Raw genomic sequence first — 1,134,428 nt, forward strand, 5'->3', positions numbered from 1 at the left:
TTTTTGATATTAGAGGATTGAGTTCTCTGTTAATCCCATAGATGGCGTCTTCGTAAGGGGAGATGTCATCTCCCTTCATTACATGAGAATGAGCTTGCACAACGAAGTTGCTGAAATAGAAACACTAACAAACCTTTCCTTAATCACTAGAACAGTATTTTATTATCTGTATCAATTTCAGAATACCTCTGATACGTCAATGGCTGCTTCCATGGAATAAAAATGCATTCGGAGAGACGACTTTCAAAGAAAAGTTATGCGGACCAGCAGAACTATTCAGAGACAAGACCCCTGTGTTGGTCGCTCCTGGAAACCTGTGCCGGCTCTGCGGGTGTTTGGTATCCTGTGCAGTTTATTTGTTTTCACCGAACGGGCGATGGCAGTGCACAGGGAGTTTTGAATGGGTCTTTCGGTTTGTTGGATGAAATTTTAGATAAGTTTTCCAGCTCGATGGAATTACCTGGCTAACGAGCAAGTTATTTGATGAATTCGGTGATTATTTCTCATATGCATTATTGCATAACCGTTCATAAAGGATTATTGTATATTGAGGTATAACTTCCTCCAAGTTTTTATCTGGACTATGGCGAATGTCCGTTCTCAAAATGTAGGTAATGCGTAGTAGAGTGAGTTGTATTTGATGATGAGTGAAGGTAATTTCATTGTGAATAGTGAGTTTCTTTATGCTGATTTTTTGAGTATGCAGTACCATTTATTAAGTGTGCAATAATGTTTTTTATTCGTTGCCCAATAGAAATCCAACAGCAGGTCATTATCTTCTTTTGAAATTTTTATTTCATTTTTTTGAAAAAAGTAGTTGGTTTAGAAAAGTAATAGAACGTGAAAAGTAGGTATCATTATTATTTTACACAAAGTTTTGTAAAATGATGAATTATGTTCATAATCTAAAATAAAGCATGCACTCAAATTTTTAGACGAACATTCCAATTTTCACATTTTGAATAATCATATGATTTTTGAGATTATTTGGAGCGTTTGACAAAAAAATTAAGAGAGTCGTTTTAGAAAAAGTATATATGCCTCCAATGTATGTAGAATTGACCATAAGTGGTGAAATTCTGCAAATAATCACAAAAGAAATAATCATATAAAGCACTACCACCGCAAAAAGTTAAAAATTACTTACAGTGTTGTATTATTCATTATCGTCTGAAGAAAACTCGTCGGATGAGCAACTATCGCGATCGCTATTTTGCCTTCTTCCATGCATTTTTCCATGACTCGTGTATAACATTTTTTATCGCAGTAGCTAGGAGGCTTTTTACCTCATCCATTTCAAATGTCAAGTTTTCCCTCGCCACATGGTTTTTCATTTGAGTCCATATTAGCTCGATCGGGTTCACCTCCCAGGTAATGGTAAGGACGGAGGCCATTTCGTCGTCAAAATATTTCTTCAACTGAGGTATATGTTTTCCTGCAATATTGAGTATTTGTACTTTTAACATGTTACCGTCGAATGGTACACTTTTTGAGACAGCAGTTAATGATATCAGCTTTTTGCCAGGCAGTTATTGGTGACTACTCCAATTGTCTGCTGTGTTAGGAAGCATTGTCCATGACGACGACATGGTTTATTTCAAAGTTTGGTAAAATCTTCAAAAACCAACTTTCAAACTTTTGCGCGTCCATTTCCTCGTGGTAGTTGCTATTTTTCTTGGACTCGAAGAGTAACAAGCCTTTTTCCAAAAATCTCGAATCGCTGCCTATGAGTTATTATGAGCCTCCATCCTTTGTCAACTGGTGATTTTGATCCTTTAAAGAGGCCTTCAATAAAATCTTGTCGACAACTTTTTATTTCTTAATCTTGCCATATCTTTGAGACAGTATAGCCTCAACCAAGACTCAACCAAGTCTTATCTAATGAAGGAATCTTTCTACCTTCAAAACAATTCTCTTGGATTTTTTAAAAGTAATTTCTCCATCACAAAACAATTTCTTCACTTTTCCTACTTTTTTTCATAAATCTAATGTTCATTTGCTTTAGAGTGTGCAATAAAACACGATATTTTGGGCATTGATTCATCGGAACTTATTTCGGCTGCGACTTTTTTAGGATTGGAATTTCATTTCGGAAAAGAACAAAAGAAATTTTCTACGAATAGCATATTTTGTGCAATCATCAAGCTGAATTTGTTTTCTTCCTCTAGTTTCGATGTCTTTTGATACATTATCACACTTACTTTCATTTTTTTAAAGGTTTTAAAGAATTTTGTGAACACCTCTCGTCGACAATTCAGTTGAGTTACTACACAGATTAACCACATCATTATGTAACATACTTTCATTTTGTTCACAGAGCCCACAATACACATTGTATATTATGGTTCTTTCTTCTGCAGATGGATTCGGGAGTCTACATTTGCTTTCACTGATTTCACATATTGCTCATAGCTCACAGCACAAAATTAAACTGATTTATAATGATATTTCTCTTGTTTCAGTCCTTCAGTTTTTCTTTTTTATTTACTGGTTAATCCTTTTCCTAGAAATGTAGGTATCTAATATTGTAACGTCGACTACATTTTAACTTCTTAGGAATGGATTCAATCCATAGAAAGTGCATTATTCATCATGTTTATCTAGGATAGGTATTATACAAAAATATCATTATTTATTATATTATTGAGGAGGGTATTTCCCATTTTAGAGTTTTCATAACAAAAGTTCCAAAACTGTCATCAGTGTTGAAACAGACCTAAATCTTTATAACTGAATTAAAATAACAGATCAAAGAAAAAAATTAATATCCACTCTACGTATTACTTAACGAATGTTACGCTCATGAATGTTACCCTAACCGCGCTCAGCTGATGGGCCAATATTCACATCTATCTCTCTCTATCTCACGGCAAATTTAATCCGACGTTATTTTTTCGCCCCACAATCATCTCTGTGTATGCAACATTGCCATTTATAAATTTTAGCCGCAGACTATAATTCAAACTTTTATATCTTTCAATAAGCCTTGATCCTGTTGACTACATTCCATTAGCAGAAAGTGTCTTCAATGAAAGAAACACGTTGTCTGGCCCTTTAGTCTATGTAAGAGTAAATGCCATCGACGACTTTTGGAAGAGCAGTAGAGCAGCTTTGATTCCAGCCAAAACCACAATGGTTTGAGTAAAGCATACTGTATGCATCGATGTGAACAGGCCCGCCCAGAAGGGGGGGGGCAAGAGGGACAAATGTCTACTTGTAGCTATGTAAATAGATTTAAAATGAGAAAAACCTCTGAAAAAAGCTTGGTTGGGTAACAGGATCAATTTTTTCTTAAAAACACAATTGTTTTCTTGCCGACGCGACGTATCGAATTTAATTAAATTCCTCTTCAGGGCTCTGTAACAATGAATTTTTATAAACATACCTTCCACAAAACTTATACTATTATTATCGTTTCAATTTTATAAGAAAGAATGAGCAATTAATTAAATTACTTACCGAAAAGTAGAAAGACCTATTGATGCCATTTTGTGCGGCAAAATAACATCGTTCAACTGTCCGCCACGGTTTCTGTGCATGGAGCGTATCCAATCTTTCGTGACTCTGGCGCATACATCAGGCTGAATTTAACCGTTGGCATGAGTTATGTTGGTTTTGAGGACCGCTATGGTTTGTGGATCATTCGCATACACCTGCGACTTGAGAAACCCCCAGAAGAAAAAAAAATTCTAACGGGGTCAAATCGCACAATCTCGGTAGCCAGATCACATGGCCCCCACGTGAGATGACCATGCCGTCGTGCAAAGTATCCGATGTTGCATGAGATGTGCGGCGCGTGGCACCGTTATATTGAAACCATATGTCGTTGGTGTCTAAATCTTCCAATTCAGGCCAAAATAACTTGGAAATCGGCGACCTATAAGTACTCGATGTTGACAGTAATGGCCTGATTGAAAACGTCGTTCTCAAACAAATATAGACCGCTAATGACGCCAACCCAAAATCCACACCAAACAGTGACTTTTTCGGGATTGGCATACGTCATCCAGAAATGAGCTTTATCGCTGAAGCTGATTTTTCGTTGAAATTGCTCCAGAGCCCATTCAGTGAACACACGTCGTTGTCTATGGTAGGTTACCTTCAGTTTCTAGGTCAGTTGAATTTCGTACGGGTGCAGGCCCAAATCACATACCAAAATTCGCCAAGTTGTGGTTTGCGAAAGGCCGAGTTCTTGTGAGCGACGAAAATCGACTACCTCGGATGAATACCTGAATACTCCTACAGACATCGGCGATGTTTTCGTCAGATCTTGGATTTCGTCGACGTACGGGTATTGGTCGATCGTTTATTGAATTAGTGGACTAAAATTTTCCAAGCACATTGCGAATAGTTCTCTCGAAATCAATTTTTTATTTGCACGTATTGTTGAATGCTATATCCGTCCATGATGATCTTTAATAAACTACCTACACCTTACGATTTGATCTGCACAAACTTATTTGAGAAATATATCACGACGTGTTTTCGCTAACACAGTAGCTTCTGCAACAGTGATTTGAATTCTACAAGTTGCTTTTTACTCTAATATTTATATACCACAGGTAACTACCATAGAGACTACCACCATCAAATCTATCCAAATCCAGTTGGTCATTCATCAGAATGTTTGAATTTTTAATTTCCATTGCTTTTTATTGACTTTTTATTTTATTGATTTTATTTTATTTACATATTGAACATGAAACCTTCATGTTCAATATGTAAAATTTCGAACTCTTCGTTAAAGATTTGATTTTCTTGTAAAGGAGTATTTGAATATTTTGAACTTGTTTTCTTATGTACATGGCTCATATGATGTTACTGGATTTGTTCCTAAATGTTCTGCTAGTTTGGCAAATATATACTTTAGGACACGTTCCACACTTTAATTTATATACTCCTGATGAATTAAATTGTGGAATGTGTTCTAAGGTATATAATGGTTAAACTGGCAGACCATTTAGGAATAGAAACCGAGAACATCAAATGAGCTATGCAAATAAGAAAACAAGTTCAACATATTCAAATCATCTTTCAGAAGAAAATCATATCTTTAACGAAGAGTTGGAAATTCAAACATTCAAATGAATGACCAACTGAATTTGAATAGGTGACAATTATTGAACTTGTTTTCTTGAAAAAAAACCAAGGAAGTATTATCATTGATGAAAAAGTGAGGTAATATACTTCAGATAATCATAATTGATTAAGTACCTCAGGTATATGAAAGTTGTAGAAGTTTAGGTGATTTGATGGTGGTAGTTTCAATGGGAAATGCTCCTCAATTGGGGTTATTAGAGCAAATGCAAGTTTGAATAAAATAAAGTTGAGTTTAATTCATGAGTTTTTCAAATTCACTTCTAAAAGTATTCAAATTGATGTTTCAAATGTTGGGTTTTAATTTTTAAAGGAATTTGTTTCTAATTCACATATTGGCAACAGCACCTATATCAAGTTGAAATAATTTATACGTACCTAGATATTCTACTTCAAAAAAGGAAAATTATCTTTATAAATCAACAATTAAGGCAAAATATAAATTAAAGTTCAATACCAACTCCACAAGCCATATAAACAACAGTTGTTCTGTTATTTATTTATATAGAGGAAGATAGGTTAGGTGCACAAAATGTCATATGGTGAACATGTCACCCCATTTTTGTTAAAAATGAAGGAGCTGAATATTAGGTACAGAGTCCAATATTTGATAAAAATGTTTTTGTTTGAGTTGCTTCAAACTAAAACACCTAGTTATTTATATAGTTTACTAAGCAGGCATTCTGACATACATATGGTCAATTTGAGAATTAACTCATTCAACATACCTAGACACCGTATTTCCAAATTTCAAGGATGTTTTTCTTACATAGCCCCTTTCTATCTGAATGAAATTTTACCCCTTTTAAATCATAATATTCATCAATTTAAGAAAGAAATAAAATCACAGATGCTTACTGCCCAGTGCTAATTAAAAAAAATTTAAAATTGAATGTACGGTAGTGCAATGACATTGTTAAATTGACCAAAATAATGTTAAGAAAATTAGGAATTATTAGCAACTACATGATGTATTATTTTTTCTCTTCTCTATCATTGTTATGATACTAAATAATGTTTATAATTATTTTCTTATACTTACTGTATACTTTTTGGGAAGGGTGGAAGATAGCCTTTGGCTAACCCTTTTCCTTTTATGTTTAAATGTATTTTTATGCATAATAAACGATATTATTATTATTATATGTCACAGAATGTCTCGGAACAAAAGTAAACAGAACAGCACACCTCTAAAATATGTCATTTTTGTTTGTCTCATACACGTAACAGATTCATTGTCCTTTATTAGCTATACCCGATGTTGCCAAATGGTGAAATAGAAACGAATCCCTTCAAATGTTCAATGCATTATTTCATTCCTTTTTTTTAAAGTATTTAAATAATTTTTTGAAGAAAAAGGTTGAAATGATAAGTTTAAAATACGTTGTTTTAGAGCTCTTTTATGAAAACTACTTGATTTTCGTCCAGAGGAACATTCCCCATTGAAGTTACCTGTGGTATATAAATATTAGCGTAGGAAGCAACTTGTAGTATTCAAATCCCCGTTGAAGAAGCTACTGTGTTAGCGAAACATGTCGTGATATATTTTTCAAATAAAGTTTGTGGAGATCAAATCGTGAGGTGTAGTTTATGAAATTACTATCGATCTTCATGAAGTAACGGCTGAATACATGTCATCCAATTTGACAGATATAGCTTCAACAAGATGGCACTTATCAATTGTCGAAGTTTGGAAGTCCCTGTCGGAAGACCCTATAGATAGAAGTTACTTGTTGAAGTTTGAAATAGTCTTAGCTTCTCAATAATTTTACTGTCATTTGAAAAAATTATTAACAAATTCGGAAATGAAATAAATCACGTTCAACAAAATATGATTCAGCATTGAATTATATAATTTCGTTTTTGGGAAAGAAAGTTTTTGGCTTTCTACTACTCCATCTTGATACAAAAAAATGTGGGAATCTTCCAACGAAAGGATGGAAGCAATCAATTTGAATATAAGTAACTCTATACATGGATAGATAGTAGAAAGCCAAAAACTTTCTTTCCCAAAAATTAATCACTTCTAAAAATATAACCCTTCAATTCATAATTTCGTTGTTCTGTGAACCTTCCGCAAAGTTTCGAAATGAACTCACTACATAGCATCTTGAAACAAGCGCTGCTGGTGTCCAATATTTTCCCAAAATTGAAACAAAGTTCAGCGGTTAATACGATTAATGAAAAATGCTAATACGAATAACTTTTTTCCGTTGTGGTTGATCGACCATAACTACACTCACTTCGTTGTACATAACTGAATATAATACGTTCTGTTTGTCCCGTTTAGAGAAATGGCTATGACGGTAATTGCTTTTGATAGTTTCATGTTTCCTGGTTAACTCAAATTGCCGAGCTGCATTTGCAGTTTTGCCAAATTAATGTGACATATCGCAGTAGAAGCGCCTGGTGTTCCTACTTTGCGGTTCTTTTATTACAAATAGATTGTTTTCCACGAATAGTGAGGTGACGGTTAGTAATTGATATGATATGAGAATGAGAATATTGAGATGGTCATTATACCGAATTTTTTGAATCCGATTTTGTCTTTCCAGTTAGGAATTATCACTATCGAATGTATTTTTTATAAAACCTTTGATGCATATTTTCAAACCAATAATATCAACTGAAATTTCTCCCTCAACATGAAAAATAGCGATTGTATAATCATGTGGTGCTGGATTGCCTTGCTATTGAAGTGGACTGTATTTGTATCGTTAGGAATCACACGTTAAATGGTAAGACCTCGTTAATCTTTAGCTCGCACAAGTTTCGACTTCTGAGGATTGTCGTTTGTAGGGGTGCGACAGCTGGTTAACGGAAAAACAGTTTTTAAACAGAACAGATTTCTGTACTCCTATCGCTACCACTCGAATCTGTGCTGGTTCTGGTAATTGAAAATGCTGTTGCATATATTTAATGAATGTATATTTTTACGGAGTTACAAAAACCAACATTTCTAACTGTCGTTGTTTTACAATCAATCTTTTTCTGTCATCATGACAGTTGTCATGAAACATGACAGGGGCGTATCATTCAAATTCAAAAGAGATAGTTGGTTGGGTTAAATTAGGTCCAAAGTGAGTGGGTCTATTTGATCCTCTATCGCAACCCGAAAGGGTTTATTATAGCTCACACTTATTCACACTCGACCAAATAAACCCAGATTCTTAACGAAGACGGTTAGTTTGTATATTGAGTGGTCTTTCAGCTCAGATGGCGAGAGTACGGCACTGCAGAACTCTAAAAACCTGATTCGGTCCTCAGTGGGGCAGGCACAAAGTATGTGCACTGCTGTTTCATCATTTTCCAATCAGGGGCGACATACACTATCTTCCGACAATCCGAGTCTCTGCATATGATGATTCAAATGAAAGTGACCTATTAGAAGGCCTGTTAGACATCGTAGTTCATCACCACTGCAACTGTTTGGTATCAAGCTTCGAAGGGTTAATAAATGCCTTGGAGTGAGCCAATCCTGGAAGATTCTGCCAGAAGTCCATAAATCATAGCGATAATTATTTCAATGCCTGAATCAGACAATAGATTGGATATAGAGAATTATCATGGAATAACTTTTATGTGTGCACCATTCAAATTGTTCCAACAAAGAATTCATTCCAAAAATCATGACTTCAGCGAAAATTGTATATTACCTCAAATACACGGCATCCTGAAAAATGAATCAATCATCACTAATCCCTTTATTTTAAATACCGTCTTACACTTGATCAAGTAGATCACGATATATTTTTATCAAAATTAAACTATTTTTTTTCACTTAATGACAAATTTTATCTGAAAGATAGATTTTTGATTGTGAAAGACAGCGGAAACTTTTCTATAAAATTTTCAGTCATTTCAGGTGTATCGCAGGGCTCTAACCTGGGGCCTGTTTTATTCATTTTGCTCGATAATAACTTGCCCACTGTAGTGAAAAGTTGAGATTGCCTGCATTTCGCAGATGTAAGCAAAAACGTTCAAAATGTAAGCGATTGCACGAAATTATAAAAGGATTTACATTATTCCAAAGCTATTTTTCGGATTTTTTGACCATTGTCTGCAGGTTTCTACCTGACGTTTCTTCTACTTCTACAGTAGACATTATCAAATGCGATGAGGGAATGGTCGGAGTGCTCCAGTTGTTTTCAATGCAGAAACTATAATCTGTTCGTCATCTTGATTTCATTCGAATTGGAGCCTAGCTACCTTACCCTTTGAACTGGCTCTTGTCGAGGAGACAAATGGGTCATAACTTATTTGAAATGACGGCATGAATGTCCTTAGACATCAGTACCGCCCTTCGCGGTGTGCCTCTGACTGACTGGGGTGAGATGGATGAAGATATTATTCATTTATTAACGGAGGATATGAGGGCCTCATTCGACAGAGTGTCGGAGCCTTCTATATCGGGAGGGGTCGTCTACAGCGTAATCTATAGCTTTCCTGACTAAAAACTATAATCTGGGAAATTGTCTCCGGTTTTATATCATCAATTTTGGCCTGGCTTCATTTCTCTTGATTGGATTGAATGACTTTGTATACAATTGAGGAAACGTTCAATATTCCGATAATAATTCATTACAACTAGATCCCCAGTCATAGCCATATTTCGACAAGCCAATAACTTCAATACTCTCACTGATTTGGACTGGGCCCCATCATTAAATAACATTCGGTCTATTGTACTGCAACATATTCGTGACCTGAATATGTGACAGACTATATGAATTATTCGATCTCATTGAAATGTTCAATAACTACTTATTGCGATTTACATTAACTACTCGATAATACGAATTGTAATTTATTTATCCTTGTAATGAGACTTTTGAGGTCTGTTTGAATATAAATAAATGAAACAAATCGCAAATATCATGAAATACAGTTCCCTGCCGCGAAGTGTATTCTTCATTAATACGCATAATGAAAGTACAATGTGATAGTTACTTATTACTGTCTATTGCGGTATTTTGTTTTAGTGGCTGCATAGGTCGAGAATCCTGTTTCGCACAAATATGTTGTTGGGAACGAGAGAAAAATATTCAGATCCATTTTGGCAAGCTTTGGAAATTCATCACGGATTCTGCATCAAAAATCGTTGAGAGGCGTCGTTTTGAACAGTGACTCCATACTTGTGTCTGATGATAATTCTAAAATTCGTTTGATGTACTTTCGGGCTTTTGCAAGTTGGGTGAAAAAGGATTATAAATCCATGAATTCAGTTTCATTTTTGTATTCTGTTCTTTGGGAAAATGCTTCTCAAAAGATGCGTGCATCGGAGTGAGATATTGGAACAATTTTTCAAATAGGTACATAACCCTGAAACATTTCTGAGTCATTATCGCTAACAAACTAACTGAGTGACCTAAAGCTTTTTATTTCTCTCTTATCAACGCAAATAATCCAAAAGCTAATTTTCTCTTGAAAGCAGATAGTTTGTTACAGGCCTGGTCACTGTTGTCTGTTTACCTTGCAGTGATAAATTTCATTCATTCAGTTTTTTAAAGATATCCTTCATAAAAGACAGTCGGAACAACCAAGTATTATCATGCAAACGGTCTTTCAAATTAAAATAAGTATCTGAAAGAAACATTTGTAACTCGCCTAAAGTTCAAATAGCCTTGTTGAAGTTTTACCCCGAGACAGCCATCGCACTTCTGTATGGAGAGCAGTGTTTTATTTTTGCTGTCATGATCTTCACATAATAATGAGAACAATAGGGATTCTAGTGATCGTGTTTTGATAAAATTAAATTATTTTTAACCCTTCATTCGTAACTAATTTTAGATTTGACGGCATTTGCTTCATCGCAAGTGCTTGTCTATGCACGGTGCAATGCCTGGAACTACAATTAGGTGGTTTATTTTTTTTCGTGGCATTACTTCTGCTGTTTTACCCGTCATCGCCTTGTCTCCATCTGTACAAATCGTCAATCGTAACAACTGAGATTATTTTCCTCAAAAAATATATATTTTATTAATTTTTCTTTTCGGTAGTGTTTATGGGTAACCACATAAGCAGAAATACTTCAGAAATACTTTCATATGGATTTCTCACGATAACCAGCACGATAGCCAGACCAAAGATATCAGTCTACTCATCCATTTGCAAGACGACTGAGTGTCCCCATGTCCCCTCCCGGGTTGAGTGCCCTGGAGTAAAAACTTCGCCCCACAAAATAAATTTTGTGAGGAAAACTTAATACACCATTCATTCCATCCACCTCCGCTTCTCCTGGAGCGGTCCTCAATCCTACTGATGGGCACTTCACCAAAATTGATATCTGACCGTCTTTGGTCGACAGTCAGCCTCTAGGTGCTTTCACTTTCTGATCTGTTGAATTGATTTATCATGACTTTCCTAACTGAATTATTGCTTGGTGTCCCCAAAAACTAACCGGAGACGAGTGTCTTTTTAATCACGAACGAGTTTTGGTTCTCAGTGAGCCTGGAAAAGAGATTATTTGAACCGGTTGAGAAATTTGAATACTTACCGGAGTCGCCTGACAGCGACTCCCAGGGGTGGTCTTTGGTTCTGCTTTGTTGGCCTCCTGTGTTTGTCCCTCTCTCGGAAACTGGGGTCATCCCCAGATTCCGAGAGAGGGTGCGTTATGTAAGTCGCATGGCGCTGGGATGTCGTGCGCTCGAATTCTGTCGAATGTTCTCTGCGTGTTTCCTCATTTATGCGTCCACGTAGTGTATGTTAAGGTCTAGATCCCGAAATATGTACCTATTCGGTATATATCTTGTAGCGTTTACGCCGGCCCTTACGCACGCGTTCATAAACGACTGGATATGTTTTATGTATGTCGCTGCGCACTGGTCTCAGGCCGTGCAGGCATACAGGATTATCGGTTGTATTACGGTATTTGTCATCAGCAGCTTCACTTTCAGTGCTTCTTCGACCTATTATTGGTAATAGGTTTTGTCGGGCAGATCTCGCCATTTCTATTATCTGCCATACGTGAGGCCTGAACGTTAATTTTTTGTCTAGGTGGAACCCCAAGTATCTAGCTTCGTTGGTCCACGGAATCTCTTGTCCGTTGAAGATGACGTTTCCTTCCGGATGTACCATCCTCCGGGTGAACAGTATTGCCTGACTCTTGTCAAGGTTTATACTGATCTTCCACAGGTTGGTCCATTCCTCTAATCTGTCTGCCTTGCTGCAAGTATCTCGTGACATGCACTTGGTTTGTTGATCTCACCAGCAGAGCTGTGTCGTTCGCGTAGAGCGCCAACTTTTTATCCGGCTTGGGCACGTCTGCTGTGTATACCGAGAAGAGGTGTGGCGAAAGGACTGCACCTTGTGGGTGCATTTGGGCCAGAAGTCCATCATGCCAGACTGGGCCAGACTCATGCCATCATGCTGCTATACCCTTTCGTGGTAGGACTTTCAGAACTCGGTTTGTTATTTGCTCTGGGCCTGGGGCTTTCCGAGTAGCTAGACGTCTTACGATATCTTTCACTTCCTCGGGAGATGTTGGTGCCAGGGGTTGCGCGTTGTCCCTTCTCTGTCTTCTGAGTCTACGTACCATTGTTTCCATCTGTGTCTCTATTTCTTCTACTTCGTTCGTGAATAGGACGTCGTTCTCTCTACACTGCCTTTCGAAATTGCCCGCGAATGCTTCCACTTCCTCTTGGTCCGTGTAGACGATTCCTTGCTAGCTGTGTATTGGCGGGCATAGTTTTCGAGGCCCCTTCCTAAGAGTTTTCTGCATTCTCCATGCAGATGTGTCTTCGGTATTTAGTTCTTCCAGAGGAGTTGTCCATTATTGATCTCGGATTTTGGACAGCCAGTATAAAATCGGCCGATATTTTATTGGTAGCGGGTGCTTGCACACTCACCGGATTTTTATCGGTAAAACAATCAGTTGCTTTGTTGTCGTAATTAGCACGCACTACCAAAACGAAGTTAATGGCAGTGGACGGCTGCTCACCGGTATTTTACCGGCTACAATTTTTTTTCTCAGATGGTGCCCAGTAGCCATCTGTCAATTTCACTTCAAAATAAAGTAATCACGCATTAATTTCATTATTCCAAATTAAAATTTTTTGAGTTGACCCGATCTAAAAATAAAAGGGGAGGGGGACATTACGAAAACTGGTTTCGTTGTTATTCACTGTTCATATTTTGAAAGTGTTGTATCGGAACGGACCTTTTCTTTCGGTGATATCTGAAAGAAATGTCTCTGCATGATATACACATCTTTGCGAAAAGTTATCATTGTAGTTATTTTTTAAAATTATTTTGGAACTTTTAAATTTGTTTTCGATGACAGACAAGTAGAAAATCAAGGTGCTTTGTTTTATACTTTTATCTCATTAGATATCATTAAACTTCACTGAGTAGACTATTTTATACATAGTAATTTTATAAGAATAACATACACTCTAGCTCATCTATGTGCAATAACGAATTTACACGTAGTATCATATTTTATTTCCAAGTTTCCAATTCCGTTTTCCTAATTTGTTATTTCCTAACGAATCTTTCCTTTTCGAGGTTTCAGATAAATACGACCACGCCTTGCCACAGCCAATTTATAAAAAACCCGTGTACTCACTAATGGCCTTATTATCCTTTTTGGGGGATGAAATCCTCGAAGAGAAACCAACACATCCTGATCCCTTATTAACAACCATTGCGACTCGGTCTAAGCAGAGGAGCAAGTCATTTATTTCTGTCGTTTTGGCTTATGGCAATGATAGCTACAAAGATGTATGTACTAGGTGATCAGTAATCAAAATGTCTATATTTCATGGAAGATTCTATTCAAATGATGAAATGAAAGGTGTTTCATATGAGAAAAACATGTTGAATCATCACTGGAGTAGATTGAATCTGATATAATTACTTTCATTATTTTCAATACACTATTCAATAAAAAATATTATTGATTGAATTATAAACAAATAAAAAAAACAGTTGTGCAGTTTATATATTTAAATACAGAATATATTTTTGAAAGAAAAAGTGAATTTCCAGAAATTTTTTGAATACTTCATGTTCCACAATCTAAAAATACCTGTCAGAAGAAAACTCCTTTGTATCTGATACCACGACGGATTCAGGATTACATCCAATAGACATTTACTTATAGAATAGACTGGTTTCGGAGTGTCAATTCTCATCCGTACAAGTCAGATTGACCAAAACTATGAACGGTAAACCTATAGAAACACATTCCATTAAACATATGTTCCATCGAACATATGAGACTGTCAATGAAGATAAAACATTTTCAATAGAGTTGTAAATCAATCCCTCAAAAAAGTAACGTTGGCCGCCGTTGGTCGTCGTAAATCGATTGTGACTTGGCCAATATCGCGTTCAACTCAACTTGCACTTCGCGATTGTTTTAGATGACGCGTTGTTTCGAGAAACTCCTAGCGACTTCCTTATCGGCTTCGAGGGACTTCCATTATTATATATAAACACTACCAACCCGAATATCGAAGGAAGTCTAGTTGAAAGTGCGGTACGAAGTGATCTAATAGGGCGATTGATATTTGAAGTTTTGTTTGAAGGTGATTGACAATGTTTCATGATGAATTTCATTAGTTGTCTGATATTATATAAAATGATTTGAAATCCCTGAAAGAACTGAAAAAGAAGAATTGAAAATTAAAGAAAAAGAATTGAAAATGAATAGCATTATATATAACAATTATATTGAGCAAAAAAATCTGAAATGAAAAAATAGTGAAATAAAATACAAGTAAAAATAGAACAATTGAATAAAAAATAAAAATGAAGTTAAGAGATTTCAAGCCAAGTAACTTCACTATGTTTCGATTGTTAGTATCCACAATAGTCTTCGCGGGTGATGACTGATTCCTTCCCCTCACTTGTATGGACTTCCCAAAATCCACAAGAAGGACGTTTCGCTCAGACCGATCATCAGCTACAGAGAGTCGGCTACAAAAACTTGTGTAGATTTTACTCCCCATAATACAACCATTACAAGGAAAAGCATCGTTTTTTGTGAAGAATTCAAGGCAATTTGTCGAATTACTAGGGGCAATTGATGTCACACATGAAGATCAAATGATCAGTTTCGACGTGGAAAGGCTTTATACCGACGTTCCGGTCAAAGAAGCACTTCAAATCAAACATTGGAAGCTATCCGAAGACGGGAACCTGAAAGATAGAACGAATTTATCTATAGAAGTGATTATGGAATTGCTAGGATGCTGTGTACGAAACTGTTATTTCCAACTGAAGGAAGAATTTTTTTCACAAGATAAGGGACTGCCAATGGGATCGCCACTCTCACCAGTCATAGACAACATATATATGGAGTGGTTTGAAACTTTGGCCATTGAAGAAGCCCACAAGAAACCTTGTGTCTGGTTGAGATACGTTGACGACACCTTCATAATATGGAACCATGGGAATACTGAACTGGACGCCTTCCTGAAACACATCAACAGCCTAAGACCTTCCATCACTTCCACAATGGAGAAGGAAATCCATAATGAATTGCCATTCTTAGACGTATTGGTGAAGAGGACTGACACTAAGTGGGAAAAATCTGTACAAGGAAAACCCTGAACCACGAATCCAACCACCATCAAGCGACTAATGAAGAAATCATCAAGACTCTATTAGACCGTGCTTTCGGACTCTGTAATACGAAGGAAGGTCTCGAGAAGGAACTAGACATCATCAAAAATGATTTTCAACGGAATGGCTACCCCAAAGCGATGGTGGAACAGACTTTGGCTAAAAGTACAGCAGGAGCCTCGCAAGGAAGAGAAGCCGTCACAACCAGTGCTTGGACTTCCCCACATCAGAGTATTATCGGAAAAGATACGAAGAATTGGATCCAAGTAAAATATCAGAACCTGCCTCAGATTCGGAAACACTATCCGTAGCAACCTCACGAAAACCAGGCCACCAAACGCGAACTGCGATTCCGATAATTGCATTTATTTGATACCCTGTGTCTGTGAAACTAAGAAGCCATTGAATGTTCGCATTGTCGAGCACAAGAAACACACACACCGATGGGAAACCAGCAAATCAGGAATAGCAGAGCATGTTTGGACCCATCACCACAACATCGAGTGGTCCCAAGATGAGATCATACACAAAGAGGAATATTGATTAAAGAGGAAATTCAAAGAAGCCGCATACATGTTGTCCGACAATGTATCCAGCCAAGCTAGCGTAGAGATTCACAACATATGTAAACCCATAATCAAGCGAACAATGGCCAACTCCCACCAAACAGTCATCTCCCACTAAACTATTGAAGCGGAAAAAGGAAAGCAGAGATAAGTGAAAGTACTCAAATGACCCATAAATATTCATCCCTGGGAGGAATCAGTCCAGTGAGTCCAGGAAGCTCCGTTAGTCAGGGAAGCTATGGATTACACTGTAGACGACCCCTTCCCGATATAGAAGGCCCCGACACTCTGTCGAATGAGGCCCCTATGTCCTCCGTTGAAAGATGAACAATTTTTTCATCCAACCCACCCCGGCCAGGTAGGGGTACACCGTGAAGGGCGGTACTGATATCTGAGGACACTCACCATCAGTTAAGACCCGTTTGTCCTTCTAACAAACATCAGTCCAAAGGGTAAGGGAGCCAGGCTCCAATCTGTCTGAAATCAAGACGACGTGCAGCGAATTAGTCCAGTCATCATCACCCAAAGACAATTGTGGATGTTAACAATTGAAAGGTCGTGAAGTAACTTGCCTTGGAATCTCCTAACTTTCATTTTTATTTTTTGTTCAATTGTTCTATTTTTACTTGTATTTTATTTCACTAAATTTTCATATCAGTTTTTTTGCTTAATATAATTGTTATTTTCAGCTAGTCATTTTCAATTCTTTTTCTTTAATTTTAATTTTACTATTTTAGTTCTTTCAGGGATTTAAAATTTTATATAATATCAAACAATGGAAGTTCGAACTAATGAAATTCATTTGAAGTTTTAGTTATTTTGTGTTGTATTGTCAATGTATCAGCGAAATAAAGTTTATTTGTACAGTGTAATCAATTATTGTCAAACCCACGATAAAAACATAACATTATAATTTTGAGTTTCATTAGTGGTAAAAGAAAAGACGAAGAAGACGGATGGATCACATCTATTCGGAGTACTAATACCTTTGTTCATCATCTGAAAATGAATGATGAAAGAGTCAAAGTATGTCATGAGGATATTTTTGAAAAATTCAGTTTTAGAAATGATCCTAATGCCACAGTGAGACGTTAAATTCAATTGTGTGATTCTCTTTTGGAGCAGAAACAATCATTAATTCCTATTGTAAATTATCTTCCTGGCAATGGAATCCTATTATCAGTTGAACTGTTATAAAAATTATGAAATCAACATATTGAAGAAGTGAGAAACTATAGGAAACTATATTATAGGAAATATAGTTCACAAATTCAAAAGGAGAGAGATGCATAGTTCTAGTTGATCATTGAGGGCTTTGAAATTGGGGTTTTCATACAATTTATTCATTTCCAAAGCCTCCAACAAACTCACCTCCCTTCCTTCATTGCAAGTATGGATACTTTTCATGTTTTCTTCATTGGTGATGGGATAACAAAACGAAACTGGTCGTAACCAATAAAAAACTAAGTAGAAATAAAACAAAAGGTATTTTTTTCATTCCATATTCAATGTTAATTCCTATAAAAATAGGTCATCAATCGCACAGGATATTTTGATATATCCAGCTCGCCAACATCAAAAAGGAGGTATCATTCGTTGACAGTAAAGAGCTCACTAAGTTCCTATACCTATTCATTTCCTTTGGAAGATTTTTAATAATCTTCTTTTCAGATGTTCACTCACTCACAAAGTGGAATGCCGATCAAAATGTTCCAACCCTGTGAATTTCAAGGGGATCAATCCCCTCGACACGATTTTCCTGTCGTTCCATCATGTTGGCAGAGGTAAATAACATTGAAACATCGCAAACAAATGAGTTCAGATACAAATTAAACAAAATACATTAGTTATGTTGTCTGCTTCGCGACATCTATAAAGAGATGAGAACTTTCCGTAATGGATCTCGTTGACGTAGACAATGAAAACTGTTTTAATAAATTTACTTGATTGAAGTGAGATGCTAGAACTCAGTCAGGTGTTACAGAAAGATTGCTGAATTTCCTCGAGGCATTACTTACTAGAGTGCCTGCTTCATTGAAGTGGGTATTTCGTTGTGTATTTGAAAGACTTTACTATGGTTTTCAGTTCATCACCTTATTCTTCCGTTAGATTTTTTAACGCACAATGTATGTTAGTTCGGTTGAATATTGCAACTGATTTTTGAAGCACTTATCTTCAACTGATCGAGCTGAAATTCAACATACAAGTTTAGTTTGGATGGTAATGAATGGTTAGCTAAGTGACGCCGTTCTAGATACTTAAAATATGATGGACCGCCCAAGACAGAGAACTCTATTTGTAATGTACTCCCACTATTAAATGAAAGAAATTGCTTAAAAAAACATGAAAAATGATATGACGTCACTCTGAATCCAATTAGGCGTCCCGCCCTTATTAGGTTATCAAATGAAAGGGTAGGTATGCTGAAAAGAATACGAAATATAAAATGTCGACATACTATATTCGATATAGCGGACCGCTAAGATAGCAGATTGTCAAGCACTTTCATGGGTATCAAATGAAAGGATACAAAAAACTAAATCATATGACATGATATCTACAACGTCTGTTAAAAATTTAGATGAATTTTGCTGGCTACGTAGATTCGATGTTTATGGTGATGCATTCGTGTCGAACATATATTCATCATTTCAGCTGTTTAGCATGTTTAGTTTGTCGGCGAAAGGCTGCTATCGAAAAAATGGGGCAAAGAATTTGCATTAAATTTTGTGTAAAAAGAAACTGACTGCTCAAAAATACTTGAAGTGTTGACAGTGACGAAGCAGGGGTATATAGTTATGACATCGAAACCGAAGTCCAATCATCCCAATAGAAGAAAGAGTACACCAACGTTTTGTTCATTATTTTCTTCCATTACTGTATCGTAGTGCATTAGGAGCTCTTTCCACATGGTCGAACGATCAATAAGGAGTATTTTTCTGAAGGTATACGGCGTTCACGAGAAGCAATACGAAATGTGGAAAACTAATTCATTGCTTTTGCATCACGATAATGCACCTGTTCCCAAGATTGAAGAGACGCATGGTATAACGGCGTTTTGCGACAAATGAGGAGGATAATAGAATAGAAACTGATAAATGAATATAGACTTTTTGAGAAAAATAGAAATTCATTTCTAAACAGACCTCGTATATAAAATGAAAAGGTTCAAGCGGAAAACAACTCAGAATGTCAGGAAACAAGATACCAATTTTAAAAAGTTATAGTTTGGTGGTTCCAGAACAAATCTTGGAGGGAACGGCTCTGCAAAAATGAAGCATTGAATGAAATGCTGAGACTGAGGAATATGTTTACTGGTAACCGAAAAATTAATCACTTTTTGGAAATATTTTTGAAGACAAGGTGTCATTAACAAACCATCTGAATGTTTTTTGTGAGGGTACATAAGTTATTCTCGACATTTATGGATTTTCATTTCGATGGAATCGAACAAAATTCTGAATTGATCAAATAAGTGGGAATAATTCCTGAATTCGACCGGAAATGTAACTGAGTTTGAATAAGAGTTCACAATGAATTCATCCAACCTATCAGTAACACTTATTATTATAAATTTCTTCTGAATACCTAATAAATCGAAAAATATATAAATTCAAAATGAAAATATACTTGATTTATATGACTTTTTAGTGAGTCATCCCTTTTGTTGATGAGGCCTTGCGAGCAGTAACTCGTCTTGATAATGCCATCTGAGATGATGGCGAAACGTCGACTATCGGGTGTCCCTGGACTTCCTCTTTTCCTCTCGGGAATGTATAGATGGGGTCAAAATATCACCAGTACTTCATATAACTTTTTTTCCTAAAATCCTTCGTTACCAAGTAACGGGCCCTCGAAGTTACAAAATGAAAAATGTTTTTCTTTGATAACTTTTCAAGTGAATATTCAAAATCATCCAAATTTTGGTAATTGACTAAGCAAATGAATTCCTTCGATGAGCTTTCATGCAGGAGTCAGTTGTTTTGCTACAAAGTCAGGAACGGACTACCCCCGATGGTCCACACCCCAAAACTTTGAAATGACAGATATTTTTCAATATTTTTCAACAAATTAAGGTTACTTGGACAATTTTATGAATAAAAGTACTCGTGTGGAAAGTCGATCGGAGCAACGAGTCTTGATAAAAATGTAGTTTCACTCGACGACATCAAACCCGCTCGTCCACCATTATTTGAAATGAATAATTATCAAAGCAGAAATAATAATGATAACGTTAATTCAACAACATTTATCCTGAGATGTCTACCATTATTCGAAAATATTAGTTTTTAAGGAAAATGGAAATGATAGGTAAAATGTTCATAACGAATTTTTATAATGCAAACACGTTTAACTAACGAAACTCAAGAGCCTCAAGAGCAAACAGAAATGAAAAATCCGCTACAGAAACTGCTCGATATGACCACCTTCTCTCTCTATACATTTTCTTAGTCTGCGAAGACACCCTCTCTGTACTTGAAATAGCATTCCAGGGTCGTTTCGTATGGCTTCACAATGTAATGTTATTCTATTCAACAATGCATCTCTTGTGTGAATAGGTGTAGCGTAAACAAGGCTTTTTAGATGCCCCCACAGAAAGAAATCCAATGGATTTAAATCCGGAGACCGCGATGGCCATGAATATGGCCCACCTCTACCAATCCATCTATTGTGGAAAATATGGTTCAGATGGTCACGCACAATCAAACTAAAATGAGGAGGAGCGCCATCATGCATAAACCACATATCTCTTCGGGTTTGCAATGGAACATGTTCCAAAAGTCCATTCAAATCGTTCTGAATGAACTCCAAATAACGTTCTCCATTCAATCGGTCCTGTAGAACGAATGGTCCTGTAAGATGGTTTCCTATGATACCAGCCCAAACATTCACGTTGAATTTCCGTTGGTGTTTGGTTTGCAATATCCCATGGGGATTTTCTTCGGCCCATATATGGAGATTATGAGAGTTGATAACTCCATCTCTACTGAAACCTGCTTCATCAGTGAATAAAACTCGATTAATAAAAGTCATATCCTCTCTTTGCCTATCCATGAACCAATTGGCATATTCCAGTCGTGCTGGAAAATCTTGAGGTGTCATGGCATGTACCTTCTGGATGTGAAATGGGTGGAGCAGTTGTTCCCTAATTATTCTATGAATAGTGGACTTGGATGTATGGAACTGTTCTGATAGATTTCTGATGCTCATTGAAGGATCATCAGCGACGGCTTCCAAAATATTTTCCTCCAATACAACGGTACGTACAGTCCTAGGAGCGCCCTCACCACCTCGTTTTGGTAAAACTGTACCTACAATAATATCGAAATAAAACAACGTGCTCAAATTAATTATCAATTATTACATACCTGTCTCCCTCAAGCTGCGATCGACACGCTCGAATGTTTCTCTTGACGGTACCGTTTGATTGGGAAAATGCTCGGAATACAGACGACGAACTTCTGCAGCATTACAAAATGCTCGTCCATAAAATACATGCATATCTGCATATTCATTGAATGTAAACTGTTCGGCCATGTCAAAAAAAATCAAAATATCCTATAGAATATTGACAATACAATGATAGTCATATGACAACGCACCACTCAACAAAACAAAATCGCATTCCAGTTTCTCATTTTTTATCAAAACTTTCTAAAAGGTTTTTTTGTCAACATCTGTGGAAGAAATATTATTCCCTGGATATTTTTCACCTGATCATGTGCAGCCGTTTTTGTAGTTCATTCGTTTGCTTTTTATTAGTATAGTAAATATTTTTTCCGATGTGCGTTTTTTCAGCTAAATTAAGATTCGTGTTAAAGAATTTCTCCCATAAAATTATAATTATCAGTGAAACTCCTCAACAGTTTAGCTGTGAAGAAGAATTTGAAACATTGGAATGTTGAGTTTCATGAGATTCAGATAACTGATCAACACGAAACGTGATTATTCCACACGTATTATGTACATACAAAATATGAAATGAATTCGATATTTTATAGTAGAGTAGCTTGTTAGTTTACAGACACCACGAATCTACAGAACTTGATATTTCTTTTGAAAAAATATCTGCTTCACAATTGTGACTTAAACCAAAATTTGGATGATTTTGAATATTCACTTGAAAAGTTATCAAAGAAAAACATTTTTCATTTTGTAACTTCGAGGGCCCGTAACTTGGTTACGAAGACTTTTAGAAAAAAAAAGTTATATGGAGTACTGGTGATATTTTGACCCCATCTATACATTCCCGAGAGGAAAAGAGGAAGTCCAGAGAAATCCTGTATATATATATATATATATATATATATATATATATATATATATATATATATATATATATATATATATATATATCGAGAGTTACACCTCTCGAAGCGAAGCAGTAACTCGTCTTGATAATGCCATCTAAGATGATGGCGAAACGTCGACTATCGAATAGTACACAACGGATGAACACCCGGAAAAACCACACATCATATTCTACCATCCGTGAAAACCTACATTGTAATATATATATATATATATATATATATATATATATATATATATATATATATATATATATATATATATATATATATATATATATATATATATATATATATATATATATATATGATGAGCTGTTTTCTCGGGTTTCGCTCCGTGTTTCCCGAGAAAACAGCTCATCATACTTTATCCGTGAGAATCTTCGAGTTAACATATATATATATATATATATATATTTATTTATTTTCAGTATTTCAATAATGAATTTTACAATCTTCTAGGCACTCTTCAAGTTTGAGGAGTACCTAGAAGATGACAGTACTATACTACCAACTGTCAAAAGCGCTCGCAGATAATTAATAGAAGATATAAAGCTTCAAATCCTTTTTGTAAAATTTAATATTTAAATATATATATATATATATATATATATATATATATATATATATGTACATATATATATATATATATATATATATATATATATATATATATATATTGTCATAATTAAATACATTTTCTTAAAAATAAATAAAACTTTCCAGTTTTCAATAGTTAACGTTAACAAACTGGCTAGAGGCCTTTTTCATTGAATCATGATCACAATTGATTAAAGTAAAAAATGAGAGGACCTTTTATGCATTTTCAACTGGCAGTGTTGAAAATATTGATACCACTTCATCATATATCACTTCCTAAATGACAACTTCGAATTGAATAATATATTTTTCAGGTCATTTTCATCGTGAAAATTGAAATTTCATATATAATTTTCTGAGCCACCCTGTATCTTTTCAAAGTTACCTGTATATCATATCGCGAAGAATTTCTCAACACCTATCCAGATAGCCGCCTCAACTTCGAGTTTAACTCCTGACGTGAATCTGGGATTAAATTCCGCCATGAACCTCAAACTTGTAACAAATGTTTCTCTGTCCGCATTCGCCATTCAATCCTCCCAAGTAACGGTATTGCGTTCATCCCATTTCCTTATTTAATCCCTGCTTGAGATCGAGAAATGTATCCATCCCAAATTCCAGGATGTATTCCACTTTCCTGGCAATCCCCGATCCGATATAACGCCAGAAATAAATGAAGCTCTGAGTGTGGATCTCTGACACTTGGATATTGCTGGTATTACGTAAGATATGGGTTAGTTTAAGAAAATTCGGCAGAAGCGTATGTTTTTTGCTCGTCGAAATATCCACGATAAATAAAGGAAATTGATTCGAATCCGGAATATTTTTATATGGAGATAAAAGGATTCCGTGGGGAAATGTTTTTCTTCCTTAATATTGAACTGTTCAATGCCTGGAAGTATAAATTGGTGAGAGCTGTGAAGAGAACTATCTCGATGACACATATATAAAGAAGAATGTATTGATTGAATATATATTCAAATAAATTAATAGATTTCTGATGATTCAGGAAAAATGGACCAAGGAAAATTATTTATTCCCGATAATTTTTGGGAAGCTTGTTGGTTTATGCTTCTTTATCATTATACAAAAAAAATGTGGAAAATTTCCGATGGAAGGAAATTTAACAAATTTAAGATACAAACTGGAAAAAATCCATTCGAATCAACTACTTTCAAATATATGAACATTGAATTACCCAGAAACCTCTTTTTCCTATTCAGTTGGAACTCGTAAACATTCGTTATGCAATTAAACCAGATATTCACAAGAACGCTATCCAACGAGATATATAAGGTGTTTCATTGAGCCTTTCCTATTTTTAAATTCGAATAAAACATAGTGTGTGAGATATCATCGAAATTTTTTATTCGTTTGAAATACCTATTGATGCTATTATGTGTGAAATACAACATAGTTGAAATATCCACCACGGTTTCTCTCGGTGGAGCACTTCCGAAACATTCAATTTTCCATGATTCTGGCGAACTAATTAGGTTGAATTCACCCTACGTATATTCATAGATATCGAGGGAACGTTTGATAAAAAAATCTTTCCAACAATTACCTAGCAACTACACTCCAGGAATGTACCTCTTATTGTAGGAGAATGGATACTCAAGATGCTCTCTACTAGGGCAATAAGTATCAATGTAGAAGACATCACAGTGAGAGGCTGGTCCTGGGGGGATGTCCACAGGGAGGGGTCTTATTACCTCTTATTTGGAATATAGTTCTGGATATCCTGATTATTCACCTCAACAATAATGGATTCTACACAATTATATATGCAGATGACATAGGTATCTTGCAGACCGGCAAATTTTTGAACACACTATGCGATAGATCGCATGATGGGCTCAGATTAATAGAAACATGGTGTAAGGAACACTCACTATCCATCAATCCCAAGGAGACTGAGATGGTCCTTTTCACCAGGAAAAGAAGTTTATCGGGCTTAAAACTTCTCGAAATCTTCTCTAAAGAGATGAGACACCTTGTTACTATCCTCGATAAGAAGCTAACATGGAACTCTCACCTACAGAGTAGAGCACATGTGGCCTAAGTGCTGTGGGCCTACACCACCCTCCCTATTCTACAGATACAGATTCTCCACGGTTTCTCTGGGTGGAACGCCTCCAAAACATCCAATTTTCTGGCGTATTAATCAGGTTAAATTTGACGACTGATGGCATGGATTATGTTGGCTATGAAAACCACTGTGGCCACTTGAGAAAACCCCACAAGAGAAAGTCTAACGGGCTTGGATCTCGTTGGCCAGTTCACGTCACCTCCACGTGAGATGACCATGCCCTCAAATCGTTCGTGCAGAATATCCAATGTGGCATGAGCTGTGTGACACGTAGTGCCGTCCTGTTGTAATCACATGTCGTTGGTATCCAGATCATCCCATTCAGGCCAAAAGAAGTTCGTAATCATCGACCTATAGTGCTCGTCGTTGACAGTGATGGCCTGGTCAACATCGTTCTCAAAGAAATTTGGACCGATGGCGCGCCAGCCCAAAATCCACTTCAAACAGCGACTTTTTTGGAATGAATTGAACGCTCTTGGATCTCATGTGGATAAGTATCGTCCCATTAGTATTAGTATTAGTATCGTTCACGGTACCCATTCATCCAGAAATGGGTCTGAACGCTGAATATGTTTTTTCAATGAAAATAAGTGTCAGTTGCGAACTGCTCCAGATCCCATTCAGCGAACACACGTCGTTACCTATGGTCGTTTACCTTCAGTTTCTGGAACAGTTGAGTTTTACTCGGATGTAGCCCCAAGTCACGACGCAAAATTTGCCAATTTGTGGACTGCGGAAGTTCTAGTTGTAGTTAGCGACGCAAAATCGACCGTTTTCGGATTCTCCCGCACACTCCCACACTCAAATTTATTCACCACATTGCAAATAGTCCCCTCGGTAGGACCATTATGGCGATTATAAAATGGACGATGCGCGTGGTACGTTGCGTATTTCTTATATGTACCGCTCTTGGTGGAATCAAATGTGCCAAGTCGCCAACACCTCCCAAGAAAGTATATACGATAGATAGACAAATCTTCAACCTTTCTTCGATGTTCCAGACTGTCAAAGTTGCAAGTGATTTTGGTGTGGTTTCTTCTGAAAGAAATCCAACAGCTTCAGCGTATGCTTAGAAGCGGAGCTCCATACAATAATACTCCAAAGAAGGTCTGATCTGAGCTTTATGATGCATCAAAAGTTGCGGGGGTTTATATAGTTTTCTGTTTGGGAACAGTGCTCCAAGCTTTTGAGAAGCATCTTTTGCAACTCCAGCGACATGATTGTACCAAGACATATTGGTGTCCATTTCAAACCACAACAAACTTATCGAAGCAGAAAGCGGAATTATCTGTCCTGACATTTTCAAATTCGGTGAGGAGATATTCATATTTTTGGAGAAAACCGATGCCCGGATTTTGGTGGCATTGAATTGAACTCTAATTCGAAATCACCTCTCGATCCTCATTAAGATATGCAACCTCCTGCTGCCGGTGAAGATGTGTATTCGCAGCCTATGTCCTGGATTCCAAATGGAATGACGTGACAAGTGTGCTGTCGTCAGCATATCTATGTAATGGATTCTTGTTTTTTTTTCAGTAAGTCGTTGATATACAATATTAATTTTTTCACGTATTGTTCCTAGGTTAACGTGCGGTCTGCTAGACCGACCCTGTCGGAATTGATCGTTAATAATCGCATCTCTCATCATTTTTACTGCCGGTGCTCAGTAGCTTCATATTTCGCAAGTGTGCATTCAGTGTTTGTGTGAACTTCAGTTAGGTGCAGTAGTTTGCAAGTAAATACTAGTTTCGGTCTGTGATTCCGACGTTAACCTGTTAGTTTGAATTGAGGGTACGTTTTTTTAAACACATTGAAGTAATTATTTATCTTTTTTCTTTGTTTAGAGCTGAAAATGAATAACGAAAAAGAACAACAAAGGTTACAGGCCTTAATGGACGAACTTTTGGATGAGTCTGAGGCGGAAAACGATCCTAATGATTCGGATGGAAGTTTGGAAGATGATAATTGCGAAACACAAAACTACAATACAGACACAGAACAAGAATTCGAGGATGAGAATGATATTCCTGTGGATGGTGAATCTGTACAGCGTTTTTCCTGTTTCATCGCAAAGGATAAAAAAACGAGATGGAAAAAACACTGTGATAAAAACCGTAGAATACGAACGCGTGCCCAAAACTTAGTAAGAACGTTACCATCTGCAAAAGGAGAGGCTCGCAATAAATTCGACAGTTATAAAATTTGGAGTGTACTTTTTACAGAAGATATCTTACAAAATATAGTTGATAATACCAACATCCGCATTGAACTGACTGCAGATCCTAATAACAGGACTTGTAGAAAAACAGATATTCACGAAATAAAAGCCCTCATGGGACTTCTCTACATTGGCGCAGTATCTAAAAATAATCGTAGGAACGCAGAAGATCTATTCAGAACAGATGGAATGTCGGTAGAAATTTATAGACTGACAAAGCTACGTTTTGATGATGTAAGAACTCGAATAGAACGTCAAAGATATGATAAATTATCTGCAATTCGAGTAATTTTCGATATCTTCAATAACAATTTACCAAAATACTTCTGTGTTTCCGACTCAACTACAGTGGATGAGCAACTGCTGGCTTTCAGGGGTAGGTGCGGGTTTAGAGTTTATGTGCCACAAAAACCTAATCGATATGGTATAAAAGTGTACTCATTAGTTGACGCTAAATTATTCTACACGGCTTATTTGGAAGTATATTGTGGAACCCAGCCGGAAGGACCTTATCAACAGAAAACGAAAAATATTTCTTTGGTTCCTCGCTTATGCAAGCCAATTTGGAACACGGGCAGGAATGTCACAATGGATAATTTTTTCACGAGTAAAGAACTTGCTGACATTCTTTTCAATGAACATAAATTGACAATGTTGGGAACATTGAAATTCAATAGAAATGTGCTTCCATTAGAATTTTCAAAACCTGATAGACCAGTAGAAATGAGCATATTTGGTTGTCAAGAGAATTGTACCATTGTGTCCTATATTTCTAGAGAGAAAGAAAACGTCATACTTTTGTCCACCTCACATGAAGATGATGCTATAGATGACAACACAGGTAAACCTGAAATGATTATAACATATAATAAAACAAAGGGGGGCGTGGATACTGTAGGCAAGATGTGTGCTGCCTATAACTGTGCCAGGGGTACGAATAGATGGCCAATGGTGATATTTTATGCAATTCTAAATATTGCAGGAATAAATTCGTATGTCATTGCCAAACATAATTCTGCAGTATCCAATAAATCTTTCAAAATGCCAAGACGGGCTTTTTTGGAAAAGTTGGGTATGCAACTGTTGGATGATCACTTACGACGCCGTGCTATGCAGATGAACATACCACGTCAAATTAGATCACGACTGCTTCGTATTTGTAACATCAAAAATCCTACCACTTCTTCTAATGGGAACGCTCATGGAAGATGTAGTATATGCAGCAGCAGAAAAAATAGAAAAACTAGGTTAAGGTGTCATAGTTGTGGTACTTTTCTATGTCTAGAGCATTTAAATGCTATTTGCAATAACTGCACGAAAAAAGATAATGATGACGAACATTAGTTTTCCTGGTGTAACTTTCGATTTATATTATCATTAATTTTAATTTTTGTGATGAATACAGTTTCTTTTTGATGTTTCAATCGAAATATATATATATATATATATATATATATATATATATATATATATATATATATATATATATATATATATATATATTCCCTCAGTATTGTAGAGTTGACATATTTTTTGAATATATATTTTTGTTGAAGGACGACATTGATTTTTTTTTATTTGTATCAGGATTGCATGCCTGCTGTGTTTTTTCATTTTTGTTTCTCTATTAAATATCATTGCAAACCAACGGTTCATATATTCTTTGAATTCAACAACAATTATAGTCATATGTAGGACACGGTCTCCCGCACCGACGTTAACTTTTGTGTTACGCTATTTCACGTTAACCGAGGAAGGTTAATGCTATATCCGCTCTTGGTAATTTGGCATAAGAAATTGAATAAATGATAACTAATTTGACATACGTAGCTTCAACAAGATGTCTGCTATCAATTGTCAAAGTTTGGAAGATTATGAATAGAAACGTATTTATATGTAATCACTCCTATATGAAAAACTATCAATCGCGGGATGTACTTCCGCTCTTCTAAGGATGACAGTTAACGAAAGCATTCATACTATCAACTGATTCAGATCCAGCCATATGTATTATGGGTAAATTAGAAAAAAAAGTATTTTTCAGAAGAGATTACTTTTTGGCTCACTACTTCTTCCTCATTATATAAAAAATTGAGAAACCTCCGTAGAACGGAAGATGTATAGATCATACACAGAAGTTTCTTTCAGATACAAACTGAAAAACAGCCCACTCCGAATAACTACTTTCAAACTATTGAATTAGACGAATATATTTTTGCCTGTTTAGTTACTCCGAACACTTCTTGGATTTGGGTCAGATTTCATTTAGTCGAAGGCTGATGAGAAGTTGAAAATGAATTTTTTTGCTCGAAACTCTCAGGCACACCTGGCGATTGGTAGTTTTCCATGTAAATAAGTAAATTTTTATGTCATTACTCTTTTATATATAACGCCACTAGTAACACAGTATAAATTGAATAGGTAAACGTGATATCCATGTAATAAATGCTCAGTCCTCGTGATAGAGAATCTAACTGGAAGGCTTTGTTGATGCTTGAGGTAATTTAATCAGTGGCATATAGGTTGCATTGGGGTTTGAATCATAACATCTGAGTAACATGTGGACGTTAGATTACGGTTGTAATATTCCAAGATCTTCAAAAATTCCATTCTTCTATAGAAGTCATCCGCGTTCAATTTATTGCTTGATATTTGCTTGGGATAACTTAGTCAAAGACTGCGTACTTTCCATCAAAGTAACTTGACTCAGAACTCCGACATTAATGCCTTCGTTATTGTCTATTTCAAAATGGTGATGCTGTCTGTTATTTGGCAATGCTAGTGTCGATGAACACTCGAAGATGAGCCCCGAAGTGGTTAACATACGGCATTCCAGGAAGAGGATTTGAACACCGTGATCAAAACTGACCCATCACAAAGAGTGCGTGTGATTACGGAAGAACTGAGCGTAAAGCTCCCATGCGGAATTTAATGGTTCAAAACGTATTGGAAAGGACAAAAAGCTCAAAAAGTGGGTGGTCCACGATTTGAACGATCGACAGAAATTCTCACGTTTCAAGGAATGTTCTTCTTTGCTTCTGCGAAACCAAAATGATACTTTTTTGATTAATTTCATCATGTGTGATGAAAAACTCTAACATAAAAAGACCATGGTGATCAGCGGCTGGTGTTATTGAGTATTACTTTCTGCAATCGGGCCAAATCATTACGGCAGAGACCTATTAGGAGAAAATCGACGGAATATATCGGAACTTGCGTCAGCAGCAGCCGACACTGATGCTGACGCATCAGAAGAGATCCAAGCCTGTTGCACGATAATGCCCATTCACCGTCCGGAAATTAATCAATTCGAACTTCGAAGTTCGAATACCCACAATACTCCCCAGACCTCTCGCCAACCGACTACCATCGTTTCAAGCATTTCGATAACTTTTTCATCAATAAGGATCAGGCCTTCATCGACTCCATTGAATCCCGAGCAATCAATTTTTATGCTGACAGAAATTATCGACTTGTGTTACGTTGGCAAAAGTGTATTGATATAAATGGCGCTTATTTCGATTGAATTCGAAGAGTATTCAACATTAACGTGAATTTTTGGGAAAGAAAGGTTTCGGTTTTCTACTACTCCATCTTGATACAAAAAATGTGGGAATATTCCAAAGAAAGGAAGTAATCAATTTTAAAATAATTACCTCTATACATGGATGTGTAGATCTTGTAAAGAAGTAACTTTCAGACACAAACTGGAAGAAAAAGCCCTCCTGAAACAGCTACTTCTATATAAACATTTCTTACAGTTCGTGTCTGAAAGTTACTGCTTCACGTGATCTACACATCCATGTATAGAGTTACTTATTTTGAAATTGATTACTTTCTTCCTATCTTTGGAAAATTCCCACATTTTTTGTATTAACATGGAGTAGTAGAAAGCCAAAAACTTTCTGTCCCAAAAATTAGTCACTCCTGAAAATATAACCATTTCAATATAAACGTGAATGTTTCGAAATAACTATTTCTTTCGTATATGGGAGCAGTTGTTTCGAGACTTTTTCCTCAGTTTGCATCTGAAAGGAACAGTCATGCACGATCCACACATTTTTGTGAAGAGTTCATTCTGGAATTACTTTCTTTCTCCTTTCCTTCTGGAGTCTCCCACAATTTTTGTTTAAAGATGGAGAAATAGAAGGCCAAAATCTTTCTTTCACAAAAATGGATGTTTTCTAAAAATATACCCCTTTCATTTGTGAAATAGTAAAATTATATTTTCTATAGTACCATTCAGAGAGATCAGATCTGGAAATTAAATGACTCCTTACATCAAAATCCACTTTACTGTCGTGCTTCGTAACTTGTTCGATATTTAATCTTCAATTTCGGTAGTCGATAAGATAGGTCAATTTTTACTGATACAATTTTTTTTTGGATAACAGAGTGGAGAGTTTAGGATAGCCTTGAAATGGGGGCCATTTTTGTACCTCTGTTTCATTAGTTTCAAACCAATCATTGAACCATTTGTAAGCCAAAATTCATAGAGCGAGTAAATTAGTCGACGAGTTCTTTGAGGCGCGACAAGAATGAATTCATCATGGAACTTGATGAAAACGTGTGAATTTTGTATTCAACTTTGCTCGTGTATTATAGGTGATATAGGTATGTACAATTTTGTACTTTCATTTTTGATATAGTGATAAACCCGAGCTTGTACTTACGATTTGATTTTTTCTATCATCATTTATTTGTAATGGATCAACTCAAAAATCATTGTATCTTTTTCAAAAACCATTTTTTACTGAAGTTTACATATCAGCAGATGGTCCCTACAAAAATTACATTATAAGGTTTCAGAAGTGTGTTTATTGAAGTCAATTATTTGGCGGGAACGCCGGGAAGATCGCTAGTTTCAAGTAGCAAATAGGTACTTATTTATAAAATGACAAGATACAAACACATTTTCAATTCGAAAAGTCTCGAGTACAACTTTGTACTACATTGTTTTTTTCACCTTCGACTTATAATTGAAATATACTGAGCCTTTTTCCATAGAATCTTTTCCTGTTTTGGATCTTGATTTTCTCAAGTGATTTCCACAATAAGCTATCCCTTTCACCTGCCATTCTTGATTTTCATCATTCCATATTATATTCGAATTTATTTCGTCTAAATATTCTTTTGGAACGCTTTGGTTCACAATGAAGTTAACGAGACCCATTTCCTTCGCCAATGACTTGTTCGTGTGGAGCAATTGACTGATTTCATTTTGGTATTCGTTTTCCTTTTTTTCCAAAATGCTAGAAGCTTTCGACAACAATTTTTCTGTCTCTTCAATTTTTCTATCTAATTCTTTATCTTCTTCTTGTAATGAGGCGAACCTTCTTCCTACAAGACCTTTTTCTTTTTCCTTATAGAATAGTATTTCACCTAGTAGTTGATGTGAACTGTCTAAGTGCTGCAACTCTTTTGCTGTATCCTCTAACATTTCCATTTGTTGCTGGGCTCTTTCAATCAGATTCTCACCACCAACAAGAATTTTTTTCTGGATAGTATCGATTCGGTTGATGAGTATACTTTTTTCTATTTCGATTTCATCTAGTTCTATTTGGTTCAGAGACATTTTACTTTTTCTACGTTCTCGTTTCTCCTCTTTTTGTTCTTTTAGTACTAACATTTCGAGTTGCTGTTTCAGTTCCGTTATCTTGGTGTTGAAAGTTTCTATGAGGCTCTCTTTTTCAACGTTGATAGTAACACGATTTTGGATGTGTTTCACTCTATCAGCATACATGAGGGTGTACATGCTTTCTTCAGAGTCTGACAGCTTAGGACTGATCATCGCGATCATCGCAGTTAGTGAATTTCCTCCCAAAGAGTCTTGGAGCAATCTTGTAAGCTTCGAATTTCTGTAAGGGATGTGGCTGCTCTTTCCATCAACGAGAGCTGATATCACGTTTCCTAGAACTGAGAGAGATAAGTTGATTTTTCCAGCCTCTCTAAGCCTATCTCCAGTAGCTAATGTCTTATTAACCCTCTCAGATCCTGCAAGATCAACTAGGTTCAGTTTTCCAAAAGTGGATTGATTCGTGACTTTATTCTTTTTTTCAAGAAGTAAACTGAATATTGCATGTGATCTGGAGCTGTTGTCATTGAGTTTTGTAGAACCTGTAGCACGATTCTTGTTGCCTTTCGCTAAAATCTCCGTGACGGCCTCTAAGGAATGCACTGTGAACCCTAACAGATCTTTGATGAAGACTCCCACTCCAGGTTTTTCCCGCATCATCAACTTTCGTTCTGGCGTTTCAGAGAGCAGATCCCTAATTTCCTCGTTGTAAATTTCCAAGTAGGTTACCGTTACGGCATAGGATAGGTCTTTATTTGCAAGGCTTATTTGAGCAAAAATGTGCGAGAAGATGTTTGGTACAATGCCTTTGAGTTCCGGATCCATAATATTTCCAATCATGGTGTACGTTTTACCAGTTCCCGATTGTCCGTAAGCAAAAATTGTCCCATTATATCCCTGCAGAACTTGCTCGACTATGGGAACTGCCACAACTCGATATACTTCCAGCTGGCTACTATGTTCGTCGAAGATTTCTGAGAACTTGAATGTTTTGATAGTTCCATATTTATTGAATGAAATCGTATTATTGTTCACTTCGATGTTAGATTTTCGATTGGTACTTTCCTCATCTTTCAATGGCCGTACCCTTATGAATACTCTGATGTTTTCAACGTTATCATCCGAATATATTTTTTGACAGAACATAATAGCGAATATTGGTAATAAAATTATGTCAATGTCAATCTTTCCGTTACTTCATATATATAGACTTTAATTACATATACAGTTTTTTTTGTTGATATAACAAAAATCCATTGGAAGCAAAGTAATTCTGAACTTGATATTATTATAGAATAAATGATCTTAGTCTCAGAGAAAACCCACATTTTGTTCGACAGGAATTTTCTTCAAATATGCCAATGAAGGGCTTGGAATACGTATAGTCAAAGACCTCACCTCAAAAATTTGATAATCCCATTGAAAAGCTTCAGAAAGATGTGGATTAATCTGTAAATTTTCAAATGTCCCGGCTTGGAATAATCAGTGTTCATTCAGAGAACATCTGAATAAAGTAGGGTTGCGTAACGAAAACCTGAATTTCAAGCAAATCAATACATGTCCTATGCGAACGTGAATTTTTTGTTCAACAACAGTGGTCCAACAGTGTAATGATAAATGATAATATTTGATAATAATCCATAACGTATTTGAATACTACTTTATTGTTGGATTTGTACCAAACTGTTTACAAAACCGCATCTGTTTAACAAAAATCTCACAATCAGAATATGGAGTTTGTTATTAAAAACGTACTTCAAGGGAGGTGACAATTGAATCCAAGTATGGTATTACTGCCGTGCTAAAATCAAATGCGATATCTACTGGTGACCTAGTATCGAGAAATCCAGCGTCAAAGTATTTTTGATATTTCTTCGTGTAGAACGATATATTTGATTGAGAAAAGATGTAGAATGATATTGAAAATCTACTGAACAGGAAATTTTTTCAAAAAAATTAATTTTTTATACTGAAAAGTCAGATACGGCTTTCATTGTTACACATATTTGCTGACTTTCTAAGCCATAATGCCGTATCTGCCTCATTTTAGTATTCTGTGTAGATACGGCATCCTCATTTGGCAATCGCAGAAAAATAATAAATAAGGAATGTTGTAAATGAATATTTTTGCACTTCCGGGACTGCAAAGTGCCCTTAAGTCCCTCCAAAAAAGAACTTAAGGGACCCATTAAAAAAATAAGGGAACCATTGATCAGTTTCATAATTTCAAAGAAACTGACTAAATAACAACTGGTAGTATGAACTAGTCAAATGAAATTATATATTGGCAAGTTACCTGATTCACGAGATCATCTACCAGAAGATGTCAGAATTAATGTATATAAATACCGTGGAACTGAAATGACTTAATTCCTCAACTCAAGTTGTTGCCCTCGAGCAACAGCTCTCTTACTCTTTTCGAAGTATGAATTTAATTGAAAACAATTATTGTTCTCAATAACGCACAGATATATTGTCAAATTGCATTATAAAATTAACTGAATACCTGAGTTAATCACAAAACATATAAAAGAATTTTGATTTCACAAAAAAAGAAGAAAAATAAAATAACTTCAAATTGAGACATCATCCTTATCATCGGTTTCTGGTAAGTTTCTCCAGAAAGCCTTTCTTTTTTCTGGAAGAAGTCTTTCAAAATTCCTCAATAGCGCTTTTTTTTTTGGATTTAGGGAATTCACGAGGTGTCAATCGGTTTGAAACATCGGTTAATAAAACCCCTGTTTTTTTCACAGCTTTCTTAGAGAGAAAATCTAGCTTGGTGAATTATTCGTTGTATGATGTTTTGTAGAACAAAACAAAGTTGCCACGACTAGCTTTGATTTGGATCATATCGGAAAGATGCGGTCTGCTCGCATATTTCTTCAATGCAACTTCAGATTTGAAGTCTTTCCACTGATAAAAATCTTGGCAGTTCATGTTGATGATTTCAACTTTTTCTTTTTGCCCTGTTTTTTCAACGGTCGTTCTACCTGGTGGTGAAAACTGTCGAATGAAATGAAGGTATGTCCTGGTTCGAAATAATTGAGAAAAATGTCAGTAGCGGATATTTCATCAGAATTAATCATTCTGTATAGAAACGTTAGCAAACACCAATTCTTGTTCTGGCTAGAACAGTTGTCCAACCATATAGTTATTTTCTTGGCATATGTATGTCTTTTAAAGAACGAATAAAAACAGCTCACGATGTCTTCTTTATCTCTTCTTGAAATAGCCTCGTGCCACGAAACAGCATATGGTTTCATATGGTTTCATCTGCGATTTTGAACCAAGTGGTACGAAACTTTCATTGTACGTAACGAGTCTTTTGATAAAAATTACCTTCTTGAAGCTATCAATTCTTGGCAACATTATAATTTTCTGTAAATGTGCAGAAACGCAGATCTCTCCTTCTTCAATAGCGGTTCCAGATTGTGTTTGATAGAATTCTCTAGATTCTCTAGCACGAATTTTATGACTTTGCCAGGAAAACATATTTTGCAAGTTTCATCTAAATTTTCTTCATTGTGCTCATGTAATTTGAATTCTTCACAATGCTCGCATTCCTCGTGTCCCAGTAGTGCGAATGAAATATTTTTCGCCTTCATGCGCAAACGATATGATTCATAGGAAACATTGGAATCAACTTGTTTGGATTTGAAATCTTCGAACATTGTAGAAATTGATATATCGCTCGGCAGATATCTTCGATTTGGTGCGTGAGCACGTCTGAAAAATCAAAGTTCATTTAAATACAAATGAGTGGAACTGAATTCAGGAACTTACCTGTAATGTGATATCGATGGATGAAATGTCTCAATGAGCTCATCAATCAATAAGAGAATAATCTATTCTCTTCCTAGCAGAATCACAATGTCGATTTTTTGAGGGAGTGATTTTATGCTTAGAAGTTTTCGACAAGGTATCATTTTTGAAATGATACCTGAAAGTATTTTGCTTTCTATTACCTTCAGTTGTTCGACGTTTTGGAACATGCCGGGTGCATGTACTGAGCATGAAAGTTTTTCTCTGTTCATCAATCGAATTTCAGAAATTTGAGTTTATCACGATTCTATGATTCTCATTAATTTTACTCGAACATGCTTTAATGCAACTTTTAATATCACAACCTTGCGAAATTTCATGTTTCTTCATCATGTTTTCTTTTTTAATCCTCTTTTTTTCGATTTTATCCTTCGGATCTCCCTGCTTTCTCTTTCTTGGGTTACCTGCCTTCGGATAACCTTTGTCATCTGAGGTTCTCGTTTGATTTTCTGTAGAATTTCCATTTGTTTAATCGGGTATCGTAAATGACGTCTCATCGGCAATATGATCGACTTCGTTCTCTTCAGATGCAACTTTCTGAATACCTACATCGTATATTATATTAATCGATGATGTATTCTCTTGCATTAATTCGTCATTGATAATTGTACACGAGTGGTTTATTTTCAAAAATTCATTTTTTCTCCACGATAAATATTGTCCTGCTCTCATGGTCGAGAAGAACATCAGGCTTATTAGCTTGTATGCATCTGATGGTGGGGAATGGAATTTCAATAAATTCGACTCTTCTCGTTACCCAAAACGGATTCAATATCCACCGAACCGTAGGGCAGCATTGGTGTCTCGTTAACAGCAAAAATGGCCGTAGGTCATTTAGACCTTAGAGCCGCGTTATGTCGATGGATATAGGCCGTGATCGCATATGCTGGACATTATTATTATTATTATAAAGATCAAGTTGGGTAAATTTGTGAGGATGTAGTTTGTGATATAGCTATAAACAGTATGATAATAATTGTATGAATCATATTGTTATCTCATGTAGTCTTCTATCTTTAACAATGTATTTCGTGTACGAAAAACTGTCCTCTCCTGGGTAGACATTGATGTAAATGTTGAAAGGGAGTTGAAACATTTTAGGTTATGAATTCATAAATAAAATTCTAACAGATCGGAACTCTTCAGAAATATTTTTATTTGATGAAGATACAGATTTTATCATAGATTTCTTCAATAACTGATGAGTTTGATCGAATTCATGAAGGAACCTAATCCAAATAAATGGGATGTCGAAAAATAATAATGCGGAGAATAATTTTCACAAAAAATAATTTGACAAATAAACTAAGATGACTTCACGCTGGTAATGTTGGGATTCACTTTTGTTTCAGAAATTGTTGTAGAACGAGTGGGATAGTTCTGACGTTGCCGCAAGATGGTGCCAATGGTCAATTGATCCTCAATAAATGATGTTGCCAATTCTATTATTTTTCTTCAGAAACGAATAAGTGAGGTTACCGCAAATAAACCGCGGAAGTTGACGTTCGGCAATCTATATATGATGTTGATATGTGCATTTTGTTCTCACTAATGTTATGCATTCCAGATTGAGTCACTGACACCGTCTCTTCTCAACATATTTTGATGAAGCAGATAAAGCGGATAACTTTAGGCAGGACGGACAAATCTGGAGTAGAATAATGCGAACGAAATGCACCTAATATTACGAGAGAGGATCCACAGATGTAGCTTACTTATGACTTTGTTCTGTCTTTGTTCACTTGAAATTGAACAAAGCCGGTGATGAGATTTGGGGATCAGGTCATGTTACTTCAGTTCAATTGGTTCTTGAAAATGACTTCAAAGAAACATCGATAACACCGTTTGAACATACATCGATATGGAACAAGAAATCCACATCGTTTTTGTCAACCAAATTTCAGTCAGGGGCCGTTCAAGTATTAAGCACTAAGCACTCTTGCATACTCACCGGTTTTTTACCGACCATTCCAGTCTCGAATGCTCAGTGAAATTGTAGTTACTACGCATTAAATTCGTTCTGGTAGTGCGTGCTAATTACGACAACAAAGCAACTGATTGTTTGACCGATAAAAATCCGGTGAGTGTGCAAGCACCCGCTACCAATAAAATACCGGCCGATTTTATACTGGCCGTCCAAAATCGGTGTGTGTGCAACTAGCGTAAGGGGGCTGCGGGGTCTCTGCTTTGTTTATTTTTGGGCATGGGGGCGGGGGTTTTAGATGGTGATTACACGAGCAGTAGTCATTTACTTTTTTACACATATGGCAACGCAACATGAAAAATGCATATAAACCATTCTACTGGTTTATACAGATGTTTACATCAGCATGGAAGGGGAATAGGATGTTTGCTTACTCTGGCTGACGAGGGGAATAGTGGGATAAATAGTTGTAATAAACATGCTTACATAAAACTTGAACGGCTCCTCATATGTACTATAAAAAATTACCAGAATGGGCGGGAGTTCACCTTCATAACTTGCGGCATAACCAAGTGGGATACTATTAATGAAAGATTCCGAAGTATCATCATAAAATACTTTTCTAAAACTATTTTTATGATTCAAACGAGTTTATCAATTATGTGTGAACTAACAATTTCATGATTTCAAATATTTTGAAATGTGTCTTTGATATATTTTCCATTGATCTACCTATCTTTATTTTCAATTTCATCTGTAAGTGATGCTCCTGAACATTGCAGTTTAGTACGAAGCAGTGAAAACAAACTAGATGTCCCTCTTTCTATCTGTAGAGCAGGGAGGGTGAGTATAAGCCCACAGCAATTGGCCACATGTGAACCATTGTACATTCTCCCAAGGAGTTGTCCTCCTAGGTCATCGTCCATCCTGTATTTTCCAGGAAGGTGGCAAGGTTACTGGGAGACATCTCTTTCATATCGGCAGGTGTAGGCCAAGACTCGCCGAACACACACTTTCTTATTGACGATAACTCCGGGCACTCGCACAGGACATGCCTGACAGTCTCGTCTTCCTGTTCACACATCCTGCATAGAGGTGTGTCCACTAACCCCATATTATGGAGGTGTTTCCTTAGTTGACAGTGGTCAGTCAGAAATCCTACTGTCAGGCGTAGATTTTTCCAGGTCATTGCCAGATATTTCTACGGCGCCAGCTTCCCAGGGTCGCCCAAGGTGATCCTGGCAAGATTGCATCCTTTGATTCCACCTCATCTGTTTAAGGATTGAGCATGAGTGTAACATTTGACTAGTTCCGCAATTGTCGAAGGCATCAGGCCGTAGATGCCACTGGATCCTAAAATTCTTAGTCCAGCCGCTTCCTTGGCAGAAGAGTCGACAATTCGATTACCTTCACTCCTGTCGTGCCCTTCAACCCACCTCAGGATAATGTTATCTACCGAGGCTTTGGCTACATCTTGGTGACACTCTAGTACCAGCCCTGAGGTTATACGTTGTCTGTTCTAGGCTAATAGGGCTTGTCTGCTGTCAATGCAGATTGTTATATTTTTGCCAGAAATTCATTTCCTGGTTATTTCTTTTGTGGCGATTGAGAAATAGAAGCCCCATTCGGCCCTCTTTCTGTTTTCTTCCTTACCTTGCCTTCTCAGTAGACATATTTATAAGAGCCACTCCAAGAAACGAATCCTATTTTGTCGTTTCTGATTTACAATATTTTTCCGTTCATTTACGAAATCCTCCAAAGAACTTCACAATCAGAGAATTAGGTATAAACTCATTGCCAATCCCAACGGATCTAGATCCTTCTGGTCGGCAACTGAAGCTGTCAATCAAAACTTTACAAACTTCATAATTCCAACTCTAACAAAAAAAAGCAAATTTACTAGCTAAACAATTTCCGTCCAACTGCACAGTCGATTTTCTGGGAACGGCACCACCCACTATTCCCACACTAGACTCCACAATGCCGAAAATAACTTTTCGACAACGTCTGGTCAGGCGAATTTTAAAACAGCTCAATATCAACAAGGCGTCTGTTCCTGGGCAACAAGTGCCCGTCATCAAACCTAAAAAGTTCGGAATTGAACTCGCACCAGTATTTTGCAGACTTTTCAACCTGGTTACAAGAAAAGGGGTTTTCCTTCTTGTTGGAAGATTGCTCGCGTTCCACCTATTATCAAAAAAGGCAAAAAAATTCCAAATAATTATAGACCAGTCGCTTTGCTATCGGTGATATCACAATCATGGAGAAAGCTGAAAACCACCATATCCTCAAATATTTCGAAGGCTTTAACATCTTGAGCGATCATCAATATGGCTTTTGGAACCAAACATCAACAGGCGACCTTTTATCGTATGTCACCCATTTTTGTAATAACGCAATCGAGAAACATGGAGAATCAAAAGCTGTTGCGCTTGATGTTTCTAAGGCTTTAGACAGTGTGTGGCATGAGGGTTTACTGACCAAACTTCGATGCTGTGGCGTGTCGGATCATATTTTGTTTATGGCTCTTCAGCTTCCTGAAAGAACGTTCTCTGCAAATGACCGTCGATGGATATCTCTCGAATAATTTCACCATCAACGCTGGTTTTCCCCAGGGATCTATACTGTCTTCAACCCGCTTTTCATTGTATATCAACGACTTATTGGAAAAAACCAAGAATCCAATTTATTGCTTTGCTGACGACAGCACACTTGTCTCGTCATTCCATTTGGATTCTAGGAATCCAGCAACTTCAGGGTATGCCTAGGGTTGCTGGATTCAATCCAGAAACTTCAGGGTATGCCTAGGGGTATGTCAGGGTATGATAGTCTGGGACATCGATGGAGATTTGTCTCTCTTCTATAGATACTTTCACAGGAAGTGTTCAAGTGACTTAGCACATTTGATTCCATCGAGAGCGGACCATATCAGAAATACGTGACAAACTATGGCTGCTCATCGTTTTGAGGTTCATCTTAGTACACCTTGAACTTCACTGTTTGAGAATTCTGCCATTCAGAGAACTGCGATCGAGTGGAATAAACTTCCCGAGAACGTTGTTCCAAATGGATTTGATCTCCAGCGATTCAAATACAATGTGAATCACTACTTTCGCACAAGCAACTTTCTCAGAGCGCATTGAGAATTTCTCTGCAGTGCTTGTGTTTTATCCTTGAAAAAATGTAATGTTTTATGCAGTGAGTTCTGAAGTTATTTGTATTTTTCCTTTCTGAAATGAATGCATAACTTATGGAAGTATCTGTCGCGTGAACCCTGAAATGAGGAACATAGAAATACTGTTCACTTTGGTATCGTGCGAGTCATACTCAATGCATGGCAATATATTTCCTGCCACCGTCTTCGAACTACAGGATCGATAGTTTCGAATTGCCTGTTGAATAATTTCGTAGGAAATTATTCCTGCAAGCTAGACCATCAACTGTATTTCGAGTTCAAATTAGGATTAACATTTAATTCACGGATCTAAGATTTGAATTTATGAATTGATTAGATTCCGTTCCGCAGGTGGTTCAGGTGCGAATACCGTTTGTTGATTTTTTCATCAGCGGAGTGATTGAACTAAAATTGTACAGTGATTATTTCATAGATATTAGAAATGGACAATATGATGGGAACTGCCAATAAAAATTTAATTTATGGTCATAACATTCGGTCTGCGCTGATAATGCTCCTCATGTTCATCAACTGAAAATTATAAATAAACCTCGCGAGAAAGCACTCAAAAATACATTTTCCAATAGTTCCTCCCAAGCTCGTTCCTCTTCAACAGGAAAAGAAGTAATTCATTTCTTTCAGAAAAAATACTCTGCCTTCATATACAGTGTGGTCCACTAAGTCTGGAACAAATGGGAAACTGTTTTATTATCGATTTCTCAGAAAATTTTATTCCTGACAAAAGTTGGTGCATGTTCCAAAACTAAACTAAGTGTACCTGAAATAGCTTTATGACAAACACCATACAGGATAGGTCAAAAAATATAGAGTTCGTTCAGGAGTAAAGTACCCTTATTTCAAAAAATATAGAAATGAGTTAAAGAAAAAAGTTGCTCAGAATTGAAAGTTATGTTCAGATACGTAATCATGGCCTGCTTGCTATTCGGATTTATTTTTCTTTTGGAAAATTTTGAATTACCCCTGTATGATACATATTTTCACTATTTTGATTTAATATGTATTTGGAGTAGCCACAATCAAATCAGTTTGGAGTATTTTTTTATCAAATTAAAGTGTATTTGTAAAATTTACTTGGATTTGTATTTTTTTAGGTGATTGTCAACTTCATGTTTGTTGCAACGATATTTAACAGAACTCTAGAATAAAACAAATACTCTTTTTAACGAGGCAAATACTTTACTAACTAAATGTTCATATGAGTAAACTGTCAATAAAAGTATAAAATTTCTTTTATTCTGACAACAATGCCTCAACTGGAACAGATATTAAAAAACAATTCGAAATCTATAGCGGATAGCCATGAGCAAAAAACACATACTCCTCAAAACAATATTGTAGTTTGATAGTGTGGCTACTTAAAACTTGCCTGTAAAAGGTTTTCATATTTGTCCTTAATTAAAATGCCTCGCCCAGTATTATTAACGTTAACGGAAAAGGCAGAATTAGTTTTAATCTGTGGTGATGGTTATAAAACAATGCGCGAAGCTGCAAATATTTTCAACGAGCAGCATCCAGACAAACAAATTTGCTATTCAAGTGTAAATTAGAATTTTGAAGAATTTCAAACAGACCGGCTCATTAGAATATAAACATAATACGGAGCGTACGAAACCTGTATGCACAAAAGAAAACCAGCTTGACGTACTTCAAGCAGTTGTAGAAAATCCTAGAAGGTCCACCCAAGAAATTATTGATTATACCGGCATAAAAAACTCTGTGAAGCGTATTCTCAAGAAACATAACTACCATGCTTACAAACCTACATTCATTTGTACATTTCAAGAAAGAGACTATGATTTGAGATATGATTTTTCCATGTGGATTTAGAGTGAAATAGAAGAACAACGAGATTTTCATCGATGTATTCTGTTTGGAGATGAATCTACTTTTACAACAAATGGGGTTCTATCATCACAAAATTGCAGATGGTGGTCAGATGCCAACCCAAATTTTATTGTTGACAACAAAAATCAATACTATCAGAAAACAAATGTTTGGTGTGGTATATTAAATGATAAATTAGTAGGTCCGTTTTTTTTCGCGAGAATTTGATTGATGACAGGTACTTGAACTTTTTGGAAACTAAAAAAGGAGAGTTTTTGGATGATATGGTATTAGAAGAACGGCAAAAGTTCCAAAATGACGGATGTCCTGCCTATTCTACTAGAAATGTTTCTCAGTGGCTGAATAGGACATTTCGTAATAAATGGTTAGGACGAAATACCCATCCTCGATGGTCTCCTCGTTCTCCAGACCTCACACCTCCAGATTATTTCTAATGGGGATACTTAAAACAAACAGTCTACAGAGATCGCCCTTTTAATAATGTTGATGAGCTTGAAACTTCAATACGAGTTCATTGCAGAAATATTCCCGCTAATGTGTTGCGATCTACATTAAACGAATTTTATGAGCGAACAATTAGATGTATCGAAAGACAAGGTGGACAAACAGAGACGATTCGATAATTTTTAATTGGCGTGAAGTTACCCACAGATTTCTGGCCACACATGCTGACGTAGAGAAAAATAAAAATCTGTGGTTGGGATACGAAATTATTAGCACCCGTACTAATATCTGTGGCTGGAAATAACTATTCACTATAGGTTGAACGTGAAATTATTAGGACTATTTGGTGTAAAACTTTTTTATAGAATCTTGAGTAGATTGACGCGTTGATAATCGTTTTCTCATCAACAATACAAATTTAGGGAAAAATAAAATTGGAAATATTAGACTTATTTTCCAATACCCCATATAAAAATGATATCCGATGATGTGCGTCCATTAAAATTACACAACTTCCATAGTTTCTTGAGTAGATTAACTTGGTGATGACAGTTTTCTTGTCATCTAAACAGATTTCAAAAAAGAAATTGTTGAAACAATCAGAATAATTTTTTGAGATTCCTTGTATTCATGAAAATCACACAACTCCTATAGAATCTTGGGTATATCAATATAGTGAAACCATTTTCTTGTCACCCATACAGATTTCGAGAGAAAAATTGTTGCAAAAATTAGACTCACTTTTTAAAACACCTTGTAGAATTGTAACCAGAAGATGTGCGTTCATGAAAGTTACACAACTGTTATAGAATTTTAGGTAGATTGATACAGTAAAAACCGTTTCTTTGTCACCCATACAGATTTCGAGAGAAAAATTGTAGCAACAATCAGAGTCACTTTATAAAACACCTTGTAGAATTGGAACCAGAAGATGTGCGTTCATGAAAATTACAAAACTGTTATAGAATCTTGGGTAGATTGATATAGTGAAAACGGTTTTCTTGTCACCCATACAGATTTCGAGAGAAAAATTGTTGCAACAATCGGACTCACTTTTTAAAACACCTTTTAGAATTGTAACCAGAAGATGTGCGTTCATGAAAATTACACAACTGTTATAGAATTTTCGGTAAATTGATATAGTGAAAACCGTTTTCTTGTCACCCATACAGATTTCGAGAGAAAAATTGTTGCAATAATCAGACTCACTTTATGAAACACCTTGTAGAATTGGAAAGAGAAGATGTGCGTTCATGAAAATTACACAACTGTTATACAATCTTGGGTAGATTGATAAAGTGGAAACCGTTTTCTTGTCACCCATACAGATTTCGAGAGAAAAATTGTTGCAACAATCAGACTCACTTTTTAAAACACCTTGTAGAATTGGAACCAGAAGATGTGCGTTCATGAAAATTACACAACTGTTATAGAATCTTGGGTAGATCAATATAGTGAAAACCGTTTCCTTGTCACCCATACAGATTTCGAGAGAAAAATTGTTGCAACATTCAGACTCACTTTTTAGAACACCTTGTAGAATTGGAACCAGAAAATATGCGTTCATGAAAATCACACAATTGTTATAGAATCTTGGGTAGATCAATATAGTGAAAACCGTTTTCTTGTCACCCATACAGATTTCGAGAGAAAAATTGTTGACAAGGAAACGGTTTTCACTATATTCAGTTTTCGGAATAACGTAAATGAATGTTTCAGCTTTGTACTTCTTCATCTTCAAACAAAAAATACATGAAACTTCGAAAGGAAGGAAGAGGAAGAACAGTCGATTTCAAAGTAAACTCTTCACAAAGATGTGTAGATAATGCGAAGGAGTTTCTTTCAGACAGAAACTGGAAGAAAAAATCCTCTCAAAACGACTACTTTATCATAAATATGGAACCACACTAAAGAAGAGTACGTACGAAATAACCTTCTATATGAACATCGAATCAAACAAAACACCTTTTCCTATTCTGAGATTGGAGTCTGACACAGATAAGTGTCAGGCTCAATGAAACTTTTCTGGACATACACATTTTTGACAGATGCGCAGTTTCGAAGTCGCGTATCCGGCTATTGGTGAATAAAGTAGTAGTAAACACTAACCCCAATCCCTTCACCAAATATTAGATAGTTTATTCCATTTGAATGGTGCAACTAATTTTTCCTTTATTTTCAGTATTTTAATATTAAAGTAAGTCACAAAAAGGATTGGAAGTTTCATAACTTCTATTTAATTATCTGCGAACGCTTTCGACAGCTGGTCGTGCGATCATCATCTAGGCTCTACTCAAACTCTAGATGATGAGTAGAGCCTAGATCCTAGATGATGATAGCACGACCAGCTGTCGAAAGCTTTCGGAGAAAATTATATATACTGTATCAACTGTACAACACTTGTTTGCAAAAAAGGTCAAAAACAAACAAGCGGATTCATCATCAAGGCCAACTGCGGATTCGTGTTGTCATCAGAAAAGCTTGTGATTGATTACAAGGACAACTCCCAACTTAATCACGGGTGTATCTATAGCAATCTGTGTGTCATCGAGGTCCAAGATAAATCAAACAAGAATTATGGGTATTGAGTGATATTATATTATCAGTGAAAAGAAGTCCAGTAACACTCCTTTATAAGTGACATAATCTAAATATCACTGATGAAGCTAACAAACGACTAGGTTTCTTAGAACGTTCCACTTTTGAATTCACAGACATAAGCAGTATAAAATATTATTTGATAAAATTATTCGAAATGAATTAGAGTATGCTAGTATTTTATTTCACAATTTAGACATTGAAAACAATACAAAACAAATTTCTGTAATATTTGTATTTTAAAAAATACGGCAGTTCGCCAAATTTTATGTCGAATGGACAAATCAGAGATGAATTTTACATTGAATTACTAGAGAACAGAAGGATTATTAATAGTATATTATTCTTAGGAAAATTTTTGAATGACTATGTAGATAGTATTTTTCTCAACAGTCAAATCAGCTGTTACGTTTTGCTGCCAGGTATTCGCCCGCGACAAATTACTGTTCATGTCAATCAACATAAATCCCTTATTGACAGAATTGGTTCAATGTATAATAAATACACAAATATCCTTAGGTTTGGTATCTTTAAGGTATCATATTCAAAACATAAATCCAACCTAACCTAAATCTTCATTATTGGCCCTATTATTCTAATCTGATATTTAAATTTCTCCTTTTTCTGTAATTTTTTTTATAATCGAAAATTGTACTCGTAACTCCACTGTTAATGTATTTTCAATTAACTTCTTTCGCCAATTTTATAATAGTTCTCAAAAATTTTTCCATATAAAAAAGTGGATAAATATCCACTTGATTTATTGCATATTTGATATTGCATATTCATGCAACTCTCCAAATTGATTTTGATTTTTAAAATCATTAACATAAATGAAAATTTAATTCCCACATAAATTCCATTATCCCACACCACTGCTGCCTTCTAAGAAGTTTGCTTCCATTCATCCATTACTATCTTAGACATAAAGAAAAAAGGTCAAACTTTACTCTTCCCGCATTCTATCCAGTTTTTGCGAGGAATTTCTTATCTTTATTGATAAATTGCAAAGTTTTTCGTCCCCCAAGGGTTTTTTCGGAGATACAATGGATATCCTGATGCTCTCGTGTTTTCCTTAAATATAACCAGAAGAGCAGCTTTCTGTTTGCTTGTATCGAAACTACGAGGCTACTTGATTCAGTGTTTCCTAATGAATAATGTCAAAATTGCAGTTGAACAATAACAAACATATTTTTTCGAGAGCTGGACATTGTCCACACTAGTAGGTTAACAGAAATGGTGACTGTAACTTGACATGAGAGTCTATTCAAATTTTTCGATAATAATGATTAAGCTGTGGCTAGAAAAATCTTTCCGAGGGCAATAATTTTCCAGTATTCTATAGAGTATTGAATAGTTCCGACTATTTGGAATTTTAAAACATATTTTTCCAAATATTCAGAGAAGGTTTTGATGAAAACAGTTTTTAATTGATACGGAAGATCCATTCCATGAATTTATCACTATTTACTGAGTATTTTTCAAAAACACACCGTTTCAGAAATACAGAGAGTTGAAATTTGAAACTTCAAATTGCTCCATCTCATTGATTTCTAAAGTATCAGTAATTTTTCCATAGAATTTCAGGTATTATCTCACTACATAAAGCTGTATTTTTCAAAAGACACATCATGTTTCTAGCATTAAACAAAAACTCACAATAGGAGGAGTTGATCCCATTCATATCCCACTTTTTTATGCCACGGTTAATTTTCAGTCCTTGTTAAGTTTTGCATAAGTAACGTGGAACCTTTGAGTATGAAAAATTGAAGAAAAAATCAATTTTCAAGAAAATTGTCAATAACAGAAAACAGTTAATTTTTTATTATGATCGTAATTATTTTTGAAAACTTTGGTCGTTACTAAATTATTGATCGAACCAATGGTCGTATTTGGAATTTGCAATAACTTCAGAATAAGCTGTGAAGAGTTTCGTCCTCAATTTGTTCTGTAACATATGGCATTCATCTTTGACATATTCGAGACGCTGGAATTATTTGATAAAGATACTTACTGGTAGTGGATTCAAATATAAACAGAAAAAAAAATCGAAATACTGGTTGAAGTCATCGCCTATTACCCGAAGGTAAGCTTCTAATCGTCTGACTATTTCATTATTTGTGACTCTGATTAGATTTTTTTTATTGAGGGAATTGGGCGGAGTATAAATTCATTCTGTCATATCTTCGACCGCCTTTTTCAATACACCCTATAGAAAAAGTCCACTGGGAACTTGTCGGGGGATCTCTCTGGCCATTCCAGTGGCCCTTGTGTTATTGCACATCTGTCATGATGTAGTTGTTGTAAAAACGGCTTTTGTTCATCCAAATATTTTTTTATGTACTTCTGTTCAGATCATGGAGTTCGGAAAATTTTGCCATAAAATTCAATCGTCTTTCAGGGTTCAGTGAATGTCATCAGTTTGGATTTTCATTTTCTAATATTATACAAAATGACTTGAAATCTCTGAAAGAATCAATAAAATTGAAAAGAATAGTTGGAAATAACAATTATATTAAAAAACAGGAACTGAAATTGTAATAAAATAAAATATAATAATTGAAAAATGAACGATTGAAAAGAATAGTCGTGAAGTGATTTGGTTTCAAATCATTTGATTTTTTTTTTTTCAATTGTTCAATTTTAGATTTTTGTATTGAATTTTATTGAAATGTCAGTTCAGTTTTTTTTTGTTTGATATAATTGTTATTTTCTACGGAAGCGTGGAAGGGCCAAAGATTATTTGTTTATTTGATCCACCATAATTTCGACTTAAAAGTCAAAATTTTGATTTTTATTGCGTAATTTCGACTTTTATCTCTTAATTTAGACTTTTATCTCGTAATTTCGACTTTTATCTCATAATTTCGACTTTTATCTAATAATTTCGACTTTCATTTCATAATTTCGACTTTTATCTCAAAATTTCGACACTCTTTTCCAATCATTTCGAAAGTTCTCCAGTCTTCTCATAGTGGTATGTTTTTTACAAAGAAATATGATAGAAACCGATTTTATTGAATATTCGAAGCCTACTCATTTTTTGATTGAACGTTCGGGAACCATTCTGACCAGGTAGTTTTTTTGCGTCATTAGATCTCTGATTTTTCGAAACGAGGAGAGAAAACCCATAATACCTAAAAAATGAACATGGTATCTCTTCGAAGAACATACCGACAGTATTAGTTGGTTGCCATTGCAAACTTTGTTTCTACATGACGTCTAATATATGAATGTGTAGAGTATTCTTTCAAAATGTTAATAAATTTCTACTAGAAATTTCTTCAGTTGTAGTGAAAAACTGAATTTTAGATAAGTTTTGATAATGAAGTAAGAATATCACTGATCAAATTGATTTACTATGATGAGAAACTAATATTTTGGCCAAAGTTGACTTTCTCCTACTCGTGCGGAAAGCATTTACTTTTTTAAAAAGGTACTGAATGATATCAACGCATAATTATTAATTTCGAATTTATTGAAATGATATAATTAATTCACTTCTCAGGTTAATGTATAAATCAATTGAGGCATAAGGATCTAGGGAACTTGTGTAATTATTTTTTTCAAAAAAATTGAACATAATTTCCAAAAATCTTCATCACAGACTGTCCGGGGATATGTTCACTCTGACGAAACATTTTTAAAAGCGAATGATGTAATCTTGATGAGGTGATCTGTAACTCCATAAAGGGAAGGCATCGCATACAATATACTTGGTATCCCTGCTGGAGCAATAGAATTTCTTGTTTTCCGTATTCTATGAATACTCCATTCAAAACATACTTGATCAAGATCACTCTGAAATAAAAATTATATTTCACTAGTTCGGACTTCCATTGTCTACTATATAAAATGATTTGAAATCCCTGAAACAAGTAAAAAAGAATAATTAAAAAGAATAGTTGAAAATAACAATTATATTAAGCAACAATAAACCTGAAATGAAATGATAGTGAAATAACCTACAAGTAAAAATATAATAATTGAATAAATAAAAATTAAAGGAATGAAAAAAGAAAATAATAAAAAATAAAAAAGTGTAGAGATTCCAAGTCACGTTAGTTCACGACGTTTCGATTGTTGGTATCTACAATCGTCTTCTGGTGATGACTGGACTGATTCCTCCGAGAGATGACTATTTTATAGGTCGTTGAAATACTTTCACTTTCTCTACTTTCCATTTTCCGCTTCACTGATTCCGTGAGAGATGACCGTTTTGGCGGGAGTTGGTCATTTTTCGTTTGATGATGGGTTTCCATATGTTTCGTATATCTACGCTGGCCTGGCTGAATACGTTGTTGGACAACATGTATGCGGCTTCCTTAAATTTTCTCCTGAACCAATGTTCCTCTCTGTGCAAGATCTCAGCTTGGGACCACTCGATGTTGTGTTGATGGGTCCAAACATGGTCTGCTATTCCTGATTTGCTGGTTTCTCCTCGCTGTGTGTGCTTCTTATGCTCGGCAATGCGAACATTCAATGGCCTCTTAGTTTCACCAATATAGGATTTTCCGCACTCACAGAGTATCCGGTAAATGCAATTCTTGGAATCGCAGTCCGCGTTTGGGGGCCTGGTTTTCGTGAGGCTGCTACGGATAGTGTTACCGGATCTGAAACAGGTTCTAATGTTGTACTTGGAACCAATTCTTCTTATCCTCTCCGATAATCCTCTGATGTAGGGAAGTGCAAGCACTGGTTGTGACGGCTTCTCTTCCTTGCGAGGCTCCTGCTGTCTTTTAGCCAAAGTCTTTTCTACCATCGCTTTGGAGTATCCATTCCGCTGAAGATCATTTTTGATGATGTCTAGTTCCTTCTCGAGACCTTCCTTTGTATTACAGAGCCCAAAAGCACGGTCTAATAGAGTCTTGATGATTCCTCTTTTTGTCGATTGATGGTGGTTGGATTCGTGGTTCAGATACTGTCCCGTATGAGTGGGTTTTCGGTATACAGATGTTTCCCACTTAGTGTCGGTCCTCTTCACCAAAACGTCTAAGAATGGCAATTCATTGTGGATTTCCTTCTCCATTGTGAAAGTGATGGAAGATCTCACGCTGTTGATGTGTTTCAGAAAGGCGTCTAGTTCAGTATTCCCGTGGTTCCATATTATGAAGGTGTCGTCAACATATCTCAACCAGACTCGAGGTTTCTTGTGGGCTTCTTCAATGGCCAGAGTTTCAAACCACTCCATATATATGTTGGCTATGACTGGTGAAAGTGGCGATCCCATTGGCAGTCCCTCATCTTGTGTAAAGAATTCGTCCTTCAGTTGGAAATAACAGTTTCGTACACAGCATCCTAGTAATCCCATAATTACTTCTATAGGTAGATTCATTCTCTCTTTCAGGTTCCCGTCTTCGGATAGCTTTCTCTGTATGTTTTGGAGTGCTTCTTCGACCGAAACGTTGGTGTAAAGGCTTTCCACGTCGAAACTAATTAGTTGATCTTCCTGTGTAACCTCAATTGACCCTAGTAGTTCGACAAAATGCCTTGAATTCTTCACAAAAGACGATGTTTTTCCTTGTAATGGTTGTATTAAGGGAAGTAAAAATCTAGACAAGTTTTGAGTAGCCGAATGAAAATTATAATTAAAATTTCACTAACAACAACTTATCTCTTACTTGTACTAATGGTATGAATTAAAATTGAACTTGTTCAAAAATGATGCATTAAATAAATTGTCTTTTATTAGGGTTTGAAATGAATTCATCCAGTATTGTGCATTATGTTTACATAATATAGACCACTAATATTCTATCCTTTGATTGTGCATGCTTTTTCCATACAAAAAAACATGGTCGATTTGTTGATTCAGTAAATACTTCATGGAAGGCTTTTTGTATCCTCTCCATCACTTCATTTTCAGTGCCCATATCGTGAAGTTCTGGAACATCCTCCTTTCAAGAAATATCCTCCAATTACCTGGGAAAATTTGAATTCATGTGAAAAAAGTTGAATCGGCAGCTAAACGAACATCAGAGTGAAATCAATTTGTATTATTCAATTCTATTGTTTTGATCATAACGAATGTGACGATGAAATGATCTTCAAAATTACAAAGTTTTTCAAGTGTAAAGATGAGAAATTAAAAAGTGTGGTAAAATTTAATGAAATATCATTGACATGAGCATCTTCAAAACTGTACATTCAACTGAATTTTTTTTTCTTGTTTCAACATCAGTTCGAAATGATTGTTGTTGAAATTATTGATTGATTCAGAGTTAATGATTTTTTCTAACCTTACGGTCGCTTTCAACCACATATTTCCATTGAAATTTCAATCACACAACAATTTCACGAACCTCCTGTTAATGCACTCAAGGAACCATATTTCTAATTTTGACTCAAAATTATGACTTTCAAGTCGAAATTACGAGATAGAGGTCGAAATTACTAGATAAAAGTCGAAATTTCGAGATAAAAGTCGAAATTTCCAGATGAAAGTCGAAATTTCGAGATAAAAGTCGAAATTACGAAATAAAAGTCGAAATTACGAGATAACAGTCGAAATTACGAAATAAAAGTCGAAATTACGAGAAAAAAGTCGAAATTTCGACTTTTAAGTCGAAATTATGTTGGATCAAATAAACAAATAATCTTTGGCCCTTCTACGCTTCCGTAATTTTTAGCTATTCTTCTCAATTTCAATGGTTCTTTCAGGGATTTCAAATCATTCTATATAACATTAGACAATGGAAGTCCGAACTAATGCAATTAACCTATTACATTCATTTCATGTCAGAGTTTCCAATTCTACCTATCAAGTAACCCACATATACAGATGGTCAAAAGTTTTCCATTTTTTTCTATCCTCCGAAAACTATTTTTGGGAGTTTAAAAAAAAATGTATCCAACCCAAAAAAATTATGAATTTTTCAAAAAAATATCTTTATATTTTCAAATAGTCATAAGTTTTTCAAAAATTGGCCTTTTGGTATCTTTTTTTTTAATTCTTGTTCTCATTAGGTATATGAATTTTTCGTAGATAGACAAAAAAAATTAACATGATCAACGTTATGAAATTATCGTTTTTTTTTTCAATAAAATCGTCATTTTTTCAAAGTTCGCTATTTTTAATTTTTTATTTTTTCCTCGAAAAAACTTCAATTAATGTTATAATTATTTCCGCTTATCTCACAGTAGACTATTTTTTTTCATTTGATTGAAAAACACTGTGTAATTCTCAAAAATTAAATATTTTTTTTACAAACTTCGTTTATATAAATGCAATTGAACGATTTTGAGGTATTATAATCTCAATTTATAGGCTTGAGCTACGATTATACTGACTGGGATTAATGATAAATACAGTTAACAATCAATGATGTAAAACATAATGCAAAAAATTATGTATTAATTTCCTCTCTGGCATTTTAATATTCCACAAATTCTGTTTTAAGGTAAAAACAACAAGTTTTTTCCGAAATTATGCAGTGTAGTTGTTGAATTCCTGCAATCGGTTTTGTTTTCAGAAATCAATTATACAATTCATCTACTGCTGTATTATGATCTTCTTCTGGAGAAAACCCATTCGAAGAGTTCTTTAGGTGTCGTTATTTGTTCATCAACCGCCAGTTGGAGACTTGCTCTCACTGCAGTCGTTTGATAATGTCACCAATTCTTTCACCAATTTCTTTGCCATGGGCATTCGCAAAAAATGCCATTCATCAGAAATACTAAAATCATCTTCATGTTGGTGTGTCTTCAAACAATTACAATTTTTTTTTTGTAATCGCTTGAAAATGTCCTTATATGAAGAAATTGCAGTAACTTTAGTTACGAATACAAGTGGTATAAAATATAGGAAGTTTTATTTCTCATTTTTTGTGCATAATAAACAATTATCCAAATCCTATCGTTACTTTCATAATATGTAAATCAGTTACAAATGAGATTCCGACTCAAAAGGATTACGACATCGATTGAATTGCTTTTTTGATGGCATACTGTTTTGATGTGATTATTTCAATTAGTGTAGATTTGTATAATAAAAATAATTAACCCTTTGAACAAGGACAAATCTGAAAAATGTTAATAAACTAGAGGATTATTTTTTATTCAACAAATGTAACGACAAAAAACTTTCATTAAACATTAGATCATACAAAATATTTATAGGTTGTGTTTTAGATCTCAGTATGAAAAAGACATGTTTATAAATCAAAACATACCAGTATATACTCGTAGCATCTAGTAAACTGACTATAGGTAGGTAAATAATTATCATACCCTAATTCATCGATCTAAATTGATATATTAAAATTTCAATCTCAGTCATTACAGTCGTAGCTTAGGCCCATAAAGTGAAAATATAATACCTTGAAATCGTTGAATTTTTGTTTAAAAATCTCAGAAGTTGAGAAACTTGTGCGAGCTAAGGACTAATGAGGTCTTACCTTTTAACGTGTGATTCCTAACACGCTTGCAGAATCATCCCAGCTTCAACCCGATAAATTCTCTCGATAAAAATATCTGGTCGAGGCGGCAATCGAACCCACGGCTTTCCGATCGTGAGTCGGGCGCACTACCACCGCGGCCAATTCCACAATAACAAAATCGTTGAATTGCATTCATTTTATTATATACTCGTAAACAAAGTTTATGAAAAAAAAATCGTTTTTGAAAATTATACATTTCTTTTCAATTAAATGAAACTAATGAAAAAAATTGTGAAGTTGATTGATGTTTTTTTGAGGAGAAAAATAAAATAAAAAATGTAGAACAAAAATAAAAAAATAAAATACCAAAGGTCAATTTTTAAAAAAGGTATGGCGATTTGACAATGAAAAAGCTATTTTTTTCAAATTCATAACATTTTTGGGTTGGATGAAAAATGTTTTAAAAAATCTCAAGAATATTTTTCAAATGGTAGAAAAGAAGGAAAACTTTGTGGCCAGATCTAAAGAGGTCGGGTTCAGAAGTGGTCCATTCAGCATGGAATATCCCATTATCATCATGAACTCCATAACAACGCACGATTCTAACTTGTGTTATTATACGTATTTATGTTCTCGGTTTGTTTGAGAAATGAAGACAAATCGGTTACATATATCTATGATGCCAGAACAACTTGAAGAATTACCAGTACATTGTCAACTCTTCTTAAACGGACAAAACTCAAGAATATGGACACAAAGTAAATGAATATTGTAATAACTGCCATTGCGATAGTAACATAAAATATCATTTGATCCATAGAGATCGAGGTCGATCACCCGGTTCTTCGGGGTCGATATTTTTCCAGATGAAAAAGCGTTTGAACTACTTAATGACTGTCGAACTTTTAAGCTTTGTTGTGGTCATGTAGACTGAATAAATGTTTATATTACATCCTCCCGGCGATCATACGCTTGGAAAAGTTAAAAACACTGAGATGAGGTTTTTGTGGCTAGTGTTGCTGACACGAGGGCTTGGGACTTTTTGCGACAGTGACGGTGACGTCGGTCACCGGAGCCCGTCGAGACGAGATCTAGGGTCTCATCCCTCAGCCTTCGAGGCTTAGGAAGGTGGACTTAATAGGGGAGTTATTTTGTTTATAAGCGCGTGGTGCGAAAATCGGCAGTGAAATCGTAAACCGTTAATGGGTACAGGGAAGTTGAAAGTAAAAGTGTTGGTGTTGATGACACACCGGGTCAATGGAACCTATGGTTGACCATATATATATATATATATATATATATATATATATATATATATATATATATATATATATGATATATATATATATATATATATATATATATATATATATATATATATATATATATATCACAATATGCAGATTTTCTACAGATCTAGATTCATTTACTTCTCATATTGTGGACGGATGAAATCCAAAAACAAATACGATTTATTTTATCCAAGTCAGTTCAAGGTTTCAAAAATCAGATTTCATGAATTTGGATCTTATTTTTTAATTATCCTCATAAAAACATTTCTTTTCAAAATGGAAGTATCAGTCTCACGATATTATGCCACCAGAAAATCGAAGAAAACATTTTACGAAAGTCATCATAAAAAATAACGAAAACAATGTAATCGGTTTCTGCGGTCTGGTTGATATTTCCCATCCTGACTATTACGAACACTAGGCCGCCGCTGATTGCAACTTTTGTCTGTGTAGCTGACAAAAGAAAAAATATGGAGAAGCTCTCGAAACGCGAAAGAGACATTGTTCGTGACATAATGGAAATGAAATATATCCGAAATAAGTGAAATATTGTTTATGCGACAGCCATGCTCTCCTTCGAACATGTACATTCGAATTTCTCTCACGGAAGCACAATAATGGGGAAAATGTTTCTTTCTCTGCTTGAGGGAATTGTAGCTTTATGTTTGGCGGTGAAAATATATAAGGTACGCACTTGTTCAACATTGTCACGAAAACGGAATAAGAATTACAGAGACGAGAACATGAGAGAGAAATGTCTGTTCATGGTTATTGCAAGAGGATTCACTCACAAGGAATAGCCGAATATTTTGTTTCCATTCCTATATATTCATTTTCAATAACTATGGCTTGGAAAAGAGAGATCTATTTCAAAGCAGTAATATTTTTTTATGGAGTCAGTGGTGACTGAAAACGTTTTCTGAAAGGTTTTTCTGAAAAGTTATTTTTTATACTAACTATTTTCTCGTTTTAGACCAAGAAAGTAGTGTTTGTACTCAGTTAGAATGACTAGATTTTGATTTGCGGAGGCAAAGGCGCAGGTCATTTCTTTCTTTTTGTTAATAGAAACTCAATTATGAGTGCTGAAAAGAGTGACCAAATTAAAAGCTCTTATTTGGACACCATCTACTGGAATTTCCAGAAATACTGTACCACTCCTTTTCAACACTTATCACGGTAGACCAACTTGGTTACACTTCAAGTGTACCAATAAAACAAGGAATACAGTTCACTTGAGATGCAAACCCTGAATAATTGATATTCAATCTTAACTGACACTATATAAAAAAATCAGAGTGTCAAAGTTCTAAAATTTTATTTACGTTTCAACCGTTGCTTCAATTAAAAATTTAACAATATAGAGGGTTTCACCCAAGGGCAGGGGTTGGCAAGTAGTTTAAGGTGGGGTTCGGTAAGTATGGAAAAATTTTTACGAGGTCCAGAAAAAAACAACTGCTAAAACAAGTGCTACCTATGTATTATTCTGGTTTCGAATCAAATTATGAATTATAAAACAAATGTAGGAAATTACACCGACGGTCTTGAGCCAGTTTTTTATAGTTTGGTTCTCGAGAGGAACAGTAAATTCGAAATGTGTCTTCCAGGTGGGCGTCCGTTAATCTCGGAAGAAAGATGTTTCACATACACATGTTGAGCCAAACATAGTGGCCAAATATAAATTTGGCTATAAAGCTAATTTCTTGCAATTTTCATATTTTTCTGGAACATGTTTGGTCCAAAATTCTTCAGTAGATACCAGTTTATATATTTGCAAACACATCTTGCATCAATTATATTTATTCGAAGTGATACCTTCGGCAGCCACATCTGTCCATTCTGCTGCTATATCAACTTCAAATGTCGATTCAAGAAACGGAGATAGCTTGCCCATCTCTGCAAAGTCTTGGAATCTTGTAGCGAATTCGTTCCTAAGATCGGCTGGAAATTTTATAAACACTGCAATGTCTTCTTTAGAGTTATCTTTATATTAAGGAATTGTCGGAATATGAATAAATTCTTGTTTTGCAATATCTTTTTCAGAGATATCCAGCTTGCGACGAAAAACAGACACGTTTTGTATCAGATCACATATTAATTTTCCATTTCCTTGTGATTCTGTGCTGAGCGCATTTGAATATTTCAAAATATCTTTTTGAAAATACACGATCAGCATAATACGCTTGTTTGTGCTTTCTGGCTTCCTCTGTATCTAAGTTTTGTAAAAAGGAGGTTACTTCTTCTTTTATCAGCCAGAAAGTTTCAATAACTTGACAGAAAAAAACTCCTTGAAATGTCGGTGCTGAAGGGCAGAATGAGATCTCATAAAATCAATCACCTTGACTAAGCTCTTCATCACTTGTTTCAGTGTAGCACCAAGTTTTCTACAAAGGGCTGTCTGATGAATTATGCACTGATACGATATTAGACCTGAGTTTTTATCCCTGATTCTCTTCACTACACCTTTTTCTTCGCCAATCATTTATCTCAACTAATGTTAGATTTAGTAATAAATTCATCAATGACCTTGAATACATTTTCTCCTCGAGTAACCTTTCTACCACAATATTGCTAACAACGCTTCCCTAAAAATATGACACTCAATATCAAGAAATCTCACAAAAATAGACATTTGTTCATCATCTACAATATCACATGATTCATCAAGTGCTATGGCGTAGCAAGGTTCCTTTTACAGCAGTTCAAGAAGAGTATTTTTAATATCAGTAGCAAAAATTTCCGTTTTTCGTGTATGACTTCTCGCTGATAATGAAATACTTTGAAATGCAGAAACAACATCTTTTTTTCTTCAAAAGGTTTTTGTGAAATTGCTGATGAGTTGTTTCGTTGTGTCTCTTAAAAATAGCGACAGTTTTATTGCATATAAGGCACACTGGAACCGTTTGAGGCCTACTAGGCAGCGTAAAACAATATTGTTCAGTCCATTCTGTCAGAAACCTCCTATTTTCACTATCCACTTCATGCTTTTTAAAATCCATATTAGCATAGGTACGGAAATATTATAAAAACGTGAAAAATCACAAAACAACTGAATGGTTGCTCCGCGGTTTGCGCTACTACCGACAGTCCACTACCCCCGCCCAAACTCCCGCTCCTCTGCGCGCTTGTTTCAACAAAACAATATAGTGACAAGCGCGCACAAACACACAGGGTAGATAGGAAACTAATAAAACCGTATCAGTTGTAGGTACTTGTAAAACAGGTTGACTAGGCATCTTGAAATGAAATAAGTACATACTTAGTTGACTTCTATGTGGCTTAATTCAATTAATAAAGGTACATTATACCTTACCTACGTAATAATTTTTATACTTGGTATATAAAACATTACTATATTTGGCGGTCCGATGTTCGACTTTTTGCGGTCCGCAAACGGACCGCGGTCCGCCTGTTGCCGACCGTTGCCCTAGGGTTCGAAGCTTCAAAACCTTCAACTCCTGATCGAAATTCTATTTTCAGAAACCATCAAGGAATCTCAAGCCTTTTCATTTACACTTCCCCAACTGGACTCCTCTCTGATTCTTGAGATCCGGGACTCCAGCGGTCCACATTGGTAGCTACCTTGGAATTATGTGTTACACTCCTGCCAGACATATCCAAGACAATCTCCTTCCCGCGTGTGTAAAAACCTCTGGAATATTCAATGTATTCCAAGATCGTCGACTTCGTCGATTCTGTCGATTTTTTGATGTTACTGTTACTGAAATACATCAATGAAATCAAAATATTTTCGGATAGTCAATTATGATTTCTTGAATGAAGTTTCGATAATGGAAACTATTCACAACTCTTTGAACGATTCTGAAGTATATTGGATTTCGCCAAGGCGTTCGACACAGTTGAACTATTGAACATGTTGGAAGATAATATAGTACGGGACTTTGCTTGAATCTCTTCGAAAGCTGTTTCAAATGATGGAGGATCCGCGATAGGTAGATCAATTTCTCATGGAGTGTTCTAATAAAGCATGGTCTTGGAACCAACACCTTTTCCACTTTACATAAACGACTTTTCTTCTCTTAACAACAAGGGTGAATTTATGAGTTTCGCTGACAACACAGCCACCTTATATATAATGACGACAACTTGTCGAATCTTGAAGTCTCTGAAAAATCTCATCTCAGAAATGTATTCAATTGGTTTGGACATGAACAATTGAAAGTATATGAGAAAACATTCTTTCTTTCATCAGTTAAAAATAACTGATACTTGCAGATATTAAAATGATGTAACTGAATGGATATGAGATGGATTTTGAATTTTATAGAAAATTTATTTATACATTCTCTTTCAGAAGAATGTCGTAAATAATAATTATTCTGGTAAACGTTATTTGTCCTTGTTATCTTATTCTCTTTGAGAGTTGAAGAAAAGGGGGACTTTTCACGACCTCCCTGTATATTACAGATCTCCAGTACCTAATTTTTTGTAAACTTTCTCATGTAACTTTAGGAAATTATACAGTAAAAAGAATTATATAATGCGTTAAAGTGAAGTAGTCCGCAAATATGAATGAACCATCTAGATAAGGAAAATCGACCAAGCTCTTCTACCGGAAAGGTATTTTAATCGGATTTTTCCAGTCGAAACGCCAAATTTATTAAGTCAACCATAAAATAGGCCGAACGATTCGGATGAGCAAACCAATTCAGCGTTCGTGGAAGATCCCGGAGATTCAAATAAGCTTGGGCATTATGTGGCTTCGATATTTCAGATCCATAAGTAACCGTTAGGAAAGGGCCGGGATCTGGATCGGACAGCACTGCTCGTCCCTTTTCAAATCTGTTACGGCAAATTGGTCGTTAGGGATTTTCAAATCAATTATGGGCATTGTCGGCATTAGAAATAAGTGTTCGGATACCAGAAACGGATTGGCCCCAATGTACATTGGGTGTAGTACAAAATATGGAGCTGATCCACAATTGAATTTTTCACAGTTGGTTGATATATCAGGTCTCTACAATATTATTGAATATATCACTGTTAAATTATTTTTTGTGTATATATTGATTGTGAGCTTTTCATTTTGCTTAAAACTATCATTAAACTCCAGCAGACTGAAAGAAGGAATATTATGTTGATGTTTTTCTACCTTTTTTATTCAAACAGAAAGTGGGGATTCAGAATTATACAGGTGAAATTTTTGTTGTTCCAGTAAGAACTCACTCAATTCGAATATATAATGGAATAACGGGTTTTCATTCAAATACAGCTTTAAAAAACAAACCCACTGTATTCTGACAATACATCGAGCTTTCGTGTTGATGGAAAGAATTCTTCAAGACACTGAAAATGAACACGTAAAAAGGAAATCTTCAAGGTAATTGAGAAAATGCACTTACAACTAAAAAAATATTGTACAAAATAGGACAATGATTTTAAACCTTCGAGCATATTTGACACTATGTCACTATGTTAATCAGATACATCTGTTTCTGTTTAAAATCTGTTTAAAATCTGTTTTTCCGTTAACCAGCTGTCGCACCCCTACGAACGACAACCCCCAGAAGTCGAAACTTGTACGAGCTAAGGATTAACGAGGTCTTACCTTTAACGTTGGACGATAGCAAGTGAAGATCGATCGTTCAGACTAGGGCTTGAACCACCGACCAACACGGCAGTCAATTCGAGTGAGTGAACAAAGCACCCATGCAGAACCGCTTGGCTACCGACCGACATATTTTCATGTATCTGATTAACAGGATTATTGGTAATATTTTCTGTTTTTTTTATTTGTAGTAGAAAATAATTTCAATACTCAATCTTTCCAAAAAAGAGTTATCCATCAATATATTTTTCAACAAAAGGGGTAGATGAATTAATGTTTCAATTCTATTCTTTGGACAGAGTATCATATTAATTTTTATTGACTTCTGATGAGAAGAGTAATAACTAATATATTTTTCTGAATTTGTGGGTTCAATATACCAATCTTTTATTGATGAATTATAATTTCTACGAATCATTTTTGTATCTATAATATCGTTGGTTGTTTTGAAAATGACAATCATAATTTCAAATATGCTCGAAGGTTTGCCATCATTGTCCTATGTTGTACACTATTTCTTGTAATTATTAGTTGTGAAGTGCATTTTCCAAATTTACTAGTGATTATTGTCACACCTTCAAGATCTCTTGTTTACTGTATTCATATTAACATAAGTTACCATATGTGAAGTAGTCATGGAATAGGTATCGTATTTTAGATCTTTATTAGCAGTACAAGAACAAAATAGTCACAGAGTAATCAGAAATGCATGAGAAATAATAGCAATATCAGTAATTCACACATATATGATTATCAGTGATTCAATATTAATAAAAATCAGACAGTCTCAAGCATATGAACTTTTAGACAATAATGTATCCCTAAGCTTCCAAAACTTTGAAAAACTTTTTCAAATATTGTAATAATGTTTTCTTATAACTTCCAAAACAGGTATATTTTGAGTAAAAAATTTAGTGTTCCATTTAAAAGTATCTAGAAGAACCACCCATGTAGTGAGTATTAGAAAAAAGACTGTGGTCAAGTTATCATCCGATAATGAAAAAAAAAAATTAACAGTTTCTAAATATTTTCATATTAAAACAGAAGATTCAAATGAGTTTTCTTTGCAAATAGGGACGGTAGAATAAATCAACTTTTTGACGTTACTTTGACAGAACTTCTGAACCTTTTGGTTCAACTCTGTTCAATATTACATTTTTTGAAAGTACTTTTTTGGCGTTATCCTAATATGTGCAGGAATTAATTTTATTCCATTAGAAAATATTCCAGAAAATTAATTGCATTGATATCTGAAACTATTTATACAAAATATTTTTTGACAACTCTGCTCTTTCATTTCAAACTATCAGCTGCCAGATATTTTTGCTGAAATAATTCTCCTGTACGTTGGTGAATTGTTTCAATGACGCAATTAACTCGTATTTTTAAACTCATTAACATTTCATTTTTGATTATTGGTTGATTGGCTGTTTTGAGTTTGTTGGAAAGATATTCTGTTCCAGGTAGTAATGTATGGATATGTTGAAGAAGAAACACTATTTCAATTGCATATTTCTCAGAATATTTCTACCAATGTTTTTTCCGACAGAGTTAGATTTTTCAGTGTTTAAATATTCCAATAATATATAGCTCAAGATGTCTACCGCAATAGTAGACGAAACGTTTATAATCACAAGTTAGTTACATTCGACTATGGCCTGCCTACTAGCCCGGATTTTGTTGTCTCTAATGAATAAATCAGTTTCAAAGTAGGGAAAAAAAGTCCTAGGATTTGAAAGAAAAACTTTGATTGGGTTGCGCCAAAATTGATAGGTTTGGTTACAACACTGTTAGGTAGTGAAAATATGATATTGAAATATGGTAAAAAATATTTTATTTTATTGGATTAGAAAACTGTATGTCATTCAAAAAATAATACTGATGGTTTTTTCTTCGATTCTTCATTCGGCTTTATTGAAGTCAAGATTTTTTTAACTCAATTTTGGAATGTCATAACAATACATTAATTACTGCTAAAACTGATTTTTTTGCTTTCATAAATACAGAATATTGAAAAAAAGGGTCTTCTACGTTTACGTTTCATCTATGAATGGTTGAATGTTGTTTTAATTCTCTTACAACTTTCTGAAAATGATATGTAATCTTCCAGATTAGAACAAAAATAAAATCGTTCTATATTTTTCTTTGTTTTTGGCCATAGTTTTCCGAAAGTTTCATATTATAGAAAACATCAGGAGAAACACGTCTAGATCATAACCATTAGGAAAACTTCTTGAGGAAATTAAAAAGATTAAGGGCCCATAAAACTCTACGACTAACGAGGTGTTACCTTTCAACGTGTGATTCCTAACACGGTTGCATAATCATTTCAGCTTCAACCAGATAAATTATCTCGAGAAAAATATCTGGTCGAGGCGGGAATTGAAACCACGGCCTTCCGATCGTGAGTCGGGCGCACTACCACCGCGGTCAATTCCATATATATATATATATATATATATATATATATATATATATATATATATATATATATATATATATATATATATATATATATATATATATATATATATATATATGTGTATATATATATATATATATATATATATACATATATATATATATATATATATATATATATATATATATATATATATATATATATATATATATATATTTCAATATTAATATAAGTTACAAAAAGGATTTGAAGCTTTATAACTCCTATTCAATTATATGCGAGTGCTTTCAACAGCCTGTCGTGCTGTCATCATCAAGGCTCTACTCAAACTGCGACCTCTACTACACCTGCGACTTGAGAAAACATCACAAGAAAAAGTCTAACGGGGCCAAATCGCACGATCTCGGTGGCCAGTTCACATCACATCCACGTGGCAATGTGGCATAAACTGTGTGGCACGTTGAATATATTCGATTGTATTCAAGTGCAGTAATTATTGCATTTGGAAATCTTAGTATCATCAATATCAACATGAAAATATCTATTGTATTTAGGATGAACAAAATAACGTTTGTCTAATTTATACTGTTTTCATTTTTTACGACCGGTTTCGGTTTGTTAAACCATTTTCAAGTAAACAAATAAAACTGTGTAGAAATCAATATGAATTCAATATGAATTTCTTTAAAATCGAACAAGTGAAATTTAAATTTGTATTCGAAATGAAGTTTATTATTGTCATTACTCACCCTAAGCTCTCGTGACTTCGTTATAACACTGATACATATAAACATAGTTTATGGAATTTATCAATATCCTATAGGTGTTGGAGACTTTGACGTTGATCAGCTTCGTCTTCTATGAGTCCTGGAAATCTATGAGTCCAAAAAACTATATTCGGTCACATTTCTTCAATATATTCCTTTGTAGAACAAAATTTCGAACATTCTAATTCTTATTTGTATTGAATCTTTCAATTCTAACAGAAGATAGGTTCTAACAGAAATATTGTAATTCGTATTTATATTAATATTTATATTTCAGCAATGGCTAATATTGAAAGAAATCAATTTGTTTGAATTGCATGGTATATTTAAGCTATTTTTGTTGCAGTCAGAAAAAGAAAGTAAAGTTTCCGTTTCATATTGATTGTTTTTATGTGATAATTTTTGAAAGGTCTTGACAATTTTAATTTTGTTTCTCAGTGAATTGTTTATGTATCCTTCAGCGACATTGCTCGACCTCTAGCCACCGGCACCGTGATGTTTACATCAGTATTAGCAAATAACGACGCTGAAGTTCGACAAATGCTATAGCCTGTATAATTTTTAGGATTGTGTAAATTCAAAAATTCTGCGATTTTTATACGAGTTTTCAGTAACTGTGGATACTGACTGGCTGAATTGAACATTTCCTTTTATTTTGATAGGATTGGCATAAATTTATGTATTACTTATAATTATCAAAATTCCCTATTTGATTTCCATCTACGAGCAACGAGGAAGCTACGTTGTTAGCGAAACACTTCTAAAGATGAAAAATGTGAAAATTGTTTAATTATTATCATGAATAGTCTCATAAATTTCTACTAAGTGAGGGGTCAGTACTTTCATAATTTGATTTCCATCTGATCCGCATGTATTCCGCAGGTTTTTTTCAGATTTCAGATGACGTGCAACGTGAATTTATGTTTCATCCATATAAATGATAGGTCGGCATTTTTCTCTATTGGTCCGTATTTCCTTGAAGAATTTTCTCCTAAGTAGTCGAAAAGGCGTGCGTTTCATCAATAATATTTTTCACCCTTCTCCATCGAACTCTAAGTTTATGAATTTCTCTACGGGGCTATTTCCTGCCGCAATATATCGGATGATAGTTTCATGAATTTACCTAAGTAACACCTCGTTTTCCTTTGATATGGAAATCAATTATGTATCTGCAAAAAATTGCCAAAACAGCATAATCCATCACAATTTCATAGTTTTTGGTTCATCTTTTTTTATTTGGATTCGAAAATGTCTTTTTCTCACCATTTTCTAATGGTATGGCCTCAACTAATCGTTCGTGAACTTTCAAAGTTGAATTACAATATCGGGTACATATTCACCTACTATTACTATTACTTCTTACCTTTACAAAATGAATTCTCATTCCATCTGCCATTGCTTCCACTTCTGTAAATTTCAATACGTTGTTCAAAATTTCTGTGTTTTGTCCACTGAGAACTTTGTTTTTCAGTTTATTGTTCGAATGCATTTTCAAAGACACAAATGTGTGGGGTGCCAATTTCAGTTAAACATTTTATGGTGGAGTGTCCGATCTTCGTGGATGAACGACTTAAGTATAATATTAGTGGAAATATAAAGACAGCTCTTGGTGTGAACCGTAACTTCACAAACATTCTCGGATTCCTTTCTGAAATTGATTTACTCAACAAATTATGAAATTCTAAATACCAGACAACCTCTCTTTCTTATCCCGATGTTACATTGTGAGAAAATACTATTATAAATGTAAATGTTATGTATGTGTATATATGTATATATTCATTTTTTATGTTGCTAATAACCCTTGTAGTGGATGCAACGATATTTCTAAATTAACAAAAAGACAACAAATAACCCACAGTTCACTACCAACAATATTTCCTCCACACACTATACAAGAACAAAACATAAGCATTACAGTAAAATTCTTTAGGCGCGGTGCATGTGCAAAAGTAGTGATTCATATTGTATCTGACTCGCTGGAGATTGTATCCATTCGAAAAAACGTTCTCAGGAAGTTGATTCCACATAAAAGCAGTCCTCCAGATGAAAGAGTTCTTAAACAGTGAAGTTCTAGGTGTACTGAATTGAACCTCGAAACGATGAGCAGCCACAGTCCGTCGCGTATTTCTAATATGTACCGCTTTTGGTGGAATCACATGTGCCAAGTCACTTCAACACTTCCCGTGAAAGTATCTATAAAAGAGGCAAATCTCCAACCTTTCTTCGATGTTTCAGGCTATCAGGCAAATGGCTCTTTTCTGGATGGAATCCAGCAATTTCAGGGTAAGTTTTGGGGCAGAGCTCCATACAAGAGAAGGTCTGATCTGAACTGTTGCTGTGGTGTGTACAGTTCACTTTTTCGGAACAGTGTTCCAAGCTTTTGAGAAGCAGCCTTTGCAATTCCAGCGACATGATTGGTGTCCATTTCAACACCCAACAAAGTTATCGAAGCAGAAAGCGGAATTTTCTGACATTATTATATCCGGTTCGGAGATATTTATCTTCTTGGAGAAAACCGACGCCTAGGTTTTTGTGGCATTGAATTGAACTTGGTTACTTTCACCCCAATTTGAAATCTATTTGTTATATGTATTGTTGACGAGAATAAAAAGGCAATATTATCATTATATAAATGTGAATACAAAAAATATTGGAATGAACAAATCGAATGTTTTTCCATGAACTTTCTCTTCGTTGATGGAGTTATTTGAACAATAACAAAGGTTTACGTTTCAGTGACTACATATTTGAACACTCAACCTGCATGCTACATCTTACGAATAAAAGAAGTCTATTCAAACATTTCATTATTTTTCACAGCTTTACGTAAATAATTCAAACCGCCTGAAAGCTCATTCCTTTTTTACCATCCTTCATTTCGCTAATACGTCCCAAAACTCTCTTCTCAGAGCCCCTGCGAATCTTCTCTTATTAATTTTTGAACAAAACAAAAATGTGGGTGCCATGCAGAGCTCAGCCTCCTTAATCTAATCAGTGGAAGGATAATTTTTTCTTTCGAAAGTACAGATACCCAACCGAGCGGTTTAATGAAAAAATTCTTGAACCTTTTGTCTGCCTTTTTCACTCGAATAATTTTTTATGTTACTTTCAAATGACATGAATAAGTTAGTTATGATCACCACAGCTGCTCTCACACCTACGGAAAAGTTCAAAAATGTTAGAACGCTTCAAGACGGATGTATTGACAGTTTAAAATTTTAGGTTGACTGGTTCGCTCAGGTGAATTACTGTTCCGAAAGTATTATTAAGATAGATTTCAAAATGATTCTGGAACAGAATAAAACAGGAGCTCATACGACATGTTCTAAAATGAAAGTAATGCAACTAGCGAGAGGTGGGCTTCAGGAATTTTTTTTCACTTCGTGAGTGCTTCAGAGATCTTTTTTTTTCACTTACACTACAATAAACATAGTTGTATACTTAGGTTAGGTTTGGTCCAAAGTGAGTGGGTCTATTCGAGTCTCCACCGTAACCCGCAAGGGTTCATTGTGGATCACACCTATACACCCTCGACTAAATGAACACAGCTTCTTAACGAAGCCGATTAGTTTGTATCGTGACTGGTCTTTCAGGTCAGATGGTAGAAGTACAGCTCTGCCGAACTCTAAAAACCTGATTCGGTCCCCAGCGGGGCAGGCACAAAGTATGTGCTCTGCTGGTTCATCATTTTCCAAACAAAGGCGACACACACTGTCCTCTGACAGTCCGAGTATCTGCATATGATGATTCAAATGACAGTGACCTGTAAGAAGGCATGTTAGATATCGTAGTTCATGTCTTCTGTAGTCCAACAAATGTTTGGTATCAAGCTTCGAAGGGAGAAAAACCGCTAGTTGTATGCTTCAAAAATTTGATATAATAACGGTATGTAGGTAATTGTTCATTGAATTGAACTGATTGCAAGTTGACATATTCACAAAGAATACAAGGGTTACTGAAGATATTTCGTCTCTAAGAATATATACTAGGTATATACTCGTATTAGTTAGTTTCAAAAATCTGTTTAAAATCTGTTTTTCCGTTAATTAGCTGTCGCCCCCATACGAACGACAACTCTCAGAAGTTGAGAAACTTGTGCGAGCTAAGGACTAACGAGGTCTTACCTTTTAACGTGTGATTCCTAGTACAAATAACAATCAAATAATCATTATGAGAAAGAAAATATGTTTCTCTCAATTGCTGTTTTTTTCTCTCTCTTGTTCGATATTTGGTATATTTGAGTAAATAGTTCTGAAAATGAATTCATTTGCATTAATTTGATTGCCTTTTTGATATTCTTTAGCTACATCATTTCTTATCGAAAATTCACTTTGAATTTCATTATTGATGTTAAAAATATTACTTTTTTAGGTAATTTATCTAGGTACGAGTTATCACTGAGTAGATCATAAAGTTTTTTAATTTTTGTCGCTCAAAGACGAAAGTCAAATTTTACATATTTTGTTCTTAAACCTAATATAAGTTCACTTTTTGTTTTTTATGAACGATACTGAAAAGTTTATGAGTCTTTCTGTACTACATGGTTTCATACCAAACTAACTGTTACGTATTATTTGTTGATCGTATTACTTTGGTGGCAAAGAAAGGTATTATTGGGAATATTTAAGAGCCTGAGATTCTGTTCATATAAAAATAAGTAGTTCTGAACATAAAATGGACAGTCTTTATAAATTTTTTCAAAGTGCAATATGTTCCCAATGTTTATTTATGCTAGTTATCACAAGATCTATTGGGATATTACATCCAGACTGATTAGTATGTAGTTATATGGAAATTTGTATAATTTTCGGCAAAATTAAAAAAATAAGCATTTGAGTAGTCATTTCTGAAATAATATGAATCGGTTAGAATTTTGGTGACAAATTCAGCAAGTTCAATATTTGGAGGAACTATTGATGATAGATGTAGATTTATGTATTTTTGGTAATGTATACAATGTTGGTATTATGCCATAATAAGAAGTGAGAGACTTGACAAGGTCATCAGTGTTTTCCTTCCCAGTTTTTAATTCAGAAATCATTTTATTAACTTTCTGTTGTATGGTTAATGTTGTATTTTTGTTAATTTTATAGTATTTTTGGCATCTCTGTAGAAATGGTGTATTGATCTTTATACAAAACAACACCTACATTTTGTTATAATAACTTCAAGATGTTCTTCTGGAAGATATGAAACATCTATAGCCGCACGTAAAACCGACCGCTGGCGTAGCGACGGGTCGCCATGTACAAACGACTGTGCGATTCTCTTCCCACTGGTTCGGCGTTATGCTATCTCTATCGTCACACTGATCTCCGTTACCTATAGTGTTTAGTGTGTTTCCTACAGTATACATAATTTAATAAATAATTTTTTCAAATAATTAAAAATAAAATGTGTCTGACAGTGGTAATTTAGAAAGTGAAAGTGACCAGCCTCCTACAAAGAAAGCAAAATCACACTACGACACACTATCAAGTCAGTCAGTTGAATATATTCTTTAATTGAAGTGTGCATTTATCTGTGCATTGAGCCCGCGTATATTTGGTCCGTCTCAAGGGTCGGAACCAACACAATTGTATCATAATTTCATGGTAGTGCTCCAACAATTTCATTTTGTTGGTATTTAATAACTACTTTCATAATACTAATTGATTATATTACACGAACCGTGAAAACAATACCGTTTTAGGCGATACAAGTGTTTTATAATTTTCTCACAGAAATGTTTATAAAATAAAATCGAAAAAACATTATGAAATAGTCACGGAATTATCATGGACACATTTTCACAACTAACTTATATATTTTCCTACAAAAGTGAATTGTTTTGTGGCAGTTTCATAGCACTTCTCTGCGAGGTTTGTATGATCTTTATAAAACTTCTACAAGATTATTTTATAACTGCTTCCTATAGCTTCGATGATATTATTTCATTGGAATGCTTTCAAACACAATTTTGTTTTTATTGTATTGTATATTAACTAGAATTCCAAAACAATTAAATAAATTTTATACAACCAAATTGCTTCCGCATTTTAAATGTAGTAGCTGACAGTGATTTTAGAGGTCGTCTAATGAAGTATAATTTGTCAGTTTTATTTGACTAGCGTGCCTATAACTATATACCTAATAATGTTGTATAATATTGGTTATTTAAAATAAATAAGAAAAGTGGTTCGTTTAGACAAAGACCCACGTGACCTGGTGCTTCATTTTTTCTCTTGCTTGAAACAGGAAAAGGTTATTATTGATTACATTTCGTCGATTTGAGTAGAGCACTATGTAAATACAATACCCTCAAATCACGGGCACAATACTCCTTCGAAATTTAGCCTTTCTAATCGATGGAAAAAGTCAGAACATCCTGATAGATAATACTTATCCAAACTATACGTGAGAAATCCTATTTCGACTCAAGCATTTTTGTAGGAATCTATAGCTTTGAAAGTAGTCGAACTCTGCCGCAATATCATCACTCCTAGCACTAAGTGTTTGTCAAATTTTTTGAAGGTGGTTCTTAACAGTTTTATAAGGGTAACTTTGTAGCTGAAATACGTTGAAATGCTTGCTATTGATACCAATATATTTTATAGAAAGACGCCATTTTAAAATGATAGCAATTCAGAATACTAGATAAGTTGAAAATATGAAATACTGCACATGGTTACAGCTAGAAAGTATACAAATATTATAAGATTATAATATTTAGAACAAACTGAGTTAAGTTTATGACTAGAAAATCAATACGTCGACAGAGTCAATTTTCCTATAATTAATAATTTTTTCCAAAAAATTATTAAATGAGTGGCGCGCTTAAATTTTGTTAATAGTAGGTTATATATTTGTCAATAAAATTTCATTCGCAGTAGAGATATCAATCTTTGAAGCACAAACAACGTATTTAACAGTTTTATAAGTACAAAAGTAAAATAAATAAAATATTTTCAACCTGTCTATTTGTTAGTTTTCAGTTAGTGACATATCTATTATACAAAATTACTATTTGCTCCTTTAAGAAAACATTTCGAACACTTTTTTATTTTATCGTTATCGTTTTAGGCTGCATTATATTTTATAACGCTTACTAGGGACTACTAAAAAACTCTTATATAAAATTGTCCATTGATTATTTCAAAAGTCCTTTTACAAAACTCTTTTAGAATGTTAGGAAAATTTTATAGTAGCTGATAAAATGTTTACCAAACTGTTTTGTAGTGGTGCTGAGTAAATAGAGTGCTGAGTAAAACTCAAGTGAAACAGCTTAAAAATGTCAAGTTGGCAGTTTGATTTCCAATTTTTGTATACGTTTGGAAATAAACTGATATCAGGTGAAGTATTTCATTTCACAATATGAGGCGTGTTTTCAACAAAACAAAAGAGTTTCTATGCAACTTGTTCCTTCACCTATGAATCCTTGATATGAGCACAATGTACTTTTCTGCTAGTGTGGTTTGAGTTCGACGACAAATGTGACTTGTCTATCTGAAGTTATTCTGTGCCTGTTTCACGATCAACTCGAGACTGCTGGGGCTTCAGTTATAACCTGGTTTTTGTTCCCCTTTCTTATTAGGGTAGCTAGGTTGAAGAGAATATGTCCAGTGTTATTGAAAAATTAAGAAACATTTTGGAAAACAACTTTTTATTTAGATGCTCTAAGAAGAAAAAAAGGATTTTTTAATCAAATCAAACCCATCCATTCATTACATTACAAAATGTATGTAACATACAAGCTTGTGGCAAAAATATAATATGTTACTTGAAAATTAAGAAAATAATATGTTTTTTTATAAAATAGGTAAATCTGGAGACAAGGGTTTTCATCATATTGTGTAATGTAATGTAATCTTATTCCTAATCAGAAAACTGTACATACCTCAGCAACTTTTGATGTTTTATAAAGCTCAGATCAGAACTTCTTTGGAGTATTGTTCTCATGTATGGAGCTCCGCCCCCGAACATACCCTGAAGCTGTGAATTCGATCCAGAACAGAGCCACCTGCGTAATTGAAGACGTGAACCATGCCTGCAACCTTGATAGTCTGGAACATCGAAGAATGGAGATTTGTCTCTCTTCTATAGATACTTTCAAGGAAACTGTACAACTGACTTGGCACTGATATGTACCAAGAGCGGTACATATCAGAAATATGCGACGAACTATGGCTGCTCATCGTTTTGAGGTTCAACTCAGTACACCTCGAACTTCACTGTTCAATAATTCTTTCATTTGTAGAACGGCGTTTATGTGGAAAAAACTTCCTGAGAACGTTTTTCCAAATGCATTTAATCTCCAGCGAGTTAAAAACAATATGAATCACTACTTTCGCACAGGCACTGCTCTAAGAGCGCCTTAAGGATTTTTCTGTAGTTCTTGTTTTTTGTTCTTAAAAAAATAATTCGAAGACACAGTAATACTCGAAGGTACCCAAAATTACTACCCAAAAATATAGAGAGACAATAGAGATTCAAAAGCATAGGAATAATTTTAATAGAACAGTAGAGACGATGAATATTGATGAAAGCTGACTACCTGTCCTCAGATGTACACTAACACGAACAGGTAATACAATTAGGAACGATATAAATAGGGTGCCCAGTATGGAAATAGTTGTTAATGCGTTGGATACAACAGGAACAAGAACCAGAGCTCCAGCTCGGGTATTGCGACCGTTACCACATCGCCTTTGAAAATGTCTACCGCAGCAATAGACGAAACGTCAGGCATAAAACTCACATACCTCGGTCAGAAAATCCGAAAAATAGCCTTTTTACAGTTATCTCCGCCCGTGAAATTTTACATTCTTCGAAAATGGGTTAAATTTTTTTTCAGAGTAGATATAAACAATTGTTTTTGATTTTTGTTTCTGATACTTCATTCCTTGAAATCTTACGGACTTTTCCAAATTATAATGAACCCGAAAATAACTCTATTCATAATCTCTAACAGAGATGAAACAGAATAATCCCAAGTATTACCCTCTACATTGACCTAGGCTGAACTAAGACCTCTATGAATATGCAAGAAAACACGGGAGCACTCCAAAACTTCAGTGTGGAGACTGGGCAAACATTCTGAATCCAAGATTAACAGCAAAGGACTAACCAGACCATAATTTATGTATACTCACTCACCTGAATTATTCGTGGCTGAAGTCAAACTTTTTGGAATTAGAGGAATGAGAAAATATAAAGGAAACTTCTCCTTGCACTTAATTATATATTAAACTGTTGAATAAAAACATAACGATACTGCGTGAGTAAGAATTAATTTAATGTTCTTATGAAAATACTTGAAATTAATAATTAATTTTTTTTCTGGAGATTTATCAGGAAGTGGATATACTGGGTACTCATCCAGTCGAGGGTTTTCGGGGTCGACATTACGCCACCATCTTAGATTGCTTTCCGAATGAATATACTCAATTCACAATAATATGTCGCATGAAAATGATTATATTTTGGAAAATGATGACGATACAAGTTGAAGAGGTTAGACTGCATGCCCAAAAGAAAATTGGTATGTATATGACCTCTGTTATACAGGTTGTTTCCTAAGTATGGAGTTGCTCCGTTTCTGAGATATAGGGCGTTGAAGTTTGAAAAAAAAACAAGTGCATTTATAAAATATAAATATCCTCATACCGATTTGGTTGAAATTTGCTACAGTTATTTAAAGTATTGAGACGCTCATTTAGCCCTGACTAGATTGAAATTATCAGGTCCAGTGGAGTCCCAGTGGGCACATCAGCCAACAATATTGAAAAAAAAGTACGCCACTGACTTATTGTAGGTTTTATTTTTTCAGATTAATCAATGAAAAATACAAATTTTTCCATCGCTTGTGTTTTCTTCATATCTAGCTCCATTCTAAAGAAAAGCTATTTTGCATATCATGAACACCTGCTTTGGGGACCAGCTGAGAGGGATAGATAATGTTGTCATATCTGTGAAAGTTAGAGTTGTCAATTAGCAGTGATTCCATCATGAATAATTTCAATAACAGTGAAATGGTTGACATGCACTTTATTTCTGGATTAGCAAATGGAAATGCCGAAGAAGCACGGAGAATTTATCAGGACAGATATCTTAACAAAGTAATTCCATGTGTTAAAACATTCAGAACGCCACATGCAAGATTATGTAAAATTTGGGGTTTCAATAAAAAAGCTGGTGGTGGAAGACCAGAAACTGTAAACGCTGGAACTAGTCCGTTAGTTAGGGAAGCCACAGATTATGCTGTAGACGACCCCTCCCGATATAGAAGGCCCCGACACTCTGTCGAATGAGGTCCTCATATCCCCCGTTAAAGGATGAATAACTTTTTCATCCATCCCACCCCAGCCAGGTAGGGGTATCCCGTGAAGGGCGGCACTGATGTCTAAGGACTTCATGCCGTCATCTATCAGTTGTGTACCCATTGGTCCCTTTCAAGGCCAATGATCTGCCAAAAGGGTAGGGGAGCTGGTCTCCAAACCTGGATGAAATCAGGATGACTCGTCAGCTGGAACTAGAAGGAGCTATACTTGATGCGATAGAAGAAGTTCCTTCAAATAGTACCAGGAAGATTACACTGCTGGAAGTCAGCCCAAAAACCGTATGGACAGTTCTGAAATGAAACGTCCTACAACCATATCACATACAGCGGGTCTAAGCTCTACTGCCTTGGGATTTTCATTCGAAATTAATGTTTTCCAGGTGGTTGATTCATGCGATGACACACAATAATAATTTTTACCAAATATTTCATTTACGGACCAAGCAAATTTTTCAAGAGATGCTATTTTGAACTTTCACAATGACCATTTTTGGGCCGACAAAAATCTTCACGTTATTAGAGGAAGTAATTTTCAACAACGATTTTCGCTAAACATTTGGATAGGAATGATTGGTGACTACCTAATTGACGCATTTTTACCAAAAGCATGATCAACAGATGCATCTTACACGAACTTTTTGCGAGATCATCTACCCATTTTGTCGAAATAAGTATCGGTACTTAAAGAGGCATCACATGGTTTATGCACGGCGGGGCTCCAGCTCATTTAAGTGTTCTTCCTTGTCAGCATCCCGACATCACCTACCATAGTCGCTGGTTTGGACGTGCAGCACCTCAAAATTAGCCAGCTCGCAGTCCTGATGTGAATCCTTTAGATTTCTATTTATGGGGTCAGCTAGAGTTTTCAATTCTCACGATAATCAGAAAGAACAAAGAATTATGAAAATCTTGTTGACACTTGACTATGTTTTCGTTACAAACCACCAGCCTCCGTCTGAGAGCTTTTGAAGGTCACAAATTCAAATGAGAAACATTCAAATAGATGAGTGCTACTATACTATGCTTTCTAATAGTAAAAAGTAATGACCTGTCTATTTAGAATGAGAAACGCTAACAGAGTGCTCATACAAAATGTCACAAACAAATATTTTAAGGAGATTCCAGTCGTTTTATAACCTGCATTGGGGTGCATTTGGGTATTAAATCCAAAATATTGTTGAAACTATTAGTTATTTCAAAAGTTTTGTCCATTCATATGAGCCTACTTTGAACTGTAACATCTCATTAGGCGCTGCATCATTTTTTGTAGATGAAATTATGATCTACAATTTTTGTCTGAAGTATTTTTATGATAAACCGTTTTGTTGAAAATCGCGAAAAACTCATTTTCTTGACCTTTGACCTTGAATAAATTTTTTCTCATACAGGGGAAAGATGGGGAACTTGCCAATTTCATTTTCAATCATATTTTGAACAATCTTACTGATTTTCAACTTGGTGGGAATTTAGGTAGCTTTACTCTTTTTTCCTTGCGTCTAAAACACTTGAGTTCATTGAATTAAAAACTACGTGATATGAAGAGATATGAAGCAAAATATTTTTTGAAAATATTACAAAAGACCTCATAATAATGAACATTCAGTTCATCAAATGTTGAAAACAAATAATAATAAGTACAAAAAAAGCCATTATTTTCTTTGGGTTATGACTTTCCATTTCTCCATCTTGATACAAAAAATGCAGCAGTAAAAAGCCAAACCCTTTCTTTCCCAAAAATTAATCTCTCCTAAAAATTAATTTTTTCAATTCAAGCTATTATTATTGTCGAGAAAACTGTCCTTCAAAGTAGATATGAAAATGAAATAATATTTGATCATATAGTAGGAACCAGATGTTTTCGAACCAAAAAATCCAACTCAGTAAGTTTTGTTTATTTCTTCTGCTTTTACTGTTTTGCATACCAACTTGCAAACATTAGAAAAACTTCCAGTATAAAATGAAAATTTATATTCCTACAGCATTCTTTGGTTTTTATTCGTCTCTGCCGACATTAATAATGAAACAATAATGCCTAGGCACGCATTTCTTCATTCCACGTCTAGACTACCGTCGAGTCCTTTCAAAGAAAGTGAGCAACTGACACAATATAATAAAGAAGATGTCAGTGCTTGTTTTCTTTGAAAGCATCTCTAGAGACAGAGTACTCGTATCTTTCAGTTATTATGTTTCGGAAAACAGGGGAAACGATTGTCTTCGCTATTTGAACCGATTGAAAAATAATCATTATTATGTTGTGCACTGCGACAAGTTGGGATGGAATATTATTCAGACATTTATCCATTGTTCTCGATGTTTTATTTTGTTCATTCCACAGGGTGTTAACGACAAGATGCTACACGTTTTTCTACTAAATAGAAGGAAGGCGGCAATAAAGTTTATTATGTTTAAAAGTAGAGGCAGTGACTTTGCTTATCCACTGAAGTTCATCCATTTTCATTCAAATCTGGTAACATCATTTCATGTCTGAAGACTGTATCGAGGAGAGGTACGTAGGTATTAGGAAATTGATATTTTGAAATTAAACATTCATCTCTGCCAACTACCTACATCCTAGGTTCGATACAGTCTTCAGACAGGGTTTGATCTCTGTTAGCGTATTGTTTCTTCCCCGCTTGGAGCTTTGTTACTAATTGCTAATCTTTCTCTCAGAGACGAAGGATTAATTAATCTAATCGAGTCACAGGCACATATCTGTTTGTATCTGATATTTCCTGTACTGAAGAGAGGTAATACCTCGAAACCGGCCTGTGGGTGATCTATTCGAATAACATCTACATGGATGAACTGGAAACTGCCGGATAGACAAGAAATATCTGCGAGACTAACCAATGTGGAGTATCTTGCATAAATGTATACCGGATATATTTCGATATCCAGTGCGGTATTAGCCGGGAAAGTATTTGTTTTTCAGCAGGCATTTACCAGAACCTACGTTGTAGGTAGTTGGGAGAGATGATATTTCGAGATTTCATTTCGAAATATTTATTTTCTAGAACACCATTTCAGAAACGCAACAGGGTGTTTCAAATTCGATCCTCAACATTGGGTTCTCGGAAACTACGAGAGATACGAAAATGGTGGTGTTCGTTATTCCAGTTGAATATCCCACAATTCGTGAAAGTGCTGTCATCTGTCCAAATTACATTTTCCAGGAAAACAAGAAAATCAGGTTATTAGCCAATTACAAAATTCTAATCGCCTTTCGGAATCACCTAGATGCAATTTTTGAGATATGTGTATTTTGTAACATTTTAAACCGCTTTTTTGAGATGTCTCCAAGCACTTGTATGACGAATATTCATTTAGGAGGAAATTTGACGTGTACATTTCCCCGGGTTCACGTCTAACTTACCACATACATACCTTATTTATCAAATTTTTCTTAGTATCCTGGTTCATTCTGTCTCCGTATTTTTTCTTCGGCTTTTCAAGTGAACCAAACTCGGTGAGATTTTGATCCAATAACTTGAACTAAGATCGATGTGGTTGTCGTCTTTTGGGATACAAGTTTAAATACATTTCCGATGTCCTAACACTGTTTCTATCGTATTTGTAATAAATTTGTATCATATCTCTTTTTTCTTCATTCGTGAAAACCATTTTTCGCCAACAATTCAATGACTTGTACAATAACATAGTGTCATTGTGTGTAACAAATTGAAAGTCAAATTTAGAAACATCATAATCAAAGCCTATTATGATAAGAATACATTTTTTTCAATATCTCCAATTTTTCGACAAAGAATGATCACTTATGATACCTACATCATTGAAAAGGTAAAATCTGGTTTGATTCAAAACAGAACGAATGTAATGCAGCCTCTATGAGAAAAAATAAATTTAATGATGGTGGCCTGAAGATGAAACGTCGAATAGCAAATCTGAAAACACCATTATGTACCAGGGAAAAAGTGTTGATGTGGAAATGTAATTCATTTTCGAATCCTTCGAAAAATTAAGCAAGAAAAAATGAAAACCATTATCCGAAATTTCAGTTTTCTCCGCATATCTCCGGATATACTCGGAATTTCAGAACTTTCTCAACGGCATATTGTTAGTCAGGTAAATGCGCAACTTTGCCCCAATTTATCCATCTTCGTATCTCTCATAGTTTCCGAGATCCTAATGGTGAGGAACGAATTTGAAACACCCTATATACCCAAACCTGTAACATTAACCAAGAAACATTGCCCACTACATTCAAACAAATGTTGATCATCTATTATGGACCCAGAATCAGTACCTTCAAAGGTTTTCAATTGAAATCGCTAATCTCAGCCAATGTTGGGAGAGGTTATCCTCCTCTACAGGATGCCGTAGAACAATTCGAAGAAATCGAGAGAGAGAACCTTGGAAGCGCATCATAGACCTACCCCATTTCATATTGGATAAGCTATTTTACTATATTTTAAGACGATATAAATGTAATGTGTGAATAGAAGTTTTCAGTAATTTATATTGAGCAGTAACTTTTCGCGGCGAACTTTTCAGTTTGTCCTTCATTACACTTCAGCATATTCTCTATTGATTTAGTTTTGTTTATTTTTCAGATTGTGGAAGGCTATGTTATGAGATGTTTTGTAGAAAATAAGTTTTTGACATTTTTTGTATCCTATTGGTGTATTGATCAATGAAGTGAAACCCTGTTCGCTCATAATGTCCAAAAAGTTTGTACAATGACCTTCATCTGACAATTATATGTCAACAATATACTTCACATTTTAACTGACCTGTGATTTGATTAGATGATCCTGTCATTGAATATTGAACTCTTCTGTTTTTTTCTGATTGATTCGGCCGTTACTTGATGAAGATCCATAGTAATTTAAAAAACTACACCTGACGATTTGATTAGTATTCAAATCACTTCTATGGTACTCTGCTAGCGAAACATGTTGTGATATATTTTTCAAATAAAGTTGGTGGAGATCAAATCGTGAGGTGTAGTTTTTGAAAGAACTCTTCTGTTGAAGGGATGGGGGTCGATGAATAACGATAACGTTTAAAATAATATTCTTACCGTTCACTTCCATTACCGAGTTCATGAAAATCATGGTCTGCTCGTGAAATCTCCATGGTTTTTTTTGTGATCTTTTAATGTTTCGATTTGATTTTCAACTTTGGTTTTCAAACTACTCCAATTTTCGTCGGTTTAAAGTATGGACGTGACATCAGCAAAACTGTAAATTGAACCATCTATTTCCATAGTTAGTGAGCTGTTGAAATATATTGAGAAGAGTATGGGTCTAATCACAGTTCCTCGTGGTATACCATATATAATTTCCCTTTGTGAGCTGACAGTATTATTCATTTTACCTATTTGTTTTCTACCAACCAAGTAACTTCTGAAAAGTTATAAAGTTTTTTTCGTATTCCTGAACTCTCCAGTGTTTGGGTTAGTAGTGTGTGAATTCTATTAGAATAACTCCTATTGAAAAATATTGAATGTATTGAAAACTATAATTCACAATAATTACATGATTAACAAAAAAATGGTATTGAAAAAATTACGAAAATTACGACGTTTAATTATTGCTATCACCCTTCAAACTATTCATCATACATTCTAGATTTAAGAGATAAATCACACACAGCCATGTGGGTGAAGTGACAAGGTTCAAAATATGCTCAAAAGATGTCCCTCTCAAAATAAATCGTTAAATTTACTAAACATTGATGTAGCAACTCATATATCTATTATTTTGATGCAAACTGATATAACCAATTTGATTTCATTCAGACTTGAGCTCTTTCAAAACTACTAATTGTTTTTAAAGTACAGTGTTGCGCACGAAAATATAGAAACAGGGAAGGAAAGGTTTGCAAACTTAAAATAGGCCTCTTAACCTAAATAACTTCACTTATTCAGTTCAAAGGATAATCAGCAGTTGATTAACGAAAAAACAGATTTTGAACAGATTTCAAACAGATATCTGGAATAAATCGAAATATTGATTGAGGAAATCATCTTCTGAAGAGTTTCGATGAAATGAGTCATATCTTCATGATTAAAATAGCTTTTCTCGAAGCGCTATTAATCATGTAGCTAATGTATATAATTTCAAGACTATAGTTTGTAATACTTTTGAAAGTACGCCTATTTTGAGAGGTTATTTTGGTTACACTTGTCATTGGCAGCGTCTAGTCAGGGGAATTTTGAAACAGCTCAATATCAAAAAAGCGTCTGGTCCTGATGAAGTGCTCGTCATCGTACTTGAAAATTGCGCAAATGAACTCGCACCAGTTTCTTGCAGACTTTTAAACGTGTCTCACAAGAAAGGGTTTTTGGAATAGGCGTTCAGCCTATTCCCAAAAAGGGCAAGAAAACTCTCCAAATAACTTTAGACAAGTCGCTTTGCTTTCAGTGATATTAAAAATCATGAAGAAAGCTGTAAACTAGCATATCCTCAATTTTTTTAATTAAATTTTATTTTTTGTTCAATTTGTTCTATTTTTAATTGTATGTTATTTCACTATTATTTCATTTCAGGTTGTTTTGCTTAATATAATTGTTTTTTTCAGGTATTTATTTTTATTATTCTTCTTTAATTTTCAATTCTTCTTTTTTAGTTCTTTCAGGGATTTCAATTTTATATAATATCAGATAATGGAAGTCCGAACTGATGAAATTCATCATGAAACATTGTCAATCACCTTCAAACAAATGCCTTCGACCGTGTGAGACATGAGGGTTTGCTGTTTAACTACATAGCGGAATTTGCTTTCATTGAAGATTTGCTGAATGAAGATTTGAACCTCCTGAATAACTTTCTCAAATTTTTTCACATTCATTTTTTATTTCCCTTCATTTGACATTTATTTTACACAAAAAACCATTGAGAAAGATGGTTAGTCGGATTAACAACGATATTGAATTTTTAAAAATCTTTAAAGGTTATCAAGATATGGTGAGTCTTCAAAATCTGGAAAAACAAAAACTTTAAATGAGTTTGTGATCAGGTATCTAGTTGATGTAACTAGGTGGTAAAATAAGACGATTGTTGAGATGATTTCGAAGCTAGATGAGACGTAAAATGTCGCTATTTGTTTTTCTAGTGAGTTGCAGGAAAAACTCAAAATCTCCTCTATACTACCTCATAATACTTATTTCTCCAGTTAAGCCATCAACAATTCTACCCCATCTTCTGAGAAACATAAAATTTACCAAACGGCGTTTTCATTGACCACTGAAAAAATACCTTCGAGCAGGACGTTCTGCAAGATAGCACTAAATTTCCGATAGTTTTCTGTCTATAAAACTTCCAAAAACCAATCCACTCGTTTGGCTGGACGTCTCAGTAAATCTTTTGTTATTTATCTAACCGACTCTTTTGCTTTCGGTTTGTTTTTTCTCTTACTGACGTCAGCCGAAACTTTATTGTTGTTCGTTTATATAACTGATCTCGATTGAAATCAGACTTGAAGTTTTTCTGTTAGAGAAATTAAATTCCTCGCTTTGTGGAAGTCGGTTTGAGCAGAAAGTTCGATCTGCATTGGGTTGGCCGAGAAACAAAAACAAAGATATTTATCGGTCGAGTTGCCTTTTAGAATTGGCAACCTTCACATTGCAATTACTTATACAGGAATATTCGTAGAAAGCATTCGATGAAGACATTTTTGTTCGTTTAACCAACCTATAAAAAGGTTTAGGTGGATGTTTTTTTTACCTAGCACTTTCTCAGCTTCAATTTGAACCAAATCTTTCTTCAACGTGTTTTTGAACTGTAGGTTTATCAAGTCATACAATATTGCATGATTCCGTGCAAAGTCAATTAAAAAATCGTCTTTACAGGCATAACATCGCATTTTTGTCCGTTTCGCAGAATTTCGTGTCATTTCAACCATGAACCTTGAGAAATAACACACTTCCCGAATTCAAATGCTACCGAAACAAAGTGAATCACGCAGTATGAAACGTACTACATGGGCTGAAAAGTCTTGGGCTTAACACATAGATGGCGCTAGTCTTATTGCATTCACCGCTTTTTCAGTTAGTACTAACCTTAAAAATAAGAGTGACACTACTTCTGTTATTTTCAAAACAATGAATCAAAAACAATTTCGTGTTTTAATTTTACACTGCTTCTTGATGAGAAAAACTACCGTTAAAGCGTGGCAGTGGCTTGAAAAGTGTTATAAGGGCTACGCTCCGTCAAAAACAACAATTAAACGTTTGCAATGCTGACTTCAAACATGGTTGTAGAGACACCGATGATGCAGAACGCAGTGGATGTCGAAATAAGGCAGTGTCTGATTCAATTTGTTCACATACCATAATTTACAGAATTCACATGTTATAATTTATAAATGTTTTATTCCATTTCAAAAACAAACCACCCACCTGAGCAGCTTGTGTTGTGGCCTTGAAATGTATTTGAAGTGGTTTAAGTATTTCATCAGTCCGTAGGTTAGGCTACCTATCGGGCGCGTCCCCAGATTGCGGATAGGGGAACGGCCAGGGGACTGGAGGCCCTGTCTGGGAAGCCAATGAGGCCTCACGGATGGGGTCGCCGGACTCCTGGTCAGTGGCAGAAATAAGTAGGATGAGGGGAACTAAAACTCCCGAAAAGCCTTTGCAGAACATGCCACCGTGGACCCGCCTACCCAAGCTAAGATGCAAAAAATCGTGCCAAGAGCTGAATGGCCGCAGGGTGATATGCGGTTACGAATGACCCCTTGGAGAACTGGGCGAAACCTCATTGTACTCAGCCTACCTCCGGTAATGCGGGGCTTTGCCAGAGGTGACTGACTCTTACCCTGCTACTCGTGGGAACACATATGAATGAAACAAACAGAAAAACAGAAACAACAAAAACCAATCCCGAGGCTGAATAGAAGTGCTCAAATCAATCTAAGACGGTTGCTGGGGATGAACAGAAATGTTCACCCCAATCTACCGCTTGGAATGAGGCTGGACATAGCAGATCACCTCGTGATGTAATACAAAGGCCAAGGCGTAAGAGCATTTGCGGCGCCGAGGCCAAAATGAGAAAGAGAGCAAAAGAGGCAGGAGTGGCAGCAACTATAAGTGCACCTTCCTCCTCCCCCTCTTCACCTCCAACAGCAAGGGCACTTTCTGCGACGGGCCACCGTGAGACACCTCGAGGTTGCCAAAGAGAGTGTGTGTTCGGCGAGTCTTGGCCTACACCTGCCAATATGAAGAAGATGTCTCCTAGTGACCTGTCCACCTTCCTGGAAAGGACAGGATGGACGATGACCTAGGAGGATAACTACTCGGGAGGATGTATAATGGGTCACATGTGGCCTAAGTGCTGTGGGTCTACAGTCACCCTCCCTACTCTACAGATACAGATACAGAAGTGTTTCATCAAGATTCAGAGGTAACAGATCCACTACATTGATATTGAGAAATACAAACAGAAATAACAGTGAAAAAGAAATAAAATGAGAGAATAAAAAATAAAAAATGAAAGAACTAGGTATTCATGATTACTTTATATACTTTTATTGTCTCAAGAAGGTATTCTTATTGACAAAGTTTACATAGTTAAGATATAAAATACATTTGAAAATATAGACTCACAAAAAACATCAAAACTAAAAACAACATTAACAAATCTTTCTCAGTAAGATTTTCGTCATAGGTACATACAAACATATAGTACAAAATAAATAAATAAATGTATGCGAAAATACGCTCGCACATGTACGAATACATACTATAAGTGAAATAAACAAAAAATATCAATTAGAGATGATCATCGTAAAATTCCTGCAAGCTATAATAGGGACTGCTGATTAAAACTCCTTTGATGTCTTTTCGGAAGTATTCAATGTTCAGATTTGCTTCTTTGGCGCATTCAGGCAGGTGATTGTACATTTTAACACCGTTATAAAAAAAAGAATCCTTGATTAATGCGGAGGAAGGGATATGCAGTTTCAGGTTATTTGTGTTACTCACGCGGGTGTTGTAATGGAAATAATTGTTGTTATATCGCAATATATGTTTTCTAACGAGACACACAGTTTCCAAAATAAAGAGTGCTACCACTGTTAATATTCGTTTTTCTTTAAATATTAGCTTGCATGATTCACGTGGATTCATCTTGTATATGTGTCTGATTGCTCTTTTTTGTAATTTTAAAATAGAATTGAGAAGGTGGGAAGTGCACACCCCCCAAAATGGTTTACCGTACCTCAGGTGCGTCTCTATCATAGCATGATATGCAGTTCTTGCTGTAGAGCTTCCAAGTTCTCTAGATATAACTCTCAGTGCATGGCACCCCGAGGTAACTGAAGCCCTCAGTTTTTTTATGTGGTTTCCGAATTTCAGACCTTCGTATATATAAAGTCCTAGAAACCTACGCAATCTTTATTTTCAATAGTTCCGTTAGCTAAGGGTAAATTGTCAAGATTACATTTAAAAGAGATCATATTTGTTTTGCTGATGTTGAATGATAATAAATTTGAATCACACCAAGACTTCATAATTAAAATGTCTCTGGATATGTTTTCATGAAGATTATCCACTGATACACTATGCCACAGAATTGTGGTATCGTCTGCAAAAAGAGTTAGTTTGCCAGATACATCTATAGTTAATAAGTCATTAATGTATACAAGAAAGACGATTGGGCCTAGTACTGAACCTTGTGGTACACCCGAATTGATTTCTAGTTTTTTTGATAGTTCGTTTGTCCTCACCATTTGACTTCGTCCCGTTAAATATGATTGAAACCACTCGAGCGTTTTTCCTCTACAACTACAATAATACAACTTATGCAGGAGTAAATTGTGGTTAACACAGTCGAACGCTTTCGCAAAATCGCAGAAGACTGCCGCGGCTACATCTCCAATGTTAATTTCATTAGTTCGGACTTCCATTGTCTACTATATAAAATGATTTGAAATCCCTGAAACAAGTAAAAAAGAAGAATTGAAAATGAATAGCTGAAAATAACAATTATATTAACCAAAATAAACCTGAAATGAAATAATAGTGAAATAAAATACAAGTAAAAATAGAACAATTGAGTAAATAAAAAATAAAGAAATGAAAAAAGAAAATAAAAAGTGGAGAGATTCCAAGTCACGTTAGTTCACGACGTTTCGATTGTTAGTATCTACAATTGTCTTCGGGTGATGACTGGACTGATTCCTTCGAGAGATGACTATTTATAGGTCGTTCGAGTACTTTCACTTATCCCCGCTTTCCATTTTCCGCTTCACTGGTTCCGTGGGAGATGACCGTTTTGGCGTGAGTTGGCCATTTTTCGCTTGATGATTGGTTTCCATATGTTGCGTATTTCTACGCTGGCTTGGCTGAATACGTTGTTGGACAACATGTATGCGGCTTCCTTGAATTTTCTCCTAAACCAATGTTCCTCTCTGTGCAAGATCTCAGCTTGGGACCACTCGATGTTGTGTTAATGGGTCCAAACATGGTCTGCTATTCCTGATTTGCACAATGTTAATATTTGCATATACCTCATACAGAAAACTGAAAATTGCGTCATGGGTATTTTTATTGGTTTGGAAGCCGAATTGATTTTCATTGATTACTTTGTGAGTTACAAGAAACTCATTGAGCCTTTTTTTGACGAGTTGTTTGATGATTTTTGCCAACGTAGATATAAGGGAAATTGGCCGATAGTTTGAAGGGTCTTCAAGATCGCCACCTTTGTGTAGAGGAATGACTACCGATAATTTTAAGAAAGATGGGAACACTCCACTATGAAATGAGAAGTTTATTAGTAACACAAGAGTTTCAAAGGCTTCAATTGGGAGATTTTCAAAAATTTTAATTGAGATGCCATCAAAACCTACTGCTTTTTTAATTTTTCATGTCTTTGATCACTTCTGCAAGCTCATAAATATTAGTATCTTGCAGTATAAAAGATTCCTTAATTGATAAGTTTTCAAGGTGGATTAGTGGATCGTACGGTGGAGAAATATGTGTACTGAGTTTATTAGCGATTGTACAGTAAAAGTTATTGATTTCATGTGAGCTGATAGGGATATCGGTGATTCTTTTCTTTTTATTCTTATCTTGTATATCGTTAATGATAGACCATGTTTCCTTCATTTTATTATTTGATAAATTGATTCTATTTTTATAGTAGTTTTCTTTTGTTAATTTTATTAGATTGCTGTATATACTTTGGTATTTGGAAGAATATTCATATATAGCAGGATTGTTTGTGAATTTTTTTATGTAATGCAAGGAACGCATGTTTTTTGAAGATACTTTAATTCCGGCTGTTACCCAAGGCTTTATCCATTTCATTTTGATTTTCTTCAGTGGAAAATATACATTGAATACTTCCATAAGTTGACTGTAAAAAGCAAGGAAAGGTTCTTGCGTAAATAGGGTACCATTCCAGTCTAGATTAGCACATTTTTGATAAAACCTATCATAGTTTGCACTACTATAGATTCTTCCAATCCTAATTTTATTTTTTGGTACCATCTCATGAACATTATTACATTCTATAACCTCATGATCCGAAATTCCTGAGGATGTAACAGAGCATAGAACATTTCCAATGTCAAAATTACTACATATATAGTCTATATAAGATGAGGAATATTTAGTGACTCTGGTGTTTGATTCAACATGCATATTCGAATTAAAAGAATTAAACAAATTTATAAGTTCTTGAGTGGTACAAGAGTTAATATTTGAGTAGTATATATTAAAATCTCCGCACAGGAGTATGTTTGCATGGATGGGCAAATCATTCAATATTATCTAATTAGTTGAAAATAAATTTACATCAGATGTAGGTGGCAGGGCTCACTGTCCTTAAGCCAGTGCTCGGTTAGGTGTATAATATTCGGATTATTCTGATCTTCAAGAAATATTCCTAATTCGTCTGCTTTGCATCGTAAAGATTGGATGTTCAGCGATATTACGGAAATAGCGCATTTGCTTATGCTATTTATTACCTTTCCTGATGTTGTGGATTCTGGATCTCTAAAAAAGATGTATTGGAGCTTTCTTGATTGGAGGCACTTATACCAGAAAGTAGTTGAATAGGTACAATAACAATGTTACCATTTGGTGATGACAGGAAATATATAACTTTTTCCAATATTCTTAATTTACTTCCATTTTGTCTATTATCGATGAGACATCTTATAGCGGTTCAAAAATTGCGTTTTTCAAATCCGTTTATGTATTTCCTCATTTTGTTTATGATGATTTGGTCTATAGGTCTGTTACGTTCAGAGATGAGTAAAAGGTTCGTGAATTTTCCAATAGGTAGTATTTGTTTTGAAGCTAAGAATAAATTTTTGTTATTACTAATGTTGTTAATATTGAACATAATTATCACATAATCTTTGGCCCCATGCTGTAAGGTATTTTTGAAATTATTTTTTGTAATATCTGATAGTTCTGTTTGAGCGCATATAATTTCCTCGATTTGGTAATTTGTCTCGGGAATCTTCTTATTCAAAACAGTAAAGAAATTAGTAGCATATTGATCCCCGATAATCAGTATTTTTCTTGGGATTTCAGAAATTTTGGATATGCAATCATCTCTTTCTTTATCAGATCCATAGTTACTTGAATTCAATACAATATGTTCATTTTCTGAGATATTTAACTCGGAATTTGAGATCATGCATTGCCCTAATTTCAGTACGGAACTGAAACCTCTTCGAAACAAGCCAAAATATGTGGATATTTATCCTATCAAGGTTAATTCACAAGTGATTGATCCACCTTCTTCTTTTTCAGTGCGGTCAGTGGACTCAGGTAATTCTTGGCCCCAAAAAATGAGTTGCATTCCTCGTAGAATTGGTACCATTTCAGTGGAAGCGCTTCTTGAAGCAAGAGCCGAATCGATCCCTCTACGAAACCCTTTTCCACTTGGAAGGATCGATCGCAGCTTGAGAAATGGTTCTTATGGAGATTCTGTGAAACGTGTTCTTCCTTACGAATCAGTAGAGAGTTGTCCTGAAAATCTAGAGAAGAAAATTGGATTGGATAATTTAGGAAACACTTGTTACATGAATAGCATTTTACAAGTGTTGTTCATGACGAAGAATTTCAAGAACGAAGTTTTAATGATGAACGAGAACGGGAATGTTTCCTGCTTATTCATCAAACTCAAACAACTGTTCATGCAGCTGCAGTTTCGTAAGAAGGTATCATCTTTCCCTCCAACCGATATCCTGGAGTCTTTCAAGTCCACTAGATACTCGTTAGGACAATAAGAGGATTGTTCCGAATTCTTGGGGTTCTTGTTGGATACTCTTCGTGAGCAAAACAATAGCAAAATCAATACTCCCAGCCGCTCTGGACTGAATGATTCCGTACAACCCATCTCGTCTTGTGTTTGTAAATCTTTTGCTGGAAAAATCCTCACTTGTTTACTTTGTGGTGAATGTTCAAGAAGTACTGAAAACTTATGTGAATTTCTGGAACTTCATCTAGCTTTTCCTAATACGACTAATTACCAGTCCGTGCAAAGCTTATTGTTAAATCATCTGAAAATGGAATTTTTAACAGGTGATGATCGACTGTATTGTCAAACATGCGCCAAACTAACTGACTGTTATAAGGAAACAAGTATAGCTGAGGCACCAGTCAATCTAATAATAACACTGATGATTTTCAAACAAGACTCGACCTCTAACGGAAGCAAGAAACTCTTTGGAAGGTTCGAAATAGATGAACATTTCAACCTAGCAGACCACTGTTATAATATTCATGCAGTCATTGTTCACTGTGGTTCTGGTGTTGAATGTGGTCATTATTACGCCTTGGTCAAAGAAGAAACGAACTGGTTTAAGTTTGACGATAGTCGTGTCACGAAGTGTTCTGGCGATGCATTGAATTTATTGGAGCCTCTGGAGACACCCTACATTTTGTTTTTTGAGAGAGAGGACATTGTTAGATCAAGATCTTCAGATGATGTGGTGCTGCAGGTTTTTCCGGGTTTTCCTGCAGCTGAAAAAGCAAATGCGCCACTGGAATCAATGAAGTCGCCCCGGAGCGCCAATTAATTTTTATTGTTGTATTTATTTTATTTTTATCGTTGTTTTAACACATTGTAATAATTTTATAAATAATGTTTTATACTCGGAATTTGAGAGGCACTTATTTGTGGTCTCATTAGAATTATTGTCGTAAGTTTTATCCAAACTTTCTTCGTCGGAATTTTCATTTTTGTTATATTTTAATGCATTATGCCACAGATATGTACTTTGAACAAGAGATCTGTTTTCCTACTACACTATCAGACTGAGTATTTAATGTCTGCGTAAAGCCATCCATAAAACTACTTCCTTCCACGTCAATGGAAAGGTCATTCATTGATGAAATTTGTCATGTCTTTTTAAGATGTCGATTTGTGTGTGGACCTCCAGCTTATCTCTGTGGTATTTGCTTATTTCTTTTTGCAATATTTTTATTTTATCTTGCAATTCCTTTGTTAAGTTTTTTTGTTGCTCTAGTAAATGAGTAAGTTCCTCTTCCGCTTTTGTTGCTTCGATAACAAACAGTTCATGATCACATTTTAATTTTTTTATGTGATTATCTCTGTTTATACCTTCTTCATGCAGGTCGCTGATTGTTTCTTCAAGGAGATTTATATCTTCCGAATTAGAGTTATCATTATCACTGCCGGATTCATTTTTACAGCAGATCACTCTGTTACCCTGGTCGAACTTATATTTGCTTTTATTACGCACTACACAACTCCTATGAAATACGTTAAAACACTTTGTACATACGTAGGGAACAGATGTTTTATTTTTGCAGCATTTAAACACACATAACTGGGAGCAATCTGACTGAGTATCTGCTCTGGTAGCCATATTGGTACAATTATGCAGAAAATAGTAGAAGAAAAATACAACGGCAAGAAAGAACGAGGTTTGTGATGAAGATTTGATTCTAACAAACCAGAAAGTGAAAAGGTGATATTATCAATGAGTGATAATTTTTTGTTTTTGTCAGAAAAATTTTAACAGATTTTAATTTTCATATATAATTTTTTCAAAGTGTTTTTGTACTTTGGCAAGGAGTTCATAATTTTTATGTCATATGGCAGAATATTGCACAGTTTTGGTCCATAAAAAACATAAAACGTTGTGTATATTTTTGTTTATTATGAAAGATCCAGATCAATAACTGATAGATAAGTAACTCTCTTGTATCAAGTGTTTCAATATCCTCGTAGAGATGATTGGTGGAATAGTTTTTTTTTAATATAATTTTTAGTAAGGAATTTTGTGTTGATTAAACTTTACCCAATACATTATCGTATAGACCTCCACACTGGCATGCAATATCTAATAACTGTTTCGACCAGGGAGTTGTATAATATTGAAAGTTTTTTTTGTTCAAGATCTCTCTGATAGGTACTATAAAATTTATGGATCAGTTGTCTGATCTTTTTTGTTACATGGGTCACGTGATCATCCCATCGTAGATGTTGATCCAGTATAGTTAGTTGTATTTTTTTTCTTATTGGATTATATTTTTCTTTCTGGACGATTTCTAGATTGACATTACTCAAATTGGTATTTGTAATTGTATACCACCCTGTCATTGAGATTGTCCTGTGGGGTGACCTTTGCTGTATGATTTGATTTTATGAAGATAACCCGGAAGTTTTCCATGTGTATATTTTCAAGAACTCATTCCAAAATCCACTGAAACCATTCATAACTAATGACTCAAAAGGAAATATTGAATAACCTGTGGGGCTACAACTCCCCCTTTCATTTGTTCAGTTCCGCATACCTTCGCGTAGTCTGTACAAACGTTGTGCAGGTGGCCGTATTCACGGAGATTTTCAGTTGGCTCTGAAAGCATTCATATGTTCTCGGTGCTGCTTTGTCGATATAAAAGCCTTGGGCTGTCAGAATGATATACTAAGTCGTTCATGAGCGAGATAAAATTTTCAACGCGTTTCCCTCATTTCACAAAGAAAAGTGACTTTGCTGTTCGAAAGTGATGTAATCATTATTTCATAGAAGCTGATATTCGAAAGCTAGAACTGAGCTTGGGTGTGGGAGAAAGTCTTTGTCTCTGTCTGTATATGTAGAGCGAGAAAATTTGTTTTTTCGGTTGAATTCCAAGTACATCATTTTCCGAGAGTATTTATGAAATAATTGAAGGGGAGTGTAGGAAAATATTCAGAATTATTCAACTTGATATCAATTATAAAAATGTATTTGTAAAACAATATTTCCACAGAAAGTGAAAAAGTTTCAAAAAAAAGAAGGAAAGAAAGTGATGCGCAGATTTTGCGCAAACTTTCTTTCAGATCAAAACTGGAAAAAAGTCCAACCGAAAAATTTGCTTTTAAAGTTCCAAAGATGTGAACATTGAATTATAACCTTCCGTTACGCGCGCGCGGACTCTCAGTCCGCTTAAATTTGAATATTGCCTCCTTTTCGAAATGCATCGCTGCCGCAAGCCATCGTTCTCAGTACATTTCGAAGATTAGCTGTCATGATTTATTTTCCTGTGTGCCTTTGGAACGTGAAGACGTTACAGAGTTATCAATGATTGCGGACTGTGAGTCCTGCGCGTGTATAGCAAAAGATATGATTTTCAATATTTTTTACATAAGTACATAATCTAAATATAGCCAGGTCAGAAGAAAAGGTTAGATAAAATTTTGCGTTTTGGATCAACAATTTCAGGATGACTTACGAAAAAGAACAGGAATATTCACGAAAATCACTGGACGATGCATTGCTAGACAATGATGAGGTAAACTTTGAGTACAATGATGAGGAAGATGATTTAGAGGAAGATCATTTGAAAGAACAATTAGACAATTCAGATGCAGAGCAGGAAATTTCTGACACCGAATAAGAAATATCAGAATCATTAGACGGTCCATTTTTTATAGGAAAAGATGAAACCACTAAGTGGAGAAAACATCAACCGTCAAAAAATGTTAGGTCAAGGGCTGAACATGTAATGAAACAGCTACCAGAGCCAAAGGCATCTACCAAGAATTCGACAGATCCACTTGAGATCTGGAAATTCTTTTTTACTGATAAAATTTTGAATACCATTGTAGAACAAACAAATAAATGCATTAGTGCAACTGCAGCGAGTTTTGATGATATTCAAACACGGGATGAGCGAAAAAAATTAGATAAATTATCTGCTATTAGGGAAGTGTTTGAAGCTATTGTCAAAAAATGCAAAAAAGAGACATATACACCTTTCCATTATGTTACGATTGATGAAATGTTGACGGCCTTCCGGGGGCACTGTGGCTTTAGGCAATATATTCCCGGCAAGCCTAACAGGTATGGTATAAAACTTTTTGACTTAGTGGACCCAAAGTGTTATTTTGTGTGTAATCTGGAAGTTTATGTCGAAAAGCAGCAAGATGGTCCTTATGCTGTCAACACTGTGACTGTATAAATGGCTCTGGACGAAATATTACGACCGACAACTGGTTTACCAGTATACCGTTATTAGAATCGCTCAGTTCTAAGAAACTAACATTGCTGGGTTCAATCCGAAAGAATTAAAGAGAATTACCAAAAGAATTTTCTAGTCATGTATAAACGTGACCTGTTCAATCTAGTATGTTTGCTTTTTGTGAACATGTAACGCTGGTTTCCTACAAACCCAAACCCAATAAAAATTTATTATTAGTATCCAGCCTACAACATGACGACAACATTGACCCGATTACAGAAAAACCAGAAATGATTATGGAGTAAAATAATTCTAAGGATGGCGTCGATACAGTTGACAAACTTTGCGCTCCGTATGATTTTCCAAGAAACACCTGAAAATGGACAATGGTTGTATTTTATTGTTTGCTGAATGTTGTTGGCATCAATACTAGAATGATTCACAAGTTCAACAGTCCCAATAATCAAATCATCTAAAGGGACAATTTATTCAGGTCAGTCTCAACTCCCTACACTGTAGGACTGACACCTATCAGAAAACAACTACTACCCTGGCTAATACTACGAAAGGCGTTGGATTATATCCGACAGGTGTCAGTGCAGGTAGCTTCACTGAAGTTATTACTGCATATGCCGTTGGCGATACAACGAATACCGCAATAAATTTTCAGATATTGGAACACACTTGCAAACTGGTTTCGGGCTGTTTGGCCACTCGTCAGAGCAAGGTAGTGTCTATCATCAACATAAAGTCGGTAATTTCTGATAATTGAAAATCGAATTCCTTCAGATCATCATTCCTGGAACTAGGCTAAAGCGGAGAACAAACAACATGTTTGTCATCGCCCCATCTGCCTGTGAACGAGGTAACCAACCACATATCCTAAATTTGCCCAATTCCTCGTACAAGACTATATGTGAAGTCCCAATAATATAAGAAGAAGAGAGTCTTTTCAATTAGTAAACAATCATTGCTTGCCAAGACAGATATCATCAAGAATCAGAGAACCAATTGAATATCAGGAACCAAAACAATGTCTAGCAGCAGTAAATAAAAACAAAGTTCCTAGACGTGGGCGTTTTGGTTTTTGTGACCGAAAAAAAATCGACATACCAAATACTCTTGCATAAGGAGTGAAAAATATATGTGTCTGGAACATTGTACTTTTATATGTTCGGAATGTATTAAACATCGTACTGATTGAATGAAGATGTTCAATAATATTTGTTTTCTCTTGATCATTCACATACAAGGTTTTATTGAATATTTCTGGAGTTTTTTCCCAACACCAAATCGTTATTTTTACACCTCGACACGTGTTTCGATCACCAAGTGATCATCTTCAAGAGGAAGATAAAACTAGAAAATACTCAAAACTAAAGCTATTTATGCTATTCAGGTACATCATACAGGTAGGTAATCAGTAATACCACCCATACAAGTGTACCGCCCTAAATTAATTTTACAATTGGCCTTTCTATTATTTTACAATATGTCCTTATGTATGTTTGAATGTTACAGCTATATCTAGAACAATTTTCAGCTATATAAAATTAGTTTCACAATATTGCCTATCTAAATATATTTACAATGTGTCTTTTTGTAGTAATCAGTAAACCCAACAATATTATTTCAACAAACTATATAGTATGCTATTTGGTATTGGTCCGTTATCGTTATTCATAATATTATTATGTTTACTTATTTCTACACTCTCATAGGCATCTAGTTGCCTGTTGTTGTTAACTTGTCTAACTAATCTTAAAGAACTGAAGTCTATGGAATGGTTTTGTTGCAAAATATGATGGGCGACTGCTGATTTTTCAGGTCTTCCATATTTTAAGTGTGCTATGTGTTCCTTATATCTCACTTTAATAGATCTTTTTGTCTGTCCACAATATTTTGCATCGCAGTCCTTACATTCAATTTCGTAAATTCCAGATTTTTCCGAATTCTCGACTTCCCAAAAGGCTCTGCAGTGTATGACTTGTTTTAAAAACCACCTTCATACCAGTTCCTAATTATGTCATCTACAATACCCCTCGGGAAACCGTTAGTGGCTGCTATTTCCTGTATTGTACGTTTTTCTTTTGTGAACCTATCATGTGTTAGAGGGAAAGTCAAAAGACGATGCACCAAAAAATTCAACCCAGCACGTTTGTGCTGTCCACAGTGATGTGAACTGTCAGGAATATACCTGTACATGCTTGTTTCTTTTCTAAATATATCGTATTCTAACCCTCCATCTTTGCTCCTCATTATCAAAACGTCAAGAAATGGTAGTTGTCCCTTATTTTTCATTCATACGTGAATTTTATTGATGGCCATCTATTATTTAAAAAAGAAACAAAGTCCTCGATATTCGATTTTTTGGTATCGAATATCGCGAAAATATCATCCACATACCTTAGCCAAATCCTAGGAGAATACTTTGACTTTTCTTTAGTTTCCATTTCGAATCTGCTCATGAACAGGTCTGCCAGGTAGGGGGACAAGGGATTTCCCATGGCCGTTCCTTCTTGTTGTTCATAAAAGCAACCTTCTACCTGGAAACGATTTTGTTTCATGTTTGTATGAAACTAATTTTATTTAGCTGAAAATTGTTCTATATATAGCTGTAACATTTAAACATACATAAGGACATATTGTAAAATAATAGAAAGGCCAATTGTAAAATTAATTTAGGGTGGTATTACTGATTTACCTACCTGTATGATGTACCTGAATAGCGTAAATAGCTTTACTTTTGAGTATTTCCTAGTTTTATCTTCCTCTTGAAGATGATCACTTGGTGATCGAAACACGTGTCGAGGTGTAAAAATAACGATTTGGTGTTGGGAAAAAACTCCAGTAATATTCATTACTACACTAAAGGTTCCAAAGAGTACATCATAAGGTTTTATTAGTTAAAAAACTACTATATCTCAAGTCTCAGTCCTGTTGAAAATTGTCATGCGTGTTTCGGAAGGAAAAGAAAACCTTTTATTCCATTCAATTTGTGCTTTGAGTATGTTTTATGGAACTTTTCACAAATTAAGTTGGCATTCTTGGAGACTGGCTGTAAATCAAATTATCTAAAAGAACAATTCGTTCAGTCTAGTCCTAAATTACCTACACATTAGGAAAATGGTCTGACATCTATCAGAAAACAACTACTCCCTTGGCGTATACCACGAAGGACGTTGGAATATATCCGACAGGATTTATGCAAGATTCTTCACTGAAGTTATTCCTGCATATGTTGCCCAGTTCAAGGAATGGCACTCTGAAAGGAACTCGATTTTCAATTATGGGAAATCATCGACATCGTATTGATCATAGATGCTACCTTGCAATGAAGAGTGGCCAAACAAGCCTAAACCGGTCTACAAGTGTGTTTCAATATCCTGTCGGATATAATCCAACGGCCTTCGTGGTATTAGTCAGGGATGTAGCTGTTTTCTGATAGGTGTGCATTAACCTACAACCTACATTGTAGGTAATTTGAGGTCCATGTGTAATGTAATTGAAACAAATATCAGTCCTCATAAGATATAATTTCATATTCTTGGAAGAGGAACATCTTTGGAAAGAAAGATTCTGGCTTTTTACTTTTCCATCATCATAAAAATGTGGGTAACCTTCAAAAAAAGGAATAAATCAATTAATTTCAAAATGAACTTTTGACAAAGATGTGCAAACCATGCAGAGAAGTAACTTTCAGACACAAACTGGGAGAGAAAGCCTTTTCGAAACAACTACTTGTAATATCTATGATATTAATCGAAAGCAATTTTCAATAATGAAATTTTTATTCTAGACCCGTTACGCTAACACCGTAGCAATAGTTACCTCACTTGATTGGTTAATGGTGAATGAGATAACAGGTAGAATTTGAAAAACCATTACAATGTTAATTCTTGGACAGCAGGTAAATTTTGAATATGAATGACTCTAGAATTTATGGAAAAAGTTCAACAATGGTGAGGTTAATTTTATGTTTGTTTTTCCATAATAAAAAACAACAAAAAACAAACAAAAACAATAAAAGTTCAACAATGGTTAGGTTAATCTTTTGTTTGTTTTTCCAAAAGAAAAATCATTATGATGCTGTCCACTTTTTTAGACACAGGGTGTTTCATAATTGAATGCTGATCGTGGGGCGCTATAATCTTTGGATGATTTTGAGAAAAATTCTTCATATAAAATGTTAATGAACTGTTTCATAATGTTGCTTTGTAGTAAATTATTCAAAAATAATTTTTGATGCGGAATGTTTTCCAATGATTTTCTTGTTGGCTTCGGAAAAGATGAATTTTGGAACTGAGAAAAACAGAACTTATTCATCTTGCTATTTTTGAATGTATTTATTACTTTAGTAAAAAAGTATGGCAGAAAATGAATATGATCTCAACAAAATAACATTTATATGATAAACCATTAGTAATACTTCACTATTTTTGAAACGCGTCACATACTCAAGGACCAGAAGAAATAAGTGTTTGGCAGGCGTTCTGGAAAATGAAATGATTGAACCAAAATTTCTTGAGGTACACCTGGCCAGATATATCTATTTGGGAATTTGATAACAGGTAAATGAGATAACAGGAATAATTTGAAAAATCATCACAATCTCAATTCTTGGACAGCAGGAATATTTTGAATATGATTAACTCTTGGCATTATGAGAAAAGTTCAACAATCGTGAGCGGTTGACCTCTTATTGGGCGTTCAATAGGAAATTTGAATGTTTTTCCTCATTGATTTCCAGAGATAGATATGACATAGGTTATTTTACATTTATACCCAGGTTAATGGTAAATGAAATAACAGGTAAATGAGATAACGGGTGGAATTTGAAAAACCATCACAATCTCAATTCTTGGACAGCAGGGAAATATTGAATATGAATTCCTCTTGGCATTATGAGAAAAGTTCAATAATGGTGAGTGGTTAACCTCTTGTTGGTCGTTCAACAGGAAATTTGAATGTTTGCCTCATTAATTTCCAGAGACTTCAGCAGGTTCAATTTATGATCTATATTTCCTGTATGAAGTATGTCGTAATAATGTTGAGATCCTGATTGTTCTCCAAAAGGTGTACTTTTTGAAATTTCATGTTGCTCTTTATATGTCTACCCAAAGAGTTATCAGTCTTATATGCTATGTTAACTCCTTGGTCATTCCTGGTAATTTGTTTCAGTTTATGTCTGAAAGTTACTTTTTGCATGATTGACCCATCTTTGTAAATAGATCATTTTGAAAATCAACTGCTTTCGTCCTTTTTCTGGAAGTTTTCAAATTTTTTTGTATGAAGATAAAGAAGTAGAAAGCCAAAACCTTTCTTTCCCAGAAATTGATCTCTCCTAAATGAATTGAATGATATTCTGGCTGAAACTGAAATGACTAACCGTATGTTTTTTACAACCTGTCATTATGACAATATCAGATATGAAATATTTCGTGAAATGTGAAAGAAAAAATTCATTCGATCATTAGAAATTTTTCTAATCCATCAGTCGTGGGATTTTTCATTATCATTAATTTCAGAAATTTGGTTGTGAAAACTCAGTTAAATCAACTTCCATGTGATAGATTGAAAAGTTATACATTTATATAGACACGAACAAACAGCTGAGTCATCAAAGAAACCTTCAAACCTTTGAAGCTGTTTTACTAATCCTCGTCAATATTTCTACAAAGAAATGCATTTTCAATATCTATTTGATAAGAAGATACTTTTTTAAATGTAGATGAAAAAACTTTCAACTGTGTCAAACGAGCAGCAGGAGCGTTTGTTTCATTATAAACAAGAAGTTTTCTTTAAAAATGATACTTTATTGCCAATGTGATTTCATCGGTCCGTCGATTGCCAGGCGGTTCGACGTGAGTGCTTTGTTCACACATCGGCCGATGTGTGAGTCGATAGTTCAAACCCCAGGCTGAACGCTCGATTTTCACTTGCTATCGTCCAATCCATGTTAGGAATCACACGTTAAAATGTGAGACCTTGTTTGTCCTTAGCTCGCACAAGTTTCGACTTCTGAGGGTTGTCCTTTGTAGGGGTGCGATAGCTGGTTAACGGAAAAACATATTTTAAACATATCGATTATTATTTCCATTGGTATGTCGCTCAATTTTGAATAACCATTTTGTATTTTAACTTTTGTGATTAGCAACAAAACAGCAACTCAAAAAATTGGAATTTTAATCGAATTTCTGAATCGAAAACATCACCTAATTTTTTGGAGAAATAACAAAACAATTCACTCTATATTGGTTTTTTAGAGGCATACATAAAATTCCGCCATGGCACATGTCGATCTTTCAAGGATAGCTTTTTATACCCATTTGAAAAATGGTCACTTATAATATGGTAACTGGATATCTATCCAGACGGATACGACAATATTCCTCATCAAATTAAATACCTACGTTAGTTGTTCTTGTATAAGTTGCCGTTTTGTTTTCCGTTATAAATCGCTTTGAAAGTTGAACCTTCATTTTTTTTTGTTTTGCCTTCAGATAGACAGGTATCTACTTACATAATATAAAATCATCGTTCTATTTTTATGTCAAAATAGAATTGAAATCGATAAAAGTAGTAGTAGTTTCATGTTTCATTTATACTAAACATCTACATTGGCTAAAGTCTTTTTTGGAAAATGAAGGTTTTGGCTTTCTAGTTCTCCATTTTCATACAAAAAATATTGGAATCTTCGGAAGAAACGAAGAAAGCAATTAAACTTTACAAAGAAGTGTAGTTCATGCCAATATTCAACTTTCACATACAAACTGGAAGAAAACTTCCTCTCGAAACAACTACTTTCATATAAACATTGAATTACACGAAAGGAAAAATAATTTCGATACAACTACTTTTATAAAAATATGCATATGAAAATATATCTTTTTCAATTTTTCAATATAAAAAGATGACATCAGTAAAACACCGGCTCTGCGATTAATTATAGAACATAGAATATAGTAGTTGTCACGCATACTGATTTTTGAGTTTCATATGTGTTCTCGTTTGATATCGTTTTATCTGATTTGCTACACCAGCTGCAACAAACATAATATTATTTTTACCTACATTCAGAGAATCAACCTTCAGATTCATTGTATTTTTTATGGCACGAAGCCAGATAAAAAATTAATATTAGAAACATTTTGTGAACTTAACGCAAGTTGTTTCAGTTAATAATGATAATAATATTGATGATACTAATGATAATGATTATGATATCATTAATGATAATAATGATGATAGTACATTCCTCCCTAATTTTATTTTAAGCGATGTTTATGGACGCACAGTACCTGACAATGAAGGAAAGGTTGGTAAAGGATTAAAAAACATATTTTTACCATATAATTAGTCATTATAGGATACATTGAATGTTAATGTGAAATATCAATAATGATACTCTCTCTTCTAATTTTATGTTACTCAATGTTCATGAAATCTGTAATCTGTTTGAAATCTGTTTTTCCGTTAACCAGCTGTCGCATTCCTACGAACGACAACCCTCAGAAGTCGAAACTTGTGCGAGCTAAGGATTAACGAGGTCTTACCTTTTAACGTGTGATTCCTAACACGGGTTGGACGATAGCAAGTGAAGATCGATCGTTCAGACTAGGGCTTGAACCACCGACCAACACGGCAGTCAATTCGAGTGAGTGAACAAAACACCCACGCGGAAAGGCTTGGCTACCGACCGACCAGAGCATTTGATCTTGAAGTGAGAGTTGTTAGAGTTGAGAAAAAATCCATCTTCACGATGACATGAGCCATTATTAATAACACTCTTCTCACCAATTTTATGAAGCGCAATGTTCATGTTCACACAGCAGTTGACTTTGAAAGACAGAGTTGTTGTTTTTACGACATAATGAACCATCATGAAGAGCACGAACTGACTGGAGTGTGTTTTCAACATTTTCCACTGATAGTGATAATTATTTTCAAATACATATTTAACTGTCAATTTTGAATGGCCCTTCAGCACCTTCGTGAAATCAGAATAGAAATGAAGAAACTATTAAACGATTAAATGAATTATACAAGTTCAGAATTATACAACTATACAAGTATTAAACATGTTTTATAGTACAAAGTATCACTAAGAAGTTGTATAGTACAGAATACTCACTTATAAAAATTTGAAATACGGAAATTTATCTTGATAACAGCACTCAAGAACTACTTTGGAAATATCTACTCATTCTACCAAAAGTTCCACTTCGAAGTCAAACAATTACTTCATTGAAATAATTGTAAACATAAAACAATGGTCCTGATAATAATCCCAGGGGAACACGTCAACGTTGGCAAAGTTGCATTCAATAGTTTGTGGAGTACTTCTGATCTACATCATGTATTACCGTCAACATTTAGAATTTTGTGTGTGATCAATATTACGACCACTGAATATTGTTCTGAGTGTACATGAAACGTGGAAATCGAAAATCAAAAACAATGATCACTTGATGATGATAATGGAAGAAGATGATTTGTAATAAGGAATAAAAACAGTTAGTTTTTCATATTGAATCCGAATAATCTAGATTCATTGAAGAGGAAAATACTATTATTCAGAATTAGTTGTCATCTGTTTCTTGCCATCACTCGAAGACGATTGTGGAAACTGAAAATCGAAACTTCATGAAGTTGATCATAATAACTAATTTGTGATGCCCCAGATGAGCGGACTTTTTGGCAGGAAGAACTTGAAGAATGTATGGAGGAGTCACCTTAGTTAGACAGTGACTGATCATATCTTCCTAATTCTCTAGTGAAATCTATTTGTTACTGTTGGTGCAGATACCAAGCACCCTTTATTGTATTTTCTGAAGTTTCAACATGAGATTCTTTTTGGGGCTACAAAGCCTGTTTAATAAATACTTAGTTTGGGGTTCCGTTCAATGAGCGAAAACAAGAGTTTTATTGTTTTCGTTGGTTTCTGGGTTTTGCATTAGTCTTCTTTGGTTACAGACTCTAAACATTTCAACTGCAACTGCAGCAATCATCTCCAGTGATGTGGTCGAAGTATCAGTTAATACGTCAGGAAGAGTACTTTGACCACGCCACTGAAGATGACTGCTGCAGTTCCAGTTGGAACTTTTGGATATTGTAACCAAAAAAGACCACGGCAAAACCCGGAAACTAACCAAAACAGCCTACACAGCCGTGGAAGCCTACATTTCCATGATAATTCTATTGTTTGTTCTTTAGAATAATCAGTTCTAGCTTATTCCTTTCCTTTAATTTTTTTTCAGCTTTCCATATGCTTCTATTTATAATAATTATAATATAATGATGATACGTCTTTATTCACCATTAAAGTACAATTGAAACAACAAAGAGAGAAAAATAAAACATCTTTCAGTATAAAGATGAATGGGCGAAGGATCGGCCAACGCTGTTTTTCAACTCTACTTTCTTTCCTTTCCATCTCTTTCCTTCATTTTCCTTTCCTTCCATTCCCTTACCATACTTTCTCTTCCTTTCCCTTCCAGTTTCTTCCCTCTGTTTGTTTTTTTTTTCATCCATCTATTTTCTTGCCTTTCCTTTGTTGTCCTTTTCCTTTATTACACGTCATCTCACAGATGTGGTAAATTAGAATACCACCTGCCACTGGTTAGCTATGTATAAACACTGAATGTTATTTTGTTTTATTATTTTTTCTTATGTTGGACAGGTTTTTGGGGTTCGAGGTCGATTCTTGAGCCATTCAATAAAATGTAACTGAAGTGTATGCGTCTTATTTAAAACATTAAAGATTATTATACAAAAACACTACAATTGGCGACGAGGAAAACATTTTCGAGGGGAGTGGTTTCTAAATCAAAATGTCACACGGCAAAATAAATGAATTCCAAATTGGATCGAGCTGGAAAACATACGTGGCTCGCTCAAAACAATATTTCATAGCAAACGGTATTCCCGACGGTATTCACGGTCGTTGGGGATACTACCTACGAATTAATGGTGGATTTGTGTAGCCCCGATGCCCCAGAAGACAAATCTTACGAAACCCTTGTTGAAATTGTGAAAAATCATCTGGAGCCGGATCCTTCCGTCATCGCAGAAAGACACAAATTTCGGTTGAAACGACAAAACGGGGAGGAAACAGTGGCAGAGTATATGGCGGCTCTAAAAAATTTGGCTAAAACGTGTGATTTTAAAGACTCCCTAGAAGAAAATCTACGAGATCAGTTTGTTTCCGGGTTATATAATGATACTATTGAACAACGGTTATTTTCTGAAAAGTTTCTGAATTATGCTCGAACTTATGAAATCGCACGGAACATGGAAGCTGCTGAAAAACAAGTATCCAGTGTGGTAGGACCCTCTGAGATACATAAAATAAACCAGATGCCACAGAAAATATTTTCTAGGCCAAGCACCAGTTCGGAAGAATTTCATAGAGGTAATCAACGGTCATCATCATCTTCAAAGACTACAAGGGAAAGAAAGCAGAAAATAATCCGTGAATGTGAGGTTTGCGGTAGGCAAAATCATCATACAAGTGAGTGTTTTTATAGAAATTACAGTTGTGAAATATGTACAAGAAAAGGACAGCTCAAAAATGTGTGTAGGCAATATCAAAGAAATAAAAACCGAAATAATTATTTCATTAAAGATAAAATTGAACAAGAATCGAAATGCGATGATTCAGTAATTTTCAATGACTCTGATACATCTGTCAATTTGTATACCGTTTTTGCTAATAACAAATATAGTCCGATAAAAGTAAAAATTAAAATTGAAAATATATCATTAGATATGGAAGTTGATACTGGTTCAGCGGTTTCTTTGATTTACATATACCTATTTCGGAGGCAAAAATCAAATTGTTTTCTTATATAGGTAATCAGATAGAAACTTTAGGATATATTGTTGTTAAGGTTATCTTCGAAAGAATCTCTCTGCCTCTGAATTTTTACATAATTCCGAGGGGAGGCCCACCTCTCATCGGTCGAAAATGGCTCTCTGAACTAAATATCAATATTATCAATAATGTTGCCTGTAATAATATATCTGCAGATAAAGAGGGTGTTCAAATGAAAAATCTCATTTCAGAATATTCATCTATTTTTGGCACCAAATTAGGAAAATTAAAAAATTTCAAAGCTACTTTACATTTGAAACCTCAATCTGCTCCAGTGTTTTGTAGGGCTAGATCTTTTCCTATGAATTTGAAATTGAAAGTTGAAGAGGAACTAGATAAGTTAGTCGAGGAGGGCATTTCAACTCCGGTGGATTACAGTAACTGGGCAAGTCCGATTGTTCCGGTTGTAAAAAAAAACGGTGGAATCCGCATATGCGGCAACTTCAAGATATCAGTAAATCCAAATTTACACATAAATAAATATCCTCTCCCAAGAATTGAACAAATTTTCGCAAACTTAGCAGGCGGAGTTCTTTTTAGTAAAATAGATTTTTCTCAAGCATTTTTACAAATAGAACTAGACGATGACTCCAGAAAAATTGCTACTATAAATACAACAAAAGGCATTTTCTGTTACAATCGTTTACCGTATGGTATAGCATTTAGTCCAAGTATTTTTCAAAAACTAATGGATACAATTTTTGGTAATATGGAAGGAGTAAGTGTTTTTATGGATGACGTACTTGTCACAGGTTCAAATACAGAACAACATATTACTCGGTTACGGGCTGTCTTCGAAAAAATTAAACAATCAGGTCTCACAATTTAGATGAATGCAATTTTTTACAGGAAGAAATAAATTATTTAGGGCACCCAATCGATTCTACCGGACTGCATCCTACCAAAGAGAAAATTGAAGCAATTTCTAAAATGAAAATTCCTTCTAATAAAACGGAATTAAAATCCCTTCTTGGACTTGTGAATTTTTACGCAAAATTCATTTCAAATTCGAGTACAAAATTAAAACCCTTGTACAATTTATTGCAGAATAATATCGTTTGGAAGTGGGACAGAAATTGTCAATATGCTCTCGATTTAATTAAAAAAGAATTAGCATCTTCAAAAGTATTAGCACATCATAATCCAAAGATGAAAATTGCATTGTTTTGTGATGCCAGTTCTACAGGCCTCGGTAGTTGTTTATTCCATATTTTACCAAATGGCGAATTTAGACCCATTGCACATGCATCACGTACTTTAAATAAATCGGAAAGAAACTACAGCCAAATTGACAAAGAAGCATTGAGTATAATATTTGGAGTAAAAAAAATCCGCGATTATTTATATTTACAACATTTCTTTTTATATACAGATCATAAACCTTTACTACCTATCTTTGGAGAAAAAAAAGTATTTCTCATATAGCCGCAAGCCGTCTGCAGCGATAGTCTATCATTCTTGCAGCTTATCAATATGAAATAAAATACATATCCTCTGAAAAAAATTGTAACGCGGATGCACTCTCTCGTTTGTCACTTCCTGATGAAGGAAATGACAAACCCGATTTTGGTCATTTATTTTATTTCGAAAATTCAACTTTTCCTTTGGATTATAAACAAATAGCTAAAGAAACTCAACGTGACAGTATTTTGAATATGATTTACAAATTTTTTAGTACAGAGTGACCTGAAAATGCAGAAAAATTGTCGGAGAAATTGAAACCCTATTTTTATAGACGCAATGAATTGCATTTGGAACACGGTTGCATTTTATGGGGTTTGAGAATTGTTGTACCCGAGAAATTTCGAAACTCAATTCTGAAGGAAATTTACTCGAGTCATTTGGGAATTAACAAAAGTAAATCTCTTGCTCGATCGTATTGCTATTGGCCTCACATTGATAAGGAAATTGAAGAAATGTGTGAAAAGTGTCACATTTGTTCTCAATTTCAATAAAATCCAAATAAAACTTTACTGCAGCCTTGGCCACAAACACAAAAACCATGGTCTCGTATCCACGTAGATTTTTTGGGTCCAGAGTATGATAAGAAATATTTTCTTGTTACTGATTCACATACAAAATGGCTTGAAATAATTCAAATGAAAAGCACTAACGCAAGATCAGTCATAAAAAAGTTAAGGTTTTTATGTTCTCATTTTGGACTTCCAGATGTTTCAGTTTCCGATAATGGCCCTCCATTTTTTTCCGCGGAATTTGAAACGTTTTTACAAATGAATGGTATCAAACACTTATTTTCTCCGCCTTATCATGCTCAAAGCAACGGTTGTGCCGAAATTTGCGTGAAAACGGTAAAAAACGCCATTAAGAAAGCTGAAACGGAAGGAAAAAATATTCAGGAATCTTTAGAAAAATTTCTTTTAGATTATCGAGTTGCTGAAAATAGTTCGACGAAAGTTAATCCGTCAAAGATGATGTTTGGCAGAAATATTAAAACCAGTTTAGATCTCATTCGCCCTTCTCAAAAACTTATTAATGATTTGAAAGTTCAGAGCCAGATAGATAATTTCGGAGGTAAACAAAGACATTTTGGATTTGGTGAAAAAGTTGTAGTGAAAGACTTTTCAAACAAGGAACCTACTTGGATTCCAGGAGAGATTTCCAGAAAATCAGGAAATGTTACTTTTGAAATCGAGTTGGAGAAAGGGAAAACTGTACGAAGGCATTCCAATCAAATTAGATCACGTATGTCTGAGTCACCTCATACTGATCCAACAGCCGAAGCTACTGCTGAATTAGCGACAGAAAACCAATGTTCTGATTTGATTGAAAAATCTTCTTGTGTATCGGAAGATATATCTATTGATCCGCAAACTGCAATTATTGGAAGTGATGAGTTGAATTTAAGGGGAAAGGTATTGTGGTAAATTAGAATACCACCTGCCACTGGTTAGCTATGTATAAAAACTGACTGTTATTTTGTTTTATTATTTTTTCTTATGTTGGACTGGTTTTTGGGGTTTGAGGTCGATTCTCGAGCCATTCAATAAAGTGTAAGTGAAGTGTATGCGTCTTATTTAAAACATTAAAGATTATTATACAAAAACACTACAACCACACTTTCTCTTCCTTTCCCTTTCCGTTTCTTCCCTCTGTTTGTTTTCTTTTCATCCATCTATTTTCTTGCCTTTCCTTCGTTGTCCTTTTCCTTTACTACACGTCATCTCACTCGACTAGACCCCACTCCAATCCCCTTCACACCATCACAGTCCACCTTACTAGTCTGTTCTGTTATTTCTTACTTACTTATTCCAACCTATGTTGTCCTATCCTATCCCATTCTATCCTATCCTATCCTATGCCATCCCATCTCATCCCATCCCATCCCATCCCATCCCATCCCATCCCATCCCATCCCATCCCATCCCATCCCATCCCATCCCATCCCATCCCATCCCATCCCATCCCATCCCATCCCATCCCATCCCATCCCATCCCATCCCATCCCATCCCATCCCATCCCATCCCATCCCATCCCATCCCATCCCATCCCATCCCATCCCATCCCATCCCATCCCATCCCATCCCATCCCATCCCATCCCATCCCATCCCATCCCATCCCATCCCATCCATCCCATCCCATCCCATCCATCCCATCCCATCCCATCCCATCCCATCCCATCCCATCCCATCCCATCCCATCCCATCCCATCCCATCCCATCCCATCCCATCCCATCCCATCCCATCCCATCCCATCCCATCCCATCCCATCCCATCCCATCCCATCCCATCCCATCCCATCCCATCCCATCCCATCCCATCCCATCCCATCCCATCCCATCCCATCCCATCCCATCCCATCCCATCCCATCCCATCCCATCCCATCCCATCCCATCCCATCCCATCCCATCCCATCCCATCCCATCCCATCCCATCCCATCCCATCCCATCCCATCCCATCCCATCCCATCCCATCCCATCCCATCCCATCCCATCCCATCCCATCCCATCCCATCCCATCCCATCCCATCCCATCCCATCCCATCCCATCCCATCCATCCCATCCCATCCCATCCCCTCCCCTCCCATCCCGTCTCCTCTCATCCCATCTTACCCTATTCTTACCCTATTCTTACCCTTTTTGTTTAACATTAAATATATCCACGATTTTATAAGTTCATGGGTAAAATATATATCTTCAATGATTATATTTTACTATCACATTATAACCATTGAATATGAAGAAAGCTAACAGATTTCTGGTAGAGTCTACAACACTTTTTTCTCCGTGTAGTAATTGTTGTGGTAATGCATGTAAATGTATGTATCTGAATTGAAAAATCTTTTCCGAGTACTTTGAAATTATCCCCAAAATGTATAACTTTCAAGTACATGAATTTAAACGAAAGACGCTCGATTGAATAATCGCCACTTTTATCTCGCTTTCAACCTCGTCTGCCATAAAGAATTTCAACTACAAAGTTCACTAACTCCAAAGCATAACCCTGTTTTACTATAAATTACTTTGTTAACTTCATTAGCTTAAGCAAAGAAGTGTGAATTAATGAACTGGGATATTTAATTCAAAAGGATAAGACTATGATCCCGTTAAAACTTAGGTGAGAGACATAATGAGAAGGTGTAGGAGTTGGAAAATATTTGCCTCGGACAGGATGAGCAATTTGTCCTAGTTCGTGTGTGGAATAACTTGTAATTTCGGGAAGGGAAATAGCGAACTGAAACAGGAAAATAGGGAGCGCCGTAAGAAACAATTTGTCTCTAAAGGATATATAATATCTAGTTCTTTCTAATCATTGCAGTGAAAATATTGATGGTTTGATCGAAGTTTGTAAACTTTGCCGAAGTCAACTGTCTCAAAAATATTTTTGGCTTTGTGGTATTCAGGGTTTTGTATCTGACGTTTCGTCTGCTACTGCGGACATTATTCGAGGCGATGAGGTAACGGACGAAGTGCTCGGGTTGTTCTCTCAGCAGATAATATATTATTGGAAAGTTTCTCCGTTTTCATTCCATTAGCGGCGGAAGTGGCTTCATTTGTATTATTTGAGATGTTTTGTGATATTTGTGTGCGATTCAGAACAGTGTTCATATTTTATTTAGGTTGATTTTCTCTTATTCTCGATTGAAATTGCCACTGTGTTTATGAGTTTCTTTCGCTTCTCTATATACTCCTGAATAGTGATTCTGTGTTTTGTCAAATATTTGTGTATCTTACAATGAGATCACCTGAGTAGTTTTTTGAGTGCATGCTCGGCTAGAGCTTATTTGTCGGTATGCCAGAGATGACAATTTTTTTGTGTTCAGAGAGCCGGATACGTTCACTCCTATTCAATATAGACCAATCTGCAGCTACAAGGATCCCCGGTATGGCTCAGCTTTTAGCTGACCTTGGACTCCATTTGATAGATTTCGTTTGCCAGAATATTGGTTTCACGTTGTGTTTCTTTCTTTCATTGACAACCCAGGAGGAGAAACGCTGAAAAAACTTCAGTAATGCCAGTTGATGGGAAAGCTTTTTTTCCTACGTTGAACATGTACAAAACAGATTGGAAGAGGGCTAATTACTTGTGAGTACTTGGCCCTCTAGGTATACCGCTTCAGGCATAACGAGATCTCCTTCGAATGAACACAAATACTTGGCAAATCTCAGGACTATCCAAGAGTGGAAAAGGAGGAGATATGAATATACGATGAAAAATACAAATCATGAAATTATAAAACAACAACAAAAATTAATTGGCGCTCTAGGGCGACTTCATTGATTCCAGGGGCGCATTTGCTTTTTTAGCTACAGGAAAATCCGGAAAAACCTGCAGCACCACATCTTGGACGAGATTTGCAAAATCTGCATGAAAATGTATCTACATGTGAATACATGAACTAACGGTAAATGTAGGCGAAATCAATACTGAGAGAGGACAATCTTTTTTTATATCAAACACCAATATGAAGAGGGGGTAGAGACCAATCAACATAATCAGAAACAAACAAGAGAAGTGACACTTGTAGTTTCAAAGGAAAATACCAGAAGAAACAATGGGAAAATCCTCTAGCGAAGCTCAGGATTCCACAACAAAAACTCCCTGGAGACGATCCAGACAGATATGTCAGAAAATCAAACATTTCACATGAAGACATCCAAAAGTGAACGATTCGAAGATTTTGTGAAGATTTATTTTCTCTAGAATCTAGAAAAAGCAAACTTTTTGCACGAAGAGGAAATATCATGGTGAGTGGAAGAATGAGCTTTTCTGAAAAAACATTGTTCGAAAAAGAGAGATGTTCCAATAATGCTATTTTGCAATTGAATATCTTTGATATTCGAGAATTGAGTTTTCTGTCGATCGACTTGGGGAGTCTTGTTTTTCTTTGATTTCGGAGGATTGAGTTTCATGTTGATTCCGTGAATGGTATCTTCGTTGATAAATATGTTATCGCTTTTATTATCAGGCTTGTCCTTTTTAGGACAGTTCAATGGTTCAGCCTAGCACCACTGATGAGACCTGATGGATTGATGCACATGGTCTTGAATCACATTTTTTTCAATTATCTTCATGACTTACATCATACCCAAGTGACATTGACAACTGCACGCCAATATCATTTTACTTGAAATCACGTCAACATATTAGATATTGTTATACGAACTATTCTGAAACGTGAACAAAACATATTATGTTTCCTAACAGAATCCATAATTATTCTTTTTCAAAACGATCGATTTTTTGAACGTTTGTCATCAACTCCTTTCTCCCCTAGTAATTGCGGATATTGGTGAACATCTGTAATATCCTCACGCAGCTTGATTGAAAACCACATACAAAACAACCATTTGATAAATTGGAATGGACGACATGATAAAGTATTCGTTGGACAATGTCAGAGGACGCAAATTGAAAATTAATTGGACATCGAAAACATTGTGAACCACCCTTCGTTCTGGTCGTAGGTAGAAAACAAAACCCGAATGAACAAAAGACGTGCACACCATCGCGATGATTAAAATCGATGATGGCGTGCCAAACATTTTGTTTCATCAATAAAAAGGCGAAAGCAAATTTTTCAACAGACAACAAAAGGGGCTAGTTTCGCGTATTTTGAGTGATGCCGCGGTATATCGTGTTGATCTGACGATTTCATTTCCACGCTCGAGTGGCAGATAGGATTTATTATCCTTCTGCCTCACTGAGAAAGTCCGTTGATCGGATATCAATAGGTAGTCTCAACGAATTGGACTGACGGATGCATTTCTACAGACCTGGTCTGAGAAAATGAAATAAATGTAACATAGAAACAAGATGTATCAAAATACTGGTAATTTGGTCAAATTTTTCTCTGGCAACAAAAGTAGTTCTATGCAGCCATATCTTCAACTCCAAGAAAATAAATATTTTCAATGAAAATTCGAAACATGAACCTCTCTCTATTTTCCCACAAAGTAAAACATGGCCACCGGTAGAAATTGTATATGCAAAATAGTTTTGAACAAATATGTTCAGTGTGAGATGATCATAGAAGTGATTTATAGATATGGTGATATAAAGCTTGATAGAATCCGTTTATGACGATAACAATTTCAACAATATGTAATTACTAAAGCAAATTCAAATCCAAGATAGAGTGGATGTGAACATTGACATGCCCTACGCCCGTGATATTGAAAATCCCAAGAATTGGCCAGGGTCGTATTCAGAACCAACATCTTCTTGATCGCAAATGCTATCTATATCATACATAGGAAAACTTTTTTATAATAACGAATGAAATGCACAAGTTTTGCAGTTTAACGGGAAAAATGCAAATAATATGTGTAATATAAAAAGATTTTCATTGGATTTTTCACAGCGCACTCAAGCATTATATGAAAAGAGACGTGATTATTTCTTCATTGATAATTTTTATTTTATGTAAAATCAGAAGGAATATTAATCAAAATTATTCAGCTGGATGAATTTGTCTCTTCACCAATCTGAATTATCAGTCGCTCGATTTGTGCCTCTATTATGTTATCAAGCTTCCACATCTTTGTCTCGACTTCCGATATCACATGCCGAACACACTTCTCCCATTTCTCCGCTGTGACTCTTTTCAAAGCCTCATCAAAAAGTACTTTGAGATCTGCAAATTTGAACGTGGTGTTATTCTGAGCTACAAATTTCTTCACATCCGCCCATATTAACTCGATGGGATTGAGCTCGCAGTGGTATGGAGGCAGGCGAAGGACAATTTTGCTTTGGCCTGCTGCCATCTCATCGACTATATATTTTCGGTATTAAAGCTTGCGCTCCTTGACAATTTTTAGTAGCTGTACTCTTAGCATTGAGTCTTTGAAGATAATATTCTTTGATCGCAGCCAATTTTGGATATCAACCTTCTTTGAAGACGTTGTCGGAATCTTCTCTAACCGTCGCGAATGATAAGGTGCATTGTCCATTACAATCACAGCATTATCCTCCAGATGGGGTAGAACTTTAGAAAACCACTGTTCGAAAGATTCACCGTTCACTTCTTTCATCACAGCCCTTCAGCAACAAACCCATTCTCATTGCCGATATGACAAATAATAAGCCGTTTTCCTTCACCTGAAATTATGAAGAGGTATGTATGTAAATAAAACAAATACGAGGGTTACTTTTTATATATTGAGATTGATGCAGGTCTTAATATAAATATAAGTTTACCTGATGATTTGTTAATCCGGTGGATAGTCCATCTAGAAAGGCCCTCCTAGATGAGGACTCAGTTTCATCGACCCATACTTTAGGAGAAGTATGACCAGCATCAACCTAGGTTTCATCCATATAATAAATTGTTCTCTGTTGTTCCCTATAATATTTAATTTTGGTCAAATACTCCCTCCTCCATAACACAATTTCCTCTCTATCCAATAATAAACTATTGCGCCCTCGTTTTTTCCATACAAAGTTCAAATGTTTCAATACTTTATGGAATGTTGACCGCTTAAAATTTGGCAATAAAACATCTTCATTTATTTCTGTGAGTACTTTGTCTATCGTGGGTATTTCATTTCTGAAAAAGTACTCATACACTTTCCTCCTGACTGCATGTTTATCAGCATCATCTATTGATTTTATACCTAATGGTTTGACGATTCTGATTTGTATTCGGTTTGGAAAATGTATGATTTTGTTTATATTTCCGTGAAACATTGTAAATCGAAGCGCAACACACCTCAATGTTATCGGAAATTTTCGATACGACAGTCGATGTCTCAATTACTTTCATCTCTTTTTTGAACACGTTCAAAATCACTTCTTTCATCTCAACACTCAAATGTTTTTTTGGATCGTTTCCTGGCTGGACTCAGAGGATAGCTCACAGTGTCATCAACAGTGTCTGTACTGGACATCTTGGAAAACAATTTCAAACAATATACTATAACGCACGCCACACAAACACGCAAACGACTGATTACAACCCTGTGCTGGTACCGAACTCGTACCAAAAAGGCGAATTCACCAATGAACGCTGCTCTTTCCATCTGACACTGGGCGATCACGTGAACATCACGCTTCGGTTTTGTTTTGTTTTACTCTATCTTGGATTTGGATAGACTTCAGTTGTTGTCCGCGGTCTCCCCCGCGTAGAATGTGGTTTGTCACTTTAAGTTTCAGGATAGATCATTCCAAACAAAAAGTTACAATATTATTTATGTAGATGTTAGGTAATACGCTTCAGGTGAACATAATTAAAAAGGTACCTAAGGTGAAGGTTAAGGTAATTTTTTGGAGATAGTCTCAATTATGGTTACCAGTAGTGTATAAACATTAGTGTAAAAAACGATTCGAAGTATTCAAATCACTTGATAAAGCTACTGTGCTGGCGAAACATGTTGTGATCTATTTTCCAAATGAAGTTTGTGGAGATCAAATCGTGAGGTGTAGGTTTTGAAAGATGAATGTAATGTATGTATTCACGTTTTTTACTTTTTGACGCCTGAACAGACAGCTTAACGGATTGAAATATGAGTTGGTATGTAGATAGATCATGACCTGGAATAACACATAGGATAGGTTCCACGGTAACGCAGGAACAGAGCGGGGAACAGCTAGTTATTGTATAAGTGGGTTCCTATTGATTGACTGGCACTCTTATATCAACGTACAGTCGAATGTACAAAATCTATAATCTTAAAATATGCATGTAGGTTCTTTGTATAGCGTAAATGAGCATGAAGAAAGAAAATCAGGACTTTCCACCCCAAGGGGGAAAATAGGAGTTTGAGGATTGTATTGAATTTCGTCAGTTTTGAAGTTGTACACCTGGAGCTTGGAGTTGATAACAAAATATTGAAACTATTTGTTTGAAATGGTCTGTCACGAAACTTAATGTGACATTCTACGCGGGCGAAGCCGCGGGCAACAGCTAGTAATTAGTAATTTTACTTTAAAAAACATTCACTGAAAAAATCTGCCAAGTGCACTGAGTAATGAATGGCTTCGGAAATCGAATTATGTTAGTTATGAAGAAATTTTGCAAAACTAACACAACCGTCAACGACGTCTGCCCTCACGCTTCTCCGCGTTCCGGTCGCGTTCTCGGCGATGGCGGTTCATTGCTTATTGTTTTCACAGGATGTTCAATGTGATGATTTCATTTCAGTTTGCCATCAATGAGTATGCCAATGAATTTTATTTTGTTTTTGATTTTATTTCTATTTCCATATCACCGGTATTAATTTTCAATGTTTCGTACATTGGCAGCTTTTGGGAATACTGTGGAATACTGAATTCATCGTGGGAGTTTTACAGGCAAAGAAAAGATCATTTTGGTATATATTGAAAAGCTGTGGACCAAGGACTGTACCTTGTGGCACTCCGTATTGCATCATTTTAATTGAGCTCATTGACTCTTCAACCATGACTTTATATTGTCTATTTTCAGGTAGCTTTCAAAGGATTCATATGCGATTCAACGAAATCTATTTTTTGGTAGATATTTCAAAAGTTTCTCGTGACAGACAGTGTCGAATGCCTTTGCTACATCGACGAAAATGCATAGAGAAGGTCTAGTTTCATCTAAATTTTTGTAGATTTGCGTTGTTACATATGCCATTGCATTTTCAGTCGACCTAGCCTTTCTAAACCCGAACTGTTTATCTGATAAAATTTTGTGTTTATTCAAATAATTTTTCATTCTCACTTTGGGGATTTTCTCGAATATTTAAACTAGATTGCTCATGAGCGATATTGGCCTATATAGCGTTATAGCGTCCTTAAAAAATTGATCTGTGTAAAACCTGGTTGATCAAAAAGGTGATCTCCATCTGAAAAATCTATTGCAGATTGAGGGACGTTTAGTCGTTTTATAAATTTTCTCATCCAAAAAATTATATTGATATGAAACATCTATAGCCGCACGTAAAACCGATTGCTGGCATGGCGACGCATGCTGTGGCGACATATTGCCTTGCGCAAGTGACTGCGAATCTCTTCCCCCTAGTTCGGCGTTACATTATCTTTCTTGTCACACTGAGCTTGTATACCTATAGTGTATATGTAGATACCTGTGTTCTACCAAATGAATAATTTTTAAAAACAATTGAAAATAAAATATGTCTGACAGTGATAATTTAGAAAGTGAGCAGCCTCCAGCGAAATAAGCAAAATCGCACTACAACACAGTATCAAGTCATCAGGAAGTTAATTAAATTTTTATATTTCATAATTAAAGTGTGCAATTGTCTGTGCATTAAGCCCGCGTTTATTTGGTCTGTCCCAATTTCATATTATATGAAGACATTAGTTATATCAAAGAAGAAAGTGATACAAATTATGAAATTATGAAACAATAACAAAAATTAGTGGGCGCTCCGGAGCGACTTCATTGATTCCAGTTGCGCATTTGCTTTTTCAGCTGCAGGAAAACCCGGAAAAACCTGCAGCACCACAACATCTGAAGATCTTGATCTGTCAATGTCCTCTCTCTCATGAAACAAAATGTAGGATATCCCCAGAGGCTCCAATAGCTTCACTACATCGTCAGAACACTTCGTGACACGACTACCGTCAAACTTAAACCAGTCCATTTCGTCTTTGACCAATGCCTAATAATGACCAAATTCAACGCCAGAACTACCGTGAACAATGACTGCATGAAGATTTTAATAATGATCTGCTAAATGTTCATCTATTTCAAACCTTCATGTTTGAAGATCATCAGTGTTATTATTAGATTGACTGGTGCTTCAGCTATACTTGTTTTCTTATAATAATCAGTTAATTTGGTGCATGTTTGGCAATAAATTTGATCATCACCCGTTAAAAGTTCCGTTTTCAGATGATTTAACCATAAGCTTTGTACGGACTGGTTATCAGTCATATTAGGAAACGCTAGTTGAAGTTCCAGAAAATCACATACGTTTTTGCTACCTCTTGGATATTTACTACAAAGCAAACACGTGAGGATTTTTCAGCAAAAGAATAAAACACAAGACGAGATGAACTATATGGAATCATTCAATCCAGAGCGATCAGGAGTATTGATTCTGGTATTTTTTTGCTCATGAAGAGTATTCAACAAGAACCTCAAGAATTCGGAGCAATCCTCTTGTTGTCCTAACGAGTATCTAGTGGACTTCAAAGACTCCAGGAAATCGATTGGTGGGAAAGATGATACATTCTTTCGAAACTGCAACTCCATGAACAATTGTTTGAGTTTGGCGAATGAGTAGGAAACATTTTCGTTCTCGTTCGTCGTTAAAACCTCGTTCTTCAAATTCTTCGTCATGAACAACACTTTTAAAATGCTATTCATGTAGCAAGTGTTTTCTGAATTATCTAATCCAATTTTCTTCGCAAGATTTTTGGAACAACTGTCTACTGATTCGTGAGGAAGAACACGTTTCAAAGAATTTGGATCAGAACCATTTCTCAAGCTGCAATCGATCCTCCCAAGTGATGAAGGGTTTCGTAGAGAGATAGATTCGGCTCTTGCTTCATGAAGCTCTTACACTAGAGCCACGAGGACTGCAGCTCATATTTGGGGGCAAGAATGACTTAAGTCCATTGACCGCACCGAAAAATAAGGAGGTGGATTAATCACTTGCGTATTAACCTTGATAAGAGGTTGATAAATATACACATATTTCGGCTTGTTTCGAAGAGTTTTTATTTCCGTACTGAAAGGAGGGCAATGCATGATCTCATCAAAATTATGTGAAAGAGGAATAGTTCTTATAAAAAAAAGTAGAACAGTAATCTTTCGTTGCTTGGCCTATTCTCCTTCCGAGTTTATGAACGAATAACAGACTACGTGCCATAAATACCAAAAATTTCATTCGCTACTGGATGGAGTAGATCGTTGTTGCCAAGATTTTGGTACTTTTTTCGTTTTAATTTTTCCCCAGACGCTGCAGTTCCAGCAGACTTTGAACTTTCAGCAAGATGGGAAGCCGCAACCGTGTCAACGCAATAGAAGTCCCATACCATAAGTTTACCGTATGAGAGACATACCATCTGATCGTTTACCAACATCTCGATTGGTACCTAAGGGTTCCAGAATCGCAGGAACATCTGGTGACACCATAGCTCGTTTCAATATGTCGTTCACCTGGTGATGTCGAGATGTACGCCCTGTACTCCTCTTTTTTTATATTATTTATTAATCAATTTTAATTTAATTCTCATGAAAAATAATGCACTAAAATACTTGCTTGAAGATTAAATTTCCTAAAAATTGACAAAATTGTATTTAAAAATCAGCCGATAACGAGTAGCTCACGAATGTGTGATTAATTTTCTAATGATGTTGGAATTTATATCGAAACATTTACTATTGATATAAATAATGTAAGATCTTTAGTAATATATTGCAGTAGCTAGCTAAGATTGATGAGTTTACTAGGTTATTGAAGCCAAATTAAAATGTTTGCATATATTTCAATTACATATTTTATATAAATATTTCAGTACCCAACAACAATCATCACAGCAGGGGTCACAAAATATTATTATTGATGTTTCACATCTGTCAGGCGTTCCGTGACGGCTCATATTTTTTTCCAATTTGTTTTTTTCAACCAAAACTTCTTTCGAAAATGCTCTGTTTTTTATCAATTACAAAGAGGGTCATTGAACTAAGAACTGTAAAGTAACTCTCTGTCCCTCTTGAAGTATTACGGGAGATATCGTGCCATTCACATATTGAATCGCATTCATTTTCACGAACCCCACTGAGAGACATTTGCTGATTTGTTGGAAGCTTGTAATACTGTCACTGACAAATGATATTCTGCGAGAGGCTGCAGTCCCAACCCAATATCTATAAGTCCCTCGTTTATGTTTGAATTGGGCTGGTCGGCTCCGTGCTCCCTGTTTTGTAGTTGATTTATTATCCTTGATAGCGCTATCAATTTTATAGAAGAGGAAACTATCTTCAAGTTATCACGCACAATATTCTTAAGTGGTAGGTGAAAGATTTTTTATATAAAAAGTAAACGTTGGGAAAAATCCATAATATTCTGTATTACATAAATGAAATATATTTTTTGCAATGAAAGAAAATACAAACAACAATAAAAAAATTAACTAATAACACGAGATGAAAATTAAAAATTCAAATGTTACAAGCCAAGTTATTTCACGACGTTTCGATAGTTAGTATCCACAAGTTCATCTATCCCCTCTTTCCTCTCTCCGCTTCATCAGTTTTAGCGGGAGCTGACCGTTTGGCGGGAGTTGGTCGTGTTCCGCTTGATTACAGGTTTCCATATGTTGCGTATCTCTACGCTAACTTGACTAAATGCGTTGTTGGACAATATATATGCGACTTCTTCGAATTTTCTCCTAAACCAGTGTTCCTCCTTGTGGATGATTTCATTTTAAGACCTCTTGATGTTATGTTGATGAGTCCAAACATGCTCTACTATTCCTGATTTGCTGGTTTCTCCTCGCTGTGTGTGTTTCTTGTGCTTGGCAATGAGAACTTTCAATTGCCTCTTAGTTTCACCGATGTATGATTTCCCGCACTCGCAGGGTATCCGGTAAATGCAATTCTTGGAATCGCGATCCGCGTTTGGTGGCCTGGATTTCGTGAGGCTGCTACGGATAATGTTTCGACATTCGAAGCAGGTTCTGATGTTATACTTGGACCAAACTCTTTTTATCATTTCCGACAATACTCTGATGTAGAGAAGTGCAAGTACTGGTTGTGGCGGTTTCTCTTCCTTGCTGTCTTCTAGCCAAAGTCTGTTCCGCCATCACTTTGGGGTAACCATTTCGTTGAGGGTCATTTTTCGTCTTCGGGTGGATTGTGGATACTTCGATTGTGGATACTAACAATCGAAACGTTGTGACGTAACTTGGTTTGGAATCTTTTAATTTTTTTACTTTTCATTTTTTGTTAATGATATTTTTTAATTTTCAGCTTTTATTAATATTTCAATTTTCTATTTTTTTTTGTTTCGGTTGGTCTTTTTTAATTTTTTTTCAGGGACATATAGAAAGAATATGGAAACTTTGTGAATCCCTTTTGTTGACCAAGGAGCATGGAGACAACTTTCAAATTCCCCACACAGCATCCAATCATGAGCTGTATAATTGACTTTCTCTAAAATGATAAGATTTTCGTAAGAGTCCTCCATATGAATTGAATGTGCCATACATTTCAAGCTTGTTTTTGATGAACCAATAAAAATTCTTCATTCCTCTTTCTTATATTCAATGCCAAATTCATTCCTATTGACAGTCAATATCGTGGCACTGAACCAGATCAACGTTCTGCCGAAAAAATGAAATGAATTGTTCATCTATGGTTCTATGATAACAACTAGATATTTTTAGTTCCTATAATTGTCTTTTTCAGTTTAGAACCCAGTAATTTTGCTTTTTCCTTAGTCAAACCCAGATCTGGTGTTACTGCTTCATTTGGACGTCCACTCTGTTCTGCATAATCGGTGTCTCTACGACCACGTTTAAAGTCAGCATACCAACGCATAATTGTTGTTTCGAATGGAGTGGAAATCTTATAACACTTTTCAAGCTTTTGCTTTGCTTGAACGGTAATGTAAAATTAAAACATTGTCTTGAAAATTACAAAAGCAGCTCCCTTCTGAAGGTTACTAATAATTGAAAAAGCGGTGAATGCAACAAGACTGGCGCCATTTATCTGTTAGGCTCTAGACTTTTTAGCCCATGTATTATGTTTATATTTTGATTTTTGATACAAGTGTTGTCCGCTCTTAGCAAACGCGATTTGGGGTAGGTCACGTTCCATTGGCTAATTTCAATTAGTAGCTCTTTGATTTTATGTCAGGAAGTGGAAAATTTCAGAAAGTGTAAATTATCATATTGCTGAAGTTTCACAGATTTTGAAATAAATTACTGTTGTTCGTTAAGTCCAGTTCTCATTTCTTGTACTCAATTAGTACCATATGAGAAAATGAATATTTCGTAATAAAATGTCGAAACATTCTTATTTCCCAACGTACTTACACAGTAGGTCCAGGTAAATGTTTGCCAGAACAACTACTTCTTCGGTTAATACCAAGCAGGACATTGAATTATATCTGACAGATATTTATGGAAGATACTTCACAGAGGTAGGTAGGTTAGGTTAGGTTAGGTCCAAAGTGAATGGTGCGTGGCCTTTCTGGTCAGATGGTGAGAGTACGTCTCTGCCGAACTCTAAAAACCTGTTCCATCTTTAATGAGGTAGTCGGATAGTCAAGGTGCAAGATTTCCATCTTGATACCTGCGACAAGCGTCCCATATGAGGGTTTTTGCATGTCAGCTACATCTGACGATGCTTTAGATTCAACCGTGCAGGGCTTTTTCGTCTCTGCTGGTTTTGGTGAATCATCACTTGAGCGCAAACGTTTACTAACCTGCTCATGGGAGTTTGTTTCTCCACCTGAGATAGATTCTGCGTTCGCCGCTCAAGAATTTGGTGGAAAGCGGCTTTATAAGGTACCCCGCTCTTGAGGAGACAACTCAGTCGTTTTCTGGCTGCACCACTGAACTTTTTTTTAGGTTCAGTTATTGGATCAGGAGTTGGGGAGTTGAGAAGCTCTCACTCCGGAAATGAATTTACAGGGAGGTCAGTAAGAGTCGTTAACGCGACATCCATCTCCTCTGTAGACTCGCTCCTGAACTAAATTTACAGGAAGGTTATTTGGAGTCGTAAAACTGATATCCATCTTCTCTGTAGACTCGCTCCTGAACTATATTCACAGGGAGGTTAGTTGGAGTCGTGAACTCGACATCCATCTCCACTGTAGACTCGCTTCTGATGTAAATTACAAGGAGGTCTGTTGGAGTCGTAAGCTCGACATCAATTTCCTCTGTAGACTTAGCGTCAGAAAGGATTTTTAAGTTCACTCTGTCCATAGAAGTCCTACGAGTAGCTAGGAAAAGAAAGTCAATCACGGCAGAGCCCCGCATCACCGTGACAACGCGATGCTACGACGAGAGGGTGCCCGGTGTCTTGAAGGTTCCGTAGAGACAGCTGATAGGCTCAGTGTCATTCATCCTCTCAGCACGGATACACATACTTTAGGATTGAGCCATCAAGAGGTAGATAAGTCTTGCAGATGTTTTTCGTTCATCCAGCAGCAGGAACACGCTGAAATCAGTCGCATAAATGTCTGACGAATATAATTCAATATCCAGCGTGGTATCAGCCAGGGGTGAAAGTACCTGATTTCAGTAAAGATTTACTAGAACCTACTGTGTCATGTATATGAAATTCAAATCGAAATACAAAAAGGAACAGGACAATGTAATATATAATTGAAAAAATATGGGGAATCTTCAATTTTGTTGTTTTGTTAATGTTTTTTTATCACATTTATAACCTAAAAAGTAATATAGATGTAAATGGGCGATAGAAACATATGATTTTCTCAACCTATACTCCCTCATAAATCAAGATCGATCAATAAAAATACATCTACTTCCATCTACCTCGTTCTATGAGGCTACTGTGAACAGAACACACTGTTCTGCAAACCATCGAGCGCCTAGTTCACATAGTTGAAAACATACTGATCATATTTCAAAGAATATATGAGTTCCTGATTCCCATCTCATTCGACGGCGGTTAACTTCACAAATTTGTTTTTCATTGAGTTTTCCTCTACACGGAATAGCTTAATGAACGGAAATACGCCGCATTCCATTTTCCTCGAAACCCTAAATTCAAACATCAGCATTTCTTGTCGAGGTATGTCGTTAGTCCAATCTTATGCGGACCCTGCTAAAATATTTATCAGCTTTCGGCTCGGCTGGGAATAAATTACGAAGGGATTATTGGATTGCCGAGGGTCTTAAATGAGACCAGATAGCAATTTGTTAAATATATGTTTTATATGCTCACATAAAATGAGCTCAATTTCAGAACCTGTCCTCATAACTCATGCAATCGATATGTAATTCGTTTATAGAGGGAGCCATGTCATAAAAAACCTGTACAAACAATGTATATTGGAATACTTGACCTGATTGGATTTGGATGTGACCTAATTTGATTTAGGTTTGGGTTGAAATGATATTTTTTCAGAAAGGGAACTCAATTGTTTGAAAAGCTATGTCTGAATTGCATACGTCTAGATTGTGTACATGTCTAGATTGCGCACAAAAAAAGATAATTCCTCGTGTAGAGGAAATCTCTATATCTGCCTGCAGTCATCTTCAACTTTGTAGATTAGGTCAGTTTATAGGTTAGGAAAGTTTTCGATAAGATGATTCTGTTTTCAACTTTGTAACTTGATTCTTAATGATTAATTAAAAAAAAAATAATAGTTTATAGTTCCCTTTTATCTTTAACTTCGTAGGTTAGGTTGGGTTAGAATAGTTTCAATAATAAAATTTCCGAAAATTGACAGCCTGTAGATAGTATGACAAAAAGTAGTTTGAGAAAAGTGTTGGTACTCGGGGACCTTTGAATTTGGGTAGATTAACACCTATCCTATTCATACGCTATCTAGATAGTTTTCTGGGGTGTACGAAATTGAGATACAAGATATTTGTTTTACGAAATCTCGCAAAAAGACAGCATTCAAATTCGAATCACAGGAAATACATATATTGTTACTCAACATGTTTCCAACAACCTTTTAAGGAGGCATCGAAACTTGAGCTTGTAAATCTGCCATTGTGAAGTAAGGCGATTGAAGAAGATTGTACAATCCACAGCTAGTAATGATCTGTGGAGATTCTAACTATGACAGCAGGTATGATGGGTTACCAGAATGATTACAGATCAGATGCAGTATGAGAGAGATGCTGGGTTAAAGCATATAACAATTGCCAGGAAAGAATCTGATGCACGAATTATTTCCACTTCAAAAATACTCCATAATACTGATACCTGAGGTATCAATGGATGCACTTAGAAGCTTGCTACTAGGCGATGACATGCAGAGATCTTAACGACAGAACAACCCATGTTAATTCCTTATAGCATGTGGGTCCCTCAATTTTAGTGTACAGGCGAATAGTAGCATGCAATGTGAAACTATCTACAAGTCACTGCTATTTGCTGAATTGGTTCAGATTGATTGATTATGGTGCAAAAAATACAGAAAATAACACCAATGTGAAATCCACAAAAATATAATTAAAAGCACGAGCTTTTCTCAATATCAGTCAGTAAAATAAAGAGTAAAGAGACCAATCTTTTCGAAAATTATAAAAGTCCAATTCAAAGATAAGGACACAATTGGTTGGTTTCAGTTTTTTTGCAAATAACGTGAAATGAATATACTGAGAAATAGTCAGATTGACCGGTAAGAAGATTTTCATCTATATTCACATATTGACAGATATGCAGAAACAAATAACAAATGATGATGATATTAATATAACTCAATCAGCCAATTCAAACAAAACCAAAATCTACCCTCATCTCCCCCATTACAGCCAACAAACAAACCATTTCTAGTAGAACAACAAAGAAGTCAGATATAGGAAACAATCTCATGACAATGCGTAATCATCCTTCCTCATACAAACAAAGGTTCACGTCTCCACTTTAACACGCCACCGCCATTAACAAGTGAAATAAAAATCACAACAACAAGATCACTATGACAGAAAAAACAAAGGACGTCCACACAAATAACAAAAAAAATGTCAAAAATTATTTTATTTCAACAATGAAGCCTAGGTTTGTACCATAAGGTTATTATAAAACTACCATTAACAAAAAATTTTCATTGTAGCTCAAATATAAGAAATTGAATTGAATATATATATATATATATATATATATATATATATATATATATATATATATATTATAAATGCAATTGTATCACAATTTAATTTACACATATGAGTACACATATTATTGTGAGTAAGTGGGTCGAGCAGGGTCAACCGACTTCCGAACACGTAACGGCACACCTAGATAATGACAAATGATATTTTGTCGAAACGTTGGTGAAATTAACGATAATATCACATACACGGATCAAATACCTGAAAAACCTCAGAACTTCAGATTTAACATTCGATACCTTAACAGGGAGATAAGGTAGCTAGTAGATTTCACCTGTGGAATGGAAAATTTGGAAAAATACACAATTGTTCTTAGGAAATATAGGACAGTTTTTAATTGTAAAAGTAAAAATATGTTATATTTAGAAATATATAAATTCATCAATAGCCAAAAGAGAAAATTCCTTAATTCTACGAAAGTCCTAAATCTACACAGAACAACGAACTATTCAATATAGAAACACCGAACAAATGTGGTAATTGTCAGTTGATGAATTGCAGGTTACTGTAATTCGGCAGAGTCCAATTTCTGGATTTGATTTCAAGTACTTGTTATTGTATTATTCAGTTCGTAGGTCTTTTCATTAATATATGCATATATTGTTTATAAATGGTTTAAGTAAATACCTTACTTTCCTCCAACGCTGGTGTGTGTATGGTGTGATATTTCTGTGAAGCTGGAACTCGTGGATTTCTTACTCGACTTGGCTGGACAGGTAGGTTTTTTCGCTGACTTTATTGTTGCTAATCAGTATTCACTACTATTCAGTTTAATTCTAAATTCATGTACTTTATATAATTCAAATTTTACGGAGAGAAAATTTTAGCGTGGCGTCTCTTTCGTTGCCTCAAGAAGAATCCCCTTGTTGATAAATCAATTGAAAATCTATCTCGTTCCCCTAGTTACCATCCATCAATTTTCACATATACAAATTTTCAAATTCTTTTTCAGGAACATTTTCTATTCTACTAATTTAACATTGGCTCTGAAATTTAAATACATTTTCCTTTTATAGTTTCGTACAAAAATAGTTAACCTCACTTTTATGTAAATATAAATATTTTTCATAAGCATCACTTCATGTCAGTTTCTAAGGAAGTTATTCACAATAATGAATTTTGAATTTCACATCATTCCTAAATAATAACAATTAGTTTATCATACCTTTTTCGTTTTTCTATCACAGATGTTAATTTAATTTTATCTGACATTTCTTTCTAACCTATATCGGTTGTCAGTTTTTTGTATTTTGCTGCGTTTCAATGTAAGAATGTTAATATTTGAATTTCCCACTATTATTTGCTTGTTTCCGGTCAAAGCTGTGGGTTTCAAATATGTACAGGGTGTCCTTGCTGTATTTTTGTATCTGAATTCCTTCGTGATGTTTTTTAAAATTCCCATACACTGTTGTATTTCCAGTCTTTTCATAACAATATATATATATATATATATATATATATATATATATATATATATATATATATATATATAATCTGTTTTTCCGTAAACTGTCTGAAATTGTTGGGATCGGTACATAACACATGATTTTTGGAAGTTTTGGATGCTTTACCAGAAAATTTCTCTCAAATTTATACCCGGAATCATTGATCTTTATCGAAAAATGTCAGTGTACCTACCCTGTTAGATATAGAAATAGATCACCGTTTTAGATTCACGAATTAGATTACTTTATTTCCTGAAGACGTCAACTTAGTTCGTGAAACGCACGTCGAAAAAATTGTTGCAGTACTGGTGTTTGAAAAATGTGCTCGTTTTGGATAAGTCGTTCTCAACAAAAAACGTATGTTCTTAGTGCACTCATACATATATACAAGGAACCACTTTCTTTGATGCCTTTGTATATTTTCTCTGCAGTAGGTGATGACGAAACACTGTTAATATTTCGGATTTATGGTTTCCACTCGACTACGAATGAAATTAAAAGGCATGGGGGAAATCAACCGCGAATCCAATGCATATTCTATTTCATCTATTATTTAAATCTTTGGACCGTGAAAAAAAAAGAGGAAAAATGAAGGTTTTAATTGTGTATTCATTGTACTTCATTTAATTGCACTCTAGGGGTAAAGTGTAATGTGTTCTGTTGTAATTCTTTTGCAACCTTCGTTAAATGAAATTAGATGGAACAGGGCAGAATTTATCGCTACGCTTTTTTACGGCTTTACCGGTTATAAAACCTTGTTGATTTTGTTTATTTATGGTGCAGCACAAACAAAATATCGGGTGAATATGAGCGTGAAATGTGAAATATTGGTTAAATTTATGAATATTGAAGAATATTCGGCAACCCCATTCCCAAATTTTGTTTGTAAAAATATGAAATCTCATTTCAATATGATTGTTAAAAACGATGTGATGAAAACATTGCCTCGTGTTGAAATCAAATATTTAATTATATACCAGCTATTGGACAGATTTCAATAGATTCTTATTGAAGTAAGCATGTTCATATTTCCAGAATCGACAGAAAACTCGTCTACTTATCAATATGAATAAGGATCTCTTCAGAAATCTGCTGCAAAGAAAATCGTCAATAAATAGCTCTTTAGTACGCGCCAACTAAGATAAGATTTTGATGCGCACTTAGAACCAAATTGTACCCGCTCCAGAAGATAGCTTTTGGTCACACAAACAAATGTCAATAGTATAGTGGCGTCGACAGTTATATCGACATAAATATCAATTTATTATTTATATAAAATAAACTAATGATTCAATGGGTGTTATTTTGTGCTTAAGAATATTAACCTGGGGCCACAAATTAGAATTCTTAATGCACGACTTTACTTCGTCAGCTCTGGTTCCTTTCGATACCACTGGTAGAGTCTGCCGAAAGTCTCCGGCCAGCAAAACTGTTACGCCACCCATTAATTTTGAATTATGAATGAAATTGGTCACTGACAGAGATCTACAGGGTGTCCCAAGCCTCTGATAAAATTCGAAATATCAGTTATTAGTTACAAAAAAAGTTGATAATGAATTTTAGGAATCCGTAAGATCCATGTGTCATTATGTGGTGACACCATAACGTTATATTTTTACTTATGGAACGCCCTATATCAAATTGCATTCATAGAATATACATAAAACATAAAAAAAAATACAATTCAAGAATGAAGTAACATTAACTACAATACAAATTATGATGCATCCTAAAAAATTATACTTATTATTATCACTAAATTACATTTCAGAAGTTTCAACTTTTTTCCTCAGAAAATGATAAAAAGTCACTCTCGTCGCTTGAATCATCTAACGTTATTTTGACAGGATGAACATCTTAAAAAGCATCAATCTGAACTTATTTTTCTAAATATTCATCTTCTACTTCAGCAACAAGTCCACACCGTTTTTTCTCATCGTTTCAGTTGATTTTACAAAATTTTGCCTCTACAAATTTTTCACATCTTCTAATTTGAATGTGACATTTTCTTTTCTGATGTTGTTTATTACAGGGCAACTGTAATATCAGTTCTATGGGATTTAAATCCGGATAATATGGAGGTAAGCGAAAAACGGTATGACCTTGTTCTTGTAAGAGTTCATCGAACTGATAAGTTATAAACCGTTCTTTATTCGACTTAATTATCTGATATAATTCAGGTTTTAAATTAGTACGATTGAAGCGAATCTTCTTTTGAATCAGCCATTCAATCATATTATTTTTTCTTGAATTGCTATTAGGTTGCTGAATTAAATTGAACAGATTCATAGGAGGCATTACCACAGACCATTATAGAATTACCAGGTTAATTTAGAATCAGTTCCTTCAGTAACCATTTGCCATAATTCGTGAAATTCATCATGTGGAATGTTATATTGCTTTGAATTTGGGAAAAATTGGGTTACGAAAAAATACGGTATTGCACTTCAAATTGATGCATCATATTGCGACATGAGGAAATTCATGTGAGGAATGTATGTATGTGTGAAAAAAATGTGTCTGTTCTGTAGTGGAATTTTTCGTTTTGGCTATGTGCATTCGTTTTAAAGAACTTTCAAACCCCGTCTAGCATAGTATCGACATATAGTGATTCAGTTTCACGGTTAAACCATATTTCACAGTCAGATTTTATATTTGTGGGAAGGAACTAATTTTCAGGCCGAAGTTAGCGTATACCTACTTCTCAGTTGGAGTCACGTCAATGAGATGAACTATATTAGTTAAAATTAAGGATAAAATTAGGTTTCGAGAAAAAAATGTATTAAATTAAAAAGTTACTGAGAGGTCAGCGTATGTATTTATGATAAATAACAGTCTATTCTGCTGCGAACTATGCATCTGTTTTTATACGTCTCCAACCTCATCTAGCATGACGTTGGCAACTTGTATTCAGTTTCGAAAGCAAACCAAACGTTACCGTCAGTTGTAGCAATGATGAGAAGACCAACTTATTTTCCTGTCAAATTGAGGGCATACATACTTTTCAGTTGGAGTCACGGCAATGTCGTATACTGATATTATTGGTTCAATTTAGAATAAATAAGGTTTCGACAAAAAATGCTACAAATATCAGTTTATTTTACTGTGAAATGTTACGTATTTACACTACGCATCAATTTTGAGTACCTCACAAATCCCCACGCCAAGCACAACACTGAAAGAGAATAATCTTGCTTTTATTCCATAGTTGAACCAAACTCCACGGTTAGAAGAAGTGAGTAAAGAAATTCAATTTCTACCAAAGGTATGACATACCTACTTTTCAGTAATAGTTACGCCAATGGCATATGATGTAAAGGCCGCGACGGAATGCAAAAGTTACGAACAATAAGAAAAGAATGATAAGTTTTATATTATACGTGACCACGGAATACAGACACAAATTATAGAAAATTGACCAATGAAAGTAGTTGCTTTCACTGACAATTAGAACATTACCTCAAGGTCTTTCCCAGTCCGAAACTATTTCTTTCCCGAATATGTATTTTACAATTCATTTACAGATTTTTGGCGTTTTCAGTGTTTTCTCTACATGAAATAGACCTGAATAATAGGTAACTATTTTTTCGCCGTTTGTTATTTTCAGCGTCATATAATGAATGAACTTTTTACACTTTCATTACTCTATGTTTTGTACGACTTTTATTTGTAACTAACGTAACTGCAGTTTTCTCCTATACGGACATTTTCAAACTTAATAAACTCATAAAGTTTATTGTATAAGTTTGGAAATGTCCGTATAAGACGAAACTGCAGTAACGTTAGTTACAAATAAAAATGGTAAAAAAACATAGAAATTTTCATTTCTCTTTTCAATATGATTTCCTACCACGTAGTAACGGCCACATCTATCAATTTACTCTTATTACTCATTTCTCATCATTTGTGTTGTAATAGTTTGTTTCATGTTTGACCAGCTCAAGTTGATGATTTTCAAATTGGTACTTCACGAGAGTCTACAATATCATCCATATTACTGCACGTAATTTACTCTATTCACTTCATACACTACTCCAAAACCTATGTCTTAAATACACAGGCTAACTGTCTGAGTGACACAGCAACGGCTCTTCAATAGTGAACATACAGTTTTGGATATGTATCACGTTCTTTAACCTACAGGAGGGTGTTAATAGCCGAATTTCATCTTCATTGTTGGATGAGTACTGTTTAGAAAATCTGGTTAAGATCTATTTTTCTGTTGACCAGCTGTAATCTCCCTACGAACGACAAATCTCAAAAGTCGGAACTTGTACGAGTTAAGAACTAACAAGATCTTACCTTCTAACATGTGATTCCTAGTACTTGATTGAGTCCAACTGAATTTTCAATACAGTGTATTGTACGACATCTAAATGGTTTATGAAATCTTGTAGATTTGGGGGAATCTGGCAACAATGTCTCATGCAGAATGCCATATTAGAACGAAATTTGCAAATCAAAGACTGGTTTTTCCCCAGATTTACATGGTATTACCGGTAAAGCGGTGTTGCTATGTGCCCGATATTCTCTCAGTATATCTACTCTTGCGAAACATGCCTACATGTCTGTGTAAGTATAATAGATAACATCTCGTGCGTCACAAGATGTGACGCCCGAAGATGCTATTGTATAGCGAAACATGTGTCGCGGTTTTGTATACTTTCGAGTGGAAATCTCACATGAATTTTGGTAGACCTTGATATTTCGTCACGATTTAGAGTTAAGACGGAGGACTAGTTACGCCTGCTCTGTATATCCTAAGGAAATTGGTTCGTTAAAAATATATAATTTGAAAAAATAAAGTTAGCAGAGCGTGGTTTCGATCCACGGACCTCTGGGTTATGGGCCCAGCACGCTTCCACTGCGCCACTCTGCTCTTATTACTTACCAAACGATAATACATAAATCAAAAGTAACCCAGTCATGACCAGTAATGTCGGTGATGAGTGTTAAGTTGTGAATTTAAATCAAGTTCCGTGGTGCATAGAATGTAATTCACCTGAGAAATAGAAGGCATTTTATGTTTTGGGGTCCACTACATTTTTTTACAAATTTACTGTAAACTGTCAAATAGCATGTCAGATGTTATTATTCATCACTGAAAAATAATTGATCCACACTTTCGAAAAAATTCGACAAATGTGTTTATTCTACTACTCTTTTGGGAGTATTCAATTGAACATGATATTAAACTATGTCCATCCAACAAATAAAGGAACTCAATCAAAGCTAGATGCGTGATCAAAGCATGATCACCACGCACATTTGCCTCTATTGGGTAGAATAAACAAGTTTCCTCAAGCTGGCCAGATTTAACTGCAATCGGCTAGCGGAATTCATTGTTACAGTGTCGGAGTGGTCAGTTACGTTTAAACGCCTGGGTTGTGTACAAATACAGGATTTTAAAGTTTAAAATTTTTGAAATGTCAAGTACTGATACGGCTGAAGAAACTGCTGATTCGTGTCCCCACACTCCACCTAAAAAAATCCTATACCTAGCCGCATACAAGCAGCAGGAGATCACGTGCACTATGCATGATAATGTTTCTTAGATGGACAGAGAATAGAATGGAATTTTTGACGTTTGTTATCAGAATATAGGATTGCCAACCTTACTATACTAACTGCCTCCTCGGGGTTCTATCCCCTCTGTTATGGAACTTTGTAATGGACGAGCTATTATGTATCTTGGACCACAATGGGTATAAAGCACTGGGCTATGCAGAAGACTTAGTCATCTTATTCCAGGGTGAAGGGATGCATGCAGCAGGCCCTGAATATTATAACAAGATGGACCGAAGAAGAAGGGCTTAACATAAGCACATCCAAATCGACCATAGTAACATTTACCAAGAGGACTGAAGCGGACGGTCTCGGACCTCTAAAACTTCGAGGTGAAGAAATACAAGTGTCGGGGGAGGTTAAATATCTGGGAGTAATCCTAGATTCCAAACTGACCTGGAACCAACACTTGGACAGGATAAAGAGGAAAGCGGAGGTAGCACTGATGCTCGCCAAACGCACCTATGGAAAAATATGGAGGCTCAAGCCAGACATGGTATATTGGCTATACACGATGGTGGTTGAACCCGTGATAACATACGCATCACTGGTCTGGTGGCCAAAGATGAAGCAGGCGATCGCCATCAACAATCTAGGCAAGGTGCTAAGACTTGCATGTTTGGGAATCACGGGAGCAATGATAACTATCCCAACAGCTGCATCGAAAACACTCCATAATCTACCTCCTTTACACTTTGTGATAATGGGGGAGGCCAGGATGGGCCAATTCAGACTGGAAAATTTACCCAACTACAAAAGACCGGACCGAACAGAAATTTCGGATGACCATTAGTCATCTCGAAAACATGTTTGGAAAAAACACCTGGTATACAGATGGATCGAAGACCAAACATGGAACGGGAGCTGGAATATACCGAGCGAATACAAATTTAAACTACAGCTATCTGCTAGGACTATACACATCCGTCTTTCAGGCGAAAGTGTATGCTATCTTGCAGTGTGCAAATCAAATTGAGACCTCAAAGAAATGAGCGGATTAATATTTTTACAGACAGCAAGAGCGCACTAGGGGCTCTAACAAACCCGAATGTGACATCAAAACTGGTCTGGGAATGCCATAAAGAACTTGCAAACAGGAACAAATTAACTTTGTACTGAATGCCAGGGCATTCATGAATCACAGGTAATGATAAAGCTGATGAATGCGCTAGACGCGGATCATCAACTTCATATATTGGTCCTGAACCAGTTCTGGGGTTACCAAAATCATTGATACGAAACCAGATTAGGACATGGACAAATAAGAAGCACACAGAGTACTGAATAAAAGTACCTGGCAATAAACACAGTAGAACCCTCATTAGCCTTCCAGGACTAACATGTTTGAGTGGAATTCGGTGAGTGAATCGGTGTCAGAGACCGACTCACAAAAAAAAAGTTTTATGTTTTCAATAATCATCAGTTAAAGCATTTTATAGTTAGAGTAGGGTATAAAAAGACATTTAGAGCATGTTGTATCATTATTGAAAATTTACAAGAAAGTATTATAAACTTTTCAAAAACATATAAAATAAAAAACGTATGACCCAACTTTAAGCAGTAAAAACTAAAATTGTAACTTTTTCGTAAAAAAGTAAAGCAATATATATTCAAAATATGTTAGTAATTTAACCTAAACAATAGACCCAATTGTTAGAATTGGCAGAAACTAAAATTCTGTCGTTAAAGTTCATCAAATTTATTGCAACTGTGACAGCTAAATCTGGTTTTCCTACTTTTTTTGGAGGAACAGTAGAAACAACGTCTATGTGCAGGAAGTGTAGGAGTTTGATTTTCATCAATAGTGTAGATTTCGTGTATTCTCAATTTAGTTGTTCTGGGAAGACCATTAGAGTTGACACGCTTTTTAACATGAGCTTCTACCAATTGATATCCAAGATCTTCTATAAATGATCTTCTTGGAATCGGAGGTTTATCTTTATTATTATTATTTTGGTGTATTATATAGGAGTTGATAGAAGCTATGTTCAAGGCACCATACAAAATTACCATAGGCCAACGCCGTGTATTTCTTGCACAATCGTAAGCTGCACATAATTTGTCAACGGTGTCCACTCCACCATTTGTACGATTGTAGTCAATTATAATTTGTGGCTTATTTGTTTCACTATCAAGCGAATCATCTTCCCTGTGCCAGGTTTACATTTTTATTTTTTTTCGGAATGTACGACAGTAGGGTACACTTTTCTTGATACCCGAATATAGTTGTTCCTTCAGGTCTCTTCATCTTCATTTCGTTAGGAATTTGTGGTTTGTTTTTTCTCAGTGTACCTGTAACTGTCAGCCCATAATCATTCAATAGTTTATAGGCTAAGGCAGTAGAACTAAAAAAATTGTCCATAGTAACATTACGGTGTGAGCCCCATATGGGTTGGCATAACCTTGGCACTAGTGAAATATTGGATGTATCTAAACTATATGGACCCACTGGTTGTTTACCACAATAGATCTCCATTTTAGCAGTGTAAAACATTTTTACGTCTACTAAAGAATAAACTTTCAACCCATATTTGTTGGGTTTACATGGAATATAGACTCTGAATCCACAGCGACCTCTAAATGACCACAACATTTCATCCACAGTTACAGACTTCGACAGCGAGAAATATTTGGGCAAATTTTTATTTAGTTCATCAAAAAATTCTCTTACTGCTGCTAGTTTATCTAATTTTACCTTCTCTGTTCTTGTAGTAACATCGTCCATTCGGATATTTTGCAGCAAAAACTTGAACCTTTCAAGGAACATTGTCAATCTGAAAATTTCTATTCCTATGCCATTGGATCTGAACAGATCGCGTATATTTTGGCGACCACTTTTTGATTTTCCAGAAATATAAAGCAGCCCAAGTAGGGCTTTCAGTTCATCAATATCAGTGAGTCTGGCTGTTCTATATTCCTTAGAATATTGTTTCCTTTCTATTTGTCTGTTAGTGTGGACGACAATTCTTTCTAACATGGTGTCAGTGATAAATAAACTCCATCTTTCAATTGCAGTTTTTTTCTCTTTTGCTAAACCTTTTACTCCTGGTAACCTTGTTATAATATTATCTGACCATGTTCTTACATTTGGATATCTGGTAAAATGTTTTCTCCATCTGGTGCCATCTTTGGAAATGAAACAAGGGATACGAATAGACCTATTGGTTTCAGGTTCTGCAGCATCTTCTTCAATATCATCGTCGGACATTTCTTGCTCGGTATCCGAGTTTTCCTCCTGAACCAATAACTCATCTTCTTCTAGGCTACCGTCACTGTCTTCAGCTAATTCTATATCGCTATCTACCTCTTCAAAGAGCTGTTGAAGTCTTCTGACTTCTTTCTCGTAACACCATGAAGACATTTTTATCTGAAAAAACTGTTTATCTTACCACTTTACTAAATCAAAACAGTTACGGGACGACTAACATCGGTCTTCGAGACGGATCACGTAAAATCTCAAATGAGGAAAACAGTCACAACATCCACCTTTAACACTTCAGCAGACACTGATCAGTTAGGATTAGGAAGGTACTGACACTATAGTAAGCTGTGGTACTGAGAAGGGCAAAATTGTAACGCTGGCAATCGGGCCGTACTCGGAATAATTCGTAATCGTCGGTCTCAGAGACGTACTGTTAGTTCCGGAAGGTTAGGGAACCGTCTGAGAAAAGAACCGAAGAACTACGTCAATATAGTGGAGACCGGCTCAGTATAATTACAGGGTTACTAACCGATAATTGTCCGCTTGGAGGACACCTGAATAAAATGGGGCTGTAAAACGGAGACCTCAGCTGCAGATTATGCAACGAAGGGATAGAAACAGCTCTACACATCTTATGCGAATGTGAGGCACTGAATCACAGGAGGCAGGCAATATATGGAAGTACAAAATTACGTCTAGAAGAATATGACGAACATCCATCACGGAACCTGTACAAACTAGTACAGGGAACGAAACTAATGGAATATGTGTCATGAGAAGATGGGATAATAAACGCAATAAGCTCATGAGGCTGCAGTGTTTTCTGGAGACTTGGACTAAATGGACAAGTCAGACTGCTCCCAAGGTACCAAAAAAACTGCCTCCTCTTGTCAGATGCAATTAGGTATTTTGATATTATCACCAAGAGAGAGTTAAATAAAAGCTTTTAAAAATATAAAGATTACGGTTTAAAGACAAACAACGGTAAGGCACGAATATATAATTGGGGGAAATCAACTACACACTTGTGAAACAGTTAGTTATAACATTAAAACATATGTTTAGTGAATGCTTCAAATGTCACATTCGACAGTTTATGAAATATCTGATTACTTGAAAATAGAGTTATACGAATTTAGCAAATTAGAGAACATTTTGAAGTACTTGAGAAAAAAAATATGTGCTCTGAATGAAATTTTTATCTGATAAGATAGACGTATCAGAAGAAAAAAAAATAGCAGAGCGTGGTTTCGATCCACGGACCTCTGGGTTATGGGCCCAGCACGCTTCCACTGCGCCACTCTGCTCTTGGTAAATTTTCTATGACAAATATACTTGGAGTACAAGACAGTAACTTGTAGAGCCAGTAAATATACATTTTCACGGAATGGGTATCAAATATTCAAGTTACTTTTTCAAGATACATATTCTGAATTGAAAATGAGAAATAATACTTCATATAGAAAAAAAATTGATTGGCCCTTTATATTTGGGACATCACCAAAAATAATATTTATTCTCACTCTGTTTTGGTTTAGTTCTAGTCGAATAATTGACACAGAGCTCACAGTGTTGCCTCTATACTATTATATTTTCTTACAAACAAATAAAAGTGAGGTTATTGCAGAAAATCTGTGTCAGTTGACGTTCGTTGATATATTATAATTGGGTCAAATTTGAAAAATTATCTTTGCCGGTTGGTAATAAATTCATTCTGCTGTTCGATATCTGAATAGTTCATGATATACTGGGTAAAATGAGGCTATATTGTTTTGTGTCTAGATATTGCAAAAGTGCTGCTCCAAGTATAACGTTACATATGGTAACTAGAGTAATAAGAGACGTGAATGAGAAATAACAAAGAAGCAATAATTTTCTTGTAAATTGAAAAGAGAATATTTTTAGGAGAAATTTAAAAAAAAGAACCCCAATATAAACGGTATCCAACATTTTTTCAAAGTAGACCACGTAAATCAAATCAAGTCGTCAACAGATTTGCATGTACACCAGTGTGTAGTCATACTACAGTTGTCAAAGTAAATCTATGTTATATCTAAAAATAATTAGGATAGTGAAATTCTAATCTGCTCAAATGAATAAAATGAATACCGCTCAGCTAGTGAATCATATAATTACAATATATCAAGAAAACTTGAATGAAATTTTATAGTTTCCAAGGTTTACTTCTTTTGGCGCGTTAGGGAAAATTGATGAGAGTGAATTTTTACGATGAGCGCGCACACCGTCACAAAAAACCGACACACTGAAGTTAGCTTCTTCTTCTTTAATTTATATGGCAGTCCATAGTGAACAGAAACTTCGTCCGAGGGCGCTGCTCCTCTTTCTCGTGGCAATGCTACCACTCTAATTTTTCTCATTCACTTTTTCACTAGGGGGCTGCCAATCCTCTCGATATGACATTTATAAATAACACATCTATTATCGCACTGACGACCTCTTCGAAAACATTGACATCCAGCCTGGTTATTGGCGTAGGGAGGCCAGTTCTTTTCAAAATGCCTTTCACTTCAATATTTATTCAAACTTGACTTTATTTTTCAGATAAAATGGACAAAAAAAATTATGTCGAACGGTTTTAATTAAACATATACTAAAAACTGAAAAATTTAGGGAGGTTCTAGGTAGCAGTCATCACCCAATTCTTTCCAGCAATCTACGGTATTGATCATATAAAAAAATAATGAAATCGTTGGGCGTAGCGTGGTCTGAGTAAATATGTGAAAACCGTGATTAAAATCGGTTTGGTAGTTTTTGAGTTTGTCGTGTTCAGAAAGACAAACAACGAGTAGACAAATTGACACAGCCAATATTTTTTATTTTTATTTTAGGACAGATCGTATATTTAATTCTGACATAATTTAAGTACATTGAGACAAATTCATGTCCAGGAAATAAACAAAATATCCATAAGATATTATAACAATATATTTCTCACATCCAATTGGTTTGAAGCATGAACCATTTTGGTAAAATAAAAAAAATGAAATTCCATATTTATACAATATAGGAAGTCTGTATAAACAAATGTGAACTTCATTTAGAAATAATATGATGAACTTCCACTGTAACGCCCTTATTTTTCTATATTTCAAAACGTCACTGAACAACGCATTTAACAAACTGTATTACTGGCAGTCCATACTGTCTAAGAACAAACATTAATGAATAAATAATCATTCCTATTTTCCTATCGCTACCACTAATATCTTACATAACTCATGAATACCCAAACTATCAAAAGAAACAATCATCGAAATGTGTCATCGAATTTCCATTCACAGCCATCATTTGCCTCCATCGTTGAAGTCGACAATGATGCCAGTTCACACAAATTAAAGCAATGTGAATCCATTATTTTCGTCAGTGATATCAGGAATATGAGAGAAGCTGATGCTAGGACAATTTGTTTTTGAATTTTATTCATTTGATGGTGTACCTATGAAAAATAGTCGAATCAATGAAATATTCTCCACGGAAATCCTCAGAAACAGCTCCGATTTGATGATTGTTTGTCTTATTATAATATTTGAAATCATGAAACTTTTGAAGTGTCGACCAAATTGTTTATGTAATTTAAACAATATGAATGATATTCATACATGGCATTTATTAAAACAAATCAATTACAATTGAAGTAACAATACTACATAAAATATTAACGTGGTAGCCATGACAACAACTTCAAAGTTGTTTTGATGAATGTGACTGTTAAGTATTCATTAAATCATACATTTCAATTATTTTTACTATTTTTAGTATAATAAGTCGATTCAATTCCTTTCATGAATCTCCCGTTCTACGCTAATGCATTTATTTTCACTTTAATCTCTGATTTCCATATGTGAGTTTTTGTTTACTTTTTTATTTCGTGACGAAAGTTGAAGGGTTTTACCGGACATAAGCAGTACTCAATATATCGAGCGTGTCGCATGTTTCAACAGAGGTCGCTTATCAATTCATACAAAGTTTCATCTTTATGTTACCGTATCTTCTGACTAATTTGTCAATTAGTAATTCAGTCAGACTTGCTGATTGAAGTGTGCCAATTGTAGTGCATTATTCGTGTTACTGGATAGCTTATATAACACCATAGGCCGGAGAGGGGCCCCATCTTATCATCGAGAAGAGACTGGAGATTTGGGTGAGTCTATAAGAAATTTTCTTCACCATCTCGATATTTTAATTTTTATGTACATACAGGTAATCAGATTTTGAGCTACTACAAAATAGTGATTATCATGAAAGCGTCTAAAAGAAATCGTGGTAAATATTCGTTTTGAGGACACCCGGCGATTTTGAAAAAAATGTTCAGTGTACTTACGTATTTTGATGCGTAGATTACGAATCCGAAAGAAAAAAGCGGCACTCTTCCTTATTTACAAAGCTACGACCCTTCAAAGTTCAGAAAAGGGCAACTTTTCAGCCTTCTTTTTCACAAGATAAAATATTTAGAAACAGAAGCATTTATTCACTAGGTCACCTTTACACCTTATTCCTCCTTCCTTGACACTTTTCACTTCAACAATCAACATTTTTCCAATAAAAATGTTAAAAAATGTACGGAGCTGCTTTTTGGTTATTTATCTCTGTATTTTACGTTTTCAAGGTTAATGACATAGTTGGTACGACGGAGGCTGTCAATATTCCTAAAGTAATTCAAATGTTTTCTGCCTTCATTCTTTAGATCGTAAATTGGTTTTTGGTGGTGTATTACGAATTTGAAATAGTAGGCGGGGGCAAATTCCAACCGCTTTTTTCTGAAATGTCACTAGAAACTAACCTAGAAATAGAAGAGAATGTCACCAGAAGAAGTATTCGTTTTTAAATTGAGTTTTAAAAAAAATGTTGATTGTTTAATTGAAAAGTGTCAATTAAGAAGGAATTAGGTTTAAAGGTGACCTAGAAGGCTGAAAAGTGCTGAACTTTGAAGGGCCGTAACATTGTGAATGAGGGAGAGCACCGCTTTCTTTTGGATTCGTGACCTACGCATCAAAATATGTAAGTACACTCAAAAAATTTTTCAAAATCGCCAGGTGCCCTCAAAACGAATATTTACCGATTCTGATTGCTGAGTTATGAATGAAATCCAGTTCTCTCAAAACTGATTTTTTAACTGAGTTATAAACTATACAGTCATAGTCAATTTTGGATCGTATCAATGCCATATATATTCTTATCGAGCATGTAGTCTCCTCCCCAACTTTTGTTTGCCAGCGTTCTCATGGGGTTAAGCCCGTTTTGGCCAGATGATTTCAGATTTCTGATATGTGTTTTCCAATTTAATTTGCGGTCAAAAGTCATACCTAGAAATTTTAAATCATCAGCATATTCCAACGAGTTTGTATATAGTTTCAGTTCAGGCTCATGCTTAGTTTTCCTCCTTGAATAGATCATGCATTTGGTCCCACTGATTCTAAACGATCTTTGATGGAGTTTAGGGCTCTTTGTAGGTTGTATTGCATCGATTGGATTTTCTTACCTTTCATAAACATAACAAGGTCGTCTGCGTGGAGTTTTGCTTTTACTTGATTGTTGATTGCAGTTGTTCAATATTTGGTTGATCCCTACAAGAAATAGTGATGCGCCAAGAACAGATCCTTGTGGTGATCCGTTCAGCTGGGTTTTCATAGATGAATTGATACCGTTATCACGTACCCAAAATATTCATATTTGCGATCTATTATCAGGCAGTAAAACATCTTGATATTGTCGCAACTCAGTACTCGATTGGCTATTAACAAGAGGATTTTATTCGCTGTTTCACCCATTCATCATTCATCCAAAATAAATGAAAAAACTCATGTAGAAACTTAATTAAATATTCATTGTAAAGAAATGGAAAAAATAAACTCACACTCAGATGTAAAAAAAATATACATTAAAACACCAAAAACTTACATTATACTGCCACCCAGCAGGATCGAAGAGAAGGAGACGTGTTGCATTGTTGATGATCAATAGATACTCAAATGAAGATCTGAATACTGTCTCCTCATGATCTTGACCTCCCTTAATATTTATGAAGATTTATATGCTGACATTGCAACTTTGATCCGGTTACTGTACTAAGGTAAAATGCTCAGCATGCAATCTGTGCAAAGTTTGCGTATTTGCAGATTGTTTTATATTCTATATCCTGTGATCGGATCAATTTCGATGTCTATGAACTTGGAATATTAAAAGATGGAATTCTGAATACTGGGTGTATTTCTGTTAAAATATTAAAGTTGAGGTTGGAACATCTTTCAATTCATGTATCTACTTAAATTGATTTGAATTATTTCATGATAATTTTCTATATTTGACAATATTTCTGAAGATTTTGCTTTCGAGCAGATGAAGAAGTTTTGCGAGAAAGCCAAATATCTTAATGACATTTGGTAATTCTTCCCTTTTTTCTAGAAAAGTAGGGTTTTAACAAAATAAATTACACAATAAATACTCCATAATTATTTTGTAGTACCTAAAACGTTTCTTGAAATCATTTCTCGAGAGACAAACACGTGATAAACTGAATAAATCTTTGCACGGTTATAGTCGGCAGTGCCGTGGGATAGATACATAGTAAGAAATTCTCGGCGCATTTGTTCCGTAGTGACTCAGCTGCAATAGATTAGATTATCGAGGAGCTAGCCCATGGCTCTGCGACCTTTCCAGATCTATTGTGATGCTCCTTGGTTGTTAGAGATCATTGTCTAGCTTGATCCCTTTGATGAGATTCCATAGCCTTGACAATGACCCCTTCATACAGCTGGCAGCCTCTTGTTTTTCTTTCCCGCATCTTGCGTGTCTCAGCTTTGCTATCGCTTCGCAGTCACAGAGCACATGCAGTGCAGCTTGACAGAAGCTGCATTGGATTCCTTCTATTAGGCCCATGTTGTTCATATGTTTCCTGAGTCGGATATGCCCCGTTAGTAGACCCACCACTACCCTTATAACCTAACCCAACCTAGAACATCGGCTCCTCATTGCTCTTGTGACTCTCATGTCTGGGTACCCACGCAGTGACCCTTTATTGCTGTGACATAATTTGTGACCTTCTGTCTGTTTATTTCCCCTATACAATGTTCGATAGCCGATAGCCTATATTCCGAGGCTGAGTGCGATTCTCGTCTTTGCTTTGCCTCCGTATGTACCGGCTCCCACTCTTTTTTGGGTCTTTGAGCCATCTGTGACCAAGTTTCTTCCGCTTTTACCGGTGGGCCATTTTGCTAGTCCTCTCTACTTGGTATGATGATTTTGAAACATCTTTTTGAAAGTTGTCCTACGGAACTGTATTATCCACGGGTATTTCTAGTATTGAATCTGCCTTCAGTTCATTGTACAGTTTCAAGTATTCTGCACCGTGTGACTGGCTGATTCGGGTTTGTCCCTGCATTAACCTGTGTGTCACCAGTCGAGCTTCTCTTTGTATGTAGATGTGCAATGGTGTAAGTAAGACCTCGTGTGCTACAGTTGGAGTCATTCTTATGGCTCCCGAGACACTTAGGCATGCTCCATGATTATATTGCAGTACCTAAAACATTTCTTGGAAATTATTTTTAAGAGGCAAAAACGTGATTAACTGAATAAATCTTTGCACGATTATGGTCGGCACTGCCGTGGGATAGATACACCGTAAGCAATTCTGAGCGCATAGGTAACGGTGTGACTCAGCTGCAATAACAAAAGCAAATAACATGATCTTTATTTCCATGAATTTCTGATATGTATTAAATTGGAGGACCGCGATAACGTACCAATTGTAGGACAATGTGGGTGTTAAATTATATAACTTTAAATTAAACAGGAAGAAATCAGCTGATTAGTAATAATTTATTATAACCTCGTTATCGATACATGTTGGAAAGAGGAAACTCTTTGATGAAACCATACATATTGTAGGACAAATATTTTTTCGAATAATCTAGATAATTATCTTGATATTTAACAAATGAAAACCCAGTTACTTGAAAATGAATTTTTGAGAATCGTCAAATCACCATAAAATATCCCTGCTACCTCTGTTGGTTACCACAATCAAGAACTTTCGTAGAGAAAATTGATAGGCGTCTCTACTCACGAAAAATGAACTCGATAGTAATGAATAGTAAAAGTGGTCCCTGGATCCTGGACTATTATGGAACATTTGCGGTTTCGTAAACTATGTAATGACAATCTCATATTGAAGTGTTACTCAAAGGATAAAACAAGAAGAATGTTTTGTAAACAGCAGAAATATATATCTAGATTATTTGTGTAATTTTCAAAAAACTACCCAAAAATAATATTGATTGGAGTCAAGCAAAAAGTGCTGTTGACCATTTCATTCTGAATTTACTTTCAGATAGTAACTTTTATGATGTAGTTGTTGTGAAAGAAAACATTAATGTGGTATTTATTTACAATGTATAAAAACTCAAAAGTCGTCTCCACAATATATTATCAGTTTCAGATGTTAAAACGGTAAAACCATCAATCAGTACATGTTTCGAACCTATATAGGTTTATCATCAGTTAATTATTTAAAAATTCTACAATATAAGAAGAACATAATTAGGTACATGGAAAATAACATTTTTATTAAAGAAAAAAGGAAATTATCTCATGTTACATTCCGAGACATTCTGTGACATATGACATTTTCTGCACCTAACCTATCTTCCTCTATATAAATAAATAACAAAACAACTGTTGTTTATGTGGCTTGTGGAGGTGGTATTGAACTGTAATTTATATTTTGCCTCAATTGTTGATTTATAACAATAATTTTCCTTTTTTAAAATAGAATATGTAGGTACGTATAAATTATTTCAACTTGATATAGGCGCTGTTGCCAATATGTGAATTAGAAACAAATCCCGTTAAAAAATTGAAACACAACATTTGAAACATCAATTTGAATACTTTTCGAAGTGAATTTGAAAAACTCATGAATTAAACTCAACTTTATTTTGTTCAAACTTGCTGTAATAACCCAAATTGAGGAACGTTTCCCATTGTTCTTCCAACCTTACTGATCTCACAGTTCAAGTCATTGGATTACTTTTACGAGTTATTGTGAACAAGCTGGCATGTACCTATAGATGGTATGGGATATGTTTGCTCAGAACAGAGTTGATATATATGTGGTGGTCCTTCTTCTGATGTGTTCTGTGTTTGCAGGTGTCTTGTCACTGTTCCATGTCATCTCGATTTCATTTATCCATATATTTTTGACAGTTTATTCTCCTTTCTCATCCAATTCAGTACATGTCGAAACATGTGCTGATTGATGGTTTAACCGTTCTTATATCTGGGAACGGTAATAAATTGTGGAGACGACTTTCATGCATCGTAAATCTACTACACTCCACTTCGAGATTTAAAGGACTTCTACCACAGGTTATTAATGTGGGAATGGTGTTGATGGTTTCAGCACCTGATGAAGAATGGTTTTTCCAACCAGTCGAAAATAATACCTCACAACCAGTTCATTCGTCAAAAACCATCGCGTACCATTCAATCCGTGCAATGAATTGCACGTTGAAAGGCTTAGCTCTGCGGGTTGTCGGTCGTTGAGGGGCAACGGTTGTATAACGGAAAAACATATATCAACGGATAATCTAGAAAAATTATTTTCAGTGAACCCACTCGCGATTCATTTCCAATTAGTATCTTCTACTATCGGTTAATACAGTTTTTTGTGTGTCCCCCTGTATGCTACTTGTAAATAATTGAAAAAGGGTTTGAAAGCACTTTAATGTTTTTACAAATACTCGCTCAACAAAAATCTTCCTTTTCCATTCCTGAGTTTATCCCTGTTCGATAACAAAAATCCTGTAGTGCATTGTTTCACACTTCCAAAGGATTACTATCAGTCAGGCGAACACCACTAAGAGGTCAGCAAGATTTATAGTTCCAAAGACCGAAGGATTCCGTGACATCATTCGGGGATCCTTCATTCGTTCTTTGTTTCATATGTTGTTGGCAGTTTGTAGATCGTCAGATTGCGCTAAGCCCTCTCGTCATATAAATCTTCGCCAGAAACACGAAATGGTATCTCACGGAAAGACAGGCTTGGTTGGTTTGTTCTATATAACTGCGAGGTATTAGCAGTTAACAACCTTGCGCTGTTTGTGAGGTATAATGTCGTAATTGTCAAGCTCTTTATTCTAATCAAAAAGAGGGTTTGTGGGAGACTTTAAAAATGAACGTTTATAAAAACAAAAACTAAGCTAATAACTTATGAATGTTGAAAAATAAACACTTTAATTTTTTACTCTTCAATACAAATTAGCTCAGAGTTGATTATTGAAGATTTAGACTCCGCCATACCGATGACACGGTATGGCGGAGTCATAATTGTTTAACATATAGATGGCTCACGTTGTGGTCTGGATGATTCGTATTATAAATTATTGCAGCAACTTTAGCACATTTATTATTTCGATGATTGAATACAACAATTTCTATTCTTTGGTCAGTAGAATGAACCATGTTGGAACACAGTGAACAAGGATAACTGAATAATAATTCGTAAAGAAGTGACAATGGCCAACTATCTACTTTTTGTTCTGCGACAACTAGCTTCAACAAAAACTACCAGTGCAGAAAAAACTAACAGTGTCGTCCATTTCAAAACGTTTACTACTAGAAGACCTGTTCGGGAATGCCGATTTCTGACTCCGGACATCTTCAATAATGTAAGAAACACTTTCGAAAGTAGACTGTATCATCGTATGGAACTAGATGGAGGTCATTTTGAACACTTCATTCATTGATTTTTTTGCCAACGGTATTACTTTTGTTGATTTCCTCAATAAAATGGGCGACAGCGAATAAAACGTTCAACATTTGATTTCTCATAATGAATTAACCAATTTCAAAAAAATCACACTAGTAATAAAAGGACAAAATACCTTCCAAATGATGTATCACACGACACCACGGTGTCTAGGATAATCTCGAGGTTCACAGAACCTGGTCATTTTCACGAGATACACCAAAGCGGTCGGAGAAGACGGACAACACAACGTCAGGATCAATACCCGTTGACAGGAACCTCTTTGAAACAGCACAAGGCTATATGAAAGACATTTCCAAAGAACGTATGCTATCAATTTGTAGGCGTCTTCGTAGTGGTGGTTGATTATGTAGGCGCGTTTGGTATCGAGAATAAATGTCGCACACAAACGAAGACGTTTGAAATGGACAAGAACCTATTCACAATGGAACCGCTGTCAGTGGCGGAATACCACGTTTTCCGATGAGAGCTATTTTGGGCTTATGATGACTACTGCATTCGTGTTTGGAGACCAACAGGATGTCAGCATCGACTGAATTTGACATTGAATATCAATCCAAATAAATGTGAAAGCATTATGGTGGGGTGGTATCATCTATAGAACACGAACAACACTGATAATTGTACCTAGGACAACGACGGGACAATTTTACCTTGAAAATATAATTTTGGATGTGGTTCAACTGTTCCGATGCGCCATAGGTAATGATTTTGTATTTATGGATAATAATTCCCCACCACATCGAATACTGGCTGTGCAAATCGCTCTGGAGGAAGAAGAAATTGCAAGGATGGATTGGCCACCGAACTCACCAGACATGAATCTTATAGAGCATGTTTGGAGTAACATTTCTAGGAGATTGCATTCCAGAAATGATCCACCTGATAGCTTCGAGATGCTGTATTGGAAGAGTGGAACAATGTTCCTCAGCATGTTGTACACAACCTTATTGACGGCTGGGTGGAAGAGTGGAAGACTGTAGAAGGGCTAGGGAAGGCAATACATCCTATAGAAGAAAGTAGAACAACTATTATGTACACTTTTCATTCATTTAGAACTCTGTCATATTCTATAATTTTATGGATTCTCATAATTATTTAATATTTGTTTTGTTGAATTGATTATTGAAAAATACAATATCGTTCGTTTGTTACATTCATCACTTATAGATAATTACAGGCACTTATTACGCCTGTTAGTGTATATTGAAAACATTTTTTTTCACATGAACAAAAATACTGTCCATCGACATTTCGCAAATCAAGTTAGCACGAAACATCAGTTTTAGTAATTTCCTGATGATGACATATTTCCGGACTTTTGATTTTTGACTATATACACGATCGACTCAAACCAATATAAAGATTTGATTATCGTAGAATCGATCGAATATATGGATTTTCGTACTTTTCATGTTAGTCTTCTGAGAGGAAACAACATTTTCAAAACGTACAAAATGAACAGATAATATTCTGGCTAATACGGTTAACCATACACCAGAGTTGGTGAAACATTTCAAAATCCCTAGATAAAAAGTGTATTTCATTTGAAATAAGGTAGTTTTGTCAACATCCTGTATATCCGGAAGTGAAGGCTCTGTGAAAAATACGGGTTTCAGTTTTGCGTTTCAATATTTTGAATATTTTACTTTTCGATCGTCAAGTTATTCTGGATTAAGAATCACTCCGTGTGACAACCGTTACTTTGCTCAGACTTATCGACATTTTTTGTCACATTTCTCCTTTTTTCGACCTACATTTGTCATATTTCCACGTTACATCCATTTTCAGCTTGATTTGTGAGTTACGGTTAGTTGCTTTGTAACACGGACTTGAACTGCTAAAATTATTTCTCCAAACCGACTCAGCAGTTATTAATGGTTTTCTGCACTTGGAGAAACGCTGAAATAGCTTTCACGAATATCCATTAGCAAAACCAAATTTTCAATTTCCGACAACAGCAATGGGGGTATTTATTTTCCGACTGAATCTTTGTCGAACGAAATAAATCTTGTTAGGTTTTGCGTGGAGAGGATACTTTAAAACAATTAGACTTCGATATTTCAACAAACGTTCTCCTCGAATTGGGAACGGCTTCAATTTTCTGAGAGGAAAAGCGACTGTCAGAGACTATTCATTCGCTAGTTCTGATTTTTCTTTGTTACAGTCGACATTGATGCATAGTACATCGCGGCATTTTCCCAATACTATAGATAATAGTTTCTATCAAATCCATTAATTTTATCAGCAGTACGAACTCTAATATCACTCACATTCATTTGTGTGATATTTAATAAAAATTATGATACAAAAACTGAAATTCACGCTATCGAATTGTGTGCCGGGAGATTGGGAGAATACAACCTCATACACAAGTCAAAAAAAGTATTCTCGGACAGCCAAGCGGCGTTGGAAGCTCTTGGCTCCTACAGAGCAACGTCTATATTGATAGCAAATTGACAAAAAAGATTGTCTCTGGTCTTAACTCCTGGTCGTACTGGCCTGGAAGTCAGTGAGGCTGCTAACTTCTTTGCAGAGGAGGGTGCTGCAAGCAGCTTCATCGGACCAGAACCTCTCGTTGGCATCGCTTTAGGCTTTGCCAAGCAAACATCAAACACTGGATGGCAAGAAGATTTATGAACTTCTGGCAGAATATTCCGGGCCTTCTCACAGGTCACTGTCATTTGTATCATCATACGCAGAGACTTGAACTGTCGGAAGACAGTGTGTGTCGCCTCTGTTTGGAAAATGATGAAACATCAGAACACATACTTTGTGCCTACTCCGCTGGGGACGTTATCAGGTTTTAAGAGTTTGACAGGGCCATACTCTAACCATCTGACCTGAAAGACCACTCACCATTCAAACTAATCGGCTTTGTTAAGAAGCTGGGTTTATTTGGTCAAGTGTGAATATGTGTGAGCCACAATAAACCCTTGCAGGTTGCGGAAAGGGTCGAACAGACCCACTCACTTTTGACCTGACTTAACATAACCTAACTAAAACTAGGTTGATCGAACTGTAGTAAGTAATGTAATAAGAATCGGTGATGGTATGGTAGATGCTGATCCCACCCGGCATCGCCCGGTGAGATACCTTTGTAACGGCTCAGACAGCATGAAGTTGTTTTCAGGCTAACGTTTCATTACTGTGCCGCTCTTTTCGATTTCAAGGGTGGAAATATACGGAAAAATTGCATGATGGCGCATCCAGGGTCAAAATACTCTGGAAGATCTCCTGATGGGGGCTGGTTTGAGGGCGTTATCATACAGAAGTTATTCGAAAACCAATTTTTCTGACAGTTAACAGGACTGAACTCAAATAAACTCAGTGCATCATCTGCAAACAAAAAGTCTCCATATTCTTTCACTCACAGAAATCAAAGTCAGTGTCCGATATTAAAAAAAGGCGACTTTAGCGATATCACAAACTACAGGGTAATTTTAATTTTATGTAACTTTTCTAAACTATTCGAGATATGTGTGCAAAATGTTATGTACTCCCATATTCAAAAAGTTATTTCTCCTACTCAGCATGGTTTTGTACAACAAAGATCATGTATGACAAATCTTGCATGTTCAAAGCAATATCTCTGTGCGTACCTGGACAAGCAAAAACAAGTCAATGTTGTTTATTTAGACTTTTAGAAAGCCTTCGATCGAATAGACCATTACGTTCTTCTCAGCAAATTGACAAAATTGGAACTCTCTAACCAACTACTTACTCTAATTGAATCATATCTAGTTAACAGAAAACAATTCGTCGAATATGAATCTTTCAAATCGGCCCAGTACGTAGTTACATCTGGGGTACCACAAGGTTCTAATCTAGGACCTCTTTTATTTTTAATTTTCATTAATGAATATTCCTAGCCTACCTTTTGCAGACGACCTGAAACTATATTATAAAATCGACAATATTACTGACTGCCACCGTGTACAACATGAATTAGATGTACTCAAACTTTGGTGTAATAATAATCGTCTTCAACTGAACGTATCCAAATGTAAAATAATATCATTTAAAACAAAAAAGCGAACTTTTATGTACGATTATTCAATCAACATGAGATAAAATATACATGAGATAAAAGATCTTGGTATAACATTCGACACATATAAGGAATATGACTGCTGATGCAAATAATTCATATACAGAAATGGCAAAAACTTCAAAAATATTGCACCTTAAAATTGCTATAATTTTGTGTATGCCAGATCTAAGTTAGAGAAGGGCTTTGTGTTATGGAATCCAGTTTACGACTACCAAAAAACATCAATTCAGAGCGTGCAAAGGAAGTTCCCAAAATAATTATGTCTAAAAGTTGATGGTCAATACCCCACGAGAGGCATCGATCCTAACATTTTATTGATACGATTTGAAATGACATCTTTGGAAAATAGGAGAGTTATCCTTAGTATAAAATTCCTGCATAAATTACCAAACAACAATATTGACAATACAGTTTTCTACCTGAGATCAATTTCTTTGTACCAAGAAGTGAAGGTCGACACAATCTGAAATTCTATTGCGGAGCATCACGCACAAACGTTATGCTACGATCACCATTGAATTTCATATACAGTAGTTTCAATAAAATCTGTGAACACTGCGATATTCATTTCGACTCTCTGAACGCCTTGGTATCTTGTATTCATAATCACTTTTAATAATACTATAAATAACATTTTTGTCAGTACTGCTACATTGAATGATTTGTAGCTTTTGTGTTATATACTCAATTTTTCATTCCTCTTTTGAAATTCAACTAATACGAATATTTTATATATACTTTGTTTTAGCATTCACTTTTATACATTTCATATTCCATTATTTTTAATATTTATTTCATATATATATATATATATATATATATATATATATATATATATATATATATATATATATATATATATATATATTGTGTGTGTGTGTGTGACACTTACGAAAGTAAGGTTAGTAATATATATATATATATATATATATATATATATATATATATATATATATATATATATATATATATATATATATATATATATATATATATATATATACTCTGTAATAATAGCATTTCCTGTAACTGGGTACTCCTGTTGGAAAAAAATCGCTTTTTTTTCAACAAACCCCGTCAATTTTCTACAGTGCATTTCTTTAATGTCCCCCTTCTTATATTTGTTGAACGGGTCAACTTAAAAAATTGAAATTAGGGATAATGAAATTAATGCATGAATACTTCATTTTGAAGTGACATTGACAAATGAAACTTTCAAGATGGCGACTGGGCGTCATTTAGGAAAAAAAAAATAAATCGAAAAGGGGGGGTCTTGTGAAGCTCTTGACAAATGCTTCACAACCCTGGAATATAATGTAAATATATTCAACTACTACTGAATAGGGAAATTTTGATAATTGCCTGAATATATTGACATTTAACTACATAATATGAGGTAATAAGCTTGGGGTCAGTTCAGAAGATGCTCGAAATGGTTGCCTTGAACTTTTTGACATATGAACAGATTATCCGATATTTCACGCCGAACATTTTCGAACACAGTAATGTCAATATCTCTACGAATATTTATAATTCTCTGCCGTATATCCAATATTGAAGCAGGTTCTCAATTATAAATTTCGAGATCAAAGTCAAAATTTTGGGATTGAAGTCAAAATTTTGTGATTAGAGTCGGAGTTTCTCGAAACTAGAAATTTTGATTTTAATCCAGAAATTTCGAGATTGAAGTCGAAATTTCAATACTAAAGTCGAAATTTCGAGATTGAAGTCTGAATTTCCAAGAAACAAACAATAAAAATATGTGAATCTTCTGCGCTTCCATACATTTGATATATCGTAATAATTTAAGTTTGAAATTGAGGTCATTTCCTCTATAAATTTTTTGGTATAAGTATCTCTACAAGGCTGAGAAGATATCAAATTCCACTTCACTGTCGATATAAACTCCTGGAAATAAGATACTGGAGAGAAGTGGAAGTTATAGTGGTATTCGAAAAAAGCCTGTTCGCTTGCACCACGCGTGACTTTCGTGAGAAATTAAATGAACAGGTCGATACTGAACGTCAGAAGTAGCTCCTAACACGTACTCGCATTTCGTGGATTCGAGCAAAAAGGGTAAATTGAGGAATGCGTGTGAGATTCATCACTTCGAGTCTGTTGAAATTCTTTCATTCGATGATTGAATATTATGCATAGAGATGTAGAACTCGTAGAGTTTTTTCAGCTGATTCCATAATTGCAATAAGTCGAGCAGAGACTATGTAGTCGTACATTTCGATTTTCTGATGAATAGCGTCCCTACATAAGAAGAGAGTAATACAATAATTGTTTCAGAAAGTTTTTGCCATTAACTTCTATATTATATCCGGAGTTATGGTAGCCAAGAGAGGTAATTGTCCAAAAAATATTTTTTTTGAAGTTCCAAGCAGAATGTTAAAAAATGTTTCAAATCATTACATCTTGTGAAATATTGGTCGTTATTGAGTTTGTATAGCAATGCTTGTTTTGCATTCAATTTACAGTTCACTTACAATTTTGGCAGGTTGTACTTTTGATATTGTACACATTTAAGATTATTTTTGATAAGCGATCGCCACGACTCCGCACGGATGAAATGCTAAATATACATATACATATAAATTCCTGCGATCGCTGCTAATCATAAAATGCTACAGGGCGAAACGCCCCACTCCAAGCCTCCTCCCGGGTTGAGTGCCCTGAGTTGAAATCTTCTCCACACGGTTGATGTGTGCAGAACATTCCATCTCGTCCATCTACCATCTCGCTCCTCCGGAGCGATCCTCAACTTACTGATGAGCACTTCAGCAAGATTGGCATCTGACCTTCTTTGGTCGAAAGTCAGCCTCTAGGTTCTTCTACTTTCTGATCTGTTGAATTGTTTTATCATGACTTTCCTAACTGAATTATTGCATGGGATCCCCAAAAACTAACCGAAGACGAGTGTCTTTCTAGTCGCTAGCAATTGTTGTTTCTCAGTGAATCTGAAAATGAGATCAATTTGAGGTCTGGTGGTCTCTTGGGGGTGGTCTTTGATTCTGCTTCCTTGGCCTCCCGTGTTTGTCCCTCTCTCGGAATCTGGGGTCATCCCTGTTCAGTGCGTTATGTAGGTCGCTTGGCGCTGGGTTGTACGCTCGAATTCTGTCAAACGTGTCCTCTGCGCCTTTCCTCATGTATGCGTCCAAGTAGTGTATGTTCAGGTCCAGATCGCGGAATATGCACCTATTTGGTATATATCTTGGAGCGTCCTATTCTCTGCCGTACGTGAGACCTGAACGTTAATCTTTTGTCTTGGTTGACCTCCAAGTATCTAGCTTCGTTGGCGGGCGAAGCGCGGCTTTCAACGCGCTATTTAGACACGTCTCCCCCTTCCAGCCGGTACCAACGCAACCGCTTTGTCCATGCATTTTAAATTAATTCATTTATTTATTTATTATCAAATATTTCACTTGTTGAAATGTACAATGGAAAAAAAGATGAAAAAACATATCTTCCAATATACAATAACAAGGAAAACGTCAGCTTTAAAAAAGAAAAAAACTATTTACATTTACAAATGATTTGCCAAATGAAAAAGAAACCCAAAATAACATGGAGAGGAATAAAATCATCGATAAAATTCATCCAAGAAGTAGCAATTTTTTTCAATCAAAAAAGTTTTCAATCTAGATTTAAAAATATTTATATTAGGGGCTGCCTTTATATTTACGTCTACTTTGTTGAAAATTTTCGGTACGAGATAAAGATGGCTTTTCTGGTAGAGGGCTGTTCGATGTGATCGAGGTACTAGCAAATTTCCAGAGCGAGTTGGATAATCATGAGTTTGCTTGTTCGATAAAAAACTTGATTTGTTATTATAAACAAAAATACATAATTCATAAATATATATCCCAACAACCGTAAGAAGTTTCAGGTTTTTGAAAGAGCTCCTGCATGACTCTCTCCATCCCAGTTTAGCAATTATTCGGACTGCCGACTTTTGTAATATAAAAATCCTTTCCACGGACGATCCCGTACCCCAATTCAAAATCCCGTATCGCAAATGACAATGAATAGTGGTATAGTACAGACTCAGCAAGATTTCAGCATTACAGTAGTTAGACAAGAATCTTAACGCATAACAATTTTTACGTACTTTTTCACAAAGTGAGTCGATATGTGGTGTCCAGGTGAGTCTGTAATCAACTGTGATGCCTAATAATTTAGTTCCTTTAGAGGATTCTACATGAAAATCATCATCCTCATATATACTGAAAATTTCGGATTCATTTGTAACCAAAGTAAATTTCATCAGCACAGTTTTAGTTATATTGGTTTTCAGGTGATTTTTACTTGCCCAAGTAATAATTTGCTGGTATACCTTTACAGTAATATCTGATAGAGTTGCCAAGTCTTTCTCTATCAAAAGGAAATTTGTATCATCTGCATATGTTACCACGTGTACTGATGAAAGTTGTTGAAAATAGTGAGACAAGTCATTCGCAAAAATGATGAAGAAAAGTGGTCCAAGTATAGATCCTTGAGGGACACCTTGCTCTCTTTTCCGTGGTTCACTCACAGTGTCGTCAACAATCACTCGTTGAATTCTGCCATGCAGATATGATTTAATTAACTTTTGAGCAGTCCCTCTCACGCCATATCGTTCCAATTTCTGTAGCAGTAGTTCATGGTTCACGGTGTCGAAAGCTCTTAAAAAATCTATAAATTAACCACAAATGTGCAACTTGCAATCAAGAGCATTTATAATGTGTTCACTGAAATCACATAGAGCTGTTTCTGTACTCTTATTCCTTGTGAATCCATGTTGTTTTGATGAGAGAATGTTATTCATAGAAAAAAAGGAAATTAATTGATTTTTGATATCCAACTCAAAAACTTCTGATACACTAGAAAGCAAACTAATGCCCCTATAATTTTCATACAAATTTTTATCACCTCTTTTATAAATTGGTACAACAATAGCAATTTTCAGTTTGTCAGGAAACATTCCATATTCTAGTGATAGAATATGGAATGAAATGGAATGGAATGGAATTCATTTCAATATTATTGCTTCGATTGTCATTTTTCCTGAGATGGTTAATCATCTGCCACATTGTTTTCGATTTATTATTGGATTTTGCTATTATATGATCAACATGGCGTTTATGATTTTCCTTCAATTCTTCCCTATATATTTGTGCGAGATGCTTGCTCACAGTTTTATAGCGATCATCTTCCCTGGCACACTCTGAATAAAGCGAAACAAAACCTTTGAGTTCCTGGGTGATAATATTAAAATTATTTTTGTTCCTTTTCTCGGTCCACGAAAACGAATTGGTGGAAAATCCACGTAATAATGAATTGTATTATGGAATATATCATACGCAAGACTTGGGCAGGTAATGCCATCAAGATCTTTCCACGACTCTCTACCCAGTAGATCTTTGAACAATTCTATATTTTCCTCTGAGAACACTCTACCAAAATTACATGATTTTTCATTTCGTATACCATTTTGTTCAGTGGAGAATCTAATCACTTGAGCAAAGTGATCGGAGATGTGCAAATCTGTCACAAAGACTTCGTAAGCATTTTCATTTTTAATAATGAAATTATCAAGGCAAGTACTAGTGCTTGCTGTTGTACGTGTTGGAACAGATATCGTATGCTTCATGTCGAAACATGCCAGCTGGTCTTGAAATAGTTTGAAATTCATACTATCCACCATGAAATTTAAATTGAAATCCCCGTCTATAATTACATTATTATTATTTTCATTTTCGGATAATAGGGTGAGTAATCCATTAAACAAGTTCAAGAAAGTGATGAAATTACCTGATGGAGGCCTATAGATACATACAAGACATGTACCTGATTTTGCCAGCTTAACACCGCAGCATTCAAAGATTCCCTCTACACAGACACCAGACAAATCAAGCACAGATATTTTCAGCAATAGGTCGTCATGTTTGTAAATTGCTACTCCTTCTTTTTTCTTCATATTTCTACAGAAGGAAGAACATAAACTAACATTTTTCAACTTCATTATTTCTAGTTGATCACCATTTTGCCAGTGTTCTGATATAAATAAAAAGTCGCATAAAAAATCAATAATCATATAATCATATCTATTATATCTGTTATATCTTCGGAAATATTCATTTAAATGACATACTGTGAAGGGCCATATTGATCTATTAAATGCAAAATTTATTTTAGGCACTTAATTTGATAAAGGTAAATGGTAAAAAATGGGTATTGTGTTTATCCCTAAGAGTAGACATATACCATCGCTAACTTTTTTGTAGACCTTTTTAAGGTGTGCAATATTGTAGTTCATACAATTTTATACTTACCTGGCTCCGAAAGTGTATAATACTATTCCTGGGAGATTCGTACTTCCCGAATGATTCACTTGTTCGAAAACAATTTAAGACAATTAATTTTGTCTCAACCTAGGATAGTAGTTTCCGACTTTGTTGACAGAAAAAATACTTGAATTCAATGTGCATGATTAGGTACTATCATTTCAATTGGGAAACCACACACTACATCGTTTTATTCATATCATATATTTTATTGTGTTCCAATTATTGTGTCATTTTCTTTTACTAGTATATAGATATGTAATATTTTTTCCATTTATTTGAAAGTTTTACTTTTATTTACATTGTATTTTACGTTGTGTAACTGAAATTGCCACTAACGATATCTATATCTAGAACTCTTATATATCCTTTTTACTATCATTAAGGTTATAGGTTTAACTTCATTACCTTTAACTTCATATATCTGTGTTTTGATAAATTTTCGAAATTGTATTGTTCCTGTTAAACGAGGCAAATGCTTTTGCACTTATCGTCATTTTACTTTATTCAACTATTATTATTATCATTATTATTATGTTGTGTGAAACCTTCCAAACAAATGAATAAAGCTATTATTTTTTTTTCTACCGAAGTAGGCGCTGGTCAGGTCCTATCCCCCAAAGCACCGATACATTCGGGAGGGCGCGCCAGCATTATCAATCAACGACCACTCCCCACACCGTGGGGTAAGTGATCATTGGGTTATTATTTTTATTATTATTATCTCGTAGGGTTCAGCCAGCGTTTGCCATGCAAGCGCAAACAAATGTGTTTATTTACGACATCACATCAGAAAACTATGAATGATCAGTGTTTCTCTACTACATTATACATGTTATACAATAGTTATTTATGTATCAAGGGAATTAGGAGGGCCTTAATTACCGATGGCAAAGTTTGCGTCCCGAGGGCCTCTGGCCCGAGGGACAGCAATTGCCTGAGGTTATTAAGGCTCATTAATTCCCGTGGTACATAGATAATTTTATTTCTGACCGATTTCAATAAAATTTTGTTCATTTTTGAAACGGAAAAATGTACCAATTCATTACCTTCCCGGTATATTTGAATCAGGTACCGTTGATTATAGTAGAGTTTTCTTGTTGCTAGGTTGTTGCTATGTTACTTGTTTATAAACAGAACTTTGTTATCAAGCTGTGTTTGCGGTGAAAACGTGTTTTCTACCCCAAATATAATGGAGGATATTTTGAAAAAAGCTGAACAAGCAAGAGAATCATTAATTCCATCGAAAAGTGAAGCCGTATACCAAAAAGAATACAAGATATATCTGGACTGGCTGACACGGAAAAATGTTATGCCAAAAGATGTCACTGAAACTGTATTTCTGGCATATTTTTCAAGAACTGGTAAGGAATTTTCTATGTTTTTCGGTAGATTTGGTAGTAATTGTGTTTATTCGTTTCAGTCAGAAACGTATAGTCCGAATTCTTTATGGACTAAATGGTCAATGCTAAAATCGATGGTGACTATACATGAGAAACGAGATATCACCAAGTTCAATGAACTACAGGCTTTTTTGAAACGGAAGAGTAAGAGTTATAAGCCGAAAAAGTCTGCTGTTTTATCTCCTAAAGATGTTATCAGATTCCTAAAGGACGCCCCTAATGATATTCATTTATTGCATAAGGTAATTTTTTTCTTATTTTCCTTTTTGTGTGTATTCATTTCCTTTTTTTTTTTGTTATAGGTTGTTTTGATTATGGGTTATTTTGGAGAATGCAGAAGTCAGGAACTTTTGAATGTGAAGATATCGGATATAGAGGACCGGGATTCCTTTATGGTAGTGAACGTACCAGAAAGTAAAACTGGTGGATCGAAGAAATTTACAGTTGTGGATGAAAAAGAGTTCTCCGCTTTGCCTTTATTAAGACTTTATATGTCTTTGCGTCCTAAAGGTATTGAACGATTTTTTTTGAGCTTCCGACAAAATAAATGTACATCTCAGCCAATTGGAAAAATCGCAGCAAAAATCCCCAGCAAAATCGCAAAATGTATTTAGGATTGCCAAACTCATCTTCCTATACGGGACATTGCCTTCGTCGCACTTCTGCTACTGCTCTAGCCAATGCAGGAGCAACTATGACTAACTTAAAAAGACACGGAGGTTGGAAAAGTTCCACGGTGGCGGAGTGGTATTTGGAGGATAGCATCGAATTGAGAAATGAAACGGCGCGTATGTTGTCTACTTTGTCATCAGAAGAGGCAGATACCTCGACTGTAGTGAACAGAAGCTCCAGCCATACAAAAGAAGAAATTGTTTCCAGTGGCGGAAGTAATTTTCAGGGAACATTTCAAAATTGTACATTTATTATTTGTAATGACGTGAATAAATAAAATATGGTTCAGTTTTCATTTCTATTTATTTTTACTTGTGAAAGGTAGAGGGAATTATAAAATCTATAATGTCCCAAGGGAGTTATGACCCTCTTTATTGATAGCGTAACTATGACGATATAAGCTTATAATATCCCGGTCAGAAATAAATACCTTTCTCTTGAATTACTCCATCTATTAAAGAAACCGTCACCAAAATCCATTGCATGGTTTTAAGGATCTAAGCATACATAGAGACAGACAGCTGGAAGCCACTTTGTTTTACAATATTAAGTGATAAGTTATATCTATTTTGGTAACTTTCGTACATTTAACTAGTTCACAACAACAGAGCAAAGAATATACAGGGTGTAAGGTTTGGGTAAATGGAAGTGTGTTATAACTGGGGTTTATTTTCATAATAGCATTGAACCTTGAAGAAAAACGAAGAGTTCCCATTTGAAAAAGTTGAGTTTTTTTTAATTTTCTCCCTCACTTGTTGGAACCACATTTTTGCGCACCCTGTGGATTATTCAGTGGATATGAAAATGATCTGTCCAACCTTCAATATTTACGATTCACTCACTAAATATTTTTAAAATGTTGATTTACCTAAAAATCACTTATGTTCGGGAGGTTGCAACAGTCGCATTTTCTAAAAAACTCGAATAACTCAAAAACGTTTCATTTTGGGTATCGTGTGTGATGCATGAGTTCTAAATCATGGAAATATTGAAAAACTTGTTGAAATATTGGGTGTGCCATTGAAAATAACAAAGATGACGGAGAAACCGGAAACGTGACATCAACGAAAATATTCCAGTTTTTTACCTATCCGACCAATTTTCAGAAACACCCTACTTTCAGTTTTCTATATAAAGATCGCGTTAACCCGTTAAGATACACCGTATACATCTGTTTTAGTTTGGTGAAAACAACCTTGAATCAAATCGATTTTCCATCGAATGGCAATCCTTTAAAATTAACCAAAGAAAAATCAAAAACGCTACCTCACAACTAAGCATTATGAACTAATAGTGGCTCAACTTGCTGAAGTCAATAAAATTCGAAGAAATTCAAAGGCAAAACGAAAGGAACCTGCTGCAAACCTTATGACTATGAAAGAATCCCAGGAAGAACTAAAAACATATCAGCACCAGTTTTTCACAATTCTGTTCTTTGATCAGTGCAATATTCAGTTAACTGGTATGTCATTTGGATTTTATATGGATATGTTATTAGTTATTCCTTGTTCAAAGTATCAATTCGTGACGGAGGAAGTGAACTGTTGGAGATTACTATCATCTCATCATTCATTCTAACATTTTTCATTTGAATTGATCGTCAAAAATCTTTTAGGGTTTCTGAAAGTTACGTACGGCACTATGAAAAAAAATCGCTTCGCTTCTTTCAGTGCCCCAGAATTGACCATTTTAAAGATATTATCTAACAATGAAACCGAAAATATAGACAAATATTTGTAGAAACATCGATATCAGTGTATTAGTATTCAGGTGATTATCGAATGTCCGCCATTTTGTGTTAGGTAAATTTATTGACTCTCATACTGTATTCTGTGAATACAGTATGAGACAGCTAATAAAATAATGACACTAGCGCTAGCCTGGACAGACCACATACAGTAAAGGAATAAATATATTCATTTCATCCAATATTAATTTTAGTGGGAAATACAGCATGATCAACATAAATAAAAATGACCTTATCGAAACTTTTTGGAATCAATTTTTCCAAACAGAAAAGGCATTCCGTCCTCTTTTTCTCGATACGGTTTTGTTATTTTGAAACATGAATGAATTGGTATAAAAATGAATTGGGATTCATGATAATTAACAACTCAATCTGACATTTCACAGAATACCGAAATCAAGCATCATTCACTCAATAATAACTTTACGACAAATGAATGGACATTGTCAATTTGATGTTCAGTTGAATGAAGGACTGAAACGACCCTTTCACACGATCCAAAACCACTGCTTCTATACACTAGTAATGCAACACTCTTCTAGACGCGCATTTTACTAATTAAGTTGACATCTTCAGTAAATTAAGTAGGATTTAAGTTAAATAACTTCAATTCAATACCAGGACAGACAATTCCGCTTTCTGCTTCGATAAGTTTGTTGGAGGTTAAAATGGACACCAATATGTCTTGGCACAATCATGTCGCTGGAATTTCAAAGGCTGCTTCTCGAAAGCTTGGAACACTGTTCCGAACCAGAAAAATGTACACACCTCGGCTACTTCTGTTGCTTTATAAAGCTCAGATCAGACCTTCTCTGAAGTATTGTTCTCATGTATGGAGCTCCGCCCCTAAGTATACCCTGAAGCTGCTGGATTACATCCAGGAAAGACCCATTCGCCTGGCTGGAGACATGAACATCACTTGCAACTTTGATAGTTGAACATCGAAGAAAGGTTGTAAATTTATCCCTCTTTCATAGATACTTCCACGGGAGATGTTCAAGTAACTTGGCACGTTGATTTCATCAAGAGCGTTATATATCAGAAATACGCGATGGAGTATGGCTGCTCGTCGTTTCGGGGTTCAACTCAGTACACCTCGAACTCCACTGTTTAGGAATTCTTTCATTTGGAGAACTGCGTGTATGTGGAATGAACTTCTCGATAACGTTTACCCAAATGAATTCAATCTCCAGCGATTCAAATCCACCGTGAATCGCTACTTTCGCACAGACACCGCTTTTAGAGCGCCTCAAGGATTTTTCTATAAAGCTTGTGTTTTGTCTTCAAAACAAACGGGGCTAACGAGTTATATATTGACTAATTTTTCCAGTATGAATATGAAATCAAGGTTTGTCGTCAGTTGCAGAATGTTGGAAAAAGGAATCCTTTGCATTCTCAGTGCCTTCTCGAAAACAAACGTTGACGTATTTGAGCGTTTTTTTTTAAATATCTTATGAAATGATATATGATCATAGGCTTTTACGGACGAAGTCAGGATTGAAGAGAACCAAATCCGGGCGGATACGCCGTGGTTGAATTAACCCTAAAGTACTAAATGTTTCGTTACTGAGACTTCTAGATTTAACTTGTGTCCTTGTAGTAATCACACATAGCACTGATGATGTTTGCCGCAGAAGTGTTTGGTACTTAAGATTCCAGTCGATTACGGCCTACTAGCCCGGATTTTGTTCTGTCTAATCTTATGAAGCACTTAGAAATGTCAATGTGATTTTCAATATGCCACTTTGCATATAGATCGTGAAGATCTAGCAATTGAATTTTTCACGAACTGCAATTCATAAAGTCATTCATTTTTCTGAAATAAGTAGTATAAATACCCTCTTGGTAAATACCCTGATTATTGACGAAGCATTTACAATTTAATCTGATCCTAGAATCTAGTCGGTCACAAGTCACGAAAGAATGGGTGTGCAAAGAATCCAAAGTATTGAATTCAACCCTCTCGATGAAATGAAGTAGAATACTGAAATTGATGGTGGAAGTTGAAAAGCTGCGATTGCACGCACACCTTTTTAATTAGTTGGAAATTGGAAATGCCTGGAACAAATAATCGAACGAGTAAATCACAGTAACAAGACAATGATGAGCCACTTTGGCGTGACCATTAATCCTGTGGAACAAACGAACGCTTTCGCCCTAGGGCTCTTAATGACCCCGCGATCAGTGGCCCATCAGTGGGGATAGAGATTTCTGCTAGGTCTTTAATTAGAGTGGGAGAGAATTCGCAAGGGTGGTTGAAAGGCCATAATATGTTTGTTTCAGATGACAAAATATTAGATGTTCTTTTCAAATTTCAGTTGAATGGTTTCATCACGCACTCACATGACTATGTTTAGCTAGTTTGGTTATTCAGAAAGGTCTAATAAAATATTTTACCTTCTTCAGTATTGAGGCGTTATAATATGATAACGAGGTTGTAGTATATATAGAAGTATTCAGTTGAAGTCACAATAACGTAGATCATTGTACCTATGGTATACATGGTATTATCGATGAAAATAAGTTATTGGACGAGCACTCATAGGAAAGTGGGCAAACCGCAGACACCTGATTCTGGCAATTTAGTCTTCGTCAGTACGGTACTGCTACGAGGGCAATTCCAATGCTAGGTTACTATTATTTCAATATGAACCTTCATCTACAAAGAGATGGAAATGATTCTATAAACATATGAATTATTGCTGAATTATTGTTTCTTGACCAAAACCAGCCTGCTCACTCAGTGGTGTGGGCGTGGAAACTCTAAAGAAAAGAAATCTCATATAAAATAAAGGGCTGCCACCCGTTTCATACGGTTTTGTGTCACCAAGAAACTTAATTAAACGAGAAATAAATATAATCAATAATTATAAATAACAACCGATCATAAATAATCAACACTCAATGTCTAATAAAAAGAGTTGATTTACTAGATATCATTTAACCAATACAAATTGATTACTCTGGTGGATATTTGCATTAATCTCACAACATATCATTCATATATGAATCTCCAAATATAGCTATAATTGGCTCACAAAATAAAACTCATTATTATGACATAAAAAAATATGGTCTCATATATTCATGTGATAATAACTTTTTTTATAATTAAGGAAGAGCCTGCACTGCTATTTCTTGCTTTTTGCAGTATCGTAGCAGCAATCCCATGGTAGAAAATATACAGGGTGTTCCTTAAACAAATGCTAATATTCAAGGAGGTAATTCTTAGACCCATTTTAAGAAAAAAACGTCCTATGGACGTATGTCCTAAACGCCTTAACTTTTGAGATACAGGGTGGCAAAGTTTTCAAAAATAATCAGTTTTTTAATAATAACTGAGATAATTTTGTAGACATCTTTGGCATATTTGGTACATATGTTCCATGCCTCAAAGCGCATTTTCTGATGTACAATTTTCTTAATTTTCTCTGCCAGTGGCGTACGTATGAGTTTTGAAATGTATATTTTTGGCGAAAAAAATACTACGCCACTGCTTTATCTTGAATTAAAAATCATTTTTAAAATCTCCATACATTTTTGAGCACATTTGATATGTTGGGTTTTCTTTGTCCGACGCATGGTTTTCGCTCAAAAAATTAAAAATCGCTTTACTTAAGGATACATTCCTTAAAAATCTGATGCGGTATCGTGCATTTGTTGATTTGTTGCAAAATAATTGAGGATCTAAAAGGTATTTGTTTGTTGTCGGATGCACTGGTCTCAAATAAAATTACGTCATAACGCAGCACCGCTTAATAATTTTTGAAAACATGAATTTAGTTATCCTGGAATAAATGACGTGTAGCAGAATTTATTTACTGCACCTCTTGGAAATATGGAGTTTGTCGATATGTGATTTCTTTTAAAGATTAAAAGCAGAAAAAACAGCGTACCCACCATAGCAATAAAAAACGAATTCTCTGTATGTACAAACGTCAGTAGCTAATATTGATGTTGGTTTAAAGTAATGTGTTGGTGTTAAAAACTGTCACAGCGCGTTTTGATTGATTTTGAAGTGTTATTGAAGTTATTTTGGTAGTCCGCTGTTTTTCTGAATATCAGTAAATATGGTAAATTATACGAATGCGGAAATGGCTCAAATGCATTACTAATATGGCCTTGCAGATGGTAATGCAACAGAAGCCAGGCGCATTTATCAGGAAAGATATCCTAATCGTGCCTTACCAGATAGCCGAACCTTTTCAAATATTCATCGTCGACTTGGGGAAACTGGTAGTTTCAAGAAAGGGACTCCGGAAGGTAGACCTCGTGTAGTAAGAACTCCTGAAATTGAGGAAGCGGTGCTGCAAGAAATTGAGGAACATTCTGAGACGAGTACGAGGTAGATCGCTAGAACTCTGGATATTTGTCATCAAATTGTTTGGCGTATTTTGGTCGATTTTTTGTTATACCCATACCATATTTCAAGAGTGCAGGCATTACTCCCCAGAGATTTTCCACAGCGTGTGAACTTCAGTCAGTGGTATCTACAAAGTATTGCACTGAATCCGCAGTTTGAGACACAAATTCTGTTCACAGACGAAGCAAATTTTTCTCGGAATGCCATTCAAAATTTCCATAACAATCATGTGTGGGCTGAAGAATATCCCCATGCAATAACCGAAACCCATTTCCAACACCAATTTTCGGTTAATGTATGGGCAGGAATTATAGGTGATCATCTAATAGGCCCATTTTTTCTACCAAGACGCCTTGATGGTCGTTCTTATTTACACTTTCTCGAAGAAGACTTACCTGGGTTATTGGAAGATGTGCCAATTGCGTTAAGGAATCGAATATGGTACATGCACGATGGCGCCCCTGCTCATTTCAGTGTAATTGTCCGAAACCATTTAAATACAGTTTATCCTAATCGTTGGATAGGTCGCGGAGGACCTCAGCAATGGCCAGCAAGATCCCCCGATCTCAACAGTTCAGATTTTTTTTATGGGGTCACCTTAAAACTCTTGTGTATAAAACTCCCGTAAATACTTTAGTGAAACTATACGAAATACGCCGGGAATATTTGAACGGGTGCGTAATTCCATGCGTGGAAGGGCGGAAGCATGCATACTAAGTGCAGGTGGCCACTTCCAACAATTTTTATAATCAGTTTCGGTATTATTACTAATTAACCAATTTGTGCTATTCGTTTAGACTTACTGTCGAAAAATAAAATAAAACTCGTTTTTGTGAAAAATTTATTTTTTTGCAGGTTATGTTTTCAAATATTATTAGGGAATTGGTAATGCGATATGAAGCAATTCTCAGATTCTCATTCATTTTAGAATTGATCTAATTTCTTAATTTGCTTTCTGTCGATTTTTATTTTTTTGAGTGAAAATCATGCGTCGGACAAAGAAATACCAGGAGTTCAAATTTTCTTAAAAATTAATGAGGATTTTAAAAATTATTTTATTTTGAGAAGAAAGCATTGGCGTAGTACTTTTTCCCCAAAAATATTCAATGCGAAACCCGTAGGGATGCCACTGTTTGAAAAAATACAAATTTGTGTACATCAGAAAATGCGGTTTGAGGCATGGAACATATGTACCAGATATGCCAAAGATGTCTACAAAATTATCTCAGTTATTATTAAAAAACTGATTATTTTTGAAAACTTTGCCACCCTGTATCTCGAAAGTTAAGGCGTTTAAGACATACGTCCATAGGAAGTTTTTTCTTAAAATGGGTCTAAAAATTACCTCCTCAAATATTAGCATGTGTTTAAGGAACACCCTGTAGATAAACAATGGAGAAATACTCGCTTACCGGACGAATCCTTCTTGCAATATTATATAAACAAAATATAGACCAAATAGTCCTCACGAATACCGATCCTACGACACTACTTAGGATCTTAACTCGGCAGGTCTTGAAGAGTTTTTCTGTTTCACCCAGACAATCTATCGTCGAGCAATGAATCGAAAGTGATCTGTGCTGCTTTCAAGAAAATGGAAAATCCAGAACTGGAACCCTGAAAATTATATCATTCAAATCGTAGCATTCAACACAACAAGGGAGACGAAAGATTAGTTATTTTCATTGTTTGGTTTTGTCTTACCTCAATATTAGAGGGTTCATTTACTCAATAGTAGGTTTTCAAAAGAAAATGATAAGACACAAAATTTCTTTCAGTAGAGTTCAGTGCACAAATCCATAAAAGCAGGAAATTTCAGGATTGGTATCAATTGGAGCATCAAACAAATTCCTATATGATGATTTATATCTGCAATAATCCTCAAATCGATAAAACTTTATAACAATACCAAGTCGCTGATCTCCATTACACTCACTTACTGACTGATTGTTCTATTTTCACCGTGCACCAACAATTCCAAAATTCTAGGGACGAATGATCAACAAACCTATTTGAAAAAACTTATTATTTGCTGGAAGGATTCAAGGAAACGAGAGACGACACTTGACCGTTTCTCTGTCTTTGTTGAATTCGCACCTATCATTCGAAGAAATAGGGTAGGCGTAGCGCGGACATAGATTGTATTCGATAGTTCACACAGAGACCAATGAATAATATACCGGGGGATTTATAATTATATTTTTGAAAGGGAAATTATTGAATGGTAGGGAAATTTCATTAACTTCAGTTACCAATGTCCGCAAATGAGTTGCTTATTATTATGAATTTAACTATAATAAAACTACTGGGAAAATGGGCTGTAACAGTACAGCCAAGTGTGAAGGATAGGCAACACTTGGTTGCGAAAAAAGGTCGAAAACATATATACAGTGTCACCTATAAAGTTCGTGACATATGGATGTTTTTCCATTATTAGATATAATGAAAATTTGACTTCGTAGTTAATTTGTGCTTGAAAAATGAATAAAAAATAGCCTCTTCCATGGGACAATTGTGTTTAATAAACCCTACAAAATACAAATAAAACAGAACCTAGAGTCAGATGCTACAAATGCATATATACAGACGGCTCAAAAATCAGAGAAGGCTCAGGATGTGGAATGTACTCCAGATCACTAAGCCGAAGGATTAAGTGAGGAATGGGAAAAAATACCAGCGTGGTCCAAACAGAACTGGCTGGTATCCCAATCCCCACAAAAGAAATAACCAGGAAAATAATTTCTGGCAAAAACATAACAATCTGCACTGATAGCAAACAAGCCCTATCAGCCTTGAACAGACAACGTGTTACCTCAGGACTAGCACTAGAGTGCCCCCAAGATTTAGCCAAAGCCTCGTTAGATAATAACAGTATCCTGAGGTGGATTAAAGGGCTTAACAGGAGTACAGGCAATCGCATTGCCGACCCTTTAGCCAAGGAAGCGGATAGACTAAGGATTTTAGGACCCAGTGGCACCTACGGCCTGATGACTTCGACAATTGCGGAACTAGTCAAATGTTACAACCATGCTCAATCCTTAAAGAGATGGGATGGAATCAAAGGATGCAGTCTTGCCAGGATCACAATGGGCGACCCTGGGAAGCTGGCACCGAAGAAATATCTGGCGATGACCAGGAAAAATCTACGCTTGAAAATAGGATTTTTGATTGGCCATTGTCAACTAAGGAAACACCTTCATAATATGGGGCTAGTGGACATACCTCTATGCAGGATGTGTGAACAGGAAGATGAGACTGTCAGGCATGTCATATGCGAGTGTTCGGAGTTATCGTCAATAAGGGAGTGTGTGTTCGGCGAGTCTTGGCCTACACCTGCCGATATAAAGGAGATGTCTCCCAGTGACCTGTCCACCTTCCTGGAAAGGACAGAATGGACGATGACCTAGGAGGATAACTCCTCGGGAGGATGTAAAATGGGTCACATGCGGCCTAAGTGCTGTGGGCCTACACTCACCCTGTCTACTCTACAGATACAGATAGATATAATGAAAATTTGACGTCGTAGTTCATTTGTGCTTGAAAAATGAGTGAAAAACAGCCTCTTCTATTTTGTCATGTGCTACTCTGAACTTGTCGAAGTTAACACTTTTTCGAAACTCCCCAAAAAAATTTTTTTCGATAATTTCTAAAAATGCCTAAAAAAGAATTGCTCAGTTTTCAGTTTCATACCATTGCTGGAAATTCGGACTCTCTAACTGTCACTTCAATGTTTTTTCAATTTTTTTAATTTTTCGAATCTTTCGCTGTATCAATTCGAACGAAACATTATACAAATTTCATAATTTTGTTGAATACGAGACTTCAATTTTTTTTCTTCAAGGACAAACACAAGCACTACAGGAAAATCCTCAAGGCGCTCTCAGAGCGGTGCCTGTGCGAAAGTACCGATACATATTGGATTTGAATCGCTGGAGATTAAATTCATTTGGAAAATTCTTCGCAAGAAGTCTATTCCACATAAACACAGTTCTCCAGATGAAAAAGTTCTGAAACAGTGAAGTTCGAAGTCTGAGTTGAACCCCAAAATGATGACCAGCCACAGTCCGTCGCATATTTTTGATATCTACCGCTCTTGGTGGTGGTCTGATCTGAGCTTTATGAGGCATCAAAAGTTATTGAGGTGTGTACAGTTTTCTAGTTCGGAACAGTGTTCGAGAAGCAGCCTTTGCAATTCCAGCGACATGATTGTGCCAATTAGTGTCCATTTTGTGTCCATTTTGACCTCCAACAAACTTATTGAAGCAGAAAGCGGAATTGTCTGACCTGGCATTATTATATCCAGTTCGGAGCCATTTATCTTCTTGAAGAAAACTGATGCCTGGGTTTTTGTGACTTTGAATTGAACCTGGTTACTTTTCACCAATTCGAAATCACTTCTGGATCCTCATTGAGATATGCAACCTCCTGCTGCCGGTGAAGATGTGCCTCCATAGCCGATATCCCGGAATCCAAATGGAATGACGAGACAACTGTACTGTCATCAGCAAAGCAATATATATCTCGCCCAAAAATACCCGCATTGGCCTGTTTCTAGAAAAAAATTCATCTTTGTTGTTGCAGAAATCTAGAATGTATGGACGTTAATATGTCAGTAATCGAGTAAACGTATTTCTATTCATTCTTATTACACTCGTATTTCTCTTTTAGCAGATCCCATTAGCTGCAGATGAGTCCGAAATGTGTTGATGCAGTTAACACCCAACATTGTGACTGTTGGATGTAAACTCTCAGATGTAGTCATCGAGCAATTAATAAAGCTTTTCGAATTATTTTTATGAATCTTATATTCATTACTTTCACCATTAGATGTGTAAATAACATCAAACCAAAATAACTATAAGCAAATTCACAACAAAATATCATAACATTCATTGATTTATCTCAATAATCCTATGAAGAAACCGAATTCATCATTCAGTATGCAGTCTTTTCCGTTCTATTCACAGGGGATTTATGTTAGCACAACACTCCCGAATGGTATTCTTTGAATGTTCTTTGTTTACACTACTTGTTTCAGATAACCCTATGGAAAAAAAATCCATCGGAGATAAGTCCGGTAATCTTGGTGGCCAAATAATCTTCCCAATCTCCTATCACTTCGCCCCTAAACGTTTGACTAAGACACTGTTTCACTTCCACCGTTCGGTGGATCGGTTTCCCGATAATCCAAAACTTCAGACACTGAATCATGATGAAATTTCTGTACATGTCTGCGTTCAAATTTTCTCTAAAAAAATATAGTTCAATTATTTGGTTATGTAATAACTCACACCACACATTTGTCTTGAATGAATATTGGTTATATTACAAAATTTGGATTATTGTTGGACCACCAGCTGTTATGAATGTAGTTATTTCTGCTACTTACTGTACCTAGATGCTTTGTCCATGGATTGTACTTGTATGTAAAAAGTGATAACGAAAATGTGTGAAAAGAAAATAAAAGCCAGTCTATCTCCAGCTGTTGTTTCTATTCAAGGAACCTTAACATGGCGCAGTCAGTAATTGAAAGTAGTATTTCATAGTAATATTAGTGAATAATATAACAGTTCTGATATGAGTGACTTCAGAGGGATGGCTCTCATGGATTTTTCGGGAAATATCTCCGAAAACTGGAAATTATGGAGACAAAAATTTGAAAATTATTTAGTTGCCTCGGAAATGGGAAAAAAGGATGAAAAAATTCAAATAGCCCAACTTCTCCATTACATAGGTGAGGAAGGTTTTGTTATTTACAATACCTTCGCATTTGAAAATGACATCGTAAAAAACAAAATAAAAACTGTACTGGCAATGTTCGAGAAACATTTTTTGCCGAAAAAAATCTTTCCTACGAACGTTATACATTTTTTACGCGCAAGCAAATGTCTAACGAAACAAGGAACAATTTGTGATGGATCTCAAGACTAAAGCACGTTCTTGCGAGTTTGGCGACTTGAAGGAAAGCCTAATTAAAGCCATTTTCACCTGTGGACTACAAGACCAGAGTCTTCGAGAAAAATTACTGCAAGACGACGAGATGGATTTAGAAAAAGCCGTGAAATTCTGTATATCAGTCGAGAATTCGAAACAACAGTCTAATATCATTGCACAGGCTTCCTGTTCGTCAGATTCTATGGAAGTCCTGGCATTGAAAAAGTGTAGGAGTTTTGACTCTACCAACAAAGGACAACAAGAGTGCGGACACATCAACAGACAAAATGGACCATACCGAGGAAAGAGAGTTTGCTATCGGTGTGGAAGATTTCATGGAAGAAACCAGTGTGCGGCATACGGTAAAAAGTGTAGTGAGTGCGGCTACTTGAATCAAAGCAAAAATATGCTTACAAAAAAATGTGAATATGGTGGAAGGAGACAATGATGAAGGTAGTGAAAATGAAAATTGTCTATTCATAGGGTCTGTAGATTGTAAAAGGTACAAGCCTCATGAATCATGGTTTGCATCCCTGTCAATAAATAATGTATTAATCGAATTCAAACTAGACAGTGGAGCTCAAGTCAATCTGATATCAGTAGATAAATTGAATACTATTAATTTCAACCCTGAATTGATAATGATGAACGAAATTCATTTGAAATCATATACAAATAATACTTTACCAATTCTTGGAAAATGTGTTTTGGATTGTCAATACAAAAATAAATCTTATAAATTGCAATTTTTTGTAGTTGAAATGGGTTATCAATGCATTCTTGGTTTAGAAACATGTGTCGAAATGAATTTGTTGAAACGCATTGATGTTGTAAACAGTCAGGATCACATATCTGCACAAAACCCATACACAGATTTTTTTACAAATTATAAAGATACATTCACTGGTTTGGGTTGTCTTAAAGAAAAATATCACATTACCTTAAATGAAAATGCGATACCAGTTGTCCATCCTCCTAGAAAAATTCCAATTCCGATTCTCAAAAAATTTCAGGAAACTTTAGTTGATTTAGAAAAACGAAAGATTATTAAAAAAGTTGATGGTCCTACAGATTGGGTTAATTCAGTAGTTATTGTAAGAAAAAACAATGGTTCATTACGTATTTGCTTAGATCCAGCTGACTTAAACCGTGCAATAAAGCGTGAATATTTTCAACTACCTACTATCGATCAAATTGTTTCAAAAATGTCTGGCTCTTGTATTTTCAGTACATTAGATGCCAATAATGGGTTTTGGCAAATTCCGTTGGATGAAGCAAGTTCAAAACTTTGTACCTTCAGTACACCCTTTGGAAGATTTTGTTTTTTAAGGCTTCCTTATGGAATTCGATCAGCTCCAGAAGTGTTCCATAAACGTTTAAAAAATATTTTTCATCTTGAGGGTGTCGATATATATGTAGATGATATAATTGTTTGGGGGAGAAATCAAGATGAACATGATGAAAGGTTGAGAAACGTTTTTGAAATAGCTCGAGAAAATAATGTTACTTTCAATAGAGAAAAATGTAGATTTGGACTTAGTGAAATAAGTTTCTTGGGTCATAAACTAACAAAAGATGGATATTTTCCAGACGAAAATAAAATCGCAGCTGTAAGAGATATGCCTTCACCAAAAAATAAAAATGATGTGCAGAGATTTTTGGGTATGATCACATATGTCGGTAGATTTATACCGAATTTATCTAATAAAAATTATCCACTTCGTGAACTCCTCAAGAAGAATGTAATATTTGGATGGTCAGATAGACATACAAAATCATTCAATGAATTAAAAAAAATATTGGTTGGTTTGCCTGTGTTGCAATTTTATGATATAAATAAACCGGTAACAGTCTCGGTTGATGCTTCAAAAGATGGAGTGAGTGCTTGCCTTTTGCAAAATAATCTGCCATGTGCTTACGCTTCAAAAGCCCTTACGGAAACACAAAAAAATTGGGCCCAAATAGAAAAAGAGATATATGCAATACTCTTTGGGTGCGAACGTTTTCATGAATTTGTTTTTGGTAGAACATTCGTTGTAGAAAGTGATCATAAGCCCTTATTAGGTGTATTCAAAAAGCCTCTAACATCATGTCCTTCAAGATTACAAAAGATGATGATGCAACTACAAAAATTTGATTTCAAAATAGTTTTTAAACCTGGAAAAGATCGTTTTATTGCAGATGCCTTATCCCGAGCATATTTGCAAACAAGTGGAAATGATGTTAGTCTTGATGATAATTTGGACATTTGTGTAATAGATATGAATTTTAGAATGACTGATAAAAAATATAGAGAACTAGTTGACAAAGCTTCAAGTGATTATGAATTAAATTTATTAAAAAGTGTTATAAAATCCGGTTGGCCATCGGAAATTAACAAAGTTCCATTGGAAATTCGTCATTATTATAAGTTCAGGAGTGAAATTATTGAGAGTAATGGGTTATTGTTCAAGGGTCAACAAATAATTATACCTACTGATATGAGACGTGATATCATAGAAAAAGTTCATTACGGGCATTTTGGCATACACAAATGCAAAAATCGAGCCAAAGATTGTTTTTACTGGCCCGGCATGTTCAAAAATATTGAACATGTTATTTCAAATTGTAGAATTTGTTTGAAGTATAGTTGTAACCAACAAAAACAGCCTTTAAGGCATCATGAAATACCAACAATACCGTGATATAAAATTGGGTGTGATATTTTGTATTTAGGGGAAACTATGTATCTGCTTGTTACTGATTATTATACTAAATGGGTAGAATTGATATTATTGGATCAAAATGCCCACTCGCAAACGGTTATCAAACATGTTAAAGCAATATTTAGTCGCTTAGTAATTTCAGACAATGGACCGCAATTTAAATCGGCTCAGTTTGTTGCGTTTTCCGTTGAATACAGTTTTGATCATATCACTTCCAGTCCTAACTACCCTCAATCGAATGGGATGGTAGAAAGGCAAAAACAAACTGTTAAAAAAATGTTGTATAAAGCCATAGAAGATACAAAAGATTTAGATTTGATACTTCTTATGTACAGGAATACCCCATTAGAAATTGGTTTTTCACCAGCTCAATTATTAATGTCTAGAAATTTGAGAGATATTTTACCTACTACTCAAACTTATTTGAAACCAAAAGTTGTCAATTTCTCTAAATTTGATAACCAAATAAAATCAAGTCACAAGAAATAAGAAGAATATTACAACAAAAATGCCAAAACCTTAAAACCTATCGAAGTAAATAAGAATGTAAGATATCAAGATAAATTAAATTCAACTTGGAAATTTGGCAAAGTAATCGACAAACCTAGGGAACGCTCTTATGTAATCCAAAAAGGTGATGGAACTTCAATAACACGTAACCGTAAGTTTATCGAAACTTTGCCGATGGAAAGTGAAAATAATACAGAAAAGATAGAAGTCAATAGTAGAAATGAAATTGATGTTGATAATTTTGATTCTGATGATGATTTGGAAATGACCGCGTCTGATAACACATTGTATGAAGTACCCGAGAAAACAATGTATGGTCGAAGAATAAAAAAACCAGACAGATTGAAATATTAATAATAACTTATTTTGTGGGCTTGGTTAATCTTGATTGAAAAAAATAATATATGATCATGTATGTTTTTATTTTATTTGAATGATTAATGTATTTCTAATCTTGTTCAGTTACCTTTCTTATATATATAAAAAAAAGGAGATGTCATGAATGTAGTTATTTCTGCTACTTACTGTACCTAGATGCTTTGTCCATGGATTGTACTTGTATGTAAAAAGTGATAACGAAAATGTGTGAAAAGAAAATAAAAGCCAGTCTATCTCCAGCTGTTGTTTCTATTCAAGGAACCTTAACACCAGCGATGATTTTGGGAACTTACTGTTTCGTTCGACGTGAAAATTGCCTCGCCTGTTCATAAAATCCTGTACGGAAATGTGATATCAATTTCTCTCTCACGTTGGAACCAAAATGAAAATCCTACTCGAATATTGAAATCTCTTTCTTTTAGAGTGTGTATGAACTTTGGCTCATAAGGATGGAATTTATTTTTGTGGAAAATTCTCACGGTTTTTCTGCCAACCCCTGTATCTTCACTAATACTCCTAATATTAGTTTTTCCGTTTTCAACAAAGCTCAAACAAACATGGAGTTGTTCTTCTTCATTACACTTTATTGGAGTATGTGCTTTCTTGAAACGTTTGTCCACAGAGCCAGTTTCTTTGAATGTTTTCAATATCTCTCCCACGGTACCAAAGTAAATATTTCCTCCTGTACGCCGGTGATTGAAAATACAAACAACATCTCGATATCTCACCACATAAAACAACGATTTCTACTTTGTCTTGTGTGGATATCATTGTTCCTAAAAAGTTATTTGTAATTATAAATGTACGAAAATCTCACAAAACAACTCGATTTATTAAACGAAATAGCTTATTTGAATATTTGAATATTTCCCAACACCAACACCAAACCGTTATTTTAATACCTAAACACGTATTTCGATCACCAAGTGATCAACTTCAAGAGGAATATAAAAAAAATTAATAATTTGATATTAACCAAAACTGAAACTAAATATAAAACTATCAAGTAAAGTTCTGTTACATGTCACAATCAACTGATACTAAAATAACCCACTTAGCAACAGAAACTTTCGAGATATCCCCAACAGTTGGGAACATTAAACACAACCGAAGTTGATCAAGACCAAAAGAAACTACAAGAAATTGAGTTAATAGAAGTCTCCACTTCGAACTGGAAATTATTTAACTCTTCCCACTTCCAATTTCCTGCTGGGGAGACCACTTTTATTTTTTCTTGCCGCCTCGTCATCGACCTAGCTCGATCAGATACCTAATTGTTATCGAGGGTGTCGGAAAATATATCTTTAGGGGCTGATTTCTCACCGTACCCTCTCCGATTTCCGTATTTGGTCATTAAAAACTCGTTATTTCTACAGCGCTCTGGTTGAAGACATATTTTATTTAATTTTCAATTAGGTGTAGATTGGGATACCGAAATTGCTTTCCTGATAGACGTACGAGCTGGAGGGCGGTTTATTTGCTTCGAGGATCAAGAAATCTGCCAGAGAAGATATTTAGGTATTACCTGGACGGAAACAGATTGGAATTAATGGGATTGGATTTGATAACATCACGTTATAAATTGGAAGGCATATGGTACTTCAATGGTATTTTTATACAGAGATATGATCTTCACGCGAATCAATCAAATGAATTTGGTTGCTTAATTGATTAATCTTTTTTAAATCGTTGAATAGAACTGGCCGATACTTGATGAAAATCCATATTAAAACTCATTGATACAGTTTATTGTATGCTTTTCACTATGAAGGGTTTCACTCTAACATATTACCTAATTGTATGCCTACTTTCTAATGAATGAATCTACCTAAAAAGGTCAGGTATAAATTCATTAACTATATGAATAAATAGAATTTTTGAAGAAACTGTAATTATACTCAACTTTTCACACCTGGAAAAACAGATTCAATAATGGCGAATCGTTCATTATCTGTGATTAAATGAGTATCATATGTGTGGTTTATTTTTTCATTCTGGAAACTTGTGTTCCTTTATGCGGGCTTTGAACGTTATTCCAGTTTGACCTATAAAAAACATCAGACATGACCCACATGATAATCTATAAACTCCCGATATTTCGGAAACTGAACTTTTATCTTTGTCATTCTTAATGTGCATGCCTAAGTTATTGTTGGTTTTGAAAGCAATATTTACACCTTTGTTGTGTAGAAAATTTGAAATAATCGTAGTGAGTTGGCCTAAGCAGGTTAAGGTACTATAACTTTTATCATCAAATCTTCAAATTGGATTAACTTCCTTTGAAGCTTGGCTGTAAAACTTTTTTGGTATATAAATTGATATCTATAAATTTATATCCGAAAGAAGTCAAGAAAACTTTGTGTCATGGATGAAACAAAAAAATTCAGATCGTTAGTCATGAAACCACAACCACCTAAACTTTTTTCTCCCAACTCCTTCAGTTAAAATATCCGAAAAACTCATCACAATTATTCAAAACCACACCAATTTGAACTCAAAATTCAGTTTGAAGAATTCAAACCACTTGATCAATGAAATTCAAGATATTGCACTCCCGGATAATGCCAAATTGATTTCATTCGATGTAAAGAATCTATTTTCCAGTATTCCTCTGAATGAAACGATTACACTTGTAGATAATCTATTGGACGATAGGTCTATCAATCCTGTAGTCAAACTGGAAATATTATACTTGCTCACAGTTTGTTTTCCACAGAATTTCTTCCAATTCAATCCTGCAAAGTTCTTCTAATGGGAAACCCACTAGTAAGAAGTTTTGTGTACGGGTATAGATATGTAGACGATATCCTGATATGTTACACAGGAACGAACAGACAATTGACTTGAATTTCATCAATTCTCTCCACCCTTCACCATGGAGATGAAAAAGGACGAATGTATAAATTTTTTGGATTTGACAGTAACAAAAGTTAACAATAAACATGACTTTAATTTATCGTAAACCAGTACATATACAGGGTGTTCCTTAAACAAATGCTAATATTTAAGGAGGTAATTCTTAGACCCATTTTAAGGAAAAAAACGTCCTATGGACGTATGTCCTAAACGCCTTAACTTTTGAGATACAGGGTGGCAAAGTTTTCAAAAATAATCAGTTTTTTAATAATAACTGAAATAATTTTGTAGACTTCTTTGGCATATTTGGTACATATGTTCCATGCCTCAAGGCGCATTTTCTGATGTACAATTTTCTTAATTTTCTCTGCCAGTGGCGTACGTACGAGTTTTGAAATGCATATTTTTGGCTAAAAAAATACTACGCCACTGCTTGATCTTGAATTAAGAATCATTTTTAAAATCTCCATACATTTTTGAGCACATTTGATTTGCTGGGTTTTCTTTGTCCGACGCATGGTTTTCGCTCAAAAAATTAAAAATCGCTTTACTTAAGGATAAATTCCTTAAAATCTGATGCGGTCTCGTGCATCGACTGAAAGCAAACTAAGAGATCAGATTTGTTGCAAAATAATTGAGGATCTAAAAGGTATTTGTTTGTTGTCAGATGCACTGTTCTCAATTAAAATTACGTCATAACGCAGCACCGCTTAATAATTTTTGAAAACATAAATTTAATTATCCTGGAATAAATGGCGTGAAGCAGAATTTATTTACTGCACCTCTTGGAAATATGGAGTTTGTCGATATGTGATTTTTTTTAAAGATTAAAAGCAGAAAAAACAGCGTACCCACCATAGCAATAAAAAACGAATTCTCTGTATGCACAAACGTCAGTAGCTAATATTGATGTTGGTTTAAAGTAAGGTGTTGGTGTTAAAAACTGTCACAGCGCGTTTTGATTGATTTTGAAGTGTTATTGAAGTTATTTTGGTAGTCCGCTGTTTTTCTGAATATCAGTAAATATGAATGCGAAAATGGCGCAAATGCATTACGTATATGGCCTTGCCGATGGTAATGCAACAGAAGCCAGGCGCATTTATCAGGATAGATATCCTAATCGTGCCTTACCAGATAGCCGAACCTTTCCAAATATTCATCGTCGACTTGGGGAAACTGGTAGTTTCAAGAAAGGAACTCCGGAAGGTAGACCTCGGTAGTAAGAACTCCTGAAATTGAGGAAGCGGTGCTGCAAGAAATTGAGGAACATCCTGAGACGAGTACGAGGAAGATCGCTAGAAGTCTGGATATTTGTCATCAAATTGTTTGGCGTATTTTGGTTGATTTTTTGTTATACCCATACCATATTTCAAGAGTGCAGGCATTACTCCCCAGAGATTTTCCACAGCGTGTGAACTTCAGTCAGTGGTATCTACAAAGTATTGCACTAAATCCGCAGTTCACAGACGAAGCAAATTTTTCTCGGAATGCCATTCAGAATTTCCATAACAATCATGTGTGGGTTGAAGAAAATCCCTATGCAATAACCGAAACCCATTTCCAACACCAATTTTCGGTTAATGCATGGGCAGGAATTATAGGTGATCATCTAATAGGGCCATTTTTTCTACCAGGACGCCTTGATGGTCGTTCTTATTTACACGCACGATGGCGCCCCTGCTCATTTCAGTGTAATTGTCAGAAAACATTTAAATACTGTTTATCCTAATCGTTGGATAGGTCGCGGAGGACCTCAGCAATGGCCAGCAAGATCCCCCGATCTCAACAGTTTAGATTTTTTTTATGGGGTCACCTTAAAACTCTTGTGTATGAAACTCCCGTTAATACTGTAGAAGATTTAAGAGAGCGAATAGTTGCCTCGTGTGAAACTATACGAAATACGCCGGGAATATTTGAACGGGTGCGTAATTCCATGCGTAGAAGGGCGGAAGCATGCATACTAAGTGCAGGTGGCCACTTCCATCAATTTTTATAATCATTTTTGGTATTATTACTAATCAACAAATTTGTGCTATTCGTTTAGACTTACTGTCACAAAATAAAATAAAACTCGTTTTTGCAGATTATGTTTTCAAATATTATTAGGGAATTGGAAATGCGTTATGAAGCAATTTTCAGATTCTCATTCATTTTAGAATTGATCTAATTTCTTAATTTGCTTTCTGTCGATTTTTATTTTTTTGAGTGAAAATCATGCGTCGGACAAAGAAATACCAGGAGCTCAAATTTTCTCAAAAATAAATGAGGATTTTAAAAATGATTTTATTTTGAAAAAAAAGCATTGGCGTAGTACTTTTTCCCCAAAAATATTCAATGCGAAACCCGTAGGGATGCCACTGTTTGAAAAAATACAAATTTGTGTACATCAGAAAATTCGCCTTGAGGCATGGAACATATGTACCAAATATGCCGAAGATGTCTACAAAATTATTTCAGTTATTATTAAAAAACTGATTATTTTTGAAAACTTTGCCACCCTGTATCTCAAAAGTTAAGGCGTTTAGGACATACGCCCATAGAAAGTTTTTTTCTTAAAATGGGTCTAAGAATTACCCCCTTGAATATTAGCATGTGTTTAAGGAACACCCTGTAGATGTTACCATTCATAATTCGTCCACCCACCCGTATCAGCACAAAGTAGTGGTATTCAACAGTATGATCCAAAGACTGATAAATGTTCTCTTGTCAGGTGAGAATTTCAATAGAGAACTGAATATAATAAAACAAATAGCCGTCAACAATGTTAACATCATGTTATAAATTTGAAAGCATATGGTACTTCATTGGTATTTTTATACAGATATATTATCTTCACGCGAATCAATAAAATGAATTTGGTTGATTAACTGAATATTTTTTTTTAAATCATTGAGCACTGGCCGATACTAGATGAAAATCCACGAAACACGTGTCGCGGTTTTTGTGACACCCTTTGTAGTGAAAATTATACAAAAAACTGTATTATTGTGTTTTTTTTAAATCATTCGAAAACAGTGTATCAAAGAAGGATCAGCCCACTATTACAGATATTAAAATAGATAGTAAATAGTTGACTAATTCACCGTGCTGCAATCACTCAATACATTGTCAGGAGCTGTTGTTTCTGTATCTTCTTTCGGATTTGATGCTCTTGTTAGGCTAAAAGACTGCTCATCATTTTGGTCGTCCTTTTAGAACTTCCCAGAACTAATTAGTAGGTTCATCTCATTTTGTAAATGTATTGGATTCGTGGCTGTAACACAAGCTTGGCGTAGATTGCCACGATCCTTCATAGATTTAATTTATAGTTCTGTAATAGTATATTATGCACCGATCATGTAATGATGGTTATTAAGACACGAGCATTAACCGGGATACGAAACGAGCCGAAGGCGCGTTTTGTATGGTATATGCGAGTGTATTAATAACCATTACATGAGAGTTGCATACGCTATTCTTTCTAAACCCGATAAATAATGAAAAACTATAAATATTATATTTGTATTGAACACATTTACAGTAATGAACTCATATTTTAAAAAAAAAACACAAACTTAATGGTATTATCATGGATATATGAAAACTATAAAGATTCTAATTATATTTATATTGAATATAACAACTGTAATTAATCTGATCTTTAAAAAATATTGGAGTCGATGGTATTCCTTCTATATCGCTGTTTTCAGACATTTTGATAATATAGGTAGGTAATATGAAAACTGATTTTGACAAATAAAACAATTAGTTACTTAGGTTAGAATCTAGGACAAACAAAGGAACACGATTCTTGATTAAAAAATTATGGGTTTCTATTGGTTGATAATCTGTATCGTTATGAAAAATCTGTATCATAATGGATATCATTATGAAACGGATTATGGTCATATAAGTGTATTGTTAGAGTACGGGTGTAGAAAAAATAATTTGTTATGGTTTATATTTTACTATAATCTGAATTGAATAAATTTTGATTTCATTTGATTTTTGAATACATTTATGGCAGATCAAAAAGAGTGCAGATGCATGCTGTACTGAGTACAAAATTAAAAGATGATATACAAGTATTAATGATCATTCGAAATAAAACTTAACTGCTAGGTATAATAAAATATTAGTGATACAGAACATAACATAGCAACATATATATAAGAGTAATATCAAGTGAATGAATCATTGAGTGTAAGTACTATTCATATAATCCTGTGTTGAGTAAAACCAATATAATTTCGAAAAGTTGTCTTCAGTTATTCAATAAATGATACGTATTACAAGAGGATCGTGTTTTACTTCGAAAAAATGTTTGGTATTGAAAACTTTCCAATATCTAAATAGTACCAGCACTGTACAATTCTAATTTCTCTCCAGATACAGTGTTGCTCAACAACGGTCAGGCGGTAGCTGGTTATGAGGTGAGGAATGGTTCGTGAAGGGCGACAGTTGTTAATTGGAAAAATGTACATTATTTTTCGGAAAACATCATTATGCAATTTACATTGTGTACGGGAATGTAAGTAACATCAATGAATATTACTAGTTCGGACTTGCTGAATACGATTCTGATATGATTTAAATGTTATGAAACAACAAATGAAATTAGAATGAATGGTTGAAATGAAAATTATGTTAAACTGTTTAATCTTTCTCTCGAAGATGATCACTCGGTGATCGAAACACGTGTCCAGGTGTTAACAATAACGATTTGGAGTTGGGAAAAAACCCCAGTAATATTCAATGGTCTCTTAGTTTCGTCGTTATAGTTTCACCGGTAAATGCAGTTCTTGGAATCGCTGTTCGCGTTTAATGGCCTGGTTTTCATGAAGCTGTTACGGATGGTGTTTTCGGGTCTGGAGCAGGTTATGATGTTGTACTTGGATCCAACTCTTCTTCTCCTTTTCGACAAATCTGACGTGGGGAAGTACAAGCACTGGTTGTGACTGCTTCTCTTCCTTGCGAGGTTCTTAAAGTCTTCTAGCCATAGTCGTCTGGTCCACCATCACTTTGGAGCAACCATTCTGTTAAAAATTTTTTCTGATCACGCCTGTTTCCTTCTCGATACCTTCCTTCGTATTACAGCGCCCAAAAGCATGATCCATTAGAGTCTTGATGATTCTTCTTTTGGTGAATTGATGGTGATTGGATTCGTGATTCAGATGTCCCGTGTGAGTGGGTTTTTGGTATTCAGATGTTTTCTACTTAGCAACTTCATAGATATGTTGGCTATAACTGGTGAAAATGGTGATCCCATTGGCAGTGCCTCATCTTGCGTGAAGAATTCGTCCTTCAATTGGAAATAGCGGTTCCGTACACAGTATCCTAGTGATTCCATGATTACTTCTTCAGGTAAGTTCATAAGGAATGTTGGTGTGAAGGCTTTCCACGTCGGAAATGATCAACTAATCTTGCTTTGTGACTTTGATCGCCACTAGTAATCCGACAAAATGCCTTGAATTCTTCACAAAAAATGGAGTTTTTTCTTTGTTAGTTGTTTAGTTGGAAATGAAAATCTGGGCAAGTTTTGAGTAGCTGAAACTCTAGAACTAATGATTGGTATGAGCGGCACACCCTTCTTGTGGATTTGGGTAGTCCATACAGGTGAGATGGTTTACTGTGGTGCGGTGTTAGCGATGACCTTTTTCGAAAAATAGACTTAATATTTTTTCAAAGTCTGATACAACTTCCTTTCAACTGACGCAGTAGAGTCCCGTACATTATTGGTATATTGCTCCTTCTGAAGAACATATTCGATTTTCTGTTCGTAGAATTTTTTTCTTATTTTTTTTTAATTTTTCACTTATTTTGATCAAATTTTTCTCTTTCATTTTTTTCTCCTTTGTGATAATTTTTATATTGGATATTGATTATTTCATTCGTTTTATTGGATTTCCTTTTCACGTTTTATTGCTTATATATAATCGATATTTTAGCCATTCACTTTGATTTTATTGGTTCTTTCATAGATTTTGAATAATATTTGAATCATATTAGACAATGGAAGTCCGAACTGGTGAAATTCACTATGAAATATTGTCAACCACTTTCAAACAAACATGTCTACGACAATGTAGATAACGGAAAGTAAGTTGGTGATCATCCAGTTGACATAAGTGTTTAATAATATCAAAGACATAAATTATACTCTACTTGTATATGAGTCTGGAAAAAGTTGTTCTCGTAATTTGATTACAGATGAATACATAAAAGAGTTTTGAAGTTCTTGAGAATATGATAAGAGTATGTGAACAATCCTTTTCATGATAATTAACGAATACTCTCACCATCAACGCTGGTGTTCCCCAGGGATCCATATTGTCTCGAACCACCTTTTTTTATTGTATATCAACGACTGATTGAATGTCTCCGGACCGGATATAATAATGTCAGGTCAGATAATTCCACTTTCTGCTTCAATAAATTTGTTGGGAGTTAAAATAAACACCAATATGTCTTAGCACAATCATGTCGCTGGAACCGCAAAGGATGCTTCTCAAAGCTGTACACACCTCAGCAAGTGATAAATCTAGTTACCATTACGCAGTTTATTCTCTAGGCATTAGATAACATACCTCAGCAACTTTTGATGCTTTATAAAGCTCAGATCAGACCTTCTTTGGAGTATTGTTCTCATGCATGGAGCTCTGTCCCCAAACATACCACGAAGTTGCTGGATTCCATCCAGGAAAGAGTGATCCGCCTGATTGGAGACTTGAACATCACGTGCAACCTTCATAGCCTGGAACATCGGAGAAAGGTTGGAGATTTGTCTCTCTTCTATAGATTCTTTTAACGGGATGTGTTTAAGTGACTTGGTACATTCGTTTCCACCAAGAGCAGTACATATCAGAAATACGTGATGGACTGTGGTGGCTGCTCATCTCCACTGTTCGAGAACTCTTTCATCTTTCAAGCATCGCTCTGGGAGCGCCTCAAGGATTTTCCTGTATGCTTGTGTTTTATCCTTAAAAAAACACACTTTACAATTTTATTTGATTAATTGAGCTCTCTGAAATTGACAAATTCTTACAATTAAATGTTGGCTCATATATTTTCAGAGTATCTAGAGATGTTATAAAAGGTTTTTTTTTGAATTATCCGAAACATTTTGTGAATATTATGTGGTTCGTTCTGGTGTTTTTAATAAAGGTGAGGAAATGTTTAATTCTTATGTGAACTGAATAATTCTTGCATGTCGCCTGGAAAGTATATTTCCTTGAAAGGTTTCATTGAATAATTATAATTTTTCTTCAGAACATTTCAAAAAAAGTTTCGTGTTTCGAAGCTGCGATGTATTGAGTACACTTTTGGATTGAAGGAAGCCGTTAGATCCGTTTTTATACAAAGTCGATATATCATATTCCATGGCTATAGGCCATGACATTAGCTTGTAGTTATCATGTCTATGGTCACTAAGGAATGATTGTCCCAGTGTCTACTAATCTCGTGTCTTCAATTTCGCTCCACTCTGTGCACTGTACAGTCACGACCATTCGAATGTATCAGATCCCCTCAAAATACAGTCAACAAGCAGATTTTATGGAGTAAATTGCAAGCTTTGTTTGAAAAACATGACTCCCATACAGTGAATGAATGGATTCATCAAAAATTTAAAATTACCCTACCCTCTTGACTTTTCCTCCGCGTATTCATGTGGAATGGAAAGAGGGCTCAAAATCTTTAAATAGGCCTTGATTGCTGTGGGTGGTATGCATTTAAATCCAACAAAAGGAACGAATCCACCTGGAATTTTCCCCGGATAGGGGTCTATCCATCCGAATATAAGAGTATATGGGTCACGACTCGCGAGTTGTTAGTCAATAAAGATTTCAATAGAGCATGCCCTTGTTTGGTAAAGACGATTTCACAATACTGTTTGATTTTGTGGATAGCTTAGATGAAAAGTTATTCGTTTTTTTGGATGATTCAGAAACAGAAATGTTTCATTGTCAGATACTTATACAGCTGGAACTAGTGATGGAACGCCGTTTCCTCCAGATGTTGGAAAACAAATAATACTATAATGTGCTTCGCGTTTCACAAAATTGTGACGCGATCACATTATAAGGCAATATTTTTTGGAATATTTGTCTATTTAAAAATTAGACTTGGCAGAATCTAAATTATCATTGTCATTGCGGATACGCTTTGCAAATTGTAATGGAGACGGTTCAGCAGTGTTGCTAACTCAATAAAGTTGTTTTGCGCGCAATTGACATTGAATATCCGCAAAATCCGGAAAATAGAAGTTCATAGAATCACAACTTCAGAAAAGTTCTCTCTGCCTAAAATTTTACCAAATAATACTCAATGAAAAGTCATTGGGTTCCAAAAGTTAAGGGTATAACATATCTCAACGGCTTAGTCACTTTGATTACCAGACTAGTCAGTGACAACGGCATGGAGTTCTTTGGATTGCCTTGCTAGCTTCAGCTTGAAGATTCAAAATTATTTCGAATTGAATTACGTTGAATACTGAAGACCTTTCTTGTGAATGTAAATGACACCAACTGAAAAATAAGATTTCATATGGTACATAGTACATATATTATACAAAGTTGACCTTTTTACAATATACACTGTGTCCGTAAAGTATGTAACAAATTTATTTTTAGTTGAACAGGTCATTTCAAGAAATAATCCTGAAACACGTCGATTTTTGATGTTAATTTACCGTATTTCAAAATAATAATCTAATATACAGGGTGAATTACGTTCGAGTAATGACGTCACCGTCATTTTTTTTGAATGGAACACCCCCATTTTGTCTCAATTTTTGAATTACTCTAGCTGAGCTGATTCCAAAAATGTATCACATGTTGATTCCAATTGGTACAGGGTGGACAAAAATACAATAGTTGTGTGTGTGCTAATAAAGTAACGCGTAACATTCTCTATTAGGTAAATTAACAATATTATCAAAAATACTTATTGTCTAGCGGACAGAATATGCTGGAATACATGACTTTATATTAAATGTTCGAACTGCAGCCCTTGCTGTATATGACAGTGACCCAAACGGTGTACAAATTCTTGTTGAACCTTGTGTATGGTTTCTTGCGTAATACTGTTTATTTCTGTTCGAATTTTCACTTGTACATCTTCAATATTTGCTGGTTTCGTTTTATAAATAACATTCTTCAGATGGCCCCACAGAAAATAATCCAAAGGATTTAAATCTGGTGACCTCGCTGGCCATTCAGTGAGTTCACGTCTACCAATCCACCTGTTCGGAAAAATTTCATCTACGTACCTTCTAACATCTACAGCATAATGTGGAGGTGCACCATTCTGTTGAAACCATAAACTTTCATCAAAACCTCCAGGATTACGTCTGCTGGGAAATAAATTACGTAAAGTAGGTACGAAATACCCCCTTAAAAACTCAAGGTAGTTTGCCCCGTTTAAATTACCTTCGATAAAGTAGGGTCTAATGATTCGATTTCGTACAATTCCAGCCCATACATTTACCTTTTGAGGGTATTGTGTATGATGCTCACGCATCCAGTGGGGGTTTCTTTTGCCCAGTATCTACACTTCTGACGGTTAACCTCACCATTTAACGTGAAAGTGGACTCATCAGAAAAAATAATGTTTTGTATCAAGAGAGGGTCTCGGTGACATTTATCCATCATTTCTTCGCAAAATTGGAGTCGTCTATCGGGATCATCTTCGTTTAATTCTTGCACAAGTTTGATTTTATAAGGATGCCATTTTTCAAGCTTCAATAGTTTGTGTACCGTTGTTTTGCCAACACCGATTTCGCGACTAACTTTACGAACAGAAGTGTGCGCATCTTCTTCAAAATTCAGTAAAACATCTAATGCTGTATCAGCATTTGCAGGGGGACGACCTGATTTGCGTACATTTGCAACCGTACCAGTTTCTCGAAATTTTGTTTCCAGCTTACTGACTGTTGAACGCGTTATAGGTCTTTCTGGATATTTATCATTAAACAAATTGCACACTTCCATCTGAGTTCGCGATCTGTCTCCATACCTAATCATCATAAGTATTTCAATTCTTTGTTCTACACTTAACTCGATTTCTACTTCCAATTAAATCTAAACAATCATTCGAATATTCACGAATACCAAAAATATTGTAGTACTAAACTGTCACTGAACATCAATAAATTACTAAACAAATAATGATATTTCACAAAAAACTAGACGACTATGTTTTTTATAAATGTAGATAAGAAATAATTTCTTTCATATTCTGTCTGCTAGACCACAAGTACCAAACATGTTTGGAAACAGCTCATTTTTATTACTCTAAACATGTAGCAAACTACGGGGTGTTACATTTAAACCAATTGCCGCACAATAAGTATTTTTGATAATATTGTTAATTTACGTAATAAAGAATGTTACGCGTTACTTTATTAGCACACACACAACTACTGTATTTTTGTCCACCCTGTACCAATTGGAATCAACATGTGATACATTTTTGGAATCAGCTCAGCTAGAGTAATCCGAAAATTGAGTCAAAATGGGGGTGTTCCATTTAAAAAAAATGACGGTGACGTCATTACTCGAACGTAATTCACCCTGTAAATTAGATTATTATTTTAAAATACGGTAAATTAACATCAAAAATCGACGTGTTTCAGGATTATTTCTTGAAATGACCTGTTTAGCTAAAAATGAATTTGTTCCATACTTTACGGACACAGTGTATACAATATTTGGATTTTATTGAAATTATTCAACTTTTGCTGAACCCTTGTAAATAATGACAAACTTGTAAGCTGGTGGCTTGGTGGCAAGTGTAAGCACTTGGTGGCTTGATGGCCAGTGTGTACGATGAGCAAGAGATGGTATTGTTGGCCTGTCATGGAAATTGATCTTGGTCTTCGGTTGACTCGTTCACCGTGTTATGGAAAACATCAACGCAAATGAACAAGCAAACATTCTACAAGGACTTGGACTAACAATAATAAGATATATTCCACTAAGTGAAACAGACTTGGTAGCAAATTGCCAAATACGACACTCCTCGATAGAAAGACTCAACAAATAGTCTCTGGTCTGGACTCCTGGCCATACTGACCTGGAAGGCGATGAGGCTGCTGACTCCCTTGCAAAAAAGGGTGCTGGAAGCAGCTTCATCGGACCGGAACCTGTCATTGGCATCGCTTCAGGCTTGGCCAAACAAAGGTTGAACACCTGGATGACAAGAAGATTTATGGACTTCTGACAGAATCTTCCAGGATTGAGTCATTCCAAGGCGTTTATTCACCCTTCGAAGCTTGTTACCAAACAGTTGTCGGACTACAGTAAGGATGAACTACGATATCTAACAGGTTTTCACACAGGTCACTCTCATTAGAATCATCATATGCACAGACTCAGACTTCTGGAAGGCAGTATGTGTTGCCTCTGTTTGAAAAATGATGAAACAGTAGAGCACATAATTTGTGCCTGCCCCGCTGGGAACCGAATCAGGTTTTTAGAGTTCGACAGCCGGGCTCCTACCATCTGACCTGGAAGATCACTCACCATATAAACTAATCGGCTTCGTTAGGAAGCTGGGTTTATTTGGTTGAATGTGAATAGATGCGAGCCACAATGAACTCTTGCGGGTTGCGGTGGAGGCTCGAATAGACCCACTCACTTTGGACCTGACCTAACCTAACCTAACACAAATAAGATAGAACCCACTCAAATAAATAAAACACATATGGAAAGTTTGAAATCACTGGGTGTTCCACAACGTGGGAACCAGTTAGACATCAACAAAATATGTACATATTTAGTCTCCCATACAATTTTGAAAAGGTTTTTAGCCAATTTGATCATGTGGAAGTAGCTTCCTGAAATCGAAAAACTCTCAATAAACTGTTTTCTGAATTGAAAGGCAGAGAAGATATTGATTTATCTAATGTGTTCCACTTGTGACAAGAACTACATTAAACAAACTGGTATGAGATTAAGGAGATCCAATCACTTCTCACACACACCACTGACTCAGATCATGGTTTTTCCTTTGATAATATTTTGATAAGTTACTGATTCAGAAAGCAAAGCTCGAAGAAGAACTTCTTTGGAAATGGCGCCCCAGTTGAAATATTCAAAAATCCTTTCTTATTGCACATCTACAACTACAAAAATACAAAATTTAAGCCTCTGAAAATATAGCGTTACGGATAAACAGTAATAATGAAAAGTAATTTTGATATGTAAACGCGCCCCTTTTATCCCCAGGAGGGCGGCTCAGCTGGAATATTCAAAAATCCTTTCTTGATGCACATCTGCAATATGAAACGAATCCACATACAAAATTTCAGCCTTTCAAACTATAGCGGTACGGAGAAGCAGTGATGAAAAGGTAACTTTCATATGTAAACGTGCCCCTTTCACCCCCAGGGGGGGCGTCCAAGTTATAATATTTGAAAATACTTTCTTAGTGCGCATCCTATATACTATGTATAGCACCTATATACCAAATTTCAGCTTCCTAAGACATACCATTACGGAGAAACAGAGATTGATAAGTATAGATTCCTTATGATAATTTAATATCAAAAGTACAGGTTGCGGAAATTTCGAAAAAAATTCATAATAACTCGGGTATAATATTCATGTGAAAATGAGTGAGCATCTTTCATGCATAAAAACATTTCTTTGTTAAGCAAAATAATATTTGATTTCCGGCAGTGGCGTCCGTATCGGAATTTCAAAGACAAAAAGGTAAAAAATTAATTTTGAAATTTTCGTTCAGCTATGTGCAAATCTGATCTGAATCTGACATCGTCTGGTTGATTTTTCGAAATGACATAAATTAAGGGACCTAATTTTTTCGGAAAGCAATAAAAATTTCAAAGTTAGAAAAAAGTATAGATTTTATACGTCTCTCTTCGAAATGATTTATTAAAGGAATGGAAAATATGTTAGGTTGTCCATCAAAAAATTCCTTTTAATGCATAAAAGATGTGTATTATTTACCACAAAATTATCTAGGGTTATACCAAAGTAATCATCAATTTATTTTTTTGATATTTTAGCATATTGTAGTTCAGAAGTTACGATATTCAGGATATATGTCCGAATGAGGTTTTTTGAAATGAACAGTTATAACCTTATCCAATATTAACATGGTATTAACTCACCCCCTGTATGTGAACATCAAGAAATAACAAAATGGAAAATGTTTCCACAAGCAATTTTTATAACGATTTAGAATCATTTAAAACAAAACTCCACACATCATTAGTATATTATTGAGTTTATTGATGATTTTACATTTCACAGAAGACCTCAGTTTCTTTCCTTCTTCAGGCCGAAATATTGATTTTCCAATTACCCTGCGACTTCCGACCCAGTGTGTTCAAGCAATGAAGCATATCTCTCTTTTGCTTGGTCATGTGATTACAAAAAGGAATACATAAAACTGTTCATTTTCATTAAATAATGTGTCTGAAATAATATGTATGAAACATGAAAAACTGATTTTATTTCGTTTCAGTAATTAAAACGTTTGTTATCCATTCTGAATCTAATTCACTATTCACTTTATTTCGATAAAATGGTGAAACGAAAAACTGCATACAGAAAAAAATTGTTGCTGTATTTTATGTTGAATTATTCCAAGTATTATATTTCATTTCTCTATTTTATGTTGAGCTCTGTTAGAGTGAACACAATTTTTATTCAACATATTCCCATGTTTCATTTTATTCACTTCGTTTTTATCTCTGGCTGAAAGAACCATACCATTGTTGATGCTCAAGCTTCATTATTTCATTTCTACTTTAGAATGCATATTTTCTTTCATGTATGATGTATGTTTTATGTTCACTTGGTTTTTTGGAAAGAGAATATGTTAACAGATACGTTTGTTATGGAGAAGGTATACGAGGAATACGTGACTCAGATCCGTTTCAGCACATGTTACATGAAAAATCACTAGCAGTCTGTTGTAACTACCAATTTATTTTTTTTTACTGAAGTTTGTTTGGAATTCCATTGTGTTTGAAGGGATGACATTCATCATATTCCTATTTGAATTGGAATATAATTATCAAAACGATAATAAAACAGTTGAGAAGATTCATATAAAAAAATCAAATCAATAGCAGAATGATTTCAGGTCATGATTTCTCCGAAAGTGAACATAACACGAGACGCATAGATTCCTCACGAAGAAGTAAGACCCCAGGAATGTCACTGTCGAAATCATAATTCATAAGAAATTACTGTTAATTCGCCCGCACGGGCATAAAGTTTTAAGAGTTTAGAATAATTCAGTGGATTTATATATTTTTGTAGTGGTGCCCTATCGTCATTTAACACCCTGTGTATTTGGGAAGATTTTCAACGGAATGATTTCTAGGTACTACGTAACTACCATTTGAATAGCTAATGAATAATCTCCTTACGTTTTACAACTGTATCAAATCGAGTCATATATATTTTTACCAATTTGTAAATTGGAGTTGTGAATAAGAGTTTCAATGTCATTTACGAATGTCATCATTGTTTCCAGTGAATCACACATCTTGCTTTCTAATCTCCCGAATAGAATTGAAATTATTGGAAACATGCTGTGTCGACAAAACAATAGAAGATCATAGTTTACGGAACCAACCAACTTAATACGATCATAATTCAGCATTTTATCCGATCCCTTGTTTTACTTCACTTTTGATAATGTAGTGGCCCGAAGAATTAATGTCAGAGGCGGAACATAAATGTTTGACAACGTAAAACTTTCAGTACTAGTACTACTAATACTCGTAAAGTGTTATGAATTCGTTCTAATGATTTATCTAATATCTCTTATGATAACTTTCCTGTTTAATTAATATAAAGCAATTATTATAGGGAAGAGTTATTTCTGAGGTCATTCTAAGTTCACTACGAATAAAAACCGCAAACTATCTGAAAAATGGGTAACCAACTCAATTTCAGTGTAATGTTCAAAGCTGTCATAAGAGAATGTCAGAAAATTCGAATTGAGTCTATTTCCGAATTATTTAAGGAAAGTCTTGGGTCACATGACATATGTGACAACTAAAATCCAACTGAATATTACTGGAGTTTTTTTCCAACACCAAATCGTTATTTTTAACACCTCGACACGTGTTTCGATCACCAAGTGATCATCTTCAAGAGGAAGATTAAACTCGACTACTGAAAAATTGCACAAAAATATTGTTATTTGACATTGTCATGCAAATTTTTCAACAATTCATCGTCTATCGAATGAAAAAACTACACATAATACATTTCAACGTATTCAATACAAATTCATAGTGATGTTTAGAAAATAACCGTGATTGTTTGCCTACCCTTACAAAAAATACATTCTGAAGATAATAAGCGATCGTAAGCTTCAGGGCAGAGTGATATATCTACAGTCTGTTCTATGAACATCACTATGACTCTTTTGAATACATTGAAATATATTACGAGTATGCTTTTCAGACTGGAATATTATCTTGTTTCATACTTTGAAGAACGTAATTTTTTAGTAGTTAGGTTTCACTTGCTGAACTGACTTTTTATTATAACTCAAATTACTTGTTTCAACCACTCAGATATTTTTGTATTCAGTTATGGACTCATATCACCAATTCCTTTCCATTCGGAAATGATTTTTAGGTTGTTGTTTCAATTATGCCTGATTTTGATTTTACCAAAAACTATTCCTTCTTGGTCTCTGGCTAAGTATGGGACAACGTTCATTATGTGTAGAGGAATTAGACCTGTACTACCTGGCTCTGAAAACATTCTGCAATATATGAATTTCCAGATTTCCCGATGTATTTTATTGGATGAGACAGAGTTCATAACTGTAAACTTTACCACCTTTGGTGCGATGGCATCGCTGATAATTATGGGCTGTGAAATTCGTTCTGCAGATTCTTAAAAGTTCTTCCATATCTGTGGCTAATGATGGAGGAAATTATTTCTCAGAATGCGCCATAATTTGCTTGAGCACCGCCAAGTCTCTGGTCCAGAAAATTCTCAATAACATACAATTATTTATATACGGATGATTATACATATTCCTGGAGTATCTGAGATTCTCTCATGAATGGATTACTGTCCGATCTCTAAGTTTCTTCTTTCGATATACAGGCTGATTCACGGTGGATGGCACATTAGACGTTTCTGGTGAACCAGACAACGGATCACTTTGAAAATTTGATGGAGGGCATATTCGGACATTCTCTAGCCAACTAAAATATTTTCGACAATGCGGTGTTGCCGCTTCTATTAGAAAGCAGTAGCAACTTTGATTTTTCAAATGGAACACTCTGTATATAATATTATTTTTGGAATTTCCAACGATTGCCCGACAACTTTTCTTGATATTTCCCTATACCTATCTGTTACCGTTTTCGAAATAAAAATTAATTTCAATTTTTTTCTTCGAAAATCATGACTTCTAAAAATGCCGATATCTTTTAGTTAAGAAGTACCATGATATCGAAATTGGGTTTGGAGTTAGGTGATACTTGGACACTTCCCACACGTCAGCCTAATTTTCGTTACTTCAATACAGGGTGGTAAAAAAATACAGTTTTTTTCGTTTGCTTGAAAAAGTTGCTGAAATTTGATTATTTTAAATGGAACACCCTGTATATTATTGAAAATTCGGAAAGCTGCTGAAATTTGCTTTCTTTCTATGTAATCATACCTATACCTAACTAGTCAAGTTTCGGACTTATGAACATTTATTTGTGAAAATGTCCCTTCAGAATGGTATTTCCATTCGGTATTTGGTAAGCAGGCCATGATTATTATTTGACAGTAGCGTTGTGACATTCTCCTAATAATATCGACATTTCCGTCACTTCAGAAGTTTCAAATACCTTCAAAACGATGGAACAAAACTATTCAAACGAAGTTCTTATGAATTTGTTTATTATTTTTGGACAGTGTGACAAAATTATCAGCAGAACATGTAGAAAGTTCAATGAAATGTATCCGAATCTACCGCCAATGAACCTCAAGAAATTTATACGAATTCAGAACAATTTCAATATGTTTGGATAAACTTTAAAAAAGCACCAAGAAACTTGAAATTGGAAATATTGATATGAATAATTATAAAAGAGTAAAACAATCATGTGGAATATTTCAAAATATGTTCGATTCGCTGGTCGTTCACTTCCAAGCACTTTAAAATGCGGGTGTTGACTGCTTTCGTGGTGGCAGATCTGATTTCATTGGGATCCAAATCTTCAAATGTTTGGGCAATCCTTTCTAACAATTCATCTCTCGAACGCACGGGTATTTTGTAAACTTTTTCTTTAAATATTACCCACAAATAAAAATCTAATGGATTAAGATCGGGTGATCTCGCTGGCCAATTCCATGGTCCCAAGCGCCTCATCCACCGATCGTCAAATAGTCTATCCAGTTCTGCGCTCACTTCTCTTGTGCAATGTGCAGGAGCTCCGTCTAGTTGGTACCAACAGTTTCGATAATCTTCGAGTGGCAGATTATCCACGAAACTGTCTACAGTATTCTCCAGAATATTCAGGTAGCTTCTGGATGTTAATGACTCCTCGTATATCACGTACCTCAATTTGTTGTCCATCAACATGCAGAAGACATTAAAACTAAATTTTTCTTGAAATCCGGCTTCTTTTGTGACGTGAGGATTTTCACTGGACCAATAATGACGATTTTTTCTATTGAAAATCCCTTCTCTCGAAAATTTCGATTCATCAGTCCAAATAATTTTATTTAAAAAAAGTGGATCTTCTTGAATGTGTGTCAACAACATTTCACAAAATTCTACTCTCTGTTGAGGATCTTGAGGCTTCATTGCTTGAATTTTGGTGAATTTATAATCATGCATTTTATGTCTTCGCAAGATTCTTTGACCCGATGAATATTTTATACCCAAATCTTCTTCAGCACTTCTTATCGATGACTCGGGAAATGCGTGAAAATATGCTAAGACATTAATCTGGTTGTCTGGAAAGTTACGGGTCGAGGCAAGTTTCTTGGTGCTTTTAAAGTTGATCCAAATGCATTGAAATTGTTCTAAATTCGTATAAATTCCTTGAGGTTCATTGGCGGTAGATTCGGATACATTTCATTGAACTTTCTACATGTTCTGCTGATAATTTTGTCACACTGTCCAAAAATAATAAACAAATTCATAAGAATGTTATAGTGGGGACAACTATATTGAAACGACACTTGGCATAGACTGGTTTATTGCGTTCTTTCCAATACTGTAATGAGATGCGCTTGCGCATTACTCATGACATCTCCTATTTTTTACAATTTTAAGAACAAATAATATTCTGCAATTTCATACGTACAAGAGTTTTCACATGAATGTTCATGCCAAATTTTATATATACAATTTAGATTTGAAACAACAAAGGAATCGAACTATATTATAACTATAAATATAACATTGACACTAATGTATATATTGTTCTTTCACTTAAGACTATATAATCGAGATTAAAATCATTCGTCTATCTATCACTCATTACATGATGCTCAACTATAAGTCTTTACAGTTTGACTATTTATATTTAGATAATCTGGTCTTTTAATTTTTCTTCCATATCGAGTGGTGGTGTTTTCAGTGTGTGTTACTGGTTCATTATCATGATTTTTTGTAAATAAATCCTCATAATCATATTTCATTTCAGAAACATTGTTGTTAAATTTTTTCTTCGCAGCTCTTAAGTAAATTCTATTTCTCCTCACAATTGTGTTTGTATTCAAGATTTTTACTAGATAAGACCTGTCGTTATATATTTTCATTACGATACCTGGAGTCCATTTTTTATCTTTAATATTTTGAATGTAAATGTGCTGATTAATACTAAGTTGTGGAAGATGTCTAGATTTTTTGTCGAAATAAAATTTTGTACATTCATTTTTATGTGTGAAGTAGTTTTTTATTTTTTCCTTATTTTGTATTTTAGGCTTTAATTTATTTTCGAAGACAGGTAGAGCTCCCCGCATTCTCCTACTATTGAGAAGTTGAGAAGGACTTCCAATCTCATTATGTAATGGAGTATTACGTAACTCCAAAAGTGCCAAATAGATATCGGTATTGTCATATAAACATTTCTTTAATATATTTTTAACGGAGCTGATGGCTCGTTCCACGAGGCCATTTGATTGTTGGTGATGAGAACTTGAAAAATTGTGTTGGAAATTCCAATCTGTTGAAAAATTTTTGAATTCTTGCGATGTGAAGCATGAACCATTATCAGAATACAATTCAGTTGGAATTCCTTGCCTCGAAAATATCTCTTTTAAATGTTTGATGACATTTTGACTAGTGATATTTTTTTTACAACAAGCAATTTCAATATACTTCGAGTAGTAATCAATAACAATCAAATAGTTACTCTCATTGAAAAGAAAAATGTCTACTCCTAACTTGTTCCATGGCGTGGAAGGTATGTTATGATTATTTAGGGGTTCTCTGCTATTTGTTTTTCTGAAAATGTTACATGCTTCACAATTATCACAAATATCATTAATTTGAGCTGTTAAACCAGGCCAAAATATCAATTCACGAGCCCTCATTTTCATTTTTTCTTTACCTATATGCCCCAAATGTAATCTATTTAAAGTATCTTTCCTAAGAGATTCAGGAATAAGTATTCTGTCACACTTGAAAATCAAACCGTTTATGTAACTAAGTTCATCTCTAAAAGGCCAATATGACTTGAGTGAGTTTTCTAAATTATTTTTATCATTTGGGAAGCCATTTTTAATTATTTTTATCAGAAGTCGTAAATGAGAATCTTCATTTATACATTTTTTTATTAACTCAATTTTTTTATCAGTTACAGGAAGGTTCCGTTCTATAAAACATATCTGCTGATCTAGATCATTCAAAAAAATGTCATTTTCAATAACATAGGCACGGGAAAGAGCATCTGCTATTTTGAGATTTTTACCTGGTTCATAAACAACTTTAATATTGTATTTTGACAATTTTAATAAAAGACTTTGAATTCTGGACGGAGCCTTAAAGATACTTTTAGAAAAAAGTGGGATTAATGGCTTATGATCTGATTTAACAGTAACATCGTCTCGCCCAAAAATATACTGATGAAACTTGGTGCATGCAAAATATATGGCTAGCATTTCCTTTTCGATTTGTGCCCAGGAAATTTGCGACTCTGTCAATGATCTGTTTTTAGTAACGGCAATTTTTTTTTGAATCGGCATTTTTTGCTTACTTGAATTGTTTCTTGTTTCACCCAAGTCATCAATTTCCAACGGATTTGTCCCTTTTGAGATTTGTTGAAGCTGTTTGTCCGCCTGTTCTGATGTTTTGCAAATCAAAACTGCACTTGACAAAGTCAGGTTAGGCTCTCTTATCAGTCGGTTCTTCAAAGAAATATCCGATAAGGCAAGGATGAGACGATCTTTGATCAAACTGTCCGTTAAGTTTCCAAAGCCACATGATGCACTCAATCCTCTTAGAATGTTAACGTATTCTTCAATACTTTCTTCTGGACTTCTATCTCGTGTAAAAAATAAGTAACGTTCATATGTATCGTTTTTCTGAGGGATGAAATATGAATCAAATTGTTTGATTATCTCTTCATAAGCAACTTTGTCCGTATCCTCCTGCCACTGAAAATTATTATATATTCGTACAGCTCTGTCCCCAATGGTATTCAAAAGCAGGGATCCTTTGTAGTCAGAACTGCATTCCTTTTGACGGGATGCTGCTAAATATATTTCAAACTTTTGCTTGAAAAATATGTAATTTTCTGCTGGGTTCCCATTCCAGTCCATTTCACTTGGAATTTTTACGTTTGTATTGACAACAGACATATTGTTATACTACTGCCAATTCGACTGCGCCATGTTATAGTGGGGACAACTATATTGAAACGACACTTGGCATAGACTGGTTTATTGCGTTCTTTCCTATACTGTAATGAGATGCGCTTGCGCATTACTCATGACTCGTTTGAATAGTTTTGTTCCATCGTTTTGAAGGTATTTGCAACTTCTGAAGTGACGAAAATGTCGATATTATTAGAAGAATGTCACAACGCTACTGTCAAATAGTAATCATGGCCTGCTTACCAAATACCGAATTTAAATACCATTCTGAAGGGACATTTTCACAAATAAATGTTCATAAGTCCGAAACTTGACTAGTTAGGTAAAGGTATGATATACATAGAAAGAAAGCAAATTTCAGCAGCTTTCCGAATTTTTAATAATATACAGGGTATTCAATTTAAAATAATCAAATTTCAGCAACTTTTTCAAGCAAACGAAAAAACTGTATTTTTTTACCACCCTGTATTGAAGTAACGGAGATTAGGCTGACGTGTGGGAAGTGTCCAAGTATCACCTAACTCCAAACCAAATTTCGATATCATAGTACTTCTTAACTAAAAGATATCGGCATTTTTAGAAGTCATGATTTTCGAAGAAAAAAATTGAAATTAATTTTTATTTCGAAAACGGTAACAGATAGGTATAGGGAAATATCAAGAAAAGTTGTCGGGCAATTGTTGGAGATTCCAAAAATAATATTATATACAGAGTGTTCCATTTGAAAAATCAAAGTTGCTACTGCTTTCTAATATAAGCGGCAACACCGCATTGTCGAAAATATTTTAGTTGGCTAGAGAATGTCCGAATATGCCCTCCATTTAATTTTCAAAGTGATCCATTGTCTGGTTCACCAGAAACGTCTAATGTGCCATCCACCATGAATCAGCCTGTATATTGTTGTGAATCATGCCCTAAATAAAATAACGCCGGCCGCCACTGGTAACCATAAACCAAACGTGACGTAGCTAAGAGAAGGCGAATGCACAATGGTCAACCCACGCGGAAAAACGTAACAATATGAAATCTGTGATCTGTTTCAACAAATGAGGGTAATGACGTCAACTGAATATGCCTGTGATATGATCATTTCAAACAGAGTTTGATACGGTTCCAATAAAAAAACTAGAATAGTTTGAACACATTGAACATATCTAAAACAATTATTTTAATGACTCTCTTTTGGAGCATTTAATTCCACACTGTCAGACATTTTTTGTATTCATTTCTACAATAATTTATATTTGAATTATCAAACATTTCAATACTGAAAAATCGTTTCGAAAACTGAATGATGCGCCACTGAACTCTTTCCAGGCCCAACCTCATATTTACTCTTACTCCCTAACCTGAAACCGTGAATTATGATTTAAATGCTCTGAATATTGCCAACTAATACGTTGAGCTTTCAATTTATACCGCTATTTGTGTTCAAGAGATTTTTGTAGGAGTTTCAATTTCCGGTTCCAGTTTGGGTTTTCAAAAAGGAAATTATACATCAAATATGTACTCACATCTCCATACCCATTGAAATTGTGTGGATTCTGGAGCGAGTCAAGGACTTCACGATGATAAGATGAAAATTAGTGTATAGGTTGTCAAAGGAAATTGGAAACTGAGAATACTTGAAATATAATCCATCAACCTTGTCACCTAGAATGTCGGATTATTCGTGTCAAATCAGGTATTCGTAACTGATGGATTGAAGTTTTTGATATTTACATGAAATTAAACTTTCGAAAATTGAAGAAACCTCAGAATTTTCGGGAAGCAGCGTAGCAAAGATTTGAATTGTACACTTACTTTTTATAGGTGAAGTGAGTATTGGTCAATCATATTCAAGTTTATAGATAACGAAATATGCGTTCATCTTTCAGAAGGTGAAAGGTAAAAGCATTGTTAATCCTTAGCTCGCTAAAGTCTCTTGAATACTTTGGAGGGAGGCCCTAAGAGTGCAGCTTATTTTGTGATGAAAATACTGCATGATAATTTTCTCTCAAAATATTCATCATAGATTTTTAAACAGAAAGGGTACATCGTACTTGAATGAATAAATAAATGATTTATACTGACCTTACAATTATTTTCACCATTTTCCATAACTAACGTATTCAAAAAACACTCTGTTGCGAGATTTTCACTAAACAGTTTTACAAAACGCAACGCGTGTTTCGCCATACAATGACTTCTTCGGGTGTGTCGTTACTCACGAAAAGACAGACAATTTATTCAATCATGTTATGCATTCAATGCAATTATAACATGTCAAAAAGAGTGCAGATGCACGCTGCACTGAGTACAAAATTAAAAGATAATATACAATTGTTAATGATCATTTGAAATAAAACTCAACTGCTGAGTAGAATAAAATATTATTGATACAGAAGATAACAGAAACATATACAGTGCATTTCTTTAATGTTCACCCCCTTTTATTTTTTGAATGGGTCAACTGAAAAAATTGAAATTTGGGATAATGAAATTAATGCATGAATACTTCATTTTGAAGTTAAATTGACAGATGAAAAAAAAATGTCAGTATGACAATGAACATCATTGTACAGTTAGAATATTCTCAGTTAGAATTTCACTAGTTCGGACTTCCATTGTCTACTATATAAAATGATTTGAAATCCCTGAAACAACTAAAAAAGAAGAATTAAAAATGAGATAGCTGAAAATAATAATTATATTAACCAAAATAAATCTGAATTGAAATAATAGTGAAATAAAAAACAAGTAAAAGAGAACAATTGAATAAATAAAAATAAAGTGCGGAAAATCCTATATTGGTGAAACTAAGAGGCCATTGAATGTTCGCATTGCCGAGCACAAGAAACACACACAGCGAGGGGAAACCAGCAAATCAGGAATAGCACACCATGTTTGGACCCATCAACACAACATGGAGTGGTCCCAAGCTGAGATCTTGCACAGAGAGGAACATTGGCTTAGGAGAAAATTCAAGAAAGCCGCATACATGTTGTCCAACAACGTATTCAGCTAAGCCAGCGTAGAAATACGCAACATATGGAAACCCATCATCAAGCGAAAAATGGCCAACTCCCGCCAAAACGGTCATCTCCCACGGAAACAGTGAAGCGGAAAATGGAAAGCGGGGATAAGTGAAAGTCTCGAACGAACTATAAATAGTCATCTCTCGGAGAAATCAGTCCAGTCATCACCCGAAGACGATTGTAGATACCAACAATCGAAACGTCGTGAACTAACGTGACTTGGAATCTCTTCACTTTTTATTTTCTTTCTTTTTTCATTTCTTTATTTTTATTCATTCAATTGTTCTATTTTTACTTTTATTTTATTTCACTATTATTTCATTTCAGGTTTATTTTGGTTAATATAATTATCATTTTTAATACTTCTTTTTTAGTTGTTTCAGGGATTTCAAATTATTTTATATAATAGACAATAGAAGTCCGAACTAGTGAAATTCATCATGAAACATTGTCAATCACCTTAAACATTCTCAGTTAGTTTTCGGTTTTACTAGTACCATGCCAACAATCTAAAATGGTCAATTCTAGTCCATTGGAAGAAAAAATTGAAGCGATTTTATTTACGGTGCGACGCCTAACTTTCATGAGACCGAAAGGATTTTCAATGAACGTTTTCCAAATCGTTCTGTCTGTAGAAAATAATTGTGGGAACTTGTATCCAAATTTACAACTACCGGTAGTGTACATAACAAAAAGCTCTCAGGTCAACCGTCAATTCCGGAAGTACAGCAAGTGCAAATAGATAGATAGATAGATAAATAGATAGATAGATAGATTCATTGAAGTTTTCGAAATGAACATATGAAAACTTAAGTCAGAAAGGTATAAATATATAACTCAAATACAACAAAAGATTATCACAGGTTTATAAATTCTTTACTCACGTGAAGATACGTCCGAAGAGGCTATGATGAATGAGGTATGATGAAACACGTTTTTCTAAAACTGTTCAGAAAATCTCACAAAAGGATGTTTTTTGAATACGTTATTTTCACTATTGACATAATTTCCATTCATTTAACTTCGAAAACTCCATACTACAGAGAAATATTCCTTTCAGTAATTCCTAGACTTGCTACCATATCAAACTTCAGTAAATGAAGTTTTTGAAATGAATTGAAACTTTGTTCTCTGTTTTTCTTTCCCCTCAATTCGAAACAATGTTTAATTTCAACTTCGAAATACATAAACTCGAAGTTTCTGCTTGTGCAGATAAATAACATATTTGAGAAAAAGGCAATGTACAGGGTTATTCCAGTCTACTGAAAGAAGTGATAAGGTTACGAATATTCTTGAGCTGCAAATTGGTACAGTTCTTGAGTACGCTGTTAAGAATCATACTATATTTTCGTAAATGTCGAGTGTTGCTGTTAATGGGTAAAATAGAAGTTGATAATGCAATTATCTACAAAAATTGTTTTCAGCAATAACCACACTTGAGATATCGTCATTTCAGAAGTTCAAAACATTGTTCAATATGAGTAGAAATTAGTGAAACAAGGTATTATCTCAACGCACGAGTATTACTAAAACATTTGATAAGAGAAACGTTCAACTCTACAGCTATGCAGTCAAAAGTGCAGCAATAGAAGATGGTGTTATCACGGATGGCAGCACTGTATGAAATGGTTGCGATATTTACTCCCAAATACAGTCAAAACATTACGAGTGTGAAGGCAGCCACGGATTTCTAGCCATGAGTTTGTAGCGTGAGCCTTACTGCACACGGCGTCAGCGGCATCCAAAATGTTTTGTAAATTGGAGAACAGCTACGACTATTTCTAATAATTAATGAAAATTCACTGCAGAATGTTCTTCGAGAAATGAATATTGATTCATTATATTGATAAGAGGATTTAACCTGTATCTCATAATATTTTGCCAGGCAGAAAACCTATCTTCACACAACCGTACATGCTTTGAAAATAAACTTCAATAAATCCATTAAAATATTCGTAAATGGGGATTTTTTTGCATAATTACATACTATGAGAGGTAATGAATGAGACCTATATCTCAAAATATTTTGCCGGGCAGAAAAACTACCCCCACAAACCCTTATATGTTTTCTATATTAAATTCAATAACTCCATTGAAATATTCGTGGATGGGGATTTTTTTGCATTATTACATACTATGAGAGGTACTGAATGAGACCTATATCTCAAAATATTTTGCCGGGCAGAAAAACTACCCCCACAAACCCTTATATGTTTTCAAAACTAAATTCAATAACTCCATCACAATATTCGTGGATGGGGATTTTTTTGCATAATTACATACTATGAGAGGTGCTGAATGAGACCTATATCTCAAAATATTTTGCCAGGCAGAAAAACTACCCCCACACACCCTTTTATGTTTTCTAAATTAAATTCAATAACTCCAATAAAATATTCGTGGATGGGGATTTTTTTGCATAATTACACACTATGAGAGGTACTGAATGAGACCTATATCTCAAAATATTTTGCCGGGCAGAAAAACTACCCCCACAAACCCTTATATGTTTTCAAAACTAAATTCAATAACTCCATCACAATATTCGTGGATGGGGATTTTTTTGCATAATTACATACTATGAGAGGTGCTGAATGAGACCTATATCTCAAAATATTTTGCCGGGCAGAAAACCTATCTTCACACAACCGTACATGCTTTGAAAATAAACTTCAATGAATCCATTAAAATATTCGTGGATGGGGATTTTTTGCATAATTACATACTATGAGAGGTACTGAATGAGACCTATATCTCAAAATATTTTGCCGGGCAGAAAAACTACCCCCACAAACCCTTATATGTTTTCTATATTAAATTCAATAACTCCATTAAAATATTCGTGGATGGGGATTTTTTTGCATGATCACATACTATGAGAGGTGCTGAATGAGACCTATATCTCAGAATATTTTGCCGGGCAGAAAAACTACCTCCACACACCCTTTTATGTTTTCTAAATTAAATTCAATAACTCCATCACAATATTCGTGGATGGGGATTTTTTTTGCATAACTACATACTATGAGAGGTGCTGAATGAGACCTATATCTCAAAATATTTTGCCGGGCAGAAAAACTACCCCCACACACCCTTTTATGTTTTCTAAATTAAATTCAATAACTCCATTGAAATATTCGTGGATGGGGATTTTTTTGCATGATCACATACTATGAGAGGTGCTGAATGAGACCTATATCTGAGAATATTTTACCAGGCAGAAAAACTACCCCCACACACCCTTTTATGTTTTCTAAATTAAATTCAATAACTCCATTGAAATATTCGTGGATGGGGATTTTTTTGCATAATTACATACTATGAGAGGTACTGAATGAGACCTATGTCTCAGAATATTTTGCCGGACAGAAAAACTACCTCCACACACCCTTTTATGTTTTCTAAATTAAATTCAATAACTCCATTAAAATATTCGTGTATGAATGTATCATGGCTAAAAACTATTATATTATATACCAAAATATTATAATAAATGCGGTGAATACGGAAATTATGTCGTAGCTAAGTACAAGGAAAATTTTTCAGCAGAGTTACGATTTAACGATTTCAACACTTTATATGGAAGGCAATGATTAACAGATTTCGCAATGAATTACTGCTTATCGGCTTTGTATAAACAACACCCTCTTGAATCCATTTTATTATTTACAACGAATGAAACTTACGCCATGATGCATTGCGGCAATGAATTAGAATCTACTTTTTATGAAGAACTACCTGAAATAAAAGATAATTCAAAAAGTATTCTTCCAATAATAATTGGTACTCTTCTAAATTGCGACCATTGGGTCTTAGCTTTAGCCGATTTGAAAACTAAACAGTTTATATATATTGATCCCAGATATAATAATATTTCGAATGAGGCCGACCTTTATAGAGAAAAATTACAAATTTTCATTCAAAATTATGTAAAAATCACGAACAAATGTTTACCACTTGAAATGTGTACGTTAAAAACGGAAAGTATAGCTCATATCAGACAAAGAGATGGATATAACTGCGGGGTATATGTATTGTATTTTTTCAGTCAAATATTGAAAAATGATTCTTTGATGAAGCCAAACAATATGGATTTATTCAGGAATGACCTGATGGGAATAGTTTTAGAAAATGCAGACTTGAATCAAAAAGATTTTTGTCTAATATGTGGATTTACCATTGCACAAACTCTGAACACCAATTGCAAAATATGTCACAGATATTTTCACAACTCTTGTGTCAGTTTTAAAAACCATAAATGTTTACTGTGCCATATTTTTCTTACTGCCACATAATTAATCAATTTCAAGTAAATCTATAACAATAATACTCGTAGAACGATACACACTTTGAATTTATTTTGATCCTGAGATGCTTTTTATTTTCTATTGTTTAAACAATCTTGTCATTTCTAATTTTTACTTTATGATTTCACCATACATTACAGTCTATACTTTTAATGAAAAAGCTGAAAGTTAATTTTGTTAAATATTATAATATATAATATTATTTATGCGTTGAGTTATATATATATAAGAGTTTAATTTAATTTATTATCTGAAGTTACGTTATTTTTATATTTCATTTTTGTTATATTTATTGTGGAATAGGCCTACTGGGAAAACCACAAAGAAAAATTTTTACTTTATGATTTCACCATTACAGTCTATAATTTCAAAAAAAAGCTTAAAGTTACTTTTGCTAAATATTATAATATATACCTAATATTATTTATATGTTAAGTTATATATTCAAGAGTTTTATTTAATTTATTATCCGAAGTTACGTTATTTTTATATTTCATTTTTGTTATTTTTATTGTGGAATAGGCCTACTGGGGAAACCAAAAAGAAAAAAAAACGCGTCTGTCACTCTACCCCAAGGTGACGAGGAAAAGGGTGAATTATTTGGGTATTTTTTCTGCCCGACGAAATATTTTGAGACATAGGTCTCATTCAGCACCTCTCATAGTATGTAGTTATGCAAAAAAAATCCCCATCCACGAATATTGTGATGGAGTTATTGAATTTAGTTTCGAAAACATAAAAGGGTGTGTGGGGGTTGCGTTTCTGCCCGGCAAAATATTTTGAGACATAGGTCTCATTCAGTACCTCTCATAGTATGTAATTATGAAAAAAAATCCCCATCCACGAATATTTCAATGGAGTTATTGAATTTAATTTAGAAAACATAAAAGGGTGTGTGGGGGTATTTTTTCTGCCCGGCAAAATATTTTGAGATATAGGTCTCATTCAGTACCTCTCATAATATGTAATTATGCAAAAAAATCCCCATCCACGAATATTTTAATGGAGTTATTGAATTTAATATAGAAAACATATAAGGGTTTGTGGGGGTAGTTTTTCTACCCGGCAAAATATTTTGAGATATAGGTCTCATTCAGCACCTCTCATAGTATGTAATTATGCAAAAAAAATCCCCATCCACGAATATTTTGATGGAGTTATTGAATTTAATTTTGAAAACATAAAAGGGTGTGTGGGGGTAGTTTTTCTGCCCGACAAAATATTTTGAGACATAGGTCTCATTCAGTACCTCTCATAATATGTAATTATGCAAAAAAATCCCCATCCACGAATATTTCAATGGAGTTATTGAATTTAATTTAGAAAACATAAAAGGGTGTGTGGGGGTAGTTTTTCTGCCCGGCAAAATATTCTGAGATATAGGTCTCATTCAGCACCTCTCATAGTATATAATTATGCAAAAAAATCCCCATCCACGAATATTTCAATGGAGTTATTGAATTTAATTTAGAAAACATAAAAGGGTGTGTGGGGGTAGTTTTTCTGCCCGGCAAAATATTCTGAGATATAGGTCTCATTCAGCACCTCTCATAGTATATAATTATGCAAAAAAATCCCCATCCACGAATATTTCAATGGAGTTATTGAATTTAATTTAGAAAACATAAAAGGGTGTGTGGGGGTAGTTTTTCTGCCCGGCAAAATATTCTGAGATATAGGTCTCATTCAGCACCTCTCATAGTATATAATTATGCAAAAAAATCCCCATCCACGAATATTTCAATGGAGTTATTGAATTTAATTTTGAAAACATAAAAGGGTATGAGGGGGTAGTTTTTCTGCCCGACAAAATATTTTGAGACATAGGTCGCATTCAGTACCTCTCATAGTATGTAATTATGCAAAAAAAATCTTCATTCACGAATATTTTCATGGAGTTATTGAATTTAACGTTGAAAAAATGAAAGTGTGTGTGGGGGTGGCGTTTCTGCCCGACAAAATATTTCAACATACGGGACTCATTTTGTATGCCAAATTAAATACATTTCAAAAAAAGAATCCTCATCTATAAAATATTTGAAGAAATTATGGGTTTTTCTTTAAAAATTATTATATATATATATATTATATTTCAACATAGGGGTTTTGTTCTGTATGCTTCAATGAATATTTTCGAACAAAAAAATCCCCACTCACGTATGATGTGAAGGAATTATGGATTTGTCTTTGCGATCATTGTGTAAAGTCATTGCTGGCCACGAAATGGATACCCATTTTGGGAGCCGCTGATTATGGGGTCCCGCGCGACGCTTCGACAAATCCATGGCTAGAACTCGTGGCTGCTTTCACACTGATCAAAACATTGTGAAATTGAGCGCGAGATAATTCTGGAAAAGTGCACCAAGTGAAAATACGGCTGCTGATATAGTCAGTAAGTTGAAGTTCCGTCACCAAATGTTGAATCACCTCCCAATTGTGAGAACTCCACCCAACAAATTGACCTGTGTACCTCAGAAATCGGTTCAAATACACCAAGTGGATTTTATTGTTGCCAAATTGTAACAGATAGCGATACTTCACTTTGTGATTTATAAACCGAATAATTATAGCTGCAGCTATGAACGATTCCACAAATCAATCGGCAGAACATCTCCAGTTATATAATTTACTACTGAAGGCGAATCAGGACCAAACCAATCAAATCAAAGACGGGTTTCAAAGAAAAACTTGTAAATTGATACAAAAATTGAATGAGGCTAATCACGAAATCGAAATTTTGAAACAAAAATGTGTTGAACTGGAAAGAAGATTTTGAGATATCATCAAAAAACCGGTCAATCGCAGCACCTAGATGCAAAAATAAGAGGCTTCAAACTCATCGTGAATGGGAGACCATACTTTATTGAAGAAATACAAAATAAAGAAAAATTGGAAGACGAGAAAGAGGAAGGTTCTTCGATTGAAGAAGAAATTGAGAGTGAGGAAGAAACGTCCGTTGGAAAATCTGAAAAGAAAAGAAAGAAGAGAAATCTCAAATACAGCCCCGTAAATACCACAAAAATAAAAAATTAGGTAAATTAAATGAACTTCCAATTCTTAATTAAATAATATATTGTAAATCATGTATTGTATGTAATATATTGTAAATTATGTATGGCAAAAAGCTGATATTTTCTTGTGACGCACTCTATAATGAATCTCAATGTAGAGATTTGAGACAAATATTTGTAAACAAAATTTCATTTTATGTCAAAGCTGATAAAATTCAACTCACTCCTCATGAACATTCTTACAATACCAGAAGAGCTGATGCAATTTTCTTTCCCAGAAGTGAAAAATGTATAGGTCAACGAAGTGCAAATTTCCTTGCTCCAAGAATATATAGTTTGTTACCAAATGAGCTAAAGAATATATTTGTTGATAAGTTATTCAAAAAGAAAATAAAAAGTGGATTGTCAGTAATAGACCAATAATTAATACAATTTCCAAGCAAAGACTATAGAGAGAAAAAAAAAGAATTACACCTGTTACAACTAATTACAAGTATCTGTGTCTATATGTCGTATTATCCAGTATTGAACGACGTTACCCCAAAAATGTAAAATTAACTGGATTGTGACTTAAATATAACTGATTTGGGAAAAAACTCTGGAATTAGAATTTGATTAATAGTATCGTAGTTGTTTTGATACAAAGATACTTAGATGTTAGATATTACATTTTTTCTATCGATTATGTCAATTGTACTCTTATATTGAATTTATTTTGTTACTGCCTTCATATACACATATACAAGTAGCTTTTGCAGCTACGTCTGTGTTTTTTCAGTGTTTATTCACCACTTATCCTAATTTATTGAGTTACCGTATTTTCAAATAAACTTTTGTTCACTTATGTTGTTTACTGTGAGTAAACCTTATTGTTATTATTATCATAACATTATTTGAAAGAAAAACCAAGTGATCGTAAGTGACCGTAGTTATACGTAAATCATATAGTTGACCATCTTTGAGAAACCCTTCATTTGATTATTCACATCATGGAGGTGCATGAAGAATAAGTCCGTCATTTTGGGTGGTCCGCCATGTTTGATATAGAATGGCGTTACCAAGCTAACCATGTATTATTATTCAAACTGAACGTGTATAAAATAAATACCATTCTAATCATTCCCATATTGATTTGAACTTAAGAGCCACCGGTAGACAGCTGTTTCAGCCTATTGGGCATCGTCAGTGCCGGGCAGGTGGTTCTCGATTGAAGACAAAATGTGAAAAACCAAGAAGAGTACTCAATAAAAATAAATGCGTAAACGCAAGCGAGACATAAGTGGAACCACCTATTGGTGTGACACCCAAGTCAACTTGCCAAGTTTGTATGTCAGTGTTGGTGGTTTGACCAATCTAGCGACAACTGCGGTGGCAGAAATTTGGGAAGCTAACCAGGAATGTCATCGAAAAAAAATTGAAATCAATATGGAAATGATCAGAATGGTACTTATTTATTTATCTTTTGATTTTCATGAAATTATTTCCCAGCAGCTTGACTACATTAACCTTTCTTGATTCATATCATTTGTAGAAACATGTGGATTCGTTTTTCGATGACATTCCAGGTTAACTTCCCGAATTTCTGCCACCGCAGTTGTCGGTTGATTGGTCAAACTACCAACACTGACATAAAAACTTAGCAAGTTGACTTGGGTGTCACACCAATAGGTGGTTCCACTTATGTCTCGCTTGCGTTTACGCAGTTATTTTTATGTTAAGTATTTTCTTGGTTTTTCACATTTTGTCTTCAATCGAGGACCGCCTGTTCGGTACTGACGATGCCTAATAGGCTGAAACAGCTGTCTACCGGTGGCTCTTAGGTTGAAATCAATATGGGAATGATGATCAGAATGGTACTCATTTATTTATCTTTTGATTTTCATGGATTTATTTTCCAGCAGCTTGGATGCAGTAACCTTTCTCGATATATATATATATATATATATATATATATATATATATATATATATATATATATATATCTCAGAACAACCACATAAGCATCTTTCTACAAAAGAAAATGTCGCAATGTTGGCAGACTGAATGAAAGTTTGCACAATTAATTGGTTATTTCCGTAATACATTGATACGGTAGTTGTCGCAATGAAATGAAATTCTTACATATTATGTGACTATTGATAAAATTATAGAATTATTTAGTGATATATAATCTTTTTGTGCTCAACTATATGAAATGAATTCAGACAAACGGAATCTACTCTCTTCTCAGGATAAATTCCAGTACCCACTCTTCTTGACGTGTCAACGACTTTCAATACTTCGACCACGCCACTGAAGACTGCCGCAGTTGCAGTTGAAACATTTGTAGATTATAAGAAAGAATACCACGGCAAAACCAGGAAGCTATTCATTTCAATTTCATTCTCTCAGGGAATTCAAATCATATCATATTAGTATAAGTATTAGACAATGGGAAGCCGAACTGATGAAATTCACTCAAAAATTAAATCAATGGCATTCTATAAATGGCAAGATAGTTAGATTGATTGTGTTGTGAATCTTGTGGTCATCGTCATGAATCATTTTGGAGAAACAGTAATTCCAAAGAAGTCGTCGGTGAACAATAGAAACAGCAGTGGTCCAAGATGTAAACTCACTGCACCCTTGATGTGGCTATATAATGCGGTGGAAGGCTTTCAATTTCAATATTTTGATACCTCGAATAAGAAAAATTGATTGATTGATCAGATCAGATCAGAACCAAATAATTTAGGTATATAACTAGGTATAACAATCTGATCGAATGCCCTCTTCGACTCTAAATGAATGTCATCAACTTGAGTACCCTCATTGAATGCAAATGATATACAAGTTATATACAAATCAGTCATACATGATTTTGGAATCTCGAAATCCATGGTGATCTTACGATATTATATTTTTGACTGATCTTTCTACCTCTCTGTATAAAATTATTTCCAAAAAATCGGCCAAGTTACACAGGAATGATATAGGTTGATAAACTGAACAAACCCTCGCACTGTTCCAAGAGGTAGAATGGAGCTTGTTCATAGGATTAAATTAACAAATTCAATTACAGTTTGCTCAACAACTAAACACAATATCTGGCAACAAAGCTAGGTACCTGTTCTGAACCAATTATCAAATTATTTTTATTATTCTGCAGCTTCAAGTATGCCCACTGACTATATGTGAAAGTTTTCTTTCCTTATACTCAAAATATCTTCTTCACCAATTTACTTGGTGGAAATGTAATTCATTGAATTATTTCCATCATTCAGAATTTCACTATTTATTATTATCGAGATTATTTTGCTGATGTATATCAATTACTGGCCATAGGTCCAGTTGAATAGTTTTCAAACTTTTCAAAAGATATAGAGAATTATCTAAAGTAGAATGTAACAAACTTTTCGTAATATAATGTTATTCTATCTTTTTATGTAATAAAAAATGGTGAAGGTGGGTGTCTAAAACTTTAATATTCAACAAGAAACATTGTTAACCACTTCCAAACAAATATGGGGATATTTGTTTGGGAGTATAAAATATAACTGCATATTATGTACGAGTTTGTGAACATAATCTTTCCAGACTGGTGTTAACGAAAAAGGAGAACAATGGGGTGGCCAGAACCGATCACTTGATATTAGTCCATTGGTATTTTTTTCTGGGGTCATTCAAAATATAATGACCGAAACAGACAAGCAATTCATTACATGAGACGCGCCTAATTACCTATAATGTTAGATATTAATTTCAAAATTCCCCAAATACTCATTGAGAATACAACAATTAATTGAATTTTCTCTTATTTGTTTTGGATGATGTATTCAGTAGTAGCATAATGACGTAATTTTATTGAATACATGAAAGTAGGTCACCCTGAAAATATAAAAATATATCATTTTTTTTTTGATATCGTTTATTTTCGACAAATAATAATTTTATGAGTTACTTCGTAGAGCTTGTATTCAGTTTTCGTCTCAAAATGATTTTTTTTATTATATTACTTCATAGGGTAACACGTACTCAGTACATTATGGAGTTAAATTATTTTTATCGTTCTCTTGAAATAATTATCATTGTTTCTCACTAGTTCGGACTTCCATTGTCTACTATATAAAATGATTTGAAATCCCTGAAACAAGTAAAAAAGAATAATTAAAAAAGAATAGTTGAAAATAACAATTATATTAAGCAACAATAAACCTGAAATGAAATGATAGTGAAATAACCTACAAGTAAAAATATAATAATTGAATAAATAAAAATTAAAGGAATGCAAAAAGAAAATAATAAAAAATAAAAAGTGTAGAGATTCCAAGTCACGTTAGTTCACGACGTTTCGATTGTTGGTATCTACAATCGTCTTCGGGTGATGACTGGACTGATTCCTCCGAGAGATGACTATTTTATAGGTCGTTGAAATACTTTCACTTTCTCTACTTTCCATTTTCCGCTTCACTGATTCCGTGAGAGATGACCGTTTTGGCGGGAGTTGGTCATTTTTCGTTTGATGATGGGTTTCCATATGTTTCGTATATCTACGCTGGCCTGGCTGAATACGTTGTTGGAGAACATGTATGCGGCTTCCTTAAATTTTCTCCTGAACTCTCTGTGCAAGATCTCAGCTTGGGACCACTCGATGTTGTGTTGATGGGTCCAAACATGGTCTGCTATTCCTGATTTGCTGGTTTCTCCTCGCTGTGTGTGCTTCTTGTGCTCGGCAATGCGAACATTCAATGGCCTCTTAGTTTCACCAATATAGGATTTTCCGCACTCACAGGGTATCCGGTAAATGCAATTCTTGGAATCGCAGTCCGCGTTTGGGGGCCTGGTTTTCGTGAGGCTGCTACGGATAGTGTTACCGGATCTGAAACAGGTTCTAATGTTGTACTTGGAACCAATTCTTCTTATCCTCTCCGATAATCCTCTGATGTAGGGAAGTCATCTCTCGGAGGAATCAGTCCAGTCATCACCCGAAGACGATTGTAGATACCAACAATCGAAACGTCGTGAACTAACGTGACTTGGAATCTCTACACTTTTTATTTTTTATTATTTTCTTTTTGCATTCCTTTAATTTTTATTTATTCAATTATTATATTTTTACTTGTAGGTTATTTCACTATCATTTCATTTCAGGTTTATTGTTGCTTAATATAATTGTTATTTTCAACTATTCTTTTTTAATTATTCTTTTTTACTTGTTTCAGGGATTTCAAATCATTTTATATAGTAGACAATGGAAGTCCGAACTAGTGAAATTCATCACGAAACATTGTCAATCACCTTCAAACAAATTATCATTGTTCTTGTGATGCACTCTTTGGAACCTTCGATGTAGTAATTAATATTACTAGATTTTTTTCCAAACACCAAATCGTTATTATAATAAGGGTAAGAATAATCTTCACTTGGTGATCGAAACACGTGTCGAGGAGGTGTTAAAATAACGATTTGGCGTTGGGAGAAAACTTCAGTAATATTCAATTATCATTGTATTGATTACATTGTATATATTACGCGAGGAAATTTCTTTCATTAAGTGGAATAAGTTCAACAGCAAAATACACAAACATAAAGTAATTTGTGGGCTGCACAACTGTTCTTTGTTTCAAAAATATTATTTCCAAAGTAATTCATTCCTAAATATTTATTCATATGTTGCAGAAGTTTCTATTAACAGTTATAATCATGAATTTCTTTGTGAAATGAAGAAAAAAAAAGTAATTCACCGAAGGCGTTCCGCCTCTGTTCCTAACTAAATAACCAATACTAGCTCGGCACTAAGTGAACAAAAGCTAGCGGCGATAATGATGAAATAATATTTTGAAAACTTTCTGCTCTCCAAACTTTTGCATTACGTTATAATGTTCCTGCGAAGACAACGTATAACAGTGGATTACCTTGGCTGTAATTGAATTTGCGACAAATTTCCTTGGCTTGAAGAACTGAATTTGCATTTCAGATTATCGGGTGAAAAGAAAAAGCTTGAAGTAATGAGATTGACCATGGATTATGCATGCGCTTTGTTGATACAATTAAGGAAATTTCAAGAACGGCGGAGAGAAGCTTTCCTTCATGAAAGCTAAGGAAATATTGTTTAGTCCCTTCATGCTAATGAGTGAATATTATTATTTCAATTTCTCGGATTTTCTTTCGGAAATTTCAAATGAGAACTTTTGAGGAATATAAACAAAATGTTTATCAGAAAAGAAAAAACTATTTTGCGCCTAATCAAGAAGTGATGATGGAAAAGATGAGTAAGCAATATCAGTATGGCATTAAGTTAGTGATGAATTGGAACTGACTAGTTATAATGTGTTCAGAGTTCGCCACTGACAACTGAAAAAATTTCGGGTAGTACAGAAAGACAGATATATTCTTTGGAAAGGATCAGAAATGTACGAGTGTGATATTTTTTTATTTCCAAGGACAAAACACAAGCAGTAGGTACAGGAAAATACTTAAGGCGCTCTTAGAGCGGTGCCTGTGCAAAAGTAACGATTCTCATTGAATTTGAATCGCTGAAGATTAAATCCATTTGGAAAAACGTTCTCAGGGTGTTTATTCCACATGGACGCAGATTGCCAGATGGAAGAGTTCTTAAACAGTAACATTCGAGGTGTATAAAGTTGAACCTCAAAACGATGACCAGCCACAGTACGTTGCGTATTCTGATATGTACAGCTCTTGGTGGAATCAAATGTGCTAAGTCACTTGAACACTTCCCGTGAAAGTATCTATAGAAGAGAGACAAATCTCCTACATTTCTTCGACGTTTCAGGCTATCAAGGTTGTATGTGATGTTCGCTTCTCCAATCAGGCGGATAACTCTTTTCTGGATGGAATCCAGAGCTGCATATATGAGAACAATACTCCAAAGAAGGTCTGATCTGAGCTTCACAGCTTCTAAAGTTGCTGAGGTGTGTACAGTTTTCTGTTTCAGAACAGTGTTCCAAGCTTTTGAAAAGCAGCCTTTGCAATTCCACGGACATGATTGTGCCAAGACATTTTGGTGTCCATTTCAACCCCCTAATAATTTTTTTTAAGCAGAAAGCGGAATTGTCCGACATGACATTATATCCGGTTCGGAGACATTCATCTTCTCGGAGAAAATCGATGCCTGGGTTTTTGAGGCATTGAATTGAACCTGGTTACTTTCATCACAATTCGAAATCACTTCTAGATCCTTATTAAGATATGCGACCTCCTGAGGCCGGTGACGATGTGCCTTCGCAGCCGATGTTCTGAAATCCAAATGGAATGACGGGACAAGTGTGCTGTCGTCAGCAAAACAATATATTTGATTCTCGGTATTTTCCAGTAAGTCGTTGATATACAATAAGAAGAGGGTTGGAGACAATATGCATCCCTGGAAACACCAGCGTTGATGGTGAAAGTATTCGAGAGATATCCATCGACGGCTACTTGTAGGGAACGCTCTTTCAGAAAGCTGAAGAGCCATACACAAAAATTATCCAACAAGCCATAGCATCGAGGTTTGACCAGCAAACCCTCATGCCACACACTGTCAAAGGCTTGAGAAATATTGAGCGCCACAGCTCTTGATTCTCCATGTTTCTCGATGGCGTTATTCCAAATATGGGTGACATACGATAGAAGATCGCCTGTTGATCTTTGTTTCCGAAAGCCATATTGATGAACGCTCAAGTAGTTGAAGCCTTCCAAATATTTGAGGATATGATGGTTTGTGACTTTTTTCATCATGATTTTTGATATCTCTGAAAGAAAGAAATCACAACACAACAAAAAAATATTTTTTGAATGTTTCCTACACTAAATTAGTCAATTTCTACTAATTTTGGGGTGATAAAAACGAAAATAACAATGAAAAATTTTTATTAGCTCTGGTTTTTGAGATACACAGTTCTTAATCTTAAAGAGTAGTTATACTATACGTGAAAAGTGAAAGTACATAAAACAATATTGTTATGTTTCTTTTAGAATATTTTAAGTACAAAATTAATAAAAGAAACATTATTCTTAGTGTTTTGACAAATAAAAGAAGTTTGTACCAACAAATTTCAATTAAGTCCATCCGATTCATTGTAAGATCGCTGTCGTTAAGCTTGTCTTTTATAAAACACTTCTGGAGCATCCCTACACACAGACCAGCAGTAGTCTGCAAGCATTGCTTCATTCCAACGGCCCTGATATCTCTGTTCCATTAAGGCAATGTCTTGATGGAATCTTTCTCCATGTTTGTCACTCACAGCTCCACAGTTTTGTGGGAAGAAATTAAGATGAGAGTGAAGAAAATGAATTTTTAAGGACATGTTGCATCCAAGTTGGTGGTAAGCTTGAAGAAGCTCTTTAACCAATGCTGTGAAGTTATCATCTCTTTTGTTACCTAAAAACCCATGTACAACCCCCTTAAAGGCTTCCCAGGCACTTTTTTCATTTCCTGTTAAAATAATGTCAAAAGCAGGATCATTTACGATTTCACGGATTTGAGGCCCAATAAAGATGCCTTCCCTGACTTTAGCATCACTCAACCTGGGAAACTTTGCTCTCAAGTACTTAAAAGCTTGTCCTTCCTGGTCCATGGCCTTCACAAAGTTTTTCATTAGTCCCAACTTAATATGTAATGGGGGAAGGAGAACATCCTTAGGATCTACAAGAGGCTCGTAAACTACATTTTTCTCATTAACGTTTAGGTCTCGTGTAGGCCAGTTCATTTTTTTATAGTGAGATTTTCTATCCCGACTGTCCCACAGACACAAAAAACAACAGTACTTGGTGAACCCTAATTGCGTTCCTAGGAGTATAGCAATGACTTTCAGATCACCACAGATGTGCCACTTGTGTTGTTCATATTTGATTGATTGGAGAAGTGTTTTCATATTTATATACGTTTCCTTCATGTGAACTGCATGACCTATAGGAATAGAGGGTAGCTGATTTCCATTATGCAGAAGTACAGCTTTCAAGCTTAGTTTTGAAGAGTCTGTCTCCATTCAGATGGAGTGTGATCCAAATTCAAGCAGTTCATCAAACCATTAACATCAGAACAAACTACGAAGTTTTCTTTTTTCTCAAAAAAAGGAAGCAAATCTTTTTGACGCTGTCTGTACTGAGATATTTTCACATCATGTTTTAGAAGATTCCACTGTTGTAGTCTTGACCCTAACAGCTCAGCCTTTTCCTTAGACAAGCGAAGATCTCTTATAAGGTCACTCAACTCTGCTTGACTAATTCTGTGCGGATCACTAGACTTACCTCAAAATCAGGGTCATAGGATGTAGAAGGATGAGTTGCTCCTTCTAAACAGTCTTCATCACCTTCCTCTAAAATTTCATAGTTTTCGGGTGGAGAAGTGACTGGCAAATTGTCTGAGTGTGGTACAGGCCGAAGAGCAGATGGGAGATTAGGGTATTTAACCGTTCCTCTTTTCTTCATAGATAAACCTTGCTTAATGGGAGGAGTTAAGCAGAAATAACAGTCGTCTGTATGATTGGTAGGCTCACGCTAAACCATAGGTACTGCAAAAGCCATTGCCCGGTTTTTATTTTTCAGCCACTCTCGCAATATGACGGAACAAGAATTACAACATATATGAGGAGCCCATGATTTATCTTGGTCCCCAACTTTCACACCAAAATAATGTTCATAGGCTGTCTTAACGATAGGTGTCATTTCACGTTTCTGAGCCTTAAATATTATTTCACCACATATATAGCAAAAGCTATCGACAGAATTAACACACTTTCGAGGCATTTCAGATCAGCACTTAAATTAATTTAAAAATCAACTTCACACGATAATTTCAATAGCAACCACGTACGTACAATTGACAAACTCACATAGGTTATGTTTACTACTTAAGAACAGCTGATGAGAGGGGTGTTATGTAAACAAACATGTGTACCAACTGTTGGTGATGAAATATTTCATTTGTTGAAAACTCAATATACTTATATATAATATAATGATACTTTATCTTGAAAACAAGAGCTAATATATAATTTTTATGGTCACTTTCGGTTTTAACACTTGGAAATACATTAAAATCATCTAATTTCAACCCCGAAACAAAAACTTTGTTGTGTTGTGAATTTTATTGGCCTCAAATTACAATTTCTCTTACATTCGAAAATATCTGCAATAACAAAATTTGTTCAGGTACGTCATACTGAAAATATAAAAATATACATAGAGTACATGAAAAAATCTCACAATACAATAATTATGACTCACAATATAAATACACATATATACACACATACCCACAAATACACACACATATAGGTATATAATATATTAGGTCCACTGACAATTGAATATCTCATCAATCTCATAGAAAGCTTGGGTGACAAGTGAATTTTTCACTTTGAACTTCAATTTTTTGATATGAAGGTCTTTCAACTCACTAGGCAAAGTGTTATATATTCTTATGGGAAGAAACTCCGTTTGTTTGGCTGTGTTTCGGCAATGCATCTTCGGTAGCCTGATGATATCTTTGTGTTTTGTATCATAATTGTGAATCCTGGAGGCCACTATTATATTTATTTTTATTTTTATGTACAAACAATACTGCTACTAGAATATACATGGAAGGTAATACGTAAGACCCATTTTATAAAGATTGGTTTAGCATGGGATCTGGAATCAATTTTTTCTAAATCTCTCATTATCTTTTTTTGGATGATGAATACTTCACTTGCATGTGAGAAAGCACCCCATATCAGTATTCCATCGTTTATGTGGCAATGAGACATGCCAAAATATGCAATTCTAAGCACATCGTTCGAAACTAAACTCCTTAGTACTGTCAATGCGTAGCGACACCTTGAGAATTCTTTACATAATGATGTCGTATGTCCATTCCAATTTAATTTGTTGTCAAGGTGGAATCCTAGTAGACACACCTCTTTGTTAGCGCTAAAGTATGTTTCGCATTTTGTCAGTGTTTCAAATGACAACTGATCTAGTTTCCACACTTGTTGGTTACTTATGACAAAAGTTGCATCATCGGCATATAAAAAAACATCTGCTGTATCAATATATGTAGGAAAATCATTTATGTGTATAATAAATAGTATATAATGATAGCAAAGAGACTGCTCTATAGTTATTTGGAAGATTTTTCTTGCTTTTTTTGGGAATATGCTGAACGCAAGCAATCTTTCAACAAGAAGGAAAAACACCTTTCCTGAAAGACAGGTTGAAAAGTCTACAAAATATTGGTGCGAGTTCATTTGCGCACTTTTTAAGCACGATAACGGCACTTCATCAGGGCCAGACGCCTTGTTGATATTGAGCTGTTTCAAAATTCGCCTGACTAGACGTTGTCGAAAAGTAATTTCCGGCATTGTGTGGGATTCTAGTGTGGGAATACTAAGTGGCGCCTTTCCCAGAAAATCGACTGTAGAGTGGGACGCAAATTGTTCAGCTAGAAGATTTGCTTTTTCTATGGCTGTTGTTGCAATTGAACCATCCGCTTGTGTTAGTGGTGGAATTGTTGATTTTGTAAAGTTCAGTTTCAGTTACTGACCAGAAGGATCTAGACCCGTTGGGATTGGCAAGCAGTTTATTCCTACTAGTCTAATTGTGAAGTTCTTTGCTTTCATTTATCCTAAGTTTGCAGCTGTTGAGAGCAATAACAAACCTAGATCATGGAGTGTTACAAAAATAAGGTGAATGTTCAAATTTTGCGGCCTACGTACATTCGATTAACGATATTTTCATTAGATTATGATGGTATGCTCGTCTCAAACATATGTTCAGAGTTTCAGCTGGTTAGCCTGTTCATAAGAGGCATAAAAGTTAGAAGTGTTTTGCGTGTTCGGCAATTCTCTGCTATCGACAATATTTTTGTGTAAATAATGAAATTGAGTGCCTAATAATACTAGATATGTAGACAATGGCAAACGGTGATTGTATTCTCACTGAAAAAACTGTTTAAAATAGTACAAACTGTCCACAGAAAATCGAGAAAATGTGAATGATAACGCTCGCCCTGTACGTCCCAGCATATCAAAAACCGATGAAAATGTTGAGAAAGTAAAAAAATTGTTATGGAGAATCGTTGAATCACTATTAGAGAAGTTGCTCAGGATGTCGGCATATCGGTTGCCAATGATATGCATGAATGGAAATGGCTCAGGAATTGTTATACCTATGATGTCAACGGCGATCCAGATTAGGCATATCTAAAGACATTCTAAATTTTCAATTAGTTTAACAAGAAATATGAAATGTATAACAATATAATCTTGTACAAAATAAATGGGTCAAATGTAATACTTCAAAACACTAAAAGAAAAATCCTCTCAGGTATCCTAATGGTGCGGGGTTTCCTCCTTTTCATGAAAGATGGCGCATGCATCTCCACCCACAGGCGATTTTGGTGAAATTTGTGACACCTGTGAATCATTGTATTTGTACTACGTGCCAGTGTAGGAATGTCTGCAGTATGCTGTGTAATGTGCGCTATTAGTAGACCCACTGTGATTCGAAATTTCATATAGATTATAACGACAAGGAGTCGTATTGTCTGCTGCATAATTGCTCATATCTAATCCATTCAATGGCGACATTCAACTTGCCTGTAAATATTTCCTTTAGATTGGTAATCGATACAGGGCAGTTCATCTCGAAAAGGGTTCAAAATAGAAATAGTATTATCTGAACAAAGTTAATCTAAAATTGGATGTAGAGCTCAAAAATGTTGAAATATACAGGATGTTCCATTTGAAAAAATTGAGTTCCACTCATTTTTTCATGAGATCAAAGTATGTGCATTTTTTGAAGAACCTATATGAGGCAAATGAAAATATGACTCGGAGTGAAGATCCTCATAGTATCACTCCACTCCATTTCAAATTTGATCGTTTTAGTGCAAGAGGCGTGTAGGTCATATTGACTTATGCATACTGTGGAATTTTCAGGTTGATCCGTTTGCCAGAAACGGCTAATTAACGCTCATCATGTAAAGCCCTGTATAGTGGATTGTATAAATCGAAAACCATAGGTGGAAAATAGGTTTTCGTCCAATTCAGAAATTGTATATTTTTTATTACTAAAATCAACAAAATTCTTGCGTAACTGATCACAAAACACCAATAGCCATTTTTCTTGCAAGAGAAACCGTTTCAAATGATATTAACGCTTGCCAAATTGTGATGAATATCAGTAAACATCAAATGAAAAATCGTCCAAAGAATTTCTCAGTTTGGTTCCGAAAAAGCAATGATTACTGTTCAAGCTGATTTTTAGCTTTTCAAACCGAGACACAATTGTGTTCAGGAGTTGACTGACTCGAGACAAGTGTCTCCTGGACTTGACTGACTCGAGAGAATTGTGTCCTGGGCTTGACTGACTCGAGAGGATTGTGTCCAGTGCTCGACTATATCCAAATAATCGTCCCTAGACTCAACTGGAAACACAGTGCTGTTTCAGTCGGAACTTTTCTGCAATGACGAGGGATAATATCTCAAAACCGATCTGTAGGTGAACTACTCTGTTGTTTTCATCGTGATCCGCCTGTTGGATGAACTAGAAACATTTGCAAAAGTAACCTATATAGGTAAGGTATCTTGCAAAAATGTATGTTGTATATAATTCAATATCGACCGTGGTATAAGCCGGAAAAGTAGTCGTTCCCTGGCAGCTATTCACCGAAGCCTACTGTGTAGGTACGTTTCTTGATTTAATTCCGAAATTATCTTTTTACATATATAGAAACTCTGGCAAGCGATGTGGTCTAGCAAACCTACGTTCTGGAGTAGCAAATCGAATGAAAGGAATGAATTTTCTGTTGAGTGTGTTAGGGAGGAAGAAACTATTGAGGAATGTTCTCCGGTGTAGCAATAACAAATAATTGAAATAATAATTACTGGGCCAAAATGTATATCAATTATTGCAAGTTCCAATAAAAATGTTTCGATAAAAGATGGAGAAGATAGAAAGTGCCTTGACCAAGGCAGGGTTCTGTAAGAGTACTTCGCTGGCTCGTCCTGAAAAATCATACTCATTTCTTTCAAGAACCTCAAGGCAATAGGCCATAATTATAATTCAGAGAACACGAAAAATCTGTGTCAGAGTAGTAGTCAATAGTTAATTAAAACGTGATTGACTGTATGCTCGTGAATTGTTATTGATTCAGTAGAATCTGTGAACAATCGACCCCCGGGACTCGAAGTTCCTTTCAAACAGATAGTTTGTTGGTATGTTTCTTAGTTTGCACACTTTCAGAAGTAATACGCGTAAATTGTTGGGTGAACGAAAAAATTTTTCAGTAATGAACATAAAAACATATAAAGTTTTATTATAAGTTCTAATTAGTCAAGTTTTCTGTTTGGGAAGAAATGAAAAGATTAGAGGCTTGACACTAATACATAATTTTCTATTGAGCGTTCAACGTGGTATTTCAATTCAATTGGTTTCTCAGTTATATTAAATAATAATCAGAAGATTTTAAACTACATTTCGAACAATCGTGCCATATTTACTTGTCATACCATTTTTTGGTATCAAGTTCATTTATATAATTTTCAATATTCAGATCAACCACACCTATTGAAAAGAAACTATGATTAATTCACTCTCTTGAAGATGATTATTTGGTGATTGGAACATGTGTCGGGGAATTGAATTTTCTGGTCACCCTAAAAAATATCCCAACAACGGAAATGATAACCGATGTAGAGACCACTGCTCACTGTGGTGGACTGAAGATACCTCTGAAAAATACTACCTTCTTAGCCTCATCATCTCATCATCTGAAAGTGCTCACAGTCAACAAGTTGATACCACAATTCCTATAGATGAAAACCAGGGTCATATATCAATAATTTCTTCAGTCACAACAAACTCATAAACTTTTGTTTGAAGGTGGTTAACAATGTTTTAAAGTGAATTTCATTAATTTGGACTCCCATTGTCTAATATGATATAAAATGATTTGAAATACCTGAAAGAAACGATAAAATGGAGAAATAAACTAAATCGCAGAAAAAATGCAAGCAAAAAATTTAAAAATTGAACAATTGAACAAAAAAAAATGAAAACCAAAAGATTTGAAGCCAAGTTACTTCACGACGTTACGATTGTCAGTATCGTTTTCGGGTAAACACAACCATCAAATGATTTTGCGATAGGGCTACGAAAGTATGCAATTCTAGAGAAAATATCACAAAGTAATCAGATACTAGTTCCAAATTTGTAAGGTCATAATACCTGAAAAGCAATTGAAAAAAATTACACTGAATGACCGATATAAATCCGTTAGGAAAATGCTATTAATCTTCTAAGCTGCATCATCACTATGTATATATTCCTTCATAATCCCTTCATCTCAATTACATAGAAACTGATCACTGTAATTTGAAGCTGAAGTAAACTCTTGTTGTTCAAACCTTCAGGGTTGCGAACATATGAGAAAACCTCCCAAAGGGTCGAAGGGTTCGATTGCCTGGGCCGTATCGGTAGCCCGCATTGGCTTGATGATTCCAAAACTGAAATTGAAATTTTTTGTTGCATTACATTCTTGAGGTAATTCATTCACTTATTGAATAATCACTTTACTGAAGTCAAGTCGCGGATGTGAATACACGTTTTATATAACTGGAAGAAATTACTTCAAAATCGTTCATAAAATACTTTACTTTGGAATATGTTCGATGAATAATTCGAAATGAAAATTGTTTACAGTTTCTCTTCAATTTTTTTCATTTCGTATTCGTACCAACCATTTCAAAATGTTTGAAACAATGTTTTGTTAAATAGTGTGTGATGCTTTGTTAAATCGAATCCGACAAGCGTCTGGTTCCCACAGTATTCATCATACTATATTGTAGTGGGGAAACACCCTGTTCAATGATATGTTTCTTTACGAAAGAAAAAGGTTTTGATTCTCTACTACTCCATCTTCATACAAAAACTATGAAAAACTTCCAAAAAAGAAAGAAAGCATTCAATTTTAAAATAAACTTTTTACAAAAATGTGCGAATGCCTTGTTGGGATATTCCATTGTCTAATATGATACAAATTGATTTGAAATCCCTGAAAGAATCTATAAAAATTAAAAAGATTAGCTGAAAAATAACAATTATATCAAGCAAAGAAAACTGAAGTTACAATGAAATGAAATACAAGCAACAATTAGATATTGAATTATTTACAAGAAATGGAAATCAACAATTTTTAACAAGAAAAAAAAAACAAAAATTAAAAGATTCCAAGCCAACTTACTTCACGACAAGACGTTTCGATTGCTAGTATCCACAATTATCTTCGGGTGATGACTAGACTTATTCCCCGAGATTTATAGGTCATTCGAGTGCTTCCACCTATCCCTCTTCCCTCTCTCTGCTTCATCGGTTTTAGCGGGAGCTAACTGTTTGGTGGGGGTTGTTCGTGTTCCGGTTGATTGAAGGTTTTCATATTTTGCGTATCTCTACGCTAGCTTGGCTAACTGCGTTGTTGGACAATATCTATATAGCTTCTTTAAATTTTCTCCCAAACCAGTGTTTCTCCTTGTGGATGGTTTCAACCTAAAACCACTTGATGTTATGTTGATGAGTCCAAACATGCTCTGTTATTCCTGATTTGCTGTTTTCTCCTAGTTGTGTGCGTTTCTTGTGCTCGGCAATGCGAACTTTCGATGGCCTCTTAGTTTCACCGATGTATGATTTTCCGCACTCGCAGGATAACCGGTAAATGCAATTCTTGGCATCGCAGTCCGCGTTTGGTGGCCTGGTTTTCGTGAGGCTGCTACGGATAGTGTTCCAAGATCTGAAGCAGGTTCTGATTTTATGCTGGAACCCAATTTCATTGTTCTATTGTTGATAGTTCAATTTTTAATTGTTGCTTGTATTTTATTCCATTGTAATTTCAGTTAATTTTTGCTTAATATAATTGTTATTTTTTAGCTAATGTTCTTAATTTTTAGGGATTTAAAATCAATTTATATCATATTAGACAATGGAAGTCCGAACTAATGAATTGCACCATGAAACATTGTCAGCCACCTTCAAACAAGCTTTTAACTGAATCTATCACAGGATCTTGTTGAATAAATGGCATTTGTATGACGTTAGGGGTAATAACCTAACCTAATAACCTAACCTAAATTGGATCGAGTCAGAAGACAGTTTGTTATAGTTATCGATCATTAGTGTAGATTCTAATCCGGAACTCAAATTTTGAAAACTAGGGTCCCTCAAGGGTCTGTTTAGGTATCAATATCATATATATTTTATTGTAATGATATGAATACTGAGTCGCTGATAATACATGCATCATGTATGCGGATGATACTTCATTATTGGTATCTGATAAATGCGATATTTTCTTGGAGAAGGAGGGTAACCTGACAAAAAAAAGTCTCATGGTGTATTTCTAACTCTGTTCTATTCTGGAAAAACTGCTTCTATTCGATTTCATCATCGACAAAAACTAGTTCTGACATTAAAGTAAATGACAACAATAGCGTACTTGTAATGCACTGTTTGGAACCTTTGGTGTAGTAATGAGTATTACTACACTACTATTTCAACCGGTGTTGGGAAAAAAACTTAACACCTCGACACGTGTTTCGATCACCAAGTGATCATCTTCAAGAGGAAAATCAAACAGCGTACTCTCTAATGTCAGTGAATGTAAATTTTTAGGGCTTACATTAGACCACTCTCTGAATTGGAAAATACTTTGTAGCTAACCCGCGTCAACTTATCATCTATTACATATTTGATGATGAATCTAAAAATTATTCTAACCAGTGAACGAATATTGAATTATTACCATGCCCATGTAAAATATTCCTATCTTTTCTCACGAAGATGCCATCATAAGAAACAATCTCATTGATGGCGTAAGGATAAATCGCCCTTACTCGAATCGGTTGATACACTAGGATTTCTATACACCTTTTAAATAATTTTGCGAGCATGTGTCAATTTTGACATGGTCTCCGTCATTCTGCTTTTTCTTGGCAACAGAGGATAAGATAGTGTTTGAGAACATTGAACTGGCAATATTGAATTTTATGAGGAATGTTTGCTAATGAACTTCAAAATTGGTATAAAGTGATTTTAAATAAGTATCTATGTTATCTAGACCTAGATGTTCATCTTGATAAGTACTTTATTATTCATTGTCTGATTTATCTTAATATCACTTCATGATCAACGGGGATTCAATAAATATTATTGAAAATATTATTACTTTCCTTTGAAACAGCCTGAAATTTGAATTCGTAGAGAAAGCACTTTTCTAATTTTTTATATCTTCCGAAATAACATCAGACAAAAAATCAAATGAAAATTTGTGAGTTTTGGTTCTTTTGAAATATCTACGGACATGATCAAAATTTTTTGAATCCAAAAACGCCGTTACAGAATAAGGTCTTGTTACGGTTTCATTTTGTCATTAGTTCTGTTTTGAGGTCGACGACTATTCAAATCTGAAATGAATACTTCCATGTAGGTTCTGGGATATTTCAATACCTCGTCATTCGTTTATTTCCCATTCAATGATAAACAACAATACAAGGATATATTGGAACGCGTTAGTTATATTCGAACACATATTCGAATCCCCTAAGGATTCTGTGCTCTGAGGGAACGGTGAATTGTGTAGTTAGGGTGATCTGTGACTTTGGTTCCATGAATGTCTTGCCGCCGGGATTCAAAATTTTTTGTGGTACTTCTGGTAGCCATTTGCTAATTTTGTCCAAACTTCTCGATTTTTCGGATTAACAAAGTAAGATCATCGTTTATAAGAATAGGAAATTGTTTTATTCTTGGCATTTGGATGCTGGTAGAACATTCAACCCACTTGTCGGATTTAATTTTTTACGGAGAACAGAATCTTACTGATTTGAATCTTGGCTTCTTGGAGCAAAAGTAAACCTATAGGCCACACGACACCAAAGGTGAGTTAGTATTCATCAACGAGACAACTCATACATTCAGAGAATGAGCTTGATCATTCTGTTCAGACGTATCGTCCTGAACATCACTTCCAGTGAACTCAATTCAAGTATGAATTGTTTCATTTTAGGCCTTCTTTCATCTGGATGCCATCTCCTCGTGTTAGTATTGCTGTAAGACTAGACATCCTTGCGTGAATGTCTAATACAGTAGTAGCAGTAGTTAGTAGTTACCCGCTGTTGAGCCGATTCCAGTTGTTGTACCGACAGAACTTTAAGACCATTCTTGTTCTTCAAGCAACTTCGAGGTAGACACACACACACACAGATAAGCTTAACTATTAAGATAGGGACAAATAACTTATCACTGACTAGATTTTTGATGCTTGATTTATTATCTCAACAAATATTTATGTTCTTCAAATCTTCCCAAAAAGGAAAAAAATATCAGTGTAGGGTTTATGCTTTTATACTTTTGTAGATGAATTCATTTCCTCAACCTACTGTAAGCTGGCGATATAGCTATATCTAAGGTAATGTATAACTTCAAAACAGCAACGTCTCAAGTATTGAAGAGACATCCTGTTTTCTTCCTTGGGGAGCCTAGTTTCATTGCAGTCTCCTTAGAATTGAAACATTTGTGCTATAGCTGTAATATAATTCATATCTTACGAACATTTTGGTATTGTTTACAATTAGAAAAGTAATATCCCGTTTTTTCTTGTGTATGCTGTATAAGCTCTAGGGTTGATAAAGCGGGTGGCGCTCTACTCTTACCCACGCCCTTCTCCACTGTTTAAAAGCTGGCGGCCTACCCTGGAAGCTATGTTCTCTCTCTAATCCCTAGTAGCCACCCTCATGCCAAGTTATGGTACAACGAGGAATCGTTTACAAATTGTCAACGATAAATAAAAGGCGTGACAGTCTGAAATAGGCAAGTTATTTCTAAACCCACTGACTATGTATCCATCCTGGTTTTCGATTTTACTATGTTGTTCCTCCGATTTCGGAAACAAAGTGAAGATTTTAGTTTGAAACGTGTAAAATTGTTCATAATATTTCAGAAACATTTTTTTCGAAAGTATGCAAAAGTCATAAACTGTTGATTGATGTTTGCTGTATTTGAGATTTGCACAATTCTGGAAGTTTGTTACGTTTCGATCAACAACCGAAATAAGACAAATGTGTAATTATGTTGAATTCAGATGATTGAACAACTGAATCAGCATTGAATTTCTTTGAAGGCGTTGCACTTTTAGTAAAATTCAAGAAATTACCGCTGCCGGCTTCTTAAAATTCAATTCAGAATTCAACACCTCATATATTTTTCACAAAAATTATTATTCTCATTATTTAAATGCTGAAAATATAAATTTCATTAATCCCCTCATTTGTTGAAGCACAATATCAGAGAATCCGGATTCTTCGAAATTTATGTGTGGTTTCGGAGTTTAATTAAATTTTCCAGAAAGAATAATACGAAAAGTAGAACGAAAAGAAGGTAATAAGTGTTTCAATTAAGTCTCGTGAGGATTCCGAATTTGTCCTCATTTCTGTAATAACATAACGAGAAAGAAAACTCATTTTTCTTGCACTCTCTTAATAAATGTCAAATGGGGGTGAAGTACTGTAGATTGAAATTGAATGATTCCATGAGGGTTTCGAAAAACCAAACTCAAGCAGCATACCAATCATTGAATTTGTTTGAAGAATCATTAATATCTGGAATACCTCTTTCACACAAAACAAAAAAGTGTAAAATAGAAAGTTGTACAGTAAATGTCAATGTATAAACCTTCCACAGGAAATTAATGTAAAATAATTATTTGAACAATCGAAATATAAAAAAATCGATTTTAAACAATTAAAAATTGAAATTAAGAAAAAAATTTTTTTTATAAATCATACTTATCTCTAGACAACAAAATGGAAGAAAACACTTTTTTGAAAATATTGAATTTATCTATTTGTTTAAAACAATCTAATAAACAAGTTACGTAAAAAATTAATTTCATTATGTTAATAACTGCCATTGTTTAATGTGAAAACCGACATAGCTGAATATCAATTGGAGAAAAAAAAATTATCAATAATTTTTAGATATTCCATTTTGCAATAATTATAAAAAATCATAACTAACAACAAATTAATGGATTTTTATGAACTTTTATCGCAGGATCGTATAAAGTGTATATCAAAAGGGCTCCACGAAGTTTAAAATTTATAGGCCAATTATTTATACCTTTTATCCCATTATTTATGCCAACGGAAATTGGGAAAAAATTTGTTAGTTAACAATTGAATAACTTTTTGAAAAATGGTGATAAAAGTTTATTTTCTACGGGACTCGATTCATTCAAGTGTTGAGAAGATACTAGAATTTTTTCAAATTTTCAAAATGACATTTTATGTTATAAGAGAATTATTTCTTTTGATAAACTCTCTTTAACGGCAGCGCGCGCATGCCGTATCAGCCGCGCGGAACCCTATTTTCAAAGTCAAATTAAAATTATAAATAATGGGGCTAGAGTTTCTGGAGTTTTTTTCAAAATTGCCCAAATATTAAAATTTTTTGAGTTATTAACGAAAAACTAAATACCATTTTGTTAATAACAATTGCAATTTTTTACCTACACCAAAATCTTTCAAAAACATTTTTCTAGAGGTGATTTCGAATTGAATGAGCTATCGCTCATATTTTTAGGAACTTTATCTCTAGTTTCCATGTTTTTGAAATTGTTGAGTAGACTATTAAGTAACAGACTGTACAGAAGTTCATTCAGGGTGGCTCGTTTTCCACTCAAATAATGTGTAGCTTCCAAACCAGACCATAATGTAATATATTTTGTTGAAATCTGTTCATCACGAAACATCTGATAATGCAAAACAATTGATTCATTTGAAAAAATGGTGACATGCTCTGGGGGTGCGATAGGCAAAGTTATATCAAATGTGAATATGTCAAAATGTGTCCAGGTGTATTATACTATTGTTTTTTTATTTTTCCAAAAGTTATTCAGGGTGGCTCGTTTCAAATGGAATACACTATATAGTCGAAAATATGTAGGAATCTTCCAAAGAAAGCAATAAAGCCATTATATCCAAAATGAAATATTCACAAAGATGTGTATATCATGAAAAGAAGTTACTTTCAGGCTCAAAAAGTCCTTTCGAAACAATTACTTTCATATAAACATTGAATTATGCGAAAAGAAAAATATTTTGAAACAACTACTTCTATATGAACATTGGTTCATACAAGGAATACTTTCATCCTCAGTGGTGGACATCTGATGTTTCGGAATAAGCACCAAACTGGCTAACACTATGAGAAGAAACGCTCAATTCATTCATAAACTTACGAGTTTATAAAGTATATAGAAAATATGAAATTTCACCTACATGAAATATTGTCAAGCTTCAGAACCAATGTGGACATCACAAGATGAATCAATCAATTAATTCATAAAATAACGACCTGATGTAACGAATGAGTTATATCTACTCATGTCATTGAGGACAGTACGTAAGGACATTCCTAAGCTTGTGGCTTTATACTTCTTCATCTTTATACAAAAAAAATGTGGGAATTCTTCAAATCTTTCTAGGTGCTAGTTTTTAGCAGACTGTATATAATAAGATTACTGAGACTTTATATATTAGAAATAATATCACTGTATTGTACTTTCATGACATACCTTGGTGAGTTGAGCTATATAGATGCGCCGGCAGATTTTTAGATACTGGTCAGAGAGGCGGTAAGTCCCTCGTTTCGTGGTACCACACACGCACGCCTGATACTCGAAGGTACTCGTGTCAATATAAATACATACAGGGTGATACAAAATAAATGAGTTCAAATGAGAATAGAACACTTTCATGTACTATATTGCGTAGCAATCCTGTGAATGATATCGGATTCAATTCCATAAAGGATGTTTGGAGTACAAATTGGATAAGAAAACGTGTTTTTTGTATAATTCAATGTTTATATAGAAGTATTTGTTTCGAGAGAGATTTTTCTTTCAGTTTGTGTCTGAAAGTTATTCCTCTGCATGATCTATACATCTTCGTAATAATTTGATTGCTTCCTTCCTTTCAAAAAGTAGAAAGCCAAAACTTTCATCTCCAAATTAAATCTCTTCTGAAAATATACCTCACTCAATATATACTTTTACTGTCTACATTGACTTTTCCTTTCATTCGAATATCAGAAAATTCAAATGAATCACACCTTCACATTTTAATGCACTCGAACTATCCCTTCGATGGTCAATTTGTAACAAATCACCGAAAAGTGTAAATTGTCCCGATTCTGTCAAACTGTCTCCGAGCCCGTGTTTTCTCTGTGTTGGTGGGTGTTAAAATCAATTAGAAGTCGGAGAGTTATGAGCCATAAATCTATCAGATATGCTATCAAAGCCGTTGATCATCAAGCAGAATGGTCACTGGTCACCCTACAAGGACCTGCTGTAGTGTCATCATTCAACTGTTATCGTGGGACGAGGATCGTAACGAGGGTGTTTATGCTGGCAGGAAACGAAAGAGTTCCCGGATCTGAATGGCTCTATTTTTGATACATCTTCTCCATAAAATACCCGTAGGAAGTACATTAGAAAACTTTTCATAAACGGTGAGCAAGCAAATCGTCAGCTCGATTCTTTTCGTTGTAAATTCTCCTAAATCAGAAACCAGCATAAATAGAAGTCTCAGTTATAAACTCTGATTTCGATATTTTCCTTCAGAAAATACAATAAACGATTTTCAAATTGAGTATGTTGAACATCGAATAAATGTTTTCTCCAATCGGCTATGAACGTCGATTTCAGTGACATTTATTGGTCATTGAAGTGACATTTTTCATGGAAAAAAGTCTCTGACGAATCAACTACAAAATGAACTTACTGTGAGTATATTTTTGTGGAAAATATAGTTGAATGCAGATACTTAGGAAAAGAACGACGAAATTCAGAATTTCAATATAATAACCTAACAGAGAAATAACGACAATGTTAGTAGTTGAAATTTCATAATGATTTTGATTGTTGTAGATATTTTAGGTATTGGGCGAACAATTTTTGAACACTATTTCTAATGAGTTCAATCTTCCTCTTCCTCTTCGTGTTGAAGATTATCACTTGGTGATCGAAACACGGGTCGAAGTGTTGAAATAACGGTTTGGTGTTGGAAAAACTTCCAGTAATATTCATTACTATACCAAAGATTCCAAACAGTGCATCACAAGTACTATTCCACTGACTTGATAATCCTTTTCAACGTGGTTGTGTCTATGGAAACAATGCCTGGTACATTCTCGTGGGTCTGGCATTTTCTCGAATTAATGGTCACAAAGACCTTGTTTGTATGCCAGACCATTGGTGTATTTGAAGTAAGAAAAAAGGTAAGCGGCCTGATGGTCCACAATCTCCATATCTTTTATAAAATTTCAAATGTTCCACTACAACAAATGAGCGTAATTTCTTCATCTCCGTGCCAGGAAAGTAGATGAATAATATTTTCTTCATATAATCATATACGGCATATATCACCACTTCTTGATACTTCCGCTATGCCAAAAATTGAAGCAACCGAAAATATGAGAAATTATTTACCTAATGATAAATTCACAACAATTTTAATTCCAATTTCTTTCCATTTATTCTGCGTTTTTTGCCATTTTTCAATCATACTTCATTATTTTAGAAAATATATGTTCTAAACATAGATTGATCCCTTCTGCAAAACAATTTACTCTCAAAGTTAATACATAAAAAATGGCGACTTTCAATGAAACTCTAACTTTGCCAACTTTCAGTTTTTTGTTTTTGGCACGTTGGTTTGCGAAATTTCGTTCCGGAGATTTAAGCCTCGAAGATGAGCCCTGAACTGGCGACCTATAGTCATCCAGGACGAGAATCTGAGGACCTGGTGGAGACTGACCTATCACATACGATGTTTGAGATGACGGGAGAACTGAGCGACAGCTCGGATGAGGTTTTTGATGGTTCGAAACGTAATGAAGAGGAAATAAAGCTCGAAAAGTGGGTGACCGACGATTTGAACGATCGACAGAAATTGTCAAGTTCCAAAGTCTGTTCATCTATGCTTTTGCGCAACCAAAACAATTTTTTTGGATTGGATCGTCAAATGTGATGAAAAGTGAATCTTTTATGATAACAAGAAGTCACGTTAGTCACGAAGTCACATTATAGCTACGTATATACACATTCAGGCACTCAAGCAAGTGAAAATGCCTTTTTGTGTCTCTTTTATATATATACTATATATTATATTCAGAAAATATACATTTAAAGGACCGTCAGTCCCTTCGAAAATCCCCTGTAACCGTATGGCCTTGAATATAACATCTACCTATTCTATTGTCCATGTGGCGTCGTTCATGTGTCTGCTTCTTTTAGTGTAATTTTAGTTATTTTCGCCGATTTTGCTTCAACCACGTGTGACTATTCTTGTTTCCGTGGATTGAACGGATGAAAAAATTAAATATTGGTGGATGGTTATATTAATGATTCCTATGAAACGTTGAAGAATTATTGTTTGGAATGTTTTTAATGTTGATTTCATAACATAATTCCTTTCAAAAGGTAGAGTATACCTTCCATTGTACATTTCATATAAATAGGTAATGGAATACGTGTAATTGACGGAAATAAGAATGTTCCATATTATGTATTCTCAACAAAACAACGATTCTTTGAATAAAATATACCTACGTTCATATTTCATGCCTAAACCGTTTTCTACCCCAATTTCATTTATTCAACTTAAGTGTGCTGTTCAGAGTGATCCATATAAAACGTTTCATTCAGGTTTCAGTTATTGATGAGAAATTGATCATACAGGTAATCAATGTTGTGAATATATTCTCACGTCAATGAACTTAATTTTAATCTGTATGCCCCTCAGATCTCTTTTCTAACCGCTAATATTTGTGAAATAGAATCATGTGGTGCACTAATAAACCACTACAATCGAACTTCATCTGAAAGATTCTTGGGGAACACCCTACTGTTCATATTCATATTCCATATGGATAGAGTTATGAAAAAATATTGGGGACCGTGTACACAGATTTGTCAAAAAGATTAGTTGATTTCTCATTCTTTTTATACAGAGTGTCAATTTGAAAACGTTTCACTAACCATATTTCGGCCCCTATAGAAAATCTAAAAACTTGCAAAAACATTTGAAATTTATTTTTGAGAGAGACATTTTGTTCGCTTGTTTTCATGTGAATTACATCAATCCTCTGGTAGGGGCGGAGATAACCCCTGAAATTTTAAACGGGAAGGGGGATCGAAAGATACCTCATTTTGAAAGTCCATTAACTACTTTTTCAAAAATGGTGTTTGCTTAATTTTATTCCTGACATTTTTGAAGAAATGAAGTGCAATAGTGAAAATATTTAGGTATGAAGTGTTTTGCAATAAAATATATATCATTGATGAAGTAATCTGTCCTACTAGATATTCGGAATGTGGTACATCATTTTCTCAACAGTGATAAACCTCTCAATGCCCTCTCTAACATACCCAAAAATTTCTGCCTGATGTTTTCTGTATGTAGATATTTCTCTAATTTTCAACTCTTTGAAATCTCGAGGGTGTATTTTTATGAAACATTCTATTTTAGATGCCCTCTCAGAAAGAAATCTAGAGAAGTCGAATGCTCGTGTTAGTCATGCTGATGCTCCTCGTTTTCCAATCCATGTGCCAGGAAATCTATTATTTAGCCACCTATTTAACTATAAGAGAAAATATTGCGATTGAGCTTGTTGAGAGTGAATGAGATCGCCTTGCAAAGTTATGTTACCAGCTACATTGATTTCATTTTACAAACTAGTTGTTATTAAGATGCCTATCATTTCTTTATGAGCTTACTAGTTGAAATTTCCTCAATGAATGAAGGTCTAGTAATAATATGTTTCGGTAAGTTTTCGGGTTTTGCCTTGGTCTTTGGTTACAATTTCTAAACGCTTCAACTGCAACTGCGGCAGTCTTTAGTGGAGTGGTGGAAGTAATCGTCTTAAGATATCACTGTTGACGTGACGTTAAAAATGATTCAATAGAAACACAATCTCTAACTCGCAAAACAAATTTCAGTTAATTTTGACATCTGAATATGGCCTCGGAAATGATAAAAAAAATTAACAAAAAACTGGAAAATGCTTAGCCTAGGCTCCTTTTCTCTATGGTAGGTGGATTGATTGTATTCAACTTGTGAAATATTGCAAAACATAAACAACGGCCATATTAGTCATTGACGTTTATTTCTCTATTTTTGACAACTGATATCAGTATCAGTTGGTGAATTACGTTATTTCTGATGATAATTTTCGAAGAAATTTTATATTTTTTTATTTTGTTAGATATGAGAAGTAAAATTACATAAAACATTTACCGGAAATTTTAATAAAGAAGTATTATTAATATAATATGTTCTGAAAGAGAACACTTATCCATATCTGTTCATGAATTCAACGATAGATGCTATATAAAATGAATAGTCAAAAAAAAACAAATGACCCTACAAACAACATCGCAAATTCAACAACGTCCAACTCAACAATTACCGACCCAAAATCCACAGACACGTTTCTCAACTAATGTTATACCTTATATTACAGGACTATCAGAAAATATTAGACGAAATAGAAATAGATATGATGTTAGGAATCACACGTTAAACGGTAAGACCTTGTTAGTTCTTGGCTCGCACAAGTTTGTCAACTTCTGAGAGTTATGGTTCGTACGGGGGCGACAGCTGATTAACGGAAAAACTAATTGTAAACAGATTTTTTTTAGCTCAAAAAATTGTATTTTAGTGATACCTTTTCTTGTGGAAAAATTTACATTGGTCAAACTTTGAGACCATCGAAAATGTGTGAAAATTATTATTGACATCAACAGAATCAAAATTGTCAGAACACATTTGGAAATAAGACGGTGAACATCGAGTTGAATGGAACAAGATGAGAATAATTGCAAATGTACCTTACTCTAAGAGTGGATAGTGGCGGAATAGCAACAGACTGTACTACATCGAATGTTTCAGGAGTCAATCAACAACATTGACATAATTCACATTCCAAAACACCTTGGGCATCTCTCGAAAAAGTTGAGATATAAAATCAATTAGCAGAAGATGGAGGCATATTTATGACTCCATCTTCGTTATGTAGAACAATTTCAGTTTTTTCATTGTAATTCATTGAAATAATATCTAAAAGTGTTGTTGGTACCTAAACTTGTTTACAGCTTCCACCAGATTTCTCGCGAAATGCGGAAGTTCAAATGTTCTTGGTATTTTTGGGAAGGTAGCTGACTGATCTTTGAGATGGCGATTCAATCAGCTCCCTTTCCGTTGAAGATTTTAGAGGTTGTGTCTGTCCTCACTAGAGGACAGGCACAACCCCTTAAAATATTATACTCAAAAGTGAGTTGAACGTGTTGTAATAAGCTGCCCTAGAAGCGCGGTTGACTCAATAATTCAACGTCATCAGGAAATTATCACTACTGTGGCAGGAAGAAGTTTAGTTCAAGTATTATTTTTATACCAGGTGTTCAGGTGTTCAAGAGTACTTTGATAAAGATTTGGATTGAATTTTCATATGAACTTATTTCCTGTTTAATCATTGTTCATGTTGATTTTTAATAGATCCTGCAATTTTGAAAACAGTGATTATCTAATTTACTTATATATTGTAACGTTTGTTCCCGTAGGTTGACCAATAATTGACTACATTGAATAACCAAACTTAACTTTATTTAACTTCAAATACAACAAACACTTCAACTAAAACTTCAACTATTATTTGAATGTCTATCGCTTTGCTGTATTACTTCGCATACCGCACGTAGCTTTCACTCGACTGTCTCGATATCCTCGTGGCGAGCCTTTAAATATCGTAATCGAATGCCGTAGAAATTTCGCCAAAGTTCCGCCGAAATCGGTGGCAGCATTATTCTCGCTGCTTCTAGAGTGGCGAGGAATCATCGTACACTCACGCGCTCTTAGTCACGTCACGCCTGGTTTATGTCTACCAGCGGCGGCCGGCGTTATTTTCTTTTGGGTATGATTTACAACAACATTTCATTTATTTACTTCCTTATTCCTGTTAATCTCTGACTATTCGTTCATTTAGGATGTATATAAATATGTATGTGTGTGATATTTATGTGCGTTTATATATGAATATTCATTTATTTATTGATATTTACTTTTCCATCCTTATAACAATAATTTTTTATATTCCTAAATGTGAGAAGATTATTTCAACGTATATTTAAAAAACTTATTACGTGTTGTTTACAACCGACTCTATTCTTTTGGTTTTTATAACTATTCATAATTGCTTTGTCTAGGAGATGTTCATCTTTCGACAATGAAGTTTTCTTTTGCCGTGCATTATTCCATCTTTATCTATCAAATGCTATTTCTTTCAAGGTGTAGCTTATGTTTCACTTGGTCAACTTGAACCAAATCCCACTTGCAGTAACTAATCATGAACTATTCAAATGATAGATTTACATCATATAGGTAACCGGGTGTTCATGTTTTTCTTATATAGACCGTAATAATGCTCCACCAGTCTCTGAAAATGACAAAAGGAATTAGTGGTGTTGTAGAATATTTATTATGTTTATTACCTACCTTTAAGATGTGCTATAATTCTACTCTATCATGTAGAACACACAAAACTTTCATGAATGCTGTCTTCTGCAGATTACACTACTAGTAGGATTCCTGTAAATCAAAAGAGACGATTTTACGTATGTGTATAAGTATTTCTATTATGAAATTGTATTATATATTGTTACATTTACTCACCTGTTACTGAAGAGTATAATCACTTTAGTTATCATGCATTGATATATCCGTATATATTTTCACCGTTGTATTTATGTATTTTCAAACCTTGGATCGTCTATTTGCGCTGGTGGTGGACTTGAGTATTTTCATCTGTCATCAGAAAATAAACAATCGGATGTCGACCTCTAACTTTCAATCAGCTGAAGGATATTTTCTTTCATGTTCCGAGAGCAGATCGGTTAATGTATGCTGTTCCCATCATCCTTACACACTCGGTGCGTTCGTTGTTTATTCAACACTACGAAACGTGAATCCCTAGACATGCCATCTGGTGGATCGAAACAACTACTCTTTTCTTCTAGTAGTCCTTTTGACATTAGGTAGATTTTCTTGGCATTGCAGTTTTCGTCATTTAAAAAACATCCATATATATGAATTTTATTATTTCCAGTTCAAATCTTAACCTGTCTGAAAATAATGAAACTATGTCTTACGTCACCGTTTCGACGTGAAAAACAGACTCAGAATGTGTGCCAGTCAGATCGCGCAGTAGGTTGATTTTCAAAAAGTTTTTTTTAAATGAAAAAGAAGGTCCTTTTTTTGGGATGGCCGGCGTGACTTCAGAGTGGCGAGTCATAAGCACTGGTTTTCTTTGTGAAATTCTTCTTTTGCGATGAGGATATGCTCACACAGATTGTGATTTTGGTGTTCAGTTTGTTTCTGTTGAGAGCAAGTTCATCCTCTGAACCCGATAGGTATGTAATTTCAGTATTTGAATCTTGCAAGCTTCCCTTCGCCATTTTGCCTTTTTTTTGTATGTTGAAATTGGTTGTAACTAAGCCTATTTCACAGGGTTTTTCCGTTGGGGCTTGATGATCTTTATTCACTATAATTTGAGGAGAAATAATTCATTCCTGGAGTTTCCTTTTTTGAGTCTGATTTCAAGAAGTCCAGCACGGATACCACGATGCCCTGTTCAACAGCTTCCCGTTGGAATTGAACCGTATCAGTACTTTCAACCGTAGCAGTATCCAAAACTATATCCCAGGTCCGATATATAGCTCTATTAAAGTGTTCAGAATGCAGGTTCCATTGCAAGGCAGATTTGATTCCACCAATATCAGCTGATGCGTTTGAATCTAGTCTTTACTTCAGCTGGAAGTAAATCCACCAGGCACCCTGTTTGACACATCCACCAAACACGTTCACCCCCACCAATATACCGTCTAAGGCAGGGCTGATTCTGAAGCTCTTTGAAAGGTATAAAATCCAATTATTTTTATTCATCATCCATGTAATGGAAAAAACATATTCGTTCATGATTATCTTGGGTAGTGTCCCAGATTTTGTATATAACTCATTGTATCTCATCATCATTCTACGCCATAAACGAATATTATTGTAGTAATAAATTATTGTTTTGGATTTTGACTTTCATTTCATAAGCCTCTGTCATTCTCAATATTTTGTTTTCTGGGTTTCATAAAATCAAATTTTAGTGGCGCCTAACATTTTTTTGGTGCTATTTAACTTAGTTCAGATTTGAACCCATGCCCAATGCCGCCAGACAAAGAGCTGCCGTTCGCTATGTGTATATACAGGGTGTCCCTGGACTTCCTCTTTTCCTCTCGGGAATGTATAGATGGGGTCAAAATATCACCAGTACTTCATATAACTTTTTTTCCTGAAATCCTTCGTTACCAAGTAACGGGCCCTCGAAGTTACAAAATGAAAAATGTTTTTCTTTGATAACTTTTCAAGTGAATATTCAAAATCATCCAAATTTTGGTAATTGACTAAACAAATAAATTCCTTCGATGAGCTTTCATGCAGGAGTCAGTTGTTTTGCTGCTTTGATAATTATTCATTTCAAATAATGGTGGACGAGCGGGTTTGATGTCGTCGAGTAGAACTACATTTTTATCAAGACTCGTTGCTCCGATCGACTTTCCACACGAGTACTTTTATTCATAAAATTGTCCAAGTAACCTTATTTTGTTGAAAAATATTGAAAAATATCTGTCATTTCAAAGTTTTGGGGTGTGGACCATCGGGGGTAGTCCGTTCCTGACTTTGTAGCAAAACAACTGACTCCTGCATGAAAGCTCATCGACGGAATTCATTTGTTTATTCAATTACCAAAATTTGAATGATTTTGAATATTCACTTGAAAAGTTGTCAAAGAAAAACATTTTTCATTTTTTAACTTCGAGGGCCCGTAACTTGGTTACGAAGACTTTTAGGAAAAAAAGTTATATGAAGTACTGGTGATATTTTGACCCCATCTATACATTCCCGAGAGGAAAAGAGGAAGTCCAGGGACACCCTGTATAGGTAAAATTCATGCCACAAAGTATATAAAAAAAATATTTTTTTCTGAAGAAAGTTGACAGCTATGCACCTCCTATCTGAAGTGACCTTCGCTTACCATGCAAACAATCTATTATGAAAATGCCAGGGTGATTACTCTTTTGCCATGAAAATCAAATATTTGATGGGTCACAACTACAAACTATATTATAACTTTCAGATCGGACTTTGTTGATTCACATAACCATACATACTCTTGTTTTTGTCATGGAATAAATCATATGAAGTATTTTCCAACGTTTGTATAAATGAATATTCTGAATTCATACATGAATATTTTTGCAAATGTTATTTCTTTTCTTGAATCGACCAGTATCCTATCTTAACAGTTGCAACCATCTGACTCAAGTCTTTCCGTTAATCATTGATGCAATTAAACAATTAGTCGGGTAGTGCATAAACTCTAATCATCTTGGACAGATAAATATCCTTTTGGAGAAACCGGAGAGTCGGCAAATTCCTTTGGTTAACGAATCAAAGGAGCTCCTTCTGAACCTAATGTCTACCAATAAAGTTAATGGACCTTAATGACCGAATGATGAAAGTCTTGTTCGTCGTATTTCTCCAGTTCTATCGATTAGACACGTATCATGTTTTCCTAGAATTACCACTAGGAGGTGCTATTGATTTTTCTCCAGACAAACAACACGTTTCAAACCTTCAACAAATAATTTTTGATGTTTAATGTTACGTTTCTTTCCCATAAATTAATCACTCCTGAAAGTATACTCCTTTCAATTAATGAATTGAAAAATATTTCACAATTTTTAGAAAAAGCCTCATTTCGAAAAAATGTTTGGTATTCTGAATTAGCAATTGAAAAACTAACATTTTGCATGAAAATAATCTAACTTGAGAATAATGTACGGAAATTGAATGAAAGATAATAATATGTAGTATTACTGCTGATATATTTCGATTAATTTTAGAAAAAAAGCCATTCACCACTCTATATTCATAGAAAACGTATTTTCACCTAAATAATTCGTTTCTCAAAGGTAAAAGGTTGCCCATTCCTCGATAAAATATTGTGCAGGAGTTGTTTTACTAGATTTCAGGGTAAATGATAGGTTGACGACACAATGTACTGCTGGGTTTTGTTGATTGTATAGTCGAACTAACTGGTATTGTGCATACTCAAAATGTTGGTACCCTCAAGGCCAAAAAAACCAATACAGAGAAATAAAGCCGCTGTCAAGTAGTCCACGTGGACTGAAGAATTGGCGGTTCGTATTAGATGATTTTTACTGAGTTTTATGATTGACTGAAGAGTCATAAAACCAAATTTGAAGTCATGTTACGGTGACGAATCGAATATGAGCCGTCGTGTTGTCAATGTTCAGTTTAGGAACTGATCGCGATTTGAGTGTTGAAATTCGATATTGGTGCAGTTATATTTACTTGAAATTTTTGTTATCTGTTTAAAATATGGCGTTTTTGCACAAGTACTATTAGTAATAACGAGTGTGATAAAAACGCGGACTTTTTCCTGATTCCAATAGCCATGGTGAACAATGCTAAAAAGAGATACCAGTGAATAAGATTCCGATGCATTTGAATATTGAAACACAGAGATTATGTTTCAACGTATATAAGAATCTACATCTCAAGTTTGGTTTCGAGGGAAACAAAATATTACAAGCAACATCAGATTTGACCGAAATTCCTTTCTCAATTGTACGTAAAATAGTCAAAATCAAACCTTATGAACGCAAGACGTGATGTGATACGGGATTACCAAAACCTTTAGATGCTCATCTAATAAAATCATTGAAAAAACAATATACGACTGTTACAAAAGTAATGAAATTCCTGCTACTGAAATCATAAGAAATAAATTGAATATTTTCGGCCATAACGTGAGCTGCTGTGACAGAATTCTTCAGAATTGGTTAAAGAAACTAGAATTTAGATTTAAAATACTGAACAAACGTCAAGCAGTTACGAAAAGCAGAAGAAAAATGGAATTGCGTAACAAATACTTAGTACAAATAACTAAATATAGACAAGAAGAACGGCAAATTTTCTACTAGGACGAAACTTGGTATCACACCTACGACACAGTTACGAAAGGGTGGACTGGTGGTTCAAGAATATGTGCTCCTAACATACCTGCAAACAAAGGATCGCGACTAATTATTGTGCATCGCGGAGGAAGTAAAAGATGGGTTACGAATTCTTTGAAATTATGTGGAAAATAACTTGGGGACTGCAATGTTGGTCATCATAAGAACATGGAAGCTGATATTTCTGAGGAATGGTTTGAAAACACATTGATCCCAAATTTGGATGCGAATAGTGTAATAGTTCTTGACAACGCTTCCTAACATTCGCGACAGCTCATCAAAGTACTGAATAAAAATTCGAGTAAAGATGAATTACAAAGTTTTTTAATGGATAACAATTTGTATTTTGAAGATAACTTTACCAAAAACCAACTACTTGAAGTTTTACAGACAAAAACATTTGAAAAAGTGTATGCCCTTGAGAGTATTCCTGAAAAGTATGGACACACCATACTACCATACTGAGACTTCCCTCTTATTTTTGTGTTTTCAATCCCATCGAGTTGATTTGGGGAAAATTGAAACAGAGCATCAGGCGTAAAAATAATTTTCCAAAAATAATTAAATAATTTGATAAGAAGGTAATAGAGCTAATTAAAGAAGAAGTATCTAATATTACCGAAGAAGACTGGCAAAAAGGATTAAAAAAGTAGTTTTAGTTAAAAAAGATTATATGGAGACTGGACACTTTCATATTGATGGTGGAAATAAATTATATATATATATATATATATATATATATATATATATATATACTGGTGGATGGCAGTTTGAATATCTCATTCAACTGTTGTATTTCGTTGGATATAAAGTTATTCTCTCACTGAAATAACATTAATGTTTGGTTTTCCAGTACAAAGATGTCAAACTAATGGTCATTAATGAATGCAGTATTGAAAGACCTCACAGATCAAGTATCACAAGACCTATATATCAATAAAAAAATTACCAATGATGTCACTAAGTCAAAACCAGTGAAGTGATATATTCAGCATATACATTTGAAAATCGGCATTCAAAAGTAAAGATCATCCTTTATGCCTTCAACTGTCAACTACGAACTGCTTCATAAAGTACTGTTCCCGAGTAGAGAGGACTGGATCCTCCGGGAGAAGGAAATCTTAAGAGCAGATAGTTGTTGGTTCACAGATGGATCAAAAACATCTTCCGGTTCTGGTACAGGTGTTTTTAGTCGCAGACCCAGGACAAATATATCCACCTGCCTAGGAACTTATTGACACAAGTCAATAAAAATATTCTCAGACAGTCAAGCAGCGTTGGTAGCTCTTGGCTCCTACCAAGCAACGTCTGAATTGGTAGCAAATTGCCAAAAACGACTCACCTCGATAGAAAGACTTAACAGATTGTCTCTGGTCTGGATTCCTTGCCATACAGGCCTGGAAGGCAACGAAGCTGCTGACTCCCCTGCAAAGGGGGGTGCTGCAAGCAGTTTCACCGGACCAGAACCTGTTATTGGCATCGCTTTAGGCTTTGCCAAATAAACTTCGGACACCTGGATAGCAAGAAGATTTATGGACTTCTGGCAAAATCTTCCTGGATTGGCTCACTCCAAGGCGTTCAGTCATTCTTCGGAGCTTGTAACCAAACAGTTGTTGGACTACAGTAGGGATGAACTACGATGTTCTTACAGGTCACTTACACGTCACTGTCATTTGAATCATCATATGCAGAGACTTGGACTGTCGAAAGACAGTGTGTGTCGCCTCTGTTTGGAAATGATGAAACAGCAGAGCATATACTTTGTGCCTGCCCCGCTGGGGGGACCGAATCAGGTTCTTAGAGTTCGGCAGAGACGTACTTACCATCTGACCTGAAGGACCACTCACCATACAAACCAATCGGCTTCGTTAAGAAATTGGGTTTATTTGTCCGGGTGTGATTAGGTGTGAGCCACAATAAACCCTCACGGGTTGCGGTAGAGGGTCGAATAGACCCATTCACTTCATACCTAACCTAACCTAACCTATTCCAGTTTTTTTCAAAATTATATTGCTTGCGAAATAATTTGTTGCATAATATTACTGCTAATTCCACGTATTTCTCCGAAACTATCGGTGGAAATGCGATAATTTTTTTTTCAATACAAGTCAAAACTGGACCTGTAGTATTTCAAGTCATGAGCTGATACATATAACTCATATTCTGGTTTGATAATGCAATATACGGATAATGTCAAAGAAAAACATTTCAATTTTCAATTGAATTTTCATTTAATAATCGGGCTCGAAGGACCATATGTTCGTGTAGTGAATCAGTGGTACTGGTTTTTCAATGTATATAATGATACAAAATGTCGTATAGCAAAAATAATATTCTTAATGGTAAAACAACGTCTGAGCTCTTGCCTGATGCAGGGTCGATTTTGAAGTGTTGATGGTCGATCATCTCGCAAGGGTTTCTGCATCCCTCGCTGAACAGATGCGTATCAGATGGGGTCTGAACAACCTTGATCAAATTGTTATGCATGTTGAAAAAAAAGGATGACCGAAACTAAACTGGCTTCTGCGAACTGAAAACCTGATGTCTTACTGAAAATTACACTTGATACACTTCTTTGATACACTTTCAATCCTCGAATCAGTTCTGATATGTCCTTGAGCTCTTTCAGCAATTCGAATTTATCTTCTTCTTCTATCGTCGCAAAACGCCGCCCTTTCATAGGTCTCTCCAATCTTGGAGTTAGAGAAAAATCGCAGAGGGTCAAATCTGGCGAATACGGTGGCTGAAGCATGATTTCGGTGTTGTTTTCGGCCAAAAAATCACGTACTAGCAATGACGGGTGAGCACATGCGTTATCGTGATGCAAAAGCTATGAATTTTGTAGTAGGTGAGGATATTGACTTCATATTTCAGTGTTGTTAAGTATTCTTCGGGAGTTTCACAATTATGTGTCACAAGACCCCCCTTCCTATTTAATTTTTTTCCCAGATGCCGCCCAGTCGCCAACTTGAAAGTTTCATTTGTCAATGCAAGTATTCATGCATTAATTCCATCATTCAAAATTTCAATTTTTTGAGTTGACCCGTTCAGAAAATAAAAGTGGGCACATTAAAGAAATGCACTGTATATAAAACAAAAATATTATTACATACTCTTTCGGAGTCGATATTATTTTCCTTTGATTACTTGTTTTGTTTGGTGAACAATGTTTTCCCATATACAGATAAGCTGATTGTTCAACCGCTGGTCATAATGTTTAGTGGAACATCAGAAAAAATAACCGTGGGGCTACTCGGTAACATGTGTTCGAGAATTGACTGCAGCCAGATGTTCGCACTTCTAAGTGAGAGAGTGGAGTTCTGAATTAGAGAACAAAGTTTCCAGTTCGCTATTAGACACAGTGTAACTTCGATATTTAGAACAAGGTCCATTTAGAAGGCGGACTGGAAGTGGAATAGCACAAGTACCATTAAAACCACCTCCAAACGACCACTTCATCAGGGTAAAAGTAATAATCATCCACCGTGTGCTTTGCTGCATTAAACTTCGGGGACAGGACAGGACAGGAATCATCTTTAATCCGTTTTTCGTACGTAAATCTTCCTCACTGCAAAAATGTATATAACGACAATAACTATCAACTCATTTCAATACAGAGTTATGATTCATACCATTGTCTGATTGTGTTCTGAAAACTGAAATTGAAAGGACATTTGGGAAATATTGAAAGTGGTTGAAGATAATATAATTTTTTAATAATTACTGAATTGAAGCACTCCATCAATGTTGTGAAAAAAATCATGACTATTATGAGCTTTGCTTGTATATACGGGAGACCAGATTTGTGGTATGCAAATCTGATCCTATATAAGAAAAATATAATTGAGAAAAAGTGCTCTGATCGGGATTCGAACACAACTGTTATATTATATTATAGACGCTAAGGCCGGTGACATACTTCGCGATTTATAAGCGGTTTTTTATGCCAACCCCAGCATTTAAATGGAACATGACAGTGTTTGCGATTTTTACATCGGCGATTTTTTACAGCCGACCGGTCGTCGGATCCCGAGCGATAATCGGAGGTCAAGTTTGACCAAATAGAGGGAGAACCCAGGTAAACGAATGGGACCCGACAGTATTGGCTATTTCCGAGAGGTTTTTCAGTTTCGATTCGAGCATAGAAGTGAAAACTTTGATTCGAAGCGTAGAATATAACATTTGTTCGTGGGACAAAAGCGAGTATGTATTTCAATATATGTTTTGTTTTCATACAACAGTAAGCCTCTCTTCAACGCTGATAGGTACTCTTCTGGTGCAATCTTTTTGTAGCAAATGTCGAACATATGCCACAAGTTTATCGAACGACTATATTGACATTCAGTAATAGGTGAAAAACTTATCTGCATATTCTCTGATTTTTCTGTAGAAAACCTTTCTTCCTGGTTCCATATTCGGTGGTACAGATGCACGTCGTACCTCCTTAAGTGGCGTCTTCCAGCAAGAGTACCTTCTGCTTTCAAACCGCAGAAAGGTTCCCACAATTTGATGGTGAAATATCGCGGTAGCAGCAGACTTCATAGGTATTGCTTTGAAGGAGCGAACGATTACTATAAGATGACAAGGTTATATTCCCCATACAGTCAAAAATCCGGACTGCCAGGAAATCGCTCGGAAATTGCAGACACTATCAGGTTCTCATTGTAACATTTCTTGCCCAGCAATTTCCGCTCGGAAACCGCGCTGGAAAAAATCGCTCGGAAATCGCGAAATATGTCACCGGCTTAACTCCTCCTGTGTGTATAATGAGTATCGATAATGGTGGTGTAATAATTCAAAATTTTCAACAACATTATTGCAACATTATTATTTTGGAATAATAACACTTTTATTATACCGAATGTTATTTCATCAGAAATGCGAGGAAGATCAAACTGATCTTTCTCTTGGAAATGATCACTTGGTGATCGAAACACGTATCAGAGTGTTGTAATATTTGGTGTTGGAGAAAAAACTCCAGTGATATTCATATTTAAAGTTGGTCAAGCTTTATTTTTTCTGGATCGTATTTCTTGATTGAAATAGGGTTTGCAATACCCATTTCCAATGAAATCATTCCTCAGAGGGAATGGGCGTTTTCTGTGAACAAACGGTGAGCAGTCATGGGCAGTTAAGGCCTGGCACCCGAGTGATCATGAAGTCATGTGGTAAGATGTATTACATGGCCAAGGAATCATTGCCATCATACATAGGAAACCGACGTACACAGACATGACAAGAGTTGGGTGGTCGAATCTTGAGTTGAGAGGGCTCGACGAATCTATGAGCCTGAATATTTTCCAGAGGAACTTTATCATTTGGTATGTGCTCTCTAGAGAGCACCACAATCATTTCACTGAGGTTTGACATATCGAACAATTAAGAAGCTTCCTCATGTATGACTAGTAGCTTGGAAGTTGAGTGGACAGATGAACCTAGATAAACATACATATACGAACCAGTCAAAAATAGTCGATAATAGTCGAGTAGTGAATTTTTTTCCCTTATCCATACATATATTGTGGGGAGATTTGTTCTTTCCAGGGAATCATTTGAGAATGTTTCTTGCTTCTGTTTCTTATTATGAATTTTAATGTTTTAACTCTCATTTGCGAAATCCTTCACAATTGAAAATTGAAGTATTCTACTCTAGAGAAATAGTCATTATTGTGTCAAAAAATAATTCTCAAAAGATATGCCCTCATTTCTAATTCGTTGTTCGTCAGTTGAACAACAAAACCTAGTTCAGATTTGAATCAATTTCTGAAGCAATTATATTGAACAAAGGAATAATTCAGTTTTTGAATAACTCCAGTCATTTTAATCATTTCCCGACTAAACAAAACTGGAGGGAAAAAACCCCTATGATAAATTAGATCCTTAGTTTTCTGGTAATGAAAAATCAATAATTTTTGTGAAAAATATAACATGAGTCATGGAAAACTAACCAGATGATGTGAATTTTCAGGGCCAGTGATGTGCAGGTTTTCAATCCTGAAGTTTCATCTACTTCTGAAGTTGATATCGGCAAACTCGATAATACAACGGACGCAGTGTCCCAGTTCAGTCATACTTGCGCAGTTTAATTAAGTGAAATGCTACACTACAGCTCTTTTTTTCAAAATGTTTCACTTTATAAATAATGACACATCGATGCCATGCCAAAAACTACTTCTTATCAAAAATTACATAGTAATCGTTGCTTATTATAATAGTGAGAAGGCAGAAAAAGAAAGCTCGTTTCAAACCAATCAATAATAACAACGTATTTTTTTGTCATTTTTTGAGGTTGAATACTTATTCCATGAATCAAAAAATGAAAAGGAATGATTTGCTTGGACGGCATTCGTTCATGATAAAGGAATGATAAAAGGAATAGACGATCATAAGAATAAAAGGTAGCATGACGGCAAGGGTTGTAGAATGATACGCGTTACTCACATCGAGTAACGAGCAGTCAGTGCATAAAAAACTGAAGATATTTGTCGCAGTAGCAGACAAAACGTTCGGTACTACGGGTACAAGCCTACAAGTACAAGCCTGGATTTGTACTTTCAAATCGTCCGGCAGTGAAAGCCTATGTTCTTATGAAATATGAACATTTCATTTTTCTGAATAAGTAACCATCAATGTTTATACATTTGCCAAAGTCGTGACCCCAGCTTTTTAATTACATTATCATAGAACTTTACTGTCTTACCGACAGTATCCTTTTCAGCATGTCATCATTTTCCAAGCACTTGTCACCAAGAAATTCCTCAACTTTTGGAAAAAATTAAATTCGGGTGATGCTGAGTTAGGGCTCTACGGTAGATGAAACAATAATTCCCAATAAGATTCGTTCAGTTTTGTTTTTGTCGCAACGTGAGGCCGAATGTTGTCGTGAAGAAGATGTCGCGGACACTTTTGAACTTACTTAAATTTTACTATAGTTGTTACAGTTTCACCATAAACTTCAAGGAGCTGTGAATTTCAGCAGGACAATTCCATTTTCAGTTTAGAAACCAAATAAGTGAGCGCACTTCACAATCGACGTGGTTACTTATCAACATGGACAAAAAAACACAAATAACACTCACAGAAATATGAAATCACAGTGTAGCTAAAACCAGTAGTATCACACTTGTCGGAATAAGTCGCTGGTCGCTCTTGTCGGAACCTTTGATGTTTGTGTCTCATAGTTTTATTTTTTTAAGACTACTGTGCATCCATAAATATCTGTCACGTTTGACATGTCATACACTGCTCAACAAGTGAATAATAGATATAAACTGCTTGATAGTAAAACATATTTCTTGGAGAATTAAATGGTGAATGAGTGTTTTGTAGTAATGAAGAATATTATGAAACGCTCTGAATTTTTATTCAAATTGTTTCATGTTTTACTCGCTCATTGTCTGTTTGGTTGAAATTTTGCAATCAATTTGAAAATGAGTTATCGAGTAGCTGAAGGGACTTATAGGTGATAGCAGGGGAGCCCACGATGCAAAATGGGGATTTACTCGAGCGTCATCAAGACATATTAGGTTGCAAAGCTTAAATGATAAGAAGAAAAAAATGTTATATAATATATACCTTTTCATCGGTGAGGATGATATTGGACATATTGATAGCATCAATGTCCTACGTATTTTTAATAATGTTGGTATGTTAATCTGATCGTTTGCATGATGAGGGTGGTTGTACGTGAGTGTTAAAAGTGAAAAGAAAAAAAATTCAATCGAGTGCGTCAGATTTTCTAAGTACAACAATAAAGAATCTCTCATTCAATAATATGACGATTTCGATCTGACGCAAACTCGCTGCCATTATTATAGTGTGCAAAAAAAATTCGCCATTTTGAAATACTCAAGCGCATCAGATTATGGTTCATCTTTATGTTTTAGACGTGCTGTCTTATAATCTGACGATTATCTAGAGGAAGTCGCTTAATCTGACAAAAACTTTTTTTTCAATTTTTTTTGATTCATTGAACTCAATTAATTGAAAAACTCAGAAAATGGCATGAAAATAAGTAAGTATTTGTTTTTAATACTTGTATTTATAAGAAGATATTTTTTTAATGCTCAAAAAAATTTGATTTCTTATAATCAATTAATGAAGAAAAGAGATGTGAAACTTTCTATGTTTCTTACCACTTCCATTTGTAACTAACGTTACTGCAGTTTCGTTCTATAAGAACATTTTCAAACTTATATATTGTATAAGTTAGAAAATGTATAAGTTTATATATTGTATAAGTTTGAAAATGTCCTTATAGGACGAAACTGCAGTAACGTTAGTTACAAATAAAAGTGGTAAAAAACATAGAAAGTTTAATTTCTCTCTTCTTCATTATGATTTCCTGCCACGTAGTAACGGCTACATCCATCAATTAATTGATTAATTAATCATCATCTTCATCACGAACGAGTCTCTGTGATCAGCTGTGATGGCGTCATGGCAACAGAATTCAGAGTGGGGACAGAGTGAGAGAGTAATATATAGAAAAAAAGTTAATAGAGAATAGAGGAATAGAAACTCGGAGAGGGAAATATATAGGTATCACACAGCTACACGCATTGAACTTCTTGGACTATTTTTTGTTATTTCGTCTTGCAGAAATCGTCATTTTTGAATATAGAATGAAGAGACCTTTCAAACGATATATCACAAACCTATACTTCCCATTTAAAAAATTGGGGTTTGTATCTGTCATTCGAAGGGGGTTGAAGGTAGGGGTGGAATTTTTACCTTGAAGAATGTCAAATTATAATTTACATTTGACATGTTTCGAGATTTTCTTTAAATATGTACAGTAACTGAAATAATGAATTTATTCCATTTGGCTCTTACACACTGTGTATATAGAAAACATATTTTCCAACTAATCAAACCGTAGCAACTTAGAAATGGAATATTTTGATTCGGGTTTCTGCCACGAACATTCGAAACGACCCTGCCTAGGGATGTAATTATATAAATGCGTTTTTGTGTGGCACATTTCATGAAATATGAATCTAGAACATTATCTGCGTGGGGTCGGTTGGAATATATCAAAAATGAATACTGAAGGCATTCTCCTGTTACTCATTGTAATATGTATGATCATTTATATAATTTTACATCACCAGCATACATTTCACCTCATTCAATCACGACAAAGCTCTCGGTATTTTCAATTTCTATCGATATACACGCACATACACGTGCACATACCAAATTATGTAGACGAACTGAAATATAAATACATGAAATTGCTATCATTTTCATCTATAACTATTTATGTTGAAAAAAAACATCATAATGATTATATAGACATTAGCATACCCATGAGAGATATGAAAAAAATACAAAAACTTTCAATACTGTTCTGTAATCTGAATCAATTTGAATGCGACGTTTCGTTCATTAGGTGTCATCATCAACTTCATTTTTTCAGACACGGGCCTGTATTGTTATAAGTAATAACGCGGCAAAGGTCAGCGCCTCGTCTCTGCCAGACGTCCATTGTGTGTAAACTGAGCCTCAGCTTTCAAAGCCCACTTCAGACCACCTCCACTTTTACCGTCATACAGTCAACCAATCAGAAGCTATCGCGCGTACAGCGGGAAATTCGAATTCAGTAAATGAACAAGGTCGATTCTCCCTCAAAATCCCATGTATTTTCTTATGGAGCTAAACTTTTTTCAATTAGGATCACATGAGGGGCCAATCCGTGATGCGGAGTACTGAGGGGGCCGAGGGACAAGGGGGCTCACGCTTGAATCTCTCCGATAATAATTCCATCCTGCGTCGATGACGTCACACGTTTCCCCCACTCCTGTTTGAACCAAAAATTGCAAAAATTTCAGCTCCATAAGAAAATACATGGGATTTTGAGCCAGAATCAGCCTTGTTCATCTACTGTATTTGAATTTCCAGCTGTACGCGCGCTAGCTTCTGATTGGTCGACTGTATGACGGTAAAAGTGGAGAAGTCGAGGTGGTCTGAAGTGGGCTTTGAAGGCTAAGGCTCAGTTCACACATAATGGACGTCTGACAGAGACGAGGCTCTGACCCTTGCCGCTTCCGTGTGAAATGGGCCTGAGGTCCAAAAGGGTCCAGAATAGACCTGCCCTAAATTTGCACGTGTTTTTCCATGAGGAATGGCTCGGAACTCTTGCAGCTATATTACTGTAATACGTAGCTGAATTTGTTATTACAATGGCTACAAAAATTGACGAAAATAACTAGAGGTAAGTATTCAGAAAAATTGAGTTGATGATGATATCTAATGATTGAAACGTCGCATTGCAAATCGATTCATACCGGTTCATAACAAATATGAAACAGTAATGACAGTTCCTTTGCCTTTTTTAATATCATTCGAATTGGAGGCGGTAGCGCCAGAAAATTAAATTCCATATCTTTAGTTTTTGGCGAATATTTCAATAACAACTCCTGATATTCCTGATTCGAAGAAAAATATTCCAGTTTTCCAAAATAGGGAACTTTTTTCCAATTCAACCGACCTTGTAGGTCTTATCGCTTCGATATAGCAATAATGGGATCAAATGAAAAATGGCCTTTATGTATATATTTATATTCAATATTGAATGATTTCTATTTTGAGTCGTCACAAATGTGTCATGAAACTTACACAAGTATGATAACCATCGACTGTTAGACCATTCACCAACTTAGTCACTGCTGAATAAGATACTATGAAGTATTGACTGGGAATCCTTTCTTTCGCTTGAATGTATTGATTTTATTGATATTTTGATGAAACAGTGAACTGAATATTACGTTTCACGATATGTCCAGCCAACTCAATTCTCACAAAAGGGCACTAGGTCCAGCATCCAGTTAATTAAGTCCACCTAGTGGCATATCTCACACCGCACCACCCTAGAAGATGGGAGACAGTGTACATACTCTGTGTACCAAGAGGGTTCAGCAAATCCTAAACAAATTTCTTGATTGATTTGAGAAGTAAATTACAAATTGAAAATCTGTGGATATTCCAAAGTCAAAGTTTTTGTTGCATATGAAGTCATGGTTTTCAGTTGTTCCCATATAGATTTGAAAAGATCGTTAGTTATTTTGAAATTTCAATTATATAATTCCAAAATACAAATCATGAAATTATAAACAAAAAAAAATTAATTGACGCTCCGGGGCGACTTCATTGATTCCAGTGGCGCATTTGCTTTTTCAGCTGCAGGAAAACCCGAAAAAACCTGCACATCACATCATCTGAAGATCTTGAGATCTTGATCCGCCAATGCTCTCTCTCTCTCATGAAACAGAGGCTCCAATAAATTCAATACATCGCCAGTCCGTTTCGTCTTTGACCAAGGCGTAATAATGACCAGATTCAACGCCATTTCGAACCTTCGTATGAGTTTGTTGCTTCTGTCAGAGGTTGAGTCATGTTTGAAGATCATCAGTATTATTATTAGATTGACTGGTGCCTTAGCTATACTTGTTTTCTTATAACACTCAGTTAGTTTGGCGCATATTTGGCAGTACAGTCGACCATCACCTGTTGAAAGTTTCATTTTCAGATGATTTAATAATAAGCTTTGCACGATCTGGTTATAAGTCATATTAGGAAGTTCCAGAAATTCACATACGATTTTGCTATCTCTTGAATATTTACTGGAAAGTCAACAAGTGAGGATTGTTCCAGCAAAAGATTTACAAACACAAGACAAGATAGACTGTACGGAATCATTCAATCCAGAGCGGTCAGGGGTATTGATTCTGCTACTGTTTTGCTCACGAAAAGTATTCAACAAGAACCCCACGAATTCGTGAAAATCCTCTTGTTGTCCTAACGAGTATCTAGTGGACTTCAAAAACTCCAAGTAATCGATTGGAGGGAAAGATGATACGTTCTTACCAAACTGCAGCTGCATGAACAGGTATTTGAGTTTGGTGAATGAGTAGGAACAACTCTCTACTGATTCGTAAGCAAGAACATGTTCCACAGAATCTGCATAAGAATCATTTCTTGAGCTGCAATCAATCCTTCCGAGTGACGAAGGGTTTCGTAGAGAGATCGATTCGACGCATGCTTCATGAAGCTCTTTCACTGAAAGAAAAAAGTATTTATTGAAATTGTCAGTTTATAAAAATACTAGTTGTTACCCGCGGCTTCACCCTTATAGAACTTAGTTTGTCACATTGAGTTTCGTGACAGACCATTTTAAATAAATAGTTACAATATTTCTTATCAACCCAAAACTTCAAGTTTTTTCAAAACTGACGAAATTCAATACAATCTTTGAACCTCTATTTTTTACCCTCTGGGGTGGAAATTCCTCCTTCCCTTTCTTGATGCTTGTTTATGCTATACAAAGAACTTTCCTGCATATTTCAAGATTATAGGTTCAGTAGCTTCAGTTGTACGTTAATATGAGAGCGGACAACAGCTAGTAATTTATATTTCAACTTGAAAAATAAAGCAACTGAAAAAAAAACGCCAACTGCACTAAGAAATGAAAAGCTTCGAAAATCGCATTATGTTACCCATAAATAAATTCTCAAATCTAACACAACCGTCAACGACGTCTATCCCCACGCATCTGCCCGCATTCGGGTTACGTTCTCGGTGATGGAGCTTCATTGCTTAGACCGACCCTCTTTTTACCCGCTCATCGTTCTTCGTCGTCTGACAGTAGACGCGACGCGTAATGGTCGCTGCATTGCATCAAGTTAATCTCATCGTGATTTAGACGATTCGTTCAAATTACTTAGTGTAGAAGACAAAGTGTATCTATCTTGAATACTCAAAACGACATTTGTATCAATTTCCATAAGAATTTGACAGATATTTTAAGCTTGTTTTGGATAGCTGATGGTGACATTGGGTCAGCTATCAGAATATTGAGCTCAAGTGATACGATGACCAAATACAATGAATCCAAACTTTCGGTTCTCCGATCAAAACACCCTCGATCAGATTCCTTTACGCATTCTCTGGATTCGCAACCACCACACGATTTTTAAGAGTTTCCGGTGTTTCAATTTTCAGAACATGAAGTATCGGAGGCGATTAAATCTTTTCGTTCTGGTTCTACTGGTGGTTTAAATTCTTTCCGCCCTAGCCATATGCAAGAACTCATTAGTGACAGCTCTGGAAATTCAGGACAGAAACTGATTTCTTCTGTTACAAATGTAACAGATGTATGTATGTATGTATGTAATGTAATTTTTACTGGAAGGGTTTTGGCGCTTCACTGTGTGCTCTTCGGAAAAAGGATGGAAGAGTAAGACCGATTGCCGTCGGTACCTTTTATAGTCGATTGGTAGCTAAACTTGGTTGTATGAGGATTAAAGATTAACTAGGATCGATGTTACGTCCACTACAGTTTGGTTTCGGTACTGAAGGTGGATGTGAAGCTGTCGCTCATGCTGCTCGTAGATATTAATCTTCATCCATATCCCGAGAACGAGAACGGGAATGATTCATTACTGATTCATTAAACTCAAACACCTGTTCATGCAGCTGCAGTTTCGTGAGAATGTATCTTTTCCTCGAACCGATTTCCTGGAGTCTTTGAAATCCACTAGATACTCGTTAGGACAACAAGAGAATTGTTCCGAATTCTTGGGGTTCTTGTTGAATACTCTTCGTGAGAAAAACAATAGCAAAATCAATACTCCTGATTGAATGATTCCATACAGTCCATCTCGTCTTGTGTTTGTTAATCTTTTGCTGAAAAAATCCTCACTTGTTTACTTTGCAGTAATTGTTCAACAGGTAGTGAAAACTTATTATGAATTTCTGGAACTTCATCTATCGTTTCCTAATATGACTAATAACCAGTCCGTGCAAAGTTTATTGTTGAATCATCTGAAAATTGAATTTTGAATTTTTAACAGGTGATGATTGACTATATTGCCAAACATGCGCCAAACTAACTGACTGTTATAAGGAGACAAGTATAGCTGAGGCACCAGTCAATCTAATAATAACACTGACGATCTTCAAACAAAACTCAACCTCTGACGGAAGCAAGAAACTCTTTTGAAGGTTCGAAATAGATGAACATTTCAAGCTAGCAGACCACTGTTATAATATTTTTGCAGTCATTGTTCACTGTGGTTCTGGCGTTGAATTTAGTCATTGTTACGCCTTGGTCAAAGACGAAACGGACTGGTTTAAGTGTGACGATAGTCATGTCACGATGTGTTCTGGCGATGTATTGAATCTATTGGAGCCTCTAGAGACACCCTACATTTTGTTTTAAGAGAGAGAGGACATTAGCAGATCAAGATCTTCAGACGATGTTGTGCTGCAGATTTTCCCAGGTTTTCCTGCAGCTGAAAAAGCAAATTCACCACTGGAATCAATGAAGTCGCCCTGCAGCGCCATTCAATTTTTATTGTTGTTTTTTTTATTTTTATCGTTGTTTTATCACAGAATTCAAGAAAATAAATGTGTATTGTAAAAAAAGTATCCAATTCAATTGTATTTATGATTCAGTATTTTGCATATTGTGGCTGCCACATATGTGGTAGATATATTCTATCGCGGACTTTTATTTAGAATTATTCAAGATCTCACGGTACATTATCTGCATGCAACTCCAACGGTATAGGCAGCGCACGCCAAGATAGCTCTCAGGAAGTAATAATTTTTCCGACTTACTTAATATTCATCGTCATATTTTGACCAAAACTACGCAGAACTCTTGTTTTATCTAAGTCCATTCAGTCATTTAGGCGTGAAAGAGCCACAAACATACATACATACATACATTCATCTCCACAAACTTTCACACTCATAATATCAATACAGATTGAATCTCTTTTCTCTTCTGTTCACCATCCTGTGGATATATCAAACTTTTGAAACCCAAAGATAGTGCATTAATATATCGTTTATTGAAGTACTGCAAAATTCCCAATGACCTGAAACAATAATAAACTTTTTTCTGGGACGACCCGTTTACTGTCAACAAGAGTACAACAAGAGTACAAAAAAAGTGAAGAATGATAAACGATCACTGCTCAGCTTCTTTTTTTACGAGGTCGAAGTTTTCGTGTCTGTCTGGTCTTACTCTTTCCTCTGTAACTGGATTTCGATCTTTTCAAAGATTTAGAACTTCTGCCTCTCCTGACATACTTCTTGATAACTCTTCGTCTCGTCTTTGATCTTTTTCGAGGTTTGGCAGCCTTCCTAGCCATATTCACATACGGAGATTTTTCTCGATCGTTCATCATCCTCCACAACTTGGTTGCCCTTCTAGTTATTTCCTCGTCAGCCAGTCGTCTCTTGTGACGTTTTCTGAAAGTCTTCAGGAAATTCAAAAAAGGATTTTGAAAATATTTCACCTTGTCGAGAATTTCTCCAGTGACATTCGTAATAGAATAATCCTTCATGGTGGATTATTTATATTATTCCTATATTTCATTAGTAATTTTGTATTGAACCATGCATCAATGACCAGAATTATTTTGAAACTACTTCAACATGACAGTTGTCAAAATTATATCTCATCATCGGGTGCGGTTGCTTGAAGATGGCAATCAGGCAATAATTATTATACATTAGTCGTATAGCGTGCTTTAGTAATTACCTGGTAGAGGGGTTAGTACATTATATATCGTGAAATACCAGTTTTTTCTGACATCACATGCTACAAACATTCATTCATTCGCTAATTTTTCTTTTTTTTTACGAATATTTCAATGTACTGACAAATTCATGGAATGAAAAACAATTTTGTGAAGGAAGCAGTTCTTCATTGATTTTTGCAAACTTTCATTTCGCATTGTCAGATTGCAGCGGAAAATTTTATAGAGGTGTGGAAAAGACAACTTCTAGTTCATTCCAATCAGCAATTGGTGTGAAATATCCATAGCCGCACGTAAAACCGATTATGGCAGGGCGAAAAATGCCGTGGCGGCGGGTCACCATGCGCAAGCAACTGTACGATTCTCTTCCCACCGGTTCGGCGTTAACGATTTCTCTCGCCGCACTGAGCTCGAATACCTTTAGTGTATGCAGTTGTGTTTACTACAGTATACATAACCTGTATTTCACTAAGGGCCAGTTGTATAGGTCTCGTTTATAGTTTAGTTTAAACTTGGGTTTACGCTTATATTTGAACTTAGGTTTAAATCGATAAAATTCTAAAATATCTTTTGTATATCTTCCAGTTAAAGACTCGTAGACACGACAACATGACAAGTGAATTGAAATTGACCTGCCGTCGGACATTGACGTAAATGTCGTAAATGCCATATGCAATTTGTTCATAAGTTCATAATCTGACTCTGTAATAAAATGAATTGCGGGAGCCACACTAACAGGAGGTCATCCAATTTTCCCAAGCAGAAAGTGAAGGAGCTATTACGGCTGGTGAAAATCCATAAGGACATTCTGGAATCCAAGAAAAGTGACGCCGTGACATGGGCTCACTTAAGGATAATGTATCATTATTATTCATTGTTGTAATTCAAAAAATGAACTCACCAAACTTACTGTGGCGTATTCCTATGCAAAGTTAGGCCAATTTTTTTAATTAATACCCCTACAGATACTTTCGACATCCTGAACTTACTGATAAATTCCTGGTCTATCCAAATGTCCATGGTGTCGATTCGCGGTAGAAAAAGTCGCGGTCTTCTTGGGTTTTCCACAATATTTATAACATCTATTTCATCTTCCTCTTCAAATAATACGTCTTCAAATATGTCCATTATGAAAACATGAAAATATCTGGACGCGTCAAATATTTATAGATTATAATCACAAATAGTTGACACATCAGTATTCAATCCGAACATGTGTTTAACATGTGTTTAACCGACGCTTGTAATTTAACTGCCCCTCCATCCATCAGTTGACAGTTAAACTCCGAATGGCAGTCACAAACACCTATACAACGAACTTTATTCGTTAAACCAAGTTCAACTAACTCTTGTGGTTCAAACTTAACCTATACAAGTGGACCTAAATGATTTTTTTCTAATAATTAGAGATAGAATATGTCTGACAGTGATACTTCAGAAAGTGAAAGTGGTCTATGTCTCAAGGGTCAGTGAATGTATAATTTCTCTCATCAAATAATTTCAATTTCATCCTCATGCAAAATAATATACTAAAACATTTGCTTGAAGAATGAATTTCATAAAGACTGACAAAATTGCGTTTCAACATCAGCTGAAAGCGAGTATTTGTTATTAACAGGAACATCAAAAACTTTGTTGGTTGATTAATTTTCTAATGATGGTGGAATTTATATTGAAATATTTATCATTTATATTTATAATCATCAGTAATATATTGCATTAACTAGCTGATTTTTGAGTTCACTTGTATAATAATCACACTATTTTTTTTATAAATATTTCAGCACCCAACAATCATTACAGGAGTCACAAAATATTTTCATGAATTCAATATGCTGTTCATCAGTAACCGATGATTTTGCTCATACTATTATGGATTGACCTATTAAAAACTCGCAAGATATAGTCGAAGTGAACGATATTGAGCATACCTAAAGTTGTACTCTCAAAGGCCAAATAAACCAAAACATAAAAATGAACCGGCTGCGAAGTAGTCATCGGAGACCCTAGAAATACAAAAATACAAAAATAAAAAAACTCATTCATATTCTTAACATTATTAACTCTAATACTTAATCTCGAGTTCCCAATGTTTTATCCCTACTGCTGCTGAAAAAAATATTCTTCAATCACTTGCATGCGAAACTCTTGACAGGTCCTATTCCTTCGAAGTGGAATGACGCTCTGATGAAAGCTTCTTGAAAATTAGAAATTTATCTCATCCTTCAACTTTACATATTTCCCTGTACTTGATTCCATTCAAAATAATGTTAATAGATCAGAGATTATTACTTTCAGTAAATATACCTTAACTTTTAAATCCAACAGATTTCGAATCGAAAATTCAAGTCGGTATCAAAATATATTCCGTGGCATACGGCACTGGACTATTCAATGAGTTACTATGACAGTACAATTGAAATTTTTACAAATGTGACATTCACGTGGAATGTATTGGCGTGAATTGGAATCTCTGGCGTGGAGCAGTGAATCTATTGAACACTTTTTTCGCACCAGAAAAAAACCAGTTTTATCAGTCTTCTGATGGTGCTGACTTAAAAATCAAATAACTCAATTTTAAATTCCAAAATTCACTCGACAAAAAACATTTTATTAGAAAAAAAATGCGTATGACAGAGACATTCAATTCGAACTAATACCGTTTCAACAACAATACATTCATCAGATATAGTCACGTCTGATATCGTCATAATCGGTAGATTTGTATCTTAGATCATCTTCATCATCTTCTGTTCGGTTTTCATGATCTTTGTCACTTTTACTATGCCCAGGTTTTTGGTCTTTCAAATCCCGTTCACTACGCTTTGGTTTGGGTTCCTCATTCTTCTCATGTCTGGGTTCTTTCTTGTTTTTGTCAGACCTCCTTTCCCTGCCATGTCTCCTGTCTACACTTGTGTCTGTTTCTGTGTAGGATGAAGAATAAGATCGAGTACGACGCCTCCTCTTCCTGTCTTTACTCCTTCTACCCTTACTTCTTCGGCGGCGTTTTCTACCCCTTCTTCTCCCTTTTCGTTTTTTCCTTGATCTGGACCGTTTCATTTTATACTTTGGTGCCTGTTTGGAAATGTTTCGATAAGGAGATTTTTCTCTTGCACTCATTCCTCTCCATAACTGGGCACCTCTCTTTGTCATCTCCACGCATGACAGTTTTTGCTTATTAGATTTTCTGAAGTCGCTCAAGAAGTTCAGGAATGGGTTCGGATAAATTTTTGAGGGCACTTTTCTCGCTGGTGATTTGCTCTTCCGGGTGGCTTGGCTTCTGGACCTTCTGTTATCCATTTTTCACTTAGGATTTATAATATACAAAACGTTCTATGTATACATTTCAGCGATATTTTACTGATATTTCACTTCTGACGTTTACATCATTTTTTCAAACAACGTACGTGACAGTGCTTGCAGATTACTCTGATAACTTTGATAATATCAAGAAAGTCAGGATACGGAATGTTTTTCTGGTTGAAACATATTTTCGAAAAATTTTCTGATAAGAGAATGGATATTGGAAAGAAACAATTAATGGAATCCTTTTGAACGTATTTACTTTACTTTTCAAAATTGGCCACTTGATGAAAATATGAGATGGAAACATGATTATGGAATACATATAACAGATAGTAGGTAATTGCTACACATGGGTCTCGCGCTGAAATTTTATTTATTTTTTTGAATGTTATTCATGTATGTACTTATGCCTGCTGATCACAGAAACAAAATTTGACACAAGTAGTTTTTTTATGAAATACAATAAATTTTCCCAAATAACAATATTACGATGTCATCATTTGTTGACAAAATCACGTTATAGATCGTGATATTATCAAAAGTATACTATAGGACAGAAGTGAGTATTTCAATAGGAAACTTTGAAGAAATATGTTTTCAATAAAATAATGTATGAAGAATTAATGGTGAGAGGAGTAAGTTAAAATTATATAATTCAGCCGCACTTTGACTCTAGAAGGAAATTTTCAATCAGACTGATGACATTATTGAAGGTATATACAAGAATAAAACTACTATCTTGATTTGAAGATGATTAACAATGTTTCATGATGAATTTCATTAGCTTGGATTTCTATTGTCTGATATTATATAAAATGATTTGAAATCCCTGAAAGAAATAAAAGAAAAGAAATAAAAATGAATATCTGAAAAAACAATTATTTCAAAAGCAAAAAAAATCTAACTGAAAAAATAGTGAAATAAAATACAAGTAAAAATGGAACAATTGAAAAAAAATAAAAAAAAGTAACTTGGCTTGGATTCCTTTAACTTTTTTATTTTCATTTTTTATTCATTTATCCTATTTTCACTTGTATCTTATTTCACTTTTATTTCATTTCGAATGTTTTCGCTTGATATAATTGATTTTTTCAGCTATTCATTTTTAATTCTGCTTTTTTAGTTCTTTCAGGGATCCTGCGGTGTACAATACCGAATGCCCAGGAAAGACTTATTCACAAAATATCAAATTTCTCACTTATCAAAAATAGTTTGTTGATGAAAATTCCAGAATATATTCTTCGAAAGTATAGCTATCGACGTGTTCAAATATGTTTGCATACTATACCTACCTTTTTTTCGCAGAAATTTGACTATTTCAAATAATTCAGTTTCGAATATAGGAAACTATTTTTTTTCGCTCCGAAGTAACGTATGGTACGCAAAGCAGTTTGAACACGACGATAGATATACTTCTGAAAAATATATTCTGGAATATTCATCAACAAACTATTTTTGATAAGTGAGAAATTTGACTTTTTTGAGTAATTCAGTTTCGAATATACGGAACTATTTGTTTTCGCATCGAAGGAACGTATGGTACGCAAATCTGTTTGATCACGTCGATAGATATATTTTTGAAAAATATATTCTGAAATTGTCATTAACAAATTATTTTTGATACGTGAGAAATTTGACTTTTTTGAGTAATTCAGTTTCGAATATTTGGAACAATTTTTTTTTCGCATCGAAGGAACGTATGGTACGCAAATCTGTTTGATCACGTCGATAGATATACTTTTGAAAAATATATTCTGAAATTGTCATTAACAAAATATTTTTGATACGTGAGAAATTTGACTTTTTTGAGTAATTCAGTTTCGAATATAAGGAACTATCTTTTTCGCACCGAAGGAACGTATGGTACGCAATTCTGTTTGAACACGTCGATAGATATACTTTCGTAGAATATATTCTGAAGTTTTCATTAACAAACTATTTTTAATAAGTGAGAAATTTGATATTTTGTGGATGAGTCTTTCCTGGGCATTGGGTATTGTTCAACGGAGGATATTTCAAATGACATACTTTTAAGTTACAAGTCATAAAATTTCAACCGAGAAACCAATTTTCCAGTTCCCATACGCTACCTGTTTCGGTACAAATATATTTTTCCTGAATTATATTATACTCTTATTTTACATGTTTTTCGATATTATTATATTATAGGGACAGTTGGCTGATAGAATGAAATTATGTAGAATGCTGACTCATTTATTCGACATGTTTCAATAATATATCGTGTTTTTAAAATAATAACATCGAAATATAGGTAAACTTCTCAATATTTGCAATCTGGCAACACTGTTCGCAAATTGTTTGATTGTGTCTCTCGTCATGAACTGTGGATGAAAAGTTGTGGGTAATTTCACACTAATCACAAATTGCAATAGTTTGGATTCAGCCAGGATGATTGTGCCTTTCTGAAATTATTTTTGTCTCAAACAAGCCAACGAGTTGTAAATGGTGACCATTCCTGTGAACTTATGGTCAGTCACGGAGCCCCCCAGGGTTCTGTACTTGCATCATTACTTCTTATTATTCACACATCCGATTTCTCAGAGTATTTGATACCTTTTCAATGAAGATGACACAAATCTTTATTACACTGATCATATAGCAAGTCTGATGTTAAACAACCATTCACTAAACAAAGACATAAATAAACGTTAGCATTTCCAGAAATCATCCTCTCATCATCAATCCTATAAAATAATCGTCCGTTGTGTTTGTTGAACACAAAGACCGACAGAGGGCCATAGACAAAATCAAGTTGCAATTCGATGGTCAGAATATAATATTCACGAACTCAGTAAAAGTTCTAGGATTGACTATCGACCGTAACTTAATAGATTTCGTTACGTATAAACTCACTAATCAGACACGTATATGGTTTATTGAAAAACCTATATTTTGAGAGGCAGTACCTGAACAGAAAACAATTCTATATCATACAATTTTTTTGTCTAGTTTTGATTATTGTGATACTGTCTATGGCCCTTGCCTAGACCTGCAAACGTCCTCCCGAATATAAAAGTACAAAACTCCTGTATCAGACTCATATTTGGGTTGAGCTGTAAAACCCATATCATCCCTTCATTAATGAGATTGAGTTACTGGAAATGTGTAATAGACGTTAGCATCACCTAATAAACTTTGTTTATAGACTTCTAGATAGTGAAACTCCCGATCTTATGAATAAACCCAGAAACCTCATAAATGTCAGAAATCCCCTTCTTACAAATCTTCCCACAATTCCCAAACATTCCTCACAATTATATGAACGCTAATTTTTTACCAGGCAGCAACTCTGTTTAACATCTACTTTAACCAGCCCAGAAATTGACGCCAAACTTTTGTTGAATATTGCCCTCTCTCATTGTGTGTTGATTTTGTTGAGCCCAGTACCGATAATACTGTTTTTTAAACAGATCATTATCTGTCGTAAAATAGAATGAAGTTTAGCGATGTTTCGCAGTGAGGCACTTGCCTTGGCTCTTCAGTACCAATCTGAAGCTCCCTAAGGCAAGTGTCTTATGGCGAAACATCGATGCCTACCAATGAAGATGACATTGTGCCATGTGAGTGAAAGTTTTACCTTTCATTTAGCACATTTTGTAGTAATCCTGTCAATGATATCTGATTCAATTCCATAATAAATGTTTGGAATACAAAATGAGTAGAGACAATTGGTTTTTTGTATAATTCAGTTTTCATATAAAAGTATTTGTTTCGAAAGAATGTTTCTTTTGTGAATTCAATGTTTATATGAAAGTGACTGTTTCGGGGGGCTTTTCTTCCAGTTTGTGTCTGAAAGTTGGTTCTTTGCATGATCTATACATATATGTATAGAGTAGCTTTTTTGAAATTGATTACTTCCTTCCTTTCTTTGAAAGATTACTATATTTTCTTGTATCAAGATGAAGTAATAGAAAGTTATTTCCCAAAAGTTAATCACTCCTAAAAACGTAACCCTATCAATGAAACAAAAATGTAATTTCATAAACTTGTTTTATTCATACCCAACATATTAGTCACTGAAACTCCGCGATTGTAATTTTTTTGATATCACCTGAGGTCGTTAGATTACTTGACGTTCGATCATGGCTAGATGCAATTTCAAAAGTGACTGAAAAAATTAGGTAAGCGTGAAAACTTTCGGAAATATTACATTCTGATTCAGAATTGTCTCAAAAATCCAAAAATGTGACAATATACAGAGTGTTCCATTTGAAAATTTAGAACTGGAGCCATTTCCGTTGAAACCGATAGTAACTGGAAAATGAAAAATATTGAAGTAACCGGAAAATGGAGAATATTGATTAACCCTTCTCTTCACATGTCACTCAATTATACTGAATCTCATTCTGATACAGGATAGTCTGGAAGTTATGACTTGTCTAATAGATTCTTTTACACCCGGTATATATGTTCATGAATCTATCGTGGATAGTGATTTTTTATATTTTCCGGGTTTAAAATTGGATCAGAATTGATCTGAGAGAGACAGACTCAAAAATTGGCAGAAACCATTTGAATAAAAATATGAGATTCCAACAATAAATGTATCAATAATACAAATCATGAAATTATAAAATAACAACTTCATTGATTCCAGTGGCGCATTTGCTTTTTCAGCTGAAGGAAAACCCGGAAAAACCTGCAGCACCACATCATTCGAAGATCTTGATCTGCCAATGTTCTCCCCGTGAAAAAACAAAATGTAGGGTGTCTTCAGAGGCTCCAATGAATTCAATTCATCGCCAGAACACTTAGTGAGATTTTTGTTTTTTTTTTCCAAAAGATCTTTGGTGTGAATTGAAGGTGTTATATTTTTAGGAGTGATTAATTTTTGGGAAAGAAAGTTTTTGGCTTTCTACTACTCCATCTTAATACAAAAAAAGGATGAGGGAATCTTCCAAAAAAAAAGAAAGTAATCAATTTGAAAATAAGTAACTCCATACATGAATGTGTAGATCATGCAAAGAAGTAATTTTCAGATACGAACTGAAAGAAAGTCCTTCTGAAACAGCTACTTTCATATAAACATTGAATTACATGAAAGAAAAAAATTCTTTCGGAACAAATACTTCTAGTTTGAAATACAAACTGAGTAGAGAAAAGTATCTTCTGTATAATTCAGTGTTCAAAAAGAAGAATTTGTTTCGAAAGAATTTTTTTCTTTCGTGTAATTCAATGTTTATATGAAAGTAGCTGTTTCAGGACTTTCTTTCAGTTTGTGTCTGAAAATTACTTCTTTGCATGATCTACACATCCCAACCAGCAAAGGTGTTTTATAATTCCATGGTGTTGCAACAGTTTTATTTTATTAGTATTTTATAATTACTTCCAAAATGCTAATTGATTATATTAGATGATCGGTGAACACAATACAGTTGTAGGCAATAAAAGTGTTTCATAAATTTGTCCTAGAAACGTTTATTAAATGAAATTAAAAAACCATTATAAAATAGTCAGGAAATTATCACAGAAACATTTTTGCAACTCACTTATGAAACTTATTTTCCCATAAAAGTAAATTGTTATATAGCAGTTTTATAACACTTTTCTGCGAGATTTTTATGATAGTTATAAAACTATTTCAAGCTCATTTTATAACTGTTGCCTGTAGCTTTCAATGAAATCATTTTATTAGAATGCTTTCAGATAATATTTTATTTTCATTACCATATTATCACTTCAATGATAATTTCCCAACTTTTTTATAGTATGATATATTTACTACAACTCAAAAACACTAATATAAATGTTATAAAATCAAATTGCTTTTGCTAATATATATTTGCTGCCACCAACAATAAAATGCAGCATTTAAGAACAACCAGCTGACATCGATTCCTAATCACAGCTTTGAAAAATTCTTCAAAATTTTACTAAGAATGTTCAGTAAATATATTTTTGTTGAGTTATTCAAGTGGGACACCATCGATACAGTGGTGGAAATTAGTTCTTCAGCAACTTCTGAATATTTGATTTTTATTGAGTACAGGTACCCCATAAGTAAATTCAATATATTTTAAGGCATTGGGTATAGTAACTCAACCTTATTATTCACAATTTGGAAGACTGTAAAATACAAAGGGTTTGCACTTTCAAGTTTCAGTTTTTAGTTATCTATTTAGAGAACCTGAATATTTTGTTCTGAGTGAAGCAGGTTCGTATTACAACCCTTTTAATGATGACAAATTCAGGTACAGCAAGGTGTGTTTTACAGAAAGTATTCAGAAGTAACTCCTCGAATAACTAATACCTACTGTCATATAGACGGTGTCCCATAAAAGATACATAACTTTGGCTTTTTCACACTTTCTGTGACAACTTGTTTGAATGAAAATAACCCTGCTTGCTTTTTGGGTTGCATAGAATTGATAATTGCTTCTTGTTCTGTATCGTCATTCTTCAGCATTCGTTCTAATAGTTCTTCTTCAGTAATTTGGTAGGTCATCAAATGACTTCGTTTCAGTTTATGGATTCGGATTAGCTTATCAGCATCAATTTCTGGCCATGAGAGTTGGTTATTATTTACCCATATATATATATATATATATATATATATATATATATATATATATATATATATATATATATATATATATATATATATATATATCCGTCTAGGTTATTGGAGCAAATTATATATTCGAAACTGTATAAATTCGCAAATAAATACATAGCACCTGAACAACATGGCTTTATGACCCAGAAGTCAGTAAATACTAATTTATTTATTTTTAGCAACCATGCTTTTGAAACTTTACAAAATAAATCTCAATTGGACATAGTATTCACAGACTTCCGTAAAGCCTTTGATCAAGTAAATCATGATGTGCTTTTGCTAAAAATTAGTAAATTTGGGTTGTCGAGAAATTTTCTTGAACTGATTAAAAATTACTTGAGAAATAGATATTTCATTGTTAAACATAATGGGAACACTTCGGGAAAATTTTATGCTAATTCCGGTGTTCCTCAGGGATCAAATCTAGGACCTCTTCTATTCTTATTATTCATTAATGATTTACCCTCGGTCTTACATCATTCACATTGTCTGATGTTTGCAGATGATCTCAAAATTTTTAAACGTATTCAGACTGTTAGAGACTGCGTATCATTGCAAAAAGACATCAACAACATTGTGAATTGGAGTTATACTAATAAGTTATTTTTCAATATAAAAAAATGTTATACGTTAACAATATCCCGTTTGAAAGATGTGATCAAATTTGAATATCATATGGATGGAGAGGTCCTGGGTGAAAAAACCGAGGTGAAAGACTTAGGCATTACTTATAATAGTACTTTTTCCTTCACAAAGCATATAATGCTATTAGTAAAATCTGCAAATCGTATGTTGGGATATTTAATGAGACAAACGCGTGAATTTAATAATATAAATACAATTAAATTACTCTACTATACTATAGTTAGACCAAAACTGGAGTTTGCTTCAATAATTTGGACAGGAGAATACAAAACTACTTTAAAAGAAATTGAAAAGGTTCAAAACAAATTTCTTCGATATCTCTATTTTAAAAAATATCATAAATGGCCCGATTACAATTTAATACGAACATCACGGCTAAGGAGCGAATTCAAAATATTATCATTAGAACAAAGACGCAATTTGTCAGCCCTGATATTCATATATAAAATAATTAATAATCGAATTGATTCCCCCGAAATCCTACACTTGATTCCGTTTCATGTCCCTTCACGCCGTACTCGACATACAATTATGTTCAATATTTCTGTGTCAATATCTAGCACTAGATCACCTCTCGCAACCATGTTGATATTAGCTAATGAATTCAATGAAATAACGGATATTGATTGGTCTTTACCATATTCCAATTTCCGTAACACAATACTGAATAATATACTGAATATATCTTCGTGAAAATTAAATCTACCTAAATCTGTACCCCAACAGTTCTTATAGTAAGTACGTAATAAAAATATATTTTTTTTTTAAGTTGAATTTACATTGTATGTATTGTTAATAATAGGAATCCATGTAATAAAACTTAACAAGTTTGTATGGATCAAATAAATAAATAAATAAATAAATAAATATATATATATATATATATATATATATATATATATATATATATATATTGAAACGTAGATAAAATGAGTCAAATTCAGCTTCAAACAGACAAAACTATCAACTGAAAATATAGGCCTGAATTTATCAAATATTTGATCAATTATTGAAGCTAATTAAAAGATATATTCTGATATCAAAAACTTATCCGTCATTTCCTCTAAACGCACGATAAATTAAATATCAACAATATTTAATCGGCGTTCATATAGGTTATGCTTAATATTCACCATGTATTTAGCATAAAACATTGGATATTTATCACTAAAAAGGTAAAATGTGATGAATATAAATAATTTATATGTATTATAAGAGTCACCAAAGTGTCGTTTACTACCAAAAATGTTACCAACTGTAACAAATGTAAACAATAATTAGTTGTGTACCGACAGCAGAGCCACAGTGAAGCAGAAAGGTATACCAATATTAACAGGGCCGTATTCTTAGTATTTTGTGTAAAAAAAAACATCAAAATAACGGGGTGCTTAGTTGTGTTTCGGAAAAATATTCCATGTAGAAATGAGTTGTTAGGGTTGGATGGGAGTTCAGTTTAAGCAGCTAAACCATACAAGGTGATTTACGGCATTTTATCCATTTGGGAGTATTTAGGTTTCCGATAATTTTGTGATTCAAGCGTATGCGTTCGCATTCGAATTCGATTGTATAGGTTCGCTACCCGCTTTCTATAATTAATTCGTGACAGTGTTCGTATTTTTGTGGCGGGTTTGAATACTCTATTTGTAACAAATATTTTTTTTACAATTTTTTGATTAGTAAAAGAAGGGATAATGTTTGATTTGGGTTAGCTTGGTTTCGTCTAAGTTATTTCAGAAAATCCATCTATTACAAAAATACGGTCGGAAATCTTGATAGTGGATCTAGAACGGTTTGGTATTGGGAGAAAACTCCAGTAATATGAGGTAACAAACACTCTTGCAAAATACTTCCATACTTTTAATAGTATTGAAAACTCATTTTTATAAATTATAATTGATTGATACATTTTGTCAATAACTAATAATCAGTTTTCATTGTTACTGTATTCAATTCTAATTCTTCCTTAATTTTGGACACTATGATATGCATATATATGTGTATTATAAGTTAAACTTTCAATTTGATAATAATTCCATTGTGTGGATAATGTAGTGGATTTTTCTGTTTGTATCCCGAATATATAAATAAAAATAAATGATAACTTGTTGGCGGCCATTTTGAACATTTATTGGGGGGTATATAATAGTTTTAGATTCAGTTCGAGGTGCTTCAAATAGACGAAGAAATGACTTGGTGTTCCATAAAAAAAAATTCTGAAAGCTTTGAGTCGCCCTATATTTTGGAAATACTAAGAAAAACACTTTAAACTATCACACCTAACCTAGTGCTTCAATTTTTTCTGCGAACAACAGGAAAAGGTCATTATAATGGTTAAAACCCTTCGTTTAGCCTTTATAATCGATGAAAGAAACTTTTTAGCCAAAACATCCCGACAGATAATATTTATCCAAACTATATGTGAGAAATCCTTTATTCATGCAAGCACTTTTGTAGAAACCTACATCTTTAAAAGTAGTCCGACTCTGCCGCAATACCATCACTCCCAGAACCAAGTGTTTCTTAACAGTTTTATAGAGGTAATATAGTAGCTAAAATACGTTGAAATGCTTGGTACTGATACCAATTTATTTTATAGATCGACGCCATTTTAAATGATAGCGATCCGGGATACTAAAATTAGATGAGTTGAAAATATGAAATACCGCACATAGTGATATTCACAGCTGAAAAGTACATAAATATTATAACAATATATTATTTAGAATGAAGTGAGTAAAGTTTGCGACTAGAAAATCAATACGTCGACAGAGTTGATTTTTCTATAATCAATAATTTTACCGAAAACATTTATAAATGAGTGGCGCGCTTGAATTTTGCTAATAATACAAAGTTTAAGCGCGCCACTCATATATTTGTCAATAAAATTTCATTTGCAGTAAAATTATCAATCTTCGAAACACAAACAATGTCTCAACAGTTTTATGAGTGCAAAAGTGAAATTTTAAAATTGCTTCAACCTTTCTCTTTGTTATTTTTCAGTTAGTGACATATCTATTATATTTTCCTAGTGTACAATACAAAATTACTTCTTGCGTCTTCAAGAAAACATTTTTAACATTTTTTTATTTTAATGTCATCGTTTTCGGCTGTATTATATTTTATAACGCCTATATACTTGGAACTACTAAGAAACTCTTATAAAACTGTAAGAGAAGTCTTCACAAAACTACTTTTTGAGAGTACTTATAATGCACTCTTTGGAACCTTTGGTGTAGTAATGAATATTACTGGAGTTTTTTCCCAACACCAAATCGTTATGTCTAACACCTCGACACGTGTTTCGATCACCAAGTGATCATCTTCAAACAGGAAGATTAAAACCTCTTTGAAGATGATCACTTGGTGATCGAAACACGTATCGAGGTGTTAAAAATAACGATTTGGCGTTGGGAAAAAACTCCAGTAATATTCTACGTTTTAAGAGTGTTAGACAAATTTTATAGTAACTGCCAAAATGTTTATAAAATCGTTTTGTAGTGTTTGTAAAAGGCCTTACAAAATATTGATAATAACTATAATGTTTTATAAAACGGTGCCAATTTCCTATTTATATCAGTTTCATAAACACATTGAAAACATGTCTGGGAGAAATGCAATTTTATAACGTGTTTCTCCGAAACGTTATATTATAAAACTATTATAAAATACGAAACTGCTAGTTGGGATCCATGTATAGAGTTACTTATTTTAAAATTGAATACTTCCTTCCTTTTTTGGAAGATTCCCTCATCCTTTTTTTGTATCAAGATGGAGTAGTAGAAAGCCAAAAACTTTATTTCCCAAAAATCTTTGATGTATATGATGTGATATGAATCTCATGAACAGTATATTTTCCTTACCATTCAATTATATCCATTTCCAGTCAGACAAAAATGATTAACGTTTCGTCTTTCTTGCCATCTTCACGATGAAATATTATTGAATTTTTAGTGGTAATACTAAGCTATCACAGTCTGGGTCCTAACTGACGGGCAAACAAAAAAGACGATCTGACAAGCCAAAACATCGAAATTAAATTTGAAGACACTCTTGCTAGACATGTCTAGAGTAAAATGAATCCAACGAAAAAATTTTACACAAACCATAACCCGAGCATTTTTGTCGACACACGTTTCGTTCAACAGGTTAGCATCGACAGGAAATGATTATTGTATTTCGTACAATTATACTTATTTAGGGACATGATTATGTTCCTACATGTTTATGTTTTTAACATTGAAAAGAATAAATGAGCGCATTTGTACCCCAGTCCAATTCAACTGCGGCCGATTTGCCTTCTGCGATTCCGCGCGTGGGTCTGGTGGAGATTCCAAGTGATGCTCCTCCGACCGACTCGCTGTTTACAGCGTGCGGTCGCGGCCTTTTCATTTTATATATCAACATTTTGCCGAAACGACACACAACCTGGAGTGTCTCTAGCACTTCCTGTTACTTCCAGACGATGACTGTGCTTCGCCCCGCAGTCAATGACATTTATGAGGTTATCGCGTGGTGTCCCTTGCGTAAGAGCATTTTCAGACGATACTATTACCATACCATTTTCAGCGGGTGATAAATGGTCGCAATATTGCATACATCAAATCTACGTGCGCTTAAATCGGCCTTTTTCATACAGAGGCGATACCATATTTTCTATGGTAGTGCCGATACGATATCGCATCAACAGTACACTACCTACTCATGCTGAATAGAAATACATTGCTAATTTATCGAGTGTGTATGATACAAATCAAACATGAAAGATGGGATATTGAGTGGATATGGTATTATCAATGAAGAGGAATTCTTTGGACAAGCACTCATATGAAAGTGGGCAAACCGTAGACACGTGTTTCTGGCTATTTAGCCTTCGTTAGTACGGTACAGCCAAGTGTAAAGGATGGGCAACACTTGGTTGCGAAAAAAAGGGTCGATGGTGAATCCGCTTGTTTTGTTTTCGACCCTTTTTTTCGCAACCAAGTGTTGCCCATCCTTTACACTTGCTTTTTCAACTAGACTGGTTAACAGTTGACTTCAGACATCACCAAAAGATGGCAAATGAGACTTTGCCGAAACGTTATGAAAATAATCCTTATGGGGATAAAATACACAGAACACGGAGCGAAACCCGAGAAAACTGCTCTTATAACAAAAGTTATTCCCATCTTCAAGGAAATGCTAGAAAATTTGTATGATAGTAATACAATATAAAAATTATTATGAAAGGTCTCGAACTTACTGTTAGTGAGTTTGGCCGTGTCGAAAATAATGTTACATTTGAACAATTGAAACATGTCGATACAATAAACAAGTCACTACATTGAAAGAGGTTGACTCCTCACTGGATACAAAGAAGAATATCGAATTAAAATTTACTAAAATCGTTATTTGTTTCAAAATTAGGGATAACGGTAAAAGCCATGTGATTGAAGAACAAAGAAAGAGACAAAAAAACAGTTGACAATGACAGATGTCACGTAATTCAGTTTGTTAGTTTGTCGATGATAAAACTATGGAAAAAAAGGTAACTATTATGGACGAGTGTGATCAGAGACATCTGCTGTTCTATAAGTTACTCAATAAGAAAACCCAAAAATCAAATATGTTAATTAATTGAAAACACCCTCATTCGCCTTGAGGAAAACAAGTTCAGAGGTGTTGTTAAATAAAAATAAAACCCTGCCATTGGGAGGTTGAAAATTTGTTCAAAAAAAAAATTTGAAATGTCATGAATTATATTAATGAAGAACCAGAATTATTATTGGTTTGGAAATCATGTAGATTTTTGTTAGTGTCTAATAGATATGCATAGATTTCACTGAGGTGATCAATGACTGATCTTTTATTAAGGCAATTATTTGATTGTAATATAAGTGACATTTCCAAAGACAATCTTTTAGATGTATTTCTTTCAGTTGATAAAATTTTAGTTGAATTGTAGTCCATTTTATGACCTTCTTTGGAAACATGATTACTGAGAGCACATCTCTCAGGATGTAATCTACTATCGCCTTCATGAGAACTGATTATGTTTGAGTAATCTTGACATTTGACCAATATATTCCCTACCACATGTAGTTTACGAAATTCCCTGCAACAATTGATGAGATGTATATACTTAGGACAAAAAAAAACACGCATAGCTCTTCATAAAAGTAATTGTAAAAATTCAAAACGGAATTCTTGTGCTCTAACTCAACACCTTTTAGATAATGATCATTCAGTCGATTATAGTAACACCAAATATCTCCATTTCGAACCAGATTCAAATAAAAGGCAATTTCTGGAAATGGCTGAAATTGAAATTAAAAAAAAACAATATCAACAAAAAGACAACACCATAATGAATTAATTTTCCCTAACAAAAAATAAAAAACCTGAATACATCCTATGATATTTTCACAATATGAATCACCATGATAAACGACATTAAATAATTATTGTCATTTTCATGTTGAAGACTTCTTTCAAAATTAAAATTTTCAAATTAAATATCCTCACATAGCACAGGTACGCTCTTTTATCCGTTATTATATATATATATATATATATATATATATATATATATATATATATATATATATATATATATATATATATATATATATATATATATATATATATATATATATATATATATATATATATATATATATATATATGATGTGTTGTTTTTCCGGGTGTTCATCCGTTGTGTACTATTCGATAGTCGACGTTTCGCCATCATCTCAGATGGCATTATCAAGACGAGTTAATGCTTCGCTTCGAGAGGTGTAACTCATCATATTCTACCATCCGTGAAAACCTACATTGTAATATATATATATATATATATATATATATATATATATATATATATATATATATATATATATATATATATATATATATATATATATATATATATTTAGAAAAAGGTAGTCTTTTTGCTGACTAGTCAGAAAATAAGTGAAACAATATTTGGGTATGCAGCAGCAGCACTCTTATAACACAGATTCCAAGCTTTCGACAATCTTCATTATCATCATCTGAGATGCTACAATAAGGATAAAAGACAGTCATATTTATAAAATAATAAGTCAAAGCAACTTACAGTGTATGTGAGGTTATATGGCAGGTTGAATGAAATATGGACGTAACATATATGAAAAATTTCTATGGTGAAACTCAGGACGTTACAGACAAGCAATATATTAGATTTAATGATATATCATTGTATTATCAAGTTAAAAACCACCTGTTCCCTGAAGCACGTGGCACGTTCCATGCACGTGGTTTCCTCTGCACTCAGGACATTACAGACAAGCAATATATTAGATTCAATAATATATCATTGTATTATCAGGTTAAAAACCACCTGTTCTTCGAAGCACGTGGCACGTTCCATGGACGTGGTTTCCTCTGCACTCAGGACATTACAGACAAGCAATATATTAGATTTAATGATATATCATTGTATTATCAGGTTAAAAACCACGTGTTTCTGGCTATTGGCCTCATCAGCGCGGTGCAGCCAAGTGTAAAGATGGGCAACACTTGTTTGCCGAAAGCAGGAAACAACACATATGCACGGAGTCAACAACAGGAGCCAACCGCACATTTGTGGTTCCAGTTAGAAGACCTAGAATTCCCAGGCTACATCTAACATGACCACGTGACATCCTGGACCCGGATGTCACGCAGGTAGCTATAGCTGTCATGTCCCTATAGGACGAAACTACAGTACCGTTAGTTACAAATGAAAGTGGTGAAAGAAATATAAAGTTTCATTTCTCATTTTTCATGATGATTTACCACCACGAAGTAACGGCTACATCCATCAATTCATTGAAATAAATGATTGTTCAAAACACATACTCGTATATATCAACAATTTGCAATAATGACACTCAACCTGGAGTATTTTTGACGCTTGTTACTTCCAGGCGATGGACTGTGCTTCGGCCCGCAGTCAATGACATTTATGAGGTTATCGCGTGGTGTCCCTTGCATGACGATATGCACGCGGTGTTCGGCCTGTTTATTGAAGTTTCGCAGGAATTCTTACATGTACGCGAGAATCTTCAATCTTCATCGTCGTAATACTGAGGCATTCGAGTTCGATGCAGCTATCAACAACTAATTTATCAAGGAACGGTTTCGGAGGAAGTTACGAAGGAATTTCTCAGCAATAATTTCAGAGGCGGATGTGAATTTTCGGTTGAAGCTGTCGTCATGATTAGCATCAATTATTCCGGCAAGACTATACAGGCTTTGATATTGGCCTATATTTGATGAAAATCTATGAAAACATATGAAAGATTCATTTCACTGTGATATTTTCACGAAACAGTGAGTTAGGTTAGATTAGGTCAAAAGTGAATTGGCCTATTCTATCGTATACCGCAACCCGCAAGAGTTTATTGTGGCTCACACCTATTCACACTCGGCCAAATAGACCCAGCTTCTTAACGAAGTCGATTAGTTTGTGTGGTGAATGGTCTTTCAGTTCAGATAGTAAGAGTACGGCTCTGCCGAACTCTAAAGACCTGATTCGGTCCCCAGCAGTACAGTCATAAAGTTTATGCTAAGGTAGTGAGGTAGTCGGATAGTCGGATAGTCAAGTTGCAAGATTCCCACTTTGATACCCACGACAATCTTCCCATATGAGGGTTTTTGTACGTCAACTACACCTGAGAATGCCTTGGATTCACCCGTACAGGGCTTTTTCGCCTCTGGTTTTGGTGAATCATTACTTGAGCGCAAACGTTTGCTAACCTTTTCATGGGGCGTTTGTTCCCCCATCTGAGACAAATTCTGCCGCTCAAGAATTTGGTGCAAGACGGTTTTTTAAGGTTCAGTTGTTGGATCAGGAGTTGGGGAGCTGAGAAGCCCTCGCTCCTGAACTAAATTGACAGGGAGGTCAGTTGGATTCGTTAACTCGACATCCATCTCGTCTGTTGACTCGCTCCTGATCTAAGTTTACAGGTAGGTCAGTTGGAGTCGTAAGCTTGACATCCAACTCCTCTATAGACTCAGCGTCAGAAAGAATTTTCAAGTTTACTCTGTCCATGAAAGTCCCATGAGTAGCTATGGAAAGAAGGTCAATCACGGCAGAGCCCCGTATTACCGTGACAAGGCGATGCTACGACGAGAGGGCGCCCGGTATCTCGAAGGTTCCGTAGAGAGACAGCTGATAGGCTCAGTGTCATTCATCCTCTCGGCAAGGATACACACACCTTAGGATTAAGCCATCGTTGGGATGCGAGTCAGTTAGGGAATAACAGTACCACAAGTGATTCTGTCATTGCCGTATCCAGCGGGGTTACGTGGAAGCAGGCATCCGATGGCCGGTTTGCTCAACCCCCATATCCCAAGTCAATGCACTCGGCGAAAACAGCATGTATAGTGGTTCAGGCAGTAAAAGATGAATGAGGACAGCCAACCCGCCTCACAAAACAGTAACATTTGTTCAGTAACATAATCTTCAGATAAAAGCAAATTGTAGGCTAGTAGGCCTTGAATCCATGTGAAGCGTTTTTGTGAACTTCCAAGTGAAAATCTCACAATAAAATGTTTTTTCAATAAATAATACTATTCCAAACAACACTTTTCTGTATTTGAACATTCAATGGTTGTTTACTCTTGCATCAACGTATAACTTATCAACGAAACAAACATTTACGAACAAATGTGGTGAAATGAATATATAAGGAAAACTGTCTGAGTTATGTGTTCAATCTTGAAGTTTCCTTGAGTTTGACTAGGAAAGTAGTGAAAAACTCCCAGAAAAAAGTCAAAACCAAGAAAATAGATAGAAGTATGAGAACGGTGTCATAAAAAGGAAAATATGTTCAAAAATCTAACATTAAATACTTCAAAAAGTTCACGAAAAATAACAGTAGTTTAAAAAACCATAAAAACACGCTTCAATAACAACATACACTAAAAAATAAAGAATAATTGGAAAATAATTCAAACATGTGTTCAGCATCGATAATAAGTCCTATGGATTGATATAATGACTTTAATAAGTCTGAAATAAAAAAAACCTATTTGTGAAAAAAACCACATTGTCAAAAAAGCCTGCTTTGAATTATACTTACTTCATTAGATTTAATTGATATCCTTCATGGATACAGGAAGTGAAATATCAAATGGAGAGAAATGTAATACATTGAAAAATAGAATTCAGAACCTCAAAACCTTAGATTATATTCATCAGTCAGCATTTACTGCTTCTCCCTAGTATGAGTATGTACCCTCGATTTCATTACTGAGGTCATTCTAACAGTGAGTACAGGATTCCTTTCAACAGCATGGGTGTTAATTCAAACCCATATCAATTTCCATCAGATCCTCTTTAGGGAAAAACAGGTTAATCTGAATACCGTCTGCATCGAAATGAAATTTGTCAGTAAGATCGTAAAATTCATGTGTATAGTGAATAAAGAGTAGAGGAAATGATATTGAATCTTATGGAACTCAGGTATTGTGAAATTTCCATATCTACCTTGACCGACTGGATTCGATGTGCAAAATAGTGATATCACAACAATGCAATGATATGATTGTTTTTACTTTCATTATTATTACATCACGAGGTGATCTGCTATGTCCAGCCTCATTCCAAGTGGTAGATCGGGGGAACATTTCTGTTCATCCCCAGCCACCGCCTTAGATTGAGGTGAGCACTTCTGTCCAGCCTCGGGATTGGTTTTTGTTTTTGTTGTTTCTGTTCTTGTGTTTGTTTCATTTATGTATGTTTTCAAGATTAGCAGGGGAAGAGTTGGTCACCTCTGGCAGAGCCCCGCATAACCAGAGGCAGCCTGATCACAATGAGGTTTCGCCCAGTTTCCCAAAGGGATCGTTCGTGACCGCATATCACCCTGCGTCCATTCAGTTGTCGGCACGATTCCTTACACTTTAGCTTGGGTAGGCTGGTCCACGGTGGCATGTTTTGCAAAGGCTTTTGGGGGTTTTAGTTCCGCTCACCCTACTTATTTCTGCCACTGACCAGAAGTCCGGCGACCCCATCCGTAAGCCACATTGGCTTCCCGGACAAGGGCTTTAGTCACCTGGCCGTTCCCCTATCCGCCACCTGGAGACGCGCCCGATAGGTAGCCCAACCCATGGGTTCTAGGATCATGTTGAATGTATTTCAAAATTTTCAGTTGTAACGGTAATATTAAAATAATATTATTCGAGAAAATATGTAGATGATTTTTGAGGCCTTTTTTATTGCAATATGTAATTATGAACATCTTGGATACCACTATAGTGAATTCAGACCCGGGTAAAAAACATATTCATATACATATTCATATTTGGTACAGAAAATAGACGATATTCTCGCCTGTTTCAGATGTACTACAAGACAGCTGAACCAATTCATGACATTATTTGATAATCTTGATAGAAACATACATTTTACACTCGAAACAGATATAGAGAAACAGAATAATTGATTACACCTGACCATCAAACACGATTATAATAAATTTGAGTTCAATGTATTCAGACAACCGAGCTATTAGAATCTCAAGTGACTCTTTCCATCCCGATAATCATGAATTGGCAGCCTCCAATTCAATGTTACATAGAGCATTCCCGTTACCTTTGTCTGCTAACAATTTCTTTAGGGAAATTGGTTTTAACGCATATACAATGCAAAGTTACTCAGAAAACAAAGACCCAAATTTACGTATAGATTAATATACTTCCAGATCAAGCAATCAGAAATCAAAAAATATGTAAATTCAAATGTATTTTAGTAAAAGAATAGACAATTGTGTTTCAGAAAAACCATGTGGAAATGACATCCAGGCCACATATTAGGTTATAAAAACATAGCAAGTTTCAATTCTCATTTGTCATGCATGTATGGGTTCCTCCTTAATTGAAGAAATATTTTCGTTTATATTCTGTATATCAGAAGGTACTGATTACCTTACTTGAATGATATTGAATCATCAATTCAATTCAATAAATTGATGTAGCCGTTACTACGTGGTAGGAAATCATAATGAAGAAAAGGGAAATGAAACTCTCTATGTTTTTTACCACTTTTATTTGTAACTAATGTTACTGCAGTTTTGTTCTATACGAACATTTTTAAACTTATACAATAAGGTTCATTGTATAAGTATACGGACATTTTCAAACTTATACAATAAAGTTTATTGTATAAGTATACAGACATTTTCAAACTTATACAATGAAGTTTATTGTATGAGTTTGAAAATGCCCGTATACTTATACAATAAACTTTATTGAATAAGTTTGAGAATGTGAAGATTTTGAAATGACTTTTTCAAACCTTCACAATAAATTTTATTGTATAAGTAATTGTTAAACATTTTCAAACTTATACAATGAAGTTTATTGTATAAGTTTGAAAATGTCCGTATAGGACGAAACTGCAGTAACGTTAATTACAAATAAAAGTGGTAAAAAACATAGAAAGTTTCATTTCTTTTTTCTTCATAATTCAATTCGAAGTTGAAGTATTCATCTCATAATTTTTGTTAGATGTTTGTGAAAAGGCAGGACTGACATATAATTGGAAGAGTAGTGGAAGCAAAAAAATTCTAAAAAAAAAAGGGAGGCTGAGAATATTGGATATATAGAATTAACGTAACAAGCAAAATAGGAGTAAGAGATGGTGTAGTAGAAAGCCAAAAACTTTCTCTCCCAGGAGTGAGACGTTTCAAAGTATGGGGGAAATGCATGAGCACAAACTAAACATAAAAAGAAATGTTCCTTCTTGGTGTAAAAATTTTTATTACTCAAAGGAAATGTGACCACCCTGCGGTGGAAAATACCACTTTTTGTCAAATTTGTCAAAGTTGTATGTACTAGTACAGAAGAAATAGCTTCGAATTGTTTTCAACGGGAACTTGATATTTAGACCAGAGTCAATAACTTTTGACCCCAACAAAAATAACAGTAGTATAAAACCCATTGAAAAAGGATTACAATATGATAAAAATGGGTTAAAAATTTCGAATTTGAGTTTTTTCGATTTTTTGGATTTTCTGAGAACATTTACTGTAGTAATGTATTTTTTCACACCATCAGAATGTAGAGCTTTCAACGGACATAAAGCACACCGACTTTTTGATGAAAGCTGATATTTTGACGAGAGAATTTTCGATTGGAAATAAGGGTGCTTTTTTGATATTGAGTCAAAATAAGGTGACAAAATGACTATTTGAAATCAATTAAATTACAGTGTATTTGGGACAAGAAAAGGTAAGTTTTCACCAAATTTCGTAGCAAAAAATTTTCTGAAAAAGATAAAAATAAAAAACCAATAACTTGGTTATTTGAATTTTTCACATGAATTTTGAGGTTATGTGAAAAAATTGTAGGTACCTACAAAAGCTGTAGATCTTTTTATTACCTACAACTTTTCCGTTAAATTTTCTTCCATAGGACCAGTAGTTTTGCCGGAAATCAGGATAAACCATTTTTCACCCTTAAAAACTTCCCTCCCACTCCCCTCCCAGTTCCCGAACTCAGATCACCCGTAATTTATTTTTTCTTTCATTTTTATCATATTTGCCTCCTTTTCTAATGGGTTACATTCTACTATTATTATTTTTCACTTTTTACCATTTTTAAATGGTAAATTATGGTAATTTATGAATCTGAGCCCAAAATGATAAATACGTCGTCACCTACATATTGGGTCCAAATCCTTGGAGAGTATTCTGATTTTTTGCTCACATTTCAAATCGGCTTGTGAATGGATTAGCCATGAAGGGTTTTTTGCTGCCGTACCCTCATTCTGCTTATAGAAAAAATTGTTGAAATAGAAGCAATATCCCAAAGTACTCATTGATTTTCAAAAAAAAACCCAAATATCGAGGACGGCGAGATATGCGGAAATATCAGCATCTCACAAACTTACGTCTTCGATTTTCTTGATGAATTCTTGTAAGTTAATGACAAATAAACTGGTCTGCGGAATCGATAAGGTTTCGAAATGCTCTGTTGACCATTTGACGAGACAAATGGCTGCATCGACTTGCCTGGCGGATGAATTCTAGGCACGGAGCAAGTTTTTACACTTTTTGAGTATGTTTTTCACTCCCGAAACCATCCTAGGCAGTTGTTTTTTTTGTATTCGATTTCAAAGATTGTTCTCAATTGAGTTACAAATTCTATTGCAGAGGTCAGATTTGTCTATGAGGCTATCATTTGTCTGCTACTTATCAAATAATTGATTCGAGTAAAGATGTATAAACAGCGACGCATCGCCGTCAAGACTGAATTTCAGGCCAGTCGAATTTGCCGGTCCTGATTCAGCCACTGCGCCCACCGTGAGCCGGCAGCAGACTCTGGGTCTCTATTTCTGCTCTCAATCGTATTCGGTCCGCGATCAGAGCCGGCCACCCAATCGCGTGTCACTGGTGCCATGGATCGCGCTGCGTGTTTTGTGTGTTTTGCCTTTTGTGTGATTTCTACGGCTTTAGGGCAGCCGCCGGGGAATCCCGTCGGAGAGCCGTGCCAACCTGATAAGTTGACGGTTTACAAAGTGGTGCTGCACACTTTCTGGTCCAGGGACACATTCCCGAAGCACTATCCGGATTGGAGGCCGCCAGCTCAGTGGTCCAAAGTTTTCGGTGAGTCGGCATTTCGGTTAGATGTATGAGGATTTGGGTGGAAGATGCTACGTGCTAGTCTTGATGAAAAAAATATAGGAAAACAAATCTTATATATGACATAGGTAGTACTAGTAGCACCAGCAAAACTGTTGCTTCAACTCAGCCAAAAGCGAGGTAGTTCTCATTGAAAGTAACATGATTTATGATTTATTTAAAAAAGCTATATCTAGTTAACCACTTATTTGGATATATATAGCAAACTCAAATTCGGAAACTCAAGATGCTAAGTCCATTCTCTTCCCAAAATACTTTTCATGTATTTAATAATATTTTCAATCATGTAGCAACTCGCAAATGATTGGAAAGGAATGAGAATCTTTAGATAACACTGTCACTGAATAATTGTAAAATCAAGTACCTCAAAGTAAAGTTCACAAAAATGAAGAAATTCTCTTCTTTATTGTTTTTGTGTCTATAGCTTATCGGGAATGTTATCAAAAGTCTCCTATAATGGCCTATCCATTCCGGTTTAAAATGGCTTTGTATGATTCAAATTATTGTGATGATATTGACATATATAACGAAATCAATTCGCACTATTACTAACCATTCAAAATCTTGGGATGAGAAATTTTGAGAACTACTCGCCTATATTATCTGTATTGAAGACGTGACAATGATGTCCCTAGTTTTCTATGTGACTGGATTCCATTTACAAAGTAGATGTGCACAAATATGCCAACTAGAAATGATAATTATAAGTTATACTTATTGCTATAACAAATCGACGCAAAACTATGAAATCATTGTTTGTTTTTCTAGTGAATATAAAAACTACCAGATTACAAGTGAATCACTTGTAATCTATCAAAACAACTTAATTTTTTTGGTTTTACCATGAATACTAAATGAATTCAGCTACCAAACTGTTGAATCTATTCATGTATAATTATAATCAAATTTGAAATGACAGAGTTATTTATATTCATCCCCATGTTGAATATTACTCATTAATGCCATTTGTTTTTGCTTGAAATTGATCCTCAAAACTACAAAACGTTGAAAATCATAAAATGAGAACTATATTGATAACTACTTGTATGGTTGCCAATATTATGTGTGCTAAATAAATTGCATTGACACTGTTTTCTATATGACAAGTTTCAACCCACAAAAGATCATATTATTCAGGTTCAATATATTTCAATTGATTCACTGTATTGATTTTTGATTAGTACAAATATGTTACTGAAAATAATAATACATAGTATTATTGCTAAAAGAAATGAAATGTTTCCATGAGTTAACAAACTACCGAATGAAATTGAATACATTATATCAGTGGTAATTTTCAGAAGAAAACTTTCTGTTTTTACAATGTACACCAAATGAATTAACGAGTGAATCGAGCTGCTATTTCTATTTATATTCATTATGTAAAATTTAATTATTTCATATCTGATTCTGATGGTAGTGGCAACTCAATAAATGGCCTTTGGACTTCAGGTGATTCTTCTGGAATGTTCTGGACGTGCAAATCGGCCTACCGATCGTAGTAGAATTATTTCAAGATATATTTAATCTTCACTTTTATACTGAAATACCAAAAAAAGTGAACCACAATATTGACATGGAAATATTTAGGTGAAATACCGCATGAGATAATCGAATTCGATCGCAGAACTCTCACATAAAGTGCATTTCAGTTGAAACAAGCCTTCTCAACTGAGTCATTTAATGATTAACCACCTTATCAGAAACCCCCTTTCCACAAAAAACCGTTTTGTCAAAAATCTTTAATGGAAATAATAGGCGAGTGACATCTTATTCGATATGTCTTTCAATTCTCAGCCAACCCTGTGCTTTGATAGGTTTTCATTAATTTCGAAATAGAAAGTGAAACTGAACAGACAAACTCACTTCATCAATTGTTTGAACTAGCACTATTGAGTTGCATAGACAGGTATGAACAAGCTTTTGTTTCATTCTTTATATTCTGAAGAATATCAATTATTACCTGGTAATTTGTTTCAGTGTCTTAGAAAGTCTTAGAGATGGCTTCATCTCTAAGACTTTCGATTCAACCATTCCTTTAGAAAAAAATCCAGTGGATGCAGATCGGTGGATCTGGGTGGCCATTTTGTAAAACGTATTATTTCAATTCATCGATGGCAGTTATTATCGGGGATTGTTGCACTGGTATTAATCAATATGGAGTAAGGCATATTGGAAAACCACCCCATTTCGCAACAGATGGTTCAATTGGATGATTTTTTTTTGTTTGGCGAAACTTGATTATTCAGCAAATTGGTATATCTTCCACCTTCCGGATACCTAAAATTTTTGCTGAAACAATATTTAGGTGTGGATTTGGCGTGCCATATTAGGATCTGAATAACTTCAGTATAGAAAATTTGGACGATTCACTTGCTCATTCTGATAAAAGAGTCATTTATCCAAGAAATATTAGGGGTACACTGAAGCTGGATTACGGTTGCCGCGTTTCTGAAGGATTTCACAAAATTCAGTCTCACTCCAATTCATGTATTATTTTCATTTTGTGAGGGTGGAATTTGTGTCCTTCGAAGAAATCTTAAAACGATTGTACCATTCACCGTGATAGTTTAAGAAACTTAGTCAAAGTCTGAATATTTTCCATCGAATCAACTTGCCTTAGAATTGCCTTATTTATTGACTATTTCTGAAAGTCATGCTGCATGTTATTAATGTTACTAATTGCCATCAGTTTATGTAATAATTTCAAGATTTATTTTTGTTTAATATTACTGCTCAGACGATTTTCGTTTGAAATTGGAGAAATGACTCTTGCAGATTTTTCAAAAAGTAAAACAAACCTAGTTTTTCAATCCGCTTCGGGAGTGTATGCACCATTTCTGATGAAAGAGGGTGTTGATTTTTACGTAGAATGGCTCCTCCTGAAAACGAAAAGTGACGTGTTTCACGATCTCAATATTAAATGACTCACTCATAGTGGCTCTCTTCATTCAACACTATGTTCAATTCAATTAATTCTAAACATAAATTGGGAATATGAACAGATTAAATACTTTATATTCGTAAATACTGCGAAACCATTCAAAATAAACTTCTGTTATTCTCGTCTGTGAATATGATATTCATCATTGTGTGTTGATTGATTCTACAGCGACCATTGAAAAATATGACAAGGCAAAAATAAGAATGATGTGTAGAGAAATTGTGAATGATTCATTTGACATTGAAAAAAAGTTTGTTAATACTCGCAATCACTGCAAAAGAAATATTATTCATTGCAGATTTAGTAGAGAAGCATGCAGTATTAAGCAAAATTCACTTATATAGTTTACTCTGAGATTTTCACTATTGAAAGTTTACAAAACCGCGGCATGTGTTTTGATATGTGAAAGCTTCCTAAGAATGAAGGATAACCTAAAATTAAATAGGAACTATTATATTATCTAAATGACTTTTTTTGATGGTTTATGCAAAACAACTATAGATGTAGTGACTTTACAAGTGTGGAGTAATGTGGACACAAGGAATGTGGATGGACTTTTGGCAGAATCTTCCAGGATTGACTCACTCCAAGGCGTTTATTCACCCTTCGAAGCTTGATATCAAACAGTTGTTGACTACTGTAGGGATGAACTACGATGTCTAACAGGCCTTCTTACAGGTCACTGTCATTTGAATCATCATACGCAAAGTCTCGGACTGCCGGAAGACAGTGTGTTGCCCCTGTTTGGAAAATGATGAAACAGCAGGGCACAAACTTTGTACCTGCCCCGCTGGGGCAGGCACACTGAAAGACCACTCACCATACAAACTAATCGGCTTCGTTGAGAAATTGGGTTTATTTGGCTGAGTGTGAATAGGTGTGATCCACAATAAACCCTTGCGGATTGCGGTGGACCTAACCTAACCTTATGTGAAATCACATTCTGAATATTGCTTGTATTGTATGGAACGATGTGGTTGACATTTTGAACTTCAATAATGTTAAAAAGCGATGATGAAAAAAAATATTTTCAATCGAAATTGATATTGAAAAAAACGATTATTTTGGTTTTTCTTAATTGATAGATTCAGCAACTACTGAACCGATTGAAAACGTTATTTTTCTTTCAGAAAGTTTCATTATCAGAGAATTGGGTTATTATATTTTCGAAAAACTAGATCTTTCTAATATATATTAAAGTACATATTTTTCATCGACTTTTACGAAATAAATCAATTTTCAATTGATGATGAAGTCCTTGATGAAATAATTCCTCTTAGATTTCTTCGAATTTAGAGATGAGATGATTGACAAGTTTCTACTGGGTTATTTCTTCATATCAGTGCGTTCAATTCAAATTATATTCCATAATTTCAACTTCCATGTACGAACGAATTGAAAATGGAATGATGGATGTAGCCGTTACGATGTGGTAAAAGATCATCATGAAAAATGAAACTTTTTATGTTTTTTTCATCACTTTTATTTGTAACTAACGTTACTGCAGTTTCGTCCTATAAAAACATACAATGAACTTCGTTAGAAAATGTTCTTATAGGACGAAAGACGAAAAAAAGTTTCATTTTTCATTTTTCACATTTCTCACAGTAGATACGTCAATAAAAATGTGAAAAATTCAGTATTATGTACAGTGAATACCAAAACATCTATATTTCGCTATAGTATATTGTACTCGTTTCATATAACAGATTTGCAAAAATTAACAGTAGAACAATGAAGACATCTAAAAAATTTACCTTATTACCGAGTTTATTACACTATTGAAGTTAACTGAAAGGATTTCATTCCTGAAAATGAAAAAATTTTAATCAGTTTTAGTGAGATGGCCAAAAATCATTTTTTTCTTGATTCAGCTCAAGTAAATGGTCAGGATACCATTCTTCAAATATTCTGCAAACCTCAGAATGAATTCTTGTCTTATCACTCATTCCAATCATTCAATAATATCCCAATTTATTGAATCTCAGATAGGCTCATTTTTGAAACAATTTACTTCTTTCAGTAAAAACGATTGATAACTACAAACTACTGACGACATCTAGCGAAATCATAGCTATGAATGGCCATGATTCCTCCTAGGTGGCTGGGAAAGTTAATAACATAGCTACCCAAAACACGGGGCTATAATCCAGTCATTTAAGCTTAAATTAGGTAAGAATCTCGGAATTCGAGATACCCAGCTGTAAGTCTGTAAATACTTATATATTGACACCCTAAAAGTTGTCTCAAAACCTACATATGGTAGGGTGTAAGCAACTATTAAATTTCAAGGTCAAAGGTCACAAAAATCGGTTTTTTGCGTTTTTTTGGAAATATCTCATTTCCTATGGGTTTTTTGCTATTTGTATTTATTATCAATATTGTAGAATACAAAATTCTCTACAAATTTTGTTGAAAAAATTTTTTATACGGTGAACCGTTTTCGAGATAGAGGGCGGAGAGCGCGCGGTCACAGCATCACTTTAGGTCAACCGGTGCCTCCGGTCGAAAACGCGCCATATATAGTTGATGAACTATCGATAAATCAATAATTATAAATATTTGTCAATTTTTATATATTATTTTTGATAAATACATGAATTATTTACAAAGGCATTACAGTTCCAAAATAATTGTTGTATTTGACGGATATTCAGACTACAGTAAGAACGTAAAAGCTATGGAGCAGCAGAGAAGACCTGCTGCACTTTCAAAAACGTATGAAGTTTGTTTCGATGAAACAATGGTTGTACCAGTTACTCAAGAAAAATTCTTATCAAATCGAAATAACAAAGATAAGTTCATTAATATGTTAATTGAAAAATTACAAGCTGCAAATATTACTACTAAACAAGCAGCCAGAGATTATGCGGATGTTCTTATTGTTGAAACTGCAATTGAAGAATCAAAGTCTAAAAAAACTGCAGTTATAATAGGACAAGATATTGATTTACTTGTAATTTCAATTGGGCGTACACTGTCTTACGAACAAGAAATTTTCTTTAAAAAAGTTGGGAAAGGTAATGTAAAAACGGAGATATACTCGACTAAAAGTTTTGATAATTATCCTCATTCTAAAAAACATATTTTATTTCTGCACGCATTAAGTGGCTGTGACACAACTTCTGCGCTTTTTAAAAAGGGAAAAAAATCATTTTTAAAAGTTTTTGAGAAACTGACAAATTTGGATGAACTATCTGCAGCATTTGAGGAAGAAAATTGTTCGGCCCAGCGATTATTAAAGAGTGCAACTCAAACCTTATTGGCATTCTATAATGCTCCGAAATCTGTGAAAAGTCTCGATCATCTTCGTTATATACATTACGTCAAGTCTACAAAACTCAATGAACCTGTGCAGCTTTCAAATATTCCACCAACAAGTGCAGCTACTCATCAACATTTTAACCGTGTATATTATCAAGTTCAAACTTGGTTAAGACATGATTTGGAACCCCAGGTATGGGGTTGGGCAATGCGAAACGATTTTCTGGAGCCTATCATGACAATTTTACCACCTGCTCCAGAAGATTTGCTAAATACAATTTTCTGCAACTGCAAGAGTGGTTGTGGTTCGCGATGCAGATGCAGGAAAGCGGGCTTGCGATGCTCTTTAGCTTGTGGCCAATGTAATGGGCAAGCTTGTCTCAATGCTCTACCATATCAGAGCGACATTAACGAAGATGGAACCTTTGACCCCGAAATCATGGAAGAACTTGAGACAAATGTCGTTGAAGACGATAATGAAGACCAGTTTGAAATTTACCAGCAGCCAGAAGACGACGATGAAGAGGAAGAAGATGATTAAAATTATAAATTGTAGTTTTTGTACCCTTTATTCCATTTCTTTACTTTCAATAAAAATAAATGTATTCAATGATATTTTTTAATAAAAAGATTAATTCATAATTTGTTTGTTTTTTTTTCATCATGTAAGAAGTTATAAATATTAATTAGGTTGAAATTCAAATATAATTCCTATATTTTCATTAACAATTCTGCAATTACATGGGCAGGTAAGTGTTGTTAAATAAATTAATACTGAATAAAAAGTGGATAAGTTAGGAAAAAAATGATAAAATATAATATAATAGTTGATGAAAATTGACAAATATTTATAATCATTGATTTATCGATAGTATATCAACTATATATGGCGCGTTTTCGACCGGAGGCACCGGTTTACCTGAAGTGATGCTGTGACCGCGTGCTCTCCGCCCTCTATCTCGAAAACGGTTCACCGTATAAAAAATTTTTTCAAACAAAATTTGTAGAGAATTTTGTATTCTACAATATTGATAATGAATACAAATAGAAAAAAACCTATAGGAAATGAGATATTTCCAAAAAAAGCGCAAAAAACCGATTTTTGTGACCTTTGACCTTGAAATTTAATAGTTGCTCACACCCTACCATATGTAGGTTTTGAGACAACTTTTAGAGTGTCAATGTACAAGTATTTACAGACTTACAGCTGGGTATCTCGAATTCCGAGGTGAACTTACTATAATGACTGGACTACTAATGATTGGAGTAGTCGATGTCGTTGATATCGAATGAAATTTGATCTTTTTGTGACTTTGAATTTCACAAAAAATCCGATATAACTATTTTTTGACAAGATAATAGACTGGTCAATCATGCCGGGTATTCGACTCAAAAGCTGTTTGTTTGTATGGAATGGAATTACGTTTTTCTCGAGCTCAAAAATCAAAAAGTGCTATTTTCCCGTCCATTTTTTTGTTAAAACTTTGAAAATGAATATGATTTTTTGCACTATTTATGGAATTCAATTTCTCTCCTGTGTGGCTCATGAGTTTTTTTTCAAGAACAAAAAACAGGCACTACGGAAAAATCCTCAAGTCGCTCTAAGAGCGGTGCTTGTACGAAAGTAGTGATTCATATTGGATTTGAATCGCTACAGATCAAATTCATTTTGAAAATCGTTCTTCGGAAGTTTATTCTCCATAAACCTTGTTTTCCAAATGAATGAGTTCTCAAATAGTGAAGTCCAAGATGTACTGAGTTGAACATCAAAACGATGAGCAGCCACAGTCCGTCGCGTATTTCTGATATGTACTGGTCTTGGTGAAATGAAATGTGCCAAGTCACGTAAACACCTCCCGTGAAAGTATCTATAATAAAGAGACAAATCCCCAACTTTTCTTCGATGTTCCAGGCTATCAAGGTTGTAACTTATGTTCGTGTCTCCAATCAGGCGAATGGCTCTTTTCTGCAGCCTTAGGGTATGCTTAGGGGCGGAGCTCCATACATGAGAACAATACTCCAAAGAAGGTCTGATCTGAGCTTTATAAAGCAGAAAACTTGTACACATTGAGGTGTACACACTGAGGTGTGTACAAGTTTCACTTAGATAGGAGTTAATACCATAATACAAAGGTATCTTTCGAATCAAAAAAATAAATATTTCTAAACATTCATCTCTACCAACATACCTAAACAGTAGGTTCTGGTAAATGCCTGCCAGAAAACAACTACTTACCCAACTAATATCTCGTTGGATATTAAATTATAGCTGACAGACATGTATGCAAGGTACCTCACAGAGGTTAGTCTTCCAGATATTTCTCGTTCATCCAGCAGCAGGATCACCCTGAAATTAATCAAGTAGATCACCTACAGACCGGTTTCAAAGTATTACCAGTCATCAGTGCAGGAAAGATCCTATGCCAAATTGAAATGTGCTTGGGACTCGAATAATTTCAACGCGGCTCAACTGCATGCATAAAACATCCGTCTAAGAGATATATTGTTAACTAGCTCCATGAACAAAGCTCGAAGCGGGTAAGGATCATCCCATGTACCAATACTCTTGACAAGGAAAGATACATACGTACAAGAAATAAATATTTTGAAATGAAACATCGATCTCTGCCAACATACCTACACAGTAGCTTCTGATAAATGCCTGTCTATTCGTGTTTTCATTGACAAATTCGAACAAAAAACAGTTATTTTCATTTGACTATAATATCTAGATGATTTCTAGTTTTCGGAAATGAAATACTACTCCGGTTATTCGCTGAAAATAACTGAAGATGGAAAAAAATTTAAAATTGTTTGAGAGGTTTTTGAGGTTATCCATTACAAACAAATAAAGATATTTCAAATTAAATCTTTGTTATAATATGAGTTTAGACAGAAAGAAACAAGCGAAAAATATTTTTGCTTTCTCCTTTCTACCATTACCGTCACATTTTAGGTTAATGAAAACTTGTGGAAGAGTGGGCGAACTATAGAACAAACCTGAAAAAATTTCTGTCAGCCATTTCTTTCGCCATTACTTCGATGGAAATTATAAACGATCCTCAAATTCAACGTTAAATCACTTAGACTGATTGTTCCCGAATTGAAAAGAATCATTAATCACTGCCGGCAACTATAGATATAAAAGTTGTTTGTTCGGTGTAAATGGTATTGAAAAAAAAGTTTTTCGTGTCACGAAAAACATGCAACTAAACAACAATTTCCTGCGCCTTCTCTGAACATCATTATAGTCTGATTGAGGACAGCTAGCTCAATGATCCAAAGTTCTTCGTGAGTTATTAGTGTTCGGAAAGTTTTAGTGTTGTTTATTGGGGTTGTTTTCGAAAGGTAATGGTGTGGACAATTTATTTTATTGATTGAAAGTTCCTAGAGGGATTCCGCAAGTTTCGTGATGAACAGCGTTATAACTCGAACTGATGTGTTTCGTGCAAAGATCGGATCTACTGGGTGACTTGGTGGTATAGAAAATGTACTTTTTTTCAACAAGAAATATGGGTATGTTATGACAAGTCGGCGAAAAAGCCATTTGATTTGTCAATAAATACCTTGATACGAACTTTGTAGAAATTTTCACAAGTCAATCACTAAATATGGAAAGCAAATACAATGACAGAAAAATTGCTGCTGTCGTTATCCAGAAAAAAATTATCGATATGAGATATAGAACACGACGATATTTCTTCGAATCAATGATTTAATGACAATTCAAGATTTATACATTCACATTGATAGGCATTGATAACTACAGTTGAACATCCATATTGAACCCACCAAAACAATACAGATTTCTATTATCTTGTTGAGGGATCGGCCTACTGCGGGAATTACGAGAAGAATAGATTGATTCAAAGAACTTGTTTGCTCTAGGATGAATAATAACCAAAGTTTGAAGGGAAATTGTAGATAGATTTTATTGATGACTTTTCATATTTTTCTCAAGAAATATATTATGTTCCATGGAAATGAAGTAGTCGATGCTTACATTTCCTGAAAGCTCATATTGTGGACTATTCTGGAATGACCCTATGTACAGGGTGTGCTATTCAAAAAAATACTGAGATGAAAGTGATACTGTGTTTTGTTCACCCGTGTATACCCAACTAGCAATTTCGTATTTTATAATAGTTGCGGAAACGTTTCGAAGAAACAAATTATAAAACTGCATTACTCCCAGAAATGTTTTCAATGTGTTTATAAAACTGCTATAAATCGGAAATTGGCACCGTTTTATAAAACCTTATAGTTATTATCAATATTTTGTAAGGCCTTTTACAAACACTACAAAACAGTTTTATTATGGCAATAACTATAAAATTTGTCTAACACTCTTAAAAAGTAGTTTTGTAAAGACTTTCCTTACTGCACTTTTGCAACATATTTAAGTGATACTTATAAAATAATCAGAATACAGTTTTATAAGATTTTTTTAGTGGTTCCAAGTAGGCGTTATAAAATATAATACAGCCAAAAACGATAACAATAAAATAAAAAAGTGTTGGAAATGTTTTCTTGAAGACGCAAGAAGTAATTTTGTATTGGACACTAGGAAAATATAATAGATATGTCACCAACTGAAAAGTAACAAATAGAAAGGTTGACGCCATTTTAAAATTTCACTTTTGCACTTATAAAACTGTTAAAGACATTGTTTGTGTTTCGAAGATTGATATTTTTACTGCAAATGAAATTTTATTGACAAATATATAGCCTATTATTAGCAAAATTTAGGCGCGCCGCTCGTTTATAAATGTTTTCGGTGAAATTATTAATTATATAAAAATTCACTCTGTCGACGTATTAATTTTCTAGTCGCAAATTCAACTCACTTTATTCTAAATAATATAATGTTATGATATTTATGTACTTTTCAGCTGTAAATATCACTATATATGCGGTATTTCATATTTTCAACTCATCTAATTTCAGTATCCCGGATCTCTATCATTTAAAATGGCGTCGTTCTATAAAATAAATTGGTAGCTACTACGTTACCCCTATAAAACTGTTAAGAAACACTTAGTTCTGGGTTGTAACACAACTATAAGTTATAAGTTAGTTGGCAACATTTTTGCTAATAAACGACACTTTGGTGACTCTTATAATATAAATTACTTATATTCATCACATATTACCTCTTTTATGATAAATATCCGTTGTCTAATGCTGAATACATGGTAAATATTGAACATAACCTATATGAACGTCGATTAAATACTGTTGATATTAAATTTATCGTGCGGGTGAGTTTTTTGATGTCAAAATATATCTTTTAATTAGCTTCAATAATTGACCAGATATTTGATAATTCAGGCCTATATTTTCAGTTGATAGTTTTGTCTGTTTGAAGCTGGATTTGACTCATTTTATCTACGTTTTAGGTATATATATTCACCATAGTTCCGTTGTCATGGGTAAATAATAACCAACTCTCATGGCCAAAAATGGATGCTGATGAGCTTATACGAATTCATAAAGTAAAACGAAGTCATTTGATGACCTACCAAATTGCTGAAGAACTATTAGAGCGAAAGCTGAAGAATGACGATACAGAACAAGAAGAAATTATCAATTCTATGCAACCCAAAAAGCAAGCAGGGTCATTTTCATTCAAACAAGTTGTCACAGAAAGTATGGAAAAGCCAGAATTATGTATCTTTTATTGGACACCGTGGTTTATGGTACCTTGCTGTACCTGAATCTGTCATCATTTAAAGGGTTGTAACACGAAACTGCTTCACTCAGAGAACAAAATATTCCGGTTTTCTAAATATATAACTGAAAACTGAAACTTGAAAGTGCCAACCCTTTGTATTTTACAGTCTTCCAAATTGTGAATAATAAGGTTGAGTTACTAAACCCAATGCCTTAAAAATATTGAATTTACTTATGGGGTATCTATACTCAATAAAAATCAAATATTTGAAAGTTGTTGAAGAACTAATTTGAACCACGATATCGATGGTGTCCCACTTGAATAACTATACAAAAATATTCTTACTAAACATAACTAACATTTTGAAGAATTTTTTAAAGCTGTAATTAGGAATCGATGTCAGCTGGTTGTTCTTAAATGCTGCATTTTATTCTTGGTGGCAGCAAATATATATTAGCAAAATCAGTTTGATTTTATAACACTTATATTAGTGTTTTTGAATTGTAGTAAATATACCATACTATAAAATAGTTGCGAAATTATCATTCAAGTGACAGTATAGTGATGAAAATAAAATAGTATCTGAAAGCATTCTAATGAAATAATTTCATTGAAAGCTACAGAAAACAGTTATAAAATAAGTTCGAAATAGTTTTATAGCTATCATGAAAATCTCACAGAAAAGTGTTATAAAACTGCTACATAACAATTCACTTTCATAGGAAAATAAGTTTTATAAATTAGTTGCAAAAACGTTTCTGTGATAAGTTCCTGACTATTTTATAATGGGTTTTCAATTTCATTTCATAAACGTTTCTATGACAAATTTATAAAACACTTTTATTGCCTACAACTGTATTGTGTTCACCGATCATCTAATATAATCAATTAGCATTTTGGTAGTGATTATAAAATACTAATAAAATAAAACTGTTGCAACACCATGGAATTATAAAACAACTTTGCTGGTTGGGTAAAAAGGGACTTTTGGTAAAATTATGAAGACTAAATAAAATTACCTCAAGGATATTTGGTTGAGAAATTTCCTGATAACATTTGATCTAGTAGGAGATATTTGGTGTTGAATGAACCCATTTCTTCGTTTGTTTGAAAGTGGTTGACAATGTTTCGTGTTGTTTTTCATCAGTTCGGATTTCCATTGTCTAATATAATATAAATTGACTTGAAATCCCTAAAAAAAAAATAAAAAAAATTACCCGAAAATAACAATTTTATCAAACAAAAAGCTGCAATTACAAAGAAATATCATAAAGCAACAACCAAAAAAAATTGAAATGTCAATATTTTTATTTTTCATTTTATGTTAATAATATTTTTTTAATTTCAGCTTTTATTAATATCTCAATTTTTTTGGTTGTTGCTTGTATGTTATTTCTTTGTTTGATAAGTTTTTTGTTTGATAAAATTTTTATTTTCGGTTAATCTATTCAATTTTTTTCAGGGACTTTAAGTCAATTTATATTATATTATACAATGGAAGTCCGAACTGATGAAATGAATCTATTTCTTGATATGAATTTCACTATAACTTCTGAACCACCCAATATGAACCCAAACAACTCCACCTAAGAAATTCAATGGAAAAAATATAAGGTTGGTATGTGACACATTTATTCGACACCCTGTTTATCAGTGATGATTGATGAAACAGCTTTCAATGATCGCTACAACTTGTTCTCGAAAAATTTTTTGTATCTCTAATAGGGAAGCAGCTATCGTCTTTCCTATCATTGATGCACCCTGTATATAAGAAATAAGTCATAGTACCATAATGTTCGTTCTGGGCAGTGAAGGTGATATAACCATGTTGATATCTCAGTCTCAGGCCTAACACATAGATGGCTCTAGTCTTATTGCATTCACTGCTTTTTCAGTTAGGACTAACCTTCGAAAGAAAGTTGTTGGACTTTCATGATATTCTACTCATGAGTTTATGAGTTTTTGTTTTGAGAGTGAAACTACTTGTATTATTTCCAAATCAATGGATCAAGAACAATTTCGTGTTTTGATTTTACACTGCTTACGTAAGCTTTTGAAGTGAATAGAACATATATAATTATTTTTTTAAATTCTGCTGTATGAAAGTATGAATTATTCAATGTCATATATGTCATCTTGGCAAGGTGTAAGTAGTTTCTATGCCAATAAATCGAACTAAAATGAAAAATAAATGACGTCACTGAACTATAAACACACTCATTATAGTGACCAAGAGTAAGGTCTCTGATGACATTTGGCACATTCGTGACGCCATTGTTAGCCAATACCTGAGATGGACCGGTCTGATAATATACGTGAAGCAGTGTTTTATTTATCAGAAGTGATTATTCCAATTTTAATATCAAACGTTAGGATGAAACATTGACGTACAGTATAATGAGTTCTGTATAAATATTTCATGAGGAAACGAATTAGGTTTTTTCACTGTTATCTTTGGCAATGGTTCAGGTGTTAGGATAACACCATTCCTTAAATTATTAAGAGTTATGTTTTTTTTTTTAATATTGACGATTTTAAACTGGTCTGCTGGTTTTCATGTCTGACGTTTCTTCTACTACTGCGGTAGACATTATCAAGGGCGATGCGATAATGGTTGCAGTGCCAAAGTTGGTGCAACGAAGCTGGTATTTGAATTTGGTTTTATATTATCATTAGTGTGCGAGGCTTGGTTCCTCTTGATTGGCTTACCTGACTTCGTCTGCTTAACTTCAAAGACGGGTAGCCAGATTTTATTAATGTTCATTGCCTCTTCTCTTCTCCTAATCCAAAAATCCAATTCACAATGATACGAGGAACTTGAGAGACTCTAGCCTTCTTGGATGTTCTTGTGAACAGACGTGAAGATGCTACATCGGGACACAAAGTGTATTTTTGAACCTAAGAACTTTCCTGAGGCACTCAGGAGGGAATGACACAGCGAAGGAGAATGAGTGGGCCAAACGACCCAGGATTGTAGGTACCCGTCTCTCTGAATACAAGAGAAATTAAATCATCTGAAGGAACAATTCGTTCAGGTCAGTCTCAACTCCCCTACACTGTAGGTTAATGGAATGTCACCTATCAGAAAACAACTACTCCCCTGGCTAATACCACGAAGGGCATTGGATGATATCTGACAGGTGTTAGTGCAGGATTCTTCACTGAAGTTATTCCTCCATATGCTGTTGGCGATACAACTGCTCGAATAGATTTTCAATAATTGGAACACACTTGCAGACCGGTTTCGGGCTGTTTGGCCACTCGTCAGTGCAGGGTCGTGTTTATCATCAACATCGTGTCTTTCACGTTATACAAATAGAAGAAACAATCATCACTATGGTTCTGTTGATCGCGCCATACCATAGGAATCGCTTATTGGAAATCTTTTTTCTAACCCTCAACCGAATTCGAACGTCTTCAACACATCATTTGCAGATTTTATGAGGTGCCCAAATTCCATCCTGATCTCCTAGTTTCAAGTCAAAATACGCAAAATATACTACTTTCACAAAGTCCGTAATATGTTGTTGCTTTGATACCACATATTCGCCACAAGTATAACAGGAACTGTCGGACGAATTCTGCACAGACATTACACTATACTGAAAGAAGATCTATAAAACAATGACGCAGCACTTTTCTTTACTATCGGAGCACACACTTTTATGTTACAGAAAGTATATATACATTCAAAAACAATAATGAAAGTTAAATTGTAGCTGTTTATTTATGATTTCTAATAAGCCCAAAAACCCTTTATTACCAATATATCTTCATGTTTTGCAAAATAACCTGACTTTATGGAATATTTTCAGTATTTTATTAGTTTTCAGAACACCTGAATACATATAAAACCCTTGAAAACATTCAGGAAGATTTTTCGTTGCAGATTTGTGAATGAGACATGTTTAGAAATTTTCTGCAGATCATTATTTTATTATAAATACTCTGGAATGAGTGATTTAAAAAAAAAGTTATTTGATGAATGATGAATGACACCTTCTCTTCTCTCCTAACTCAAGGAAATGTCTGAGTATATTATTTCGAATGAATTCACTATTTGATTCGTCATTGTACAATAAAAATAATAATCTTGAGGTGACTAGTATCAACTGAATATCGCGGTATCTAAAATGAATTTACACCAAGAAAGTTCTTGTGAAACTTGTAGTGGTTGTACGAGTACACAAACCCCACTAGGAATTAAGGATTTGTATATTCAAACATTCCAGATGTTTGGTGCTTTTTTACTCAAATGAAAGGGCGTCATTGAATTTTTGAACATTTTGCTTCCGATAATTAGATCATCAAGACAGTAACATAATTCAACAAAAAATTTATTGAAAAAACAAAATGAAATTTGGTTTTTTGTTTTTCCGTTTATCTTCGAAACTAGACGATCTACAGTTGATTTTTCAGTATAGTCTAATAGTCTCTATCTCTTACCGTTCAGATCATCCCAATACGTTGAGATACATAGATATGAATTTACAGTTTTGAATGTGCAACTAAGAAAATTAGTTTCCTCATTCCCCCAGTGAAATTAACGATATGAAAGTAATTTGCTTCAGAATAGGGTAAAAATAAATTATGCAAAATTGAACGAAATTCATTAAGAAAGCGTAACCCTTTCAAAAGTTTTCTTGACAATATTTCCGTCCACACCAACAAAACACCTTTAAAATAAATGGAGCAACAGTTTCGAACACAATGTTCATTAAACTCAACAACTCGAAATTCAGAGCCTTGTCTTTACCTAATTGCGTGTGATACAATTAATATCAGATATTTGTGAACGTGGGAAGACATTTTCACCCCTATTTACCCACCTCCTTACATCAAAACTAATAAACCCTTCTTTCGGAAGTTTCCAGGGCCCGAATATTTACCTTCATAATGTGCCCCTATGGCTCAAAATTTGGTTCGCCAAAATCGTTATCAGTTTTCCTTATTCCAGTTATCTCTGTTGGAGTTTCAAAGTTACCCTAAAAGGAAATTGTGCTGGCCAAAAGATGGGTTTTAATATGGGTAAAATGAAATTAGGTTAATGAGATTATGAGCTTATGCTGTTTGTACGAGATTCATTTTCATTCATTCTGATTAGAGCAAAGAAAAGTGCCTTTGTATCCAAAAATAATGAACTATGAATAATATGGTACTCTCTGTGATATAAATATGGAGTTCGTGAACTTTAACGTGTGTCCAATTTTCTTTAATTTTTACAATTTTACAATATTGTTGAAAGTTACAACTGAAGCTTCTCACGTAATATAAATCCAACAAACAATCTGTTTCTATACACAAGAGCTACAAAATTCTTCTTGACGCGCGTTTCGCCAACCAAGTGGGCATTATCAGGAAATCAACAGTAGTTCATTTCGATTATTTATATTATTTCATTTCAAAGTTGACATTCAACTGGACATTGTACACGACATTTTATTCGTAATATATGGTCTAGCAGTAGCAAACTTTTTTTTATCAAGTACAAAACACAAGCGCCGCAGAAACGTTATAAAGGCGCTCTAAGAGCGGTACCTGTGCGAAAGTAGCGATTCACCTTGAATCGCTGGCGATTGAATTCATTTGTAAAAACCTTTTCCGAAAGTTTATTTCACACAAATGCAGTTTTCCAAATGAAAGAGTTCTTGAACAGTGAAGTTCGAGGTGTACTGAATTGAACCCCAAAACGATGAGCAGTCACAGTCCGTCACATATTTCTGGGATCCAATGTGCCAAGTCACTTGAACACCCCCGTGAAAGTATCCATAAAATGGGGACAAATCCCCAAACTTTCTTCGATGTTCCAGACTCCAGACTATCAAGGTTACAAGTGGTGTTTGTGTCTCCGGTCAAGCAAATGGCTCTGTTCTGGATGGAATCCGGCAGCTTCAGGGTATGCTTGGTGGCGGAGCTCCATACATTGGAACAATACTTCAAAAAAGGTATGATCTGTGCTTTATGAATCATCAAAAGATGCTGAGGTGTGTACAGTTTTCTGGTTCGAAACAGTATTTTAAGCTTTTGAGGAGGATACTTTGCAATTCCAGCAACAGGATTGTGCCAAGACATATTGGTGTCCATTTCAAGCCCCATCAAACTTTGAAGAAAACCAATGCCTGGGTTTTCGTGGTTACTGGTAACCCAATTCGATATCACCTCTAGATCCTCGTTAAGATATGCAACCTCTTGCTGCCGGTGAAGATGTGCCTTCGTACCGATGTCCTGGAATCCAAATAGAATGACGAGACAAGTGTGCTGTCAGCAAAGTAATATATTGGATTCTTTGTTTATTACAATGAATCGTTGATATACAATAAAAAGAGGGTTGTAAACATTATGGATCCCTGGGGGACACCAGTTTTGATGGTATAAGTATTCAAGAGATACCCATCAACGGTCACTATTTTTGCGTTAACGTGCTGTCGCCCCCTACGAAATACAACTCTCAGAAATCTGAACTCGGGATTAACTGGGGTACCACGAAAAAGAGGTAGATCAACGATTGGGTGACATCGTGATCAACTTAAAGAAGATTAAAAACTTACATTTTCGACTCTCTACTCCTCCATCAGTTAGCAGAACATGTGCAAAACTTCTGAAGAAAGGAACAAGGAGGATAACTACAAAAAAATGTGTAGATCATGCAAGAAGTTTCTTTCAAATGAAACTGTCTCTTCCAAAAGTCGTAATGTAATGAACAAAATGAGTGCTTTTCCTTGTAATACATCCAAAACGATGCTGATCAGGAGATGAGACAAGTATCCGAAACGTTGAAGTACACCAGCAATTCAATAGCTCTTCATGTATATGAGGGTTTTTCATATATTACGTTGTGTAGCGTCTTTGATAATGACAAAAAGTGATTTTTTTAAATATTGCAGTGATATTAACATTCGACAGAAGAGTACATAGCATTTGAGAGACTCGTTTCCACCGTGATATTCGTGGATTCAATCTTTTGAAATGATGTCATATTATATTTTCAATTCATAAAAAACTCTCTATACATAACTTTACTTGCTCCTTGTTGGCGAAAATCATTGTTTTGACCGTGGTTAATACGACAGTTGTGTAATTTGTATTGATACAGGCTTTTGAAATGAACCGTCGTATATAGAATGCTGTCTATTTATCGTTTTAGAAAAAACATAGTTTTTCGTAGTCCCCATTTTCAAAAAAAATGGCAAGAAAATAAAAATTCACTTACATGGCCTAGATGTATTTTTCTCATTACCATTTCCTGAATTTTTTTCAAATATGAGTACTTTACTCTTGTCACAAAATCAAATATTTCAAGGCTCCTCGTATATTACGTGTGTTGTACTGTATTTTGTTGGTGTATATTTAGTTTTAGTGGATGCGCGAACTTTTATCAGGAATAACTAGAAATATTCCTTATTATCTGTCACATGGCAATTCCATCAATCCGATAATATTTGTTAAGTTCATAAAAACGACAATGTAAAACAATGAATATCATTGTTCAGTTAGAATATTCCCATTTATTTTCCGGTTTTACTAGTAGAAAGGTACCACGTAACTTTCACGAGACGGAAAGGATTTTCAATGAACGTCCTATCGTCTTATCTATAGAATATATTTGAGGGAACTTGTATCCAAATTCACAACTACCGGTAGTGTACATAACAAAAAGCCCCCAGGTCATCCGTCCATTCCGGAAGAACAGTAAGTGCAAATAATTGGTGAGATGGTAGTAAATTCTGAACACTCTACTAACTCCGTCGCGAAAGTTTGTGAGGTGTCTCCTTCTACTGTGTGGAGACTTTTGAATAGGTGTCATACATACAAAATTAAAATAGTACACCAATCAACTGAAGATGACCCTGATCGAAGAACAGAATTCTGCGAAATCATGACGGAAACCTTTGCAAGGCATACTACCTATCTCCACAATATTTGTTTTAGTGACGAATGTACATTTTTTTCAACGTCAATGAAGTGACACCAACCCTCACGTTTTTCGGGAAATACATACCCAATATCCAGAAAAAATCAACGTTTGCCCCGGAATATTGGGAAACCATATTGTAGGACCTCTATTTATTGATCAGAATTCAACCATGGAATTGTATTTGAATATGCGGGAAACTACGGTTGATCCTCTCATTATTGAAATCGTCGAAGCGAATCCTATTGAATTCGATATGCATATTGTATTCCAACACGATGGAGCACTATTACATTACTCCAGACAAATAAGAAACTATTTGGATACTACTTTTCCCGGTCGTTGGATTGGCCGTCGAGGTCCTATAGAATGGCCAGCCCGCACGCCAGATTTGACACCTTTGTACTTTTTTTTAATGGTTATTCGAAGCAAAAGTGTACGAAACCGAACCTGCTTCAATATTGGATATACGGCAGAGAATAATATATATTTGTAGAGATATTGAGCTCACTGTGTTCGAAAATGTTCGGCGTGAAATATCGGATAGGCTGTTCGTATGTCAAGAAGCTCAAGGCAACCATTTCGAGCATCTTCTAAATTGACATCAAGCTTATTATCTCATATTATGTAGTTAAATGTCAATGTATTCAGGCAATTATTAAAATTACGCCATTTTGTAATAGTTGAAGATATCGATATTGTATTCGAAGGTTGTGGAATATTTCTCAGGAGTTTCAAAAAGATGTGTCACAAGACCCCCTTTTCTATTAATTTTTTTTTCTCAGATGGCGCCCAGTCGCCATCTTGAAAGCTCCATCTGTCAATTTCTCTTCAAAATAAAGTATCCAAGCAATAATTTCATTTTCACAAATTTTAAGTTTTTGAGTTGACCCGTTCAAAAAATGAAAGGAGGAAATTAAAGAAATGCACTGTATGATAGAGACCCTTGAATATGCTTTTTTATAGTAAAACACAAGTTGCGCTTTTGTGTTATGTGAAAATCTCACAATGATATGTTATACAAATGAGAGATCTGATGTTTTATATTTATCTCAGTATAGATACAAATGAGGTTTCATTCATCTCAGCACATACACTTATTTTCATTCCCAAAAAGGACTGGTTTTTCTATAAAACCAGACATTTTCAGAACATAAAGATTCGAATGTTCTCTCATTTGAGAAAGAATTGGGTTTGATGAAATTTTTTGACGATTCAGAAATTTCACGCAGATCTTTTTGCTGAGGAAAATAATGAGTATAATTTACGTCATCAGCCTGTGCTTTAAAAAAATATTGATTTAATGAGAACAACTAGATTATGATCTATAAGTAGCAATTATAAAAATGCAAGTGATATCTCCATACATCGGATATATGGGATACATGGAATATATAACTTGGAAGGAATAATTATATATGTATATATTAACGCAGGGGTCTCCAATCTACGGCCCGCGGGCCAAATCCGGCCCGCCAGTGTCATCAATCCGGCCCGCGACAGCCAATGATTTACTGACATCAATCTGGCCCGCGACAGCCAATGATTACCTAATTGTTGTTACTATTGCTGTGATAAGTTGAAGAAGAAAACACAGAATGATAATTATTCGGTTTTATTTACTTGCAAGGTAAAACTTAACGACAAAAATGATGACAAAGAAAACTTAACTCAAGTATCTAAGTTTAAGCATATCAATAACTAACAAATAATTGAAATGAATCACAGTAAAACAAAAACACTAACGAGATTTATGTAATTGTAATTTTCCACAACTACTTTGTAGTTGTGGATCAATTTTACTTGTACCAATTATCAAAAGAGATTTATGATGCTCATCGGTAAATTGAGATCTGTAAACATTCTTTGTGTACTTCATCTTGAAAAACGTTTTCTCACACAAGTAAGGAGTACTAAAAACAGAAAACAACCCACGAGCAAATTTATGCAAATTATCAAATTGTTCCAGTGGAAGACTCTTATAAAATTCCAACAAAGATGAATTTTGATATTTTTTCTTAAGCATATCACTACACCGTAAATCAATTATTTCCATTTGGATTTCTGGAGCCAGGGTTTCAATGTCAGAATGAAAATAATTTTGAAAAAGCTTAATTTCATTCGCAATGACATCAAAATCTGAAAAACGTGTATCAACATTTATCTTCAAAGCACTCAAAGTTTCGATTGCAAAGTTGACGGGAAATTCTTTCTCTGTAGTGTGGCTGAATATTTCATATGTTTCAAAATGTGTGAAACATTTTTTACGTAATTTAGGTTGAAATAGTATTATTTTCTGCCTAAAGGATTTGATATTGGTGTATAAATCAGAGAGAAGCTGATTTTCTCCTTGCAATCTCAAATTCAGTTCGTTCATATGATTTGTCAAATCGACATAGAAGGCTAACTTCCACATCCATTCACTATTTTCTAAATCGGTAAAAGGGCGCTGCTTTTCATTGAAAAAAATTTCAATCTCTGCTCGAAGTTCAAAAAAGCACTTAAGGACATTTCCGCAACTAAGCCAGCGTATGATATGGTAAATCATTTTCTCCAATCTGTTGAATAAACTCGCGGAATTGTCGGTTATTCAGCTCAGTGGATCTGATGAAGTTAACAACTGATATGACTGGTTTTAGAACTTCGGACATATCCAAACATTTTTCGCACAAAGACTGTTGATGAATGATGCAATGTAAGACTAATGGTTTTGAACCACCATCATTTTCTACAGCCTTTGACACAAGTGCAACCACTCCTTTATTTTTACCATACATATTTTTGCCTTCATCAACTGTTATAGATTTAAAATTTCTCCATCGAAGGTTCTTTCTATTAATGGCATTTTCAACTCCCTTAAAAATATCTGCCTCAGTTGTCGTGACGTGAATACTATCAATATCAAGAAGTTCTTCATACACTTCATAGCTTTTATCTACTCCGCGAATAAAAATCAACACCTGAGCAGTATCTGACACATCCGTTGACTCATCCAATGCTAGAGAAAACCACTCATGATGTCCATTTTTGTCAGACAGTTGAGATGACATATTTTCTGCGATGTCTTGCACCCTCCGAGCCACGGTGTTTGCTGACAAACTGACACTTTTAAATAAATCTACCTTTTGGGCATATTCCTTCGGCTACTGCAATCAAGCATTCTTTTATCATTTCTTCATCGGTTTTCCACGGTTTGCCACGTTTTCCGATTTCAAGAGCCACACGAAAGCTGGCGCGAGTTGCAGACTCTTGTTCAGTATTCGCTTTGGTAAACAAAGATTGCTGCGAATTGAGTCCGCGTTTCAAAGCTTCAAATTTTTCCTTCCGCAAACTTCCTGTATACTTGGAGTGACTTTGAAGATTTTTCGATCCATAGTGTCGTTTAATGTTATAGTCTTTGAGAACAGCTATGGTTTCAATACAAATTAAACATAGCGCCTTATCACTGGACTCAATCACAAAATACTGAAAGTTCCATTTTTCTTGGAACGTTCTGCATTCACTGTCGATTTTTCGCTTCTTTTCCATACTAAAAAATCACACATAAAAACAATAAGTCAAATCAAAATACTTTCATTGACGGGTGTTACTTTATTTCACAATAGACAGTTTCGCTTCCTTCGCCTTTCCTACGCAGACTAACTCGCAGTTGCGCCGCTAGCCTTTTTATATGCAATTATTACTGCCATTTCGAGGTGATCGGAATACACCAGCTAGAACCAGAAGTTTCTCGAACCAACGCGGTAATTCCAAATATTTAATTACGCTTAATGCCACCCTGCGGGTAGCTGAAAAAGATAGTACATAGTACCACTACTCGCCACTAGATGTCATTAAGTCACAATACACAATAATAATTGAAATGCAAAAAAAGCGTAAGTTTGCTCAGGTCACGCACTTTGCTACTATCCTAGTCTAGAAATATAGTTGAGGGTAGAAATCGTCCCTTGGAACAAACTGAAAAAATCATTATGGCCCGAAGGCTTCAAAGTTTGGAGACCCCTGTATTAACGGACTACGTATGGTGCGTTAGGGGATTCCGATAATACACTCAGATAATACACTTCATCCACACTTCAACAATTGCAAGACTTTTTGTTTACATCTGATGAACAGGGTATTACTATTTATTTGATTAGGAAACATAAAGGTTATTTTCAGAAAAGTATTTGTTCAATATTGGATTTGAAATTTTCATATTTAATGAAATGAAATCTTTGCTGCACGTAGAATTTATGCTCATTCGAGTATTCATTACGCAATTGGAGAAACGAAATGTTTAGAATTGTCTGAATCTGCTTGCTGTAATTACCCAAACTATAACAGTCAAGTTTCATAGCGTTTTCGATTCCGAAACAAATTTAAGCCAATTAGTAAAATATGATAGAGTTGGGAACTGGATACAATGAAAAAGTCAACAGTAGTTATGCTGTTAAGAGAAATATCAGTTTGCTCTCATTCTAGAGAGTGAGCATACAGTTTCCATTCAATCCATGATACTGCTACTATCAGAAAGAAATGCGTTCATTGATAACATGATATGTACCTATCTCAACAAAGCATATGCTCTCAAAATGTAATTCAGAACCGGATATTTTTCAGTTTATCCGTATGGACTTTCTTATCAAGGAAAGCCACGGTGACCCAACACCCGACAACACTGTTTCGACAGGGCAAGGTTTCATCAGTGGTAATATTCATCGAATATCAAATATAAAAAAGGCTCTCCAAGGTTATTAGTGGCAAAACCAACAAGATTTTTTCTTTGTATTTCAACGCAAGGCAACCACATGAATTTGTAATTCAACACGTGACAGCGCTGTTTCAACCAGCAAAGTTCTCATCAGTGTTGCTAGGCTAGGCTTGTCGTTTTTAGGACAGTTGAATCGTCCAGCCTATCACCACCGATGAGACCTTGTAGTGCAAGCTGCACCATTCGGCTTTTCGTGGCTTTTCAACTGACCGCCTTGAGGAGTCTCGTTGATCTTTGAATTTAAGGCTTCTGTCGATCCAATAGTTATTTCGATGCTTGAATATTACTGGAGTTTTATTCCAACACCAAACCGTTGTTTTCAACACCTCGACACGTGTTTCAATGACCAAGTGATCTTCTTTTTGAAAATGATCACTTGATGATTGAAAATAAGGGTTTGGTGTTAGGACAGAACTTCAATAATATTCATCACTACACCAAAAGATCCAAAAAGTGAATCACAAATTCAATGCTTCTTAGGCTTCAAAAGCTAGTGCCTATGGTTTGGAATTTTTGATTTGAAATTCACACGAAATCTCATGTTGACAGAGACACTGTTCTCAACACAATCATTTTCTCTCGAGTGAGACTTTCCTCCAGCCCGTAGTTTTTATTTCATATTGAAAGAAAAACTGAAATTATTTTCACTTACTCTCTTGATATTGAAACCTGAAAAATATTTAGGGAGTTGCAGCGAATTTAGGTAGCTATGAAAGTGTTTCAAACGTTGGTCTTCGTGATAAATCTGAAAACACTCAATTGTACAGAAGGTATGTCCAGAATGTCCTGACGAACATGTTAGAATTGACGATATATAGGTCCCAGTTACATAACGATCTATGTATGAATAGTGTTTGTTGAAAAAATGCGTAACCAATCATAATAATCGATATATCTCATAAACGTACTGACTGAAAAGAAATCTTCATCATTGTTTTCCTTTGGTGATCGTTTTTTGCTGTTGCTGTTATTTGAATGTTTAGAGAACAAACAATATGAATACTATTTGTTTATAATTAATTATTTATTATTTGTCATTGACTGACTAAGTATACTACCTGTTTAGATCGGGTGTATTATCAATATCTATACCGTGGATGGGAGGGTATATCGATATAAATGAGTCAACTGAGACGTCAATTATCATTTTTACTTGTGACTGGTGCTTAGATGGACTTGTATATGAGATTGTATTTTCAGTATTTTATGTTATATGTTTCAAAACGATTTGAAGGAAGCTTTATAACTCCTATTTATTATATGCGAGAGTTTTCGACAGCTGGTCGTGCTATAGTCATCTGAGTATATATGTATATATTGATGAAAAGACCTACGAACTGAATAAGAATAAAAAGTACTCGAAATCAAAACCAGAAATTGGACTCTGCCGATTTACAGTGACCTGCAATTCATAAACTGACAATTACCACATTTGTTCGGTGTTTCTATATTGAATAGTTCGTTGTTTGGTGTAGATTTAGGACTTTCTTAGAATTAAGGAATTTTCTCTTTTGGAAATTGATAAATTTATATATTTCTGAATCAAACATATTTTTACTTTTACAATTAAAACTGTTCTATATTTCCTAAGAACAATTGTGCCTCTTTCCAAATTGTTCCACAGGTGAAATCTACTAGAAAAATCTAAGTCTGGTAAGTAATTGTGTTTTTGCCTGAATCCACCTGAGAGGTTGAGAAAAATCTCTATACACTGGGGTATAGGATTTAAACCCAACGTAAGAGTCTAGCCGATTAAAATTTTCATGAAAAAAAAAATAAAAACAATAATAATAAAAATAAAAACAAATTTATATTTTACAAAACCCAAATCAATTAAAAATATATATATATATATATATATATATATATATATATATATATATATATATATATATATATATATATATAAATATATAAGTATATATATATATATATATATATACTTATTTATATATATATATATATATATATATATATATATATATATATATATATATATCTATATATATCATAATGAACAAAATATACCAAAAAATTATTGAAACTCTAAAGAATTTTTATACCAAATTGAAAGATGAAACGGATACTACAAAAAAGTCAAATGTGATTTATAACATTCCTTGTAACAATTGTAATTTGGATTATATTTGAACAACATCTAGAATTCTTAAAGATAGAATAACTTCACATAAAAGTGATATAAAGCTCAATAAGAAATCATGTAATTAGCGCCACATTCTATAGAAGCAGGACATAAACCAAATTACTCTAATATCAAAGTTTTACTTACAAAAAACGCCTTTTCCTTGAAATAGTTGAAACTAATAGATCTTTTGAGTGTATGAATAAGAGAACCGACATTAATAATCTCAGTAGTATTATATACAGTAACTTATTGGAACTACGATTTATATGTTCAATTCATTGTTTTTCATTCATTTTTACAGTAAGTATAATTTGTAATGTTGTTCATTAGCAAAAAAACCCACAACTCAATAAGTTATAGGCCCTGAAGAAGCTTCCCATTAGAAGCGAAAGCTTTGCAAGGTATAGAAGAGGTTTGATTTTTGATTTTTCCACTGAGAGACCCCGTTAATCCATTTTACTGTACATTTCTCTGGTCGCTAAGATTCTTAACACCTATTTGAAAAATTGATTCAAAGTTTTACCAATAAATTTTTTTGTGATGTTGAAATATAATTCAGTTATCCTCTACAATGCATTTGCCAGTGACTGCAGACACTACACGTTACATAAGAAGACATTGAAACTTGAATTCAGCTGGATAGTTTAATAGGATACCGTTAACGCCCTCTTTTGTAATATGTTATTGCAGATTTTTCTCTTGTTTTTCTGTATACTATTTTATTTTTTTCAATTTTCTGTTTAACTTTCAAATGTTCTTTGAATATCCGTGTATATTTCTGACCTTTCAACTGGGTTAAGTTGAAAACAGCTCAAGTTGAACTTCTCCATCGTTGTTTTAGTTTTTGTATGAAGCCGATTAGTATTATTATTATTATTTATATTATCGGACACTTCAATAATACACTTTACGTATTTTTGACTGGATATTTCTAAGGAATCAGTAAGCTATCAAGATGAGGATAAGATGGTGTATTTATAAATAAAACTGTTGCGGAGTTTATTTTTGGATGGTTTGAGGCCAACGGACCAGTTCCCTAAATATTTACGTAACATGTGAAAATATTGTGCATTTTGTATCATTTCATCTCAATAAAATGTGCTTTTGAATGGAGTTATTAATTTGATATTCTTCACTTTGTTTTTGATCTCTAGAGTAATTCGCCATATGAAATCTGATATGGTTTATTTTGTTTATGGTATTGGTCTATTGTAAATTGGTTTATTGTAAATTGATGGATGTTGCCGTCACTACGTGCTAGAAGATCATCATGAGAAATGAGGAATAAAAGTGTCTGTTATTTTACCACTTGTAATTAACGTTACTGCAGTTTTGTGCTGTGAGGACATTTTCAAAAGAGTTGACCGATTAGTGAAAGTTTTTTCATTTTTTGCTCGATTATAGGTTTCCATATGTTCTACGCCAGCTCGGCTGGAAGCGTCGTTTGACTACATTTACGCAGCTTCTTTGAACTTTCTCTCAAACCCGTGTTGCTATCTGTGGATGATCTCAGCTTGGGACCACTTGGATGTTATGAAGATGAACCCAAACATGCTCTGCTCTTGCCGATTTGCTAGTTTCTTCTTGATGTGTTTCTCTTGTACTCGGCACAAGATTTGTCGCACCCACAAGGTAACTGGTATATGCAATTCTTGGTATCGCATTGCGCGGTAGGTAGCCTGGTTTTTTGTGAGGCTGCTACCGATAGTGTTTTCGGATCTGAAGCAGGTTCTGATGATGTACTTGGAGTCAATTCTTCTTATCCTTCCCGACAATTCTCTTACGTAGGGAATTGCAAGCACTGGTTGTGACGGCTTCTCTTCTCCGCGAGGCTATTGCTGTTTTCTAGCCAATATCTGTTCCACCATTACTTTAGAGTAAACATTCCGTTGAAGATCTTTCTTGATGATGTCTTGTTCTTTTAAGTGCGACGAATTTTATATGAGTGAAACTAAAGGTCCACTGAAAGTCCTCATTTTTGACCCACAAGATACACACACAGCGATAAGAAACCAGCAAATCTCGACCGTTTCACAATTGCTGTATTTATTCATTCTTTTTTTTTTGTGTTTTACCGACAAAGATTTTTCGGAAGAACCTGGGAATTAATGAAATCAGTATCTGCTTGCGAGTTATTTATGAAATTATATACTTACTTACAAGTGTTGTTATTGTGTTTCGGAATTTTTGATCGACTTTCGTTTTGATAAAAAATTTTAACCTCTCTCTGGCATAAGTATTTTAGATTTCAGGAGTTCAAGCTAGTTTTTCCTCTCTGTTTCCTGTTGATTGTGGAAAGTTTTCAAGGTTTGTGATCTTCTTAGTTTGCACTTCTCAGCAATTTTTTGACTGGGAATTTCAATGACTTCCCAGTCAAGCTGATAAAGAAATTCGATATCAGCGAGTTAGTGCTTCACCACATTCAAATGAAGTTTTCACTATTAAATATATTGGACTCGGTGAAATTGGGCAGCCTTCTTTTTCTCTCGAAAAACTTATAACTTATAACTTATAACTTAATGTCACAACAGTATTAAGAGAATTTCTGAAACGCCAAATAGCGTTCAGCATAAACAATAAGAATAAAATATTTTAGACAATGTGAAATTTTATTGAAAACAATTGAAATTTTTCATTCAGCATTTTGCGCACATAATTGAGATCTATCACTTTCTGTCAACATCACACAAACTATACTAGATTTTCAGTGAAGTTTATTTCCAAAAATTATAAATCAAGGGGAAAACAGGGAATCAAATAGTAGGCATCATAATGTAGAGTATCGTTTCGAATCTAAACACGATTTACATCTGTCAACATCAATCGAAACATGTTTGATTTCAACTGGCTTGTAAATATGAATTATACACTTTGTGGTTACGGGCCGGTAGCCATTATAACTGGGATTTCAATTAGCTGAAGTGGTCGCCATATGTGATTTAACTACTGAAATAATAGGGTCAACTCGAAAAAACTGATAATAATTTTGAGTAATACTGAGTGTAGAAAGCAATGTTCGAATACAAGGAGTGGTATAAATTATCAAGGAAAAATTTGTTTCAATATAATGAATAGTTTTCAAGTATTTTTGTGTCAAATCTTCAATTGTTATTGTATTGAGTAACTTTAAATGTCAAATTTAAATGTATTGAAAATACAGTAAATTTTTAATGCCCCCATTTTCATTTTTTGAATGGGTCAACTCAAAAATTGAAATTTGAGATAATGAAATTAATGCATGAATACTTTGTTTTGAAGTGACTGGGCGCCCTCTGGTTTTACTAGTACCACAATATCTAAAATGGTCCATTGGACGGTGCGACGCGTAGCTTTCACGAGACCGAAAGAACGTTTTCCGAATAATCCTATCTGTAGAAAATATTTGAGGGAACTTGTATCCAAATTCACAACTACCGGTAGTGTACATAACAAAAAGCCCCTAGATCATACGTCCATTCCGGAAAAACAACAAGTGCAAATAATTGGTGAGATGGTAGTAAATCCTGAACAGTCTACTTACACCGTCGCGAATGTTTGTGAGGCGTTCTTTCTACTGTGTGGAGACTTTTGAAGAGGATTAGGTATCATCCATACAAAATTAAAATGGTGCACCAATTAACTGACGGAAACCATTTCAAGGCATCCTACCTATCTCCACAATACTTGTTTTAGTGACGAATGTACATTTTTCAAACGACAATGTTAACATACAAAATTGCCGTTATTGGAGTGACACAAACCCTCACGTTTTCCGGGAAACACATACCCAATATCCAGAAAAAAATAACGTTTAAGCAGGAATATTGGTAAACTATATTGTAGGTCGTTTATTTATTGATCAAAATTCAACCATGGAACTGTATTTGAATGTGCTGGAAACTACTGTTGACCCTCCCATCACTGAAATCGTCGAAGCGAATCCTAATGAATTCGATATGGATATTTTATTTCAACAAGAGGGAGCACCACCACATTACTCTAAACAAGTAAGAAACTATTTGGATACTACTTCTCCTGGTAGTTGGTAGTTTGGACTTTTTTCATGGGGCTATTTGAAGCAAAAGGTGTACGAAACTGAATCTGCTTCAATATTGGATATACGACAGAGAATAATGAATATTTGTAGAGATATTGATTTTACAGTGTTCGAAAATGTTCGGCGTGAAATATCGGATAGGCTGTTCATATGTGAAGAACTTCAAGGCAACCATTTTGAGCATCTTCTGAACAGACCTCAAGTTTATTACCTCGTATCATGTAGTTAAATGTCAGTGTATTCACGCAATATTTAAAAGTTCCGCCATTTTGTAGTAGTTGAAGATATTGACATTATATTCTAGGGTTATGAAAGAAGACCCCCCTTCAAATTCAATTTTTTTCTTAGATGGCGCCCAGTTGAAAGTTTTATCTGTCAATTTTACTTCATAATGAAGTATCCGTGCATTACTTATCAAAATTTTCATTTTTTTGAGTTGATACGTTCAAAAACAAATGGGGGGGGGGGCATTGAAGAAATGCACGGTATACTAAAAACACTAAACATAGAGATAGTGGAACATTTCCTTTTTCCACTTTCCATTTTATGCTGGTTGCAGGATAGTCTGAACACTTTTTACCGATTTTGAATTTTACATTGTAACACACCAATTATTTGAACTTTCTATTTTCAAAGACCTAGTATTCTTCTGAGCAGTCTACTGCAGTAGTACTACAAATAAATCATAATCAGAATGCTGACACCTATTTAAAATCCATATTTCATTCATGGTGCACTTAGATCTACAAATAGTTTTCTTTTTCTTTTGTTCAGTCACAGAGTTGTTTTTCATGGTGAGTGTGAGGAGTGTGGTGTAGGCAGTGATATCTACTTTTACTAATGTCATACTTGAAATCATTGGCTTTCTATGTATGAAGAGATGGATGTAATAGGTGATAGCATTGCCCGAACTTTGAACCAATACTGATTCAATGTGTGAAGGATGAAATTTTAAAGGGATCTTTTCTGTGCCTGGCTTTACATAAAGAACACGTAGTGTAGAGTCATTAGTTTTTTTAATCATAGTTTTGCCAAACAAAATCGTCAAAATCATCATAAAAAGCAAAATAATCAAACAAGTGCATGCATAATAAGCATACAAGTACAAAAATTTAAAAGTGTAAGAACCACTAATAGCATGGAGATCGTCTTGGACGTGTCTGGCTGCGCTGTAAAACATAGGTCTGAGGTGGCTACTGGTGGAGACTGCCGGAAATCAGATTTCAAAAATCAGGAGTCTATTGGGAGGAGTGTAAAACAAACGCCTTGAGTTTCTTCAATGGTTTCATGAAATAGGATTTCGATCAGAAGTTGTAAGGTTCAGTGCATTGAACCTTAGGGTAAGACCCTGGGCTTTTTGAATTTTCTATCAAAGTCATCATTAGAAAGACTAGAAACATAACCTTGACACTCTGATTCCTTCATCTAGTGATAATTTATGTTCAAAAGTAATTGTTAATTTATTCATCTCAAGGTTGGCGATGCAAAACCCTATGCAAATGAACCATATTTCTTGTTTTATCATCATTCTTGAAGTGTATCCTTTCTTGGTGTAACTAAGTTGGGTCTACAGTGGCAAGTGTTGAAAAAGGATAAAGTATTTCTGGAAACTTCTGTAGATGGCGTCCGAATGAGAGATTTGAATTTGATAACCCTTTTCAGCACTTATACTTAAATTTTCATAAAAAAATCAAGAATTCACTTGCGCTCTTGCCTCCGCAAATCTAGAGCAAATGTACCGATTTCTTGCTCTCAATCAAGAAATGAGGAAGGAAACATTGCACTCGTAGAATCAATGGTAGGTCATTCATCTCTGCCAGTTCAAGATGAATAGTAGGGAAAAATAACTGGACATACGTTCATTTGTGAAGACCCCTTCTTTTCATGTTGTAATCGACGTAACTCTTCTATTTCCCGCAGAATAATCAACATTAACCAAATTCGTCGCATGTTCATCCTGAGTATCCGTCAGGTATCCTAAGAATTCAGAGCAGTCATGTCGATGTACTGACATATTTGTAAAATCAATTAATACTCTTTTTGGGAACTTCAGCAGCAGAAGAGTTACTAGGGAAAACAACCCCAACAAAACTTTTTACAAAAAGAATTCGTTATCAACAGTACTTGTGACCATCAGACCATTACCATTACCTTGCTTCATCAAACAAATCTTTTCGACAAAAATTTAGTTTACTAACTGAACAGATTTTGAGCTGATTACGCATTTGTTTTTCTCAATATTCGTATCATGAAATATCAATAATTTTATTATACTGAACTTAGGCTTGCTAAAAACTGGAACATGGCTTTTAATAAATGTTTCTAACGTCTATATTACGTATTATAGGCCATTCTACATTTTTTTCAAATGAAATAATTTTTTTGTCAAAGTTGCCTTAATACTGCACTTTTTCGAAATCAATGTCTCTCCAAAAAACAGTTTCTACAAAAACATACCCAATGTTTTGAAGAGGCGTACTTCTCTCTGATGATAACATTAATGACAACAATTGGAGAATATTTTTAAAAAATAATATAATTCTGTTCACTCATATGCATTCCATTAATCTTGAACTGAAACTAATTCGACACCAAATAATTTTTAAAGCCAATGAACTTCAAAAGAATGGGTGCTGAATGCCGGGAGCTTTGCCAAATTCGTATAGACGCGTGTAACGTTTTTATGCCAATCATATTTCATGAGTAATTGACACTTGAGGTGAGATCCAGAGTCATTAATCATAAATTGTGCCTTTTTTTTGTAACTGTTGCTGAATGCTATAATTTTGCAGTTTCGTGTACAGTTATAGCTGCGTGGAGGAAAATAAATTATAAATGGATATGAGCCGAAGCGAATGTTATATAAAGTCTATCAAAAACAGTCATGAACATTGCTTGAATAGGTAATTATTTTTAGGGATGTGCAATCCCGCTCGATTTTCTCCTATAATTGCGCTAATAAAAACATGACTTTCTGGTCAATTTCTAACTACTTCATCTATGAACTGCTAGATATTTTCATATGTGAACACTTTTCTGAACAGTTTGTCCTACTTTCTGCATGAGTATTTTCGGATAACTGAAAAGTGGAAACTTGAAAATTGACCCAGTACCCAGAGTTGCTTTGGATGCCACCTATTTTCGAGCACGAAAAATTTCATTGAAAACTAAATAATTAAAATAATTAGTTGAGATTGAGTACTTCTAAGCAACATTTTCTGTGTGAAGTTTCTTCCGAAATTGAATACTTTTCAACTTATTCGAGAATAACAATGTCAATTTTTCAATCGAATAACATTGTTTTCAGTGGAAATAACTCAACAAGTGAGTATTTTCTGAAAAAAAATCTGAATTGTAATATAGCTGGTGAAAAAAGAAGAGAATGGTAGGTTTATGATCTATTGAACGACAAAATCGAATGTTTCAATGTGAAGCACCTAAAAGTCAATGCATTTTTCAGGAATAACTCATAAAGCCTGAAAATGATTATTTTTAGTTGAGGTGGTAATTACGGAGTGGTTTTTACATTTTTGTCGCAGGAAAACTAAGGGACCAAAAGTATTTTGTTATAATTTGATCAGTTCTGATGCTTGTACTTCTATAAGAAAACAGAAAATGAATTATTTTTTCGAGAAATTTCAAAAATGTTTCATGTGATTTTTTTGATAAATGCATTTTTTGGTTGCTTCACACGAATCTTTCAGCTTTAGAGTTTGACGAATAAGAACCAACTTTCAACATCTACTCCATTTTTTTGTTTCATTCTAAGCTATAGTTTACTAAAGATATTTTTTCAATAGATTTGACCCAAACTGACCACATATACACACAAATACCTACATACAATCATCGTAAGTTGCATAAATTATTAAAAAATATAAGGCACTTTCGAAGGAATCAGGAAATCAATTGAATTTAATAAAAACTTTTCACAGAGATCATGCACAAAAAATTAGGAAATCAATTGAATTTAATGAAAACTTTTCATAGAGATCATGCTCAAAAAATTGTCTGAAGTACTTTCAAGGATATAAACATTAAACTACCCAAACGAAAATCACTTTATCTTTCACAGGAATGCTACACGATGTATATATAATTTTTCATAAAAAATATCTCTTTTCAATTGAAAAAAAGTTCCTAAAGCTTTAATAAGATCAACTTTCCGAATGATTTTTCATTAACTGCTATGCCGACAAAAGCAGAATTCTCTCAGAATGAATTCATAATCTTATGACAGCTATGAATTTTTCGTTTTGTTCTGATGAAGAGAAAAAGAAAATTGCCCAAAAGCTCGAAGTTCATCAACATCTTGAATGATTTCTAAGTGAGTGAAATTTTAATATTCCTTTCTGTGAATTATATCTCTTTCAATTCCATCACAAATGCTTGGAGTACTGAATGAATGACTAGAAAGGATTTATTTCACTTTTGATATCCTTGAAAGAAATTGTTTCATAGGACTTTTTTTTCAGTTTGTATGTGAAAGAAATATCTGAACATGATCTACAAATCTACGCGGAAAGTTTTTATTGAAGATGATTACTTTTTGTTCTTCTTTGAAAGTTTCTTATATTTTTTTGTACAATGATGAAGATGTAGTAGCCAAAAAGCTTCTTTCCCAAGAATCGTATTGCAGCGGTAAAATCCTCTTTACCAATGAATTTGCTAGTTTTCCATAAGTGCTTCAAAGTTTTATTCGGCGCAGCGCTATCAGTTTTTCCGTCCTGGACTCAACCAATATTGCAGACTTCGATTATTGTACCATCAATCAACGTATGTACATAGTTAATTTCTTCATTCGCTTAGAAAACTTTTACGAAACAAATGGGAATCGGTGAAAACACTGGGGTTTTGAGGCTTCTTATACATAAGATAGCAAAAACTGTCTCCATTTCTCATCACTAACATGGAATTTCAAGTGCTACATTGTGAACAAACGAATAAATAATTTCTTCAGAGTCACGGTGCTGATTATATGATGCACAATTATTCTCAATTTCAAAAAAATTAATTTCTTGATGTCTACTGTGTCAATTCAAAAAAATCAGAAACGTTGTAAAGAAAAGTCGACAAAGTTGAAAATATGGTCAAAAAGATGTTCCACGAAAATAAAATGGTTTTAATTACCCACCTTGTATATACATTTCAATTATCCATAGAGCATTTATTCAACACCCTTAGTCATTTCATTTTCTATTACATAATATAGAAATAGTAGTATGTTATTTGTCATTATCATTATTGTACTATCTTTTAGTGAAACGAGTCACTTCTTTGCCAACAATTAAAGTAATTGGTCTAATTTACCACTTTTTTAGTTTTCTCAGAACCATTCAAGAGAGAAAAAACTGTCATGTTTCTATTGGAAACGAGTCTCTTCCATCGCAACGGTAACAAGCCAATTTAATTGAAATAGCTTTTCATCAAATGAGGTTAATGAGCCTGAATCGGCGATCCCAATTCAAAGAGTGTTTTTGTGTGAATCTAGGCCATCATAACTCATCGACAGACTCTCGATTGCACGTCGGTTCCTATGCAATTTATAACCTTATTTATTTGCAAATGAGGAAGTAAGAAGTGATGTCCTTGTGGAGGATATAAGAGTAATGGTTTTAACAGATTTGGATACATCAGCCAGCAAAACCCGTGATTCATTGGTTGTTGTGTGCATATACTCGTACGGTACCAATATTTCAAGGCACTGGTTGTTGCCCATGAAATTTTTCCAGTCCTATTAATGAACTGATGAGCAGGAGCCACTTGAATTTTAGGAACTCACGGTATATTTCCATTACAAATTGTGTCAATGTGAATTTCGAATAAATCAGTAGTATCATTCCATGAAGGTTTCATATTTTTTTTTACTTGAATTGTAATCACATTACATGCAGGTGAATTAAAATGAAACGTCATCTGTGGGTCTGACAATGATTTTGCATTTGTTAGCCTCCTAAGACAATGGGTCTGGAAACGTTCTCCAAGAAAAATGAAAAAAAACTGTTATATAAAATATTCAATACTTACGAGTATGTACACAATTTGGTGTAGAATCGAGATCCATCAACGAAGAAATTCTGTCTTGGAATATATTTTTGGAATTTTCATTTCTCAAACTCTTGCAAATTGGTTACTTTTTTATATTATGGGATAGGGTGGCCAGGAAATGGCCACCCTGACATTATAAAATCACAAACAGTCGTCTTGAACAACACTACTCTACTTCATTATGGTGCTGTATTTTAGGACTGATTGAGCTGAAATTCCATGAATGCCACTATTGATATTGAAATGGTAGTGAAAAACTGAATCAATTACAAAATGGAAGAAGTATACTCACTTCACATCAGTATTGAAAAAGTTATGGAAATTGAGAAAACAAAATATCCTAGTTAGAAACGACCTTCATCAAAATGTTTAATCGACGAGAAGTATTTTACATAAAATTCAGTATGCTGAAGAATGATTCGCAAATGGGTTGGTTGAAAAAAATATCAAAAGTTCGAAAATTACAATCAGTTATTCGAGCATATTTCATACCAATCGAAAGTATGGACACTGTGTCCAAGATAAGAATGAACAGCATGGGGACATTGGAAACGGTATGTGATACGGGATCGATTGAATCAGAAAAAAGTAGCACATTCATTTGCTTAATGATATGCCATTTAGAAAATCTTGATATTTCGAGTAGTTTCGGTGATATCTGAGAAAAACGCAAATTTGAGAATTTCGTTTCAACTTCGTTTTCCCAACTTTATTTTCAAAGGAAATGTAAAACAAATATCACTTTTCCAAAGCCTCTTTCCAATAACTACACGATAATGTGAGCAGAATTTTCCAGCGACGTTTCGTGTTTTAGAAAACATCATCAACTTTGCATTTTTTATGGGCCGAAACTAAAGTATACCCTGTATACGACTCCATTTTTCATTGTGAATACAGGAACGTATCACACAATATGATTCCATAACCATTTGCGCAAAATGAAGAGTGATTACTTAACCTGCTTTTCTTCAATTTGAGATACTACGCGCTGGAAAAAATGAAACATAATGTTCTGTTGTCATAATAATACTGTTGTTTGGTAGAATTTGTGACATATTACCGTTCCTATTTTCACACCTCGTTACCAACCTAATTTGTGTTAAAAATGGAAAACGGCAGCTTTTCGAATACTGAAAAATTTGATGTTGTCATGTTACATTTTGTGCCAAAGATATCGTGTTTATGCTGAACGTAGGTACTCTAATACGTATCCAGAGAGGCGACAACCTGGTAAATCAATATTTAGACGTTTAGTTCCCAATTTAAAAGAATACGGATCATTTAAAAAACCTGTGGTTTCCCGATAAAAGTAATCTAATGAAGGAAGTTAGTGTCAGGCTGTCGTTGAAAATCCTGAGATATCTACTGGCACCATTGAACATAATACCGGAGTAGCCAAATCCACCGCTCACTTCATTTTAAGAAAAAATAAATATAACCTATCTATATAAATTAAGTATTTGTCATGGACTCAGACCAAGTGTGAATTATGATTTTTAAAAACAAAATTATTTCTCAACTAATTATTTGAACAATCGAAATATAAAAACGATTTTAAACAATTGAAAATTAAAATTAAGAAGAAAAACTTCTTTAAAAAGTCGTAATTATTACTAGACAACAAAATAGCAAAAAAAAATTTTTTCAAAAATATTGAATTTCTCTGAGTTTAAAACAATTTAATAAACAAATTACGTAAAAAATTCATATCCTATGTTAATAACTGCCATTGTTTGATGTGAAAACAGGCATAGCATATCAATTGAAAAAATAATTTTTATCAACAATTTTTACACATTTCATTTTGTAATAGTTATAAAGAATCATAATTAACAAATTAATAAATTTTTATGAACTTTTATCGCAGGATCGTATGAAGTATATATATATATATATATTTATATATATATATATATATATATATATATATATATATATATATATATATATATATATATATATATATATATATATATACAGGGTCCTGCAACAGTGGCGCGGTGTTCCATATCTCTATATAGGAAGCAGATAGGAATCTAATTTTCTATAATATTACCTTATTGCTCGAGCTCGACAAAATAAAAATATTGGCGGTCACACAGGGTGTTCGATTTTTTCTGGGCGGTTCCCAACTGTGTCTTTTTAAATGGCAACCTATATTTTTTATCGCTTTTTCGGTTTCTTCATAGAAAATAAAATAAACTTTATGTATATCTGCACTTCGAAAATATTGACGGTTTTCGAGATATCTAGCATGACAGGTTTATTTTTCCAATATTCTTCACTCAGAATATTTGAAATTATAAAGTGGTGCCAAGTCCAGTTGAAATTTTTTTTTGGTCGAATATTCTACATTGGTAACTCTCTCAAACGATATATCTGAAATCGACCTGTGATATACAGGGTATGAAAAACCGCTTGCCAAATATTGTAAATGAAAATTTGCAAAATCTTCCTTATATTAAATGGAACACCCTGTATATTATTGATCCATAAGAAGCGCCAACGAAACCTCTACAAATTTCATTAAGTATACCCTATGGCTAAGTTCAATAGTTTTTCTTAAATGAGCATTTCTTTCGAAAAATGGTCAGTTTTTCAAAGCGAAATCCATTTGACGACTGATAAAAATATACGAAAGATATCTTGTTTCAATTTTGTACATTAGAAGGTGTCCAAACAAATATTTTTTAACGAAATAAATGTATGTACCTATCACTTTTTGCTAAATGGAAAATTATTTTTTCATTGGATGCAGAATTTCACTCATAAATCGTGCAATATCAAACCAAACAAGTTAAAAGAAAGAAACATTAGAAATAACTATTTTTTTCATGTTATTATATTCATTCAGAGCTTGAGTTCTAGATATTCAAATTTGTCAACTGGCAAATTACAAAACTACAAAAGGGAGAGTTTAATTAAGGTTGATAATGAAACTTTTATGAAATATGTTCAACATGTCTTCCTGCTGCTGCTTCCTGCTGCGAAAAGCATTCGTTATTCTAAGTCGCATATTTTCGGGAGAAGTTGGTGGCTCAACGTAAACCATATTTTTTATGTATCCCCATAAGAAAAAATCTAGTTTCGTCAAATCTGGTGATCTAGCGGGCCACCGTACAGGCCCATTCCGTCCTATCCATTTATTGGGAAATACTTCATTTAGATGATCTCTCACTTCTGCCGAAAAGTGAGCAGGTGCACCATCATGTTGTAACCATATTCTATTGCGGAGGTCAAGAGGAATATCATCTAACAAACCTGGTAAATCATTTCGTAAGAAATTGAGATACATTGCACCATTCATATGTCCCTCAAAAAAGTATGGACCAATTACATATTCTCCAATGATGCCTCCCCAGACATTTATCGACCACCTATGTTGACAATCCACCTGTCTCAATAAGTGAGGATTTTCTGTCGCATAATAATGGTAATTATGTCGATTTACAAATCCATTTTTATGGAATGTCGATTCATCCGACCATAAAATATTATTGAAAAAATATTCGTTTCGACGAATTTTGTTCATGGCCCAATTGCAAAATCTCACTCTTTTCTCGAAATCAGCATACAGTAGTTCTTGATGTAACTGAACGTGGTATGGATGCAAGCGATGTTTCTCCAATACTCGTTGCACTGATCTCTCACTTATATCCACTATTTCCCCAATTTGTCGTTGACTCCTACTAGGATCTTCTTCAACAGCAAGAAGAACTTGCAATTCATTATCTTCATTAGTAGCTGGCTTGATGCGCTCATGTTTGGAATAATTAATAGATCCAGTTTCAACGAATCGTCCCAAGACCTTTCGGAAAGATCTTTCATCTGGATGCCTTCTATCTGGATACCGTTGAGAATAAATTCTACTTGCCAATAAACAATTCCTGTCTGATTCACCTAATATGAAAATCATATCAATCAAATCACTTTTTGATAACAACATTCTGATGAAATTATACCGACAGTTCAACTTCACGATTGACTAAAAATTTCAATATTCATTTGCAGCCAAATATTTTGTTCTGTCATTTGCCAGACTACTTGATTTCCAATAAATATTTCATTCGCTGAAAGGTTGTTTTAGACCGAAAAAATATGGCACAAATTCCGAGATTTTTGAAATTATTGTAACTATTCAAGAACGTCCATTTTGTGGTGTAATTCGCAACTTGTTTATCTAGCAACAGGTAATTTTAGGAATGGGCGATATTTTAAGGAAAGGGTATTTTTTGTATATTCTTATCAGTCGTCAAATGGATTTCGCTTTGACAAAATGACCATTTTTCGAAAGAAATGCTCATTTAAGAAAAACTATTGAACTCAGCCATAGGGAATACTCAATGGAATTTGTAGAGGTTTCGTTGGCGCTTCTTATGGATCAATAATATACAGGGTGTTCCATTTAATATAAGGAAGATTTTGCAAATTTTAATTTACAATATTTGGCAAGAGGTTTTTCATACCCTGTATATCACAGGTCGATTTCAGATATATCGTTTGAGAGAGTTACCAATGTAGAATATTCGACCAAAAAAAATTTCAACTGGACTTGGCACCACTTTATAATTTCAAATATTCTGAGTGACGAATATTGGAAAAAAAAACCTGTCATACTAGATATCTCGAAAACCATCAATATTTTCGAAGTGCAGATATACATAAAGTTTATTTTATTTTCTATGAAGAAACCGAAAAAGCGATAAAAAATATAGGTTGCCATTAAAAAAGACACAGTTGGGATCCGCCCAGAAAAAATCGAACACCCTGTGTGACCGCCAATATTTTTATTTTGTCGAGCTCGAGCAATAAGGTAATATTATAGAAAATTAGATCCCTATCTGCTTCCTATATAGAGATATGGAACACCGCGCCACTGTTGCAGGACCCTGTATATATATTTATATATATATCGAAAGGGCTCCACGAAGTTTAAAATTTATAGGTCAATTATTTATACCTTTTATCCCATTATTTATGCCAACGGAGATTGGCAGAAAATTTGTTAGTTAACAATTGAATAACTTTTTAAAAAATGGTGATAAAACTTTTTCTCTACGGGACTCGTATCATTCAAGTGTTAAGAAGATACTAGATTTTTTTCAAATTTTCAAAATGGCATGTTATGTTATAAAAAAATAATTTCTTTCGATAAACTCTCTTTAGCGGCAGTGCGCGCATGCCGTAACAATCGCGCGGAACCCTGTTTTCAACATCAAATTAAAATTATATATAATGGAGATAGAGTTTCAGGAGTCGTTACTTTTATATCGGAAATTTCCTCCTCTTCAACGAGCTTTTTTCAAAATTGCTTAAATATCAATATTTTTTGAGTTATTAACGAAAAACTAAATACACTTTTTTTTCAATCCTATTTTGTTAATAGCAATTGTAATTTTTTACTTGCAGCAAAATATTTCAAAAACATTCTTCTAGAGGTGATTCCGAATCGAATGAGCTATCGCTCGTATTTGTAGGACCTTCATTTCTATTTTTCATGTTTTTGAACTTTTTGATTAGACTACCAAAACAATTTAACAAAAGAGTGGTACATAAATTTGTTAGTAAATTATTTGGAAGACACTCTAGATGATTTGCTAGTTACTTACGGTTACTTGCAGCTAGTGGTTTCAACAAGATAGTGCTCCAGCAAATAACGCTAGAATTGTTTGTGTCGCTTCCCAGGACAGTGGATTGGTACTCATAGTGATACATCCTGGCCTGCAAGGTCCCCTGACCTAACCCCACTAGACTTTTTTCTTTGCGGATGAATCAAGTGTACTCTCATAATTTTCAGAATAAAGAAGATTTGCTAAGATTGGTTACTGCACCCTTTCACAATATTGTTCCGAATATGCTAACTCAAGTTTTAAATTCGTCTGTTAGACGAACGTTCTTGTGCTTAGAAAATAACGGCGAGTTATTTAAGCACTTGTTATGAGTTTCTGTTCATTTCCTATAATACATATTAGCTCCTTGTTATTACATTACAATTACATTTTATAAACTAAACTTTTGATATTGCGACTCATTCAATAACGCAAGAATTCCGACATGTGGTAAGTTGAAATTTATTATAAATAAGACTAATCAATATACTTCATGTATCAAAATATGACATTTTCTTCGTATATTTTAGTTTCAGCCCATATAAAAATACAAAGTTGATGATGTTTTCTAAAAGACGAAACGTCGCAGAAAAATTCTGCTTACTTTATCGTGTAGTCCTGAAGAAGTGGCCATGGCAAAGTGCTAATTGTTTTACACTTCCTTCGAAAATGAAGCTAGAAAAAAATAAAAACAAAATTCTCAAATTTCGGTTTTTCTCGGATATCTCCAAAACTACTCGGAATATTCAAACTTTCTGAATGACATATATCAGGCACATAAATGCGCTACTTTTCTATAATTCAATTGACCCCGTATCTCTTACCGTTTTCGATATCCCCATTATGTTCATTCTTATCTTGGACACAGTGTATAAACGTTGAGTTATCATGATATAGGGTTGTCTGCAAAACATTTAGCATGAAAAACGGTTGGAGAGCTTCAATAAGTGAGATTTCAATGAGAGTGACGATGTGCGAGGTCTGAGCGAACTGTACCGCACGATAGAAGAGGACTCATCATTGCAACTGGGCGCCGCCCAGAGTGCTAAAAGCACTTAAAACGTGGCCAAAAATTAATTTTCCCTTTTTTTGAAATTGAAATAAGGTGTATTACATAAGACATAAAATGACATAAAGGCGATTGTCATTTTGACTTTTTGTGCTTGGTTCTCAATATACCCAATTTCTTCAACCGTAATATATTTATCTTCTTTCATATATCTGATACGCATAGGCCTGAAAACCTTGGCGATGAAGGTTGCGTGTTCTGCCAAATTATTTGATTACCATTCATTAGTCGAAGAGATACCAAAGAACTTGAAAATATATTTGCATCACTGCTTCCCTCTTCTTCAAACTTGCTTGTATTGAATTTGGTTGGAACCATCACATCCCCATTTATACATCAGGAGAAGCCGAAGTACGGATTTTCATCAGGAGCATATATTCGAGAAATAGGGTCTGAATATGTACAGAGTCGCAATGCTGTATGGCCTAACAAGTCTTGCAATTTTACCTTTGCAATAGTTTCGCTGATCTTTTTTGTATATATGAATAACCTCATATTAATTCATGGTAAAATCGGCTTCAATATCGGCTTCAATAATTGAAGCTTTTTTAGGCGTGTTTTTTTGTAGCCACAGTCTTACTTCCAATAGCAGCTGCTTTACGAAACTTCACCGCACTGGTTGGACTTTTGGTCACTTTTGCAATGTCATTGTTTCCGTTAGATCGATGACTCAGCTGTGCTGCATAAGTCTGTTCATCAACAACCACATTTTCTCTGAGTTCCTTTGTTTTACGACGTTTTGTGCGTTCACTGGATTCCGCGAATTCTTTGCTCGGGCGACCTTTGGAACTTTCAGGAACTGGACCAGTAGGTAGTAAAATCCCACCATTAAACCATTCGTGGTCTTTTTCTAAGAAACTTCTATTTGTATCATTACAAGTAAGTGATTTACGTTTATATACCACTTGAAAAGTGTCAACGACTTTTTGAAGTTCATCACTTTTCTCCGTGGGGCACTTGGTTATTTCAACCAACTTTTCTTCCAAATCCTGGAGATTTCTGTCAAGCAGTCGCTGTGGACTTGCTCTAACAAGCTCGTGCAGTGTTTTTCTTGTTATAGATATAACAGAAGGTCCACAATATGTAACAATGGATAAAATATCATTCGAAACTACAATTTTGCGTAAATTCCAAAAGAAAAATAATATGAAATGTGAATACTTGTGAATGATTTTGCTTCATAAACTTATTTTAGAAACTTTGAAGTATCATAAAACGTAAGTATTATTTTGTTGCAATTAGTTGCACATGTTTGAAATAACCACGATTGCTGATGAATAACAAAAAATACAAGTTTTTCTTCATACAAATGATTTTACACTCTATATTCGAAAATAAAGTCTATTAAATAAAACTTATGTATCTTAAAATGTAGTATATACCTTGACCAACAATATCCAAGGCAATTTTTTCACCAATATAACACAAATTATATATTAATAAATGAGCAAACAAATGAGATTTAAGGGGTTATTTAAAACAAACTCATGCATAGTGAACAAACGCTAGGTTTCAACTGCTCTTGTGTCACAAATAATGGATATACACAGGTAATGATGGTCACAAAGGATGACTCTTTTATCTACCTGTCCTAATGTCCATTATTACCTGTGACAATTGAAGTTGACAAATTTCATTTATGGCCAGGTTTTAGGTAATTTTACCGCTCTGTGCGCCATGCTACCTGTGGATGAAACAGAGTAGGATGCTATTTGATTGTGTAATTGAAAAGGATAGCAATAGCTATAGACTAGTTAACACTGAGCATTATTTTAAAGTAATTAACTTTGAATGTTAGCATGAGACAACGTCAATATATCGTAAAAAAATACTGGAATTTGTTTCTTGTGTGATCTTGGACGACTTTATTAATTTTAATGATGAAACTCTCAAATATTGTTCATTGATGTTGAATTGGCATTTAGTAGAAAAATACCTTCCGGTACAAAGACATTGAGGTAACTGAAGCGTCATTCGATATTTTCAGTTGTCATAGTTCGTTGATATGAAAAAGTGACTGCTTTGAGAAAATAATACAATCATTGCATTTAGTACTGATTATACATATAGTTGATAATTATGATATGGAAGTAAATATATTTTTGGAATTAATCGTAATGAATGACCCCAAGATATGTGATGTGAGTATCCAATTTCGAATATAACTCCTACATATTTTATTCGATGATAATATTGAAATGTTTCTGTTCCTCATCATTTATATTCAAAGTGTTGAATTTCAGTAGAGAGGAAGAATGCAAATGAATGGTGAGTTTATGATGAAATATTTTTTTTATTGAGTAAACTTTTGATTCAACATCTATCTTCAGTTTTTCCCAGCTATCAGATTTTTGAAGTACAAAATATTCACTCGAAAATTCAACATATACACTCACAGACAAAAAATTGCATATTTTGTCTTAAGCCTTGATTTCATGTTTATTCCTATTTGTCTGAATCTTTGTGCAGTTTTAATTTCTAAATGGTATATGCTAAAGTATTTAATGTATATTGATTGCCAAATGAACCGGATATTGAAACTTCATAACACACTTATAGAAGAAGTAATAGAACGGATCAGTTTTGGTAATAATATTTAATCAGAACGAGCAGAAATGACGACAAAATGAAAGTTCTTTAAGGCGGCAACATCAGTGTTTTCTCCCTCTATCTGCATCTTGCTGGGAATACTCCTCAAAAAATCTTTGATTTCTTGTAGGATTCGATTCTATTCTTCCTGTACAGCAATTCTCGATTCTGTACTCGAGACATTGGAGTGGTGGCCATACCACTGCCTCAAGTCCTACAATTTCAAGATACTAGTTGACTGTAGTTACAGCATATGCACATTAATTATCATACATTAGCACGAAATGGTCGTAACCAATGAAGCCGCTGTAAGGTGAAACATGCTCCTCGAAGATGTTATGTATGTATCACTGAGCATTCATTCATAAATACACCTCTATAAGCTTGATAAGACTATCGCAACTAATGCGACCCCACAACAAAATGGAACCACCACCAAAACTAACGTTATGTACAAGATTACCTTCTACGAAACATTCTCCAGATCTTCTGTATACTCGACCACGTCCTTTCGGTTTCCATAACTGTATTCTTGTTTCATCTGCGAAAAGAGTTGACATGACATGGGCTATGGCAAATTGTAATCGTCTAAATTTGTGACGTGGGAGAAGCCTAGAATCTCTGGCTGGGCGATTTGGATTTGAACCAACTTCTTCGAGTCTTCTCATTATTGTTTTGATACGTGATGCGGAGCTGTAAGCGTGCGATTTCGCAAAGATTATATTTTCAAATATTGGATATCTCTTGGCGATGTACATCTCTAACGTCCTTGACCAGGCCTCATTTTGTACTTCCCAGTACAAAATACGAGAAACAGTCTATTGATGGATACATAATCTTCGCGCAATATCTTCTTGTCTGCATTCTTCATCGACTGAAGTAACAATTTTACCATAAACGAATTCGCTCAAATGCGGCATCTCACTAAGAAAACTACAGAATCAAGACATCAGTTAGTCGAAATGTCATTCTGACAACAATAAACAAAACAATATACATTAATAATGGCGAAGGTATACTACTCAAAGTTTGTAATTTGTACCAGTATTTCACTTATTCAGCTATAGCGACTATATTCAAGCATTCTTTTATCTAACTGAATGGAAATTTACGTAAAATACTTTTAATCGGGTCAATCTAGACATTGGAAGGTACATAAATTTACAACAAGCTGCAAACGCGTGTGATTGTTCGAAACATAGTTAAAAAAGAGATTTTGAAATTCTGAATGATTGCGATGCCTGGAAAAAAAATTATTCGAGGTCAAAGGTCAAACATCTCGAAAAAAATAATTTTTTCGCGATTTTCAGGAAAACGATAAGTTTTATCATAAAATAACTTCAAATAAAAATTGTAGATCATAAAATTCTCACAGAAAATGTCTCAACACTTTTTTTCTCTTAGAGCCACCGTTTCTGAGATACGACGAGTCAATAAGTTGTAATCGTCATTCTATGCACACGTTTCCACGCCACCTATGAGGTAGTGTACTTAGCACGGTTTTTTTAACGTGGTTTCACCAGTAGGCCTATTCCACATGTCTGTTGTGATTCTGTCAAATTGAAAACTTGCATAATAAAATATATTAGGAAGGGTTGGAAATTATAAAAGCGATTGAAATTAAAAAAAATTAAAAATTTATTCATCTGAGTCATAACCTTCAAATATTTCTTCTTGTCGTTCTTCTTCTTGGTCTTCTTCTTCTTCTCCTTGATGTTCATCCTGGGTGTTGGTAAACTGCGTCAAGAGTGATGTATCGCATGTTTCCTCGTTGGTATCAAATGAATCCTCCACTATTGGTGATTTAGCATTAGAACATGGCTGGCCTTGACAATATGTACATGCCAGAGAACACAACAGTCCAACTTTTTCACAACCACATTTAGCGCTGCATCCCTTTTTATAGTTGCAAAAAATTGTGTTCAGCAGTTTTTCCGGCGCATGTGGGAGTAAAGTCTGAATAGGTTCTAATGCATTGTCGACCAACTTTCAACCTCAGTCTTTTGGGTCTAGCTGATAACCAAGCCACACTTGAACTTGGTAATATACCCGAAAAAGATGTCGATAAGCAGCAACTGAGGTTGGAAGAAGACAAGCTAATTTCACCTGTTTCTTATTTTTAGTGTTTTTCACGAAACATGCTTATCGATACTTATCTAAGCAGGTGTTTTTTTCCGGAGCTTTGTACATAGAAAGAAGAAACTAAATCCCTTTGGTGATAATTTCTTGTTGAGTCGAATTACTTTTTTTGAAAACTTCAGCACATTGAACTAAATCTTGTTTTTCAAACATTTTAAAGACTGTTCCTTTACCCCTTCTGTAAAATGCAGACGTTGTATCACATCCAGTTATTGCGTGTAAAAATAGTACATGATTTTGACTCTTTGCAAAATTAGATAAACTTTTTGACGAATATATTTCGGTTTGACTTTGATCTTTTCCTGGCTTTAGAAAGAAAATAGCAGTAAGAAGTGCGAGTAATTCTACATCTTCATCAACAACAATAGTTGTATTTGTCAAATAAAATTGCTCTATAGCTGTTTTAATAATTAGTACGTCGGCATCGTTATTAGCCTGTTTAACCAATATATTTTCGCCAATAAACTTGTCCTTCAACATGAAATGAACCGAGATTTGTTGTGAGTATTTGCAAGAAATTTCTGTTGACTGGAAGGAACTGTCATAAGTTCATCAAATAGAATATCGGAAGATGAAGATGTTGCTAAAGTTCGACAACGTTGTTCTGCAGCTTTAATATTTTTCGTGCAATCATCATAGCCATTAAATACGACCGTAATTCTGGCACCAAAATGTCTACGTACATACTGAACGTATTTATCTAAAATAATTCTAAATGGTTCTTCACTATCCCACACAACACATCACAACACAAATAACAACTTCAGAGATGTATATACTTGGCATACTTATGCATATAATGACGATTACAACTTTTACAACTTTTTGACTCGTCGTATCTCAGAAACGGTGGTTCTAAGAAATAAAAGTATTGATACATTTTCTGTAGAGAATTTCATGATCTACAATTTTTTTTGAGTTATTTTTTCCTGAAAATCGCGAAATACCAATTTTTTCCAGATTTTTGACCTTTGACCAAAATCTCATTTTTAACTATGTTTTGAACAATTACATACATTTGCAGCTTGTTGTAAATATATGTACCTTCACTCTTATTTTTTAGTCTAATTTGACCGGACTATTCGGCTTTTGAGAATCTATCGATAAAAATAAAGTGTTAGGGGAAAAATTAACATGAAAAAATCTTGAAATTAAATATGCAATATTTTTGTCCGACAGTGTATATCAAAAGAATAGCCTGATTGTTAATTAAGAGAGCAGATTTCAATTACAATCCATTTGATACAAGAACTGATTACAAAGTTTTCCATAGGTTGAGAATCAAATACAGCTTGTTGGTTATTATTGGCCTGCCTTATTCAGATTGCCTCCGGCTCCCAGGCATGTTCCCGGTAATGATGAGGTCCTGGTATTCATCCATTTAGTATGAACCAATTTCACGAACCTCTCTGGAAATTTGTTTCCATAGAACAAAATTAAATCATTCTGAATTTGAACGGAACATTCGCGATGTTATCAAAAGGGTTGGGTAGCGTATATATCATATGAATGTTCATTCGATTCGCGTTTGTTTCAATGTGTAAGCGAAAATCGGGTATAATTTGCTAGGTAATTAATTGAATATCAGATATCTTAGGGAGAAACCAAATCAAGGGAAAATTGATGTAACATGCTGGCAAATATAATCCGTATTCCGTTGATTTGGAACTTAATATTTATATTTTAGATGGATTTACCGAATATCAGATGAGTGTACAAGAAAGCTTTGAATCAAAATGTTATATTGAATTTCTATTCGTGACGTTTAAGATGAGTTCATTTACTTTTTCAGGTAAAAATGATCGAATGATAATTTTCTATGTAAATTATGATATATTCACAGATTCCGGTCAATAATGAATCACTGAATATTACAAGTTTGTCCAAAAATGTGTTAACAGATTTGATATCTATAGAAAACAAAATGAAAATGAATTATGTTGAGTTAGATTATGTACGTATGAAAAGAAAAATTCAACCTGAATTCTGATTCCCTCTGATCCTGTTTTCTTTTTTCCCCTCTTCCATACACGTATCACGTATTCTCTTTTCTAATACCATACTGAAAAAACGAACAATGTGTTTTAAATATTTCAGTATTAAGTAACACGAAAGTTACCAATTCCGAAAATAACCTTGTTAAATAATGATGTATGATGAATATCATTTTGGTGCCCCTTCTTAGTATTACAATGAAACCCATAAATGAAAACAATAGAAAAACGGTCTGAATATTCTTTTACATATGCCCAGTTAGTGCTTCAAAGTATTTCTGGCTTGCTACTTTTTTATCTCCATACGAAAAATGTGAAAAACTTTCAATGGGAGAAGTAAAACAATTCTTTTCGAAATAAACTTTACATTCAGATACAAACTGTGAGAAAATAACCTCTCGGAAAGACTACTTTCATATAAACATCAAAATAAAAATACTTCCGAAACAACTAATTCTATACAGGGTGTAACATAAGTCAAATGACGTATTCTTGAGACAATTTAAAAAAAAGTCTATATAAACTTGTGAACGGAAATGCTTTGTTTCGGAGATACAGCGTGCACGAAATTTGATACCCGCTGTCATTATTTATTTCAAATTGCCCTTTTTTTTGACAGTCAACTCTCGGTACTTCTCAAGAAAAAAACTGATTCCCACACCTTTTCCAAGTAAAAAAGGTACACTTTCTCAACAATGATGGAGTTGATAGTTTTCGAGTTATTTACAATTTTCAATATCAATGCATGTATAAACCATGTATAAATTCAGTTTATGTTCTTTACACTAGTAACTCGATTTAATTATATTATGATGTTTTATATGAATAACATTAATTTAAAAAAAATTGTTAGTTGTTACTTTCGACCACGTAGGCAAGTCGTGGTGAGAAAGTAACAAGACCAGAGGTTGGTAATGAATACAATATTCCACATGGTAAATCAACAAATTATTTATTTGAAGACTTCGTAATAATAACACAAATCAACTTCTGTATTTTAAATGTTCAAAAATTATATGTTGAAAAAACGAATCAATAAAAAATATTCTTAGTTTAAGTAATGAGATCAATTTAGTATGATGTTAATCATTCTTTTATAATCAGACTTTTATAACTCAGTCATTATTCTCTCACTCAGAATCGCAATTATGGCACACATAATTCTTATCATCACCAACGCATTCCACATGAGACCACATTTTACATTCGATACATTGTATCCACTGTATCCACAGACAAGTCAGAAGCAATCTTTGTCGTCAGATTTATTTTCCTTTTTTTTTGGTGCATTCGTTGCCTTTTTTGCACATATCAATTTTCTCTTACCTTCTCCAGTATTAGTTTGCAGTATCATTTTGTTGACTTTATTTCGTTGTTGGTATTCTTGTTCAATTGAGTTTTTCTCTGGAGTATCCGTCAGGATGGCAGTCTTACGTTTTTTACGACCTTCATTTGTTTCAGTCCTCGGACCCGCTTGTGGTAAAGGTCTAGGATCTTTAGGTGAGAAATTAAAGGGCTGGATAGAATTTGTATATTGCAGCTCGCTAGGTCCTGCCACTGGTGATTGACATATTTCATCAAAAATTTGGTTAGCTAACAGAGGATCAGTGTCAGCAGAGATCGGTTCCGGTATATTTTTAACAGCCGGTATTTGGCCATTATTGTTTGACAAATCATTGCTATCTGCATGGTGAACATAGGTGATAGGTCAATTGATTTTGAAAGATCATCAACTGGAGTACTTGGATCAACTTAAATTGATGATATTGCGTCAGAACTAGTCAACACTTCATTTGGCGGAATTTGTCTGTTAACTAGTAACGGCCGGTCAGTCACAGATGATGGCGCGTAGTCAATAGCATTCAAGCAATATATAATCACTCTAATCAAGAATGGATATGCAAACATTCAGATTACTATCATCCTTTTCAAACTTCGTAAACATTCAATAAGAATACGTCTAAAAACTTACTTTTGATTTGTGAAAACTCTTTTAATGTCCTGTCACACAGCCTAACACCGCATGGCGCACCCGGCGACTAAATGCAATTGAGGGGGGGCGCTTCTGGCTATCGCCTGGCGGCGGTAAAGCGGTGTTCGTCCATTGGATAGATCTAGAGAGCATTATTTGTTATTTTCGACCCGCTGTTACTTTTGTACCCGATCTCCCCTACTTAGATTCTAGGGCGCTAAGTGAAGTTGCTGAGAACATTACAGAATCTGTGTATGTGGTGGATCTCGTCATTTTTCTATGAAATGTTTATCGAAAGATCATTCGTTTTCGAGATACAAATTGTTGAAATTCTTCAAAACATGGTTGATTTTGGTTATAAGTTTTTACAACTTTAGTTATTTGTATCTCGAAAACGAATTATTTTCCAATGAATATTTTTTAGAAGAAAGTTGTTTATTTTGACAAGGTCCACCACATACTCAGTTTTTTTAATGTTCTGCGCAACTTCGCTTGGCGCCCTTGGAGCTAAGTAATATGCATTGATATAGAAAATTGTAAACATTTCGAAAAACTCCAGCGTTGTTGAGGAAGTGTACCTTTTTACTTGAAAAGGTTGCGTGGATTTTGTTTTTTCATGAAACGTACCAAAAATTTTCTCTCAAAAAGTTAGGGCAATTTGAAATAAATAATGACAGCGTACGCAGCGCTCTCTAGATGTTACATAAAAATTGATACGAAATTATGATTTCTCACGTCAAAAAAAAACTAATTTTTTGCAGAATTAATTTTAAAAAACGAACAAAACGAACGAACAATTTCAACACCCTGTATCTCTAATTGCTTTCTTCCTTGCTTTGGGAACTTCCCACATTTTTCGTGGAAATATACGACATGCGGATTCGGCAAGTTCAAATTAGTTATCGCACTTTAAAAAATAGGATCCTTGTTTTCTTCATAGTAAATTTTCAGAAGACTACTAATCATTACTCATTTGGAAAATATACTGGAAAAGTTACTCTAGATTTGTATTGATGAGAATATCGCTATTACATATGCATTTGGCTCCTGAATCATTATTGAATATTGGAAAGTTCTTTGTGTAAAAAATCTAATATAATTCTGCTGAGAGGAATTCATATTCTTGAAATTACATTATATAATAATAATAATAATCGTCTTTATTGTCTTTATTGTAGTTACATACAAATATTTTCATAAAATACAGAGTTGCTGATATAACAAAAGGCGAAGTTCAACTCAGTTAGCATGTGCTACTGAGTTGTTCTTCCACTCAACCTTACATTGTTATAAATATCTAGCTGTCCTATAATGGGTTAGTATTTTCGTGTTATTTTTCATTTATGAGGATACGTGCCAATGTCGCACGTTGGCACTTGAATGTTGAATTTATTTTCATATCAGAGAGTTAAAAAAACAAAGCGTTTAAAATGCCAACAACCAATATGAAGTCAATAAAACTGATACGTCTCTAGGTGATAATTACAAATATAACAATTTCGGAAACTGCGCTTTGAAAAAGACATTTCAAGATGAAAGCTTGTTAAATTTTGAAATATAGTTTTTTGCATGAATCCATGTTACTGTAGGTTTCCATATGATTTACTGTATGCCCACCATTTGTGGTAGGGGTACTTTCAACCAAAATACCAGTTATTCTTTTTAATCTGGACCATATATCTCAAAAATACACTAAGATGGTTAAACGAATGCCTCGTCATGTAGTTCCACTAACAATCCACTACTCATTCAATGAGTTTATTTCATGTGTACTAGTAAGTATTTTTAAACGGATCTATTCATCTTGTTCTGTTTGTTTGTTCATTTGTTTGTTTGGGCCAAATTTAGTGATTGAAGTTTGACATCCTTTCTGTTGACAAATTGATCTACTATTTGGTATACACATTTAGTTTTGACGACAATGTTAATCAAAAAATTCTGTATCGTTGTAAATCCAACATGGCCCCCGCAACAAAACGGTTTTATTAAAAAAAAAAGATAATAATGATGTAGGTAATGTATTGAAAACTAAGAAATAATTCGGAAGGTCTTAGGCAGCAGTCATCACACCACTCTCCTCAGTAATCTACGGTATTGATCAGATAAAAAAAATTAAATTTACATTTACCCAGGTTACGCTACGCCCAACGATTTTATTATTTTTTTATTGATCTATACCGTAGATTGATGAGGAGAGTGATGTGATGACTGCTACCTGGAACCCTTTTTAGATTTTAGTACATTATCTACATCTTTTTCTCAATTAAATCGTTTTTATTCGACTTAATGACTTACTTACGAATTTCTGTTCGGCATGTGAGGAGGATATTTTATATCTATCATCAAGTTCAGTTGGAAGTATCCAACTTCTTTAGGAAAAGTACAAAAATCGACAAGAAATCAGATTAACTTGTGATTCAACCAGATAGGGCTGTTTCGACTCGCCAAAGTCTCATTAGTGGTTCTTACTGAACCACTGTACTGCCCTAGAAAGCCTGAAAGTGAAGGTGATTACATATTTCCTCACGAAGACGCTACCTATGAAGTCACAGAAGACTTAATCCAAGTATACTAAGGATGAAAGAAGCTCCCGGAGGCGGTCAGTTGCAAAGTCAAGCTTCGATATAGACTGCCAAACGAGATTGATCCTCTGACTTTCAATGCAGCTTTTTTCACTGCAAAGCAACCTGATGAACATGTGACCCAACACCAGATAGCGTTGTTTCGATTCGCCAAGTATCATCAGTGTTGCTAGGCTAAACCACTGCACACTAACAAATCTTAAAGTAAAGGTGATGACATCCCCTCTAACAAAGACGCCATCTATGAGATCGACAGGGAACTCTAGAAAAAAATTTGGTTTTTGTTTTTTTTAGGTAAGACGCATCACTCAAGTGTGTATTTTAGAAATTTTCCAATACTTATTTGGAATACGATTTCGAGATAATGTTGTAGGACCTGCAAACTAGTCGAGATTGACTAGTACTGTGAGAGGGTTACAGATACAACAAAATTTCTCAAATTATATTTTGCCCAGAAAGTTCAGATGGTATAGCTCAAAATGACAAACTTTTCTAAGGCAAATTTACTATTGCTTTTTCACGATGCATACCATTTATGTAGTGATCATTTTCCACAATTTCACTAAACAATCGAATAATGGAACAAATCCATAGCTTCAGAATGATCGTTAAAATGTGTCTGCAGGGTTACCAGTCGCAGACTCTCTTCTCTCGATTTTGAACACAATTCTCCTACAGACGTAGAAACCTGAAAACGTAGATCAGCAAGTATTCAGCTGAAATCAGTAGCCAATCTGAGTATCTGTCTGTCATTACCATTCCAAGAAAATCAGACAGTTCCATTCCACAGAACGCATAGATAAGCTAACTCATTTGGTGTTATTACACTCGAACTCTCTCAAAGTTTCGCTGACGAGGTGTGTACAATTCAAACGTTTGTCAGTGAAAGAATTACTTTCACACGATCGCACTGTTCTCAAACACCGACGACAAACACAAACTTTTCACCATTTGTATTCCGAAGAAGCGTCCCAGAAGCATTATATTGTCCCGGTTCCACCTATTTCTAACATCCCCGAAGGTTTTGTTCTCAGATGAGACTTTCCGAATTAGCATTAAGATTACTTGGGCGCATAATGGTGATGTAACGGTGTTACACAAAATATTATATGCTCAGTTAATTGGGGGAGACTATAGACATTACGGAAAATGGAAAATGGTTTTCCGTGTTGATATGTATGAGGCGTATATGATGGATAGTCCGGTGCGAAAAGTTGCAGTTGCTTGATTCAACAAGGGATGATGAAGCGGATTTGAGGGATAATACTCGCTCAGTAATTTATTTTTAGATTTATTGAAAACACTTCTCCCACACTCGAACTGATCTCATCAAGAGATGAGTTTCAGTCATGTCCTGATGATGCCAACTTGGTTAGCGGGACGAACGTCGGGAGACAATATTTCTACTGTGGAAGAAGTACTACATGGTCTGAAAAGTGTAGGACCTAACACATAGACGGCGCATTTACTGATTTTTCAGCTAGTACTAACCTTCAAAAATATGCTGTTGAAATTTCATTATATTCTTCTAAGTTTGTGAGTCATTTTGCTAAGAGTGACACTACTTTCGTTATTTTCGGAACAATGGTTCAAAAATAATTTCGTGTTTTAATTTTTCACTGTTTCTTGATGGGAAAAATACCGTCCAAGCAAAGCAATGGCTCGAAAAGTATTATGAATACTTCGCTCCGTCTGAAACAACAATTAAGTTGGAATAAAATTATTATGTTGTGGTGTGTTGTGATGCTCTCTGACGTGACGGCGAGTGTGCAGACTATTCTGTCGTGTTGGGGCGCGTTATGACGTTATTTCGAGTCAATACAGTGGTAGCCTTGGGAGAAAACGTATGCAAGCATCTAAAATGTTTTCTTCCGATTCGGATAGTGATATTGAAGAAAATCTTGCGTGTCTGCTAATATGAAGTTTACTTAAAAAGAAAAGAAAAAATAGAAAACATTGGGTTCATCCAGTAAATGATCTGAGAGGTAGTCAAAGCGAATATTATTTACTAGTGATGAAAAAAGATTTCATCAATTTGAGTTGAGTATGGTAGAAAATGATATAAAAAAATGCAAACCCGTATTTTCTAACAAGTTCAATGAGTTCGTCCGACATCTTGTGCACAAATAAATGCAAACGATTATTCTCTAGCTAGTTAACGCATCAGATTAGAAACATACTAGTGTGGAGTGATCTGACGCATCAGAACCCCACCATCGTTCTGACGCCGATCGGGAATCGACCGATCGCCGTCACGACAGATCGCGTCTCGACACACTGCACTTTAATAATATAATTCTAAACATACTGAATGTATGGATACGTTATACTTATGGCGCGTCACGACACACCACGACACAATAGTATAATTCCGGCTTTAAACGTTGCTTTGATGACTTCAAACGTGGTCGTAGCCACCGATGATGCAGAAAGTAGTGGATGTCCAAATGAGGCCGAAACACCAGAGAACATAAAAAACACAAAATCGTTTTGAATGAGTTATCTGACATTGTAAAGATATCAATGTTGGTTTTATATAGCATAAGCATTTGACTATGAGAAAGCTCTGTTCAAAGTGGGTGCCGGGCGAGCTCACTATTGAACAAAAACAAGAACGTCTCCAACGACGTCACTTCAATCCGGAATGAAAACTATCGTCATCTGAATGGGGAGCAACTGGTGAACCCCGTCCAAAGCGCCTGAAAGCACAACAATCGGCTGAAAAGGTTATGACCTCGGTATTTTTGGATGTACGTGGTGTAATATCCATCGAACATCTTGAGAAGGGAGATGATATCAACAGTGGAAATTATATAGCGTTGTTGGACCGCATATGGCAAAGAAAATAATTTGTTTCATCAAGACAACACACTGTGTAACAAGTCAATCAAAACAATGGCAAAACTACATGAATTGAACTTCGAATTACTCCCAAATCCACCGTATTCGCCAGACTTGGCTTCCAGCAACTATTGGATGTTCGCAGATTTCAAATGCTCACCGGTAAGAAATTTTGCTCGGTTATTGCCGAAACTGAGGCTTGTTTTGAGACAAAAGGCAAATCGTTCTACAAAAGTGGTATTGAAAATATTAGAGCGGCGCCTGAATGGCTGTGTGGCTTTTGATGGAGATTTTGTTGATGAATGAAGCCAATTTTGAACAAAAAAAAACGCGTTTAATTTGTTACACCCGGGATTTTTCAGCCCATGTGTAATTGTGTAAATAGATTATTGCTGTCGCTCTATTACAATGAAAAATTCAAAAATTTTGATATTATAAAACTCTCAGAGAAGAAAAGCAAAATTGTATATATTATTGAGCAGCTGTTTAGAAAATAGAACATTGTGATCTCTTCATTTCAAAATATTTTTCATAAATACATTTCAGCGAAAACACAAAAAATACATGTTAGTGTGATCTATTGATTCTTGTAATTCCTTCATGATGTATCTGATCATTTTGATTCTATAATGAATCGTTCAGTCATCTGAAATTGACCACTCCAAAGTTAGTTTATTTTTCAATAAATTATTGAAAAATATCACAAAAACATTCAAAGATTTCTTCATTATTTTCGACCTATTTGATTGAAAATATATACCAAATTCAATTGAAAAATGTTAATGAATCTGGAATTGACGGTCGTTCGACAAAGCGTCTTTATTTTGGAATTTGAATTCTTTAATAAATTAACGAATAACACAAATTTTTAAGAAGGATATGTACCTAGTTTGAATTGCATGGGTATATTTTCAGGGGAGATTCATTTTTGGAAAAGACAGTTTTCGGCATTATATTTCTCCATCTTGATATAATCCATTCCATGGATTGTAGTTCATTAAGATTAGTTAGAAAGGTTAAAAATAACAGGCATCTAGATGCCTATGAGATCTAAGTAATGAGTCAACATAATAATATTATGAATAACGATAATGGACCAATACCTAATAGTTTACTATATAGCTTGTTGAAATAATATTTTTAGTTGAAACGGTTCACCTGACTAGAAGATACGGCAACATTGTAAAATTAATTTTTAGACATTTGAGACGCAGGTACCTAACAGAGGTATCTTTGTTGTGAATGAGGCTAATATTGTGTGTACAGTTAGTTTGATCTTCCTCTTGTATGGGTTACCTTTATAGCATGAACAGGATTAGCTCGCACTAGTTCTTAGTTTTAATCTTCCTCTTTGAAGATGATCATTTGGTGATTGAAACACGTGTCGAGGTGTTAAAAATAACGATTTGGTGTTGGAATTAAAAACCAGTAATATTCATTACTACATGAAAGCAGTGCAGTGCATCACAAGTAGAATAGTTATGATTTTCTGATCAAAAAACCTACAAATTATTTCATTTCGACTATAATCAGTGCTACAAAGAGGTATATGGGAAATATCGCCATTTTTCTCACTTTTCGGTAATACCAGAGTCACTGACGACTTCATTCATAACAATGAGATCCTTTTCTCCAAATCTTCCATGGAATAATTTCTTAAGGACTACACAAGCACTACAGGCAAATCCTTAAGGCGCTCTCAGAACCGTGCCTGTGCGAAAGTAGCGATTCATATTGGATTTGAATCGTTGGCGATTAAATCCATTTGGAAAAAAGTTCTCAGGAAGTTTATTTTACATAAACGCAGTTCTCCAGATGAAAGAGTTCTTTAAATAGTGAAATTCGAGGTGTACTGAGTTGAACCTCAAAACGATGAGCAGCCACAGTCCGTCGAGCATTTCCGATATAACCAGCTCTTAGTGGAATCAAATGTGCCAAGTCAGTTGAACATCTCCTGAAAAATGATTCATTAGAGAGAGACAAATCTGTAACCTTTCTTGTTCCAGGCTATCAAAGTTGCACGAGATGTTCGCGTCCCCAATCAGGCGGATGGCACTTTTCTGGATGGAATACAGCAACTTCACGGTATGTTTGGGGGCAGAGCTCCATACGTGAGAACAATACTTCAAAGAAGGTCTGACTTGAGCTTTATGAAGCATCAAAAGTTCTGGTTCGGAATAGTGTTCCAAGCTTTTGAGAAGCAGTATTTGCAATTCCATCGACATAATTGTGCCCAAATATTTTGGGGTCCATTTCAACCCACAACAAACTTATCGAAGCAGAAAACGGTTTGTCTGACTTGACATTATTATATCCGGTCCTGAGACATTCATCTTTTTGGAGAAAACCGATGCCTGGGTTTTTGTGGCATTGAATTGAACCTTGTTACTTCCACCCTAATTCGAAATCACTTTTAGATCCTCATTAAGATATGCAACCTCCTGCTACCGGCGAAGATGTGCCTCCGTAGCCGATGTCCTGGAATGACGAGACAAGTGTGCTGGTTAATATACATTCAACTTCCAAATAGTTTCAACTTGTCCACAGTAGATGACTCATTAGTTAGGTCTCTTGCAGAGCAGAGCCTAACATTTTAAGTGCTAATGAAGTTTTCATATTATGGCATTATGGCACTTAGTGTTGATTTATAGACAAAATAGGTTATCAAAAAATTGATGTCGGATTCATCATCACGAACGTTTCTCATACATTTATCTGCTTCAATAGTTACATTCCAACTCTTTCAAAACATTTATCTACACCATTCCTTCCGACGCCTTCCACTTTGCTCCCTTACTATGCATGTAAATTTTCGTTCTATTTCTGTGTATAATGATTGAGTTTCATGTGCTTCCATCCCTCGATTTCAGCTCTTTGACGTTCTCAAAGTAAATGCTAGAGGATCTACCTGCTTAGAATTATTGTTGAAATTAGAGTGTTTCTGTTAATAGACTGATTATCTAGTTGAAACTTCTCTGTTGCAACCATCTCAGGCAGAGCCATGCAATATAGCATGTGAATTCATGAGTCAACTTTTGAGAATTCTATCATTGGATATACCGAGTGACAACACGACAAAATTATTGTACATGGCGCAGTTATTTTTCTGTGGAGTGAGAAAATCGATATATATCCGAAACTAACGTATATTTCTAACGATGAAACAGCTGAAAATCTCATCAGATTCAATCGAAAATAGATCCTAATCAAAAATTTGAGTAGAACCCTGAATGTTTTCTGAACCATATAATAGGATGATTTTTTTAATAGTCCATTTCTAGCGTATCGATTATTTTCTTCAAATCCTATGAAAATATTGTCACACAACTTGATATTAAAAAAAAATGTTTAATGTCTAAACTGGAATAAATCCCAATAACAAGACATATTAATATTATTAACAAGCATGTTACAGTTTATATCTGCCTATATACACACAATACACACATATATATATATATATATATATATATATATATATATATATATATATATATATATATATACATACATATACATATACATGAATACAATACTAATTTATCAACTAGAAACACCTAAAGCGAGTAAAAAAAATAAAATAAAGTAAACATTTAGGAGAGTTAATCAAAAAATTAGGTGGAACACTTGTGTGCAGCAAACTAGGAGAGTCATTAAAAAAAAAACTTAAGTCAGATATAGAGCTAACAAGTAAAAACATTACAAAAAAACATAATTCAGCAGTAATACAGTAGTAGTAATAAGCTCACATGGTAGAATAACTTTCGATTCGGGATCATGTATTTTGACTAGAGTGTAAAAGATTCTTAACGTGGTTCTTAACTTAACCAATAGGTTCATAATAAATGTTGAGATTTTCACAGAGTTGATTGTAAAGTATGCTCATTGCAACAACTGGTGACTTGAGTAATATGTTTGTTCTAGAATTTGGTAGATAAAAAGTCAGTTCATTTCTAGAATTGATTCGTGGAACATGAAAGTTGAAGTGGGAGAGTAGTTCGGGACAGTCAATCAGATTATTCACTAGTTTATAAATGAAAATTATAGAGTAGTGGGTTCTTCGGTTTTGAAAGGATAATAGATTGAATGTATTTAGTGATATTCTGTTGTCGATGCCTTGTTCAGGGTAAACTCCTTCTAGCTTGTAAGTAATATATTTTGTTTATGTGGACATTGAGAGAGAGAAACCCAAGCTGAAATTCACTTATTTTTCTGAAAAAAATTCGGGAATTGGAATTTTTCGCCAGTTAATATGTCAATGACGTACCTGCAGGTTATTCATCTTTAACGACTTCTATGTTGAAAATTGTTTAGGAAAGTGGTATTTTCCAAACTCAAACACTATACTTTAGAAATACTTTGTGGTATTGAATGCAGAGCATAGTATTTTTGTAGTTGAAAAGATATTCTTTGATGCAAAAGAGCCTGGAAAAAATCTGAAAATGAGCTTCGTCAGGCATGTTCATATCATCTGAATTATATACCTACTGAGTGCTTCATATAAATTCTTCATTTGAATTAAATGAGTATAGGTAGAAACCTTACTTGATTACTGAAATAATTCAAATTGAGTTCACGTATAAACTCATTACGAATTTCTGAATCTATTGATTTCCAAGATTTCCAAGTATTCCAAAGGATTGTGTTTCAAATTTTTTTCTCTCAGATGTAACACGTCATAATGGTGATTAGATTCATGATATTCAACCAGGAGATGTGAAATTGTTCTTCACATTCAAGATACCATTTCCAATCTTTTTCTTCATTTGGAAAAAGTTTGTGAAAATAATTGTTCTTCACATTCAAGAAACCATTTCCATTCTTTTTTTCCTTTGGAAAAAAAATTGTGAAAATAAAGTTTCGAGCAGGAACCACAAGTCAAGTCATATAGTCCTTATTTATCCGAAACAAAATTTTGATTTTCATTGTTATCAATGAATTTGCTCAAAATATGTCAACTCCCTATGATGCTGACTATTGTTTCTTGTAATTGAAAAGACCTGGTTTATTGCCAGTTTTGGTAATTTTTTTCCAATAGTCAATAATGTTTACCTCGTAATCGTGGTTGAGAGCAATTGGTTTGCTAAAACTCAGTTCCCTCTAAAATGTCCGACAGTGGAATATTCGATATTCCGGGATTCGTACTATTGACTTTTGATTCTTTATGCTGATAAGGATGTGTGTTTTACAATGTCAAAAAAGATAATTTGTGGAATATCACAAAATCATGTCTTCAAAAAATTTCAAATTCCCAAATTTTTTAACCTTCATTTTAGGGGCGAATTTAAAAGACGGGTAAATGTGATCAACAAATTCGCATTGCTCAACTGCTTACCTCTTCCAGATATCACTTACGTCTCTGTATAAGAAACCGTTAACCAAGTGATCATTATGGATTTCATTTAAGGTTATCCATGAGAATATCAGTTAGCAAAGGACTCAACAGGACTCATTGGCTCCAATAATGAAATTGGAAATGATGCTGAGATAAAAAAGAATATTTGAATGGAACTGGCCGATACTTGATGAAAATTCATATTGAAACTAATTGATACAGTTTATTGTATGATTTTCACTATAAAGGGTTTTACAAAATCTGCGACACTTGTTTCGCTATACAATAGCTTTCTCAAGCATTAACTGTTTACGCTTGAGATTACTCTTGAGAGTCTAAACAGTTTACGCTTGAGAAATCTATTGTTTAGCGAAACATGAGTCGCGGTTTTTGTAAAACCCTTTATAGTGAAAATTATACAACACACTGTATTGATAAGTTTCAATAGAATATTTTCAAGCACTTAGCTACTTGAAACTTCGAAAAAAAAATCCGGCTCAGATCGTATGGTCGTAGTCATAAAACTGCAGTCGTTTTTCACGTATGTACTTAGATATTCAGTCATTGTAAATAAGAAGAAGATTTACCTGTGTAATGTTCTGCTCAACGTTCAGTCAATTAAGTACATCTGAAATGGTTTTTCAATTGGCGTGCTTTCACTACATCCTAACAATATCCGCATAAATTCATTCTGATGCATTTGTAATGTACGTACATCTTCTTAGTTGCATGAAATCAATATGGAACTGAATTAAGTAAAAATCTGCAAAATAATAAATTTAAATATTATTATCTTACTCTACTTCGATACAAAAATAAATATTCTATTCAAGAATCTTATTTTTCCAAAACTTTCTACACAGGTAATCTATACGAAAAAAAACTTCAATTGTGGATCCAAGATGATGCCCAAATACTCATGCCCATACTGATGCCCAAATACTCAATTTCTGTTCCAAACTCAATGAGTATTCAATCAAACCTAATACCATTCATTTAGATACCATTTTGAGAAATCTAACTATGACTATTTTGACGTAACCAATCATATAACTTCCTGAGATGACAAATAGTAAGTAGAATCTCTTCTTTCATTACAGAATGAACATGTTTCTGTGCAAAACACTTTCACCAGCTCAATTATTTTGATTGGCAAAATAACGATAAATGAAATTTGGGCATCAAATGATATCAGTTTCCCTTTTTTTTGTACCTACCTTGGGAGCTGTCTGACTTGTCCATTTAGTCCAAGTCTCCAGAAAACACTGCAGCCTCTTGGGCTTATTGCGTTTATTCTCTCATCTTCTCATGACACCCATTCCATCAGTCTCGTTCCCTGTACTAGTTTGTACAGGTTCCGTGTTGGATGTTCGTTATATTCTCCTGGGCGTAATTTTGTACGTCCATATATTGCCTGCCTCACATCAGCATAAGATGTGTAGAGCTGTTTCTCTCCCTTCGTTGCATAATCCGCAGCTGAGGTCTCCGTTGTACAGCCCCATTTTATTCAGGTGTCCTCTAAGCAGACAATGACCAGCTAGTAACCCTGTAATTATTCTGAGTCGATCCCTACTACATTGAAGTAGTTCTTCGGTTCTTTTCTCGGACGGTTCCCTAATGAAGGTTCTACTGTGTTTGTTGCCAGGTACTTTTGTCCAGTACTCTGTGTGCTTTTTATTGGTCCATGTCCTAATCTGGTTTCGTACCAATGATTTTGGTACCTCCAAAGCTGGTTCAGGACCTATATATGAAGTTGATGATCCGCGTCTAGCGCATTTATGAGCTTTATCATTACCTGTGATTCCTGAATGCCCTGGCACCCAGTACAAAGTTGATTTATTCCTGTTTGCAAGTTCATTCATTTCTTCGTGGCATTCCCAGACCAGTTTTGATGTCACCTTCGGGTTTGTCAGAGCCCCTAGTGCGCTCTTGCTGTCTGTTAAAATATTGATCCGTTTCCCTTCATCGGAAAGGGTTTCGTTTCAATTTTATACAGTCGAAATCAGTATAAGTTTGGATTAATATCATAAGCATTTCATAGTTGAAAAGTTCATGTCAGAATAACTTTGGCGTAGCTGCTAGATTATAGAGAAATTGTGAAGGAAGTAGGAAAGTTGATATGAGTGTTTCTCTGGACAAGTACTTTCGTGTAAATTCTCCAAGCACAACATGAAGGACAGTACGCACCGACAAATCACTAAAATGAAGTGTAGAAATGAATAAAAGTGAGAAGAATGATTGACACATCCAGAAGAAAGCTGAGCTAGTTATAGGATACCACTCATTGAGGTATCACCTCCGTAAAATTTGGCTATGTCACTTCTTCCAGAATTCTGTTCTGATTTGCAAAAGATAATTTTTTCAGAAGAGAAAACGTCAATGCCCTGTGATCTTCAGGAATTTAATTGGCTCCACCACTAGCATCAGAATTCCGGTAGTATCCAATGGATGAAATTTATGTGTAAAAGACCTTAGAGAAAAAAGTACTATGAAACTCAAGAGCATTCCAACCCAACGGATGACAGGTGTTGGCACAATCATTTGAATCAGAACACTGAATACAGAGCTGGATTTACGAGAGGGCAGGCAGGGCTACTGACCCGGGACTCCACAGCAGAGGGGCCCCCACAATAAAGAAAAAACATCTAAATTTTGACAAATCATCATTCAGTTTTCGATCATTTCAATGGCAATACATTTTTCAATGTGTAATTTGTAATTTATACCCGTGAGTTGAAGAGAAATAAAATAAGTAAAAGGATATCCGAAAAACGGTTGACTCTGCAAGTCATCATTACAACTCCTCGCTTCTTCGTCGTCGAAATTCTGAAAATCATTTGACAAAATCACTTGAATGGAAATTTTCAAACAGCACTATCTGTATCTGTCTGTAGAGTAGGGAGTGTTAGTGTTGGCTCACAGCACTTGGGCCACATGTGACCCATTGTACATCCTCCCAAGGAGTTGTCCTCCTAGGTCATCGTCCATTCTGTCCTTTCCAGGAAGGTGGACAGGTCTCTGGGAGACATCTCCTTTATATCGGCAGGTGTAGGCCAAGATTCGCCTAACACACACTCTCTTATTGACGAGAACTCCGGGCACTCGCATAGGACATGCCTGACAGTTTTATCTTCCTGTTCACACATCCTGCATAGATGTGTGTCCATTAGCCCCATATTCTGGATGTGTTTCCTCAGTTGACAGTGGCCAGTCAGAATTCCTGGTCATCGCCAGATATTTCTTCGGCGTCAGCTTTCCAGGGTCGCCTAGGGTCATCCTGGCAATATTGCATCCTTTGATTTCATCCCATCTTTTTAGGGATTGAGCAAGGGTGTGCCGTTTGGTTAGTTTCGCAATTGTCGAAGTCATCAGGCCGTAGGTGCCACTGGGTCCTAAAATTCTTAGTCCAGCTGCTTCCTTGGCTGAAGAGTCGCCAATGCGATTACATTTACTCCCACCACAGGATAGTGTCATTATCTACCCAGGCTCATGCTAAATCTTGGTGGCACTCTAGTACTAGCCCTGAGGTAACACGTTGTCTGTTCAAGGCTAATAGGGCTTGTCTGCTATCAGTGCAGCACTGTCTATTGAACGCCTCGGTTTCCGCCCGTCTCGCCTTTTTTTATACTTTCAGCGGGAAGGTGAAAATTCAACTTTTATAAAGAGTAATGAGTTTTACAAAACTATTTTTTTTTCATAGCAAAAAATTGGGGCCCCCACTCTTTCGTTGCCCCAAGGCCTCGAGACTTTCAAATCCGGCCCTGACTGCATACACTTCATGAACTTGAGAAATTGCTCATATATATTGAACACTGATGACATCTACGAGGACGAACTCAAAAAAAAATAATAATTCTCTTCCTAGAAGATTCTTTTGTGCAACTTTGAATCATAGTGAACGCATTTATGTAGGAAGCTCATGTACTGGATGCAACTTACTAGCTTATTTTTATATTTATATCGAAGCGATGAGAGCACTTGCGTTTCAGCTACATGCATGGACAACATAATATTTCTAGGAACAACGAATCGATAGGAATCCGACACTAATACCACGTACTTGCAACATTTCTGAAAAATATTTCAATTACTTCAATAGAAAACATTTTTTGTAGCTCATCTTGCTGTTCGTGAAACTCATCAGATTTAATTCGATCGATGTTATTTTGGTCGCTTTCCACCGAAGACATCGAGTCTGGATATAATGGTCAATAACGATGACTGGATTCAATTTTTTCTTACGAATGATAACAATTCTTCAGAAGCAAATGGCTGTTTATTCCAGAAAGGCCTATACATTTCCTATCTTCTACGATATTTCGTTCCAATTAGAATTTCAGACGGTTCGATCTCTGGAGGATACTGAAAGAAAAATATGGTATTTTACTCATGATTTTATTCAGAAAATAGATGTGGAGAACAGTTACAAATATATATATTTCTTTGGAATTTATAGAATTGGGGTGAATCTGTTGGAATATGTTCACATTTTTAGGCATATGATACAGACAAAAGTTGAACCTGAGTTTCTGAAAGCTTGAAGTCTTTATGATTGTTTTTGAAATGTGTTGCCCGAAACTTACCCGAGAGTGATCAATTTCATAATCTTCATATTTCATGATTCAGTTTCATGTACTCTCCTCAACATTATCGATCTGACCATTGAGAGGCTGCAACATTTTTGAGACAATAAGATGTGACTTATTTCATTCGACTTTAGTTAACAAGCTAATTTGAAGTTGTAACAAAACCGTAACTGCCGCAGCTGATTGAAAACCTATCTATATTCCGAAAATCTATAAAAAATGGCTGAAAAGGCCTTCGATATATATTTGAATATTGGAACCCCAATTTGCCAACTATATGGATATCACATCGAGAAGGGTGTTGTAGAAACACTATTTTTGTTGGATTCATTCCAGGTTACAGTTTTACATTTCAGTTGTGGACTGAAAATTACAGTATTTTTATCATATCTGTGCCTCCAAATCTTCTCTTCAATATGTATGAATGTTTCTCACAAAAACACATGACGGCTTTGGAAAGCACCATTTATAACATCCTGAACTGCCTTTTCTCGAGAGTACCAACAAGAAATTTAACTTCATCTATCGACGAATCAACATGGAGCAATATCTGAATTACAAATCCAACCACTATCGTGAGATAGTTTCGATTACAAGAACTGGGCCTTATGAAGAGGGTTTTCAACAAAATGGTTGCTTCAAAACACTGGTGGAACAGACATCGTTTAGAAGAGTTGCAGCAGGAAAATGAACCATATCAATCAGAAGAAAGAGAAGAATTCGGTTTTTGTGCAACATTAGAACTTGTTTCAGATGCAGGTACGAGAACCAAGCCACTTCAAAAGTTGGGTGTTCCAAATTCCATAAGAGTGAGGCAAGTACAACATCAGTGAAATGAAGAGGCCATTGAGAGCGCTTATTGGCGAGAATAAGAACAGCCAACGAAAGAAAGCATTAAAACGAGAATAGCGGAAAATTTTTGGACTTATTGACATAACATCAAGTGGTTCGAAACTACGATCACCACACAGAGGAACACTGGTTCGTAGGTAAGTTCAAAGGGCTGCGTACATGTTCACCAACGATGCATTAAGCCAGGCTAGATGAGTAACATATGGTAATCTTTCATCAAACGGGAAAATAGTCTACGATGCTCTGAACCAGGAACCGGGAGATGGGAAAGAAGAGTGTAAAAGCGCCAAAGTGACTTTAAAGCAATTTCAACTATCAGAAATAGGCCACTTATCACTCGAAGACGATTGTGGATAATAATAAAAGAAACGTCGTGCAGTACTGGTTTGAAATATTTTTTCTATATTCTTATTCTACAACTTCTTTGCATTATCAATTATAGTCTGATTTTTCATTCATTATTATTTCATTTTCAATAAATTGATGAATGTAGCCGTTAATTACGTAGTGGTAGCAAATCATAATGAAGAAAAGAGAAATGAAACTTTCTATGTTTTTTACCACTTTTAGTTACTGCAGTTTCGTCATATACAGACATTTTCAAACTTATACAATAAACTTCAATTTGAAGTATTATATGGCTTGTCTAGCTGTACTTGCTTCTTTCAATAAATTGATGGTTGTAGCCGTTACTATGTGGTAGGAAATCATATTGAAGAAAAGAGAAATGAAACTTTCTGTTTTTTACCACTTTTATCTGTAACTAACGTTACTGCAGTTTCGTCCTATACGGACATTGTCAAACTTATACAATAAACTTTAATCTAAAGTATTATGTGGCTTGTCTAGCTGTACTTGCTTCTTTCAATACATTGATGGATGTAGCCATTACTACGTGGTAGGAAATCATCATGAAGAAAAGAGAAATTAAACTTTCTATGTTTTTTACCACTTTTATTTGTAACTAACGTTACTGCAGTTTCGTCATATACGGACATTTTCAAACTTATACAATAAACTCTATTTCAAAGTAGTATGTTGCTTGTCTAGCTGTACTTCCTTCTTTCAATAAATTGATGGTTGTAGCCGTTACTACGTGGTAGAAAATCATAATGAAGAAAAGAGAAATGAAACTTTCTATGTTTTTTACCACTTTTATTTGTAACTAACATTACTGCAGTTTCGTCCTATACGGACATTTACAAACTCATACAATAAAATTTATTGTATAAGTTTGACCTGAAATGAACATGAATTAATGAAAGGTTAAACAATATGGCAATAATATACAGCCTATAAAAGTAAACTCGAAATGAAATGATGAAGAAGAAAGAAATTACACTTTTTATGTTTTTTAGCACTTTTATTTGTATAATTTCATATAATATTTCATTTCTATGATATACAATAAAATTTATTGTATAAGTTTGAAAATATCTGTAAAGGACGAAACTGCAGTAACGTTAGTTACAAATAAAAGTGGTAAAAAACATAGAAAGTTTCATTTCTCTTTTTTTTCATTATTTCATTTTGATTTCACTTTTTATAGTCTGTATATTATTGCCATATTATTTAACCTATCATTAATTCATGTTCATTTCAGATCAGGTTCTCTTCACAAATCAGCGTTTTTGCTGATTATTTTAGACCAGTAACTTTTGACATTTTTGACTAAACTAACTCGATCGAATATTCAGATCCGATTGTTTTGTTTTTTTAAATAATTTTGATAATTCATTGATTTGAATTATTCTCTTTCATAGATTTCAAAACTGTTGATACTCATTTAGACAACGGCAGTATGAACTTGTATCATTCACCAAGAAACATTGACAACCATTCAAGGTTGATTTCGAATTTACAGCAACTTGATGAACATTGCCTAACCTTCGTCATCAAATCTTGATAAAAATGTTTGCATCTTATTTTATGAATCTCTTATAGGTTTTTTTAGTTTTCCATCATCTCTGTAATACAGTAATTTTATAACAGTTACTTCGACTGCGTAGTGTCACACTTCTGTGTGTTTGTAATTTTATAATATTTCAGAATCTGAAGGTGGCAAATACGTTCAAACGTACGTCTTTTGCTGAATGAATATTGAAATATAATTATTTCAATATAGAACAAATATGCCGAGGAAAACTACCAAATGAAAGAAAACAGTCAGAAAAACATAGTATTCAGATATATCATTTGATTTATAAATAAATATGAAATATATTCCTAAGTAGTTTGAATCACGTTTTCTGGAAAATAATAATAATAATCGGCTTTATTCATCGAATAATTACAAATTACACACTGTGTAACAATCGATGAAAGGCGAAGTTCAGCTTGTGCTGTTTTTCAACTTAACCTAGGTATTTTTGAAAATAAAAATAAACCTATGAAATAGCAAATAATATTAACAACTAACCATCAAATAATAAGCAAATCCAACAAATATACACATAACCATATACACATAATCTAGCACACAATATATATATATATATATATATATATATATATATATATATATATATATATATATAGATACACAATAAGCACTCATATACATACATGTACACACAAATATACATATACATGACACATATGTATAAACAAAAGAATCACCAAGAAGATAAACAGCGGTATGAGTTTCACATTAGATCAATCTGAATCAGTGAAGATAAGATTTGATTTTTTTCTCAAAATTATACAGAGAGTAATGAAATGGAATGATATATGAAATATGTATATGTTGAAAAATGATTTGAAATCCCTGAAAGAATCAATGAAGTTAAAAAAGATTAACTGAAAATGACAAATAACAATTAACGCGAAATGAAAATTGAAAAATTAAAAGATTTCAATTTCTATTGTTATCACCCGAAGATGATTGTGGATACTAACAATAGAAACGTCGTGAAGTAACTTGGCTTGAATCAATCAGAAAATCCAAACAAACAATACTCGAAGTTCTGCATGTCTCATGGAAATTGATTTGTGGTTCCCCTTGAATGTCTCAACAAAATATTAATGAGCAATATTAGTAAACATATTCAAGCTTTATGTGTTTTCAAGTATATCAATTATTTTCGATCCATTACCATTAGTTCAATGAGGAGCGAAAAATCATCATCATTTATAATTCGAAGATTTTTTTATATTCGATGAATAATCTTTCATTAACTTTGAATTGTTATCCGAAAGTCCCGAAATGCCATTTTTTTTACTTCATGTTTCGCAGGAAATACCATCAATTTCGTTTTCTCACGGAGTACTTTTGAAAATGGGAATGAAGAAGTGTACTCTACATAAGAACCCCGTATATTTTTGTCTATTGAGAAATCAATTACAGATCTGAAGAGACGAATATCTATGGCATTCAACCATGTCCATATCATGTGTCTTGTTCCATACTGCTAATCAAGATTAATGTTCGAACATTTAAATGTAATTATTCCACATGAATTCCAATACGAATAAATGAGTTTCGATAATCAGGTCACACATACATTTGTAATTATGGATTGAAACAAATTTGATTTTTATTGACGTTCGGTGGTTTGTAGATTATATTTATATCTGTCTTTGTCGACACTGTCACTGAAGATTGATTGATAACTGATCATTAACCATCTACTTGATTGTTTAAAAAAATTTGTTTTTCCGTTAACCAGCTGTCGCACCCCTACGAACGACAACCCTCAGAAGTAGAAACTTGTGCGAGCTAAGGATTAACGAGGTCTTACCTTTTAACGTGTGACACATTGTGATACAATGTTTTAATAATTATCATGAAAATAAAGTGTCTGACGAGATCAATTATAAACATCAGAGGATTGTCGGAAAGGATAAGATGCATTGGATCCAAGTACAACATAAGGACCTGCTTCAGATCAGAAAATACCATTTGCAGCAGCCTCACTAAAACCACGCCACCAAATGCGCACGGTGAGTGCGGCGAATCCTATATCGGTGAAACTAAGAGAGCATTGAAAGTCCGCATTGCCGAGCACAAGAAACAGGCATAGCGAGGAGAAATCAGCAAATCGGAAATAGTAGAGCACGTTTGAACTCATGAACATTACATCAAGTGGTGCTAAGCTGAGATTATATACACGGAGGAACACTGGTTCAGGAGGAAATTCAATGAAGCTGCATATATGTTGTCCAACAACGCATTCAGCTGAGCTGGCGTAGAGATACAGAACATATGGAAACCCATAATCAAGTGGAAAACGGTCAACTCCCGCCAAAGAGTCATTTCCCGCTAAACCGGTGGAGCGAAGAGGAGGAAATCCTTATGGCATTACATAAAAATCTTCAAGGCGCTCTTAGATCGGTGCTTGTGCGAAAGTAGCCTTTCACGTTGGATCTAAAGAATGTCCCTTTTTAGAAAAACGCATACACATTTGATCACACCTTCCGCCCCTTCGATTTGATAACTCATTGGTATATTCATGTCACCCAAGAGTGAACAAATGACCATGTCCATTTAACTTCAAATTCAGTATCAGAACATACATATTTCAATTCACCACTGTTTCATATAAAACCACAATGCATTTATGTGCTTAGGCGTAACCCACTCATCAAGTTGAATATCCCACAATATCAACTATAGTATTTTTTCTACTCATTTTCTAAAATGTTTGAATTAAATTCGAAATATGCAGATATCCACCTTCAAGTATACCGTGAGATTGCTAGAATTCAACTGGAAGAGAGCAATTTGCCAGATTGGAGTTGAAAGTTAGGTAAGGAACGATCTCTTTTCTATGGAGTTTTTCATAGAGAATATACCTTTCCTATATAACAATGATACAGTTTACCGAGGATACAATTCAGACAAAATAATTTCAAATATCACCGAGAGCTCCTCTCAAGGGAAAACCTTACCAGCTTATTTCAGAATTACCAACCGAAGCCGTAGCTCCTTTTTCCAGCGCCCCGCTAAATTGGCCTTAATAACAAACATCGCAATCCCAGTAAGCCGATCTGATTCGTGAGCAACGCATCTAGCATGAATTATTTGAGTTGAAAGTTCAAATTGGGTGTAACATAATTTAGAGTTACCAGCAGTCGTACGTATACGTTCGTTAGGGTTATCCGTAGCGTATCATGTTTGGTAAATTGCCGGTAAACTGTCGGCAATAGAGGAAAGATATTAATATGGGGAAGGTTCATCATTGCCGACCGTTTTAGATGTTTTCATCCATGGCTGGCTTTGATAGTGGTTATGGTAGAGAGGACATATCAGTTTACGGGGAGATTGAATCTGTAACGAGCTTTTCGCTGAAGGTATCGTTAGATGGAACGATTAGGACCATGTGTCTAGGCAAGCATTTTCGTTATTTTGTCATTAGTTTGGGAAAAATGATTATGTGTAAGGATTATTGGCAATATTGGTATCATTATTATTCATTCAAATTTAATATCCTACTACCGCTCTATGAATTATGGTTAATGAAAGTTCATCTTCATGATATCCTTTCAAAAAAATGACATTTTGTGTTGGCTGAACAATAAATGGAATCAATAACTTGCATCTCTTTACGATGAGTTATCGAAGACAATGATTTTTATTGATTATTTTCTTCGAACCGATGAAATGAAAGACTAAGCCACCAAAACAAAGTTCTACAGCGATTATTTCCTTCACATCGATGAAAAATATTAGACTACCAAAACAGAGCGATCAAACTGACAGCCATGAAATTAACATCTAGGTGTAATTATTCTTGAATCATACGTGACTCTAGAAACCTAGTTAAGCATTATTCTCTGTCAGTTTCCTCATCAAAATGAACCAATGAAATGATTTATTCAAATATGATTGTAACTGATTAATAAAACTTTGCATAAATGTATGGAAAATCAACAGTTGATTTATTATTAGGATCATAACAATAACTAGACACTACCTCTATTGAGACAACTCTGATGGCTATGTGAATCAAATAACCTACCGAAATGAAAAATGAATTGTCACATTTCAATGATCCAAATAACCTAAAGAATATAAGACAGCATTCAATTGAAACTTCTACTTCCAAACCAACAATTCAGTTATGATATCCACATTCATATAATGAGACATTTTCAATTCGAATCGACACGTGATCCTGAATTTCAATGAAATCAACAAAATACGCGACGTCTGGGTGATGCATCTATCAGTCGTTGATGTCAAACCTAGAAAGATACTTAAAAAATATTTTTCTCTCTATAAATTGATGGATGTAGCCGTTACTACGTGATAGGAAATCATAATGAAGAAAAGAGAAATGAAACTTTCTATGTTTTCTTCCACTTTTATTTGTAAATAACGTTACTACACGGACATTTTCAAACTTATACAATGAACTCATTTGTAGGTATATTGTATAAGTTTGAAAATGTCCTTATAGGACGAAACTGCAGTAACGTTAGTTACAAATGAAAATGGTAAAAAACATAGAAAGTTTCATTTCTCTTTTCTTCATTACTTTTTCTCTCTCTTCTCTCTCTATCTCTCTCACTGTCACTGTCACTGTCTTCTAACGAACGCAAATCTAGTGGGCGGGACCATAACGGAATTCAGAAAGCTCTTCCTACATTTGAAAAGCTGTACTCAGTTTATGTATTCGAACATTTCAATTTGAAAAAGGGAACTGCAGTCACTGCAGATTCGTTCTATAAAAACATTTTCAAACTTACACAATAAAAATAAAAGTGGTGAAAAACATAGAAAGTTTCAATTGTTTTATTTACATTATGATTCACTACCACGTAGAAACGGCTACATCCATCAATTTATCGAACATTTCACTCTCATATATATGTTCTCGCTGAGATTTCATGTTCTTCAGGTAATCAAATTTGTTTGATTTGGAAATGAATATGTTGTTTTCATATCGATGCATTCAGCTGAGAATATTTCAGGAAATGATCTTCACGAATACCACCCAACCTAAAAATTTCCTCAGATAAATGTCAATTTTTTTTCAATCGAGCACCCAGCAACATATAAAACTAAGAGATCGAATTCGAAACTTATTTATATGATGAGATATTTTCAATTTGAATGGAAATGTTATTCTGAATGTCGATGAAATTGTAAAGAATATGCGTCGAGACGTTTTGGTGACGCATCTAGCTGCAACAAGTAAGTCGGCTATTGTTAACAAATAAGAATTTATTCATTCAAGTACTTTGTTCATACAGGGCGTTCCAACGTAAACTTGATCTCCTGTAAGTCATAAACGGACGTATAATCGAAAATTTCAAATAATACGTCAATTTTTATTTCTAGGGAGACTAATTCTGATAAAGAAATTATATCCGAAACTTCACCCCCCCTGCGGTCAGCAACTACCCCCCAATTTTTTTCAATGGCATGAAGGGTCGAGTGATACATAATTTGAAAGATCTTCTGTCTCTCTTATTATTTCTGTATTTTTTTTTTTTTGAGAGAAAATTCGCTGTCGCTCATTTTATTCAGGAAATCAACAAAAGTAATATCAATGACAACACAATCAACGGATAAAAATGTTCAAAATGACCTCTACCTAGTTCCATTCAATAATACAGTCTATTTTCGAAAGCGTTCCTTACATTACTGAAGATGTCCGGAGTCAGAAATCGGCATTCCCAAGCAATTCTCTGTCGCAGGTCTTTAAGATTTGTAGAACCTATTCAATTAGTAAATAGTAAACGTTATAAAATGGACGACACTGTTAGTTTTTTCTGCACTGGTAGTTTTTGTTGAATCTAGCTGTCGTAGAAAAAAAAATAGATAGTTGGCCAGTGTCATTTCTTCACGAATTATTATTCAGTCATACTTGTTTACTGTGTTCCAATATGGTTAATTCTACTGGAGAAAGAAGAGAAATTGGTGTAACCTAATATCGAAATAATGAATGGGCTAAAGCTGCTACAAGAATTTATAATACGAATTATCCAGACCATAACGTGAACCATCAATACATTAAACAGTTAATGGATAAGTTTTGAACTTCAGGTACTGTTCAGAACAGAAAACATGAAGTATTTCGTCCTGTCAGAAATGACAGAGTTGAAGTTGTAGTTTCAGGACATTCACAACTGGATAATCGACAATCTACCAGACAAGTAGCTAGAGCGTCTGATGTATCAGCTATTATAGTGTTTTTCAGACGAAAGTTCTTTCATGTCGAATAGTGAAGTGAATAGACATAATTGTCATTACTGGAGCGATGTGAATCCTCATTTGGTGATGGAAACGCATTCACAAACTCCACAAAAATTGAATGTCTGGGCCGACATTCTTGTAATCATATTGTTGGACCATTCTTCATTGAATGTAATCTCAATGGAGACACATACTTAAATCCATTACAAGACTGTGTAGATCATATGATTACACAAATTTTAGAAAATGATGACAATTCAATAGAAAATGAAATGATATTATAGCAGGATGGTGCACCCCCCCCCCCACATTTTGATGTTCGGGTGAGACAGTCTTTGGACGAACATTTTCCAATGCGTTGGATCTGCAGAAGGGGTCCAGTGGAGTGGCCAGCTAAATCACCTAATCTCACACCGATTGACTCATTTCTGTGGGGATACCTGAAGTTGAAAGTGTACTCTACTGAGCCTACAAATCTAGAAGACCTGCCACAGAGAATTGTTCGGGAATGCCGATTGCTGACTTGAATAATGTACGGAACGCTTTCGAGAGTAGACTGTATTACTGTATGGAACTAGATGGAGGTCATTTTGAACACTTTATCCATTGATTGTGTTGCCACTGATATCATTTTCGTTGATTTCCTGAATAAAATAAGCGACAGGGAATTTTCTATTTTGTCTTAAATAAAACGTTCAAAATTCAATTTCTCAATAACGAATGAACCAATTTCGAACAAAAATTACAGAAATAATAGAGGGACAAAATACCGTTCAAAGTATGTATCACTCGACCCCCCATGCCATTGAAAAAAGTTAGGGGGGTAGTTGTTGACCGTAGGGGGGTGAAGTTTCGGGTATGATTTCCATATCAGAATTAGTCCCTCTAGAAATAAAAATAGATGTGCTCTTTGAAATTTTCTATTACTTGTCCGTTTCTGACTTATAGGGGGAGTCAAGTTTTTGTTGGAACACCCTATAATAACATTGTTCTTTTTCAACAAATGATATTTCTCAAACTTCTCGTTTTTCAGATGTTAAAATTTTTTCAGTTTGAGAATCAATTCAGGAAATTAGACAACCCTTCAATTCAATTTACACCCTAAATACTAACTATTTTTCGGGTTCAAAGGCCGTCTTCCTGACGTTTCGCTGTCGTGAGTGGCTTCAAAGGTTTGTACATCCTGTTACGCGAAATACGAGTCATCGGCCGCGAAAGCCTTGACCATTTTGTCAATTTATATATGATATCCAGAAATCTCAAGATAACAATCAAAATTCATCGTCAAATAGAAACATTTTCGTCACATTTGATGAAATGAGAAAGAATTCGCGACGTACTGATAATGTATCTAGCCGCGTCAAGTAGGTCGGATGTCGAATCTGCTGCCTCATTTCTAGGCACGATACATTTTAACCATGAAAACTACGAGTTGAGTCAATTATCCACTCCGTTCATATATTGGAACCTTGTGTCTTCAATAATTGTAGCTTCAAAAGATGTTCTTGTTGAAATTTAATTTCAGAATTGATATTTTGTTCTCCTATCGATTCATTCAGTCGATAATTTTTCAGGAAATAATCTATATGAATATCACTTTACTCAAAAAATTTCTTAGATAAATATTCACTCGTCCTACACACTTGTGGATTTTTTCATAGTGCTTGCTCACACGATATTGCTAAATAACAAAGTTTTCGTTATGAATCGAAATTCATCGATGAAATTTTGTAGTCTCAAAAAACACGTTTGAAAGTTACTTGAGACCTAGAAAATATATTGTGAATGAAAATAATCAGATGTGGTTTGAATTCCGAATAGCCTATGAATTTGTTAATACAAACTGATGAAACCAGAGCTCAAGAGAGAATTATTCCTAATTTAAGACAAAACAGTGCTGTCACTCCATGCTATTGGCTTCATCAATGCTAGACTGAACCATGAATACATTTTAAGACCCAACTATCCTAGAAGCAGAAACCTGAGTACAAATAAGCAGGGATATCTGCCCTCAAGACGACCCCATATATGGAATCGATAGAAGCTTCATATCTTACCTATCCAACATGAACAAGAGTTTCAACATGAACAAGAGTTGCAAAGATTTCAACATCGACCATTTGGGCGCTAAATACAGTTTTGTTCACCTTGGATAGGCAAAATTTGAGTTTTTTCCGTCGTATATATGAAGTCTTCGTGAAGAAAGATGTCCTTGTTCACTTAGTTTTGAAGACTAAATGATTTGGGAATTTTTCAGAATTGATGAGATTGAGATAACCTCAAAGTTAGTATTGACATCTTGTCTTATAAAGACACCATTTATGTCATAAATAAAAAATCAAACCTCGCTTATCTTACAGTAACAAGTTTATTTATTTATTTAGCGTATGGCTTATTCACATCAAAAAAGTTAACATAACAAACATAATTGTATAAAAGTATAAAAAGATACAGGAAATTGAAAAAAAAAGTTTACAAACAAACATCTGAGTAACAATTGCATCCACCTGGGGGAAAGGTTTTTACCCCATTTAGGGCTGACGATGTTTTGTGGAATAGGGCGAATCCATGTGGTTTGCTGGATATGCAAGGCATGTTGTGGTAGGCTAATGGAGCATTGACCTTCAATTTTTTTCGCCAGCGACCAGTTAAGTCAAAACCAGCATCATGCAGAAACTTTCCAGTTTTGAGAGGGGGATTAATAAAGATCTTCTTGAATTCCCTGACAAGAGCGTGCTCTCTACGGAGGTGAGGAGGAGCTATGTGGCTAAGCGTGGGGAGCCAGAAAGTAGGTGTTGGTTTGATCGTACCTGTAATAAGCCGCATTGTGTGGTTGATTCGGACATCAAACAGGTCAACGTGAGCGCTAGTAAGCCACACAGGGACACAGTATTCAGCTGCTGAATATACCAAGCAAATGTAGACTAAAACCAAGTGTTACTAAGACACAGTTCTCTAGTTTCCACCTGAACAACGAATGAGCCAATTGAGTACTGCAAATCTACTTTGAGGGCATGCTCCTTAAACATAATATATTAACCAGGTTGATTTATCAACAGGTGCCGCTCCAAGAACGCCTTGAGGATTTTTCTGTAGTGCTTGTGTTTTGTCCTTAAAAAAATTATAATTTCAGAATCTAATAATATATTGAAAATATATCAATCAAACAAATGAAAAGTTTAAGTAGTCACAACTGTCTCCTAGTCTATATAATTTTTCTTTATATAGTGTTCCAAGTTTCTGGAAAATTGTGTGGTAATTATGTCGATGAACGTTACTACCCTTACTGACAATACTAAACTTTGAATACTGATATTTAGCAGGTGCCTTCATGAATAAATCAGTTTGAAATTATATATGATTGTTGTTTGTTGTTTCAATAATTAATAGAACAATTGAATTTTCCATTTCATCGGACAGGCTACCTACCACCTGTTTCATCAATATGTCGACATTATTTTCTATTCGATTCAGAAAGCATATTAAATCAACTAGTTGAGTAATTTTTGAATACACAGTGGACTTTCAGAAAATATCTTGTCAAATTTTTTCAACAAATGTAGGTTTTATTTTTGAGAAAACACGTTTTGATAATACGACAGTTTTTATGGCTATACCTTTTGGTCTCCCGAAAGCTTGCAGTATCGCGGCTTTCAGCAAACAAGTGAAATAGCTGGTGAGTGCAAATGAGTAGGTGATTTATTAATACAAATTTTGACATTTTTCAAATTGGTAGGAGATCATCATGAAAAAAAATAAAACTGCTCTGCTGTTTCATCATTTTCCGAATAGAGGCGACACACACTGTCTTTCGACAGTCCGAGTCTCTGCATATGATGATTCAAATGACAGTGACCTGTAAGTAAGGCCTGTTAGACATCGTACTTCATCCCTACTGTAGTCCAACAACTGTTTGGTATCAAGCTTCGAAGGGTGAATAAACGCCTTGGAGTGAGCCTCCTGGAAGATTCTGCCAGAAGTCCATAATTCTTCTTGCCATCCAGGTGTTCAATGTTTCTTTGGGGCAAAGCCTAAAGCTATGCCAATAACAGGCCAAGAGCTTCCAACGCCGCTTGGCTGTCCGAGAATATTTTTATTGACTTGCGTATGAAGTTGGATTCTGCCAATCTCTCCGCATATAATTCAATAGCATAGATTTCCGCTTGAAATACAGTCGCATAGGTCCCCAGGTAGGTTGATATCTCTGTCCTGGGTCTGCAACTGAAAACATCTGCACCAGAGCCTGAAGGTGTTTCTGATCCATCTGTGAACCAACAACAATCTGCTCTCAATATTTTCTTCTCCCAGAGGATCCAATCCTCTCTACTCGAGAAAAACTCGGGAACAGTACTTTATAAGGCAGTTCGTAGTTGACACTTGGAGGCATAAAGTCAGAGGTCATTTTAAGAATGCTGTGACTTCCAGTGTCAACCAACAGTTTGTTGCACTCAGCATCAAATCGATTTGTGCAATTGGCAATGTGTACAAGTCTATATGTAGTCCATCTAGCCTCTCTCTCCGGAAAAATGTGGAGAGGAGGTAGCTCTAGAAGGATCTCCATGGCCGCTGACGGTGAGGTACTGATGGCACCACTGATGGCCAGACAAGCCTGTCTCTGTAAGCCAGATAGCTTCGCCTGGGCCGCAATGCAAAATATTATGGACAGACAAAAATATCTATCAAAATAAGATATAAAGAACACTCAGCACACCTAAAATATAAAAGATCAGAAAAATCTGCAGTTACCCATCATGTTTTGCAACAAAACCATTCCATAAGCTTCAGTTTATTAGGATTAGTAACACAAGTTATGCCTATGAGAGCTTAAAAATAAGTCAATATTATGAATAACGATGGTGGACCAATACATAACCGTTTACTACATAGAATGTTGAAATAATATTTATTTTATCTATGGTATGAATAAGACCAACAATGTATGAAGATTTAGTTTTTCTTCTCGAAGATGATCACTTGATGATTGAAACACGTGTCAAGGTTTTAAAAATAACGGTTTGGTTGTGGGACAAAACTTCAGAAATATTAGTTGATGCTATATAAAACCTCCCACATAAATTATACCACGTCACCCATGCCATATAAAGAAATTGCCGACTATCATTATAATCCCGTCGAAATGGCAAGAATAGTGCACACAGATTCAGATAACCTTCAAATGATTGTTTCAAAATCGTTTCTGTCGCCAAACGATATTTATTTCACCGATGAAAGTCTTTCTCAAGTATTCAATTTTGAAATTATGAATGATGGCGTTGAATGTTGAGAAATAATGCACCCAACACTAAAGACAATATAACCTGGTATTTAACCCTCGGATTATACACACGATGTACAAATTGAAAATTGTTCAGCAGAAAGTTATAACACTATTTCCTGTTTTTATGGCGTTTATTCCCGCATTTTGCGGGTTCATCATATAATGCAGGACATTACCGGCAGCTGGCGGCAGTAATAATAACAATACTTTTTGCGCTGCAGCGATGTACCTGCATTAGGTACATGTTGTTTTAAAAAATAATGAAAGAGTTAATCTTCGTGGATGGTGGTATTGAAAATGGATGGCTGTTAATGGATTTCGTCATGCATTTTTTATTTCCTACCGAAGTATGTCGGTGTTGCCATTGGAAAATAAAAACTATTTTTGAAATCCATTAGTTGGAATTGGCAGTGGCGATAGATTTGAAATTTTGAAAGACTCAGTTGAAGTTATGTTGTTCTGTCAAATTATTGCAAATTGTTTTTGCAATTAATGGAGATTTACTTTTCACGCACTCTGAAGGTGCGAAAACAAAACCCGTTGGTGATCTTCAACTTCAAAATCATACATTCACGTTTGTATTTCCGATTCTCCAATAAAAATTGAAGAAATTATTTTTGATTGCCCCAAAGCAAACTCCACTGCTATTACCGTTTATTCAGCAGGAGTTGAATAAATTATTTATGCTCAGTTCAATGGGGTCATCTATTTAGCGTCATCAATTTCTACCAAAACAAGGAGAACTAGTTTGTTAACTGTGTGGTTACAACCCGACTTGAAGAAATGCATTACCAAAAAGAAACGCCTGAAGCCTATACGACTACAGTTAGTATGGTTTACTTACTATACGTCATAAGTTCCTCAATTTACAAACACGGCAAATATTCATCTGATGAATATTATATAGAATATTCAGCTAATATTGAACAAATTATTTCTACAAATTCAAAAGACTTCTGGAGATATGCAAACACTAAGTTAGGTTAGGTCAAATTTGAGTGAAGGGGGCCTTTTAAAAATCGTAGTTCATTCCAACTGTAGTCCAACAACTATATGAAAGCCTTGGAGTGAGCCAATCCTGTAAGATTCAGTCAAAAGTCTTTAAATCTTACTGCCATCCTGGTGTTCAATGTTTTTTTTTTGATCAGAACCTAAAGCAATGCCAATGACAGGCTCGGGTCCGATGAAGCTACTTGCAACACCCTCCTTTGGAAGGGAGTCCGCAGCCTCATTGGCATTTGCTACATAAGTAATCATTCATTTGTTTGGGAACTAAATCCCAAGTTTCACCACAAATTCTTCAATATGCCCATATTGACAGTATGGATTTGTATAAAACTTTTTCCAAATGAGCGTTCCAAGTGATTTTTTTAGCAAGGACAATGGCAAGATATTTCACTTCCGTTCCGAATGGAATGACTTCACCATTGAGGAAAAGTGGTGTTGAATCGTCCAATTTTCTCCTCCTGGTGAAGGGGAGTATGACAGTTTTGCTGGCGTTGACAAACATCTGATCCCTCTGGCATCAACTGTGTACCACGTCTATCGTACTATGAAGGATATTATACGCTACCCTTCGCTACCCAAGGTCATCTGCACAAGCTTGCAAATCTTCTTTTCTTCTAACGAGGGCATCAAGCAGACTATTCATCTGATAGATTATAGAAATAGGAAGTATTGCCAATAGCAAATTGTAATTTAGTCAACTTGAAATGAGTATAATAAATATTTTAATAATATCAGCCCCTTTAGATTATATGATTTATAGCCACTTTCGAAGTATGCCCACTTATTTACGGGTTCAAAAATTTTACATATTTTTCTCAAATATGAGTGTATATTCTTTGACTACTTGCTCACATCCCAATCCATACTGTTACGATTCGAAATTGACTATCTTTTGAACAATTGAGAATTGAAGCATTCAAAATTAGTATTTTCCATAGTTTGCTATTGTAACAGTGCGGTGTAACGGTTCAATAGTTTCATAATGAGTCACCAATAAATCTGATATCTTTCTAATCCAATCTGAAATGGGAACTTACACCTACTGATTCGAACCGTATCAATTCTCTTTCCATTATTTTGTCATTTGGTTATGTAAATGTGAAACTAATCACCAGTCGTTTTAAATTTGATCTATTCTATAACGCTGATCCACAATGTGATTGTCATCTGATAAATGACCCGATTGTTTAAAATGAATCAGTTATGTGGGTATTTGACTTCACCAAAATGTACATCGAGAAGAGAAGAAATTCATGAACCATAGGTACATTGATTTTAAATATTACCAGCTATTCAAAGATTTACCGAAACACGAACAATATTAATATCACCTGTTTCGCTATGATGTTTATTGGTTCGACTACATTACCCAATCTCTATAGTATTTTGCGCTTTTTGTTTTATGGAAAAGTTAGTGCCTTAATAGTCTCTTCTACGTAAAATTTTCATTTTTGTCATTTATTATTTTCGTTTTTTATAATTTGAATTTCTGTAGTTTGTCTTTGAGAGGCTTGACTTTTCTTGATACTTGCTTTTTTTCGTTTTCTCGATATATTCCTAGTGTTATTATTTGGTTTACAACCTTTCATACAACCTGAAAAATTGGCTGAGCTGAATTGATAAAGAATCTGCTGAAGTATAATAAAAAACAAACAGGAAAGTTATTGCATAATATAAACCACTGAAAGTTCAATCAGTACTTTGTCGAATTCATAAATTCAAACTCCAAATTGAATCATCCATCCATCGTCTAAAATGATTCCACTATGATTCGAAATCTACGAAAGGAAAAATAAAATCAGAATGAATAGCTAGAATATCAATTTTCTGATTGATTCGGCGTTACTTGATGAAGATCCATAGTAATTTCAAAAACTACACCTCAACTATTTGATCTCCACAAACTTCATTTGAAAAATGTATCACAACATGTTTCGCTAAGACATTAGCTTTTTCAAGTAATTTGTACATCAAATTATCCCTACATTACTATTTATATAATGCAGGAAACCATAATTGAGACTACCTCTAAGAAATCACCTAAACCTTTACATAACGTACCTGTGCAATTATGGTTACCTAAAGCATATTGCCTCACATCTACATCAATGATAATTCTTTCTCGGTTTTTAAGAAAACAAGTTCAATAATGGTGATCTATTCAAATCTAGTTGGTTATTCATTAGAATGTTTGAATTTTTTAGTTTATTAATTTCCATTGCTTCCAAATGATTCAGTTTCAAACCTCTATTTTCTATGTGCAAAATTTCAAACTCTTCATTAAAGATGTGATCTTCTTCTAGAAGATGATTTAAATATGTTGAATTTATTTTCTTATTTACATAGCCGTATGATGTTCCTGGATTCGATTCCTAAATGTCCTGCCAGTTTGACCAATATATACCTTAGGGTACGTTCCACACTTCAATTTATATACTCCTGATTTTGTTTTCTTATTTACATAGCCATATGATGTTCCTGGATTCGATTCCTAATTGTCCTGCCAGTTTGACCAATATATACCTTGGGGCACGTTCCACACTTTAATTTATATACTCCTGATTTCTTGAATTTGGATGTTTTGTCTATATTATTTTTAACTAACTTTCCCAAGGTATTACTTGTTCTATATGCAATTTTAATATCTTGATTCCTCAAAAATGAAGCCACTTTTTCCGTTGGTTGTCCAAAATACGTTAAAGCTCTATAATTTTGATTATCTACCTTATCAATGGGAAAAACTCGATTCGCTTTTGTGTAGACTTTCTTGGCAAGTATTTTGTTTATTAATTCGGCTTTAAACCCATTGTTTACCGCAATTTGCTTGATGATATTAAGTTCTTTATCGAAAGTATCTATTGAAAGTGGAACATTGACTAATCTATGATAGCATGATTCACAAATAAAGGTTTGAAACTGAATCATTTGGAAACGATGGAAATTAATAAACTTAAAAATTCAATTTGAATAGATCACCATTATCGAACTTGTTTTCTTAAAAACCGAGAAAGAATTATTATTGATGTAGATGTGAGGCAATATGCTTTAGGTAACCATACTTGAACAGGTATATACGTTATGTCGAGGTTCAGGTAATTTCTTAGAGGTAGTCTCAATTATGGTTACCTGTAGTATATAAATAGTAATGTAAGGATAATTTGATGTACAAATCACTTGACAAAGCTAATGTCTTAGTGAAATATGTTGTGATATATTTTTGAAATAAAGTTTGTGGAGATCAAATCGTTGAGGTGTAGTTTTTGAAATTAAAATATCAATTTTATTAAGCAATAAAACCTGAAATGAAAATACAATACAACGAATGAAATAAACAAGATACGAAATGAAAATGACTACAGAGTAAAAATAATTAAAAATGAAAAAATAAAAATAAGCAAAATTCAAAAATAAATCAAGTAACTTCATGTGAAGTAACTTGGTGTGGAGTAACTTGGTTCGAAAAGTTGGATCCTTGGAAAACTCCTTCGGTCGGTGTTGATTTGTTTGCCAACTTTTTTATATTAGAATATTTCACCATAATACAATCCAAACATATAACGTGAACAAAATCTATTGAATATGAAACTCTGCTTTCTCAAATTGCATTTTTAATGTATCATCTTTGGCAGGCACTTGTTGCTGTAAATGACTCGAAAGATTGGGAACTTATGTCACCTACAGTCTGATGTTATGAACATATTTGAAATTATACCTATATATTCACTGCGAATATCGAAATAATTGACCTTCGAATGGGTGACTTTAGAAAATCTCAGATTGACCTCTAGTGAGCAGACCCTCACTGCAAACTATTCTTATTTTTTTCCTTTTTTCAAGGGCAAAACACAAGCACTACAGCAAAATCCCTTTTGTCCCTTTTTGTCTGTCCAACTATGGCCGGAATAAATCTGTAGGTAGAATTTTGAGACATGCAAATACATACAATGTAGATTTAGAATTTTTAATTCTTCGGAATCATTTAAAAAGACTGTGAAGAGATTGTAATTCATTATTTTTACGATTTCATTTTTTATTTCATATATTATTTCTTTAAACCTAGCTTACATTACTGTTAAACTGTGTGAACTTGTCAATTATCTTGAAAAAAATAGGCATTACCGTAAATGAATGAATACATAAATAAATAACAAACTGAATGAATGAATGAATAAATAAACAAATAAATGAATACATGAAAATCCCTAAGGCTGTCTGGCTGGAAATCAAATCCATTTGAAAAAACCTTCTCGAGAAGTTCTCCATATAAAAGAGTTCTCATAGTTCAAGGTGTCTGAGCTGAACCTCAAAACGATAAGCAGCCACAGTCCGTCGCGTATTTCTGATATGCACCACTCTTGATGGAATCAAATGTGCCAAGTCACTTGAACACCTCTCGTGAAAGTATCTATAAAAGAGAGAGAAATCGCCAACCTTTCTTTGATGTTCCTGGCTATCAAGGTTGCACATGATGTTATCGTCTTCAGTCAGGCAGATGACTCTTTTCTGGATGGAATCCAGCAACTTCAGGGTATGTTTGGGGACAGAGCTCCATATGGGAACAATACTCCAAAGAAGGTATGATCTGAGTTTTATAAAGCATAAACATTTGTTGTGGTGTATACAGTTTTCTGGTTCGAAACAGTGTTCCAAGCTTTTGGGAAGCAGCCTTTGCAACTCCAATGATTGTGCCAAGACATATTGGTGTCCATTTTAACTCCCGAACAAACTTATCGAAGCAGATAGCGAAATTGTCTGACTTGATCACGGGTAGGAATAGTTTGAATCCGATTTTTACTATTCAGTGAGGCATTACACAGATCAGTGGGTGAGTTGCCAGTTCTAAGTCAGTGAAATTGGTCGTATAAGGCGTTCGTTGAAGTAAGTTTGACGACTCCCAACGCGTTCCTGAAATTTATTCTAGATACACAGAAAACCCGAACTACATTTTTTTCATGCGTAACTTTCTGAGGCTTTTCATGAAAGAATTGAAGAACCGTATTTTATTGATGTCATAGGGATACTAGTTGACATGCAGAACACGAATGAGAGGTATCAACGATTTGAAAGTGATACCCCACTATAGTTATTCGTATTCCTTTCAGCAAATCTTTCCGTTTGATACCCACATCCTGGAGGTTTATAAAAAAAGTTAGTCCGCAATCTTGTGCGGATTTGTGCTTGTGCTGTATATTGTATATTGACTCTGAAGTGACGTCATATTGATTTTTTTTCATATCCAAATCATGAGGGTATATATGGAAGAAACTACTCCTCCATCTCGAAAGGTCTATCATATTGAATTTATAATTGATATTGATATAATTGGATAAAAATTGGATCCACAAATAAAAAAAGAGCTAAAACAATCCTAGATAAAATAAATGAAAATTTTACTAATCAATTTATGGATTTGAAAACGAATAATTTCCAGGAAAAACAAATTACAACCTCAACAAATTCACCATTCTTGAAACCAAGTGACTCCAAAGGAATATATGATTTTTGGGAAAGAAAGTTTTTGGCTTTCTACTACTCCATCTGATACAAAAAAATGGATGAGAGAATCTTCCAAAGAAAGGAAGGAAGTAATCAATTTGAAAATAAGTAACGCTATACATGGATGTGTAGATCATGCAAAGAAGTAACTTTCAGACACAAACTGGAAGAAAGTCGTCCTGAAACAGCTACTTCCATATAAACATTGAATTACACGAAAGAAAAAAATTCTTTCGAAACAATTACTTCTATATGAACACAGAATTATACAGAAGATACTTTTCTCTATTCAGTTTGTATATCAAACATTTGTTGAGGAATAAGAATCAGATGTCATTCACATGAGTTTTACTTTGAATGAATGTTAATAAATTGTACTCACATGGAACACTGTCACCCTAACTGGTATACACCGGTGTTTCGCCTTAAGACACTTGCCCTAAGGCTCTTCAGTACCAAATTGGATAACATTATAGAAAATACACACACTTCATTCATGAATTACGATTTTCCCAAAAATTAATCACTCCTAAAAATATAACCCCTTTCAATTCGAATATATGATGTAATCACCTCACTAAAAAACAAAACATCAGTAGGAGATGATGAGATACCGACCAAAGTATTAAAATATGTAGCTGACGAAAAAATAAGAGTGGGGTTTCCACAAGGTTCCATACTTGGACGTTCAATGTTTATTTTGTATATAAATAACTTACCGAATATAGTTGACCAAAAAATAATACAATTTGCAGATGATACTTTTTTAATTTTCAGCCACGTAACCGAAAATGATATAAAAAACAACATATCGAAATCTCCAAATATACTGAAAACCTGGTTTGAAATGAATAACATGCAAATGAATGTTGATAAAACTCGACTCATGAAGTTTTCCAATGCGCAGCAAAATGGCGCTTTTTCGCTACTCCATGAGGAAGAAGAAATTACAGCTGCTCATTATGTAAAATTATTAGAAATCACAATAGATCCTAGACTAAATTGGAAAAAACACGTTGAACAACTAGCACAAAATATGGCAGGATACTGCTATGCACTTAATGTATTGGCTCAATCAGTAAATTCAGAGGCTGCTCTAACTGCGTATCATGCTTACATACAATCTCGCGTTAGATATGGAATTGTTTTCTGGGCAAATTCTACACATGCCCACAGAATTTTGGTAATCCAAAAATATATATATATATATATATATATATATATATATATATATATATATATATATATATATATATATATATATATATATATATATATATATATATATATATATATGATGAGCTGTTTTCTCGGGTTTCGCTCCGTGTTCTGTGTATTTTCTCCCCATAAGGATTATTTTCACAACGTTTCGGCAAAGTCTCATTTGCCATCTTCTGGTGATGTCTGGTTTTTTTCAACCAGACATCACCAGAAGATGGCAAATGAGACTTTGCCGAAACGTTGTGAAAATAATCCTTATGGGGAGAAAATACACAGAACACGAAGCGAAACCCGAGAAAACAGCTCATCATACTTTATCCGTGAGAATCTTCGAGTTAACATATATATATATATATATATATATATATATATATATATATATCCAACTATCAATAGAGCTTCCGTACATTTACAATTTTCTATCAATCGGGCGTCCGGTTTCAATGAGGCGTCCATATATGGACGCCGAATTGTTTCACCATGCCAGGCAGTTCAGAGGTTCCCTATCTTCCATCTGACAAAATTTCAGATGGGCGCCTATTTATCAATTTCATTGTCAAAATTATATGTATTGGCGTATATTCTAGTTGAGTCTTTTTTATTTTGGTGGCGCTCGGGAGGTACGCGTATACTTGTGCCGTATATTTTTCATACATGTGAGCGATTATGAGGCGTCCATATAACTGACAACAATGCAATAGTTTTTGCGAGAGGGAAGTCTCAATGATTTGTTAGAAATATCGTTGATTTGGTATGTTTGTAGCTCGGCGCCGGTTTCATACACAGGGTGACAATTTGAAAACTTACAAGGTCTATCTCTGAGCAACCAAATAAAATATAAGAAATCGCTGAAAACAACTTTCATAATACAAAGGGAGAAACAAATGATGTGATGACTAACTTGTTTTTTCTCTCACACCCTTGCCCCCAGCCACCACAACTTCATATTTTTGAAAGGCAACCACCTACTTGTGATACATTATCTGAAAGCTCTTAAGATATGCTCTTCAATGGTACTCTTCAAAGCTACATTCGATGCAGTATGTTTTGGTTCATCAAATAAAAGAATTCATTCAGAATAAATTTTATTTTCTATTATTAATTTAGTAAATTTTCAAAAACATGATTTTTACCATCGTAGCATTAATATTAAGACTTGAATATTTTACGCCTCTTCTATTTTTTTTTATTCGTCTCGATAATAGATAGGGATAGATAGGGAAGGAGAGTGGCACCTTGTTTTAGAGGTCTTTCGAATACCTTTACTACTCTGTCAACAGAAAATTTTTGTGACGATTAGTTTTCGAGATAATTTGAAGTTTTAAAGGTATTTGCATTGAGTTCAACTCTTTTTAAAATAAATCAAATTGTTTTTAAGGTGCAAGTTACGTTCAGAACTCTCATAAAAAAAATAAATTTTTGCTTTTTATGACAACCTGCTAATACGTGTCCATTTGATGTCGAATTATTTGTTTATTACGAGGAGATTTCTCCGGGGGATGGGTTTGGTTACCACCATTACATTTTAGGTAAATTGAGTGGCACCTACTTATGAAGGTTCAATTGCCTCTTCAAGAAGTTGTTAATAAGAATCACCGGTTGAATTTCCATCAATGAAAAATGAACCTATAATATGATTGCCTAATATTCCGGCCCAGATATTCAACTTTTGGGGATGTTGGGTATGTATTTCTGCGTATTGTCTTGGGTTTTCATCCGACCAATAACGGCAATTGTAACGGTTCACGCAACCATTTGAATAAAATGAGCTTTCGTCCGAATAACAGATGTTATAAAGCAGTTCGGGATTTTGCATTAATATTTCACTCATGCCCTCACAAAACTCCTGTCTTCGGTCAAAATCATCCTCATTGAGTTCACGAACAAGTTTAATTTTGTAAGGATGGTATTTGTGGTTTTTAAGGATTCTCCATGCGATCATATGGCTTATTCCTGCCATTGCGGATAAACCTCTGGTACTTAACCTGGGATTGGCGATGACTTGACCAAACACTACAATCGCATTATCGTCATTCACTACCCTTCTCTGAACATCACTTTTTTCATTTAAAACCGAACCTGTCTCCCTGAATTTTGTGACCAAATCCAGAACGTGATTTCTGCTTAGGTGTTTACCAGGTTTTTGCTCGTTAAATAAAATTGATGTTTTATTAGCATTTTGGTCGTTGCCAAAAAATGAAGCAATAACTGAAACCCTTTCGGCAGTAGTGAAAGAAATGTTTAAACAAATAACAATACACGACCCGTTTCAACAAAACAATCGAACGTTGTTATTTAACAAAAAATTGATAAGAAGAACTACTTAAAATTTTTTTTATTTAGGCATACAAGTTACCGAGTGGTCTGTCTAATGTATTATCAACATGGCAATTTTAACTTCAAATTATCTCGAAAACTAATCGTTACAAAAATTTTCTTTTAACAGAGTTGTGAAGGTATTCGAAAGACCTTTAAAACAAGGTGCCACTCGACCTACTTTCCCCATCTAAATAAAGGTCGTCGGACGCACCTCTCTGAGGGGGTGCGTACTACAAAAAATCTGATTAGTCTGAAAGGTGTCCCCCTTCAATTAGAAATCGACGTGTCCGAGCTTTTTTGAAAATCTTACTTTTTATATTCAAAAACGGCTCTGTTAGGTTTTCGTTGTTACACACTGTATATAGAAGAAAATGTAAATGGCGAAATGTATGATCACATGCTAGAAAGATCTATCGAACCTCGGATAGTTCATGAATTAGAGAATCACAGAGACATACACGGCAATTTATCTTTGAAAGAAAATGTATTACATTTTCAACAGAATGGGGAACCTTATTATTTTGTAGTTCCAGTTATTCAATGGTTAGATAATAATTATGCTGATCAATGTATTGGAAGAAGAGATTCTACTGAATGGCCTCTCACATCCCTGGACCTATCTCCTCTAGATTTTTTCCTCTGGGCCACTTACTTAAAATAGGTTGTTTTAAAGACGACGCAATCTGATTCAATAAAGCCACTGAAGGAAAGAATAATCCAAGAATGCTGAGCTATTTTCAGAGAAACATTTGCCAATGTTTCGGAATGACTTTCGGAAATGAAAATTGCGAAAGTTATAAACAATTTAGTGAAAAATAAAAAATGGGTCCAGTTTTTTGGAAATATCTCAAAAACTAATTGGAATTTTCAAAATCGAAAAAAAAAATTCGAAAAGAGGAAGAAATTTCCTATCGAAAAGTCCTGACTACCGGAACTGTAGGACCAATATTTATAATTTTCCCGGAGCTCTGAAATAGAGCTCTAAATCGGGTGTTTAGCCGCGTGTAGGCCGTGCGTGTTTAGGTTAATTTTACAAAAAAAAAATTATAGCATATAAAATATATAAATTGAGGAATGAAAAAATTCAGTCATATACTCAAAAGATAAATTAACAGTAATCTGTCGGTAAAAAATTTTTAATGCAATTATTAGATTTATTATGCTATTGTTAATTAACAATTTTTTATCACTCGATTATCATTATTGCAAGTGTGATATTTTTCAAACTAAAAGTGTGGAATTTTTTTCCTTCCATAGAGTTATGATTATAACGGTTAGGAATTGATTTACTTCCAAAATATTGAAAAATTATTATTTTTCAGTTATTTATTAACCATTTACTGCATTTTTGAATTAAAAAGTTTATTAAATAATCGAAGAACAATTTTTTTTTGATTATTATTATTAGTATATTTTTTTTTCAAATCAGAAGCTACATAAAAATATTTTTTTCATCACCTATTGTTTAAAAATTTGTTATAAACAAATGCGTTTATAACATATTTGAATTTATTTTGGATCCTAATCTTTAATAAAAATTATGATTAAAAAAAAATAGCGTTTCTTGAAAAATTGTGTGCAATGCAAAAAACCGCATTTGTTAATTTACAATTTTTTTACCACTAATTGTCAATATTTCAAAAAAAAAATTTGTAAAAAATTAGAATAATTCGAATGAATAATTTTATAAAAAAAATCAAACTTCAGCTGAATATATTCTTTTATTAATGGAGAAAAAATGAGTCTAGCGATTTTTCATTGTATCTCCATTAGTTTAATGAATATAATAATTTAAATGATGAAAAAATAGATTGATTATAGAGCGCCAAAATTTATAAAATTCGATAAAAAATTAAAAAAATTAAAAAAAAATACAGGGTTGTTTTTCATTCATTAATTGCAACAAGAACAAAAATGAAATGAAAAAATTCATTTGTTTATTACAAATTGTTTATTTATAAAACAATGAAAAATTTTAAAAATTTTAATTTTTTTTTGTTCCAAATAATTGAAAACATTTAAAAACATTTAAAAAAAAATTGTCAACTAGTGGTGAAAATAAAAATATTAACAATAGCGTAATAAATCGAATAATTGCAATAAACATTTTCACCGACAGATTATTGTTAATTTAGCATTTGAGTATCTGCCTGAATTCTTTCATTCCTTGATTTATAAATTTTATATGCCAAATTTTTTTTTTGTAAAAACGGCCCAAACAGGCACGGTTCACGGCGGCCAAACATCCGATTACGATCTCATTTTCAGGGCTTCGGGAAAATTATAAATATTGGTCATACAGTTCCGGGAGTTAAGACTTTATTATAGAAAATTCCTTCCTATTTTCGAATTTGAAAATCTCAATTAGTTTTGAAATAACTAAACCCGTTTTTTATTTTTCACTAAATTGTTTATAACTTTTGCTATTTTCATTTTCGGAAGTCGTCCGTTTTCAAAAACTTTCTAGACGCTATTCCGAATCGAATGACACCTCAACCATAATTTTCGGAGACTGCTGAAGAAAGTTCGGAAAAAAGCACTTCTTGATCAGATTAGTCAAGTTCAAACATAGCTTAACAATCTTTCAACAGCTACAGATTGGGGATGAGAAAAAACAGAGACTCTGTTTTTGCCCATGAAAACACCATAATCATTGGCAGGTTTAGAATTACTGAAACTAGTTCATTGTAGTTGCATAGTAGGTATCTAACTGCAGTAAAACTTAAAGCAGTAGAAAAACAGTGATGAGTGCATCCGATGTTGTTGGGATGATGACAATTTCAACTTCGAGTACGGCATGATTGTTGATCAACAAAATACTAACCATCCAGTATATCGAAAACTGATTCAGGCATTCTACGTATCAAACTCAGATACTAACTCTGACGGTTAAGAATGCGTTAATAATAAATTGTTTTGGTAATAAATGATAAAATTAATTATGAAAAATGTTTCTGTCAATTTGTAGAGAAATGTCAATTATGATTTTCAAAATAGAAAACATTCTCCGAATAATCATTTGAACATTCGAGATATATAAAAAAACGTTCATAAACAATTAAAAATCGTATTTTTTTCTGAATATCATATTATGAAGATAAAAATTTTTTGAATTCCCATACGGTCATACACAATTTATAAACAAATTGCGCTAAAACAGTTTGTTCAACTTACCGAATGTCTTTATTTGATACAGAAACAGGATATAATGATAAATATATAGAAAAATTAAAACAATATGTTATGTTACTAAAAAAAATCATAATGAACAAAATATAATGTTTTTGAACTTTTATAATGTGATCTTGTGGAGCACATTGATAAAAAGAGATTCACGTTCATTACAAGACCAAACACGACTATGATACGATATTTCATCATGGAATCCTAGTGCCTATCTTCCGGCTCCATCATCAGATCAGCTCCAGAGTACCTACCATATTGTCATCAAAATCACATAAAACTGCCAATTTTCATAACGCTACGATCTTTAAAAGATGGTTAAATTAGTTTTCTTAGATTTGACTACACAGTTACATACATACATACAGGTCGACCTAATAAAAGCGTATTAAAAACGAAAAACTCTAGAAAAAATTAAAAAATATTTAGGTCAGTCCTTAAAGAAATATTGAAAAATGCATGACTCGAAAAATCGTATACCATACACGGAAATGAATCTTGACAGGTCTTGATGCCTTCTAGATGGCTATCCTGTGTAGTGTGTATCAGCCAAATGGAATAAATATGACACTGAGTAAATATGACTGTGCTCAACAAAACACTCAGGCACGTCCAATTTTCAACAACCAAATTTTTCAATGCTCAATAACTCAGTTAACGGGAACAACAACTCGACCACGAACTCGGGCTTTGCAACCGTTACCACATCGCCTCTGATAATGTATACCGCAGTAGTAGACGAAACGTCAGGCATAAAAACCTGCAAACCACGCAAACGCTGAAAACAGATTTTACACTGTCATCTACGGCCGTGAATATTTACATTCTTTGGTAATTCATATTATTTATCCTATCGTCTGTCATTTTGGCGTCTTCAACTAGTTTGAATACTTTGAATTCTTGCTGTTTTCTAATGGAAATATACAATGAACTTTTTGTAATTAAAGTTGAACTTTCAATAATCACACCATGCATGTGTCGGTTTCACTTCTCCTATCATTATATTCGGCTCACTTAAATATCATACAGTGTTAAAATGGAAATATGCCAACCAAGACAAAAATTATCGAATGATATTGAAAATTTCGTTATGGAATAAACTTTTCATGATCAGTCAATATCACTTGGTACCTATGTAAAAATGAAATACATACCGGCTACCTGAAATCCATACGCAATTTGTCGTTGGCACAACGCTTGTTGAAAAACAGATGTGAAGAAATTAAAACCCACTTGCTGCCTACATTTAATGCGGTAAATATTGGCAACGTTGTAAGGATTCCCAATAATCTATTTCATGTATGAAAATATACTTATTGGACTCCCTATTATCAATCAGATGTCTGATGATGGTGTATACTGAGGAGTTCTTATGAATGTTTGACGGACGGACGCTCTACTATCGAATCAATAGTGAACTCAATTTTTTTATGGTGGTAAAAATGTCATGCCAGCCTACAGAAATCAGTTTTTTAGTAATTACCATGAAATATATTCGGTAAATTCTTCAAATTATGATGGACGCCCTATCAGCGCATTCAATGTATGGATGCCATATTGATATCGGGATGTATATATATATATATATATATATATATATATATATATATATCAAGCAGTAATATTCGTTAGAGACAATAAGGAACTTTTCAAAACACTAGAACATGACTACAGTACTAGATTCAAACAACATTTAACTACGGATTTGAAAAAAAATATACTTATATTCAAAGAAATGTGGAATTTACAGTCATAAATATTTTCAATCATTTGTCTGATAATCTAAAAAAAAAGCCAATTGATGAAATAAAGCATCATTTTGAGCAGTTATTGATACAAAAGACTTACTATGAATTAGAAGAATATTTTGAAGATAGTCCTAAATTGTTGTCAAACTCATAAAATGTTATGCTCCATAGGTAAAAACATCCTTTTAATATGTAATTTCAGTTTATAAGCTATTATATATTTTTATTATTGACGTATTCTACACCCGTTTGGGTATTATGTATTGTACACATGAATGAATAAAGAATTGCTATCTATCTATAGTGAAGTTATGTTATTCTTCGTATTTTGTCGGCCATCTATTTTATTTGATACACATACCGTGCATAAAAAACTTGTCCGCTATCTTGTGCGGTGTTCTATATGGACTGTAAAACGACATCATGTTGATTTTCAATATTTTTTCTGAGAAACCCTTTGATTTGATACCCAAATCAAAATCTGTTTAAAATCTGTTCAAAATCTGTTTTTCCGTTAACCAGCTGTCGCACCCCTACGATCGACAACCCTCAGAAGTCAAAACTTGTGCGAGCTAAGGATTAACGAGGTTTAACTTTTCAACGTGTGATTCCTAACACGGAATCATGAAGGTGTATGGAAGAAACTACTCCCCCATCTTGGGAGGTCCGCCATCTGGATTTATAGTAACATGATTATATTATTCGTATTTTTCCAGCGATCTTTTTTATTTGATACACATACCATGCATAAAAAAATTAAAATAACTAGTCCGTCACCTTGAGCGGTGCATTACATTGGATTCAGAGTGACGTCATGTTAATTGTCACCCATATCATAGGGGGTGTATAGAAGAAACTACTCATTCATTTCGAGAGATCCACCATATCGGATTATAGTTACGCGTTATTATTCGTATCTTTTCAGCAATATTTTTTATTTAATACCGGTACAACAGAGGTACATAGAAACTAGTGCACAAGTCTGGAAGATCCAGTATATTAAATGTAGAATGGCGTTAGCAAACTAATCACGCATCGTCATCCAAACTGAAAGTATATATGCGAAATTTTAGCTCAATAGGTTGAGGATAATTACTTTGAGGATAAATAAAATTTGTCTGTTTGAAAATCTGTTTTTCCGTTTACCAACTGTCGCACCCCTACGAATGACAACCTTCAGAAGTTGAAACTTGTGCGAGCTGAGGATTAATGAGGTCTTACCTTTTAACATGTGATTCTTAACACGAGTTGGACGATAGCAATTGAAAATCTATCGTTCAGACTTGAACCACCGACCAACACGGTGGTCAATTCGAGTGAGTGAACGAAGCACACACGTCGAACCGCCTGACTAAGGACTGCCATGAAACATGAAAATCAAAATTGAATAATAATTTGAAGATTTGGAAAATTATAAATTGATTCATCAGTTTCTGCAAATAAACTTTACATCTGCAAAACTTCGTACAGTTTCTTGATCCGTGCTGAAATTATTTAGGTCTTATATATACGACACAGTTGGACTGGAAACGCTGCCGGATTGTGATCTCTAATCACGGATAGGGATAAAGATTAGTTGAACTCTAGTTGCTGGCAGGAAAGCCGAAGGAATGAACAATTTGCAGAAAATTGGCGTTAGTTACAGAATATAGGAAAAATATATAACAAGCTTTTTTCCGAGTGAAACAATCTCTGACAAATAATTATGAGTGAAACGTTCTAATATCAATGTGTTTCACTAATTTCCTTTTGGCTTGGTTGAATATTTTCATTCAAAGTATCACTTGGACTTTCTGACTTGATTTACTAATAGATTGAAACAGTTTCCATCAGTTCATTATATGTATACAACCCAGTGTCAACGATACAAAATGTCAATAAGCTAAGATATTCAAGTTTTGTAACTCTTGTAATGACCGTTGCATTCAGTACGGTCGAAATTTACCAGAGAAAATCGATCAACAAATTTTCTTTCGTCCGATTCATTGGCGGTTTTCATTTACATTAGTTCATTAAATGTTGTATTCGACTCTGTGGGTCTCATTTCATTTTAATTGATTGCATTTTCGTTTTGCATTCATTTATTTGATTTTTAAATGTAACATCATTCATTATTGTCCTCAGAATAAAATACATTTCGACTGAAATGAATTTATTTGATATATCGAATGAAATATATGAATTGTTTGTTAAATTATAATTTGGAAAAAAAAGATCTATACGTTTTATTACGCAAATTTTTAATAAATATTCAAATGAATATTCTGAAAGATTCAGCATTGGTAATATTTTGCTGATGAGATAATTTAATTGTCGTTTTACTTAGTCTTGTTAACGTGACCTTGAATTTCCAGCTCCAGTTGTTTTGTAGAAAGCATAACAAAAAAGGAAATCTTTGATATCGTCTTGGAAGTATTCAAAATATATCTTAATGTGATTGACTCATTACATAATTTTTTTCGAAAATACAATCAAAATGCTCAGTAGGCATACGTCATTGAAACAAATGGGTGGGATAGATACAATATTGGCCTTCAAACCCGAACGAAGATCGTGACACTAAAAATTTCGGCCAGCGTTGATGGTGAAAGTATTCGAGAGTTACCCATCGACGACCACTTGCAGGGAACGTTCTTTCGGGAAGCTGAAGAGCCATACACAAAAATAATCCGACAAGCCATAGCATCGAATTTTGGCCAGCAAACCCTCATGCCACACACGGTCAAAGGCCTCAGAAATATCAAGGGCAACAGCTCTTGATTCTTCATGTTTCCCGATTGCGTTATTACAAATATGGGTGGCATACGCTAGAAGGTCGCCTGTTGATCTTTGTTTCCAAAAGCCATATTGATGATCATTCAAGATACTGAAGCCTTCCAAATATCTGAGTATATGATTTTTGATATCACTGATAGCGAAGCGACTTGTCTATAGTAGGTATACAGTGTGTCCAAGATAAGGATCCTAAGCATGGGAATCTCAGTACCTGTTGGAGATACAGCTTAGGTTAAATTAGGAAAAAGTTGTGTTCTTTAAAGCTTATTTACATGCCGTTTAGAAACTTGAAGAATTTTCATGGCCTGCTGAGATATTTGGGAAAAACGAGAATTTAACAATATCAATTTTATTTTTTTCTGACTTTATTTGAAAAGATATCAAAAAACGAATAACACTTTTTCATTGGCACTTTCAAGGTACTACACGATGGTATTTTTAGTTTTTATATCCGACGTTTCGTATTCAAAAAATCATCATCAACTTTATTTTTTTAAATAGCCCAAAAAAAAGTACACCCTGTATCTGATTCCATTTTTTATTATGAATTCAACGATGTAACACATGCCATCGTTTTCTTTTTAGTTCAAGGGAAAATTGCATTTTTTCTATTTTTAAAATGTATTTTTAAGTAGGTTAATAATGATTTTTTTAAAGTAATGAAAACAACAAAGAAATTAACGCATTTTTTATTTAATTCAAAGGAGGTGTTCAAACAGGTTTCCGTTATTTTCCAAACATAAGTATGATCTTCTAACTGTAGAACTTAAAACATTACGTAACGTCTCTGGTGTAATACAGTTAAATGCGACAGTTACACATTCTCGTAACTGCTGTTCAGTTTCAAAAGAATGTTGGTAAACCCGGTTTTTAACAAAACCCCATATGAAGAAGTCCAGAGGAGTTAAGTCAGGGGATCGCGCTGGTCAAGACACTTCACTAAAGGTTCCAATCCACCTTCCAGGAAATCGCTGCAAAAGATACTCTCGAACTTGTCTAGAATTATGTGCAGGGGCACCGTCTTGTTGAAACCAACAGTTATTGACCTGTGCCAAAGGTAAATTATCTAAACAGTCTTCTACATAGTTTTGCAATAAATTATGGTATCGTTCGGTGGTCAAAGAATTATAGTAAAAAAACGGACCTAGTATTTTAGTTCCTGAAATTGCACACCACATATTAAACCCAAAACGTTCTTGATGTCTTGATATTTTCTTAACACGCGGATTTTGCTGAGCCCAGTAATGCGTATTGCGGCGGTTGAAGATACCATTATTAGTGATCATACTTTCGTCGGACCATATTATTTTTGAAGGGAAATTATAATCTTCTTCACACGCGCGTGTATACCATTCGCAAAAATTTCGGCGCCGTTCGAAATCCCCTGGTTTTAAGTCCTTGGCAAATCCTAAATTTATAGGGGTGATATCTATTTTTACGCAAAATAAATTGAGCTGTGGATTTGGCTACTCCTACATTATTTTCGATTTGCCTATTTGATATTTCAGGGTTCTCAACAACTGCTTTAAACTAAAAAGAAAACAATGGCATGTGTTACATCGTTGAATTCGTAATAAAAAATGGAATCAGATACAGGGTGTACTTTTGTTTCGGGTCATATAAAAAAATAAAGTTGATGATGGTTTCTTGAAAACGAAACGTCGGATATAAAATCTAAAAATACCATCGTGTAGTACCTTTAAAGTGCCAATGAAAAAGTGTTATTCGTTTTTTGATATCTTTTCAGATGAAGTCAGAAAAAAATAAAATTTATATTGTCAAATTCTCGTTTTTCCCAAATATCTCAGCAGGCCATGAAAATTCTTCGAATTTCTAAACGGCATGTAAATAAGCTTTAAAGAGCACAACTTTTTCCTAATTTAACCTAAGCTGTATCTCCAACAGGTACTGAGATTCCCATGCTTAGGATCCTTATCTTGGACACACTGTATATATTTTCAGCAAGCTGCTCAGAATTTACCTAAGCATAAGATATGCTTGTGCCGTGATTATTATATTCCTCTGTTTCAACAAATAGAAACATATCCTGCACATTCAAATGAGTCACTACATCATATTTGCTATGAATCAAATAGTCCGAATGCGAGGAAGCCTTGTACGTCACCAAAGAAATCAGCTAAAGATGTCGAGTATTGACGTTTCATTTTCAAAAATGAAAATCCTAATATTAATTTTGAACTCACCGAATTTCTTTATAATCTGAATGTTTTGAGGGAGAATATTATTCAGCTTAGGATAATAATGAAACAGAAACCTTTTAGTGTGAATTGTTCTGAAGAAAGGCAGCTTGAGTGAAAGATTCCGCATCGATCTCATTCCAGTTTCTGGCTTTGCATGATTTATGTTTATTAATGACAATAAAGGTTAGGCATTAAAAAGTATATAACATTGGACATTGAGAAGCTTCAAATCTCTATATACTTTTTCAGAAGAAAGTAGTGTATTTTTTTCAAATTAAATTATTTAACATTTATTTCGGCTTGTCTGTAGTCGATTTAGGGAATCATTGAACATGCCACTCCACATTATTGATTCAGCTAGAGAGTGACAGACGATCATGAGGTTTCTGTTATCTAGAATGTCCCTTAAAATATAAGACTATCTGAACAACATTATCAGATATTTTCTCACATAATTAGCATAGACGTCTCATCTAAAATATTAATTTATCATGACTTCCAAGTATTTTATTTTGTGTTCGTTCTATTCATTAAACAAAATCCATTTTCTTGTACCAAAAATGCATTCAAGAGCATATATACTTCCTAATGATCCACGTTCGAGCTTTCCTCTCGAAAGAATGATGAAAAAATGCGATATGCTCAACCGAAGATCAAGTTTAGATTTTTCTAATATCAGTGCAAAACAACGACTTTTATTGTTGGGATTTCTAATTTGTAACTGTTGACTTTGTAGTTTTTTTTTAATCCATTCAAGTGTAGTATTGCGATTTGGTGTCTAGCATGTACGTTCCACCTTTATTTGTAATTACTCCTTTGAGGTGTCTGTAAGAATGATTCAAATAAATGAATAGATAAATCATTCGGCAACATTTTCACATGCACTGATTTTGTTGCATATTCCATTTTCATGTAAAGTATTTGCGAACAGGAAATTATTCTTCACTGCATATTATAAAAACAATGTCCCACTCACGTCTGTCTGTCTGGTCGCGATAGACTCAAAAATTACCACAGGGATTTTCATTAGGTTTCCATTAATAGACAATACAAACGTTATGTGTACAATATATTAATTACTTGTTATATTGGTAGTAATACGAATATGTTATCTGTGGAAAGCCGGAATGGATGACATGTACGACAATGATGCATATTCTGATTCTGAATAAAACAGTAAAAGTATATATTACCTCGACTGCAAAAATAATATGAAATGCAACACAGAATATGAACTTATCGTATAACTGTGCCACATCTATTCGTGAGTGTAAATAAATAAGTGTGCAATAAATATGATCCCATATAAGAAAACTGTTCCGGATATGTCAGACCTATCTCACATTAAAATGGTATCAACTCTGAAAGAGGCTGACAAGACTCCAACCACCTCGTTAATAATTCAAACAATTGATGGATGTAGCCGTTACTACGAAATCGTAATGAAGAAAAGAGAAATGAAACTTTCTATGTTTTTTACCACTTTTATTTATTACTAACGTTACTGCAGTTTCGTCCTTTACGGGCATTTTCAACGTAACGTTAGTTACAAATAAAAGTGGTAAAAAATATAGAAAGTTTCATTTCTATTTTCTTCATTAATTCAAAAAAATGCACCACTCATTTATTGGAACAGAAATACCGAGAAATTTGTGTGTTCCAGCTAAATAATTTGTCTTCCATCCATCTCCCTAGATAAGTTTGAAGTGCTCCATTCACGAACCATGTTATCAAGTCGATATATCAACTGGTCGGACAAAAATACGAAAAGAAAAATATGGTCCCAGATGCTTTATGGTTTTTGAACCATTAGAGTCGCATTTTCATTTTTAAAAAGCGTTCCTGCCCGCACTCCTCGCTTTTATTGTTCGCATTAATATTAATACAAGTTGAAATGTTTTTTATGAATCGTGCCCAAACCTTTCAAATTTATGGAGCGTGGAAAACCAAGTCGCATTTATTAGGATATAATGCAGAATGAGGCAGACTTTTTAAACCATAATATAGTTTCTGTGTGATAAATTATTCCTGTGCATTTTTGAGACGGGTTTTCAGAAGTGAAATTAAACTATGGATATATTCACTCAAATGTTAGGCAACATTTTCCAGAATAACTCTCTGGATGATGCTTTTTTCATTTCTTAGATATTGAAGTCGCATGGAGAAGATTAAAGATTTGATTTAGTAATAATTACTTTTTATAAAATGTATAATACTTCTATTCCAAAATAGTAGGCACTACATTCTCAGAAATAACTGACGTTTTTGCCTTATTCTGTCTCTTGCAGGGCCGCACGTAAATTATACTAAACAAATGAGAAAAGTTGATGATGAACTATACAGGGTGTAACTAAATGAGTGTAAAACATCTAGGGAGGTGATTTTTCATCCGAAAAAAAAGGATCTTTCAAAAAAAAAAATTCATTGGAGCATCCCTTGTTGAAATACAACCCCTTAAAGGGGGTACATAAAATTTGTATAACAATTTTTTTCACAAGCACTAAAAAAGTTATAATATTGAAATTGACCTGACGTTTTGTACTACCAAAAAGACACTCAGCCAGAGATTTACTTGGTTTACCCCATGGTTGTAAGGGGTGGAAAACACAACCCCTAAATTTTATTTCCACTGTAACTTTTCATTTTATTATTTATTTACCATTCAAAAATTTATTTCCGATAGCCTGTTTCATTCTAAACAAAAAAAGTAATTTGGGTCTTTTGCTCAAAATAAACCAGATCGCAGCAAAAAATTATTTTACGAACAACTACAGAGACACATCGTCATAAATGCGAAAATACGAAACTAATCTATCTAGTAGGTCGCTATTAGCGATACTGACAATTAAATTGTTATGACGCTGTCAGTTTGTGAATTTTCGAAATTGAATTAATACTAATTGTGTGTTGTTGTTCTGTTCTTAATTTGTTACTTTAATAATTCACTTGTTATTAAAATGGGATACAGAAATGAGGGAATAGCTGATATGTATTACGTTTACGGTCTGTAGCAGGGGAATGGGTTAGAAGCTTCTAGAAGATATGCTAAAATGTATCCTCAACGGCAGCATCCTTCAAATAGAATATTTGCTCGATTGCATCAACGATTACGAGAATATGGTTCATTTGACAAAAGAACGCAGGATTGTGGTCGCCATCGAGAAGTACAAACACCACAGCTTGAGGAAGCAGTACTTAATTTGATTGAAGAACAACCTACTACCAGTACTACAAAGATTGTTTTCCAGCTAAATGTTGATCATATGATGGTATTTAGAATTTTGAAGGAACAACTCTTATACCCTTACCATCTGCAACGAGTATAGGCACTGTTACCCCGAGACTTTCCGAACCGTCTTGAATTTTGCAATTGGATGCTGGAAATGATTAGAAAAAGTTGTGACTTTCTGAAGACGATAGAATTCACAGACGAATGTAGTTTTTCTTGGGACAAGATTATTAATTTTCATAATTACCACATATGGGCTGATGAAAATCCTCACGCTATTGTCGAAACTAACCATCAAGAACAGTTTTCTCTCAACGTGTGGCTCGAAGTTATTGGGGATGATTTAATTGGGCCTCATTTTCTACCTCCTCGATTAAATGGTGAGGCATACGTTCAATTTTTAGAAGAAGTGCATCCAGTACTGCTGGAGGAATTTCCTTTGGGTGTCAGAAGGTGTTTTTATGCATGATGGGGCTCCCGCCCATTTTAGTCAGGTAGCACGTCAACATTTAACTGAAACATATGCAAATCATTGAATAGGTCGAGGAGGACCACAGAACTGGCCCGCTTGATCCCCGAATCTCAATCCTCTCGAGTCCTCTATTTGGAGCCATTCACAACATTTGGTTTATCGTACTCCTGTTCGCGATGTAGAGGACTCAAGAAATCGCATCATCGATGCGTGCAGGGTAATCAGAGATACCCCAGGAATATTTGAGCGAATACGTGGCTCAATGCGCCGACGTCTAGACGCATGCGTAATGTCTTAAGGTAGACATATTAAACATTTACTATGATTTCTACATGTTGTGTGTTTTGTTATTAATAAAAAGTTTTGTTTATTACCCTTTAATCGTTCAATGCAGGTACTAACTACAAAATAACAATAAATCCAGTTCGCATTTATGAGTATGTATCTCTGTATTTTTTCGGAAAATAATTTTTTCGCTGCGATCTGGTTTATTTTGGGCAAAAAACCGAAGTGACAACAAACAAACAAATAATAAGACAAAAAGTTACATTGGAAATGTAACCATGGGGTAAACCAAATAAATTACTGGCTCAGTGTCTTTTTGATAGTACAAAACGTCAGGTTAATTTCAATATTGTAACTTCTTCAGTGCTAATAAAAAAAATTGTCATACAAATTTCATGTTCCCCCTTCAAGGGGCTGTATCTTAACAAGGGATGCTCAAATAAAGTTTCTTTATATGAAAGATCCTATCTTTTTTTCGATGAGGAATCACCTCCTTGAATGTTTTACACTTATTCAGTTACACCCTGTATATAGAATCACAACCTTGACAACGTTTTCATTGTATTGTCATAATATTTCTGAGAATGCAATGCCTACTATTATGGAATTGTACTATACCTGCCTTATCTATCTTTATGAACATTTGTATAGTTAACATATAAATATCATATAGAATTTATACATTCAAGATCACCAAGACATTGATCTGTTCAAAATCTGTTTTTCCGTTAATCAGCTGTCGCACCCCTACGAACTTGTGCGAGCTAAGGATTAACGAGGTCTTACCTTTCAACTTGTGATTCCTCACACTGGTTCGGCGATAGCAAGTGAAAATTGATCGTTCAGCCTGATGGGGCTTGAACCACCGACCAACACGGCAGTCGATACGAGTGAGTAAACAAAACACCCACGTCGAACCGACCGGCTACTGACCGACCAGTAAAAGATGCAGTAATAGATCCTCGGAAAGAAGATAATGAACAGTATTTTTGTCTGAAATATATTTATATCGATCTTTCCAATGGAAAAATGAACGTAACAATACCGAGGCTCACCTATTGAAAACAGTTTTATCACACCAGAACAAAAATATCAACTAAATCATGTTGTTTTCACATACATCTGGAAAAATCATCGCCTCACTTGATTGTGGGTCATCAAATTTTCTAGTTCAATAAATTGTTTTAAATGAGTATTGTTCATAATCCAAAGAAAATACATCAGAACAAAAAAGAAGACAATATCATCTCCTGATGATGCAAACGTCTTTAGCGAAACTCTGTTGTCATGTTTCAAGCATTCCCCAGTCATTTTGTGACCTTTCTTTAATGCATGCCACGTTAGTTTTCTGTCGATGGAGCTGAACATGTCCCTTGTAGCGAAATCTGAAACTTTTCGTTTTCTGTCGTTTCGTGTTTCGAATTGCCTAAAAATTGTTGGAGTGAACGAATAGTGTTGAGAGACACCTCCACATTAAATTTTGAAAAATTTGGGCAAATCTGTTGTTTTATTTTGGTTCATATGAACGAGCGAATAATTTTGAGTTTACGTCTTTCTGGAAAGTCAAATATTTACAAAAATACTACTCTCTGAAGTTATTTTCTACTCAATTCATCAAATGTATTCGAAGGATACGCAATTCCAATTATTCTGAGGAAATGTTTCATTTTTTTGTCACATATAGTCTTTGGGCATACTTGAAGACTGACTATAAATCAAATCATCAAAGAAACAATTCGTTGAAGTCAGTCTCAACTCCCTACACTGTAGGTAAGTGGACTGACACCCATCAGAAAATTACTTCTTCACTGGCTAATACCACGAAAGGCGTTGGATTATATCCGGCAGGTGTCAGTGAAGAATCCTGCAGAGATATATTCCAACTCCCTTCGTGGTATTAGCCAGGGGAGTAGTTGTTTTCTGATAGGTGTCAGTCCATTACCCTACAGTGTAAGGGAGCTGAGACTGGCCTAATTGTTATTGTAGATGATTTGAAATGCTTCATTTCTATTCAAGAAATGTCAATAATATATAAAAAATATCCATGGTAAATATGATTTAAGTTATGTAATTTGGTCACTTTTTATTGATATTTTGAAGGAATACAAATAAATGTTATTCAATACTATGAATCGTATTCACAATCACAAAAACTGGTTCCCAATCATCAACTGATATTTCTGTTAATATACAAAATATAATTTTCTGATTCAACTCCATATTTCCCCTAAAAATGAATATTAATTGCAGCATAATTTCTAATTAATGAAGAGTATACAGGGTGAGTCAACAAGATTCCCTTGGTCCATTGCTATCAGAGGAAGTAATATTTCGAACTGCTCAAATTTTTGGCAGTCATATCGATAGATACTATCCCCAAAGATTATTTTTTCGCATACTGAGTGATTCAGCCGAGCGTAGCCAACTAAAATTATATTTTTCTCAAATAAAACACCTAGTATATGAATAAGTCATTCAATTCCATTTTTTAGCTCTCTGAAGAATTTTTGTTTTCGAATTTCCATTGCGGCATTGCCAAGTTATTCCAGAAAAACCAATTTTACAGACAATATTTTTTTAATTTACCACCCGCATGTCTACAACAATTAAGTGGATTTTTTTACGAATAGTTACTCAATATTAGATATGATGATTTTTGGAATCTCAACTTTCGAAAATAATGTATAGGGTGTTCGGTAAAATCAGTCAAGTTTCATTCATTTTCAAACTGACATAAGTTTCAAATGGAATACCCATTTTTATGAAATGTTTCAAAATTTCACTACATTCTTTATTAGGAGTACCTATAATATATGAAAAAGGGATATTTCACAAATTATACCAAGTTTTAGTATTTATTTTCTTACGTTCACTTACTCAAATTTGTTTTTCAAATACTCAAACTAATCGCTAGTACATCAACATTTTTCATACCAACCAGTGATAGTTATTAGCGGTTTCAACGGTAAGAACTGCGTAAAAAACCTAAAAAATATTTATTCTGCTTTTTTCTTCATAAAGCCAGTTATCCATGACTGACACCAAAAAATGAATATCGGAATTTGTTAATAACGCCATGTGTTGAAGTTTCTTTCGCGTGTAGATTGAATCATTTCCATTATGTATTGAAAGATACGGTGCAAATGGTCCATGCGTTGGGGAAAAGTGACGGAAACTATCTTCTTGTACCTAGGACTCGCAAAGACAAGTTCCCCGAAAGAAGACAACCAGATGGAAGGGTTTTTAATGCTCTGAAAACAAAATTTGATAGAACTAGTAATGTCAATCACGAGAAGGTCGAATGTGTCTGATCTGTAACAAATGAGAATACATTTATAATTGCTCTTTCCTTGTTGAAAATCCCCATGTGAGTACCCGAGACCTGAGCAGGGAATTAGAATTTTCTCAAACCGGCGTGTCTCGAATGATACGAGCAAGCAAGTTTCATCCTTACCACATGCAATTGTTGCAGGAATTAAGAGAAAGAGATTTTGAAAATCGTGTTCAATTTTGTCGAAGGACTAGAAAAGATCAATCAGGAAAATGATATTTTTCGATTTCGTGGTATTTTCTGATGAAGCGACTTTTCATAGAAATGGAACTGTGAATCAACATAACATGCATTATTATGCAACGGAAAACCCCCATTTTGTTTATTGCCTGAATCGTCAACAGCGTTGGTCACTGAATGTTTGTGGTGGAATTCTCGGAAAAAGAGTTATCGGTCCACATTTTTTGGATGGGCATCTCGCTGGAAAAAAATATATGATTTCTTCGGCATGAGTTCTCGAATTTATTGGGCGAGGTTCCATATGAAACAAGACTTAGAATGTGGCTATAACAAGACGATGCACCTCCACATTTCGAAAATGAGGTAGGAATACCTCAATGATCATTTCAATAAAAAATGGTTAGGTAGGGGTTGGCCTGTGGCGTGGCCACCCAGATCACCTGACCTGACCAAAATGAGTTTTTATGGGGGTATATCGTATGGATTGTCTGTCAAACTCCTCCAACATCTATATGAAACATGAAATGAAGAATCACTAGTGCTTTCAGAAAAATCCCAGAGAAATCCCAGAGGCTATGCTGGAACGTGTAGAGAATTTGGTTTGAATTACCTATGTGTCGCTGAAAATGGTCGCCATTTTGAACATCTTTCACAATCTTCTATTCAATAATAAATCTAGGCGTTATTATTCATATTGAAAAAATTTTGAGAAAGTGAACGTAAATAAATGAATTTTTTGTGGTTGCAACATTTAATAAAACTGGGTATAGTCTGTAAAATATCTGTTTTTCGTATAGTATCTGATGAAAAATGTAGTGAAATGTTGAAACATTTCATACAAATGAAAAAATACAGGGTGTTCCATTATGTCTGTTTGAAAATGAATGAAACGGTTTTACCGAGCATCCTATATATTGTTTCCGACAGTTGGTATTTCTGAATTTATCATAGTGATGTTGACTAACTATTTCTGAAAAATACTACTGAATTGCTGTATACATGCGGGTGGTGAATTAAAAAAATATTGTCGGCAAAATAGGTTTTTCTGGAATAACTTGGCAATGCCGCAAAAGAAATTCAAAAACCAAAATTCCTTAGAAGGCTTAAAAAATATGGTATCCATATACTGTATGTTCCATTTAAAAAATATAACTTTGGTTGGCTACGCTCGACAGAATCATCAAGTATGCAAGAAAATAATTTAAAAAAATAGTATTCATTGATATGACTGCGAAAAAAATTTGAGCAATTTGGAAAATCATTTTTCCTGATAATAATGAACCAAGGGAATCCTGTTGAATCACTCTGTATATGTAATACTAGATATTTTTAGTTATAGTTGAAAGTGTAACTTACCTTTCAAAAAATGTATTTCGCCTTACAATCTGACTATTGGTAAACCATTTTTCAAATAATTATGAATCCTCCCTAATCGGGTATTTGAACCTTCTACAGACTGAAACAACTAAAAATCGTAGTTATTCAGTCATAAATCTTTTGTAGTGAACCAGAACTTTTTCCTTTTCATATTTTCATAAAGTTCTCAATCGTATTTTGAACTTTTTTCAGTCCATGGAAATACCGATAATTCACAGAATCTATTATTCCCCCAAAACAATCTTTCTTTCAATAGCACATTTCGTTCTTCATAATAATGAATTATTTGTTCGAAACTGAATTTTATAAATGAATAATTTTCAAATTCTGGAAAAATTTTTAAGAATACAAGAAATCATTTTCCAAGATCTTGATTTTCATATTATGGAATCGAAAGTATACTCTGGACCATATTTCGCATTGTGTACAAATCTCCACATTGAAAGTATGATTTGGGCAAAGAAAACTTCCTAGATCTGCCTTGCCATCGCCTAGTGATTTACAAACCAGTTGTAATTATGCTTCATTCTCCTGAATACTTTATGTTTCAAACGCTCTTTGATAACTGTGGTAATTCTGCTGTTTTGAAAATGTAATCGGTACATTCTCCCTTCACTCACAAAGTTCAAAATATTCATCAACCATCCATTTCCACTGAAACTCCGTAACAGCATTTGAAATTCTCTTTCCGGCTCCTTCCATTACAGATATCCTATTTACGAAGATTCAATTTCGAAAGCCATCAATCTCGATATTAAATTTCAGAAAGAGGTGAAGCGAATCAAAATTAACACCGATCTCTTCCTGGTGAAAATGTTAGAAAACTTGGCGCGATATCACAAGAAAACCTGACGCTATCGTAACCTGATTGCGTTTTAAATATTTACATCAATTTCCTCACGGTGGCTGGAGTCAGCGGGAAAATTACAAACAGATATAACGGCTAGGAACCGTACTCAGTGTGAAAAATTTACATCACGGAAAACGAAAAGGGTGGATTATTTTGTCTCGGTCTGTGTTGCGGGGGCTTGACTCCGGGCGCTATTTGAATTCCCTTCCGGATGTTACGTTTCATCAATCATTCTAGAAGGAGAGGAAAGATGGATGGCATTCTGGAAACCTGATTTCCTACATCATTCTCGAGACATTGTTTGCTGTGAATGGGTAATCGGAACGCCTTGCTCAGGGCCAATTTATTGAAGCAATAATGTCTTAGTTGAAATGTCAATTTTCTCACAAAAAGGGTTTCATGAATACTTTGGGAATAAATGGACAATACAGTTCAGTCAGTTGGCTTTGTTACACTGATTGCTATTTTTTTTGAATTTACAGGAAGAAATAGCTTGGACTAGGCAATAATATGAACCTGGAAGGAGAGATTTGTGAAAGTCAATAATAACCAGTGGTAGAAGTTCATTATATCTCGAAGTGAAGTTTAGTAGATTTACGATGCACAAAAACTCAGTCGCCTCTACAATTTTTTATCACCCTCATACAATATCACCAATACAATACTAATTTATTCATCCTGTAACATCACATGTGATATAGGACAAGTCAATAAAGGCATTAAAAAGGTCTTACATTTACAAATATTATCAGTCGTAAAAACATACAATTAAAATTTCATATGATAATCTATTAAATGTGTTTTAACTAAAGTAAAGCTTAATTGCTACTAAATTATTTTGTTGTATAAAGACACAGATCGACAAGAACATTTTTTACTTTTCGCTTAAAAATATGTGTTGGCAAACTCTTCAACTTCTGTGGAAGTGAATTGTACAAGTACAAACCAAAACTATCAGCTGAGTATTTGAAAATTTTACAATAAAAAAAGAATAACATAACATTAGTTGATATAGAAGTTGATATGTATGTGGTGGTCCTTCTTAGAGGTCGATATGTATGTGATGGTTTTTTTTCCGTTGTGTCCTGTGTTCGCAGAACAATATCTTGATTTTATTCATTTACATATTTTTGACAGTTGATTCTCCTGTCTCACCCAAATCACTTCAGATATCTTTCATTAGAATTCTTTTTCATGTGATGTTTTTTGATTTTGATGTTGATTAGTGGGTATAAAGGCTCTAAGCCTCCCATACTTCAGTCATTTATAGCTAGGATGTTATAAACTTACTCCATATTACTAAGTATTACATTACATTGTGACCAATTATTTACTGGTAACATGTGATAACTTTCTTTTCTCCATTATGAAATTTTCTTTTCCATGTAAGTAGTTTTATACTTTATTGTATTTACTATTGTTAGGTTGTTCTTTTTCTATTATATAATTTTTAATTAATTACTTATATAGTTTCTAAACATGTACTTGTTTCACCGTTCTAAAATCTGGGGATGATAATAAATTGTGGAGGCGACTATGAGTTTTATGCATCGTGAAAGTCAATAATAATTGAATTTATTTCATAATTAGAATAATTTATCTCCATTTCATTTCAGGAATATGTGATTTTGGTAAATGAAAAATGTTATTTGAGTAACCTCAAATGAGTTGTCATTGAGAACATTCCAATTTTCACCTATAAGGAGTGACTATGATCGAATTTCACTTGAAATTTCAATCCGTATTTTTCATCCAAGAGATTTTAAGCTTGGAAAATGGATACCGTTTCAAAGAATGGTCTTTACGAAACTTTTTTGTCTTTTTACAGAATTGTCATTACATGACCCTCTCTGCAGATATGCTCACAGAGGGCACATCTCTCAGGATATATTTTGCAATAGCTTCTATGTACGATAGGTTATTTTTTGAGAAAGAAAGTTTTTGGCTTTCTACTTTTCCATCTTGATACAAAAAAATGTGAGAATCTTTCAAAGAAAGGAAGGAAGTTCTCACACGTAAAACTGTGTTAGTAATCAATCAATTTTAAAGTAAGTAACTCCATACATGGATGTGTAGATCATTCAAAAAAATAACTTTCAGACACAAACTGGAAGAAAAAGCCCTCCTGAAACAGCTACTTTCATATAAACATTGAATTACACAAAAAAATTAACCCTTTCTATTCAAACTATAGATTAATTTTGATTGGAATTTTAATGGAACTTCATCTTTAACGTTTGGAAAAAAATGAATTGATTTTGGGAACAGTTCTATTTGTGAGTTTTATGTTGTCAGTGTTTTCAAAAATTTGTGAAAGCTTGGATGGGGTTTCAGTAATAAAAGGTTACGAAGGAAAAAAAATCATTAATAGTTTGTATTTCATCATCAGCTGTTTGTGATCCATCAATAATTATCAGAATTTTTTTCATTTCTGAAATGTGAATGTTGAAAAAATCGTTAAAATATATTTTATTGTTAACCAGCTGTCTCCTCCCTGTAAATAACAACCCTCAAAAGTCGAAAATCGTGCGAGATAGGGATTAACGAGGTCTTAACTTTCATCATGTGATTCCTAACACTACTAATAATATCATTGATTTCAACGAGAGACGTATTGAATAATATGTTATTTAATGATGTGCTAGGACATTGAATATTCCAAGAACACGTTGTTTCGGTTGCTTGACCATGTTGATTGTTTGTAGTAAGGCCAATGATCCATGTATCTACCAGAACTGAATGATAAAAAAAAAATGTTTACATCTGCCACATAACTACATCAACTGCTTCTTCTATGTTTTTGGTATATAATTATTGATAAAATACGGTTCAATTATATTTAAAACCCAACTATAGTCTACTTGATACTACTACTCATTTCTGAACTGGAAAGTCTAGAACTAGTACAATGATTTCTGTTACTGTTTTGTGTGACACGTTCTGTCGATAATCAAATTGAGATGAATGTTTCACTTAGAATATAAGTAAATAGAAATATTCACTTTTTGATTAATTTTTCTGTATCTCTACAGTATTTTTTTGTTACAGGTGAGTTATTTGAAATTTGATTTTGCTGAAAGAAAAAATACAACAATAAAGATCAGGATGATTCAGGTGAGTTAATACTTTTCCCCATCTCACATTGAGTGACACTGCAATATCGAGTGTGAATTTTAACATTCACTTCCGGATAGATAATCTGTGTTGAACTATGTTTTGTATATATGGTTTGTTGATATGATATCATATATTCCGAAAGAAAAGATATTTAATGAATGAAAAAGAATGAAAACAATTTGCCCGAAACCTATATTTACGCTACGTCACCTTACGAGTAAATATTACGATTTTCTTATTCATGGGAATGATTATTCATTTCTGGAATTCTTATCCAGTGCTGAGCACTTTGGATTTTCGATAATACAGCATCACTTATCGAATAACGTAATGAATAGATTTTTGTCTATACAGGTAAGTTAATGAGACAAACACAGATGAAATGAAAACGAAGAATCTAAAGTTGAAATTGAATTTATAGTAATATATTGTAGACGTTTCTCAATGAGATACGGTGATCTCTGTCAGATTTTGTAAGAACCATTGTCTAGAATTATTTGATACATCCAACAAAAACTTGTTTATATTTTTCCAATAATTACCGTACCCATATATCAAAAATTTGTATTCGAAAATATTGTTTATAACGAAAAACTATACTTATTTATTCAATAAAAACCATCTTTTGTGGAAATAATATTTTCAATTTTTATTTGCTTTGTGCTAAATACTGACCTATGTGTGATGAGTAGGTGTGATACATTTTCTTTTTCACGTCGTTGAAATTGATGGCACTTTCCATTATACTATTTTTCATTTAAGTTAAATTTCTGCATGAATTCAGTAACTCATTCGAAAAACATGACGTGAACGAAACTCTTGAATGAAAGTCTAATAAACACACGTTGTCCATCTCCTGATAATCCTCACTGGGTTAGCGAAACGTGCGTCGAGTGTTTTAATATACTCAAATTCATTTCTGAAATAAGAACCAATATACAGGGTGTACCATGAGTACGATAAAATATTCAAGTGACGTATTCCTGAGACAATTTTAAGAAAAAAAGTCTATATGAACTTCGTTTTGGAGAAACGGGGTCTTGAAATTGAATTTTTTGTTCACTTTTTGAAAATAACTCTTGCAAAAAATAAGTTATTTGCACGAAATTCGGTACCCGGGTTTTTTTTGACGTGGGAAATCATAATTTCGTATTAATTTATATGTAACATCTAGAGGGCACTGAGTACGCTGTCATTATTTATTTTAAATTGCCCTAACTTTTTTGATAGTAAACTTTTGGTACTGTTTATGAAAAAACCTAATTCTCACACCTTTTCCAAGTTAAAAAGGTACACTTCCTCAACAATGCTGGAGGTGATCGTTTTCGAGATATTTACAATTTTCTATATCGATGCATATTACTTTATAGCCAAATTTGATATCAATAATTTTTGTCACTCTTCGCTTGCAACTTTCCGAATCTGGAAGTTTTGAAACGAATTCTGCAGTAGGACGGCCACGGGCTACAAGAACTGTAGAATTGGAGGAGGCGGTTCTCGAAGAAATTAGTGAACATCCAGAGACAAGTACAAGAAAAATTACTCAAACTTTAAATGTGAGTCACATGACTGTTTACAGAATTTTAAAGGAACAGCAATTATATTCTTATCATATTCAGCGTGCCAAGGCACTTACGCTACGTGATTTCCAACCACGTTTCAAAGAAAAGTCCAACAACATCCGCAAATTTTATCGAAAATCCTCTTCACAGATGACGCTAATTTTTCAAGAAATGGTATCATGAACTTCCATAACAACCACATCTGGGCGGAAGATAACCCACATGCAATAACGCAAACTCATTTCCAAGACAGATTCTCTTTTAATGTATGGGTAGGCATATTTGGGGATTATTCAATTGGGCCCTATTTTCTCCCCTTACGTTTGAATGGAGATGCTTACCTACATTTTTTTGGACACGAGCTTCTCCAACTTATGGAAGATGTTCCCATTGGTCTCCGAAATCACTCTTGGCTTATGCACGATGGAGCTCCTGCCCATTTTTGTGTGATAGCGAGAAAGTTTTCAGTCGTAGCATATCCCCAACAATGGATAGGAAGAGGAGGCACTGAGCATTGGCCCCCGAGGTAAACGGACCTCAATCCCGTCGATTTTTTCTTTTGGGGACACCTAAAATCACTAGTTTATGCTAGTCCCATTGAAAACGAGGAAATGTTGAGGGATCGCATCATAGCTTGCTGCGAAACGATAAGAAACACTCCGGGCATTTTTCAACGGGCGCGGAATTCTTTAAAGAGGAGATCAGAAGCTTGTGGGCGTCACTTTTAACAGTTGTTGTAATAGTTGTTTCGTTCAATTTTTATATTTTTACTTTCCTAATGAATAACATAGTTATTCTCCAAATTGTTTTTTTACAAACTCCGAAATGTAGCACTATCTAATCGAATAATTAAACCTGACAATTTTTTTTAATTTGGATTGAATAAGCAGTTCGATAATGCTCAGTTTGGAAGAAGTCTGTTAGGGTATATTACGTATACAGTTTGATGAAAATAACAAATAACTTATGACAAAAACCTATCATGTTTTGAAAAATTTCACCAATCTGTATTTTGAAAACAAATCATTCTTCGTTAAACATTTTATAGGAAAAAGTTGTTTATTTTGACGAGATCCACCACATACTTAGTTTTTGTAATGTTCTCAGCAACTTTACTTAGCGTCCTAGGAACTAAGTAATATGCATCGATATAGAAAATTGTAAATATCTCGAAAACGATCACCTCCAGCGTTGTTGAGGAAGTGAACCTTCTCAACTTGGGAAAGGTGTGGGAATTAGGTTTTTTCATGAAAAGTACCAAAAGTTTACTGTCAAAAAAGTTAGGGCAATTTGAAACAAATAATGACAGCGTACGGAGCGCCCTTTAGATGTTACATGAAAATTAATACGAAATTATGATTTCCCACGTCAAAAAACCCGGGTACCGAATTTCGTGCAAATAACTTATTTTTTGCAAGAGTTATTTTCAACAACAAAACAATTCAATTTCAACAACCCGTATCTTGGAAACGAGCATTTTCGTATACAAGTTCTCATAGATTTTTTTTCTTAGAATTGTCTTAGACATACGTCACTTGAATATTTTAACGTATATGTTACACCCTGTATATGTGAAATAAAATTTTTGATAAAAGTTCTCGATAATTTGAAACCTCTAACATTTTGTAATGTTAGAAATAATCAAATGAATTTAAATTTCAATTAGCAGAAACGTTGCGTATGAGGTTGTCGCCCACTTGTCCGGTACAGTACAACACGGCGCTGTCCGTCGTCTGATGGCGACGGGTAGTAGCATCGCCCACTTGTCCAGCTACAACCAGCATACTGAAGGTGCTTTTTGTTCAAATACAACAGAATTTCAGTTGACATCGAGCGGTAACAAAAACGTGTCCATCACTAGCCGTTCTGACGAAGAAGTCGTCCTTATAGTGGCCGCATTATTGAATGTAGAAGAAAATAGTCACAAAAAAAAGGATGTGGGACCATCCCATTAATTGAAAGAGGGCAAATCTGGGAGAGTTTCATCGTTTTTTCAACGACTTGAAAGAAGACGAGGAGAAATTTTTCCAGTATTTCCGAATTACTCCAGGAAAATTTTCAGAACTTCTGAATATTCTAGAGCCTGCCTTAACAAGCAACTCAATTTTTCTTCGTTCATTTTCATAGGTGCCATCTGAAACCGTGCTGTCAACTGATGGAATAGCAAAACAGAGAGACACAAACTTCTCAGGCACGTTTGGACAAGTTGATGCTAGCAAACGCTGGCCGGCGACGCGCTCTCTTGGCCAGTTCGGCGGCGGACGCTCTTGGCTGTGCCGTGCCGGGCTAGTGGGCGGTTGTTCATTCATTTTCATTGTTCCAATCTTATACGTGAGTGGGAGACAAACTATATTCATTAAGCTTGTCGCTTATTTGTCTGGCACAGCACAGTATGGCGCTGTACGTCGCCTGATGGCACCGGGTAGTAAGTAGCATCGCCCACTTGTCCAGCTACAACCAGCAAAGTGAAGGTGCTGTTTGATCGATATCAAGGGAGTTCAACTTGACATCGAACAAATTTCACAGGCGGTTCGACGTGGGTGCTTTGTTCACTCACTCGAATTGACTGCCGTGTTGGTCGGTGGTTCAAGCCCTAGTCTGAACGATCGATTTTCACTATCGTCCATCCCGAGTTAGCAATCACACGTTGAAAGGTAAGATCTCGTTAATCCTCAGCTCGCACAAGTTTCGACTTCTGAGGGTTGTCGTTCGTAGGGGTGCGACAGCTGGTTATCGGAATAAACAGATTTTTTCAAACAGATATACATCGAAGCCGTTCATTTTTCACATATTTCAAAATTTTGTCTCTCTTCAACTTTTCACCAAATGATGTCGTTAGGCGATTCTCGGCCAATTTTTCTTAACGAACTCAAATTGAACCAAAGCGCTGCCGAAACATTTGGCAATGAAAGTGTTAATGCACGCACTGTTCGAAGTTGGTTTGTGAAATTTCCTCTCAGAGATTTAAGCCTCAAAGATGAGCCCCGAAATAGTTCACCTACAGTAGTTCAGGACGAGGATTTGAGGACCTTGGTGGAGACTGACCTATCACAAACGGTCCGTGGGATGGCGGAAGAACTAGGCGCCAGCTTCCATGCAATTCTTTATAGTTGGAAACACATTGAGAAAGTCAAAGAGCTCGAAAAGTAGGTGCCCCACAATTTGAATGATCGACAGACATTGTCATGTTTCGAGGTAGTTCTTATTTGCTTTTGAGCTACCAAAACGATACTCTACGACAATTGGAGAAGTTAACGACAGCGGTTGATGTGACACCGATAAGCCACCCAGGCACTTCCCAAAGGCGAAACTCAAAAAAAGACTATGGTTAGTGTATGATTGTCAGCGGCTGGTGTGGTCCATTATAACTTTCTGTACGTTTCACAAATCATCGTCCGATAATCAAACAAATTGAGCGTTGAAGTTTTGCTTCACCCACCATACTATTTTTTTCAAGCATAAGATTACGGAAATTTATATTATCATTCATACTGTCTTGAGAATGAAAATAAAAATAATTTGAAATATTTTTGAAAACACCACAACAAACGTTATTATGGTCTTTGCATCAGCAGTTTGCGAAGAACCAGTTCCACTGGGAAAAATTGTAGCTTCATCTATAAATATTATGTATAGTGGCAAATTTACGTTTTTTTTTCTTCATATCCATAACCAGAAATGAAATTTTTGTCATAATATATTTCTAATATAGTATGGATGAATTTTGATTCATAGGAACAACATTGATTACACTTCAAAAGTATTGTTACTGACGTCATATTTATACTTCTTCGACGCAAAATATCACCTGAGGATATTTCAGGATCTCCAATTATTGTCAGCAATACATTTTCCTCATTTTCTCCATTTTCAGTACCGGGTTACTTTGCAACACTTTTATTTCTTCACGAACTCTAATAATTTGCATTACCAAAAAAAAATTATAGAAATAAAGATTGAATAACAAATGCACCTATGTACGCTCGTGAGCAGTTATACTTTGTTTTTTTAACAATTTCTAGCTGTGATTTATTTGATTATTCGTCATCAATTCAATATTCGAAATAATTTGATTTTTTCGGACCTCAATGAGTATTATTTGTATCTATTGATGATACATCAATTTATTTGTATACTCATTACATAATAAATAAAAATGTCAAAATGAGTTTATTTTAATTCATGATGTAAATAAATAATACATATCGTCAACTAACCTCAAATTTTACAAACGTACTCAAAGTAAATTATCTTTAAATCGATGAATTATCAATAAATATTTTTCTCTCTTCAAATATATATATAGAGATATATATATATATATATATATATATATATATATATATATATATATATATATGCTGAACTGGTTTTTCCGGGTATTTGATCCGTGTATGTGATATTATCTCTAATTTCACCGACGTTTCGACAAAATCTCATTTGTCATTATCAAGGTGTGCTGTTATTACATATTCATATTCATATATTACATATTCAATACCTTAACGGGGAGATGAGGTCAACTAAGAAGAAGAAGAACGCAGGTAAAACTCAACAACGTTTAAATAGTAGGTAGTAGAGGGTTTATGGACTACTCTATTTCTGAACACATAACGAATACCATTTTACCATTATAGTAAGAAGTGAGTTGAGCAAGGTCAACAAATTTCTGAAAACGTAACAGCACACCTTGATAATGACAAATGAGATTTTGTCGAAACGTCGGTGAAATTAGAGATAATATCACCCGGAAAAACCAGTTCAGCATATTCCTATCCGTGAAAACTTCAGATTACATATATATATATATATATATATATATATATATATATATATATATATATATATATATATATATATATGAAGTGGATAATCTTAGCAACTGGAGATAGAGTCTCTCAGTCAAAAAATCAAACTCTGCTTTACTTAGCCAAGCTTTCGCTTCTAATGGGAGCGAAATGTATAGGAATATTTATGAGTTTTTGTATATATACATGTTATACATGTATAACTTTCTCGTCAATTTATATGTTCAATTTATTGTTTTTCGCTCATTTTTACTGCCCTGAAGAAGCTTCCCATTAGAAGCGAAAGCTTGGCTAAGTAAAGCAGAGTGTGATTTTTGATTTTCTGACTGAGAGACCCTGTTGATCTATTTCACCATATATATATATATATATATATATATATATATATATATATATATATATATATATATATATATATATATATATATATATATGATATCGAGAAAGGTTAATGCAGTCAAGCTGCTGGAAAATAATTCCATGAAAATCAAAAGATGAATAGATTAGTACTTTTTGATCATTCCCATATTGATTTCAATTTAAGAGCCACCGGTATACAGCTGTTTCAGCCTATTGGGCATCGTCAGTACCGGGCAGGCGGTCCTCGATTGAAGACAAAATGAGAAAAAACCAAGAAAGTACTTGATAAAAATAGCTGCGTAAACGCAAGCGAAACATAAGTGGAACCACCTATTGGTGTGACACCCAAGTCAACTTGCCAAGTTTTTATGTCAGTGTTGGTGGTTTGACCAATCAACCGACAACTGCGGTGGCAGAAATTTGGGAAGCTTGGGTGTCACACCAATAGGTGGTTCCACTTATGTTTCGCTTGCGTTTACGCAGCTATTTTTATCAAGTACTTTCTTGGTTTTTTCTCATTTTGTCTTCAATCGAGGACCGCCTGCCCGGTACTGACGATGCCCAATAGGCTGAAACAGCTGTATACCGGTGGCTCTTAAATTGAAATCAATATGGGAATGATCAAAAAGTACTAATCTATTCATCTTTTGATTTTCATGGAATTATTTTCCAGCAGCTTGACTGCATTAACCTTTCTCGATATCATATCATTTCTAGAAACATGTGGATTCGTTTTCCGATGACATTTCAGGTTAGCTTCCCAAATTTCTGCCACCGCAGTTGTCGGTTGATTGGTCAAACCACCAACACTGACATAAAAACTTGGCAAGTTGACTTGGGTGTCACACCAATAGGTGGTTCCACTTATGTTTCGCTTGCGTTTACGCAGCTATTTTTATCAAGTACTTTCTTGGTTTTTTCTCATTTTGTCTTCAATCGAGGACCGCCTGCCCGGTACTGACGATGCCCAATAGGCTGAAACAGCTGTATACCGGTGGCTCTTAAATTGAAATCAATATGGGAATGATCAAAAAGTACTAATCTATTCATCTTTATATATATATATATATATATATATATATATATATATATATATATATATATATATATATATATATATATGGTAACTTTCATGATAATTTTTTTCATTCTTTGTGAAGTCGGGCAAATTAACCCTTTTCAGAAATCCATATTCAATGAAAACAATTGAATCTTCTCTGAAAGACTTTCTGGAGGAGTCACCATGCCACCATAAAATCTGCTGTAATGTGATAAAGGAAAAGCTAATTCAATTTCATTTATTTTCAAATTGTGAAAAGTTTTACTCCAAAAGAAACAATAGGAACCATTAAATCTGTTTTTTACTGAGTCTCTTAGAACGTTTTGCGAATTCACTAAGCTCTTGTATTATTACTATTCTATATTCTGGATATCGCTAAATGAATATTTTGATAGTGTCTCAGTTGGTTTTGGGATCACTCGTTATCTTTTTATATTTCATCGAATAAATATTACTGGAGTTTTTTTCTCAACACCAAACCGTTATTTTAACACCTCGACATCACCATCACCATCTTTAAGAGAAAGATCTTCCTCTTCAAGATGATCACTTGGTGATCGAAACACGTGTCGTGGTGTTAAAATAACGGTTTGGTGTTAGGAAATAACTCCATTAGTATTTCAGAGGTTCCAAACAGTGCATCACAAATTTCATCTAATAATTTAATTTCATTATTTTTTCCGGTATACAGAAGTATTTCTGTCATGAAAGTGTATTGATGACAATCTTCGGCTTCAAATAGTGAGAAAATCTATATCAGGTTGAAAGTTCATCACGCTAAAATCGAAGGTTCATTTAAGTTTCGAAACTGTCGACGCAGTTCCTGACACCAACTCTGTTCCGTTCTGATCACTCTGCATATTTCAATATAAAGTTATTTGAAGGACTGATCACATTATTCAAAACTACTGTGAGACATTCACTACCACAGCAAACTAAAATGCTGTCTTGTAAACGAATAAACACTGAAGACATCTTCAGTAAACCCTGTTTTGCCTAAATATATATATTGTATATCTTTAAGCTGATCAGTTAGCGCCATAAATGTCGCCGATCTTTCGAATGGTAACGTAATCAGCAGAAAGCATTTCAATCTCGATATTGCATGATTGAATTCAACCATATACGACGACGCATTATCATAACATTTCCGAATGCGGGATTACACAAATCAGATGCCGAGATAAAAGTCGTACTCTTATGGTTAGAGCCAAAAATAAACTTGTTGCATTAGTTTTGTCTTTTTCTGCATTCCTTATGTTGCGCGTGCCAAACAGCAATTCCCACTTTTATAATGAAACGTGATTATTGCAGGCGATAATGTCGTTCGGGTAAAATATTATCAATCGACGTAGAGTAATGGGTTTGCTGTGACGTATATCTAGCGATGAACATAGAAAAGCGAGTATCGTGTTTCCACACCAAGAGTCGTATTAAATTTCATTGCAGTTCATGACGTTGTCCTATATTGGGTGATTATTGCTTTCCAACTCAGAATTTGAACTGAAAAATGGAAGATCATAAAATATGAACAAATCAACGTTACTACTATTTCTTTGATTTCATACATAAAAAATTATAACGGAATATTAAATTTCAACTCAGTTTGACACTCAACAACGCTACCTACTACTACTACTAAAATTTTCTCGAGTTACTTTATGACATAAATCTTTTTGTTGTCAGCGAAGGTGATCATTTAGCAGCTGATATTCCAGCAGTTAAGGAAACTGATGGATGTCTAGTTTTGTTCAATAGGTCTCGTCTATACGATTTTTGAGAAAATTGGTCGCTTGAAACGTTGAAAAATTGTTAGTTTTCTCCATGATTTTTGGTATTATTGACAGTAAAGTTTTAGGTCGTTTCAAAAGTTTGGTTCGTTCCTATGAGTCTACTTTGAACTGTAATATCTCAGTGGATACTTATTGAATTTATTCAAAATAGGCGACATCAGAATCAGTGCACTTTTTCCAACGTAACACAAGTCGAGAAAGTGAGAAAGTTATCGAAGTGCTTGAAAATATGGTAGTGGATTGGAGAGAGGTCTGGGGAGTAGGAATAGTTGGTGCTATGATGGTTTGGTCTAGTTGCGGAAAGTTATAGCGAATCTCACCAGCCGGTGACTTACATAAACTAACCATCGTCTTTTTACGGTGGATTTTCACCTGCGGAAAATGCATGGGTGGTTCATCTGTGTTCTACCACCGTACTGAACGTCTCCTTTTGTCGTAGACAATCCACGTTTCATCACATACGGCGATCCGATTCAAGAAAGGTTGTGCAAAAGCAAATAAGAACATTATAATTTCTGTCGATCGTTCAAATCGTGAAGCACCCACTTTTCGAACTTTTTGACCTTTCCAATACGTTCTGAACCATCAAAAACCGTATGGAACCTGACGCTTAATCTTCCGTCATGTAACGCACCGTTTGTGATGGGTCCTCAAGTCATTGTCAACCACTTCGTAGCTGAAATCTCCGGAACGAAATTTCGTGAGTCAACATCGAACCGTACATTCATAACACCAGCATTGCCAAATGCCAATTTGGATTCGTAAAAAAAATTGTCCGAAAATCTCTCAACGACATCAAATAGTAATGAGCTAAAATGATCAGCATCAATGTATAGAGTACAAAATTCTCTCTTAATCACCATATACTACGACATAGTAGAATAAATATTCATCGAGATACAAGACTACAGAAACCCAAGACAATAAAACGGACCAAACCATTAAAATGACCTATGACCAACATATTCAGTTATGAAGATAGATCAATCAATCAATCAATATATGCTTTATTGTGGAAAGATTAGTATCTTGAAAAAGTCTTGTAAAAAAATTAAATGAATGTCATAAAATATAAAAAATACAAACATAGCAATTTCACAAATGAAACATACATGACATAAATATAGAAAATACAAACATAACAAGTTCACAAATGAAACATTGAGAAGACAGATGAGTTTAGGTGAATATTACAGGTTATCATGGTAGAATTCATGGATCGAATAATGAACTTTTTTGATTAAAAAATCTTTAACTGTACTTTGGAACTTTTCAATATCTGTGCTGTTTTTTAGAATGGTAGGAAGGTGATTGTAGATATATATTTTAATACTTTCATGAATCAGAAAATGCTGAGTCAAGGTGAATTTTGGAATAGGTAAGTGAAGCATATAGTTCTGTCTGATGGTGTTGTGACAATTTGTTTCGGGAGTGTACATGCTAGTTTTATTTTTATGAATTTAGCATACTGTTTCCATTATGTATAAAAAGGTGACAGTTGATAGTTTATGGCTGATGAATAAAGGCTTGCAGTGATCTCTCGGCTTAGACTTTGTAAAGTATCTCAAAGACCTCTTCTGTAGCTTAAATATCGTATTCTGTAACTGTAAATTACAATGGCCCCAGATAGCTATTTCATAGCGAATATGAGATTCGATCAGTGCAAAGTTACCCAATCTACCTGTAGTGTACCGTAGTTCCTTTGATATCATTCTAATAGCATAACACCCACTAGATACTTTTTTACTCAGATGGGATACATGTTCATTAAAATTTAATTTATTGTCTATGAGAATGCCCAGGAATTTAGGGTACTGTTTGTTTTCTATGTAGTGGTTATCCAAATCTAAATCGCTTAATGTACATTTGAAAGTAACTAGTTTTGTTTTGTTAAGGTTGAAGCACAAGGAGTTTGCGTTACACCAGGCTTGAATTTGTTGAATATCAATTTTTATCGTATTTGATAGCTGATTAATTTCTTTATTACTCCATATAATAGTGGTATCGTCGGCAAATACAATAAATTGTCCTACGATGTTAATGGTTATTAGGTCATTTGAGTATATTAAAAACAACATTGGTCTTAAAACAGACCCTTGAGGTACTCCATGTTTTATGTCACTGAGATCAGACTGTCCATTTGATGTTTTCACCACCTGTCGACGTCCTGTCAAATATGAACCAAACCAGTTCAAATTTATTTCTCTTATCCCATAATGGCTGAGCTTCCGCAGCAGTGTCTTATGATCAACGCAGTCGAAAGCTTTCGAGAAATCATGGCTCGAATATCAAACTGAATATTCAAGTAAAAATTTCCATATGGAATAATCTCGTGAAAATATGTTGAGAGGAAAATAGACAAAATATCATTCGTCATCAATTACCTTGTTGTAAATCCCCAATTATTTTCCAAAATGAAAAAAAAATCTCTCACCATTTCCATTTTTTAATAGTATTAAATTTTTTCTAACTTGGATTCTTAGATATAACTTAGATTATTCTTAGATTCCTAACCGTGTTAGGAATCACACGGTTAGCTCGCACAAGTTTCTTAACTTTTGAGAGTTGTCGCTCGTATGGGGGCAGCAGCTGATTAACGGAAAACAGATTTTGAACAGATTAGTGCTTTTATAATTGTCCCGCCTGTGATCAATTCTGTCGTGGACGAGAACATTCAGTATGACTCAGAGTGAAAGGTTACGATATGGAGTTTTATGAAAATGTGCATGTGTGTTTTTCCGATTGGAAACTTTGACGACATTCCTGTAAAAAAATAATGCACACTCCTATAGTTTTTTATCGTCTCTGGCACTCGCATGGCATTATTGGATATCGTGCCAGTGAGGAGAGTCCTACATCGATGAAACTAAGAGGCTTTCGAACGTTTGCATTGCCGAGCAAAACAGAAACACACAGCGAGGAGAAACCAGCAAATCGGAAATAGCAGAGCATGTTTGGATGACTTATCAACATAACATCAAGCGGTCTCAAGCTGAATTCATCCACAAGGAGGAACACTGGTTTAGGAGACAATTCAAAGAAACCGCATATGTGTTGTCTAACAGCGCATTTAGTCAAGCTAGCTTAGATATACGCAAAACGTATAGAAACCCATAATCAAGCGGAAATCGGCCAACTCCTGCCAAACGGTCAACTCCCGCTAAACCCGTGAAGCATAGATAGGTACGAGGGGACAGGTTGAAGCACTCGGTTGATCCATAAATAAGTCATCTCTTGGAGGAATAAGTCTAGTTATCACACAAAGACGATTGTGGATACTAAGAATCGAAACGTCGTAAAGTAACCCGGCTTGAAATCTTTTGATTTTTAATTTTCATTTTTTGTTGATTGTTCAATTTCCAATAGCTGCTCGTGTTTCATTTCATTGTAATCTCAGGTTTTTTTTTGCTCAATATAATTGTCATTTTTCATTGATTCTTTCAGGTATTTCAGATCATTCAATATCATATAAAACAACGGAGTTTTTGATTCTTGAACGGCCTTGAAATCTTATTTCGTTAAAAAAATTGATGGGCAGAACTATTAACGTCTTCACTGTATATTAATAATAATATTAATAATATTGTTTATTATGCATGAAAATACATTTATACATAAAAGGAAAAGGGTTAGCCAAAGGCTATCTTCCACCCCTACCAAAAATTATATACTGAGTATGAAAAAATAATTATAAACATACTTATTTACTATCATAACAATAATAGAGACGATAAAAAAATAATACATCAAATAGTTGCTAATAACTCTTATATTCTTAGCATTATTTTGGTCAATTTAACAATTTCATTGCACTAACAAACATTGAATTATAAACATACTTATTTACTATCATAACAATAATAGAGACGAGAAAAAAATAATACATCGAATAGTTGCTAATAACTCTTAATATTCTTAACATTATTTTGGTCAATTTAACAATTTCATTGCACTACCATACATTGAATTTAAAATTTTTTGAATTAGCACTGGGCAGGCAGTAAGCATCTGTGATTTTATTTCTTTCTTAGATTGATGAATAGTATGATTTTAAAGGGGTAAAATTTCATTTAGATAAGAAGGGGCTATATAAGAAAAACATCCTTGAAATTCGGTATGTTGAATGAGTTGATTCTCAAATTGACCATATGTATGTCAGAATGCCTGCTTGATAAACTATATAAATAACTAGATGTTTAGTTTGAGGCAACTTAAACAAAAACATTTTGTATGTACCTATGTACCTCACATTCAACTCCTTCATTTTTAACAAAAATGGGGTGACATGTTCACCATATGGTATACAGCATACGAATCGCATGCAAGCATTTTGTATACGTTGTAACTTCTGTTTGTTATATTGCGGCAAAACATTGTAATACACCGAACAACAATACTCGATAAGGGGGTAAATGAGAGTTTTACCTAACCTGAGTTTCATTTCTTCTGATAACTGATACTTAAATTCATGTAGCGATTTGAGTTTGAAGAATGATACTTTGAAAATGTTTGTCACAAGTTCATGGAAAGACAAAGAGCTATCCATGGTTACGCCAAGATTTTTAGCACTGTCTACCCAGTCAATGTCTGCGTTATCGAGAGAGCCTAAAGCTACACTGAGTTTCTACTATTTGTCTTTGAGACCCCATGCATAAGGCCAAAGTCTCATCTGAATTGATTTTCAGTCCACGATTCTCTGAGTATAGGAATGTTTTGTGGAAATCTGTGTTCATATTGGTCACGCAACTTTCTGTATCGGTGTTATGAGAAGACAAATATAACTGTATATTTGTTTGAAGGTGATTGACAATGTTTCGTGATGAATTTCACTAGTTCGGACTTCCATTGTCTACTATATAAAATGATTTGAAATCCCTGAAACAAGTAGAAAAGAATAATTAAAAAAGAATAGTTGAAAATAACAATTATATTAAGCAACAATAAACCTGAAATGAAATGATAGTGAAATAACCTACAAGTAATAATATAATAATTGAATAAATAAAAATTAAAGGAATGAAAAAAAAAAAAGAAAATAATAAAAAAATAAAAAAGTGTAGAGATTCCAAGTCACGTTAGTTCACGACGTTTCGATTGTTGGTATCTACAATCGTCTTCGGGTGATGACTGGACTGATTCCTCCGAGAGATGACTATTTTATAGGTCGTTGAAATACTTTCACTTTCTCTACTTTCCATTTTCCGCTTCACTGATTCCGTAAGAGATGACCGTTTTGGCGGGAGTTGGTCATTTTTCGTTTGATGATGGGTTTCCATATGTTTCGTATATCTACGCTGGCCTGTCTGAATACGTTGTTGGACAACATGTATGCGGCTTCCTTAAATTTTCTCCTGAACCAATGTTCCTCTTTGTGCAAGATCTCAGCTTGGGACCACTCGATGTTGTGTTGATGGGTCCAAACATGGTCTGCTATTCCTGATTTGCTGGTTTCTCCTCGCTGTGTGTGCTTCTTGTGCTCGGCAATGCGAACATTCAATGGCCTCTTAGTTTCACCAATATAGGATTTTCCGCACTCACAGGGTATCCGATAAATGCAATTCTTGGAATCGCAGTCCGCGTTTGGGGGCCTGGTTTTCGTGAGGCTGCTACGGATAGTGTTACCGGATCTGAAACAGGTTCTAATGTTGTACTTGGAACCAATTCTTCTTATCCTCTCCGATAATCCTCTGATGTAGGGAAGTGCAAGCACTGGTTGTGACGGCTTCTCTTCCTTGCGAGGCTCCTGCTGTCTTTTAGCCAAAGTCTTTTCTACCATCGCTTTGGAGTATCCATTCCGCTGAAGACTTTGGCTAAAAGACAGCAGGAGCCTCGCAAGGAAGAGAAGCCGTCACAACCAGTGCTTGCACTTCCCTACATCAGAGGATTATCGGAGAGGATAAGAAGAATTGGTTCCAAGTACAACATTAGAACCTGTTTCAGATCCGGTAACACTATCCGTAGCAGCCTCACGAAAACCAGGCCCCCAAACGCAGACTGCGATTCCAAGAATTGCATTTACCGGATACCCTGTGAGTGCGGAAAATCCTATATTGGTGAAACTAAGAGGCCATTGAATGTTCGCATTGCCGAGCCCAAGAAGCACACACAGCGAGGAGAAACCAGCAAATCAGGAATAGCAGACCATGTTTGGACCCATCAACACAACATCGAGTGGTCCCAAGCTGAGATCTTGCACAGAGAGGAACATTGGTTCAGGAGAAAATTTAAGGAAGCCGCATACATGTTGTCCAACAACGTATTCAGCCAGGCCAGCGTAGATATACGAAACATATGGAAACCCATCATCAAACGAAAAATGACCAACTCCCGCCAAAACGGTCATCTCTCACGGAATCAGTAAAGCGGAAAATGGAAAGTAGAGAAAGTGAAAGTATTTCAACGACCTATAAAATAGTCATCTCTCGGAGGAATCAGTCCAGTCATCACCCGAAGACGATTGTAGATACCAACAATCGAAACGTCGTGAACTAACGTGACTTGGAATCTCTACACTTTTTAATTTTTTTATTATTTTCTTTTTTTTTCATTCCTTTAATTTTTATTTATTCAATTATTATATTTTTACTTGTAGTTTATTTCCTTATCATTTCATTTCAGGTTTATTGTTGCTCAATATAATTGTTATTTTCAACTATTCTTTTTTAATTATTCTTTTCTACTTGTTTCAGGGATTTCAAATCATTTCATATAGTAGACAATGGAAGTCCGAACTAGTGAAATTCATAACTGTATATCATCTGCGTATAGATGTACTTGACAATGTCATAAGAAAGTGGGGTAATCAAAAATAAACACTGAAAACATCAAGAGTCCTAAAATACGTCCCTGCGGTACAACTGAGATTGTTTCTTTCAGGGATGACCATGAGTAATTATCCAGTTTAACCCTCTGTGATTGGCCTGTGAGATAGCTGTTCATCCATTCAAGAGAAGTGTCATCGAATCCTATGAACTTGAGCTTGCTGATGAGTAAATCGAAATTAACTAAATCGAAAGCTTTACTTTGATCAAGCAACACTAAAATGGTGACTTTTGATTGACCTTCGAATCTCGCAAGATCTTCGATTACTTTCAAGAGGGCAGTCTGTGTTCCGTGTTTTTTTTTCTCGAATATTTTAGAGAATGAGGGCAGAATGCTGATAGGGCGTAGGTCACTGAACGTGGTAGGTGCATTCTTTTTCGGAATTGGAATTATATTAGAAATCTTCCAAACATCTGGAAAAATACCCTGTCTGAAGGACTCGTTGAAACTATGTTTAACTTCATCAATACAGCGTGGTGTCACTAATCTTGATATTTTTTAGATTTTATGTCTTTGATAGTAGTCAAAATATCATCATTACATATATCGGTGAGGGAAAAGTTCATAGGAGCGTTCAATTTATTATTATTGTAGAATGAAAGAGTGTCATTATTTGCTATTGAATGTCCAGCCACGTTTAAAAAATAGTCAGTGATTTCTTCAGGTCTATCTATTAGCACTATCGATTTATCGAACACATTTAGACTATTGAGACACACGGTATATTTATGGAGACAGTAATAAACAGATATGTTACTATATGTATCCATTTTTGCTATACCTTTTTGGGTGTTAGATAAGGTCATAATTTGACAACTAAAAATTTTCCTGTTGGAATGGTAGGTATAAAATATGTCAGTGAGCAACAAAAACACCTCTCACTCTTATAATTAACAAGTCTTTGTCAAATAGGTATTCAAATAGTGAAAGTAAAAATAAAATGAATCTTACCAATTCATCTTTCTGTTAACGGTGTTTTTCAAAATTTTTAAAATGTCAATAAATAACGGATATAAGTATTTCTAGATCAATTTCTAGAAATCAATTCGGGTTGAGGAAAGGGTCTAGTACACAAAATGCAATACTGAGTTCAATATCATAAATCTATAGGGTGTTAGATAAGAAAATTTTTTTGGTGTGAGTTTTCACAGAGCTATTGTAGGACTTCGAAAGAACTCGATATTGAATGATTAAATCCCAATTTGAAAGCAAATAGTTGGAGTTGAAAGGACCGGACCTTGTCCAAATGTTATCACTTCACAGTATACCAACTGAGATAGAACTCACAATTAATAATAATGAAAAATCACTCACCCTTCACGTCATACTCGAATTATTTGCCAAATCTTGAAACTACGATAGTGGAGAACTTGACTGTTAGAAACGAAAGAAATCAGTCAAGGTTCTCAGGAATGAAAATTGAGAGAATACATTTTTTTTCTGATTGATTCGGCCGTTACTTGATGAAGTGCAGATTTCATGATTCCTTTGTTTACTTTTATTGTTTTGTATGTTTCTTTGCAAACAGTTCTGAATAAAAATCGTTATCATTTCCACAGGCTCTGAATTCATTTAATCTGTTTGCCAATACTATCCTTGAGGGAAAATTCGGACTAATATTTTCAAATACAGTAATGAGAATGAGATTAGTACGTGTACCCTATGCCAGAGTTCTACTTCGAATAGGAAACTCCAGTTGGTGATAAGAAAACTTTCAAGTGTTCGCCGAATTCGTGCAATTTCACTTTCAATATAACTTTGAGTTGTGAATATATCTTTTGTAAATGTACCGATGGAGTTAAAAGATCGCAAAAAACTCAAGTATTCAAAGTTTCACTTACTTTAAGTTACACGAGTTGGGTATTGCCTTCCTTCTTTGTTCAGATTCGCTAGAATTTTATTCGAAGAGGGTAGTACAGGAAAAATATATATTTCTCTAGAACTTCTCAACTAGTAATTGTATATGAAAAATTGCTGTCGTACGGAAATAGAATTTTCATTCCGTGAAGTCTAGGGTCATGTACCGGTTTCAAGAATTTCAAGCGAAATTCCTTTATTCTTTTTACGTTCCTCGAAACGTGTTGACGAATTTTGGTCAATGTTTCGAATGAAAAAAAATCTGTTTAAAAAAAAAATATGTTTTTCCGTTAATCAGCTGCCGCCCCCATACGAACGACAACTCTCAGAAGTTGAGAAACTTGTGCGAGCTAAGGACTAACGAGGTCTTACCTTTTAACGTGTGATTCCTAACACGGTAATAATGAAGCGGTAACAATGAAGTGATTTGGTGCAAGATGAGATTGTATATTTGGTATATTTCTTATCAATTTGGTGTATTCTTCAATGTTTATCTTCCGCAAAAAAAAAATATGATTCAACATCATCAAAACTCTGAATGAATCCCATTCACGGTTTGTGAATAGGGAGTAACAGTTTGACATTCAGCTTTTCTCCTCAGAGACAATAGAAAGTTAGAAATAAACTCATCAGAACAGCAAAACTATTCGTTTGAATAAAACAGACTCTGTTAACATAATTCATGGATTGTCTAATTCCAGCAACAGTACAACGGCACTTCATCTACTTTTTTGTAAATAAGTGCTCCAATGAATAGTTAATAGTCCAGATTCCATGCAGCTCAGCAGAATGAAACATATAAGGAGTTGTTTTTTCTCCCCTTAGCTTATCTTTCTTTTTAAATCACCACTAAAAACACTCCCATCCTCAATAAAGGTTTACCGTACGTAAGTTCGAACAATATCATGGCATATCTCCATTCGCGAGGTCAGTTAGAATAAATTGTAAATCAGAACCAAAAAAGAGTTGCTAATGATATATATTTTTCCACTCCATATCACTGAAATCTCAGTGTCAAACATATCAATAGCACAAATATTCATTGATTCAATATTTCTTCACTTACGGAAACTGTGGAGCCCCTGCTGAAAGGAATAGATGCGGGCTCTCTGGAAGCTTGGGCTCTCTGGAAGCTTGGGCTCTATGGAAATATTGAATTTTATGGAAAGTTGATTTTTTGAGTATCTAGTGAGGCATAGAAACAAACTCAAGTACTCCAATATTCTATGGAAATATCCATTCATTTATATATTCACATTCACATATTGAATCATTAACCCTGTTTGTTACAATTTCAATAACTGTAAGAGTCGGTTAAAAATTACTTACAAAATTAATCAGACATCCTTTGCGATTATCTACTTTCTAGTTATTCAGTTTTTCTGAAATAAAATCTCACTAGATCAATGTACAAATATTGTGAGTTATGGTATTGTAATACAGAACCAAGACAATCTTCAATCGCAATTCAATGTGTTTCGAATGTTTTTCGAATTAAAATATCATTGTGCCATAATATAGGCAACAATGAATAAACATATCATAGTCTCTAAAAACAAAATTTCTCTGAAGAATTCTCCAGAGTGTGTATAATTACATTTAAGTCACAATGAGTCTGAAGATTCTTCTCATTTTAGGTTTTTCATCAGAGGCCATGATTGACTTCGTATCATTAACATGTTGTATTATCATTAAAAAAAAGGTATTTCGTCATTTAGTGAACAATATTACATTTGAAATGTCAAAATCTTGATGATTTTTTTGTTAAGAATTATTTTAAAGAAGCCTGGGAAATTGATCTAGGATATTCACAGTTTGACCTTCCTCAATAATTTCCAGGAATGTTTCATTAGTGATGACTGCTACTCCAACCTGATTTTTGTACCTGTTTCGTTCATTGCTTCAACTCCCAGTAGATAATTCGTATTTAAAACTTGTCTGAACTTCGTTCTATGTTTTTGGCTGAATATCTAGTATATTCACATTGAATTTCTTGGATTTTACTACTCCACTTTCAGATATGGAAGTAGCTCCGTCCTCTTTCGAATTTGAATAACTCCAGAAACTTCACTCAGCTGCTCGTTTTAGTTGGCTGCTCTGGTATCTATTTCACCACAGAACTTTTTTCAGAACGCTGCCTGTTCAACCGGATTTCTTACCTTTATGATTTTTGAGAACTAGAGCTAGAAGAATTATTAGGAAGAAAGATTGAAATATTTGGTTTATTAGTACACATTCAAGGTCAAATTTAATAACAACTGCTTAGTTATGAAGCTACGGCAATTAAACTACGGTGTTAAGGAAACGCGGCTAGCATAAAGAAATGAGAAAATGGATTGACTATGATCATGGATAATGTTTATAATTTTCATATCATCCAGTAACGAGCCACTCCATTCATTACTGATAAGTTGTCATGAAAAGTTCTGAGTTTTATTCGGGTGTAGGTCTCAATTCATTCACTATGTTTATACTAATTGAATTATTCTCCTACAAAATTTTACATACAGAAAGTTCCATTTGGAATTGAATCAGAGATTTAAGTCGAGTACCTGGAACTAATATACAACGATGACGGTAGATGAGATTATGTTATTAAAGTTTGTGTAGTGTGAAATTAGCTTCCTAATGATTTGCCTGGTAACATTTAATGGATAAATGCACTCCATTCCGATTTAAAGTGTAGACCTAATCCAGTTTCCACTTTTGCCAGTACAATTGTCTTTTTTAGAAGCTTGATAGCAATGAGTGTGGTAATGCAGCGTTTATTTCCTCGTGTGAGTGGTTTTCACCAAAGGATCACTTCAATGGACTCGAGAACGTAATCCTAGTGAGAGCAAGTTACTTATGTTTTATATGAAGCGAGATTTTCATGCCATTGTTTTGAGGAACTGTTGCTCCATAATAAATCTTTTGCCCAGGGTGGAAATCCCCATGTTACTCTCTTATTTTTATTTCAGGAGATGAATTTATTTCATTTGTTTGGAATGATTCGACTAGTTTCCAAATATATTGGATCCAAATTTATGATCATTTCCTTCATATATTTACGCTCAAGCACTATTTCTTAATGACTCATGCCTGAAAAAGCTATTGTATGGCGAAACACTTATTAGGTTTTTGTAAACTGTTTAGTGGAAATCTCACAAAGAAGCGTTTTCTTGAATAACAAAGACATGAATTTGGTGTGAGATAAATCAGGGGTACCTGAATTGCCATATGGAGTATGTCCGATATTTTACATAGGTTGAACTGAGAGAACATTCAAGCAAACATGAAAGAACATAAAACGGTTATCAAAATGTAAAAGTGAAATCAACGTATGCTACTTACGTCTTTGCAGAGAGACATCATGATTAATCATGTGATTTAATGTTCAGAACCTTTGGTGTAGTAATGCATATTACTGGAGGTTTTTTCCCAAGACCAAACCGATATTTTAACACCCCGAAGATCAGAAGATCAGTTTGATATTCCACTTGGAGATGATCACTTGGTGATCGAAACACGTGTAGAAGTGTTGAAGTAACGGTTTGGTGTTGGGATAAAACTCCAGTAATATTCATTACTACACCGAAGATTTCAAACAGTGCATCACAAGTAGATAATGACGTTCAGGTCACCGGAACTGAATCTGTATCCAGTTTAATCTTCATCTTGAAGACGATTACTTGGTGATCGAAAAACCTGTTTGCATTCATTTGAATATCACTGGTGTTTCATCCCAACATCAAACCGTTATTTTCTTCAACACCTTGACACGTGTTTCGAACACCAAGTGATCATCATTAAAGAGTTTAATCTTCCTCTTGAAACACGTGCCAAAGTGTCAAAAATAACGGTTTGGTGTTGGGATAGAACTCCAGTAATATTCAAACATATGCCAAACAGGCTTTTCGATCACCAAGTAATCGTCTTTAAGAAGAAGATTAAACTGTATACAGATTCAGTTCCGTTGACCTGGACTTCTGATGCACTGTTTGGAACCTTTGGTGTAGTAATGAATATTACTGGAATGTTGGAATGATTCGCCTAAATTCCAAATATATTGGATCCAAATTTATGATTATCATTTCCTTAATACATTTACACCTAAGCACTATTTCTTAATAATTCATGCCTGAATAAGCTATTGTATGGCGAAACACGTATTAGGTTTTTGTAAAACTGTTCAGTGGAAATCTCACGAAGAAGCGATATTTTACATAGGTTGAACTAAGAGAACATTCAAGCAAACATGAAAGAACATAAAACGGTTATCAAAATGTAAAAGTGAAATCAACTTATGCTACTTACGTCTTTGCAGAGAGACATCATGAATAATCATGTGATTTAATGTTCAGAACCTTTGGTGTAGTAATGCATATTACTGGAGTTTTTTCCCAACACCAAACCGATATTTTAATACCCCGAATATCAGAAGATCAGTTTGATATTCCTCTTGAAGATGAACACTTGGTGATCGAAAAATGTGTTTGGCATAAGTTTGAATATCACTGCAGTTTTATCCCAACATCAAACCATTATTTTCAACACCTCGACATGTGTTTCAATTACCAAGTGATCATCTTCAAGAACAATATTAAACTAACTAATCTTCCTCTTGAAGATGATCACTTAGTGATCGAAACGCGTGTCGAGGTGTTAAAAATAACGGAATGGTGTTGGGATAGTACTCCAGTGATACTCATGATCAATCATAGTTCCAAAAACCTATATTTTCAGAAAGGTTTGAAAAGTAACCTTCTGAAATGTATGAAGTTCCCTCCGTGACGTATCAACTGAAACTGTTTCGTACATAAAGCTTTGTAGACATAATAGAAGGCGATACGGCATTGGAGAAAGTCATCTAGTTGTCGTTACAGCAGATACTTCATTTCAGCTGAAAACCAGATCCCCCTTACTCACTCAAGCTAGTTCTTCAAGTACATTTGAGTCCATAAATGTATTTGTAGTTCAGCCTAGCATATAGTAGGTCAAAACAGCGCTGTCTGATGCTGCAGGAAGGACATAGAAGAAGTCCCGTCTGTGGTCAATGTCAAAACTTCGTTTTGCAACTGACCATCTTGGGGAGCCTCATTCACCTTTGATTACAATAAAAATCATATATAGATGTTATGAAAGTCACTATCATACTTCAGAGTCGTAGACATCTATAAAAAAACAATACGGACAGTAAGCCCTCGTCTCTGATATCTAATGAGTTTACAGCATGTCATACATAGAAAATAGTTATAAAGAGACTTGTAATATATACTGATGAAAAACTTATCATAATATGTTCACAAATATGAATATACAAGTGACTGATTATTGCTTAGTATATTATTAATCAATAGATTATCAATTGTTTAAAAATTCATCAATACTATAAAAACAGTGGTCTACAAATATACCTCTAATAGCTCTTTTGAATTTATTATTATCCAGTGAATGCATCTCTGGAGTCAACTTAATGTAAAGTTTGAAATTTATGGAGTTCGTTTTGTCATAACTAATTCATTTTGTCATAACTAATTCAGGAGTGAAATAAACCAAAATATGTATTCCTCCGTATTTCTGTATGCATATACCAATTAAGGAAATCATCGATTATAATACCAAGAAGTTTGAAATATTCACCTATTATATAGTTGTTACTTGATCATTTAATAGCATGAGGTTGGCGATGAACCAATTTTTCGCATTGTTAATGGATTCATCAGACATTTTCAAAAAGGTAGGTGAATTTGAAGAGGTGTTGATAAAAGAAGTATCGTCAGCAAAGAGAACAGTGGAAGTATTAGTAGTGGTATGCTGACAGATATCATTTGTATATGATAAACAATAACAGTTCAAGTACCGAGCCTTGGGGAACTCCATATTTGGAATATTTGAATCTATTTTTACTAGTTGTTGTCTTTTAGTTTGATAGGATGATAATAGTTTGTGAGGTACACCTCTAATGCCGTAACACTCTAACTCAAGCAACAGAAGGTCATGTGAGACACAGTCGAACCCCTTCGACAAATCGCAAATGGTGATAGTTGCATGTTGCTTTATCTCAAGGCCCTCGGCAATGTCTTCAATGATCCTCAGTAAAGCCCTAATTGTTAATTTGTTCTTCCGAAAACCATATTGGGTGTTTGTTATATACTTATTTTTTTCGAAATAATCTTCCAATAATAACTCGAATATTTTTGAAAAAATATTTGTGATTGAAATCAATCGAAAGTTGTTTAGAATATTAGGATGATCTTTTTTAAATATTGGTAAGGCTCTTGACATTTTCAGTTTGTCAGGAAAAACCCCTGAAGTGAAACACTGATTGAATAGGAGTGTTGAGGGATCAACAAATTAATTAGGCGTCGAAGTTATGCTCAATCATGAAACTCCCCAGACCTCTCACCAACCGACTACCATCTTTTCAAGCACTTCGATTACTTAATCACTGATAGAACCTTTTTCAATCAGAACCAGGCATAAATGGCCTTCGTCGACCTCATCGAATCCCGATCACTCAACTTCAGTATTGAAAAACTGTGGAATAGACATCTAATTCATTATCATTTTTCATATATTCTGCTCGACTGAAATTGGTAATTTTCATTTTATTGGACCTTATAATCTGTTAATGAGTATTGATAATCTTTAGGTCTTTTTACGAGTAAAATATATGTTATTACCAACTTTATTGAGTGATAAATATTAGAAAACTATAGAATTGACTCACAATTATATTTTTTCAATATATTTTGCTTAACTAATTTTGCACTGACAAATGAAATTACTCTGTCAGTTTAATCATGAATTATTATAAGGATACAATGAAATGAAATATCATGCGATAACATGTTCGTTACGTGTACTCGTTTGAATTTCGGAAAACAACTCGTGCTGTTGTATACAGTGTCATCCCCAAAGTATGCACCATATGAGAAACTTATTTGAACCCCATTTAAAAAAAATGGGTGAAAACATAAAACTCCACTTAGATGGCCATAACTTCAAATTTAGATGCTGAACAACTTTTCCGTATAAAATTTTTCGAGATTTTTCAAAATAAGAGTACTTTACTCTTGTCACAAAATCAAATATTTGAAGGCTCCTCGTATATAACGTGTGTTGTACTGTATTTCGTTGGTGCATGTTTAGTTTTAGGGGACGCAAAAACTTTTACCAAGCATAACTTTTTGTCGAGAAACCCTTAATAAATAAGTTTCCCATATGGTGCATATTTTGCAGATGGCACTGTATATGTTTTAATGATTATATGCTTCAAATTTTCATCCGTTTCGAAACATTTCTGGTAATGATGCGAAATAATCGATTATGTCAAAGTGTCACAAAAAATGTAAATCAATATATTGAGGTGATATTTTAGTTGATAAACTTTTTTTCAGGTATTATCAATCAATGGTATACGATAGATCTCAATATGACAATAACGTTTGAATTCCGCAGGGAAATTATCAATTGTATTGCCGCCGAATTTATTCACATTCACGAATTATGTTTGTACGCGAACATTACATTGGATAATGTGTTATGCAGAGCGACAACCGTCATGATCGGATTAAATATTCCGACATGCAGGTATCCCAGGTGAATGTTCATTTTTCAACTGAAATATATGAGCTCATTTCAATTATCAATCATGATTTGTTTCGCATTTTTATATGTAATATTTTAATATGTGAATGGATTATTTTTATACTTAGAATGCATAATTTTTTAGAAGAAAATCTCAAAAATCATTGGTGAAATAATATAATATACGTGGGTCATATGATGCTAAGATATTGGAAAAACATAAAAAAATGATTTTAGTTTATAAAATATAGGAAAAAAATAGGAAAAATATCAAAGTAAGCTCTTCAGAGATCTTTCGGATACAAACTGGAAGAAAAATCCATCCGAAATAATAACTTTTGCTCATGGAACTTTAATTCATGAAAAAATGATATTTGTTCAATCAATTTATACACCTCATTTTTTTTAAACACTTCATTCAATTCATAAAAGTAGTACAATAATAATAGTAGAACTTAACTATTATCACAGTGTGAGAATTTATTGAAAGAAATAAATTTTATGATTTTCAATATTACCAGTCTGTATCATATTCCACCTACTTCTTCGAAGTGTATCTATAAAATCAGTCAAATCTTTGAAACTTTTTGAATTGTTATACAGTAAAGCACTGTATATCAAAATCCACACATTTGTATCTTTTTCTCTTTTGAAAGAAGTTTGAAATATCTCTCTTAGATCACCACTATCATCACACAGGCGAAACTTTTTTTATATGCTCATAGCACCATTTCCATGGGACCTTCGAGATTAGACAGTTTTTAATACGGTGCGATATGTTGTCAATATCGTCACATTTCGAACACAAATTGGAGTCGCTAAGGCCATGACATAAAGTTTTAGAACCTACCGGGTATATTTCATTCATCGCTTTGTAAACAGCAGATCTCCACTTTGACGGAATTCTACAATTTCCGATTACTTTCCATACCGTATTCCATTTAATGTTTGGAAACTTCAACTCTATGGGCGGTTTAATGTATTTTTTTTTCATAAAACTTTGGTATTATAGTTTTATTTTCAGCAGCATATCTTGATCTAATTCTACGATCGCCTCTCGAATGATTTCTTTGTATTTTTTAGGAGAGTTGTGTACCGGGCTATTCACGTTATTATTTAGCATAGTTCAAAGATGTTTTGTAAGATATTTTTTTCACAGGTGTCCAAAGAATTTTGAAGGATTTTGACGAATAGAGCTTTTGTTTTCAATTCAAAATCAATAAGATCTAGCCCTCTCCGTTTATAAGGTAGATGAAGTTGGTCCCTGCTAACTCTATATAGATGACCACTCCATATGTAATTACCCGTTAGAAGTTTTATTTTCAGTATGTGATACTGAGAAACTGGTAAACCTTGTGCCAAATACCACGCTTTATAGAACACAAACATATTTACAAATTGCATTTTTTTATCAAGTCTAAATTCCGTGTGTAATTCACAGGAACGCTAAACAACGTTGATATATCAAAGAGAATTGTCATACGTGAAATGATCCATCAAACTGTGTTATTGAAGTCACGGAAGTTATTCTATCATACATGGTTTCAGATACTCCTATTTCAATGAAACCTTTTAACGACAAACCTTGGTTAAAAAAATTGCGAGTAAGCTGTCGCCATCAATTATCTCGCCTAGCGGCAGTGACGCAAAAATCCCAGTGCGGAAAACCGAACTAAGTTTGTTAATGCTCGCAACAGCTACAAACTTCGATAAATGAAAGCAAAGAACTTCACAAACAGAACATATGTAATAAACTGCTTGCCAATGTTAAAGGGTCTACATCCTTCTGGTCGGTAACTGAAGCTGTTAATGAAAACTTCACAAATCCATCGCTAAAAGAAGCTGATGGTTGAATTGCAACAACAGCAAGAAATTGCAAATCCACTGGCTGAACAACAAGCGTCCCACTTTTCGACAACGACGTCTAGTCAGGCGAATTTTGAAACAGCTAATTATCGACAAGGCGTCTGGTCCTGATGAAGTGGTCGTCATCGTACTCAAAAAGTGCGCAAATGAACTAGTACAGGTATTTTGCAGACTTTTCAACCTGTCTTACAAGATAGGGGTTTATCCTTCTAGTTGGTAGATTGCTCGCGTTCAGCCTCTTTCCAAATAGTGAAAGAAAATTTTTCAAAAAACTATGGACCAGTCGCTTGTCTATCAGTAATATCAAAAATCATGGAGGAAGCTGTATATCTTATATGTATATGTAATATCTTAAGCGATAATCAATATGGCTTTCGGAAACAAAGATCAACAGGCGACCTTCTACTATATGTCACCCATATTTGAAATAATGTCATAGAGAAAGATGTAGAGCTTTTGCGCTTGATATTCCTAAGGCCTTTTACCGTGTATGGCATGAGGTTTTGCTGGTCAAACTTCGATGCTATAGTTTGTCGGGTTATTTTTGTGTACAGCTCTTCAGCTCCCTGGAATAATGTTCCCTGCAAGTGGCCGTCGATGGATATCTATCGAATACTTTTACCATCAACGCTTCAACCCTCTTTTGATTGTATATCAACGACTTATTAGAAAAAAACAAGAATCCAATATTTTGCCTTGCTGACGACAGCACGCTTGTTTTGTCAGTCCATTTGGATTTCAGGACATTGGCTACGGATGCACATCTTCACTGGCAGCAGGAGGTTGCATATCTCAATGAGGATCTATAAGTAATTTCGAATTCGAACCAGGCCAATTTAATGCCACAAAAACCTAGGCATCGGTGTTCTCCATAATAACAAATGTCTCAGAGCCGGATACAATAATGTCACGTCGAACAATTCCACTGTCTGCTTCAAAAAGATTATTGGGCTTAAAATGGACACCAATATGGCACAATCATGTCGCTGGAATTGCAAAGGCCGCTTCTCAAAAGCTTGAAACACTATTCCAAACCAGAAAACTGTACATACCTCAGTTGCAAACCTTGATAGTTTGGAACTGGAGAAAAGCTGGAGATTTGCCTCTCTTGTTTGGTAGTTACTTCCACGGAAAGTGTTTAAGTGACAACGGTACAGTGTACAATGAAATAAAACAATTTTCAAGTTCCTAGATACGTTTTGATTTCCAAATTGAATTTCAGCTGAATCAGGGACTAAATGTCATTGAATTTCATTATAGCAGGGGAGCCCACGATGCAAAATGGGGATTTACTCGAGCGTCATAGAGACCTATTAGGTTGCAAAGCTTAGATGATAAGAAGAAAATAATGTTATATAATATATACCTTTTCATCGGTAGGGGAAGCTACTATAGATTATTAAACATGTAAAAAAAACTGTTGCATGGACATACTCGAGCGCGTCAGATATTGATACCATCAATGTCCTACGTATTTTAAAAAATATTGGTATGTTAATCTGATCGTTTGCATGATGTAAGTGGTTGTATGTAAGGGTTAAAAATGAACAAAAAAATCAATCGAGCGCGTCAGATTCTCTAAGGGGGTGTTAAGTGCACCAAAAAAAGCTCTCATTCAATAATCTGATGATTTCGATCTGACGCAAACTCGCGGCCATTATTATAATGTGCAAAAAAATCGTCATTTTGAAATACTCAAGCGCGTCAGATTAAGATATTTATGGTTCATCTTTATGTTTTAGACGTGCTGTCTCATAATCTGACGATTATCTATAGGGATTCGCCTAATCTGACAAAAAAATATTATTTTTTTAATTTTTTTTTAACCATTGAACTTGATTAATTGAAAATCTCAGGAAATATCATGGGTATGTATGTTTTTTAAGTAGAATACTTGTATTTATAAAAAATTATTAAAAAAAATGCCCTCAAAAAAATTTAATTTTTATAATCAATTGATTAATTATTGAAGAAAAGAGAATGTTTTTTACCACTTTTATTTGTAACTAACGTTACTGCATTTACTCATACAATATATAAGATTGAAAATGTCCTTATAGGACGAAACTGCAGTAACGTTAGTTACAAATAAAAGTGGTAAAAACATAGAAAGTGTTAGTTACAAATAAAAGTGGTAAAAAACATAAGTTTCATTTCTATTTTCTTCATTATGATTTCCTACCACGTAGTAACGGCTACATCCATCAATTAATTGAATAAATTGAAGGGGTTATATTTTTTGAAGTGATTAATTTTTGGGAAAGAAAGTTTTTGGCTATCCACTACTCCATCTTGATACAAAAAACAAGGATGAGGGAATCTTCCAAGGAAAGGAAGGAAGTAATCAATTCTAAATTAAGTAACTCTATACATGGATGTGTAGATCATGCAAAGAAGAAACTTTCAGACACAAACTGAAAGAAAGTCCTCCTGAAACAGCTACTTTCATATAAACATTGAATCAAACGAAAAAAAAATTCTTTCGAAACAAATACTTCTATATGAACACTGAATTATACAGAAGATACTTTTCTCTACTCAGCTTGTATTTCAAACATTCGTTGTGGAATACAAATCAGATAACATTCACATGAATTCTACGTTAAATGTAAGTGCAATTTATTACCATTCATTTAAAGTTGAATTCATGTGAATGTTATCTGATTTGTATTCCACAACGAATGTTGTGGAATTCAATGGAATGAAAACATTTCTTAAAAAAATATTGTTTTTGTCAGATTAAGCGAATCCCTTTAGAATATCGTCAGATTATGAGACAGCACTTCTAAAACATGAAGATGAACCATATCTCAATCTGATGCGCTTGAGAATTTCAAAATGGCGAAATTTTTTTTCACATTATAATAATGGCCGCGAGTTTGCGTCAGATCGAAATCGTCAGATTATTGAATGAGAGCTTTTTTTGTTGCACTCAACACCCCCCTTAGAAAATCTGACGCGCTCGATAAATTTTTTTTTCACTTTTAACCCTTACATACAACTACCCACATCATGCAAACGATCAGATTAACATACCAATATTATTAAAAATACGTAGGACATTGATGCTATGAATATCTGACGCGCTCGAGTATGACCATGCAACTGTATTTTTTTACATATTTAAAAATCTAGCCGCTTTCCCCATCGATGAAAAGGTAAATCGAGTAAATCCCCATTTTGCATCGTGGGCTCCCCTGCTATTATTGCTATGTACACTCATAATTAAGAAATCACAATCATTTTCTCAACATTGATTCAAATTATGAATCAGGTTTGTTTTCGTGAGTAATTCATCAAGCCACATGCGATCGAAAGAGCACTCTTTGTATAATTTCAGTGGTATAAAACAATGCCAAAGTTAATTGCGGAGCGACAGGCCATGTACGAATATTAAAGGATATCGAATTGAATTTTGTCCATTTGCATATTCACATAACTGAAATTGGAGAATTATAACGGCCGAAAATGATAAATTTCCTGCGGAGCACCCGCTCTACTTTGGCGGAATTATCAAGTTAGCGCCGGTCGTCTGACCGAGGACATTTTAATAAAGGTCAGATGGGCTTTTAATGTCTTTTTTGGCCAGCTTTAGAACTGAATTCACCCTCTGAACTCCCAGGGTTTGAACAATAGGGTAGATGAGTTTTAGCCGCAAGTTCTCTGTTACTGGATTAGTGAATGTATTTGTACTGGTAATTCGAAAATGTTTCTAGAAATGGTAACAAGTTTTAGATGCACATTGAATTAATTATAGCTACGACAATTTATTTTTTCCATTCAGTTTGTATTCCATTGAGTATAACAATCGCCATGGAATTGATAGAACTGGAAAGAACTGGCCGATACTTGATGAAAATCCATATTAATACAATTTTTTGTTTTTTGTATGATTTTCACTATAAAGGATTTTACAGAAACCGCGACACGTGTTTCGCTATACAATAGCTTTCTCAAGCACTTGAGAAAACTATTCCACATAGGAAAGTCACACAATATATAAAATTATTACCAGTCCGTGCAAAGTTTATTGTTAAATCATCTGAAAATGGAATTTTTAACAGGTGATGATCAACTGTATTGTCAAACATGCGCCAAACTAACTGACTGTTATAAGGAAACAAGTATATCTGAGGCACCAGTCAATCTAATAATAACACTGATGACATTCAAACAAGACTCAACCTCTAACGGAAGCAAGAAACTCTTTGGAAGGTTCGAAATAGATGAACATTTCAACCTAGCAGACCACTGTTATAATATTCATGCAGTCATTGTTCACTGTGGTTCTGGCGTTGAATGTGGTCATTATTACGCCTTGGTCAAAGAAGAAACGGACTGGTTTAAGTTTGACGATAGTCGTGTCACGAAGTGTTCTGGCGATGCATTGAATTTATTGGAGCCTCTGGAGACACCCTACATTTTGTTTTATGAGAGAGAGGACATTGTTAGATCAAGATCTTCAGATGATGTGGTGCTGCAGGTTTTTCCGGGTTTTCCTGCAGCTGAAAAAGCAAATGCGCCACTGGAATCAATGAAGTCGCCCCGGAGCGCCAATTAATTTTCATTTTTGTATTTATTTTGATAGCAAATACATTTGTTTGTGACATGTGTCAAAAATAGAGCTTGTTTCATCTGTTCAAGCTGAATTATTGCTTCATATACAGTAATTCGACAACACATTTCAATATTTCAATAATTCAAAACTCAAACACTTTAATTTAAGTAATCTGATCACAAGAATTTACTATGGAATTGACATCGGGTAAATATTCAGTCCTATCCAGAACCACTACTATCCTTTGAGATATTCCTGAGAAACCATGATGGTCTGAGGACTGAGAGGTATATTGCAAGAATATGAAATCAATTCACCTTTTCATATTCTTCCTGAGAAACGTAGTAACACACAAACAGCATAATTTTCATCAAGTACAGTTTGTTGCATTAAAAGCAAAGACGTTTTTGCCTCTATATAATGAATCCGTTTCAAACAAATCTGTCAGTCTGAAGTCCAGCTTGTTTCTCTGGATAATTTTCCAACCTGATGTTAGGTCAATACTAGTTTCACCTTGAAATGATATTTTGATTGTTACCAACTGCCTCGTATTCATGTTGGAGGCTACAGTTGTATTGGTAACTCCACAGTCTATGATTTCATTTATACACTCCTCAAAACAATTGAAAGATTACTTCTTCATGAATTTGTTATTTTTTTAACAGTAGAAGAATTCATAGTGTTTTGGAATGCTATCTTAGTGGCTATCAAACTCACGCTAAATTATCGAATAATTTTTTGTTGTGTATTAGGTATACGTGGGAAAATTTAAGAACTACCAAAATCTAAATGAAAACCCTTCAGTTATTGAAATTGAAAGTGAACTAAAAGTTGTTTTTGTGTTATAGTTATTGGCTCAGTATCTTGTGTTTTCTCTTAGGGCAGAAACCACAGTTTGGATTCGCCAGACATGGTTTTTATGAGCCTCTAGAGGTTTTCTTGAGGCAAACGCTCCCACTCTTTTCTGAGAGTGATTTTCAGCTCATCCAAAGAGGTAGGATGCTTTTGACGGCTCCGAAGGGTTCTTACCAGTTGATTCCAGACATATCAGATGCAAACGGGCTGCAAACGGGCCACCCCAAAGTGGTGATATTGTGGGCTTGTAGGTACTGACGCACGATCTCTGCAGTGTAGGGACGGGCCCCAACATCCTGTTTCTGCTCTGTGATGTATCTGGACATCCAACATCTCATTAACATACCTGTGGGCGGTAAGTGATCTGTTGTGGAAAACTACAAGGTCTGTAGGATCGTTGAGTGTTATTCCACCCCAAACTATTATTGATCCACTTCCAAATAGTACCTTCGAAGGTAAGCAGCAGTTCTTTTGTATACTCTGGCTTGACCATCATTACCGAAAAGAGTTAACTTAGGGTACTTCACGCAAATGCGTCAGCTGCCATTGTCTGTGTGTTCAAGCAAACTGCATACTTTCTCTTTTGTGACGTGCTGTCAGCTAAGGTACCTGGACTAGTCATCTAGATTTCAATCCATATTTCCGAAATCGCACTTGACTTGGATTCCTATGGACAGTCTCTTGTTGTTGGTAGCGGTTTCAACGTTTCGAAACCACTAATTGACTTGCACCTAACTTTTGACCCACTTGAAGTTGGGAAACAACACCTTCAATCCATGCGACAGCCCTAGTGATATCATTGTCAGCAGGAAATTTTCTGAAAGCTGCCATGTGGCGCCAAACAGAAAATTAGTAAATTGCACCTTGTCAGTTCGATTGGCAACTCGTTATTACTTAAAATCATGCTCTTTTCCATTCCTGTTTCGATATGTTTTCAAAATAATGAGAATGATCTATACTTTTCCAAAACCAAGAGACGAAAGCAACCTATGTTGTTTCTTATCAAAGCTGTCCACCACCAAAGATCACAGCATTATATTCATCATAAAACGTATTCTTGTTCGCGATCATTACAAAGTATTGATCCTTTAATTGTTTCGAAAAGTGTATGAACCTAAAGGACGAAATCTCTTTCTCTTTGTATCGAAAGGATCACTCACAGCTGTGATTTCTAAAAGTTCCAAAACCGTCTCAGTTCAGGATGTCAGTACGCTTTTTTGTGACACCCCTCGTTCAGCAAGATCTATGAAATATTCCATTTGGATACCTGGTAAGCCTACATACGACATTTTTGATAATCTTAATAAAATTTTCTTTCATGATATCGACTTGAATCTCACTGGAAACGAGTTTTTCAAAAAGTACTGACAAATGAGGGTGATTTTTTCAAATTGTCATGTTTGAGTCAAAACATATATCGAGTTTTTTCCTGTAAAAATTATTTTGTATCAAATACTGACTGATTCCACATATTTCTGGTTGTGTGGTGACAAACAATAGTCAAATTCTTGTGTATCCTACTCAAACCGCTTTGGAAAATAATATCTATCGTATTGAAACATAAAAAATCATGGAAATGTAAAAGTTATCAAAAATTCATCAAACAATTGAAAACTTCATCTTTAGTATTCTCATTTCATTTCTTATTCGATCAAAATTTTTGAAGAAGTTGAAGTTGATCTTAAACCACTGCTGTGAAACCTAGGAAGTGGAAACTTACTGGCCACGAGATCAGAAACTCTTCCTGATAAAAGTTAAACAATTTGATGCTGAACTTTCCGGAGGAGACTTTTATTATTATGCGCTTGGAGAGTTATGGATATTGCGAAAGTTACAATGAGGTGTTTTAGGTAAAAATGGCCGAGGGAATAATTTCGAGGAAGCATGAATATTGGTGGGTATTGCCAAGTGAGTAGGTATTGAAAAGTACCATTTATCTTACACCATAAAAGTTCGGTGATAAAAAATACTTTAGGGAATGATGTGATTGAGATGAAAAAGACGTGATTCGTTTGATATTCGGATGAATAGACCTGGATATAAAAAAATATTGAATAATGTTGATTGGAATAAAGAATAAAATCTTTATCATCCAACACAATTCTGTAAAGAACGAAACATAGTTGAATATACTTTTTTTTCATTACCACTGGGGCAGTACACGGAAATAACTAAATCAACACAGAAATATTTCACATTATGGATGTAAACGTACATGTTTTTCCTCAAATTGGGGTGATAGTCCACCTCCACCATTTTCCTTCACGTTCTAGAATAAAACTAGAAATCGCTTTCATCACAAATATCAAGAGTTCTTCATCCTTTTCCAATAATGAATATCACTGGAGTTTTATCCCAACACCAAACCGTTATTTTAACACATCGGCACGTGTTTCTATCACCAAGTGATCATCTTCAATAAGATTATACACAAACTGCGAATGAGCAAATGAGACTGACAAGTCAGTCAACTACTAGACTAATATCAGCGGATATGTTCTATTCACATCCTTCAAGTTTCAAACAACACCCCAAAATCAATCAGTTCAGCTTTGATGTAAATCGCTTACAAAAAATATAAAACAATTGCATTCGTCTTTCTTATGGTGTGACAAAATTTGTCCATATATTGCTAAAACCTGGCAGCTCCACCTACTCGTCTATACTCATTAATTTCCCATTTGCAAAAAGTCAAATTTCATTTATGAGAGATATAAAACTTTCAAACCTCAGAATAATCAGAGGATACGAAACCGTCACACTTTTATTATTCCAAAACTCTCGACAGCCTGCTTTTCTCGTAGTTTCATTTACAACTCTTTCCAATAATCTCCTGTGAATTTAGACACTATTCAATATATAATTTCAAAAAAAATTTGAAAACATATCTGAAGTCTTCTGGATAAATAATATATCATGTTATGCCTTGCTCATATGGTTTTCCCTTTGTCTCACTTTTGTGTATTTTTTGCTATATATTTTACTTTATTTCAGCTAAATAGAATTTTAATACTCACTTTGAAATTTATTGCTTTTGTTTTTCTTTCCTTTGTTTCATAAAGATCAATGAACTACCCACTTATTAATGTATACTAAGTAATTATAGTAGGTTGAGTGGAAGAGCGCTGCTTCTCAACTCCGGTTGAGATTCCATTCCATTCCATTTTTTAAAATAGAACGCCCTGTATATTATTACATATTCAGATGCTACGTTGAATTCTGATATCATTTCATGTTTGGTTTTTGAAATTCGGTTACGGCGTTGTTGAGTTATTGCTTAAAATGTAAAGTCTTGAGAACGACTGTTATTTTTACAAATATCTCATACAATTATTCTCTCTGCATCAGATCACATGAAAATTAGTCAAAATTTTGGGTGTTCGAAGTAATGGTTTAAATTTTGAGTTGTGGAATTCAGTCAGGAATCATTTTGAATATGAAACAATTGCGAAATTGAAAGAGGTGTATTCGAAAACAAATCTTTAATTAATATCAATGTAAATAATATAACTTGATAAATCATTTCATAAGAATGGTAGGTACCTAGAAATAAGTCATAAAAATTGTTCAAAGTGATGTCCATTAGATATTATACAGGCTTCGAAACGTCGAATCACTTCTCTCGTACAAGTCGCTCTTATAATATCAGGCGTAATATCACTGCACGCTAGTCGAATTTTCATTTTCAGATCATCCACATTCAAAGGGGGAGTAGTGAAAACAATATCTTTCAAATAACCCCATAGAAAAAATCAAGCGGTGATAAATCTGGGGAACGAGCCGGCCACTGAATTGGACCCTTATTACCAATCCATCTATTTGGGTACGTTCTATCCAGATATTCAGTAACAACCTGTGAATTGTGAGGAGGAGCACCATCTTGTTGCCACCAAATTCCTTGTCGTTCTGCTATGGGAATATCTTCCATCAACTGGATCAAATCATCTTCTAGAAAATGTAAATATCGCAATCCATTGAGATTTTCATTGAAAAAGTAAGGTCCTATGATGCAGCCATTGAACAATCCACACCATACATTAATACCCCAAGTAGTTTGAAAATTACTTTCGCGGACCCAGTGGGGATTTTCTTGAGACCAATAGTGACTGTTATGTCGATTCACAACTCCATTATTGTGGAATCGCGATTCATCGCTCCACAAAATTTGACTGAATATGTTAGGACTTTCATGTAATATTACCTGAATACAAGCAATGAATTCAAGTCGTCGTTCAAAGTCCGTGGGTTTCAAACCTTGTACCAACTGAATTTTGAATGGGTGGTATTTATTTTCTTTCAGAATTCTCTGTACATTAGATTTACTCACACCGACTTCTTCTGCAAGAGTACGGATAGAAACATGTGGATGAATAATAATATAAGCCAACACATTGATCTCTAAATCTTCAGTTCTAACAGATCTCGTATGATGACGATGCTTCATAGTAGAAGGAAATGACCCAGTTCGCAATTTTTCTACAACTCTCGAAAAAGTCATTCGTGACGGAATGGGTCTGTCTGGAAAACGTTCTTGGTATAGACGTTGTGCTTGACGGCAGTTTTTCTGACATTCCCCAAAAATTAATAACATATCAATGCAATCACTTGGACTAAACGCGAAAGGCATACTGGAGTTTTCGCACAAAGAACACAGTTACTGTTTTGCAAAGAATCACTGAATCGAACTAACAAGTAGATACAATTCAACAACATTTGTTACTATGGCATCAACAAGCATAAGCTACTTGATGAAATTGTGCAATATAAAGCAATTCACCCTCAAGTTAGTCACATTCTCAAGAATTTCAATATTATATTCAACTGATATCGATATCGTATCGTAGAGGTGATAATAATGGTTTGTATTCAGTAGTAGTCTAGTTCAATTTGATAAAAGATATAGACTGGATTCGTGTACGAGTAAATAAGTTTTTTTGAAACTTTATATTTAAGGAAAAGTGCAATAACTCAACAACGCCGTAACCGAATTTCAAAAACCAAACATGAAATGATATCAGAAACATTTTTGTGTATCTCCTTCAACAAACCAGATACTGCCTGTCACATAAAATGTGGGACACCCCACATATATATATATATATATATATATATATATGTGTGTGTGTGTGTGTGTGTGTGTGTGTGTATATATATATATATATATATGTGTGTGTGTGTGTGTGTGTATATATATATATATATATATATATATATATATATATCTACTTTTCTTTCACTTTATCATAGGTATAGGTATCTATAAGTACATGTTGTGATTTTCTGGGAATAAAATCGATTATTATTATTATTTTTATATTTCTATATAATACATGCTATCCCCTAGATTATGTTGTAAAATAACCTTAGCTGAACTTCGCCCTTTCATTGATTTTTGTATCTTTATAAACAATGTATATCGGTGAATAAGGCTCATTCATTATTATAATTATTATTATTACTTCAGCATTAAAGAATATTACTGGAGTTTTTTTCCAACACCAAATCGTTTTTTAACACCTCGACACGTGTTTAGATCACCAAGTAATCATCTTCAAGAGGAAGATTAAACTTACTTTCTTACTACACCAAAGGTTCCAAACAGTGCATCATAAGTATTAGTTCAGCAGATAACTACTAAGAGAAGAGAGAAAAATATTGATGTTACTTGCCTCGTTACTTGTTCCGAAACAATTACGCAGTTATATGACTAAATATTTTTTTCTTTAATTTTGAATTTAAAGTTATTTTGAAACCATTTTAAATATCTATCGTACCTAGAGGAGTAAACGCAGAATGTATTGAGTGTCAATAAAACTCAAATTGGCTTCGATTCATAATCGAAATATTATGTATGACCTGATTATCGGAAACTCATTTATTCGAATTGGGACTCATGTGAAATAATAACATATACATTAATAAAATTGATTGAATGCTTTTTTAATGTATCAAGTGAATTTTCAATACATGGGAATATATGATCAATGGAGAATAATTCAGGATTATCGCTCATACAAACATGAGATTTATAATTTATATTGAAATCATAATGGATGTGGACCATTTACGATAATTGAACTGCAAATGAAAATAGAAAATCACTAATATGAAGTCTTGCGACTAGTTCTGGGTGAAAAATCTTTGTATTTCAAGTGGGCGAAATCATATCGTTAGATAGCGGTTAGTGCGAGAGAGATAAAGGTAATTCTCAAGTCTCTTCCTAGATTTGACAAGCTAGACTCAAGGAGTAAGAAATCTTGCTCACCTTGACTGTGGGTAGGACTTTGTAAGTATCAAATCCGACAAAACCCAAAATATACGGTCTGCCAAATAGCTTACGATGTCGATATCAATTTCATAACTCAATTTGAGTGTCGTCAATCCACATTTCATTAGGTTGATGTATTTTCGTTATTTCCAAGTGACTTCATTACTGAAAACGACTGAGTATTTGAGAGATATTTTGAAATGTTTTAACTATGTGATGAAGAAGTCGAAGATTACATTCAGAAAATAAAATTGCTTCAAGTTCAACACTGAACGCGAAATAATAGTTAGGTTACTCTCCATGGACTCGAATCCGATACGTAGATGATGTATTTGTAATTTTCGACGCAAATAGGAATGAGGTGCAGGATTTTATATCTTGTCTCAACATTAACCAAAAAAAATTGAAGAATAATAAAAGGCTACCATTTCTAGTAGCCACATGACGACTGGGCGCCATTTGGAGAAACAATTAGATGGAATGGGGGATCTTAGGACACAGTAACCTCAGTATCTCTACAAATATTTAATATTCTCTGCCGTATATCCAATATCGAAGCAGGTTCAGTTTCGTACACCCTTTACTTCAAATAGTCCTATGAAAAAAGTCTAAAAGTGTCAAATCTGGCGAGCGGGCTGGCCATTCTGTAGGACCTCGACGGGAAAAAGAGTATTCAAACAGTTTCTTACTTGTCTGGAGTAATATGTCTATGTAATATCTTGTTGGAATACAATATCCATATCGAATTCATTAGGATTCGCTTCGACAATTTCAGTGATGAGAGGGTCAACAGTAGTTTTCAACATATTAAAATACAGTTTCTCTGTTAAATTTTGATCAATAAGTAGAGGTCCTACAATATTGTTTCCCAATGTTCCTGCCTATACGTTAATTATTCTGGATATTGGGTATGTGTTTCACGAAAAACGTGAGGGTTGGTGTCACTCCAATAACGGGAGTTTTGTCTGTGAATATTGCCGTTTAAAAAAAATACAGTTGTCACTAAAACACATATTGTGGAGACAGGTAGGTACCTTGCAATGGTTTCCGTCATGATTTCGCAGAATTCTGTTCTTCGATCAGGCTCATCTTCAGTTAGTTGGTGTACCATTTTAATTTTGTATATATGATACCTATTCCTCTTCAAAAGTCTCACAGAGTAGAAGGAGATACCTCACAAACATTGCGACGGGATAAGTAGACTGTTCAGGATTCACTACCATCTCACCAATGATTTGCACTTGCTGTTCTTCCGGAAAGGACGGATGATCTGGGAGATCTTATGTACACTACTGGTAGTTGTGAATTTGAATACAAGTTACCTCATATATTTTCTACAGATAGAACGATTCCGAAAACGTGTATTAAAAATGCTATCGGTCTCGTGAAATTCATCTCTCCTCGATACAGTCTTCAGACACGGTTTGATTTCTGGTAATGTTTTGGTACATAGTATGCTTCTTTCCTGTTTGGAGCTCTGTTTACGAGATGGAGCTCTCACTAGTTAACAATATTTTCCTTTGGCGAAGGTATCATACATGCAGATGGGCCGCCTTGAAATTAATCAAATCCCATTGCTGTTTGGGTCAGACGTTTCCTGAATTGTTGAGAGGTATTACTTCGAAACCTCTGTGAGGTATCTTGAATGAATTTCTGTTGAATATAATTCAATATTCAGCGTGGTATTAGCCAGGAAAGTAGTTATTGTCCATCAGATATTTACCAGATCCTAAGGTGCAAGTAGTTGAGCGAAACGAATATTCCGAAATTTGATTTCAAAATATTCATTATCAGGTTCAGATTATGCGTGACAGCTCTTACCATTGTCCACAACAAAAATGGCGGAGCTATATTATTCTGTCCATAGGCTGGTCACGTTCTCAACAAAATACGACATGAAAAAATATCAAGGAAACTATGATCAAGTTATCCTTCTGGATTCAATTCCACAAGGGGGTCGAAAAAATGGATGGGTTAAGTTCGTCAACTGATGGTCGCGGACGTTTTCCTCATCTTTATATCTGATGGTAAACTTACGTTTGAATAAAATCGTAAAACATTCTTTTGTTCTCTTCCATAAAGGTATGTTTCCTTTCAAAACACCTATTTTTGGCGTCTAAATACTAAAGACATCACGTCATTGAACTGACACATTAAATCAAATTATCAAATTATCAATTCATTCAGGCCAGTCGTCCCTTACCTACACAGTAGGTTTATGGACTGACACCTATCAAAAATCAACTACCCCCTTGGGTAATACCACAATTATATTCAACAGGTATCAATGCAGTACCAACTGGATATAATGTTGGTTACCCCGTTTACAGGCAGAGAGGGTGATGGCAGATATGTTGCTTGTCATTCACTTCAGCTTTGTTCAAAATATGACACTCTGAAAGAATTTGATTTTCAGTTATAGGAAATCATCGACTTTGTGTTGGTGTAGGACACTATTTTACACTGGCAAGAGGCCAAATAGATCGAAACCGGTCTGCAAGTAGGTCCGTTCCAATAATTGAAAATCGATTCCAACAGTCGTATCGCCAAAAGCTTATGCAGGAATTACTTCTGTGAAGAATCCTTCACTGACACCTGTCGGATATAATCCAACGCCCTTCGTGGTATTAGCCGAAAGAGTACTTATTCTCTGATAGTTGTCACTCTGAAACCTACTGTGTAGATTTTTTTAACAGTATATAAGCACTACAGGAGAATTCCTAAGGTGCTTCAAGAACGATGACTATGCGAAAGTGTCGATTCACGTTGAATTTGAATCGCTGAAGATTCAATTCATTTGTAAAAACGTTCTGAGGAAGTTTATTCCACATCAACGCAGTTCTCCAAATGAAAGAGTTCCTAAATAGTGAATTTTGAGGTGTATTCAGTTGAACCTCAATACGATGAGTAGTCACATTCCGTCGCGTATTTCTGATATGTACCGTTCTTGATGGATATTATACTTTGAAACTTGGAAAGGCGAGGTATCACAGACTGATTCTTCTAAAAACTGAAATCAAATTCTTAAATACCAATGTACGAGTAAGATAAATCTTTTTATAACGTAATATAATTAAATGACCTCCCTTTCCCTGCAAACTTCGGATACCTGGACGGAAGTTCAATGCCACACCGTAATAAAAACAGATGATGTTTTGCAAGCCTAGTGGAAGAGTACGCAATTTGGAAATTGTATCAACGAATATACGTCGATATGAATTAGTAAAATTTTTCAAAAATTCCCAACAAAAAAGCAACGGGTATATATCCTTCAAAAATAGTCGGTGATTCAATAAAGTAATGAAAATTTAAAGACTGTCTTCGTAAATCTTAGATTTATGAGAAAGACATGACATGAAATTTATAGTACCCCACAAAAACCAAAACACATCAATGAAGTGGTTTGAGTTTTCGAAAGTTCCGATAAAGAAGTGATTTTAGAAACCGTTCCTATGCAACGAATTTTAGTTACCACGAAAGACAGGGTAAGGGATTTACAAAAAAAGCTGTAAGAATTGCGATAAAAATTAGGTTAGTCAAAGTAGGCGTACTGTAATGACGCGTTTCTAGGAACATTTTTCACATATTTTGTTTTGTGGACTAGAGGAGTCTCGTGTCGCTTAACGTGCTTTAGAGAATGAACACAAAATTAATGAGAAATGCTTGAATTCGTTGATGTTGAATGAATGAAAATCGTTTATTACAAATTTTACAGGTATTTACAATTTTTGTGTGTGTGTGTGTTTGTGTAGGACCCTGCTATAGGCTTATGCCTCTTCAGGGTGCAAATGTTGAGATCAATATGGGCTTTTTATAGCGACAAAAGTCCTATTTCGAACAGCCCGTTGTTCACTTCCACTAAAAATAGAAACCAGCTAAATATCAGGAATCTAACAAGTACCTTGTACTAGTGCTTCATCAAATGATCCTAATTCCTAATTATCATTACCAAAAGTAATAATTTAGGTACGTAAAAGGCCTAACTGAGTTGTAGCTAGGCTTTCAGCTTTATCTTTCCCTAACAATGATAATTTAGTTAGTGAAATGCATATCGAAAGACAGTGCTTTCATTCTGGTAATGCAAAAGTATATTCTCTAGATTTATTTCACGCCAGAGATTCCACTTGTACCTACATCCATCTATGATCTCAATGTAAATTCAATCGTATTCTCGTAAGATCCCCAGTATGCATATGATCACATCTCAACTCATGTTACTTGGGTAGTATCGCTTATACATGGCTTACCGCCGTTTAGATAGAGTTTATCGCCATCAAATGGGTTGCAAACATCGCCTTTCAATTAAGATTCCTAATAACCCCGCAGCTCATATGTATGACTATCAACTAATCATTAATCTGTTATCGATTTTGTATCAACATGTTCGTTTAAATCAGTGACGCGTCATTAAATTCTAATCGGGCACCCGTACTAGTCAGAGTATACAAATGTAATTATCAAAATCGGAATTGAAATTCGTTTCGGATGATGGCCGTAATACCAATAAAAATTCATAAATTTTGGTGTGCTTTATTAGCTTTGATGTGCAGTGACTGTTCGATAGGAAATGAGTCGAAAGGCCCTTTTGTTGAATATGAACGGGTTTTCCAGTGAATGGATGGTTTGTGATAAGTTCAAAGAGTATTTATTTCAATTCGAGTAATAACAAAACTCATATTTCATTCTAAATGATATAGAGAGAACCACAAGGATATTTGACTGAAATAGTAATTATATTGGAATCAACTAATTTGAGAAGTATCTTTCATAAATTATCAACGATAATTGCTCAGTGATGTTTTTATGATGCAATAGTTTTTATCGAAAAATAATTAAACATTTTTTCATTTCAACAAAACATTTTTTTAAACATTATTCGTGGAAAAAATCAATAACCTTTCAATAGTAAAAAAAATTGAAATTTTCAGTCAAAAATATGAATTTATTTCAAATGTTATACTAATAATTCCGTATTTCAGAAGGAGGTAACAATTATCTTGATGATTTTTTTTTGATTTTTGAATTTTTTGTTTGGAACTTTTATATTTAATAATGATAATAAATGTCATTTATTGGTGAATGCCAAAGGGCCATCGACCGAAGTCCTTTAGCCACTTTTATATTCATTTGTTCAAAACAATTGAAAATACTGCACGTTGATAGTCCTCATTGAATATAGTGGTCGAAAGTTTTCAACGGAGTGAAACAAGTTCGATAATGATTATGAACAAGATTTCTTTTACATTTATTTAAGTAGTAGTAGAAGATTTATCGTAAGAAAACTTGATGAAAAACAATTTTTCTTTAGAAAACTCGTCGATATTCATATATTTTTATTCTAAAAGGAAATTTTAAGGCTGTATTCAAGGGTCAACCTTATCACTGTGGCTGTATATATATATATATATATATATATATATATATATATATATATATATATATATATATATATATATATATATATATATATACTGTAATTCCAAAATAGTACGCACTGAATTCACAAAAATTACTGACATTTTTGCCTAAATTTGACTCTTACATTGGCGTACGGAAAGTATACTAATCATATGAGGAAAGATGATGACGAAATATATAGAATCACAACCTCGACGGCAATGTTTCTGTTTTGATGCAATATTTCTGAGAATTTAGTGCCTCCTATTATGTAATTGTACTTTCGTTTATAGTACAAAATAAATAACGAAAACAGATTTTAAAATGATCGTAATGTATAGAAGAAGAATTTGAAAATTATCCAATAAATTTGGGAAGCTGAATACACTTATTTTTGTTTGAATTGAAGGAGTTATATTTTTAGGAGTGATAATTTTTGGAAAAATAAGTTTTTGGCTTTCTACTAATCCATTTCGATAAAAAAAAGATGAGGGAATCTTCGAAAGAAAGGAAGGAAATAATCAATTTGAAAATAACTAACTCTATACATGGATGTGTAGATCATGCAAAGAAGTAACTTTCAGACACCAACTGAAAGAAAGTCCTCCTGAAACAGCTACTTTCATATAAACGTTGAATTACACGAAAGAAAAAATTTATTTCGAAACAAGTACTTCTATATGAACACTGAATTATACAGAAAATACTTCTCTTTACTCAGTTTGTATTTCAAACATTCGTTGTGGAATAAAATCAGATATCATTCACATGAGTTCTACTTTGAATGAATGGTAACAAATTGCACAAGAGGAATCTTATTTGAATTGAAGGGGTTATATTTTCAGGAGTGAATAATTTTTGGGAAAGAAAGTTTTTGACTTTCTACTACTCCATCTCGATACAAAAAAAAATGAGGGAATCTTGGCTGGGATTAAATCAAATAGGTGAATTAATGTCATTACGATGTCATCGATGACATAAGCAGATCAAGCTTATTCCGTGACATTGAAAATCATAATTCATTAATGGATTGTGTATATTTTCTATAATGTTATCCAATTTGGTACTGGAAAGCCTTAGGGCAAGTGTCTTACGGCGAAGCATCGATGTATACCAGTGAGGATGACAGTGTTCCATGTAAGTGCAATTTGTTACCATTCATTCAAAGTAGAACTCGTGTCAATTATATCTGATTTTATTCCAAAACATACAAAATACAAACTGAGTAAAGAAAAGTATTTTCTGTATAATTCAGTGTTCATATAGAAGTATTTGTTTTGAAAGAATTTTTTCTTTCGTGTAATTCAATGTTTATATGAAAGTAGCTGTTGAAGGACTTTCTTTCAGTTTGTATCTGAAAGTTACTTCTTTGCATGATCTACACATCCATGTATAGAGTTACTTATTTTAAAATTGATTACTTCCTTCCTTTCTTTGGAAGATTCCCTCATCTTTTTTTGTATCGAGATGGAGTAGCAGAAAGCCAAAATCTTTCTTCCCTAATACTTATTATTAATGAATGAATCGAAGAATTTTGTATAGAAGTGTATAATTGTAAAATCTCATTACAAAGCGCTTTCGACTTTCGTTATCATCAGTACTCACCTGAAAGTAAATAATCTAATTGGAATTGGAATAAAGTTTTTGTGAGAATGGAGTTTTGAATTTTGAGGTTATGAATTCATGAAAATTGTTGATGAGTACTTACTAGTCAGGCAACAGAAAGTATCCAAGTATGAAGACATAGTACATTTGAAAAATTTCATTTGTATTAAACTAATTACCCTGATAACCAACGAAACACATGTCGGAGATTGAGGCCATGTGGCTCGGTAAATATCTGATATGATTGAAGGACAACTTGTGACTAACTGTGTCAAGTGGTACCAACTTGAAGAGTGATCCACAATAAATTATAAAATGGTTGAAGGTATGTCAGTATAAAATTATTTGAATTTCAAATAATGAATTTCAATTACAATTCTTAATCCTTTCATGAAGGGGTAGGAAATCTCTGTATGAACTTGCTTGAATATCCAAGCAGTGATTATTGTTAGAAAGTTCTATGGATATCTTCAGGTCTTCGAATAAATCCAGTTTGAGGAAATGTTTATTGTCAATTTTATATACAATTTTTGGAATTTCTATTAGATCTAAATTTGTGATTTCGAATTTTGATATGTTTGTCAAAAGTAATTTTAAACTCAAAAAAGTGAGCAAGAAGTCTAACTCTCAACCTTCAGCTGAAAAGTTTCCCGAATTTGAATTTCATGAACGTATTAGGAATCGTTCAAATGCTCCTTTTAATGGTGATGAAATAGCCTTACCATCTTTTGGCTCCAAATCCTCCTTGAATTCAGACCGGTCTGAGAAATAACTCACTTTCTTTCCAATGTCTTGAATGACAATCTTTCTGAAAATAATAAAATCGAACAGAAAATCGAAAATTCAACAGGTCCAATAACAGGAACTTGAATATTTCCTTACATAAATTATTCGAAAAAATTGTCTATAGTAATCTCATGGTTACTTAAGCAGACAAAGGCAATTGCCTGTAATTCTTGACAAAATTGACTATGTTAAAGAATTTGAAGACTTTTCGAAATTCAAAAATGTAACTCCCCTGAACTCAAATCTTCTTAATAAATTCATTTAAAAAACTAGAAACTTCTCAAAAATTTGTGATAACTTTTTCTTTGAATCCAATGAAACCTACAATTTGATTCCTAGCAATCCAAAGATGGTATTCTAATCAGACCTGAGCGAAAAAGAATTTCGACAATAACAATTTATTACCAAAAATTACATGTGATGTTTCTTAATCTACAATAACTGTTGAAAATGACTACCCCCAGTTCGGATACAATAATCCAATCTTCTCCTCATTTACTACCGAACTTCAAAAACACCAGAATCGTTTCTGATTGCGTTACACCCAGCAATTATCAAATTTCTCAAATCTTCCATATTTTCAACTGAATTTGTTGATAGATACCAACGGAATTGTTAGATTTTTATAACTTAGTGGGTCCAGTGTAATACGCTATAATATTATTTCGGCTACGTTAATGATTTTAAAATTACCAAAATTGTTATTGTCGAAATTCTTTTTTGCCTGTATTTTCGAAACAATTAGCCCTATCAAAAATGAAGGACAGATTATCTTCAGAATAGTCCAGGGAAAGTCTCCAAATTTTTTGCCGCATGTTTGATAAACACCCTGTTTAAGCATAGTGGACGATTTAAAACTGCAGTATATTCAGTATATGCAAAATTTTGCTTCAAGATTTCCAAATAATTCATGGAATTGTTATAGTCTTTTATTATTTTGTTTTGAATGAGTGAATAATTTCAATTCATTGTGATGCAAATATTATGGTTGAAATATTAGGTTATTTGTCTGTTTGAATGTAATTTTTTTATAGCTCCATATCTCAATGAACATTAATTCTGCTGTGTAGTGGTATATACTGATCGATAGTATACACCAGGGGTTCCCAGTTTTTTTTGGTCTGGGAACCCTAATTGACGATATTTTTTTTGGCGGAACCCTATTTTGATAAGTAAAGAAATTACCTTGTAGTTCGAATATTTTTCATGTGAGACTTTGAAAAAAAACAAATTATGAATGAGAAATAATATTTTAAGCATTACAAAATATTTATTATACAAAGATAAATACAATTAAGCAAGTAACTATAACTATCTCAATGTGAAGAATGAACTTTTTTTATGTATTTTCTTATAACAGTATTAAAATTAGGCCTAATGTCTGACAATTGAATACGAAGATCCGGAGCTTCATCTAGCCTATTCCTGAACTTGTTTTTCGTATAAGTGTAAGCTGAAAAACCAGTCTCGCATCGGTGAGTTGTCACAGAAGGAAGTAGAACCATGATAGCTTCTTCATCGATGTCAATCAAATTCTCATACTCTGACACTGTTAGCATCGATGGCTTGGTATGTTCTGTGAATGGATTCTGAACCCTGTCGATTTCCTGTAACTTCTCCGGGAAATAATCTTTCAAGGATTTTTCGAGGTTAATTAAATGTTCAATTATGTTTTTTTCCACATCTGAGGTTACTCGTAACTCATTCTCTTTCAGTAAGTTATTCAAAAGAGTAAAACATTGGTGATTTTTTTGTTCCAAACATTCTATCCGGAAGCAAATTTTGTTTATAAGAGACGATATTTTGTCTTCTACCGTTCTTTCTTTAAGAGACTGGCAGATTACGTTGAGTTTATCGAATATATCAACTAAGTACGCTTATTTCATCAACCACTGCTCATCATTCAATAGTTCAACAAACGTACTAACAGAAACAGAAATGGATTGTTCAGCAAAGAATACGTAAGCTCGTTGCACAATTCAAATAATCTTGATGAAACTTTTTCTTCTGAAAGCCATCTTACTTTCGTGTGTAGCAAACGTGATTGATGCTGATTTCCAACCTCTTTACACGCTTTTTTGAAAAGCCTCGACTGGAGTGGACGTGATTTAACATAATTAACAATTTGTACGGCTTGATCGAGAACTTTATTTAAAGCCGATGGCATATTTTTTGCGATAAGGGCATGGCGATGCAGAACGCAGTAACTACTACTGCAATTGGGTGCAATATTCTTTATTCTTGTTACAGCTTCTTTTATTTTGCCGACCATAGCTCCGTCGCTGAACACATCAATACATTTGTTCCAGTCAATATGGTGTTTAGTCATATAATTTATCAATGAATTTAAAAATTTCTTCTCCTGTTGTATTGGTCTCCAAAGGTGTACAGAGAAACAAATCTTCTTCAATCGATGCTTCGAAGGGGTATCTCACGAAAACAAGCAGTATTGATAACTCGGCGACATCTGTACTTTCGTCAAGTTGTGAAGCAAACATCTCACTGTTTTTCAACCTACAAATTGATTCATCTTCAATGTGATCTGAAATCTTATGAATTCGATCAGATATGATGTTATTGGAACACTGAACTGCTGCAACTTTTTTTGCTGCATCTTCTCCGAGTGCGCAACTGACGATGTTTGCAATACATGGTTTAATTTAATTCTCTGCAACCGTGTGTGGTTTAACGAGCAATTCTGTAACTCAGCAGGATGCTTGTGATGCGTTTTCATTATCTGTTTTAACATATCTCAACCAAAAGGTTCAAGATGTTTGCCGCGCACCGTACAGGGATTTGAGCAAAGTCGTATTAGATGTAGTTATGTATGAGTCTTTTCTACGAATGTTTTATTCAACTGTCGGACGGACGCGGAACCCCTGCACCCCTTCCACGGAACCCCAGGGTTCCGCGGACCACCATTTAGGAATGGCTGATATATACACTACTGATGTACTGTATATATTTTTGCTATTATTTTTTTCTCAAATTTTGATTTTTGTCTTTTGTCTTCAGTTCATTACTATGCGATGTCATTGAGCGATTTCAGGCCAATTTTTCTCTACGAATTCAAATTGAACCACAGCGCTGCTGTGTAGATCACCTACGACAACAGAAGATGTTCTGGGCAAAGGTTAAAGGTCGATGAGCCTTCCCAATGGTGAAAATGCTTCCGGGCCAAACCATCACAGCAGAGACCTACTTTAAGGAAATCGACGAAATATACCAGAAATTGCGACTCCACGGCCCGGCACTGGTAAACAGTAGAGATCCGATCATGCTTCACGACAACGTCCGTCCACACGTTTCACAAATCACCGTAGAGAAATTAAACGAATTGAGCGTTGAAGGTCTGCCTCACACACCATACTGCCCAGACCTCTCGCCACTCGACCATCATCTTGTCAAGCACTTTGATAACTTTCTCACCGATAGAACCATCGCCAATAAGTATCAGGCAAAACGGCTTTCGTCTACTTCGTCGAATACTGAGCACGCTATTTTTATGCTAAAGGAATTGATCGACTTGTGTTACGTTGGCAAGAGTGTACTGAATCGAATGGCGTCTATTTTGATTGAATTAAATAAGTATTCACTGAGGTATTACAGCTTGAGGTAGACTCATGAAAACGGACAACATTACACTTTCGAAACAACATTATATTGAAAAGTTCGCGTTCTGAACGTTTCTTTTCATAGTTTTGATTTTCAATAAGTCTGATATAGTTCATACATAGTATACATTCAATAACTACCTATCTACATTTTATAGACAAAATTGAGAATTTGATGAGGATCCTGAATGAAGGAAAGAATATTCCATAACCTCCATATGGTCACAAGTTCTTAAAAAATATAGACTTCTGTGTTCAATCTTCAATTTTCCATATCTTGCATAATTCATTTCAGGGTTTGAAACATTTCCACATTCAAGGGTTCAATGAGCTCTCGACCATATTTCAATTAGAAATAGCATTAATCGATACATTTACTAATTTGTCAATAAGCTCATCGCTCCTTCATGCGTAACTTTCACGCATTCCTATTTTAAATGTTTATTTTCGTTTTCCATTATTCCCCTGAAGATTACTTTATCTCATGTTGAAGTGGATATGAAGTAGACTACTTCATCTTCTGAAGACTCCAACTTGGTTAATGAATGTCGCGTCAAGAAGAGCGTTGCCGTTCTGCTATTTGGAAATAGTACTGTTTTGGATTTATTTCACGCCAGAGGTTTCAGTCCTGCCTTATATTACTTTTTTTGAGTTTATTGCCAATTCATTTATTTGTCAATAATGTTATTATTATGTTTTTGATACACATTTACAAATGATAAAAAAAAATATTCGTCAAATGTTTCAATTGAAGTGTATTTATTAATTATTTATGCTGCTCCTATCCACTTCATCTGATAGCCCCAGTCAAAAAAATGATGGAATGTGGTTATGAAACTTAAAACATACATAGAAAGATATATATTTGAAACATCACGAAGGACCAGTTTTAGGCATCATCATTTGTATCGTTATCCTACGGGCTGAATTTTTTTTTCAGTGAAAATTATCTTCTAAACAACTCTAAATTTTTGTATGGAATATCAATGGGGACGATTTTACTGAGAAACGATGCTTATTTCAGTGAAAATTTCGAATAGTAAATTTCAAAGTGAAATCAATCAGAGACAAATTAATTCATGTTTGGCCGATCAAACCTTCTGCTACTAAGAAATGAAGAGACTCCTGCATTTACAGTTTTTTTAGGAGATACAATTGATGACGTGAAGATTATTGTTGAACACAAATACTGATAAACATGAAATTTATTGAAAATCCTGAAAGTAAAATAATCTATGAGAGAGTTCACATTTGGCATCAAGAGTAACGTAATTTTTTTCATAAAATCAGAATGTGTAACCAAAAAAATAAAATAACCGTTTCTTCAAAACTGAGAATCACATACTGAATCACCCAGACTACTTTTCAATAGTGAAAAAACATAATCATTCAGAATCTGCCTATATATTTTTTTCAAATATTTTTGGAGATTTTCACTGAACAGTTCTACGAAAACCCATCACCTGTTTCGTTATGCAACAGCTTCTTCGGGCGTGTCTGTTCTGATGCTTATTACATCGTCAGTATAGACATGGTCTATACGTGGTCAAGATAATTGAACCATCAATTATCTGGCTTGGTTTTATATTTTTTTGCTATGCTATTCATTTCTATTCATTTCAATCGTGATTCATAGAAATCTTTTGAATTCTTCTCTTATATCTATTACATAAATAACGTTACTGATTTTTCTGCATTTCAGGTAAGCATTTTGTCCGTACCTCTCCATGAAACTACCATTGGTGAGTAAAAATCGCATTATTCAAGGTTTAAATTATATTTTTCCACTCAAAAGAGCAGAAATAAATTAAATAAAATAATTCGCAAACGAAATGCTGAAAATACCATATCGAATATATCTAACCGACGAATTCATTTTGAATTTTCAGTATTCAATAATTATTGAGTATTGGGTTATGTCAGTATTGGTAATATTTCATTTTGATGTTTGTTATTAATTGAATGACCGTTTCGAACTGAAAAATGGCCTAGGGCTCGTTAAAATAAAATGAAATACAATCCAAACATATAACAGAATTTGAGCCCGGTTAGATACACGATTTGCGGTTTTTGCATATATTCAAAGGAACCTTTTCTGGGATTATAACAGTGGCATTCATCACTTATAATATTATTCAAATCTAGGTGCACAGGTGCATGCTTATTATTACAGTTTTGAAACATTACATATTATTCGAAGGTTTTTTCAGTATAGTTGTATATAATTTATTACCAAGAATCTCCATCTTCTCTTTTTCAGGTTTGCTTAATAGTTTAGTTCAATTATAAAAGTAGGAGATAATACCTCTCCTGTCATTGTTTAATACCCTGGATCATTATCATAAGTATAACCACTTAGATCTGATCCATAAAATGAAGAAATAAAATTTCTAGAACAAAAAAAACAGAGCAACCAAGAAAGGCTTCTAGTGCTGTTGCTGCTTGTCTTGATCTCCTGAAGATTTTTATTTTTCCGTTTATTCTTTCAACATTTTCAACACCATTGAACTGATTTGGATATCTGATATTGTGTCTCCTTCTTTGTGTTTCCTCAGCAACTTTATAACTATACTCATTACCATGAATCTCCATCTTCGATATTTCAGAATTGTTGATTCTGTTTAGTCTAATTATGAAAGTAGAATATATTATCTTCCTCACAATTGTTCAATTTCATCAATAATTATCATATACCTATTTGGATCTATTCCATAAAATAAAAGAATGAAATACTTCTAGAAAAAAGAAAAGATCAACAAAGAAAGGCCCCTAGTGCTGCTGCTGCCGCCTGTCTTGATCTTCTGAAGATTTTCATCTTTCTGTTCACCATATTTCGAAATATTCAACATAGAATCATTGAATTCATTAGAAGATTCAATATTTTTTTCTTCTTCTTTATATTCAGCTGTAAAATTGCTTTTTCAAGAAGGATGTTGCTTGGAGAAGCACAATCACAATAAACAATAGCGGTAATTTTGATTGTTTTTCATCAAGTGTCAGCCAGAACAGAAAATATGCACATTATTCATATACCTATCATCCTCGTCAGATTTGGGTGACATGGCTTCGTTTTGGCACCTTTCAATGCTGTATGCCAGATCTTTGGTCAATATGTTCTCTCTTTCTTTCTTTTTGTGTTCTCTTGGTGTTTGTGTATTTCTATAGCTTGTAAGTATATTCTTATTGTAAATATATGTATTTTAAATATATGTAAATATATTCTTATTCTCGGTAATTTCAAAAAGGAGCTTGTGTTTTCCGTCGCACAGTGCATGTTCAGCGACTGTAGACTTCTCGGTCTGTCCCAAACGGGAACCCCGCATGTCCTCGTCTAGTAGGTACAAATTATTCTTGTTTTCGTCTGGTCGATATCAACTTCACCACAGTTACATAGAATTCTGTAAACTCCCAATGATTTGAGTGGATCTCTGCTGTCGTTTGCTGATCTCAGATACTCCGATATTTTCTTCGTTGGTTTGAAGATTTTTTCAGTTGGTGATACCTTCTATGTATGGTAGATAAACACTGCCTTGGGGTTGATCTTCACTGGTGTTTCTCTTTTCTACTTTGGACGCCTAGCTGTCATAGCTCTTCGCTTGTAACACAGTTGTTAGGTATTTTATTTCATCGTCGACGTATCTTTCTTCACATATTCTCAAAGCTCTGTTCATTGGAGTGTTTATGAGGGTTCGTTTCTGTAAAGGATGATGGTTGGATCCATTTTGTAGGTAACGATCTGTATGTGTTTTTTTCCTGTACACCTAAGAGTCTGGTTGATTACCTTCCTTGATGACTAAAACATCAAGGAATGGAATTTGGAAGTTTTTTTCAAATTTCATGGTGAACTGGATTTATAGATGAAAGCCATTTAGATGCATGAGAAAGTTCTGAAGTTCTTCTTTCAAATGGCTCCAAACAACAAACCCGTCATCTACATACCTCAATCAGTGCTTTGATTTGATCGTGTTCTGAAGTTTGAATAGCCCTTTACTCAAATTCTTCCTTGTAAAAATTTACCACTACTGGGCTAAGTGGACTGCCGATGGCGATTTCATCAACTTATTCATAAAAGTTTTCTGATTGATTCGGCCGTTACTTGATGAAGATCCATAGTAATTTCAAAAACTACACCTCACGATTCGATCGTGAAGATCAAATCGTGAGGTGTAGTTTTTGAACGTATTCATAAAAGGTTTCATTCCATTGAAAATGAGTTGTTTTTAGTCTTGTCTTTTTGTTTTATGAATATTACTGGAGTTTTTTCCCAACATCGAACCGTTATTTTTATTTTTAACACCTCGACACGTGTTTCGATCACCAAGTGATCATCTTCATGTGTCGAGGTGTTGAAAATAAAAAGAACGGTTCGGTGTTGGAAAAAAACTCCAGTAATATTTAATACTACACCAAAGGTTTCAAAGTACATCACAAGTGAATTTTTGTTTTAAATTCATAAATAAAAAACTTTTCAATGAATCTTTTCCACATCAAAGAATCAAACTGAAAAATAAGAAACAGTGTCTTTCAAAAGGCATACAGGTTTCCTTCAGAAATATGGATCACTTAATTATATAAAAATTTCACGGATGATAGGTATACTCATTCATAACTCACTGATGCAAATGAGCTCAAAGAAATGATTCACTTGAAAACCTTCCTCATACCACATTGAATGGACTAGCGTTCGTAATAAACTCATTCTGTAAGACTTCCTGTCTGAAAAATGTACAGTTATCCTATTGCACAATGGTGGTGACCTCAGTGATCCATCAAACTTTCGCCCTATATGTCTCATTTCGATTCTAGGTAAGCTAATAGAGAAACTGGTTGAAATGAAATCGATAAATTTTCAATATGATATCATGAGCAATAGCCAGTTAGGCTTTGAATAAAAAAAACACCCATGATGCTATCTTCTCTTTGTCATATATTGTTTATGGAAACAGTAATAAAAAAATAGTTATCATCAGCAGTGTTTTGTGGCTTTGCTAATGCCTTTAACTGCGTGTATCACGGAATACTGCTGCTCTACTACTATTTCATAGGTGGAATTACTCATAAATGGTTCAAGGAATATTTCACAGGAAGTAAAAGGAAGTAAAAACCTCATCAACCTTATCAAAATCACTAGACCGCTCGAGCGATGTAATACATGGGCTGAAAAGGCCTGGGCCTAAGGAAGAAATCGCGTTTTTGGTTCAAAATTGGCTTTATTCATCAACGTAATCTCCATCAAGAGCCACACAATGATTCCAGCGCCGCTCTAACTATCAATACCACTTTCGTAAAACGATTTATCTTTTGCCTCAAATCAGGCCTCAATTTCAGCAATAACCTCTTCATTCGACCAGGTGAGCATTCTCAACGGTGAGCACATTTTGAGGTCTGAAAACAGAAAAAACTCGCTGGGAGTCATACCTAGAGAATATGATGGATGCAGAAGCAAATCGAAGCTTAACTCATGCAACCTTGCCATTTTTTTTATTGACTTGTGACACGGTGCGGTCGTTTCTTTACAATTTCGGCCTTCAAACGCTTCAATAACGCCATATAATTTTTACTGTGGATAGTATTTCCCTTCTCAAGATAGTCGATGAATATTACACCAAGTACGGGCGTTTTGAATGAGGTTCACCAGTTGCTCTCCAATCAGATGACGTTCGTTTTGATTCCGGAATGAAGTGATGGATCCATGTTCCATCCATTGTCACATACCGACGCAGAAATTCCGGTCTGTTTGAACATGGCCAAGCACTGCTCAGAATCATCAAGACTTTCTTGTTTTGGTCAACAACAGTGAACTCGCGCAGCACTCACTTTGAAAATAGCTTTCTCATAGACAAATGCTTTCACAATTCGAAGCCAACACGTTCTTTTCATATTCTTATAATGCCACACAACTTCATTTTTCGATCATTCAGAACGATTTCAGGATTTTTTTTATGTTTTCTGGTGTTACTGCTTCATTTGGACGTTCACTGTGTTCTGCATCATCGGTGTCTCTAAGACTACGTTTGAAATCAGCAACCCAACTCTTAATTGTTGTTTCTGAAGAGGAGGAGTTCTTATAACACTTTTCCCATCAAGAAGCAGTGTGAAATCAAAACACAAAATTGTTTTTGATTCATTCTTTTGAAATTATCAAAAGTATGGTCACTTTTAGCATAATTATTCACAAACTTATGAGTAGAATATTACAAAATTCCAACACCTTCTTTTAGAAGGTTGGTACTATTTAAAAAAGCGGTGAATGCGATAAAACTAGCGCTATCTATGTGTTAGGCCCAAGATTTTTCAGCTTATGTAGGCGGGTCGTTTCGGAGATCAGCTGGCAAATTTGTAAGTGAGAAAAGTACGATAATCAGTGAATATAATCGATGTATAGTGTCCCGTTGTAATTTTGAATTATGAAATGGAGTTATTGAATTTGAATAGACACATAAACCTATTATATGTGATAGAGATATGATATTACAATCTTTTATCAGAGGATTTAATGTGGTTTCTCGTTAACCAGCTGCTGTCTGTGTGTGAATTGACGATTAACAAGATTTTTCATTCAACGTGCGATTCGTAGCACGTAATGTGAAACATTTTCAAACATACGATTTCCTCAATTGGCGATGTGATGATAAAATATGTAGAATCTTTAGAGAGGCGAATCTCACTTTCTTCCCAAGAAATTCACGAAAATTTTATCAATTTTTCGAGAATACAACACAGAAACAACCGATGTAAGTGTTTCTATTTCAAAACTCCCATAACCACAATAATAGTGATTCAAAAGTCACCCAGACTACCAATTCAACACCGGCTGTAACGAAACCATAATCAAATTACCTTCGATATTGGTTTCGTACTGGTTTCTCGACTGTTAATGTCGCCATTCGATGGGAGTATTGCGACTTTCAGACACCCCAAACTCCTAAGTAGAAAGTTCGGATCATTTCCTCTGCTTATTTCCTATTTCGTTTTCAGGGGCGGACTCTTCTTTCCGGAAGAAGTTCGTGAGTGGAATTAAACAGGTTGTTTTCTGTTTCCATTTCGTTTGTGATGAAGTGTTTGGGGTCGTTAACGAATATTTTGCAAGCCTTGCTCTCCTGTTGAGAATCAACGAAGGGAAACTCGTAGAGGATGTAAATTTTCTCAGCAAGTTTCAAATTATGTTTTAGAGTTTCCAGTGATCAGTTGACGAATATTGAATCAATCACCCACAGATTTCTATTGAAGAAATGTTTATGTTTCTGGATCCAGGAATGAACAAATAATGGAATAAATATTCAACAAGTCGAGCTATGAATGATGCGGGAGTGGATAACACAAAATACTTAAAAAAATTTGTCATTAAAAAAAACATTTCGAGAGTTTTCAACATCCAGAGTTTGCATTGGAATATTTCTCTCAGATCATATTTTTTTAATTCGATTAGAAATGCAACAATGGAGGGGTTTTAGTATGCTCGAGATTAGGTAAGGCGATTGTTTTACAGAAAATTTATAGAATCTGAAAAAAAAACTCTCATCCTTCAACGGAGGTGAGAACAATTTCAGTTCCACTTTCTAAATGATCAGACTAGAAGACATTTCAGCAATTTTTTCCTACGTAAAATTCAGATCATAACCATCACTATGTCCATTCGATGCTAAACTGAAAACTACTACTAGTCTCTTGGTAGGAGATATCATTATTGACATTCTTGATGACACAAATTATTCCATACAATACAATTATTCAGTACATATGGATATTTGACAGCTATCAATAAGCTAATCAAAGTGTCTTTCGTTAGGATTATATAATGATCAAAAAGCATTCCTGTATCGAAAAATTTTATCCGACAATCGCAGATTAATCGATAACAGATCATATTATATTTCAACAAATTTCTCCACCTGAAGCAAAAAATAATATCATCATAAAAGTCTACGCAAAAGCGATTCGAGATGTTTTTCCTATTGATATGGTATATAATCAAAATTATAGAGCTTCAACGTATTTTGGACAAACAACGGAAAAAGTGTTTTCATTTTTGAGGAAACGAGATATTGAAATTGCATATAGAGCAAGTAATACGTTGGAAAAGTCAGTTGAAAATAATAAATACAAAACATCCAAATTGGAGAAATCAGGAGTATATAAATTAAAGTGTGGAACGTGTCCTAAGGTATATATTGGTCACACTGTCAGAACATTTAGGAATCGAATCCAGGAACATCATACGAGTGATGTAAATGAGAAAACAAATTCAACATATTCAAATCATCTTCTAGATGAAAATCATATCTTTAAAACGAAGAGTTCGAAATTTTTGCCCATAAAAAATAAAGGTTTGAAACTGAATCATTTAGAAGCAATGGAAATTAATTAACTTGAAAATTCAAACATCCTAATGAATGACCAACTGGATTTGAATAGACCACCATTATTGAACTTGTTGTTTAAAAAACCGAGAAAGGATTATTATTATTGATGTAGATATGAGGTAATATGCTTCAGGTGATCATAATTGAAGAGGTACCTTAGGTAGAGGGTTAGGTAATTTTTTGGAGGTAGTCTCAATTACGGTTACCTGTAGTATATAAATATTGATGTAAGAAGCAACTTGAAGTATTCAAATCACTTGATGAAGCTACTGTATTAGTGGAACACGTTGTGATATATATTTTTCAAATAAAGTATATGGAGATCAAATCGTGAGGTGTAGTTTATGAAATTACTATGGATCTTCATCAAGTAACGGCCGAATCAATCAGAAAAATAAAACCTTCCGTTGAAAACTTTTTCTCAATGAAAACAAGGAACGAAAGGTAGTAGAATATGATATATTATTCAAGGGATAGATAATGCTGGCTAAATGCGCCGTATGGAAACAAAGGACAAGAAAACCTAGTGAGAGAGAGGGATAGATAATGTCTTCAAAAATGAATTGCAAAAGTATGTCCATGACTGAACCAAAACCATGGAACTCAAAATAAATCTAAAAAAAAAATATTGGAGATCGAAGGGACTTAAATTGGTCGTTTGTAACAGGAAGCTGAGGAAGATTATTTCAGAAGAGAAATAGACACCAGTCTCAAAAATTTGAAACAGAAGATAGAGTAGAAAGCATCACATTATAATAGGTTGCCTAATCCTATATTGTTGTTATCCATAAATATAAACGAAATATAAAGCATATTATGAAAGTAGTAAATCACCTGGCATTGATAACCTCTCAGCGAGGATAGTGGAAAAATATTCATTGTAGTCCTTTCAAACTTCATTTTCCATAGTTGCCCTAGGAATAGCTACTTACCGAAATTAATAAAAGAAGCTGTCATGGAATCTATTTATAAATTGAGAAGCACACTAAAGATGACTCGTGTACTCATTTCACTTATTAATCAATGAATGCCTTGACAAATACAAAATGAAATTTGATAGGCCATATGGATTCAGAGAAGTTGCGCAAAATGCACTGAATTGAGAGCAAAAATATGTAAATATGCTGATGAATAAAACGGCAATATGCATGTTCGTTGATATATTGAAATCATTACCCATGATTTAATTTCATGAAAAGAAGCCCGTTGTTACTGCTAAATTAGTAAGAAGACTTTTGAAGTGATAATGAAATAACAATATTTTTGTAAAATTTTGACAACCCGTTTCTCGAAAACAAAACAAGTTGGGACACACCTTCATATTTTGTAATGAAATATGACAAGTAATTATCAACTGAAATTGATGACATCATTTTAGATACATTAGGATATTTTATTCTTTCATCTATCTGCCCCCAAAAGGACAATGTCTATCAAATCTTCGACTAACATTTTTAAAATTCTAAGACATGTTGTTTTTAATTGTGAAATTGCTATTTTGCAAACTATCGATTAGATACATTTCTGATGTTAATTCACACAAGTTAATCATAAATAAAAATGTCTCAATCTGATCATGTTATTTGGGTTGTTTTTTTACACTCCACTCAACTGAAAGTTAATCACGACTTTTATTGATTGAGTCCAGATTTTCAAATCACCTTCCATATAACTCGTATAGAGTATACTCTTTGGTGATTGCAAATTCGTCTCGCTCCCTCCAGACTGTAGCGTATAAGTAGATTAAGCCAAAAATAACAGGGAATCTGGGGGAACGACATTAAATGTAAAAATTCAAACTTGGGGATAACGTGCATATACCCTGGGGATAGATCTTTTTGTGGATATGTTTCGGGGATTAATTTGGAACGCCGGAAAGCATGAAATTAGTATGGGTATCGGGTATCTACTTCGTGTTAACATTTATTTTGGACATGAAATCCTTGTTGCGTATGTGAGAGTTTCGAGTTATACCGTGTTACAGGGAAAATAAAATTGGTGATTTATCTGACAGTAACACAAAATGATCCTGAAATAAATTCAGTGATTGAAATTTCAAAATTCATTTCACTGGCCATGCATGACACTTACTGGTAGCAACCATAAAGAAAGAGGACTGAAAAAATTTTTAAATCTTTTAAATGTATCAATTTTGTTTTTCTCATTGCAACGTCTGACTTTTTACTATAACCTCAAGTTAATGTATTGATAAAGGGAATAAACATTCTCGAAAGCTCGACCATGTAACATGACTGCATGCCCAACAATATTCCGTATTTCTCCTTACCTAGTCCGTCCAGACTACCCTTCGGTATATATTCGGTATATATATATATATATATATATATATATATATATATATATATATATATCTATATATATATATATATATATATATATATCTATATATCTATATATATATATATATATATATATATATATATATATATATATATATATCGCATATAATGCAAGTGCAGTAACTAATTTCGGTTGGTCGATCCGACCAACCGATAGACCGGTGGGATATCCACTGCGCCACCTGCAGACAGAGCCAAGAAACAACTCCACAAGCATACTCCGGGGTGGGAGTCGGAATAATGATTAATACACCGGAGAGGTGCATTATGACATGCTCAAGGTTTCCTCTTATGCAGATACCTAACGGAAAAAAGAACAACTAACCCAGCTAATGCCACACGTACCTACAAAGTCGTATGTCTGCAACATATGCAAAATACAAATATTGCCAAAAGTTGGTGCATTTTGGCTAATTCTATTAGGTACACTTGGAATGGTTGCAAGTCAACCAGCAATCAAGGTACTGTTATTTAAGAAAATTCAACAAGTCATTTCTTAATTTTTTTCATTGATGATTTCCAAATCTGTAATTTTTTGTTTATAATCGCCCTCAGCACTTCCATAAAGTAATCAGAACCAAATCAGTTGAGCAAAACTTTTTCAAATTCAAGAATATTTGTGAAATTGAATTAGGATTTCAAATTTTTAAGGGAATCGCAAACTTCATTTTTGTTACAAAGATATTCAGCTCAACTTTCAAATTTCGCAAACCATATTTTTAACGAGGTGAAAACTGTACGAATTATTCGACAAATCGAATTATTCGAAATCCTATTGAAAATATTGCGGATACCCTTGGCACAAAATAAATGAGGGCTGAAAGAAAACATTATGACAGTTTGGTGACATTAGCTTCTCATTCTCGAATAATCATTGTTCAATCATTGAGTTTCATAATGGTTGAATGAGAAATTTGGTGATGAATGGTTAGGACGAAATATTGATCGACGGTGGCAGCCTCGTTCGCATTCAATAATGCTGAAGAGGCCTAAAGATTCGATACGATTTCATTGCAGGAATATTCCAGAAAGTGTGTTGCGATCTACTCTGGTGAATTTTATATTCGAATAATGGGATACATTGAACCGGAAGTTGGACATACAGAGACACGTCGATTATTCTTTCTTCATACGTTTGATGATGTTTGAATTATAATAAAAATAAGATCATAAAAATTATCAAAACCATCGGCACTGCTGTCAAATTCAATTGAAAACATTATATTGTTCCTGTTTGATTATTTTTTTGAAATTTATTAATGATAATAATAATGTTTACTTTCAATCCTCATTTGTTTTGTTCGTTGGGTATCCGCATTATTTGAAAATTAGTTCATGTTAATCGATTATTTGTATAGCTTTTCCATAAACATTTCAAATATAAAAATATGGATTGCGAAATTTGAAGTTGTATTAAACATGGTTGTAACAAACTTAAAGTTTGTGATTCCTTAAAAAAATGAAAATATAAGTTAGTTGCACAAATATGCATGAATTTGAACGTAGTTATGCTCAACTAATTTTGTTATGATCAACTTATGAAAATATTTAGGGCGATTGTAAATAAAAAAATAGAAAAAACAAACTCAGAAACTAAAAATGTATTAGAAGGCCATGTTTTGATATAATAATATCGTCTTTATTACCTTCTAATACATTTAAAGGAAATTGATCAGGAACAGTTCATTTATTATATGAAGATAAACGGCGAAGTTCAATTCACATGATAACAAGTCATCATTCAATTGCTCTTCCGTTCAACCTCAAGAATGTCCACTAGTACGCAAAGGAATAAACAGAAAGGTATTTTATTCATCCTAAAATATTATAACTATTCATAGAATTGTAATAGGTAGGTAGATTGGGTCGTTAATAGTTTGACAATAATAAGAATCGTTTGAAATTGGTTTTGAAATGATTGAAGTCATCTCGTTTCATGAGCTTGGGAATGTCATTATAAATTGCACAGATCTGGTAGCTGAAACTCCTTCTGAAGAACTCTGTGCGAAGGATAGTGGAGTTAGTCGGCCTTCATACCTTACATTGATATTATGCACATCAGTTTTGAAAGTAATTTTCTGGTGTAAGTAAGACGGCACTTTACTATTAATTATTTTTTGAAACAAAGTAGCAGCATGTAACACTCTCCTATCGTTCATATTTAACCAGCCGGTATCCTTCATTTTATGTGATATTCTTTCCCTTCTTCTAATACCAAAAATTAACCTTAAGCAGGAATTCTGAAATTTTTGTGTCTTTTTCGAATTGGTTGGTTAAACATGGACCATACAAAACATCAGCATAATTGAATATAGATAAAACTAATGATTCACACGAATTCGCCTTCACCTTCATGGATAGGAAATTTCGGTGTCCATATATAATTTTAAGCGAATAATATGCACGCCTAATAAACTGATCAACCTGACTTTCGAATTTCAAGTCCTTATCTGAAATGATGCCCAGGCTTTTGGCTTCTGGGACAACCCCAAGTACATGATCATTGACTACTTTCAACTTTCAACTGTTAACAACTTGTCTCATAAATATTCTGCTAAAGTTTCTGAAATGAAGGTACATCACGCTTGGTAGAAATTTTCATATTTTTGACCTACGCTGTATGCTGTTTGAGCGCTATACCTACATGAAAAAATACTTCAAATAATATTTGATCTGAGCTCTATCAAAAGTTGCTGAGGTGTGTACAGTTTTCTGGTTCGGAACAGTGTTCCAAGCTTTTGAGAAGCAGCGTTTGCAATTCTAGCGACTTGATTATACCAAGACATATTGATGTCCAATTCAACCCCCAACAAACTTATCGAAGTATATCCGATTCGGAGACATTTATCTTTTTGTAGAAAACCGATGTCTGGGTTTTCGTAGCATTAAATAGACCATGGTTACTTTCACCCCAGTTCGAAATTACACTGGGAAAAATGATTGAAATTTACCTCGGAATTTTCATTTCGAACGAAGAAAATTACTTCTGTTTTATTGAAAATATACTCTCTCTATTGAATAATTCACATCCCCGAGCGTAATTTCAGTAGGCAATGTACTTTTCATTGAGAATTAAATATTCATCTAATATATGTGTGAAATCATAACGTATTATTTCATGTGAAGAGAATTACTAACTGGACGATGGGTATTCCCCCTTAGTGAAATGTAAATTTTCGCCATCTCTCTATCGAATGTAAAATTACGCTTGTATTTGTGAGTGATTATTGTATTGTTCATTCTTGTCTACAGAAGCGCATCGGTTTGTTTGTCTGACGTGTGCGTTAGAATATTTTTGTTGTTGGTGAGTACATTTCTTGTAAAATTTCAATAACTAGTTCAATAAACAGATGAATTCATTGAGTTTTCTCGTTATACATTATAGAGTGTTTTTTTTATTACCAGTATATCCTAACCTTTTCAAATAATTACAGAACATATATTTGAAAATGTTTGTGATAATTACTGAATGATATTGAGAAAAAGAGAAAAAGAGATATACTCGATAGCAGTGGCGTGACTCATCAGTGACGCCGTATGCACGATCCATTTTAAAAATGAATTTCGATGAGGAATAAAGTTTCGTATTGGTGGTTGCAAATATCGGACAATGTTAAATCGTAATTTCATTCACCTAAAAAATATCTGAACGTTTTATTCGTATCTCTCATAATTTTGGATAAATTTGAGGATTTGTGATTCTTATTATTGAACTTGAAAATATTTTTGCGATGGGAGGCAAGTAGGAACTCAAAACTGGAGAAATTGAGAAACACTTTAGGACCTTTTTGTTTCTGTTGAAGAGGTGAACAAAACACTTCATCACCACTTCATACCATATCATTATAGCTATATTTGCTATATTTCAGAAAATGTTGGAAAACATTTGGAAAAATCTAATTTTTTATTTAAACGGTTGAATATGTATCAAAAATTTTTGAGAAATATTAATATTGAAGTCAAACTTTCTCTTTTAGGATAATAACAGCAATTGAGGAAAAAAGAAAAAGAAATATTACTTTCATTTATCTTTCCGAATAATACCACCATGAGCAAGAAAGAAAATGTGTTAATTTGAAGATTTTTTTTTTATTTTGTACTGTTATTTGACTTTTTTGAAAATGAAAAAAAAAATTCATTCCAAGAATGTATATGAACTTATTTTGTATATACATATTTTTTTTAATATATCAATGTTTAATATGTCTTGTGCATTCAATTATCTAAATTATGAGGAAAAATGGCCACTTAAGAGTCAAGAGTCAACATCCGATTGAGGTATCATTGTCTTCAGAACTACTCTGAATACGGACCTTCTTACAACGGAATATCCCAAGGTAATATAACCCGTAAATGAAAAATTACAATGTAAAATTTTATCAGAGTATAGAATTCCACTGTGAAATTATATAAGAGTGTAAAATTCTACTGTAAAATTCTGTCAAGAGTGTAATATCTCGATATAAATTTATATCGCAAATTTACCCTATAAAGTTTTATTTCAACACAAAAGTACACTCAAAATGAAAAATTACACTGAAAAATTCCACACTTGTCTTCGGGGTAGAATTACAAAATAATATTCCGTATGGAATGTGAAATCACACACGAAAGTAATTTCTCGCTAATATGGGCGGTAATTAAATTGCCACCGGTACCGGTGGAAAAATTTTTACCAGTGTACCCCTAGATCCTCATCAAGATATGCAACCTCCTGCTGACGGTGAATATGTGCATTCGCAGTCGTTGTTCTGGAATCCAAATGGAATGACGAGTCGTCGTCAGCAAATCAATATATTGAATTCTTGGTTTTTATCCAATAAATCGATGATATAATATAAAGAGGGTTGAAGATAATATGAATCCCTAGGGAACACCAGCTTTGATGGTATAAGTATTCGAGAGATATCCATCGATGGCCACTTGTAGAGAACGTTCATTCAGAAAGCTGGAGGCCATACACAAAAATGATCCGACAAGTCATAACATCAGAGTTTGGCCAGCAAACCCTTATGTCACACACGGTGCAAGGCCTCGGAAATATCAAGCGCAACAGCTCTTGACTCTCCACGTTTCTTGATTGCGTGGATTAAAATATGAGTAACATACGATAGAAGGTCGCCTGTTGATCTTTGTTTCCGAAAGTGATGATCGCTCAAGATGTTAAAGCCTTCCGAATATTTAAGGATATGGTGGTATACGGCTTTCTCCATGATTTTTTCATATCACTGCTAGCAAAGCGACTGGTTTATGTATATTTCAAAGATTTTTTATGCTTTGTTGATATCACAACGTCTAGTCGCATGACTAGACGTTGTCAAAAATTGATTTCTGGTATTGTGGATTCTAGTATGGGAATAGTGGATGGTGCCTTCTCCAGAAAATCGACTGTGGAGTAAGTAAGTAAAGTAATTATTCTTTATTGAATAGGAATAATCCTAATATTCACAATACAACGTTATAATTCTACAATAAATGATTATTGAGTAAATACTATATCAATACATAATACAACGAATGAATCCATGTATGAATTCATTACAAAATATATTATTAACAATAAACAAAGTAAGATTGAGATAATACAAATATCAAAACTATACAATAATTGACTCAATTCAGCTGAAAATCTATAATACAATATAACTACCTACATTCATAACAATCACAGACATGTTGAACGATACAAGTGTATCACATTTTTTAATTTCATTTGAAAGTTCAACTAAACCCCGTATGAATAGTGAGTTCATACCTTTTCTGGAATTAGCTCTATCCACATGAAAATTGTTTGCACTTCTAGTACAGTTTTCGTGGACCTCATGATTGAACTTGATGAATTGTTTGAAATAAGTTGGCATCAAACCTTTGACAATCTTAAAAATAAAGATCATCGCTGAGATAGTCAACTTTTTGGTTACTGATTGCCACTGTAAAGTCTCTAACATATGGGTTATTGGAGTATATCTAATACTTTTTAGCATTAATCTCATCCCACAATTTTGAAGTTTTTGTAGAGAAGCTTTCCTGTTGTTGTCTAATAGTAATAGTATTGTAGAACAATAGTCAAAATGTGGTTTAATGATACTATTAAAAACTTTCAATCTTGATTTCAATGATATGTGAGCAGCTATTTTTGAGAAGAAAGAGAGTTTTTTAGAAATTTTTTTCTGTATTGATATAAGGTGTTCCTTTTATGTTAAATTTTCATCCAATACAACCCCAAGGTATTTGAATTGTTTTACGATTTCAATTTTTGTATTTTCTATAATTAAAGTTATGTTATCTTCATCTATATTTTTTGTCCTATTGTAATTAGAAATGATCATAGCTTTTGTTTTTTGTACATTGAGTTTCAACTCATTTCCCTTCAAGTACTTCTCAAGTTTAATTTATTCTTCATTCATTTTTTGAACAGAGGTCTCCACACAATCACCACTAACTGCCAACAGAGTATCATCTGCATGACGATTGATAAATTTACAATTAACAGAGCAGTTGATGTCATTCATGTATAGTATAAATAGTAACGGTCCAATTACAATACCTTGTGGGACACCTATATTTATCTGCCTTGTAGTAGAAAAATGGTTATTTATTTTCACAATCTGTTTTCTATCACTCAGGTAGCTTTCCAACCATTTCAAAGCAGTTGATTAAATTCCATATGTTTTTAATTTCTGCACTAGAATACCTCTATCTATTGTTTCGAATGCTCGTTTCAGATCAATAAACACTGCCACGATATACTTTCCTTTATCCATCAATTGGTTCCAACTAGTAATTGTCAGCTGTGAGGCTGTTTCACAAGAATGTTTACTACGAAAACCTGACTGGTTCCCTAAGGAAATATTGTTAATATTTATGTGTTCAATGAGTTGGTTATATGCTGCTTTTTCAATTACTTTCTCAACATCTAGTAACGTGTTGATTGGTCTGAAATTCATTGCATCATTTGAATTTTTGACTTTTGGAATTGGTATTATAATGGATGTTTTCAGCTCATTTGGAAATATTCCTGTTGAAAAGGATGCGTTAATAAGATTTAATAGGTGAAAACCACAAATGTTAATGGTATTTTTTATTATTTGACCATTGATAACATCATGTATATTACTTTTATTTTCCAGGGTAGCAATTATATTTTTAAATTCCTTTATATTTATTTTACTAAAGTTTTCAAGGTTAGTTTTTATTTCTGAGGAATGATTGGCGAACCATTCCTTATGATAATTTATGGTATCAATTATATCACCTACACTCGATATGAAATATTTATTGAAACAGTTTGCAATATCATTTTCTGTTTTCGCAATCACTACTCTACCTCTAAATTCAAATTTCATGACTGTATTTGTAAATGCAAGATTTTCATTTCGAATCAACTGTTTTAGCGTTTTCCACATTTGTTTACAATCTGCATAATGGGAATCAATCGCATTTTCGTAATAATGTTTTCTCTTCAATCTAAGACTGTTATTAACTTCATTTCTACATATTTTGTAGGTATTCCAAAGATTTTGTTTTTCCTTCATGTTTCTACTACACTGTCTAGATTTTTTATAAGCATTATCACGATTTTTTGCCTTCAAATGTATTTCTTTATCGTACGAAGGTAAGCTATTTCTAGTATTTTTTTTACTGGGCAAATTTCATTACCAACTTTTTTGTGGAACACAAATCGTTCAGCTAGTAGATTTGTTTTTTCTATGGTTGTTTCTATGGCAATTACTTGAAACACTTGGTGTGTTTACAAACTCTAGCTAAATATCAGTTCGGTGTATCTTCGAAAATACACTGTACTTATTAGTAATATAGTAGGGTGACGTCTGAATAAACTAGTTTCGTATCATAAATCATATTTCTACTGCGATCATTATTCAAGCACACTGTTAACGAACATTTCTTGGGGCGTAATTAGTTTTCATCTGTCGAAATTTTTAATTTATCATCCATGTACGACCAATTTGATGTAGATCAGATAATCATCGCTATTCATAGATGAAAATGTTTCAGGACTGAATTAGAATATTTATGCTGTCAGTTTACAAAGTGAAATTCACTGTTAATTGTCGCTTATGGATGTCTAGATCAAAGTCAATCATAATTTATTGATGAAAACGATGAAATGATCATTTTATATTTGTGAATCATCGTAATCATACAATTAATTTGTAATCCATGCTTAATTGAGAGCCATATTGATATATTCAATGGAGATATATTGGTGAGAGTCACTGATAAATTTAGAAGTGATGTTACCAGTCTATAGTTAATTGTTCGCATTTTGGATATTTTTCCTGAATTACTGATACTGAGCTGAAACTGAAATCAAGCACTGAATATTTTAAAAATATTTTTGATTTCATTTCACAGTGAGGACCATTGAAAAAGTAACATTCATCATCAACAAAATACGCGATAAAACACATACTTTCATTCAGCATTGTTTTCTTCTACAAGAGGAAAAGGAAGACGAAACTGTCAAGGTTTACGTTCAATCAGAGAGAGCTTTTATTTGCATGATACTTCACAGTCAGTCAATTGAAGAGAGATAGCAATGTTTCGTCGATCTAACTCTAGTCATGATTTATCCTCTAGTTATGATTTTCCGTTGAATAAAATAATCAATATTTATAGTTTATAAATTTCATTGTCTATCTTCGTTTGCAAGTGAGAGTCAGTGAAATGTTCGTAGACTCAACTGAAAACATATTTCTTGTTGGTCAGAGTAATTGAAGAAGAAGCTTCTCAATCAACTCGGTCTTTTTGTTCAAATACACTTTTGTAAAACATTGAAGACTTGAGCTCAAGAATGCATTTGTGATTCAGCCTAGCACTGCTGATGAGATTTATGTCAGTTTGAAGGTGGTTGACAATGTTTAGTGGTGTATTCCATCAGTTCGGACTTCCATTGTCTAATATAATATAAATTCATTTGAAATCCCTGGAGAAGATAAAAAATTAACGGAAAATAACAATTTTATTAAAACAAAAAACTGAAATAACAAGGAAATAACATACTTCAACCAGAAAATGAAAAATTGAAATAATAATAAAAGCTGAAAATTAAAAAATATTATTAACAAAAAAGAAAAGTAAAAATTAAAATTTAAAAATGCCAAACCAAGTTACGTCACGACGTTTCGGTTGTTAGTATCCACAATCGTCTTCAGTTATCACCCGGATCAATATTATTGGAAACTTTGATTAGAAATCAGAAAATTATGTGGACCTGATGAAAATAGAGTGCCTATGATAAACTGAATAAAATTGGATTTTTTCAGAATTTGTTAAAATTATTGAAGAATTATCCACAAAATAGATATGTCTGTGTTGAACACAATGGTAACATATCAGGTAAATTTCATGTTAGCTCTGGTGGTAGTTTCTCAAGTATCTAACTTCGGACCACTATTATTTGTAATATTCATAAATGATCTCCCTTTTATTTTGAAATTTTCTGAATATTTGCTTTTTGCCGATGATCTGAAAATATATAAACAGATACAAACAGTTAGGGATTGTGTTAATTTGCAAACGGACATCGAAAGTATTTATGAATGCATCACAAACAAATTGAAATTTAATATTAACAAATGTAGCATCATCACAATAAATCATTTGAAGGATCCTGTTATTTTTGATTATATGATGGATGGAGAAGTAATGTTTTTCAAAAATTTTGTAGGGTCTACCGTATTTGAGAGCCAGCTACAAAATTCCAGCCTTCTCTCAGGATCAACTGGACATAATTTTTGTGGAAAATGTATCTTATAACATGCCACACACGGTCAAAGGCCTTAGAAATATCAAGTGCAACAGTTCTTGATTCTTCATGTTTCTCGATTGCGTTAGTCCAAATACGGGTGGCATACAATAGAAGGTCGCCTATTGATCTTTGTTTCTTTGTCAAATAACGTTAGAAAAAAATAAAGAAAATTCCGATTCTCAGTATTTTCTAGATATTTCCGAAAATACTGGGAATTTCTCAAGTTTCAGACTAGTATTTTATCAAGGACAGAAAAACGCATCTTTGTCATAATTCAAGCTTCGACGTAGGAGATCCCAATGGTGGGGGTCGAATTTAAATTACCCTGTAGATTTTCAAAATCATCTTTTGATGGACTCGAGGCGTACGATCCGGCAGCGGCTGAAAAAAACTGGTTTCAACTAGGAAGGTACTGCAGAAAGAGATTCACTAGATTCTATTTAGAGGGTTGTAACATTTTCACCATAGTAGTACTTATGTCAGTTGAACCGGTAGTCGAAATACTTTTTTCTTCTCATTTTCAAGTGTCTCCTACGCGATTGAAATCGTAACTCATTTTCCACTCTCATTGTAACGAATCTAAAGCCACCCGATATGTCGGCTAGCGAACAAAGACATGACATCACCATAAAAGGAATGCAGTCGGCAACCGCCGATAAAACTCTAGTTGAGTATCGAAACGGCTACAGAATTCCAGAACGATCTTTACCGATATATAAGGCCGGCTTCTCGACCCAAGAGGGCAGTGGAGTTCAGAAAGTGAATCGAGCGGTTGAACAAAAATTCAAATAGTGTAAATGAATTAAGCGTTGATTGCTGAGTGTTGTAAATAAATTAGTTTGTGATAGTGAAATATTGTTAGAAATGAATTTTTTCAGGACAGTAATTTCTTTAAATTGTTACATTATGTTAATTGACAGAAAAATGCACTTATTTCCTGAGTATTTTACAACTACAACACATCTAAAGACTTTTCGAAGAGTCTTGTCGAAATCTTTTCTAGTTTTATTTTCTTCCCAATTTATGTTTCGAATCTATGAATTCCGATTGACACAAAATAGTAGAATTATTTTTCAGACAGGCCTCGAGTGAACTTGAAGATACTGAGGTAATCGAGAATTATATAACATGGATCAGTCAGAATAGTAGCTTGAATACTAAACATGCTTGTATCGCATATAGTGTTGCATTGTCCTCATTTCACTCTCTGAAAATTCTCTGACTGAAATGATTCGAAACGTTCGAACACCGTAAAAATCAGAGTATGTTATCGAACACCAGATGATGATATTGATAACTCAAAAACGAACTAGGAAAAGAGGTTAGCATAATCATCTGTTGGTTATCTTAACATGGACACGTTCATGAATATGTTTACCATTAATAAATGGGCATATTATCCTGAAAGCATCAAGTAATATGAGCTGCCATTAGGTAGCACATTAACGGAGACTATTGATTAGCAAACTGTCATTAATTATATTTGTTGTCGGTGCAGAGCTCTATTGATCTGTTAGGTACATTATCGGTAGTAGGTGGTTATATAATAATGAAGGAAAATAATCATCTATTCGCCATCAGCTGTATTGCATTATAAACGGTTTGTCGTTTCAATAATTATTCATTTTTGTAGTACAATCCGTATTTTAGATCTGTTTGTCTATTGGTATATGCGTTTATGCGTACTAATCTTAAAAACTGCTCAACTGATCTTGGTACGATTTTCACTAATGTACTGTGATTAGCTTGAATCAAAATTTGGTGTTCGATTTTTTCAAATCGTTTAATGAATGAAAAAAATTTGATAACTCAAGGATTCACGTGAAATATTCGCTAGATATCAGACTACGGAGGTGGTTGAGATTAGATGGAACTCCGGCACATTTCAAATTCAGTCTCAGACAGTTTTTGAATGTGTTTTCCGAATAAATGGATTGGTAGGGAAGAATCTCAAAATTGGCCAGCGAAATCACCAGACACTCATCCAACCACATTGGAGAATATGAAGGAGAGAATAAGGGTTACTTTTCGAAGAGTAACGTCTCAAATGTTATTAAATGTTGAGTAGTCTGTCATAGAGAAGAAAGAAAATACTTTTTAAGAGAATTTTAGAATCTGAATTATTCCAGAAACAGAGTTTCTCATCAGAGTTCTCTGTTTGAGAATTGATATAATCAATTTATTTAAAAGAGGCATTCTCAATAGCAGTATTATGAATTACATTTTGATAAAAATTCATCCTCTCAAAATTTCTCTATGGTATGTCACTGATCTCATGTAAAATAAGAAGAAAACCCATCACAAGATAGTTTTTTACGTCTAATATTGAATATAAGTATTTCTATTCATCTAACGTTTGAATGTCTTTGAATATTCCGAGTGAAAAGAACCGAATGTTCTTATTCCACTTCTCCGTTTTGTGATGTGGAAACATTAAGTCCTTTCCAGGAAATTGGATATGCAAATTTTATTTTGCACATTTACGTCCTTCTTCAAGCTAATCGAGCCACTCTCAAGGCAATTTGGATAGATAAAACACGAATTTATACTTTTCTATCGTAATGGAGGTATTGGGGAACTTAGAGGACTTCGGATTACAGTTTTTCGAACGTGAAAGATGAAAAATATGATATGAGAAAAGACAAATAGTTTTCATCTCATCCAAATACCACTAATTTGTAACTGCAATTCTGAAATGCTTTCTTTTCGTAGTATGTGGCTCATGTTGTATTGATTACGGCCAGTTAAAATTGAGGACTAAAGTTCTAATCAACAATTTGCTTTTGAAATGACGCAAATTTCACAGAACTGTAGGGTAAATATCACATCCGTCAATGGCCTTGATACAAAAGATTCAGATGTAGTTGAAGTCATCTATATCCTCTCCGAGAAGGTTTTACTTCACAAAAAATAATCCTTCACTATGACTCAAACTCGATTACAAATTTAATCGAGTGCAGATCCTTTCAAATCCATCGATCGTTGAATATGTATCACTGCTGAGCTCACAGGGCATTGTGCCCATTGTCATATAGAGTTTTTTACGTCTCTAACTTTGAAACACGAATTTAGTTGTTGATGAGCTGTAGATTGTAATGAAATGTAATATCGAATATCGAACTATCATGACTGAAAAAAATTACAATTCAACAATAATATGAATATTTCTATTTAGAGTAAACAGAAAATCATCAACATCTTGATTTGATGTAAGTACTAGACATACTGTAGACCATTTCATAAAATAGCCTAAGAGTATTCTCGACCAAAATTAGCTGCTAGCACCTCCACCAAAGTGCAACACTTTTCGCTAGTGTATCCGAACACGAGTATGTCACCCGTGGTCATTTTTCCTGAGTTCGAAACATTTCTCTTGCGTCTGCAAAATTAGCTCGAGGAGGAGCTGGGTGGCCAAATTGACGAATATGGATATTCGCAGCTAGTCGAGGACACGTTCACTTTGAGTGACGCCAACTTAGCACATTTTTTAACATAGTGGAATGGCATCACATTATCTGCTACAAAGGGTCGTTAAAAGAAGAACAGAGGCGCTAAACGCTAAACACGCAGAACCTGGCTGGATCCCTGAGCCAAGCCTAATCTGCCAGTTGAAATAAAAAGGGAAGATAGGCCAAATCATACAGCCAGAACTATACAGGAATAGGTCCACGCGCAGCCAACTATAAAAAAGCGCAGGGCCTCTACTGTAAGAACAAAAAAAGGCTGATCGACCGCATCGTGGCAGGGAAAGCGCTTGGCCAGGCTGATGTCTACCCCAAAATTAGCGATTTGGAGACCCCCTTCGGAAGAATCTTGGAATCCGTGTCCTCCGGTAATGGCAAGGTGGTGACTGACCGCTAGCCATATACTAGGTCCACCTTCTCCCCAATTACTGTCGAAGATGTCGACAAGGCAAGACAACTGGCCCACCTCCGCCCCTGGGGTGGATGGTATAAGTGTAGATCGGGTGAGAAGGTCACCGAGCAGGCTGCTGTCGTTGCTTTACAGTATAGTATACATGAGGAACGAACAGCTGCCTACTTTCAACAAGATGAGAACGACTCTGATCTTCAAGGAGGGGAGCCCTTTAGATCCCAGCCACTGGAGGCCAATAACGGTCGGTTCGGCTTTGCAAAGGCCTATGCACAGAGCATTGTTGAACCACCTGAAGACGTTCACATCTTCGAACGCAACCCAGGGTGGTTTCACGGTCGTGGATGGAACGCTGGCTAACTCCATGATTCTGAACACATATATTAAAGAAAAGCGAGCTGCCAGGATGGGGGACTGCGAGGTGTCTCTAGAAATACGGAAGGCGTTTGACGCGGTGAGCCACCACTCCGTAATTAGGGCACTTGATAGAGTGGACATTGATCCCGGAATGGTGCACTATATCGCCAGTCTTCTGGCCTCCTCGCCGACTACCATGAGATCTGGTAGCAATGTTGTTAAGAGCGTTTCTAAAGTTATATCATTTGATAAAACGTATTCATATAATTCATTTTATTCCATAAACGTATGGCATGTTGAATAAAACATCATAATTATTAATCCAACAAGTGCGACACTTCACTCGACTCGTTTTGTCTAGCTTGCATTTTCACATTAATTGGAACAATAACTTCGAACTATGCAACGTTTTGCATCTCTCTTAGAGTCACGTGAGGTATCGTACATAAAAACTAATCAGGCCCTGCGTGGCGTGGCAGTCATTCACCAATCTTGTAACAACCACAACCCACCTCTGTAATTCCGACTCAGCTGTTTCAAGTATTGCAATAAAGTACTTTACTAGGAAAACTACTACCCTTTTGAATTGGTCAACGTTTTGGGTCCCTATATGGTATAACCCCAACAGCGAACATACTAGAGAATTGCATGTATGTCGGGAAATTGAGAAGGAGGATCTAGTCAGCCCCTTTCTTTTCAACACGGTGATAGACAAGTTCATAGAGCGAGACCGCTAACATACATCCCACACCAGCCGCGGCAACAGACTTCTTCACCATCAGACGTGGGATGAAGATAAATGCTCGAAAATCATACATTGTAGCCAGGCAAGTAGTTGGTGGCTCAGTAACCTGCAGGACCCAATCCGACCTGAGAATCGGGGGTAAACTGATCCCCGCGGTGACTGAGATTTCGTCCTTCAAATATCTAGGGCACCAGGTCGGCGGCAGTGGTTTGCTGAAACCGTCTTTTGTCAACTTGCAACCTGAAGGCTGCTCCTGTTAAGCCAGATCAGTAGCTGACAGTCCTGAGGCTGATCTATGGCCTCCAGAATCACGGGGAGAATATTGCAGGCGGCTGACCGCCTGCTTGATAATTGTGCAAAAACCTGTCTCCACCTCAACAACCATACTCCGGACCTATCCCTGTACGCAAAAATTCGCGATGGGGGGCTGGATCTGTTAGAGCTGAGGCATAGCATTCCTAGTATGTTTTCCAAAAGACTCAGATCCCTTCTTGGTTCAAAGTAGTAGCCACGAACCTTCATCATCGCCAAAATGTAGCAAGTACCGAAGATATCTCAAAAAATATTTATTTACTCAACGTATTCTCTCGTAGTCTCCGCATTCATCGTATTCCCTATCAGATACAATACACTTGTGCCAGCGTTTCTTCCAATGCTCGAAGCAGTTCTGATATGCCTTTTCTGGCATGTTTTAGAAGCTCTCTCATGGATCTCTTCAATTTGAGAAACGGAAAAGTCACAAAGGAGCGAATCTGGTAAATACGGTGGCTGAGGCATGATAAAGGTGTTGTTTTTTGCCAAAAAATTATGAACAAGCAATGATGAATGAGTCTATTATCGTGCTAAAAAAAACCATGAACTGTTTTTTCACAATACCGGATGTTTTCTTCGTATCGATTCTCGCAAGCAGTGCGAGATAATACACCTTACCGATCGTAAGAGCATATGGCAACAACTCCGGATGCACTACGCCACGGTAATAGAAGTAAACAGTAAGCAAAAAACTGATCGAATTTGGTGTGCTTTTTTTGGTCTTGGCTCTCCTGGGCTCTTCCGTTGGGACGATTGGACTTTGGGCCAGTTATGACCCATTTCGGCATATCGGGATCGCCGTTGATGTCTTTCAACAATTCATGTGGGATGGTCATGCTTCGTAATTTTTAGTCAAAACTCACGCTTCACACGCTAACACACGCTTCATGCCAAAAAATTCCAAGAAAATTGCATGGCATGAGCCAACTGATATGCCAACATCCTCAGCTACTTTTCTAATAGTGATTCGACGATTATCCATAACAATAACAATTTTTTCATTTTCCCAACATCTTCATCGGTTGTTGATGTGCTAGGGTGTCCAGGGCGAGCGTCGGCATTCACATCTCTCGACCTTTTCTGAAAAGCGTGTACCACTTGTGAACATTTTTCTGACTCACAGTACAATCACCGTAAACCACCGACAACATTCCATGTATTTTTGAGCATTTAATTTCATTTTATACACAAAATTTTATGCAAGTTTTCTTATAGACGAAGACCCAAAACACTTCTAACTTTTATGCCTCTCACTAACAAACCGAACATGCTTAAGAGCTAATACTACAAACATATGTTTGAGACGAGTATACCAGTATAAAGAAAAATTAAAAATCGCTAATCAAATGTATGTAGCCCGCGAAATTTGAACATTCACCTTATTTTTTGAACAGCCCATTTATGATAAACTGAGAAATGAAGAAAGAGACTTCTCTGAAAAGTCAAGAGTGAGATGAAAGTTTGAGCATCAAAAAGAAATAATAAATGAAAACATGGTTTCAAGGTTGAGCTCATCATCTACTGACATATTTTTCAATGAATTGATGCAAATGAATTGTTATAAACGACCAAGGAAATGTTTGAAGGAAGGATGGACCTCTGTTTATGTACTAATTAATTCCTTCAGACAAATTCCCATTACCATGAGTTACGTTTTTGTAATTTTCGTAAACATCTCCAATGTTACTTGCTGAAGTCTAAATAAAATTTCGAAACATTTATCTCTACCAACGTACCTACACGATTGGTTCTGGTGAATGTCTATGGGATATAATTCGATGTCCAACGTGATATTTCTCGGGAAGTAGTTATTTTTTGGCTGGAATTCACCTGAACCCACTGTGTAGGTACATTGAAAGAGATAAATGTTTCGAAATTTCATTTCGAATTATTCATTTTCTCATACGTATGCATCTCTCCTTGATAAGGTCTTCAGACTTATTTTCATTTCTGTCAAAGTAATGATACATGGGGTGTTTCTTTCCCGCTTAGGGCTTTGCTCACGAGATGGAGTTACCAGTTAAAAACGTTTCCTTCAGACGAAGGTTTCATACATGCAGTCGAGCTACGTTGAAGTTAATTCAGTCACAGGCACACTGTCGGTTGGGTCAGAACTTTTCTGTACTGAAACCGGAAAATTTAATTTAAGCTATTGGAGCTGAACGATCTTTATAGCGAATTCTTCATTCTCAAAATCATTTTGAATGGAATTTCAGATTATGGTGAATATTCCAAAATTTTTGGGATTTACTTTCAATTCAACACTATAATTTCAACTTTTACGTAGAAAATTGTCTAGGTCAGAAGATCAGTTCATCAATTTTTTTTCTTCCAATTTTTTGAAAGTTTCTTTCCAGTTTTTATGGCCGTGGTCTTCAGACTTATATGCCTGACGTTTTGTCTACTACTGCGGTAGACATTACCAAAGGCGATGTGGTAAAGGTCGCAGTTTTCGAGTTGGTGTTCGAGTTGTTCCTGTTGTTCCAAACGCAATAACTACTTGACTTTGGTAGGCATGGCTAAGTTTCTCCTGATTATATCACCTGACCTCATTTGTGTACCTCTCAGGACAGGTAACTGGATTTCATTGATGTTCATTGCCTCTTCTTTTCTATTGAAATTATTCACCAACTTTGGTTGAAATTCAACAGGAGGACTCGTTGTGATTCAATCATTATTTTGATGAAACCAAAATATAACTCAACTAAAAATATTTGAGTCGCCAAATTCTTCTGTGAAGCGCTTTTCTCAATTATTTTCTATTCTTCTGTTGGAATACTGTTTTTATGAATAATTGAATATTCAAAATATTGCACTTTTACTTTACTGTGGATAATTTTGTTTGTGAAATGTTTTTCCAGCATGAGTTTTAGACACGCAGTGGAAATTACTCCATCAAAGAATTTCCGGAATCAACTAATGAAACTACCCACCAATTGAATACGGTGTTGTGTCTGTGTGTATGCGTTTGCAGTTCCAAATACTCATTGAAATAACTTGTCAATTTTTATTTGTTTTTGCAGCCATGATTGGGATTTCTACCAGTCAAACTGAACTTCACAGGAACAAACGAAACTCTTTATTCGAAATTCATCATAGTGTCATAAACAGAACAAAACTGTAAACTCATATTTCATGCACTGGATGTGTGCCCATTCACTGGTGCACTGCATAAATTTCCTTCGCGTATCATGTAGAGCTGCCGAAACGGGGTTTTCATCTCCGATGCATTATGTGAAATAGCTACTGTAGTGAAGTTTTCATTGTCATTTAATTCCATGCTAAACGGAATGAAAAATATATGGAATACAAAGTATCAATTGGCCAAACTTGTATGTTTCTGATAAAAATAGATAACTCACTTCTTCAAAAATGTTACCCATTCAATCATTCGTCAAAATGTATGCCAATACATCAATTTGTCTTTGATATGAAAACAATCTTGAAGATGGAAACTATATAGTAACTAGTGGAATACTAGATACCAACATGGAAATACTAATAAAATAATGAAAATTTCGGTAATTTATAGATCACCAAATGATAATATGAAGAACATGAACCCGAATTTCAGAATATACATGTACAATGTATCATTACAGGTGATATCAGTATAGATCTTTTCTCTGATTCTAAATTAGTGAAATGATATAAGATAATATTGGGTAGCTATGGTTTTCAATCAATTATTAATGTACATACCCTACCACAAACCCAAACATGTAAGTATCGATCTTTTTAAATCTAAAATGAATATTTTTCTCTATTACAGTATAATATATCACTATCCATCATTCATTATAGAACCGGAAACATTATAGAGCCTTGCAACAAAAAATACTTTCACATTTTTCTCGTGCGTTGGACAATAATTGACTACACCGTACAATTGAACTTAAGTTTATTTCGCTGCTTTACTGACAATACAACACAAATACTTTAACTGAAACTCCAAATGTCTGTCGTCTTCGTACCGCACTTTCATCTAGATTTCCCGATCTACGTGCTGGTAGTATTTATATACGGTAATTGAAGTCTCTAGAAGCCGATAGAGAAGTCGCTAGAAGTTTCTCGAACCAACGCGATATCTAGAACAATCGCGAAGCGAAAGTCGAGTTGAGTGCAATCTTGGCCAAGTCACAATCGATTTACAACGATCAGCGGCGGCCAGCAATATTTTTTTAGGGGATGATTTACAACAATAAATAAACTACGCTTCACATAATATGATTTGAAATGAGAAAACTGTATTGATTTTTATTCTTCACAGAATATAGATGAAATTCATTAAAACAGCTTAATCATATATTATTTAGAATAATAATAATAATAATTCATTCACAGCAATATAGGGTACATATTGTGAATAAAGTAATACCACGGAAGCAGTACTGCTTGTGTGTGGATATACATACATATGTTTGAAGGTGATTGACAATGTTTCGTGATGAATTTCACTAGTTCGGACTTCCATTGTCTATTATATATATATAATAGACAATGGAAGTCCGAACTAGTGAAATTCATACATACATATATGAGGCTAATTCAAAGTAATATAACAATATAAGCATTCAGAGTAATATTATAGTATATATAGTTATATATGGTATATAATTTATAGTAGTATAAATAATAAAAAAAATCTAAAATTAATTTATATGTAGAATGTTTATACATGAATATTACCGGAGTTTTTTCCCAACACCAAATCGTAATTTTTACACCTCGACACGTGTTTCTATCACCAAGTGATCATCTTCAAGTTTTATCTTCCTCTTGAAGATGATCACTTAGTGATCGAAACACGTATCGAGGTGTAAAAATAACGATTTGGTGTTGGGAAAAAACTCCGGTAATATTCATTACTACACCAAAGGTTCCAAACAATATATCACAAATGTTTATACATGTTTAAGTTACAATATAAAAATAACTATTAAAATTCCAATCTAAAAATGTATATATGAATTTTAGGAGTGGTAGAGAACTTGGTAATTATTGAAGGTATCATAAGCATATTTGAAGTTGATAATAACAATATACAATATGGCTGGTGAAGGATAATGAACAAATATAAAAGAATTTATGATATTACTACGCTTAAATAAATGTGTACATGTAAGAATAGTATCAGTATGTATTGAAAATGTGATTTATTCATCATGGGAAATTATGGTGAACAATCAATAGAGTAGTTAATAAAATCATTGTTTTTCTATTTTTTTTTCAATTTTCAATTAGTGCACGAGTCTCATATCGATCAGATTGTTTCGTGAAGAGTTTTATTCCTTCCTTGTATCTGAATTTGAAAGTCTCGTTTTTCAATTCTTTAGTAAGTATATTAAATGCCTTTGGAGCTAGGACTCTGTTACAGTTTTGACCAATTGATTTGGATGCGAAGGGTATTGAGAAGTTACCAATTTGCCTCGTTGTATAAGCATGAGATGGTTTCTGGATTTTTGTTTGAGAACTACGTTGTAGTTATGCTAATAAAAAATAATTGTCTCAGATCAAACATATTAGACTCTTCATGAAGAGCGTCGCTTGAATATCTATTATTTCTGTCTAGAATCATTCTCAAAAAACGTTTTTGTGTCACTTCAAGATGTTTGAGGTGACTTTAAGAGACTTCTCCCCATCCTATAATCCCGTAGTTCAAATGAGATTCTACTAAACTCATGTATATAATTTCAAGTTGTTTTGTATCGAATGTTCCTGAAAATTTGATTGAAATGTTTTGTTGCTGCAAAAAAGTAGGTAAACGGTTTTTCTTAGGTTTATCGAAAGCAGTCTATGATTCAGCCATTTTATAATGTGAGGAAAGTAATTTTCAATTTTTTTCTTCAGTTTTTTCTTCGTATATAATGACAGTATCATCTGCGAAACTTATTATTTGACAGTCTCCTTTTGTAAAGAAGAGATTGTTCATATATATTATGAAGAGAATTGGCCCCAACACCGTGCCTTGAGGTACACCACATGTAATAGATTTTTCTTCACTGGTGTGGTTTCGTACTTTAACTCATTGTGTTCTGCCAGTCAAGTATGACGTCATTAGACAATGCGCTGTACCACGTACACCGACGTCTTCCAAGACTTGTAGGAGAACTGAGTGATCGACAGTGTCGAAGGCTTTTGCCAACTCTATAGAAACTCCTATTGTTGGAGGAGGAGGATGGAGAATTTTTGTTGTTAATGCCCTAATAGTTTCGTGTGTCAATTTTCCTTCTCTAAAACCAAATTGTGATGCTGATAGAATATTGGGTTTTTAAAAAAATCAATTCAATCTTTTCTTTATTATTTTCTCAATTATTTTGCTGAAGTTAGATATCAGCGCAATAGGGCGATATTAGACATTTCGGTTTTATTGCCATTTCTGTATATTGGTATGACTGTAGTTGCTTTAAGTATAGAAGGAAAGATGCCAGTATCAAATGAATCATCGATGATATGGACAAGAGTAGGAGTGATGTAGTCTGCAATAATTTTCAGTTTTTCTGCTTTGAAGCCATCGGGTCCCGCCGATTTTTTGTTCTTCAGTTGCGAAATCATGTATTTGACTTCTATATCATCAGTTTGAAATAGAAAAAGTGATGCATTATTGGTTTCTTTATTTTCTTTATATCCATCAATCTTTTTAATTTTTTGGCTAATTCTGGTCCGACATTGGTGTAATGATCATTAAAGTTATTTGCTAGGTACAATGGGTCATTTGATACATATTCATCATTCAATTTGATACAATTTATGTCTGTTGAGATGGGACTTGCGATTATTTCATTGACAGTTTCCCACAATACCTTTGAGTTCTCTTTGTTTGCCTGAATTTTATTTTTGTTAAAGTCTATTTTTGTTTTTTTAATAAGTTTGTCTGGACTTTTTTATATTCTGTGTACTCTAACTGCTGTTTTATTATTTGGATCTTTTTTTAATTTGTAATACATTGTATTGCATGTATGTATGCATGTAGAATGCATTAAAAAATAAATTGAGGTTATATTTTTAGGAAAGGAAGGTTTCGGCTTCTCACTTCTTCAAATAGGCGAATGAATTACGTACTGTCATTGATGACATAAGTAGATTCGACCCATTCGTGACATTAAGTCGTAATTTTATGAATGAATTGAGTGCTTCATCTTGAAATGTTAAACAGATTGGTTCTGAAGAGGCAATAAAGCAAGTGTCTCAAGACACTAGCTCAAGACTATAGCAGGGATTTACGAAATCATGAGGAGTATTTTGACAAATCGCAATCAAAGAGATCGCAACGGCGAAATTACAAACCAATGACTCACATATGGATTACTATAGGGAACGGTACTGTATCCTTCCTAGGTCACTGAACTTTTCATGAATCTAGGTCATGGAATCAGAAATAGAAGGAAAATGTCTGATCTCCTCAGGAAATACACTTTTAATTTTTCACTTTTCACCGGATATGAGTGTTAAAACTATTTTCTTTCACTTAAGACGCTCTGTCTTACTTATTATGGAGCTTGTCGGAAGATTTACCTATTCTATGGAATAATTTTATTCATCTATCTAAGGGTTTAATTCCGCGATAAGCTTTTACGCGACGAGTCTGTATATCATATGAATTGTGAGATGAAATACATTGATCACTTTGATTCAATTTGAAGTTCATTATCCGCTTTTCAGAATACGTTAATGAAATTTTGTATTTGAAAATTTTTTCATTTTTTTTTTCATTTTCCAGTTGAAATGCTTCTTAATTGGTTTATTTCTTTCAAGGCGCTTTCGTTATAGGTCCTCCTAACAAACTATAGAAGTAATTGTGAAATTTCTAGAATGCCGTGTACGAAACTGCTATTTCCAACTGAAGGATCAAGAACAACATAAAACAAAAATGTAATTCAAACTTCCAAAATGATCCCCAATACAAAAAGTCAATAACAACCTTTTTCATCACATAGTTTAATTTTTTTTTCACAAAATACAAATCATTAAATTATAAAACAAATCATGAAATTATAAAACAACAACAAAATAGTTTCAATTTTGCGATAACTCCTGGAGTATCAATTCGAATTGCATGATCTCAAACTCTATTATAAACCTATGAAAGAAAAATTATGTGTGGTGAATTGTTTTTTATATGTCATAGATAATAACAGCTTTTTCGATGACTGCAATATCCTATCTTTAGCCTCAATTAGCATCAATTGCTTGCAAGATATTGATTGGAATATGTCTATCACAAAATTTAGATCTTTAGTATGTAGACATGTTGAGGATTTATGAGTTCAGCAATTAGTTTTTCTGTTATTTCTTATTATATTTTTGTTATTCCGAGTTGTAATAAGTACTGCTCGTTGTTAGATAATAATACATCTCCATATTATATGATATTGTTTTATATAACATATCATTTCAAGTGCTTCTATATTCATGTTTATTTCTTATAAGTCATCCTTTTAATGAGGCCATCAGGCCTATTAGGGAGAAATAAATAAGTAAATAAACATAAACAGGTTAGGTATTTCACTGAGGAAAATACTTGAACTAATGTATAATAAACATCATATTGACTATAATTATTCCACAAATTTTTGGGAATGAGAAAATGTTCAGGTAATTCTAGGCAAATGATCAGTAGGGCAATGATATTTTGCTCTAATTGCACCTAGGCTGTTCATTGAATTACCAAATATGTAAAAAATTCATTTATCTACACTAAACTCTGTATTATCCAAAAAAAAATTAAGGCATATACGCTACTTTCAAAACAACATATAGTGGAGCATCTCCTAGAGACATGATTGTATATATCTTCCTTCAACCCTATAGAACATAAAGAAAATGAAATATAATAGTCAGGAAAGTAGGTACATAGTAACATACACTTATTTTCTGGATCCACACTTACCACTTGTACTCTGAAACTGAATGAATATTATTATTATCATTATATCATTATGAAACAGTGCACTTTGGGTTTATCGAAACTTTTCGTCTCCTTGACGATGACTATTCTATCTTCCTGTGACCTCTTTAGAGTTTTTTTCACTATTTTCAAGATGAGATTTTAGTCTTTTCTACTTACACTCAATACAATCACTAAAAAACTGAATACAGTACTTCCAAATGAATTCCTCATTTTCCTTCTAGAGTTGTGGGTTGTGAAACAATCTATCAATATTGCTGAGTGATTTTCAATTATTGTTTCTTCCAATAATTCTTGTTCGCTGAATCCCTCAAGTAGATACACTTGTGGGAGTAGATTTTTCGTAATAGTATTCGAGCTATTCATAAGTTTATTTTGCTGGTGTTGCATTTCTTATACTCACTCGTTCGTGCAACCTGATTATTTTTTATGAGTAGTTCTATCGTGGCTCTGAATGTTCTCTCTTCCATTTCTTCCAGTGATTGGTTCTAATCATAACATTCACGAACTCTCTAGTGAAAAGCAACTGCATCTTGTTCTCTGAACTAGTTGATTGGATCCAATCAGCTAAACTTTTTGAAAAACAACAACATTCGAGATGACATGAAAACAACCCACTAAAAGTATATTAATTTTTCGTTGGACTAAATGAATACAATTAACTTCATAATCTAAAAACTTTTGGTGTCTATCTTCCATTTTTCTCAGCACATCGACTTTTGCATCGTTCGCATTTTAAAGGTAGGGGAATTTGAATGCATGAAAATTGCTCACTCTTCGTTCATTCAATTTCTCGCAGACTTTGTTACCTATTGATTTCGTCTTATTTGGCCCTTTTCCGGTCTCTAAGGGGATTTTTATATAGATTGACGTCATAAACTCGATATTCGGATAGCTATATGTATTCACAAGAGAAAAAGTATCTACGATGTGCGAAAAAATATTAAATATAATACTTATATCTGGCGTTTTTCCAATATCATCGGAAGAGATACTTCCTGAAAATGTGTTGCTGGCAGCAGTGAACACGATTGATAAAACGAAGGATGATATTTCGACAGGATCGGATTTACGTTAGGAAATGAAAATCTTCCTGGAATTTTTATTAAATATTTTTTGAGATGCGAAATGTGACGACATGAATGGGAAACAGGATTCTTTATAACGGCTGATTCACGGTGGATGGCACATTAGACGTTTCTGGTGAACCAGTCAACGGATCACTTTGAAAATTTAATAGAGGGCATATTCGGACATTTTCTAGCCAACTAAAATATTTTTGACAATGCGGTGTTGCCGCTTCTATTAGAAAGCAGTAGCAACTTTGATTTTTCAAATGGAACACTCTGTATATAATATTATTTTTGGAATCTCCAAAAATTGCCCGACAACTTTTCTTGATATTTCCCTATACCTATCTGTTACCGTTTTCGAAATAAAAATTAATTTCAATTTTTTTCTTCGAAAATCATGACTTCTAAAAATGCCGATATCTTTTAGTTAAGAAGTACTATGATATCGAAATTTGGTTTGGAGTTAGGTGATACTTGGACACTTCCCACACGTAAGCCTAATCTCCGTTACTTCAATACAGGGTGGTAAAAAATACAGTTTTTTCGTTTGCTTGAAAAAGTTGCTGAAATTTGATTATTTTAAATGAAACACCCTATATATTATTGAAAATTCAGAAAGCTGCTGAAATTTGCTTCCTTTCTATGTATATCATACCTATACCTAACTAGTCAAGTTTCGGACTTATGAACATTTATTTGTGAAAATGTCCCTTCAGAATTCGGTATTTGGTAAGCAGGCCATGATTACTATTTGACAGTAGCGTTGTGACATTCTCCTAATAATATCGACATTTTCGTCACTTCAGAAGTTGCAAATACCTTCAAAACGATGGAACAAAACTATTCAAACGAAGTTCTTATGAATTTGTATATTATTTTTGGACAGTGTGACAACATTATCAGCAGAACATGTAGAAAGTTCAATGAAATGTATCCGAATCTACCGCCAATGAACCTCAAGAAATTTATACGAATTCAGAACAATTTCAATGCATTTGGATCAACTTTAAAAGCACCAAGAAACTTGCCTCGACCCGTAACTTTCGAAGACAACCAGATTAATGTCTTAGCATATTTTCACGCATTTCCCGAGTCATCGATAAGAAGTGCTGAAGAAGATTTGGGTATAAAATATCCATTGGTTCAAAGAATCTTGCGAAGACATAAAATGCATGATTATAAATTCATCAAAATTCAAACAATGAAGCCTCAAGATCCTCAACAGAAAGTAGAATTTTGTCAAATGTTGTTGACACGCATTCAAGAAGATCCACTTTTTTTAAATAAAATTATTTGGACTGATAAATCGAAATTTTCGAGAGAAGGGATTTTCAATAGAAAAAATCGTCATTATTGGTCCAGTGAAAATCCTCACGTCATAAAAGAAGCCGGATTTCAAAAAAAAATTAGTTTTAATGTCTTCTGCATGTTGATGGACAACAAATTGAGGTACGTGATATACAAGGAGTCATTAACATCCAGAAGCTACCTGAATATTTTGGAGAATACTGTAGACAGTTTCGTGGATAATCTGCCACTCGAAGATTATCGAAACTGTTGGTTCCAACTAGACGGAGCTCCTGCACATTGCACAAGAGAAGTGAGCGCAGAACTGGATAGACTATTTGACGATCGGTGGATGAGGCGCCTGGGACCATGGAATTGGCCAGCGAGATCACCCGATCTTAATCCATTAGATTTTTATTTGTGGGGAATGTTTAAAGAAAAAGTTTACAAAATATCCGTGCGTTCGAGAGATGAATTGTTAGAAAGGATTGCCCAAACATTTGAAGATTTGGATCCCAATGAAATCAGATCTGCCACCACGAAAGCAGTCAACACCCGCATTTTAAAGTGCTTGGAAGTGAACGGCCAGCGATTCGAACATATTTTGAAATATTCCACAAGATTGTTTTACTTTTTTATAATTATTCATATCAATATTTCCAATTTCGAGTTTCTTGGTGCTTTTTTAAAGTTCATCCAAACATATTGAAATTGTTCTGAATTCGTATAAATTTCTTGAGGTTCATTGGCGGTAGATTCGGATACATTTCATTGAACTTTCTACATGTTCAAAAATAATAAACAAATTCATAAGAACTTCGTTTGAATAGTTTTGTTCCATCGTTTTGAAGGTATTTGCAACTTCTGAAGTGACGAAAATGTCGATATTATTAGAAAAATGTCACAACGCTACTGTCAAATAGTAATCATGGCCTGCTTACCAAATACCGAATGGAAATACCATTCTGAAGCGACATTTTCACAAATAAATGTTCATAAGTCCGAAACCTAACTAGTTAGGTATAGGTATGATATACATGGAAAGAAAGCAAATTTCAGCAGCTTCCCGAATTTTCAATAATATACAGGGTGTTCCATTTAAAATAATCAAATTTAAGCAACTTTTTCAAGCAAACGAAAAAACTATATTTTTTTACCACCCTGTATTGAAGTAACGGAGATTAGGCTGACGTGTGGGAAGTGTCCAAGTATCACCTAACTCCATATCAAATTTCGATATCATAGTACTTCTTAACTAAAAGATATCGGCATTTTTAGAAGTCATGATTTTCGAAGAAAAAAATTGAAAATAATTTTTATTTAGAAAACGGTAACAGATAGGTATAGGGAAATATCGAGAAAAGTTGTCGGGCAATTGTTGGAGATTCCAAAAATGATATTATATACAGAGTGTTCCATTTGAAAAATCAAAGTTGCTACTGCTTTCTAATAGAAGCGGCAACACCGCATTGTCGAAAATATTTTAGTTGGCTAGAGAATGTCCGAATATGCCCTCCATTAAATTTTCAAAGTGATCCGTTATCTGGTTCACCAGAAACGTCTAATGTGCCATCCACCGTGAATCAGCCTGTAGTAGATGGATGGAATGGGAATTATAGTATCTACGGAAATGATAAAAAGATTATATATTTTTATTTTCTGAAATTGAGAAAATCGGATGCCTGTCAAGGGTGCCCACTGATATTGTATTTGATAGAACTTCACTGTGAGATTTCCATGAAATAGTTTACAAAACCGCATCACATGTTTTCCTATATAATAACTTCTTCAAAAGTTCTTATACAGAAAAACACAGGAAGTTATTTCGAAGTAGATCACATAATAATTAGGTTTTGGTATCTGCCAATTTCATTTCATATACCTACTTACATGTATACTGTTATCAGATGAAACCATAGCCCATGAATAAGCTTTATTCTGCAAGGGACCGCATTCGGGAGTCTCGTTTCTCTTTTTTATTCTTGGATTGACCTTCTGTTGATCCGATATATAGCATCTTCGTATGTAAGGATGAATGTATTTGCCTTAGAATTCTGCCATTGTTTTCATTGTGGTCTACAAAATTCCGAATAGTTATAAAACGCGTTGAATATAAATGCACTTTTTTCTAATTTCTCAAATAAAATTGTACCTAATATAATTATTCTTCTTGTTCGATCGATCATTAGGAACACAGCAAAATTTTAATATTGCAAAATCTTATCTACTGTAATCCAGTAAATAAGTCATTTGATACTGAGACTGTAAAAAAATGTTGAAACACGCCAACCTCTGTTTCGAGGGAAACATATTTCTACGTGATAAACAATCTCTTGTTAGTAACCCTCCCTCCACAACAACACTCATATTGAAAATTTCGAATATAAATGATAGTTGAGTGAGATCTTATTTGAAAGGTCTTGCAATTCCGAATGTAACACTGTTAACATTACAACGATAAGCAATACTGGAAAAAAGTTTGTATTCGAATTCACTTGAAAGTGAAACTGAACGAGAAACTTCGAATGGGCTTCGGTTTCCTCCATCACATTCTGGAGGAAATCAGCTGTTTTTATAGTCTGCAGCACTGGTAAATTCTTTCCGTAGTGAATTCCTACAGTAGTGGACTGCATATCATAGACTTATGGATTTCTTCTTTTCTCATATAAACAGTGTAGAAGAGTCGAATCGGGGGATTTGGGTGGCCATACAGCAGAACCTCCCTACTTTTCAATCCATCGTGAAGAACTAAATAGACAAAGAAAATAAAATTGAATAAAATGGATCACTTCTCATGAATTGATTCGTCATTTTTCAATCAATTTACATAACAATAATGAATTATACATCTGAATCTACCCTACTTCTATCGGTGGAATACGTATGAAAACCTTTTCGATAGTTTTTGTGTTCATCGAGTTCAGGCAAACAGATGTAGAGTATATAATTATTTTTTCAGAAGAATTTTCCTCCCTTATCAAAAACAAGCATCCCTCATCGTAAACAGACAAAGTGTGAGTCTTCTTCAATGCACCAGCTTTCCGTCATCCAACACAGCTATTTCGTTTTACTTCTGAATTAATTTTCTAATTAGTTGGATCACAAAAGATTTCATCCACTGAAGATAATACAGAGAAAACGAGAAAGTAATTCTGTTCATCTAGTTAGCCTCTATTCAGGAAAGAGTCCTTTATTCCGAACAAAGGTAGAAGGATATTCAGTGATTAGAGTTTCTCTTTCGAAAATTGAAAGCGAATTGAAATTGAACGAAATCTTTCTTGATGTACTCTTTTACGGAAAGAGTTATGAAATGAAATGTTCCAGGTTAATAAACTAGATTTCTCAGATTTGTCAATGGAAAATTGGAATAAATATAATATGCTCATCTTATGAAAATAAATATATTGAAATAATAAAACAGTATTGTGACTGTTGGTGAAAACAAGAAATTTTCAACATTGGCTGAAGTGGAAGCAGTCAGTTGACGTTCATCAAACAACAAGTATCTTGATCTATTTTTAATCAGTAATGAAATTACGTCGATTAATTCTACCTAGGTCGATTTTTTTATAAAAAATTATTATCATTGGATGAATTTATCACAATATTGCTGGCTGAAATAATTCGAGATGATAACAATGATATGGTAAGTTGAATTTTCTGGATATACATTTGGGTATTTGCAGTGGCACATCGCACATCATCAAATCCATTTATTTTATTGAAATTGCAATTTTGACTATTTTCAAATATTAATAGTTTTCGACACTGAACGAGGTGTTCACAACTCTGTCACCGAGTTGAAACCAGTTCAGCAAAAAGCTCATATAAAAGCCGCAGAGATCACCTCACTTCTGAGGAAACACAAGGATAGGCCAATAGGGTCTTCTTCAATAACATTCAAGACCTTGGCTTATCAAAGCGCCTGACTTTCGCTTTCCTCAGGTCGAGTGTGCTGAGGTCATAAACTGAGGGGTTCATCATGGCTTGTCAGGATGGTGTCTTCAACACCTTAGTACACCGCAGTCGCGTGATGGGTATAGAGGTTCCTGATACAAGGTGCAGGGCCTGCCGCGAGGCACCCGAGACCCTAATGCTCTTGTTAACAGCATGTCCAGCATATGCGGTCTCGGCCTATATCCATTGACATAACGCGGCCTTAAGAGTGCTATACTACCATCTACGACACTCTTACGGTATTGACGAGACACCGGTGTTGCCCTACGCTCCGGGGGATATTGAATCCGGTTTGTGGAACGAGAAGTGTCGAATTTATTGGAACTATTCGTTCCCCACCCTCAGGCTCATACAAGCTAATAAGCCTGATGTGGTCCTTCTCGACCACCAGACCAAGACGATATTTGTCGTGGTCATTGGTTGATAATGCTGGCGCGCCCTCCCGAATATATCGGGGCTTCGGGGAATAGGGCCTGACCAGCGCACACTACGGTGAAAAAAAAATTAATATCGTCTTTATTATCTTCTGATACATTCAATTCAAATAAATCATGTACAGTTCATTTATTATAAGAAGGCAAAAGGCGAAGTTCCATTTACATGATGACAAGTCATCATTCAATTGCTATTCCACTCAACCTCCTCTTCCTTAACATCCTCAATCCAGTTTTTCATGATGTTACTGCAGAGGATATGAAAATTGTAGATTATGGTAAACTTAACAATGGAACTGTATGCATCTGAAGATTTAATTGTTATTTCATTTCAGAATCGCTATCATAAAAACAGAAGAGAAATCGCAGAATTGCAGAACATAATGAATGGAACAGAGGATCGATTTCCAAATGTTCTTTCTGTAGGAAAGATCCTAATGAGTGGAGAAAAGTTCTTGAGGAAAAACTTCCAGCTTCAAATAATGAAGCAAGAACTGATTGATCCGTTTTCTGCTACAATAAAAGATGAATGTATCATCATTTGCGGTATTTCCTCTATCGATTGAGATAGTTTCGCCATCCGCGTTCATCGTGTTGATACCAGCGAACAAAAACAGTTCGGATACAGTTTGGAAATCCGTTTCTGATCGAGGAAAACAAAATTGGCACGTACATACTGTGCTGGAGCGATCAATAAAGGCAAAAAACACGTGAACAAAAAAATGTTTTTTCCAGTGAACTATATGTTAGTGAATGTAACCCAGAAATGACGGCCATTTGTGAGAAATAGTTAGAGCGTTTCTAGCATAATTATACAGGGTTTATCAAATTTGAGTCTCACAATGAGGGCCTAATCAACGTAAATATTCAGAATTTGTTTCGTACTTTCCAGCGGCAACTTCCTTTGGATCATATAATGATCATACAAATTCCATATAAGTTTCAGTTTAACTTGGGACACTCTTAACTTTGAAACATTCAATACTGGTCTGTATTTTCTGTTTTTTGATCTGAAATGTTCATGTGATATCGCAAAATTTAAGTTTTTATAGGAAATAGCTGAAAGTTTCAATAATTTGGGGATTATCAAATAAATTTAATTTGTCTACATCGGCCCTATGTGTAACATCAAATTATTCATTTCGACAGTGCTGAAGAAATAGTATAATGATGATTCTCAGGTTTGCTTTGTTTACTTGTTTGCTTTTGTTGGTACATTTCAATTTGATTAATTTCCCAAATAACATTCAAAATTTCTCGGATACCTTGTATAAGCTTCAAATTAGAAAAACTAAATCTATTCACAGAACGAAATCAACACCAGTTCAACTTTCCTAAATACTGAATCATATTTTTCCATATATAACGTATACTTCTCCAATTACAACATTACATGCGACCGTTAATCTGAACAATAAAATCTGTTCAGTGGACTATCACTGATAGACCGAGAGCCCGTGACAGAAATTTTGACCCCATTTTTTACCGTCTGCCTTTTTCGAAAGACATATTAACAAATTTTTTTCTCATGTTACACATGCTTAAACATCAACTCTAGTTTACATAAAAAAAGAGCTTCTTTGACCAACATTTTACCGTCTGTCATTCATGTGACCGGAAGGCTAGGTTAGGTTAGGTTAGGTTAGGTTATATATCTATTTTACAATTTGAAGTACCTAAATTTCAAGTACCTGTATTTTTTCTGGCCAATAAATGTTTTATGTGTTATTCATTTCAATTTGGTGATTCAGTAAATTACCCGAATGCTTGAATCTATTTATTTCTCAACATTCTAGAAGATGTTTCAAACTTTTATCTCCTAAATGTAACAAATTGTCCTTCTGCTGGAAGGTGGTTTGCAAATGTGAAAATGGTCTTTTTATTTAAGAAACTACTTGTGAGCTCTTCAATTCTTTGGGAAAAACTTCTTCCTGTTTGGCCACTATAAATTTTAAGGCAAGAGCCACGAGTCATCTTATATACTCCTGATTTATCCGACACCTAAGTTTTTTCTTCATTGTTTCAAATAAATTCCCTTAACTTTCAATTCCCTTCAAATGAATTAAAAAACGAACGATATCATTGGTGGATTTACCAAAATATGAGAACGTCCTATAACGGACGTTACCGTATTTTGAATTTAGGTAGACCGGTCTATGGCTTGTATTTGTAGTTTTTTGAAAAGAACAGAATCGATAATATCTACCTTATAACGGTTGTTGACGGCGATTTGTTTAATCAAACTCGTCTCTCTCTGAAAATTATGTTACGATTTAATTTTTTCAATCGTTTGAAAACATTTTGTTTTTATACATATTTTCGATATGCGATTAGATCATCCAATACAATTTTCCAGTTTTGTGGCCGTATATGTTATACGGCGGTTGAAGGCCGTCATATAACTTTTCTGCAAATTGGTGATCCTTTATTCACTTTTAACCCGCCTATGATTAATCCGATATAAAAACAATATGTTCAAAATATGTTTTTTCGTTAATCAGCTGTCGCCCCCATACGAACGACAATTCTCAGAAGATGAGAAACTTCTGCGAGCTAAGGACTAACGAGGTCTTACCTTTTAACGTGTGATTCCTGACACGGTAATAATGAAGCGGTAACAATGAAGTGATTTGGTGTTGTTTTCTTCAAAAACGAAAGTTTTGATGGAAACCAATTCATTAGTAGTCGATTCCTAACTAAAGTTATGCCTAGTCGAATTATTTCATTGGTTAATTACCTAAAAGGGACTTTGAAATTTTCGGCTGAGTGTGGTTTCTTTTTGATATTGTGTGCTTTGGAGCATCTTGTAGTTGTATTGAAAACCATAGCTGCAAACGCAGGATTCATACCAGGCAGATAATAAGTATCTACATCTCCTATCAACCTTCCAAGAAAAATCACCGTGAAAACACCCTCCATTGTCAAGAGGTTTGTAGAATATTTACGTGCAACTCAACTCATGATAAATCTTAACTTCTTATTTTTCTTTTCACACTATTCATGTAACTATTATCGTGACGAAGAATATTTTTTCCCGGGTGTTAAGCTATCCTCATAGGAAAACGCATCTGCGACCAGGATCCAGATGAATTGGAAAAAATCGCTTGTTTCAACGATTTTCTTTTGTGGATATATCGTAGCAGTGCCTGAGAGTTCTGTCGAATTTCCGAGGCGTCAGTACCTATCACCAGAATATTGTTAGAGTAGTCTGCACCCCCCATTGCAAGGTTATAAGGATCACCAGAAAAGCAGCTAAGTTCAGGCTAAGTTCATTGAAAAAAAAAAATAAGAAACTTGCTTGTGTTTATATCTTTCCTATACCGCAATTACCTGATTGTGATAAGTGGTGTGAGCTTTTACGTGACGTCACATATTAGTGCTTGTTATTATTTCTTTTGTTGTCTTTCTAGGTGGATTCATTGCTCCACTTAACTCTGAGTATCAGATAGTTGAATGTAATTTGTTTGAAATCCAAATAAATTATCTTTACTAGTAATATTCTTGAGATTCAGATATTATTTTTTTTGACGATAGTGGATTCCCGCACCAACAGGGCAGTTTTCCTGTTTTTATTACTGTACCCACGACTTAGTGCCCACCGCTGATCTTGTCGGGTTTGTTAGTGGTATTTTTATTTGGCAACCCTATTGTAATTTTTCTATATCTTGAACAGAAAACCAATGTAGCAATTACTTTTCGACAGCGGCATATTCAATAGTCTGTGAAAGATACTATTGAATGCAGCTTCTTTATACTGATGAGGGTGTCTGAAGGAATTATGTATGACAATGTTTTGTGGAAGATCGCAAAATTATGTTTATTATCAATTTCGAGAGAGTCAAGTCAAGATAATTTAGGTAATTCATTGAATTAATTACCTTCCTTTTAATTATAAAATTGTACTTCCTACCATATGATAATGATGAATGAAACATAATTTTTAGTTACATCTCATTTGTTAAGGGCAAACTGATTTTACACTTCGTCTTATGAATATTTGAAATGTTTCGCCTTGACAAAAACTATCACATTTGATTACATCCGCTAAATATCCTTTGTATACACCATGCTATTCTGAAAGTCGAAGTATGAGCCTTTGAGGTTGTTTGAATATTGTTCTTAATTATTTTGTATAGCAGTTTCTCGTAGCAGAGGGTTCATCCTAATTATTACATTTCAATTAACTACAAGGTTTAATTAACCATAATAATTAAATTGTGTTGTGCTTCGAGATGAACACTTCGAGAAATGAATTTTCACTACGTTGTATTGAGATGCAGAAAATGATATCGAGATATCGGAACACGAACCACTACAAGACCGTCGATTTGGAAATTATGGGCAATAATTTTGAGTTCAGTTCATATTGCTTTCTAAGTAATTTAGTAGGCTACTTGCAGATCTCATTAATTTTACTCAGCTGCCAATAACGGTTCAATTTATTATTATAACATGTTCAATTGTTTTCCATTCATGTAAAATTAGTATTCACTAAATAAGATATAAAAAATATTCTGAGAAACAGGACCTGACGGTCTTCACGACCGTCAATTTGATAATCAGGAGTAATAAATAATCTTGAGTGTAATTTAAAGTAGAAAACAATAGAATTTGCATAAGTAGGAATCTAGGCTCGTGCAAGTGAAGACTGAAGTGTGGTAAGGTGAATTGGCGCCGAAGTCCGGTCCATATTTATATTAGGTTAAAATACAAATATAGAAGAGTCCTGAATTTGATGTTAGTAAAGATCATATTAGGATAATTTATTCAATTTTTATCGATACATACCTGAAGTAAATGGTATAAATGGATCGATATATTTTCTTGAAAAAAAAATGTAAAAATAGATTGAACCTTGGGAAAAATTGATTTATCATATGGCTGTCTTTTTTTGTTTCTTCAAAATCATTTTGCTTTGCTATAAAATGCAATCCAATATATATATATATATATTGGATTGCATTGGATTGTATTTTTTTCCTCAACATGGGTTTGAGAGATATTTGATTACTTTTTCACATAATTCGTAAATTTTAACAACCCTTTCAGAGGAATACATCGAATTATCGTTGTCGTTAACTAATTTAAAAGCATAATCAGAAAACAAACTATCATTATATTATTGACAATGTAACAGTTTCAAAAAACTTTCTATTGCAAATTCCGCTATATTAATAATAACTTGCTTGCCAACTTTATTGGCAGAATCGAGCTAACTTGCTGAGCTAATTGTAATCTTTCATTTCAGAATTATATTTAATATTATTTGTAGTGTGTGGCTGATGAACAATTCAATATAGATGAATTGAAGGGGTTATATTTTTAGGAGTGATATAAAAATATAACCCCTTCAATTCAAATAAGATTCCTCTTGGCTGGGATTAAACCAAATAGGTGAGTGAATGTCATTACGATGTCATCGATGACATAAGCAGATCAAGCTTATTCCGTGACATTCAAAATCGTAATTCATGAATGAAGTGTGTGTATTTTCTATAATGTTATCCATTTTGGTACTGAAGAGCCTTAGGACAAGTGTCTTAAGGCGAAACATCGGTGTATACCAGTGAGGGTGACAGTGTTCTATGTGAGTACAATTTATTACCATTCATTCAAAGTAGAACTCATGTGAATGATATCTGATTCTTATTCCACAACAAATGTTTGAAATACAAACTGAGTAGAGAAAAGTATCTTCTGTATAATTCATTGTTCATATAGAAGTATTTGTTTCGAAAGAATTATTTTCTTTCGTGTAATTCAATGTTTATATGGAAGTAGCTGTTTCAGGAGGACTTTCTTTCAGTTTGTGTCTGAAAGTTACTTTTTTGCATGATCTACACATTCATGTATAGAGTTTCAAATTGATTACTTCCTTCCTTTCTTTGGAAGATTCTCTCATCCCCTTTTTTTCGTATCAGATGGAGTGGCAGAAAGAAACTTTCTTTCTCAATATAGATATTTGTTGAAAAGGTTAACAATTACCACTAAAACGCGTTTGAATTATTATTTTACCTCCCATGCGATTTTAGGTTTCCGAAAAACAATTCTAGGTGATCTTGGCTATATTTATGCATTGGAAAGTATTAGCATCTATGAGGTCTTTGTGTTCTGGGAATTAACTTTACATATTCTTCGAAATACACTTTGAAAACTAATATACCTTTTTTGATACCTATTTCAACGTGAATTTTTGTCATATTGTTTATGTATTTCACACTTTCCATACATCACACTATCTTTTATATTTTCTAATTTTCCCTGGTTTCCTTCCATCTGGGATTACTAGGTTTAAGATCAAATAATGGACTCTTCGGAATAGAACCTTTGTTGCTGTTCATAAAACAACGATGGATAAAGGTTACTCGAACATATAAAAACACTAACATACTCTATATTTTAGTTCAAGTTATCTCCTGATAATGCTATTTTGGTTATAGAAACGCGAGTCGAAAAACCCCTATTTTTGTTCTGGTGTGGGAAAAGTGTTTTCAATAGAATCGTTTCACGCCAGAGGTTCCAATTCTACCGAGACTTTTGTTACTGTTGGGAACAGATATCAAATACATAAACCTTTTTCGAAAAACATATGAAATTTCATGGAAACTGTGGTTTCATGTGAAACTCATTTTTGAGAAAGTAATAGTCTACCAGAAAATATTTTGTTGATTCGAACACTGAATCTATCATTATAACAATTTATTTTGCGCATTTTTGAGTCATCTAGTATAATTTTGAAGTTGATTGCATGAAATAATAAAAAAATTATAACTTCGAGCGAGTACGGTCCATACTATTTTGTAACTTTTCATGGCGTCGAACGTGAACAAACGAATAGTTTAATAAATTACCTATGCAGTGTTACACCAAAAAACGCTTTATTTCTGTTTGCACTATTATTAAAACACATTAAACAGTAAACTGGAATGTTTTGATTTCGAAAACCAAACGTTAACTGCCTTTTCAAAAGAAGACAACTATACGAATACTGAATCACGACTAATATGCTTCGATTTATCTTACCATAACTTCAGTCGTAACTGACCCTTTGAGTGCTGGTTCCCTTGGTTTCTACTTTCATGGTGGCAAAGAGCAACATAAGATATTTATGAACTAATAATTCTCTGATGTACCCCTTTATAGAAATAGCAGAATTTTTCAACTTCAGTATTATTAAAAAACTAAAAACTGAAATGCAGTTTTGAACAAGCGAAGTAATAACACTCTGAAACATATTAGAACAACACTGACCCAGTATTGCACAATAGTGATTTTAGATTTTGATATTCTTACAACTTTGAATGTATTCAAAAACACACACACTTGTCAACATGACGACTACATAGATTCATTTAGATCTTCTGAGGTCATGAACGTTTTTTGCATTTTTAATTTCTATCCCATCTATCACTGAAGTTGCCTCATTCTGAAAATATTTTGCATACGTTATAATCTAACATAAAAGCTATTTTTCTTCTATAAAAATAATTGCTTATGGTTTATCCTAATACAACTGTTGTATCATATGAGTTTTTCTTCAGATTGTCAATGGAATTTTGCACTCAGATTTCGTCAAAAGAATTTGTCAGCATAGATAGGTTAAATTCATTAACATTTCAATATCTTATTCGGTTTCAGAGTTGGCTGTGATATACAGGGTGTAACTGAATAAGAGTAAAACATTCAAGGAGGTGATTCCTCATCGAAAAAAAGATAAGATCTTTCATATAAGGAAACTTCATTGGAGCATCCCTTGTTGAGATACATCCCTTTAAACGGGGTACATAACATTTGTATAACAATTTTTTCACAAGCACTGAAAAAGATACAATATTGTTACGATGTATCTGTGTAGTTGTTCCTAAAATAATTTTTTGGTGCGAACTGGTTTATTTTGGGCAAAAAACCCAAGAGACATTTTTTGTTTAGAATGAAACAGGCTATCGGAAATTAATTTTTAAATGGTAAACAAATGATAAGACAAAAAGGTACATTGGAAATAAATTTTAGGGGTTGCGTTTTCCACCCCTTACAACCATGGCGTAAACCAAATAAATTTCTGGCTAAGTGTCAGGTTGATTTCAATATTGTAACTTTTTTAGTGCTTGTGAAAAAAATTGTTTTGGGGCTGTATGCTCCAATGAAATTTCTTCATATGAAAGATCCTATCTTTTCTCCGATGAGGAATCATTTCCTTAAATGTTTTACACTTATTTAGTTACACCCTGTATATATTCCAATCAGTGTTGAAAACATCAAAATCCAGTGCACTGGGTTTCCTAACTTTTCCGATAAATTATTCATTCGTTTATTGTATCCTTCGACTTCAAAATCCTATTACTTCGTAACTATCCTGAACTTGATCTTCATTGAATCTTACTTTTTTTAAGGAAAAACACGTTCTAGGTGTGCTGTGTGCTATAGAAGAGAGATAAATCTCCCAACTTTTCTTCAATATTCCAGACTGTCAAGGTTGCGAGTGATATTCGCGTCTCCAATCAGGCGGATGTTTTTTTTTGGCTGGAATCCAGGAGCTTCAGGGTATGCCTGTGGGCATACATGAGAACATTTCTCCAAAGAAGAACTGATCAAGAGTTACTGAGGTGTGTATTGTTTTCTGGATCGGAACAGTGTTCCAAGCCTTTCAAAAACGGCTTTTGCAATTCAGGCGACATGATTGTGCCAGAACATATTGGTGTCCATTTTAACCCCCAACAAACTTATCGAAGCAGAGAGCGGAATTGTCTCTCATTAATATTTTTGGAAAAAACCTATGCCTGGGTTTTTGTGGAATTGAATGGAACCTGGTTATTTTCACCTCAATTCGAAATTACTTCTAGATCCTCATCAAGATATGCAACCTCCTGCTGTCGGTGAAAATGTGCATCCACCGCCGATGTCCTGGAATCCAAATGGAATGACAAAACGAGTGTGCTGTCTTCGGCAGAGTAATATATTGGATTCTTGTTTTTTTTTCAATAAGTTGTTTATATACAATAGAAAGAGGGGTTGGAGACAATATAGATCCCTGGGGAACATCAGCGTTGATAGTAAAAGTATTCGAGAGATATCCGTCGACGGCCACCTGCAAGAAAACGTTATTCCAGGAAGCTGGAGAGCCATTCCCAAAATGATCCGACAAACCACGGTCAAAGACCTTGAAAATATCAAGCGCTTCAATTTGGTTATTTGTTTTTGTAGAACCTTGGCTAATTTCTTTTTCATATTTGACGCATCACAGTTCAGAAAATTTTCAATTTTGCATTAAATACGTAGTGGTTTGTCAAATATTAGTGTTAATAAAGAAGACCATTGCTGAAAATCGTATCAATTTCAACTGTCTTCAACAACACCTTCGAAAACAATCACGACTGTAAACGGCAGAACGCCTCAAGGATGAAGAAATTCAACACAACGTTAGTGAAACAGTTATCAACACTTACAGGATATTAACATAATCATTAATATGTCCAAAACAGCGGGATTTCACAATGATCACCAGAATAAAAGCTAATTTAAACTTTTCATAAGAATGCTACTGCAAAGATCTTCAAATTTCTCGAAATATCGACCACCATTATTATGCTGTTGCCAGTTTTTTTTTGTTTTTCGAAGTTTGATCATGTAGGCTTCTAAATAATGATCTGAATACTACTTTTCTATATTTTTCAAAGTCAACATTTTCAATTTTTCGATCTCATGAAACTTTTAATATATAGATATGGAGTAATTTCTGATATCTCAAAGACATTAATGTTGGGTCCATTTTGTGGAAAAACTACATACACCGAAGACAAAATTCAATAACCGCTATTGGAACTTCCATAGTACTCATAGCAATCAAAACGTTTATCTACATATGCGACTGCCACCATTAAAAAAGGAACACCCACTGTTCAATTGTGTGTAAAAAATCCAAGAATAGACATCTTGAGAGGATTCTGAAAAATTGAACATTATAACAAAACTCAAAAGTTCAGTCATGAAAACCTGAGTTATTATAATGTAAAGGAAATATGTATAATCAGTTTTGCTCATTTGGGGTTTCCACCTTTTTATCATTTCATAAACCAGTCGTGATTTTCATCAATGGCATTGTAAATTAAATGTTAGTGATTGATGAAGGATGTAGTCGCTTAAAAAAACAATTCAGAAATATTCAAAATATATAACGTTGTTGGCTATTGCAAAATTATTATCCACTTTCTACAATATCTCCAAGTTGTAGAAAAGAGCCCCTTTCGTTCGACCCTTGTCGAACAATTTTTCACATCAATCGTAACACATTTGGAACTGAACAATTACAAAATATAACACAATTGCTTAGTGACATCGCCTTTTGGGGCAATAAATAACATATTTTCGACGATGAACAGTATAATTGTCGCAAATCCCCATTCATATAGTAGTCAGTATACTAGTGATAACGAAACATGTTCGAATTTCTGTTAACTAAATGTAAGTGCACAATTTTTTTTAAGCGGCCTACACACATGGGAACCTGCTTTGCTGAAATTGGTTTGGCGATCCAAGTTCTTGGTTCATCACTCTCTACACACAGTGGAGGGAAGGGTTTGCCAGTTCAACAGTTTCATTCCAGCAGTTGGGATGAGTTTTTCGAAGATTGCAGTTGCTATTGTTGTGTACTTGTGAAGCACTGTTTGGAATCTTTGGTGTAGTAATTAATAATACTGAAGTTTTTTTCCAACACCAAAGCGTTATTTTAATAGCTCGACACATGTTTCACTAAGTGATTATCTTCAAAGTGTTGAAATAACGGTTTGGTATTGGGAAAAAACTCCAGTAATGTTTCTTGCTATTGTTGTATTACATAAGTTTGGGAGTTTTACAAGAAAGAAGAAGAAAATATCTCAATGGACCAAGCAGTGGCTTCGTGAGAGAGAAGTAGTCTCACTTCAATTTCACCTCATCTTAAGGAGAACAGTGCGAAATATTACACCAATTATTTAACAATGATCAAGACAGATTTCAATTATTCATTGGAACTTGTAAAACCCTACATATTGAAACAACTTACATGAGAAAGTCGATATCGGCCGAACATCACCTCGTTTCTACACTTCGCTAACTAGCTATTGAAAGAAATTTGAAGAACTTGAAGTTTTAGTGCGCCATAACACCACAAGTTTTGGGGAAAATGGCAAAAAATTGTTCCCCTCCTTCACACACAGACGAACTTGGTGCGCTCTGCCGGTGAACCGAATAAATGTTTTCCAACCCGATGGAAGACCAAGTTCGTGAGAAATTGTAGCAATCTTGGTTCGTTAAACACCACATACAGGGGAACAAGTGACGAACATGGTTCGTGCGAACCAAGTTTGGCGAACCAGGTTTCCATATGTGTAGGCCGCTTTGGGAGTAGAACATAAATTGTTCATGATGCGTGCACGTGATCTCCCAGACAAGGCTTCTTGCACCGAGTCGCACTAAGAAATGACCGATTTTTTTTAATAATATACGGTTGGGTATAGGAACATTTTTAAGGTGAAGTGTAGGGACACAAATTCACATTTTGAAAATTTTAAACTTCAAAATACGGTATATATACACACCCCAGGCGTTTGATGTGTATAAATACCGTATTAATTCATTACATTCACAATTCGGATAATGGACCATGTTTCTTGATAAAATTGGTAATTCAATGTCAATAATTTCACGTGAATACTCGTATTGGACTGGACCACTGTCAAAACTGCAAACGTCAACGTGCAAATGAAATAATTTCATGTTGTCTACAGAAATCATAATTATGTCGAGAAAAATTAATTGTTTTTCACGTTTCTTCTCAAAATGATTTAAAACAAATCTCGCATAGACACCACCGGCAAAAACAAAATTTGTGCTGTTTTATGATAACCAACGATTATCATAAAAACACTTTTTGAGATTGAGGACCTGTAGGACAAACGTCTATATGAAGTGTTTGTCGAATTGCAGTCAAAAATGAATTAAACTATCATATGATATGAAAGAACACGATGTGTGAACATTTCATCGTAAAAATATTAAAAAAAAGATGGAAAACCTCGCGTGTGTGTTCAGTTCCGATGAAAATTGCATTGTACATTTGTCCATCAATGATATTCTCTAATGTATCTTAATCGTTCGCTTTATACGGCACTCAATCAATCGAAGTACTATGAGGTAATGCCTTTTCAACATGAACATTTTGATTTGATTAGTTTACTTAGTTTGATTTTATCGAGAACGAGAGTTCTTAAAAAAATCTAAATATTAGGTATGTTCCTTATCTGTCTTCGTAAGGACGTTCAATCCCATAATATGTTCCTATAAATACAAATTACCAAATTTTGTGGGTATATTGAGCTCAGTTATACATAGTTAGGAGAAACAAAACCACGCCCACCGATGATGATATAAAATTTGGGACAAATTTCAAAATTACAGTTTCTACGTTGAGAACATCTCGAACACCGTCACCTCATCACCTTTGATAATGTATACCGCAGTAGTAGACGGAACGTATAAAAACCGGCAAACCAAAGCCAAAAAACTCGGAAAATAGCTGCTTCGATACAGCCAACATTTTGGCATAGGTATATCTTTATAATATAGACCTATGGCCTCTCAGACTTTGCTGTAAACCTACTCATTTGAAGCCGTGGTGAATCGCTAGTCACTACATACAGGGTGGATCAGTGAAAACGACATAAGGACAGTTTCTTAAAGATTGCATTTAGGAAAAATTCGCCTCGGCATGATATCAACCTTGTCATTTTCACCCCTACGACGGGGTGAAATCAAATCATTACATTTTTGAAGGGACAAGACATACCTCGTTTTAGAGGTCATCTCTCCGACGTGACGTCTTGAATGTAATAACAAGTCAACATAAGGAAAGTTGGCTTTCCTTATGTTGACTGTCTCTGATGTTTGAATCATTTAAGGTGTAGTGTTGTGACAACTATCTAAAATCTATTGGCGTAAGTTGCGTTTTATGAATTGTCGTTCTCCAAGCGATCTCTCGAAAAAATTCAATGATTTCAGTTGTGGTGACCTTGCAGGCTTCTCCTACTGATCCTCTTCGGTCGATTCAGCTACCAAAAAAACTTCATTCAAATACTCACGAAAATCATGTGTGTCGTATACTTGTTAGTTCATTTTCGTTATAACGTTTATTGTGTTCAAGAATATCTTAATGCGGGATCAACAGTGTCTACTAACAACTTCTCCTATAGATAGCTGTCTGATATTTAACGTGAGATCGATATTGGCATGACCCAATACAACAACTTTGTCCAGCTTTATATCTTCAAAAGCATGCCCTTCAGGTGAAAATATGAAACTTCATGAACATGTTGATATGGTAAAAAACATGTAGGCTTATATGTTTGCTACTCGTGCGAATCCTTTTTCTGTCGCTAGTATTCTATAAATGTGAAAATGGACTATTCCGAAACAATTAGGAATGGTTTCTAGGTTATAGTGGGCTATTACATTATCATCAAGTCATGTCAAATTCCTCTTTAGTTTTGACAATCGGAATACCTACCATTCATTCGGTATGTCAGTGATCTATAAAAAAACTTGTTATATATTTCTTCAGTAGTATAAGAGGTAATACAAAAGTGGAAAACCTCCAATAGATTTGAAAACTTATACGGTTAGTCAATTATGATTCAAACTAGATTCTGAAATGGTTTTGCTGGTTCGGTATTGAAATTTAGTATCACATCAACAAATATGAGGTAAATAACAAAATAAAAGTACTCATACTTAATAAATGAAAAAGGAATATTTTCAGGAGAGATATGTTTCATCTATTATTATATTGAAATTGGAAAACTTTTGAGATCTTTTGACTTTCTACGAGGCTTTCTGTATAATAATAAATGAATGTCTTTATTGTTTACAATTAATAAGGTTCAATATGAACAAAAATATGAATGAGTTGGAAACAAAAGGCGAAGTTCAATTTTCATAACGATAAATCGTATAATAAGTGGGAGATAGAAAATTATAAAGTTTTTTACCTCGAAAGTAATCTATCACCAAAAATATTCTTTATTGAAAAAACTGGTTATATAAATGCTTTTTACTAACTGGCTTTGTAACAAGAACAAATTGTTAAATTAAGTCTCGATATTTTGCAAAGATATCTGAGAAATTGAAGGCTATACTCGTATAAAATATCCCCACCCAAAAAAAGTACAACTGGAGAAATACATTTTTTTCGTGAGTGAAATATGGCATCAATACCCTTGTATGTCTTGTATGTATGTCCAAGTTCAATTACGAATGTTGGTTATTCCATCTGAATGAGAGAACAATATTTCCGAGTAATTCAATGTTGATGAATTTGAAAATGGTTTTCCGAGTGCATTTTTCTCAGTGTGTATCTCTAGGAAACTTCCGTATACTTTTCGTTCATTGAAATGAAGAGTTTTTGACTGAGATATTTTGAAAATATTATTTAATAGATTTGAAAGTGTCAATTGACATATTTTGATAGATGCGCGAAATGTGTCACTCGATACCTTTTAAGCTGTCGACCAAGAACTTTAATTTTTAGCATTTGTACAATGGCTACGAAAATAAAAAAGTGATGCATGCGGTTGTTAACCCCATGCCTAAAAAAAACATGTCCACTGTTATTCGCAGGTTTATGACACACCTGGGGATGCACAGATTACTCAATCTCATTTCAGTATCCCTCCTGGGACCCTTGTTTGTCATATGTCATTGCAAGACCGGGCCCCTCTTTCAGACCAAAACAACAACCCGACACAGAATTAAGTCACTCAAGTATTTATAACTTCATCCACCAAACTTCTCACTAGAGATCGCACTAAGGAGCAGTGTGATATAGTTCACGTGACACAGTGCATATGCTTGTTTTGTCAGGTGCTGGCAATGGGATTTTAATTAAAGGAATGAAAGCTCGGTTCTGCGGCACGTTATATTTCAACGTATAATTATGTCCAATATTTTATATATGAGTACGAGAAAATTTGAGCTGACAGTTCAAAAGCTTTCAGTTCCTGTTGGTAGGAAGTGTAGTTGAAGAGAGAAGCATGATTGAGCCGCTAGTCATTCAGAGCATTATTAATAATTAGACTTTTTTCATGACATATTCTCTTTATACACAGGGGTGGTGACACTTTGAAAATATATTATGTACGATATCGAATCAAATCGTAAATGGATGTTATTATAATTGTATATAATATTCACGCTAAAATAACAATTGAGTAAAAGCTGAATAACAGTTTTGTGGGCGTAATAATACGCCATTTTTCAAAATCAGCTAGAACGTGTATAAGATATATTTTGCAGAATATTATTTATTATAATAATAATAATGATAATAATGTTTATTCCCTCGATATATATATATATATATATATATATATATATATATATATATATATATATATATATATATATATATATGAATGGTATACACAATTCTCAAATATATAAAGGAGTAAATAAACAAGGGCATCACAGAAGGAGCATCGCCGAAGGGATGTTCCTTGTACGTGCTATAGCCATATCAGTGAACAATTAAAACAAAAAATTTGTACGTATGAGGTAAATTGAAAATCACCATAGGAATAATTATAAAATTAATGTTGAAAAATTATTGAAAATAGTCTCAATTATAAAATAGTGCCTAAGATCAGGCTTATATTTACAGTAGTTCAGCGACAATGGTTATTGACGGTCGAACGCAAAATATATTTTGTATGTAATAAAATGACCAATAAAATGTACAGAATGATAAAAACAATAGCTTAAGTAAAGTAATTATGTTACATGGAAGGTTCTGAAAATAACCGCTATGTTATTAAAATTTGGTTTTTCTGGTGTCTTTTTTGTTTTTTTCTTTTTTTTTCTGGAGGCGGGGAGTTTATTGGGAGGCAATTTTGTTCATACATTTTTTTAAATTATTTTGATTAACCAGTTTATGGAAACATGATATTTCGGTTAGCAATATCCATTTTTAAATTTTTTTCTTGAAACTTTTATTATTATGATTGTCTTTGATTACATCGGGTGTTATCTGATAAATTCGTGGTCCCAAGTAAAATGCATTTCTCTGTCCAATCGTTTTCTCACAACAAGGGGTGACCATAGAATTATCCATGTTTCTTTTGTGGTAGGTGTGTTCAGCTAGAGTTATCTGAATATTTCCTTTTTGAATATTATTCAGAATACAGAATAATTGCCTCATGTCAGGGACCTGTGTGTCTCTGAAAACACTGTCACTTGAGTATGTTCGGCCTTTGTGAAGTATTATTTTTAAAATCCACCTTTCAATTGTATCAAGATTCACCAAATAACAATCTTCAACTCCTCCCCATCCAATTATCCCGTACGACAATTGAGACTGAACAAGTGCAGAATATAGGGTTTTCAAGTGTTTCATGTCTAGGAAGTTTCTGAGATATTGGAATTTAGAAAGTGTACCTCTCTTCTTTCTTACTGTTTCTTTTATGTGTAAGTCCCAACGAAGGTGTCTATCAATTGTTACCTCTAGGTATCTAATTGAGTCACTTTCAGTTATATAGTAATTATTGTAGATATTGAGTTATCCAATATCAGGCAATCTATTGGAGTATGACGTGAATGGTAAGTGATTCGTTTTATTGAAGTAAATTGTGAGTTTGTTCTGTCGAAACCAACTTTCGATTGCTTTCTTTCTTTCTTCTTCTACACATAAATTGAGTTGTTTCCGCGTAGATCCTGTGTATAGGATAGCAGTGTCGTCCGCAAAGCTCAAGACCTTACCTCTTGTATCAAGAAGGAGCAGTTCATTCAAGTGAATTGTGAAAAGAACGGGCCCTAGCACAGTTCCTTGAGGTATCCCGAAGCCCAAATTTTCCGGATTACTCATTATATCACCTATCCTGACCCTTCACGATCATCCAGATAACTTTTGAAAAGTTCATACGCCTTTTCACGAATACCAATGTTTTCCAGCTTCTAAAAGTTTGGGGTGACTCACTGTATCAAAGGCTTTCGAGAGATCGATGAAAATGCACATTGTTGGAATCTATTTGTCTAAAGAATCGTAAATTTGTGATGTAAGTTTATATATGGCATCTTCTGTCAATTTCCCCCCCCCCTAAATCCATATCGTTCATCAGCAATCAGTTTATATTTATTTGTAAATTTCAAAGGACGCCTCTTCATGAGGCGTATCAAAATTTCAGGAAAAAGTATGCAACACTTACATACTTGAAAATTGCATATTTATAAAGTATCAATATTGAAAACACTTTTCGGACAATAGATTAAAAATGTCGTAGCTCGAAAGAAAATGACTGAAGTACCGGTGTGAGAGAAGTGTTTTAATAAAAGCATGAATTAATTACATCCAAATTGTAGTGACTCTCATCTTATTTTTTTTAATTTCAAAACGGTTTCATTTTTTTTCATATTAATACAATCTATTATGGGTCTTTCAGTCAAAGAAAAGGTACAATATGGCAAATTTGGGTTACAAATTACAAAGCGCTAAATATAACTACAAAACACGATTTGAGCAAATACATTTTTACTAATTTTCTTCGAGACAAAACACAAGCTCTACAGAAAAACCCTTAAGGCGATCTTAGAGCGATGCCTGTGCGAAAGTGGCGGTTCACATTGGATTTGAATCGCTGGAGAACTTTGGAAGAAGTTTTTCAGGAAGTTCATTTCACATAAACGCATTTCTACGAATGAAAGAGTTCTCAAACAGTTATGATGAACGTTAAAACGATGAGCAGCCACAGTCCATTGCGTATTTCTGATATGTACCACTCAATGGATGGAATCAAATGTGCCAAGTCACTTGAACACTTCCCGTGAAAGTATTTACAGAAGAGAGACAAATCTTCCACCTATCTTCGATGTTCCAGACTATCAAAGTTGCAAGTGATGTTCGCCCTCCAATCAGGCGGATGGCCCCTTTCTGGATAAAATCCAGCAGCTTCAGGGTATGCTTAGAGGCGGAGCACCACATATGTGAACAATGCTCCAAAAAAGGTTTGACCTGAGCTTTATAAAGCATCAGAAGTTGCTGGGGTGTGTACAGTTTTCTGGTTCGGAATAGTGTTCCAAGCTTTTGAGAAGCAGCATTCACACTTTCAGTGATATGATTTTGTCAATACCTAATGGTGTCCATTTTAATCCCCAACAAACTTATCGAAGCAGAAAGTGGAATTGTCTTACATGACATTATTATAGTCGGTTCGGAGATATTTAATTTATCTTTTTTGGAGAAAACCTATGCCTGAGTTTTTGTGGCATTGGATTGAACCTGGTTAGTTCCACCATAATTCGAAATCACTTCTAGATCTTCATTGAGATATGCAACCTCCTGCTGCCGGTGAAGATGTGCACCCGCAGTCGAAATCCTGGAATCCATTTGGATTAGATATAATATATATTCTTGGAATGTTATATCTTGGATGTTATGTCTTGGATATTTTCGATATTTTGTCTCCAATATTATTGTACATCATACGATAACTAAACGCTATCAATGCTTATCTCCGGCAACAAGTTGTTTAATATTTCATTAAAGATCTGAAACAAATTTGAGAACTGGGCTGACTGTAGCCAAGTAGGATTTTTTGCTACGAAAACCCAAGAATCAATTCTCCCTAAGAATGTTTGTATTTTGGAATCAGTCATCATGATGTCAAATGAGCATTTGATATGCTTGGGAACAGACACGTTACTGAAAGTCATTTTATGAAGTGCCTGGTGTATCTCCGTCGAAAAAATATATTGCAGTACTTTCAAATAAATGAATTCTATCCTATTCATCCTTTCGTTGAGTAGTTTATGTTGCTCTCAAAACTCTAACCATTCCATAGGAGCTTTCTGAGCTAGATCACACCCCGCATATATAGAAGTGTACAATGCCAAACTACTCGCTTTCAAGACCAACCAGTTCCCACTGATTTATCGGGATTTAATTTAGCTTGAGGCAATTTCATCGGCAATATCTCACTGAATCCAGCCCAAGTTCTACATTGAAACTTTATTTGAAGAGATATTCGGGCCGGCCATATGCGATCTCACCGCGGTTTGGAAATTAATATTTGAGTTCTTACAAGCTTATTTGGTTAGGAAAAAGGATCGGGAGTGTGTAGGGATGGAGTGTATACAAAATAATTATCATAGGGTTGGAAAATATGGAATGCCGTATAAAAAAGACTGAAACAAAAGGGTTGTGTGGGTTTAAAATTGAGGGGAAATATATACACGTCGTCTGCATGTTATGTCTGCAAAAAAAACATATTTGAATCTGGGAATGGATGTAATAAAAATTTTCGAATTTATCTCGGTACCGTAAATAAAACTACACAAATATCTTTCAAATTTGTGGTGGGTATCGCTAAAATTTTACAGATTTAAAGAATTTGAATATTAGTAGCACTATTCATGATGATGATTAAACAATTTTCACAAACATTATTTGTAGACGCGTTTTGCTAATACCGTAGCTTCTTCGGTAAAAATGGATATCACACACTATGCTACAATTCTTATATACAACATTAGTAGGTATAGTCGAAGTAAACGATACTGTGCACGTTTAAAGTTGGTGGCACTCTCACAGGTCAAAACAACCAATACATAGAAACGAACCGGCTGCAAACTAGTCCACGTGAACTGTAGAATTGGAGGTTCGTATTGGATAATTTTTACTAACCGATTTTTATGAAGAGTCATAAAATTAAATTTGAAGTCATTTTACGACGACGAATAGGAATCGGGGAATGAGGGGATGGTTATCGCCGTCAGTTCAGGAACTGATCGCGATTTGAGTTTTGACATGCGATATTGGTGCAGTTATAATTACTTAAAATTTGAAAAAAAAAAACTAATCAATACAGTTTATTGTATGATTAGTACAACTGTATTGATTATTTTTTTAATATGGATTTTCATCAAGTATCAGCAAGTTCTATTCAATTCCTTGAAATTTTTGTTATCAGTTTCAAATGTGGTGTCTTTGGACAATTTTACTGATAGTAATAACGAGTGTGATAACATCGCAAACTTTTTCAAACTATTACAAGCAACATCAGATTTGACCAAAATTCATGTACGTAAAATAGTCAAAAACAAACCTTATGAATGCAAGACGCGATGTGAAGAAGACAAAAACCTAAATGGAGTATACATCATACAATGCTCGGACTGCAACAAATTCTATATCGGCCAAACCAAGAAAAAACTGATAACCAAAAGCCATATATAAATCAAACCTCGCAACATACGCCATACAAAACAAACATAACTTTTCCCCACCAGAGAACATAAAACTCATAAAATAAGTCAATAAAGGAAACTGTATGGACATCTGGGAAAACTTAAACATCCATGAATTTAAAAGTCATAAATCACTTTTCGAAGAACAAATACAAATCAAAACACAACAAGACCTAACATTCAATATACTACACAATGCAATATATATTCCTAGAAACAGTGAACCTAGCGAAAATCCAACTCATAGTAAATTACCTGATGTAACCCAAATACAGGCAAATTTACCTGCAGCATCTGCACTAAGGCGTTCTAACCGCATGAAAGAACGAACAAGAGGATGAAACGTTAGTTTCAGTAGAGCCAAGAAGATGATACTACAGCCAGCTATCGAAAGCGCTCGCATATAATAAATAGAAGTTATAAGGCTTCAACTACTTTTTATGACACATGTTAATGAAAATTAGTTGCATCATTCAAAAAAAATATCAGAAATGATTATTGAATAACTAAATTAGTTAGTTCCCTGAGTATAATATTAAATGGGAGCTGTTGGAGCGATAGTGTAAACCAATCACCATCTCAGTTTTTGGACAGCAGGTAAATTTTTAAATTTTATAAAATCATTAGAATTATGAAAAAATATTTAACAACCCTATTTATACCCAGATATTCCAGCAGGTTGAACTTATGCCATTAGCTTCTGCATGGAGAATGTCGTACATGGTAAAAGGTGGTGGTAAAAAGTGGCGACTATAGGTGGAACTGGTCTTCTTCAGTTCAAAACTTCTTTCAATGTTAGTGTGTAGCGTAACTTCCGTACCGCTCGTGATTTCATAAAGTAATATGTTCTCGTTTTTAGTTTGTCCTCGTTTGTCATTTATATTCACTGTATCATGTTTGTTTACATCTTTTCGTTATCGACGTTAACTATTTTTCATTTCATTCCGGTGTAAATGCTAGGGATTAGGGATCTGTATTGACAGAATTATCAACATAGTTTGGCTTGGCCTATTCGCGCGGAGATGGCGATGTCAGTAGCTTTCTCGGTATAATTAGAACTCGTTTTTCTTACACATTTCTTTATTTGAAAAAGTATTGTGGTAAAAAGTTCAGGAACTGCAAATAAGTTTTTCTGGAACCTTAGCGGTATTTGGAAAGGGAATTAATTTGAACTTTTCTGCCTGGTCTAGGTATATGTAATATATCGAGCTAAACTTTAGGCATATTGTTTATATTCATGATTTTATTTTATAGAAACTTAGTCGTATTTTCAACGCAATCTGTCATACAACCGATCAACTGGGAATAAAACCTTTTTAACCCGAACTATTCTGCTTGGTGTACGAACTTATTTTTCCCACCCCACTTCAAATGTTAGCGAAACGCATATAGACATTTACAAATGTTTGTGTGAATTGTTCAATTATTATCATGGATTCAAGGCTTATATTACAACATCTCTTCAGCAACCAATTTTTTCCCAAATCCTTTTGGAATTATACAATTTTTGTTAGTTTTCGCTCATCTTCAGATATCCAGATACTTGAATGCTTTGAGTGAACCATGCGTGGAAAGATGCAAGTTTAATCTCCTCTCAATAAATGACACTGCATTCGAAAACCTGTAATGGGGTTGTGGATCAAAGAAATTCAAAATTGGTCACATCAATATATTCAGGTAGTATATTTGCTCATAAAAAAATTTTGAGAATAAATCATTAGAAAATATAAAAATTTAAATGGAGCAAGAAGCATATGTACTACGTGCCTACTCGAAAAAAAATTGTAATTAGTCTTTTCCATCTGAGTTTGTAGAAAAATTACTTGTGAAACTAATATAGAAGAAACCTTATTGAAATATTTATTGCCTAATATTATGGCTTCGGTATCTCACAAAATTATTTCAAGGTGACCATTCAATCCAAAACAAACATTCGCAACTGATTTTGAAATCACCGAGGTTTTGGAATGTCTAAGAATGTCAATAAGTATATTGAAAAAAAAAGTAGATAGTATTTGTTGAATTAGTTTTGAATGTATTTATATAATCAAAAATAGTTCCAACTTCAATTGAAAGTAAGTCTCCACATTTTTTATTAGACAGATTTCACCCAAATGACATTTCATTAAAATTTTCAAATTTTTATTTTGTTTCATCTACTATGTAAGCTCAGCTTAGTCCGAGAAGGATAATGATCTTAAGAATTATTCTGGAACATGAGTTGATAGCAATGTCATTTTATGGTGATTGTAACCTAAACTCCCCTGATGAAGCTTCTGTAAAAATAATAATAGCCTCTGGTGGGTTCAAAAACTGTGAGACATGAAATCAGTGACTCCAATTTATGTTTGAAATGCAATGAAATAGATAGCATTCCACATCGGTTGCGAGATTGCGGAATTTCGAAAGATACATGAAAATGGTGCAAGGAAAAAATAAATAAGAAATTCAGTAAGTTCAATAATAGTGGTGATGCAAGAGAGATTTTTCAAACAGTATTCAAAAATGAAAATGACGCAATTGTTTGGCAATGGATTTATTGTGGTTTATTATATACCAACCTGGAGCAGCACAAAGATTTAACAGGGTTTGTAAACACACTTAGAAGGAGTAGGTGGTTCATGATAGAGTCTGATTGTTCAGATAGATTCTCAAAAAAAATTCTTCTAGATATAGGACATTGTTTATACTATGTAGTTATTATATGCGATAATAAAGGGAAGAGTAATAAAAAAAAACCTAGAACTGAAACCCATATTCGAATGTATATCGCCTTATTAGATCAATTCGTACCGAACTTTCAAATGAACTTCCTCTCACCTATCTTGGTAGTGTTTATGGAAGTCTCTAAAAGCCTGAAGGAAAGTCTCCGGAAGTCTCTCAATGTAACGCGATACCTAGAACGATCGCGAAGCGCAAGTCGAGATGAGCGCGACCTTGGCCAAGTCACAATCAGTTGAGGAAGACCAGCGGCGGCCAGCGTTATTTTTGTAAGGGGATGATTTACTTGTCGCAGTTTTGTAAATTGTCTAGTGAAAATCTTCCAATAACTAACGTATCTCAAATAATCATATAATGAAAAGTGTTGGAAGGTGTTCCAAAATTTTAGGGTTATTCATGGAAGTATCACTTGGGGTACCTACATCTGCATTATATTATACAAAATTATCGAACAAAAAACGAAAATTGACAAAAGCTATTTCTCAACTGATCCAAATATTTTGATGAATTTTATCAACTCGATATAGTTCGCGTCCCGAAAATGTAGAAGAACGTTCATTTGGATAGAATGTTCATATGAATTTTCTGTTGTCATGATATCTCTATGGATTTTTGGTATGTCTGACTGAAGTTAACTCATAGATTTTATAATAGATAAAATTATTTAGAGTCTGGGTTATATTGTCCAGTGAACAACACTTAACAAATTTCTAGTCGCAGTAAAAAACAGTTTTGCTTATAAATGGCCTATGAATAATATAATTGAAGAATCACGAACCTTTGTTTGTGTTGGAAAATATCAAGAAACGTCTGAAACTATTGAAAAGATTTATTCTATTGCATGATTGTTTTTTAGACTTCACAGAATTCTAGATGTGAATTGGATTCTTGCAGGACAAACATTAAAAAAAATATCGTCTTGAGGTTCTAGCTACTCTTCGTAAACGAGTAGGAAGAAAGCGGCCAGAGTTGTGGAAGAACAAGTTATGGACGCTTCATCAGAACAATGATCAAGGTCACACTGCACTGATCACTTGGTAATGGAACATCGTCCCAAGTCGCCACATTCAGCTCCGTATGTTCCTGGAAGTGAAGGCATTATTGAAGGAAATCAGCGAGGTCGGTCGGTAGCCAGGCAGCGGGACCTTTGTTCACTCACTCGAATTGACTGCCGTGTTGGTCGGTGGTTCAAACCCTAGTCTGAATGATCAATTTTCACTTGCTATCGTCCAACCAGTGTTAGGAATCACACGTTAAAAGATAAGACCTCGTTAAAATCCTCAGCTCGCACAAGTTTCGACTTCTGAGGCTTGTCGTTCGTAGGGGTGCGACAGCTGGTTAACGGAAAAACATACTTTAAACAGATTTGATGTACTGAAAGCTGTGAAGGAGAAAACGACGGAGACTATAAACACGCTTTAGGAGAATGACGTGAATTACTATTATGGATACCCGATTGAAAATGTATAGGGATAGCGGAGGGAAATATATTGAAATAGATGAGATGAAATTTGTGGAGGAGGAAATTGAAACCCTTTTCTAGCAACCTCGTACAGAAACCAGCTCAGTATTTCAAACTAACCAGATACTCGACCTGGTGCTCATAAGAAATGTTGACTTTTATAGTCAATTTCTCACTTCCCTACAATTTTCAATGCTCCTACAATTTCAATACTTTCAAACTTTTCTCTTAGATCCTGAATCTGAACAATCAATCACGATGATGTTGTGTGAACTCCATTCCATGAATAGCTTCCTAATAAGGTACAAATGATTCAACAAGAGCTTTCTGAGTATGTCGAGATGAATACACTAGGAATGAATACACTGGGAAACCCATTATTTTCGTCAAAATTCGAAAATTGAATATCTCGTTACTGTCCTATACAGATGTACCTATGCAGGATGTTGGACGTCTGTCATACTCTCCCGGTATGACTTGCCACTGATGAGGAATCACTCCGCCGAAAATCATGTCTTCGTGAGAAATATAATCAAATATCCGCCTTGTAGTTAGCTAGAAAAGTGATTGCATCCCGATTTCGTCATTTTCCTCAAATACAATTGTCAATTAAGTTTTACCACTGTGATATGAATGACGAATATCGCAGTTGAATTCATAAAATGGATCAGAATACATATTCATACCTTGTATGAATGAAATATCTTGGTATGAATACTTGTTTTGAATAGGGAATAACTCTCGAGGTGGAATATGTTTGGACAAATCACTCGAGATACGAAATAAAATTGGTGTATTTCGACGCGTCGCATCGTTTATAATAGCAATGCGGCACTCACGTCCAACTAGGACTCTTGGAACGATTATATTTTATGGCAATGGCAAATTCGAATCAGAAATTTAATGGTATTTGATTTTATCTCCAATGCGTAGTGTGTGAATTTGACAATTTGGCATATATGGGACATTCTTGGAAATGAACAAACCATTCATTTCGAAACGCGATGTAAGATCTGAACTTTTATTTGGCTTAGTCATCAAAATAATAATTTTTGTTAGTGAAAATTGTAAATGCAAAATATGATGGTTTCCGTAAGTCTGGAGACGGATCAAAAAAGTTCTAAATGATTGTGTTCGTATTGAGATGCTCATGAAAATGATTTATTAATAAATAATGATATAATTATTTGATTGTGGTTTCAATGACGTTTGTTATGGTATATCATAAATACTTTCTTTGCATGATTCGAATTTTTGGTATACATAAATAGGTCTGATATCGGGTCAGTTTTTTGAAGCTGATATAAATACATACTTTTTTCAATCAATAAAAATCCTTATTTCTGCTGATTGATCCAAAACGTTGAAAAAACCATGGTTAATTTCCGTACAATAACGGACAAAAAAAAACAACTTCAAAAATGTAGAAAATATTTTTTTATTTAAAAAAAAACTAATCAATACAGTTTATTGTATGATTTTCACTAGTAGGGTTTTACAAAAACCGCGACACGTGTTTCGCTATACAATAGCTTCTTCAAGCATATGCTCAAGTTTATGTTTGAAGGAGCTATTGTATAGCGAAACACGTGTCGCGGTTTTTATAAAACCCTTATTGTGAAAATCATACAATAAACTGTATTTATTAGTTTTTTTAATATGGATTTTCATCATGCCAGTTCTATTCAATTGATTTTTTATTAGGTGACTTATAAATAAATAACGTAATCATGATCGCCATCTGGAAGTAGTTCCTTTGGTAGTATTATTTACGATTTTTTTATAGATATGGTAGTCCATAATAGTCATCAGTTTTTGTGATCTCCTGATGATACTTTTCTTGGTTAGCAAACCGGGCGTCGAGAGATATAGGTTTGTTCTGGTGTGGGAAAAGTGTTTTCTTGGGATATTTCTTTCAGGGTTGATTTTCCCCGAACTAAGGATGATTTGTATTTTTCCAATCAATAAAATCTCTATATTCCTACTAATGTATTCAAAATGGAAAAGAGAATGTTCCATCTTAATATTAGAGTAAACAGAAAATTAACAAATATTTTGAGATGAAAAATGATAGTCATCAAGATGGAAGTATTTTAAGTCCATATTGAAGACATTTCAGAAATGCAGAACAGACCAGTTATTAAGGTTTCTTTCAAAATGGATTATTAATTTTATTCTCATGACCATCAACTGAAAGACGTTTTTTATATTTTTTTGGGAATTGTTATTTTATAACTTTGATGAAAGGAATAAAAAGACTTTTGTCTAGTTTACTTAACAATGGTATAAAATCCGAAACCGGTCGTAAAAATAAAATAACTAGTTGAAATTAGACAAAATTGAACATTCAATTCATCAAAGTGATCATGGATTTCGAAAAAATAGACAAGTCATCAATTACACAAAAAAAAGTTATTATATATCATTTTGACACTTCAAATATTCAATACATCGCAAACATCAGTTGCAAACATTTTCTGTGAACTGGTGATAATACGTATTATCAGAGAGCTATTGAATATAACTCTGTTTTGTCACGTTTCTTATTCAATATTTCTTATTTCTGTTCGAAATACTCGAGCTTCGGTTGAATACATGTTTTTCACATTCTCAAAATGACAAGAAAGGAAGAAGAAGAAAGAATGTAGAAAAAAATTCGTTACCAGGTAATCTTACAGATTTCCGACCCGACTAATTCAGTTCTAGAAGACAGATAGATATCCTATGTTAACCCTTTCAATTATACACCTAGACGCAACATACGAATACATATACAAATATACATATATATCTATTTACCCATATACACATTTGAGATGATACAAGAATTGATTGGAAAAATGTCACAAATATCACAATATAAAGTCTCACCATAGAATGCATTGAAGTTTTTTATTGGAGCCCCATTGAGATGTTTCCTGTTTCAATGTTTCAAATCAGAATGTATATGATCGCTTTCATCAATCAAATAATCTTCCTTCATCAAAGTTGACTTTAGGACAGGAAGGCTCATTTTATCATCAAAAATTCACAAGATAATTTTTGCATGGAAGTTTATTTTTTTCTTATACATTTCTCCTGAACGTAAACGTGTCTATAAACTTCACTGAAATAATATTTTGTCATTGTCTAGGATCGTTTTACTTTGTTTGCATTGAGTAGGTCAAAAATCTGATCTATTATTCTCATCACTTCCATTCTCTGAAAATATCTCACCACTTTCTTCAGTTCATATCCATGTGTAGTTGGATTGTCCTATGAAGTTGTTATGTTACTGCGTTCTGTAACTTTAGATCGAGTATTTTTTTGTGAAAATTTATATAGTTTCCTTTTATGATTTAGTTAATGTTGATATTATATCTGTATGGTTTTGATTTTATGATTATTCGTGTGTATTGTATTTTGGCAGTTGAGTTTTTTTGAGATATTCGCATTGTTTCTATTCAGCTGAATCATGAATGAAAATGTTCTGAAGAATATGTTTGCCTCATTGGTAGGTACTTCATTTCTTCAAAGAATAAAGAAAAATTTTCAGTTGTCGAATTTTTTTTCGTCTATCAAATCATTCCATTTCAAGTATTTCAATTCACCTGTAAATTCAACCACCTCTCTGATTTGTAATGTTTATTCTATCACTTTTCACTTTTATCACTTCTCATTACTATTATACCCATAGTGCATGCATCGAGCTTTCATTAGAAATTTCAAGTTTCATAAATAGGTATCATAGAAAATTTGTTTTTTCAACTGACTATGCATAGAAAAGGAGAACAGATAAATAAATCCGCTTTTTGAGAATATTTTCCGCAGAACTTTTGAAAATAGATATATAGATAGATTTATCTTTGTGCTACATTATGTAGATGGGACAAGTCATATTTGTCAGGTATAATATAAATGTGTAATATTATAAGATGTCATATGAATAAAAAATAATGTGACACACATTGTAAAACAAACACATACATATTGAAATATAATAAAAAATAGAAATAGATAAATAAACAAAATGTTACGATATATACGTTACAATGAGAGTGATCTGACATTACCAACTTCAAATATGAATTCATCTACTGTGTAGAAACCTTTTTCTGATAGAAACACTTTGAACTGTTTTTTAAAAACTTGAGGTGGCAGTGTCTTCATATCGCGTGGCGGTATATTAAAGAGACGGAGGATACCAGCAAACATAGGATACTTTTTATACTTTGCGTGATGGTGTTTTTAGGTGATGAGCATATGGTTATTCCTAGTATGATAATTATGGACTTCCGATCTCGACTCTAGTTGTCTTCTATTTTCATGGATATACGTCAATGTTGTTAGAATGAACAAACAGGCAACAGTTAGTATTATATTTTGACGAAAAATCTCTTTACATGACGTTCTGTAACCTAAATTGAAAATTAGCCTCAGTAATGCTTTTTGTTTTATGAAAATTCTGTCCACCTCAGTTGCTAAACACCAGACAGCAATGTTGTTGTGAATAATGGACTGAAACTTAGCGAAATAAACTGATATCAGTACCCTAGTATCTAATTTATTCTCAAGGGGTTTAATGAAATAACACGATTGGTTCAATTTCTTGAATGTGAACTATATATGTTCTTGCCAAGTGAAATGTGAGTCCATTATTGTTCTTAAGAACTTTGTTGAGCTCAATAATGCCAAGGATTCATTCCGGAAAATGAAATTGAAATCATGTAGGCTTCGAGATAAATTTGCAAATTCCATGCAGACATTTTTTCTCAGGTTAACTATTAGTCTATTCCTGTAATACCAGTTATCAAATTCGTGTAGGAATGAGTTTACAAGATTATGCATTTCTTCTGTTGTTTTACTTGAAAGGATAATGGAAGTGTCATCTGCGTAAAGATATATCGCACCATTACTTATATTATTAGGTAGATCATTCATATATAATAGAAAAATTAGTGGATCGAGTACACTGGCTTGAGGTGTCCCAATTGTTACAAGAAATTTATCGGACATTATATCATTCTTTTTCACCTGGAAATATCCATTTGTTAGGAAAGACATTAAGCTGATTTAGGTTTCCTTGAATACCATTTTTTAGTAGACGGACAAGGACCGCAATTTTAAGCAGGTCAGGATATTCTCCAAAGGAAATACATAAGTTTAAAATATATCCTATAACTTCAGATAATATATCCATGCATTCTTTGATTATTCTTGTGGATACTTCATCATGTCCTGTGCTTTTCTTATTGTCTAAAGAGGCTATAACTGTTTTTAGTTCATCCGTAGTGACTGGTTCAAAAAACATGGTTGCATTAGTATTTGGCATTGTAGTACAACTTTCTGAATCTTTCCCTGGGAAATGTGTCCTGATTTTCTCGTCATGTAGTATTTTTTCAATCGCTGCCAGATATGGATATACATGTGATATTCCAATAAAAAGAACGCAGATACTCATTAGGTTGACTTTTTCTCATAACTTCACTTCTTCACCTCAAACTTTCAATCGAAGCTTGGTGTGACTCACACATTGTATGAAACTAGCTTTTACCCGCGGCTTCGCTCTCATTTATGTTATTCAATGAGTGTCAGTACAATAGAAATGAATCAATATGAGAACTATATTACGTTAAAGTAGCTAGATTTTGAGATTTTTTGACAAATAATTTTTTTATCTTATATAATTTTTTTTTAATGAAAAGTATCCTATGTTACTTCTAATACCTCCAAGAACATGGGTACAAAACTTAATGTGTACACGTGAAACCGTAACACCGTAGCAAACAAACTTACATTCGCATTTATAATATTAGTAGGGATATTGCAATCAAAGTTGTAATCACAAATATTCACCCTTTTTGCCCTCACTGAAAAGATTTCCATTCAATTTGAATTTCTATCCAAAAACGACGTAGCTTTGCAATTATATCTCATCTAATAAAAACAACTTCAACTTTTTCCCTTCGCTAACGAGAACGTTCAAAAGGAAATTATAATCTCAATCTCCAAGTATTGTTCAAACTCATTTGAATATCCATTGATATGTAGATTAGTGTTTCTAATATAAAGTTAGAACGCTCGATTTAAAAGGAAACCGTCTCGGGTCTTTCGGGACACATTGATCCATAAGCTTTATAATGAAGACGATGTACATGCGAGAGGGTTTGGATATTTTCATTCGCCGTTTGTCACCTATTTTGTATAAAAATGGTGATTCTGAAATATAAAGGGTCCTGGGTTAAAAGCTTTTGAGTCTTGCTCGGAAGTATCTTGAGGGTTGTGGTAATAGGTCCCATATAAAATGTACGTTTTATGACGGTCCTCACTATCTGTGGCATACACAAAAAGTCGATAGTTCAATCTATTACACCGAAACACTAGTTCGATCTATTACAGTTTCTCCAACACCGATTTCCACTTTTATTTTCTGATGCATGAAGTGCACTCGATATTTTTCATAAATAGTTACTCAATATTATTCGAGTTGATCGTAAATAACACTGTATCCCAATAGAGTTCAACTGCCTGCATTTGGAGTTGAGGAAGAATCCTAAATCAGCCCAAATCACCTGGTATCATTACAAGATCAAAATTGATATTTTTCCTTACGAACGCCATCTACGGGATCGATAGAAAGCTAAATTCAAGACTATCAATGATAAACGAGGGTCGCCAAGGCAGTTCGTTGCAAAGTCAAGCTTTGACATCAACCGCCGAACAAGAGTTGGCACAAAACTGTCCTTTTATTTCAGCAATGCTTCGTGATTCAACGTACCACACTTATGAGACGTATGGTAGGTTAAAAGAGTTCTGTCTGCGGTGTTTCTTGGTAGGTCCAGTGTAGTAGGCTATACTTTCATTTTGGTTACGTTAATAATTTTAAAATTAACAATAAAATTAACACCCTGCATATCACAAAGAAATATTGACGTTTTCAGAAAGTGAAATCATTTTGAAATCATCCATTTCTGCATCCACTTTTGTGCATGTATGTAACACCAACAACTTATTATCAACAGATTGTCCCTTGTTTCCAACATCGTTCTGGTGTTTTTCTTGAAAACCACTCTGTGACCTATCGACATAAACAAGAGAACGCCCTGGGCGGTTGGATACATCAGATGTCAGTGGAAAACGCTTGTTTGCGAATAACATTCACACCCATCTTCGCAGTATCAGTGAGTTTGCTCTCAGAAAATAATGGATCCATATCCGGACTTGATATGAATGAAATATAATTCTACGAGAATTGCATAAGATCTGAAATCAGAAATTCGTCAAAAATATCACTAGATAACTTCCCAGGAATTCAGTTGGTCTGTATCATTTCTATGTTCAATAATACAAAATCTTCAGGTCAATTATTGAATTACACTTCATTTATTTTTTTGAATATTTCTTGATGTGTTTATTCAGAAGAATACAGGAAAATGTCGGAGTTGCAAAATTACAATAATGTTACTTTGATATTCATTCAATTTCATGCCTTTCTCAGTTAATAAAAAAATATACTTGAATATCCTTTCAAAAAATCATGCATTTTCCTCAAATGGAAAAAATCTCCGTGGGTTCATTAAAAAGCAAACTAAACATCTTCCAAAAATTTCTCTGTATGTAATAAGGTATTTCAAAATGAAGGTCAACTAGTCAGTAATTTCCCGAATTCATAAATTTTGTGTATCAAATAATATGAGATTTTTTTTCATCAGAACAAAGTAAAATTTCAGAAAGGTCTTCCTCACTCTTATTAGGATCTGCTTCCATTTGTTGAATTATTTCGATTATAAAGTTGAACAATATTTTAGTAGGAGACAAAAAAATGAAAATGCCCATATAATAGTTTAGGTTGTTGTCACATAGATGATCTAGTTGTCTTTGGCAAGAGCAAAAATTCCAAAACGATTCACCGATATACAAAAATTGATTTATAAACTACAAGAATAGTCAGCATTATCAGGGCCTGAGAGCAAGACGACCTTTATTCACTTAGTAAACGACCCAAACAAAATCTGCTTCAATTACAACTCAACAACAAAGATATTCAGTATGTCAAACATACAAAATTTCAGGGTATGATATTTGATCAAAAACATAAATACATCAAAATGACGTGTCAGAGGAGTCTCAACATAATGAGAGCTATTCAATCTATATCATGGAATGCAGATACATATATATATATATATATATATATATATATATATATATATATATATATATATATATATATATATATATTAATCCTGATGTATAGATCTTTAACTAGATCAATACTGGATCAAAAACGGGATCCTGAAAAAAGTGGACACCAAAATCGTGCTATCAGAATTGCTCTTGGAGCATTTCTCACAAGTCCGGTTGAGAGTTTATACTGTAAGTCAGAAAAACCTCCATTAAACATCCAAAAAAAAAACAGCTCAGCCTCACATATGCTGCTGCAATTAAATCCAACCTAGAGAACCCTGTTTTTCATTACGTTACAGCCCAAAGATTCAGAAGTACATTTGCAAAACGGAAGAGAGTAGTACGAGAGACGCAATTGATTCCTTTTCAGTTTACAGCTGAATCAACCTGAAATTTTCAACACCTCAAACATTCGTAATCCACCTCCATGGACCATACCAAGCATTGAAATTGAGAGAGGGCTAGTACAATTGGATAAAAATAACATCAACCATAGGCTGATTAACTCATCTTTTCAACAGATTTTGCAGCAATTCGAAAACTGAATCCCAATATACACCGATGAATCCAAATCAGAAGAAGGAGTAGGGGCAGTATTCACCAATCCTAACTCCAATCACTTTTTCAAACTACCAGCAGAAAGCACTAAGTTCTCAGAACTGTATGCCATATGGAAAGCACATGAAAATGCAGGGAAAAGCGATCATTCAAACTTCCAACTCATTGAGAACACTCGAGGCAATAACGAAGCTAAGCCTAGAACACACTAAAACACTTCACAATAAACATACGCTCCACTCACTCATCAAGAAACGTAAATACCATGTGACACAGACTTATGGTACACCCCCCTTTGTTTCTTTATTCTTTCACCTTTTTTACAGAACTGTTAATATTGATTATGCTTACAAAGAGGCACTTTTTGACGTAATGTGAGATTTTTTTCAACTTCCGGTTTTTCCGAAATTCTTATCAACGTTTAATTTTCAAATATAACACCCTGTATATTATTACATTTTTGAAATCTACATAATTTTCTGAATCCAATAATACCCCATACTTGATATTATAAGTGTTAAGACGCTCGGTTTATTTTTCGATCTAGAGGGACATGAACGTGAAAATAATTAATATTATTTCAATAAAGTCAACACAACGAATCAACATCATTGTATGGAATAAAACTTAGATACTCATTTTCTCATATTGTAATTAATTAAGGAAACAGAACTTTTTTAAAATACACAAATCCAGGCATACCGTTTCGCGGTATTTTGAATCACACTGGCAAATTGTTGAGGAGTTATATTCTGATTGGCTTGTCTTACTCGTACTTCCAGGTCCTCGAGGGTAGTTGGGGAAGTTGCGTAGACAATATTTTTCAATCCCCCCAAATGAAAAAGTTCAACGGCGTTAAGTCGGGTGATCTAGCAGGCCACCCCTAATAGGACCATGTGTTCCAATCCATTCAATTCAATTTCATTTCTGAGAAAACCTAGGTATCTATCACCACAATAATGACCATCAAATATTATGGGGCCAATTATCCTAACCCCTACTATTCCCAGCCAGACATTGAATCCAAAACGTTCTTGGAAATTTCCCTGCCGAAACAAATTCTGATTTTCTTGTGCTCAATATCGGGTATTCTGTCTATTAAAGAAACCAAGATTGGTGAATCTTGACTCATCTGAGAATACAATTGTTTTCAAAAACTCCATCACATGGAACAAATCGAGAAAATTATCTTGTCACGTCTTCGACTAGAATAAACTTGTTTCACTCATGAATACTTCTTCAGCGAAAATAACCCTCAAACGTGTGACGGACGGTAACCGGTCGATTCAACGTGGGTACTTTGTTCACTCACTCAAATCGACCGCCATGATGGTCGCTGGTTCAAGCCCCAGGCTGAACGACCGATTTTCACTTGCTTTCGTCCAACCCGTGTTAGGAATCACACGTTAAAAGGTAAGACCTCGTTAGTCCTTAGATCGGGCAAGTTTCGACTTCTGAGAGTTGTCGTTCCTAGGGGTGCAACAGCTGGTTAACGGAAAACATATTTTAAACAGAAACAGATTTTTTTAAACGTGTGAAGTTTATGACTGAGTCATAAGTGTCGAACATCGTGTTTTTTTTAGTTTTTCAAACTATGATTCATTTTCCACTTTTTGATTTGGCTTGCTATTTTAAGCCCATTTGTTTTAATATAAAATATATATCTTTATACGCAGACACTGTGGTTGTATCACTTGCTCTCACACAGAGACGGTGTGAGGAAATCATTTTATCCTAGCGATCCTAATCAGGAGGATAATGAGGTAATCTTATAAAAATATTGTATTGTCACCGATTCTTGATGAGTGAACAAAGTTAAAAATACATTTGTCCGTTTGAAGTTAATCAAAATCGAGTCCGAAGAAGTCCGTTACAAACAAACAAACATACAATGAAAGCTAATAAAAGCGTGTTGAAAAAAGAGTTCATATTCATATTGAGGTGCAAAACACAGAATCCCCAATGTCAACAGTTTTGATAACCGATCAGATATCACCAGAAAACGATCTAACATAACTCCATAAAACTGAATTTTTGTTTTGTCAAACATAAATAAATCTCATTAAAATATAGTGATTTATGGAAAATATAGACATTTTGGGATAAGACAACTTTTTTTATTCGTACATCTCAGGCGATACTTTGTTTCTCTTAGACTCTGGAAAGTGTCTGGGAATTTTATTGTATCATTTACCAATGTAGAGGTTCCTATAGTTTCAGTAATATTTTCTGAGTAAATGGCTGTATTCCACAGCATGTCAACACTAGCTCTATCTGCTTTACAAAATTGAATATTCTCTTTGAAACGATTTTCACAACGTGATATGAGGAATCGCAGAACTATTCAAATTGATTCAAATGAATTAGACGGAAAGTGTCATCTCTTGAAGTGATATCTCTCATAAAATTTTTCAAAAGATTGAGATAGTTTGGTGACGTCAGAGTTCTTTTTCCACATGTGAAACTAAATATATGTGGTGTCTGGTAACCATGCGTTCATGTACAGTACCGAGAAACCACATTTGTCGAAGCAAAAAACAAATGGAAAAAAACAAAATATTCAACAATTTCCTTACATTAAACCCTATTTTTAGAGAATGGTACTATTGTCTTAATTGCACAAATATGGTATTTGTGGAGTTTCACTCGACTGAATACGACTGGATACAAGTTTCTTGACCCACAGAAAACAGTTTGTTAGTATATCTTCCACTAAATCTGCATATCAAAATATCTCTATGGGCGTTCCCCAGGGCTCTGTTTTGGGGCCAATTTCATTTTTATTTTACACCAATGACACGGACAATATCAAATCTTCCGCCAGCTTCATTAGATATGCAGATGACACCAATATATTTGTCTCTGACAAATGTGAAAATACCTTGAAACAAAAGTGTACAACTGCGGTTGGTAACCTCATTTCATGGTAAGATCAGAAGTCTCTCTATTTCAATAGAAATAGTAATAGTTCAATAATAATTCTATTCCACAACTATCAAAAATAATGCAAAACTCTAACAATAAAAACTGATGAAATCTTGTTGTGCCTACTTTATCAGTTGAATTTTTTGGAATTACTATAGACGCTGGATTAAACTCGAAAGATCATTGTCCCAACTTGATCTCAAACTTGAACTCATTATGTTTTATGTTCCAAAACCTCGAGAACATTTTGTTACGTGAACAATTATTCGTATTATATCATGCACAAGTAGCCTCCCGATTACGATATGGCATATGTTTCTGGGGTGTTTCCACTCGAGCACCAGACGTATTTATTGCACAAAAACGCATTTTAGAAATTATTTGCCTTACCCCAAGCAAAGCATCCTGTACCCTGATTTTCAAAGAATCAAAAATCTTAACAACAAGTCCATAGCTATAATATGAGGAATTGCGCTGATTTTCACATTCCCTACTGTAAATATGTTGTATCTTCGAAATCTTCTGAATATTTGAGTATTTGAGTATTTTCAATAAACTGCCCAAAGAAATAGTTAGTTTCGCCAATATTTCTATTTTTAAAACTCGCTTGAGGACATATTTATTTACTCGAGAATGCTTTTTATACATTGGATGAATTTTTTATTCTTCTATTCCCATTTACGTTTTATCATCTTTGGGAAAATAAATGTAAAAATAAATGTATTATTATAAAGCATACAAAGATACATATTACAGAAGGCAGGAGAGGGAGAAAGTGGGAGAGTCAGGATGGGAAAGCAAGAACGGAATAGAAGGAGAGATGGAAGTAGCTAACATTTCATTGCAACTACATTTCATTTCATAACTAGCTTATCCGGCAAACTTCGTACCGCGCCTGAAAAATTAATTCATGTTGTGTTGATCTCAATCTCAAATTGGGAATGGTTTTTGTCTTATGTTCCGCATGGGTGTCACTATTTTCCGTGTTTGAAGGAATATTATGCCAGACATAGGAGTCAAGTATGGAATATAAATAATAAAAACAATTGACGAATTGTATGAAATTGATACAAAAAGGTTAGATTTTTTTTCTGTAAATTACAAACACGAAAGCAATTTTTCATCAGAAATTTAGGTTGTGAGTGGTAGTCGTTGAGTTGATATTTGAATTAACTGAGTTAACTTTCATTTTCTGAAAGAGACTATCAAAATCTGAATTATGTATCACTTAATTTGTTAAAAATTCAATGGTATGGACACTAATCAGGTCCATACCTGATTAGTGTCCATACCTTTGGACATCTGAAGAAAAATTCTCATACAACAAAGTTGGATTTTTTACTTGATAATAATCATCCTGTTGGTTTATTCATTTCTTCATATGGTTGTTAACAATTCAAATCACCAACTGAAATGCAGAATTCATTCAATTAAAATGTGACATTCGCATAAATCACATCTAAATAAATTACGTCTGAGTTCAAAGAGTCATGTAGTTCTAAAGAATAATTAAAATTCATGCGATTACAACCTAAATTGGAATATGTTCATTAGAATGAATTATATGCACTCTTTTCATCTCAACGTCACAATTATTTTCCGTCTTTGAATTCAGTCAAATCTCATTTTTACATTCACGTATGAAACTTTCCTTCTTGATATTGGATGTGAAGGCCTACTAGACTGAGACATGATAATTCTCACAAGTTGCGCATTTGCTGATGGTACACATAAATCGAACGCTTAATTTTTTTTGTTATTTTAATTTTTCAGATGAATTACTTGAAAAATAATGCTGGAATGTTGATAGTTGTTATCAAGTAGTATCTAGAAGACAAATAATGTTCAATCACATGAGGAATTCAGAATAACAGAAGGCGGAAGTGGGATTTTCAGAAGAGTCATTTTATTGACAAATTTTTAGATTTTCTTTGGGTATTGTACAAAGACTTGAATGGGTACTGTTTAATGATTACAGATTGAGTGAATCAAATTGATATTTTCACAATTACATTTGAATGTGTTCGAATGAAGAAAGTTCTTGCATAAAAAATTTTATTGAAGGTAGGTAGACAGTTTTATACTGTGTATGAATAAAGTTAGTGGGTTTATTAAACTGGAATGAATCGTTTGTTCAATTGAATTTTCGAAATAGAGAAAAAAAACCTGAAATTCGTTTCTATTTCAAGTCATTGAAAATGTTGAATTGCTAAGAGATCAGAATCACTACTTTTGTAGCCTCAGAAAACGATATTAAGAATTTGTCACACAAGCCTTCAACGCTCTCAATATCAAATATTTTTTCACCTACATATTGCTCAAGTTATGACCATATCAATTCGATAGGATTTATATCAGGATTATACTGAGACGGTTTACTGTTTGTCCATGATTTTTGATTATCCTTTATATTTCATTAACTACTTCATCGTAGTTTTGGATTTCAATTGAAGAATTTCGGCGAATTTCAAGTATATCATTTATAAGAATTGAAGGGGTTATATTTTTAAGAGTGAATAATTTTTGGGAAAGAAAGTTTTTGGCTTTCTACTACTCCATCTTGATACAAAAAAAGGATGAGGGAATCTTCCAAAGAAAGAAAGGAAGTAATCAATTTGAAAATAAGTAACTCTATACATGGATGTGTAGATCATGCGAAGAAGTAACTTTCTGACACAAACTGAAAGAAAGTCCTCCTGAAACAGCTACTTTCATATAAACATTGAATTACACGAAAGAAAAAAAATATTTCGAAACAAATACTTCTGTATGAACACTGAATTATACAGAAGATACTTTTCTCTACTCAGTTCGTATTCCAAACATTCGTTGTGGAATGAAAATCAGATATCATTCACATGATTTCTACATTGAATGAATGGTAACAAATTGCACTTACATGGAATACTGTCATCCTCACTGGTATACATCGATGTTTCGCCTCAAGACACTTGCCTCTAGGCTCTTCAGTACTAAATTGGATAACATTATAGAAAATACACACAATTCATTCATGAATTACGATTTTGAATGTCACGGAATAAGTTTGACCTGCTTATGTCATCGATGACATCGTAATGACATTCATTCACCTATTTGATTGAATCCCAGCCAAGAGGAATCTCATTTGAATTGAAGGGGTTATATTTTTAGGAGTGAATAATTTTTGGGAATGAAAGTTTTTGGCTTTCTACTACTCCATCTTGATACAAAAAAGGATGAGGGAATCTTCCAAAGAAAGGAAGGAAGTAATCAATTTGAAAATAAGTAACTCTATACATGGATGTGTAGATCATGCAAAGAAGTAACTTTCTGACACAAACTGAAAGAAAGTCCTCCTGAAACAGCTACTTTCAAGTAAGTAGCTACTTACTTGAAAGTAGCTGTTTCAGGAGGACTTTCTTTCAAGTAAGTAGCTGTTTCAGGAGGACTTTTTTCCAAGTAAGTAGTTGTTTCAGTTTGTGTCTGAAAGTTAACTCTATACGTGGATGTCTGTAGTAACCATCTTTGTTTCATAGTTAACCAATTCGATTCTCTAATTTTATGAGAAATTGAATTACGTTTCCTTATTCCATAAATGAACCGGGCACATGCATTTTGAACAATCTGAATACGATTTTGATCGTGATTGGTTAAACTAGAGTAATACACCATATTTGCAAAGTTGAAGTGGCTCAACACTAAGGTTTCACACAATATCTTTTTTGTTTTAACATCTAAAATTTTTGAAAAATACGATACCAGTTTGAGGTTACAATATGCATTTTTGATGCATTTCGTTACATGTGCACTGAACCTCAACTCTGTGTCCAGAACTACACCTAAGTTTCTTGTTGAGCTCACGGCTTCAATGTCTTCTGTACCAATTTTGATGTTAATTTGATCAAGTTCATTCTTGTTGTTCCTGTTACCAAAAATTAATAACTTGGACTTGACAGGATTGATTAGCAGACAGTGATCCTTTGATATGTTATTCAACCTATAAAGGTCTTCATTGAGAATAGAGCATGCCTCATTTACGTTTTCTGGATGAAATGTGTAATAAATTTGCGTGTCATCTGCATAGTAATGAGATTGACAATGAGATAGACATGCTGACAGATTTGCAGTATACATCATGAATAATAAAGGTCCCAAAATGGAACCTTGAGGGACACCGGTCGAGAGACTTAGAGGTATAGAACATTTATCCCCAGATTCTGAATACGATCTGTTAAGTAACTTCTGATCAACATTGTTGCACTATTGGTGAAGCCATTAAAGTGTAAGATTGCTAATAGTAGTTGATGGTTGATGCGATCAAACGCCTTCGAATAATCCAGTAAGACAAGAGTAGCCGAGTTGTTATTGTCAAGAGCAGTAAATAAGTCATCTGTAACTTTAAGAAGTGCTGAAGTGCAACTGTGATTGGGTCGAAATCCGGATTGATTATCTGGTAGAAGATTATGGTATTCTAGATACTCTCTTATTTGTACGTTTAAACTTTTTTCCAATATTTTTGAAAGTGTAGGCAATATACTGATAGGTCTCAAGTCCTTCAAATGTTTTGGCTTATTTATTTTCGGAAGGGGAAGTACGTGTGCGATTTTCCAACAATCTGGAAATATAGAATTTTCTATACAGTAGTTCACAAGATGGGTGATGTATAAGATTAAGCGGGGACAACAAAGTAGAATCATTTTCAAATTTATATAATCTGCTCCTGTAGCATTAGATTTAATTTCGAAAAGATATTTTTTTACTGTATCAATATCGACTGTGCTGGAATAAAATGTATCGGAAGCTGCCTTGATATTATTGTTGTAAAATTTCAAAGCATCTTCATTTGGTTTATCATTTTCGTGGGCAGATTGTACGAAATGTCTGTTGATAATATCGACATCATTTAATTCTCTGGGCAATTTAAAATAACTTTTTTGGGGCCTAATATTTAGATTTTTTAAAGTTTTCCAGACAGATTTGCTACTGTGATCATTCCTAACAATATTAGAAAAAAATGATTTCTTTTGCTGTTGTACCGATAAATTACAAAAATTTCTCATTTCTTTATAATACTGCCAATCTCGAGGATTTTTTGTTTTTTTAAATTTAGATAAAGCCTTCTCCTTTTGCTTAATAATTTGTTTCAAATTAGGAGTAAGCCAAGGTGCATATTTTTTTGTTATTCTAGAAATTATTATGGGGGCATGTTTATGAAAAAGTTCCAGAAGTAAATGATTAAAAATTGAGATTTTTTTGTTGACATCATTTTCGTAAAGAATTTGATCGAAATCAATAATCTCTAAATCTGATTCGAATGCTTCCCTGTTAATGTTATTAAAATCTCTATAAGAGCATAATAGTGGTTCTGCTTTCCCGATGTCCAATTTTATGATACAACTTACAAAGCTATGGTCAGACATATTGAAGAGGTCAAAGGTCTTACATTCCAGAATTTCCACATGTTCAGAACTCAAAAATAAATCCAATAAAGTAGCACTATTTGTACCTATTCTGGTAGGTTCATTCACAACCTGACATAAACCAAAACTGTCAAATAAAGAGTTTAGACTATTGAAATTATTTGAGGCTGTGTTAAGAAAATCTATATTGAAATCTCCTTCACAAAAAACGTTATCAAATTTTGGGGAAACAATACTCAAGATTTCTTCGAAGGAAGTGATAAAATTAGTTATTGGCACATGTAGTGCCCTGTACACACATTCAATACAATTTGTAGAATTGTTGTTTGAGAAAGATATCCATATTTGCTCTGAATCATTCAATAATTCTGGAAAATGTAATTGTGAACTTTTAATAGATGACTTAATATATATAAGGGTGCCACCTCCCCTCCCGAAGATTCTATCGCGACGATACATTTTGTAACCCTCCAGCATCACCATTGCATCATCAATACCAGCATTAAGCCAGGTTTCAGTTATCAATATGATGTCATAATTCTGAGCATTGAAAAACTCGCCAAAAATCAAGAATTTATGTAAAAGTGATCTAATATTAAAAACACCAATATTTAATTGGGCCATTGGGAATAAAGGATATCATCGTATTTGAGGAGAAACAAATGTACATTATAGCAAAAATAAGAAAGTGTAAGGCGCACGAACAATAACCAATCAAGCTATCAAGTTTTCTGAAAATCACTTTCAGAATTAATTAAAACTGCCTTTGTGCCTTCAACCCTGTGCCTTAATCCACAGGTATTTAATGTTATTATCTATTTTATATTATTTTGCCTTCATGAATAAATTTTTATTTGAAGGTGTCAAATATTCATTCACATATACAGTATTTGGTTCATTAACAAGAGATTTCAGAGAGATATCTAAATCATTCGTTGTAAAGTCTCGCCTTATTTTACGGCACTTCAAAAATTCATCTTTGTACTTCTTTTGTAACATGAATTGTTTTGTCATTATTTCAAACACATATATGTTTTTACAGTTTTTCACAGTCTCGGGTGAAATATTAAAAAATTTGCACCCATTCACTTCATAACTTTTGTGAAAGAGAGCAGTACGAAGGCGTACTGGTAGTAGCAACAGTTTTTTCAATTCAGTTTGTTCTTCAAACGTTCGTAATGAAATTGAATCAGATATCATTCACGAAATTAATACACAACATAGGGAAGAGGTAAAATCTCACTTATATGAAACACTGCCATTCTCAATACCGAACATACGATGTTTCGAAATAAGACACGAAGACAATTTATTCATAAAATTAACACTTCATTTCACGAATGTGTTATATCTACTCATGTCATCGATGACAGTATGTAATGACATTCATTCGATTATTCGATTCACTCCCAACCATAGGAATTTCATTCAAATCGAAAGGGGTATATTTTTAGAATAGATTTATTTTTGGTAAAGAAAGGCGGATATCCAATGTTTCGGAATAGAATACTTGCCTAATTGCCTTTTAAGCACCAATCTGAATGGAGATGGAGAGGTAGGAGGCCATAGCCTTTCTTTTCTGAAAATATGTTTCATTATTCAATTATGCGAAAATCGAAGTCCCACTATTGCTAGCTTGGCTCATAGGGGAGGACAATAAAAATCTTTCATCAAATCACAACCACCAGTTTTCAGTTGTTAGCTCTAGCGCTTCCATTTGAAATAATATTAAAATATAGCTGAGAAAGTTTTTGTGCTGTTTCCAATTTGTTGTGATATGGTACAAATCAATGTTCAATGCGGCGTTTTGTTTCTTCAGTTCCATCATCCACTTTTTTTCCAATATGAACATCTAGTTATTTTCTTCAGTTCTAGTAGCACTATTATGAAAAATTCAATCATATAGACCCATGTACTCCTTCACTTCTTTCTTTATAACATCATCAGAGTCAGGTGATCATCATAGATGTAGTACCCATGCATCAAACAGGATAGAGGCATTGTTCAGTAACCAATCATCATATCATTAAAAATACGGTCATATATCAAGACAACTGTAATAATCGAAGTTCACATTCTGAGAAACGTTATTAGAATTCGATAATAGAAAAATTTCTTTCAAAACGCGTCTAATGTTTTTCGTTATCACAAGGAGACAAATGAAAAGTCTCCCTCAATAGATTTAGTAGAAGAAAATTAACAGAAATAAGCTCTCATCATCCCATAAATAATTGAATAGCACTGGAGTTTTTTCCCAACACTAAATCGTTATTTTTTAACACCTCAACACGTGTTTCGATCACCAAGTGATCATGTTCAAGAGGAAGATTAAATTGAAGATCAAACTTCAAGAGGAAGATTGAACTGTAGATTAAACTTCAGTTTAATCTTCCTCTTGAAGATGATCACTTGGTGATTGAAACACGTGTCGAGGTGTTAAATATACCTGCATCTTGAGTGTCTTGAATTCATTCCACAATATTGCCTTATCTACTAGTCATAAGTTAATTTTACAATCGGTCCTTATGTAGTAGTCAGGTGAATATAAAAATTGAATGAACAAATTTAATGAAACTACATAGTATACTATTAGGTATTGGTCCACAATCGTTATTCATAATATCATTATGTTTACTTGTTTCTACACTCTCATAGGCATTTAGATGTTGTTATTAACTTGTTTAACTGATTTCGATGAACTGAAGTCTACAGAATGGTTTTATTGCAAAATATAATGGGCTACTACTGATTTTTCGGGTCTTCCATATCTTAGGTTTTCTAAGTATTCCTTATATCTTATTTTAATAGATATTTTTCTCTGTCCATAATATTTTGCATCGCAGTCCTTACTTTTAATTTTGTAAATTCTAGACTTCTTCGAATTCTAGACTTTGTCTTTTGGGAATCCGGAGAGGTATCTTTAGAAGAGGTATCTATGTTATAAATAAGGATAACATTGTAAGTATATTTGGATTAATCTTCCTCTTGAAATGATCAAGGTAGCTTCATCCATTTCTATCGAGGAAGCTACGTCGTTAGCAAAATGCGTCTAGAAATGAAAAACGTTAATAAAAAATTGTTTCATTATTTTCACCGATATTGAAATAATTTTCATCAAGTAGTGGGTAAGTCCATTCGTAACAAGTACTTCACTTATTTAGGTATATCTATTCTCTCACAAAGGTAAACTGTAGGTGAACTATAGAGTGTAAATGATGTTCGTATAGAGAAAATTGGCATTGTAGAATATTGTTATCTATTTTTTTCAAAACATCTCTGTTTCATCTTTGCGAATTGTAATACATATATTGAGCATTTCAAAAAAGTTATTGATGATAGTATCCAATAGATGAACCGCAATGCTTACCTACTAAATGACCTAATCAACCTGGTCTACTCAACGGTTTTCAGATTAGCGTACCCACATTGTCACAGGTAAAGACATTACAGGTAATAAAGTCATTAAGGGCCATCTGTTATTACCGACGGTTGTCGTATAGGTATATAAAAGTAAACATTGTTAATTATTTCAGTTCATTGAATTCGCTGGGGCTGAACTCAAAAATGACACTTTGGTTATATACAAGGGTAGTGAGACCCATGATACGGTGTAGTGACTTATTGGACGAAACCAAGACAATCGGGTACGGCCAGGCTATCAGGCGGCATACAAAGGCTGGCGTGCCTGAGTGTCGCGGAAGCCATGAGAATGACCCCAACTGCAGCATTTCAGGTCCTACTTTCACCATTTCACATCTACTGTCACCTCACAAACCACAAGAGGAGACTAAATCATCTGTCGGTAACAAATAAGACAGATGGGTATCCGCGGCTAAGACAAACAGTGGAGACGGGAGGGGTTCAACGTATTAATAAATTTAAAATTGGATGTAAATGGGCGCCAGGTACATTCAACCCACCAGATCCCCTTAGTGACTTACAGTATCAATAACTTACCAATTAATATTGGAAATGAAAGATTAAGATCCCCAAAAAGATTTATTCAGCAGACCTAACTTTACATGGATTAATCGACAACACTTCTAAATCAACAATGCGATATTCAAACTATTATGCGATGTTCAAATATCAATACAAGAGGTCGTTGAGCGCGGTGTATATAACCGCAAATTAAATCAGCCATAAATTATGGTAGTAACGACGCTCAAAAGAAAACTACAATACGTCAAGTAAAACTACCACGAAAATTGAGTAGGTGTGGGCGAAATCGTAAATACTAGTATTGGAAGGTAAGACAATCTCATTTGCGTCGCGTGAGCTCAGTCGTAGGCGCATCGGTGTCAACAGGTAATTGTGAAAGGAAGAAAACACCTCAATTTCCATTTTACAAATGAAACCAAACACCTTGTCAACTAGCGGTGAATTGAGCCAGAAAGGCAACCACTATATCAAACAGGTATCAATAAACAAAAAGGGCAAACAATTATTTGAATAACTTAGTAATACACATATACACAAATAAACCAATTATAACTTGCTTGCTCCTTTAGGGCCACCCGGTATATGGTGTTAGACTACCCTGTAGTACGGCGGAGATGGATCACGCTGTAGCACCACAAAGGTGGATCGCCCTGTAGTTCGACGGAGGTGGATCACCCTGTAGCACCACCAAGATAGATCACCTTGTAGGGCAGTAATGGATCACCAAATAGGACACCAAAGGTAGCTGAACACCTCCAAGTCTGGGGAGTTTGTCAACAAGGTGTTCTACACCCCAGGAAGAAAAACCCCTGAAAAAGGGATTTTCTTTTACAAGTTGAGACTAAACGATTCTTATCATGGATGTCTCAGCCTGCCTTTGATTAGGTTATATCGGGGCCCAATAATGATATCCACCTGGGACTCGATTCCGGGATAATCTGGATGATAACCTCAAATTCTTCTTGAAGAGATAATTATGGATCGAGACCAAAAATATCACCACAGATCCAACTGCTCGATCCAAAATCATAAAATACTGTTTTGTAGAACTAGTCAAATTTAAAGATTATCGAAATATCTCAAAAACCCTGCAAAACCAGTAACAGATCACCTTTCGTCCAGACTCTCACCGTTCAATCTCAAATCTTCCCGTAACCTCTCAAATGTCATCCACTTGACGACAGTTCTCAGTTGCCGGTCCCTCTGCACGTTCCAACATATCCGGTAGATGTCACTTTCCCATCATCTCTACGTTGACTCGTCCAAATAACTAATTCAATACTTGATTCCGTAGATTAGCACAACACTACATAATTTATTCACACATAAAATTCACATATAACCGATAACCTATTTACAATTAACGGAAATGCTCTCCTCGCTGAGTACTCGAACCACTCGGTTCATTTAACCGAACGCGCTCCTGACAGACTTCCATGCAACACACCTACACCCTCAACCAAGGTTAGCTGTCACGGCTCTCGTGTCAATGCTGTCAACCACTGTGATGTTTACGAAAATGAGAATATTTATAAAAGACCTTCAATATAACAGAAAAGGGAAATCGCTTCAGATATGACCCAATGAAAATGAGGTTAGGAGTCCCAATAATTGGCGTAACATCTCAACAAAGTATTGAATTGAGCGATATTGATTTCTGACCGTCAACATTATTCCAACCTGAACAGTGTCATTTTACAAATTTTCGATATCACATCAAGTAAATATCGGTACAAGAGTTCAATAACTGGATTTGAAATACAGGACAACATAATGACGACTCCTAAAATCAGTAGCCAGTGATTTGTACTATCGAAATGACTGAAACCATGTCCAGTAATACTTGGCAATCCCACACAAGAATAGCCTGTCTTTGGGATGGAAATCCAGTACAAACCCAGATGGAAGGTAGTAGGAGTTATCTCTCATTCATGACAAACAAACTGACAAGTATATTTGTGTTTTTAGGGTAGAGTCTACGATGGAGTCAGGCGTTTTATCGTATCGAAGCTGTGTAAGTAAAATAACTTTTTCTTGAGAAATGCACCTTGAGATTCTGCAATAATAAAGAATTACAGCGTTTATACCAAGTGTTGGGTTAACTAGGTGACTTGTGCTAAGTGAAATTTACAACGTAACACTACATACAAAAAAAAGCTCGACTGATGACAGGAACAAAACCCAATTAGCCAGTCACACGGTGCAGAATACTTGAAACTGTAAAATGAACTGAAGGCATATCCAATACCAGGAATATCTGTGGATAACTCAGTTCCGCAGTCAACTCTCAAAATTTTTTCAAAATAATCATACCAAGTAGAGAGAACTGGCAAAATGGCCCACCGAAGGAAAATTGGTATACAGATGGCTCAAAGACCCAAGAAGGAGTGGAAGCTAGAGGGTCACTCTAGCTTGGATACACGGACATGTGGGGTCACAAGGGCAATGAGGAGGCCGATGTTCTAGCCCGTGAAGGCGCATTCGAAGCTATGATTGGACCAAAACCTTTTTACGGGGTAGCGAAAGCATGTATGAAGACATCCATGAATTCATGGATGAAAGCCGAATCGATAGATTGGTAGAATGAGCTCCTAGGAATGAGGAAGGCAAAAGAGTTCATAAAGAAGCCATCGTCCAGATTCACGGAACACCTGCTAAACCACCAACTGTAAGGGTAGTGGTGGGTCTACTAACGGGGCATAGCCGACTCAGGAAACATATGAACAAAATGGGTCTAACAGAAGAAACCCAATGCTTCTGTCAAGAAAAGGAAGACACCGCACTGCATGTGCGATACAAAGCGATAGCAAGGCTCAAACGCGCAAGATGCGGGGAAGAGACACCGGAGAGGCTGCCAGCTTTATGAAGGGGTCAGTGTTAAGGCTATGGAGTCTCATCAAAGGGATCAAGCTAGACAATGAGCTATAAGCACCAAGGATCATTACAACAGATCTGATTAGGTTGTAGTGCATCAGGCCATGGGCCAGCTCCTCGACAATCTAATCTAATTCGTTGGAAAATGTCCTTGTAGGACGAAATTGCATTACCTTTAGTTACAAACACAAGTGGTATAAAAACAGGAAGTTCCATTTCTCATTTTTCATGATGATCTCCTACCACGTAGTAACGGTTACATCCATCAATTCGCCATTTTATAGCTAGTTGACTTCAAGTCATATACTCGTATGCCATGTTCGTCAGTTGAGCGCCCGTTAAAAATTCAACAGAATTGTTTTTCACGGAAATTCCCGCAAGACTGTTGCAGAAATCAAACTGTTAGAGAATATGAAAAGACAGGTTTCCCAGTGAAATTCACAAAAGAATGGTTCCAGAATACGCCGAACGAAGTGCATCTGTGCAAACTGTAATCAAAACACTTTCAAACTGCACTTCAATATATCTTACAATTCAGGTTCGGCCATGAGTCTCTTGTCGAACAAGTCCAATAACTTTAAACTTTTGTTTTGAGTTATGTTCCACATGCAAAGTTAGATTTCTTGCCTAGTTTGTTTGAGTAATGTGATTGTTTTTCGAAAGACCGGCAGGATATGTAATGTGACGCATTTTTATGACGAATTTTATAACCGTCCTTTATTCATAGCTTGAATAATGAAAATACTAATAAGCGCCTACTGTTATTTGCAAAAATCAAGTGGAAAATTATATGAATACACCAGAATTGCAACTGCATAAGTGATAAATGGGACACATGCGAATTTTATCATTAGGAGAAAAATTATTCCTAGAGAAGAAGTATAAAAGAAGTTCATTTCTCAGATAGGAAAATGGTTTGATGATACTGTGAATTTCAATTTTTAGCTATTGAAAATGAAACAGGAATCCAAAGATACAATTTTTGTTTTCTGATTTATCATAGAATGGGAACGATGATGTTTAGGAATAGTCCCACAAACCTAGCAAATTAATTGAAGGTTTGGAGGAAGCTCACTTTCCCTAGAGAGATTAGTTTCATTGCCTGCATGAATAATCATCTTTCATCAAGAGACAGATACATGGTGTTGATTAAAATAACTAAAACCATAAAAATTTTGAAATGTCAATTATATTCCATAAATTATTTCTCAAGAATTTTGAATGTCGTTCAGTTATGTGATCATCAATTCCCCACTTCTTTACTCTGGACTGAAAGAACAAATTCATTGATGAATCATTTTCTTCAACGCCCCAACATTTTCAGGACCATTGAGATAATCGTTATTTTCTGAATCACTACAGGAAAATAAACCAATGGAGTTGAATTCGATTCAAAGGATCCTCGTCCATATCTACCTATTGGAGGATATCTGAGGTCTTAAGCTGGATGTGCCTAATATGGAGGCGCATTGTCTTGCTGCAACCAATTTTCGTGGCGGAGTGTTTCAGGATCTTTTGCATTTTAGAAAATATTTGCTGAACTATAAAACACTTCATCTCAGAAAATATTCAGGTACTGTTCATCATTCGAAGTAGGATACAGCGCAAAATTAGAAAGCATAAGATATACACTATATTTGAGTATTTTTTAAAAGATCGGAATAAGATAGATAGATAGATGGATAGATAAACTTCATTGTCAATGAGAATTCATTCTTGGACAGTAAGTTGAAAAGTATGTGAAACATATTTATCAAAAAAAAACAAACCTTGGATGTTCATTATAAATGCAATTGTATCAAAATTTAATGTACACATACGAGTACACATATTATTGTGAAATAAAACAAGAACATATGTATAATAATAATAATGATACAGACATGATCATTAATACATAATATTGTTGAGCTTATCTTGGCAGAACACTGACAATATTCACAATTCGTCATCATAATATTCCTGCAGGCTATAATAAACTTTCATGAGCAGTATACTTTTAACCGACTTCCTGAAACGTCTCTGCTCTATTATATTCCTCACTACCTGTGGTAAATGATTGAACATTTTTTACCTTCGTACATGTTAGAGTGTTTTGTTAGATTCAATCTGGGTATTGGCAGATGGATATTATTACTACTGTTCTGTCTTGTGTTGTGGATTCTATGTGTATCTGGAGTATCAGTGTTATATATTTTATGAATTAGGCAAACAACTTAGAGAATGAAAATGCTGAATAGAGTGAGGATTCGGTATTCACCGAAAAGTTCTCTACAGCTACCCCTATGGATTGCCCCACATTAAAACCGTAAAGATCTCTTCTGCAACACGAAGATCTGATTAAATATGTGTTTACTACAGAATCCCCAAAATGCAATGCCATACCTCGAATGAGACTCTACTAGGGACAAGTTAGTCGATCTAGCAGTGAATATATCAAGTTCATTGCAGAAAATTCTTACAGCAAATGATTCTGAAGCCAATTTTGTGCATGAAGATGTGATATGTTCTTTAAATTTTAACTTATTGTCAATATGTAGACCAAGAAATTGAGTGCAAGTCGTTTCTTCTATCTTTCTACCATCTAATAGTAAGTTGTCATAGCTAAAGTTGAAGTTTACAATTTTGGTCTTATCTACGTTGAAGGAGAGTAAATTAGAAACACACCACTGTATTATTATTTTAAATCTAATGATATCATTTGTTTCAAGTTGTTAGTATTTTTTTCATGCCATAACAATGTGGTATTTTCGGCAAAAATTGTGAATGACACTTCAATATCGACTGTAGCAAGATCGTTGATGTATGATAGGAATGAAGTGGACCCCAGGACAGATCATTGAGGCACTCCGCAATCAATAGCTGAAATGCCCGAATACGCATTATTGACTTTCGTAGGCTGGGATCTACCGGTATGATTTGAATCATTCAAGACATGTCTCTCTTATGCCACAACAGTACTTTTTCCATAAGTATATCATGATTGACACAGTCGAAGGCTTTCGGAAAAATCGCAGAAAGCTGCCAAAATAGCTTCCCCCTCATTCAGACTCGAGTATATTTTCCGAAAATGAAAAGATTGTATCATTAGTGTTTTTGGAGCCTTGGAAGCCAAATTGACATTCAATGGGTCTGAAGTTCTAGGGGTTGGTGACCTCCCCACCTTTATAGAGAGGTGAAACAACTGATGTCTTCAACCCTGAGTGAACTACTTCTGTCACAAGAGGTTCGTTGATTACCTCAGTTAGTACAAATAGAGTTTCTATCGGTAGGTTCTCAAGGAGTCTTCTAGTTATACTATTCAACCAAGCGGACTTATCATTTTTCATTTCCTTCTACATTTGTAGGTGTTGAAACAATCATGATATTGAATTTGATCGAGATAACTTAAACGGTTGAGTTGAGGTACTATAGTGGCTGTTGTTTGGTCGGCAATAGAACAGTAAAATTATTCAAAGAATTCGGATCATGGTTGATCACCCCTGATGAAGGTGGACTTCTTTACCCCGCAATTCATCAATAATTGACCATTTCTCGCTAGCTTTATTTTGTGATATTCTATTCTTTTTGAGTAGTAATTATATTTTGATATTTTGATCAAGCTTCGGTAGATTTTTTTAAATCTATTGAAATACTGCATAGAACCTAAATTCGATATAATTTTTTTATTTATTCGCAGAAATTTCTGAACCTGTTGAGATCCAAGGCTTTTTATTCTTCATTTTCAGTTTTCGTAATGGAAAGCATTCGTTGAGAATATTTGCTAAGATTCCTTGGAAAATGGTAACAGGATCTGAAGCAGTTGTTATATATGATTCCAGTCAGTTTGTTCACAATTCAGTCTGAATTTGTGATAATTATTTTCGCTAAAGATTCTACCTTTTCTGAATGTCATAGGTATTGTTTTTCTCTCTATCTAGTGAGAATTCGAATGTGATTTGAGAATAGCGACAGCAGTTTCGTTGAATCATTTGATTTTGATTATCCAAATGTATATTAATATAAATAACATTAATCAAATATATAATATCATCATCATTATTTCGGTGAGTTACTCATCGAAAATGAAGTGATTATTTTTTCTTGAAGACAACGAAAACAAGCCTGAAATTGAAACCCTTTCACCTGTGCAGCGCCTTTGTTGAAGTTCCTCCTCGTTATTTTCGAGAAAATCGGCATTCTGTTTCGCACAGGAAAAATATAATTGGGTGTCACGTTTTCCTAGGTGCATGCAACTGACAGTTTTTCGCTAAACAAAACCTCATTATCCTACTAAACCAGGATGTACTCACTCTCTTTCATTATCCACTTCTGTCACTCAATGCCGGTCCATATTTCATCTCACGCCAACTCCAGGTATAGCCTTTCTGCGAGACATCCACTTGAAGCATCCTATTACGGAGATGCAGGATCGTACTCAGAACTGAAAATATGTTATGTGGCTTCTGTTCACATTGGTTTTCTTTGTTCAGATAGGTCAATTGGAGAAAATATATTGCACTAGTTGTTGTCCGCGGCATCGCCTGTGTAGAATTTGGTAGTTGTAGTGCTATGTTGCTGTATCGCTGCTGTTCCAATGTTTTGACAGAATCAGAATCAACGAACTTAGGCGTGCGCAGCGTTATACAACAGTGCTTTTAAAAAAATTTTCTACAGCGCCATCTAGTGGCGAGTTATAGAAAAATTGATAGCCTAAAACCTTCTCTATGAAAAATTACTTATACATGTCCTGTTACATCACGATCGGTTGAGCGATGTAGAAGTTTATCACTTACCAACCAAAAGGGTTTGTTTGGTAACATAATCAATTGTTTTTCAAAATAACAATTGTTTTATTGCCAACGTTTCAAATTCAATTTAAATCTTCTTCAGGGTTTGGAAATGACTTCCTTCATGATGAAAATATAATTATTTTGAAAACATAATAAAAATAAAAAGAATAACAAAATATTTGAGACAACACTACACAAAGACATGAAACAAATAGAAAATATTTGAATCACTAAACCAGTTAATTGATAAAACAGGTATAGAATTTAGTAAAAAATAAGTTTATTTCGGTAAACCCATGGTCTGACAGTTTTCCTACAGCACCACAATATCTTAAACGAAAGCCAGTTTGGTTTTTAAAGCAATAAAAATATGATATATGATATTTATTCAAAGTTTAATTCTGGTAATGTAGCAGCTGCGGTCTTTTGTGATCTTTCTGAGGCGTTTGATTGCCTGCTAAGAAAAATTCACCAATACGGCTGAAGAGAAATGACGCTCAAATGGTTTGGTCAGGACTTTTAGAAAAAAATAAAATTTCGTGTGGTGGTCCACAAGGATCAGTTTTGGGACCTATATTATTTTTTTTATATGTTAATGACATTGCAAATTTCAGCATTTCTGGAAATTTCACTTTTTTCGCTGATGATACGATGATATTGTGGAAAAACAAAAACTCAAATAATTTACACAATGCAATATCTACTGATATGAAAAAAAATCAAGGAGTGGTGTGATGATAATTCGCTTCCCTTTGATATCACTAAAACAAACATTTTATCATTCAGATGTCTGTGCTCTTGATGACAAGTCATTTGGTGATAACTTAGTGATCAAGAACGAGACCCAATCTAAATTTCTAGGTATTATTACGCCCTCGTTTTAAATCCCTCCTACGTTATGGAATACCGTTTTGGGTAGTATGCAATTCATCAGCACTTCTGTCTGTATTAGTACTGTTGATGCAGACACAAATTCGTTGAGCAAAAGATTTTAACAGTGATTGCTTTGTTCATTTTGGAATCGGTTTGCCTATTTGAGGCTTCATGCCATTCTTATATCACCCGTTCCACCGCGTTGAAATTGCCAATTCCTTTAACAAATTTGATCAGGAATTCTATTTATTACAATGGGGTCAAGATGTTTAATCACTTGCCCTCAGATATAAGACAAGCAAATTTGACCAACAAAATTCGAAGCTGATAGACCCTATTATAATTTGCAAAAGTTCTATAATAATAAATTTAAGTGACAAAATGGGCATATTTGAATTTAGGTTATATAAGATTTATGTTTATATTTTTGTTTGGATATAAATGTTTGATTGTCTGGTGCAATAGGTGTGTTCATTTATGTAATATTATAGTTAGTATGTTCTAATTTTATTTTTTGTAGGTGGTTTTATATTCACATTTCATATTTCTATACTTACATTTGCATTTATTTTTCACAAGCTTTGTCCACAAAATTCATACTTAATGACAATAAAGTATATTATTATCATTATTATTAAAGGACAATCTTTCTCCGGATCTTTTACCGAGATGACCTGCTTGATTGTGGGGACTCGTAAGATCCTAAGTATACGTTACATCTTTTTCATTCAATTATATACACAGACGAAAACACTCAAAATGTATAGCCTATCAAAATATGTTCGTGGCTGTCAATGACAGTAATGAATGTTTTGCCATGCCGCAGATTATTTAAAGATTTGAATAAAATATTGTGATAATTTTCACAGGCGAACAAAATTAATTTCATAAGAAATTTCAATATGTCTGTAGTTTAGGGGTTACAAACAAAATTTTACTTTCCTATATTCGTCATTATTTTCTATACTATCGAAAGAACAGAAAATTACTGTTTTACACATTTTCTTGGCACACAAAAGATTTTTTTAATAAAATTGTCAGTAAAGTTTTGGAAAAATACTTTTTCTCGGTGCGGATCCCAACATGTTTATTCAATGAGACAGTTAGTTCCATGGTTACTTCGAAGGTGTTCATATTCATGATGCACTGTTGGGAACCTTTGGTGTAGTAATGAATACTACTGGAGTTTTTTCCCACCACCAAATCATTATTTTTAACACTTCGACACGTGTTTCGATCACCAAGTGATCATCTTCAAGAGGAAGATTAAACTCAGATGATCGAAGATGATCACTGTGTGATCGAAACTCGTGTCGAGGTGGTGAAAATAACGATTTGGTGGTGGGAAAAAACTCCAGTAATATTCAAGGTGTTCATAATCAAAACAGTTTTATTTTTGAAACATTTCGTCGTCTATTTCTTTGTCCGTGCACACTGCGTATTACTAAATATTGTGGAGTTGATTATGTTGGATTGAGTTGAATAGAAAATTTGGAAAGGTGTTTTTCGGGAATTTTTCCGTTTTTTTTTCATCGAATAACAACAGTTGTTTACAATTTTTCTGTAGTTTCAATAGCACAGGAATGAACGGCAAATATGGGAAAGTCTAATTTCATTTATAACAACAAAACTACTGTATAAGTATTTAGAAATGTTTAATAGTTCATTGTTCGCCTCAGAAAGTCCTGTGGAAATCTTCTCATTATTGTATTTCTGCTGGGTGGAACATGGCAAAAAATGTACTTGAATTTTTGAAATCTACGAAAGTCATGAACATATTTTGATAGAAAGTATATTTGGAACATATTCGTATTCTTTGAATAAGAGTTACAGATATGCTGTAAGAACAACTTTCAGAACTGTAATTATACTGATATCTTTTTGGGAAAAAAGTTTTTGGCTTTCTACTACTCCATCTTATACAAAAAAAATGGATGAGAGAATCTTCCAAAGAAAGGAAGGAAGTAATCAATTTGAAAATAAGTAACTCTATACATGTATGTGTAGATCATGCAAAGAAGTAACTTTCAGACACAAACTGATATCTTCTCTGATACAAACTAAACCCCAAAGTATGGTTGAAAGAACAACAACAAGTGCATGTACAATATATCTTGTTTTTATGGAAAGAGTTATACTGGTGTAACGTCAAGACCCCTGGATGTGAAAAAATCAATATTGTGAATATATGACGATATGACAGATAACGGAAACGCAGATAACGGAGCATATTCCAAAATTAACTGGTGATCAGGCAATGAAATGAAATGAAGTGAAAATTGTCATCAAAGGAACTCCTGAAAAGAATGAAAATACTTCAATAGTCCGCATACATTCCTTTAGCATATAACAAGTATATTTTAAATAGCTCTGTGAATATGGATCGTACCTGATTGGCATTGTTGAGGCGAGGGATTGAAAATGGAAATATGATTCTGAACTGAATTCTTGGAAAACATCCTGTAAGTATGTATGTATGTAGACTGTCGAATATGACATCAGAATATTTCATTCTTCTGACATGTGTCGAAGAAAATATATCAATTTGAAATCAAGCCGTTGGTCAAAAGTGAACATTAGGGTTTGGCTTTATATTTCTTCTTTTTTTTGGCAAGAGCGGGGGGAGGAGTATAAAGCCAAAACCTCCAATCAAATAAGCGAATCCCCACGACTTCTATTGAAATTTCATCAAATTTCATCAAATACCCCAGTCAGGGGTACACAAGGCCAGATCGGCATAGAGGTCATTGCTCTTTATGTCGTTACCAAAAAACACCTTCGGTTATGAACCACTCGCCCTCCTGACGAAAGACAGTTGAAAGGGTAGGGGAAAAATTTCCAACCTGAAGAAAATGAAGATGACAAACAAAATAAGCGAATGAATGGCATCACGGACTGTCATCGATGCTATGAGAAATTTTAACTCATTCGTGACAAAGTCGTAATTTAATGAATTGATTGAGTGTTTTTTCTCATGATATTATCCAGATTGGTGCCGAAGAGGCAATTAGGCAAGCATCTAATTCTGAAACATCGGATATCCAGCAGTGAGGTTGACAGTGTTCCACATGAGTGAAATTTTACTTCTTTCATTTACCATATTGTGTAGCAATCCTGTGAATGATATCTGATTCAACTCCATAACTCCATAACGAATGTTGGGAATACAAACTGAATGAAGAAAAGTGTTTTTTGTATAATTCAGTGTTCATGTTTTGGAAGTATTTTTCTTTCGTGTAATTTAATGTTTATATGGAAGTAGCTGTTTCCAAGGGCTTTCTCGTCCAGTGTGTATCTGAAAGTTATTTTTTTGCATGATCTGCACATTTTCGTATGGAGTTATTTTTTTTAAATTGATTGCTTCCTTACTCTCTTTGGAAGATTTCCACATTTTTCCCAAAAATTTACCAAAAATTAATCCCTCCTAAAAATATACCTCTTTCAATTTGAACACTAACCTTTTTTGGTTTTGAAAACAAATTTTATATTCTGAAACCTCCAATATTTAAAAAAAGCTAAGTAAAATAATTTCATTTATTTTTATTGATTATTTTATGTAGGCAAGACAAGTTACTAATTAATTGGACTAATCTAATCAATGGTTTGTATCAGGCAGTAACTTCACGAGATGAATTTTTCAATTTGCCCTATATTACACTCCAGCAGATTTTCCATTGATTCAAACATTTCGAAGAAGAATGCACCTACCATGTTCAGTGACCTACGCCCTATCAGCATTCTGCCCTCATTCTCTGAAATATTCGAGAAAAATGTTTCCCGTCAAATGAGAGCTTTTCTTGAAGAAAGTCGAATACTCCCGTACGAGCAGTCTGGGTTTCGCAAAAACCACGGAACACAGACTGCCCTCTCGAAAGTAATCGAAGATCTTGCGAGATTCAGAGATCAATCAAAAGTCACCATTTTAGTACAGCTTGATCAAAGTGAAGCTTTCGATTTAGTTTATTTCGATTTACTCATCAGCAAGCTCAAGTTCATAGGATTTGATGACATTTCTCTTAAATGAATGACCAGCTATCTCACAGGCCGATCACAGAGGGTCAAACTGGATGATTACTCATGGTCATCCCTAAAAGAAACAATCTCAGGTGTACTGCAGGGAAGTATTTTAGGACCCTTGATGTTTTCAGTGTTTATTTTTGATTGCCATACTTTCTTATCACATTGTCAAGTACATCTATACGCAGATGATATACAGTTATATTTGTATTCTCATAACACCGATACAGAAAGTTGAGTGGCCAATATAAACACAGATTTGCACAAAACATTCCTATACTCGGAGAATCATGAACTGAAAATCAGTCCAAATAAAACTTTGGCCTTATGCATAGGGTCTCAAAGACAAATAGTAGAAATTCACTGTAGCTTTAGGCTCACTCTCGATAACGTAGACATTGACTGGGTAGACAGTGCTAAAAATCTTGGCGTAACCATAGATCGCTCTTTGTCTTTCCATGAACATGTGACAAACATTTTCAAATTATCATTCTTTAAACTCAAATCGCTATATGAATTCAAGTATCAGTTATCAGAAGAAATGAAACTCAGGTTAGTTAAAACTCTTATTTACCCCCATATCGAGTATTGTTGTTCGGTGTATTACAATTTTTTGCCGCAATATAACAGAACAGAACAAATATAACAGAAGTTACAACGTATACAAAATGCTTGCATGCGATTCGTATGCTGTATACCATATGGTGAACATGTCACCCCATTTTTCTTTAAAATGAAGGAGCTGAATGTGAGGTACAGAGTCCAGTATTTGATAAAAATGTTTTTGTTTAAGTTGCTTCAAACTGGAACACCTAGTTATTTATGTAGTTTATTAAGCAGGCATTCTGACATACATATGGTCAATTTGAGAATTAACTCATTCAACATACCTAGGCACCGTACTTCCAAATTTCAAGGATGTTTTTCTTATATAGCCCCTTCTTATTCTAATGAAATTTTACCGCTTTTAAATCATACTATTCATCAATTTAGGAAAGAAATAAAATCACAGATGCTTACTGTCCTGTGCTAATTCAAAAATTTTAAATTTAAAATTCAATGTATGGTAGTGCAATGAAATTGTTAAATTGACCAAAATAATGTTAAGAATATTAAGAGTTATTAGCAACTATTTGAAATATTATTTTTTTCTCTTCTTTATTATTGTTATGATAGTAAATAAGTATGTTTATAATTATTTTCTTATACTTACTGTATAATTTTTGGGAGGGGTGGAAGATAGCCTTTGGCTGACCCTTTTCCTTTTATATATAAATGTATTTTTATGCATAATTATTATTATTATTATTATTTTTTCACCGTAGTGTGTGCTGGTCAGGCCCTATCCCCCGAAGCCCCGATACATTCGGGAGGGCGCGCCAGCATAATCAACCAATGACCACTCCTTATACCGTGGGGTAAGTGATCATTGAGTCCGAGAATCATGTGCCCTGACCAAACGCAGTGAGCCAAGAATGACAGCCTTCTGCATCTGTGCGGCTAAGATTTCTGCCTTAGTGCGGCAAGCCGGTATGATTTTTAAATTCGAGAGTAGAAAAGACCTCATTCCACCAAGGACTCCAATCAGAACGACCATCTTGACAGAGTGATCTGGATGCGGAGAGTCTGCGGAGTTCGAAGAGAAAATCTCGATATTTTATCCGTTTTTCCTCCTCTTTTCTGACGATATTCGTCTCGCCAGGAGCTGAGAACTCCACGACAAATATCGTTTTGGTTTGGTGGTCGAGAAGGACTACATCAGGCTTAGTAGCTTGTATGAGCTTGTCTCGTCAATACCGTAAGAGTGCCGTAGATGGTAATATAGCACTCTTAGGGTATTATTATTATTATTATATTCATTTCCAGTTATACACCAAGAAAACAGTAAGACCTATAAATTCCTTTTTGCGCGACAATAATAAAAAATATGTTGCAATTCATAATCAGATGGACGAAAGACGAACTTCTCTTCGAATCTCAGGCTAACTTGTCCTGTTCAAATGTTGAGAGGGGGTCAATTTTTGTCGGTATGTTAAGTTCGAGGATGATTCATAAGTTTATTCTATGCATTTCTATCACCTAGTCCGTTGTTGCGCATTCATGCAGGTTGAGAAGTACTTAAGAAAATCCTCCACACTACAACCAAGTTGTAAAGTGGAAATGATATTCAATATAGCCGCTCGTTTCGCTCCATATATTATGGCGGCCAACCGAGCATCCGCATTCCTCCACTATCTAGGTGCAGAACGTGTTGCAAAAGAAAATACATAGTATAGAAATATATTCCTAGTCTCACCGACGTAATCTCCTAGGCGCCTTTTTCGCGTATTTCCACGGCTGCAACGGTAAAGTGAATCGCTCGCGGTACAGAATAAAACACATTAGACTTCAATTTTACTGTAGGCACTCTAGATCCCGACTTCAGTTTATTTAATTAGTTTTTCAATTTAGAACGCTCTGTAGTTGCTCTGGCGTGAAAACAGCGTAGATTCTTTGAATCGTAGGGCATCCGTGACATTGAAAAATATCATTCGAAATTTGCTGGTATTCTGGCATAGCGAGTTATTTCATTGATTTCGTGGTTAGATGACGAGACGTTGAAAGAACAATGTGATAACTCATATGAAAACTTGACAGCCAGGATAAATTTATCTGACTTGAGTTCAGTGTTTAGTTCAGTGTTTTGTATGACCAGGAATTTGAGTAATAAACGACTTGAAAAAGAAATATGTTTTCAGTGTTTTCATCAGGCTCCGTTAGAAAATCAGATATGAATATTGTAGGTATTCCACAATTGACAATAATTGATTCAACCATAATGAATAGAATTTGGACCTCTGGAGTGAAGTCAACTTGAGAGAAATACTTTTGCCATATCAAAACTAAAAGACTATTTTATGCCACGCATTCCGCTAACCTAGTTATCATAAACAGGAGATGACTGAAAATAAATAAGAGCCTGCAACTCACATTCAAATAAACTTTTACCCACGTTATCCAAGTTTCTGTTTAAATCTGTTTTCTGTTTAAAATCTGTTTTTCCGTTAACCAGCTGTCGCATCCCTACGAACGACAACCCTCAGAAGTCGAAACTTGTGCGAGCTAAGGATTAACGAGGTCTTACCTTTTAACGCGTGATTCCTAACGCGGTTTAGTTTATGGAGTAAGTTCTTTAATCTATTATTGTCTAAGTTTGTTAATGTAACCTAATTCCTCATTTTTATTCTAATGACCACTTGTAATGATACCTAATATTTTTTCAGATTCTAATTGTAATATTATGTAGGAGGCTTCCAACAGAGGAATGTTTGAAATGGAAATGAGTGTCTGTTCCCAAGAATATACCTGTAAGTGCTTGTTTCCTTCCTGAATACATTGTCTCCTCATTACCAAAACGTCAAGAAATGGAAGTTGTCCCTTATTTTCTAACTCATATGTGAATTTTATCGATGGAAATCTGTTATTCGAAAAGGAAACAAAGTTCTCAATATTCGATTTTTTGTTGTCGAATATGGCAAAAACATTATCCACATGCCTCAGCCATATTCTAGGGAAATACTCAGATTTTTCTTTGGTTTCCATTTCGAATTCGCTCATGAACAGGTTTGTTAGGTAGGGGGAAAAGGAGTTACCAATAGGCGTTCCCCCCTGTTCTTTATAAAAGCAACCTTCGCCCTTCGACCTGTTAACGGTTTTGTTTCATAAACAAATTAGTGGGAGAAACGAATTCATCAATTTCGTCATTATTGAAATTATGTTTCTCTAGTAATTCCCATAGGTACTGTAAGGTCTGTGGAATTGGGATGCTAGGAAATGAAGAACTAACATGAGAGGAAACCAAAATCTCTTTCGGGCTTCACCCTGAGAAAAAACTATAACATTTTAATTCCTAGTCATAAGTTAGCCAAGGTCACTAATGGACCGCATATCATGTCAATAAAACTGTACAACAAGCTCCCAATATCCATTAAAAAAATAACTAGTGTAAAGCTCTATAAACAAAAAGTTCGGAAACTATTATGTGAAAAGGTATTTTATTCGCTTGATGAATTTTTTCAGTCTGATTTGGAATTTTAAATTTTAATTTTTGTATCCTTTTTATGGTCTAAATGTTATATAGTATATCTTATAATTATGTTGTTTTATGATTGTGACCTCATTGTAATTGTACTGAGTAATGTGACTTTTTCCATGCCTTCCCTAGGTCTACGGAAATAAAGATTTTTTGATTTGATTTTGATTTTTTTGAAATCTCACCTTCTTGCAGAACGATGTTTTCTGTATGTTTCATAGACTTTAGTTCATCAAGATTAGGTAGACAAATTAACAACAAAAGGCATCTAGATGCCTATGAGATTGTAGAAATGAGTAAACATAATAATATCATGAATAACGATGGTGGACCAATACCTAATAGGATACTATATAGCTTCTTGAAATAATATTTCTTTATCAGATTTACCTGACTGTTTGATTAGGCAATATTGTAAAATTAATTTGAGACTAGTAGATAAATAAGGCAATATGTAAAATTAATTAAGACAATTAAGTCGCAGGTACCTAGCAGAGGTACCTATGGTATACATAAGGAAAATATTGTATGTAATTCAATTTAATCTTTCTCTTAAATATGATCACTTGATGATCGAAACACGTGTCGATGTGATTAAAATAACGGTTTGGTGTTGGGACTGAACTCCAGTAATATTCATTACTACACCAAAGGTTCCAAACAGCGCACAAAATTTGCCTGCTTACTTCGAACCACATACTTTTTATTGCAATCCGCAAAACTTGTTTCAAAGACGTCCTTGTTTTCATCATCGTTTTTTTTTTGGATACATCCTAATGAAGTTTTTCTTGAGGAGTTCAAAGTAGTATGGATCAATCACTAGGAGTATTAGTCACTACTTTTAATATGTAATTCTATACACTTTGTTTCAAATTCCATCCTCACCATTGGGATCTCGGAAACTATGAGAGATACGAAGATGAATTAGGGCAAAGTTGAGCATTTACTGACTAACAATATGCCGTTGACAAAGTTCTGGAATTACGAGTATATCCGGAGATATCCGGAAAAAACAAAAATTTCGGAAATTGGTTTTTATTATTTTCTGATTTTATTTTTCGAAGAATTCGAAAATAAATTGCACTTCCACATTGCCACTTTTTCCCTGCTACATAATGGTGTTTTCAAATTTGCTATCCGACGTTTCGTCTTTCGTCCACCATCATAAACTTTATTTTTTCTCACAAGCGCTACATTGGATTCTTTCTGTTTTGAGTCGAACCAGATTTCACCTTTTCAATGATGAATCATAATTTATCATTTATCTTCCAAAATTCTTATCATAATAGGCTTTGACTTGGATGTTTCTAAATTTGACTTTCAATTTGCTACACTCAATGACATTTTATTATTGTACAAGTCATTGAATTTTTGGCGAAAAATGGCTTTCACGAATGAAGAAAAAGAAATATGATACAAATGTATCACAAATACGATAGAAACAGTGTTAGGATATCAAAAATTTATTAAAATTTGTATCTTGAAAGACGACAACTACATCAAACTATGTTCGAGTTATTGGATCAAAATCTCACCGAGTTTGTTTCGTTTGAAAAGCCAATGAAAAAATACGGACAGAATCAACAATCAAAATTTGATAAATGAGGTGTGTATGAGGTAAATTAGACTTTGTGCCCTTTTCAATGAAAATAGAATTTTAAACAAATAACAATAATTAACTAAAATGTAAAGACAAAAGTATCTCACAGCAAATGCTCAAAATGCTGGCCTCGTTCATGATAACACAACTGTGTCTTTTTTCAAATATTATTCACTGCACGATTAATTTCCCTCCTGTTCAATATTCCGAACTCTCTAACAATGCTGTTTCGAAGGTCCTCAATATTTTGATATTCCCTCTGACCATAAACTCTATTTTTCAGTTTACCCCATGAGAATGTATCCATAACACTCAAGTCAGGAGACCTTGTTGGCCAACTTACCAGCCCATTATTTCCTATACATTTATCACCAAACCTTTCAGTCAGGTAATTAGATACTCATCTGATAGTGTGCGGTGGGGCACCATTATGTTGAAACCAGATGTTATAGTTAATCAAAAGTAGTTAATTTAAATAGTCTTCAAAAATCGACATTAAAATCTGGTATTAGATTCCTCTATTCAGAATTCCGTCAAATAAATGAGGACACAAAATTTTATCTTTGTAAATGCTTGCCCACACGTTAATACTGAATCGCACTTAAGGTCGAATTTCTGAAAACTGCCTGGGGTTTTTCATGCTCCAAATTGATCGTTATGTCGGTTGAATATTCTACAATTCGTAAAAATGCAATCATCTGCCCAAATTACATTTTCCAGGAAAACAGGAAAATCGGGTATTCTTATTAGCCAATTACAAAATTCTAATCGCCTTTCGAGATCACCTGGATGCAGTTTTTGAGATATGTGTATTTTATAAAATTTCAAACCGCTTTTTATTGAGATGTCTCCAAGCACTTGTATGACAAATATTCATTTCGGAGAAATTTTAACGTGTTGATTTCCCCGGGGTTATGTTTATCTGCAAATTGTTAATTTTTATTTAAAAGACACAATGTCTAACTTACCTCATACATAGCTCATTTATCAAATTTTCTTCAGTTCCCTGGTCCATTCTGTGTCCGTATTTTTTCTTCGGCATTTCCAATGAACCAAACTCGTTGATATTTTGGCCAATAACTTGAACATAGTTCGATGTGGTTGTCGTCTTTCGGAATACAAGTTTAAATACATTTCCGAAATGCTAACACTCTATCTATCGTATCTGTAATAAATTTGTATCATATCTCTTTTTTCTTCATTCGTGAATACCGTTTTTCGATAGAAATTCAATGACTTGTACAATAACAAAATGTCATTAAGTGTAACAAATTGAAAGTCAAATTAGAAATATCGAAGTCAAAATATCTTCAATTTTTCGAAAAAGAATGATAACTTATGATACATTATTGATAAGGTAAAATTTGGTACGATTCAAACCAGAAAAAATCCAGTGTAGCGTCCCTAAGAAAAAATAAAGTTGATGATGGTGGTCGGAAGACGAAACGTCGGATAGCAAATCTAAAAACACAATTATGTAGCAGGGAAAAAGTGGCCATGTGGAAGTGCAATTCATTTTCGAATTCTTCGAAAAATAAAGCCATGTTTCGCTATACAATAGCTTCATCATGCGTGACATACTCAGTATGAACATGTTTCTGGACTGTTTAGTGAAAAACCACAATGAAATGTTTGTTGAATGATAATTTTTGTGTGAGTGCTTCATATCTCACCAGATCAAAGTTTCAAATAATTACTCGAATAAAAAACACCTAGTGGGTGGACTCATTTACACAATGTTAACAACTCAGTAAGATGTAACAAACATTCATAATATTATTCAAATAATCAATACTCATACTGTATTGTAAACATAGTTTGAATGATGAAATTTCTCCTCACATGATGGTGGAATGAACTGCAGCGATGAAAGATCCACCGATGCAACGACAAGAAATTGTTTGGTGAGCGGAAACTACTTTATGCTCAATTTCCTCCTGTCATTCACTTTGCTTTCCAGGTTAATGATCCGGAAGCGACTCCGAGCTGACAGTTCAAATCTCCTTTCATAAAATTCTTTCAAATTACTTTGTAATCCTCTGGTATTATATCAAAGACGGAACTTTGATTACTTGGCTTCCCACACTCTCCATCAATATTCACACAAAACAGATATTCTGATTTCATGACACGCATCATTTGTTTCGTTGTATTAATTTGTAGTTACTTTCACTTGTCTTTTAAATTGTCACTTCGGTCTAAAGCCTTTTTTAACGTTAGAAAATTGTCATTAGGTCCAATCGTATCCTTTACTAGTGAATTAGATGAATTTTCAATCAATGGAATGAATGATAAAATGATACTTTGGCTTTGTTCAGTGGCAGAGTTCTTCCGACGAAGTGGAATATCTACTTGATATCCCACTTCTCAAGATAGTCGATGAATATTACACAACGCACATCCCAAAATATCGAGGCCATAACCTTTCCAGCCGATTGTTGTACTTTCAGGCATTTTGGACAAGGTTCACCAGTTGCTCTCCACTCAGATGACCGTTTTGATCCGGAGTGAAGTAATGGATCCATGTTTCATCCATTGTCGCATGTCGACCCAAAAATTCCGGTTTGTTATGTTTGAACATGGTCAAACTCTGCTAAGAATGATCAAAACGTTCTTGTTTTTGGTCAACAGTGAGCTCGCATGGCACCCACTTTGAACAGAGCTTTCTCATAGTCAAATACTCATGCAATATAAAGCCAACACGTTCTTTCGATATCATTACAATGTCAGCTAACCCATGCAACTTCACTATTCGATAATTCAAATCGATTTTGTGTTTTTGAAGTGATAACTTCTTATGGGAGGGTGAAGCGCTTTGTTACGTAACGCATTAGTATGTCTGGCTTTTCTTTCTCCCCCACTCGCGACGGACAAGTATCTCGCGAGGGTACGAATGTACGAAACTTCGGTCGGTCAGTCGTGCTGGAGTAGTGTTGTGAGCACGTCATCGTAACACATCAAACTTTTGAAGCCAAGTCTACTGATGAGAAAGGAGTTATTATTACCTTGATATGGTGTTCATTCAGTAAATGATAGAAGAAGCAATTTTGGCGATTTTTTCACCCTTCATTACGATCCAAGTATACAAGAATGAATTTACACATTTGATTATATTTTAGAAAATATAAGAATGTATCTGGAACCTGTTATTTGTGGAAATCGCGTAATTACGCCTGAAAAACTGTTTTTGAAGCTGAAATGAGTCGGTGAATGAAAGTAACCTCTCTCTCTCGCTCTCTATATATACATTGTTTATGACTCTTATGAAAATTTAACCAGCAAGCACATAATATTCTTTCATTATGTGAAACGTACCTTAAAACTGATGATACTAATTTTGTGTATGTACATTATTAGTATCATTATTTAATCCTACAAAAGTAACAATTGGCTTATGGTAGATATAATGTGTGTGTGTATGTACATACACAAAATAATAATTTTCATTAATACGCTTTCATTAGCTTCACCTGTATGTATGTATGTATGTTTGTTTGTTTGTCAGTTTGTTTGTAACTCTCAAGCTTGGGATCTGTATTTGACAGAATTATCGACATTATTGCTTGATCTATTTACGGGCAGATGGCGCTATACGTAACCTCCTTGATATAATTCGAACTCACTTTACATGTATTTCTCCATTTGAAAAAAGTATTTTTTATCAACATGTGCGCCTGCTGTCTTATTTGTAACCCCCCTTTGCGCACCTCCTGCCTTGGGCTTGGTTGCTGACTTTCAGGCTCCCTCTCCGGAATCGGAAATGTCGATGGTCATTTTTCTAAACAATATACGGCTGATTGATCCCAAAGTTTAGATAAGATAAATATAGTTCAAAAAGACTAAAAAACACGCTTTTATAGCATACGAAACCGAAAAATGAAAAATAAATATAGTTTAAAAAAAAATAAAAAACACGCCTTCAAAGAACAACGAAGTGAAAAGTTGAAAATATTTTTTTTAAATAAGCTTAAAACAATAACGAACGAAAAATACTAGTATTATTGTGCAAAAAGCGTGGGCGCTTTGTGCCATATTTTTTGTATATCAAGCGCCCGTCGCTTTTTTCACAATGATAGTAGTATTTTTCGTTCGTTATTGTTTAAAGCTCTTTTAATAAACAATATTTTTAACTTTTTAGTTCGATGTTCTTCAAAAGCGTGTTTTTTAGTTTTTTTAAACTATATTTAGGTGAATTGAAGGGGTTATATTTTTAGGAGTGATTAATTTTTGGGAAAGAAAGTTTTTGGCTTTCTACTACTTCATCTTGATACAAAAAAAAAGGATAGGGGAATCTTCCAAAGCAAGGAAGGCAGTAATCAAATTTGAAAATAATTAACTCTATACATGGATGTGTAGATCATGCAAAGAAGTAACTTTCAGACACAAACTGAAAGAAAGTTCTCCTGAAACAGCTACTTTCATATAAACATTGAATTATACGAAAGAAAAAAATTCTTTCGAAACAAATACTTCTATATGAACACTGAATTATACGGAAGATACTTTTCGCTACTCAGTTTGTATTTCAAACATTCGTTGTGGAATGAAAATCAGATATCATTCGCATGAGTTCTACTTTAAATGAATGGTAACAAATTTCACTTACATAGAACACTGTCATAACAGTGAGTATGACAGTGACTGATTTTGATTCCACAAAGAATGTTTGAAATACAAACTAAGTAGAGAAAAGTATCTTCTGTATAATTCAGTGTTCATATAGAAGTATTTGTTTCGAAAAATTTTTTTTCTTTCGTATAATTCAATGTTTATATGAAAGTAGCTGTTTCAGGGGGACTTTCTTTCAGTTTGTGTGTGAAAGTTACTTCTTTGCATGATCTACACATCCATGTATAGAGTTACTTATTTTCAAATTTGATTACTTCCTTACTTTCTTTGGAAAATTCCCTTATCCTTTTTTTCTTGTATCAAGATGGAGTAGTAGAAAGCCAAAAGCTTTCTTACCCAAAAATATATTTATGTTTTCTGGTGTTACTGCCTCCTTTGTACGTCTACTGCGTTCTGCATCACCGTTGTCTCTACGACCACGTTTGAAGTCAGCAAACCAACGTTTGATTTTTGATTCTAATGGAGCGGAGTCCTTATAACACTTTTCATGCTATTGCTTGAACGGTATTTTTTCCTATCAAGAAGCAATGTAAAATTAAAACACGAAATCATTTTTGGTTCATTGTTTTGAAAATAATAAAAGTAGTGTTACTATAAGCACAATGACTCACAAAATCATGAGTAGAATATCATGAAATTTCAACAGATTTCTTTTGAAGGTTAGTACTTAATGAATAAGCGGTGAATGCAATATGTGTTAGTCCCGAAACTTTTCAGCCCATGTAGTATATGGCTAGTTGACAGCAGTTGTACGATATTTCTAACTTTTGCATTACTGAGATAGGGTTTGCACAACAAACAATTCAACCAAATGTCTATTCCATATGAAGCTCGCGCTCATAATATGCAAAGTTTTGCGTAGTGCATTTTTCGAAGGGAAAACGTGCAGTTACTTCCCATGATGATATTTTCAACATAAAACATAAAAGGTGATAATAATAGTAATAACACATTTATCTTCAACATGTATACAACTAGTAATGGAAAATATTGAGTATATTCAAATATAATGGTTCAAGAACTAACATATATATAGAAAATAGAAGAGAGAGAAGAGAATTCATAAATATAACAAATGCAGTTTCGTTTGTGAAGATCTAGTGTGGAATTCGGAATGTCAATGAATGTTGAAGTTATTGCACGCTTTGTGAATTGGTGACGTGATAAGTATATTTGTGTGACTGATTGAATTGAAGAATATTGTTTTCTGTGGTGAGATTAACCTAGGTACTGAATGATCAATCTTTTCAACTCAACGGGAAAGTTGAGCTGTTAATTCAACAACTTGAACTAGAACAATTCGAAGGTGGAACAGTTGAGTTTAGCTCATTATACATCAACTCAAATATGGAAAGGTTCAAAAGAAGCATGTGGTTGTGACCTCAGACTTAACAACTTCATTCGATAACTGCAATTACAACGTAATACTATTTTTCAATCACATTTGTTCCAATGTTTCACTTATCCACTCTTTGCTTTGTCAATCACTTTCAACTCACTGAGGGACGTATGAGACAATACGTTTTGAGGAAATAACTGAACTGATGCCAGTGATTAAATGAATATCTTCTGACAATGTGAAAACAAAACTACACAATTGACAGAGGACCATGATTTTTATGAGTACCCAGTTTGATTGAGATTTGTCTCTATCTTCCATTGCACGATGTTCAAGTGAATCCTCAATGTTTAAAAAAAATAAGCGCCCGCAATGGTTGACCTTCATTGCTTTCCCATCGTTTGTCATAAACTTTTCAACACAGAACTCTCAGAACTTTGAAACATTTAGGTATTCTTTCAAGTTATGCCTGAATGTGTTTGAGACTCATTCAAAAGGAGATGATTTTCTGGATAAATACCTCTGCACAATTTTGTACGATTCCCTAAAAAATCGACCTAGATTTCCATTAAAAAATTATATTCTGTCTAAAGTGCTTCCTACCTGTCTATTGACCCTGCTTTGTAATGAAATTTGAGGTCTTTCAGTTTCAGGCAATCAATACAAGGTATATCATCTCCACATTTTCTGATTGCCCTTCAAGTGATATTCTGGCCTGTGATACTGTGGCCTCTGCACAAATTGTAAATTCCACTTCTTGGTAGCTGTTCAAAAAACTCCAAATATTCTTACGAATTTCAGGTTTGTATGATATTTTCAACTCGGTTCACTATGTATTCATCTTCGAGCTAAGGACTACCGAGGTCTTACTTTTTAACGTGTGGATCAAGTGTCATAATCAAGTAGAAACTTCAGGAAAAACTTTTTTTCAAAACTAATGTTTTTTTCGTTTTTGCAAGTGGATGAACTAAATATACCCCAATAGAGAAATAAAAGTTAGGTCTCTACGCACAAGCGTTCATATTTTGGTAACCAGGTAGATGCTTTTTCATCTCTTATACATGAAAGAGACCTTTTTTTTTCTCTGAGGTTGTACAATTATATATACATCATCTCTTCGATTGGTGTAAGTATCCTCTATTATCTTCCATATTCGTTCCATCATCTGGTTACTGATAATCCGTAGGCGATTTTTCTTCAACTGAATCTGGTTATTTGATCTTTCCGATGAAATGTTAGGAGTCCACTATTCATTCTTGTATCAAACATCGCATCGTTTCCAACTTCCTTCCAAGTCACAGTGATATTTTACCTAATAGAGACTAGTGCACTTCCAATGTCTCGTTCAGGCTCTCTCAGTTGCATATAATTGCGTAGGGTCTAGAATTTTTTTTCTGGCTTGTCTTAATCTCATCTGCAACGTAGGTTCGTTCGATTATTGCACGTATCGATTTTAAAATTTCTTCAAGTAGTTAGTTGATGACCCATGCTGCTTCTTCTCTGCAGGTATATCCTTCCTTCGTGAGGCCTTGATCATTTCCAAAGTCCAAATGCACGACTAATAGTTTTTCGCAGTTACAGTAGCGCTTCTGGAAAATCACGCCTTGTCATATGAATCACTCATTCCATAGAGAATATTTTCGAGCTTTTGTTTTTTGACTCTTTTTTAATATCATCAGCATTATACGTTTTGGGGAAATTCATATTCCAGAATTCTCAGTTCAAAGCTTAATCTGAATTTAACCATTACAGGTTTGTGAATTTTAATACAATATGTGATGAATACGCCAAAAATCCATAACATATACAGGAAACACTTTATTGTAACCACCTTTTTTATTGCATATTCACTAACATCAAATGAAGTTCAATTTACAACTTCCAACACAGTATCGATTGATAGTATTTTTGTATTTTTCGAGATGATATGACACCATCTATTGAAGAAAAATAATCTTTGATGTTATGCCTCGATGCATTACTCTTCATGGTCGGAATTGATTTTTTTCTAGCCATCAAAGTTTCGCTGTTGCCCCCATAATAAATCATCCTATCATACACATAATTTCGAATAACTCGTTCCAAAAATAGCAATCTCCAAATCAATCTTCGACACTGAAAATCACGACCACTTTCTGATTCAATAACAAAAGTTCCAAATACGTCCATAATCCAGTATGCGACATAATTGCTATGCAAATGACATATGTAACTCGCTTTAAATTCAAATTCTTGTCGTGGCCACAGTAATTAAATCATCTCCCGCGGCCGATGTTCGCTCTGGAAAATCATATAGCGTCACTCTTAATCAAGAATTCTGCGAAAAGGCGAAGACGATCGTCGCATTGAAATGAGCTTGTGTCTGAATGTGCGAACAAAAAAATGGTTAATGACGGTGTCGCAAGTTCGGCATTGGTTTGACTAGACTCCGGAGACTTCGTTCTAGAATCTACCGAAAGCATAATTTAAAGATTAGCTAATATAAAATGATGTCAATATCTTGCGGCGAATAAACAATTTCAAGTTATTGGGAAAAAAAGGTTTTGGCTTTCTACTTCTCTATCTGTATACAAAAAAATGTGCACATCCTCATCCTCACTGGTAGAAAATCCGATTTTTCGGGTTTAGACACTTGCCTTATCGCTTCTTAAGCACCAAATAAGCGAATGAATGTCATTACTTACTGTCATCGATGACATAGATAGATTAAACTCATTCGTGACATGAGGTCGGGATTTTATGAATAAATTCAGTGCTTCATCTTACAATGTTTTACAAATTTGGTGCTGAAGAAGCGATAAGGCAAGTGTCTCAAGCCAAAACATCGGATGTCCACCACACAAATCCACATCAGTTATTCCTGCAGGCTTATCTGATCATGAAGCAATTCATTTCGAATTCTCACTAGATAGAGAGAAAAATAATATGAAATTTAGAGAAGGTAGAATCTTTAGTGAAAATAATTATCGCAAATTCAGACTAAAATGTGAACAAGCTGATTGGAATCATATAACAACTGCTTCAGATCCTATTACCATTTTTCAAGAAATCTTAGCAAACAATTTCAACGAATGCTTTCCATTACGAAAACTGAAAATAAAGAATATAAAGCCTTGTATCTCAACAGGTTTAAAAATTTCTGCCAATAATCTGAGATGCTTGCGTACAATAAAAAAATTTACATCGAATTTAGGTTTTATGCAATAGTTCAATAGATATAGAAAAATCTACCGAAGCTTGATCAAAATATCAAAAAATAATTACTACTCAAAAAGAATTGAATCATCACAAAATAAACCTAGAGAGAAATGGGCAATTATTAATGAATTGCGGGGTAAAGGAAGGCTATCTTCATCAGCAGTGATCAACATTGACCCGAATTCTTTGAATAATTTTTACTGCTCTATTGCCGAACAAATAACATCCACTATAGTATCTCAAATCAACCCTCTAAGTTATCTTGATCAATTTCAATGTCATGATAATTTCAACTTAACACCTACAAATGTTTACGAGATGAAACAAACTCTCAAGGAAATAAAAAATGATAAGTCCGCGGGGTTGGATGGTATAACTAGAAGACTCCTTGAGAACCTACCGATAGAAGCTCTATTTGTACTAACCGAGGTGATTAACAAATCTTTTGTGACAGGAGTATTTCCCTCAGGGTTGAAGACATCAGTTGTTCTACCTTTCTATAAAGGTGGAGAGGTCACCAACCCTCAAACTTCAGACCCATCTCGTTATTATCAAATATCTCGAAATTAATCGAAAAGCTAGTGAAGAAAAGATTGTTGAGATTTTTATCAAATGGAAAAATATTGAATGAATGTCAATTTGGCTTCCAAAGCTGTAAAAACACTAATGATGCAATCTTCTCATTTTTGGAAAAAATATACTTGAATATGAATGAGGGAGAAGCAATTTCGGCAGTTTTCTGCGATTTTTCGAAAGCCTTCGACTGTGTCAATCATGATATACTTATAAAAAAAATGTACTGTTATGGCATAAGAGGAAGAAGTCTTGAATGGTTCAAATCGTACCTAAAAGGTAGATCTCAGCTGACGAAAGTCAATAATGTGTATTCGGACATTTCGGCTATTGATTGCGGGGTACCTCAAGGATCTGTTCTAGGGCCCATTTCATTCCTATTATACATCAATGATCTTGCTACAGTTGATATTGAAGGGTCATTCACAATTTTTGCCTATGACACCACATTGTTATGGCATAAAATATACTAACAATTTGAAGCAAATGATATCATTAGATTTAGAAAAAGTCAAACAGTGGTGTGATTCTAATTTACTCTCCTTCAACGTAGACAAGACCAAAATTGTAAACTTCAAATTTAGCTATGACAACTTGCTATTAGATGGTAGGAAGATAGAAGAAACGACTTGCACAAAATTTCTTGGTCTGCATATTGACAATAAATTAAAATTTAAAGAACATATCACATCTTTATGCACAAAATTGGCTTCAGGATCATTTGCTGTCAGAATTGTCTCCAATGAACTTGATATATTCACTGCTAGATCGACTTACTTTGCCCTAGTAGAGTCTCATCTAAGGTATGGCATTGCATTTTGGGGATTCTGTAGTAAACAACTATTGAACCAGATCTTCGTGTTGCAAAAGAGATCTTTGCGGTTTTTATGTGGGGCAAACCATAGGGATAGTTGTAGACAACTTTTCGTTGAATACAGAATCCTCTCTCTATTCAGCATCTTCATTCTTGAAGTTGTTTGCCTGATTCATAAAAGATATAACACTGATTCTCCAGATACACATAGAATCCACAACACAAGACAGAACAGTAGTAATAATATACATCTGCCAATACCCAGATTGACTCTAACAAAACACTCTAACATGTACGAAGGGAAAAAATGTTTAACCATTTACCACAGGTAGTTAGGGATATGGTAGAGCAGAGACGTTTCAGGGAGTCGGTCAAAAATATACTGCTCATGAAAGCTTATTATAGCCTGCAGGAATATTATGATGACAAATTGTAAATATTCTCAGTGTTCTGCCAAGATAAGCTAAACAATATTATGTATTAACGATCACGTTTTTATCATTATCATTATTACTATCATACATATAGTCTTGTTTTATTCCACATTAATATGTGTATGTGTAAATTGAATTGTGATACAATTGAATTTATAATGAAAATGCAAGGTTTGTTTTGTTTTGACAAATATGTTTCACATACTTTTTAATTTGCTGTTTTATTTATTTATATTTTTATATGTATATATATACACATATATTTATATTTTCATCACACTTTGTCAATGAGAATTTATTCTTGGACAATAAAGTATATTTATCTATCTATCTAATGAGAATTACAGTGTTCCATGTAAATGAAATTTTACTTCTTTCATTAACCATATTGTGTAGCAATCCCGTGAATGAAATCTGGTTCAATTCCATAACAAATGTTTGGAATACAAACTGAACAGAGAAACGTGTTTTTTTGTATAATTCAGTGTGTAAAGTATTTGTTTCAACAGTACTTTTTTTTGTGTATTTTCAATGTTTATACGAGAGTAGATGTTTCGAGAGGGCTTTTTCCAGTTTGTGTATGAAATTCACATATTTGCATGATCTACACGTCTTTGTACAGATAATTTTGTTTTGGAATTGATTGCTTCCTTTCTTTCTTTGGAAGATTTTCACATTTTTTCGTATAAAGATGAAGAAAAAGAAAACCAATACCTTTCTTTTCCAAAAAATATCTCATCTTAAAATATACCCCTTTCAATTTGGAGTTGGTTGGGTCCGAGCCTCAGGAAATAATAATTTATGGAGGTGTTGTTTTCCGAAAATACCGAAATCATTTCTGAAAAAATAACTAATCCTGAATGATATCAATACCTTACGCTGATTAGATATTTTTGAAGTTCCAGTTAGAGACGGAATTAGGACAAGCAGGTTTGGGATAACTATGACTGGCTTATTTCTCGAAAATTTCTGAAATAACTACAACCTCTTTGGAATATTGAGTTCTTCCTTTCACCTTTCCATGACACCTATTTAAACGATTTTGAACTTTGTACTGATTTGTAGAGGTGGTTTTTCGATGTTTGTCATATTTTTTATTGTCCATGAATTGATTGTTCACCGTGTTCCAATGTCTCACTTTGCATTCGATATGACGAGATGTCTCTCTTTATTCGTTGCCCTGTCAGAAGCTACATCACATATCAATTTTGTTCAGGTGTCCACTAACTGGACAGTGTCTAGTAACTAGCCGGTGCCTTCTGTCAGAAGCGAAAATTTCTCTTTTGTTCAGAGAGCCGAGTGCTTATCGTTTTTTTCACGGTCCCTATGTAGACCGATTTGTACCTACAGATCCGGTATACCTCCAGTGTTTTTGAAGGCTCTATGGGGTCCTTGGCCGATCTTAGACTCTAACTAATAGTTTTATTTGTCTTGAAAATTGGTTTTACATTTTGTTCCTCTATAATCCTCTCAATTCGGTACGTTAAATTTCTTCAATAAGGAAGAAAGCATTACCATGACGGGTCTGGCCGGAGTTACTTTGGTGTTATCTCTTCTGGGTCATATCGGCTGCTCGAATTCACCTTCGTTATAACCACTCCCTTTGAAAACACTGTTTTTTCTCATTAAAATCCTTTAGGATATTTTTAATAACTCCAAACCGGTCGGTAGGTGATCTACTCGATTGATTTCAGCATAGTCCTTCTGCTGGATGACCTAGAAACATCTGCAAGACTAACCTTTGTGGGGATTCTTGCATAAATGTCTGTCGGTTATGATCCAATGTCCAGCGTGGGAAGTAATTATTTTTTAGCGGGTATTTACCAGGACCTATTCTGTAGGTACGTTGCGAGTTCAGAGATTTTATTTCGAAGTATTTATTTTCTTTCATAAATGTTTAGTTCACAAATCATACTTGGAGACTTGCTGTTAATCAAATTATCTAAAAGAACAATTCGTTCAGGCCAGTCTCAAATTTCCTACATTGTAGGTTAATGAACTGACACCCCGGCTAATACCACGAAGGGCGTTGGAATATATTCGACAGGTGTCACTGCAGGATTCTTCACTGAAGTTATTCCTGCATATGCTGTTGGCGATATAACTGCCGGAATCGATTTTCAATTAATGGAACACACTTGCACTTCGGACTGTTTTGGCCAATCGTCAGTGCAAGGTAGTGTCAATCATCAACATAAAGTCCATGAATTCCAATAATTGAAAATCGAATTCCTTCAGAGTATCGTTCCTCTTACTGGGCTGAAGCGAAGACAAATAAGTTTGTCATCACCCCATCTGCCTTTGAACGAGATAACCAACCGCATATCCAAAATTTGTTCAATTTCTCGTATAAGGAAGAAAACTTCACAGATTGAGTGAGCATATGGATGTAATCCAACGCCCTTCGTGGTATTAGCCAGCGGAGTAGTTGTTTTCTGATATGTGTCAGTCCATTAACCTACAGTGTAGGTAATTTTAGATTGACCTGAACGAATTGTTCTTTTAGATAATTTGATTCACAACCAGACTCCAAGTATGTCCACTCAATTTGTGAAGTTTTCTGCCTTATACAAGGAATTGGGCAAATTTCGCATTTGCGGTTGGTCACCTCGTTCACAGGCAGATGGGGTGATGACAGATTTGTTATTTGTCGTTCGCTTCAATCCAGTTCCAGTTCCAGGAATTCGATTTTCAATTATCGAAAATCATCGACTTTATGTTGATGATAGACACTACTTTGCACTTCAGTGAAGAATCATGCACCGACACCTATCGGATATAATCCAACGTCTTTCGTGGTATTAGCCAGGGGAGTAGTTATTTTCTGATAGGTGTCAGTCCGTTAACCTACAGCGTAGGTGATTCGACACCGGCCTGAACGAAATTTTCTTTTAGATAATTTGATAAATGTTTAGGCTACATCCACAGATGCAAACTGAGAAAGACCATAGAAATTGTGGTATTGAACTATTCTGAAGAGTTTCTCATTTGTATTTACTCCCAAGTCTATGACTAGTGTCGAACATGTAGTTTTAATAGTAACTCGGAATATTTCAATTTCAATATAATAATCAGTGAAAGTGAAGAAATATGGAGAACAGTAAAAAATGAAACACAAAATTGCATCAATTTCAGTAATAGGACAACTAAAATAGATTACAAAAGATTACGAAAAGCTACGAATACGAAACACCTACTAACAAGAAAATAACAAAGAAACTGGAATAAATTTTTTGAAATGTCAAATTTTGACAGAGTATTATGTGAGAAATTTCTGAATACTAGGTGATTTTCTCTTATCTTCTTCGTATTTGAGTAGAAATGGATAAATTTGGCTCTAATTGTTGAGACCTGTTTTCTTCTTCATACACTGTTCTTCGTTATTGATATGGGCCATTTCTAAAGATGTTGTTTTAGTTAAATTGGTTTCCGTATCCAAAATTTTTGTGATTTTCCATAATGACGAAAAGTTAATTCTTGCGCCTTGAGTGAAAGGCGCAAGAATTAACTTTTCGCCTGCAGTCGCTTCTGTGGGAAGTAATGGGACTAAAAGAGGTCTAGAAGTCTGTCCTATGTATGATTTGAAGCAATCCATACATGATATTTTGTATATTGTCTTTGATTTTTATGTATTCGAAATATAGAGCATCACAGAATGGATATCAAAATTACAGAAATTTTATTTGGAGGAAATCAATCTGACTGATAGCATATTTTTATAAATGGCCCATTATATGAACCAGAAAACAGATCACAACAATTTGAACCAAGTTTATACATTTCTACTCAAATACGAAAAAGATGAGAGAAAATCAGAGTTTCTCCACAATACACTCTGTCAAAATTTGACTCATTAAAAAAAAAGTTTTTTTCTGTAGGCTTTGTTCCACTTCTTCATCATTATCTCGTTAGAGTATTCTATATCAATATTTTCATAAAATATATCTTATTATTTATTTCAGTTGTCCTGATGAAGGTAAAAAATTTACCGAAAGCTTGACAGATAACAAAGAGTCTTTTTTGTAACAGCCCTGCCAATCCAACTGCAACCTCAAATTCATGGATGAAGCACTCAAAAAATATGCAAACTGCAGACACGGGTTTTTAGCTTATTAGCTGTCATTAGGACGGTTTAGCCAAGTGCAGAGTTAGGCCTCACTTGGTTGCAGAAACAACAGAAACAAACGGAATCATCAACAGAGGCCAGCCGCACTCAAGTCACCACGAACCAGCTTCAGCTACTTGCGTGACATCCTGGTCCAGTATTCGGTATAGATGATAATTACTTCAGCGAGTGTATTTGATAAAATCAAAAGCAGGAAAAATTTATATATGAAGCAATCAAAAAGATATGCAGATCGCAGACACGTCTTTCTAGCTCACTAGCTGTCATCAGTAGAGTACAGCTGAGTACAAGGTTAGGCAACACTTGGTTGCCTAATCTTGAACTTGCACGGAGTAATCGACAGAAATCAGCCGCACTTTGTGGTTTCTGCAACCAAGTATTCCCTAACCTTGGCTGTACTGTACTAATGACAACTGATGAGAAAGAAATATGTGTTTGTGGTTTTCATATTTTTTCGGTGCTTTGTTCATGACTTTTTCCTGCTTTTGTTCATATTAAATCCACCTGCTAAATAAATTATCATATATATCGAATACTGGACTCGGATATCACGCAGACAACTTAAGCTGCCTTGTGGTGACTTCAGTGATATCTTTCACCCGAGATGACCTGACCAAAAAAAAATAAAATAAACAAAGAAACCTACACATTTTTGTCAATTTACGTTCAATTAAGTATTTTATACCCATTTTCACTGCCCTAAAGAAGCTTTTCTTGGGAAGCAAAAGCTTATAAAATTATACCAGAGTTTTATTTTGATTTTTGACTAAGAGACCCCGTTAATCCATTTTCTTGTACATTTCTCCAGTAGCTAAGATAATCCACTCCCTCACAACTACTGATTATTGATAAAATAATATGAGATTGTCATCAATCAGGATCACTTTCTGCCCTTTGTTCTTTTGTATGTATCGTTGTTCAATATTTACTCTGATCTGATTACATGCAAGTTTCCTTCATAGAAATCAAGCTCTGTATCCAGCGGTATAATCGAACCTTCGTAATCCTCTCCTAATAACTCTGCCTATTCTCCCCATTCACAGACATGTTCAAGGGAGTCAAAGCACTGAACTAGAGATCCACCGCGATAAGCGCATGCAACGATATATCTAGCAGTAACTTATATCCTCGGGACATGAAGTCCTGAAATTCAGAAGGATCGCTGGCAATTCCAGGAAAACGTCCGTCTGTGCATTATGCAGTCGCCCGAGGAAAGCGGAGGTCAACCAGGACAAAAAACGACTTGTAGGGTCGAGAAGTCACGTTTCTGTTACAATTTACTGTGTGTAGGGCCAGGCTGATAACGTGGAAAGATAGATGTAAGGAAATAAATCCATCCCGGAAAGGCAGGTTTATATTCAAGGTTTTGATAGCGGGATGATCAATGCCGGAGGAATACAGGAACTACTTTGTTACCCTTTTTGACAACTCAATTTTGTACTAGAATGTTGGCTTCCCTATTTGCGGAAATATTACATTTTGTATCTTTTTGTTAGTAGAATCGTTCATCAAATTTCTGTTTCAGTTTTCCCACGAAATACCATGAATGATTCGCTACACATGGTGTTTTTTTCAATAAGTTCATGGAGTTTCACAGGATGATTTATCTGGTATTTTTGAATTTCGAAAGCATTAGTTCGTATGGGCCCGTGAACGTAACTAAAAATAAACCTGATCATGATAAAGAGAAAATCTTCATGAAAATACCTTCTTGAAAAAAACTGACAGCTGAATCAGCATAAATTGGTTCAGAACCATATCAGGGAACATGCATTGTTCATTCAGAGATTAACACATGGGCTAATCAAAATTGGCTTTATTCATCAACGTAATCACCATCAAGAGCCACACAATTATTCTAGTGCCGCTTCAATATTTAAATAGCACTGAGGATACACTACAAAAACACACTTTTGTCTATTTTCCACTATATTTCTTTATTGTTGACCGGTTTCGGCTGTTACACCATTTTCAAAACTAACTGATTACATTTAAATCTGAGTAATTTATACCTATGTTGCTTATTCTATCATAAATGATTTAATATACATGATATACCTGATACCCGGTACCTGCGTTTCATATACCTACAAAATCCATGAAAACAACAAAGCTTTCAATATGAGGTAGGTTTATGCGAGCTGAAGACTTACGAGGTTTTACCTTTTAACGTGTGATTCCTAACACGGGTTGGACGATATCAAGTGAAAATCGATCGTTCAGCCTGAGGCTTGAATCAGCGACCAATACGGCGGTCGATTCGAGTGAGTGAATAAAGCACCCACGTCGAACCGACCGGCTATCGTCCGACTGTGATGGATCCATGTTTCATCTATTGTCACATATCGAAGCGAAAATCCCTATTTTCTATGTTTGAACATGGCCGAACACTGCTCAGAACCACCAAGACGTTCTTGTTCTTGATCAACAGTGAGCTCGCACGGCACTCACTTTGAACGGAACTTTCTCGTATGTTCATACAATATGCAGCCAACACTTTCTTCTGATATCTTAACAATGTCAGCTAACTTACGCATTTTCACTTTTCGATCATACAAAACGACTTTGTGGATTTTTTTTGTGTTTTCTGGTGTTACTGCCTCATTTGGACGTCCATTGCGTTCTGCATCATCGGTATCTCTACGAACACGTTTGCTTTCAGCAAACCAACATTCGATTGTTCTTTTTGATGGAGCGGACTCCTTATAATAGGTACTCTTCAAGCCATTGCTTTACTTGAAAATAACAAAAGCAGTGTCACTTTCAGCACAATAACCCACAAATTTATAAGTAGGATATCATGAAATTTCAACAGCTTTCTTTTTATTTATTATTTAGTGAAAAAGCTGTAAATGCCTTGAAACTAGTGCCATATATGTGTTAGAGACTTTCAGCCCATGTAGTATTTTAACAAAATAGGGCTTTAATTCAACCCTAGCTACTAGGTTTTATAACAAAGGGAATCTGAACAGGTTCATATAATTTGAGCATTGATATAATTTACCATTGGAGGCAGGCAATTTATTAACAATCCAAATCATATCCAAGGAAGTATAATGAACGTCCGATGGAGAAATTGTAGAAATAACAAAAAACAAGATTGTTTGAATGTGTGGAATGAAAATATGGGAGGAAAAAATAATGAGCCGAAACCGAAAAGAATACCAAAGTTTTGAGATACGAAGTGTTGGAAATTACTTTATTTCGTTATTTTGGAAGTGAATTATATCCTACCCTATCTATAGACGAAGCTACCTACATTTTTTGTTTTTCGAAGAGTCTTATATTTCTCTAAATTAGGTACATATATATTACATTTTATAGCAAATAATTCAATTCCTTTATCAATATCACGTGAACGAATCACTATTATGAATACACTGATTCGTTACTTGGTGAAAGTTAATAACACTATTTATGATAATAACTGAGGAAGCTACTGTTGTAGTGACGCGCGTATTGGAAATGGAGACTCCATTGTGGAAATGTGCAATACAATAAGTTTTGCCAAAATTTGGTTCGAGCAAATATTTTTCCAGATATTCCATTACAAAAATTAAATTTTGTATAATTCATAATACTACTTCTAGAACTTGTTGTTGGACAACAATGTACAGCAGAATATTGCCTGTCTGTAGGTTTACAAAAGGATCAAGCAAGCTGGTTGAATGGGACTGGCCGATACTTATATAGTTCATTATGGTTTCAGCTATGATAGACAAATACAGGGTGGGGCACGCCATACGACACAGTCCCTGTATACCAATTCAATAATTTTTCCATTTCATTATATGTATATTGATTCAGGATGCAATTTTAAAGTCTACAGGGTGGCTAAAAGAAAGTAATATATCGATGTTGTGTTAATATATTATATTATATCATATTATATTATATTATATTATATTATATCATATTATATTATATTATATTATACATTAAAAAATGAAAATACCCAATTTGGTGAATTTCAATTACTGAATTGTGAACTGAAAACTGAAAAAACTTCTTCTATCATTTGATCATTTCATGAAGTTGTTTTTCAATATTTCCATAGATGAGATCATAGTGCCGCCATAATGAATTTGGAGAAAATGGCTTCTCCTCCTCTATTTTGAAAGAAAATAACCACTCGTGTTTATCGTTGAAAAGAAACTACAAAAATAGACGACTTTGGATCAGTTCCAGTTAAACCAAAATAGGTTTTCATATTTTTCCATTTGAAATATTGGCTCCAATGAAATATACTTTCGTTTTGAATTTCAAATTTCTCACCTCAGAAACAACGGCCTGGCGCTGTATACAAGTATTTTGTTGTCTTCCTGTAATATAACGTTAACATAGATGTTAACGAAAAAAATCAATCAAATCCCTATACTATACATACAAAGTTTTTCAAAACCTGATATTCAGCTTCAGAGTATTTTTTTTGGGTGAAATGAGTTTTTTAAATGAAAAGTAGCAGGCTTTAGATATATGGGAATTGACTTATTTCATAAACTTCTGAAGGAGAATAACTTTCAGCCAACTGCGGCTGACAGGGTAGTCGAAAGTTGCAATACATTTCTATACAACAGTATCGATACTGAAGATCCTTCATGTTATTGATTAGTTCGAATTCATTTCAGGTTTTGCCAGAAAGTTCCCGCCCGTTCTCGCATTCCATCCACATAACTTTCATAAATCATGCAGAGAGCAGCCCTAAGAAATTTATCAATTCCTGAAGTATTTTTACCGCTGCATTTGTAACTTTCTATCGGAGAATGTACAGTGTACACGGTATATTGCAAATAAAAGAGAATGGGGAATGAAAGAACATGGGATTGGTCTTATTGCTTGCAAGGTTCACGAGACACAGTCGTGAAAAATTAGTTTCAATATTGGATTCTTTATGAAAGGATATTTTCCAGGCAGAGATATTGGTGCGATTATTAAGTTTGAATGAAAGTTCTGCAATGCGTGAGTTACGTGTCTGCTGCGGCATTTCCAAAACTACCTCAAAAATAATAGTTTGAAAAACAAAAAAAACACCTTTTGATAGCAAAATGAACTGGGAAATGAAAAATAATTCGAAACTAATTCAAGATTGTGTTCAACTTCGATAATAAGTCCTATGGATTGATAATAATAATAAGTTTATTCACATTAGAATGTTTACAATAATGGCAAATGAAAACTTTGGGTGTCATTTGCAAATAAACGAAGAAATTTCATTCAGAACCAGAGTTTTGCGAATGGGTTTTTATTTCTCGTCTGCTGTACAGAATGTTTCCCAAAGAAATAAGTACATTTATCATTTAATTAAAACATAATATGAAAATGAAATGGAACTATTACTTAATGACAAGAAAACATATCAAAAAATAAAAAATGATCCCACCAATACATACCAACTTACAAACAATAAACTCATTAAAAAATGGAAATCAAAACAATACATTTCAAATCAACAAGAAAATAACTTATTAATCCAAAATGCTATTGCACCCAAAATATATGGCATACCCAAGTTACACAAAACCAATATACCCTCAAGACCCATTGTATCCAGCATTCAATCCCCATTTTATAATAATCTTTCAAAATTTTTAGGGAACAGCATATCCAATATTATCAACAAAAATAGCTACTATGTTGAATATTCATTCTCTTTCAAAACACAAACACAGGTTCACGTCTTCACTTTAACACGCCACCGCCATTAACAAATGAAATAAAAATCAAAACAACAAGATCACTATGACAGAAAAAACAAAGGACTTCCACACAAATAACAAAGAAAAATAAAAGGATTTGGAAAAGCTGAATACACTTATTTGAATTAATGAATCGAAGAGGTTTTGTATTAAAGTGTATAATATATTAAAATTCTTGCAAAGCGCTTTCGACTTTTGTCATCATCAGTGCTCACCTGAAAGTAAGTGATCTAGTTGAAAAGGGAATTTAGTGAAATTGAAGTTGTAAAATTTTTTTAAAATTTGGAAAAATTGTTTGAGATTACTTACTTGTCAGGCAACAGGAAGTATCAAGATAAGTGAATTGTACATTGTAATATTTAAATTATATAAAACAAAATAGGCTTATAGCCAAGAAAATACATTTTTGTATTCAGGCCATGTGGTTCAGTCAAAGTATCTTATGAAGAAGGACAACTTGAGACAGAATGTGTCAAGTGTCATGTTAAAATAATGGTACCAACTTGAGGAGTGGTCCATTATGGGTTTAAGTGAATATGTGGAGGAAAAATATTGAATAAATTATATTAATAAACTGTGATTAATTAATAATTCATAATCCTCTTATGAAGGGGAAGGAAATCTCTGTTTAAGTTTACTTGAGTATTCAAACAATGATCATTGTTAGAAAGTTCTTTAGAAATCTCCAACTCTTCAAACAAGTCAAGTCTAAGGAAATTTTTATTATCTATTTTATGTAATATTTTGGAATTTCTATTGGGACTAAAGTTGTGGTTGTGAAATTTTATGTGGTGGCCAAAAGCAGATTTATCAGGTTTTTTTATATGTTCATTATTACGAGTGAAAAGAGGTCTACAGGTTCTACCAATGTAAGATGCCGAACAATCAGAACAGTTAAGCTTGTAGACTCCGCTACAGTTTAATTTGTTGATTTTGTCTTTAGAATTTACTGATGGTCGACAACCAGGTCGTAATACGTTTTCGTATGTAGAAAATACCTTGCGAACGGGATCATGTCCAGGAAAAACAGATCAAGTACATCCTACTCTCGTGCGAACTGAGGAAAATTGCATAAATGTGTTGGCCTACGCCGAAGCACATCCTCATATTTCGGTTCGTGCATTGGCGGTAGAGATTGGGATCAGTAAGTCATCTGTGCAAAGAATTTTCAAACAGTACAAGTATCATCCCTTCAAAATCCATTTACACCAAGGACTCAGACCTACCGATTTCGAAAGACGAACGGCATTCATTGCTCACATTCAAGTTTTAGTCCATGACAATCCAAACATCCTCAATCAAATCTTGTGGAGTGACGAATCCCGCTTCCATAATAATGGTACTGTTAATCGACATAACATGCACTATTGGTCACAGGACAACCCTCACTGGATTAGAGAAACCAATTTCCAAACAATGTGGGGTGTGAACGTGTGGTGTGGTTTACATAATGGACGACTCATCGGGCCCCATTTTTTCCAAGACACTTTGACGGGCCACCGATATTTACATTTCTTGGAAAATTGTTTACCTGCCCTCCTGGAAGATATTCCACTTGAAGAACGACAACAAATGTGGTGGCAACAAGATGGTGCTCCTGCACATAACCATAATGTAGTTACTACATTCCTCAATGATACTTTTCGAGACCGTTGGATTGGAAATAGTGGACCTGTGCGATGGCCTGCACGTTCTCCAGATCTCACGCCACTGGACTTTTTCCTGTGGGGATATCTGAAACGAGTTGCCTTCGAAACACAACCAATGAATATTGACGATTTAACCCAAAAAATTTTAGAGGCTTGTCATACCGTTACTTCGGAAATGATTAGGACTTCCTGTACTCGCGCGCTGATTCGGCGACTTGAAGCATGTGTGGCAAGTGCTGGCCAACATTTTGAACATTTTCTGTAGTATCATGTATCAAAATACAGGTGACCTTAAACATTAATATTTCATTTGTGTTTTTATTTTCTATGATTCTGCATGTCATTCTACCTACCATGATACATCATTGACCGAGAAATGAAAAAGACTGTAAGTTGAAGCAAAACAAACATGGGCGTGCCATTTGAAAAACAAAAGTTAGGGGTGGTTTCTTGGGGGTTGTTTACCAGGGGGTGGATTTTGTTATGCTGCATGAAAGTGCTTGTGTTCTCCTATGATACATATTTTTGTTTTAATTTTTGTTCTGCAGGTAACTGAGATATCTGCTGGCCTAAAAGCTCTGGGACACCCGGTATATCAAAAAGAAAAAACACGAATCCAAACCCCAAGAAACCCCGCTCCAAAACATATATATATATATATATATATATATATATATATATATATATATATATATATATATATATATATATATATGTATATATATATATATATATATATATATATATATCTAAATTAATTGATGACTTTGAGTTTATCTTTCGATAAACTGTACTTTCCAAATATCATTTGGAAAGTACAGTTTGTCGAAAGAAATATCCAGGTTCCATTTGGCGAAGTAGTTTCGAAGACTCTGTATATAGACTATCAAACTTGAAACGTGATTCGGTTTGTGTTGTGAGTATACCAAACTCTTTCACCTCCAGTCAGGGATCAGACTAGAAAATACTACATTCCTGTGCTCCCAGCCTCCTACAAACTGTAAAATAAAAGATGTTACGGATCATTAGCATGCGATTGAGTTCCAGGGAATTAGATCGCTGCTGATCGAACCCAAATTGGTATCGGAACTTCGAGAGGGTAATAGTAACTGCGAATTAAAGAACTAAGATTGATGCGATAACTTCCTGGAATTCGGTTTTAAAGTTATATTAGACTCCAGGAAGGTTTTATAGCTCGAAACGAACGTGGGCACTCTTAACAAATTGAAAACTTCAGAAGAAAATGAGTTTAATTATTGAGGAAATACAAATAACATATGAATAATGTTGTTGAAAAATAAAGATTCACAACGATGATGACCTGAGATACTACAAATATTTTGTTACTGCCGTTTGCATAATACAATTCACTGTCATTGTCCAATTTGTCAGAGCGGCCTTTATGGAATCACGTCCACCAAAGGACCTAATGAACTGAATTGAAGTAATCCTTTCATTTAGATTGTGCTAATTTTCCACATATTATAAAATTAGAAAATAAATTTTTCTCCTTTTTTTAATCTAGCTCTGCATAAGCATCCGACCAGAAAAATCCTCTGTTTAACTAACTATAACAATAATTTACTGTAAGTATCTTCGTATGAAAAATGTGATTGAAGGCAGATAATTATACAAAAAACGACAAAATCCAGAATTATAATTGCAACTCTAACATAACACAGAACATAACAAAAACGTTAGTAGATGATATTCTATAATATTAATTATTGTTGTGGATATTTTTAGTAATCGTGGGCTACCATCGACGGTATTTTGTTTTGTGGGATCCGACAGAAGTCTACTAACATTTGTTTTAGCAGCTATAGAGTTTTCAATTCAACCTTCGATTATTGTTGATGACCTCCAACCCACATGACTTTTCAACGTGGTTATATATGAGACCACTCACAACGTAGCAGATCTCCTGCGAAATCAATGCCCATTTGACTCTTGTGAGCTTGGAAATTTCAAAAAAAATTATGGATACTAAACCGTTGTTTGTATGCCTTACTATTGAAAAAGTAAATATTCTGTGCAGTATTTTGTTTTTACAGTAGTTGAGAAATTCAAATGATCAAAAAAATGAATATTCGAGTACCTACCTAAGCTCCTGAGTCAAAATAATTTGAATTTGAATTTGTGGAATCAGTATCGATATGTGTTAAAGAAGTTGAAATTGACGGAGATGGCATATGTAGGAACTTTGAGTAGTTCCAAGTTATCGACATTTTCAGAGCTGCTTTGATTTTCGTCGAAATGTCTACTTGTCTTGAATTCCAAGGTATCAGCACGGATGGCAGTGCATTTCTTAAATATTCAATCACGTTGCTGTTGAGACTTATATGAAGTAAAGGGGCGAAAATAGCTCCTTGAAATTGCAGAGACGAGTCCCATGACTCCAAGCAAGGTTGGCTGACTTTGTTCATTGCCTTGCTGTTTGAACTACTGTTTGCTTCTTTTCGCTTATGGGTTAGCTATTTGGTTCCGCATGATATGAGAATGACAGGATCACTCGTGATGATATAATTTCCTAACCGAATGAAATCTTAACGATGACTTTATCCAAGCTATGTCTGTGTCAAAACGATGAATGACCCTGAACTTCTTAAATTTTACTAATGGAACCTTCGAGATACCAGACTTCTTCTCTTACTGCAGTAATGCAGAACTTTGCCGTAATGGGCCTTCTTTCCCTAGCTACTCGTAGTAACTTTTGTTACCCTGAAGTAACCAGAGCACCCGACCCTGCGACTGAAGAGGACATTTCGCCTACTCAATAGCAAGATATTTTATGAATCTTCTTTGCACCAAACTCTTGAAAGGCAAAAGCAGAATCTGCATTAGGAAAAAGAGCAAACTCTTCTGTAGCAGATCAGCAAACGCTCATGCTCAAACGATGTAACATTATGTATAGCTGAGTCACAGATGCCCTCTGGGGGGACTGTTGCGGTCATTAAGATGGAAATCCTTCACCTTGAATGTCCGAAAACCTCAATTCTAATCAATCAACTGGAATCTCTTCAGTTTGTCATTATGGCTCCAATAGTGCCTCAACAGATAATATTCCGAAAGATGGTCCAGACGTATGATTCGAGAGCTACACATTTCTGCCAGGATAGGTAAAAATCATCTGTGAGAAACTGAAGAGCGACTTCTGGCTAGTTGGTGCAGTTGGTACTCTGCATCCATAAATGGGAGTCTTCCTGAAGTGCATTACAGGAGACCTATTTCTCAAGACACATATTTTTGTTGCTCCCCTTCGTGACGAGAGTGTTCGTAGACGGATCTTCGATCAGGTCCTTACTAGACTGAGGAAAATGTACAGGGTTTGGAAAAGTGTTACCTACAAAAAATTCTCGCGGTTTGCCATGCAGGGTCGATCCTCTCACTTTGAACTTACCCTTTCCATACCTCATTCAAGTAATTAGGAAGAACAATTTGGCAGTATTCGCATAGTTGTGAATATTAAACTTTGACGGTTGCTGTAACATTTCATTACAATGAAAACTCAATTTTGTTGAACATCTGTCATAATTGTTGTAATGAGAACTTTCATTATTATTTTTATTTTCACACAGACATATTCTTGTTCTGTTAAACTGCCAGTTGAAATCTGGATCATTTGTTTTCTTTCAAACTGATACATATTAGAATGGACGGACGGTAACCGGTCGGTTTAACGTGGGTGCTTTGTTAATTCATTCAAATCGACCGCTGTGTTGGTCGCTGGTTCATGCCCCAGGCTGATTTTCACTTGCTATCATCCAACCCGTGTTAGGAATCCAAAGTTAAAAGGTAAGACCCCGTTAGTCCTTAGCTCGCACAAGTTTCGACAGCTGAGGGTTGTTGTTCGTAGGGGTGCGACAGCTGCTTACCGGAAAATCAGATTTTGAACAGATTTGGGACCAAAATTCATTTTTAATTGATAATCTCAATTCCATTTCCAATTAGAAAGTAAACTCTGAATCGAAGCTGATTTTTGGATTTGTTGGCTAATACTATGCTGTGAGAACAATCAGAACTCATCGAACACTGCTTCATCACCTTAGGTAATGATATCTGCACCACATTAGTTCAACTAGAGAAAAATTTCGTCACAGATATCTCCAGCCGTGAAAGTTCACACTCTGAAGTTGCATTTTCTAGATAAGTCTTTTCATGAATTATTGTTTACTTTTGAAAATAATTCGGGTCAGTTACATCAAAAGTTCACTACAAATTGATAGGAAGAAGATATTTTCAATTGATTTCGTATCGTTTCGAAAGACGGCCGGTGCCTGCCGTGGGTCCACAGGGCTAACCACTCGGTAGACCCAACACTTGGTTTCCAATAATCAAGGAAGAGGCCCCCATAATCGACCCGCTCGGAGGGGTCAGAGGTAAGGTGGTGGGGCCCATAACGATGATTTGCCTACAGATGACAACCCTGGCAATGAAAACGGGCGTTTTGAGTGGACGCATGAGTTAAGAAATGCATTGCTACGAGTGTAGTGAGCCTGCGCGAAGAGGGTACATAGCGAGATTGCATGCTCTGTGGTGTGAAACACATCCGGAGTATGCCGCCTCTTCCGCCCAAAACCTTAGTGATTACGTATCTTATCTTCGACGCCGGGACTATTTAGCTCCTTCCCAGCCTGCTAACAAAATGGTAGAAGTGACAGTTCTACGGCTGGAGAGGAGACTCGCACCATACCACCAATGGAGACCACATTCAGAACACGCAGGGCGCTCCACAGAACTAGGCCCCCGAAGCAACAAGAACTGGCTTGTTTGGATGCGGAGGTTCATAGTGTTCTAACAGAAGAGGCTGACATCTGGCAAATCAACACCGCCATGTCTAGCGTCGTCCAATCCTCAAACTGCAGTTTGAGGAGTTCCAGAAGATGATAGTACTACCAACTGTCGAAAGCGCTCGCAGAGTTTTGAACACGTTGTACTCTGGATCAAGTATCGTAGTCAAGACAAGGTCCATAGACCGGAGAACAATAATTGAATTATGATAAAACTAGAGACTCGCATAACATTTTCTTTATATGTAATTTGAGGTACATTTTGTGAGGATATAGTAATCTTAGTGCACCATAGGCTCTTTGAATATTTCGATTGATATGTTCTCTAAATCTTAACAACTCATCTAAAATCAAACCAAGATTTTTTGCATTACTTTCAATTCTAATTACTTCATTATTCAGGTGCAGTTTCAAGTTATTTTTAACTAATGATGCATGAGCATCGCTTCCAAATACTAGTGCTACTGATTTTTTTTGGATTGAGCACAAGGGAATTGCTGTTTGGCAAGTCATTGTTCAACTTTCTAGCAGCGTTGTTCAGGTCATCAACTTCGAAAGGGAGGTATAGCTGAATGTCATCAGCATACATGTATATTTTACAATGTTCAACATGTTTATGAAATTGGCTAGTATAAAGTGTGAAAAAAGTGGTCCCAGAACTGAGCCCTGAGGTACTCCCAAGATGAAATTTCTAGCTGCAGATAATTGATTTCCCAATTTAACGCTTTGTGTACGATTGTTGAGATACGATTGACAAAGCTGCAGCGATTCCGTACAGACTCCACTTGTTTTAAAGATCTTTAGTAAAGTATCATGCCTAACCGTATCGAACGCTTTACTAAAGTCAAGCATTACCAATAGGTACCGTACATTTATTTTTATCAAGTGATCCAATAATATCATCAGTTACTTGTAGAAGAGGCGTCTTGCAACTATGTCCCTTTCGGAACCCCGACTGAATAGAGGGTAAGATTTTATTTTCATTTAGATGTTCAGATAGTTGACTGGCTAATATTTTCTCAAACAATTTAGATAAGCCAGTCAAGATGTTTATAGGCCTAAGGTCAGAAAAATGTGGGGGATTTTCGTTTTTTGGAATAGTGGTAATAATAGCAAATTTCCAAGTAGAGGGATAGTTGGATGCCAGTATTATATTATTGAAGATATGTACCAAGAAAGGCAAGATATAGGGACAACAAATTTTCATGAAAGTTATACTCATGTTGTCAGAGCTAGCAGAGCTGTTTTTTATTCGTTTAAGGAATTTGAGCACTATAGATTCATCTATAAGTTGGAAACTGAATTCTTTTTCACATAAGACAATATTATCGTAAAAAGTATTTATGGAAGTAGTTGCTGAGTTCTTAGGTATGTTATCTATAAAGAAATTATTTATTGCATTTGCATCTTTGAACACATTTGTTATATCAGTGTGCGAGTCGTTAGCCACTGTTTAGGGATGTAAGTTGTTTCCATAATTCTTTTCTGGAGCTATTCAATACGACATTATCAAAGTACTCACGCTTTCGGTTCTCCCCTTCGCGATTAGTCAGGTTTCTTAAACGTTTGAATTCATTGCAGTTGTCTTGTATTTGTTTTTTTTGTGTTTCACTTTGACTTTGTCTCTTTTTTTTTCATTAGGTAGTTCTTTGATTTCGATAGTCAACCACGGATCATATTTGTTAGTTATCCTAACGCTTTTCTCTGGAAAATGCGTATTATATAGACTGACTAATTTTCTTGTAAGTATTTCCATCTTTTCGTCGATATCTTGTATATAAAATATTTCACTCAACCCAAGTTCAGAGAAGTCATAAAAAATGAGTACTCATCTAAGTTTTTATTATCTCTAATCTAATCGTAATTGAAAGTAGTTTTGAATGACGTATCACAGCGTACTTCGAACAGATGTGTAGAAAATAGTTTGGAAGTAACATGGTGTGGAAATTCCTGAAGGGGGTGTAATAAAGTTATATATGGGACTTCATTCTAAAAGACAGTATAAAGTTCTTCAAGTTATTCTTTTTATAATACTTCCAGGCGATATGGTTCGAATGGATACAAAAGTTTCCAGCTCGCAGATTCCTTTCATTTCATATTTCAAAATGTTGTTGCAGACAGTCCATCCCATCTGCAGATGACAGATTCACAGTATTTTTCCTCGGCCTAGTTAACGGATCCGACTCAGCCTTTCTTATAGAAAACTTCCGGAGAGGCGTTACTGAAACACGACGAAATTTATTATTTGTATTCCGCAAAAGCCCAAAATCCCTGTCGGCGAAAAACTTTTTAAGAATTTAAATCAACGCGGGGTCCAGCTGTTGCGCGACATGATCAGAAGTTGATGGCATGGAAATGACTAGCTCAGCGGCGTAAGTGAGGGAAAGAGTTTTGAGACTGGCAAACTAAGTTGAGGAAGAGGAAATTATTCATTGAACGTAAAATGTCACTTGATCAAATATTTATAAACTCACAGGGATGAAGTTTACAGATGGGGTTTTTAATCAATTTATTGGTGAGAGTGTGGAATATGATTTGTATACCATTACAAAATAATGTCTTTCTAAATTTTTGTGAATCGTTGCGGTGTGATACTTTTGACTAGAAAGTAGAACTCACAATTGTAAATTATAAAAATGAGCCCAACACAAATAATGCTTTCACACATTAAAACAAAACTTACGAAACAAATTTCATTGGTCATTAAATGTGACTTGACAAATATTTATAGCGTCACAAGGATTGGAATGAGTTTATAGTTGGTGTTTTTGATTAATTGATAAGTGTTGTAAGTGTGGAATGTGATTTATATACCATCACAACATGGTGGTCGTTCAATTTTCTCTGAATCATTTTAATGAAATACTTTTGACTGGACAATGGAACTGACAATTGTAGTTTCTTTCATGAAATGAATTCAACCCAAATACTGTTCTCGCACACCAAAAACTGTAACACTCTTCTCGATGTACTTACTTTGGAGGAAATTATTCTTTCGAGATGAAATGCCGTTTGATCTAATGTTTATAATCTAACAAATATGGGGATGGGTTTTTTGGAGGTGCATAAGATGAATGTAGTAGACGATTCGAGTTCACGACAGTACACAAAACCACAACACGTGTTTGGCTATGCAATAGCTTCCTCGGGTGTGTTCATACTTTCTAAATTCTACCTAATTAGTGCTTTATGTAATATAAAAATCAGAATCATATAACCTTCTCATTTGATGACTTATAATTCGACCAGAGTTAAGGTATAAACTGAGTTTAAAAAGATTAGACGATATGAAAGAAATTTTTAACCTGATTACACGCCAATTTAATGAGTTGAAAACATTCCTTTCATAGTATCAAAATTGTTTTGAAGTGAACAGTGGTAAAATTATTTCTCATTGAGTAAAAATATAATTAGTTCATTACATGTCCATTCAATTTGGTAAAATTGGTAAAATAATTTTCATTTGTTTTGGTAAAATTCGGGTGAAATTACTAGTCATTGAATAAAAAAGAATGTGTGCTTGAAGGTGGTTGACAATGTTTCATAGTGAATTTCATTAGTTCGGACTTCCATTGTTCGATATGATATCCCTGAAAGAACTATGAGTGCAGCAAATCCTGTATCGGTGAAACTAAGAGGTTATTGAAAGTCCGCATTGCCGAGCACAAAAAAGGAAACAGCGAGGAGAAACCAGTGAATCGGAAATAGCAGAGCATGTTTGGACGCTTCGACATAGAGATCACCCACAAAGAGGAACACTAGTTTAAGATAAAGTTCAAAGAAGCTGCATATATGTTGTTCAACGATGCATTCAACCAAGCTAGCTCATTACATTCGTCGTTATTTCATCTGGATTTGTTGAAATGACGAGAGATGTATCTATATACAATGTGAATGTATGAACCATCTAAATAATCAGTCTGGAAATGATTAAAAATATATGAATATTACTTTCAGATCATGTATCAAAATTTATATCCTAGAAGTACCCGGCCTGAACTATAGATGACAGTAATTGTTTGTAAAATATCACTGTATTAGATAGTCCACGAACTATAAAGCATATGTTTCAAGTTTGAAGAAGCTGCATTGTTTAGTGTTTGTTTGGCAACCATCAATAACAAACGTTTTCGGTGAATTTGTGAAAATGGGGGAAAATTGGTCATCTTCATGTGGTACAATACTTTTATTTGAAAGGCCTCAGCCGGACCAATATAAAAACGGAGTTTTGGTATTGGTTTTTAGCAAAGTTCAAACGAGGCAGTACGAGCTGTCAAGACAAAAAATGCGGTGGTTGACCAAATGAAGTGACGACTCCAGAAACGGTGAAAATGAGGCAGTCAAAGAGTAAGTGGCTGTTATTCGATCATCTTTCAAACAGAGACGACATGCACTCTTTTCAAACAGTCAATGTCTACATATGATGACGACAGACAATTTCATTACTTTCCAGCGTCATTACTATACTGGTCAGTTTGGCCAAGAATTCAACCAGAGGAGTATTTCTATTGAGTGGGGTCTTTCTTGGCAGATAACTATGAACGTGGATGCCGCTTATTGAGAGCTGTATGGCTATCCAAAAAAAATATCTATTTTCTAACACAAAAATCAATAGGATTGTTGTTTTTTTATTTGTATAGTTTTTTTTTACTGAATATCCATTTCCTTTGTGATACATTTGATTCATAGTTTTGGCAATTGAAACAATTCGAATAGTTTATGGCAAAACGGATTAAATCAGATCATACGCAATAACGCCAGTATTGCCACGTTGCAGTTTTTGGAAATATCTCTCATATCACAAAAAACTATTCCCGAGTTAACAACGTACCCAATTTCCGGCACAATGCGGAAAATGTAAAAAGCCATTCGATTCTCCTAATAATGCGCGCTGGTAAGAATAATATTCTTGGCAACATTTCTCTTTGACATGTAATAACAAATGATTGGGTTGTTGTTGGCAAATATTACGTGGTATTTTCAGCATCTAAACTGAAATTTTTATGTGCTAATGAAAATACGGCACAATAACCTTCGCTATGTTAATACACTGCTTCTTGGCAACGAATATTACATATTTTATGACCTACTATAAAATTTCACGGCGAAATACGTTGTATTTCTCCTACTGTTGATGTATTGTGTTTGTGATTTACTTAGGAATTCGAAAGTGAATTTTCCTTTTTTTTTTTCAGGTGAGTAGGAGAGTAGATCTGGCATCTGAAGTTGTGACAAGGTATTTATGTTGTGAGCAATAACATGCTATCAAAATATTTTCATACATTATATTCATTGATAACAGAAAAGCGGTGCTTGATTTGGATTGTATTCATTTCAATATTTCAGCTATTTTTAGGAAACCAATGTAATTGCAAGTGAATGCAAATCTTAATTTTCAATTCAACTGTAGATACTTCTTCATACTAGTCAAAATTATATTTTGACAGTGAACTCTGCAATAAATTTACATATGAACTTCCCTACTAGAATACTTCTAGAGTATTTGGCATTTATGTATTCATGATGTTCTGTAATCGAATAACTTTTTGAAATAAATTGAATGTTAAGGTGAATTACGAGTACCAAATTTTCCCAAAAATTTTACGACGCTAGAATGAAATTCAGATAGTTTTATCCAACTTATCTCTAATACTCCGTATCATTACCAGCTGACCTGACAAACTTTATACCGGATCAGAATTGATGAATGTTATGTACATTGGATTTTTGTTTGTATATCGTGTTTATGAAACTTGAAGTCGGACCATGTTATAACATTGTCAGTGTCGTCACTCACTTTTATGTCCAGCAGTAGATTTTCTCTCAGAAAAACAGTACTTTGATACAAACATTTTCATAGATAATTTTATAGGCATATATTGCAAACCTTTCAAAAACACATTCATATAGTAAGTTTCTCTCAACCATCATATCTGATCAAGTCATCATTACCCGATCCGGTGACATGAAGTCGCAATGTTAAGAAATGGGAGCATTGTCTTTGATGTTATTGAAAACGGTGCTGATAAAGTGATGAAATGAGGGTGTTGTTCCAGAACTTCGAAGTATACCTCTGGGAATAAAAGTAATCATAATTTTTTATTTTCAGTCAGACAATAAAATTGTCTAGGGAGTGTCAATAAAAATGACGAAATAAAAAGAAGAAAAGGGGAAGAGAGGCTTATATTCTGAAACTCGAATAAGTTAGGTTAGGTCCAAAGTGAGTGGGTCTATTCGCTCCACCGCATCCCGCAAGGGTTTATTGTGGTTCACACCTATTCACACTCGATCAAATAAACCCAGCTTCTCATCGAAGCCAAGTAGTTTGTATGGTGAGTGGTCTTTCAGGTCAGGTGGTAAGAGTACGTTTCTGCCAAACTCTGAAAACCTGATTCGGTCCCCAGCGGGGCAGGCACAAAGTATGTGCCCTGTTCTGTATCTGTAGAGTAGGGAGGGTAAGTGTAAGCCCACGTACTTAGGCCACATGTGACCCATTGTACATCCTCCCGAGGAGTTGTCCTCCTAGGTCGTCGTCCATCCTGTCCTTTCCAGAAAGGTGGACAGGTCGCTGGGAGACATCTCCTTTATATCGGCAGGTGTAGGCCAAGACTCGCCGAACACACACTCTCTTATTGACGATATCTCCGGGCACTCGCACAGGACATGCCTGACAGTCTCATCTTCCTGTTCACACATCCTGCATAGAGGTGTGTCCACTAGCCCCATATTATGTAGGTGTTTCCTTAGCTGACAGTGGCCAGTCAGAAATCCTACTGTAAGGCGTAGATTTTTCTTGGTCATCGCCAGATATTTCTTCGGCGCCAGCTTCCCAGGGTCGCCCAAGGTGATCCTGGCAAGATTACATCCTGCTCTGTTGTTTCATCATTTTCCAAACAGAAGCGACACACACTGTCTTTCGAAAGTCCGAGTCTCTGCATATGATGATTCAAATGACAGTGACCTGTGAGAAGGCCAATTAGATATCGTAGTTCATCCCTACTATAGTCCAATAACTGTTTAAAGTATCAAGCTTCGAAAGGTGAATAAACGCTTTGGAGTGAGCTAATCCTGGAAGATTCTGTCCATATGAATATGAGTTATTCAATAGATTCCTGCAAGGTATAAATAGATTCTTCTAATAAATAATTCCTTAATACTGATATAAACTGATATTAAAGTTAGGACACCGAACTCCCTGAAAAGTGTCTTGCATGATTCTCTGTTTGAACAATTTGCTATACACTTCAGAATTCCCTTTTGTGCTATAAAACATTTTCTACTGTGGAAGATCCACCTCAGAAACAGACACCATACCTAAGGCTAGATTTTACTTGAGCATAATATACTATATGGAGCAAATGACTGTGCAAACTGCTCATAAGTTGATAAAGAGATACTTCCATGAATTGAGTTTTGAAATCAATTGGCCTACCAGAATGATTCCTAAGAATCTCACATTGTAATCAATATTTGTCCATCATGAAATATATGCTTTTCACTTTGTTTTGCTAATTGTGAATACGAATAATTTATGATGTTTTATCTGCATTAAAGAATGAACAATTGTCATTGAAGTAATTTCATATCGGGCTACCTCGGTTACTTTGGCAATAAAGTTCAGCAATATTTCGTATTTTCTATTCTCTTTCCCGAAACAGTGAAAAATGTATTTTGAAGGCATCATGAATATTTGAAATGATGGAAATTATAGAATAAAGTGGAAACTAAATGAAAAATTCGAGCAGGGGGCGGTATACCTCTGTCAACATTTCAATCAGACACCCTGCCACCTTTATATTTTGTTATAGTGTTAACAAAAGGAAACGAAGAAATATAGCAGTGACGAAATCAAAAAACCGGCCGTCGGAGGCGGTACAAATCCACCAATATTTTTATTAGAGTCTCTGCCACCTTCATATTTTGTTATAGTGGTCACAACTGGAAATGAAGAAATATGGCAGAGGTAAAATAAAAAAACCGGCCGTCGGGGACGGTACACATGAAGCAATATTTTTAATAGTGTCTCTGCCACCTTCATGTTTTGTTATAGTGGAAATAAAGAAATATGGCAGAGGTGAAATAAGAAAACGGCCGTCGGTGGCGGTACAGATCAAGCAATAATTTTATTAGAGACTCTGCCATCTTCTGTTTTGATACAGTGTTGAAAAATGGAAATAAATAAATATGTCAGAGGTGAAATAAAAAAAACCGGCTGTCGGGAGCGGTACAGATCAAGCAATATTTTTATACACTATACCAAAATATGAAGGTGGCAGAGTCTCTAATGAAAATATTGTCGAATCTGTAACGCCCCCGACGACCGGTTTTTCAATTTCACCTCTGACATATTCATTTATTTCCATTTTTCAATACTGTACCAAAAAATGAGATGGCAGAGTCTCTAATAAAAATATTGCTTGATCTGTACCGCCCCCGATGGCCAGTTTTTTTATTTCACCTCTGACATATTTCATTATTTCCATTTCTTAACATTGTACCAAAATATGAAGGTGGCAGAGTCTCTAATAAATATATTGCTGGATCTGTACCGCCCCCAACGGCCTGTTTTTTGATTTCACCTCTGTCATATTTCTTTATTGCCAGTTGTGACCACTCTAAAAATATATGAAGGTGGCAGAGTCTCTAATAAAAATATTGCTTGATCTATACCGCCCCCGACAGCCGGTTTTCTAATTTCGTCACTGCTATATGTATTCCTTCGTTTCCTTTTGTTATCACTTTAACAAAATATAAAGGTGGCAGGGTGTCTGATTAAAATGTTGACAGAAGTATACCGCCCCCACTATTTTCTATAATTTTCGTCATTTCAAATATTCATGACGCCTTCAAAATACATTTTTCACTGTTTCGGGAAAGAGAATAGAAAATACAAAATGTTGCTGAACTTTATTGCCAAAGTAACCGAGGTTATCCGGCTTACTATTCTGTCACAATTGTCACAATTGTGACAGAATAGTAAGCCTTCGGCAACTACTGATTTCATGTTATTCACATGGATTGTAAACAGCAGTGAACTCATTATTGAACTCTGTGGCACACCCATACCTAGATCTAGACATTCAGAATTGACTCTATAGATTTCATTTTTTCTATCGGCTTATAATTATACAAATTGTTTTCTATTTTCAAAAAATTGAAGTCAGCCAACTGGTAGAAACCCCTCTTATACCATTTTTAATTTTGTAATAGATTAATTATGATTAATGCAGTCAACGAATCGCGGCTGGGCCTTCTCTCCCGTTAACATATTCTAGAGTTTTGTTTGATAATGAAAATATTGCCGTATTTGTTGATTTCTCAGAACGAAATCCAAGCTGCGTTTGACTCAATGTGAAATGTTTATTTAAAAGTGAACAGAGGCGTTCAAGAAAAGCGTATTCAAATACTTCAGAAAACCACAGGGGACCGTTATAGGGCAATAATTTTCCATTGATTTTGTTCTTTTTTTTTTAATCGGTATAATTTTTCAAGTTTTTAAATGATTAGGAAAAACACCCGCTATGAATGACATATTATTCAAATGCGTCACGGCCGCTATAATTACAGCAAGAACGTTTTACAATATGAATATAGGTATTTCATCTGGGCTTGATGACTTTTTATTTTTTATGTCGGGACTGTGGAGAAAGAAAGTTTTCTCAGACACAAACAAGAAGAAAAAGCCTTTCAGAAACAGCTTTACTTTCATATAAATATTGAATTATACGAAAGAAAAATTCGTTTGGAACGAATACTTTTCTATGAACACTGAACTATACAAAAAAACTTTTCTCTACTCAATTTGAATTCTAAACATTCCTTATGGAATTGAATCAGATATCATTCACAGGATTCCTACAGAATATACTGAATGAAAAATAATTTCACTTACATGGAACACTGTCATCCCCACTGGTAGACGTCTATGTTTCGCCGTAAGACACTTGAATGATGAAAACTCTGACATCAATTTTTCTAAGAACGGAGATTTCAATGTTAGGATACTAAAGGTTATGTATTTTATTTAAAATTTGATTCTTCTGGTACCTGTTTGCTTTCTTTGTCCGTATGACTGTTATAATTCAATGTTTTTTGAAACATATATTGGCATTTTATGTCAAAATTCAGTTGAATTAATGATTATTTCTGGCAGAACAGGTAGATTTGAATATCAAAGATAATGCAATATAATTTCGAAGAAAACACCCAATTTGTGAATAAGTTAATATTTCAGTAAATTGATGGATGTAGCCGTTACTACGTGGTAGAAAATCATGAAAAATGGGAATTGAAACTATTTTTTACCACTTTTATTTGTAACTAACGTTACTGCAATTTCGTCCTATATGGACATTTTCAAACTTATACATTGAAGTTTAATGTAAACTCAAATTTAATGTATAAGAACGAAACTGCAGCAACGTTAGTTACAAATAAAAGTGGTGGAAACATAGAAAGTTTCAATTCTCATTTTTCATGATGTTAACATTTTTTCACCTGATGATGGTCGCAAATTTTTTCTTTCGAAACGTTAACTATACATTCTAGCTCTCAGACAAAATTATGAAATACGGAAAGTTTCTGATGAATAGCGCATTTTTTTCATGAAAGATTGAATGAATTTAGTCAGTAACTTATCGGGGTGAACTGGAAGCTTCACTTTCATACACCTGTGTATGAAGTTCCCCATGTTAGAGTCACTATTTTTAGGGTTTGAATGTCGTGGATTTTTGGAATTTCTTCCTGACGTTTCGCTGACGTGAGTGGCTAGCTTCCTCAGAGGTTTAGACATCCTGAGTTAATATTTCCGATCTATAAAAAACCTGAATGACAATGACACTGAATACTTATATTTTCCAAATACTGTTTGGTAATCCACTAGAAGTTTTGTGATGGGACCAAGTTAAACTCGTATCATTCTTTTCAATATTGTGCCATGACAGCATGTAAGATTCATTTAATGATTTTTTTTCGTCTTCAAGATTTGAAATTTTCGGTCACTTGGGAATTTCATAAATAATTTCATTGAGAACTATAGCTGGCTCCTCAATATATTTCACGACCTATTCAAGTTCTCGGTTCGAAAAAACCAATACAAGTTAACTCATACTTGATATAAAAGTTGAGTAAAAATTGTAACTCCGCTCAATTGACACTAGAAACCTCGGCCGCGAACGTCTTAACAATTAATTTATTCCAGATTGTGGATGATAAGTATCCTAAGAATTATCTATAAAAATGTAATTCTCACCACAAATGACTTCTGTTTAATATTTTTCGGTATTGAGAGTGAGAAGCCAATTTTTGGGGATTAATTTTGTACGAGAAAGTGCAAGTGTTCCTGAAAGTGTCAGTATACAATTTCTAACTTATATGAGTTACAAACGTAAATAGTTTCATCCTGATTCGACAATTAGTCATAACAAAGAAAACCGTATGGGCTTGAAGCCAAATTGGCGTCGAGCCTGTTGCGACATGGCGCCCGTTTCGCTTCATTATGATCTGTAATCGGGCAAGCAGGCCTTTTCCTTTGCCGGTTTGGCGATTAGAGAATGATTAAAGTAGGTCCGGAGATTATTCACCTTGTCACAAGGAAAGTTGACTAAATCTGTTAAACACGGATTGAAATATTAGTGTGGTATAAGGGATTGTTTCAAACTTTGGGGTGACGCGGTAAGTGGTAAAGTTGTACAAGTCTCTCTGAGTGGTCTTTCAACCATACAGAGTAGATATTCATGTAGCCTTGCTTGGGACTCTAGTGATCCTAATAACGATTACAAGAAAGTGAAGAAATAACACGGCGTAAGTTTTACATTAAAAAATGCTATTTTTACGGTAACAAGTTATGAAAATATCAGTAAATTTATCCTATTATGGTAATTCAAGTTATTTTGTACATTTTTTCTTTAAATCGCTTACATCGTAGCAGGATCCTGCTTGAGAAGCTTCTGTGAATCAAAACACGTGTAGCGGTTTCGATAACTTTCTATAGTGAACATCAAAATTGATTGAATTGGTGATATACAATTGTTTGAAATTTGCAACTCAATTTTCACGAAAAACTTGTATTACGTGTAACAATGAATCGTGTATTCTCTTCAAATAACTTTCCTCATCACACAAAGTATTAAACTCGGGATTCCTCAAGGACAGTATCAGGATAACATAACACCATGTCATATTTATCCTGAGGAATACATTGCGAAGTCCTGAAGACGCGACGTTTTAATGGTACCACTACAGTGGTAAATTGTGTTGGAACAAGGATATTCTTCAAATCCTATCTGGAAGTCAGCGAAACAAATGCCTGAGAGAGACTGACATCATCTTTGGCATGGGGTGGGGATCAGTAATCTAGGAATCTAGAAATTCTTCTTTTAGATAATTTGAAGTAATCTAGGGTGTCTCTTGAGCTCAACTGGCTTTATTATCATATGCTGTGAACATTCATGAGATCATTTATAAGAATTCTTGAAAAGCTAATGAATGATTGGATTGGGATATCCTTGAGAAGTTGTGTGCTATCTGGAAAATTCAGTAATGGAACTACAATGTCAACTCTGAGTTAACATCTGAATTGGCACTTTTATATAAATCTTTCCTAGAATAAAAACAGTTGTGAATAAATATCTCTCCGATACATTTCTGTATTTTTAGTAATTAAGGTTTGCTATCTCATTCGAGTAATTTTTTTCTAGAACAAGAAGTTCACAGAGTTTTAACCAGATTTATCGAGATGAGTTCTGAACATACAAAGATTTGTATATACAATATTAGTTACCTATCATTTTGATAGCTTTCTTTTGAATAATTACTACTATATAGTAAGGAAAATGTATTATGAGTCCATGAAAAGCATTTAGTGAATTGATTTGCAAATTATTTGAACGGTAAATGGGTGGAAGTACTTCTTTACATTTGTAGTTTACCAAATGCAATGGCATTAGTGGTGTGCATACTCTGTATGTGACACTTTGCCCACAGATTTAAAACCAAAACATAGAAGGTAGGTATAGCAAGTTTTCTTTTTTATTTACTGTTCAGTTCAAACTGTAGAAAAGTGAAAATTCCACACGTACCAGAAACCCATAAAATCATGTGAACCTTTGGTGTGAAATAAAACTATAGTCGCCTCCTAATGATGCTAACTTGGTCAGCAAAATGCGCATCCAGAGACAGCTTTGTTGTTCTGGTGAATGGAAAGTGTTATGAATAGATTCGTGAAATTATATTCTAGATGATGACTGGTTAAGACAAAAACACTCGGGCCCAAACTGAAGTAACAATGTATGCTTTCCACATTTTGAGCTGGTGTTCAATTATCATTGAAATGATCAGTAAAAATAAAATCCGTCTCATTGTTCCATCTCGTTGGTGAGATACAACTTTTGTCCACGCACTCAACGCACATGCCACTGATGATGTCTACCCAAGTAGCAAACAAAACGTTTGGTACTCAAAGTTCCATTCGATCACGGCCTACTAGCTCGTATTTTGTTTTTCGTATCGGGACATCAGCCGTGAAAGCCAATGTTCTCATACAGTCAGATACCTGACTTTTTCAGGTATATTTTTTCAGGTAGATTTATTACTTAGGTAGACGAATAGTTACTAGGTTATAGTATATAAGGTGTAATTTAGAAGTTACTTTAGTTGTGTTTGAAGAAGCTATTGTATAGCGAAACACGTGTCGCGGTTTTTGTAAAACCCTTATAGTGAAAATCATAGGATAAACTCTATTCATCAGTTTTTTTTTTAATATGGATTTTCATCAAGTATCGGCCAGTTCTATTCAATCACATTGAAATAATTGCTTATATTATTATTATTATAGAGTATATTTCAATAAAAAATTCAATTCTCTGACCTATTTCCAAATGACAAAAAACTGATATATGCAACTTTGTCTTTTTACTCTCTCCCTAACGATATATCGCAAGTTGTCACTGGACAATGTCAAAATCTATTCCACTTCGGTGTTTCATTTTTGTATAGTATTGATCCTTGAAGTAACCTATCAAATCCTTCGTATCAGGGAGAATTGGATTTGATTTTGTGATTTTTCTTTCATTTTCTGAATGTAAAAAATTGCCCATTCGTTACAAATCACAAATTAATTTAAATTTACTTTTGACAGACTTGAATACCATTGCCATGAAAATACTAGTATCCTTTGCTTTGAATAAATGAAGAAAATATGTAATCGACGGTTAACATGTCATGAATATTTTTCAGGACCAAAAGAAAGTGTGAGTCTCATTCAATAACTGTTCAGTTCAACTGATGCAGTACTCATAATAATTTTGGTTATTTTGACTATTTCAAGACATGAAAATGATTCTCCCGAGCTGTGATACAGAACATAACGAAGTGGTGAATGTTGCATATTCAATGATAAATTTTATAAACAATTAACGATGTTTACTTTGTGAAATATGAAGTTTCAAATCACTGATAGATTGAAATAACAAAAACTCTGTAATTAACTAACACCCTTTAATCTAGTAAACTCCTGTAACAGTTGAATTGAGCAGCCTGAGGGCGGCGGGATTTCAAAACTGACTCCAACTTAATAGTTCTATGGGCATATTGCTGAATGGCAACCATTGTGAATACCGTCTGAGATTTCAGTTGGGTAGTAATTAGTTCATTCATTGTTTTGGTTGTTCGGGTCTATTAGAGCAGAACTTGGGATTATTGAGTTTGAAATGTATCGACATTTCTCTCCAGCTTACTCAATTGTTAGACCTGCATGAAATCACAATTAATAGTGGTTCAAAGGGGTTAAATTTGAGAAGGGAAACTTTGATGGGTTGAAAGGATTTATTTGGTGGATCATATGAGATTTCGAGAATATTTTTAGATATTTATTCCAATTGAAGAATCGTACGAGGATTATTTTTTAAGTAAAAACCGTTTCATAATTTAATAAATGAAAAGTAATTATTTGATGGTAATTGTATCACAAACTGAAATAAGAACATTTTCTTATTTTTTGTCAAGTTGTAGCAGCACCTTTTGAATCCCATCATTTCCCCTATTTATCGAACCAGTAGCTGTTTGATTTGATGAAAGTCCAATGTTGTTGAGTCAGGTTTATATGGGTAGATGATCCAGTAATTCCTAAAAGAAGTTGTCCAGTTAGCGTCCATATAGTTCTTCATCATGAACATTAATCTTTTCTTCATTCACCCACATTTCCAATATCCCTCACAACTTCACCATACACATCGACAAGCTTCAGACCAAAAATATGTTTACAGCATATGAAAGACATTGTCTGGAAACAAGTATTTTGAAAAAAAAAACATATGCCCTGCAAATTGAAATTTGTCTAATACTCGTCAAAAATTAACTACTTTCCAATAGAGGAGACATTTACACTGTCCTGTTGCTGAGTAATTCATGTATACTAAATGAAAAACATCTTCGTAGGATGCTATTCAAAATCTGTAGTAGTATCATTCAGAAAATTATTTTTCAAATGATATATAGATTTCATTTGCGATAGGTGGTCAAAATGGCTTTGTTGAAGTACCAAACCAAAAAAATATACAAGTATCTGTTAACTATTTATATCGAATTATTGAATATATTTTAGTATAGTATAGTGAGCTGCTAAGAAAATTATTGCCATGCTATTACTGTTGAGACATAAGGAAAATATTTTAAAATCAGAATACAGTTGTTTGTATGTCTGTATCAGATAACGCATTTTTTATATTGCAGTTATTTGTCATATTTAAAAAATAAACACCAGAATGGTGAACGTATTTGATTGAATCATTTTCCCTACCAACATTTTAAATGGCATAATTGTCTCATCGGCCTTGACAAAGTAATCCACCAGATCATACAGGATCTTTTTTCAGGAATATTCAACTTTCTTCAACTTTCTTTCAATGAGTTGAATTTTGCCATCTAATAAGGTATAAATTCATTATCAGGAAATTAGAACAGTTTTTTGAATTAATACTTTCGATTTTGAAGAAATGAACTTTAAACGTTCAAGCTAGTCTAGAATATATCTACACACTAGGTTAAATGGACTGACGCCTATCAGAAAACAACTGCTCCCCCGGCTAATACCACGAAGGGCGTTGGATTATATCCGACAGGTTTCAGTGCAGGAATCTTCAAAGAACATTTCCTGCATATGCAATTGGCAATACAACTGAAAGAGTCGACATTCAATTTTGGAACGGGCACACTTGCAGACCGGTTTAGGGCTCATTAGCCACTCATCAGTGCAAGATAGTGACCATCATCGACCTAAAGTCAATGATATTCCATAATTGAAAATCAGAATTCTTTCAGAGTATTTCAGTCCCCATCCTAAGTTGGAGCGAAACAACCTTTCAATCTTCGAATTCTATCTATGGCATGAGGTGGGGATCACTAATCTAGGAATCTAGAAATTCTTCTTTTAGATAATTTGAATTAATCTAGGATGTTTGCTGTGAACATTCATGAGATCATTTATAAGAATTCTTGAAAAGGTAATGAAAGATTGATTTGTTTACTGCCAGTCTTCAAGCATAGCCCATTGACTAATAAGAAAGAATTTATTTATTTAATCATTATCTTTTTTTATTCCATAGTGAGCATGAATAAATTAACTTCTGAATAGTAACTGCTTTTTATGAGAATTTTTCATGACAATTCATTCTCTTTGAAATTTGACTGGTGCTTGCTGTTACTTTCCCAACCTATATACAGGGCTTTTCATGATGAGCGTTAATTAGCCGTTTCTGGCAAACTATGCAACGGATCAATCTGAAAATTTCACAGTATGCATAAGTCAATATGACCTACACGAATAAAATATTTTAGATGAAGCGGCGTTGTCGCTTCTACTATGAAGTAGCGGCTTCTTTGATTTTTCAAATGGATCACCCCGTATATAATATCATATTATGATTCATTATCACTTTGTCAACAAATTAATATACTATTTCCCTATACCTATCTATTACCGTTTAGAAGATATAAATTAATTTCGATATTTTTTTTTACCAAACATAAACTTTTATAAATGTTGATAATCTTGAACTCTCTTGCACTAAAACGATCAAATTTGAAATGGAGTGGAGTGATACTATGAGGATCTTCACTTCGAGTCATATTTTCATTTGCCTCATACAGGGTCTTCAAAAAATGCAGATACTTTGATCTCATGAAAAAATAAGTGGAATTCAATTTTTTCAAGTGGAACACCCTGTATATTTCAACATTTTCGAGCTCTACATCCAATTTCAGATTAACTTTGTTTAGATAATACTATTTCTATTTTGAACCGTTTTCGAGATAAACTGTTTCAAACGGAAATTGACATGGTTTCCTTGTTCATCACTCATTTTTGTAAAACAGATTTCGTTTGATGTTTCCCAATTAGTCACAGATAATACAATGAAGAGATAATTATTAAAATACTCCTCAACCATCGAATGAAACTTCTCTTCAAACAATAGTTTTATTAACGCTGAAACACGAACTGAAAATAATAAACTCATAAATTAATGAGTTAATTCAATCGTCAGTGTATTTCAGAATATGTTCAAACATATCTCCACCTCTACTCAAACAAACATGTAATCTCTTCAAAAGATTGTCATGTGTAGCGCTTCTGATCAAGTCTGGAGTCAAACTATTGAAAGCAGTTGTAACTCTTGATTTCATATCTTCCATTGTTGTTACTGGAGTAGAGTAAACCATATTTCTGATGAAACCGTACATGGAATAATCTAATGGATTGCCATCTGGTGTTCTAGGAGGCCAACGAAAGGGTCCATTATTACCAATCCATCTGTCTTCGAAGATTTCGGTTAAAGCTTCGCTGACTGAATGAGAATTATGGGGTGGAGCACCATCCATTTGGTGCTCCACCATCCATTTCCTGGTCTATTATTTAAAATCATTTGAATTTCATTCCTCAGTAAATCTTCATATTTTGATGCATTCAAATTATCATCATAAAACTCGATATAAAAAAATGACTCATTCTTTATGGCACAAAATACATTGAATTGTCATCTTTCTTGAAAACTCCTTTGGTGGACAACATGGGGATTTTCTGGCGCCCAATAATGGCTGTTGTGTCCATTGAAAACTCCATTTTTTGTGAACTTAGCCTCATCTGTCCATATGATATTGTCAAGGAAATGTTCATCCTCTTGAGTCTTGACAAGTAACCATTCAAAGAATTCCACTCTACGAGGTAAATCAGTCTCTTTCAAATGTTGGACACAGTAGAACTTATACGGATGCCATTTATGCTTATTAAGAATTCGCTAAATTGTCACGTAGGGTATACCTATCTCCCTTTCAGCCTCGTGCAGAGAAGCATTTGGAAATGCATGAAAGTATCCCAAAACTGTTATACCATTGTCATCATCATCCACTTTAGTCTTCTTACGAATGATTTTTGGACGGAAGGTTCCATTCAACCTACAGTTTTTTAGCAGTCGATTTATCACATTATTATTTGGCTTCGAAAGTTGTGGATATCTTTCATGAAATACTCGGCATGTTCTACTTGCAATTCTATTGCACTCACCATAAATTATTAATAAATTCAAGAAATCTTCATTACTGTAACCTAATCTTGACATTATTCTATTATAATTGGTAGCTATCACAATCAGTCAAAACCACCAACGAAAGTCTGACGTTAAATAATTGGTTTATTTATTTTTCCAAAGCACACTATTGAAAAATATTAATGCGTACTGTTGTACGTTAGAGACCAATACCTCAATGTATACAAATTGTAACTTTTTCTAAGGTAGGTACATACCAATTTCGAATTGACTGATCTGAGACAGTTGAAAAACTGGATCAAAAAGAAATATTACTAAGTATGAAAAAAGGTTGAATATCCAAAGTAAGTGATGAATTCAAAAAAACGAGCAAGAAAACCACGTCAGTTTCTGTTTGAAACAGTTCATCTCGAAAACGGTTCAAAATAGAAATAATATTATCTGAACAAAGTTAATCTAAAATTAGATATAGAAATATACAGGGTGTTCCATTTGAAAAAATTGAGTTCCACTCAGTTTTTCATGAAATCAAAGTATCTACATTTTTTGAAGACCCTGTATGAGGCAAATGAAAATATGACTCGGAGTGAAGATCCTCATAGTATCACTCCACTTCATTTCAAATTTGATCGTTTGATTTGAATATCGAAATTAATTTATATGTTCCAAACGGTAATAGATGGGTATTGGGAAATAGTACATTAATTTGTTGACAAAGTGATAATGAATCATATTATATTATTATATACGGGGTGTTCCATTTGAAAAATCAAAGAAGCCGCTACTTTATAGTAGAAGCGACAACGCCGCTTCATCTGAAATATTTTAGGCATGTAGGTCATATTGCTTTATGCATACTGTGAAATTTTCAGGTTGATCCGTTGAATGGTTTGTCAGAAACGGTTAATTAACGCTCATCATGAAAAGCCCTGTATAATTGTTGTTTCGATATGTGATGGAATCGTCAATACTTGATGAAAATCCATAACGCATAATGGGATCAAAAATACCTGAATATAAGAATATTATATAAACATAATTATAGATAACTCACACAGGGCGTTAACAATGTTCTTTAGATCTTTGGGAAAAGGTTTGTCCCGTTTGGCATACATGAAGTTTTAGAGAAGAACCACAAGACGGATGACAAACTTGCCATCTGTCTGTACAGATACCTGCGTTTCTGTACTTGTTTGGAAACTGTTACAACGGATGAATTCAATTTTCAAAGTTACCCATAAAAATTTCAGGGAGCAAACAATTCAACGGGTTTCCCTTCATTATTTATTCACTGCATGACTAAAAGTTTCCATTGAATTGAAATTAATTTTTATGTTGAGTAGTAAGTAGATCTGAAATTTCTATTTCACTACAAGATTAACATGGTTTTCATTTCAGAAACGTTAAACCAATAAAGTGTTACAGATTTTCATCGAGTATAGGTCAATTGACACATCACATATGAAACAGCGTTTCTGTAGAAAAAAGGTATACCGAGAGGCAACAAACAAGTACAAATAATATGCACAAGCTGATAGTGGTTTTGATACACTGTGCAACAGGATTGAATTTTTTTAATTTTTTCTATAATTATATTTTTCTTGAAAAATGTGACGCTAAATTCACTTTCGGAAACACAATTTCGTGAGTTGAATTTTGAAATTATATTATTAATGATGAATAATACCGTTAGAAAAAGTTATCTTAATTTACCTTCAGACAATGAAACTAGCCGCACCCTGGCAACTTAAGTCAAACAACTCTACATACAGGCGATTATTCAGTTGCAGCAACTAAAAAAATTCAAAACGTTCGATTCAATTGTTACTTCAATATCAAAATGTACCTTTTTGATGTTCGAAATTACTATGTTACGTTTCTAGTCATTTTGTTACATTTCGAAAACCTTTCTAGTGACAGTTCATGCACCAGAACTAAAAATCAATGTATTAGAACTGGCAGTCTCATAACTGAGAGTTGACGTATCAAACCCGACGATTGTAGAGTATTCTCAAACATCTACTGTCAATTCTGATACGTCAACTATCACTTTTGTAGATGAATCAACTAGTGTTGCGAATCTCTTGGCGAGAAATACTACGCTTTGTGTGCGGCTCATTCAGAAGTTACAATTTTCTGTCAAATTCTAAGTTTTTCAATATAATTTGTTACATTTTTTTGTCGGGCAAGAACAAAACTCATCGACATACTCATAGAAACAGATAATTTACGTCCAGCGTTGAATGACACAAAATTAAAAAAAATGACCATGAAAATCTTTTGAAAACGTTTAGTCGAACTATCACTTCAAAAATGTCCATCTACAATCAATGAATTGTCCCAAACTTTTTCGAATTTTCTCTCATTCTCATAATTAAATCACAATCAAATGCAGTCCAAGTGAAATCCATTCTGACACCAATATAAAAATGTAGGCTTTCACGGCTAGCATGAATGTTTTGATTGGCTTCCGGGTTTTGCCGTGGTCTTCTTTGGTTATTAACTCCAAACGTTTCAACTGCAACTGCGACAGTCATCTTCAGTGGTGTGTCAACTGAAATTGAAGCTCTCATTTCTGCCGTGTCTTTTATAGTGCTGATTTTCCGCGCACTTTCACTTATGGCGGGTTCGAGCATACTTCCCGCGCGATATGAATGACTTGGCTTCGTTTTGGCGCTTTTCAATGTTGTGTTCCAGATCTCTATGTTCTTTTGTTGTTTCTAAGTTTCTATGGCTTCTAAATACATTCTTGTTGAATAATGATTCGACGGTGCTAACCTCTCAGTATTCTGGAACAGTATCTTGTGTTTCCCGTTGTTGTTCAGCGACAGCGGTCTGTCCTAATCGGCAACTCCGCTTGTGCTCGACTAGGCGGGTACCATTGCTTATTTTCATCTGACCGATATATACTTCACCACAGTTACATGGAATCCTGTAAACTCCCGCAGATTTGAGTGGGCCTCCGCTGTCTTTTGCTAATCTCAGATACTCCGATATTTCCTTCATTGGCTTGAAGACAGTGTTAATTTTCTCCTCCTTTAGAATTTTTCCGATTCGGTTGGTGACACATTCTGTGTATGGCAGATAGACAGTGCCCTGGGGTTCATCTTCACTGGTGTTTCTCTTCTTCTCTCTTGGACGCGTAGCACGGATTGTCTTTTCTGTCGTACATGTGGCACAGTTGTAGGGTGTCATTTCGTCGTCGACGTACCTTTCTTCACATATTCTCAAAGCTCTGTTCACTAGGGTGTTGATAACCTTTCGTTTCTGTTTTGGATGCTAATTGGATCCATTATGTAGGTAACGATCTGTGTGTGTTTTTTCTATACACCTAATGGCCTAGTTGATTAGATACCTTTCCTGGTAACTAAAACATCAAGGAATGGGATTTGGAGGATTTCTGCATGAAAGGTATTCAGATAGTTCTGAAGTTCTTCTTTTCCGAAAAACGAACGTGTCATCTACGTACCTCGATCAGCCATTCGGTTTGAATGGCTCTTTTTCAATTTTTTTCACGTAGAAATTCGCCACTACTGGGCTAAGTGGACTGCCCATGGTGACTCAATCAACTTGTTCACAAAAGGTTTCATTCCACTGAAAATAAGTTGTCGTTGGTGAATGTTGAAATAAGTTAATATCTTGTGGAAAACTGAAGGATTCCTCGAGTTGTACATTTGTGAATGAGGATACAATATCGATCCTAAGTAGAAAGTCGTTCGGCCCCAAGGTGATGCCTTCCAAATGTTTGATGAAATCAGTGGAGCTTTGGACGTATATCTTATTCTTCCCAACATGTTTCTATAGCATTTCCAATAAATGCTTGTCGAAGTTGTAGGTGGGTGATCCTATGGCACTTGATGTCAGTTTCAGTGGTACCATCCTCTTTGTGAAGTTTCGGTAGTCAAACAAATCTCGTCGGAATTATGCGTTATCAGTGGAGGCTTGACACATCGTCCAACTTTCGACCGATTATATAGATCATTCAATCACCGAGACTAAAAAGTTGCCAGTAAAAGTTGATAGACTAAGAAAGTATATAGTTGAAGTATAAGAAGTAAAAAAAGAGTACTAAGAATGACGGACCAAAAAAAAATAAAGTAAAAGTATAAGTTAGAAACACTCTTATAGACATGACACCACCAAAATATCAGTCTGTCACCCTGTACATTCGATTTCGTTTTATCATTCATGTATATTATATTTCGACAATTCCAACTCCACTGAATCACATTTCCAAAGTGACATATTTTGCTGCAACGTGTTTGGCAAACTTGGTCTCATATCTATCCCACTTAATCAATGCCACCTCAGCTGGTTCGAAGCACAGACTATCTCGATAAATTTCATAACTTTTATGAGTACTGTGAGCGAAAAGTTTATCTACCTCAGTCTTTCGAGTAAATTGAGAAATAAGTTTCCATGAAGTTACAGTTTGATTGATAGATTATATTTGAGAAAGGATCCAGGAACAAATGAACTGTGGACTGGATGGAATTGATCAAGACAGGGGCGGATTGATCGCCCCGTAATTGGAAAATTGTTATAGGTTCATAGGAACGGTTGTACTGCCACATGTGTCACTATAAAAATGATTTGGAGATAATTTAATAGCATGTAGCTGAACCAATATACAGGATGGTCGAAGAGTTAAAAGTAGTCCCGCTTCTCTGGTATCTTCAGTTCCGCCAGGTGCACTCCTGAACACCTAGCACCTGGAAAATGAGCATTGAATTTTTTGGTGGTATAGAAAATGGAGTGGGATGTAATTTCCATATTTTCTAACTCCGTCTGATAGTTTTCAAAAAACTACATTTGAAAACCCTTGAATTAATTTAGGTTCCTACTCAGTTGTGTTTGAAAGTTGTGTTGTGCGTCAATTGTGTTTGAAGTTCAAATTATGAACTGCGTTCATATACCAGGACACCATATGAACTGCGTTCATGTAATATTCATATTCATAACAATCTAGCATACTCATCAGTATTTCCAGAATGACTCAACGGCACTCTTACACGATATTTTGACATACATATTCTTTTAACGTTATTGTATTCTATTATTTCACTGTCTAGAGTACAAAAAAAAATTAAGGGGACAATAGTTTAGTAACCGTTAATCAAAGCTGCCTCTCCTTCCAAAAAATGTTGCTTATTTAATATCATCGAACAATTCGATACTGCATTCTGTTGATATAGATTCACGGCACTGTATTTGGAGAAATGTTCTCGAAAATCTCCAAATACGTCATCTACCCCCATTTTTTGACATATTTACTTGCTTTGCCGTATCCCCGGGTCGAATGGAACTGCCCCAATTTTCTATTTTTAAACGGGACATCCCATATATTTTTACTTATTTCAATCGAGAATGACATTCTTAATTCAGCAATACTTCAGTCGTCAATATTTGACAAATTAAATCATTTTTATTTCAATTTATATTTTTTTATCTAGAATGCCATGTGTCGTGGCAGTTAAACTTTTTCAATTGTGGCGCGTATTACATTGATTAGCTGTTCCTCAGTGATGTTCTGGAATGCCACCCTTACTTTATGCTCTAGTTCTTCACTAGTAGCTTTTTTGTATTGTAAATCTGATTTCTAATTGTTTCCCAGAGAAAAAATTCTAGCGGAGTAAGATCTGGTGATCTAGAAAATTCTGACAAATGTGTGGATGAAATCGACTCAGATAAATCACCAAATGAAATTGTCACCCGGAAAATTCTGAAACAGATTATAATGTTGAGTTTGTCTATATGCGAACTCATATTTTTTCACTACAGTCTCATTTCCATGAAATGTTAATGCCAAGTACAAGCTGAAATCTTCACTTTCTGTTGTGATATTTGGTAAGTATTTCAGCGCAGTACAGTATGTAGCCATAATGAAATGACCAAGGGTGATGTCTTCAAAAGTGTCCAGTTATTTGATGAAAGGAAACAAATCAAAGCAGATATCGTGTTAGGAAAAAGAATGATGAGATTGCTCACTATAATTGTGTCAATTACTTTTGGTCCCGTTCAAAAAAAAAGGTAATTTAAATTTATCAAGAAGCTGAAGAACAAAATGATACTAGGAACAAATGGGAATCCTGCTTTTTTTTAAAGAATTGTACGGTTATATCAGTTGGTCCCTTGATAAACTCTATATAAATGAATGGCCTGGAAGGTATATTCGAGAATATTGAAAATGTCAATGTACGTACTCAGAAGTGTCAAAACCCATTCCCTAGATAATCTCCTTTTCACGAACTTCATGATGGTATTCGATATAATAGGTTATTATTAAATGTACTCATGCTCTAGGTAACAATATTTTTCCTATAGTTGTTGTAAGTCTGGAATTTCATTAGAATACACCTGACATCTCACAGATTACACTTTGTTTCCCTTTTTTATCATTCATCTATCCGCTCCAAATAGCGGTCTTTGTGATCTCAACAGTTCAAGTTCAGGCATCAGTCAAAGCATCAACACCACCGATATTGGTGTTGTTGATGAGCAGATAATAATAGGTATCCCTGCAGAAAAATTTTTCATGTGTGGCAATAATTATAAAAATGATTTCATCAATAATTCAAATAATTTGTATATGACTCCATCATGTGTATATAAGGCAGGTTATATTTGAAATCATACATTTCGACAAATCAAATCGATGAAGATAGTGTTGATAACGTAAAAAAACATTTCATGAAAATTAAATCCGAAACAATATGTTAGAATGAACTATAGTTCATCTCCTGATGACGTCATCTTTTCTGATAAAAGTACATCGAGAAAAGTGTTGCAGTGTTTACGTATGGGAGCAGTTTTCATGTGGTGTTGTGTTGCATTAGCAATTGATATTTCCTGAAATTTTCTCTCAGAATATGTTTTTTCCTGGTTTGAATAAGACAAAAAAATCAAAGATGAATTCTAACCTACAAATTCTCTTCAAAAAATTCTGCCAGTTTTGCTCACAAGAAAATATGAAATATATAAAATGTATTGACTCTTCTGTTGTTTTATTCAACATCCTGTCGATTTGCTATGCGGCTCCATTTCGGATATTTTTTGTCTCCTTTCTATCGATAATATTGTATCTCTGAGTTTCTTGAACCATAATTTCATTTATGCGGTAAAGATAAAAACTCTTTTGGAGTTTCTCTAGATAACATTTGTAAAATTGGCAAATGTAACAGCTCTTTTCTTTGAATATCATTAGAAAACCACAGTTATTCCCCGTTATTTGTTTTGTTTACTTCACACTACCTGATATGCCGTGTATCAAGTCATTAACGCCATTACGTAATTTTCTGGTAATTACAACCACACCAAATATAAGTACGTTGAGTCACGGTGGAGTATTTCCTCTCAAATATTTTTAGTGTGTTTTATTATTTGACAATCCGTAGTAACAACTTGAACTTTGGCGGTACGCCCATTTTTTCGAATGAGGTGACTGTATGCAATCTATTTCTGTTCAAACAATAATTAGAATTTGGGATCTATTTGCGGAGGCGCTGATGCACAGTGTGTGTCACAGACCTTTGATGATGTTACATAATTACTTCCACATGCAGGGGAGATGCTGGTGATTGAGGTAGGAGAATATCACGATGTATGTTCGTAGGTGAATTTTGGACGTCTGAACCCCTTGAGAAATATGTATACAGTGCATTCCAGTTAGAACGAACGTAAATAAGTAATTTGATATCAATAGTCAGTCTTGTCAGTTATTCCCTCAGTAATAACACTGTTGTCAAAAATTCCGAATGGAAATTATAGTCAAATAAAACCTTTCAATTCGTATCTAACCCTGTAGCATTTTTGACAATATAATGATAAGTAATGTTGAAAAAATACATTTTTGAGTTTTATTTATTTTCAAACTAGAAGGTCAATCTGAACACATAAATATCATCATTTAAAATGAATGAAATAGTGGCTTTTTACTACAAACATGAAAAATCTGCAAGGACCACTGTTTGTGTTTGTTGTCCAAGAGAATTATCTGACAGAAATATAAGACATAAAAATAGACTGGAATTGTTACATATTTTTTAGAAACTGTTCTGTAAATACAACTGTTTGATTTGATAATAATAATAATAATGATAATAATAATAATATGCTTTATTGCCCAAAGAACAATAGGTCTTATTGACAAAGCTGCAAATTTTCATCAGTCATCATAAACATATATATATTCAAATCTTCCATATATATATATGGAAGATTTGAAGCTCTATAACTTTTATTTAATCATCTGCGAGCGCTGGTCTGGCGACAGCTTATCTGCGAAAGAGCTCACAGATAATTTAATTGAAGTTATAGAGCTTCAAATCCTTTTTGTAAAGCAGCTATTTTTATCAAGTACTTTTCTGGTTTTTCACATTTTGTTTTCAATCGAGGACCCCCTGACCGGTACTGACGATGTCCATTAGACTGAAACAGCTGTCTACCAGTGGCTCTTGAATTGAAATCAATATGGGAATGATCAGAAAGTACTTATCTATTCATATTTTGATTTTTATGGAATTATTTTCGAGCAGCTTGACTGCATTAACCTTTCTCAATTATATATATATATATATATATATATATATATATATATATATATATATATATATATATATATATATATATATTATATATATATATATATATATATATATATATATATATATATATATATATATATATATGTATGTATATATTTAATATACATATACACACATATGCATATGCATATCTGGTACAAATAGTGTTAAAATACTCAAACAGATATAAAACTGATTAAAGATATCATACAATAAAAAATACAGTTGATAAAATAAATTAGAGAAAGTGGTCCTCATAGAACTTTTCTAAACTATAATAGGGTCTACCACATAATGAGTCATTTACTGATTTTCGAAATACACAGTTATCCTCTAAAATTTCAATATTGTCAGGTAAATGATTGAACATCTTGAGACCATTATAATATATAGAGTCTTTGACTAGAGTAGAGGCTGGTATGGGTACTCTTAGGTCGTTAGATTGACGAAGGGCATAATAATTGGAGTAACTGCTAAATATCACAACACAACAAAAAAATATTTTTTGAATGTTTCCTACACTAAATTAGTCAATTTCTACTAATTTTGGGGTGATAAAAACGAAAATAACAATGAAAAATTTTTATTAGCTCTGGTTTTTGAGATACACAGTACTTAATCTTAAAGAGTAGTTATACTATACGTGAAAAGTGAAAGTACATAAAACAATATTGTTATGTTTCTTTTAGAATATTTTAAGTACAAAATTAATAAAAAAAACATTATTCTTAGTGTTTTGCTAACAGCTCAGCCTTTTCTCTTATAAGGTCACTCAACTCTGCTTGACTAATTCTGTGCGGATCACTAGACCTATCGCTTACCTCAAAATCAGGGTCATAGGATGTAGAAGGATGGGTTGCTCCTTCTAAACAGTCTTCATCACCTTCCTCTAAAATTTCATAGTTTTGGGGTGGAGAAGGGACTGGCAAATTGTCTGAGTGTGGTACAGGCCGAAGAGCAGATGGGAGATTAGGGTATTTAACCGTTCCTCTTTTCTTCATAGATAAACCTTGCTTAATGGGAGGAGTTAAGCAGAAATAACAGTCGTCTGTATGATTGGTAGGCTCACACCAAATCATAGGTACTGCAAAAGCCATTGCCCGGTTTTTATTTTTCAGCCACTCTCGCAATATGACGGAACAAGAATTACAACATATATGAGGAGCCCATGATTTATCTTGGTTCCCAACTTTCACTCCAAAATAATGTTCATAGGCTGTCTTAACGATAGGTGTCATTTTACGTTTCTGAGCCTTAAATGTTATTTCACCACATACAGTGTGACCCATTTAAAATGGAACCACCCCTGTAGAATGTGCATTTTTCAATCAATCTCAATTTTTTTCATTGAAATATTAAGCATGAAAAACTGTATCTTGACACTAACTTTCACAATTTTAGTTTCATTTCCAAGGCACTCTATGGTTTTTTTTGTTTGTCAAAAACGGCAAAAGTTTATTAGGCAATTTTTGTTTTCAAATTTGACTACACCACTGGATTCGTAGTCGTTATAAATCAAAACTGTCAAATTTTCATTAAAAAATATTTGTTAACAACGAAGTTACAACAACTTCAATTTTGGAAACAAAGTATTTGTTTGTAATTTTTATTCAGATTATAGACATATTTGAGATCTGACAACACTGTCATCACCAAGTAGAACACCAGTGAATTCGTACAGTGAAAATCCGAAGTCAACAGCTCAATGCGTTCTACAGTTATAACTCCTGAAAATATGGTAATGTGAGAGATTTGTGGTGCAAGCGTTTTGTAATAAAAATCTGACTACGCCACTGGATTTGTGGATAATATTCCCTTAAAATCATTCATTTGAGTGTAGGTTACGAGAAGTGAAAATTAAAATAAATATTGAATAATTGAATAACAGAAAACTAAAAGTTCATTTTCAAGTTACGCAGTAGTAGACCAAGTTCAGAATCTCATGTCATGGGATCTCCCAATTGCGCTTTTACCAAACCTTGATAGAATCTTGAAGTATTAATGGTCATACTTGTAAGCTTTTTGGAAGTTTCCCAATAATAAATAATAGTACTTTTGTAACAGCGCACCTGGAAAATCACATTTTATGAGATTCTGAACTTACTCTACCTTCTTCTATAGCTGATGATAACAAAATGTATACAAACAAGTTTCAAAGTATTTATTCAACAATTAATTGCCAATAAACATTGATTTAAAACTAAACATTCAAATTTTTGTGGCTTCTACCAAACCTCCATTAAGTTCAATACCTTTATCGTATCTCTTCCAAATATTGTTTACACTATTTCTTATTTGTTGAACTGTAATTTCGGCACAAGCTTGTCGTATCCTTTGCATGAGTTCAGCTCGATTCGTTGGTCTTGTTCTGTATACTTTTTGTGTCAGAATACCCCACAGAAAAAGTCTAATATTGTTAGATCAGGCGATCTAGGTGGCCATTCAATTAAGTCACTACCTCGTCCTATCCAATGATTTGGAAACTGGTTATTTAGTCACTCTTTAACAATCCTCGAATTGTGCACGGAACAGCCGTCGAGCTGAAAATATAAATTTACTTGTTCCGCAAGAGGCATTTCATCTATTTCGTCTTATAATTGGTTATTTAGAAATTCCAAACAATTTTGCCCGTTTATGTTTCCATCAAAAAAATATGGACCTATTATTCTATTTTGTACTATACCACACCAAACGTTAACTTTCTCGGAATATTGACTTTTACAATTTATGATCCAGTGCGGATTTTCCGTAGCCCAATACCGAGCATTTTGCGATGAAACTACCCCATTGGTGCTGAAAGAAGCTTCATCACTAAACATTATGCAGTTTAAAAAATTTCTTGTATTCAGGTACTCGCCTTGTGCCCACAAACAAAATTCCATACGTTTCACTTCATCACCTGCCTTTAAAGAGTGAAGAAATTTAGGTTTAAATGCTCTCATTTTGTTTTGTTTAAGACATCGTCGAATAGTCTCTCTCGGTAAGTTTAAATCCAAACTGGCGACTCGTAAACTTCTGTTTGGGTGGTTTCTAAAATAATCTAAAACAGCACCTTCGTTCAAATTTCTTCTTCGGTGATTAATTTTTAAAATATGTTTGCTGACTGCACCGGTTTCTTTAAATGTTTTGTTAATTTTACTGACGGTGCTTCTGTCAATGGGAAGTCGATTTGGATGTCTGTGATTAAATATCCTAGCTGCTTCTCTTTCACTATGATAATTGTCCCCAGAAATTCTCACAATTTCAATTCTTTCTCCTAATGATAATTGCAAAGCCATTATTAAATGCACGTACCTAACAACTATTATTTTATTTATGATTAACTGTCAAAATCACAGCCTACTGTTGATTTATTATGAAACCTTTGCATAATGAGTTCAGCTTCCTCAAATTATTGATATCTCCTCTAAAAGATTGTTTTAGCTGAGTTATGAAGAATTTACAGGGAACAATTTTTGTCCTGCTCTCTGTTTTATTATTGAATAAATGATTTCCATGCTTTAAATCAATTTGATTTTAGCGGCTATGCGGAAGAATGTACTAAGTACTGCATAACTTGAAAATGAATTTTTAATTTTCTGTTATTCTAGAATACACTTCTCGTAACCTACACTCAAATGAATGATTTTAAGGGAATATTATCCACAAATCCAGTGGCGTAGTCAGATTTTTATTACAAAACGCTTGCACCACAAATCTCTCACATTACCATATTTTCAGGAGTTATAACTATAGAACGCATGTAGCTGTTGACTTCGGATTTTCACTGTACAAATTCACTGGTGTTCTATTTGGTGATGACAGTGTTGTCAGATCTCAAATATGTCTATAATCTGAATAAAAATTACAAACAAATACTTTGTTTCCAAAATTGAAGTTGTTGTAACTTCGTTGTTAACAAATATTTTTTAATGAAAATTTGACAGTTTTGATTTATAACGACTACGAATTGTAGTCAAATTTGAAAACAAAAATTGCCTAATAAACTTTTGCCGTTTTTGACAAACAAAAAAAACCATAGAGTGCCTTGGAAATGAAACTAAAATTGTGAAAGTTAGTGTCAAGATACAGTTTTTCATGCTTAATATTTCAATAAAAAAAAAATTGAGATTGATTGAAAAATGCACATTCTATGGGGGTGGTTCCATTTTAAATGGGTCACACTGTATATAGCAAAAGCTATCGACAGAATTCACACACTTTCGAGGCATTTCAGATCAGCACTTAAATTAATTTAAAAATCAACTTCACATGATAATTTCAATAGCAACCACGTGCGTACAATTGACAAACTCACATAGGTTATGTTTACTACTTAAGAACAGCTGATGAGAGGGGTGTTATGTAAACAAACATGTGTACCAACTGTTGGTGATGAAATATTTCATTTGTTGAAAACTCAATATACATATATATAATATAATGATACTATATCTTGAAAACAAGAGCTAATATATAATTTTTATGGTCACTTTCGGTTTTAACACGTGGAAATACATTAAAATCATCTAATTTCAACCCCGAAACAAAAACTTTGTTGTGTTGTGATATCAATTCAAATTTGTTAATTAAAAATACTGTATCTAAAATAAATGTTTCAAAAACTGTCAAAATTTTATGTAATTTGCACGAGTCTCGACTTTTGGCATTACACATTAATCTCATAGTCCTTTTCTGAATAATGAACACAGTCTGCATTTGAGTTTTGCAACATACTCCTCAGAAAGGATTTCCATACTCTAAAAGCGACTCAACAAGTGAGAAATAAGCCGATTTAGCGGCAGACAAACCAAGATCCTTAAATTTATCCTCACTGCAAAATACCTTGAAGCTAGCTTTTTATTAAGGGTTACAATGTGATCGGCGAATTTGAGTTTATTTTCAATTATTACCCCCAAAAATTTAGTACTAGGTCTGTTTTTAATTATCCTGTCCGCGTCCTGTGTTGGTGAAGGAATGCTGTCAATAAAGCAGCTTAATGATATTGAATTTGTTTTGGAAACATTGAAAGACAGCAGATTAGAGTCGCACCACTTTTTAATTTTTTTTTATATGCACGTATATTCTCGTGGAGATTACATAAAGTTTTATCACGCCACAATATTGTGATGTCGTCAGCGAATAAGGTAAATTTTCCTTTAATATCGGTAGATGCTAAATCGTTTATGTATATCAGGAAAAGTATCGGTCCCAGTATTGAACTTTGTGGTACGCCATTTTTTATTTTGCCTTCTGATGGAGATGATGAGGTTTTCACAATCTGACTTCTTCCTGTGAGATAATTCTCGAACCACTTGTGAGTAATTTCACGGATGCCATATTGATATAGTTTTTTAGCAGTATTCCATGATGAATATTAATAACACTGTATATGATTACACAATTTTTAGAAATGTTTTCATTTTCTAGACGCGTTTCGCTAACACAGTAGCTTCCTCGGTAGATATGTTCATATCTCAGAGAATATGCGAAAGACACCAGTGGCAATATGTTCAAAGAAAATGAACAATCATCGCTAAAATAGACAGTCAACAGAAGATTAGAGATGGCGTTGACTAAATAAAAAATGGTTTCGGAAACTGTTTTGTTCTAACAATTTTTCAGGAGTTTCGTTTTTTCGACAACTCCGATAGAAAAGACACTCAGTACAATAACATTCAGTTTTCAATAACTCCTGTTACTTTCGATCAAGATTTTCTTTAAAGTACTGCCAAAAACAATAAATGCAACTGGAATTTTTCCTTGAAACTCTTCAAGATTGGTATTTGCCTGCGTAGTTGGTTGAACTAAGAGGGTTAATAAGATTCCTTTTAACGAAAGAAAAAAAATTTTCAAATCAACACTCTGTATGTGAAATACGTCATAGAGTTACAATAAACTAACATAAAACAGTATCTCTGAATATCTTTCGCTCCGTGTTCACTTGAATCAATATTCGACAGAAGGTATTGAAGGTTTGTTTTATAGCCAAACCTCCGCATCGGACCTATATTGATTTTCGTTCGAATATCCTACTACATTATTGTTCCCTTTTACCGCATTAATGGTTAATATCCTGTTAAGTTTCGGGTTCCTACGTCCATTAACAGATTGTTTACTTTATCCGTATCTGGCTAGGGGTACATCTCGGTATACGACAAAAATGGCGAGTCTACATTTTATTTCCCATAGATAGGTTACGTTCACCTTGAACGAAGAAAAATATGAACACAGTATAAATTCTCAAAAAATTGAATATAGAAACGGCTTTCAAAACTACTGGAACACTTTAACAAATATGGTGCAACTATAAAAAAAGATGACGAAAACAGGAAAAATCTTGGATTTACGAAATATGTTGTGAGGATTTCGATGAAAACTATTTTGGTAAACCTGATGGTTTCCTACAAGGCATATGTTTTATACTCGTACATAAAATTTCGTAGACCAGAGGAATATGGTGGCGTTCAGCAAACCATCATAGAACAAGTGAGGAATTTGAAAAGGTTATATTTTTAGGAGCGACTAATTTTTTGGGAATGAAAGTTTTTGGCTTTCTACTACTCCATCTTGATATAGAAAAATATGGGAATCTTCGAAAGAAAGGTAGAAAAAAATCAATTTTAAAAGAAGTAACTTTATACATAGAAGTGTGAATCATGCAAAGAAAAAACTTTCAGACACAAATTGGAAAAAAAGCATTCCTGAAACAACTAACTTTCATATAAACATTGAATCACACGAAAGAAATTTTCTTCTGAAACAAATACTTCTATATGAACACTGAATCATACAGAAGACACTTTTCTCTACTCAGTTTGTATTCCAAACATTTGTTATGGAATTAAATCCGATATAATCCACAGGATTTCTACACAATATACCAATTTGGTCTTGCGACGAAACATCGATGTTTACCAGTGGGCATGACAGAGTTCCATGTAAGTGGAAATAGTATATTGTGTAGGAATTCTGTGAATGATATCTGATTTGATTTCATAACGAATGTTTGGAATACAAACTGAGTAGAGAAAAATGATTACTGTATAATTCAGTGTTCATATGAAAGTATTTGTTTCGAAAGAATTTTTTTTTCGTGTAATTCAATGTTTATATGAAAGTAGCTGTTTCAGGAAGGCTTTTTTCCAGATTATGTCTGAAAGTTACTTCTTTGCATGATCTATACATCTATGTATAAAGTTACTTCTTCTAAAATTGATTGATTCCTTCCTTTCTTTGGAAGATTCCCACATTTTTCTGTATCAAGATGTAGTAGAAATTTGAAAACTGTATTTCAAAAAAAAGTGAGGAATCTTATGAATAGCTATAGAAGCCCGTTGTTTACTTTTCTACGTGATGATTATTGGTAGAACAATGAATTATTCTTGGAATTGATTTGATAATCCTCATTAGGTGAGGTGCCGGCTCAGATGTATATGAGAATACTAGCATAACACCCAGATTTAGTTTAATCATCTCCTGATAATACCAACTTGGTGAGCGTAACTCGCGTACACGAAAGTATTTGATATACTATGTGGATGATAGCCTACACTCGGTTCATCGAAGATAGATAGATAGTGAGTCGAAGTCCCAATTTGGCATTGATTTGTCATTATCATTCGACAGTTTAGAACACTGTCCGAGTGTTATTGGGAAGGTACACGAGTTATTTCTGATATTTATGGGTTTCAACAGAAATTAAAAGGGTGAATCATTCAATTCGCCCAAAAATTACTGCATTCAAATTGAAATTCAGAATGGATCTATCCATCTTATCAGTAATACTTTTCATTCATGAATTTTGCCTGAATACTTCAAAAAATATATGAACTTCAGATAAGAATTTCGAAAATCAACTGTGATAGTTGCTTTAGCGATGTATTTGTGGTTTAGCCAGGCACCACTGATAAGACCTATTGGATCACGAATGTGTTGTGCTTGAGCTCTATTTTCCAACTAATCGGCGCGGCAGTCAATGGTTTTAAAAACGGCAAATTCTGAATGCCAACTTTATATATGTACGCTACCTATAATAAGCCGGTTATCATTAAGAAAACCATTCCTGAATGGTTACATTATACCGTTACCATTATAAGGAAAAAAGACACAACTTATTCATAAATCACGATTTTATGTCACGAAATGTATTTGATTTATTTACATTATCGATGACATCGTAATGAAATTCATTCGCTTACTTGATTAAATTCCAGCCAAATGAATTTTGTTTGAATTAGAAGGGTTATATTTTCAGAGGTGATTAATTTTTAGGAAAGAAAATTTTGACATTGACTACTCCATTTCGATACAAAAAATGTAGGAATCTTTCGAAAAAAGAAAGCAGGCAGTCAATTTCAAAAGAGGTAATTTTATACATAAATGTGTAGATCATTCAAAGAAGTAACTTTCATACAGGCTGGAAAAAAAAGTCCTTCTGAAACAGCTACTCTCATATTAACATTGAATTACACGAAAGAAAAACTCTTTCTGAACAAATAATTTTACATGAACACTGAATTATACAAAAAACATCATTCTCTGCTCAGTTTGTATTCTATTCATTTTGGAACTGAATCAGATATAAATCACAGGATTCCCACATAATACACTGAAAGAAAGGTAAACATTTCACTAACATGGAACACTGTCATCCTCACTGGTAGACATTGATGTTTTGCCGTAAGATACTCACCTTAGGGCTCTTCAGTACCAATCTGGATTATATTATGAATGTAATTCAATGTTTATATGAAAGTAGCTGTTTCAGGAGGGCTTCCTTCCTTTCCTTGGAAGATTTCCACATTTTTTTGTATCAAGATGGAGTAGTAGAAAGCCAAAAACTTTCTCTCCCAAAAAGTATAATCACTCCCAAAAATATGAATCTTTCAATCCAAACTTCAACCTTGAATTCGGAATTTTATGTCCAATATTCCGCATATTGGAATATTCACATTGTCAGATGTCGGAGTTAGATAAATTATAATTTATTTACAAAATAATATAAGGATAATTATCCTCTTGAAGAATTGGTTTTTTGAGGCGGAAGTCGCGTCGTTTTATTTTCATTACTTTTCCGACTGTTGCACGAATTGATGATACATGTGTAGAGATCCATTGACTGTCCTGTATATTATCTCTTTTAGGAAATGTATCCGGAAGAATTGTAAGAGAACAGTACATTCATTCTATTGGAAATGGCTCAATAAAGTAGGATTATTTCCAAGAATATGTTCATCATTTTATCATAAATGTATTTCCATTGAAAATGTTCTGACCCACAGCAACTCAGTAGCATTCTCAAAGCTAGATTTATATAATGCGGAAGTTAGCTATGAGAAGAATGAAAAATGCGTTCAACTGTGTTTTTTTTATATCTTCATTTTATGTCAATTGTAACTGCACAACACTCATTATGGCGTAGAATAATCATAAAAGCCATGAATAACCAATTTCATATAAGAAAGATTAATGTATATATTTTGCTGAATGATTCTGAAAAGACAAACTTCGAAAAAAACTTTGTAATCATTATCGAGTTGAAGATTTCATAACCTTGAAGTTTTGAAAAAATATTAATTTGCTTCAAACTGTCATAGGAATGTTTATCAAGAATTTTCAGTTTTCAGCTACATTCTGAACAATTTCCACTAGAACTGAGCGAGTTTCACTAATGTCGTAATGTCATGTCTCGATAAAAAAGCAACATGAAACTACGGAAACTAACTTTAATGGATTTGAATTGATAGATGTAGCCGTTTCTACGGTAGTAGGAGATCATCAGGAAAAATAGGACGTAGTGATTTCAACGCAGACCCAATCCAGAAGTTAGTCAGAAAGCCCCAAATTCATGTACAGAGTAATATACCTATACCCCCAGATCGAATAATAAGAAATCAAAAATTTTGTATCTCTTACTTATTTTCATGAAAGAACAGAAACAATTGCGTTTTTTTTTCAGAAAAACATTGTTAAAGTGGTATTCAGATCAAATACCAGGTTATCTAATTTCCTTTTTAATGCCAAAGATAAAGTGGACAAGATGGAGAAATCTGGATTTTATAAGCTTATGTGTCTGTAGTGTAATGGTGTTTATGAGAATAAATGTGGCCACATTTCCCCAAAATGGTATGATGAACATGAAAAGTCCTTCAGACTACGTAGAAACTGATTCAAGGTTTTCAAACCATTCCTTGGAATGCAACCGCAAGTTCCCGAATCTAAACGATATGTAAATTTTGCACTATGCAAGCAAGGGTTGGAAACTCAATTATTTGGAATTCTTGGAAATTCATAATTATAAGCATTCCGGATGTAACTTGCTAAATGATCAAATCGATACAGTTTACTCAGCGGTTTTCAAATTAGCGTACCCACATTCTCATAGGTAAACAAAATTCAGGTTCTCAATTGAGTTAAGTACCTCTGTCATTACCTATAGTGGTGTTTAGATATAAGGTGTAACATCATCAATCATTTTCAATTTATTGTATTAGTTTGAGAATGTCTTTCTTTATAGGCCGAAACTGCAGAAACTTTAGTTACCAATACAAGTGGTAAAAAAACATAGACAGTTTCAATTCTCAATTTTCATTCAATGGACTTATTAGTGAAATCAACTTTATTTTCGAATCAAAGGAATCTGGACAGTATTGCCGCTGCTATCTCATTATCATTTTATTAATTATGTAATAACTGCCATGGCGATGGTTACTGTAAAATATTATTTCATGCATAGAGATCGAGGTCGATCACCCGTTTCTTCGATGTTTCGATATTTTTCCAGTTAAAAAAGCGCTGAACTACTTTATGACTGTCGGACCTTCGAGCGTCGTTGTGGTCATGTACAAGTTGGGCTAGACATTACATCCTGTCGAAGGTCATACACTTGGGAAAGTGAAAAAATGCTGAGATGAGGTTTTTGTGGCTAGAGTTGTTGACGCGAGGGCTTGGGAGTTTTTGACGAGGGACATAAAAAATTCAGTCACCGGAGCCCGTCGAGACGAGATCGGGGGTCTTACCCCTCAGCCTTCGAGGCTGAAAAAGGTGGCCTAAAGAGGGAAGTTATTTTGTCTAAGCGCGTGGTGTGAAATTTAGGAAAAAATGGTGGTGAAATCTGAAGCCAGTATTGGGTATGGGGGAGTTTAAAATAAAAGTGTTGGTGTTGAAGACACACCGGTTCAAATGAACCTATGGTTGACCATGAACCACCCAAAGAGGCGTTATGTGAGTGTTTGTTTTTTAACTGACCAGTTGATATTAAGGGAGAGTTCACATATTATTTTGTCTGAGTACACTTCCTATTTGCAAAGAGATTATATATTGTTGGGTTCCTAGTGCCGATTGTATAGCTAAAGTTCATAATACAATTACAAAAAAGGGCGATAATTTAAAGTTATACACCACTCTCCCTAAAGTGAAAGTAAAACCGAGTTGGTGTGTTTGTAGTTATCCAACAGGTTAAATTATTAGTAAATAGCATGGTAAAATTGGCGGTATTTCCTTTGTTCCATTTACTTTTATTTTATAGAATTTAAAATTTTCCTTTTGTGTAAGATTTTACACGTGGTATTTTTATTATTTTGTCCATAGAGTCGTTTTCTACTTATTATACTTTATATTTGAAACCTTGGACTCTCATTTTCTCTGGGACTGAGAAAACACAATCCTCGTAGAGTAAGATGAAGTCAAGAGAACAAAATTAAATAAGAGGCTTTTTGTCAATCTATGAAGAGGAGAATAGTGAATGAAACACATTTTAATTAAGATTAAAATTCAGTTCTGGAACCACGTAATGAGAGACAATATAAGTAGGTATACCAAATGATCAGATTTACAAAAAAGACCGACCTTCGTGCGACCGGCACTAACCCTACCCTACAAACCTTTCGGAACTGCCTAACTTCCAAATTTTGATGTGGAGAAATCTGCATCTGGTGACAGCAGTTGCCGAATTTTATTTAATTAAAACAAACACGTCAATAGCGAGAGGGTTAACAAGTATTATTTCACTGGTGACTATTCAAGTCCTTTGAATTTTTGTACATTATTACACTGACGACAGAAGAGGATCTACAGCAATTTATTACAATTATAATAATTTGTGAAAAGAATTAAGATTCTTCAGAACACCGATTCTTGAGTCTCAAGGAGCAGAAATGTTGGAAAAATCTGACAAAAATGGGGATAGGTTTTGCAATATCCTATTCTTGAACGATTTTCACTCAAACGTAATTCTACCGGTCGAGAGGAAGAGAAATTGAAGCAAGGTGGTAAAATTGAAATCACAGTATGATGCGACGTTCATTCCTAAAATCCAATTTTACAAAACCCTTTCCAAACTTTTTCGAATAATATGAAGTTTGCGCCTCTCAATAATCAGGTCTTTTATCATGGATACATTTTGCAAGAGGTGAACATTTGAATGTACACTTTACATTTCTCAAATCGAATAACAATCATATAGGTAAAAATTGATGGATGTATATTTAATAAAACCCTTGACAGAATGAGAAACCTTCTCTATGTCGTATAATAAATAGTGTATATGTGAAAAAATACCCAAAATAGGACATTTGCTACTCATTGTAATAAATGAAAAACAAGAAGTATATATGTGTCTATATAGATTGTGAACAGTTATATAAAAAAATGTTTGCAATAGGAGAATGAACCATCCACATACATTCTCTCTGAAGGACATTACATTTGCAAGTCAACTTCACATGAAAATATCACGATTTTATTTTTTTTTGTCATATAAAATAACAAAATTTCATTTTTGTCAGTTTTTATATTTAATAAGACACTGCAGAAATTATTGCTGGAGTAATAAGCTAATTTGAGTTACAAAGCAAGTTATTACTCACGATTTATTTTTTCAAATTTCTGGTGGTTGAACAAAGACAAGTAATGTGAAATGTAATTTACCTACCTATATTCAAATTGAAATGTACAGCACTTTTCACATTGTGGACGGTGAGAATCGCTAGAAAGATTCCACACAAAAAATAACTTGATCAAAATTTCCAATCAATTCAACTTTCACTGACTTTTCTCAACTATTTGAGTGTACTGAAAACCAATGTGGTGAATGAAAGAATTTCATTTCAATGAACCAATAATTATAATAACCAAAGAAAAAGAAATGGTTTTGATTTTTTTTCTTCAAAATGAAAACTGTGCCCATTAAACAGTGAATTTTCTCCCTCAGAAAAGATTTGAGCAAAATCGGCAGAAAAGTAAAATAACTGATTGTGAGCGTTATATGAAACAAATACCAGCAGTTGAATTCAGTCCAAATTATTGTTGGAAATTATTTTTGTTGGAAGTTAATGATAACATTCAGTTCCTTCGTTAGTTCACTTCACAAAGTTTTTCATGACCACGAGTATGATTCAACATAAAATTCTCAGATGATAACCGCGGGTCAGCCTCAAGAAACTCTCCATTATGATATTCTCTTTATTAATAATTGAAAGTGGTTTATATTCCTAAGAAAGGAGCGAAGCAATTACTTCCAAAATGACCTCTTCACAAAAATGATTATATAATGCACAGAAGTATCAAAATGGAAGAGAAAGCCGTCTTGAAACAACTACTTTCATATAAACATAGAATTATACTCATATTTCGAATGAATAATAGAAAAGACTTTTTTCGTCGACTTCCTTTGGGTATTTGTTACCTTCCACAATCTGAAAAATATAAAAATTATAGTGGTTAAAGTTATATTGGTAGAACCTCGAGACCAATGAAAGTGCAACTTTTGGCCTCCAAAACGTAAAGATAAGTATTGTATTATTTCTTAGAAACTTTTTTGATGGACAAAATTGCTAAATACGACAAGTTACTGATGAATAGAAAATTTTTCTGTGTGAAAAATACTTTGATTTCATACTGGAACTTATCATGGTGAACTAAAATGTTTGCCCTTTCAACACTTGTAGTAAGTTGTCCATTATAATTTTTATATTTTTCAGATTGTGGAAGGTAGCGAATATCCAAAAAAGGTCAATAAAAAACTGATTTCCCTCCACAAAAATTACTTTCTTTGAATACCAAAGACTTCTTTTCCACCTTGAAAGCAAATATTACTTCACGTCAAGTGAAAACAGGGGTTTGAAGAATAATGTTGTTTGGAAGAGATGAAAAAACGTGGAGGTAGAAAGCTTTAAAGTTAGTACTCCTTTCTATCAAAATCAAGAAAAGTCAACACCATCCAGTTACGTCAAAATGCAAACCAGTAAACATGAATCCAATCCTGGGAAGGCTGAAAAAATGATGAGCAGCTGAACATAATAATTACATTCTCATCGCATCCTGAATACTTTTTCTGTAATTCGTATACATTAACCGTAAGCTGACTGCAAAACAATGTGAGCACATGTTGTGTAGGTTCTGTGCATTAACGTTTTTGCGGACCCTTGACATTGCGGACCATTGTACATTCCTGTATAGCAGTCGACAGATGTTGGAAACGGCACTTCCCCTTATCAAGCCTGATTGTACTGGACTGACTTGATTGTTGTTTTTTAGGGCTTTGAAATAAATTGAATGTTCTCAAAAAAGATAGTCTGGTATTAGTCCGGGCTAGAGTTAGTTGATAAGTATATAGTAGTATTTATTTGAGTTCGCATTGTATGAGTACTATTCAAGGCATACTGTTTTCTCACCTATACTCAAAAAAATAGTCTTCTTGTCCAGTTGGAAATGACTTGCTCTTTTTTTGCGGAGGCAAAGGCGCAGATTCATTATGGATGTTCATAGAAATTCAAAAAGAAGTATTGATATATCATGGAATTATCTGATAGTTGATGAAAATCCATAACTAACGTATTCAAAAAACATTTTGTTGTGAGATTTTCACTAAACAGTTTTACAAAAATGCAACACGTGTTTCGCCATACAATAGCTTCTTTGGCCCCCCATGCCCCCTCTCGGGTTGAGTGCCCTGAGTTGAAATCTTCTCCACACAGTTGATGTGTGCAGAACATCCAAACTCGTCCATCCACCCCCGCTCCTCCGGAGCGGTTCTCACCTTACTGATAGACACTTCAGCAAGATTTAACAACTGACCTTCTTTGGTCGAAAGTCAGCCTATAGGTGCTTTTACTTTCTGATCTGATACTTCTGATTGTTTTACCTTGACTTTCCTAACTGAAGTTTTGCATGGGGTCCCCAAAAACTAACCGGAGATTTTTTATTTACAACAGATCGCGGTCGAGAGCTTGTCGTTGGACCTGAAAAGGAAGAGCAGGGGAGCCGACAATGCAAAGTGGGGATTTACTTGAGCGTCATTGAGACAAATTAGGTTGCAAAGCTCAGATGATAAGAAGAAAAAAATGTGATATAATATATACCTTCTCATCGGTGGGGGAAGCGGCTACAGATGTTTGAATATGTAAAAAATACTGTTGCATGGACATACTCGAGTATTTTCAATAATGTTGGTATGTTAATCTGATCGTTTGCATGATGTGGGTGGTTGTACGTAAGGTGGAAAAAAAGTGAAAAGAAAAAAAATTTAATCGAGCGCGTCAGATTTTTTAAGGAGGTGTAAAGTGCAACAAAAAAAAGGCTCTCATTCAACAATCTGACGATTTCGATCTGACGCAAACTCGCGACCATTATTATAATGTGAAATACTCAAGCGCGTCAGATTAAGATATGGTACATCTTTATGTTTGAGACGTGCTGTCTCATAATCCGACGATAATATAGAGGGATTCGCTTAATCTGACAAAAACAATACTTTTTAATTTTTTTTAAAATTCATTGAACTCAATTAATTGAAAAGCTCAGAAAATAGCATACAAATAAACAAGTGTATGTTTTTTAAGTAGAATACTTGTATTTATAAAAAAATATTTTTTTTAAATGTTCAAAAAAAATTTAATTTATTATAATCAATTGATTTATTGATGAAGAAGAGAGAAATTGAACTTTTTATGTTTTTATAACTTTTATTTGTAACTAACGTTACTGCAGTTTCATCCTATAAGGACATTTTCAAACTTATATATTGTATAATTTCGAAAATATCCTTATATATTGTATAAATTTGAAAATGTCCCTATAGGATGAAACTGCAGTAACGTCGGTCACGAATAAAAGTGGTAGAAAATTCAATTTCTCTTTTTTTTATTATGATTCCTACCACGTAGTAACGGCTACATCCATCAATTTATTGATTAATTAATGATCATCTGCATCATCATCACGAACGAGTCTCTGTGATCAGCTGTGATGTCGTGAATAAGTGAATAAAGACTAGAAGAATAGAAACTAGGAGAGGGAAATAAAGGTATCACACAGCTGCACGCATTAAACTTTGTCGACGAATTTTTGTTATTTCGGCTTGCGGAAATCGTCAGATTATATATTTTTTGTTATCCTTGAATTATTTCCTTCAAAATAAAAATGTCAAATTGGCGTTAGTTTTTTACAACTTTGCTGCCCCCCTTTTTTTTACGTCACTTTCAAATTGTCAGATTACTGGAATATACACTTTTTAGCAGGTAATTAACTCTTAATCTGACGCACTCGAGAATTTCTGATGATCAATTTTTTTACTAATCCGATCCTTTATCCCTCACAGGCGGCCTTATATATGGGGCTCATATTTGGTGGAGGTACTTAACCAGGTACAAGGTATCCCCTTGTATATTAATCTGCCGCGCTGTAGTAAATCCCGAAATCTCCGCTCGGGCTCCCCTATCAGAAGTGTATATGTTCGAAAATTATACTTACCGGAGCCGTCTGACAGCGGCTCTTGGGGGTGGTCTTTGGTTCTGCTTCGTTGGCATACTGTGGTTGTCTCTCTCTCGGGGTCATCCCTATTCAGTGCGTTATGTAGGTCGCTTAGCGCTGGATTGTCGTGCGCTCGAAATATGTCCTCGTGTTTCCTCATGTATGCGTCTACGTAGTTGTATGTTCAGGTCTAGATCCCGGAATATGTACCTATTCGTTTATAAACGACTGGATCTGTCTCATGTATGTTGCTGCGCACTTTCCCCAGGCACTGCAGGCATACAGGATTATCGGTAGTATTACGGTCTTTATCATCAGCAGTATTACGGTCTTTATCATCAGCAGCTTCACTTTCAGTCCCATGTTGCTTCTTTGACCTATTATTGGTAATAGGTTTTGTCGGGCAGATCTCGCCATTTCTATTCTTTGTCGTACGTGAGACTTGAACGTTAATCTTTTGTCTAGGTTGAACCCTCATGTATCTAGCTTCGTTGGTCCACGGAATATGTTGTCGGTTGAAGATGGCGTTTTCTTCCGAGTGCACTATCCTCCGGGTGAACAGTATTGCCCGACTCTTGTCATGGTTTATACTGATCTTTCATAAGTTGGTCCATTCCTCTAATCTATCTGCCTGTTGCTGCAAGTATCTGGTGACGTGCGCTTGGCTTATTGATATCGCCAGCAGAGCTGTGTCGTCCGCGTAGAGCGCCAACTTGTTATAGTTGTTCTCCGGCTTGGGTACGTCTGCTGTGTATACCGAGAAGAGGTGCGGCGAAAGGATTGCCCCTTGTAGGAACCCTGATTCCAGTAATCGCATCGTTCAGAGTTCTGGTCCTACTCTGCAGCGGCATCGCCTGTCAGCTAGAAAAGACTCGATTAATCTTAACATTGGTCGCGTGTAGCGTGTTCATCATTTTGGCCAGAAGTACATCATGCCAGACTCTGTCAAACGCCTTAGAGACGTCTAAGAAAATCGCCCGGTGGCTTCTTTGGGTAAGTCTTTACCTAGTAAAGATACGCCAGGAAAAGTGATTGTATGGTGTAACACGTGTTGCGTTTTTGTAAAACAGTTTAGTGAAAATCTCACAATAAAATGTTTTTTGAAAACGTTAAGAAGTATAGAAACAGGACACTGAATCAAATGATCTCATTTGGACGCCATCTACAGAAATTTACAGTAATATATTGTCTCCTTTTTCATAACTTGTTACTGTAGATCAACTTGTCGAAACGTGCCTCAAATATACAATCAAAACAATAGATATGATTTACTCAAAATTTTGATTGGGCGATTTGAATCAACAAATCCAATGAATATGGAAATGGAGAGGAGACACAAAAGGTTGCCAGTAGGCCTCTGAAGTTCACAAATAATCTTTTATGAATGGTGCAATATTCTGGAGGTTCCCCAATACGATAGTTTGAAAATACACTCATTCAAAATAACAATCGAATACAGTCTTATCCAAATTCTTCATGCAATAAACCTTACAAATCTTGATTCGTCTATTTTCCTCCAGAAACTATCACTGAAGGAAACTAAACCCGCAGCAAACTAATCCGCTACTTCATGCCTATATGTCTCCGAACTGTATATAATAATGTCAGGGCAGGCAACTCCGCTTTCTGCTTTGATAAGTTTGTGGGGGGTTGAAATGGACACCAATCATCTCGCTGGAGTTGAAAAGGCTTCTTTTCAGAATCTTGGAACACTGTTCCGAACCAGAAAACTGTACAGACCTCAGAAACTATTGATGCTTTAATGAGCTCAGATCAGGCTTTCTTTGGAGCTCCGCCCCTAAGCATACTCTGTAGCTGCTGGATTCGATCCAGAAAAGAGCCATCCGCCTGATTAGAGACGCGAACATCACTTGCAACCTTAATAGTCTGGAACATCGAAAAAATGTTGAAGATTTGTCTCTCTTCTATAGATACTTCTACGGAAATTGTTTAAGTGACTTGGCGCATTTGATTTCACGAAGAGCGGTATATATCAGAAGTACGACAGGCTGTGGCTGCTCATCGTTTTGAGGTTCAACTCAGTACACCTGGACTTCACTGTTCAAGAGAATTTTTTCTTTTGGAGAACTACGTTTATGTGGAATAAACTTCCGGAGAACGATTTTTCAAATGAATTTAATCTCCAGCGATTCAAATCCAATGTGAATCGCTACTTTCGCACAGACAACGCTCTGGGAGTGCCTCAAAGATTTTTCTGTAGTGCTTGTGTTTTGTCTTCGAAAACGATACCTATATGTGTAAATAGTTCGCTCCGCTTTACAATTAGATATTAGCAACGGAAATGTACTTCAGTCTTGGGGCAATTCCGGTACAAAAAATCTCAAAGTTCCATGAAAATCCTAATACAGGGGGTTCACTTTCGAGTGCACGATAAGTAGAACCTAAATCTGAATTTTCTTGAACACGTTGTTAAAATCATACAGGACAATGTTCATTGAAGGGACTACTGGGACGAACTGAACTTCATTACTCAGAGCTGTCAAATACAAATCAATCAAACTCTTTCAACCAAATCATCAGATCTGATATTTCTTAAACAACTCAAAAACCATCCAAAGAAAAAATAAAAGCAACTCGAATATATAACTATATAATATATTATATGTTACAAGAATTGTACATGACAAGATGAACAATCTTGGGTTCTCAAAATTGTCTAAAAAATTCTCAAATTATAGATTACTATTAATAATTCAAGAATTTTTTTTTGACAACAGGATTTCAGGTTGATTTGATAGCTGAAGGACTTCATTATATCAATATATTAGCGTTTTACTACACCTTAATCTGCTATAATTGAATTGTCGAAAATATTACTGATGATTGACTATTTCACATAGATATTTCAGTAAATCGACGGATATATTTAGTATCTGTTGATGATAATCTCCATATATGAAATGTAATAAACATGTACATGAGTTGCTTATAAGTAGAGGTAATGTATTCCAAAAGTAATTTACATTTATGTAAATCATTTCAACAATATCTTGAGAAAAGCCCAAATTGATTTATATATTTGATACTTACCTTTTGTGAAAGAAAATGGAAATAAAACTATACAACAACTTTGTTGTTGAGAAAATTGAATTCCATTGACATAAAATGGAGAAATTTGAAAATTCAATGTGGAAATAATTTCAACAATATAATTTATGGGTGACTTATTTCATCTCAAAAACAAAATTGTGATTGCTGTTGGAGGATATCATTTCTCCTGCTCGATTTGAAAAAAAAATTGTTTGTCACGTTCGTTCTCATGATTTCTCTGAATGATGTTTGAATGTACGAATACTAAATAATCAATTCCTTGGATTCAACCAGCCTGCCTCACCCATACGAAAAAAAATTTTCAAATCCCAGTGAATGAATTCGTTTTACTTATATATGAACAAAAACGATATTTAGAAAATTCACTCGTTGATGAACTGTAATGTTATGTAATATCATGTAATAAAATGGTAACAAGATAGGTCTCGTTCCCACAATTTCAGTATTAAAGTCAGATGAACTACACCCCCAATATGAATATAATCAAAAAGCCCCTCATGTTTCTCTACCATAATTTTCATGTACATCTACTATGAATGAATTCTCATTATCTCTAAAGAATTTGGTAGTGCATGGTATCATTTATTCCTCAAAGCAACCAGTGCCAATGAAAAATCCTTTCAGCAGATATCAGTATATGATGGACGGTGCAAGGACGGAAGTGGAAATTTAATCAAGGATGCATGATCAGAATCAGCAGCTAGTAGCGAAGGTGGAAAATTTATTTCCACCTCAAAGAAATTACTCCTATTGGAGCAGAGTTTCTCGCCATGTTGAAAACCGATGAAAGAAAACAAATGATATGTGCAGGCTGGTATTTGTTTGAATATTTTTGACTCGTGAAGTTGTATTTTGTACATTAGGTTATATAAACTAAAGACATATTATATCTCATCTTCATTTTATGAATTCGTTTGTTTTTTTTGTTTCCTATACGTTTTACAAATTGATGAGATGTATAACATACGAAATCGATTAATACTGACTTGAAGATGTATCTCAGTAATTATAGAAAGAATAATTTAAGTTAATTCATTCCAAAAGATATATCCGAATATATTCTGTTTTTATAAAATATAAATTTGATTGAGAGTTTTTTACAGTAACAAATGGACCATTTATGATTCAAAACTGGTCCAATAACTCATCTAGTAAATATGAGTGCTCAATTTTCGCATTGATAGAGTCCATGTATGACATTGGAGTGATGTAATAGACCTGGGAACAGTTGGTAGTATCCCACAGAAGTTTCAGTTCTTGATAAGACTCTTCTATAATACAAGGAATCTCCAACACAAACTATTGCACAAAAAAATGCATTCATTTTATTTACTCTTAAGGTACACGCTCCGAAAAATTTCATTTCATATCTACGTACAGTGGAATATGTGATTTTTACAATATGTATGCATACAAATATATAGATATACAGGGTGTCCCTGGACTTCCTCTTTTCCTTTCGGGAATGTATAGATGGGGTCAAAATATCACCAGTACTTCATATAACTTTTTTTCCTAAAATCCTTCGTTACCAAGTAACGGGCCCTCGAAGTTACAAAATGAAAAATGTTTTTCTTTGATAACTTTTCAAGTGAATATTCAAAATCATCCAAATTTGGGTAATTGACTAAACAAATGAATTCCTTCGATGAGCTTTCATGCAGGAGTCAGTTGTTTTGCTACAAAGTCAGGAACGGACTACCCCCGATGGTCCACACCCCAAAACTTTGAAATGACAGATATTTTTCAATATTTTTCAACAAATTAAGGTTACTTGGACAGTTTTATGAATAAAAGTACTCGTGTGGAAAGTCGATCGGAGCAACGAGTCTTGATAAAAATGTAGTTTCACTCGACGACATCAAACCCGCTCGTCCACCATTATTTGAAATGAATAATTATCAAAGCAGAAATAATAATGATAACGTTAATTCAACAACATTTATCCTGAGATGTCTACCATTATTCGAAAATATTAGTTTTTAAGGAAAATGGAAATGATAGGTAAAATGTTCATAACGATTTGTTATAATGCAAACACGTTTAACTAACGAAACTCAAGAGCCTCAAGAGCAAACAGAAATGAAAAATCCGCTACAGAAACTGCTCGATATGACCACCTTCTCTCTCTATACATTTTCTTAGTCTGCGAAGACACCCTCTCTGTACTTGAAATAGCATTCCAGGGTCGTTTCGTATGGCTTCACAATGTAATGTTATTCTATTCAACAATGCATCTCTTGTGTGAATAGGTGTAGCGTAAACAAGGCTTTTTAGATGCCCCCACAGAAAGAAATCCAATGGATTTAAATCCGGAGACCACGATGGCCATGAATATGGCCCACCTCTACCAATCCATCTATTGTGGAAAATATGGTTCAGATGGTCACGCACAATCAAACTAAAATGAGGAGGAGCGCCATCATGCATAAACCACATATCTCTTCGGGTTTGCAATGGAACATGTTCCAAAAGTCCATTCAAATCGTTCTGAATGAACTCCAAATAACGTTCTCCATTCAATCGGTCCTGTAGAACGAATGGTCCTATAAGATGGTTTCTTATGATACCAGCCCAAACATTCACGTTGAATTTCCGTTGGTGTTTGGTTTGCAATATCCCATGGGGATTTTCTTCGGCCCATATATGGAGATTATGAGAGTTTATAACTCCATCTCCACTGAAACCTGCTTCATCAGTGAATAAAACTCGATTAATAAAAGTCATATCCTCTCTTTGCCTATCCATGAACCAATTGGCATATTCCAGTCGTGCTGGAAAATCTTGAGGTGTCATGGCATGTACCTTCTGGATGTGAAATGGGTGGAGCAGTTGTTCCCTAATTATTCTATGAATAGTGGACTTGGATGTATGGAACTGTTCTGATAGATTTCTGATGCTCATTGAAGGATCATCAGCGACGGCTTCCAAAATATTTTCCTCCAATACAACGGTACGTACAGTCCTAGGAGCGCCCTCACAACCTCGTTTTGGCAAAACTGTACCTACAATAATATCGAAATAAAACAACGTGCTCAAATTAATTATCAATAATATTACATACCTGTCTCCCTCAAGCTGCGATCGACACGCTCGAATGTTTCTCTTGACGGTACCGTTCGATTGGGAAAATGCTCGGAATACAGACGACGAGCTTCTGCAGCATTACAAAATGCTCGTCCATAAAATACATGCATATCTGCATATTCATTGAATGTAAACTGTTCGGCCATATCAAAAAAATTCAAAATATCCTATAGAATATTGACAATACAATACAACGCACCACTCAACAAAACAAAATCGCATTCCAGTTTCTCATTTTTTATCAAAACTTTCTAAAAGGTTTTTTTGTCAACATCTGTGAAAGAAATATTATTACCTGGATATTTTTCACCTGATCATGTGCAGCCGTTTTTGTAGTTCATTCGTTTGTTTTTTATTAGTATAGTAAATATTTTTTCCGATGTGCGTTTTTTCAGCTAAATTTAGATTCGTGTTAAAGAATTTCCCCCATAAAATTATAATTATCAGTGAAACTCCTCAACAGTTTAGCTGTGAAGAAGAATTTGAAACATTCGAATGTTGAGTTTCATGAGATTCAGATAACTGATCAACACGAAACGTGTTGTACATACAAAATATGTACATACAAAATATGGAATATGTACATACAAAATATGGAATGAATTCGATATTTCATAGTAGAGTAGCTTGTTAGTTTAAAAACACCACGAATCTACAGAACTTGATATTTCTTTTGAAAAAATATCTGCTATCACAATTGTGACTTAAACTTCCGTACTTTTTGTTTACGACTTCATTTTAGCATACTTTGTATTATTCCTGTTATAAATGTTGTTGAATTAACGTTATCATTATTATTTCTGCTTTGATAATTATTCATTTCAAATAATGGTGGACGAGCGGGTTTGATGTCGTCGAGTGAAACTACATTTTTATCAAGACTCGTTGCTCCGATCGACTTTCCACACGAGTACTTTCATTCATAAAATTGTCCAAGTAACCTTAATTTGTTGAAAAATATTGAAAAATATCTGTCATTTCAAAGTTTTGGGGTGTGGACCATCGGGGTAGTCCGTTCCTGACTTTGTAGCAAAACAACTGACTCCTGCATGAAAGCTCATCGAAGGAATTCATTTGTTTAGTAAATTACCAAAATTTGGATGATTTTGAATATTCACTTGAAAAGTTATTAAAGAAAAACATTTTTCATTTTGTAACTTCGAGGGCCCGTTACTTGGTAACGAAGGATTTTAGGAACAAAAGTGATATGAAGTACTGGTGATATTTTGACCCCATCTATACATTCCCGAGAGGAAAAGAGGAAGTCCAGGGACACCCTGTATAATGAGATAATTTGCCTAAACCAATATGGCTTGTGCCGTACTATGAGCAACACTCTCATCCCATTTATAATAGTGTGAACACAGATATGCAAGTCTGTTGAGTGAATGGAGAAGGGGAGAAATAGAATCAAGCAGTGTTACCTACAAAAATATGTTTTGAAGGTGGCCATGTTGAAGAATATATGCTTTCGAGTCTGCTTTAAATTTACTAAGATTTTTAAGTACAGTTCGTTTGGGAGGCTTTTGTATATTTTTGGGCTGAAATAAAGGATATTTCTTTTATATGTTTGAAAATACTTTGGAAAAACTTTCTTCACGCCATAAACAAACCAATTCCATGAATGATTTTTTCATCAGTCAAACCATTTCAAGGATATAACCTCAATTATGCTACAAGGTAGAAATATATAATGATTGATTCATACTTGGAGTAAACGACATCAGATTTTCTTGGTGCGAATTAATGGTCAGATAACAGAAATGAGTTCCTGAAGAAGATGAATTTTAAACAATTTTTACTTTTGGATGGCATTGTCTCCCAAAGTAGACCGGGCCACGGGCCACGTTTTGAATTCAAATCAGTCTAATATAAAAAATATTTTTTGGAAAAAACAAGAGGCGAGTATCCGAATAATTAGGTACCAAAGATATCTCCGTAAGATTTCTCCTCTATTTGCAGGTTATTGAATCGCAATATTCCGCATCCAATCCGAGGTTCAGTAAATGTACACAATAGTACCCAAATTTGTTCTAAATCTGTTTATCCGGTGACCAGCTGTCGTTCCCCTACGATCGACAACTCTCAAAAGTCGAAACTTGTGCGAGCTAAGGACTAACGAAGTGTTACCTTTCAACGTGCGATTCCTAGCCCGGACTGGACAATACGCAGTGAAAATTGATTGCTCGGCCTCGCGGCTTGAACCACCGGTTCACACACTGGATTGTTTCTGAATAGTTTTACAGTTTCTGTGATATGTTTAAGTTTTTGTTGGTCGTTATAGTTCCCTTCAATTCTTTGGGCTGAAAAGTGATAATTTAGTCTTTTAACATGAATACGGAAATAGCATTTTTGATCTTCGAAGGTTTCACATGAGAGGCAAGGCCCTGGTATTTCCACCAGAACTTGGTCATATCATATGCTCACCTCCGAAATACGTTTATTGTTCAGACTTCCACTCCAGAGTATGTGTTTGTGGAGTTGTTTCCGCACTTTGTCTACAGGTGACGCAATGGTACATCCTATTGAATCAACTGCAGGCAGAGCTTATGATTAGTCGCAATTAATTTTGTTTTCTCTCGAGATCTTCAGATGGTTCACTCCGTCTGAAATGACACACCCGGCACTGACGAGAAGCTAGTTCTCTGAAACCGGTCTGTTGGTGGTCATCCCGACAAAATGAAAATAATGTCGCCTTTCCATATATAGGAAGTTACTTGCGACGAATCTTCTGAATGAAAGACGTTGCACAGGTGCCTTATGGTTTAACTTCAGCTTTCTGCTCAACATAAGCTGGGTGAGCTGTTGTTTCTTCCGTCGGGTATCTGCCACACGTACCTACAAAATCTTAGGTTTCACATAAGAAGCAAAGGCTTAGTATATTGCATTGTTTTTTTTATACGAAATATAAACGCTGTTTCAAAATATGTTCGAAGATATTTCCATAAATTGATAGATGTAGCCGTTAATACGTGGTAGGAAATCATAATGAATCAGAATATGCTTTATTGTCGAAAGAATACAATTCTTGTTGACAAAGTCAGTTGTCGTACATGGATGTATGTTAAAATATAGTTAAAATAACACTTGCAGATGTATAAACACAAATAAACACAGGATCTGATCAAATTAGAGTAAATAATGGTACATATATATATATATATATATATACACCCATCCATACATACATATTCACATAATTGAGCCTCAGCAATGACAGATATGGATAATGAGTTCATTCAGATAATTTGGCTATAAAAAATTCATCCAAGCTATAGAAGGGATGATCAAAGAGTAAAACCTTCACACTACCTCTGAATCTATCATAATTCTTGATTTCCCTAATTCTTGCTGGAAGGTAGTTGTATATTTTCAAGCCGTTATATATAATAGAGTCCATTACGAGGCGACTTTTGGGTATAGGCAACATAAGAGTCGAGTTTTGGGAAGATCGAGTATTGTAAGACGATGACGCTCCTTTACATAGATCACGGTGCTTATGAATCAAACAAGATGTTTCCAATATAAAAATAGAGATCACTGTGAGGATTTGGTGATTTTTAAAGTATTCTTTGCACGATTTGCGACTCTTAATCTTGAAGAGGGCTCTAATGGCTCTTTTTTCTACAACTTGGATCATCTGTAATAAATTTGTATTGCATGCACCCCAAAAAGCAAATGCATAACCTATATGCGATTCAATTAATGCATGGTAGGCAGATTTTGCTGCTGCAAATCCTACCTCATTATTGATGACTCTAATGGCATAGCACCCAGAGGATAGTTTTTTAGACAGTTTTTTAACATGTTCATCGAATCTCAGGTTACTGTCAATATGAAGACCCAAGAATTTTGTGCAGGGGGAATTGTCAATATTAGTTGAATCAAGAATTATTGTGTCCAATTCACATTTGAAGGTTAACAAGTTAGTTTTGGAGATGTTGAGTACAAGGAGATTATTGTCAAACCACGTTCTTATTGTTTCGAGATCACGTTGTATGACATTGTGTAAAGATGTTTCATCACTACTGTGCCAAAGTATAGTGGTATCATCTGCAAATAACGTGAACCTCCCAGATATATTCAAATGGGAGATATCGTTGACATTTAACAAAAATAAAATAGGTCCCAGTACCGAACCCTGAGGCACACCACATCTAGTAGCTCCAATACGTGAATAGTGGTCAGTTTTTACCAACTGGCTACGATTCTCCAGGTAAGATCTAAACCACTGCAGGCTAATTCCTCTGAAACCATAATAATCAAGTTTGTCTAACAGAATTTGGTGATTTACGCAATCAAAGGATAGGTCGCAAAATACTGCCGCGGTTGATTGCCTTTCATTAATTCGTTTGTAGACTTTGGTCATTAGCGCCAATATGGCATCATTCGTATTCTTGCGTTTTTGAAATCCGAATTGATCCTCGCTTAGTATGTTGTTTCGGCATAAAAACCTTAGCAACCTTTCCTGCACCAATTTCTCGATTATTTTGGCCAGGGTGGGAATTAGAGTTATAGGCCTAAAGTTCGATGGGTCGCTACTGTTCCCACCTTTATGAATTGGGACCACAATGGAAATTTTTAAAAACTCTGGGAAGAGGCCCAGATTGAAGTATCGGTTTATGAGTTCAGCTAAGATATTAAGAGCATCATCTGGGATATTGAGAGAGAGATCGTCAATTCCCGCCGCTCGTTTATTTTTAATTGAATGAATGAAGAAAAGAGAAATGGAACTTTCTATGTGTTTTACCACTTTTATTTGTATCTAACGTTATTGCAGTTTCGTCCTATATTTCCGTTAACTTCCAGGTATTCATCAACTCTCTTCATCAAATTGTTATTCACAGCACGACTGGAAATAATAAAGGCATATTTTTCGTGAAAGGTGAAATGACTTCATTTATTCAAAGCATTACTTTTATTAGAAAAACGGTTATTTTCAGTTGTTTGTAGATATTGATGGTGGAACGGAGGCCGGTCGGGTTGACGTGGGTGGTTTGCTCCACTCTCTCAATTGACCGCTGTGTAAACCGTTGTGTTAGTTCAACCGCGAGGCGAGACGACCGATTTTCACTTCCTATTGCCAACTCGTGCTAGGAATCATATGTTGAAAAGTAAGACCTTGTTAGTCCTTATCTTGCACAAGTTTCGACTTTTTAGAGTTATCGTTCGCAGAGGGGCGACAGATGGTTTACGTAAAAACATATTTTGAAAATATTTTTTGATGAACGATGATAAGGTCTGGAAATATGAATCTAACATCAACACCATGTTCTATCATGTAGCTAATGAAATATACTGCTATCATACCAATTCTGCTGAAGATGGATATCAAATTTTTATTTTCCTTATCTGGGCCTTTTTATCTTCATTAATCTGATAAAATGAAAATTTTGTTAATGAGACATTTATTCAGATGTCGTGAGGGTAAATCAACTACCACTTTCAGTGCAATCAGAATTAATGTGTCTGTGTTATTTATATTCTAGACAGATGACATCATATTTGATTTCGGTAAATGATGATTTAATTATTCAAATGATTCAGAATAGATATGGACTACAAACCAACCGACTCTTGGCTACTAATGGTTACTTTTAATAAAATTACAGCATATTCAATCAAAATTCAATTTGTTAATTGCATTCATCCATATTGCGTATGTTAGTTCGTAATGTAATGTAAGTTCAGATCATTTTTCAAACAGGTTGACTGATTTTTCATTCATGTCATTGAATAAACCATGCAGTAAATCAGTAAATCATTTTCTGAAAATGATGTCATGTCATTTGACATAGAATGGTTACTAAACGCAGAATTCCCGCACGAAGTTTGTAATGGTTAATAAGTGAAATTATATCATTTCCCTGATTTTTGCTTCACCATCAAAATTGAATATTAGTTTTCTCTTAAACAATTTTTCATTTGGAACTATCTTAACAGAAGTAGGAAGGTGTCTCTGTCGGCACCATTGCCGACTCCTTTATTATTGATGCTACAGATTTAATTAAATGGGCAAACTAGTAGCATTTTCAAAGGGCTTCTTGATGCCGAAAATAATACAAAATGAACAGTCGCATTTTTAAATTTTTTTATAAAATTATATTTATTTAAATGGAACACCCTATATTTCATCATTCATTTTGATTCGTAATCAAACAAAGTTCGTAGCAACTTTCTCCCTGAAGTTGAAAATGACCGACTTATGTGGAAATATTTATTCCTCTCATTAGCACTTTTTTTTGGCGAATAAAGAGCTATGAAATATCGAATAAATATTCAAAAGCACAGCCTTTTTTTTAACACATATGTGATCCCTTCTCTTGATACTACGTGTTGCTTTCAACACAATTCGGTCATCAATTCTATTTATCATAGTTTCAATATAATTTGTCATTTCATCTATAGAATTTTGTTTCAATTTGTGCACCTTATTTTTCCGAAATCCCCAAAAATAAAAATCTAGAGGTGTCATGTCTGGTGAAAGAGGAGGCCACTCAACGGGACCATTTGTATCAATCCATCTGTTTCCAAAATAGTCTCGCAACATTGTCTTTACGCCACTGCAATTATGTGCTGGTTGTCCATCCTGAGTTATATAGACAATAATCATCCACTGTTTACGTATTTACTTTCTAGAATATTCCTTAGGGTACTTGAAATAACAATAAACCAATGTTTTGTAAATAGCTTTGACAGTATAAAAGCGCAAATTTCATGTACACGTTAGATTAGTTCTACTGAAGATTTTACTCTGTTAAGATCATTGTAACCACTATTTCTAAAATTGTTGAATAAATAGTTTCTAAAAACAAAGTTCCTTCGAGAAGAAACTTAATTCCTGCTGAAAATAAATCATCTAACAAGCCTCCAGATCCAGATCATCGAGAAACTCTTCCAACACTCTCAATAATAAATTAATGTAACAAGGCCCGTTCAAAAAACCATGGTAGAAAAATGAACTGATAATTCTACCTCTGAATAGACCACCTCGAACATTACTACTGAATCGTTTTTGCGGATTGTGGGGATAGACTAGAAATGGATTATGTCCACTCCAATGATGAAAATTATTTCCATTATACATCCCACAATTCGAAAAATTTGCCTCATCGCTCCATATAATATTTAAAAAAACATTTTGAAAACGCAAAGTTTTTTTTGTTTTCTGCATCGAGAAGGCCATTAAAAATGGTACTAGCTTGCCCATTCAAACGAATTCGTAGCATCAATAAAAACTGAGTTCGCAATGCTGCCGACTTAATTTGGGACTCCCTGTGCCTCCCTCCCTCATAAATAGCCTCAATAAGAGGCTCATCAAACTAACATATTCAAGTTAGTTCGTTTTCAACCAATCTTTTTGCAAAAATAGTGAGTAAAAACACGTGGTGTATCGTATTTTGAATGATATTTGTTTTATCCCCATTTGAAATTTCAATAACGAATATAGCTGATATCGTTAACAAGTGAACCGATAACTGTTTTCCAGTAAAACTGCATTCGCAAAGTTTAATTTCATAAAAATCTATCGCTGCTCTCTTCCACGGTATGTCACGGCAAGTGAATGTTACAATATTTCCGTTAAAAAAATCAACGAGAAACTGATAAAAAAAGTCCACCCCAAAAAAAAGTTGGACAGCGATTGGGCCCATCTTTCTCGAAAAGCCATAATTTATCGGTAACCGGACACTGTTTTCATCAGATCGGAACTTTGGGATAGTCGTCTTTTTGTGTAACAAAATTTCTCGGAGCAATTCATTCCAACACCTGCCAAATAAATTGGCAGAACTTTTTACCGAACTTGTTTGAAGTACGTAATGTATGTTCTGTCAGTGTATTTTTTGCCTCGATAGATTTGTAATTTATGCATCGCTAGAGTGCATTTCATAAATTCACACCCAACGTTTATCTTTCCCCAATGGCATTTTTATTGTTCATGCTCTAGTTTTGACGCATGGCTGGTGAAAAGTTCTGGGCTCGTATCTCAACAGATGGAAGAGAACGCATGTCACAGTAGAAAACAAAAAAATAAATATAGAAAGAAAGACAATGATGAATGTTCTTTCAATTGAGAAAACAAGTTACGGTGACAACAAATTCAATTTTCTTTGTCTTGTTAGAAACGGGAACACTTCTCCATTATCAAGGTGGTTTTTCACCGCAAAATAATAAAAATCTTTTGACTAAAAAATCGAAAGCAGTGAGTCTTTGAGCACACAAATTTGACGAGTGAATGAAAAAGGGGTGATTATTGAAATGACATGTAATGTATTCCGCAAATAAAAGAAAAATTTACTTTTTTTGGAAATTAAATTCATGCTTTTATTTCACATCAATGAACACATCATGAAACATATTTGAACGAAACGAAATTCAAACTGGTAGGTTGTGGTCAAATGGGACTTCTTGTACCAAACGTTTTGGCTGCTGCTGCGGCAGATGCCTTCAGTGGAATATGAAGGTAGTACCATGGATTCTGAAGAACTGAATATCCTTGGCGCGATTGATAGAAAATGTCTACAAATCAAAAGTCTAACATGTAATTCAATGTAATTCGGTCGAAAGAAATTACAGGACGAACATTTCGTGCTATGTTTTGTGATTCGAACCATGTGATGCATTTTCTAATTCATTCACAGAAATTTAAATTGAAAATGCTGACTAAGACAACTAAATAATTATTTGCAAATCGCTAATTCTTTTTCAACACAATCACCTTAATTATGTATTTGGTTTTACCATCTGAGAAATTATTAAAACCATATTCAACATTCATGTATTCGATTGATGTTTGTATGATACAATTCGAAAAATCGTAGTTCAGCCTACTCAATACAACTCGGGTGGCTCAATATGGAAAATAGACGTTTCCGGCACACTAGTCTTTTATATATAACAGAATTGTATAGAAGGCCTCACTACTTTTTGAAATGATTACATTTTTAGATTTCGATATTAACTTCATTGCGGATCACTTCGTTTCAAAGACACAATACAATATACGTATACTTTTGATGCACTGATTGAAACCTTTGGTATAGTAATGAATATTACTGGAGTCCCATCCCAACATCAAACCGTTATTTTTAACACCTCGATACGTGTTTCAGTGACCAAGTGATCATCTTCAAGAGAAAGATTAAACTTTAATCTTCTTGTTGTTAATCCAGTAGTATCCAATACAATATGATTCATATAATATTTCTGATACAAGTTTCAAAAAATATATGACAATATAAATAATGGATAAATGCAGGATTTCACATTGCTGCAGCCTTTATCATAAAATCCTAGCACTGAAGAAACCTTCATATTTGTATAATAAGGTAAAATTCAGACAATATAACATTACAATTCCGAAACATAAAACCTCGTTGTTCGAATCATCATTTTCGTATAATATACCTACCCTTTATAATGCTATCCCCAATGAAATAAAACATATGTCAATCTATTCTTTTCGGAAAAAACTGAAACTGATTCTACTTGATGGTTTAGACCTCCAATTTCATGAATAATTATTACTGTGCTGATATCATGCATGTAACTTTGAACAATATAATTATCATTACTTGTCTGTGTCGATAAATATTTGCGAGTGCCACAAAAAATGTAAATATTTCCAATAGGATAGTTAGAAAACTTTATTTATTTTTCATATTTTCATTTTCTTTTTTTTTTTTCATTAGTTAATTATCCAGGGATTTATTTCCGTATAGTTTTTACCTAAAGTAGAAATCTGATAAGATGTGATCATTATAACCGTCTCTTGAAAGTAATTTGCAGGTTGAGTGGAAGAACGCTGCTTCTCAACTCCTGTTGAGAAAGTACGAACTCTGCCTTTTGTCAGAAATGTAAATGTTATATATATGTATGTATATATATATATATATGAAATCTGAAGTTTTCACGGATAGTTCAGCATATATATATATATATATATATATATATATATATATATATATATATATATATATATATATATATATATATATATATATATACATAACTACTTTTCTTTCACTTTATCATGTGTATATGTATCTATATGTATATGTTGTGCTTTTCTGGCAATAAAATCGATTATTATTATTAGTATTATTATATTCCTGATCACTCAAAAATACAAAATCACATGGGTTTCAAAACGAAATTCAAAAAGACCTTTCTCACTGAACCTTCAAACTCATAATTTGATGTTTTCTCTCCTATGTATAGTTCTCGTTCGTTATTCAACTGACTCATTATGCCAACAATAATCAGCTCTTGATCACTTCACTCAGATATATCGACTCCTATGTAATAGCTATTAATGTTCTGAAAATCACTATTGTTTTCTTTAAATGATCCAGTGAATGTTCCTCCTTCTTATCTCTCATCGGTGAAATGCGAACTTAACCTTTTGCAATAAGTCACTTCAATATTATGAAATGGTGATTTCCCAACTGAAATTCAGAAGTTGCCTGAACTTCCCTCAGTATATGGAGTTTTGCTCATTCAATTTGCAGGCTCTCCCTCACAAGAAAACTTTTGCAAATGCGAGATTTGTTCGATCTGCCCTAATGAGGAGTAACTTTACGATAACAATTTGTGAGTGATCACTCGATCATTCTCAGAGAGAATGCTGCTGCTGACCAAACAGGAACCGTCTGAAAGATTTTCGCTGTGACGAAACTCATACAAATAATGTCGAATCTAATCCAATGTCGTTAATGATGATGATCAAAGAAGGAATTCCAAAACAAACACTGCTCCTCAACACCAGAACTGCAACGCTATTTTCGACTCCATGTTGTCCATTAAATTGGTTTCAACAAAAGATGAAGTAGTCTACTATGTAGAGTTCAGAAGAAAAAACTACCCGTTTAACTCCGGTTCTCTCAGTTCAATGGAAATTGTCAAATGAGTATCTACTGTTCGTACAGCAATTACTGCAAACCCCAACAACAATACGATTCATCGGCAAAAACTTTTTTACTTTTTATTGACGTTAGTACATTGGCAAAAAATTTTTTACTCTCCTGAGTAAAGTATTATACAGGGTGGTTTTGGACAAAACTCAAAATAGATTTCTCAACATTTTCGTAACATACTAAGTGCTTGTTTTCGATTCAATCGTTGTCAGTGGTAATAAGAAGGAAGGTCTCGAGAAGGAACGGAATGATTATTCCAAAGTGATGGTGGAACAGACTTTGACTGAAAGGCAGCAAGAGCTTTACAAGGAAAAGAAGCCGTCACAGCCAGTACTTCCCTGAATCAGAGGATTGTCGAAAAGGATGAGAAGAATTGTCTCTAAGTTTTACATCAGAGCCTGCTTCAGATCCAGTAGCAGCCTCACAAAAACCAGGCCACCAAACGTAGACTGGGTGTTCAAGAATTGCATTTACCGGATACGTTGCGAGTGCGGGGAATCCTACATCGGTGAAACTGAAAGATCACGGAAAGTCCACATTGCCGAGCACAAGAACCACACACAGCCAGGAGAAATCAGCAAATCAGGAATAGCAGAGCAAGTTTGGATTCATCAACATAATATCAAGTGGTCTCAAGCTGAGATCATCGACAAGGAGAAACACTGGTTTTGAAGAAAATTCAAAAAGCCGCATATATGTTGTCTAACAACGCATATAACCAAGCTAGCGTAGAGATACGCAATATATGGAAACCCAAAATCAAGCGGAAAACGGCCAACTCCCGCCAAACGGTCAGCTCCCGCTAAACCGGTGAAGCAGAGATAGGAAAGAGGGGATAGGTGAAAGCACGCGAATGACCTATAAATAGTCATCTCTCGCAGGAATGAGTTCAGTCATCACCCGAAGACGATTGTGGATACTAAAAATCGAAACCCCGTGAAGTAACTTGTCTTGAAATCTTTCAATTTGATTCCTTTTTAATTGTTCAATTATCAATTAGTGCTTGTATTTTATTTTACTGTCATTTCAGTTCAGGGTATTTTTGTTTGATAAAATTGTTATTTTCAGATATTGATTCTTTTAGGGATTTAGGGATTAGAAATGAAAGTCCGAAGTAATAAAATTGAAAAGTTGTTTACGATACAGTCATCAGGATGATTCCATTTATATTTGAGTGAAGGTGTTTCATCTTTAATCAACTTTCAACTTTTTCGAAGAAGAAAAGACATGTTTGCTTCTGACGAATGTTGAAACCTAATTTATTGTTGTTTTCACTCAAAATTGTTACGACGTCATAAAATGGATGGCAGATATCAAAAGCTCAATTTATTCTCACATGCTGGATAGATGTCAAACTACCCTTGTATTCCAGCTACTGTGTGATATCTTCCAGAACATTGAAACTTCATAAATTTCCATAAACGCTCTCCGTGAACAGTCAAAACTACTTTTATAGCCCAATGTGATTTAGCACCCATTATGTACCTGAACAAAAATATAACAGCCATAAAATAGTACAATACACAATTCATAAGTTTTATTATCCTGTTTTGGGTGACTATGATGTCTATTTCGACTAGTTTGTAATTTGTTATCATTCCGTTCATAGGTTTACGCAGAGCTGCTTCCTTTTTGGTGTTTCCGCGTATTTCATATTTATGCGATTTGAAATTGCAAAAGTATGAAATAATTCAATGGTGGTAATACATTCATTAATGAACAGATCACTAGACAAATACTGGAATTCAAAGCATTGCATCATTTTGAATTTCACCGCAACTAATATTCAGAACAATTAAATCGAAATTAACTAGAGATATTTCGTGTATACACTGATGAATAATGATAATTTAATTGATTCATTATTCTCGTGTATACAAACAATAGTAAAAAAAATCAAATGGTGTGGCTGGGAGATTTTTTCACAAAAGTTTTTTGCCTCTTATGATTGGGTTTGTTTTTTATTCATTGCCACTATATGTAAGAGGGTGATCCTAAAGTTGATATCCATGATTGAAAAAAACATTTATTTTTGGCGTAGTGAATATAATAATAATTTTTGTGTACAGTTTGACAGTTTTCAATATCTGTTGAAAAAAAACTGTTTTTTGTTTTAACGTGTGATTCTTCAAAATATACTTCCTTTTTTACATGGTCATAGAGCTGAATTGACTTTCGACAGGAAAGGAAACATATTATAGTCACTGGGTATCGATTTTTGAATATAGGTTGAGTGGAAGACGGAATTCCAATCGAAATTGCAGATTCTTGCAGGTATTTCATATCAATTTATATCATATTAGACAATGGAAGTCAGAACTAATTAAATACATCAAGAAACCTTCAAACAGAGTAAGTGATTATCTGGCGACGCAATGTATTGGTCAGTGTTGTGGTGGAGAAAAAGACTTCAGCTGACATACAGTTGGAAAATTTTCTGTACATACAAAGTGCATAACGGTTAAACTCAACAGAAATTGAATAGGTACAAAAGAATTTTATATTGAACGGTTTTAGTGAAATGGCGTGGTATTCACATATCGCTGGAACAACAATGACGTAACTGCAAAATTTTGCGAAATGGACTTAAGTGCATAGAAAAGTTCAGATACTTCACCCGCACTCGAAGGAACGTCGTCGTAAATGTAGTACAACTATTTGCCACTTGTAGGTAGTTGCGCCACTGTTGAATTATCAGCTGATCGTCCAATCACTTCAGAGGAACAACGTCTTAACAGTCAGTTGTGAAATAGACACAGATGGTGGCCTTACGATTTCGGTGGAATAGTGACCTATATGTAGTTTATGACAAAAAGTTGACGGCTCCACCGCACATTTTCAAGGCAATATTGACGCAAGTGTTCATTGTGTCGTTGTTCTTTTGAATTACACTCATGTTGCTAAAGTATTCTTTGTGCCATTGTTCTTCTGAGTGAGACACATATGTCGTCAATAATCACAGGGCCTAATAATGAGTGAACGTACTAAGAAAATCATGAGCCTCATAAATCTAAAGGTGAACGGCGAGACCTGCGTTGCCGCACAACGAACCAGAATAACTAAAAAGCCTAGACTGTCTGAGGAAAAAACAATTTGACTCGGCAAAATGTACATGTGATTAACAAAAATGTATCTGTGCCTGAAGAAATGATTGAAAATCATGGGCTGACTAAAAAATACAATGATTCACCTCCCAATAATATTGATGTTGTGTGTGAGCAAGAAGAAAATGAAAACTCAATTCAAGGAAATGTAGAAGTAATGAATAGTAATGTTTCTAAAGCTGAAGAAATTATTCGGAATCGTAAACTGGCAGAGAAAAACAATAATTCATTTCATTTGTTTTTATTTTTCTTGTTCATCTGTCTTGAGACTGTTTTCATGTTGTCTGATTTGCATAATAGTGAAAGACTGAATTCTGAGTGACTGATTGATCAATATTCTATATTTACTAGAAGTAATTTTTGTTTTGTTCAATATTTTTTATATTTGTTTTTTATTTTTTATGTTTTATATTCGAAAACTGGTGGAGGTCAAGTTCTGCAGGTTTTTCCGGGTTTCCTGCAGCTGAAAAAGCAAATGCGCCACTGAAAACAATGAAGTCGCCCTGGAGCGTCAATTAGTTTTTATTGTTTTTTTATAATTTCACAAATAAAGTTTTTACCGCATAAAAAAAATAATAATTTTTCAAGGCAATTTTCTTTCTATTAGTTTTTTGCTACCATACCAGCAACATAAGCAGTCGAAAACATTCAGTGCAACAATGACGCATTGTCAGAAATGAAACCGAAATCCTCCCCAAAAAAACCCAAAATTAATTGAAATTTTTGATACCCTCTAATTCCTTGTAATACATACCCATGAATGTATTACATGCCTGTGGTTCAATGAATTCAAGAATTATTGAATTGTATCGGTAATACATTTTAGTTATTTGCGCCTCCTGAACAATTTCAAAATATGCAGTTACGTCATTGTTGTTTCGGAGCAGCGACATTTAGTCAAATTACGCTACACCCAACGATTTTATCATTTTTGTATCTGATTTATACCGTAGATTACTGAGGAAAGTGATGTGATCACTGCTACCTAGGACCTTCCGACTTTTCAGTTTTGAGTACATTATCTACATCAATATCATCCTCAATATCCCAATATTGTTTGTTTTAGTTTTATTATTATTTATCATGTTGTTCCCACGAACAAGGCATTATACACAACAAGATGTGCCTGAGCCTTGAGGGGAAAATACTAACGACATATCATTTTTATTCACTCTAATGCCACACAGTTCTCGGCTCGTTTTAACCTTTTACCATAACTAGGATGGTGTATCTCTAACGACGTATATTTTTAGCCATTCTAACGCCACACAGTCCTTGACACGATACAAAATCTTGACTCAGATGGGAGATCCATGCTTGTATCCCGATTCTGAGTTGACGAAGTTCTTTGAATGGATTACATTGTATTTGCATCTTTTTCAGGGGTAGTTGTGAAATAATATGTAATCCACCATTTTGTAGCTACAACCATCTTGAATTTGCATCTTTTCCAAATTGTACTATTATTCTACTAGTCAAGCCTTGTCGTTTGGTACCCATATTGAGGTAGTTGTGAAATAATATATAATCCGCCATTTTGTAGCTGCGGCCATCTTGAATTTGCATCTTTTTCAAATTGTACTATTATTCTACTAGTCGAACCCTGTCATTTAATATCCGTATTGAGGTAATTGTGAAGCAATAGGTATTCCGCCATTTTGTACCTGCGATCATTTTGGATTTACAATGATACATTATTTATTTAATCACATTGTTATCAAAACTAAATGCGTATACCAAATATTAGATCCATCTGTCAACAGGAAGGAAGGGAGTCAAACATCAATTGCTAAATTTGATCCAATCAAACAGAGCAAATTAAATAAAAGTGTTTAATGAATTATTTTAACGAAAAGATGGTGCTTAAACTCATTCCCTGATTACCTGACAACGGGTGAGTTCACCGTGTTGGACTCTTTCAGAAAATCCTCTTCAAAGACATTTTGAATTCGTTATTGATACTGATGATTTCAAAAGACGAATTACAGCAACAAGCTGATTCTTCATCACTGTTTATAAATAAAAATGATAAAATTGGTGAACATTCGAGAGATGATATGAAATTGCTTGCGAAAATGATTCATTATATTTTATATCGACCTTTTTTGGAGTATTTTTACCTTCCACAATCTGAAAAAATTTGAAAATAATAATAATTGACAGGATCTAAATTGTCAGAGCACGTTTAAAAATCAGATGGTGAACATCGAGTTGAATGGAAAAAAACAAGAATGATTACCAATGAGCCTCACTCTGAGAGACGTGAACTTAAAGAATCGGCGTATATTCTCATATCTGGAGGGAATTGTATTTCGAATAGCTCATTAGAAATAGATCGCACTTGGCTAACCGTCTTGAAGAAAAATTTGGATAGTGGCGAAATGGCAAAGAACTGATATCGGAAAGCACCTTGTATTACATCGAATGTTTCAGTAGTCAATCACTAACATTGACATTATTCCCATTTCAAAATTCCTTTGGCATCTGTCGAAGAAGTTGAAAAATAAATAATCAGCATTGGAATTACTGCAAATATCTTTGAATTTTTTTGTTTCATTTCTGAAGATGGAGGAAGATTTTAGCCTCCTACACGCTGAGATAAGTATTGTATTATTTCTTAACATTATTTTGATAGGCAACATTGTGGAATATGACAAGTTACTGCTAAATAGAACATTTTTCTTTGTGAAAAATACTTTGATTTTACGCTGTAACTTATCGCGGTAAACTAAAAAGTTTGCTCTTTCTAAACTTGCATGAAGTTCTCCATTATAATTTTCATAGTTTTTCAGATTATGTAAGGTAAAAATACCCAAAAAAAAAGGTCGATAAAAACTGATTTTCCTCCACAAAGCATTACTTTCGTTCAATGATTCATTCAAACGAATTCCTAGAAGAAAGATATAAAGGAAGAAAAGTTCTCAAATGGACACCATGTAACTTGAAGAGCTGGTGAAAACGACGTTTCAAAATTCACCAAATTCTCATTATGTCTGATACATCAGTAAAACTTTGGCCAAGAATGGGTACCGTTTTTTTCGGCTCTTACAGTTTCCAAATTTCCCATGATAACCCATGACAAATTTCAGAGGGTTCAGGATTCCTTCTGAAAAAAGTATAAGAATTTTTCCATCAAAATGCCGTCGTCCTCTAATTTACGACAACCCTCAGAAGTCGAAATTTGCGCAAGTTAAGGAATAACGTAATTACACAATAGTGAGATTTTCACATAGCGGTGAATTGAATGAGTAGAATGAATAACTCACACTAACCAATCTATCATTCAATAAACAGTTGATAACTTTCCCATTAGAGATCGATTTTTAAAATGTTTTCCAGCGAAAAATTAGGCCAGTTGCAATTTTATCGCTAGCAAAAGTGTAATAGTTTCGAATAAAGGCAAAATTAGAAGCAATCAATTCCTTATGTTATATTATTAATTACAATGATAATATTTATTTGCCAAATCTTCTTATAATTATTACATTGGTTATTGAAAAGCATAAAGGTATCCTAAGTACATTTATATATAGTGAACAAATAAAAACGATTGCCACTTAGGTTCACATGGAACCTGTCTGTGGAAACAAATGTTTTTCTTTGTTTCGTCTTATGAGAATCATGATCTTTCTACCTCATCAATTTATCAGTTTACAGGGGAAATAATTGATTTTTAAATTCTCCAATAAGCTTATAAGAAGAAATTAAAATTTTCAAGAAGAAAAGATAATAAGAAATATGAATCAATTTTCTGGGTCTATAACTTTTTTGACCAATTGTCTAGTTTGTTCAAGAATCCATTTTTTAATGAGTTTTTTCATCACACCAATATTATTAAGTGTTATTATTGAATATTGATATTTCTCAATTTGGTGAAATGAAAAAAAATGAAAAATATACATTTTGGGGATCATATGGTATTAATGTTCATCACTTTATATTCTTTTGGTTAGGTGGATAATCTCTATTTGAATCTTTGAAGACGTTTCGCCAATGAATGGCTGTTCTCTTTTGAAAATTTTCATCCATAAAGAAAGGTTCGTGGTTTTCTATATTTGGGAATGCAATATTCTACTGAAGATGAATAAACATATAATATTGAAGAAATTCATAGCCGACTGTTAACTATCAATGTGATTTCACTGAACTTTTTACTTGCGGGCGAGTCGAAGTAGGAAACAAATCACAACAAATTCATTTGTTAAAATCTCCAATATCAAGAAGTGAAAAAAGTAACCCAAGAAAACTGATTACAAATAAGAACGTGGCTCGGAAGTTAAAATTAAGTATGAATCGTTGGATATACGTTTGCTCTAGTTATAACGCTTACTTCAATGCGAAAGAACGATTCCATATAAAAATAATTGGACTAATTGGCCGATTTTATAGATAGCATTTCTGAATAGATCAGAATGTGAGATTGAATTTCATGAAATCAAATTAAAAATGTTTTGAAAAATATGTGAACGGATAGATTATTTTGTTGTCTACTCTAGTTCATATCACTCGAATATTTTTACATATCATAGGCTGTTTCGAATTGGTTTAATTGTCTATCATCCAAATCTATTATTTTATTTGGCAATAGTGACAATCTGAAATGAAGTAAGTGAACCGGTTGATTAAGAAGGATCAGTATTCGAGGTAAATTTCTCTCAAGACATTTTTTTTTCAATAATGATAACGTTTATTGTGCAAAAACAAGTTTTATACACAAAAGGGTTAGCTGGAGGCTATGTTCCACCCGTTCCATAATAAAGAAAAAAAAATAAGCATACAGTAAGACTATAAGTAACAGTTACAATAGACACAAAAATAATATGAAAAAACTATTATGGAAATAATATAAAAGATTACAATCATTTTTGACCATGTAAGAAATGAATTTTCGGTCCAAAGTAAGAAAAGCATCCCTCAAATTTGGTGGTAACATGATATGGAATGGTAAATGTATCTTTTCTTAAATTGACAGAATGATTATCAGATCGCTTACTAATTAATCTGAACAAGTAATTAGGAGTTTTGCTTTCCAATATAAGAATACAGATATGAGATAAATAATTCTAAACTCAATATTCAGCTGATCTAATTTCAATAAATATGGAGTTACATGATCACGGTAGTTTATGCAGCACACAAATCTCATACAAGCATTTTGTATGCGTTGAAGTTTGTGTTGATTAGTCTGGCAAGAAGTTATAATACACTGAGCAGCAGCAATACTCAATATGGGGATAAATCAATAATTTCAGTTTTGTTTCTTAAGAAAGCTGGAACTTAAAGTTGTATAAGGATTTAAAAAAGCAAGTTTTGTAAATGTGTTTAACGTTCTCGTTGAACGAGAGAGTGTTATCGAAATATACACCTAAATTTTTTGCTGAATTCACCAAATCAATCGGTTCATTGTCAAGAAAAAGATGGAAATTTGTTTCAACTTCATTTCTTTGTAGGTCAGATCCCAAACATAGGGCTACTGTTTTATTTTGATTCATTCGAAGGCCATGATTTTTGGAAAATGAAAGTGTATTTTCTAAATCTAAGTTCATCCTGGTGATAGTATGGTAAATATTATCAGATTGACTTGACAGATATAATTTAAAATCATCAGCATATAAATATACTTCGCACTGGGATAACGTGGCAGGAAAGTGAAAAATGAAAAGAGAGAACATTAATGGACCTAGAATGCTACCTTGTGGTACACCAGAAGAAGTTTCCTGACGAGATGAACATAATTGATCATTATCCAATATAACCTGTTGAGCCCATCCTGTGAGATAGCTTCTCACCCAATCTAAAGAACTGCATTCAAACCCAATGTATTTTAGTTTACTCAGCAATAGTTTGAAGTTCACCAGATCGAATGCTTTGCTTTGATCAAGCAAAACCAAAAATGAGACCATCGATTTGTCCCGAGAAGTAGTGATATCATTGATAACCTTCAACAGAGCAGTGTTGGTACCGTGTTTCTGTCGGAATCCAGATTGCACTTCTGGAAGTATGTTAGCTGTATCCAAATATACTTTGATTTGTTGTGTTATCATTTTTTCAAAAATTTTTGAGAACGCTGGTAAAATACTTATTGGACGTATTTTGGAAGTGGGTAAAATATTAGCAATTTTCCAAAGATCAGGAAAAAAGCCTTACCTCAGAGACTCATTAAAAATATGTTTCACTTCATCTATGCGATGTGGAATGATAAATGAAATAATTTTAATATTGACATTATCGATACCGAAAGCATTCTATTTTATTTTATTGATAGCTTCAAATATATTCTTATTGGATATTTTTATAAACAAGAAACTTGCATTAATTTCCAAACATTTCCAAACATCAGATTTTTAGACATATTTTTACTGATTTCCAGGCATCTACTTCCATAATATCAGTTTCTTTCCTTCTTTTGATAACTCATATTCACAGTAGAATGTTTGTGTGATACCAAAAAGACATTTGACATGAGAAGACCGAATTCTATCAATGTATATAAAAAATGAACAATGATTTCCCAAGAGGTGTTTTGCCAGCGAAGTTTCGAGATCGACCACCAAAAGAGATGCGTACTCTATATTTTTTCTGCAGTTCTCACTGAAACACCACTGAGTAGTGGAGAAACCAAGCCCAAATACAAAGCATTCATGATACATTTCCGACCTGCCGTAGATTTCATCAGGCTGAACTACAAATGCATTGTGCTTTTCTTGGAACACAACCCTGAATAGAAACGGCATTGAAACGTTTTCTCACGAAGACCTCATCTGTGGGATCGACGGAAAACTCAATCCACGAATATCAATTATGAATGAAAATCCAAAAGGCGGTCCGTCACAACGTCAAGCTTCAACATCGACCGCTGAATACAATTCGTCCTGGTTTTTTCTAAAATTAATGATTGCTGCCCGAAAAAGTATTTCAAGCTGAATTTTCATATTGAATTATTTCAACAAATATTCTTTTCGGAAATTGATTTCATTCTTTCACTTTTCTTTCACCATTCATTTGGGGGTTGATTTTTTTAAGGAAAAAACAAAAGCACTACAGAAAAATCCTTAAGGCACTCTAATATATGTATCGTTTATTTAGCACAAGCTAATGCAGTTACAATATTAGTCTTAATCTAGGTTAAAAATTTGAATGTCTCAATTAAAATTTAAAATTTAAAATCATGTACATTGAAACATATAAATAAAAACAGCACAATAAATAAAATAAAAAAAAGAAAAAAAAACTGTATTAGCAGGTTCCTATACTAAACACTTTGTAAGGTGCACTCTAAAAGGTGCACTTTTAATTTTCTTTTAAATATATTTAGAGAGGAAGCATTCTTAATATCCTCCGGTAGTTCGTTGAATGCTTGAACTCCTTTAATGAAAACTGTATTATTTGAATTGACATTACTAGTCTGACGTATATGAAAGTTATTGCGACTTCTTGTATTGTATTCATGATATTCAAAGTTATACTTTAATTTGTTATGTAGATATACAGGAACATCACCAGTTTCAATTTTAAAAATAAATATTAATGCTAAATAACGAAAGTAATTTTTTACTGATAACCATTTTAATGTATTCAACATTAATGTTATATGTATTCTTCTATCACAAGATAATATTACTCTCATTCCTCTATTTTGAAGTTTCTGAAGTCTTCCAATTTCATTTTGGTTTAGTAAGTACAAGATGGTTCCACAATAAGTAAAATGAGGTAAAATCAAGCTATTATACAAAAGTAAAAGCGACCATTGGTTTAAGTGCTTAGATTGCCTGCTTAAGTAATTAATTTTGAATGTTATTGTTTTAATACCGCACCGCAGGCACCGCTCTAAGAGCGGTGCCTGTGCGAAAGTAGCGATTCACGTTGGATTTGAATCGCTAGCGATTAAATCCATTTGGAAAAACGTTCTCAGAAAGTTTACCTGCATAAACGCAGCTCTCCAAATGAAAGAGTTCTAAAACAGTGAAGTTCGAGGTGTACTGGGTTGAGCCTTAAAACGATGAGCAGTCACAGTCCGTCACGTATTTCTGATATGTACAAATGAAATCCAATGTCAAACTTCAGCTGAGAATATTGATATTTTCAGTTTGAATGAATATTTGATATATCTGATCTATTTTCGCGTTATATTTCTGTATTGAATGTGGGAAAAAATGTGAAAAAAAATTTTTTGTTTGATTACATATGTTCAAAGAATATTCTGATATTATAAAAACACCATAATATAACTACAATTCACAACTTTTTGACCGCAGATTATCTGAAAGAATGTAAATTATCATGAAGGTTGGGATTTTTTATTGAAATTAACTACACTTGTTAGTAGTCAGTGGATTTTACATTCGCAGTCCCAAAGAAGAAATGGCCGGAGGAAAATTGTATTCGTTTGTGTGTAATGCAATTGAAATTTTGTGTCCTTTTTAGTTAGTTCAAACAGTTAGTGTACTGCAAATGTATTTTTGAGTAGTATTGTAGAGTCTAATCGAAAATAATCGGGATGGTAGAAAATTATGATAGATGTGACGAAAAAATTTGATTGAATGTAAACATTATTCATGTTTAGAAATAGATATACCTCCAATAGTTCAATTGAGCTGAAATATTAATTTTCTGGTTCTGGTAAGTATCATTTATTGAAATTTGGATTTTTTTATTGAAGTGTAGTATTTCAATTGTTAAAATTATTTGAAATATTCATTCGTCTTTACCAATTCTCCTTTTTTTCAATATCAATAGGAAAAAAAATCATCAGTTGGCTTATGGGTTTAACATTCATGTTCATTAAATTTTTCACTGTTAATTTTTGTTCCTTTTTTTTTCTATGAAAGCTTACTTTTCGTTTGAAAGACAATATTTGGAAGTATATTTAAATTGTGTTCAAAATATGTTTTTTCGTTAACCAGCTGCCGCACCCCTATGAACGACAACCCTCAGAAATCGAAACTTGTTCGAGCTAAGTACTAACGAGGTCTTACTATTTAACGTGTGATTCCTAACACGGTTTGGACAATAGCAAGTGGAAATCGATCGTTCTGCCTGCGACTTGAACCACCGACTCACACATCGATCGATTGAGAGAGTGAAAAAGCACCCACGTCGAACAGCCCGTCTACCGATCGCTGTGAAGTCCAATTTATTATAATTACACAGTATCAGGAAAATATAAACAGGTCTAGATAATATGGCACTAAGAGTTTTGTATTGGTAAACTTTCAGAATGAAACATGAAGTGTTTTCATGAATAGTATTTTTTTCGTGAAAAATAAAAACTACCCAACCTTCTTTCAGTATTTGACGTATCCAGGTTCTCGAATATAGAATTTATGAAGTAAGAAATGAAAATGTATGAAAAAATCATCTAATTTCGAAATCACTTCTTCTACTTCGTTCAAACCGGAAGATCGAACCGGAGAGGAAAAGAGAGTATACCACGTTCGTACATTCAATACAACCCCCAACACTCATCCGTCGTAAAAGACCTAAGCAATAAAACGAAACAGAAATAAACAGCAACACTTTCGCAAAGAACGTCAATCGCTAACGTAAAATTTTCAGTTACCCAAAACAAACCCGATGACATGATTCCATATTAGTAGTCTGGGAGAGTTTTCCATGCCGGAGCGTTACATGTTCGATTCTGGTCGATGGTCGGGACAAATTACCGGAAAATCCCGTGGAACGTGAATTATACGGCGGCCAACCACCAGTCACCGTTACTGATATACAGCCAGTGAAGCGGTAGAATACGTGTGCATTTGACGCCATTAAGAGTTCAACCGAGGCACCCTGGGAAATGCAAAATTATCGCCGAAAAAAGCATAAGCCAGTTTCTCTCTACACAAAGGTGATATGGAATGACACCGTTTTCCATTGAAATATTGAGAACTGGTAATAGTTTTTTCATCTCATCTTTCTGGAATTGTAGAAAAAGTAACTGAAGTGGAAATAGGAGTTCTAATAAATCAAAGAGTGGCATCGAGATCTTGGAATACCAGATAACAGAAGTCAGAATAGTCTGGAATCATTCAGAACAGAAAAAAAAACAGAGAAAACGGGTTGACGCGGATCAACTCCATACACAGAGCCTGAGTCAGATTTGGGGTACCAATATGTATAGTATAAAACCAGATTAGAAAACTAATTGATAGAATTTATTGTATGATTTTCCCTATAAAGGGTTTTACAAAAACCGCGACACATGTTTCGCTATTCAATAGCGTTCTCAAGCATAAACTAGTTTATGCTACAAAAACCGCGTCACAATAAATTGTATCAATTAGTTTTCAGTAAGAAATATAAATCTGGGCGAATTTACCTTGGAACGGATACGGAAATTTTTTTGCAGAGATCGCTAAGAAAAATGAAGAACGGTTTTAACAAAACAGGGATCTTCGTAGAATAACTATATAAATAAAGAAATACTAATACTGAAAAACTTTGCAGACTACTCGGAGGAGTTGATTGGAATCAACACTTCAGCAACCTGAAAGCCGTCGATGAAACATGCGAACGGTTCAACGAAGTCATACAACATACAATATATAATGAAAAAGTGTGTACCCATAAAAAAATGCTGCTCCCGAAAGTACCCTACTTGGTATTCAAAAGACCTGATTCGTAAACTGAAAGTAAAAAATCACTACCTGAGACTGTATAGACATCATAAACTACTTTTTTATCGTGAAAAGTTCAGAGAGATGAGGCTATGTTTTTGGAGCTATGTGAACTCAAAGAATGATAAATCTCGAATTCCCGGACATATGTATTTTGATGATCAAATGATGTCATCACCTAACACTATAGTTAATGCATTTGCAACGAACTTTCAAAGCGTGTATATTTCTAATAATAATCTAAAAAATTAAAACTGGAGTTATGGAGAATGTTTCAACACCAGTGATCACTTACATCTTAGTGAAATCTCGGAAAATGACATCATCTCGGCTTCCAATGAATTGAAAAATAAATTGACAGTTGGACCAGATGGCATTCCAGTGAAACTTGTTAAGAGTCATATTGCTCTTTTTGCGAAGCCTCTCTGTATAATTTACAACCTCATGCTGAAATATTGTTACTTTCCAAATATATGGAAGCTGTCGAGGGTATGCCCTATCTTCAAAACCGGCAAGAATTCGGAAATAGTAAATTATAGACCGATTACCATAATATCAGTGTACTCAAAATTAGTTGAAATAATTTTATCGGACCTCATAATAACACAATTTCCGAATTCCAACATGGTTTTGTGAAGTGTCCTGGCACTGCATCAAATCTTTGTATTCTTACACAATATGTTTCTGACAAACTGGACCAACGTGAACAAGTTGATGTGGTGTATACGGACTTCAACAAAGCATTTGATAGGGTTTCACCTCACTTGCTCATGAAATTATCAAGCTTTGGCATTTCGAGGAGCCTTCAATATCTGCTGAAATCATACCTTAGTGATAGAAAATTATTTGTGAAATACGAAGGAATTGAATCGTTTATATTTAATGCAACTTCCAGGGTTCCTTAAGGTTCAAACTTGGGTCCACTATTATTTCTTCTGTTTGTTAATAACATTTCTGATAAAATCAACTCTGAAAAACTACTTTTTGCTGATGATATGAAGATTTCCAGGGAGATTGAAGACTACTCTGATTGTATATCATTACAAAACGATATCACTGAGTTACATGATTGATGTCAAAAAAATTAACTATCAATAAACATAGGCAAATGTAAAATTATGACTTTTGCAAGGAAATCCTCAGTACGAATATATAAATACAAATTGGATAATATAACATTGGCAAAAATTACCGAATCGAGAGATCTGGGTATTATCTTTGATGAGAAACTACTCATTAGAGGCAAATAGCTCTATATATTATTCATTGGTCAGAAGCAAACTGGAATATTGTAGCTCCATATAGAATCCTTGTCAGGGAAAATATATATATATATATATATATATATATATATATATATATATTGTATTGAAGCTGTACAGAATAAGTTTCTGAAATTTCTTTACTTAAAAAAACATGGTTCTTACCCTAAAAGAGAGTATAGCAATGATTTACTCTTAGAAGAGTTCAACTATACATCGCCTAAAAAAACGCCGCCAAATTAACGACTTGATTTTTATATACAAAGTCATACATAATCAAATCAACTCGTCTACTTCACTTTCATTATTGAATTTGAACGTTTCTCGTATAACTTCCAGGTCACATATAACTTTTTACATCGACGTACCTAACTCACAACACCACTTTCATTGTCCTTGGACATCTATGAGTAGAAGCTACAAAAGTCTACAAAACATCGATATATTCTTCTTACCCTTATCTCAATTTAGGAAAGCAATATATAATGCACTACATAACTGATATGTTACATGGTATGTAATGCTAATATACACACATCGGAAAAGTCTAGAGATATTTCTAAAAATGGCAATAATTTTTTTTTTAGATCGCTTTAGGGAAAAAAAAAGTTGACGGGTGATTATTAAACGAATGTAACTTACAACAAAATTTATTAAATGGTCAAAAATACTGAGTGCGCATATAAGCAAAACTAAAAAAAATATGGCTCTTCTTTGGCACCCCGAAAAAATCTTAATACAAAAAAAATTGGAATCAGTACAAAGTACGGCCTCCACGCTGGTTTGTTACGGCTCTACATCTATCGTGCATCGACAAAATGAGATTGTCAATGTCTTGTTGAGGTACATTTGCCCATTCACCGATTAAAAGCTCTCTCAATTGAAACGTTGTGTGAATGTTCCCCATATGCGGAGTAATTTTTCGTTGAAGCATGTCCCACACATGCTCGATGGGATTCAGGTCCGGTGATTGTGCTGGCCATGGCAATACATCAACTCCTTCGTTGGTGAGTCAGTCAGTCACTAGACGCGCGACATGTGGAAGAGCATTATCGTGCATTAGGTGGAAGTTTTCACCAACAGCACCAGCAAACGGACGGACGATAGGTAGAAGAATGGTGTCGAGGTAGTGTCGAGCTCTGAGGAAGCGATTTGGAAAAACGAGATCGGTTCTGCCGCCGATCATGATTCCGTCCCATAGCATTACTGTACCACCTCTGTATGTGTGGACTTCCTAGACGTGTCTCAAACGTTCATTATTTCCAGGTCGTCTCCACAGTCTTACTCGACGAGAATCTGGATGAAATCCAAATCTGGATTCGTCTGTAAACAAAACTGTGGCCCAATCATTTGCACCCCAGTTTTGATGTTCTTGACACCACTCTAATCTTCTACCGCGATTGCCTCTCGACAAAGGTGGACATCTAAGTGGCCTTCTGTTGTGGAGATCTGCTTCATGCAGTCGATTTCTGACAGTATCACGACCAATGGTTACCTGGTGCGTCTGCTGCAACACGTTAACCAACTCAGGTGCTGTGATTGTCGGTTGTCTTCTTGCGGTTAAGACCAAAAATCGGTCTTGAACTGCAGTTGTAGCGCGTCCTCGCCCTGGATGTTGTTCGGCTGGACTGTCAGTTTCACGGAAACGCCGCCACAATCGACTGATAACACTTTGGGAGACCCCCAAACGAAGAGTTACATCATTTTGTCGCATGCCACCTTGAAGAAGGCCTACAGCTCTATTCATCTCAGCCAATGGTGAGTGATGGCGTTCCATGTTGAAGCACAATATTTCCAGTTTAATTGCTGAGCAAGAACTGCATAGAATGTACAAACTCGACACTTTCAGATTATTCATTTTATCCGAAAACCTACAGTTTGTAAAAAACTTGATAAAAGATTAGTTACCGTTTTTGCAGGCTTTGTTCAACCCATAGAAATCTACAGGGTGGTCGAGTCTACCAATTTATTCGAAATTAAACGACCTCATGCATTTATTTTTATGATATTTAGTATGTCATAAAAATATCCCTAGACTTTTCCGATGTGTGTAGATTACGTTTCACGTTTTATGTTTGATTTTTGTTTTTCAGGACTAATCTAAGCTTTCCATTTTGTATTATATACTCCTGTAATTGGGTCTCATCCCTGTTGGATGTCTTTTCTCAATAAATAGATAAAAAAATAAATAGCTACCTACTCGCTGAACACTAACATAGAGAAAGGCGAATCAACGAAGTCTTTTTCTCGGAAATCGATCATGTATTTGAAAAAAAAAATTCAAAATGAAAATAAGATTCCTGTACAGAAAACTTACTGAAAATGATATTGATTGAAGTCATGTAGTTATTGTAGCAGAAAATATTAATATGTTTTTAAAAGGTAAATATTGCTGAGGATAGTAATTTTTTTTCAAACCATTTCAACAAGGAGTTCATTTTAGCAAAAGTCATGTAAGTTCCCAATATAACACCAACTCATCTCATCTTCATGATTGCAATCCCTTAATAGAATGATGCTACGACCGCTCTTTATAATAAAAAAAACGGATTCCAATATTCACCAGAAAGTTATGTGCAACAGCTGGTTGAAAAACCTAGTGTAGAAGTAATTGTCAATGAAGGCCTTCATTGAATTTTCACAATGTACGGTTCCAAAAATTGGCAAAAAACAAAATCAACTGCGATACAAAGCAATATCTTCAAAAAACCAGTACGTGAAGTGTTTTCACGATATATCGAATTGATAATCGGATCTTGAATGATGAAACCAGTAGTAGGTACATGACAACGATCACAATGAATTATAAACTAACAATTTTTTTTCTGATTGATGCGTCCGTTACTTAATGAAGACCCATAGTAATTAATATAGTTTACAAGCGAATCAAATGTCCTATTAGACGAATGAGTTTCGATTATGATCTTGAGATTTATGGTATTTTAGGAGGAGTGTGAATTGAAGGATTGTCTTATTTTTGTGAAGTGTGGCAATACGTTTTTCATGCCGGTCTTCTATTTACGTTTTTATTTGACTTGGCTCTCAGTAGAGTAAGAGTCTATGTACTGTCATATTCATAATGTCAAACTAAATCTCTAAATTTTTGTATTCATGCAAAGTTTGAATATTCAGTCACAAATATTTTCTATTTCACTGGTTTAATTTGATCAGGATACTGATGAGTTACTTTCATCGTTTCAGTTTTATCGCTGTAAAACACCATTTTATCATTTCATTATAACACTGGATGAAAAGAAATAAACGAAATCTCAATTGATGACACCAAAGAATCGACAAATCAAAAACTATTTGAACTTTATACAAATCAATTGAATGATTATCTAGTTGAGTTTATCTCCAATAACTTTCGTTGAACACTTTTTTCATGACGTCATGAAACAAAAATATGTTGAGCCAAAAGATGGTCTGACGTAAGCGCGCCACGTAACTGGTGGTCTGTCAGTTGTCGGATACACATGATTCTGGTTGCACAGTAGAATAATACAACCAGTAACCTCTCTTACCACGTGATCCGAAAGAGTTGCCGGGGACCTTCAACCGCTCTTAAGCTTATCGCCCACTTGTCCGGCACAGCACTGCACGGCACGTCCCGTCAAAATACGGATAGGATTGGAACAATGAAAATTAATGGACAACCGCCCACTAGCCCGGTACAGTACAGCCAAGAGCGTCCATTGCCGACCAGCGCCGGCCAGCATCATCGTGTCCAAAAGTGCCTGGGAAGTTTCAGTCTTTCTGTTTTGCTATTCCATCAATTGACAGCACAGTGTCAGACTGTACCTATGAAAACGGACGAGGCAAAATTTCATGTGAAGTTCCCTTGAAATCGAACAAACAGCACAGTATGCTGGTTGTAGCTGGACAAGTGGGCGATACTACTACCCGTTGCCATCAGGCAACGGACAGCGCCGTGCGGTGCTGTGCCGGACAAGTTAGCGACAAGCTTCAGGATGATATTTTCATCCAAAGCGTTCAGTGCTGTAGTATCGAAGGATTCGACGGTGCCACTTGTATCAGATCAGTTATAATGAAAGATCAGAAATTGATATTGTGTTTAGTTTATTCACTGTTGTTATTATTGTTTTTAGCTTTTGTAGTACGGAAAAGGTAACTTACCACACAATCTTCTATAATATCCTTGAATTTTGTTTTAATATGAGCGCTTGCCTATGGTAAAAGATCGAAATTGGCTCCGCACTTCGTAGGTCACCGAGAACTTTGTGAATTTATGCATGAAAGTAGTGGAATTGGACTTAGTGGTTGATTTTTACTGTGCTGGTTGTCTGCCTGCTTAAATTACTTATGTCTACAGAAAATTCAAATCTGCCCCCACGATGTTCTGAAACGCAGAAGCGCGCGCTCTGACTGGCTGTAGTTTGAGGACACTACATAACAATTTGGTACACTACCATTGGCTCAGCACCTAGCTAGCTGTATATCTATGATCAAAACTTTCAACGTCACGATTACAGGTTAGATAATATTGTTACGATTCCATGTATCATTTCAAAATAAAATATCAACCAACACACATTCAATATTTCAGTATATTCATTCTGATATTACATAAAATATATACCAATAACTAAATTGCATCCAATACTGATAATAAGTACAATTACCCTGTACAATACATTCATAGCAATTACCCTGTATGGATATTCAGTTCTTCACTTGATCATTTCCATCAAATTCCATGTTTTTCAGGATAATCAGATAAGCTTGACCTGGGAGCACAAATCCTAATCTTCAAGGAAAAAATGGTTCACTTTTAATTGTTATCAAGAAAAGTTTTGGATATATTTTCCTGAGCAAGTGTTTCAGCTCAACACATTTGTGGATTTCAGGAAACAAAATAGAAAACACGAGTAAATATTATCAATTATTATCTAAAGGCATAACTTACCAGCTGCATTGGGGATATTTGTAAAATACCTCGATTTTCACAACCTCATCCAGGAAGGCCATCCATCATCTACGGTAAGGATCCATTTTTCGAGTATAAACAGAAGAACATGCTCCTTCCAGGGCTCTTCATTTCCACTCTCAATCTTCCTTATGATTTATGATGTAGGCTACCGGAGGCAGCCTACATCATAACGACTTCATCCTGTAAAGTCAAAATTGTTGAAAGGGTGACATTTATATCTCTCCAGGAGCAGGCTATCTTTTGTAATTAGTGCTTCTGCTTGGCTAAACCACTTATAAAAAACCTATATCGTATTGCTGGCAGCTCAACTTGGTTATTCGTACACTCCATGACAAATAAGATCTTTCCTCAAATATTTGTCCCAGACATAAAACCCAGGATATTGAAGGGAAAACCGTAATCAATTTCTAAGTTGACGATCAACTAAGCTCACCTACCTTATCACTGTAACCCAAAAGTATTCTTCTGGGCCACAAGCTTGTAGTGACTAACATTACATTCGTATACATTGTCGATGGGAATGTAATATACAATTCTCAGTTGAAAATTATTTCCCTCTCCGATGAGCTCCGGCATTCAAATTCCAGCTTCAAGAATGTAACATCCTTTTTCGAGGATCGCGGTTGTTACAATATGCAATTTTGATTCTTCAACCTTCCCTGCAACTCTTACCGTTTTCGAGATTTCCATACATCCACTGTACATGTGATATTATAATTTATTCATTTATTCTATTATAATAATCAATTTCTTAAAACTAAACACCTCCAAACCATTTAAATTCGAACTACTTGTAATGAATGTAACCCGCACTAAATTTTCTATTCCTATAGAAAAATTGTGCAAGATAACTACCGACTTGGTTTGATAAAATGGGTCAAGAACTCCTGCTTTCGGCTCGGGTTGTCAACATTTGTCATAAACCGATCCAAGCGGAAATTACGCCCATCTTGGCCAATTTCTTTTCATGTTTTACTCCCGGAGAAATTACTCTCTCAGAAAGTTTTCTCACACGTCATTACACTGTCCCATTATCACTCTCATAAGATGCCGTTACACGAGTTTTTCTTTCAAGATGATGAATGTTGATTTTCATAGAATGGGGGAAAGTTTTTTGAGTGTGTGGTTGACACTGGTGGAGATTTAGATGACATATTTGGATTCAACAATCAATCTTTTGAAAGTGAGTTTTTATGACTAATATAAACGGTTTGTGAAAATGAGACAACCAAAAACCACGCGGCGAGAGGGCATAACACATACTGATACATTTCAACACACCTAAAAATATTTTATATCCATCTCACCGTATTTAGTCAAGATGTTAGTAGTGTGACCGATGAAGGATTATTTGAAAAAACGAACACAAACTGGTAAAATTGGTAGTCAGCTCAGTGCAACATTACAAATCAATGTGGGTATACCTCAGGGAACAGTTTTGGTTCGATTCTTCTTCTTGCTCACATGAATGCAATACTGAATAATAAATTAGACGGTTTATGCTGGTGATACAGCCATGCTCTTCAATGGCGACAGTTGGGTTAGGTTAGGTAAGGTCCAAAGTGAGTGGGTCTATTCGACTCTCCACCGCAACCCGCAAGGGTTAATTGTAGCTCACACCTATTCACACTCAACCAAACAAACCCAGCTTTTTAACGAAGCCGATTAGTTTTTATGGTGAATGGTCTTTCAGGTCAGATGGTAGGAGTACAGCTCTGCCGAACTCTATAAACCTGATTCAGTACCCAGTGAGGCAGGCACAAAGTATATGCTCTGCTGTTTCATCGTTGATGAGGTAGTCGGATAGTCAAGGTGCAAGATTCCCACCTTGATACTCGCGACAATCTTCCCATATGAGGGTTTTTGCACGTCAGCTACAACTGATGATGCCGTAGATTCAACCGTGCAGGGCTTTTTCGCCACTGTTTTTGGTGAATCATCACTTGAGTGCAAATGTTTGTTAAGCTGCTCATGGTGGTTTGTTCCTCCACCTGTGACAGATTCTGCGTACGCCGCTCAAGAATTTGGTGTAAGGCGTTTTCATAAGGTACCCCGTTCTTGAGGAGACGACTCAGTCGTTTTCTGGCTGCACCACCAAACATTTTTTAAGGTTCAGTTATTGGATCAGGAGTTGAGAAGCTCTCCCCCTGATCTAAATTTACAGGGAGGTCAGTTGGAGTCGTAAGCTCGACATCCATCTCCTCTGTAGACTCAGCGTCAGAAATAATTTTTAAGTTTACTCTGTCCATAAAAGTCCCATGAGTAGCTAGGGAAAGGAGGTCAATCACGGCAGAGCCCCGCATTGCCGTGACAAGGCGATGCTACGACGAAAGGGTGCCCGGTACTTCGAAGGTTCCATAGAGGCAGCTAATAGGCTTTCGGCACGGATACACAGACCTTAGTATTAAGTCATCGTTGGGATTCTATTCAGTTGGGGAATAACAAAATCACCAGTGATTCTGTCATTCCCGTATCCAGCGGGGATACGTGGAAGCAGGCTTCCGATGACCGGTTTGCTCAACTCCCACATCCCAAGCCAAAGCACTTGCCAAAAACAGCATGCACAGTGGTTCAGGCAGTGAAAAATCAACAAGGACAGCCAACCCGCCGGGAAAGTTGGAATGAAATCTTTGAAACATCTGAAATTATTCTGATGAAAATTTTTCTCTGACTTAATAATAATTTCTAGAGTTTGAATGTAACAAAAACAAAATATAAGACTTTTTCACTCAATTCAGATGATCGTCCGCAAATTAATTTACTGAAAATATACAAAATGATCTGAACAATTATAAGCAATTATAAATGCCCGGTTATAGAAAAAAACAGTATCCGTTGAATATTTGGGTACTTTTATTGACGTATGAGATGAGAAAAACAGGTATTATATGTATCAAAGGATGAGACTACTCACACAGAAATTTTATATGCTCAGAAATATTCTTTACTTACAGTAAAAATGAGTGAAAAACAATTAATTGAATATATAATAAATTGACGAAAAAGTTGAACATGTGTAGGATTTTTTGTGGGTTTGACAAATGTCATACCTTCACATAATTATTCACATAAATTATAATTTTTGACGTCAACATATTTCTTTAAAAAAGGAATTTCAAAACTCAATTTGGGAATATGTTTTCAAAAAGATCGTCCATTACGTATTGAGCTATAATGGGAGAAATAGTAGTCCCAGAATTTGTTTATAGTATTCACCTTCGAAAAAGAAATAACTTGAGTTGAAGATGAAACCAATTATTTCAATTATTATGATAATAATGACGATGTCATCTGTGCAATACCTTATGACAAATCTAATGAAATTCTTGATGTTGTCAATAGATATGATAAAAAGATATGAAAATAATCAAACCCTTCCTTTTCTTGATACAAGAGTAATCCGTAAAACTGATGATTCCTTGATTACAGATTGGTATGTCAAACCTACTAATTCAGGAAGATATATCTATAGAATTACTATTCCTTTCATAAAAAATCAGTTACAACTAATTTCTTACTATGTTTGAAAAAAAAGAATAGAAAAATTAGTACACCCTTCCCCCTAATAAAAAAATCTCAGACTTCTTAGATCCAAAATTCTTATTCCAGAAAGCTTCTTGATAAAATAATTTTCAATACTGGCAGTAATACAAAATCCGATGTAATCAACGGAAATGTATGTGATGATAGTTCACCTATCAATATTTCTCATAAATCCACCTAACCTTGGAAATTTATCTTTAATATCATGAAACTTTTTCAAAATGCACAAAATATCAAAATATGCCAAAAAAATATTAAAACTATAAAGAATTTGAATACTAAATTGGAAGATGAAACGGATACTACAAAAAAGTAAAATGTGATTTATAACATTCCTTGTAAATATTGTAACTTGGATTATATTGGAACAACATCTAGAATTCTTAATGACAGAATGAGTTCACATAAAAGTGATATGAAGCTTAATAGGAAATCATGTGCATTAGCGCAACATTCTATTGAAACACGACATAAACCAAATTACTCTAATATCAAAGTTTTACATAGAGAAAAAAATATTTCCAAACGCCTTTTTCTTGAAACGGTTGAAATTAGTAAGTCTTCTGTTTGTAGGAATAAGAGAACTGACATTGATAATCTCAGCAGTATATACAACAACTTATTGGAACTACACCAAAAAACACAATGATAATAATGAAAATTGTATGAATCAACTCTCCCTTTAGAGTCAAAGATTATCAAATCATCATGCCTATTGAAAAATGACATTTATGTGAAGGTATGACATTTGTCAAACCAAAAAAAAAATCCATCAATGTTTAACTTTATATGTCGATTTATATGTTCAATTTATTGTTTTCTAACTTATTTTTACTGTAAGTATGAATTGTAATGTTATTCATTGGCAAAAAATAACTCTTTCTTCAGAGTCAAAAATTATAAAACCATCATACCCATTGAGAAATGACATTTATGTGAAGGTATGACATTTGTCAAACCCACAAAAATCCTATAAATGTTTAACTTTTTCGTCAATTTATATGTTCAATTAATTGTTTTTCACTCTTTTCACTGTAAGTATGATTTGAAATGTTTTCAAAGACGAAAATATTCACAACTCATTAACTTATAGGCCCTGAAGAAGCTTCCCAATAGAAGCGAAAGCTTGGCAAAGTAGAGCAGAATAATTTGATTTTTGATTTTTTGACTGAGGGACCCTGTTAATCCATTTTATTGTATATATATATATATATATATATATATATATATATATATATATATATATATATAAAATAAATAGATAAGTACTCTTTGATCATTCCCATATTGATTTCAATTTAAGAGCCACCTTTCTTGGTTTGTCTAACTTGATATAAATAGCTGCGTAAACGCAAGCAAAACATAAGTTGAACCACGTACCCAAGTCAACTTGCCCAATAGGCTGAAACAGCTGTCTACCGGTGGCTCTTAAATTGAAATCAATATGGGAATGATCAAAGAGTACTTATCTATTAATTTTTTGATTTTCATGGAATTATTTTCCAGCAGCTTGACTGCATCAACCTTTCTAGATTTCATATAATTTCTAGGAACATGTGGATTCGTTTTCCGATGGCATTTCAGGTTAGCTTCCCAAATTTCTGCTACCGCAGTTGTCGGTTGATTGGTCAAACCACCAACACTGACATAAAAAACTTGGCAAGTTGACTTGAGTGTCACACCAATGGGTGGTTCCACTTATGTTTCGCTTACATTTACACAGCTATTTTCATCAAGTACTTTCTTGGGTTTTCTCATTTTGTCTTCAATCGGCTGAAACAGCTGTCTACCGGTGGCTCTTAAATTGAAATCAATATGGGAATGATCAAAAAGTACTTATCTATTTATTTTATATATATATATATATATATATATATATATATATATATATATATATATATACAAATATGAAAGTTATTGAGTGTCTTGATATAGAAACAGAAGTTAATATCGGACATAGCACTCATGAAAGTGGCAAACCATAGACACGTGTTTCGGGCTTTTGCATGGCTGCACCATACTGATGATGGGCCAAAAGCCCGAAACACGTGTCTATGGTTTGCCACTTTCATGAGTGCTATGTCCGATATTAACTTCTGTTTCTATATATATATATATATATATATATATATATATATATATATACTTATGTAATAATAGTTCACCTATCAATTTTTTTTATAAATCTATACCTAATCTTGGAAATTTATCTTCAAATATCATAAAGCTTTTTCATAATGAACAGAATATCAAAATATACCAAAAAAATATCAAAACTATCAAGAATTTGAATACCAAATAAAGATGAAACAGATACTGCGAAAAAGTAAAATGTGATTCATAACATTCCTTGTGAATATTGTAACTTGGATTATATTGGAACAACATCTAGAATTTTTAATGACAGAATAAGTTCACATAAAAGTGATATAAAGCTTAACAGGAAATCATGTGCATTAGCGCAACATCCTATTGAAACACGACATAAACCAAATTACTCTAATATCAAATTTTCACATTCAGAAAAAACATTTCCAAACGCGTTTTCTTTGAAATGGTTGAAATCAATAAGTCTTCTGATTGTAGGAATAAGAGAACTGACATTGATAATCTCAGCACTATATACAACAACTTATTGGAACTACACCAAAAAACTCAATGATAATAATGAAAATTGTATGATTATCAAATCATCATGCCTATTGAAAAATGTCTTTTATGTGAAGGTATGATATTTGTCAAACCAAAAAAAATTCCATCAATGTTTAACTTTCTTTCGTCGATTTATATATTCAATTTATTGTTTTCTAACTCATCTTTACTGTAAGTATGAATTTTAATGTTATTCATTGGCAAAAAAACCCACAACTCACAAACGTTCAACATAACAAGTGGAACACAAAAACTAGTGATGCGTAGTAACGCATCAGACATGTTCCTCGATGCTCAGAGGTTCGTTGAAACTATGAACTCACGTATACGGACAGGTAATTCATTGAAGATCTTTATAGCCTGTGTAAAAGAATTGTATGATCCTTTGTTCGTTCTTACCATGCTCAGATGTAAGTCATTTCTACCCCTTGTATTATACTCATAAAACTGGTTGTTGATTAGTAGATCGTTGTTGCTTTTAATTCTTTTGTTTTTTATTTTACATATGTTCTTGCATTGCTCAAGTTTAAGTAGATATTTAATTGGGTGTAGTTCAGTCTGTGAGAATGAATCATTTGTGTAAGTTCGAAACGAAATTTGAAATAAATGTTTTATTGATTTATTTTGTAGCGTTTTATTTTTTTTTGAACTTAGTAATGCCACAATTACCCCATATGATCAACATATACCTAAGATTCGCCTGTATATATCCATTGTAAACAAAGTATATATTACTGAAACTCAAGTAACTGATACACGTATATAGAGCTCCTAGCATTGGTACAATTTTATATTTAATATGTTCTTTTTGTCCTGACCAGTTTAACTTATCATCTATTATGAGTCCCAAATACTTGGTTTTTGCAACATTCATTAAGGGTAAGTTATTTATTCTTAATTCAATATTTCCACAAATTCTATTTATTTGTTCAAATAGCTTGTAAACGGTTTTAGCAGAGTTCACCTTAAGTGCAAGCCAATTTGAGTATTTAGAAAGATCTTCATTAACTGTGCTCTCCAGCAAATATAAATCATATCCGCTGTACAAAAGAACTGTGTCATCGGCGAACGTGAAATACCTTCTCTTAAGCCCGGTCTGCCTCAGTGATAGTACCATACCATACCATATACAACAGGGGTCCCAAAACGGATCCCTGTGGTACGCCACAATTATTTTTTAAATTCTCACTCATGCTCTCACCAACACCGACAAACTGGGATATTTTCTTAAAAATGTATCAATGAGATAATAAGTTTTGCCCCTCATACCCATGCAACATAGTTTGTTCAGAAGAACAGTATGGGTCGACAACGTCAAATGCCTGTTATTCACTGGTATCTCTTCAATCACTACACAGGAAAAAATCTGCGTTGTTATCACACTCTTTATTACTATTAGTACTTGTCCACGGACGCCACATCTTAAACAGATAACAAAAATTTTAAGTAATTATAACTACCAATATCGAATTTCAACACCTAAATCGCGATCAGTTCTATTCGTCACCGTAACATGACTTCAAAATTTAATTTTATGACTCTTCGGGCAATCATAAAATTCGGTTAGTAAAATTCATCCAATACGAACCGCCAATTCTTCAGTCTACGCGGACTAGCTGGCAGCGGCTTTATCTCTTTGTATTGTTTTTTTTCCAAAACAGCAAAACTCTGACGCACGTTTCCCTAAGTTGGTGTCATTATGAAATTATCTGAACCGATTTTCAATCACAATCTCAGTAATGCATGTTATGCACATGTGGAATATAGCAGACGTACTCAATATGATGAATTTGCACCCATAGATTTCAGATTACTCAATTATTCATTTTTTGCTCAAACAAAATCAACTGAGTGAACAATGGTCTGTTTATGAAAGGATCTTTGTCGCTGTTGATAGTTGCTATATCACACTTTATTACTCAGATTTTCGAAAGCATCCAGGAATCTATGTCCATGTAACAGCAATCCTTTTCAACAATCAGGATATCGTCTTTATAACAAGTTTTTATAGATCATTCAGACTGACCAACGTACTTTCAGAAGCATTATAATAGATTATTCGAAGAATTTCTAACTTCTAAGGTTTTTCCATTGCTTAATACTGATTGAAGTGGAAGGAATGAAAATGTATTTTTGAAAGCTATTTATATGTTGAGATTTTTGAAAGTTTATTACATCCTCCAAATTCAGCCTTGTTTCTCAAAAATTACAAGAAATATCAGTGTTTAAATAATCGTGGAGGGTACTACACTTTCTTGAATATTTGAAATGCATCAACATTTTCTGTTCTTGATGTTATGATTTGTTAAAGATTTTTGTTCGTGATTCTTCAGCGTTTTCGAAAACATTTCTCATGAAGGCCCATTGATGATTATTTTCTTGGAAGCTATTATTTTCGAAAAATCCACATTGCATCCAACATTTTTTTTAATATACATCAGAGAACTATCGAAGAGACCTGAAATCTAAAATATTACTTTGACAACCTTCTTTTTTTCGTTTGAATACTCAAACAGCTGCCAATGCCCATTCTCCCCGAGAACAAGTAATTATATATTCTGATGATCGAAAAAAAAGAATTCAATACTAAAACCTCAAGCATCAGTTTTCTCAAAAATGGTAAAAGTGGCAGAACCCATCGAATTGTGGGTTGTTGTTTCTTCCAGTCTATATCTTTCTATATCTAGAAAGTTTATTCTGAACTTAATTGCTTTCTTCCTTCCTTTGGAAGTTTTTGACAATGTTTTGTATGAAGATAGAGAGGTTAAATCAAAAACGCTTTTTTCGCAAAAACCAATTTCTCCCAAAAATACCCCTTTCAATTCAAAACATCTCACTTACTGTCTTATCACCATTGTTCTGAAATTGATACCGGCCTGCACTCTTCAGATGCCCCAGGCCTTTGAAATGAAACAATAAATTTTTTCATGTCTGAAAACGTCAAATCTTGCTACTGTTGTTGCTACCGAAAACGAAGTCGATTCATCCACAGCGACAAAAACATTTTTCCTAGGTCGTGTGCGAGACATATCAGAAAATAATAATAGCGATTATCACTCTAGCGCGAGACATTCTCCGTCGAGATGATGAATGTACCTTTTTATGAGCAAAAGAAAAAGTTCTTGACCGCACAAAGAGGCCAAAGAGGCAGCTGGTGGCGAATAACGAAGTCCAGATGAAATCTGATAAATTAATGAATTACTGTCGGCTGCAGAGAAGCAAACCCGCTTGGATTTCTCCTTCCATTGCCTGAGCCCGTTTGGCAACTTATAATAAGTACTCAGAGACCGCTAATTACTTGAATTACGAGCGTAAGTACTACAGATTACCGTATCAAGTAAGCCGGATCAGCAATTTATAACTTGTATTGATAATGCTATTAAGCCAATTAGCGCAATTGATGAGAATCATGGGATGAACTATTTGCAGCAGTTTCTAATACAGGGTGTTATTGGTTATTTATGACACGTGGAACACTGAAGTGCCATGAAAAATGTTATGTTTTTCAATGCGTACGTAATATTAATAATATTGATATATTCATAATATACTCATATCTAACTATCGTTCAAACATTCATTTATTGAATATTGAAAAATAATGCAATAATGAATAATAGAGTTACTTCCAAGAGATTATTTTTTGTATTTATAGTATTATAGTATTGATTCTAATATCCAATGTTTATTTGAAGTAATGAGTTCGTCTAGGTTATCACTTTCATTCTTTTCCTACTGTTTGAATTTCTCTTATTCCATCCACAAGACCAAAATTATTTCAAGGTCAGTTTCAAAATTCTTCAATCGAATAACAGACATATCGTTTTTTTTTTTCAGTTCAGGTTTTTTGATGTTCTGATATTCTGATATTATCCTAAAAAAATTATTTGCAGTTAAAAAAACGGCTTTTGACTTTCGACTACCTGTGCTTTCGAAATTCAATCGAAATTCAAATGTACTGACAGTTACGTTTCTGCTATACTCGTATATTCAGTATGTAAAGCAGAGTACCAATTTTGTTGGAGTATCTTTCTCAACGAGCTTCTTCTTTGACAAAAAACCTGCCAAGTTTAAAATCTGTATTTCCGTTAATCAGCTGTCGCCCCCATACGAACGGCAACTCTCAGAAATTGAGAAACTTGTGCGAGCTAAGGACTAACGAGGTCTTACCTTTCAACTTGTGATTCCTAACACGGTTGCAGAATCATCCCAGCTTCAACCAGATAAATTCTCTTAAGAAAAATATTTAGTCGAGGCAGGAATCGAACCCACGGTCTTCCGATCGTGAGTCAGGCGCACTATCACCGCGGCCAATTCCACAACATATACATATACCAGACAATATGCTCGTGATTGAATGTTAAGTGTGTTCTTCTATTTAGGTTTCGCTGCGGCTTCGCACGAGTGCAATGCTAATACTTAATCCATCACTGCTATTCACAAAGTGGTATAGGGCAAAGCGCGTACTTCGGCACGCTATTCATAGGCACGCGCAGCCGAACCCCCGGCCGGTAGGTACCGCCGCAACTCTGTTCCGCAACCGCTATTTTCTTGCATTTCAAATCTGTAATATCTTCCAAAATATTCATTAGAATTACATGCTCTAGAGGGCCATATTGTTCTATATTGAATGTACAATGTATGCAAAGTACTTAATTGGATATGGATTAAGGCTGTATTGCTCAAAATCATACAATACTGTAGTACATTTTTTATCTATCTCGTAGAGTTCAGCCAGCGTTTGCAATGTAAGCGCAAAATTGTGTTCATTTACTCATATTAGAAACCTCTAAAATCATCAGTGTTTCTCAACTATAGGCATGAACCTTTTTGATGAATGACTATCAAAAGAAAACCGCATCAAAATCCGTAGCGTAATTTTAAAGATCTAAGAAGCATACATAGGGACAGACTCTATTTTATACTATGTATTGATTTTAATTTTTTCTATCACACAAAATTTGGTATTGTTTCTGCAAAAATCATTATTCATTCATTTGATATTTTGAATCCAAACAGACCAATCTGGTCTAATAACACTGACAATATTCGATGGAGAATAATATTGACATTATTATCATAATGAAGCAGCAATTTGATAGTATTTATGTTGGTGAAAAAATATGTTGGTCTCATTATGAATTCTTATGGATATAAATCGAAAACGAAAAATTACAGTTATACATAACTTGTAGTCCCGCCCCAGGACTTTCCTACCATTTAGGTAGGTCGGTAGTCGGCGGTTCGAAGTGGGTGCTTTATTCACTACTTTAGTCGACCGATGTGTGAGTCGGTGGTTCAAGCCGCAGGCTGAACGATCGATTTTCACTTGCTATCGTCCAACCCGTGTTATGAATTACATGTTGAAAGGTAAGATCTCGTTAGTCTTTAGCTCTCACAAGTTTTGACTCCTTAGGGTTGTCGTTCGTGGGAGTGCGACATTTGATTCATTCTGAAAAATATTAGGTTCTTTCTGGCGAGTTATTGATATTATGCATCACTTCTCTGAACTGAAGTGGAGTTCATTCATGCAGTTCCTTTAATACATTTTATTCATATCTTTCGCAATAACACATAATCTCTCACTGTTTGTACCTTTTTGAATATCCAAAGACTATCCGCAAAAAGTAAACATTCTGAAGGTCCTGGATCAAAGTCTTGTGGCACTCCTGAAGTATCAATACGATTGATACCAATATCACTTGGCGATTGAAACACGACACGTGTTTCAATCGCCAAGTGATAATCATCAAGTTGAAACTCAATTTAAGATGATCACTCAGTAATTGTAACACGTGTCGAGGTGTTAAAAATAACAGTTTGATGTTGGAATAAAATTCCAGTGATGTGGTCAATTGTTTTTTATGCTATTTTATATGTACAAACATGATTCTGTTTTTCTTCTGCACCGTTCACCTCTATTCCTAGAGTATTATTGGGTATAGTTCAATAAGATAGAACGTTAATATTCATTTGCATATAAACAAAAATAGTTCGATAGGTGAGTTCATTGTCACTTGAACACGCCTCGTGAAAGTATCTATGAAAGAGAGACAAATCTCTAACCTTTCTTCGATGATCCAGACTATCAAGGTTGCAAGTGATGTTCGCGTCTCCAATCAGGCGGATGGCTCTTTTCTGGATGGAATTCAGCAACTTCAGGGTATGTTTGGGGGCGGTGGCACCCTATTTGGAATATCTATATTTTGAATAGAACTCCAGAAAAAAGGTGAAATAATATAGCATTTGTCTTACACGTATGATACTTTACCGACGCAAAACGGCCGTAAACATGGAATCTTGGAACTAGAAGTTACAGTATGGACTAGTATTTATGTGTGTATTATTTATTCTGAATCGATACATGAAAAAAGGGCATTGAAAGGGTTATATTCTTTGGAATGATTAATTTTTTGAAAAAGAAAGTTTTTTGGCTTTCTCCATCTTCATACTAAAAAAAGTGGGAATCTCCAAAGTAGCTTTTCCAGGAAAGCTTTTTCTTCCACTTTGTGTCTGAAAGTTACTTTTTTGCATGATCTATACATCTACGTCTAGAGTTACTTCTTTTGAAATTGATTGCTTCTTTCCTTTCTTTGAAAAATTCTTACATTTCTTCATTACAAGATGGAGTAGTAGAAATCCAAAAACTTTTTTTCTAAAAATATGGTGCTGCTTATTTCTCACCGGTGCCTTGTGTTAATCGATATTTTTATCAAGAAAACGGTTATTCCGATCTCTCATTTTCATTAGGCGAACTAGATTGAAATTATTAGGTCCAGTGGCGTCTTAGTGGGTACCAAAGCCTGCAATATTAGGGGAAAAAGAACGCCACCGACTTGCAACTGAAAATACAATTTTTGTGTCAGTTTTTCTCATAATCAAGCTTTGTTTTCGAGACAAAAATCACTTCTTGAAACTATCCATGGACAACATAAAATAAAAACAAAAATAAATAATAAACAATTTCCACTCTTAAGTAAATGAGAAAAAAGGCCAACTTTTGATAAAATACACGATTGGAATCCATTTGTTATTGATTGTCTGACACATCTGCAAAACATTAATCTTGGGTGAAAATCCCGAGGCAGTAGAGCTTGGATCCGCTGTATGTGATAAGGGTTTCTTTTTAGAACTATCCATATGGTTTTTGGGCTGACTTTCAGCTGCAGTACAATCTTCTTAGTCCTATTTGAAGAGTCTTTTTCTATCGCATAAAGTATAGCTTCACATAATTTCACATAATCTTGCATGTAGCTTCCCAAATATTGCAGAACATGGAACTACATAATCTTGCATGAAGCGTTCTAAATACTTCAGCACATGGAATTACTCTGTTAAAATATCTGTCCTGGTAAATTCTCCGTGCTTCTTTTTCCCCAATATTGTTGGCTGTGGTGCCCACTGAGACTCCACTGGTCCTAATAATTTCACTCTAGTTAGGGCTAAATGAGCTTACACCAAATCCTTACACCAAACCGGTGTAACGATATTTATGCTGTTTCATAAATACAGTGTTTTTTTTAACTTCAATGCCCTGTATCTCAGAAACGAAGCAACTCCGGACATATGTTCATGAAAACTTTTTTTCTCAAAACGACCTAACGAATCACCCTCTGAAGTTTCGTACCGTAGTTAGGAAACACCCTGTATACATACAGTAAAAGTAATGTAATGATTTCAAATTTGCTCAATGAAGTTCCTAGGAATTTTTTTTCTCAGCACTAGAGGTTATTGAGCATTTGTTGTGTGCTCCCAAAGGAGAATACCATATATTGTATGATAGACTGTATGAGTCAGTAGAAACTCGTTTTCAAGGTTGTGAAACTATTCAGGTTTTCAAGTTTCCGTAGGGAAGATGTTGTGAATGGTGGTGATTTATTTTTCAAGATTCATTTTTCAAGTGATAATTCCAGTTCAGCGTGTTGCTCCCTTTGCAAGGGAGTCTGCTGCAAGTAGCTTCATCGAACCAGAACCTGTCATTGGCATTGCTTCAGGTTTTTCCAAAGAAACATTGAACAACTGGATGGCAAGAATATTCAAAGACTTCTGGCAAAATCTTCCAGGATTGGCTCACTCCAAGGCGTACACTCACCCTTCAAAGTTCGAAACCTAACAGTTGTTGGACTACTGTAAGGATGAACTACGATGCCGATGTCTTAAAGGCCTCCTTACAGGTCACTGTCGTCTGAATCATCATATGCAGAGACTGACTGTCGGAAGACAGTGTGTGTCGCCTCTGCCTGGAAAATAATGAAACAGCAGAGTTTGCGAATCAAATCAGATTTTCAGAGTTTGGTAGAACCACACGTTTACCATCTGACCTGAAAGATCACTCACTATATAAACTAATCGGCTTCGTCAAGAAGCTGAGTTTATTTGCTCGAGGTTGAATAGGTGTGAGCCACAATAAAACCCTTGCGGGTTGCGGCAGACGATAGAACAGGCCAATTCACTTTTGACCTAATCTAACCTAATCACATGAAATCAAAGTACAACTCTTCATTAGAATGTTCTGGATATATCACTCTGTTTAATAATCGTAAAAACCAGTAGTATTGAAATAGTATTGAATCATGACTAGAATATGCATTAATTATTTCATGCGAAAAACAATTAAACGAAGTATTTTTAATATTCATTTCCAGTCATTACATATTCAACATTTGGCCGATTACCATCATGAAAAGTAAGAACTTCCCTGAGAGGAAATAAAACCAAATGTATTTCCTTTGTGGCGTTTCTTATTTGTTCTTATCAAGTTGCCATACAATTGTAGAAACGTAAAGTAACGACGCAAAGGAACAATGTACGTTAGGAAAACGACGCTGATGTCCTCAATAGACGCTAATAGAACTGCTAACACCTCGCTAGCGACCACTTCCGAAGCTAAATATAAGCGAAGGCTAGAGTTAAGAGATAAAATGTTGAAATCGGAATAACGTTAATATTGAATTCAATTCAAGAAGTTGGTGACTTGAACTCAAGAAGTAAAAGTAGTAGCATTTCTCGAAATACCAACCGAAATATTTTTGAAACTCACTGAAAAAAATATTCTAAAACATACACGCGTTCAACATATTCAAGTAGATATTTTTTCAGTTATATAACGATAAAATTATTGTTCTTCATCAAATAAAAAATAGAAATATACTTCTGAAAAAGGTTAACTAAAAGAAACTCCTAAAATAACGAAAAACAAATTTCTCAGTTCAGCAAATATACTAAATTCAACATCTTCTAGAAGTTTCATTATGCTCAAACCCTTTTCTACTTCAATGGAAAAATAAAAATATTTGGGAGAGATTATTTTTTTGGAGACAAACCCATCTGGAAAATGTTTTCACATGATCGTTGAAATACACAAAAAAAAGTCACCACGGACGCTCGAGTCGAGTATATGATGCAGATGATAGTTTAGTGATATACATCAAAAACAGGAAAAATCAGAGCACTTCGAAAAATGTAAACCGCAAACACGTGTTGACACGTATTTCTGATTTCACTGCCTTGTCTACCTTTTCATTTCTACCTATGGCAACTTGGCTTGGTGTCCAGAGAAAATTGATTTCTTTTTCCGTTCGGTTAAAGAAGTAAAAACAAATAAGTTATTTTTTGAGTGAGCGAGTTTTCTATTTTGTATACAGATATACTTTTGAGCGAACTCTCTGAATCCGAAATATGAGATGTTTTCATTATAAGCAGGTCACCAGTTCCGCTATGGAAATATTTGTTATTGATTTCAAACACCAGTGATTGGACTCCCCTGATTTGAAAATTGAACTGCCAGTGCTGTCTCTTGTTTGCGATCAGTCAGAGTATAACTGTTGGTGAAGTAAATACTCACTTATGAGTCCAAAAACCTAATAATCTCTTGTTCGTGGTGAACTTTGGTGTGGTTTAGTAAATTAAATCAATATTTTGAGTGACATGAAAGCCATATCGTATTCAATATAAAGGCATGTTGAATTGATAGGGTAAAATTCATAGGGTATATTTCCACTCATGCACATGTATTTCGCTATACAGTATCTTCATCAGGCGGATCTACATTAACTCAAATCTACATACTCCATGCTTTACTTATGTTTTTGACGTACCTAAATTTTGAGTACCTGCGGAGGAAAGAAAGAAAAATTTGTAAAGCGTTTGGTGTCGGATCAAAGAATCATGTAATATCAAGGAATCGCCATATCCGGGGAGAGTCATATCTTTTGAGCACAAATCTCAGCATCCCGTGTCTAGGGTAGATTAGGCTTATGAACAGAAGGTCACATTGGTTGCAGTGGAGAGAGATCCGAGGAACTGATGATATATTGGATGCCTAAACATCAACTGTCATTGCTTCAAAGCTCAAATTGAAATATGTTTCGAATATTAGTCACCTGTATAGAGCTTAGACTCAAGTACAACCTGAAGCTACTGCATTCTATTTATGAAAGAGCTATATACTTCATTGGAGATACAGAGTTTTTTCAACAGAATTATCGAACGATGTTCACACTGTAACTTTTATTCAAAATGTGTTTCACTACAGAGGTTCTTCTTCGGTTGAAATACTGATTGGTTATAATGAAGACCTTCTTTAGGGAAAAAAAACGATTAATTGTAAAGAAATTTTTTTCATACAAAGTAAAGGGTGAGAGATTCAGTTCTTGTTGGTCTTTTTATTGTTTTCGTTCAGTAATTTCTAGGAAATCCAGCAGATTTAATTTTCGTTCTTCATTTTCTTTATGTAATATGTCGAAATCGTAGTGGTTCTTTAAAAAGTGGTATGCATTGGTTGAATTGGTTTCCTTCAGTACAAAACTTGTTTGTTGTCCTTATCTATGATTCATTAATGGTTTTTCATATGTCCACTCAAGGTGTTACTGAGTACTAAGTATCACTGACTCAATTAGTGCTAATTGTGCTATTTATTGTTCATTTGTTAAGTTTGAGGCTTGTATGTGGGATAAAATTTTTGCATTATGACTTTGTAACCCAGAAAAAATGTCAGTGCATTTTCTTCGTTTCCTTGTTTAATTATCTGAAGGTTTTGAATTAGTAACATTAAATCTCGCGTATCACCAAAGTGTGAATTTAATGAACCTCTGATCTCTTGGTAAGTTCCAGGGTTCATAGAATTTATCGATTGAGCAGCTTTTCCTCTCAATTCATTCCTAATGTGAATTGTAAGTAACCTTCTTCGTTGACATACGGCCATGCGTTCGGCATGACAGCAAGCGTTTATAAAGTTTCCCGGCGAAATTGAATCACCATCATATTCGGGAATAATTGAAAATATTTCGAATAGTTTGTAGGGTTCAATTTGATCGTTATTTAGGGCCATTTTGAAATTCATAATTTGAGATTCAAACGAGGGTTCAAACAAAATTACAATTTCAATTGTGATGATAACTCAAAGTGTACTCACGCTTTTTCTCATCCTAGTTTTCTATGCTACAATTGTTGGTTTCTCGTTGGTTGTGTGGTTTCTGGTTGGTGTGTTGGGATGAAATCCTACTTCATGAGCACCAGCTACAGCAAGATGACCAGGGTTCGACGACTTACAATTGCTTTATGGTGACGAACGGTGACGAATTATGCGGATTTCTTGTTTCTGAAGAGACCGTCCTCTCCACTGGGGTTGTTGCTTGGTTTTTGTTCTTCTTCCCAGGCATTTCTGAAAGGCATTTCTGAAAGGCAAAAACCCATCGGAAAAGACCATGGTTACTGTGTGATTGTCGGCGGCTGATGTTATTCACTATACCTTTCTACAACCGGAACAATCCATCACAGCAGAGTCCTATTGCGAGGAACTCAACGAAATGTATCAACATCAGCAGCAGCAGCCGGAACTAGTCAACAAAACAGGTCCGATCCTCCTCCACAACAACGCTCGTCCGCACGTTTCACAAATCACTATAAGAAAATCAAATGAATTGAGCGTCGAAGTTCTACCTCACCCACCATACTCCCCAGACCTTCGTCGACTACATCGAATCACGATCACGCAATTTTAATGCTGGCGGAAGTAATTAACTTGTGTTACGTTGGTAAAAGTACACTCATTCAAATGGCAGCTTATCGATTGAATTGAATGGATATTCGTTGAAGTAGATTCATGAAAACGGCCTCCTCCTCTGTAAATCAATATTGTGTATTTTCATGTTCAATTTAAATGTTGAATGTTTAAATGGTGTAATTTAACAATTTGTCTTGTCCATTCCTAAGAGATACTGAATCAACAATCTACAGTTTTTTCGTAAATGTAAAATATTTTTTTTAACTCTTAATTTTTTTTTATTTTGGTGCACTTCTCTGAATGGATTTTCAAATGATAACATTGTATGATTTCAAGTACACGAACAATTTTTTGTAGATAATCCAGATTGAACCCAACACATGATACAAAAACTATCTGTAGGGCACTCTCCAGTTTGGTTTCAGATATTATCAATTCATTGAAGAGATAAACATCCTATTGAAAACCTATGAAAAGTAGAACATAGTTCACAACCAAAATCACGATTTGAGAGAAAAAAATCTGGGCTAGTAGGCCATGGTCGAATAATACCTGAAGTATCTAACGTTCCGTCCGCTACTGCGGTAGACATCATCTTTGCTATGTGCGTTGACGGCGAGGACGAATGTTATATTTCTATGTCTCAGCAACGACTCACTCATTTCGGATTTAGCTCTCTTCGAAAATAAGGTGAATTGAAAGTCTTAATAATGCCGTCTGATACTGATATAGAAAAAATAAATAGTTTTGTTTCAAAATACAATTTTCATACAGTCGTCATATCGGAAACATAGAGGAGCACAGATATATCAATAGAGAAAAAATAACTTGCGATTATCACTGTAGATTAAAAAAATAAACATACAGAAAAGTCATATTTTGTGTTCAGAAAAAAATTCATAATGATAAGTATTTATGACACAAGTAGGATGAATATTTTCCAACTTTCCCAATTTTATTATAACGGCGGTAATATATCTATACATTTTTTTCAACAATTGAGTTATTTTTTGTTTTCATCAGTTGAAACATATGAATATCAGGAATAATAAAAGTATTTACCTTCCCAAATAACATTCAGATGATATTTGCAGAAATTTTCGTATGACAATTTTGGATATCACAAGAGACAGTCTCCAGTGCTGATGAAAATTTTCTCAGATATGTCCTACTAAAAAAGTGTATATCACTTTCATTCACTTCTTGCATCTGAATAATGGAGAAGACGCCTCCACTCCTTGAAAGATGTGTCACCAGTTGATCAAATTATTTTGTCTACTACCATTTTTGGAAGTAAAACTTAGGACAGATGTAATTTTCAATTGAAATAGGTGAAAATCATCCCAATATTTGGTTTTCAGTCAGTATTTCTCGGAATATTATGGACTGTGGGGCATTTGAGGGTCAAGAGATCCTCTGGGCAGGAGGCATTTTTTTCATATGTATACCTGAATGATGTCAAGTGAAAGTAATGGCAATCAATATGTATAAAAAATTTACATTTGAATATGTTTTATAGAAAATATATATTTTCTCTCATGGAATAACTCTCATCTAACATTAACAATACAGTAATTCAAAAGGAGTTATGAAAATTCATCATATTACTTTATCACAACCTGATCAGAACGGTTCTGTTTTTTTTTCTGTCGAAACGGTTGCCTACTATATTGACAGTAGCATGCTCATATCTATGGAATTCACTTCATTCCGAGATTTCCACTCAACAATTCACAAAATCGCAACACGTATTTCACTACATAATAGCTTCATCAGGCGATTATGAGCACATATGATAGAGCTATTCTACTTGAATACGTTATAGTCTGGTTCACATGTACTCGATTTGGCTCTTTTTGGTGACATTTTTCAGCCATGTCCAAAAATTACGACCAAGGTGTCATTCGATTCGTATTTTTGCCTAGAAAGTTTAAGGAAAGGTCCGAAAACGCGCCGATAAAAATTATAAATGTTATAAACAATTAAGTGAAAAAAAAACTATGGCTTTAGTTTTTTCTTAATATCTCGGAAAATTTCCAAAATTTTGGAAATTTGATAAAAGATTTGTAAAGATCAATGAATTTGCGTAAAAAAAGTCCCGACTCCCGAAACTGTATCTCGATTATTTATAATTTTTACAGAGCCCTGAAAATAGAGCGGAAGCCAGACTACTCGCTAGTCTGGCTTCCGCGCGCCATTCGTCACTGACATAAAAACAAAAAAAATTATTGAAACATATTAAATGTGAATATTAAGAAATGAAAAAATTCATAAAACAATAATAAACAATAATCCGCAGTCGAAAAATTTTTATCCCAATTTTAACGTTAATTATAAATTTGTTAATTAATAACTTTTTCTGAATTGAAAGTTAATATATGAATCCCTATAATTATTAAACTAAAACCCTGGCATTTTTTTCCTCTGGTGAAGTTATCCTTAATAGGCAAAAAAATAGATTGTCGTTGTCAAAATAAAAAAAATTGTTTTCTATTTTTTTATTATCAATTGAAAATTATAATTTTATAAAAAATACATTACAAAATTTTTTTTTCTAATTTTTCATTGTTTCAATGTCTCATGGCTGAAAACTAATTGATTTTTTTTTTTATTTTTTACAGCTATTGTTAATGGATTTATTATAAACAAATACATTGTTTATAAGCAATTCGAAATTTTTTTTTGCATTATGTTAATTGAAAAAAATCATGATTTTTAGACAAAAAACTGTTTCTTAAAAAAAATTCTTTGTTGCTAAAAATGCGTTTGTTATTTAACAATCGTTTTTTGCAACTAAATATTAAAATTAAGGGACCGTTTTTTTTTCAATCATAGATTCTATTGTTCTTTAAGGTTTTGAAAAAACCTTTTTTAATTGTTTATTTAAAAAAACATTGTTATAAACAAATTATTTTTTTTATTTATTTTTTTTCAATACTTTGTTCTATAATAAACTTAACTATGTGTTTTTTTTTAGTTTATTCTATTTTTTATGAAACTTTTAATATTGTGATACCTTGATACTTGTCTTTTTCATTCGCTCCTTCGCTCCTTGTGAGCGAATAAGTGAATGTTAATGATGCTACAACTACTTAAAGTACAAGTAATAAAATCCTTATGATTTATTGTTACATGGCACGAAGTTTATGTTGGAAAAACTTGAAATTTTTTCTTTTTAATATATAACGATCAATAATTGAATAAATAATAGGACTACAACTTTAGTAAAAGGCTTAAATTGTTAATAAATTCATAATGAACAAAAAAGACTTGAAGCATGTTTTTCATAACTGTAATAGTTTGAAAGTTATTATAATTATTAAAGCGAAGGAACGAATGAAAAAGACAAGTATCAAGGTATCACAATATTAAAAGTTTTATAAAAAATAGAATAAATAAAAAAAACACATAGTTACTTTTATTATAGAAGAAAGTATTGAAAAAAAAAATTAAAAAAAAAATGTTAGTGACAAAAATTGTTAATGACAATTTTTTTAAAATAAACAATTAAAAAAGAATTGAAAAGAAGGTTTTTCAAAACCTTAAAGAACAATAGAATTTATGATTTAAAAAAAAAACGGTTCCCTAATTTCAATATTTAGTTGCAAAAAACGATTGTTAATTAACAAACGCATTTTTGGAAACAAAGAAATTTTTTCAAAAAACCATTTTTTTCTAAAAATCATGATTTTTTTCAATCAACATGATGCAAAAAAATTTTTCGTATTGCTTATAAACAATGTATTTGTTTATAATAAATTTATTAACAATAGCTGTAAAAAAAAAACTTATTGATTAGTTTTCAGCCATGTGACATTGAAACAATGAAAAATTAGAAAAAAAAATTTGTAATGTATTTTTTATAAAATTATAATTTTCAATTGTTAATAAAAAAATAGGAAATAACAATTTTTTTATTTTGGCAACGATAATCTATTTTTTTGCCTATTAAGGATAACTTCACCAAAGGAAAAAATGCCAGGGTTTCAGTTTAATAATTATAGGGATTTTTATATTAACTTTCAATTCAGAAAAAGTTATTAATTAACAAATTTATAATTAACGTTTGAATTGGGATAAAAATTTTTTGACTGCGGATTATTGTTTATTGATGTATCCCAACATTTCATGAATTTTTTCATTCCTTAATATTCACATTTAATATGTTCAAATAATTTTTTTTTTTATGTCGGAGTGACGAAAGGCGCGCGGAAGCCAGACTACCCGCTTGTGGCTCTATTTTCAGGGCTCTGTAAAAATTATAAATAATCGAAATACAGTTTCGGGAGTCGGGATTTTTTTTACACAAATTCATTAATCTTTTCAAATCTTTTTTCAAATTTCCAAAATTTTTAAAATTTTCCGAAATATTAAGAAAAAGCTGAGGCCCCATTTTTTTTCACCTAATTGTTTATAACATTTGTAATTTCAATCAGCGCGTTTTCGGACCTTTCCTTAAACTTTCTAGGTGAAAATACGAATCGAATGACACCTTGGTCGTAATTTTTGGACAGGGCTGAAAAATGTTACAAAAAAAAGTACATGTGAACTAGACTATTAGGGATTTCCATCAGGTATCGGCCAATTCCATTTCATTTGTTCATATTTTCAAAATATTCATTATTATCACTCATTTAATTATGAATTTATCATTGTGAATATTAACAATATATAAAATCAGACAAGTATTCTCAATGAAAGTGATACTCAAGATAACGTGAATTACTCTGCTTTTGTGGAAATATACAATTCAGATACCTTTAAATCTTGTGATAATGAAATAAGTATTTAAAGTTAGATGAGGATTTCCATTTTGGGTGTAAATGAACTGATCAATCGTCAATATTCATGAAATAAGTGATTTGGCAAAAATTTTAATATATAAAACAATCACAATTCAAATTCACCCCAATTTTGATTTCGTAATATTACTACTGAAATTTTTATTAGGAAATATTTAGTTATTTCAGTAAACATTCGATGAACAAAATATATTTGAATTTATCCAAGATCATACTCTGTATATCGTTCGTTTGGATGTCGTTAATAATGTTTCCTGTTCGCAATATCTGAGAAGACAATGCAAAAATTATTGCAAATACCGAAAACACCGTCGGGTCCTGATATTTGCAGTGTTTTTGATATTTTCATTATTTCATTCATTTTGGTTTCCTCTTCTCATAGATTTGTTAACATTTCATTTCATGCAATTTGGAATTTTCAATATACATACTCTTAATGAATAAAAACTTCAACATAATACATAGTCAGACAGATAGACTGATAGTCTTTGAAAGAAACAATTCTATAATCTCATAAGAATAAGGACCTACAGTATCATCGTTAGAATCCTCATACTCAAACGAAGGCCCTTGGGATTCAATATGAATCAGAAATAAACATGTAAACCTATCAAATGGATGTTGAATGAATCAGCAAATATTTCAGTATCAGTGATAAATTCTTGGCAGAGAAATCGTATCCCGATTTTCAAATTTATTATGGCAATATTGTCATGGTATAACCGGCTATAATGGTTATTTATTGTTAATAGGCAAACAAGTCCATTCGTGCAGTTCACCTACTGATGAATTGTAAACCTGCATATCAAGTTAAACAAACATAGGATTATTGTTTGGTTCAATAGCTTGCATTTCGTTAATTCGACTACTTTTTAATAGGAGAATAACCTGGAAATGATCGAATGGGCGTAAATACTCATACTTCTTTCTATATGAATTTCATGTTTCATACATTTTTTGGGGCATATAATCTTCCTTAAAAAAATAAAACTAAATCGATAGAGAATCCGCTGAAGTACCATGACTTGATATTCAATTTTGAACTTCCTCCTCAAATTGTGAATACGTCAAAAATGTCTTCCAAAGAATTTCATGATATTTTTGAATCCAAACGAATATACTGACAGAGGTGATATTTCATTTGTGAACATAAATAACTTTGAAGATGGAATTAGATATTTCATCACTTAATAACCCTAGGATAGTTGTCTATGGAGGATATTTTATATTCATGTTTCCATACCTTAGGATATTTCTGAGGCACAGAAATATGATCATATCTTCCCATCACAAAACATCTCATTACAGAGATTTTTTTTCTAATTATCATCAACAAACTCAAGAATTTGACCTCAATACAATCAGGATAATACAACAAATTCCATCTCCTTGCACAAAAAAGCCCTAACGTTATTGACTTCAAGTGTTAGACTGCTGTTTTAAACTATGACATTGTCTTTTTTGAATTTAGGTATCACTCTCATGTGTGTTATTACTTTTCTTCATTTGTCACCATTTTGTGCATATGTGTGTATGAGTTCAGTATGTACAAATACTCTAACAGGCGTAATTAGTGCTTTAGTACGTATTTTTGAAATTTCAGTTTCTTTTTCAAATTATCTATAAGTGATGAATAGAAGTCAATAAATGTAACAAAGAAACGATATTGTATTTTTCAATGATTTATTCAAGAAGACGAAAATGAAACGATTATGAGAATTCATAAAATGAATAAAAAGTGTACATAATAGTTGTTCTACTTTCTTCAATAGGATGTATTGTTTATTCTAGCCCTTCTGCGGGCTTTCACTGTTTTACCCATGTTGTCTCTTCCAAAATAACATTTCGAAGCTGTTCTGAGCTGTCAGGTGAATCATTTCTGGTATACAACCTCCTAGAAATGTAACTCCGAACATGCTCCATCGGATTCCTGTATGGCGAATTTGGTGGCTAATCCATCCTTGCAATTCCTTCTTTCTCCAGATCGTTTTGCACAACCAGTCTTTGAAATGGTGGGGCATCATCATCTATAAATACATAGTCATTACCCATGGTGCCTCGGAACAGTCGAATCACATCCAAAATGGCATTTTGAAGGTAAAATTGCCCCGTCATTGTCCTAGGTTCAATTATCAGTGGTGTTCGTTCGTGTTTCATAGATGATACCACCCTACGCCATAATGCTTTCACGTTGATTTGGATTGATATTTCAGATTTCAGATTCATTCAAATTGAAGTGTACAGATATAGATACATATCGACAATTATAATAAAGTTTCTATTGGATGGCAAGACTGCACCTAAGCATTTTGTATGCTTGAATCGTGCTTGTCTGCTATCCTTCAGAAACATTGTAATTGTACAGTAATTCGTTGAATAGTGAGACCTTGTTGAAAAATAAGATACTTTCCGAGAATATATCAACTGATTTATTATTTTGTGAATTTCTTTTCGATTTCTCAGAATTTAATGTTTTGTTTGTTTTTTGTGCTTATGGAGGTTTGTTATCATTTTCGTTTCATGAGGTAGAAGATTAAACAGTTTCGCCCCAAAAAAGAAAATGGTGTTTTTGTAGGGTTCTTTTCGTAAATTGGTTTTATTTTCCACTTCCATGGGGCGATTGAACCGATTTAGGTTATGAAACATCCATTCTGAGCATTGGTAGGCATACAAGCTTCTAATATCAAATATCAGGGACTGCTCATTCTCATTTCTTTCGTCACATTGAATACTTAGTATATGAATGTTATAGAAAAATGAGCTTTGTCATAAGATCTAGTCATGAATTCAATCACGATACTTGTTTGTTACTCTTTGAGTCCATTGTTCGTTTTAAGCTTGAATATGGTTGTGTCATTTGGAATCCAAAGGCATTTTTATATTCTGATACTATAGAAAAAGTCCAGAAACGATTATTGAGAAAACTATTCTTCAGAAAACACAATGCCTGGCATTAATATTCAATATGCAACCATTGAAAGACCGCCGTGAATTCTCGGAAGTGATTTTTCTTTTTAACATTCTTAGAAAAGTGAAAGTACCTGCAATTCTCTATACTATTGATTTTATTATACCTGACGTAAGATTGAGAAGAAGAGACAATCTATTTCGTGTCTCGAAGAATGTTTCTTCTCTTCAAAAATGTCTCTTCACCGTTAACCAAATGTTGAAGAACTGTGAACTGGATATATTCAGTATTACAGAGGAACAATTCCTTCGAATATTCAAATGTGTCTGAATTTTTTTACGGTCATTTTTTTATTTATTTTTTCATTCTGTTACATGTTATATCGATTTTAACTGTATCAATGGTACTCAATGAATGAATGAATGAATACTCTGTGGTACTCTGTGTAAGAAACTTTGAAAAAACTGTGCGTCATGTAGGTGGAAACCATTCTGTTTTTTCAGTATAAATAAATTTCTATTCTGAAAATTTCTATTCTATATAGTTCTGCAGTTGAAAGGAGTTTTGGTTTTTTGAATATTATTTTCAGGATTTTGTTCTGCATTGACTGGAGTTTTGTTAAATTATTGCGGAATAAACTTCCTCATGAATTTTTACAATACCGTAATATGAATTCAGCTAATCAATAGTAAATTACTCTTGGTGTTATTTCATTCAGAAATTCTTCCAATTCATACATTTTTCTAGATAGCTGTCTGAGTCTGTTGGTGCAAGATACAACATGATTTTCCCACCTCAAGTTTAGGACATCATAACACTTCAATAATTGATACTATTATATTTCTCAATTTTCGGGAAATTGTTAAACGATTTTGGCAATCATTTTCGTGTAAATAAATAATTTTTTTTTCTATCGGTTGATCACCTGCAATCAGAGAAAAAGAAATTTATTTAGTTTTTTCCTACATTCAAACTAAGTAGGTTTGGGTCTAACCATTTTTTAACTTATTCTAATCCATTATTTGCATCATCAATTACCTCATCCTAAGTATGTGCAGAATATATCAATTCGATGCTGACGTGTACATAGTTATTTGTGGTCTAATCTTTTCGCTGATTTTTTGTGATAACCGATCCTATGAGAGATTAAGATACTCTTCATTCCTTAAAATCTGGTTCTTCATAATATTTGGGTCTAATGCAATACTGTATTTGTGTTTACATATGTATATATGTATGTATATATGTAAGAAGTGCAAGAGTGCAGTTGGTGATATTATCGATGGCTTTTGACGGATTGCAGAGGAAACCAATTTCTTTTACTCTCATTTCGGTGTACCCCACATTCGATGTTAGTTTTCTTTTCTCCCATTATAGTTTTGAAGTACTCAGTGAAAATTTGCTACAATGAAAAATAGTTTGTTTCTGGAGTTGAGAAATGTTGTAATTAGGAAGTTTCATTGGGGCTCATTTCACAAAAATGCCACAATTTGGAAAATATGAGCAATAGCAAATTTGCATTTAAAAAAACTATCTTTGGAACCCTCTCTTTGGAATTCCATTGAAAAAAAATTCAACTGCCAATCGGCTACTATTTTCCCATAAAAAATATTTCTGTAGTGGAATCGCCTTTTCTTCATTTCATAGCTGTTTGTGCTACTGTACTATCCATGGAATTGAAAATTCCACTGAAAAAGAAACAACTGTTTTAAAAAATGGAATATCCATTTCCAGGAATCAGAACTTCTAGGTTAATTAAGTGACTTCCAGTTTCCTCACAGCCACTCTGAGCGACTCTGAACTGTTCTATATTTCTTCTGAAGACTTTTCAATGATTTTCAGGTATTAGCTAAACTTAAACGATCTTGCAATAAAACACCTTTTATACAGGACAAACTGAGATCACTATAAACACAGCAGAATTTATGCATTCGGATGCTTCCATATGGACTTTGATTTCAAATAGTTGCAATGAAAGACAGGTTATGGACCACCTTTGGGAGGACCACACTTTGTAAGGATGTATGAGATCGCTTCCTCTTACTTAGACTGTTTATCTTCAACCTCCTAAAACCTCCCATTTTCGGATCACATTTCATATACCACTACAAAAAAACTTTCTTCGATGATTTGTCAGTTTTTTATTGCGCCCCAAATCTAGACATACCTAAATGTGTCACCAACAAATCTACATCGAGTGAAATTCTGTCATTCTCACAATAGCTGGTAACTGAAATGTATGACAGTCGAACCAACCCAATTCAATGAATAATTTTAATTCAAACAACTTTATGGTAATGATTGGAACAGGACCCCATTAATATCCATCCAGTCCCACACCCCCTTATTATTAACGTTATTCCGATCGTAAATTATACACCCACATGACGGATCGATAACGATTATAGCTCGATGTGTTCACGTGTGTTCAACTTTAACGCGACAACTACTATCGAATAGCCATTTTGTCGGTCTCACCATCGGCATTAGTCTAGTGCACAAGAACCATTTCATCGAACACCTGTTCATTGACAAAATGGTTAGGGCTTACGCGGTTGAGGTTTTCAGTGTCACTATTTTCCGGGTTTGAAGGCCAAAAATTTTTGGGTATATACATCCTGAGTCATCGGAGATATTAACTCAGGATATCTGAACCTCTGAGGAAGCTAGCCGCTCATACCAGCGAAACGTCGTGAAGAAATTCCAAAAAACCACGGCCTTCAAACTCGAAAAGTAGTGACGACCCCTGTCCTTTTTATGGAGATGCACAAAAACTACAGAAATATCCTCAAGGATGTTGAATGGAACTGGCTGATGAAAATCCATTGTGATTTACTATACCTAATAGGAATACACAACTATGACATGTGTCGGGGTTTTGTAAAACATGTTGAAAATCACAATAAACTATACCTTTAATTTTTGATGGAACTCTGGGAATAGTTTCAAATACATATGAATATCAATTCCTGGACAGTTCAAGAGTTTCAAGACATCAACAAACATTTTCCATAAGCAGTCATCCCAAGAAGCATCCAAAAAGTAATTCAAAAAACTGGATATACAAATTCTCAAAAGAATCCAATCATCATACATGACAATATGTATAATATCCCACAGTAATATCATATGTATTAGTTTGTTTCAAATGTTCTACCAGTTTTTATGAGTCTATTTTGAAGTGTAATACCCATGTCTTTTTTTGGTGGGTTTTTCCCTTTGAGAAGTGTCTGGGTGGCTCATCGGTGTCCAACTACTGTCTACTGTTGTTGTAGATGATCCATTTCTCATCACACGTGACGATCCGATCCAAAAAAGGATCATTTTGGTTGGAAACGTAACAATTTCTGTCCACCTTTCAAATCGTGGGGCACCCACTTTTCGAAGTTCTTGACCTTTCCAGTGCAATTTAAACCATCTAAAACCGCACGAAAGCTGACACTACTAGTTCTTCCGCCATCCTACGTACCGTTTGTGATGGGTCAGTCTCCACCAGGGTCCTCAAATTTCCTTCCTGGATTACAGAGGGTAATTCATAGTTTTTTCGTCTATGAAATGATTAATTTGTTGTGAACGAATGAATTTTTGAGCCTTGTCTTTGATATCGAAAAATGAATTGAAAATAGACATGTTTCATTTTGTATGTATATCACTCAAAATTATATAAAGTCATACAAAAATAATTATTTAGGTTGGATTAATGCGATGTTCTTTACGCTCCTTGTATGAACTCCATTGATATGAAATGAATTCAAAAGCTCCAAAATAGTTTTTTGAGGTTAATCTTTGACATCAAAAAATACGATAGGATTTCATACAAATTGAAAACAAACTTTGAGTGATCGAAGGTTCCTTCATTCTGCCTGCTTCTTTTACAAAGTTTTAAAATACCAAAACCCCCCCTATTTGTACAATACGATAACATTTAGCTCTGATGTACATAATATTGTGTACATGTGTTGTGGAATTAGTTCGATTCCCGCCTCGACCAGATATTTTTCTCGAGAGAATTCATCTGGTTGAAGCAGAGATGATTCTGCAACCGTTTTAGGAATCACACGTTGAAAGGTAAGACCTCGTTAGTCCTTAGCTCGCGCAAATTTCTCAACTTCTGAGAGTTGTCGTTCGTATGGGGGCGACAGCTGCTTAACGGAAAAACAGATTTTGTTCAAAACAGATTAACATTAGACGAAATAGTTTGCTCACCCTCAATGTTTAACACAGAAATTTACAGACGTTCATTTTCCTATCACATCACCAAATGTATGAAAGAACTCTCGTTATCGACTTTCCGGACGCGTAACATCAGATTTCTCTATAGATAGTAAGTTCTATTTTTATTTTTTTAATTCTGATAATTTCTCCCACTCTTCATTGTCAGTTCGATCTGAGAATTGTTAATTTACCACTAACAATGTTTAAAAAAATTGTGTATGTTTCTTCGATTGATCTTTATCTTCAATTTGATCTGAGATCCATTAATTCAATGATGGCAATGTTTATATTTCGCCCATTTATTTTTTTTTTATTTTTATGTTCTGTTTCTTGTGAAGGTGACTTTGTTTTGTATTTATCAAATGTATTTTATTATATTTATTAAATAGACCGTTATATTTATCAACTTTGAAATATAAGATAGAGTTGGCCGATACTTGTTTTTCAAAATACATTATCATCGATTTTCATCACATTCACACTTTATTGTGAGATAATTAGTTGACCTAGTCATTGAACTCAGGTATAAATTTTCGATAAACTCAGGTATAACTGTCATGAATTAGTTCCTAGAATATTATTAGTTTTTCGGTAGATAGTAATATTTCAAAAAGTATATATAAATCACAATGTATGTAGAATTCAGTTTGTTAGTGAACACGCTTGAAAAAGTTACTTTGCAGCGAAACACGTGTTGCGGATTTGTTATTCTGTTCTAGTGAAAATCTCACAATAAAGTGTTTTTCAAAATACATCAACTTCAAAATAGTTTTTGAGGTAAGTAAACAACTGACAAATAGCTGAATAATATCATTGAATTTTATTATTTTTATAGTATTAAGATGGATGCCGTAGCAGGTCTAAGTAATGTACCAAGAAAGCGGAAGTTTATGTCGTTAGAAAAGAACAGATTGTCTGTACAGTGTACGAAAATTTAAAAAATACACTCCGTACAGTGGAAGCTGTAGCCCAGTGTTCATTTTTAACGGGAATATCCGTGTCGACAATTGAACGCATTGTACGTGAAAAAAATGTGACTGGGATTGTGCAAGCTCCAAAAGTTCATTATCGTGGTAGAAAAAAAAATTGAATTGGACAAGTACCAGAAAAAATTTGTACGCTATAAGTACCATTCATTCTTTCTTTTTTTTGAGAATGAAGCGCCAACCCTCGAATCCATTAGGACAAAGGTAATGGATAATGATCTCATTCCAAATATTAGCAAAGAGAAGTTAAGCAAAATAATAAAAGAATATTTCAAATTGATACAGTGTCACCATTAAAGTGCGCACCATATGGGAAACTTTTTTTTCGAAAAGTTTCAATGGAGTTTAACTTCGGCACTCAAACTTAAAATGATGCGGCCAACTGCGACCCACTGACGTTCAGTGTTCGTCAAATTCAACTTTTTTTTTTTTGAAAAAAAATTGAAAAAGTGCATAAAGTTCTGTCTACGGCAATTTTATATCCATATGCCAAATTTTATGCAACTAGGATAAAGTTAACGTTTTGTTTATTTTTGACAGATATCCCATTCATTTTAAAAAATAAGTTCGGTTAATTGTCATCAATTCATGTATACATAACAAACTCATCATGGAGTTTGACTTTTCTGATGAATTTTTACTCGTACGGACATTTTTATAGAGAAATTAAAAATGTGCTATAAAAATTTTAACATGACTGATGCAAAGTTTCAATCACTTGGCTATTTTCTTAAACAAACGTCAGTACCTTCAATTTTGAAAAAGCAGACACAACTCAAAAACTGCAATGAGTATTAACAATATTACTAGAGTTGAAATTACATTAAAATTTCAATGTTCAGTATTTACAGATTATTTATAAACACTAACTAGGGCGGTAAGGATGCTTAATCACGTTGAATAAAATTTTTAAGTAGGTCTTGACAAACAAAATAGTACACATGGACACTATGGTAGTGTCAAGTTGTTGATTTACTTATCAAACTTTTAACAGTTATTGTTGCAATAATGTTGTCTCTTCAAGAAATAATAGATATAGTTTTAATAAGTGGTGAGAATACACCATACCGGCAAGTAGCTAACATTTTTAATGAACGGCATCCAGGAAAAACTGTTCAACATACTACTGTGTCAAGGATAATGTCGAAATTCAGAGAAACAGGATCCGTAGCAAATCAATTTGAGAAAAAGCACACTCCAAGTAAATATGATGAGGAGGCCCAACTTAACATTGGTTTAAGTTATTGAACACGGGCAAACGAGCATAACCGATATTATAAAAAATACCGATCACAAGAGAGAAAGTGTTTCAAGGAGAGAGAGAAGAAAATGTAAAGTTTCCGTATAAAATTTTATGGACAGATGAGGCAACGTTCTCTTCAAATGGAACGGTAAGTTCTCAAAATTGCCTATGGTGGGCCCAAGAAAATCTCAATTTCACAGTTGAATGTGGTGATCAGTATTCCTTTAAAACTAATGTATGGTGTGGAATAATTAACGACCAAATAATTGGGCCATTTTTCTTTAGGGAAAATTTATCATCCGTCGGTTATCTCAACCTTTTTAATAATGAGGTAAGTGAAGTTTTAGATAATATGCCTTTAAATATTAAATACGACCTATTGTATCAGCTTGATAGCGCACCAATACATCACACGGTTGCTGTAAAACAGTCCTTCCAACAAGTGTTCAGAGGCAAAGTTATTGGACGTAACTGGGAACATTATTGGCCACCTAAATCACCTGACTTGACGCCTTTAGTCTTTTTCTTGTGGGGTTACCTGAAACAAAAAGTGTACTGAAGAAGACCATTTACTGACATACAACATCTGGAAAATACCATTCGCGAGTGCTATGCAAATATAAATCCCCGATTTATTAAAAATACAGTTACAGATGTTAGTAGAAGGACCATAATTTGTATTGAACGTGGAGGACGACATACTGAAATGAAGGCTATGAGTGTTTGACAACCTCATTTAGATCAATGAGTAATTTTTTGTATACATTTGTATTTTCTATGTATAATATTATTGTTGTTTAAAATTTATAATAATAATAATAGTTCTATCGAAATTATTTGCATTTTTTTTTAGTTGCCTCTGCTTTTTCGAAATCAAAGGTTTGTTTAAGAAAATAGCCAAGTGATTGAAACTTTGCACCAGTCATGTTAAAATTTTCATAGCAAATTTTTAATTTCTCTCTAAAAATGTCCGTACGAGTAAAAATGTATCAGAAAAGTTAAACTCCATGATGAGTTTGTTATGTATACATGAATTCATGACAATTAACCGAACTTGTTTTTCAAAATAAAGGGGATATCTGTCAAAAATAAGCGAAACGTTAACTTCATCCTAGTTGCATAAAATTTGGCATATGGATATAAAATTGCCGTAGACACAACTTTTTCAAGTAACTTTCTGTTGAATTCGATCTAGAAATGCACTTTTTCAATTTTTTTCAAAAAAAAAAGTTGAATTTGACAAACACTGAACGTCAGTGGTCGTAGCTGGCCGCATCATTTCAAGTTAAATTTAAAGCACAAACAAGTGCCAGAGTTGAACTTCATTGAAACTTTTCGAAAAAAAAGTTTCCCATATGGTGCGCACTTTAATGGTGACACTGTATATGCCAAACGATCCCGTCCTGATAGAAAGAGAAGATATAGTCTCATGGCGATGGATATATCTTCGCTCTATTAGAGAAATGCGTTCTGCTCACAAAAAGATTTATTATCTGGATGGAACGTGGGTGAATGCTGGTCACACAGTATCTAAGATTTGGCAAGATACTACTGTAACTAGTTTTCGTCAAGCATTTGTGGACGGTTTATCAACAGGGTTAAGCGGACCAACGGGTAAAGGGCAATGACTGATTGTCGCCTATATAGGTAGCGAGAGTGGCTTTTTAGACGATAGTGCACTAATTTTTTTATCTAAAAAAACGGGGAATTATTACGAAGACATGGACGCCCAACGCTTTGAAGGTTGGTTTGAATCTCTTCTTTCACGAGTCGAGCCAAATTCGGTAATAGTAATGATAATGCTTCTTATCACAACCGATTTGTAGAATAGCTGCCAACTAAGACCACCAGAAAATCAGACACGCAGAGTTGGTTAGGACAAAAGGAATTCCATTTTCCGAGGACATGGTTGAGGCCGAGCTTATGAGTGTCATTAAACAGCATCGTGACAGATATCGCTGGCATGTGGTGGATACAATAGCTCGTGCTGAAGGCATCACCATTTTGAAACTTCCTCGTTACCATTGCGAGTTAAACCCGATAGAATTAATCTGGGCTCAAATTAGGGTTACGTAGCTCGTGAAAACGTGACATATAAAATTTCTGATGTCCAACGTTTATTAGAACTCGCAATGGAACGGATACGGAAAGAAGATTGGGCTAATGCTGTAGCCCATGTGATCAATGAAGAAGAGAAAATGTGGAGATTGGATGGGATGGTAGACACTGTTTGTGACCAAATAATAATAGATTTAAGTGTGACTGGGGATTTCTCTTTGGACGAGTCAATGGATTCTGAAACTTCATAAGCATAACATAGGTAATTATTTCTTTACTTTGTAAAGTAAATTTTTCTGTTTTTTTGAAGTAATGTATTAGGCATAATAAGAAAATGTAATCAGTTTTACCATTGACACCAGAACATGTTCTACGTAATTACCTATGTGTTTAAATAAATAAAAATATTATTTTGGTACGCCTCTGCAGAGTTGGTGAGAGGATTATCCGTTGGTCTATTCAAGTGCGACGTTTCTAATGAATCACCTTCAGTTGAAAATTGTTATAGTATAGCAGGTTACATCCGCAATGCTTATGCTTATGAGTTTCCAAGGATTTCAACCCTTCCTTGCATAGTGCAAAATTTCCGTATCGTTTAGATTCGGGAGCTTGTGGTTGCATTCCAAGGAATGGTTTGAAAACGTCGAATCACTTTCACCTAGTCTGAAAGACTTTTCATGTTCAGCATATTGTTTTGAGATATGTCGACCACATTATCCCACATAAACAATTTCACACTCCGGACACTTCAGCTTATACACTGCAGATTTATCCATCTTGTCCATTTTATCTTTGGAAAGAAATTAGATAACCTTGTATGTGGTCTGACTGCCACTATCACAATTTATTTTCTGAAATAACCCGCAATTGTCTCTATTATTTTAGCAGAATATGTTAGTTACGAATTGAGTTTCCTAAACACTGTTACGCCTCTGTATAATAGTGTGTGTCTGGTTGTCCTCCCTTCGGTAATCGATAGCGTGGATCCTGTTTCCTTATCTCTCACTGAAGATTACCCTAGTTCACGCAGGATGGTTTTAGCATAACGTCAGAAAGGTCTATTAGGTGTATTTGTAGTTAAGTAAGAAGAGTTAGTTCATTGTGGAGAATATTAAAGTATTTCTCACATCAAATTAAACTGATCAAATCCCTTGTCGTATTCCATATTCTGTGAAATCTGTAAACAAGGTGTGACAGAATAAAGTGTGTTACTCGATTACCTATTTCGCATTATTCAATAGTATTATTTTAATTGACCTATCTAGGTTGTTAACAGATATAGGTAACGATAATGTTCTGTCCAACATTGAAATGGCTGCTAATTTATGACTGTCGGGATGGAAAAAATCACTTGGGATTGTAATGTCTGAATAGCTCGGTATTCTGAATTCATTGAACTCAAATTTATTCTGATTATGTGCCATGGTTAGTTTTAAAAAATTATTCTGTTTCTTTATCTCTGTTTCAAGTGAGAACTGTATACTTTCATGAAAATTATTCATGAATGTAATAATTTGGTTCAGCTGTCGTGTAGTTCCTCTGAAATAGGTGAGAATATCATCTACACATCTGTAACAAAAATGAATCATACTTTTTTAACCAAGGTCGAAATTTACTAAAGTTGTCTTGAAACTGTTCATAAACATGTCTCCTAAAAGTGGACTGAGAGGTGAGCCCATTTGTTAACCTGAATCCTGCTTATGGACATAGAAAGTCTTATTTCTCATTTCCCAAAATGATCTCCTACCACATAGTAGCGGGTAAATCTATCAATTTATGGCACATATATTTTATGAAAGATAAAATCTTGAAAACTAATACTTAGAATAATTAGAAGTTTCAATTTCGAACAGCATTCTCAATTATGTACCTTCAAGCAACATAAAAACGAAATAAAAAGCTCAATTGAAAAGAATTTTGTTGTTTCTTTCATTTTCATATGACATTTTAAATTTTGTGACATCTTGTTGGAGAAAAAGTGGAAAAAGCCTTTAAACAATGGCTACAATAATGAAAAAATCCAGGTTTCCCATTTGACAATCATCTGACTTGCAACTAGCAAAAATCAACAAATTCTGTACTAAAATACTTCTTGAAGGCGGATTATTGATTAATGTATCTATAGAATATTTATTTTTTCTAATTATCGATGGGTAATACAAATATTTTGTTCAAGTGTCTGTATAAGTCAAGTCAAGTGTCAGTCAAGGCTTGTATGTGAGCCACTAGCCGCGTCCCAAGTCCAATTTCATGTATTTTTTTCAAGTTTCAAATTGCTATTTTTCCAACACGAATACTCATAACTTTTGTAATCCTTGCCGGTCCCTTTTCAGAAGTAACAAGATGTTTTTAGGTGCATTCCGAATCGATTGACACCTTAATCGTAATTTTCGGTATTTGAGGACAGGTTTTTGATGAAATAGCATTCGTGAACCAGACTATTTTGATCGGTTGTCTGTTTGACCTTCGGTCTGTGACAATTCAGGTGTGACGATTAGTTTCCTGCAGAGCGAAACAATGGTTCGAATCCAACTCTGCAACCCCGTTCGCTTCGGAATTCTACTGAACCGGCGCCACTTTTTGTGTAAAGCAAGAGACAGGGAATGGGAGATGAATATGCACTGGGGTGGTTTGTATTGTGACATTGCAACACAACAGAAACTAATCTGGAGTCATTGTAGCATGTCTGAGTTTTGCGGGAGTTAACAAACTAACTCTATTATCACACAACGTCGACCGTTGCAAGAACATATGTGAAAATGTGAATGAACATTTCCTTGCACAAGATGGGTGGCTAATTTTGTACGCATATTTTGAAGCTTCCGTAATTAATACGGTTTTGGAAAGTTATATTTTGTTTCTTTCACTTATTTGAATAACTCCGAAATTGATTCGTTACGTAGACTTGGAACCTCTGGCGTGAAAAAGATCTTATGAAAATATGAAAACACTTTTCCACATCAGAACAAAAGCAAAATTCCCGTCGAGAGACTGCTTTTGTTCTGGTGTGGAAGTATTTTCATCAGATCTGAAATTGACGTTCCGAAGAATTCATTAAAAATCTAGAAATGTTTTCTCAAGATACACTCAAGTAATAATCTAGTAATTGTTATATTGTATTAGGGCGATATCAAGTTTTGACTTGAACTCCTTGAACAAGAGGAACAAATATTCAATGTTTGTCATATCCCCTGTTCTCCTCAAAACATCATTTTTTAAATCCTGCATCAATACTAAAACCATATGTTTGGAATTCAATGATAATTTGCTCAAATTATTAATTGTACATTAATCGGCTACATCCAAATATTCGTTTCGAAAACAAAGAGCAATATTATTAGTAGGTTCAACAAAGTGGAGTCAATGTAACATAATGCTTACTGTTGTTCTTTGAAATTGGATAGACCTTGTTCAGAGCTTGCCCTTGTAGTATTGTAGAAAAAATTGATTCAATAATATCTACTTCGTTACCGTCGTTGATAATAATTTGTTCAGTGTAACGTAGTTCAACTTGAAAATGAGTTTTGAAAATGGAATATCAAATAGTCATTGAAGCATTTCATACTACTGAAGTCTCTAAAATTCAATGAGCAATTCTCCTCCACCTCAAAGGTGACATAAACGAATTAAATCGAAATTGACAAATTTGAAAAACTTACTCAACTACAGCTAGTCAAATCTAGAAAGCGACTCGTTACATATCACCAGCTGCGTACACTAATCGCAGCTAATGCGTTGTCTGTCACAGAGACTGCATTAAGATAGAAAAGGATGAAATCTACCGTGCGACTTGGTGCGCCTATTTGGGTTTCAGAGGGGCTGGAGAATTCTGTTCCCGCCGCAAGTAGCAGTAAGGGTTGATGGTTTTTCAATTCAATTGAGCAGTATGTATTGCTTTAACTTTCAGGTTCTTCAAGGAAAGGTAGAAAAACTAATTCTGAAAATGTAATTTATTTAGGTTGAGGATTAAATTTCAAATTGGAAATTTCTTGGGAAACATTATATTTATCAAGATGAATGAATCCAAACAAAAATATAATTGAAGGAATGATCACAAAATCACATAGGTTCAAATCCAGACATATCAAAATTGTTTGTAGAGTTATCACTATTCTCACAGGTACTATCGTTGTTACTATCATCTTGAACAGTTATAATAATTTTGTCTATTGCTAAATCAAGTTCCTTTGAAGCATAAAATTATTCGAAACGTTTAACGTTTTTTCTATTGCTCTTGAGAAAACTAAGTGAAGAATTTGTCACATAAACTTTCAATGGATTCGAAATTGAAGTCCACATTTTTAGCAGCCACATATTGTTTCAGGGATGAAAATACTCATATTGGGTTCAAATCTGGATGACAAGCAGTACAGTTTGCATACAGTTTGTCCATGATTCTCCATAATCCTATGAACTGCATACAACTTGAATCGTGATTTACGGATTTTAACAATGGAATAGAGATCAGTTTTCATATCATCCGTGAAGTGAATGTTCTGTCGTCTCAACCATTCTATCATCTCATCTTTACTCCAGGACATGATTGAGCACTTTTCATACTGAACATTGTGGTATGGGGCACTTTCCATAACCAAAATACTTTTTTATGCAACCATTTTTTGTTATTGTTGTTATTCATTTCGCTATGATAGTGCCCGATTTTGTGTTCGATTTGAATTTTAGATATGCATTTTTCACATTATATTCATTCACCATTATAAGTATCTGCCCTTTTGACATTGGTGCAAGCAACTCTTCATTTAAATCATCATTCCAACTCTTCTTATGTGTATGTGGAGCACGGTCATATGTTTTATCCATATAAATTATTGTTCGACTTTCTTCACGGTATTTCTTCATGTCTGTGGAAAAATTTATTCGCAACTGCTGAATCGTCGGTTTTTCCATTAGCGATTTATTATTTTCTTTTGTTTTCCTTCACCTGAAACCTATTTCTTCAATTACTTTCCTCAGAGATCCATAAGATCCCTTATAACCATTTTCGTCAAAGAATTTTTTATGCATGCGGCGTGGGGTGGGATTTTTTTCTCAGTAATGTAATTATTGATTATATTTCGACGAAGAAGGCTCTTGTCAAAATCATCAAAATATGATTGTGATGCTTTTCTATGTCTTTTTCCATTGGGCGTTGAAAAAGAGAATGACTCACCATTTTCAGTTGTTTTCATTTCACGAGTTATTTTTTCCATGCTACCCATACTTACACTTGCCGCTTTTACACAATGCTCTCGAACTATTTTCAGGTCCATGCTTATGTCATTATCAACTTCTTGTCGCGAAAAAAAGTACATTGGCAATCACTTCCCTCACTTGACCACACAAAACTTTTCGTTTCGATTTCGATTCGAATGCAATTTTCTTAGAGCACAGAATTTTATCGCGTGCTATACTTCACCGAGGTGGACACTACAAGATTTTCGTTGAGATTGAGCTCCAATCGTTATTAAGGGTTTTCTACTACACTCATCTTAGGGGAGGTCCTATGCCGAGTCTATGAAGTCGCTTCTTTAGATTTGACAAGCTGTACCTACCTACACCACCAAAATAGACTAAGATATCATCTATGTATCTGCACTAGAATTGAAAAATATTTATCAGAAGCTGATTATAGATTTCATTCTCTAGAACATTCACTAAAATTTTAGCTAGTAAGTACTTAACTGGTCTCCAATTCAATATGACACCACTGTCACAGTCACTGGACACACTATGGATGACGTGGTAGCCAAAATTAGTACTATTATCGATGAATTCTCTAGTCTTGAATACCTCAGAATAAGTGACAATGAAATTTATTAACAGGAAAAATAAAATTCAAGGTGTATATAGATGTATCCACACTATGGATGACGTTGTAGCCAAAATTAGTACTATTATCGATGAATTCTTTAGTCTTGAATACCTCAGAATAAGTGACAATGAAATTTAATAACAGGAGAAATAAAATTCAAGATGTATATAGTGTTCTCTATTGATGAAATAGATATATGATATGTAGTAAAATATTTAGGAACAGTTGTGGATGAATTCTAGAATTGGAACTCTCATATTGATGTTGTCTGCTGAGCATCTATTATGCAATATCTTTCTCTCATATTTCCTTGAATGTCATGTCTTGGGGGTGCGGTTCAGATTTCAATAGGGTGTTCATAGGGCAGAAACGTATTCTAAGGCTAATTTTTGACATGGAATATCGCTAGTGTTCATGATGATGAAATTGTTGTATGTCCCAAGACTGTATATTCTCAAATGAACCTTCGAAAACTTTGCTCATTGAAAAGTGATACTTTAGTCGACAGGAATACCTGAACAATGATTTAATGTACACTTTTGTTCTTTTTCTAATAAGTCTAATTAGTGTTATAATGCTCTGTTTTTAATTGACTTATCATATGTACACCGTACCCCATTGGAGAATATGGATTTTTATTAGCCATCTCTACAAGAGTGAAAACTGTCACTGAATTTAAAATAACCTTTAGATAGTTATTTTCTATTCTGCTACCTACTGTATTAATATGATTTCAGTCTAAGAGATGCTTGACAAGGTCAAGTGTTTCAATTGGCGAGATACTCGAGAATAAATTCGGGATATCAAATGGCACTGATCTACCGTTAACAGGAATTGTTAGGTTTCCAATATTATTCATTTATTGATACGTATTATTCATACTACCTAATCGTGGCATGAAATTAGAACATAGAATTAATTCAATGAACGTTTTCAAGACGTTTAGGAATGAAACAGTTACAAAAAAATGAAAAGTAATGTGTTGACGAAAACTAAGACTGACAAAAATATACCTATGAGGTCTTGACAAGAATTTTATGTCACTGAGAAATAAAATGTCTGAAATAATTTCTGTTCAGTTTATTATGCTGAAAAGCCCCGCACCTTATTTATTGAATTGCACTTTTTGATAAATTAACTTTGATAAACAGGCATCAGATGCATACCCTCTCTGGTAGAAATTTTACATTGTTTTCAACAAAAAATTATTGGTCGGCCAAAAGACAACAAGGTTCTGGAAGAGATCGGAGTGATTGAAATGATTTATTTTCAATAGGGAGGGCAATTTTCACAGATGCTTCCATTAAAATCATCCTTTTGTCAGGCATCGGTCATTTTTTAGCATATCAACGACTCATTGAAAAAAAAACAAAAATCCAATATATTGCTTTGCTGACGACGGCACATCTGTTTCGTCATTCCATTTGGATTCCAAGACATCGGCTACGGAGTCCGATGTCTTGGACATCACATCTTCACCGGCATGCACATCTTCACCGGCAGCAGGAGGTTGCATATCTTAATGAGAATCTAGAGATGATTTCGAATTGGGGTGAAAATAACCAGGTTCAATTCAATGCCTCAAAAACCCAGTCATTTGTTTTCTCCAAAAAGATGAATGTCTCCGAATCGAAACTGATGATGTCAGGTAAGACAATTACACTTTCTGCTTTAATAAGTGTGTTGGAAATTAAAATGAACACCAATATGTCTTGGCCAAGTCATATCGCTGGGATTGCAAAAGCCGCCTTTTCAAAAGCTTGTAACACTGTTCCGAACCAGCTCAGATCAGAACTTCTTTGGAGTATTGTTCTCATGTATGGAGTTCCGCCCCTTCTATAAATACTTTCACGGGAAATGTTCAAGTGGCTTGGCACATTTGATTCCACCTAGAGTGGTACATATCAGAAATACGCGACGCTCATCGTTTTGAGGTTCAACTCAGCACTTCTCGTACTTCACTGTTCAAGAACTCTTTTATTAGTAGAACTGCGTTTATGTGAAATGAACTTTCTGAGGGGGTTTTTCCAAATGTATTTAACCTCTAGCGATTCAAATCCAATGTGAATCAGTACTTTCACACAGGTACCGCCCTCAGAGCGCTTTAAAATTTTCTCTGCTCATTCTTGTATTTTGCCCTTGAGAAAAAAGTATATTTTTATGCTTGATGGCAGAAATTGAAGATGTAGAAAATAATTTGACCTAATATTTAAACCGGTTTGATATATTCAACGAAAATATATCAGAAATCATAAGTGTACGTTATGAAAATTTCAATTGCTGTTTCTACACTTTTGTTGAGTTCAGTTATTTCTACTCACCAGGCCGTGTGCCAAGCAGAATACACACTTCATTTTTGTATGCTCTGCAATGCATTCTGAAAATTCCAATTTATATTAGATGACCTACTTTGAAACACTCTCCTGAATTTCACTATGCTATGGAAAATATGATCTGTATTTCGGGTTGAAATATTTTTCCAGACCAAGTCCAAGCTGATACTCTCAATAATATGAATGGACCAGGCATTAACTCACTTCCAAAGATCTCTAACTAATATTGGCAATTCTCCAGATAGCATGATATGCCAAAAATATACCGTAGAAACAACAAATCTACTTTGAGTTCCCATATTCATGATGAAGTTGAGATGCAGCATGCAAAAGCGTTATGAATGATCATGTTCATAGTTACTTAACTTCGTGGTTAAGTGAGTTTCAATGAGATAAATAAAATTGTGATAAGCTGTCGGAGTGTACTGAAGTTTTAATGGAGTTCAAAATCCGATTGAATCCAACGAAATTAATAATTCTAGAAATTACAGTGATTGCTTTGAATATGAATTTGAAGTCATGCAAAATCGTTCGAATTTTAAAATAACATTTGTCTTCTGTTTCTGAATGAAATCTGCCAGGATATAGTAGAATATATACTATACAATAGCGTACAATACAATTACAATAAGTTGTAAGATGAAAACAATACATATAGAATTGGTTGAAGTAAAAAGACCTAATCTCAGAGATAGAACAGTAAAAAATGTCGAGCTGACAACTTGCAGAATTGCATTTGACACACATGTTATGCAGAGGTGAACGTTTCAGAATATTTGTACGTGGTGTTGGCACATAAAAAGGAATAACCACTTCAGATGTTGGTCTAGGAATATTGTAATTCAGTGTTTGCAGAATATGTGGTTCAATGATTAAATTATTAATCAGTTTAAAAAGAAACATTGGGGAGTGACAATCACGACGGCAACTCAAGCTATTCATAGCATGTCTAGCTAACAATGCATCATGAGGAAATCCAGTTGGTAGATAGTGTCTGATCTATAGGAGAGAAGTTTTAGGAAATGACGTTGTACTGATCCAACTTCCTCTGTATACCACTGATGAGATATATTCCAGATTATGGATGCATATTCTAATTTTGATCTGACGAAAGCATAGTAAAAGGTTTTCGATGTAGATGGATCCGCGAAATCTCTGGAGATTCGTGCAATAAATCCATACATTCTGTTTGCAGCAGACAAAATGGCTTCAATGTGTGGTACAAAGGAAAGTTTTGTATCGAAGGTAACACCTAAATCGGTGAATGAGAGAGGCCGTTGAAGTGGAATATTGTTTACTAAATATTGATATGTAAATGGACGATTTTTTCACTGTGTACGTCATTACATTACATCAACTCGCGTTTGAACGAAGAATATCGAGAAGACACCATTGCTCAAAACGTTTCAGATTGAGGGAGAGTTGAAGAGAGTCCTCGATGCCATTGATCTCAATATATAATTTCAGATCATCCGCGTATATCAAACAGTTGATGTCAATGACCTCAACTATGTCGTTTATGAAGGCATTAAAGATAAGTGGACCTAAATTGCTTCCCTGTGGAACACCAGAAGTAGCTACATATTCCCCGGATTTCAAGCTATTGAATATGACATTGATATAAAAAGTTGGATCATGGTCAGAGAAAAGCCGTACCTGTACAATTTCGATAGCAGTAATCCGTAATCAAGTCTGCCAAATACCTTATAGAACTCCGTATATATGGCACCAGTTTGGGATCTCCTATCAATGGTTTCGTAGATATATTGGGTGACATTGAAAAGGTTGGTGATTGTCGAGCGACCTTTTATAAAACCGTGTTGAAGTGGTGTAATTTGATTGCTCGAATGAGAATATAATCGGCTATAGATGAGGATTTCAAACTTTAGTGAAGTTGCATATTATTGATATTGGTCTATAATTACTGACATCAAACTTGTCCCCTTTTTTATGAATTGGTCGAACTTTAGATAATTTCCATAAAACTGGGATGATACTAGTTTCAATGCAGATATTTATTAATATTGTCAAAGGACGAGCCGAAACATATCATGCACAATCTCTGACAATCAGTCCAGGGATGCTGTCGGTACCTGTTGTCATTTTCGGTTTTATCCATTTCAAAGCAGCCAATACTTCATTTTCTTCGAAGTAATGAATTTTCAAGACTTGGGAATATGGATGGTCATCGCTCAATTCGGTTGTAGAGCTGGTGTTATATGATTTTGAGAAAAAATTAGCAAAGCCATTAAGAATATCTGAAGGAGTATCTAAAGATTGTCATTGGTGGGACATTCTGTCCGAAATGCTGGTAGAACCTTTGTTGTTATTTATATATGCCCAGAATTTATTTGGATTGTCTTTGATGTCATGTTCAGCGGATTTGACAAAATGTTTGTACGCGTTGTCCACGTCCGACTTTATCTTTGCCCTCAGACGCACAAATTATTCCCGAGCAGCAACATCACCGAATGAAACGAATAGATTCGTATTACAACTTTTAGAACATGAAAATTTCAAAGTACAGCCTAAATCGACCGAAGGTTATTTATTTATTGTGATTATACGAAATCACTATACATTACAAATTGAATTCCTCCACCATGTCGGCCTATTTGTCTGAACGCAATAAACTCAAAAACTACCTAACAGATTTCCACACGGTTTTTATAAATTTTCACACAGTGATTCAAAGGGAAGGTTCATGTGTAAGATTTATGAATGTTTCAATTGAATTAGTTGTTGGCGATTTTATCCCTGATGAGCACAATTACCAACTCCGTTATTATTGAGGCTACGAATTCGGTTAAATGGGAATGGCCTTCTCGATGCCGGAAACAAAAAAAAATTGACAGTCGCGTTTTCAAAATTTTTCATAAATTGATATTTTTTTAAAAGGAGCACCCTATATTCCATCATGTATTTCGATTCATAACAACATTCTCAACAACAAAGCTTATATCATCTTTCTTCCTATTTTTCTTTTGGCAAATAAAACCTCATGATTTTCCAAACAGCCAACTTTCGTACTCAGACGAATAACATTATTTGGTTACTAACAGCAAACAGAAAAATTGCACTAGGATAGTAACTCGTGAAACTCGTGATCATCATGTCTTACCACTCACTTAACACCACTGAGTTATTAGGTATTAATTTACAAAACGATAATTTCCATCTTAAAGCCATTTCACTAGCCATTTTTATTATGTGAATCAAAATATGTCTGCGATAATGATAACTTCGAAGCCATTTTTGTACAGAACAGAAAATACTGGAGCGTCATAATAATGCAGTTGGAAAAAATGTGATTGATTTGATAAAACAGAATTATTATGAGTAATCAAGTTGCCTTGAAACTTTGTGGAAATACTATTTGTCAAATATTCCCAAGTATATCATGACAATGTCATGAACTATTGTGATTGTCGACTTCTGTTCGAATATTTTTCGAAATGCCATTTCCTCATCAAGAAAAATATGATATGTTAGAATCCTACTTGGTCTGCCACAAAAATATCGTAAGAGCACTCCAACACTAGTTCAATTCGTTCCCAGATCGTGAATTACCTGATCGGCGTTTTTTTTGCTGTGCTTTATCGTCGATTTAGAAAGAATGATAACGTTTTTGAGAAGAGGAGAAATAAAAAACGTTTTGTAATATCTGAAGTTACAGAAATTGAGGTTTTAGACAACTTTGAGGTGAATCCAAATAATTGCATCAGAGATTTATCTAGAGAAATAGCTGTTCCACCGTCTGTTATTCAACAAATTCTGAAGAAACATAGGATTTCTCCTTATAAGTTGAGACCAGTACAAACCTGGTGACCCTGGAAGATGATGCAGACAAGATCTAACCTTCTATATACCTGATTTATAATTTCTGAGATCATCTGTAATAATTCTAAAGTATTTTGAAGCAGAAGTATCACGGTAATGAGTTCACCAGGCAGTTTCGTCAAACAAAAGAATGCTAACAACGGACACGCAGACGATACTAAAAAAATTAGATGGAGGACATTCTGTACGGGCTTAACTCGTCAAATAAAAAAGTGAGAGTCCGCTCTGAGGACGACCTAAAGTTCGTAACGTAATAACTTTGGCAGACGAAAATTCAGACGTGGTTTAGTGTTGTCTCAACATAGCATTAATAGTCGCCCCAGCATTCCACAACGGAAAATGACTGATGTACCCTTTCACGCACAATGGTCGATTCATTAGGCTGTTATTATAATGGACAAAAGGTCTTATAACATGAGGAATATTGCTCGTGTAGGAAAACGTGATCATCGACCATAGTTTAGTTATGCTGTATTGTTGAATGTTTCGAGCCATAATAGAGGACGTTAGCCAAACGTGACGTTTTCAGTTTCGCATTATAACAATGTAGGTATTGCTGAGGATATTCGAGAGTCTGGAAAGCCATTTTGCTCTTATTGATAGAAAAATAACTCTTCGATAGGGATGACGAATTTATCACATATCAAAAAATATGTTTACTGTTTCTAAAATATAATTCAGTAAGATAATCTGAAAAAAAATGAACTTATAAAAGAAATGTGATTCAACAATTTTTGAATCACTTATATTAGGATATATTACTTTCTACAGGTTGATTTTATATTTTCTTATTCGGGATATCCTTCACAAGTGAATCCTATTACAAAATTCTGTTATAAGTCATAGAAAATAACAAAGTTCTACTAACGAGAAATGTGCATTACTCCCCATTAGACGCTCGCTTTCGGCTCGCGAGAAAATCAATTCTCACGAGTGCTCGTTGAATAATATAATATTAACGCAGATATAATAAAAAAAATATCAAATTCTGATTGTAGTCATCAGGAGTCTGTTGATAATTACTTTTGCCGTTTCCATTCAGGACAAAATTGGTTCATAAAAATCCAAAATTTTGCCATTTTGCCCAATATGTGGTATGCAATATGTGGCAATATCGTTGGTATCTGGACTTCACGAAACCTCATTGTTTATCCCATTTCGATACAACTGAAATGATATATTTGCGAATGATATACCATAAATATCCCCCGCAGATTGATTTGGTGCGCATTTGGGATATATTGAAGATACCCTGTTTGGTCCATGATGCACATTTCCTGTATCCAAATAAAAACAGGTAGAAAGTGCACATTTGGGATCTGCCATTTTCATTGAATAGAAAATTTTATAGGTAACGAAATAATTGAGTTCACATCAATTAAAACTTCACGAGCCAAACTATTCTTCGGAAACAGATTTCTTCACATATATTTAGATAACTGTTTTATCCACTCTACTACAGCAAATGTTTTGAAGTTATGATATATGAAATTCTCAGAACGACAAATTTAACGAGAACGCAGAATTGGAAAATAAACGAGGTTTTCAAAATACAAAATTTAAATTTATTGTTAGCAATAAATTCATGACTTTTTCAATATAATTGGTCAGAGTGAAGTTTCAAAATCTGTTTAAAATCTGTTTTTTCCGTTAATCAGCTGCCGCCCCCATAAACTCTTAGAAGTTGAGAAACTAAGGACTAACGAGGTCTTACCTTTTAACGTGCAATTCCTAACACGGTTGCAGAATCATCTCAGCTTCAACCAGGTAAATTCTCTCGAGAAAATATATGGTCGAGGCGGGAATCGAACCTACGGCCTTCCGATCGTAAGTCGGGCGCACTACCACCGCGGCCAATTCCGCATTATTTTTCCATTTGTAGCATGAACATTGAAATGTTTATTTCTTGAATTCGTTTGAAATCTATGAAATTCAGTTATTTCATTTATGAATGTATAAAAATACTTATTGAAAAAGATAACGATGGAAAATATTTTTCATATTAGTCGCTTTTCTCAATAGTTACAATTGATGATTGTGAAATTAGTATTTGAGTACTCTTATCGCCCTTTTTTCGGGTATTTTCACTTTTCGCAATCTGTAGTTTCATTATTATTCTAGTAGTTGCTGCGTGAAGTTTATTTTTATTTCAAATTAACTGCATCAACCTTATGGTTATTAGCGGCGGAAAAGATATTTACTAGCAGTAACTATATTGATTGCAACATTATATTTTGTTAGATAAGTTCAGAGCACTCAAAAAATTTAAATTATTGCTAGCACTAAAACAACTCAAGGTTTCCTGCGATTCCTTCGATATTTTGCACATTTCCCTTTCTAACTGAAACATTGGACACTGCACTATGATGCGTGAAGTTTGTTGTGGTCTGATGGTAGAAAACTTTAACAAATGTCGAATAGCACTTGTGTGTTCCAAACTAATCTAAATCTGATTTGAGTGGATATGTTACCTCCAGAGATTTCAACCCTCATAACAATAAACAGTTGGTACAGCAACGAAAAATTACCCCTGACGTGATACTGGGTGCGACTGGAATGTGTCATCCCAATTTTAAATTTCATTACTAGTTCCTAACTCATCCTGTGACTACTTTCTGCTACCTTCATACTAAGATGTATGAGACATATTCTGGTAGTTCCATTAGGATTCCTCTTTGGTTAAACTCAGTATACAGAGTGTAACATAACTATGTTAAAATATTTAAATGACGTATTCCTGAGACAATTTAAAAAAAAAGTCTATATGAACTTGTGTCCGAAAATGCTTCATTTCGGAGATACGGGGTGTCAAAATTGAATTTTTTTGTTCGCTTCTTGGCGAGATCCACCACATACTTAGTTTTTGTAATGTTCTCAGCAATTTCACTTAGCGCCCTAGGAGCTAAGTAATATGCATCGATATAGAAAATTGTAAATATCTCGAAAACGATCACCTCCAACGTGTTGAAGAGGTGTACCTTTTTTACTTGAAAAAGGTGTGGGAATTAGGTCTTTTCATGAAAAGTACCAAAAGTTTACTGTCAAAAAAGTTAGGGCAAATTGAAATAAATAATGACAGCGTACGCAGCGCCCTCTGAATGTTACATGAAAATTAATACGAAATTATGATTTCCCACACCATAAAAACTCCGGGTACCGAGTTTCGTGCAAATAACTTATTTTTTGCAAGAGTTATTTTCAAAAAGCGAACAAAAAAAATTAATTTCAACACCCCGTATCTCCAAAACGAAGCATTTTCGGACACAAGTTCATATGGACTTTTTTTCTTAAAATTGTCTCAGGAATACGTCACTTGAATATTTTAACGTACTCATGTTACACCCTGTATAATGATGATCGTGTTATAACTCAACTGATTCAATATACAAACTAGTTCTCCAACTTTTGATTCAACGGTTTCCCTACTATACAAACTTGGCAATTAAATTAATTACCAATAAACTTTCTCCATCCTTGATATCTTATTCCTGCCAGACATAGGATAATAGTTTGTTTCATTTCAGGTAAGTTTTGCACAAGGGAAAGCTGAGCTCTGCTAGCTCCAGAAAAGTTGAAGCCGTCGGAAGGACAGGATAATATGCTGATTGCTAGAACTTCTTTGTGGCGTTTTGGTATGTATGTGAATCGTGAATATGGAATAGAGGTAATGATTCATATTGAGAGAACCGAATTTATTTGTTAAAAACAATTTTGTGACCCTGTTATATAGATTAGGTTGAAACATCGGATTCTGCGATATAATTATCTAGTAAGTACGTATCAAAATTTGTTATTTCTTTCTCAGCCATATTTTAGTAATACATATCTCTGCATACCCCTGCTGCACTAGGAAACGAATCACTTGTTTGACTGAGGAGCTACTTCAAAAAATGCTCAAGTTGAATATACTAGCGTTCAGTAATTTCTGTTTCCAGAATTACCCAGAAAGTTCCTGAATAATGATCTCTGACTGAACATACTTCCCCGCAATCGGAATTACTACCAACCAGGAATATGGAAGCGTCAGCAGACAGAACCCGCTTTGTATATGCTTTGTCAATGCAAGCTATAATAATAATAATGATAATAACTTAGACACTCCAGCCATAGCTAGAGTTCTAAGCTTTCAGCAGAGCGCAATCCGATAACCCCGGATGACGTTCGAAGAGACCACGTGGGGTCTCTTCCACGTGGTTTCAATCAACAATAACTTTTTCAACTCTACAACTCAAAAACTGTTGATGGAAAGTGTGGAAAGCCAAACAGTGATTCTAACGATTTATACTCGTTTGAGATTGAAAATTTCCAGTTTCGATAAAATTTGGTTTCAATCAACATTAACTTTTTCAACTCTACAACTCAAAAACTGTTGATTGGAAAGTGTGGAAAGCTAAAAAAACTGTAACAAATTCCCTGCAAAATCTGCGCACTTTTCTAAAAAATAATTCAATACCGAATAATTGGGTTGAAACCGAAAAAATGTTTTCCGTGTTATTTATATCTGAAATAAAATTTTCAAATGAGCGAAAAAAAACAAAGCAGCTGGTTGAAGAAAAAACAGATTTTAACAGATTTTGAAACAGATATCGAACAAACTTTTGTTTTACTAAACTAAAAGATTCTCGCAATAAGAGGTAAGGGCTGAATAAATAATAAAGAATATCTAACTAGTAGACTCCTGAGATTTTGAGGAAAAGAGAAAGGGAGGTAGATTATAAAGAATTGATATTAGTATCCAGACAGACCAACATTTAGCAAGACTATATTGTCGTAGAGACGTAGCTCTGGCCATATACACTAATGAAAAATGTAGGGAATGAAACAAGAGTGATGTATTGGTTGATTCATGATAAAATTTCTCATCTTCGGTGAAGTGGCCAGTTATTAAGTAACCTTCCGTTGTCAACAAACTGGACTGGATGCATAAACTAGCTAAATAATAGAGGAAACAAAGATGTGTCAACTCAAACCGAATGATTCAACGAATCATAAGATTTTGAATTTCAGAATATACAGGGGTGCGCAAAAGCCCGGAATAAAATTAATATCTTTTCAACCAGTATTTTAGGAAAAAAACTATGAAATATGTCAGTTTATTTCACGTTGTACGCATTCTTTGGCAATGAAATGCAACATTTTTTTTCAACCCCTTAGCTGCAACCCTCCCCATTTTTTTTTCCAAATGCAAAGTGTATGGGTCCATTGAAAAGCTCGTAAAAATGGAATCTGACCATACCTTGTATTTTTTTTACTCATGCGGTTACCACGAAATGAGAAAAAACTCTCTTAAAACCAAAAAAGTTAGAAATACCTACTTATTGCTATCTACGGGTGAATTAACGTTGCAAAAAACAAATAAGTGGTGATGATGTATATTGCTCAACAATTGCTAAGGATCACCAGTACCTACTTTCTAAAAGTTTACACGTTTCAAGAACAGACCAACCGGGCCAGGCACGACAATGAATTTTATGGATTTATGTGTAAAACTGATAACGTAATGTAGCATCAACATTCTGTGGATTCTATTTTTTCACCAAAAACTTACACATTCGTTCCATCCCAAGCAATTGTTGACCAGTGTACCTCAAAAAGAGAAAAAGGTTGTTGCATTTTTTGTACCAAAATGAATGCCCTGATGAGAAAAACTATTGTCTTGACTCAGTTTTGAAATTGTGGCATTTCTGGGTGAAATTGAAAATACAACATACAATGTATGTTTAGTTTATGAATTGGGTACCTTCAAAGTGTTCTTTCTTAATTTGCTAAACAAAAATAGTATTGTCAGAGAGGCAGCGAATCGAAGTCTTGATATTGTTGGGATGTGGGGATAGAAAGCGGAGTCAAAGTGAGGTGTGTACTTTATTTAATGCAAAATATCTGGAAAATCACATTTCATAGGCTACTGTGAGTAAGATCTTACACAAATTTGAAGAACATGGTACAGTGAAGGACTTGCCCAGAAGTGGCTGGCCACATGTTTTAGACGAAGATCAAAAATTGGACATTGCCGTATCTCTGCAGAAAGATCCACATTTGTCAACGGTTTCATTAGCCCAAAACAATCCTGCGTCTAGACGTACGATTGGGAGGTTTTTGAAAACAGAAAAATACCACCCATATAAGGTATGTCTTGTCCAAGAGCTCTTGGAAGATGATAATGACAGGCGTTTGCAATTTTGTGAGAAAATAATGAGGCGATGTGACGAGAATAATTGGTTTACAATCAACATACTCTTTTTGGACGAAGACACTTTTTATTTACATGGAGTAGTTAACAGGCACAACTATCGATTCTGGAGTCAGGAAAACCCACACTGGATATGCGGAGCTCGTACGCAGCGTCCCCAGAAAGTAAATGTATGGGCAGGCATCATCAACAACAGAATATTAGGGCCATACTTTTTTGACGGAAACATTACAGCTGCACGCTTCTTAGACTTTTTACGCTTTGAATTAGTCCCTGCTTTAGCAGGGACTAATTCAAAGCGTCCAGGGAAACGTCCATGTCCAGGGAAACTGGACATGTTTCCCAATGAAGCAGATCCAGATATCCCCACTGAAACACTTTGGTTCCAACAGGATGGCGCTCTTTCAAATTTTGGTATTAATATCAGAGAATATCTCGATGATATAATTGCAGGACGCTGGATTGGACGTCGTGGTACAATTGAATGGCCGCCAAGATCCCCAGACTTAACGCCATTAGATTCTTTTATTGGAGATATATGAAAGACAAGGTTTATCTAAATAGGACGCCTAATATTGAAGATCTAAAAAACAGAATTAGAGTGGAATCACATAACATACCGGCTGAGGCCATTCGGAATTCCAAAGACGGGTTTTACCATCGCCTAGGAGCCTGCCAAGTAGAGGGTGGAGGCCAATTTCAGCATCTGTTACGTTAATTCACCCGTAGATAGCACTAAGTTAGGTATTTCTAACTTTTCAAAAGAGTTTTTTCTCATTTCGTTGTAACCACAGAAAAATATGAAGGGTATGGTCAGAATCCATTTTTTACGAGCTTTTCAATGAGCCCATACACGACATAGGTTTGCATCTGAAAAAAAAATTGAAGAGGGTTGCAGCTAAGGGGTTGAAAAAAAAATTCATTTTATTGCCAAAAAATGCGTACAACGTGAAATCAACTGACGTGTTTCAGCATTTTTTTTCCTAAAATACTGGTTAGAAAGATATTAATTTTATTCCGGACTTTTGCGCACCCCTGTATAAGGAAATTAATATCAAATACGAATATCTAGAAACATAGCAAAGTTATCATAAAAATGTGCTTCCTAACACCCCATACGCTGTGCTTCGGAACTTGACCTCATATAATCATGTAGAGTTCTTAAAATGAGTCGAAATATATCCTTATAAATATCATATATTTGTTGAGGAACACACCATATAAAACTTTAATTTTTTTGTTCTAGCTTTCAAATAAATATTCAAAATGTCTTTCAAGCTCTGAAAATCAAGTCGTTATTTTCTATAATGTCTAAATATGATCATTCAATTTCAATAACTGTTGGAAATGATTTAATATGATTCTCAATTTTTTCCATTTTTAATGTGATTGTTAACTTATTTCAGGACTTAACGAAGTTTAGTTTATCTGATCATTTTGCCAGAGAGTTTTAATCTTGTTGGAAACAATATATATTTCCCTCATTGAAGAATTATAAAGTTACGGTAGACAATTTCATTAACCTTTCGAAATTCAATAAAGTAAAACGAGATAACGCTAATTTGTAGGCACACCCCTTCATCATCCAATGGTGGAAATCAATCAAGACGGAATGTTTAGTAATCTTTGATGAACAGTTGATCCTATTTTGCCCATTATAGGTACAATTAAATCAGTGCAATACCTTTGAAATTCAACTCATAAACTTGCTTTATGATTGGTATAAAACGGTTTTATGTCCAACGGGTCTGACTAGAGCTCCATAAAATTTGAAAATGGTGTTGAAATTAAAATATAATTGAATTGTTCTAGTCATTTGGTTGATTGTTTTGGACAATTGGCTGAAAAAGGGCTCAGATGAATGCAGAAGGAAACACCATTCTTGATTTCTTACGTTTTTTTGTGTACATGATTCACCGACTAATTGATGAGTAATCAATTGATTTGATGTTTAGGTAAAATAAAATTATGAAAATTTTGATAAAGTTAAGTCATCAATCATACATATTCATAATGAACGATTTTATTGTTACAACAGATCAATATATAATATGGGCAGGTGGAAAAATTGAAAAATTACGATAAACTATCAAGTGTCAGTCAGAATACAGAAAAAACACAAATTCTCTAATTCACTGAAATATGTGAAGAAAAGCAAGAAACGCTATTGCAGTACTTAAAAGAAAACAATAACTCCCCAATACATAAACTTTCTAAAAGCTTTACTCGACTAAGGACCACGTATGCTTGCCCTTCTTGAAATAATTCCTAACCTAAATACACAACTTCCTGGTCTACAGTTTTCCCTTGCATATTGTGGACAGTGGAAGTCCATGAAAAATTTTAGGATAACTTCCTTCTTTTAGCCGTTCCATAATTGAACTTTGCTGGAAACTGTATGGCTTAAGGGTGGATAAGATGTACGCCGTTTCTTCTAAAGTTGATCTGAACTGACGGAACACCTGTTTCGTACACTTGAGTTCGACGAAACTGATACCAAACAATTTCTGCAATGTATGCGATAGCGCCGTTTACCAATCCTTTCGATACGTCAATATTGGATCGCAACATATTAAAGTAGTTGAATTTACAATAATATAGAATTTATTTGATTGTATTTCCATCAAAAGTGAATGTGTGTATCAAATATCAGATCCATCTATCAACAGGAAGAGAGTCAAACTTCAATTACATTAAATTATGCTCACTTCAATAGATATTTCCAACTGTGAAAGAAACCATTCCCGACGTATTTGCCTAATAGGGTTTTGTTGAAGATGTGCCATAGTTTGATAGATGGACTCCTTGAAACGATTATATATGACTGATTCAATAGTGGTGTTTGCATTGATGATAACTGAGGTGGAAAATTAGCTTCTGCTTATCTCAGTAGAACAGAGAAACACAATTTCATGATTGTACTAGTGAACAGATTCATTAATCTTTCTTCGAAAGGGTTTTCAGCTCTTATCTAAGAGGAGAGTGAGATCATAATAATAATAATGTCTCTACTGTCCACGTCGTAGGAAGTACAAGAAAGAACAGAAATAATCGCAGGTTTCTTCAGAAAAAAACAATGTGGAAGTAGCATTCAGACTACATGCCAGGTTATCTCATTTTCTTTTCAATGCCAAAGATAAAGTCGACAAGTTGGAGAAATCTGGAGTTTATAAGCTTAAGTGTCCGGAGTGTAATAGTGTTTATGTGGGACAATGCGGACGAAATTTCCAAAAACGGTATACTGAACATGAAAGGTTCTTCAGACTAGGAAAAAAAATGATTCGACGTTTTCAAACCATTCCTTGGCATGCGAACACAAGTTTCCGAATCTAAACAATACGGAAATTCTGCACTATGCAAGGGAAGGTTGCAAACTCAATTATTTAGAATCCTTGGAAATTTACAAGCATGAACATTGCGGTTTCAACCTGTTAAATGATCAAATCGATTTGATTTACTCTCCGATTTTAAAATTGGCACATCCGCATTGTGAAATGTAAATTTAGGTACTCAATCAAGTACCTGAATGGTATATATTGGCAAATGTAATGAATAATTGTTAGTTTATTGTATTAGTTTGAGAATGTCCATATAGGACGAAACTGCAGTAACGTTAGTTACAATTAAAAGTGGTAAAAACACGTAGTAACGGCTACATCCATCAATTTATTGAAGTACAATTTATTTATCCTTTGTGCTACAGATGGGATACGTCAAATGTAATCTTGATCTGATACATATACTGTTTAAAAATCTGTTTAAAATCTGTTTTTCCGTTAATCAACTGCCGCCTCCATACGAACGACAACTCTCAGAAGTTGAGAAACTTGTGCGAGCTAAGGACTAACGAGGTCTTACCTTTCAACGTGTGATTCCTAACACGGTTGCAGAATCATTCCAGCTTCAACCAGATACATTCTCTCGAGAAAAATATCTGGTCAAGGCGGGAATCGAACACACGACCTTCCGATCGTGAGTCGGACGCACTACCACCGCGGCCAATTCCACAACATATACATACATATACATACTCACAAATACATAAAGATCATAGCTTCACATCAACATTAACCAGTTAGAACAGGTAATAGTCAATACTTAACGAAATAAAATAAAAAATATTTTAAAAATATAACGTATTTACAACGTCAAGTAAAAATTCGTCGAGTGTATGGAAGTAATTTCTTGATTAAAAATTATTTGATTTTTGTTTAAAGGTAATTGGTGGCAGTATCTTTACACTGTTTGGCAATTTATTATAAATACCCATTCTAACAAACACACGAGACTTTCCCTATTTTGAATAGAGATGTTTTCGATTCATGCGCATATTGTTTTTTCTAGTATTATAATTATGTACTTCCGATCGTAGGTCAAGGTATTTTATATCCTCATGATTATCTGGGTGATTATACTCATGATAATCACCCAGAAAAATTTCCAACTTTATACTGAAATAAATATTTACTTATAATTTGTATATATTGTGTATATAAGGACTACATATACACTACCGAAATTTAACAATGATACCACAATAAGCGGTTATACCCCAATCGAAATGATTCAAAATATCCAATCTCATTTGATCCCCAATTTTAAATTCTCTGTCTTATCATCTTTCTGTATTCATAAAAAATGTAAGAAAGCTTCACTTACCATTTGAATACATTTACATAAGATATACAATTGTACAAATGCCATGCTAATTCAGACATCACAAAACAGGCTATATTTGCCTAATGTGAGTCTATTTCAGTGAGTAATTTTAAAAAAAAACTCATACAACTATCCAATATCCAATATCCATTATTTTATTTTATTTATTTCTACATTATCGATTGTTTTGATACTGATGATTGTATGTAAGATGGTTTTGAAAATAAATTGAATTGAATTGAGTTATATGTCAAGAAGTTTAAAATGAATATGCTGTCTACAGATAATATTTTATTCTCTTGAAATATTTCTCTATATGACGTTTCCTAAACAAGATAAATCATTAACCTGAACGGTGCCTATTGTTTCACGAATATAAAAATCTTTTCTTTTTAATATTGCTAACGAATATCTCTTTTTCCCCTTTCACCCCAGGAAAAACTCTGACCGATCTGCTTATCTTGTTAACCCATTTCACTAATGGATTTATACTTCATTTTTCAGTTATATTTTCCTTTCAGATCATACAGATATTAAATTAGTATACCTATTCAGCATGTAATTATGGTGCTGAGCAAACTTTCAAAACAAAATGTTTCTTTGTGTTCTGGCATATTACCAAATTACGAATATATCATCGATTCACTTCCACACCCATAGAGTAACATTTCGTCTACAGTTGCTTTTATGGGAAGTGATATATAACAAATATATATATATATATATATATATATATATATATATATATATATATATATATATATATATGTAAACGGTCATTTGTCAGCCCGTAGAATATACGATGTGAACTCTGGTCAGCCCTCGGAAACGTCGGTCGTCCCGATTTCGGGCTCACCAACGTTTCCCACTGTATATAGTGTTTTTTGGACATGTTATCATGTGAAATGACGTTTAGCAAATTTTCGGTTGGGCCGACCATTACACCATATACACATAGCTGATACACCACCTACTTTCACAAAACTTCGCCAGGAGACGTGGCTGTGTAATTGTATACACCTGATGTGAATAGTGTCTTTGTGAGCCCAGGTTTATACGAACACTTTCAATGGATAGCATGTTGGTCAGCCCACAATCGGGCAACGCTGCACTTGCATTTCATGATTCTAACTAGATTGTCGTGATGCAGAAATTCGATAATAGAAATGGAAATTTTTTTGAGAGATGTAGAATTTTATGAAAAAGTTCCTGTTTTGTATGTTTCTTGTACAAGCGTTCGTGTGCGTGCATCACCCTATATCTATACAAGCAATTTAGATCAGGCTCTGATAAAAGTTTATCAGAGCTTCGTAACATATTCACTTGTAGAAAAATGCTTGATCTGAACTCATACTTTCCCACATTCGACTACTTACCCGAAATCAGGTTTTTCGGATAACGGTGTCGAGTACAGATGTACTGTTTCCGTTCTAGTTAGGATAATAATAATATAATTACTAACAGTGCGTTATTCCATTTAGCTTGTCGAAGCAATTTTAACCTCTGCACTATCTTAGATACAAAAATTTGAATATGTTATAAGTTGAAAATATCAATATAGTGTTCGGAATCACACGTTAAAATGTAAGACCTCGTTAATCTATAGCTAGTACAAGTTTATACTTCTGAGGGTTGTCGTTCGTAGGGACAGACATATTTTAAACCGTTTCCTGTTTGTATTTTCAAATGTAGATTTTCAAATTCTAATTATTTGGCATGGACGCCTCAACAGAAATCGCGTTGTGTAAGTCAATTTTAGACATTAAGCAGGAAACTTCGGATTTGACTTTGAAATTGTAGATTTGAAAACCTGACTGCACAAAAATAATCGAAGTGTGACTGAGTAGAAATGAGTAGATGAAAAATGACATTTTTTTCACAAACGAAAAATCTAAAATATGATGAATGATCTGGTAATGAATTTATTGAGAAATGAATAGTGAATATCCAGAATGTCTACAGTTTCAATAAATTCTATATAAAAATTCGCAGCAGCACTACGGATTTCCGATATATAATTTAGTTCAAAAATTAGGTAAAAATCGCACTAAGTATGTTTTCTATGACGAAACGAAATTCTGAGTGACTAGCATAAGGTAAGATATAATTTGTAAAACAGATATTAGTAATAAGTTTCAATTCTCTTTTTCTTAGCAATAGTTTTTTCGAAAACTCCCTTTCAGTTTTTGGAGGTATGATGTTGTTCAGGTTGAACATAATGAAGTGGAGAATAAACCAATGTTTTTTTATTATGTTGACTGTTCATGACGATGAATACGTCATATCATCATCGATTATAACCTGCAGCAGACATTTCAATCAAAATAAAAAAGACTTGGAATATTTCAGCACAGAAAAAATTTGATCAGGTTGAATAAACATTAATTTGAATGGAGTATTATTCTTCAATTTGAGAACTGCTGACAAAAATTGTTCGGTAAACTAATAAACACGTAGTATGAAAAAATAACATAATTTCTAATGAAATGAAACTACAACATGGGTAAAAAAATATCAAATGAAAATTATTAATATTATTTCTTCTTTCTATAACAACAGTAAACGTATTCTTTGATTGCAGCCCAGTTTCTATTTTTTAATAATGATGAATATTTCTTTTCCTTATATTTTAGATACAAACAAGAACTAATTCAATTCTAGCACTTCTTTTTTTTTCGGAGCGAAAAACTTTTTGACTATATTTCGTTTTGCTCCTTAGACCAAGTTTGTTTTTGAGAAGGTTTTATTGTTTTCAAAACTGTGCGTGTCTGATGATCTGAAATGAGATCAGTGTGTTGAAAAACTCAATCAAGATATCAAACGGGTTGAAAATGGATCCAAAAATGAATGATAAAAATAAAAAATGGAAGGACGATACTGAAAAGTGATTTGACTCATTTCCAACCTATACTCAGAGATACGGATGATTCCAAAACAGCTCAAAATATAAATAATTGATTGCATATAGGGAATTTTTTTCAAAAGGAACCACGTTCAATATCTCCATATATCAGACAGTAATGTAAATTTCCCGAAACACCTAATTTTTGTGAAATAATATAAGGTATCGCTAAGATGCGTACACACCCCTCTTCAAAATATCAAACAAAATAACCCCATATATGCCATCTATTGGATACGTGATTTTATCAGGAATTCAACGATGATTTTTCAGGGTTGATTTCTAATTTACTGTGAAGAAGGACCTTGAAGTATAAGTGAACGACTTTTTAGATTAATTGATACAATCTCTCACAAAAACGTATACAACAATTATTTCTATTGTCAAGTTCCTAACAGAAAACAACTTTTGTCGCGTTGAATTATATCTGTCGGATTTTTGGCAAAGTTTCTCACACAAAACACTTCAAAATACTTTCTAAAACTCACAGCCAAAAATGTTCCACTAAACAGTTTTATAAAAACGCGACACGTGTTTCGCCATACAATGGCTTCTTCGGGCGTATCTTTATCTACTATATTTTACAAATTTAATGCTTGGTATACCTAATTTTAAAATTTAAAGTACCTACATTTCAAGTACTTGAGTTTGTAATGGATTAAATGACCTGAGCTTATGTCCCAGTCCCCACATTTGAAAAATATTTAGTAACGGTTATTCAATTCTAATTGATCATTTAGTTAGTTACCCGAATTCTTGAATCTATTGATTGCTTGACATTTTAGAAGATTGAATTTCAAACTCTTCTCTTCTAAATATAACATGTCATATTCATGACTGAACTCATGTACTTCTGTTAAAAGGTGGTTTGCAAATGTGAAATTGGTCTTTCTATTCACAAAATTACATCTAAGCTTTTAATTCTTTGGAAAATAATCTCCCTGTTTGGCCATTATACAGTTTTGGGCAAGAGCCACAACTCAGCTGATATACTCCTGATCTATCCGATACCGAGTTTTTGTCTTTATTGTTTTTAATAACTGCCTCACACTATTATTCGGACTATTACTATTTCTGTGAGCTAAGTTTACGCAGTCTTTCTTCAAAAAAATATTATTGGTTGGTTCAGCCAAAAATGACAATGTCTCATAACTGACGTTATCGCATCTTGAATTTGGGTAGATATGGTCCATGGCTTGCTTTTGTAGTTTTTGTTTGATTTGTTTGATCAAACTCAGCTCTCTCTGGAAATTATTCAATAGTCTATGAAGAATATTATTGAATGCAGCAACTTTATGCTGGTAAGAGTGCGTAGAGGAATTATGTATGATAATGTCCGTGTAAGATGGTTTGTGGAAAATTGCAAATTCATGTTATTTTTTGTAATGGTTGAGTCAAGGTAATTCAATGAATTATTTACCTTCCTCTCAGTGGTAAATTTTATACCCCGGGTGGATGGAATTGACATATTCAACGAACTTGCCTACTTGCTTTTCTGTAATGATTTCATTATTCACTAGTGATAAATGGATATCGTAATGCTTGAAGAAATACATGCATAATGAATATTTAATACAACAGTCCTGAACAAACTGTAACGTCTATTTGATAAAAAAATTGATGAGCTTCCGTGAAGTATCATATTTATTCTAATACTTGCTACTTTCTACACACATTCACATCAAATCGATATACCAAATTTGGAACATCCATCCGAACTAAAACGGAAAACACAGGAAAATAATATTTCATTTGAGTTAGGAATTGGAAAACAGTGAATTACTTAAAATTAAGTAGATTCTATGATATTTATTTGTAATCGTCATATACCTATATATTCTCTAATTATTCTCTAAGTATACCAAAATATTGGCAAGCCAATTAACAAAATAGCATTAGGACCATTGCAAAGATCGTAACGGTTCTCAAAGAGTTTCGCGCCAAAATAGTTAACGCGTGTCAAACAATTGCAGATTTCGTAGGAATACTGAAACTTTAAATGAAATGAATAAAAACACTTTTGTCTAATTACCTATATTTGATTTTATTTATATGACCGTTTTCAGGTTTGACCCCATTACCAAGTATTACCTTACCTATAAATTTCGTCGCCGCTGATATGTACCATTATTTTTTGAAGAGAAATTTTGATGATCATAATATCCTCCATTTCATAAATTTATTATCGGATGAAAAGTGCAATTTTCTATACTTCACTGAATTTGACTTCAATACTAAATTTTCCCATTTTCATGATGTTTTTCTTCAAGCTTTTGATATATCCTTTCCTAAACAGTTTCAAAAAATTAAACAAAATCAAAATTCAAGTAGACACAAACCATGGATTACTAAGGATATCGTTGAAGAAGGTATATTACTCAGAGATATTTATAATTTGAACAAGAGCCAAACCAATGTACATTTATTGGGTCAATATAAGCAACTCTTAAAAAATCATAGACAAAAAATTGTGCTCTCAAAAAGTCAATACTTTAATAATCAATTCCTCAAGGCTCAACATAAATCTGAAGCTGCCTGGTCTATCATCAGGAAAAATACTATTATAAACGATTCATCTAAGACATTGGCGATGGTGTACTTGTTGACGATGGTCCCGGTATATCTCAAGCATTTAGTAGTTATTTTGTCGATTCAGTGGAGTCATTAGTAAAAAATACTGCACCTGGTGGCATTGAAAATCGTTGTGTAAAAACTGAGAGTCTTTTCCTCTATCCAATAGATGAAACTGAACTCGTGGAAATAATTAAATTCGCATGTTCGAAAAATTCCAATGGGGTTGATGAATTGCCAGGCAATGTTTCAATGAAGGCTGCTTTGAAAATAATGGACCTCTGATTTATCTAATCAATTTATCTTTCTCTGAAGGTATTTTTCCTTCCCGACTTAAGCAAGCAATGGTCGTCCCAGTCTATAAAAAAAGCGATAAGCATGTAATGTCGAACTACAGAGGTATTGCTTTACTATCTCCATTTTCGAAAATATTTGAAGAATCATATCAAAACTTGTGTCTTTTTTAAATAAATACAATATCGTATCTGACAACCAATATGGGTTTCAAGTGGGCTTGTCAACCCAGGATGCCATCCTTTCTCTACATAATCATGTATTATCAAACTTCGACAACGATGAAAAATCACTTAGTGTTCTTTTCGACTTGACACGAGCGTTTGATATCAGTCATCATGGTCTTCTTCTTGATGAACTGCTTGGCATGGGCGTTCGTGGTCCAAGTCTGAAATGGATTGAAACCTATTCAACTGGTCGTACACAGGTTGTTAAAGTTAGGCTTCAGACTGGGTCATTTTTCTCTGAATTTCGAAACGTTGTTACAGGTGTGCCCCAAGGTAGTGTTTTGGGGCCTACACTATTTATTTGATTTGTTAATGACCTTTCAAAAATTAATCATCCACAGTGCTCTATACAATTTGCTGATGACACATCTTTTACTGTCAGTGGTTCGGAATGTGAAACATTGTCAGTAAGAGCAAATGATGCTGTATTCAACATGCAAAATTATTGTTCTGAGAATGGCTTGATTCTAAATAATCTTAAAACCAACACCATTTTCTTTACAATTCAGGAAACTGATTGTAGTGTATTGGTTAGGTCTGAGATTAAAAATATTGAACAGGTAAACTATAAAAAATTTTTAGGAGTTTTTATTGATTCCCAACTCAATTGGAATCATCATGTTGATTTCATACTGAAGAAATTAGCGACACATTGTTTCGTTATATGGAATCTGCGTAATTTTGTGTCTATTGAAATTCTTAAAAGTTACTATTATGCATATATTTACTCTGCCCTCAATTACTGTATTATTTGTTTTGGCAACTGCAATAGAATCAGTGTCTTATTAATTTTCCAGAAAAAAAATATTAGAACAATTTGTTTAAAAAAAAAAACTCGATTCCTGTAAACCACTATTTGCAAAGTTGAATATATTAACTGTTACTTGCATGTATATTTTTAATTGCGTAATCTACGTTAAATCAAATTGCTCCAAGTTTTAGAACAGAGATGATACATGTCTTCTTTCGGGCTTCACCCTGAGAAAAAACTATAACATTTTAATTCCTAGTCATAAGTTAGCCAAGGTGACTAATGGACCTCATATCATGTCAAAAAAACTGTACAACAAGCTCCCAATATCCATTAAAAAATAACTAGTGTAAAGCTCTCTAAACAAAAAGTTCGGAAAGTATTATGTGAAAAGGTATTTTATTCGCTTGATGAATTTTTTCAGTCTGATTTGGAATTTTAAATTTTAATTTTTGTACCCCTTTTATGGTCTGAATGTTATGTAATATATCATATAATAATCATAATGTTTTATGATTGTGACCTCATTGTAATTGTACTGAGTTATGTGACTTTTTCCATGCCGTCCCTAGGTCTACGGAAATAAAGATTTTTGATTTGATTTGAAGTATTGAAAAAATACTTAATAATGCGGGGTCAAACCCGAAACTGGTCGTATACATAAAATCAACTAGTGGTACTTAGACAAACGTGTTTTTATTCATTTCATTAAAGTGATCATGAATTACCACAAAATAAACAAGTAATCAATCATACATAATACAGAAACTATATGAAACATAAATAGTCAATAGTAACGGCATCTTTTTCTTTTCCTAATATATTGTTTCCGGTAAACTAACACATAGTTTACCTCTGAAAAACTGGATTTGCCAGGGTTTTAAAAACACTTGATACCCTCACGATGAAATCCAATGATACACTGAAATGGATCGCGTTCGTGGTCAGCCCTTCGATGTGGCAGCATTGTAGGGCTGACCAAGATGCTCTTCATATAGCGATTTGTATAACTATGGGCTGACCAACAGCATGGGGCTGACAAAGGTTTAAAGGATATGTAAAATTTTTATTTTCAGAAAAAATCTACCCCTCTGATGGGCCTATTAATAAAATCATACCACTGAAGAGTATTCCGAAAAGTATATACCTAAATATATTCGGGAAGTGCTGGGTGGACCAACGCCCCGTTCATATACCGGGTTCACCAATATGCAATGAACAAATATATATATATATATATATATATATATATATATATATATATATTTGTTCATTGCATATTGGTCAGCCCGGTATATGAACGGGGCGTTGGTCCACCCAGCACTTCCCGAATATATTTAGCTATATACTTTTCGGAATACTCTTCAGTGGTATGATTTTATTAATAGGCCCATCAGAGGGGTAGATTTTTTCTGAAAATAAAAATTTTATATATCCTTTAAACCTTTGTCAGCCCCATGCTGTTGGTCAGCCCATAGTTATACAAATCGCTATATGAAGAGCATCTTGGTCAGCCCTACAATGCTGCCACATCGAAGGGCTGACCAGGAACGCGATCCATTTCAGTGTATCATTGGATTTCATCGTGAGGGTATCAAGTGTTTTTAAAATCCTGGCAAATCCAGTTTTTCAGAGCTAAACTATGTGTTAGTTTACCGGAAAAAATATATTAGGAGAAGAAAAAGATGCCGTTACTATTGACTATTTATGTTTCATATAGTTTCTGTATTATGTATGATTGATTACTTGTTTATTTTGTGGTAATTCATGATCACTTTAATGAAATGAATAAAAACACTTTTGTCTAAGTACCACTAGTTGATTTTATGTATACAACCAGTTTTGGGTTTGACCCCGCATTATTAAGTATTTTTTCAATACTCCAAATCAAATCAAAAATCTTTATTTCCGTTGACCTAGGGACGGCATGGAAAAAGTCACATAACTCAGTACAATTACAATGAGGTCACAATCATAAAACAACATAATTATATGATATATTACATAACATTCAGACCATAAAAGGGGTACAAAAATTAAAATTTAAAATTCCAAATCAGACTGAAAAAATTCATCAAGCGAATAAAATACCTTTTCACATAATACTTTCCGAATACATGCAAGTAACAGTTAATATATTCAACTTTGCAAATAGTGGTTTACAGGAATCGAGTTTTTTTTGAAAACAAATTGTTCTAATATTTTTTTTCTGGAAAATTAATAAGTCATTGATTCTATTGCAGTTGCCAAAACAAATAATACAGTAATTGAGGGCAGAGTAAATATGTATATGCATAATAGTAACTTTTAAGAATTTCAATAGACACAAAATTACGCAGATTCCATATAACGAAACAATATGTCGCTAATTTCTTCAGTATGAAATCAACATGATGATTCCAATTGAGTTGGGAATCAATAAAAACTCCTAAAAATTTTTTATAGTTTACCTGTTCAATATTTTTAATCTCAGACCTAACCAATACACTACAATCAGTTTCCTGAATTGTAAAAAAAATGGTGTTTGTTTTAAGATTATTTAGAATCAAGCCATTCTTAGAACAATAATTTTGCATGTTGAATACAGCATCATTTGCTCTTACTGACAATGTTTCACATTCCGAACCACTGACAGTAAAAGATGTATCATCAGCAAATTGTATAGAGCACTGTGGATGATTAATTTTTGAAAGGTCATTAACAAATAAAATAAATAGTGTAGGCCCCAAAACACTACCTTGGGGCACACCTGTAACAACGTTTCGAAATTCAGAGAAAAATGACCCAGTCTGAAGCCTAACTTTAACAACCTGTGTACGACCAGTTGAATAGGTTTCAATCCATTTCAGACTTGGACCACGAACGCCCATGCCAAACAGTTCATCAAGAAGAAGACCATGATGACTGATATCAAACGCTCGTGTCAAGTCGAAAAGAACTCTAAGTGATTTTTTATCGTTGTCGAAGTTTGATAATACATGATTATGTAGAGAAAGGATGGCATCCTGGGTTGACAAGCCCACTTGAAACCCATATTGGTTGTCGCAGATACGATATTGTATTTATTTAAAAAGGACACAAGTTTTGATATGATTCTTCAAATATTTTCGAAAATGGAGATAGTAAAGCAATACCTCTGTAGTTCGACATTACATGCTTATCGCTTTTTTTATAGACTGGGACGACCATTGCTTGCTTAAGTCGGGAAGGAAAAATACCTTCAGAGAAAGATAAATTGATTAGATAAATCAGAGGTTCCATTATTTTCAAAGCAGCCTTCATTAAAACATTGCCTGGCAATTCATCAACCCCACTGGAATTTTTCGAACATGCGAATTTAATTATTTCCACGAGTTCAGATTCATCTATTGGATAGAGGAAAAGACTCTCAGTTTTTACACAACGATTTTCAATGCCACCAGGTGCAGTATTTTTTACTAATGACTCCACTGAATCGACAAAATAACTACTAAATGCTTGAGATATACCAGGACTATCGTCAACAAGTACACCATCGCCAATGTCTTAGATGAATCGTTTATAATAGTATTTTTCCTGATGATAGACCAGGCAGCTTCAGATTTATGTTGAGCCTTGAGGAATTGATTATTAAAGTATTGACTTTTTGAGAGCACAATTTTTTGTCTATGATTTTTTAAGAGTTGCTTATATTGACCCAATAAATGTACATTGGTTTGGCTCTTGTTCAAATTATAAATATCTCTGAGTAATATACCTTCTTCAACGATATCCTTAGTAATCCATGGTTTGTGTCTACTTGAATTTTGATTTTGTTTAATTTTTTGAAACTGTTTAGGAAAGGATATATCAAAAGCTTGAAGAAAAACATCATGAAAATGGGAAAATTTAGTATCGAAGTCAAATTCAGTGAAGTATAGAAAATTGCACTTTTCATCCGATAATAAATTTATGAAATGGAGGATATTATGATCATCAAAATTTCTCTTCAAAAAATAATGGTATATGTATATCAGCGGCGACGAAATTTATAGGTAAGGTAATACTTGGTAATGGGGTCAAACCCGAAAACGGTCATATAAATAAAATCAAATATAGGTAATTAGACAAAAGTGTTTTTATTCATTTCATTAAACTTTCAGTATTCCTACGAAATCTGCAATTGTTTGACAGGCGTTAACTATTTTGGCGCGAAACTCTTTGAGAACCGTTACGATCTTTGCAATGGTCCTAATGCTATTTTGTTAATTGGCTTGCCAATATTTTGGTATACTTAGAGAATAATTAGAGAATATATAGGTATATGACGATTACAAATAAATATCATAGAATCTACTTAATTTTAAGTAATTCACTGTTTTCCAATTCCTAACGAAATATTATTTTCCTGTGTTTTCATTTTTAGTTCGAATCGGTGTTCCAAATTTGGTATATCGATTTGATGTGAATGTGTGTAGAAAGTAGCAAGTATTAGAATAAATATGATACTTTACGGAAGCTCATCAATTTTTTTTTATCAAATAGACGTTACAGTTTGTTCAGGACTGTTGTATTAAATATTCATTATGCATGTATTTCTCCAAGCATTACGATATCCATTTATCACTAGTGAATAATGAAATCATTACAGAAAAGCAAGTAGGCAAGTTCGTTGAATATGTCAATTCCATCCACCCGTCAATAAAATTTACCACTGAGAGGAAGGTAAATAATTCATTAAATTACCTTGACTCAACCATTACAAAAAATAACAATGAACATGAATTTGCAATTTTCCACAAACCATCTTACACGGACATTATCATACATAATTCCTCTACACACTCTTACCAGCATAAAGTTGCTGCATTCAATAATATTCTTCATAGACTATTGAATAATTTCCAGAGAGAGCTGAGTTTGATTAAACAAATCAAACAAAAACTACAAAAGCAAGCCATGGACCATATCTACCCAAATTCAAGATGCGATAACGTCAGTTTTGAGACATTGTCATTTCTGGCTGAACCAACCAATAATATTTTTTTGAAGAAAGACTGCGTAAACTTAGCTCACAGAAATAGTAATAGTCCGAATAATAGTGTAAGTGCATTTATTAAAAACAATAAAGACAAAACTTCGGTATCGGATAGATCAGGAGTATATCAGCTGAGTTGTGGCTCTCACCCAAAACTGTATAATGGCCAAACAGGGAGATTATTTTCCAAAGAATTCAAAGCTTAGATGTAATTTTGTGAATAGAAAGACCAATTTCACATTTGCAAACCACCTTTTAGCAGAAGTACATGAGTTCAGTCATGAATATGACATGTTATATTTAGAAGAGAAGAGTTTGAAATTCAATCTTCTAAAATGTCAAGCAATCAATAGATTCAAGAATTCGGGTAACAAACTAAATGATCAATTAGAATTGAATAACCGTTACTGAATATTTTTCAAATGTGGGGACTGGGACATAAGCTCAGGTCATTTAATCCATTACAAACTCAAGTACTTGAAATGTAGATACTTTAAATTTTAAAATTAGGTATACCAAGCATTAAATTTGTAAAATATAGTAGATGAAGTTACGCCCGAAGAAGCCATTGTATGGCGAAACACGTGTCGCGTTTTTATAAAACTGTTTAGTGGAACATTTTTGGCTGTGAGTTTTAGAAAGTATTTTGAAGTGTTTTGTGTGAGGAACTTTGCCAAAAATCCGACAGATATAATTCAACGCGACAAAAGTTGTTTTCTATTAGGAACTTGACAATAGAAATAATTGTTGTATACGTTTTTGTGAGAGATTGTATCAATTAATCTAAAAAGTCGTTCACTTATACTTCAAGGTCCTTCTTCACAGTAAATTAGAAATCAACCCTGAAAAATCATCGTTGAATTCCTGATAAAATCACTTATCCAATAGATGGCATATATGGGTTATTTTGTTTGATATTTTGAAGAGGAGTGTGTACGCATCTTAGCGATACCTTATATTATTTCACAAAAATTAGGTGTTTCGGGAAATTTACATTACTGTCTTATTTATGGAGATATTGAACGTGGCTCCTTTTGAAAAAAATTCCCTATATGCAATCAATTATTTAAATTTTGAGCTGTTTTGGAATCATCCGTATCTCTGAGTATAGGTTGGAAATGAGTCAAATCACTTTTCAGTATCGTCCTTCCATTTTTTATTTTTATCATTCATTTTTGGATCCATTTTCAACCCGTTTGATATCTTGATAGAGTTTTTCAACACACTGATCTCATTTCAGATCATCAGACACGCACAGTTTTGAAAACAATAAAACCTTCTCAAAAACAAACTTGGTCTAAGGAGCAAAACGAAATATAGTCAAAAAGTTTTTCGCTCCGAAAAAAAAGAAGTGCTAGAATTGAATTAGTTCTTGTTTGTATCTAAAATATAAGGAAAAGAAATATTCATCATTATTAAAAAATAGAAACTGGGCTGCAATCAAAGAATACATTTACTGTTGTTATAGAAAGAAGAACTAATATTAATAATTTTCATTTGATATTTTTTAACCCATGTTGTAGTTTCATTTCATTAGAAATTATGTTATTTTTTCATACTACGTATTTATTAGTTTACCGAACAATTTTTGTCAGCAGTTCTCAAATTGAAGAATAATACTCCATTCAAATAAATGTTTATTCAACCTGATCAAATTTTTTCTGTGCTGAAATATTCCAAGTCTTTTTTATTTTGATTGAAATGTCTGCTGCAGGTTATAATCGATGATGATATGACGTATTCATCGTCATGAACAGTCAACATAATAAAAAAACGTTGGTTTAATCTCCACTTCATTATGTTCAACCTGAACAACATCATACCTCCAAAAACTGAAAGGGAGTTTTCGAAAAAACTATTGCTAAGAAAAAGAGAATTGAAACTTATTACTAATATCTGTTTCACAAATTATATCTTACCTTATGCTAGTCACTCAGAATTTCGTTTCGTCATAGAAAACATACTTAGTGCGATTTTTACCTAATTTTTGAACTAAATTATATATCGGAAATCCGTAGTGCTGCTGCGGATTTTTATATAGAATTTATTGAAATTGTAGACATTCTGGATATTCACTATTCATTTCTCAATAAATTCATTACCAGATCATTCATCACATTTTAGATTTTTCGTTTGTGAATAAAATGTCATTTCTCATCTACTCATTTCTACTCAGTCACACTTCGATTATTTTTGTGCAGTCAGGTTTTCAAATCTACAATTTCAAAGTCAAATTCGAAGTTTCCTGCTTAATGTCTAAAATTGATTTACACAACGCGATTTCTGTTGAGGCGTCCATGCCAAATAATTAGAATTTGAAAATCTACATTTGAAAATACAAACCGGAACGGTTTAAAATATGTCTGTCGCACCCCTACGAACGACAACCCTCAGAAGTATAAACTTGTACTAGCTAAAGATTAACGAGGTCTTACATTTTAACGTGTGATTCCGAACACTATATTGATATTGTCAACTTATAACATATTCAAATTTTTGTATCTTAGATAGTGCAGAAGTTAAAATTGCTTCGACAAGCTAAATGGAATAACGCACTGTTAGTAATTCTATTATTATTATCCTAACTAGAACGGAAACAGTACATTTCCGTACTCGACACCGTTATCCGAAAAAGCTGATTTCGGGTAAGTAGTCGAATGTGGGAAAGTATGAGTTCAGATCAAGCATTTTTCTACAAGTGAATATGTTACGAAGCTCTGATAAAACTTTTATATGCGAAACAATTCCTGATCTAAATTGCTTGTATAGATATAGGGTGATGCACGCACACGAACCCTTGTACAAAAAACATACAAAACAGGAACTTTTTCATAAAATTCTACATTTCTCAAAAAATTTTCCATCTCTATTATCGAATTTCTGCACCACGAAAATCTAGTTAGAATCATGAAATGCAAGTGCAGCGTTGCCCGATTGTGGGCTGACCAACATGCTATCCATTGAAAGTGTTCGTATAAACCTGGGCTTACAAAGACACTATTCACATCAGGTGTATACAATTACACAGCCACGCCTCCTGGCGAAGTTTTGTGAAAGTAGGTGGTGTATCAGCTATGTGTATATGGTGTAATGGTCGGCCCAACCGAAAATTTGCTAAACGTCATTTCACATGATAACATGTCCAAAAAACACTATATACAGTGGGAAACGTTGGTGAGCCCGAAACCGGGACGACCGACGTTTCCGAGGGCTGACCAGAGTTCACATCGTATATTCTACGGGCTGACAAATGACCGTTTACATATATATATATATATATATATATATATATATATATATATATATATATATATATATATATATATGTATATATATATATATATATATATATATATATAGATTTCAATTTAAGAGCCACCGGTATACAGCTGTTTCAGCCTATTGGGCATCGTCAGTACCGGGCAGGCGGTCCTCGATTGAAGACAAAATGAGAAAAAACCAAGAAAGTACTTGATAAAAATAGCTGCGTAAACGCAAGCGAAACATAAGTGGAACCACCTATTGGTGTGATACTCAAGTCAACTTGCCAAGTTTTTATGTCTATATATATATATATATATATATATATATATATATATATATATATATATATATATATATATATATATATATAAACAGAAGTTAATATCGGACATAGCACTCATGAAAGTGGCAAACCATAGACACGTGTTTCGGGCTTTTGGCCCATCATCAGTATGGTGCAGCCAAGTGTAAGGATGGGCAACACTTGGTTACCAAAAGATAGAAATACAAATGCACGGAGCCACCAACAGGAGCCAACCGCACACTTGTGGTTTCGGTTGATAGATCTCGTGTTCACGAGAAAACTATCAAAATCACCACGGAGGCAGCTATAGCTACCTGCGTGACATCCGGGTCCAGGAAATTATACAAATATGAAAGTTATTGAGTGTCTTGATATATAAACAGAAGTTAATATCGGACATAGCACTCATGAAAGTGGCAAACCATAGACACGTGTTTCGGGCTTTTGGCCCATCATCAGTATGGTGCAGCCAAGTGTAAGGATGGGCAACACTTGGTTACCAAAAGATAGAAATACAAATGCACGGAGCCACCAACAGGAGCCAACCGCACACTTGTGGTTTCGGTTGATAGATCTCGTGTTCACGAGAAAACTATCAAAATCACCACGGAGGCAGCTATAGCTACCTGCGTGACATCCGTGATAGTTTTCTCGTGAACACGAGATCTATCAACCGAAACCACAAGTGTGCGGTTGGCTCCTGTTGGTGGCTCCTGTTGGTGGTATATCAAGACACTCAATAACTTTCATATTTGTATATATATATATATATATATATATGTATATATATATATAGAGGCTGAAGTCGTCTGGACTAATTATTTCATTTGCTGATGATATTGTGATTTCATATGTGGCAGATTCTTGGGATGAAGTCAAAGAATTAGCAGAACATAACTACATGGTTCAAATGTAATTTATTGACAGTGAATGTGGAGAAAACACATATTTTACCATTTGCATCTCACGAATCAAGTTCAAGTTTGCCCAGATACAAAAAAATACGTTTGGAGAACTGACAAAATCATTGAAGTATCTGGGGATCTTCATATATTCCTCCTTGAAATGGAATATTCATATCGAAAATCTAAAAAAGATAGTGAGATCAATTTTTTATAAATTCTATTTATGTCGTCAAATACTAAATATCACTAAGCTCAAGATCATATATTTTGCTCTGGTCGAATCTATGCTAGGTTATGGAATTATTGGGTGGGGCGGCGTTAGAAGGATTCGCCTCCAACAGTTGGAAGTAGTCCAAAAAACAGTTCTAAAAATAATGTCATCCAAAAAAAGGATTTTTTCAAGCGATCAGTTATTCAAAGATCTGGCTATTATGGATATCCGACAATTATATGTCAAACATTGTGTGAATTTCGATTTGAATAACCCAATATATTTTGAAAGGATATGTCATACTTATAGAACGAGGGCAATAGTTGCTGATAATTTTAATATTCCAAAAGCCCACAAATCGGTAGGGCAGAGAAACTTTTCGTATATGGCACCCAAGTTATACAATGCATTGCCAGAAAACATTTGAATTAATAATAATAAAATCAGATTCAAGAAAGATGTGAAAAAGTGGATTCTCGGAACGGATTGAAACTTTTTTCATATGATGATAGATTAAAATTAGGAGAGAGGAAAAAAATTAGGGATAAGGAAAAAAGGAAAAAAAAAATGAGTGTGAAAAACATATACTTTGCACATCGTTTGCCTTGCATGAGCTGAACAAAACGTCAGGTTACTGTTTCTTTTTTTGGGTAAGATCCATAACTTCTGTAATTTTCAATTTGTATTCATTCGTTTTATCTTTTATTTAATTTTTTCGATTAGTTGAATACCTCAGCGACATTCGTACATTTATTGTTTCCTGCTCTCAATAAGCTGTCATGGACAGGTTCACTAGAACCTAAATGACTGCTCTGTTTTGTTTGCAATACTGTGAATTATGAATAGTTGGTTGTATTTTGGAACTGCAAATAAATTATTATTATTATTATATATGGTATATGGTTATAGGAATTCCAGTTAAATTTCATGAACCATGAAAATAAAGTAAAACCGGGGTAAAACCCGAAACCAGTCGTAAAAATAAAATAACTAGTGAAAATTAGACAAAATTGATCTTATTCATATCATTAAAATTGGTCCAAACATACGAATCTCAGATTTTAGCCAGAAAAAACTGAATGTTTGTTCTTTTCAAAAAAACCATGTGAAACAATCCCAGTTATGAAACTGAACAATATAACTTTGACTTCTGTGACCTCCATAACATTTTTAGGATTGATATCCGACCAAACACTGAATTGAAAGCAACATATTATCGTGCCAAAAGGGTTTGAACATACTTAAAAATTTAGCTGGTAGACAATGGAGGGTGAAAGGCTCAACTTTACTTCTACGTACAGTACACAATTCACAATTTTGTCCAACGTATCATTTCAGGAGCATACAGAACGGGTCCAGTTGAAAGTTTATATTGCAAAATTGGGAACCATCATTAAGTCACCGCAGAATGCATTTGAGATTATCGTATGCATCAGCAGTTGCATCACATGAGAACTGTCCAACTTACAAGAACACAATCACAAATCGGTTTCTAACCTCATAGAACCAACCAAGAACAGACCTCCCCTACTACGGAGGAATCAGACGATATCGTGACTCAGTTCAAATCCAGAAATTTCCTCCTATATATCCAACAAATGTTAGTACTCCACCAACATGGCTCATAAACCTACCCATATTCAACTACCAACTATGCCTGTTCAATAAATATGCCACAAATACCAACGTCATCATCCAGAACTTCAGACAACTTCTCATTAATTATAAGGGCTACAAAGAAAGGTACACAGATTCCCCAGAAATTGATGTAGGAGTAGGCGCTGCAGTAGTAATTGATCAGATAGAGCTCACTTTCAAACTTCAGAAAACAGTGGCAATTTTCACAGGGGAACTTTTCGCCATCCTCCAAGCACTTCTCTATGCAAAATCAGATGAAACAGAAAAATTTACAATAATCTCAGACTCGCTCAGTGGTCTACAAACACTTCAAAAAATGTATGTGAGGCATCTAATCGGTGAAATTATCAAAAGTGAGCTTGATAATTTTAAAATTTTGAATAAGTTGTCTTACTCTAGGTCCCCTCCCATATAGGAATAGGAGGCAATGAAACCGCTGACCGAAGCGCACGTGAGGCAATAATAAACCCGAATTAGTACAGCTCACTTCTTACACAGATTTGAAACCATATATAAAAAGTTTGGAATGAAAAGTGGCAAAATACACAGTTCAAACTCAAAGAAATCAAAACAGCGGTAGGACCGTGGAACTCTGACGAGAAGAGAACAAGTGATTGTGACTCGGCTAAGATAAGGCCTCACCCATGAATACCTGATATCTCGAGGAAAAAAACCACAGTGTCAAATTTGTGAAATGCCACTTACAGTAAAACACACCATAACGGACTGTCAGTATTCCGAATAGAAAGAAACTATTGTAATATACCTCAAGAATTGGAAGAAGCTCTAGGACGACATCAAATGAAGAATATGATTTGCTTTTCAACTGCTTTGAACCTTATTATGAAATTGTAACTACTACCTAGTGATTTCTAATAGACATACTCCGCCGTTAATAACCAACAGGTTTTTGCGGTTGATTTTAAATAATCAGTCACATACATAAGAATATTATGATTATAATGATGCTAGGCCCTCAAAACCTTACCTTTTTCCCACACAAAACTCATTTCATTTTACTGGTTCATGAAATTTAACAATAATAATATACTAATAACTTCAGAAAATGTGGAATTCGTATTATCATATATCATATAATCAATCTGCGATTTAAACTATGATTGTTATTGAGTGCCGAAAACTAATTAATAACAAACAAGTGAATGTAGTGAAAATGATATTTCTGTGATTTCATTAAAACAACGATAAAAATAAAATAAAAACAACAATAAAAATCAATTGGCGCTCCGGGGCGACTTCATTGATTCCAGTGGCGCATTTGCTTTTTCAGCTGCAGGAAAACCCGGAAAAACTTGCAGCACCACATCATCTGAAGATCTTGATCTAACAATGTCCTCTCTCTTATAAAACAAAATGTAGGGTGTCTCCAGAGGCTCCAATAAATTCAATACATCACCAGAACACTTCGTGACACGACTATCGTCAAACTTAAACCAGTCCGTTTCTTCTTTGACCAATGCGTAATAATGACCAAATTCAACGCCAGAACCACAGTGAACAATGACTGCATGAATATTATAATAGTGGTCTGCTAGGTTGAAATGTTCATCTATTTCGAACCTTCCAAAGAGTTTCTTGCTTCCGTTAAAGGCTGAGTCTTGTTTGAAAATCATCAATGTTATTATTAGATTGACTGGAGCCTCAGCTATACTTGTTTCCTTATAACAGTCACTTAGTTTGGCGCATGTTTGACAATACAGTCGATCATCACCTGTTAAAAATTCCATTTTCAGATGATTAAACAATAAGCTTTGCACGGACTAGTTATTAGTCGTATTAGGAAAAGCTAGATGAAGTTCCAGAAATTCACATAAGTTTTCGGAACTTCTTGAACATTTACCATTTAAGTAAACCAGTGAGGATTTTTCCAGCAAAAGGTTTACAAACACAAGACGAGATGGGTTGTACGGAATCATTCAGTCCAGAGCGGTCATGAGTATTGATTTTGCTATTGTTTTGCTCACGAAGAGTATTCAACAAGAACCCCAAGAATTCGGAACAATCCTCTTGTTGTCCTAACGAGTATCTAGTGGACTTCAAAGACTCCAGGAAATCGGTTGGAGGGAAAGATGATACCTTCTTACGAAACTGCAGCTGCATGAACAGTTGTTTGAGTTTGATGAATAAGTAGGAAACATTCCCGTTCTCGTTCAGCATTAAAACTTCGTTCTTGAAATTACATTGAAAATACATTCAGTCTTTATGAAATAATAATAATGATATATCGGCACTAGGAGATAACTGTAAAAAATAAACAAAGGAGTATTTTTTCTGTACATTGATTATCATGTCGAAATGATATAAACTTTAGATATACATATAATCACATATTCCAAAATTATATGTAGAGATAAAAGGGCTATATGAGCGTTGAGGTGTTACCAGGTGCGAAAATGAATTATTTGTAAAATTAAAATATATTTATTTTTCCAGACGATATTGGTTTTTGAAAAATTAGACCAAGCACAAAAGTTTTTTTCAGGTACAAACTGAAAGAAAAATTCCGTGTGAATCAATTACTTCAAGCTCTTCTGCCTTCCACTCCACCGGTTTTCAGAATGAAAAGGGCTCTGAAATTTGTATTGAACATATTAGGTAAATTTTTCATCATTAAAATATTCTGATGTTCTGTAATACTGTTTGTTTTCCATTACCTCTGAGTAGCCTCTCTTTCTTCTTTACCTGTAGCACGTCTGACTCAGATTGCTCCAAAATTAAACGCGTATACCGAGCTCAAATCGTTAAACTTCATGAAAGTTCGAAATAAAAGTAAAAACAATTTATTTTGCCTTGAAAGCTCGAACTTTCATCCAAACTACACAGACTGCGCGCTACGTATACAATTTGAAGTAGTTCATCTAATTTTACATTTTGTGTTGCAGTTCTAAATTAGATGAGTGAGATGGCGTTGAAACAGTAATGTAGTCTTGACGAAAGTCGTAGTAGTTTGTGTGTCTTCCAAACTATAAATCAATGGTTTTGTATATGTGAGAAATTATCAAAAACAATTGACTGTTCAGTTAAAAGTTGTATGACACGGTTCATAGAAGCATTTGCCTTGCTAGTCTATACCCGTTAAATTTGTTACTTTCCCACAAAACATATTATTTCTTACATGATGAGATATTCCTTAATCAAATTTAAAAACTTACATAAATTCCAATGCAAAAGTTTCTATTTCACTGTCGCTCATGACCTGTGGTAACTCATGGTGGTAACTCTTGTATACCCCAATCCATGGCCGTTTGAAATTTTTTTCCTCTCTTTCACCAGAGGATTATAAAACGTTGCCTTGCTGACCTTAAGACGTCACAATTCGTCATTGTTTCAGTGGTTGTACATTGTTTGAAACTCTTTTGCCTGATTCTGACAACCATCTGAATGAATCACCGCCAGTAAATCTCCGTGGACTTAATTGCACGCGTCATATACACCAAGTCGTCTTCAAGTAGTACCTAAGTATTTTCTCCTCTGTAACTTGGGACAGATCCCCTTTTTCACTTAGGATTGCATCCTCTAATTTGGACTCCGTCACGACCATAATGTCTAACGTCTCCTTCATCCAGTCGGTGCTCATATGAAGAATTTTCCACATTGAGGGGCTCTTTTGTTTATTTATATTTTGGCATAAATGTCGAGGTGTTAAGTCAATCGTTATGCAGTCATGAAATTTCTAGGTGTCAGATCAATCATTATGCTCTCTGAAAGTGGTAAGAAAACTGTCCTTCGAAAGTATTACTAGTGATAAAAATCAGTATCATAAGATGTTTTTCAATTTTTCAGTTAACTTCAAAAAACACTTTTTGAAAGTGAATTAATTATTATTAAACAACGTTATAGTAACAGGAACAATCAATGAATCTTACTGCGCCGATTGATACTGACTTGATAATCCATTACAGTGTTTCTTTCAAAATTATTTCGAATACTAGTTTTTGGTTCCATTGATTAGAATATTCAATGGTTTATTGGATCCTGTAAAATATCAATTTTTGAAAGTTTTTCAATCTGACGTGTACAAATTTGAGATAACGTCATAACTCCTGTGAATTCCCTGCCTCTCGAACCACTCCTGGGCTGAGTATATCATCAGCAAACAAATACCTTCTACAAAATTGCAAAATCTTGATGACTTTTTATTTATGAATAAAATATATGTGAACCAAGAATTGCGCACTACATCATAGGCTAATATATTGAGGGTCATTTACATCTATAAGAACCATTTACTGTTAATTTTTTATGAATGATTCAATTTTTACAGTAGTATTTCTGATAACACTGACAGATCATTGTGAACAGCAGATTAAAATTTTTGCTATCAAAGAAGTCAAAAAGAACTAATGAAGTACACGTGATTGTGATGTAAAAAATATGAGAGGACAATAAATAAAACTGTTTTCTAATAAATTTTATCTGCCTTTATAGCGTTGAAGTTAATTTCGAAATGAATTTTTCACTATACAGGCCTTTTTTTTTATCATGTGGTATCATCACTATATTCGTAATCGTAACAGACACGAAGATGATTGAAAAAAAAAAGGTAACTGTCATCGGGAACAATAATGGTCGAATAATATTGATGGGGACTCTCGTCCTTCTCGAGTTATACAAGGAAAGCCAAAAATGCTGTTTTTCATTTTTTTCGAGTGGCATTTTTATTTCGGAGAATATTAAAAAATGGAAAAAGAAAATGTTATTGTACTCGAAGTGTACTATGACGATGTAATAATGAATATTCGATGAAACTTTTTGTGTCAACATGGCCACCATCAATTTTTTTTTGTAAATACGGACCTGTTTTTTTATTACAGATATTGATAAAGCGATAAATTCACAATCCAAGGGTATATCACATTTGATATACCCTTGAAATTCATTTGAAATGACCACCATCATCAGTGACAATTTTAAATTACGGTCCTGCCGTTACTTCTTTTTTTAAATTGTTTCGATTCCTTCAAAATATAATTCAGACAACCCAAAAAAATCGATAGGTAGGTACCCTAACACAGTAAAAATTCGTACTTTTATCGTTTTGGAAATTTTTATATTGCCGTAATCCTTCCTTCAAGGCTTATTTCTCAATCCTGGAAGTAAGGAAAATATCAGTTTTCGATCAAAATTCGATTGTTGTATAATTTGGTATGATCAAATAGCATCTCAATTCATTTATCATATTAATCGCGTAGGCTTTGCTTGGTTTCTATAGCAAGCAAAATGAATGCGTTGTTGATATCGTCGAATTGTCGTATTCCGAATATCCAAATGTTTAGATGATTAGAAATAAACTTGGTTACTGAAAGTGTGAGGAATCAAATAAATGTTATGGGTAGGCAAATATTACCACATAAAAATTTACACAGTGAAAAAATCTTTTTTTTCAATTTAGGATTGACCAGTTACAAAAATTATTCTTATCAAGATTGTTCTTTATGAGAAATTGCCCACGAAATGGGGATTTCTGTAATATCCACCAGAACTATTTTGAAAAAGAACAAATTAAAATGATACAGGATACGCAAAGTTCATTACCTCAATGAAAGGAATTACAATTGGCGAAGTGGTTAATACGTAGAAATAGGAAAATTGGAAATATTTGTGGAAAAATAATATGGACGGACGAATCAGAATTCACCAGCAATGGTTAGTTCAACAGAAATATCCATTATAGATGGAATGATACAAATGAACATTTACATAGGGCAACCAATTTCTAAGAAAGGTTCGGAATTAATGTTTGGTTGGGAAATGTGGGAACAAACATTCTTGGCCCTTCCTTTTATGATGATCATTTGAATAGTGAAATGTTTCTTAATTTTTTATTTGTTTTATTTAGATGAATTGTCACTGAATATCCGCCATGAAATACTATAATTTCTACAGGACAGCGCTCCTCCCCATAATGCAGCAATAGCAAGGGAACATTTAGATGCAATATTTCCAAGAAAATGGACAACAATGGACCAAATAATTTGCCAGCTCAATTCCCAGATCTTACTCCTTTAAATTCTTTCATCTGGGGATACATATAGGATAAAGTTTTTTCAACAACAAGTACAGATATCGACCAACTCAAACAAAAAATAGGAGATTCATGTATTAGTATTATACCTATTATGCTAGAAAATTGCCACAGAAATTGTCTGAACCGACAACATATGTGCATTCAACGAAGAGGGCGTCAATTCAGCATTTGATGTAGATTGTCATGTTACTTTGATTTTCCGTATTGGTTTCATTTTTCCCAAAAGTTCATGATGAAATAAATTGTTTTTCTGTCTGATTGTTGTCACTGATGATGATGGTTATTTCAAACAAAACACTATAAAAATATCAAATGTGATATTCCCTTGGATTGTGAATTTATCGCTTTATCAATATCTGTAATGAAAAATACTGGTCCATATTTAAAAAAAAAAGATGATGGTGGCCATGTTGACACGAAAAGTTTTATCGAATATTTATTATTACATTGTCATAAACAGTTCGAATACAATAACATTTTCTCTTTCCATTTATTAATATTCTTCGACATAACAATTTCATTCGAATAAGACGAAAACAGCATTTTTTCTGTTCCCCATATAACTCGAGAAGAGCAAGAGTCCTCGTAAATTTTCTTCGACCATAGTATTGTTCCCGATGACAATTGCCTTTTTTCCCATTTCAATCGTCTTCGTATCTGTTATGGTTTAGATTAGAATATATCAATGTTTCCACATGATAAAAGAAACGGCCTTCAACTGTCAAACTGATTTAAAAGGCAGCAATATAGTAAAATCATTTTCAAATTTGAATAGTTTTCCCTAGTAGCCTTAGTTTTGATTACCATAAGGTGATTTTCCACTGTGTGGATATAGCTGGAATGAAATGTATTGGAACCTGCCTTGAAATGAATAGAATATTGGACCACATGGTCTATTTTTTTTTTAATTTTCAGCGTCCAATGAAAGTAATTCCAAAGCTTGGCGGATATCAGCGCTTGGAGTTATCAAAACCGTAACGAGTTTTCCGGTGTAAATAGAAAAAACTGGCGACCGAAAATTTGCTAAGTTTTTAACAACTTTTTACATACGTCTCCGTTTTATGAAAAAACCAGCGTCTCTCAAAGCCTCTTCCTAACGTTATTACAAAACTTTTCCACTCAATTACCCTTATTAGATTTCCCGGGCTGCGTCATATCATTCAAGTCGATAAAATTGGGCCTGGCCTTAGTCATAAATAACCGCGCCGTCACCATACACACCGGAATTGAATGAGCTTCGGCAGTAACGAGCTCCTCTGACAATGGAGTTGATATGAGGCGTTCAACAGATGTTTCCCGAAAGGTCAGAGATGAGCGGTATCGGACAAACGGGAAGGCCGCTAGATTCTGCGGACTTGTCTGATGTGTTTCCTTGGATGCGTGGGGTTCATGAAGAAACCATTGGCGAGGAAAGCATTCGTTATATCGGGATTTACGAGTGAGCTCATGAAAATTATTCATTTGGGATTGGCGTCTTTGAATACTGACTTTACATTCAGTAAATTGCTATTCCTGAAATAAATGAGAAAAATATATCGTAGTTTGTGAAAAACAGAATGAAGGTGTTATCATTGAACCTCGCCAGAAACAAGATTTGAAAAAAATTAAACCAGATGTTCAAAAATGTCTCAATTCTGTAGAACTCAATATTGAAAGATTAAATATCAGACCAACGACTGATGGAGGTTTGTTACTAAAAATAATATGAATGAGAGTTATACTGTAAAGATACCCGAAAAAAGAGACCACAAATAAACATTGTAGGAATCTAGAGGGAAAATGACAAAAGAAGAACTTGTGTGATGGATGAGAAAGAAAATTTTTGCATAGATACTTTCGATGAATGTTATATTAGATTTATTTCATTGGATTCAGTAAACTCTTCTTTATCCAATAGTTATGTGCATCAAAATTTGAAAATCAGTACAATAAATCCATTAAAAAAATGATAAGGCTAGAAGAATAGAAGGTTTCAGGTCAATCATAATGCTTACAGCTATTAAAAAAATTTCAAATATTATTGTATATATTCAAATTCTTGTTTTCACATATAAAAATGGAATACTCCCAGAATTTCGGTCAGGATTCTGAAGTAATGTAAGTTGTGAATGTGCAGTTCAATGGGCCCTTAATAAATGGAAATCAAATTGACATAGATATTGGTCTGCCACAAGGCAGTGTCGTAGGTACCCCCCCTTTCATTTTGTACATAAATGATTTATTGACATTTCCAGATCTGAAAGTATAATTTTTTCGCAGACTGATTCAATCAATTGTGAGTTGTCTGAAATTTTCAAATGGGCAAATGAAAATGAATTGAAAACGAATTATATGATACTGCAAAAAATCGAAATGTTGAAGAATTTTCTACTTCCATACAACCCCACATTTGTTGCGCTCCTTCTTCCATTCGTTGAATCCTTTGTCAAGGCCACCTTATATAAGTTTCTACCCACTTGTGACTGCTGACTGTTATATTCGAGTTGATTTTTGGTTATTGTGTGGGCAAAATTTCATGGGAGTCCATAATATGTGATTATGAAACGAAAGAAACCCCTGAGGGATGGGACTGTTAATTCGTTCATATTTAACCCACTTGTATCAGTGTGAACAACTTTATTGATTGCAATCAGCAACTATTATTATTGATATTAATGAGCTTTATCTCAACACCGAACCGTTATTTTCAGTTTCAGTTCAATCTTTTTTTCGAAGATGGTCACTTGGTGATCGAAACACGTGTCGAGGCATTGAAAATAACGGTTTGGTGTTGCCATAAAACTCCAGTGATATTCATTAATACACTAAAGGTTCCAAACAGTGCATCACCAGTAAGTACTATTATTATTTATTATAGATGAGGGACATATGTCCTTATATGGGTAGGTTGCTTCGAGCATTCAGGTGGGAATTCTGCACCTTGAACATATAACAATCTCGATATCGACCGATCAACTGAAATCTATGTATTATGCTACCAGGACTGACGAAAAAAAAAGACAGCCAAAATCAATTTAATGATGTTATGTATATAATATTGCAAAAGTTAGAATTCTAGAGCTACACATTCTAGCCTGAATGGCTATAGGGTGCCTGTAGCCATTCAGGCTAAAATGAGATGATCGGTTCCTAACTGGTGGTGCAGTAAGTCCTCTGTAGCCTTGAGAGATAATGTCTCGTCAGAAGAGGCCTACTTCAAAGGTAGTCACAGATTGACTGCCGAGCAGGTCCTCACTTGATTGGGGAAAATGTAACATTGTCGGTCATTATTTCAAATTCAGGACCTGGTGGTACTAGAACATGTACTCTGGGCCTGTTTCGCCGCGGTCTAGAGAAATTAGGGGGCCCGAGGCAAAGAGTGTTCTCTTGTCGAGTTGCGGGTTCAGAAGTAGACTTATTTGCATTGAAATTATATCCTGTATTTGTTTGTTGATGGAGTAATCTCTTTGGGGTATTACGGATTGAGGGAGCATCAAGGGCACTTCGGGAAAAATGTGATGCTGATACCAATGGATGTTATGGGTGAAAGTCATGCGCCTTATCTGTTTGAACGTGAAGAACTCAACTACCTAAGATATTTTTCATATGGTTTTCACCAATGAACTAGGTAATTCATGATGAAGGATCGTGGGTATACTTAATTCATTTTTGTTATTATTTCTTCGGATAAGTTGAAATATGACGATGTTATTTGTGACAAGTTATGGCTACCAGTGATGCTACCAGTGAACCATTTTCATCGAAAACGCTGCCTACTACCGTTGAGAAATAACAAAACATTTCACAACATTTTTTAATTTCGTTAAACAAGTCCGCGATAGCATATGTTGATCTTCTAAAAACAGCTTACTTACTATACTCATTTTAATGATGGTAACTGGTAATGTGGTAATTGGAAAGCTATTTAGATAGACAGGATATCATCCCTTACCAAATAAATATGTTACTTGTCTTAAGAATTTCATCCACATTATGATTGCTTTTTACATTTCGAAATTCAAATCAATGTGTTGAAGGTTATCAGAAAATGAGAACTATCGCACAAGGAAATAAAGTCAAGCGGTCTGACAAACCGATACGACAGGATCGTATTTTCGTTTCATGTTGTCTTGAGATAGAGATATACTCACCTATTCCAAAATCGAAATTTTTATTTGTGAACATATATTATTATTAAATAGTCGCTGGTGATATGAGATTGTGTGGTAGTTGAAATTGAAGAATTAACATCGAAACATGAGAGGAGGTGGATATTTTCATATACCCCCTACTAATGTGTAACTCTACCCATGCAAAAAGGCTTCGGATGGCCCTCAATGTTTCAAAATATCCCACAGCATTCGAAACTGTTCTGTAATGTTTTACAATATGACCTGAGATTTTCCAAGATGTCCTCAAACGTTTTGAACTATTCACGAACAATCAAAAATATTTTGGTTCTGGAATACTACGAAATGTCCACCCCTCAAATCTTCAAAAGCCCGCTTCTTCGGTAAAAATAGAAAACTTCTTCATATATCGGATGATACTACATCATATAACCCTCTGAATCGTTTCGCGATGCTCTGGAAAAGTCCAGGATGCTCCAAAATATTCCAGATGTTTCAGGATATTCCAGAATATTCCGGGATAAAATGCTACACAATACTTTCGAATTTCTACACTGTTCAGTACGTACTGTTCAGTACGTACAAGTACGTCGTTCAGGTGAAACGGAAAAATTGTTCATAGATGGGCGATAGATAGTTGTTACATCATATAACACATCCTTGGTGTTGAACATTGATCTGGAATCGAACATTCACGAACATTCATTAACATATCAGAATATTCCGAAATGTTCTGGTAAGTTATCTAATGGTTTCGAATACTCTTGAATGTTCCTGGTCGTTCTAGAACTTTCTAGTGCACGCTCTACAGGTGAAAACGATAACTTTCATGGTCATGGTGTAACACTTTAACAGAAAAAAAAGAAGGCATATACGTTCTGCTTCCCGTGCGTATTCGGATCGGATTGTTACTCAGTATATATTGATAGGTGATAAAGACAAATTCAAACATGGATCGTTTGATAGAATATCAGAGAAATACATCTTTTTTTATTATGAACGACATATAGGTAAGCATCCGTTTTGTGTATATTATTATTATCATAAGTAACACAACAAATTTTCACAAGGGTGCTAAGAGATTCAGAACAAAATGAAATATACTCCTCTTGAATCTGAAATCACTGAACATTCCATAGAATATTTAGTAATATTTGAAGTAGCCACAGTCCGTCGCTATTATGTACCACTCTTGGTGGAATCAAATCTTCAAGTCAATTGAGTATCTCCCCTCCAAGTATCTATAAAAGATAGACCCATCTCCAAACTTTCTTCAATGTTCCAGACTATCAAGGTGGCAAGTGATGTTCGTATCTCCAATCGGGCGCGTGGTTCTTTTCTGGATGGAATCCAGCAGCTTCAGGGTATGCTTAGAGGCGGAGCTCCATACATGAAAACAATACTTCAAAGAAGGTCTGATGTAACCTGAAAGCCTGAAAATTTTCTAATGTGTGCATAGTTTTCTGGTTTGTAACAGTATTCCAAGCTTTTGAGAAACAGCCTTTGCAATTCTAGCGGCATGATTGTGCCAAGATATTTTGACTCTCAACAAACTTATCGTAGCAGAAAACAGAATTTTTGGTCCTGACATTATTATATTTGGTTCGAAGACATTCATCTTCATTTAGAAAACCGATGAATGGGTTTTTGTGGAATTGAATTGAAGCTGGTCACTTTCACCCAATTGCAAATCACCTCTAGATCCTTATTGAGATATGAAACCTCCTGTATGTTTTTGAGTAGAATACTTGTATTTATAAGAAGATAATTTTTTTACATGCTCGAAAAAATTTAATTTTCTATAATCAATTGATTAATTAATTAATTAGAGAAATGGAACTTTCTATGTTTTTTACCACTTTTATTTGTAACTAACTAACTGCAGTTTCATCCTATGAGGACATTTTCAAACTGCAGTAACGTTAGTTACAAATAAAAGTGGTAAAAAACATATGGTTTAATTTCTCTTTTCTTCATTATAATTTCCTACCACGTAGTAACGGCTACATCCATCAATTAATTATTAACTAATCATCATCTTCATCACGAACGAGTCTCTGTGATCAGCTGTGATGGCGTCATGGCAACAGAATTCAGAGTGGGGACGGCATGAGAGTAATAGATAGAGAAAAAGTGAAAAGAGAATAGAGGAATAGAAACTCGGAGAGGGAAATATAGGTATCACACAGCTGCACGCATTAAACTTTATCGACGAATTTTTGTTATTTCGGCTTGCGGAAATCGTCAGATTATATATTTTTCGTTATTTTCCTTCAATTCAGAAAAAAATCAGCTACGCTCGAGAAGGTCGAGATGACGTTATTTTTTACAACTTTGCTGCCCTCTCCTTTCTTTACGTCACTCTCAAATTGTCAGATTACTGGAATATACACTTTTCAACAGGTAATTAACTCACCCTCCCTTAATCTGACGCGCTCGGGAATTTCTGATGATCAATTTTTTTTACTCATCTGATCCTGAATCCTGAATTGAATCAAATAAGCGAATAAACGTCATTACGTACTGTCATCGATGACATGAGTAGATTTCACCCATTCGTGACATCAAATCGCGATTTTATTAATGAATTGAGTGCTTCTTCTCATAATGTTATCCAGATTGGTGCTGAAGAGGCAATAAGGCAAGTGTCGTATTCCGAAACATCGTATGTCCGCCATTGAGGATGGCAGTGTTCTATATAAGTGAAATTTCACGTATTTCGTATATTATATTGTGTAGGAATCCTATCAGTGATATCTGATTCAATTCCATAACGAATGTTTTGAGTACAAACTGAATGTAGAAAAAGTGTTTTTTGTATGGTTCAATATTCATATAAAAGTAGTTGTTTGTTTGTTTTCAGAGGGCTTATTCTTCCAGTTTGTGTCAGAAAGTTACTTCTTTGCATGATCTACATATTTTTGTGAAAAGTTCATTTTGAAACCAATTTATTTCTTTCTTTCTAAGATTTCCACATCATTTTTGTATAGAGATATAAAAGTAGAAAGCTGAAACCTTTCTTATCCACCAACTCATTATTGCTTTCTTAGAAGTGTCATCCAAAGTATAAATCGAAATATTCAGCAAGTTAAACGAGGCATTCGTGAAAGTGTTTATACTGAACAAAATTATTTCTATTCACAGAATAGTACACAGGTGAAGTGAAGAAGCATGTAAAGTATGTAATTTCAGTTCATCACACTAGAATAATCGGAGTTATCTAACCATATCAAAATTCAAGTTTCTCTCATGTCAACACGCTAGCGTTTATTCAGAAATCTGATTAATTCAAGCTGGCGCGCCTCTGTACAATTCCAACACAGAATCTCGCGGTCCAAGTTCAAGCGATAAGTGATGTAGCGAATGATTCGCCCAAACATAACATCTGGAAACTGGGATGAAGTCGTTCTAGTTGGAAATGAAATTGATGTTCACGTAACAATTTGAAAACACTAGAAGATACACTGGAGAAAAAGGAAAAATATACCGCTAGAAAACTGGAATCGATGACTGGAAATTTGTAAAAAAAAAAACAGCTGGATAGTTGTGAGAATGAGGTTGAACGGGATGAAAACTACGAATTATTGAAGCGCCATGAGAATCGAAAGCGCATAATACAAACGAAAAAAAATGTCAGAACGATAATGAGCATCATTATTCAGTTAGAATAGTTTTCGGTTTCACTAGTAGAAAGGTACCACGTCAACAATCTCTAAAATTGTCAATTCTCGTCCATTGGAAGAAAAAATTGAAGCGATGTTTATTTACGCAACGCAACGCGTAACTTTCACGAGACCGGCAGAATTTTAATGAACGTTTTCCGAATCGTCCTATCTGTAGAAAATATTTGAGGGAATTTGTAAACAAATTCACAACTATAGGTAGTGTACATAACAAAAAGCGCCCAGGTCATCCATCCATTCCGGAAGAACAGCAAGTGCAAATAATTGGTGGGATGGTAGAAAATCCTGAACAGTCTACTTATTCCGTCGCGAATGTTTGTGAGGTGTTTCCTTCTACTGTGTGGAGGAAATGTTCACAGACAAAATTGCTATGAATTCGATATGGATATTGTATTCCAACAAGATGGAGCACCACCACATTACTCCAGACAAGTAAGAAACTATTTGGATACTACTTTTTCCGGTCGTTGGATTGGCCGTTGAGGTTCTACAGAATGGCCACCCCGCTCACCAAATTTGACACCTTTAGACTTTTTTATGGGGCTGTTTGAATCAAAAGATGTACGAAACTCAACCTGCTTCAATATTTGATATATGACAGAAGATAATAAATATTGGTAGAGATATTGACGTTACTGTGTTCGAAAATGTTCGGCATGAATTATCGGATAGGCTGTCCCTATGTCAAGAAGTTCAATTCAATCATTTCGAGCATCTTCTGAACTGACCTCAAGCTTATTACCTCATATTATGTAGTTGAATGTCAATGTATTCAGACAATCATTAAAGGTTCCGCCATTTTGTAGTAGTTCAAAATTTTGACATTATATTCTAGGGTTGTGAAGCATTTGTCACGAGTTTCGAAAAGATGTATCACGAGACTCCCCTTTTCATTTAATTTTTTTTTTCCAGATGGAGCCCAGTCCACATCTTGAAAGTTTCATCTGTTGATTCCACTTCAAAATAAAGTATTCGTGCAATAATTTCATTATCCCAAATTTAAATTTTTTGAGTTGACCCGTTCAAAAAATAAAAGAGAGGGGGACATTAAAGAAATGCACTGTATAGGTAATGGAAAGATAAAGGTGATTCAACCAAAAAAATCCCGGAAACCTCAAATGGAAACGAAAAATAAAATTGTTGTTTCTTACAAAAAATATATGTTTTGCTATCACGACTGGAACCGGTACCGAAAAACTTTCATATAAGATTATTTTCCTGCATACGATAAATATCGAGCAATAATCTCTAGATATTCTATATTACTCATTGAAGAATTGTAACATTCAAGGAATATCATGAAACGAATGATAGAATGAAGAATACTTTTTCAATTCATTGCTCTCACGATATACCAACAATTTGGTTCCACCTCAATAAATCCATAACTTATCCTTCGTAAATTCCCTTTTCTCTGAAACTCAGAACTCCCAGATTCTGAAATTCTTTTACTTTCACTGAAGTTTAAACTTCCCCTAGGAGTAAAATGATGTCGGTACAATCCTGTATGCAGTGAATAACTTTCTCAGTGCACCGTGCTTACGGCACACGGTTAATATAAGCTTTGTTATTTCCACAGGGAACATCGTTACACTCGAATACAAATTGCAAGTAGTTCGAGAAGAAAACGTAACAACTTCATAATTTACGTTGACTATAGTTCATAATTAATGTTCTTTGCGGTGAATGCGCATACAGAACCGATGAAGTATGCAGTACTGTAGGAGAGGCGCAAATTGACAATAACAAGAGATATACGGAGCATGATAGTAATTGACTGTGAACGATAATTTCCAGAGCATTGTTCATTATTGAAACGGTTAGTGAACATGCCACTTGACTCGTGTATGCCAGTTTAATAACTGACTCTCAGTGAGAAAAATTTTGTTTATAATTGAAAGTATGGACTGACGGAATCATCATTTCCATTAGTTGGTGACTTCAATATCCCTAAATATGATATAGACTTCAATAATACTAAATTTCAGTATATCTTCAACTTCATGCAAGCAACTGAATCTCAACAGTACAACTCGATAACGAATATTAATAAAAACTGGATCTAGTTATAACCAATTGTGATGATTGTATCGTCTCGAAATGTGATCAACCTTTTGTTAACATAGACATGCATCATCCTGCACTTTTTATTTTGTTGAACTGTCGTACTCCTCATATTTTGGACTTTGCTAATAATACAACAGATGCTATTGAGCAATTTAATTTTCGCAATGCGTACGTTCCAGCTATATATGAACTGATCAGAACAACCGAATCATGTGACGTTTCTGAATGTACTAACATCGACTCGGCATGTGATTTATTATATCAAAAATTACACATCATCTTCCTTCAAACAGTTCCACTGAGAACAGTAAAAACGCGTAAATTTCCCCCATGGTTCGACACCGATGTTTTCAGTCATATAAAGAAAAATGAATTAGCATATAAGAAATATAAAACAGAATTTTATCAAAATCAATTTTCAGATCTTAGAGAAACTGTCAAAACTAAAATAAAAGCAGCATATATAGTCAATTTACAAACATAGCTGGCAATAGTGTTTTATCTGACAGTTCGACTTTCTGATCATTCATACATTCACGTATATCGGGTATAATGAAACTTGATGAAGTATTTGACAAGCCTGGGGAAATTGTCAACGGATTCGCGAAGTATTTCAGAGGTGTAAATTTGATTTCGGCGAGAATATGCTTCGTGAAAATTCTCATGATTCTGATTTAGATTCATTAAACATCCCTGCCTTCTCTAAAATCGATATTGTTATTGCTTAAAAAAAAAACTCACCGCAGTCGTTGAAAATGTTCCTAGTCTTGTGATGAAGGACTGTATCGACGTTCTCTTTATACCTCTAAAGGTGGGTACTGACCGGCGTTACGAGGTGTAATGTAACATTCGCATTGAGCGGGTACGCATCGAGCATGGTACGCTGGGTTTTGAAAATCGGCGTAACATCCTCGTCAAAACTCTGTGCTCCGCTGTCGTCGATAGTTCACTCAAGATGGCCGACAGCGAGGACGCGTTGGTATCTTTGATTCTACTTAATTATTGTTACATCCAAATTAAGAAGAAGAAAAAACGTTACTGGACATCAAACTTATTTAAAAACAGAGGCGTATGTGGTGGTTTGTCATTGATAGCAATTTTAAAAAACCAAATGATTACTGGACAGTATAAAAACTTTGTACGCATGTCTCCGATCGATTTTGAAGAACTCGTGACGTTAATTGGACCAAGTGTACATAAAAAGGATACCAATTATAGAAAAGCAATCAGTGTCACGGAACGATTAGCACTAGCACTTCGTTTTTATGCAACAGGAGATTCCTATACTAGTATGCAATATCTTTTCAAGATATCAAAGCAACGAGTAGGATTTATAGTAAAAGAGGTCAGCGAAGCCCTTATTGGAGCATTAAAAGGATATGTAAAGGTATGTACTGTTTTAATTAAATCAGAAAAAGTAGTCAGTACATATCAAATTATTTAATTCATTAAATCACCAAATTCTGATAGAAATTGTTCACTCATAGCTGGGGACCCACAGTCATTTTGATGGGACGTATTTGATGCAGGTGTTTCAGGGTTTTGCTGTGACATCGGTGAGGCCCTTGAAATTGGTTGTGTAGAGTATCCTTGTCAATAATAATTGTTAGTATTCATGCCAACATAGTCATATTCTCCGCGTTCAGCACTAAACAATATATTTGATATGTAATGTTGCACATGTATTTTTGTTGTCTTTGAATAAGATCTTAATTTATTTGCCAAAAAAATACCATAGGCTTCACATTCGTCAAGTTTGTGCGAAGGTGACTCCGTTTGCTCGGTTTTCTTTTTTAAAATATTGAAAGTAGATGCCATTATCTCTTTCGGGCTTGGGGCGACTGCTTTCTTCCTGTTTTTTGAAGGCGGAGGGCAATCATTGTCGCTGATAATGGCAGGCGGAGGGCATTCATTGTCGCTTTTATTGGCAGGCGGAGGGTAATCATCAGGCGGTTGTTCTGAAGCACCTTCACGTTCACGTAGCTGAAAATAAATATAAATCATTATTTCAGATGCCAGAAACACCGGAGCAATGGCTGGTTGTAGCAAATGACTATGATACTTTGTGGAATTTTTCACATTGCTTAGGCGCAATCGACGGTTAACATATTTTACTGCAGTCACCGATCAACAGTGGAAGTGAATTTTATAACTACAAGGGTTTCTTCAGCATCGTATTACTGGCAGTTGTTGACGCGAAATATAACTTTTTGTATGTAAACATTGGATGCCAAGGAAGAATATCGGATGGAGGAGTTTTTAACAACTGTGAATTAAACGAAAAACTAAAAAATTATACACTAAACTTCCCTCAACCCACTGCGTTGCCAGCAAGAACAGCAAGAAATTCCGTTTTACTTTGTTGGCGATGAAGCTTTTGCTCTTTCCGAAAATATCATGAACGTGGTTCAAAGGAAAGAATATATAACTACCGACTTTGCAGAGCTCGTAGAGTGGTGGAAAATGTGTTCGGCATATTGTCTGCAGTGTTTAGAGTTTTGCGGAAACCTATGTTGTTAGAACCGAACACCGCGACATCTGTCGTAACAGCAATAACATGCCTTCACAATTTTTTAAGAAAAGGTAATAATTCTCAGGTATATACCCCTGAAGGTAGCTTTGACGAAGAATCGAACGGCCAGGTCAGATTAGGACAGTGGAGAGACGGTAACAATGACATGACTAGTATGTTACCCTTGCAAATAAGACCGCGAAGGGCTACCAGATCTGCTCACCATATTCGTAATGAAGTTGCTGAATACTGCATTCAGGTAGGGGTCTGTAAGCTGGCAGGACAATTATGCTCAAAATGGACCTACCGTATCTGTTGTAGCACGAGGTGTATTTCTATCCAGTAGAAATATCATAGCTTTGTATGCAAACCAAGTACTATGGTATACTTCATCTGCACCTGAAATTGAAGTTGAAATTAACAAACGTCGACCCAAACTAGTATATTTCGTGAATATCGTAATCTATGGTAGAAAAATAATTGTAAAAAAAATAAATAAAAACCAAATTGTATCTGTTACTTGTGGGCCTATGTACTTAAGAACTTAATAAATAATTACGTACCTTTTTCTGTACTAGTTGATTGTTCAGTTTTTTGTTTTTCCCTCCTCAATGATGCCAGTAAACTTGTCATTTTCTTTTTACATGTTTCTCTGTCGCTATCGAATAACGAAGCCAATCTATTCCAAGCGTCTTCTTTCTTGTGTTTGTTATAATGCTCTGGATGAGCTGGGTTCTACAACACTTCCTCTTCTCTGTATTTTTCTATAAAACACAGAGTTTTTTCTTTGTGCCACTCCATGTTTTAAGAAATAAATACGAGAAGAACGACGTGTGATTACTCGCGACACGCGTGCGCTCGGGACGACTTGCAAGAGGGTACTGACCGAACCGCGTAGCACTCAAAGGATTCGCCAAAAAACCGACAGCCGGGTGGAGCACTCAAAGCGAGCAACGAGCGGCTCGTTGCTCGCTGGTTTCCCCGTAACACGACGTACTGACTGCACGAATGCTCACGATGTAACACGTTACATTACGCCCGTAACGCCGGTCAGTACCCACCTTAATAGGCATATTCAACTTAATTTTAACAACTTGTGCGTTCACTGAGCAATGGAAAACGGCTCGAATTTGTCCGATATTGAAAATAGGCGACTCTAGCGATATCACAAACTACAGGTCAACATTAATTTAATGTAACTTTTCTAAACTATTCGAGATATGTGTGCAAAATGTTATGTACTCCCATATTCAAAAAGTTATTCCTCCTACTCAGCATGGTTTCGTACAACAAAGATCTTGTGTGACAAATCTTGCATGTTTAAATCAATAACTCTGTACGTACCTGAGACACTGCTTACTTTAATTGAATCATATCTCGTTGACAAAAAACAATTCGTCGAATATGAATCTTTGCTCAGTACGTAGTTACATTTGGGGTACCACGAGGTGCTAATATTGGACCTCTTTTATTTTTATTATTAATTTGGCAACCTCTTTGAATATTCTGAACCTACTACTTGCAGACGACCTAAAACTATATTATAAAATTGACGACGTTACAGATTGCCAACGTATACAACATGAATCAGATGTAATCAAACTTTGGTTTAGTGATAATCGTCTACAACTAAACGTATCCAAATGTAAAATAATATCATTTACAACAAGAAAGCAAACTTTAATTTACGATTATTCAATCAACAATACTACAATCAACTGCATACACGAGATAAAAGATCTTGGTATAACATACGACTTTAAATTAACATTTACAACACATATAAGGAATATGACTACCGATGCAAATAGGATGTTTGGATTCTTACCTAAACTTGACTTTTCTTGTAGATTTTCCTGTGAATAAATTTTGAAAAAGACACAATTGATATTAGAAAATGTATAACAGTTTTAATTATCAGAGTAAAAATATGTTGAATTCAAAAATTATATATATATATATATATATATATATATATATATATATATATATATATATATATATATATATATATATATATCAATTGCCAAATTAGAAAATTCCTTAAATCTAAGAATGTCCTAAATCTACAACGAACAACGAACTATTCAATGTGAAAACACCGAACAGATGTGGTAATTGTCAGTTTATGAATTGCAGGTCACTGTAATTCGGCAGTGTCCAATTTCTGGTTCTGATTTCAAGTACTTTTTATTGTCTTATTCAGTTCGTAGGTCTTTTCATTAATATATGCATATATTGTTTATAAATGGTTTAAGTAAATACCTTACTTTTCTCCAACCTTGGTGTGTGTGTGTGGTGTGATATTTCTGTGAAGCTGGAACTCATAGATTTCTTACTCGACTTGGCTGGACAGGTAGGTTCTTTCACTGAATTTATTATTACTAATCAGTATTCACTACTATTCTATTTAATTCTTAATTCATATACTATATAATTCAAATTTTACGGAGAGAAAAATTTAGCATGGCGTCTCTTTCGTTGCCTCAAGAAGAATCTCGTTGTTGATAAAAAAATTGAAAATCTATCTCGTTCCCCTAGTTACCATTTATCAATTTTCACATATACAAATTTTCAAATTCTTTTTCAGGAAAATTTTCTATTCTACTAATTTAACATTGGCTCTTAAATTTAGATACATTTTCATTTTATAGTTTCGTACAAACATAGTTAACCTCACTTTTATGTAAATATAAATATTTTTCAAAAGCATCACTTCATGTCAGTTTCTGAGGAAGTGATTCACAATAATAAATTTTGAATTTCACATCATTCCTAAATAATAACAATCAGTTTATCATGCCTTTTTCGTTTTTTCATCACAGATGTTAATTTAATTTTATCTGACATTTCTTTCTAACCTATATCGGTTATCAGTTTTTCGTATTTTGATGCATTTCAATGTAAGAATGTTGATATTTGAATTTCCACTCTTATCTGCTTGTTTCCGTTCAAAGCTGTGGGTTTCAATATATGTACAGGGTGTCCTTGCTGTATTTTTGTATCTGAATTCCTTCGTGATGTTTTTTAAAATTACCATACACTGTTGTATTTCGAGTCTTTTCATAACAATATATATATATATATATATATATATATATATATATATATATATATATATATATATATATATATATATAACAAAACAAGCGGATTCACCATCAGGGAGCCAACTGCGGTTTCGTGTCATCGTTGGAAGACCTCGTGATTACAAGGACCAACTCCCAACTTCGTCACGGGTGCAACCTGCGTGACATCCGGGTCCAAGATAAATCAAACATGAAAGATGGGATATTGAGTGGATATGGTATTATCAATGAAGAGGAATTCTTTGGACAAGCACTCATATGAAAGTGGGCAAACCGTAGACACGTGTTTCTGGCACGAAACCGCAGTTGAACTATACCAAACATAAAACTGAAGATGTTTGAAAATCGGTGGGTAAACTAGATCGATTTGATCATTCAGCAGGGGACATCCACAATTTTATGCTTATGAATTTTCAAGGATTGGAAATAATTCAGTTTCCAACTCTTGTTTGCATAGTGCAATTCATAAGCATGAGCATTGCGGATGTAACGTGCTACATAATCAAATCGATCTAGTTTACTCACTGATATTATCAATTAATTATTTTTAGTGTTCTGTATTAGTTTCAATATGTCCGTACAGGACGAAACTACAGTAATATTAGTAGATGAAATGAAATGAGTATAAATAAAAGTGGTAATTCTCATTTTTCGTAATATTCATAATTCAGTACTCTGTACAGAAAAATCGTTACAAACATTAAGGTTTTCTGAGTCACAGTTCATTAAAATGTTCCAAACCTTATGTTATTCTCAACACATACACTTGAAATACTAAAAACTTCCAGACTGCTTTCGGCTTTCCTTTTTATTGTGAACGTTGGCCATTTATCATACCGGAAAAATTCAGTTGGCTGATATATTGAAATATCAGGTGCGTTCCGGCAAACACATTCAGAACAAAGGCGATTTGCAAAACATAAGAGAGAAGTTAGTGCCCAGGACCGCAATAAACATTCAAGCAAGTAGGCCCTGAATAATGAATGCCATACCGGCTAACGATCGGCGGTGTTCTGTTATTATAAAATATAGACATGTGGGTTGGCGAACATAATTTAGGCACCAATTACTGTTACATAATGTATCTGGTTCGTTTCGCTGGAAGCCTCCCTCATTGTTCCTTCGTTTATGGTGTGTGGATGTGCGAGAAGCGTTCATCAAATTTTAACAGGAAAAGTTTCATTGAATGACAGGCGAATACAAAATGTTAGTATATTTTGAAAAATGGATCTTTTTTGGGAGGAAGTCATTCCGACAGAAAAATTTACTTTGAGACGTGGTTGAAACGATCCTGCTTAAAGTATATTTTTTAAGTATCGAAATAATGAATATGAATGAGCTCTTTCGTACAGAGCGGACCAAATTGGACACTTTCAAAGGAAAGAAACTTCTGTTCCCAAACTAGATAGATAAAAACTGATGGATGTGTCTGGGAGTGAAATTTTATGGATATATATGGATATATGGATATGCGGTGAAAACCGCATATCCATAATCGTTTCTAAGTTACATCATGTTTTTCGAAAATGTGCGTTTTTGAAAAGCTGCTGTAACGTTTTTCTTGTAAAAAATGTCTTGTTTCACTGAAAAAATTTTCAGTTTTTTTTTCGTAGAACGCAGTGGTGTAGAAAAACTATTTTTTCAAATGATATATCAATAGTTATTGATGAATAACTATTTTTAATGGGACACCCTATATATTCCTGCATATTACAATAGAGCTCAAAATTTCCTTACTGAAAATGTAGCACACTTAATGTTTTGCTAAAGTCATCTTTGAAATACAGAGCTTTTAGATTATTCCATGTAGACTTTGAATCAAGTAGGTTTTAGACGACGCGACGATAAAACAGAAAGAAATTTCACCAGTTCGGACTTCCATTGTCTACTATATATAATGATTTGAAATCCCTGAAACAACTAAAAAGAAGAATTAAAAATGAATAGCTAAAAATAACAATTATATTAAGCAAAATAAACCTGAAATGAAATAATAGTGAAATAAAATACAAGTAAAAATAGAACAATTGAATAAATGAAAAAATAAAGAAATAAAAAAAAGGAAATGAAATAAAAAGTGGGGAGATTCCAAGTCACGTTAGTTCACGACGTTTCAATTGTTAATATCTACAATCGTCTTCGGGTGATGACTGGACTGATTCCTCCAAGATATGACTATTTATAGGTCGTTCGAGTACTTTCACTTATTCCCGCTTTCCATTTTCCGCTTCACTGGTTCCGTGGGAGATGACCTTTGGCGGGAGTTGGTCATTTTTCGCTTGATGATGGGTTTCCATATATTGCGTATTTCTACGCTGGCTTGGCTGAATACGTTGTTGGACAACATGTATGCGGCTTCCTTGAATTTTCTCCTAAACCAATGTTCCTCTCTGTGCAAGATCTCAGCTTGGGACCACTCGATGTTGTGTTGATGGGTCCAAACATGGTCTGCTATTCCTGATTTGCTGGTTTCCCCGCGCTGTGTATGTTTCTTGTGCTCGGCAATGCGAACATTCAATGGCCTCTAAGTTTCACCAATATAGGATTTTCCGCACTCACAGGGTATCCGGTAAGTGCAATTCTTGGAATCGCAGTCCGCGTTTGGTGGCCTGGTTTTTGTGAGGCTGCTACGGATAGTGTTACCGGATCTGAAGCAGGTTCTGATGTTGTACTTGGAACCAATTCTTCTTATCCTCTCCGATAATCCTCTAATGTAGGGAAGTGCAAGCACTGGTTGTGACGGCTTCTCTTCCTTGCGAGGCTCCTACTGTCTTTTAGTCAGTCTTTTCTAACATCGCTTTGGAGTAGCCATTTCGTTGAAGATCATTTTTGATGATGTCTATTAGTTCCTTTTCGAGACCTTCCTTCGTATTACAGAGCCCAAAAGTACGGTCTAATAGAGTCTTGATGATTCCTCTTTTAGTCGATTGATGGTGGTTGGATTCGTGTTTCAGATACTGTCCCGTATGAGTGTTGTTTGTATGTAGGCCGTTCAGAGCTCTACGTTCTTCATTGCTGATGTTACTGGTTCTCGATCCAGCTGTTCTCTAATTTTCCATCTGAACTCTCCTGCCTCGGTCTGGTCAATAAGGGAACTTGTGAATTCTACTGCAGTAATTATCTCCAAAGTGGGCACAGATGTTGGCGTAATGGCAAAATTTAGGCCTTTCCTCAACAAGAATTCCTCTATTTCCGTGAGCGGGCGGGAACTCATGTTGATGACGTTGGCGGCTTCATAGTTGTCCTGTTTTCGGTCTGTATTTGGGCATTGTCTCCACACTAACTTCCCCCACTTTCTGTTGTGGGTATTCTCCATGTTTTGACGGATCTTCAAGCACGTGCTTTCAATCTTGGCAAAGATTGGTCCATGATCATCTTCCAATGACTCTCTTCTTATTTCTTCAAATCGTTTCGTGGCATCCTGCAACAAAGTTGACCTCTTCCAACGGTGATAATTGATTTGAGACCGTATCAGTGCTCGCCTGGCGCGTTCCAATATGCGTTTAGCACTCTCTCCTGGGATTGGCGATTTCAGCAGAAAACCTTTGGGGATGATGTTGTTGTCTCTCGCTCTGCACAGAAAACTGAGGTGAGTTTCTTCCTTTGTAAGCTTGACCATAGTCTTCTCATATCCTCGGAATAAGTCGCTGGTTCCGGATACGTAACGGGTATTCAACGTTTGTTTGAAGGTGATTGACAATGTTTCATGATGAATTTCACCAGTTCGGATGACAAAGGTCATCTCCCACGGAACCAGTGAAGCGGAAAATGGAAAGCGGGGCTAAGTGAAAGTACTCGAACGACCTATGAATAGTCATCTCTCGAAGGAATCAGTCCAGTCATCACCCGAAGACGATTGTAGATACTAACAATCGAAACGTCGTGAACTAACGTGACTTGGAATCTCTCCACTTTTTATTTTATTTTCTTTTTTCATTTCTTTATTTTTTTATTTTTTCAATTGTTCTATTTTTACTTGTATTTTATTTCACAATTATTTCATTTCAGGTTTATTTTGCTTAATATAATTGTTATTTTCAGCTATTCATTTTTAATTCTTCTTTTTTAGTTGTCTCAGGGATTTCGAATCATTTTATATAGTAGACAATGGAAGTCCGAACTGGTGAAATTAAACATGAAACATTGTCAATCACCTTCAAACAAACAGAAAGAAATTGTTCAGTAGTAGCTATCAAATGTTGAGAAAGCTTTTCACATTAGTAATTTAAACGCAAAGTTTCAATAAAACTGCTAACAATTTATACTAAATTTACCACTAATAAATGAAACTTCAGTAATAATAATAATAATAATGATAAAAAAGAACAAACAATGAAATATATTTCTTTAGAGAAGGTGTTCGGAATGTCTACCAGCTTCTCCTACATACAGGCGACACCTTTTCTGAACGATTTTTGCCGAATTGTTTACTTTAATGAGAGTGAGAGAAGCAAAACTTGGCATCACTGCCGCTTCCAATTCGTATCTGGAATTGAAAGCGGCAGTGATCTTTCAATGTTTCTCAGAGGTTAAAGTCCATAGGCGTTAGGTCCGACGACCTGGCCGGCCAACGATTGGGTCCTTGATTGGATATCCAATTATTACCAAAATTTGCAGCCAAAAAATTGGTGACAATTACAGTGTTGTGAGTCTTGTTGAAAATATATTTTTCTGAACTCCGTTAGTGACAATTCATCAACAAAGGGTTCAATATTTTGTCTTGAAATTTCTAAATACCTCTGAGATGTGAGAATGCCATTATAAATGAACGGTCCGATAATTCTAACCCTGAAAACACCTGCCCACATACTAAGTTCAAATCTTCCTTGACTTCTCTGCTCTACAATAGAATGAGGACATTGTTGTGCCCAAATATAAGAATTTCTGCGGTTGAAAAGACAGAAATTGCTCACACAAGATTCGTCTGTCCAAATTCAAGGAATAAAAATCCAATAAAAACTATTGCTATCTCATTTCGAAAAATGAGTTTTCCACACCAATGAATTATAAGTATAAAAATGATTTGAAAATGTTTTCATAGAAATAGGAATTTTTTTACAGGAAAAAAGTTACGGAAACTTTTCGAAAATGCACATTTTCGATATACGGTTTTTACCATAAAGATTGCCATAAATTTTACCCTCAGACACAGCCATTAGTTTTCATCTATCTAGTTTGAATACAGGAGTTTCCTTCGAAAGTGCTCAATTTGGTCCACTCTAAAAATGGGATATTTTTGAGAGATTTTACTTAGAAATTAACTTTTTCAATCTTCCACTTTTTCATCAATATATAAAAAATGAAAACTAGCACTACTACTTTTGGAAACCGAAAATTCCTTCAGATATATTCGCAACATTCTGGAGTGTTTATGTCCTCGAATATTCTGCGCTGGAATTCTTTACACCGGTCAAAAACTCAGACTCCTAAGAATAATCTCTCATGGTGTGTAGGCTTTCACGACCGGAGGTTTCCGGTTTTTATATCTGACGTTTCGTCTGCTACTGTGATTCGTACGGCAAAATTCTCCACCCAATTGGTCAGACCCTTCTTCATTTATTAGGAGCATTTTTTTGTTATGAAGTACTAGTACTATGTGGCTGTATCGCTGATGTTCCAATGTTTTGACAGAATCAGAATCAACGAACTTAGGCGTGCGCAGCGTTATAGAACAGTGCTTTCAAAAAAATTGTTCTGCAGCGCCATCTCGTGGCGAGTTACAGAAAAATTGATAGCCTGAAAATCTTCTTCATGAAAAATTACTTATACATGTCAAGTATCACGATCGGTTGAGCGATGTAGAAGTTTATCACTTACCAACCAACCAACAAACATCCATTTTTATATATATGATTGCTACTCATTTCTTGTTGATGTTTAAGATATCTTCCTTACGGTTGAAGTTATTTTTATGTTTATGGTATGGCTGCTCTCAGAGAAGTGTGTTCTACAATTGCCGATTTATCTGTTTTGCCATAGCAACAACTTGCTTCATGCTCAGTCCAGCGTGTTTCAACGCTTTTTTCGTGGTTCCAATGTAGAACGAACCATAACTATACGGTATTCGGTATACTCCTGGGAAACTCAATGGATCCCTGAGGTACTTAGCTGACATGAGACCATTCTCTATCGTCCTTGTGGGCTTGAAAATGGCCTCAACTCCATGTTTTCTGAGGATCCTTTCATTTTGGCCCATTATACCGCTTGTGTAGGACAGAAAAGTTTTTCTATCGGCCGTCCGCTTCAATATAATCGTAGAATGTTTCTGTATGGGTCGTAAGGGCTCGGTTGATTTCGAACTCGTTATATCCGTTACCCTGAAACACAATCATCGAACAGAATATTGAATACGTTGAGTACATCAAAATCTTAGGACTGATATTTGATCAAAAATTGAACTTGAAACTCCACGTCCAATATTTAAAAATGACTTGTCAAAATGGACTCAACCTCTTACCTCAGTTGCCTCTCGAACCTGGGGTTCAAACTCATCGATGTTAATGTTAATCTATAAATCACTGATCAGGTCTAAATTGGACTATGGGGCAATAGTATACAAATCTGCCAAAAAATCCATATTAAAACAACTGGATACCATCCACAACAACGCCATCAGAATTATCCTCGGAGCTTTTTGTACAAGTCCAACGGAAAGCTTATACTGTGAAGCAGGTGAACCATCATTAGCCAACAGAAGGAAGCTTATGACCCTCATCTACGCAGCATCCATCATATCCAATCCAGAAAATCCGGTACACCACAATGTAATAGCACAGATATTTAAAAATATTTTTGCAAAAAAATCAGAGCAGACCCTCCTTCTCACCAAAGATATAACCAGTATCTTTCGAGTCTGGATAATCCCCCGAGCCAACATTGAATATGGACTGCTACAATTCGACAAAAAAAATACAAATCTCAGGATGTTCAATGTAGCAGTCAACCAACTTCTGGAGCAATACGAAGACTCATTTCCATTATACACTGATGCATCTAAAATGGAAGATGGAGTAGGGGCAGCTTTCACCAGCTCTGATTTCAGCTGTTCATTCAAATTATCGAAAGAAAACACAATACTCACAGGTGAATTATACACTATTTGGAGAGCATTAAAGTACATGGGGGAAAAAACATCCCAAAATCCCTGATTGTTACAGATTCACTGAAGAAAATGACACATTTCCTCTTGTATAGCCCTTACGGTTGGCAGATAGGTCTTGCCTTCTCTACTAGAGTCTTCAGTCTGCCACTCTCGTCCTTTCACTAATACATCTCTTCTTTCTTCATTGAGAACTGGATTTTTGGGTACCAAGAATTCAAATATCCCAGAAATTTTGCCAATTTCTCTTTCACGTGACTCCAAAACACGAAGATATCACATGTAGAAGATGGCAACTGAATTTAGTGGACTTCCCATGACAACTCCTTTTTTTTGATCAAAGAATTTTCCATTCCACTGCAAGTACGTTGATGTTAGGTAATGTTCAAATAAGATGGTGATGACTGTTAGGAAAGAAACTGTTGATGAGTTGCTAGATTTCACTAACCGGAACCATGTGAATATATTATAGTCACAACTTATCATTCTTGTAATTTCGAGAAATATTTTCTTTGAGAATATATTACAATAATTTCTGCTCACATTCTGTGCATTTTCAGTGACATACCCTACCGTCTAGACATAAAGCAATATTTGTCGATATATACTGGCATCGGTCTATAGAAAAAAGACAGCTATTAATTCTACCTAGACAACTAACCGTCAGTATCAGGAAACCTAAAAACGAACTGAATATTTATGGTCGAGGATTTACCCATTCATCATTTTTCATCGTTTCTCGCTACCAGGTCTAGTAGTAGTTTGGAATTCGCCGAATTCCCGATTAGAAATTAATGAATTCATTATATTTGTTTTGCGTGATAGACAATATTGGTAAACGTGCATAACTGTTAGAACTTCTTAACTTTTGATGGATTAATACTATCAAGGGAAGTTTTCTGAACACTTGTATACATTCCGTATAGATAATTTTTTCTACTTCACGTGTATGGTTTTCGTTTTGCATTTGTATTTCATTTCCACAGACTCTTGTTGTTTTTTCGAAACATATTCAAGTTAGATTGAAAAACATTTTGAAACTGTATGTTTAAAATGTTTTGTTTTTTTTCATTTAAGTTTATAAAAATGATTTGATATTCAGAGCACTTCCTAGTTGAAACGTCATATATAGATTCTCTGGTAATAATAAACTTTTTTTTTATTTTCTTTATTTCAGCAATTAACTTGTCAAAAATACAGGAAAATTGTGAAAAATGTCAAAAGGTAATATAACAAGATAATACAATACAGATTGAAAAAATTGTTATAAATATTCACATAAATATAAATACACATACATGTTTACATAGTTTACATACATAAATACACATTAATTCGCATATACATGAAAAGCATATTGCCTACATATTCCATTTAAAATTCAAGTTTTCTAATTAAAAAATTCTTCTATGATGTAGCAGTTTTTGGGAAGTAAGTGTTTTTTCAGGAGTTTTTTGAAAATTATCAAGGAAGCTGCATTCTTTATGTGATCTGCCAGAGAATTATAACATTTGTATCCAATATATTCAAACTTTTTTTGATACCGGACAGTGGTATACCGGTGGGGTAAAATAAGGTTTTTTCGTCTGGTATCATGTTCATGGTGTGTTCTGATGGCATTATAAGTGGCCTTATTTTTGAAAATGAAACAACATGCTTCGAGGATGTATGTACTCATAATAGTCAAAATATAATTTTTTTTGAAAATCTCTCTGCATGACTCTTAATAAACGTACGAGAAACTGGATGAAAATGATCTTGAAATTACATCGGAGACTTTCGAACAGAAAATAAAAACAATTATAAATCAAAGTATAAAGTGTATCGTTTCCTTATTCCTTTCTTGATCTAGATCAAAAACGCGGCATCTGGGCTCACCTAGATCCTGATTAGCGGAGGCAAGGGCGAAGGTCGGTTCTTGATTTTTATATAGGAATTGTATCAATCCAATCCAATGTGAATCGCTACTTTCGCACAGGCACTGCTCTGAGAACGCCTTAAGGATTTTCCTGTAGTGCTTGTGTTTTGTCCTATAAATCATTGTATAACTCATTAGTTCATCAACTTTTTTTTCTTCGGTACCAACGGCATCTACTGCTTGGTCATTAGCCTCGTGTTCTGGGTAAAGAATATTAATCACTTCCCGAGTCATCTATGGAGTTTAAATATGTTTTAAGTATGTTTTTCCGTTAACCAGCTTTCGAACCCTCACGAACGACAACCCTCAGAAGTTGAAACTTATGCGAGCTAAGGACTAACGAGGTCTTACCTTTTAACGTGTGATTCCTAACACGAGTTGGACGATAGCAAGTGAAAATCGAGCGTTCAGCCTACGACTTGAACCATCAACTCACACGTCGACCGATTGACTGAGTGAACAAAGCACCCACGTCGAATCGTGGCAGCAACCGATCGACCGAGTATGGAGCACCATGACCTTCCACAGCCAGTCAGCTATGTAACGTGGCAAGATCATCCCAACCTAAACCAAGTAAATTCAGTAGAGAAAAATATCGGGTCAAGGTAGGGATGAGTTCATTTATTCTCAGTCGTATTCATCCACTCTGTGAACTCTCACAACTCTTTCACAACAATTCTAGCTGAAACGGTTTAGTTTCACCTCAGATTCAGTTATCCGAATGAAAAATGACAAGTTGTTGTGTACAACGAATTTCATAAACTACACCTTACGATTCGATCTCCACAAGCTTTATTTGAAGAAATATATCACATGTTTCGCTAACACAGTAGCTTTTTCATAGTGAATTAAGTACTGAGTACTTAGCACTTCGAAGTGAATACTTTAATTAATTTCTTAGTACTTGATTCACCACGAAAAAGCTACTGTGTTAGCGAAACATGTAATGATATATTTTTTTCAATTAAGTTTGTGGAGACCAAATCGTGAGGTTTGGTTAATGAAATTACTGTGGATCTTTATCAAGTAACGGTCGAATCAATCAGAAAAAAATACAACGAAAGTAATTTGAAATTATATTTATCTTTGACTTGATACAATGAAACTAGGTGATAAGTTGATGTATGTAGCCGTTATCACCACGTGGTAAGGCATCATTATGAAGAAAAGAGAATTGAAACTATCTATGTTTTTACCACTTTCACCTATTTATAACTAATGTTACTGCAGTTTCGTCCTATAAAGACATTTTCAAACTTATACATTGAACTAAAAATGACTCATTACATTAGCCCTTATATAACACCTCTTTAGGTGAAAATAGAGGTACCTAACTCAATTGAGTACCAGAATTTTGTTCACTTGTCACAATGTGGATACCCAAATTTCAAATCGATCGATTTGGTCATTTAACAGGTTGCACCCGCAGTGTTTATGCTTATGAATTTCCAAGGATTCTAAATAATTGAGTTTGCAACCCTTTCTTGCATAGTGCAAAATTTTTAACCTAGTACGAAGGACCTTTAATTTTGAGAAATTTCGGCCACATTGTCCCACATGAACACTATTTCACTCCGTACAATTTAGCTTATAAACTCCAGATTTCTCCAACTTTTCCATTTTATCTTTGGCATTGAAAAAGAAATTAGATAACCTGAATGCCACTTCCACATTGGTTTTTCTGAAAAAACCCGCAATTGTCTCTGTTCTTTTACCAAAACATGTTAGAATTTCCCATTTCTTGATTTCTGATTGTTTGATCTGAATTAATCACTCTCATAGAAACATATAAAGTTTCAACTATCTTTCCTTCGAAACTAAATAATTCAATTGAGAAAACCTGAAGTTTATAAATGACGAAAACGCAAGAATCTCATCGAAAAAGGAAACCAGTAACGAATATTATTTTTTCTGATGTATCATCGTGCATTATAATTCTCTTGCTACAAAAACATTTCATCATATTCATCAAATACATGTTCCGAAATGAACGCCACATGAATTCAAATGAAAGTGAACCAGAAATTATTTCCCATACCTGCCATCAGAAATAGAATGAGAGGTTCGTAGCTATCTCATACTCTCAATCAACAAACCATTAAAAACGCATTCACTTTCATAAATGAAAAGCTTTCAAATATCTTTAAAGCCAGCTTACATATTGCCTTTCGTTTACTCTCAGCCGTGAGAACATTCGAAACAGAAGAAAGTTTCCCAAAATCGAATTTTTGTGGGATCATTGAAAGAAATTTCTGGAGATTACTTAGTCGGGAATGAAGATTCCATTTTTGATTTACTAGAAGAATAAAATAATTCTAACGATGTCTCTGAAAAAAAACAAGTAGTTTTGGTGCTGGAAAGATGAATTCTATTGAATGAACGAAATAATTAAATAGATAAAATCAATAACCGCAATTGGTAATCACATAATACAGTCAGTTAAGCAAGTACGGTTCTCCATTTAAGGTCTTTCTTTTTAAAAAAAAGTTTGAAAATGTATTCAAAACTACCCAGTTTCATAAATACATGGTGTTGAAAAACGGAATCAATATATAGAGACTGGGGTAAAGTGACCAGTCGTGGTGAAGAGATCATTGTAAAGTACTTACTGAACACAACTCCAATCTGGAGACGAAGATATGAGAAGATATGAAGCAACGATAGAGAAGCCTGTTATCGGTTAGTCAAATTATCAGTTTTTCTCAATTTTCCTAACTTGTGCTGTACTTGTGATGAGTTCTTTCGTCAGTCAGTTCTTTTATCATATTACTTAAATTTTCGTTACTGACTCAATATTTATCATTGATGATTCAATATTTATTATTGATGAGCCAACTCGATTAGTCTTAAGATGATACAGTACATAATGAAATAGAATGGTATTGTTCAACTTATTCCGTTATTTTACAAAATGACGTTTATCGGAATAAAGTTACCCGGGCCTGATAATTTTTATTTGCACATTTTTTTAGTGCAAATTCAGTTTTTGGGCTTTTGGCTTCAGTTTTTGGGTTTACCCAGTTTTTTCACGAGAAAAAATGATTCGGTTATTTTTGATTCATAGGAAAATCGTTTCACAATTTATAGGTATAGTTACCCAAAGTTACAGTCAAATCAGCCGAACAGAATGTGCAAAGTAGTTTTTCCAACGTAATTTTGTAAACTGAGATAGTAAAACCTTTATGATATGGAGTTTGCTACAATACATCAGTGAAAACGTCCTTGGAATAGGATAAGCCGTTATTCACGAATACAAAGACGAAGCAGTAAACAGACGCAAATTCTAAAAATCATTGTTTTGGATCAAATTGCATTGATAAAAACTTCTAGTAATAGTTTAGCAGTATTGATGATGTATATTTTAAATGGAAGGGGTATATTTTTAGAAAGCAATTTTTTAATTGATTTTGTAATGTTATCTGGATTGGTGCTGAAGAGGCAATAAGGCAATTATCTTAAATTTTACCTCTTTCATAACGAATGTTGGGAGTACAAACTGGATAGAAAAAAGTGTTCTTTGTACAATTCAATTTCAAATAAAAGCTATTTTTTTCAGGCTAAACAAGCTATCAATACACTGATGATAATGTAAAACTGTAAAGAAACGTTTTACTACAAATCCCTCAATAACTTGCTTGCCAATTTTATACAAATTGGCGAGTACTATTCAGTAACTCATAACGAATGGTTTATTCAGTTACTTATTTAATGTCACATCGAAAGAAAGCTTTTTATTTGTTTGCACCAGTAATAAAACACTCTGGAACAAAACACTGAACCGTGTTGATTCAGAAAACTGTACATCGAATGCCCTTTCAAAAGAAGTGAACTTTACAAATAGTGAATCACGACTAATGTTTCGATTCATCTTACCATAAGTTTACCATACTTATGTCGTCACTAGTCGATTTGAGTGCGTATCCCCTTGAATTCTATGGGCATGTGTTTATGCTATAATTCTATATCGTCCACGCACGAATATAATGAAGGTGGTTAGAACATTAACCCTTTTCTAGACATTGAATTATTTTACCAGTAATTAGTGAAATGCGGCCTATATATTCAAATACTGACCCCCCAAAGACTTGGTTAATCCCCACTTCATAATCTGCTGAAAGCACTGGGGATTTCTGAAAGCGCACAAATTCTAACCCTTCTCGATACTTTATCCCCTTTTATCCTGTCGTACTGCGAATTATATTCCGTTTTGTTATTAATTTAATCTCTTGAGTGCTAGAGTTATTTAATCGGGATATGGAAAATACTTGCTGGAAGTTTTCATAACCCATCATTTTATAAGATGAAATAACAAAGGAGTGGTGGAATGTTTCACAACATGTAATCTGTTGAAAATTGTAACAGGATTCGCTGGAATCAGTGTTCGTACAAAATGACGCTTACCGGTTTTTTCTCAAGTATGCTCCAACAGAAAGGTGAAACAGGAGATAGTCTTAATACGAAAATCAAACGGAATGTTCTAATATCAATATTAAAAATCAATGAAAACGATAATGACCAATTCGTTAGAAAGCTACAACTTGTCAAATGTAGAAAGAGTTTTCTGTTATGGACCAGCCCACTAAAAGACTCATAGAAGACTTTGAGAGCGAGAAAGATAGAGTGAGAAAAAAAAGAAAGAGAGAAATCTTTCTAGTTTTGACAAGTTGTACTTAGAAATTCTACTAAATCCTTCTGTCTGACTGGATATGAATAAATCAAATTCGACTTGATCACGATGAATCTACGTACGGAATGCCTTTGATACGATTTCTTTATTTATACTTGCAGAAATTTCGGAAAATTAGTAGAACCGAAATGACAAGGAATCTTGGGATATTTCATAAAATTAATGATTCATTTGTTCAGTTCTACCTGCTCTTTTATTTACTTATATGTAAAGAATGTGCTACAAAGAATATTGTTTTCTAAAACTCATACCCATTTAAAATGTTCAAATATATTTAATAGATAGAATTTCTATAAAATCTGATGTATCCTGGTTTCAGGAACATATTAACTCTACATGACTCTCAACACCATGTTTACTGAATCCTACACTAAATGGCTGATGATTTCACTATATATAAAAATGTAAACCTATAAAATGTAACACCTGATTTTGGACTCAAAATATCATATATCTGTTTGAAAACAATGGTAGAATATCAGGTTGTCAATGAAGAAAAACATATTCGGTAACTATACTTTACTTCAAATGAAAACAGAAACATAATATCAGAATACGATATTGAAGTTTATATGAATAGAATAAATCCTCAAAAGAAATATTTCATTACAAATTATTTTCGTAATGAAACAATGACACCATTCGTACTTATCATTGTACCTCGAATGACAAAAAACTAATTAAGTAAAACCAGTTCAGAAAAACTTAAGTTTTTTCATGTTTTGAAGAAACACTTCATTGTAAGAATGAATCAAGACCCAAATCGATCGCTCTACGAAACCCTTCATCACTTGGAAGGATCGATTGCAGCTTGAAAAATGGTTCTGATGCAGATTCTGTAAAAAATGTTTTTCCTTACGAATCATTAGACAGTTGTCCTGAAAATCTTGCGAAGAAAATGGGATTGAATGATTTAGGAAACACTTGCTACATAAATAGCATTTCACAAGTGTTGTTTATGACAAAGACGAACAATTTCAAGAACGAGGTTTTAATGATGAACGAGAACGAGTATGTTTCCTACTTATTCACCAAACTCAAACATCTGCAGCTGCAGCTGCAGTTTCGTAAGAATGTATCATTTTTCCCACCAACCGATTTCCTTTGAAGTCCACTAGATACTCGTTCGGATAACAAGAGGATTGTTCCGAATTCTTGGGGTTCTTGTTGAATACTCTTCGTGAACAGGAAAATAGCAGAATCAATAGTTACTCCTGACCGCTCTGTATCAAATGATTCCATACAGTCTAGCTCGTCGTGTGTTTGTAGATCTTTTGCTAAAAAAATCCTCACTAATTCACTTCGTAGTACATGTTCAAGAGGTAGCAGAAACGTATGTGATTTTCTGGAACTTCAACTAGCGTTTCCTAATACGACTGATCACCAATCCGTGCAAAACTTATTGTCAATCTAATAATAACACTGATGATCTTCAAACGTGACTCAACGTCTGACGGAAGCACCAATCTCTTACGAAGGTTCGAAATAGATGAAAACTTCAATCTAGCAGACCACTATTATAATCTTTATGCAGTCATTGTTCACTGTGGTTCTGGTGGGGAATCTAGTCATTATTACGCATTGGTAAAAGACGAAACAGAATGGTTTAAGTTTGATGATAGTCGTGCCATTAAGTGTTCTGGCGAAGTATTGAATTTTTTGGAGCCTCTGGAGATACCTTAAATTTTGTTTTATGAGAGAGAAGACATTGGCAGTTCAAGATCTTCAGATGATGTGGTGCTGCAGGTTTTCCCGGGTTTTTCTGCAGCTGAAAACGCAAATGCGCCTCTTGAATCAATGAAGTCGCCCGGAACGCCAATTAATTTCTGTTGTTGTTGTTTCGTAATTTCAGCATGATTTGTTTTATTTTCAAGATTTATAATACATTTTTCAATTTATACTTCATTGATTTTCATTTAACAGTTCACAAAACCAATACGTTTCGCTATATGATAGCTTTTTCAAGCGTTTCTATATTGACTGAATTCTACTTAATTTGTGCTTAGATAATAATATTTGGGATCATATAACCTTCTACCTAAGTGATGACTCCTAATTTTATTTTATCTGAGTATGGGAAAAAACTGACGCCACTTACCACTCTCGTTAATCCTTATTTCGCACAAATTTTGATGACTTCTTAGGGTTGTCCATCGTGTGGCGTGACAGCTGGTTTGCGGAAAAACCGATTTCAACAGGTTTTCAACAGATTAAAAAAACTCAGCAACTCTTCGAATGAGCATGAAATAATTCAATCATAATCACAATTCATATATTTCCATATTAGAATGTGAAAATTGGTAATTAGAATGTAGAAATTGATAATTAGTTTATTACATAATACAGTTTTCTTCATCTTCTGGTGTTTGGGAGAAGTGATTGTTTTTTGAGTTTATTATATATCCATTTAATGATTTTGATAAATTTTGTTTTCATGTTGCATACGTTTTAATTAGTTTTTACCTAGACTCACGTGAAATTATCAGTCACCAACGAGGTAAGAAGATTATATGTTATTATATGAAGTGCAAGTTGTAACCAGTTTATTATATGCCCATTTAATGAGTTGGTAAAATTTCTTTTCACTATTTTGAAAACATGTTGATTAGTTTTCAGCTATACATAGGTAAAACGAAATTATTAGTCATTACTCAGGTGGAAGGTAATATGATCCAAATTGTTATTAAATAAGGCACAAATGCAGCAGAATTTAATCGGAATGAAAACTCTTGAGAAAGTTATATTCTATTACATATCATATGATTTCAATAACTGGGGTGTCAAACCTGCAATTAATATATTCGAGGTGGTTGAATTGATCAAGTTAAGTATGAGGTCAATAAAGGTAGAAACTTGCATATCTCAACTAACCAAACGGTGTAAAAGATACTAGGAAAGTCCAGAAGATTGGTTGGCCCAAGATTTTCTGCTTGGTTTCTGTACCTGTTGATTCGTAAAGGAATTGAAAAATGTTTTTTTTTTCAAGAAGATATATTTTACTCTTGTCCATTTTAGCGAGTTTTTCAACGTTGAATCAAAAAATGAATTCGATTTATGTATCTGCCAGGCTTTTATTCTTTTTCATTTTAATGTGGGTTTGCGAAATATTGAAGTCGAAAAGACGAAGTTATTCAGTAATAATATTCCACTGCTGTTGGGGAATACCAAGAACGTATTGAGTATTTTCAACTTGAAAAAAACAATTTATATGTCACATGAATCCTGAAATCAGGACATATGGATATGGATATGATACAGTCTACTTTCGAAAGTACATTATTGAAGATGTCCGAAGTTATAAATTGGCATTCCCGAACAATTCTCTGTCGTTGGTCTTCTAGATTTGTAGAATTTATTCAATTAGTAGTAAACGTTTTGTTAGTTTTTTCTGCACTGGTAGTTTTTGTTGAATCTAGTTGTCGCAGAACAAAATATAGTTGGCCACTGTCACTTCTTCACGAATTATTATTCAATCATCCATATTAACTGTGTTCCAACAAGGTTTATTCTACTGAAGAATAGGAATTGTTGCAACCTTGTTACAGTTCATTTTCCCAGTAGTCTTGTTATAGTTGAATTCCTAATAACAAACAACTTATTTCCGAACGTTGGTAACTGAAGTTAATGAAATTCCCCTGTCTTTCAATAATTTCTTTTTCAAAAATATAATTATAAATCTCCCGGTATATTATTCATTGGTCTCCGTGCGAACTATCGAATACAATCTATGCCCGCGCTACGCCTACCCTATTCCTTCCAATGAAAGGTGCGAATTCAACAAAGACAGAGAAACGGTCAAGTGTCGTCTCTCGTTTCCTCGAATCCTTCCAGCAAATATTAAGTTTTTTTCAAATAGGTTTGTTGATCATTCGTCCCTCGAATTTTGGAATTCTCGGGGCACAGTGAAAATAGGACATTCAGTCAGTAAGCGAGTGTACTGGAGATCAGTGACTTGGTATTGTTATAAAGTTTTGTCGATTTGAGGATTATTGCAGATATAAATCATCATATAGGAATTAGTTTGATGCTCCAATTGATACCAATCCTGAAATCTTCTGCTTCTATGGATTTATGCACTGAACTCTACTGAAGGAAATTTTGTGTCTTATCATTTTCTTTTGGAAACCTACTATTGAGTAAATGAACCCTCTAATATTGAGGTAAGGCAAAAACAAACATTGAAAATAACTATTCATCTCCCTTGTTGTATTATATGCTAAGATTCGAATGGTATAATTTTTAGGGTTCCAGTTTTGAATTTTTCATTTCCTTGAATGCACCACAGATCACTTTCGATTTATTGCTCGACGATAGATTGTCTGGGTGAAATAGGAAAAGTCCTCAAGTCCCGCCAAGCTAAGATCCGAAGTATTGTCGTAGGATCGGTATTCGTGAGGACTATTTGGTCTATTTTTTTTATACAATATTGCAAGAAGGATACGTCCGGTAAGCGATTATTTCTTCATTGTTTATCTATAATTTCTACTGCTGGGATTGCTGCTACGATACTGCAAAAACCAAGAAATACCAGTGCAGGCTCTTCCTTGATTATAAACGTTTTATTATCACCTGAATATATGAGACCATATTTTCTTATGTCATAATAATAATAGTTTTATTTTGTGAGCCAATTATAGCTATATTTGGAGATTCATATATGAACGATATGTTGTCAGTTATCAACCATAGTTATCAACTTGTATTGGTTAGGGGATATCTAGTAAATCAATTCTTTTTATTGGACATTGAGTGTTGATTATTTATGATCGGTTGTTATTTATACTTGTCGATAATATTTCTTTCCCGTTTAAATAAGTTTCTTGGCGACACAAAACCGTATTAAACGGGTGGCGCCACTTTATTTTATATAACATTTCTTTTCTTTTGAGTTCCCACGCCCACACCACTGAGTGAGCAGGTGGTTTTGGTCAAGAAACAATAATGCAGCATAATGTCAGATATTTATAGAATCGTTTTCATCTCATTGTAGATGAAGGTTCATATTGAAATTGCCCCCGTAACAACCTATTATCGAAATAATGAATGTGCTGAAGCTGCTGCAAGAATTTATAATACGAATCTTCCAGACCACAACGTGAGCCATTAATACGTTAAACAGTTAATGGATAAGTTTCGAACTTCAGATTCTGTTCACAACAGAAAACATCAAGTATCCCGTCCTGTTAGAAATGACGGAGTTGAAGTGGCAGTTTTAGGACATGTACAAATGGATAATAGACAATCTATCAGACAAGTAGCTAGAGCATCTGGTGTATCAACTACTAGTTTTTTTGGATTTTGAAGACCTACAAACTCCTCCAGAATAAGGCTGAAACGAAGGTGATCCTGATCGTCGACTTCAGTTTTGTGTGTGTTTCAGACGATAGTTCTTTCATGTTGAATGGTGAAGGGAATAGACATACCTAATTGTCGTTACTGGAGCGATGTGAATCCTCATTTGGTGATGGAAACACATTCACAAACTCCACAAAAATGTAGTGTCTAGGTCGGCATTCTTGGTAATCATATTATTGGACCATTCTTCATTGAAGGTTATCTCAATGGAGACACTTACTTAAATCTACTACAAGACTGTGTAGATCCAATAATTACACAAATTTTATTTAGTGGAAAATCATATAACATTCCAGCAGGATCATGCACTCCCACATTTTGATGTTCGGATGGGGCAGTTTTTGGACGAACGTTTTCCAATGCGTTGGATCGGCTGAAGGGGTCCAGTGGTGTGGCCAAATAGATCAACTGATCTCACACCGATGGAATTCCTTCTGTGGGGACACCTGAAGTCAAAAGTGTACTCTACTAAGCCTACAAATCTAGAAGACCTGCAACAGAGAATTGTTCGGGAATGCCGATTGCTGACTCCGGACATTTTAAATAATGTACGGAACGTTTTCGAAAGTAGACTGTATTATTGTATGGAACTAGATGGAGGTCATTTGGAACAACTTATCGGTTGATTTTGTTTCCACTGATATCATGTATCGACAGCCAATTTTCTGTTTTTTCCTCAATAAAACTTACAACATTCAAGTTCTCAATCATGAATGAACCAATTTCAAAAAAAATTACAGAGGTGATAGAGGGACAAAAGACCTTTCAAATTATGTATCATTCGACCCTCTATGAAAAAAAAATGAGGGGTTGTTGCTGACCGCAGGGGGGGTGAAGTTTCGGGTATTATTTCCGTATCAGAATTAGTCCCCCTAGAAATAAAAATTGACATATTTTTTGAAATTTTCGATAATATGTCCGTTTTCTGAGGAGGTCAAGTTTTCGTTGAAGCGCCCTATATGTGTTCTGCTTTCAATACCTCTTGCAGAAAAAAGTAAAATTGGAGAAGCAAAAGTTTAAACTGGCCGCGTGTCTGCTGGCCAATAATGGATCGTCTCTACTGCGGTATTGCCAAGTGCCAATTATTTTAACAAACATACGAAGTAATGAAACATCAGAAACAGTACACTGTCTCATACATTCAAGAGAGTGGGTGGCAATACGGCTAATATATAAAGTTGAGTATCTTATTTTTGATGGGCGGCATGAATGCATAATTGATTTATTTTATTAGGGTTCATGAGCCTTCAAGAACCATCTGAAAATATAGCTCGTTAAATTATATTTAGAACCATGGTTTTCGAGTACATTTAATTTCATATGGAGAATTTTTTCATTAATTTAAACGTTATCGGATTCACATAAACTTCCGTTATTAAAATTTCTGTGATATCAACATGAGAAAATTTCTACTGCCGGAGATATTTCAAAAATAACGTTTTTATTGCGTTTTGTGTTATTCTCCCTTTCAATGCATTTCTTGCACTTACTTATTAGATTTAGTTGTCGGAAGTGACTGTGATTTTACTTACACGAATGAATCAGAAACTGTTGATACGCTTCGTTAATTTGACAATCTGACAATGTTCATTATTTGTATTGTTCCTATTGATCAATCAAACAAGAAGCGGGACTAGGCCCGTGACGTCACAGGCCTAGAAAATCCGATTTTTAATAATTAATAACGGGAAAACAACGCTATTCAGAGAGCTGAAACAATGTGCACTATATTTCAATTTGAAATTACTACCAATAGAGCGAGAGCTGGCTGCAAAAATACTGGCCGATCAGTTAACAGAATGAAATGTTTTTTAAAAGTTAGTACTTATATCTAGAATGACAAATATCATTGTGTGCCTGGGAGGAACTTGTTCATAAGTTTTATATGTGTTGTCTCTGGAGCTTTTTTCGTACAATAACTGTACCAATGGAGTAACACTTTCAAATTATTTTCAAAAGTTAGTTTTTAAGAAGTGAAATAATTTTTTTTTGTGTGCCTCATTAAATCCCGTTCCCATGCCTTGGCACATCATATTTAAACATTTTTTTTTTATTTATTAGTGTACCTATCGTGTAACAACTTCAAACTAGTACCAAATTAAAGTTTAAACATTTCTTTATTAAAAAAAAATGGGTGCCACGCCTATGCCTGTTACAAATACATGGCACACACCATTTCATGTTGAAAGTCTTATACTTATACTATGCCTACTTTTACTGATATATCATAGGTATGCTACACGCAGGTAAGTTTCGGAAATGACCGTTGAGCCCTTGAAATTGCATTGTCCTAGAGTTTATTATGCTCAACCTATGCTAGTAAGAAAGAGATGCAATGCTAGAGAAGGATAAATACAGACGCTGTTCTGCCTTTACGCTAACGTTCCGCTAGATTATTCATTTTTCAAAACAAATTCGCACCAACGTCAGCCGCAGAATACTTTATGAGAAATGTAAAAAAATTCGATTCCACACAAATTCCAACATGTTGGAAATCACTAAAACAAAAAATTCTAAGGACAATCTATATTACTTCAATGTGGCAAAATGCCGCTGAAGCGAACTGTGTAAATTTATCGCTTGAAGAATGCGGATGGACAACTGATAATAATAAAATTGAACCGTTTTGGTTCGAAGGTGATCCAACACCGCTTTTAATTGAAGACATTGAAATTGATCATGATAATGACGATTATAATAATGACGATTATAAAAACGATAATGACGATAATGATGATAATGCTGATGATGATCATGATGATAATGATGACGATGTTTAATAAGAACAGAAAGTTATGAATGTGTTAACGTATGTTTTTAGATATGTATTTTTGTATTACTTTTATGAATATATGTAAGACTAATTTTATCATATTATAAATTCCGACTTTGTCTAATATCCAAATAAATGAAAAGTTTTGTTTTTAATTATCCATATAAATGAAAAATTTTGTTTTTAATCATTTTTATTCCTCATTCCTCAATACTTCCTCAATAGATTATATTAGTGATAGTATAAGACTTTCAACATGAAATGGTATGTGCCATGTATTTGTAACAGGCATAGGCGTGGCACCCATTTTTTTTTAATAAAGAAATGTTTAAACTTCAATTTGGTACTAGTTTGAAGTTGTTACACGATAGGTACACTAATAAATTTTAAAAAAAATGTTTAAATATGGTGTGCCAAGGCATGGGAACAGGATTTAATGAGGCACACAAAAAAAAATTTATTTTACTTTTTAAAAACTAACTTTTGAAAATTATTTGAAAGTGTTACTCCATTGGTACAGTTATTGTACGAAAAAAGCTCCACAGACAACACATATAAAACTTATGAACAAGTTCCTCCCAGGCACACAATGATATTTGTCATTCTAGATATAAGTACTAACTTTTAAAAAACATTCCATTCTGTTAACTGATCGGCCAGTATTTTTGCAGCCAGCTCTTGGACTACAAATGAACTGTTAACCAAAAATCATGAAACAAGCCCATTCTCTTCTTCAATCAGGTATTGTTCAATATTTTGCTAGGTGGGTGCTAGTTATCGCAAGAGAACGAAACTTAGAATTTATCCGTCCATCACTGTCCCTAAATCCACCCTTTCGTGCTCCACTTCCTGAAAGCGATGACAGTCAATTTAGAGTAAATGCCATGATGCCATGCAAAAATAACATTTGCTGAACTCGTTAATTTCTGACGTAATTAGCAACTGTTCCAATTAAAAGGGTATGAATTTTCTAATCGTAACATCTCTCTTAATTAAACTGCTTTATCCGAACGAAATCGGGGGAAACGGGCTGCTAGAATTCGGAAATTGCGGACTTTTGAATTTCATACATTCTTTCGTTGATGGGCCTGAAGCGACGGAAGCACGCAACTAAGTTCGAGTAAAATTTCGTATTATATTTTTACTAGTACTATGTTGCTGTATCGCTGATGTTCCAATGTTCTGACAGAATCAGAATCAACGAACTTAGGCGTGCGCAGCGTTATAGAACAGTACTTTCAAAAAATTGTTCTACAGCGCCATCTAATAGCGACTTACAGAAAAATTGATAGCCTAAACACCTTCTCTAAGAGAAATTACTTATACATCACGATCGGTCGAGCGATGTAGAAGTTTATCACTTACTAACAAACATCCATTTTTATATATATGATATGAATTTTTCACCTTTTTTTTTAGTTTGAACGACTCGTGAAAATTTTCACGTATCGTAAACTCTTCCTTGTTCATTATCCACATCACGTTTGAGGGTTATGCAGGTATACATTTGAAATCTTGAAAATTTTCGAGAAAAAATATTGTTTGAAGGTCGAAATGCCAGCAAATGACATGAAATAGTTGATTATGAGTTTAGGAGTTCTAAAATCAATTTTTGTTAGATCGGTTAAGGTCAGAAAAATTGTAATTCAGTTTTCTTGATTATTTGAAAACAGTTGTTTTATCCACTGGAAGGCATCGGTCCTCAAACGACCGCAAATAAGACAATCATTAATGTCAAGAATAGACTTTCAATGTATCAGTCTGGATTCACATCCGTCTACAGTTGTTCATCGGTATTATGTACTATTTCTGAAGATCTTATGAATTGATAATGAAATGTTTGCACTGATATTACTTGATAACTTTGAGGCTTTCGATACCTAATGAGGTTCTTCTCTCTATCTGACATTTTATTGGATTTTCAACAAATACTCGCCCTTTTATTGAATATAAAAATCTGTTTTTTTTTTCGTTAATCAGCTGTCGCCCCCATTTGAACGACAACTCTCAGAAGTTGAGAAACTTGTGCGAGCTAAGGACTAACGAGGTCTTAGCTTTTAACGTGTAATTCCTAACCCGTGTGATGCTGACACTTATTGTTTATTTTGATTATTTTCATTCATGTTATATATTCCAACTACGATACAACATTCATGTTATGATGAGGTATACAAATAGACGTCAACTAGTTTTTCATTTTCATAGTTTAGTGTAAAGTAGAGTGAGAAGTGAGATATAGAGAGAAATATCTACTTTAAGTAATGTCAGAATCGGTGGGCTCTGGATATATGTCTGGAGGGAATAGAGTAGCATTGGTATAATTAGTTGAACTTTGAACCGATACCGATTCTATGCGTGTTTATTGAACATGCAGCAAAAATTAAGGAACTATTCGGTGGACTATTCTAAGGATACGATCTTCATTCGGGTTTAAAGGCCGTCGTGGTTTGGAACTGTATCCTAACGTTTCGTTATCACGAGTGGCTGGCTTCTTCAGAGGTTTATTCATCTTGATGGTTCACCGATGACTCCATCAAGATAAATAAACCTCTGAAGAAGCCAGTCACTCGTGCTGACGAAACGTTACGATACAGTTCCAAACCACGACGGCCTTCAAACTCGAATGAAGATCGTAACACTGAAAATCTCGGCCGCGAAAGCCTTAACCAATTTATTCTAAGGATATTTTGTCCTTTGCTGATTTTGATAGCGCGCTTTGTTTCGAAGATACGAGGCGGAAAAGAATTCCGACAATAACAATTTTGGTAATTTTGAAATTATTAACGTAGCGGAAATAATAGTATAGCGTACTACACTGGACCTACCAAGTAATGAAAAATCTAACAATTCCGTTGGTACCTATCAACAACAGTCCGATTACTACAAACGGCTGCAGACATTCAATTTGCTGGGTGTAACACAATCAGAAAAGATCCTGGTGTTTTTGAAAGAGTTCGGGAGTCGATGAGGAGAAGATTGGATTCTTGCATCCGAGCGGGAGGTAGTCATTTTCAACAATTCTTGTAGATCAAGAAACATTACATGTGATTTTTGGTAATGAATTGTTACTGTCGAAATTTTTTTTCGCTCCGTATCTTCGAAACAAAGCGCCCTCTAAAAAATCATCAAAAGACAAAATATCCTTAGAATAGTCCAAGAAATAGTACCTTAAATTTTTGCCACATGTGTAATAACACCCTGTATAAACATGTAGTGGAAATTTAAATGAAGTTTTTGAGAATCATATATCAGAACAACTTCCAACTGTCAAGGTATTCAAAAGTGAATTATAAAAAATCATATTTAAAAATGTTTTATTTGAAATAATCGCAGAGTCATTATGATTTTTGCACATTTTTTGTATTATGGTTGTGCCAGGCAAAATCATCAAAATTATAAAGATCATAAAAGATCATAATATCATTAGAATCGTAGACTCGTAAAATCGCACTAATAGCACCACTAATAGCATGTGCAAAATTAATAATTTGGACAAAAGGAGGAGATCGTCTTGGACGTGGGTAAAATATAGTTTTCATAAACTACACCATAAGATTTGTTCTTCACAAACTTTATTTGAAAAATATCACATGTTTCGCTAACACAATAGCTTTTTCGTAGTTGAAACGTACTATTACCATTGATCTTCATCAAGTAACGCCCGAATCAATCAGAAAAAAATAAAATATAGGGTCTGAAGTGGCTACTTCTGGAGACTGTCGGATTCCCGGATCCCAAGAATCAGAACGAGTGTGAAACAATAGCTTTGAGTTTTCTTGATGGTTTCTGAAAATAGGATTTTGATCAGAGGTTGTAAGGTTTGGTGCCTTAAGCCCTAGGTTAAGACCCTGTTATATTACCCATCAACGTCATCATTGGAAAGAGTAGAAAGTTTCAGAACATTGACACTCTGATTTTTTTTATACAATGACCATTTATTCTCAATATTAACTTAGTATTTTTGTTAATAAATTAATTTCGATGTTGGGGATGCCAAACCCTATTGAAACTCTCAAGTAAATCATTGTTCTATTGGTATGCTAGGTGTCTCCTATCCAGGTGTAGCTGAGTTGGTCTACAGTGACCACTGTTGAAAAGGAATACAGTTTTTCTGTTAAATTTCTGTAGATGGTGCTCGAATAGAGATTTCAATTTGATTACTTTTTTTGGCACTTGTATTGTATTTCTTTAGAAAATCTAGAGCTAGTCATTCCAACTGCGCAAATGTACCTACCTCTTTCTTATTGAAGATCCAGAAACGAGTAAGGAAGTGTTACAACTGAAAGTTGCCGATCATTACGAGTATCTTGACCATAAACTAAAGAATGTCTGTATGTCATCGAGAATTATCTTTTGCTGAAGACACATTTTGACTTACAATTTGAAAATACAGCTGTGGTTCTCTCGCATTCTAATCATTGTAGTCTATGGTCTACTGAGAGCTTCAATTAAAAAAAATACGAACGATTGAAAATTCTTGTTTGAGAATGATTTATGAAATATGACGTCCCATACATGAACTGAAGGTTGCTGGATGGTTCAGTCGTCTGAAGAGAATCGTATGATATGTTTCACTATAAAATACCTGAATATTGATATAAAAGAGACGGATTTCATTGATGTGAATCATTCGAACCTGCGATGGAGAGATATGATAACAACACTTAAACATAAAAGAGATATTCAAATGATGCTTGTCTGACAACCTAGCGACTTTAGGCGATATCCTAAATGTGCCAAATTTTGCATTGTCTCGTGACGCATTTGATATGTGGTAAAACTGATTTCTCTTCAGTAAGCAGTGTTGAATGTTCAGTATGGAAATATTCAATGACAAAACCATTTTATTGAGTTTATTCTGTTCAACTATTAAACCTACAAACCTACTGGAATTCACTAACATACTAACAACGGTGATGGGGACCGACGAGTGTAAGAATCTGCAAACTTTCTGTACAAGTTATCGTCCTTGGTGAGGTGTTGTAATAATAAATGTCAACTAAACACTTCAAAATCAATGAATCCATTCTAGCTATACAATTCCTTGCTGGTAGATATGAAAAATGCTAGAAGTTGACTATCCGTTGCATAATGACCAGCTCAAATATCCCTTAGTTCTAAATAGCATTTCAAATGCAAAAAAAATTATGTTTCATTTTCCTTTCACACTAATGGATCTCGCTAGATATAAGCTCAATAACTACATTGACGATCTTTTTATTGGGTATCTGATAAAAATGTACTATTGATATCCCGAATCGACTGACACATCATGTAACTTTTTGTACATTTCCACATGACCTGAATTGTAAATAATCCAAAAACACTATAAATACGGACTATCAGATATGACAGAAGATTGAGTACCACATATTTCGAAATATTCTGTTTTTTTTCCAATATAATGAGATATTTTTCAATTTTTGCAATTTACCATCTATATCAAGATGAATTGTCAAATTTTGTCCGACGTAGTCCAATTCAAGTCATTATTCCAGTTGAATCTCAGCTCTGCGAATCGAGTTAGGAAGAAGCGTTGCCAGATGAAAATAAATTCATTTAGACTCACCTTCAGGACACAACGATTTTCTGTTCATATATGAAGAATATAAAGAATATAAGAATAGAAGTGATCAAGAACTAGTCACTAATAATTTTTGATGAAGCATACACATTTAAATTGGACTACCAGCTGGTTCATTTTTTTACTTCAATTATAAGATTACTGGCCCAATGTTCATTGAAGAGCAAATACAGGCAAAAGAAGAAGTATGAAATCGGTATAAAATTCAATAGAGTAGAAGACGAATATTGAGAACTTAGCGGTGACAGAATTGACAAATGTAATTTTCTCTTCCCAGATTCAACAATAGAACGAGTCGTCCTGATTCCCTCAATTTTATATACAATCCACAAGATTTTAAGTATTTCCAAACAGATAAAAAGCATATGAATATAACAAAACAGCTTCATGAAACTCAAATGCGTTACACTTTCTTTGAAATGAGATACTTAAAGTATTTGGAAAATTGGAAATAATTCTGTGATACTTTAAACTTTCAAACCACCGCCATTCGATCATTTTCATCGATTTCAACAAAATTACGAAATATAGTGTGATTGGGAAAAAACGCCTTGCTTGAATATCACTCAGTTGTTTTGTGTTTATTGATTTGACAAAAGACAATACAATATGTTAAAAAATTCCTGGAATATTTTTTGTAACAAAAAAGAACTTCATCAAGAAATGTTTACCTACTCAAATATAATGTCAATGTACTGCAATTATGATTTTCAGTCTAACATCACTACTTCAGTGAAAACAGTAGTCTCAAATATAATGTTATGATTTTCCTTTAAAAACATCGGTTCTTTTGATCAATCATAGTTTGGAGAGAAAAGTTATACCTACGTAGTTGAAAATTTCAGAATTTTTTTGAGCCAATATAATTCAGAAAATTTCGCCTGGCAACACTGTTACACAGACCAGTTAACAGGGACAAGAACACCTGCCAGACTAGAGCGATCCTCTGACAAGATACCGTAAAAGAATGAGATCCGATCGATTTATAAACAATACAAATCCCGTTACCCATTCTTCGCAACTTGCTACTATGCCGACCACTTTCATTCTCAACACTCATTCTTCTCCTAAATCGGCCATTTTTTCCTAAGCCCGCTCTGGTTCTGTGAAGGACAAAGAGCTGTTCGGTCGGTTTTTGCAACGGGTCGGTATATTTATGCAAAGCCGTGCAGGATATGAGTCCACTTTCGAAGTCTTTGTCGCTCGAGTTCAGAGAATGAAAGGATACCCAGTCGAATACAAAGGAACGTTTTATCGAAATGAAATGAAAACTTCAAGAACTAATGTCGCTTGGTATTTTGTGAAAACACTTCTACCTTTTTTCATGTTGAATCCACATGCTGAAAAATAACTGGCAAAATTGTAAAGTCATTCCTGAGAGTTTCTGTGGTGGAAGTATTTTCTTTACGAGCCCAAAACTGGTCAATTTTAATCGTTTACATAACTTTGAAATGGAAATGAGGTAGGGGAGACCGGGGCTACAATTAACAGAGGTAAGTATTAACAAGCAAATTTCTCTATAACTATACACACTAGACCTCCAGTGTGTGTCTCAATTTGACATCTTGATCGTGCCACATGCCACAGCCGTCGGTTATTTGCGCTCCGCGCGTCATATGAGTGAGTTGTGTACCGGTCGATATTTTTAAGCAGGAAATGAACTTTTTAGAGTTCACGATTTTTTGATTTGTACAATAATTATAAAGTATTATGATTATGTTTTTTGTTTCGCTAAAGGCATATTTTATACTTCACAATTCTAAGTTTCTTATTTGCCATTACTATTGACCAATATTTTATTATGTTATTGAATAGTTAAAGTGTACCTTTAGGGCTATAATTAACACATGGAAGGGGCTAGAATTAACATGTTAATACCAACCCCAGATGTGGGGGCTAGTATAAACAGAGTAGCTGAATGTTTGTGAATGATTATTTTATATGTTTCTTCTTTAGGTATGACAGCATGAGAACTTATAAACGGACAAATACGCGTTGGCACCACATCGATAGAGGTTTACGAGCTGGCTGCGCTAGAGATTATTGAGAAGAAAAGAAATTACAGGGATGTAATTGGATGACCTTTAAAGGAATTTGAGGTCAGCTACGTTTCTCTTTTTAATTTTGTGAAAAAGAAAAAAACGGGTGCGTGACTGATGTTATATCGCACATGTCTTGTGAACCAATAGCTGGACCGTCAGGCATGCAGTTGAAATCAAAAGACCTCTACCAAAAGCTCCACCACGAATTACGTCAAATAAAAAACGCGCTAAAAGGTTTGCTATTCTTACCGATACTCCGGAAGAAAATGATCTAGAAGAAGAATATGATATTGGAGAAAAGAAAAAGAAAAAAATCACATCAAAACACCAGAATAAAGAAAACAAATAAGGGAAAAGGTAAGAGAAAAATTAAAGGATAGGTTGAAGGAAATGTAAATGAAGACGAAAAAGTAGGAAAAGTGAAGAAAAGAATATTAAATGAGAGCAATAGCTCTAACGATGATGATGACTATTTTTGTATCATTTGCGGTGCCTCCTATAATGAAGACACATCAGGTGGTGAATCTCTTGCAAGGACTGGGCGCAAGCAGGATGTTTCAAAGGTGATATCACAGCATGCTGTTGTTTGAATTGTAATTCAGATGATGAATACGAATAGATACTGTTTCAGTTTGTAGGTATTTGAAATAGTTCCTAATTCTAGATATTTTTTGTTGATTTTGTATTAAACTACATTTCATATAAGTTGTTCAAGTCTAAAGACGATAATAATTGAGTTCAAAGATGTTTATTAAAGACTCATTACTTAGCTTTCAAGATAAAACGTGTGCCATATTCTATCTCATTGTATGATGTTCAAGTAATATGTCTAATTAAATTTAAATATAAAAAATATGTCCTGTTTAAGACTGATAAATAGTTATTATAGAGAGATTTTACTTTGTTACGTTGAAATATTCAAACGTAGTTCGAGATTTCGTTTATGTTCAGATATTTAGTGAATTTTGTTATTGTGAGTTTAAAAGAATATCTACGAGTGACCTGCAAGGCTGTGTTAATTACACTTTCAATAATAAAAAGAATATGTCCTAAATATATTTATTTTTCTTCATATTAGTCAGCATACCCTTTGTTAATTTTTACACCTTCTGTTAATACTTGCTTCATACCTGTTAATTCTAGCCCCAAACCTGAGGTAACAATTAACAATCACCATTTTTGGAAAAATCGTTCTATCTACGGCATCGTTACTATTAAGTTTGTTTTGAGATCATTACGTAATACCTGAATGATTTCAGCACCGTGTATTTCAGAAATCAAGTCTAAATGTTGAATTATTTCTTAGCTACAACTACACACATTCTTTGTTAATTGTAGCCCCGGTCTCCCCTAATGAGGAGAAACAGTTGTTGCCAAAATTCAGCAATCTTAGCAACAATCCAGACACATTAAAATGAATTAAATTCATTGAATTTGATGATTAGATCGTCTGCTGAGACCAGTTGAATATAAACAGATCGTTCCAGAGTAGACGATCAGATGCAAATTCGCATTAATTATGATGAACGAGCTGCCTCTGTTCCTTCATTGGATCACCTGAAGTCGAAATTTCGTTAATAAAGGTTTATTTCGTTCAACTGTTCTTCAAATGAACAGTATTTTTCGAGTAGCCCTGTTATTATTCCAAGCCAATCCCTGCTGTGTTGAAACAGGTTTTAATTTTCTCAGTCGAACCCCTTTCATTTTCCTATGTACGTTTTCATTCCCCAGAACTCCTTATTTTGTATGACTCATTTTCTGATCTAGTTCTGCATCATCAAATTTGTTACCAACACAGCTGGGTCAAGGCCAATATCTTGAGTGGGTGTTCCGTGTCCTGCACACACATCCGATTATTCGTAACTTGTGATTCTTTATTATCCTTTATTACCCTAGGGAAAGGATGCCAGTTTTCTTCGTTCTTCATGACGAGTTTCGATGTTACTCTTGGTTCGTCGATGCCCCAAGTTAAACTGTCTGTAGTAATATTTATGCGTTCATTTCATTAACGTCTCAAATCTATATTCCTCACGCATCACATAATTGACTATAGTTCCGATGTTTTTATTAGTAAGTGGTTTTTTTAGGTTATCTGCAAAAGTGGAATTCTCCCTAACGCCAAAAACCTCTGGGGGGGGTCATTCGCATATAAATGCTCTGCTATCAGACTCTCAATTTTTTGAGGTTAACAGACTATGGTACATTTTCTTCAATATGCCTGGTTGACAGCCAGTCTGAGACTATCTTCATTAGGAAGGTATACAACACAGATATATATCTTGAGACGCAAGTTCTCCTTTCGCAGGGTACCAAATGCACCTTTCAGCCAGAATATGTCCTTCTGATCTTTTCAGTTAACCTGTAGCCGTACAGGCCAAAATGTGCAACTCTGGAATCATATCTATGGAACATCTTCTGAAAACTCTTTCATCCCAACCGAAATGGCATACTGAAAAGGTTCTGGTTGAATGGCCGATATTGAGGTTTTCGGATGTGCAAGGTGCAAAATTCACGATATCCTTTCCATTTGAAGGCATTTGTGAGTCAGCTGTACGTTAGTGTTGTTTTTGTTTACACACTTTTAGGCATAGTAAAACATTGACATGCGTTTTTATTTTTATAAATGTGAAAAACATTATCTTTATTGGAATGTCTTGCTAGAAGAGAATAAAATCAGTTGAATCAAAGAATAAACAAGTTATTTCATTCACCTACTCAAATCAGTAACTTTCTAATTAATTCATTTTTGGATTCTTATCTCTGATTTTTTTTCCATTCTACGTCTCCGAAAACTGTATTTCTGTCACAAACAATTTGCCTTCATAAAAAAAATATTCTGACTAAATTTGGCATGCCACTTTATTACATGGACACCACCCATTGACACACTCTGCTTAGTGTGCGACCGAAAGTTCGGTTTCGGTTGAGTTTCGGCAAAAAAAACGGGTTTCGGTTTCGGCGGCCAACTTGTCGAAACTACGACAGAAACCGAAACTTCATTCGGGAGTTTTCGCGCTGTGATCGGTCATGTTTGGCGCGTTGACTTTCATACAAGCGACGAAGACATTTTGCCGAGTACACGTGCCTAATCATGTCATGACTCGTGACTTACTTTGTGATTTACTTTGTTATTACATAAATATTAAGTACCTATTGTGATATTAGGTACAACAGGTACAAATAACTAATTTTATGTTTAATATTTTTGAAAAACCATTGATAATATTCAAAAGAAGGATCTACACCTGCTCAAATGAATACCTCACCTATTTTAAGTATCAAAGTGCAATTAATATTTTTCCTTAAATAAGGGTTTGTTATTTTTATTATCAATAAGTAAAAATGTCGAAGATTGCATAACGTTGTGATTTAAAGATAACAAAATAAAATCTGACTGTTGTAACGTTTTCTTTATTTTTCCCTCAAAATATAATCCTTGTATGGAAGTTTCGTTTTCGGTTTCGGCCGAAACTGAGATCGCTGCCGAAATTCGGTTTTGGTCGTAAAAACCAGTTTCGATCGGGCACGAAAAATTACGTGAAAGTCTTGTCTAACTACTGTGATATTGAAATCTTGTTGTATCTGTATTATACCACCATTCATTGTTATTTGCGATACATAATTTTGAACTGGAGTTTGGGAGTCTCCATATAAAGGATATTCATTTTGTAGAAGTCAGTAGTTCGAATGATCACCGGAATTGGATGGGTACAGTCATGTAGGAGGGCTTTCAAATAACAAACTTTTTACGGTTGTTGAAATACAGGGCGTTCCAATGAAAACTTAACCCCCTCTGTAAGTCCGAAACGGACGTGTAATCTAAAATTTTAATGAAAAAGTCAATTTTTATTTCTACATGGAAATCATACCGGAAACTTCACCCTCCTGCGGTTAGCAATTAACACTCCTTTTTTTTCAATGGCATGAGGGTCGAGTGATGCATCATCTGAAAGGTATAGTGTCCCTCTACTACGTCTGTATTTTTTTTTAAATTGGTTCATTCGTTATTGAGAAATTGAATGTTGAACGTTTCATTTAAGAAAAAACAGAAAATTTGCTGTCGCTCATTTTATTGAGAAAATCAACAAAAGTAATATCAATGGCAACAAAATCAACGGATAAAGTGACCTGATAGTTTTTGTTGAATCTAGTTGTCGCAGAACAAAAAGTAGATAGTTGGCCACTGTCACTTCTTCTCGAACTATTATTCAGTTATCCTTGTTCACTGTATTCCAACATGATTTATTCTGTTTGAAGGTGATTGACAATGTTTCGTGATGAATTTCACTAGTTCGGACTTCCATTGTCTATTATATAAAATGATTTGAAATCCCTGAAACAAGTAAAAAAAGAATAATTAAAAAGAATAGTTGAAAATAACAATTATATTAAGCAACAATAAACCTGAAATGAAATGATAATAAAATAACCTACAAGTAAAAATATAATAATTGAATAAATAAAAATTAAAGGAATGCAAAAAGAAAATGATAAAAATAAAAAAGTGTAGAGATTCCAAGTCACGTTAGTTCACGACGTTTCGATTGTTGGTATCTACAATCGTCTTCGGGTGATGACTGGACTGATTCCTCCGAGAGATGACTATTTTATAGGTCGTTGAAATACTTTCACTTTCTCTACTTTCCATTTTCCGCTTCACTGATTCCGTGAGAGATGACCGATTTGGCGGGAGTTGGTCATTTCTCGTTTGATGATGGGTTTCCATATGTTTCGTATATCTACGCTGGCCTGGCTGAATACGTTGTTGGACAACATGTATGCGGCTTCCTTAAATTTTCTCCTGAACCAATGTTCCTCTCTGTGCAAGATCTCAGCTTGGGACCACTCGATGTTGTGTTGATGGGTCCAAACATGGTCTGCTATTCCTGATTTGCTGGTTTCTCCTCGCTGTGTGTGCTTCTTGTGCTCGGCAATGCGAATATTCAATGGCCTCTTAGTTTCACCAATATAGGATTTTCCGCACTCACAGGGTATCCGGTAAATGCAATTCTTGGAATCGCAGTCCGCGTTTGGGGGCCTGGTTTTCGTGAGGCTGCTACGGATAGTGTTACCGGATCTAAAACAGGTTCTAATGTTGTACTTGGAACCAATTCTTCTTATCCTCTCCGATAATCCTCTGATGTAGGGAAGTGCAAGCACTGGTTGTGACGGCTTCTCTTCCTTGCGAGGCTCCTGCTGTCTTTTGGCCAAAGTCTTTTCTACCATCGCTTTGGAGTATCCATTCCGCTGAAGATCACTTTTGATGATGTCTAGTTCCTTCTCGAGACCTTCCTTTGTATTACAAAGCCCAAAAGCACGGTCTAATAGAGTCTTGATGATTCCTCTTTTTGTCGATTGATGGTGGTTGGATTCGTGGTTCAGATACTGTCCCGTATGAGTGGGTTTTCGGTATACAGATGTTTCCCACTTAGTGTCGGTCCTCTTCACCAAAACGTCTAAGAATGGCAATTCATTGTGGATTTCCTTCTCCATTGTGAAAGTGATGGAAGGTCTCACGCTGTTGATGTGTTTCAGAAAGGCGTCTAGTTCAGTATTCCCATGGTTCCATATTATGAAGGTGTCGTCAACATATCTCAACCAGACTCGAGGTTTCTTGTGGGCTTCTTCAATGGCCAGAGTTTCAAACCACTCCATATATATGTTGGCTATGACTGGTGAAAGTGGCGATCCCATTGGCAGTCCCTCATCTTGTGTAAAGAATTCGTCCTTCAGTTGGAAATAACAGTTTCGTACACAGCATCCTAGTAATTCCATAATTACTTCTATAGGTAGATTCGTTCTCTCTTTCAGGTTCCCGTCTTCGGAAAGCTTTCTCTGTATGATTTGGAGTGCTTCTTCGACCGGAACGTTGGTGTAAAGGCTTTCCACGTCGAAACTAATTAGTTGATCTTCCTGTGTGACTTCAATTGACCCTAGTAGTTCGACAAAATGTCTTGAATTCTTCACAAAAGACGATGTTTTCCCTTGTAATGGTTGTATTAAGGGAAGTAAAAATCTAGACAAGTTTTGAGTAGCCGAATCTCTGGAGCTGATGATCGGTCTAAGCGGAACGTCCTTCTTGTGGATTTTGGGTAGACCATACAAGTGAGGGGGCTTACTGTGGTGCGGTGTTAGGCATGATCTTTCTTCGTCCGAAAAATAGACTTGGTGTTTTTTCAAAATCTGGTACAACTTCCCTTAATACAACCATTACAAGGGAAAACATCGTCTTTTGTGAAGAATTCAAGACATTTTGTCGAACTACTAGGGTCAATTGAAGTCACACAGGAAGATCAACTAATTAGTTTCGACGTGGAAAGCCTTTACACCAACGTTCCGGTCGAAGAAGCACTCCAAATCATACAGAGAAAGCTTTCCGAAGACGGGAACCTGAAAGAGAGAACGAATCTACCTATAGAAGTAATTATGGAATTACTAGGATGCTGTGTACGAAACTGTTATTTCCAACTGAAGGACGAATTCTTTACACAAGATGAGGGACTGCCAATGGGATCGCCACTTTCACCAGTCATAGCCAACATATATATGGAGTGGTTTGAAACTCTGGCCATTGAAGAAGCCCACAAGAAACCTCGAGTCTGGTTGAGATATGTTGACGACACCTTCATAATATGGAACCATGGGAATACTGAACTAGACGCCTTTCTGAAACACATCAACAGCGTGAGACCTTCCATCACTTTCACAATGGAGAAGGAAATCCACAATGAATTGCCATTCTTAGACGTTTTGGTGAAGAGGACCGACACTAAGTGGGAAACATCTGTATACCGAAAACCCACTCATACGGGACAGTATCTGAACCACGAATCCAACCACCATCAATCGACAAAAAGAGGAATCATCAAGACTCTATTAGACCGTGCTTTTGGGCTTTGTAATACAAAGGAAGGTCTCGAGAAGGAACTAGACATCATCAAAAGTGATCTTCAGCGGAATGGATACTCCAAAGCGATGGTAGAAAAGACTTTGGCCAAAAGACAGCAGGAGCCTCGCAAGGAAGAGAAGCCGTCACAACCAGTGCTTGCACTTCCCTACATCAGAGGATTATCGGAGAGGATAAGAAGAATTGGTTCCAAGTACAACATTAGAACCTGTTTTAGATCCGGTAACACTATCCGTAGCAGCCTCACGAAAACCAGGCCCCAAACGCGGACTGCGATTCCAAGAATTGCATTTACCGGATACCCTGTGAGTGCGGAAAATCCTATATTGGTGAAACTAAGAGGCCATTGAATATTCGCATTGCCGAGCACAAGAAGCACACACAGCGAGGAGAAACCAGCAAATCAGGAATAGCAGACCATGTTTGGACCCATCAACACAACATCGAGTGGTCCCAAGCTGAGATCTTGCACAGAGAGGAACATTGGTTCAGGAGAAAATTTAAGGAAGCCGCATACATGTTGTCCAACAACGTATTCAGCCAGGCCAGCGTAGATATACGAAACATATGGAAACCCATCATCAAACGAGAAATGACCAACTCCCGCCAAATCGGTCATCTCTCACGGAATCAGTGAAGCGGAAAATGGAAAGTAGAGAAAGTGAAAGTATTTCAACGACCTATAAAATAGTCATCTCTCGGAGGAATCAGTCCAGTCATCACCCGAAGACGATTGTAGATACCAACAATCGAAACGTCGTGAACTAACGTGACTTGGAATCTCTACACTTTTTTATTTTTATCATTTTCTTTTTGCATTCCTTTAATTTTTATTTATTCAATTATTATATTTTTACTTGTAGGTTATTTTATTATCATTTCATTTCAGGTTTATTGTTGCTTAATATAATTGTTATTTTCAACTATTCTTTTTTAATTATTCTTTTTTTACTTGTTTCAGGGATTTCAAATCATTTTATATAATAAACAATGGAAGTCCGAACTAGTGAAATTCATGATTTATTCTACTGAAGAAATGATAGAAATTGTTGCAGCCTATTATCAAAATAATGAATGTGCTAAAGCTTCTGCAAGCATTTATAATACGAATCATCGAGACCACAACGTGAGCCATCAATACGTTAAAGAGTCAATGGATAAGTGTCGAACTTCAGATTCTGTTCACAACAGAAAACATGAAGTATCTCGTCCTGTCAGAAATGACGGAGTTGAAGTTGCAGTTTTAGGACATGTACAAATAGATAATTGACAATCTATCAGACAAGTAGCTAGAGCGTGTGGTGTATCAGCTACTAGTGCTTTTCGAATTTTGAAAGCCTACAAATTTCATCCTTCCAAAATAATGCTAGTTCAGGAATCAAACGAAGATGATCCTGATCGTCGACTTCAGTTTTGTGAGGTGTTTAACGAGAAATTGACTAATAACCCAAACCTATCATACAATATATGTTTTTAAGACGAAAGTTCTCTCATGATGAATGGTGGAAAAAAATAGATATAATTGTCGTTACTGGAGTGATGGGAATCCTCATTTGGTGATGGAAACATATTCACGAACTCCACAAAAATTGAATGGTAATCATATCAATGGACCATTCTTCATTGGAGGTATTCCTAATGGAGACACATAGACACAAAACTGTGTTGATCCTATGATCACACAAATTTCAGAAAATTATGACAATATTGTAGAAAATGAAATAACATTCCAGCAGGATGGTGCACTCCCACATTTTTGTGTTCGGGTGAGACAGCTTTTAGGGGGAACGTTTTCCAATGCGTTGGATCGGCAGAAGGGTTCCAGTGGTGTGGCCAGCTAGATCACCTTATATCATTCCGATGGACTTCTTTCTAGAGGGACACCTGAACTCGAAAGTGAACTCTACTGAGCCTACAAATCTAGAAGACCTGCGACAGAGAATTGTTCGGGAATGCCGATTGCTGACTCCGGACATCTTGAATAATATACGGAACGCTTTCGAGAGTAGACTGTATTATTGTATGGAACTCTACATCATTTTGAACAATTTCTTCGCTGATTTTGTTTCCAGTAATATCATTTGTTGTTGATTTCCTCATTGAAATGAACAACAGCGAATTTTCTTTTTTTTTTCATGAATGAAATGTTCAATATTCAATTTCTCAATAACGAATGAACCAATTTCGAAAAAATATCAGAAGTAATAGATGGACGAAAGACCTTTGAAATGATGTATCACTCGACCCCCCATACCATTGAAAAAATAGGGAGAGTAGTTGATGACTGCAGGGGGTGAAATTTCGGGTTTTATTTCCATATCAGGATTAGATCCCCTAGAAATAAAAATTGACATTTTCTTTGAAATTTTCGATTACACGACCGTTTCTGACTTACAGGGGGGTCAAGTTTTTTTTCGAATGCACAGTATATATTTATGAATTGTGTATTTTAGTTTATGGGAACAGATCAATTTTTAATCGAATCAGCAAATTCATGATCCAACTCGCTTTATAGATTCACTAGTATCAAGATCGCATCGAACAACCCGCTTCCAGAAAATCCGTCTCATTTCGGATCAAACATTTCCAACAGTTCAAATGATGGTATAGAAAAGCTCCTAATGTAGATAGTTTCAAATCAATATTGAAAACCTTCCCGTTTGATGGAAATTGCTACTCTTTGAATGAATATCAACGATGATATTATCTATTTCCATGTTTTTTTTTTGTTATTTGTTCATTATGTTATTGTTTCTCCTAATTAATTCGCATGTAATTTCATTTTGAGTTTTTCCTTTTATACTTTTCAACAAGCAAAATAAATGAATTACACGATAGACTACACGAAAAATATCGTTTCGCTCTGATGGCCGAGAAGAACTACATCAGGCTAATTACCTTGTATGGGCTTGAGGGTCGGAAACGAATAGTTCCAACTTGCCTCAGTTTTGTCTTGTGTCAGATACCTTTATAGTCATCACGCGGCAGCGGTAGGCTGTAGTATTGACGAACCATCTTTCCAGACCATAACGAAGCAAAGATCAGGCGTTTTAATACGCCGAAGTCTTCAAAGTTGTTGAAAAAAACCCCATACATTGCCTTACGCAAGAGTGAAGTTATCTCTGCGGTTTCTATATGGGCCTTTTGCTGGACGGGTTCCAACTTGGTGACACAGTTTTGATCACCTCGTTGAGTGTCTAGAAATGAACCAAGTATTTCAGCCTATCGGGCAGCTGACCTAGTAGCTGATAAACTCGGTCGGTGAACTCGATGGAAGTACAACCATGAAACGGACGATTTGGGATGCGAACTCTAATAGAGATGCATAATTTTTTGGCTTGATACAGCTCATCTTTGGTACATTCCATCAATCCAAACGAGTGGATTGAAATTGAAACGGCAAGCGACTTTGTTCTTCCCGGTAGTTCCAGACCAGATCTGTCGATGTGCTGATATTTGCCCGGAGAGAGTTCTTCCTCTTGTAAGTGGCGTTGTTTCATCCTGAGGCAAGAATACATCTCTCCGGCTTACAGATGGAGCGAAATGCTTCCATCTTTGAGAGCTCCACATTCTCTCCATCGTCCTCTTTTAAGATGTACCGTTGCACATTTGTCTATCCCGAATCTCATACCGATAACATGAACTCTTTTACAACCCTCAAGGACTGATGGAGATATTTTTTTATCAAGAGGCATAAAGTTTGAGATCATCCATATGGAACAAATGGGTGACGTTATGCCTTCGGTTCCCGGGGCTACCACAACTATACCCTCGAGTGTTTCTGAGCGCAATGGATAATTCATAGGATGAACCCTATTACAGAATAGGGAAAAACAGTAACATTGACAAATATGTACTTACATAATATTATTTGTGAATCTATATATAACTGTCATTCAACTGGGAAATGTATTTTGATTTGTATAATCTGGCGGTTGAGTACATCTAGGCCACGACTAACAGAATTACGGGTATCGCACATTGTATAAATTGGGGAGTTTTTCATAATATTTGTTCGCGGAGTGTTGGGATGAAATATGTCACTATTCCTAGATGATCTTGAATAAAAAAAGAGATGATTTATTTACGCCTTACCTCAATAATACAAAAATTGTGAGTTTCGAGAAATTCATAATAGGGTATTCCTACGGTAGGATACGTGCCTCAAAGTTTAAAAGACATATATTTTAGAAAGCGCCTCTGTAGGACTTCTGTTGATTTATATGAATCTGATAGTAGGGACTCCACACAACAGATGCATATCCCAGCCTGTATCGAACAAAAGTGAAATAAAGTAATTTCAATGTTGAAGCTTTTTCAAAGTCTTTTGTTTTTCTTACTAAGAATCCATACATGCGATAAGAAGCTGTCAGAGTAGTGTCAATATGTTTATTGAAAGAGAGGAATGAATCAAAAGTAACAGTGAGATACAGAAATGAAGGGGACTGAGGAAATCGCTCTGAAATATACCCGTTCTGAAAGAGACTCATCCGCTCTGAAATATACCCGTTCTGAAAGAGACTCATCCGGTTTGGACTCTGGCCAGATCATATTTTATGAAGAAGCAGTTATCGCACGGCATCTGAGGAATTGGTAGATTGTGGTAGTCAATCCACGACATAGAGAGGTTACAATTATAATGTATCGAGTCCTGCATTATACATCTATCGATGAGCAGGTTCTCTTTACATCCAACGACTCTTCTCTTTGACCCACTCTGTTCATATATCCTTTCGAATAATCCGTCAACTGAGGAGAGTATCCGTGTGTATACTCGCTTACAATATATCCCACCTATAACAGGGTTGAAAACTCTTGCCAGATGTTGGTGGGTGCTGGGTAGTCTTTCCACCAATAAGTGTTTAGCCCATCTGCGCGTGGAGCAAATTTCTTGTAACACACAAAAGGCATGATTATTATTATCAGATACTACTACTTTCAAGGGTTGATACATTTTTTTGGATTTTACTTCCATTTCATGCCTTTACTGCTTCACCCTTGTTGGCATCGTTTCATACTCATTAGAAACCTTGTCATCTTCAGTTACATATTTCTTCAACTTTCTCTGGGTTACAAACTTTAATTTATTGGATGTTTTTTCTTATATTTTGAATTGAGGAAAAACATTTTTTCCCAAATATATTACTACATCTTTCATATATTTTGAGTTTTCTTTCAGATTTTCAACATCTACGGTTATTTTTTTGGATATACGTCTTTGTTGATTTTATTTCTTGATTTTCATTACAATTCCTATCAAGTATTTAAGAGAAATGTTCGGAATAACTGCGTCTGTGTGTTTCTAGGTTAGAGATGAACGTTACTTAATTTTATTATCAAATTAGGGGTGCGCTTTGGCTCCCGAAAAAGTCACGTTATACGTCAAATATATATTCATCAACCAACCAGATTTACTGGTTATTTTGACTTTGGCATTTTGATACTGTGCCAAAAATCAAAGTTAAATAACTTCAAGCGTTGAATAAACATTTTCAAACAAAATGAATGAATAATAACTTTTTGTTGAATATTTCCTGAAAAATTAACCTTTTGAGGCAAGTTTGTCGATCTATTTCACGAATATTTTTATAATGAATTTAATTCGAGTTCTATTCTCTCCTTGAAATTCCAATTTGCGAATTCATTAAACAGTAACACAAATCCTTCCATGAAAATGCCTTCAGTGTTTACCATTGGAAAACTATAAGGATTCCTATTTTATGTCCTTGGCTCGAATATAATGGAAAATCCATTTCCCGAAGTGTATAAAGCGTATTTGAAAACTGATGTTTTTGAAGTAATGGAATATGCCGTAGCAAAAATCTGCAGAGGATAGTATAAAACTATTACATTGTTTCGGAAACAAAGTTAACACTTCTGGTCATGGAACTTTTTGTTTCTGTTTCATGTGGAATGCCTGCATGAATATACACCATCCACGAAACAGCTCGCTGGTTACAAAACTAATGTATTATCGATTCTGTTCTTGGAGCGCGAGACCAGAGCTATATACTGAAACATTAATCAGTTTTGAGGTTTACAACAGTCCCTTCAGGTGGAAAAAAAATAAATGTTCAATGGTGGGATGAGACTGAAGTGAATAGAATGATGAAAGCTTAACGTTTAGGAATCGTTATCAGAAACAACTTTGAAAATTTGTCCCAATCACAATTCTGTATGTTACACCTGAATCAGGTTTGTTCTTTCGTCGGTAAATAAAATATATGAAATTTTTTTGAAGACACTGACCTTTCACTCAGTTGAACTGACTGTTGTAGTGGAACGTTTACGTAATGAATTCTATATTGTGAAAATAAGTAACATGAATAGTAATCAAAATGATTTGATAGAACACAATGAAATACTATGAAAATTTTGGAAATAATTTAATCTTCGTGAAAAAATAAAGAAGCAGATATTACTGAAATCTTGTTTTCAATAAGTATTTTCGATATTTTGATGTATATCTTGGCTCATAAGAAATGTATTTTTCTATCGAATCAATTCAACAAATTATTTTTCACTGACTCATATTAAACAGTTGAAGAAACTAAAGCCCTTCGTCGTATTCATGTTTCCTTCGTCGTATTAATTTTCGGTCTGTATAAACGCAATAAAATAAAAAACACCAAATGGACGAAGCAATTCGAGAAATAAGGTTCATGTGTATAATTTATTGATATTTTCTGTGAATTGGTTGCAATATGACGATGTAATCGATAAAAGTCGGGCGGTGGTGCTACTTTGCGAGCTGTCTAATACGAAATCAAGAAAGGCTAATGCAGTCAAGCTGCTGGAAAATAATTCCATGAAAATCAAAGTCATCGATTTCAATTCAAGAGCCACCGGTAGACAGATGTTTCAGCCTATTGGGCATTATCAGTACCGGGCAGGTGGTCCTCGATTGAAGACGAAATGTGAACAACCAAGAAAAGTACTCGATGAAAATAAATGCGTGAACGTAAGCGGAACATAAGTGGAACCACCCATCGATGGTGGTTCCACTTATGTTCCACACTTATGTGGCACCAAGTTTGCTAAGTTTTTGTGTAAGTTTTGGTGGTTTGACCAATCAATCGACAACTGCGGTAACAGAAATTTGGGAAGCTATCCTGGAATACTATCAAAAAGCGAATCCACATGTTTCTAAAAATGATATGAAATCGAGAAAGGTTAATGCAGTGAAGCTGCTGTAAAATAATTCCATGAAAATCAAAAGGTGAAGAGATGAGTACTATTCTGATCATTCCCATATTGATTTCAATTCAAGAGCCACCGGCTTCATAGTCGATCAAGCTAGAAGCATCCAAACAATTCCAACAGAGAAGAAAAAGTATACAAGATCAAGAGAACATGGTATTCTGTACTCAAGAAGGCCAGAAATGAACTAGACAGTCCCCCCATGCCCCCTCCCGGATTGAGTGCCCTGAGTGGAAATCTTCCACACACGGTTACTGTGTGCAGAACATCCCATCTCGTCCATCCATCCCCGCTCCTTTGGAGCGGGGATGGATGGACGAGCGGGTACTTCAGCAAGATTGACATCTGACCTACTGCGGTCAAAAGCCAGACTTTCTAATCTATCGTTTTATCAAATCATAACTTGACTTGAATGTAATTGAATGAATGGGGCCTCCAAAAACTAACCGGAGACGAGTGTCTTTATATCGCGAGCAAGTGTTTTCCAGTGAATCTGAAAAAGAAGTGACCTAGAAATATGATTAAAAAGTTTTTATTCTTACCGGAGCCGCCTGATAACGACTCTCAGGGTTGGTCTCTGATTGTGCTTGATTGGCCTCTTGTATTTGTTTCTCTCTTTCGGAATCTTGGGTCTTTCCTGTTGAGTGCTTCGTGTAGATCGCACAGCGCTGACTGTTGTGTGATCGGACTCTTTCGAACACGTTTTCTGTGTGTTCTCTCAAATACGCGTTTACGTAGTGGACGTTCAGGTCCAGATCTCGGTATATGAATTTAATTGGTATGCATCTCGGAGCGTTTACGGCGGCTCGCACGTAACCATTCATGAACATCTGGATACTGCGTCTGTATATCGCTGCGCAGTGGTACCAGGCAGTGCAGGCATAACAGGTAGGAGTAGTACGGTCTTGATTAAAAGCAGTTTCACGTGGAGCCCTAATCTCTGCCGTGCGTGGGCCCTTAACGTTTTTTGTCGAGAGCGACTCCCAGGTATTTCGCTTCGTTGGTCCACGGAATCTCTTATCCGTTGAAGGTGACGTTTACTTCAGGGTGTACCATTCTCCGGGTGAACACTATTGCCTGACTTTTGTCAGGGTTCATACTGATCTAATTTGTTCGCCTGCTGTTGCAAATATCTAATAACTTGCGCCTGGCTAGTTGATCTCGCCAGTAGAGCTGTATCTTCGCGTAGAGTGCCAACTTGTTTTAAAGTTGTTCTCGAGCTTGGGCACGTCTGCTGTGTATACCGAGAAGAGGTGTGGTGGTGACATTCAGTCACATTGAATCCGTATTTTACGAGGTTACTTGTGACGTCCTCTGTTTCCACATTTTCAGGGATCCCGCGAATAACTGCGTGTAATGGAATCTCCTTCTAGATAGAGTAAGTATGGAAGTCCAGTTTCCTGTCTTTCATGTATCTGGTAGCTTTACGCCATTCTGCTTCGTCGTTGGCATGAATGTAGATGTCATCTGTTGTCAGTTTGGCTTGTACCTAATCTTTCTCATTTCGGGATCCTTGGATATCTCGTTCCATCTCTTGCTGTCGTGCAGCACTATCGGTGACGGCTTACTTGATTCTACGGCTGGCACCACTTTCTTGGTTTTTATGTTTCAGGTAAGTACTGCTTCTCCAGTGCTTGAGCTCTCTACATTATTGATCGGTTCTGTTTCCTGAATTTCGTATGCCACCATTTCGTCACTGGCTCCCTTTTCCGATTCCGTCGTGTCCATTGTTTTCTCTTCTGTTATTTTCGCGGCTGCTTCTTGCGCGAGGCGTCGTCTGGTTCAGCAGTTTGGTTTTGACCTTTCAACTATCTGAAAACCGTCCTCCGATTTGGTTTCAGAAGTACTCTCCGGGCCACGTGATCGCTTGGTTTGACCTGGTTCTTCTTTGTTTCCGTAGGATTTTTTCCAGATTGAATTGTTCTGGCATTTCGGCTTCTTCATCCTGTGTGCCAGTTTTTCCCTTGTTTGTTCCTCTTTGGTTATATTCCTTAGTGTCTGTCCTTTTCCAGTACATTCAGCCTTTCGTTCAGCTGTTTAATGAGGCTTACTAATTCGTCTTTCTGCTGACGAAGCAGTCACTTTTAGTTGTTCAGTACTATTCACTTTCGTCTCAATACGTCTAATCGCTACGAATGACGAGACAGCGTAACCGTCAATAACGTCAATAACCATTTTCCTCACTATCATCGCCATCACCCCCCCCCCCATCCTCTTCGTCATCACACTACTGATGATGTCCGCTGACGAAACGTAGCAGACGAAACACTTGGTACAAATTCCATCTGACCACAGTCTATCAAGCCGAATTTCGTTTTCACAAAGTAGATAATCAACCAAGCTAGTTGTTAGGAGAGACGTGTAAGTTACGAGTCCTCCTTACCAGGGATTTGATGTCTACCAGTTTTATATTTTCTGACATTCAGTAGCTGACTACCTACTTTCATTGGAGAATGAATGACTCGATTATCAAACATTTCATATTATAGAAAACTATTGGTGCTTCTACATTATACATACCTTCATATGTCTTAACAGTGTTGTTTTTGATTTTTTATCAGGTGAAAAAATCGATTTTTCGAATCAATATGACCCCGTGAAAATATCAGTATGGTTCGATAATATTACGTACATATCTTTCGAAATGACATTAATTCATTCAGCAAGTCGTTGCATCAGTTGATTAAAATTAATATACTTACTTCACTGAGACTCCAACAAATGTTTTTGTAACGAGTCGACTTTGAGCATAAAATTTCAAACCGACTTTGAAATTTGTTGTAATTAAAAGTTTCAAAAATGTTAAATGTTTTAATTACATTTGGAAGTTAATGACAATATTCGCATTTTCTCTTTACATCTTGGCTTTGAACTTTCCATTACCGAACTTTACTTTGCTGGGAATTTCGCATTTTTAAATTCGCAGATATTAATATATTCCTCGTTAGTATGATTTTCGGAATATTAATTGAACTTGCTCCAATAGTGGTCACATTTTATTAGTAGAAAAATCATAAGACATAGCTTTATAATAATTAGGGAACTGATAGAAATGTTTGCATAATATATTGTTTCATATGCTTATTGGAATGAAATATCAGATAAGATAAAATCCAACAGTAAATATTTATGAACATCTCATCCTTAAGATTCAGTAATCAGTTCAGAATTGTATTGTGAAACAAATTGAGTATTATGGAAAATAATTTTTTGAAAATTTTTGAAGAGATCAGCATGGACTCATTCAATTCCTTTTTTTCTGAACTGAATGACTTTTCCGGCCATCTTGTTGAAGCGACATCTGTCAAATTAGTTGCCATTTATTCAGCCAAATCACCATGGACGGATATAACATTTAACAATACATGCAAATAGTGTAATTATATTTTATCAAAATGGGTGTTGTGTTCGGACAACGTACCGCGCGCTTTGCCCATTTTACGGTCGCCATAATTGTCCTACAAAGAGGACTATTCGCAATGTGGTAGCAGAACATGGGTATTTTCCTTAGAGTTATTTTACGTTTACTCCATTGATACATATTTTTGATATGCTTGCCACAGCGATCCTCTTTCTGTCTGAAAACCTCGCACCTATGTACAGAAAATACTCCACCATTTTCATATCGGAAACTATTTTATTGAATTGCGTTGGAAGAACGTGATTGGTTGAAACGTGGTGTAACTGTCACCCACGCATTATTCAGTTCAATATAATTTGCCTGGGGCCTGAGAAGTTGAATAATACTCGTATTGTGGCAACTCATGCCTGCATCTTATTTTAGTGGGAATTAATTGCATCTTATTTCAGCTGTATATTTGCTAGTGATGTCATGTATTGTCCATTCATTTCACTTCGAATCAGTTGAAGTTCCATATTACAAGGAAAGCAGTCTGATTTTCTCTGATTACCCACGAAAAACCCTGAAAGAAAACCCGTTTCACTAGAACTGGTTCAGCAAACGATCGACCAACACCCGTACATCAACGAAACGCAAATTTTGCCGAAAACATCGCTGTTGTCTGTGAGAGTATGTAGGAGAATCCGGCAGTCGATATCGCATCGCTAACAAGAACTCGAACTTCCGCAGACCACAACTTGGCGAATTTTGTATTGTCACTTGGGCGTCTACCTGTAAAAAATTCAACTAACCAGGACCTGAAGGTTAACGACCATAGACAACGGCGTGTGTTCGTTGAATGGGTTCTAGAGCAGTTGGCAAATGACTTCTATTTTCATCGAAAAATCATCGTCAGCGATGAGGCCCAATCCTGAATGAATGGGTATGTATACATATGAAATTGACGAATTTGAGATGATACCAATCCACATGAGATCCAAGAGCGTCTAAAGCATCCCGAAAATGTCACTGTTTGGTGTGGATTTTGGAATGGCGGCATCCTTGGTCCATATTTCTTCGAGAACGACGTTGACCAGGCCATGACTGTCAACGGCGAGCACTATAGGTCGATGAGAACCAACTCCTGCTAGACTGAATTGGATGATCTGAACACCAACGACAAATTGAATATTCTACACGTGGAAGTGATGTGAACTGGCCACCGAGATCGTGCCATTCGACCCCGTTAGACTTTTTCTTGTGGATTTTTCTCAAGTGACAGGTGTATGCGCAAACCACAGTCGTCATCAAAGCCAACTTAACCTATGCCATTGGGCAAATTCAGTCTGATGTATGCGCCAGTCATGAAAAATTGGACGTTTCTGAAGTGCTTCACCTAAAACAGCCGTGGCGCATCGTTGAACGATATTATATTCCACACCGAATGGTATCAATAAAAGATGTATGATATCTCACATATACTTTGTTTTATTCAAATTCGAAGATAGGAAGCGCCTAATGGAAGACCGTTTACATAAATGCACATATAGTAAATACAAGATGGAAACAAGCCATATGATGATGATTAATAGGACATGACAAGGAAATACAGGTTGCACTAACTGGTCGCACCAAGAACACACGTCTGAGAATTACAGAACCAAGTTACATTGGAGTCGAGTGGAATGATAATTCGGTTTCAGCACTATTCTATGTCACGAAATGTGACGCAACGCGTACCAGACTCTTATTGAAGCAGAATAACTCTCCCACTAGACTTAAAATCAGTTTGGTTTGGTAAATCCTAGACTGGTGCACTTGTGTTTCCTTGTCTGTGTATGCTATTCCTGCCGATCATCATCTTTCTTCGATCTCCTTCTTATCTCGTCCTTTTTCTATATGCCCGATCCATCTGAATTTGATTATCTGGTTTTAGTAATAATATTAGCATGCTTCAATAATCAACGGATTATTGTACATCGACAAAAAAATCAATAGTTATTGAGCGGGAGACATATATCTTAAAGGGTGCCCCATTAGTTCAGACTGGTCTTCACCGGAAACCTGAAACAAATATAGATTCTTTTATAAACTAATAACATGAAACAGTGGTTATTTGTCTCAGAACTATCCGAATAAAAATAATATATTAATAGAGTATACCTTAAACTCAATATGTAATTACAAATAAAAAAATCTCATCTTGATTGCTTATCAAAAATAATGTTTCAACTCATATTTGAAACCTGTTCACCGATGCTGATTTGAGATTTCCAGGAAATTCCTTGTATTCTCGAATATTGATTATAACATAATTTTGCCATCCAGTGCTCCCGATTACGTTTGTATGGAGAAAATATGACTTTCTATATATAACGTGCAAAACAAAATATTGCGAGAAACAATATTATTCGTATCGGAAGTTATTCGTCACTACTACCAATCGAAATTTGGAACCGAAGAGGTCAGCAGCTATCGACAGAGAATCCCACTTAATATCTTAAAGGGTTGTGCAGAATAGTTTCAAAAATCACTTCTCTTCATACTCAGTTTGTCCATAAAATCACCAGTTTGACCTCAATTGTGGAAGAAATCAGTGGTTACACCCATACACAAGTCTTCTAATATTTTTAGAAATCATTCGAAAAAGTCAATCATGACATTGTTAGGAAAAATTGATGGTTATGAGATTGATTTTCAAAGCCAGAAATTATTTTTATTCTTGCATAAAATATACCATATATATTCAGGTGCAGAAGAATTATTTCTGGACAATTTCATACTGATTCGGGAGCTCCTGAAGGATCTAACTTGGGGCCCTCATTGTTTTTTATTGTTATCAATGATCTGCCACAATGCCTTAAGTACTCTCGTTGTTTATTATTCAATGGTGATCTGACATTCTTCAAAGAATCGAAGATAAGAATGACTGTTCCTTCCTTCAAAGTGATATTGATTCAGTATACTAATAGACTCTTGTGAATGATTTGCTTCTCAAGATATCAAAATTTGTCATATCATCATGCACAAGGAAGGAGAATGAAGGTATTGAACTGGTTTGGAAAACAAATTAATGAATAAATATATATGTCGGATATTATTAACTGTCCCTCGCAGATCAGAACCAACTGTGTACATATGTTGGGAAAGATTAATGTTTCGAGATTTAATTTCGAAATATTCATTTTCTTATATGTATGTATCGCTCCTCGAAACATTCTTCACATTTGTGTTCCGGAGTTTCTTGTTGCCTCACAAATGTATGAAGTTCTACCTTACAATTTTTATTTTTTCGGATTGTAGATGAAAGTCCCCAAAGAATGAAAGACTCTGATATCTTCAACAAAGTTGACTTCTGTTCAATATACGAGGGTGATCTGATACACCATTATACGCTCGAAACAAAAATACAGTCCAGTGTACTGTGAAAGAATCAAAAATTATTTGGTCGGCTGAGAAAGTGGGATAGTCATGGAATTATATCAATCGATCATCGTCAAAAAGGAATAACCATTACAGGAGCATACTACGCCATCATTATTTGACGAGCTGAAGGCAGAACTTGCGAAAAACGGCCACATTTGCAGAAAAATTATATCATGTTTCACCAAGACAACGCACCGTCTCAAACCTCAGCGGTTGCCATGGCGAAAATTCACGAATTACGGTTTGAACTGCCTGACCATCCGCCTTACTCACCAGATCTAGCTCCAAATGACTTCTTTTTGTTTCCTCATCTAAAAATTGCGCTCGGAGGACAGATATTTTCGTCAAATAAAGAGGCAATGACATTCGTGAACAATTATTTTGCAGAGAAAAATACCGAGTACTATTTGGATAGATTACAGAGATGGGAGCATCGCCGTGAGAAGCGTGTAGAGTTAAAATGAGAATAATTGAATAGAACTGGCCGATACTTGATGAAAATCCATATTAAAACTAATTATTACAGTTTATTGTATGATTTTCACTTTAGACGGTTTTACAAAAACCGCGACACGTGTTTCGCTGTAAAATAGCTTCCACAATCGTGAGTTTACGCTTGTGGAAGCTATTGTCTAGCGAACGTTTACGCTTGAGGAAGCTATTGTATAGGAAACACGTATCGTGGTTTTTGTAAAACCCTTTGAAGAGAAAATCATTCAATAAACTTTATCAATTAGTTTCAAAAGAAAAAAAAAATGAAAAAATGTCTTGTATCTCTATTAGGTTGGAAACTTTTCAGATCACCCTCGTATATACAGTGCATTTCTTTGATGTCCCCCCCTTTTTATTTTTTGAACGGGTCAACTCAAAAAATTGAAATTTGGAATAATGAAATCAATACGTGAATACTTCATTTTGAAGTGAAATTGACAGATGAAACTTTCAAGATAGCGATTGGGCGTCATCTAGGAAAAAAAATTACATGGAAAGGGGGGTCTTGTGACTCATCATTTTGAGGATCCTGACTAATTCTTCACAACCCTAGAATATGAAGTCAATATCTTCACCTACTACAAAATAGAGGAACATTATTTAATTTCCTGAAGACAAACACACTAATAACGATATTTTTAGAATATCTGCCATATGACAATTCCAACAACTCGATAAGGTTTTTTTTATAAAATCGACAAAAAATGTCAGTATGACAATGAACATCATTTTTCAGTTAGAATATTCTCATTTAGTTTTCGGTTTCACTAGTAGAAAGGTATCACGTCAACAATCTCTAAAATGGTCAATTCTTGTCGATTGGAAGAAAACATTATTGGAGCGATTTTAATTTACGGTGCGATACGTAACTTTCACGAACGTTTTCCAAATCGTCCTGACTGTAGAAAATACAGCAAGGGTGAATAATTGGTGAGTCCTGAACTTATTCCGTCGCGAATGTTTGTGAGGTGTCTCCTTCTATTGTGTGGAGACTTTTGAAGAGGAATAGGTATCATCCATACAAAATCAAAATGTTACACCAAATGACTGAAGATGACCCTGATCGAAGAACAGAATTCCTCGAAATCATGACGGAAACCATTGCAAGGCATCTTACTTATCTCCACAATATTTGTTTTAGTGACGAATGTACTTTTTTTCTAACGGCAATGTTCACAGACAAAATTGCCGTTATTGGAGTGACACCAATCCTCACGTTTCCGGGAAACACATACACAATATCCAGAAAAAATTAACGTTTGGACAGAAATAGTGGGAAACCATATTCTTGGACCTCTATTTATTAATCAAAATTCAATATGCTGGTATTTGAATATGCTGGTAACTACTGTTGACCCTCTCATCACTGAAATTGTCGAAGCGGATCCTAATGAATTCGATATGGATAGTGTATTCCAACAAGATGGAGCAACACCACATTACCTCAGACAAGTAAGAAACTATTTGGATACTACTTTTTCCGGTCGTTGGATTGGCCGTCAAGGTCTACAGCCAGCCCGCTCGCCAGATTTGACACCTTCGGGCTTTTTTTTGGGGCTATTTGAAGCAAAAGATGTACGAAACTGAACCTGCTTCAATATTGGATATACGGCAGATGAATAATAATGAGATATTGACGTTACTGTGTTCGAATATGTTCGGCGTGAAATATCGGATAGGTTGTTCATATGTCAAGAAGTTCAAGAAAACCATTTCGAGCATCTTCTGAACTGACTTCAAGCTTATTACCTCATATTATGTAGTTGAATGTCAATGTATTCAGGCAACTATTGAAAGTTCCACCATTTTCTAGTAGTTGAAGATATTGACATTCTAGGGTTGTGAAGCATTCGTCAGGAGCTTCAAAAAGATGTGTATGAGACCCCCCTTTCCATTTAATTTTTTTTCCAGATGCGCCCAGTCGCCATCTTTAAAGTTTCATATGTCAATTTCACTTCAAAATGAAGTATTCATGCATTAATTACATTATTCCAAATTTCAATTTTTTGAGTTGACCAGTTCATAATATAAAAGGGGGGAGACATTAAAGAAATGCACTGAATTATTCAACATAATACAGAAAACATGAGCATCCATGTAAGCATTCCCACAACCTCCATTTTGTTCCAGGTCGTAGCCATGACAAATCTTTCACCCTGTTCCGGCTGGGCCAAAAGTCTTCGGCCGGCGTGAAAGCGTTCGTCGAGACAGGTCGTTCGGATATTTTGGAGGAACAAAGCCAAGGCGAAGGTGGCGTCTACGACGAGTTCAACGCACCCCCTATCACCTCCGGCGTGGGTAGGACCGAAGCGGAGTTTTTCGTCGATGGAAATCATTCTAGGGTGAGCGAACCTAATAATAGAAATTCAGTTTTAGGTATTCATACTCGAAATAATTTCTATCCTATAGAAAGATCTCTTCAAAAAGTATTTTTAGAAGACATTGTTGTTTGGGAATTTTCTTTTCGCGAAAAAAATTAATGTCACTAAGTACATTACAGGATAATTCAACATAGCTGAAGGAAAAATATAGGCAAGTTGTTTTTACGCAGACTATACCTACTCTTGAAAAATGTCGACTTTTGTCAAAACAAATCGGCCTGTCAAGAATCAGTTCTTTTCTCATTTTATCATCATATTCACATTTTATCATCTTATTCGTTTCATTTTTATAGTTGATCATCTGTGATATTCACTCAATTTCATTTTAAGGTGATTGAAATCGAAATATTATTCTATAACAACAATTTTAATAGTAGCAGTTTCATTGAATTCGAAAAGAATACACTAAGTTAATGCATCTAGCTGCGTCAAGCAGCTAGACGTCAAGCAGCTGCGTCAAGCAGCTAGATGCATTAACTTAGCCGACTCTGCCGACTCTGCGGTCTCTCGTCAAACCACGATAGATTTCAACAATGAAATCCTGTCGTTTATAAATATGTGTTGAGTATTGTTCATATATTCAAATACCACTCAAAATGTGTTCCTCTAGAGCAATACCAATCTAGCAACCATCTACAGATGAAACCATTCGTCCTATATAGACGCTTGCTTTCATCATGCTGGTTGATCTATAAAACTTTGACGTATTGCGTTGTTACTTTTAATAACTATATCCTGTTGAAAATGCAAATGGATGTTGAAGGTAGTTGACAATGTTTCGTGGTGCATTTCATTAGTTCGGACTTATTATATATTATCATCATATAAATGATAATAATATATAATATAATAATAATATGTTTATTTTCTCATACACTGATATAAATTACATGGAATGCTATCGAAAATAAACCAGATGATCACAGAAGCCATAGAAATCTATAGCTTGTTCGTGATAAGACTATGTTGGGAATTAAGTGTATATAATTACTTCTACATTACATTTACATTTCATTTAAAAATAATGAGTGATCAATCGAATAATAGATAAATGATAAATAAACCTAACAACAGAAACAGTAGTTACAGACAGTATACATAGTTATTTTCATCTACTCAATAATTGCTAAGGTCAAATTGCTGTTTGGAATAGTTTGATTAATGAAGTCAGAACAAAAGTTCTTTTGGTATTCATTCACTTCCCTTTTAAACATAGAAGAACTGTTGATATTTTTTATTTCTCCTGGTAATATTTGGTATAAGCGTGTTTCCAGGTATGTTTCGTTTCTTTGTCCTATAGTTTTGTCACATCGTGGTGAATTTAAAGAGTTTCCTTTTTGCCTAGTAATGTAGGAGTGAATGATTGGTTCTATTTTGATGTTTCCTTTTTTAACATTACTCAGTATGCTCATACTAAAAAGTTGTCGAATATCACATACACTTGCTTCTTCAAATAAGGCCTCAGTTGGATGAGTTTTTTTCTATTAAATATAGTTTTCAGTATCCATTTCTGTATGACATTTAGATTCCTAAGATAACAATCATTCACTCTTCCCCAACCTATTATATTATAGGATAGTTGTGATTGTACAAGTGCAAAGTACAAAGTTTTCAAATGCTGAATGTCAAGAAAGTTTTTTAGGCCATTGAACTTGGAAAGTGTACCTTTTAACTTTCTGATTATTTCTTCCATCTGTAGGTGCCATCGAAAATGCCCATCTATATAGATATCTAGATATTTTATTGACTCGCCTTCAGGTATTTGATTATTATTTCCTATATTTGGGTACCTCATGTTGGGTAATGTACTGCAATATGATGTGAATGGGAAATATTTAGTTTTTTTCCAAATTGATAGTGAGTTTATTGTGCAGTTGGTTCCATGAAGAGTCAGTATACAAGACAGCCGTATCGTCAGCAAAGCTCAAAATTTTACCTTTTGTTGGTATCTGTAGCAGCTTATTTAGATATATTGTGAACAGAATTGGTCCTAGAACCGTTTCTTGCGGAACACCATTAGTAACAGTTTTGGGATAACTCATAATTCCATCGATACTGACTCTCTGTTCTCGGCCACATTGTCTTATATTGTATAAATTGATTTGAAATCCCTGAAAGAGTCTATAAAAATTAAAAATATCAGCTGAAAATAACAATCATATTAAGCAAAAAAACTGAAATTACAATGAAATAAAATACAAGCAACAATTAAAAATTAAACTATTAACAAGAAATAAAAATTAAAATTTTTTGAACAAAAAATGAAAATTAAAAATTGAAAGTATACGTGTCAAGTTACTTCACGACGTTTCCATTGTTTATATCCACACTCGTTTTCACCGTCATCACCCGAATCATGACGTCAAATTTTGTTGTCAAATTGTTTGATTGCTGGACATGAACACTGCGTTGGGGTTCAGCATATATACTTATGAACAGTGAGAGTGTTATGTAAGGTTGGTCTTTTTTGTTGTGGTAAATGCAATGAACTTAGTTTTTCCTACATTCAGACTTAGAAGACTCACATTCAACCAAAAGAGTACATGTTTGTTTCAAGGTGATTGACAATGTTTCATGATGAATTTCACTACATCAGACTTCCATTGTCTACTATATAAAATGATTTGAAATCCCTGAAACAACTAAAAAAGAAGAATTGAAATTGATTAGCTGAAAATAACAATTATATTAACCAAACTAAACCTGAAATGAAATAATAGTGAAATAAAATGCAGGTAAAAATAAAACAATTGAATAAATAGCCAACCAGTCATAGCCAACATATATATGGAGTGGTTTGAAACTCTGGCCATAAAAGAAGCCCACAAGAAACCTCGAGTCTGGTTGAGATGTGTTAACGACACCTTCATATTATGGAACCATGGGAATACTGAACTAGACGCCTTCCTGAAACACATCAACAGCGTGAGACGTTCCATCAATTTCACAATGTAGAAGGAAATCCACAACGAATTGCCATTCTTAGACGTTTTGGTGAAGAGGACCGACAGTATCTGAACCACGAATCCAACCACCATCAATCGACTAAAAGAGGAATCATGAAGACTCTATTAGACCGTGCTTTTGGGCTCTGTTATACGAGGGAAGCTCTCGAGAAGGAACTAGACATCATCAAATATGATCTTCAACGGAATGGCTATTCCAAAGCGATGGTAAAAAGACTTTGGCTAGAAGACAGCAGGAGCCTCGCAAGGAAGAGAAGCCGTCACAACCAGTGCTTGCACTTCCCTACATCAGAGGATTATCGGAGAGGATAAGAAGAATTGGTTCCAAGTACAACATCAGAACCTGCTTCAGATCCGGTTACATTATCCGTAGCAGCCTCACGAAAACTAGGCCACCAAACGCGGACTGCGATTCCAAGAATTGCACTTACCGGATACCCTGTAAGTGCGGAAAATCTTATATTGGTGAAACTAAGAGGCCATTGAATGTTCGCATTGCCGAGCACAAGAAACACACACAGCGAGGGGAAACCAGCAAATCAGAAATAGCAGACCATGTTTCGACCCATCAGCACGACATCGAGTGGTCCCAAGCTGAGATATTGCACAGAGAGGAACATTGGTTTAGGAGAAAATTCAAGGAAGCCGCATACATGTTGTCCAACAACGTATTCAGCCAAACCAGCGTAGAAATACGCTACATATGGAAACCCATCATCAAGCGAAAAATGGCCAACTCCCGCCAAAACGGAACCAGTGAAGCGGAAAATGGAAAGTGGGGATAAGTGAAAGTACTCGAACGACCTATAAACACTCATCTCTCGGAGGAATCAGTCCAGTCATCACCCGAAGACGATTGTAGATACTAACAATCGAAACGTCGTGAACTAACGTGACTTGGAATCTCTCCACTTTTTATTTTTATTTTCTTTTTTTATTTCTTCATTTTTATTTATTCAATTTTTCTATTTTCACTTGTATTTTATCTCACTATTATTTCATTTCAGGTTTGTTTTGGTTAATATAATTGTTATTTTCAGCTAATCATTTTCAATTCTTCTTTTTTTAGTTGTTTTAGGGATTTCAAATCATTTTATATAGTAGACAATGGAAGTCCGAACTAGTGAAATTCAAAAGAGTACATATTTGAGCTCTTTTTCAGCTTTATCATTGATTTCATCCCAGGAATCGCTTTCAAATAAAAGTGCTATATGAATAATTTCTATGATCATCTTATTTCGAACACAGTTATTCGAAACAGTTTGATCTATATGCAGACGTTTCACAGAAACCACAATATGACCAATATTTTACACCTCATGATCCATTCTGAAAAGAAACTCAGTATACGAAACCTTTTCACTGTAGATGCATTTATCAGCCTCATCGAAATATCATTGAAAGAGGATGTCCTTTATTAACATTGTCAGCGCAGTGAATAGAGCAATGCACCTCTAATGAGACGAACGCAGTTCACAATCGACCATCTGCAGGCCCGACACGCGTCTAGATTGACGCTCCAACTCTTTAAGTGTAGTTTATAGAGAATTGCTCGACCAGTAAGGGCCGCATTAGTGAAATGTGACGGAATTATTGCTAACGATGGCAGATTAAGGAACTCCAGATGCCTGAAGTGGATGGATCGCTTCCTGAAAGGAACCCATTTACTTGAGATCTAGGATTCCTGATACGGCAGAATTGTGGGGTCGAGTACAGGGTGATCTCGATCTATGGATTATTCATATACTTTCCAGATCGAAGTTTGGTACAGTGATTCCGTTCCTAAGCGTATTAAATTATATATACTTATATTTATTGTGATTTATTCTTTTTGAAAAGTTTTTCGAATAAATTTGAATTTTGTCAAGGGTTGAGTGAATGTAAGTAGGTAAGAATATTTATTCAACAATTGACAAAATACAACTGCAGTTACAGTTTTTAGATTATTTGTGTTTTTCAAATCAATTTCACAAAATTGAAGCAATATCAGTGCAATATTCTGTAGTTACAACAAAATTAATGAAAAATACTACACTCAGATGTCTTCCACCCTATTATACATTTTCTAATCTTGGGCCATAATATATCTTCAGTTATACGTTTTATGAAACAGTAATAATTGAAGGTAGTTGTGACAAATAAAAAATTGTGCCATTTGTTTACAGTTTGTTGTTGCCCCGCTGGGGACCGAATCAGGTCTTTAGAGTTCGGCAGAGCCAAACTCTTACCATCTGACCACTCACCATACAAACTAATCGGCTTCGTTAAGAAGTTGGGTTTATTTGGCCGAGTGTGAATAGGTGTGAGCCACAATAAACCCTTGCGGGTTGTGGTGGAGGGTCGAATAGACCCACTCACTTCGGACCTAACCTAACCTAACAGTTTGTAGTGTGATTTGCAAGATAACTGGGTTCATTCGAGATGAATTTCATTAAAGAAGAATTCATTGATTTCATTACCTTGACTTATACGACCATATACGAAAACAGTGCTGAAACTGACTGACGAAAACCGTTTTCTGAGGTTAGAGAAATAGTCAGAGACTTACAGATATCGAGTGCAACTGTTTGCACTGTGGTTAAACACTGGAAGTCTCAACATTCTGGAAATAACCTCTGACTTTATGTCTCCAACTGTCAACTACGAACTGCCTTATGAAGTACTGTTTCCTAGTAGAGAGGACTGGATCCTCTGGGAGGAGGAAATCTTAAGAGCAGATAGTTGTTGGTTCACAGATGGATCGAAAATACCTTCCGGTTCTGGTGCATGTGTTTTCAGTCGCAGATCCAGGACAGAGATATCAACCTGCCTAGGAACCTATGCGACTGTATTTCAATCGGAAATTTACGCTATTGAATCATGTGCGGAAAGATTGGAAGAATCCAACCTCGTACACAAGTCAATTAAAATATTCTTGGATAGTCAAGCGGGGTTGAAACCTCTTGGCTCCTACCAAGCAACGTCCAAATTGGTAGCAAGTAGCCAAAAACGACTCTCCTCGATAGGAAGATTTATCATATTGTCTCTGATGTGGATTCCTGGTCATACTGGCCTGGAAGGCATTGAGACTGTTGACTCCCTTGCAAAGGAGGGTGCTACAAACAGCTTCATCGGACCAGAACCTATCATTGGCATCGCTTCAGGCTTTGCCAAACAAAGATTGAACACCTGGATGGTGTTCAATCTTTGTATATATATATATATATATATATATATATATATATATATATATATATATATATATATATATATGTATATATATATATATGTATATATATATATATATATATATATATATATATATATGTATATATATATATATGTATATATATATATATATATATATATATATATATATATATATATATATATATATATATGTACTTCTGGCAAAATCTTCCAAGATTGGCTCACTCCAAGGCGTTTATTCACCCTTAGAAGCTTGATACCAAACAGTTGTTGGACTACAGTAGGAATGAACTGCGATATCTAACAGGCCTTCTTACAGGTCAATGTCATTTGAATCATCATATGCACAAACTTGGACTGTCAGAAGACAGTGTGTGTCGCCTCTGTCTGAAAAATGATGAAACAGCAGAGCATATAATTTGTGCCTTCCTCGCTTTGTGCTCTGACCTGAAAGACCACTCACCATACAAACTAATGGGCTTCGTTAAGAAACACAATAGCCCGTGCGGGTTGCGGTGGAGGGTCGAATGGACCCACTCACTTTGAACCTAATCTTACCTACAGATATCGAAGTCAGAAGGTTCAAATCTAACAAATTTTTTTTTACCATGTACCTGGAGTTGTTAAACTAATAGCGGTTGATGGATTCGCCCCAGTTGTATATATCGAGCACTAGGAAAATTTATATTCACATATTCAAAAAAACAAAATTGAAACATTTCGAGAAAAAAGGAAAATTGTTCTCACCGAAAAAACAGGACTTTTTTGTGAAAGAAATATTGCAAAAATTCATGAATGATTTCTTGTAGTTATTCATATAGGTTATCAATGTAAGAGACACTATTTTTATGAAATAAAATAAAAGCGAATATATTTAGAATGTTCAAATATTGATATACCAAATGAGAATATGACATTTGAATTAATTGTGGTTTACAATATCATTGAATCTATTTTCCATCATACAATTCACATTTTCATTCTTTTCTATTAATTGTTCATCTCATGATCAAGGTATTTTTTCTGAATATAATGTTCAACATACCATATTACAAATACACAAGTATTTTTTCGAATAAAGAACAAAATATGTTATTTCAGATACATTTAGTAAATTATATTTCGAAATAAGAAACGGGCGATAAATTGTGAAAATATAAACTTCATTTTTTGGGAAAGAAAGTTTTTGGCTTTCTACTACTCCATCTTGATACAAAAAAAAAGGATGAGGGAATCTTCCAAGGAAAGGAAGGAAGTAATCAATTTTAAAATGAGTAACTCTATACATGGATGTGTAGATCATGCAAAGAAGTAACTTTCAGACACAAACTGAAAGAAAGTCCTTCTGAAACAGCTACTTTCATATAAACATTGAATTACACGAAAGAAAAAAATTCTTTCGAAACAAATACTTATATATGAACACTGAATTATACAGAAGATACTTTTCTATACTCAGTTTGTATTTCAAACATTCGTTGTGGAATAAAAATCAGATATCATTCACATGAGTTCTACTTTAAATGAATGGTAATAAATTGCACTCACATGGCACACTGTCACCCTCACTGGTATACACCGATGTTTCGCCTTAAGACACTTGCCCCAAGGTTCTTCAGTACCAAATTGGATAACATTATAGAAAATACACACAGTTATTCATGAATTACGATTTAATGTAACTGAATAAGCTTGATTTGCTTATGTCATCAAAAATTAATCACTCCTTAAAATATAACCCCTTCAATTCAAATAAACTTCGTCTAGTGTATCACGCTGGTGTGATAATTTTTGACAATGTCATAATATTTTCTAACTGTAAAACACATAGTCACTAGTATTTTTGAATATACCTCTCATTGAATTATTGAAAATTTAAACTATATAGGTTGTCCCATTAGAAAGAAGAAAATTATCATTTTCATCACTTAACTGTTTGCACATTATTGCATAAACATTCCAAATCAAAAAAAAGTATGACAGCTAAGATATTTTACGATTTCGTTACTGTTGACGTACGTTTATCCGTTTTGATATATCACTCCAACTTTTGACTTCAAAGATTCCAGATATGATTCAATACTACTGTTGAATTGCAGTCACTGGAAGTTGATAAACTCATGAAATCAGTCATATCAAATGTATGAGACAATCGAAAAATTTGTTTTTCGAAGTTATATAAAATATTTATTCAAGTGTAAGCATTTCTTTCGTTGACTATGAATAGCGGAGCAATATTGAACCTTTCAAGCATAAAGCACTCACCTCCGAAATAACATGGAAGAGTAGTGGAAAATATATTTATAAATCCATTAAAAACCAATTTATCCTTATCCAAACTGTAAGCTCCCGTGGCAGTTGTTCGATAACAAATTAAGTTTGGAAATTGAAGCAATATACCAAGCCGCAAATACTTCGCCTGTCAGTTATTCATAAAGCTCTGGAGAGGGATTTTAAATAACCACTTTGGTAGATTCTTCTTTGGTTAGTAGAAACAGCCTCAAATAATATGGTTGCGACATGAAATATTTTTTTTGAAAAGCATTATCTTCCAATAGTTTTATTACATCAGAAAATATGTAGAAGATTTGTTCAGAAACTTATCTCACTTGATAGCCTTTTTCACAGATCCTAGGATTAGGTTGGAAATTCGAAACAATTATTTCACTGTTTGAAAACTCTTTCATTTGAAAAATTGCGTTTATGTGAAAGAAACTTCCTGAGAACCTTTTTCCAAATGGGTTCAAATAACTACTTCCGCACAGACACTGCTCTTAGAGCGCCTTAAGGATTTTTCTGTAGTGCTCATGTTCTGTACTTGAAAAAAACATCCAAGAAATCTTCAAATGAGTCCAATCTGTCTAGTTCATTGCTAAATCTACAAGATATAATTTTTCTTGAGCGAGTTTTCAAATTAGTAACCAGCAATTAACTAGGTAAAATTAAAATCTTGGGAAAAGTGTAAATAAGATCTTTCTTGTGATGTTATGGAGCAAAATCTACTGACTTAGATAAATAATACCATGAATCGCCCTGTATGAGATAAAAAAAAATCAAAACCTCGCTACCAAAACCATCTACCGTCAACCGTTCAATAAAGAGACAATGAAAAGGTAAAGAAAACAATAGTATTTTATTATCTTCTGCACACACAAGTTGAATTGCTTGCTACTCAATTATGAAGAATATATTGACAGAGGTTACAAGAAAGCGTTTGATTTGTCTACCTGACAGAACAGGCAGGAAAGAGAAAAAAAAAACATAGTAAGTAGGAAATAAAGGCAGAAAGAAAAAAGGATATGTTTAAATGAATTGATCAACACAAACTCGAACTAACTAGTTATCAAACAAGAAATTAATCTAATAAGTGAAATCACCAAAATACTAACACAAGCAGAATAGTTGAAGTGAAACATCAACATTGACGCTCAAGATCATCTCAATTGTGATAGGTCAATTTTTGTTCAATTTGCATTCATTTCACACTTTTCACGAGTCATATGTTATGATGAATTAAAATATTGAGAAGGGTATATTTTTTAGGAAGTCCACGTTCTCTGTACAAAAATGAACAAGAAGAAAGCAGAAATTCTTGTTTCCTAAATCACTTAATATGTAAACTTAATATGTTTTTCAGAGAACTTAAATTCATAGAATGGGCCAAATTAGATACTTTTAAAGGAAAACTCTCGTTTTCAAACTGGATAGATGAAAAAACTGATGGCTGTGTCTGTGGGTCAATTTTTATGACAAACTCAAAGGTGAACACTGCATATCGATATCTATTATCATTTTTGAGTTACAGCATGTTTTTCGAAAAAGTGCATTTTGGAAAAGTTTCTTTAATTTTTGTCCTGTCAAATATTTATTGTTTCCATGGAAACAATCAAAACGCACTTCTTTACGTAGAATTCAATGGTTGTGAAAACTTATTTTTTCAAATTAGATATCAATGGTTATTGATAGAAAACTATTTTTCAATGAGACACCCTGTATATTCCTGCATATTTCAATGGAGCTTAAATTACGTCTCCAGAAATATAGCACACTTGATGTTTTCTTGGAGTGAAATAGGCACAAATATATAAAATGATTTGAAATCCCTGAAACAACTAAAAAAGAAGAATTGAAAAAATACCTGTAAATAACAATTATATTCAGCAAAAAAACCTGAAATGAAATAATAGTGAAATAAAATACAAGTGAAAATAAAACAATTGAACAAAAAATAAAAAAAAAAATGAAAATGAAGATAAAAATAAAAAGTTAAGAGATTTCAAGCCAAGTTAGTTCACGACGTTTCGATTGTTAGTATCCAGAATCATCTTCGGGTGATGACTGGACTGATTCCTCCAAGAGATGACTATTTATGGGTCGTTCGAGTACTTTCACTTATCCTCGCTTACCATTTTTTCGCTTCACTGGTTCAGTGGGAGATGACCGTTTGGCGGGAGTTGGCCATTTTTCGCTTGATGATGGGTTTCCATATGTTGCGAATTTCTACGTTGGCTTGGCTGAATACGTTGTTGGATAACATGTATGCGGTTTCCTTGAATGTCTCCTAAACCAATGTTCCTCTTTGCGTAAGATATCAGCTTGGGACCACTCGATGTTGTGTTGGTGGATCCAAACATGGTCTGCTATTCCTGATTTGCTGGTTTCCCCTCGCTGTGTGTGTTTCGTGTGCTCAGCAATGCGAACATTCAATGGCCTCTTAGTTTCACCGATATAGGATTTTCCGCACTCACAGGGTATCCGGTAAATGCAATTCTTGGAATCTCAGTCCGCGTTTGGTGGCCTGGTTTTCGTGAGGCTGCTACGGATAGTGCTACCGGATCTGAAGCAGGTTCTGATGTTGTACTTGGAACCAATTCTGCTTATCCTCTCCGATAATCCTCTGATGTATGGAAGTGCAAGCACTGGTTATGACGGCTTCTTTTCCTTGCTAGGCTTCTGCTAAAAGCTGAGATCTTACACAGAGAGGAACATTGGTTCAGGAGAAAATTCAAGGAAGCCGCATACATGTTGTCCAACAACGTATTCAGCCAAGCCAGCGTAGAAATACGCAACATAAACGACCCATAAATAGTCATTTCTCGGAGAAATCAGTCCAGTCAGCACCAGAAGACGAATGTGGACGTCGTGAACTAACTTGGCTTGAAATCTCTTAACTTTTTATTTTTATCTTTATTTTCATTTTGTTATTATTTATTTTTATTTTTTGTTCAATTGTTTTATTTTTACTTGTATTTTATTTCACTATTATTTCAGTTCAGGTTTTTTTTGCTTAATACAATGGACAATGGTAGTCCGAACTAGTGAAATTCATCATGAAACCTTGTCAGTCACCTTTACACAAACGTTGAAATACGCACACTTTGATCAAGCAGGCTTTAGACGACGTGGCGAAAAAACAGAAACATATTGTTCAGTAGTAGCTATCAAATGTTGAGAAAGCTTTCCACAGTAGTAATTCATAATTTCATTTAATCTGATAACAATTTTCATTATATTCACTACTAATAAATTAAACTTCTACAATAATAATGATGATAAAGAACAAACAATGAAATATATTTCATTGTTGTTTTTTCCGAATCATTAAGTTCAATAGGAGTGAAAGAAGCAGAACTTTGCATCACTGCCGGTTCCAATTCATATCTAGAATTGGTCGGCTATTTGAAAATAAAATCTTTCATCCTTCCCCATAGATAAAAGTCCATAGGCATTAGGTCCGGTGACTTGGCCGGTTCAAATCCTTGATTGTCTTTCCAATTATTACCAAAATTTGCAGCCACAAAATTAGTGACAATTGTGGTGTTGTGCCCACTAAATTCAAATTTTCCTTATCTCATCTGCTCCACAATAGAATGAGGACTTTGTTGTGCTCAAGTATGAGAATTGTAGCAGTTGAAAATGACGGCACTGTTCACATAAGCTTCGTCTATCCAAATACAATTCAACAAAAAAAAATCACGCATTTGGTTACAACTTTCCAGGAACCACTGGCAAATATCCATGCTGCGATGGAAAATCTCCTAGTCTGAGTTGATGAATTCTTCTGGTACTGTATGGCTTGAATTTGTGTTTTTCCAAAATCCTCCTAACGTTAGTTCTTGAAAGGCCTGTTGGTATCTTCAAATTTCACGTTGACATTTTGATATTATTTTCAACAGCTCCTAAGAATACTATTTTCTCCAACTCTTCTTTCTTATTTGATTCATATGAATTTGTTCTTTTCTTTTCAAATTGACCACCATCAATTAGGTTGTGTCTGTCTAGATTCCTCTCGTGATACAAATTGCTTGCTGTTCTTCCCATTTTTCATCATTCTCATACTTCATTGCGAATGTGTTCGAGAGTTAAACAGAAACCAATAATTGAAGAGTGTCATTACTGCTTCAATTAAAATTTGACAACTACCAGTAAAGATTTGCATTCTGTCTTGTCGCCGTATCGTCCGAAGCCTACTTGATAAAAGTGTGCGTTTCCAATCTACATGAAAAAACCTAAAAGCTTTGTGTTTCAAAGATGATTCTAGCACAACTTCAAGTTTGCTAAATTTGTGGAAAAGTAATTTTAGGCTCCATTGAAATGTGCGGAAATATAATTTGATCCTCAGACACAACCATCAGTTTTCATCTATCTAGTTTTAAAACAGTAGTTTCCCTTTGAAAGTGTCCAACTTGACCCACTTTGTATATACCAGGATCATATCGTTCGTACCTACATCTATAATTTTCCTATAAACAAACTGATTGAGGTCTCCAGTGTACGAGTATGAAAGCATTTCATTACTGCCAATGAAAATTGGACATTTATTATCATAACACTCACAATATTCAGTATTTTATGTCATTTCGAGTCCATGTTCTATAAATAAACTCACCGTCGAGCAATTTACGATTTTTTTGTTGATCTTCAGGAATTATTATCAAGGTGAGGAACATTCTCGATGATTTATTAACAGATTCAGTTTTGTTTGAGAATGTTTATATTCTATCTACGAAAGAAAATGTATGGTAACAATGGCATTGAAAATATTTCTTCAATAAAAAGTGACGCCATTTCATCGAGGTTGAAAAAATTCATGAGGGTACATAGTTCGTCAATATAATAAATAAATTGAACATTTTCACTATGTCAGTTGAACTGTCTTTTTTATAGCATGTGTATAATAAGATATACTGCAGCAACTACTTTGTCGAAATTTGTCGAATCATATACCAAAGTATAATATTGAATTATATTGACAGTATTCAAACCAGAATGGCAGTTCAAAATCATGCCCGCTCAAAGTCAAAAGCATATTGAACACTGTTATTTTTTCTGTTTTGAGTATCCTAGCTAAGAAACAATTTGAATTAATACATGTGATCTCAACACTTGAACACTGCAAAGTAAAGACAGAAATAACTTTCCAAAATTTTGTCACGAAGTGAAATTTCATTCCTGATACATTCGCCATGAAAAGCTCCTGAATGATGCTATTCAAGTAACACTTCCTACTCTAGCTGCATAAACCTGTTATTAGAGGCAACTACTTGAAACTCAATGAATATGTTGCTTCATATATCTGCCATACATTCATGAACCTATGATCTGAAAGTGACACCAAAGTTTTACTTTGACTTTTGTAGGGGATAAAGGAATAACTCTTCTAGGAAATTTGAGGAAAAGACATCAAAACGAGCAAGGACAAGAAAAAGTAATCAAAGATGGAAAACAAATAAAAAACACAGGGAAGAGAAAACTAGAAAAATAGAAGATGTTTTTCACGATACAATAGTTATTTAATTGAAAACACCGTATTCTTACTGAACATTGTGAGAACAAAGCGAGATGACCACTTATTTTGCGTTGCTTTCCATAGCACTATTGTGACATAACTGGAAGTTGAGCCTACTGAGTTAATCACAACCATAATTTATGCGAAGATTCGAATTGTCGTGTACGTATAAGTTCTCAGAGATTTTCTTACGATTGATTCTCTTGCTGATTTGGCTATTACGATACTGTAATTACTCATTCCATTGAATTTTTGTCCTCAATTTGGATTTCAACTGAAAAACTCCATTGCAGGTGAAGAACTGTTTCTGAGTATCTTTTTTGCCCGTGGGGTCATTGATATTTCTTTTCCTGAAGCGGTTCTTCAGTTTTCTTAGACAGTTTCTTCGTAAGATTTTTCTGTTCGTGTTGTCGGGTACATTTTCCCAGAATTCTTCATATTTTTTAAGAATTTTCTTGATCTGGTCACCATAACTTGAGGTTAGGGGTCGTTATATGGGGCTGATGATCCGTATCCATCACACTCATCAGCTTTTGAAGTCTATACACCCACTATGAAGTAAATTTATTCTTCAGTTTCTCAAAGCATTCTCTGACCAGTCTTGATATCACTCTTGAATTAGTAATTCTCCTAGTTCATTCTGACTTCTCATAAGAATTATGAACTATGTGTTGTGAACTAATATGTGACTGAAGTTCATGTAAAAGCATTAAATCTATTCATTGGCTCAAAGATATGATTCCATAAAAACTGGCAGAACATATAACTCATATATAATGATCGAAAAAAGGCATATATGAAAGAAGAAAAATGTTGAATGTCCAATCATATAATTTTCGATGTCACTGTCAATGATAGTTATTTGGGAAAATATGTTTTGGTTTTTTCTGAACTTCGATTTACAACATAAGAGATGTTAAAAGTTTTTGTATTGTTTATAAACATATGCTTGTATGTATGCTTTATTCATATTATCCTGATTCAACTGTTGTTTGAAATAATTTGAAATGAAAGGCAAGTTCATCATCGATCTGCACCGTAAACTACAATTGAAACAGTTTTTATCTCTACTTCTGAATGCGAAAGTCACCACTCACTCAGCAGGACTCCGTACTGGTAAGTCCTAGGAAACCAAAATTTGGTATATAGATGCTTCTTTGAACATTTATTAAAACAACGATAAAAATAAATAATGAAAAAATAAAAATAAATATATGCTTCTAAGGTCATAGATGGGCACTGGAAAATGATTTTTGGATATTTCAACTGGGGCTCCTTGTGGAGGTAAAAGGGGCGCGTGTACATATAAAAATTGCCTATTCATCATCGTTTCTCCGTACCGCTGAAATGTTATATGTTGGTTCATTTTATATTGTAGGTGTGCAATAAAAAGGGATTTTCAAATATTTCAATTGAAGATCCCCCTGGGGATTAAAGGGGCGCATTTATCGCTTTTCATCGCTGTTTCTCCGTACCGCTGAAATTTTGTATGTAGGTTCGCTTTATATTGTAGATGTGAAACACAAAAATTTTTTATTATTCCAGTGGGTGCGTTAGCAGCAGAGGAAAAAGTTTTCATAACTGTTTCCCCATGCCCCTAAATTTTCGGTGGGTGAATTCATATTTAGTATCAGCATTGCACCCTTGCGGAGCCGGAGCGAGTCGTTAGTTGATTATTAAACGGCTTGCCCTGCTTGTTTGGATCAAATTTAGTGATTGAAGTTCCTGTTGATAGATTGATCTTGGTACTCACATTAAGTTTTGATGACAATACAATTCAATAAATTCTGTATCATTGTGAATACAAGATGGCCGCTGCTACAAAATGGCGTACTATTTCACAACTACCTTAATATGAGTATCAAATGACAAGGCTTGACAAGTGGATTAGTAGTACACTTTAAAATATTGACATAGCGGAAGTATTGGTTAATGACGCTTTCGGCTACATTACAGAAATTATTTGGCCTCAGTTTCGTCGAACTCAAATGTACGAAACAGATGTACTGTTAGTTCAGATCAACTTTTGAAGGCACAGCGTACATCTTATCTACTCCAAAGTTATACAGTTTCCAGCAAAGTTCATTTAGGGGTCAATATAAATTTTCTTTCTTCTACTCAATTTCATGAGAGGAACATGAACATGAACATGAACACCAACCTTATATACAAAAAAGTACGGAAATACAGAATCATTCAGATACACCTCATCTAAATACAATAGCCACTTCGAATAAAATCATTTATTGTAGATAAATCTGACTTTCAGTTGCAGTTTTTTGGAACTCTACCTTCCACAATTCGAATTAAAAAATTGAATTGGGAAACCTTGTACAGGTATAGAAAGGGCAAACTTCCAGTTCAACCCAATGGGATATATTTTTCACTGACTTGCCGCATTTGATAACTTTGCCTTCCAATGAAAAAGGATTCAATAGGATAGGTATATATCTTGATGTTGCAGAGATCTGGATATAGCTCCGTCTTCAGAATTGAAAATCAGTTGTATTTTTCAGTTCTGTTCTTAAAAGTTTTTTAAACTTTCTCGAGTCGAAATATATATTTATCCATGCTACATCTGAATGAAGTTTTCCCTAACAAATTTCATCTTTTTCAGATTGTGTAAGAGGCAAGGTCCCATAAAAAATCAATCAATATCTCTTCTATAATCAGAATGATGACAAAAATATTTCATTCGATAAAAACTTTCGTGTGGACTATAAATTGAAAATACATTTGAATGAAAGCAGAGAACTTTCTCATTCAAACTAACATTGATTAATTATTCAGTGAATGTTAATAGATCTGGCCACTAATTCATAATATTTTGTTTCATTTTATTGCAGGTGTCCCTGATGTCCCGAATCGTACCCTCTCCGGATTGGTTTATAGGCATCGATAGTTTTGACCTGTGCGTCAACGGAAATTGGATTGACAGCATCACCATTGAGGTGGGTATTGCATTAATTCAACTCTGTCATTGATTAGATGTAGGTGATATGGATTGTTGGATGATGACTGGATAATTATTTTATGGGAGTTTAAACTTAATCAGCTATTTTAATGCTTAGCCAATACGAAGCGATATCATTACCAAAACTTTTGAAATTGAAATTTAAATATATACGCCTTGAACCAAATAAAATCGATTCCGGAAGTTGAAAAAGATATTAACGATATTTTCAGTTATGCGTGAGTTGATTTAAATATTCTCAAATCTATATACTTACCAAAAATTATAGGAATGAAATATACAAAAAATTGATTTGCATGTTGTTCGACCAATACAGATTGAAATAATTAAGAATTCCATTTTGCCAGCGTCGTAAAATATACAGCGTTTTGAAAAATATACAATATGTCTCACAAATATCCTGAAAATACTGCCCCAAAAAATGATGAGAGTTATTGATTGAAGTCAATATAATATTGAAAAATTTGTGTTGAATTCAGAGCAAAAATTTGAGTCTATGTAAAATTGCTTCGACTTTTGAGCACATAATCAATTCAGATACTTTTCAAGTGAGGTTGACCCGAGGGTGGAAGGAGTTATGACTACTAAAGAATATTAGTCTAAATTATTTCACTGTGCATATAGAGAACTAACTCTAATATAGAAAATTCTGAAAATAAGAAATCTTAGTTTATACATCAAGATTCACTTAAACTCAGAATCCAAAAGATGGCAGATCTTTTTACTTAACTGAACTATAATGTTCTTGCGTTTCTGTTTTTCGACAGTATATGCCTGTATTATTGTATTATAGGCATATTCCATAATGTTAAGCTTGTGTGAGGTTAAGTGGTAGAAAAAGTCAGTGATTTCAAAATATTGATTTGAACTTCGCCTTTGACGTCAACCCTAGGAGCATAAATGTTCCAAATGTAAAAAATGTATCCTAGATTGACAGAATAAAGACACATTATTATTATTATTATTATTATTATATTTTTACGAGGTTATGTATGAGATATTGTGTAAGATCAGAATTCAAATGCGTGTAACGCAATTCATCATTTCCCATTATATTATATTAATGTTGTGTCTGTTTCCATTTCTGAAAATGCTAATTTCCATTGTTGAAGATGTAAAAGACTGATTTCAGTTTTGCTTCCACTTCTGAGTGTCAATTGTCTTCAGTTTGGTCAAATGTAATGGTGACACTTATAATGAAATATCTAACAGAAAAGTTATATTGTTGTTACACATGAATTTTATTCCAAACTTGCGCGATAAGTAATTTTGTGTATAAGTCATGAAGGTACTGAAATCATAAAAAAGCTAAAGTTTCATAATTCGATGAGAATATGGTTATTTCGAATTTGTTTCACCATCTACCAGTTTTTTCTTCACGAGTATGTTATACTCTGAATTTGTTTTTGTTCATCAAGTTACTGAGACAAATGAACTTTGAAGCATTAAAACTCTAACTTGATACGAAAAATTTTCAACTTCAAATGATTAACATTTCATGAATTTATTGTAGCGTATAGTTTTCAACACTTTCACCTAGTATCAAGGTTCAAGTTAAAAAATTCTGATGGGAATTAAAATTTAATTTCGCATTTCCAAGGTACGCAAGTGTATTTTCTACCAATATAACAGTCCTCTTATTGAATATTTGAATGAAAAACACAAATAGGTATGTCGACTATTTCTCTCTCTTTCATCAATTTGAGTCAAGAAAGCACAATATGAATCCTGATGGAATATTGTTAACATAGAAAACATATTATCAACTGATGAATTCTCAACTTCAAAGTGGTTTATGACAAATGTTGCTTGAAACTTTCGTAATACGTTGGAAAGTGCATTCCATATTTTTCGTGCTGACATGTGAATTGCATTTATTTTCAATTTTGATGTAAATATGAATGAAGGATATATTTGTTCATGATACAACGCTTAAACTTGTGAATACAGTATTTGAAAATGGAGAGGTATAATTACTTCAACTGCAGTTTTGAATTTGATTGAAGTAACTTTGAAAATAACAATAAACTATCACTAAATCGAGGTGTTGTGAAGTCGAACTGTATTTAAATGTTAGATTTTACAAACAGGTGGTGTCATGCAAATATTATATCGTTCCCATTTGCGTCTAAAATATTCCAAATCATTTTTATATTGAATTCGACTGAATGGCTAGGGTAAAAATAGTACTTCGCAATCTACACAACACTAACATTCAATACTAACATATGTTTCGACCCACTGTGTCATCTTCTGAGCGAGACACAATGTTGTGTAGATTGTGAAATATTATTTTCACCCTACACATTCAATTGAAATGAATTCACACAAATGAAAAGCCACAACTGTAGAACACGTTGAACTTGAAAGTCGATTGCATCAAAACTCGATTAAATGCGTACATATTCAATAATAAAATATGTGATAAATCATGTATTGTTGGTATGAAAGCCATATTACAAACATGAATATGAAAATTGAAAATGTGGAAATCAACTATGTTAACTCATAATTAACCATATTGAATATGTGAAGTGTTAATGATTGTGTCTACCCTCATTATAAATGTAAAGAGTATGCTTGATCATCTTGTTTGAATTAGTTTTGTTCTGAACACTGGTAGAGATAATGAGTTATTACAAACTTGGCTAGATTTACATAGTGGGACTAATATTTGATTTATGTATTTCGTCAATAAGTAACCGAAACTTCGTTTCCAGATTCGTATATCGGCGAATTCGCCAATATTGTTGCAGCTGACAACTTCACCATTACTGTTATGTCCGGCGACTTCGGCAAAATTTATATTTGTTGTATACTTCAGAATACCTTGTAAGATAATCTACGCTGCCATATTTCATGTAATGTCTGAAGAAGCATTCTCGAAAGAATAGTTGGAAGTGTATTTATTTGTTCTGCTAGGTACATGGCTGACAGAAGTACAAATAGCTATGATAATCTAAGAGTTACCAACATAGGCCACCATGAACACGCGGCTAATAACCATATTTGTCAATGCCGTAGACACAATATTATATTCATAGTAACAGTTCATCATATTATGAGTGAAAACTTTATAATCAGAAATTATTTTTCACAGGTATTTATGGAGTTCTGAAAAGTTATATGTCTATACATACATATATATTACTCAAGTAATAGAAACGGTGCAAATATGACACATCTAGTTTCAAAATCACTTTCAATAGTTTGGTGTTGGGAAAAAACTCTAATAATATTCATATCTAGTTCAAATGTATCTTTGATTTTCTGAAAGAAATAAGCGAATGACCTGGTTTTGAAATCTGTTCTGTTTCAAATCTGTTTTTCCGTTAATCAGCTGTCGCCCCCATACGAACGACAACTCTCAGAAGTTGAGAAACTTGTGCGAGCTGAGGACTAACGAGGCCACACCTTTTAACGTGTGATTCCTAACACGTTAGCCATCTGGTTATGAAACGAATTGTGATTATAGTAAAGTGATTTTTGTTTTGTCTTTCCATATCAGTCGATTTCTTTAAGAAGAATCTTACTGAAAGATTCCACTTCACTTACTAGAAATCTCTGCATCTGCTGAATAATTGGTCAAAATTTGAATGGCCCATTTGTTTGTTTCTCTTCTTCGCTTCCAATATGGCACATTCTTTCACATTTTGTTGATGTTATGATCAGAGCTCTTTTACTACCTTCCGATGTAAGCTTTCAATAGTAATTCAGCTTCCAACCTTTCAATGAAGTTTTTTACTATTTTTCTCTTTTTATCGAATGAAGATTAATTTCTGCCCCTGCCTGCTTTTCCCGGGCTCATCAACATTTGCGTCTTAGTCATAGCCAACTAGAAAAATATGGACCTACTGTGCGCCTTGGTCTCAAATATTTATCAGAAAAGAAAAACATCCATAGTTATACACGTATTCAAACACTCTTCAATCAACGCTAGTTGATGTAGAATATCATATAATTATTAAATGGATTCCAAATTACGTTTTTTATACTATTTAGCTTAACTAAAATTAGTAACTTTCACTTCATCACCTTTATCTATTGACACATTTTGGGCACTTGCTAGTGAATGCAAAAAAAATTAAAAATATGGTATATTTCTCAAAGACAAAACACAAGCACTATGGAAAATCCTTGAGGCGCTCTCAGAGCGGTGTCTGTGCGATAAATATTGGACTTGAATCGTTAGAGATTAAATCCATTTGGAAAAACATTCTCAGGAAGTTCATTCCACATAAACGCAGCTCTCCAGATGAGAGAGTTCTTAAACAGTGAAGTTCGAGGTGAACCTCAAAACGATGAGCAGTCACAGTCTGTCGCGTATTTCTGATATATACTGCTCTTGGTGAAATCGAATGTGACAAATCATTTGAACACCTCTCGTGCAAGTATCTATGAAAAAAATCTCCAATCTTTCTTCGATGTTTCAGGCTATCAAGGTTGCACGTGATGTTCGCGTCTCCAATCAGGCGGATGGCTCTTTTCTGAATGGAATGCAGCAACTTCAGGGTATGTTTGGGGGCAGAGCTTCATACAGGAGAACAGTACTCCAAAGAAGGTCTGATCTGAGCTTTATAAAGCATCAAAGTTGCTTTGGTGTGCATAGTCTTCTGGTTCGGAACAGTGTTCCAAGCTTTTGAGAAGCAGCCTTTGCAATTCCAGCGACATGATTGTGCCAAAACTTTTTCGGTGTCCATTTCAACTCCCAACAAACTTATCGAGGCAGAAAGCAGAATTGTCTGACCTGACATTATTATATCTGGTTCGAAGACATTTATCTTTTTGGAGAAAACCCATGCCTGGGTTTTTGTGGCATTGAATTGAACCTGGTTACTTTCACCCCAAAACGAAATCATTTCTGGATTCTCATTAAGATACTCGTATATAAGCAACCTCCTGCTGCCGGTGAGGATGTGCCTCCGTAGTCGATGTCCTAGAATCCAAATTGAATGACGAGATAACTATGCTGTCGTCAGCAAAGCAGTGTATTGGATTCTCGTTTTCTTCCAATATACAATAATAAGAGGGTTGGAGACAATATGGATCCCTGGGGAACACCAGCGTTGATGGTGAAAGTATTCAAGATATATTCATCCATAAAAGTCCCGCCTCAAACTGTGATAAAACTTTCTACGCTTCTTTACCACTTTTATTTGTAACTAATATTACTGCAGTTCCGTATTATAAGGACATTTTCACTTACAATTGTTTGAAAATGTCCTTATAGGACGAAACTGCAGTAAAATTAGTTACGAATAAGAGTGGTAAATAAACAGAAAGTTTCATTTCCAAATATTTGAGGATATGGTGGTTTACGACTTTCTCCATGATTTCTGATATCACTGATGGCAAAGCGGGTCTATAGTTAATCGGAAGATTTTTCTTGACCTTTTTGGGAATAGGCTGAACGCCAGCAATCTTTCAACAACAAGGAAAAACCCCTTTCTTGTAAGGCAGGTTTGAAATCTGCAAAATACTAGTGCGAGTTCATTTGAGCACTTTTTAAGTACGATGAAGGGGACTTCGTCCGGGTCAGACGCCTTGTTGTTTCAAAGCTGTTTCAAAATTTGCCAGAGTAGACGCTGTCGAAAAGTAATATCCGGCATTATGGATCCTAGTGCGAGAACAGTGGGTGGTGCCTTTCCCAGAAAATCGACTGTGGAGTGGAACGCAAATTGTTCAGCTAGTAGAGTTGCTTTTTCTGTGGCTGTTGTTGCAATTGAACCATCCGCGTGTTTAGTGGTGGAATTGTGGATTTTGTAAAGTTCTGATGGACAGCTTCATCTACTGACCAGGAGGATGTAGATCTGTTGAGATTGGCAAGCAGGAGTATAGACTCTTAATTATCATTTTTTTATATATTTTACTCAACTGAAATTACTGATTTTCATTTTATTGGTTTTTACCCGTATATCTATTGATACCTATTCATAATCTTAAGGTCTTTTTACTAGTAAAATATATATTTTCAACAACTTTAGTAAATGAAAAATAACCAGAAACTCTGGAATGTATTTCTCATTATGAACTTTCATATATTCTGCTCAACTAAAATGGGTACTGTTATTTCAAACCAACAAAAAATTAGGTAGGTAGTTCCAAATGTCAGAATGTGCATTTCATCAGTTCGGACTTCCATTGTCTAATATGATATAAATTGATTTGAAATACCTGAAAAAATCTGTAAAAAATTGAAAAGATTACCTGGAAAATAACACTTATATTAAGCAAAAAAACTGAAATTGCAATGAAATGAAATACAAGCAATAGCCAACAAATCAAATGCACCACGAAATATCAGAATGTAATAAAATATCATACGATACATGTCCGTTAGACATGTCATTACAGTACAGTTAATATTCCGGAATCGGTTGCTACGTTGACTCGTCCATAACAAAAATCGTACCACATTATCCTCATATTTTTTCACCCTCAACATAATTGCCCAATCCGCCAGTAATCCTCAATAATCTTCGTTAATTCTTCTCGCAGGTGGATCCCATCGATGCAGGCACCGACAACGGCTTCACCTTCACGGCTCCGAACTGGCCGACAGAACCGCAGGGCGAGGCCTATCGCATCACGGCCCATTACCCAGCTCATCCCGCAGGATCTTTCTTCTACCCCTATCTGAAGCGGCTTCCGCCTATCGGCACGTTCCAGTTTATCAAGGTAAGTAGCCGAAATTATGGAGAATAACGCGTTCTGGTTTGTCTGAGGTTTCCTTTGCCCTTTAGGGGACCTTTCAAAGTTGAAATCGAGTGAACGGACTCATACGGAATTGAAAGACGGACCTAACACTCTAAGGGTTGAGAAACAGGAGTTAGAATATCTGTATAGAGTTAAGATATGATAGCAGTGATCAGAAAACACTTGACAGAATGTGGAGTGTTAGAAGGTGTTACCAACTTAATATATCGAAATAGTCAAAACCAGATTCAAGCCAAATTTTGGTACATAGGTACTCGCGGACGGTGAAAATTAGAATAATTTAAGATGTGTTATTTATATTTTAAGAATCATTTTTATTGAGAAAAAAATAACTTTATTAGTAGAAAACTTTCACAAAAAAAATATAAATAAAAACTCACTCTACTGTTGAAAAATGTCAATAATTTAAATTAGGTTTTGTTTTTACTCCTGGTAATTGTAAGACAATATTGGCACTACATGTTCTAACATTTTCTGGTGGACAATATTTTTTCCATATTAAAAGCTTATTTTTACCTGTCCAGGCCGGCTCTCTGGTAACGCTAACAGGTACATATTCACCAGTGTCATCTTCAAACTCTTACTACGTATCACTACTTTCTAATTTCTGTTCGATATCATCTATCTCATCTCGGTCATCATCATCATCTGTCCCATAATTTTCTTCAGCATCCACTTCCTCGAACAACCTCATCAGTCTTGCTTCCTCCTTTTCGTAATCCATATCTACAATATAAATAAATATTGTTGTGAAATTGGCCGCAGTGGTGGTGCGCCCGACTCATGATCGGAAGACCGTGGGTTTGATTCCCGCCTCGACCAAATATTTTTCTCGAGAGAATTTATCTGGTTGAAACTGGAATGATTCTGCAACCGTATTAGGAATCACACCTCAGAAGGTAATACCTCGTTAGTCCTTAGCTCGCACAAGTTTCTCAACTTCTGAGAGTTGTCGTTCGTATGGGGGGACAGCTGATTAACGGTAAAACAGATTTTAAACAGATAAAAAAAAATTGAATCAAGGAAACTTCAAAGTGCTAATAGAAAGGATTCAACTTTTTTTCATAGGTTGGGATTTGTAAATTTACATTCTAATCTATATTTTTTGTGAAAATAAAATAAAACTAGACAAAAAACTTGGAATATTCACGGATTTTGTCTGGATTTTTTACAAACAGTTAAAATACGTCACTCGCATCCGGTCTACTTCACCGTGATTACTCAATATTTTGGAAAATTGCTTCCAAATAACATAAAACTGAGTGGGATATTAGCTGGTCACGTGGTCGAAAGGTTCGCGGAGGGGGAGGCTGCATAGCCTCCTATGTCGTAAATACTCTTTTAATATATTTCTGACCGCTTTGGGACACCGTGCGCGAGTAACGGAAGGTTAAAAATTATATCGTCATTTGAAAACCATTTGGTTTTTATTACATTGTACTTCGTCTGCCAAAAAATTTCAGCAATTATTCAGAACAAGTAAGTTCATACGAATTAGTTACTCCGTAATGACGCGCCGGCATCTATCAGATTGTTTCAAAAGTTTTGTTCATTTTCAAGAGTCTCATTTAAAGTGTAATATCTCAGTAAATACTCATTCGATTAGATCAAAATAAGTCATTTAAATCAATGCACTTTTGCCAACGTAACACAAGTCGATTAACTTCGTCAGCATGGAAATTGTGTGTTCGGGATTCGATGAAGTCATTGAAGGCCGTTTTTGCCTGGTCCTGATTGGCGAAGGTTCTACCAGGGAGAAAATCATCGAAGTGTTTGAAAAGATGGTAATCGGTTGGTGACAGTTCTGAAAAGTATGGTGGGTGAGGCAGAATTTCAACGCTCAAGTCGTTTAATTTTTGAACGGTGATTTGTGAAACGTGCGGATAATCTTTCATCCGCACGTTCGGAGTTCTTTTCTTGAACAGTGCCAGCTGCTGTTGAAGCAATTACCTACCATACAGTAATCATGATCGTTTTTTCGTGTCTGGGTGGCTCATCGGTGTCTAATTACTGTCCTGAATGTCTTCTGTGATCGTGAAGAATCCACTTTTCATCATACGTGACGATCTGATCCAAAAAAGGATCGTTTTGATTGCGCAAAAGCAAAGAAGGGCAGACTTCGAAACATGATTCAACACATGGTCCATCTACTTTTCGAGCTTTTCAACCTTTCCAATACGTTTTAGATCATCAAAAACCGCATGAGAGCTGACGCCCTGTTCATCCACCATTCCACGCACCATTTGCGATGAGTCAGTCTTCACCAGATTCCTCAATCCTCGTCCTAGACTACTTTAGATCGACTACTTAGGGGCTCGTCTCCGGAAAGAAATTTCGCAAGCCGATGTCGAACCGTTCGTTCATTAACAGTGTCATTACCAAATACCTGGTTAATTTTTCTGGTGGTTTCAGCAGCGCCTTGGTTCAATTTGGGAAAAATATCCTAATATAATATAAGCCGAAAAGAGGTAAAAAATTTGTATTAGGGAAAAAAAAGAACAGCATCAATGTATAGAGTAAAAAATTCTCTATCGATCAGTATAAACCACGGCACAGTAGAAAAAAAAATATTGAGATGTGGAGCTACAAAAACACATGACATTACAACGGATTAAACTTTTGAAACAACCTAATTTTTACCTTAAGAGAAGTGATCATTTGGTCAGAGAATCATGTATGAGAATGAGAGCATTCGTCCGGCTATTTTTCTCGTAGTGTAACAAGACAGAGGAGCGGAAGCACCACTCCACCATAACCAAATCGTATATCATTACTTTTCGCTAAAGAGGTTCCTCGAGTCGAAACTCGTATGGAGGAGATCAGGTCCGAATCGATAACCAATGTCCACCTCGTGAGGTAAAAGGTCATCAGATCCAAGAATCGCTCGGCCTGAGAAGAAGCATTCAATCAAGAGCGACAGCTTTCTGCATTTGTCTGACCAAAACTTCCGCCGTAGTACGGCAAACCCGAATGATCTCGAGATTCAACCGAAGGGAGGATATCAATAATATCTTTTGGACGAGGCAGGATTTCAAAGACGGGCAGAATTTCTATGGAATAGAGTCATTTCTAGTACTCTTTGATGGAAAAAGAAATAGTTTGACTTGCTACAAGAAGATAGCTATCAACTTTTTTGTCAAATAGAAAGTAGGTTCCTGTAACCCTTCGCTCGAACGGTACTAACGGTATTTGAATTCTCTATACACTGACCTTTAGTGTTTTAAATTTGGATAACCTGTCTCGGAGTTATTGGTGTTTGACTTGGAAACAAGGAAAAATAGTAATTCGTAACTTTGCAACTTAAAGAGAATTGAAACAGCTCCATAGTCAGTTATCACAGGTGACACAAGGTGATGTTTTCGGAAATGAATCGTTTTTGAAATAAAGTTGAACCGAAGAATGTTACAAGAGACAGCATTTCTGCGCTCAATCCGATTGACGACTTTCTGTGATCGACTATGTAGATGAGAATCCACACCATGTTATCCAAACGTAGTAACAGAAAATATTGTGTCAGCTTGACAGCTGTCACTATGGATACTGAGAATTCGCTTCATTTCATTTTGAATCCATGGTTCGCGATAAATCTCAAGAGAAAAACTCAAGAAACAGAAATTGTTGCGTTTGTAGTGAATAACCCCCGCACATCATTCGTCAACTACTTTCTAGAGGAGCTTTACCTATTATACTTCTGTGAAATAGTTCAATTTTATCCCTATTCAGAACAGGAACTTAAATTCGAGAGCCTATAAAAAGTTCATAAAAGAGTCCTGCACAGTAAATAATGTTAGCCAACCAATATATTATATTGGTCGAACAAGCATAGTAATGTCATGTTTTTCCATTATTGATTTTTTTATATTGAAATTTATAGGGCCATATGATGTTATCAGGGGGTTAGATGTTAGAGTAGCCGAAGCCTTAATCTCATCTCGTGATGATCAAGCAAAAAAGAGATTATCTATAATATTTCTTTTAATAGAGTAATAAATTGTAATCTCTAAATGATAAAGACGATATTATCATTATCATAACAACAGTGACTCGTGAAAATGAAGTCTCAAAAACCACCGTCAAGAAATACCTCAGAAGACATTAGTTTCACCTCTATAAACTGAATATATTACATGGATCAAATGAAGATGCCCCTGACAGAAGAATACAGTTTTGTGAGTAAATTTTCGAACGTTTGATTGCAAATCTATACTATATGAAAAGTGTTTTTTTTAGTGACAGTTGAGTTTTCGCCAAACGGAAATGTCAACCGTGAAAATATACGAGAAAATAAATGTCTGGGCAGGAATACTTTTCGAAAATTTTCAAAGCCTCATTTACCCACGGATTCAAAAAATTGTTGCCAATAATGAGATGAAACAAAAAATCCAGTTGTTTTCCAACGACATAGTGCGCCCCAATATTTTTTCAAGCATATGAGTTTATGTTACGCAACCTGGAACAATACGGGAACTAAGAGACAGAATCACCGAAACTTGTGCTAATATTACCCCAGAAACGTTCCAAAATGTTAGACATGAATTCCGAAAATGGCTCTTTCACTGTCAGAAGGTGCAAGAAGAACATTTGCTCAGATGACTTTTCTATGTATGGAATGAATGATAACAGGGTTGAATTGAAATACTCTAGTTTTATAAATATTACTAGAGTGTTATCCCAACACCAGTAATATCCATTACTACATCAAAGATTCCAAACAATAATTCATTTTCGTTTTAAATGAACAAAAAATCTGACATTGTGTGGCGGAGTTAAAAAGTTTCTAGTCTCAAATTCAAATATCAGTAAGTCCACAACGGTTTGACGAATCACAAAAAGTGATTGTTTCAAGAATTGAAATTTTTTTCATACGAAATGCCACAAACCCCTTTTTTTACTCATAAAAAAGTTGAGAGCGCCTATAGTTTTTTGATTTAACATTTTGGACGCTTAGGCCAAGTTGTAATCTCAAAGTGTTCATTATGTTTCCAATTTGAAATTGGAAACTTTCACGTTATTGGTATTTGTTAACGATGGGTAAATTGGCAACTTAACCCTCTATATTGTCAACTTCCTCAAGTCCGTCTATTTTTTATTTCTTCATGACTATTTGGGGACAAATACCGAGATTCATAAAGTTAACGTGACGTTTCCCTGCATTCCTATCTTTTTGAAATTATGGCAATTATCATCTACAATCCTTACTAATTTATCTGTTTGCCGAATTTCGACCTAAGCATCTTTTTTCCAAGATGTTCGGGGACTATGTGGCTTGACAATAATTCAGTGTACATCCGAGAGTAGTACTACAAGACATACCTTGTTACCGCGTGTCACAAAACTCAGTTCATTGTGTGCAAGTACCGTAGAAACATTTTGTTGCAACACATACCGTCTTACCAGATAGGTACTGTTAACAATACCAATCTCGTCTAAGTTTTTCACCACACATTTTTTTTGTTTTTATACATTGAGGCTCGTACTATAAACTCATAGTAGATAAAATATTGATTAGATATAATTTATCTGGTCAAAAATTATTGGTGAAATCTAATTACTTTTTTTTAATTGTAAAATTTGGATTGAATCATTAATTAAAAAACAGCGGCCTCTCGGCGGCGAGTAACATCACGTCATTGATATTTTCATCAAAAAGTACTGAAAATGATTCCTTTCCATGAAAATTTTGTCCGATTTTGATATCTTGCTCGGTACAAAACTTAAGAGGGATTTACGTCACCGCTGCCTATTATTGCGCAAATCGGGCTCTTTTTCCAATGCTCTGACACTACGGGGAGCGCGCAGGCATCAGTAACTAACGATAACTCCCCACCCCGTGAGATAAATGATCACTGGGTCCAAACGTTGTATGTCCTGAAAAGATTCAATAAGCTAAGTATAACAACCTTCTGCTGTCTTCAAAAATGAATGTTTCGTAACTGATTTCCTGATATCCTCTGGAGATGAAAAGTGGAACTAGATTTTTTTGGATGAAACCGAAAAAGCACTCTTACCAAACACCAGAACTGCAATACTCTTCACGACGCGCGCATCTTCAGGAGATGGGAAAAACTGTTTTCTTCATTCCTTGAGAACGCCAACTTGGTTGGTGAAACGCGCTTCGAAAAGCGTATTGCATTTCTGGTGTGTGGGAAAGCTGGTCGTTATGGATCTTCTATCAAATTCAAAAAATTACCATGGTAACGTTCTGCTTTTAGTGCCGGAGGCAAAAAAAGTGTCAACTTGAACTACCGCCAGAATTGAAAGTGATCATCAAAAGATCATATATTTTTCATGCTTGAATATCATTCCTTCCTTTGAACCAATATATTATTTTTCACTCAAAGGAAAAGAATTTTTGTAACTCGTATGGTTGTCATTCCCTGCTATACCTCCGTCTATTTCCATGCTCGTCAAATAAAACATCACTTTTTATTCAAATTAAACAATATGCCATTTTCAAAAACGCTTTAGTCTACAACCGTTTGCGTAATATTCTGAAGACATAAATAACATATAACATAAATTCAGTAGGTTTTAACAATTAAACTTAAAATGACCAATAATTATTCTTATTCTTTCACTGCTAGAGTTTAATCAGCTTTATCCGTCAAACATGCAGATTCAATTTCAGCTGAATCAGATATATCAAGAATATGCAAATGGTTGTTTGAGCAAATGTTTGAGCAATTCAGATTCCATTCAGGAATTATATATTATTCAACCTCAAAATGTTTGAGTATGATATTAACTATTGAATTTACTATATAGATAAACAACTATTGTAAATTCATTATTATCGTTCACTTCTCGATTCTGAACCGTATTGAACCTCCGATTCGTTTCTGTTGTGGGGTAAGAATTAATAAACCTATTGCGCATCTCTGGTCCATGTCTCTTATATCAATCCATTGATTTTTTACTACAGAATTCTTATATCAGCACGTTCTCATTTCTTGCGGTGAGAAAATGAGATCGTTTCAAGAGCATAAAGCATATTGGAATTCCTTGTTCTTCAGTTTTCCTTCTCCTGAAAATGGCTTTAAGGCAACCCTGCAATATAATAAGCGATTGAAAACATATACATGACTTTGCTCTTCTGGCTGATCATATTATCTGTAAACAATGATATGAAAACCATAAGATTATTCAGTAAACATCAGTATATAGAGTATAGGATTACCAGTTCGAAGCATACTGTGTGTTCGAAGGGATAGTTGGAATAAAAAACGACCAGGTTCTTTGTGTTAATAACATTATTATTTTGTTTCAAGTCGTTTTGTGTTGATGTAGTCTCAAAATTTTAGTTTTTGCAATGTTATTTATTTTTATTACGAATTCGATAAGCCTGATGATTTTTCAATTGTTTTTCTAAGAAAAATTAATCCTGTTACCCAACCAACCCCCACTTAAATGGTTAACGTACTAATTAAAATTTCACCTCTTGATCGACAATTTTTTTCAAATCAGTAACTGAATTTCAGTTACTTTCGTTAACTTACACCATTATTTAAGTAGTGAGTCACAATCAAAATATTAGAGTTGTGCTCTATTAGATTGATGCTATTTACAATTTCATTAATGCTTTTTACAAAGAAAATATTGAAAATTTCAGCAATATCATTTTCATCTCTAATTGAAGGTATCTGGCCATCAAGCTCAAACTGAATGTTATTAACGAATGTTGTATTGATTTCATCGGGATCATATATCCTTCCACATCCGAAGTGAGTCATTTCCAAATATATATCAATGTGATTATAACAAAACCGACTCTTCTTTGTTTGGGTCTATTTGATCCTCCACTGTAATTCACAAAGGTTTATTGTAAATTGATAAATTCATACGGTAAGTGATCTTTCAGGTCGAATGTGAAACTCGGCCAAACTCTCAAAACTTGATTTGGTTCGCTGTAGGGCCATCTTGGTTGATTTTGCTAGGAGTGTGAAATTGGTTTTGCATTCCATATATTCAGTGCTAGTTTGGCAAATCTTAAAACAATGCCAATGACAGATTCTGATCCGACGAAACCATTTGCAGCAACCCCCTTGAAGGAGTGTCAGCAGCTTGTTTACTTCCTTGGCTAGTGTGGCAAATAATACAGATCAGAAGTCTTGAGTCTACCTATCGAGGATAATCTTTTTCAGCAGTTCGTTACCAATTAAGACATTGCTCGGTAGGAGCCAAAAGCTTTCAGAGCCGCTTGACTGGCCGTAAATATTTTTATTGACTTATGTATAAAGTTGGATTCTACTCATCCCTCCACACACAAATCAATAGCGAAAATTTTCAATTGGAATACACCTGCATCAGAACCTGAATGGGTTTTTGATCCATCTGTGAACCAATAGTTCACCAATATTTCTCCTTTCTGGAAAATACACCCCCTCTGCTTGGAAACGTGACTGTATAATGTAGTTCGTTATTGACAGCAGAAGGCATTGATTCGAGGATCATTCTCATAATGCTGTAACTTTCAGTGTCATGTTGCAGTCTGCTACGCATGAGTCTGATTTGTGCATAATTCTGTATGCTTTCCATCTTGCCTCTTTCTCCAGAGAGAGGCTTGAGTTTAGATGAAGAACACCTATATATTTCTAGTTCAAATCAGCCCCAATGTTCGATTTAACATTGCAGGAAAATAAAATGGATTACTATAACATGATACTGTTTTTGTATACAAATGATGGCAATTTTACATAAAAATTTGATAAATGAAATATGTTTTGTACTCTTTTACATTTCACGGTCACAATATTGTCAAAATCGCTACTGAAGGTGCAAGGAAAATCCTCTCTGGATGGGAGATTAATATATGAAATACCCTAAAAAATTATTTTTCGCACTGAAATGATTATAGATCATATCATTATTGGCAATCAAAATGGCGATGATTAATTGAGACCATTTCAAAATACCCGTAATGCTGTGCCAACTTTGACTAATTCATATCCTACTTCAGCAAACTCCCCTTTCTCAGCGAATATTATTCACTTCAGCAGAAAATAGCACCATATCATTACCAAATCAATTTCTAGCAGTACCTCAATCGAATTCTTCCATATCTTAGGTTTGTAAGGCGTGGGAGAAATGGACAGCGCGATCCCCTGATCTCATGTCATTAGATTTTTACCGGTTTCATGTAGATATGCAGTGTATGCAAATCTCAACCCCTGACATATTCAGTAACATTAGAAAAAATTCCATTTAAGATTGAGATGTTGCCAAGATGTTCGTAGCGAGCATTTTGAACGTTTTCTCATCACAATAATATTTCTTTTGTTTTGCACATCATCAAGAAATAAATGCATCACTCATCAGTTTCTGAGTGCCTTCAGTAAATTTATGTAAACAAATTATTTCATTCCTTAATGTCAATTTGAAAACAATTGAAGATACGCGAAGGACATTGTACATAAAATATGTCTAGAATACCGTATGACACAGACTTAGAGTACACCCCTTTTTTTATTTCTTCAGCTATTTTCACGAAATTCAAAATACTGATGGGAGTTTCCTAACCACCAGTTTTTGCGGAAATGCCATGAACGTTCAATTTTCAAATGAAACACTCTTAATGATATTACAATCTTGAAATGAACGAATTGGAATATATGTTTCTGTCAAGTGACTTAGAATATCACTTCTATGTGCTGTCAAAGAAGACAAATATAAACTTTTGGTACTTTCAATGAAAAAAAAAACTAATTTCCACACCTTCTGCAAGTGAAAAAGAAAAAATTTCTCAACAACGCTGAAGGTGATTGTTTTCGAGATATTTACAATTTTCTTTATCGATCCATATTACTTAGCTCCTAAGTAAAGTTGCTGAGAACATTACCGAAACTAAGTATGCAGTGGATCTCTTCAAAATAAACAACTTTCATCTATTAGATTTGTATCGAAACATTATTCTTTTTCGAGATACAAATAACTAAAATTATAAAAAACTTATGACAAAAACCAACTATGTTTTGAAAAATTTCATCAATTTGTATCTCAAAATCGAACAATTTTTCGATAGTATTCTATAGAAAAAAGTTTTTAATTTGACGAGATCCACCACATACTTAGTTTTTGTAATGTTCTCAGCAACTTCACTCAGCGCCCTAGTAGCTAAGTGATATGCAATCGAAAACTCGCCGATTCCTCGACTGAATGGACTGCTGAATGGAAAGCAGCTGCAAATCTCTGTGGATGGCTTCATATCACATGAACCACGGAACATTTACAATCATCCGTATTAACTTTCTGAAGTCTCTCCAAAATGGAGCCGCTTGTTCTCAAACGCCTGAAGTGTACATGATGACAGGCTTGAACATCGGGTTTTACAGCGTAATTTTGTTTTTGAGACTCATTTGGATCTCCTGTTGATTAGTTGTGTAAAGTGAGTAGAGCGTGGGAAGCCCCCCCCCCCCCCCACCCTGTTGCACTCCAGCGATGACCTCCTTATTCTCTCTCTACTTTAACCTGAAATGTTCTGTCTTTCAGGAAAGATCCAATCTACTGGATCAGGCTCCGAGGCAGGTCGAACGCGTTCAATTTGTGCAGAAGGCCTTCATGCCATACAAGGTCGAACGCCTTCGAGATATCTAATAAGACGACGTATTCTCTGCGATTATTATTTAGCTCTGAGATGGTGTTTTCTACACGTCTCAGAACCTGTGATTTAGTGGTGTATTCTCTCCTGATGCCGAATTGTTCGCTAAGTAGAACATTTCGGTCCTCAACTTCTTCGTTGAACCTTTGCAGAACGACTCTTAGCCACCGCCGAGAGCAGATAATTCCGTGAGAACAGCGGGTTCTTACCCTGTTTTGGGATCATGATGAAGATTCCATGCTTTCACCTGCTGGAGAAGTATCTGAAGGCCAACAAACTGTTAACAATGTTCAGTAAACACTCAATGCAGTCGTCCGGAAGGGTTTTCAACAGTCTGTTGGTTATTAAATGGACCTCCGGAGCTTTTTTGTCCTACTTTCAAAAAAGTTAGGGCAAATTGAAATAGATAATGCGGCATATACAGCGCCTTCTTGATGTTACATAAAAATTAATACGAAATTATTATTTCCTACGTCAAAAAAATTCCTAATTCAGTGCAGATCACTTATTTTTCGCAAAAGTTATTTTTGAAGAACTAACAGAAAAATTCAATTTCAACACCCTGTATCTCTGAAACGAAGCATTTCCAGACACAAGTTAACATATAGATCAATTAATAAAAAATCACAATATATCAACAATAAGAACTAATCTAATTCTTGCAGGCAAGTAACACCAATAAACAGCCCAAACTGAAAATTTCAAATAGCTAGGTCAAGGAGTTAGCTAGGAGTTCTGAGGATAAAGCTGTATGAGTAATTGAATATGTGAAAAGAAACATGAAAGGTTTGCCACCGCCTAGTTGAACGACTGGGGGAAGTTGAGATAATTTGTAGAGTATATCAAGTCTAGGATTATACCTATATCTTTGGTTTCGAAAGCAGATTCACTGGTAACCACACAGTTTGCTACCAATTTTTTTTTACTGTTTCTAGGTAATTTGGGTCTGCTGAATACGACAACAGATCACATTTCTAACAAATAGGGTAATTTAACACAGCACTACCTACATATATGTAGTGCTGCCACCCATCAAATAAACGAAACACGAATAAAAAGTAAGATATCTGCCAAAAAAAACTTAACTTTTCATGTAACCTAACCAGCATTGCAGCACAAATCTGTTATTCGACGTCACCTAAAAACTTCCTTATATGTGATTTTCTTGCAAAGGCTTTGAAAGGACGGTCCCTTTGAAGACTCCAGCAGTAATCCGCCATCATGTGAGTGTCCCATCTCCCCTGATACCTCTCTTCCATCGTTTTGATATCTTGGTGGAAGTGTTCCCCTTGTTCCTCACTAAGGTCACCAAGATTTTCTGGGAAACGGTCTTAGAGGTTGTGGAGGAAAGAATTTTAATACTCATATGACAACCGTGTTTGTTAAAATTGTTGAGCATTTCTTCCACTATATACCGGTAATTTTCCGATTTATTGTTTCCAAGAAAATTTTCCACAACTTTCACAAAAGAGCACCATGCATTACAGTCAATTTCAGTCATCGATTTTGTAAAATGCGAATATTTTATACGTTGTCGTATCTGAGGCCCATCAAATATTCCGGCTTTCAATTTTTCTTTACTAAGTTTAGGGAATTTGCTGGACAAGTATTGAAAACAAGGACGATTCTGATCTGGGGCCTTTACAAATTGTTTCATCAGCTCTAGTTTAATATGTAAAGGTAATATTATTTTCTCTCGGTCGACCAAAGCTTCATTAACAACGTTAGCTTCTCCTTGAACTGAAGTATCTCCAGAACGCCAATTTATTCTACTCCAGTTTTGGTCCTTAGCCCTGCTATCCCAAAGACACAGAAAACACGTATACTTTGTATAGCGACCTTGTTGTCCCAGGAGAAAGTTCACCATCTTAAAATCCCCTTCAAAATCACTGTCGTCTTCCTCAACTCTACTAGTGTGTAGTTCGTCAGATAACATTTCGACATTATCCTCTGGTAACATAGTTAGGCTGCTGAATATTGGAATGGGTATCTGCTCAAGCCGATGTGGAATTGGTCTTATTGCTGAATCCAGATTAGGATATATCCACGTATGTCGATTGTTATGATTAATGCCCTTTATATTCACAGAAAAAGCAATCGTCAAAATGATTTTTTGGTTCCCTCTATACCATTATAACACCAAACTTTAAACATTTTTGTTGTCCTTTCGTCCACTGTGGCAAGTTTTCAAGACAAGTTTTGCACACTACATGTGGATCCCAAGATTTATCTTGATCTCCTAAATGAACACCAGAATAGGCTTGATATGCCCTTTTTATGGAATCAGAAACTGGTTTTCTACTTTCCTTTACAATGTACACGCCACATATGTAGCAAAAACGTTCGGGTTATTCACACAACAACGCCTGCTCGTAGAAGCCACGGATTTTAGTTGTCACAAACAAACTCTTGCAACGAAACTCAAGTTCAGACTAAATTTCACAATGGAATGCAGTAGAATTTATAGGAATTTATTGAGGCCATTTCCGAGAAAATACTATTTACTTATCGGACAATAGGTAAGAAGCAATTAGCGCTAATTTCATTTCCAATAAGTACACTTTAATTAGAAGTCATTAGTATGCATTTGTCTTAAATTTTGTTAAGTTTGTTTATAAACATATTGCAACTATAGTGGTGGAATATGCAGAAATGCAAGAATATTCAGGTATTTGTATGTTACATCTCGAAAACTAGAGCTGATACAAAGAAAAGGTTTGTATTTTTGGAATCAACACAGATGAATAAACCAAAATCAGTTGATTTATTTTCAGCAGCAAGACAAACATTTTTTGGTGGGATGTGTTATTCATACTACATTCGAAAGTGATTGGGTGATGTGTTTAATCAAAGCGAAGAATATGTCATTTGGATTCTTTCAAACACATATCATTTAGCGTACACCAGTTAGATAGACAATCTATATCATTTCAGAGAATCATTGTATGGGCCTCACTTTTGATTATTTCAAAATATTTCAAATTGTCAGCAAAAAGCAAAACTTCACTTCCGTAAAAGCAGCGAATTAGATTGTTAATGAAAAAGTTGAACAACAGTGATTTTAAGTGTGATACTTGTGGAACACCCGATGTAACTGCAATGGTATGAGAATAATAATGGTTGAAAAAATAATGGTTAACCCTGACAGTTTGCGTTTTTTCCGTAATATAGCTCTTGAGCCACTGCATCGCCCTTGAGCCCATCAACGCCGTATAAACCCAGTTTATGTTCAGAAATTTGGTAGAATGAATATGATCGGAGTTTTCCGAAGTTTTCGTTCGATTTTCGAACGAATCACCCTAGATGTGAATAAACTTTGGAAATTAAATAATTTTCCGAATCTGAAGATACTCCATAGTCAAGAAGCTCGGTCATCGCAATGAATCAACATCATTGTATGGAATAAAACTTAGGTATTTTCTCATATTGCTATTCATCACAAAACGGATTTTTTTCAAAACTGTATCAACATACAGCGTATTTCATTTTCAAATCAAACGTCGAGGTAATTTCCGGAAAAATCTTCCACTACATCAAGAAGTGCATTTCTGTGAGCATATCAAAAATAATGAATTTCATAATGGTGGCTAACGAAATAAAAGAAAACAGGGGATGTACCATAAATTTGTGTCATTCAGTATAGGGTATCGCATTCAGAATAATAAAATTGGTATTTTTGTCATAATTACAAAATACACTCCGCATTGAAAATAATTGTTGAAAGAGTACGACATTGAAAATACCAAGTGATACAATATTCCGTTATCTTCCATTCATTAGTGTGAAAAAACAATGTTTTTTTTTAATCACTTATGTCAAGACACATTTTCTCATTCAGTTAGCAAGATCAAAATGGTATTGAGGAATATATCGATGCCTCCTTATATGTATTTTTCAATGTGCTCATCATTTTCTATCAGCTACTTCATCTTTCATTCCAGATCAAAGAATACGAACTCAGCGAAGTATTTCACCACGCCGAAGATGATCAACGATACGAAGTTCTCAAAATGGAGCATCTCACTAAAAACACCATCGATGTCTTCAATGGCAACAATGACATCCAAACCGCAATTGAAGAAGAACGCGAAGAACAGGAAGTTCATCACAACAAAGTCAGACCACGACCTAGGCCATTGAAGCAATTCACCCTATCTACCCCTTATTCTACGACGCCATTGAAAAGTTATTACACAACAGACGACAGGATGTCGAACATGATGTGAGTGTTGTTTATTTTTCACTGTCCTTTTACATGAAAAAGAGTTCATTACATCAATGTTTCATCAAGCAAGATTCCTAATGATATACATTCGAAATATCGAAATTGAATCGAAGGTTCTAGCGGAATTTAATAATCCCAAAACGTATTTGAGAACACTGATTCTATTCCTTGTGTTACTGTGTTCAGGAACATCTGAAATATACAAATTTTCATTTTTAAAATGGAACTTAATATCGTTCCTGGAAATATCAATTAGACTGCCGAATTTTCAGACTCGAAAAATGATGACGTTTTCTGAGTTTTCAAAAAATAATAGTCACCAAGAAAGAATTTCGAAAATTATTTCATAATCACTTTTTGTAGATATATTCTCAGAGAATTAACCGATTTTGAGGGCATTTGTCTAGATTTTTTAATTACTAGAAATTGTTTTTCCATTAAAAAGTAGGTCGGTTTGGAAATTTCTACAGTTTTTTTCATACCTTTGTAATTTTTTAAAAAAATCAACAGACTATGATGCAAACTGTTGCATTTGATATTTGTTGAAGCGAAGGGCTTGTGCCAGTTTTAATGTTCTCCAAATTTCCTCGATCAACTTGGTTCAGATTTTCAAGAAATGTAACTTTTCTATTCATGATCTCAAATATAGAATTATATTTAATCGAAGATAACAAAAATAACAACATTTTCGTATTCAAGAAAAACTTTATTGTGAGATTTTCAGTCGAGTCGTTGTCAGGTCAGCTGAAACTTCTCTTTGAAAAACCTTATTCCAGATTTGCTAGCTGGATTTTATTCTTCGTCGTTCCCCATCTTTACCTACCCTCTGGCTGACGACTCACATGTAGAATGGTTTCATGAACTGAGGTGAAAAAAATTCAAAGAATAGTTGACCCTTGACCCTGAGGCTATCACTGAAACTCCCGCTATTATTGGACTCGAAAAATAATAGTGATGACTATTTTTTTTCTAATTATATTCATCAAGCGAATAACCTAACTGGGATGTTTGATATTGTTATTGTACCAGAAATAATATTATACAAACATACCGAAAATCCCACTTACTACTATTTCTTCTTCCTGAATTCATATTCATTCTATTCCGCGAACAAAGACATTTCACATTTGTCTATCCCGAATTTCATACCGACAGCATGCGTGTACTCTTCCACCACCCCCAAGAACTAATAGAGATCCTTCTCTCCAGAGGCATAAAGTTTAAGATCATCCATATATAACAAATGGGTGACCTCGTGCCTCCGGTTTTCGGGGTTGCCACAGTTATACCCTCGAGTATTTCTGGGCGCAACGGATAATGGCAATAGTGAGATACAGAAGAGAAGGTAACTGAGGGAATCGCCCGGAAATACACCACTTCTGAAGGTGACCCCCCTGTTTGGACTTTGGCTTGACCTGATGTTATGTTGACGCGAGTCCGCCGGAGTGGTATCAGTTGTTCAAGGTATCTCACTATTTTGTCGGGTACCGCAAGGCATCCGGGAAAATACAAGATGAGATCATGCGATGTGGTCGTCTCTGCTCATATATCCGTTCGAACACTCGGTCAACTGCATGTTAACAGTTTGTGATTCTTAGGAATCGACAAATCTCCGCTTTTGGGTATGGGAACGGTCCGCTCCTCGACAAACCAATCCGGAATCGGCTGCTCTCCATCCAACCATGAGTTGAAAACTTTGGTCAGATGGTTCGAAGAGCCCTTGGCCAGATGTCATCTGGGGTTATCGGGTTGCGGAGTTCGTTGAGATCAGGCTGTCAAAGCTCTCTGCTGAAAGCTTCGAACTGCGCTAGGGCTGGAGTGTTTAAGTTGAGTGGCTGCAGGTGTTGATAGATGTCCTTTCAGAAGTTCAACCTGCTCAGCGGTTGGTGAATTATCTACACGTGAAAGCTCTTGGAAAAAGCGAGGTTTCTCGCGGAACCTGAGGTTTTCCGCGATACTTCTCGCTCACCTCACTAGTGACTTCTTAATAGCCACTAGCATTCGTATCCTATTAGTAGGAGAATCATATGCCCTGAGCAAGCGCAGTGAGCCAAGAATGACAGCCTTTTCTGCATCTGTGCGGCTAAGATTTCTGCCTTAGTGCGGCAAGCTAGTATGATTTCAAGATCCGAGAGTAGAGAGGACATCATTCCACCAAGGACTCCAATAATCAAAACAACCATCTTGACAGAGTGATCTGGATAGAGTCTGCGGATTTCGAAGAGAAAATCTCGATATTTTATCCGCAAACTCCACGACAAATATCGTTTTGCGCTGGTGGTCAAGAAGGACTACATCAGGCTTATTAGCTTGTATGAGCCTGAGGGTGGGAAACGAAGAGTTCCAATAAATTCGGCACTTCTTGTTCCCCACAACGGATTCAATATCCCCTGGAGCGTAGGGCTCCGTATTATTATTACAATTTCAATTTAAAAAAAAATATAACATGATATGAAAACAAAAAAGTGGATTCCCACCAAATATCATTAGAAACAAATCATTTATTTTGGAGAAAACATTGAAAACTGAAAAACCCGGATATTTTCAGGTTAGGTATGTGACAAAATGGTTCAATCATAACCAATTTCTAGTAGAGATGTTTTATTTTTAAAAATTAACAATAGTATGTTATACATGTATAATTGTCGTACATCGAGTGGTTTTGAATATCCAAAGATATAATTAGAGGCGTAGTCATTTTTGTAGTACCTCAGTTTTTTTCAGGTGAATGTGTAACATTTCTACTCCAACTGAGTATGGCATAATGGAGCCTAGATTCAGGTGATTGATATCAAGAACGGATCTCATATAAGCTCCTTCATATATTATCCCGAAAAGTCTTGCAAAATCAAATTTTCTTTATTTTCAGAAATAGAAATGTTCAATTTTGCACATTCCCTATTTTTTTTCCAAAATCAGGAATACATATTTTTCTCCAATGCAAAATAAGAGAGTGCGAATTTGCGAATTACAAACATTTGCAATAACATCTAGAACATTATTTTTTCATACCACCGCACTATTAGGTTCAACTAAATCAAAGTTTTGCTACATCATTATATAGGGTCTTCCAACAGGGACTCCCGACTTCAAAAATTGATAACGGCGGCCATCTTGTTGAAGGTACATTTGTCAAATTGGTTGTCATTCAATCAGTCTGCTCACAATGGACGAATATAGCATTCAACAACACGTGCAAATAATGAAATTGTTTCATCAAAATGGGTATTCTATTGGAGTAACGTACCGCGAGTAACGAAAACATCGCCTCTGTTTGTGAGAATGTGCAGGATAATCCGAGATAGTCGATTTCACGTCGCTCATAAGAACTTGACCTTTCGCAGACCACAACTTGGCGAATTTCACGTCGTGACTTGTGCCTACACCTGTACAAAATTCAAGTAACCCAGGAACTGAACGTAAACGACCATAGAAAACGATGTGTGTTCGCTGAATGGGCTCTGGATCAGTTGGCAACTGACACTAATTTTCATCGAAAAATCATCTTCAGCGATGAGGCTGTATGGGTACGTGAATAAACAAAGTTGTCGAATTTGGAACAATCCACATGAGACACAAGAGCGCCTAATGCATGCCGAAAAAGCCACTGTTTGGTGTGAATTTTTGGCTGGCGGCGTCATCGGTCTATATTTCTTTGAGAACGACGTTGGCCAGGCCATCACTGTCAACGGCGAGCACTATAGTTCGATGATGATCACCAACTTCTTTTGGCCTGAATTGGATGATCTGGACACCAACGACGTTGCGGTATCAAAACTCATGCCACATTGAATATTCTGCACGAGCCATTTGAGGCCAACATAATCCATGCCATCGGTCAAATTCAGCCCCTAAGTCATGAAAAATTGGACGTTTTGAATGCACACTACCCTTAGATATCTTTAACACACTTTATTTTATTTAAATTTAAAGATAGAATGCCCTCATTGGAAAACCCTATACATATGTCGTTAACATCTAAAAAACTCCTTGAACTAAAACGTATCAGTTATAAATGAAAGAGGATCCAAAACGAATTCCTATGATTCCAGATACATCTTTTGTATCTGTATCGTCTATTTTCATGCTTTCTGAGCACTTTGTGATATAAGAGTACTGAACAATATGCATGTCTAACAGTATCAAATACTTTGTTAAAATCAAACTATTGCTGCATATTGGGAGTTACCATTCGTCTAAAATATATCATAAGTTACAATATGAATAAGTACTGTAGAGAAAATATGTTCTGTAGTATGTTCTCTTGTAGAGAAATTAAGGTAAACCAGCTGACATTTTGTGAAGATGGAAAAAGTTGTCTTTATCCCAGTCTATCCCAGTTTATATCCCAACTGAACCATCTTATGAATTCCACTGCTGATTATGGGTACTTAATTCCAATTGCCCAAGAAATTTAAGAAGTAAAAAAAAAAATACATACCTGATCAATCAAAATGTAAATAATGATTTTCTATGCACGCAAAATGCTTCAGAGCGAACTGGAGCACGCATAAATTTACCAACTGGGAGGAAAAGTACAACCAAAACGCAATGTGCCAATATCAAAACTACCCTCTCTTTATTATTATTCAATATCCAATCAGTAAGAAACAAAACTTATGAAGTTTTGATTTTTCTTGAATCATAGAATATACCAGATTTCGTTTTTCTCACTGAACACTGGCTAAGAGAGGATGAACCATGATATATTCCAAATTATGTCATTGTAGCCAAATATTGCAGAACTATGGTGGAACTATGATTCTAGTGAATGATAAAATACTCAATGATCCTATTTTAGTAAACATTGATAAGTGTGACTTTACTTTCTTTCAGTAGAAAATAAACTTGAATTCTCTTTGGTGCATGAAAAAAATAACAATACCTATATAATTTGCATTTATCGAACTTTTCAAATAAACTTAACATTCTTTTATCAAACCTACCAATTAACTCAAACATTGTACTCACAGGTGACTTTAATATAAATTACGACGATGAAGAGTTTAAGGTAAAGCAGGATCTACATAACTTAATGACCTCTCTAAACTTGATCGTGCATGTTAGTGAACATACAATAATAACCATGTATTCAGCCACTATCATTGACTATATCTACTCAAATTTGGAAAAACAAAATATTAGCTGTAAGACTGTTCCCGCAGGCATTTCAGACCATAAACGTTTTGAACTTTGATGATTCAAATTCAAGTCAATATGTTTCGCGAGCTGTCAAAACAATTAAGAATAAGTTGAATATTCAATATTGTCAATTAATTAATGAATATGTTCGACATGGAAACGAAAAGGAATCATATTTCAGTTGGAAAACGTATGACAAAGTGATCTGACCGAAATAATGCTATTCACATGCATAAATTCATTTCAGAGAAGATAAAATATTCAAAAACGGCAGAAAAACTGTTTACAGCTTTGAATTTCCAACGGATAAAACAAGTAAAGAATGAAAATTTTTTAAGATTTATAACCGAAAATGAAGGTGATGATGAATTTTATTGCTTTGCATAATTCAGCCATAAAGATTTTATCACGAAATTAAGTGAATTATTTTTATTATCTTTACTTTTCCACCCTATCTATTCCCTGCTGTTCTAAAGGAATTTTACGATTCACAGTTTATTAACAAAACTGGGTTGGCTTTAGAGGAGATGAGATAACATTGGAAGGCAAGAGATTTTTCATTTATTTCGTTTATAACTGCCCCTCCGAGACGAAATAACAATAGAAGATATGATCAACAGCGTCGTGAAACTCGCGAAATGTTTCCGCTTTGTCAACGCCATTCATTCTACTTTGTTGTTGATTATACAGTATCATTGTAGAGATACTCACGAGCTAGACATTCTCACTAACTCATCTATCATTTTTATCAAAAAATTCGGTGCATTCTGAATAGTGAAAAACACAAACTCATAACAAAAGAGAATTACGATACCTTCAGTTCATTTCCATCGTTGATTGTTATTTTTTTGCAAAATCTAAAATATTTATTGTTACCAACGGGTCATGTATAACTCTTTTTATCAGCGAAAACTGTATACCTATATCTTTATGATTCTAGGATATACTTAAATAAATGATGAATCCGTTGAATTTATTCTTTGTCTAAAATAAGGAGAGCATGGGAAAATCATAAACTAATACTATTTTGGTTGAATTAGAAAAAGGTTGCTAATTTCAGTGCTCATTCAAATGACGCTCTGGAGATATTCAAAATGAATGGAAATGAAATGAAATTTCGTTTTCACTTCTTTTTGTTTAAGGATATATTATTATAAAAAAAACACTTTTTTGATACGACTTTTCACTTTATACCTTCACTAATTTTAATTTTTTTGCATAATTTTGAAAATGTATTCAAATAAATCGTGCAATTTGCACTTTTTCGTAATTGAACCGACTTTGCATTTCTCACGATTTCCGATTTTCCAATGCTGCTCCTCTTTATTTCGAACGCATTGGATATATTATGGAAAGTTGCTCAAACAATCAGCTTCAGTAGAAATAATCAAACATAATAAAATTATGAATAACAATGGTGGACCAATAGCGAATATATAGTATATAGCTTGTTGAAATGATATTTTATTTATTAGATTCACTTGACTATTACATAAGGGCACATTATAAAAGTTATTTAGGGCAATATTGTGTAATTAATTTTATATAGCTTGTAATATTTCAATTATTAGATTCACCTAATTATTACATAATGACAAATTGTAAAACTAATTTAAGACTAGTAGATAAGGCAATATTGTGAAATAAATTTTATATAGCTGATAATATTTCAATCAATAGATTTAACTGACTATTACATGAGGACACTTTGTAAAATCAATATTCAAGATTAGTAGATAAGGCAATATTGTGAAAATAATTTAAGACACTAAAGACGCAGGTTCCTAGAACAGGTATCTATGGTATAAATAAGGGTTACTTTGTGAATATGATTAATGAAGAAAAGAGAATTGAAACTTTCTGTTTTTTACCACTTTTATTTGTAACCACGATACACTCATAACGGTATGCTACTCTCTAGTTCCAAACGCGTCCAGTTCGCGCAGATGACGTGAGTGCGAAGCATATCGGGGTTGTAACTTCGTAGACTTGCCTAAATTCAATTTGAATTTCTCACAAGTTCTCTGTTATGCTGTGAAGTTTAAGAATTATTACGAAATTATTGTCAAGAGTGGTTTTCAAACATTTTTAATTAGCTTTTGTCAATTTAGTGTCGTATTTGAAGCTTCAATAATTAAACAAAAATACGAGTAGGTAGGTTTTCAGCAACTATATGTTCCATTCATTTCCATAGAGATTGTTTCGAAGATTTATCAGTCAAAGAGCAATATGGTACTTTTTCAACAAAAAACGCCCGTATTTTGAAAACTGATGCTGTGCCCACTCTGAACCTCTTATTTAAGAGAAAGCAAACTGAAGAATCAGAAAGAACAATTCGTTTTGCTAATAGGAGAAAATCCACTCTTTTACTAGAGCAACAATTGGAAAATTATGAAGGTAGTGTTTCCACATCACTACAATTAAATACTGAAGAGATAGAACAACCTGAACAAACAAACGTAGATAGCACTTGCAGTAATTCAGTTCAGTCGAATGCACAACAAAAAACAGAAAAAGAGAGGTTAGGTTCTTTTATCAATCGAACTTATTGTCACTGTGAATATTGCCTCTAATCGGTGTTTTTTCTTTATGCATTTTTAAATTTTTTTCAGAATTGCGGAGTTACGTATAGCAGAACTAGAAGAAAAGGTTGCACATTTGGAATCGTTAAATAGGGAGCTGTGCAATGAAAATTTACAGCTGAAGAAAGATATGGAGACATGCAGAAAATCATTGGATAAATGTTTTTCGTCTGGTCAAATAGAAAGACTATTGAATCTCCATAAGAATCTTACAAAGTGGTCAGCAGAGGATATTGCATCTGCCATACCATTGAGAAGTGTTAGTCCAAAGGCCTATCTCTATTTGAGAGCGAACGCATTACCCCTACCAGCACTCTCTACTTTAAGGAAATGGGCTTCTTCATTCATTCTCAGCCCCGGACTTTTGACCAATGTTATCAATCTCATGCAAAAAATATCATTTCAATTGAAAGACATTGAAAAGTTGTGTGTTCTTTCCTTCGACGAAATCCATTTATCCAATAGGATTGATATAAATAAAAAAGATGAACAAGTGATAGGCCCAAAACTTGCCGAACTGTAATGGTACGAGGGCTGATTAGTGACTGGAAGCAACCAGTGTTTTATGATTTTGATCAGCCAATGAAAAAAGAATTTTTAATCCAAATTATATCTACATTATTCAATGCCGGTTTCACCGTGGTAGCCATAGTAAGTGACATGGGTCCTACGAATATGAAATATTTCTCGGAAATGAATATTGCTCACGATAAGGATTGTTTATTCCCACATCCTTGTAATGAATCTATGAGGATTTTTTGTTTGTCGATGTACCTCATCTAATCAAGTTATTGAGAAATCAGTCAGCAAGTACCATATCGAATTGAAGGGAACTGAAAGACAAAAAGTTAGGCCAGCAGTGCAACTGTTCTCTAATTCTGTTTCGAAGCCAGTTTTATATTGTGGAAAAAGCGGATTAATGCCATCAGAGTTACCCTGGGAACAAGTATCAGGCTTCGTTCATCTCATTAACATATGGTTTGACGTTATGAATTCGAAAACGAAAATAAGGGCTAACGAACCATCTAAAAACGCATTTGGTTTAAATTTAGAGGATCAGAAAAAAGTACTAGAAAAAACTTCCAATGTGATTAAAACACTACGAGTGGGAAAACATAAATCCTTGATTCAGTTTCAGAAAGGTATACTTTTGAGTAATAGATCAATTGTTGAGCTCTTCCTTTATTTTCAGAAGAGGCACTCTGATGTCCAATATATTCTTACTACGCGACTGAATCAGGATATTCTGGAAAACTTCTTTTCTTACATGAGAGGGATGGGGTCATCTAATGATCATCCAAATCCTCTGGATTTCATTTATAGAATGCGTTGGTTCATTTTGGGAAAACACTCAGCATCAGTTTTCACTGAGAACAGGAATACCGAAGAAACCGGAGAGCAATGTTCAATCCAACCTCTAGAACAAACTTCAGAACATCCTGAGTTTGAAGAGTTAAACTGCATTACTGCTGATATGTTTGGGAATATATCAACCGGAGCGGAATGTCTGGAAAACTCCCGGGGATTCCAAGATGAAGAAAATTTGATTCCTTTTTCCTTTATAAATCCATGTTATGAAAAATGTCACAAGAGGCGTTGGAGTTACTCGGATTGAAAGAAAAAGTAAACAATGACTCATTAACTTATAAAGCGGGTTATGTGGCTCATAAATTCAAAAAAAAATATAATTTGGGAACGGAAGTCCTTCCAGCTTCTTCCAAAGATTTGGATTGGTTGCAAATAATATCAAGGGGAGGTCTTTTAAGACCCAATAACTCATTCCTTCAAGCAGCACAAATAATGGAAACCGAATTTCAGAAAATGCATGGAAATACATTATCCAGAGAAAAAGGTATCTTCAAAACTTCAACGCAAAGAACCATAGAAAAGATAGAAAACCCAATACCATACGGTGCATTACATTGTTTGTGCAGAACAAGGACCTATATAAGATTGCGGGAGATTAACAAACAAATAAGTTTCCATAATTTGAAAAACAGGATGGAAAAAAAAATTAATAAGTTCGTAAATCAACGAAAGAAAACTCGATGAATTACCAAAATAGCTTCTATCTCATTTTGTAGCTCGTTGTGATATGTCTTGTTACTTCAAATAATTAGAATATGGAAAATTTGACCCATGTGCAATTTATCTTTTTTGAAAACAAAAGTACTTCAAAAAATATGTATTTTATTACCTAGCCGAATGAATTTGTCAAAAATATTGTCAAAAGTCGGAAATATCATCACAGTATGTATCACCCTCGGTTTCATCAATAGGGTGAGAAAATGACTCATAATTTTAGTGTTCAGTAGACTCAGGAAACAAATATACCTACTTCTGAAAAAATCAACATGTATGTATTTATGCATTAAGACTAATAATTCCATTTTCATGCGAAAATGCCTGGAGATATTCGACCGAATCTCACTCTCCTTCTAATGAATTGTGCGTTGTCCGGCTCCGTGCTTCGCAGTGACGTCACAAGTCAGGACAGAGCGGACAGAGAGATGCGCGTCGGCAAACCGTTATGAGTGTATCGTGTTTGTAACTAACGTTACAACAGTTTTGTCCTATGAGGATATTTTCAAACTTATACATTAAAGTAACAATGGTCGATTACATTAGTCCTTATATAGCACCCCTGTTGGTAATAATAAAGGTACTTGGCTTGACTGAGTACCTGAATTTACAATTCACAATGCGAATATGCTAATTTGAAAAACCAGTGACTAAACTAAATCGATTTGATCACCGGTTTTCAAATTAGCATATTTGCATTGTAAATTGTAAATTCAGGTACTCAATCAAGCCAAGCACCTCTATTATTACCCACTATATAAGGCCTAATGTAATCGACCATTGTTAGTTTAATGCAGGGGTTCCCTAAGTGTGCGCCGCGGCGCCCTGGTGCGCCGTAGAAAGTAAAGAAGGGCGCCGTAAGTCGATCCTCTAATTATTGGACACCACAAAATTAGCGGATACCCTTTTTGAGTGTTCGCATCGGAAACGTCGTAGAACATATCATCGTAGAACTCTTTTTTCGCCGTCGCGTCGCGTCGTTCACTCGCCAATGAGTACCTACGCGCTTCAACTGATACTAAATGATAGTGATAAAGCATCTACTAGTGGCGACCGGGAAGCAAAGAAGCGGAAATATCGTAAATACGATGATAGCTATTTGATCTTTGGTTTTACTTCAAAGTAAACAATGAAGAAAAACCGCTATGTGTGCTTTGTATGAAAATACTGTCATCCGAAAGTGTGCTTCCAAGTAAGTTAAAGCAACATCTCGAGACAATTCATCCAACATGACTGATAAATCGCGTGATTTTTTTCACCGGAAATTACAAAATTTAAATAAAACGAAAAACGCACTGTTCAAGGTGGCATACAGGGTGGCAAAATGCAAAAAGCCTCATACTATTGCAGAAGAGCTTATTCTACCGGCTGCTCCCGACATGGTGAATATTATGGTGGGAGAGTCAGCTGAAAAATTAATTTCCAAGATACCCTTATCTAACAATACTATCAGTCGAAGAATCCATGACATTGCTGAGGATCTCAATTACCAATTAATAGAAAAAATTAAAAGTAAGGATTTTGGTTTGCAACTTGAGCACATCCATCAATTTATTAAATATGATTAGTTTGATCTTCATCTTGAAGATGATTACTTGGTGATCGAAACACGTGTCGAGGTGTTGAAATAACGGTTTGGTGTTGGGAAAAATCTCCAGTAACATTAATTACTACACCAAAGCTTCCAAACAGTGTATCACAAGTGATATCATCAGAAAGAAAAAGAAAACAGAACGGAATAAAAATAATAAAACATGATATAACGAGACAGAAAGCATATACGACAACTTTGCGATATATTTCTGGAGCTTCATTGTTTACAAATGCAGTTGTCACTAAATTGTCGATGGCATCATCAAAACTGACGCAAAACCACGTGCCAGGCGGTACGATGTGGGTTCTTTGTTCACTCACTCGAATTGACTGCCGTGTTGGTCGATGGTTCAAGCCCTAGTCTGTACGATCGATTTTCACTTGCTATCGTCCAACCCGCGTTAGGAATCACACGTTAAAAGGTAAGACCTCGTTAATCCTCAGCTCGCACAAGTTTCGACTTCTGAGGGTTGTCGTTCGTAGGGGTGCGACGGCTGGTTAACGGAAAAACAGATATTTTTGAACAGACTAGATGGGGATGCAAAGCAGAAATTCTCAACGAATGAAAAAAAGTTACACTGCCGTTTGTCTTAAGTCGAAGACTAAGGTAACACGATACAGATGACACCGAAACACAAAAACACCTCTTCGTTGGTTGTCCCTTCGAATCGAGAGATTGCAGATGATCATTTCGTTGTCAATGAAGTATACAGGTCGTCATTCAGCTGATCCCACGATAGCTATCTCAGTGAATAAAACATGCTTTGAAATGAGTTAATTTATATGGGATGTATATTTCAAAATCCACTGTAACAATCAAAATTTCTGAAATTCATATAAGATTCTTTCAGAACCAAACTGAAAAAAAATCCAATCGAACATTAAATCACCCAAAAAGAAAAGGATTTTTCGAAACTAGTTTCATATGATAATAATAATGATGATGGTAAATCTAGTATATAATATGGTGTATATAATATATATATATATATATATATATATATATATATATATATATATATATATATATACAATATATATATATATATATATATATATATATATATATATATAATGAGAGACACATAATATATTTAACTTAAACAAACAAATTTACTCAAAATGAATTCATAACAAAACCTCATTCATAGGAACGCTACAGAACGTAATATTCAAATATTCATATTCATCAATTTCTTACTTGTCCTCTTCAAAGTAGTCCCCCTCAGATATAATACATTTGTGGCAGTGTTTTTTCCAATCCTTGAAGCAATATGCACATTTGGGTATGTCCTTCAGCGATTCGGTATTTATCTCCTCAATTGTCGCAAACACCGTGCTCTCATGGGTTTCTTTAATCATGGGAACAGAAAAGAGTCGCAGGGGGGCAAATCTGGTAGATATAATGGCTGAGGTATGATCACGGTGCTGTTTTTGGCTCAAAAAATTAAGAACACTTAATGAGTAGTGAGCAGGTGCATAATCGTGATGAATTGTTTTTCTACAGCACCGGACGTATCTTTCCTATTGCGTCTCGCAAGCAACGCCTAACTTCAAAATAATACTTCTTATCGACCATACGACCATGTGGCAGAAGCTACTGATGCACCACGCCACGGTAATTGAAAAAAAAAGAACAAAACCTCGACATTTGATCAAACTTGGTGAGGTTTTTTGGTCTTGGTGCTCCTGGATTCTTCCATTGGAATTATTGGGCTTTGGTTTCGATTTCATATCCTTTGGTCATGATAATATGAACAGACAAATCATTTCACTTTATTGACCATTCATCATACCTTTTTTGACGGATATTTTCAATACCTGAGAAGTATAAGTATTCTTTCAAGCCTGTCTGAAATTTCAGAATAATTTTTAGAAAAAAAAATCCTCACCTAAGTTTCAAATAGAAAATTACTTCCTGAACATCAGTCTGGCTTTAGGAGCGAATGCAGTTTTTCTTCGGCCTTGAGTGCTATTACTGATGATAATAAAGACGCTAGAAGACAACAAAATGTACGTTCTCATTATGATAGATCTTTCCCGTGCCTTCGATACGATTAACTATGAGATTCTTTTATCAATTATACATTACCTTGTATTCAGCAAGACGTCAGTGAAACTCCTATAGTTGTATTTACCAGATCTTCAAAAACATGTGAGGATTGATGATAAAATTTCAGATAGTCTAAGCATTCAACGAGGTGTACCTACCACAAGGTAGCATTCTTGGTCCTCTTTTATATGCATTGTATACTTCAAACTTCATCATCATTTTTATCATTGTAATTATCATTTATATGCCGATGACAATAAAGTGTATTTTTCTTTCGATATGGACGAAATTGAATAGGCTTATGTTATAATTAATGCAGACTAATCGCGACTCGTGACATTATCGGAAAAACATTTTCTAAAAATGAATTCGTCGAACACTTGCGCCATTTTATTCAAAAATGAAATTAAAAAAATAGAAACCACGAATAGATTACGAATATGTATCAATGATTATGTAATAATTTTCAACGATCATATAAAAAATTTTGGTTTACATCTGAACTCGAAATTGCGATTCGACAAACATGTCACTTCTAAACGGAAAACGGCATACGCAGCTCTGAAATTGTTTTATCCTCATTAATTCAATAACATAAAAATGTTATCCAACCCGATTGTTCTATCACATTTCAACTATCGTGACATGGTTTATGGTCCTATTCTTTCGGATATCTGATGCCTTTCGTATCCAAAAGGTACAAAATTCATGTCTACGTCTAATTCTTAATCTCAAAAGAAGAGATAGGATTTCACATGAGCTTAAAGAAATGGGCTGGTTAAGTATGTCTAATCGTCGTTTACTAAATTCACGTTGTCACAAAATCCTTAAAACTTATACACCTGAATTTCTGTGTAAGAGAGTCACATACAGGTCAGATATTCGTAATCTTAATTTGAGGAGGAAGAATATTATTGATATTCCAATGCATGAAAAAAAAATATTTGAATTCTCCCTCTCTTATCAGATTTTTATAACTGCCTCTTTATTGGATATTTCCAATATTGCATTGTCTTTGAATTCCTCCAGAAAAATATTTTTGACCCACCTATGATATAGCCTAGTGAATAAAATGTCTCTTTATAGTTTAAATTTGTTCAAACAGTGGTATATTATGAGTATTAATTATTTATATAGGTTATAGGTACTCACCTTATAAGTTAGTAGATTTTTCATCAATGATTTATTATTTTTTTAAGGAAGTGTATCAGATTGGTTATTGTAGAACTGGATGGTGCTGCATGTGTTTTGTGCTGTCTTTAAAACAGAAATTCTTAACGAATGAAAGAAAGGTAGACTGCCGTTCGTCTTAAGTCAAAGAGCAGGTTAACGCGATACAAATGACACCGAAACACAGAAACACTTGTTTGTTGGTTGTTCCTTCGAATCGAAAGATTGCAGATGATCATTTCGTTGTGAATGAACTATACAGGTCGTTTTTCAGCTGATCCCTCTAGTGTGGAAGAATTGGTCAACTGACCTAAAACTACTCCTTTTGTTTTGCTGTTTTCTTTAGGTTGAGTTTTACAGTTCTGTAACTATTTAACCGGCAAACAATAAATAATTCATTATTATATACTCATGATTCGTCACCAGTTTAAAGAAAACCTGGATCGCCGTTAACGCCCCTCAACAATTCCTGGGCGATGGTCATACGACGGTGTTTTTGGTCAAAATTCAGCAATTTTGGAATGAACTTCGCTACCACACGCTTCATGCTCATGTCATGAGCCAATCGACAATTCTCCATAACAATTTTTTTCACTTTCTCAACATTTTCATCGGTAGTTGATGTGCTGAAGCGTCGAAAGCGAGCGTAGTCATTATCATATTCTCAACCTTCTGTGAGAAGCTTGTACCGCTTGTAACATTTTTCAGACTCAGAGTACAATCGCCGTATGCCACTGTCAACATTTCAAGTGTTATCGAGCAATAAATTGAATGTTTTGTACTAAATCCAATGCAAATTTTTTTATCCATATTTTTCGATAACAGTAAATCGCCGAACACGCAAAACACTCCCAACTTTTATGCCTCTCATCAACAAACTAAACTGTATATATATGTTCGAGACGAGCATACCGATATAAAAAAAAAATTAGAAATCGCTAATCAAATGTACGTAGCGCGCAATATTTGATCATTCACATTATTTTTATATAAATACTCTTCGAATTATTACATCGTTTCTATGAAAAATCTGTTTAAAAATCTGTTTGAAATCTGTTTTTCCGTTAATCAGCTGCCGCCCCCATAAGAACGACAACTCTCAGAAGTTAAGACACTTGTGCGAGCTAAGGACTAACGAGGTCTTCCCTTTTAACGTGTGATTCCAAACACGGAATCATTTACAACGAATGTTTTTTTTTCCAATTTGTATCTGTAAGAAACTTCTATGCATTCACTATTCAGCTTCTTCCTATTAGAGGCATGGTTTTCTCATTAAACCGTTTTTTTTTATAATTACCGTATATATTCCAAGTTAGAAATTGAATGTTATTGAATAGAAGAACTAACGTGAAAAAATTAATTGAATAAAGTAAAATCTCATAATAATTTGAAAAATGTGGTACCCGGTTTTTTATTTTGAGATACAGACAGTTCTTATTGAACAGAAATGTTGAAAGAATTTGAGCCCCCAGATTCTTTAAGAACTGTGAACTCTTTACAAACATACTGCAAATGAAAGATCAACAATCATGCTTTTTACTCGCCAAAAAATCAGTGAAAAATGTTCGGGGGTACAAGAACATAGTCTTCCACGGTCGAAGTCACGATCAGAGCGAACAAAATCCGGGCAAGTAGGCCGTGGTTGAATGGAACCTGAGGTACCCGGTTATATTTCTAAGTCTCAGTAATCGTTCGTTGCTAAGAACTAAAGTTTTGGCAACGAACGATTGCTGAGACTTAGAAATATAACTTTCGTCATCGCAGTAAACGAACATACCACTGATGATGTCTGCCGCAGTAACAGACGAAACGTTGGGTACTTCAGGTTCCTTTCGACCACGGCCTGCTAGCCAAGATTTTATTCTCTTCAATGTCCGTGAGTTTTCTACATTTTTTTTTAAGAATAACAGGATTATAAACAGTGATGAATGTAACAATCACCAAAATTACTTTAAAACAATGAGAACTCGAGCCCCCTGTTATGAACCTTCATTATCAGAAATGATATTCTCTTCCATCATCTTCAGACTGGGCCTTGACTTGCGATACAACCTGTTAATTTCTCTATTCATAGTTAAAATAATAACTTTACCAAAATGATATTAGTTTTTGAATTATTGAAATTTACTCGAGTTATCCAATGATCGAGTGACTTGAAAACTGCCGAAATAAATGTAGTCATAGTCAAAGTATTATTATTAAATGACTGTTCCGGTATCCCCAGTTCTTTATTTCCTGTCCGTTTTGTTTTCAGCGACCAGAAAAATAATTTTGTTACCTCACCTGCTATACCTGCCGTTGTTCCACGAGGAGACAAGGATGCGATAATGAATAGTATAGCAGATTCGTATCTTTTACACAAAGAGAAAAAGCACAAGAAATATCACAGAGGCAAGAAAGGTTATCCCAAGAAAATACGTGAGTATTTTTTTATTTACGTTGTTGAAGTATGAATCTAATAACTCAATATGAGCCCCGGAACTTGTCACATATTTCAAAATTAGGAAACAAATCTCTATTTTCAACAATAGGGTTGAAAAAATGTGTATTAATCAAAATTCAACGAAAGTTTTGATTGAAATATTCCTGTATCATTGTAAGAACATTATATTCAATGAATACCGCGTGAGCCTAAAAGAATGAAACGAAAATAAGGAATTCAGTTTGCAGGAGTTTATTGAGAAATTCATTATTGGATTATTTTTACCTATTTTCACTACTATGGACTACTCTCTGATTTCATGTTGTTTTCTATCAAGTCGGAAAAAACTATTTGAGATTTATTTGCATTCAATTCAAGATTGCGTATTGTGAATATATCTATCAGATTCTGAAGGTCTGCATTAACTTTTTCTGCTGAAGTTTGCCAGTTACTATGAGAAAAGAATAAATGCAATTGAGTATCATCAGCATAGTGGTGAACATTCGCTTATTACTAGATGCATCTCTGAAATGAATAGAATAATAGAGGTCCACAAATCGTGCCTTGGGGAACTCAATGAGCTACAAGCAGAGTATTTCAGTGTTGACCATCAAAACATATGGTTTGTGTTCAATGAATGAAGTTGCTTTGAGAAATTATACAAGGAACAAGGGAAGCACAATGACTTGTTTCCAGACTGATGGAACATGATTTTTCCAAAATGATGTAGAAAATATGAGTAATGTGATTGATGAAATAATCCTTAATATATCTTAGCATAAGAATAGAAAAGTAATCATATGAAAAGCAGTTACTTTTCATACTATTTAGATATTGTCTGACTTGAATAGGTGACACTCGAGAAAAATACAGCCGTAGTTCATTTCGGTTCTGGTATTTGTCGAAAAGTCTCAACTATAGATCTGTTTCAGATGGATGGTTGGTATGACAATAGAAATTAAATTCATCTCAATTGAATTTCTCAAGTTGTTTCAAAATATCCAACATTGAAATATCTTCACAAATTTTCAAAAATATCACATGTTTCGCTATCACAGTAGTTTTTTCGTAGTATTAATTTACCAAATGTTGATTCTTTACTCAATTTATATATACCCCACGTAATTCACCAGTGAGAACTACCTATTTGGTACTCACTAGATCATAATTACCTAGACCACCTACTCAAATTTTATATACCTGAGATACATCCCCAATTACCTATAGCATATTATATCAATTCTACATTAATAATAATATGTCTACGAATACTAGGATGACATCAGTTTCTAAGAAAACAAGTTCAGTAATGGTAATTTATTTAAATCCAGTTGGTCATCTAGTATAATGTTTGAATTTTCAAGTTCATTAATTTCCATTGCTTTCAAATGATTTAGCTTCAAACCTTCATTTTCTATGTGTGAAATTTCGAAATATCCGTTAAAGATATGATTTGAATATGTTTAACTAGTTTTCTTATTTACATAGCTCAAATGATGTTCTGGATGCGATTTCTGAAAGTTCTGCCGGTTTGACCAATATATACTTTAGGACAAGTTCAACATTTCAATTTACATATCCTGATTTCTCGGATTTGGATGTTTTGTCTTTATTATTTTTTACTTAATGTTCTAACGTATCACCTGTTCCATATGCAATTTTAATATTTTGTTTATTCAAAAATGACGTAACTTTTTTCGTTGTTGGACCAAAATATATTAAAACTCTATAATTTTTGTTTTTAATATTCAACTTTTTGAATTTTGATTTTTGTTTTTAATATTCAACTTTTGAATAGCAAAACCGTCCCGAATCGTATTTGCGTAGACTTTTTTGGAAAGTATTTTGTCTATTAATTCACTTTTAAATCCGTTGTTTACTGCAATTTTCCTACTGATATCAGTTCTTTATTGAAATTATTTATTGAAAGAGGAACATTGACTAATTTATAAATCATACTATTATAAGATGCTATTTTGTGTTGATACGGATGGGTAGAATCGTAATGAATCGTAATATCCGTATAGAAAGGTTTGTGATGAATTGAAAAATCATATTTGTTGTTCATTCTCCTATACTAATTGCCAAGTATAAAAAATTGATTGAGTTTGAATTGTCTGCTTCTACTTCAATAGTGAATTTAATGTTTTCATTAATTTTGTTAATATCCCTATGAAAATTGTCCAATTGTCTCTTAGTAAAATAAATTAGTTAAGGCTTTCGCTGTTCTATCTCCATTCGGGTTTGAAGGCCATCGTAGTTTGGAACTGCCTCTGAAGAAGCCAGCCACTCGTGCTGGCGAAACGTTAGAATACAGTTCCAAACTACGACGGCCTTCAAACCCGAATGGAGATAGTAACACATGTCTCTTAGTACCCGTGAAACATACCAAAACGTCATCCACATAGCTATGCCAATACCAATCACAAAAAGAAGATGGTTTTAGTATTTGTTTGAAGGTGATTGACAAGGTTTCGTGATGAATTTCACTAGTTCGGACTTCCATTGTCTACTATATAAAATGATTTGAAATCCCTGAAACAAGATCCTACCTGCAGATAAAGGAAACGCTACTGTGGTAATGGAAACCGTTCTCTACGAACAGAAGATCGAAGAGGTTCTGCAGAAGGGACGATACACAAAGATCGTACGGGACCCTACGGCATCAATCGAAAGGAAGTTGTACCAGATTTTGAAAAAACAAACAGTCTATTTTTCGGACAAAGAAAGATCATGGCTAACACCGCACCACAGTAAGCCCCTCACTTGAATGGTCTACCCAAAATCCACAAGAAGGACGTTCCGCTTAGACCGATCATCAGCTCCAGAGATTCGTCTACTCAAAACTTGTCTAGATTTTTACTTCTCTTAATACAACCATTACAAGGAAAAACATCGTCTTTTGTGAAGAATTCAAGGCATTTTGTCGAACTACTAGGGTCAATTGAGGTTGCACAGGAAGATCAACTAATTAGTTTCGACGTGGAAAGCCTTCACACCAACGTTCCGGTCGAAGAAGCACTCCAAATCATACAGAGAAAGCTATCCGAAGACGGGAACCTGAAAGAGAGAACGAATCTACCTATAGAAGTAATTATGGAATTACTAGGATGCTGTGTACGAAACTGTTATTTCCAACTGAAGGACGAATTCTTTACACAAGATGATTGACTGCCAATGGGATCGCCACTTTCACCAGTCATAGCCAACATATATATGGAGTGGTTTGAAACTCTAGCCATTGAAGAAGCCCATAAGAAACCGCGAGTCTGGTTGAGATATGTTGACGACACCTTCATAATAAGGAACCATGGGAATATTGAACTAGACGACAATGGAGAAGGAAATCCACAATGAATTGCCATTCTTAGACGTTTTGGTGAAGAGGACCGACACTAAGTGGGAAACATCTGTATACCGAAAACCCACCCATACGGGACAGTATCTGAACCACGAATCCATCCACCATCAATCGACAAAAAGAGGAATCATCAAGACTCTATTAGACCGTGCTTTTGGGCTCTGTAATACAAAGGAAGGTCTCGAGAAGGAACTAGACATCATCAAAAATGATCTTCAGCGGAATGGATACTCCAAAGCGATGGTAGAAAAGACTTTGGCTAAAAGACAGCAGGAGCCTCGCAAGGAAGAGAAGCCGTCACAACCAGTGCTTGCACTTCCCTACATCAGAGGATTATCGGAGAGGATAAGAAGAATTGGTTCCAAGTACAACATTAGAACCTGTTTCAGATCCGGTAACACTATCCGTAGCAGCCTCACGAAAACCAGGCCCCCAAACGCGGACTGCGATTCCAAGAATTGCATTTACCGGATACCCTGTGAGTGCGGAAAATCCTATATTGGTGAAACTAAGAGGCCATTGAATGTTCGCATCGCCGAGCACAAGAAGCACACACAGCGAGGAGAAACCAGCAAATCAGGAATAGCAGACCATGTTTGGACCCATCAACACAACATCGAGTGGTCCCAAGCTGAGATCTTGCACAGAGAGGAACATTGGTTCAGGAGAAAATTTAAGGAAGCCGCATACATATTGTCCAACAACGTATTCAGCCAGGCCAGCGTAGATATACGAAACATATGGAAACCCATCATCAAACGAAAAATGACCAACTCCCGCCAAAACGGTCATCTCTCACGGGATCAGTGAAGCGGAAAATGGAAAGTAGAGAAAGTGAAAGTATTTCAACGACCTATAAAATAGTCATCTCTCGGAGGAATCAGTCCAGTCATCACCCGAAGACGATTGTAGATACCAACAATCGAAACGTCGTGAACTAACGTGACTTGGAATCTCTACACTTTTTTATTTTTTTATTATTATCTTTTTTCATTCCTTTAATTTTTATTTATTCAATTATTATATTTTTACTTGTAGGTTATTTCACTATCATTTCATTTCAGGTTTATTGTTGCTTAATATAATTGTTATTTTCAACTATTCTTTCTTAATTATTCTTTTTTACTTGTTTCAGGGATTTCAATTCATTTTATATAGTAGACAATGGAAGTCCGAACTAGTGAAATGGTTTTAGTATATTTATATTTCTCAGAATGAACATATGCTTTTTATATCGATGTATAGCATCGGTGATACAAATACGAAGATTCCTATAACTTGTGTATATTACTTTTCTCTGAACCGTGTTTCTCACTTTAATCGCTTCTCTGATATTGAAAGTGACTTTGTTATACGGTTGTTTCTAATCAGCTCATGTACACTGAAAAAGTCCACCATTTCATCCCCCTTATATTCAACTTATTATTTCAATATTGTAATATTATTATAATTCATCAGATATTTCCTGAAAATTTCAAAAGGTGCTAAAATTTATTAGGTTTTTCAAAAGAAGCTTTCTCTGTTCAATCGAGATCAAAAACCTAGTTTTATAATATCAGCATACCATTTCAGTAGACCCAAACAATAATCAGAAGATAAAGCAATTCTCATTTATATGTTAGGGTAGTCTGCATCAATGTACTGGACCTTTGGTAAAACCGTCATCGTTAATTAGTATAATTACTTTGTTGCAGGTGCCCCACGTGATTGCAGAGTGTCAGCTTGGTCAACATGGAGCGCCTGCAGCAAATCATGCGGCATTGGAGAAATGCAACGACGCAGAGAGGTCCTGAAACACGCGAGGAGGGGAGGGCGCCTCTGTCCCCCCCTGGTCGAGACGAAATGGTGTGGATCAGCGAGATCATGCAACAAGGAATACTTCAACTGGTAATCAAGACTCTCCCAGTGAATATCTGTGCACAATTCGAGACGCCAACGTTTCAGTGTGCCGTTGTGAACATGTGTTGGGGACTGCCAAACTATACATTTATCGTTACTAACCAAAAAAGTGACTCGGGTTTTCTGCGATAAGCAAAATATGACGTCTGTAATAAAATGCACATCAATTTCATAACCATTATGTAATGATAATAATTATTATTAAGGAGAGACAATCGATTTTCTAACAACTGAAAACTAAAACACGATCGATTCCATCTGAATACTGCCCAGTGACTAACAACGTAGTAAAATAGGTGATGATTTGAAGACTTTCGAGTGAATTTATCAAAAATCAGTGATACTTTTCTTATGTAAGTTGTTGAAGTAGAAATAAACTTCTAACAGTGATCATAGCATGTCATTAAAATATTTTGTAGGCTGAACACGGTCATAAGGCTCCACCTATTGGAAATTTCGAATGATTGAAGTGTTCTCCACCACTCAAAAAAATCTCTGTATCAAGTCAACTTTGCGTGATGTGCATATAATTCAAAAAGTTTAAATTGATATGCTTGCCCCACCCACCAGAAAGTAATCTCATAGCTTATTATATACATATTTAAACATAAAAATATCATTAATAACTATGGAATACAAATAAATTCACAGAATTCAATTCACAGAAAGAAAAAGAAAAAATCACCTTGAAGGTTCGGATTATTTCCCTCCTGTTTATAAAAGAGGGGACACGTGTGAATCGTTGTATTCATGCCACGTGTCACATATGGGTGTCTGCAAGAGGCTGTTCAAAACCTGTTGTAAGTAGTCCCACTGTGATTCGAAAGTACATATAGATTATAACAACAAGGACCAACATTGTCTGCTGCATAATTGCTCATATCTAATCCGCCTAAACAAGAATCATTTCTTGCACCTCGAATACGTCGGTTTTTCATCTCCATCCAGAGTTTTCTCTCTTGTGAAGGAATCCAAGCATTGTGACAAACTCAATTGTCTAGTTTTTTATGGTATGGGGAGAGAAAAATTCCAGAAAGAATCAAAGGTTAGTGAGAAATGTCTACAGTGTGTGCACTTCATAGTGGATTTCAGTTGACCAATCTCAGAGTTGTTCAAATATCTCAGCCCGGACTCTTTTGCGTTTCCGCTGTCGCTTCATTTTTCGTTAATATCCGTTGAGATCGAATTAGGTTTCTCAGTAATTCTAATAAAATCCTCATGCAAACCTTCCGAAAGATATCGATGTAATTCCTGGGTGTCTTGATGGACAGAACCCATGAATCGAGGGACAGATCTTTGAATCTGACTTTTAAAGCAGACAGTGTTCATTACTCTGTCAGATGAACATTCTGACGACAATTCCTTGAAAACTTATGCGAACCCTTCAATTGAAGCATTCTTCATACCAGAAATACCAGTATTGATATCTTCCATGTATAAATCCTTTTTCAAATATTCCAGCAACCATCTCGTGTTTGATAAACATAGGATTACACTCTTACATTAAACAGGTATTGCCAATATTTTTCATCCCATTGAACCCAAGAGTTTTGACTGAAGAATGTATCACGGGTTTATGTTGTAACTGTTGATATTACGTTCGCCACTGTTTTCTTCTGAGTAATTACAGTTACAATGATTAACCCCATCATTGGATCAGTGGGATAGGAAATTCGAAGCTGAACTGATTAAAACTGAATTAGATGTGGCAGACGTTTTGAATTTGAAAAATAAGATCATTCCAGAACAATAATTGTGGTATTGGAAGAAGTTATTTCATTTTTTTGTAACCGCACCTTCACGTTAAAATGTATCAGTGTTATTACTTTTTGTATTTCATTGATGTATTATCAAGAATGGTAATTGTTGGTTCAAATGATATTATGACATTTGTGATTACAAATGTTGATGAACTCTCTTTTAGAAAATGTGTGTTCACATCTTCTTTACCTAATTTGTGACAAATGTTGCGATAAATGAAAATTAACTTTTTTCTCTTATAGTTGGATAATTGACCGGTTTATTTCTGCCTGAGATTATATATTCATATATCTGAAATGGACGCCTTATTATTGTTTCGGACAGATTATTTACTAGGCCAGCTGGCTATTGAATATATTGCTATTTCCATCTGAATCATTTCAGGTAGCCAGACTCTACCTGACCTTCTGATTTTCGTCTGCTTTACTGAATTTAATTTCATTAATGAATGTACCTGTATGGTTTCCTTCCAAAAATCAGGATGTATTCAATACAGGAGGAAACTGTCAAAAAACGAAGCTCCCATACCATGATACTATGCTCACAAAAAAACATTTGTTCCATAATCTATGAACTGGCGAAACATTTGATCCGTTTCCTGAACTGCACATTAAAATCAATTATTTGGATATATTTCGTTCTCCTCACAAAATCATTCATTCCCCAAGGAGCCGATAGATTATTGCGATTGAATCTTTTTAGAAAATGTAGTGGCCCGTTACAAAATACGCCTAACGATATGAAAGATATTTGGTCAGAGAGTTGCAAAACTTTGTGTCGATATAGAACTATTACACGCAATAGATTCCAAAATATATATTTCTATCCGGAAAATCAAACGATATGTTCAAAATGACAACAAACAGAATACTTTTTAACTCACTTGAAAAATGTAAAAATACGTTTAGAGTAGAATAATATGTACTTGAAATTTTCTAAAATTAGATTTTAATTATGAAAAATTATCGTGTTCAAGTAAAGGGCTCTTCAAATAACGCTGCTTTGTTTCCGATTAGCAAACTCAAACGAAACTACTGCATGGTACTTTTGAACCAAAGGACAGTGGTTCTTGAAAATGTAACACACAGGTACCACAAGAACTGCGAGTAATTTTGACTTCATGTGGAAATTTTACTTTGATATGGTGACTAAATCAATGATTTTTCGAATTTAAATGATTATCTGAATTCAAAGTAGCATATGCTCCAAATGAAAAAAATTACCTCCATATATGTTCGGATTGAAAATACGTTTTGAATTTGCTCAAGTCCTCTGGAAAAGATACTGACTCTGGAGAATTGTTTCTACATTAACAAAAACCCCTTTCTTTAAGATGTTGAATGTTATACTCAAACTATGTTCGATGTAATTTCCCATACTAAGTAGGTTACTGGGTTCAGTTTCATTACCACATTTTTAAATATTCTTATTGTATTTTTCCAGCACTCAGATATGCCTTGCTTGTAAAAATACGTCATCTTTCAAAGAAGTCTTGTAAATATAATATAGGTACAAACTTTAGTCATTAGTACGAATGTCAATGAAAAATTTCTATCAGATATTTGTGAGACTTTTTACTCATTTTCGCTCTTATTATGTCAATAAATATTCGCGTGAAGCTCACCTAAAACCAAATAACTTGATGAAATAATAGAAACTTATACATATAGAATAAGTTGAGGGATGATAAGTTGTATATGTATGTATAATTGTACTAATATATGAATTTTTAGTTTTTAATATGGTCTGGCTCATAATATGTATGCATTGAAAATTAATAAACGTTATATTTAGATAAAATCTTCTTTCATTCCATATCCACTTGAAATTTTCTTCGATACTTCATGAATCCAGAATGACGTATTCAAGCAACACTTCACTGAGCGATACAAAACATTTCAAAAAGCCACAACACTCGCCTGAAGAAGCTATTTGACGAGGTTTGACTGAAAAGTAACAGGGTTTTGGTGTTGGTCATTTCATTCCACCTCATTTCCTTCGATATACTCCCTTCTTTATTTTCCATTCAAATTACATATTGCTCAACATAGTGTTTGATGTAATTTTTCTGAAAGTATTTTCATAGTCGAGTTAGATCTGGTAAGTAGGATGGATTTTCCAACACAGAGATTCCATGCTTGACCAAACAACACTCAGTGCTTTGCGGGCTGAAGCATTGTTCTCATGAAGAATTCATGACTTGTTCTTCCACGCTCGCTCACGAAGAGTGGTTAGAACCTCAAGAGAAGGGAGCTACTGAAGTACAAATGTGGTGGCGGGTGAATACCTTCACTGGACGTCTTGGTCGGAGGTGAGCATCGGGAAAGTAGGGGTTTACAGCTGGAAGTCTCTGACCCTCATCGTGTTTGTTCAGGCAAGAGATAGGACACAACATAGACTTTGCGAACACTAAGACCATCCACAGCGAAAACACTACAAGCTCGGATAATTCGCGAGGCCATCGAAATCGAAAAGCGACCTTCTTGCCTAAAAAAACGTGATGAGAGTCAGAGACTTCCAACTACCTGGAAACCCCTAATTTCCCGATGCTCGCCTCCCACCAAGACGTCCGGTGATGGTAATTACTCGAAGCCACGCCTCTACATTTCCTGTTCAGTAGCTTCCTTCGATATAGATACCATCGAACACCCATCGATACCTCAGTTAAATCTAACGAGTAGGCAGATTGAAACCTTAGAGAGAATCAATGTCGAGACCTGTGGAGTGGGCAGATTGAGGCCCCGTCGTCAAGTCACAACTATTTCTTGAAAATAGCTCCAACATGGGAGTCGGAACGTCGAACATAAAACTCCAGACGCGGTTCAACCCGAACTCATCGACAACATCGAGCGTATCGAGTAATCGGTCGACTTCCGCCAGATGATGACAAATGTGACTTTGTCGAAACGTTATTAGATCAATCCCACTAAGGATAATAGCACAGTACACGGATCAAAAACCGGAAACCTGTTCAGCATACTCCTATCAGTGAAAACTTTTGATTTATCATTTCAAACCTTTACGAGAAAAAAAGGTCAATCAAGAAGAAGAACCCAGGTAAAAACCAACAACAATATTTATATAGTAGGAAGCAGATCGTGTGAGGACTTCCGAACAGGTAATAAAACATCACTTTACATATATAGTAGGGAGCGGGAACTAGACTAGTTTATCATTATTGTAATGAAATGAAAAATACAGAATACAGAATAGTCATTTAGTCATTTTTAGATTATAACAGACTTAGAAAAATGGTGAATACGTCAATCAGAACTGAACAAGAAGTGTATGTATAGTTCAAGTGAACGATATACATATAGTGCAACCTACCTTCCAACAGCTCCCCTTTAATAATATAGTTAGGAAGCCAACTAATTTCGTTATTCAATAAATATTTCTGATTATATAACAAACACAATATATATATATATATATATATATATATATATATATATATATATATATATATATATATATATATATACATATATATATATATTACTATTAATGATAAAAAAAAGGATTTGAAGTTCTATAACTTTCATTTGATTATCTGCGAGTTCTTTCGAACTCGCATATATATATATATATATATATATATATATATATATATATATATATATATATATATATATATATATATATATATATATATATATATATATATATATATATATATATACAATCGATGACAGCACGACCAGCGCTTTCGACAGCTGGTCGTGCTGTCATCCTCTAGGCACTATTCTATCTGCAGATAGAATAGTGTCTAGCGACTAGGCACTATCTGTAGATAGAATAGTGCCTAGAGGAAGACAGCAATATATATATATATATATATATATATATATATATATATATATATATATATATATATATATATATATATATATATATACATATATATATATATTACTATTAATGTTAGTTAAAAAAAAGGATTTGAAGTTCTATAACTTTCATTTGATTATCTGCGAGTTCTTTCGACAGCTGGTCGTGCTGTCTTCCTCTAGGCACTATTCTATCTACAGATAGTGCCTAGTCGATAGACACTATTCTATCTGCAGATAGAATAGTGCCTAGAGGATGACAGCACGACCAGCTGTCGAAAGCGCTGGTCGTGCTGTCATCGATTGTATATATATATATATATATATATATATATATATATATATATATATATATATATATATATATATATATATATATATATATATACAATCGATCGCTTCAAAAACACTTCACTAACTTTTTTCGAAAGCTTCTGATAATTCCTTTTCCATATTATGTTTCACTAACACTGTTGTCATTTGAATCAATAAAGTATTTTTCAACTGAAATTACTTTTTTAATCTTCTTCTACCAGTCTCCTTCGTTAATATTAGATACTTCTTTTTTAATTAGCTCTATTACCTTCTTATTAAATTTTGGAAAATTATTTTTACGCCTGATGATTTCCCCAAATCAAGTCGATGGGATTGAAAACACATAAATAGGGGGGAAATCTCAGTATGGTGTCCATACATTTCAGCAATACTCTTAAGGGCATACACTTTTTCAAATGTTTTTGTCTGTAGACCTTCAAGTAGTTGGTTTTTGGTATAGTAATTTTGAAAATACAAATTGATATCCATTGAAAAACTCTGTATATCATCTTTCCTCGATTTTTTATTCGGTACTTGATGATGAGCTGTCGCGAATGGGGAAGTGTTGTCAAGAACTATTACACTATTTGGATCCAAATTTGGGATCAATGTTTTCAAACCATTTCTCGAAAATATTAGCTTTTATGTTCTTATGATAGTTAACATTGCAGTCATCAAGTGTGTTTCCACATAATTTCAAAGGATTCGAACCCATCCTGCACTTCCTCTACAATGCACAATGATTAGTCGCGATCCTTTGTTTGTAGGCATGTTAGACGTACACATTCTTGAACCATCAGTTCACCCTTTCGTAACTTGAGTGTCATACCAAGTTTCGTCCAAATAGAAAATTTTTCATTGTTCTTATCTATATATAGTTATTTGCTCTGAGTATTTATTATGCAATTCTAGTGGAATTGCGTAATAAATACTCTTCTGCTTTCCGTAACTGCTTGACGTTTATTTATTATTTTAAATCTAAATCTCAGTTTCTTTATTCAATTCTGAAGAGTTTTGTCACAGCAGCTCACGTTATGTGCCGGAAGTATTCAATTTCTACCTTATGATTTCAGTTGTAGGAACCTCATTGCTTTTGTAACAGTCGTACATTGTTTTTTTTCAATGATTTTCTTAGATGAACATCTAAAGGTTTTGGTAAACCCGTATCACATCGCGTTTTGCTTTTATAAGGTTTGTTTTTGACTATTTTACGTACAGTTGACAAAGGAATTTCGGTCAAATCTGATGTTGCTTGTATTAGTTTGTTTCCCTCAAAACCAAACTCGAGCTGTAGATTCTTATATACGTTGAAACATACTCTCTGTGTTTCAATATTCAAATGCATCCGAATCTTATTCACTGATATCTCTTTTTCGCATTGTTCACCATCGCATCACTACGCAGGAAAAAGTCTGCGTTGTTATCACACTCGTTATTACTATTAGTACTTGTCCAAGGATGTTACATTTCAAACAGATAACAAAAATTTCAAGTAATTATAACTGCACCAATATCGAATATCAACACACAAATCGCGATCAGTTGAACATTGACAACACGACGGCTCGCATTCTATTCGTCACCGTAACATGACTTCAAAATTTAATTTTATGACTCATCAGTCAATCATACAACTCGGTTAGTAAAAATCATGCAATACGAACCGCCAATTATTCAGTCCACGTGGACTACTTGGCAGCGGCTTTATTTTTTTGTATTGTTTTTTTTGGCCTTTGAGGCCGCCGGCACTTTGAGTATGCACAATACCAGTTTCTTCGACTATGCCTTACGAGTCCAAATCGAATTCTAAGATTTTCTGTAATCCTCTGGAACATCATAAACGGTCCGGAATATTCAGAAATGAATCCACACTCTTATAATGATTTCCTGTCGAATAGTATTCCTATTATACATGACGATAAAATATTTCCTTAAAAATACAAAAAATTCTACGTAATCTTGAAGCAAAATTTTGCTTCGAAGAAATGTCGATAGAAAAAGTGGATCCAGTTATACGCACAATGAAAACATAGGCTAATGGTCACACCGAGTTTGAAATTGTGTTGCCTCAGCTTAACCTTTATCTAACGTTCATCATCAATACCTGCAACGTCAAGGGTGTCTAACCCTCTGTATGGAAAATGGCAAACAGTATACCTGTGCCAAAAATCAATAGTCCTCATGAACTTTAACATTAAAGTCCTATTAGTATTCTTCCAACGATATCCAAAGTTACTAAGATAGGGGAAAATTTTTGTTACCTACTCATTCAGGCTTCTGAGCGCGACATAAATTTAGTGTTCTGCTTCACGTTACGAATGAGATTTCTTGACGAACATGGGAATACCTGCCTAATTCTACTTGATTTCAGTAAGGTCTTCGACACCCTTGACCATCTGCTTCATTTGAAGAAATTATAATTTATTAGTTCAGATTCTTTTCTCTCAAGTTATTTGTCAAACTGACGGCAATGGGTGGTTGTTGGAAACAAATTTTCTGGTTTTCGGTCAATAGAGAAGGGGTGCCGCAAGGAAGTTCTCGGTCCTCTTCTATTTCCATTGTATGCAGCTGATAGAAAAAATAGTTGAAATCATGCTCAATTCATCAAAACGCAGACGATATCCAATTATTCGACCCATTTCATTCATGTACGTTTTATAGCCAATTCTCAAATAAATATGTTTGTATGTTTGATTTTGTTTATTAGGTTCATTAGTATCTTCAATGATGTATTCATTAGGATTTCAAATTCATTCACTAATAATCATCTATCTCATATTTTGTGACATACTCTACATAAAGTTCCTCGTTGGTGGTGCAAAAAATGACTTGACCACCTATCAGTACTCGTTCGAATGCATCTAAAAATCCGATTTGATATCGCTTCCGACTTATGAGAAGCTATCATCTATCATCCCCAATACAGTCCACTGGAACTCCAAAAACAATCGCTGGTTAGCTGGTTGCAACCCCTACAACTAGCAGGGGAACTGAAAGGTAGGACCTTTTTGGCCTTTTACATCCATACTTTCCATATGAAAGCCTGTTTTTTCGTACCAAGCTTTTTTGTCATTACTTTGGTCCAATGTTAGATCAAGATACATTTTATCGTTACAATAAACAAGGATGCCCTTCTCCAACCATTTCTTATGACAACAGAATATTTCATATATACCAACTCCCAATTTTGCATGATGTACAATCAAATTGTATTCATTTTCAAGTTTTCAAAATGTCTTCTTCACACCTAGATATTTCGAAACAATAACTCCCAATGTGTTTATTTTGTTGTATTGTTTCATAAACAATATCTTATGTAGGTGACACAAATTCTTTCGTATTTTAAGAGATTGTGTGAATCTATTTTTTCTATCGTGAAGAGTGTTTCATAAAAATTAAAAACCGAATTACTAGGTGGAAATATTAAGAGCTCTGTTATACCCCAACAATAAGCTTTTCAATTCACAACTCATTCTGATAACAGTCAAACGTATTTCCTAGATCTCACACACATTCTATCAATTTGAGAAACAAGAACTTACTATCGATGCCAAACCATTCAACAGTCACTTTCCAGAGGACTGGTACTTATACTCGTAATGATAATGATAATGAACTACTCTCTTTCGACTCAGAGCAGGGACTTGAATTTGAGAGCCTATAAAAATTCAAAAATTTTATAAAGGAGACTTCACAATCCACACAGTGATAAAGTTTGTTACTAAATGCTATTCGAACCCACATGACATAGTAATTTGTCTTTGATACCATAATTCCATAGGGTTTCATGAACTTTTCCTTATCTTCACTGGGTTAAATGTATCCTGAGGCTCAATTTTTCTCAGTAAGTTCATCTGAGTACTATTTATGTGAATACTGTATCAAAAATACCATATTATTATTGTTATTATCACTGAGGATACACTACAAAAACACACTTTTGTCTATTTTCCACTATATTTCTTTATTATTGACCGGTTTCGGCTATTATACCATTTTCAAAACTAGCCATTTTCAAAACTAACAGCCGAAACCGGTCAATAATAAAGAAATATAGTGGAAAATAGACAAAAGTGTGTTTTTGTAGTGTATCCTCAGTGAACATGAATTTCCACAAAATAAACAAGTCGTCAATCGAAGAAGTATTGTTATTATCTCTGAGGTATTCTGTCGACAGACTTTCGTTTGTTCATTCGCGGATTTCGTCAGGGAAGGATTCATAATTATTTTTGTATTAGAATGAAAAACCCCATTTACAAAAAACATGAGTTGAAAATAAGCTGGCCGTCACGGCTCAACCGAAAGTGCAATTCAGATAAATATTGAAGGGTTGCTTACCTAAACTGAATTTGTCATTCTTCTCTACGAGTCTCTTTCACGAACATATTCCGTGACCACTCCAGCTAAACGAAAAACTTAGGGGTAGCTTTCTGTAGCATTCGAGTGCGGACGATAAAAGCAATGTTATGCCCTCCTGTAGAGACGCCGTTGCTACGGTGAAAAGGGATAACGGCGTTCGCGAAAGTCCTTAGTGCGTCCATATAGGCGGACAATCAATTTTTACACATGAAATATGACAGTGGAGTTGTTGTTTTGGAAAAAAAAAGCGAATGCTCTGCATTCGCTTTGCTGATGGTGGATGTTATGCATGATTAGATATGAAAGGAAGGTGTTGATTGCAACTTGCTACTCACTGTGAAAATGAAATAGTATGAATTCACATCGCGAATGTGAGAGTAGGTAAAGGTATATTATTCCATTGATTACGTTGAACAATAATTTTTTTTTATAAAGGCTCATAATGTGAGAACTCATACGATTTACCCCAAGTACCAATAAACTAATGGAATACAAAGTGGGGAATTCACACGATTATTATGAAACTACCGATCTGCCCCGGCTCCGCACAGGAGCAATGCTGATACAGAATATACTACAGAATGTCTTCATATACAACGTTCACAGCTTTTTTGTCAGTAGACAATACAAACATGTTTTCTTTAGAGGTTACTTTTGAAAGAGCGACATATAATCGGCCCCGTACGGCCGCAACTGCTTTGTCCCTGCACTGTAAATCTGTAATATCTTTGAAAATATTTATTCAAATTACATGCTGTAAGGGGCCATATTGATCATATTATAGACAGATATGATGAAGGATATATTAAACGCGCCTTTTTTCCACCGGCTGGCATTTTACTTGGAATATTCAAAAATTCTTTTTTATTGCACTTCTGGAATATGACACAAACCTATATACAAATTTCCAGCCTCAGAAAATATACCGGTATGGAGAAACAGTGATGTAAAGTAATTTTCATATCATTGAAGATAAATAAACCTCTGAAGAAGCCAGCCACTCGTGCTGGCGAAACGTTAGGATGCAGTTCCAAACTACGACGGCCTTCAAACCCCTATGAAGATAGTACCACTGAATTTTTATTTCACCTTGATTTCATAATATACTTTCATAAACAGACATTTGTAACATAAACTTCTGACCCTGAATAATCTCGCAAACGAATGGAAATATAATAAGAATAATTTATTTTATTGACAAAATGTAGTGGAAGATGTAGTAGGCACAATAGAATAATACAACCAGTAGGCTCTCTTACCACGTGATCCGCTCGAGTTGCCGGGGACCTTCAACTACTCTTAGGATGAGATTCTCATCCAACGCGCTCAGTGCTGTAGTATCGAAGGATTTGACGGTCCACGGACATCGGATTAGTTATAATAAATGGTCGGAAATTGATATTGTGTTTAATTTATTCGCTGTTGTTATTATTGTTTTTAGTTTTTGTAGTTGGTTATAAGTAATTTACCACAAAATACTCTATAATAACCTCAAATTTCGTTTTTATATGAACGCACGCCTATGGTAAAAGAACGAAATTGGCTCCACATTTCGTTTCGAGGTCACCAAGAATTTTGTCAACTTATGAATGAAAGTAGTGGGAGTGGATTTACTGGTTGATTTTTACTATTTAGCAGGTATTATTGATACAGACAATTCTCAAATGATATCGCCTACATTTTTCTCAAAAAGCAGAATTCAGGTTCTGATCTTATCATTTGAGTAACGCAACTTGCTTTACCATTCAACCATTAAAAATGTTCGATACCCTCTACAGAAAAGGAATACAATTTCACTCCCAAGCGACATCTGTATCTCCCCCATGTGCTCAACATTCTTTTCTTCTTTTTAATTGACAATATATCATCTCACGAGAAATATCTTTGAATAAATTAAAATTATGAAGAAGGCAAATCAAAATTGTCATTGTTGAGTATTCAGTGAGAAAATTGCAATGGTTCTCAAAATTATCAAAAACTTTCTTGTCAAAGAATTGCAAAATACTATTGACATTCATTTTATAACAATAGTATTGTTTTTTCCATCGCCATAATGACTATTACTTAACTTCAGGTTACTTATACAATGTGAAAAATATAACAACAGTTCTCAGAACAATATCAAATCTTGCAATTTTGGAAAATTCCGAAATATAAATTATTGATACATACTATTCAACAAGTAACAATATCAACTTTCATTTACCAAGTATTATTGAAAGTTTCACCACATGACCACTTCTTATTCTTGAAACATGATACACAAAATATGCCTGATCCATTAGAGTTATTCTTTTAGAATCACCATCACTTACTAATACGATATTTCCAACTTGAAATTGCCTCATCACCTTTTCATCATGCTGATATTCCAGTTGCTCTAAGTATTCAATTCGTCTGATTAATAAATTACTGTCAACCACATCCCAGAAGGAAACAAATAACAGGAATCGAAGTATTCGAATTATCAGCAGATTCAGACGTAAATGGTACTACTCTGCATGACTGGTTCACAATCACGCATTACTGGGTATCTCCGACCTTTGCCTGAACGAGCCTTAAAGTCCTACAAAACAATTCTTTCAATACGAATCCCAAACTCCACGACGCCAAAAAGCAATTCGAGAATTAAATCCACTCCATCATTTCTAAGGAAGTGAAGTTGGACAAATGAATCCAGCCCAACATTTTCACGACATTGAATGTCTACATGGCAAACCTTGGGCTCCTTCTGAACCAGGCATACTATTGAAGAATATTTTAGTGGAAGTACTAGTCGATGATGGAAGTCGAAACTATCTTTTCAATGAACTAACTTTGTTTTCGTCTACGAAATATTCAATTCATCTTTGAAGGGAACCAAATTTTCCACAGAATCTACCTCCAAAATTTCTAAAAAATTCAAAGAATCATATGTCAATTATAGTTATGAATGAATCTTTTGATCCATGCGATGACTGGAACAGTTTTGTGAAAATCTGCGAATTTACTGTAGACCATGAAATCAATTGATAATGACATCCTAGAGGTCTTCCTCACTAGCAAAGAATACAATGGGCGTTGTATCATTTGTCACTAGTCACACTTATCACATGATCATCAAGGTAAGTAAAAACTGCACCTTATTTGTTAAATGATTTTATTACTGTATTAAACTCTCCCAGTGAAAGTATTTTCCAATGGAAGAAAATCTGCTTGATGAAATTAATCTCTCGAAACAACTCCTCAAGAATTTAGGCGATATTCGTCCGAAAAGAGATGGAAATATAAATATTTTTCTTCTAACTCCTCTGACTCCTCAGACCACTTTGTTGGAATAGTTATTCTTATTTTTTGGAATCCTTAGTGAAATGATGTCCACTCTATTCTCGAATCTCAAGATGATGCAGGTTTGCCGCATTAAGGCAAAAAATTTCATGGACAAATGCAGTCTATCATTCTTAACTCATTGCTTCTGCTAAGTGCACATGATTCTCGTACTCAGTGATCACTTATCCGATCCCACGGTGTGGGGAGTGGTCAGCAAATAATTTTTTTTTCAAATGTATTGCTTTCTTGCTTTCTTTTGAAGATTCCCAATTTTTTTTATATGAAGATGGAAACGTAGAAAGCCAAAACCTTTTTTTCCCTGAAATTATTCTCTCCTAAAACTATACCCCTTTCAATTTATACCTTGAGGAAGTAGTTGGTATTGTATGGTTGGTGACTCTATTCTATGTATAATGACACACTTTAAAGATTCAATTATGTTGTCATTTAAAATCAAATTGATCTCAATAGAGGATTAATAAGTTTGCTGATTTTTTTTTACTTTGTGACTTTTTGAATATAATAATAATAATATTTTTATTCATTCATTTGAAAGGTTTCAGACAACATAATAATAATAGTAATAGTTGAATAAGGAAAAATGACGATAAGTGCAAAAGCACTTGCTGCGTTTAACAGGAACAATTCAATTTCAAGAATTTATTAACACAGATATAATATAAAGATATCAAGTTAAACCTATGATTGTAAAAAGGATATATAAGAGTTCAAGATATAACTATCGTTAGTGGTAATTTCAGTTACACAATGTAAAATAAAATGTAAATGAAAGTAAAACTTGTAAATAATGGAAAGAATAATACATGCATGTATGCTAGTAAAAGGAAATGGCACAATAATTCAAACATAATAAAATATATAATATTAATAAAACAATGTACTGTGTGGTTTTCTGATTGAAATAATAGTACATATAATCATGTAGGTACATTGAATTCAAGTATTTTTTCTGTCAACAAAATCGGAAACTACTATCCTAGTTTGAGAAAAAATGAATAGTCTCAGAATAAATTGATGGATGTAGCCGTTACTACGTGGTAGAAAATCATAATGAAGAAATGAGAATTTTATTTGTAACTAACGTTACAAATACAACTTATAAAATAAATTAGTTTCTTTTTTTTTAAACAAGTGAATTATTTGTAGCCAGATAAGTATAACAGTGTTGGAAAATTGATTTTTGTGTCTGGAGAATAACATTATCATTTTTTCTGCGGGTGTTGTGCAAGTGAGTCGGTAGAGGTAGAGCGAAATTTCTGTTCTTATAGTAATGGATGATAATATTATAATGAAAGAGCTGGCGTATATTAAAAACTTTTGCTTCATTGAACAGAGTTTCAGTTGAATAATAAGGCGGTTTGGACAACATTAATTTCAGGAACCTGTTTTGGAGCACCTCAAGATATTGTTTTTCAGTGAATAATATTAACTGATATGAATTGACAGTTCACAATATATATTTGGCAGCAAATGAAGCCATTCTTAAAATAATAAATGCCTTCTCATTGTCATGTGAATTATGGACCACATGCCACTGAACTTGATTTAAGTACAGTGCTATACATGATAATGTTTGTTGTTCAAGCTCATCAAGAGCAGAGTGGCGCAGTGGAAGCGTGCTGGGCCCATAACCCAGAGGTCCGTGGATCGAAACCACGCTCTGCTAATTTTTTTTTCATTCGATCAACCCTAGAATGTGAAAATTGCGTACTTTTTTTATTTTAATTTTTACATAAAAGGAATGTAATTATTATGTTATTAAATTTGATGTAAGAACATTGTTGGATAGGATTTTGATATAAAGAGAGAGTGAGAGAGAGATAAAGTAGAAATCAATATTAAATATCATCTCATCTCGAAACTCAAAACGGGAAAGTATTCTCAAGAGTATCAAAAGTTTTATTGTGAATAAATTTGTAAGGAAATGCTTTATCTCAAGGTCTGAAGTAGAAGTTTTATTATTTAAATATTTTATATATACATATGCACGTTAATAGGTAACACACTTCATTGATCTTCAGCTCGCACCAGTTTCCGTTTCTAAGGGGTTAGCGTTCGTGGAGGGACGACAAATGATTGGAATAAAAACGCGTTTCTAGTCTATTTTTTACAATCACCTGAATCAGGTGCTTCCATGAAGAAGAATAGTTACATATGTCATGTACTTTTCTAATTTTTGAGTTCTTATTTATGGCTTCTTCAGTCTTTACACGCCTGAAGAAACCATTGTATGGCGAAACAAGTGCTGCGTTTTCGTAGAATTTTTAAGTAAAAATCTCACAATAAAGTTTTATTTTCAATACCAACAAAATTCATAAAAAAATTAATATTCTGAAATTAAAGAATATTTCAATTAGTAGACACCAGCGAATTGAACACAGTTCAGATTTTTGAGGAAAATAAAAGTTTCTGCACTTTTTTTAGGTTGGCTGAAATGAAACATTTATGCAATTTCACTGAAAAAAAAAAATGGCCCATGAGGGGATCGAACCCGCGACCTTCGCGTTATTAGCACGACGCTCTAACCAACTGAGCTAATGGGCCTGTGACTTCAATAGGTTTTATAATTTTACAAACGGTATGATCAAGGAAAGAAAGTGTTTAAAAAGAAGAAGTTAGTTTCATCTTCAAGACATGCCACTACGTTACTTGTTATTGTATCTCGTAAATACTTCAAATCAAAATGACCCATTACTTCATTCCAGAGTTTGAGACTATCCGTTGTTACTGTATTGCATTAAATTTCATCCACTTTTATTTTCATCAGCAGTTCATCAATGTGATTGCGAAATTCTCATCTCAACACTGTAAGCAGTCATGATGAAACTTTTATCGATAATCATGAAAAATGAGAAATAAAATTTTCTGGTTTTATTTACCCCTTTTATTGATAACTAATGTTACTGCAGTTTCGTCCTATAAGAACATTTTCAAACAAATACAATTGAAAATGTCCTTATAGAACGGAACTGCATTAACATGGTTAAGGTGATAAAAAGGTGATAAGGTGATAAAAAAAACATAGAAAGTTTCATTTCTCATTTTTTTAATACGATTTTATTAGCTTCACCTGTATGTATGTATATTTGTTTGTTTGTCAGTTTGTTTGTAACTCCAGAATTATTGACATTATTGCTTGATCTATTCGCGGGCAGATGGCGCTGTACGTAACTTCACATGTATTTCTTCATTTGAGAAAGTATACTTTTATTATTATTTTATTTTATCACGCTTTTATTAGCTTCACCTGTATGTATGTATGTTTGTTTGTTTGTAACTCTCCTTTTTATTTCATATATTACCGACTAAATTCGGGATATGTATTTGACAGAATTATCGACATTATTGCTTGATCTATTCGCGGACAGATGGCGCTGTAAGTAACCTCCTTGATATAATTCGAACTTACTTTACATGTATTTCTTCATTTGAAAAAAGTATCAACACGTACGCCTGCTGCCTTATTTATAACCCTCCTTTGCCCGCCTGCTGCCTCCCTTGGGCTTGGTAGCTGATTTTCAGGCTTTCTCTCCGGAATAGGTAAATATCGATGGTAATTTTTGTAAACAATATACGGCTGATTAATCCCAAGGCTTAGATAAAATAAATATAGTTTAAAAAGAATAAAAAATACACATTTATAGCAAACGAAACTAAAAAACGAAAAATGAATATACCTAGTTTAAAAAACCTAAAATCACGCTTTTAAAGAACATCGAACTGAAAAGTTAAAAATATTTTTTTTATAACCTTGAAACAATATCGAACGAAAAATACTAGTATTATTGTGAAAAAAGCATGGGCGCTTTGTGCCATATTTTTTGTATATCAAGCGCCCGTCGCTTTTTTTTCACAATAATAATACTAGTATTTTTCATTCGCTATTGTTTTGAGCTTATTTAAATTTTTTTTTACTTTTTCAGCTCGATGTTCTTTAACCTTTCAACAGCTAGCGTTACCATATGGTAACGCTTACAAGGTTGTACACCAAGAGCCGCCATATATTTTTGAGGTTAGAAATTTGAAATCTGCGAGAGGAGATATTTACTACATACTTATCTCTACTCGTTAGTACTCAAACTCATTCGACGTTCACAGCGGCTTGTTGTGCGTATCGAGCGACTGTTAAAAACGCCCTTTTTTGCAAGCCATGGATTATCACGACATTCGATTACATTAAGTAATCGCGTTCATCGCTTATAACCGAATACAAAAGCTTTATGGGAGGAACCGACCTGCTGGATGAAAATATTTCAAGATATCGTTTTCCTTCAGAAGGAAAAAGTGGTGGTGGCCCATTTTTACTTGGTTGCTGGACACAAGTGTGGTGAATGCATGGTCTGTTAGGCGAAAATGCAGGAGCAAACCACCAATAAGTCAACTAAATTACAGAAGACAAATCGTTTTGCATTATCTCAACGTATACAAAACAGTTTCAAAAGGATAAGGAAGGCCATCTACATCCAAAAACAGCGTTACTCTAAACCGGGTATCTGATGATATTAGAGATATGATCAGGTTGGCCATTTATTAGTTTCAACTAAGGATAAAAAAAAACGTGCCGGTGAAGGTTGCTCCTCAAGCATCCGAAAAATGTGTTCTAAATGTAATGTTGGTATATGTATAGACTGTAACTATATTTTTTACACAAAATAAACATTTTTGACAGTTTGCAACATCTATTTGAATTTCTACTATTTTGTACATCACTAACGGCTAGTGTTACCATATGGTAACGGCACTCATATCGCAAAAGAAATAAAAAATATATCAAAAAGTTGTTGAAAGAGCATATTTCTAGAAAAAAATAATTCCGCCGTTGAAAGGTTGAAATGTAGTTAAACTACATTTATTTCATGATGATCTCCTACCACGTAGTAACGGCTAAATCTCTCGATGATTTTTCTGACTGATAATACATTTCTCCCCTGATCAGGTAGGAATATAGGCCTTTCCTGTTTACTTTGTTTTCCCAAATTCCACCAATATTCGCCTTTAGATATTCTATACCCAATGGTTTTGAGATTGTGAAACTTTTTTTTCCAGAATAACATATTGAAATCAGTACCTGCTGACCATATATTTCTTCGTTTCTTCTCTATTCGATACCGTTTTTAAGAGCTGGCACTGTTCTGGAATGGGATGGACATTCTCTCCGCCAATGACCCACTTGCTTACAAAATCGTCATTTCGTTTCTGTTTGAATTCTTAGATGTTTGCCTTCCTGATGGAATGATTCTGGTTCTGAGAAATCTTCATGAACTGAACATGAAGAGCTAGGCTATTTTCCTTGATGTCTCTTCTTTCTTCAACGTTCTGGCAATGAGATCTGACAGCGTTTGCTCATTGGGATTGACTGAATCCCATTAAGTTACTAGGATAACAAACCTAGGTGGGAGACGGTTGATAATTTTTGAAATCACTGCAACATCAGATAAATCTTCTCCCATATCTTCCAACTATTTGATTATGGAATCAACTTCAGCAATGAAATTCGTGGGACTCTGGCCCATTGACATCAAGTTCATAAGATTTTTGATACACTAGATGGTTCGATACTCCAGTCCTCTGTTCTTGTACCGATATCAGTTTCTTCCACATCTAACTAGTTAACATGGTGAGATAAATGACATTCATTGGATAATAGAAATATATACGTGGACCGGATATCTTTCTTCTTCCATTTCCTGAGGTCATCAGTTTCGTGTAGTTGGGATAGATTTCTGTTTGGTAATTATTTTTAAAAAACATAAAATTTCCATAACTGACAGTTTATACATTACCTACTGCAGTTTCAGCTATTTCACTTGATAAACAAACAATTGAAAAATCGAATATTGATACTAAGCTTTCTTAAGAGGTTAACGTTTCGGATAATAATCCTTTTCAATTTGAAAGGGTTATTTTTCAAGAGTGACAAATTTTTGGGGAAGAAAGTTTTTGGCTTTCTACTACTCCATCTTGATATACAAAAAAAGTGTGAATCTTCCAAAGAAAGGAATGGAGTTATCAATTTTAAAAGGAATAACTGTATACATAGATGTGTAAATCATGCATGATCTACTTTGGATAAGCTAATCAGGAAAAAAATATGTTTGAGAAGAGCTATCACAAGAGTTTGACTGAATTGAATTTTTTAGAGACGAAATCATAAACTACCGATCTATATGCGATGTAATCAAATAGGGGATACAAAGTGATCAGAAAAGTGTCCAATAATTTCACTGGGGAGACCAGAAGGAAATTTCTACTTCCCCAACTTGAACTGAAAAAGTTTGATGACATCGTAAAAAACTGGGGACACTTCAGCAAAATCCTCGAGGATGAACAAATCGGTCTAGATTATGAATTCTAAAATATACTGCAGGCAACAGAACCAGATACTGTGGCCAGAGAATTAATTGAAAGTTTTTCGCCCTTTGGTTCAAATTATGAAAAAGCTATTGACCAATTGAAAGCACGTTTTGCCAGGGATGAATTTCTTATTGAGAAAATGAGAAGTTGAGAATTGCTGGATCAATCAACTAAGATGTCAGGTATGACTTTGTCCTCTTTGTGACAAGTTGGAAACTCAACTGAGAGCATTTGAAACGCTTGGAGTGCCTATCGATGAGTATGCCGCCATACTTTCCCGTTAGTTGAATCTGCATTGGGAGAGATACCGCAGTGTAAATGCAGTAACTACAGTTACCACGTTCAAGAAGGGTGAAGAAAATGAAGGTAACTCTCATAAAACTGATCTTTTATTTGATACTTTTAGATTTTTGGAAAAGAAAAGTTGAATCTGAAGAGAGAATAAATCTTGCATGAACAAGCTTCAGTATAGAAGGAGGAATCCGAAAGTTTTAGACAAATTGAAAAAACAAAGGCAATGTGAATGAGAAATATATTCTGCATCGGCCCTTCATTCAGCGAGTAAGAATAAAAAACAACGAGGTAAAAGAATTCCGATTTTTTTTATGATAAGGCGCATGTAATTCAGAAGTGTTTTGAAGAAATCTCCACGATTATTTGTGATAGCGGCAAAAAATACGAGATGGCATTAGAAATCGATTCAGAAAGGAATACGACCTAGCAGAAATAGTGCACTATGGTCATAGAAAATCTGGAAATCTCAGAGTCGGAGATATAGTTTACGTTGCTTCCGATAACATCAAACGGATTAACTGGCCTTTAGGAAGGATAATAAAGGTTATTCATGGTAAGGACAAAGTAGCTAGGAACGGAGAAATCATTATACCATTTCGAAGGCAGATGAAAACGTCTGTTCGAAAAAAATTGTTACGAGATGCGGTAGAATCGTCAAGCCATCTACAAGATTTAAATCCAGTTAGCTATGAGATGAAGATATTTTTTTGCAGTTGAACTTCATGATTATGATTTTTTATTATATGTTGTTGGCAAATAAAATTCTTCGAGTTGAAGTTATTTTTTCCCAAAAAGTAACGATTTTCCATTGAAACATAACAGATACATTATAGTATAATTTGGTTTGGAAGAAAATGGTATAAAAAAATTATATAAAATAAATAATATAACAATGATTTATTTCAATAGATATACTGTTTTTTATTGTTTCGCCTATTATGATCTTTTTTTTTACTTTTGTTGTTGAGAAGGATTATATTCAAAGCAGAGTATAAACAAGTTTTTGACTCACTTTCGAATAGAGTTTTAAGTCACAGCTTAATTTTTTTTGTATAAACAAATATGATTAATATTTCTAAATGAACCTTGATGTAATAAATTCTGGAATCATTAGAGTAAAATGATTTTTGTCCTACTGTTTTAGCAGTTTTCTCGATTACAAACTCCGAATCTTTCTTAAATTTTCTAAGGTGATCATGTTTTCTGTAGAATAATTGACTTTTATTTTCATATTGCAAAACAAAGAAGTTTGTGAAAATATAGCTCATTTATATGCAAAATGGATATTTCATTGAATAGTTATTCTGTTAGATGACTACTGCAAATCACTCTGAAGTAGAAAACCACAACCTCCCTCTCCAAAAATGTTTGTATTAATTTCAGATGTTTATTATGGCAGCTATACATATACACCACTCCAAGAAGATAAGCCATATTGGATATTGAATTCCACTAGGGTCTAGTATGGGGTTTCTAGTTCTTTGACATTATTTTTCAGATGTTTGAATGTAAACAATATTGATCCCAATGTTTCAACTACTTTATCAATATGAACGTCCCATCTAAGGTATCCATCAGTTTCAACCTCCAAGTATTGTTATGAGTTTCGTTTTAGATGGAAGTACCTAATCAAATTAAAATTGTTCGATTGTTGGTGAGGTATTAGATCTACTGTAGGATAGACTTAAAAACTGAGTTGTCGCTAGATTCGATGGTGATTTCATTCCACTCAACCAATTTTTTGTTTTTAATAGATTGTCTTATGCTCTGTTCTTCATTTTATCCTAAGTTTCGCCATTTTGAAGAACGATCGTATCATCTGCAAATGAAAACGACACAAAAACAATTTATTCTGCTTCAACAGAAAGCACATTGATGTAGGTTGAAAAATATACTGTACTTAAAACAGTTCTCTGAGGTACCCCCGTTATCACAATAATCAGATAATGTTGCAAATTCACAAATTATACTGCTACCTATAATGTGTGATAGCAACTTGAAACTAGAGTGTTTCAATTCAATCAAGAAGGACTGCTGTATAACCAAAATTCCATATTTGCTACACTCGCTATTAGCTGACCCGAAATCTAAATTGATATGTTTATAATCCCCCAGTCTACTTGACATAGTTCAGAGAGGGGAAAGCCGGGATTTTAACGCACCCTCTCATATATTTCCGAACCAATTTCACTTCATAGCTGACATTCCGATGCTTTTATCATACCCCTCTGTGAGTTATCTTTCACGATCCACTCCGGCTCTTATTGAGCTCTTATTAGACCCTTCCTTCAAATTTTCTTATTGGATTACCTAAACTCAATATCTTCATGACAAAGACCCTCATGATTGTGCTCTATTGCGTATCTCCTCGTTCCGTGCTGATAATAAATAGAAAACGGTTCAAATATTTCGATGATGCAAAAAGTACTTCATGAAATTCAGATTGGTGCATCGAATACACTCGACCTGCATGTTCTGACATGATTAGCTATCCAAGAGACGGCTTGAAAAGCTGGATGAGTGAGTCGAATCGATTGAATTCTTGACTTCTGATTTCAAATTTGTTAGGTACAGATGAAGTAAGTGAAGGATATGTGAAACGTGATTCTTCATATTTCATCCAATCACCTGATTCTACGAGGGTTGTCCTTTATGTCTTCTCGAATGACCATTAGATGGCGATATTATTATATTGGAAAAATTATCCTATTTTCCCTAGAAACGGTGGCAGCTTAGGAATTTCCAATGTAGTTATAATAGTTGACTGTGAATGTTTTGAAACAGCGAGTATGTAAAATAAATTGAATGATTTTAAGAAAGGCCTTACAAAATCATAATCAGAAATGATTTTTTACATTGTTTTGCTGAAGTTGGTCGGGGTCGTATGTCCTTTGGTGAATTTCGTGAAGGGCGATCAAAATCGATTGTCATTCCAAAAAACATCGATGCGTTGACCAAGATGAACGAAAAACATTTTCATGTCATATATTGTTAGTTCTTTGATAAGTCCTAAACCGCGAAGACGAAGAAGATGCTCAGCAGTGTATACCGTCGGGTCGGTACGTCCGAACGTCCGACGTTCGGACCGTATAAAGAGGCAGACGACAGGATGACAGAATAATTAGTGACTGAATTAACTTTAAATCGGTTCAATTCGTGAGGTTGCAGTCAATAGCTGGGCTGTTACAAAGAAAACTCTTTGTTATATGTCAAGCTTTCGGTATATTTCACACCTTCGTCAGGACAACTACAATAATAAGATTATATATCTTGTAAAAAATATATAAATATGGAGAACTTACTAACGTGAGAATAAAATATAAAAAGGTTCAAAAACAGATAGAAAAACATTAAATAATGACAGTTGATAAAAATGTTTGGTTGACAGTGTCAAGTGGGAAAATTCTGAATGATACTCGAATTACTAGATCTTTTATTTTCTTTATCATATTTCAATAGGTACGTGTAAATTTTGCTAAGAATATCAGTTCGTTTATTCATTGAATGTTCTTCGTTATTAATATGTATCATTTCCAAAAATATTCTTTTAGTTGTATTGGTTTCTCTATCTAAAATATTTGCAATAGCCCAGCTATTGACTGCAACCTCACGAATTGTGGGAAAGTAGGGATTCAAATAACAGAGTGATGATTGAAAATACTTCTGAATACTACTTACTCGCACTTGGATAGGTGTGAACCACAATTAACCCTTGCGGGTTGCGGTGGAGGGTCGAATAGACCCACTCACTTGTGATATCGATCCCTTCAAAAACACTTCACTAACTTTCTTCGAAAGCTTCTGATACTTCCTCTTCCACATTCTCCGTTTCATCACTGTCGTCATTTAAATCAATAATGAATTTACTTCCACCATTGATATGGAACTGTCCAATCTCCATATAGTCTTTTGAACTAAAATTACTTTTTTAATCGTTTTCTGCCAGTCTTCTTCGGTAATATTAGATACTTCTTCTTCAACTAGCTCTATCACCTTCTTATCAAATTTTGGAAAATTATTTTTACGCCTGATGCGTTATTTCAATTTTCCCCAAATCAACTCGATGGGATTGAAAACACAAAAATAGGGGGAAAGTGTCAATATGGTGTGTCCATACTATTCAGCAATACTCTCAAGGGCATACACAATTCGGAACCCATCCTTCACTTCCTTCGCAATACACAATGATTAGTCGCGATCCTTTGTTTGCAGGCATGTTAGGCGTACGCATTCTCGAACCATCAGTCTACCCTTTCGTAACTGTGTCGTGAGTGTCATACCAAGTTTCGTTCAAATAGAAAATTTGCCGTTGTTCTAAGTATTTGTTACGCAATTCCACTATTCTTCTGATTTCCATAACTGCTTGACATTTGTTTATTATTTCAAATCTAAATCCTAGTTTCTTTATCCAATTCTGAAGAGTTTTGTCACAGCAGCTCACGTTATGATTTCCATTACTTTTGTATATTGTTTTTTTTCAATAATTTTTCAAGATGAACATCCAGTATCACATCGCGTTTTGCTTTCAGAAGGGTTGTTTTTGACTATTTTACGTACAGTTGAGAAAGGAATTTTGGTCAAATCTGATGTTGCTTGTAATAGTTTTTTCCCTTGAAACCAAACTTGAGATATAGATTCTTATATACATTGAAACAAACTCTCTCTGTTTCAATATTCAAATGCATCCAAATCTTATTCACTGGTGTTTTTTTTGCATTGTTCACCAGCGATATTTGAATCACTACACATGAGAAAGTTGCGTTGTTATCACACTCGTTATTACTATTAGTACTTATCCAAGGACGCCACATTTTAAACCAATAACAAAAATTTTAAGTATTTATAACTTCACCAATATCGAATTTCAACACTCAAATCGCGATCATTTCCTGAATTGAACATTGACTACACGACGGCTCGGATTCTATTCGTCAGCGTAACATGAATTCAAATTTAATTTTATGACTCTTCAGCCAATCATAAAACTCGGTTAGTGAAAATTATCCAATACGAACCGCCAATTCTTCAGTCCACTTGGACTAATTCCTAGCGGCATTAGTTCTTTGTGTTGGATTTTTGGCTTTTGAATTCGCCGATAGCTTTGAGATTACTATTTCGGTTACTTTAACTATACCTACTCGATCAGTGGGTATACATTAATCTTCCAGACTGAAGTGTTTGCTATTCTTAGACTGTCAGGCTGCTTTTGAGGCGCTGATGAACCCAAAAGTGACATCGCGACTGGTCTAAAAATGCCGTAAAGAACCGAGAAAGCTGGCGGGTAAGAATAGATTGACTTTGTATTGTATGCCAGGAGATATATGTATTATAGGGAATGAAAAAATATAAAATATGCCACGTACGGATCAGCAATCCCATCTATATTTTCTGAACCATCTCTAGGGCACAGAACCAGAAAGGGAAGTGGATCAATAAAAAATGAAAAGAAAGAAAGTTTTTGGCTTTCTGCTACTCCATCTTGATACAGTGAGCATTACAGTGTTCCATGTAAGTGAAATTTTTATTTTCATTCAGTATATAGTGTAGAAACCCTTTGAATGATATCTGATTTAATTTCATAACGAGTGTTTGGAATACAAACTGAGTAGAAAAAAGTGTTTCCTGTATAATTCAGTGTTCATATAAAAGTATTTGTTTCGAAAGAATTCTTCTTTCGTGTAATTCAATGTTTATATGAAAGTAGCTGTTTCGGGAAGGCTTTTTCTTCCAGATTTGTGTCTAAAAGTTATTTCTTTGCATGATCTACACATCTATGTATACAGTTACTTCTTTTAAAATTGATTACTTCCTTCCTTTCTTTGGAAGATTTCCACATTTTTCTGTATCAAGATGGAGTAGTAGAAAGCCAAAAACTTTCTTTCCCAAAAATCAATCACTCCTAATCGTTTCAAATTAAATTCAAAGAGTATTGTGAAAAAATATCCAGGAACACTCACGTGACTACCTCCATAAAAGGACAATCCGTGAACACAGTACGGTTGTTTTTTTTCTGATTGATTCGGCCGTTACTTGATGAAGATCCATAGTAATTTCATAAACTACACCTCACGATTTGATCTCCACAAACTTCATTTGAATATTCAAATCACTGTTGACAAAGCAACTGTGTTAGCGAAACATGTGATATATTTTTCAAATAAAGTTGTGTAGATCAAAACTTGAGGTATAGTTTATGAAAAAAGTACAGGTGTACAATGGAGACCTTAGCTGTGTGCAATGCAATAAAAAGATAGACAGATCCTTATATTTCATCCGAATGTGACACACTGCATCACAGGCGGCAAGTATTTATGGATACCTCAAATTATTTTCAGAAGAATATGAACATGTATGTATTATTAGAATGGTTGTCATGGAAAAAATAAGAAAAACGCAAAGGAGCCCATGAAACTGCAGAGTATGGAAACGCTCGAAAAAGCTGTTGTATAGCAAAAAAGGGGTTGTGGGTTTTCTAGTGGAAATCTTACAATAAGGTGTTACTTGAATATGTTATGAATTTTCATCAAGTATCGGCCGTCACATATGAGGAAAAAAAATCAAACTTTCAATTTTGTTCAAATAGAGAAAATTAACCTACTAAATTAGGATGAGCTTGTGATCCAACATTGACCCAATAAATCACATCGATGGTGCTAGACTCAAACACCTGTCCCTAAAGAACAAGCCTGGAAGTGAAGACGATGATATCTTTCACTACGAAGACACTATCGACAGAAAACTCGATACACAAATGTCAAGGATAAATGGGGCTCCACAAGGTGATTCGTTGTAAAGTCAAGCTTTGATATCGACCACTGCAGTTTTCACTACAAGGTAACCTAGATAATTACGTGATCCAACACAAGACAGCGATGTTTCAAGGCTCATCAGTGGTGGGTTGATTCACTCAAATCTCTTCAGAGAAGAAGTTTGAAAGTGAAGGCGGTGACATTCACTCTTACGGCAGAGGACTCAATTCACGACTATAAAAAATAAACGAGGCTCCACAGGGCCATCCTTATTGGAGCTTGACTCTGCCACCGACCGCCTTGTAGACCCTCGATCATCCTTGATATCCAAGAAATGACCCCATGGATAGCGTCTTCGTAGGGGAAGATGCCATTGCCTTCATATACTGAGCTTAAAGCATTCGTTCAGAGGAGTATTCAACTTCAATTCTGAAAGTTTTATAAGACGTATCATTATTGCCTTCAGCTGTTTCACAGAAAAAATAATAACTAATATGAAACACGGTTTTTTGGATCATTATCAACAAAATAGATCATTCAGGTAGATATTACATAAATGCAGTGTTTCTCTCCGACTCCTACCCCTTGGTTTCATTGCACCTTTCAGTGGACTATAGAAAGATGCCGAAAAAAGTGTTTCAGCATTTTATATTCTTTGGTTAATGGCCAATTTTGGATTTTCAAACATGGACCAGTACTAATTATTACATTCTCAGAATAAGGTATAATGATAACTTTCAATTCCACTCATAACTTCTTGATGTTTCGATTTCATTGTAAAGACCGAATATTTTGAAAATTCAGAAGATATGTGTTTTGATAACAATTTTTATTGTAATCATGTGATTCAACTCATTCATTTTATTCTTGATGAATAGGAACGTCTTGTAACGAAATGTTTCTGTTATCATTGATTTGATAAAATATTGATAAATATTGATATACCATGAACCTTGTTATTCGAAGCTAAAGTGTTTATTTTAAATTTTTTCATCGATTTATTCATCAACAACAATTCAAGTAACAATTCAGAAGAAAACTCCGTCGGAGGAATTGAACCCTTGAACAACAAATCATGGTTTAGTTCAATTTCCATATAATCAATTCATTTTATTTCTACTACCTCACTTCTACTGTGCTGGCTGAGTTTTTCTAATAATAATTATAATGAACGTCTTTATAACTACAATCACAAAAAAAAATTCAAAGTATTTAGTTCTAACCACATATAAAAAATTATAGTAAAAGGCAAAGTTCAATTTTCGCAGCTATGTAAATGTCTGCTGAACTGTTTTTCCACTTAAACAAAAAAAAAGTCTGCATGGATAATTAAGTAGCATAACATCAACATACCGATCAGTAACTGGCGATTTAGCTGAAAATATTGTGACAGGGCCGTACTCTTACCATCTGACCTGAGAGACCATACAAACCATACACCATACAAACTAATCGGCTTCGTTAAGAAGCTGGGTTTATATGGTCGGGTGTGAATTGATGTGAGCCATAATAAACCCTTGGGGGTTGCGGTGGAGGGTTGAATAAACCCTCTTTGGACTTCGGACCTAATCTAACCTAACTATTATCGGTCATCAATCACCCAAAGAGAAAAAAATAATAGAAGATATAAAAACGGAAAAGATACAATTTCAATTTGATTTTGAACTGAAAGGGTGGCATTCAATATTAAATAATTCATATTCTCATTCTAATAGTTTTGGCTTCGTCTCATCCCATGCACACTGGGAGAGAAATCGCCGAAAAGCATACTAATTTTTGTAACTTTTCTGTGTTTTACCTTGAACTGGAACAAAAAGCGAATTTATCATGACCCGAACATTTTTCGAGCTTTGAACCCCAAAAACAACAAACGTAATAAAACAAAACCCTTTTCAACCGGAAAGTACAGTCGTAACGTGCCGCTATAATTTCATGTCAACATTTATTTGAAATTATACGTGGCCGTACAGCAAGTTAAACGTCGTAACTAACGGTGATACATGGTCTTGCACTTACTCAGGCCACAGGACATTACAGGATAACGGCGTAACGTACAATACCGGCTGGTCCATACTCTATACCCACGTGAATCGTCGGTGTGGAAATGGGGTGTCTTTAATTATTCTCTTCTAACACGTTTCTTGTGTACTCATTCACACAAAGAAACTATCTGTGTCTCATATACTTACAAAATCGACTTATCAAGTGTCCAGGTTGGGGGAGACGTTTTTCAAACTTGAACTATTACGTATTTAAGAAACACTTGTGAGATTTTTGATGTGATTACAAATAACAGAAGCAGAGCATCTTGGGAAGGAATCAGTCTTAGAAGAGAGAAATGGAGGAAGACAAATTGATAATTGCGAAATTGTAAAAGGAATACCTGTAGGTGATACACTGGATCATTGTATCAAATTCCGAACTCTGGATTCAGATGTTCATGGAAAAGTCAGTGACATCATTCTTAAAAAAATTCTGAGACAGAAGAAAAAACAATTAATTTACTTTAGACCTCCTAAGATACGAAGACGAATCCAAAATTTGGAAAACTATTCTAACCATAAATGTTTATGTTTGTAATTTCAAGCGACACTGAGTGCACATAAGATGAAAGTCGTTTATTGTAAAAAAAGTTGAATTATAATATCAAACCGAATATCAATTCTGCAAACATGGAATGTTTAGGTATCGAAATAAAGCTAGCTCTGAGAGATACTTCAGATTCTAAAATATTGCATACTGGTTATCAAATCCTTCCTGCGTGACTTCCGTGTAACTGTAGCTGTCTCCGTGGTGATGTTAGGATATTCTAGGTCACTTAATTGAAATCACAAATGTGCGGTAGGCTCCTGTTGTTGACTCCGTTTGTTAGTGCCGTTTTCCTGTTTTTGGCAACCAAGTGTTGCCCATCAAATTTGAATCGCTAGAGATTGAATCCATTTGGAAAAACATTCTCAGGAAGTTCATTTCACAAAAACGCAGTTCTACAGATGAAAGAGTTCTTAAACAGTGAAGTTCGAGGTGTACTAAGTTGATTCTCAAAACGATGAGCAGCCACAGTCCGTCGCGTATATCTGATATGTACCGCTCTTGGTGGAATCAAATGTGCCAGGTCACTTGAACACCTTCCGTGAAAGTATCTATAGAAGAGAGTCAAATCCTCAACCTTTCTTCTATGTTCCAGACTACCAAGGTTGCAAGTGATGTTCGCGTCTCCAATCAGGCGGATGGCTCTTTTATTGATGGAATCCAGCATTTTCAGGGTATGCTTAGGGAAGGAGCTCCATACATGAGAACAATACTCCAAAGAAGGTCTGATCTGAGTTTTATGAAGCATCAAAAGTTACTGAGGTGTGTACAGTGTTCCAAGCATTAAGGAAGCCTTTGCAATTCCAGCGACATGACTGTGTCAAGACATGTTGGTGTCCATTTTAACTCCCAACAAACTAATCGAAGCAGAAAGTGAAATGGTCTGACCTGACATTATGATATACGGTTCGGAGACATTTATCTTTTTGGAGAAAACTGATGCCTGAGTTTTTGTGGCATTGAATTAAAACTGGTTACTTCCATTCTAATTCGAAATCACTTCTAGCCGATATCCTGGAATCCAAATGGAATGATAAGATAAGTGTGCTCTCGTCAGTGAAGCAACATATTGGCTCATTGTTTTTTTTTTCATTAAGTCGTTGATATACAATAAAAAGAGGGTTGCAGACAATATGGATCCCTCGGGAACATTAGCGGTGAAAGTAAAAGTATTCGACAGATATCTATCGACGGCCACTTGCAGGAAACGTTTTTTCAGGAAACTGAAAAGCCACATACAAAAATAATCCGACGAGCATAGCATCGAAGTTTGGCCAACAAACCCTCATGCCACACACGGCTAAAGGCCTTAGAAATGTCAAGCGCATCAGCTTTCGATTCTCCATGTTTCTCGATTGCGTTATTCCAACTATGAGTGACATTCGATAAAAGGTCGTCTATTGATCTTTGTTTCCGAAAGTTATATTGATGATTGCTCAAGATGTTGAAGCCTTTCAAATATTTAAGGATATGGTGGTTAACAGCTTTCTCCTTGATTTGGCTCTCACTGATAGTAACGCGACTGGTCTATAGTTATTCCTCCAACAAGAAGGAAAAACCCCTTTCTTGTAAAATAGGTTGACAAGTCTGCAAAATACGCTGACGGGCACTTTATAAGGACCAGACGCCTTGTTGATATTGAGCTGTTTAAAAATTCGCCTGACTAGACGTTGTTGAAATTCAATTTCCGGCATTATGGATTCTAGTGTGGGAATAGTGGGTGATGCCTTTCCAAAATAATCGACTGTGGATTAGGACGCAAATTGTTCAGCTATTAGATTAGCTTTTTCTATGGCTGCTGTTACAATTGAACCATCCGCTTGTATAAGAGGTGGAATTGTAGATTTTGTAATGTGGGTGCTTTATTCACTCACTCGAATTGACTGCCGTTTTGGTCGGTGGTTCAAGCCTTAGTCTGAACGATAGATTTTCACTTGCTATCGTCCAACCCGTGTTAGGAATCACACGTTAAAAGGTAAGACCTCATTAATCCTTAGCTCGCACAAGTTTCGACTTAACAGAAAAACAGATTTTGAACAGATTTTTTTTCTCTGATTTCATTTATCCTAAGTTTGCCGCTGTTGCGAGCAATAACAAACCTAGTTCGGTTACCGGCACTGGGATTTTTGCGCCACTGCCGGTAGGCGAGATTTTTGGAGGCGACAGCTTGCTCGCATATTTTGTTGAACCAAGGTTTGCCGTTAGAAGTTCGTTTCATTGAAAAAGGAATATATACATTCATGGATGATAGAATAACTGCCATGACATGGAGGAACATGAATGAAACTGCAGACTAGGCCAAACGAAAGCTGTGGAAGCCAAACACTCAGTGGAGGAAACCATAGGATTCTGTTTCAAAACACGGAACTCATTACCCCCGACCTGGGATACCATAACCGACTGGTACGGAAAGCAATAGAAATCCACAAACACATGGATTTCAACAGAAAAGAAGAAGAAGCTGTGAACCACAATCGAATATGGAATCCCATTCCAAGAAGTTCAAGAAAAGCAAACAGTATGACGGTAGGTAGAAAAGGGTCAACGAACATTATTGACAATTTATCAAATCCAGGTACTGGTATTATCACACCAGACTACCCGTTGCGGACCAAATCAGGTTTTTAGAGTTCGGCAGAGCCGTATTCACCCACTTTGGACCTAATCTAACCTAACCTAACCTGAATCAACATAAATATCCTTAACGTAATTTACTAAGCCAGGTACACTTATCAGCACACCAAACTACCTGAGGAATCAACATAAATAGACGTAACGCAGCCATAAAATCATCGGAGGTATTAACTCAAGATGTATAAATCTCCGAGAAAGCAAGCCAGTCGCGCCATCGAAACGTCAGGAAGAAATTCCTAAAAATCCAACCCGGAAAATGTTGACACTGAAAACCACAGCTGCGAAATCCTTAACCATTTTGTTAAGGATACTTTTCCTTTACAATTTTCAAAGTCAGTATTTTCTCAACTAGTATCAGTTTCAGATTCATTTTCACCTTTTGTAAAGCAAGGCCTTCTTTCAAATGAGTTTCACCATAAACAACACAAAACAATACGCATCTGACTACACAATCATTTCAACCCGTCTATTTTATTCAATTCAAAACTTTCTCTCGATATTTTGAGATCATATTTTTTCAATGTGGAAAACAATTTCTCAGTCTGCCAAACGTTCATCTCGTCCCTTTATATCTGATGTTATGTGGCATCAGCGAATCGGAAATTTGAGAAAAAGGAATATATAAATATGGCACATTCGAAGAATATCCCAGGCCATTTGTGAATAGGGGGATAACTCAAAAAATATTGTTGCAGAATGTAGATGTATAAAAATTACATTATTTTTAATCCAATCAGTTGAATAATAAATCCCTTATTATTATGAAACGAAGGTGGACCTAGATTGCTCGTTTGATTCTAAAGAAAAATCATTTTTTTGGAGATGTTATTGTCTCAATTTTCAATTCCAGGTGATAATTGAAAACTTTTATGTGTTGCATTGAACATACAATCAAAAGCTCCTCAATAATTTTCAATGAAATCAATACTATTTATTTATTATTCATTACCACCAGTAAGCCACACAAATAATTAATTTTTGTATACCTGGAATATTTGGGAAAAAATCAATTTTATGAGGGCTTCAATTTTTATAATAAGTAACCGAAAACAATAGCAACTATTGAGAACATTAAAACGGTTAAAGATAATCTCAAGATACTTTAAGAATGGAATAAACAACTATTCACATTGTGACAACCATCTAAATTTCGAAATTCATTGATTTACTTCACATTAGAATGTTTCGCGACAAATTCATTTCAATTCTTCTAAGGTTCTGTATATGAATTTCAGGATATGAATTGAATTGAAAAATATAGAAAAAGTCCAAGTACACTCAATTGTGGAAAATATTCAAAAAGCAATCAAGAATTTGAGCGATGCGTCTTACAATAGATCTAAAATGTTACTGTAATATTTGGGAAAGAAAGTTTTTGGCTTTCTACTACTCATTCACATGAGTAGAACTCATGTGAATGATATCTGATTCTTATTCCACAACAAATGTTTGATATACAAACTGAGTAGAGAAAAGTAAGTATCTTTTGTATAATTCAGTGTTCATATAGAAGTATTTGTTTCGAAAGAATTTTTTTCTTTCGTGTTTATATGAAAGTAGCTGTTTCAGGAGGACTTTCTTTCAGTTTGTGTCTGAAAGTTACTTCTTTGCATGATCTACACATCCATGTATAGAGTTACTTATTTTCAAATTGATTACTTCCTTCCTTTCTTTGGAAGATTCTCTCATCCCTTTTTTTTCTATTAGATGGAGTAGTAGAAAGCCAAAATCTTTCTTTCCCAAAAATTAATCACTCCTAAAAATATAACCCCTTCAATTCAAGTTACTGTAATACTATTGAAGATGAGTTCAAAATGAGTTCTTCCCCTTGAAATCCTGGGCGAATTCAAAAGATATACAGATCAACAGATACGTCTGTGGATGTTTCACGTGATAACTTCGACCTTCAATGAATGTCTATTAATATTTCTCAGTATGGAATATCGCTATTTCAAATGCAGAAGGTAACGGTCCGGCGAAATTATTTTTCTATAGACAGTTTTTGGTTATGGGAAAATTGAGAAGTATATGGTGAAGAAAACTGAAAAATACACAATCAACAAGAATCGCTTTCAAAATATGAAAAAACAAGTTTATACAATCAACGTGGACATCCTTACGATCAATAATTACTGACTCTGATACATTTTTTCCAGGTAGAAGAAGATTTCATACGTTGGTTGGAAATATTTTTGCTCAAAATATATATAACGCTAGAAAGAAAGCAATCGTTCTTGTCAATAATTTCTGAAAGTTGAGCAAGAAATATTACAAACGAACGGCTGAGATATAATGGTTCATTCCAAAAATATGTCACAATATACTTGTATCAAAACAAAGGCTCATAATGATCAGCACTACTTTTTGTAGGCCGGGCTAGGAGGAATCCAACGATGTCTCTGGATCTGGTCAGTTTGAAATTTCCATATTTTTTTCACCTGAATCTCGAATTAGTCTCACAACAAATGGCCTTCGTATTCTGATTCAATGTGTATCAGGAAGATGAGTTTGAATTCAGATTGTTGAATTGGTTTCAAAATACAAAATGAAAATCATATAATGACTTAGTGTTAGAGCCCATGGTTAGCCTGTAGAGCATTTGGGAATAATCTCATATTGATGCATGTTCCTCCATAAACCAGAAGGACTGTCCAAAAACACTCCCAAGCACAAGAAGTTACCTTTTTTGTAGGGCCTGCATGTTAACAAGATGTGGATCGAAAGAAGTATGAGATCAGCTTCAAAGGAAAATTAGGGCTCACCTTGATTATGATGGAAATGGGGACCAGCTGATTCAAGTGGCACTGAAAAACTAGACGCAAGAAAATATGAAAATGTGATTAAAAACACTTAACTAACTCAGCACACCTCGAACTTTACTGTTTAAGATCTCTTTCATTTGGAGAACTGCGCTTATATGGAATAAACTTCCTGAGAACGTTTTTTCAAATGGATTCATTCGCCAGCGATTCAAATCCAATGTGAATCGCTACTTTCGCACAGGCACCGCTCTTAGAGCGCCTTGAGAATTTTCTAGCAGTGCTTGTGGTTTGCCCTTAAAAATTTGAAAATAAACTTTGATCAACTTGAATTTGAAAATCAACTTTGAAATCTCATGAACAACATTTTGGAATCGACCTCGATACTACACGTTTTAGTGTCTGTGACAGATTAGGATCATTGTCCTAATTAGCCTGTTTTGTGATGAACAAGAGAGGACTAACCTAATTACCTTCTATATTTTCATCAGCGAGAACTTGTTCATTCACAAAAGAAGATCCATAGAAGTCCAGGAGCTAGAAAATTATTCCAGGCAATTGTGAGTGCTCAACCAATGTAAAGATCGGTTATATTAATACCATTATCCATAAATTCAACACCATAATCAAATTATATTACACAAAAAGATGCACTGAATTAAATAAAAAAAGCACGGGAAAGCAGTATATGTTGCTTATAAAGACTCACTAGTCATTATAATTTCATGTGTCAAAAATCAATCCTCCAATTCTCGAAATAGGCGAAAGTGAAAAAGTAATGGTTTTCAGGACAAAAACTGAAAAGAACATCAAGCCATAGGCGTAGATATGTGAAATTGATAAGCTTCTTGATTGACAGGTTTATAATATTAATTGAAATTTATTTTAGAGCGAAGTAAGTAGAAAATATGCAAAAGACAAACAAAAAAAAGAGAAATACAAAATACTTCTTATAATAACAACGAAAGAGAAATATAAATAACGAATCATCCTCATATTTGCATATTTCTGCCCATTGCTTATTCCTTTTTGTGCGATATAGCACCACGTCTTTTTGACAGTGTGAGCCAAATCAGCCGCTTGATGTTATCTTACAGGTGCATGGAACATCACAATATTATTGAAATAGGGTAATTTTATAATTTTCCAATTCCCTCACAATTGTTTTTATGAAAAAACATTTTGAAGATAAGGATTGAGGATATGCCGAGAAGGAATATCTGTTCAAGAACACTTTGAAATCGAAATACTACTAGATGTACGTGCGATACTGCCAGTGGTGACCATTCTGGCTTCTCATGTATATATGTTACTGAACTCGTTAATATAATTCATTATAGAAAACAAGATAGCCTAAGGTTGTTATGAAAAGAAAAATCAGGTTGTCAAAATTGAGAATTCATAAAACTAACATTTTCAATCAAAGTTCTTTGGGTTATTCAAAGCAATAATTAATTTCATAATTGGTGACCCCTATTTTTTTTATAATGGTTGAAATGTTTTTGCAGATTTTCAATAAACAGCAGCTGACTGAAATTTTACGGCACTCTAATCAAGAAACAGGAGGAACGTAGCTGACCTGAAACTAAAACTAGAAGCCCACATCGATCAAGCTTTCCCAGAAAATGTAAATGCCCACAATTTTGATTTCACTGATCTCCTTAAATGAATTGAACAAAAAACAATTAACTTGGAACTTGTCGGTGATGCAAACTCAATATGTGAACTTGAAAAAGCTAATAACTAAATTACCACTGACGAAATAATTAATGAAGTGAATGGTTCAGAAATCTTCTGTTCAACGCTAATAGAAACAAGAAACCTGAACTGTGGTTTAATACAGCTAAAACTATTTTCAGTATTAACGCAATTGACTCAAGTGAAATAAAGGATGCAAAAGTGATTTCAGTTTTGGATTGTTCAATAATCAAAGAAAATTCAAACTTTCTCAAAATCTACTAGAGCTCAGATTCATATAACAAAATGAAATCTCAGTTGATACTGAGTGTAATCAAGTTTCTGATGAATAAAAAATTACCAGACTCTTTGGTGAATACGAGCTAAACAACCAGGCCAGCTTTTTAGGGAGATGTTGGAGTTGTCATCCGGACAGATGTCCAACAAAATTGTCCTCATTTCTTGGTTGAAGAAATTACCCTTAACCGTCAAACACGTAATGAGAGTTTTTTGGATAACCCTACAGAAGATGAACTTATGACTATGGCTGATGGTATGCTCAAGAGTACAACTTCTGTGGAGCATGTTAATGAAGTACAATCATCAACGAAATAAAAATCAGAGCAACTTGTGGATAAACTGTACAAAACTCTGAACATAGGACCAAGATCCAGATCTAGAAGTCGAAGTGGCAATCCAAGCCGCCTTTCGAAGTCTGACTCTACAGAACGAAGGCGGGTTGGCTGTCCTTGTTAATCTTTCACTGCCTGATTCACTTGTGGTTCTGTCATTCCCTTACTGCATGGCATCCCAACAATGGCTTAATCCTAAGGTGTGTATCCGTACCGAGATGATGAATGACACTGAGCCTATCAGTTGTATCTACGTAACCTTCAAGATACCGGGCGCCCTCTCATCATAGCATCGCCTTATCACGGTAATGCGGGGTTCTACCGTGATTGACCTCCTTTCGCTAGCTACTCGTTAGACTTTTATGGACAGAGTAAACTCGAAAATTATTTCTGGCGCTGAGTCTACAGAGGAAATGGATGTCAAGCTTACGATTCCAATTGACCTCCCTGTAAATTTAGATCAAGAGCGAGAATACAGAGGAGATGGATGTCGAGCTTACGTCTCCAACTTTTCTCTCTGTAAATTTGAATCAGGAGCGAGAGCTTCTCAACTCTCCAACTCCTGATCCAATAACTGAACCTAAAAAAAAGGTTTGGTGGTGCAGCCAGGAAACGACTGAGTCGTTTCCTGGCTGTTCACCACGACCGAGTCGTCTCCTCAAGAGCGGGGTACTTTATGAAACCGCCTTGCACCAAATTCTTGAGCGGCGTAAGCAGAATCTGTCTCAGGTGAAGGAACAAACCCCTTATGAGCAGGTTAGCAAAAGTTTGCGCTCAAGTGATGATTCACCAAAACCAGAGGCGAAAAAGCCCTGCACAGTTGAATCTAAGGCATCGTCAAGTGTAGCTGACGTGCAGAAACCCTCATATGGGAAGGTTGTCACGGGTATCAAGGTGGAAATCTCGCACCCTGACTATCCGACTACCTCATTTATGAAACAGCAGAGCATATTGTGCATATTGTACTTTGTGCCTGCCCCGCTGGGGGCCGAATCAGGTTAGAGTTCGATAGAGCCGTACCTACTCTTACCATCTGACCTGAAAACCACTCACCATACAAACTAATCGGCTTCGTTAAGCTGGGTTTATATGGTCGAGTGTGAATAGGTGTGAGCCACAATAAACCCTTGCGGTTTGCGGTGGAGCGTCAAATAGACCCACTCACTTTGGACCTAACCTAACCTAACCGACAGAACATCCTGCAAGTCTCAGATGATTGGTGCAATTATAAAGATCAATTGAACTTTCTACAAGCTTCTCATAAAACCCACTTCATATAATGATTACTCTCATAAATCTATATTACATATTGAAATTTCTTTTTCGAACACGGAGTAGAGTATGAGAAGTATTTCAAAACTATTTGTAAATATATTCAGAATGAAGGAATAAGACTTTCTATATACGGTGTGATCAAACTCAAGTTTGCATTATTGATATCTACTTTATTATTCAAGATATGAGTTTGGTTAAATCAAAACACCAGTGAAGTTCATGTTCAACGGTTACTAACCGCAGAACAATTGAACATCGCTTTTTCGATCAATTTCAAAAAATGTATTTTTCAATGAGTCATCCTGTAAGTTTTCGCCTGAGTCGATATCCCGAGCTCAAAATTTCGTTTGAATTTCATCTTCATACCAGAAAAACGAGGGAATGCGCCTTTTTACTTTTCGCCGAGTTTGACATGAAATTTAAAATCAAAACAAAAAAATACATATTGGTTGCAGTATTTGCTATTGATCTTATTATAAAAGTACGTGCCTAACTTATTTATCTTGGAAGGCGGTGTGAAACAATCAATCGTTGATTCGTTGATTCGTCGAGTCGTTGAGTTTCGAGTCAGTTTATTCTAATGATTAAAATTATTTTTACTCATTTGGAAACATTTGATATACTCGAAACATGCAGAGCGTGTCGAAAAAGTGCCGACCGTGCTCCTGAGCTATATTTTATTATATTTCCAGAAAGAATGATTCCACATCCAAGGTATTTTCTTATGTTATATACAGAATTCAAGTCAAATGAAAAGGTTTCTACCACAAAGAAAGTAAGAAACGGTAATGAATGCAAACTTATTTTGAAGCAAATCCATACAAGACTGCATGAGAGCCAGTGGGCTATTTTTCAAACCTGTTCAGAGAACATTTTGGAAAAACACAAGTGCCTGCCCTGTGAATGGAAACCTACTCAGTGTCTTTCACTTGGTAACCAAGAAATACGAATGGCATTTTGCCGATAGTTTGTGAATGATACAAACGCTAATCCTGATTTCCTAAGACTAATTCTAAGGAGCGACTTTGTGGAATTGGCCGCAGTGGTAGTGCGCCCGACTCACGATCGGAAGGCCGTAGGTTCGATTCCCGCCTCGACCAGATATTTTTCTCGAGATAATTTATCTAGTTGAAGCTGGGATGATTCTGCAACCGTGTTAGGAAACACATGTTGAAAGGTAAGACCTCGTTAGTCCTTAACTCGCACAAGTTTCTCAACTCCTGAGAGTTGTCGTTCGTATGGAGGCGACAGCTGATTAACGGAAAAACAGACGTTCTCAACATTTTTTAAACAGTACGTTCCAGCATGAATATGGTGCGGTATCATATTGAAAGTGTTTTATGATAATCTCAACTTAGCTGATCACCAGAGTGGTTTTTCAACAAGACGGGGCGCCTCCACACAATATTTGAAACCTCAATAATTTTTTAATTGACCTCTCTAATGATCAATTCAAACAGAGAACCACTTCGTTTGCCTCCTTGTTTTTCGGACATCACACCAATGAATTTTTATTCCAGATTTGTGGAGGACGAAGGGGAAAAAATCACGATAATAATAATATAACGATGATCTCCGATGTCCAATTGTTTTTCTGTTAGCACCATGTTAATTATAGGAAAAAGCACTTATACTTCGCTGATTTACCCTAACTCGAATCTTCGAAAATGAAGAGGTTAGCAATAGTGCTTTACTTCGATCTCACCGTCTACAAAACGTGTTGTTTTTGGATGGAATATGAATCGGATCTTTTCTGGAGATTATTAACTGTAAGGTTTCCTAAAAGTCAATTGGGTCACAAATTTTGTCTGTTTCGCTTTCTTCACACTTCTCGAATACTTTAGAATTTATTGAGTTTGTGAGATACCATGGGTTGGTAGATGTTAACGTTATCAGGTATACTCTAGAAGGTTTTCAATAATTCCATGTATTCAAAACATTTCAATGGAAAGAAACATTATTTTTTCAATTTCATGAACACGGTTGCTGAACGAAAACGAGCCGGGCCGATATCAGGAATTGCAAGGTCCGGTCGATTTTTGATTGTAGTGGCACACTCTTAATCGGTATTTACCACAATCAAATATTTCAGTTCACTTACGTTTGATGTCGAGTGAGATGGTCCTTTAATATCCTTAACATTTTCTTCACATTAGTATTTGAATTATGAATTTTGCAGAGAATCAAAATTAAAGATTTTAATCTGATCAAGGGCTCACTCTCTATGTTTAATCACTAATGCATTTTTTGTCAGAAACGTCAATAATGTTTTAGTGCAAATATTCTGAAGATACTCGTTCTGTTTCATAGATTTCATTTCTTCTACATCAATAAAAAGAAATCAAGGGATGGCAAATCTGGTCATCATCTGGCCACTCATTTATTCCATACCATGGAAAATTAAAATCAATAGTGTGATGAAAGTCAATTGGTATATCTAAGAATGGTTTACCCCTGCATCATATCTCAATTGCTTGATAGTATTCAGACCTACATTTCCCACAGCACTGAAATGGAAGACGAGGCAAAATTGAATAGCCCTCACCTCATCAGTTTTGTTGTCCCTTGATTTATTTTTGTATGGATAGCTTAAATATCCTAGTGAGTTTCGAACGACACTCATATGTTTGAAAGCACGTTTAACATTTGAACAACTGAATAGTAAGTGAGCACCTCAACATAGTAATTTGTCGAGAGTGTCCTTTTTGAATAAAAAATCAATAGGTACTCGCGTTTTCCAGAAATCTGAAGTATTTTCCTGAAATGACCCTGAAATTTTCTCTTTCAGCCATCATATGTATAATTCTTCAATGAAAACAAATTCCACCCATTATTTCACCATCACACGTGTAATAATGGTAAAAATCAAGATTAAAATCTGAATCCTCATCAACGTCAGTATGCTTCGTTATTTCACTAGAAAAAGTTCATTTTATTAAGTTGTTTTTGATGCACAATTGGTCATTTAATCACAGTTTTCATAATCATATCTATTGGTACTAGTCAAAAACATGAGCTCTAAAGAATAATCATCTCTCAATGACCACCTTGATGATCTCGAAACCTGTCTGTAGGTGATCTACTCGACTAATTTCAGCATGGCCCTGTTGCTGAATGATCGAAAAACTTGTGCAAGACTAACCTCTTTGAAGTACCTTGCATAAATAAATGTATGTTGGATATAATTCATTGTTCAGCGTGGTGTTAGCGGGGGAGGTAGTTGTTTGCCGACAGGCATTTACCAGAATCTACTGTGGGATAGATGCATGTTTCGAAATTTCATTTCAAAATATTTATTTTCTTAAATCAGAAAAAAGTCCCTCTACTATTTCTATGGTAGCATTCTTTTAATGTTTGCAATATTCTCTGCTGCAATCAATTCGATTTTTCTACACTCTTCCACCACACACTAATGTATTCTATCTTTATAATACCATCTGATATACAATTATTTTCCATTTATTACATTGATTCTTCCTCCCATAACACACAATTTGAAATACAGGTAATCTGTTGTAAGAGGGTAGTAGTTTGAAAAATATAATGAATCTTCTCACAAACTCATTTTTCCCACGATGCCATTGTATACGAGAATAATTATATTTGTGTAAAACAACTCCAAACTATTGATTAACAGATACAAAAGCGTCTGGAAATGTTTAACCCATTCTGTCATTTCGTTCGAATTTAAAACGACAATAACAAGACAAAGAAGTGGAAATGGGGTAATTACGTTCGTTTCAACAGAGCCGTTGTTGAAAGTGTCTGAAATGGAAACGTCAACTATTCTGAAACGGAAAAGCTTTGTACGCCACGAGCTACTCTAAGCAGACAAAATTGTGATGAAATATTAACTTTTTTCATGTTGACTACTGAACGTCGACCAATTTTCATCATGTTCTGTGGCGCCTCATCTCAACAAAAGAAGCGTTGCAAATTCACATTGAAATTTCTTCACTTAATTTCGTGAAAATTGATGATATATTCAGAGCCAATCATTCCACATAATAATTTTCATTTTCTTCGATTGACGACTTGTTTATTTTGTGGAAATTCATGTTCACTGAGGATACACTACAAAAACACACTTTTGTCTATTTTCCACTATATTTTTTTATTGTTGACCGGTTTCGGCTATTACATATATTACATATAAAGAAATATAGTGGAAAATAGACAAAAGTGTGTTTTTGTAGTGTATCCTCAGTGAATTTTCATTTTACTCAATAATCTCAGAATCTGTCAAGGCAGCCAAAAACCCGACTAGATAATTGTGTGAAATCAACCGTATAATCTTTGAGAAAATTTTGGATCTTGAGTATTAGGGGTTTTCACCTTTCTAGACGTACACAGCCAATTATAATAAAGTATTCAGTTTGCGGGCGAAATGATTTTACTATTTCCAAACCATTAAATAAAAACATCGATATTCCTCAAGGATGTGTGTTGGAACCGATCGTGTTTATAGTATGTATATATATATATATATATATATATATATATATATATATATATATATATATATATATATATATATATATATATATATATATATATGAGATGAACTGGGATTTTTCCAATGTAATAGATGCTAATATGGCTGTAGAACTATTATATAAAAAAATATTCACCATTTTTGATGAACATGTTCCAGTTTATAGAAATTATGCCCATAAATATCCTCCCTGGTTCAATTCGTCCATCATCAAAAATATTAAACTAAAATCTTCTCATAGAAAAAAATATAGATAATCTGGTTCACAAGCAGAATTCCTTGAATTTGTGAGACTCAGACGTACTATTAAATATCAAAAAAAAATGTCCTATAGTGAGTACACGGAGAATTTACAATCTTCTTTGTCAAAGGACCCCAATAAACTCTGGTCATACATTCACTCCAAGAATAATACAACCAGAATACCGGGCAAATTATATCTTAACAATAATACTGTAGAAAATCTGCAAGATATTGTCAACGCTTTTGGAACATTCTTTAGTAGCATTTTTCAACCTCCAGAACGGAATACAATTGCCAAATATAATGACCAGAATCACGTTTGTATTAATTTCTATCCAATTGAAGAAGGTGAGGTTGTAAGTGCTCTGAAGAAAATGAAGAACAAAATGACATCTGGTCCAGATAACATACCTTCTTTCTTCATCAGGGACTGTTCTGGTTGTCTCACTGTTGTTTTAACTAAGATCTTTAATTTATGTTTGAAAACGAGAACATTTCCTGAAAGGTGGAAAGAGGCTAGAGTTTGCCCGATATTCAAGAATGGCGATAAAGATAAAATCGAAAACTATAGAGGTATTTCATTGCTCTGTAACTTTGCAAAAGTTTTTGAAATCATTTTGCATAATCGTATATATTCCTGTATCCGAAATATGATATCTAAAAATCAGCATGGATTTGTCAATAATCGCTCAACAGTGTCAAATCTGATATTTATCACTCAATATATCGCAGAGGCGCTAGATGACCATAGTCAAGTAGATGTCATCTATACAGATTTTGCAAAAGCATTCGACAGAGTGGATCACACCATTCTATTAAATAAATTGAGTGCAATTGGCTTTACTGAAAATGCAAGAGATTTTATAGAATCTTATTTATCAAACAGAAAGCAGTATGTTTCATATAACGGATACAATTCCGACATTTACCTAGCATCATCTGGCGTTCCTCAAGGATCAAATTTGGGACCACTTCTATTTTTAATATTTGTGAATGATTTACATAACAATTTGATATGTGAAAGGTTGTGCTTTGCTGATGATTTGAAGATTTTTTCTATTGTGAATGATACGAATGACTGCTTAAATCTGCAGAAACAACTGGATTATATTCAAAATTGGTGCAATATTAACAAGTTATGTCTTAACGGTAGAAAATGCAAAGTTCTGAGTTATACTAGAAAAATTACATCAATACACTATTCTTACAAGGTTGACAATACTCAACTGGAACGATGTACCAAGATCAAGGATTTAGGTGTTATTTTTGACAAAGAGTTGAATTTCATAGAAAACACAACCTTAAAAGTCTCCCAAGCACTGAAGACATACGGTTTCATAATGAGAAATTGTAGAAATTTCACCAACATCAAAGCATTGAAACTACTGTATTTTTCTAATGTACGATCAAAACTTGAATATGCTAGTATTGTCTGGTCCCCTTTTTACAAGTGTCATAAAGCAGCCATTGAGGGCGTTCAAAAAAGATTTTTGAAATTTCTCATCTTCAAAATAGATGGTACATATCCTGAAAGGGGAACAAACAATGCCCTATACTTAAAATAAACAGTCCTCGAGATATTCATCTGTTTTCTCAGAAAAACTAGATTTTCGGCTCTCGAGAAATAATAATAATAAACGTCTTTATTACTACAACCACAAAAAAATCACAATATTAAGTTCGAACTACATATATAAAGTTATAGTAAACTGTTATATAACGAGACAGCTGGTTAACGGAAAAACGGATTGTAAACAGATTGTTCGGATTCGATGACTAATTTCGATGATATGAAAATGAGAGAAATGGAATAGTTTTGAAATTTCGAAATGTTTTTGACTCATTTTCACGAAAATATGAAATATACAAGATATTTCAGTTTTTCTTGAAAAAATCAAACATTCGCATGTCCACCATGAAGCTACGGGTAACTAAACCTCCATTTCGAACAATTACAGAAAATTTATCGGAGCTATTAATTTTTGCCGTCATGGTTTTTATTGAAGACAGGATTTCAGATAAATGATCGATGAATTGAAAAATGTTTCATAAAAGAACTAAAATGCAAAAGTATTGCATCGTCTTTTCACACTTCATGAGTAGAGCCATGAAGATGATAGTACAGCCTGCTATCGAAAGCGCTCGCATATATTAAGCAGAAGTTATCAAAGCTTCAAATCCTTTTTGTAAACAGATTTTAATATTAATAAACGAGAAATGAAGAGAGTTAGGAAAAAACTTCCAGCCCAAGTATATGGGGGTCCATGAGGAGCATATTCCAAAATTATTTTGAAATATACAGGGCGACTTCAAAAAAAACTATATATCAAAGTTATATTTTTTATTATGGAACACCCTATATTTTTTTATATTTTTAGATACTATAGCCAAAATGAAGGTGAGTTGATATTATATTTACCATACTTAAAACTGACCGTTTCTAAGAAATTTCGAGAAATTTAAAAATATAGATCATAATTTAAAAATTGTTTTCACCCTGTAACGTGTAACGAGCTGCTTGTGATTAAATGTACTGCTTAGCTCAAACGATAAAGTTGACTACCAAATTGCCTCAAATTTTGGACACACACTTAATGAAATAACTTCTTAAAGTTGAATGGAACACCCCGTATTTAGTGGCATAATTTGACGCAGGAGTAGATTCCCTTTAAAACTATATTAGGGTTCCTCTAATATAGTTTTAAAGGGAATCAACTCCTATACCTATCTATACTGGCTATACCTATACTTGAACTTGTTAAACGAACATTTTACAAATGCACCCATTGTAAATAAAACAGACTATCAAATTGATTTTTGCGGGAGATATGCTTCACAGATATCTGAAAATGATTTCTCCTTCAAAACTATTGATAGTGAAACAGTCAGAAGATATTTAAATAAAATCAAAAGTAGTACTGTAGGTTGTGACAAAATTTCTATCCGTATGTTACATCTGGTGATACCTCAATTACTGCCGCATATTACATTTATTTTCAACTCCATTATCACAACAAGTCGATTTCCATCTATATGGAAACATGCCAGAGTTACCCCTCTAGCAAAATGTAGCAATCCCACCGAATTGTCTGATTTTCGACCCATCAACCTACTTCCTACTATATCGAAAGCACTGGAAATAATAATGAAGGATCAAATTTCCAACTACTCTGTGGAGAAAAATCTCATTTCTGACGTGCAATCGGGGTTTCGCCCACAATTTAGTACAATAACAGCACTGACCCTTATCACTGATGATATTTTCAAGTCATGCGATGGAAAAAAATTCACTTGTCTCATTTTGCTTGGTTACAGCAAGGCTTTTGATACCGTAGATTCTTTTATCTTGTGTCAAAAACTTCAGTTTTTTGGTTTTTCTCGCAGCGCAGTAACTCTTTTAGACACATATTTATCAGAACGGACTCAAAATGTCATACTGGATGGTGAACAATCTACTTCACTGGTCAGGAGATATGGAGTACCACAAGGTTCAGTGTTGGGACCACTTCTTTTTGCTCTCTACATAAGTGATTTCCATAAATACATACAGACATGCAAAATTCACCACTACGCCGATGATACCCAACTATATACGTCTTTCAGTTTTCATGAAACTAAAGAGGTCGAAAAACTCATCAATAGAAATCTTAAATCGCTATTTGATATATCCTGTGCACACAATTTAAAACTCAATCCAAATAAATCGCAAGTTATGCTTTTCGGATCAAAAAATAGAAGAAGTACGGTGCGTGAATCTCTATCTATTCACATCGATAATCACGCTATCCCTTTTGTAGAGGCAAGTAAAAATTTAGGTTTATGACTTGACACCGAACTTAGATTCACAAAACGTGTTAATTACGTATGCAAGTCTTCTTTCAATATTTTGAGGCAGTTATATCCTAACAGACTTGTAATGTCTAAAAACTTGAAACTCAGCCTCTGTGAGTCTCTGATACTCTCAAGACTGGCCTATTGTGATAGCATTTACGGACCAGCTTTACTACAAACTGATGATCGGCGTCTTCAGAAAATACAAAATAGTTGTATTCGATTTTCGTATGGAATCCGTAAATACGATCACATAAGCTCATCCTTTGAGAATTCAGGTTGGCTGAAACTTAATGCCCTGAGAGAACTGCACCTTCTCACGTTCACTCATAAAATATTTCAAACCGGAACTCCACCCTATCTGCGTGATAAACTCATTTCACTATCTTTCAACAATAACAGTCGCAATCAACACCTCTTGTTTATATCCAATCATAATTCGGCTATTTTTACACGTAGTTTCTCATACATGGCAGCTAAATTGTATAACACCATACCTGTAGACTTCAAACAGTTACCTCTCAAGAACTGTAAAAAAAGACTCAAAGCTCTAATGTCAACGAGTCAATAAGTTACCACAATACCACAGTATTTCTGTATACAGTAGTTTCACTCAGCGTCGGTCCCTTTGATGTCGGTGTCCAGGAGTTTCATTTTTTATAATGATGACGTATTTGACACTAATGACATTTCTCCCTACTACAATCTCAACCAAAGCGTGTATACACTGCTCAACATAACAACTATTCATATAAACTGCTCAAAAAAAAACAGTCTATGAAAACCATGTTGGGCACCTGAGAAAATTGTACAAATGATAATTTTGCATTCGTGTAATATTGGAGTAACCCAGATCATTTGGGCAATGATGAACTAAGTTTCAAGTAGATTTTAAAAATTCATGGAATCGGCAGATGTTCATATTCGAATGTGACAAAATATATTTTCATTTCAACAAGAAAAAAGACAAGATAAAGAACGTGTTTTGTTATTCATGAACCATGGTACGAATCCATGCGAAATTTCTTTGTAGTGATTTTTGGGGCCAAATATAGCATATTCATTTATTGATTGGAGAATTCAAGATGGCGGACGAGTTTGCCGATTCGATTATATTAAGGACCAATTATTAAAAATATTCCTAATCGAATTCATCACTCAAGATTCAGGAATCTGTAGAGCCTATTCTTTCTGAATTATGTAGTTACTATTCAGGACTTGAAGAAGTAAAAAAGTAATTAAGTATGTAGTGTTCAATCATACAAAAATAATTTTTTTGTATGTATGTACTAACTATAAATGTATGTGAGAGTTTTCGGAGTCGGAAGTTTTGAATTATTTACACTGTAAGATAATAGGTGGTTTTGCTGCTTCCAGCTTTTATCCAAGTAAAAATTGATAATAAAATCACTGACAAGTCCAAATGCATTTTGACTATACCATTATATATGTTTTCCGACAGAAAACAACTACTTCTTTAGCTAATAACTCGACATATATTGACAAATGTTGATATTTGAATCTATACAAGTCTAGATGTCTAATCAACCCCGAAAAGTTGCTGCGTAGATTAAAAACAGTTATTCTAAATGAAACATGTCCTATTAGTCAGCAACTTCTTATATAATGTAAATTTGACTATCAAAAATACCTTACGACTGTTAACGTTTCGGAATCCAAGTCTCCTCAGACATAAGTGCAAAGCTTCTCACTTTGGAGAAACAACTTTACAAATAGTGGGACTTCGCCTGATTCGAACAAGGACCCAACTGCGGACCGTTTTGAAGTGTTCCTTATCAATACAGACCATGCTATCACGGTTGTATACACACAGGGACTCGGTATTCCTCCTAGAGAGCTCTTGCACAGTACCATGGTTCATGAATAACAAAACTCGTTCTTCATCTTGTCTTTTCTCTTGTTGTATTGTAATGAAAAGCCTAAAAAGCGTTTCAAACACCTTTTTATTGTAGAATACGTAGATTCGCTAGAAGCACAAGTTTAAATTTTTTAAAATAAAGTGTATCTTAAGTAAAATGCAGACAAACGTAAAAACTAAAATTAATTGTCATTTCTGAAATATAAAAAAGCATTCTTGAAAATAAGAAGATGCATGTGTCTTTATTATTGAGGCAAAATATGTAAAATACACTTGTTTCTCAGCAAATACATATATTAGACTTCATAGTGGAATAAATACCAAAATTACAATATGGGGTCACTGAAATAATACATTTACAATTGCCTATGAAATTTTTTCTTCTATTTTTCCAATAATAGTAGGCTCTGGCCTAGATGACGTTAATTATTATAATGAAACAAAAAGTATTTGACAGTGACACAACTTGTTAATCAAACCATTATAATTAATTTAACTGATTTAAAATTGTAGAATGAATATTGTAGAATGAGAAATTATCCCCAGGAAGAACGAATTGATATGATTTTGATAATCGGGGAGTGTGAAGAAAATTGTTTATTAGCCTCGAGAGTATATGTCCAAAGATATCCTAACAGGAGTCATCCTACCAAGCGTTCATTGGAAAAGTTGTTGCAGCTTTTCCGAAGGACAGGCAGTGTATATGCAAGAACGACAAAAATCGGTTACTGAAAATGAGGAAAATGAATATTAATTATGTTATCTCTAATTGAAGACCCTCACACAAGTCAACGAAAAATATGTGAAACAACTGGAATAAGCAGACAGTATCCAAAGAATAATTAAAAATTACAAATTCCACCCGTATCGCATTCAACTACATCAACAGCTTTTTGAAGAAGATTAACATCGACGACTGAATTTTTATTCATGGGTTTTAGAAAAGTTTGGTGATGAAGAAAATTTTTTTGATTATGTGCTTTTTTCCGATGAGTCAACTTTCCATAACAACGGATTAGTTAACAGACATAACTTTCACTACCACAGTGACGTAAACTCTTATATTCTTTTGAACCCTTGATTACCAGCACAGATGGTCTGTTAATGCGTGGGGTGGAATAATTGGAACGCAAGTAGTAGGTCCTTACTTTTTTGATGGTCATTTAAACGGCGTCATGTTTCTCGGATTTATTAGGGATAATTTACCTATGCTGTTGGAAAGTATACCTCTCAATATTCGTGAACGGATGTGGATGCAGCTAGATGGTGTCCTGCACACTTTGATAGACGTGTTAGAAACGAGTTAGATCGACAATATCCAAATAGATGGATAGGACGAGGAGGTCCACAGAACTGGCCAGCCAGGTCTCCGAACCTTACAAGTCCCGACTATTTTTTATGGAGATATATCAAAAGTATTGTTCACGATACACCGCCAACGACACATCAGGATATAAAAGTACGACTAAGAAGAGCGTTTCATTCCTTATAGCATTATATATTATCCAGAGTTCAGCACTCATTTCAAGAAAGAGTTTGCCTATGCATCGAGAATAATGGATACTATTTTGAGCATTTATTGAAATAATAAACTATTTAAGATTCTTATAATTTGATAAAATGACTTCGAAAATGCTTTTTGCTTTTCATAACAATACCGGGTGTTCCATTTTTAAGATGAAAAAATTACTTATAAGTAAAATATAAAAATGCATTTTGTGTAAAAACCAGAAGAGATAGGTATAGGGAACCCTGATATAGTTTTGAAGAAAATCCACTTTTACGTCAAATTATGTCAACAAATACGGGGTGTTTCATTCAACTTCAAGAAATTATTCAATTAAATGTGTGTCCAAATTTTGAAGCAATTTTTTTCGCCACTCGGAATGATATTGCATTGAAATTTTATGTGGTAGTTAACTTTAACCTTTGAGCTAAGCAGTAATTTATTCACGAGCAGCTCGTTACACGTTACAGGGCGAAAACAAATTTTAAATGATGGTCTGTATTTTTAAATTTCTCGAAATTTCTCAGAAACGGTCAGTTTTAAGTATGGAAAATATAATAGTAACTCACCTTTATTTTCTCTAAAATATCTAAAAATATAACGAAATATAGGGTGTTCCATAAGAAAAAATATAATTTTGGTATGTAACTTTTTTGGAAGTCACAATATAAATTTCAATATTTTCATATTTCGAATGTGGTGGGCCACCCTGTATGTATATATATATATATATATATATATATATATATATATATATATATATATATATATATATATATTTATATATATATATTGAATGATGCAACTAATTTTCCTTTATTTTCAATATTTTAATATTAAATTTCACAAAAAGGATTTGAAGCTTTATATCTTCTATTAATTATCGAAAGCGCTCGCAGATAATTAATAGAAGATATAAAGCTTCAAATCCTTTTTGTGATATTTAATATTGAAATATATACATATATATATATATATATATATATATATATATATATATATATATATATCGTGCCGTTACACAGCCGATGGATAAACAATAATAGTACCTACTCCCAAGGAATTACTGTAGGGATTTTATTTTATGGAATTTTAAATGTATGTAAGTGTGAAATTATTGCTGGAGGGAAAAATTTGAATATTGAAATATACAAATCAATTAATGGGAAGTATCTACTTTTCAAAGGAAAGTTACTACCTTCAAAACCTTGGATATATTGTTATAGAAGTTGACAGTTCGAATTTTGATCAAAATTCTTCATATCCTTGAAAAAGACAAAACCATGTCGGAAAAATCATTTAACACATCTAATGAATTTTCTCTCCTTACAAATGAATAGTTTTCATCAGAGTTAACAAAACAATAAATGCAATTACTCGTCTAAGTACCAAATACCTTAACACTTCCTGTTTTGATATGCATGCATCCCTGCAATTTAATACCTAATGCATAATATTTTACATAATAAAGCAGTATAAACCCTGAAATGTTCCTAAGGTAAATCAGAACTTTGTATTTAGATTGGATTTAGAGATAATGGAATTGTTGTTGATGTTATATGAGAGCAGACACAATGAAACACTTCATGCTGTCTTGCATTATACGTAGAGAATAAGACACGATGTAATGAAAAGCAGGAATTAAGTGAACATCGAAAGCGTAAGTTAATTTCAATCAGTGAACGAATTTGTGAATAGTGATACAACAAAATGAAGGATATTGACGCAAATAGTTTTTCGAACGAATAGATATTAATCGAATCAGGCAGCTGAATCTATATGGTCATAAGTCGATAATTATAAGATTGTGCTACGCTCTAATGCTTGTGTGATTTGATAAACGAAAGTAACCGAAACAAGTATGAAAAGTTGTTGGCAAGGTTAACGATGTGGTAATACTTTTAATAATGAAAATGGGCCTGTAAGAAATAGGCATGACACCCCCATCATCTCTGATGATCTCATAAATGGCACAAGAGTGCCAACGGCAGTCAACAAAAATGCTTATTTTTCAGCAGCTTCCACTACAAACAGTCAATCAGAGTCAAACGTGGCATTTATCGTGTAATACCAGAGATGAACAAAACCGTATGATTCAAGAACAAGAATGTGATATATTAACAAGAAACCAGAAACAGATATACAAGATATGCTGCTAAAATAACGGAACCAACAAAAACTGAACATACAAGAAGTGAAAAACAACAACAGAGCCAAAAACGAGATAGATCAAGTCACCTCAACTTCATCTGACAGAGAACAATAGAAAACGTACAACGATAAAGTACATGAGGAAATTGCAGTTTTTCAACTGAGTGAATCTAGCCTTTTATGAGAGAATTTACAGAAAAAGTTCAACAATTGCTAGATCTAATGAAAGAATTTCTAGACTAATTTTTGAAAAAGAAAGTCTTTGGCTTTCTTTTCACTGTGGGAATCTTCCAAAGAAGGTAAACAATCAATTTTAAAAGAAGTAACTCTATACATAGATATGTAGATCATGCAGAGGAGTAACTTTCAAACACAAACTGAAAGAAAAAGCTCTCCTGAAACTTCTTTCAGAATTGATTGCTTCCTTCCTTTCTTTGGAAGGTTTCCACATTTTTTTTATCAAGATGGAGGTAGCAGAAAGCCAAAATTTTGTTTTCCCAAGTTCAAGACATTTCAATGGTAGAATACAAAATGGGATACTACTTAGAAAAAAATCAACGAGAGAGTTTTATTAGAGGTACACAACAATAAAACTCAAGGAAAATGTCAACAAATAAGCTCTATTCATCTGAATAGTCCCCACGGGTATCGCGTAAAGAATCATCAAAGAAACAGTAGCAAACTTTTGGCCTGTTCCAATGGTTTTAAATCTTTCTCTAGTGAGTTACTAAATCCATTCCACCAAATCTACAGTTCCATCAGTAGCACAAGTGGGTGCTTGAATAGTAGAGTGAGAGCAATAGAGAAAAGAAAATCAGTTGAATAATTTTGCTCCCGCTCTACAGTTGATTTTCAGGAAAAAAATTGTTTTCCATATTACTATAGACTGAAGAGAAATCTGTGTTTGGGTCGACAAAGCATCTTCTTTCATGAATATTCAACTTTCTCCAATATTGTCTCTCATAAGTAGCCATAAATCGTTTTCTCTCGGATATCTTTACCATCAATGCTGTAACACTAGCGTTGGTGGATATTGTTTTAATCTCTTTTTCTATTATATAGTCTATTAAGTCAATCTGACCACATCACACTCGTCATTTTTTTTTCATAGGGATTCCTGAACAGCTGCATTGCATAGCTTTGACGACAACAGGAAGATGAATATTTCAATGAAGATACGGACAAATCAGCTCGACTTGACATAAACCATGTAGAATTTAACGAAAACCAATTATTATTTTTCTCCAAAAAAATGAATATGGCAAAATTGGACAAGATAATGTTTTGGCTTCTTAGAAACTGGAAACTCTATTTCGAACCAGACAGTTGTACACAAGACAGCAACTTTCAATGCTTTATGAGGCCTAAATTGGACTTTCTTTGTTTTAGTGCTCACATACCTATAAGTTATTCGCCCCTATTGGAGACCCACAAGCAACCTTGAGAGCCTGGAAGATCGAAGAAAGGTTGGTAACTTGTCTCTTTTCGATTGTCACTTTTACGGAAAGTGTTCGACTAATTTAAAAAACTTGATTCCACCTAAATTAGTAAATGTCAGAAGTACTCGCCAAAATACAGCTTTAATATGATAGTACATACTCAGTTAATTGTGTAACACATGTATACATATACAGACATATATACATATATTCACCCAAATACACAAATAACAGACAAGTCATAAAGGATTTACAAATACTTATCATAGTGCCTGATCGACTTTATAATAGCATATTTCAATTAAAAAATGTTTAAGACATTTTTTAAAACATGTTAAGGTTCGACTCTCTCAGATAGTCTGGTAATTTATTAAATAATAAAGGACCAAGTGAGTTTGGAGAGTTTTTAGGTAATTGGACCCTAGAAAAGGATATATTTAGCTGATTTTTTATTATTTTGTCATGTTTATGAATGCTAGATCTGGTTGAAAAACTGTTACAGTTACTAAATATTTACACACAAACTTCAAAGATAAAGAGTGATGGTAGCGTCATGATTTTACATGTTTTGAATGCATCAACACAGCTTTGTCGAGATGATAGACTAAACATTACTAGGAGTATTCTCTTTTGTAAACAAATACATCATTAGCTCTCGAAGACCTTTCCCAGAGGGAGATGGCATATCGAAGTTTGGAGTCTACTTGGGCATAGTAGAGCATCAGCAACTGATTATTAGACAGAACTGATCTCAAATTACGTAATTGATAAAAAACAGAATTCAATTTATTGATTAAGATTTTACAGTGTTCTCCCCAGGAAATATGTTCGTCTATATATAATCCAAGACATCGGACGGTATTATCAACAGACTGTAAGTCTCCGAAATCAACTACACTAGCTTTTTTGTCTATTATGAAAGCGTATATATTTTGTTTTATTTGTATTTAGATGAAGTGAGTTTTGGCTCTAAACCATTGAGCCATATCAAAGGATTTTTTTTTACATTTCTGACGTATACAATATTCATCCGTATCTGATACAATAACTGATGTATCATCAGAGTAAACAATAATTGAGCTATCACATATCTTCACAATATCGTTGATATAAAGTATAAATAAGGTAGGTCCTAGGACCGAACCCTGAGGAACACCTACTTCAGAATAATCATTGCACGATGACATATGGTTACCAATAGTGACACGAATATTACATTTACTCAAAAAACTTTGTATCCATTCATGAGTGACACCTCGGATACCGTATCAAGACAGTTTATTCAATAAGATTGTATAACTGATGCAATCGAACGCCCTGCTTAGGTCGCAAAATACCCCAATAGGGCACTCACCCGCATCAATGCATTTAATGACTTCAGGAACATATGAGTGTATTGCAGTTGTATTCAACCTAAAATATCGTCATCTTCTTAAGAAGTATTTCATTTGGAGAACGACATCCTCTTGGAATATATTTCCTGGGACGGGTTTTCAAATCAATATCCATCTCCATAATAGATAATAACAGAACTAGACAGAAAATCTGGTACTCAGAAATATTAAATTTTGACGAATTCCTCAATAACAGAAATTCAGAGTCCCCAAGAACATGTAGATATAATTTTCCGAAAAAGATTAAATATGATATACCAAATATGACCCCGATCAGACATCAATTGCCCTGGGAAAGCGAGAATTTACTACCGTTCATTATTGGAAACAACTTGGGCATTCTGAAAGTATGAAAAACGTACTTCGAAAATACAAGACATAAGAAAGTAGTGGACTAAATATCGTCATCGACATTTGTGAGTAATATTATTGCAAAATGGAATATGTCTAATGAAAAATTTTGTTGGATCATCGACATATAAACTATCGTTTAGCGTCGTACCTGACACTGTTTGAAGGTAGTTGACAAAGTTTCTTGGCGCCTTTCATTAGTTCGGACTTCCATTGTCTAATATGATATAAATTGATTTGAAATACCAAAAAGAATCTGTGAAAAATTAAAAAAGAGATTAGCTGAGAAATAACAATTATATTAAGCAAAAAAACTGAAATTACAATGCAATAAAATACAAACAACAACCAAAAAATTAAACTATTAACACGAGATGAAAATTAATCAGTTATCACCCGAAGACGATTGTGGATACTAACAATCGAAACGTCGTGACGTAACTTGGTTTGGAATCTTTCAATTTTTAATTTTCATTTCTTGTTATTAATTTTTTCTTTTTCATCTCGTGTTAATAATTTAATTTTTTGTTTGTTGTTTGTATTTTATTTCATTGTAATTTCAGTTTTTTTGCTTAATATAATTGTTATTTTTCAGCTAATTTCTTTTTAAATTTTTACAGATTCTTTTTGGTATTTCAAATAAATTTATATTATATTGACAATGGAAGTCCGAACTAATGGAATGCTCCCTAATTTTATCAAAATATATGTACAGAAAAATCGAAAACCTGATGGCTTCAGAAATATGAAATTGATTCTATAGAATTAGAGTTGGCAGCAGACTAATGAAATTACAGAAAACTATCATCTCTACATACAACAAATCTTGTCTCATAGATTGTCACAGAAATGAACAGTTCTAAGGATATTTTGTCCTTTGATGATTTTTGATAGGGCGCTTTGTTTCGAAGATACGGAGCGAAAAAGAATTTCGACAATAACAATTTATCATCAAAAATTACATTTGATGTTGAAAATTATTACCACCGCTTGGATGCAAGAAACCAAACTTCTCGTCGACTCAAAAACACCAGAATCGCTTCTGATTGCGTTACACCCAGCAATTATCCGATTTCTCAAATCTTCCACATCTTCCACTGGAGTACCAACTGAATTGTTAGTGTTTTTTCATCACTTGGTAGGTCCAGTGTAGTACGTTATACTTTTATTTCTGCTACGTTAATAATTTTAAAATTACCAAAATTGTTTATGTCAAAAATGTTTTCGCCCCGTATCTTCGAAACAAAGCGCCCTATTAAAAATCATCAGGAGACAAACTATTCTTAGAATAGTCCAAGAAATAACTCCCAAATTTTTTGCCACATTTGATTAACACCCTGTATACCAAATTTTAAAAACTAGCAAAGTTGGACAAAATTGATCTGGCAATCATATGGTAAAATTTTATGACATTGTGTATTATACAGGCTGATTCACGGTGGATGGCACATTAGACGTTTCTGGTGAACCAGACAACGGATCACTTTGAAAATTCAATGGAGGGCATATTCGGACATTCTCTAGCCAACTAAAATATTTTCGACAATGCGGTGTTGCCGCTTCTATCAGAAAGCAGTAGCAACTTTCATTTTTCAAATGGAACACTCTGTATATAATATTATTTTTGGAATCTCCAACAATTGCCCGACAACTTTTCTTGATATTTCTCTATACCTATCTGTTACCGTTTTCGAAATGAAAATTAATTTCAATTTTTTTCTTCGAAAATCATGACTTCTAAAAATGCCGATATCTTTGAGTTAAGAAGTACTATGATATCGAAATTCGGTTTGGAGTTAGGTGATACTTGGACACTTCCCACACGTCAGCCTAATCTCCGTTACTTCAATACAGGGTGGTAAAAAAATACAGTTTTTTCGTTTGCTTGAAAAAGTTGCTGAAATTTGATTATTTTAAATGGAACACCCTGTATATTATTGAAAAATTCGGAAAGCTGCTGAAATTTGCTTTTTTTCTATGTATATCATACCTATACCTAACTACTCAAGTTCCGGACTTATGAACATTTATTTGTGAAAATGTCCCTTCAGAATGGTATTTCCATTCGGTATTTGGTAAGCAGGCCATGATTACTATTTGACAGTAGCGTTGTGACATTCTCCTGATAATATCGACATTTTCGTCACTTCAGAAGTTGCAAATACCTTCAAAACGATGGAACAAAACTATTCAAACGAAGTTCTTATGAATTTGTTTATTATTTTTGGACAGTGTGACAAAATTATCAGCAGAATATGTAGAAAGTTCAATGAAATGTATCCGAATCTACCGCCAATGAACCTCAAGAAATTTATACGAATTCAGAACAATTTCAATGCATTTGGATCAACTTTAAAAGCACCAAGAAACTTGCCTCGACCCGTAACTTTCGAAGACAACCAGATTAATGTCTTAGCATATTTTCACGCATTTCCCGAGTCATCGATAAGAAGTGCTGAAGAAGATTTGGGTATAAAATATTCATCGGTTCAAAGAATCTTGCGAAGACATAAAATGCATGATTATAAATTCACCAAAATTCAAGCAATGAAGCCTCAAGATCCTCAACAGAGAGTAGAATTTTGTGAAATGTTGTTGACATGCATTCAAGAAGATCCACTTTTTTTAAATAAAATTATTTGGACTGATGAATCGAAATTTTCGAGAGAAGGGATTATTGGTCCAGTGAAAATCCTCACGTCACAAAAGAAGCCGGATTTCAAGAAAAATTTAGTTTTAATGTCTTCTGCATGTTGATGGACAACAAATTGAGGTACGTGATATACGAGGAGTCATTAACATCCAGAAGCTACCTGAATATTTTGGAGAATACTGTAGACAGTTTCGTGGATAATCTGCCACTCGAAGATTATCGAAACTGTTGGTACCAACTAGACGGAGCTCCTGTACATTGCACAAGAGAAGTGAGCGCAGAACTGGATAGACTATTTGACGATCGGTGGATGAGGCGCTTGGGACCATGGAATTGGCCAGCGAGATCACCCGATCTTAATCCATTAGATTTTTATTTGTGGAGAATGTTTAAAGAAAAAGTTTACAAAATACCCGTGCGTTCGAGAGATGAATTGTTAGAAAGGATTGCCCAAACATTTGAAGATTTGGATCCCAATGAAATCAGATCTGCCACCACGAAAGCAGTCAACACCCGCATTTTAAAGTGCTTGGAAGTGAACGGCCAGCGATTCGAACATATTTTGAAATATTCCACATGATTATTTTACCTTTTTTTAATTATTCATATCAATATTTCCAATTTCAAGTTTCTTGGTGCTTTTTTAAAGTTTATCCAAACATATTGAAATTGTTCTGAATTCGTATAAATTTCTTGAGGTTCATTGGCGGTAGATTCGGATACATTTCATTGAACTTTCCACATGTTCTGCTGATAATTTTGTCACACTGTCCAAAAATAATAAACAAATTCATAAGAACTTCGTTTGAATAGTTTTGTTCCATCGTTTTGAAGGTATTTGCAACTTCTGAAGTGACGAAAATGTCGATATTATTAGGAGAATGTCACAACGCTACTGTCAAATAGTAATCATGGCCTGCTTACCAAATACCGAATGGAAATACCATTCTGAAGGGACATTTTCACAAATAAATGTTCATAAGTCCGAAACTTGACTAGTTAGGTACAGGTATGATATACATAGAAAGAAAGCAAATTTCAGCAGCTTTCCGAATTTTTCAATAATATACAGGGTGTTCCATTTAAAATAATCAAATTTCAACAACTTTTTCAAGCAAACGAAAAAACTGTATTTTTTTACCACCCTGTATTGAAGTAACGGAGATTAGGCTGACGTGTGGGAAGTGTCCAAGTATCACCTAACTCCAAACCAAATTTCGATATCATAGTACTTCTTAACTAAAAGATATCGGCATTTTTAGAAGTCATGATTTTCGAAGAAAAAAATTGAAATTAATTTTTATTTCGAAAACGGTAACAGATAGGTATAGGGAAATATCAAGAAAAGTTGTCGGGCAATTGTTGGAGATTCCAAAAATAATATTATATACAGAGTGTTCTATTTGAAAAATCAAAGTTGCTACTGCTTTCTAATAGAAGCGGCATCACCGCATTGTCGAAAATATTTTAGTTGACTAGAGAATGTTCGAATATGCCCTCCATTAAATTTTCAAAGTGATCCGTTGTCTGGTTCACCAGAAACGTCTAATGTGCCATCCACCGTGAATCAGCCTGTATTTTATTTAGTTAACCTAATAGAAGAAAGAAAAGCAAAAGGTCACAACTTGTTCAAACTTATCAACTAGGAAATTAATGTATTCCAAAGTGAAGGATGACAAAAATGAATCAGCCTACTTATCAGTTCTTTTTCTGATTGTGTGTAATTCTGCTTTCATCATTTTCATCACTGTTAATTTTGTTCTGGGTGAAACTAATCTTCCTCCGTTTTCGATTTCCATCGTCTTCTCCATTTGAAGTTTCGTTACTAGGTACAGAGGAATTGCTAGATTCTTCTTCTTCTTTTTTCTTGCCTCATACACAATCAGACTCTGTCAGTTCGAGCTTCTTAAGATTTTGGACAGTGTAAGATACACCTCCGATGATAAGTTCGTGATTTCAAAACAGACCGCTGCTCCCTATCTTCGGAACCCAAATCGTTAGCGATGGCGATTTGGGAACCTTTCAACGTGTGAATGTTTGCGAAAATCAGAGATTTCTTCAAAAAAGAAATGAACTCTATTATAATTTTCCAGCAACAAATATATTGTTAATATCAGCCTCAGAAAGGTCTAGTGCCGTGTTCAACTGTGACAATGTAAGGAATCCTTTGCTATATCGAGTCCAAAGAGAGTCTTCGAGTCCTAAGAGATATTCTTGAGAGCACTCTTCACTAAGTCGAGACATCTATGGTTGTAGAGGAAACGTCAAACGAATACCAAACATAAAAAGAAATTCTGCAATAAGCACGCTCTTTACAATATTTGAAGTGCAAAATAATCGCTACTAATTAATATAATCGATACTATTTCCACGCACTGACACAAATTTTGGAATTTCTGAGAAAAATATTCAGCTGCGTTTCAAACTCACACTTTAAACCACTCAAATTCGTTATAATAATCTAAGCATATACGCACACCTGTATCATTCAGGATATCGACACACTGAAAAGATATAATGAAAGTAATCTAAGTGAGACTCATGGAGGATACAAAGTTTGCTAAACTCTAGAAGATACATCCGAATGGACCTCACCTATAATAGAGGTTTTCTAGGTACCCGTACAAGGGTCGACTGCTTTATCTATCAGGTTCGGAGTCCCTCAAGGTTATATTCTGGGCCCGCTCTTTTTTTCACTGTATATATCATATTTTCACCATGTAATTGAGAACTATACTATCCATCATTATGCAGATGAAACCCAATTGTACTACTGTTTTTCCAAAAACAACTGGCATGATGCTGTTGATATGGGTAATGAAGATCTTGAAAATTTGCCGAGTTTTTCAATCGCGAACATCCTAAAGCTGAACTCTGAAAAATCCCAGCTGCTACTGATAGGTACTGAACGTAAAAGGGCTGAATTAGTAAACGAAATTGATGTCCGATTGGATGTGATAGAATTCCTGTGATCAACAAATGTAAAAATTCTGGTCTGTGGTTTGAACATGTTAGTAGTCTATGTCAAGGTTCCTACTACATCTTTCGGCATCTGTACCGTAACCGTGATATTATGACTCCCAAACTGAAACTTTGTGAAACTTTCATTCTCTATTAGAGTCTGCTATCATGACATCATTTACGGACCTGCATTGATTCTATCTGACGTGAAACGCCTACAGAAAATTCAGAATAACTGTATTCGATTTGCATATGGGATAAGGAAAGTCGACTATATTTCATTGAAATTCGAGGAGTCAGGCTGGTTCAAACTTGATAAAAGCTGACAGCTTCATATCCTTATTGCTACTCATGCTTTTTTGTACTTGTACCTTTGGATCACTTTTTTCTTGGTTTGGCCGATATAGAATTTGTTGCAGTCCAACACTTCGTTTAGGTTTTTGTCTTCTTCTTTTTCATAACTTTTTCATAGTGATGTTGATGTTCAAGGGTTTGAAGATGTTTGTTAATTTTTCGATTTTGTGACCTATGTATGTGAATGCAGTCCATCGTTGTGTTGTTTAATCTGTTGGAGTAGTTTGATCCTTGATCTGTATTTCTTGTTTAATTCTATTTTCTGATTTATCTATTGTCTTTTGGGTGTATCTGTTATCGTTTGCTATTTGGTATATAATTTTCCTTTCCTTTTTCCGAATCCACGGATGTATGTATGCACTAGTTTTCGGTGGTAAATATCATCATTTCATTAGTTTCTGATTTTTTATGTTACTGCTAGGTTAAGTTGGAAAACAGCACAAGCTAAACTTCGCCTTTCATCGAATGTTCCATTTTATTTTATTCGTAATTATTCGATGAATAGGGCCGATTCTTTTTTTTACCGAAGTATGCGCGGTCAGGCCCTATCCGCCGAAGCCCCGATACATTCGGGAGGACGCGCCCGCACTATAAACCAACGACCACTCCCCACACTGTGGGATAAGTGATCGTTGGTTCCAAGAATCATGTGCTCTGAGCAAGCGTAGTGAGCCAAGAATGACAGCCTTCTGCATCTGTCCGGCTAAGATTTCTGTCTCAGTGCGGCAGGCCGGTATGATTTTAGGATTCGAGAGTAGAGAGGGCATCAATCCACCATGGACTCCAATAATTAGAACAACCATCTTGAGAGAGTGGTCTAGATAAAGTCTGCGGAGTTCGAAGAAAAAATCTCGATATTTTATCCGTTTTTCCTACTCTTTTCGGAGGAACAGCTGAAAACTCCACGACAAATATCGTCTTGCTCTGGTGGTCAAGAAGAACTACATCGGGCTTATTAGCTTGTATGAGCTTGAGTGTCGGAACAAATAGTTCCAATAAATTTGTGATTTAAATGTCACATGAAGTAGAGTAGTTTTTCTGTCTACTGGAATTGTTTCCAACTCACACAGTTGAATTTTTGCTTTCTTCTCATCTTTCCTGTGTACAAGAAGAGAAGTCCAATGTTTTATCCAAGCCTTTCTGGAAAGTTCGTCCCACATTATAGATATTATTTTCACATCATTTGTCCACCTTTACAAAGGAGGAGCCATAAATTGTTCAGTTTTGAAATACTAACAGTACTCTACACTTACTTGCAGCAATATTTTATTGAGTGGTAGCAAAAATCGAATCCAAATACGTTGTACTTTTCGTCAACTGGAATTAAATTTTCAGATATTCTCCCTCTGAAACTTCAAATATTCCCTTGAAAATATTATCATTTATGTATGAAACGCCGCCGCCTCTGCTAGGATTCTATGTGTTATTCAGACATCGGAGAGGATTTTAATTAGAGGCTCGACCGGATTGCAAATCTTGTCAAAACTTCGCTGAAATGGTAGGAAGCGGCTGCTTCAGACGTAACTTCTTTCTGGAAGATGGACAGTTAACTTGGAATATTGTTATTGTGAAAGTTTGCTAAGAAAGTTTGGTTCATTACTGCATTGTCCCTTGACTCTTTTGATAAAGATTTTCTTTGTGAACACATGATGTCACAATTTAGGGGTAATAAAAAATAATCCATTGCTTGCCTGTGCAGTGCGAAAGTTCCGTGTTAAACGAATAATTCATTCACTTTGATTTATTGCGGTAAAGTACCGTGCGCACCGTGCGTCTAACATACCATTCTTTGGATGAAATACGTATCCTCATTTCAACTATTTAAATCTGTTTTTCCGTCAACCAGCTGTCGCTCCCAAAAGTCGAAACTTGTGCGAGCTAAGGACTAACGAGGTTTTACCTTTTGACGTATGATTTCTAACATGAGATGGACGATAGGAAGTGAAAATCGATGGCTCGGCCTTGCGGTTCGAACCACTGGTTCACACAGCGGTCGATTTCAACTCACATACAAGGTAGACTATCGAAAACGTACTGTATATCATAACTGCCAGGCATTGTTGTAAAAATGTAATCAAACCACTGATTGCTAACCATGATTATATTTTACTATTAGTAATCACAATAATAGATAGATAATGCTACTCGAAGTAGTTGCAATCATGACTGCATAACTTTTTGTAACTACTCAATGAAGCTTGTTGAACTATTATTTTTTTCTTACAGCTAACATTATGATTGAAGAAGGCAAAATATATTGCAACAAGAATGAATACATTTTTTTCAAATATTTCTGCGATCAGGGCCATATAATACTTATATGCTTACGTATACAGCGATTGTTGCAATCTTGTATCTCCGATATGGAAATTATTTTCCTCTGAATTTGAAAACTTTTTTTAGATACCGTGAAAACTGCATGCTGCATCCAGAAGTTAAAGATAGCAATGATAATTTCATATTATTCAATGAATATGAAGCTAGTAGGCTCCATAGATGCCCAGAAGTAAAAAAATCCTCATAAAATACAACACCTGCCTGCCTTCTTCAGCTCTTTTGAAATATCACTTCCATATATTCAAGTAACACTTCATTATGAGATTTTCACTGAACAGTTCACAAAACCGCCAAACGATATACAATAGATTTTCCAGACGTGTTCGTATTATGAAGAATACGGAATGTTGCGAGTCAATCCTCAGCAGATGAAGAAGAAATCGCACGAGAAGAGTGCGATTTCACTATGTTCACTGTTTTTGCAGTAGATCGCCAGTTTTGATTCTCAACTTCTGTTCTACTGTTTGACTGATAAAATCAACTGATAACTCAGTTTCCTTTCTATAGTGATTATTAAATGACTGTAAATAGTGGAAATTACCATGTTCGTAGTATTTATCTATAAAATATACCTTCCACTGTTTTCTTGTATCAAACTACTGTTTTCCTACACAAAATTATCTACTAACCATGAAAGTGACCTAGCAACACTGGCTGTGTTAGTATGGCTGAACTTCGTGATCCAAAAAACCATATGAAGAAGTTAATATAACTAAGTCAACACACATTGATGATTCTAAAATATTAATTCTAGAACGGTTCAAAGTTTTTCGAGTCTACAACTTATTCAAAAGAAGCACAATTGATGCTTCTGACTGATAACGGGCTAATTTGATGACTATAGGGGAAGCCGGGGTAATACCGCGCGGTGAGGTAATATCGCTTAGGCCGAAAACCAACAACCGATCGCGTAGTACGAGGTGTAATCACATGTATAGTGTTAGAAAGACCAGGCAACGATGAAGACAAGGTCTGCCGGCCGCTCGAAGCACTCAGTTCCAAGTGGTAGATGAATGTGTTACGTTGTTAGTTTTCGTTATAATTTTTTGCCGTTTCAAAATAAGGAAGGTAAGTGGTAATTGTAGAACTAAGATTCGTGTCAAAGTCGATAGGGGGTAATATCCCGCAAAATTGCGCGGTACTGCCCCTCACTTGTTTCAATGAAAACTTTTTGTCAACGTTTACTTTTCATTTCAGATGGTCAGGAACTACAAAAGAAAGACTCAACGACAATCCTGGTCAAATGAGGAACTTGATAATGCTATTGCTGCAATTAATACAGGTGCTAAAATACGAGCAGCAGCTAGAAATTTTAATATTCCGGAGTCAACACTACGTGATCATTCAAAGTCAAGAGTTATTGAAAATTGAGCTACGGCTGTGATTGACTGCATGGAAAGGAAACCAGTTTTCACTAGACAACATGAAGAAGAGTTGGCAGATCACTTAGTAAAATTGGGAAATTTGTTCTATGGAGTTACACCGTGGAAGTTGAGACCAATAGCTTTCGATTTTGCAGAAGGTAATCACTTGAAACACAAATTCAATACAGACAAGAAACTAGCCGGCAAAGATTGGCTGAGAGTTTTAAATCTTGAACACGTTATGAAAAAGTTTAAATTTAGAGGCGACAGGATCTTTATTGTGGGCAGGTCAGGTATAACTACCGTTCAGAAAAAGTCAGGAAAAGTTTATGCTAAGAGAGGACAAAAACAACTGGGTGTTGCCACTTCAGCCGAACGTGGACAGACAATCACCATCTTATGTGCTGTTAGTGCATCTGGATCCTATATCCCTCCAATGATCATTTATCCTAGGAAACGATTATCCCCACAGTTAGAGAGGGATGGTCCAATAGGATGTATATATGCATGTTCAGACAACAGGTGGTCAAATGATTTGTTGTTCTTTAAATGGCTTAAGCATTTCCAGATCTATGTAAAGTCAACTGAGGCTGATCCAGTTTTGCTAGTATAGGATAACCATTCTAGTCATATATCATTAGATATTTATAATTTTGCCAAAGAAAATTATATTGTTCTTCTCACAATACCACCACATACTTCAAACCATCTATCCTTTGGATTTGGTATTTTTTAGTCCTCTTAAAAAAGCTCTCTTTTCCGTTTATGATTCGCATATGATTTCGACTGCTCATGAGAAGATCATGGTGTATGATCTAGCTTGCTTTTTCAATCAAGCATATATAAAGGTAGCAACTGTGGACAAAGGAATATCAGGATTCAGAACTACCGGAATGTTTCCTTTCAACCGCACTAAGTTTACGGAAGAAGACTTTGCACCAGCTGAACAGTTTAGATACGGAACAAGAAGAATATGAAAAAAACTTAAACCTTGCATCTCCTCAAGTATCGTCAACATGCATAGCCACAGAACCAATATTATCAACATCAAGAGCTACTGCGAAACAGACACCATCAACATCCACAACAGAACCTAAACCTTTACCTTCATGTTCAGGTATCAATAAAGTATCAGATATAGCTCCTATTCCAAAGAAATTATTCAAAAAGTCTACCAAAAAAACGACGGTAAGGAAACAATCATCAGAAATTTGGACTGCTACACCAGTAAAGACTATTCTCCTGGAAAAACAAGTGAGATGCAACTGAAAAGCAAGCTAAGAGAGAACAGAATGGTGATATAAAGAAAAAATGCAAACAAAAAGTTAATATTACTAACAAAAAACAACAGGATATTACAGCTCCGATAAAGAAACGCCGTATTGAGGAGCATACGTCGGAAAATCATTCAGAATCATCTCTAGAAATGAGTCTGTCAGAAGGAAGCGATTCATATCTCAGTGAAATCGCACGATGTCACGCTCCTCCTGTAGCCAATGAAGTATGCATCGTATGCGATGAATTTGAAAAAAACAAAGAACTCTGGTATCGCTGCGTTGGATGTGCGGCATGGGCTCATGCAGCTCGTAGTGGTTGAGAGTCAGCTGAAGGTTTTCAATGCGATGAGTGCCAAAAAAATATCAAGAAAGTAGAAGTATCAAAACGACGTTTATTTCGATATAATATTTAAAAATGTATTGTATTGCTAATGTTTAAGTTTTTTAGTTTGCTTATTACAAGTTTCTTTGATATTTTTTTTTACCGAGCTAGGTAACGTACCTACTTCAAAAGATCAAATAACATGCACGATATTGCCCTACTAGCAAAGCGATAATACCCCACCGGGTGGGGCAAAAAATTAAAAAAATGTTTTCAAAACCTTAAAGAACAATAGAATTTATGATTCAAAAAACAAAACGGTTCCTCAATTTTAATATTTAGTTGCACAAAACGATTGTTAATCAACAAACGCATTTTTAGCAACAGAGAAATTTTTTAAGGAACCATTTTTTTTAAATCATGATTTTTTCAATTAACATAATGCAAAAAAAATCGAATTGCTCATAAACAATGTATTTGTTTATAATAAATTCAATAATAATAACTTTAAAAATAAAAAAAAATCTTATTAATAAGTTTTTAGCCATAAGACATTGAAAAAATAAAAAATTGGAAAAAAAAATTTGTAATGTATTTTTTATAAAATTATAATTTTCAATTGTCAATAAAAAAATAGAAAATGACAATTTTTTTATTTTGGCAACGGTAATCTATTTTTTTGCCTATTAAGGATAACTTCACCAAAGGAAAAAAATGCCAGGGCTTTAGTTTAATAATTATAGGGATTTTCATATTAACTTTCAATTCAGAAAAAGTTATTAATTAACAAATTTACAATTAACGTTAAAATTGAGATAAAAATTTTTTTACTGCGGATTATTGTTTATTGATGTATCCCAACATCACATGAATTTTTTCATTCCTCAATATTTACTTTTAATATGTTTGAATAATTTTTTTGTTTTTATGTCAGAGTGACGAAAGGCGCGCGGAAGCCAGACTACCCGCTTTTGGCTCTATTTTCAGGGCTGTGTAAAAATTATAAATAATCGGGAGTCGGGCCATTTTTTACGCAAATTCATTGATCTTTCCAAATCTTTTTTCAAATTTCCAAAATTTTGAAAATTTTCTTTCTAGGCAAAAATACGAATCGAATGATACCTTGCTCGTAATTTTTGGACAGGGCTGAAAAATGTTACAAAAAAAAGTACATGTGAACTAGACTATAACGTTAGTTACAAATAAAAATGGTATAAAAACAAAAAGTTTCAGTTTTTGGTTTTCTACTACTCCATCTTGATACAAAAAATGTGGGAAACTTCCCAAGAAAGAAAGGAAGCAATCAATTTTAAAGAAGTAACACTATACATAGATGTGTATGTAGATTATGCAAAGAAGTAACTTTCAGACACAAACTGAAGAAAATGCCCTACTGAAACAGCTACTTTCATATAAACATTGAATAACACGAAAGAAAAATTCTTTTGAAACAAATACTTTTATATATACACTGAATTATACAAAAACACTTTTCTCTTCTCTACTCAGTTTGTATTCCAAACATTCGTTATGGAATCAAATCAGATATCATTCTCAGAATTTCCACACAATATACCAAATGAAGGGTATATAGACTTTGAGATCTGTTCCAATACATTTTCCGGACTTTTTACTGATCCCATTTTTTGTTTCATAATCTGATAAGTGATTTTCAGCGAAATTCAAATTCAATTTGTTACTTGATGATACCTCTAGAGTTGAGTTTTTGAATAAAACTTATTAGGTCTAATCTCCATGCAACACATTCAATTTCTGAAAATATTTTTTTCAAGTAGCGAAATTCTATATTTTGTTCCATCGGCTATCATAATGAGATACTGTATTTGTTCTTCCACCCTAATAAAATTGGATTCAAGAATCTTAAAAAATATTGTTCATTTCAACGCAAACGATGTGATTTCATTGAACATAATAATTATATTCATTCGAACATTTCAGAAGTTCCAATCTCTTCACATGGTTCTAAAACTCCTTTGTCTCCATTTGACTCTTCGTTTCTTGTCCAGAATCCTTCTCAATTCATGGAAATCTATGAAAATATCAAAAAGATTCTCAAAAGTAAACTCCACCATTTATCATATCCAGCGAAAACTTAGTCAACTTTGATTAATTAATGACTCGCTTCAATCAATATCTTTATTTCGATTCTCGAATTCAATTTTCCTGGAAAATGGTGTTCATAAACTGTTTTTCTAGATGCTTTGATACGACTACATTACGGTTCAGAAATTGAAATGACAAATGAACACTGATAGAGAAAATGGGTACCGAGTACCGATCCGTTTACCATCGTAAACTTTTATTAAGTTATCTTTAATATAACCAATTAGGTAGCGAACAAATTAATGAAGCATTTATGAATATGAGGAGTGAGTAAAGGGTTGTTTCGCCTCGTGCTTGAAAAATGAGGGATCCCCTGAATTTTCATGTAGAGGGCTGTGACTTGGCATTTCGTAACGTCTTTGCAAAACTTTAAATTATACCGAGACAATCGCCTTGAATTAATTATTTGTCCTAACAGTCTGAGTTCCGGAAAAAAACACTTGTCACGGAAAGTTAGTGAGGAAGTTAGGTATCAGTGGAGTGAGAGTACGTGAAATTATTCAAAGAATTAATTTGCGAATAATGGAAAAAGTCTCCCAGAATTTAATTATTCATTTTCATTTGATCAGGATCTATACCCAACCTAACGAGTTAATGAAAATGTTTTTCAGAATATTTATTTTTGCTTTCTGTGATTGAAACATCTCTAAGGAACTTTGGGAATATTTTGAGATTTATGACTTTTTAAAGCCGCAAAGTTGTCTTGAAAAAAAGTTATACATAATTTATCTATCTGGAACTGCCTTGATCCTATGACTTGTTTTGTTTATTTATGTCACTCCTCGAAATATTTTTAATGCACTTGCTCCCCCTTGGTTTTCCGATGGTCACAATACACAATACAATTCTGTATGAAGGATAGGCCATCGAACACATTCTCCAAGGCATAACTATTAGGGAAAGAACTTTTCGCCAGAATCCAAAAACCTATTGAATGTTTTGGTAGGAAGGACAGGTTTTATCTATTAATTAAGAGCTTAATGAAGCAAGAGCCGAATCGATCCCTCTACGAAACCCTTCATCACTTGGAAGGATCGATTGCAGCTTGAGAAATGGTTTTCATGCAGATTCCATGAAACATGGTTTTCCTTACGAATCAGTAGAGACTTGTCTTGAAAATCTTGAGAACATTAGATTACATCATTAGTCTTTGAAATCCACTAGATACTCGTTAAGACAAGAAGATTGTTCCGAATTCTTGGGGTTCTTGTTGAATTTCTGGAACTTCAACTGGCGTTTCCTAATATGACTAATAACTAGTCCGTGCAAAGCTTATTGTTGAATCATCTGAAAATGAAACAGGTGATGATCGACTGTATTGCCAAACATGCGCTAAACCAACTGACTGTCATAAGGAAACAAGTATAGCTAACGCTAGTTGCACACACACTGGCTGGACGGCCAACTTTGTACCGGTCGTCCAAATTCCAATAGTGAACCACATGTGGTAAGGGGACCGTGCACACATGCCTACCGGTGATCGTCGCCGGTAAAATTCCGGTGAACAGCCGTCCACTGCCACTGTATCACCGGCAGTACCGGGAAGTGGTGGCGTACATAACTAAATACACTCTTGCATACTCACCAGTTTTTTACCGAACATTCCAGTCTCGAATGCTCGGTGAAATTGTAGTTACTACGCATTAACTTCGTTCTGGTAGTGCTAATTACGACAACACAGCAACTGATTGTTTGACCGATAAGAATCCGGTGAGTGTGCAAGCACCCGCTACCAAAATGAAGTTAATGCGTAGTAACTACAATTTCACCGAGCATTCGAGACTGGAATGGTCGGTAAAAAATCAGTGAGTATGCAAGAGTGTATTTAGTCATGTCGGCCGTCCAAAATCGGTGTATGTGCAACTAGCGTAAGGCACCATTCAATATAATAATAACACTGATGACCTTCAAACATGACTTAACCTCTGACGGAAGCACCAAACTCTTACGAAGGTTCGAAATAGATGAACAATTCAATCTAGCAGGCCACTATTATAATCGTCAAGCAGTCATTGTTCACTGTGGTTCTGGCGTTGAATCTGGTCTTTATTACGCCTCGGTCAAAGACGAAACGGACTGGTTTAAGTTTGACGATAGTCGTGTCACTAAGTGTTCTGGCGATATAATGAATTTATTGGAGCCTCTGGAGACACCCTACATTTTGTTTCATGAGAGAGGATATTGGCAGATAAAGATCTTCAGATGATATGGTGCTGCAGGTTTTTTCAGGTTTTCCTACAGCTGAAAAAACAAATGCGCCACAGAAATCAATGAAGTCGCCCCGGAGCGCCAAATAATTTTTGTTGTTGTTTTATAATTTCATAATTTGTATTTTGGAAGTATTGTTAGTAAAAAATGATTATCAACATTCTATTAATATAAAAATGAATTGCTGTTCGTTAGTCTCGCTGAAACTCGAGAACGACTTCACCGATTTGGCAAATTTTGGTTTTGAATTATTTATGAAAGTGCAGGGAAGGTGTAAAAGGTGAGTAAATATAAAAAAAATAATAATGATAATAAAAGAACTGAAGAACGGCCCAGCAATTTTTTACGATTTTTGTGTTTTTGGATTTGTCTTCATCAGTAATAAGATAATCATTATTGAAATATGATATTTTATCAATAAAATATGAATAATAATGAGAGCAAAAGAGGCATCAGTGATGATAGTGACGTGTGATAATAAAACTGACAGTTCACGTAATATAGCCTATGTCTATGGTTTGTTCAAAATTATCTCAGAGTTGACCGTTAATGTGTTTGTTTTGTGCAAGAATCATCGTAACATAAATCTTATTGTGACGATATTATTATTAACAATGCCGCGACCAAAAAGATCTGACAAAGCCGTAATTCAATTAGGATTCGAAACATCACGAATGCCTCATTGTTGGTGAAAACTTGGAAAAAACGCGTTGTAGTACATACTGGAAAATAATTTCATGAAAATCAAAAAATAAATAGATAAGTACTTTTTGATCATTCCCATATTGATTTCAATTTGATAATTTGAAAATTTATTGAATGAATGAATGAAAATTGATTTTCAGGGGAGAGAATGATGTTTTGAACAGCTGACGAAGTCATCTCAAAAGGAAGTGAATCAATCTTTGTTAATGATAAGAGAAACAGAACAAGAAACCTGTAATGAGATTCAGAATTTTTATTACGTCGCCTAGTAAATGAGATTCTGAAGTGATAAATATAATCTATATATAGTGAATATTACTGGAGTTTTTTCCCCAATACCAAATCGTTATTTTTAACACCTTGACACGTGTTTCGATCACCAAGTGATCATCTTCAAAGAGGAAGATTGAAACTGATTTTAATCTTCCTCTTTTTAAAACCAGTTTCAATCTTCCTCTTTGAAGATGATCACTTGGTGATCGAAACACGTGTCAAGGTGTTAAAAATAACGATTTGGTATTGGGGAAAAAACTCCAGTAATATTCACTATATATAGATTATATTTATCACTTCAGAATCTCATTTACTAGGCGACGTAATAAAAATTCTGAATCTCATTACAGGTTTCTTGTTCTGTTTCTCTTATCATTAACAAAGATTGATTCACTTCCTTTTGAGATGACTTCGTCAGCTGTTCAAAACATCATTCTCTCCCCTGAAAATCAATTTTCATTCATTCATTCAATAAATTTTCAAATTATCAGCATTCAAATGTGATGCTTCAATTCATCTCAAATGCAGACAATAATGAAATTCGTCTGTGTGAAAACTCAATCTATTCCTTCAACGAGAAACATTTCAAAGGAAATGTTATTTTCATTTAAATTTGAGATCAAAAAAGTAAACACATTCACCGTTCGAGTGTGAAAGAATTCTGTGTGATTCGATTTATTTCACACGCCAATGTTTTCTAGACGATTTTTCTCATTCGTTTTCATTTTCAGTTCGTTGCATTTACTCACGGGCCTCATAATGTTTGGGAATGTGGGAGACGGAATCCCCTGAACAATGGGTTTGCTTCTTTTTGCTTTATGAAAGCTTTTCAATTCGAAGTTTTCTTTTTGGTTGAATCTACGCACTGGGATATTTTTGAGTTATGTTTTCTATGGGAGATGCCACAAAGTGGATTCAATGATGAAAAGATCATCATTTTCAATCTTTTCGATAGGCCTCTCGGGCCGAATATTCCATTAGCAAAAACCGTAGATACATTCGCTCAATTCTGAAGAAGTGGAAACGATATTGAATACTTCCCGATTTGAAATCTAGGGAGGAAACTGATATTGTAGATCTTCAAATAATTCTGGATGTTGATGATTAATGGAGTGCAGAATATGTACATTTATTGAAAATTAATCAAAATATGAATTCAGACACCGTATTTTTCGAAATAATTGACGTAATTCTGATGAAAATGCAAATATATCCAAGTACTTCAGACGTAACCTATTTCTGACGTTTCTAACTGAATCTGAAAGTTCTATGCATTTTCAGTATTTTTGTTTCAAACCAATAAAATGATGAAAATATTGAAGATAGACCTTCAAAAGAATGTTTCACAGCAATGAAACGCTCCTTCAGATCAGCGATAAATCTGATAGCAATAAAAGTAACAGCCATGAAATTGACATCTAGGTGTCATTATTCTTGAATCATACATCAGGTCTTAGTTATGTATCATTTTCACGATTTCAATCACTGTCACTGTCATGATCGAATTGAACTATCGGAATCAAAAATATAATCGTGACTAAATATTTAAACCTTGCATAAATGCTCCTACATAAATTCACAGCCACACAGTGGAGTAATTCTGATATTTACCTTTCTTGGTGGAATCAAATGTATTATATCACTTGAACACTTCGCGTGAAAGTATCTATAATTGACAAATCTCCGACTTTTCTTCGATGTTCCAGACTATCGAAGTTGCAAGTGATGTTCGCGTCTCCAATCAGGCGGATGGCTCCTTTCTTAATGAAATCCAGCAACTTCAGGGTATGCTTAGAGTTGGAGCTCCATACATAAGAACGAGCTTTATGAAGCATCGAAAGTTGCTGAGGTGTGTGCAGTTTTCTGGTTCGGAACAGTGTTCCAAGCTTTTGAGAAGCGGCTTTTGCAATTCCAGCGACAAGATTGTGCCAAGACATATTGGTATCCATTTCAACCCCCAACAAACTTATCGAAGCAGAAAGCGGAATTGTCAGTTCTGACATTATATCTGGTTCGAAGACATTCATATTTTTGGAGATAACCGATGTCTGGGTTTTTGTGGCATAGAATTGAACCAGGTTGCTTTCACCCCAATTCGGAATCAATGCTAGATACTCATAAAGATATGCAACCTCCTGCTGCCAGTGAAGATGTACATCCCTAGCCGATGTCCTGGAACCAAATGGAATGACGAGACAAGTGAATTGTCGTCTTGGTTTTTTATATACAATAAAAAAAGGAGACAATATGGATCCCTGTGGAATACCAGCGTTGATGGTGTAAGTATTCGAGAGATTTTCGTCGACGGACACTCCCAATGAACGTTTTTTCAGGGAGCTGAAGAGACATACAAAGAAATGATCCGACAGGCCATGGCATCGAAGTTTGTCCAGCAAACCCTCATGCCACACACAGTCAAAGGCCCTGAAAATACCAAGCGAAACAGCTCTTGACTCTCCATATGGGTGACATACGATAGAAGGTGGCATGTTGATCTTTGTTTCCGAAAGTCATATTGATGATCGCTCAAGATGTTGAAACCTTTCGCAAATTGTTCAGTTACTAGATTTAGTTTTTCTAGGGCTATGCAATCAAACCATTCGCTTGTGGTAGTGTTGGAATTGTGGATTTTGTAAGGTTTTAATTGACAAATTCATCTACCGACCAGAAAGAAATAGACCCATTGGGATTGGAAAGCAGTTTATCCCCAATTATCTGATTGTGAAGTTTTTGGCTTTCATGTATTCTGAATTTGCAGCTGTTGCGAGCATTAACGAATCTAGTCCGGTTTTCGGCTCTGGGGTTTTTGCGCCACTACCGGTAGGCGAGATTTTTGGAGGCAATACTTTTGAATGAACTTTCGTAATGCTTATGCTAATTTGTCTGCATTAAGTTGATGCCTAGATGTTAAGAAATTGTATGATATTGCCTCGTTTTCAGTTAGTGTTTTTCACCGAAGTAGTATATCTGCTTGAAACGTTTGCTACCAAAAAGTTGTGAGTTATTAGTATGACGAGTCAATTATATCACTTGATTAGTTACCACTGCTGGAATTGAGAGTTTGAATTAATTTTTTTCAAAAATAGTTTTTTGTAAGTAACTGATCAGCCGTAATTGTTTGCACTTTGGACGGTTCTTATTCAATATCCTATTCAAGATAACTACCAATATGGAGAGTGTTCAATATACGTATCACTCGTTTGTTTGAAGTGGTTGACAATGTTTCGTGGTGTATTTCATTAGTTCGGACTTCCATTGTCTAATATAATATAAATTGATTCGATAACCCCGAAAAAATCAAAAACAATAACCGAAAATAACAATTTTATTAAACAAAAAACTGAAATTACAAAAAAATAACATACAACAATAACCAAACAAATAAAAATTTGAATATTAACAAAAGCTGAAGAAATTGAAAAATTAAAAATAACAAAAAATTGAAAAAATAAAAAAAATATGAAAATTAAAAGTTTTGTCACAACGTTTCGATTGTTTGTATCCACAATAGTCTTCGAGTGATAAGTCATCAGACTTTGGTTATTTCTAAACGAAACACCCTATATAGTTCTACTCTGTTGATTTCCTTGAAGACAGTTGTTTTGAAAAAATGGGATTGTTGGGATTTTCAATTGGGTGGTTCGGAAGTACTAGTGAATTTTATTTTATAAAATGTGCTCATTCCACACCATATACTCGTTATCAAACTTGATCGAATGATTCTGGGAAACCAGGTAACAAAATAAATAATTTCAAAAATCATAAAATCACAGCAGATGGTTGATTTGTCATATCGAACTATGCACAAATTGATTCTAAAATCAATCAAATCAAAGCGATAACAAATTTTTCATTCGTTGGAAAAACGAAATATCGAATGATTTCAAAGAGCTCAAACTCTCGGCACGTATTCAAACAACCTTTCACTTTGAACTCTCCACATGTCTATCCATCAATTCTCTTTGAACTTCAATTGAAGTTGATTTCGTAATTCTATTATTCATGTCGTATTATGTCATTGGTTACTCTCGAAAAACCTCTCAATCAACATATTTCCACAGAAATATAGGGTGAGGTATGTACTATTAGAAGAAAATAATTCAAGTTGAAGTTTGTATGCAAAGTTCAAAGTAGAAGATTTTTCAATCAAACGACTTTTTCATACTTTACCAGTCAAACCACATACGGGGCATGCGGGCAAGCGGGGTAAGCCGCATGATCTATTGAAATCGTATCTCTCAAACCGAAAACAAGTAGTCGATATTGATGGTGCAGTAAGTACTTCAACGACAATCACCTACGAGATTCCCCAAGGTACGGTCTTGGGCCCTCTTCTGTTTATCATCTATACATATACATAGCCCATTGAAAATGACCTCTGAAAGAACTATAATAAGCTTTGCAGATGACACAGCAGTATTTTATAATGACGATACATGACAATAACTGAAAGCAGAGGCGAAAAAAAATTTCAACAATAATAATAAATGGTATCAATATAATAAACTAACTTGGAATGCGGAAGAAACCAAATACTTACCCTTCACCTCCTATACCAACAATTTGCCGAATATGGAGCCATTTAATATAAACCAGAACATATCAATTCCAGAAGCCAGCGTCATCAAATACCTCGGTATAAAAACTGACCGACATTCGAAATGGGAGTAGATAGTTATAAAAGAGATATATTCCAAAAAATCACTTTACTGTAAAAATCGCAAAGTTAATACCTGTTATAGTTTGCTTGAAGGTGATTGACAATGTTTCATAATGAATTTCACTAGTTCACCCGAAGACGATTGTGGATACTAACAATCGAAACGTCGTGAACTAACTTGGCTTGAAATCTCTTCAACTTTTTTATTTTTATCTTTATTTTCATTTTGTATTTCTTTTTTTTTATATTTTGTTCAATTGTTTTATTTTTACTTGTATTTTATTTCACTATTATTTCATTTCAGGTTATTTTGCTTAATATAATTGTCATTCACAGCTATTTATTTCTAATTCTTTCTTAGTTGTTTCAGGGATTTCAAATCATTGTATATATTAGACTAGTGTTGCCACAAGCTATCTTTTCGTCGAGGCAGATTTCTGAAAGGGAGCGGGGTAGAACCGTGGTGGATTCACATTCACTTGATGATACCAATCACAGTGATGCATTGACGTATACCTATGATTGTCGTTCTTTGTTCTATGATCAATTTGACGATCGTAATCAAAAACATAAGTTACATGTCATCGAATCCAAATTTGGGATCAATGTGTTTCCAAACCATTCCTCGAAAATATTAGCTTCCATGATCTTATGATAGTCAACATTGCAGTCCTCAAGATTTTTTCCATATCACTTCAAAGAATTTGAACCCATCCTTTACTTCCTCCGCAATGAACAATGATTCGCAATGAACAATGATTAGTCGCGATCCTTTGTTTGCAGGCTTGTTAGGTGTACACATTCTCGAACCATCAGTCCACCCTTTCGTAACTGTGTCCTGAATGTTATACCAAGTTTCGTTCAAAAAGAAAATTGGCCGTTGTTCTTGTCTATATTTAGTTATTTGTTTTGAGTATTTGTTACGCAATTCCACTATTCTTCTGCTTTTGCTGTTCTGCTGTTTGACGTTTGTTTAATATTTTAAATCTAAATCCTAGTTTCTAATAAAAATGTCGAATGTCACAAACATCAAATAACATTTCACACGCACAGAGCATGATCACAGCATTCGGTATCATTGGAAGAGCAGAAGAGCATTGTAGTGTAACTCAGTACTCAGTCACATATCGGAACTGTCGGTGTAAAAGTAAGACACAACCCAAGGAACCACCGCCAGCGGTGCCAGACACTCAGTCTACGCCAACTTTGCCACGGGTACTCGGCTCGTGTAACGCGGTAGATTCAAAATCAAACCTCAAATATTTGTTCATTTTTTCAATTTTCATTTTACATTCTTTTGCTTTATATCTGAGCGGGGTAGATTTACTTGAGGGGAGCGAGAGGGTGAAATTAAGTTCAAGAGGGGTAGAACTACCCCGTAAGGGGTAGCTGTGGCAACAGTGTATTAGACAATGGAAGTCGGAACTAGCGAAATTCACCCGTTATAGTTAATTAGTTTCATCAAATTGTTTGACCTATTCAAAAGACATTGATATATATCTTTAATGAGACTCTAGATATGACTTTTTACCGACTGTGACATTCATCTAATAATAGTTATAATAAATGTGATGCCTTGCATAAAACTGTTAACCATCTATTGGTGACATTTACATAATTTGTAATGTGATATATGAATATTATGTTCAATAAGATTTCAAACCGATCGTATTATTCACTTGACCTGGAAGTGACGTTTTTACCTACCATTGTGAGATTTAAAATATTGTGTTATGTGCTATATGAATATTTTTTGTATTTTTTCATTTCTAGAGGTCTATATCACTCACAAGGAGCAATCTTGCGATGGTTTTTTCAGTGATGCCATTGTTTATTGTTTATTTATTCAGCTCTCAAGCACTACTCATATAAACATTTTGTTTTTAAGATTGTAATTTTTGATAAATTTATTATTATTATCATTATAATTATTATAGTGAGGACTATTCTGGTATCGCTTTATCCACATGGTGTTCGATTTGAAAACAATGAAAGAAATGTAATCCTAACTAACGAATACATCTCTGTTTGCCACTTGAACCAATTATGAATAAAAATGAAGACACGATGTTTGATTCAATTTTTTTCATTTCAATTAATCAAGTAGAACATATTTAAGTTTGGTTTTGAACCCTTTTGACTGATATAAATTTGACTCAATTAACCCTATCGATCTACTTTAAAAAAAAAATGGAAAATCAGTCGAGGGTATTCAGATGTTTGTCACAGTATCAATGAGATTGATCGCGGATATGGTGATGAATACAGGATAAAATGAGTAAAGTCAAGAAACTTAATGAACAGATTAGTTAAAACACATACGTACACAACATAAATATAAACAACAAGTGATAAAATATCCAGGAATAGAATAGTAATATTTTTAAAATGTTAATTATCATATTGAATTATGAAAAAGCTTTTTTCATTTTTCAATGACCATCACAAAAGACATAAGCAACATTGACGTTTCTGTGTCCTGGATCACAGAACACAAAAAATCAGAAGGAATTATCGGATAGAAAAGTTTACTTAACATAAGACATCGAACATCTGACACTATAAAGTAGAGAGGACAAATTTGCATTTTTTGCTACGGACTGTTGCCAACTCTTGATTCAGCGGAGTAAAAATTAAATATGTAATTAGAAGATCGTAAATATGAAAAAGACTGATTATTCAGTGCTTTTGGGAGCTTCAAGAAATATCAGATGATATATTTCAAAATGAAGAATTTTAAAAATTCTGTGGATTTTTGTCTCATTAGAGGAGTTTGCAGAGTTATAGACTCATAACTTCTGATATGAAAGTGCCCTTTCGTTCAACTACTGAGTCTGCAAGTTTTTCAACTATTACTAGCGACATCTGAACTCCAAATTTTGTACCATTTTGTTGAACAAAAAAATGTGGGAATCTTCCGAAGAGAGGAAGGAAACAATCAATTTTTGTAGATCATGCAGAGAAGGAACTTTCAGACACAAACTGGAGGAAAAAGCTCTATCGAAACAGCAACTTCCATATAAACATTGAAATACACGATAAACAAAGCTTTCGAAGTAACTACTTTTATATGAACACTGAATTATATAAAAAACACGTTTCTCTATTCAGTTTGTGTTCCAAACATTCGTTAAGGACAGGATTCCTACGCAATAAATTTAATGAAAGAGGGAAAATTTCACCTACATGGAACACTATCATCCTTACTGGCGAATATCCCATGTTTCGACATGAGACCATTGCCTTTTTGCCTCTCCAACACCAATATGTTTAACATTGATGAAGATGAAGATGACGCACTCAATTTATTCATGAAATTGTTTCAATTGAAAGAGTAACGTTTTCAGGAGAGATTTATAGAAATGTTAATTCTCAACGTGCGATTCTCAATACGACTAACGATAATAAGTAATATTACAGAAAGGAGTACGAAAGTATTTTTTTCACTTCAGAACATAAACAAAGTAAAAAGCCATTCCAATGAATGTTGGATCACTTATAATTTCAACTTGCAATGATTAAATCAACCCAATTAGTAATCATCTAATATATTCGAATACTCTTTCTCTCGAAACCTAATCTTCAAACAACAGAATAATAATCATCACAATTAAATTAGGTTTCTAGCACCGTGCAATCAGCCGTTTCCACGTTATGCCTCCATTTGGAAACATGCATTGCCAGATAAGGTGCTAATTGTGATTGGAATGAGGTCAGGCTATTTGTGTGTAATAATTTGGCACTAGCGCTTGTAACTCCCCATTACGGTTCCGAACAAATCAGTTCACATTTGATGAATAACTAGCACAACTCGGTTATTTGTTTTCAAAGGCATTCGAAAGAAATGTTATTTTTTAGAAGAAGAATTTCAATCATTCAAACATCTTTAAAATGTTCCGGAATCATCACCGAATTGGAATCGATGATTTATTGTGATAAATATTGAAAGTACAAGTATGATATCTTCAAATTGTTTGAGTGCTTCAATTGTTTGAATGAATATAAATGGGTCAAAATGACTGATTATATGCCGCGAGGAAAGTTTAATTTACCAAGTAATATACTGTTACGTTTTTCCCCGTGGGTTCACAAAAAATTGATCACACTGAATAATCAAATTTAACTTCATTTCACTTCAAATACACAATTACTTCAACTAAGACTCCAACTATTTTTTGAATGTCTATCGCCTTTCCAAATCACTTCACGTACGGCACGGTAACGTCCACTTGACTGTCCCGATATCCTCGTGGCGAGCCTTTAAATATCGTAATCGAATGTTGTCGAAATTTCTCCGAAATTCTGTCGAAGTCTGTAACATTATTCTCGCTGCTTCTCGATTGGCGGGGAATCACCATGCAATAGCGCTCTCTTAGCCACGTCACGCCTGGTTTATGGCTACCAGCGGCGGCCGGCATTATTTTCTTTCGGGCATCATTTACAACAATACGTACCGCAAGGTCGAACTGCCAAGAAAAGGAAATTCCGCATAACTCTTAAACCACGTCAGGCCAAACTCCATAGTTTTCGGAAATAATACCTTGAACCCAACCATTATAATCATAATACGAGTACTTGGACTTATTCTATGATACAGTGAAAACGCATTGCTCATTGAAAATTGAACCTTCAGTATAATCCTCATTTCGTTGAAAGTTAAATTTTATTGAAATATTTCATTTTTTCAAACAAAATCTCTTTGATAGGAAAGAATTTGTAGATCATCACTTCATTAATTTGAATAGTTTAACAAATGAACAATATTGTACATATAATAGAAGACAACACTTACAAAGTGATTCTATTCTGTAATTTCCTATCTTCCTCCTCTATAATAGCGTGAAGCAGCTAATTTATAGAAACTATGACAATCTGTAGAAACAATTCAGTTCAATACAATTGGTTTCAGGTGGTCTTGTTTGTAGAGCCCCTGATAGGCTAATGCCTTTTTAGGGGCAGAATAATCATACAATAGTTTCATGAGTTTGGATTTTTTATGTTACTACATCTCGATTTCGTTAGTTCTACAAACCAACATAACAATGCTCTTATTCTATATTGGTATGATAGTGGGCTTCTTTTTGATCTTAGGACATAGCGATTCGTGTTCTGGTTGGTGTGTTTCATCTTCTTGTTTGTTAAGAGTAGTCCTTGTGATATACTGTTTGGAACCTTTGGTGTAGTAATGAATATTACTGCAGTTTTTTCCCAACACCAAATCGTTATTTTTACACCTCGACACGTGTTTCGATCACCAAGTGATCATCTTCTTTATCTTCCTCTTGAAGATTTGGTGTTGGGAAAAAACTCCAGTAATATTCAAGAGTAGTCCTGGTACAGTAGCATGGGCCGGTTTTTGCGGAGGTTTGGTCTGATGTGCCCTGGAGTGGAATCGTGTTGAGAGTTCAGGTGTGGCTCCGGGCTGTGGGGCTGCCCGGTACCTGATTGCCATAGGGAACTCATCCAGGATGTCCTGGAACTGCTCCAGGATATTCTCTTGGGGTCCTAAGAGTCTGGTTGAGATAAACGGAAGCTTTTTTATCCTTTTCGGTGGACAGCGTGTCGATAAGAGCTATGTTTTTGCTACTCAAGAGTTCGGTGGACGTATCGATCTTGGGTCCCTGTAACTTAAAGTTGATATGTGTGAGTTCAATGGGATCATATAAGTTGGTTACAAGAGATTAGATAAGGAAGGTTATGAATTTTACGGAGAATTCCTCTCTCGATTGTTAGTATACGGTGGGTTTATCTCGGAGTGGTCGCGCAGTGGATTAGTGCTTTATAGGTCATGATCGGTCTCGTAAATATTTCATATGTGTGTAGTAGAGTCCTACTAACGTATCTCCCAAGCTTGCCTCTCAGTGCTCCTAAGAAATTGGACTTTTCTTGGTCTCTGTCCAGAGTCTCGCTTATGTCGGTCTTGCAGTTGAGGGTCCTCGTGAAAGTCACTCCCAAATAGAATAGCGCGTCTTTATGCAGGAGATTTCGCCCAACAGATACATACTATAAATGAATTTCACAATTCAATTTCACACACCATTGTTTGTTCAGACTTTTCAGGTTATGATATCCTTTTCTACTTCCTGACTTCACCTTCTTTGACTCGAATCAGTAAAATCAGTGAGACAATTCAATTCTCTCAATCTATTGAAAACTATTTTTCCTCGCTAGAACAAAAATGCTGTCTTCCGACTCGTGTTTCGCGCGTTTCGACTAAGTTAGAGAATAGATAGATCATTTCCTGATGACTACTTGATTAGCGAAATGTACATCGAGAAACACATTTTTTGGTAGGCATCGTTGAAGAATACTGTATTGCAAAACCACGTCTCAATTTTTTCACTTTCTCTTGACATTTCCACTCCCTGAAACTCAAGGATACCGTTTCTGCAAGACACACAACTTTTATCATACACTTTTGTTTATATGTTAAATACAATACTCGCTCCAGTCCAATTCCGATCACCTTAATTTGAGTTTGTACAAGTTTTCTCAGTGAGTGGATGTCAAATGTCAATGGTGGCAGCGGTTCATGTTCTTTTTTTTCAGAAATATTCTCTACAATAGTCATGATGGCATACGGAAGAGATTCCAGTTGCTTGATCGATAATGAGTTTGTTGGATAATTCAAGCTGCAAAAATGTCATCTTAATTATTACAGCAAACTTCACATGTGAGGATATTTATGAGTCAGATATAGATGACGATACATCAGATTCAGCCACCCCTATTATTTAATTGCCTCTAGCTTGGATGAATCATCGTTTCAGTGTAATCTAACCTCATAGAAATTGTGTTGCTACTAAAGATGTCCTGCTTTTGATGTCCTCTTAAATTTCTTAACAGATTTCAATGATACCGGGAGTACAATTGGGAGCGTTTTGTAGAGGTGCATTTAATCTGTAGTCTCATAGTTGGATTTTTTGGTTAATTTATGGTATATAAAGAGATCCATGAGTACCTAGAAGAAGGAGGTTCATCATGATTAGCCCCTAATTACTCTGACAAGGCTTTCTATGACGGTTAATGACACTGAGTGCACTCAGAGTCATTCGTCCTTCTGGTACGGTTACTAGGAAACCGTCATTTAGGAGAACTCTTACGTCTACGGGCGATACCTCAGCTGGTAGTGATATTCTATCTCCCCCCCTTCAGAAAGGCAGATAACTTCTATTAGATACTTTAGTTTTTCCAACATATATTACTTTCCCTAGTCCATCATTGATTGTTCACACTTCAGTTCACAATTTCATCCTAGTTGGTACAATGGACCCAATGAGTGGATGTCGAGAATCAATCGTGACAGCGGTTCACGTCCATTCTCTGAAACAGTTCGTGAGTTGAGACAAGATCATCAGTCCGTTTCATTGATTTATTAATTCATTGCTCACTTTCATTCGAAATCAATTCATTAGCGGCAGCTGTAATTCTGATTGGGAACAGTCAGCCGACGGGTAATTATTTGGCAATGCTACTCGAGAGCACCACATTCCTACATAACAATTTAATTGCATTGGAGCGGATGGAATCGACATGTCGACAAAGAGCGACATCCATGTGACATCCAAATGTATTGAACGCGTAATTAGAGAATATTATTTGCATTGATATTTAGAGGGATACGATAGTTATCCATATGAGGTATCGTCTAATCCTACATTGTTGAATAATAATACAAATAGGGGAATCCCTTTGATGGCTGAAGTCACCATAATAGGCATACTTGTTTTGATGATGATTGTACCCTATCGCTACTCTATTGCAGTTATGCAAGTAGAAAAAAACTTGATGGAAATCAAAATAATACTGAAGAATGAATCGAGGATAGATACATGTGTCTAATTGGAAAATCTAATATAAGGCACCTCGGTGTAGAGTAGTCTTTCTCAATGTGGGCGATAACGTCCCCTTGTGGGAGCTGGAGGCCTATAGGGGCACAGTAAAGGGCACAGAGGAAATTGGAGGGCGTTGAAGCGGTTTAGAGGGGCAATGGTTATTTTGAAAGTGAGTTTTTGCTTTTATCACGAACTTTACCGCTCCTTTACTTTTAACGCGCGTTTCCTCGTGTAACGTCATCTTAGGGACGAGACAGGAACTATTCCCTATCCGATAGTTGTTAAACTTTACAATAGATGGCGGTAAGCTTCAATGCGAAGCAAGAAGTTTTTAATCTCCATTCTCGAAAGTACTAGGCCCACCCGCTGCCTCATATAAAAGCGCGCGCGCCATCCAGCCAGTAATGTCATTCGACGATATTACGAAAACAAGTGAATTTAGTTGGCGACTAGCTAGGTACTGTTGCTGTACGTGCGGTGGTGAATACTGTGAGTGATGTCATTAGTAAGTTTTCAATACTCGATTATTTACTTTGGCATTTTTGAAGACAAAATTATGTCGGAAGCAAAAAAGAAAAAACAGCAGTATGGCGCGGAATACATAAAATATAGATTTATTGAAAATCCCTCAAATCCATCTTCGCCTGTGTGCCTTCTTTGTCAAAAAACATTTTCGAATGAAGCGATGAAACCCTCAATGCTACAAGATCATTTGAATTAAATGCATTCAGATAAAAAAGACAAAAGTGTGACTTATTTTCAAGAACTGGAAAAGAAACACTCTGCTCAGCAAATTGTGTCAAAACTTTTTTCAGCAGCTTCTAAGCAAGACGACGACGGACTGCGAACTTCCTACAATATCTCTTGCTAATTGCTCAAACAGGTGAACCTCACACTATCGGAAAGGATTCAATTTTACCGTCAATAAAAGAAGTAATAACTGCTGTGCTCCATAAACCAGCTCTGTGCAAAGACGAATTGATGAGACGGCTCTGAAAACATTGAAGAGTCATTGTGCAATCATCTGAAGACTTCTTAATTCTCATTTCAGTTAGATAAGTCCACTTTACCAACCGATGAAGCATTGTTGTTGTCATACGTGAGGTTTATTAAAAATGAGAAAATATATCAAGAACTACTGTTCGAGAAGAGCAATGGACTGTATTTGTTTAGGTACAAGTCGCTTCAAGAGGAAGAATTCCACTTACCTTTTTGGTATTGCTGTGGCACACATATACGCGTTTTTTCTGGTTGGTTTCTACCGATCGGATTCTTGAATTGTACTGATCCCTTTTTGCTTGGAATCCTCGCGTTTCGTCGAATTGGCACCAAAATACAGTGGCGTTACGACCTCTTGGAGATTAGGGGAACGCGAGGGATTATATTAATAACAGCGGATGAGGTTGCTACTAGTGAGTTGTGTATACAATACGTAACATACCGACCACCAAAAAATGAATGTTTTTTATAGACTACTTGTGAAAAAGGAAAAGAAAAATTATTATATATTCATAAATATAGTGAGAAAAGTTTAATCAAAATTAAAAATTTACCAACAAAAAAAATAAAAATTGGCTGAGAAGGGTTTAAAACTTTGGTAAAGGACACACCTTGCTCACAGGTCTTTTCAGGATTGTCCCTTGAGAATTTCTTACTGATACTACTCTCGTAATACCGTCAGCACCCGGGTGCAATTGCGTAATGCGACCGCGAGTCCATTTCATGGGAGGATTATGATCCTCTTTCAAGAGAACTATTGTACCGAGTTCTATTGGGGTAGATGGCTCAAGCCATTTACTACGTTGCAGAAGAGTATGCAAATATTCCTTGTGCCATCTCTCCCAAAAGTCTTGCTGAAGACGTTGCACCATTTGCCATCTTGAAAGACGCCCCAAATGAATATTACCAAGATTGGGTTCTGGTACTGAATTGAGAGGTGCTAATGTTAAAAAATGCCCTGGAGTAAGGACTGAATCATCGTTGGGATCAGAACTAAGACTGCAGAGGGGTCTCGAGTTCAACAAGGCTTCCACTTGCGTGACGACCGTAGACAACTCCTCAAACGTGAGAGTCTGATCTCCAATAATTCTGAAGAGGTGCGTTTTAAAGGATTTCACCCCAGCCTCCCATAGACCACCGAAATTGGGAGAGGAAGGGGGGTTGAAATGAAACCGTATTCCTTCTTGGCCGGAAACTTGTTGCATGATTTCAGATAATTGCCTTGCAGCTCCCTTAAAATTTGTTCCACAATCTGAGTAAATGTCCGAACAGAGTCCTCGCCGAGATACGAAACGTCGTAAAGCTCCGAGGAAGGCATCAGAGGAAAGATCTGAGGTAAGCTCTAAGTGAAGAGCCTTTGTTGACATGCAACAAAAAATGCAAATGTAAGATTTAGTTACCTTTGCACCACGCATCCTAGTAGAAGTAGTTCGAAACGGGCCACAGAAGTCTATTCCAACATGAGAAAAGGGTTTCAGTTCGGATATTCGGCATTTAGGAAGATTACCCATTGGTTGTTGAACCGGTTTCGGGTTGAGACGGAAGCATTTATAACATTTTGAGATAATTCTTCGAATAGTCTTACGTGGGGATATAATCCAGTAGCGTTGAGACAAAATAAAATGCAAGGTCTGAAGGCCGGGATGGCAGTACTTAGAGTGCGTGTACTTTATCACTAAAGTTGTGAAAATATGAGTACTGGGTAAAAGAATAGGGTGTTTCTGCTCATGCGTTATATCTGAATATTTTAGGCGCCCACCTACTCTTAGAATTCCTTTATCATCAATAAAGGGACTGAGTTTTCGAAAGGGTTTCGGTAAAGGTCTTTTCCGGTGGATTAAGGCTAATTCGGAGGAGAAAGCTTGTTGCTGAGTGACTTTTATTAGAAGCTGAAGAGCGAATTCCATTTCAAAAAAAGAGATATGAGATGAATTGAGGGCAGATAGGTCTGCAGCAAATCGAGTCTGTTTTGTTCGAAGGTAAATGAAACGTAATACATAGCAAATAATGCGCTGAATCTTGGTGAGCGAAGAAAAATGTGATATTAAACCATTAATGACATTTTCGTCTACAACTGAGATCAAAACAGATTTTCGTTGTTCTTCACATATATTAGATAATTCACCAGGTTGGACTGAACTTTCGGGCCACTTGTGGCGAGGAAGTGAGAGCCAAGATGGCCCCGACCACCATAAGGAATTGGTAACCAGTTCCACGGGGGACAATCCTCTGGAACCGGGATCGGCAGGATTTTCCGTTGTAGACACGTGCGCCCAGAGAGAAGGGGGAACCTTTTCTTGTATTTGGGTAATTCTATTTGCGACAAAAGTTGTCCATTTGTGGGGAGAACTGCGTAACCATGCAAGGACAACCATAGAGTCAGTGTAAGCATTAATTGAGGAGATTTTAAATATTTCACCATATGTTTTTAAAGTGAAATCCAGCAATTGGGAGAGAAGCAAGGCTGCGCAAAGTTCTAAGCGTGGTATAGATATCACCTTGAGTGGAGCAACCCTAGATTTAGCAATGAGGAGTCGAGTTTTAAAGGTATCATTTGAGAAGGTTCTAAGGTTATAGAGCTCCATATCTTCTTTTGTGAAAGAGGGTGCAGCAGGAACTTGTTCCAGTTCCCATAATGATTTAACCAAGTTTTTCAAGGAAGAGTCTATAAAGGTTGAAATTGAGATTACTGGGGAGGAAGAAGATATACCGAGCTTTCCCATAATAATCCATCCGAAAATGGTATCTAGGGCGACTGGTTTATCAGTATTTACGACGTGAGACGAACCTTTCAGTATGTGAGCAAATATATCAGCTCCGAGCAACATATCTATAGGTTGTGAAACATTGAACGTTGGATCAGCTAATTCAAATTTAGATAAATCGAGAAAATCATTTCTATCAATGGTTTGTGAAGGAATATTAGAGCAGATTGAAGGTAACACAACAAAATCAAGATTAAATAAGGGTTGAGATTTATTACATGGTTTTATAGTACATGATACCCCTTGGGAAGCGTGAGTCGTTGTTCGTCCAACTCCTCGTATTTCTAAAGACAATTTGTGACGAGCTAGACCAAGTTTTGTGCTACATTTACTCGTAATAAAATGACTTTGGCTTGCGCTATCCAGGAGAACGCGAACCCTTTTATATTGACCTCGACTATCAGCTACATCTACGATGGCAGTGGACAAAAGAATGGTTCCTGGATTGCTAGTGGGTACGCTAGCCGTTAGAGTTTGAGACGACCTTTCATTTGAGCTTCCAATAGAGATATTTGAATTTTGAGCAGAGTCATTGGAGTTTGAGTTAGTTTGAGAAGTCGTACTAGCGGTTTGAGATTCTTGTTTACTAGGCAAATGGAGAAGAGTGTGGTGTCTCCTTGGAGACGGGCAGAGGCGGCAAAAACCTTTAGATGTACAATTAGGAGACGAATGTTTAGAAACTAAGCAATTTGAGCACCATTTATTTGTTTTTATTAAATTGTAACGTTCCTCTGGCGTTTTAGAGAGAAATTGTTGACAATTGTAAATTAAATGATCTTGATGACACATCTGACAGTTTTGTTTTTTATTAGAATTCACAAAAAATGAAGAACTGGATCGTTGTTTTGGAAGAGAAAATTTATTAGAAGCTTTCAGTTTAGAAGATTCGGGAGCGGCGGAGTTGACTGTATCAATCGCTGAGCAAATTTTGTTCAAAAATGACTCGAGAGTTTGATAATAATGATTTGGTAATAAAGAAGAATTTTCCAACTCAAATTTTGTAGCGGTAGTGGAATCTAAACGATCAAGCATCATGTTAAAGAGGATAAAGTCCCAATGCTTAGTTGGAAAGTTCAAATTCTCCAAAACTGCAATATTTTCATTAAATGTATCAATGAGTTGTCGTAAAGAATGAGAGTCTTCTGGATTAGTAACCTTTTTTGTGTTCACTATGGCTCGCCAATGGGACGTTGCAATAATTCGAGGGTTTTGATATCTTTTTATAAGAGCATTATAAGCTACCATATAATTTTGAGCTGTCAGAGGTGTACATTTAACTAATGCCAGAGGAGCGCCATTGAGGCAATTAATGAGGTAAGAAAATTTTTCAACATTAGTTATGGTATCATTTGCGTGGACAACAGAATTAAACATATCAATGAATGTTTGCCAAGACCTGGCATCACCGTCAAACTTAGGTAATTCCATTTTGGGGAGCCTCACATTAGAATGGTGATTTATTAGAGCTGGTACTGCTTGTTTATTCTCAAATAACTTCATGTATACCGCTTGTATGTGATAAAAATCGTTTTCAAATTCTGTTACGACACTGTTATGTGATTCAAAATCAGCATTATCTTGAGCTGAGACCAAATTGACTATTGCGAGATGAAGTTTATCGAAATTATCGCGGATTGCATCAATATGTCTAAAGCGACATTTGAAATTGTCGTGAAGGTCAGAATCGGTGAGAGCAGCGTCCGCAACCTTATTAAGTTCGGTAATTTTGATCACCTCTGTGCTTCGTTGGGCGTTATAATTTTTTAGTTTTGCAGCACTTGCTGCCATTGTGTAGATGATTTAATGAAAACTATTAACAGCAGATAAATTTAGAGCGAGAAAATTTAGTGAGTGTAAGCGGTACGCACGAAATTACTGGAAAAACACTTAAATTGTAAATAAACAATGATTTTTGAATCAGCTGTTGCCTGGATGAATGCAAACGCACAACAATGAATTCGTGCTGCGTGACCACAATGCGCGTACGGTTCTAACCGCCGAGGTGCGAGAGTGGTACCAATTTTACGAATTATTATTTCTTTTATTAGTACCTGAGAAAAACTTTAATTTTGGCGGAGTAAAAAATGAGGTAGAGAGAAGCAACTTCACTAGTTATCAAACTAATCCGTTGAGAAGGATCAAAAAATGTTCGAGAAGAGTATTTGTTTAGGTACAAGTCGCTTCAAGAGGAAGAATTCCACTTACCTTTTTGGTATTGCTGTGGCACACATACACGCGTTTTTTCTGGTTGGTTTCTACCGATCGGATTCTTGAATTGTACTGATCCCTTTTTGCTTGGAATCCTCGCGTTTCGTCGAATTGGCACCAAAATACAGTGGCGTTACGACCTCTTGGAGATTAGGGGAACGCGAGGGATTATATTAATAACAGCGGATGAGGTTGCTACTAGTGAGTTGTGTATACAATACGTAACAACTACTATTTGCCAGAAATTTAAAGACGGATACAAAAGGAGAAACCATATATAATACACTGAAAAATTTTGTGATGAGAAAGAAATTCCACTGAAGAATATTATATATCAGCTGCTACGGATGTGCTCGCTGTACATTGCATCATTCATAGGCAACATTTGGTTGTGAAAAATTTGAGTGAGCGCCTCTCTCAATCACTGCAATATATCTTCATAGCAGTCAATAAAATCTGAAACAGCTCTTTGAATGACAGATTATTCAATCAGCTTCATGTTGCTAACGATTAAGATTGCTATTTCACACAGAAGTGCGTTGGTTGTCAAGAGGTAACTGTCTGACTAGATTTTACAATCTTTTTGACTCTGTAATAGTGTTCTTGGAAAACAAAAACAAAGAATTGCACGACAACCTCATCACTTCAAAGAATGATATTGCGTACTCGACAGACCTGTATAAATTATTTACTGATGTCAATCTCCAACTTCAAGGTGACGACTTGAATTTTATTGCTCTCATACAAGAATAATATCGGCAGACGTAAGTTTCGTAATTTCCCTAATTTGTCAGCAGTATCCTTCAACAACGACGACTTGCTTGTTCACTGCCAAGATTTGGAGAAACTACACAGTGAATTCGCAGAACAATTCCAGGACATTTCAAAATTGGAAATATCAGACTGGGTGTTGGATACCTTTTCAAATGTCAACACAGCAGGATCACCCCAGCTGGAAGAAAAACTCATAGAACTGATAACGAATGGAGAAATAAAAATGAAATTCAATAATGGATACCAAGAAATTTGGCTACAAAAGCGAATCCCGCAATTGTATCCTGGATTGTGGTCCATCGTTCAACGATTTTTAATAGCATTACCATCATCGTATTTGTGTGAACGTGGATTTAGTGCTGTGGCAACGTTGCTAACTAAAAAGAGAAATTGATTGCAGATTATCGAACGCGGTGACTTACGGCTGTTTTTGACTAAACAAACTTGTTAAAAATCATCAAATTCATCCTTCACATTAGATTAGTTTTAAAATTCAAATTGGAATATTTGTTTTAATAACATGAATAAAAGTTTTTTTAGTATTACCAAATGGTGTTTTACATTCCCCTCATCAGAAAGTCTTATTTTCACATGACACACATAATTTAATTATTAAAATAATGACTGCGATTGTGATTCTTAAGATGTAGTAAAGTAAAAAATTTGGGAGCGCTAGAAAATAATTAATTCTTGAAATGGGCGGTAGACAAAATAAGTTTGAGAACCTCTGGTGTAGAGTAATAATGCGTTTTGTGAACCACGCTCAAAGAAATCTTTGAGAATAAACGCTGGTGTAAGCACTGACGTCCATTATTCTCAATTAATACACAAATGTTTTATTTCTGGAAATCATACTTCGACCGACCTGAAAGCTTCCATATTAGAGAAGAAAATATGAATACCCACTGTTAATATCATCTATAGATAAGTTGTTATATGCACGTATCTAGCAATTATTGAGTTTTTTGCTTCGCCGACATATTATCGAGAAGTTCCAGCCCACATCCAATATTTATAACGAAATTGCCGTTCTCCGCAACCCCTCGGGCAATTCTAGCTTATGTTGGTCACTGGTGGATTTAATGATTAGTTTGCTCTCTAATTCCAGCTTCCATTTCGACAACTCCGCATATTGGACATTATATCTAAAAAAAAACATTTATACTTCCAGTTGGAATGGAGAACACTCAGAATGTATTTACAGACAGGAATATGGAAAATTGTACTTCCTGGTCATGAAGAATAGTAATTACATGAATTGTTCACAGAAATTAAATCTATTGTAAAATTCATGAGTATTTCCTTTTTTGAAATTGTGATAGTTCAGCCCATCACGAAGAAAAATATAAAAACCTTCAAGACTGAATTAATTTTTTAAATGTATCAGTTGTTCAGATGACCCTGTTTGTTTTCAGGTGAACCTCTCATCATTTGGGTAATGACCTGCTTATACTTATCATCATTTATGACTAACGTATTGAGTTACCTTGAACAGTCAGTTCAAAGAGCACTGTTTGGAACCTTTGATGTAGTAATGAATATTACTGGAGTTTTTTCCCAACACCAAACCGTTATTTTAACACCTCGACACGTGTTGAAATAACGGTTTGGTGTTGGGAAAAAACTCAAAGTGATCATCTACCTCTTGAAGTACCGCAATTTCATATTAACTCCCTAGATCTACCTGTTGATAGCGATTGGGCTGAAGTTGAAAACTTTCATCATGGCTTGCCAGGATGGTGTCTTCAACACCTTTGTGTACAGCAGTCGAGAGATGGGTATAGAGGTTCCTGACACAAGTTGCAGGGCCTACACCGAGGCGCCCGAGACCCTAATGCATTTGCTGTCAGCATGTCCAGCATATGCGGTCTCGGACTATATCCATTGACATAACGCAACCCTTAGAGTGCTATAGTACCATCTACGTCACTCTTGCGGTATTGACGAGACACTGGTGTTGCCCTACACTCCGGGGATATTGAATCCGTTGTGGGAAACGAGAAGTTCGGAATTTATTGGAACTATTCGTTTCCCATCCTCAGCTCATACAAGCTAATAAGACTGATGTAGTCCTTCTCGACCACCAGAGCAAGATATTTGTCGTGGAGTTTTCAGCTCCTGGCGAGACGAATATCTTCCGAAAAGAGGAGGAAAAACAGATAAAATATCAAGATTTTCTCTTTGAACTCCGCAAACTCTTTCCAGACCACTCTGTCAAGATGGTTGTTCTGATTATTGGAGTTCTTGGTGGAATCCTTGGGGTCCTTGGCTCATTGCGCTTGCTCTGGGCACATGATCCTCGGACCCAATGATCACTTACCCCACGGTGTGAGGAGTGGTCGTTGATTGATAATGCTGGCGCGTCCTGCCAAATGTATCGGGGCTTCGGGGAATAGGGCCTGACCAGTGCATACTTCGGTAAAAAAAATTAATAATAAACGTCTTCATTAATACAACCACAGAATAAATAACAGTATTAAGTTCTAACTACATATATAAAGTTATAGTAAAAGGAGAAGTTCAATTTTTGCACGATCTTGGCTAAGTCACAATCGATTGACGGAAACCAGCAGCGGCCGGCGTTTTTTTTTCTGGGGATAATTTTCCATAATAACAGGGACGAGGCGCACCTGAGGAAAACTCTCCAATTAGTCATTTACACTAATATTCCTCTGACCGTGCTTGTCAGTTTTTTCATGATATATGTAAGAAGTCAGAAAATAGTATTTCCTAAATGAAATAGCTTTTATCCGTCCATGACAATTAATGTTGATCATTGAACAATCAAGATCAATTATCCTACTTTTTTTTTGAGCAGTCGGTATTTTCACATAATCAACCACCTATTCATCTACCTGCTATTCAAAGATAGAAATGTACATTTCCAATATATCTATTCAAAGGTATCCATAAAGATATCATGGATTTATTAATTTTTTCTTGACATATTTCAAGTAGCACAATTCAATCAGTCAGAAAGAATTCGTTGAACCAATACATACCCTTGAATACTAACGAACGCGCCTTTTTCCCTGCGGCTGGTGCCCCAGTTGGAAGAGTGATGAAAAGGTAATTTTCATATGTAAACGCACTCCTATTTGAAAATATTTTCTAAGTACGCATCTATATACCAAATTTTAGCTTTCAAGTATAGATACGTACATACTGTGACTATTATGCTATTAACTTGGCTCTATCCTTCCTGCACCATATTGTTGTCATCTTGATTTACCTTATTGCAGATAAATTCACATCAAACAGATTTTCTAATAAGGCCGGGTTTATACACATTATACGACGGAAAACAATGTTTTTATTATCTAGATTTTAGGTAACCTGTGGTGAAATACAGCTCCAGTTTATTATCTATACATTCATTCATTTTGATATCACGATTAGTTCAAATTCATGAATTATTGAATAAGAAGTTGTCTGAGACTATCCAGGTAGACGTGTGAGAATTCGGGAAACACCACCACCTACAAACAAAAACGAACTTCGGAATGCGTTCATAGAGAAGTGGAATAATATGCCCCAGGAGTATATTCACTATTTATGTTATGATTCAATTGTTAACTTTTCCATAATTATTCTGAAGAATAAAGAACACGCAGAGAAAATGTACTGCTTCCATTCAATAATTCATAAACTTGAAGCGAATCCTCATATCAAAATGGATGAAGAAACAGTTTACAGGAAATGAGGCAAGAGTATATATTCCAGATGGATTCGAGTGTCATCCAAAAACTGTATTTCACCACAGGGTATCATGTAATCTGTATTAATCGGGCTTCACTATGACATCTGTTGAATGGGAATTAATCTTGGATGAACTTCCCCCATTGATGAAAATAATATCAAAATTGGGCTGAAAATTCAAGATCAATATTTGTCAACATTTTGAGGTGCCGTTCTTAATGCACTTGAGTGCATTAGTGAAAAAATTTTTAGAATCGGTCCAATGATTTTTCAGTTCATCCATTGCAAACAAACAAATATTTTCCCTTCATAATATTAGTATGGATTATATCAAAACATCAATTAGTTATTCAACTAGTTGGTCCACGGCACTTAGAATATCTGATAAAATTAAATATAAATGTACCTCCAAAACGAAACTTGTTAACTATGAATCGTCCGAGGATCATAATTACATTCGTTATTATTCAAGTAAATTGAAATGTCACCAAATAAATATTTCTAATTAAGGCACATTTTACGTCCATAGGCGTGCCTCCGGTGCTAGCCGAAAGTGAGAAAGAGAAAATGTGAATATTCCTGTAAATGAAAATGTAAAATGAAATATATTGTTGATCGAAATTGCCCACTTTCAAATATTGAATAGTGATGGCTAATGAAGCAATAATTTATGAAACATATATAATGCTGATGAAAATGAATTTAATAATTGTTAGTACCTATTTCAAATGAAGAATTTGGTGAAATTATATTGTGAAATACCGATAAAAGACAAATAGTCTAAGAATTGTTGTTTCAACAAATAATAATTATCGACATTAAATAGATGGTCTATAAACTTTGCGAATTCAAGGCATCCTTGAAACTGTAATAGTTACATTTCGCATAATTTATCCCGTTTGAGGAAGGTTCACTTCGTTCGAGACTCATGATGAAGATTCAGAAAAAGCACTGTTCCCAAGTACCAGAACCGCCATGCTCTGCTCGACTTAGAAAATGAAGTAGACTAGTTTCTCACTTCCTATGTTTTGTTTTCTATTGTAACTGTATTATTCTGTATTATTCAACAACTAAGAGTACTGCACCAAGATTAAATTACGACTGAATGAACACACTTTGCATTTTGATAAGTATGTTCATGTGGATTTCATCATTAGAGAACTTTCAGAGATTTCAAATCATTTTATATCATATTAGACAATGGGCGTCCGAACTAATACTAATGAAATGCATAAGAGAACTAAGTTTCAATAATGTTCAACAATCTTGCAGTATCGTGACAGATATATAAAGTTTCAGGTCACCCTGAAATAGTGAAATGCCGCTTTCTGAATTCTCTTTCGAGTCATTAATGAATATTGTAAAATATGGAGACAAAGAGAGACCCTTATTATATATTATGGGAAAACATTATCGACCCACTATTGTGGGTATGAAAAAATCAGATCGGTAAGTGTGTAACCGAAGCCGAGTTGGATTGATTTATCGATAGAATTGAATGATCACTATGATCATAGCTAAAGGAAAAGCCGTGTACATAACATCGACCTGTCTTTTATCATCAACGTTATTGAAAATAGTTTGTTTTGTGGCAATTGAATCAAATGCAGTTGACCTCCTACTCATGTTATTGAGGTGAAATGAAAGGTATCACTTGTGACTTTATCATTCCATAAACATCTCGAAATCCTTACAAAGAATTGAAATGGGTCTTTAATTTTCAATAATATTGATTTCTTTCGATTTCAGTATTGAGCCAACTTTTACCTCTTTTCAAGTCATAAACCATCATTCAGATAACGATTTTAATTCTGTACGAATCCACACTAATACTTCATCCCTACTGCCTCGGGGTGTCCAAAGTAGGAGGCCGGAAAATTTTTCGCGTGTTTCCGAACTTCCATAGGCTGGTGGGTCGTCAGCATCGTTGCTGAATGATGTCTACATTGGTCCAACACCCAATTTCCCAATGTTTTACTGCCAAACAGTTTTGAAAACACTCGGCTTTTGCTCAGTAACGTCCAGGTCGGTAGTGAACTGTCAAAAACGGCTCTTTTCAACAGAAAAACTCAACAAATTGTCCCTGGTGTGAATGAGTTTTTGGCTACAAGTGATGAAGCTGCAATTTCTCTTGCAATGGATAGCGCTGCAGGCGACTAGAATCTGTCATTGGCTTTAGTTTTCGCCAAATAAACATTGAATGCCGACTGTAATATGAATTTTAGCCTACAGGCAAAATCTACCAGGATTGATCCATTTCAAAGCATTTATACATACTTCGAAGTATGTCACCAAACAGTGGTTAGACCACAGCAGGGATGACCTACGTTGTCTATTAGACCTGCTTGCAGATTACTAGCGTCTAAATCATCAAAGAAGGAGACTACTAACTGAATTGCATTCAAGTTTGAATTGGTGTAAGCCCAAATCTACTGATACTATGAAATAACTTTATGCGATCAAGAGAATATCATGATTAAATGTAAGTAATAATGATTTCGAATATTTTCAGTTGAACAATTACTCTTGCTGTCGAGAACTGCAAATCAATAGAGTGAAAAATTTCCACAGTGAAAGAGTCCTGGAAACCATTCAAATTCTGAACGAATCCTTGCTCATCCCTACTGAAATCAAATCGGCGTGCCTCTGGCGGTGTCCAATGTAGAAGACCGAAGGACTTTTCATGTGTCTCTGGGCTCCCATGGGCCGGCGGGCTGAATCTCGTCAGCACCGTTGCCGGATGATTTCCCAAGTGGGATCGGTGCAATGTCTAGATTTTGAGATGGTCCAACCCCCCATTCCCCATGCTGTACTGCCGATCGCTTAAACATGCCTCAATGCCCCTCCCTGCACACATATACGCACTTCCGATCGAGTTGGTTTTGAATGGGATGGAGATTTGAAGTAAATGTGTAAACAGTGAAGGAATGTATATTTAGAGAATGGGCAAAGCGACGTGAACTGAATTTGAAAAGTGCGGCGTTTTCCTACGGAATGATTTTGAAATGTCACACGAGTATCTTCAGACAGTGTTATTATAATTTTACAACGGAAATCAATAAACCAATGGAATTCCATACCGCGTATCAGTGAAAATATCATGGAAATATATATATATATATATATATATATATATATATATATATATATATATATATATATATATATATATATATATATATATATATATCTGTCCCAAAGCCATTAAAAAACAACCTTGAGAGTTTTGCTTTTGAAATGTTATTTTTTTTTTAAACTTTCTATCAGTCTAACACAAAGATTGTTATACTAATTCCCAAACTTTGCGTAACAGTATGTACCCCCATTCCATTTTCAGTCATTTTCAATGGTTTCTCAAGTTAGATTGGAGAAAATGCCTAGGAAAGTTTTCCCATAATTTTGACAAAACTGTTCATTTTTTTTATTTTTCTTCCAGGTGGAGTTTGGATTGAAAGATAATTGTCTTATTTTTCGAGGTTTCGTGAATCAGTAAAGTTTGGCAATTCGTTTTTCTTTTCGGATTCTTGCATCTGTTCATTATATTGGTGAGTTTCATTTGATTTACATATTCATTTGAGTTGTCTCATTAAAGTGAGGTCAATATCATAATCATGATATCAAACTCATCCAGAGTTTCAATATTCAGTCACAATCATATTCGAATATTTGATTCCATTGGTTTGATTTGATTACAACAGTGATAATCATTGTAATTGTGAGAATGATGCATAATTAGGCTCTGAGAATCACATATTATAGCAACAGAAATAATGACAGCCGGATTGATTTGAAAATAATGACAGTCAGATGTGAAATTTATGGCTGCCAGTTTTATCGCTGTTAGGAATGAAAGTTTTATCGCTGTGATACTCTGTTTTGACGGCGTAACTTCCAAATTTTTCATCATACCATTGGTTTGAAGGAAATCATCGACAAGAAACTTTCCACCCTTTTTATGTGATTATGAATGTATGAAATGACCAAAACTGAACAGGAAGGAAATCAGTTGAAATGGCACATTCATTTTCATTTATGTTTCAAGAATGAAGTACTTCTGTTCCTTCTTCGCAACATCATTTATCTAACTCGTGTCATAACCTGGAATAGCTCACCCGTACTTCCGTTACTCATCTCAAAATTAGACTCTCCAACTTCACGTTCAACGCGGCCAGAGAGCGAAAAGAGTTTATGAAGCCCTCGACGGGTTTCCTTCAGAAGCCCATCGTAAAGATCCGGAGAAAAGAGATTTCCTCTTCAACGAGACGCGTATAATGTGGGGAATAATCGTAACCCCAAACTATGTCTCCTTCACCCTAATTCCGTTTCAGATCCGGAGTGGACAAATGCGTACTATTGAGTGTGAAAATGTGTATCTTTCAGTCAGTGTTACAGAAGAAATGCTCTATTATATCTAGAGCAGGCATACAATTCTCGAGACCGCAAAAAAATCGAAATATCTATGTGCCACGTAGATAATAGAAGATAATATATTGACACACCATAATAATACATGTTTGATCTGAACTTCGTTTCAAACTGCAGAGAGTAGAAAATGAACAGTCATCATGGGAAGAGACAATGAGCGTATCAGTATTTTCACAAACAGCCAAGTTGTACTTGGGACACTGAAGAAACCAAAAGTGAGATCAAGACATTTCTGGGAATGCCATGAAGACAAACAGAAATATTTTGACTATACATTGGATGCTAGGACACTCAGGAATCGCAGGCAATGGAAAAACTGATGAGTGTGTCAGACACCGATCATCAACTTCACAGGCCCTAAACCAGCTGTGGCGGTATCAAAGTCTCTGGTACGGCTCGTCATATTTTATGGGAATGTGAGTCATTCGATCACAGTAGGCAAACAATTCATGGACGACCCGAATTATGTTCAGAAGAATGTGATATATAATACATCCAGTATGAGACCTATACAAACTAGTACAGGGCACGAGATTGTTGGAATAGGTGACGATAAAAACGGAGTGAACTCATGAGGCTGCAGCATTTTTCTAAAACTTGGGAGACATTGACAGTTCACGAAACCACAACATGGTTCCACTATACAAAAGCTTTCTCAGGTGTGTTCATATCGACCGAATCATATGGCATTAGGTATTAACTGATTGAAAATTTGAAAATTCAAAAAAAAAATTCGATGACGTGTAATGAACTAATTTTCACCAATCTGATAGAAAGAAAACAATTCAATTTCGTTTTGTTATTCATTAAATTTTCAGAATTCTAAATCTAATAATTTCTACGCATTCTAAAAGTGAATTTCAAATTTTTCTCTTCCAATTATAATAAGTCATTTTCGTGGTTGAACTCACGCCAAAAGATGGTTTGCAAATGTAGAATTGATCTTCACAGTCAAGAAATTACTTTTAGAAAAAGGTTCTATCCAATTCGCTCAATCTAAGTCAAAAACCACAAGTCAACTTATATATTCCAGAACTCAAATGATTATTTTTTCTGAAAGTCAAGTCCAAGTATTTTTGACCTTACTTAACCCAACTTGTATTTCATCAGTTCGGACTTCCATTGTCTAATATAATATAAATTGATTTGAAATCCCTGAAAAAGAAAATTAAAAAGATTAACCAAAAATAACGATTTTATTGAACAAAGAACTGAAATTACAAAGAAATAACATACAAGCAACAACCAAAAAAATAAAAAATTTAAATATTGATAAAAGCTGAAAATTAAAAAATATTATTAACAAAAAATGAAAAATAAAAATTGAAAGATTCCAAACCAAGTTGTTAGTATCCACAACTGAAGACGATTGTGGGTACTAACAATCGAAACGTAGTGACGTAACTTGGTTTGGAATCTTTCAATTTTTATTTTTCTTTTTTTGTTAATAATATTTTTTAATTTTCAGCTTTTAATAATATTTTAATTTTTATTTTTTTTTTTTGGTTGTTGCTTGTATGTTATTTCTTTGTAATTTCAGTTTTTTGTTTAATAAAGTTGCTATTTTCGGTTAATCTTTTTTTAATTTTTTCTCAGATTCTTTCAGGGATTCCAAATCAATTTATATTATATTAGACAAAAGAAATCCGAACTGATGAAATACAGCACAAAACATTGTCAACCACCTTCAAATTAACCTAACTTGGTTGGTTGGTTGGTCTAGTGAGGTAGAAGTGTTTTCAATAGAAAAATCACTGTAACAATGTCCCAGCCTCAATATTTACTAGACATGGCTATGTGTAGATTTTCCCTATTTCCAAAAATGAAGACGCTAAGGAACCATCGTTTAACAAGCATACAGGGTGTTTCAAATTATATCCTCACCATTGTTATCTCGGACACTATGAGAGATACGAAGATTGTCACATTGGAAATTGCATTTCCACATTGCCACTTTTTCCCTGCTATATCATGGAGTTTTCAGATTTGCTATCCGACGTTTCGTCTTACGGTCATCATTATACACTTTATATTTTTTTATGGACGCTATATTGGATTCTTTCTGTTTTGAATAGAATCAGATTTTACCTTGTCAATGATGTATCATAAATTATCATTATTTTTTAAAAAAATGGAGATATCTATTGAAAAAAAAATGAATTCCTATCATTATAGGCTTTGACTTTGATGTTTCTTAATATGACTTTCACGTCGGATAGCAAATCTCGCAATGTGGAAGTGCAGTTCATTTTCGAATCCTTCGACAAGTGTTTCGAAATAACAATATAAAAGCATATAGCCTAATGTGGCTACAACATAATTCTAGATGAATGAATTAATATTTTTTGCAAAAAAAAAAAGAAATCGTTATTTTCTGGACACACCTCGTATGTATCGCTGGCAAGATCCAATATTACACCACTAGAAAAATAGATAACACATCTTATCGAACAAATTATACATTTTGAGGTACCAGTATGTCAAAGGACCTTCTGCGAGAGTTCTGTGTGAATATTAGTGCATCGGAATACTCCACTGGACATTTTGATTATACATAAATTACTCACTTCATGAGATCCATAACCTCACATTCATAGTAAATATGACGAATTGTCTTTGTTCCTTTGCCGTGTTGTCTGCAACTCAGGATCCATAATACCGTCCTTTTTTATTTCGGTAACAAGTTAATTCATTATGAGCAGATCCTTGCTTCGTTCAGTTCTCCTTTCAGATGGTCACTTCATAAAAGTTCTTCTGTAGTTTTCGTATATATTTTCTCAGTACTATTTTCTTTTCTACCCTTTGTCTGCTCTGGTCTCGTAGCCTTACAACTTGTTCAGGGACCTGCATGAAGGAGTTAGCAATCAGCTTTTCCATTGCCTGTGATTTCAAAGTATTTTGATGAAACGACATAAAGTCAATCTACTCCTATCGGTCAGTTCTTTCAATTCTCCTCATGATATTTCAAGACTAGCCTGAACGTTACTCTTAGGCTCATCGATGCTTCAAATGTGAGGTCTTTCTAATCTCGTACATTTGTTTCTGGTTAGTTCAATCAATCTGAAGCAAACACTCGAATCTACAACCTTCGGTTCTATTTAGTTGAATCGCTTTGAATCACCTTGTATAACCGGGAATTTGTTCCCTGTCTTTCACTCTTCGTACTTTCTCTAATTCAATTTGCCTTTCGGTGATTTTCACTTTAAATAAACGTTCGTGTATCTCACGTCCATGTAAAATCGAATTCTCCAACCCATTGAACTCGTAATACCGGGAGAGAATTAACGCTATATAAGAAATAACTGGAATCAGAAAAGTTTTATTTCGATTCGGTGGAATGGAACTCGGATTTGATGCGAGTTTATTAGGATTCGAGTGATTTTTATCGCTCATTTGAATTCAGCATTCGAAAATTCGTAGAAACTGGTTCGAAGTCATTTTCAGCTATACAACCGTGTCAACTCAAGTTTTATATTGAGGGAGTGAAAATCCAAAACTGTAATTTGGAGTTGATAGATGGATTAATATGAAACTTTTTTCTGAAATCAAGCTCAGAAAATTTAAATGTCATTTACATTTTTTATAATCTATGAGTTCTTGTAATTTTTATTCCTATTCAAAAATACTTTTCGGGTAAAGTAACGACCATTTACCTGAAATCGAATGTAAATTTGATGAGAGGGCAATCACCGCAAGGTGGCAGTGCCAAACTCAGGAAATTCAAAAAGAAAATGATATTTTATATTGAAATTTTCGGTATTTCAACGAAACTACCAGTTGTGAAGACATTATAAGAACATAGAATTTCAGGTCTTAGATATCGGTTAGACAAAACAAAATACGGGTTGGTAGGTCGTGGTCGAATGGAACTTGAAGGACCAAACGTTCGTGTGCTACTGCGGCAGACATTAACAATAGTATATGTTTGTTTGAAGGTGATTGACAATGTTTCGTGATGAATTTCACTAGTTCGGACTTCCATTGTCTACTATATAAAATGATTTGAAATCCCTGAAACAAGTAAAAAAGAATAATTAAAAAAGAATAGTTGAAAATAACAATTATATTAAGCAACAATAAACCTGAAATGAAATGATAGTGAAATAACCTACAAGTAAAAATATAATAATTGAATAAATTATTATATTTTTACTTGTAGGTTATTTCACTTTCATTTCATTTCAGGTTTATTGTTGCTTAATATAATTGTTATTTTCAACTATTCTTTTTTACTTGTTTCAGGGATTTCAAATCATTTTATATAGTAGACAATGGAAGTCCGAACTAGTGAAATTCAATAGTATATGTGTTGACGTCGAAATATAACCTTCGTCCTCGCAGTCAACATCTCTCGATATGCTTTTCGCTAACCAAATTAGCGTCCTCAGGAGATCGTTATGACTAAATTTTACTACTATGTTAGTGTTTTTATATGCTAGAGGCAAATTAAATTATTGGAACGTAAAAATACCTTTTAAAAAAGAATTTATTTTACAAACTAGAGACGACTGTCTCTTACGAGAGCTACAAACAGAATGATAATTAATATAATGTTAACTAGATGCTAACTGCATGTCGAGATAAGGGATTCCTGGAATATCTCTTACTCAGCTGAATCTCCGTGTGAATGGCCGTGTCGTGGGAACTATGACCACGTAACTCCTCCCTTCTTAGGCCGAAAAAATAATGGAATTATTTTGGCGGCTTGGAACCATATCTTCGTCATTGGTATTTTCTTCTTTTTGGGGTGTTTTGAAGCAACAACATCCCAGTATACGGGTTTTAATCCAATTTTTCTTAAAAGCTGCCAATATCAGGACAATTATTGTGATAGTAACTCCTGCAAAGACGCCAAAAATGCTAGTGTTATTTTCGGAGTTGTTAAATTTGTGGATTAGTTTCAATCGGTCCACTATATTGTTGATTTCGTAGAGTTCTTCAAAATTTAGTCTCGAGAAATTTTTTGTTTCATATATTGTTGACTTCTCGATATTTTTCATTTCAATTATAGATAAGATCAGTGGCTTGCCTGTTCCTATTTTCACGTTGTTGGTGAAAATCTTGTTTCTCACTTCAATTTGGCAATTTATCGGGATCTTGGCTAGGGTGGGCGCTTTTATTTCTAAATATTGATCGGTTTTACACTTGGAAAATATTCTTTCGCTCTGTATCGGAGTTACCAGGATTTCTTCTTGAGTGATTTGTTCGATAATCGACTCTGCCACATTGATTGGAAGAGGCTGACAATTATCGACGACTTTGCCTTCGATCAGGTGGGATGTGCATTGGTCTTCGGAAAAGTAATCTTCTGGACAATAATACGTTTTCTCTAATACTGGGCATGGACTGTCTTCGAACTGAATATTGTGGTTTGCTCGTGCCAAATATGGGTATTTTGGGATAAAAATACTGCGATTTTGGATGATAGGATAAAGGTGGAAAAATGTAAGAACTTCGTTTCCGACAATAGGAACGTGTATTGCGAAAATTATTCTGTCATTCGAAAAAGTTACTTGTGCACCGAAAAATTGATAATATGTCAACATACTTTCAAATTTCGGGATTTTTGAATCAGAGTAGATGTTGCTTAAATAATTTATTATTTCTTTCAGTTCAGAACTAGATATTATTGAATTCTGTAACTTCGCAAATGTGATAGCATCTTCTAGATTATCGATAAAAGTAATCATATTTTGGCAGTCACGGGTTATTTGTGAAACAATTCCTTGAAAACTAATGTAATTCGTCAGGTCGCCAATGGTTTTTTGAACTGCAACTTGAAATGTTTTTAGACTGTTTTCTAATTTTTCTTGATTTGAATTCAAAATTTGGATAGTTTTATTATAGTGATTGATTGATTTTTTGGACAGAGAGATTTGCATGTTTACCTCATTAATCATATTTTCTTGGTTACGTTCTAATATATCGATACTTTCGTCGTATCGTTTACCATCATCGGCATCAAGAGTACCGAATAACCAATATTCGATTTTTCCAATAACATTTATCATTCCTCTTTTAATACGGATATGGGGTTGGAGGTTTTCTAATTTCTTTTTTGTCATATCAATAAGATACTCGGTTCTGACTAGCAGGCTGTATGCTAATCCATGATAGGAAATTGGGTTATTGATTGTTCGCTTATCAAAATTATTTTTGATTATTTGGAAGTAGTCGTCTAGTTTGTTTAATTGTTTTATTATAGAGCTAAGTTCTATGTAATATAAAAATGTATATTTGCTCTGTATATAATTCTTGCATTTCCCAGCTGTATGGGAAGGATGGGGTTGGTTATAGGGGTTATTTGAATATCGTCACTTTGGACTCGGAGCACGTGAAGTAGAAGGTATAGCGGTATCAATACGTGTATCTTCATGTTCTATTACTCCCTGCAACAGAAGTTTTTTTGAAATTTTTGGTTTTCTGGCTATTGTTTTGTGGTAGGTGCCTTTATTTGTTTTAAGTTTTATATCGGTCTCTTCAATAATTTCAGTTTTCTTAAATTTCGGTCGATTTTTATTTCGCGCCTTTGTTCTAATATACGTAACTTGTTGATTTGCAAACTTTAGGGGTTCATTTCGTTGGGTATTTCTGTTTTCAATGACTTTTTCTTTAGTAATTTGGTTGGAATTTTGAATAGATCGATACAGTTTTTTGACATTTTCTTTGTGTTTTTGAACGTAATTGGAAACAATTATACGATCATTTAAATCAAATGGGTGTGTTATTAATATGACTTTTAATTACTTCGAAAGGTGTAAATTTGATAATACTATGTATTGAATTATTATAGCCTACGACAGCTCTTTTCATCAGCTGTTCAGGTATGAACGATTTTCCTTCTTCCTTTAAGAATCGATAATGCTCAATCAGTGTTGAATAAAATCTTTCAACTGGTGAATTAGAATTACTGTTTTTTGAAGTTGTGTAATGTAGCTCAATGTTATAAATTTTACAAAAATTTTCTAGATCTTTATTTTTGAATTCGGTGCCTGAATCAGCGGTTATTTTGAGTGGTAAACCGTGATGGGTAATAAAATTGAGTAGATTTTCGACTACTAAAACTCCGGTTAAGGATTTTAATGGATACGCCTGACCGTATCGTGAAAATGTGTCGATAATTGTTGAAAAAGTTTCGTTTGAAATTTTGAATGTATCTATGTGAACATGCTCAAATGGCTTAGAAGTTGTAGGTGTTAGGTTGAATTTAATTACAGGAGGATTCCGATCGTATTTGTTTTTCTGACATGTTTCGCAATTATTAATATAATTTTGTATGTCTTTTGCCATTTTTGGCCAATAAAATCGTGAACTGAGGGATGTCCTCATTTCATGTATACCTCTATGGCATGTTTTCTTAATGTGATAGCATCTAAGTTTCTCTTTCTGTTCTTTCGATGTTTCTACATCCTCTAAGAATGTTGGACAATGAACAATTTTGAATGAAGAATTCTTGAGTAAATTTTGGATTGTTGTATTGAACATTTGTGAGACTGCTGGGTTTTTAAAATGGAAGGCAAATGTTTGTTTTGGATCGATATATTCTTTAATGAGTTTAACAATATTCTCGCTCAGATTTTTAGAGGGTATGGTAATATGAGATCGCAAATTCACGAATACCTTTTCTATTCTACATTTAAGTTTTTCTATGTCACCAATAGCTACAATTATTTGATTTTTATATGTATTAACTGGTCTTTCTGAAATGGGAATTTGAAAGACAGGATCTTCGAGAGAAGTGTGAACGATTTGTGAATCCGATGTTTTTTCGATTTCATTTAATTTTGGGGGAATAATTTGAATATCAGATAATATGTTGATTTGTTTTTTCGGTTCTTGCGGTTCCAGGACTTCATTGAGAACGTCGTTGTCTAAGACTGGAATATTATCGTTATTCAAATAGATGTCGATAAGTTCGTTTATGTCTCCAGGATTATTTTGAACTGAAAGTGTTTCGATAGCATTGAAGTCATTTGTATGAGGATTTCTGGAAAGAGCATCCGCATTTTCCTTTCTTATATTTTACAACATAGTCGAATTCCTCTAATTTCAAACGCCATCGCACAAGTCTTGAATTAGGTTCCTTTAGCGAGAAAAGCCACTGAAGGGGTTTGTGGTCTGAATAAATTGTAAACTTTCTGCCGAAAAGGTATGGTCTGAAATATTTGCAACTCCATACAATCGAAAGAAGTTCTTTTTCGATAGTTGAGTAATTAATTTCAGATGGGTCAAGTGTTCGAGAAGCGTAACAAATTGGGTGTCCATTTTGTGACAAAATGGACACCCAATTTGTTACACCCAAGGGCGTAATTTGAAGCATCAGTTGTGACTTCGAAAGGTTTTTCAAAATCGGGGTATGCGAGAACCGGTTCTGAAGTCAATACCGATTTACAAGTATTGAAACATTCGATAAATTCTTTAGTGTGTTCAACTTTTGCGTTCTTTTTAAGACAACTTGTGAGAGGTTTTGTTAGTTTTGCGAAGTTGTTCATAAATTTTCGATAGTATCCGAATAGTCCTAGGAATGACTTTATTTCCCGTTGTGTTTTTGGGATTGGAAAATTTTGAACAGCTCTGATTTTCTTTGGGTTCGGGCGTAATAACATGGCCCAAAAATTCTACCTCTTTTCTGAGAAACTCCGATTTATCCAGTTGGATCTTAAATTGTGCCACTCGTAATTTAAAGAAGACCAATTTCAAGTTTTGGATGTGTTCTTGGAGTCCAGTGCTGAAAATAATTATGTCCATGTAAATCATGCATACCCCTTTGCAAGGGAGTCAGCAGGCCCATTGTCTTACAGGCCAGTATGGCCAGAAATCCAGACCAGAGACAATCTGTTAAGTCTTTCTATTGAGGAGAGTTAATTTTCGCAATTTGTTACCGATTTAGACGCTGCTCGGTAGGAGCCAAGAGCTTCCAACGCCGCTTGACTGTCCGAGAAAATTTTTATTGACTTGTGAATAAGGTTGGATTCCTCCAAACTCTCCGCACACAATTCAAAAGCGTAAATTTCCGCTTGAAATACAATCGCATAGGTTCCTAAGCAGGTTGATATCTCTATCCTGGGTCTGCGACTGAAAACATCTGCACCTCCCGAGGACGCTAATTTGGTTAGCGAAACGGGCGTCGAGAGACTGTAATTTTTGTTCTGGTGTTGTGAAAGCGTTTTCAATAGATTCATTTTACGCCGGAAGTTTCGTTACGAACTATATTCATGAGAAGACAGGAATCTTTCCCAACGATATTTTTCCTCAATAAAAACCATTGTGAAAAAACCACCTGAATTATAATAAACACACCTCTAATCGTCACTTTCAGTGACAGTCATGATTAGCTGAACGATAAATTCATAAAATAACGTATTGATCTTATTCAAGCTATTATTTTTGTCAAACAAAAGTTTGAAAGATCACAGACATTTTCAAAACAAAACAACCTCTTCAATATTCATGAATTATATCCTGACAGATAGAAATTATTTCAATCATCAAAAAGATAAACTGTCTGTGGCTTATTACAAGTACAATTATAATAATTTAGACAGTATTTTGTTTTAGGCACTATTTTCCGATTTAATGAAAGCTTCTGATGACAATAACATAATGAAGATAAAACTGGAACCTTTGGCGTACAGTATATCCACTTTTTCCAATCAAAAATATTGTATTCCTGGTGATTGGGAAAAGCGCTTGTTTTTGAGTCAATAACATAATTTCTACCAGAATTATCCTCAATGGAATTAAAGGGTTTTCTTACGTTCCAACGAGATATACCATTCTATTACCGGTCGTGGAAGACTGTCTACTTCCTGATGAAGACCGTTGAAGGCTGAAGAGTCAGAACTATTATGTCGAAAGGAGAGGAACCGAAATAGACTTTCTGTCGAGCACCGTAGTAGAGGGGATTTTCACGATATTACGCCTGTACCGGTGTGACGCAAGTAGACTGCTACCCGTATTACTCTTAACCGGGATAAAATATTTTGAGTTATTGTTAAGGCTTTGATTTTTTTGTTGTCAAATTTCTTTTATCATTTCAATTTCTCATTTGTTTTTTTGCGAAAATTGATCGGTAACGGTGTTGAATAGTAAGAGATCATTAGTTTATGCGCCTTCGCTTCAGGCCCAAAGCTAGCGGCGGTTATTATCATAATTTTGGTGCTGATAAAACTATCCATCCATTAATTTCTGCGCCCTTCCCATTTGTTATTAGAAAAGCGTTAATTCACCAGCGAGATTAATTCTTTTTATTATTGCGACATTTCTGAAGTCAAACTCCAATTAGTTGGGTACTTTGTGATTGGTAGTTGATTGAGTATTCGAGGGTTAAATGTACCTGGCGCCCAAACACCTAAGACGTCTTTGTTACAACCCGCTCCCACCTCCACTAGAATTAGCCGGAGCCGAATACTTGGTCGTCATAGCGACTCCCATTTCTTAGTAGCTTTTTGCAGACAACATTTTTGGCGCCCAACGTAAGGCCTGATATTGACAAGTATACTTTTTCAGCATAGGAAGAAAACGACGTTGCTGGCTGAAGCTCTTACGCTTTATGACAATATCGAACTAAAAATTGGAGCCATCGAATTAAGTGTAAATCCACCTCCACTTGTACCTGTTCCTACTGGTCTCAGCCTTATGCAGAATGCCATGGGAGGCACGGCATTCCAGGTGTTTCGATTTCGACTCCTAGAGCGACTACTCCAGTTTTGAGCTCATCGTCCGCTATTAAAATGATTCTACCACATAGGTGGGGTATAGATAAATAAATTTATTGGAAGTACAAAATCTATATCCATTTCAGCTTTCTTTGAAAAGGTGGAAGAACTAACGAGTTGCCCGGAATGTTACAAAAGGAGTTTTATTAGAATCTGGTTTAGATCTATTTGAAGGAAAAGCTTACCAGTTCTATAAGGAATGTCGTCAGCGAGTTTCATCTTGGGAAGGTTTGGTCGAGGAATTTCGGAAGGAATATCTGTCGGCTAGTCACAATGAAGCCCTGTTTGAAGAACTGCAGAAGAGGACTCAACACCCTTCAGAATCGATCGGTGTCTATTTAGCCATCATGTCGAGCTATTTTGCTCGTTTACGTTGCCCAGTAAAGGAGGAGGCGAAGCTTGCTATTATTATTCGTTATCTCCATCCGTTTTATCAGGACCGATTACGTGATCCTCTTCCCACTTCTATTGATGAATTGAGAACCTTGTGTAGAAGAATGAAAGCGAGACGGGACGCGATTAACCACTACGTCGAACCTTCTAGTAAGAAAATCAACTGTTTAGAAAGACATTTAGCATTTGTGGAAGTGACAGAGTAAGTTGATCAATTGGGTATTGCTTCTACTTCATCAAATTCCAATATTACTCGGCAAATTACGTGTTTTCGTTGCAATCAGATTGGTCATAGGGCTGTAGGATGTGCGATGCCTAGGAAAGTATATTGTTGTTTTGGATTTTATTCTGGACCATGCTGAAAATGACGAACGTCCTTATCTCATGGGTTACGAAATGGTAGGGCTATTGGATTCGGGTGCGTCGGCCACAATTATAAAAGATTTAGGTATCACGTTGGTCTCTTCGAAGAGAACTCGATGTACGGTAGCAAATGGACAGATCTGTGAGAATATTGGAGTATGTTTGATACCTTTTAGCATTCAAGAGCAGGTGAAACTTGTTGAGGTCCTAGTAGTCCCAAGTTTGTATCATAACCTTATTCAGGGGACGAATTTTTAGAAAGCTATGGGAATAGTTCCGGACTTGAGACACAATGAGTGGCATTTTTCTGAAGAAGTCCATCATCTGGATGCTGTAGATCATTTGAGGAGTCAAAAGGTATTGACGGAGATGGAGGAAGTAAAATTGCAAGAATTGATAGATAGGAACTCGGCTGCTGTGGGTGAGAAATTAGGTTGTACAGATATGACAGAGCATGTTATAGTAACCACTTCCGATCCCATCAAACAAAGATACTACCCGGTGTCTCCAGTCATTCAACAACAAATAGACATGGAACTGGATTTTATGCTCAAGAATGATATTGTTGAAAGATCCAATAGCGCTTGGTCGTCACCGATGCTATTGGTGAAGAAGAAAGATGGTACCTACTGTTTCTGTGTGAACTATCGCAAACTGAATGCGGTCACCCAGCGAGATAGTTACCCACTCCCATACATCTCCCATACCCTCCGTAAACTCAGAGATGCTCACTATTTGTCCTCTTTGGATATTAAATCTGCATACTGGCAGGTCCTGGTAGCAGAGTCCTCCCATCCATTTACCGCGTTTATCATTCCGGGACGAGGACTCTATCAATTTAAGAAAATGCTATTTGGATTGCATAATTGTCTTGTCACATGGCAACGCGTAATTGATCGAGTGTTAGGGCCCGAATTAGAACCCCACGTGTTCGTCTATTTAGACGACATTGTGGTGGTGACACAAACATTTGAGAAGCATCTTTCTATATTGGATGAAGTTTTTCGTAGGCTACGTGATGCCAAATTAACAGTAAGTTTCGAGAAGTGTCATTTTTGTCGACCAGAGATGAAATATTTAGGGCACGTTGTCGATAGAAATGGGCTTCACGTAGATCCAGACAAAGTGAAGTCCATGCTTCAACTTCCTATTGCTTCGTTGATATCACCAATCACTGCCCTATTGAAAAAAGGCCGTAAGTTTGTATGGACGCCTCTTTGTGAGAATTCTTTTCAGAAACTAAATAAGTGTCTCATTGCCGCACCTGTTCTCAGTTGTCCAGATTATAACTTACCTTTTGCCCTACATACGGATGCTTCTGGCTATGGTATAGGTGCAGTACTAACCCAAACCTCTGAAGAAGGCGACAAAGTTATCTGCTACCTCAGCAGATCTCTTACCAAGCAAGAACGAACCTTCTCTATGACCGAACGAAAATGTTTGGCGGTTCTTTGGGCTGTGGAAAAATTGAGGCCTTATCTTGAAGGTGTATCACAGATTATTCAGAGCACTATTCACCATTCGTTTGGCACAGAGCACTATTCGTTTGGCAGCAGAATCTCAAAGATCATGCTGGTAGGCTCGCTAGGTGGGTGGTTCGTCTGCAACAATATGATTTCAAGATCGTTCATCGTAAGGGAAAAGATCATATTGTTTCAGATATGTTGTCTCGCTCAGTTCCCATAGTAGATGTGGTAACGATCACTCCTGAAATGGTTGGTGACAAATGATACCTTAAGATGAGGGAGAAAGTGAATAGTAATCCTGTCAGATTTCTCCAGTGGAGAATACATCCTGGTATGTTATACAAATATGTAAAACCAGTCATTCCGGAATTAAGAGATTCGTCTGATCCGTCTGATCTGTGGAAATTAGTCGTCCAAAAACAGCAGAGACACAAAGTTATCAGGGAAGCACATGATTTTCCTACATCTGGTCACATGGGGGTCTTTAAAACATTCCATCGAGTTGCGGAAAGATATTATTGGCCCAAACTCCGGTATGATATATCAAAATTTGTAAGGAATTGTGCAATATGTGGCACCCATAAACCTGAGTTGAAGAGTCCCAAAAGATTAATGACTTCCCAGCCAAGAGTAACGAGACCATGGAAGATGGTTTCATCGGATCTGATGGGGCCACTGCATCATCGATCGATATAAATTTATATTAGTTGTGACAGATTATTTCAGCAAATATTCACTGGTGTTTCCCCTAAGATCGTCTACGGCAGATATAGTTGCAAAGAAGATAGAAGAGGAGGTGTTTCGAGTTTATGGCGCTCCTCGCTTGTTACTGTGTGATAATCGACCACAATACCGATCCAAACAGTTGCGTAAACTAACCAGCGAGTACAAATGCGATATCCGTTATAATGAGAACTACCATCCTCAAGCCAATCCGACTGAGAGGGTAAACTGATCACTGAAGTCAATGCTGGCAATGTACGTTTCAGATAAACATCGCACATGGGATGCTAATCTATCAAAAATCAGCTGTGCCTTGAGAACTGCGAAACACGACTCTACAAGATTCTCTCCATAATTCATCAATTTTGGACGCTCCATGGTTCTTTGCAGAGAAGATTTCAAAAATAAAAAAGTATTCAACGACGAGTTCTCCGAGTCTGAAACTATCGGAATGATTCAGAAAATTATATGCAGAAGTCCGACAAAGACTTGATATGGCTGTCAAGCGAAGCGAGAAAACTTACAACCTCAGGAGGCGCTCCGAAGAATTTTGGCCTAACCAACCAGTGTGGTGCAAAAATTTTGTCCAGTCGGACGCAGCTAATTTTTACTCTGCAAAATTAGCACCGAAGTACATTGGACCATTTTATGTCAAGAAAAGGATTTCGCCATGGATATACGAGTTACGTGATGAAGAGGGTAACTATAAGGGAGTTTGGAACGCGAAAGATCTGAAGTCCTCAGGTTCCGCTAGCGCTAATGAAAATTCACCGCAGTGGATTTTCTTCAGGCAAGGGGAGTGCTGTAACGGTATATTTTCACTTCACTAACAACCCTAAAAAATTAATTGGAGACACATACGAAAATTAGTTTATTTTTCATTTCAATAAACTTTATATTATTTCTTCAATTTTTCATCTGATATTTCTAAGAGAAATGTGATATTTGATTTCAAATGATTTTCGGACATATTCTGTTAACCAATGTATTTACCTTCAAAATACTCCGTCGAGACTCGTTCCGTTATCTAGCGGTCAATTTCCGAAAATGTTAGTGGGAGCACCGATTGAAAAACTATTATAATAATATATTCAACTTTAGTTATGGCAATAACCACTGGGAAGAATTTCTAGATTGGATAAATAACCTAGATATCTCCAAGGAAATGGAATTTATTTTTTTCTGAGTACTATCCGTGTCTCAGTTGATTCAGGTCCGATCGCATAATTTGGTATTATCAATCGGCCGAGAGTACTTTTCCCGTGATCCATTCTGATTAGTCTAGCATTCAATCATTAGTGACGTAGAGATATGCGTTTGATTTTTTTTTTCTACCTGAAAAAAAATGCGAAGTATTCGGAGTCAACTTGAAAAGCCATTATTGTTTTTGAGGTGGCTGTAAGTGAAGTTTGTTAGAAACCTATTAGATAGTTTGTCACTGGTGACTTCTCGTATGAGGATTATTTTCCGAGGTTTCAATAAGTGAAAATTGGTCCACGTTGTGTATATTGGGTATTGTATTACTTTGAACGTGATTTTCATTCCCTCGCCGAGAATCATTCAAACTTCACAACCCTATTCGTCGTATCTATCCTTTTGGTGCTATGTTGGGCATAGCACCAAAAGGATAGATACGACGAATAATTTCTGAGATCGTTCAGAAAACCAGGAACTAGGAAAATATGTTTCCAGAATATTTTCGTTGACCCCTACTGATGAAAAAAAACCCTTGCCAGCTTCAAGGTATGTTTCTAATATTATGTTCTCATTTAAATGGAAACATAAATGGATTTATTTCTGACCGGGATATTATAAGCTTATATCGTCATAGTTACGCTATCAATAAAGAGGGTCATAACTCCCTTGGGACATTATAGATTTTATAATTCCCTCTACCTTTCACAAGTAAAAATAAATAGAAATGAAAACTGAACCATATTTTATTTATTCACGTCATTACAAATAATGAATGTACAATTTTGAAATGTTCCCTGAAAATTACTTCCGCCACTGGAAACAATTTCTTCTTTTGTATGGCTGGAAATCTACCGAAAAACATAGAAAATTCCTTACCAGTTCTTGAAAATATGCCAGAAATACAGTTTCAGTGACATCTTTTGGCATAACATTTTTCCGTGTCAGCCAGTCCAGATATATCTTGTATTCTTTTTGGTATACGGCTTCACTTTTCGATGGAATTAATGATTCTCTTGCTTGTTCAGCTTTTTTCAAAATATCCTCCATTATATTTGGGGTAGAAAACACGTTTTCACCGCAAACACAGCTTGATAACAAAGTTCTGTTTATAAACAAGTAACATAGCAACAACCTAGCAACAAGAAAACTCTACTATAATCAACGGTACCTGATTCAAATATACCGAGAAGGTAATGAATTGGTACATTTTTCCGTTTCAAAAATGAACAAAATTTTATTGAAATCGGTCAGAAATAAAATTATCTATGTACCACGGGAATTAATGAGCCTTAATAACCTCAGGCAATTGCTGTCCCTCGGGCCAGAGGCCCTCGGGACGCAAACTTTGCCATCGGTAATTAAGGCCCTCCTAATTCCCTTGATACATAAATAACTATAAATTATCGTTTACTGAGTTTGATGTGTCCCAAAACTTCTTCTTGTGTTATATACTGTAGAATTTATAGCAAAAGTATTTTTTTTTAAACAATGCACCTTTAGTGTAAAAGATGAATGGGAAAAAATTTTTGTCTGCTCCTGAGTTTTTGTTGCGTTAACTTTTTTTTTTAATTCATTATTATTGTGAATTCGTGGGGATGAATAACTACGTATTTCGTGTTCACACAAACTGAAATACGATTTGAATAACTTTTTTTAATATTGTAATTCACCTCCTAGGTAAGTTATTATTTTGCCATGTTGCCAAATTTCCTAAAAAACCTGAAATCTACTGGTTCTATTTTTATTTTCGTATTTAATTAATTTATGGTAGGTTTCATTAGTTTAAATTAATTTTTGGCCTCGCGGGGTTGCCAGATCAACACAACTGAAGCAAATCTGAATAATTATTTTCTTGTTGCTTTCATTGATTTCAATTTGCGTTACGACGCACGGTTAGGTACTACTCATTTCAAGACTTTTTTCTTTTCGAATTTTGATTGGTACTTTATTTCTTGAAGAGTTTTTTTTTACGTTCCAACGTGAAATACCATTCTATTACCGGTCGTGGAAGACTGTCCACTTCCTGCTGAAGACCGTTGAAGGCTGAAGAGTCAGAATTATTAATTCGAAAGGAGAGGAACCGAAATAGACTTTCTGTCCAGCACCGTAGTAGAAGGGATTTTCAAGATATTACGCCTGTACCGGCGTCACGCAAGTAGACTGCTACCCGTATCACTCTTAACCGGGATAAAATATTTTGAGTTATTGTTAAGACTTTGATTTTATTTTGTTGTCAAATTTATTGTTATTTGCGGAAATTATTCGGTAACGGTGTTGAATAGTAAGAGATCATTAGTTTTTGCGCCTTCGCTTCGGGCCCAAAGCTAGTGGCGGTTATTATCTTAATTTTGGTGCTGATAACTATCTATCCATTAATTTCTGCGCCCTTTCCATTTATATTGACTAGGAAAAGAACTTATTGTTATTAGTAAAGCGTTAATTCACCAGCGAGATTTATTCTTTTTATTATTGCGACATTTTTGAAGTCAAACTCCAATCAGTGGGTACTTTGTGATTGGTAGTTGACTGAGTATTCGACGGTTAAAGGTACCTGGTGCCTAAACACTTAATACGTCTTTGTTACAACCCACTCCCACCTCCACTAGAATTAGCCGGAGCCGAATACTTGCTCGTCATAGCGACTTCCATTTCTTGCGGGCTACAACAGGTGCAATTAGCTTGTCTTCATCCAATCTCAGTTGCTGCTCATCAACATCTTTTCCGGGTATATTACCAAGTTCAAGGGTGGCTTGGTTATCAGCTAGACCCAAAAGACTGGGGTTGGAAGTTGGTCGACAACACAATTTTTTGCAACTGTGAAAAGGGATGCAGCGCTAAATGTGGTTGTAAAAAAGTTGAACTGTTGTGTTCTCTGGCATGTACACATTGTCAAGGCCAGTCATGTTCTAATGCTGAATCACCAATAGTGGAGGATTCATTGGATACCAACGAGAAAACATGCGATACATCACTCTTGACGCACTTAACCTACACCCAGGATGAACATCAAGAAGCAGATCAAGAAGAAGAAGACCAAGGAGAAGAACGACCAGAAGAAGTATTTGAATGTTATGACTCAGATGACTAAATTTTTACATTTTTTTAATTTCGATCGCTTTTATAATTTCCAACCCTTTCTTATATATTTTATTATGCAAGTAGTCAATTTGACAGAATCACAACAGACATGTGGAATAAGCCTACTGGGGAAACCACGTTAAAAAAAACGCGCTGAGTACACTACCTCATAGGTGGCGTGGAAACGTCTGCATATAATGACTATTACAACTTTTAAAACTTTTTGACTCGTCGTATCTCAGAAACGGTGGCTCTAAGAAAAAAAGTATTGATACATTGTTTGTAGAGAATTTCATTATCTACAATTTTTATCTGAGGTTATTTTATGATAAAACTTACCGTTTTTTCGAGATTTTTGACCTTCGACCTCGAATACATTTTTTTCCAGGCATCGCAATCATTCGGAATTTTAAAATCTTATTTTTAACTATGTTTTGAACAATTACACGCGTTTGCAGTTTGTTGTAAATTTATGTACCTTCCAATGTCTAGATCGACCGGATTAATCATCGTTCCAGGAAGGTATGTCTGCAGGTTCAAAGCAACGTTCTTGTGAATTGACCATTAGAAATGTAGAAACCTTCGAAAATGTCGAGGACAAATATCAACTTCAACCAAAAACTGTATATATACTATACCATCTCAAAAACATATTAATAACATCTTAACTTTCAAATGTAGACTATGCCCTCATATATTCACGAATCTCCTATGAAGATTACTCAAAAAGCTATTCAATTTGATAAATGGTCTTCATGGAAGTGATTAGAGCAGCGTTTCCCAGCCTTTTTCAGTCCACGGACCCTTAGGAAATCCACCACAGTTTTCACGGACCCCCTTAATAAAATAAACAGCAAAAAACCGGATTAGGTATTTATTTTAGTTATTACAGATAAAAAAAAAACAAATACAGGAGGTAATTATAACTGTTTTTATGAAAAATATGAAAAAAAAATTAATGTGAAGGTTGGTGTTGCTGTTTTGCAACTAAATCAGGAATATTCGGGTTGATGTTGCTACTAAGATGTAATCTCAAATCAGATTCTACTTGTAATCTGTTTCTGTATTTGTTTTGTGTATACACAAGAGTAAAGAATGCCTTTTCACATAGGTATGTGGTTGAAAAAAGCAGTAAATGTTTCAGTGCTTCGTCCGATATCTCCTTATAATCTGTCTTTACATTCACCCAAAAACTTGATAGTGAAGATTCGTTGAACTTGCGTTTCACTGCTGAATCACAGGATATTTCAATTAATTGGTTTTCCTGTGCCACTGTCAAGCCAGTAATATCAGAAACATCTGTGTTGAAAGGGTCTGATATCCAATTATTATTTTTGTTAGGTACTGGAAAATAATCCCGAAACGAAGACTTCAAAGTGCGGAGATGTGTCACCATTTCATCTTGTACTTGTGCTGGCAATATTGCTTCACCAGAGAACTTCAAAAACGCTGGCAATGTTGGAAAGTGATTATAGTTCTTCTGAATTGTACGATTTATCAATAAGGTCAAGTTTTTTTAGCATCGTTTCAATTCTATTATCGACTTGGAAGATGTTGGTATCTCTCCCTTTTAGACTTAAGTTCAACTCGTTAAGGGCACTAAATATATCAGCCAAATATGCTGTCATGTAAGCCATCCAAAGTCATTGAAGTGATCAGCATATTTGCTGACGCTGTGTCCAGAATTCTTCAAAAAGAACATTATGATCTCAGCTCCCAGCTCAAAAACACGCGTCACAACTTTGCCACGAGATAACCAACGGAGTTCAGCGTGCAATAAATAACTGCTTGTGAATGCTTCCCATTTCTTCACAAATGATACCGAAAATACGGAAATTAAAAGGCCTAGCTTTAATAAAATTCACCACCTGCACTATGTCGTCTAACACTGTTTTTAATTGTTCTGGCATGTTTTTAGCTGCTAATGCCTCCTTATGAATGCAGCAATGATGCCAGATAATAGCTGGATTCATCTTCTTAACGCGCGCCTGCAGCCCTATTCGTGTCCCAGTCATAGCCCGAGCACCGGGCTATGACCGGTGCAAGTTTGCATCATTGCTAATATCTGTGCTCTCATCTAATTGCAAAGCATAAAATCTGCTTGCTTTAACGTAGAAAATCAGCTGTTCTTTAACATTTCCCGACAAATCATCAATTCTCCTCTTCACTGTGTTGTTTGATAACGATACAACGTCCAATTCTTTTGAAGCTTTGAAACCATGATTTTAGCACACGGTAAAATTAAGTCTTCAGCAATGGTGTGGAGCTTACCACTTTTTGCAACTAGCAAAGATACTTGGTAGGATGCTAATACAGCACTTTCGTTATTGGTCCCAGTAGCAGTATTTATCATTGTTTTTTTGCTTTGTTCCAATTGCGAGGCTTTAACTTTGAAAAAGGCTTTTGATTTGTCACGATATTCCTGGTGTTTTGTTTCTAAATGACGTCGGAGTTTGGCCAGTTTCAGCGACTCATTTGACAAAACTTCGTAGCATATGACGCACTGAGGTCTGTCTTCCCCGTTTGAATTGGTACTTGTGAAACCGAAAGCTAAGTATTCGTCGCAAAACTTACGACGTTTAACCTTTGAAGTCGAAGGTTTTTCATTTGCTTCGTCCAAAGCGGGTCATTTGGTTTTAAGCAACGTTTCATTTTCACAGGTCACAATAACTTGATAAACGTAATTTTACTATTTTAATCTCGGACGCAACACAACACAAATCAAAACAATTGCACTAATCGCGGGCGGCGGGTGTAAGCGTAATTTGCGAGCAGTGCGGTGCGGTGCGGTGGGGAAAGAGTCCCGGCCCGGCGCGACGCCAGCACGCACTTGATTCACTCACATCATTAATTCGCTCTCACTCACCGCACGTTCGCCGTGCTAAGTAAGCGTGGCGATTACGAAAAAATAAGCATTTCGCTCATTAAATGCAAAAGGACGCAATCCCAAATATATTTTTTTTTACAGGAGAGCCAAAACAAAATTTGAAAAACCAATTTATGTATTTTTTCTTCTTTTTTTTATAGATTAATAATAGTGTTATACATCATTGGATGCATCTTTTTTAATTTTTTTAAATATATTGTGCTTAGATCACATTTTTCTAATAAAACTGGTTTGCTGATTTTTCGTTTTGCGGCTCTTTTGCATTTAATGAGCGATTTATGTATGATCCAGAGAAGACACCGCGGACCCCCATACATATACAGGTTGGGAAACGCTAGATAAGAGGGTACTTTTATGCAAATTTCAACATTTTCCTGTATATTCATATTCAAGTGAGTCACTTTCACGAGGACTCATTTCAACATTTACCTAATTGATAACAAGTCACAAATGCTGTAACAGTATTCCTAAATACTATGGTTTAAATTAAAAGGGTATATTTTAAGGAGAGTTTAATTTTTGGTAAAGAAAGTTTTTGGCCTTCTACTTCTTCATCTTGATACTAAAAAATATGGGAATCTTCCAAAGAAAGAAAAGAAGCATTCAATTTCAAAAAATTTACTGTATACAAAGATGTATACATCATGCAAAAAAGTAACTTTCAGACACAAACTGGAAGAACAAGCCACCTTGAAACAGCTATTTTCATATAAACATTGAATTACACGAAAGAATATTACTTTCGAAACAAATACTTTTATATGAAAGCTGAATTATACGAAAAACTCTTTTCTCTATTCCGTTTGTATTCCAAACATTCGTAATGCAATCGATTCAGATATCATTCACAGGATTCCTACACATCATAATATATGAAATGAGTGAAATTTCACTTATATGGAACACTGTCATCCTCACTGCTAGACATCGAATGTTTCGCCGTAATTCAATGATTTTATGAAAATAGCTTCTTTGCATGATCTACACATCATTTAGTTTGTATCTATATCATCAAATTGAAATGAAAGAATAGTTATCATATCATTTATACCATCATTGTTACCATGACTCTACATACCATGGGGGCATCCATTATTCACGTGATATTTCTAGTTACTTTTCTAGTAACTCTCACCCAGGTGAGACGGGTTCAAATAGAAATCGAAGGTTTCAGGTTGTTAATGACTGTCATCAAAAATTAAAGGAAAGGTGTATCTGAAAGTAACTTTCATGCATGATCTTACACATCATTGTGGAAAGTTAATTTTGATATTTATTACTTTCTTTCTTCATACGGAAGTTTTCCACATGGTTTTATTTGAAGATGAAGATGCAGAAAACCGGACCCTTTTTTCATCAACTATTAATCTACCCTAAAAATATATTCCTCTTGATTTAAACAAGATTCCAATGGCTGGGATTGAATGAAATATGCGCTGCTGTACTTGTTATCCGACATTTTATGTATAGAAGAGGTCAATCAAAGGAGATAATAACAGATAACGGGACCAATTTTGTCGGAGCAGAACGTGAACTTAAGAAATGGTTCCAAAGCTTAGACCAGAAAAAGATTTCAGAAGAAGTCGCAGCTAAAAATATAATCTGGAAAAGGATGATAAGATCTATCAAAACAGCTCTGAAGATCAGTTTGAAGTCCATCAATCCAAAAGAAGAGGTTTTGGTAACCTTGATGAGTGAAATTGAATATATTATTAATTCAAGGGCCTTGACACATATATCAGTCGATCCAAATGAGCCAGAAGCTATCACTCCGAACCATTTTCTGCTACTGCGACCAGGTGATGTCAGATCATTCGGCAATGTGGAGCTTTCTAGCAGAAAGCAATGGAGAATTGCACAAGCATTGGCAGATACGTACTGGAAACGATGGGTAATTGAATATAGACCAGCACTTCTTCAGAGACAAAAATGGCATGACAAAACTAATCCTATTAGAATTGGCGACATAGTTTTGATTGTGGACGAGAAGACACCTAGGAATCAGTGGATCATAGGAAAAATAGAAGAAACGTTTCCCGGTAAAGATGGAGTCATCAGAGTTGTTCGAATTAGGAATAAACATGGAACATATATGAGACCTGTCACCAAAATCTGTATTTTTCCAGTCAGGAGTTGATATACTCACCTTGCAAAGTCTGCTTGGGGGTAGAGAATGTTACTTATTTTATTTGTATTTTCTGATATCAGTTAATTGTTTATCACTATGTATAAGTTGTTTGATAAATATCATAGGTTGTTTGAGAATTAGACAGATGAAAGAATAATAACTGTCAAGAAAAGTCATAAAAGGCAAAATTGTTTGAATTCGTTTTTAATTTGATTAAGTATTTTACAACAATTATTCACTATTGTTTGATCTACATCTGTAAATGCCTGAAGTACATTTGGAAAACCAACTCCACTTTTGTGAACAGAGTTTGTTAATCTGAAATGTCAGTGCTTGTCCTGAACTTTACCCAATATATTTCTTTGCGCTTCTTTACGTGAGTAGTATCGTAAAAACACGTGTAAGGGCACTGACACTGAACAAAGGACAACATTCATAGAAGAATCGACCAACCCATATTACATATCATCGTTACGACTGCATAGAAATCTCTTCTTGCCGCAGAGTTTTCGAATGGGGGTAGTTTAAACGAGAAAACACTTTGGTATCTTGCGTCCTGGCCCTATGTTATGTAGACCCATCAAGTCACGACCGCAAGATGGCACCCGGGAGAATGGTGTCATTCAATTCTTGGTGTTCGTCGTTTGTTTTCTAGGATATGTTGATGCTACATGAGAGAGTTGCGAATTATTCTCAGGATGTGATAAGAAACATTTCATGAGAAAATGCGAAGTAGTTCCACAATCACTTCCTTTCATCGTCTGAATATTTTGGTTGGTTATCGCGCCATCGTGTTCCAATTGTTTTAATGTACTACAGAAACTTTGCCTAAAGTTCTTGGAGTGAGGATAAGTTTATGATAATGTTAGATTACATGAAATTTGTCTAGGAAATATCGTTAATATTCATAATTCAATCATTTCTTCAGCAATTCCTGACATTTAATCTTGTAATTGTTTTCCCTATACCTCTATGATTTTCTGGAATAATTTTGAATAAACAATAGATAAACATATGTGCTGGTATATATACCGGGTGTCCCAGAGCTTTTAGGCCAGCAGATATCTCAGTCACCTGCAGAAAAAAATTGAAAAAAAATATGTATATCATAGAAGACCACCAGCACTTTCATGTAGCAGAGCAAAATCCACCCCCTCGCGAGCAACCCCTGCGAAACCACCCCTAACTTTTGTTTTTCAAATGGCAACCCCATGTTGTTTGTCGTTCAACTGACAGCTCTTGTTATTTCTCAACCAACGATGTATCATAATTGTTCGAGAAAATTGAATACGTTAGTGGGTACTATTAACTGGACTGATCGAATTGTTCTGCATTGTAGACACCAGAAAAAGTGGACGCTACGCAGAAAAAGAGGCGATAAAATGTTAGAACTTTTTGTGCTTCCTTTCATTCCTCTGATATCTGGATGACACATTGCCATCAGTCGTGATATTGTTGTTGTATATCAAAATGCCTTTTACCTTCACTCCCAACGAATACGTTGATATGCTTTTAATTTTTGGTGAATGCCGAAAGAATAAACGTGCTGCGGAGAGGCTGTATGGGCAGCGCTTTCCTGATCGTCGACAACCAGGTCGTAATACGTTTTCGTATGTAGAAAATACCATGCGAACGGGATCATTTCCAGGAAAAACAGATCAAGTACATCCTACTCCCGTGCGAACTGAGGAAAATTGCATAAATGTGTTGGCCTACGCCGAAGCATATCCTCATATTTCGGTTCGTGCATTGGCGGTAGAGATTGGGATCAGTAAGTCATCTGTGCAAAGAATTTTCAAACAGTACAAGTATCATCCCTTCAAAATTCATTTACACCAAGGACTCAGACCTACCGATTTCGAAAGACGAACGGCATTCATTGCTCACATTCAAGTTTTAGTCCATGACAATCCAAACATCCTCAATCAAATCTTGTGGAGTGACGAATCCCACTTCCATAATAATGGTACTGTTAATCGACATAACATGCACTATTGGTCACAGGACAACCCTCACTGGATTAGAGAAACCAATTTCCAAACAATGTGGGGTGTGAACGTGTGGTGTGGTTTACATAATGGACGACTCATCGGGCCCCATTTTTTCCAAGACACTTTGACGGGCCACCGATATTTACATTTCTTGGAAAATTGTTTACCTGCCCTCCTGGAAGATATTCCACTTGAAGAACGACAACAAATGTGGTGGCAACAAGATGGTGCTCCTGCACATAACCATAATGTAGTTACTACATTCCTCAATGATACTTTTCGAGACCGTTGGATTGGAAATAGTGGACCTGTGCGATGGCCTGCACGTTCTCCAGATCTCACGCCACTGGACTTTTTCCTGTGTGGATATCTGAAACGAGTTGCCTTCGAAACACAACCAATGAATATTGATGATTTAACCCAAAAAATTTTAGAGGCTTGTCATACCGTTACTCCGGAAATGATTAGGGCTTCCTGTACTCGCGCGCTGATTCGGCGACTTGAAGCATGTGTGGCAAGTGCTGGCCAACATTTTGAACATTTTCTGTAGTATCATGTATCAAAATACAGATGACCTTAAACATTAATATTTCATTTGTGTTTTTATTTTCTATGATTCTGCATGTCATTCTACCTACCATGATACATCATTGACCGAGAAATGAAAAAGACTGTAAGTTGAATCAAAACAAACATGGGCGTGCCATTTGAAAAACAAAAGTTAGGGGTAGTTTCTTGGGGTTGTTTACCAGGGGGTGGATTTTGCTATGCTGCATGAAAGTGCTTGTGTTCTCCTATGATACATATTTTTGTTTTAATTTTTGTTCTGCAGGTAACTGAGATATCTGCTGGCCTAAAAGCTCTGGGACACCCGGTATATCAGCTCAGAAATTGGTTTAGAAAAATGAACTGTTGGAAAATATTCTTAGTTGGGGTGATATCCGTTATTCCCAAAAATAATGACGAAAGACAAAACAATGGTTGAAATTATGTCAAGAACGAGAACATTAAGGGACTTACTTTGATTCCCCGTGGTCGTCCGCGTGAAGAATAGCGTTGGAAAGGTGCCTTTCTGAGGAGTGGATTCCGGAGGGTCCGTTGAAGGCAATCTTTGCACTTGATAATGACATCCACAAAATAAAACACTTTCGATGGCCACAAATATATGGTGTCAAGAACGAGAACATTAAGGGACTTACTTTGATTCCTCGTGGTCGTCCGCGTGAAGAATAGCGTTGGAAAGGTGCCTTTCTGAGGAGTGGATTCCGGAGGGTCCGTTGAAGGCAATCTTCGCACTTGATAATGACATCCACAAAATAAAACACTTTCGATGGCCACAAATATATTACGCGTTATTTTCGGTGACGATTACTTCGACATGAGCACCGGAGTTCATTCCGTTGAACACTTAAAGTCAATATATCGGACAAATGTTTTTTTTGTAATACGCTGTTTTTTGCCTTTCAGAAGATCATGAACGTATCTTGTGGGTGGAACATTGATTTGGCCCCTTAATGCTCGATACGGCCCGAAATTTAATATTCACAAATTAAATTAAACTGAATTACCAATTGAGCTTTCTCAAGCAATATAATCTATTCATAGACAGACAGCGCCGCCCTTGTCCTTTCATAGCAATATCCAGATTTCAAAATTATACGTTTTTCGGTATGTATGGCTGAAAAGTAGGTAATGAAATGTAGTATGAAAGCATCAAAAACCATTTGCTGTAATAATTTTTTTCAGCATCAAAAATTTGATAAACCCTTCTGGAAAGTTCAAAAATACCATAAAGTATAGAAATTAATACATGTAACTCCTGTGATAATAACTTTATATGAGAAGAAGACCAATATTGAAGTAGAAATATATAATCACAAAATCCAAAAACTTTCAGACATTTCCATCGACAAAAATAACCCATAATAGCCGGTCTTCAACGAAATCTATGAGCAAATCAAGATGTGACATGTTACTGGCGGAAGCCGAGAACGTCATAGCAAGGCATTTTGAAATTGTCCAAAAAAAATGTGTTGAAACCCAATTGTAAGTTCACAATATCACATTTTAGGAACATACAAACGTAGATCAAGCTCTGTATGATTTTCTTAGATAAATGAAGGACTTGACATGGGTACCCGCAGATATCTTCAAAAAGATAAATGTTTCCGAACTGGATATAATAATGTCAGGTCAGACCATTCCGCTTTCTACTTCGATAAGTTTGTTGGGGGTTAAAATGGACACCAATATGTCTTGGCACAATCATGTCGCTGGAATTGCAAAGGCTGCTTCTCAAAAGCTTGGAACACTGTTCCGAACCAGAAAACTTTACACATCTCAGCAACTTTTGATGCTTTATAAAGCTCGAATCAGAACATTTTTTGGAGTATTGTTCTCATGTATGAAAGTCTGCCCCAAACATCCCTGAAGTTGCTGGATTCCATTCGAAAAGAGCCATCTGCCTGATTGGAGACGCGAACATCACGTCCAACCTTGATAGCCTGGAACATCGAAGAAAGGTTAGAGATTTGTCTCTCTTCTATAGATACTTTCACGAGAAGTGTTCAAATGACTTGAGACATTTGATTCCACCAAGAGCGGTGAATATCAGAAATACGCGACAGACTGTGGCTGCTCATCGTTTTGAGGTTCAACTCAGTACACCTCGAATTTCTCTGTTTAAGAACTCTTTCATCTGGAGAACTGCGTGTTGCAATTTATTATAGCATTGAGGAGATACCTATTTTGAGTCGATAATGTGCTGTAATTAAGTATATGCTCACTCCATAATACAATAATTGACGAACAAAAAAAAATTATAGTCCTTCATAGAAAAAAAAAAAAAACACCGCCAATATATGCGACACAAGTTCAATCTATTATTATTGATAAATCTTATTGGAGTCTATGGAATTATTATTGATAACTAACTATGGTTATCCCCATTTTTCTTCGATTCAAACAGCATCAATTCATCTTTCACGAATCCCTCACTGCTGCATATGTGAGTGATGATCAGACGACGACCTTTTCCAACTGAAATTTTCAAACCAGTGGATCAACCTTCAATGAAGGATTGTCTTCCACTTTTGATGTTCTGGTCCTGTTAAACCTTTGAGACGGTATGACTCTCATCTATCCATGTTTCTTCCAAATGAAAAATAGATTGACTCAGTGTTTTGGCTTTTTTTATTTCTCTCAAATGGTTTCTTTTCCTTTCTTCAATTTTGTTTCTATTAACATGCTCTTTCTATCTTGTTTTCTATAAGTGAAGTTCAGCTCTTGTATATAATATCTGGTTCTTCTTATATCAGGAGAAATACTGTCTTCATGAATTACTGATAACTTTATTTAATATAGGTATTTTGTTTTTTATGTAAAAAGAGTGTAATGTTCTCCTAATAGAATTCTTGACTTTTTTGTCGATAACCAAACACTTTCTGCCAGTTGACACTTGACTCTAAAAAGCTGTTGATTTCCTTGAGTTCCTTAAGAATTCTAAAAATTGTCGATCTATTGACACCAGTCTGGGCTGCTAGGCCTTGGACGATTAGAACGTGTAGTACCAAAGTTTCGTCTGTCACTGCGAGAACGACTGAAGCTGGTACCACAATTTCCATTCGACCTCGGCTGTCGGCCTAGCAGTCTGTATTCTGTTTTCTGCTTGGTCATTGGCCTCATGTTCTGGGTAGGCAATGTTGATAACTTCCCGAGCCACCTAGGAAGCATCATGGCCTTTCACAGTCCGTCAGACATGAAACGTTGCAAAATGTCTCCATTTTTTACAAGACAAATTCTCTCAAGAAAAATATCTGGTCAGCCGAAACGTCAAACCACCAAAAATAGGTGGGTGGAAGTTCGCTGCTTTCCTAGTCGAGAAATTTTTCTACCAAATATCCTTGAAGATAGTGTATTTTTATTTCGTCTTCATAAGTTTACCGAACGACGCTTTTTCTATACAGGGGTAAACAAAACTCGGGATCACTTTTTTCTTAGTTTTTTTTAACTGTAACACCCTGTACATTGAGCCATTCCAGAGTAGTTCACACTATGAGCTTTCAGAAAATGTAGAAATTGACTACTCATTGCCATCGAAAATATATCTAATTCTTGAGGAAAATCATCAAATAGAAGCAATAACGTTCCTTTTTATTCAGTGCTGGAAAAAACAAAAAAGAAAATGAAAACAAACAAGGTTTCGTGGTGGCCGTGGTAGTAGACGGACGTGCCGATAACGTCCATCCACAAAGAGATACGCGGATGCCACATGCTATCGCGTGGCTTCTATTTATGTTGTGATTGTCTATTGTGCAAAGTCATTAATCTGTTAAAGTATATGTAAAAGTTGAGACAAAAATGTGAACTGAGGGCCCCCTTTATTCACGCCGGTATCCAGGCCGGGGTGATTCGAATAACCACGTGAAGGGGGACATGTATGTGAATTGAAAAATCTGAAGGTTCCCCGAAGAGAAGGCGACTCAAAAAATATATGTGGAAAAAATCAAAAGGTCTTCCGAACAGAAGGCGACAATAAAAAAGTTGAATTGTTTGCATCGTAAAAAAGTCATCTTTGAAAATATAGAATAAGATAAGCTACTGTCATCTTTGATAGGAGGAGCCTGGACAAATGCGCCCAAGAGGGATGCAACGTCCAACAAAATTATAGAGAGAGAGAGAAAAAACAAACAATTCAAAATAAATGTTTGAACAATCTTCCATTTTGGGTTATGCATTAATATAATCTTTGAACAATTTTCTTTTGAACTCAAATTAAAGCTGATCTCGTAATAGACCGAAAAACTTCTCTAATTATATTCTTCAAGCGTCATGGTGTCGTTGGTTTATCTCAACATAGCTCTCTCTCAACATAACCCAATAGATAGAAATCGTGAGATCTGGAGATCATTCTGGCTAGTGAATGGGTCTATTTTTCCCTATCCATTAATCCTCACGTCACATGTTCAAAAACGCTATACCCAATTTTAGTTGTGGGAAGGCGCGCCATCATGTTGGTAAGACAGTGTACTTCATGAGTGTTACCCCCTATCTAACTCGTTAATGGGCCCTTGTTGGGAAAATCGCCGAGACACGTCGATTTTTGATTTCGATAATGTACTTATAATATGTCCTGACCTCCAATTTCCACCCAAACATTCAACGACAATCTGTTTTGGTTATTGACTTCTCTCATCCAATGGGGGTTCTCTGTTGAGTAGTAGTATGTATTATGTCTATTCACCTTGATATGTTTTTTAAGGGTGGAACACAAGCACTCTTAGAGTGGTGCCTATGCAAAAGTAGTGATTCACATTTGATTTGAATCGCTGGAGATCTAATCCATTTGGAAAAACGTTCTCTGGAAGTTTATTCCATATTAATGACGTTCTCCGAAAGAAAGAATTCTTTAACAGTGAAGTTTGAGGTGTACTGAGTTGAACTTCGAAACGATGAGCAGCCGCAGTCTGTCGCGTATTTCTGATATGTATACCGCTCTTGGTGGAATTGTGACATTGAATTGAACTTGGTCAATTTCACCCAATTCGAAATTAGTTTGAAACCAATACAACGGCACACTAGGTTGTACTAGTTCAGGATATTTGCGGCTGCTATAGTGGAGAAGGGGTGGGTCGATAAGTACATACCCAAATTCAAGTGGAGTCTTCAATGGGCGCCAGGTAAATTATTTTACCCACAAGTATCCCGCTACTGAGATTCCCAACCCCCAATTTACCAAAGGGATGGAATAAAATGCCCGTATAAGTTTAAACAGTTTAATGAATTTCAAATAAACATCAATCAACTGAGCTGAATTCTTCGCACTTCCAAGAAGTTAGGCCTTACTAAACTTATGATATTATAAAAAAACAAAGCAAGCGTTATTACAGGTCAAGCACCAGTATCTGTAAGTCGCAAGTAAAACAAATTACCCAACTCGAGTTGAATATCAAACAAAAGTAAAATAATCAAGCACAAACAAGCATTCAGCAATATTATCTTATTTTTCCGAAGGTTGGAGGTAATGATTATGAATAAAAACGACAACGAAACAAAAAACAACAATACTGTTACCGCATCAATAATCAACAACAACATTTAACATTCAGAATTTGGGAGATCTGAGTCAAAAAGCAATTTCGCGACCGCGTGAGCTCACGTGTTGCGCATGCGTTAATGAGGCAGGCCAAATGCCCGATATGATGTACTCAAGCACTCCAATATCCGCTCAATCACGATAACAACATATGTGAGTAGTACACCGAACGACTTACACAATTATTACAGCTTCTAAACAATATTTTCAGTCTAGTGCCAGTTACAACTAAGCTAAGTAAAGAGGGGCAATAAAAACATCGATATTATCGATATACACGCACAAGTACATATATGCGCAGGCAGCTGGGCAACAGTCGTGCCGTAAGCTTATTATTCAGGTAAGCAATCAGCTATCTAACTATTACTAATAAATAAATTATAGACAAATAGATATATGATCAAGATCAAGAACTTGCGTGTCCTAGAGTCGATAGGTTTGGATTCCTGTCCTAGTAGAGTTGTCGTCTGAGAAGGAGTGAATCACCCCGTACTCATCCTGATACCTGGGTAACTTCAGTCCACTGGGATCACCCTATAGAAAATGAAGGTTGCACCACCCTGTAGAAGGTAAAGGTTTCACCACTCTTTAGCCTAGGTCAGAAACCAAAGTCCACCCTGTAAGTCCTGTACACCTCCAGTAACTTTTAGAACCAAAGGAAATGGATATGGAGAAAAAAACCCTATGAAAGAAAGATCTAATTAGGAGTTTTCCCTTCTCATAAAAGGAGTAAAAGGAAAACAAGCTTTCCATTCATTTGAAAATAAATCACAATTACTTGTGTCCTAACAATATCAGTAAAAAATTAGAAAAATTAACATACTCTGGCTGAAAGGGATTTTCTCTTCGAATACGACAGTATTAAGGCGATATCATATTAGAACGATTGCGATAATATTTTTGCGGTTTCGCAAATTTGGCCCAATTGTCAAAATACCCTGTTCATGTTGAAGGGGGCAATATCTAGGGATTTTATTGTTGAATTTTAAATTTTATTACATGAACCTGAATGATGACATACGACTCATACGAATTACGACTTTTAAGACCAGACACCATCATATCAGAAGATAGGATTAACAATTTTCTGAAGTTTTGTTTAATAAGAGCGTGTCTTCAAACCACTTACCTTAACGTTACTGCCAATTTAAGTGCAGGAGAAAGGGGTTCTTTTGCAAAATAAGTTTTCTTTAATGAAGGGCCAACCAAATTCAATAATTTATTGAATAATGGGAGAGTCTGCCTGAAATAGTTGAAATATTTCTCTGGATCACTAATTCTCATTTCAGCTACAAGGTTGTGATATTCTCAATATTTTCTTCTGTTTTTGAAAATATTTCTCACGCCATAACGACGGGGTTTTCTCAATGAAGCTTTATATATACGGTAAAGTTGATATAATTTGAACAACCTGACACATTCGTATTCAATGATGTATGGGCTTAAAAAACGAGAGTCAAATAAAATAGCAATATAACCTCATTGTATGTTGACGTATAAAATTTTGCGGAAATCGCAAAAAAGTTAATTTTTTTCAATTTTTTTACGATAAACACGACGCCATTTTAAATCGCACTTTTCATGCGATGTTCGTTCCAACATGAACTAGCCCTTAGAGTTGAGAAGAACGATTCAAATAGCCGATCTGCCCTGCGAGACGATTTTCAGCCTTATTGCACCTGTAGATGAGGAGTTAAACATTAAAATCATGTTTCGGTTGAAATATGATTTGGATCCACACAAATTTGAGAAGATGGGCAACGTACCTGATGGGACTCTATGGAATCGGCCATGAACATCACCACCATGGATGAGATCGATGTGGTGTTAAGTTTTCCAGATCCTCCGTAGAATTCAAGTTCTGATAAATACCGAAACTACACACAAAAGCAACACCAATCTATCATAAACTTGTTGAATTAGGTTCGAAAATATATTCCCAGTAAAGGATGATTTAAGAATCATGAAATTTCACGAACCAAGACCTCAACACACATCACACAACCTTTCTTCTCTTCACTTCTCCCCCGTTGGTCACCCTCTTCTTCCAGACTGTCGAAACCCAAATATGTTGAGTTGCCCAGAGATGTCACTGACATAATCATCAACCGAATCAAAATTGATTTCAATGCTTTCCTCTAACTCAACTATTGCAAACACGACCTAATACTCCACGACCTACCAGAAATCATCAAGAAACGTCGTGTTCTGCTAAAATTTCTCTCGGGTGCCTGGCAATGTCACATATTTTCGACAGCCGAAACGATTGCGCATCGTCCAAGGTCTTGTTTCTGTCAACAGGCGAACACCAAAATGTAAACAACAAATCAAACCTAGAATTCAAATGGGACAACGGAAATTCCAGATCAAAGGAAAAATACATCAAGGTAAGCGATAATAAGATAATAATATAAATCGATTTTTGATCAAGATCCAATTGTCGTGAAATTTGAGCATACCGATTGTGTGTTCCCAATAATAGTATTGCATATTCTTTTTCCAGGTGGAGACGTGGAAAGTCTTTAATGTACCTTACGCTCGGGATCGTTAAATATTGGAAATCTACCCTGGTAAAAGATGGATTGATCTGAAGTAGCGGTGATAAGTTATAGCATCAGCTAATCGAAGTTCATTCAGAAGATCTATCAGAAAGGTCGTTTAGAGTTTTGGGTGTGAAGCTGTGAATATGTTGGACTTTCACAAGATTACGACTGAAGCTTTACCTCTCTTGATTGAATATAATGATTCATAAGTTATTACATCGTGAAGTGTAATTACTGTACGTGAAATAAAGAGTCATAGCAATTTGTTATACCATACGTATATCGACAATTCTTTATAACATGTTTAGATATCTAAAGCTAAAATTGAACGCTACAACGTTCAGATCCTTATCAAGATATTCAACCTCCTGCTGCCGGTGAAGATGTGCATCTGCAGCCGATGTCCTGGAATCCAAATATAATGACGAGATAAGTGTGTTCTCATCAGCAAAGCAATATATTGCATTCTTGGTTTTTTTCCAATGAGTCGTTGATATACAATAAAAAGAGGGTTGAAGACAATAGGGATTCCTGGGGAACACCAGCATTGATGGTGAAAGTATTCGAGAGATATTCATCGACGGCCACTTGCAGGGAACGTTCTTTCAGGAAGTTGAGGAGCCATACCAAAAAATGATTCGACAAGCCATAGCATCGAAGTTTGGCCAGCAAACCCTCATGCCACACGCGGTCAAAGGTTTAAGAAATATCAAGCGCAACAGCAATTGACTCTCCATGTTTCCCGATTACGTTATTCTAGATATGGTTGACAAACAATAAAAGGTGCCCTGTTGATAGCCATATTGATGATCGCTCAAGATGTTGAAGCCTTCCAAATATTTGAGGATATGATGGTTTACGGTTTTTTCCATAATTTTTGATATCACTGATAGCAAAGCGACTGGTCTATAGTTATTTGAAAGGGTTTTCTTGCCCATCGTGAGAATAGGCTGAACGCAAGCAATTTTCCAACAGGAAGGAAAAACCTCTTTCATGTAAGGCAGATTGAAAAGTCTGCAATATACTAGTGAAAATTCATTTATGCACTTTTTAAGTACAATGACGGGCACTTCATCAGGATCAGACGCCTTGTTGATATTGAGCTGTTACAAAATTCGCCTGACTAGACGCTGTAGAAAAGTAATTTCTGGCATTGTGGATTCTAGTGTGGAAATATGGTTGGTGCTTTTCCAGAAAATCGAAAATCGAGTTTGTGGACAGAAGATCCCAATGGAGAGTTTGTGGATTGGTTGTTAGGTATAGATCCAGAAGACTAGCATATTCTCCATCACAGCTGGAATCCTGGTTGGCTCATTTATAATCAGAGTAATGCCGCTGCTTATTGCAAAAGCCTCATCTTTGCGATCTTGTTTGTCGTTGATATTCGATAATTTGAGCCATTCTATATTGCGGACATTGAAGTCACCGAATATGGAAATTTTGGCACTGGGATGATTGATTCTCAGAAAGTCAATTTTGTTCGCGAGTATAGTTCCCTATATTGTGAATACCTATGTGGTGATCTGTGATATTTCAAACCACATAACATCAAAGTCACGGGTTTCCAGCATTTCGTCTCGTTAACAGGAAATTTCGCTTCTGATAAAAAGAGATATTCCAAAGTCCGAATCGGGACTGGTAATCATAGCCGGAGTTTATATTTGAGATGAGTCCTCTGATATTGCAGAAATCCATTTTGAAGTTGCAGAAATCCATTTTGAAATTGCTAGTGGGCCTCTTAGCAACTGCAGTTACCAAGCTATTATCCTATGGACTGAAGTTAGGAAGACCCTGTTAACTGTCTGAAATAGTGGTTTTCGAATAACTGCAGGATAACCCTTGAATGAGGTCCCACCGGGAGATCCGATTAGAGAGCTATTTTTCTTCCAGAGTATTTTGACCCTAGAAGCGCCATCAGGCATTTTTCCTTATATTCCCACCCTTGAAACCGGAAACAGCAACGAATCGTTAGCCCGAAAGCAACTTCACGCTGCCTAAAGTCGGCTTCCAACGGCGCGGGACTTGGCGAGTCTGGCTCGCGAATTGGCGAGTCACGCGCCGTGGAAATGCGAAGGCTCGCCCATTCGCCAAGCGGCTTGGCGTTCCCGTCGGTTGTCGGTAAATTTGGCACGAGTCAAAGGATGAACGAGCATCGCAGGCTCGGCTTGTCCGAGCTTGTGAATCCGTTCCCACACAGAATGCTTGCATTTGCATTTTTCCCTCAGTGGCGTTGTGTGTGTTGTCAAAAGGTGGCTAGTGCATCAAATGTTTTTAAATTTGATTCTAGAATTTTTGGAACTATATGAAGGGGAACCAGCTATATGGAACCCAAGGATCCGAAGCATAAAAACAGAAATTTGGTGCACGATAGCTGGAAACGGATTGAAAGCAATTTGACTATGAAATGTTCTGTTGCAGATCTCAAAAAGAAGAAAGAAACGCTGATGGCAACTTATCGAAAACTGTTGCAAAAAGTTAAAAGAAGCAGTGGAACTGGCTCCAGCTGACGACGTTTATAAGCCAGATTTACTTACCTACTTCGACTTTTATACAAAGACGTCATCCACCATCGTCTTTTTCTTTTTTCTTTATTTTTGTTTGCTTTTAAATATTCACCGCTCATTACTATAAAAGCTGCAGCACAAAATGCAATACGCTGATTTTATTCTTGTTGGCGTCTCATAATTTTCCTTGATGCAAACTACTCCATTATTTTCACCAGAATAACAATCCAGTTGGTGCGTCGAGCGCAATTTAGAACTTGACGAGTGACGTTGCAAGCTGTTCAACGCGCCGTGGGAATAGTCACGGCTCGTCGACTTGCCACTTGGCAAACTGTTTGCCAAACCGATGAACTCGGCAAGTCACTCGCCAAGTCCCGCGCCGTTGGAAGCCGGCTTAAGCCGTTGAGATGGTATCTCACTAGGCGATGCCGGGTCGGACCAGCATCTACCGTTACTTTCAAATATGACTCGTCAGAAAACTAAACATATTTCAAAATATTCGGATTTTTGTTCATTGAATTTAATAAATTTTAGCAATACCGAGCTGGTATTATAATCAATATCATATAGTTCTTGATATGATTCAATTCCGGATATACAGGGTGTCCCTGGACTTCCTCTTTTCCTCTCGGGAATGTATAGATGGGGTCAAAATATCACCAGTACTTCATATAACTTTTTTTCCTAAAAGTCTTCGTAACCAGGTTACGGGCCCTCGAAGTTACAAAATGAAAAATGTTTTTCTTTGATAACTTTTCAAGTGAATATTCAAAATCATCCAAATTTTGGTAATTGACTAAACAAATGAATTCCGTCGATGAGCTTTCATGCAGGAGTCAGTTGTTTTGCTACAAAGTCAGGAACGGACTACCCCCGATGGTCCACACCCCAAAACTTTGAAATGACAGATATTTTTCAATATTTTTCAACAAAATAAGGTTACTTGGACAATTTTATGAATAAAAGTACTCGTGTGGAAAGTCGATCGGAGCAACGAGTCTTGATAAAAATGTAGTTCTACTCGACGACATCAAACCCGCTCGTCCACCATTATTTGAAATGAATAATTATCAAAGCAGAAATAATAATGATAACGTTAATTCAACAACATTTATAACAGGAATAATACAAAGTATGCTAAAATGAAGTCGTAAACAAAAAGTACAGTACCTATATGGAAGTTTAAGTCACAATTGTGATAGCAGATATTTTTTCAAAAGAAATATCAAGTTCTGTAGATTCGTGGTGTTTTTAAACTAACAAGCTACTCTACTATGAAATATCGAATTCATTCCATATTTTGTATGTACATAATACGTGTGGAATAATCACGTTTCGTGTTGATCAGTTATCTGAATCTCATGAAACTCAACATTCGAATGATTCAAATTCTTCTTCACAGCTAAACTGTTGAGGAGTTTCACTGATAATTATAATTTTATGGGAGAAATTTTTTAACACAAATCTAAATTTAGCTGAAAAAACGCACATCGGAAAAAATATTTACTATACTAATAAAAAGCAAACGAATGAACTACAAAAACGGCTGCACATGATCAGGTGAAAAATATCCAGGGAATAATTATGTTCCATTTCTTTCACAGATGTTGACAAAAAAACCTTTTAGAAAGTTTTGATAAAAAATGAGAAACTGGAATGCGATTTTGTTTTGTTGAGTGGTGCGTTCTCATATGACTATCATTGTATTGTCAATATTCTATAGGATATTTTGAATTTTTTTGATATGGCCGAACAGTTTACATTCAATGAATATGCAGAGATATGCATGTATTTTATGGACGAGCATTTTGTAATGCTGCAGAAGCTCGTCGTCTGTATTCCGAGCATTTTCCCAATCGAACGGTACCGTCAAGAGAAACATTCGAGCGTGTCGATCGCAGCTTGAGGGAGACAGGTATGTAATAATTGATAATTAATTTGAGCACGTTGTTTCATTTCGATATTATTGTAGGTACAGTTTTGCCAAAACGAGGTGGTGAGGGCGCTCCTAGGACTGTACGTACCGTTGTATTGGAGGAAAATATTTTGGAAGCCGTCGCTGATGATCCTTCAATGAGCATCAGAAATCTATCAGAACAGTTCCATACATCCAAGTCCACTATTCATAGAATAATTAGGGAACAACTGCTCCACCCATTTCACATCCAGAAGGTACATGCCATGACACCTCAAGATTTTCCAGCACGACTGGAATATGCCAATTGGTTCATGGATAGGCAAAGAGAGGATATGACTTTTATTAATCGAGTTTTATTCACTGATGAAGCAGGTTTCAGTAGAGATGGAGTTATCAACTCTCATAATCTCCATATATGGGCCGAAGAAAATTCCCATGGGATATTGCAAACCAAACACCAACGGAAATTCAACGTGAATGTTTGGGCTGGTATCATAGGAAACCATCTTATAGGACCATTCGTTCTACAGGACCGATTGAATGGAGAACGTTATTTGGAGTTCATTCAGAACGATTTGAATGGACTTTTGGAACATGTTCCATTGCAAACCCGAAGAAATATGTGGTTTATGCATGATGGTGCTCCTCCTCATTTTAGTTTGATTGTGCGTGACCATCTGAACCATATTTTCCACAATAGATGGATTGGTAGAGGTGGGCCATATTCATGGCCATCGCGGTCTCCGGATTTAAATCCATTGGATTTCTTTCTGTGGGGGCATCTAAAAAGCCTTGTTTACGCTACACCTATTCACACAAGAGATGCATTGTTGAATAGAATAACATTACATTGTGAAGCCATTTCAAGTACAGAGAGGGTGTCTTCGCAGACTAAGAAAATGTATAGAGAGAGAAGGTGGTCATATCGAGCAGTTTCTGTAGCGGATTTTTCATTTCTGTTTGCTCTTCAGGCTCTTGAGTTTCGTTAGTTAAACGTGTTTGCATTATAAAAATTCGTTATGAACATTTTACCTATCATTTCCATTTTCCTTAAAAACTAATATTTTCGAATAATGGTAGACATCTCAGGATAAATGTTGTTGAATTAACGTTGTCATTATTATTTCTGCTTTGATAATTATTCATTTCAAATAATGGTGGACGAGCGGGTTTGATGTCGTCGAGTGAAACTACATTTTTATCAAGAATCACAAGTAGATGCAATATCGAGCAAAATTATAAAAAATAGTTTTGAAGTAATTGGACATGTGTGGTGTCATTTTGTTGTTATAAAATGGTAGTTTTCCAGATTATCTGGAAATCAGTATCAGTATCACAAAAAAATCTTATGAATATCAGCCAATGAACACTATACCTTGCGCTGAGAAACTGTTAGAATCAATAGTATTTCAACAACTGTTGGAATATTTCAATAAAAAAAACATACCATTCACAAACCAATATGGTTTTAGGCCCAGACATTCATGCGAATCCGCACTCACAGTTACTGGATGGAAAGACAAAATGAATAAATGCATGTACACTGTAAGAGTATCTTTAGATCCTAAATGTGCGTTTGAAACGGATAATCATAAAATAATGATTAAAAAATTAAAGGCATTGAAGGAAAAGTACTTCCTTACAGGAAGGAAGCAGGTAACCAAAATTAATGAGTTTATCTCAACAGCAATAAGCATAGACTACGGTGTTCCGCAGGGAAGTATTTTAGGGCCATTGATGTTTTTAATTTATATTATTGATATCAGCAAATGTAATGAATGTGATTATGTAACTTATTTTGCCCTAGTATCGGTTAGTAATAAAGATATAAATAAAGCTATTCAAAAAATTAACGAAGCATTGAATAATATTGCTACATATTCAACAACTAATGAATTGAAGCTAAATGTCAACAAAACAAAGGCTATGATACTTACTAAACCGTTTAAGTACAGAGAATTAGATTTAAATCAAATTGAAATAAAAATAGAAAATGACAAAATTGAGCTCATTACTGAATTCAAATATCTAGGATTCATATTGGAGAAGCATCTATCAATGAATAACCGTTTCACTTACATGCAGAAAAATTTTTTGAAGAAATTATATTTTTCCACAAGAATGTCCCAACAACTATGCAATCATGGATAACTGTATATCCATTATACAACCACATTTCGAATATTGTCCCACTCTTCTATACACAACTGATTTAAATAAAATGAGAACGATACAAAAACTACAGAATCGCGCAATAAGCATTATTTTCAGATGTGATAGGAGTACCCATATATCTTTACTGTTAAATACTCTAGAATGGTTATCTATAGAAAGTAGGCTACATATTTAACGATGATTTATATTTATAAAATGTTGCATTACCTTCTACCTTGATATTTTGACAAATTTGTAATTTTTAATAAACAAATCCATCAGTATAACACTAGAATAAGGAATAATTTGTTTGTAAATAATCAAACAAAAACGTTCAACACTAAAACATTAATTTTTAAAGGTAATACTATTAACATTAACAAATATGAGTAAATCTTTTTTTCTATCATTGGAATAAAGCATTTCATTTCATTTTCATTTAAAAAAAACTTAGTGTAATGAATCTATATTGTACACTAAACTATTTTCCTTTTTTGTATATATGTTGAATCATTTGTTTGTTTTGTGAAAAATGAAGAACCTGTCCATGCATGGCTAATCAGGTGATAAACTATCTATCTATCGAGAATTGCCCTGTGCATGACTATTACTAGAATTTAATCATAGATAACAACCAGATACGAGTATATTGTAACTTCAATCATTCAGGAACTCCCGTTCAATACTTCATTACTTCTTCTTGAGGTGAGGATATTCATCTGCATTTTCGTATCGTGAAAACTGAATCTTCACAGGAACTCTGAACATCCACTGCAGTTTCATCAATCTAAAACAAAGCTGGCGTGACAAGTTGAGACGCAGGACTGCGGTATGATGAAAAATGGATTACTTTCATTCATACGCAGATACTTCCATTGTTCATTCAAATGAATTTACGATCTTTGTTCGGTTCGAATGGATGGAGTTTTTCCATCATGAAAATGTAATAAGTCTTTTATGAAAAATGTTATATACAGCAAACTGATGGTATGTGGCCCAAATGAAGATTAATATATTTATAGCATTCGTATCTTAGACCGCCCTTCAAAAATGGGTTTAATGCAGACATACATGTTGTAAAATTCTAATTTTCTCTGAAATGAATAATTATATACCAGTTTCAACATCAGCTCATTCGGAAACATCAACAACTATTCTGAATCTCTTGTCAAATCCTAATCGAAAAATGTTTGCAAGTAGGAAACTGCGACTCTTTCTCTGTTGATAGAATTCTTGAAGAATGTTTTTTTGACTTTTAGCAAATTTTGTTTTTTCACAGCCTCAGTTGGAACCAGAGTCTCGTTTATTGTTGATTTCGTTGATTGAGTTTTCTTTCAACCTCATAGATGGTATCTTCTTGAAGCAAGAGATGTCATCGCCGTTCCCTAATTGAACTGTAATTAGCTCATATAAAATAGCAATATTTGCCTTGATTAATTATGAGCAGATGTTGAATTCTGCCTTTGGCTAGGTTAGGTTAGTATATCTTGTACTAAGTAGCCTCTCCATAAAAGCATTTATTATTATTATTTTTTGCCGTAGTATGCGCTGGCCGGGCCCTTTCCCCCAAAGCCCCAATCCATTCGAGAAGGCGCGCCAGCATTATCAACGAGCGACCACTCTCCACACCGTGGGGTAAGTAATCATTGGGCCCGAGAATCATGTGCCCTGAACAAGCTCAGTGAGCCAAGAATGAGAGTCTTCTGCATCTGTCTGGCTTAGATTTGCTCTATAGCCTTGCGGTAACTGACAAAATAGTGAGACACCTTGAACAACTGATACATCTCTGGCGGACCCGCTTCATCATAACATCTGGTCAAGCCAGAGTTCAAACAGAGTGGGACACTTTCAGAAGGGGTTTAGTTCAGGATGATTCCCTCAGTCCCCTTCTCATCTGCATCTCACTATTGCCATTATCCGTTACGCTCAGAAATACTCGAGGGTATATCTGTGGCTTTCCCGGAAACCAGAGGTACAAGGTACCATTTGTTACATGGATGATCTTAAATTTTATGCCTTTGGAGAGAAGAATCTCCATCAGTCCTTAAGAATGGTGGAATGATACACGAATGCTATCGGTATGAAATTCGGGATAGACAAATGTGCAATGGTCCATCTCAAAAGAGGACTATGGAGAGGATGTGCAGCTCGTAGATGAAAGCATCCTACAACATTCGGATGCCGTAGAAACATATATGAACTCTCTCCGCGGCAAGTATCAGCGCAAACTCCGACAGATCTGGTCATCGGAACTGTCGGGGAAGAAAAAAGTTGATGCAACAATATGCTTGCCGTTCGAATCTTACTCTACTCATTTGGAATAGTGAAGCGGACTCGGGAGGAGTCGTATCAACTCGATGTAAGGACCCGAAAAATGGTGCATCTCTATGGGATAATTACATCTCAAATCGTCTACATAACAGAATGGTACTGGCTGTAGCCTGTAAAGTCGTCAGGAATTTGAATCTCCTTCCCCTGCATGGTCCGCGACCCTGAGAGAGCAGAAATTGGAGCATTTCTCTTCAGGGCAGCTCTTTAGGGAAGCTGATAACTCGGTTCAGTTCTCGACACTGAACGATGTGATCACAACTCTGTTACCGAGTTGAAACCCGTTCAGCAAAAGGCTCATGCCCGTGGAATATTGAATCTGTTGTGGAGAACGAAAAGTGCCGAATTTATTACAACTATTCGTTTTCCACCCTCAGGCTCATAGAAGCTTTTAAGCCTGATGTAGTCCTTATCGACCCTCAGAGCAAGACGATATTTGTCGTGAAGTTTTCAGCTCCTGGCGAGACGAATATCGTTCGACAAGAAAAGGAAAAACGTATAAAATATCGATAATTTCTCTTCGAACTCCACAGACTCTATCTAGACTAGACCACTCTGTCAAGATGGCTGTTCTGATTATTGGAGTCCTTGGTGGATGCTCTTTCTACTCTCGAATCTTTAAATCATATCGGCTTGCCGCACTAAGGCAGAAATCTTAGCCGAACACATGCAAAAGGCTGTCGTTCTTGGCTCACTGCGCTTGCTCAGGGCACATGATTCCCGGACACAATGATCACTTATCCCACGGTGTGGATAATGGTCGTTGGTTGATAATGCTGGCGCGCCCTGCCGAATGTATCAGGGCTTAGGGGGATGGGGCCTGATCAGCGCATACACTACTCCAAACGAGTAGAGTAAGATGGGAACTTTGTTCTTCCCCGACAGTTCCGATGACCATTATTATTATTATTAATATAACAATATAGTTTTATTTTTTGAAAATTTTAATATGAAAGTGGCTTTCAAAACTGTTCGTTCACTTCAACAAGGGTTCAAACAAAAAGATAAGATGACGGATGTTCCTTTTGATAATCAACGTGAAATAGTAAACTCAACAATGAAAACTACCAAGTAATTTGACTGGAGATGTATTCATTACTGACTTCCAATCATACAATTTAACATAGCCCAGATAAGTAGTCGAATATAAAAAAGGTAAGGTTTTTATCTTAGGAATCCTCTATACAGAGTATTCAGAGACATTTATAACACCTTCTTCTTTAATTCAGAAGTCATAAAAAAATAAACATTCTTAGAAAATTAATAACTAACTTATAACTAGACGATCAGGTGGTTTTATTTGGCTTCTTCTTCTCAATACTTTCGAATTTACATTCGGATGTTCTTGTTCATGTTATTAATAAGTACCTCACTTTCACTGTCCTTACAACTATTATTTACACTATCGTTTTTTTCCATATTTACAATATTTACATCTAAATCTGAGCGAGGGATTATATTGATTACGTCACCATCGATCGCCCCTGATTCATTTTCTCTTGAAAATTTTCTCTTGAGTTGATTGAGATGTCGTTTCCAAATAAGTCCCTGATGTGCTTGAACCATGTACATTCTTTTTCCAAGAACTTTCAGTAGTTTGGACTCAAACCAGTTATAGGAACCTTTCCGAAAATCGCGAGCCCAAACCTGATCATTTACCTCAAAATTTTCTGATCTGTTTCCCTTGAAATAGTTCTCCAGTGAATTTTGACTTTTTAAAACATTTCTTCGTACTGATGGAATCATCAGTACGAAGTTTCCCCCGTGGATATATGAGGAGTGTTCCTATAATGAAACAAAAACCAATTTATTATTAAATTATAATCATTTTCTCTTTTTTCGTGTGTTGCTTTCAAAATCGCCTTTTTCATTATTTTGACAGCGCTTTCACCTGAAATGATTAAAACATAAAAGTAGTGGCATTGTCAGTACAGAGTTGAAGGGGTAGACTAAATCTCGCAAAAAGATCTTGGAAAATTTTAATGGTTGTCGTAGTAGTAATATTTTGAACCTCGAAACATTCAATCCACTTGGACGATGCATCTTCTATGACTTAAAAATTTTTGTTGAATAGTGGACCAAAAAAATCGGCATGGAGTCTCGTCCATGGCTCTTTTGGCCAATTCCACGTTACTAGTTTTGCTTTAGGTGGATTGTTACCATGTATTATGCATGCTCGGCATGATTTTGCAATATCCTCAATTTGTTTATCAATTGCAGGCCACCAAAAATATGACCTCGCCAAAGACTTCATCTTAACTATTCCCATGTGGGTGCTATGTAATTCATGTAGGATATATTCCATAAAGTTGCTTGGCACGATTAATCGATAACCACACATTAGACATCCCTGTTCAATAGTTATTTCATTTTTCCTTATAAAAAATGACATAAATTCTTTGCAAGGACAAGTGACAGGCCAACCAGTTTTGGTATATAAAATAATTTTATTCAGAGTAATATGAACAGCTGTAGCTTGCTTAATTTTTTTGAAATCCAATTTAAAATAAGATTCATCTAAATAAATTAAATAAGAAATAAATGAAAGGTTATCATCTTGTTTATGAGAATTAATTGGCAGTCTTGACAAAAAATCCGCTGAATTATTTGCTGATTTGACATACCTGATTTCGTAATCAAATTATGAGAAAAGGTGAGCCTATCTTTGGAGACAATTAGCTGCAAAAATAGAAATACCTTTTTTTTTCCCCAAATATACTTAACAACGGTTTATGATCAGTAAAAAGTAAAAATTTCCTTCCGAAAAGATACTGAAAAAACTTCTTCAGACCAAAAATAATTGCAGCTGCTTCTTTTTGATTTGGGAATATTTTATTTCAGCAGAATTTAACAACCGTGATGCGAAGGCCTTTCTTCATTATTTTCATAGATGTGGCTGATTGATGCACCCAAGGCAAATTGTGACGCATCAACAACTATTTCTCTCAGGATCAAAATGGGCTAATTCTGCCGACCATACCTATTTTCCGTTTTTTTTTAACAGTGAATACAAAGGTTTGAGTACTTCAGAAATATTTGGCCGAAATTGGCAATGAAAATTCAACATACCAAGATACGACTTTAACTCACTAACTGATTGTGATAACTCTTTCGTCAGATGTACAAAGTCCTTTTTCACTAATTACGTGACCCAAATATGTTACTGATTTTTTAAAGAAAAAGCATTTTTCTTTTTTTACTTTCAGACCACAATCTTGCAACCGTTGAAATATTTGTTCTAACCGTTCGAAATGCTCGTTATCATTTTTTCCTATTACGAGAATATCATCTAGGAAGCAAACGACTCCAGGCATATTTTGAAACATTTGTTCAACAATATTTTGGAAAATAAAAGGTGCACTAGTAATTCCGTATGGAAGGCGTGTGTAAAAATAATTTCCTTTATGAGTTGTTATCGTAACTAATTTCCGAGGATTTTCGGCTAGTACTACTTGCTGATATGATTCAGACAAGTCAATTTTTGAAAATTGTTCACCTCCGTCCAATTGTGAAAACAAGTATTCGATCCGTGGCAGAGGAAAATGCTGTACGTTCAAATGTGGGTTTGAAGTTATTTTGAAATCACCACACAATCTCAGATCACCATTTGATTTGAGAACCGATTCGATGGGTGGAGCCCATTTGGAAAATTTTGTAGGAACTGAAACCTTATTGTTCACTAACCTATCTATTTCTTTCTCAATTTTTGATTTCGAAGCAAATGGTACAGGGCAAGCCTTACAAAATTTCGGAATGGTCCCTTCCTTTAAAGTTAAATCAATTTTAAATTTGTTGAATGTGCCCAACTTATTTTCAAAAATCTCATGATATTTTGTTAGTAACCTAGAAATATTTTTATGAATTGCAACCACATTATTCTGTGAAATATCCAATTTAGATTCAACAAACTGCATTTTACATATTCCCAGATTGAGCATATTCAATCCATTCCGTCCAATAAGTGGAGGGCCACCATTTTTAATAATATATGTTTTCAGAACATACGGATTACCTTCATACATAACCTTAAAATTAACATATCCTAAAGGTTTAAAAGTCATATCGATATAATCTTTCAAGCTTAAATCATTTTTGTTCAGGGGAATATGTATGAAATATTTCCTATATACATTTTTAGAAATAGCTGATTGGGCGAATCCTGAATCAGCTTTAAAACTTATGGGAATTTTCTCAACAACCAATTTCACATAAGTAGGTTTTATATTATCATTTGAGCCCATCATATTGATACAATTTACATTAAAAATGGATTCCAAATGAGAATCATAATTTGACTCTTCAATAGCTACATCATTTTCAACTGAAAAATTGTGTGAAAATTTGCTACATTGAGGCGCTAAGTCACCAACGGATCGAAGGGGGGGCAGTGGGGGCAAGTGCCCCCCCCCCGAGAAAAATATTCCCTCAGAGATGTGTGCTTAAGAATTGCAAACTTTTTTTAAAGCGTCAACCTTTCAAAAAAAATTAATTAATTTAATGTACTTTCTAATTTTATTTTAATTTTGGCGATGGTAGTGGCAGCAGAAATTTGCAACCTTGTGACAAAACCATTTCGATAATAGCCATTGCAATTTTTTATTGTTGCTTTCTCGTGTAACCGCTTTTTATTTATTTTTCGCCATTGTTTTTGATTGTTTGCCCAGGAAAACTTGAAGCTGGTACGGATAACGGATAGATTATATTAAAATGTGTGCCACAGTGTACACATACCATCAAACCAAAACACAGGCACCCCGTGCACGAGCCGTACTCTCATTGGCGAACACATTCTTGCGCTTGTCGATTGTTCTGGAACTTATGCTTCGCTTATGGATCGAATCTTCCAGAACCTTACCGTGCGTTCTAGTACATTAGCGAGTATGCCAGTAATTTCTAATTTATAAAATATATTTATAATTTATAAATTGATAAGTTATAAATTGAAACCAAACAAAATAGCTAAACATGTAAAAACATTATGCCTAAAAATATTCTTCCGCCGTTACGCTAAATTGTAAGTTTAACAGAAATACATTTTTCTGTGGATATTTTTGTATATTTTGGTTAACCAGTAATGCACTGAAAGTGGTTTAGTTTCTCTCAATTGTGAATTCTACTATAGGTAAAAACTTTTCTTTGGCTATTCTCTTTTGTTTGAATGTTTCTTCGTGTTCAATGATTTGAATGTATATATATATATATATATATATATATATATATATATATATATATATATATATATATATATATATGTATTGTAAATTGGTCATACTTCTCCTTCTCCTATAATTATGTGTGTTGAAAATGTATTTAAATATGTATATAATTCATTTTAATTTTTGTATTTATTGTATTTATTTGTGTACAATAGTTATTCATGTGCGTTATGTATTTTATGTTTTGTGTACATCAAACAATTTTCTTTGATAAGTCCAACAAACTCGTATACATTTTTTATGTTTGTATAGGGGCTTTCAGTGACTAATAAATTGTTTTTGACTTTGACTTTGATAAGTAAATAAATAAACTTCCCACACTACATGGTAGAATATAATAAAACATATTTTCCTATATGAATCAAAACGGAGGGTAGACCTACAGGTAAGGTATTTATCTATAACTTGGTGGTTTTAGAAAGTTAGGGGTGAACTAAGAAATATCGATTGCCCCCCCCCGAAATTATGGTCTGGATCCGTCACTGCGCTAAGTGCCCTTTTTTCCACAACGGTGGCATGTACAATTCTTGAAAGCACATTCTCTAGCCACATGATTAGTTCTGCCACAAACGAAACACTTACTTTGGTGAGGAACGTTCCTGTTTTGGCTTGCCATATTATAGTTCTTTCCCATTTTCCCTGTTAGTTTTGAAGTACTCTGTCCCGTAGGGTTTTGGTGCCTTCCCAAAAGTCCTTTCCTATGAGTCCGTGTAAGTCCGTGTTAGGAATCACACGTTAAAAGGTAAGACCTCGTTAGTCCTTAGCTCGCACAAGTTTCTTAACTTCTGAGAGTTGTCGTTCGTATGGGGGCGGCAGCTGATTAACGGAAAAACAGATTTTAAACAGATTTTTTATGATAAAGTTGCTTATGGAAATTTACAGGTTCCTTTTTTATATTCACCCCCATTGATGATTCTCAAAATGATGTTCTTGTAAAGCCGACTCCTTTGCCAAAGCCAGTATGACAATTTTTCTAAAAGTCACTGTAGTCGTAGATGCATCCTCTTCGAATAAAAAAAAACCATAATTTTTGTAACGTTCATTCCAAGTACAAAAATGTCGCGCATCACCATATCCAATTCATTTCCAAATTTGCAGGTAGATGCTAAACTTTTTACTCTTGCTTCCCATTCTGCTACACTTTCTTCCTTGTTTTGTTTGGCCGTATAAAATTTCAGCCGTTCAGCGAAGTATGATTTAACAGGTGAAAAATGCTCTGTTAACAACTTAATGAGTTCCTCGTAAGTTTCTGTATCCGGTATATTTGGTACACATAAATTACGAATCAACACATATGCGTCTTCAGACAGCGTATTTAAAATAATTGCTTTTTTGCGACATTCCTCCGATATTTTATTAGCCACAAAAAACTGTTCGAGTCTTTCCTTCAACACCGAGAAATTTTAAGTTTTATGATGAAAAATGTTGAGAGATCCAAGAAGTCCAACAATGTTTTCCGTCATTTTCAATAATCTGATTGCACTACTCACAATTCCCAGTGAATAGTAATTTTGCGTGAAAACGAGAAATCCTCGTCGCCAATGTTCTGTTTAATAATCAACGTGAATTAATAAACTCAACAATGAAAACTACCAAGTAGTTTGACTGGAGATTTATTCATTACTGACTTCCAAACATACAATTTGACATATTCCAGATAAGTAGTCGAATATAAAAAAGGTAACGTTTTTATCTTAGGAATCCTTTATACAGGGTATTTAGAGACATATATAACAACGGAAAAACAGAAATTTCAGGATTTAGGAAAGGAACTGTGTGAATTGCTAAAAAAATATGTTGGACTACTCAAACGGACTATAATAGTGCGCTGCAAGGAACATGTCTCACATATTCGTTTTAATAGACCAGAAAAGTCCATTATTGTTCAACATGCCATAAAGAACGTCCACAGAATAAGTGATGAATGCTTGAAATTGTTGGAATCGGTACATGACATAAAGTTTTAGATGCCTTCGAAAGTTTTGAAATCGAAGAACGTGGAATGAGATCTATGAACAATGATAAAGTTTTCATTTCAAATAGCTCTTTGTTTGCACTTTTAAGTTATTAAAGGTGGAAATAGGCTATCATGCAAGTAGGAAATAACATCAAGAACAATACAGAAATGATTCAATGACCCTCATTATGTACGGATGTATATGAAAACATTGACATAGCCGTTAGAATAAATCTTATATCTGATGATAATGCTGACTTGGTAAGCGAAACGTACGACGAGAGACAATATTTTTGTTCTGGTGAAGAAAGTTTATTTTCAATATAAATCACTCTTTCTTATACCTTCATAGAACAAAGTTTAATAATAGATACGATTTTAATAAATACAATTGTTGAGCCTTGCTGAGCGTTATTGGGGACTTTTGAATTTCAATCTACCAAATCATAGAAGTCAAAGATATTTATTCAATTAACAACCCTGCTAAAGATCCAAAATTCTATAGCTGCTGGGAAATACCATAAATCATTTTTCACTACCACCTACCTTTCTTGTTTATTTTTTTGTGTTATTGGCATCGACTACTTTCAACATTAGCTTCCTGTTCCTGGTAGGCAATGTTAATATCTCCCTGAGCCATCATGACTATGCAAGTCCAGTAGCCATGTAACAACGTTGCAGAATTTTTCCAACTCCAGCTAGATACATTCTGTCAAGAAAAATGATGAATATTCATCAAACTCACCTACATCATAAAATACTTTATCACTTGGATAAACTTTCAACATCTTTTTGAGGTACTTAGTATTATTACAGTCTTTGATTGACTTTGGCATGCTACTAAACATTTAGATAACCAAATGATTTGGAGTATTCTAGTTTTTTCAACTCGAAACACATCATGGACTCTCAACCAGATAGAGATAGTACTTATATCTAACTTCTTGAAATATTTCTTGCAAGAATGAGTATAACTCAAACCTAACATACGTCTAAGGATAGCCTTCGGTACATGAAGACTTGCAGTTTGGATAGTAAACTGTGACCATTTCTTTTTCGTTTGAAATATTTATAAACTGGATTTGGATATAAAAGACTGACAGTGATCTTTCCAGTTTCCAGTACAAAGTTCCATTCAAGGTTACTCTTAAAAATTCACCAGTACATCCTCAGTCTAATTGATATCAATATTCAATTAATTTGTCTGAATCTGTTAACAATGAAAACTGACTATCTGGGTTTTTTCTGCAAGTTCAGCAAACCAACCATTTATATTCGTCCAAAATAATAAAACAATTTTTATTCTAATAACTTTATTAAAAGCATGTTTCGCTACACAGTAGCTTCCTCAGTCGAACTGATATATTGAAGTAGTCTACAATAGTTTAATTAATGTACCAGTAGTAACAGAACTCATTCGATAATGGTAGTTCTAGATGAATAGATGGGTTTGAAAAAAATAATTACCAAACAAATCTGAACAATAGGTGGATAATGACTGTTATATATTTGCCAGCATCCAGAAAGTTAGACACTTCCCAATATTCTATAAATATTTCATGTTCCATGCATGCAATCGATAATAATTCATGAATTTGACTGGTTGTTTATTCGTTTTTGTCTGGTCGTTGTACCTCGTTAGTAGAAGATTATTAAAACTCATTATCGAAGTTAGATGTTACTGTGTTAATCAAAGTGGGATTGGTATAATACATTTCATTAACGCATAGACAACAATGACGAATAATTCCAAAGATTATCAACTTCTTGTTGATCGTTTGATAAAAACTTTGATTGTTTTCGCGTTCTAATTCACGGGAATCCGGCGGGTTCAATTTTTGTCCTTCATTTTTTATGTAATATTTTTATGTCGAAATCGTGGTTGTTTTCTGAAAGGTGGCAAGCGTAGTTATAATTGGTCTTTTTTAGTTTAATAGAAGAATAGAAGTCATAGAGCTTCAAATCCTTTTTGTAACTTACAGTAATAGTAAAATATTTCTTTTGTATTCTGAAATTCTTGTTTTGAAATTTATTGACGTTTTTACTATATACCTATACCTATCTTGTATACTTCATTGATGTTCTGGTCAGTTAGTAGTCTTTCAATTTTTTCTGATGATTTTCCGATATGAATATGAGTATTTTATAGATGTAAACATTATTTTCAATGTGAGAATATACTCGATTGATGGCCTGTTTTTTTATTAAGGATTTGATAAATCATGTTGGAGTTGTTATTCAATACCTATAATAGGGGGAGCCCAAGCGGGGATTTCGGGATTTACTAAAGCGCGGCAGATTAATAAACAGGAGGATACCTTGTACCCGGTTAAGTACCTCCACCAAATATAAGCCTCATATATAAGGCCGCCTGTGAGGGATGAAGGATCAGATTAGTAAAAAAAATTGATCATCAGAAATTCTCGAGCGCGTCAGATTAAGGTAAGGTGAGTTAATTACCTGCTAAAAAGTGTATATTCCAGTAATCTGACAATTTGAGGGTGACGTAAAGAAAGGGGAGGGCAGCAAAGTTGTAAAAATATAACGTCATTTCGACATTCTCGAGCGTAGCTAATTTTTTTTATTTCGAAGGAAATAATTCGAAGACAACGAAAAATATATAATCTGACGATTTCCGCAAGCCGAAATAACAAAAATTCGTCGATAAAGTTCAATGCGTGCAGCTATGTCATACCTATATTTCCCTCTCCAAGTTTCTATTCCTCTATTCTCTATTCACTTTTCTTTATTTATTACTCTCTCACTCCGTCCCCACTCTAAATTCTGTTGCCATGACGCTATCACAGCTGATCACAGAGACTCGTTCGTGATGAAGATGAAGATGATGATTATTTAATCAGTTAATTGATGGATGTAGCCGTTACTACGTGGTAGGAAATCATAATGAAGAAAAAAGAAATTAAACTTTCTAAGTTTTTTTACCACTTTTATTGTATAAGTTTGAATATGTCCTTATATATTGTATAAGTTTGAAAATGTCCTTATAAGACGAAACTGCAGTAACGTCAGTTACAAATAAAAGTGGTAAAAAACATAGAAAGTTTCATTTCTCTTTTCTTTATTGATTAATCAATTAATTATAAAAACTTAAATTTTTTTGAGCATTTTTCAAAAAGTATTTTCTTATAAATACAAGTATTCTACTTAAAAAATATAATCTTATTTATTTGAATGCTATTTCCTGAGCTTTTCAATTAATTGAGTTCAATGAATTAAAAAAAAAAATTAAATTGTTTTTGTCAGATTAAGCGAATCCCTCTAGATAATCGTCAGATTATGAGACAGCACGTCTTAAACATAAAGATGAACCATACATATCTCAATCTGACGCGCTTGAGTATTTCAAAATGACAAATTTTTTTGCACATTATAATAATGGCAGCGAGTTTGCGTCAGATCGAAATCATCAGATTATTGAATGAGAGCTTTTTTTGTTGCACTTAGTACCCCCTTTAGAAAATCTGACGCGCTCGATTAAATTTGTTTTCTTTTCACTTTAACCCTTACGTACAACCACCCACATCATGCAAACGATCAGATTAACATACCAACATCATTAAAATACGTAGGACATTGATGCTATCAATATCTGATGCGCTCGACTATGTCAATGCAACAGTATTTTTTTACATATTTAAAAATCTATAGCCGCTTCCCCCACCGATGAAAAGGTATACATTATATAACATTTTTTTCTTCTTATCATCTAAGCTTTGCAACCTAATATTATGTCTCAATGACGCTCGAGTAAATCCCCATTTTGCATCGTGGGCTCCCCTGCTACTAAACTCCGGTGAAAATCATCAGTCAACAAGTATGTAGAAGGTCATATGATTCAAATTGTTAAATTATTCACATCTGAATATTACTGGATCATCTTCAAGAGGAAGATCGAAATATGTGTCGGGGTTTTAAAATAACGATTTGGGTGTTGGAAAAAAACTCCAGTAATATTCATTTCTACACCAAAGGTTTCAAACAGTGCATCACAAGTATGTTACAGCTGCTCAATAATTTGGTGTAAGGCTGAAGAGGATCACTGAAGAGGAGGGACGGTTCTCAGTTGGTTAGCATAAGTAGTTCGATCTACTATACGGATCGGTATATGGAACGGTAGTTCAAGTTCGACGGCCGGAAGATTGATTTCCAATGCATATCGATTGAGTGCCAGGAATAGCACGGTAAAAGGTAAGAACTTATTAATCCTCAGCTCGCAGTTTAGAGACCTGAAAATACAGGGGAGACATATGGTTAACGGAAATACATAAATTGAGCTTTTGTTCAAATAGTAACACTAAGTGAGCCCAAGGTGATACATTAGTCTAGCACTTATATTCAAGATGAAACCGTCATATCTAGGAAGGACTCGTCTCTGCGTCCTCTTGCGCCTCCCGTAGCTGAACGAATAATAAGTACTCATAGATCCTAAATTGTAACATTCCATTTTTCCACTTTGTATACTGTTTGCGAGATGATCTGAGCACAAAGGTAGTAGAATTGTCTGAACTTTGAACCGATACCGATTCTATGTGTGAAGGATGACATTTTCAAAGGGTCTTTTTGTGCCTGGCTTCGTATATATAATTGATCACTTAATGGTGACTCGAGTCAAATTTTGAAAAACAGTCATAAGAATAAATTCCATCTTTTGAGGTATTTATAGATATTATAGATTATAGAAAATCATATTTTGAAGTTGTTAATTTCAATTGTAGAATTTTTACATTTTTTTTATTATAGTTCTGGCAGGGAAAATCATCATTAAATCATTAAAATCGTTGAATCGTAAACTCGCAAAAGTATACGATCATAAAAATCATAAGAACCAATAAAAGTATGAGACACCACTAATAGCATAAAAACATGAATTAATTGAATAAACTGGACACAAAGACGAAATCGTCTTGAAGGTGACTGGCTACACTGTAAAGTATAGGTCTGATGTGGCTATTGCTGAAGACTCTCGAAGAGTCCCGAACCTGAAAAATCAGGGGTCTATTTGGAGGAATGTAAAACAACAGCTTTTGAGTTTCTTTAATGGTTACTGGACATAGGATTTCGATCAGAAGTTGTGAGGTTTAGTGCATTCCTAGGGTGAGGCCCTGTATTTTGTTATTATTCCTATTACGGCCATCAAAGAGTAGAAAAGTTTAGAACAGTGACACTTTGATTTCTAAAAACTTCTGTAGATGTCATCCAAATGGTAACTATTTCCAGCACTTATAATGCTGAATATCCAGAAATGAGTAAGGAAACGTTACAAGATCTTGGAAAATAACGAAAGCAGATGTCCCGATTCATGCATTTTCTGTATTTTTCGCAATGACGTATTGTCAAATTTGACCCTAAGTTGACGTAATGAAGTATGTCTATCGAAAATTGTGATGAGGACAGTTCCTAGTTCAAGGGGAAGGTGACGGTAGAAAATTTATAAATAACTCGATAAATGCAATGTAAGCACACACAAACATTTCAGGTCCAACTCTGCCTTCCGCAGTTCCCAGTCAATTTATCTCCCCGACACTGTTCGAAATGCTAATTTGGAGTAACAAAAACAGTATTCAATTAGTGCGACAGCTACAGCCATTAGGAGTAACGTAAATCAAGACAAAAAACCGACCATTAACGTCTTTATGATTGGTTTCAATTGTTTTTTCAGCTAATGGCACTTTGATTTTGAAAGAGACTGCTGCATTGGAGTTTCTATGGTGAAGATTGATGGCGTATTGAGAGTGGAGTAACGATACGTCCAGAAAAATGTTTCATTGTCACGGATGCCTGTAAACAAATGAATATTTTCAGTGTTTTTTTTGTAAGGCTTTCTCTGAGTATCATTGGCATTCGATATGTGAAGAATATATTCATGGATGATAAATTGAATATTATAAATTTAGACATTCCATGTGCCTAATTGATACATATCATAAATAACTATCTAATTGGCTAAGATATAATCTCATGACATAGAAAAATCAACTGATTGGTAGAAGGTAAATTTCTCAAGAGAACAAATTATTTTCAGTTTCTTTTATGGGTTCTTCTTAAAATAATGATCAGTGCAACTAATTATAGCAGTTTCAATATATTGAACTGAATCAGTATCTATTTATTATGAAACAAAGTTTCCATGCCACATCTGGGATTCTTATACAGTTATCATTAGTGGACGGAAATATTCAAGAGGAAGATTTATTTGTAAATAACTTATCAATGTTAGGAGACGGGTAATGTAATTGATGTAGAAATATCTTCTGACTCAAACCGAAAGATCATTTTTTGAACTGATGTCCATAAGCTTCAATATTCATAATGCCATTTCCAAATATACAGGTCCTTTCTATATTCTAAATCGTAACAGATTTGACGAACAATAAAATGGTCAAACAAAATTTCCAGAAGCATTCGCCTTTCTCGAGTTTTTCACAAGTATAATCTTTTTTTCAGAAAATATAAAAGAGTGGAAGAAAAAGTTTCATTGTATTCGAGAAGTACTATATAGCTGTAACAATAAATTTTTAATTGAACATTTCAAGTTCAACACCGCCACGATCAATTTTTTTTTCAAATACGGACCTGTATCTGTCATTAAAAATATTGATAAAGTGATAAAATCAGTGCAATAGTATATCATACTTGATATTTTTATAGCATTTCATTTAAAATAGTTCGGAATGTATTCAACTACTGGCATACCTCGGACATTACCCAATACCCCTAACCTGAAAAATCTAGATGAAATCAATCAGTTCTTTTGCAATATTACCCTCCCTGACAAAACACAATTTCAATCATCGCTTCTAGAAAAGTACCAAACTAAGAACACTGCAAATTCTTTCAGATTCCCTCCCGTTGACGAACATACTGTACAGAAGTTTTTAAATAAAATCAGAAGCAACGCTGTAGGGTCGGAAAACAATCTCACTTCGAATGATTCGTTTGGTGGAAACACATCTCTTGGAATACATCACCTGTATACTGAATTCGTGTATCATTTCCTCGTGTTTTCCTTCCCCTTGGAAACATGCACTTGTGATTTCTTTGGCTAAGTGTAACTCTCCGACACATTACTCTGATCTTAGGCCCATTAGTATTTTACCCTCCCTATCTAAAACGCTTGAGCTGATTCTCAAAGATCAGATGATTGAATTCATCACTTATTACAATATCATAACTAGCGTTCAGTCTGGGTTTCGTTCTCAACATAGCACGACTCTCCATAACGGATGATATTTTCAAAGCAACCGATAAAAATTATGTTACATGTCTAGTTTTATTGGACTTTAGTAAAGCTTTTGATACCTTAGACCGCAGTCTTTTATGTAATAAACTTAGTCACTTTGGTTTGGATAAATGTGTCGTAGATCTTATTGAAAGCTTTCTGGAACACCGAACTCAGTGTATCAGCCTTGATCACTTAAAATCTGCAGTTCTGAACACCAAATTTGGAGTTCCACAAGGTTCCATTCTTGGACCTCTCTTATTTAACATCTATATCTCAGATTTCTACAAATGTATTAAATTTTGCAATATCCATCACTACGCTGATGACACTCAAATTTACTTATCTTTTCCGGAAGGCAACCTGGAAGCACAAGAACTGATAAATAGAGATCTCAATTCACTGTATAACGTCTCGTGCGCACATAACTTGAAATTGAATGCTAAAAAATTATCATATATGTTATTTGGACCCAAATCTAAAAGGAGCCTTATTTCCAACCTCATCAAGATCCACATAAATGATGTTGCCTTGCCTTTCACTTCTGAATGCAAAAACTTGGGTTTGTGGATTGACTCCGATTTGAGATTTTCTAAACATATCAGTCATCTTTGTAAATCGTCTTATAACATTCTCAGACAAATTTTTTCCAATAGAGACATTCTTTCTACACAACTCAAACTTAAGCTTTGCGAAATTTTAATTTTCTCTAAATTATCTTATTGCGATTGCATATATGGACCTGCACTTACTCAATACGACTCTCTTCGCCTCCAAAGAATTCAAAACTCTTGTTTGAGATTTTCCTTCGGTATACGTAAATTTGATCACATCAGTAGTAGGTTTGATGACTCCGGATGGTTAAGACTTGAAAAACTACGCACTCTACACATCCTCACAAATACACATAGATTACTATTAACAAATAAACCTGATTATTTATATAATAGACTTGTTAGTTTTTCCCAGACTAACAACTATTATACTCGAAATGGATCTGTCTTGGTCATTCCCAAACACAACTCGGCACTTTTTACTCGAAGTTTCTCCTATATTTCCGCTAAGCTGTATAATAAGTTGCCCAGTGACTTCAGACTTCACACGATAATGACATTTAAAAAACGATTGAAACTTCTGCTTAAATCCTGGTAATTGGTGCTCTGTATGTCGATTTTTGCAAAACCCTTATTATTATTCATTTCAATCAAGCTTTTATTATTGTGTTTATTGTTGTATTGGTTGATTTATCTTCTATTCTATACTTGTTATTATTATAGTTTTTATTGTATATTTTTGTAAAGTTGGTTTGAAAAACAGCTTATGCTGATAATCCGCCTGTTCATCTGATTTATTTTTGATGAATAAAGTCGATTTAATCTCGATACCCCATCACAACGACCACTGGTATTATTCCTTTTTGGAAACTTTTGTATTACAGTAATCGCTTTAATGAAATGAATGTAAACACTTTTGTCTAATTTTCACTAGTTATTTTTGTTTACGACCGGTTTTGGGTTTTATCCCATTATCAAGTATAAAAACTAACTAATACATTGGAAATCTAAAAACGTATATATAGGCAGTTTGTAGACAAGCTGGAAGGAACTTACCTACCGGATGGGGCTTACCGAAAGCGGTCGTAAAAATAAAATAGCTATTGGAAATTAGACAAAACTGTTTTCATTCCTTCCATTAAAGTGATCATGAATATCCACAAAATAAACAAGTCATCAATTACACAAATTATTACAGAAATCCTTGTTTAAATACTGATTTCTGCCGAATCAATTTTTATACGGATTTTTTTTTCTAATTCTCTAACATGGAACTAATTTGTTGTATAATTTGGTAAAATTATTATTATTATTCATTTACCATATTCATTTACCAAGCTTTGCTTGGTTTGTATGACGGGAAAAGTAACTGACGTTTATGCACTTAGTTACATATTAAATATGTATTCAAAGAAATCTACCAGACATATTTAAAAAACAAATGAAAATGCTAAAGAATACGCAAAGTTCATCACCTCAATGAAAGAAAGGAATTACGCAAGGTTGCGAAGTGGTTAGGACGTAGAAATAGAAATATTTGTAAAAACAATAATGTGAGCGGACAAATCAAAATTCATCAACAATGGCCGGTGTATTTTGATTCGTCCACATTTATTATAGGTGGTTGGATTGTATGTTTGTTGAGACTTTTGGGAATAAACATACTAGGTCCTTCCTTCAACGATGGCCATTTGAATGGTGAAATGTATCTACTTTTTATGCAAAGAGTTTGATGGCTACTTATATGATTTGCATCCGCCGTAAAATACAATATTTCCACCAAAAGGATGTTCCTTCCGATAATACATCAATAGTAAGGAAACATTTAGATACAAAATTCCCAATAAGATGGATTGGAAACAATAGGCCAATTTCCTTGGCCAGCTCGAGCCCCAGACCTCAATCCTTTAGATTTTTGTCTGAGGGTAGACAAAGGATGAAGTTTGTTCGACACCTAGTACAGATATTGACCATTCCAAACGAAAAATAAAAGATGCATTCAATAGCATTACACCCATTATGCTAGATAATTGCCATAGAGATTGTGTGGATGAACAACTTATATGCATTCAATAAAGAGGTCGTCAAAACGAGCATGCAATGCAGTTTGTCATGTAGAATTCATCTTCTCTGTAGATTTTATTATATTTTTCTGTTTGATTGCTGTCATTGATGATATTAGATTTTTCGACACCTAGTACAGATATTGACCATTTCAAACGAAAAATAAGAGATGCATTCAATAGCATTACACCCATCATGCTAGATAATTGCCATAGAGATTGTATGGATAAACAACTTATATGCATTCAATAAAGAGGTCATCAAAACGAGCATGCAATGAAGTTTGTCATGTAGAATTCATCTTCTCTGTAGATTTCATTATATTTTTCTGTTTGATTGCTGTCATTGATGATATTAGATTTTTCGACAACTATTACAGATATTGACCATTTCAAACGAAAAATAAAAGATGCATTCAATAGCATTACACTCATCATGCTAGATAATTGCCATAGAGATTGTATGGATGAACAACTCATATGCATTCAATAAAGAGGTCATTAAAACGAGCATGCAGTGCAGTTTGTTATGTAGAATTCATCTTCTCTGTAGATTTTATTATATTTTTCTGTTTGATTGCTGTCATTGATGATATTAGATTTTTCGACACCTAGTACAGATATTGACCATTTCAAACGAAAAATAAGAGATGCATTCAATAGCATTACACCCATCATGCTAGATAATTGCCATAGAGATTGTATGGATGAACAACTTATATGCATTCAATAAAGAGGTCATCAAAACAAGCATGCAATGCAGTTTGTCATATAGAATTCATCTTCTCTGTAGATTTTATTATATTTTTCTGTTTGATTGTTGTCACTGATGATATTAGATATTTCAGATGAAACGCTATGAAAAAAGTGATATACCACTGAAATATGATTTTACCGCTTTATCGATATTTATAATGAATTAGAAAGGCAGGTCCGTATTTGAAAAAAAGTTGATGGTGACCGTGTTGACACGAAACGTTTAATCAAAGATGTATTGTTACATCGTTATAGTACATTTCGAATAAAATAAAACGTTTCCCTTCCATTTTCTTATATTTGCTGAAATAACAATTTTATCCGTAAAAACCCAAAAACAGCTTTTTCAGTTTTCCCTGTATATCTCGAGGAAGGCGGAAGTCCCTGTAAATATTCTGTGACCACTGTACTGTTTTCCACGACAGTTACCTTTTTTTCCCCATTTAATCGTCTTCATAGCTATTACTGTTCAGAATATAGCGATGTTACCACATCACATTATAAAACGAGACAAACTGAATCGTTTCGATACTAATTTCAGATTTTTTATTGCCCTCAAACTGTTGATGATGTAACAAATAACTGCCTGTGGAATATATTCATATTTGCATGGCTGCAATCAAGAATATTAGTAAATTCTTCATATGTTCACTGAAATATTCCAATATACAGCCCACGTTCATGAGAAGACTGATAACTGGTCATACAGTTTCCATCTGACTGAATAAATTTCGTCAATTTATTACAAAAACTAGCTAAGTTCAGTTCAGAAAGAAAGAAATGTCCCTATCTAGCCTTCCTAAATTGATTATAATATTTCTTTGAATATTAAAAAATCTTCGTTTTTTATTTTATATTCTCAAATATCGACCATACTATTTTTTCTTGCATTTTTCATTACAAAGCAGTACTGCTTTCGCCATCTAACAAGGAAAGGTCGAGTTTCAATAGCGTTTCGAAGAGCGCTGTCAGTTACTAAATTCGTATGAACGCAACATAACTTTCGGTATGAATACAATTCGATAGATATCACTAGACATATGTCACTAACCGTTGAAAATGAAAAGCCAAATTATGTGATGGAATAGACCGACACTTGAAAATGAAAATACTAAAATACTGACAAATACATTGAATACTTTACATTTAATTGTATAAATTTGTATTTCATTTTTCAACGAACCAAATTCACGAATATACACCATTGAAAATCACTCAGTTACAAGCTTTACCATACCATGCGTCTGACCAGCGCATACTACAGAGAGGAGTCGCTGGATGTAAAGAGAACCTGCTCATCGATAGATGTGTAACGCAGGACTCGATACAATATAAGCGTAAACTCTCTATGGCCTGGATCAATTACCGTATGGCATTAGATAATATCGTATGAGCTCATCTTGCATTTGCTCAGAATCCTTGCGATACCCGACAAAATAGTGAGATGCATTGAACAACTGATACCACTTTGGCGAATTCGCTTCACCATAATATCTGGTCGAGTAAGAGTCCAAACAGGGTGGGTCACTTTCAGAAGGGGTGTATTTCAGGGTGATTCCGTCAGTCTCCTTCTCTTCTGCGTCTCACTATTGCCATTAACCGTTGCACTAAGAAATACTCGAGGGTATAATTGTGGCACCCCCGGAAACCGGGGGCACAAGGTCACATATTTGTTTTATATGGATGATCCTAAACTTTATGCCTCTGGAGAGAAGAATCTCCATCAGTCCTTGAGGGTGGTGGAAGAGTACACGCATGCTATCAGTATGAAATTTGGGATAGACAAATGTGCAATGGTCCATCTCAAAAGAGGACGATACGGGGACTACGGAGAGGATGTGCAGCTCGTAGATGGAAACACCCTACAACATTTGGGTGCCGCAGAGACGTATACTTACTTTGGTGTGGAACAACGCCACTCACAAGAGGTAACAGCATTGAAGAACTCTCTCCGTGGCAAGTATCAGGACGAACTTCGACAGATCTGGTCATCGGAACTGTCGGGGAAGAACAAAGTTGCTGCAATGAGAAACTTCTGAGAGTGCGAGCTAAAGACTAACGAGGTCTTACCTTTTAACGTGTGATTCCTAACACGGTTGCAAAATCATCCCAGCTCCAACCAGATAAGTTCTATCAAGAAAAATATCTGGTCGAGGCAGGAATTGAACCCACGACCTTCCGATCGTGAGTCGGGCGCACTACTACCGCGGCCAATTCCACAACTATTTTGCGGTCTTTTGCTGAACGCAGGTACTCCGATATTTTTTTCGTTGGTTTGAAGACGGTGTTAATTTCCTCCTTTTTCAGAATTTTCCGACACCTTCTATGTATGGTAGATAGACAGTGCCTGGGGGGTGCCCTTCACAGATGTTCTTCTTTTTCTCCCTTGTTAACGCGTAGCGCGGATTATATCTTTTCTGTCGTAGCCTTTCGCTTGTGACACAGTTGTTAGGTGTTTTATTTCGTTGTCGGTGTACTTTTCTTCACATATTCTTGGTTCGTTTCTGTTTTGGTTATGGTTATGTAGGTATCGATCTGTAGGTGTTATCTTCGTGTACACCTTATGGCCTAGTTGAATACCTTCCTTAATGACTAAAACATCAAGGAAAGGGATTTGAAGGTTTTTTTCTAATTCCATGGTGAACTAGAATCTTGGATGAAAATTATTCAGATGTTTAAATTTCACTTGTTCGGACTTCCATTGTCTACTATATAAAATGATTTGAAATCCCTGAAACAACTAAAAAAGAAGAATTAAAAATGAGATAGCTGAAAATATTAATTATATTAACCAAAATAATCCTAAATGATATAATAGTGAAATAAAATACAAGTAAAAATAAAACAATTGTGATCGGGATGGGTTTAACTGCCCTTTCTCGAACACGGGGGAGTTATAATCAACTTCGATACTAGTGGACTGGATTCCTTGTAGGTTGCTGGCTTTGAATAAATTGACGCTGAATCAGTTCGTTAATTAAATATATTTACAATCCTTAGCAGCTACCATCTCACAAAATCGTAGGACATACAAGTAACATTGGGCGTTGGCAAAATGCTTCTCATAAGATAGTCTGTGTTTAAATTACTTACAAAACGTTTCCTTCTTCAAGACACACTATGCACAATGTACCACTAATATATGCAAATTCACCTTCCGTTACTTATTAACTTGGAAAAAATACAAACGCCGAAATTATTCGAGCGTCGTGGATAAATTGAAAAATGAAGAGACTAAATCTCAGTAGGAGAAAGAAAAGTCAGTTAGGTTTCACTACCTCGGAGGACAATCTCGGAATGCGTTGTACCTCTCTCGGTTCTTTTTGGGAATTTTTAATCGCCACATGTCGACCGATAAGGGAAAGGGGCGATGTTTCTGGAATTCTGGGAATTCGTTGAAGGAACCTACTACAGATGTTGCTTTCCAACTCCTACAGATGTAGGAGTTGGAAAGCAATAAATGAATTGACAGAGCGCGTTCAGGGATGGATTAAACACAATTTAAGTTGGAACTGAATAACTAATAAAGGATCAGAAGAAGCTTGTTGGAAACTGTGTTTCCAACATATTCCCGCCCCGTTGAAATCTCAGATATTTCAACAAGTCAAAGTGAGGAAATGCCATTAAAACACAACCGCGAAATCAAACGAAAAAAAAATGAACCTAATGACGCCAAGTAACTAACGCAGAGAACGCGTTACACTGGCTGAGTTGCACTAGGCAAAGGACAGACCTTACTGATAGGCCTGACGAAGACACCTTCTTGGGAGCAAAGTTTCACGGCACGGACCCTCTGGTCAGAGCCAGGAATGATTTCCACAATTCGGGCCAATGGCCACTTCAGTGGTGGGACATTATCTTCCTTTAATAAAACTAACTCATTAATTTCTAAATTTTTGGAAGGAGACAGCCATTTTGGCCGATTTTGCAACCGGTTGAGGTATTCGACAGTCCATCTTTTCCAAAAAAACTGTTTTATCTGGGAACACCTCTGCCAGAATGTCAGTCTATTTTCGGGTAAGTGGGTAGTATCTAATTCAGGATAAGAGGTTAAGCTACGACCTATCAGAAAGTGGCCAGGAGTCAGGACTCCTAGATCCCGCGGATCACTGGAAATGGGACATAACGGTCTAGAATTTAGGATGGCTTCAATTTGTGCCAGCACAGTACTGAACTCTTCGAAGGTGAACTGAGAATTTCCAATAATGCGATAAAGGTGCTGCTTGGCTCCTTTTACTGCAGCTTCCCACAGACCTCCCCAATGAGGACTGCGAGGCGGTATGAATTTCCATTCAAACCCAGTTTCGGATGCGAAAACCTTCAAGGATTCGGACAGTTGGGACTTGGCGAAAAATTCGCGCAATTCTCGAAGGTGATTACTTGCACCTACGTAGTTTGTAGCGTTGTCGCTGTGGATTACAGCAGGAATTCCTCTACGGGATATGAAACGTTTTAGGGTTAAGAGAAACGCTTCGCTGGACAAGGAGGAGACTAACTCCAAATGCACAGCCTTGGTAGCCATACACACGAAGACAGCCATGTAACATTTAATAGTCGGTGCCTTTCTGAGGCGCGAGGACTTTATTAAGAAAGGACCACCGTAGTCTACTCCTACCTTCTCAAAAGGTCTAGAAAGAGTGACACGATCAGGAGGTAAATCGGACATAATCTGTTGAGCCGCTACGGCTCGGAACCGGAAACAATTCATGCATTCATGAATTACTCTTTTTACTTCCCTGATTCCATTCAGAGGCCAATATTGTAAACGAACATTAGCAAGGACAGTTTGGGCACCAGCGTGACCCAACCGGATATGCTCCCTTTTGAGTAGGAGGGACACTACATAATTTTTTGCTGGGAGAAGTATGGGGTGTTTTTGGGGTTCAGGGACGTCTGCGTGACGCAAACGCCCTCCGACGCAAATGAGACCTTGCTCATTCAGGAAGGGATTGAGAGCTAATATACTTTTGTCAGAAATTGATTTCGAGGATTTTAACGCGGAAATTTCTTTAGAAAAATATTGGGACTGTAAATTGCGAAGGACCAGCACTAAGGCAGAATTTATCTCAAATATGGATAAAGGACCGGACAACTTGGTCTCCTTATTTTTAGAATTGGATAAAAAACGTGAAACATATGCTACTGAGTGTAGTAATTTGTTAAAGGAAGAGAATCTCTGGAATATTTCATTCCAAAATTCGTCTTTAACTTGAGTGCTTGTCACTAGCACTTGCAGCTTGTTTGTCTTCTGCTCAGGTATAGCACTTGGAGGGGGTTTCAAGATAAATTTAGACAATTCCAAATTTATTTCGGAGAGGAAATCAGGACCGTGCCACCACAATTCTGAATTCAGGAGATCAAGAGCTAATACTCCCCTAGAAAGTAAGTCAGCGGGATTTTTAGAAGAACGAACGTGTTTCCATTGAGCTTGTGGCAGGGAAGTTTGAATTTGGGACACTCGGTTGGCCACGAAGGTGTGCCAACGGGATGGATGGGACTGAATCCAGTGCAGAGCTATCTGCGAATCAGTCCACAAATTTACAGATTCGAAAACTAAGTTTTCGACAAAGATTTGGATAACCTTTTTTGCTAGTTTGGTGAGCAATACCATCGCACACAATTCCAGACGAGGAATTGAAACAGTTTTCAGCGGTGCTACTCTGGATTTGGAAGTGACTAAGAGAGATGTGACGGTATCATCGGAATAAGTGGTTCTGAAGTACAAACAGGCACCGTAAGCACGTTCGCTGCTGTCAGCGAACCCGTGGATTTGGATTTGTTCAATGGACTTTGAGGAAAACAAACATCGAGGAATTTTAAGAAATTTTAGGGATTCAATTGAATTGATGAATCCCTTCCATTCTTGGAACAATTCAACAGGAAGCGGTTCGTCCCAGGAGATTTTTGCTAACCAAAGTTTTTGCAGAAAAATTTTAGCAAGAACTATGAACGGGCCCAAAAAGCCTACCGGGTCAAACATTTGAGCAGTGATTGATAACGCTTTTCGCTTAGACGGAGTATCATTACAATAAATTTTCGGTAGAGAAACTGCTAAGTTGTCAGAACAGGGATTCCGAGATAAACCTAACACCTTGCTAGGGTTGTCTTCCATTTTTATTTCGTATTGGATTGGATCAGGATCTTCACAATATTTTTCTCTGAACTGTGAAGAATTGGATGACCACTTGTGCAGTTTGAAACCTGCAGAATTCAACAAACTATTGAGTTGATGATAAGAATCTTCTAACTCGGAAAGGGAATCGGTGCCATGGAGCACATCGTCCACGTACGTCTGTTTCAATAATGCCCGTTTGGCTAACGGGAAACCTTTGCAATTGGAAGCGAGCTCCTTCAAAACTCTAGTTGCTAAAAAAGAGGAGGAAGTGACTCCATAAGTCACGGTGGAAAGTTGAATGCATTTTAGCTCTTCTTGGGGGGAGTTTCTCCACAGGATGTTCTGGAGATGTCTTTGCGATGGATTCATTTTAACCTGGCGGTACATTTTCTCAATGTCGCAGGTCAGGACATAAGAATGCTGACGGAAACGGCAAAATATATCATACAAGTCTGGCTGTACTTGATAACCCTTGTGTAGAAGATCATTCAAAGAAAATCCAGTAGAAGTTTTAGTGGAGCCATCGAAAACTACTCTGAGTTTCGTGGTTTCACTGGACTCCTTGATAACGCAGTGATGCGGAAGGAAATATTTTATCTCAGCGGATTTGTCGGTGGGACTAAATGGAACATATGTGGCATGTTTCAATAACACATATTCATCAATGAAATTTTTATAAGCGGAAAATAATTCTTGATTATTTTGGAGCCGTTTCTCTAAATTGGTAAATCGCCCTTTTGCAATATGGAAGGAATCCCCAAGAGGAATCTTTTCAGTGGGGCATTTGAACGGAAAATCTACTTGGAGCGTCCCATCTTTGTGACGCACATGCGTTTGAATAAAAATTTGTTCAGCAAGCTCTCCGTCTGCTGATAAGAACTTAGACTTTGGAAGCTCTTCGACTTCCCAGAATCTAGAAAGAATTTCACCTAATGAATCTGTGGATTCGCAGGCATTTTGGCAAAGAAGTGAAACCTTGCCGTGTTTCGGAACCCTCTGAGGAGGCAATTGTCCTCCAATAATCCAGCCGAGCCTCGTCAGCTGAAGGGTAGGAAGTTTGGGACCTAGCCTGTGGATTTGTGGCAGTAAAATGTCGTAATAGGCGTCAGCGCCCAGGAGAACATCCACATCGGATGGAATGTGAAATTCTGGATCAGCAAGTCTGAATTCTGACGGAATATTCAAGCTATTTTTGTTTAGCGGAATTCTAGGTAATTTGGAAGTGATTACCGGGAGTATTGCACAAGACACCTTGAGGCTAAAATTCTCATGAGTATTGGAACGGATAACAATATCTAACATTTTGTTAGAAACAGTAGGAGTGCATCTTATGCCGGAAAATTGAATTTGATTGTCGTAAGTTTTATTATTCAATTTTCTTACGAATTTTTCAGAAGCGAAGGAACATTGACTGCCGTTGTCTAGAATCAGCCTAGCTTTAACGGGATAACCGTTTTCGGAAAGAACATCTACTACGGCTGTGGCTAATAGAATTTCATGATCTTCTTTACCAACAAGAAGTGCGGATGGCATCGAAGATGCCGGAGTAATTGCCTGAGGTTCGGGCTCAAGGGCTCGGAAGTGCGCCGTATTGTCAGCATTTTGAGTGGGAGGATTAAGGGGAGACGAACGCCAATTTTGACTGGGACTTGTAGTTTGAACTAATTTCGGAATTGCCCCCGTACTACCGTGAGGCCTGGGACTATCTCTCGGACTATTATTTGAATTTTGGGAATTTTTTGGAACATGACTTTGGGAAGAGTTTCTGTGAAGTAGTGTGTGGTGTTTTCTACCACATAGGGTACAACTTTTAGCCTTACACTCGGTCAGCAGGTGTTTGCCACCCAGACAGTTAAAACAGAGGGCCAAGGACCTAAGAAAACTGTATTTTTCATCAGTACTAATTTTGGAAAATTTATAACATTTATAAATATCATGATCAGGGACCTTACAGAACCAACAAATTCGACCTTTACTGGTCGGGAAACTACCATTTACATGTAACGCGGTTTTTGAACCTGTCCTTGAGAACTTTTCTGATTTTAATTCATGCGACGCGGAATGAGAGGAAGGAGTCAAGGATTCTAAAGCACTGCATCTGGCCTCAATGATTTGAAAAAATTCCTTTAAAGTAGGATTCATTTTTAAATCTCTACTGGACTGGTACTCCTTTTTAGTAATCTAACTTTTTCATGACAGCATTAAGAATAATTAAATCCCAATGTTCAATTGGGCATTTCAAATTTTTCAAGGCATTCAAGTTCTTTCGAATATTTACTAAAAAGTCTCTGAGGGAGGAAGAAGTACATTTTGTAATGTTCGGACAATCCATTATAGAATTTTAATGTGAATTTATAATAGCTAAATTATTTTCGTACCTTTTTTCTAAAATATTTATTGCAATTTGGAAATTTTCATTTGTGATTTCAAGTGACTCAATGAGACACAAAGGCTCTCCTTTCATATAAGAACGCAAATAAATTAATCTTTGAACATCAGTTAAGGAATTGTTATTTTTTATCAAAGCAGTAAACAATTGCTAAAACGGCGCCCATTTTGCATAATCACCCTCAAATTGGGGTATGGAAATTTGAGGAAGTTTTACTCGTCCACCTTGTTCATTTAAGGCAGGCACGGATTGCATACTATTTGAAATGGAAAGGGCAGACTGAGAGGTGGAAGGAATGGTTAAACTGTGAATCCTTTTTTTAAAACTTGCAACGGATAAATCAAAATTATTTTGTAAACTATCTCTATCTTCTGTATCAGATTTTTCTGGGTCTAATTCCTCAATTTCATCCTGAGCACTGATATACTTAGTAATTTCACTTTCTAAATTATCTAATTTAGTTTGAAGGAGAAACAAATCATTTTCGGACTCTAAATTCTGAGTAGCCCAAGTTTGAGTTCGTGTAATCGCGGCTTTAGCATTTTTTCTTTGTTTCTTTAAGGACTGCATTGTGTGTTTTGAATTAAGAAATCGTAAAGTTGTCTATAGTCTAAATGATACAACTATTCTAAAATGGAAAGAACCACGCAGGATTCTGTGGACGAACACTATGCTCTGCCTTTCGCGACGTAGATTTAAATTTTTACTTACAGCACAAACTTTTTCGACACTGAAAAATTAGCGTAAATGTTCTTGCTAACGTTGGGAACACGTAAAGTTTTTACACAATGCAATAACCGCACTAGAACATAGGTCATAAATCAACTCAATCAAAATATCCGTGTGCGAAAAATATCACTAAACAATGTATCAAGAAAATTGCATGGAAAAAATCAATATGCAGTAAATCAAATATGCGATAAATTAAAATGTACAGCAAATCAAACTGGTATAGTCGACTTCATTTAAAATTTTATTTCATAAATAAATCGCTACGGGAAGAAAGGGCTGCGAAATTTTAAATACGGCCCTGGAGTATGAAATTGGTTACTTTAAATTAATTTTTTCGACGAAAGAAAAAAAATCAACTCTTTTCAGAGCCGTTCCTGAAAGGACTCAATCAAATTATTTCAAATAAAGCCGACTCTAATAGGAGAGAGCAAATGCCAAAACAAAGATTTCTTTCTTTTTGGATACGTAAGAAACGCCCAACAATATCTTAAATTAAGTCAAACTGTAAGAAGAAATAATCGGCAGCAAACTGAAACATCAAATATGAATTTATACAAGAGTTTTTGAATGTTAACACTACGCTGCGCGCGGTGGAAATGTTTTCTGGAGCGAATCGTTACTGTTCAGTTGACGATATCCTCTATTGGAACTGGAACTTGGAAATTGTATTTTTGTAATACAACTAGGAAATCCGAATAATAGAAAAGAAGCAATGTTGTTTTTGCAACATTAATCGAAGAACGAACTGTTCAGCATCCGGCTCGAAGGACCATATGATCGGGATGGGTTTAACTGCCCTTTCTCGAACACGGGGGAGTTATAATCAACTTCGATACTAGTGGACTGGATTCCTTGTAGGTTGCTGGCTTTGAATAAATTGACGCTGAATCAGTTCGTTAATTAAATATATTTACAATCCTTAGCAGCTACCATCTCACAAAATCGTAGGACATACAAGTAACATTGGGCGTTGGCAAAATGCTTCTCATAAGATAGTCTGTGTTTAAATTACTTACAAAACGTTTCCTTCTTCAAGACACACTATGCACAATGTACCACTAATATATGCAAATTCACCTTCCGTTACTTATTAACTTGGAAAAAATACAAACGCCGAAATTATTCGAGCGTCGTGGATAAATTGAAAAATGAAGAGACTAAATCTCAGTAGGAGAAAGAAAAGTCAGTTAGGTTTCACTACCTCGGAGGACAATCTCGGAATGCGTTGTACCTCTCTCGGTTCTTTTTGGGAATTTTTAATCGCCACATGTCGACCGATAAGGGAAAGGGGCGATGTTTCTGGAATTCTGGGAATTCGTTGAAGGAACCTACTACAGATGTTGCTTTCCAACTCCTACAGATGTAGGAGTTGGAAAGCAATAAATGAATTGACAGAGCGCATTCAGGGATGGATTAAACACAATTTAAGTTGGAACTGAATAACTAATAAAGGATCAGAAGAAGCTTGTTGGAAACTGTGTTTCCAACAAATTGAATAAATAAAAATAAAGAAATGAAGAAAGAAAGAAAATAAAAAGTGAAGAGATTCCAAGTCACGTTAGTTCACGACGTTTCGATTGTTAGTATCTACAATCGTCTTCGGGTGATGACTGGACTGATTCCTCCGAGAGATGACTATTTATAGGTCGTTCGAGTACTTTCACTTAGCCCCGCTTTCCATTTTCCGCTTCACTAGTTCCGTGGGAGATGACCGTTTTGGCGGGAGTTGGCCATTTTTCGCTTGATGATGGGTTTCCATATGTTGCGAATTTCTACGCTGGCTTGGCTGAATACGTTGTTGGACAACATGTATGCGGCTTCCTTGAATTTTCTCCTAAACCGCAGTCCGCGTTTGGTGGCCTGGTTTTCGTGAGGCTGCTACGGATAGTGTTACCGGATCTGAAGCAGGTTCTAATGTTGTACTTGGAACCAATTCTTCTTATCCTCTCCGATAATCCTCTGATGTAGGAAAGTGCAAGCACTGGTTGTGACGGCTTCTCTTCCTTGCGAGGCTCCTGCTATCTTCTAGCCAAAGTCTTTTCTACCATCGCTTTGGAGTAGCCATTCCGTTGAAGATCATTTTTGATGATGTCTAGTTCCTTCTCGAGACCTTCCTTCGTATTACAGAGCCCAAAAGCACGGTCTAATAGAGTCTTGATGATTCCTCTTTTAGTCGATTGATGGTGGTTGGATTCGTGGTTCAGATACTATCCCGTATGAGTGGGTTTTCGGTATACAGATGTTTCCCACTTAGTGTCGGTCCTCTTCACCAAAACGTCTAAGAATGGCAATTCGTTGTGGATTTCCTTCTCCATTGTGAAATTGATGGAAGGTCTCACGCTGTTGATGTGTTTCAGGAAGGCGTCTAGTTCAGTATTCCCATGGTTCCATATTATGAAGGTGTCGTCAACATATCTCAACCAGACTCGCGATTTCTTGTGGGCTTCTTCAATGGCTAGAGTTTCAAACCACTCTATATATGTATATGTTGGCCATGACTGGTGAAAGTGGCGAACCCATTGGCAGTCCCTCATCTTGTGTAAAGAATTCGTCCTTCAGTTGGAAATAACAGTTACGTACATAGCATTCTAGTAATTCCAGATGTTTTTTCATAAACTACACCTCACGATTTGATCTCCACAAACTTTATTTGAAAAATATATATCATAACATGTTTTGCTAACACAGTAGCTTTATTCTGAGGCAAATCACTTTTTTCACCGTGAAATGTTTTATATAGAAAAATTAACAACTCTCCACCAGTCGAATGAATGTTAATTGAAACGTGCACATGATCCGAACTATAAGAGATGGATATGATTGAAAGATAATATATTGATGGCAAAAATAGGATCAATTTTCCTGAACAAATTATAATAACAACTGATCAACAACAGCTAAAAATTCAATCTTCAACAATAAATTGATGTATGTAGCCTCTACGTGATATGAGATTATCATGAAAAATGAGGATTAAAACTTCCTATGTTTTCATGCCACTTGTATTTGTGACCAACGTCCTACAAGGACATTTTCAATCGAATGCAATAAATTCCAAGTTTATAAAAACTGTATAAAAATGGGCACACGGAAGTCGAGTAGTCAGCGCGAATTCTACCGATTCAATGAACCGATATGTGAATGTAGGACAATCGGTGTTCTCTTCGTATCGTCCGACCCATGCTAGAAATCGCACGTTATAAGGTGAGATCTCGTTAATCCTCAGCTCGCACAAATTTCGACTTCTGTGAATTCTTGTTCGTAAAGGAGTGACAGCTATTTAAAGAAAACACATTTTAAGCACATTTTTCAAATGAACATATACAGTGTGAACTCATTTGAATTCAACGCACTCTTGTAAGACATATTTTCCAATCGGTTGATTTTTTACGCACTAGGTAGTTAACTAGTACAGTAAATTCAATGGTTGAATAAATATAACTTCCATGGAAGTCGAAAACTTCAGACACCGCAATATTTTTATTGTTGAGGAATCAGGTGATTATGGTGTGGTCAGATTTTTTTTTATTTTCAACATTAAAAAATAATAAAATTTGGCTCGCATGTTAACCCAACAAAAAGATTATAATTCCATTTGGTTGAACAAAATATGTTTTATAAGGGTGCTTTCTTTTTGAATGGGCCACACTGAACATTGAACAATGACTGAGAAGAATGGAATAATATCAAATTATAACCAATAAAGTGGTGAAGGTTCGTCATCGATTATTTGAATAAAGTTTAAAAATATTGTAAATAACATCACACTGAGTAATATGTTTCGTAAATTCACTATATAGTTACTTCCTTTAACAAAAGTAGAACGTTTGCTTGCCCACATTAGTCAATTTCGATAATTGATAGCATGTCTTCGTGCTAAGGATTATATAATAAACAAAAACGCGTTCAGCAAAGATAAGATTATTAGGAACTTGTTAATGATAACCTCCAGAATAATCTTGAATGTCTGATTCTTGGGTTGTTTAGTCTGTGTGTGTTCTGAGAGTAGTTGCACAAAGAATTTCAGAAGAAAATAAACCGAACAAAATGAAAGCTGTGATAAGATCGAATGGTTCACAGGTGAGTTTTAATTTCTATTAACGTCACCAATAATACTGTAAATATTTTCTATTGGATATTCATAAACGATCACAAAATTTCGTTTTTAGAAAAAGACAAAAAATTGTAGGCAAGAATAATATGGAAATAAACCCAAAATATAAGTGAATGTGAGGCGCTAATTATTACTCTCACGGGTTGTTGAAGGATTATGAATCAATAAAAAGGTTGTTTCGTTGTTATTTTTTTGAAAAAATGATGCAATCTTAGATTTCAGTACATGTTTCAGGTGTTCCGACATTGTTAAATATCAGTGTCACTATTTATATTCGGGTTTGAAGGCCGTCGATTTTTTAAATTTTTTCATGACGTTTCGCCACTCGCGCCACTAGCCACTGGATATTACAGCTGCATAAAGCATATTTATGTTGTATCAGGTAAATTGCGTAAAGCTTGTTCATAATGTTGAACCACACACCAAATTACCTGAGTCAATATGAATACGCTTTACGTAGCCGTAATATCCAACCATCGGAGGTAACTCAGGATATATAAACCTCTCAAGAAACTAGCCACTCGCGTTCCATTTGGAACGGAGGTGAAATATCTTGCCGTTGTTCTTGATAAAGAAATCTTACCTGGAACGTTCACTTGGAAAAAGTTTTACACAAAGCCAGACTGTCCCTATGGACATGTCGAAGGATTTGTAGTGAAACTTGGGGTTTAGGTCCCAAACAAATCAATTGGATTCATGTGACAATTGTCAGACCCATGATCACTTATGGTGCAATTGCCTGGTGGCCGAAGGCTTTACAGAAAACGGCCCAGGCGAAGATCTCTGGCTTACAGAGACAGGCTTGTCTGGCCATCAGTGGTGCCATCAGTACCACACCGTCAGCGGCCATGGAGATCCTTTTAGATTTACCTCCTCTCCACATTTTTCTGGAGAGAGAGGCTAGATAAACTGCATATAGACTTGTGCACATTGCCAATTGCACAAATCACCTTCCGGTTCCGTTGCAGGTGTTTTCAGTCGCAGACCCAGGACTAAGATATCAACCTACCTAGGAACCTACGCGACTGTATTTCAAGCGGAAGTTTACGCTATAGAATTGTGTGCGTGGAGATTGGTAGAATCCAACCTCATACACAAGCCAATAAAAATATTCTCGGACAGTCAAGCGGCGTCGGAAGCTCTTGGCTCCTACCCAGCAGCATCTGAATTGTTAGCAAATTGCCAAAAACGACTCTCCCCGAAAGAAAGACTTAACAGATTATCTCTGGTCTGGATCCTAATCATACTGGCCTAAAAGGCAATGAGGCTGCTGACTCCCTTGTGAAAGAGGGTGCTGCAAGCAACTTTATCGGACCAGAACCTGTCATTGGCATGTTCCAGGATTTGCTGATTGGCTCACTCCAAGGTAGTCTTGCGCATTATAGTTCACGAGCGGGAGCGCTCATTTTAGTTCGCAGCTCTTAAACGAACTAGTTCGATCTTTTAGTTCACTACTTCAAGTCGCGAAAGACCTACTTGTCTTATTCGCTTGCGTTGATCAACAATTTATTTAGGTAAAAATAAACGACAGTACCTTTTTGTAAATAATCAACTTTTAATCTTTGGAATTAGTACCTATCTAGTACATATTAATTTGTATTTATCTATCTACTAATGATGACACAGAAAAGAATTCAGAAACATTAAAAAAAAATAAAACATGCCTCAGTACCGTCGAACTATCGAACTAAGGAGTGACGGGTCTGCGAACTAGTTCGTATAGTTCGTTCATAAGATCGCTCTTCCGACCTAGTTCGTTCACGAACTACACAGTACTACTCCAAGGCGTTTATTCGCCCTTCGAAGCTTGAAACCAAACCATCTTCTTATCATCTAACTTAAAAGACCACTCACCATACAAACTAATCGGCTGAATAGGTGTGAGCCACAATAAACCCTTCGCGAGTTGCAGCGGAGTGTCGAATAGACCCAGTCACTTTATTTCTAACCTAACCTAACCTAGCCACTCGCGCCAGCAAAATGTCATGAAGAAATTTCAAAAATCGATGCCCTCAAACCCGGAAAATAGTAACACTGAAAACGTAGGTCACGACAGCCTTAACCATGTTGTCGTTGTTAAATATGCTACACAGACTGTTTCTTCTATCACTGAAATTATATTTGTATCCGAATCAGCCGTTATCAATTTTCTGCATATACCTATAACTGCTACGGCGCGACGTGGTGAACTGATGAGGTTAGTGAAACTTGAGAATGTCCTCGCATTGGCTTGGGGTTCCTCATTTTTCCGTGTCTCTTTTCATTTCCAATACACACAAGTGAAGGATTTCCTTTACTTATGGTGATCCCACTTCATAATGAAGTTTTGAACAAATCACTAATCGTATTTCTTCTTTATGAAACTTTTCTCTTCGAAATAAATTTCCAGGTTATTTTCATAAACTACATCTTACGATTTGATCTTCACAAACTTTATATGAGAAATATATCACGACATGTTTCGCTAATAACACAGTAGCTTCTTCAACAGTGATTTGAATACTACAAGTTGCTTCTTACGCTAATACTTATATACCACAGGTAACTACAATTGAGTCTACCTCCATCAAATTACCTAAACCTCAACAACTTTTATATACCTGAGGTACCTCTTCAAATATATTATTACCTGAAGCATATTACGTCACTTCTACAACAATAATAAATTTTCCTCGGTTTTTTTTAAAGAAACGAGTTCAATAATGGTGATCTATTCAAATCCAGTTGGTCATTCATTAGAATATTTGAAATTTTGAGTTTATTGATTTCCATTGCTTCCAAATGATTCAGTTTGAAACCTTCATTTTCTATGTGTGAAATTTTGAACTCTTCGTTAAAGATATGATTTTCTTTTAAAAAATTATTTGAATATGTTGAACTTGTTTTCTAATATTCGATAATACACATTGGTGCGAAAATTTTCGTGACCAGATGAAGGTACTGTTTCATTCACCCGTGACTCATCTGCCTAAATTTTTCTGGTTTTCTTGCGACCCGTATCATAACGATAATAAACTTGAATTCCAGACAATTCTTTTGCTTTTTCTCCATATTCAGAGTATTGTTTGTCCCTCATATCTTGAAGAAATAACGCCAAAGAACCATAAATTTGTATTAGAGATGATAAATCTGCATTAGATTCCTGAAGCTCTTACTAGCAGCATTAAAACGAACTAAAATAACATTCCAAACTATGACCAAAATTGCGTTTTCTAGATGCTGTAATTTTCGCTGCAGTCCTGTAGCTTCAGATCGCGTAGTCGTTTTTTCATCACGATTTTGTGCAATAAAGTTCAGTGCATTAATTATTCCAGGCCACTCTTTTTGTAACGCATAACATGCATCATGTCGAGCAGACCGACGAGTTTGAGAAAGACTCTTAAGTCTTAAACTTGTATGTTGCACTAAGATTTCCCAACGATGTGTTGATACCGTAAAAAAATTATAAAGTTCTTGCAAAGTAGAAAAAAGTTAACTGCTTCGGTGACGAATTCAGCTGCACAAGTTCCTACTAAATTTAAATAATTGGCAGAACAAGGAACATATTCCGCTAATGGATTAATCGTTCTAATTCTTGACTGCACTCCTGAATATAAACCTGACATATTGCTTGCGTTGTCGTAAGATTGACCACGACAGTTATTTATATCCAAACCATTATTTTCAAGAGATTTTAATAGAGCATCTTCAATATATTTAGCCTTATGGCCAGTATTTGGTAAAAGTAAAAATTTTAAAAATATCTCAACAATTTCACCGTTATCACGTACATATCTATAATAATTATCGTGAGATGATCAACATGTGCAATGTCATGTGTAAAATCTACAATTACACCAAAATACTCAGCAGATTGCACTTCTTTAGAAATTTGTTGCAATACTTTATTTTGATTTAATATATTTCTTCATAGATTGTTTTAGATAAGTACGAGGTATTTCCATGGCCAGGGTGTGCATACAATTTTAAATGTTCCTCTAAAAACGGATCAAACTCAGCAAGAAGCTCAACGGCACCTAAAAAATTCCCATTATGAGGATCTCCAATTCGTTCTGAATGTCCTCTAAATGGCAATCCTCTTTTTGCAAGGTATTTAACAATCGCAATAACTCGATACAAGATTTTTTCCAGTACAAAATTTCTTCATCGAGTTGTTTTATTAGACGTTCATCAACACGCCCTTAAACAACTGCTCGAGCTTTCAAATTGCTAACGTTAGTTTTGGAAAAATCAGAATTTTCATGAGCTTCAATTCGCACTTTTAATTTTTCCATTCAAGATCGAAATTAAATAAAAAACGAATGAGTAATTTCAAATGGTTTGTATATGTAAGAGTAATCTCATCAAAGATACAAAAGTAAAAACTTACTCAGTAATTCGCATAGATGATTATTAATTAGATTGTTTCTTTTTCATAACCTTGTTCGATAAAGACTATAATTGGATTCCATCAAAATATTAATAATGCACCCTTAAATTGAAAAATCAATGAAGAAATAAATTATGTTATAGCCCATGGAGTAATTTTAATAGATTAGAAAAAAGTCAAAACCAATTTAAAAATACATTTTTAATATATTTCTTGGGCTCTTGAATTTTAACGTTCCCAAAATTTTGCCGCCCCCCAAATCGTGCCGCCCTAGGTCCGGGCCTCACGGCCTAAGCGATAATCCATCACTGAGTTTCACATTTATATTATTATAGATAGATTGATATTCTCATAAACTTCTTATTTGAACACTGTTTCGTGATAAACATTGACCTTGCTTCTATTTGCGTGAGTTCATGACTCTTTTTCAGTATTTCAAGTAAGTTATAATTATCAAATATCGAAGCCGTCTAGAAATCGCCATAACTTTCAAATATTTCTGTGTAAGCGGTGTGTAACTGCAATTATTTTGTGGTTGTTCGTATTCACCTGCCTATGAGAGAATAGAGGATGCAAAAGTCCCCCAAAAAGTATTGTACGTGTACATCACATGAAAACCGTTGTATTTTTTAAAAGGAACCCTATTTTTTTTTCTTTCTTGAGTCCATCAAAGGCTCCATACTTCAAAAATCAGAATATTTTCTGAATCTTTTTATAAACAATTTGAGTTATGAAAAACTGAAATTACGCTATCAAATAATGTTTTCAAACATTCAAACTCGGGGCAAATATTGATTGTACCCATAAAAAGTCGTAGTACCTAACAGATAATCAAATATTGGTTATATCATTTATTTATTGCAATATTCGTTTATGAAAATATGAAAGTATGTCGCCTTTCTACAAGAACCAGTCAATATAAAACATAATTATAAAACTGTTCTGGAAAAAACAGTTCAGCTACCCCTTTAATCAAAAAATGGCATTGAAATAAAAAATACCTTTCGGAAATAACAAATAAAATATTTTCATATTCACCGTGTTAGGAATCACAAGTTAAAAGGTAAGACCTCGTTAGTCCTTAGCTCGCACAAGTTTCTCAACTTCTGAGAGTTGTTCGTATGGGGGCGACAGCTGATTAACGGAAAAACAGATTTTAAACAGATATATTTATTATATTATATTTTTATTAAATTTCTCCTGGTTCGGGGTCCAAAAAATTCCATATATTGCTTCAAGATGTATCTACAATAATAAAAAAATATCAATAATATTTTCTTCTGCAACTTTCAGTTGATGACCAGTGTTTGTAGAAATAAAAATCCTAGAATAACGAAACACTACGTTGAGTGAAAGTTTAGGATAGTGCATACAGAAATCACCATCGTGCAACCTATCGAATGCCTTCGACTGTGTGTCCCATGAAATACTACTGGACAAGTTATATTTTGACGGTGTACGAGAAATGCCTTTGAAATTGATGCATGCATATCTCCAGAATAGAACCCAGTGTATAGTAACTTATAGTAACTGATGATGTGTTTTTGGAATTTCAGAATATAAGCAATAGCGTTCCCCAAGGAAGTGTGTTGGGGCCGTTTCTATCCATCGTATATTTGAATGACCCTAATGGATGCAATTTCTTTGCTGTCGACACAACCATTATACATTCGCAATCAGAGCTTGTTGAACTTAATAGACATATAGTGGAAGCCGAACACAAAGTTCAAATTTGGTTGGCAGCAAATTACCTCGAACAGAAACAGGATAAAACCCAACACATTGTCTCCTCAAATAGAAATATTACAAATGGCACTTCTTTGAGTCTGTTGGGAATAAATGGCACATTGAAATGTGGTGCCCATATATACCTACGAGCTGTGCAAAAAAACCTCAGTTCAGTTATTTGTATTGAGTCAATTCAAAAAATACATCGGCCATTCAGTACCTACTGTTCAGTTTTTATGATTTTTTATTCCTCTCAAATTTAAACTACAGCGCGCCCAGTTACACACATACACACTCCTCTGGGAAAACTCGTCCAACTCTATCAAAATTTTTAGATTTCCGAAAAGACTTTGTGAGTTCTAGATGGTGTCTAATTACTATCGTGATCACTGTAAACCATTATTTGGAAATACAGAATATTACCGGTACCGTGCATTTACACATAAATACGGTCACTCTAACAGATCGTCGAACAACCTAAGGTTAAGTAAATAAAGAGTAGATGTTTGCAAACGAAATTATTTGTTTACCAATCTCTTCAACAAATTACATCTAGAGGTTAGATGTTTAGAAAGTGTTATATTCAAGAAAACCGTGAATATCCACCTCTTACAACACTGTTTTTATCATGATTTCTGGATGGAAGGGTACCTACTCATCTTAACCTCCGTGAATACCTACATATCTGCAAAGATGAGCAAAAACTGCTAGTTTATGAATAGAATTGAAATATAGTACATTTAGTACACTGAGTGCAATTATACAAAAATCATAAACAATACTTAAAGAAATGAAATGAAATATTTCAAATTAACAGAAGTTCTTTTACAAAAATGATTTTGCTTTCTACAGACGCTTCTCAAGTTTCTTATATCCGAGTTGTTTTTGCACGCTAATAACTTATAATAAATCAGGAAAAAGTTATAAATGCAATATTGAATTTACTGATCTTTTTACTGAATGTACTGATCTTTTTAGTCTCAACAACCAATCACCTCTCTTCAGTGATTTACTTATACTTCATCACTAATACCATTATAGAATTGTGCCTTGAGAATTATCTAGCTGCAGTCATTGACTTTAGACAATGCTGCAGTGTTGTGATGTACTCGACGAAAAATATAGCTCATGAGTTCAGTTTTCAGAAAAATATAACCTATGTATTCAAATAGTTCAATTGCTAATAGACTGTGTATTGTGTAGATATGTTCGTGATACAAATATACCTATGTGTTTTGTGGATGACATATCCGACACCTGACACATCAGTGACATTTTTTTGACATTACAAGTAATGATTGACCTTTTATGACCTCCAGCTTTCACAGAATTCATAGGTTTTGTCATACAGTCATACTTCAAATTTTACATTACACTTAATCCTCCATCACTTCAGTGTATTGAGAGGTGTGAGATAATATTAAATTTTGGTGATTAATTGACAAAATTACACAATTTTTCCATCAACATATAGAGCTACCTGAATATCAGTCAAATCAAGGTAAGAGCACCAATATTTTATTTCATTCTAAGAAATTATTGATAAGTGAGAAGTTCCGGCATTTCCTTTAATCATATTAATGTAAAACTTATCAATCGTATATGTAAAGTGAACTCGTATTCAGATTTAATATACAAGTGCTGATGAATAGTATTGCTTTTGTGAATACAGTTATTACCTAATAGAAAAGAGCTGTATTGCAAATTTTGAATAATTCACAGTTTTCATTACTTTCATTCAACAACAACCCAATATTCAAAAACGTCATTCTTAGTTCCACAGTAAAATATATGTGAAAATGAATAGAATATAAAAGACAAATAAATGTATTTATATTAGAAATTAACAGACAACTCATGTGTTTTCTAATTTTTCTATTTACCTTCCTATAACAATGCGAAAAATTGTTTTCAAGGTCATGATAATAAAACGCCGACTGATAAGAGAATACATCAGCATATTGCAGCTTCTATTACCAAATTTTTGAGATCCCATTTTAGAATTAGAAATAATCCAGGGTGGTGGACAAAAAAAGTGGTTTGAGATATAAGTCCAGATTTACCCCTGATTGCATAAGTGATATTTTTGAATCCCTGATTTATATTTAAGGTCCAATAGCTCTATAATGATACTGCCCTTTAACTCCAATCATTCAATGCATTTCCTTAGTAATTCACCATATCCCTTCGTCAGTAACTTGGAATATCCACAGATTCCCATCACATTAACAAAATATTTCAATATTTTCAATAACTACAATTCATCTTCCCAATATTGGAATATTTATAGTAGAGAAAAACAATAATATAGAATGGAACAAAAGAAAACTCGACTAACTAATGACAATATAGTAGTTTCTAACAGAAGCTATATTTTCAGATATTGAATTGGGCAAATTGTTATATAATTTCAAACCACTCCCATAAATCCAATGATACATAAGAAAATTGAATGGAACTGGCCGACATTCGATGGAAATCCAAATCAAAACTCACTAATACAGGTTTCTGCAAGAAAATCACTAAATTTTTACGAAACCCTGACATTATTCCCGCTTAAAGAATATATTGTGTAGTGAAAAGCGGGTTGCGTTCCACTACAGATTTAAAGATAGATCTCAATCTCTAGTTTTTGCTGTATACCTCTTACATTTTGATTAGCTTAAAGCAGACCTGAAGATAAAACCTGAACAGTCTCATTGGACAAAATAACATGGAAAATCTTACTACTTTTGGAAATTTTATTTGGAATATGTTGGTAGAATCAACTACTATTGTTAAACATTGTTCAGGTACTCAAAAATTACTTAGAATTTTTGATATTTGTGACAAATTAGAAATGTTTTATTATTTGACAAATGTTGTTATGTTTCGTCTACGACTGTGGTAGACATCAAAGGTGATGACATCGTAGACGAAATGTCAGACATAAAATCCTGCAGATAATTGTCAACAAATCCAGACACAATAAACATTGATATTTGAAAGCAAATCTACAATACAAACAAGTTTTCATATGTGGCTGTTATTAATATCAAAATAATATATAGATGGTCTAGTTCACTAGTGCCATTTCACATAAATCCAGTTCGTTTTTATCAAAAATTATGCCTGAGTTGTCATTTGATCACAGAGTACTCTAAGATTTAAGCCAAATTGCGCTAACAGTTATAAACAATTCAGTTGAACAACTAAAAAGGTGTTCCTTTTTTGCAATTATCTTAAGAACCATTGCAAGCATTAAAAATTTGACAAAGAGAAAGAGCAAAAAATTCATAAGAAACGGTACACCTTCCAAAACTGTAGCAATAATATTCATAATTTCAAATGAGTTGTAAAAAATATCTGTAAAAACAGTTGATTCAATTGCTTTAACAAAAAATAGTTCAACCTATTGAATATGAATAATAAAAAATGAAAAAAATAGATACTTGGTGGATAATTGAATAAACAATACTTGAAATGTCAAAAAAATGTTTTCAAAATTTTCCTCTCAGTTATTAACTTTATTTTCAAGTTGAAAGTTTACATAAAAGCATTGATAATTAATTTTTAAAATTGATCCCTGGACATTTTTTCTTGAAAAAATCTTACTTTCCATACTCTATTCATGAACAGTCAAAGATGTTGAAAAATTATAAACATAAAGCATTGATATTCTAATAGTTCGTTTTATCATCTATAAAAAATAATATATTAATATGATTTATTTTGATTTTTATTATTTACACAATTGTTTTAAACAACTAAATTTTTGTTGAGATAATTTCATGTTTTTTGAAAAATTGTTTAATTTTTTTGGACCAAAATGCATTTATTAATTAATTTTATTTTTGTCCATATTAAGGAACCATTTTTTAAATCATTATTTAAGTTTTTACTATCCAAAAAGTGCGGTGTGAAAATTATATAACAAAATATTTATCTAATGAACAAATAAAAATTAGATAATGTAATGATTTTTCCAAAAAACGGTTCTTTATTATTGATATCTAGGGAAAAAATCATTAATTAATTATTGTATGCCTTTTTAGGCTATAATTTTTTAAAGTAATCGATTTTTTTAAATCATTTGTTAATTAATTAGATTACCAAAAATAATGTAAATTATCTTATTAACAACGCATTTGTTTATAACAATTTTATAAGCAATAAGAAGAACAATTAGGAAAAATCATATTAATGTAGCTTTTATCAGTGAATTTAATTATTGAGAGGAAAATGGCTATAATTTTTTTTGTCAATTTATTGACATTTAGTCAACTATACACCGAGTATCAATTTTTTTCCATTCTCTGATATTCATATTTGAAGTGACCAAATCGAGCCGTTTTAAAAGTGTTTTCCCCACTCAATTGAAACTATAAACGTTAGTGCTACAGTTTCGGTGCTACGTTCAAGCCAGTCTCAGATACCTACACAGTAGGTTGAATGGACTGACGCCTATCAGAAAACAACTACTCCCCTGGCTAATACCACGATGGGCGTTGGATTATATCCGACAGGCGTCAATGCAGGAATCTTCACAGAAAATTTCCTGCATATGCAATTGGTAATCCAACTGAAAGAGATGTCTTTCAATTTTGGAACGGGCACACTGGCAGACCGGTTTCGGGCTCATTAGCCACTCATCAGTGCAAGATAGTGGTCATCATCGACCTAAAGTCAATGACATTCCATAATTGGGAATCGTAATTCTTTCAGAGTATTTCATTCCTCTTCCTAAGTTGGAGCAAAATAACAAAATGTCACTCCATCTCGTGGACGAGGTACTAACCAACTGCATATTCTAAATTTTCCCGATTCCACTGAATAAGGAAGAAAAACTTTCTTATTAGTCAGTGGACTATGCTTGAAGACTGGCAGTAAACAAATCTAAAGAAATGAACTTTAAACGTTCAAGCTAGATCATCTGCGTTTAGATGTACTCGACAATGTGATAAGAAAGTGGGATAATCAAAAATAAACACTGAAAACATCAAGGGTCCTAAAATACTTTCCTGCGGTTCCAAAAGTTTTGCCCATTTTTATGAGTCTACTTCAAACTGTAATATCTCAGTAAATAGTTATTCAATTTGATCGAAATACGCCCTACTTTCGCACAGGCACCGATCTGAGAGCTCCTTGAGGATTTTCCTGTAGTGCTTGTATTTCGTACTTGAACAAATATTAAATCAATGCATTTTTGCCAATGTAATACAAGTCAATCAATTCTCTCAGCATAAAAATGTATGATTGGTATTCGATGAAGTCGACGAAGGCCGTTTCTGTCTGGTAAGGCCTGGCTGGGTGAGAAAGTTATCGAAGTGCTTTTAAAGGTAGTAGTCGGTTGGCGAGAGGTCTGGGAAGTATGGTGGGTGAGGCAGAAATTCGATGCTGAATTCATGGAATAGGATATCGTGGAGTAGGATCGGACCTCTTCTGTTAACCAGTGCCGGCTGCTGCTGACGCAATTTTCGGTACTTTTCGGTACATTTCGTCGATTTCCTCACATTAAAACTCTGTTGTGATGGTTTGGCCCGGTTGCAAAAAATTACAGCCGCTGACCGTCGTACAGTAACCTTGGTTTTTTTATGTAGGTTCTCGCCTTTGGGATGTGCCTGGGTAGCTCATCGTTTTGGTTGCCCAAAAGCAAAGATCCGACCTCGAACATGACAATTTATATCGATCGTTCACATCATGGGGCATCTACTTTTCGAGCTCTTTAACTTTTTCCAGTACGTTTTGAACCTCCAAAAACCGCTGGGAGCTGAAGCCCAGTTCTTCCGCAATCCCACGCACCGTTTGTAATGGGTCAGTCTACACCAGGGTCATCAAATCCTCCAGAATTATTATAGGTCGACCACTTCGAGGCTCAAATCGCTTAATGATGTGATGAGCTGAAAAAGAAAAAAAAATTAAAAATTTGTTATAAGTGAACAACATCTATAGAAATAGATAGATTTATTTATTTTTTTATTTTTTCTTTTTATATATATATATATATATATATATATATATATATATATATATATATATATATATAAAGTAAAATGGATTAACGGGGTCTCTCAGTCAAAAAAGCAAAAATCAAAACTCTGCTCTACTTTGCCAAGCTTTCGCTTCTAGTGGGAAGCTTCTTCAGGACCTATAATTTATTGAGTTGTGGGTTTTTTGTCAATGATAACATAACAAATCATACTTACAGTAAAAATGAGTAAAAAACAATGAATTGAACATATAAATCGAAAGAAAGTTAAACATCTTCAAGAATTCTAGACGTTGTTCCAATATAATCCAATTTACAATTGTTACAAGGAATGTTATAAATCACATTTGACTTTTTGGTAGTATCCATTTTATCTTTCGATTCAGTATTCAAATTCTTTATAGTTTTAATATTTTTTTGGCATATTTTGATATTTTGTTCATTAGAAAAAGTTTTATGGTATTTGAAGATAAATTTCCAAGGTATTTTTTTTTATTAACCTTGGGAGCTGTCTGACTTGTCCATTTAATCCAAGTCTCCAGGAAACACTGCAGCCTCTTGGGCTTATTGCGTTTGTTCTCCCATCTTCTCATGACGCCCATTCCATCAGTCTCGTTCCCTGTACTAGTTTGTACAGGTTCCGTGTCGGATGTTCGTCATATTCTTCTGGACATAATTTCGTACGTCCATATATTGCCTGCCTCCTGTGATTCAGTGCCTCACATTCGCATAAGATGTGTAGAGCTGTTTCTATCCCTTCGTTGCATAATCTGCAGCTGAGGTCTCCATTGTACAGCCCCATTTTATTCAGGTGTTCTCTGAGCGGGCAATGACCGATCAGTAGCCCTGTAATTATTCTGAGCCGGTCCCTACTATATTGAAGTAGTTCTTCGGTTCTTTTCTCGGACGGTTCCCCAATGAAGGTTCTACTGTGTTTGTTGCCAAATACTTTTGTTCAGTACTCTGTGTGCTTCTTATTGGTCCATATCCTAATCTGGTTTCGTACCAGTGATTTTGATACCCCCAGAGCTGGTTCAGGACCTATATATGAAGTTGATGATCCGCGTCTAGCGCATTCATCAGCTTTTTCATTACCTGTGATTCCTGAATGCCCTGGCACCCAGTACAAAGTTAATTTGTTCCTGTTTGCAAGTTCATTCAGTTCTTTATCGCATTCCCAGACCAGTTTTTATGTCACCTTCGGGTTTGTCAGAGCCCCTAGTGCGCTCTTGCTGTCTGTAAAAATATTCATCCGCTCATTTCTTTGAGGTCCCAATTTAATAAGCCTTGCACACTGCAAGATAGCATACACTTCCGCTTGAAATACGGATGTGTATAGTCCTAGCGGATAGCTGTAGTTTAGATTTCTATCCGCTCGGTATATTCCAGCTCCCGTTCCATGTTTGGTCTTCGATCCATCTGTATACCAGGTGTTTTTTCCAAACATGTTTTCGGGATGACTAATGGTCTTCCACTCTTCACGGCTTATGATTTTGGCCGTGAAGTTTGTGTTAAAGGTGTACTTCGGTGTCATGTGGTCCGTGCACATATTCAATATGTGCTCCTCCACTTGTTCCGAAATTTCTGTTCGGTCCGCTCTTCTGTAGTTCGGTGAGTTTTCCAGTCTGAATTGGTCCATCCTGGCCTCCCCATTATCACAAAGTGTAAAGGAGGTAGATTCAGGAGTGTCTCCAATGCAGCTGTTGGGGTAGTTCTCATTGCTCCCGTCATTTCCAAACATGCAAGTCTTTGCACCTTGCCTAGTTTGTTGATGGCGGTCGCCTGCTTCACCTTTGGCCACCAGACCAGAGATGCGTATGTTATCATAGGTTTAATCACCATCGTGTATAGCCAATTTACCATGTCTGGTTTTAGTCCAGATGTTTTCCCATAGGTGCGCCTGGCGAGCATCAGTGCTACCTCCGCTTTCCTCTTTATCCTGTCTAAGTGTTGGTTCCAGATCAGTTTGGAGTCTAAGATTACTCCCAGATATTTAACCTCCCCCGACACTTGTATTTCTTCACCTCGAAGTTTTAGAGGTCCGAGACCCTCCGTTTTAGTCCTCTTGGTGAATGCTACTATGGTCGAATTGTATGGGCTTATGTTAAGCCCTTCCTCTTCGGTCCATCTTGTTATGAGGTTCAGGGCCTGCTGCATGCATCCCTTCACTACATTATTGTATTTGCCCTGGACTAGGATGACTAAGTCGTCTGCATAGCCTAGTGCTTTGTACCCATTACGGTCTAGGAGACATAGCAGCTCGTCCATCACAAGGTTCCATAACAGAGGGGATAGAACCCCCTCCTGTGGACAACCCCTTGCTACCCATGCCACGACTGTTTCCCCCATAATGGTTGTATATACCAATCTTACCCTAAGCATGCAGCTTGTCTTGTCGATCAGGTATTAGGTATAGATTTATAAGAAAAATTGATAGGTGAACTATTATTACATACATTTCTGCTGATTACATCGGAATTTGTATTACTAACAATATTGAAAAGTATTTTATTGAGAAGTTTTCTGGGATAGGAATTTTCGATCAATATGACTATGAAGTCTGAGATTTTTTTGCTCGAGGGAAGGGTGTTATAATTTTTCTATTCTTTTTTTCAAACAGTATTAAATTGGTTTTAACTGATTTTTTATGAAATGAATAGTAGTTGATATATCTTCCTGAATTAGTAGGTTTGATATACCAATCAGTGATCAAGGAATTATCAGTTTTACGGATAACTCTTGTATCAAGAAAAGGAAGGGTTTGATTAGTTTCTATTTCGATAGTGAATTGCAATTTTTCATCATATCTATTGACAACATCAAGAATTTCATGAGATTTGTCATAAGGTATTGCACAAATGTCATCGTCAACGTATTTCTTTAAAAAAGGAATTTCAAAACTCAGTTTAGGAAGTATGTTTTTAAAAAGATCGTCCATTACGTATTGAGCGATAATAGGAGAAATAGTAGCTCCCATTGGTGTACCAAGAATTTGTTTATAGTATTTACCTTCGAAAGACAAATAACTTGAGTTGAAGATGAAATCAATTATTTCAATAATTTTTTTTGGGTTATTGAACATTTTTTATTTTATATCATTCTTTTGATAATACTTTTCTCCACTAGATTCATAGGTATATTGCTGAAAAGTGAAATCAAATCTAGACTGATTAGAATATAACCTGGTGGTAATGATTTTTTATTTATAAAATTGGAAAAATCGAAAGAATTAAGCTTAATATAATAATATAAAGCTTAATAAGAAATCATGTACAGAAGCCAAACCAAAATTCTATAGAAAGTAAACCAAATCACTCTTATATCAAAGTTTTACATACAGAAAAAAATATTTCCAAACGCCTTTTCCTTGAAACGGTTGAAATGAATAAGTCTTCTGATTGTATAAATAAGAGAACTTACATTGATAATTTCAGCAGTATATACAATAACTTATTGGAACTACACCAAAAAACATAATGATAATAATGAAAATTGTATGAATCAACTTTCCCTTTAAAGTCAAAGATTATCAAATCATCATGCCTATTGAAAAATGACATTTATGTGAATGTATGACATTTGTCAAACTCAAAAAATCCATTAATGTTTAACTGTCTTTCGTCGATTTATATGTTCAATTCATTGTTTTCACTCATTTTTACTGTAAGTATGATTTGTAATGTTATCATTGGCAAAAAAAAACACAACTCAATAAGTTATAGGCCCTGAAAGAGCCTCCCACTAGAAGCGAAAGATTGGCAAAGTAGAGCAGTTTTGATTTTTGATTGTTTGACTGAGAGACCCCGTTAATCCATTTTACTGTACATTTCTCCAGTTGCTAAAATTCTCAACTTTTGAAACAACCTATAATTCATGAAATGGGATGTTTTCATATTACGAACAAATATGTATTTTTATTATTGGAAATGTATTTAATGTATTCAACCAAAAAAACAAATTCACAAAAATGTTTAGGTATTGAATCATTTTCGAATTAGAATTTCTTATTTTTGTATCTACTTTTGAACCTCATAAGAGTGTCGGTTCAAGGTTAATTTCAAATGGACTATTCAGTTTTTTACAGAAATGTTTTGTTATTAATAATGAACAAGTCAATCTTGAGTAGACTGAAATTCTGTTCTGTTCCACAGTTAACATTTTTCCCATTACAAAAATTTATATTTTCGCCAAACCTGAATCCCCAAGTTAGTGGATCATGAGGACAGGTAGTTGTCAAAATAAAATTGAGGCATGTACCCTTGAGAACTCACCCACATAAATTGGATGTTGATGAAATTTAAATATCTCACCACCCTGTAAGTGATATATATTTGAATGTGAAATATAATAGATGTCATTACTGACAGTTTTGTGTATAGAATTTGAAGAAAAGTTTTTCTTGAGTGCTTCTATTTGTTCCGTTGAACAAACATTAAATAAAAGTAAGTTTAGTGTAATGTGGAATGAAATTTGTTTTTTTCATCAAATACTTTACACTTCCAAAGTTTGGTTGTGTTATTTTCATATTTAAGTCGAATCTGGCTATTCATAGATCTTTCCACTCTGCAAAATTTCAGATGTCTATTAATAGTTTGGCAAGATTTTCATCATTTGGAAGGACATTCACAGTTAGTTTCATTGTATTGAAAGGCATATTATATTCAGTTGACTGGAATGTGGCAAATATTGAATATTTCCATTAGTATCAATCAATATTGAATATTGTTTGGGATAATATGAAAACTCTGCAACTGTCTTCTATTTATTAATACATTTTCCATTTATTCAGCATCTTTTGTCTACTATAAGATATTCAAAGAAATCATTGTGAATTGCTGGATGAATGAAATACTTTTTTTGTAATACAATAACAACTGGATCAGGTTGGATTTAAATTTTTCAGACATACAATCAGGGCACATATTTTCATAATTCAGCAGATTCACTTCTTGTATTACTTTACCGGGCGTTTTTTTTGTGATAGGTACTTCATTGTCTGTAATACTTATTGGATTAATGATTTTTAGTTCAGTTCCTGTAATCTATTTTCACATTTTTTTATTAAATGTCAATTTAAACTTTGCTTTATAATCAATGAACTTATCCATATTCATAAATTGAGAAGTATAGTAATACTTCTTCAGTGACTTTATTGTATAAGTTAGTTTTAAGTAGATTTTGATTCCTTGAGAAAAATCATTGAGCTGTTAACTAAGGAAGTAAGGAAGAAATTATAATATATAATCGCATTCAGAACTGAGAATCAAATAATCCTGACCAGCAATCTCACTTTAGGTGAAAAATATACTAGTCTTTATTTTAATGAGTCAAAAATCTGCTATAACTAGTTGAGTCATTAAAAAGTACCTTTGATTCTTTCAATTCATTTTTACATCTCATTTTGAAAACTACTATTACAAAAACCAAATACCGTATTTATACCATCGTGAATGTGAAAGTAATTTCAATTCATTGAAAACATAAATAGAAAATATATTTACACTCCTATAAATCTTACCCCATTATATATCAGTCAAATGAATCTTTGATTTTTCAAATGAACCACCACCTGAAAGATTTATAAATAATCTCACATGCAACCTCGTACTTATTTTTAGCAAACCTTCTCTCTAACAAATTTCATTCCTCACTAAACTTACGTGTCACAGAGAATGCATAATAAGGTTTCATTTCCCAATTTACCAAAATCAATACCGCACTAGTCAGTATAAAATCCTAGTTCTCAATTTCATTTCATACTAGTAGTCTACGAAAATTATTCAAAATACTGAGGTGTACGTTTTGGGTGGGGAGGAAACATTTCCTGAATGGTGGGGAACTGTTATGCAAGGGCAGATCAAGAGCACAGTCAAGATTTAGTAGAGGCGATCTGAGTTTGGTTAGAAGGGGAGCTTTTATTGAACTTAAAAAAATGGTTTGGTTTACCACTAACGACAAAAATGTTGACGGCAACACACTTACAGAAGTAATATTACAAAATACGGTGAACAGTGATTTCCATAAACTCTGATATGACTTTTTTTCTCAGATGTCGGAAAAAGTTTTGCCCTTCCAGCTTCAGGCTGCTGATGCCACCACTCACCTGGATCATATTTGCGCCCTTGATATCAATTCCAGAGCCTCCTATATCAGGCTTTCAGGGATTATTTGCACTATTGGTAAGTTTTGTGATTTATTAGTTCAGTTTCGTCTACAAGGTGTATCTATTCTCTTGTGGTGGTAGATAATAGGAAAATTATTATAATTTCTGTACAAACATACGCAATTTTCATCAAATATTTGCATTATATGAACTCGTGATTATTCGTTCTGAAAAGTAAAGGGATATGAATATTTTAATGATGAGCATAATAATGTTTATTCAATGACTAAGAAAATATTTCTCTGTGGACATTTCCTCAAAACCACAAATGCGATGTAAGTTATTTTCAGTCGAGATTCCCTATTGTGATTTAACACATCATTTTATTTTTATCACTTTCCTACGCAATTGGAGTATACAAGTAATTTTTGCAACTCCAGAATATTGGTCCATGAATTTTTTAACCTTCGTTATTTCAGTCTCGGACTCATCGGAGAATATAATGATTCTATCCAATTCATTTTCATAAAAACGTTTACCCAACAAGTGCGCCTTGCTACTTCGATTTCTCTTGGGAATAAAAATTCTCTCTTTTACAAAAACTTGAATTCTAGCTTCTAAAGGTACGTCTGGAGATCTTGTAATGAATGGCAAATGAGGCAATATGTTTTACTGGCAAGTTGAATTGCAGCGTTACAGTTTCTGCAGGTTCTTTGATGACTGGTTCAGAGTAAGTGGATGTTTCACTTGATGTTTGAGATTCAGATTGTAAGACTGAGATTCGCTTTCTAGTCCTAGTTCACTAGTACTCATAACAGATTGATATTAGGAGTGGTTTCTAACTCGCTATTTCACCACCACTGCGGGCAACGAGTTCATCCACATGCGCAGGATTTTGGAGGTAACCGCATGTTGGTGTAGAAAGAGTTGATATGACATATGGAACTTGCGATTGGATTGATGTGTCTGCTTGAGTCGTTGCTAGTTTTTCTTGAGCCTTGGCTTTTTCTTTTTGAATTTTTTCAATCGAAGAATATTGTAACACTTTTGTAAACGTATTCACCTTCTTGAATGTAAAAACCGAAGTCAGAAGAAAAAGTTGAAGCCTTTACTTTTGATTGCATCCTTCTTTCTCTTCCTATGTCTGGGCCAAGGTCTCGTAAGCGTTTGGAGCATAACATACATCTTGACTCGTACCGAACCCATTTTGTTGGCGGAGATTTCAATTCTTCGGGCATCTTTCTTCTCTGTAAATTAAAGGCACTTGAGGTTTTGAATTTTCTCAATGAAGTCATGAATTTTGATTGAACTTTTCTAACAAGAGATTGTTCGCAACCAAATCAAAAATATCTGCCATGATTGACTAGCAAGTTTCCCAGTCTTTTTTACTCATAAGACAAATTCAACATGTTTTTTTTTGTTCTTTTTGTGAACATGGCATCAATCACAGATTACTCGAATGGACGTACCTAGCAGTGTACATAGTGAATTTTATCCTTGACTTGAGAATGTCAATGAAAACAAGTACCCAATCTATTGTCGAAAAATAGTATACTGTACAACAAGTGAGAAAAACGACATATTTCTCACGAACACAGAAGCTAAAGCAGCCTAAAATCAAAACCAAACATTTATTTTTCGATAACAATTTAAAAATTTTCAATTCATACCTTTGTCAGCAAATACTTTTCATCAGGTGCATCTTTTAAAACCTGTTGAATTTCTTCAGAAGTTAATGTTTTTGACTGTTTTGGAGCATATTTTTCAGATTTGTGTTTTAAAAATGCACATAGTTTTACGTATTTTAATATATCAACACAGTTTTTAATAATTAAGGTACTCTTCAGCATCGAGTACTGAGACCATAATGTTGATGATTTCAATCTTCTTGACAACTCTTCAAAATAAACTAACAAGGTATTTTCGGAACAAGAATTTACATTGGCTTTCATTTTCCAGTCCATAAAGTTTCTGTTAGCGATTTCATATTTTTCTCTTGATGTGCTCGATAGCAAATTATTGCAAACATCTATTGCTTTCTGAACAATTTCTGGAGGTATATATTTGAACCCTAAATCTTCGTATTATATTCAATATTTAATAAATCTGAACTGTTTATATTATAACAATCAACAATAAAATTATTTTCGTTGGGTAAGTTGACAGCAATAATTATGCAGTGCTTCGGTTTTGTTGTTATGGAAACGCCGACAATGGGCTACTTGGATATTGCACGCGAATCGTCGGCGTATCGTTGTCAACATGGAGAACGTGTCATATCAATCTGACATGTAACAATTAATGACTGACTTGGGTTATCGTGATAATAGTGAGAAATTATTTCTCACTGACAGACAGCATAACTAGACAACTTGTTTTTACTATTTTTCATACTCTCTTCATTTAACCTCAGAAAAAAGTCAGTGACCTTATTTTTAATTATAAGATTTCAAGCAAAAGTTGCTGTGTTCAATGATAGATGTGACTATTAACTTGACACCTATTCACTAAACTGAAATCAACATCTATCTAATCAGCAATTTTTAGAACTTCATTCCTAGTTATAAAGCAAATTTGAGATTAATATTTACAGATTTGAAACAGTTGATTTTTGCGTAAACAATCTATTCATTCATTTCTTTTTTATACCTTACCTTTTATTCCCATTGGAAACTTCTAAAAAAACCTTTACCGGTGTTGAAAATAAGATGACATTTCATATTCGAAATCAGATTTTTCTATTAACACATTTTTTGTAACAATGGTTTTATTTGAAGGGGACTATTCAACAGCAGTTTCAATTGTGATAGGTGAGAAAAAGAAACAACAGTGATACCGTATATGAATAATACAATAGAATAGGTCACACTGTGGACAGATGTTCCCTAAGGTAATGGGAATCATCCTAGTTAATTTCTTCATCAATTTTTCATGTTTTTCAATAGTGTGAATATATTAATTGCAATTTATCTTATCATTCAAGAACTGCTTCAATGAATGCTTATCAGTCATATGTTTGAAATCTTGATGTTTTATCTGCATTGTAGGGCATATCTATTTTTGCGATGATATAATAAAATAATTCGAACATACTTTGGGTTCTTTTTTTAAATGAACGTTTTTCAAAAGTTATGGTTATTCTTTTAACTTATAAATCAGTGGCACACCCAAAATTTTATTTCACTTGAAAGAGACTGAACTTTGAACAATTGGAAACGTTTGTGAATTATAAATGGAAAGAAAGAAAGAATTTATGAATTGAAAAAAAATTCAAAAGTACACCATTGGTATAATGCATGTAGTATAAAAAACACTTAAACGCAAGTTAACACTATTGAAAAAAAAATTTCAAATAATGAAATAAATCTTTCCGAATATTTTATATTCGCGGTGAAGGGAGGATTAAAAAACTAAAAGAGAATGTAGCTTGTTTGTCCTCCATTTAGGTGTACCAGTGACAGAAATATTTGATTTTCAAATGAAGCAGCTTAAAAAAATTATTTAGAGAGTCTAGATCATAAAATAGATACAAAATTTTTGTCTTTTTAACACAGTTTGGTAGTTGAGCAAATATAAAAATTTCATGACCGTTTTGAAATGAAATCAAAGTTTTCAGGGGCCTGAAGGTTTTGCCGCGTGACATGTCTGTCTCGACTGCAGAGATTGAGATGGAATTTTAGGCTGATAATGAAAAGAAATAATAATCCAGAACGGTGTGTTCCAGAATAGAATAGAATTTATTCATCATAAAATTCACCATATTAGCATTAAATTAATTCCTCACAGCTTATATGGTAAATGTGATAAAAAGTATGTTGGTCAAACAAGACAGACTATAATAGCTAGGAGGATCATGTTTCACATATTCGGTTCCTCAGAACAGAATAGTCTAGTTTCGCTCAACATCTTCCCAGAACTGCCACAAAATTAGTGAGGAATGCTTGAAATTAGTGAGACCTGTACATTAAAATAGGTTTTTAGATGCCTTCAAAGTTTACAAATCAAAATTTGTGGAATAATATCTATGAATAATGATAAAGAACCCATTCCAAACAGCCCATTGTTACTCCCTTACAGGTGGAAAATAGGTAAATATTAGGTGTCAAAACAGATAAACATTAGGAACAATAACATAGTAAGTAATTCTAGGCATTGATTTAATTGACCTTCATATTTGTAAGGTTTGTCCAGATCTATATGAAAAATTAGTGTTAGTTATTTCCTGATGAAGCTAACTTGGTCAGCGAAATGCGCATAGAGAGAGATAACTTACTTGTTTGAGGTGACTTGTCTGAATAACAATACATATATTCAGATTTGTTGCATTAACTGAGTACGAGGTCTGTTCAAACAATAAGATGAATTTTCAAATTTCGCGGTATACATACATTCGATTAATGATTTTTTATTTTATTTTTTTTATATTGGCACACTCGTCTCGAACATATGTTCACAGATTCAACAGTTCAGCATGTCTAGTTTGTTGGTGAGAGGCATAAAAGTTAGGAAGTGTTTTGCGTGTTCGGCCATTTTCTGCTATCGAAAAAAATTGATCAAAGAATCTGCATGAAATTTTGAGTAAAAGTGGAATTGAGTGCTGAAAAAACACTTGAAACATTGACAGTGGCATACGGTGATTGTACTCCGAGTCAGGAAAATGTTCACAAGTGGTACAAGCTTTTCACAGAAGGTGTAGAATAACAACGCTCTCCCTGGACGCCCCAGCACATCAACAACCGATGAAAGTGTTGAGAAAGTGAAGAAAATTGTTATGGAGAGTCATCAAATCGCTATTAGAGAATTTGCTGAAGATGTCGGCATATCGGTTGGCTCATGCTATGCAATTTTTGAAAAATTTTGGGCATGAAGCGTGTAGCAGCGAAGTTCGTTTCAGAATTGCTGAATTTTGACCAAAAAACCGCCACATGAGTATCGCTTAGGTATTGTTGAATGATATCAACGGCGATCTAGATTTGCTTGAAAGAGTCATAACTGGTGACGAATCACGGGTATATATGTTTATTATTTTGAAAGCAAAGTCCAATCGTCCCTATGGAAGAGCCCAGGAGAACCAAGACCAAAAAAACACGCCAAGTTCGATCCAAGTTCGAGCCAAGTTCTTGCCACATGGCCCTACAGTCGATAAGAAATATTATTTTGAAGTTATACGCCGCTTGCAAGAAGCAATACGAAGGAAACGTCCCGTATTGTAGAAACACCATTCATGGCATTTGCATCACGGTAATGCCCACTCGTCATTGCTTGTTCGGATTTGGACCCCTGCGACTTTTTCCGGTTCCCAAGATAGAAGAGGATGGCGTATTGCCACAAGTGAGGAAATGAAAACCAAATCGCTGAGAGAAGTCAAGGACATATCAAAAAGTGCATATCAGAACTAGTTTGAGGATTGGAAAAAAACGCTGGCACGAGTGTATTATATCTGAGGGGGACTACTTTGAAGGGGATAAACTAGAGATTGATGAATAAATTAAAATTCACCTTGTTTTTTGAACATATCTCATATGTTGTTCATTGGTGAAGAAACTGAATTGAACTGGTTTTTCTGTGACTTCTTGGAATCCTCCAGAAATAACCAGATCGAATTGAACAATGTAATTATGTAAAATTGAATAAGTGTTCCATTTACGTATGGTTAAATTTGATTATAGGGCTTTTCAAATTGAAAATTGTTTTTAGTACATGATTGCATTCCAATATCGCACGTTTGTCCCTTGAAAAAAATGTTGAATCTATATAAACTCTTATACTCCCCTCTCAAAGTTATGGTCCTATCCAGTCATCTTTTAACGTCTTCAAAGAAATGTTAAAAGGCGGTTTTTACATATCCTTTTATTTCTTTAAAGCAAATATCGTTATCATTTCATATAATGAAATATTCATTGACATTTTTGTTGTAATTCATATCTTCATAATTATTTAGGGTAATTCACACATGTGTGATGATATCTTTGATTTCCTCTTAGGGCCTGCTTCAAGGGACCCTGCTATGCTAGAAAAAATGATGGACGCAGGAATGAATGTTGCTAGGTTGAACTTTTCTCATGGTTCACATGAATATCATGGTGAAACCATAAAAAATATTAGATTGGCCGTAGAAAATTACAGTAAGAAAATTGGAATGCCGTATCCACTAGCCATAGCTTTGGATACTAAGGGACCAGAAATTCGCACAGGACTTCTTGAGGGGGTGAGTTTTTATAATATTAACTACCGAAATTCATGTTTAATGTATCTTGTACTTTAGATTTATTCTTAGTTGAAATATCAGTACTGCAGTGAAATACTCGAGACTTGTGATTTTATGAAATTAATTTAAAAATATATTTGCCATAAATATTTCGTTTACGTTTCTTGGCAAATCGAATCACTGTTAACCAAATAAATAAATTTTTTTGGAATCTAACATCTACTTTTGATCAATGAATATTGTCAGTGTCATTGCTTTTCGAGTTTGAAAGCCGTGGATTTTTGGAATTTCTTCCTGACGTTTCGCTGGCGCGAGTGGCTAGCTTCTTCAGAGGTTTAACCATCATGGCTTGCTGTCCGATGACTTCCTTTTAGGCTTCGTAAAGCGTATTTATGCCTTGTCAGGTAATCCGTTGTATCTGTACCTGTATTTGTACCTGTACTCGTACCTGCTCTTGTACCTGTAGTCGTACCTGGACTTGAACCTGGAACATTAACAATCTCGCTGCCTGTTGTCCTGTTCGTTATTCTCGAATTCCTTAAAATGGGGTTCCATTTTGAGTTAATGTTCCAGGTTCAAGTGCAGGTACGACTACAGGTACAAGAGCAGGTACGAGTCCAGGTACAGATATAACGGATTACCTGACAAGGCATAAATACGCTTTACGAAGCCTAAAAGGTAGTCATCGGACATCAAGCCATGATGGTTAAACCTCTGAAGAAGCTAGTCACTCGCGCCAGCGAAACGTCAGGAAGAAATTCCAAAAATCCACGGCTTTCAAATTCGAAAAGCAATGACACTGAAAACCTCAGCCGTGAAAGTCTAAACCATTTTGTCAATGAATATTGTGCTGATTTTTATAGAATTTGATGACTTTCTAGATTTCTGAACATTACTTTCAACCGACATACCATTGTTCGAGCCACAATCAAAATTATATATCAGTAGGCAAAATTTAATAGGTTTGGAGATAAAAATATTAGTGCTTGGATAAGAAAAACTTTACCAATTGCAATATAGGAGTCATTCTGATTAACTGATTGATGTCAGTCAAAACGATTTAGGATTTTTAGTGAATATACAGTGTGACCCATTTAAGATGGAAGCACCCTTATAAAACTTACATTTTTCAACCGATTGGAATGTTTTTTTTTTGTTAGGTAGATATTCAAAAAGTCTATTAGGACACCAAATATCATGAAAAAATCTCAATTTCCAGGGCCAACTAATCTTATTTTTCAAGGTCAAAAATCTAAAAAAATTACTAGCAATTTTTTTAGAAAAACTCTTGACTACACCACTGGATTTGTGACATTTTCAAATGGGTAACATGTAAATTACGTTAAAATGCGTCAATCAATAAAAAAGTTATAAAGGAATGAAATTTGAAAAATATGCCGTTTAATCAACCCACCAATTCATGTTCAGGAATTTTAGGAAAATTCTGAATACTCCACTGGATTCAGGATGTCTTGAAATATCACTGGTCACAGTTTCATCGAAATCTGTTCAGTAATAAAAAAGTTATAAGGGAATGAAATTTGAAAAATATGTTGTAAAATGAAATTTTAACAACGTTCTTACTACACCACTGTTGATTATTGAAAAAATTATTGGGGTGATTATTGCAATGTCGTACAATTATAACATCTGAACATCATGATGGTAAAAATAGTCTATAGGTATTTCTCGAAGTGGAGTGGATACATAAACAAGTACAATCAGGAGAGAACTCCTGGTTAATCTTCATGAAAACAATTTCAACAATATAAGACAAGTCTAATGTACTCCCAATAGAAATTATAACGAAAAAAATATGCAATGGATAATAATTATTATCATTCCAGTAGGTAACATCAGCTGTGATTTCTTCCTTTTGTTGAATAGCAAAAAATGAGATTTGCAATTTTAACTGCCTGTTATTCAGAATGCATTAATGAAATAAACAAGTTAGCTGTGACTTACAGTTTCTCATCTATTTATTTGCGCATGAATTGTCATTTTGTTAAATTGTCATTTTGTTACGCACCATTAGTGAACTGAATAATTTGTGTTTCAAAATAAAAACAGATAATGGCTCAATTGTCAATTCAAGAAAAAATCGAAATTATACGTCTTTCCGGTGATGATTACCGGAGTGAAAGAGAAGTAACTAGAATATTCAATGAAAGACACCCAAATCGTCCAGCCATAAGTAACAGCACGGTACATAAAATAAACCAAGTTTTCAATCGGACTGGAGCAGTAACCACATATATTTTAAAGAACAGTATACGAAGAAGGAACGAAAATAACCAGACTATATTAGATTACTTCAGAAATAATCCAAAGAGTAGTTTGAGGGATGCCAGCTTAGATTTAAACTCACCTAGGGAGAATGTTAGGCGATGTCTGAAGAAAAATAAATTGGGGCCATTTAAACCAAAGTTTTTACATACTATGGAACTAGGTGATCAAGAAAAACGATTGGAATTCTGCTTATGGGCCCAGGGCGAGTATCTTAATGACAGGCAATTTTTAAAGAAAATTTTATTTAGTGATGAAGCTAGTTTCACAACAAATGGAGTGGTTTCATCACAAAATATTCGCTATTGGGCCACTGAAAATCCTAACTGGGTGATAAACTGTAAAAGGCAGTATTCAGAAAAAGTGAACGTTTGGTGTGGAATACTGAATGAAAGGATAATTGGACCATTCTTTTTCGACGGCAACATGAATGGCGCAATTTTCCTACAATTTTTAAGAAATGAATTTTCGGACGCAATAGATGAACTTCCCCTTGCAGAAACAAGAAATTTATATTTTCAGTTAGATGGTTGTTCCATACATAATGCGGGAATTGTGAAGAGTTGGCTGAATCAAAATTACCCTGATCGTTGGATAGGAAGGGGGAGTACATTAATTGGATGGCCACCAAGATCGCCTGACCTTACTTCACTCGATTTTTTCCTTTGGGGTTATGTTACACAAAAGGTTTACAAATCACGACCAAGGAATCGAGTGGAACTGTGCACCAGAATTCAGCAAGCTTGCCATGCAATTACTCCACAACAATTGAGGAATACTTTAAAAAATATTCGTAAGCGATATGATAAATGCATTGAATTGGATGGAAGTTTGGTGGAGGCCACCAGAATATGAATTGCACTCATTTATTTTTCAATTCGGTATCTTCTTGGTTTCTATTTTTACATTGATTGTGAATAAAAGATTGTTTTCCGCTAGTTTGTAGCAATTAGAAAAATGTACTTACAGTTAGTTTTTTGTAGATTCATTTGAAATTATTGACACTAAAGTTTGTTGTGATAAACTGATTGATTGATATGGTTCGACATACATTATGAAAGGAAATTGATTCTCCCATAAACGTTTCATGAATTTTATTTGAATAAATAATATTTTGTTGAATATTGCCCCTAATCCAGTGGTGTAGTGAGAACGTTGCTAAAATTCCATTGAACAACATATTTTTCAAATTTTATTCCTTTATAACTTTTTTATTACCGAACAGATTTTGATGAAACTGTGATCAGTAATATTTCAAGACATCCTGAATCCAGTGGAGTATACAGAATTTTCATTAAATTCCTGAACATGAATTGGTGGGTTGATTAAACGGCATATTTTTCAAATTTCATTCCTTTATAACTTTTTTATTGATTGACGCATTTCAACGTAATTTACATGTTACCCATTTGAAAATGTCACAAATCCAGTGGTGTAGTCAGAGTTTTTCTAAAAAAATCGCTAGTAATTTTTTTAGATTTTTGACCTTGAAAAATAAGATTAGTTGGCCCTGGAAATTGAGATTTATTCATGATATTTGGTGTCCTAATAGACTTTTTGAATATCTACCTAACAAAAAAAATCATTCCAATCGGTTAAAAAAGGTAAGTTTTTTAAGGGTGCTTCCATCTTAAATGGGTCACACTGTATAATGTAATTGAGTGCAACAGATCCTAATTGAACTCCTGAAAATTTCATTACCTCTACATTTTTCTCTAGTGATCCTAAAATGATATTACTTATTTTTCAAATTTACTTTGTTAAAGGGCGGTTCAGCAGAAGTTGAACTGAAGAAGGGAGACAGAATTAAGTTGACAACAGACAAAGCTTATGAATCTAAAGGCACCAAGGATTGTGTTTATATCGACTACGATAATATTCAAAAAGTTGTGAAACCCGGTAACCGCATCTATATTGATGATGGATTGATGTCTCTTGTTGTTGAAAACATCCAAGGATCTTTCTTAACCTGTATCATAGAAAATGGTGGTTTTCTTGGAAGCCGTAAAGGTTTGACAAACATTTAATCAAAACTTAGTTTAAACCAGCGTACAAAACTTATGTTTCATGATATGTTTATACTATGAAGTGAAATTTCTATATTGTTTTTAGATGAGTTGAAACAAGTTTCATGTTTTTGATGCAAAAAATCCTTAAAGTCATGAATAGTTTTAATAACAAAATATTTTTCATTATAAGAGTTATAAAACTGTAATCATAGGTATGAAAAGTCAAGTTTCATGATTAAAATTGTTTTTGCTTTAGGAAAACATCAGTTATGCAATGAACTGAGTAATATATAGTAATTACAATATTTTAAAAACTAATGTGGGTAAACAACGAGAAAACTAAGAGAAATTGAAATACGTTTTGAACTCTTGAGAAAAAGATAAATATTTTGAATGAAATCTGAAAGATTCATCTTACCTAACATCCCTACACAGTAGTATCTGGCAAATGCCTTATGGAAAACAAGTACTTTTCTGGCTAATACGATATATATTGCATTATATCTGATAGACATTTGTTTCACTATGGTGAAGTTATAACAGTTCAATTTTGTGAATAAAGCCTCAAACAGAGAATTTTGTGCATATAAAATTTAAAAGAAATCAAAAGTAGTCTGATAACTATGTCGACGTATGTTATACGAAAATAATTATTTCAAATGAAAAAATCATCAAGAATAATAATAATCAGTTATTTTTATGATATTGAAAAACTTAAATCAGTCTAAGATCATGTTCTGTGATGTAATAAAGGAATGTGATAACCCAGGATATTTTTAGATAAACATAAGTAACATAATAAAGAACAAAAATGACATGTTAAGTATCTTTCCAGTATTTTTATAAATTTGAACCCTGGAACATGGATTTTTGAAATTTTTTGAACACTTGCAATCTACAATTCATATTATAAGTGATTTTTTAGTGAAATATGAGAATATGAGGTATTATGTTTGATTGAATATCACCATGATGTAAAATACCTATCTTCAGATGAATTTAAAACCCATAGTAAATGTCCTCATAGTTATGAGTGTTGAGATACTCCACATCTTTTCAATTGGTTTGGTTTTGAAAATCATATTGATAATGAATTTCTTGAATTTATATTCTGAACTTGAACAATCTATTAATATTATGGTATATTTTGTATAACATCATCACTGAAATATATATTTTACTTTTTCAAGACAGATATCATTTTACATCCAATACTAAATAACAATTTTCAAAAAAATCTAGGATGTAATCTCCCCGGAGTTCCAGTGGATTTGCCTGCTGTTTCTGAAAAAGACAAGTCTGATCTCAAGTTTGGAGTTGAACAAAAGGTTGATATCATTTTCGCTTCCTTTATTCGTAATGGTGCAGCTTTGTCAGAAATTAGAGGTATTCTTGGAGAAGAGGGGAAGAAGATTCAAATCATTTCTAAAATTGAAAACCATCAAGGTAAATATGTAAATTTCGTTACAATAATGAATTTGTTCATTTTCTAAATAGAGCATGTTTTTATTTTGAAAATGTTTAGCTCGTCGATTTTGCTACATTTCATGATGGATAGTACACCTGCTCTTGTACTTGAAGCTGATTAAAATTATCAATTGAAAACACTTTTCTCGCACAACTGAACAAATTGAAATTGACAAATTCGCAAATACTTATAAATACAGAAAACTAAATGATCCAGCAAGTTGGCATTTTGAAATTATTTTAAACCATATCATTCTCGTGAAACTCACAGGAATGCTGGAATAAAAGTCATATGAAAACCGAAAATTATTTATTTAGTATACTTTTAGAAAACTAAGTTGACAGCATCATTTGAATAATACTATAATTATCTCCTGAGTATGAACTTGAATGGCCTGGTGTACCTGAAAAAACTAAAAACTGAAACTACCTAATAGTTTCTGTAAGCTACCTATTAGGTCTTTCTGAAATTTTCTTGAAGTTTTTCTTTGATCCTTTGCTGTATCTCTTCAATCGTTTTGAAAACTGAATACTCAAATAACTTAATCTGCTTTTCTGCATCAGTTTTCCTAGTCTCATGTTGGTTCGCATTGACTTTCTGTCCTTTGTTAGGATCTCATGGAAAAACCAGAACATTTTGTTTGATTCCTACAATTGGTATTCCTCAAATTTACTAGAAGTTCATAAAAACTTCACTTTACTTATCCTCTAGACCCGATTGCTATAAGGTTTTCCACATTTCGAGTTGACCAATTTCCAGTTCAACACTTGAAAATTTTATGTCACTTCCCAATTTGAACAATATCTCCAAAACTTTTTCAGAATGTTCCATTTATTCATTTCATCACTCGAATATTTCCATTGATGTGTCACGTGTCTTTTAGAGTGTTTAAGAAATGATTCCATGAAGGTAAAGATGGGTATACGAGATAGGTCAGAGAAAACCAATTCATAATAAGATGTGACTTCCAGATTACGTAAAACTATGTTGCATTATCGGAGATTCCTATTTTCATACTTTTATCTATACTTATAAATGCAAAGGCACCGATCTTAGAGCGCCTTACATATTTTTCTGTAGTGCTTGTGTTTTGTCCTTGAAAAAAAAGTCACTCACTTAACACCCATTAATCTCTCTTTCTCCGTACTGGTAAGTCCTAGGAAGCTAAAATTTGGTATATAGGTGCTTCTTAGATCGTAGATGCACACTAAGAAAGGATTTTCAAATATTCCAACTGGGGCGCACCCCGTGGGGGTAAAAGGGAAGCGTTTACATATGATTACCTTTTCATCACTGTTTCTCCATACCTCTATATTTTTGTATGTAGGTTCGTTTTATGTTTAATAGCTTTTGAGTTGTTTTTTCCCAATTTCCATTTGTTGTTATACAAGAATAGGCTTTTACATTTTAAAACATTTTGTTAAATATATTAACTAAATAAATATTACTGGAGTTTTTTCCCAACACCAAATCGTTATTTTTAACACCTCGCCACATGTTTCGATCACCAAGTGATCATCTTCAATGAGGAATATCAAAACCTGTTTTAATCTGTATTCATTACTACACCAAAGGTTCCAAACCTTGCATCATAATTAAATATATTAACTGGTATATGATATTCCTCTTAGATTCTCTAAAATTTTTGTATATCTTGTTACTACTAACTCCTTCTGCTACATCAAGACCAGCAAAGTTATTCATAGAGCTTGTTCATAACATGCCTATTATTATATTTATCACTTATGAATGTGCACATATACAAGAAAACACAATCTTTTTCCAAAATATTTGTGAAGGTCTAGCAAATGAAAAAACTATATTAATAGAAACTGTCGGTCTAAAAATTATATTAGATTCCTTCCTATTTTTGATATTCAGTATTATTTTCAAGGTATGACAAATTTGGACGAAATTATCGAGGCCTCCGATGGTATTATGGCTGCGAGAGGTGATTTAGGAATTGAAATCCCTACCGAAAAAGTTTTTCTGGCCCAGAAAGCCATGATTGCTAGATGTAATAAGGCAGGAAAACCAGTCATTTGTGCCACTCAAATGTTAGAATCTATGGTAAAAAAACCAAGACCAACCAGAGCCGAAAGCTCTGATGTAGCAAATGCTATCCTTGATGGTGCTGATTGTGTGATGCTATCTGGAGAAACCGCCAAAGGCGACTATCCCGTGGAATGTGTCGAAACAATGGCCAGTATTTGCAAAGAAGCGGAAGCAGCTGTTTGGCAGAAGCAGTTGTTCAATGACATTGCAGGCCAGGTTAGTAACTCAACTCAACAATATTATACAGATTTGATCTCATGGAGCTCACAACTCAATTTAATACATTATAACAGAATAGAATAGAATAGATATTATTCATCATTAAAAATTGTATACATGTGGTACATACAGATAGAAAACTTCATCAGACTAGTCAGAACAGAACTTAAAGCAAATGCGCTTATCTATAGTTACAATGTCTATATACATGTTAGCAGTTATGAAGACATATCAAAAAGATGCAAGAACGGTGATCAGCTTACTTTAGTTAAAATTGTAAAATCTATATATTTGTACAAGTAAAATAAAGTAATTATACAATAATACCTAGAGTTGTAGAAATTCTTCAGTAGAATAAAATGCATTTTTTGTAAGGTAGTCAATCAAGTAAAACAGATTGGAATTCAATGAAACTACATATGTTTCCAAATAGTTGAAGTGCTCTATTATAGCAGATGATACCCTGATAACTTGAGGATCCTTGACCAAGAGCCAGTCGAGAGTAGGGTAATTGCAGTTCATTGCCATTCCGAGTGTGGTGTTTATGTATCATGTTATTTTTAATGTAGCTTGATTCATTTTTCCTGATATTCATTGTTATGGTGAAGATATACAGTGAAGGCAGTGTTAAGAGTGCCAGTTCAGTAAAGGTATTTCTACTGTGACGTAGACCTGCCATATATCTTATTATCCTTTTTTGCACAGTGAATACTTTTGTCATATGGGCTGAATTTACCCAAAAGGCCAGCCCATGAGACATTGCAGACTGTATGAGTCCAAAATATGTCATTTTGACTATCTGCAAAGAAACAGTTCCCCATAACTATCTCATTACAAAACAAAACCTACTCATTTTTGAGGTAAGATTTTCTACATGTACTTTCCAAGTCAGTTTTTGATCAATTATAAGTCCTAAGCATTTAATATGACTGACCTGCTGTATAGATTTATGATTGATTCTTATGAGGGAACTGTAATCATAGAAAGTATTTTTTTTGTTGGAAGAGCATGAAGACTGTTTTATATGTTTTAACTAGTAAACCATTATTTTTACATCAGTGTGAGAATTATTCTGCAGTTTTGTTTGCGACTTCTATCGAGAGCGGAAGGTTGTTTTTTTGCTACTATTTGGCTTGTATCATCTGAATATGTCATAGTTTTATTTGGTGACAAAGATGCAAGTACTATATCGCTCATGAAGAGTATGAAAAATAGCGGGGCCAGTGTTGATCCTTGTGGGACCTCCAAATATATGCTTTATATAAAACTATCACATAAATTTCAATAATGATGATAATCATCTCAAAATGACATTGCAGATGTCAAATAAAATCATGTCTACAAATACAGAATATGAAATCAATAGAGTTTACAAAATCGCGGCATGTGTTTCGAATATAATAGCAACTTCAGGCATCACAATTCTTGTGACATTGTGAAGCCCTAAGTTTCTATTATGAACTTTGAACTAAAATTTTCCGGAATTGTTTCATTTGGAGAAAATATTCTTGTGGCATAAACTTCCAAGACCATATTCATAGAATAATGTAATTGCAGTGTCTTAGATCCAACCTAAATTCTCAGTTTCACACAGACACCGCCGTCTGAACTTTTGAGGATTTTCCTTCCATGCTTGTACATCTTCAAAAATAAACAAAAGCAATGTAATAATTGTTTCCAGAAGATAATACAACTTTTCAATAAGTATTTTTCGTAAATGTTCATCTGTTTACAAAGTGTTACGTATTTAAAAACCATAAAACTCAAACATACTGTTATTGGATTTAAAATAATCCTACAATATTCGATACTGGAAGTAGTAAGCAATAAGGTACACAACTTTTTGTAAAATTTACCAAATAGTTTTATCTTGATCATGTTTACAATCTCAAACAATTTGATATAACTCGCTGTTTTTCACGTTGGATCTTGGATAAACCAATAATAACAAAACATATAATTTAAAATAACTTTTTTTTCTTGGGAAAAAGAATGCATTTCACATGTATGAAAACCTGTATGTGAATAATACTTTTTTAACAATCTCTGATGTGCAACAACCAATATTTTGAATAAAACTTGAAGCTTCAAATGTTCCCATCTGCCATAGGATGGGAAGTGGATCTATGAGAATATTAAGAGAAATGAACACTGTCTTTTGAGAGGAAACCCAAGCAAAATAAAGCTGTGTAAAATGAATCTTCATTGAATAAGAAACGGAGACCTTATTAGCTACAGGAAATGTAACAGAGACAGCTTGTCACATTTATGTAAATGGATCACAGTAGGCATACAATTTATAGATAATCCAGAAGAATATGACAAAACATCCAACAAGGACTTGTTCAAAATAGTAGATGAAACCAGATTGTTGCAATGGGTGTCATGAAAAATATGTAAAAAAGGCCCATGAGGCTGAAAATTTTTCCAGAGGCTTGGAAGAAATAGACAAATCAGATGGCTATCCAATAGTAGAAAAAAAATTGAAATGGATAATAATGGATGATATTGAAAATCCCAAGAATTGGCCAGGGTCGTATTCAAAAGCAACATCTTGTTGATCGCAAATGCTATATCATACTTAGGAAAACTTTTTTATAATAATGAGTGAAACGCACAAGTTTGGCAGTTTAACGGGAAAAATGCAGATAATATGTGTAATATAAAAAGATTTTCATTGGATTTTTCACAGCGCACTCAAGCATTATATGAAAAGAGACATAATTATATCTTTATTGATAATTTTTATTTTATGTAAAATCAAAAAGAATATTAATCAAAATTATTCAAATGGATGAATTTGTCTCTTCATCAGTAGTGTCATCCTCACCAATCTGAATTATCAGTGGCTCGATTTGTGCCTCTATTATGTTATCAAGCTTCCACATCTTTGTCTCGACTTCCGATATCACATGCCAAACACACTTCCCCCATTTCTCCGCTGTGACTCTTTTCGAAGCCTCATCAAAAAGTACTTTGAGATCTGCAAATATGAACGTGGTGTGATGCTGAGCTACAAAATTCTTCACATCCGCCCATATTAACTTGATGGGATTGAGCTCGCAGTGGTATGGAGGCAGGCAAAGGACAATTTTGTTTTGGCCTGCTGCCATCTCATCGACTATATATTTTTGGTATTGAAGCTTGCGCTCCTTGACAATTTTTAGTAGCTGTACTCTTAGCATTGAGTCTTCAAAGCTAATATTCTTTGATCGCAGCCAATTTTGGATTTCAACCTTCTTTGAAGACGTTGTCGGAATCTTCTCTAACCGTCGCGAATGATAAGGTGCATTGTCCATTACAATCACAGCATTATCCTCCAGATGGGGTAGAACTTTGGAAAACCATTGTTCGAAAAATTCACCGTTCATTTCTCCGTGATAATCTCCAGTTTTCTTCGACTTGAAACACCACAACCCTTCAGCAACAAACCTATTCTCATTGCCGATGTGACAAATAATAAGCCGTTATCCTTTACCTGAAATTATGAAGAGGTATGTAAGTGAATAAAACAAATACGAGGGTTACTTTTTATATATTGAGATTGAGGCAGGTCTCAATATAAATATAAGTTTACCTGATGGATTTGTTAATCCGGTGGATAGTCCATCTAGAAAGGCCCTCCTAGATGAGGTCACAGTTTCATCGACCCATACTTTAGGGGTAGTATGACCAGCATTAACGCAGGTTTCATCCATATAATAAATTGTTCTCTGTTGTTCCCTATAATATTTAATTTTGGTCAAATACTCTCTCCTCCATAACACAATTTCCTCTCTATCCAATAATAAACTATTGCACCCTCGTTTTTTCCATACGAAATTCAAATGTTTCAATACTTTATGGAATGTTGACCGCTTAAAACTTGGCAATAAAACATCTTCATTTATTTCTGTGAGTACTTTGTCTATCGTGGGTATTTCATTTCTGAAAAAGTACTGATGCACTTTCCTCCTGATTGCATGTTTATCAGCATCATCTATTGATTTTATAATGGTTTGACGATTCTGATTTGTATTCGGTTTGGAAAACGTATGATTTTGTTTATATTCCCGTAAAACATTGTAAATCGAAGCGCAACACACCCCAATTTTATCGGAAACTTTCGATACGACTTCGTCGACAGTCGATGTCTCAATTTCTTACATCTCTTTCTTGAACACATTTAAAATCACTTCTTTCATCTCAACACTCAAATGTCTTTTTTTGGATCGTTTCCTGGCTGGACTCAGAGAATAGCTCACCACAGTGTCATCAGCAGTGTCTGTACTGGACATCTTGGAAAACAATTTTAAACAATATACTATAACGCACGCCACACAAACACGCAAACGACTGATTACAACCCTGTGCTGGTACCGAACTCGTACCAAGAAGGCGAATTCACCAATGAACGTTGCCCTTTCTATCTGACACTGGGCGATCACGTGAACATCACGCTTTGGTTTTGTTTTACTCTAACTTGGATTTGGACTTACTTCAGATTTGTATAATACAATAAAATATTTACAAAAATTATTAAAGAATAATTCAAACTTCAATAACTATCAATCATTTTGAGTTACGATCGTAGCAGTAACAATAATTTTTGTCTCGGAACAAACTTTGTAATATTTGAATATACGAAAAAAAATTGTGTGACAAACCAATTCAATATAATTTCAGGTCATTCCCCCTCTTGACATTGCCCAAACTGTTGCGATATCTGCAGTGGAGGCGTCGGCTAAGAGTCTTGCTGCAGCCATAATAGTCATTACAACTTCGGGGAAATCTGCCCATCTCATCTCCAAATATAGACCACGTTGTCCAATTATAGCCGTCACTAGAAACGCCCAAACCGCTAGACAAGCACACCTCTTCAGGGCCATCTTACCATTGTATTATGAATGTAAGTATCAATTTTTCATGTACAGTGAAATATGGTCATGTTGAAACATTCCATAAACATAAAGAATACTTGTTTCATTTGAAATTCAAAAATTTTGACTTCGAACTTATTGATTATATTAGAATGTTACATATTATTCATCAAAAAGATCACACAATCTTGTAACATAGTTATAAATTGATCTATTGTAGTGAAAAAGTTGTATTCTGAAATGAAAATAGATTTTTTTTTCAGGTGAACGTTTGGAGGACTGGTTGAAAGATGTTGATGCTAGGGCCAATGCTGGCATCAAGTTCGGCAAATCTAGAGGTTTCATCAAAACGGGAGATCCCGTCGTTGTAGTAACAGGGTGGAAACAAGGTTCTGGTTTCACCAACACCATGAGAATTGTGTATGTATCTGATCAAGTCCAACCTATCTGTCTTGGTGTTTGCAGTGAAAAATAATTGAGTAGATTCTGCTAACTCATTAACATTACTAATATGAATTTTTGTAATATATATTCAATATAATCTACGTTAACATGTGCTTTCTGTCCTGTCTGCATGAATATTCCTGTTATCAAGCTGTTAATAGGAACTTCAGATTGGGATTCAGGATTGTTTTATAACTGATGAACTTTTTTCAGTTTGGATATCAACAGATTTCATTAACACTCATACATTGAATAGAACTTATATTAACTATGTATGTAAAAAATATATATAGGATATAAGTAACTGTTCTAATTTTGAACTTATCAATGTATTCAAAAATTTTTGATTATTGTTCCCATCAGGAATAAAAAAATAGGCGAGGAACAACATCAGGCTAAGTATAGTTCTTTGGGGACCCCTGAAAATATTTTCTCCACATCTCCTTAATGATTCTTTTTCTAATGAACCTGTAATTTTCGAAATCATTTGTCATTCATGAAAAAATATTAGGCAATCAACAATCAAATTATTAGGAAAATTTTTCTTGATGATACCAGAGCCTTTGTTTAGCTTTGATATTTGTGGTTAGAGTTTTCTATTGATTTCATAGATTGCTTCTTCGCAAGGAGAGTCGTTATTGAAATTCTTGTTGTGTTGATTACTTTAAAGCTGAATAATGGTTGCAACCCTGAATTATTTTCTGAGGTATTTCTGCTGCTTGGTTAACATTCTAGCCGGTTTTCTAACGTCATGTAAACTGGTTCTAGGAATTTACCTGCTAAAAAAGGTTGATAATATCAATCTTCTTCTTATTTATTGAATATTCATTAGTGATTGATTTTGTTTCCTTTTTTTTATTGATAATATTGCAGAATCTTAGGAGTTATTTAGATATATTCAATGAAAATTGTAGTACCAGTGACAATGACATGTATATATTTATTAATTACCAAGTGATATTTTTCATTTTACTTTGATGTAATGTTCTCGAGGATGAATCTGATATTATTTTTCTGGTGTTGACGAGTTTCAGTTGACTTTAATAAAATCAATGATTCAGTGCAAAAAAGCAGTCATTAAAGAACTAGATTGAATTTTACCAGTATCGCTTGGTTATGGTATATCCCAGCTGGCTTTTGGGTTATTTGTGTCATGTGATGTTACTTTGTAATTAATGGTATTAAAACTTTTTTACAGCGTCGTACAATAAGTTCACATTCAACTTTAGCCAACAATACAGTAGCTTGTGTATTATTTATGAAATCCTGCGATAAACATCCCATATAATTTATTCATGAATTGAATTTATTTTGTGAAAATTAGGTATTATGAATATATTTAATATACTTTGAAAATTGTATTGTATTATTGAAATTACACACATATGAAAAAAAATTACAGTATTGTACATTGATTTCACAATCAACTTTGAACAACAATATAGTAGTTTGTTTTATTTATCAAATCCAGTGATAAACGTCCTTTGATTTAATTTATTTATATATTGAGCTCGTTTTATGAAAAGGAGGTATAATAAATATATTTAATATACTTTGAAAGCTGTATTGAAATATATTATCAAAAATAAACAAAACTGAGAAAAATAAACATTTTGAATCAAATCCGTTTTTCTTCAATGTTTTTAATAGATTTGTTAACGTATCAATACAAATCTTGTCATCACAATTTGAAAAATAATAACTCCACCTGTGCTGAATGTTCCAAATAATCTTCAAGTGGACTGTTATATTAATCAACCGTACTCAATCTGCAACCTTCCAACCCTAGATTTTCCCGATTTGTAGTCAAAGGAATTTTCAAATAGAAATGTTTACATGAGGAATTATCAACAACATCCGAAGATTTCAACCAAGTAAAATCCATATTATCTGAAGGGGCGGTAAACATCAATGATACAAATATTCTACGTTTTGGGAAGAAGAACAAAAATGGTCATCGACCAATTAAAGTATTTATGTCTTCTGCTCACGAGGTGCATGAAATCCTTGGAAACGAATTTAAATTAAGCCATGCTAACAAAATATTTTTCCAACCTGATCAAACTCTCTATCAGAAAAAGCAACTTGACTCGGTGAAAAATGAACTTATAGTGCGTCAACAGGCTGGTGGGCAGAATTTACCTATAAAATACTTCAACAATACACAAAAAAAATCATTAAATAAACTGAAACCGGGTAGCCCTTCACTTTATTACCAAAAGCTAGAGGTCTCAGAACTAAACTGACAGACCTCAGTTTAAATGATAGCAATTGTTCTTACGATATCATTATCTTCACTGAAACCTGGCTCACACCTGAATAAACCGACGCCGATATTGGGCTTTCCAACTACAACAAATATATAACTGACCTCTCTAGTGAATCCAGTGTCTTCAGCATGGGTGGTGGTGTACTAATAGCTATCAAAAAATCATTTCTTGTCTATCTAATTCTAATTCAGCCTGATCCTTCGATCAAACAATTGTTTGTTCTCTTCAATAACAATTCTATTATTGGTACGGTATATTTCCGACCTAAATCTTCACCAACTTTATACCAATCTTACTTTCAGCTAATTACCTTGAACAAGCAATATAGTAATGCAAAAAAAAATTTCAATTGGCGATTTTAATCTTCCATCAGCATTATGGGAGGTAGAGGATTATTGCTCTGTTGCTTCTCCTCTGCCTCTATCTACTCAATCTGAGTAAGATTCTATTGCAATGATATCCAACATGTGTGCTTTTCTCAATATTTTTCAGTCCGACGAAATATTTAACGATAGAGGAGTTACTATTGATCTCATATTATCACCAGTAGATCTTACATTACTGAAGGCTATCGACATCTTAATACCTGAAGAGTCGCATCATCCTCCGCTTGAATGTTATGACTTCCTTCTCGCTAACAATGCATCGATAAACTCGTCCCTTGAAGCAATCGATTGGGATGGTGCATTACATGGAAAGCAGCTCTCTGATATGATTTCAATATTTTACGACATTCTTTATCTATCATTGATCGTTTCGTTCCTCGAAAAAAAATCTGTGAAAGGAGATTTCCATGCTGGCACTCCCCTAAGCTGAAGAAACTACTTTATGAGAAGAAATTAGCTCACAAGATCTACAAGAGCTCAAGGTGTCTAGAAAGCTACAAAGCATTTAGCAATTTAAGATATAGATGTAATATGGACAAAGGCCTCGGTCCTGATGGAATTCCTCCAACTTTTCCTAAATCACTTAGCTTCATTTTAGCTCGACCACTTCTGTCTGAGTCTGAATACCTACGGTGATTTTCTGTCTGATGCTCTGTCTAAGGGATTGCAAGTTGAGTCTTGTGAACACTGATTTCTCCAAAGCTTTTGACAAACTTAATCATGAGCTATTGGGCCATAAACTTTGTTCATATGGTGTTGATGGGCAAATACTGCAGTGGCTCAAGAGCTATTTTACGGAAACAACACAAATTGTTAAGAGTTAATCATTACTATTATCATACCAGTTACATCGGGTGTTCCACAAGGTTCGCATTTGGAACTACTGTTATTTAACCTTGTTAGCAACGATCTAATTAGCTGTTTCCATGAAAACGAAGCTTTGCTATTTTCTGACGATTTAAAATATTTCAAAATAATTAAAAGTCTACAAAACGATATAGTTTGCCTATCTAACTGGTGTTCGCAAAATGGTATGTGTTTGAATGCATCCAAATGCCAAATTATTTGCTTTCATCGAACACATCGCCCAATCACTTTCGAATATAGTATAAATAATCGGACCTTACATTCTGCTATTAAAATCAAAGATCTAGGTGTGTTCCTAGACTCCACACTCGGCTATAAATCACACATTTCCGCTGTAATTGAAAAATCTATGAAGATGCTCGGCTTTATAAAGAGGACCACTCGTGATTTCACCAACATCACTGCTATTAAATCTCTTTATTTTTCCCTGATTAGATCTCATCTCAATTATTGTTCCACAGTTGGGTCCCCTCATTACGTTACACAAAAAGTGAAACTCGAGGCCGTACAGCACAATTTCCTTTGATATATTGCCTTCAAGATGCGTGTATACTATGACTATACCTTCTCTTGACGCTCGCAGAAAACATGAGATTCAATAATTCTATTCAAAATTATCAACGTACTGAGTATCAGCCCCAAGCTTCTCTCCAAAATATCTTTACATGTTCCCAGTCGTTCAACTAGACAGGTGCAAACATTTTACGTTTCTTTTCACATATTTAATTATTCATATAACAGCTTTATTCCAAGAACACTTCGATTGGCTAACGCTCCAAATAACCTTCAAATCTTTAATATATCAGTTTCCCACTTTAAAAACCATATTCTTCACTTAGCCATCTAATACTCTCTGCTTGTGTTGTTGTATTGTGTCTAGTGTTACTTGCCTGTAAGAATTATATCAGTTCATATTGTTATACATATTAATTTTTTTCTTAAATAATCTACTTGTTATCTTACTTCGGAATTGCATTATTCTTATAATTCACTTTTAATCCACTGTATTGCATCAAGTACTACATAGCACTGTACTCCTTATATCTGAATTGGGCTTGCCCGTGTATATATAAATAAATAAGTTTCTAATATTTCAATGGCTAATATATTTTCAAACCATTATGAGTTAGATTTTAATTTTTCACTCAATATCTCAATAGTTTCATACACGTAATATCTTATCAATATGTAAAACAAAAAGTCCCCATAAGTTTTCTTTTTATGATGTATCCAGAGTGATCGTTTCAGTCCCTGTACCCATAAAGGTCTCGTGCCGTTGGTCCTTACCCTGCTATAATATTTCTGGGAAGAGATTTTAGTTACTAAAGTGCTTTTCGTGCCAACGATAATTGAATAGTACTAATCTTGAAGCACCCTGGTTGAGGATGTGATTAAGTGTGAGCCCCAGCGCAACATAAAGAAAAGCTACATAATCAATATAAATTTTATATTCGGAAATCTGTTGTCGAGATATAAAACAAAATCATCTACTTTTGTCGAGAATGCAAATTCACCATCCACATATCCTAACCAAGTATGTGGAAAGTAATCTAATTTTCATCTTGCTTCCATTTGAAATCTGCTCATGAACAGTTTAGCCGTGAAGGGCTGTTCATGCAAATTTGTGTAAGCCGGATATACCTTATACACGTAGCCCATTAATCTTCAAGAGATCCCAAAGATACGTCAAAAGATGTAAGGTTGCAAGATGGTGAAATTTCAGTTCCTTTTAGAAGTTCTGTTATTTCAAAGTATCTCGTTTCAAGAAACGTGTTTCACATATTCGATTTCGTAGACCAGAAAAATCTAGTGTACCTCAACAGCTACCGGATAAATGAGAAATGTTCAAACTTGTTAAGACTGGTTACATGACAAGAGGTAAGTTCAAAACGAGTAAAATGTGGAATGAGATCCTATTACATGTAGACACCAGAAAAAATGTAGGTATCCATAAAGTAGTGAATAACATATAAATTAGTAATTGAGACAATAGCTAATGACCCGCATTTGTAGGAAGACTACACTATTTATTAAAATGAATCATTCTAGCGGTATTGCTATATCAAGCTCTAGACTTCTAGACCCGGAGTTGGCAAGTAGTTTTAGGTCGGGTCCGGTACTGTGGGAAAATTTTGACGAGGTCCAGAAAAAACACTGATAAAAATTGAGTGCTACCAAGACCTAAAATTAATGTGAAAAATTACACAGACCGTCTTGAGCCACTTTTTTATAGTTTGGTTCTCGAGAGTAACAGCAAATTCAAAGTGTGTAGGTGGGCATTCGTTATTTTGTTTTTTAAAAAATTTATCTTTGAGAAATATGTTTCACATATGTAGCCAAACATAGTGGCCAAATTTATAGCTAGTTTTAGCGATTTTTATATGACGTGTTTGTCCCAAAATTTTTTAGTGGATACCGTGTTATACATTTGCAAAGACACATCTTCAATTTTAAGTGACGCCTTTGACAGATTAAACCACTTGGCAGCTACATTTGTCCATTCTGCTGCTACATCAACTTCAAATGGCGATTTGAGAAACGGATAGCTTGCCCATCTCTGCAAAGTCTTGAAATCTTACAGCAAAGTCGTTCCTAAGATCGGCCAGAAATTTTTTGAACAGTACCAATGTCTTCTTCAGAGTTATTTTTATATTCAAGAATTGTCGAAAAATGAATAAATTCTTGTCTTGCAATAAAGAGATAAAGCTTGCCACAAAAAGCAAACACGCTTTGTATCAAATCACATAATAATTTTTCATTTCCTTGTAATTCTGTGTTGAGCGCATTTAAATATTTCAAAATATATTTTAGAAAAGCCACGACCAACATATTACACTTGTTTGTTATGAACTCGAAGTGCTTTCTGGCTCCCTCCATATCTAAATTTTGCAAAAAGGAGATTACTTCTTTTATCAGCCCCAGAAACGTTCAATAACTTGACATTTACTTAACCAACGAACATTGTTGTGTTGCAGTAAGTCAGAATACGCTGAATCACATTCAGAAAGGAACTCCTTGAAATAGTTGTGCTGAAGAGCAGAATGAGATCTCATAAAATTAATCAACTTGACCAAGCTGTCCATCACTTCTTTCAGTATAGCACTAAGTTTTCCACAAAGGGCTGTCTGGTGAATTGTGCATTGATATGATATTAGATCAGAGTTTGTATTCCTGATTCTCTTCACTACACCTTTTTCTTTGCCAATCACTGCTGGGGCCCCGTCAGTTGAAAGCGACACCATTTCATCATAACTAATGTTAGATTTAGTAATAAATTAATCAATGACCTTCTCCTCTAGTGTTACCTTTCAACGGTGATATTGCTAGCAACTTTCCTAAAAATGTGACACTGAATATCAAGAAATCCTGCGAAAATAGATATTTGTTCATCATCAAAGATGCGCTATGGCGTAGCAAGGTGCCTTTCGCAGGAGTTCAAGAAGTTCCGTGACTACTTCCAACGTACATTCCTTCACCATCTCAGAATCTGAAAATGGCTTCTGGTGTTTATTGAGCGTCCAGCACACAAGTAACGCTGTTTCTGTGAATTTTCTTGCTCGCTCATGCAATGAACTAGTGATTTCGTGCTTTTTTTTGTAAGAACTGAGATATGCATGAAGTTTTTCTATACGAGTCTCACTGCCAAGAGGAAAGTTTTTGTGAAATTGCTGACGAGTTTTTTCGTAGTGTTGCTTCAAATTGCCACTCTTAACAATAGCAACAGTTTTATTGCATATAAGGCACACTGGAACCGTTTGAGGCCTATCAAGCAGCGTAAAACAATATTTTTCAGTCTATTCTGTCAGAAACCTCCTATTTTCACTTTTCGCTTTTTAGGATCCATATTAGCATAGGTACGAACATATTATGAAAACGCGAAAAATCACAAAACAAATGAATGGTTACTCCGCTGTTTGTGCTGCGACTGACAGTTTGCTTGGGTCGCAAGCGGGTACAAACTCACATACACACACACAGGGTAGACAGGGAACTAATAAAACCATTTCAGTTGTAGGTACTTGTAAAACAGGTTGACTAGGCAACTCAACATAGAATAAGTACATACTAAGTTGAATTTGATGTGACTTAAAAATATTACTTTAATTATTAAAGGTATGGTATACCTCATCTACATATTAATTTATACTTGGTATATAACACATTACAATATTTGGCGGTCCGAGGTTCGACCTTTCGTGGTCCACCGTTGTTCTAGACCTTTCCAATTTAAAAAATTAATTTCTAAAAGATTGTACTGTTCCAAATATATCAATGACTGAGTGATATCTATTCACAAGTCTTGATATTCTGTTAATCCGACCGTGAAATATATAATTACTGAAAAGGTAATTCATTTCACAGAATTAACCCGAACTCTCTCAAAACTCCAGGACAATTGATGTTACCCGAACAAAGTTTTGAAGTATCAGTTCTGACAAAGATGCCACTTCCCACGAAGTTGACACATTTGATAAACTGGCACTCATGATGAGTCGGCAAGAAATTACAATATTCTCTAGCTAGATATTTGATATATCAAGAAAGTTGAACAGGAACTGACTTTTAATCACAATAGTATTGACCTGTATTCCGAAATCATTAAGACATAATCATCAATGAGACAGTGAACATTAAATTCTTGTATATTTGATGAAAAATATATATCTTTTAAAAACTACCATTGATCTTATCAATACTCTGGAATTTTTGGAGATCTTTACATACCAAGAATGCGAAGGAAAAAAATTACAAAATTTTATTTATGTTTTTGTATAAAACTGTGCCAAAGACATGCAAATCTTCTATTTTCTGCTCTCCCCTATTTGATTATGTTGCTGGCTTTTTGACGTCAAGCAATGAAATATTGCAAGTTTCTCAATTATCTCTAGATGTCATTAGTTTCGACAACTAAATTGTTCGTGTCTGTCCCATTGAATTATGTCTCATATACCAATTGTTTAAGGAGAATTAATAGTGCAGCTAATTGATAAGTTTTTTATTTTGCTCCGAGTTTATAGGAACATAACCATAACATTTCATTCATTTCAATTTGGTGATATGGTTATTCAAGTAGTGACTATTTGATTATATGAATTTCTCCTCGATATTATTACCATAAAATGTAGTTTTTTTATATAGACAAGCGTACTTTCCTTAAATGAATTACGTGAAGAAATATGCATATTTTGTCACTGAATTTGAAGTTCAACAACTGATCACTGGTGATGAATGTTGCTAGACAATTCCATATAGCTCATTTACTAGTATTAAAAAAGTTTCTTTTTATTTCAATAAGATATTTCTCCCATAAATTCAAACCAATCATCTCGGTTAGAGTATTGTGCAAAGTGCAAAATAATAATTCCTGTCATGTTAAATATTAGATTAATTTCTTATACTGACGTAAAATGAAGTTATCATTTTTCATTGGTTCAGTTTTTCCTGAGTTAGATAATTGAAAGGGTGTTTTTTTAGAAGAGATTAATTTTTGGGACAGAACGGTTTATACAAAAAAATATGGGAATTTTCCAAAAAAAAAGGAAGAAAACAATTATTTCCACATGAACTCTTTGAAAAGATGTGGAAGATTCCCACATTTTTTTGTATGAAGATGGAGATGTAGAAAGCTAAAACCTTTTTTTCCCAAAAGTCAAAATATGGTTATGAAAAGTGAGGCATTTCGACATCCAAGATAGTTGTGAAAAGTACCTCTTTATATGTTACAATTTGAAAAAATGGAATATGTGAGATGTGATTTAAACCCATAATTTGAATGTTAAGTTTTATTTATATTTTTACATATCAGATCCATGCGAACAGTTTCATGTATTAGGCGAATGTATTTAACCCAATGAAACGATTGAGTGAGGCGCTTCTACACTAAAAAAACAATTCTCGATGAATCATCACAAAAAAAATACTGATAAAAATTTTAATAAGTAGTTTGATTTTTTTCCAGGTTGAGATTGGTATGTAAATGTTTATTGAAAATACTCCCAGTTGAAAAATCATTCACCAAATAATGTCAAAAACTACACCTGACGATTTGATCTCCACAAACTTTATTTGAAAAATATATCACAACATGTATCACTAAAACATTAGCTTTTTCAAATGATTTATATTTCAAGTTGTTCTTAACATTAATATTTATATACTACAGGTAACCATAATTGAGACTATCTCCAAAAAATTACCTCAACTTAATGTACCTGTTCAATTATGATCACCTGAAGCATATTACCTCACATCTACATCAATATATATGTAGATGTGAGGATACATAAATAATGATGTAGGTAATATGCTTCAGGCATATTACCTACATATGTAGATGTGAGGATACATAAATAATGATGTAGGTAATATGCCTGAAGCATATTACCTCACATCTACATCAATATATATGTAGATGTGAGGATACATAAATAATGATGTAGATGTGAGGTAATATGCTTCAGGTGATCATAATTGAACAGGTATGTCATCAATATTGATGTAGATGTGAGGTAATATGCTTCAGGTGATCATAATTGAACAGGTACGTTAAGTCCAGGTAATTTTTTGGAGGTAGTCTCTATTATGGTTACCTGTAGTATATAAATATTAATGTTAAGAACAACTTGAAGTATAAATCACTTGAAAAAGCTAATGTTTTAGCGAAACATGTTGTGATATATTTTTCAAATAAAGTTGGTGGAGATCAAATCGTCAGGTGTAGTTTTTGAAATTACTATGAATCTTCATCAAGTAACGGCCGAATCAATCAGAAAATTCACCAAATAGATCTAATATACTATTTCATAAATCTAACACAAGTATGAATTTCTTTCTCTTTACTTCTCTGGACTAATAATATAAGTATTATAAACATTTTTCTTTGAATAAAAAAGTACAAAACCCTGTTACAATACTCCTCACAATTCATCCTTTTTACTGCTAATATGAGGAAGTATAAAATTTTTGATATCCTCTATAGTCCTCTTCCCAGTGTAATCTTTAATATATTTTCCGTTTTTGAACAGCTTTATAGTGGGGAACCCAGAAATTTGATACTCTTCTGTTACTTCCGGATTTTCCGTACAATCCACCATAGCTAAGCATTTTGAGAATCCTTGCAGGTGTAGTTCCTTAGCAGCTGATATGTAATCAGGTTTCATCTTTTTACAATGGCCACACCAAGGAGCGTAAAACATCACTAGTACTACTTCATTTTTCTTCAACTGATCTTTATAATTCTGGTCATTCAGATGTAAGACTGTTGGATCTAAAACCCATTGATCTTTTGGTGGCGAAGGTATGCTGGGTTCCTTTGATGGATCAGACATGAACTCGATAAATTCAGGAGCCTGGAAAGACATTTTATTTTAAAATATACCTGAGATTCAACTCTCAATTTGATAAAATTAATAATAACACTTTACAAACAACTAATTACAAGAGAGTCTTTTAGGAGTGAATTTACAGCAAGTTATTTTTGACTCCCCGATCACTGAAATTGTGGTTTACTCAAAGACATTAGTCATTTTTCTTATTATACTTAATACTATTTCTCTCTGAAGAGTTAGTCCAGTTTGGGAATATGGGATCCCTATAATATATAAATCACTCAAAATGGGATGAATATTCCATTGATAAATACAAATGTTTAAAAAGAGAATAATTTGTTGTTTGAGAAAAACTTTATAACAAATCACAGCCTTATAACCAATTAGCTATAAGAGGTAGGTAGGTCTAAAGTGAGTGGGTCTATTCGACCCTCCACCGCAACCCATAAGGGTTTATTGTGGCTCACACCTATTCGGTGTGCCAAACACAAAGAACCTGATTCGGTCCCCAGCGGGGCAGGCACAAAGTATATGCTCTGCAGTTTCATCATTTTCCAGATAGAGGCGACACACACTGTCTTCCGACAATCCAAGTCTCTGCATGTGATGATTCAAATGACAGTGACCTGTAAGAAGGCCTGTTAGACATCTTAGTTCATCCCTACTGTAGTCCAACAACTATTTGGAATCAAGCTTCGAAGGGTGAATAAACGCTTTGGAGTGAGCCAATCCTGGAAGATTCTGCCAGAAGTCCATAACTTTTCTTGCCATCCAGGTGTTAAGTGTTTGTTTGGCAAAGCCCAAAGCGATGCCAATGACAGGTTCTGGTCCAATGAAGCCGCTTGCAGCACCCTCCTTTGCAAGAGAGTCAGCAGGCCAGTATGGCCAGAAATCCAGACCAGAGACAATCTGTTTAGTCTTCCTATTGAGGAGAGTCTTTTTTGGCAGTTTGCTACCAATTTAGACGTTGCTCGGTGGGAGCCAAGAGCTTCCAACGCCGCTTGACTGTCCAAGAATATTTTTATTGACTTGTGAGTGAGGTTGGATTTATCCAATCTCTCCGCACACAATTCAATAGCGGAAATTTCCGCTTGAAATACAGTCGCATAAGTTCTAGGCAGGTAGATAACTCTGTCCTGGGTCTGCGACTGAAAACACCTGCACCAGAACCGGAAGGTGTTTTTGATCTATCTGCTATAAGATGTAGTCTGTAGGCAATTTTTCAACAAAAAACAAAACTGCCATGAGAAATTTTGTCATTGTCAATTATTCATTGATAAACAACTTCAATTACAAATGTTAATGCAAAATTAATTTCGTTTTCATTTTTCTATTCTATTTAAATCTGTTTAAAATCTGTTTTTCCGTTAATCAGCTGTCGTCCCCATACGAACGACAACTCTCAGAAGTTGAGAAACTTGTGCCAGCTAAGGACTAACGAGGTCTTACCTTTTAACGTGTGATTCCTAACATTTCCTAAATTTTATTTCAATGATTTTTATTGTTATTTATGGTCAGTGACAATTACACTGAGATATCAGCTTGTTGTAATTTAACTTCATGAGTTGACAATGAGAACCAACCCACTTCTGTAGTATCTGCTTCATAGACAACCAAAATATTGTGTGTTGCCTCAATGCCTGCGACAATTCTACCTCAATCGTAGCCAACCAAAAAAACCGGGAAAATAGCTTCCACACTGATATAGGTGTGGTCCAATAACACTAGCCAAAATATTAGTAACGTTTCTTTTTCATAAAGTGAATCATTTTTGGAAGTAATAAAGGTTGTTAGTTGTCAAAGTTTGATAGAAACTGGGAGCTGATAAATTTGGCTAGCTTTAATTCTAAGTCTACTCACCGTCCTGCCCCCACTGTAGGGCTTTGTGAACTTAGTATAATAACTGAAATATTTCAGTGTTGGATAACCTTTAACATCATGTGCACTACAAACAGCAGGATATGCTGTACAGTCTACAGCGGCAAATTCCACCTTGGGATCATCTTTGAATCTTGCAGCAGCCTGAGTGAATTCCGGTTTGGCTCTCTTGCAATGTCCGCACCCTAGAGAAAATTACAGCACTATTATTTTCATGTTTCAGCATTATGTTCCATGTCAAATTATTTTGTAAAATGAAAAGCATAAGCTACAGTTCAAATGGATATTTCCAGTAAGATAGCGATATTCTGTAAAAATACAGGTATCATAGTAACTTGTTCAATTCTTTACAATTTGTTTAATAACAATTTTTTCATAATCAAGAAAAAAGATCTGGTTGACATTTCGTTCATCCGAATTGACTAAGCAACACGGAAACACTTATTCATCAGGTAAGTCAACTTTTTTGTGTTTTCAAGAGTTTCAATCACTATGAACTTCGTTATGTGATGGAATCGGCCAATACTTGATGAAAATCTATAATGTGTTCAGGAAACACTTTATTTTGAGATTTTCAACAACAGATTTACAAAAACTCAACATGTGTTTCCCTATACAATATATTTTTCTGGGGTTGCTCAGTAAAGACACACACTGAGCCACTAAAGGAGATATCATGACTATTTGCAGTCAAGTTATGCAGTCAGTTCATGTAACATAGCAGAATGGATCTGCATTAAACTAGATAAATTCTTGTAAGAAAAATATGTGGTTGAAGGGTTATTTGAACTGGAGTCCCACTTGGGCCAGTTTAAAAAGGAGTTTATCCATTCATCAATCTCAACTTAATCACAACTTAATGTGTTCAAAAAACCAATTTGACATTTTTTTTAGTAAAGCGTATTATATTTTTATAGTTGGTACTATTGAATTTATCTTAATCTCTTTTGAAAAATTTACAAGAGAAACTTTATAACAAGCTACATGAACACTATTGAGGTCCCAACCAAAATATTTTTCTGCATGCGACACTTTTTAGAAATCAAAAAAATATCCTATAAGGGTTGAATGATGATTTATCAGAAATAACAAAAAACATCAACTTCATCCTTTTTGTGAAGGTTCTTTTATAAGTAAATTAAACCGATACGATATTACCGTTTTTTTTTTTTCTTTTTAATCAGCAGATGTATACTTATTATTAGTAGTCAGAACTCTACATTATCAAAATCTTTTTCCAAGAAACATATGTTTATAGTACCAAAAATAAACTATAACAAAACAAACAAAATTAAAAACGATAAATCGCCGCTGAAACTAAAATTGAACAAGACAAATTGGATGGGATGCTTAAATTTGATAGAATAATGAAAAATATTAATTATAAATATTGGGTTTGTTTCATAAATACAGTCGAGTATGTCTAAATAACTCCACATATCAAAAAACACATACAAATTGATGAAGATTTTCTTTAGCTGGATTCAAATTTATGTTTGTTACAGTTCTTAAAAGTATTCACCAGCTCACTGTAGAAATGATAGTTTTATAATAAATCTAATTTTGCCCAATATTTCTGAATGGTGTCTGATTGATTCCGCCGTTACTTGATGAAGATACATAGTAATTTCATAAACTACACCTTACGATTTGATCTTCACAAACTTCAAAACTATCAAGACATGTTTCCCTAACACAGTACCATTTTTGTAGTGAATAACATACATAAATAACACAAGTATGTTATTCACTACAGAAAAACTACTGTGTTAGCGAAACATGTCGTGATGTTTCGAAAATAAGTTTGTGAAGATCAAATCATAAGGTATAGTTTATGAAAAAAAATTAATTGTGTTGTTCACTATCAATTATGAAAGTCAAGTTGGAATGTTTCAGCTTTTGACAAAATTAATGAAAGTAAATGAAATTTATGTAAGGACAAAAAAAAATATTTCCTATTATAACAAATGAAAATAGATTAATACTGGTAAATAATCAGGTATTTGTTCAATAGTCATCTTGAGAAATAGTCTTGAAAGACAACAATAAGAGTTTTGAAACTTTTCTGTGTTGGCTGTATATTATCATTAGTTCAAACATGAAGTACAATAGAGAAAGTGATGGTGAACAGTGAAAAAGTTGTATTGATAAGTTCAATAAAGTCAAACGAAATATAAAATATCACATTGAAAATAATTCATATGAGTTAGTGAAATAGTCGAATTTAAAATTCTTACATAAAATTCAAAAACTTACAGGGTGCATAAAATATGACGAGGACATGCTTTTTCTTCTTCAAAAATGTTTTGAAGTTTTCCTCACTAAGATGAACAACATCACTTTCTTCATCTGACCAAGGTTTTTCTGGAGGAGGCGGTGGAGGGGGTTCTCTTGGATCCTTCATGAAATCAATAATTTTAGGAGCATCCCTAACGTTGACATCAAACTTCTGTTCACCATATGAAAAATACATTATAGTTGGGTATCCCTTCACTGAAAACCTAGATGCTACAGTTTGTTCTTTTGTAGCATCAACTGCTGCTAGCATGCCAGGAATCTGTAAAGTTTTAAAGAAACGTTAAATTTCTTAGATGATGTTAACACGACAATACCTAAATAAATAACCTTTTATTTACTGTAGAATTAGGAATGAATCTATGCAACCAGGTTTTTATAACTATCCAAAATGATTTCAATATGAAAGAATGGAATATTAATATTCTATTGATTTTATTAGTTAATGTTTACACAATATACTAGTCGTAGACCACAAACAAAATAGGTTGAATATCTCCAAGATACATTTGTGGTGAAAAAAATGCAGATACATGTCAATTTTTAATCTAAAAGAGGCGTCTTTCTATGATATTCTCGAATGTACTTAGTCAATATCACTCATGGAATTTAAATAGGGAAAGTACCAAGTGGGACATATTGAAAAAGTAATTTTATACGGAATTCAGTCAGACAACCTTTCGAGAATAACTCATACTTATGTATGGCAGTAAATGAAGAACATTTTGAGCAAAAAGTAGTTTGGAATTATTGAGATTTTTCAATTTTTGAATTCATACAACCTTTCTTTTATTATTGTTATTATTTAATGAATCATACAAATTAGTACAATAATTTGAAATATCCAACAGTTGTTTTCCCGAAATAGGGCGCCAAAATAAAAATCTAGGTAGTGAATAGTCACATGGCTGAACTCCTTCTTTAATAACCTTTTCAATGATGTGTCACACTCAGTACCTTATCTATTTAAATCGGGTTAGTGGCCAAGGGGCGGGGAGGAAAGTATGTCAGTTAATAAATTGATGGATATAGCCGTTACTACGTGGTAGGAAATCGTAACGAAGAAAATGTCCGTATAGGACGAAACTGCAGTAACGTTAGTTACAAATAAAAGTGGTAAAAAACATAGAAAGTTTCATTTCTCTTTTCTTCATTATGTCAGTTAAGGTTATCATGGAAAGATGTCCCCCTTGGGACGATGTTTTTGCATTTTGCATTCTGCTTTTTTTACAACAAATATGTCTTGAAAACATTCAATCTTTTATTTTCAGTGCCGCACCCTGTATATGTTTCAATATGCAGTGTTATTTTTTTTTTATATATTATTGATATGCATGTAGTGTAGTGATATTTTTTCAACATGATTTAATGGTCTGAGCCACAAACAGTTTATATGACTCTCATTGTTGAACTATTATCTATACACTCTTTTTGTACACTTTGTGGTTGATAATCTGATTTATTATTATATTATAACTGATATAAAAATATCTTACTCCTTCACTTTTCATTTGAGCCGCAGCAGCTTCATACTCTGGCTTCATTTTCTTACAATGTCCACACCATGGCGCATAGAACATTACCAAAACTGATGCTTCTTCTTTTATCACTGGGTCAAAACTTGTAGAAGTTAAATGAACCACTTCATTATCTACATCTGACCATTCAGGTTCCTTTATTTTCACAGGTGGTGCAGAAGGATTCTGCATGAAAGACACGATTGCATTTTTTTTATTTTCTCCCTCGTAAGCATACTTCATGTGACCATTCCTTCAGAAGATCAATCATCAATAATCAAGATTAATACAATTGTTTCATGTATATCATCAATGAGTAGAAACCGATGATGGGAAACTATTTTAGGAATGTAGGCTTTCACGGATGGCGTCAACGTTTTGATTGGTGAATGTCTTCAGACACCTTTCACAAATATTTTTTATGCCTCATTTAATATTCAGTTGAATTCATTTTTAGAAAGCCAGAAGCTCCTAGTAAGTTATCAAAATGGCTTTAGAAGTAATAAATCCACAACTAAAGCAATTGCAGACTTGTGTACGAATATATACGCTGCATTAAATGAGAAAGAACGCCCGATAACCCTATACTTTTATCTCAGTAGAGCATTTGAAACAATCAATCATACACTCTTACTTGATAATTTGTACCGTATTGGAGTTAGAGATGTGACAAATAATTGGATTGCTTCATACTTGAAAGATAGGAAACAAGTAGTAGTCATGAATCAAATTGAATCAACCTTGAGCAATCAATATCGGTATACCAAAAGGATCTGTTGAGTCTCATCTCAATTATTATATTGATAGTACAATTTTCATTAAATTCACATTTTATTATTTTTATCATATTGCGCCTTTTAACGGGATTGAGTTATAAAATACCAAGCCATAAGATTATTACTTCGAAATTCTAAGCATTCGAATTTCAATTAAATTTTTATACCTAAGATTGTATCCCTCAAAATCCTCAAAGGCTTATAAATGGCCAGCTTATCTATTGCTCCATAATCCATCACAAATCTAGAGAAATATTCGAAATTAATAGAATTATGAAAGGACCCTATTGTATTTGCTCTCTTGGGTTTTTCTAATATTACACAAAGGATTAAGTCTGGTTCTGTAATATTTCTTTCATGAATATTTCCATCTAGCTGTGGCAACTGAAAAGGTTGGCATCTGTGAATTTTTTCATCTGTGGGGTGGGCCTTTTCAAATGTCTACCCAATGAGGTGCCTCCACCCCTGAATTATTCTCCTACCATAGTAAGTTGCTCAAATCTCAGTTCGATATTGTAAATTTAAAATTAAGTTAGTATAAGTTGAACCTTTGTAGAGAACAGTTGAAATAAACACTTGTCTGTGCTATCTTCGCATTCCTTTTATTTGACACAAGACTTAGTGCAAGCCTTGTGTGTAACTCAAATACGGACGATAAAACAATCGTACGTCAAAACATTGGTCCTTCGAGCCGGATTAGTGTAAAAATAATCAGTGTTGTTTCTATAATCTGGAAAACAGTAAGCTTTATTCATCGCAACTTCGCTGTAAATGCACAGTGATCATCCATATTCATTTGTGTGTCATTCATCGAAAGCCGCAGGTTCGCGCAACATATCAGAGTCGAAAAAACCATCCAGTGTTCATCGACAACTTGAAGAAAATTATTGCAATTTTCATCAATCATCATTCATTTGCTGACACCCCGACGAGTTTGTCGTCAGAAGCAGAACTCCAGTTCCCGGTTCCAATAGTCAATTATAATCTTGCCGAGTCAAGTTCAATTACAGTTGGACAACAACAGTATCAGGAGATCCATATTCAGCGTGCAGGTAAGTCAGTTGGTACCACCTGAAATATACTTTTTTCCATAACTCCCTTTTACTTTATCGCATCTATTTCGTACCGTATTGTTATATACGATAATAAGATTCCAGTAATTGTATTAAAATGGCAGCGGAACAAATCAAAGCCTTGAAAAACAAACGCGCAGGTGCTAAACGATCGTTAACCAGGTATTCAAATTTTCTTAAAGCATTTGATTCATCTAGGGATTTCCCCGCTCTGGAAAAGAGATACAAGGAAATTGAAACAACTCGCGAAAAATTTGAAAGCGCTCAATCAGAGCTCGAATCGCTCTGTGAGCTTAGCGATGAGCATCACGAGTATGGAGATGAATTCGAAGATCTATATTTTGAAACTTATTCAATTGCTACGAAACTTTTATCTAACCGATTGCTTGAAACTATTGTCACAGCAACTCCTCCAAAAACAAACGAATCGGTAATACCCGCGAGTACGGAATTTGTTTCTGATCCGGAATCCCACAATTCCATTATAGATAGCCAAACTAACAATATTGCCAACCCTGACACTCAGGTTAATGTCGATTCAGCACTCACTAGTACCGTTTCATTACCATCCAATGTCAACCCTGCGTCAGTAAGCGCAGATCAGCCTCAGCAATCAATTACACAGCAACAACAGTTTGCTTCTGTTATCCCAAGCTCGCAACTTAGCGCAAACCTACCAACCATTGGTCTTCCTACATTTGATGGATCCATTAATACATGGTTGGATTTCCGTAACTTGTTTACTTCTTTAATCCATGAAGAACCTAGTATCCCGCCTGTTCATAAGTTATTTTATCTTAAAGGCTGTTTACGCAAGGATGCCGCTCGAGCGATATCATCTATGGACTTGTCGGCTCAAAACTATCTCATAGCTTGGAATTTACTGAAAGAGCAATACGATGATCCAAAATTCATTCGCGATAGCCATATAAATACACTACTAGACTTACCTAGTATATCGAAAGAATTTTCAATGCGAGAATTCGTAGATGGCATCCAAACAAATATTCGGGTTCTTCAGACGTTGGGAGAACCCATCGATCAGTGGAATTCAATTTTAGTTTTAGTATTTCGAAGAAAGCTTGGCGAGCGTCTCCAAGAACGTTGGCAAGATTACAGCATTGACATTCCTAACCCAACACTTTCGCAGATGCTCACATTTCTCAACCGGCACGCTCGGCTGGAGGGTACTAAATCTCATAATCAAGCACCGTTAGTCAAACCGCATATATCTCGAGAAAGGGGTAAGATTGCTTACCAAAAGGCGGACTCACGCCCTCAGAAGGTCTACATGGCTGCTACCTCGCCAAATATATGCCTTCATTGTGAAGGTGATCATTGGATATACTATTGCCCTGAATTCCTTACACTTACGCCAAAACAGCGTCATGAAATTGCCAAAACGAGTAATTGGTGCAATAACTGTCTTCGCAAAGGTCATCGATCAGCTCAATGTTCCTCTAGTAATTGCCGCACTTGCAATCGGAAACATCACACTCTATTGCATTTCGACAGCAACAAGCCAGCAGCTCCTGAAACTTCATTGTCGACAGCGGGCTGCATCTTCCACTTTAACTTTACACACTCGCGTTGCTTCGGAAGCTGTTCTAGCCACAGCGCTTATTGATATAGTTAACATGCATGGTAAAACTAAAACATGCAGAGTCTTTCTTGACGCAGGCTCTCAGGCTCACTTCATTACTGAGAGCGTCGCAATGTTCTTGAATTTAGATTGCAAACCAGTAACAATCGCAGGTCTTGATAATACATCAACTACCGTAAACCAGGCTACTACAGCAATTATAAAATCTCGTCACAACAAATTTCAAAAGACAATCGAATTTCTTATTGTGCCTCAAATCAGCGCTGCTATGCCATCTATCACTATTGATCCTTCTTCCATAGAAATTCCAAAAAACATTCATCTGGCAGATCCCGAGTTCTACAAGGTGTCGCCAGTAGACGCTTTGATCGGAGTGAAGCTTTTCTATAAGCTTTTGAGCATAGGTCAGATATCTCTGAAAAATCACCCAAACGCTGTGCTACAAAAAACACAGCTGGGGTGGATTATAGGGGAATTGAGAAATCAACCCTCATCTCGAAGCATCGTTTGCCATCTCGGCCTTCATTCACCATCGTCTCAGCAAGAACTTACTCGGTTCTGGGAAATTGAAGAGCTGCCCTCGTCTAAGGCCCTTTCTCCAGAAGAAGAAGCTTGCGAGGAGCATTACAAACTTCACACTTCGCGGAATGATTCCGGAAGATATGTAGTAAGATTACCTTTCAACGACCAAATTAAACATTTGGGTACATCTTATTCAGCGGCCCTCAGGCGTCTCCATATATTAGAAAACAAGTTTTCTAGGAACCCTGAGCTGCAGCGTGACTATTCAGCGTTTTTAGCTGAATACAAGGATCTCAATCATATATCGATAATCCCGGAGCACGAAAACAATAGTGTCGGTTTTTACCTTCCCCATCACGCCGTGCTTAAGCAAGATAATGTCACCACCAAGATTCGTGTCGTGTTCGATGGATCAGCAAAGTCTTCAACCGGTATCTCACTAAATGATACCTTAATGGTTGGTGCCAAGCTGCAGGATGACTTGTTTGTTATCTTGACTCGGTTTCGGTCTCACATATATGCATTTACCGCTGACATCGAAAAGATGTATAGGCAAATTCTCGTCGACCCAATTGACGCTCGTTATCAAAAAATTGTCCATCGGGACCATCCACGGGCTGTCATTAACACCTATGTCCTCAATACTCTTACTTACGGTACAGCTTGTGCATCTCATTTGGCTGTTCGATCATTGTACCATCTAGCACAGGACGAAGGTCATCTATAACCTTTGGCGGCTGTCGTTCTGACTAGGGACTTCTATGTTGATGACGTCCTCACTGGTGCCAACACCCATGAGGAGGCGTCCTACTTGCGAGATCAGCTCGTCGAGCTTTTTGGGAAGGGAGGTTTTAACTTGCGCAAATGGGCCTCAAACGAACCCTCTCTTATTGTCAACGGTGCCGAGCATCCCACTTCTACACATATGTCTCTAGACCTCGAAGCTTCCATCAAAACTCTCGGTATACGGTGGAATGCTCGGAAAGATACGCTATTTTACAGCGTAAACATAGTTGCGCAAAGATCACACACCAAGCGAAGTATCCTTTCCCAAATTGCAAAATTATTTGATCCACTGGGTTTGCTAGGCCCAGTGATAGTATATGCCAAAATAATTATCCAACTTTGCTGGAAGTCTGGGGTTACCTGGGATGAATCAGTCCCTCAAAACATACATGATATGTAGATCGCATATCAGAAACAACAACTTCCACTCCTGGAAAAATTACTCTTTCCTCGTAGCCTCGTTAGCCCGAACGTTGTAAATATTCAAATGCATGGATTCTGTGACGCGAGTGAAAAGGCCTACGGGGCTTGTATTTATTTGCGCACCACAAACAGCGAAGGTATTGTGCGAATTACTCTCGTATGTTCTAAATCTCGCGTAGCGCCCGTCAGCACGGTAAGTCTACCTCGCTTAGAGCTGTGCGCTGCAGCTTTATTGGCAAATCTTTATTGTACTGTGCAAGAGTCACTTTTGATGCCTATTAACGAGGTTCACCTGTGGTCAGATTCCACAATTACCCTACATTGGCTGCAAACAGCCCCTCATCGACTCAAAACTTTCGTAGCCAACCGCGTGGCAGACGTTCAGCGGAAAACTTCATGCTGTCGTTGGCGCCACCTTTTTTCTCAAGACAATCCCGCCGATTACATATCTCGTGGCCAGCTGCCTAGCGAATTCATTCGAAATGGTTTATGGTCACAAGGCCCTTCTTGGCTGCCTCTAGAGTCAAGTGCGTGGCCCGAAGGAGCTTTACAATTAGTCGAGATTGCCGAGTTAAAAACAAGCTCTGAAAAAATAACTGCTTGTATCGCTTTAAATTCAACGGGGGCAAGCATTCTGGAACGATATAGCTCATTCGGTAAATTACAGCGCGTAGTGGCATATATTCTACGATTTATTTTCAACACGCGTAATAAAAACCAGCCTCGTCGCGAAAACTTATCATTGAAGGATATCTCGGAGGCTCATACGCTAATTATTAAGCTTATTCAGTGCTCGACATTCTCAAAAGAAATTAATTGCCTCAAGAGAAACGAAAGTATTTCCACGAATAGCCGGCTAATCCCGCTCAACCCCTATCTCGATGATGTCGGCTTACTCAGGGTTGGTGGGCGACTCCAACTCTCGGGGCTACCAGAAAAAACTCGGCACCCTATATTGCTGCCCAGCTCTCATCACGTAACAGATATACTTATACGCGAAGAACATCAATGTCTCGAGCACGCAGGTACCCAAGCTACCCTCTATTCTCTCCGTCAAACCTATTGGATTGTTAACGGTCGTAATACCGTGCGCAAGGTACTTCATCGTTGTATACGATGCTTTCGTGCTAAACCCGGCTTGGCTGATCACGGCTCCGGCATTCTGCCTCAAGCTCGGGTATTAGCTTCACGACCGTTCCTGAAAACAGTAATTGATTACTGTGGCCCTCTATTTATAAAAGAGAAGCGATACCGCAATCGAAACAAGATAAAGGTTTATGTAGCTATATATGTATGCATGGTCACCAAGGCCGTACATTTAGAATTGGTGTGTGACCTCACCACCGAGGCTTTTTTAGCTAGCCTTAGGCGTCTTTTTGCCCGACGGGGAAAATCCATAGAGATTCACTCTGATAACGCGTCTAATTTCGTAGGAGCTAATCGTGAGCTTCAAGAGTTATTCGAATCCACAGATCATAAAACTGCTATGCAAAAGTTTATTGAGCATGAACGTATAGTTTGGCATTTTATACCACCCAGAGCACCTCATTTCGGAGGGCTTTGGGAGGCCGCCGTGAAATCTTTCAAGTTACATTTGATTCGATCTGTTGGCGACACACTATTAACTTACGATCAATTGGAGACATACGTTGTCGAAATAGAAGCGATATTAAATTCCCGACCACTTTCCGCCATGTCTTCCGACCCTAACGATCTCCTTCCCTTGACCGCTGGTCATTTCCTCATTGGTGGTCCACTGACTTCGTTTCCACAGGAAAATTTGGCGGATCTTCCTGCAAACCGCCTCTCAGCCTGGCAGCACGCTCAGATGCTGAAACAGCACTTCTGGAATCGATGGCATCATGAATATCTCAACAATATCATCAGTCTTCACCGTCAAACCAAAGGACCTAAACTTCAAGTTGGCGATCTAGTTATCATGCATGAAGACAATCTGCCACCATTGGCCTGGGCCGTTGGCCGCATCATAGCTGCACATCCGGGTCCGGATGGCGTCATACGAGTTGCAACCGTGAGGACCAAGAACGGCGAATATAAGCGGTGCAGCAAGAAACTATGCCCACTGCCGATAGAATAGCAGTTCCCTAATGCTCTCATTTCTTTTAACTCAGTAGTTCAAGGGGGGCGGCAATGTTGAGTCTCATCTCAATTATTATATTGATAGTACAATTTTTATTAAATTCACATTTTATTATTTTTATCATATTGCGCCTTTTAACGGGATTGAGTTATAAAATACCAAGCCGTAAGATTATTACTTCGAAATTCTAAGCATTCGAATTTCAATTAAATTTTTATACCTAAGATTGTATCCCTCAAAATCCTCAAAGGCTTATAAATGGCCAGCTTATCTATTGCTCCGTAATCCATCACAAATCTAGAGAAATATTTGAAATTAATAGAATTATGAAAGGACCCTATTGTATTTGCTCTCTTGGGTTTTTCTAATATTACACAAAGGATTAAGTCTGGTTCTGTAATATTTCTTTCATGAATATTTCCATCTAGCTGTAGCAACTGAAAAGGTTGGCATCTGTGAATCTTTTCATCTGTGGGGTGGGCCTTTTCAAATGTCTACCCAATGAGGTGCCTCCACCCCTGAATTATTCTCCTACCATAGTAAGTTGCTCAAATCTCAGTTCGATATTGTAAATTTAAAATTAAGTTAGTATAAGTTGAACCTTTGTAGAGAACAGTTGAAATAAACACTTGTCTGTGCTATCTTCGCATTCCTTTTATTTGACACAAGACTTAGTGCAAGCCTTGTGTGTAACTCAAATACGGACGATAAAACAATCGTACGTCAAATCAGGATCTATCGTAGGTCCTGTTTTATTTATCATCTTTATGAATGACATAGCTCACTCCTGTCTTAATGCAAAAAAAATATTTATGTGTGCTGATGATACAAATATACTGGTCTCCGAAACTAACACATGGAATGCAGTAGGGAGGGCAAATATCACCGCAAATGAATTTCATAAATGGTGTCTTTATAATGGGCTACTAGTAAATGTATCTAAAACTTTTTTATGACATTTATAACGCAAAATATGTTAGTTATCTGATAAAAATCATTAAAATATTTCTCCATTGTCCATGGTGTAAGCAGTTATTTTCACAGCCACAAATTCTTACACTGCCTTCACTTTATATAATGCAAATTACTGTAAACTTTAAAAAACAAGAGGCTTCAATGTTATTAAATAGTTCTATTCACAAATATTCAACTAGAAAGCGTGAAAATGTACGTCAACCTTTCTCCAGACTAACGATTGGACAAAACTGTTATATTTATCAAGTTATAAGGTGTTTTAATAGTTTTAAGGAACTGTTTGGTCCAACTCACGAATTGTCAAATCTAAACTGTTTCAGGAACGCTCTTCACAAATACTTGGAAGGAAACGTATTTTATTCTTTAGATGAATTTTTGATGTAGGTGTATGTGCATTATTATATTATATTATTACTATCAATAATGTACTGTTATTTTTATGTTCTGTGATTGTACAATTGTTCCTTCATTTATGAACAGATGGTACTTCTTTTCAATATATATTTGTTTTATGTTTGTAATTTTGTAACTTTTATTGTTTATTGACTTTTAATATAAACTTATTTTGTATTTGTATTGCTGTAGCTTGTAGGTTATGTTATGACTAGTCCAATAAGTTTATATGATGTGTCTTTTATACATTTGTATGGACTTTGGTGATGAATAAATTTGATTAGATTTGCCGCGGTCTTCTTTGGTTATAATCTCCAAATGTTTCAACTGCAACAGTCATCTTCAGTGGCGTGGTCGAAGTACTCTTTTGACGCGCTGACTGCCGCAGTTGCAGTTAAAAGTTTAAAGGTTTTAACAAAAGATCACGGCAAAACCCGGAAACCAACCAAAATATTGACGCCAGCCGTGAAAGCCTACATTTCTATATCAGACATAATAGATTGGAAATAAATAGTAATGGTTGAACCCATGATCATATATGCATTTTTGATCTGGTGATACAAAACATAAGAAACTATTGTTTGAATTATGTCAAACGTAAAGATGTTTTGAAGTCGAACTGAGTCACTTGATGTATACCATACCCACAAGGTATAATTCAAGACAGCAGTTGTGATGACATAAAAAACAAATAATTTCATTTACTTCAATCAACTAACAGTATTTTTCCATTGATTATAACCAATTAACAATTACATAATTTGAGAACATAGTCACAAAATATTCAGACTTTTTAAGGAGCAAAGTAACATATTGAAGAGTTTTGTACTATTTCTATTTGATGCTTCATAAGTAACATTAACTTCGGAAAAACAAATATGATAATTGTTAAGAGACTATTTTTGTATACGACACATAATACACATACACATAAGAATATTGAATTCTTTGAAAATATCCCGACAAGAATGATCACTTTCGACGCCGTCTAATAATTTTCTCTTGCAAAATGAATAATGACTGAATGAAGTCCCATATATGTATACTGCGTACTTGAGTCTAATTTCCACCTGAGTATAATTTAAATTGATTGACTGTTGCTGGGTTGAAATGACTGCAAGATTTCTAAACAAAACTGGATTGACGACAGCTTGGAAATCAGGAATTTACATTGGAATTTCCCGGCCTAAAAATTTATAACTCTCTACTGCGGATAATTAAGTATTATTAACGAATATATCTATTTATTCCATTTTTTCTTTTGGGTGGAACTGATTGAAATTACTTTTCTCAGTATTGAAATGTACATGAGATTGAACCTAGAGACGAGTTGATTCAAAGTAGTCTCACCAGTTTCTTTCAATTATAACAAACTCAATGTGAGATAAAATCATGAAAGAGTCATCAGCGCAGATGGTCAATTTTACTTCAGAAGATTAATTACTAACTTCATTTATATATGAAATGAAGACAACCGGGCCCAAGACTGAGCCCTAGTGAACACCGCTATCAATTTGAGTGGTGGAAGATTTAGTATCATAGACTGCATAGTTTTACTATATTTCAAGCTAATGAATTGTATCGACGTCCAATTCAGACCTACACCTCTTATACCGTAGTTATATTATTATTATGAAATCAAAGTATGGTGATCGACACAATCAAATACGACTCAGGTCACAGAACACACCCATGAGAATCTCATCTGACGAATGCAGTTTATAAGATCATTGTAGAAATGGTGAGAAGCCTATTTACTACCTTGATCTCTACGAAATGTTTTGTGTATCAAGGAAATTGATCAATAGCCATATACGAAAACTTTCGGGAAGCTGCTGGAGATCGTTATAGGCCTGTAATTTTCAAGTTTCTGGGCATAACTTTTTTTCATGAACATGAATAGCCTTTCCAATTTTGAGAGAAGATGGAAATTAGCCTGTTTTAAAAGAGATATTTGACATCACATCCACCTGCTTGTGAACTACTATCAGAATAAGGAGAATGATTATAACTAAGTTTGAAAATAAATGGCAAATGTTGCAGACAGTTTCTATAAACAATTATTAGGTTTCACTTTTCCACTTTTCCGTGTTAGGAATTATACGTTAAAAGACCTCGTTAGTCTTTAGCTCGCACAAGTTTCTCAACTTCTGAGAGTTGTCGTTCGTATGTGGGCGACAGCTGATTAACGGAAAACAGATTTTAAACAGATTTTTTTTAATGTATAAATATTATTAGGTAAGTCATCAATAATTTATATAGTTATATCATTTATAAGAACCTACAAACAACAGTGATTAATATTATATACAAATATTATTGAAAGAAAATACTGCTTCAAAAATCTTCTTTTCTCAATATATTTTCAAAATATTTCAATTTAAGTAATATTATTGGTAAAAGAAACTAGATATAAGTAATTAAGTATATGATATACATAGTATTTTATGAAGGAAAAATGATAATAAGTGAAGGAAAATAAAATTACTATACCACTGTTTCAATATGAGAGAGAACAGGACAACTTACAACTGAAAAAACATTGTATCAAAAAACAATTTTAAATCAACAGTTTAACAATAAACCACCATTTAATGAAAAAAATATTTAAAAAATCATAAATAGACTCAATCAAATAATTTTCAGAGTATTTATTTTAATTTCCTGCCTTTACTAATCCACTATCTAGTTGGATACTTTTGTCGTAGTGCTTATAAATATTTCCAAATACATTTCTGTAATTGCTGGGCACTAATTTCTGTGTCTGCCGAATTCTTGCACAAAATTTGCTTCTCTTTGATGGTTTCGCAAAAATTTTATGAGAAGTCCTCAGAGAAATAATGGAATGAAAAATGTAAGTGAAATTATTATATTCTTTAGTTCAACATTTGGTCCCCAGAAAAATATATGAATTATAAATTATCTTGCATAATTCCGCACTGAATCTCTAGTTTTGTTTATATATTTTTGAGTAGATAGAATTAACCCAATTGATACCCAAGGTTACTAATATTACCTTGGCACTTCGCATAGTCAAGGTGGTAAGTATATTTCTTGACCACATGAATGAACTCATTGAAATGTTCATTTGAAGGCTCAATTTATTTTCCAAGTATTTGCAAATTTTTGATCGAATGTAATTTATAAGCACTATTTTTAATGAAAGATGTAAGTTTGTAACTTCAATATTCATTTGATAATGGAAGAATACAAAAACGTTTCCTAATTTTCAAAGAGAGGTCAATTTCCTTCTCGACAAAATTTTTAAATTCTAAACATACAATCAAAAATATTCGAAAATCATTTCAAGTAAATTCTAATAATTCAATTCAAAGAAAAATAATTCATTTCATATGAAAAACTGTTATATGGTTGATATTATCACAAATATTTTTTAAATGACCAATAAATGATGCGCAATGCACTTATAAACTTACTTATATACTCACACAAAATATAGCATAGTAGGGAATCCTGTAATATTGTAATGGGTTCTTACAACGGTATTTTCAGGTCTATTAACATCTATAGCTGCCAATATAGCTTGATCTTTCAATTCCTTTGCAGCCTCCGCATATTCCGGTTTAAGTGTTTTACAATATCCGCACCAGGGAGCATAGAACATTACTAAAATTGGTCTCACTTCTCTTTTTATGAATTTGGCTAAGGTCTGGAAAGAAAAAAACATGATTTGATGTTTGATGACATTTTCTGAGACAGAAAAATGTAGATGTCAGACTTATCATTTTCATTTATTATAAACAAAAACAATAATATAGTATGATATTAATTTGGATCTATTATTGGAAAGGAGTATTTCCAGAAGAGTTTTTGGGGAAAAAAAGTAAGAACAAAATCAAAGATATAAAAAATTCTTCACAAAAATGTGAAAAAAAATTTTGTTTGTTTAATGTACAAACTGGATGAGAAAACACTAGGTGTACGTACACCTTATCTATATGAAATGAAATGCTTTTTTTATTCAAATAGGGTACATCCTAATAATATACAACAATGATAATGATGTTAACATCAATATACATATAACCACAATCATTTTATGCAATATTATGTAAATATATATCACCGTTAAATATGTAAGTTTACTTTCTATAGATAACCTTTCCAGAACATTTAACATTAAAGATATAGGGGTACTCCTGTCACATCTCAAAATAATCCTCATTGCGCGATTCTGTAATTTCTGTAGTGTTCTCATTTTATTTAAATCAGTTGTGTATAGACGAGTAGGACAATATTCGAAATGCGGTTGTATAATGGTCTTATATACTGTTATTCGTGATTGCATAGTTAAGTGTTAGGACACTCTTGTAAAAAAATATAATGTCTTCAAAAAATTTTTGTACGTCATTAGAATGATTACTCATTGATAAATACTTGTCCAACATGAATCCTAGATATTTGAATTCAGTAATAAGCTCAATTTTATTTATATTTCAATTTGATTTAAATCTAATTATCTGTACTTAAATGGTTTAGTAAGTATCATAGCCTTTATTTTGTTGACATTTATCTTCAACTTATTAGTTTTTAAATATGTAGCAATATTATTTAATGCTTCATTTATTTGTTGAATAGCTTTATCTATATCTTTATCACTAACCGATACTAGGGCATCATCTGCAAAATAATGTTCATGATCACATTCATTACATTTGCTGATATCATTAATGTGGATAAAGAATAGCAATGGCCCTAGAATACTTCCCTGCGGGACCCCATGGTCTACGCTAATAATAATAATAGTTTATTAACCATTTGTTGGTACGCTAGGTACATATGGTAGGTCCTTATAGTATAATATTACAATTTGTTACACTAAAAATATACGGACATATGTATAAATAAATAAGTAAATAAATAAAATCTGTCAATTTGCACATATGAATTTGAGTGTCTGTATATAAAAATAAAAATAAACAATCAATATTGTTAACCATTAAAAAGGTAAAAGTCATGTAAGATCTGTGTCTATCGAATTATCGTTCATAAACTCTTGGTAACTATAATAGCACTTTCTAAGTAAAAAGATTTTAATTTTGTTGTGAAATACCTATCATTGGTAATTTCTTTCAGCTGATTTGATAACTTATTATAACTGATTACATTGTAACGTGGGAAGTTCTCATATAATGAGGTTCTGTGTTGTGGAATTCTCAAAAAGCTCCATGCCTTGTATTATGTTCGTGTTCAGATCCATTTGTCGCAAAAATCGATAAGTTATGTTTTGCGAACATAGCACATTTAAAAATATAAATGAATATGAGGGTTAAAATCTTTTATTATATAAAAATAGGCCAGCAACTATCTCTGAAATTCACTTATCTCAGAAATTCGCTTATTTCTGTTGAAACAAACTCATTAATTTTGATTACCTGCTGCCTTTCTGTAAGATAATCAATGATCCGATCAAGTACTTTTGCTTTTATGCCATATATTTTTAATTTTTTAATAAATATTTCACGATTAACAGTTTCTAACCCACGTTTCAGATCTAAGAATACTGCTACAGTGTACATGCCTTTACTCATTTCATCTTTCCATTCAGTAAAGTGAGGAGTATTTTTTTATTTATTAAAATATTCCAACAGTTGCTGACATACTACTGACACTAACAGTTTTTAATTGGCCGGTATTTATCAGATTTTTTTTGTTAGGAACTCCATGCCATGTATTATGTTCGTGTTCAGATCCATTTGTCGAAAAAACCGATAAGTTTTTAAGCACATTTAAAAATATAAATGAATATGAGGGTTATAAATCTTTTTTTCTATAAAAATAGGCCGGCAACTATCTCTGAAATTCACTTATCTCTGAAATTCGCTTATTTCTGTTGATACAAACTTATTAATTTTGATTACCTGCTGCCTTTCTGTAAGATAATCACTGATCCAATCAAGTACTTTTGCTTTCATGCCATATATTATTAATTTTTTAATGAATATTTCACGATTAACAGTTTCTAACCCACGTTTTAGATCTAAGAATACTGCTACAGTGTACATGCCTTTACTCATTTCATCTTTCCATTCAGTAAAGTGAGGAGTATTTTTTTATTTATTAAAATATTCCAACAGTTGTTGACATACTTACTGATACTAACAGTTTTTAATTGGCCGGTATGTATCAGATTTTTTGTGTTAGGAACTTTTTCGATAGGCGTAACTGTACTAGTTTTTAAATCATCTGGAAAACTACCTTTTTTAACAAGGTATTCACAAAATGACACCACACATGTCCAATTACTTCAAAGCTAATCTCAATAATTTTGCTCGATAGTGCATCTACTTGTGATCCTTTATTTGCTAAATTGGATACAATTACTTTCAGTTCTTGGAGAGTTAGTATTTTAAAATCACTGAAACCCTCTTCATCAACGTAGTCAATATGACAGGTAAATCCAATATCTTCAATATCAGAAACAATGTCTATAATACTCTTTACAAAATATGAATTAAAACAATTAGCCAATTCCTGTTTTTCTCTAATGATAACTTTTTGATTATTTTGTTCAAATTGAATACCATTAGCAAAATATTAGTGAACTGTTTTGGATTGAATAATTCTTTTTGAAGTTTTCCACATTAAACGTGGGTTATGTTTGTTGCTGTCAATCTGATTAACATAAAATTGACTTTTCTTCACCTTAATAATATTTACTACAGCATTACGTTTATTTTTATAATTTTGCCAAATAACATCATTAGCATTTCTTTTAAATAACTTGTAAGCATACTCTCTCTCTTTACTCAACCTTCTAATTTGACCATCATACCCAGGCAGATTTTCTTCATAAAAAGTAATTGTTTTTAAAGGTGCAATTTCATTTAAAATGTTTTAACAACATACTTGTATTGTTAAGTAAAAAGTTACAATCTATCAAATTAAGATTCCGTCAAGTTCTAAACTGTTTTGTTTGTTTGTTTGTGTAATTTACTCTTTCACTATAAAAATATCTAATAGATATTAAAAAGTGGTCCGTGAGTTTAGGTTCATTCAAAACAGTTGCTACAGTGCTATCCCAATTAGTTAACACATAATCAATTAAGGTCTTACTGTTATTAGTAATTCTTGTAAAGTTTGTTACTTTCTGAGATATACCATATGTATTAAAAACACTGTGCGAAGGTTTTTACAAAACATTTCTTCACAAATGTTTTCCAGATGATCCAAGAATGTAGCATGACTTGCACTTGGTGAGTGGTAAAAACTGCCTGTTACTCACTTTATTCCACAATATGTACTTTTGATAATCTTACACCAATAATTGTTTCTGTGAATAAATGTGTCATAATGAACGAATTGGATTGCCCTTCGTATGTAAATAACAACGCCTCCAGTGTGTCTATAGTCTGAATCATATCTAAAAGTGCATAATTACTAATTTCCAGTTCAAAGTCGTTGATATCAGTTGTTGTTCTGGATTCACTAAGCAGAATCACTGCAGGATTGTAACAGCAAACATCTGCTATTAGTCTACACGATATTGTTTTCAAACACCATATCATATAAGTAGGTTATAGAATTATAAAAAATAACATTATACAAAAGAAAGAAGACAACAACACAAAGTCCATGTACCTTCCCTTAGCAACACACGAACCAGACCAAGTAATTTATCATGGAACTTTTTCATTTATTACCATTTTATGAAAATATCATTGTTGATCTTGTTTTCATAAAATGTCAATAACTGACATATTTATAAATTACTTGCTTTCCTAGAAATAATATTATATTTTAATTGCTTTTTTACATCCACCTGTTCGGTCAGAATCAATCATTCATCTTATTAAAAGTTTTGTTATATACAATCTAGAGAGGAAACTTTGGATGGGCATGAAAAACCAACGTGTTCGAGTTACAAGAAAAGATGAAAATGCACACAAAGTCTCCATCAATCCATTTCCCCGTATTTTGGTAATTAATTTTAAAATATTCTCTCTAACAGAAAGATTTAGAGGCAAGTTGAATGTTGCTATCGAATTTCCTCTAGATGGATTAGATATGAGCGATTATGCGGCGGCAGACAATATTATTCCTTATTGTTATAATCCATGTGCACTTTCTAATCACAGTGGGTCTACTTACAGCAGATATTACACAGCATACTGCAGACATCTCTACACTGGCACGTGGCATGAATACAATGATTCACACATGTCATCAATTTCACCAAAATTGTCTGTGAGTGGTGAGGCATACATTCTCTTTCAAGAAAAAGAGGAAACGAGTTCGCATGATTTCTTTCAGTGTTTCAAATGTTATTTTTAACCTGTTAATTTTGTAAAATAAACTGTTTATTCAGTTGAATACACAGTTTGATGTATAGTATATATGAAGTCAATTGGAATGGCATAAAAACTAAATAATTACCCGAACGTCGGCAGTTGCTTTGTATGGCATGGGCGGCGTGGTATAATTTTTTTGTTTAATCATTATTTTTATGTGGGAGGTTTTACATGGTATTAACTAGTAAATTTATCAGACAAGGTACATTAGTCTTTCATTTAGCTGTTCGGAATGACTTTGTACAGACTATATCAGTCCAACTGATGAAGCAACTGTGTAATGAAACAGGTCTTAAAGAAAATTCATTGTGACCTTGTTTGATACTATTGGCTTTTCGATAAGAAGTTTTCGGAACTGGATAAATAGTAAGATTATACAATGTAGGTCTGAGTTCTGAACCGTAAGAAGTAGTAAACTTTAGGTTCAGTGAAGTTGAGTTCTTGTCGCAACAAAATAGTTGCATCTTGCTAGATAACTCACTATGGTGAAAATGAATATGTAACAGGAAGTATTACTGATGACTGCCCTATTCTAAGAGGATCGATGGTCATTTTGTTATATTATAAGATATCCTGCAATAAGGCCCTAGGTGTGCTATATTTGGAACTCTTATAATATTGACGAGACACAAGTGTTGCCTTATGAAACAGGGGATATTGAATCTGTTATGAAGAATGAGTTATGAAACAATCCTAGTTATATACACAATAGACCTGATGTCCATGGGCCTGATGAAGTCCCATTACACTAAACAGTCCAAAAACCACATGACTGATAAAATCTAAAGCCCAAATTAAAAACTGTAAAACTCCTTTTGCAGTTGAAAAGTTTGCGGTTAATTTTGACCTGACAGAACAATTTGCTTAACTAGCCTAGTCTCTGATTCTGAAATATATTTGTCTCTGTATTTATTATCGGAGAAATATTTTCAAATTCAAAAGATTATTTTGTTGTGAAATTTACAGTCGCCAATCAAGCTTATTCTTTGCTGGATGTTTTGCCAGAAATGTTGATTTCTGAATAAATTCAAAATAGGTTAATAGTACAACTTTCTCAAAATAAGAAGTGGAAATTATAGTTTACTTACGTTCGCATCAGATATATGAACAACATCAGTGGCTGAGGTATCTTCTTCCCATGGAATGTCTCCTGTAGGATCTCTCATGAAATTCGTCATAGAACTGACGGTCATTTTTCTGTCATAATCTTTATTGAAATCTCCATCTTTATAGTGCTTGATTACAAAAGGTTCATTTGGAATTTTCAGTTTTTTACACATTTTTTTGGATTCCCTAAAAGTATTTCATCACTTTCAGATTTTTTTACATTTATGTCATCCATGTTTATGTGGACGGATTAAGAAATATGTAGTCAATGAATTCCCAAGAATTCTGGTATTACAAATCTTTTCTTTTTAATCAGTAATAACTAATGGATATTTTATGGCTTTCTACTTCTTATATCATTAAACAAGAATTGTGGGAAACTTTCAAAGAGAGGAAAAAAGAAAATAACTACAATGAAAACCCTTTATAGATATGCAGAACATACACAGAATTTTCTTGTTCCAAAACTTCAAAGTATACCATTGAGGAAGAAAATGTTTCATGTAAGTAACACTTTATATAATTAATATTTTTCATATAGTATATTGTATAGCTTCCCTATGAATGATATCTGTTTTAATTCCATAATAAATTTTTTAGTTACGAAATTCAATTTTTATTTCGAAGTAGTTTTCAAAAGGACTTTTTTTTACATGTAATTCAATGTTCATGTGAAAGTAGTTGTTTCAAAAGAATTTATTTCCAGTTTCTATCTGATAGAAACTTTTGGGTATGTTCTATATATTTTTATAAATAGTTTTGATTGCAGTTATTTTCTTTCTTCCTTTCTTTCTTTTCTACATTTTTGTTTGATGATGGAGAAGTAGAAAGCCAAGCACTTTCTTCTCCAAAAACTTAATCTCTCCTAAAAATATTGCCTTTTCAATTAATATTTTTTATTGTTCAATGTTTTACTTTTAACAATTATTGACATTTTTATATTAACCTCTTTATACCTGACATTTTTATATTAACCTCTTTAAATCTAAAGAAATGAACTTTAAACGTTCAAGCCAGTCTTGAATATACCTACGAAGTAGGTTGAATGGACTGACGCCTATCAAATAAAACAACTACTCCCCTATGAAGATTCCTGCACTGACGCCTGTCGGATATAATCAAACGCCCTTCGTGGTATTAGCCAGGGGATTAGTTGTTTTCTGGTAGGCGTCCGTCCATTCAACCTTCTGTATATGTATATTCAAGACTGGCCCAAACATTTAAAGTTAATTTCTTTAGATTTGTTTACTGCCAGTCTTCAAGCATAGCCCACTGACTAATAAGAAAGTTTTTCTTCCTTATTCAGAGGAATCGGGCAAATTATGGCTGAAGTTAACCTCTTTATACCTGACGTTTTTTTATATTAACTTATGAAAGTTTCAATATTACTATATTAAATGTTCAAGCATCAATGTTTGTCTACTGTGCACAAACAAGTTCATGTAAGAATTTAATATTATTCTGAATGCATCTGTCGATGTTTTTCCTCGAATTATTATGAAATTATTTATAAAAGAGAAAGTATTGAAACTATACAATCAGTACACTATTCTTAGTATGATGTTTATGCCTTGCTGTGGCACGTCAACTAAAATAGTCCAGTTATAAACACAAACCTAACAGGACTATTTTCAGATGAAGTAGTTTACCTTGGGGTGATTCGCAAACTGAAAATTTTCCTGATGCATTTGTATGTTGACACCATTTTAGTTTGCGTATTGCTGCAAGATAGATCATTTCGACCTTTGCCGCATCACCTTTGATAATGTCTGAACAGTAGCAGATGATACATATTGAAGGTAAGAAACCTGACAACGTGGCTCATAAATGCAGGATCATTGAATATGTTAGACACCAGGCGTGAAAGCCTACACACCATGATCTTTGATAACACTACTCAATTTCAATCTCTAGGGTGCTCTATTCGGAGATGGTTAGGATATCCTTCATATTCAAATTTAGACAATGTGATATGATGTGTAATCAAATAAAATAAGATAGATATTCCTCTTAAATCTGAGATACTCTGTATAGAAAATACCATTGGCATGAAAGAAGCTTTTTGTTGTTTTGATGTCAAATATTTTCATAATCTTCAACTCACCCTGAGCAATCAATAAGAACCATAGTACCTTCTCCTTTGATGTTATCTCCAACTTCCTTGAAGATTTTGATGACATGTTGGGATTGTTTATAAGAATTATAAAAACAAACTAAAACATTTGTTTTGGTTCTAAGAATTTTTTTAAAGTCTTTGATATCAACTAAATTGTCTACAATAAGTTTCCTCTGGTTGGTTTTGGCAGCACATTGTTTTATTGGTAATAAATACTAAAATATAAACAGGTTAGGGTCCTTAAAACCGATTTACATTGAATTAAAATACAACTTACTAATAAATATATGAATAGGTATATATAATATTTCATGACAATAATGAAATATAAAACATTTGAGATACACTACTATAATATTTCAGTAAATACTTATAATGTATTATCACAATTTACGAATTTACAAGGAATGTCACTGACAATTGACACATTTACATTCAGTAACGTCATAATATGAACAAACTATTGGAGAGAGAACACTGACTCTAACCAACAACTAAAAAGAGGTGGAAATAACCTACATTTTTGGAATCACGTCAATTGAACGTCCAGATTGAGGTCACGATGTTTTACATGCTGCATACTTTCGTTGTAAAAATTTTGAAATTTTGATTTATTTGTAGACCTTTTATGAATGAAAACTCTGAATTGGTAGACAAACTGAAAGTTTCAAAGTTAATACTAATACTCCTTTGATGGAGATGCCACAAGTTTAATGCTTTCAGCATTCCATTGGACGATGTAGGATAAACAACATAATATTGTAGCCAGTAGTTCCACTCTTCCTTTATTAGTGTTTCAACTCTGAGCACTCATGATCGAATCCTAAAGTGAAATTTTGGATGTCCAGCAGATCGGCCATTTTCAATTCTGTTGATTTTATAGATCTTGCAATTTTTGGTCATTCTTTATTGGAATATTTTTGCAGCCTCACGCTGCGATATAGAGACAGGCGAGTATTTTTCTGTAACCACTCAAATATAGTTTCCTTCGAAAAATAATATAATTTCAACAGCAACCTTGGAATACCAGCGCCCAAGTTCATCACTATACTCGCGTATACTACAGTAAAATATATAAGTAATACACAGGCATTTCTGAATTGGAAATTTCTTTTAAATAATACTTATCACGTTTGAAAATTATCTTCATATTTTTTTTTTCCAAATCAATCACTCTTTCATTTTTGAATCATGAGAATGTTTCATAGCTATTTACTCATTTTTCTTCATTTACTCCAAAACGGGTTGTTATTTTTCATAAAACGTGTTTTGTAGATCTCCCAGTACCTATTGAATTCACTGAAAAATGGAATTCTGATATGAGGTGGATTAAAACAAATGATTTTCACAAGTAGTCATGTATACTGTGTTTACAAATAATACGGGGTAGCAATTGGCTGCGCTAATGACAGTTTAATTTGCAAAAAATGAGTAAGGCAATTATCTATCTGAATATTCAACTAGTCCAGTCTTCCCACCCCTTTCCTGTGAGCTCGAGATATAGGGAACTTTTTCGCTAAGGGGTAGTTTTCTAATAGAGCGACCAAATTTTGAAATTCTGCAGAAAAAAATGATTCCTGAGACTTACAACCTTCAAAAATTATAGAGTTTTCTCTTACGTGTGAACCTGAACGTCACATTCAGATTTATATTCGTGATCGGTGGCTCAAGAGTACCAGCCATATTTTTCAAAAATGAAGTCCTTGAAATGAATTATTTTTGTTTTCACTTCAATTCCATTTAAAAATTCGTAAAAAATAGAAAGCAAAAGTAATGAAAATGTTACAAACTGAAATAATATAAAAAAATTAATTGACTAAATCGAAATTGAGTTTAAAGCGTAGTTCACGCTACAGAAAATCATAGTTTAATTGAAATTCCAAATTATATTTCATTATTTGATAAGTAGGATAAAGAATTTGTTTGAAGGTGGTTGACAATGTTTCGTGGTGTATTTCATCAGTTCGGACTTCCATTGTCTAATATAATATAAAGTGATTTGAAATCCCTGAAAAAAATAAAAGATTAACCGAAAATAACAATTTTGTTAAAACAAAAAACTGAAATTACAAGGAAATAACATACAAGCTACAACCAGAAAATAAAAAATTGAAATATTAATAAAAGCTGAAAATTAAAAAATATTATTAACAAAAATGAAATATAAAAATTAAAATTAAAATTAAAAGATTCCAAACCAAGTTACGTCCCGACGTTTCGATTGTTAGTATCCACAATAGTCTTCGGGTGATAACTGGACTTTTTCCTCCGAGATCTGACTATTTATAGGTCATTCGGGTGCTTTCACCTTTCAGCTATCCCCTCTTTCCGCTTCATTGATTTTAGCGAGAGATGACCGTTTGGCGGGAGTTGGTCGTTTTTCATTTGATAAGAGGTTTCCTTATGTTACGTATCTCTACGCTAGCTTGACTAAATGCGTTGTTGGACAACATATACGCGGCTTCCTTGAATTTTCTCCTAAACCAGTGTTCCTCTTTGTGGATGATTTCAGCTTGAGCCCACTTGATATTATATTGATGAGTCCAAACATGCTCTGCTATTCCGGATTTGCTGGTTTCTCCTCGCTGTGTGTGTTTCTTGTACTCAGCAATGCGAACTTTCAATGGCCTCTTAGTTTCAACGATGTTTCCAGATCTGAAGCAGGTCCTGATGTTATACTTGGACCCAATCCTTCTTATCCTTTTCGATAATCCTCTGATGTAGGGGAGTACAAGTACTGGTTGTGGCGGCTTCTCTTCCTTGTGGAGCTCTTGCTGTCTTCTAGCTAATGCTTGTTCTACCATCAATCTGGAGTAAACATTCCGTTGAAGGTCATTTTTGATGATGCCTATTTCTTTTTCGAGACCTTCCTTTGTATTACAGAGCTCGGAAGCACGGTCTAGTAGAGTCTTGATGATTTCTCTCTTAGTCGATTGATGGTGGTTGGATTTCTGGTTCAGATACTGTCCTGTGTGAGTGGGTTTTCGATATACAGATGTTTCCCATTTAGTGTCGATCCTCTTCACCAATACGTCTAAGAAAGGCAATTCGTTGTGGACTTCCTTCTCCATTGTGAAGCGGAAAGAGGAAAGAGGGGATAGGTGAAAGGTGAAAGCACCCGAATGACCTATAAATAGTCAGATCTTGGAGGAATAAGTCCAGTTATCACCCGAAGACGATTGCACCGAGAAAAGAAATCGATAATGATTATTAAGATTTGAATAGCTCCAAGTGAAAACTTGTATACTATATGGGACAAATAAACAGTTGAATAACCGTGAATGAAATATTTTTTTCTGAACCTGTCTACCTATAGCAGACACCCAGTTCATTAGTTTACTAACGGCTATTAAAATATTGACAAGCCGAGTCTAGCAACTATTATTAAATCATTTAATAACGAGAAAAACTATTTCCTCCGTAGTAATACATCAACACAGAACTTCTAATAAACAGTTTAATAACGACTGTGCTACATTCATCTCCGTGAAAAGAACTGTTCTATTATCCCTAATACTTTTCCAGAATATGTAATCAATATTTCACTTACTCCTATCAAACAGTTTGATCGACGTTGTACAGCATACAGCACTCACAGCAAAATTAAATCTCACATTCATTAGACATTTCATACTGCTTCTGTACACATTTTCACTACCTTGATTGAACAGGTTTATTGTCATAGCATAAATTCTGACTGCCACAGAATAATTTGAGATTGTACCAAAAATGTGTTCCACCTGTCAGAGGATCTCATTTTAATTACTATCGGTGGATAATTCGCTAGTCTCTATATATCGACTTATAAAAAAAACAACTACTCCCTTGGCTAATACCAAGAAGGGCGTTGCATTATATCCGACCGGTGCATGCCAATGTAGGTTTCTTCAGAAGAAAATCCTGAATTCGCTTTTGGCGATACAAATGCCTGAATTGATTTTCAATAATTGGGACGGCCACACTTGCAGACCGGATTCAAGCTATTTGGCCTCTCGTCAGTACAAAATATTGCCATCATCAATGACTTCCCATAATTAAAAATGAAATAACTTTCATATAGTATCAAACCTCGAACAGAGCTGAAAATTTTCGGTCTACGAGGAATGGGCGAATTCGGTTTGCTTTTGGGATACCTCGTTCATTGGCAGATGGCGCAATGACTTCTTGTTGATCACTTCACCTTTTTTCGAGGTTTGATACTATGAAAAGTATTTGATTTTTATTGATGGCAAGTCTGCAAGTGTACCCGTCCCAATAACTGAAAATCAATTTCGGCATTTGTATCGCCAAAAACAAATGCAAGATTTTCTTGCACTGGCACCGGTCGGTTATAATGCTAACCAGAGGAGTAGTTGTGGCCAGAAAACTGCTGGGTAGTTGAGACAGACCTGAATAAAATGTTCCAAAGATGATTTGATTTACCGCCAGTCTTCAAGTATGCCCCCCGACTATTTGAATGTTTTTTTCATAACATAGCTCAGTTGAAGAAAAATCAAACTGAATATAACTGCACTCGACACGCGTTTCCAAGATGCCAAAACGCACATCTTGACAAGGGCCTTTCAGTTTGATACCGTAGTAACTGAACTTCGTTATAAAACTTTAATACAAATCATTTCCATTAATATAAGAGATCCCCAATTTATTTTTCAACCGAAATATATTATTTCATAATTACAGAAGAATCGCCTACAAAAATCTACCAAATCAGTGCTTTGCTAAGTTCACCAAAAAAAATACTAAGTTTTCTCACAACTCATTTATTCTCAAACTGCGAAACGAATATAAACATTCTCAAAACTTAACGAAATTTGTCACACAAATAAAAACATTTAAACGTAAACATTTCAAATTTATTATAATACTGACAAGATATGCACAACAGCAAAATTATTTCACCTGTTCATCAGCTGATAAATTCGAGGCAGCATCAAAAGTGTTTCCAAAAATACATTCTTCTTCAGTTTTTTTGGAAAATTCAGCATATTTTTTTTTGAAAATCAAGCGAGGGCCAGCCTTATCCACGAGCTGATTTATTGTGTTTTCATCCAACAACCCAAAACTGGCATCTGTTATGCCTTCATCTGAAAAATAGGTACTTTGATAGGTATTGAACATAGATAAAGTTCACCTTAAAGCTGATCCCACCTATGACAATAATTTTTCCCGTAAAAACCCGGCTTTAACAAAAAAATCATCAGGTTGAGCTGACCAGCTTCCAGGCTTACTAATTGTAATAAGTTCAAAACGTTGAAAATTTCGAATTTTTGCAAAAACAAAAAACAAGTTTTTTTGGCGAAAACATGAAAAAAAAACGGACAAGAAGGAATGTAGTGTAAGTCAGCCCTAGTATTGAAATATATGTGTTCTGATCTTCGCCCCTTTCCTTTACTCACTGCAATTTTCAAAAAAAAAGAAGCACAAAGTTTTGAGTTTTATATTCAGCTACTCAGTGCAAGGATCAAAATTATTTTCAGATTTTGTGAAGTTGTCTTAAAATATTTTACCGATTAAAACCGCTATTATTGATATTCAAAAAGTCATGAATGATTCTGATAATTTCGAAGGAGCCAAAAGCTGAATTATTTTATACACGGCGTGAAAAGCAGCGAAGCCAGGATGTACGCCGACAGACGAATGTACCTATATTCGCTTCATGTTGGCTAATGCCAGCAGTGATATTCTACGATTAAAATTATAAACAGAAGCGATGGCGATTCATGCATGTTATACTGCAGACAGCAGCTTCCCGCTAACCACAAAGTGCTTTGTGCTGCTAACATGATATTGAATATGTTCATGATATTCCCGGTAAAATTTTCACCCGAGAGTGGACGCGCTTTTTCCAGGCCCGTAATACCTAACTACCTTCCTCAAGCCGAATAGATCCATTTATCTTTATCCTGTTTGAGAAAGATATCACAAAGTGAAACACGTGCAGCGGATTTGTAAACCGATTTTGATTTTTAGTGAGAATCGTACAGAAAACTGATATTTTTGTAGAATATGAAATTTCATCAAGTATCGGCAGGTTGAATTCAGTTTATGAAAATAGGACACTACGTATATAATTCCACACGAAACTAAAAAATATTTATACCAACATACGCATTTTACGATGGTATTTGATATATTTAACGATATATCAACCTATAAACTATGATCGTCACAACAAAATGAGATTCATTTGTCCTTAATTTTATTGGATAAAATGACAAACAAGATGTATTACCTAACATATATTATTTACCAATGAATTTCTGGGAGAAACTTGAGAGGCCCCATTGCTCTAATGTTTCGAGGAATTCCATAATATTCACCTTTGAACTCACAAACAATAATTTGGAACTGCAAACTCATGCAACATACAACACTCCACTAAAGGGCACAAACACAACTGACCCTGAACCACACTGAAATTTGAAGGTGTTCGCGCATCACGCGCGTACGTACCTTTCCGAACCACTCCGTAGACACCGGAAAAGTCAAATAAATACTTTTTTACTTACATGTATTAAATTGGTACTGAGGGTAGCATACTATTGTTCTTTTCACTGAATGCAGATGTTTAATGGTAAATAAGCTAGTTTAGGCAAAACTGTTGAATACTGGGGAACAAACTGTTGAGTAGCAAGTAATACATGGGTGAACACTTCATTTTCAATAGGGACTCAATTCACCTACTGTAGAAACCCAATGACAGAAACTTTTTTTACTTGATGTTATTATATTGAAATGTAAGAATACATCTATAGTTATTAAATTATTCTCAAGTGTACGCGTTTACCTGAACCGTTTTTCTCTGTGTGTGGATACTAACAATCGAAACGTCGTGACGTAACTTGGTTTGCAATCTTTTAATTTTAATTTTTATTTTTTTTTTCATTTTTGTTAATAATATTTTTTAATTTTCAGCTTTTATTTATATTTCAATTTTTTATTTTCTGGTTGTAGCTTGTATGTTATTTCCTTGTAATTTCAGTTTTTTGTTTTGATAAAATTGTTATTTCCGGTTAATCTTTTATTTTTTTCAGGGATTTCAAATCAATTTATATTATATTAGACAATGGAAGTCCGAACTAATGAAATAGAATGAAGAACTTCTGTTGTGAAAATATTCTATTGAAAACAGTTGCCCCTCACCAGAACAAAACTACTATTGTCTATGCAAGTTTCGCATTGATTGACATTATTTTTGTTGTGGTAAGAAAAAAGTGTTTTGAATAAAATATTTCATCAGAATAGACATGATAAACGTGGAATATATATTATTATTAATAAATTCAGTGCTATTCATATTTGAGTTTCTCCAAAAGGATTCGGTAAATGGTATGATATGGGGAGTTGGTTAAATGAGGTCAAACACTATAGTGTTTTAGTTCCGAGCCTCGAAATTTTTTCAAGAAAAAAACAGGGAGATGAATTCACCCCCGCAAAAAAAGTGAAAGTTATTCATGGAGAACCACAAGCACTAGTGGCACTTCGCCAATAATTTCTCCCAAGAATATAAATGATAACGATTTAGGTTTGTTTTTGGAAAAGCAAACGATTTCATGAAAGGAGGGCTTTCTTCCAGTTTGTGTCTGAAAATTGCTTTTTTTGCAAAATCTACATATCCATGTATACAGTTACTTATTTTCAAATTGATTACTTGCTTCCTTTCTTTGGAAGACTCCCACATTTTTTTGTATCAAGATGGAGTGGTAGAAAGCCAAAAACTTTCTTTCCCAAAAATTAATCACTCCTAAAAAATATAACCCCTTCAATTCAAACGATTCCAGTTGAAAGAAAATATGATTTATTGCATAATCCTTGGATTCCGAATGATACGTACAATTTCAAACTCGACTCAATCAACGCTAAATCAACATCTAGGCCAATTTATTAGAGAGTGGTTTCTTTAATCGGTATGAGTGGATTGGTTATTCGAAAAAACTGAAGGGTGCACGTTGTAAATATTGCGTACTATTTCGACCACTGGTGAAACGAGGTGTATGTAATTTTGAGCATATTCATGAAAGTGCAAAAAAGTATGAAGATTCAGAATGACACAGGTACTCAAAAAAACAAAGCGATTTCATTTCAAAATATATTTTCTGGACGGTCTTCTACAATATCTGAACTGATTAATTCTTCAGAGAAAAAAACTGATTCAAGAAAATAGGGAGAAGTTGGCATCAATAATATAGTTATTGTTGAAGCACTGAAGGAAACTCCTTGAGGGGCTCTCAGAACGGTGCCCGTGCGAAAGTAGTGATTCACATTGGATTTGAATTGCTGGCAATTGAATCCATTTGAAAAAACGTTCTCAGAAAGTTTATTCCACATAAACGCAATTCTCCAGATGAAAGAGTTCTTGAACAGTGAAGTTCGAGGTGTGCTGAGTTGAACCTCAAAACGATGAGCAGCCACATTCCGTCGCGAATTTATGATATGTACCGCTCTTGGTGGAATCAAATGTGCTAAGTCACATGAACACTTCCCGTGAAAGTATCTATAGAAGAGAGACGAATCTCCAAACTTTCTTCGATTTTCCAGCCTATCAAGGTTGCACGTGATGTTCGCGTCTCCAATCAGGCGGATGGATATCTTTTCTGGATGGAATTCAGCAACTTCAGGGTATGTTTGGGGGCAGAGCTCCATACATGAGAACAATACTCCAAAAAAAAGGTCTGATCTGAGCTTTATAAAGCATCAAAAGTTGCTGAGGTGTGTACAGCTTTCTGGTTCAGAACAGTGTTCCAAGTTTTTGAGAAGCAACCTTTGCAATTCCAGCGACATGATTTTGCCAAGACTTATTGGTGTCCATTTTAACCCCCAACAAACTTGTCGAAGCAGAAAGCGGAATTGTCTGTCCAGTTGTAGAAAACCGATGAAAATGAAAAATTGTTAACAAAAAATGAAAATTAAAAATCAAAACATTCCGAACCAAGTTACTTCACTTCGATTGTGGATGTGTATTAACAATCGGAACGCCGTGAAGTAGCTTGGTTTGAAATCTTTCAATTTTTAATATTCATTTCTTGTTAATAATTTTTTATTTTCAGCTCGTGTTAATAGTTCAATTTTTTATTTTTTTGTTGTTGCTTGTATTTTGTTTCATTGTAATTTCAGTTTTTTTGCTTAATATAATTGTTTTTTTTCAGGTAACTTTTTATTTTTTATACAGATTCTTGCAGAGATTTCAAATCAATTCATATCATATTAGACAATGGAAGTCCGAACTGATGAAATGCATCTCGAAACATTGTCAACCTTCTAAACTATTTTTGTTACAGCTTTCGAACCACTAGGTATTTACTAACATAACCCTATATTTTGAAAAAGCGCTATTGAAGGAGAAATCACTAATTGAATTTTTTTTGATTAGGTATTCATTTGGGAAATCAAGTAAAAAAATGTTTTCGAATTTCGATTCACCCAGTAATAGAAAGAGTATGGTCAAATCATTATTGGATAATGAAAAAACTATATTTTTCAAAGATCTTCATAACAATACAGTCATCAAATTAGTGTTGACTCAAAATAGTGATGGTTTAATAGATTAACTTGTTGACGTTATTTTTGGCATAACTTCTTAACTCAGTATATACCCATATGATACTATCTTTTTCAAAAGTACTCTTCTGAAGAAGTTCGAATATTAAAAGTATTCAGAAAAAAATTACTTTGATATGTCACGCTCGTACTGGATATCCTGTATATTGGAAAATGATTAAAAAAGTCTACTGCAATGATGTCTACAACTTTTACATGACCTATTTTTTAATAACTTCTTCCTCAAACTTCCAATCGAGGCTCGATGTGTCAAAAAATGTTTATACGTATAAGTGATCAACTGCCTTCGGCGATGGTGCTAATGTCATGAGGTCGACAAGTACGTGTAATGCAAGGAGCTATCGGAAACACGTGCATGGTATAATTATATATTTGTATAAAAATTTGCGCCCTTTACCAAAAGTTGATTCAACTATAGAATGTAAATGTACATGTTTCTGGTCATTTTCACCTCCGGACTAAAAGTTCCCAGATGATGAAAAATACTATTAATAATATAATAGAGTCGAAAAACTGACGAAACGCTTTCACCTCCGAAATCGGAGGTGAAAGCGTCATATATATATATATATATATATATATATATATATATATATATATATATATATTTACATCCTGCGGGCATTTTGCGTCCTTTCGCAGACAAAGCATTTTGCGTCCACCAGAAGTAATGTATTTAGGGTGAATATAATTGCGTATATTGAATATTTATGTTATTTCAAAAACGAGACACTATTTCATATTTCTCTATTTTCAAAAAAAAAATATACGATTTTTTCACTTTCGAGTGATTTTGTTTCCTTTCTCTTCACTATCTATATTGATTCCTCCCTGTATATTTTGCTCACATGTCTAGCACTTTTTTGCATCCTCAAATGTATACTATTTGTACATAACAACTATTTTGCATCCGCGATGTTGCCAAAGAATCAAATCGTAAGATACCAATTTAAATTTAGATTTCACCACTCTCATTCATGTTATGTCTTTCCCGACATATGTTAGGACGAAAATGAGCAAGTTTTATGAAAATGTTGTGAAAAAGTTATGAAAAAAGTTATGATGAAGAATAATTTTTTAAAAACAATCCAACTTCCAAATTCAGTACAAAATTTTATTTGATTGAGTGATCGAAATTCTTTTTAGTCATGTCAATAGTGAAGTTATTTGGATCAATAAAGGAAGTGGTCCAAAATATTCAGTTGAGATAGTTACAGAGAAATATTTATCAAAAATGGAAAGAGAAATGAAATCAAATGAACTATTAGAAGGAAATTGAAAAAATATTAGAACACTTAAATACGTATGCTTAAAATATGTTTTTCCGTTCACAATCTGTCGCACTCCTACGAACGAAAACTCTCAGACGTAGAAACGGACTGATAAGGTCTTACATTTTAACGTGTGCTTCCTAACACTGGTTGGACGATAGCAAGTGAAAATCGATCGTTCAGCCTGCGCTGCGGCTTGAACCATCGGTCGATTGAGAGAGTGAACAAAGCACCCACGTCGAACCGCCCGGCAACCGACCTTATTTCTAAAGAAAACAATTTATTGTGGTCTGAAGTGATCCTCATAAACTTCTGCACCTTGACCTGATTTCCTCTCTAATTGAAGATTTTTTGAATATTATTTCTCATTTAAAATATTCTAACGACGATATACAAACTAATGAAAAAAGTAATCTGAATCGTGGATTATCAATTACAGAACAGCTTCCTCTGAATCTGTTTAAAAAAATCCGAATAGACGAGAATACCGGCAAAATCTTTAATTTTCAAGAACTTAACTATTACTAATTCAACATTTATTTTCTACATTTGAAATAATAAGGTATCTAATCCTAGTTTATTCATTGAATTATCTAACTTCATTGTAACAAATAAATTTCAATAAAATTTAAAATTTCATCTTTTAAATTTATTTTTAAAAAAAATTTATACCAATTAATCAGTACTGATTAAATCATATTATTTGTATAACCGCAACTGCTGGCACACATTTTGTTAATATTATTTTCATTATCAAATCAAAATTTCTTCAATATTTGATATTATTTATTGCAAATTATATTTATTTGAATAATTCATTCACTCAAACTCATATTGAAATTAAAAAAAAAATAATAATTCATAGGCTTGAATCAAATCTATTAAAATGTTAAAAAAATTTTTACTGAAGAAATTTTTTTTTTACTGATAAAGTTTTTTTTATTTTTCATTATCAACTTATTGATTTAAACTTGAAATGAATCTTATTAGAATTTCTTATTCTGAATTTTTATCTCTTATATTGAAAACAATCAATCAGAATTGAATTATTTAATTATCTGATTTATTTCTCTATCTTTCAATTTCTTTTCAAAGTAAAATTCAAAATATCTATTTAATTATCCATTAAGTAATTCCACTAATGATTTATATTCTTACCTGTATGATAGTTCATCAAGTAGATCCGCTAACGCTTTCAATTACCCTTTTTAAATAGACATTTCCCCAAAATTCTATCTATACAATAATCTTACTAGCACCGCTAACATTTCTAGTTATCCCTTTTTGAATAGAAATTTTCCCAAAATTCTATCTATTCTGTTAAATAGATAGAATTTTGTTATCTATTCTGTTGCATTGTTAGCGGAGCTAACTGGATTGTTAACCAATTAGGTTAGGTTAGGGAGCAGTTAGCTCCGCTAAAGGTTTCAATCACCCTTTCTAAACAGAAATTTTCCCAAAATACTATGTATTCAACAGTCTCAAGTAGCTCTGCTAACATTTTCAATTATCCTTATTTTAAAGATAAACTTTTCCAAAATGCTGTCTATTCAACAATCTCAAGTAGCTTCGCTAACACTTCCAATTCTTCCTTTTTCAAATAGAAATTTCTCCAAAATTTTATCTATTCAAAAGTCGCAAGTAGCTTTGCCACCATTTTCAATTATCCTTATTTTAAATAGAAATTTTCCCAAAATTATATCTATTTACCAGTCTGAAGTAGCTCCGCTAATATTTTCAATTATCCCTATTTTATATAGACATTTCCCCAAATATCTATCTATTCAACAGTCTCAAGTAGTTCTGCTAACACTTTCAATTATCCTTATTTCAAATAGAAATTTCCCCAAAATTCCATCTATTCAACAGTCTCTAGTAGCTCCGCTAACATTTCCAATCATCCTTATTTCAAATAGAAGTTTACGCAAAATTTCATCTATTCAAATAGCTCCGCTAACATTTTCAATTATCCTCATTTTGAACAGAACTTTTCCTAAAATTCTATATATTCAACAATCCTACTAGCTCCGCTAACACTTTCAATTATCCCTTCTCAAATAGAAATTTTCCCAAAATTTCATCTATTCAACAGTTTCTATCAGCTCCGCTAACATTTTCAATCATCCTTATTTTGAATAGAAGTTTCCGCAAAATTCCATCTATTCAGCAGTCTCAAGTAGCCTCGCTAACATTTTCAATTCTCCTCATTTTAAATAGAAATTTTCCCAAAATTCTATCTATTCAACAGTCTCCAGTAGCTCCGCTAACACTTTCGATTATACCTATTTTAAATAGAAATTTCCCCAAAAGTCTATTCAACAGTCTCAAGGAGCTGCGCTAACATTTTCAATTATCCTTATTTTGAATAAAAATTTCTCCAAAACTCTATCTATTCAACAGTCTAAAGTAGCTCCGCTAATATTTTCAATTATCCCTATTTCAAACAGAAATTTCTTCAAAATTCTATCTATTCAAAACATATTTCGGTGTATCCTTTCCGAGTTTCTGGTCTATCATATATATTTCTCACAATCGTAGAATCTTTATTTAGAGTCGTAGGGGGCTGTAAAAAATCATTCCTCAGAGTCGTAGGAGACTGTGTGGCATCATTAAGTTTTCAGAAACGCAGGTTAATAAATGCACAAAATGGAAATCTCATATAACTTCGCTAATGCTTTCAATTATCCAAATTTTAAATAGTAATTTTCCAAAAAATTCTATCTATTCAACAATTAAATAGTCACTAACACTTTCATCTATCTTTTTCAATAGAATTTCCTCCCGAAATCCTATTTTATAACCATATTTTTACCTCGAGAATATTTAAAAAAAAATTTAATGAATTGAAAATTTCTGATAACGTTTTTCAATTCAACATATTTTGCAAAAAAAATTTTTTCCACATATTTTGAAAAAAATTCAGCCCATTACAAAAATTCTATGAAACCTAGTAGAATTTTTGCGATTTTTTAAAGGCACCTTCCTCAAAATCGGCCAAGTATTTGAGTATTTTTTTTGCGTACTTTTTGCTTTCAAATTTTATTTTTATAACTTATATAATTCAAACAAATTAGCACCTAAAACTTTCAAAATTGAATTTTTAATAATCTTACCGATAAATTATCATTGGCAATAATTCAATTCATATGATTTTTATTCTTTAATTATATGAAGACTTTTTGGTATATTAAGGATGAAAGAACCTTTTTTTTCGAATAATTTTATGGTATTATTTAAAAACTATATTTATTAATAATTTATTATATTTTGTTGATTATACATAATTTTATTTATATACTAATGATTATATTATTTTCAATTTTTAGTACCTACTTTAATATTGAATATAATTCCGATAACTTTGTGTAATGTAATTTT

At 34.6% G+C, this 1,134,428-nt stretch overlaps 8 protein-coding genes, 5 long non-coding RNA genes and 4 other non-coding genes across 24 annotated transcripts; 9 read left to right on the top strand and 8 right to left on the bottom strand.

The window, feature by feature from the left end:
- Positions 1-32,225: 32,225 nt before the first annotated feature.
- Klp64D (kinesin-like protein 64D) lies at positions 32,226-34,213 on the bottom strand. Its single transcript, XM_074172809.1, has one exon. It carries the CDS (start codon positions 34,172-34,174, stop codon positions 32,402-32,404), a length of 1,773 nt encoding a protein of 590 aa, XP_074028910.1. The 5' UTR covers positions 34,175-34,213; the 3' UTR covers positions 32,226-32,401.
- A 97,128-nt stretch (positions 34,214-131,341) lies between these two features.
- TRNAM-CAU (transfer RNA methionine (anticodon CAU)) lies at positions 131,342-131,413 on the bottom strand. Its single transcript has one exon. It is a non-coding gene; the product is annotated as a tRNA-Met (tRNA).
- Positions 131,414-136,536: 5,123 nt separating this feature from the next.
- On the bottom strand, positions 136,537-136,608 carry TRNAM-CAU (transfer RNA methionine (anticodon CAU)). The gene has a single exon. It is a non-coding gene; the product is annotated as a tRNA-Met (tRNA).
- Positions 136,609-157,289: 20,681 nt separating this feature from the next.
- LOC141481386 (uncharacterized) lies at positions 157,290-158,840 on the top strand. 2 transcript variants are annotated; one of them, XM_074172811.1, is made up of 3 exons: positions 157,290-157,834; positions 157,894-158,115; positions 158,176-158,840. In XM_074172811.1, exons 1-3 carry the CDS (start codon positions 157,778-157,780, stop codon positions 158,485-158,487), a joined length of 591 nt encoding a protein of 196 aa, XP_074028912.1. In that variant the 5' UTR covers positions 157,290-157,777; the 3' UTR covers positions 158,488-158,840. The 2 variants fall into 2 exon arrangements, with proteins under 2 accessions (XP_074028912.1, XP_074028911.1); XM_074172810.1 differs by having other exon boundaries at positions 157,291-158,115.
- A 101,634-nt stretch (positions 158,841-260,474) lies between these two features.
- LOC141481387 (uncharacterized) lies at positions 260,475-261,308 on the bottom strand. Its single transcript, XM_074172812.1, has one exon. The coding sequence runs from the start codon at positions 261,182-261,184 to the stop codon at positions 260,567-260,569; it is 618 nt and encodes a 205-aa protein (XP_074028913.1). The 5' UTR covers positions 261,185-261,308; the 3' UTR covers positions 260,475-260,566.
- A 21,408-nt stretch (positions 261,309-282,716) lies between these two features.
- mspo (M-spondin) lies at positions 282,717-875,925 on the top strand. 3 transcript variants are annotated; one of them, XM_074172813.1, is made up of 7 exons: positions 282,717-283,021; positions 811,357-811,568; positions 828,398-828,502; positions 835,024-835,203; positions 849,778-850,058; positions 866,938-867,101; positions 872,161-875,925. In XM_074172813.1, exons 1-7 carry the CDS (start codon positions 282,814-282,816, stop codon positions 872,355-872,357), a joined length of 1,347 nt encoding a protein of 448 aa, XP_074028914.1. In that variant the 5' UTR covers positions 282,717-282,813; the 3' UTR covers positions 872,358-875,925. The 3 variants fall into 3 exon arrangements, with proteins under 3 accessions (XP_074028914.1, XP_074028916.1, XP_074028915.1); XM_074172815.1 differs by lacking the exon at positions 282,717-283,021 and adding an exon at positions 711,531-711,614; XM_074172814.1 differs by lacking the exon at positions 282,717-283,021 and adding an exon at positions 776,367-776,553.
- LOC141481498 (uncharacterized) lies at positions 511,214-511,426 on the top strand. The gene is made up of 2 exons (XR_012465022.1): positions 511,214-511,291; positions 511,356-511,426. It is a non-coding gene; the product is annotated as an uncharacterized lncRNA (long non-coding RNA).
- Positions 728,233-728,793, top strand: LOC141481388 (uncharacterized). Its single transcript, XR_012464928.1, has 2 exons — positions 728,233-728,698; positions 728,752-728,793. It is a non-coding gene; the product is annotated as an uncharacterized lncRNA (long non-coding RNA).
- LOC141481499 (uncharacterized) lies at positions 753,394-755,131 on the top strand. Its single transcript, XM_074173126.1, has 2 exons — positions 753,394-754,189; positions 754,815-755,131. The coding sequence occupies exons 1-2, from the start codon at positions 753,758-753,760 to the stop codon at positions 754,905-754,907; spliced, it is 525 nt and encodes a 174-aa protein (XP_074029227.1). The 5' UTR covers positions 753,394-753,757; the 3' UTR covers positions 754,908-755,131.
- An 11,629-nt stretch (positions 875,926-887,554) lies between the features above and the next one.
- Positions 887,555-887,626, top strand: TRNAM-CAU (transfer RNA methionine (anticodon CAU)). Its single transcript has one exon. It is a non-coding gene; the product is annotated as a tRNA-Met (tRNA).
- An 804-nt stretch (positions 887,627-888,430) lies between these two features.
- On the bottom strand, positions 888,431-888,504 carry TRNAI-AAU (transfer RNA isoleucine (anticodon AAU)). Its single transcript has one exon. It is a non-coding gene; the product is annotated as a tRNA-Ile (tRNA).
- A 116,907-nt stretch (positions 888,505-1,005,411) lies between these two features.
- On the top strand, positions 1,005,412-1,006,013 carry LOC111516800 (uncharacterized). The gene is made up of 2 exons (XR_002723735.2): positions 1,005,412-1,005,581; positions 1,005,698-1,006,013. It is a non-coding gene; the product is annotated as an uncharacterized lncRNA (long non-coding RNA).
- Positions 1,006,014-1,027,010: 20,997 nt separating this feature from the next.
- Positions 1,027,011-1,027,734, top strand: LOC111505888 (uncharacterized). Its single transcript, XR_012464929.1, has 3 exons — positions 1,027,011-1,027,254; positions 1,027,312-1,027,432; positions 1,027,495-1,027,734. It is a non-coding gene; the product is annotated as an uncharacterized lncRNA (long non-coding RNA).
- An 8,390-nt stretch (positions 1,027,735-1,036,124) lies between these two features.
- On the bottom strand, positions 1,036,125-1,040,075 carry LOC141481522 (uncharacterized). The gene has a single exon (XM_074173145.1). It carries the CDS (start codon positions 1,040,073-1,040,075, stop codon positions 1,036,125-1,036,127), a length of 3,951 nt encoding a protein of 1,316 aa, XP_074029246.1.
- Positions 1,040,076-1,045,597: 5,522 nt separating this feature from the next.
- Positions 1,045,598-1,084,852, top strand: LOC111515433 (pyruvate kinase). Of its 4 annotated transcripts, none has more exons than XM_074172819.1 (9): positions 1,045,598-1,045,743; positions 1,063,892-1,064,021; positions 1,069,930-1,070,153; positions 1,074,206-1,074,449; positions 1,075,691-1,075,894; positions 1,077,811-1,078,187; positions 1,082,856-1,083,078; positions 1,083,313-1,083,469; positions 1,084,692-1,084,852. In XM_074172819.1, the coding sequence occupies exons 1-9, from the start codon at positions 1,045,711-1,045,713 to the stop codon at positions 1,084,702-1,084,704; spliced, it is 1,605 nt and encodes a 534-aa protein (XP_074028920.1). In that variant the 5' UTR covers positions 1,045,598-1,045,710; the 3' UTR covers positions 1,084,705-1,084,852. The 4 variants fall into 4 exon arrangements, with proteins under 4 accessions (XP_074028920.1, XP_074028921.1, XP_074028922.1 ...); XM_074172820.1 differs by lacking the exon at positions 1,045,598-1,045,743 and adding an exon at positions 1,053,194-1,053,375; XM_074172821.1 differs by lacking the exon at positions 1,045,598-1,045,743 and adding an exon at positions 1,062,260-1,062,284.
- Positions 1,053,226-1,063,642, bottom strand: LOC141481389 (uncharacterized). Its single transcript, XR_012464930.1, has 2 exons — positions 1,063,503-1,063,642; positions 1,053,226-1,057,753 (listed from the first exon to the last, which is right to left on the bottom strand). It is a non-coding gene; the product is annotated as an uncharacterized lncRNA (long non-coding RNA).
- Positions 1,084,853-1,093,790: 8,938 nt separating the features above from the next.
- Positions 1,093,791-1,120,656, bottom strand: LOC111507923 (protein disulfide-isomerase A5). Of its 2 annotated transcripts, XM_074172816.1 has the most exons (8): positions 1,120,499-1,120,656; positions 1,120,210-1,120,436; positions 1,118,087-1,118,291; positions 1,112,136-1,112,356; positions 1,100,014-1,100,287; positions 1,098,479-1,098,779; positions 1,096,205-1,096,407; positions 1,093,791-1,094,365 (listed from the first exon to the last, which is right to left on the bottom strand). In XM_074172816.1, the coding sequence occupies exons 1-8, from the start codon at positions 1,120,532-1,120,534 to the stop codon at positions 1,093,934-1,093,936; spliced, it is 1,899 nt and encodes a 632-aa protein (XP_074028917.1). In that variant the 5' UTR covers positions 1,120,535-1,120,656; the 3' UTR covers positions 1,093,791-1,093,933. The 2 variants fall into 2 exon arrangements, with proteins under 2 accessions (XP_074028917.1, XP_074028918.1); XM_074172817.1 differs by lacking the exons at positions 1,118,087-1,118,291; positions 1,120,210-1,120,436; positions 1,120,499-1,120,656 and adding an exon at positions 1,116,799-1,116,843.
- Between the last annotated feature and the right edge of the window lie 13,772 nt (positions 1,120,657-1,134,428).

This window comes from Leptinotarsa decemlineata, unplaced genomic scaffold (genome assembly GCF_025532065.1).
Source record: "Leptinotarsa decemlineata unplaced genomic scaffold, Ldec_3_MD MMD2_tig00000199_RagTag_RagTag, whole genome shotgun sequence".
Classification (NCBI taxonomy): Eukaryota; Metazoa; Arthropoda; class Insecta; order Coleoptera; family Chrysomelidae; genus Leptinotarsa; species Leptinotarsa decemlineata.

What these genes read in the sequence shown, in the direction of transcription:
- LOC141481499 (XM_074173126.1), top strand. Translation starts at nt 753,758, where the DNA reads ATGGCCGACAGCGAGGACGCGTTGGTATCTTTGATTCTACTTAATTAT. An exon ending in CATTAAAAGGATATGTAAAG is followed by an intron (nt 754,190 to 754,814) that starts GTATGTACTGTT and finishes TCATTATTTCAG; the next exon opens with ATGCCAGAAACACCGGAGCA.
- Klp64D (XM_074172809.1), bottom strand. Translation starts at nt 34,174, where the DNA reads ATGTTCTGTCAAAAAATATATTCGGATGATAACGTTGAAAACATCAGA.
- LOC141481387 (XM_074172812.1), bottom strand. Translation starts at nt 261,184, where the DNA reads ATGGATAACAGAAGGTCCAGAAGCCAAGCCACCCGGAAGAGCAAATCA.
- mspo (XM_074172813.1), top strand. Translation starts at nt 282,814, where the DNA reads ATGGATCGCGCTGCGTGTTTTGTGTGTTTTGCCTTTTGTGTGATTTCT. An exon ending in TCAGTGGTCCAAAGTTTTCG is followed by an intron (nt 283,022 to 811,356) that starts GTGAGTCGGCAT and finishes ATTTTGTTCCAG; the next exon opens with GTCGTAGCCATGACAAATCT. An exon ending in TTGACAGCATCACCATTGAG is followed by an intron (nt 828,503 to 835,023) that starts GTGGGTATTGCA and finishes TTCTTCTCGCAG; the next exon opens with GTGGATCCCATCGATGCAGG.
- LOC111507923 (XM_074172816.1), bottom strand. Translation starts at nt 1,120,534, where the DNA reads ATGAAATATTATATATACCTATTCATATATTTATTA. An exon ending in GTTCTTATTGATTGCTCAGG is followed by an intron (nt 1,118,292 to 1,120,209) that starts GTGAGTTGAAGA and finishes AAATACTTTTAG; the next exon opens with GGAATCCAAAAAAATGTGTA. An exon ending in CCTACTATGCTATATTTTGT is followed by an intron (nt 1,100,288 to 1,112,135) that starts GTGAGTATATAA and finishes GATCTTCTGAAG; the next exon opens with GAATGGTCACATGAAGTATG.
- LOC141481386 (XM_074172810.1), top strand. Translation starts at nt 157,663, where the DNA reads ATGGAGGATATTTTGAAAAAAGCTGAACAAGCAAGAGAATCATTAATT. An exon ending in ATATTCATTTATTGCATAAG is followed by an intron (nt 158,116 to 158,175) that starts GTAATTTTTTTC and finishes TTTTTGTTATAG; the next exon opens with GTTGTTTTGATTATGGGTTA.
- LOC141481522 (XM_074173145.1), bottom strand. Translation starts at nt 1,040,075, where the DNA reads ATGCCATCCGCACTTCTTGTTGGTAAAGAAGATCATGAAATTCTATTA.
- LOC111515433 (XM_074172818.1), top strand. Translation starts at nt 1,063,775, where the DNA reads ATGGTTTGGTTTACCACTAACGACAAAAATGTTGACGGCAACACACTT. An exon ending in TTTTCTTGGAAGCCGTAAAG is followed by an intron (nt 1,074,450 to 1,075,690) that starts GTTTGACAAACA and finishes AAAAAAATCTAG; the next exon opens with GATGTAATCTCCCCGGAGTT. An exon ending in TCAATGACATTGCAGGCCAG is followed by an intron (nt 1,078,188 to 1,082,855) that starts GTTAGTAACTCA and finishes ATATAATTTCAG; the next exon opens with GTCATTCCCCCTCTTGACAT.